Below are 1,015,086 nucleotides of genomic sequence, written 5' to 3'. Positions count from 1 at the left end.
CATTAGAGACTGTCAAATGTCCATTCAATCTGAAATGTTTATTAACCTTTGAATCTTACTTAGTGACCTCAGAACCGTGTTATAATACACTGCACAATAATGTCAGATTTCAGGCAGATTTTCTGACAATATGACAGTCAGTTAGAAGAATGAAAATAGATGCTAATTAGCACCTTCCACTGCAAAACGCACACATCCACAACTGCGAGAGATGCGCGTCTTTGCTGCATGAAAGTACGTGTTGATGCGGGGCGCTAGAAACGCTCTCGCCGTACAATCACACGGGCCTTGATTGCCGGTTGTGTGACTCCGGGCCCAGCGCCTCTGTTCAATGAGGCAGTATTTTCAGGGTCCCTTAGAAACCTATTTCAGCTGTTTTATCTGTTCAGTAGTGCTTTGCTGACACTACCCATAAACCCTTGTGCTTTTAGTGTGACATGGACCATGCACTGTTTGTGTGTGTGTGTGTGTGTGTGTGTGTGTGTGTGTAAACTGAGTGGGGGTGACCCTGCTGTAACAGCTGGTGTGTAGGATCCCATGGGATGTGATAAACTCATCCGATATATAATAATAAATAAGGAAGGTTACTCTTTTTTTTTTTCTTTTTGGACAAAATACTACGGTAAATGCAATCATTGGTATTGGATGCATCAGATGTGTGCGCACAGATTCACAATAATGGATAATTTTTTTCACTTGTCATTCCGTGCACTCTAATATCTCACAAATGTGCACGTGCAGATGCTCACGCACAGACACACGGACATATTGAGTTATTGACCTTGAGGGAGTAAAAAAGCTCAAAGATTCCCTGCGAATCATTTTGGTCATGAGAATGTGCATATGGTATATCTTCCCCTGGGTTGAGGAAACGAGAAATCAAGATATTGAAGAGGATCAAATGTAATATTTTAAAAATCAGCCATTAAAAATACCTACATTGTTCAACTACAGATCAAAATGTTGTCAGAGACATGTCTCTTTAGATGCCTATGTTGGTTAAAGTCAATCTAGATCTTGTCGTACTTGTACAATGTATTAACATTAAAAGACCAGAAGGTACCATGGTATTACTATGCTTATGGATGCCTTGCAGATGAGTACTATGGCAGTATCATAGTAATACTATGGCACTAAAATTCTATGTACTGTGAGCATTTACTCCAAATAATAGGCTTAAAAACAGGATATATGGTGGTCTATCGTGGCACATGTTCAAAAAACTGTGGTAATACCATGGTAGTATAGTGGTCACCATGATTTTCCCAAGTAAGCCATGTTCTTGGATCGACATATTTAGTAGATCCTGGAACAACATTCCTGTTTGAAAAATTTTGCCCTAACCCTACCCATGAGTTATCCCTAAAATTAGAGGGAAATCATAGGGGAATAACACTGATGTTGAAGCACAAAGCCCTGGCTGTAAGCCTAAATTTGACATAAACTGTAAACTTGTCCCTCAAATCTGATTGGACGATTAGAATTTTGTCCCAGGATAAACAAAGATGGTGATCAGGAACATGTTTTACATGGTGAAATCTTGTTCACAGTACTATAGTACAAGTGACAATGTATCATGGTAATACGGACTGTAGGCCTATAGTATATAAAAATAATGTTATTAATGAGAAAGTGCAAAGATATACTACAAATATACTTTTATAAACCTATAATAATGATTTATATGTATTTATAGCTGTCAGGAAGGAGTGCGCTGGAAATTGCACACATATGGCATTCTGCTATACGTGTCACATCATTACCATATGGAGAAAAGTAGCTCCATAATGTCCTTCCACAAGATGCATGCAGTATTTTTTTTAACCACTAGAGGTTCACACTATTTTGTAATTACCATAACAGAGCTGTAAAAAGCCTTCACGTGCTTGTAGAATTTATAATTACAACGTGTAAACTTGTAATTTTCTGAGAGCAATGACTTGTATCACATGACCACTGCAGATTTAAGGTGTGTTGGACTTGAAGCGGTATACCGATCGGTATATGACATCAAAATTACCACACAAGCAATTCGGGAGCTTTATTTACGGTAATTATGACATGGTGTGAGCGCAGCACTAGTACAGGTATCAAATACCATGGTATATACACCGATCAGGCATAACATTATGACCACCTTCCTAATATTGTGCTGGTCCCCCTTTTGCTGGCCTCCATGGATCGGACTTGTTTGTTCAGCACATCCCACAGATGCTCGATTGGATTGAGATCTGGGGAATTTGGAGGCCAAGTCAACACCTCAAACCCATTGTTGTGCTCCTCAAACCATTCCTGAACCATTTTTGCTTTGTGACAGGACGCATTATCCTGCTGAAAGAGGCCACATAATACCGTTTCCATGAAAGGGTGTACATGGTCTGCAACAATGCTTAGGTAGGTGGTACGTGTCAAAGTAACATCCACATGGATGGCAGGACCCAAGGTTTCCCAGCAGAACATTACCCAAAGCATCACACTGCCTCTGCCGGCTTGCCTTTTTCCCATAGCGCATCCTGGTGCCATGTGTTCCCCAGGTAAGTGACGCACACGCACCCGGCCATCCACGTGATTCATGATTCATCAAAACAGGCCACCTTCTTCCACTGCTCCGTGGTCCAGTTCTGGTTTATCTTAGGGCTTGAATAACATTCTTAACTCGATAATTAATTTTAGGTTTAATAGTAGTTCATGCTTGTGGTTAAGTTTGACTATGTTTGTTTAGTGTGGTGCTCCAGAACCAAGATCTTGAATCGTTCTGCTTGCCATTATCACTTTTCATAGCAGTGACAATAAAGGCCTTGAATCTTGAATATTCCTTGTTCCTCCTTTCCAAATAGATGTTGTATGCTTACATATCTATTCAATCATGAGATTTATCTTGACATGGCTAAACGTTTCTCTGAAAAATACCCACTAAATGTGAACCATGGAAACAGACGGACATCAATTTCTCTCCGCATGACAATTTAGCAGCCACAGCTCACCAGACACATTATCATCACACATACAAAACACATCTGTCATGAAGCTGACGTATAGCTCTGATGTGATCAGTTGCATTGTGGAGGACAGGAGTATGCATGATAAAATAATAAAGCAGGAACAGTGTGAACCTTCATGGGTCTATTTTTACAGGCATGGCAGGAGGAAGTGGAATGGAAAGGCTATCTTGCATTATGCATGGCCCGAGAGAAAGAGAGGAGGAGAGGACAGAAAAAAACCAGCACTTCCTCTAGTGGGACAACAGACAAAAAATGTTTTTATATTTAGTGTGTATGTGCATTTTATGATTTGTAGATTCTGAGGAAAGAAAATACAGTAAAAATTAGGGCTGTCACAATTCCTCGATTAAAGGGGACCTATTATGTCCCTTTTTACAAGATGTACAATAAGTCTCTGGTGTCTCCAGAATGTGTCTGTGAAGTTTCAGCTCAAAATACCCCACAGATCATTTATTATAGCATGTTGTAAATGCCCATTTTTGAGTGGAAGGAAAAACATGCTGTTTTCGTGCATGTATCTTTAAATGCAAATGAGCTGCTGCTCCCCGCCCTGCATTCCAGAAGAGGGCGGAGCCTGTACAACTCACGCCTCTAATACTCTGCAAACACTAAAAAAACATCTGTTTTTTTATCATCCGAAGCACGTGCATAGAAAGCTGGCTGTCAGATGGCGCGTCTATTTCATTTCTTATTGTGCTTAAACTGTCAAATACACACAAGGTTATGCCAAAAACACAAAGTTCACATAAACACGGTTATGTCTGTGAATGTAAACAGCAAGTACAGAAAGCTCATGTGTATATTAGATCTGAGTATTAAAGTGACAGCAGAGTAATACAGTACCTACTGCTGTTAATATGAACCAAACAACAAAAGAAAAACAGAAAATCACTCACTGCTCTTGACTGAATAACTTTAGTAGCTCTAATAAGAATACATTTCTGACTTGAATGCTGCTGTTAAATGCTCTAGTGAGGAGATAAACATGGCGGACTGTGTACAGCTCACTCAGGGGAGGAGCTAAGCTAATAGGGCGGAGTCTGTAATGCAATCATGGGCGGGGCCTGAGGAATGCGATGTCACATTGCATAGAAACTGCAAACGGCTTATTCTGAGACACTGCTTATGATTTATGGGGATTAAAAAAAGAAGTGGGTGGATTTTTACCATTATAGGGTGGTTGTGTTCACACACTTCCAACACACATTTATGTTCAAACACCTTCTAAAAGTGAATTTTGCATAATAGGTCCCCTTTAAATTCAAGTACTTGATTTAAAAAAATCCTCGATTGCAAATCACTCATGTAGAGTAACCGGCAAAATACCTGAAGTGGTGCATTCCACAGACGAGAATCCATGAATTACCACAAAAAATACCCCAAAATATCCATTAATCGTCAGAATAATCGACAGATTACTCGATTACCAAAATAATTGTTAGTGACAGCCCTAGTAAAAATATTACATGTGCAATTGTTTAAACAACTATTTTATTATTATTGTAACAGTTTTATTGTGAATGTGAATGATTTTGCCCATGTATGCAAAACATGCTGCAACAATCTAGAATGTTCTGAGGGGTTTATGGTCTGTTGCTATGTGGTTGCTAAGAGTTCTGGATAGTTGCTAGAGTGTTAACTATTATCTTAGCCAGTGCCAATAATAAGCCACAACAAAATTCTTTGCAGGTACAGAGAGGCTCGGGGAGTTTAAAATTGTGACACCATGATAAAAGCACCGTTGGGTGATAAGTAATGCATATCTGGTTTAGTCAAATGGAGGCTGATTTGAATAAAAATCTCTGCGTGAAGTGTGTCTCTCATGAGCAGAGGCAGCGGGTTTGGATCTCTGGAGACAGGTGTTGACTAATGAGGAGCCCTTTTTCTGAATCCAGCCATGATGATTAAGTGTTAATTACAACAGGTCAGCTTGACACATTTCCAATAATTGGAAATATTTTGGGGCTTTTTGATTTGCAGCACAACACAAAAGAACGCATTAGTGTGTCTAATGAGATGTCTATTTAGCTCACCACAGACCCTCTTGACTTTCTGGTGTCTCCTTCAAGGACTATTGAGAGTTGAAAGAGCTGAAAGCTTCATCGACCAACTGAGATAGAGTCGAACACACTGTCGAGATGTATTTTTTCCTGTTTTCATGACTCATGTTATATGAAAGCCTCAGCCTCAAGTTTCTACCTCAAAGTAAAATAAATTAATAATTGTGAATATGTCTCACAAGTAATGTCACTTTATTTCTTGCTTTAAACTTTATCTCACAATTACCAGTTTTATGTTTCACTCTGAGGTGGAAACAGAAGTTTTAAATGTGTTGATAGGCTCTGCCCCTTTAAGACAGACAGTTGTGACACTTGCCCTTTAAGATCAATCATCTCAAACAGGAAGCAGTCAGTGTGAGGATGGAGAACTATGAATCTTGTTTCCAACACAGAATAAAACAATTTAAAAGATAATTGTGACTTTTTTTATCTCTACTTTTTTATATCACGCAATTCTGAGAAAAAAAGTCACAATTGCTAGTTTTTATCTTTTCTCAGAATTGTGAGGTATAAACTCACAATTGTGAGTTACAAAGTCCAATTCTGCATGGGGAAAAAAAGACTGACGCTTTTTTCTCAGAATTGCGAGTTTATATCTCACAATTCAGACTTTATAACTCAGAATTCATATAGCTTGTTTACTCGTGGAACTTTTTGGAAGGTTTATTTCCATTTGAAATGTAAGTGTGGACTGAATGATTGGTAAAGTAGATTTTTTTAAATGCTCACAATGTCCTTCATCCTCCATTTCAGCTACCAATTTTCTCCAAAAAAACAAAACAAACATGTTTTTAATATTGTCATCTGAAACCCTGCCAGTAATGATTTATTTGTTTGTTGGGTTATTTGAATATTTATTGTTTATTGTTGGACTTATTTTCTACATTACATTCTTTGAGCCAAATGATCAACACTTGTGACCCATGCAGTGTTATTTTAGTATAATTGAGATATTAATATAGTTTTTATTAAAATTTTGAATTAGTTTTCATTTTTATATTTTCAGCTTTTAATTTTAATTTTTTTGTAATTTTGTTATGTATTTTTGTCAGCTTTTTTAATATTTCTTTACAGTTTTTATCACTTTTTATTTCACTTTTAGTTGTTTAATTACATCAAGATAAACTCATTGGAAAGAAGAAATTTCATTGACAATATTTCTGAAATAAAATAAATTTAAGTTATATATATTTCATTACCATTAGAAATAAAATAATTAATATATATATATATATATATATATATATATATATATATATATATATATATATATATATATATTTATTTTTCGCAGTTAATGTTTATTTTATTTCCAGTAATGTATTAATGTTTTTTTTAATGGTTAACTATAATAACTATAACTAAAATAACTAATAAAATAACCCTTGTCTCATGCACGATAAATGAAAATCTGACATCTGTTTGTGAAAATGTGTTATATTTTGTGATTGGTCTTGTTTCATGATTATTTGCCATTTTATGTTTTGTATGGCAGGCAGCATTTTAGTTAGGAACAAAAAAAATGAAGAAAAAAATATAAAAGCATAATCAGATTTATTTTATTATTATTAAATATTATTATTATTTATTGTATTATAGCATTGAGTAACTCTATACCAGCCACTGATACAAAATACAAAAATGTTCCTTGATTTTACTATGGAATTATGTGTAAATGTTGTAGATTTAAAGTATATAATATTCTATGTAAAAATAACTAACAAAAAAAGTACTAAACTAACATGTTTTTGGCCTTACCATGGTACAATGATGGTCTGACTACAAATATACCACATGGTCACCATGCAAAACAACACTAATCTAATGCTTTAGTTATAGTCAAAGTGCTGCTTTAGTAATCAAGTGACGATTGAATTACGCTCTTGTGAGAGTGAATTGAATGAATGAGGTATGAATTTGTTGCGGGCGGTAAATTCAAGTCTAAAGCAGTGTACCGTAGTAAACCCTTTCAACCACGCCAGGCTTGTTTATAATAAAGCTGTAGCGAGCAGCAAGATAAGCGGAGACGCTGAACTCTATTTCTAACTTGGCAGGCCTGTAAACACTGCCAAATGTGACAATAATGTCCCGTAACCGTTGCCAGCTGCCTGCCAGATACCTGACAGCTCTCAATGATTCTGCTGTTTCTCCGCCAATAGGGTTTGTAAGGGCTGTCCCGCTGCATTAAGAGCTCTGAAGCTTCCAGATTCTTCTCCCGCTCTGAAAACGCACCCTTAGAGCCCGACTGACGACATCCAAGTGTTTCCAAAAGAAGCTTGTTTTGGTATTGCCAAGGAGCAGGAGCTAAATCTCACGTTTTTAAGAAGGTAGTGACGTTTCTCAGAGTTTGATGCTTCATAATCGTGAATCATCACCATTTATTGCTTCAAAGAATGAATGGGAAACCAAATAGTCAAATTCTGTACATGTACGCTTGGTCGGACAAGTAGCTGACACCTGAGAAATGCAATGTATTTGAAGAATAGGCCTACATTTCATTCCAATCACACTGAGTTCTCAGTTAAAGGACTAATTCAATTAGGCTGGAGAAGAATTCACCCCTTTGTCTTGGTGCCTGGATGAATTAAGGTTTAAACAGACTTGATACGGACTGTCAGACCCCATTAGAAAACAGCAATCTGACAAAAAAGAGAGGGAGTAAGAGCTACTAGTGCCAACGTTATTCAGGCTGTTGGTATAAATTAAACATTGAATGTACTCATACGACTGCCAGGACACAAACGCTCCACTGATTATATGCTGTCAGCGTGCGGCAAACACAGCCAGCGAAAGTGAAGGTCAAACATGTCGGGTTTTTACATGAGAGACGGAGAGACTTCACTCTGCTGTTTGATTGATGCCTCTCTTTCATCCGACATCACCTCATTCCTTTTCACGCAGCTTTTCAAAATATGAAATGATGAAAGAGATGAGGACTGTGTGACAAATTTGCCTATACCGTCCTCAAATCATTTTGAGGTTAGAACTACATTTTTTTTTTTTAGTAAAATAGCAACCGAAAAAGAACAGAAAATACATTTTGGAGACTCTTAGCACAATATGCATTACACAGTATAAAAGATGATAATAAACACAATATAGATTATAAAACCTATGGCAAATGTTTTTACAAGATGTAATTTAAGTCTCTGGTGTCCCCAGAATGTGTCTGTGAAGTTTCAGCTCAAAATACCCCACAGATCATTTATTATAGCTTGTCAAATTTGCCCCTATTTGAGTGTGAGCAAAAACACACCGTTTTTGTGTGTGTCCCTTTAAATGCAAATGAGCTGCTGCTCCCGGCCCCCTTTCCAGAAGAGGGAGGAGCTTTAACAGCTCATGCTTCGCTATCTCATGCAGCCAAAATGAGGATTGTCAGTAACAGTGTTCAGCCTTACATTGTTCAAACCGGAGTCGACACTGATGGAGAGACTCAGGAAGAAGTTACAACTTTTAGAATGAAACTGGACGTTTCTGAATGGTTAGTGGATAAATATATGTAGCTGCTGTGGAGTTGATTCAACTCATCGACTAGCATGTGCCGTCATGTTAATCTTTTGTGCAAATCCAGTGTTGAATTGACCCTCGTTTGTGAAGCAGTCCGGCCCAACATGGCCTCACCCCCTTTGTTGCGTGTTCTCTGGGGCAGGGTTTATGTAAATTTTAGGGTATGTGATATCACCAATCCGGAAAGAAGCTTGCTGTAGTCCCTACCAGCCGTTTGTTGTAGTCCTTAAAACTGCTCAAACAGCAACATTACACACTAACTAAAGTTAAAAAAGTGAAATCATAATCAAGGACCCCTTTAAAAACACATTGTGTGTTTAGCTACTTTAATTCATTTCAAGGTCTGCACCTGGCTGATTGCCTGCTGAAATTAAGCATTCAGAAGCCAAAAGCCCTTTTTTTGGTTCACAAATTGCTTGATGAAATAGCTTTTGCAAAGCTCTTCAGCTAAAACTTTTAACTTTTGCTGTGCATGTGCTGTGATGAAGGGGCATTTTATTAGTAGTATTTAATATTAGACAATATTATTACCTATACAATTTAAAGGTGCAGTGTGTAAATTTTAGCAGCATCTAGCGGTGAGGTTGTGAACTGCAACTAACGGCGCACACCTCTCACATCCATTCCTTTCGGAGAAGTTACGGTGCCTGTCTGTCCGACATGTCGTCGTCTGAGAGAGGTTTCTTCTTACTTCTAATAAAGAACGGTCTCTGCTTCTAATAAACTAGACGACTACTACTACTACTTCATGCATATTCAACATAGTGACGATGCAAGCTGCCTTTAAAAACACAAACGATATAGAAGAACAACAATATAGTGATGAAACGCGCTCTGTAGAGTGTTTGTCCTGCTGTAGAAATCTGCCGTCGCATAATAGCGACTTGACATGGAGGGGGGACCCACGGTGTATGAGATAGAATGGCTCATTCTAAGGTAATAATAACATAACGGTTCATTATGTAAGGTCTTTATGTACCACTGAAAACATAGTTATGTATATTATATTTGATTTCCATCAATAGATCCTCCCAAATTTTACACCTTGCACCTTTAAGAATACTATTTATCAGTTTATTTAAATATGTATTTTTAATTGCACACTGTCATATGAGCATCAAGAAAATGGAAAGATTTAGATCTCACGAACCTGTCTCCAGTTTACTTCAAATCAGAAGTAAGTAACCAACAAATGACTCGCGGTTCAGTGAGGAAATCACTTCACTGTGTGACTGAATATAATCAAAGACTTTATATATAGAAAGACGGTGCACTCGCAGGGTTGCCAGGATTTCACAACAAAACCCGTCCAATTGGTAATCTAAACTAGCCCAAAACTAGCCCAATCGCATTTCGGGGGAGTCCCCCAGTAAAAATCGCATTCCGAGGGGTAAAGTCTGCATTTCTGGCTGGGCTCCCCTGGTAAAATTCGCAATCCGGGGGCTAAATATCATGTTATTTAGGATTGCTTCAACCCACGGACATGAAAAACAACCCGCGGCAAAGTAGCCCAATTCCGCGGGAAAACCGTGGACTTGGCAACACTGTGCCGAATGCAACGATATGATGTCCTACCTGCCTGTCAGCATATGTATTTCCATACCTCTGTGCACCTGCTCACACATGCTGCATTCACGCCATCTCGTAACCGTAATTATGGGATGGCAACCTGTGACGTTCTACCCGGAGCTGCTCACGTCCTCAGACTCGGATTTATGTGTTTCTGTGTCAACACTATCAATGCCGAAACGAATCTGCAGCAGTCAGGTGGAACAAGTAAGAGCTCTATAAGTTGTTTACGTTCATTATTATCATAATGTTATGTGCTTTGAGACATGAGGTAATTTAAAGCCGTCTCTTGTTTAGTGATGCTTTGCAGACACTGCTGTGTGCGTTCATGTGTTTTGAAGGAGGCGTGGCTCTGAAGTGGGATCTTATGCTTTCAAAACTAGCTTGCTATTGCTAGCCTCTCTGAAATTGCCTACCCTACCTTTAACTCACGTGCGCGTCAAAGAAATCTTGTGACTGACTCGTTAAAAACTCCATATGATTCATCAAGGAAACACCAGCGCATACAGTAAAGTTTCTTTAAACTACTGATCTTTTGTTGTCATAGGTTGGTGCCCTGAACATTCAGGAATGCTTGTGTCATCGTGAGGTCAGATTTCCTCTGTGCTAGAAAAGCATTACGCCATCACTGTATATGCGTGATATGATGAGATGTGAAATCGGAGAACAGGTCAGTGCAGATATAGGGCAATGTGTATTTCTCTGTTCGTGTGTGGGTGCTGACATTTGATCGTGATGAATTTTAAAGCGGGATCAAGGGGTAGTGACAGTCTAGGGCAGTTCATTGAGACAGCGGTGGGAGGTATCGGTGCTTTATATGTATGTGCAGGACCGCACTGAATCACAGACCAGGATCAAAAGTCCTTGGGGTTGAAGGGCAGTGTGTTTAGTCTATGCAGTCAGTGTGGGGTATGTTTTTATGTATGTGTGATGATCAAAGCAGTGGTTATGAAACCCCGCCCCCTCTCGGCCAGGCCAGTGAACCTCCTGCTGCTGCCATCATATTGTGGGTGTTCAGTAAGAAAGTACTACCATAAGATTTAAAGGGATAGTTCACCCAAAAATGAGAATTCTGTCTTCATTTACTCACCCTCATGTCGTTCCAAACTGAGAGCTTTCTGTCCCTCCATTGACAGCTACGCAACTACCACTTTCAAGCCCCTGAAAGGTAGTAAAGACATCATTAAAATAATCCATGTGACTCCAGTAGTTTAACCTCAATTTTATGAAGTGACGCGAGTGCTTTGTTTACGGGGTTTGGAACAACATTAGGGTGAGTAATTAATGACAGAATTTTCATTTTTGGGTAAACTATCCCTTTAAAATTTCCACACTGTAGATATAGCCCACAATTTAGTCTAATAGAAAAAGATGAACATCCTTTGCACACTTATGGCTTAGTTTTAGGCTAAATTGTTAAGAATGCACATTCACACTTGCATTAAAAATGCCTACAAGTTGGGAGAATCTGAAGAAAACATGCCAAGGTTAAATTTCAACCAGCAATGAAAGAAAAAGTATATTTGGCTTAAAGAAAATGAAGCTTTTTTAAATGAAAAACAATAGACCAAGAATGCTTTTTGCATTGTGACATTATTTTCATGACAATAAGGACATTTTTTTTTTTTTTGTAATATCATTATTTTCAATGGTAATTCCTATTATTGAATATGTAATATTTTCAGAATTACAAAAAAAAACTGTAAGATTAAAAATAAATAAAATTTGACACAAATATAAATTTAAACTACAATGATACATAAATAAATGTAATATTGATATTTTATAATTGTCTACAAACTATATATATAATTATTTTTCATTATTTTTCATTGAATTTCTGAAAAATAATTCATACCCGAGGTGGTAATGCAGCCATTATGCAAAGCGGAATTATTTTTCAACAATTCACTGGAGTGAATTATTCTGCTTATACTATGGATACTACATTGTTTATTACTTGCTTTATATATATATCTATATATCTCTATATATATATATATATATATATATATATATATATATATATATATATATACACACACAATTGTTATAAAAATAATGTCACAATGCAAAAATATATTTAGTTGTGAAATATGACCTGTAAATGTTGTGGTTTGTGACATTCACATACTGTATTACTTATGAAACATGTCGTCTTATCATAGCATAAGACTGTAAAAAGAAAAAAAATACTATTTCAGTGTTTCTTCATTTCTCAAAATTTCACATTTAATTCAATGTTACTTTCAGTTTCTTTTATAATTAATTGTGAAGTTTACTAGCAATATCTTATTGAAATTTGTTTCCACGCCAAAATGTTTTAAGTGCACATTACAAGACATGACTGAATTAAAAAGAGCCCAAACGTCTCAAAGCAAACATCTTCAGAGTACAATTAAAGCAAACTCCACAACTGGGTTGTCTCGTGTTATCTCTCCAGTCACTGTCTTTGATCAGCGCATCCCCCAGTAAAGCCCCAGAGCTGCTCTCCTCTGTCATTTTCTCCCCTTACACATCCTCCACCCCCTCTCCCCCTGCTTCTAGGAAATATTTCTCCCGGGACTGTCTTTGTTTAAAGCAAATAGGCAGAATCCAAGCCAAAAGCAGAATGTGAGCGCTTCCATTCATATACATGCACTGCTCCTGGTTCTGAGGCCAAGAGCTGACTAAGCCAAGGCAATGCTGAGTAAATCTTTTACATCCAACCTGCTGCTATTTGAAAACAAGAATAGAAGATTATTATTCTTTCTTTTTTTTTTTTTTCCTCTGGTTATACATAAACATATATTTAATATGCAATTTTGTGGCGTGATTTTCATGAAAATAAAGCACATTTCCTTATCAGATTCTCGTTACCATAATTTATTTTATAAAACAGTTCCAGTTCTTGATTCTGATTGGTCAATAGCTGTGTTCTATCAAAGTCCCTTTGACTTTACCAATCGGTGATTGGCTCTTATTTAGAAGGCGGGACTTATTCCGCCATATTGCGCGTTGCACTGCACGGCTTTGACACCGCTTCACTCCTGTGTATCACTGCAACACCCTTAGCAACCATCCTTAGCAACATAATATAGTTCCATGTATTGTGTATTTCAGCAAAATTAACTGTTTATTATTTATCTAATGAATTATGAGTGACCCCTGCTGGCGTTATGTTGCCTCATTCACCTTTAATTTTGAGTCCACGCCCTTCCCTCTGTTGAAGAGTGTTCTCATATGGGAGATACGTTGATGTGTGCGCGCGTCTGTGTGGAAACCACAGTTTCCGAAGTGCGGAGGGAATATTACTTGTATTTAACAGTTTTCTGTTTCAGGTATGGTACTGCATGTCCATCAATTTACACTGTAATGACGCTTGCAAACTCGCGCTGTGCAGAGAGTTTGCAAGCGTCCCTGTTTTAAATTAAAACGAAAAAAAAAGATGTTTTTTCATGCTGAGAGATAAGCAAAAGGCCATCCAATCAATTACCGATAGACAAAATCAAGTCCCGCCCTGCATTTTTTCTTGTTCGAGAAGCCGTTTCACTCGGATAGCCTATATGTCACAATAGAGAAGAAAAGATTATCACAAACTTCGTTTCATGCCGACTTTAAATCTTTTCATTCCAGTTTATTTATTATAGTAATGAGAATGAGATTGTTTTGCACTATGGTAATGAGAACTGGGGTTCAAAATGTGCTCAATGGAACTAATGCTGTAATGGACCTAACATAGTCTTAATTTTCATAAAGCAAGATATAATTTATTATTCTCATTCTCTTTCTCTTGATTTTTGGGGTGAAATATGACCTGGACGTGATCTTTGTGTGATTCACCATTTAAGTGAAAGGAACGTCATATTCAGAGATTTTTCTCTATTGCAAATGGATTCCTAGTCCCCAAAGCACTCTAGACATGAGCCATCATGTCAGTATAATTGTAAAATGATAGGCAATAAGTCAGACAGATACAAGTGAATGAATCGTAAGATGAGGGTGCCCGTTTCAATTATGTACATTAGTTATAGATGAGGAATCTTTTGGGAATAACCCATACCGAATACATTTGCAGAATTAATACACTGTGCAAGGCCATTTTCTTGTACGTAATTGCACCCTAATTATCCATTAGTTATTGAATTACCCTTTTATCTGTTTGTCATGGGCAAAGGCTTAATAAATGGAAGAGAAATCATCAACTTGGTTATCAACGCTCCAAATTTGCAACACAGAGAGCGAGTGGAAATACAGAGAGAGAGATGGAGAGAGACTACACTACAGTAGCAGAAAAAGATGGAGACAGATGGGGAGAGATAGTGAGGCATAGATGGGGAGACAGAGAGAAAGAGACATACATATATTCATGAGCATCTTCGGGTTGTAATTAAGAATCAAATAGCTACAAGGAAGCCATTAGTTTAGTATGTAAGAGACTGCGCAAGTAACTCCGAAGATTTTTGCTTTTCTTTCTCTCTGCTGATGCACAACAATCTGGGAAATTATTTTGTAAATGATTTCAACTATGAATTCAACTATTGTGCTGTGAATTGTGGATGTGGATTGAGTTGAAATCCAGAGGGTTGAAACAGAATCCAAAACCATTTGGTACACAGTACACACACACACACACAATATAAATATATATATATATTAGGGCTGTCAACGTTAATGCGTTAACGCATGCGATTAATTCAAAATCCTTAACGCAAAAAAATTATGGAAGCATGTGAAATTGCGTCATAACGTAATTTACATCACGCAGTTAGATGGCAGAGATAATTATTATTTCCATTGTCTGTTTCGCTTTAAAACACAAACTCTCTGTCATATTGTGTCATTGTATCCGAAGAGCACGAGCCCTCCCGTATTGTGCTGTTTCTGTCTGAACGGAACGTCAAACATCCCACCGCTGTATGGCCAGATGATATGAAAACTATGTTTCTCGGCTGGATAAAGCAAACCAGCTTCTTGCTATGAAAGTTTTGATGGATGAGGATTGCATTCAAAGTAAAGGCCTACATAAATGTATGAATTATATGAAATATCATTTGTTTATTTGGTGTCCTTTTTTGGAAAGACATCTAAATTTACCTTGAAAAAAGCAGTTTTGTGAAAATCGCACTTCAATCTGATGGTTTACTTTGCTGGATATAGGCAATGATGGCAAAATGGACGTGTTAAACAAGATAAATGGTGTATGCTTAATTTCACAATAAGTGTGAACATTTTTTTTATCTATTGACAGCCCTAATATATATATATATATATATATATATATATATTAGGGGTGTAACAAACATGACGGTTCGGTACGGGTTCAGTACAGCAGGGGGAGAAAACAAAACATAAAATTACTTATTTTTTTCAATCTCTGCTAATGCTGTAAACTATATACAGGGAGCTGTTTCTTGCACATTACTATAATATTAAAGGTTACAATTAACAACAGACTATTAAACTATTCAATTCATTTATTTTTAGATATAATAATCAACACTCAAAAAAAAAAAAGAAAAAGTGTAAATTGCACATATGGCAGGTTTTTATGGAAGCTTTTTTCTGCCATGAAATAAAAAATAAAGGTACTTGCGACTTTTTGTCTCACAATTCTAACTTTTTTCAATTGCAAGATATAAAGTCAGAATTGTGAGTTATAAAGTCAGAATTGTGAGATTGAGAAATTGCAATTGCGTGTTATAATGTCCAGTTGTGAGGGGAAAAAGACTGACCTTTTTTCTCAGAATTGCGTGTTTATATCTCGCAATTCTGAGAAAATAAGTCAATTGTGAGAAAAAAAGTCGCAATTACCTTTTTTATATTTTTATTTAGTGGCAGAAACAAGCTTCCATAGGTTTTGCATTAACTTCTAAATCTAATTATAAAATTATTTTTCAATTATTTCTCAACTCCAGTTCATTTTCACAGTTACTGCCATAACTTGCTTTCATGACAAATATATTTAAACATATATTAAATAATTATATTTACTTTACCTGTTAGTAATGTCTTAATGAATATATAAGCTAATATAGGTCATATATTCAGTGAAATGCTCCCCACTAGAGTTCATTTCTCTAGTGAACTAACATGATGTGGACACTAAATGACTTGCCTGAGGTAAATGTAATGCTGCGTGAGAGATTATTCTTAAGCTGTTTTATTGATGTCTTTCTGCAGTTGAAACACTGGTTGAGAGATTACACGTAAACATATCTATGAATAGATCTTCTGTTCTTCTTCTTTTGCACTTTTTCCTGTTGTGGCGGTTAGCAAACAGTGTTGCATTACCGTTTATATATCGTTTATATTTCAATGCTTCCAAATTGGAAATCCAACATTAAAGCCTTAGTCAAAAAATGTAGGTATAATTTGGAACCAATCCTAATTTCTACTGGATAAACAAATTCTGGACCCTAAAATAGGAATGCAGCCAGCAGGTTTATTTGATTCTTAGTGGATTATTAGAGGATTGTTTTAGTATTTTGGTTTAAATTATGATAGAAATTCCATCAGCAATACACTGAAATCACACTGAAATGGACTCTGGGTGTTCTATAGACCTTTTCCAAGACATTCTGACTTTGGGACATTCAGAAAGGGTTCAAAATAATGAGACTACAATATCAATAAGATTCTACCATTTATTACACATAATGACATTCTTAAATAAAAATGCTTCACTTAACAGTTCTTGCATAGATATATTACAATACCAATTTAAAAAAGAATTATGAAACAAACCAGTAACAAAAATAAACTCTTTTCCTTTTCCTTAATAAAGAACATTGTCATACTAACATCATATAATACAAATAATATATGCAAACACTTTTTACAGCAAATAAAACAAAAAATAAAAATAAAAAACGGCATAAATATAGGAGCAAAGTGGAAAGCATGAAATGCCTGCAAAAAGCAGAGGGCTCGGAAACGGATTTAATTTACAGCAGGAAGTGTGGAAAAAAGCCTTTAACCGGAAAACTACGCTACGAGTGCAACAAACATCGGAAATCACTCTATTAGCTTCATACCATCCATTTGGAAGCTTTTAGCACAGCGTTTTGAGCAATAGAAGGGAAAAAAAAAACCCAATGTGTTAGATGGCTAGTGAGCGAATGGAGTCCAGCTGCTAACATGAATGTACAGACAATCCAAAAACAATGTACAGACCTCTAAAACAGACTAATAGTAATATTACGAGATATGAAATGCATTCAAACTCCTAATTTAGTGTTCCCTGCATGTGTAGTAGTGTCTCAGCTCGTGCCAGAACTTTAGGATGTAAATTTTACATTGTAGAATGTAAAAGTGTACCTGCAAGTGTGCATCGGTAATTACAAATAATTGCATTATCCCACAGCAAAAAGGTCAGTAAGTTGTCTGTGTGATTTAAAAGCTGTTTAAGTGGGTAACATACAAGGTTTATACACACTCGAGAAAAACGAAAGACAGTGCACATAAAACAAGCCCCAAAAAAGCAGACAACAAGCTTCTCTGTGGGGCTTCACAGGACCATTAAGACAAACTCATTAGCTAGTTTTTTTTTTGCCAAGGTAACATCCCTAATTGGTCCTGCTGGAGGGTGTTAAAAAGGATTTTAAGGGAAAGGTGCACTTAAAGTGAACAAACGGTCAGAAGTCCACAAGGAAAACTACTAGTAAACATCATATGTCATGATTCACAGAATGCAATAACTTGACAAGCTCAATGAGAAGTTTAGCACAAGACTTGTGATGAAACACTGTTTCTATCCATTAGCAGGAATTAAGGTACACTGTGAATCTTCACAAAACCTGACAAAAAATGCCCAGGTCATATTACACCCCAAAATTAAGATTAATTATCATGAAAATGTCACAATGTTAAATAAACACTTCTCATGAACAAAATGATTTAAAAAAAATAAATAAATAAAACCAGCATGATGGCTGTACAACATACTGTACAGTAACATGATGGACACATTTTGGGGAAATATAGTGGTGAAAAGTTAGTGGCTGCATTTATTTGAACAAAAATACTGTAATATTGTGAAATTTAAAGTAAGAAATTGTCAAATTACTACAGTTTTTCATATTAAAATGATTTCTGAATGATCATGTGACACTGAAGACTGGAGTAATGATGCTGAAAATTCAGCTTTGATCACAGGAATAAATTATATTTTAAAAATATATTCAAATAATATATATATATTTTTTTATTATTATTATTTTAAATAATTAAATAATAAAAAACTTTTTTGATAATTTAAAAAATCAGAACTTTTTACCGGTAGTGTATCACAATGGTATGGAAGCTTGTTTCTGCCACTGAATAGAAAATAAAAGGTAATTATAACATTTTATCTCACAATTCTAAATTTTTTTTCTCACAATTGTGAGATATAAACACGCAGTGGCGAGTTATAAAGATGATATAAAGTCTCGCAACTTTATACATCCCACAACTTTTATATCACGCAATTCTGACTTTATAACTCACAATTGTGCATTTATATCTCGCAATTCTAAGAAAAGAAGTCAAAATTGCGAGAAAAAAAGCGATTATCTTTTAATTTTTTTTATTCCGTGGCGGAAACAAGCTTCCATACAATGGAGTGATCTGTATCGCAAATATAATTTCTTATTTCTTTTGGTTTTTGAGGTGAAATATGATCCAACATGTTCTTAAAAGGTTTTGTGAGATTCACTCTTACATTTTATTTCTCATATGCGTTTATCCTTCTCGCGACAGAATCCCTTTGAAAAATGTGACAAAACAATGCTTTACTTCCTAGTTTGTACAGCCCATGATCATGAATTTTCTCAACTGCTTAGAAGATAAATGGTAACATTTCAGATTGCAGCTTTAAACCCTCTATGAAAAGCAAGTTTCTTGCACTAGATTTTAGCCAGAAACCGTCTCTTGAGGACATTGGATGCGAGCAGTTCTGCTCTGGATTCCAGCGACCTTGTGTCTTTGTTATTTTTCATGGAGCTAATGTGGCCAGGGAGGGAGGTAAGCTGACAACCAACTACATGGTGAAATCGACTGTGTCGGGCGGTAGCGATAAGATCTCCCGGTCAGCACAAGTGTGGCGTGTGACCCCCAGTGCGGTCCTATTCCGTTCCGCCCCATTGAGGGGGCGGCCAGCGCTGGCCGCTGCCGGGAGAGCCCAATTTCTTTCTCATTACCCATACTGCCGTTCTGTCACACATGCCTCCCTGTTGGTCTGTGTTAGACAAGTGAGTGAGAAGAAGGAACTGACAGGTGACAAGACGGCTTGAACAAGACATGAATATCCTTGTCCATCACCTGTTTTTTGGGTGAAATGAACCAGATGGTGTGTTTTTTTTTTTTTTTTTTTTTTTTTTTTAATCTATAAAGATATGGTTAAAATTGTTTTACCTAATAAAAAAATGACTATGCAGATGTTTATGTCTAAAATGAAATCGATTCTGTTTAGGGTTTAGAAATCTTTGAACAAGCCAAAGCATCAATTTGAGCATCTTGATGTTTATATACAGTATGGGTAGTATGCAATAGTTAAAAATAAATAAAATCTAGGTTTGTTGCGCTCATTTTATACATCTGGGCCTCTGAGTTCGATCATACAAATGTGGTTTACACCACAACACACAAAACCGCTATAACAGGATCTGGAAAAAAGGGATAGTTCACACAAAAATTAAAATGGTCATCATTCACTTGCCCTCATGTCAGGTCCAAACCTGTATGACTTTCTTTTAGCAGAATGTTATATATTCATTATTATGTCAATTATGCTGCTCCAAAAAAAAAAAAAAAAAAAAAAAAAAAAAAAAAAAATATATATATATATATATATATATATATATATATATATATATATATATATATTTTACTATATAATAATTATTTCCCTTGTTTTAGATACATCAAAATGAGGGAACAAATTAGTTCAACGTGGCCACAATTTACTAAAATGAGGGAACAAATTAATAAGCCGTGGGAACGAATTCTTAATTTGTGGCCATGATTTAACTAAAAAGAATGAACAAATTAGTTACTGATTAGTTCCCACGAGAAACTTTGCTTTCGCTAACAAAATGTTTTGCATTCCCACGAGAAACATTGTGTTCCCACAAGAAACTTTGTCTTCACTCGCAAAATGTTTTGCGTTTCCATGAGAAACTTTGCGTTCACTAGCGAAAAGTTTTGAGCTCTTTGTAAGCGAACGCAAAGTTTCTCAGCTGAACGCAAAAGTTTTTGCAAGCGAATGCATATTTTCTCGGCGGAACGGAAAACATTTGCGAGAGAACGCAAAAGCATTGACAAATAATTTTTCCTCCATCTCATTTTTTTTTTTTCCTTCAAGTCCATTTAGGGGCTTCGTAATCAGTAAATCGTGGCCATGATTTAATAAAATGGGAAAAAAGAATTCTTAATTCGTGGCCACATATTTCTTTTTTGTCTCCATGTCATGTGCGGTGCTCTGTACCATACAACTTATATTCCAAGTAAAATTTGAAATATTACATATTATAGCTTTGATAGATTTTTATGCGAACTGAAGATACATTGCAACAGTTTTGATGCCAATGATTCCTCAAAGCCTGTGGTTTTTGCATGTCTTGTAACTTTTTGTCTATGTTGCAAGTTTGAATATGTGGAAGTGAGAATGAGATTCAAGAGCTACTGCAGAAAGTAAGATTGTTGTGAATAACAGGTTAAATTTAGGTCTGTTTTAGACATTGAAGTCTTGAAATTTAGTCACATTGACTTCTGGAGTTTAACAGCTTCCCATTCCTGTTTTGTATTGTAGGTAAAAAGACCGCTATGGACATTCTTCAAAACATCTTTTGCCTTCCATTGAAGAAAGAGAGTCATACAAGTTTTGGAAAGACTCAAGGGTGAGCAAACAATGACAGATTTTTCATTTTATGCGAGCTATTCCTTCATCAACAAGCCTTTGTGTAGATCTTTATGCATGAGCCGGAGTGGGATCTATCTTCAGCAGATCAGGCCTTTCAGTGGTCTGAATGATTGCATAAGTGCAGGGCCGTCCACAATCAAACAACCTTACATTCAGGAACACTTTCCATCCCACACTTGATTGTACGTTGTAATTTAAACCTCACTTTAACTATACGTTTTTCATACTGTACAGCCATTTTTACCAGGAACGCAAGGCCGACAGATATGTAATGCTAAAAAAAAAAAAAAAAAAAAAAAAAAACATCACAAAGTTTAAACATGTAGATGTCACCTGTAGGACCAGCGAAACACACCACATGCATCTTTCTTATGATGCTTTCATCTGTCCAAACTAAAATAACTGTGTGTCCAGACCGTTTTTTTCCGGACATACTGTAATGGATTTACAAAATCTAAACTTTGTGATTGCAAATCTCTGCCTTGAATGGTGGAAGTCATTATTCTGTTGTGAAGTCCGCAGATAAACCATGGTGCTTTTCTCATTTCATGCTAGTCCTAGAAATCCCAAAGGAACCCAAGTTTATGGGATAACGTTTCATGGGTCATAAATAATGTTGAGGAATGCTCAAAACGTGTGCAACAACAACATTGCTCTTCTTTTGTTTTTTTTTTAGCCACTAAAAAGTCTTTTGCTTTTCTATAGAAATGAAGTCCACCTCAGATGCGGTCTGTGCCAGTGCAGAATCCACTACTCTTCACTTGTGCATATGGCAGTTTTTTTTGGTCCATTTTTATTTATTTTTCTTTTTCTATTTTGTACACATCCACAGGAGAAAAGCAAAAAAGAAGTCTTCTGAATTTATATAACATAGTCATCATTCAAAAAGATCTCTTCCTTATTTTTTTTTTCCTTTATAAAAAGTCTCAAAGTGTCGCTGCGCAGCTGTTGGTTGGCAGGGAGTGACGTGAAAGAGAGATTTGTCCGTCTACAAAGAAGGTGAGAGAGTTTTTCCTCCACTGCCCCCAGTCAGATTCACATTTGAGCGATGGCCGATTCCACTTGGTCGCCTCTCACCTTTGAAATCCAGATTTCTCCGGATGGACGTTCCACTTTAGATCTCGGCTGTGGCTTGGCGGGATCAAAGCAGAAAGATAATCCTTGCTCAAAATGGGGGAGAAAAAAAAAATCCATCTCTTTGGATTGACGTCCTATCGCTACGATATTCTCCAAAGGAGGAGATGCATTCAGGACACGTCCCGCACGGTGCAGTAAATCAAATCAGGTGCAATGGTAGCTTTTGTCAGTTTGTGCCAATATGCGTAAGACATACTTTAAGTAACATCGACTAAAACATTAAATGGATCTCGGAGACGAAGGAACGCAATAATAGTAACTAAATCGAGTCATTGATGTTTTGAGTATTACGCAAATACCTACTGAAGCACATTGTCTTAGAGTGACATAAGCTGTCGTACCACCTTCTCAGATCTGTAGACCTCTGACTCTGTCCTTATGGTCAGAAGTGAATCGCTTCTCGCCCGACCAAAACTAATCGATCGATTGTGGCCTTCTATCGGTCCCTCACGGGGGCCTCTCTCTAGTGGGATGAGCGAACAGCTTGAGTGGTATTCGGCTCCTTCCCATAATCCCTCGCTTTCTCTTCCTCTACCTTCTTCTCTGTCTCTTCCTCCACCTCGCCATTTTGCCACCTCCTCCTCTTCGTCCTCCTCAGATGTGCCTCTTCATGTGCAGTGCCAAGTGATCGGATCGAGAAAAACACCTAAAGGGAAGAAAAAAAGTAACCTATTAGGAAACCTGTGTGACCTGAAATCTGACCTTCTATCAATATTCCATTTGGCCCGAAACACAATGTGGGTTTGACTGTATTGGCGCTGTCTCAATATCATCTGCAGGCACGTATAAAACGGATGGGAAGAGTAAGAACTCTTTTGTCCTCTAGTATAATTTCAATGTTTTTTTTTTATTATAGCTTTCCACTTTTTTAAATTATGTCTTTAATTACTTTTTATTAATTTTTAGTGTTGAAATATATTCAAAACGTGGTTGTCCTAATAATAACATGTAATAAAATAATATTAGTCTGAATAATTTTTGGTTCCAAATTTTTATCAATTGTACTGGTAGTCCACTGTATGAAGATTTTTTGGGTATAATATGTCACAGTTTACTTTATTTTGCTATCCTCACTTACATTAATGAACTATAGTGTCCTGCACCCACTAGTAAAAATATATCAAATATCGAAAATGTCTGAATAATTTTTGGTTCAAATAAAAGCTTGTACAGTTTACATAAAGTTTGTTTACATAATAATACAGTATATGTGTGTGTACTGTACATAATAAATATATACAGTACACACACATATACTGTATTATTATGTAAACAAACTATATAAACTGTACAAACTTTTATTTGAATGCGATTAATCGCGATTAATCGTTTGACAGTACTAAAATAAATTGTAATTTATTTATAACACTGTATGAATAACTATGCCTAATGTCAAATTTAATGTATAAATAGTGCTGTCAATCAATTAAAAAACAAACAAACTAATTAATTCCATAGTGGCAAAACTCACTAGGCAGTTGTTAGGGTGTTCTGGGTTGTCAGAACATTGTCAGAGTGAATTTAGTGTTGTTAGGCAATTGCTAAGTGCAAAGATAAATCTAGATAAACTTGACTAGTTGATTGTTGGAGCATCTTGGACATATGCTTTCATGCTAAGTCTCACCTGTCCTGGAACGAGCAAGGGGAGGAGCACGAATTGGGAAAATCAATGGGTATGTTTTTGGCAGGGTCGGACAGATGGCAGATCAAGCCACTGCCAGGAGGCACCAAACCAGCTGGTGTACCTCCACCCTCTTCCACACCCCCACCCCACTGTCCTGACAGGGGGTCCGGACGCGGTCGGGACGGATTAAGAAGGGGCCTGAGGGCCAGGGCTACAGGTCTAGCATCGCGCTCTACTGTATTTACTGTTCAGACTCCTCTGCATGCTGCTCTCCACTGTTCCTATCTTTATAATGGTAATCCGGGGCTCCCTTGACAACAGCAGAATGGATTCCCCAAGGTGTACGAGCAGCCAGGATGACAAGAGAGGGCGGAGCTGAGCTCAAAGTGAGATACGCAAGTCTAACAAGCATGAAGAACCTATTTATACATCAAAGCGAAGACGAGTTAAGATTCACTTCAGAGGTGGAAGCTCTTGGTCAATACCAGGAGGCAAATGTCTCGCAGGCACTGCGCCCAAATTGAAAATGTTCTGAAAGAAAGCACAGATCTACGTGCTTAGCTTTGTACCCAAATGGAAATGCACATTTGATGTTTTACGAAGTAAAAGTCCTTTCATGTAAAGTATGTTGGAGCATTTATATTGTACCAGCATGCATTTGCATGGATTACAGCTTTTGTGGAGTATCTCGAATCTTTCAGTTTCGTAATGTCTAAGGCAGTACCGTTATTGCTAGAACTAAGCTAACACTGTCCAAAAATCACAAATGGTTGAGCTGTTTGAGACAGACTTCATTCAGAGGCTTCTTTCTTACTCATATATGGCATTGGGAAGTTCGACTCATTCAAGTGAATCGATTTGTTTGAATGGTTTAAATAAAGACCCAGCACTGAAATATAATACTGAAATATTGCTGTTCACGACTACATTTATGACTAATATATATATATATATATATATATATATATATATATATATATATATATATATATATATATATATATATATATATATATATAAAATAAATTGGACTCATGCCATCCTGGGTATCAAATAAATCAGTGACTCTTTGTTGAACCAGTTTGTTTACTTGACCATTCAAACAAACCGGTTTAATAGAATGAATTGGATTTCCCAAATGCTACATAATAAAGAAAGAGAGAAAACATTTTAGGAGAGTGTGTTTAGCTTGTAGTTTGGCAGTTACAGTACAAATTTTGAAGTAGCTTCCACAACACTAATGTGAGTAAATGTGATTGTCAAAAATGGGGGAGACGACTCTATTTGTCACTCACCATGTTCAATCTGAAAGCTTATTTATGAGATCTGGTGAATATAGAGAAACCATTGTCTGAATAGCAGATGTTTTTAATCATAAAGCTACATCTACCAGCACAGGTGGCAGGTGGACCATCTTACATGAACATATTTCAGACTATTCATCACATTTTTAAACCCAGGACACCTGTGTTAGATTTTGCCATTAAAAGTAATGTTTAAAAAATGTATCAGGTTACAAAAAATGCTGACCAAGAATTCCCAAAATCCCTACAAGGTGCTGGAACTAAATGAGGCTTAGAAAGAATTAAATGAGGCTGATTTGTTTTTATTATCAAAATGACAAAATAGTATTTTAATGTAATAATTTGCATTAACATATATTGGGAAACTGTATATTTTAGGTGCTGGTTAGTATTAAATTGTCTTACAGTGTGCATCTTAGACAGAATTAATGATATTGCATGCATAATTATACATGAATGAAAAAGGCTAAAAACAGGAATGAAATAATAAATAATATGAAGTGTATTGCTGCTTGACATGTGTAGGTGTCACATAGGTGTTTTGAGTCTCACCTGTCGCAGTGATTGCACTTGAAAGGCTTGGCGCCGGTGTGTTTGCGGTAGTGCCTCGTCAACTCGTCGCTTCTCGCGAACCGCCATTCACAGCCTTCCCATGAGCACTTGTAAGGCTTCTCCCCTGGTACGGACACACAAACAGACGCACACACACCTGATTAAAAACGCACTTTCTTCCTCAAGGGGCCTTGAAATCAACGACTCGCTCCAGCCAGCCGTCTAATTCATTTGTTTTAAGTTGATTAGCCTATCGGAAGAGTGTTGACACAATTGGAGTTTATGAAATACATGATCGTCATTAGGGCGCACAGCTGTCGGGCCAAATGAACTCGCACTCTGAGTTTCCAATGGGATCTTTGCTGCGTTTAACAGATGTGAGAGACTGCGTTCCCATTTTTGATGTTGTATGTTTTTCGTTGTGGATGGCAGCCGCCTGTGGTTCGTATGGGCTGTCGTAGCTTGTTCATTAGCGCTGCTGAACGTAACGTATGAAATGGGGGGCAGGCAGAGTTTATTTGGATCTCTGGGAGAGGTGATAATTGGAGTAGTAATGATGGGTAATGGGGAGGAACCTCATATTTACTGTCAACCAGCTGGCCCTGTCTCCACTGTTCGCCATATCCACAAATCTTCAGAAACAAGACTGTGGATTCATATCAATAGCTTGACGATAAAATAAGTCAGCTTTTTATGCAAAGACGGCTCCTAAATTTAACTAGCCATTAAATCGGCATTAACTCAAACATTAAATCTAAATTGATTCTACTTACTATCTTAATAGAAAATTGAAATAAACCATTAAACAATTTATTTATTTAAAAATTATTTATCCCTTTTAAAAATTCATTTATTCATTTTAAAAGCCTTTTTAATTATTTAAAATGTATTTATTTATTTATTTGTATTAATTAATTAATAAAGCTTATTTGTTTTTATTTTAAGGAGCCTATTCATTTATTTTAAAAGTTTATTCATTTTTTTAATATTAAATTTACAAAATAGTATGTTTTAATTTAGCAATTTGTGTGTGTGTGTGTGTGTGTGTGTGTGAGATTTATTTATTTTTATTTAGATTTAGATTATTTATTTAGTAATTTGCATGTATATATTTTACATAAATACATACATACATATATAAATATATATAAATATACAGTTTCCATATTTTATATATATATATATATATATATATATATATATATATATATATATATATATATATATATATATATATATATATATGGAAACTGTATATTTTATTTATTTAAAATGTATTCATATATTTATTTATTTATTAAGCTTATTTTAAAAAGCCTGTTTATTTATTTTAAAAGTGCATTTTTTTATTATTTAAATTACAAAATAATGTTTTTAATTTAGTAATTTGCATATATATATATTTTTTAAATTTATATGGAAACTATATTTTATTTATTTAAATTTATTTTAAAAGCCTATTTATTTATTTATTAAATTGATTGGATTTTTAAATAAATAAATAAATAAATAAATAGGCTTTTAAAATAAATTTAAATAAATAAAATATACAGTTTCCATATAAATTTAAATATGGAAACTGTATATTTTATTTAGTTTACTTTATTTTAAAAGCTTATTTATTTATTAATTTATTTAAAGCAAACTTTATTTATTTATTTATTTATTTATAAATAAATAATATATAAGATCAAATATTTTTGTCCATGTGAAAATTGAACCGTCAATACCAGAATTTGAACCAATTCTCTCAAATTTTCACATGGATAAAAATATTTTTTGATGGATAAAATCAAGTTCCACCCAACATTATTTTCATTTAACAAATCGTTTTACTCCGAAATAGATCCCACCATGCAAGTAAAATGGGCTGTGAATGCCGTTTCAACTTGTTTTTATAGCGTGAAGAATCTTCCATGACGGCCACACTTTCATTCTGAGCTGTAAAAACAACAACAAGTTATATTTAGATCAGAATTTGAGCGGTAAATTGCATTCCCTTTCACACACATTCACGAGCTACAGCCACATTAAGCAGGACAGGTTTAGACCTGTGCTCGCTACGACCGCAGCACCAGCCAATTAGAAGTCAGGGAGGCATGGATGCTCGAGTTTGTCGCCTAGCAACCGGTCAGGAGCGTAACGTAGGAGGCAGCAGTGGAGCCGGCTCGATCTGGCATCGTCTGTCCCTCTGTGCCACCAGCCAATTACGGCTCATACTGGCAGGGGAGGAAGCAGTTGCCTGGCAACCGGAATGTTACATGATACATGTATGTACAAGAGGATATAGGTGCGTATGTTGCGAGCGCATGCATGCATGCTCCTGGGAATGGGAGTGCACGGATGAGGCTAGCGGTGTAAGCTGAAACCAGCACCGAGACCCGAGAATCGTTCCCAATTATAGAGTCCCGTTCAGAGACACACCAGTTGCCTGGCAACTCCCCACCCCCATCACACAACCTTTCCTCTCTCACACACACTTTTTCTCTCTCTGAGCACCCTTACAGGTGCCGGAGACTTGCTTAATTACATTTCCTAAGTTAAACTGGAGACAGAACGACTCATTATGATCTGTGGAGCTCATCGTGGCACCAAGCACAAAGCCATTTTCTGTCCTTCAACGCTCTTCCAACTTTTTTTCCGAATCAGACTTCGTTATAATGGAACACAGAGCAAGAGACAAAGTGGAAATGAGTGCTGCCACGTTCCTCTCTGAAAACCCGGTCTTATCTCGTTCCCAAACGCCATTCATAAAACGCTCCAGAGGGCAATGTCATTTCCACTCACGCCGCCTTCGTTTCTCTATCTCAATCACAGAAATTGTCCAAGTAATAACGCCTCCGAAATAGGATTTTGCTAATTGCAAACGAGTTGACAAATTGTTTTGGCATCAGATTTTAACACAGCTCATATACTCCTTTGTTTTTTTGTTTTGGACAAATGCAATGCAGAAAGTGCTTGGAATGATTACAGCTAATGAATAATGCAAAAAAAACAAAGAGGAAGTCAAATTTGCATCGTTGCAGTAAGCAATCAGCAGGACTGTTTAAACATTGATTTCTCTGCAAAAAAAATAGAAAAATCAGATTTTGCATCTTTTTTTGTTGGCCAAATGCAATACAGAAATTGTTTGGAAAGAATACGGCTAATGAACAATGCAGTTTTAGTAGCAAAGTAGAATTAAATTTTGTATTATTGCAGCACAAAATCAAAAAAAGTAGTTTAAATATTGATATATTAGGGCTGTCAGGCGATTAAAATTAAAATCTAATTAATTACATGATGTGGTGATTAATCTAATTAATCGCAAATTAATCACATCAATCTTGGCTGAGAAATTACCCCATAAGATAATTTAAATAAATAAGTCATTATTGTGTTAAAGGTGCAATGTGTAATATTTAGGAGGGTCTATTGACAGAAATGCAATATAATATACATAATTACATAACTATGTTTTCAGTGGTGTATAAAGATCTTACATAATGAACCGTTATGTTTTTATTGCCTTAGAATGAGTCACTTCTATCTACATACACCGTGGGTCCCCTTACGTGTTAAGTCGCCATTTAGCGCTGGCATTTTTCTACAGTAGCCCTAAATGGACAAACTGCTCTACAGAGCGCGTTTGCTTGACTGGCGACTCTATTCTGTCTCAGACGACGACATCTTCGTCCTGTGTTGGCCACCGTAGCTTCTCTATATTGCAATTAGCAACCTCACCGATTGATGCCGCTAAAATTTACCCACTGCACCTTTAAATGAGAAAAGCATCAAATAGACATTACAAAAAGTAGCTTTAGAAAAAAATATTTTATTTGATTCAACATAGAAATTACACAAACTTAGGCTTCAACAGCCATGAGGATGAGTATGGGTATGTTTTATTTATTAATATGGAAATATGATTTTTTTTTTTTTTTAATAAAATTATACTCTAAATAAGAAACTAAAACTGCCAATAGGTGGCGGTAAAGGTCTAAATGAGTAAGTCACTGAGTCATTCATTCATTCGAACAGCTGATTCACAGGAACGAAGTAAATGACTCTTTATGAATGAGTCATTGAATCATTGGTTCACCCGTTTGAATCGCTCAAAACGCAGAGTCATTCAGAAACAAAACCGCTGTGTGTTGTTTGGAGAAGCACAACCGTTCTGCTCTGGCTTTATAGTTGTTTTTGTTGGCAAAATTAAGTAAAAGCAGACAATATTGTGTCTAAAATATAACACAATATATTAACTTCTTATGTATTGAATTGTTGTATAAAATCAGTATCACATTTGCACTTGTGATATTTGGGACAAAAACAGCACTCGTGTGATGTTGCACTCGTTACTCGTGTGATATTGCTTAACTATAACATGATATACTGTAAATATGAGACAAACTCATACAGGGGCATTTTTGCCCTCACTCTAAAAAATAACTAAAAAAAACTAAATTACCATTTTCCATTGAAACATATTCAATGGAAATTGTAATATACCATAAAAACAATGCATTCTGGGTAATATTTGTCGTTTTAAGAAAAGAGGCCTATAGGCTACTTTCTCGAAAACGACAAATAATATTACCCAGAATGCATTGTAATATACAGAAGTAATATTCTGTAAAAACAATGCATTCTGGGTAATACATGTTGTTTTCGAGAAAGTAGCCTATAGGTAACTTCTATAAAATGACAAATAATATTACCAAGAATGCATTGTTTTTACAGTATATTATTGTTACTTGAAAATGGTATTTTACTGTGTAAATTTGTTTCATTTTTTTTTACAGTTATTTTTTTAAAGTGCATATATCTTGAATTTTAGGGTCATTCTAACTGCATTTTATAGGCAACATCACGCAATGAGTTGCTGCCCTGCCTCATGTTAGTCACCAATCAACTTTATGATATATATATAACAATTGTGATTGTGAAGCACTTTGAGCAACTTTTGTTGTATTAAACTGTGCTATATACATACATAAATAAACCTATAAATCAGTCTATAACTTGGAAAGTACACGAGTCACATGAAATACTTTTATGATGTTTTTTGTGTCCTTGAAAAGGTGTCCTGGTATTTTTGTGCATTCTTTACTGTCAATCCTCATGTCATAATGTGTACGTCTAAAATACACTCAGAAGGGAGCCATTAACATGTGGCATGTTCTGGTTTCAAGACTTAGGGATTTGCCCTGGTGTGTTAACAGGCGTGCAGCAGACATAGGGAAATATACAGGCGAGTACGTCTCATTCCAGCCGGTCCATCCATCATGAGGCAGTTATTCACTCCACGGACAGCTTTGGGACAGCAGTCTGAGTGCTTTTGGATTGAGATCGAAGAGACAGAGAATTATGGCCGTTTCCTGCACCATTCGAATCTGCTGAGGAAGTACTGTCGCAACCTTGAGAAAATGTTTGCAGCCGAGTGGGCTGGACAGGCATGCTGCCATGGCGACGGCGAAGCACCATTAATTACATCAGCTTGTCGCTTATTGTGTAAAATAAGATTGATTGCGCAAAATATGAAAATGAATAATAAATGTCTGGGAACTGACTGAATATTTCTAAATATATATAGCATGCCACTGCTGTAAGAGCAGGTTACATGTTTATTTAAAACTGCAAATAAACTTAACATTTAATTAAATTAACCACTAAATGAAACATAATGCCATGACACTGCCATGATGCCAGGGTGTTGCTAAGTGGTTGCTATGCTATGATGTGTCTTGGATCTCTCACTTAAGTCTACTTCCTTAACATAACTATAATTATAATACAGCATAATTCAACATAAATATAATACAAATTATTATTATGTTAAGGAGGCCTTGTAGTTGAAATTACTATAGATATGTATATAATATTGATAGAATGAATGATTCAATGACTCAACGATAAATAGTCACTTGTATTGTTCCTGAATGAATAAGTGTTTCAGAACAAATCAGTTCAAACAATGATGATTCAATGACACACTCATAAATACAGTGTTTCTGAACAAATTGGTTGAATTAATGATTCACAGTCATTTGTATTGTCCCTGAATGAATCAGTGTTTCAGAACAAATCAATTCAAACAATCATGATTCAGTGACTGACCCATAAATACAGTGTTTCTGAACAAATCAGTTGAATAATGATTCAGTGACTCATAAATAGTCACTTGTATTGTCCCTGAATGAATCAGTGTTTTAAAACAAATCAATTTAAACAATGATGATTCAATGACTGACCCCTAAATACAGTGTTTATGAACAAATTGGTTGAATGAATGATTCAATGACTCAACGATAAATAGTCACTTGTATTGTCCCTGAATGAATCAGTGTTTCAAAACAAATAAATTCAAATAATGATGACTCAATGACTCACTCATAAAGACAGTGTTTCTGAACAAATCGGTTGAATGAATGATTCAATGACTCATAAATAGTCACTTGTATTGTCCCTGAAAGAATAAGTGTTCCAGAACAAATTAAAATAATGATGATTCAATCTCTCACGTAAATACAGTGTTTCTGAACAAATCGATAGAATGAATGATTCAATGACTCATTTATATATACCAGCGGTCGGCAACCTTATGGCACGCAGGAGGGATAATCACAGATGTGCGCTCTGGTCAGGTGAATTGATTGTTGGACCTGATTAAAATCTCATACTTTAATAGTATTTATAGCACCTAACTTAATAAAACAGGCTGTGTGACTATGAGGAATGACTACATCAAAATAAAAATTCTGTATGCAAGTTCGAGGGACTTCATTTAAAGTGAAACACCTCTTTAGCTATTGTCACGTGACAGTCATTATCCCTCTGCATGGCACACAACTCTTGATATATACAGTAACTTGTATCATTCCTGAATGAATCAGTGTTTTTGAATGAGTCAGTTGAGTGAATGATTCAGTGACTCGTTCAAAGACAGCCACTTTTGTCGTCACCACCTACTGCAGAAAGTCACTGAAAAATGGCAAAATATCAACAGATTTATCAATGCAAATAAATTGTGAATATACAAATTAGGCATGTGACGGTATCAAATTTTCATGTTGCGATAATTGCTGAAGCTTTTATCACTTTTATTACGGTATTATTACGATATCGAAATAAGGTACAAGGTTCAATAACTTTTTTCTTATAACAAAAAGAACTAAACATTTAAATACAATAAAATAATTCACAAAAAAAATGTATAAAGTAAACAAATGTTTTAAACAAATTAAAGTGCAAAAGAATTATAAAAGAGAATAGGTAACACTTTACAGTAAGGTCTTATTAGTTAACGTTACATTAACAAACATTAACAATGAGCAATATAGCTACATTTGTTATAGTTATTATTCTTTGTTAATGTTAGTTAAAAAAATACAACTGATCATTGTTAGTTCATGTTAGCTCAGGTCCATTAAATAATACAGTTACAACTTTTGATTTTAATAATGTATTATTAAATGTTGAAATTAACATGAACTAAGATTAATAAATGCTTTAGAAGTATTTCATTGTCAGTTTATGTTAACTAATGATTTAACTAATGTTAAAGGGGACCTATAATGCCTCTTTTAATATAAGTTTCTGATGTCCCCAGAATGTGTCTGTGAAGTTTCAGCTCAAAATACCCCACAGATCATTTATTATAGCTTGTCAAATTTGCCCCTATTTGGGTGTGAGCAAAAACACTTTTTTTGTGTGTGTGTCTCTTTAAATGCAAATGAGCTGCTGCTCCCAGCCCCCTTTCCAGAAGAGGGCGGAGCTTTAACAGCTCGCACTTCAGTTGATCAACAACAACAAAGCTGGAGAATCTCACGCAGCCATGTCTAATACAAATATACATGCTTACCTGTATGTGTCCTCTGATGTGCCTTCAGATGTGAACTCTTGGTGTAGACTTTCCGACAGCCGTTGAACTGGCAGCGATGGACCCTCTTCTTGTTCTCTGCCATCTCGCCAGCCCCCATGGTGAAGGTGCCACCCTGTTCCCCGTCGCTCTGTGCGCCGCTGCTGCCATGCTGGGGAGAGAGCGGCACCGGGTGAGCAGCCACGAGCTTGGCAGAACTCAAGCCCACCTTTCGGGCCACTAGCTTGAGCGTGAGAGTCCCGTCGGGCGAGGCACTAAGTGTGTGGGTGGGTTTGACTAAGTGACGGCCCAGTTCTGGGGATGAGGGAGGCGTTAGGGAGGTGACGGCGTTCAGCTGGGCTGCGTTGACCCCTAAGGTGATGTCTGGAGAGGTCACAGTAGAGGAAGTGGAGGAGACGGTTTCTTTGCGTGGGGTGAGGTGAGGAGGAGGAGGACTAGGCGGGTTGTTGAGGCTGGGAAGGAGGGGGTCTAACAGGTCTTCATCGCCGTCTTCCTTCATGAAGGAGGGGGTAAGGAGGCCGTCCAGTTCCTCGTCGAAAAGGTCAGACAGCCGTTTGGGTTCTGTCTGCAGATAGCGTTCCAACTCCAAGCATGTCTGTGAAAAAAGATTTAGGCATTTTATTGACCTGAAAACTTCAAATGATTTTCCTTTCTTGTACACACAATCAAGAAAGTATGGAAGCGTGTTTCCGCCACTAAATATAAAAGGTAATTGTGACTTTTTATCTCGCAATTCTGACTTTATCTCGAGAATGACTATATCTAGAGAATTTTTTTTCTGTATCTTGACACAAAATGGCACAATTTATTTGTAAAACCTTTCTGTAAAGCATTCGTAAAACCATTCTTACATAATTTCTTTGTAAATTGACACAAATTGCAGAATTTATTCATAAAAACTTAAGTCTTCGTAAAACCATTCTTATGGCAATCGTATGTTAAAAAAACAAACAAAAAAAACCCCAAACATACTAAACACATAAAAGGTACTATTTAATCATAAAACCTTTTTATAAAGCATTTGTAAATCATTTTGACAACCATTTGTAAAAACTATATTGACAATTTATTTGCAAATATTGACAATTTGCAAAACCTTTATGTAAATGTAAATCGTTCATAATATCAATCTTACATTAATCCTTTTTAAAACTGCTCTTGCATAAATTGTCAAAAATGCAACCACTTTTCCGTAAAAGCATGTTTGCATGGTTTATAAAACCAATGTTTCATAATCTGACATAAAAAAAAATCTATTTATACATAAATCATTTGTAAAAACATTAGATTACATAAGAATGTATGCAAATCATAGCCATAAAATTTACTTTATATGCTTTAGGACACTAGAAATAATGAAAGCAGCATATATTGATCTTACTGAGATAACATCAAAAATGCAATTGCTACTTGACACCAGATAGTCCAATTCTTCTTTTTTTTTTTTTTTTTTTTTTTTACGCTTTGTTTGTACCTATGAATCAACTTAAGCAAGTAAATGAAAGATAAAATCATCCAGACTAATCTACCTCATTAGCGCTGCATGTAAAGTAATGTGATTTTTTTTTTCCAGACTCAGGCTAACCCCTTTCTGGACCGTTAACTGGGTACTGAGACTGCTACTGCATATCATTTGCTTCAGCAGGTCTTCAGGAATAGATGGTTACACTGTGATTGATTACACAGGCTAGACTGGAGCTCTCTGGAGCTGAAGAAACAGACCTGGCCTGAATTGCTTGTTAGAGCGCTTTATGTGGAGCAAAACTGGCTCTTCAAACAGAAGGGGAGAGAGAGAGAGAGAGAGAGAGAGAGAGAGAGAGAGAGAGAGAGAGAAGAGAGAGAGAGAGAGAGAGAGAGAGAGAGAGAGAGAGAGAGAGAGAGAGAGAGAGAGAGAGAGAGAGAGAGAGAGAGAGAGAGAGAGAGAGAGAGAGAGAGAGAGCCATCAGACTTGAATTCTTCCATTTTGGATGGGTTTTATACTTCAGACTAAAGAAGAAAAGCAACGTCAACACAATACGATTCAATGGCAACTTAAAAGCCACTGTTACTCCCTTAAGATGCTTCAAGGGACCATATAATGAACAACAACATTTTAATTTGTTTTGAAATCAAACACAAACATGACATGACAATTTACATATCGGGTAAAACCCACATCAGACTAACATACAGTCATTTATGACCGTATGATATATATTTAGCAACACTTTTGTTCACAACTAACAGTGTTTTGGCTCATTTCAGACAACGCTATATTAATGACGGCGCAACCATGGGCACATTTGATTTACATATCACCTATTCAGCAATACGTTTATGTATATGTTTTAAAAGTATTGTAGCAAAAACAGTTGGAAGCTGGAAAATGGTCATACAATACTTTTACAATACAAAAAATTAAACTTACTAATAATTCTAAATAAATTCTAAATTACTAATAATTCTTTTTTGTGAATATTAGAAATAATAAAATTGGAGGCTGGGAAATGGTGATGCAATACTAAGTTAATAATAATAATAATAATAATAATAATAATAATAATAATAATAATTATTATTATTATTAATATATTTCTTTTAGAAAAATTCAGAGGGTGGTAAATGGTCATGCAATACTTAAAAACAAAAAACAAAAAACAAAACAAAAAAAACCTTACTAATATAATTTACTAACTTACTAATAACAATTCAATTCCGACCAATAATAAAATAAAATAAAATAAAATAAAATAATAAAATAAAATAAAATAAAATAAAATAAAATAAAATAAAATAAAATAAAATAAAATAAGAAATAAAAAAATAAAATAAAATAAATAATAAAAAAATAATAAAAATACATTTTGTGAATATTAGAAATAAATTTGGAATCTGGAAAATGGTCATGCATAACTCAATTAAAACAATATAATTAACAATAACCTTAATATGAATTCAAAACAAACAAACAAATACATTTTTGGGAATATTAGAAATAAAGTTGGAGGCAGGGAAATGGTGATGCAATACTAAGTTACAATAGTAATAATAATAATAATAATACTTCGTAAATAAATAAATGAATATTTCTTATTTTAGAAATAAATTTGGAGGCTGGAAAATGGTCACGCAAAACTACCAGTTACAAATAATAACGCTTTGTAAATAAATAAAAAAAAAAAAAAAAAAAAAAAAAAATGCTACAAAGACTATAAAATAACTCCTTTAAAATACTTTTTTTGCACAGTTATTTGAGAAGGAGAAATAATGTCAAGCTTTTATTTTCTGAAATGTTTCTCATAACATGACCCAAACCTTTAACAAAATGATAAAGAACGGTAACCTATCATCTCAGACAAACTGGCCTCCAGCTATAAATGTCTCGCTTGAATCTCCGGCTCCAAACACGGCGGTGGTTCAGCGCAGCTTCTGTTGCTAGGCGATGTTGTTTGCTTGTCATTTTATGAAAGGAGCGTCTGCCTTTTTTTTTTTTTTTATCCTCAGCGTTAAAAGCATTTTAATGTCTGCGCTGAACTCGAAGGTTTCAGAAGTCAGGTAAACAGAGCATAGCTGAACTGACATTACCCGAGACGTCACCGGGAATATCTAAACACGACAGAAAATGCTATAGTTAGAAGACACAGATCTTCATCTCAGAGCAATTTCACTCCACTCTTTCAAAAACAAATATTTGCACTGCTAAAAATCTGTTGTTTTCTCTTTCAGTTTCTCGCTGCGCCCTGAACTGATGGCTAATTAGTCACTTAAATGAAGCAGTAAAGATTCAGTGCATCTCTGTGCATGTTTCCAAGCTCAAGCGATGACATTTAAAAGCCTCAACTCAGCACGCCGGCAGCGGAGCACGCTGTACGGGCCCTTCGGACGCACGCCGGCACGGGAGGGATTGATTTTCTAACGTGCCGTAGGGCTGCGGTGGTCTGGCGTGTCATGCCTGCATGCTGTTGAACCGTCACACGTATGACAGGAACACGGGCAGGCCGGGTTCGAGGGGAGTTCGTGTGAGAAAGGGCAGACGTGAGCATGTGTGCGTCGAGGGAAAAGAGCCAGAAACATTTTGAAGGTGAGGCGTTTGGGAGCACGTTTTTCTTATCGCTCTTTGGCTTTTTCCTCCGTCTCGCCACTCTTCTCCTCGCCCCTCCTCCCGCAGGCCCTGAGGAAGTGACATTCAGGGGATATTGTTACTTAAAATGGCAGCAAATTCAATGCGTCCAGAGCCGTCTGGGTCGCTGATTTAGTGGTGCGGCAGACTGGATGCCAAGCGACGCCATAAAAGCTACCCGGCGGATTCGCGAATCTCCGACAATTTGGATGTTTAATCAAAACTGATCGCAACTCGACGCCCCAGTTTTGCCATAAAATAGGTAATAAAAAGCTCAGTTGGATAACAGATGGCTTGAATTTCGTCTTGTGGGTTACACATGATCTGAGAGAGGCTGTGACATCAAATAAACCTCAAGTCCCATGTCAAGGTCAGTCGTCGACCGGTGCTTCGTTGCAGCCAGAAAGCCAAGCTGTTTGATATTCATGAAGCTGATGTGTATGAATTAGTATGAACAGAGAGTGCCAGACATAGTTTTCATCTGCAACAACCAATTAGATGAAACATCATTACATGAACTTTCTGAAAACATTGTTTTGTCTAAATTGGATGAGACAGTTGTACAATAGCAGATACACAACCTGAGAGAGACACGACCTGCTGATTTTAAACAGACAACAGTTAGAAATATATTACCTAGAGAAGTTTTTTTGTGCTTATTATTATTACTATTATTGTTAATCAGAAATTATTCAATAACAACAACAACAACAATATCATTAATAAAATAACAAAAATGATCAATTATTATTAAGATTATGAATATTATTAATATTATTATGAATATTAATAATGTAATAGTACTGCACTATTCATATGATTATTACAATAATAATAATAATAATAATAATAATAATAATAATGATTATTATGAATAATGTGATACTATTACTACTTAATAATAATTAATAAATATTATTATTATTATTATTATTATTATTATTAAATAATCACAAATTATTCAACAACAATAATAATAAACAACATTATCAATAATAAATATCTATATAATACATAAAATAAATTAATATAATAAAATAATTGGTTTTTAAAATCAATTAATAAAATATCAAAATATAATTAAATATTAATAACAATAACATCAATAAATAATATGATTATTATTATATATAATAATAATAATAATAATAATAATAATATATATAATATAATATAATAATAATAATAATAATAATAATAATAATAATAATAATTATTATTATTATTATTATTATATTATTATATAATATTATTAATAATCATATTAATGTATTATAAATTATTGAATAATTTGATATTTATAATAATTATTATTTTTATTACTACTATTAAATTAATATACTAACATTAATATCATTCATAATATTAATATTTATTATTATTATTATTATTATTATTATTATTATTATGATGATGATGATGATGAATAATGTTGTACTACTACTATATCATTAATAATAATAACAATTATAAATATTAATATTATGAATAGTATTAATGTTAGTAGTAGTATATTAATTTAATAAAAATAATAACTATTATAAATCACAAATTATTCAATAATTTATAATAAATAATATGATTATTAATAATATATAATAATAATAATAATAATAATAATTATTATTATTATTACTATTATTCTTCATATTAATAATAATAATAATAATAATAATTATTATTATTATTATTATGAATAATGTTGTACTACTACTGCTACTACTTTATCATTAATAATAATAAATAATAATAATAATAATAATAATAATAATAACAACAATAACAATAACAACAACAACAACTATAAATATTAATATTATGAATAGTATTAATAATATGTTAGTGGTAGAATATTATTCATATAATAATAATAATAATAATAATAATAATAATAATATATATATTTTTTTTGAATATTGGAAAAAATAAAATGCTATAAAAGTATACAACATTACTTCTTTGAAAAACATTTGTGAAATAGATTTAGGTCTGACACATGATGCATCAATATCTATTTACCATAGTAAAAATCACAGCCTTGAATAAGTTTTTGCTTATATCTTTCACCACTAAAGATGGGCATATGTACCAGAGCACTTGATCATTAATACATTTTGAAAGGTCACAGACTTTTCATTTTTAATTTGGTGTCTGTTGGATAGAATTGGTCCACATTTTCTTTGGTTAAAAAACAAAAAAACACACTAGACAGTTATAAACATGTCTCAGACGCCTGAGCTCTATTTCCACTTGACATGCTGTCTCATAAATGCAACATTCAAGGCACGAAAAGCTTATAAAAATGGCAAGATGCGATGCAATGCTGAAACATGTTGTTCTGATGCATATGTACATTGACAGGCAATTTAAAAATAGCGCAGACAGAACTCTATCGTTCTACCCTCGGCTGATTGATTTTGAGTATTTAAGCAGTCAAAATGAACATCCCTAGTGACAACCACTACTAATGACAAAAATATCACAACACACGCACACACACACACCTAACACTGTGTCCTCATAACTAGCCATGATGTTTCTTCCTAAGAAACCTAAGAATATATTTTGATCAGCTGTGATTTGTAAAGCTGTGCAGCAGTTTCAGCGTTTGCTTTTCGATGCAAACCTGCGGTGCCTAGTTAGGATACAGTATACAAATAGCACACAAAATGCAAATAAATAAATCCTATTTGCATCTTAACTCCACCTTATAAAGTGTGCACATATGTAACAGTATCTAATGTCACTGGGTGCAGAAACCGAGCAAGCGAAGACCTCCTGCCGGCATCTCGCACCACGTCGTGGAAGGAGCGACTGTCAAACATCGAGAGCTTGGAACTGATAAAGTGAGTCATCTGTGACGTGCCCCGCAGCGAGCGCAGCTGAGAATATGAGTGCGAGAAACACAAGGCCCTTCACTGTCAGTCACGTAGGTGCCTTTTTCGGGAAGCCTGTCCATCGGAGCCGATTTGTGACCTGTTCCTCGCCGCGGGTTTGGTGGCGATCTATCATCTGTAAAGTGACGAACCTGGCTCGCGATAGGGCGATGTAGACACGTCTGTCTCTCATAGTCGAACCCGCCGTGCAATTATCTTTTCTGCATCTGTGCACCTGTGACAACATGTCACTTCCTCTTGCATCTCAGCACGCCCTCTAGCCATCGAAACCATCACGACGCCACCGTATATCCGGCATGAACGGAGCAACGGGTGAGCGCAATATAAGACCGGCTATTGCTTGCACTATATTAAGTTTAATATAGGATAATCTGATTTGAGAAAGGAGTCATACAATCTTCCACTCGCACCGTGATGCTCAGCGGGGATAGCGTCATGCGGCGCGCCAATTAACATCGAAGCGCTGCCTCCCTCAAGCAGACAAAGCTAATAAAACAAGCTGGTTATAAAAATGAATGAGGAGCCCATGGAAGAGAAGCACAACTGATATCCAGACCAAATGCAAACAGCTGTTAAGCAAGTTGACAGAGAAATGCTCTATTAATTTTTGGGGGATGATTTAGCATCAGCTGTCCCCAGCTAAAGGCCGTTGGCGGCGGAGAGGCAACCAGCTCTCTGAAAACACGGGAACTGGGCTTATTTGTCAGGTCAGGTTGTTGAACGCTGTCCTATTACATTTGTCAAAAGGTCTGAAGGGGGAAAAACGTGCTTGCAGAAAATAATTCTTTCTCTGCAGCTGGTAACTGCATTTCCAATTTCAAGAGAGGATGAATCGTTTGCTGCTCGGGATATGTGATGTTTCCATATCGGCCTCCATTCAAGAGCATGTGCTCTTAAATACGCTAAGAGCGGCGTTTCAGACTGTAGAATTATGCAAAACAGCATCTGATATTGGTCAAGTCACTTTCTTATGGGATACAGTATTGAATGCAAAGTGCCTATTTAAAGGATTAGTTCGCTTCAGAATTCAAATTTCCTGATAATTTACTCACCCCTATGTCATCCAAGATGTTTATGTCTTTCTTTCATCGAAAAGAAATTAAGGTTTTTGAGGAAAACATTCCAGGATTTTTCTCCACATAGTGGACTTCACTGGGGTTCAACAGGTTGAAGGTCCAAATTACAGTTTCAGTGCAGCTTCAAAGAGCTCTACACGATCCCAGACGAGGAATAATGGTCTTATCTAGAGAAATGACCAGTCATTTTCTAAAAAAATAAAAAAATAAAAATGTATTTACTTTTTAACCACAAATGCTCATCTTGCACTGTTCTGCGATGTGCCATGCATTACGTAATCACGTTGGAAAGGTTTAGAAGCGAACGTGCAAAGACGAAGTCAAACATCATTTACAAAAAGAAGTAAAACAACGATGTCGGGTGATTTTGAAGTTGGAGAAAAGTTTTTTGCCCTACTGCGATATTTCCGCCTACGTCACGTGTGACCTTTCCAACATGATTATGTCATGCGTGGTGCATCGCAGAACAGTGCAAGATGAGCATTTGTGGTTAAAAAGTATATACATTTTAATTTTTTTTAGAAAATGACAGATCGTTACGCTAGATAAGACCCTTATTCCTCATCTGGGATCGTGTAGAGCTCTTTGAAGCTGCACTGAAACTGTAATTTTGACCTTCAACCTGTTGAACCCCAGTGAAGTCCACTATATGGAGAAAAATCCCAGAAAGTTTTCCTCAAAAAACAGTTTCTTTTCGACTGAAGAAAGAAAGACATAAACATCTTGGATGACATTTCATAGTATTCTATACAGTGATAAAGGCTATGTTGATTAGCATTAAAGTATATACTTTATTATCATGAAAATACCCGAGAAGGCTTGAAGAACTCAGATAAACCATATATTGTCATAGTCGTGTGTTTATTAGTCATGTTTAATCAAAGCGTTTCAATACTATGATGCCCATAGGGATTTCCTGGAATGACGTGCGTTATATCGTACTTCTGAGGGCATATTTGGAGTTTCTGCACAAGAGCGCCCTCTGGCTTTCAGATGGAGCAGTATTTGCTGCTGATCACAGAGCCGTGCTTCACTGACAAGCTGCGCATAAAATAATCGCAGCCTTTGTCAAATCGCGTGCAGTTTAATTTCAATTAATCGTGCAGCCCTGGTTATTATTATTAATAATGGTTCTTTGCTGCTTGATAATTTTGTGGATCTATTTTTTTTTTTTTCAGGATTTTTTGATGAAGTTGCAGCATTTATTTGAAAAATAAATCTTTTGTAACAATATAAATATCTTTACTGTCACTTTTAAACAATTTAATGAACCTAGCTAAATTAACCTCTTTTTTACCCCTTACCCCAAACTTTTGAATGGTAATGTATCATGGTTTCCACCAAAATCTTACTAGAATTTAGAATTTATTAGAATGATTTCTGAAGGATCATGTGACACTGAAGACTGGAGTAATGATGCTGAAAATTCAGCTTTGATCACAGGTATAAATTATATTTTTTATATATATTACAATAGAAAGTTATTTTAAATTGTAATAATATTTCACAATATTACCGTTTTAACTGCATTTTTCATCAGCCTTCATTTCAAAAGCATACACATTTTATTATTCCAATGGGGATTTTTTAATGTTATTTACTTATTTAAGGAACATCATTCCTCGCAGTAAATGCTAAATTAGTAATGCAAATAGTATTTGTTGCCATTCTGACCATACCAAATGTTTGATGTACCACACTGGCAAAACACATGCAAGCTGATTAGCCATCTGACATAACAAAGAAACCCTTCCAAAAGGCTTTTTAAAAGACCAGGCACTGTTAGATATACACACCAACTGCAGCTATCTACTTACTCCAATGACACCCTCCTGACGGATGGGCTTAGAAGTGAAACTCATCCAGCCTGTTCTCTGATCAGTCATTGATCTGTAATGTAAGACTTGGGCTAAGGGGAGAGGAGACCACAAATGACCACCTGCCAGTGCTTTGATTCAGGAAGGGACTGGCCAGCTGGCGGCACCCTGAGACACAATCCCCCTTCAGGCCGCGGTCGATCGATAGGACGGGGGGAATGATGGGGCCATGTGTGATCTCATCAACAGTGGCCCTCAAAACTCGCCCTGCCTCCCATTTACAGCCTCGCCAGGCGGCGCCTAAAAATAACCTACATCTCATCTGCAGGAAGCTTGCAGACACACACGTTCACACAGTCTCGGGCATACACAACCGAAGAGATTTAAGAGCCAGACGACTTTAGGCTCAAACTGCTAAGACTTTATAGAGGGTTGAAAATGTTTATATGACCATGTTACTAAACATGAACAGATTAAAACTTGAAACAAACTCGAATTATTGTGTTTTTAGAATATTTTACACCACTGATATGGATGCATTTAGGCAAGATTTATTTATTTTTTTTATCCAGAAGCAACTTACATTGCATTCGAGGTAAGTTCATATTTCTTGCATTCCCTGGGAACCCATAACCTTGCCATTGCTCTACTGTTTGCGGTAGAATGTATACACACTGATGAGCCAAAACATTATGACCAGTCACTGGTGAAGCATTGATTGTTGATCATCTCCAAACAATGCCACATAATGAGGTCTGGGTAGATTAGATGGTAAGAAAACAACCAGTTCTTGTAATCAACGTGTTGGATGCAAGAGAAATGGGCAAGAGTAAAGATTTTGACAAGGGCTAAATTGTTATGTTAAGGCTTGTAGGTCACTCCCGGCCAGCAGTGGTGAGAACCACAAACCGGCGGCAGGGCCCAAGGATCATCGATGCACAAAAGCAATGAAGGCTATCCTGTCTGGTTCAGACATGTGCGCCATTTACCTGGGGAAGTGATGGCACCAGCATGCACTGTGGGGTGACGAAAAGCCAGTGGAGGGAGTGTGATGCTCTGAGCAATGTTCTGCTGGGAAACCCAAGGTCTGGCCATTCAGGTTGACACGTGCCACCTACCTAAACACTGTTCCAGACAAGGTCCACCCCTTCATGACAATGGTGTTCCCTGGTGGCCTCTTTCAGCAGGATAATGCACCCTGTCACACTACACTACATCAGGACTGGTTTAAGGAACATGATGAAGAGTTCAAGTTGTTGGCCTGGCTTCCAAATTCCCCAGAACTCAATACAGCATCTGTGGGATGTCTTGGACCAACATGTTCGATCCACGGCGGCTCCACCTCTTTTCTTTTCCATTAAATCAAAGTATTTAGGTTGTTGATTATAGAAGAGAGTTTACACTAGGTAATGTGTGGCTAGTGGTTTTCCAAAGTTCCTACACAATTTTGACATCGATATCATGGGGAAAAACTGCCATATAGATATTTTTAATATTTTCTCATAATTTGGCAGCAGGTATATTAGGCTGCTGTCACTTTAAGACCCGACGCACAGATCCATTATATTATTACACATGCGTTTTCTTTCTCAACTTATGTTCACTTAAAACATAACTGACTGTGTTTACATAAATACTTGCCAAGATCGGCATTTTGACATTATTTTGTGTGTATTTGACTGTTTAAGCACAGTAAGCAGTGAAAAACAACTCAATTTAGTACTGAGAGGCGGCTTTATGTGCCGCACTTTGGGTGAGAACAAAACCTGCGGGAATGAGTAAAATTATGCACAATATGCGCAATCCCATGCCGAAATTCAAGCCCTGTAACTCCAACAATATTCATCCGAAGCAAATGAAACGAGGCGGGTTTGTGTGTCAACTCGCTGTCGGAGAGAAGAGAGAGAGAGAGAAAGAGCAGCTGATATTGTGTATCTAATCTGCGGAAAATGAGTATTGGAAGCATTTCAGATATTTCAGTATCGATATGTATTGAAAAAAAAAATCAACATTTTTGACAACACTACATTGCACTTTGTTTGTTATTTGAGATGCCATTTTAAAAGACTACATCTGAAAAATGTATATATTATAAAATTCAACTCTCCAGAGTGGCCAGTAGGAGTGCCATCAACCAAAATAATTTGATTTCATGGAAAAAATATCTCACCCCCTGAGCATTAAAGCATGTTGCTGCCACAAATGCATGCTAAGTCGAGACTGGGCACTTTTAATGTATTAGCCAAGGGTCTGCATTTGTGTACTTGAGTATGTTTCTGGTCTTGCTTGACATTGTAAACCTCAAATTAACAAGAAAAAAAAAACATTAAATTATTACCCAGAGTAGTTTCTAAGCCTCCCTGCAGACATTTTCAAAGAAATGACATTGATCTAAGTGTACAAACGCTCACATTATCTGAGTGCAGCCGTTAGCTGAATGTAGGCTAATGCCTCCTGACACCTTTAAGTAACCATAAAGGCAAAGCTGGCACTCGTGAAATGGATCCTGAAGAGCCCTGTTGACATAAACATTAACAGGAGCGTGTGCAGTGAGGGACAAAACAATGGCCTCCACTAAAGATGTAAATGTTTGTCATCTCCTTGTTGATATATGGACCTGTCCTTTTCCAAACACGGTAAACTAATGGCTTAATTATGCAAGCGCTTATCAAGGTACCTTTGCAAACAGAACCTTTTCAGTTCCAAGTTTTAGCAGAGATGCTTGCAGTAGCTCTTTTAAAAGGTGCTAAAGGTATAGAGTAGCATGCATTTTGGGCCTGATAAAGCAGTCGCCGGCAATATAGCAGATATGACATAACGCCAATTAAGAAATCACACTCTCGCACAAAGGCGCTGGCACATTTTTACAAGCCGGAGGCAAATGAAGCGCTCCAAGTGTTCCTGTCCCTCCTGAGCTGTAGCGCTAATCTTATGCTCGCACTTAAGGGGGAAAGGCAATGTAATTAGCAATAAACCAGCCTTCTGATGTGTGTGGATCAATCAGCACAAAACCATTTAAAGCTAGTTTTACTGTGGGAGGAAGAAGGTGCTTGCAAAAAATGTGCACTGACTGTTTTTTCTAGTCTATAATGTGACTACTGCAAGCTAAAGCAGTGTTTCCTACAGCATTGTTTTATTTATTATATATATATATATATATATATATATATATATATATATATATATATATATATATATATATATACACACACACACACACACACACATACATACACACACACACGCATATAGTGTTACACATGCATTTTATTTCTGTTTTATTTATATGTTTATGTTTGTTTAAGACATAACCAACTATGTTTACGAGGATACTCGCCAATACAGGCATTTTGACATAATTCTGTGAGAATATGTCCATTCAAGTGCAAGAAAAGAACCGGCTCATTTGTGATTTGGCACTGCTGCATGTTTTTGATTCACTAAAAAGAATCGGCTCATAAGAGTCACTTGTTCATGAATCAGACTACATTAGTCACGTTGTATGTTTCTGACTCACTAAAAAGAACCGGCTCATAAGAATCACTTGTTCATGAAACAGACTACATTGGTCATGCTGTATGTTTCCGATTCACTTAAGAGAACCGGCTCATAAGAATCACTTGTTCATGAATCAGACTACATTGGTCATGCTGTATGTTTCCGATTCACTTAAAAGAACCGGCTCATAAGAATCACTTGTTCATGAATCAGACTACATTGGTCATGCTGTATGTTTCTGATTCACTAAAAAGAACCGGCTTCTAGTCATTTGTGACTTTGTGATTTGGACTGCTCTGGTTGTGCTGCATGTTTGTGATTCACTAAAAAGAATCAGCTCATAAGAGTCACTTGTTTGTGAAGTCTCTGTTTAGTCATGGTCTAGTTTGTGCAATGAGCTGTTGATAACTCTGACTGCAAGATCAGCTGATTTCTGTGTTACCAAGTCAGTGCTAGCGACTTTCCATTGTTTCAGGCAGTTCAGCACAATACAGTAATAGTGCCAATATCGTGGCTTGTTAAAACCCCCAGGTTAGAGGTCACTGCATGGGTACAGAGCCCCAGTCAGACGCTTCATCAGCAAAACCATGTCAGGCGTGCAATAGCGCTTTGTGCGCTCCGCAACCTAGCACCTCGCCAGTGTTCTCTCCGCGTTCGCTCCATGCGTCAAGGCCTTTGTTACTCTAATTGTCAGAGGGAGTTCATTTGAATATGAATTAGTGTTGACATTTTCCCTTGCAACGATTTGAGTGGAAGCTAAAAGGGAGTAGGCGCCTTGATATCAGCACGTCGTATTAATCCACAAAAATTGTGCGAGGGCTAAATCAGGATTTACAAAAGCAGAAACATTAGCGGTGGTGCCTCAAAGTCAATCCAATATATTTTTCATTGATTTGAATGCTTGAACCATGCAGCGATGCTTCTTGAAGGAAAATAAAGGACGGGGTGCCAGAGATAATCCGAGCGACAATGCCAGAGCGCGGTACGGGATCCACTATCTAGCTTTAACAGGATTTGGTTGTTTATGCGTTTACGGGTTGCTTACGGGCCGCAGTCTGGCAATGCTAGCTAATCTTATCAAGATCCACCAATTTTCATTAAAGCACTCATAGAGCATTAAGTCCCAGCGTGAATCCATTGATAGCGGGGGAGTGAAGGGGGTGTTGCTCATTTTAACTGAGGGTTAACAGCTTGTTACCATACAAGGGGCGGGTGTCTGCCCTGAGGATGGGGCGACCTGTTGTGGCACGAGGCAGCGGGCCTAATCCTCATAATGAGAGCCACAAAGACAAAAGCATTAAAGCATGGAGGAAAATATGGATAATGGGTATATAAAAAAAGCTAGGCTAACACGTCACTGCTTAATGAGGTAAAGAGAAATATTTCTCTGAAAACATGATGTGTAGATCTATGACCACAAGTCTCAGCTTTAACAATGTAAGTAATGTAAAATATTCTATAATAATAAAGAGAGGCATGCAGTCCAGTGCATTTTGCATGTGGCGATTTTTTAGGGATGGGAATTATGAAGAATGATTCCAATTTCTGTTAACGATTCCAGATCCTTAAAGGTTCTGTTTCTTCTACAGAATAATTATTTGAAAAAAGAAATGCAATTTCACTTCCAAATTAAATTTCAATAAATAAATTAATTTAAATTGAATTCAAATTAAATTGAGGAGATAAATTCAATAAATTAAATAGAAATAAATACATAAAGTAATTCTCGAAAAACGTATACATTGACTTTTTAATGTCTATAGAGAGGCGGCCAACAAAATTTTTATTTGAGTTGTCAAAAGTACTGACTTCGGTACCAATCGGAAACTTTAAAAATGTGACACTTTGAGCGCTGTTGAGCATATTCGTAAACACCTCTGATTGGCCATTGTGTTGACTCGCTCATCGGATATTTCTGTGATTTCGTTTTGAAAGCGGAAGCGAGAGCGGACTGGTCCGCGATAGATGCCTGCTTTCAAACGCTCCCGTGTGTATCTGTGTAAGCGTTCGGTAAAGAACTTCATTGATGACTATTTACAACATTTTTACAGCACTGATCATTGTAGCCAATCACAGACATATCCGATGAGCCGTGAAAACAATGGCCAATCAGAGATGTTTATGAATCTGCCTAACAGCGCTAAAAGCGTCACATTTTTAAAATTTAAGTACCGAAAAGGTACTGAAGTCGGTACTTTTGACAACTCTAATTTTTATAAAGTATTTCTGACAGAAAGGGTTCTAAGAAAATAAAAAAAATATAATACTTTTTTCATGCTTTTAAAACACTGTAAAAAAAAAAAAAAAAAAAAAAAAAAAGATAAAACAGGTTATTTAATTTTTTACAAGAAAATACTATTTAAGTCTTTCTACTTTGTACTTTTTTTGTAATTATTTGTGAAATTTACTACCAATTTCTGAATGAAAATAGTTACAAAGTAAATCCTACACCATTTTTGTGTAAAAAAGTATTTGATTTGAGTAATAGTGTCTCATTTGACATTAAGTTGCATTTTATTGTATGGCTTCTGGCCCGCCTGCTCATTAAATATTAGCATCAGCCATTTGAAACCTATATTGGTCAACCACTATCATTTCTAACACTGTCCCATTAAGGCAAAATGCCCATAACAATAAATTAACGTTTAGACACAGGCTATACATATCTTACCTGCGCAATTCAGTATGCTTCTCGAACCCATCAAGATTAACTGTGTAGTCCAAATTTTGAGTGAGAAATTGACAACTGCACACATCAGCATGAAACATGGTACCATCATGAAGATTCTCCCTGGTGTCCTGCTCTCCCCTTCTTTTGATTTGCATTACAAAGGGCAGGATCAAAGGGTTCAGGTTGGGTAAGCTGGCAGTGAACATCCCTCTACAGCGAGCCATTGTGTTGTTATGCAGTGCACATTCGACACAGTGCAACAGGCCTGGTGTGGGGAGATTCCCAGTGCGGCTCTGAGGAATCAGATGCAGCCAGTTTCTGACCAAAAGACGAGGGATTTTTGGGGTGTAATGTGGTGACTGCGCAAAATTCTTTGGCGGTGTGCTTGCATGCAAGCTATAAATAATTAATAGGTGATTTCACACATTCACATGCCTTTTTTTTTTGGTAAATTAACAGTATTATTTGGTGTTATGTGTGAACATGGCAAATGTTCCATATTGATATACAGTAACATAAGTTGCCTGACATTACAGTAAAAATGTCAGGCATTGTGTCTGATATTCCCACCCATTTTCTTACGCTAGATTCTACAGCTGGCCTTGTGGGATCTGAACATGTTCCTGATACCAGGGTATCTGCAGCGGTTTCGCAGACAATTTTAAAGGGGTGGTTGATTATGATTTGACTTTTTTAACTTTAGTTAGTGTGTAATGTTGCTGTTTGATCATAAACAACATCTGCAAAGTTACAACGCTCAAAGTTCAATGCAAAGAGAGATATTTTCTTTTACAGAATTCGCTTTTTAAAGACTACAACAAATGGCTGGTAGGGACTACAACGAGCTTCTTCCCGGGTTGGTGACATCACTAATTCTAAAATTTACATAAACCCCGCCCCTGAGAACACGCAACAAAGGGGGTGAGGCCATGTTGGTCTGCTTTAGAGAAGAGGAAGAGTTGTTGTAGTAAAGTGTTGTTGCCATGCCGTCATTTTACACCGGACTGCTTCACAAACGAGGATCAATTCAACACTGGATTTGCACAAAAGATTAACATGACGGCACATGCTAGTCGATGAGTTGAATCAACTCCACAGCAACTACATAAATTTATCCACTAACCATTCAGAAAAATCCAGTTTCATTCTAAAAGTTGTAACTTCTTCCTGAGTCTCTCCATCAGTGTCGACTCCGGTTTGAACAATGTAAGGCTGAACACCGTTACTGACAATCCTCATTTTGGCTGCGTGAGATTCTCCAGCTTTGTTGTTGTTGTTGAGCAACCGATGCGTGAGCTGTTAAAGCTCCGCCCTCTTCTGGAAAGCAGGCAAAAAGCAACAGCTCATTTGGATTTTTGAAGGGACACACACCAAAACGGCGTGTTTTTGCTCACACCCAAAGAGGGGCAAATTTGACAAGCTATAATAAATGATCTGTGGGGTAAAAACATTTAACCCAACCACTGGGTTAAAACAACCCAATTGCTGGGTCTGTCCAATTTCCACCCAACTTGGGTTGTTTTTAACCCAGTATTTATTTATTTTTTTTTAGAGTGTATCAATTCCAAAAACTACTGACATCTTTGACAGTAAAACATTTTCTGTTTTCAAAGCTTCAATGAGCGCATCTTCATACTTATATACCTTACCACAACTGCAAATGAGTTCCTTTCTCCTCAGTAAAACATTATTTTGATCTATCACATACTGCCTACAGGGTGGAAGTGTTGTCGTAGTTAAACTCATCCCCTCCTACCGTTGACACACACGCAAAGGCATAAAAATGAACAAATCCGCTGAGCCAACTGCAAGCGGACGCACACCTCAAGGAAGCGCCGAGCTGCCGTTTTCATATTCCCTCCATCTCAGGGAAGTGCGACAGCCCCCGCCTTCCCTTCCGTGGTGAGTTCAGTGAGTTCAGTCCATTAAGGCAGAGCCGCTATAGCCTACTTACTGTGGCCATTTTGAGTTATCGCAAATAATTTACAGCCAAGTTTTGCATTGTCTTCAGAGTGGACTGAGGATGCAAGATGGAGTCCAGACATCTCGAAACTCCCACTCTTGGACCCGTTTACTCATGCTGACCCCGCTCTGTTCCTGTATGCGATTAACATGCCAGCTAATGGAGGACACTGAGTCATTCTTTCGGATGGCAATGCTAGCCCATTGTTCTCGAGGCACGTGGGTAATGTTTCAACCTCCACGGAATGAATATGAGAGTCCGAGCCAAGAGTGAAAGTGAAACCTTGGGATTTGAGATGGGGAGGACGATCTTTTCACACCTGCTTGAGTTTGCGGCTACACATCCGCTGTGATTCAAATGACTCATAATTGGATTAATTAGAAGTAGATGATTAAATACCAAAAAGCCCTGAGCACAAAACCCTTTAAAGAGAGCAGGAGAAAAAGATACTGTATATTTTGACTTTTAACACTTTTAAAGACATCTGCATGTTCATACACAGAAATAAATGAAAGAATAACAACAACGTTGTTTGATTTTGAATGAACACGGCACAGGCTCTAAACAAATGTAAATGAGTACACAAACTAACTTAAAGATGGTCTCATTCCAACTATTACTCACTCCCACAGGTATTTCTAGCAATGCATCCCAAAATAACTTCCGACCCAAATAGCTCTCCCATGCTAAAACAAAGACAAACCTCCTTATGCCACAGGAACTGGTGAGTGTGTACAGGATCTACTAAAGAAGAATTAGGAGATCTGATGGTCTTTGTCTTCTATTAACAAGAATTGAAAAAGAGTGAATAAAACACAATATGTGAAGAATGCTAATGCTGGATAAATATTAATCTAGATTTGTTTTTGATTGATTAACTGAATGTAACTGATTGTAACCTGCTGTATGAAAATATATTAGTGCAAAGATGTTCAGTTCAATACTTTTTTTTTTGTAAAGTGCATTAAAAATAAGTGTAATTATTGTTTCAAAGCAGTCTTATATTTTTTACAAAAAAGATCTTTTAGAAAGCAAATAAGCTCAAAAATCAAGCCTTTATTAAGATTTAGGCATTTCAATTAATAGTAAAATTCCATCAAATTGAATTGAATAATCCTTATTAAAAAATATACGTAAGAATTATTCAATTAAAATATGTAAGGATTATTCAATTCAATTTGATGGAATTTTACTATTAACTGAAATGCGTAAATCTTGAAAAAAGGCTTATTTTTGTGACTGTATAAAAATAAAACTGTAATATCAAATGTTAAAAAACAACAAAATAGCAAAAATGTAATTTTAGAGCTGCCAAAATTAACATATTAACTTAAGACATTGATTAATTACCACTTTTAATGAATTTGCATACATATGCATACTGGGTAGTAACTGATTACATGTAATCTACAGTTACTTTTCAATTGATTACATGTGATTCTCACAATGGCAGTTAATTATTTATAATTTATTGATACTACTTCTTTGCTATATTTTTTCCTTTCTATAAAAGTCTACTGCTTGTATACAGAAGATCTACCAGATTTGTGGAAAATTGCACACGCCGACCCGCCTCTAGTCCATTTGATCAAAAACTGATGCACCTCTTGATGAAAATAAATGTTATGATGTTATTTCCATCAAGAGGTGCATCAATTTTTGCTCAAGATCTTGTATTGTCAATGCAAGAGGTGAGCACTCTGTAAAGTCTCCTCCAGCACATCCCAAAAACTTTTAATGAAATGAAGGTCTGGACTCAATTCGTGTGTGAAAATGATTCTTCATGCTCCCTCCCAACCATTCTTTCACAATTTGAGCCTGATGAATCTTGATATTGTCATCCTGAAATATGGTCATGATGTGTGTTCATACATGGTTGTTTAAGAAATGAAAAGCTACACACTCCATCAGTTAGAGTTAGAACTGTTGCCAAACATATAACATACTAGAAACATAATAATCACTGCAATAATGATCCAGTCATAGACTCTGAATTTACATCCAAACAGTGACTTTTTTTTTTATATAATTTGTCATTTTTCAGTCTACTTTATGATGGCTTGGGATTATTTTATTGTATTGACAGACTTTTTTTTTTTTTTTTTTACTGTTAAAAAAAAAAAAAAAAAAAAAAGAATTTTCAGCTAGCAGACAACAAAACATGGCTACAAACATCATTGATTTGCTTGGCTTTAAACATTAATAACCATTGCCTCCTATTGTATTTGAGTTTCTTTTGTGGATGTATAACTACGATACAAAACACTTGCTTGTGCAATCTTGACACAAACCAATTCCGCTTAATTGATGTACATCCAAATTTGGACAATGCTTTGCCAGCCCTCCTTTCACTTCCTCCAGTGAGCAGCAACTGCAAAGCAGTCAGAAAGAAAGAATGTGTTTGCCTGCTTCAGCATAAGGGATGGGGTGGTGGTGAGACGGGGTATTGCTGTATCCAGGTGTTACAACGCAGGCCAGTACTGGAGCCAGGCCAGGTCATGTGGACCTCAGACAACAGTAACTCGGAGCATATGGAAATACAGCTGGCTTTGCATATATGCCACGGCTGAGTAAGTCACATATGCACGCACACACACACACACACACACGTACACGTCACAGAAACTGAGGCAGTACAAGTGCTGAGCTCAGCAATGTTTCATGGAGAAATCCCTCATCTGACACTCATATGCATGCACAAATTCACACATGCATGGTGCATGCATATAGCATGATGGGCTTTCAAACATGCTTTTCCAAAAAAGCATGTAATGTAGATGTAAATGCAATCCTTGAGATACAAAAAGCTGAATTTCTCTCCTCTGCAGAATAGCGCTCAAGTCCATGCAGCAATAGACGGAGTGATTGATTGAAGCTTGCATAAACCTTGATAAACAACGCCTCTTGTCGCTTTAAGTTTCATGACCCATTTTGAGGCTGAAACGTTGCCGGCGGTGATTGATGGCTTATGATGAAAAAAGAGAAGAAAAGCGATGGGATGTTTACAGAGAGAACATTGTCCTTCATTGTATCTCTCAAGGTCTGTTGGAAGACTTTCTCTGGAGGTATCGCAGGAGACGCTGGCTGTGAGCTTCCATGCGTACAATGACCGATGAGGAGGACGACGCCAAAACAAACAAGTGCAATAGCTGTAACAAAACGTGGTTCCTTAGCAACACGTTCTTTAATAATCCTGCTGTCAATGGCAAACAATATAATTAAAAATGAGGGAGTGTTTCAGCTGGGACAGAACAAGAGAGGTCATAATATCACTCTGAATTACTGAGTTTACATTCAGAATGTAGGTATTACTTAAAGAGACAGTCACCAAAAATGTAAATTCTGGTCGCCATTTACTCACCCTTATGTCATTCCAAACCTGTATTACTGTATTATACATTTCTTTAAAGTCAACAAAAATGGCTGCATTTATTTGATCAAAAATACAGTAAAACAGTGAAAATAATTCTAATTTTAGTATATTTTAAAATGCTGTTTATTTCTGTGATGGTAAAGCTAAATTTTCAGCATCATTACTCCAGAAATCATTCTAATATGCTGATTTGCTGCTCAAGAAACATTTCTTCTGATCATCAATGTTGAAACCATGATTTCATGATTCTTTGATAAATAGAACAGCATTTAATTGAAATAGAAGTAATTCTTTACTGTCACTTTTGATCAATTTAATGCATCCTTTCTGAATAAAAGTGTTAATTTTCTTAATCTTAAAGACCCGAATATGGAAGCTTGTTTCCGCCACTAAATAAAAAAATAAAATAAAAAAGGTATAAACTTCTCACAATTATGACTTTTTTCTCAGAATTGCGAGATTTAAAGTCAGAATTGCCTGATATTAAGTCAGAATTGCGTGATATAAAGTCCGAATTGTGAGTTATAAAGTCAGATTTGCGTATTTTAAAGTCAGAATTGCGAGATATAGTCAGAATTGCAAGATAAAAATTTGCAATAGCGAGAAAAAAAAGTCAGAATCGCATGGCATCTCTCGCAATTATATCATGCAATTCTGACTTTATAACATGCAATTGTGAGTTAAAAAGTCAGAATTGTGAGATAAACTTGCAATTCTGAGAAAAAAAAAAACAGTCTTTTTTCCCCCTCACAATTGGACATTATAACATGTAACAGAGTTTATATCTCACAATTCTGACTTTATAACTCGCAATTCTGAGAAAAAGAAAAAGTCAGAATTGTGAGATAAAAAGCTGCAATTACCTTTTTTATTTAATGGCGGAAACGAGCTTCCATATCCCAAACATTTGATCCATAGTGTATAAGTAAATAGGGTCAATTTTGACTCCATGTTGACTTGAAAAGACCAATCTTCCTGAAACTTTCCACATGAAGGTGAGACTATTTGCATTTCTTATGCACGTTATTGCCGGTTCATTCCCTGCCCTGCCTTGTAAAAGTTTTACATTCTATCTTAAATGAAGGGAAAATCGCTGTCAAGCTGTGCGCGAGAGTGAAAAAAGAGCTCAGTTCTACTCGGCCTGTTAATCAAAGCCTTGAGTGCCAGCGCTGTGTCTCGCGTCTGCACTAGATTCGGGACTCATACATAAAGATGCTCCACTTCACTCCTTTTCCCTCGCTCCGCAGCTCTGGGTGCTGACACTTACTCCAGAGGCCTTCGACAAATGAGTGCACCATCTCCCGTCTCCTCTTTCATCAGATGCTAACCTTTTCATCACCCTTCAATGTGGCAGCCATCATGGGCAATCATCTGGCCCCAGTCAGATTAATGATCTCAGCGCCTAGAGTGGGTTGCCTACTCACTGCTGTAGTGCAGGAGTCTAATTGGATTGCTAGGGGTCAGCTTGAGTATTGTTACAGGGTGACCCTGACAGTTGCACTTGAGCTCAGCAGTGGGAGGACCGTTGTCATTGTTAAAAGTTAAGAGTCACATGCGACAACAAACAAGTGCATATGAGTTTGTGACGCAAACGAAGGGGGAAAGTACTGGATGCTCTGACACAAATGTCACTGGAGATGGCAGAGCCGTGGCCTACAGGTTACCCGGACAACGCTTGAGTCGTGACGCAATGAGAGTCTGAATCCAGCCCAATTCAACTGTCCCATTAAACAATCACCATAGAACGCATATAAAGGGGGAACATAGACATGAAGACTGAAATAATGGCTGCTGAAAATTCAGCTTTGCATCACAGGAAAAAAGTACATTTTATCAAATGTATTCAAACAGGAAAATAAAGTTAAAAGTTTTTACTGTATTTTGGACCAAATAAATCCAAACGTTTGAATGGTAGTGTTGGTCATAGGTTCATAATAAACATTCAACAAAAATTAATCAATTGAAAAATGATTTTTTTTTTTTTTTTTTTTTTCTATTAGAAATTAAATAATTAAAAGATTAAAAGGGATTTAAGGGAATAACGAAAAAGAAATAATGGTTGAAGTTCCAGATCTATTATAGTTATTAAGTAATCAATTTATATATATATACACATTGTTTTTTTATAAGATTTATTTTTGGCGATTTTTGCCTTTATTATGATAGGATGGTATAGAGTGGACAGGAAGCAAGGTGGGAGAGAGAGAGAGAGGGAGACCGGATCGGGAAAGGTCCACAAGCTGGGACTCAGACTTGGGTCGCTCGAAGTGCAACGGCGCTGCCCACGAGGCTATCGCCACTAAACAATTTTTTTTTTTTTTTTTTTTTTTAAATATATTCACTCCTATTTGTATGTCTAATACGTCAAAAACGCAAAATGTTTCTTGTCTCGTCACATTCAGTTACGAATTACATTAATCATATCATATTAATCATAATAATGTTTTCAAATATTAATCAAACAGCATGTTTTCAATTCAAAACGGCGAAATCTGAGTACAATGTGGAGTCGGTCGCTGAATATTTCAATTAGTTGTCAAATATTAAATGTTTAGCTACTTACTTGCCACGTAATCTTTCTAAAACGAAAGCATCGCACTGGAATTCGCACTTGTCTTCTGTGAACAGTAAGCCCCGCCTTCTTTGATTTGATTGGCCAGCTCACTCATTCTGACAGTGATGAGCGCTGTTAGACCGCTGAGGTAGATCAGCCTAAACATAACTTTTAAAACTTTTTTTGTCATCCTAACAACAAAGTGGTGCAAAATGGAGTACAACAGAGCAGCATCAATAATATCAAATATTTGGGGCAATTTGGCCATTTCTAATTAGTGGGGGAACTTGTCCCCCTCAATGTCTATGGTGGTTACAGCTCTGGTTTATGTTCACAGGATTAATTAATTATTTTGAGACATTAGCGTGTAATTAAATTCTTGAAGTATTTAATTTCTGAAAATAAAGATTAAAAACAGCATGCATATACTCTGATGGAATCCAATGCATTCCTGTAGGTTTTTTTTGGTCATGCATTCTAGGGTTAAAAACAAAATTGGCATCACAAGCTTGCAAAACCGCCTACCAAGTACTATTTATGACAATTGCTACATAATCAGTGAATTATTAGAAGCTGAAGAGCTTGTCAAGCAAGAGCCGAATGCAACCACATTCTTAAGTAATCTTGAGAAAGCGCCATATGTCTGCTTTGCAGGAGCCAAGACTACTGATGAAACAGGCTCTGTTTTTTACACCTGAAATCCACCCGCAGAAGTGAACCTGTCAGAAGGTACAGCGAGAGTCTCGGCAGAGGCACTAATGATATCGCTGCATATTTAAAGACGCTTCACCTCTTATAAGGCCAGCTTCTCACTCGAGTCGACTGTCTTAGAGCAGTAGCCATGCGCTCTGCATGACAACTATATTGCAATAACTTCCAGAATTGACTCATGAGATGGAGAGCGCTATCGCTTTGTCATTTTCAATTACTGATGCTTGTCAGTAGCAATGGGATCAGTGCACTGATGTTATCTCAAGCAACCAGATCATTTCAGCTCCATTACACGGCGTGTTATCCAAAAATCTGTCGCTGGTTTCGATGATAAATGAGGACTGTGATGTAGTTAATATGAGCCAGCACATCTGATAATGTAGAGGACTCAATCTCGGGGCCGTGCAATCAAGCAAAAAGTGTGAATGGAATCACTAAAGGGTGCGAATGGACTCATTTACTGATGCATATTGGTTTGGAATAAGCGGTTACGATGGCTAATGGCGTCTCAATAACATAGGTGGTTGTGCATGCACTCTAAAAAGTCCCTTTTGTGTAACATTTTAGTATTGAAAACGAGTCAGCCAGAGGACAGCCCGTCTCATTTTCTTCTTGAGGCGAGCAATACACATAAATTATTCTTAAGAGGAAAAACTGTGTATTTTACTAAATGATCCATATGGTCTGTCTCCCAACATGAAGACGTGGCCCACGGAGCCGCGTGATCCGGAAACCTCTTTAAGATTTCATGGTGATGTGGCTGGGTTTGGCTCTCTCCGGCGGGCCGACTTGCTCGCTGTAAGAAGGCAGCTGTGGCGCTGAGAGAATTACATAACACACATTTCAGCAGTCATCGCCTACGGTAATGGGATTCCGCTCGGATCCATGGGCCTAAACAAGGGGGCGGATATGCGAGAGCTCGCGACCAACGCCTGGACTGGCCCAAGTGTCGGTTGAAGACGGTTTTTATGGCGTGCAAAAGTTTCGATGCATCCAAGAATGGGAAAATACACTCTAAAAAAATGTTGGGTTGTTTTTTTTTTCTACCCAAATGCTGAGTTGAGCCTGTTGGGTCATTTTGTTGGGTTATTTTTTCCATGGTTGGGTAGTTGTGTAACCCAGCCATTGGGTTAGAGGCTGAACTGACAGCTGAAACAATACATCACTGGCTCAACACACCACTGGACTTAAGACAGGAATACATGAGGAAAATAGAAGAAAACTAATCAAAGCAGAGAGGAGAAAGAACTTCAAAACCTGGCTGCAGTGAGTTTGACAAAAAATGCTGGGTTAAAAACAACCCAAGTTGGGTTGAAAATGGACAAACCCAGCAAGTGGGTTGTTTTAACCCAGCGTTTGGGTTAAATGTTTGCCCAACCTGCTGAGTAGTTTTATTTAACTCAACTATTGTTTAAAAATTACTGTATTGCTTGCTTAAAATGAACCCACAGTAGGTTGGTTCACAGTAGGTATTAATGTTTATTAATAAATGTTCAAATATATATGAAAAGATATGACTGCACACTCAACTTGCAAATAGTTTATTTACCAACGTTTCGGCAAAAAGCCTTTGTCACCTTGACAAAGGCTTTTTGCTGAAACGTTGGTAAATAAACTATTTGCAAGTTGAGTGTGCAGTCATATCTTTTCATATATATTTGGACCTATCCCTCCTGACTGGCACCTCAGACGGTAGTGCGTTTGTTTCTTCTTCTAAAATATTAATAAATGTTCACCTTTTGATTATTGCTGTTGCCTCTAGTATTTATGTGTCTGATTTTTTTAATTTCCAACCTATTTTGGGTTCATTTTAAGCCAGCCATATAGTAATTTTTAAACAATAGTTGGGTTAAATAAAACTACCCAGCATGTTGGGCAAACATTTAACCCAACCGCTGGGTTAAAACAACCCAATTGTTGGGTTTGTCCATTTTCAATCCAACTTGGGTTGTTTTTAACCCAGCATTTTTTTTAGAGTGTGCTTTTAGTCTGTTCGTTGGCTTGAGAAAAAATAAGCGAAATATGGTCAAATTTGTTTTCAGACGCAAGTTATTAAATATTTAACTTTTAAAAAGCAGTTTCGTTTAGCTGTATAATTGAGTTGTCATTCTTTTTTGTACTTTTTCACTCACATACACATTGTTTTAACTCTTGCATCCCTGGGTGTTCTTGCTTATCAATAAAAGTTCAACTTTTGATTACTGTTGCCTGTGTTGTTACTCAAGTAATTCTGTGTGTGATTTTAATTTTCAATGTATTTTGAGTTCATTTTAAGTCAGTAATATAGTAAAGTCAGTAATATAGTAATTCTTAATAGCTGAGTTTAATAAAAACAACCCAACATGTTGGGTCAAACATTTAACCCAGCCAAGCTGGGTAAAAACAACCAAAAGCTGAGTTTGTCCAATTTTGACCAAGCACAGGGTTGCCAAATAACCCAAATTGAGTCATTTTTAACCCAGTGTAGGTTTCGTCTTTTTGGTATCTTTTTCTTTCCGGCTTCTGAGCTGCTGGGGTTTCAGAGTGGCAGAGACTGCAGCACAGAATATGCATGCTTGGCACTTTTGCTCAATGCCTCCTGTCAATCCTCATAAGCATGCAACTACAGGAGCCGTTCTGCAGCTTGGGACATGGGGCTGTGACATAGGATAGATTTCAAAGGGGGAACGAGAAATGTGGCATGTTTTTTTTGGTTGTTTATCTTTGTGGCTTTGCATTGAAGTTTGGCGAGATGGGAGGTATGGGTTAAAAAGGGTTGGTTTATTCTTAGACTTTTCCTTGGGGCATTTAGTCAAGAAAGCAACGTAATGACTTTAGAGGAGCGTTCCTGTAAGTAGTTGACACTGTGAAACACACAATGTGCTGCCTTAGCACAGTGCATTAGGCTCTTTGGAGAGTCATTACAGTATCAGTTACAGAGTTTGCCCTGGCCTGAGGCGGCAAGAGAAAAAACGTCTGGTGGATCCGAGCGCGCAAAGATCCAAAAGATCCAAAAGTGCAAAAACATTTTCTTAACCACATCCTGATTACAATCCTGACATGTAATTATAAGAATCTCTTATAAAGAAGGGATCAAACATCCTTGCTGTGATTACAGTATTAGCATGTAAATTAAAGACATTTCAAAGAGCTGTAAGTGTAGTTTTCCTTTTGTGCTTCTCAGTTAGATTTCTAATGCTTATGTGTAATTCCTTGCTTGCCATATGACAAAACGTGTAAGAACAGCTGGGAAGCACCATTAAATGACTGAAACCTCATGCTGTGGGAAAAGTACTATTTTTGACATCTACATCCATTAAGATTTTTTCTTAATCTCATAAAGCAAATGCTACTTATTAGAGCTGAGTAACGTGTCATAATTTTACTTTCCCGTTTATGACATTACATGATTAGTAAAATACAAAGTGGGACAAAACGGAGGAATTAATACTCACTGTTTTGAGTGCGTTGTTTTTAACTTTTTGCACTGATGTCATAATTATAAGATTATTCATAACAAATGCATAATCTTTTGGCTTGCATTTATCAATTTCCAAATAAAAAGAAAACAATAAAATGTACCGTTGGATTGTAAAGTATTTAATTCAATAGTTCAACACACTGTAAAAAATTGTCATGATTTGCTATCACATCAACTTAGATAATTAATGTGGTTCAGATAATATAATATTTTGAGTTTATTGATTAAATCAATCACCTTCATTGTATTAACTCATTTTTAATTTCAATGAATTTAAAATTAAGGCAACTTTTTTAGGTTAAACTAACATTTTTTATTTGTTACAGTGCAGTAAAATTGAGTTAAAATAAATAAATACATAAAATAGAAAAAGAAGTAATTGCATTAGTAATTGCACTGGGATTTTTCTGCCGGTTATGTCGATTCGCCAGTTGGTGACATGACGACAAGTAAATTCATTCTGGAGCGAAACAAGTGATTGTCTTTATAAGTGAGTCACTAAAAAGATTTGTTCAAAAACAGTGAATCATTCAGTAATGCCACTACACAGTAAAAAATTAATTTTATGATTTGTTATCATAACATTTTTTCTTTTGTCAAATCAACTTAGACAATTGATGTGGTTGAGATAACATAATATTTTGAGATTCTGTTGATTAAACCAATCGCCTTCATTGTATTAAATCAGATTTTTAATTTCAATTAACTCAATTTTAAAGCAACGAGGTAACTTTAAGATAAACCAACAATTCCTATTTACAGTCCAGTAAAATTGAGTTAAAATAAATAAGTAAATAAAATAGAATAAGTAGTAATTGCATTAGTAATTGCACTGGGATTTTTCTGCCGGGTTACGTCGATTCACCAGTAGGTGACATGACGACAAGTGACTGTACGAGTGAGTCTAGGAATCATTAATTCAACCAATTCGTTCAAAAAACCTGGTTTCATTCAGGAGCGAAACAAGTCTTTATAAGCAGGTCATTAAATCATTCCTCAGATTTGTTCAAAGGCTCTGATTCATTCACTAATGCCTCTATAGTGTGTTGCAACGTCTCTGCAAAGGCTTTTCATTGGCGGAGCAAAAAAGATGTTGAATTTACTGGCAATATGGTGCCTAAAATGACTCATTATTAAATTCTAATTTATTGAATTGTTGTATAAAAGCAATATCACACTTGCAATCATGCTGTTTTTTGTGAACAGCAGCACTTGTGATACTAAAACGACTGATATTGTGAAATAAGATTCTGGTCATATCCACCTCTACTTATTTTTGTGGTTAAATAGTGGGAAACATCTCATGAAGGCATTCTTTTCCTTGCCCCCCTACCACAACATGTTATTGCAGCTGCAAGCAAGATTTCAAAACCAAGTCTAAAAATATCAGACAGTTGAAATGAAAGCAATGAGAACAAAAGACATTTCAAGTTCCCCAAGTCCCAAAATAGACGCAATGAGACAAAAGCACTCCAGAATAGTCTGATGTGCCACTGTATCCCACGAGTTCCAGAATGGTCATTCAGTTTCGATGGGGACAGACGACGTTCCATTCTCTGTTCCAATTTTGCAGTTACCCTTCTCCACAGGAGTAGGTGAGTCACAATGACAGTCTCTTCAAGGTGAGGTATTTTGGATATCCTCTGTCATGGCTATAGGGCATGCGATGGTTGATGGAAGGGCTTCAGGGAAGGAACTTTTGTTCTATATCGAATCTCGCGACTACACAATCCCTCCTCATCACTTTTCAATAGGTCCTCACCTGACATAGCTGGATACTTGAGCCGCGTATTAAAAATTGAATTGGATTTTTCTTGTAATATCATATTTATGACCTGAAATGGCCTCTGAGGTCTTTGAGTGCAACGTGTCGGTATGCTGACTGACATTTTGCTTAGCTAAAGTCAGGGTGTTTTTTACACACAGGCAACGCACATCATCAGCATCCACATTTAGTCAATTTGAAGCACAACCAGAAGAATAACCTAAGGTGAAAAGCTGCAACGTCTAGAGAATAAGAAGTCTTGTAGGCCTATCAAAGCTTGGAAGAAGGTCTCTACTGTTCTGGCCTATTTCTTTCCACTTACTAGGGATTACACGGTTTGTGAGCAATATTCGCTGCTCTGGAGGAAGTCTGGCCTTTAGGATCACTTAGCACTATAGAGCACCAAGGGCACAGCAGCTCTATTGAGGTCAAATGTCAGTCTTTGAACATTTCTTATTCATATTAACCATTGAAAGTCAATAGCAAAGCCAAACACCGGCTCCCTAGCTCCTACATGCACACTTACTAGTCCAACTACCAAAGCAGTTGAACTTTTCTTCTTCAACATCAAGATTTTATGTTAAAATTTGTTTATTAAATCGCTTATTAATAAATGTTCACCTTTTGATTATTATTGTTGCCTCTAGTAATTATGTGTCTGATTTTTAATTTTTCAACCTATTTTGGGTTCATTTTAAGCTAGACATATAGTCATTTTTAAACAATAGTTGGATTAAATAACACTGGGTTTATGTTGGGCAAACATTTAACCCAACCGCTGTCCATTTTCAAATCAACTTGGGCTGTTTTTAACCCAGCATTTTTTAGAGTGCATAGAAGAACCATTTTATGTTCCCAAAAGATCAGTGTGTGTGATCGGTGTGAAGAACATTTAAATAATCTAAAGAACCCTTTTCCACTATAAAGAACCTTTTTGTGTAATGAGAAGGTTCCATGGATGTTAAAGGATCCGTAGATGCCAATAAAGAACCTAATTATTTTTAAGAGAGTGAATGTAAAAGTGCATATTGTAGTTTCTGTAACTGGTTACCATTCTACAGTTTCATCCCCATAAGATTCTATGCAGTTCACTTCATTTTACAAGTACACTCTAAAAATTGCTGGGTTAAAAACAACCCAAGTTGGGTTGAAAATGGACAAACCAAGTGATTGGGTTGTTTTAACCCAACAGTTGGGTTAAATGTTTGCCCAATGTGCTGGGTAGTTTTATTTAACCCAACTATTGTTTAAAAATTACTATATGTCTGGCTTAAAATGAACTCAAAATAGGTTGGAAATTGAAAATCAGACACATAATTACTAGAGGCAACAATAATAATCAAAAGGTGAACATTTATTAATAAACATTCATTTCCAACATACTTTGGGTTCTTTTTAATTAAGCAATACAGTCATTTTTAAACAATAGTTGAGTTTAAATAAAACTACCCAGCAGGTTGGGCAAATATTTAACCCAACCGCTGGGTTAAAACAACCCAATTGCTGGGTTTGTCCATTTTCAACCCAACTTGGGTTGTTTTTAACCCAGCATTTTTTAGAAAGTACAAATATTTAATTTCATATAGCTCATTTGCATGTGAATTGTCACTACATTAAATTGTATACACACCTGCATACAAGCATGTTGTGATCCATTTTCAAAATGACCAACACTGCATGACCATCTATCACAACTCAAGGTTAGTTAGAGGAATAATAACCAAATAATCCAACCAATAAACAATGGTCCCAAAGCATTGCATGCATCACATTGAAAAAAATGCAATCACAACCCATAGGTTTATAAAAATGGCCGAGCAATCTAAAAATCAATGCACGTTGTGAAGGCAATGCACCGGCATCAATGGATGGACCATGCTTTGCCCCTTCAGCACTGCGGAGAGCTCAACTCTGCGCAAAGCATGCCTCCATCCATGCGCTCGCGACGCGCCACAGTCATTACTCACATGTGCACGGTGCAAACCAATTCTGTTCCCTAAATGGATTTCATAAATCTCAAATCGTTGTGAATGCGCGCCGGTGCATAAACCAACGTCCATGTGGATGTCAGTGTGCTTTGTCCACGCGCCGCATGGCTCCATCCTCGTGAATGGGAAAAAAGTGGCATTTACATGAACATGAGTAGATTATACAAAAGATTATACACAGTTCCATAGATATGCGCGCTATATACGTCTGTCATGCACGTTTAACTGCTAGACACATTATGAGTCAATCACGCGCTTGCATTTATATATAATGCAGTAGAGTCGAGAGTCTGTGCAGTGCCGAGGGGACTGAAAAAACACTGATAGGACAGATGTAGATCTATTATTCAAAGTCTCTGTTTGTATTATTCACATCTTAATTTCCCAGCATGGATGGCTACATTGCACTTGGTCGCAAGAAGTAAGCATGAAAACATCAAATTATTTCAACCACGTGGTGTTTTAAAATGCATATGCAAATACTAAAGATACCTTACGCAGAGTTGGAATTATGCGAAATACATTAAATATTGTTTGTCGCGTCTGTGTAAGTTGCGCGCACACGCAAGAGCGCACTGACACGCGAAAAAAAGTTGGATAAATTGCAAAGACAGAGATAAAAGCAATTCACCTGCTGCCAGTTTTCCTCCAGCGACGGCATCGCGGAGAAGTAGCCAGTGTCATGCACAAGTTGAAGTTCTTGGAAAATACTGTAATTGGCCAGAACATCCATGTTTGTGCAGCTAAACGGTGCGTTTGAGAGACTTTGATTCTCTGCGCGAGGAATCCGCGTTCGCTTCAGCGCGAGCGACTGAAACATTCAGATCAGTCACGAAATCCGAAACGTTTCAGTTCACTATGGATTCTAAAATATGTTTAATAGTAAAGGATCCATCCATCCAGGTTTGTTTTCTTTCCTCACAATGTTTCTGGAAGGTGAGCTGCAGGAGCACAGTAGCTCACAGGTTACTGTGTCAGTCAGTGTGGGGAGCCACCGTAGCGTCTGCGGATGCCCGCGAATCAAGGGGGCGTGCTTATCTGTCAATCAACTTCGTGCGTAACCATATAAGGAAAAAAGGGACGAGAACTTTGGTGGCGATTCAGAAAGGCAGAGCTAAACTCGGACAGTGGGAGGAGTTCGATGCTGTTCTGGCCCTATGATTCGTTCTCCGAGTTGTCACTCACAACATACATGCCTTTGAAAGCCGAGCTATTTTTAGATCGCTATATAACATACGAATCAGCGTTCGAGCCTCATTCGAAGCAAGAGCTTCCAGAGAGCGACATCAGGTCTGTTCAACACACTGAAGTGGTGAAGAAAATACACATTTAAAAACACTCTAGACGTTAACACAACGATTATGCTAACATAAACACTGAGAGAATCCGCACAGTTGAAATGGTCGTCACTGTTGCTGTCTTCGTAAAAGAGGTTGTTTTGATATCCAATTTGATTTACTTGCTCAAATAGCCGTGAAATGAAGCGCACAAAAGTACACATATCTATACGGTAAGAGATAAACACGTCTAAAGAGTTCTGTCAGGTAGATAAACAGCTCAATATGAACTCATTTGCTTTCAAAATCCCTCAGGGTAAAACCGTTACATGAGACATACCTATTCATATTTACATGTTGCTCCAAGGTACTTTAAAGAATAGCTATGTCATTATACTTTTTTCATATCTATCTATCTATCTATCTATCTATCTATCTATCTATCTGTCTCTATAATGCACTCTGTAACCCTGACTTTTGATTTGCTATGTGCCGCTTAACTCGCGTGTTATTTACATGGAAATCAGATGGCATATAAGCTTGAGTACCTCTTTGAACTATAAGTACTTCGCAGCCATCTCACAACATCCCTGACCTTGTGTCATGCATGTAATTAGATAAGTGGAACCTATAAACTGCGAGAGGCTCTGAAAGGAAAATCTTGACCAAATCTGTTCGCTCTTTCACTTCAGCTGGAAGGAAAAGAGGGGGGAAAATCGTGGAATAGGCTTTAGTTGTTATGGCTCATTTGATTTGAATTATTCATATTCTTCACCAGATGATGCTTCGGCTCTTGGTGAGCATGTGTTATTTCTTTCATCTGGTACCTGCTCTGTAGATGGAAGGAATGAGGTATGAATGAATTCATGAATTCACCGGTGAATCTAAGAGTGACCTTAAAAAAACACTCTGGAGACAGAGGAGGTATAAGGAACGAATGTGTTTCTCTCCTCTATAGCAGTTTTCATCCAAGATGGTCTGAGACGCTGGGATTTTCCTCTGTGCTATTAAAACAGAAGGCTGGAGGATAGGGGGATTGTTCCATCAAAAGTGAAGTCTTGAGGTTTTAGTAGCCATGAACGTCCTCTCACTCGTGGATGTGACTGACCTATATATGAATGGCTTATAGTTCTTTGGAGGTTATAAAAGATGTTTCTTGATGGGTTCTTTAGATCAGTCTTTTGGTGCTTCACAGAGTACAGTTGATTTTCTAAAGAATTAAATAATAATAAATAGAAGAATATAAGACTGCAAGGGATGCTGACAAATAAGAATGGGGAAAAAACTTAATGAAATAGCTTAAAAGGCATGCAGCAAGTTTTTTATTTTATTTTATTTTTTTAGAAATAAATTCTTTGTTTTCATGTTGATTCATGTGTTGTATTTAATTAGTTTTATTTAATATACAACAAAAGTTGTATAAATAAATGGCTATAACAGTGTCAAGTAACCATTAAGAATTTTTTTATTTTTATTTTTATTTTTTCATTAACATTATTTTTATACAAATATTGAAACATGAATTTCATTAAGTTGTCTTAGTTTGACATTTGGCCACCTGAACTTGTCATAAAAGGGTCAAATAATTGATATTTTTAAGATACTTTGACACAGTCATTTTATCAACAAAAAGAAATGGCTTCCTGCATTTAAAACTTTTTTAAGCAAAACTTTTAAAAAAAAAGTATTTATAAAACATTTTTTATTTATATGAATTATGCTTTTTTTTTTTATTTGACTTTTAATCATACTTTTTTGCTTTCATCATTTTCTGTATAAATTGCATTTTTAATAGAGATGCACCGATATATCGGCTGATAATCTGTATCGGCCGATATATCGGTGCAAATTTATACACTATCGTAATACACTATACAATATAGTAATTATATGAATTAATACCATTCAGAAAGTTAATAAATATTAATTTAATCTTCAGAGTTTAGTTAATGTGATTTGAGATACCAGTTACTCTGAAACAAGTTGATGAAATGGAGAGAATAAAGTTTTTATTTGCATTTCTTTCAAAATATAATAATTAAAAATATAATGACTAATTATTAATTATAATGAAATTATCATTAACTTAAAAGAAGGTATAAAAGGCAGAACCCCCAAACTATCTGTATCATTATCGGCAGATATCACTCTGAATAATCGACTATCGGTATCGGTGGAATAATTTAGTATCGGTGCATCTCTATTTTTTTAATGCATTTTTTCAGTAAATGAGAGAATGAGCGTGATGACATATTGGCCCTTTTTTCATTTGTACACAAAGTTCTTATTTTTAAGAGTGTGTTCGACATTGTGTTATCTGAGTAAACTTCTGTCCCTGCTAAATCAGCTGTGCATGTTAACTTCATGTTATGCAAATAAGTGGAAATGAGTAGTTTGGAGAAAGATTGTTTAATTTGAGAGGAGACTGGAGAGATAAGACTTGAGGAGTGACCGACAGTTGGAAAGTGAGAAAGTGAGGTAATTGTAATCTGCCTCAGTGTAAAGCCTACTTTTTCTTCCAGTGTGTGTGAAATGTAGCTGATTTGCTCTCTTTGTGTAAGCCAGGTTTATGTGTGCCTCCCCAGCCCACCCCTGTGCGTCCACAGTGGCAGCGAGTGCTGTAATCTCATTATTCTGCTCTGGGAGGCTGGCTGTCGGCCCTGGAACTACGATTTACACATGGCATTTCAACAGGGAGGGGAGGGCCTGCTGTCGATGAAGCGCCCACTGACATTTATCCATTTGACACGTAAGCCTCTCTCTCTCTCTCTCTTTCTATCTCTAACTTATATACACAAACAAACACCAAATGTGTTTGCCATTCCACCTAATATATAACATCTATATAATATATTTATTGCCATTGGGCAACAAACTGGTGTGTGCACAGTTTGCATCACGTTACTCGCTCTAGATTACTCGCGGGATTAATTGTTATTCGCGTCACTCGCGCAAATAAAAACGTTGCGTGATGAGTTAGGCTGGGACGATACATCGATTCTCGATCGATACAATGAATCTGGATCGATCCTGATATTTTCTCTCTCGAATCGATTCTGAGCTTAGTTTTAACAGCAGATGGCGCTCTAGGCTAGTGTTTAACCACACACTCAAACGCTCACGAAGAAGACTGCTGGACAGCGCTCGTGTGTTCGAGCACAATTTACTTTTGCGAGATTTGTAATTCGCTTCAACCTTTTTGAACTTTATGAATGATTATTTTAGGTATAAATGCTGTGTGTAAAGGAACTGGAAGCAGGCAGTGTACGAGTGTTTCTAAAGCAACTATAGTAGTGCCATCTGCTGTTTAAAAACTAAGCTCAGAATTGATTCGAGAGAGAATCGTAATACATTGGAAAATATCAGAATCGCTCCAGATTCTTCGTATCGCGAATCGAGATTCGATGTATTGTCCCAGCCCTAGTGATGAGGAGTGTCTTTACGCACATCAGCAACAACAACATTTCTTTCTGCCATTTTTAACTTTGGCTAATGCCAGTGCTAACCAGTTCATAGTAATGTAAAACTCATAGCTAGAATCAAGTAACAGATGCATGCGAATTTCTCGCCCGAGCTGAAATTTCCCGCTTGAGTTTTCAACTTGCGCGGAAAACGTGATTGAAGTGAATATCACGCATTCGTGCCAATCGCGTCACCCAATTTGCGTATTTCGCACCAACCAGCACGAATTTGCGTCTATTCACATCTTTGCATTGACTTTCTATGTAATCTACTCGTGCAAATAAGTAAATTCGCGCTTCTCTCAGATCGCGCATTTGATCATACACACTACACGATTGTCACTCACCTTCAGGTATTTGTCGGCAATTTCTACAAAACTGTCGGGGCTGAAAAATCGTGTGGTGTGTGGGCTACCCCACATTATCTGATCCATATATTTCTGGTCTTGGAGTCTCTATTATCGAGCTGATAAGTTGAATCAGGTGTGTTTGATTAGGAAGAGTTCAAAATGTGTAGTGTTGCTGAGTGTCCGAAATCGCATACTGTCTGAGTAGGTATGTTCGAATTTGAATTTGCTTTATGACCGTTACCAACGTCAGTTGTGTCACTTCATTGACGTTCATAAATCCTCTCCTGCGGCCTCATGGGATAGTAAAGTGTCCATCTTATGCACACTTCAGAATCTCGATGGAAGTAGTAGGTCATCCTGGGACTTTTCGCCTACTTTTGAATTCGTATTCGTTTTTTGAATACTATACATTCGGACATACTACTCTGTTGCATACTGTTTTTTCACATACTATATAGTATTTGATTTCAGATGCAGAAACACTGGTTAAATGTATAGCTCACAGAAAAATAAAAAAGTATGTCATTATTTATTCATGTAGTTTGTCTGCAGAACATAAAAGAAGATATTTTAAAACATCTTCTTTTTTTTTTTATCCGGGGTCCAACGTTGTTTTGACCCCATTCCTCAAAATATCTTCTTTTGTGTGCCACAGAAGAAAGTAAGTCATACAGGTTTGGAATGACATGAGAATGAGTAAATGATGACAGAATTATCATTTTCGGTGAACAGCGTCTTAAAAGTTAACATCAAATTAAATATTGCATGTTTCTGGTCTCATTGCGCAAGTTATTCCAAAAAAACTTGTGGCTCTTTACATCCATTCCACCCTAGCATTAAGTTTGTGACTTTTTCACAGGCAAGCAGCACTCATATTTTCTTCAGAAAATGTAAAATTTTTGTTTTTAAATCGCAATCGGACTTGATTTGTGTCTTGCATCAAAGTAATGAGAAGTGAACTCGCATTGCCCTTACACAAATTCTGCTTTTACCCTTCTGTGCATTACACATCCCTGCTTTTCTTTTCCAAAAACCGCTGTTGATTTTGCATTAATATTAAAGCAGTTGCACTGACTTTAAAGGATATCTGAACCGAAGAGCCAATTACCGTCACCGTATTGCTTCAGAAAACCTGTCATCTGACTTATCTCTACAATAACTACAGTCATATTGCCCTGATTTTATGGCAAAGGCCGTAATGTGTCCGTAACCACACAGAGGCACTGACGAATACATTAATCTCCACTCTCCTCCATTTCGTTTCACTGCTGACATAGCTATTTACTGACAGTTAGTGGTATTACGGCATTAATAATGGAAAAGATGCCATCCACCGCACCATCATGAAAAGGCTAATGGCAGCAAACTGCATATTTGAAGTTTTTCATGTTTCATGTAATGCCACCGCACAAGACACAAGAATCAAAAAGAATTTATGTGCAGGAAATTAAATTTATTAGCTGTTAATGATGGAACATGAGTAAAGATAAAAAAAATTGTTTTTCCAAAAGATAATTTGGTGCATGCTTTGCTGCAGAATATATCTTAATTTTTGAGAATACATGGTAAACATCCTATGTTAAAAAATGAACACTAAGACATTTTGAATCTACATAACATGATATTAGATCAACAGTGTTCCACCAAATATTGTGCCCAAACTGTCTGAGCAAACTGCTTCACATTGAACAATGTTGCTGATTGATGCTGGCATGAATGGTTTATGTGGTTACTGTTATAGGATTATTGTTTTGCCTTTTGGCTTTTTGTTTTGTCTTTATGTAGCCCATCCAGTTTGAACTCAAGCGGGACTCGAGCCCCGGGCTGCTGGCATGGGAGTCAGGCTCTACACGATCCCAGCCGAGGAATAGGGTTCTTATCTAGCAAAACGATCTGTCATTTTCTAAAAAAAAAAAAAAAAAAAAAAAATATATATATATATATATATATATGTGTGTGTGTGTGTGTGTGTGTAACATTGGAAAGGTCATGCATGACACAGGCGGAAGTACCGCGACCCCTCCAGTTCGGACCGCGCGCTCTAAGCGGGACTCTAACCCGGGTCCCGTGGCATGGGAGTCGGGCTGTCTAACAAGGAGGCTGATTGTTGCTGATTGTGTCGTCAGTTATTACCATTTTTTTGTGTCATGAGTGCATCTTAATGAAGTTTGTAGTTTGTCACCATTGAGGTTGATGTGTGTCTATACAACTATGGCATGTAGTATTTTTGTGTTAATTAAAACAATATATAAAAAAGGCAATATATTTGAATAGAAAGTACAAGAGAGACAAATACCAAACATTTTCTGTTGGCTTTCATTGTCATAATACTTAGAGGCTTGATTGAGTTTGTCGTTTTCATTCTTTTCAATGACTTACACAGTACATGCAATGGTTTCTGGCCTTCTCAAGGTAATTTAGCTTATTTTAAGGACGTTTGTTGGAATTAAGAAGAGTATTTTAGACGTGTATTGAATGTTGAATAAACACAGATATAATCTTAACTTTGACCTTTATTTATGCATAAGTCTTTGAGGCTTCCTTCTGATCATTATTTTCAATCTGTTACCCATCTTGAAGAACAAGTAATGGAAATATCGTTACTGTCGACTCTGAATGTCGAGGCTCCCATTGCTCAAGAGGAGAGAATAGAATGCTACAAAACGCCCTCTCAGCTCGCTCTCACAGTTAATGCTGCGCTGGTGCTTCTCATGCCAAGCGAGAGGAATAAACAGCAGAAAGCAGACAAGAGAAAATGCAGACAGGACCACAAAGGGCAGAGCCTCTCAAGCCAATTAAATGAGAGAGAATGGCACACAGACAGGAAATTTCCTCTGACCTCCCTGCCTTCCTCTGAAAGGTTACAGGGATGCAAATGTGGTCTCTGTGGAGAATATTGATAATCACGCTCGCCTTTTGTTGGTCTGTGTGGTTTTTGTAATGGGCCCAGGAGAGACTGGACTTTTCAGATGTCATTTCATGAATGCAGTTCAGGTAATTAGAGTGATTTTGCAGAAGCTACTGAAGCTTTGTATGATTGCATGATAATTATACTTCTAGGAAAGGAATATCACAAATTAGATCTCCTTAATATCTTAGTTGTTTCTCCTAGGTGGCAATGAGGTGATCAAATGGAGACTTTTAACCCTCTGGTATAGTTCATTTGGGGGTCACACTTGTGCTGTTCGCAGTCAAAAGTGACCGAACAACTTTTTTTTATTTTCAGTAAAATCAATGTAATATATTTTTGTTCAGTACTATTGTTTCTGTTTTATTTTGTATTTTGAGAGAATTTCATGGTACTGATTAATATTTATGCAATAATTATGATACATTTTTTCCCCATTGCCATGGTGTTACCACTAGATTCCTATATAGCTCTATATAAAAAGGCTTATAAATTCTTTAGTTGTTTTTAGACATAAATACATTTTTTTAATAAGTTGTGGATTTGGATTTATATTTAGACATTCTCAAAGACTACTTTTTGTTAATGTTTAGATTTTTTTTCTTTGAAATGTTTATTTGAAGTGTCAGTTTTTGCATTAATTTTACTAGTCAAACCTGAACACAGAGAAAGACATTTTGTTACACATAACATTAAAACTCAACAAAATTATAGCAAAAATGAACAGGAATGCTTTATCAGAGCTATATCAACCTGATTTCAACCTCTTATTTGAGTCTTCTGGCTTAATTTTGCCATATTGTTACAGCCACTCCAGTTCATTTGTGTGTGGGTCAATGACGTGACGGGTAATTTTTTTGTCCAAAGGCCTAAATATTAATAAAAAACAAAGATATGACATCCAATGTATGTAAGGTAGTACAACTAGATCTCTTTTATTGAATCCAAAAGGTTTTAATTATATTTTGCTACATATAAAGGTATTTTAAAGTTTTTGAAGTGTCAAAAGGTAATTCGGTTTAACCGCCCAAAGGCCAATACAGCCATTTCATTTGCGATTAAAATATATTCAAATGAAATAAATGTATATATTTTTTATTCTGGCATGATTTTATAACATCATATATCAACATATATATATGAAGTTGTTGCTTTGTTATGAGAAAGAATGCCCGGAAAAATGAATTTCATTGATGTCATTCGGAGTAACCAATATAAAGGGACCATTTTGGATCAAGTCATGCGGTCAATATCATGTGACAGGATGTGACATCATTCAGACACCTGCAAAGGACCACATGGTTGTGAAGCAAAGTAACTCTCTTTTAACTATTTGAAAACTTCATGTTTTCACTCATATGCATGTCTGTAAACATCAGGTCATTCGGTACAACCACTATAAAAGATTGAAAATGTTGTAATATTTTAAAAACTTGTACTAATTATAAAATGTTTGATTGTCCTTTTGTCCTTTTAGATATCAGCCTGTTAGCATTGTTTGAAAATATTGTCATTCGGTTTAACCAAAAGTGTCATTCGGTAAAACCGAAATGTTGGTTAAACCAAATGACTTTTTTGGTGACAAATTTTGTCCATCTTGTAAAAAAATGACAAAAGCAGTGTCAACTGATTATAAAAACCACATAATCTCATTTTTAACACTTAATAAAACTTTAAAATTAATTATATCTCCATTATGTTTTTTTTTTATTTTTTTATTTTTTTTTTTTTTTTACACTTTTAAAAACCTTATTCGTCATTGACCCATGTGTATAATAGTGTATTGTGTGTAAGTGAGTGTGTGTTTGAGTGAATGTGTCTATTTTGCACTCTTGATATTTTAGAGTGTCACCCCTTAATTGCTGTGCACTTTTTTTTTTTCTGAATCGTGGCTGATTTGTAGAATGTACACACAAAAAATTCTCTGTGTTTTCGTATTTACCATTCATTTCCAATGGCGGCCAATTTTGATCGCTAACAACACATAGCGACTGCCATAAAAGTCACAGAGTTTCGTACCATTCTGACAAAGTAGCAATTTTTAAAATTTCCAAACATTTTTTTCCCGGTCTAAAATGACCAAACAGATGGTTAAGTGTCCCTCGGGTTTTTCCCTTTTAAGAAAAATACCCCAGTAATCACACCTTAACAGTGTCTCAAACTGTGCTCAGGTATGTCAAGATAGTAAAGTCAAAATGAACCCAGTTTAATCAAATTCTCCCTAAATCAAATTGCCTTAATAATCTACATTCGTTTTATTGCTCTATACTGAACCTGAGCAGTAAAACTTTGCTTTGGGACCAAACAAATATGCATAAAGACACCCAGTTGTTGCGATCAATTCGCTCACCAGTTCTGTGATAATATATGCAAGTCAATATATTTAAATAAGTCATCTGCATAAAGACAAGAGCCATTTGAAAGAGCATAATTTTCATTGATCAAGCTCCCTTTAGATCTGTATGTTGTCAGTTTTTGCTAAATAGCTTTAACAAGCATCTAAAAGAGTCTTTAGAGAAATCAAAAGACTGCTTAGTGGGAGTCTACATAAAGACAAATCTGCATTGATCAGAACCCACTGTAGCTCTTTTTGTGCTGGATATGTGAAATGAAAGAAGGCAATTATAACTCTGCTTTGTATAATGTTGACATAATTCAGAGATTAATTCAGATGAGCAGTGAACAGTTCATATATGTGTGTGTGTGTGTGTGTGTGTGTGTGTGTGTGTGTTAGATTGTTGATGTTTGCATAGTGACTGAGCACAAAAGAGAAGTCAGAGGTCACAGATTTGAGCCATTCACCAGGAAACCATGGCAACGGTCACAGTGTAGCAGCTGTCAGGTAATGACATTCACTGACTGGTGTGTATCTTTGTGTGGAGGGGGAGGGTGGTGTCATTACAGAAATCATTCATCAACTGGAGAGTGACATATGCCTCTTTAAGTGCCACACCATTACTGTATACAAAACACCATATGCATCACATTAAGGTAAAAATCCCATACAAATTTATCATGATTAATGGTTTTCACTACAATACCATATTTACTACAGTCATTGTTACTGTAATAAAATTAGTTGTCTGGTTTTTGCAACCTCTGTCACTACATAAAAAACTAAAGCTACTTGCATTGTTTGAATTCCATTTAATTTATGATGATTTTAAAGCAGCAAAAGTAACAGTAGTGGTGTTTGTTGAAATGATTACCATAGTTATGAAAGGGGGATGTAAATGAAAGTACACGTGACGTAGGCAGAAGTACCGCGATAGAGCGAAAAACTCCTAATTTTTTCCTCCAACTTCAAAATCGCCCGACATCATTGTTTTACCTTTTTTTTTGTAAAGGGCGTTTGACTTAGTCTTTGCACATTCGCTTTGTAGACACTGGATCAGTACTTCCGCCTACGTCACGCGTGACCTTTCCAACGTGATTACGTAATGTGTGTCGCATCGCAGAGCAGTATAAGACGAGCATTTGTGGTTAAAAAGTATAAAAATTTTATTTTTTTTTAGAAAATGACCAATCGTTTAGCTAGATAAGACCCTTATTCCTCGTCTGGGATCGTGTAGAGCTCTTTGAAGCTGCACTGAAACTGCAGTTTGGACCTTGAACCCGTTGAACCCCAGTGAAGTCCACTATATGGAGAAAAATCCTGGAATGTTTTCCTCAAAAACCTTAATTTCTTTTCGACTGAGGAAAGAAAGACATAAACATCGTGGATGACATGGTGGTGAGTAAATTATCAGGGATCAGGTTTTTATTTTAAGTATTCACAAATAGTAGATTTTTTTGAAGAGAGCATATAGACTTTAGTCAGGATTTAATTGGACACAAATGAAAATGAGTCTGTGAGGGGTGGAGATACGGTCAGTTCAGTATGCTGTTCTGCTGATTGTTGAGCTGTTGAAATATTGAAAATCTTTCTGCAAATTTAGTGAAGAAAAACTTCTCTTGAAAATTAAGCTAAAGGCCTAAAACCTTCAAATGCTGTTTATGCTGACGAAAGTGTACAGAAACTTTCTCAAGGCAATCTATTGAGGCAAGAAGCCATCACATTACATCCAAATCCAATGTGTCCTTCACTGCCTGTGATATCCCATAATCCTGTGTGTGCTTGTGAACAAAAAAACAAAACCAAAACACATTCCATCATCTTTCTCTCGCTGTCTGATAACAAATGATAATATTATGATAGTCAAATGATACAACAAGTTACTTCAAATTATATTATGGTGCATATCCTGCAATACCATAGCATTATATGTCGAAAAAAACCTGATATTACCACCATAGTAAATGTCCAGAACAACATATTTTCATGGTAATGTTCCAAAAAGCATGATATTACCATAATACTTGTTCATATTCTGTGGTAAATGTTCGAAAAATATGTCATTACTGTAGTACATGAGTTGAAAAACAAAAAATTGGTTGCAGTGTTATTTAAAAGTAAGCATGAAATATTTGCTTTATTGTATGTCTTTTTAATTTCTCTAGATCACATTATTGTACACTCTTAGAAGAAAAGGTTCTATATAGAACCTTTTAGGGGTTCTCATCATGGGATCATTTTATGGATTTCTTTGTAATTATTTTTTTATTTTGATTAAATTTTATTAATTAAACCAGCTTGTAAACATACTTCATCATTAGAAAGCATTATGCAATCATTTAAGACATTTCTCCTTTTAGAACCCCTTTTTTGGCATAAAAGTTTTTTTTTTTTTTTTTTTTTATTTACTCCAAGAACCCCAGGGGTTCTATTTAGAACCCCATTGAACCTGTTTTTCTAAGAGTGCAGCTTGGAAGTCAGTCTGAAAGCAGTGTCCTGATGAGGTACCGTCAAACAAACATGTTGTCTGTTAAGTGACTGATTGACCGAGCAGTGAGGTTTCAGACACAGGCTACTCTCCAGCCAAGAGGAGAAAGATTGTCTGTTCATCCTTTTATCCAGCAGCTCAGGCCATGCACACACATCTGCTCTGACTCTAGACAGTCTTTATCATGAGCGTTCAGCTCCCTCAGTTCATGCGAGGCCACTGATAACAGGTTTCTCCAATCAATACACAACATGCCCCTGCAGAACATCTCAGGCACTGTTTTCATCAGCGCTATGATTCTGTGAAATAACTTCTTTTTTAATTTATGTCTTTACCCTCAGGCTCTGGTGGAAATCATAACTTGTCCACTCTGAGGTCAACAAAGCCAGAGAATCCAAAAGCGACACTTGTACACAAGTGGATGGAGCCATTAAATTTGTGTCCAGGTCTACAGGTACACTCTAAACAATACAGGGTTAAAAACAACCCAAGTTGGGTTGAAAATGGACAAACTATGGAAGCTTGTTTCTGCCATGAAATAAAAATAAACAAGGTATTTGCGACTTTTTATCTTACAGTTCTGCTTTTTTTTCCTCAGAATTGCGTGATATAAAATCAGAATTGCAAGCTGTAGACTCAGAATTGTGAGATATAAACTTGCAATTGCGTGTTATAATGTCCTGTTGTGAGAGAAAAAATACTTTTTTCACAGAATTGTGAGTTTATAGTATCTCGCAGTTCTGACTTTATAATTCACAATTCTGACTTTATATCTCGCAATTCTGACTTCATAACTCGCAATTCTGACTATAACTCGCAATTCTGACTTTATATCTCGCAATTCTGACTATAACTCGCAATTCTGACTTTATATCTCGCAATTCTGACTTTATATCTCGCAATTCTGACTATAACTCGCAATTCTGACTTTATATCTCGCAATTCTGACTTTATATCTCGCAATTCTGACTTTTTATCTTGCAATTCTGACTTCATAACTCGCAATTCTGACTTTATATCTCACAATTCTGACTTTATAACGCGCAACTCTGACTTTATATCTCACAATTCTGACTTTATAACTCGCAATTCTGACTTCTTAACTCGCAATTCTGACTTTATATCTCACAATTCTGACTTTATATCTCGCAATTCTGACTTTATAAACAAAAGTCAGAATTGTGAGATAAAAAGTCACAATTACCTTTTTTTTTTTTTTTTAGTGGCGGAAACAAGCTTCCATAACAAACCCAGTGGATGCGTTAAATGTTTGGCCAACCTGATGGGCAGTTTTATTTAACCCAACTATTGTTTAAAAATTACTATATGGCTGGCTTAAAATGAACCAAAAAAAAGTTGGAAATTAAAAATCAGACACATAATTACTAGAGGCAACAATGATAATCAAAAGGTGAACATTTATTAATAAGCAATTTAATAAATGTTTATTGTTTAATTATTATTGATTAAACTTATTAATAAATGTTCATTTCCAACATATTTTGGGTTCATTTTAAGCAAGTAATACAGTAATTTTAAACAATAGTTGAATTAAATAAAACTGCCCAGCAAGTTGGCCAAACATTTAACCCAACCGCTGGGTTTGTCCATTTTCAACCCAACTTGGGTTGTTTTTAATCCAGCATTTTTTAGAGTGTACCTTAGATCAAGACACAGACAATAGGCATTTCACTGCCTATGCACTGTATATATCTATATAATAAAAAGAAATAAAAGATGGGTAAGAATAGTCTTGCTGTCAGAGTGTTGTTGACTGGTGGAGCGTCAAGATCACATGTTCCGTGTCTGATCCCGGTCTCCTGACCTTCACGTGGCTTCAGCCAAACACATTCCAAGAATCACGCAAAAGATGACGGTAATAGCACAATGTGAGGTCTTTTTAGTGAATGTTTTAATAACATCTGGTCTGTCCCCCCATCATGCTGCTGTTAGGGGGAAACACTGCATACCATGTGTCATGTCATGTGATATGTGACTTTATGCATGCAGATCAGCTGCAAATGTAAGCACATATTATTTATATGCTCCCAAACATTATTATATTATATTTTTTTTATAGGCACATAATTTTCTCATGGCATGCCAGCTCATATTTTAGCAAAAATATTATTTTACCTTTTTATGTTACTTTCTGCAGTCTGGGCTTTTAATTATAGCTTTCATTATTTTTCATAATAGCATTTCATTGCATAGTGATAGACAAATCAATGATTTATCTGCTTTCAATTAAGAATATGGAAATAATCAAGTTCCATGACATTAATTATTACATCAACTAATTATCTGTTAAAAATAAAATGGGCTGTTTTTAACCCAGCATTTTTAGAGTGTATTATTTGCTTTATATTTTACCCTAAATGCCTGTAATGCTCAACTCTGCTTCTGCTTTTCTACTTTTTCTGTGTTTTTGGCTAAATCTCTCTCAAGTATATCCTCCAGTTAAGCAGATAACCTCTGTTCCTAGAGTGTCTCAGCCATGGAATTCTATTAAGATTTCAGATTAGGGGGAATTGTGATGGTGAACATGGATGAAATCCTTTTGGGACAGTGAAGAGCCTCAGAATCCATGACCTCCAGAAATGAGAGAGAAGGATAGATGGCTTTGTCATATAGAGGATTCAGGACTTGTGGATTGAAACTGCAGTAAACGTGTGAATATACGGTCTAAGACTAGATTTAACCAGGCAGAAAATCATAGCAGTTGTAGTAGATGACAGTGCAAGAATGTGGAGGAAGTGTTTAAGTGTCTTTTCTATTGCACAGAGTTGTAATTCCGCCCCTCATATAAACTTTCTGCTTGCGCTGTTCAAAACAAAGGCTACTTATATTGATTCCCTTAAAAGCTTAAAATTAGTCTGGGAATATTTTTATAGGGTATGTGTGGTTTAAAGGTTCTGCTGATGGCAAGGTTTTGTTTGAACGAGTCATCAAGGTATACAGTACTTTCTTTTAGTGCATCCATACGGATTTAAGTAGTTATTAAGCCCACCGCGATAAACATCATTTCTTTTTACTCCACATCCACAAGTGACCAAAAATTAAACCTAAAGCAAAGAGATTTTGGGCTTTTCACATTGAAATTGTTAACCCAGGGTCAGTTAACTCAGTCTTGGATTGTCTTATATGTTTTGCTATGTTTTATGCAATTATGGTGCAAATTTCCTAGTCGGAAATTGGACATGAATGCCCTCTCAAGTTGTGTTTACTACTAGGAAACTCAGAGATAATTTTGATACTGGAGTTTCTGATGCCATAAACTTTAAACATGGTGGAGGGGAGAACGATTGCTGCTGTGACTGACTGTATTCTTTATTAGTTTTTTTCCACAAAAGCTACATCACCTCGTCTTGTCGTTAAAGTAATGCATATTTACATGCATGAATAACCATTTGAAGCATATTTTATGTTTTATACACAGCGAAATATAGCATATATTTGACTGAAATTCCACTTTATTTTTGAGAAATATGGTCAATTTTGCTTTTAATGTTGACTCTTTTAATTGGACTTGTAACATTTGATTAAACATTTTATCTGTCAATTAACAAAAGTTTGCAGTACAATTGCAGATGTATGGAAGCTTGTTTCCACCACTGAATAAAAATTAAAAAGGCAATAAAAAAAAGACTTATCTCACAATTCAGTATCTCACATTTTTATCTTTTTTCTCACAATTTTGACTTCTTTTCTCTGAATTGCATGATATAAACTCGTAATCGCGAGAAAAAACTCAGAATTGCGGAAAAAAAATCACAATTGCAACTTTATAACCCGCAATTCAGACTTTATATCTCTCAATTCTGACTTTATATCACACAATTCAGATTTTATATCTCGCAATTCAGAATTTATATCTCGCAATTCAGACTTTATATCACACAATTCAGACTTTATAACCTGCAATTCAGACTTTATATCACGCAATTCTGACTTTGTCACGCAATTCTGACTTTATATCTCGCAATTGCAACTTTATATCTCACAATTTTGACTTTATATTTCGCAATTCTGACTTTGTTACTCGCAATTCAGACTTTATATCTCGCAATTCAGACTTTATATCTCGCAATTCAGACTTTATAACCTGCAATTCAGACTTTATATCGCGCAATTCAGACTTTATATCACGCAATTCTGACTGTATATCTCGCAATTGCAACTTTATATCTCACAATTTTGACTTTATATCACGCAATTCTGACTTTATAACCCGCAATTGCGACTTTATATCTCTCGATTCTGATTTTATATCGCACAATTCTGATGTAATAACTCACAATAGCAACTTTATATCTCACAATTTTGACTTTATAACTCACAATTGCAACTTTATATAACACAATTCTGAGAAAAAGCCAGAACTGCGAGATGTCTCAATTGAAGAGGAAAAAGACAGAATTGTGTGATAAAAAGTTGCAATTATCTTTCTTTCTTTTTTTTTTTCTTTTTTATTTTTTATTCCGTAGCGGAAACAAGCTTCCATACAGATGTGACCTACTGAGATAACCAACAGTAAGTGCCCTACTGAAGGGCAAAACAGTGATTGGGCAGGCAATGGCTCATAGCAGCCCCTCAGTGTTCTTCTAGCCTGCAGTGTTTGTGTCAGATCCCTAACCGCGAGACCACCATCATTCCAGAGCTTGTGGCCTATATCGCTCATTTTAATGCAGACAAGGAAGAAATGAGTAAAATCATATAGCTCAGCCACTCCGCTCACCAGGAATCGCTCTAGGAAGTCGTCGGTGTGCTCATTTGCAGTAATTAGACCCATCCTGAGATAGTTCATCAGGGATCGTCTCTCACCGAGTCATCTAGACATCAACATCCTCCTCCACCTGTCTGGACTGCAGGAAGCTCTCCAGGTAGCTGTCAAGAGCAGCGTTTCATACGCTATACGAGTTGCACCATGCCCTCGTTTGGTATCATACCTTCTTCAACGATGGGGGCGGTAGTTCTCTCCGCCTCAGGGCCCATATCATCTCTGTCACGGGGCCCGTACCTTCCCCCACGATGGAGCTCATGCAGTATTGATGGAGCAGTAGTGCTTTACGGGGACACTGTAATTACGTCCCTTCATAAGGCCAATTTTGGCTGGGTGGGCTCATAACCTTTCTTGGCTGTATGTGCATCAGGGGGCCCATGAGACAGAGTTCATTAGGGCCTGACACCGCACTAGACGGGGAGTAATGGGCCGAGGCGAAGCGTGCTGTTTATCTTAGGCCATAGAGGCTAATGACGGGGCGTACTGTGTGTGTGCGCGCTATTGAGCTGGCCTTGGGGGTGGAGAGATTCCATTAATAGGCAAAAGGCGTGGGACACCACTTTCATTATTAGAGCTTTTGAAGCTGGCTGATTGCTCACAGCTCTGCATACAGCTGGGGGCTTATTTATTTATTTATGCCCCATCCTGACAGAGGCGACGGCGCTGCTCCTCCAAAAATGCGCTTTGAGGGCAGTCGTAAACAAATATCATATATGACATGAATGTGACATAAATGTAAATGAAACTTTATATGACCCAACTGTCATTCCCTAGATATACTGTAATTCATTTTACCACCAACAATAGTGAAAGTAAACGCATATAACAAATACATGACTGCACTCTAAAAATTTCTGGGTTGTTTCAACCCAAATTTGGGTCAAATAGGGACAAATCTAGCCGTTGGGTTACATTTTTAAATTAAATTTTTAACCCAACGGTTAGATTTGTCCATATTTGACCCAAATTTAAGTTGAAACAACTCAGCATTTTTTTTTTTTTTTTTAGAGTTTACACTAAAAATGCTGGGTTAAAAACAACCCAAGTTGGGTTGAAAATGGACAAACCCAGCAATTGGGTTGTTTTAACCCAGCGGTTGGGTTAAATATTTACCCACCCTGCTGGGTAGTTTTATTTAAATCAACTATTGTTTAAAAATTACTGTATTGCTTGTTAAAAATGAACCCAAATTATGTTGGAAATTAACATTAATATGTTTAATAAACATTCATTAAATTGCTTATTAATAAACGTTCACCTTTTGATTATTATTGTTGCCTCTAGTAATTATGTGTCTGATTTTTAATTTTGGGTTCATTTTAAGGAGCCATATAGTAATTTTTAAACAATAGTTGGGTTAAATAAAACTACCCAGCAGGTTGGGCAAACATTTAACCCAACCGCTGGGCTTGTCCATTTTCAACCCAACTTGGGTTGTTTTTAACCCAAAATATTTTATAGTGTAATATGTATGGGTTCTGTAATTGTCGTTGTTAACATGTTGGTTGCTAGGGTCTTCTGGCTAGTTTTTAGGGTGTTGTTCTGGGGTGCGTTTCCCAAAGCGAACTATGGTTGTAAGTTCTGTCGTTACCAAAAGAGTTCAATGGGACTTACGACCATAGTTGGCTAACGATGCTTTCGGGAAACGCACCCCATGATGGTTCACTCTTAAAAAAAAAAAAAAAAAAAAAAAATGCTTGGTTGTTTCAACCCAAATTTGGGCAAAAATGGACAAACCCAACTGTTGGGTTAAATTTAACCCAATAAACCCAACATTTTTTAGAGTGTTGCTTTTGTTGCCAAGTCAGTATTATCTGGATACATATTTAGTCCCCTTTTCAATTAAATTAATAATTTATTCACTACTCTTCAAAAATTTGGGGTCAGGACAATTTTTAAAGGTTTTTGAAAGTCTCTTCTAAAGCTCACCAAGACTGCATTTATTTAAGTAATACAGTAATAGAGATAATATTGTGAAATATTATTGCAATTTAAAATAATTGTTTTCTATTTTAAAATGTAATTTATTCCTGTGATGGTAAAGCTGAATTTTCAGCATCATTACATATTAAAAATCATTCTGATATTCTGTGCTCAGTAAACATTTTTTATTAATATTAACGTTGAAAGTGCTGTGTATTATTTTTGAAAAAAAAAAAAAAAAATTCACAAATCATATAATATTGCGAAAACACTGTAATAAATCACATCCCAAAAAAAACCCTTCTCCTCATCCATCTTCATCATCAAAAAGACCTTTGAAAGACAAAATGCAATTAAAACTCATTAAAGAGAACTTAACGACAATAATATATTCATAAATGAAAAGAAAAGCCATAGCAGAGCAAACAATTGGCCTCAATCAGTCAAGTGAAGCCACATCATCAAAGTGTCAATGGTGCTGAATAACAAATGCACTGCAGCTGTTGCTTAGGACAGAGCGTAATGGTTTCGATAGACCAACGGGGCACGAAGACCCCCGCAAATGTGTTGATCTAATGCATGGAGGTAAACATGGCAAATGGAAGAGAGCTTGGACAATTAATAAACACGGGTCTCAAATGGACTTCTGGTGATCGCCGAGGGACCAGCTGAGACCGAGTAGTGCAAGTAGCTCGTTTAGTCGATGCAAATTTTTCATGCGATGCTCTCTGTTGCACTCCATGGGTGTGCACTAACATGCCGAGGAGGCTGTCAAAAACCTTGCTTTGATCACGCAGCAATGGGCCCCAACGGTAACATCACAGCAGAGCAGCAAAGCAGGCAGTTAGGGGAGAGGGTAATATTGCACTTAGCCAGGGACTGCTGTGTGTGTGTGTGTGTGTGTGTGTGTGTGTGTGTGTGTGTTCATTTGCTGGCCAGAGCCAGATTGCTTTACTGAGACAGGAAGATCTTAAAGTAGGTTAGATCCAACATGCACATGTTCCCCTGGAAAATCCCTTTACAAAATGCACCATCAAAGACCGATAATCTCAGTCAGGACCTTTGACCCTGTTCAAACAGTGACAACCACTGTGACAACACTGTCCCTTTTGTCCATTTAAACCCTATTCTGACAGCTGTAGTGTATAGATACAGCTTGAGGTGAGTTTATTTTGTTGTGCACAAACCACTGATTCTGTTTCTAGACATCTAGGATAAGGGTACAAAATATATTCAAGCCCCATGCAGCACAAATCCAAAATACAAGAACTAGTACAAGTGAAAAATAACAACAAAGAAAAAAAAAGTGATATGAAAGTGTCACAAAATATCAATGTTGTCCTGCTCTGTGTGCCGCACTCAATGTGACACTTTAACTCTGTATCCCATGAAGGCAATTTCAAGGTTTCTTGGAATTTTCCACAGTAATATATAAGCTTTGTTCCAAAACACAGTGTGCTGTCTTGCTGTATACTGCCTACATGGTCAGCTGTCTTCTAAGGCAGCGTCCTAACTGTCATGGAGACTCAAGTGACTGATTTAAAATATGCTCTACATAGGCAGTAACTTTGCACATCATCCAAATAGTGCTGCTATTTTACACTCTAAAAAATCTTGGGTTAAAACAACCCAAGTTGGGTTAAAAATAGACAACCCAGAAATTGGGTTGTTTTAACCCAGCGGTTGGGTTAAATGTATGCCAAACCTGGTGGCTAGTTTTATTTAACTCAACTATTGTTTAAAAATTACTGTATAGCTGGCTTAAAATGAACCCAAATATGTTAGAAATGAACATTTATTAATAAGTTAAATGAATAATAATTAAACAACAAACATTTATTAAATTGATTATTAATAAATTATTGTTGCCTATAGTAATTATGTGTCTGATTCTTAATTTCAAACCTATTTTGGGTTCATTTTAAGCCAGCCATATAGTAATTTTTAAACAATAGTTGAGTTATATAAAACTACCCAGCAGGGTGGGTAAATATTTAACCCAATTTAACAACCACTTTCAAGGTTCAGAAAGGTACTAAAGACATTGTTAAAACAGTCAATGTGACTACAGTGGTTCAACCTTAGTGAGAATACTTTTTGTGCGCAAAAACAAAACAAAAATAATGACTTTATTCAACAATATCTTCTCTTCTGTGTCACTCCCATATGCTGTTTACGTCCAGCGCTTCCATGTTCTACGTCAGAATGCTGACAGCATCACACGCATGTGTCGTGCTGCTCATGTGATCGGTGTCAGCCAATAGTTCAGATGTAAAACACGGAAGCCTTCACTGTGCTTACTGCGGCAACTATGTAAGGGTAATGACAAGGAAGAGATGAGTTTGTTGAACAAAATTCTTATTTTTGTTTTGTTTTTGCGCACAAAATGTATTCTAGTCGCTTCATAAAATTAAGGATGAACCACTGCAGTCACGTCGACTGTTTTAACAATGTCTTTAGTACCTTTCTGGACCTTGAAAGCGGTTGTTAAATTGAGTCAGACAGCTATTGGATTTCATCAAAAATATCTTAATTTGTGTTGCGAAGATGAACGAAGGTCTTACGGGTGTGGAACGACATGAGAGTGAGTAATTAATGACAGAAATTTCATGTTTGGGTGAACTAACCCTTTAATATTTTAAATCTTGTTGGCTATGAGGGCTGGTTGAAATGACTGAAAAATCCCCCTTTAATATCATGATATATATTGAATATTCCTAAACGGCTGAAAACTATACTTTGTTTTATCTTTTTTGTCCTTTTGGAGCCCCTGGTCCCTGTTTTCTGTGGAAGAAAGCAGTGTGAACATCCTGTTCCATGGAAGAAAGTCATACAGGTTAAAACCCGATAAGTTACGGTAACTCAAACCATTTGAGGAAACTGATTGCCTTATAACCATATAAGTTTTAAAACCAGTAATTCACTAATTCAGTTCGAATTCAAGTAACAAATCTAACTAAGTCTTAACAACTATATACAGTAGCTACTTAAATGGTTTAAGTTCATCAAACTAGAAGTAATAGTCACATAATATTAAGCAAAAACTAACATTGGTGCAAAGCAGTGATGACAGAACAGGAGATGAAAGCTATAAAAGCAGAACCTACGCTATAAAAAATTAATTTCTCGGAAAACATTGAGTAAAAGAAATTAGAAACCATGGAATAAGTTCAAATTTCTTTTAAATATGTTAGATGTAAGATACTAGATTAAGTGAATTTCTGTAACTTAAATCTTTTTCAGATTGAGTTCTGCTTAATATAATTCGTTTTTTGAGTTCACATAACAAATATGTTAAGTTGAATGAACTTTTTTAAAAATTTTAATTTCATTTAGCGATTTTCACTGTTAGGTTTTACAGTGTACAAGTTTGAATGAAGCAACATGAGGGTGAGTAAATCATTTTGTGTGAACTGTTATTTTAATATAACCATCTACAGCAATATTGTGTGCATTTGCTCTTTGCACTTCTGCTCTAACATTTATGCAACCACATTGTTTCGTCAAAAAGCTGCTAAAACAATACACTAGTGTAATTGCAACAACATTGTTCATTTCGAGTCATATTGCATAGAAAATGTCAACTCAGATCCCACCTATATGACAACATGAGATTAAGTCAGCAAGAGTTTTTACAAATGTCAAAAAGACAACCCACAATGCAATTTCCTTTTTAATGAGCTATAGGAGAGGTTTCATTGCTTTTTGTCATGATATAATTAAATTTGTGTTCGCTGCCATCGAAAAGCTATCAGGTTTGACAAAATTAGAGAAAAAACGTAACTCACTCCCAATCCTATCTGAGCTATCGCTGTTGTTGAACACGTTAAATTGAAAACCTCAAATGTACCAATAGCTGTCATGTGTGGCTATTCCCTCTAGCATGGCTGGACTGGGACCTTATGATTGTCTTATGATTGCATCGGATCCTGATGGCTATGGGGTGGGGAAACTGGTGTCGGCAATAGGGGTGATTATTTCTGCCTGGACCAATGGGGAGCAGGTGAAGAGCTAGAGTAATTAATATCTGTCTTTTCAAGCCTGTATTGTGGCGCTCAGGGCCTGTGCTTGGAGAAATCAAGAGTGTGAGGGTATTTTCTTTGCCTGTGGGAATGTGCTACTCTAATGCATGGAAAGACAACACACATGCAAGTGTGTCTTCTCTGCTCTGTCAATTTCAATTTTGGGCCAAGAATGTGTACCTTGCTAATTCCTTTAGCTTTCTTTTGCTCAGCATTCGCTTTGAGTGGACTGTGCATTTTCTGCGACACACAACTTGCCTTGTTCAGCGTAGAGAACCAAACACCAGAGTGCTAAGATGCCCCATCTAAACTGCAAGCAAATGATGTTGCATGACATGACTAACGTCATCAAAGTTGTCTACACAGTGAGCAATGTCATGATTATCATTAGCATTCAAATTTTGTTGCATTTCCCATAAATGCTCCACAAGATCAAAGTTATGCAATGCTACAAAAACTAAAATAAATCCACAAATCTTCATTCCAGTTCTAAAACTAAATGCACTGAAAAAATGGTGTAGTTTTTACTAAAAATAAATTTAAAATAAATTGAAAAATAAATTTCACAAATAATTACAAAAAAATGACAAGTAGCACATTGAATTAAATGGGAAAGTTTGAAGTAGAAAGACTAAAATAAATAAATAAATAATAATAAAAAATTACAAGGTACCAGTGTTATTTTAGTTTCAGTTTTATAGATTTTATTAATACTTCGCATTTGTTTTCATTATTATTTTCTGTTTTCATTTTAATTTTAGTTAAATGGGACCTATAATGCCCCTTTCACAAGATGTAATATAAGTCTCTGGTGTCCCCAGAATGTGTCTGTGAAGTTTCAGCTCAAAATACCCCACAGATCATTTATTATAGCTTGTCAAATTTGCCCCTATTTGGGTGTGAGCAAAAACACACTGTTTGTGTGTGTCCCTTTAAATGCAAATGAGCAGCTGCTCCCGGCCCCCTTTCCAGAAGAGGGCGGAGCTTTAACAGTTTGCGCTTCGGTTGCTCAACACCAACAAAACTGGAGAATCTCACGCAGCCAAAATGAGGATTGTCAGTAACGGTGTTCAGCCTTTCATTGTTCAAACCGGAGTCGACACTGATGGAGAGACTCAGGAAGAAGTTACAACTTTTAGAATGAAACTGAACGTTTCTGAATGGTTAGTGGATACATTTATGTAGCTGCTGTGGAGTTGATTCAACTCATCGACTAGCATGTGCCGTCATGTTGTTCTTTTGTGCAAATCCAGTGTTGAATTCACCCTCGTTTGTGAAGCAGTCTGGTGTAAAATGATGGCATGGCAACAACACTCTACTACAACAACTCTTCCTCTTCTCTAAAGCAGCCCAACATGGCCTCACCCCCTTTTTTGCGTGTTCTCGGGGGTGGGGTATAGGTAAATTTTAGGGTTTGTGATGTCACCAACCCGGGAAGAAGATTGTTGTAGTCCCTACCAGCCATTTGTTGTATTCCTTAAACAGTGATTTCTGTAAAAGAAAATATCTCCCTTTGCATTGAACTTTGAGTGTCATAACTTTGCAGATGTTGTTTATGAGCTTGCATTACTCGTTGTTGTACAGCTAAAAAAAAGTTGGCAGAGAACTGTCACAAACTTCTGTAGCGCAAGGATTTGTGGGCAATATTAGCCCAAAATCATGCATGGATGCACTCTCTACAAATCCACTGGAAATTGTATACCATTGAGGCACCTTTGGCATACTCTTTTCATCATACTATGATTTGAGACACACTAATCCTAATCTCACATACTATTTAGGATGAATAATATGCAAATTGGGATGTTGCCACGGCTAGAGGCGCCGCATACCGACGAACTTTCTATCACTCAGCTCTTCTCAGCCAGCCCAATCATGGCGTGTGTTTACTTAATTGGAAGGCACTGAAGGATGAAAAGACACTTCTGGTGGTGAACCAGGCACAGCATGTCAGAGAGACATACAAGCTGCAATATGACACTAAAGGAAAGCCGATGCTGAATAAACCTACCCTGACCAGAAATAAGATTTTATAAGGGGCTAGTCAGTCGGCTGAATTATAACTGTATCATATTAAGCATCAGAGCGCAGAGAATACTTCACCCAAAAATGAAAATGTTGTTATTTACTCAGCCTCATGTTGTACTAAACATGTATGACTTTCTTTCTTCCACAGAACACAAAAGGAAATCAATTTAAGAGTGAGTCTTTCAAGCTTTGAAAAGGATGCAAAAGCATCATAAAATATTCCAAGTCTTCTGAAGCCATACAATAACTTTGCGTGAGAAACAAACTGAAATTTAAATCATTATTCATTGAAAATCTTGATATCTGATCGTTAGAGAAGAAGCAATGCCCAATTTTTGAACAAATCATTCTTTTGAGTTGGATCTTTTCAATGAATTTATTGATTTGATTCACAAAACGGTTTGTTTACAAATTGGATGATTTCAAGACACCGGTTTAACTCACTGATTCTTTTGAGTTGGATGTTTTCAATGAATCAGTTGATTTGATTCCCACAATGGTTAGTTTACAAATTGGGTGGATTCAATACTCAGGTTCAACTGACTGAATCTTTTGAGTTGGATCTTTTCAACAAATCAGTTAAATTGATTCCCACAATGATTTGCTCACAAATTAGATGGATTCAGTACTCAGGTTCAACTGACTGAATCTTTTGAGTTGGATCTTTTCAATCAATCTGTTGATTTGATTCTGACAATGATTTGTTCACAAATTGGATGGATTCAGTACTCAGGTTCAACTGACTGAATCTTTTGAGTTGGATCTTTTCAATCAATCTGTTGATTTGATTCTGACAATGATTTGTTCACAAATTAGATGGATTCAGTACTCAGGTTCAGCTGACTGAATCTTTTGAGTTGGATCTTTTCAATCAATCTGTTGATTTGATTCTGACAATGATTAGTTTACAAATTGGGTGGATTCAATACACAGGTTCAACTGACTGAATCTTTTGAGTTGGATCTTTTCAACAAATCAGTTGATTTGATTCCCACAAAGATTTGCTCACAAATTGGATGGATTCAATACTCAGGTTCAACTGAAGGAATATTTTGAGTTAGATATTTTCAATCAATCTGATTTGATACACAAAAATGATTTGTTCACAAATGATAGATGATTTCAAGGCACAGGTTTAACTCTCTGATTCTTTTGAGTTGATCTTTTCAATGATTCAGTTGATTTGAATCCCACAATGATTTGTTCACAAATTAGACTGATCTAGTACTCGGGTTCAACTCACTGATTCAGTGATCTTCTTCACAACTGAAAAGGAAGATTATCAGTAAGTAATGGCTTGTCTTAGCCTGTACCTCCCAAACCTGAAGACCAGAAGACTTGAAATATGGATCATGATACTTTTTCTTTTTTTTTTAAAGCTTGAAATCATTAGTTCTTCAGTTCAATTGTAAATGTATGGCAAAGGGTGATTTGTTCATGTAGAAGAAAGTAAGTCATACAGGTTTGGAATGACATTAGGGATAATAAATAATGACGCAAACTTAATTTTTGGGTTAACCATCCCTTTAAATGCTTTTCAAAACGTCATGCTTATTTTTGTTCTTTTTTTAATATCCTCCCTCCTTTTAATCAAACCCAGCTTTGAGAGGATAGACTCATCACTTGTCACTATTAAAATGTTGATTTGGATTTTGCTCATCGTGATGCAGAGATGACTGTGTGATGATGTTTTTCCCAGCAAAACAATAACAGGCAATATGACTAGCTGGGCTAACCGCGCCGATCTAATCAATCTCACGATCTGTTTTCTTCCGGTACTGTCGTTCAGCAGCGGACTCTGTTTACTCAAATAAGCTCCAAAACACCTCAGCTCAGATATTAATCCCTCCACATGTTCAAACAGAAGGAGGAAGAGAAGGAGGGAGGAAGACAGAAAATGAGAGAGATAAAGGGAAACAGAGGAGGAACAGAGAAAGAAAAAAGAAAATTAGAGAATGATACACATCAGATGAGCCAGTGTGACATACACCGATCAGGCATAACATTATGACCACCTTCCTAATATTGTGTTGGTCCCCCTTTTGCTGCCAAAACAGCCCTGACCCATCGAGGCATGGACTCCAGTAGACCCCTGAAGGTGTGCTGTGGTATCTGGCACCAAGATGTTAGCAGCAGATCCTTTAAGTCCTGTAAGTTGCGAGGTGGAGCCTCCATGGATCAGACTTGTTTGTTCAGCACATCCCACAGATGCTCGATTGGATTGAGATCTGGGGAATTTGGAGGCCAAGTCAACACCTCAATCTCGTTGTTGTGCTCCTCAAACCATTCCTGAACCATTTTTTGCTTTGTGGCAGGGCGCATTATCCTGCTGAAAGAGGCCACAGCCACCAGGGAATACTGTTTCTATGAAAGAGTGTACATGGTCTGCAACAATGCTTAGGTAGGTGGTACGTGTCAAAGTAACATCCACATGGATGGCAGGACCCAAGGTTTCCCAGCAGAACATTGCCCAAAGCATCACACTGCCTCTGCTGGCTTGCCTTCTTCCCATAGTGCATCCTGGTGCCATGTGTTCCCCAGGTAAGTGACGCACACGCACCCGGCCATCCACGTGATGTAAAAGAAAACATGATTCATCAGACCAGGCCACCTTCTTCCATTGCTCCGTGGTCCAGCTCTGATGCTCACGTGCCCACTGTTGGTGCTTTTGACGGTGGACAGGGGTCAGCATGTGCACCCTGACTGGTCTGCAGCTATGCAGCCCCATACGCAACAAACTGCAATGCACTGTGTATTCTGACACCTTTCTATCAGAACCAGCGTTAACTTCTTGAGCAATTTGAGCTACAGTAGCTCATCTGTTGGATTGGACCACACGGGCCAGCCTTCGCTCCCCACGTTCATCAATGAGCCTTGGCCGCCCATTCACCACTGTTCCTTCCTTGGACCACTTTTGATAGATACTGACCACTGCAGACCGGGAACACCCCACAAGAGCTGCAGTTTTGGAGATGCTCTGACCCAGTCGTCTAGCCATCACAATTTGGCCCTTGTCAGACTCGCTCAAATCCTTATGCTTGCCCATTTTTCCTGCTTTTAACACATCATCTTTGAGGACAAAATGTTCACTTGCTGCCTAATATATCTCATCCACTAACAGGTGCCGTGATGAAGAGATAATTAGTGTTATTCACCTGTCAGTGATCATAATGTTATGCCTGATCGGTGTATTTTTTTAATAGTGGAAAAATAAAAGGCTTCTTTATACTTCATTATGTATTCTTTCATACAGTAGCTAGATGAACAGGTGTTTTGCAGTGTTTTAGCAAGCTTAACACTTATAATGGAATGATTTAGATGTGTGTGCTGCAGCAGCCGGACTCACAAGTGCTCGTCACCTGAGCCGTATGTGGCGTCCCTCTCAGCCCCAGCAGTTCTAATTGATGATGCGGCGTCTCAGTCATGCTCTCCAGCCAATCTGCCTCCTCACAGATGGCTCAGTTTGTGCCACATGTGAGAGCCGCTCACTCAATATCTGCTTCTAAAGAAGGTTCTGGCTTATTTTAATAACGCTCAATGTTCGTTCGGCATGAATTAGATACACATGAGATGTACATGCAGGTGGCTTGCTTTGCCTGAGCCTCTTTTCAGCACCCTGTCAGAACGGTTTAGAGAGCTGTCTTGAATCTGATGTTATACGGGCAGCTTGTGAATATCATCATGTCGATATGTAACCATGGTAAATAATCACTTCTAAGACGCATGGATAGATCGATCGATCTTTCTTGGATAGACAAACAGATATTTAGATATGCTGCAAAAACTAATTTTCTTAATGAATATTTAGATTTATTTTTCTCTTGTTTTAGACTACAACCTTGATAAAATTTATTAAAGCAAGAAAAAAAAATCTACAAACCACAAACATGACGGTTCGGTACGTACCTCAGTATTGAAGTCACGGGTTTGGTACAGCGGGTGTGGGGGGAACTAAACATAAAATTGCTTCTTTTTTTCTTCTTTTTTTATTAAACAATGGTTTATTGAACAAATTGTGTCTCTCTCTCTCTTTAAATAAATTCAATTAAAATGAACATTTCTTAAGGAGAAAAAAAATCTATCTCAGCTAATGCTATAAACTACATACAGGGAGCCCTTACTATAATATTAAAGTTTACAATTAACAAAACAGAGCCCAAACTATTAAATTCAGTTGCTATTTATTTTTAGATATAATAATCAACACTCAAAAAAAAAAACAAAAAAAAAAAAACATGTAAATTGCACATAAGGTAGGTTTTGCATTAACTTCTAAATCTAATTATTTTTCAACTCTACTGTCATAACTTGTTTTCATGACAAATTTATTTAAACATGTTAAATAATTAACTGGTAAAGTAAATATAATGGATATATAAGCTAATATAGTGCATATATTCAGTGAAATGCTCCCTCTAGAGTTCATTTCTCTAGTGAACTAACATGCTGTGGACACTAAATGACTTGCCTGAGGTAAATGTAATGCTGCGTAAGATATTCTCAAGCTGTTTTATTGATGTCTTTCTGCGGTTGAAACACTGGTTGAGAGATTACACGTAAACATATCTATGAATAGATTGTATGTTTTTCTTCTTCTGCGCTTTCTCCTGTAATAGCGGTTAGCAAACAGCGTTGCATTACTGTGCGCGCCCCCTTCTGGATTGGAGTGTGGATCGCCTGTGACTGACTGTATTTGTCGTCTGACTGTATGTACCAAACTATGACGTCCGTACCGTGACTGTTTGGGACGAATATGTGTACCGTTACACCCCTATTAGATAGATATTATTTTGCTGGTTGGGTCATGTCATAACAAACAGGTGTCTGGATCAGAGCATGTTTGCTGTTGTAATGTCCTCATAAAAACCTGATTAATGACTAGTAATCAAGTTAACACCTGCCTCTGGCCCACAGGACTCAAAGAAAGCAATGCTGCTAATTAAATATAAGTCAGCTTGTGTTTTTTGAAATCTCAATAGAACTGACCTGATATCCCTAACAGATTCAGATTCACCATATTATCCTTCTTTCATCAGAATGCTCTTGTTCTCATTAAGCATGCACTGCAATAACCTGATCGCATCTGATCTGCCTTTAATAGAGAATGATCTTACCACAGTCAGACAGCAATCTCCGCTTAAGTAAACAGCATGTGAAAGGTATTACTTTATGTCAGTAGAACCGCTGAAAATGCCTTCACCTTGTGTTCTCCGGCTTGTCTGAATAAGGAAAAGGGTCGTGTGTTTTGTTTACCCTTCTAAACACTGAAATTATTTTACGAGATGTTGTAGACCGGCCTCGACAGAGCCTTGGACCTGTAACCTTTCAGATGGCAACAAAATACTTTAAGCCTTCTTCTAAAAGACTTTCTGTGTGTGGTGTAAGGTTTAGCAGCGCCCTTAATTTTCTCAGGGGGCATTGGATAGCCTTTTTATTTAGAAAAAGTTTCCTAAAAATCATAAGGAAAAATATTGAGCTGGTCGAGCCCACAGAATCTGCTCCCCAGCCAGCTCAAGGAAAAGTTTGGGCTTTCATATTTTCTGAAGCAAATGTGAGTGATGCTTGCTTGTGCTAAACTGCCAGCCATAAATCAAGGGTCTGAAACAAATTATGTGAATATCTGACATTTCAGTGCAAAATTGTCTTCTTATTAGGGGTTCAAGCACGTAGCACTTTGTATTGTATTGTAATTGTTAGATTTCCAAAGGATCAGCATCCTCACCTAAAACTGATTGGGCAGACCAAACCGTAAGTCATAGAGACTTGAAACTTTGAGGGCTGGTAGTACTCACACCGTCTACAACGTCACCAAGGCTCTCCCTAATCGGCCTCATGGGGGCGCTACAGCGGTGAAAAGTACAAAATTGATCATAACTCCTAAAACGTTAGGTGCCTTGGATTTGATGGTCACCCTGGCGAAATTTTCGAGTATTGGATTTTTTTGAAAAACATATTTTTGCGAACTAGTCCTAGGTTTTTGGCCCAATCGGAACCAAACCAGTGCAGCAAGATTCTCTGGAGTCTGATTGTCAATAAATATAAAAAAAGTTGACATTTTGGGCCGCCAAAACGTTTGAAGTGCGTGGAGCCAGTTTTACTAAAATGGCTATAACTCGTGAACGGAATGAGATATTTTCTCCAAACTTGGCACACATGTGTAAGAGCTCATTCTGTGATTGCATGAAAAACAATGTACTGACTGGCCACTTGGTGGTGCTATAACATGGAAAAAATAAAATAAAATGGCTATAACTACACAACCTGAAGTCTGATTGCCCTGAAAATTGCCATGCGGTGTCTTTGATCAAGGTGCCAAGACTGCCTTAGAGGACAGTGGCGTATCTCAAAAAACACATCCGCCAGCGGCCAATGAAGTTTGAGCACCTATCAGACAAGCTTAATGGGGGCCCATCGGAATGAAACTAGCTGGGCCTGTTTGACTCGCGGCCCTAGAGGCCTGTGAGAAATTCAAAAGAAATCGGCCACCGGGGGCGCCTTTGCATTTTTCACATGCTTAACGAATCGGATATCACGCAGTTTATCGCACATGCCCACAACATTCATATCACATGGTAGAGCTTCTCATTCTGAGCAACTTTGCCTCTAGGACTGCCGCTGTCAATCGAATCGTTCAAACCATGTATTTCATTAGTAAATTGCTGTTATTGGATGCAAATAGTCTTTTCCATCTCAGATGTAAATGGTTGTATGCTTGCTAATAAACTTTTTAAGTGCTTAAAGACCTTAAAGTGCTTGAACCCCAATAATTGCTGCTTGCAGCTATATTTACTTATTGAGTCCTTCTTTTAATGTAAATCCATGTCATTTTTTTCACCTGTTTATTGATACAAAAATAACAGCACACCTCTCCTCAACAAGCTGCACAGTTTATTTGTATTTGTATTTGTATTGCTTGCCAAATTTTAATGCTTAGGGTTATAGATCTGAACAAACCTCTAACCCTGAGTACAAACAATAATCAAGCATTTGACAATTAGGCTGAAGCTCTTTATATTCAGACAGTATACATGCTGGCTTGGTGTACTTCCTATTAGCTGCAGGATATGTAAAAACAGCCCGTCTAATCTGGGTTTGTGAGCGTCTACAGTGTTTTTTCCCCTTACTTATCCTGGATTTCCCAGAATGTTTAATGAGAGCGGTGAGGCAATCTGGCGAGACTTGAGTCTGCTGTCCATGTTAAAGACAAGTCTGCTGATTTGTGCCTAAGGGGGACATTTTACACCAAAACAGCTCAGCCTCTCTGGTGGGTGAAGGCCACTTGAGACAGACAGTGACGGGGGATGGAGGGAGGAGAGACAGAGAGACTGAAATATGACTGAATTAGAGTAAAAACACAAAGAATTAATGTTCCAAAGCCTGTTTAGTGATGGTCCGATTTGAGAGAACAGTTTTACATTTACTGATGAAAATGTGTACGGTGCCTGCTCATGCAAAAGTCGCCTCCATGAAGCTAGGATGTGTGGGTGGTTGCTAGGGCATTGTTATACAGTTGCTAAGATGTTCATTTAGTGTGTTATACAGTTGCTAGGCTGGTTTGCTAAGGCGTTGCTAAGTGGGTTACAAGGGTGTTCTAGGTGGTTACTTACTGGCCCAGATCAATATAAAACTCTGGGTTACATCAGCCATTCATAAGTTCCTACTTAAATTAGCACGTTAAGTTTACATTTGATGCTTATAGACTACTAGTTAGTTTGGAACTAGCCATGTATTTATTTGGCTGAAACCATTAAATCTATCAATCTATTGATCTATTCATAGATAGACAGACAGAGAGTCAGATAGATAGACAGAAAGACAGACAGATAGACAGACAGACAGATCGATAGATAGATAAACAAACAGATAGATAGACAGATAGATAGTCAGATAGATAGATAGTCAGACAGACCGATCGTCAGACACAGACAAATAAATAGATAGACAGACAGATAGATAGACAGATAGATAGACAGATAGATAGTCAGACAGACAGACCGATCGACAGACACAGATAGATAGATAGATAGTCAGACAGACCGATCGTCAGACACAGACAAATAAATAGATACAGACAGACAGACAGACAGATAGACAAACAGATAGATAGACAGATAGATAGTCAGATAGACAGATAGATAGATAGTCAGACAGACAGACCGATCAACAGACAGATAGATAGATAGATAGATAGATAGATAGTCAGACAGATAGACAGACAGATAAACAGATAGATAGTCAGACAGACAGATAGATAGACAGACAGTCAGACCGATCAACAGACACAGATAGATAGATATAGATAGATAGATAGATAGATAGATAGACAAACAGACAGACAGATAGACAAACAGACAGACAGATAGACAAACCGATAGATAGACAGATAGATAGTCAGATAGACAGATAGATAGACAGACAGTCAGACCGATCAACAGACACAGATAGATAGATAGATAGATAGATAGATAGATAGACAAACAGACAGACAGACAGAGGTTTGTTCAAATCATTAACCTTAAGTAAGAGCAAACAAAATATTATTGGACAAAGAGACAGAAGCTGTTTGGTCCCTCGCTCAAGCACAAGACACTCAAGCACAGGAAATGGTGTAGACTTGGGGGCTGGGGTGGATCCTGGGATAGCTTGAGGACTGGAGACATCTTGTGTCTGGCTTCCAGCTCCTACACACAGCAGAGAGAGGGCTTAACCTCCTGCTGAGCTCCGCTGCCTCGCATCCCACTGCAACACACACACACACACACACACACACACACATACAACTTCCACCCACATACACTGACAAACATCCTCAGCACATGCACAACCCCCCTCCCACTCAAATGTTCCTTCCTAAACAGCACATGCTAACACACAAACACGCTCGCCGTCCCACCAGGAAGAGAGGAGACGTGTGAATTATTTATCTCTCCTTCCCTAGTTTTCCAGAGTGGAACCTGCCAGAAGGTGCCGTGAACTGCCAAGACCTTTAAACCCACTCCACAGAGACAGGTGGATTAGCCAGCTGTGAGTCATAATTGACAGCTGTCAGTCATTGAATGCTCATTTAAATATGCTACAGTTCAGAATGCGTCCTTATGTCAGGACTTTTTACGATTGGCTTTTTAAAATGGATGTAATAAGGCCAAGGCGCTCTGAAGGATCCAGCTAATGATTACCTCTCTGTTTTTGAAAGAGCAGACCATATTAAATCTTTTCTGTCATTATTTACTCACCATCATGTCATTCCAGGGTAACATGGGGTAAGATGCCCCCTAACCATTCACTGATTGACCATCTCATTGTATGTATTGAATGCCATTATTAATCTTCACTGAGAAAAATTTGTCAAAACAATTTTCACTCAGAAATTGCTAGTAAATTTCACAATTAATTACAAAGAAACAGCAAGTAACACTGAACTAAATGAGAAATGTTTAAGTATAAAGGCTGAAATAGTATTTCCTTGTAAAATATAGTCCGATATTCCTTATTTGCAACTTTTAAAAATCATTTTTACAGTGTCGTTTTTTTTTTATCTGAACATCTACATTTGTGAGATTTATTCCATCTGAACAGTTTTAAGGGTTAATTAACTGTAAATAATTAATAGAAATAGATGCTGTTCTGTTCTTTAATGTTTCAAAATAAATATATTTTTAGTAATAAATAAATAAATAAATAAATTAGTAAATCATGCATACAATTTAGCAAATCGAGCGAACGAAATAGTAAATCTTGCGCGCGGTTTAGCAAAACGAGGGAACAAATTAGTAAATCATGCATACAATTTAGCAAATTGAGGGAACAAAATAGTAAATCTTGCGCGCGGTTTAGCAAAACGAGGGAACGATATAGTAAATCGTGCACACGATTTAGCAAATTGAGGGAAAAAATTAGTAAATCGTGCTCATAATTTAGCAAATTGATGGAACGAAATAGTAAATCTTGCGCACGGTTTAGCAAAACAAAGGAATGATATAGTAAATCGTGTGCATGATTTAGCAAATCGAGGGAACAAAATAGTAAATCGTGCGCGGGATTTAGCAAATAGAGGGAACGGAATAGTAAATGGTGCGCACGATTTAGCAAATCGAGGGAACGAAATAGTAAATTGTGCACAAGGTTTAGCAAAACGAGGGAACGAAATAGTAAATCGTGCACAAGGTTTAGCAAAATGAGGGAACGAATTAGTAAGTCGTGCGCGCAATTTAGCAAAACGAGAAAACGAAATAGTAAATCGTGCACACGATTTAGCAAATCAAGGGAACGAATTAGTAAATCGTGCATGCTATTTAGCAAAACGCGCGAACAAAATAGTAAATTGTGCGCACGATTTACCTTTTTTTCTTGCATGTCATGTGCGGGACTTCTGACCTCAGTAGTTCAGCAAGATTTTAGTTTTGTAATAAAACAAATAAATTAGCAAATATTTCCTTTTAATATGTTGGATGATGCATGACAATTCTCCTTTTCATTGCAGTTGCATAGAAAAAAGCGTTTAAACAATTCGCAATTATTCTTTTTGTGTTCCACAGAAGAAAGAAAGTCAAACAGGCTTAGAAGCACACAAGAGCATAACAGAATGGTGGACTGTTCCTTTAATAATAGAATATGAAGTGTTAGTGATGGATCTGTGTAGTTGGTGTTCTGATGGCTGGTATCACTGCTTTGCAGGAGTGGGAAAAACTGCAAGTTTGATGCGTAGGAGTGAACTGGCCTTCTCTCACTTTCTTCCACTGATTACCCCTGCACTCCAACTCCCTGATACATCCATCTTAAGTCTTCTGCGCTGTCACAAGGCACGCACACATACACACGCCGCATAAAGCACAGAACAAATGCACACACTCTCTCTGCAGCAAAACCTGTGAGCTTGCTGTCAACATTGGCAGCTGTCTTCTAAGGAAATGTTCCTCACAAGTGACTTTTTTGGGATTCTCTACATTAGACACATTGAACTTGAGTTGATTGAATGAAAGTTTGAGGTTAAGCAAAGCTAATGACACTACTCTAATTAGCATAAATTAGGTAGCACACACATACGCTACCCTTAGGTAGATAAAACTGCCCAGCAGGTTGGGCAAACATTTAACCCAACCACTGGGTTTGTCCATTTTCAACCTAACTTGGGTTGTTTTTAACCCAGCATTTTTTAGAGTGTATGTATAGGCATCTCACTAGGTTTTGAAACAGAGCTACAGTCAAAAACACAGACTATAACAGCACAATGTAAACTGCATCACAAACCACAACTTTATTATAGCTAGAGAGCGAAAAGTACACATACAGTCTCATACTCACAGATGGTTAGTACAGTATGCCACATTGCACCCTGCATGGATTGTCACACTAGAGCTCCGTTGCTCAGCCCCGGCTGCTTCTAAAGCAAGTAGAGTAAGAGTGGATGTGTGTTTCCTGTGGAGAAGGGTAGTGAGGTTGAGAGAGAGCATTTGTGAAGGGCCGTAGGGTCAAGCAGGTACTGGACTTTAACAGCGGGAACCTTAAGACATACAGCAGCCCTCTAAAACACGGTTTACATACCCAACACACTCTGTGCTGAACTCACAGCCATATACACACTCTCAACAGAAAATACTGAAATCTACAGAATCAACTTTGACCACCTACAGGGATATTTGTACAATTTCTGCCTTATGTGCAATGTGCAGTGCACATATAATCTTGTTTTTGGTATGCATAGAATACCTGGATGACCCACTAGATAGGTCAAAATGTGCAGCACACAACCACAACATGCCGCTCTGAATGTTATATCCCACAATGCAATGTGCTGTATGCAATACACTGCTGTTTTGTAGTCTGCTGTTGCACTTACTGTCCTGCACTCATGTAAATTGGGCCTCTTGTTCATCTCAGTGACCGAAGTGTCCAAATATACCTGAAATGACCTATTTAAGACATTTTATTTGGATTAAAATGCAAATTAACCATATATGTTACCATTATACCTACCACTCCCTGAATTAAACATGTTCATGTAATAATATTGTGTAATTATAGTAGGTGCTGGTCTGGTCGTGTCTTGGGCTACGTTCACACTGCAGGTAAATGTGGCCCAAATCTGTATTTTTTTGCCCACATCTGTTTTCCCCATGACAATGTGAACAGTACAAACCACATGGAATCTGTTCTTTTCAATTCCGATTTGTGCCACTTCCATATGTGGTACTAAATCCGATACAGATCAGATGTTTTGTAATGCGACCGCAGTGTGAACAGTCATATCGGAATTCATGTGATTTTTACGTCACTCAAGATCAGCATTCATCATGATTCTGTGCTCATGGGAGTCTACTCAAAGATTTTACATACCCAACGTTATTAAGACAGTTGCGAAAGGTAGTCAGTAGAAGGACAGTGATGTCAACTCGTAATTGGATTTTGTGGTAAAAACCTGGCAACCCCGTTTGTATTGTGTTTTTGCGCATACAGGTCAGTACGGAACCATGATCTGTTCACACTGGAAATCTGATATTGGCCACATTTAAAACAATTGAGCATTAATGCTGGCAGTGTGAATGTAGCCTTGGTCTGAATCCCTCAAAGTCTTGGTCGTGTCTTGGTCTCAACACACACTGGACTTGGTTTAGGCATTAACACGGCCAAAGTGTCTTATGTTTCACAGAAGAAAGAAAGGTTTGGACCGAAATCAGAGTGAGTAAATGATGACAGATTATTTATTTTTGTATGAACTATCCCTTTCAAGTATCCAAAAACATGGAACATCAAGCATTGCACATTTACCAAACTCAACAAACTCCAACATTAGCTTATCAAACCTCCTTACGCTATATTTACACGGCCCTATTTAACCTGCAATGTGTAGAAAGTCTGAAATGCTTCCCATTTGAGTATCGATTGTGCCTTGAGCCTGTCCGCATTAGATCCCTGAATCGGCCCTACGGGAAACAGCGCTGTCCACAGGGGTTACTGGTCTGACTAAAGCAGGCAGCAGAGGTCAGCACCCATTGACAGCACTGTCACAGTGTAGCTCGCTTTCTGCTGTTGGGGATCAGAAGCAAGTGGTCAATAAATCCGAAAGGACTGTGGTCTGCAAGCTTTAGAATGCTGCATTCACCAGACAATAGATCTAAAAGACAACAGCATTTATTCATTTCAAACCTTGGAAGGTTATTTGACGAGGCGTAAAAGCATGTGGCGCTCAGATGGGAAGTGAGCTGAGAGCGGCTTTGTCTCTTCCTCTTTATGGCTGATTCCCGTAATCAAAATGGCATGACATCCATGATCTATTTTGGGACAGCCATGTGTCTGTTGGACCTAAAAGGAAATTCCCACTTGAAACTTTTATTGAGAGGTGGCTCTTTCATAGTTTAGGAGATGTACTGTAAGTAAGAATACAGAGGTATAAAATTAATGCTAACAGCATAGCTGAAATGTTCTGGTCTTCTAAGAAGACTTAATGAAAACCATAACAAATTCCTTGTGTGTTTGTGCACACCTGGCGAATAAAGCTCATTCTGATTCTGATTCTGATGATAAATGTTCATATTGAAATATTTGACTCTTCCACATCATATTTCTTTTATATTTCAGTTGTTTCTCTAGATAGTAAAGAGATCAAAAAGGAGACTTACACTGCCATTCAAAAGTTTGGTGGCAGTATGTTTTTTTTTTTTTTGAATGTTCTATTCATCAAAGAATCCTGAATAAAATGTATTACGGTTTCCACAAAAATATTTAGCAGCACAATTATTATGCTAATAATAAGAAATGTTTCTTGAGCAGCAAATCAGCATATCATAATGATTTCTGAAGGATCATGTGACACTGAAGACTGGAGTAATGATGCTGAAAATTGCAGATTTGCTCAAACATCTAAAACTGTGCTCTTATTTGTCTAAAAAGTCTCAAACTGTACTCAGATTAGCTCAAATGTCTCAAACTGCACTCAGATTTGTCTAAAAAGTCTCAAACTGCACTCAGATTAGCTCAGACATCTCAAACTGTGCTCAGATTAGCTCAGACATCTCAATCAGTGCTCAGATTTGTCTAAAAAGTCTCAAACTGCACTCAGATTAGCTCAGACATCTCAAACTGTGCTCAGATTAGCTCAGACATCTCAATCAGTGCTCAGATTTGTCTAAAAAGTCTCAAACTGCGCTCAGATTTGCTTGAAACATCTCAAACTGCACTCAGATTTGCTCAGACATCTCAGACTGTGCTCAGATTTGAGATGTCTCAAACTGCGCTCAGATTAGCTCAGACGTCTCAAATTGTTCTCAGATTTACTCGAAAGGTTTCAAACTGCACTTAGATTTGCTAAAACTCGTCAAACTGTGCTCAGATTTGCTCATATGTCTCAAACTGCGCTCAGATTTGCTCAAACATCTCAAACTGCGCTCAGATTTGCTCAAATGTCTCAAGCTGTGCTCAGATTTGCTCAAACGTCTCAAACTGCGCTCAGATTTGCTCAAACGTTTCAAACTGCGCTCAGATTTGCTCAAACATCTCAAACTGCACTCAGATTTGCTCAAACATTTCAAACTGCGCTCAGACTTGCTCAAATGTCTCAAGCTGTGCTCAGATTTGCTCAGACATCTCAAATTGTTCTCAGATTTGCTCAAACGTCTCAAACTGCGCTCAGATTTGTCTAAAAAGTCTCAAACTGTGCTCAGATTTGCTCAAACTGAGCTCAGATTTGTCTAAAAAGTCTCAAACTGCGCACAGATTTGCTGAGATATCAAAGTCTGCCGTCAAAGTCAAAGTCTGCTGTCAAATTCTGCAAATTCTTCCTAGACCAAGTGATTTGAACTTTGCTGTTCACATACATTTCATAGCTCTGTACTCTTACTGTATGTCAGTTCAAAAGAAACAGCTGAGACATTGTACTTAATGAAAACTCTAAATCTCCTAAGCTATAAAATAGATTCTGCTGAGCAATAACAATTTATTTTGGATTGATGGCAGATTTTGTTCTGTTTGAGACATTGTTGAGATCTGTTCTGAATTCTAAAAGAGATACATGAGGATCTTTTTCTCAGGAGAACATCTGAGAAATGTGATTACATAAAAATTTACTTCTGCTCTCCATTTAATCTTTTCAGTCTAAGAGAAACAATTGAGATATTAAGAGATCTCATTTGTGAGTTTCTCCAGCTGCTTCAGTCATTATATCCATGACTGAACTATGAACTGTGATGAAACACCCTTTGTTTTCCATATACTGAAACTAATATCCCCAAAGTCTTGTGTCTTTGTTAGACTCTATGATGTCTGCGCCAGCGTCACCCCGGGCACAATAGTCAGTAAAGCCATCAAAGAGTTTGTGGGGTTAAGCGCCCGGCTGGCATTATCCACACTAAGGATGCTAATGCCATTGAAATAGCCAGATCCATGGATGTAAATCTGGATTACTGGCTAAAAGGATCAAATCCCTGTCAGCCCTAATCGGGGATGATTTCTACTGATGAGTGTGGCAAAACTTAGAGCGCAGCGGAAGGAAATGCATTGAAATTGACACTTAACCTGTGGATGCCACTTAGCAGGCTTAGTGATGGAGATAACTTTCTGTGTGTGTGTGCGCGCGCGCGTGTGCGTGTGTGTGAGTGTGTGTGTGTGTGTGTGTGTGTTTACACTAATGGAATAATACACTTACGTACTTCCCGTCATGATATGCTTGTGTACCAAAACACTGAAGATTCTGATTCAATTACCTTAAACTTACATAATGTTACCATGGTACAGATGGTCACACCAATTGTACTTTGCTATATACTGTATATACTGGCACTAGAATGGTATTTACATGGTACTTAAGTGTTACAAAAACCATGGTATTTGATGGTTATACTATGGTACTTTGAAATGTACCAAGCTTTTATGGTAAGTTATGGTATTTCCAAAAGTTCCTTGCTCAAAAACATACTCAAAAATGTTGTATTACCATGGTAAACGTCATTTAGTTGCCAAAGCAAGTTATAGTTTTTCATCTAATATTTATATTTTATCTTATTTCAGCTTTATTTCAATAAAAAAGAAACTAAACTGAATAAATACAATGGAACAGAAAAAGTAGGCCGTCTACAGTAAATAGAGATATATGATGCATCGATCTAATTCTATAAAACCCATATTTCACCAGCAGTGACATCATGCATGGAGTGCAAACTGACCTGTCTTCTATCATTTAACAATGGCTTCTTTGATGAGTTGTGTTGAAACATGTGTTTATGAATTGCAATTTATTTCTTTTCAGCAGGCATTGGAGGGCAACCGAATCTCACTGCTCAGGGCCATAACCACCACAGACACCAGTATTCAGATTACTGGATGAGTTTTTCAATGGTTGATTCATAAATTCACCCTCCCCAGTCCTTAATATGTGGTTACGTCCATGCTTTGACACGACAGTATCGCCTACACTCCTCACCTCACTTCGCTGTACCATGCAGCACTTCTTTTTTCATAGATAAGTGAAAATGCTCGAGACTCAATATGACAGATGCCTGTCAAAGAAATAACTTGTGACACGTGGTAGAGCTGAGTCATTTACAATGACGCCTCGCTCACTCACCTTTCAGTTTTCAAAGTCAGACGTCTGTAGGTTGCTTGAGGAGAAAGATGAAAATGAGAACGCATCCCCCTCCTATGCCAGAATTATCATATAGTATAAAACATTCTTGGTCTTTGCGGGTGGCATATGCAAAAGGCTGCAGTATGCACATGGTCAAATGGCTTGGCGGTTACCACACTCACTAATACAAGTGGTTCATTTAGAAATGCAATTACATAGGTGCACAAAAGCATATCTTGTACATAGGCCTGGAATAGGGTTCTCATTCCCTGTGCTATGAAGCAGGTAATTTCCTCACTGATGGTGGGGTTATGGTTTTCTTCAAGGGTTTATGGTACAGTGCAAAGGCATTGAGTGTCGAAATAGAGTATTCTCAGCTCTGAAATAGACCTTCTCTCACTGTATCTCTCTGTTTGGTTATCTATCCCAACAGGCCTTCACCTCACTGACCAGGCTGGAGGACATCTGAACTATACCTGCCTTCAAGTTTTCCAAGAAAGTTAAGAGTTTGGAAGCTTGGATGGTTTTTTGTAAGAATAAAATGGAATGTTTTTAAATCCTAATTATAAACAATACTACTTAACTGTCCACCATGGAAACCTTTTCCATCATGATTTTTAATTAACATGCTCCCAATGTGGAAAGTCTGGACTCAAAAGCTGCCTTCTTTATGAGTTTGGAAGCCGTATTTACAATGGGATGTAGGTTGGCAAGTGATTTTGGTAGAATTTGTCAAATATATATATATATATTTTTAACTTTACAAAAAAAGTTAGACCAACAAAAAAATAAAGGCCAAATACTGTGGATTATGTTTGGAATTGATGCTTTATCTGTGTACTTTATCATTCTTGTAATACCACAGAGAATGCTGGGAAATGTAGTTTTGTCGTACAAGTATATCACCTCTAAATGTGGCTAAATGAGTAATATTTTAGCAAAAAATATCATTATTCTTCATTGACAGTATACAAAAAATGTGTACAACCTAATTGTACAGTCAACATTCACAAGTACACAAATTTTTCACCTAGCTAAAAAACATTGATGTGGAGCAGATGGAATTTTTTTGTGTGACACAGGAGCGATAAATCCATAAAGCTGCTTAATGCATTTCCTGCAGAGAAGATGAAATATTTGCTTTGTGCGATAAACTTGACAACATGTTATTTTTTTGATGAGTCACTTGTGTAAGCAAACTCCCTGCCTGTCATGCATCATATGAGATATTACTTTAGGACAAATTATATCTCTTTAATATTTCAATTGTTTCTTAGCAATGTGATTAAATGGAGATCAAATGGAAACTGCTTGTCAATTTTTTTTTCCTCCTGACAGAATGTCTCCTCTAGAATTTCAGAAGAGATCTGTTTCTTAGATTTGCCATGAAACCAAAGTCTGTAATGAAAAGTCAGAGATCTCAATATAAACTCAACTGTTTCTCACCAAATGACCAAATTTAAGTAAGCTTTGCTATCCATATTGGTTTTAGAACTCCTAAAATAGTATTTTAACCATTTAATAGTGATATTATTAACATGTCTCTGAACTCAATATTAGAATACTTAATCTTACTTGTCTCTAACTTTCTAATTTTTGGTTTAGAAGTAGGTCCTTGTCACCATTTTATTGTTCTATATTATGTTTTACTTGTATTGGCCTTTTCAAGCTCAAACCTTCAATGCAATTATGGGAGAGAATGTTATGGTTATTTTTTTGTTTTTATTTTTTCACAAAGATTGAAAACATATACTTGCATACTTTGTTTGAAAATCCTATACTTGCATACTGTGACAGGATTGAAATAATGTAAAGTTTTCCAAAAGAGGGCGGAGCTTTAACAGCTCGCGCTTCGGTTGCTCAACAACAACAAAGCTGGAGAATCTCACGCAGCCAAAATGAAGATTATCAGTAACGGTGTTCAATAACGGAGTCGGACACTGATGGAGAGACTCAGGAAGAAGTTACAACTTTTAGAATGAAACTGGACATTTCTGAATGGTTAATGGTATAAATTTATGTAGTTGCTGTGGAGTTGATTCAACTCATCGACTAGCATGTGCCGTCATGTTAATCTTTTGTGCAAATCCAGCGTAGAATTGACCCTCGTTTATGAAGCATTTCGGCGTAAAATGACGGCATGTCAACAACACTCTACTACAACAACTCTTCCTCACCCCCTCTGTTGTGTGTTCTCAGGGGCAGGGTTTATGTAAATTTTAGGGTTAGTGATGTCCCCAACCCAGGAAGAAGCTCGTTGTAGTCCCTACCAGCCGTTTGTTGTAGTCCTTAAAAAGTGATTTCTGTAAAATTATAATCAACCACCACCCCATTAAAATCAGCCATTTAAAAATCAGCCATTTGCTGACCTCAATGGTCTGTGGCAATTTCCCTTCACCTGAGGTAACCTTTTTCTTTTCATTTACCATTTCCTGTGAATGACCTTGTCTTGTTTGTTTAATTTCCTTTAATCTAGATAATTTTAGAAGAAACATCCAAGACAAAGTTACTTAAATAAAACATAATTGAGAACCCCATTAATTCTCCAAAGCTATAAAAGAGCAACATCTGAGCAATAAAATGTTCCTCTTGGGAAATTCATCTCTGTCATCGTAAAGTAATAAGCTAAAATGTGCACGTTCTGACTGATTATCTGGCGCTACAGATAGCGAACTGCCTTTTATCTGCTCCTGAAGTCAATCAGCAAGAGATTCCGGTTGTTTCAGAGAGCAGAGAGGAGCGTAGTGAGTTTTGCTCCCTGTCTGCCCACTCACAGTCCAAGGTGACAAGCCAATATCCTCCTCCTCAGACGGCCCTCTTCCCTGACCTAGATTTCTCACAGAGCTCCAGGAAAGCCCACATACATGTTCACATGCTATGCCTTGTTCTCCTTTCGTATGTTCCGCTCTATATTCTTGTGACATCCACGCACTCATGCATGCACACAATGATTTCCTTACATTGTCAGAAAAATACTCAGGACTTACATAAGCGGGGATGCAAGTGAACACATCCACGCACACACATATACCCTTAAATTCCATCTCAGCACTGGCAGGGAAAGTCTCCTTGAATGATAATATTCCCATTTGAGAGGAGACCGTCTACCGGCGGAGGAGGAGGGTGACATATATGGAGCGCGTGTAGACGGCGTGCAGTCTGTTAAATATTCATGATTGTGTATTTGCGACTTGACGTGTACGGCAGATGCTCACCGTGAGTATGTGTGTGTGGGTATTTGCATGTGGGTGGGGTGTGTGTGTGTGTGTGTGTTTCTTGTAGGTATAAGGAAAGGCCATGGTTGTATTGTGTTGGTGTGTGTGTGTTTGTTGTGCATCTGTGCGGAAGCCGAATAGATTTTGGCTGGTACACCTGTTTGTCTTGATGGTACACATTAGGGGAAAATGAAGGGGTTGGAAGGTACAAAATGGATCTGGGTAATGCATGCGCTCTTTACTCAAGCAACATAATGGAAAAGTGTATTTATCACTCTGTGACTCCAGCCAAAAGTCTGGAAACAAGACTACATTTGGCAGATAGGAAAAATACCTGTTGTTTTTATGTTTGTATTGAATTTTTTGTAAATGTAAGTTTTAAAATTGCAACAGTGCATGCTTATTTTTTTTTTCAGACTTTTATACTATTAGGGACAAAAACATATTTTTGAGGTTGTTCCAAGTGCTATATTCCAGTAACTATAAGGTTTTGACTAAAAAGACAAACTGCATAAATGCTTCTCTAGAAGTATTTTTTATTATTATTTTATTTATTTATTTATTTTTTTTATGTTGGTTTCAAACACCTAATCCACTTTAATTAGGACACTTTTTCTGAATTCTGTCCATATTGCAACATAAAACTGTACTGGCATACATTCAGTCAAGGGTAGATAGATAGATAGATAAATTTTTTTCTTCATATACGATATACAGTTTGGGTTTTTCAAAAGTTTTCACATTTTACATGTGTTTTAATTGTTTTAATCTTTAAATTGATTGGAAATGCCATTAAATAGCATATAATACATTTTAAATACAGATATGGGATTTTTTTTTTTTTTTTTTTAAATGTTTTTACTCACATGTACTACTAATATTTTAGAGCTTGGCATAAATAGAAAATAGTATATTCTGTATAAACTGCCCATGGCGTGTTGATTTTATTTAGATTTTAATTAATTTATATGACTTTTCAGGTCTAAAATCACACTTTTAGAATTTAAAAACAGAAAAGAAAAAAAAAAGCAGATGAGGGGGAGCATTATTTTTTTAAATTATTTGTTTTAGCATATTTTAATGCTTATTTTGTCTTATTTTAAATCATTTTAAGTCATCATCTAGTTTTCTGAGGACTCTTAATGAGTCCCCTGGGGTTGGTTGCATAAACTGCTAAGACTAGTCTTACAAGTTAGTCATCAATTTTTTTCTCTAGGACTGTTCATAACTTTTTTAAGTCGGTTACATAAAAACGTAGACTGGTCTAATTTGATACCGAAAAGTAAAACGGATCACCCCAAGCTAACTGCTAGTTGCTCATACTAGTTCTTAAGACACAGTCTTAACATAATGACTATGTTTATGCAACTGTTAAGCACCACTGCTTTATGGATATTTCATATTTTAACATTTTTATTATTTTTAAATCACTATCAATGCGCAGTTCCCAATGTGACAACTTACACTACGGTTCTATATGGAACATTAAAGGGCTCTGTCAGGCACTTCATATAAAGAACCTCAACATGGGATCATTTTATGGATTTAGTTTTAATGAATTAATTAGTTAAGCATCTCGTAAACATACTTTATAACTAGAAAAAAATTAAATAACCTGTAAAACGAAGTATTATACAATCATTTAAGACATTTCTCCTTATATAGAACCTTTTTGGCATAAAATGACTCAAGAACCCTAGAGTTCTATATAGAACACTGAACCTTTTTTTCTAAGGATGTACCCCATGTAGTGTGACAACATGTCCAACTATAGTGTCATGTGTGTTCAGTGAACTGTATATTGTTTTTGTATCAATAGCTTTTTTTGTTTTTAAGACGTTAAGGTTTGTGTCTATTCTATAAGCAATACAGCCATTGCAGCGAATATAAAACAAAGTTTAATTTGATTCTCACTTCCAAACTTTTGACCGTGGCTGCCACAGTAATCCATCATCAAGACTGTAAATCAAACGCTGATGAGTGTTATCGATTCATATCAAACATGACTCTGCAAATATTTCACGGTACATTTACACAGAGCCCCACTGTTTATGTTTCCGATGATTTTTACTGTCATTCCAGAGAATCACAAATTACTAATCAACTCCTGTTCCATTACTGATGAGTTTATATTTTAGCTGCTTTATTCAACTGCAAACTATTCTTAATTGCAGAAGACCTTGCGGCGGCACATTTTCAATACATCTTAATTCATTTAATGTGTGATCTTAGTGTTATATTTTTAATTTATTTAGAGAAAATGGTATATTTATTATTGGCCTTAACATGACAATATTAATCAGCTTATCCAACCAGCTAGAATTTGAATATTGGTGCATGTCTAGTTATGCTCACCAGGTTTTTTTTTTTTAAAGCGGTAGTGAATGAAGCTTATTTTTATATTTTGACCCACTAATGCACACAAGCAATTACAGTCTCATCAGAACATGTCTTATGCTCAGGGCTTTGAAAGGGTTGTGATGAGCCGATATCAGTGGGGTGCTTCTCCACCAGCAGAGAGCAATATCACACACGTGTAGTCGCTGGGGGTCAATATGACCCGTGTCTTATCAGAACATGAATAATAACAGCCCTGAGGTGAAACAATAGGGAAACGGCGAGTCATTGTTGTGTCCAAGTGTTTGGGGGTGAAGTCTGGGCCAGCAGGCTGTTAGTTGAGGTGTGAGAATGGTTTCTGTTGACGCTTCTATGACTAAAACAGCTTCAAATGGTGGTTAGCTGGTTTCAAGCTAGTCCAAAATTACACCGGTATTCAGGGACAGGCATTAGAATGGTTTAAATCGTACCTATCTTTGCTTATTTAAACAGGGAATCACCCAAGTTAACATCAGTAAATTATGGAGTGCCACAAGGGTCTGTTTTAGGCCCTCTGCTATTTTCAATATACATGCTGCCCCTTGGTAATATTATTAGAAAACATGGAATTAGTTTCTACTGTTATGCCAATGATACTCAGTTATATATTTCATCACCTATTAAGTTCTGTATCGATTACAAAGTATTGCTACTGACCTATAAGGTTCTAAACGGTTCAGCTCCTGTGTATTTAACCGATTTTATATTGCCCTACAATCCATCACGCTCTTTAAGGTCACAAAACTCTGGACTTTTGGTCCACTAAATGAAGGAGAGCATTTTCAGATTTGCCTCCTAAACTCTGGAATAGCCTTCCTGATGATGTTCGGGGCTCAGAGACACTATTTTAAATCTAGACTAAAGACACATCTCTTTAGCCAAGCAGTCACATAATACATCTCATAACCTTGTACTCCAATCATATCAGATGAAATGCACATGATTATCTTTTGCTTGAAATGTTCTGAACAGCAGCTACGCTAATTATTTTCCATTTGCTTTTCTGTCTCTATCAGATGCCCATCCTGAAGTAACTAAAGAGTACGCCAGCTCCAGTTTGTATCCGGCCTCTTACGTAGACTTCAGATGCCCCAACACCTGTGAAGAGATGACTCCAACTCCTGCAAGGACTTCAGATGACGCAAACTCTGAATCAACATGCACCACTGCCAAATTTTCTATATATTGTAATCATTATGATCACAACTTATAATAACTGCTTTCATGAGATCATTGTTTCTGCCTAAATGAATACATGATATTTGCTAACTGCGTGATTTGTATTTTCTTAGAACTGTACATTTTTGACATATGGACATTACTTTGACAGTCACCTCTGATAACCGATTACTCTAAACTGGAAACATGCATTTTTCTGTAAAGCTGCTTTGAAACGATATGCATTGTTAAAAGCGCTATACAAATAAATGTGAATCGAATTGAATACTGAATAGGGATTAAACATGCGAGTTAAATCATTTATTAATCAAAAATGAACTAGTCTCTCAATTAGGGGTTGCACTACGCTTTAAGCATGATGTTGATTAGTTGCTGGTCATGGCTTATAGAGGGTGCAGCAGGATAAGAAATCTTTGAAGTCCACATTTACGCTTCGTATCCAACAGTTAATGACAAATAAATGCATACTCCGAGAGCGCTCCACAAGATATGTTTGATTATACCATCTGGATTCTCAATATTCATCGGGTGAATGCATGTTTTAAACAGCTTATTGTACACTTAAGTTAATCGCCGTTCTAAACTAATGCGCTGCTACATTACACACACATGCAGACAGTACACAGAACGCATTTTTGCTTTCAAAAATGCAAGACGCGGGCAGTGGAATGGGGGAAAAACCCATGGTCTCGAGACGTGTTTTTTTAAAAAGTTGAACTGATTTGAACTTGAGTGCCAATGCCGTGTCATGCACGAGATGCTGCAAAAGATGCAAGACACGAGTGCAATGGTCATACATGTCTGTCTAGTGCGTGTTTACATAGAAAAACAATGAAAAAGTAGCACATTGGGATGAAAAGTGCGTTCTGTGTGAACAGCCCCTTATTTGTTCATTATTGATGTCATCATCGACTAGTCGACGTCCACTCAATTTAATCACATAAATGTCGACTTTAAAAAATCTGAAGTTGTTCAATCAGTCTTAATCAATGATCGCAATAGTATACTATTATACTGTTAAAACAATAATTTGTTATAGTAATGTACTGTATACTAATTAGTTTCTTTAAAAAAAAAAAAAAAAAAAAAAGCATGTGAAATAGTATACATGATGCAGTGAACGTGTGTTCACCTGACCTCTTTACATTACATTTCTATTTCAGAATGTGGCGTCCAACTTTTCTTACAAATGTCTTTTGAAAGACATGTAATATTCCATAATATTATCTATTTGATTACATTGACACTATTGGATGTGAACAAAACTTGAACTGAATTGAGCTGGATAATGACACAATTGTCTTTTTTAGAGCTGCTTTATAGATTAATTGAATTAGTTTCATATTTGATGAATTTTTCAACATTGACACTGTTTATGAACTGAACTGAATCAACAATGAACTGACTTGAGCTGAATAATGATAGTCTTTTCAGAGATGCTTTACTGTAGAATTAGAATTTTTCTCATATTTGATGAAGTTTGCATCACTGATCATTATTTTCCTGTTTATTACTGTGAAGCTGCTTTGAAACAATCTGTGTTTTATATAAAAAGCTGACTTGACTTGGCACAGATCAAATAATTAGTCAAAAAGATGATATTAAAAGCTGTGGATGGTCGCTTTTCATATGATACATTGGAAATACCTTAATGGACATATTATTGCACTGTACAATTTATTACATTTTGATATTCAGAAAACTTGGCCGGTAGCCTTTCAAAAGGTTCCACAAAAATATTAAGCAGCACAACTGTTTATAACATTGATAGTGATAAGAAATGTTTCTTGAGCAGCAAATCAACATATATTAGAATGATTTCTGAAGGATCATGTGACACTGAAGACTAGAGTAATGATGCTGAAAATTCAGCTTTGCATAACAGGAATAAATTACATTTTTAAATATATTAAAGTAGAAAACAGTTATTTTAAATTGTAATAATATTTCCCAATATTACAGTTTTTACTGTGTTTTTGATCAAATAAATGCAGCCTTGGTCAGACTTCAAAAACTTCAAAAATCTTAAAGGCCTCAAACTTTTGAATGGCAGTGAATATTTATGTGGAAATAGTAATCTATATTTGGGTTTGTGACTTTTTAAGCCGAAATCCTACTCTTACTTTTCTGTTGTATAAGCACTGGTATTTACTTTGAGGAATGGAAACCTATCATTTTTTTTTCACTATTACTATAAACGTTTTAACAAAAAACCTGCTTCGATTTTTTTAATAGCGAGTCAGAAGGATTTGAGAGTAAAATTCCATGATATCATGAATCAGGCATCATATCAGAGGCGCAGCAGCTTCAGTCTCCCCGAGCGACTCGTGAATCGCCGGTGCATGTTTTTGCAGCTCAAATCAGGCTCGGGTCGTGCAGCTTGAATTAGAAGCAGTTAGGTGTTACATCTGCTGCCACATTCACACTGTTGAGGAAGCGTTAAAAACTCCACCGCTACAAATATTGTGCGTATAGCTCATGTTCCTTCAGACAGCGAGACCATTATTAGCATTAGATGAACACCGGTAGCGCTGCATATTACATGAGTATGCTGCGAAAGAGCTCAATGGAGGAGAATGAATGTGCTGCTTTGTCTGTGTAATGATGTCCCAGCGCTCGCCTCCACTTGTTCAGTTTCGCCGTATATCGTCCGATTGTGTGTAAGAGAGGAAGACAGGTGTGGGAAGAGAGAGCGGTAGACTAAAAGCTAATGATACCGTCAGCAGCCCTCGCCTCTTTGAAGAATCTCCCAGCAATATGTGCTAGTAAAGTCGACAAACACTCCATCACTGTCAGATCTCAAATTCACAGGGAAAGCCTGTTTCCTCCAGTCAACACAAATCTCAAAAAGCTCTTTTGTGTCTGTCAGTCTCCAACACTTTCATTTTGACAGGTAAACACAAGAAAAGGTAATCGACTCGCTCTCACTCTAGGGTGATACAAAGAGAAAATACCAGATCAGGTTTGTTTTGCTTTAGAAAAAAAGGTTCAGTGGGGTTCTATATGGTTCTATTTAGAACCATTTTAATTTCAAAGAACACTTTATGCCAAAAAATGTTCTATGTAAGGAGAAATGTCTTAAATTATTGCCTAACATTTTCATGTTTAACTTGTTACTTTTTTCTAGTGCAAAGATCCTCTTCTTAAATCCTCTTCTAAAATTTTAAACAGCAAGCCATTCAAAGCCCATCAGCTTTCAAAACAGAGTGCATTCATGCGGGTTTATCCCTTGCATTGTTTTCTTGTCTTCGATCCAGATTAATGCCCACAGTTCCTCTGAAAATAAACACACACAACATCCACTGAACAATACTCATGAAACAATTATTCAGACATAGCAAAAGTGTCATTTTAATCCCTTAGTATGATAAGAAAAACATCTAATTTCCTTTAATGTCCAGTTATGATCAGATTTTACCTCAGTAGACAAAAGACATAAATTTGAAGCTGTTGAATGATTTCCTTACAATATTGCTTTGGGAAGGATTGTATTTGTCCTCATCAAACCAAACTTGGCATAAAAATGAATGACTAATGTGGCAAGCAGGGCAGGGCCAAGAGCCGTGGGAACGGAGTGAGGTTCTCACAGAGGAGCTCCGAGAGGAAAAAAGGAGGAGTGTCGACAGTGAAGGACGAGAGAAGACTGAAAGGAGACCGCTGTCTATTTTTTCATATATATTCGTCTATATTCATAATTCAGAAAGTAAGACTGGCACTACAGGCTGTAGATACACAAACAGTAAACGGTAAGCAGCACATGCTTACCGTTTTAATTATCATTCATGCTGATCACTTTCTATATTTCACTCAGCTCACATTAATATTAAACTTTCGCCCAGGAACACTCAGGTACATGATGTAAAATTAGAACAGCCTTCTGTCTGTACTGCCTTGACTTGCTTGCAATCAGAGTTCTCTCCCCAAAAAACCCGACGGTGTCCGCCTAGACTAGAGTCAACGGTGCAGAACACATTGGGAAAACTTAGTCGGGCGATGCTTAAAAGCAGTCTGATGCTTGTCCGGTGTGTCCCAGGCTTAAGAAACATGGGATCCGACGGCAAACAATCCAGCTGTTGGAATACGTTCCCCCACTCATATCATGAGAGATGTTGATGTAGTGCAGTGTTTCCCAACCCTGTTCCTGGAGGCACACCAACACTACACATTTTCCAACTCTTCCTAATCAAACACACCTGATTCAATTCATCAGCTCATTAGTAGAGGCTCTAAGACAGGGGTGGGCAAACTCAGTCCTGGAGGGCCACTGCCCTGCAGAGTTTAGCTCCAACCCTAATCAAACACACCTGAACCAGCTAATCAATGCCTTCAGGATTACTAGAAAACTACAGGCAGGTGAATTTTATCAGGGTTGGAGCTAAACTATGCAGGGCAGTGGCCCTCCAGGACAGAGTTTGCCCACCCCTGCTCTAAGACCTGAAATAAATGGGTCGGATAAGGGAGACATCCAAAATGTGCACTGTTGGTGTACCTCCAGGAACAAGGTTGGGAAACACTGATGTATTGGCTTAAAAGATGCTGATTCTATCCTGTGTGTGCATGGAGCTTAACCAGCATCAGGTAACAAGATGTATTTTTTTGTTATGATAAGATAGTATCTAGACAGGAAACAAAGTGTGAGAAAAAGGGTGACAGGATCAGGAAAAGTCCACGAGCCGGGACTTAAACTCGGTCGCCCAAAAGAACAATGGCGCAATGTGCCAGCACACTGCCCACGAGGCTATCGAAACCAACTAACCAGTGCCAGTTTGATAAATATTAGAACCTCATTGTGTAAGAACCATGGGGGGAACAGAATCCGATGAGGAGCAGTCCAGCTTTCCGAATCCATTCCCCTACCCCAAAGATTAGAGATGTTGATGCAGTGGTTTAATAGATGTTGATTCTATCCTGTATGAGGATGGAGCTTAACCAGCATCAGTTTGATAAATATTAAAAACTCTTTGTGTAAGAAACATGGGGGGAACAGAATCTGATGACGAGCAATCCAGCTGTCATAATCCATTCACCCTCCCCCATGATGAGAGATACATAAACATATACTTAGCTATTAGTCGGGCTTTTTCCAAACTATATGGCTATACTGAGATGAGTGAAATCAACTGAAATATGTTGAAATATAAAATGTCTTTGATATAAGTAACCTATTAAACTAGGATGAATAATTACATGCTCTATAATGTAACATAAATAAGATATATAACATGCTATAAAAGTAATATGAATGCTTAGACAAGATTTAATTGGCCTGTTTTGGATAGTTTATAAAGTGTTTACTCTGAAATACTGCCTCATCAATTAAGCTTTTGTTCACTAATTTCTGCTTAAATGTAGATGTTTTGAATGTGCTAAACAATAAGTTTCTATAATATTTTATACAAATCTTGTTCATGTACTGTGCAATAACACATGCATGTGTGAATGACATTACAAAAATCATGTTTTCTGTTAAGAGTGGGGATTATAAAATAATAGTATAGTTGCTATGATCCTGTTATCAGCATGCTCACAATTTATTTATTTATTTATTTTTTGAGATGTGACCAGATTCTGGCCATATGTGAATCTTGACCACAAACTCTCCCGACTCTCTTCAAACCTTTTTTTAAACCCTGGGTGTGTTAAGCAGTACTACTATCATGCAAGTTACATCTCTACGATAATGTTCATATACAAAGGGAGGCATCAGTTTGAGTTGTATATTTTCTCTAACACACTAACCACTGAAATTCAAATACTCAATGGCGATTGGCTAGTTTTTTTTTTTTTTTTTGGCCAACTGTGGCAACAGTCTCTGGCTATGGATTTGCCTCACCATCCCCTTCTCTATCCAGACTCGCTTTAGCACAGTTTTCCAAACAGTTGTAATTAATCTGCAGATTCAAGACGTTCACGGGAAAGAGCAGCGATGATTCCGACTCAGTGGTGAAATGGTGAAAATACAAACATGGAACACACATTCTGAGACATGAAATAAAATGAGTAACTAGGAATTTTATTTACATTAAATAGTTCTTCTTCCATTTTCCTCTTCAAAGACTTGGGTAGGCTCTGCTTCCCCTGATGAGACGCCACGGAAATCTCAACAGTCTGAGACATTGACATTTTTCAAATCTCTAGAGGAAATTTATTAGCGTCTTTTTCTCAAGAACAGTTCTGAGAAGCAGAATATTTCATCAAAAGTCTCAAATTGCTCTCTGTTTAATATCAACATGTTAATGCATAACAATTACAAGGAGATGCAGTAGTGCAAAACAGGATGACTTGACATATGTCAACCAAGGCCAGTTGTTTTCTGTAAACAGCAATGGGCAACTTGAGTGCAAAAGCTTGTTTATGCAAAATCTCAAAACAAATTGCAGTTCTAAAAGTTATTTAGCTTCAGAAAAAAAGTTATTTCACATTTCATGTTTTTCCTTGTGTAAATAGTATAAATCAGTCATGTCCACTGCTCCAGTAGTATAGCAAAATATAATACATTTAACAATTTTTTTTCTATATACAATCACAATGCCCAGGACTAGGCCAGAGTAAATGATGAACAGTATTGTCATTCTCAACAAACCCCACCTGGGTCATGCAGGTCGCATTATATTGAGCGCGCGTTTTATTGCACAGTATCCTGCCATTATATTAGATGTTCCGCAGTGTGTTGAGACTCTCAAACCTGTAATTGCATTTTGACTAGTCCCACTGGTTGAAACCCAGCATCCGAGCTTTAGGATAATTGACTGGCTGTAATGGAAACGAATAAAACATCAGGAGAATGAAAGCAGCCAGAGCATGTGAAGAAAATAAGCTGTTGGGTGTTTTGCTGTCAAAAAAACAAGTCAGTTTTCTCACACCCCAAATGTGTCTGTCTTGAGGGAGGCTTGTGGACTAAAATCTGATTAGTTGTGTTTGGGTTTATGGGAAATGATTGCCTTGAATGTTTGCTTTCTGGAGGAATTATTTTCCTGGTATTCTCAGTGCATAAAGCAACACATTTCACAATATAAAGATCCCAGAGGACAGTTTTATTCAGAGGTTGATCGTTCAAAGCTCAGGAGACTTAATGGAGATTTCAGTTATTTTACTTTTATGTATGCTAACCTTGCTTCTTCTGAAAATTCCTTAGGAAAAAATAAAAATAGTCACAATGAGACAATTATTGCAGTGGAGTAAAAGCCACATTGCACCAACAAACTGCAACAAATACTTCGGTTTACTGCTGTCGGTGTCGGATGGTGTCTGTCAGAGCTTATTTTTGCCGATTGAACATGCTGAATTGCACTTGTTGGGTTGTGAAATGTATGAGAATTGACATACTGTAATTTGGTGATTGTCCACGTTGGTCGGCGTCTGTCAGTACAGTGTAAATTGTCCTTAAGAGAACAGAGCTATAAAATACCAGCTCAGATCATGTGGAGAAATGAGAAATGTTTGCATTTATATTGAAATCTCTGATTGTAGACTTGGCACTGAGAGGAAACAAGTGAGATTATTAGGGTCTTTTTCTCAGGAGGAAATAAAATCAGAGCAGCATTTGGTTCCAATTATTCTCCTTGTAATTTCATTGCCTGGGTAACACTTTGTTTCGATGGTTCACTTTAGACATTTTACTAACTATTTTACTAACTTTGCAACTACATGTCAACTACCAGTCATTACTGTCTGCTTATTTTGATGGTACCCCAACAGACATTCTACTGACTACAAGTAACTATATGTCAACTTATTCTGCTAACCCAGGGGTGTCTTTCTTTGGGCTATAATATTGCTGTAATTCAAAACAGAATAAGATAACGTTACATCAACTGAAGTCACTGGTTATTTTCTGTAAACAGCAAGGGTCAAGTCAAGAGCAAATGCTTGTTTATCTCAAAATCACAAAGCAAGCTATAGTTCAAAAAGCAGGGACATAAGAGCAATGACTTATTAAATGAATGGTCCGAGATCAAGGATAACCGATCCCAGAAAATTCTTTTTGATGAACTTATGGTGTATTTTGCACATATAGCCTACTGACATAAGATTTTCTTTTCCAGTTTGCTAGGATATAAAAAGCTGGGTTAAAATTCAAGTTGAATAGCCATCTGGTGGGAGATTTGTGGTGAAGAGAGAAACACTCACTGTGTCAGGAGAAGCAGAGTTAACAGAAGCCAGAGGCTACGGCCAAGTTTCCACACTGCAGCTGTTTTCTTGGCATTACAGATATTTTTTAAGACTGTGGGGGATGCTTATGTTTGTGAGATCAAGGACTTGTTTTTGCAAGATGTTTCATGAAGATTAGTGTATTCCTCCATTTAAAGAAATTGTTCACACAATCACACAACAATGAAAATTCTTCATGTCATCACATTCACTGCTCTTTCACATTGCTGTTGTTTTCAGTAATAATATCAAAGTATTCCTAAAACAAGACATTTTACTTGAGAAAAACTTTTTAGCAAATGTACTTGAATGTGAGTCTTGAATATTGTAATAAGTGATATTAAGTGATATTAGATTAACAATATTGTTTCAAGAGCAATGCATTCAGGAAATTCATACAAACAAGACATTTTTGCTAGAAACATACCATTCAAAAGTTTGGGGTAAGTAAGTAATTTTTTTTTTTTTTAAGAAATTAATATTTTGTTCAGCAAATTAAATTGAAATGCATTAAACTGATCAAAAGTGACAGTAAATACATTTACTTTGTTACAAAAACACTGCTATTCAGATAAATGCTGTTTTTTTGAGCTTTCTATTAATCAAAGAATCCCGAAAATAATATATCACACAAAAATATGAAGCAGCACTTAACTGTTTTCAGCATTGATAATAATAATAAATGTTTCTAGAGCAGCAAATCATCATATTAGAATGATTTCTGAAGGATCATGTGACACTGAAGACTGGAGTAATGATGCTGAAAATTCAGCTTTGATCACAGGAATAAATTACATTTTAAAATATATTAATATAGAAACAGTTATTTTAATGTGTAATAATATTTCACTTTTTTTTTCTTCTGTTTTTGATCAAATAAATGCAGCCTTGATGAGCATAAAAGCCGTCTTACAAAAATGAGATTAAAGATTAGACAATTTTACCAACCCTAAACTTTTGAATCTTTTACAAAACAAGAATACAGAATTTTGGACTAGATATTAAAAAATACTAAAAAAAAAAAAAAAAAAAAAATCATTTTTAAAATTGGTTAATGTTCAATATTTATAAAATGTGCATTTCTGTCTTGTTTTAATTTCTAGTGGCCATATATTTGCTACTTTGCAATCATTTTAATATAATATAAGTAATTTTTCTTGCCCAATTGAAACTTTTTCTTGGTTTTAATGCATTTTTGCTGTATTTAAATGTTTTTAATGTGCTTGTTTTCAACTGGAGCATTTTTCATAGCCGACTGTGATGATCCAAGTTTGAATATCTGGAATAGATGTTTTCCACAGAAGAAAGAATATTTTCTGGGTTTGGAACAACTTGAGGATGAGCAAATAATGACAGTATTGTCACATCATAATAAACTAATAAAAAATCAGATATTCATGTTTTTCTCCTCATAATGACTGTGACACATACACTCAGCTGCAGTTCATTTTCACCTTTTTTTACCTCATTTCAATCTTTCTCTCTCTCCCTCCTCAGCTTCGTTTCTCTCTTTCTTTTCTTTTCTATTTCTGAGCTTAAGGGCCTGTAGCTCTGCTCGTCTCTGCTTCTGTTAATCAGCATAACCTTTCTGTGTGCTTTGTCGGTGACACAGAGGCTGGCATAAAAAAGATGGTTCTCAGCATCTGCGCCGACTTCACGCTTTCTCTCTCAGCGCCTTTCGATTTCCATCGCAGCAAAAAAGCAGCTCTGTAGATAGCGGACGCTTTGTGTTTGAAGTCTGTCAATGGTGAAAAGAAGGAAAAGGGATTTGTGGATGAGGAACCCCACCTTTCATCCCACGATGCCTTGCCCTGAGGGGGGTTATCCTAATTAAAGCACAGGCATGCTGGTATAGGATGGCACAGAGGCACATGTAACTATAAGTATTCGGCCTTGGTGGAAACTGCATGGCACCGGCGGAGGGAAGAGTCTCTGGCTGGTGGACTTTAAGATCGCTCTCTCTTTATAGTCTTGGTTAAGGTTTTGATCTATATGGATTGTAAGGTATCATGGTCACATGGCCGGCTATACTGCAGGGATGACATTCTGAATCAGTGGTTTAATTGCCCAACTTCTACTGAAAAACTAGGAGGGGAGCGTTCACACCGCATCCTAAAGCCATCGCTTCACACTGCCATCTTAAAGCATGTCTAATTGCACGAGGGGCTCCCTTGTGTAAACCCTACAGAAAGAAGTAGAAAAAAAGTCAAAAGTGTTGGAGGCTTTGATTGGGATCTCTTGGAAACTTTGTTCCTCAGAAAGATTGTTTTTTCAAATAACTCTCAAAAAGTTTACATTATATATAGATGAAAAGCCACATAGCATTAATTTGAAGACCAAATCTAGTAGGTTAATTTGAGGTGTGTGTCAATTCACTATCGATATCTCTTAAAGTCCCCCTGTAGTCAATAATTTTATCCCTTAAAACTCTTTAATCTTTAATCACCAAAATGACATATTTAAACGTTTTTTTTTTTTTCCTGTGAAAAAAATTCTTCATGCCTTAAATTAGCTTGAATGTAACTCTACACCCTTGCCTCATTTAATATACGCGGATCAATGAATATGCAAATTTGCCCCGCCTCCACTCACACCAGCTCAGAGATGAACTCGCTCAAATTACAGAGATAAACTCTGCATAATGATATCGCTCTTTACTACATCGGACACATAAGGGTAATTAATATGATTAATATGATAAGCTTTTTGCCTGACTATGTTATCAAACAGCTTAAAATGTGTTGCTAATGTTACACAAACTATGTTCCCGTTCAGACAGCTGCCTTCTAACAATCAGTCTATCCTTTCAAACGCTTTGAACATCTCAGAATGTCAGAGGAGAAAAGCATATAGTTCATTATAACATCGTAATATGCATCATACACCCGGCATATAGATTTTTTCATATCAACAGAAAAATATACCGGGATAAACTGGCCAGGGTTGCCAGGTTTTCACAACAAAACCTGCCCAATTGCTCCTCAAAACTAGCCCAAAACTAGCCCAATCGCATTTCAGGGGGGTCCCACAGTAAAAATCATGGTCTGGGGGGTAAAATTAGCGTTTTTGGCGGGACTCCACAGGTAAAATTCGCATTCCAGGGACTAAATATCACGTTATTTTGGGTCGATTCAACCCGCAGACACGAAAAACAACCCGCGGCAACAGTGTAAAAGTAGCCCAATTCCGTAGATAAACCGCGGACTTGGCAACACTGAACCTGGCTTCCCTGGAAATCCCCTGCTAGTTTGTTGTTAATGATATGCTAAAGCCCGCCCACACTTTTATGTGATTGGTTACAAGGTAGTTTGTGACGTCTTGACACCAGCGATTTCAAACCGCGTATTTTTTTTCACTGCATTTTTAAGGAGAAAATACTCATCAATGATGCTGACTGATGAATTTGCACATGGTTTGTCTGAAATCATATTAAAACCACCACATAGACATATAAACAACATTAAACACTTGATTTTCACCACAGGGGGTCTTTAAAAACAAAACACCTAAGTATAGTTTGTAATTAAATAATAAAGCAAGAAGCCCCAAGAAGCCATAGTTTACAGTGAACAGGATTAATTTGAAAAACAAATTTGTAACATTATAAATGTCTTTACTGACCAATTGAATGCATCTTTGTTGAATAAAAGTATTAATTTCCTTAAAAATCCCAAACATTGTAGATTTTAATTTAAGTAGAGTCTCCTGTCTTGTGGAGTGTTCCAATCAATCACTTAGTTCCTTGACAGTTAAGATGCTGTCTGTCTAGGCAGCTAAAAATGTTTATGAGCGAGATGAAATTCTGATATGATTTTAACAATCTCTCAAATTCCTCACAAAACGTTTTTATAATAGCTGCTGCATTCCACGAAACCAGCCAGGAGAAGGAAATCGAACCTAAATCGTCTTAAAAGGACAATGTCCCCGAAGTGCTGATGCCACTTGCACCACAATTGTCAACTATATATTTCCTTTCCTGCCGTTTTTCATTCTGTTTTTATGTCTGCTTCTGTGATAAACATGTCCAGTTTCGATCCGGTGTGACAGTGTAATTGAGCGAGTCACACTTCTCTCGGCGGGTTGACCGTCAGAAGGCATCTTGGTCATTCTCTTGCTCTGTTGTAAATCCCAGCGTGGCCTTGACTCGCTAAACCTGTCTTCCAGCCTATTTTTGCCTCACCTTGTGTTTATTTTCCTCATAGTGCTTGGCAGATTTATCAGTGTTCTTCTCTGTGTTTTAAATGGCGAGCGGTTTATGTCATAACCTAAATGACTGGCCATACCCTCCGTGAATTGTAACGCTTTTCATTTTACGTCTCTCTTCCCATTTCCTTTATTTTCTGCCTCCGTCTTTATAGCTGAATTGTGGGATGCGGAATGAGACGCGCAACCTTGGCTGTAGCGCGGATGGTCATGCAGAATGACAATGAGGGCAGAGAGAAGAGAGACAGACAGAAATGACACTGTACAAATCATTTTTAGATCAGATAAATAATGCTGCAAATTATTTTCTGGATAAAAAAAATAACTTACAACACCTTTAAGATTAACGAACACCCCACAGAGAAAATCTGTGGTGCGTTGCATAAACTGCTAGTCTTACAAGTTGGTCATCTAATTTTTTTCAAGTTTTCAAGACGGGACATAATCTTTTTTTTTTTTGGTCAGTTAGGACTACATAAAAAGTTAGAAAAGTAAGACTGGTCTCACTTTAAATTAGGGTCCAATTCTCACTATTAACTAACTATTAAAGCATTAGTTTACTTCAGAATTAAAATTTCCTGAAACATTCCAGGATTTTTCTCCATATAGTGGACTTCACTGGGGATCAACGGGTTGAAAGTCCAAATTGCAGTTTCAGTGCAGCTTCAAAGGACTTGGACTCTCAACCCTTTGATCCCCAGTGAAGTCCATTATATGGAGAAAAATCCTGGAATGTTTTCCTCAGAAACCTTAATTTCTTTTCGACTGAAGAAGGAAAGACATAAACATCTTGGATGACATGGGGGTGAGTAAATTATCAGGAAATTTTAACTCTGAAATGAACAAATCCTTTAACTATGACTTTTGCCTCCATAAACTCCTAATTACTGCTTATTAATAGTTAGTAAGGTACTTGTGAAGTTTAGGTATTGGGTAGGATTAAGGGATGTATAATATGGTCATGTGGAATAAGGCATTAAAGGGCTAGTTCACCCAAAAATAAAAATTAACCCATGATTTACTCACCCTCAAGCCATCCTACATGCATATGACTATCTTCTTTCAGACGAACACAATCATTAAAGTTATATTTTAAAATATCCTGGCTCTTCCAAGCTTTATAATAGTAGTGAATGGGGCTCAAGATTTTGAAGTCCAAAAAAGTGCATCCATCCATCATAAAAGTAATCCACACGACTCCAGGCCTTCTGAAGCGAAGCGAGGGGTTTTTGTAAGAAAAATATCATATTTACTTCTTTATAAACTAAAATAACTAGCTTCCGGCAGATGGCCTACGCAAATCGATTTACACCAAAAGAGTGACCTCTGACCCGACGTATGATGCATTGATGAATGCGGAAATGCAGAGGATAGAGCAAAACAAAACATGTCCTACGTCAGGGGTTACTCTTTTGGCGCAAGTCACTTTTGCGTAGCTAGTTATTTTAGTTTATAAAGTTTTAAATATGGATATTTGTCTTACAAAAATCTATAGCTTCACTTCAGAAGGCCTTTATTAACCCTCTGGAGTCGTATGGATTACTTTTGTGATGGATGGATGCACTTTTTTGGCCTTCAAAATCTCGCCCCCCATTCACTCCCATTCTAAAGCTTGGAAGAAGCAGGATATTTTTTTTAATATAACTCCGATTGTGTTTGGCTGAACGAAGATAGTCATATACACCTAGGATGGCTTGAGGGTGAGTAAATTATGGGATAATTTTCATTTTTGGGTGAACTATCCCTTTAATATGTGCTCTATAGGTACTAATAAACAGCCAATAGTAATATGCATGCTTACTGTATAAGCAACTAGTAATAGTGAGAATTGGACTAAAGTGTTACCGTAAGACCGATTAGCCCTAACTAATTGCTATTTGCTGCTCAGACTAGTTCTTAAGACAGAGTCTTAACTTGGCGGCTATGTTTATGCAACTGGCAGCTGATCTGTAGAGTCATAAAAGTAAAAAGTTCGACCAGGGTGACAATGAGGACCTAGTGGCGGCACTGAGGCTGGAATATTTAAGTGAGACGTGTAGAGAGAGAGAGAGAGATAGATAATGGGTAGAGAGAGACAGACACATTGAATACAAGTTTCATCGGCTGCTAATACATGTCAAAAAAATAAAGCATCAGACTTAAAAGATCTTCGTAATTAATAAGACTGTGTAATGAAAACCGACAAAGTTCACCAAGGAATGTCACAACTTTGCACACTCATTCATATGTGCATTTGCTTTTGATTTAGCGATTGTTTTGATGCTGTTATTCTCTTTGTCTTTTTGGCTAACAGACGGATGTGTCTCTTTATGCGAGCCGCCCACTCATGCAGCAAGTGTCATCTGTATGTGTGGCATATTAAAGGCCTGTGGGAACTCATTAGGGTGACAGACGCAGGGCTTACTCTCCCTCCCTTGGATTGCCATGTTTGTGCCATGACGGGTTCACAATGTGCAGCGAGAGGGCAGAGGTGGGGTGCGGTGGGTGCGAGTCTTTTTCAGTCAAATGTAAATTTATGTTCCAGTTACATTTGATGTTCAAGGGTGTTTCTACTTCAACTAGGGGAACTTTTGACCCTGAAAAATAAACACACTTATACACGCTTTCAGGAGTTCACAATGTCATTTCCACAACGTCTCAAATGATTTATTGTGTTTGATAGCATTCTTTGATGCTGACATTGACATTTTTGAGGATAAAATGGTTCTTTTTGTCTTACTGATTTCATAGCTTTATGTATCCTAAACGCCCACAATTAAATGTTTTTAGAATCTTTTAAAGTTTGCCTCATTTTACAAAACATTCGTGGTTTTTGCTTAGATTTTTCTTCATGCATGTTGTGTTATATTTCTCTAGCTTTTCACTGACGGTCTTGTCTACTTGACCGTCAACTTTTGAGAAAACATTATTAGGGTCACAGTTGCTGTAGTTGTGAAAATGATACTTTGGGGAATTTAGTTAGTGTGTAATGTTGCTGTTTGATCATAAACCACATCTGCAAAGTTACGATGCTCAAAGTTCAATGCAAAGGGAGTTATTTTCTTTTAAAAGAATTCTATGTTTAAGGACTACAACAAACGACTGGTAGGGACTACAACGAGCTTCTTCCTGGGTTGGTGACATCACTAATTCTAAAATTTACATAAACCCTGCTCCCGAGAACACACAACATAGGAGGCAAGGCCATGTTGGGCTGCTTTAGAGAGGAGGAAGAGTTGTTGTAGTAGAGTGTTGTTGCCATGCTGTCATTTTATGTCGGACTGCTTCACAAACGAGGGTCAATTCAATGCTGGATTTGCACAAAAGATTAACATGACGCCACATGCTAGTCGATGAGTTGAATCAACTCCACAGCAGCTACATAAATTTATCCACTAACCATTCAGAAACGTCCAGTTGCATTCTATAAGTCCTGAGTCTCTCCATCAGTGTCCGACTCCGGTTTGAACAATATAAGGCTGAACACCGTTCCTGACAGTCCTCATTTTGGCTGCGTGAGATTCTCTAGTTTTGTTGTTGTTGAGCAACCGAAGTGCAAACTGCTAAAGCTCTGCCCTCTTGTCACGAATGTGGCTCCTTCGGCCCTTCCTCCGGACCACCGGAGGGAGCCATCACCGGAATACTGATCAGTTCTCATTCGGACTACGTTTCCCATGGGCCCTCATTCCTGGGACTGATTGCACACACACCTGCACCGCATCACACTCACACTATATAAGACACACTCACACACACACACATCGCGAAGTCTTGATTTGCCTTGGTGATCATTTCTGAGCGTTTTTCTGTGGACTGTTTACCTGTTACCGATTGGACTGTTTATTCCCTGCGACCCTTTGCTGCCTACCCTGATCTTTGCCTGTTTCCTGGACTGTGATTGTTTGCTGCCTGCCCTGATCCTTGCCTGTACCCTGATTCTGTTCGTCTGCCACCTGCCTCGACCATTGCCTGTTACTGTTTATGCCTCTGCCTTTGCCCTGTCTACTCTGTAAGTCCTTTTAATAAACTAGCTGCAAATGGATCCACATTCTGTCGACCCATCATTACACCTCTTCTTGAAAGCAGCAGCTCATTCGCATTTAAAGGAACACACACAAAAACGGCGTGTTTTTGCTCACACCCAAATAGGGGCAAATTTGACAAGCTATAATAAATGATCTGTGGGGTATTTTGAGCTGAAACTTCACAGACACATTCTGGGGACACCAGAGACTTATATTACATCTGGTAAAATTGGAAATGACTGGAAATGATTGGGAATGGAATTGAACTCGGGTTGCTCAAAGCACATGATTAATTAATTAATCTTGACACACTGTCCTTGTCTAGTCATTCATAGTCACATTTTTTTTTTTTTTTCACCATTAACAAATCCTCTGTAAATGCCTTAATTTTAATTATTCTAATTCTAACATGGAAACTAACCTTTAATTTGAACAAGTGAATTTGATTTTGAATATTGCGAATTTTGAATATTGAATTTGATTATTGTGTTGATTTTCAGGGGCTGATTTTTCAGAGCTGAAATTTGGAAGCGATCAAAAGCAATAGGTGCGTCCCAATTCAAGTACTTATGCATTATTGTGTGCCATTATTTATAAATAGTGTGAATAAGTGTTCACACTGAAAATTCTAAAAAGATCAAGTGCATTTTAAATACCCAGATGATGCACTCATTTAACCCTCTGGGGTCGACAAACGCGCTGGCCTGTTTTGCTGGATTTTCTTGACATTTTCTTCACATAGCAGCAAAAGAGTTAAAATACACCATCATTTATGGTCATACATAAAAGCGATACATCATTTGAAACTGTAAAAGGTCTACCTTTGTTTGTGCCCACTTACAATCAAAACAAAACATTGTGCTTTTGTAAAATAAAGAAAACAAACAGGGTGTGCTTTCTGCCATCTCTGTCACCTTAAACGTTTTTTTGGAGCACGACTCTAAAATGAAACATTTTGAAGAAAAAAAGAAGTGTGGAACATTGCAGAGTAACTGTAGGGGTAGGGATATGGTTAGGACTGGGGATTGACATTAACACCCGCCAACCCGCCAAATGCGGGTGTATTTCAGCAGTGGCGTGTAACGCAGTCACTCCTACTAGCCACTTTGGCGGGTTGAATTTTATATATAATATATACATTTTTCAATTGTAGTCTTTTAAAAAAGGCATCTGAAATAATAAACTAAGTGCAATGTAGTGTTGTCAGAAATATTTATTTCTCGATACATATCGATACTGAAATATCTGAAACGCTTTCAATACTCATTTCCCGCAGAATAGATACACGATACCAGCTGCTCTTTCTCTCTCTCTCTCTCATCTCTCCAACAGCGAGTTGACAAACAAACCCGCCTCCCCTCACTCACTCGCTTCATTTGCTTCGGATGAATATTGTTGGTGTTACAGGGCTTGAATTTTGGCGTGGGTTTGCGCATACTGCATATCATTTTACTCATTCCCGCAGGTTTTGTTCTCCCACCCAAAGTGCGGCACATAAAGCCACCTCTCAGTACTAAATTGAGTTCTTTTTCGCTACTTATTGCTCTTAAACAGTCAAATACAAACAAAATAATGTCAAAATGCCGGTCTTGAGTATCACATAAACACAGTCAGTTATGTTTTAAGTGAATGTAAACAGTTGAGAAAGAAAACGCATGTGTAACAGTATAATGGATCTGTGCGTCAGGTCTTAAAGTGACAGCAGCCTAATACACCTGCTGCCAAATTATGAGATAATGTTAAAAATATCTATATGCCAGTTTTTCCCCATGATATCAATGTCAAAATTGTGGCCAGTGAAAATTCTGAGTGGCTAGTAACTTTGGAAAACCACTAGCCACAGTGTCTGGTGAGCAAAAAAGCTAATGTCAAGCCTAGGATTAAATTTTCGGACAGGAATGTTGTTCCAGGATCAACAAAATATGTTGACCCAGGAATGCGTCTAACTCGGCAAAATCAGGATGTGCCTAGACGGTTGAGTACATCACGTTCCAACAGCATTCAGGTCAGTTTGCAGACTGTTTGCGAACATAATAGGGGTGGGCATTATTGCATTGACAGGGTAATCCCACCAATCCTAACATCACAGAAGCATGGTTTACTGTATCACATGACTTTTCGCCTATATCTCGCCACTCTCCCCTCACATTTATGGCAGGCTTTAGGAGAAGAGCATCTCCCTCTGAAACTTTATCAGCTAATTTCACTGTTTGACATTGTTAATTCAGGAAAATTTGATCTAATATTTCATAATATTCATTTTGCTTTGTTTCTGTACTGTGCATTATCTTCTCATCTGTATTTCTGACACTGCCTCCTTGCCTCCTTGGAGAAAATGTCTCTGGAGTGCATGTGTGTTTTTGTGAGCGTTTGTGAGTGTGTGCTGTGTATAAGGGACTTTCCTTTGTCCTTGGGGACCAGGTGACTCATAAGTTTAACAGATGTCATAATCGCACACCAAAACACACCAAAGCAGAGGTGTGAGAGAGTATCACATGACTCACTGCAGATCAAGCCTGTCGTGTGTGGTCGGGTCAAAAATGTGGTTGCTAAGCGGCTAAGCCAGTTGCTTGGGTGATGTGTACACATGATAATAAAGCCCCTTGAGCTAATGTGCTTGTCTTGTTTGTTTGAGATGAATATGTGAATAATGAAGTCATTGTTCTGATGGTATCATCATGATTTTGGTTTCTGTCAACAAGCACAGTCCTGCTGGAGCAAGATTTTTAATCATCCATGACATGCAATTTGTAGAGCCACTTATTCTGTCTTGTTGACAACAGGGTGGTCGTTATGTCAGTCTTGAGGTCAATAGGTTTTAAGCATGATGAGGGATTTCTTTAAAGCAGCACAGTTTTGTTCAAAGGTGTGAAGTGTTGCTTTTGTGTGCAACTGAACGGAATTGCAAAAATAATGAGTTCCTGAACACATCTGCCATTGGTCAGACAAAGAGATGGCCCCGCCCCAAACTCGCCCCATTGGTTGTGTCAATGTTGGTGTTTGGTGCTCAAATCAACAGAGCAATGTTTTGAGAGACACCATTTGGGGAACCTCAACCTATGAATTATGAATGCGCAAAACTGTTACTTATTGCATATACAATATCGGTTATTGGTTGATCGTATTGGTCAATATCAGATTTTTCACCCTCAAGCCATTCTAGGTGTATATGACTTTCTTATTTCTGATGAACACAATCAGAGTTATATTAATAAATATCCTGACGCATTTGAGCTTTATAATGGCAGTAAACGGGATCAATGAGTATGAAGCTCAAGAAAGTGCATCAATCCATCATAAACGTACTCCACACAGCTCCGGGGGAGTACGTTTAATAAAATAAAAGCCTTCTGAAGCGAAGCGATGCATTTGTGTAAGTAAAATATCTATATTTAACAAGTTATAAAGCAAAATATCTAGCTTCCACTAGACCGCCTTCTGAATTCAACTCAGGAACTTACGTCGTGTCAGTTACGCTTTTTTCTTAAGTTGAATACAGAAGGTGTAGGACATAACGTAACTGTTCACTGCCATAATAAAGCTCGGATGCGTCAGGATATTTTTTAATATAACTCAGATTGTGTTCATCAGAAAGAAGAAAGTTATATACACCTAGGATGGCTTGAGGGTGTAAAGCTAGGGGTAATTTAATTTTAAAGAGAATACTTTAATTTTATGCATTGTTGTCTGTCATTTTTCTTTTTCAGGTTCATTACTATCATGTCAGAGCAACAGTTTAAAGAGAATCTTGGTACTGTATCTCCCCCTTGAGTTTAGGATGTTACTGCTATTGTAGTACTTGAGTGTGTTTCTGACTACAGTCAGTATATATACATTGAATTATGTATATATACTGATTGTGTATATATATATATATATATATATATATATATATATATATATATAATTCAATGTAGTTTATTTTTATCAGATTACAACTTTGAGTTTGAGTATTCATAAATTCATTAGGCTAATATTTATTGTTAGGTTTAAATGATGCAGACTTTAGAGCAGTTTGATGTTTCTGTACTGGTTAAGAGTTTACTGGCATGGAAACTGGCACAGAAATTTCTGCTTTCCCTCCTTGGAGACAACATTTCAAACTCATTCATAACCAATTTAAAATTCATTATAATTCCATCATGTATGCAAATTATTGGACTTAAACTTGGCGATAACACCTTTGCAGAAAATAATGCATAGCTATTATACAAACCAGCATGTCAGCAGGATTTAATTAGCTGACGAGTAAACAGCGAGCATGTTTAAGGATATGAATTAAACATTGCCAGTGTTTACTGCACGCTAAACTACTTTGTGCACGTTTACTTGAGTTCCATTCAAGTAATTTGTAATTTCCATGATTGTTTTCATTGGAGGTGTGCAAATGTTTTCTCTTTTACAATTTGACAATGCAGATTCCTTTATAATTATGAATTAATAAATATCACTGTTTAATTTGTTTCCCGCTTCCAATTTTCCCCAGACAAATCGGCGATTCAACCCGCCACAGTAATCAGAGATGGATTCCCACCGAATCAAGGCATTTGACATTCACATCTGCAGAGCTCTCATTATCCAGACGGAGTAGTCTTGCCCGTATCCGTCTCTTCTGAATGCATTTTGGCTTTTACAGCCTTCTCACTTCCTGCTCCATTATCTGTGTTATCTTCCTCTCACTCTCCCTGTCGCTGTGAGGTAAATGCGGAATGTCACACTCAATATTCCGGACGTGCCGTGATTAATTCCCTAGAGTTTCTCTTGGCCAGTTTACTAGCGGCCAGCCTGTGGTCGTCGGACGCTCCTTTGTCTCCTCCAATTCCCATTACGCTTTGCTGGCACTGACCTAATTTTCTCGCCACCCGCTCAGCTTCCAACTCGGAGCCCACCGCTGTCACCGTCTGAACTGCCCCACAGGGACCCATTCGCAAACTGATGGGCAGTTTTATAGCTGAGCGTTTTATGGCTATTTTTTTATTCCGAATTGTTTCAGTCAGCTAGCTCGGCTCATCTTTCGTTTCTAACCCCCAGGGTGCAGCAGTGCAGGGAGTTCGAGAATCAAACGAATCCCGCCGTATTTACCGCCTCCATAAAAAAATACGCCGCAACAGTTTGTCAACTTTGCACCCGCGGAGGCATTTGCGGCGCACCGACCGAGGCCATAATCTCCTAAAGATGTGAAGTGATTAGTTTGGAAATAACACTGCTGCTTCAGGGACCCTGGTTTTATGGGCCGAAGCTCGAACAGACGTATGGAAATACAACTTCTGAGACGATTTTCTTGAGGTGGTCTCTCAGCTCCCATTTTCAATCTGATAAATGTCTGTTCCTGCCAAGCATATTCCACTCGCTAGTCACTTGTGTGTTGTTGCGCTGCTAGCGTTAACATCCTCGTCCAAGCATAACTTTCCAGGCAATGCGGCTTCTCTGAAAAGCTTCTATTCACCAACGCCGAAGGTTCTTTTCAGCCCTTGTTTCAATAGATCGGTTACCCAAGCAAGCCGCCACCTCCATTCAGGTTTGACTTATTCACAGATTATCTGCCCTGCTCTCTGTTTCTTTTCACTCCATCACCTATCTTGAGACTTAATGGAAAATCTGTCCATTCCGGCGCCCTCTATTAGCATGAAACATGCCTATTCAGCTTTTGCTTTTGACCGGAATGGGCCGCGATGCTAATAGGTCTGCGGGAGATGCTGGGGAACCTTGTGGCAGCCGCAAGGGGGATCCCGAGGGTGTGGCCTCTATCGCCTCGTCGTATCTTAATGCACGTCTTCCAGAACAAATTGGCCTGTTTACTTAAGAATTGGCAGTGACCCATGAATATTTGATAGTGAGCAACTGTTGACGGCCGCGTACAATGACTCCCTTATCTTATTTAGCCAGCCTGGCAGGCTCACGCCTCCCAACACTTCCCCTGAGAGACGGACGCCGCTGAAAGGGTTTGCAATCCAATACGGCAGCTGCACACCAAAGCCAGCGGTTATCATTGAGAGTGCAGGGCCGTCTAAGCCTTTCCCCCTTTCCCCAACAGTCGGGTATACAGGATATTAGTTGAACCTCTCATATCACCTTTGCCGCAATGGCTAATAATACAGCAGCCTGGAAATCAATGAAGCTGCCCTAGATTTCAGCTCGGCGCTCTCCATAAAGGGATCTAGAGGGCAGTGAGATTTTCGTTTTCTCCTCTTTTTTCTCTTTTCTCTTATTATAGGGGAAGAAAAATGGGTGACCGGGACTGGGAGATCATTTCTCCTGCTCAGAAAGTGCTAGCCACTCTCTCCAGGGAGGTGAGTGTTTCAGTGGGGTTTATACTACGCTATGACAGTGGCTGTCTCTCTTCATTAGAGCACAGGCCTTTGCTCCCTCAAATGGTAATTCAGCAGCGCAGGATTGTGCTGAATGCGCAGAGGAGAATTCTGGGTGGGTTGATAGAGACGAGAACAGAGCGAGAGAGATGCGATGAGATCAGGTTTCGCTCTCCGGGCCAGTGGTGGGCGACCTTATCTGCGAAGGACCCCTGAGGGTCTGTGTTTTCATTCTAAATGCACCTGCCTCAACAAATACAAAGCTTAGTTTAATGACAGCAGTTAGCATATTGAGATAAATGTGAGTTAAAAAAAGCCACTATGAATGGAAATTAATTAAGGTGCACACAGAAGTGGTTTATAGGTAGACTGAATACAACTATGCAAAGACTGAAACTGAGAAAAAATGTTTTTATTGCATTTTGATTGATTTTATATTAACTTTTTTCTCTGAATCAGAGCACAGTTGAGTCAAATTTCTTTTGTCAGAGAACTGATCATAGTCTAAAGGGCCGTTCAGAACAAAGACAATAACTATTGTGATAACTGTAAGGTTTTAATCAACATTCTAAGTCCACAAAATGGCACAGAGGAACAAAATCGCCGGAATCATTTTCAGAGCGATTCACATTTCATGAACGATTTCAGAACGAGCCAATCAGAACTTTTTCCTCACTTTAAAGAGATGATTAAAGAGATGATCAGCAGATGATTGAGCATTTAAAGAAGTGCATGCTTATAAGTAAAAGAAAAAGAAAAAAAAAGTTATCGTTCTTGGTGTGAATGGGCCTTACAGGGTTAGTTCACCCAAAAATGAAAATTCTGTCATTTACTCACCCTCATGTTGTTCCAAACCAAGACTTTCATTCATCTTTGGAACACAAATTAAGATATTTTTAATGAAATCTGAAAAATGTTTCCATTCCATTGACAGCTACGCAACTACCACTTTGACGCTTTAAAAAGTTCATAAAGAGACTGTAAACTAATTCATATGAATTGAGCAGTTAGTCAAAATCTGAAGAGACACAATCACTTTATATGATGAACTGAATTGAATTTAGGCTTTTCTTTCCACATATAAACATTGATCAGCGAACATAAACAAAAGCTTAACCGAATCTGCTTGACGCACAAGAACAGACCTCTTGCAGAAGTTCAAACGTGATGCGTAACACGAGAATGAACCTCACTGGTTCTTGCACATCAAGCAAGCATGCTTGAGCTTCAGTTTACCACAACTGATGTGTGAGTTGATCAATGTTTATATGTGAATAAAAGCCTAAATTCAGTCTGTCCATCATATAAAGCGATTGAGTCTCTTTAGAAAGTGTGGACTAAACCGCTCAATTCATATGGATTAGTTTTACGATCTCTTTATGAACTTTTTGAAGCGTCAAAGTGTCTGTTGCGTAGCTGTCAATGGAGGGACAGAAATCGCTCAGATTTCATTAAAAATATCTTCATTTGTGTTCTGAAGATGAACAAAAGTTATACAGGTTTGGAACGACATGAAGGTGAGTAAATGATGACTGAATTTTCATTTTTGGGTGAACTATCACTTTAAGAGTGCATTTTTAATGCTTAGTTTTAATAACATCAATAAGATTCATTTAAAAATAGACAGGGTAGATTTTCATTTCATGCTGACTTTAAGGTTAATTGTAAATTATCATCAAACAGATGTTGGCAGGAGCTGTTCATTGTTAACTGTTGATCAGATCTTTCATTAACTTATCAACATTGCTTCCAGTCATACAAAACTGGACAAAGAGTAGCAAGTCATTTAGCAGAGGTTTCCTCCAGAGCTACTTAAAGCACTCATGTTACATGGACAATTCCCTTGGAAGAAACTGGGGTTAAGTGCTTTACTCATAGCCACAATGGTGATGGGTCATGGTTTACTCCTGATAGGGACTGAACTTGCAACCTCGTGATTACCAGTCCTAAACTGTGTTGTGATGTGGTGGGTAAACAATGAGCCATCATTGAAAACGTTTGCACAGTCACAAAATATGAATTGAATCCACTTAAATTTGTAAAATGGAAGTTAACTTAATCCTTTTATCCACAAAAATCAGCTGTTTTAACGTGTGTGTGTATGTGTAATCATATTTAATGCAATAATCACGACTGTAATGCCTACTATGGATGGTTACATAGAAGAAAAAAACCCAATCACAAATCAATATGCAAATATCATGATGACATCATCACTGCATTTTGAATGCTGAACACACTTTATTTAATTTATATGTCCCTCAGTGTGGTAATGGCCAACTTTAGCTCTTTATTTCCACCCTGTTCATTTTCTAGCCATTGTGTCAATAATCAAGTTAATAATTAATAAACTTTAAGTGTCTGAGCTTGGCATACCCTACCTATAAAAAATATCCAACACAATACAGCACAAGTAAGTCACAGAGTTCCTAAAGGTACTTTTGACTCTACACTATTTTAAAATGCAGACTCCCACTAAAATGTAAATGGGAGTATTAGTAAAAAGAATAGGGCACTTAAACACGGTTTCCTTTCACTTGGAAAAATCTCCTTGTGTTGAATACTGAGGAGCTGTGTTTTGTGAGTGAACATTATAGGTCATCAGGTTAAAATGACACCGGTGCCGTCATTCCCCCATCAACAGTCTCTTTCAGCTGCTCATTGTCTCGTTGTGAATTAAAATCTCTGTTATTGGCCAACGACACAGAACAGCCAAGGCCAAAACTGAATGTGAGCGCTGATTAAAGTGGCATCAATTATTTTCTTTCCCCATTTATAACACTTTTCCAAGCACGTCAGATAGACTTTAAGACAACTGCTGAAATATTTAGACATATGCTCTTTGGATTTCACTGATCTACTCATTGAATAGGAGATCGATCTACATTTACACAGTCATCTGCTTTTCATTGCAATGCTTATGTGCTAAAAGGAACCTTCCTTTTTAAACTCTCTCAGTTATACAAGGTTATTTAATCAAGTAATGGCGGTTTGTTTTACAAACCCTTCTGTTCTCGTTTATGAACCCTTCTGCTTATTTTATGTTCTGTGATATAAGATTGGACATTTGCTGATATAAACCAGACCAGTGCTACTGCTTACCCCCACACATCAGAATCAAAACCAAAAAAATCCATTTAGCTTATAATGGATTTCATTAAGCATTGACATTTTTACAACGATAACTTTTAAACTGCAAGCACTCAATGCTGTGTGTTTAAAACTGACTCACCATGTAGCATCCTTATATAACCTGTTTTCTTTCCTTAAAATAGTAACTGAATGTGTTAAGCTGAAAAAATTCATTATGAAAATCATTTATAATTAAAATAAAATTAAGTAAACCTAATACAGTAACATGTAATATTATTAATTAGCACTGAAGGTTATGATTTTTTTTTTTTTTTTTTTTTTTATCTCACATTTGCTTTTTTGTTGTCTTTTTCATCTTCATAGTGTGTGGGTCTTTTCTATAACTTTGCCTATTTGGATTGTTAACTAATAGGATCTTATTGTAAAGCGTTACCATTTTTTGACTGTGTCGTGACTTTTCTCTGTGTCATGACTGCCCTAAGAGGAAAGAGGATTTTGTGAAATTTAGGCCCGGTTTCACAGACAGGGCTTAGTTAAATTTAGGCGTTCAAGTAGCTTTTATAAATGTACCTTAGAAAAAAAACATTATTGATGTGTATCTTGAGATAAAACAATGGCAGTGACATATTAAAAAAAATATATCTTTACAAGTTGCTTTCAGTTAAAACTGCTCAAACATGCATTTTAGTCTGGGACAAAAGTGCTTAAGCCTTGTCTGTGAAACTGGGGCTTGTTGTTGTGTTCTTCATCATCATCATTGTCGTCGTCATCTTCTTTTTTTCTTCTTTTTTGTATTTTGCTCTGAGATTGCTATATATTCTAGGTGATTGCTTATTGACCCAAGTCATGAGTTTACCCTAAAGACTCTATAAAAAAAGGTCAGAATTTCAGAGAAAAAAGTCAGAATGGGTAGATAAAAAGTCGCAATTGCGAGAAATAACGTCAGAATTGCGAGATGTAAACGCACAATTGCGTTATAAAATCAGAGTTGTGAGTTATAAAGTCAGAATTGTGAGATACAAAGTCAGAATTGCATTATAAAGTCAGAATTGTGAGTTATAAAGTCAGAATTGTGAGATGTAAACACAATTGCGAGTTATAAAGTCAGAATTGTGAGATATATAGTCAGAATTGGGTGATATAGTCAAAATTGTGAGTTATAAAGTCAGAATTGGACTCGCAATTGCAAGTTTATATCTCACAATTCTGAGAAGTCAAAATTGCGAGAAAAAGTCAGAATTGCGAGTTTATATCCTGCAATTCTGACTTTATAATTCGCAATTATGAGGAAAAAAAGTCAGAGTTGTGAGATAAACAGTCGCAATTATCTGTTTTATTCTGTGGTGGAAACGAGCTTCCATACAAAGGAGACTTCTTTCAAAAATATTTAAAAATCTTTATTATTCCAAACTTTTGAATTGTAGTGTAAGATCAGGAACATTTATTGAGAGTATATTGGGTCACTTTTGATTTCATGTTGACTTTAAATGGAAAAATGTCTTACTGCACCTTTAAACTTTATCAGCAGCTCAACTTAACAGGACAAATAGTGAGTGCAAGGTTTTCAATGCAGTATTCACATGCAATTGCAAAATTCACATTTGGCCTTGATTACATAAAGCATTGATTAAACCAGAGCAGATCCAGTCCTCGCGGTCCATCCACGCAGCTCCTCTGAAGCATGCAGCGCAGGAGTTAAACAGAGTACACGTGTCTCAGGAACCCTGTGGCCTTCGTCAGCGGCTAATTAAATCCCAGTCTATTCATTCTGTTTAATGTGGTTTTAATTCAATTACAGGCAGGGTCAGGGAAGGGTTCTCTGAAGCAGTGGAAAGAGAGAGACAGAGGGATGTTGTTGACACTGGACATAGATGACGTGAGCAATAACTGCACAGTAACAGAAGGACAGAGGCAGATATGAATGCGTAAAGTATTGTGGTTTAACTTAAATTACATTGTATGATTCATTTTGCATTGAAATTTGCTACCACATCAGTCTTCACAGCCATGGTAAATGAAAATGGTAATCATAGCCATAGCCCTCCTTGGCATGTTCATGGGAGTTCATGAGAGAAATAGTGATGTCCAATTCATAATTCATTCACTCTGTTGGATCTTTTCAATGAATCAAAAGATTCAGATCACAAAACCAGCCTGAATGATTCATTCACAAATCAGGCTCATCCGAATCTCTCACTGACTGTCACAGTGGTTTTCAGTGAATAATGATTTAAATTTCAGTGAATAATGACGTGGATATGGTGCATGATTCATACTGACTGGTGTTTTCTCTCTTATTTCTAAGTTTTCTCCTTTTGTACAGATGGTAATGAAAATGAAAAGACTAACATCTGTGTAGGTGTTCAGCTATCTTGTTTTGGTAGTATTTCATTTTTAGATTGCTGTCTTATTGATTTTTATATTATGTTAGATTTTGAACTTAAGTTTGAAAACGTGTGCAGATTGGCCTGTAGGTACATGGTGATTTGGTGGTGTTTGTGTCTGAGTGAGAAAAGGAATTCATGTAATTTGAAAGATGTGGTCATTAAATACATTTTGTGCCAAAGCAATGATAAATGATCCGCAGTTGAGCCCACATAAAATGCTGTTGTGCTCACTGTGGGAAGAGTTTTGAAAAAGTGACTTAAGTATTGAGAAATGTGTCCTAGCAATTGTAAAAAATAATAAAAAAAACTCTGTAATGTAAATGCATTAAAAAGAATGAGAAATACAACAACAACAAAAATTCTCCTTTTGTGTTCAACAGAAGAAAGAAAGTCTTGTGGGTTTTGAACAACATGAAGGTGAGAAATTATGAATTTTTGTTTAGGGGTCATCTTTTGTTTTAAAAAAATTCTGTACAAACATGCATTTTTTTGCGTTTCTCTCTCTGTGACAGAAAAGCATAACCTACACTATAAAAATGTAACTTCTCGGAAAACATTGTTTAAAAGAAATTAGAAACCATGGAATAAGTTCAAATTTATTTTAAATATGTTGTGGTCAGCCATAAACGTAAGCTACTAGATTAAATTAATTTTGGTAACTTAAATCATTAGAGTTAAAATAGCATATTGTTTCTAGTAACTTATTCTGATTGAGTTCTGCTTAATATAGTTCATTTTTGAGTTCATAAAACAAATATTTGTTAAGTTGAATCAACTTTTTAAAAGTTTTAAGTAAAATGAACCTATTTCATTTAGCGATTTTCACTGTTAGGTCTTACAGTAGTCAAACTAACTGCCCTTTCTGTCTTGGCCAGAATAATCTACAATGTGCAGTACACTTAGTCTGGCTTTGTGAGACTAATATTTATATATTAAAAAAAAAAAAAAAAAAAAAAAGTTTGCAGAGGTAGAGAATATAGATTCTTTCTTCACCTGTAGAGTGAAAATTGCCATTGGAAATCTGTAGACCCTCAGTATTATGTGTGCTTAAGAACTAATGCATCATGAAAGACTGTCAGTGTAGAGAAAGATCCACCTGTCTGACCTATTGAATGCAGATCATCTTCAGATCAATAGCCAATGACAGGAAGAAATCCACTGATAGAAGGAGAAATACTCTCAGTTATGGTATATTACTGTTATAAATACATTTATTAGATGATCTGTCTGTCTATCAGTCTACCTAGGTATCTAAAGCTGGCATTTACGTGAAATAAATAACATTTTTAATTCATTAGCTTGTCGATTCATTAGCTGGTTTGCAAAAACCTTTTTGTTGCTGGTTGAGGTTGGTCTGTCAGCTAACCAGCTTAGATCAAGTTACCATGGTCCAAAACAGCTTCTGGCATAAACTTGATTTTTCTAGAGGGATTTGTATATTTACCTATAAAATGATGCATAATCATAATGGTCTATTGTTATTCTGTCATGTTTTCTTATGAGGTCAATAAATTTGGTGCTGTCACTCTCAGAGTTTATATGCAAGTGTTGACATTTTATATACTGAATGTTGAATTGCTATCTGGGCGTCCTGTGTGAGTGTGTTTGATGGAGATCATAAACTCTATTTAGAGAGAGTCAGTTTGGCTTTGTTGTTGTTTGCTTTTAAGTGCGATGTGTCTGAAAAAACACCCACAAATCCCGACGAGAGCCAACTACAAAGCAAATAATGAAAAGAGAAGCAACAGACCATTAACTTTTTTGCCTTGTTGTGACATATAGCACAAAAATATTGGGCTATAATAAAGCAAACAAGGATATAAAGCTATTACTTGACGAGATTAATTGATCTCAAATCCTATAATGGTTTAATTGACTGGAAAATAGCAGATGGTTTGATAGCAGCATCGTAAAAGAAGCTTGTCAGCAGAGCCTTAATAGCCTCTCTGTCCAATTTCAAATATTTCGCCACACATTTTATTTCCAGCAACCTGCTCTTCCGTCCTTTTAAAGAGAGAGGGAGAGAGAAAAGAAAACACTGCTATACTCCTTCATTTCTCTTAACAGATCTATAGAGGTCTCATATGTTTTCTTTCTCTTTATTATAGCCCTTCTTTCTTTTCATTATATCTGTCAGTTTGTGTAGTTCTACTGAATGGATGTTAGGGCATTCTGTGTGGTAGCTAAGGCGTTGCTAGGTGGTTGCTTAAAGTCACCATGAAATCAAAATGGACAAAATTTTTTTTATTTTTTTTTATGGAATATTACAGGTTTTATTTCATAAATGATTTATCCTTGCATATCATTATTATTATTTTTTTTTAAAGTGCCCTTGTAATCTTTAATCAAATAACTAAATTTTTCCATGTTCAAGAAGCCGTTTCGCTTGGATATACGTCACAATAGGGAAGAAAAGATGATCATAACTTTTTCATGCCAACTTCAAAAATTCTGAATGTTTTAACATGATGGTTGCTAGGGCGTTGCTAGGCAGTTGTTTAAAAAATCTAAATGTTTTTAGCATGTTGCAGTGCAGCGTCTAAAGTGTTCTTTGTGGTTGCTAGGGTGTTGCTAGGCAGTTGTTTAATAACTCTAAATGTTTTTAGTGTGTTGCCGTGCAGTTTCTAAGGTGTTCTGTGTGGTTGCTAGGGCATTGCTAGGCTGTTGTTTAAGAATTCTACATGTTTTAAGCATGTTGCAATGCAGCATATAGGGTTTTTGTGTGGTTGCTAGGGTGTTGCCAGGCAGTTGTTTAAGAATTCTAAATGTTTTTAGTGTGTCACAGTGCAGCTTCTATGGTGTTCTGTGTTGTTGCTAGGGCGTTGCTAGGCAGTTGTTTAAAAATTCTAAATGTTTTTGGCATGTTGCAGTGCAGCTTCTAAGGTGTTCTTTGTGGTTGCTAGGGTGTTGCTAGGCAGTTGTTTAACAATTCTAAATGTTTTTAGCGTGTTGTAGTGCAGTTTCTAAGCTGTTCTTTGTGGTTGCTAGGGCGTTGCTACACTGTAAAAAATATTTTTGCAATTTAGTTATTTCAAATTATTTTTTTTCAGTAGAGATAACTAGATTGTCCAGACAACTAGAAATTTTAAGTTTTCTTTTCCTCAACTAGACTGAAAGTTAAGTGAACAAGTATAATTGTTGTTTTAACTTAAAAACATAAGTTGAAACAACTGCTCTAGATTTTCTGCAGGCTTCACTCCAATTAGTACTCTATTTTGTTAACTGCAGTAAACTAAACTTTACTGTATATCAACAAAAGATTTTTTACAGTGTAGGCTGTTGTTTAAGAATTCTAAATGTTTTTAGTGTTTCACAGTGCAGCTTCTAAGGTGTTTTGTGTGGTTGCTAGGGCATTGCTAAGCAGTTGTTTAAGAATTCTCAATGATTTTAGCATGTTGCAATGCAGCTTCTAAGGTGTTCTGTGTCGTTGCTAGGGTGTTGCTAGGCTGTTTAAGATTTCTGAATGTTTTTAGCATGTTGCTGTTCAGCTTTTATTGTATTCTGTGTGGTTACTGGGGCGTTGCTAGGCTGTTGTTTAAGAATTCTAAATGTTTTAGCATGTTGCAGTGCAGCTTCTAGGGTGTTCTGTGTGGTTTCTAGAGTGTTACTAGGCTGTTTAAGAATTCTGAATGTTTTTAGCATGTTGCATTGCAGCTTCTAAGGTGTTCTGTCTGGTTTCTAGGGTGTTGCTAGGCTGTTTAAGAATTCGGAATATTTTTAGTGTGTTGCTGTGCAGCTTCTATTGTGTTCTGTGTGGTTGCTAGGGCGTTGCTAGGCTGTTTAAGAATTCGGAATATTTTTAGTGTGTTGCTGTGCAGCTTCTATTGTGTTCTGTGTGGTTGCTAGGGCGTTGCTAGGCTGTTGTTTAAGAATTCTAAATGTTTAGCATGTTGCAATGCAGCTTCTAGGGTGTTCTGTGTGGTTTCTAGGGCATTGCTAAGTGGTTGTTTAAGAATTCAGAGTATTTTGAGCCCGTTGCCAGGTGGCTTCAATATGATGTTTTGGGTGGTTGCTGGGATGTTCCAGGGTGTTGCTATGGTGTTTAAAGGATGGTATGTGTGGCTGTTAGGTTGTTGCTTTGTTTTGAGTGTTTTGTAGTAAGTTGCTGTGCACTTGCCAGGGTATTTTGTGTGATTGTTAGAACATTTCTAGGTAGTTGCTGAAATGTTCTGAGTGGTTTTTGCATGCCATTCATTTGCTAAGGAGTTGCTAGGGCATTTTTGATGGTTTGCGAAAGTGTTATGATGGTTTTAAACATGTTGCTGTGCACTTGCTAGGGTGCTAGCATAGTGTTGTTAGGTAGTTTCTACCAAAATATTGTAGTTACATCAGCTATTGTTACTAGTGTAAAATCATAATAAATTACTATGATGTCCATCAAACAGCGTAAGAAGCTTTCAGAAGAGTTCAGTCATTTGTTTAATGTCTTTTTAATGAGAAACCTTGGCATTTCTTTGTAGGGGGGCTGGTTATTGTAATCATCTTTATATCACTTTTTCCAGTCGAATGCAAATCTAATCAATATATAATAAATCATGGACAGCGCAACCATATTGGAGGGATGGGGGTCTATACAATATGGAGCGTTCAAACAAAGAAAAAGCTTCCTCCCATGCAGTCCTAACTACCCTCCACAAAGGCAAATGTGCCCTAGTAAATAAGCAAACACCCACTCATCAACACGTGCTAAGCACCTGCAGCATCCTGGCCTCTGTTCCACTAGAAAAAAAAAAGGGCTGAGCCATCGTTTTTTGCTTTTAAGTGCTGGTGGGTGTGTGCAAAGGAAGGTGGATGCAATGTGGCAGCCATTAAAAATTAATTCAGGCCCCTGAGGTCCCAGACCACCCATCAATCTCCCAATGACCATGGCTGCATCTTACTCCGTGACAGATGCCCTGGAAATGGACAGGTTGCGTGTGACTTGAATAATCTTAGGGAAAACTGGAGCACGGTCAGAATGTGGAAAAGTGGAGAAGTGGCCAACAGGGCCTGTCTCGGTTAATCCTGAAGAATGGCCGGTAAAAGCGGTGGAGGAACGTGTCTCAAGTGAGTCTAGACTGGATGTAGCAAATGCTGAGCGGGCAGAGCTTTAATTGATGAGTGTGCATCTGTCACAGTTTTCTGAAAGGCTTTTGTATTGCTAATGCGAATAAAGAGAGTGCTCGTAAGCAGATCTCAAGGCAACAGTTGCTTGAACAGAATGCCTTTGCCAAAGTGCAAAATCTGTGGATGTCTCACAAGACAAGCTTTAAGAGATACTTCACCAAAAAAGTTCAATTTTGCCACAGTCTACTTATTTTCTTTTTCTTTCTGTGGAATCTTATAGGAGATGTAGCAGAATGTCCAGACTCTTAATTTTCATACATTGAAATTAGATAATGATGAACTATACTGGTTGTCAACCATTTATATATATATATATATATATATATATATATATATATGTTGGATATTTAATTGTGTCCACCTATTTTAAGATTTACTTCATCATCTAGCACTAACTTAAAGAGATGTTAAATTATGGAAGGGATTTAACCCATTAAGTCTAGCATTTTCCCTTTGAGAGCAGATGTTATAAACCATGTAGTTCAATTTGCAAACAAATAACCCTAGCTTGTTCTTTTGATTTAAATGGCCAAAAAGACATTTTACAGCTCAAATTGAATGGAGAACTGTTATATGAACTACCATTCAAAAGTCTGGGTTTGGTATTTTTTTAAATGTTTTTGAAGGAAGTCTCACTGCAGTTGCATTATTAAAGATTTATGATAACAGGCTGTCTTTTCATGTGACAACATGCAGTTAGAAAACACAATTGAATAATAGTTCTGTTTTAATAAATTATATATTAAAAAAATATACTAAAAACACATATATATCACACTTGGTGGTTGTAATGATCGTATGACGATGGAGATATGGAGAATAAATAGAAACTTCAGGAGAAATATAACACAACCACATTTAAAACTGAAGTCATGGAACCCTGAACAAAGGAACTTTGTTTTTTTTCGTGTACACTAGAAAGCACAGCCTTGCAAAGTATACTTCACTTGACTTGTACACATACAAAGGCATTCGACGCATGCGCATTGCGACAAATTGCAATACCTCTATGAGTTACAACCCATGTAAATATATTTGTATTCTTTCATGCTGGAGTTGAACAAATGGTATTCTTTCTAACCTCTTCGCACAATCTGTCGTCTATGTAGGCCTCTATTGTCGCTGTAGCTTGCATGCGTCCTGTTTATGCAGTTTTTCTTTGACTACCTTGTGAATCAATGCCCCCAGGGCACTGTTGCCACCTTGTGGATAAAGTAATTACTGCAAAAAAGAGAAATTATCCAGTGAGTGGGAGTTCTGTGGGCGAAAATACCTTGTTGATGCCAGAGGTCAGAGGAGAATGACCAGACCGGTTCCAGCTAATAGAAAGGCAACAGTAACTCAAATAAGCACTCGTTACAACCGAGGTCTGCAGAAGAGCATCTCTGAACACACAACACATCCAACCTCGAAGCAGATGAGCTACAGCAGTAGAAGACACACCGGTGCCACTCCTGTCAGCTATAGTTCACACAGACTCACCAAAATTAGACAATTGAAGATAGGAAAAACGTTGCCAAGTCTGATGAGTCTTGATTTCTGCTGCAACATTCAGATGGTAGGATCAGAATTTGGCGTAAACAACATGAAAGCATGGATCCATCCTGCCTTGTATCAACGGTTCAGGCTGCTGCTGCTGGTGTAATGGTGTGAGGGATATTTTTTTGGCACACTTTGGGCCCCTTAGTACCAATTGAGCATTGTTTAAACGCACCAGCCAACCTGAGTATTGTTGCTGACCATGTCCATCCCTTTATGACCACAGTGTACCATCTTCTGATGGATACTTCCAGCAGGAAAACACGCCATGTCTTCTGATAGGGGTCAAGTTGGGTTCTTCTTCAAAAGTATTAAATTAATCATGAAATGAAATCATCAATGATCCTTAAATTGCATTGGAATTGGAACCAGAATCCTAAATTCCCAAATATAGAAAAGAAAACAGGAAATTCAGTCATTATTCACCTGATCCAGCTAATCAAGCTCTTCAGGGATTACTAGAAACTTCCTGGCAGGTGTTTTGGAGCTAAACTCTGCAGGATAGTGGCCCTCCAGGAACTGAGTTTGACACCCCTGCTTTAAACTCGGTCTTTCAAGCGTGTTTTATTTATGATTAGTAAAATTATTTTTTACTAAACTATCTTTATGCTGGCAGAGATGGACTTTGGTGCTCTATATATCCTCTCATGTCGAGTGTGTTTTCTACACTGGAGCCATCACTCCTCTCATCACACAGCAATAATTCCCCGAGGCAAACTCTAACCACACTGTAAGCCTGAAACCTCCATTCGCTCTGGGTCTCCATTTTCCTCCAGTCGCAGGTTATGTAACGGAGGAGCGGTCGTCATGGCAACCCCTCCACTCCGGTGCCCCGGTGGATGGTTTGATGAGCTGCCAGCAGTAGGGTCACAACTAATGGCATTCCAGCTGTCTGCCATCAGCTATCTGCACACAGCGTGTTCCATCAGCACTGATCCAGGACCAGACTGCAAATTCCAAACCCCTTAACAAGATCATACTCCTAGATGGAACAGAATTCTGCTCTCAGATCAACATTCACTCCAGGTTTGACCAAAACAAGGGGCTGTTAGAGAGACATGCTTGTTAAAGAGTTTGAAGAATGCTCTACACCAGTGGTTCTCAACTCGACACTGCATTTTGGCCTTCCATCTACATTTAGATGGTGTTTTTGTGCTGCGAAAATTGAGCTTTTTGAAGGCCAAAGTGGATACATTTGAAAATACCATTTTCACATTGTAGTGTGGACTGTGAAAACGGAGGTTGCTATTTGAAAATGATGATGCATCATGTTTAATCATGTGACGCATATTGTACCGATAGATATAGGCTATCTATGGTTATCAGGGATTGACATTAACACCCGCCAACCCGCCAAATGCGGGTGTATTTCAGCAGTGGTGTGTAACGCAGTCACTCCTACTAGCCACTTTGGCGGGTTGAATTTTATATATATTATATACATTTTTCAATTGTAGTCTTTTAAAAAGGCATCTGAAATAATAAACTAAGTGCAATGTAGTGTTGTCAAAAATACAGATTTTTTGATACATATCGATACTGAAATATTTGAAACTCTTCCAATACTCATTTTCAGCAGAACAGATACACAATACCATCTGCTCTTTCTCTCTCTCTCATCTCTCCGACAGCGAATTGACACACAAACCCTCCTCCCCTCACTCACTCGTTTCATTTGCCCCGGATGAATATTGTTGGTGTTACAGGGCTTGAATTTCGGCGTGGGATTGCGTGTATTGCGCATAATTTTACTCATTCCTGCAGATTTTGTTCTCACACCCAAAGTGCGGCACATAAAGCCGCCTCTCAGTACTAAATTATTTTTTGCTGCTTATTGTGCTTAAACAGTGAAATACACACAAAATAATGTCAAAATGCTGGTCTTCGTGAGTATTCACGTAAACACAGTCAGTTATGTTTTAAGTGAACGTAAACAGTTGAGAAAGAAAACACATGTAACAGTATAATGGATCCGTGCGTCAGGTCTTAAAGTGACAGCAGCTTAATATACCTGCTGCCAAATTATGAGATAACATTTAAAATATCTATATGGCAGTTTTTCCCCATGATATCAATGTCAAAATGGCCAGTGAAAATGCTGAGTGACTAGTAACTTTGGAAAACCACCAGCCACAGTGGATAGTGAGCAAAAAAGTTAATGTTATACCGGTTTGTGCCTGCTATGCGCTATTCACTTTGACAGTTTGCTAAAGATACGTTACTTTGTATAATCTTCATATTAGATATATTCATATCCTGCAAATGACAGACAATTCAGTATATATATTAGTATTATGTATTGCATTTTAGACCATTCACGAGTTCATACTTGCAAATAATCAAAAAGAGTAAATAGTAGGCATATTTGGAACAGTGAAAAAAAATTAGTAAAGGTATTTTGATTAAATTCCAAAACCAAGAATTTACAAGGAATTCGGCCTTGTCACTTATAATGAGCATGTCGAGGACATCAGGCGTACATCTACATTTGTTCATAATGCAGAGCATGGAGGTGGTAAGCATTCAAGGAGGTATGAGGGTTATTGTAGTTTGCAAAAGTAACCCAAGATTTATCCCTTGCTCAACAAATCCATTTGCTTTTCTCTTTGCACCATGACAACTGCAGTGATCAAAGGTTTCAGAGGAAGTGATGACAAAGGAGCGCAGGCACAGGTCAGTGCTTTTGAAAAATATATGTTTAACCTCGTTACCATCACCGTGGTTGTGAATGCATTAAACATTAGGCCTGATTTATTAGGCACCTGCTTCTGCTGAAGGGAAAGATCCGCCCACTCCACACACGACCAGAATGAACTAAAAAGAATGAGTTCAAATCAATGCAAAATCAATTTATCTTATTTCACACAAGGCTGCCTCTTAGGGATTAGACGCAAGAAACTAAATAGATCAACATTAGCAAAAGGAAACTAGTTTTTTTTTATGACACAATGCTTTGCGAATAATGTGGCTTTAAAAAGATGACACTGAAAATGTATCCATAATGCAGCTGCTGCATGTTTAAGAATGCCATCGCAAGATTATGTAGATGAGCAAAATTTAGATTCGAAGAATTGTGTGTGAACAATGAGATTATGTGGTTTTTTATAACCAATTAACTCTGCTTTTGTCATTTATTACAAGATGGACAAAATTTGTCACCAAAAAAGTCATTCGGTTTAACCAAAATTTCGGTTTTACCGAATGACACTTTTGGTTATACCGAATGATGATATTTTCAAACAGTGCTAATAGGTTGATCTCTAGCTAGCTAGCAAAAGGACAATCAAACATTTTATATTTAGTACAATTTTTTTTTAAATATTACAACATTTTCCATGTTTTATAACAGTTGTACCGAATGACCTGATGTTTCGGGACATGCGTATGAGCAAGAGAAAACATGAATTTTTCAAATAGTTAAGATAGAGTTAGTTACTTTGCTTCACCACCACGTGGTCCTTTGCAAGTGTCTGAATGATGTCACATCCTGTCACATGATATTGACCGCATGACTTGATCCAAAATGGTCCCTTTATATTGGTTACTAATTTTTCCGGACATTCTTTCTCATAACTAAGCAACGACTTCTACATATAATTTTAATACCATTTTGCACTATGTTGATATATGATGTTATAAAATCATGCCAGAATAAAAAATATATACATTTATTACATTTTAAAGATATTTAATCACAAATGAAATGGCTGTATTGGTCTTTGGACGGTTAAACCGAATGACCTTTTGGCACTTCAAAATCTTTATATATCATTTATGGTGAAAATATATTGTTTTCAGTATATTAAACTGTAAAATTATAGTAAATAACAGTAAATTGTTAAAATATTTTTTAATAAATAATAAAAACAAATAATACTGTCTCAAATTATAAAAATCAGTTCAATTGTGTTTTTCATTACGGTTATATTTTATTTAAATACCATTCTTATTTTTGTTATGAATATGTACATTTATGGTATTGTGTGTACGATTTTATGTTTAGTTATTGTTTATTGCATGATTTTGTCATCATAATAACCTTGATAATGTGTTGTGTTTGACAATGTACATGCTTAATAGTTATTGTTCATGGCCATAAAGTCACTATTGATTAACTTCAATTCATAATGTGGACTTCTAGTTTACCACCTGTATATAATGATTCTTATATGTATATTTAATGTTACAAAATTAAATTTTAGTAGTTCAAGTAGGTTGGCATACACTGTATAACAGCTAATAACATCATAACAGTTATGAACTGTAAAATATACAGGCACCAAAATGCCTCTCATAATGCCTGAAACATTTTCATCCTATTGTGAATATCTACAAAACTGCCAGTTTTGAACATTAAATTAACAGCATTTTTTATTATTTATTTATTTATTTATTTTGCATTAATTGCTCCTTAATGTCATTGCCCTTGGCAGTGGTCATCAGTTTAAAAGTGTCTAAAATTTGGTTGCATTCTGTCAATCACAGTCTAAATATGATTGAATAAACATTCAGGCTTCTCAATCAAAGAATGACGCACAAAGATCTCTTTTTCCCCCATTCCTCAGTGACTTTGATATATGCCTTTGCCACTGAATCTCTTCTAATTGTCATTATGGGGTGTTGGGCAGTAATTAAAAGAGGCTTAAATGTTGCAGCACACTATTTTCTTTAGCCAAACACGCACACGCGTACGTCTCTAGAGCCAGTCATACTAACAAGGTCAGATTTAGGGGTCGGTCAGGCACTGGGCTTTGAGGTGATGGTAAATGAGAATCAGGAGGAATTTGCAGCATCGCTTAAATCAGAACATAATGGTTTGGATGACAGCAGAGAGACGGGCATTGACAAACCCACATTAATCAAAGCAACCACATCTGCACTCTAATCGTTATCCTCATTTACCTGCAAATGGCTGATTCAGGATTTATATTTTTAACCCAATCAAAATCTTAATCGCATTTCACTTTAATCAATTGTGTTTAAAGAGATGATGAGTAATTTGTTTAATAATATAGCACCCTTAATTATAGTTGGTTACTGCAAAGTTAAACTGTGCAACACAGAATAACCTTCTCTCTGTTAAACCTCTCATGGGTTTTGTGGATGGCCACTGGAATTAAAGGGATAGTTCACCCAAAGATTCTGTCATCATTTACTCACCCTCAAGTTGTTCCAAACCTGTATAAATGTCTTTGTTCTGCTGTACACAAAGGAAGATATTTGGAAGAATGTTTGTAACCAAGCAGATTTCAAGTTTTTTTTTTTTCCTACTATGGTAGTCAATGGGGGACGAGATCTGCTTGGTTACAAACACAAACTTCCTTTGTGTACATCAGAACAAAGAAATTTATACAAGTTTGGAACAACTTCAGGGGGAGTAAATGATGACAGAGTTTTCATTTTTGGGTGAACTATCCCTTTAAATAAGCAATGTTATACCATCTACTGCACAGCCCTTGTTTTCATGTTTTAAAGTGTATTTAGATTTTTAGTAATGGTACAGTACTCTTTCCTGGTATATTTAGGCTTGAGGTTCAAACTACACACAAATGACCACATTTTCCATAAAATAATTCACACATGACTGTAAGTCACACCAGGTAAAAATTCTAGGGTTTTTGTGGAACTCGGGTTAGACAAAATTTTCAGACAGGAATGTTGTTACAGGATCAACAAAATATGTTAATCCAGGAACATGTCTTACTAGGCAAAATCACAGTGACCAAAATGTCTGTACACTCTAAGCATTTCACTGCAATGCCATAGAAGAACCACTATTTGTTCCCCAAATAAGCTTTTAGTGAAGCTTTCAGGTTCTTAAAGGAACAGTTCATCCAAAAATGAAAATTATCCTATAATTTACTTACCCTCAAGCCATCCTTAGGTTTGCACGATTTATCACGATTAAATCACACGCGATTTGGCAAATGCTGCGATAATTTAATGCACAGCTTGTCAGAGCTGTACGGCTCTGTGATCAGTAGTAAACGCTTCTCCATCTGAAAGCCCGAGGGCGCTCTTGTACAGAAACTCAAAATATGTCCTGCCGCAGAAGAAGTTAACACGCATCATATCGCTGTAGCTGAATAAACAGATGATTGAAACGCTTTGATTAAACATGACTAATAAACGCACGACTGCCTTATTCTGTGTAAGAAGCCACATCATCTCACAGAAGGACGCTCAACTGTCGTTATGAAGTGAGTTTGGAGTAAAAACATATTGAATGTTGTCTTTCGTTGGACAAGATGTTAATAAATGCTTCTCATGTCTGGAAAGATGTTTGACATGTGTTGCTTTTTCAAATGTACATTATAAGCGACTCAAACTCGCAGTGCTTTCAGATGGATTAGCATTTGGAGCCATACTTCATTGACAAGCTGCGCATAAAAAAAATAATTGCAGCCTTTGCGATTTCATAATCGCACTAAGAATCGCGTTTAAGTGATAATCACATTTTCAATGTTATTTTTCGTATCGTGCAATAAATAGTGCAGCATAGTGTATGACTTTCTTCGTTCAGCCGAACACAATCTGAGTTATATTAAAAAAATATCCTAACTCTTCCAAGCTTTATAATGGGAGTGAATGGTATCCGAGATTTTGAAGCCCAAAAAAGCACATCCATCAATCATAAAAGTAATCCATACAGCTCCAGGGGGTTAATAAAGGCCTTCTGAAGCGAAGTGATGGGTTTTTGTAAGAAAAATATCCATATTTAAAACTTTATAAACTATAATCACTGGCTTCTGGCAATGGCCGTACGTGAGTCTAGTTTCAGTGGAAGAGTGACCTCTGACCCGACGCATGACGTACATGGAAGCACAGAGGATAGAGCAAAACAAAACACCAGTCACGAATTAGAAGTCTAAAATTAGAATTTTTAAAGAGAAATACCAGAGGATTTCAATATATGAGAAGAGGAGCTTGAGTTTGTTGCCCAGTCCTATTTGTTTGAATCGTGAGAGGCGTCTACTCTCACCTAAGCTTACGCTACTCCTACATCTTACGTCATGTGTCGGGTCAGAGGTCATCATTCTGCTGGAACTCGACTTGTGTACGGAAGCCAGTGATTATAGTTTATAAAGTTTTAAACATGGGTATTTTTCTTACAAAACCCCTTGCTTAGCTTCAGAAGGCAATTATTAAGCCGCTTTTTTGGTCTTCAAAATCTCTGATACCATTTACTCATTACCATTAAAGTTTCTTCATGAAACCATCAATGCCAAATAAAGAACCTTTATTTTTAAGAGTGTAGTGGGTTGAGCTGTGTACAAAAGCACTTAGTTCAAATCACTAAATCTGAGCATCTAAGCATGTTCATTAGAAAGACGTTTTCCTCTTCTTGTACTATTGAATTTTTAGAGCGTGTATGTACAGATATGAATGTTCCGGTAGCAATAACCAGAGGAACATCAAGATATTGGCCATTAGTTTTGATGTTAATGTATTCATAAAACTGGCCTTGGAGAAAGTTATTTGGAAAATAGCTTTCCATCCGCACAAGATTGAAGTCATTTGTAATAAAAGTTATTGTTCTGTTTCAATGTTCACAATGATGACGTTGATCTTTCTGAACACATTAAAAGCCCGAATGCAAATGACCTTTTCTCTTTACAGGCAAAGTTTATGAGTGAAATTGCTGTTTTGTGTAGGTGATGGTAAAGTTGTCATCTAACCTCTTTTGTATTTCAGTGTGAAAGAATCTGGCATCTTTACACAAGGTCTGATGACTCTAAAACATTCATGACACATCATTGATGACACATGTCTAAAACTTATAATGCAAAAGCACGCTTTGTTATGTGAAGGCCTGTTAGCCTACGTTTATGAGTAAAAGGGTTTAACAAAAGTATAAAATAAAGCGTGAGTGTGTTTTTAACGTCACACCGCTCGCTTACAGTGTAGACACAAGCTGGAATGAAACAGCCTACGCATGTAACGCAAAAGCTTCTAGCTACAAAAGCACCCCATTCATTTATGTTTTCTCCTGCAGACAACCTTAATGGACAAGTTAGTTAAATTGTTTATGCCTAGCTACATGAAGGTTTAATGTGGCAGAGAAGATAACTCTATCGCCCCCTCCATTATTAAATTTTGTTAATGTAACAGAAGAATAATGTTTGTACTGTACAGTGGGCAATCATTGCAGTGTTTATGTGAGTAGGGATTTTTTTTTTTAATAATTCAGTTGAACTGAAACTGAGAAGTGTATGGAAGCTTGTTTCGCCACAAAATAAAAAAATAAAAAAATATTTCGACATTTTATCTTTTGCAATTGTGAGTTTATATATCACAATTCTGACTTTATCGCAATTCTAAGTTTATAACTCGCAATTTTGAATTTTTTCGCAATTGTGAGTTTATATCTCGCAATTCTGACTTTTTTTTCTCGTAATTCTGAGTTAAAACTTGAAATATATATGCGAGTCATAAAGTCCGAATTGCCAGATATAAACTCGAAATTCTGAGGAGAAAAAGTCAGAATTGTGATATATAAACGTATTTGCGAGAAAAAGAGAATTGTGAGATAAAAAGTCGCAATTGCGAAAAAAAAAAGTAAAAATGGTTTATATCTCATAATTATGACTTTATTTCTTGCAATTGTGAGTTTCTCACAATTCTTTTTTTAGTGGTTTATTCTTCTGTAATGTTAACAAAATGTAATAATGACAGGGTGACAGAGATACCTTGTCTGCCCCATCATAAACTTGCAATTGCTGAGTTATAAAGTAAGTTATAAAATACAGACGCAATTGCGTTGACTTTTTTCTCAGAATTGCGAGTTCATATCGTAAATCTGACTTTTTAAGGCAACTGCAACCTAATATCACGCAATTCTGATTTTATAACTTGCAATTGCAAATTTATATCTCGTAATTCTGACTTAATACTTGCAGTCGCAACTTTATATCATGCAGTTGTGAGAAAAAAGTCAGAATTGTGAGATAAAAGGTCACAATTATTTTTTTATTTCATGGCAGAAACAAGCTTCAATATGTTTCCGCTACTGAATGAAAAAATAATAAAAGTAACTGCGACTTTTAATCTCACAATTGTCGCAATAGGCTGAACGTCACATGAACAAACAGGAAAACAGGTCTAATTGCATCCGCTTGTCAGGGAAAGTGTTAATGGCAGTATGAACTGATGGCAATATCTATGTACTTTAAGATAATCTAACCTAGCTATTTACTTTTATTGTTGCTGTTTTATTCGATCTAAATACCTAAACGTAGTCAGAAGAAGAAAAATAATAAACTTTTAGATATCAATCTGCATAAGCGATGGACGTCAGTTATGCTCATCTTTGATCGCTCCTTCGAAGGTATCTTGAGTAAAACGACTCTATATGTAATAAAGTACATACAAAAGACATGAACCGGAAGCAATGCGACCCATTTTACAGAATACTAAAGTTTGTTGCGCATAACCCCCATTGTAAGAAAATGTCAGAATTGTGAGCTGATTTTTTTCCCCTCAGAACTGGACTTTATAACTCACAATTGCGAGTTTATATCTCACAATTCTGAGAAAAGAAGTCAAAATTGCAAGATGTAAACTCACAATTGTGAGATAAAAATTCACAGTTATCTTTTACATTTTTTAGTCTGTGGCGGATACAAGCTTCCAAATTGACAAACAGAAAGTGGCTTGGTTTGAAAGTGACGTCTGTGTGAGTCATGCTTCATAAATCACTACACAACTGACAACAGACTGCACTGCACCTTTAGACTCTTTAGCGATTACTCAAATCAGTTGCTTTGATTAGTTGAAATGAACGGTCTGAATGATTCATTAAATTGAATCAGGAACTATAAAATTGGTTTGAAGTATGTTTCTGGTCAAAAATAAAGTGCATCCTCTTTTTGCATATACTCTCTCTCTCTCTCTCTCTGTGTGTGTGTGTTTCTCTGACAGGTGTGGCATTGGATGCAAATACTGATGTGATCAGCAGTGATTGATTTTATCTGCAGGGCTGAGCAGTGCTGAGGTACACGGGTCCAGGCCTCTCTGCCCTGACACCTATAAACCCATCCAAACACAGGCTGGTCTGATTGATTCGTGTATGGACCAGACGTGTGACCAATGAATAATTAAAACCCTTAAACCCGTGCGGCTTAGGGAATTGGCTGCCCGATGACCAGCTTCCTGACTTATTGACGGTCTCGCAGCTGTCACGTCAAGAGCACCGGTGATTTGACAGCCCAACACAAGTCATCAGAGACTTAGTAAGTAGGCGGAGCTGGTAATATTATTCAGCCAATCAGCATGCGTGAAATTTAATCTAGTACAACCTTTGTTTCTCTGGGCAGATTGTTTGTGACATGCTGATTTGGCAAGGTTTTTTTGCTCTCTCTCTTTCAAAAGATATTTATTACACAAATTATGTGTAATAATTAGTCATAGCAGTCAAATTTGAGGAAATAATCAAAACAGAACTTAAACTATAAAAAAAGGTATTTGTTTGGTTATGGTAATAACAATATGATTTTATATCAAAATAACTTGCATTACAGTGTGTGTGTGTTCAGATCACAGTGCATGAAAATGTTTAAATTAGTGTAGTGCACTAGTGCCAGAGCTGAACATGTTCTGCTGTCTGATAGCGCCCCCTGCTGCTCATTGCATCTTCTTGACAAGAGGCACATTGTGCTGGAGAGACTGGGGCTAGCTGTCACATTTATTACAACAGTACTACTTATATTTTTTAAGTTAGGTCTATTTTAACCTGTAGGAATATATTACATACAAACTTAAAAACTTAAAAAAAATGATTATATATGTGTAAATACACAATTTCATTCATTTAACATTTGAGGTAAGTTGTCACAAGGAAACCTCCAATTTATTGACATTGTTTTGTGTATTGTTAAAAATTTATATACAAAATATTACTATTACTATATCAAAAGTTAAAAAAGCCTACATTTTGTTATAAAAGCAGAATTCAGAAAATAATGTTATATATATATATATATATTTTTTTTATTTAGTTTTGAACTAGGTGTTTGAAATTAATATGTGTAATTTAAGAGATACTATCCAGTGTGACAACAAGATCCTGTCTTCTGCACGTGTTACATTTGCTATGATAGTATAATATTATAAAACATGCATAATGGATACATATACAAAACCACTGTGGATTGTAACATATCCAACATTTTCAGTGTTAAACCTTATACTGTTAATTTGTCACTAATAAAAGCACTCTAGACTGCGCGAACACAGTGAAGGCGGCTGTATTCACAGGCGGAGGGTGAACCAACTCCACTTCCCCTTTAAAAACACATTTAAATAGATTTCCATGAAATAGTTTCAAGTTACGTGTTACTGCCTAGCAACAACCTACACATCCAAGCATAAACGCTCCCTATAAATTATTTGTTATTAAAGTGGTTATGTTCACAAACCACTGCCTTACCCAGTGCAGCCAAATCCTGTGTTTGGACCTGGCCCGGTTCCAGAATCGAATCACTGAGGCCGAGGTGCTTTAGAAATTAGTGGGGGTGCTCTATTCTTAATGCATCTATTTCAACATATCATATTTTAATCCCGTCCATTGCTGTTGCAATCACCACTATGTCAAATATTGCCATTTTGAGAGTGAATCCTGCATATATGTGGATGTCAATCCCAAAACTTTTGCAGTGTACATGGCCGCTGGTCAAGTAGCATATGAAAAACAAAAGTTTAATTCAAATTCTGAATATATATTAGGCCTATATATATATTATTAATATAGCCTATTGTCTAGAAAACGCGCAAGGAGCACTCCCTTTTTAATCACTAAAAAGCTGTCACTCACTTTAGTTAATCTCAATCTCACAAAGTTCTGTTATAATCAAAGAAGCTGACTGAACAATGAATCCCTTTGAGAGGTGAGTGGATTCTAACTTTTACAACTCTGATTGGACATTGCATTCAAGAAATCAACGGTTGTGTCTGTGATTGGCTACGTTTCTCAATGCTGCAAAAACACGTTATAGCTGCGAGCAGCAATTATCGGGTTAAAGTGGTTTAAGGTCTTTAAGCATATCCGTAAAAAGGTATTATGTTTTAATTAGCAAGCCTGTAACCATCTTAATCATAGATGGAAAAGTCCATTTACAGCCAATACAGGCAATTTACCAAAGGAAATATATGTTTTTTAAAGCTTTTTAACAGTTATCGAGGTTGAGCCAAAAACCTAGGATTAGTTCGCCAAAGTTGGTTTTTGAAATAATCACCAATATTTAACAAATGATTCGACAGACACCGGCGGTCCTAGAGGCAAAGTTGCTCAGGATGAGGAGTTCTACCATGTGGCATGAATGTTGTGGGCGTGTGTTAAAACTCGCGTGATATACAACCCTTTACGCATGTGAAAAACTCAAAAGCACCCACTGGTGGCCGATTTCTTTCGAATTTCTCACAGGGTAGGCCCGTGAGTCAAACAGGCCCAGCGAGTTTCATTCCAATCGGCCTCTGTTAACCTTGTCTGAAAGCCGCTCAAATTCATTGGCTGCCGCCGGCCGTGTTTTTCGAGATACATGAATGTCCTCAAAGGCAGTCTTGGCACCTTGGACCGCATACCAATTTTCAAGTCAATCAGACTTAGGGTTCCATAGTTATAGGCATTTTTAAGGGTTATAGCACCACCAAGTAGCCAGTTGCTGCGTCCTTTTTCACGCGACCACAGAATGAGCTCTTATGTATGTGTGCTGAGTTTGGTGAAAATATCTCATTCCGTTCACGAGTTATAGCCATTTTAGTTAAAGTGGCTCCTCCCACTTCGAACGTTTTGGCGGCCCTTAGGGACCGTGAAGCGAAATTTCATCTTTTTTTGATAATTATTGACAATCAGACTCCAGAGAATTTTGCTGCACTAGTTTGCAAAAGTAGGTTTTTAAAAAAATCCAAAATACCTGAAAACTTTAAAGTAAAAAACTTTAGGGGAGAATGCTGATCCTTGGGAATTTTAACAATTACAATAGGGTTTCAGCGCTACACGCTTGAACCCCTAAAAAGAAACCTTTGATACTCTCCAGAGTGCAAACACAGATACACACTGGATAGTTTGCCAAATGTTTCGTTGATATGCTATCATGACGGAGAAAACGGAGCAGTTATTGGCAGCTTTTACCTCTAAAAGCAATCCGAAGCAGCAGTAGTCACTCAGTAGTTTGAGTGAGATAATTCCAGTGGAAGGCCAAGCCTTGCCCAGCCTTACACATGCTCCACCTATGGTTGTTTTAATGAATAACCCTGAGTCATACACTCAGGTTGGTCTGTTGGGTTGACTAGCAGGAGCTCTAGAAAAGGGAAATGGCTCAGAGACATTTTGAGGGAAAAGAACATGCTGAATCTTACCAGCGTCACCGGGTGTCTCCTCCTCAGGAACTCATAGATGAAGTGCTGAACTTCCTCCGAAAAAGAGTATGTGAGATGGATGTGTGTTTGAAAAAGCTTTTGTCAGAATGACTCAGCACATTATGTATCTGATGTTTTATTTGTCTTTACTGAAACTATATGGAAAAGAATCAAAGACATGTGAAAACAAAGTGTTTATCATTATTTAGCTTGTGAAACTTTGATCCTATTTTACAGAACGGATTTAGATTTATATCTGATAAGATATAGCAGATATGCAGTAAGTCCACTTATTGCTTTAAAACTTTTGCAAACATTCTTAGTCTTTTAAAATATGTTCAGTGTTCCTTTTTTGACTATAAGCTGAAGTACAGTAGGCCTATTTATGGATTTATCCACATTTACTTCATTAATGAAATATTAAAGAAATAGTAAATAGCCTATATAAATCAAATTTCTGTCATCATTTGTAAATCCTAATGTTTGAAACCTGCATGTTTTTTTTCTTCTTCTTTTTTTTTTTTGTGAAACACAAAAAGCCAGATTTCATGTGTTATTCACCTCATTCTCAATGTAAGAGCGGACATTTCTGATGTCTCATCTGCTTCCATTTATTTTAGCTGTACAAAAACTGTCCGTTATGCTGCTTGATAATGCTTGAAACTGTTACTTGTTATCATATTATTTTAATTTATTATCATAATCATAAACACACTGGTTTGTAGCACTAATTATTTTAGCATTTAAAGCATTTTGTTATTCTTCCCATTATTTACTTATTTGTAGGCTACCTATAATGGAAAATGAATCGGAAAAATACACTCTATAAATGCTGGTTTAAAAACAACCCAAGTTGGGTTGAAAATTGACAAATCCAGCAATTGGGTTGTTTTAACCCAGCGGTGGTTAAATGTTTAACCAACCTGCTGGGCAGTGTTATTTAACTCAACTATTGTTTAAAAATTACTATATGGCTGGCTTAAAATGAACCCAAAATAGGTTGGAAATTAAAAATCAGACACATAATTACTAGAGGCAACAATAATAATCAAAAGGTGAACATTTATTATTAAGCAATTTAATAAATGTTTATTGTTTAATTATTATTCATTAAACTTATTAATAAATGTTGATTTATTATACATATTTCCAACATACTTTTTCATTTTAAGCGAGCAATACAGTCATTTTTAAACAATAGTTGAGTTAAATAAAACTACCCAGCAGGTTAGTCAAACATTTAACCCAACAATCCAGTTGCTGGGTTTGTCCAATTTCAACTCAACTTGGGTTGTTTTTAACCCAGCATTTAGAGTGTATAGCTTACTTCCACGTTGCTACATAAGGTAAATGTGAAAAGAAAGAAAATTATATGGGTTTGGAACAAAATGACTAAAAATTTCATTTTTACTTAAGCTATCCTTTTAAGTCTTCATCACAGATGCAATGAAGTCAGCTGTTGAAAACACACCAGCATAGCTTTCTTCTCACCTCTATGAACAGATAAAGGAGGAGCTTGATCTGGCAGTGGATGTGGGCTGTGGATCAGGACAGGGCACTGAGCTACTGGCCCCTCACTTTATGACTGTGGTCGGGACAGATATCAGTTCAGCTCAACTGGAGATAGCCGAGGCTAAAGATCATGCAGCAAACTTGTGTTACAGGTATAAAATAACAACACCTGTAAGGAGATATAGAACATTTCTTCTCTTCATTATCCTTAAAAAAAGTACCGTGGCAAACAGTACCATGGTATGTGAGGGTATCATACGGCAATACCATGGTACTGACAAGATATTTCAAAGAATATTAAGGTACTGCATGTACCCATGTATGCACTTATTATAATTACAATAACCTGGTAATAACTAGGTACTAACCCTGAACCTACCCCTAAACCTAACTAACTATATATAATTTTTTTTTTTTTTTTTTTTTTTACATTTTAATATATTTTTAATATATTTTTTATTTTTTTTATATCTTATATTCTTCATTTTTTTTATGCAATTATGTTTTTATCCACTTTTTTCCCCTTATTTTTCCCACTAGTGTATACTCACACTTATGTACATTTATCTGTTTATCCTGCTCCATTAGACAGAGTCCTGCAGAGGAGTTGCCCTTTGAGGATGATGTGGCCGACTTGGTTACATCCATGTCAGCTGCTCACTGGTTTGACCATCCGCGCTTCCTGCGGGAGGCAGACAGGATTCTGAGGCCAGGAGGCTGCCTCGCTCTGCTCAGCTACACCTTGGATTTTGAGCTGGAATATGGAGAAAGTACCTCGAAACTCAATGAAATCTGTCAAGAGGTTAAATAAACCATAAACAACATGTTTCATGGGTTGTTGCTCAGGAAACCTACATTATAAATATTTGTTATGAGGCAGCCCATGTGAAGTATGATGCAGCATTTTAATTGATTGGTTTTCGAGCACTATAGATCTTCAGTGTAAATTCTATTTTTCAATTCACAGTTCTATGCAGCCCTGCTCCCTTTTCGGAAAGCTTATATAGGATCCAGTTCCCTCCAACTGTACAAGAAGATCTATGACCTTGTTTCATACGATGATAAAGAGTGGTACGTGTGCTTTTTATTACATAGTGGTTTTGCAAGGATCCTGTAAAAAACAAACAAACAAACAAAAAACCTTAATGCTATATATATATTATTTCATTCAGTGTAAGTGGCGACTGATAATGGATAAGTAAGTCGCTTTGCATCAGGGTCCTGATCACCCTGTTGGGGTTTATTCTGTGATAACAACCGTCTGGATGTACATTATCCCGCATATTACATGGCTACTTGCGCAAAGCTTCCGCGGAGAGAGCAGTTGCTAGCAAGGGCAAGTTCAAACTAGACGGACATTTAATAGATTTGTACAATCATACCACATATTACACAGCATTTCGCCACATAAATAATTATGGGCATAAGAGATGCTGATCTGAGATGAAACTGATTTAAAATCACGCCTGTTTGTTATCTTATAGGCCTATCCATTACAGTGAACAAAACAATAGTCGCAAAATGGCAGCAGCTGCGTTTGTATGAAACTATTGTAATATTGTATTAGCTCTTTAAACGCAAAACTTCCATGAGGAAAACTGTTAGCACTGCAGATTTAAGTTACCCGGATGAGCCTGTGTTATCTGTTTTTAGCGGTTGTTATTAGGGAATAACATACTGCTGGATGGCGCGATTGACCAATCAGAATCAAGTATTCCACAGCACGCGTGGCCTCGCGAGGAGAAATTAAAACAAATGAGCGCAACACACACAAAGAAACTCAGTTAAAATACTGCATTAAAAAATTAAAAATGTAGAGTTTTTATATTTACAACATACAGTTAAGCAACATCACACGACCAGTGCTGATTTCCTGTATACCATCACGAAAATGTGACTTATTTCATACAACAGTTCAATAAACAAGTAGTTCAAATTCCGTCACTTACATTTTAGATGCAATATTGACTGTTTTGTTCTATTTCAGCAGCGAAAATAGTTCCAAACAAAGATCACAACAGAATCATATCGCATCTCACAGAAACACTCAGTCGTGTTTCATTACTGAATGATTCAGCGTTTTGAACGAAACGCTTGAGTCGAAGATTCATTTACCCATTCGTAAACAACTGCCTGATTCTTGAATGAATCAGCCGTTTGAATGAATCGTTTGAATGAACGACTCAATTAATCACTCATTAAGACGGCCACCTGCCGCCACCTACTGGCGGTTTAGGTTCACGTTTAAAAGAATCGTTAAACATTATTTAATGCAGGTATAATTTTTCAGTGTAAATGATTTAATTTTATTGGTAACAGCCCAATAGTGTCTTGATCAAACTTAAGAATTTAAAATGAAATGAAGCATAGGCCTACATTTAATGAGATTAGGGGGGTAAAGGTCCTTTATAAAGGTAAAAAAGAAATGCCCTCGGGGTAGGCTAAATATTACAAATATACAGATTTATGTCAAAGCTGAACAATGATGGGAATATTGCTTCAGAATAAATTATATTTACAACACAAAAACAAGCAACTTTTTTACTCAAACAGGTGAATGACCAATTATAAAAATATCAGATTCACATTTGAATCCCTGTATTTGTTTGCACAGGCACGAATGTCTGAAGGTTCGGATGATGATGCCACTGTCAAGGTTCATTGGCTTGGTTGAAACTTTCTCTTCCTATCAAGGTTTTCTGGAGAAGGATCCTGTTGAGGCCAAGAAACTGTCTCAGACCATCACAGACAGGTAACAGACAGTCTCGGCTCATAAATCACCTTTAAGGAACATCGTCCTTGGATTTGCTCCAGTGTAATTTATTTATTTTGACCTACTTAAAAATGTCTTTTAAAAAAATAAACACACAAGTCAACACATCATTTGATTCTTTTGTAATTAATCCAAATATTTCTGAAATTGTAATATATATATATATATATTTATAAAACATAATAATATAATTAACAAAATGTTATTAATTGTAATTATTGTTTATTTCATTTTTTTATTATTCTACATTTATTTTTTTCAGGTTGTTGGAAGCAATGGGGGCCTCGTCGACTGACACAGAAGTAACAGTGATAGTGAAATACTTCTATTTATTAGCCTCTAAACCACAGAAATCCTGAAATGGTTTCAAACCCACAGATCCCTCTCTGTTTCCCAATGCTTATAAGAACATTAAAGCATTTGTGTTGAACAATAAACACTGAACTGTTGGATTTATTTATATCATGGGTTTAATGTTTCTAGGAACACCATCAAATAATTAGCTAAAGGGCTCAAAACAAAACCTCATTTAGCTTCGCACAAAACAAAAAGGGCGGAATGTTTATTTGTGGCATCTGATTCCATACGGGCTTCTTTTTAAATGAACCGAATAACTTCCGGCTTCTAAACCGCTCAGGCAGCGGAAATCATTAAACTCAGCGGAACTAATCCGCGCAGTATTCCACTCAATTCTATTTCTTTTAACGACATTCAACGCGTTTTACATAAAAACTTTTTGGTGGGAAACGGTGTGTAATCCATCTGCAATATCCTGATTATGGTGTAAGCGGGACAGTTTAGTGACTCTGACAGCGGCAGGTAAGTGTAATATCGACCGCTGCCGAGTTATTTGCCATTTTTTAGAGTTGTATTATGAATGTAACGATCTTTTAGTCCCAATATTTCAGCATATAACAAGATAGTAATCTCAATTCCAGGATAAACAATGCACTGTGTAATGGGGACCAAAGTGAATGAGACAATGAACATGTTAGCACAATAACAGCTCAAACCGAACCGGTAACTGATGATTATGAAAGTTTGTATAGTTTAATTTCATAACATCTGCATCTGATACGCTTATTGTAGTCTCTACAATATATAAATGGTATATAGGATGTTGAATATTCCTTTATACCAGAGTATAAGGGTACCAGAGTGATGGTAACAGATGGTAATACCATGGTACTTTGATTTATTCAGTTGTACTGACAGATCACCCTATTCCTGTACCAGGGTGTTCCAAGATACTTTAAAGAATACCATGATGTTACCACAGTATATGTTTATAAAACATGGTATTGTTGATTTTGTAGTACATGTCAGTGACATGATATTAACGTGAAACCATGTCACCAAAAACATGGTAATACCATGGTACTTGATGCTTTCACACTAGAGATTGTGTCCCTTTGTGTTTAATTTAAGTTGTATACATGTAATAAAATATCTGTCATAGAATATGTAGTAAAATATGTTGAAAGTTTGTTTTTCTAACAGTATGATTGATTTTTGTTGTTGTTTAAAAGTGGTTGTAGTAATGCAGTTCTGTATGATGGCCAGTATAATGTCAGTAAAAAAAAAAATCTGTGATGTACTTCATGTGAACTCCAGTATGGTTTGCACTTGGTATAAAAGCAATCTCTCCTAAATCAAGGAAGTGATCTGATATTGACGACATAATTAATAATATTAATAATAATAATAATATTGTATTTACAATACAGTAGCTGCTTCTTTCAGAATACAAACACCTGAATAATTATGATTGATATACACACTGTAGCACACTGTTATTGTTCCTTGTTCTTTATTTTTTATTTGTTAAATTGTATTTTAATGTATTCTTGTATTATACAAATTGACCCCAAACAGAAATATATATATATATATCTATCTATCTATCTATCTATATATATATTCTGATATATGTAATTCTGAAAAGTTTATGCCTACTTGGTGATACAACAACAGATGATTAGAGCTTCAATAATACATGCTAATTGAGTTTGAGGAACCAATAAAAGAATGTGAAAGGAAAAATAATAGGTTTATTTATAACCGACTCCCCTTAATAATTTAGTAACTGTTGTATTTTAGCAAAAATTGATTATCATAGTAAAGGTTTTGCAGAAAACATACACAATTGGGATTTGTCAGATGATAAGATTTAAAATAATAATGCTAAATCAGTTGAATTTTCTCCAGTCATTTATTTATTTATTTATTTATTTATTTATTTATTAGTATCATTGAGATAGTTATAGTATTTTCCATTTTCATTTTTCTGGTTTTTCTTTTTTTATGTCTATACAGTTTTTATTAATTTTTATTTCAGTTTTAGTTATTTTAGTTAAACTAAATGAAAATGAGATTTTTTTTGGCAACTAGCTGAAGTAAAATAATTGTTTTTTATAAGTTTATTTCAGTTAACATTTATTTCAAGTGTCATAAATACTGGTTTTAGTTAACTATAATAGCCCTGGTGTTCACCATGATTGTGTGTATTTGTGTTCCTCACAGGTGTGTGAGCGTGTGTATGTTGGTCTGCTGGTATGCTGACGTTAGCCAGTAAGCTGAAGAGGGAGGAGGGCGTGAGGGCCGGCCGGACCCCTGCAGGCTCCAACGATGCCTCTCATAGAGTGTCCATCAGAGATCGACTGCTCATCAAAGGTATGAATCACTGACCAAACACTCCTTCTGCCAGCCAGGATCATGACACTAGAGCAGTGGTTTGTGCCTGGTTGTTCACAACCAGTTGTTCTGTCTGTCTGTCTATTAGTGTTGTTACGATACTGGAATTTCAACTTCAGTGTGATACCTTGAAATGATATTCAGTACCATTTTCGATACCACAGGGAAAACTGCCATATATACCGCCATACAGATAATTTGTTATTATCTCATAATTTTTTTGATAATTTGGGTAATTTGGTTGCAATAGCTTACACACAGAACAGGGTGGCTTTATTTGAATCGTTAAACTAAATTGACAAAAAAGACAAGTAAACAGTCAGTAATAAAATAAGAACAAATAAACAAATTGCAAAAAATAGCACAAATAAATCCAATAGAATAAAGAGACAAATGAAATAAACATGGCTTTAAGTTTTTCAGGTGGGTCTAACAGTAGTATTCAGGTAAGAAATACTATTAATTTAAAGTAATCAAATGTAAAATAACACTGGTTAGTCTTCATTGTAGAAATTAAATAAGATTAATGCTTACAATTAAAGTTACAAACATTGGTCAAATAACATGACAGACAGCAGCAGGTTTATTAGGCTGCTGTCACTTTAAGAGCTTATACACGGATCCAATATGTTGTTACACAACATGCGTTTTCTCTCAACTATTTGTTCCAAAACTGACTGTATTTACCTGAATACTCGGCAAGATGGGCATTTTGACATAATTTTGTATGTATTTGACTGTTTAAGCGCAATAAGCCACGAAAAAGAAGTTAATTTGGTACTTGTGAGCTTTTAGAGAGGCGGCTTTATGTGAGCGCCACTTATATAGATCAATGGTGTGAGGGCAAAATGACTAAAATTATGCACGATACAAGCGCTATTTACCCGGAGCGAATGAGACGAGTGAGTGACAGGAGGCGGGTCTGTGTCAATTTGCTGTCGGTGAGAAGAGAGGGTGATAAAGCGCAGCTGGTATCGGTGTATCAATACTGCAGAAAAGGAGTATTGGAACCGTTTCAGATATTTTAGTATCGCTACATATTGAAAAAAACCCATTCTTTTTCACTTTCAGCACGCATTATAATTGGATAATGACACTGTGCCAAACTCTTTTGAAAGAGAAGTGCGGGTCTGAATCCAGAGAGCATGATGAGTGGAGTGTTGTGTTGTGACTGTCTGCATGCGGTTGTGGTGTCAGTAAGGTGATGTGATGCAGGCCAGATCAGGAAAGCACTGTATACTCTATTTATAACAAACTGAGAGGAGGAGTCTGTATGCCATTACCAGCAGCTTGAAAAGCAGTTCCCAACTGTAGTCAAATACTCAGGCTATTTTTTGAATCAGTGAGGCCACTGGACCCACCCCAACAACATTTAGAGATGGTATTGTGAGAATGCAGGTGGCCATATATAGCTGGTGACCATATATAGGCCACATATATGCTTTTTCTTTCATGCATGTCTTGTATCAGTGCTTCATAGACAATAATTCCAATAATAAACAAATTCAGGGAAGGATTCCAGTTACAAAGAAAATTATAAAAGTGTAAAACATCTGTTTATGTACTGGTTTCATAAGTGTGTCTTTGTTACCCATCAGTATTGTATCATCACTTGTGCTTTGATTTGTGTTTGCAGAAGTTGCAGAACTTGAGGCCAACCTGCCAAGTGAGTATATCCTATCTAGGACATTTTATGCTCTTTGGGGATTTTGGTACCATATTAGTTATTGCTCTTTATTTATTAAAATAATTAATAACATCTAATAACTATTTTAAATATACAGGGATCCCGCGGGACATTAAAATGTCTTAAAAGTCTGAAATTAGTATCTCCTGATTTTAAGGCCATTAAAAAGTCTTAGGGTGCGTTCACACTTGTAGTTCGGTTCATTTGGTCCAGACCAAAAAAGGAAAAAAAAAAACATTTAGTCCTGGTCCGATTAGCATTCAGATTGGTAATTTTATCACTGAACCAAAAGATACCGAACTTAAAGGCATAGGGATACATTCACAACCTGATTGGTCGGATTTTATGATGTATTGCCTATTTTGAGACGGAACTTACCGAACATCCAAAACAATGCTGTGTGCCGAGGTAAATGCGCTCGTTGTGTGTGCGTAGCCTGCATATAAAGGTATTTTGGCCAACTGGGAACTCGTGAAGAGCTTATAAAATGTGTAAAGGAGTCAAAACAGCGGCGGGAATCCCTCCGTCACACACACAGACGATCTGCTGCGTGGAGACGCGCGACTTATGCCTGTGATGGGCAAACTCGCGACTATGACGAGAAAAAACTGATATGCGTGAGGATTCTGTCCTTTTTAGGGTCTCATCTTCCTGTTTTTGGTTCGTTTACATGTCTTCGGTCCGTGTTGTGTTCATATCATTCGAACCGCACCAGAGTGCACACCAGGGCTCGGATGGCAGCGTTCACACATGCTCAAATGAACCGCACTAACGGAGCAATCGCACCAGGGTTCGTCTGAATCGAACCAAACATGCCAAGTGTGAACGCACACTTAAAGGGTTAGTTCACCCAAAAATTAAAATTCTGTCATCATTTACTCACCTTCATGTCGTTCCAGACCAGTAAGACTTTCATTCATCTTCAGAACACAAATGAAGATAATTTTTATGGAATTTGAGAGCTTTCTGTCCTTCCATTGACAGCTACACTATTACCACTTTGACGCTTCAATAAGTTCATAATGAAATTGTGAAACTAATCCATATGAATTGAGCGGTTTAGTCCATATTTTCTGAAGAAACAAGTTCACTTTAAATGACGAAAAGTTTGAATTTAGGCTTTTATTCACATATAAACATTGATCACCGAACATAAAAAGAAGCTCAACCATACTTGTTTGACGCACAAGAACAAACCTCATTGGTTCTTGCGAAAGCTCAAATGTGATGTGTAACACGAGAATGAACCTCATTGGTTCTTGCACATCAAGCAAACATGCTTAAGCTTCCGTTTACCACAACTGATGTGTGAGTTGATGAATGTTTATATGTGAATAAAAGCCTAAACTAAACCTATTCATCATATAAAGTGATCGAGTCTATTCAGAAAATTCATGTAAAATTGTGTAATATTTCCTTTATTTATTTTTAGATTTTTGCTGTTCTTTTGCCTTCATCTAATGATCATTTAAAGTTAATCTTTAAAAGCATTAATAATTTAATAACTGTTAAATGTAATCTTTAAATAAAAAAATATAAATGTTCACACTACATTTATAATGTTGTTATGCCTCAATTATGCCTTGTAGCATTTCAAATGATTGATTTTAAAGTTTTTGTGATTAATTTTAATTTCTTTTAACAAAATATTATTTAATTTGAATAGCACAATTTATTAGTTTTTGGCTATGACATGATTTTTGTCTGATTTTTAATTTCATCCTTAATGCTTTTTCTTTCATAAATAACATTTTATCATGATTTAAAAAACAAACAAACAAAAAAAAAACTTCTCTTTTGTGTTACAAATCGGTCTGGATCTGTCAGTTGTAATGCAGATGTTAATTTATATATTTGTTGTAATTATGAACCATTATTCTAAATATCATTCTTTCTGCAGGTACCTGTAAAGTTACATTTCCTGATGAAAACAAACTCCATCACTTCCAGTTGACCATTTCTCCAGGTAATTCTGACATCTTTTAAAAAGGTTAAATGAACACCTATTAAATGCGGATGCTGTTAAACAGTGTAAAAGCGTTCAGCTGACCTATCCATACCCAATATTAAGGTATTTTCTCACAGATCACAAGTATTTAAAATAAAACATATTCTCTTTTGTATTATCTTATGGGTCACGTGTCTGGAACCAGTAGAGCAAACAAACAAATGTCATTTGCAAATTTTCAGATGTGATTCACATTTTTTTTTAATAGGCCTTTGCTCGTGTTTTTTTTTTTTTTTTACGTTGTTGTTATCTCTCAAATGTTTTGTATTGTGCAAGTGAAAATATAACCTTACATTTCTACAAAACATCTCATCAGATGAAGGCTATTACCTTGGTGGAAAGTTTCAGTTTGAGATTGAAGTTCCTGAAGCCTATAATATGGTGGTAAGTGCCTGTGACATATCATGAAGTAATGAGGTAATGCTACACTTACTCACTCGCACTGCAATGATGATTTTATTAGTCTGTTTGTACGCGAGGCTGTTAAATAGATGTTTGCGGGCGTTACTGATGTTCTGCAGTGTCTGAATTCAATAAAATATCTGCCTGAGCGTACACGCACAAATGCACACATATAACACAACCCATCCTTGACCTGAGAGCACCTGGAATAGCCCTGGAAAGGCTGTGCAGAGATCCAGACATGGACCCACAGCCCGAGTTTTGAGCAAAATCATGAAATGTTACGTTTACCATATTTGAGAGATTTATTCTTGTAAACCAAACACAAACTCAAACATGCACCCCAGGGAGGGCTGTAATATGACAAACCATGTTCTGCTCTCCACAGCCTCCTAAAGTCAAGTGCTTGACTAGAATATGGCACCCAAACATTGCAGAAACCGGTGAGATCTGCCTGAGGTATATATATATATCTGTATTGGTTATTCATTCGTATGTCTTAATGTGTCAAACTCCAAATTGTTTTGATTATTTTTATGCTTTTTTAAATGCTGCTGTGTTCATGTTAACATCTCTCCACAGTTTATTGCGAGAGCATTCTATTGATGGTACTGGATGGGCACCGACTCGCACACTAAAGGTACTTCTGTTGTAATGCATCTTGGGAAATTCATTAAAGTGTTTATTAAGCGAAACTGGATAGAAATGCTTCTTTCTTTCTTTCTTTCTTTCTTTCTTTCTTTCTTTCTTTCTTTCTTTCCTACTTCCTTCCTTCCCTCTTTCCTTTCATCCTTTCTTTCACTCCTTTCTTCCTCCCTCCTTCCTTTCATCCTTCCCTCCTTTCTTTCTTTCCTCCCTCCCTACTTCCTTCCTTCCCTCCTTCCCTACTCCCTTCCTTCCCTCCTTTCTTTCTTTATTTCTTTCTTTCTTTCTTTCTTTCTTTCTTTCTTTCTTTCTTTCTTTCTTTCTTTCCTCCCTCCCTACTTCCTTCCTTCCTTCTCTCCTTCCTTTCATCCTTCCCTCCCTCCTTCCTTTTATCCTCCCCTCCCTTCTTTCTTTCTTTCTTTCTTTCTTTCTTTCTTTCCTCGCTACTTCCTTCCATCCCTCCATCCATCCTTTCATCCTTACTTCCTTTCTTCCTTCCCTTCTTCCTTCCCTCACTCTTTTCTTTCACTCCCTCCTTCCTCCCTCCCTCCTTTCTTTCATCTTTTCTTTCACTCCCTCCTTCCTCCCTCCCTCCTTTCTTTCTTTCTTTCTTTCATTCAAATATTTGGGTTTACATATTTTAACTTTCATTTTACACTTTTGATGCCTTTCAATCATTGGTGTTTTCTTCCGAAAATGCAAATCCCTACAATAAATAATGTACATATTAAAGTATGACTGTGTATTTTAATATCTAATATCATTTGGTTGGTTATTTTATTTTTTTTTTCGTGTGTGCTGAAGTCAGTATGAAAAGTTGGCTTAGTGTTAGTGTTGGCTAATCCATTTTTCCCACCCGTTTTTATGTCTTCAGGATGTAGTATGGGGACTGAATTCACTCTTCACTGTAAGTACACATGCTATCTTCAGGAAAGATCTTGGATAATCAGTTTTCTATTTTGATTGTGAAAACCAATAGATGTGTCGTTTCTCTCACAGGATCTTCTTAACTTTGATGACCCACTGAACATAGATGCAGCAGAGCATCATTTACGGGACAAGGTAGAATACCAGCACACATCACGCATTTAAACAACTTTTAAAACAAGTCTACTGGCACAGTCTTTTGGAAACATAATGGATAAAGAAAAAACGATGATATTGCATATATATTGCCAACAAAATAGTCTTGAATATATCATAAATACTCACCTAGCCTTATGTGTAAAGAATTTTCAGGTACATGTTTTATCCAAACCCATCAATTTCCTTAATGCTTCCTGTTTTAGGAGGATTTCAGGAACAAAGTTCAGGACTTCATCAAAAACTATGCAAGATGATGTCTCTGTTTGCCACGCGAGCCACTCTCACATGCATGTGACTTTGCAGATGTACGTCGATCCAGACTGCAACAGAGACAAAATCTCAAACTATTAAAACATACTTGGGGAAAGAAGAAAGTTAAAATGTGTAAAGAATGAATCCGCAAGTCCCTGACCAAGATTTGGGAGGGGGGACGTGGGCCTTACTGTCCATTTCTGTGGGATTTTTTTATTTTGAAGTGGACACTCTCGCTGGTTCTTCTCAGTCAAGTTTGCTTTTACCCCCCCCCCCACAAAAAAAGAAAAGAAAAAAGAAGTACAAAGATGGTGATCATGAAAACGAGGACGTGTAACCTCTCTGATGTCACCTCCTATGCTAGTGCCTCTGTGTTTTTGCCACATATAACTGGACATACGTAAGCCAAACTTCTGCAGCCTGCTTCTCAAAACTTGACAACCTACAAACACTGAGATTAATTTGTTCATAAGTGATGTCATAGAAATCCCAAAGTTCCATTGGTTCATTCTCTCTGGGGGAGGAGTCCACCAATGAGGAAATGCGCAAAAACATATAGCACTGATGTCCCGGAGAATACGCCGGTGGATTTCCGAGCGGATTCTGTAAAGCCATTTCTTGTAACTCGGCACCTCCCCTCGTGTAAAATCACGGCAGTTATCAGACCACTCCGTATCATGTGTAAAAATATCAGAATATCTGCGGGTGCCTCAGTTCAAATCTGTGAGATGTTTGTGGGTGAATCTCACGAATGTCCAGCTCACATTTTACACTTAAAATCAAAGGGGAAAAACAAGAAATTCTATTTTGCATAAAATTAAGTTTTTTTTTTTTTTTTTTTTTTGTGACATTTTTTACGAAGAATTATGTATGTTTTCCTTCATTTTTTTCCATTGGGGCAATTTAATGGCGAAAATCATGCATAATTGTCATCAAATAATATAAAAATGCAAAATATTACTTCTTATTGCTTTTGATTTTGTGGTGAAATATGACCCGGATGTGTTCTGGATGTGTTGGTGAGATTCAGCCTTGCTCTCGTATGCATTTTTGTCAGTGTATACACGTTCAGCTTTACCGATGTGTGCATGTACACGAGAATACCTGTATGCTAGTACTGTGTTTGTGTGAAAGTGAGAGTGTGTGTTTGAGAGAGAGAGAGAGACTGGGATTTTAATACATGTCTGATTTGGTAGCATGCACTGGGCTACTGAACTGCTCAGCCATAAAGCCTGTTCACTTAGTGAGGATTTACTTTATTTAATTTGACTTTTGTTTTTCTCTTCAGAGGTGTATATCCATTTGTAAAGTATATTAAAGAGGAATTCTACCACTAAGGAAAGAATTGAAGTAATTTGTGTGTTAAACTTCTACAGTTTGCTCTTATAATTTGATCTCATAAGTGCTTTGTGCATGTTATCATTGGCTTTGCCCCAACATCTAGTTAGCTGTCTACCTAGATGGCATTATATAATGTGATTTTGCCTTTATTGCTCAAAAATGCTGTCTAGGTGGTCAGCTTACTAGGGCTGTGATTGGAAAATAATATGTCGCTTGGAGCTTTGTCTGTGTATGAGTCTGTTAACATTGGCTCAAAACGTAGTGAGCTTCCTACCCAAACACTTTCTTGGGCATTATATAATGCAAATTTGCCTATGATGCGCCAAAAAATTATCTTGGTTGGCAGCTCACTAGGACTATGTTTGAAAAAAGAATACTGGCATTAGGGATGCACCGATATGAAAATTTTGGCCGATACCAATAACCAATAATTCTTTACATTTGAAAGCCGATAACCGATATATATTTCCGATTAATCTGAATCCAAATTTTTAAATACTTTTTGAGAGCCTGATTACAAAAACAAAAGTCTCCACATTAAAAGCCATTATAATGTTCTCATTCATAATGTTATTATTTTCCTAGGAAAATAATGACTCCAATCATATTTTCTAGCAATTCAAAACCATAATGGCGGACAGTGCGCATCTGAAGTCTCTCAGCTGAAGGAAATAATCCATTATTTATAGGCTTTAATATAATTTTCTTATCGGGCCAATAATGATAACTTTAAATATGAACATATATCAACCGATACCGATATGGTGGTCGATATATCGTGCATCCCTAACTCACATACTGCCTTTTATTGTTCATTTTTGTGTAAAAAAAAATTAGTGAGATGTTAAAAAAATACTCTATTATGTCTAGTTCATTAATCACACTGGAAATGTGAAAGTCAATTGCAATCACATTGCAGTACTGTATTCCCTGTAGCACATTTTTGCAAATGGATTGCCTGGGTATTCAATGCATACAAAAATTAGCATACTATGTACGGTAGGTGTACTATATGGGGTGATTTTAAGTATATTGCAATCCAGAATTCACCCTACTTCAGAATTAGTATGAGTAGTATGCTGTTCCAAACAAAGCTTTGTGGACACAGCCATTGTGTTTCTTCATCTTTGCACCAGATGGCGCTATTGTTTCAAAAATTGTTATATATTTTTTTTAGCTTGTACATGTGTATAAAGGCATAGTGAGAGAACACGTCACGTGTGTCACAAAAACACAAATCTTCAAAAGCTAAAATGGCAAAAAGATAAACCCTAATCCTTACAAACAAAGTACTGTACTGTTAATAAACGATCGTGCTAATATCACGTACTGAATGATACTATCCATGATAATAAACTTAGTGTAGTACCAGGTTGTTGTCGTTGTACATGACCAAGAAACATTGTATTACCACGGTACCAAGTCTTAAAAAGCACTGAGACATGCAAAACAGAATAAATTAATTTAAAATATTCGAACTTATTGTACATTATTGCAATTAAGAGTCTCGAGGATGTCAAAGTGAAGCATGACTGCGAATACTGTAGTAAGAACTAAAATCCACACACAATAACAGATTTGTGTTTGGGGGGCGTGCTTCACTTTAATTAATTCACACTTCTGTCCAATCACTGCTCAGGAGGGCGGTGTTCAAGCGCTCAAGGCGCGCGCCCGAGCACGGAGACCGTAACTCGGTCCGGAATTCAGCGTAGAGTGATGACAGTCCCAACGCAGTCACATTTAGACAAGGAATAACTCACGTTCACCTCTTATCATTTAATGAACTGATCCAGTTTTACTTCCAGAGAAAAAAAAAAAAAAAAACAAGGCGCAACTCCAGACCATGCGCTCATTGTGAACAGCTGCGCAAAGACGCACAGGCTGAAAGACATTTGACAGCTCGCCAACGGGACATTGGAGTGGACATGTGAAGAAATGGATATGCAGCCTCTTCTTTTGATCAAAATGCGATCTGACATCATCATCATCGTCCTCATCCTCACTGCTGTGATTGTTCCCCTGTGCACCTCGCAGTCAGGTGAGCGTGAACTCCCGTGCGTAAAAGTGCTTATCCATCCTTCATATCAGTCTTATTGGATAGCTTTGTGTTTTTGGTGTAGCGTTTTGTTTAACATATGGACACATGTAAGTGCATTCAACATTTTGCAACCCGTAAACTCGCAGAGATCGATTATTCTCACTCAGGCAGCGCAAATACTTCTGTGCCAAACTCCAAGTGCCCAAAATACATCCGAGCGCAATTCATTTATTTATTCATTTGTGCTTAAGGATCCTTATCAATCCAGAGATGTCACAGCTTTCGTCAGAGATGAATGAAAGATGTATGTATCAGAAATCCACTGGTGATAAGAAATCACTGTTTGCACCGCCATTGCGCGTTTGCGCACACTGTTACGCGCCTGAATATGGATATGTTTCATTCTGTCTCCTTTTAAATTATCCTTTTTCCTGACTGATTTTGTTTTTTGAAGTGTGAATGAGCAGTTAAGTTATTTCATCCTCTCTCCACACGATGGTGGCAGTCAACCGAGAAACGGCAGCGCAGCTGAAGCGCGGAGTCGTGCGTTTTTACGCATCTTTCTTCATGATGTGTAATGACTGCGGAAGCGCTCGGAACCTTTAAGAATTAACTCGTTATGTATTCATCGATATTTCCATTCTCAGAATGAGAGTGTTTGGGTTAATTACGATTTTTTTCACCCTCCCTAAAAGAATTCAACATTAAAACCGCTAAAGAATATCCCAAATTATTATAATAATTATTATGTATACTAATACTAATTTAATGTTTAATAACGTAAATCATTTTTTATAATTTATATATTTTCACAAGTCATTGTTTATCAATCTAATTATTTATGAAGACTGATGATTTTGTTGAATGCTGCTATTTTGTTTAATTCACTTTCAACTCTTTTGGAGTGAATCTACCTAATGAAATCTAACACCAATGAAACTGATGTTAGATGGGAAGGGTCCATCGGTTTCCTCTGCTCAAGGTTACTGCACCTGCAAAATATCAGGCTATTGAATATTTATAAGCTAATTTAAGTGTTGTTTTAAACCATCTGAGCTATGCTGACTGTAGTGAATAATCTTTTTTTATTAAACACTCTGGCATGTGCTTTGAGCTCATTTCAAAAATGTGTGCATGCAAATATGTTCTACATCATTTTTTCATTGTTTGTAGGCCTGGCTATGTGGAAAATCGTTTTAAAAACGTGTCCTTTAAATGCTTCTCATTTATGCATCAGCTCACACCTCTGTCGAGAACCATATGGCACCGTGTTTGACCCAGGCTTCCATCTGACATTTAAGTCTGATAGAAAATTACTGCTGGTAGACCTGAGAATATGATCAAATTATTAATCATCTTCAACCCAAATTAAGTTTGGTTGGAGAGTTCATGCGAGCCGAGGGAGTGAGAATATTTCCTGTTAATTAATGTCGTCACTGCTCTTCATGTCTAGACGTGAACTTTCTTTCGAGCAGAAGAAGTTTCTTGCTTGGTGGAATATTCCGATATTAAGACAATGATTGTTAATAACATCCTCTAATGGGATAACATGGATCATCAGCTTGCAGAAGACAGCAGCTTGTCACATTTTCTGTATTTATAAGCATTTGCTTTACAGTAATTATTCACACATCTGGTCTTTTGATCATAGGTATCAATATGTTTATGCACTGCTCTTAATGTACGAACATATCTGTAGTATAATTCACCCAGTTTACTGTGTTTTTTGTTTTGGTGCAACACAAAAGAAGATGTTTGGGAGAATGTTTGCATCCACATTTGCATCCATGAACTCCATCGAATGGGCTAGTTAAGCTCTGTTACCAAAGCCAATATTTTTGACATGTTCCTCAGTGTGTAAAAGCAATCAAAAATTGCTTGTACTGTACAGTAATGTGCTTACAATGGAAATCTGTGGAGCAAGACATTCTGGAGAGTTTAAAAGCAGGAATGTGCAGCTCTTTTTGTAAAGTTGTCTAAATCATCCTTTTAGCAATGAGAAGCAATTTCCTAGGTGGATGAACATCTTGGGTGGACTTTTCTTGATATAAGAAGTCACTTTCTTTTGGTTAGGGAGTGATTGTATCACACTAGTCTTATGTTAACACATACTGTACACTACCATTCAAAAGTGAATGTTTGTGAATGTTTTTGAAAGAAGTCTCTTCTGCTCACCAAGGCTGCATTTATTTGATCAAAAATACAGTAAAAACTGTAATATTTTGAAATATTATTATAATTTAAAATATCTGTTTTCTATGTTAATATATTTTAAAATGTAATTTATTCCTGTGATCAAAGCTGAATTTTCAGCATCATTACTCCAGTCTTCAGTGTCACATGATCCTTCAGAAATCATTATGATATGATGATTTGTTGAAAACAGTTGATCCGCTTACTATTTTTATGGAAACCTTGATACATTTTTCTCAGTATTCTTTGATGAATAGACTATTATAAATGTCTTTACTGTCACTTTAAATCAATTTAATGCATCTTTGCTGAATAAAAGTATTAATTTCTTTTGAACAGTATAGTGAAAAATAAATATTCCAAAATGTATTTGAAATACATTTATTTTACGCTAAGTATACTACAAATACTTTTACATATTTATGTACTTAATATAAATACCATGCAATTGTACTTTTGGTATACTAAATTAATATACTCAAAGTCTGCTAAATTGGAACAACTAATTTAGTACTTAATGCACTTTAGTTATCTGGTTATCCAACTAAAGATATACTGAAGTATATTTGATTGTGCTAAAATGGAACTATTGCAAGTATACTTTAAATATATTGCATTTAAAGACTGATATTATACAAAGATCATACTATACTAATTGTGATATTAAAACACATTTTAGGCTTAATATTAAGAAATGTGCGAGTACTCCAAATTAAGTTTAATTATAATATTTATATCAGTAAATCTCAAGCGATATGTCAGTAAATATGTTAATAGATGTGTACTAAGTATGAAATAAATGTATTTTAAATACATTTTGGTATTTAAGTCTTGTGGCCACACTTTCTTGAGTAAACTTTCTGGACTTTAAAGTGTGTAACTTTCTTTCTTTCCTTCTTTTCTTTCATGAAAAACAAGGAGTTTCAACTTGAACCGTTTCTGTATCTGATTATTTAACTTTTCATCAGTATTTGACCGTGGTGGCGTTTTGGCTCTTGACCCATGTGTGCAAAGCAGTGAGAAACTTCTTTCTCTATTCAATTGAGCTCTCAGACTCTCCGCCAAAGCAAATGGTTGACTTCTTTTTTCAGCATCCTCTTATTGTCCCGGCTCTTAAGAGGGAATGACATCTTCAATTTACCGATTCTCGGTACGAAGTAAACCAATAAAGCCTGTTGTAATCCACAGACTCGCTCTTTTTTAAGAATGGCAGAAAGGCAAAAAAGCTGAGAGGATTTTCTTTTCAGTGGCTGTGGGGTTTGTTTCTCTACCACTTGTAATTCCTCTCAGAAAACAAATGCCTGCGGGCCTCGCTCTGTAGGACAGGGCTGCCAGGACCCCCCTCCTCCTCTCCCTACGAGTCTTTCAGGCTCGCTTTCACCCTCCCCATCAGTTTCTCTTTCACCGTCTCCTCCGCGCTGCCTGGCTCCGTGCCCTCGCAGTCAGCTGTAATGCTAGTCTTCTCCTCATCCTGTGTGTGATGCAGCCCTGCATTTCTTATTGAGCTTTAGCTGCGAGCGCATGATTGTTGGTTTATACAGGTGTTTAAGCCCACTAAGCAGGTTCATCATTGTCTTTCTGAGCATCAGGCATTAGAAAGACCCTTGGAAATTTTTAAACAGAGATAAAATGTGTCCCATCGCCCCTGCGGTGTAATGCCTCTGCAATAACTGCAGTTTTTACAAAGGAATTACTTAGAAGAGTTATAGTTTGCTTATATTAAAGGGGTCCTTGAGTATGATTTGACTTTTTTAACTTTAGTTAGTGTGTAATGTTGCTGTTTGAGCATAAACAACATCTGCAAAGTTACGACGCTCAAAGTTCAATATAAAGGGAGATATTTTCTTTTACAGAAATCACTTTTTAAGGACTACAACAAACTGCTGGTAGGGACTACAACGAGCTTCTTCCCGGGTTGGTGACATCACAAACCCTAAAATTTACATAAACCCAGCCCCAAGAACACGCAACAAAGGGGGCGAGGCCATGTTGGGCTGCTTTAGAGAAGAGGAAGAGTTGTTGTAGTAGAGTGTTGTGATCATGCCGTCATTTTACACCGGACTGCTTCACAAACGAGGGTCAATTCAACGCTGGATTTGCACTAAAGATTAACATGACGGCACATGCTAGTCGATGAGTTGAATCAACTCCACAGCAACTACATACATTTATCCACTAACCATTCAGAAACGTCCAGTTTCATTCTAAAAGTTGTAACTTCTTCCTGAGTCTCTCCATCAGTGTCGACTCCGGTTTGAACAATGTAAGGCTGAACACCGTTACTGACAATCCTCATTTTGGCTGCGTAAGATTCTCCAGCTTTGTTGTTGATGAGCAACCGAAGCGTGAGCTGTTAAAGCTCCGCCCTCTTCTGGAAAGGGGGCCGGGAGCAGCAGCTCATTTGCATTTAAAGGGACACACACAAAAACGTGTGTTTTTGCTCACAAATAGGGGGGAATAAGGGGAAATTTGACAAGCTATAATAAATGATCTGTGGGGTATTTTGAGCTGAAACTTCACAGACACATTCTGGAGACACCAGAGACTTATATTACATCTTGTGAAAGGGGCATTATAGATCCCCTTTAACATACAACTGCAATACGAGATGAAACTTTGCTTTAAATGGTTCTTTTTGTGAAAATAAACCTGTAACTTTGAAGGAAATGTGAGCAGTGTTTGCCATGATGGTAGGATGTTGTGGGTTTTTGCCAAAGCGTTGATCTTATACTCCCCAAGGCTACATTTATTTGATCAAAAATACAGTAAACAATTCTAATATTGTGAAATATTATTATACAGTAAAGTAAAGACAGTAATATTGTCATGTTTAGTTTTAGTTTCTTTTTCAAAGAGAAACATAACAAGAGTCCATTATGTTTCTCTTTGTTGTCATCTGCCTATGTTCCTGTTTGCACGTCATTAATCTTGTCATGGTTTTTCATTAAGTTCCTAATTAAAGCGCACCTGTTTTTAATTGAGTTTGTCACCTTGTGTATTTAAGTTCCTCTGTCTCTCATGGTCATTGTCCGTGTTCGTTTGGCACACTGTTAAGTTGGCCCAAAAAAAAAAAAGAAAAAGAAAAAGTAATTTAAATACTTCAATTTTAGTGTTTGTTAGGGTTCAACTCACTAATGGTAATAGAAAAGTAAAGGAAAGCATCATTAATTCATGAGCATATGTTCAAATCATGAGAGACACAGCAGTAGTGCGTAGAAAAATATGCCAAGGTGAGCGTAAACAATATTGCTTGTCCCAGTTGCACAGGGTTGGCAAATTTCTACATTTTTTTCAATCTTTATGGTCTTGGTTTGGTCTGTAGGTGAGGTGGACAGGGTTGCTGTTACCCTGACCTTGGCTCTGTGTTTCTTGAAAACCGCGAGACGTCTGAGCTTTATGTTCTCAGCGGAGGGCTGGCGTACATCTCCACCGATCCATCACTCGTTCCTCCAGCAGTAAATATCGCACTCTAATTCAAGATGAGCGTGACTATAATTTAAAGCGACAGCATCTTAGCTGAGAACAATAAAGCAAGACAAAAGCAGACGTCGGTAATTTTAATTTGATAAGCAGGCGATGGCGGTGAGAGATCATTGGATCTGGTTGTGTTCCACCGATAATTATAAGGCTCAAGTCATCAATTAAAAGTTTTCTAAGAGCCTGTCATACACTCTAAAAAATGCTGGGTTAAAAACAACCCAAGTTGGGTTCAATATGGACAAACCCAGCGGTTGGGTTAAATGTTTCACCTTCTGGGCAGTTTTATTTAACTCAACTATTGTTTAAAAATTACTGTATAGCTGGCTTAAAATGAACCCAAAATATGTTATATGTATAATCCTTTGAAATGAGGTTAAAAACTGACGGTGAGAGATGTTTTAGTCGGGCACCAGGAAAGCAACGCTAGATGTTTCCATTGTGTGACTAGATGGGTAATGCATATACCACTGAACTCTCTCTCTCTCTCTAACACACACACACACACACACACACACACACACACACACACACACACACACACACACACACACACACACACACACACACACACACACAGACAGTGCTGAAGGAATCAAAGGTTTGTCGCAGCTGTGTTGTGGCTTTGCAGGTTGTCTGAGCTCATGGATTCCCCAGGCAAAGATCCTAAATAAAGACATCCTATCGGCTGCCTCAAACTTTTGGCCGAGTCGCAATAGAAAAGCTTTTATTATAGCATCTGTCCATAGGTGCATTGAGTGTGTTGGCTGAAACCCATCATCAAGTCTCAGCTGGGTGTCAGAGCTCTCTGCATCTCACTCAGAGACACCCAAAATTGCTCCTCTTCTTCTGTTCACTATCAATCGCAACATTTTTTCAGGCCTGAAAACACGTCTTTTTTCTTCTGCTGGAAATATCAGCAACTAAATCAGATATTCATATTGAAAAGATATTGTATTGCTAAAATCTTGCATACTGGACTATAACACAACAATGACTGGCACATTTTTCATCTGCCTTGTCTCAGGCAATATTTTTCTCCATAGGGATTTCAAAAAATAGCTTGGTAAAGATTTCTAAGTCTTTTAACTAAACTAACAAACTATTCTAAGTAATATAACAAAACCGTCTTACAGTATAGTCATCAGGGATGTGATTTTTCCATATTCATCATGATCTGGTGTTTCAGAGCGGCTCGGTTCACATTAAATGTTGCTCCACATGAACTCCATCTCTGAAAGTGCTTTTGGGTTTGGGTTGCTTATAATGTGTGTTTGAAAACATGGCATGCGCCAACCATCTTCCCAAATTTGTAATGAGAATTGTTCATAATATCTGTTGTCAACAAAAGAAGAGCTTTTTACCGCTTTTCTTCCAAAATAAAAGTTGTATAATTAAAGCAGAGAAATTTAGACAGCCATAAATATTAGTATTGTATTTTACTGTTGTTCTGTAAATTATTGTTATCATTATTATTGTTAAATGTTGTTCTTTTATTTTACAGTGCAATAGTATTATTGCAATAGTGATATATTTCTTAATTGATTTGCTTGATTTTTATAGTTTAAATAATAATAATTATTATTATCATTATCATTATTTTGATGATTTATAATGTAATATAATATAATATAATATAATATAATATTTGTATTATTATTAAATACTGTTCTTTTATTTTAGAGTGCAATAGTATTATTGCAATTGTAATATATTTATTCATTGATTTGCTTGACTTTTATAGTTTAAATAATAATAATAATAATAATTATTATTATTGTTATTATATATGATATATAATTACATTTAATAATATAATATAATATAATAATTATTATATATAACATACTAATAATATATATATATATATATATATATATATATATATATATATATATATATATATTAAATACTGTTATTTATTTTAGAGTGCAATAATATTATTGCAAATGTAATCTATTACTTTACTGATTTACCTGATTTTTATAGTTTAAATAATAATAATAATAATAATAATTATTATTATTATTATTATTATAATCATATTTAATAATATAATATAATAATTTATTATTATTATTATTATTATTATTATTAAATACTGTTTTATTTTAGAGTGCAATAATATTATTGCAATTGTAGTATATTATATTATTGATTTGCTTGATTTTTATAGTTTAAATAATAATAATAATTATTATTATAAATATAATATAATAATAATTATTCTTAGTAGAAGTAGTTGTAGTAGTAGTATCATATAGTCCTATTGAATTGGGAAAACAGGGTTTCCTTATTTCTTTAGCTGATCACATGCAAGTCATTGATTACAAAAAATATAAAAAAACAATATATTTATATGTATTGATACATATTCATATATTTGTAAATATATAAGTAGCTTAGACAATATTTGCAATGCTTCATGGGTGTGGGCGGTATTTTGAACAATTTTGCAGACGTTTCTATGGTAACATCTACTTCTCTGATTGGTGGATCCCTCTTCATGATTCCAGTGTAGATCGTCATTGGATATACGATTATGAACATATTAATTTTAAATTGAAAATCACACTACAAAACCATTGCTTAAATTCGTACTCCTTGTACGTCTGTATTGAAAGGTTTATACTTTATTGTTTTTCTGTTTCTCTGTGGAGAAATTGAATGTGATTTTTAATTGCAAATTTAGTTTGCAGCTCTACTTGTACTGTTTTTGACCTTCAATCAATCGCTTATGCTTGTATTATTCTTAGTAATTTTGGATAAAAGCACTTGCTAAATAGTTAAATTGAAATCCGTTGTGTCATGTACAGTTAGCTTCAGCGAAGTATTGCATTTGTATGTGATAATCTTCAAATTCAGATCAGACAGGAATCCCAAACTACAGACTGTATGGAAGTGAACTCTGCCTCTGCTCAGGTCAGGCATGTGGAAACGTAATACTAATATCATTTCTAATAGAGTATTCCTGCAGTCCAAATGCCACATAATTCTTATCGTTCCTTTTCTGAGAAATTGCTTGTGCCTGTGAGGATAAAAACAGCCGTGTTATTATGTGTCATATTAATAGGTTGTGGAATGGTTTACTCTTACGTCTATGGCTGCCCACCAGCCCAAGTCAAAACTGAAATAAACAGCTAAGGTTACTGTGAAGCCAAAGGTTAATGTGGGGACAAAGAACTGGATCTGTCCAAATACTTCATAAAACGTTATGTGAATATCTTAATGATTGAGTGACTGGCTCATCATTGATCAAATCCTTTATTTTCACAATCATGCATGCAATACTGATGTGCAGCTCTTTCTTCAAAGGTGACTCCTTCCTACGCACAGGAAAGTCACTTGCCCTCCAGCTGCATAAGTGTCAAGTTGAAAGAAAGTCAAATAAGGCTGGACTTACTAGTCGTAAGACCTGATCAAAATCCAGACGCTATTTGAAGTCCTACGTCTGAGTTCTCAGATCGCAGAGCAAAACGGCCTTGGTTTTTGCATATATACGTCCATCGCTTTGAAATGAGGCTAATTTGTTCATACTGCTCACATTTTAGGGTTAAGAGTCTACAGATATACGCTACAAATCAAAAGTTTCAAAAAGTAAAAGTATGAATTTTATTTATTTAAAGGGATCTATAATGCCCCTTTTACAAGATGTAATATAAGTCTCTGGTGTCCCCAGAATGTGTCTGTGAAGTTTGAGCTCAAAATACCCCACAGATCATTTATTATAACTTGTCAAATTTGCCCCTATTTGGGTGTGAGCAAAAACGCGCCGTTTTTGTGTGTGTCCCTTTAAATGCAAATGAGCTGCTGGTCCCGGCCCCCTTTCCAGAAGAGGGAGGAGCTTTAACAGCTCGTGCTTCGGTTTCTCAACAACAACAAAGCTGGAGAATCTCACGCAGCCAAAATGAGGATTGTCAGTAACAGTGTTCAGCCTTACATTGTTCAAACCGGAGTCGGACACTGATGGAGAGACTCAGGAAGAAGTTACAACTTTTAGAATGCAACTGGACGTTTCTGAATGGTTAGTGGATAAATTTATGTAGTTGCTGTGGAGTTGATTCAACTCATCGACTAGCATGTGCCGTCATGTTAATCTTTTGTGCAAATCCAGCGTTGAATTGACCCTCGTTTGTGAAGCAGTCCGGCGTAAAATGACGGCATGATAACAACACTCTACTACAACAACTCTTCCTCTTCTCTAAAGCAGCCCAACATGGCCTCACCCCCTTTGTTGCGTGTTCTTGGGGGCGGGGTTTATGTAAATTTTAGGGTTTGTGATGTCACCAACCCAGGAAGAAGCTTGTTGTAGCCCCCACCAGCCGTTTGTTGTAATCCTGAAAAAGCAATCTCCCTTTGCATTGAACTTTGAGTGTCGTAACTTTGCAGATGTTGTTTATGCTCAAACAGCAACATTACACACTAACTAAAGTTAAAAAAGTGAAATCATAATCAACCACCCCTTAAATCTCTTAGAAATTATTTGTCAAGTCTTTACTGTCACTTTTGAGCAATTCAAGGCACTCTTGCTGAATAAAAGTATTAATTTAGATTTTAGTATTAAGTATTAAAAGGATCATATCTAGATACCAGAATATCACATGCTTTAGGTGGGCTCTTTGGACTTGGACCATTATAAGCAACTACCAAACAACCAGGCCAAACCACCTAGTACACTCTACCAGCATGACACCAGCGTTTGCACAGGGAAATATTACTTTTTCAGAAAATCTAGTTATGAGTTATTGAAAAATAAGGTTTCTAATCTATGTTTGCTCTCTTTTTTTAGCACGTATACATTGCTTCACACACACACACACACACACACACACACACGGCGTGCCCTCAGAGACAGGGTGATTAATCGGCCTGACTAGGGCTTGTGAAAGTTGCGATGGTGCAGCTGTACTCGAGGGAAACCAACCATTGCCCTGTCAACTCAACCACACAGACACCATATTCCCCGTCTCCTGAACCTGACAGCTAAAATTAGTCTTTGAGCTCTTTCTCCCTCCGTTTCTCCTTTGTAACCAATCCGCCATTGTTTCACCTTGCCCCGAGGGATAGTTTTTCATCCCTGCATGAGTTATTAAAATAAGAAGAGAGGCATTTGATTTAATGCACGTAATTATGAGAGAGAGTTTGAGTGTTTGTTTGCTTTTGAAAAGCTCAAGTTTTCTCATTAAAAGACAGCTAAATGTAGTGCCTGAAGATCTGAAGATAAGTAATGAATCCTCCAAAACGGCCATGTTTTACAAGGCAAAATGCTTCTAGAGTTACTTATAACATGTGGTACAGAATAGGGCCTCAAATGGTTTTGTTTTTAACAAATTGGTCAGTGAAAGAAGTTGCCTAACTAACCTCATTATATTTCTTTAAATCAGATTGATTTGATTTGGTTTTGTTATTTTCTTTAATTAATAGATACGTCAGTTGTAAGGTATATAAAAATGCAAACGTAGCTCTTGACCAGCACAGTCTCAAGATTATTTTGAATGTCTTAGGACAAGTTGAATTTTAAACAAAATAAAATCTATACCACTTGGGTAAAATGTAATTGCAAATGTGAACTGTAGGTGGCACTAGAGGGTTTGGGAGGTTGACTCCAAATTTGGTCAGGTGATTTTTCAGACCCTGTCCTGTAACTCTGCCAAATTTCATAACTTTTTGCCATAGTTTTCTGGGCTGCCACCAAACTCAACAGCAGAGGAAGCTAACGAATAATATTAATAAGTGGCCGTCAGCATACCTTTTTGCTTCTTGGCCCATAAATATAGTCCATTGCACTGCTTAATGTGATGGGATGTATTTTCATATAGATTTAACAGAACGAGCACAAGCTATTCCTCTACTTTCATTAGTTCATCCACAATACTTATCCTGCATAGCTTCATTCGAAGAGGCATACGATTTAAACCCTTTATCGAGGGTGCTGAGATATTCACAGTAATGGTTCTGTTCAAGAGCTTCTCCAGGTCATTTATCAGGTCTAGCTGGGCAGGATCAAATAAATCACAAGCTCTCTAGACACTTTCATGGAGGTGGTCTTCTGTGAGACACTCCAATGGACTGAGCAGCTGAGCTTGACGGATCGGAGGAAGGTCATGAAATAGTTTAATGCCCCATAACACCAGACAACCTCTAACGCTTAAGGTCGTTAATCACATTACTATTAATTGTTTAATTAGATTTTAATTATACCAACCATTCTCATTGTGTTTGAGGGTAAATCTCCTGAAAAACATGTTCAGGTCACTGAAATTAAATGTTCTGAAATAGAAAATAGATTTTATTTTATTATTTTGATGTAAACCTGCACTGTAAAAAAATCAGTTTACATAGGCTAATAAAACTGGCAGCTGTAGTTGCCAGAATAATTCTGTAAAAAAATACAGTGAAAATGCAAATAACCTGTAAATTTTACAATGTAAAACTGTAATTTAAACCGATGCTGCTGGATTAGCAAGGCCATGCTGCTACTAAAATCTGTTTTGTACTTTTAACATATACTGACATCCATGATAATAACACTGGTGGAAAACCACATGATGAATCAAAGTTCAAGCAGCTTTTCCACAAGTTGAGGGAAATACTAATATATAGAAGGTGCACAGTGTCATACACACAAATACAAATCACCATCATCAAAATAATACAATAAACATTAATTTAACAACATAATATGTAACATAAAACCCTAATGTACATATAACTGATAAGAAAAAAAAAACTAAGAAGAAACATAATTATTAAAATGAAGAACATCAAATGTGAAGTGTCGCACAGGGAATTGTGGAAATGTCAGTTTACGGTTTTTCACTGTAAATTATAATTGATTTTACAGTACTGAAATGAATGGTTAGAAATATTACAGTTCTTCTTCGTATATACTACGGGAATTTACTCTTAACCAATTAACAGCTTTTTAAGGTCACATTTTACAGTCTTTTACAGTTAAAATTACAATCTTTTTTTCTGTGTAGGTTTAATATAATTTGAGAAGAAGTTAACTAAATCTGAAAAAAAAAAAAAAAAAAAAAAAAAATTCTATTAACGTTGTAAAAGTTTCCTGTTAGCATTGTGGTGTAGAGGGCGAAGAGAAAAAACCTAAATAACAGTCTTTAATGAAAAATATCAAGAGAAACAACAAATATAGGCCTGTAACAACCACATAATTCAAATACGACAGGGAACCAAAAACTGAGGAAACTAAGGTCCTAAATAGAGTATTGAAGTAACTCAAGGAACAACAGGTGAAGATAATCAGTAACTATAGAAACAAACAAGGATCAAGAACACAGGCAAACGGACTCAGGGAGAACCAAACTAAGGGTACGTTTACACAATACCGTTTTCAACAAAAAAACAGAACTTTTTAATGCGTTTTGGCTGTTCATTTACACGACAACAGCATTTTAGGGGCCTAAAAACACATACATTTGAAAACAGGTTTCAAAGATTTTGAAAACAATACCATTATCGTCTCAGTGTAAAGTACAAATTTGCGAATTTGTGAAAACGGTGACATTATATGTGTTCAGTCTATAGGCACATAGTGTTTCATCGCCATCTACTGGCCTGGCAGCAGAATACAGCGTTTTTAATCGTTTTCACGGATCTGTGTGAACGGGGATAGTTTTGACAAAAAAAGCAAAAAGGAAACTCTTTTCCGTTTTTTCGTACATTGTTATCATGTAAATGTGCCCTAAAACACACTGAAACTAAATAGAACCAAAGCATACACCTGACATGGGGTTAGACTGTATGGTAATAATTAACTTTATTAAAACAACAACAACAGAAGTCCATATTATGTCTCAATTTGGCTAAGTATACGTGTTTTTGTGTGTGTGTAGGATCGAAGGAAACTGGGCAAATCAGGTCTGCCTCAGCAGCAACTACAGTCCAACAGAGAATTTAATTACATTCTTAATTAAGCTGTAATTCAAAGGCATCCTGTGTGTGTTTGTGTATGTACTCTCAAACAAGAAACACGAAGCATGTTTGATGTGCCTCCATACTATTTGTGTTCCCTTATCAGTGCAGGTTTCATATGCACGGCCTGAACCGCCAGCGATAGAGGCACGGGGTGAACGCAGCTGGGCTTTGCGGCTTTCATAAGGTGGCATAAAACCCGACCAGTCAACATGAGCAATCTGTCAGATAAGCCCTCATATTGTTAATACCACCTATAATGAACCAGCACGCTGCCACCGGCGAGAACCGTCATGCCACATAAGACCGTCTCCTTATTGTTCTGTGTTGTTCTCCGGTAACTAATTAGCGGAATTCTTTCAGAGCCACTTTTTTTTTTCTTCACTTTTGTTTTTACCCCTAAGCAATCCGCATTCTGTTATGCACACACAAATACTGCACACTGAGGAGATAAATTATTTGTCCATTAGTGGAAAGACAAATACCTTGAAGAATATTTCTCAAAATTATATTAGCCCAGTCTCAAGGGGAAAACATTGCTGTAGTATGTTTATCACTGAAACACCTAAATATTGCTGCGGTAATGTTTTGGGTCAGTATTTCATATTTATGTTATATATATATATATATATAACTTAAAAATATATTGTGTATATATATATATATATATATATATATATATATATACATACACACACCATGTCATTCAGGCATAACATTATGACCGCTGACAGGTGAAGTAAATAACACTGATTATCTCTTCATCACGGCACCTGTTAGTGGGTGGGATATATTAGGCAGCAAGTGAACATTTTGTCCTCAAAGTTGATGTGTTAGAAGCAGGAAAAATGGGTGGATTTGACCGAGTTTGACAAGGGCCAAATTGTGATGGCTAGACGACTGGGTCAGAGCATCTTTGAAACTGCAGCTCTTGTGGGGTGTTCCCGGTCTGCAGTGGTCAGTATCTATCAAAAGTGGTCCAAGGAAGGAACAGTGGTGAACCAGCGACAGGGTCAGGGGCAGAGGCAGTGTGACGCTTTGGGCAATGTTCTGCTGGGAAACCTTGGGTCCTGCCATCCATGTGGATGTTACTTTGACACGTACCACCTACCTAAGCATTGTTGCAGACCATGTACACCCTTTCATGGAAATGATATTCCCTGGTGGCTGTGGCCTCTTTCAGCAGGATAATGCACCCTGCCACAAAGCAAAAAAATGGTTCAGGAATGGTTTGAGGAGAACAACAACGAGTTTGAGGTGTTGACTTGGCCTCCAGATCTCAATCCAATCGAGCATCTGTGGGATGTGCTGAACAAACAAGTCCGATCCATGGAGGCCCCACCTCACAACTTACAGGACTTAAAGGATCTGCTGCTAACATCTTGGTGTCAGATACCACAGCACACCTTCAGGGGTCTAGTGGAGTCCATGCCTCGATGGGTCAGGGCTGTTTTGGCAGCAAAAAGGGGACCAACACAATATTAGGAAGGTGGTCATAATGTTATGCCTGATCGGTGTATAGTGCACATAATGCTTATCTCTCTAATGCTTTGAAAAACCATCAGGGGACACAAATGCGTTGTGTATTTTTGGGAAGTGCTGCTTGCAGGTATATTTGACTTTTCTTGTCATTTCATGATGATGTTTTGTTTAGCTGTACTGAAACTCTCAAACACGTACACTTGCAGCATTTTTTAAATATTTATGATTGAATTTTGAATGCATATGCAAATCACATCTAGCAGTGTTTAGTTCCTGTGCAAATGTCTTAATCTGACGCCGCATTGATCTTTACTTTTAATCTGGTGCCCAGCGTGAAACAGCAAGTTCTTCAAAAGTGCTCTGATTTTTGCACAGCATGAGACAAACAAGTTGATAGTCAATTGCAGTTCTTTTTAACTTATTTATATTTGTGCAGTGTCTTGATTGTCCTATGACAAATACTTAGTATTGCTCATTCAGTGCTTACTGGAGCTGAAATGGTTATATACTATTGCAACTCAATGACTGTTAAAACACTGATTTCAGTAAATGCAATGAACAAATGAAACTGTTTAAAATGAATGAGAGACACACAAAGAGGAAGACAACCTGTATGTCCTATCAGTCTCATATCATCCACCAGAAAGACTTTTTTTAAGACATGGGTGACCTTTGCTTTTATGCACTGTGTTTAGACAGAATCTGTCCATTTTATAGAAGTAAGTCTTTAATAATAGTGAAATGTCATTAAAATAAGGTTAACTGATTTTACATGTTTTATTAAGTAAGAAGAGTTAGTGTCGAAATATACTGGCAATGGTTTTGTAACATTCTTAGTATTATATTTAATCTCATTACAGCCGCTCTGTATGAAGTCTTAATAATGAAAACTAGGTGAAAAAAATAAATAAAATAAAAACTATACATTTTTCAGTGAATTTCTAACAAGAACAGTTTTTGTTGGCAGGGAAATTTGCTAAGGTAAAAATGCAGAGAGACTTGTATTCCTGTATTTTATTTTATTATTTTATTTTATATGATTTTTTTTTTTTTTTTTTTAAATAGTAAACAGTATATAGTAAGTACTGCACATTATACAGTAAACAATATCCCATTTTGAGCATATCCAATGTCTTTAAATCTCTTCCTTTTGATGATTCATTCAAACTGATTTGCAAAGCATTTTTGAACAGTGTTGGGGGAAATGCATTACAAGAAATACGAGTTACGTAATCGGATTACAACACTAGGAAATTATGTAATACGTTACTTTTGAATTAACAACAAAATATCTTATTTGAAAAAGAAACTAAGTAATTTACAAGTTACTTCATTTTACCATTTATTGACTGACACGTAAGGTAACCCCTCCTGTTCAAACTGCCCGCTTTAAGCGGGACTCAAACCCCGGTCTGCCAGCATAGGAGTCGGGCACTCTAACAAGGAGGCTAAAGACCGCAGTCTTTAGCGTGCCTCTTTAGATCAGGGCAGTGAGATTTACACGTATAGCTCTTACCAGCCTATGTCCGTTACACTCACCCCCCTAAACCTCACTCCTATCCTGGTCACGGCACCAATGTAACGCCTCCTGTTTGAACCGCCCGCTCTAAGCGGGACTCGAACCCAGGTTGACCGGCATGGGAGTCAGGCGCTCCAACAAGAACGCAGTCTTTACACGCAGAACTCTTACTGGCTTACGTACGTTACACTCACACCCCCAAAACTCACTCCCATTCAGGTCACGGCACCAATGTAACGCCTCCTGTTTGAACCGCCCGCTCTAAGCAGGACTCGAACCCAGGTCGCCGGCATGGGAGACGGGCACACTAACAAGGAGGCTAAGCTCTTATTGGCCTACGTCCATTACAGTAACACACTGCTTTCCATAAAAATTACCTAAGTAATGCAATTAGTTACTTTTTTAGTGAGTAACGCAATATTGTAGTGCAAATACTGTAGAAAGTATCTTTCCCCAACACTGTTTATGAATCACTTGACTGAAATAAAGTGCGTAATGTGAGATTATAACTATGGGGTGATGTGCTGAAATTATAAACAAACAAACAAAAATGAACACTTAAAGTGTTGTTCAGAGTCATGATTCACATGCATCTGAATCTTTTTTTCTTCATTTAATTAATTTAAGTAAATCATCTAAACAAACTGATTTGCTAAAACAAATGAGACTTTGCAGTGCAGCTTGCTTTGTGCCTTATCATCAGTTCTTCGTGTTCTCTTTATATTTTGACCCTGGAGGTTTTCTCTTACTGTGTAGTAGTTCTATGCTGCTTGGTTGGGGGTCTAAAATCAGCTAGAGTAAGAGTTGAGCCCCAGCAGACTTTACCTCCATTCTGCTTAATTGGAAGTTTGTGTGTCCAGAGGGGAGTTATTGATTGTGTACCAACCTGCAGGGAGAAGATTAGAGGCTTTCGTGATTTTCCCTCATTACTACTGAACCAGAGGAGGTTTCTGTGTTTAACTAGATTGCTTAAGGCAGCCAGCCATGTCTTAAAAAACAAATTATATAGCATTAGGAATATCTTAATTGCCTATATTTGAGTGCATTCTTATATAATGATCATTGCCCATAATGCACCTTTACATTTCCTCATATGAAGGGAAATTAGATTAAAGGATTTAATTCCTGAGCATTTCTTTATTTCTAATTCTGCTCGATCCATACTTGTCAGCTGGATTAGAAATGATTATACTCATTGTTGGCACATTTTATCATATTATACCACTGTAACTTGATTAAGCTTCATTGGGTGTCAAAATCCCGCTGCTGAAATTTTCCATTGCTTTCATGTAGCTGATCTGCTGTTTACAAATTCTTTTAATTTTACTCTCAAAGGAATGGTTACTTACACATGACTTTATTTCTTGTGTTGAACACAAAGGAGATTTGCACGTAGCTTTTTGTGTGGAACATACCAACATTTACATAATTCTGTTCAGAGAGCTGTTAACTGCTGCAACCTGACCACTGAGTCATTTGTATTAATTTATATTTGTATTTTATTTGTTTTCCCAGCTTTGTTTTTCTCTGTGGGACAGGCAATCCAATCACAGTGTAAAGTGTATGTCATGTGACCTAATCAATGACTGAATGATTGCACGTGCTTGCTATTCTGTTTAATATAAATGTGCCAGTCAGAGCGACTGGATGTTGGGAAAGAGTACACAGTATTTTGTGTGTTATTTGCGCGTACTCTGTTAACAACTGGAAACATCACCACCATTTTTATTTTTGTTTGGTGTATTTCTTACTGTAAATTAAACAGAATATTTTTTATAGTGTATCTTATGGCTTCAGAAGACTTGAAAAATAGTGCACAAGTTATACATTTATTATACATGTATGTTTATTTTGTATCCTTTTTGAAGCACAAATGTCCCTAATTATTTTAATTTCAAGAAAAATGTGACCAGTTCACTTTTCAGAATTTGTCCTTTTGTGTTCCATGGAAGAAAGAAAATCATACAGCTTTAGAACAACATGAGGGAAAGTAAATTTTTGGATGAGCAATTCCTTTTAGCGTTTATGTAATTGTTTGCAATTGCTAGACATTCATAGGTTTAAGCGCTTAAAAAGCATTAATGATTAATGCATTGCAGGAAGAACTAATATATAATAGTCAAAATATTATGTTGGGCTTCTCTGTGTATTACTGCAATATCATAACATTTTGACGCATGTACATCACAGAGAAGTTAAGTTAAGAATGCATCATCCTGAAAGCATTGTGCTCTATTTTTACGTGGTGGATCCGGCGGTGAACTTATTAGCGCAATATTGCAGAGGCGCGTCTGTGTGCAATCAGGGAATTGCCATACAATATGTCTTAAAATACACATGCTAAAGAAATGCACAATGTTTCTATTTCATACTGATGCTAATTTTAGCACTAGCACATACCCACACTCCAGCACACTTTGAGCAGACTCTTTCTAGTGTAATTTTATTCCCTGAACTCTAGTGTCTGACTAGGACGTTTATTCTTAGAGCCAGCGTATCAGAGAAGCTCAATGCTGTTAGCGTTAAATAGGCTCCTAATTGGACCTGTGTCGGCTAATTGTGTCCGTGACGTACGGTCCCCTGGGCGGCAGGGCTGCTAATTTCAATAGGGGTAAACAAGCACTAGCTCTTTACTGACGGCTACGTTTTAATTAGAGGCAGGACCAACAAATGTGCTGACATAGTGCTGCAGAGAGGGACAGGAAATCAACATTGTTAGCATGCTATCTGTTTCTGCCAAGCAGTCACAAGAGTCGTCCTATCCCCCTTTATCATGTCATTTCACAGCCGCGCCGTCTATTGAGCGAAATGTTGCCGTTTCAATTTCGCCCGTGCTGTTTGTATAGCGTCCTCATGGGGCTGCATTGCACTTTAAAAAGGGCAGCTAAACAGAACATGCTCTCTATCATTGTGATACATTGCTAACGGGAGCAGAATAAGGCATAATAGGATCTACGTTTGGGTGAATCTCACAGAACCATGTATGGAGCGTATTTAACCTCAAATCAAACGAGAAAAAAATAAGAAATTGGATTGTGTAAAGAAAGTTAAGCCTGTTTTCAGTAGCATCAGATTTCCTCAACCATGTCTTTTGAAACCTAATTCATGACTTGAATATGTTTCTTTGTGAGATTTACCGATTTGTACAAAAGATTGACGTGCTTGTGGGTTCAAATAATGTTGGGGTCACGTAGAGGTTTATAACGCAATCTAATCTCAGCTGGTTTAGCATTAACTCTCATTATTAGCACTTTACACTCTTTCTGTCGTTTTTTTATAAAGAGATGTTTTCACAGTGTGGCCATGCAAGTTAAATCTCAGGCTTATAATCTAGTGCCTCTGGTGACATTCCTGCAAAATGATTTTATGTTGTTTTCTTGAATATTTTTATGGAAGCTTGTTTCCGCCATGGAATAAAAAAAAAAAAAAATTAAAAAGGTAATTGCGACTTTTTATCTCACACTTTTTTTCTTGCAATTGTGAGTTTACACCTCGCAATTCTTACTTTTTTCTCAGAATTACGAGACATAAAGTCAGAATTGTGGTATAAAGTCAGAATTGCGAGATATAGTTGCAATTGTAAGTTATAAAGTCAGAATTGCGAGATATAAAGTCAGAAATGTGATATAAAGTTGCAATTGCGAGTTATAAAGTCAGAATTGCGTGATATAAAGTAAGAATTGCAAGATATAGTCGTGATTGTAAGTTATAAAGTCAGAATTGCGAGATATAAAGTCAGAATTGTGATATAAAGTTGCAATTGCGAGTTATAAAGTCAAAATTGCGTGATATAAAGTCAGAATTGCGAGATATAAAGTCAGAATTGCGTGATATAGTCAGAATTGCGAGATATAGTCGCAGTTGTAAGTTATAAAGTCAGAATTGCAAAATATAAAGTCGCAATTGCGAGTTATAAAGTCAGAATTGCGAGATATAGTCGCAGTTGTAAGTTATAAAGTCAGAATTGCGAGATACAGTCGTAATTGTAAGTTATAAAGTCAGAATTGTGATATAAAGTCGCAATTACGAGTTATAAAGTCAGAATTGTGAGATATAAAGTCAGAATTGTGAGATATAAAGTCAGAATTGCGAGATATAAAGTCAGAATTGTGAGATATAAAGTCAGAATTGCAATTCTGATTTTTTTTTTTTTCGAGAAATAGCTTACAAAAGCAAACATGAGATAAAAATACATTTGCTGAAGCAGCCATGCCATTTTAGCTGCTTCTACAAGTCTTTGAGCTGTTTTATCCCCTGTTTACACCTCGCAATTCTTACTTTTTTCTCAGAATTAGGAGTTATAAAGTCAGAATTGTGGTATAAAGTTGCAATTGTGAGTTATAAAGTCAGAATTGCAAGATATAGTTGCAATTGTAAGTTATAAAGTCAGAATTATGTGATATAAAGTTGCAATTGCGAGATATAAAGTCAGAATTGCGAGATATAGTCGCAATTGTAAGTTATAAAGTCAGAATTGTGAGATATAAAGTCAGAATTGTGATATAAAGTCGCAATTGCGAGTTATAAAGTCAGAATTGCGTGATATAGTCAGAATTGCGAGATATAGTCGCAGTTGTAAGTTATAAAGTCAGAATTGCGAGATATAGTCGCAGTTGTAAGTTATAAAGTCAGAATTGCGAGATACAGTCGTAATTGTAAGTTATAAAGTCATAATTGTGATATAAAGTCGCAATTACGAGTTATAAAGTCAGAATTGCGTGATATAAAGTCAGAATTGCGTGATATAAAGTCAGAATTGTGAGATATAAAGTCAGAATTGTGATATAAAGTCAGAATTGTGATATAAAGTCACAATTACGAGATATAAAGTCAGAATTGTGTGATATAAAGTCAGAATTGTGAGATATAAAGTCAGAATTACGAGTTATAAAGTCAGAATTGTGAGATATAAAGTCAGAATTGCGTGATATAAAGTCAGAATTGCGTGATATAAAGTCAGAATTGCAATTCTGATTTTTTTTTTTTTCGAGAAATAGCTTACAAAAGCAAACATGAGATAAAAATACATTTGCTGAAGCAGCCATGCCATTTTAGCTGCTTCTACAAGTCTTTGAGCTGTTTTATCATTACTCGTGTTTCCCGGGATTCGCATCTGAATGCTCCGCATCGCAAGTGCAGTGCTGTACCAAGTGAGGTAGAGAGCAAGTTTACTATGTCAGAAAAACCATACATATGGATCTGATTACGTGATGCAAATGTCAAAATGTTTTAATTGTGTTTGTTTCAGCCTGAAACTGCAGTGATTTGTATGTATAGGTACTTTTTTTTGGAGTTTTGCAAAAATGTAGGTAGAGGCACGTTTTTCCAATGAGCCTTGGATGCATTTAATTAAAAGTGGAGAGCATCATTTTTTTATTGTGCTATGCCAGTGTTCAGTCCACCAGACATTGAATTGGCCATTAACCACAGTGTCAACCGCTCAGAGACTCAACATTTCCAGAGGAGGTTCTTTTATCACCTTTAAGATGAATAGAGTCATAGGGCAGCAATACACACGTGGCCTTTGCGCCATGAATGCTCTCCCAAAATTGTGATGTGAAGTTTGGGGAGCCAAATGGTGAATGTGGGTACAAATGGTATAGCACTCAACAAAATAACGAACGGCCTCATATGTTGAGTGAAATATTGTACGGTGTTTTCTTGATATTTTGAGGCTGTATTAAACACCTGAGCTCCACATGAAAAGAAAGTGGCACAATAAAAGCGAGCGCACGAGTGTGCTCGCCACAGTGTGTTTGCGGATCCGGCTCAAGATTTATGGGCGTAATAATGGAGGCTCAGTGGGTTCATTGCAACACATCGACACACTCTCTCTGTCATCTGACATACTTTATGTGTCAAAGCCGGAGAGGGAAGAGAAAGAGACTGTATGTGTGTTTACACCAACTGTGTACTGTCACTTCTTCCATCCATCAATTTAACGTTCTCTCAGCTTGCATTTTGTATCTGCTATGCCACGGCTAATGCTGCCTTCGTATTGTCGCACCTTTTGAGACATTTGTGATGAACATCAAACGACCATTAGGCTGTGATCGGAGAGAACTGATGTTTGTTTTCTCCAGCTTTGCCTCGGCTTACTTTATTTGTGCTTTTTTTTGTTTTGTTTGTTTTTTTGTAACTCTCTCGAAATGAACTTCTCTTGGTGTATTTTTCCATTACAAGGTACACTCGGCAATCTAAGGTCTTTAAAAGACATACACTTTGTAAGTTTGAGGTCAGTAAAATTTTTTGAAAGAAATTAATACTTTTATTCAGCAAGGACACATTAAATTAACCAAAAGTGACTGTAAAGACATTTATAATGCTGCAACATATTTATATTTTAAACAAATGCTGTTCTTTTGAACTTTCTATTTATCTAAGAATCCTGAATCTGGTTTCCTCTAAAATATTAAAGTCCCCCTGTGGTGAAAATCAAGTTTTTAATGTTGTTTATATGTCTGTATGGTGTTTTTAATATGTTTTGAGACAAACCATGTGCAAATTCATCAGACAACGACATTGTTGAGTATTTTCTCCTTAAAACTGCAGTGAACCAAAGACAGTCTCAAAAATGTGGTTTAAGGTTTTATCTGGTCCCTTTAAGAAGGGACAGGAAAAAACAGGTATATAGCAATATATCGGGTGAATTATGTATATGATGTATATTACAATGTTATAATGAACTATGTGACTTTCTCCACTAACTTTCTATAATGTTCAAAGCATTTCTAAGGACGCTGATTTTGAGATGGCGAACGGAAACATGGTTCAGCTGTTTGATAACGAAGTCAAGCCAAAGGCTAAAACATATTAATTACAGCTATGTGGCCAATGTTATAGAGAGTGATACATAAAACGTATTACTATTCTGATACATCGACTTGTATACGACCCTTGACTCACTCTTGCTCTTCTTCTTCTAAATCAGTTTTTAGTTCAAACATATTTGGCTGAATTAAACCTGTATTTCCACTTGCCATTGTGCAGCGTTTACTATAGTTGAGTGAGTGGATCAGGTAATCCGAGCTGGTGCGATTGAGTGGAGGCGGACACTAATTTGCATATTCATGGTGTCAATAATTCTGTGTAACCTGTTTTAAATGCTGTATACACACATGAGATGATTACTCAGTAACATTACCACTGTAGTCTAACAAAATCGGCCTTGCGGAGGCCACCATGTTGAGACTGCTGAGTACCACTCACTTTATCTTGGTAATTATTTGCTTTATGGAATTAATTCATCTTAACTGAATGTGAATAGGGCATTTTTACAATGGCATCAGTAAGAAAAAAAAAAAAACATTTTCAGTCAGTTTTTAGCTAATTACTGTCTTCTTATTCAAATGAAATTTGTCATTATTTATGGAAGCTTGTTTCCACCACTATACAAAAAATAAAAAAGGTAATTGCGACTTTTAATCTCACAATTCTGACTTTTTCTCGCAATTGCAATACACATCTTGCAATTCTGACTTTTTTCTCAGAATTGTGTGATATAAACTCGCAATTGTGAGTTATAAAGTCAGAACTGTGTAATATAAAGTTGCAATTGTGAGTTATAAAGTCAGAATTGTGTGATATAAAGTCGCAATTCTGACTTTATATCACACAATTGCACAATTCTGAGAAGAGAAGTCAGAATTGCAAGATATAAACTCGCAATTGCGAGAAACAAGTCAGAATTGTGAGAAAAAGTCAGAATTGCGAAATATAAACTCGCAATTGCAAGAAAAAAGTCAGAATTGCGAGTTTATTTCTCGAAATTGTGACTTTATGCATGCAATTCTGACTTTATAACTCGCAATTGTGAGAAAAAATGTTAGAATTGTGAGATAAAAAGTCGCAATTATCTTTTAAATTGTTTTATTCCATGGTGGTTATTCGCTGAAAATCTTTCCCTTTGCCATAACAATATTTACTTTTATTTGTCAGTTTTCTTTTGTGTGTTGTTAATTTGAGAAGACATGTTTTAAGAGGTTGTTATTTAAATTCTATATTATACATATATATATATTTTTTACATATATATACACTGACATCAGAGATTCTGAGTGCCTTTGGTTTTCACGTCACAATGCAAATAAGATTTGACAGCTCTATTGAACAACACTAGTGAGTAAATGCATCCACAGCTGTTGAACTGTTAGCCAGACTTCCAACGGCTCTTCTATGATTGCTGACCCTGAGGAAAGTAGAAAGAGTGGAGCATGAGTGAATTATGCAGGGTTTTCTCAGCTAATCACGTCTCTTAAGGAGCCATGAAAGTCTCACACTTCCTTCAGAATGATGCCAAATTCAATACTGTCAAGAGAAAGAACTGTGACTGACAGTACAGAGGTTTTTATCTGCTCTGGTTAGACAACAGACTAATGTCTCACACATCGCATTTCCTCAAATGTTTTCATTTGCCTTTTAGGAAGTTTTGCCAGCTACTTTGAAAATTGTGTTTGCTTATTCAGCTCAGACTCATTTATGTAACACAATACTCAGCCTAGTTAGGCAAATCAGTCTGCAATAATCCCAGCACGCGTTTTCATTCTCCTTTAATCATCTTGTATTCGGTGACTCAACAATTTCATAACACCCTGGAAATTTGTTATGATACAGATGCTTCCCCTCCAGCGATGATATCCGTCCTACAGCTCTGACACACCAACATTAAGCTAAAGCGCTTGCGTTAGAAATGATGGATTTGCTGTCAGTTGCAATACGCAGGACTGCCTAATGCAGGGTTGTTGAACTCTCATTACCCGTGTGCCGCTAGCCAGGTGGTGCTTTCCGTCAGGGGGCAGTTGAAGAGTGTTTTCACTACCATGAATTTTAACTATATACAGTTACTGGGGCAGTTATAGAGTTATTGGTGCTTGGACAGAGCTTTTCAGAGTTGAACACCTCATGACTCCCTCATACCATACTTCATTCTTCTCTCTGTTTATTGAATTAATGGCACTTGTCAATGTTTCCTTTAGATTTGCATTTTACTCTTTAGACACAGCAATGGTGTCAGTGCATGTGTATAATCACACGCGACATTTTTAGAGATTCGTAGCGCTGAAAACCTCTTGTAATTGTTAAAATTTCCAAGGATCAGCATTCTCCCATAAAAGTGATTGGGCAGACCAAACCATAAGTCATAGTGGAGGCTTGAAACTTTGAGGGCTGGTAGTACTCACACCGTCTACAACGTCACCAAGTCTCACCCCGATAGGCCTGATGGGGGCGCTACAGCAGTGAAAAGTATAAAATCGTTCATAACACCTAAACCATAAAGGCTTTATAAGTGTCTTATATCATTGGAATCCTTGGCATAAGACGGACAAAATGCATATGGATATCAGATTCGATTCTTGCCTAGTGAAATTTTCAGATATTTTTTGAAAAACATACTTTTGAGAACTAGTCCTAGGTTTTTGGACTAAAACCAGAATCTCTGGAGTCTGATTATCAATAACTATCATCAAAAAGGTTGAAATTTCGATTCACGGTCTCTAAGGGCCGCCAAAATGTTCAAAGTGGGTGGAGCCACTTTAACTAAAAAGGCTATAACTCATAAACGGAATGAGATATTTTCACCAAACTTGGCACACATACAGGTGCATCTCAATAAATTAGAAGGTCGTGAAAAAAGTTCATTTATTTCAGTAATTCAACTCAAATTGTGGAACTCGTGTATTAAATAAATTCACGACACACAGACTGAAGTACTTTAAGTCTTTGGTTCTTTTAATTGTGATGATTTTGGCTCACATTTAACAAAAACCCACCAATTCACTATCTCAAAAAAATTTGAATACTTCATAAGATCAATAAAAAAAGGATATTTTAAACAGAAATGTCAGGCTTCTGAAAAGTATGTTCATTTCTATGCACTCAATACTTGGTTGGGCCTCCTTTTGCATGAATTACTGCATCAATGCGGCGTGGCATGGAGGCAATCAGCCTGTGGCACTGCTCAGGTGCAATGAAAGCCCAGGTTGTTTTGATAGCGGCCTTCAGGTCATCTGCATTGTTGGGTCTGGTGTCTCTCATCTTCCTCTTGACAATACCCCATAGATTCTCTATGGGGTTCAGGTCAGGCGAGTCAGCCAATCAAGCACAGTATCACCATGGTCATTGAACCAGCTTTTGGTACCTTTGGCAGTGTGGGCAGGTGCCAAATCCTGCTGCAAAATGAAATCAGCATCTCCGTAAAGCTTGTCAGCAGAAGGAAGCATGAAGTGCTCTAAAATTTCCTGGTAGATGGCTGCATTGACTGTGGACTTCAGAAAACACAGTGGACCAACACCAGCAGTTGACATGGCAGCCCAAAGAAAAAAGAATTGAAAAAAGAAAAAAAATTCTTGGTCCGGTTCCCGAACACACCACCGCTTGGTCCTCAGCCAGCCGAGAGGCTCTTCCTCGCGGTGCCATGCGATGGTACTGGACGCTCGGTGGGCGGCTCGATCCTCCTCCGCCCCCTGGCGGCCGGCGATGGCTCCTCCGGCTGAGGGCAGCCGGCAGCGAGTCCCCCGTTCCCTGCTCCTCCCCTTCATGGCGGACGGTAGCAGGCTCCGGCCCACAGCGAACAGCGGTGACTCCTCCGCTCCCTCTTGGATGGCAGCCACCCCACCTTGACCCAGAAGCACGGCAGCGAGGTCTCTGTCCCACCTGTTGATCAATTGCTCCAGCACCACCGGCTCGGACAGCCACTTGCGGTCTTCGCACTCCTGCGCTGCCCGACCTCCTCAGCACGCGGTCCCCCTCAGCAGCGAGGGCTCTCCGACAGCATGTCCCTCCTTCTTCTCGGGTTTCGGCACCAATGTAACATTGTTCATAGATACGGGAAGGAGGAGGCGGGAACCGGCGAACGGTAAACACAACTTTAATATATAAAGTAAACAAATACAAAACAAAAGTAATGCCGGCAGACCCTCACGGACGTCTGCCGGCCACACAAACATAATAAAACATAAAGTAAAGTCCAGGCCTGGTCCTCTCTCGTCCTTCACTGTTGTCACTCCGCTTTTATGCTTCTGGAGCTCCTCCGTGAGCGATTCGAGACCGGTGCAACGCGCAGCTGATGCTTATTATCACTCGCGTCACCGGCCTTGCGCCGTTCCCTCACGGCTCTCGCCCGCTCTGCTCGTCACATTTACTTTCATCTGAAAAGAGGACTTTGGACCACTGAGCAACAGTCCAGTTCTTTTTCTCCTTATCCCAGGTAAGACGCTTCTGACATTATCTTTGGATCAGAAGTGTCTTGGTACGTGGAATATGACAGTTGTAGCCCATTTCCTGAAGACGTCTGTGTGCGGTGGCTCTTGATGCACTGACTCCAGCTTCAGTCCACTCCTTTTGAAGCTCTCCTAAGTTCTTAAATCGGCTTTGCCTGACAATCTTCTCAAGCCTGCGGTCATTCCTTTCACTTGTACACCTTTTCTTACCACACTTTTTCCTTCCAGTGAACTTTCCATGAATATGCTTTGGCACAGCACTCTGCGAATAGCCAGCTCTTTCAGCAGTGACCCTCTGTGGCTTACCCTCATTGTAGAGGGTCTTGATGATCGTCTTCTGGACAACTGTCAAGTCAGCAGACTTCCCCATGACTGCTGTTGGGATTACTGACCTAAACCCAGTATTTATACCCTGAGAATGGTAATTTAATAGAACTTGAAAATAAATATTCTAATAATTTGAGAATACTGATTGTTTGATTTTGATGAGCAGCAAGCTGTAATCATCAAAATGAAAACAAAAAAGTCTGGAAATATTTTACTTTATGTCTAATAAATCTAGAATATATTTAAGTTTTACTTTTTGAATTAAATTACAGAAAAAAAAAAAAAAAAAAACGTTTTCATGATATTCTAATTTATTGAGATGCACCTGTATGTAAGAGCTCATTCTGTGGTCGCGTGAAAAAGGACGTAGCGACCGGCTACTTGGTGGCGCTATAACATGGAAAAAAACGTAAAAATGGTGATAACTACACAACCCTAAGACTGATTGACTTGAAAATTAACCTGCAGTGTCTTTGTTAAAGGTGCCAAGGCTGCCTTTGAGGACATTCCCGTATCTAGAAAAATGCGAACGGTGGTGGCCAATGAAGTTTGAGCAGCTATCAGACAAGATTAACGGAGGCCCATCGGAACGAATCTCGCTGGACATGTTTGACTCACAGCCCTAGAGGTCTGTGAGAAATTCAAAATAAATTTGTCGCGTTTGTCACATGCGTAAAGTTTTTTCACACAAACACACCACATAGTAGAACTCCTCATTCTAAGCAAGTTTGCCTCTTGGACCGCCACTGTCCATCGAATCGTTCATTAAATATTGAAGATTATTTCAAAAACCAACTTTGGTGAACTAGTTCTAGGTTTTTGGCTGTTAAAAAGCTTTAAAAATCATATTTTCTTACTGTATTTTTGATCAAATAAGTTAATCGGGTCCATTGTTTTTTGTGTCTTCTTTTGTGCTCAACTGAAGAAAGTAAGGCATATTTATTTTTCTCTATTCTGAAATGGATGTATCTGGGTGACGTTGCATTGACTTGAACATCCTGACCTCCCTATGACTTGCAAAAATATAGAATGCTGTTTGATTATCCCATCAAAGTCTTTTAAAGAGGAACGGCATTGTTTGCTCTCATTTCCTTGGAGTGTTGAGAGATTTTTGGAAGCTTTTCCTTTTTAATAAAGGCTGATTAATTTAATTAGGTAGAGCTGCAGTCCACCAACTGACTTTCACATGGGGAATTTGTTGAATTAGCATTAATACTAGCAGTTTATTGAGGAAACTTGGTAAACATCCATGTTTCCTTATTAAATTTTGCTCCTTTGTAGGGATTTCTGTCTGTGATGCTCTAGTGGTTATTAATTCTAAAGTTAATTATTTCAGGAAGACAGGTAGTACCATTGTACTTTGTTGTAAGAGATAGTTCACACACACGTTTACTGTGGTCAGCTGACCTGAACTTACATTATCCACATGGGTGCATTAAAGCTTTATCTACAGTCTCTTAAGCCTTTAAATACAGAAAAATGGTACAAAACAAACTCCAGTAGCTGTGTTTTCTCATAGGTGCTTAAGTGTAAGATGTTTGTGTGTAGTATTGATCGGTCAGTGACCTTTGAGCTTTTCTTCTGAGTAACAAAATTACCTCCCATGTGCTGTTGGGTCAGGACTCTGGAAATGTCCACCACATGCCCCATATTGCCTTAGAATCGATCCCCAGGTCGCCCTCACATTATCTACAGAGGTAGAAAAGAGTAGTATAAAAGCTTTAAAATATTACACAGCTTCAAAATTGGTCTATGAAGTTGAGCAGATGTGTGTGGTAAAAAAAGAATTTCGTTTTCCAAAATAAGTGTTATTAGTCTTTCTTTTTGTTGAAGAAAAAAGCCTTTATTACAGTATACGTACAGATCAGATACATATTTTTTTTCATGTATTTATTTATGTATGTATAAATAATTGTGTTACATTAACACAAAATGCCCAAAACTAATTAATTTTGAAAAGTGTGACTCAATGCTGAGCACTAACTGTCCCTCATGGCCATCATAATGTCTCATTTCAATCTGTGTGCAGCCATTTTGGTTCATTTCTGCTGGGGACAGTGTGTTTTATTTTTACGTTTTTGTGCTTACTTCGTAAATGTTTCCTGGTGAGGTCTGAATGAGATATTCCCTCTCAGTCACAATAACTGTGACTAATACCTGTGTCCTTTCGCAAAATGTATCTGATAATTTGATGCAGCTGTTACATATTCAGTGTGCCTTTTGTAGCCGTTCCCATTTCCCCGGAGTGAATCATATTCATAATCTGATATTAGTCATGCGGCACGCTAAGATAGGTTACCCCTGAATAAACAGATGTGCTCTATCATTGAATAAATACCTTGTAGAATAAAGAATAAACAGTGAAGTTGATAAAAAAAAAGAATGTTTAAAGGTAAGAAAGTAAGATTGGCTTGCCTTTGTGTTTTTTTGCGGTCTAAAGATTTGTACTCACACTTAAGCAAACATATAATACACCAGTAAGCCTCAAGATGTGCTTTAGTTATATTTGTAAAGATTTTTAGACGTGTGGTATGTGAACATCCTCTTTAAATAGCATCTAGTCTCTTCAGACTCCTCCAGAGCAATAGACTGAGCGCTAACATTAGCAAAAGCTATAATGAGTCATTGGAGAGAGTTACGACTAGGCGCACTTCTTGAAGTCTGACATTCCCCATGGGCTTTGTCTTTCTGGATCAGGGATCTCAACTTACCAACAAATACAATGAATTTTAACTACCGTACTGTTACGAATATAGGATGACCCTGATTATAAGATCACCCTTTTATTTAAAAATCATTTTTTTGTATTGAAAGTATGCTTATACTGGTAAAAATGTACCAACAATCACATTTAAAAACATTGGTATACCATACAAATAACCTGTAGCCAATCTGAATTATATAGCAATTAGACTATCCATCTCAGTGAAAAGCATGGAGACTACCAAAATTTCACTAACAGTAGAAGTGAAATCTTGGTACCGTCTTACGTTTTAAAATCACATACGGGGGAAGTTTGGTCCCATCATCAGCGAGGCATGCAAACATGACAGTCACGTGGCTCTTAGACGGTAAGTTTTTCTTTGACTGTTCGCTCACAATCTTCTAACATCACACTCTGACACACCGTATTCGTTGGCACGCTTGTTTTTCCGCGTATTTGGCGCCACCTATTGTTGCGGGTGTATTATTGACATGCAAAAGTCTAGACCCTGAATATAGGATGAACACATTATTTCTAAGAAAAAAATGTCTTATATTCGGAACAATATGGTAACAGTTATAACAACTAACAGGGAACTAACAGATAACATTCATTCAAAGTTATCAGGACTACTGCCAATACATACACGACACACGGCTGTGAGCAAGTAAGACATGCTGCTGCTGTACAATATAGCATACATGATTTACCTGTAGCAGATCTGTACAGGTGGTGCTGGGGAAGGTGGAGGGTTTCTGAAGTGCACTGCAACTGCTACAGCAAATGCTGACCAAGTATTTGAAGGTCGAGCAGCGAGCTCATTGGCTACTGATACAGCAGGAACCAGTCAGCTGTGCCCTATAGAGAATTATGTGATTTCAAGCAGATTGAGTTAAGGACCTATCAGCCTGTGCCATCTAGAGTTTCATGACCGAACTTTGTATTTTAACTTAAAGGGACATTAGCAAAAGTTTTTAGAACATATTATTGTTAATAATGCATAGAGAGACAGAGACCCACTGCTCTAGATCTTCAGCTCATCTGGACTCAAAAAGGAGAAACATGAGATGTGGTAAAGATAGATCATTCAGTAACTTGTGTCGATGTGTATTCTGGGTAGTAAAGGGATATTAACAGATGATTTTATTATCTCAGATGGACCTACAGGGCCACTGAAGTGTCTGGAGTCACTGTACAGTGCAGTTTTGTTGATAATAGAAGTGAACTAGTTTCATCAACTTTTTTTTAAAGCATTTATATAGTGTAGATATTATTTGGCTTTGAAGTACCTTTTCTTTAATGGATATGAATGTAAAATGGACAAAAGAGTAAAAGAAGCACTTGAGTTGCCTACATAGAAAAAAAAAAAAGGTTCTTCATTTTCTTCAGATTTCTTCAGATTCAGATTTGCTTTCTGAGCTCTTTACAGCATTGGCACATAGATCAGATTATAAAGAATAAGAGAATAATGGCACTTAAAAAAGATTCTCATATTAGACTATAAAACCATTTGTGGTTCTGAGGAAGCTGTACTTTCTTACGGGATATTGCAGTGTTTATTCTAAATATTTCAAGCCCCCATTCCCTTTTAAACTTACAGATTAAAATAAGTAACGAAAATAATTTAAATTGAAATAATAACATTTCAGAATTCTTTAAATCAGAAGTTGTGATAGTCTTTTCTTCCCTGTTGTCATGTATATCAGAATTAAACAGCTTCTGGAACAAGAAAAAATGTAGTGCGGGACTTGATTTTGACTGAAATTGATTGGATGGTTGAGGTTTGCTATTGGTCGATCTCATTTGAGTGACAGGTTGCCCTGCCCTCAAGCCAGTTAACACTTTATCAGAGATGATAAGAGATGTTGCAGCAAAAAGGGGGGGGAGTTATTTTGATTACAGATTATGAGGGCATATGCATTAAAAATAATAATAATAATAATGATGTTTACAGATAAATCATTTATAATAAACACTGAAATATTTAATAAAAAAAAAAAGTCAAATAATATATATATATATATTTTTAATCATTTTAGAAGGTTTTTAACTCAGATATAGGTCACAATATGGAAGAAATGACGATCGCAACTTCTGTTTCATGCTGACTTGAACGGTTTTGCGCTCATGATAGTCTTCGACATCAGATCTTCTCTGCTGGTTTCTGTCCAGCAGATGAACAACATCCGGAGGATTATTTAGGTCAGTAGGTTATAAAAATGTGTAAAGAGGTCACACGAATACTGTGCCCACTACATGTCCATGAAACGTTTGTTATCGTGCAAAGGATGTGATGCATTTGGTCATACAGTTTAATCTCGCTTTAAAGACTTTGCAAAGAGATTTTGTTTGGTGAATAAAACATTTCCATTTATATTTGACTCCTTATTGCCTTGCCCACATGTATTTGTATATACAGTATGTGCTGTTGGCAGATGCCTTTTTCACCAAGGCATCTTATAATATTTCAAATTTAGCATGAATGCATGCCAGAAGGGAAATAAAAATGGATGTTGTAGTGTCATGAAAAGCTCAGTTCTTTTGCAGATGGCAGGTAGGGGGCAGGTAGGGTTGATAAAATGTCAAAATACTCTTTTTGAAAACTAAGTACAATGCCTATTAGCACAGATTGCAGCAACCAGGGCAGCCAAGCTACTTCTATTGAAATGACTGGGAATGCTAACAAACAGCTATCATAGATATTGGTTGGGTGACTCTTGTGGCACAGAAATGCACTTTGTCTTTAAGGTTTATCTATATTGTCTACCGAAACATTGATCCAGGCATGAGAGATTCATTGTCACTCTCTACTGAGCTGTGTATCTTTCCCTTCGGTGAACATGGCAAGTGAGACAGAGGTCATGACTGCAACAAACCTCTTGATATTGTGATGTTGCCTCTGTTACACCTGGACCTTCACATACTGCTAAAAATAATGTTGACATTGTCCCAGGGGTTTAAAAACAGACTGGTCCATTGTTATGTGCTAGTCCGAACAAGATGCTTCCGCTATGTACTGGTACGACTATATAGGTTGCTCACTAATTAATATAATATAATATAATATAATATAATATAATATAATATAATATAATATAATATAATATAATAAATATGTAATAGACTTTTGCTTTGTCCACCTTATTGGATGCAGTGCATTCTGGGACTGTTCTGTATACTGTTTGGAACAGCTTTCTCTTTGGGAGTGTGTTTTTATGTAGGTACCTCACTAGATATTAAAGTAGAGCCTTTTGTTGTACTTGTCCTGTAAATGATTATATTAATGAATGGAGCTTTAGACAAAAGCAAGCAAATTTATATTTTAATAGCTTATGTTTTAAAGCTTCTCTCTTTATTCTTGGCTAATTAATAAGCAAAGACTTCTGCTTTTCATGGTTGAAGTTTCTAAATTGCCCCTAACTACTCAGCAGAGAGTGTTTGCTGAGGATATTGACTAACTTAACCTCCTGCTGCGTGCTAATGAACCACAAACCAGCACAATAGGAGTAAAGCGATACTGCCAAGTATATGATTTTGAGAAACAAGGCTTTTTGATATTTGAGTAATGAAGGTAAATCCTACATGCAACATTAGAGCGAGTCTTGTGATGTCTTAAGAGGTTTTGTGTGTTTTTATCAAATGGTGTTGCTATGCACTAAGATTTTCATGAACGAAAACAGCATTCATTGCTAATGCAGCACGGCTTTCCCATGTACCCCTAGTGCACAAGACCAACTTATTGTTCCATGACAACCGCAACAACACCTCAACACAAACAAGATATTTGATATGCCATTGAGAGAGGATATTTACATCGAGCACAATAGCGCACAATAAATAGTCTGTCCTGAAGATGAGGTATGATTGTCAAAGCAATAACATGGAGAAGCCAGGAATGTGTGATTTGCTTCACAGCGTGCCATGAATATACATCATTCTCCAATAAATTATCCTCTAACATACCAGTATTACTAGCAGCAAATTGCTCTCAACTTGATATTATGGCATGAAATGAGTAAATCACTAGGACTTCACGTTGGTGAAAAGTGTTTTTGTGTTGAACAGACTTTAGAGGAAGCAAATACATTCGTTTTTTATACATTTGTCTCGTATGGAAGCTTGTTTCTGCCATGAAATAAAAATTAAAAAAGGTAATTGCGACTTTTTATCTCACAATTCTGACTTTTTTTGCTCGCAGTTGCGAGATATAAACTCAGAATTCCGAGATATAAAGTCAGAATTGCGAGTTATAAAGTCAGAATTGCGAGATATAAAGTCAGAGTTGCGAGATAGAAAGTCAGAATTGCGAGTTATAAAGTCAGAATTGCGTGACAAAGTCAAAATTGTGAGTTATAAAGTCAGAATTGTGAGATATAAAGTCAAAATTGTGAGATATAAATCAGAATTGTGTGATATAAAGTCAGAATTGCGAGATATAAACTTGCAATTGCATGTTATAATGTACAACTGTGAGGAAAAAAAACCTGACGTTTTCTCAGAATTGCGAGTTTATATCACACAATTCTGACTTTATAAGGTGCAATTGTGAGTTTATATCTTGCAATTCTGACTTATATCACGCAATTCTTTTTTTCTCAGAATTGCAAGATATAAACTCGCAATTGCATGTTATAAAGTCAGAATTGCGAGATATAAACACAATTTTGAGAAAAAAATGTCAGAATTGTGTTTATATCACACAATTCTGACTTTTTTACTCGCAATTCTGACTTTATATCTTGCAAAAAAAAAAAAGTCAGAATTGTGAGATAAAAAGTCACGATTACCTTTTATGTTTTTTTATTTAGTGGTGGAAACAAGCTTCTATAGTCTGTATATGGAGACAGAAGCAGTTACTTTGCTCATACTTAACCTCTTATTATGGATGTGGTTGTAAATAGAATCAAGTTGATTGCATATTGTTTCAGAGCGCCTGTAACTCAACTAAGTGTTCTTTTAAAGTACTTAAGCCCAGAGAAGACGTTCTCTAATACCTTTTTAGGACATTATGTTTATAACAACATTTTGTCCCTGTTCTCCATGTGTCAGCTGCCTTGTCAGGCGCTCTTTGTGATGGGGTAAATATATTAGGCTTGGTTAACTATAGTTCACTCACGATGCCTTGCCACTTTTATATCACTATAACAGTACCCTTGGTCAGCCATCATGTGACATGCTTACAACTCCTGGCAACCATGTTTGTGTTTATAGACAGCTCTACGCACCTTTAAAAGGGACACCATCTAAGGTTTCCTATGAAATCTCAAACCTTTATCTTAGATATTTTTATGGCTAAAGCTTTGTGTTAGTTATGGAAGTACTTGCTGTATCCCATGAAACATTAAGGGTTGCAATTTGGAGATGTTGTGTATTATAGAGGTGGTAGTATTGTAATGCATGTTAAGTGGGCTAAAATGAATGTATACGTTTTGGTTAAACATTTTGATATTTGTTTAAACAGCTCTCGCTATAGCTCCGGCTATAGTCCTTATTTCCTCTTCCTCTGTGTAAATAGATTAATTATCTCTTAGTTCAGACTCAGGAGGTGAAGCTGTAATAGGGGTTAAGTGTCCTCACCGCTAGCAGCCATCCAGTAATGAAGTCAAATAGCTGCAGACACACAGAACCAGACATCACAAGGTTTGAATTGCTTTGCTAATGAGGGACCTGAATGGGGCGACTTTGACAAGGAAATGGGCTTCATTGTTGCCCTGCTGTTGTGGGCAGGTTGGTCTGTGTTTAGTCTGTGGGGAAATAAAAAGAAGGAATGTTTTGGATAGAAAAATGTTGCACTTTTGTTGTGCTAGACTTGTTGCATGAATAAATTCCATTGGTTTTATTTGATAAACTTTTGAAATGCAGATTTTGTTGAATAAACTAAACATTTACTATAATTATACCTAATCCTAAAGAAGCTCTGTTAGCCTCCACTAATTTGACTAGCCCATTTTCATGCTTTCTTGCATTTCGAAATGTGTCAGAACATAATTCATAATTCAATGCAAGATTTTCAGTGTTTCCACAATGGACATGATAGCGATATTAGCATTGCAGTTCTTTCTTTTAGGTCAAATTTTTGTCATGCAAAGCAACATTTTGAAGAACATCCTGTTTAAAATCATCACAAAATCAAAATGGACAATTCCTATTTTCTATGGAATATTGTATTATTTATTATAAATGATTTATCTGTGCATATTGTTATTTTCTTTTAATTAATATGCCCTTATAATCTTTAATAAAAATAACTTGCAGTGACATTTCTTCTCTGATGACATGTTTACTGGCACGAGGCGGGACAACCTGTCACTCACAAGAGATCGACCAATAGCACACCACAATTTCAGATGGACAAAATTAAGTCTGCCCTACATTTTTTCTTGTTTGAGAAGCCATTTAATTTGAATATACATCACAATAGGGAAGAAAAAAAAAAAGATTGCTACTTCCATTTCATGCTGACTTTAATGGCACAGACATTTAACTCTATCGCCCCCCTTTTGTTGCTTGTTAGATTCTACAACATGACCCATAGCTCTTGGGTAAAAGCAGAGATAGACTGTTCAATATCAACTTCTTTTATGTTAGTTTGTACGTTGTAGATCTCAGGACATTGACAAGACCGACAAGGTTTTGACATCCACATTGCTGTAATGTTGACGATGTGAAGAAGAAAAATGTTGAAAATGTTGAAAAATGTTGAAAAGTCTGTCTGAATCCCAAGTGAAACTTGAACTGCTGTTTCTTTTTAGTGAACTCAAGGTAATTTTAGTGGTGTTTCACTTGGGAATTATTATATATGTTTTTGGACTGATCTTTTAACAAATTGTTTTGATAGATTTGCTGTCTTACACTCTTAATGCTTAATGCTGTCTTAATGTGTTGGCTCAAAAAAAAAAAAAAAAAAAAAAAGAACGCAACAGTTTGCATCAATATTTTATTTGAGTTATGACAACTTTAAGTGAATTTACGTTTAACCAGCAAGCTACATTGAGTTAGACGAACTTAATAATTTGTAGCATAAACATACATTTTTAAGTTGATTACTCAAAAAAATTAAGTTGCTCCAACTACCAGAGTAGCGCTGGAACCAATTAATCTTATCTATTTCAGTTCAAATCAACAGCTATCATAGCATATGCTAGCATAACTTATTTAACATGTATATTTAATGAACAAGTAAGATATGTTATTCATCACTGGCATTAGCACAGTCATTACTTATAGAGTCAATAGTGTTTACCTTCATGTATCTCTTCAGCACAATGGTAACCACAAAAACTTCAGCATTACAGAAACTCTTCTAAATGTCAAACATAACAGCATTAAACACTAACAGGTCTTTCCCTTCACTAAAAACAAATAAATGAACACTTAATTTCAACATTTATTCTCCTTATCCAGTCCTACACAAAGCATGGGAACTAGAAATCTACTGACTAATTTCCAAAGTTATCAAGACAATTTCATTAAGTTACTACAACCTAATTAAAAAAAAGCCAATTAACGCAGAAATTTGAGTTTAAATTACAGACAATATTAAGTTGATGTAATGATCGACATTATTATGTCAACAGAACTCCACAAAATAATGTTTGCAACTTAAAAGGTTTAATTAAAATATTAAATTATATTTTTTAACTTGCAACCATGCATTTATTTAAGTTGTGGTAACATGTCTGAATTACTTAGGGTGTATTCACACCAGGAAAGTCCACTAGTTCACTTGCTTTGGTCTGGACCAAATACAATGTTGATTTTTTTGTTAAGTGTGGTTCACTTTCACACTGCCCTTTTTGCAAGTGAACCAAAATTTGTAAACAAAACCACACATGTGTTAAGCTCATCCATTCATTGGACAGAAATTCTCAAGCAGAGAACCGTACCAGAGTTCGTTTGGAACCGGACCAAGACCACCTCTTCATCTGGGTCTCGGTACAGTTGTTTGGTCCGCATCCGAGTGCGATTGAGGTATTCACACCTGCCCAAAAGTTCTGCACCAAAGGGGGAAACGAACTTGAGTTTGATTCAATCGAACCAAACAAGACAGGTGTGAATACACCCTTAGACTTGCAAATTTTAACAAAGAATAATAAGACTTTTATCAGTCTTGTTTTTTAAATAATTGTTTGAGCAAATGATTAAGTGATTCACGTAAAGAGACACTGAATTGTTGCCACCTACTGGCATATTGATGCAAACTGCACAAACAGTCACTGAATAAATTAGTGAATTTTTTTTTTTTTTTTTTTTTTGATTCAAGTTAGTGGGTTGAATCAATATCTCCACTACTAGTAATTTAGATAGTATATGATCATGACATAAAGGGGATGCTAACAGAAGCTTAAAGGCTTTTTGTATTTTTCTATGTGAATATAAATAATATACATAGTTACAAATTACTTTTGAGATGTTGAAGAAGAAAAAAACTCTGTGCTCTACGTAACCCTCCTCCGCTGTGGATCAGAGTTTTATATTACCGTTCAGACTTGGCCTGGGATCAAAACTGCAGCATCTTGTGATTAATTTCATGCCTCTGAGCTCTTATGCCATGCTGGAGAGCTGAGCAATGTGTGGGAGAGACGAGGGGCTGCTGGTCACTGACGCACCATGTGTTTGTACGGTAGTGCATTGTGGATGGTGACCACTAGCGTGCAACATCCCATGAGTGCGTGCACCATTGGTGTGAAGGCCTGGACATTGGTATTCTGTTGGGACAGAACTGTAACTAATGGGTTTCTAGACTCAGTGGGACATAAAACTGAACTGAGGAGTAGGAAAATGTCATCATAGCTGTTTTAGTGCAGTACTCTCGGTTTAAAGGTGAAGTGTGCACATTTTTATTGTGCGCAACAATAGATAGATCTAGATGTATAAACATCTAGATTTAATTTCATGCTGCCAGTGGCACAGAAATTACATTCACCTTTTAATGAGCAGCTTCTTTTGTTGAGTGTTGTAGTGTTACAAAAGACCAGATGCTGAAAAGAGATGCTGTCTGAGCGATTTGCTCTGTCTGTTTTGAAAACGATGCCTTTTTAACAATCTCCGGCGATGATGAGATGGGTTTTCCTCATTGTGTATACCGTGTCATCTGTCCACCACATGAACTGCTCCGCTGCCCTGCGTAGCCCATCAAGACACAGTAATTTAGTGCTGTCTGTCATACAGTGGCTATTTCACCCCTTCTCTCTCTTCAGCTGTCATCTGTTATATCCCCCCACCTCCTGCTTCACCTCCATGATCCGTACTACACTCACTGGGATTTTCAGATGTACTCTTACACAATCCAGTGGACAGGTTAACTGACATGCCCTTTAATATGGCCTCTCAGTACCAGGGGAACGAGGTTTTTCTCTGTCCGTCTGTAAAAGCAGATGATGAGCTAAGCTGTAACTCACTGTCGTCAGTGGCGTGACCGCTGGTCATGGTGAAATAGAGATGTTTTGATTAGTAGGTCTTATGGCATGTGTTCTTTACACTTTAGATAATATATTGATTTAATTCACTGTTCTCATGTGATGCTACTGTAATATACACTGATATAAATTTTGTGTAGAAACTATTTTCACAAGCAATTACAAAAAAACAGCATATTTTCATCACTTGTTATTGTAACATGTTTTCTTTTGTCAAATCAACTTAGATAATTTATGTAGTTCAGATAACATATTTTGAGTTTCTGTTGATTAATCGCCTTCATTGTTTTAACTCAAATTTTTAATTTCAATGAACTCAAAATTTTAAGGCAACCAGGTAACTTACTTTTAAGTTAAAACAACAATTCTTTTTTACAGTGTAAAACAGTGAATTGTTTTGAAATTTTGAAGTTGAAAAGGGTATAGTATTTTCTTGCTCTTTTACACATTTTTTATATATATTTTTTTTATTTGTAACAATGCATTTTTATATTTTCTAGATTTTTTTTAAACCTTGCCACAGCAAGTTGAAGTACTTAAATTATTAAAACTTAAATAAAATAAAGCAAAATAAATAAATATAAATATAGTGTTATCCATATTTATTATATATAGCACATGTGTTTTCTGCTGTTTGAAGTTGTGAAGGAAAAATAGATGCTTTCTTACTATTCATGTACACACATTTAAGTTTTTTGTAATGTAAAATTTGCAAATAACCAGCACTACATTTATGAATATAACTGCAGCGCATTAGCTAAAAGATATGACCTGTCAGAGTGTTGGCTGAAGTGACTTGAAAGCGCAAAAATCTGTCTGTTTCAAAAAATAAAAGGCTTTCAATGACTTGAAAGGCTGTTGAGTTTTGTCTGAAAAGTTTGTATGATTGTGCATCGTCACAGTTGTAGGCAGTTTTATTTTTTAAGGTCGATAACACAAGCATTGAACATAAAAGAGTTTTGGGACAGCTGTGAGATTGGAATATGTTCTTTTTTTTTTCCTGAAAATCTCATTGCAAACTGCCTGCAGCATTGACACAGATGCACTTACCAGTTGGTTTTCACCCCACGACAGCTGCCTTCCATCTTACAAGTCCCAGTATGACCCCGTTTCTTGTATTCCAGCACTATGGTCCATTAGAAGAACAGAAAGTTTTGCACAGCTTGAGTCTGGACAAATTATCAAATGAATTTTCCATTACCTGGCAATGGCACAGAGTGTACACAATGGAGCCCATACTCAGGGCTGCGTTGTCCATGCCAGTTACCTTAGTTTTAGAAAGGTCAGGACAATATAGTCGCATGGTGAGTTCTGAGTTTGGGGGATAAAGAGATAACGCTGCGGGACTCTCTCGCTCTTTTCCTTTACACCTTTGACTCTCTCTGTGGCTTTACGGGCAGAGAAAGGTAAGCTACGGTGATCAGGCCCCATTACAGTAGAGCTATAGAGCTGTTCAGCCATGGGTTCCCTCTAGAGTGATCACTGAAGAGTCTCGAAATTGGGAGTGTTGTCCTGCATCCTACAAGAGGTAATTTCAATTATGTATTATTTTTTCTTCCCTGAAATTACAATACCACAATAAGAAATGCAACTGGCATGTAAAAACCCATCTGTGTGGCCATCATGTTCTAGCTAGAGTGGGGGAAATAACCAACCAATGCAATCGTAGAGAGGGATTTTTCCGCTGATGCAAGGGAACCAGGAAGCAAAGGAACCAGTGTGGACAGTGTGAAATTGCATTTAACCCCTTAGCATTCCTGTAACATTTACCTAAAACACCTTAAAAAGGCATACCCAAAGTAAAATGCATACTGTTCTTGAACCATTTGAAGTATATGCTTTGGTCTCTTTTGAAAGGTATGTGTACCATGGGCAGTACAGTGGAACGCTAACAGGTTAATGTTAGCATAGTCTAATAAAGGAGAAAAAAAAAAAAAGTGTATCTTTAAGTGCCTATTTAAAGATACACTTTGGCCCTCTAGCACTTAAAGGGATAGTTCACCCAAAAATTTTATTTCTGTCATTAATTACTCACCCTCATGTTGTTCCAAACCCGTAAGACCTTCGTACATCTTCGTTAGTACCTAGTTATTACTCAGCTATTGTAATAACTATAATAAGTACATAGTATGTAGGCCTACATGGGGAACAGGACTGTAAAATAAATTGCTATTTTAAAATAATATTTTGCTTCAAATGAAAGTTGGTAATGTTGTATATTCAATTTTTATTCTCTCTTCTATTTTGTTTTTTTAAATATCTACGGAGAAAATTAATTGGAAAAATGCTTCCGAAACCAAAGTAAAATAAAAATAAATAAATAAATAAATAAAAAATGATCACCATTATGGTGGTCAGTGTTTCCTTTAGTTGTGCAGTTTGACTAATTTGTTGCAAAGGAAATCATAAACAAAGATGATAAAATAATAAAGTTTTAATAATTGTAAAGAAAAATAGTTGATTAATCTTTTAACTGACCAAAAGTAGTTATTTGATATTGATAGATTTTCACCGATATTATTTTGTTGGCACAAATCAGACATTCTGAATTTTGATTTTTAAATACATTGTAGGATTTATCATTACTATTATTATTATTTTAGATACACACAGACATACAGAATCAGCATATGAATCTCAACAATGGTGTCATGCTTCATGCCGCAATGCATCCTGGGAGACACCATAGTGTAAAACTCATGACTCCCAGCATGCATTGTGGCATGAAGCATGTCACCATTGTTGAGATTCATATGCTGATTCTGTATGTCTGTGTATTAAAAAAAAAAAAAACTCTTACAGTGTACTTAAAAATAAAAATTCAGAATGTCTGATCTGTGCTTACAAAATGTTGTTAGTGAAAATCTATTAATATCAAATAACTTTTACTTTAAATAACAATACTTTTATTTATTTTTATGATGATTAAAACTTTATCATCTGATCGTCTCTGTTCATGGTTTCCTCTGCAACAATTTATGTGTTTATGTTGTGTGTGAAAAAAAAAAAAAAAATCGTCACATAAGTAACATTTTTTTTTTTTAAATGTGCATAATTTTTTTTACTAATTTTTTTAACAACAAAAACTTACTGACCATTTAAATACAAGCTTCTGGGTCATGTGTTCAGAGGTGGCATTTCAAATAGATGTGGCGCTATTAATATCTCTGGCCTATTTGGATAATAAAACAATCTCTGAGAAGAGTCAGAGTATTTGATAACAGAAGAGGGATGATAGACATAATAAAAAAAGAAATGATAGAGGAAGAAAAGCAGGTTTCAAAGAGTGTAAATAAAAACTGTGTCTGACTCACTGAAATTCCCCAAATACACTGTTCTCCAGGATTCGGAAAATAGTCTTGCTTTTAATGATGCCTTGAGAGTTGTGTAAGTGTGTGTGTGTGTGTGTTTGTGACTTGAAGGCGGTGAAGTGCACCTTTCAGGCTGGTCAAACGGCAACAGCCTCCTCCATTTGTTCAGCGTGAGTGTGTTTGATCCTGTTCTCCCAGACTTCTATTCTGATGGTTCTTTTGATTCGGCTCTTTCAGCGCTCCTTTGAGATGCAGCAAAGATTTGAGAGTATCTGTGTCTGATCTCAACCTGGGCCAAGCCAACTGATGTACTCATTGGTTTGAAAAACGAAGCGGCTAAACCTGAGGCTTTACCTTAAAGTGCATCTGGACTCCAAATAGATATGAATATAGCTTGATATTGAACAGAATCTGAGTCTTTTGTTGCCTCTTGTTCTATCTCTGTACTTCTCTTTTCTTTTCTCTCTTGAATTCCCATCTGGTTCTTTTGCCTTTCTTGGATTCTTGTACTTTCATCCTCCCTCAGTGCTTTCTCTCAAATACAGACTCTTTTCTTAAACTTGTCTATTTGTCAGTACACGATGCCCAGTGGTGTGGGCGCCAATCATTGTACGTTTGCCTCATAGGCATCCATTGTAACTGTCGACATGCTTTTGATTTGTTTTTACAAATTGAAAAGTTGATTTGGCGGTATGGTGCGTGATTGTAGAGATATTACATATTTGACAGCTATTTTACAAAGTCTTTGAATGTGCATTTATTATGTCAGAATTATTGCTATGACTACACTACCGTTTAAAAGTTTGTAAGATTTTTAAAGGTTTTTGAAGGAAGTCTCTTATGATCACAACGGCTGTGTGATTTTTTTTTTTTTTTTTTTTTTTTTTTTTTTTATTAAAAATACAGGAAAAACAGTAATATTGTGAAGTAATATTGCAATTTTAAAATAACCATTTTCTATGTTAATATATATTTTAAAATGTAATTTATACCTGTGATGCAAAGCTGAATTTTCAGCATCATTACTCCAGTCTTCAGTGTCACTTGTTAGTGATTTTTGAGTTGGCCAGGAGTAAAGAGATGATTGGTATTATTCCATCCATCCATCCATCCATCCATCCATCCATCCATCCATCCAGTATTATTAGCATTGTAGGTATTAGTGTGCAGTTTATCAGCAGATTTCCAACACCATTCCCAATGATGGATTTAATCCTATAGGGTAAGATATAAAACATTAAAATACATACAAACAAATATTTTGAATTCTGACTTCAACTTTAAAATATTCAAATTAGACATTATTATTATTATTATTATTATTTTTTTAAATAAATTTGCATTTTATATAAAATGTTATAATTGTCTCAGTGGTTGGTAAGTGTCAGAGCCATTTGTGAAAAGGTTATTTCATAAAATATGAAATGGCTTTTGTTTTATTATTATTTTTAAGTAAAGCTAAAATTAAAATGACCCATAAAATGCCAAGGAAAAAGAAACAATTAGCAATTAGAAGACAATTAGCAGCAATTTTGTTTATTTAATTATTTTGGATGTTTAGTAAATGCTGTGGAAAGTCAAAACCATCACTTTAATCTGTAGTGCATTCCCCTAAAGTCAGATCTTAATTTAGCAGGCTTTTGTTGGACAGATGCTCATCACAAAAGACCACAATAACCTCTGGAGTATCTCTTTCTTCCTTCGGGCCAAAGGTGTTCAGCGGTTTCGTTGCTAGAGCTCTGCAAAAAGCAGAACAAACATTAAAACCACTCGGTTGAAGGTCATGTGTGGGACTGTCGACTCTATCGAGAAGAGAGAGTAATCCTCTTTAATGATCAGCTGCGAAAGGATGGCTGGAAGAAACCACATTGATATGGTGAACGTCTCAACTCGTGAGCGCTACTGAGACATTGTGTGGGCTGGTAATCTATACACTGAATGACAGAGAGGGATTATACTGATTTACAGAAGTCATAGTGATGGTCTCTTTCAGTTACAAATGCTAGAGGGGGAAATCAGTCACAAATGGACAAAAAGGTTGTGAGCCATTCAGAGTTGAATTCCTTTTAAATTCCAAATCAGTTCTCAGTTTTGAATTTGATTCAGGTAGCAAGCAGGTGAACTGAAGTAGCAAACAATTGCAGAATTGCAATTTGAATGTATTGAATTACAAACCCGATTCCAAAAAAGTTGGGACACTGTACAAATTGTGAATAAAAAAGGAATGCAATGATGTGGAAGTTTCAAATTTCAATATTTTATTCAGAATACAACATTGATGACATATCAAATGTTTAAACTGAGAAAATGTATCATTTTAAGGGAAAAATAAGTTGATTTTAAATTTCATGGCATCAACACATCTCAAAAAAGTTGGGACAAGGCCATGTTTACCACTGTGTGGCATCCCCTCTTCTTTTTATAACAGTCTGCAAACATCTGGGGACTGAGTTGCTCAAGTTTAGGAATAGGAATGTTGTCTCATTCTTGTCTAATACAGGCTTCTAGTTGCTTAACTGTTTTAGGTCTTCTTTGTTGCATCTTCCTCTTTATGATGCGCCAAATGTTTTCTATGGGTGAAAGATCTGGACTGCAGGCTGGCCATTTCAGTACCCGGATCCTTCTTCTACGCAGCCATGATGTTGTAATTGATGCAGTATGTGGTCTGGCATTGTCATGTTGGAAAATGCAAGGTCTTCCCTGAAAGAGACGACATCTGGATGGGAGCATATGTTGTTCTAGAACTTGGATATACCTTTCAGCATTGATGGTGCCTTTCCAGATGTGTAAGTTGCCCATGCCACACGCATTCATGCAACCCCATACCATCAGAGATGCAGGCTTCTGAACTGAGCGCTGATAACAACTTGGGTTGTCCTTGTCCTCTTTAGTTCGGCTGACATGGCGTCTCCATTTTTCCAAAAAGAACTTCAAATTTTGATTTGTCTGACCACAGAACAGTTTTCCACTTTGCCACAGTCCATTTTAAACGAGCCTTGGCCCAGAGAAAACGCCTGCGCTTCTGGAGCATGTTTAGATATGGCTTCTTTTTTGACCTATAGAGTTTTAGCTGGCAACGGCGAATGGCACGGTGGATTGTGTTCACCGACAATGTATTCCTGAGCCCATGTTGTGATTTCCATTACAGTAGCATTCCTGTATGTGATGCAGTGCCGTCTAAGGGCCTGAATATCACGGGCATCCAGTATGGTTTTCCGGCCTTGACCCTTACGCACAGAGATTGTTCCAGATTCTCTGAATCTTTGGATGATATTATGCACTGTAGATGATGATAACTTCAAACTCTTTGCAATTTTTCTCTGAGAAACTCCTTTCTGATATTGCTCCACTATTTTTCGCCGCAGCATTGGGGGAATTGGTGATCCTCTGCCCATCTTGACTTGTGAGAGACACTGCCACTCTGAGAGGCTCTTTTTATACCCAATCATGTTGCCAATTGACCTAATAAGTTGCAAACTGGTCCTCCAGCTGTTCCTTATATGTACATTTAACTTTTCCGGCCTCTTATTGCTACCTGTCCCAACTTTTTTGGAATGTGTAGTTCTCATGAAATCCAAAATGAGCCAATATTTGGCATGACATTTCAAAATGTCTCACTTTCAACATTTGATATGTTATCTATATTCTATTGTGAATAAAATATAAGTTTATGAGATTTGTAAATTATTGCATTCCTTTTTTATTCACAATTTGTACAGTGTCCCAACTTTTTTGGAATCGGGTTTGTATTTTATTTTTAAAAAAAGAAAAGTAAAGACAAACTTTGAATAATTGCTTGACAACATATTGTTTTAAAATTCTAAAAAAAAAAAAAAAAGTTTCAAAAGCACGATGGATGGATGGATGGATGGATGATACAATGGATAGATGGAAACAATGGATGGATGGAAACAATCGATGATGGATGGATGGATGGATGGAAACAATGGATGGATGGATGGAAACAATGGATGGATGGATGGATGGATGGATGGATGGATGGATGGATGGATGGATGGAAACAATAGATGGATGGATGGATGGATATAATGGATGGATGGATGGATAGATGGAAGGATGGAAACAGTGGATGATGGATGGATGGGAACAATGGATGGACAGATATATATATATATATATATATATAAAATGGATGGATGGATGGATCAAAACAATGGATGGATGGAAACAATGAATGGATGGATGGATGGATGGATGGATGATGGAAAGATGGATGGATGGAAACAATGGATGGATGGATGGATGGATGGATGGATGGATGGATGGATGGATGGAAACAATGGATGGCTGGATGGAAACAATGGATGGATGATGGAAAGATGGATGGATGGATGGAAACAATGGATGGATGGATGGATGGATGGATGGATGGAAACAATGGATGGATGGATGGAAACAATGGATGGATGGATGGATGGATGGATGGATGGATGGATACAATGGATGGGTTGATGGACTGATGGAGGGATGGGTGGATAGATTTTTTTTTCCATACTATGCAAGTCAATGGGGTCTATGAACTGTTTGGTTATCTATATTCTTCAAAGCATCTTCTTTTATGTTCAGTAGAAGAAATTCATACTGTTTTGGAACAACTTGAGGGTGAGTAAATGATGACAGAATTTTCATTTTCTATCCCTTTAATATTGATTATTTTCACAATTTCACACCATACACAGTTAACAGTAGTTCAGCTTTGAAGGTAGGGCTCCAACAAGTAAAGGCTGATCTCCTCACTCACTACTGCTGTTCAACAGCTTCAACTGACCGTAAGGAGTTCAAATAGCCAAGTGTAACATTTCAGTGTAGCCGTAGATCTCTCCGCCTGTGGCTTAATGAAGCACAGCGAGGAAACTCGGCCTGATTCATACGCAAGCACAGACGCACAGCTTCCAGCCACACACGTACACACACCCGCAAACAAACTGACCTTTTGAGCCTGAAACTGAAGCACTTGATATAAGAGCGGGCCATCAAATATCACACAGCCAACATCTGTACTGGCTGAATGTGCAGCTGGTCCTCGGGCTGGTGAACCGAAGCCCGACGCTGATGTAGTTTTAGAGGACATCGCTCTTGTTAGTGTGAGCATATCCCTTGTGAAGATGCTATCTTTAAATTGCTATTGTCTTCTGGATCGGGACCTCTGCCGGTGAGAATGGATGAGGGAGGTTTTCACCCACATGGTTAGTCATCTATACGGAGACAGGGGGAACCTCCGCAGAACTACGCCAGCCTTTGTTTATCTGCTGACAGGTTTAGGCTGAGCAACAAAAGGAGGTCTGTTAGCTCTCTTCATTCCAACAATACACGTGAAAGAACACTGATAGAGATCTTAATGGTCTTTTGGCATCACAGGCTTTTCTGTACAAAGAGTTGCCTGTTAATCTTGTTGTATTTACATTTGTTATGTCATTATTCACGTATTCAAGGTTAGCATCACTGTAACTATTGCTCATACGTAAAGAACAAACCTCTAACCCAAAGTATGACATTTTGGTACATAACTCATGCAAGCCATATCTGGAGACCAGAATATCATAGGCCGATTTTCCAATCATAGTGATAAGATGGCAACTACACTGTAAAAAATAATTGTTGGATTAACTTAAAAAAGTAAGTCACCTGGTTGCCTTAAAATTTGAGTTAATACAATGAAGGTGATTGGTTTAATCAACAGAAACTCAAAATATTATGTTATCTCAACCACATTAATTATTGAAGCTGCTTTGACAAAAGAAAAAATGTTGTGATAACAAATCATGAAATTAATTTTTTTACAGAATATGCCGATAAGTCAGTTATTGATTGGAATCGTCTTCAATATGGCTTGAACTTGGTAAGTTTGATCACAGTTTGATTACGTTTTAGGTTTTGCATCACTTTCATGTCAAGATTTGGAAAACATGGAAAACTCATAAAATCCTTATTTATGTATTTTAGTTTTTATCTGATTTATCATAGTTTTATTAATATTTTGAAATATCTTATATATATATATATTTATTGAGTTTTCATGTTAGTTTACTTTTTAGTAATTTCGTCATGTGATTTTGTCATTTTATTTAATAAATGTGTATTTTATTTATTAATTTTAATGCTTAAACTATTTTTATTTTAGTGTTTTTTATTTTATTTCAGCTTTATTTAAATCAACAGAATTGTTTTTAATAGTTTTAGTTAATGATGATAACCTTGGTTATTAAAATGAAATAAAATAAAATAAAATAAAATAAAATAAAATAAAATAAAATAAAAAAATAAAATATGGATGGATGGATGGATGGATGAATGGATGGATATATGGATGGATGGATGGATGGATGGATGAATACAATGGCTGGATGGATGGAAACAATGAATTGATGGATGGAAACAATGGATGATGGATGGATGGATGGATGGATGGATGGATGGATGGATGGATAGATGGATGGAAACAATGAATTGATGGATGGAAACAATGGATGATGGATGGATGGATAGATGGATGGATGGATACAATTGATGGATGGATGGAAACAATAGATGGAAATAATGGATGTATGGATGGATGGATGGATAGATGGATGGATGGATACAATTGATGGATGGATGGAAACAATAGATGGAAATAATGGATGGATGGATGGAAACAATAGATGGAAATAATGGATGTATGGATACGATGGATGGATGGATGGATGGAAACAATGGATGTATGGATACAATGGATGGACTGATGATACAATGGATGGATGGATGGATACAATTGATGGATGGATGGATGGAAACAACAGATGGAAACATTGGATGGATGGATGGATGGATGGATGGATGGATGATGGATGGATGGAAACAATAGATGGAAACAATGGATGGATGGATACAGTGGATGGATGGATATATGGATGGATGGAATTTGAATGGATTTTATTTTATTTTATTTTATTTTATTTTATTTCATTTCATTTATTTGACCTAACTAGATGACACTGCACTGTCATGAAAGGAAACCTTGAATGCACCTAGACGGACAAGGATATGTTTTTCATTTTCACCCTTGATCAAAATAAGGGTTATCTTTTCCGAGATGCTAATATTTCTTTTGTCACTGTCATACGGGTAGAATAATGTCATGAGAAAAGCTCTCAGCCTCTTTAGTTCAGAAAACAGGCTTTTTCTCAGTCAATTTCATTTTCGCTCCTCTGCTTATCTGTTTAATAAAACACAGCACCGTTTCTTTGTTTTGGTGACGAGGCTCGCTTGGTGGCTTTTGTACGACTGCATATTTTCACCCGGTTCTTGACATGAGGAGGTTTTGATGAGCCATTGACATTGATTTCTGGCAATAATGCATCTCCAACTGCCAATGCCAAGAAAGGAATCATAAACGGATGCACCGGTTCTTTTCCGTTGAAATTCAGATCCACTCAAAGCACTGACTGTTAGCAGTATTGCAAGCTTCATTGATTTGACTGGATATTATTGACCGATCAGAGTTCTCTAATGAACTTCTTTAAGCTGCTTAAATATTGAAGAGGGCCGAACCCCCAGAGTGATGTGCCCTCCGGGGCTTTAGCAGGGCTAAAAAACGACGGCCATTCCCAGAGATTTATTTACACACTGGGTGGCTGCCAGGCTCTGCAGTAAATTCTTTTATAGGTGGGCGTTCAACTAAAGCCTCTGGTAATTCAGCCTCAGTCAATCACATCAATGGGAAGCATGTTCAAATGTGATTTAGTACACTAATTAGAGATGCTAATTGTTTTTGTCCCTCAGGCTTTGCTGATGGGTGTCTGTGAAGTTCTCAGAGGATACTACATTGGCTCCAGGAGAAAGAGATCTTCTTCAAATGTTGGCTAGAGATTGTATGGGGGATGCTTTGGATGGTATACCTTTATGCAGAAGTATCAGAACCAGATTTGTAAGCCACTGTTTAAGGCAATTAAGTTTTATTTTGATAATTAACTATATTTAAGCAATTATAGTAGAATTGGTAACACTTTAGTTTAGGGTTCAATTCTCACTATTAACTAGTTGCTTATTAGCATGCATATTACTAGAATATTGTCTGTTTATTAGTACTTATAAAGTACCTATTAATAAGCAGTAATTAGGAGTTTATTGAGGCAAACGTCATAGTTAATAGTTAGTTAATTAACTTAATAGTGAGAATTGGACCCTAAAGTGTGACCAAAAATGGTTTGTCTTAAACAGTGTGGCGGAAATGAACTATGATGGTGAAAGTAAAGATATGCCATTCTTTTGAACTTTTCAAAGAATCCTGAGGGGAAAAAAAGTATCACTTTCCACATAAATATTAAGCAGCATAACTGTTTTCAACATTGATAATAATAAGAATTGTTGGTAACACTTCAGTATAGGGAACATGTATTCACTATTAACTACAACTTTTGCCTCAATAAATTCCTAATTTACTGCTTATTAATAGTTAGTAAGGTAGTTGTTAATTTTAGGTATTGGGTAGGACTGAGGATGTAGAATAAGGTCATGCAGAATAAGACATTAATATCTGCTTTATAAATACTAATAAACAACCAATATCCTAGTAATATGCATGCTAATAAGCAACTATAGTTCATAGTGAGAATTGGACCCTAAAATAAATTGTTACCGAATTTTTATTTGATCACGAACTCAGCATTTTAAAATGATTTCTGAGTAGTGGCTGTCTAAAAATTTAACTTTTCCATCACAGGAATAAATTACAATTTACAGTATATTCAATTAGAAATATGTTATTTTAAATTGGAAATTGGAAAAATATTTCACAGTTTTTACTGTATTTTATGCAATAAATGCAGCCTCGCTGAACACTTTTGAACGGTAGTGTGTATAAAAATGGGTGCCTGACTTCCCTGGCTGTATGGCTGACCTATTGGCCTTGATCACAGCAAACAATAGTGAATGAAATGGAACCAGCACTCGGAGTTCATGTTGGAATTGAACTCTTTATCGTTTAATAATACTGAGAAAGGCCAGTAAGGGTCCATTTCATGGTTTGGTGCCTTGAATGAGAGTGACATTGAACCCAAGTGATGACAAAGTCCTATTAATCTGTAGCATGTGTGAGGAATCTCACAGCATGTCCTAGCATTTCCAAAGTCTTTTTTTTTTTTTTTTTCTGTCAACACTGACAATTAGATTAAAATATTATGATTGTACTGAATTTTGGTTCTCAAGTCAATTTATCTGGCATGCAATATGTTTAGACATTCTTTCAGTTATTTTAGAGAGCTGTTAAAGATTTATTAAAAGACAAACTTGTCAATTTATTCCTAATGAGCTCATCATGTGTGCTTTCTTGTTCCGTTCTTGATTGATTATCTTGGCTAGATATTTGCATATTCATTTCTTGCACAAGATGTTCCCAGAATTCCCATTAGGAATGGAGAAACTGGATTCTTTAAGAGAAACATCAGAGGAAAACCAAGGCTTTTGCTGAAAGGCTTTGTGCCACAAATCCCACAGATGAGCAGCAAACAAAGCTAAACACATATGATGGACTTACAAAAGATCTAACATGCTAAAAATATGACTAAATGATAATCTTCTCCAGACCATTCAACTTATATGTCTTGGCTATCTTCCAGTAAAGGTCATTCCTGAAATAGCTTGTGTTCAGCCTTGAATAAATTATTCAATTTCATTTTTCTTAATACATAAAGATTTCAGCTCTGCGAATGATTGATGAGGGCTAAATTAATAATTCAGAAATTTGGGAGTCATGCGGAGAATCATGCCAACTGGACTTGGAGTTAAGAGAGACAAAAGAGGGACAGACAAAATGAAAAAAGAATAAAAGGACATCTTATATATGAATTTTAAGTTTTACTGGCAAAAACATTTTTTTTTAGTGGATACAAACTTTGTATGGCTGACCTATTGGCATTTATCACAGCAAACAATAGTGAGTGAATGAAATATATATATATTATTTTTAATATATATATTTATGTATTTTATTTTAGTGCTTTTTTGACCACTCTCATCTTTAGGAGTTAAAAGTATCATAGACCAGCATAAAGCTAAGCTTCGGTAGAATCCACTGAGAGCTCAGGAACTTAATTGTAATTAATACATTAAGTCTAGAAAGGAAATCTATGGCACACTCTATATAATTACCTAGTTAATGCCTAACAAGTCTCCATGGCTCGTTAATTTCCTTTGCTCATACAACAATTATCCTCGATGACATAACATATAGGCCTATGCCATTTGTTTCTGTCACTGCTCAAAATTCAAGCAAATGGAGAGTAACTCAACTGTAGCTGAGACTCTGCACAGCCCAAATGATTTTTCACATGGTTTACCACATGTACCATCTGTATTTCATCTTAAGCACTTTAGATTCACTGCATGGGGAAAGCAGATCACATGCACCTTTCTCACATCCGTCATGGTATCAGAGCGGTGAACGTCATTTCACCAAGTAGAACGAAAGACTGGAATGAAAGATGTTGATCCTGGAACAACATTCCAATCAACCAATCAGATTTGAGGGACAAGTTTACAGTTTATGTCAAGTTTAGGCTTACAACAAGTGTTAGTTGCTTCTACATCAGTGTTATTCATCTACCATTTCCCTCTATTACCTATCATTTTAGGGAAAAGTTATGGGTAGGGTTAGATTTTTAAGTAGTCCACTGAGGTCAAGTTGAATGCAGAACCTATGTGCAGTTTATTTATATAATCCAAGGTGAACAAAACAAGACAATGACTGAAGTAAATTTGACTTAGAGCATAGACGTGAGCATAAATGTGAGCTAGACTTGTAAACACTGGACTCACTAACAGCGGGTTACAATATCAATACAACATCAATACATCAATGCCAAGGTAACTAGGCAAACAAGAGAGCTTAAATACACAAGGACTAATGACTAAACGAGAAACACCTGGACACAATACAACAATGAACCAATGAGAAAACACAACTGATGAAACAAGAACCAATAGGCTCGTTCGAGATGCGTCGGCGCTGCGCAGACCGATCGGCGTATGACATCAAAGTACCGCGAGAGCGATTGGAGAGAAAACGACTCATGTTTTTGAATCGCTCTCGGTACATTGATGTCATATGCCGATTGGTATGTGCAGCGCCGATGCATCTTGAACAAGCCTATTGAGAACCTGACACGTGAATCAAGGGAACCAATCAGAACATGACACATGAACAGGGGAAGCATATGACAGGATCACTGAGGGGAACAGGGAATCACATGACAAACAGGAACCATGACTATGAAAACTACAAAATAAAAGACCTGAAAACATAAACTTGAAACAAAACCACAAAACAGACGTGACAGATTTAGGGGTAGGGATTGGTTTAGGACTATATTTTTGGATGGGAACGTTGTTCCAGGATCAACAAAATATGTTGACTCAGGAACATGTCTTACTTGGCATAATCACGGTGACCGTATTGGAGCCAAGGAGAAATCTGGCCCCATTCCATACATGTTACCGCCTGAGAAAAAGTGGTTGTGTGATGGAAAATTTGTATTTACACCAGACCAGCTGGTCTCAGATCAGTAAAACTGTCAGTTGAATTCTTAGTTGAATTGTTGTTCAATCCCGAATCAGTAGAATCGTCAGTTGAATTTGCATGATATGCTAATCAGTTACTCAATATTCAGTGGATATATCAATATATGCAATGTATTGTTGTTAATTTAAGACATTATTGTATCAGATTATTTAATAAAAGTGTAAAAATGTTTATTTCCACATCACTGAACATAAAAAATTTGGTAATTCGAGCTTGAATGGCTTCAAAATGCTTCATAACTGAATTTACTTACGGGCCAAGGGGCTTGATTATTTATATATATATATATATATATATATATATTTTTTTTTTTTAATATATCTAATTCTACTTCATTTACATGTAAAATTGCTGAAAAATATGTTTTCAAAACCACAAGTAAGACTAAATGAAGTTTGACATGTTTCTTGTTTGTTTGGGTAGGTTATGTTGGAACACAGTTAGTAGTTGTCAGTGGAAATGAGAAAACACATCTGATGAAACAAGACCGATCGGCTGCTATAGTTAGTAGTTGTCAATGGAAATGCAAAACGTTCTGTGAGTTCCCTCACCATTGCCAGTAGTATTTTGATGAAAAAGCAGTATCAGATCTACAAACCTGTTTCATATCCTTGTTTAGAGGAGAAAACACTTGAGATGCGATATCAGTGTCACATTTATGGTCCGTTTAGCAGAGAATACTGAGTTAATAACTATCATTTGTCTAGGTAAGCAGCAATAGATCTGGGAGTGTTGGTGTAACAGCAGTGTGCGCAAACTGGTTTATAGAGCCATGAACACCTGTATTTTCTCATAGATTTGTGCGTGGGTTTGTGTTTGAAGTATAATCGCTGCACTTTTCAGATACGGAAACCCTGACTGTGTTAATCACAGCGGCTCAGAGCTGACATCAAACATTTTCATCAGTTCACCTACCGAGCCCCTGCAGACTGAAGCCCATTGTGAGGGCCTGTGGACACACACGCACGCACACACACACACACACACGCACACATACGACACACTTCCCAAGGGCACTTTCCCCAGTGCCTTCGCTCAAAACTCCCACACTTGCAGTAGCGTGTATATAAAAGAGACCACTATAAGGCGGCGTACAGTATAGAGTGCATATACCTTTCAGTACAGTCGTTCCTGGAAGGAGGCACCATGTGTGTCAACATTTGTTGAACTGCACTTCAAAAAAATAAAATAAAATAAAAGTTTTTCATAACAAAGGCCAACTAAGAGTTTTCTTTAATATTTCTTCAAATATTTAGTCATTAATTTGGTTTTAATGTCATAAAAAAAAAAAGAAAAAGAAAAAAAAAGCCATGCTTAAAACATTCTATGGCATAAATTAAAAATAAATAAATAAATAATGTTTAAAATTAAAATGTTTTATTACTGTCATTGTTGTTAAATATATAGCCTACATTTTATACTAATTATAAACTTATTCTGTAAAATATGTATATCCAGTCTCTATAGCTGGTCATAGAAGTTGTTTTAAAAAAATATCCCATAATAAAATGCGTCAGTCAAAAAAAAAACAAAAAACAATAAAAATAATTAAAAAAATCCTGAAGAAATTCTCTGATCAAAATGTTAATAATAAAACTAATAAAAGTAAAATAAATAAAATATATAATGAATCTGCTTTATATATATATATATATATACACACACACACAGGTTTTCATAGCTTAATTGTAACATTAGCAAAGGATTAGTTCACTTTAAAATGAAAATTACTCCATGATTTACTCACCCTCCTAGGTGTATGTGACTTTCTTCTTTCAGACGAACACATTCTGAGTTATATTAATAATCACCCTGATGCTCCCAAGCTTTATAACAGCAATGAATGGAAACCACCGGTTTGAAGCTCAAAAAAGTACATCAATCCATCATAAACATACTCCACTTGGCTCCGGGGGGTTAATAAAGGCCTTCTGAAGCAAAGCGATGCATTTGTGTAAGAAAAATATCCATATATTTAACACGTTATAATGTTAAACAATTAGCTTCCGGCCAAATGGCCATACGGATTCTACTTACGTCTAAGTTAAAGTGAAATAATCCTTTAAATGTTTGTTTTATAATGACAAAAAGACATTTTTCTGAGAGTGTTATTTAAAATGTTGGAAACTTCATTTTGTTAAGGTGATTTCTAGAGTGAATTCGTTTCATAGAATGACAAACATATAGCACTAGCACTCGCCCCCTACTGCTTCCTTTATGACTCTTAGGAAAAGCGAGTCTATATCGAGTGCTCTTCTAACCATTTTCCCAGAGCTTTATCTGAATACGGTCACCCCATAATACAGATATCCAGCCGTGAACTCTTAAAACACCCAGTTTGCACTTCGTTCTCAACTGAACATGTCCATTATGCTAATAACGCCCCTTAGCTATGCACACGGAGAACTTGGCTCACATTTCTTTTATTCCTCTTCCCCACAGTTCTGGCTTATCACAGTTCTCACAATTACGACTAATTCAGAGATAAGGCTCGGCACTGAGATCCACAGTAATTATGCTTGGAGGGCATTTCTCCTCTTTTCTTAGTAATGACGCTAGCTTGAGTCCGCGCTCTGCTGGGAGGAGGGAAAAGGCTCTCGGATGTCGGCTGACACCCCTAAGGGAGCGGTTTAGAGGACAGAAATGTATCCTCGCTGGTGGAGCTGAACTGGATAAAGAGGTCTCAAGGGTGTTCGTTGGGCTAGCAAGGTTAAACCGAGGCGTTAGCTTTGCCAAAATGCCGTCGATTTTGCACCACACAGCGCTAATCCTATAAACCCAGCATTATTCTGCACAGACAACCCATAATGCATTTCTCATGAGAGATGTTTGAACCGTTTTCTTCTTCATACAGGTTGTAATTTTGTGCACAGCCATTGTGTAGCGGTGCTAACAAAGTATCGCTGCCAAGATCAAAGTCTAGATCTGTGTAGTTTCGCCACAGTGTCTCTGTTTATTCATCACGACCTGACATTTTCTCTGTGTTTTTGAAGAAATGTAATCTTTCAAAGCGTTCAAGCTCATCTCCATCTGCTCAGCACCATTATGCATGCACCATCACTATTGTGTTTTTTAAGATGCAAATGTGTCTGGCTTCTCGGCGAGACGACACTCTCCGGTTTCGCTCTCATATCTTCGCTCTTAATGCACGCGCACACTGAGCTGGAAATGGATGAAGGTCGCGGCTCAATCGGGGCCTAATCTACTCATCCTGACCAAGTCACATTTTGTGATGGCTGGCCTTTGACTAACCTGCTATAGCACACGTACTTCATTAAGATATCAGTTCGACGTGTGCCATAATTTCACATCATTTTTAGAGTGTTGAAAAGCCAACATTTTTCATCTAAGTTTTTAAAGTTTCATTTTTGTTTACATTTTTAAGTTATTTCAGCTTTTTTTTTTAACACCGAAAATGTTATAGTTTTTAATAATTACAGTATTTTTTAATAGTTTTAGTTTTAGTTAAATTTAATAACACTGACGCACAATTCATTTTTTTTTTTTTTTTTCAAATTAATGTTTTCATTGTCTAAATTTATGAACAATTTAATTTTAGTGGATGTTTTAGATTTTTTTATGTGCAATTTTTTATATATTAAAAAACATATTTCTATATATCTTTAATTTATGTTTATTTCAGTATTAGTTTTATTACACTCTAAAAATTGCTGGGTTGTTTCAACCCATTGGGTCAAATATGGACAAACCCAACCAGCTTGTCCATATGGATTGCCCCATGGATTGAAACAATCCAGCATTTTTTTATAGTGTACTTCAACTTATTTGTTTCAGTTAGTTGCCATTTATACTTTACACTTAATTTATTTCATATTTCAATTTTGATTTTTTAATAGTTTTAGTTAAAAATTACAACACTGGTGCACAAATACTTATTCCAAATAAATATTTTTCATAGTCCAATTATATATGGTCCGTGTATATATATATATATATATATATATATATATATATATTTCATAATTAGAATGAAGATGTCTGATGTGACAGATTCTTTTTACTTTTTCAACAGCTTTTCTCCAACCACCTGCCTGGAAATGTATGTTAAAATGGACCTATAATGTCCCTTTTACAAGATACAATATAAGTCTTTGGTGTCTCCAGAATGTGTCTGTGAAGTTTCAGCTCAAAATACCCCACAGATCATTTATTATAGCTTGTCAAATTTGCCCCTATTTGGGTGTGAGCAAAAACACAACATTTTTGTGCCTGCTTTAAATGCAAATGAGCTCCCGGCCCCCTTTCCAGAAGAGGGCGGAGCTTTAACAGCTCGCGCTTCGGTTGCTCAACAACAACAAAGCAGGAGAATCTCACACAGCCAAAATGAGGATTGTCAGTAACAGTGTTCAGCCTTACATTGTTCAAACCGGAGTCGACACTGATGGAGAGACTCAGGAAGAAGTTACAACTTTTAGAATGCATCTGGACGTTTCTGAATGGTTAGTGGATAAATTTATGTAGTTGCTGTGGAGTTGATTCAACTCATCGTCTAGCATGTGCCGTCATGTTAATCTTTTGTGCAAATCCAGTGTTGAATTGACCCTCATTTGTGAAGCAGTCCGGCGTAAAATGACAGGATGGCAACAACACTCTACTACAGCAACTCTTCCTCTTCTCTAAAGCAGCCCAACATGGCCTCAACCCCTTTGTTGCGTGTTCTCTGGGGCAGGGTTTATGTAAATTTTGGGGTTTGTGATGTCACCAACCCAGGAAGAAGCTTGTTGTAGTCCATACCAGTTTGTTGTAGTCCTTAAAAAGCGAATTCTGTAAAAGAAAATATCTCCCTTTGCATTAAACTTTGAGCGTTGTAACTTTGCAGATGTTGTTTATGATCAAACAGCAACATTACACACTAACTAAAGTTTAAAAAAAGTGAAATCATATTCAAGGAACCCTTTAATGTGTAAATGAGGTTGCAGATGATGTTTCATGTTGACTTTAGTATAGATTGCAATGCTTTCCATTTCCATCCTTATTAAGCTACAATCCCAAATATTACATGCCAGAAAATGAGCTTGATCTCCGATCATTGGCTAAGGGCAGTTTCTGTGAATGCAGGCCGGCTCTTGGCTTGAGCATAGTCAGTTTGGCTCATGAACGCCACATCTATTTCTGTAGGTGCGTCTTGGCAGCTGTGTATCACTCCCATTTGCTTCCATAATTCCCTGGCAGGCTGTCGCATCACTCTTCGCTGTGGTTGTCCCCTTTATGCTTTCGAGCCAGATCCCAGATGTAGCAATTCCTAAGCAGTAATTTGTTTGGGAAAGGGAGTTAATTAGTCTTGGTCTGCAAGTCATGTTGCCCTTGTGTGTCATTTGTTTATCTGTGTGCGTCTGTGTTTGTGAGATGTTGCAAACAGCCAACAGGGAGAAAAGTGAGTCAAAGTCTTGCAATATCCAAGAAAACTCCTAAACCGAATGATATGTTTTTGAGAGCTGCCCTAAGTTTGGCCCCTTGGGATGTTTTTAATGATCATATGTTTAGATTTCAGTTGGAAATTGAAACAGAGGTAAACATTGCCCTTGGCTAAGAATTAAGCTAAATACACCTGTGTTAGCAGCTATGTGGGGATTTGGTTGCAAAGCAATGGAAAAGTCCTTAATTATATTCCAAAGAGATTAAAGTATAGCTTATAAAACTTTTTATACTATATGTAAGAAAACAAACATGAGAATAGGAGAGCATTCATCAGGTATTCAGGGACTTTTAAAAATACAAGGCAAATCAATCAATCAATCAATCAATCAACTCATGCATCCATCTATCTATCTATCTATCTATCTATCTATCTATCTATCTATCTATCTATCTATCTATCTATCTATCTATCTATCATCTATCTATCTATCTATCTATCTATCTATCCATTGTATCAACCGATCGATCGACCGACCGACCAATCAATCAATCTGCTGTATCATCCATATATCTACTCATATCATCCATCTATTTACTATCCATCTGTCTATCCATCTATCCATCCGTCTGTCCGTTCATCCATCCGTCTGTCCGTCAGTAAGTCAGTCAGTCCACTGTATCATCCATCTATCTACCATCCATCCATCTATCCATCCGTCTATCCATCCATCCATCCATCCATCCAGGTTTCACATTTTGCATATTATGTATTTAGTAAGCATATTTCACAGTGGTAATACAAAGTACTTACAAAGTATATAGATGTAATAAAGAAAAAAAATATATACACAAATTTAAATTCAAATAATTTAAGGTCATAAATACATTTTAAATGGACCAAAAATGATAAAATCGAAATGAATGAATAAAATCAAAAATTAAAATAGGTTAAAATTAATAAAAAGGAAAGAAAAAGTAAAAAGGACATGACTTAAGAAAATAAATCACTCCAAGATGTCTGCTGGTATCTCGTCTGTGGTATGGTGGTATGATCTTAAGCCTAAATGTGACTACTCATTATTCATGTGGCCAGCAATTTTATTTCAGCCAAAACAAAGTTCATCCACTTTTCCATCATTTAGGTTGTCTAGGTTAAGCACCAGCTATTTGAGCAGCCAGATTACTGCCTTTAGTCACAATATTTATGCTACAACTGACCGCGGGAGAACTGTTCATCTCAAACACGTCTGAATAAGTGGCTTCTCCACTGAAGAGGTGTATTTAAAACTGACCTCTGTTTCCCCAGACTCCGATCTGAATTAATCACAGAGTGATCTCTCTCCTCTCTTTCTCTCTCCCGCTGGATTAATCGGCTAATTATGAAATCATCTGAATTGCATGGAAACGGAGGAGTTCGTACTGTATGATGTTAATGGAAGGGGTTGCTTTGAATTAAAAGCCTATTTTCGGACATTAGAAAGAGTGATTCTCCTTCTCAGTTCTGAACTGCTCAAGACATCGAGAGAATGTGACAGACCCAAGGACGAATTATTAGAGAGAACTGTCAGAGTAAGACGATCCTGGTCAATATAGGTCAAAGCAAAACCTTGAGCAAATTTTAAGCACATATTTTGGGACATTTTGAATTTCCCTCAAACTCTAAACCAAATCCTCAATCTGCTCTTCAGTGCTCAGTAACATAAAGCTCCTCATTTTCACATATCTGTTTGAGATATCTGCTGTGATATTACATGTAAATGTCAACGCATCAATCGGGCTTCCTTCAGTCCCTGAGGGGGAGAGATGCATTACGCTCCATAATTGCTGTCTTTTGCCTTTTGTGATGTGGATTTAGACTGGTGCTATTGAATGGAGGTGTATTAAATAGTTCACATTCTCATCTACATCATTGTCTTGACTTTTAGACTGGGATACCAGGATGTGATGGCTGTGGAAATCAGCTCTCAACTACAGCCAGACGCAATGGCTCTGATCCAAACCCTAGTGAGCTGCCTACGTACACAGCAAGGCATCACAAGAGTGCTCTTGACGTGAAGACTGTTCAAAACAAATTGCATGTCAGAATCAGATATATCCTGGGTGGTGAAGACAATTCCAGCATGCACTGCGACAAGCTTTGTAAAAACAGTCAATACTGTTAAGTATCAGAAATCTTGTGTTGCAAGTAGATTACAATATTTATGTGAGACAGTAAAATCGTTTTATTTTGCACATGCCTGATTTGGGTTACATTTGGATTTCAGTCAAGTTTCACCAATGATTCATCTGAATGCTGCAGTAACTATAGAAGAGTTACTATTTGCAGTTATATCAGATTTTCATAATTAACAGTCAGGTAATACATTTTAGTGTTTTATGTTTCCAGCTCGGGCCGCAGGCAAGGGAAACATCCTAGACAGATAGAAAATGCATATAAATTCTAAATATTTTATTGTAGATGCTTTACCAGTGACTATTTTTTATTTTATTTTATTTTTTAAATATATATATTTTTTTATTTCATTTCATTTCAATTTATTTTGTTTTTTGTTTTGTTTTATTTTATTTTATTTTATTTTATTTTATTATTTTATGTATTTATTTATTTTAAAAAAAACATTTTTTTTTTTTAAATGTAATTTCAGTTTATTTTGTTTTGTTTTGGTTTATTTTATATTTTATTTTATTTTATTTTGTTTTATTATTTAATTTTATTTAATTTTATTATTTTTTTTTTATTTTATTTTATTTTATTTTATTTTATTTTATTTTATTTATTTATTTTTTTTTTTTTGGAGGACTTCCCTGACAGGGAAGGGTTTGGTACTGTGTGGCTGCATCCGAAATCACATACTTTACTACTATATAGTAGGTGACAAAATAAGCATGTCTGAATTCACAGTACTCATAAAATAGTAGGCAAAAAGTACCTGGATGACCTACTACTTCCATTGAGATTCTGAAGAGCACTTTCGATGGACACTTTACTATTTATGAATGGCAGTGAAGCGACGCAACTGACACTGTATGTCACATGATAATGACAACATAATGAATGTAGTATATCTAGATTACATTGACATAGGAAGACTTTCAAAATACCCTCCACTGAGTTTAAATGTTATTTTTTGTTGTAATCTCATAAGACTTTCCTCTTAAATGCTTTTTAGTTTTAGCTACAAGTGGATCTGTAACAGCGCACCATGAACAATTAAACACAATCTGCCACAAATCTTAAGAAACCTCAAGAAAAAGTTTTTAATGTTAAAGTACTGCTACATTATGCAGTTATGTGACTGAGTTTAATTTGATTTGAGTGGGTGTTTATATATTTATTTCCCCCTGTGTTTGTGCCCGTGGGGAGGCGAGTCAGATAATGAAAAAGAACTGTGGTCTTTTTGTAACCCACAGGCACAAGTGTATCAGGGCCACCTCGTCTTCAGCCCAACTGCTGATGTCTGAAAAGCTAATGCTCTGGAGACTCAGTCTTCCTTTAGTCAGCAATCTATAATAACATGGTGATATGAAGGTATTCATATGTAAATCAGAGCAGTCTAATTTAAATTTAATTTATTGTTTGAACTTTTATTAATTGTAATATATATATATATAGAGAGACAATTTATTAAAGGGGACCTATTATGCAAAATTCACTTTTACATGGTGTTTGAACAAATGTATGTCGTCAGTGTGGGTACACAACCACCCTATAATGGTAAAAATCCACACACTCCTTTTTTTAATCCCCATAAATCATAAGCAGTGTCTCAGAATAAGCCGTTTGCAGTATCTATGCAATGTGATGTTGCATTGAAAAAGCCCTGCCCACAACTGCTGATGGACTCCGCCCTATTTGCATAAATCCCGCCTTGAGTGAGCTGTACACAGTCCGCCATGTTTATCTCCTCACCAAAGCATTCAACAGCAACATTCAAGTAAGAAATGTATTCTTGTTAAAGCTACTAAAGTTATTCATGATGAGATGATAAAAAGATGTTTTAGTTTTTGACAAAGTATCTGAGGCATGAGCTGTACAGGCTCCACCCTTTTCTGTAAAGTGGGGCGGGGAGCAGCAGCTCATTTGTATTTAAAGATACATGCACGGAAACTATAGTTGGTGGGAACCATAAGAGTGTGTGGGAACCAAACCCAGCATTTTATATAATTATTTCCTGTTTAACCTCCATAATAACATTATAATATTCATATATATATATATATATATATATGACCTTTGATTTTAAGTTAAATGTTACGTAAAATATTTACTGATAATTTACAGTTATGCATCCTGTTTTAGCGGGTGTGAAGGAAGAATGCAGCTGCAATGAGATTGTGTTTGTTTTTCCATGCCATTACTCCCCATTGAGTTAGTGACTAATTAACACAATTTCAGCTGCAAACTCATTCATTCACAGCTCAACCCCATGTACGCCTGTGCTGTCATTTCCCTACTGCTTTTGGCAGATTTTACTTACACCCGTTTCAATATGTTTGTCTAATGTAGGTTGTGAAAGAGATGCCACTGTGAAAGGCCTCTGTCCTCGCACATAACAGATGCATGTATCATTAACTGCTGCTTTCTGTTTGTGACAGAAAGAGAGAAACCCTGAGATGAACACGGAGATCTCCCCTCTGTAGTTCCCCATTATGAAGCATGTCCTCTAAGCGCTTTATGGATTTCACACTATAGAGTTTGCTCACTGTTTTGGCTCATCCTTCTCATGTCAGTGAGCTTATGTGCTGCTGAGGGGGAAGAAAAGGTTTTATTTTGCATCATTTGTACTGCATGCTCTAGCCCCGTAAGCTCTCTTTCTATTTGTGTGTGCATGTGTGTGTGGCGAATGGTGATTAGAATGAAATACATTCATAAAATAGGTGGGGCTTAGTGGGCCGTTGTCTCTTGTTAGTTAGGTAAAATTGGGCCTATTCTGCATTTCAAGTCAAGTGCTAAGGAAACATATCTGTGGATTCACCTAGATATTCACATGTAAATCACAAACCTATGTCAGACAGTGTCTTGTGTTATTTGAATTTAAAATTAATGTCAAATTTGCCCCTATTTGGGTGAGCAAAAAAATGCCGTTTTTGTGTGTGTCCCTTTAAATGCAAATTAGCTGCTGCTCCCGGCCCCCTTTCAGGAAGAGGGCGGAGCTTTAACAGCTCGCGCTTCGGTTGCTCAACAACAACAAAGCTGGAGAATCTCACGCAGCCAAAATGAGGATTGTCAGTAACGGTGTTCAGCCTTACATTGTTCAAACCGGAGTCGGACACTGATGAGAGACTCAGGAAGAAGTTACAACTTTTAGAATGAAACTGGACAAATCCAGTGTTGAATTGACCCTCGTTTGTGAAGCAGTCCAACGTAAAATGACGGCATGTCAACAACACTCTACTACAACAACTCTTCCTCTTCTCTAAAGCAGCCCAACATGGACTCACCCCCTTTGTTGCGTGTTCTCGGGGGCAGGGTTTATGTAAATTTTGGGGTTTGTGATGTCACCAACCAGGGAAGAAGCTTGTTGTAGTCTCTACCAGCTGTTTGTTGTAGTCCTTAAAAAACGATTTCTGTAAAAAAAAAAAAAAATCTCCCTTTGCATTGAACTTTACGGAGCCCCGCACGTGACATGCAAGACAAAAAATTCAATCATGCGCACGATTTACTAATTCGTTCCCTCGATTTATAGTTTTAGTAAATCGAGGGAACGAATTAATAAATCGTGCGCACAATTTAGCCTACTATTTTTTTCCTGCATGTCATGTCCGGGGCTTCGTAGAACTTTGAGCTACCTAAAGTTAAAAAAGTGAAATCATAATCAAGAACCCCTTTAAAAATGATCAAATTAGATATTTATTTTCCAGAGATTTGAACACTGGCCACCTAATGGAGCATATGCTGAAGAAGGAAATAAGTTAACTTTTAACTCTGTAGGAGCGTATCATGAGAGAAAGAGACTAATAATGTGTAATGGTCAAGAAGCCATAATTTGACTGACAGTAACATTTTAAAACACCCTTATGGACCAGAGCTAAATCTCAGAGCAGCCATGCGTTTCTTGACCAGAAGAGATTGGAATGATTGACAGCTTCTAGGGTGACACAGTGAGAGCTCATGCTCATGCACTTCCTTCATTAGCGAGTTCCTCCGAGAGAAACCACCAGCACACACAATCCCTAATTAGCAAAAAGCTATCGCTGCTGTGATGTACAGAATAATGTGTGGTCGTTCTCGGGTTCCCTCTTTACAACCCTAATTTTTCTCAGGTATTTTGAATCATTTAACTCCTCAAGCATTTAACTTCTCATTGATCCCAGAAGATGAGGGATCTGCTCCAAACTCTAGTGAACACTGTTTACGGTCTGCATGGACAACTAATTTCTAATGTAGCACAACAGAAATGGAATTTCATAAATAACTGATTTGAAACAGACTTCATATAAACACTGGGCGAAATGGTGTATTTTAATTATGAAACTATATTCTGTTCAGAATTTTTGTATACCATAAATAATATGTTTAACGGATGTAGGCCGGTAAGAGCTTGTGCTGTTAGAGTGCCTGACTCCCATGCCGGGGGACCCGGGTTCGAGTCCTGCTTAGAGCGGGCGGTTCGAACAGGAGGGGTTGCATTGGTGCCGTGACCCGGATGGGAGTGAGGTTTAGGATTTAAGACTGAGGTCTTTAGCATCCTTGTTAGAGCGCCTAACTCCTATGCTGATGGACCTGGGTTCGAGTCCTGCTTAGAGTGGCCGGTTCGAACTGGAAGTGGTTACAGACGCTTCCGTTTAAAAGTTTGGGCTCGGAAAGATTTTTAAAAATGTTCTTGAAAGAAGTCTCTTATGCTTATTAAGGCAGCAGTTATTTGATCAAAAATGCAGTAAAACAGCAATACTGTGAAATATAATTTAACTTTATAATAACTATTTTCTAATTGAATATATATTAAAATGTAATTTATTCTGTGATGGCAAAGCTTTTCAGCATCAATACCCCAGTGTCACATGATCCTTCAGAAATCGTTCTAATATGCTGATTTGATGCTCAAGAAATAATTAAAATAATTATAAATCTTCACTTGTTAAATGCATATGTCATTTTATAAAATATATAGGCTGCTATTTATTTAGCACCAAATCTTACACTGATGCAATAATAATAAAAAATGTTCATATACAATTAATGTGCCCTTTTTAAAGGATATATAATTAACTGTGTGACCTTGTAGAAATAGATATGTTCTGTAGCTTTGAGCTGTGGAGCATGACGCTAGTAACAACAAGGTCATAAGTTTGTTTTCCAGGGAACACACATGGTAAATGCCTCTTTGCAATGCAATTGGGATAAAAAATCTGCCAGTGAGTAAATGTAATGGTGATATCTTGCGTAGCATCCCTAATGTATGCCATAATGACAGCATTGTTTATGAGCAATTTAGCTGTGTGCTATTTTCTAACACACGTGATTAATCGGGTTGCATCAGTGATTCAGTCACACATTGGGCAGGGATATCCTAGACTCTGCCCACATTCATAGTGAGAAGACAGCATGGCGCTGGGTAACAGGGTCTGGCAGGGCTGGATGCAATTTGGGCATGAAGTGCGCCTACAGATGGTTGGACAGCACATGCCCCACAGAGCTGGCATGCATGACATCTCCATGTTTTGAGGCTTTCAGAACACAATAACAACCCAGTCTACTCTCGTTTTCAGTATTGCATCCTCTGTGGGGTTTAACATTAAGCTTTTCCAGGTATAGCATGATTGTTCATTTGTCCGAATGTCAGTTGTCCCAAAAGAAGACGGCATCAGTTATTAGCAACGTGGGACAAGGTTTCAGGAATATGAAGTCAAGCATACTGTATAGTGATCCATAAATTAGGCACACCTTGGATAACATGACCTTGACTGCCATGTGGGAAAGAGGGGTCGTTTCCAGCTCAGATTAATGTTCCTTTGCGCTTATTCTTCATTACAGGGTAAGGTTTACTAATGATTATAATATAGAGGTCTTCACCTTTTTCAAGCTAAGGACTCCTTCGTGGATAGAGAGACAGAGAAGTGACCCCTTTTGCATATTGTGTAAAATTAAGCGCTGCATTTTAAGCCTGGCCTATAATGCTTTGTATATTACCATATTAAAGGGATAGTTCACACAAAAATGAAAATTCTGTCATAATTTACTCACCCTCAAGTTGTTCCAAACCTGATTGAATTTCTTTCTTCTGCTGAACACAAAAAAAGATATTCTGAAGAATGTTGGTAACCAGACAATTGACGGTAGGCATTGACTTCCATAGTATGGAAAAAAAAATACTAGAGCAGTCAGTGATTACTATACTGTATTCTTCAAAGTATTTATTTATTTATTTTTTTGTTCAACAGAAGAAACCTGTATTTAAAGAAACATTACATATTCATATTGTAATTTCTGTACTGTACCACTGGGTTAATGCAGTTCATCCCTGTGGCTGGCATAACTGTAATACAACCCAGCCTGTTGTGCTCACTAATGCGTCACCATCAGTTGTATTGTGGCAAGTGATCTGGTAGGTTCTGTCTTGGCTTCGCCGGCCCACACAGGCTGTGTATATCTGAGACTCTGTGTGCCAGCCGTGCTCAGAGAGAGGAGAAATGAATGGCAGGTGGACACGTTTACTCCCAGCATGCCTGTTGCTGGCAAAGGATTGACACAGTCTCCCTACTGTTGCCCAAGCTGCTCTTGTTCCTCAAACATGATTTATCTGAATCTGTTTACCCTAAGTAAATGAATCAAGAATAGCATTCACCTTAAATAAACACATACATGTTCTCTTATGTTGATCCTTTTTTATTTATTTTGACAGTGCAAAGCAGACTGAATCAAATCCACTTAATCAATGTAAAATCACTGTAACAGAGTGGCTTTTTTGCTGGACTGGTGCAAATTGGGCAGCAATAGGAAACACACCAGTGTTCAATAAATAGTTACAATAGTTACAAGCTACGTTTTTCAACCAAGGCTCATTAGAAAAATGTGCCTCTAACTATGTTTTTACAAAACTCCAAAAAGGTACCTATACAGTACAAATCACTGTCGTTTCCAGCTGAAATGAACACTAGTGGCAGTAAAACACCAACAACAGGGGCAGATTATTGATTAATAAAAACTTATTTCACGCAATTTCTTGCAAAATACTATGTTATGACCTCAAAACTCAAAACTTTTATCATAGTGTGTGATTTGTAAACTAATACTGCACTAAGTTTGCATCACATAACCAGCTCAATACTCTATGTATAGCTTTTGTTAATGCCAGTGTTGGGGGTAACGCATTACAAGTAACATGAGTTACATAATCAGATTACTTTTTTTCAAGTAACTAGTAAAGTAACACATTACTTTTAGATTTACAACTAAATTTGTTTTACAAGTTACTTGGTTTTCCCATTTATAGACTGAGACCTCTCCTGTCCACATGTTGAGAGAAATCGGGAATAAGATTGCACTTCCTTAAGCCTGAGGCTTATTCATTTCACTTTTGGTGTGAACGGGTCTTTACATTTGCCAGAACTGGCAAAAGGAAAGCAATATATTATTTTCCATAAAAAAGTAACTAAGTATTGCAATTAGTTACTTTTTGAGGAAGTAGAGCAATATTGTAATGCATTACTTTTTAAAGTAGCTTTCCCCAACACTGGTTAATGCTATTGCTTAGGTTTAAGTAGGGTATCACGGTACCAAAATTTCAGTAGTCGGTCCCAATACCAGTAAAATTTCTCAGTACCAATTTTAGTACCAGAGCAAAAACTGTAGAATAAAGTACTTTCAAAAAAATGTTGTCCCATTTTGTCTTATCTGTTGGGTATCACTGTCAATCATCACAGTTTCCGATTCAATCGTGCATTTAAATCCAGAAACTTTGCATGAAAAACTAAAGTTATATTCAGATTGTAAATGGGTAATAAACAGAAAGCAAGAGAAGAGCCCTCCCTTTATAATCACTAAGGCTGTCAATCTAACTGAATTCTGCACTCTCACGAAAACTGTCGAAAGCAGTCTTAATTGTACAATGAATCTCTTATTTACAATGTGTTTACACTTTGTTGGTTGTAACGAAAGGATTCGCAAGCATGTGGCTTGCATTGAATAAAACAAAACCTTGTGCGTTTTCAGTGGTATTAAACAGATTCTGACTAACTGACTAGCACCTCTGACTGGTCATTGTGTTCACGCGCTCACCAGATATGATTGTGATTGGCTACAATGCTCAACGCATGTAAAACGTGCTGTAAATAGAAACCTTTGATGCTTAGAGAGTGTCCATGCTACCGGACACTTTTCTAATGCAGAAAAGCTGATAAAGTCAACTTTTCTATTTTAGTACCGACTGGAACCAGTAGTAGTGGGTTTAAGGGTTTAGTTTATTAGTTTTACGTCATTTTCAAGCGTGATAGAACATTAACCTTTTAGTGTCATTCACCGGACATTTCATTTCTTAACTGCCATGATATGAACAACAACTAACGTAATAAAACGTTAACGGATTCATGTTCATCTGTTTCGCATAAAACTGAATGGACTTTTAGCGATGGACATTTCACTTTGAAAGTGCTGCAAAACTCACAAGAATCAATTAAATATCATTTTGCAGAAATGTCGCCACAGGCACGTTTGTCCAATGAGCATCGGTTCTGATTTTTACACTTACTGAAGAAAATATTAGTGGCGTTTGCCTGTACAAAAGTCGCTATCATAAGATTGTTGTTAGTGGTTGCTAGAGCATTGCAAAAAGACCCGTGCTAAGTTGCTATGTGGTTGCTGGGTGATTGCTTACCTCCAAAAGTGTCAAAGGTTTTCATGGTTTGTAGCAACTTGCTGTTTAGAAAAAGAAAAAGAAAAAAAAAAAATCACCATATTGTATTGAGTCAGATTTTAAAGCAATTCATACTGAAAGGCTTTGAGGGATTCGGTAAAACATTTTTGTCTGATCTTGCTTGAGCTCTTTCAGGAGATGTTCTTGTACTGAGGACAATGGTTCGGCTCTTTGGGAGATGTTTGTCAGAAGAGCTGGATCTTGATCTGAGGCTAATTTTTAGCTCAAGCAGATGGATCTTATCACAACCTCCATCCACTAAAGGTGTCAGTGCTACTGATCACCATGATTGATGTATAATACATGAAGACACATCTACTCAGGCGTACAGATGGAAAATCTTGCTTTCCTTCTGTTGGCTCTGCTGGAGATGGAAGGTCAGATAAGGATTTTTCAAGGACTGTTGGGTGATTCAATGTGACTCGCCAGGTGACTGAATATTTGCACCTGTTTATCCCTTGGTAGAAGTCAAGGGAGGTCTCAGCTTAGCTTTGGCTTAGTGAGATTATGAGAAGCTTACATCTACTTGCTGCGTTCTCTTGCTTGATTGGTCAACAAATCGCTGTGTTTTTGGTTAATATGCTGGAATATGCTGATTCCCTGGTGTGCAGATCTTCATGTGGGGCAAGTTTCCAAGCAGAGGCTTTGCATTCATTTTGGCTTGAAGCTCACACAGACTGACCTGCATGGAGACGTTTAGACTTAGTGGTTCCCAGCCAGTATGCAATATGAGTTAAGCTCAAAGAACAGCATTTGTAGCATATTGTTGATTACTGTAGAATATAATGGTTTTAAACAACAACATCCATCCATCCAGCCATCCATCCGTCCGTCCGTCAACCAACCAACCAACCGTCCGTCCGTCCGTCCGTCCATCCGACCTTAAAAAAACTTAAACAAAAATTAAAAATGTTGCCTTGGCAACTTTTAGTTTAGGCTGAAGTACTAAAATTACTAAAACTAAAATAAATTGAAGCTATATATAAATATTTAAAAAATAAAATAAAATAAAATTAACAAAAGCACATAATAAAATTACTAAAACTTAAACTAAAAATTCAAATGGAAACTATAAACAAAGCTAATTCAAAATATTAATAAATTGTAATAGTATATAAATAATACTAAAATAACTGCTATGTGCAAGTAATCATAAAACCTCTAACAACACCTACTTCTGATTAGTAAGAGTGAGTAACAAATCATGGTTTACAACTGTGACAAACTAAACACTATTGGCTAATTTAAAAAAAAAAATTGACACGCTCATCAAATACTTCCTGTTTCAACATACTTGTCAGTCTATTTCATGGAGTAATGGCACTAAAGAGCTCTTATTTAATAATGTGAAGTGGTTTGTAATTGTCAACTGGCAAGATTGTGCCAACAAAATTACAGAAATGGAGAGATCAGTTCAACACCATACAATCTGAGTTAATGCTTTACAAATTATGGGCTGATGATGTTGGCCAGCACAGGCTTGTCCTGCTGTGCGGATGCTGCTACAAGCTATCGCTGTGTCTGGTTGTAAGGCTCATTATGCTGGTGAGATGCCACTTTATTCTCCATTCAGAGCTCGGTTCTTCTTCTAATGCTGAGCTTTGACAGAGAAAAGACTCAAAAGATCTCATAAAATTAAAATGAGACTTTTCTGGATTTGTCTGATAGCTTTGAGTCTGTCTATAGCTCCTAATAAAAATAAAAGACAAATATGATGTTTAACTAAAGTTATTTTTGCTTATTAGTATGGTTGAACTGGATCATCGAAAGTCAGCAGCAAAGACATTGATTAATAAAGTGAGATTAAATACATAAAGTACTGTATATTTGTGTTATTTAACATTTAATTATTGCATGTATGTGTAATATTTTGAGTTTGCATTTCAGTTTTTATTCTTTTTGAGGAATGCTGAATCTGTTTTTGTGCAAGTGAGATGAGTAAATGCATGTTCACATTTAGTCTAGAACTACAATAACCATGTTCACAGCGCACACAATGCTTCTGAAGTTCTTTCTCTCAAAATGAGGACAAAACATGAGGTGTCAGTCAATAAATGGGAAAACAAAGTAACTTGCGTTACTTATTTGAAAAAAGTAACATTTTGTTGTAAATTTAAACGTAATGCGTTGCTTTACTAGTTACTTGAAAAAGTAATCTGATTACATAACTCACGTTACTTGTAATGCATTTCCCACAACACTGCCAATAATTATGTGAAACACAGATGTTTTACATGTCTAAAGCATATAAAGTGAATAAACTAGTCTTAATCAACTCACATTTTTACATAAACCATGAGAAACCATAAAAAATTTTAATTTCGCACCTTCATTTAAGTCAGCTACTCAGTTTACAAATACTTGCATCAGCAGCTCATCGGATTTTCATAATTATGTACATTTATGCTTTTCAGCAAAAGACATCAGAAATACACATTTTGCTCCCTTTATGAAACCCTCGGCAGACAGTTCTCTGCATGTCGGTCGGATGTGTCTGAAAGACTGTTCTTAGTTCAGAGTGCTATTGGACTAACTGGAGCGCTGAATGAGTTGGCAAAAATCAGTATCATAGGACTAATATTCCTAAATATTGTCTCATTTATAGTCAGCGTGACTGTCGGGTACGTCCAAAAGTTAATTTTGATTGAGTAACTTGTAGATCTGTGCTGACTCAAGGCACAAACTTCAGATGGTTCAGTCTGATTTGGTAAACTGGTTTAACCAGTTCACTTATGCCAGGTTCAGACTTAACGATATCAGCCAGATTTTGGCACGACCTGTTTGACGTAGTGTGACGTGGTGATTGGCCATCTGGATGCAAGAATCAATCATTTTATTTGATTTTCTTTTCAACATTATTAACATCATTCACCTGTAAAAAGACTTTGTAAATAAACCCTTGGAAAGTACTTCATTTGTGTGTTGAGTGCTGGGATAGCAGATGCAGATTCTTGCTCTTTTATTCTCGTTGGTACATTTTGATATGCTACTCCCTTACCGCCTCGGTTTTATCTCATGTAGTGTGTCATAGTGGACGACAACTGTCGCTGTGTCTGCGACGCTTCACAACGTTCCGACAGAAAGATTAGCATGATGCAATGATGGCAAGCAGTGATTGGTCGGGAAGCAACGTGTAGTTTGACATGTTTCTTGTCTATGACACGACAAGAATTTAGGAGTTAAAATTGCATAATCTGACACAGTGACTATATCGTTACAGACAAAAATATTGTGCAGTCAAGTGCAAGTCCATAGTGTGTAAGCTTGTGTGAAAGTGGCATGAGCGGATGGATCAGGGTCGGATAGCTGCATCAGGTAGAGATGTGATGGATGGTTGCATTATCTTTCTGACACTACAGATGGCATACATACTCTGCCTGTACACACTTTTCCTCAGCTGTTAATTAGCTGTTTAATTGCGAGTGATGTGATATACATAATAAATAAAAATAATGTATTCAGTGTCATAATATATTCATTGAGCTAATAAAAAATAAACACAAACAGGAGGCTATTCATGCTAATCGACTACATTACGATCTCTAAGTATACCCACACATAAACATTTTTTACATATCTAGCAAATGACACGTTTGCACGAACATGCAAATTACATTCCCCTCAAGCCCTTCAGCTCAAATGATGTTATGAATTATGTAAACCTGTATCTACCTCAGAAGAATAATTAAAAATAGGTAATAGTGACTTTATTTCTTGCCATTGTGACTTTATCTCACAGTTGTGTTAATATCTTGATTTGTTACCTAATTTATTATTATTATTTTTTTTTTATGTTTAACTCTACCCTACTTTGCAAAAACTTTTAATAGAACCTGACATGTTTTTGTATGACATTGAGCATTAGTTTGACGTGATCAGACTTCAATGTCATTGTTTTAGTCTCGGCTTTGGCCCAAGAGCCAAACTGCCATTAGTTCAGTTAATAATGGAATCAGGAGAGGAAAGTAAAATGGTGTGATATGGGATGACACAACGCATGATGTGTGTCCTAATTTAAATCATTAATGCATGGATGCATCTAGAGCCAGAAGGGAGAAGGACACGGGAAAATCTTTTGACAGGTTCTGGCAACAAAATGCATGGCTCACCTTCTCAGAGTCATCTGGGGATATCTGTTCACTTCCTATATAGTAGGTAGGACTTCACAATGATGGGCTGTGCTCCATGACGCTGCCTGTATGGATTTGGGTTGGATCTTGTAATTTATTAATGTAATTTATTCATGATGCAAAGCTGAATTTTCAGCATCATTACTCCAGTCTTCAGTGTCCTTTTCACAAGATCCTTTATCCTGATTTGCTGACAAGAAACATTTCTGATTGTTATCAGTGCTGCTTCATATTTTTCGGCACATTTGTTTCAGGATTCTTTCATGAATAGGAAGTTCAAAAGAACAGCATTTATTTGAAATAGAATTTTTTTAAAGGTGCAATGAGTACATTTTAGGAGGATCTATTGACAGAAATGCAATATAATATACATGTTTTCAGTGGTGTATAAAGACCTTACATAATGAACCGTTATGTTTTTATTACCTTAGATTGAGTCTTTTCTCTCTACATACACCGCGGGTCCCCTTACATGTTAAGTCGCCATTTTGCGCCGCCATGTTTCTACAGTAGCCCTAAACAGACAAACTGCTCTACAAAGCGTGTTTGCTTGACTGGCTACTCTCTTCTGTCTTAGACGATGACATTTTGTCCTGTATTGGCCACCGTAGCTTCTCTATATTGCAATTCACAACCTCACCACTAGATGCTGCTAAAATTTACACACTGCACCTTTAACATTATACATTTCTTTATTGTCATTTTCATCAATTGAATTCATCCTTGCTGAATAAAAGTATTAATTTTCTTTTAAAAATAAATATTATTTACCTCAAACACACACACACACACACACACACACACATATATATATATATATATATATATATATAGATTTTGAGATCATGATGCAATAAACTCATTTTTTCAAGAAAGGGCCACAGTCTGAATCACACTGTTGGGTTCATCCTCCATTCATTCATGCTGGCTGGTCAGCAGCCTGGTGGGGTGAATCCAAGATGAATCTGTCTGTTAATCCTAATCTGTGTTGACAGGTGTGTTCAGTTGGTTGGCCTGGTGTTTGTGCCAGTCTTGCTTTGCCAGCCTCTCAACTGTGGCTGCCACATGCGCCATATGGAGCTTGAACTGTGCCAAGTTTGTTATTGAACCCAACATGCATCAAAAGCAAAACCCAGGTTAAAGGTCAGAAAGGTCAAAATGACGCTTTAATGGCCTTTGCACTGTCTTCTCCGCTCCTAAATTAGCCTTTACATATATAGTGTTTCTTAAGTAAAGAAAACGCTGTAACCAGTTCTTTATTTACCCTTGCATTGCAAACAAGCAAAGACGGTCCAAACTGTGTGCAGAACTTCATTCATGATAGTGCTGGGCGGAGTTATGAAGTTTGACTGACAGCTCTTTTGAATACTTTTAGAACGATAGATAGAACGATAGATAGAACGATAGATAGATAGATAGATAGATAGATAGATTGATTGATTGTAATATACCACAATATAACAATATTCCACTGGACTAACTCATGCACAGACACCTCTTGAATAAAAAACAAAACAAAAACACCACTATTCCACATATTTGAGACTGTTTTCTGAACTTCTTTGACTTCTGCTAATTATTAGCCTTTCCCTTTGCACAAAAGAGACCTCAGGTGGGAAATTACTACCTTCAAGTAGTCAATTAGCCATTTTTATTCCATTAAGCAGATTATTTAAGGATGCTGTCTTTGAAGACACTTTCAAGGTAATGTCTCACATTTGCAGACCTCACAGCTCTTCTTTGATGTTTGCTCCTCCTCACTGGAAAAAGGGGCCGCATCAAATAGTCCCTGAGTATCGGGACCCAGCCTTGATCTTGTTTGTCGAGTATTCTGTCAGGGATTTCTCTACAGATAAGGGGAGGGTTGCTATGTCAACAACCACTAGCTGGTTCTTAGCCACTCTACAAAACTTCACATTTTTAAGCCTCATTTTTCAAACGCTAGTCTTTGTAGCAGCTATCAAAACAAGTGTTTCTTCTTTCTTGACAGTCGGAACATTTGAAGATTTAAATCAAACACAGTCTGATAAATTAAATGAGAAATTAAGTCTGTAAGCTGGTGCCACACACTCGACGTGCGCTGATTTGGAAGCAGTTTTTTTCTGCCACTGTCAAAGAGAAATTTTAGTTTCCTCTGTGGTTTTTGATTGCATCAGTGTGCTGTCTTATTTTTGTCTTATTTGCATGTTATTCATTTACTATATTTAGTATTATTTATATATTATTATAGTATTTATAAATATTTATAGTTTTAGTAAGTGTATGTGCTTTTGCCATTTTTAATAGTTTTGAATAGTTTAATTTATTTTTATTTTAGATTTTTAGTAGTTTAGTCATTTTAGTACTTCAACTTATTTTATTACAGGTTTCATTTAAGTTTTTTTTTTTTCAGCTTAGGTTTTTCAAGTAATATTTATAATTTATTTTATTTCATCTTTATTTCAATTAACAAAAATACATTTTAATATTTTTAGTTTTAGTTAAAAATAACAACATATTTTAATATAAATTTACCTAAGCAATTACATAAGAAATTGAAAATTACCCACTGACTGTTTATTAGTGATGGCATTAACATAATATTTGCATCATGAATTGCGATTGCTCTTAAAGGTGCAGTGAGCAATTTCTGAGAAACGCTGTTGAAAGTGAATCGGACACTTGTAGCCAATCAGCTGTAGGGGGCGTGTCCACATGTGATGGGGGAGGATAGAGAGTGAGCTAGTCAGCAGTAGGGGGTGTGTCCACTCATGATGGGGGAGGAGAGTGAGCCAGTCAGCAGTAGGGGGTGTGTCCACTCATGATGGGGGAGGAGAGTGAGCCAGTCAGCAGTAGGGGGTGTGTCCACTCATGATGGGGGAGGAGAGTGAGCCAGTCAGCATTAGGGGGTGTGTCCACTCATGATGGGGGAGGAGAGAGAGTGAGCAAGAGTCACTCCTATCTGGGTCATGGCACTAAATGTAAACGGTCCTACTCGATCTGCTCCAAGCGGGATTCGAACCTGCATCTCCAGCATGGGAGGCGGGCACGCTAACAAGGATGGTAAATACCACAGCCTCTAGCGTGCCTCTTGAGGTTTACACGCACAGCTCTTACTAACTTGCTTCCGTTACACACTGTTAATTCTTGCACTTAATTGCATTGTGAACAGTTTTTGTTTTTCACTACAAAGGTAGTGTATAATCTGTTTTATGTGTTGATTTTCATGCACAAATGACAGAAAGCTGACTGTGTGACATGACATTGACAATGCTGAATCAGCAGCTCACAACCAAAGACTTGCACCTAAACTTGCCCTAAACTTTTACACTATTCTTGTTCTGCCTTGCAAGCGCTGCTATTTCTTCCAGCAAATGCAAATCTGTTTTTGTATGTGATCGTTCCACCCAAGGACTGTAAAACCTGATAAGTACACATTTCCCTCACTCACAGGAGCATGGTAACAACAGCCTTGACATGGATATTCTCTCAGCCTTAACCCTGTTTAATGATTCACTCTGCTATATCATTAATATTAACAATATTTGCATGTGTTGGTTATTGGCAGAGGTTTCTCAGAACAAGCAAAACAACAACAACTGCAGCAACAACAACAACAACTTTATTTCTGTTTCCGAAGATTTCCCTTTTTCGCCAAGCCCACACAAGCTAGGTAGGTAGTCCCTGAGGGAGTGCCGTACCGCTTTGGCAGAAGATATGTATCCAAGGTCAGAGGCAGAGCCGTGTTCTCCAGGGAGTCATTACTGCAGCCTGTCTGCTGTGGGGGCAAGATGAATGGAGCTGTGCTCAGTGTACTCAGCCTCGGCTTCATCACCGCCACATCAAGGCCTTCTCTATCAGCGCTCATCTGTGTTTCTCAACGCATATCTCCCTTACGGCTCCCTTTTGTTTATACAGCCTTTTCAGGAATTGCACATGGGATGGTGGCAGGTTTTTCCATACTATTTCTACATCACTTCTTCTCAGGTGAAAATATAGTTGTAATTGGCACTCCAGGCACTGTGACTTGCACTGCAAGATGAGTTCCTGGATGGAAGAACCTTGCTTGAGTAAAACGTTCAGTTACTCTTTATTTTACAGTGTCCCTGTTACACGTTGCATGTACATATGCTCTAAAAACGTTCTGCTAACGTTCCCATTAAGTTATGAAATTTAAATGACATGTGGAGAATATATATATATATATATATATATATATATAATATTGTGACCACAAATTAAGAATTTTATTAATTTTCCCCCTCATTTTAGTAAATTGTGGCCATATACAACTAATTTCTTCCCTAGTTTTGATTATGTGACTGTGATTTAGTAAATCAAGGGAATGAAGGGAACAAATTAGTAAAACGTGCTGTAATTCGTGGGAACAAATTGTTAATTCATGGCCACAATATACATGCTTTGAGAGAACCTGGCCAAAGTTTTAAGAACGTTTCCTGTTAGCTGGGTTATAATTTATAGGTTACAGAAAGCTTAAGCACAAGAGCATAAGTGTTTCTTCATTCTGTTAGCCCTTCATTACTGCGAGCAGGAGGATTATGGCTTTGGAAGACAAGAAGAGTGATGAGCTGCCATGGAGTCAGACTGTGGGTGGCAAAGACTGGTCACTACGCTTCTGTTATCTCATATAAATGATTACCCTTCTATTTTCGTCACAGCTGCCATTTATCTGAGAGATGAGAGATGTTTTTGGAGAGCGTGTCTTTCTAGGGAAGCACAGAATGATAGGCAAATTTAGAATGACAAAGTGTAAAACACAACAGGATTAAATTTTGTCAGATGATCCAACATTGTGTTTTACCAGTTTATCATGTGAGCTTAATTCATGCACCTGAGCAAACAAACCAGAGATGTGCAATCAAAAAAAAAAAAAAAAAAAGTGCTTTTTAGAGATGTACCGGTCGACCCGCCATTGATGTTTTATTTATTTATTTTTTTTATTCTGTCTGATATCTGTTCTGGACTTGCATGCAAACTGTATTCCAATCATTTCACAAAATGTCATTAGTGTGGCAGTATTACGAAGTCTGTAAACAGAACGTTAACACAGGCCAGAGACGGGACACGTTGAAGACGGAGACAAAGAGTAGAGAAAATACTGTACCAGGCGCAGCAAGATCACTGTTCGTGTTGCTTGAAATACTGAAAAATATAAATATTAAATTGGAGTGGGGGTTTATATCCAGTGTTGGGGGTAACACATTACAAGTAACATGAGTTATGTAATCAGATTACTTTTTTTCAAGTTTTCAAGTGACTAGTAAAGTAATGCATTACTTTTAAATTTACAAAAAAAAAAAAAAAAAAAGTATCTGAGTAACTTTTTCAAATAAGTAACGCAAGTTACTTTGTTTACCCATTTATTGACAGCTCTCCTGTCCCCATGTTGAGAGAAATCGGGAGTAGGTGCAGAGGTGTTGTGTACGCTGTCTGAACATGATAGCTATTGTAGACTAGCTCTAGACTAAATGTGGGCATACATTTACTCATTTACTTTGAAATGGCCTTTACCCCTTTCGGTGTCTGTTGGTGTGTGTCAGAGCTTGTTTTTTCTCTGATTGAACATGCTGAATAAGTGTTAGAATGCTTGAGAAGTGACGTGCTGTAAGCTAGTGACTGTCTGTGTAGTGTGAATCGGCCTTATAAATGCGTATTAAAGTGATGTATGAACGCAGTTCATTCACTCTCCCCACCTACATTTCCTACCAGTACAGGGACTCGGACCCACGACCTTCGGATTATAAGTCCGACTCTCTAACCATTAGGCCGTGTGTCCACCAAAGTGTTTTTAGTCAGCTGAAAATGCCTAGCTGTGAGCGCTTAAGAGCTCTTCGTTTTGTTTGTTTGTTTGTTTTTGTTTCAGTTGAGATGCTTTGTTGCTATGAAACGAAATATCCACGGCACTGTTATTTGTAACTGATTTCGCAGATAATTTGTTTCAGACTAAAAATGTCGACACAACTTAGAGTACTTGTATTTTCGGAGACCAGCAATATTATTTTTTCATCCATTTTGTTCCATTCTCTGCTTGTTGATGACAGTTGGTCGGTGTTGTATTTGTCCCACCCCTCCTCCACTCTGATTGGATGACTGGCTAAAAAGTGACAGTGATGAGCGCAGCGTTTTACTCAAAGTTGAACATTCTTCAACTCGAGGCGACTGGTTAAAAATGTCGAGCGCTCGGCGCTTGGGCGTGAAAAAGATGCTCGTTACGCTCCTGGATTAAAAAAAAAAGCTGTGGTCCCATTTAAAAACAATTTAAAAATACACTAGCCGTTGGAAAAAAATGCTTTGGTGGACACACGGACTTAGGTGTTTATAAAGTGGTGTTTATAAGTGCAGCACTGCTTCCTGTACAGCACTAACCAAGAAAACACTATATCACTGCATAAGCGCCACCTACTGACAGAGAGTGAACTTGCATTTTCATTCAGTCCGTCTTTTGTGCAGGTTTGTTTTATCTAGCATAATTTTACAAAGCCATAGTCAGACTGTTCTGTTTTTGCTTTAAATCTTTAAATTATACAATCTAATTTGAATCAATGTATTAAAGCAAATAAACAACAAATAAATTTGCTTAAACAGGGGGGATCAGCGACCGGAATCGGCCCATTTGCTTATAAAACATCAGCAATGAAAAATCATGATAGGTGCATCACTGCTGCTTTGTGCTTTGTGTTTTACTGCAGGAAGTAGAGTAACAAACCTTTGCCTATAAAATAACGGGTATATTCAGTATAATGGTTCCACAGGGTTCAGCATGGAAATCCGCCAGATTTAGCATCTTGGAAAGTTCAATAAAGGGCACATTTTGTGCCTGTTTAAAACTGTAGTCTCTGAGATTTCATCTTTGTAACACCCCCAGGCAGCTATTTTCTAGACACGCAAGTACTGCTCCTTTCTATTTAAATGGGGACAGACTGAAATACCCCAAAGCAAATAACTAATTAAATATGACAGCATATTTGACCTTTAGCTTAAATTTGGCTAAACAAAAATAAATATTTCGGGTTTGCAAATGTGCTCAGAGAAATATTAGATAGGAAAAAGAAGAAGAAAAAAAAAAAAAATCCATGCATACAACAACATTAGATGCTTTTTGCCTCTCAAAATTGAACTGGCAAGAATAACTCATCTGAACTCACACTTCAGGCATCACCTCCATTCCCCACACAACATAATGGATGATGGCCTTCAGAATATCCATTATGCAATATCCATCCAGTTCCCTGACTCCTCAAGCATAGAGACACAGGGAAAGTTTGATCAGAACTGAATGATAATGTGTTTTGTGACATGATGTGTAATTGATTCTGACTGTGGAGAGTTTTAGATGGGATGTTTCCTTTTCTGTAAGGGACTGACAAGACTCTTTGAAATACAATGTATGATCCCTTTATACTCAACGTGTGTGTTTGTGAGCAGATCTTAGATTCTAGTCATATGCTATTATGAAAAAAAAAAAAAAAAAAAGATTACAGATGTGCAATGAAATTACCCACATATGGCACGAAGGGAAATACAAACACATGATGACATGATGTCTCGAGAGGGAGTGCAGAAATAATTCTTATGACAGTTTAATGCATGCAAACATCTGTCAGTGCCACATCTGGAACAGGTGGCATTACCCAGGACAAAGTTCAGAGTTATTTATTTATTTACTGGAAAGCACTGTGGCCTTCAGTTTTTTTTTTTTTTTTTTTTTTTTTTATGCATAAGAGCTTAGATAATATAGGCAGAATCTGTTCTATTCTAGCCAGACCTTCTCAAACCCAAACTGCAAGTCTTTTATTCTGAGCATGACCTTTAAAGTCTCCATGAAATCAGAATCTGAGATTTTTACTCCATTTCTGTTAGTTTCAAGACCATCTTTATGCTAGTACGCAGTTCACAATATCCAGCTTTAGCAGTTTTATGGGTTTTTTAAAATATATTTTCCATCTAGGACAATTAATGGACCAAAATACAAATATATACAGTACAAATTTCTGGAAATTAAAATTCTCTCTAGAATGAGAATGTCTATTACTTGAGAAAGTGTTTGCACATTGTATCTATCTGTCTATCTATCTGTCTATCTATCTATCTATCTATCTATCTATCTATCTATCTATCTATCTATCTATCTATCTATCTATCTATCTATCAATCTGTCCACCCGATTGATAGATCGATCAATCAATCAATCAATCAATCAATCAATCAATCAATCAATCAATCAATCAATCAATCAGTCAATTAACCTGTCCACTGTACCATCCATCTATCTACCATCCATCTGTCCATCCATCCATCATTCTCTCTGTTCGTAAGTTTTCTAAAATTAAGGCTTTAAAAAAATAAATAAAAAAAACTAAGCTTATAAGCCAATATTAAAGTTTGTCTTTGTCTAGTTAAATTTAAAATGTATTTGAATTTCAGTTGATTTTTGAAATATGTAAACACAGGAAATGATTTTGCTTCAAACTATTTTATGAGGTCTTTACATTTTAGTGTGATGAAATACGCAGAAAGAAGAAGACCGTCTGCATTGCCCAAATACCTTTATACACAAGCGCCAGTTAAACAATTTTTATAACTTTATGTATGCTGTGATAAGCATGCTTTGGACAGATGCTAAACTATTTGCTTGACTATTGCGATTGTTGTGCTCAGAACTAGGTTACATGTGAGTACATACTGACAGGTGTCATAGTTCCTAGATTTAGTTGCATGGTCACACAAAATGTGTGGACAGCTGTCAAGCCTTTAATCAGCAGAAACCAACTCTGCTACCACCACTCCACTGCACATAGACAAGTACACACACTCACCCAGAGACACCCGCTTTCCCCCTCAAATCCCCTATGGAGCATCTGACAGCTCTGCCTTGAGCTTGTAATCCATCTCTGGGAGCCACAACACCCAGTGCAATTATTCTTTCTTGCTGACTTTACCTGGAAAACATAATTGAAAGAAGCTGTTTTTATTCGTACCACTTAAGGTAAATCTTTAAAGAGGAAAAATTGAGACACGAACGAGCCAGTTTCCTTATGTTATAATGACACGAGAAATTAATAGACTGTCAAGGGACAAAGAAACTTCAGTGGGAAACTGGGCAACTATGTTGCTTACTCTTTACAAACTTACTAGAATAAACTTCTGTGACGAAACGCTAATAGGCCAATTAACATGGTTGAAAAAAAAATTGGATGGTGTGTTTTGGTTTTATGGTCACCACAAAGTTGCAGGTGATCTATAAATGTCCCCAGTGTGTCCTTAAGGCACTTGACCCTAAAGATCCCTCCATGTCACTTACAGTGTACATATCATCACTCTCGAGCAGAAACCCTGTATCTCCAAAACCGCTCATTTTCAGGAAATGGGGGAAAAAAAGTTGATATTGTGGCTTTATATATGGTCAGATACTTGCATGTGTCATTATATTATTAACATTTTATTAAAATCGAGCTCAAATCCAGTTACAACACTGTAAAAAAGAATTGTTGGTTTTACTTAAAAAAGTAAGTTACCTTGTTGCCTTAAAATTTTGAGCTCATTGAAATAAAAAATTTGAGTTAATTCAATGAAGACAATTGGTTTAATCAACAGAAACTCAAAATATTATGTTACCTGAACCACATTAATTATCTAAGTTGATTAGACAAAAGAAAAAAAAAATTGTGATAAATCATGAAAATAATTTTTTACAGTGAAGGAGTAACACTGACCCTGAGGTTGACGGCTCTGACTCATTTATTTATTATTCTTACTCATTTATTACTCACACTCATGCCGTTCCAGACCCGTGAAACCTTCGTTAATCTTCGGAACGCAAATTGAGATATTTTTGTTTAAATCCGATGGCTCCGTGAGGCCTACATAGGGAGACATTGTAAAATTATGCTAGATAAAACAAACCTGCACAAAAGACGGACTGAATGAAAATGCAAGACATTTCCTCTCTCAAGATCCATAAAGATACTAAAAACATATTTAAATCAGTTCATGTGAGTACAGTGGCTCAATATTAATATTATAAAGCGACTATAATATTTTTGGTGCGCCAGAAAAAAACAAAAAAAAACAAAAAAAACAAAACAAAACAAAATAACGAATTATTTAGTGATGGCCGATTTCAAAACACTGCTTCATGAAGCTTCGGAGCGTAATGAATCAGCGTGTCGAATCCGCAGTTCGGAGCGCCAAAATCACGTGATTTCAGCAGTTTGGCGGATTGACACGCGATCCGAATCATGATTCGACACGCGGATTCATTACGCTCTGAATCTTCCTGAAGCAGTGTTTTGAAATAGGCCATCACTAAATAAGTCGTTATTTTTTTTTTTTTTTTTGGCGCACCAAAAATATTCTCGTCGCTTTTATAATATTAATATTGAACCACTGTACTCACATGAACTGATTTAAATATGTTTTTAGTACATTTATGGATCTTGAGAGAGGAAATGTCATTGCTCCCTATGTAGACCTCACGGAGCCATCGGATTTAAACAAAAAATATCTTAATTTGTGTTCCGAAGATCAACGAAGGTCTTACGGGTGTGGAACGGCACGAGGGTGAGTAATTAATGACAGAATTTTCATTTTTGGGTGAACTAACCCTTTAATATTAAAAATGACTTGAACCAATGATAATTCTGAAAGAAAACGAGACCAGGAGTCTGTTGCTAAAGTAACGAACACAAATTTCACACGTATCTGTTTGACAGATAAATGATGCTCTTATTTCAGTGTTGTTTTTAATTATGTAGATATTTCAGCTAACAATTTGCTTCATACATTCAATTTAACAACATTAAAGTTAAGGAGGGTAAACTTTATCATTCAACTGAACTGTACACGTTTCAACACTTACCTTATGTTCTCCGTTCATACTTGAAAGAGCACTTGCATTTTTCTAACGTATTTACTTTGACTTCTTAGGTAATATCAGTGGTATGTCCCATTTCAGATGCAGTGCATATAAATATATTTTAATTGTTTGATCAAAATTATTGCTAGGGACAATTCAGCAGTCGCTGGATATAGGTAGGGACATATCCCTAGTGTCCCTACTAATTTATACAAACCATCACTTGTTCTGACAAATTTTCCCATCATATGATGTTGCACTTGCATCAACATTGCAGTCCTTTCAAGGTCCCCAGCTTCAGAAAACCTCTGCCAGACCCTGCGGTTATAGGTCTATTTCTTTTCATTTTCATCAGATTTTTTCCTTTTTTTCCTCATTCTTGCCCTTATAAAGCATCCTTTCTTTGTCCGGCCTTTTTTTTCGTCCACAGAGGTTTGAAGCCTTTTAAAGGGTCGGTCAGATTTGGATGGGGAAGCCATTAAACAGTTTCACTCTCTCTCCTCTCTATGTGACAGTACTAGTGTGTGATGTTGTCCCACGATGCCACCATTGTGCCTCAATGACAAAGTTGCTGTCAGTCATTGGTTAGCCTAGATGAACAGAGGAACCCAAGAGTGAATGAATGAGCACCAGAAAGAGTAATGAGGATACGCTCTGCAGTCAGATCCTTAATCATGTGTATATACAACTGATGGGGTATTTGGAGACTGTAATATTTCACTATATTGTACAAAATATTTTCATTGTAACATCTAACAAGTAACATCTAAATGTCATTTAAATCTAAGTAATAAATGTTGCTAGACTGACTATTGCTCATACTTTTGGTGAGGGGTAACTTGTCTATTCTATTCTATTCTGAACAAACCTAACTACATGGGGTTACAGCAATGAGTAATTTTTCAAGAGTCAGACCAGGGAGAAAAGCTCTTTAACTTCACAGAGTAATGTCTTATAATGTAAAAATAAATTTTGTGACACTAATCCCCAGATCTACTCTGGAAGCATTTTTGCAAATGTCAAAGTAATTTGTGAGGTGTAAAATAGTAGCATTATGCAGCAGATAAGCAAGGATGTGGTTTATATATAAAAGAGAAAGCAGCTGTGAATTGCTGGCTCACTCAGACGTATCAAGTGGTTCCAGCCCAAGTGATTGTTTAGGATTAATGGTGCAGTCTCCAGTGCATGCTTTCTATGGAAACTCAAGTAGTCGGAGACAGGCCCTTGTGTGCGGCTGTTAGTAGAGTAGACAGGAACACCAGAGCAGGGTGATGAATGGCCCAGCGCTGGCTCCCAATCTGTTCTGACAGCGACTCTCGTCGGCTGTGTTAGTCAGCGAGGATGCATGTGTATGTGCGCATGAAACAGAGATATTAAGACTGTGAATACCAAAGGTTTCTTGCACACCTGTCTCCAGCTCTTGGTTAACGAGAGGCAGACTGGCCATGTATGGCACAGAGAGGAAAATAGACTGAAAATAGACCCAAAATACAAACTTGTGTCATTCTAAAGCACAAAAGCGCCATAGAAGTAGTCTATTATGTTCCATGTCTTTCAAAGTCGGCATTAAACAGAAGTAGTGATCATCTTTTTTTCCCTATTGTGACATTTATCTGAGTGAAAAGGCTTCTTGAACAAGAGAAATAATTGGATTGTTGGGTGATTGTTTTGTTATTGGTGGATCTCAAGTGAGTGACAGGTTGTCCCGCCCTTGCGCCAATAAACATAAACAAGAAGAGAAGAGATGTCACTGCAATATTCCATTAAAAAAAAAAACCTGAAGGGTCATTGTTAAGGGAAGAAGGAGGCGGGAATCAGCAAACTTTTAATGCAATTTTAATCACAAAATAAACACAAAACAAAACGAAAGTAATGCAGCAGCCCCTCACGGACGACCGCCATAAACTAAAACAAAACAATATAAAGTCCAGGCCGGGTCCTTCACTGTCGTCACTCCTCCTTTTATCCTGCCGGAGCTCCTCTGTGGGGTGCTGGATCCCCTTCAGTGGGCGGCCCCCCATTCCCTACTCCTCCCCATCATGGCAGACAGGCTCCAGCCTCAGGCAAACAGCAGTGACTCCTCCGACCCTCTCGGATGGTAGCCACCTCTCCACAACCCAGGCAGAAGACAGCGAGTTCGTCCATCCCCCCCAGAAAGTCATTTCAGCCCACCACCTTGAGCGTCTATGGTGGCAGACTCTACTCAGCTTTGCTCGATGGCACTGTAGATTTCCCAAAGCACCGAGGGCTCTTTGTCAGTGCGTTCCTCCTTCCTCCCGAGTTTTGGCACCAATGTAGCAAAGTTCATTGATAAGGGACGAAGGAGGTGGTAACCAACGAACAGTAAACGTAACTGTAATGACAAAATAAACAAACAACAAAACGAAAGAAAACCTCCTTTTATCCTGCCAGAGCTCTTCTGTGGGACTCTGGATACCCCTTGGTGGACGGCCCTCTGACGTCACTCCTCCTTTTATCTTGCTGGAGCTCCTCTGTGGAACTCTGCATACTACTTGGTGGACGGCCCTCTGTCTTCTCCACCCGCGGGTGGACAGCGACGGCTCCTCCGGCATCAGACACCCGGCAGTGAGTCTCCGTTCCCTGCTCCTCCCCATCGTGGCAGATGGGAGCCAGGTCCAGCCTCAGGCAAAGGAGGTAACTCCTCCATCCCCTCTCGGACAGCAGCCGCCCCTCTACAACCCAGGCAGACTGCAGCGAGTTCATCCATCCCCTTAGAAAGTCACTCCAGCCCACCGCCTCGAGTGTCCATGATGGCAGACTCTGCTCAGCTCTGCTCTATGGCACCGCAGATATCCCACAATGGCAAGGGTTACGTGACAGCACGTTCCTCCTTCCTCCTGAGTTTCGGCACCAATATAGCAAAGTTTGTTGATAAGGGAAGAAGGAGGCGGGAACCAGTGAATTTTTAATGCAATTTTAATCACAAAATAAACACAACAACAAAACGAAAGTATAGCTGCAGCCCGCCTGGACAACTGCCTCATAAACTAAAACAAAACAACATGAAGTCCAGGCCTGGTCCTCTCTCGTCCTTCACTGTCGTCACTCCTTCTTTTATCCTGAAGGAGCTCCTCTGTGGGGCTCTGGATACCCCTCGGTTGGAAGGCCGGTGATTCCTTCTGCCCCCTGGTGGACAGCGACAGGTCCTCCGGCTTCGGGCACCCGGCAGCGAGCCCCCCGTTCCCTGCTCCTCTCCAACATGGTGGATGGCAGCAGGCTCCGGTCCTTAGGCAAATAGCGGTGACTCCTCCGTCCCCTCTCGGACGGCAGCCGCCTCTCCACAACCCAGGCGGACAGCAGCGAATTTGTCCATCCCCCCAGAAAATCACTCCAGCCCACCGCTTCGAGCGTCTTTGGCAGTAGAATCTGCTCAGCTCTGCTTGATGGCACCACGGATTTCCCACAGTGGTGAGGGCACGAGCATGTTCCTCCTTCTCCTGGGTTTCGGCACCAATGTAGCAAAGTTCGTTTATAAGGGAAGAAGGTGGTGGGAACCGGCAAACAGTAAATGTAACTTTAATGACCAAATAAACAAACAACAAAACGGAAGTAAAGCAGCAGCCCCTCACAGACGTCAGCTGCATATAAACATAATAAACACAACAACATAAAATCCAGGACTGGTCCTATCTCATCTTTTACTGTCATCACTCCTCCTTTTATCCTTCCGGAGCTCCTTCGTGGGACTTGAGACCATTCCCATGGCTCTCGGCCCCGCCCTGCTTCCCACAAGTACATTTTGATTTCATGATGACTTTAAAGTCTTTGAAAATCTTAACATCCATCCTATTTCTCCTTGGTGTGTTCATGAGAGAGGTAGAAATATCTGATGCATGAATGAATCATTCTTTTGATTCAAATATGCCAATGAATCATTGATCCAGTTCACAACACCTGTCTAAATGATTCATTCATGAATCTAACTAATCTAAGCTCTATGCACAGACTCATAATCCATACTCAGTTGTTAACATCTCATTGCAAGTGATGATTCAGAAGACTTGGAATATAGAGCATGAATCATATGACCACTTTTATGCATCTTTTTTGAAGCTCAAGTAAGAATTTCTCCTTTTGTGTTTCGTTAAACATTTGGAACAACATGAGATTGAGCAAATGATGGTAATATTTTCATTTTGTGTTGAACAGTTTAACGTTATGTAAATAGCGATGTGGTATTAACATATTCCCTCTTAAGAAGGGCACGAACACGCTCACTCGGTGACTCATCTGTCACACTGTTCTTCAGGTTGTTGCATAAAGAATCCCACCTACTATTACAGCTGCCTGCTCTGCATGTCACACGCAGTGCTGAATACAGCTGACAGAGAGACAAACCAAATAATTCAAGCTTAACATCTCTGACATGTTGATATGCAGTCCGAGCTCCAACAGGTTTTGTATCACTCCGCTATTCTGTATTTTTGCATTTCAGACTGTCTGTTAGTGGAGAGGATTTAATAGTGACTCTTTCTGCAGTTACATCTAAACACCAATAGGTGGTGACAAGTGACTGAAATGAAACAAGTGACTAGCTGCATTCGAAATTGCGTATTGTATCAGGTACTGCATTTGGTGTAAAAAAGGGATGTTCTATGTAGTATGAATGTGTCTAGTATGAATGAATTTCGGACATGCTACACCCGCCATGTTGTCACTGTCATGTGACCTATGGCGTCAATTGCATCACTTTACTGTCATTCACAAATTCTCTCCTGATCTCCGAACTTTTCGCCTACTGTTTCATAAATACTACTCAGCTCACAAACTGTTTTTCCACGTACTTTAATAGTATCGAAGTAGGCATATTCGGATGCAGGGACTGTTTATTAGTGAATCCTTGAATCATTCACTCAACCGATTAGTTCACAAAGACTGATTAATTCAGGAACAAAACAAGTGATTGGTTTATGAGTGAGTCACTGAATCATTCACCCAATCAATTCATTCTAAACACTGAATTATTCAGGAGCACCAGTACTGTGTGTTGCTCTGAAATATGCCATGTTTTATGTTCTGCTAGGGCTTTGTCTGGAACTATTTGCATAGGTGAATCAAAAATAGACAAAGTAATTGGCAATATTGTGTCTAAAATGTACGTTATTTAAAATAGAAGCGTTGTTTATCAAACTATTGTGTAAAAGCAGGCTGTCAAGAGTGTTGACGATTAATGAGTTCGCTGATGTGTAAGTTATGTGTCAAAGAGTTAAACCGATGTATTCAACATGTAATGTGTGTGTAATTAATTCTAAACCACTGACCTATTGGTTATTCAGCTGTTAAACACATTACTGTTGCCAAATGTCATTTACTATTTGCACCCATTTTTGAAAGTGAATTATAAATAGAAATCACATAGACTTGCATGAAAGGAGGGTCCCAGAGACCCTGAGAAATTTTTATAGAAATAAAAATAGTAGAGAAGGCTCTGTTGACATAAGCACTTGTTTCATTGTACTAGTAGTGGTAGTAGTAGTATGTTTCTTTTTTGTATGCAAAACAAAGAGTGATGTAATTGCTGGCCTCCACAGAAATTACATAACCTTTCCCCCCGCCCCTATATCATAGATTCATCGGTTGGCTTTTGTTAGCAGCCACAGAGAAAAACAACAGTGGGGTTCCTAAGGCGTGCTGTGGGTGAAGAAGAACAGTGTGACATGTTTGTGTTGTTGCATGTGTCATTTGTGGCGTTAGCGCTGCTGTCACATGCCTTTGTGAGTCGAATGTTGGAGAAGGGCGATTGTTTACATCTCAAAACTCTATCCAATGATGTTCAACTCACATATTGCACAGCATCATAGAGGAACATATTTGCATTAATTCAAATGACTGCATTGTTGCAATTGCAGTAATGAAACCAAGGAATATTGCACTTCTAAACTGATATATTTGTGCCTCACCACTGCTTTAAATGTGATTACAGCTCTTATTGCAAAACTCAGTGCAACAATTTCCTCTTTAACATTAAGTTTGCAGTAGCCTGAATCCACTATCAGATATTTGATTATCAGAGAACAGAATCCAAAAACAATAGGTAAAATTAGATACATTGCTTTGCAAGATATACTGGTGAAATATAAAGAGCCAGAGCCAAAGGAAGCAACTCAGTCAGCATGCTGACAAAATATGTTTGTGTCCAGATGGTTTCATCCATAAAAACCAGACCACTTGCTTGAAGTGGAGTGACTTTAACATGCATTACTGCAGGCAAATTTGCCAGCTATGATGTAACCTTGACCGTTGAATGGGACTGCTGCAGGTCTGGCTCGTGAAAATGAGCTCATATGTGAACAACAGGAATTTAACTCATTACATATGTACATTTAATATTCTAAGTAAGGTTTTAACCTCTGTAGACAGTTAACTTTCAACTCTGATGCTAAATAATTCACACTTTTGGACCATGCATTATCTACTCAATAAAGGCACATGCTAATAAATGCATTAAGCTTTTAAAGATTCAAGACAGGGCATGTGATAGAGTCCCATTGGTCCTGCAGGATCATTTGAGAACATTTGTGATTATTTGTTATGCGTTTTTGGAATATTCAAGGTATTTTTAGTTACAGAAGGACAGTTAGTCTTTTATTTGACGTCACATCTTGCATCTTAAAGCAGTAGAACATTTCTTTTAATTATGCAGCATTTAGCACTTGTGAATATGAAAATATGTGCACTTTTCTTTTTTTTTTCTTTTTTTTTTTTTTAAAGTTTGTCACTCTCAGCTATGGAAGCTTGTTTCCACCACTAAATAAAAATAAATAAATAAATAAAAAGGTAATTGCGACTTTTTTTCTCAGAATTGCGAGATTTAAACTTACAATTGCGTCTTATAAAGTCAGAATTGCATGATATAAACTTGCAGTTCTGAGAAAAATGTCAGAATTGTGAGATAAAAACTCGCAATTACCTTTTTTTTTATAACAAGCTTCCATACTCAGCAGTAACAACAAAACAGACTCATAAATGAAAAAAAGAAAAAGAAAAAAAAATGAAGCAATTTCACAAAATTTCAGGTCTGCACTGAAATATTATTAGATATGGTTCATTAAACATGTTGTCAAAGGATTTACTTAGAAGCAGGTCTGTAATTTTATTTTTTAGGCATAATTTTGTGTTCATTTTCAGTGAAGAACAGTTAGAAGTTTTCTTGTCAATACTGTATTTTGATTAATATTCACTTATATAGGCGTGTGGTGAGTTAAATTTTACATTTTGGTTTACCCTAATATTAGTTGGCAGCAGGAAGTTGATTCTGGAACTGACAAGTATTATGTGCATGCTAATTCAGTCCATAATGTCCATATTCTGAATTGCCTCTCTCTATAATAACCATTTCTTTGTCATTTGTGTTTTTTTCATTATCAAATAGCAGTTTGACACTAGGCCACATGGTCAGGGCTTGCCGGTGCACATCTGAAATTTATTTCACACTATATGAAGTATCTGGCTGATTACACTTGATCACATTATTATAATTCATGCCTCAAAATTACACTTTTAGAAAATTATACTTGGTGAGCAGCTATGAGCCCACAGTCATGTGAACGTCCCTCTTCATTGAGAGACAGTATTATCAGCTCTATGCGACTGTATTCTACTCAGTCTCAATTAGATTTTTCACTTGTAATGTATACTGTCTCTCTTCAATCAGTAGAGCAGTGAGCATCTTGCATCATTGAATGTGTTATTTGTACTTTACACTGCAACAGTATGTCTTCAGCTAGTCTTTCAGGTAGTTTGATCACAGATTTGGTTGATTGCAAATGTGATTAGATGCATAGTCCTTGACCATATAGTTAGATTAAAGAGATACTTCACAAAAGAAGTAAAATTCTGTGATTATTTATTATCCCTCATGTCGTTCTAGACTGTCTTTCATTTGCAGGACACAAAAGAAGATTTTGTGAAGAGTGTTTTTGTCCATACAAGGAAAAGTCAGTGCAACGGGGTCCAAACTAGTGCCCATTGACTTTCATTGTATGGACAAAAAAGAGAGACATTTTTCACATAGGAAAGAAAGTAGAAAGCAGAACATGATTTTTGCCCATTATCCCGGTTTCATCTTTGGATCGTGTCTGTTTGGAAATCAAAACCCTGTGACATATCATGTGCTTTCTTGCATTGTTGGATTTTTATAATGATCTGAATTTTAAAGTTTCAAAGTTTTTTGCTCAGTATCAAAGTTTTATTGTACATGTAAACAGACACAAAAGTCCATTGAAACATAAATTTAATCGTCTCTAGTAAAAATGTTAGTTAAGCTAACCATAAAACGTAAAAAAAAAAAAAAAAAAAAAATGTTACAAATAAGTAAAATGTTATTTCTTTGTAGATTATATAACAACAACTTGGAAAACAGACAAAACAGAAAAGTTAAGAAGCGTTATCTGAGAAAAGAGCGTGCTAATATAATAAGCGCAGACCTGTAGCGGAACGAAAACTTTTGAAGACGGTTTTCAAAGTGCAAGTTTTTGAAAACGATGCCGTTATCGTCTCCGTGTGAACTACAAAAACACGAATTTGTGAAAACAGTGACGTCATGTGCATGCGTATATTATGTGTTCAGTCTATAGAGGTGTAGTGTTTTTTAATACAGTGACATCGCCATCTACTGGCCTGGCAGCAGAATATAGTATTTTTAATCTTTTCGCGGACCCATGTGAACGGGTATCACTTTGACAATGTTATTGTCTGAACGCGAAAAACACAAAAAGGGATAACTTTTCCGTTTTTTGCACTCCTGTATCTAGACTCTATATGGATTTTATATATTTTTGAAAAACATTGTGTATGTGTATGAAACAATGTATTTAATGAATGTCTAGATATATTTGAACTTGTTCTTTGAAGTGTTGTTATAAAAACTCAAGGCTGCAATTGTATCTACAACTCCCAAATATGAGAGCTGGGGACGTGTCTTCTTTCTGCATTTCACTCCCTGATTCATGTTATTGCACTTGACAGAGTTCATTTCCAAGAGGAAACCATCAAACTGCCTGCTCATTGCTGGGGATATTACGGTCAATTTTGATATGAACAGCCTAACTGCAATGGGAACACATTACATTCGGGAGCCTGGAATGCAGATGCATGATTATATCTATTACAAACATCAATTTCCATCACATTACTCAACCGAATGTTCCCAGTCATGTGCACAACACTGCCATTCCTCCCTACGCTTCTTTGTAGATTTGTTGCTTCATATACTTCAAACCAGAAGCAAAATGCCATCGGTAGATCCCAAGTTTGATGGATTGGGAACATAATTCCACTCCCAACATGGTTTCCATGCTTCAGTGACCTCCTACAATAGCCGTCCACCTGAGATATGACTTTTACTATATTACATGCAGCAACTGTGACTCTTAATAAGAATATGGATTACTGCATGAATCTGATTTATAGTCACCTGATTATATATTGGCTGACCACATCGTGTAATGTCCGCTTCATGTCATATTTCTGCTATTTACACCTTTCTTTTTGCCGATTAAGCAAATTATTATTGATTCAGAATGTGAGAACTGAGGTTCATCTCATTAAAAAGGCAGCAAACACCGTTCAGGTCTTCAGCATCGTTCTTTTAATGTATCTCAGTAACTCTTGTTTTGATAGCTAACCTATAAATGGCTGACTCATATCTTTCCATAGTAGATTATGAGTATTTTAAGATGGGAAAAAAGGAAATTATCTTAAAGTGAAATCTTAATAATTATGCTATATGGTTTTCTCACATGGAAGAGAAAACTGTGTCCAAGATCATCACAGATGTCCTTATAGCCAAATGGAGTTGCTGTCTCTTGCTGATATTGGTTTAATCAATGGCATATATTAAGGTTTGTGATAGAGAATGATGATTCAGGGCAGACTGGAGTTTTTAGCACGAGGAGAGGGCGGCTCACTTTGACCCCGTCAGCTAATGATGGATGAGGGACTGCTGCGATTTCATTGGCTGAGCTCTGAGACGTTAAGCGATCGCCATCATTGCGGAAAAACAGCCTGTTCTCTTGTACTTCCTGGATTGAGGGGAATATTTTGTTGCAGAGATGACACAATTACTCCAAAAGAGTTTGAATATAATCTCACCAATTAGTTTAATTCTTTGAACACTTACAACCCAAAATGCTGGGTTAAAAACAACCCAAGCTGGGTCGAAAATGGACAAACCCGGCACATGGGTTGTTTTAACCCAGTGGTTGGGTTAAATGTTTGCCCAACCTGCTGGGTAGTTTTATTTAACTCAACTATTGATTCAAAATTGCTGTATTGCTTGCTTAAAATGAACCCAAAGTATGTTGGAAATTAACATTTATTAATAAGTTTAATAAATAATAATTAAACAATAAACATTTATTAAATTGCTTATTAATAAATGTTCACCTTGTTGCCTCAAGTAATTATGCATCTGAATTTTAATTTCCAACCTATTTTGGGTTCATTTTAAGCCAGCCAGATAGTCATTTTTGAACAATAGTTGGGTTAAATAAAACTGCCCAGCACGTTGAGCAAACATTTAACCCAACCGATGGGTTAAAACAACCCAATCGCTGGGTTTGTCCATTTTCAACCCAACTTTGGTTGTTTTTAACCCAGCATTTTTAGAGTGTAGCATTTAGACACTTAGTGTAGCTACATTAATTGTAATTCTGTCATTCAGTATAATGTAAAAACATCAATTACATGACGTCAATGAATTAATTTATTGCAATTATTCACATATATCATATATTTACTGAGAAAATTAACGTAATTCTAATCCATCTTGCAATTGAGTTTGTCAATCTGTCAGTCAGACTGTGTGTTATAGCCATATCTACACTTCTGAGCAAATCTGTTGAATGAACGGTTCAGTGACTCACTTATGAAGACAGTAGCATGTTTCAATTCAGAGTGTATCAGTGATTTTGAGTGAATTGGTTGAATGAATGACTCATTGACTCATTTATTTTGACAGTCAATTGTCATCACCTACTGGCGTAACAATGTAACCTGCAGAAAGAGTCATTTCAGAGAATGGTTCAAACAGTGAAAAATCCAAGTGCTGATGCAGTAATTTTTAATTGTAGACCAACATATCAGCCAATAAATATAGAAACTTGTTTCCGCTACAGAATAAAACAATTTAAAAGATAATTGTGACTTTTATCTCACAATTCTGACTTCTTTTCTCAGAATTGTGAGATATAACCTTGCAATTGCAAGTTATAAAGTCCAATTCAGAGGGAAAAACAAAATTTTTTGTCAGAATTGCGAGATTATATCTCAAAATTCTGACTTTATAACCAATTGCGTGTTTATATCACACAGTTCTGAGAAAAAAGTCAGAATTGCGAGATGTAAACTCGCAATTGTGAGAAAAAAAAGTCAGAATTGTGAGACAAAAAGTCTCAATTACCTATTTTATTTTTTATTCAGTGGCAGAAACAAGCTGCCATAAATATATCACGATAGTATAGGTCCAAAACTGTGCGCAGTTGACTAGAGGAAGTGGTCATTCTTTCTTCTTTGCTTCATTTTCAAAAAAAAAAAAAATTGGTAAATTTTGAGAAAATATTGTGCAAATTAAAGTCACCATGAAATCAAAATTGACAATTTTATACACATACATATATAGCTTACATGGTTACAGTATATAGTTGTTCATAATTTCAAAGAACATGCTAGATGAAAACACGAAAGCTGCCTAAACTTTTGGGAGACCTGAAAAGATGTCTCATTGAAGCAAATGTGATGAACGGATTTGTTGCACATCAGCGCCCCGGGAGCTTAGGGTTTACCGAGTCAAAAATGATGAGTGTGTGAAATAGTGGGATGGGTGTTAATGTGGTGATCTGTCACTCCATTGATCCTGCCTGAATCCCATATCCTGAAGTTCTGATGTGGGCTTTTCAGCTCTCTAAAGCTAAAGGCTCAGTTTCTGTCGACAGATGCCATTGAAGTATGGAAAGGAATCCCTTAGCGTCAGAAACGATCATGGATTATTGGGTCAGTGTGGGCAGGGAGCAAAAGGACACATTCTCATTTTTCATTCTTCGATTTTGAGCACATCAGTCACACTTTTATTGAACGTTTCATTTCAAATACTTTTTGCTTCTAAGCCATGGTAAAGTAAATACTCAAAGCGCTGTAAGTTGACGGCCAAGATTGTTGAGGCCTGACGGAGTGAATTCTGTAACCTGCTTTATAAAGTAACAATTCTCGCCAATTGCCATATGTGTGAAAATTGGCTTTGGCGAGTAAATAAAACAAAGTTTCACATTCGTTTTCAGGTGACTTTAGGAATAATTAAGATAAGTGAATAATAAAATGACTCTCTGATAGTTTTTTTAGTATTATTTTTTAATAAGAAGAAATATGATAGTATTTTATGTATATAGTATATATTATAGTATTTATTAATATTTTAAAGTAACTTATTTTTATCTTTTCAGTTTTCATTTTAGTTTTAGTATTTTTGTTGTGTGCTTTTGTCATTTTTATTATTTTTTATATTTAAAATATTTCTATTTGGCTTTAAATTATTTTATTTCAGTTTTAGATTTAATAATTTTAGTACTTCAACTTAAAACTTTTTTATTCTTGCACATCTTCTAACTTGTTCTCATTTCACAGAATAAAAATTAAAAGGTAATTGTGCACTGTAAAAAAATAAATTTCCTTATTTATCACAATATATTTTTTTTCTTTTGTCAAATCAACTTAGATAATTAATGTAGTTCAGATAACATAATATTTTGAGTTTCCGTTGATTAAACCAATTTCAAAGAACTCAAAATTTTAAGGCAACCAGGTAACTTACTTTTTTTAAGTTAAACCAACAATTATTTTTTACAGTGTGACTATTTCTCACAATGGACATACTGTATATCTCACAGTTGCTACTTTATATCTCACAAGTGACTATTTCTCATAAATGTGAATTTATATTTCATAAATAAAGTGTAAAAAAAAAAACAACAACAACAACAACAACAACAACAAAAAAACCTTTTTTAACCTCACAATTACCATTATTTTTTTACCCTTAGGCAAAAAAACGGCTTTCATATCTAACAGCTTTTTACCAGTTTATCTAAGACGAAAAAGGTTGGATGTCAGTACTTTATCTGCACTTTTAGTCTTACTTCATGCCATTTGTGTTCTGTGTGTTAAGCCCCAGTGAAAAGTGGGACAAATTAAGGTACTTTACAGCCTCAATCTGAGAGAGAGAGAAAAAGAAGTAGAATGAAAGGGTGGAAAAAAAGATTGGCATCTTATATTTTCCTCTCTAGTGTGCTTTCTCAGAAACAAATTAACTCCAGCACAGAGAAGACCTCCATTTGTGAGAAACATGGTACTGGACGGCACATTGTTCTCCTCACCAGACGCTTTTCTCACCTGTAGACGTGGCATATTCGATAAGGGAATCTATTCTCCATTTGTCCAGCAGAGGTCTAAATCTTCGCTTTGTATACACCATGGCACCGCCGCGTCCTCCGGGACTACCTAACTGTGACAGTGAATGAATTTAGCGGGGAAGGGTGCAATTTGTCCACAGCAATAATATGGAGTGGTCCGCTCTGCAGGCGGAGGGCCGTAATATAGCTCGCTGTAATGTAGAGAAACAGTCGCCCTCCGGGGTTCAATAACTGCTTATTACTCCTGCCTCCACTTCAGAAGCATCACCATCACCATCAGCCCAGTGGTTTCCCACATTATAACTCCAGCACAAATGCCTCTGCTGCGCTATCGACTGGAGTTTCTGTTATTCTCTAGGCCTGTTGAGCAAATACCCAGTTTGTGGTCATGGTTCCACAGGTCCGTGATCTAATAGATGATGTTAGGGAATTGTCCTCACCAGCTCTCATTTGTCTTCATATAGAGGCGAGAGCGAAGCCAAGCTGGTCAGTGTTCAGCAACAGGTTATAATGACATCTTGATGAAACTAGCTTCGGAACTTGTTTATATCACTTAATTTGTTATTTTTCCTGTGGATTTATTTACATGTGATGAATGGTATACCACAATCTTCTCAATGAACTGCTAGTGCAAAACAGTTTTAGTGGTCTGATCAATTTCTCTGTCTCTTTTTCTCCTCTACAGTGTGTCCTGGCACTGATAACAAGCTCAGCACGCTGTCTGATTTGGACCAGCAGTACAGAACTCTCCGCCAGTTCTACGAGAACTGTGAGGTGGTCATGGGTAATCTGGAGATCACCAGTATTGAACGGAACCGCAACCTGTCTTTCCTCAAGGTGAGTACCTGTAGTTAGAACAGATAGATAGATAGATAGATAGATTGGTTGATTGACTGACTGTCTGCATAGCCTACTCTGTCATTAACCGAATTTATTTATATATATATATATATATATATATATATATATATATATTTATCTTGGGCAAGTCATCCCAAAAATCACGGCAATGGATGTTAGTAGGTTTAAGTATATCACAGCCACTGCACTAGCCATTATTTTTGGAGGAAGGAGACAAAGGCGTGTTATCCAAGCATTAATGGCAAGGAAAACCCCTTGTACTTGGGAGCGGCCACGTATGAGGTTTTATGGGTGTTTCTCCCTCCTATCTGCTTTGAGGTCATGATAATTTGTGGCATTTCTTTGTTGTGTAGAATCCAGTATTCCCGTATTTCTTTTGTCTTTTATGAGTTTTATAAAGAACTATGCACTGTCTCGTGTTTTGTCCAAACATACCGTGCCATCTTTTAAAAATTATCGAATTTTTCATACGCTAGGTGACCTGTTAATGCGAAAAAACTGTTTCCGTTGCAGTTTTGCAAAATTTTCCTTTTTCGAATTGCCTGAAAAAGCACCTCATGCGAGCGTAAAAACTTTTTTGCTATATATGGTAGTTTTTGCGAAATTGACGTGTTTCCATTGGGTGTATTTTCAATTCGCAACTTCAGTTTGCGCAATTTAAAGGGTAATGGAAATGCAGCTACTGTCTTTGCACTTGAGTTCATTAACATGCGGTGACAATGGTGGATACACTAAGTTCAATATTACACTTTTTTAAGAAATCACGAAAAGATGAGCGAGAAGGAGAAAAAGAGCCTACTTCACCTTTCTGCAAGGAGACAGCGAGTGAAGCGGCATCTGAGGCTTCCCATTTCCGGGACACGCATATTTAAACTCTGGACTGTAGTAGTGAGACCTCCACAAGCCAGCACAATGCCAAACGATTTTGTCTCATTATAACAGCAAAAACAACTTTAAAATACTCTATCATTTATGGTCATACAGATAAGAGTAAGACATCATTCAAAACTGTAAGGGTCTATTTTTATTTGTGTACACTCTAACTAAAACTAAACATTGTGCTTTTGTAAAATAAAGAAAACAAACAGGATGGCGCTTTCTGACGTCCCAGTTTCCTATTCTTGAAGCTTGTGGAGCGCGTCACAAAAATCAATCGAAACTCAGTGTATAGCAGTGGTCTCAAACTCAATTCCTGGAGGGCCACAGCTCTGCACAGTTTTGCTCCAACCCTAATCAAACACACCTGATCTAGCTAATCAAGGTCTTCAGGATTACTAGAAACTTCCAAGCAGGTGTGAGTTGGAGCTGGTTGGAACTAAACTGTGCAGAGCTGTGGCCCTCCAGGAATTGAGTTTGAGACTATTGGTGTATAGGCTACTAGCAATCTCTTGCATGCCATCTGAACTCTTGTTTTAGGTTGGTGCATAGATTATCTCTTCTTCTGTGTTTTTCCTGTTGTGGCAGTTAGCAAACAGCGTTGCATTACTGTGCACCCCCTTCTGGATTGGAGTGTGGATCGCCTGTGACTGACTGTATTCGTCGTCTGACTGTATGCACCAATCTGTGACGTCCGTACCGTGAAAAAAAAAATCGGACTGACCCCAAACTTACCCAAAGTCACCTTGAAAACTTACACTCTAAAAAATCCTGGGTTAAAAACAGCCCAAGTTGGGTTGAAAATGGACAAACCCAGTGGTTGGGTTAAATGTTTGCCCAATATGCTGGGTAGTTTTATTTAACCCAACTATTGTTTAAAAATTACTATATCCAAAATAGGCAACAATAATAATCAAAAGGTGAACATTTATTAATAAGCAGTTTTCAACCCAACTTGGGTTGTTTTTAATCCAGCACTTTTTAGAGTGTAGAAAGGAAGATTTGCATCTTGTGCAACTTTTATTAAAATGACACAAATGAACAAAATATAGTGCATTATTATGTATAACTACCAGAAATCTATATAAATATATTAATAGCAGAAGACTATTTTCTCTCAATATGAACACTCTAGTGACATGACATTAGAGAGCAAGCCATCCTGTATTTCTGTATCTCAAAGGCAGTTGGAGCTTTTAGCAGTCTTTTGTATGGGTGCTGCAATTACTGGCTGGTAACACTGATGGTTAAATAGCTCTTTTACATTTGCATTAATGGATGTTACTCTTCACTCTGGTTCCAAACTTGGTATGACTGCAGAAATGGAGCAAAAAGGCTGTACGTGGCTGCCTTTATTTGCACACTAAAACCAGGCGTAATATGTATTCACAGAGAAATCAACAGGCTACCGAGTCTCTGTATAAATGAATGCTTTTTCATGAAAGTCGTCTCATACTGGTTCTAATGTGTTTTAAGGATGAAAAAGTGTAAATAGGTCAAATTGTGTTGCACACATGAAAAAAAGGTGTGTAGTTTGAGAGCGGTCCTATGTTGAGCATAATGTTAATCTCCTATGAGTCCAAAATGTGTCTTTTTTGAGAAGCTGCTGGAAAATTTTACACCTGAATTATGACATTGAGAAGTTGTAATAGCCTTTAAAATACAGAAGAAAAAAATACACAGTGGTGAGCTAAAATAAAGTAATAATCTGCAGTACTTTTGTTTTATGGTGGGTAAAGGGTGTTCTTACCCCTTAAAGCCCTTTATTGTAAAATCATTGTAGGCTTATTGCTTTTATACAGTATATCGGTGGAAACAGCAATATGATAAAAGGCACAAATGTGCAGAAAATAGTATTATTTATTCATAACAATAAACAATTTGTAACACTTCAGTTTAGGGTCCAATTCTCACTAGTTGCTTATCATGCATATTACTAGGATATTGGCTGTTTATTAGTAATTATAAAGCAGATATTAATGCCTTATTCTGCATGACCTTATTCTACATCCCATAATCCTTCCCAATACCTAAACTTAACAACTACCTTATTAACTATTAATAAGCCATAATTAGGAGTTTACTGAGGCAAAAGTTGTAGTTAATAATGAGAATTGGACCCTAATCTAAAGTGTGACCAAACAATTATTTTGTTACTGTAATATAGTTTAATAATCTATTAACTATTTTCCATTAGCATAAATGGCACATAAATATAGAATGTGTCTTTGTCATCTCTTGTTTGATTGGTATGAACCACACTCGGGTCTTCATAAAAAGGTGGCCCAGGTTACGATTCACTGATAATATGTAATCCGTCTTACATCCTGATATGTTTCATCCAGTTATTATGCGTCTCAAATCCTGTGTATTTTGTTGAGACTCCCCTCTTCTTTCGTCACATCCCACATGAATACTATTAAACGAACAAAGCCATGCTTCAAAGGTCTCTTGTTTACCTGTAGCCCTGATGTTTTCCCATCAATCTACCGGCATCCAGGATCACCCTGATCGGCAGGTGGTGTCACTTTGGCCTGTCATGTAGACCCACGGTTCGCTGTCAGGTTTTATCCTGGTCAAGGCCTGAGCGTTCCAGCAGCAGCTAACGATGTTACAGGCTTTGACTGACTCTTCATTAAGGTCTGATCAATCAAGCTGCTGGCTCCCTCCATGCCTGCTTAGTGGGAATACTAGAGTGGCTCAATGTCTGAGCTGCCAGGTCGTGTTAACGTCAGGAACTGCCACAGACAATTGCCTCTTTGCATTTGTTGCTCTGTCACCGCAGTCCATATACATGCAGTACATGAGGAGAGACAGATCTATGCAGAGGTAGAACTTCTTGCAGGTCATTTTGTTCTTCCTTCCTTGTTAAAATCCTTCTCACATTTCAATCTCCAAGTTGAAAAACACACTACTGGTTTCTCTACCAGTTTTGGAGTGACCTGCTGTGTATTAAAGCTCTGTGCCCTTCATTTAAAGTCTCCCTGGGATGAAAATAAAGTTTTTTAATGTTGTTTATTCATCTATGTGGTGTTTTTTAATATGCTTTAAGACAAACCATGTGCAAATTCATAGGTCAACACCATTGCTGAGTATTTTCTTTTTAAAACTGCAGGTGTATGATGTATATTACGATGTTATGATGAACTACAGAGAACTACAAGAAAAAGTATGTGAACCACTTGCAGAATCTGTGAAAATGTGAATAATTTTAACAAAATAAGGGAGATCATACAAATTGCATGCTATTTTTTAATTAGTACTGTCCTGGGTAAGATATTTTACATAAAAGATGTTTACATATAATCAACAAAACAAAAAAATAGCTGGATTTATTAAAATGACCCAGTTCAAAAGTTTGTGAACCATTGATTCTTAATACTGTGTGTGGTTACCTGAATGATCTACGACTGTTTTTTTGTTTTGTGATGGTTGTTCATGAGTCCCTTGTTTGTCCTGAGCAGTTAAACTGAGCTCTGTTCTTCAAAAAAAAATCCTCCAGGTCCAAAAAATTCTTCAGTTTTCAAGGCTTTTTTGCATATTTGAACCCTTTCCAGCAGTGACTGAATGATTTTGAGATCCGTCTTTTCACTCTGAGGACAACTGAGGGACTCAAACACAACTATTAAAAAAGGTTCAAACATTCACTGATGCTCCAGAAGGAAACACGATGAATTAAGAGCCGGGGGGGGTGAAAACTTTTTGAATTTGAAGATCAAGGTAAATTGTACTTAATTTGTCTTCTAGGAAACATTTATCTTCTGTTGCTTCCGAAGGGCAGTACTAAATGAAAAAAAATTATATTTAAACGAAATAAGAAAAATTGGTACATCTTCATCCTGTTCAAAAGTTTTCACCCCCCGGCTCTTAATGCATCGTGTTTCCTTCTGGAGCATCAGTGAATGTTTGAACCTTTTTTAATAGTTGTGTTTGAGTCCCTCAGTTGTCCTCAGAGTGAAAAGATGGATCTCAAAATCATTCAGTCACTGCTGTAAAGGGTTTAAATATGCAAAAAATCCTCGAAAACTGAAGAATCTACAGGACCTGGAGGATTTTTCTGAAGAACAGAGCTCAGTTTAACTGCTCAGGACAAACAAGGGACTCATGAACAACCATCACAAAAAAAAAAAAAAAAAAAAAAAAAAACAGTCGTAGATCATCCAGGTAACCACACACAGTATTAAGAATCAATGGTTCACAAACTTTTGAACTGGGTCATTTTAATAAATTCAGCTATGTTTTTGTGTTATGGATTATATGTAAACATCTTTTATGTAAAATATCTTACTCGGGACAGTACTAAATGAAAAATAGCATGCATTTTGTATGATCTCTCTTATTTTGTTAAAAAAATTTCACATTTACACAAATTCTGCAAGTGGTTCACATACTTTTTCTTGCAACTGTATATGCCTTTCTCCACTGATGTTTTGAGTTGTTCAAAGTGTTCTTAGGATACTGATTGTTAGAAGACAGCTGTCTGACTCTGACATGGTGAACGGGAACATGGTTTGTGTAATATTAGCAACACACTATTAGCTGATTGCTAATGTAGTCAAGAAAAACACTAATCATATTAATTTCCCTTATGTGTCCAACGTTGTAAAAAGCGTTAACATTGTGCAGCGTTTACTTCAGTAAGTAGATCTCTGAGCTCATGTGAGTGAGTGGAGGTGGGGCTAATTAGCATATTCATAGATCCGTGTATAGTAAATGAAGCAAGTGTGTAGAGTTACATTCAAGCTATTTTAAGACATGAAGAAATTTTTTTTTACAGGAAAAATTGTTTAAATATGTCACTTTGGTGATCAAAGATGAGTTTTAAGGGATAAAGGATTTTCATGGAAGCATCAGTATTTGGGAAAGTAAAAAGGGTAGTTAAAAATGCCATGTACCAATGTTTTTATTTAAAAGTGCATATTTTTAGATTGTGTAAATAATCTATAATTTATAAGTTAATAAGATCATAAAACTGCATGCATATTTTTACATTTACATTACATTTACTTTTATTTATTTAGCAGATGTTTTTATCCAGAAGGACCTACAAACGAGCAATGAACAAACAAACAAATAAATAAATATTATTATTTTATTATTTGTGTGTGTGTGTGTGTGTGTGTGTGTGTGTGGTTCAGGTATACTTTACATTATGGGGACAAAATGTCCCCACAAAGATGGTAATATCCGAAATCTTTGTCCTTGTCGGGATGTTTTTTTTTTTTGTCCCCTTGAAGGAAACAGCTTACAAATAATAATAATAAAAAAGTTATGCTTTTTGAAAATGTAAAAATGCATAAAGTTTTCTGTGATGGGTAGGTTTAGGGGTAGGGTTAAGGTTAAGGTATAGAATTTACAGTTTGTACAGTATAAAAATCATTATGTCTATGGAATGTCCCCATAAAACATGAAAACCCAACATGAGGATGAGGATGTCCCTGGATATTACTATAACAAAGTAACCTCTCCACACATAATACATGCATGCATACATACATACATACATGCATACATACAAATATACATACATAAAAGTTTTGGATGTGTAGGATGCTGCAGGACACTGTCACCCACTGTTCAACATGTCATGTCCTTCTGCTTTTAAATAAACCACTTATATCCAATAAATCAGTTTTAAATAACATGCAATATATCATGCATTTTATGTTTTTTATGCACTTTATTTTGTTTCCGTATTTCATGCGCTGCACATTTGTTGCAAATGCTTATTGAATGGACATTCAGGTCTATGGTTTTGAATACAATGCATTTTGTGCGATAAGGCATTGCGGCAGCCAGAGAGAGTTACTTACAGTGACAGCACAACAAGCCAGTGACTGACTCAACACAGAGAGAAAGTGACACAGACTGGAGAAGTGGGCAGCCGTGTAAACAGACACTGTACACAAATGAACCCATCTGCGTTACAGAGCTCTCTCTGTTTCTAACTAGTTTCCCTTTCAGCAGAAGTACAAGAGTCAAGAAAACTGTCATGGTTTTGACCCAGAAAAATAATATTCAGGGCTTTAGCCACAAAAGTCTAGAAAAGATGATGCCCTTAAAAGTGGATTTACTGTTTTATGCTGATACAACTTGTGCAATGACATCCAGACATTTTATGTGTCCAAAAGTCCAGACAGAATGTGGTTAAACTTTATAGATTACGGAGACCTCTCCTCCTCATGAACTCCTTCAGTCTTTTGTGAATACTGAGTGTTTTAATATTCCTATTTCTAGTATTATTTCAAAGCAGCTCTCATCTTGGAAAAATCTCGAGTGCTCAGCACACCCTTAATGCAAAGTGGGTTTAGGCTTATTTAAAAAGCAGTGTAAGAGTTGGTATTACTTTTAATTTAGTTGCAAGAGGATGTATCAAAGGTTTTATATTTTGTAGTTCTGGATGTCAAAATTACTCAAATAGCTATGTAAAATATACAGTTATTGCAATTATTATGAGCTGTAATAATTGAATAATCTATTTCACATGAAAATGTCAGATTATGAAAGTAAAATAGGACTTTTAACCCTGTAAAGGCTGATATAAGAAATAATAGTCAGATATATAATAACAATAAAATATAATAAAAGGTTTGCATATGTGTTTTAGGTTTTGTTTCATTTAGATAAATCAGGCTTTAATGGCCCATATAGTGTGAGATAGTAAGAATATGGACCTCACAAAAAAGAGAAAAATAAATCAATTAAAAAAAAATAATAATATTTTGAGGTAAAAACTGAGCCAAAATATGCTGTTTATAATGCCAAAAGTTAAAAGAAAGAAAGAAAGAAAGAAAGAAAAAAAAACTTAATAGGTGTATAACAGTATAACAGAGTACATAAAATGCATATAAATATCAGTTTACAGTTACTCTATATCTCGCAATAATATGTCTTAGTAAGGTATTTAAATGCTTAGTTTTATGATCAAAGAATGTAGTTTTTAGAATACATATAATGTATTGAAGATGTGAAGATTGAGAGATGAAGAAATAAACCTTCCTCAAAACCCTGATGATCATATTTGATACATTTTAACATGATTTTTTCATGATGTAGAGATAATCAAGTAAGCATAAGTTGCTTCAGTCCAGTAAATATTCATCTTGAAATATTAATAACAATATAAAAAGTTATTGTTATGTTTATTTAATAAAACTTTTTAATACATTTTTTAATAAAAATTTTTAATTAAGATTTCACAGCAAAAAGACATTTGACCTGAATGGGAACGTTTTTAGTATTATACTAAAAGGCCTTTTACTTGCTAAAAAAGTATGAACTATAAATTAGAGGTCAGAATTTATGTTGAAGATTGTGTGGTTTTTCAGCAAAGATTTGATCATATATTATACAGTAGGGGCCTAGTGTATCAAAATATGATACAGTGGGCCTTTATAGGGTTAAACGTCCATGCACAAATTCTGCCTATGGTGTGGTCTTTTATAATGTCCGCATACAATTATATTTAAATTATTATTATTATTATTTATTTTTTTCTCAGGAGCTACTATCTTCCTACACTTTTGTTTCCTTATGTTTTCTCTTAGGGAATGAGTTTAATAAGTCTGGCTCTGCGATTACTTTACTAAAACGCTCTGCTTCTTTCTACCCATTTCCCTCTTATGCTCCATGAAATCCACTTGCTTTCCGTTTTAATTAGGATGTAATCAGAAACTGGGCCTGTCATTAATCAAAGCCGCCCAAATGAGAGGGGATTGTCCAGCTCACTAGCCTCATTACAGGTTTGTGTGTGTGTGTGTGTGTGTGTGTGTGTGTGTGTGTGTGCTCTACTAATATTTCAAGGTTGAAGCCTTTTGCAAAACTAGACACCAGTAATTCAGTCCCTTTGGTTTTCCTGAAATCAGTTTTTCAGTTAGTCTTTCTGAAGGTTACATTGTTATGCCAGTAGGTGGCGGGAAGGGAACATCTGTATGAGTGAGTCATTCAATCTTTTCCTCAACCAATTCATTCAGAAACACTGATTCATTCAGAAATGCGCAACATTTGATTCTTCGTCTTGAACTTTTTCCGCTTCCGCAACAGTAAGTACCTTGGAATTAAAATGTAAGTTGAACATTAATTGTACTTTTTGTTTACCGAACTGTTGTATAAAAGCAAAAAGCTTGCGATGCAAAAGCATGTCATCATATGACCACATCAAACGTGACTGAGTGAATCATTTACTCAGTTGATTCATTTATAGGCTACTTTGTATCAATCAGGAACGAAACAGTAAAACTGTCTGAGTGATTTATTCAAACCATCAACTCTGGTTTGTTCAAAAACAGTGATTCATTCAGGAACGCCATAATGTCTTCGGAGACACAGCAACGACTTCGGAGACACAGCTGACGGTGCAAAATATACAAATCAACTGGGAATATTGTGTCTAAAACTTAAAGTAATGAATGTTAACCTTTTGTTTAAATCCATTTCTTTTTTTTGTATAAAAGGATGCTGGCGGTCAAGTGAGCCGTCAGCTGCAGAATCCAGTCAAGCCAGCCATACTTTTTTTTGACTAATCGTGAACTTACGGCCAATAGCCAATATTCTAGTAATATGCATGCTAAGCAACTAGTTAAAAGACCCTATAATAAAGTGTTACCAAAATGTAATTTAACTGCACATATTTGGGGGAAAAAATTGGATAATTTCCTCCACTCATGAAATTTTTTTTCTTCATAGGTTTGTTGACTTTTGCAATGGATTCAGAGTGACCCCAAATATCACTGTATCCCATTTCAAGTGATTTTACTGTACAGTTTTGGAGAAAATTAAAGGCAAAATCACTAAAAAATTAGTGCATTCTTGCACTTACATCATGTCCCATTTTCAAACACTCATAAAAATATTTCCTTTTTAGGTTTGCTCATTTTTTCAATTGATTATTTTTCAGAGTGACCATCGCTAGTACTGTATTAATTTTCAAGTCATTTTACTGTACAGTTTTTGAGAAAGTTAAAGGCAAAATCACTCACAAATTCAAAGTGCATTCTAGCACTTACACCATGTCCCATTTTCAAACACTCATAAAACGTTTTCCTTTATAGGTTTGCTCATTCTTTCAATTTATATATGTTCAGAGTGACCCTAACTATTACTGTATTAATGTTCAAGTCATTTTACTGTATAGTTTTAGAGAAAAGTAAAGGCAAAATCACTCCAAAAATCAGTGCATTCTAGTACTTGCATCATGTTCCATTTTCAAACACTCATAAAAATCTTTCTTTATAGGTTTGCTCATTCTTTCAATTGATCCTTGCTTAGAGTGACCCTGACTGTTACTCTATTAATTTCCAAGTCATTTTACTGTATAGTTTTAGAGAAAAGTAAAGGCAAAATCAGCCCAAACATCAAAGTGCATTCTAACACACATCCTTGCATCATGTCCCATTTTTAAACACTCATAAAAGGTTTTCCTTTATAGGTTTGCTCATTCTTTCAATTGATATTTGTTCACAGTGACCCTGATTATTAGTGTATTATTTTCAAGTCATTTTATTATATCGTTTTTGAGAAAAGTAAAGGCGAAATCAGCCCAAACATTAAAGTGCATTCTAACAATTACATCATGCCCCATATTCAAACAATGGGACATATTCCCATATTCTTTAAAAAGTATTCACTGCATAACCCAAAATCTCTTCTTATGCAGTTTACATGTGCAAATAGCATTAGTATTATTCTAGTATGGAAGTATGCCATTTCGAATATGCCCTGTATTTTGAATCTATATCAATAGCTATATCCACTGTATTCTGAGTGAGTGTGAGACGTCCATCTCCTCCCTATAGCTGTTATTTCAGTCACTAAATGTGTGCTGCTGAACGGGCATGTCCTTTTCCAAGAGGTAAATGAACCAGGCTGTAATTTTACTAGAGATGATGCTACTTGACTTCTGCACCTCTCATTTACAGATGTAGGATTTCACTACCTCCTCGCTAACACTAAACCCTCTAAAATCACTTCAGCCTGACATAATGTGCCCAGTGAGAAAGAGGAAGGGTTCAAGAGGGCTTATGGGAGAAAATGGTAATTGTGTCTGTGGGCTAATAGCATTGTCTCATTATCCCACTGCACTGTCACTGTAACATTGTCGGAAGAGAGAGTTTCACCACGGCCGCAAGCTCACTAACATTAGTTTAATTACAGCATTTTTTATTGGAATTAACACATTGTTAGATTAAGCATCTCTTCACCTTCGCAAAAAAGTACTATCAGAAGTTCATAGTCTGTAAGCATATTAGTGTTTACTAATTACACATTTTTGCTCTTGAAGTGCCATGAAATAAAGGTCATTTTCATGGTTCTGTGGTTCAACTTACTTTCTTGTCATAACTTCTTTACTGAGGACTGGCATCTAATATCAATTTACAAACAAAATGAGAGGAACGGTCAGCATTGCTGCAGCGTTCCATCTTTTATGCTGGTTAGTCAGTGAGCTTTTTAATTCGAACTTTAAGATAATTTTAACATTGCCAATTTTCAACCTGCTTTGTATTGTTACAATGTCTACAATGTTTACTTATTCTCTGTGTTACATGGACGCTTATTTGTCAGCAAAAGTCTGTCGGATGACACAAAACGCACCATCTGACGGACTCTCGACAGCTCCAGGGCTTTCGTGAAAACTACAGATTATACTTTTGCATTTTTGTATCCCCGCCCACAGACAGTCAGATCGACAGAGGGTTATTAACAAAACAGTTTATTGTTAGGGTAGGTTTACTACCAAAAATTGTGTCGTAGATTGTCTACTTTTTAAACAGCATTATGGTGAAATAAAAAAACACTATGTCTTACCTGTATGCAACAGCGCTTTGCTTCATGGGGTTCGGTGGCACTGGCAGAATGGCAGTTTCTTTCGGTATTTTCCCCTCCATTTGGCCTTGGTTTTTCAGATTTTCCATAGTGGTGTTCTTTCCATATTTATGATTCTTCGCAGCCTTTAGCCTCTGCCTACGACGTGCTGGGTCCCTCACCGGAAACCGAATGTAACTCACTCCAGCTAAACATTTACTCTGTGAATTCTTGCACTGCGAACAATACAAGTCGATGCCACTGATGACTAAAAGTTTGCTAAGAAGTATTTCCTACAAAAGCAAGGTGATATTTGACTCTGGTTAAGCCTATCCATAGCAGACTTGTGGGAGTGGCCTTGGATGGCAACATTCCCAGTGCATTATGGGTGTTGAAGTTTTCTTACCTATTTGGCCCATTTTGCCAGCAGTAAACCAAGTGTTTTACATATAATTCTTAAAGGTACAGTAGCTTAAACAGTCTGTTTGTGTGGACAACAGTCATGCAAAATTGAATTACTGTTTTGGTGCAAGAACCTGAGACTGAGGAGAAGAAAATGTAAAATGTGCCTCCTTTAATGTTACATTTCGAAGCAGTGATGCTGAATGATTTTAATGTTCCCAAGGTACCAGTGTAATTTTAAGTACATTTTTATTTTTATTATTTAATTTAGTTTTAATTTTGTTATTTCATTTTAGCTCTTCAATGTTAACTTATTTTATTTCAGTTAGTGGCCAGTTTTTAATTTAATTTATTTTTTATTTTATTTCAGCTTTATTTCAACTAACAGAAATAGAAACAGAAATTTCAATAGTTTCAGTTCAGGTACTTAACTCCAACAACACTGCAATATACCCATTTCAGGCAGTGAAAGTGTACACTAGCTCTTAGAAAGTGTGTCCGTCCAGTTTATTCACGGCTGTCTAGCTCTCATTACATCCAGCAGTGTCATGACACGGTCTCTGAGGTGAAATGAATTCCTCACAGCAATTATAGACACCTGAAAATGATTACAGCTACATGAAAATGTCTGACAATAAAAATGACCATAATTGAATGCACAGCATTCGTATGAATGATGATTGAACTGTGTATCTTAATCTGTCAAATTAGACACTATTGACCCTGGCATAGACGAAGCTGAAGAATAATTAATTCTAAATCCATTACACAAAACCTTTTCTGAAAGCTTCTTGCCTGCTGATTGATTTTTAGCACAGAGCCGATGTAGTAATTTCTTGGTTAAAAAAAAAAACTACTATGAATTACATTCAGTGCATTTAGATTCATAGCACTTTCAGAACTGCAGTGATGGTGTATCATTCACAATATGCCAACTCTCTTCTCCAGTGGTTGAATGATTGCTGTTGTTTCTAAAGATACTCGTAAAGGTCATGATTGCTATTCAAATGAAGGTAATGATCGTCTGAGGCGCCGAGCACTAGAGGAAGTCCCATTATTTGAGTTATGGAAGACCAAACTTTGCTTACAACATGCATTGTTATTAAAATGAGTCTTCAGTGCTGCTTAATTTAGCCCTCCAAATTGTTTTCCTTTATAGATTTTTAATATTTGCCAGTTTCAGGCAAATATGTGCAATGTCATGTAGCTTGCCACATGGAGTGGAACAAACAGATTGCGTTTAACAATAGCGATGACATTTATATTGTGTTTTTCTTTGGTTTGAATACAGAGCAGACCGTGCCTGCTCGTAAAGACGCCTTCACCACATTCTGTCATCTAAAAATGGATGATTGTGACCCTGAAACTCTTCCCACTTCTCACTGTGGGGTTCTGTCAGCTACCCTCCTCAATCACAGACTCATATCTCTCCCAAAAAAATGATCGCCTGCCACGTTCTGGCTTGTAACTGGAGTTGTTTTGTTTGTTCTGAATATTCTCCTGTTACTTCTGTTGCTGCCTCGCTCAAAAGATGCTCTCAATAAAGATGTCAGCAGACTTTCATCATGCTTTTACCAAGGACAGTCAAGTTTTTGAAACGAGACATTGTACAGCCAGTGAAATGCAGATTATAAAGTCATTAGAACCCCAAATATTTACTGTTTGCTGAAGATCTTTTACTGACAATTTCAGTAAAAGAATTTGCTCTTTTGAAGCTTGCATTTACAGTAAATCTCAACCAACCATCTCTTTGATTCTCCTAAAATCCCTGAGAAAAAATAATTATAGACACAAATGAGATAATTGTGGACAAAGTATAGAGGTATTAAGTGAAAACGGATAGCAGTTTAGATCACTTGATGGAAAATGTTTAAGTTCATATTGAGATATCTGACTTTGCAGTATCTGATATCTTGGCAAATATAAGCACTGTTTGAGACATTGTTGAGATATCTTCTGAAAGATTACTGGGGTATTTACTTTTCGCTGAGAAGCTGGAGACTTAATTGAAATTCTCCATTTAATCTTATTCCTGTCTAGAAGAGAGAGAGAGAGAAAAAAAAAATGAGATTAAAGAGATCTCATTTAGGATTTTTCTTTGCAATTGGAAATTATTTATAATGACTTACATACATTAATAGGAGTTTTCATAGTTTATATATACAAATGTATAGTATACACATTGAACAGCACATTAATAAATTGAGTTTATAGACTCAATGAAAGTCTGTTATAAGTTAGCTGTATGTCAAGTTAAATAAAACAGTAAATGATTTGTATATAGGTAATATATATGGATTAGTATGTGAACAAACACAATTATGCCATTAATACATGGATATACAGTAATTATTGGCAAAGGTTTTGAAAAAGAAACATCAAGAAGGAATATTGTTTTAGGTAAACCAATCATAGTTAATAATGTATTTTTTTTTAGTCACACAATCATCGTTTTCAATATCAATTTCACTAGCTATGCTTCCATCCACCTATTTTTATGTGCATTTTGGGATATCGCATTAAAACGTGGGATGGAAATGCCAAGATGAGCAAAAATTCTAAAAATGTGCATAAAAAACTTATGCATTGAACTGAGTCGGATAAAGAAATGCGCATAAACTATGATGAAAACACATTTACCGAATAAATGCACAACAAAAATCTCATGTGACTTTGGCTCAACAGTGCATGTGATTGGATAAGTGGACTAACCAGAGGACAAATTGCATTGCACAGCATCTCAAAATTTGGTTTGATCATTCTCTTGTTATCAAAATGATTTGGTTTAATTCCCTCCCAGAACTGTCACATGATTGCTTTTCCAAACACCAGCATTCCAAACGCAAGATAACATGACATCGTTTATTGCGTTTTGTCAGCATGCTCTGAGATGCAAGACATTTATAATGTCAGAGAATAGAGCCACTGAGTGACTTCCCCTGATTGCAACAACTTCCATGTTTTTTTTTTTTTTTTTTTTTTACAGATATTTTGCGCCATTTTCCCTAGGAATTGATAGTTTTGTTCTCTTAGAAACATGGAATGGAAGTGCTGTTTTATTCGCAAACGTTTTATGCAATATTCCAATTTTGTGCATAAGCTAAATTCGCAACATTCGCAAATTCCGATACCTAAATGTAATTATTCTGTTGTAAATGTATTCTTACTTGAAGCTTTTAGATTTGTGATGGATCACACATAGACTGTCCAATGTCATACTTTGAAAATCAGTATTCATATAGTCATAATATGTGTGTGTCCTTTATAGATCACTGCATTAACATTTACTGCGCTTTGCATGCGTTTCCTGTGACTTTCTCCTGGGAACGGCATAGACAGAATAAAGTCATCGTATTGTGTGAAGGGAACAGTTAGAATAGTGAACACTTTTCCCCATTTAGAGCATGTCCACATATCTTAAACATACTGCTGAGGCATTTATAATGACTGCCATGCTGTGTTACGAGCATGACCCTCAATCCAGGCAAGACGTATGTTGTACAATAGTGTCTCTGTGGTACTTGTCAATTTTGTTGTTGTTATTCTTGAAGGCAAGACTGTGTGTCTGTGTGAATATATTAGTTGTCAAGGTAGACCCACCAAAATGCACATTCTATACGAAAAAATAAATAAAAAGTAAATAAATACTCACAGCTGCTGTATTTATGCATAACATTTAGCGAAAGAGCTGTTTGTTAACATGCGGTTCAGTGTGATCTGACATTATTCAGAGTTATTCCAAGCTCCCATTTAAAAGAGCAAATCCTTCGCAGGCATATTAACCAGCTTAAACCTCATTTAGCAATGAATTGTGTATTGTTTACTGCATGATAAATTGGCATGAATCAATTATGAATTGCGGCGCAGAACTGTAATTGCAATTGAATTAGCCTGTGTTCTTAGGGAAGTCTATTAAAAAATAAAAAAAAACAAGATTTTCTTTTTCTTTTTATTATTTCTTGGCAGCTAAGGCACTGATCCAGTGAATTTTTAATACCAAAAGGGCAAGAAAACAAATTAATGTCAAAGTAAACAGTGTTATTTGAGAAGTTTGCAAAAAGCAAAGTAATCCTTTAATTAAATAAGGTAAATTAGAACCAAATTAGAAAGTCCTGGAGGCCAATGATTTGGAGGTTTGTTGCTAGGTAACAGAAACTGCTGACGATAATAACAAAGGTTGCAGATAGTAGTGATGCTAAGGCCAGCATCACTGTTATGCTTAGGGTTAGTGATTTGGACAAACCATTAAAGGATTAGTTCACTTCAGAATTAAAATTTCCTTATAATTTACTCACCTCCATGTCATCCAAGATGTTCATGTCTTTCTTTCTTCAGTCGAAAAGAAATTAAGGTTTTTGAGGAAAACATTCCAGGATTTTTCTCCATATAGTTCAGTGGGGATTAATGGGTTGAAGGTCCAAATGTCAGTTTCAGTGCAGCTTCAAAGAGCTCTACATGATCCCAGACGAGGAATAACTTATCTACTGAAACAATTGGTAATTTTCTAAAAAAAAAAAAAAAAAAAAAAAAGAATTGATGTACTTTTTAACCACAAATGCTAGTCTTGCACTGTTCTGAGATGCGCCACACATAACGTAATCACGTTGGAAAGGTCACGTGTGACATAGGCGAAGTACCGATCCAGTGTCTACAAAGAGAACGTGCAAAGACTAAGTCAAACGCCCTTTACAAAAAAAGGTAAAACAACGAAATCGGATAATTGTGAAGTTGGAGGAGAAAATTAGATGGAGTTTTTCGCCCTACCACGGTACTTCCACCTACGTCACGTATGACCTTTCAACGTAATGCATGGCGCATCACAAAGAAGTGCAAGAAGAGCATTTGTAGTTTAAAAGTATATAATTTTTTTTTTTTTTTTTAAATGACTGATCTTATTCCTCATCTGGGATCGTGTAGAGCCCTTTGAAGCTGCACTAAAACTGACATTTGAACCTTCAACCCATTGAACAGTGAAGTCCACTATATGGAGAAAAATCCTGGAATATTTTCCTCAAAAACCTTAATTTCTTTTCGACTGAAGGAAGAAAGACATAAACATCTTGCATGACATGGGGGTGAGTAAATTATCAGGAAATTTTAATTCTGAAGTGAAATGCTAAACGTATAAGAACTATGCACACCATTGAGGCATTTATACCTCACAATCTAAAATCTACTAATTTTCGGTGTGAAATCCTTAGACATTTGTCAATTTAACGCATATATGACATTTGCAGTTGTAATAAGTTAGTGTCCTCATATTTATATTCACCTTTATTTCAATTGACCGTTCGCAAAGACCCGCCCTCTTTATTTACTGTCGCTATGTCAGACAAGCCTTGCCGCTCTCACGCCACACATCATGTTCTCACGCAGAGAAAACAAAAATACATTGCAGAGCAAAGAGGACACATACAACACGTCGACAGACAAGGCAAAGCAGGTTATATTTGATATGAAACAAAGTCTCAAATTTTTAAAGAAATGTAAACAATAAATACCGTTCTGTGGACCTTTTGTCATGACAGATCGCTGTAGCGCTTTAGACCAAATGGCTCGTGAACCGATCATCTCTCCCTACTAGTTAATTTATAGCATCAAATAAACATAAATGAACATAAGAAAGAATGTTGTTTTAACTGCGGAAAGACGTCGGTACACACCATTTTTCAAGTTCAAGTCCACCGATGTTAATCTACTAACTCCCCTGACTACTTCTTCAGACAAAATGGCGGAATTGGCGTTATGATTGGTTAGATCGCCTGTCAATGGTGAAGGGTCAATTAGCTGTGACCCTTTAATTCCTGTCTGAAATTTGACATAATAATGATCTCTAGCAGTGGCCTTCCAGGGCACGTGACTGTCAGGTGTCAGCTGTGACCGTGTGCTTGGTCAGCTCTTCAGATGGATTTCTCTGACGACAGCAGCAGTATGAGTGTGTCCGATCAGTACAGCTATATCACATTCACTTCTTCTGCGTGAAATAGACCTGTCCTCTGTGCCTGCTAATGATACGCAGTATGAAACCGTGATTGGATGTCAACATGATTGATGTGGGTGTGGAGGGGGAGGGTCCAGCGCTCTCTTGGGCCATTATCTCTTCAAATTATATCAAGGCTGTCTCGTTAGTCAACTAATAGACTTGATGATGAAGTTTTGGTAAAGCCTTGACTAAAGGACAAACTACTTTGAACTGCCAAGGGATTCACCTGAGAAATGTATAATATATGCTTGTAAAATATATGCTTAATTTTCTTCATTTCTTTGTGTCTCCGCAGTCTATCCGTGAGGTGACGGGTTATGTGTTGGTGGCTCTGAACCAGTTTGACTATCTTCCTCTGGAGAACCTGCGGATCATCCGTGGCACTAAACTGTACGAAGGACGCTATGCCCTGTCCATCTTTCTCAACTACAGACGAGATGGACACTTCGGCCTTAGACAACTCGGCCTCAAGAACCTGACAGGTAGGGTTGGGCGGTATATATTATATCTAAAACGGTGCGATAATCATGATTTTGCTCTTTTCGTTCCTTGATACGCTGCTGTTTTCACCGCTAGGTGGCAGTGTGCCATCCAAACTGAAGCGAAACTGTCAAATGCGACATCATACAAAATGAACAAAATAGATAAAGCACTTAACCTGCCCAAAACTAATTAATAAAAAGGGCAGCAGAACTGAAATTTTGAATCACTTTGCTTATAAAACTGATGAAAATGGTGAAACAGACCTTACCACACCAGGCTGCTCGCTTGCCTCGGAAGGCAACACCTTGCCAAGCATCTGTCACTTGCCAATCCTGGCTTGTACAAGAAGTTAAGAGATCATTCAAATGATCTCATTTAGACCTTTATTTACTTTTAACAGTGATCAATGCACATACGTAAAAGAGTATCATTTAAATAACAATAAAGCTCCAGCTCATGTGTTTTATTTCTCACCTGTTTACGTTCACTTAAAACATAAATGTGTTCAAGTGAATACTCACCAAGACCGGCATTTTGACAATTTTGTGTGTATTTCACTGTTTAAACACAATAAGCTGTGAAAAGGAACTCAATTTGTAACGCGCAAGCTCTTTGAGAGGTGGCTTTATGTGTGTGCGCTGTGAGTATGAGCGTTTGATGTGATAATCTTTGTTGATTAATTTACCAATAAATGTTTGTGGTTACATTATAAAAGGGAAACCTGCAGGAATTAGTAAAATTATGTGCAATAATTGCAATCCTGCGCTGAAATTTAGATCATGTATGGTATCGATTGGCAGCAGCTATTTGCACTAAGCGCAAATAGCATATTTTCTTAGTGACAGGTGCTATTTACACTAAGTGAAAATAGTGATAGATTCTATTTACACCATGTAAAAGTATCAGTTCTTTGCAATAAGAGTAAACAGTAATTAGATGCTATCTATACTTTATGTTGGCAGATACTATTTGCACCTCAGTATTTTTGTATATTACCAGGATGCAATAAAATCATAGAGTATAAATGATTATATCATCCCAGTCTCATTAGAAAAACATACCTGTGGGAACGTTTTCGCAAGTCGCAAAATACGTACCAATACATACATAGCGCTGCAGTTTCGATGTATAATGTCCACTGAGTGGAGCTAAAAGCGTGTTCATTTTTTTTTTTTTTGCAGGAACAGATAAACGTGTATATGGTACGTTTTTATGTCGTTGGTTTTTATATGAATCACCACAGTTCTGATTTGAAATTTGCACTCCGTTGCGTTTTAAAATAACATACCACCAACACTACACCTAAACCTACCCGATAGTGTTAACAAAAGCAAATGTGACATAAAAAGCATCTGTAATTGTGCCGTTTTAGCTTGTTTAGGTCTCTCTTTGAGCTCTCTTACCGTGACTCGCCTTTCACAGGATTCGTACCCAGGGCTTCCTCGTTTTAAGTACAACTCCGTATCAGCTGAGCTACCGAGCAAACTTGTTATGTCAGAAAAGCGAAACATATGGAGCTGGTTAAGCGATGCAAAGTCCAAAATATATTTGTTTATAAAGCATGCACTGTGGTAAAAAAGCGTTTTGAAGTCATAACATAATATTGTGCAAGGAGACGTGAAAACAAGTCTTTATTAATCCATAATCTGACCCTGTAATCGCAACTGTGTATGAAAACGATCAAAAGCGCTTGCCGTTTTACTGCCTCTAGTGTTCATTTCTGTTGGAAACTGCAGTGATATGTACGCATTGGTACGTATTTTGGCGACTCGTGAAAACGTTCCCACAGGTACGTCTTTCCTATGAGACCGGGTTGGATTATATTTATTAAAATTATTAAATTGATGCTGTCTTATTGGGAGAACAAAAACCCTCCCTACACCTTCCCCTAACCCTACCCAATAAACACTTTTAATATTATTAAACACTCGGTCGCCATTTATTTCCACTTTTAGAACATTATTTTAATTTTTATTGAAAATAAATGTGAACTCGGCAAATGGCAGATTCAAACCCGCACTGATCGTGGTAAAAGCCAGGACTGCGAGCCTTACTCACTACTGCTGTGTCACTGAAGACGTTGAATTCTGTGCGTCTTTTTTAAAACTTGAGTGGCCCAACCAGAGATTGGTGGGCGGAGCTAGTGTAAAAAGCGTTCGCCAACAAGGGATGCTATTTGCACTTAGTGTAAATAGACAATCCGGTATCAGTTTAATATCGATACTTCAGTATTAGATTGTGGTGTCGTATTGAAGACAAAATTGTGGTATTGTTCCAACATTACTGACAGGTATATTGTACAAAATGTACAATGAAGTTTAAAACTTTTAAACTGCAGTTCTTGCCTTTTGTTGGTCTTTGTTATGTCAAAATCTATGTCAAAGAAGATAAATGTATCTCTTCAAAAGTTCTGTAAGTTCCTACACTGAAAACATTTTCCCAAAACATCTGTATGAAATGTCCATTTAATATGGTTTGTTTTTTCTTTAGCACACATTCTTTGTTCAAATAAAGCTGGAGTTTTTAAAAGTTAATTTAAAACTTATTTTAACTTGAAGTGCCATGTTAAAATGTATTCAAGATGCTTTCTAGATAATGTGCTTAACATACAGTAATTTACCATTCAAAAGTTTGGGGCCAGTAAATTTTTTTTCCCTATAATAAAAAAAAAATAAATAATAATAATTCAGCAAATATGCATTAAATTAATCAAAAGAATCACATTATAAAGACATTTATAATGTTACAAAAGATGCTGTTCTTTTGAAGTTTCTATTCATCAGAGGATCCTGACAAAAGTATCACAGTTTCCACAAAAATATGAAGCAGCACAACTGTTTTCCAACCTGCTAATAATCAGAAATGTTTCTTAAGCAGCAAATCTGCATATTAGAATGATTTCTGAAGGATCATGTGACACTGGAGAATGGAGTAATGATGCTGAAAATTCAGCTTTGATCACAGGAATAAATTACAGTTATTTTAAATTGTAATAATATTTCACAATATTAATGTTTTGCTGTATTTGTGATCAAATAAATGCAGCCTTGGTGAACATTAGAGACTTCTTTCAAAAACATTACAAAAAATGTTACCAACCCCAAACATTTGAACGGTAATGTTCATGTGGATAGAAGATAATGAAGACCTGTTGTTAATTATTTTTACATATAGTGTTATTGTAGTATAATGTCTAGTTATTATACTGCAGTGTCATGTTTTGATGTCGGACTGATGTCTGTGTAAGTGGTCTTAGTGGAAATTAGCATAGCAGGGACTGGTGTATGTGAACACGTTAGATAAGATTGGCGCTAATAATGTCTTTCATGCTGTGCAGTGCGGCAGCTATGATAATCATGTACATCAGAAGATGTCTCTCGTATAAATTAGCCACTCTTCATTTTGTGACTGCTTTTTATCTTATCAGTGTGTATCATTTTAACACGTTTTACAGATGACATCTAGCTTATTTCTTTTTTTTCCTGCAGCCTTGCTTGGTTGCCCCATAGGGAGACTTTCGTTTACATCTTATACCATGTAATATAGAAACTCATCTTAGAACAGTACTTCCAGATCCCTGTTGGATTGCATAAAGATATGGAGAGAAACAGAAGCAGATCAAGGAGTCAAACAACGAACAGACAAATAGAGGAAGTCGACGCCACCTCAAAGCAAAACAGCCAGAGGCGTGATAATGGTTGTCTGACTTCTGATGACTCATGACGGCCAATAGACGCCCAGAGGAGTTCAGCAGGTGGTACGAGGTCACAGTAGGTGAGGGACAGAAAGTTAAGACATGCCAAGCAAGCATCTTGCGTAATCATGAATTATTAATCGTAAATATGGCTTTATCGTTTTAATGGCTGATTAAACAATATCTTGGTATAGGGATGAATACAGCGCTGACAGTATGGGTACACCACTGCCGCCTTTTCTTCACTTTTATTTGCATCCTCAAAGATATGTCTTTCGTTTTATTGTTACTCCCTTCCTTGTGATGAGGTGTCAGATGGTGTCTTTGAATGAACGGGGTTACAGGGCATGTCTTTGAGAGTTTCAGGATTCAAGCATCCACACAGCAGTTTTACTGCCACAAGGAAGATTTTGTCAGGCTTACAAGGGAAATATAAGGATAAAACATGAACTGGGTGGGCATTGACATGCTGTATGCATTGCTATTGAATTGACTTGCGAAGAACATCTGATTACCACATTATACCATTTCAGTTCATACTCCTAATCATATTTTTGTGCAGCTTAATAATTAATTAGGCTACTTACTTGACTGAATGTAGGAATGCTGTGACTGTCTATTTTGACTGTCAGATTTTAGAACATAATTCTTAAAGGGGTCATGAAGGGGTCATAATAACTAACAGTGCAAACGCGATGTAACGAAGAGATTCGTTGAATAAAACGGGAGTTTTGGCGCGAGAACTCAGTCACTGATAAACTTGTGCTGTTTGATTGACAGCTCCAGCTACTGCAAAGGGAGCGTTCTTTGATAAGCTTTCGTTATATAATTTAATCACCATTTAATTAACAGATTATTTTCATCCTACAGAAAAAAATGTGAAGTTGTTTCCGCCTACGTCATGCGTGACCTTTCCAACGTGATTATGTAATGTGTGGTGCATCGCAGATCAGTGAAATACGAGCATTTGTGGTTAAAAAGTATGTGTATATATATACAGTGGGTACGGAAAGTATTCAGACCCCCTTAAATTTTTCACTCTTTGTTATATTGCAGCCATTTGCTAAAATCATTTAAGTTCATTTTTTTTCCTCATTAATGTACACACAGCACCCCATATTGACAGAAAAACACAGAATTGTTGACATTTTTGCAGATTTATTAAAAAAGAAAAACTGAAATATCACATGGTCCTAAGTATTCAGACCCTTTGCTGTGACACTCAAATATTTAACTCAGGTGCTGTCCATTTCTTCTGATCATCCTTGAGATGGTTCTACACCTTCATTTGAGTCCAGCTGTGTTTGATTATACTGATTGGACTTGATTAGGAAAGCCACACACCTGTCTATATAAGACCTTACAGCTCACAGTGCATGTCAGAGCAAATGAGAATCATGAGGTCAAAGGAACTGCCTGAAGAGCTCAGAGACAGAATTGTGGCAAGGCACAGATCTGGCCAAGGTTACAAACAAATTTCTGCTGCACTTAAGGTTCCTAAGAGCACAAAGGCCTCCATAATCCTTAAATGGAAGATGTTTGGGATGACCAGAACCCTTCCTAGAGCTGGCCGTCCGGCCAAACTGAGCTATCGGGGGAGAAGAGCCTTGGTGAGAGAGGTAAAGAAGAACCCAAAGATCACTGTGGCTGAGCTCCAGAGATGCAGTCGGGAGATGGGAGAAAGTTGTAGAAAGTCAACCATCACTGCAGCCCTCCACCAGTCGGGGCTTTATGGCAGAGTGGCCCGACGGAAGCCTCTCCTCAGTGCAAGACACATGAAAGCCTGCATGGAGGACTCCAAGATGGTGAGAAATAAGATTCTCTGGTCTGATGAGACCAAAATAGAACTTTTTGGCCTTAATTCTAAGCGGTATGTGTGGAGAAAACCAGGCACTGCTCATCACCTGTCCAATACAGTCCCAACAGTGAAGCATGGTGGTGGCAGCATCATGCTGTGGGGGTGTTTTTCAGCTGCAGGGACAGAACGACTGGTTGCAAACGAGGAAAAGATGAATGCGGCCAATTACAGGGATATCCTGGACGAAAACCTTCTCCAGAGTGCTCAGGACCTCAGACTGGGCCGAAGGTTTACCTTCCAACAAGACAATGACCCTAAGCACACAGCTAACATAACGAAGGAGTGGCTTCACAACAACTCCGTGACTGTTCTTGAATGGCCCAGCCAGAGCCCTGACTTAAACCCAATTGAGCATCTCTGGAGAGACCTAAAAATGGCTGTCCACCAACGTTTACCATCCAACCTGACAGAACTGGAGAGGATCTGCAAGGAGGAATGGCAGAGGATCCCCAAATCCAGGTGTGAAAAACTTGTTGCATCTTTCCCAAAAAGACTCATGGCTGTATTAGATCAAAAGGGTGCTTCTACTAAATACTGAGCAAAGGGTCTGAATACTTAGGACCATGTGATATTTCAGTTTTTCTTTTTTAATAAATCTGCAAAAATGTCAACAATTCTGTGTTTTTCTGTCAATATGGGGTGCTGTGTGTACATTGAGGAAAAAAAATGATTTATTTTTTTTAGAAAATGACCTATCGTTTCGCTAGATAAGACCCTTATTCCTTGTCTGGGATCGTGTAGAGCTCTTTGAAGCTGCACTGAAACTGCAGTTTGGACCTTCAACCCGTTGAACCCCAGTGAAGTCCACTATATAGAGAAAAATCCTGGAATGACCTAAAAAACCTTGATTTCTTTTCAACTGAAGAAAGAAAGACATAAACATCTTGGATGACATGGGGGTGAGTAAATTATCAGGAAAATTGAATTCTGAAGTGAACTAATCCTTTAAGGACAAGTCTATTATACATTTGCCACTGATGCTGATGATGTTTTTGAAACTGGAGCTTTCATTTAAAGTAGTTAGTGACTGTTTACAACCATAGTATATCAGTGAGAAATGTGCACTACAATCATCAGAATAACTTTTATTCTATACAATACAAGAGCTTGCAAAGCTTCACACGATGGATTCATTGTTCCAGCCCAGTGTTGCAGAAAGTTGCACACTATTTATGGCACTGCAACAGAGACCTTCATAAAATGCAATGCTGTATATCATAACCCCTATTATAAGCAAGAAAATGCAGCTGTGAAAAGTTGGCTGTGCTCAGTGATGGGAAGCACTGCACATTTGAGGTTGTCTTTTGAATTCCTCACTAACGTCTTTGAATCATATTTTTTTTAACATTGAATTTCTCTATTCCTCCAGCGATGCTGGTAAAGTCTGATTCTTAAGGCAACAGTAGCCATGTTTCTGCAATTTTCAATATTAGTTTTAGGAGATGAAAGTTGTTCTTCAGCCCCTTGAGATACTCAGCACATTGATGATGAATGGCTCCTTTGATTATAGCCATGTGCTCTCCTCTACACAGCTCTGCAGCATGATCAATAGCTTTCATAAGAAACTTATGATACAATAATGGCTGTAACCTTATTTTCTGTGGTCCTTCAGTCAAATGTTCGTCTTTTTTGACTATGTCCTCATAGATGACCTCTGCTATAACCAACAGCTGCATGAAGGGCAGTTTCATCAACCTTTTAGAATCTCCAGATGATAGAATTTCATGCAACATGTTGTCAGTTCAATAATTGAGTGGGCAGCTCCCTGTATGTAAATATTTCTTTCACCGCATGTGGCCAAAGGTTATTGAATAAGATTAATTCATGTGCAGTACTCACCACATCATTGCATCCAAGCACTCCTGCAAATCAAGGCTTGCATTTGACAAACTCGTGAACGAGTCTGTTGTTCATAGACAGTGCATTCTCTAATGAATCCGATCTTAGAACACGCCAATAAGTCTCAGTGTGCACCATGCAAAGCAATTAGACTATTATGCAGTATGCATGCAAATTAAAAAGCATTACTCAGCGGATACATCTTAGATTGAAAAGGGCACATATATACATCAATGTTTTTGTCTTATTCAACTGCATTAGAAGCCAATATTCCAATGAATGTACAATGCATGCGCATGCATAATTCCATCTTTTCCAATAGCCATTTTTTCTTTATCATAATGAAAAATTGCCATATTAAAGCACAGAACAATGCTTTTAATATGAAAATGCATTACAATCACAGTCACAATCCCAATTTACAATCCCAAATTACAACTTTGGTTAAATGCCTAAACTCTCACTCTAAATAATGCTGCGTTAAAAACAACCCAGTTTGGCTTGAAAATGGATAAACCCAGTTATTGGGTTGTTTTAACCCAGCAGTTGGGTTAAATGTCTGACCAGCCTGCTGGGCAGTGTTATTTAACTCAACTATTGTTTAAAAATGACTATATGGCTGGCTTAAAATGAACCTAAAAAAATCAGACACATAATTACTAGAGACAACAATAATAATCAAAATTTGAATATTTATAAATAAGCAATTTAAGAAATGTTTATTGTTTAATTATTATTTATTAAACGTATTATTAAACGTTCATTTATTAAACATATTCATTTATATTCATTATTAAATGTTCATTTAAATGTTCATTCAACATATTAATGAATAATTAATTTCCAACATATTTTGGGTTCATTTTAAGCAAGCAATACAGTAATTTTTAAACAATAGTTGGGTTAAATAAAACTACCAGCAGGTTGGTCAAACATTTAACCCAACCACTGGGTTAAAACAACCCAATCACTGGGTTTATCCATTTTCAACCCAAATTAGCTTGTTTTTAACCCTGCATTTTTTAGAGTGCTGGTTAGATTCTTTTGCCTAAACCTTGTTTTATCTTTTTTTTTTTTTTTTTTTTTTTTTTAATACAATACTTGTTGTGCATGCACATAAACATGCTTCTTTACCATTTTATTGTATTATTTTATATTAAAAATGTTAGTAACAATTATTTGAAACCCTGCAATCTTTATTTTTTATTGGCACAGACCCCTAATTTAAGATTATGTTTGATGTTTGTTTGATTGATTGATTGATTGATTGATCGAATTGATTGAATATCAGCACAATGTTTTATCAGTGGCCCTTCATTCAATTGTAATCTTTACAAACTGTTGTTTTCCGAAGTTTTGTTAGTTGATTTTAGTTGGATTTAACAATAAACTATTATTTATACCTTCTCTGAAATGCGATTCTGGTTAAATATAGTAAGATTTGTAAAGCAAATCTAGAAATCTAGACACTGTAAACGCATATGTTGCAGCTTATAGTACATATAGATAAGAAATCACAGTTGTGTTTTTATTTGTCCACTTTACAGCACGTTTAATCCTGTTATTTACTAAAGCTCTGCCATTGAGTCTAAGCCATGTCTGCTGACTCCACAATTCCACCTTGACTAATTTATTCGTTATGTTACACAAATCTCCATGCAACCTATCACTTTGTGCCCTCATATGTATGCCTGTGCACATCCCCAGCGGTGTATTAATGCAATAGCCTTGATGTGAAGCATGCTCGCCGCCCACCCCCACAGAGCCTCTCGGCTGTATGTCCAGTCCTCTGCTCTCCTCCACACAGCCTTGGCTGCTCAGTTAGCGAACGCTTTCTTGCTTCTGAGCTTCTGTCCGTGAACCCAAGGCTGGGCCTCATTCTGTGGATGTTTTTGATCCAGCTGAGCCCCTGTATTGTTCGGCTTCTTCGCGGACAAGTTTCACTGCTTTTGTGAACATGTTTTGCACTTAAGAGCAGCTGTTCAGATTTGTTGTTCTGCTGTTTTCAAGGTCACTTATACAGTGTCATTGACTATAACTTTATGCTGTGTAAAGTGGGTTGTGAGCGCCATTTCATTTCATTTCATTTCATTTCATTTGTGCCACTTCCAAAAGAGGAATATTTTTGGGGAAGTAGCTCACGATGAAACTAAAGTAGCAACAGATCTTTTTTTATCCATATTTTGACGTACATCCTAGTGTAACAGCTTTTATCAGAAAATAAAAAAATATAGGATGTAGACTTGGTTCTATGCATCGGTTATTGACTGGATTTTGAGATTTAAGTGCACTAAATGTGAAGTCCTTTTATTATTGGAGTACGTTTTACAAGAAAAAAACTATTTCAGTCTTTCTCCTTCAAAATTGCACATTTAATTCAATGTGTTACTTGCCTGTTGTAATAATTTGTCAAAATTATAATTGTGAAATAATTCTATAATTAGTGAACATTGTTTCAAAGTAATTCCCACACCAAACTGTTTTCTTTTAAAGCCGAAAATCTAAAACAAACAGCTTCTATTTTGGTCTTTAGCTGCTTTCTTGCCATACTGTGCCTATCCGAAATAAGGCGCAAATGTAGATTAGCTTTCTAAAGCTGTCACCTCTCACCCTTAAGAATGATAGTTATAAGTACTTTGATTTTATTTCCAAAGCTATTGTAATAGCATTACTTCTTGAATATGAAATTATGTCTGCAAATTCTGTTTTTCCAACCATCAGTCAAGAACAAAGTGGGGACAGGAAGAGCGCTTTGTGGGTAATAATTGGTTTGCCTCTGAATCTTCCAAAAAACAAAGCCCGTTCATTGCAGCCGAATGTGATTAAAACAACTCTCCGAGGACTTCCTGCAGTGGGGATATAAAGAGATCTCCTGACTCAATTCTGTTGGCAAATTGCGTTCTGGGTGTTCCTTCTCTCAGCGGCCTTCCTTGTTCCTGTTATACCCAATGCAAAGTTCCACCATTAACTATTTAGCTCATCGTCCCTGTGGGGTGCAGTCAGAGCATTTAATGTCAAACATAATTGCTGCAAAGTTTATGAAAAAGTCTGAGGTCTGTTATTATTAAGTATTTTTGGCATCAGCAGTTGAGTGTGTTTGTCAAGGGAAGATGTAATTGTGATAAATTGTCATTTTTGCGGGGGCTGTTTGGTATTTTCAACTGAGGAAGTATGTTTACTTGACATCGATGTACTAAAAACGGAAAAGTTTCCTTTGCATTTTTCATGTACAGATGACAATGTTGTCAAAACTATCCAGAAAACGTAACATTTCTTGTCTTCTCACCCTCAGGAATTACATGAATCACGTAAATGCATATCTTTAATTCAAATCGGCCATATTTGAGAAAATTCGAGTAGTTTGCATCACTGGATGTTACTGTCGGTCGTTTAATATTGCAAAACAGTATTAAATGTTTTGCTATTTACATCTTACTCCACTCTTTCAACATTAAACTGACGCTTCGTGCTGGAATTCACACTCTGCTTCTGTGAACAGTAAACCCCGTCTACTTTGATTTGATTGGTCATCTCAATCATTTTGACATTGATGAGCACTGTTAGACCGCTGAGACAAACCAGACTAAAAATGTAACTTTTACACACTTTTGTCATCCTAACAACATACAGGGCGCTGCGAAATTGAGTGCAGCAGAGCAGTGCAAGAATTTTAGATATTGTGGGGACAATTCAGCCATTTCTAATTACTAGGGGCGGGGGTGGGGGAGCTTTGAAAGATACACATTTAAGACACTTAACAATTAAAATATAAGTCCAGAAGCAGTGGAGGAGAATAAAAAAAGATTGTTGTGACGACAGACTAGATTTGAAATGAATTTGTAGCAAGAACTATGACTGGTCCAAACAAAACCCTTTTTGTGGCCTAAGATTATATGCAATAATGCCGCAACCTAGTGCAGTTGTGTAGTAATTCACAGAGGAAAATATTTGCATACTGCAGTGCTTCCTAATGTACTGTAATCTACTGTGACAAGAGCTAATTGCATATTCCAAGAGGTTGCCAGTTTGTTTTACCAAAGGGGTTTGTGTTAGTGGTTTGACATTGAGAAATGACTTATTGGATACTGTGAGACTAAATGGCTGCATTGTAAGTGTAAGTTTGCTTTGAACTCTTCAGGGTCTTGGTAATCGAGGTGGCATTCATTGTATCAAACAGTATGTAGTGTAATGGATAGCAAGCCGCCTCATGTCCCTCATTCATTATCAGCACAATACAGTTCGCTGGAGAGCTGTGGTGTCAATATTTCAGTTGATCTTTGTCTTCTCTTTGTGAAGGGACCCGATTTCAAAGGTGCCTGCTGGTGAGATCAAATCCACCTTTCACAAAACATGAAAAGAATAGGTGAGAAATGTAAGGTGCGCCTGCCGTATCATGGCTCCACCAACCCTCCCAGCCTGCCCTCCTGAGACCCTGGTGCTGGGTGTGATTTCTGGGACGCTCTGCTATCTCCACGAGCCAAACTCCCCTCCCTGTGTGGCTGAATAATGAGACGCATCGTGAATGTGGACGGGCGGAGGGCGGGGGACGATGGAGGGCCGTGGATCATGATGCTAGTCTGAAGAGGATATTAGTGGAAGTGGCACTAAGCGACAGCAAGATGGAACTGGAAATTTCATTAGCATTTATTTTATATAAATAGTGTGACTCCGCACATCTCTCATTTTAATAGGGCCGTGTTTTCTTCAGCATCCATTTCAGGCTTGGTGGATGTTAGGGAAATGTAATAAGGAGTTGCAAAGTGACTTGATCATATTGGCGAGTCAGTCAAACCCTCTTAAGCAGAGATTCTCAATAGCAGCTTTCCCACCATCATACTGAGAGGTTCTAAGGACGATAAGGAACGGTTCCAGTTATATTTCCAGTTGAGTTTGGTTCGGCACGGCGTGATTACAAATTGTTCTCAGCTCTGTAGAATATGTGTAGTGACGTCGCCACTGAGCATTGGTCACTTGTCTGTCTGGCTTCCAGTTTCTCTGTGGCTGGCCAAGCGCACTATTTGAGCAAATAAACCAACCCGATCTCACAGCAATTTGTACGTATTTTACAAGGGGACTAATTCCTTAAAATTTGTACGAATTAATATTTTTTTTTTTTTTTTTTTTTTTTTTTGCTAAATCGTACGTGTTTTACGTGTTGCCAAATTCATATGAATCCGTACGAATGACCTACCCCTAACCCCACCCCTAAACCTACCCATTTTAGACAAATCATATGAATTCATTTGAGTGAGGTCACATGAATTAGTATGAATTAGCCACCTCGTAAAATACGTATGAATTGGATATGAGATAGCATTAATTGCCACGTACTGCTCAGAGACACAGTTTGAGGAACGAAGTGCAGTAGTTAATACAGAATCGTAATCCATAAAGCCCCGGGTATACTTCACTTTCTGTGCCCGGACGCGTCGCGCGCGCAGTTATGTCCGCGCATCTTTCAAAGTATACTCAACTGCGGATGCGCGCGGATGACTGAGTTCAACACATGTGCAGTACAACTTTTTTCTATACTCTACCAGACATCGGAGGGCAGCACTGAGTCGTGTCATCAACGGAACATTCGCTGGGCATGATCGGAGAAGAAACACCATTGCAACATAGTTTGGAAGATACACTGAACAAGAATCTAAAATGATGAAGAAAGATATGCTTCTAAGTTTACTCGTCTTGGAGAAGTTTCTCTTTGTTTCAAGCGTGTTGTTTTTAAATTGCTCTTTCCACACTCTTCTTCGTCGACTGCACACTGTGCTCAGTACTGTGCGTATTGCCACCTATTGGACTCTTCTTTCTTCACGCCCGGCCGCGCCCCGTCCGGTGCACGAATGCAGACGGCCGAAGCCCCTGGCTTAAGACAGGCACAGGATCAAAAACACGGACAGACAATCCAAACATAAAACAAGGTCCAAGAAACACAGCCGATAGAGGTAATCCAAAGAACAGGCAGAGATCGAAACCAGGAAACAGGAGGGATTGCAGTAGTGATACATACAAGACTTCGCAAAGAATGACTGACAGAATGGAATGGTTAAGCAACGAGAACGGTTTGGCCCGATGGTGGAAAAGCGGCTAATGTTTTTGACTCAAAAGCCCCAAGTTGTCCAAGACAATATTCAAAAAATCCCTGATTTCTAGTAGATTCTGGATAAATTGAGAATCACGTTTTTTTTTGGTTTCAAACAGAGATCACGATTCTCTCATGATTCTAAACAGACAACTTAACAAATAACTAAACAAATAATAACATGCAATTTACTAGATGTTCTGACAAATTGCTGCAGTCTATTTAAAATGTTTAAGGAATCTGAATGAATTATTTAAAGTTTTGAGTGAATGATTCAATGACTCACTCATAAATACTTCATTGTTTCATTACTGGATGAATCAGCATTTTTTGAATGAATCTCTTGAATGAATGATTCAGGAACGATTTCTTTTAACAGTCACTTGTCGCCACCTGGTGATGTAATGATGTAATCGATACAATCCTTATTTGAAGGGCCAACCATGTTACTTTCAAAAGGTGAAAGCTCTATTATGATCGCTTCTGTAGACATCAGTGTTTATATCCAAACTATAAACTTTTATCCCAGTTCTTCTGTGATAATATAGCCCCTTTCACACGTGCGTTGATCCCAGAAAATTGCCATAAAAGAGGCGATGCCAAAAAATTGTGTCTTCTGTGTGAACGCAAACACGTCATGGGATTCATTCTGGGATCGGTCCCGGGATGGGGACCTAGTAACATTGCCTGGATCAGTCCCAGGACGCGCCCTGTGTGACAAATCCTGGGACACATTATCTGTGTATTTTACCGAATATCTGTGTGAAAAGGGGCTTAAGAATATTTGTAACACAGAAATAACGATACTGTGTGGTTGAAAAGCTGTTTCATACTTATACATGACAACTACTCTCTCTGGCTCAGCGGCAGCGCCAACGCAGATTTGAATGTTCCAGTGTGATTTATATATATATTAAACATTTAATGTTTATATTCAATCCCAATATGCTGTTCATCTTACATAGATAGATACATTTCCATAATGAACTCCACATGTTGTCATATCTTTTGATTTATGGCCTGCGACTTATTTGACCATTTGCAGTTTTTAACTATGGGAGATGCTGAGCTGCCAGTCGAAAAGGCAGCAAAAACAAAGCAAAGCAATCTTTTTTCTAAAGTTTTAACAGCTGTTATTTATTTATTTGTTTCCCTTGCATATTATTTCAGTTATCGGGACAATGCATCACATTTGTCACACTGATTCACTGTGAAGCAATAACATTTAAGATGGCTGAAATTTAATCAGAAGGCTTCAACACAATTACGGATATCCATGAGGAGGCCCTCCTCCACACAGTCTGCACTCTCAGACATGCTCACATTTGTCATGCAAAACAATCTCTCCACTGCTGTCAAAGAAACTAATGGAAAACACTGGGATTTCTTTTAGAGTGTTATGTAGTGACAAATTTTGGCTCCTTTAGGCTATAAGGATATTGTCTGTTACATTAATTGGAAAGGTGGTTGTGTTGTGGGTCAACTTGATTTATTAATTATGTTCCTATATAATCTACAATAAATGAGTTAATACACATGACACTGCTTCAGTTTATGGACTTAGAGATGTTTGTCTCGTAGCGAGGAAGCCAGTATGAATGCTAATGGTGTATTTCTGGACGTTTAACACAGACAAGGTCTCTGCACTGAATCTGAAGGTAACTGAACCCAAAATATTAATAATAAATAGATTTGTGATTTTTTTTTTTTTTTTTTTTTTTTCCACCTGGCAGACCATAAAATGAGCAAAACAAAACCATTAACTTAAACTGAAAAAGGAGCTCAAGCCAAATAGTGACTAGAATATCTTAGAAAACCGCTAGAATGTGTGTTTGGAAGAAAGTCAGACCTGGTACTCATCCAGACTCATTCATTGTGTTTGGAAAGCACAGTACAATACAATCAGCCAACCATGCAAGGTGTCTGATACACCTTTTCACACTCTCAGAAGGGAGCCTGGAACCAGAGAGACAGACATGGACCACAGGCCAATAAAGGCTGAAGTCTTTTATGGTATAGGACGTCAAAATGAGATGCCAAAAAAAGATTTTTATTCTTAATCATTGTTAATCAATTGCACACTGAGAATGAGATGAATAAATTGAACTGTCTGGCCACTTATCTCTGCTCGGCGAACACGCACATGCTCATCACAACCAGTGTGACACTTTCCAACCAGCTAAATGGTGCAGGGAACCCTGAGAGATACTTTCCAGGATAACAGAGACATCTGAGATTATAAGTGTATGCTGCTTGTAGAGAAAAGCTGAAATCAATGAACAACACGCACAGACAGTATCAGTATGAATGGCTTTCATTGTAATAGCTCTGTCAGCTTACACTCTAAGAAATGTTGGGTTGTTTTAAATATGGACAAATCCAACCAATGGGTTAAAAACAAACAAACAAACAAACAAAAAACGGTTGGGTTTGTCCATATTTGACCCAAACAACCAACATACAAACAACCATATGTCCATCACACTGTACTCCACTCCATTCCTACAGTGTTATTTTATAAACTAGTATTTATATATATTTTAAAATTAGCTTTTTTATATTTTCAGTTTTTATTTTAAGTAATTTTATGTGCTTTTTTTCATTTCTTTTCAATATTACTGATCAAGTTCATTATTTTCTATTTAGCTTTATTTCACTTTTAGTTTTAGTAATTTTTGTACTTAAGTAATTAACAGTAATTAACATTTTTTGTTATTCAGTTAAGTTGTTTAGTTAATTCAGATTTTAAGTTTTTTTAAGTTTAAGTTTTTTATCAAATGTTTGTATTTTACTTAATTTATATTAAAGAAAATGATTTTTAGTAGTTTTAGTTGACAAATGTAAACTCTGGTGTGTGTTCATAATTTCTTGGTTAGTCTTATTGCTACTGTTGAGTGACAAACCCAGTGCCATTTATGTTGAAGAAAAATAGCTCAAGCACACTTTTTAACCACAATATTTTACAAAAAGAAGGAATAATGTAATAGTTCAAGTACTTTTTGGGGCCACTGTATTTGAATGTTGACCCTTATTCTTGTTATAATAAGCTTATATTCTCATATTTTGACCAGAAATCCTGAATGGAGGCGTGTATGTGGATCAGAACAAGTTCTTGTGCCATGCTGACACCATCCACTGGAATGACATCATCAAGAACCCTCGTTCTGAGCTTCTGGTTGTTCCTTCGAATAACAGTGGCAGCACATGTGAGTGCCTCATTTGTGCCAATTTTACTGTTTTTTGATACAATAATGTTCATATCATCAGAACAGATAAGATTATAACTTCATGACTTTTTATGACTAACAGTTGTTAAAATGTGTAAGGTATTATTATTATTATTATTATTATTATTAATAAAATAAAATGTCATTAGTATATGAACACCTGAAGATGGAGCAGGTGGCCTTTCTGTTTTTCCTCTCTTTTACACGTTGTAACTGTAACAGTTAATGTTCCATTCAATTATTTCATGAATGTTAGTCTTTCAAACTCAATTTGAAAACTATTACATCAACAACAGGGAACTATTCTGTGCAGAAAAAGAAAAGAAAGAAACTGCCTGTTGGTAGTACAATTCTAAGGATGATTGGATACATTTAATAACAGTAAAATATGAGATGTTGAATAAATGTCACAGGTTCAGACAAATACAACTCAAATGTCTGAACTATTTATAAATGATCTTTGTTTTTTACGTCTGAATGAACCATTTTGGTTGTATTGGTTTTATATGGAGCACAAAAGGTCAGGGTGATTATTTTGGGTTATTTCCGCAGGCAGACGGTGTCACAGATCTTGTAATGGACGTTGCTGGGGTCACCAGGAAGACCAGTGCCAAAGCTGTGAGTTTTTACCCATCCAATCTACATCTACAATATACCACAGCCTTACTGTCTCTTCCACACTTTAATGACAATTTAGCACTTTTTAAGAATTGAAGTTGCTCTTTAAATGACCAGGAGTTCATCTCAGATTAGTCCTTATAGACAAACAATTGGTAAGCAAGCATATAGAGCTGTATAAATATCATAAAGTACCATAAGAAGCATTGTTGTCAAAAAATGTGATATTTCGATATGTATCGATATTGAAATATCTGAAACGGTTCTAATACTCCTTTATCGATACACCGATACCAGCTGTGGGTTCTCGCTCTCTCTTCTCTCCGACTGTGAACTGTCACTAACTCGTCTCATTCGCTCCGGTTGAATAGATTTTATATTGTGCGTAATTTTAGTCATTCCCGCAGGTTTTGCACTCACACCAAAAGTGCGCACACCACTGATCTATAAGTGGCGCTCTCATGAAGCCTCCTCTCAAACATCTCGCAAGTACCAAATTAACTTCTTTTTCATGGCTTATTGCACTTAAACAGTCAAATACATACAAAATTACAGTCAATGCATGTTGTGTAACAGTATATTGCATCTATGCATAAGCCCTCAAAGTGACAGCAGCCTAATAAACCTGCCGCTATCTGTCATGTTAATAAAAAAGCAAAAAAAAATAAAATAAAGAAATAATAATTATTTAAAGTATTTTTTATGTAAATGTAGTTCAACGATTCAAATTAAGCCTTCCTGTGTAAGCTAGTATAAGAAAATTATCCCATATTATCAAAACATTATGAGATAATAATTTGTGGTATATATGGCAGTTTTCCCTGTGGTATCGAAAATGGTATCGAATATCGATATTTTTCAAGATATCGTACCGAAGTTCCATTAAATTCCAGTATCTTTACAACACTAATAAGAAGTCTATATGACTGCATTATTAATATAAATTCCTCTGAAGCCAACTTTGTACGAAAAACAGAGTGAAACTGAAGTTGTTTTACGGATGAACTGTCGAGAACAATTAAGATCTCACACATTCCTCTGGGATTGATTGATCAAAGTATCATAATTAATATTTTGTAATTAAGTAATCCAAGTAATTACGAAGCAATTTTGGTAACACTTTCTATGAAGACCATGCTTATAATGATTTATAGACCCATTTATACTTACTTTTAAGTAAGTATTACTATTTTATAAATATATTTATAGAGCCTCATTAAGATCTATACTGCATTATAAGAAAAGTTATAGATACATCTATATTATTTTTATAATTACTTATAAGCCATGCATTGCTTTTTCAACGTGCATGCTCATAATCCATTATACACTGATTTATAAATGATTGTATATAAAAATAGTTTCAGAGATATTTGTTTGCTGTACCAATTAGTTATTAATTATGTCTTTAATGACTAATGTTTGCATTAGAGATCATGATTTGTTAGCATATAGCAGTTTGGAATTATACTTTATAAATATTGTTGCAGTGTTTTGCAAGTAACATTAAAAACATTTTCCAACTGTTTGTATTAATGATTTCTGTTTTATTTTTTTATTTATTTTTTTTTTTTTTACAGGAATTATTGTTCATTAGTTACATTTACAAGTAAGCAACTTAAAATGTATAATGAGCACATCTTCATGATTTCTTAACATTTGATTTAGGAAAATTGCATCTTATGTATTCACTTTACTTAAAGCCATCAATAATGCATTTATAGTGATTAGTAACTGTATTATTACTCACAATAAGTATTTATAAGAACACAACACAGCTATTAATATATTCACTAATTTGACAGAAATAAATGTGAATAAAAAGTCATTGTAACTATGATATAATAACATTATAACAATGCAGGTTGCATCTTTTATAAATACATTCATGGAACCATATGACTGACTAATTAATACTTATAAATCAGTGTATAATGGATTATGAGCATGAGCATTGAAAAAGCAAATGCATTACTTACAATTAATTATATAAATAATACAAATGTAACTATAACTGTTCTTATAATGTGGTATTAATAAGTCTTTATAAATATGTTTATAAAATAGTAATACTTGATATAAATGGAGCTATAATTCATTATAAGCATGGTCTTTATAGAAAGCGTTACCGCAATGTTAAGTGCAAGTTATATAGTATGCTTATTTGACTGTCGAGTCCAGACAGATTTTCACATTTGATTGTGTGCGGCTACATTATGTGCTTTCTGTCTCGTATGAAATCAGAGTTTCATCAGAAGTAAACAAACTTTTTTTTTTTTTTTTTGTTTCTCAATGTGGTTCTGAAGTTATGAATTTTCATTTCTGACAACATTTCTAATAAAAGGCAAAAGTCTGCTGTCTGGTATTGTCAGTTTGAGCCTCTGGGCCGGTAGCTGTGATAATTAACTGGTTGGAGGGTTATCAGGGTATCTCTACTCTCTGGAACCTGCTGATGATAGTGTGGGTGGTAATTAGAGCTAAATAAAAGAGTGACAAAAGGAAGGACAGAGAGAGACAGTGATCATATTCTCTTCTGGGTGTCAGAGTGATACACTTTAACTGCACAAGACATTTTAGACTGCTGCAGACGCCGTGAAGTATTTCAAGTCATGGAGTTTGATGTCTACGAAAGACAGAGTGACAAACGTGTTATTTGACAATGTCTGTTTTGGTTTTGCGCACTACCTCACTTAACTAATTTAGCTGTCAGAAAGAGTGCATTTGTATACAAACGGAATATCCTTATATGAACCAAACATTTAACTTAAGTTTGACACGTTTCTGCAATATTATTTGAATGGCCAGTATATCAGCAAGGCGAATTGCAGATATTTGACAATTTTGAGTTTTTAGATGAAAACATTTTTTGAGTGAATTATGAGTACGGTAAATATTGTTCAAATTATTTTTAAAATTTTTATTCCAAGCAGTTAGGTATTCATGTTTATTTATGTATTATAATTCTTCATTCTAAGTTACAACTGGCCAATATAATTCAAATGTTTTAAGTTTGCTCGCAAAACCTTTGCATTCCCCTCCAAAAATTAGCATTCTCTCGCAAAACCTTTGCGTTCCTCCAAGAAACTTTGCGTTCGCTTGCAAAAAACTTTTGCATTTCCCCAAGAAACTTTGCATTCTCTCGCAAATGTTTTGAGCTCTTTGCGAGCGAAGTTTCTTGGTGGAATGCAAAAGTTTTTGCAAGGGACAGCAAAATTTCTCAGGGGAACGCAAAACATTTGCGAGAGAATGCAAAAGCATTGACAAATAATTTTCTCATATTTTTTCCTTCACCAAGTCCAATAAATATAGAATATATTTATTGGCCTTTGATATAGTTTTTTTTTTTTTTTTTTTTTTTTTTTTGTGATAGAAAACTATTTTGTTTCATTCTCTCTCTATCTATATTCACAATCATACAGTGACAAAGACGGTGTGTGCAGAGCAGTGTGATGGACGCTGTTTTGGTCCATACGTCAGTAACTGCTGCCACCGTGAATGTGCAGGAGGCTGTTTCGGACCCAAAGACACGGACTGCTTTGTATGTCAACTCTTCCTTTATTTTTACCTGATTCTGGATGATTTAATAAAGGTTAATAAGGGTAATAAAGGCAACCTGGTCTCATTACAACCGCCTGCTCACTTTGTTTTTAACATTATTTGAATTATGTTACACACTGAAAGGTCTGCAGAGGTGTCTCTTCATTATAGTCATGTTTTATCGATCGAACACACACTTGCATGACTGTTTTTTGTTCTCAGGCTTGTACCAACTTTAATGACAGCGGGGCCTGTGTGACACAATGTCCTCAGCCATTCGTCTACAATCCAACAACCTTCCAGCTTGAACACAATCCCAACGCCAAATACACATTTGGAGCTTTCTGTGTCAAGAAATGCCCACGTAAGTTAGCTTTCTCGGAGGACGGCAATACTAATTTAACCAACAAACACTTTCTCATGGGAGCCACGCTTCATGTGCAAAAAATATGGGTGATTTGGCCTGATTCCATTTCCATTTTGAGATATTATCTGTTTTTCATCTCAGACTATCATTGCACAGCAGTCTCATTTATGCTCTAATATTCTGCTGTCTGGAACTCAGATAACTTTGTGGTGGATCACAGCTCTTGTGTCAGAGCCTGTCCGAGCAATAAGATGGAAGTTGAGGAAAATCACATAAAGATGTGCATCCCGTGCACTGACATCTGTCCAAAAGGTCAGTGCTATTCATAAAGGTTGTTTAGTACTTATGCTGACTTTATGAACATCCTGATGATACAAAAATCCTGATGACACCAAAGTCCCTTTAGGACAAGTCAGTTCACTTGGCAGCCATCTTGGGCATGCCCCTAGGCAAACATGTTTTCTCTGCAGGTAATAGTAAATTTAGCTTCTTTGGTATATATATACACACTCACCAAGGCCACATTTATTTGCTCAAAAACACGGTAAAATTGTGAAATATTTTTTACAAATCAAAATAATGGTTTTCAATTTTAAGGGGAGACACTACAGGCAAAAACACTGTTTTTTCAGGCACCTGTCAATTTTGAGATTTTGCACTTTTTGGCTTTTCATAAAGTGTTTTTTCAGACTGGTGGAAAGAAAACATCCAAAATACATTTTTAAGTGTATATCTTATAGCACTTCATCTATTTATGTCTATAGATTTCAAGAGACTCCTGCTCTGAGTCAGAAATCTCCACTTCAGCAGAACTTATATACACCAAACTTTACAGTTTTATTCCTATCTATATTCTGAAGGCTTTTACAGAGGGATTTGTTGATATATCATTCCTATCCTGAGTTATAGGTACTTTTACTCAAAAAAAACATGGCGAAAATAGATTTTTTAAGGCTATTGTCAGTATTCTCTAATTTACTAAAGCACAAAATAAGATATCCAGAATCCCCTCTGTAAAAGCCATTTCATCTAATATGTCAACAAATAGAACCGAGAATTTTAAACCTGGACCTTTCCAATTTCCAGATTTTGTTTTTGGAAATGTATGCAAATGAGCGTATATTTAAGTATATAAGGCCTCATTTGCATATTAAAACATAAATTTACACAAAACTTGTAGTACTTTTTTTTTTTTCTTATGTTTATGCCAGTAATAAACTGGAGAAGTTTCACAGTGATATCTTCTAATTAAAAAAAAAAAAATCCCTATTCACCTGTAGTGTCTCACCTTAATGTTTTAAAATGTAATTTATTCCTGTGATGCAGAGCAGAATTTTCAGCATCATTACTCCAGTCTTCAGTGTCACATGATCTTTCAGAATAATAATATCTAATAATTTCTAATATGCTGATTTGCTGCTCAAGAAACATTTATTATTATTATTATCAATGTTAAAAATGGTTGTGCTGCTTAACAATTTTTGTGGAAACTGATACATTTTTTAAAAAAAATAAATAAATCTTACATTCTTGCTGTCCCCAAACTTTGTTTTCAAGCTGATCTAGCTAATGCATAGTCACATTTGAGAGTAAGCAAACATGATTGATCAAAAAAGAAATTGGCTATTTAACTGAAAAGCTTGACTTCATTCCCCTATATCCACCAAATTAGGCATTACGCTTTCTCTTATTTATTTTCCTTTCAGTGGTTCCATCTCCCCCTACTTATACTGTCTTTGAAATTAAAATACCAGCATGTGTTGTTTAGGATGCTGGTCATCAAGATAAGATGGGTGCTTTGGTGTCTCAACCAGGCTTCTTAACCATCTCAACCATCAGGATCAACCAGAAATACCATTCTAGTCTATCCATAGATCAGCCAAACCAGCACTTACCAGCCTCTTGTTAGTTTTAGATAGCATATACCTACTGTACATGTACAAACTTGAAGTATATAGAGAGTAGAGACATTATTGGTCTATTCTGTAATGATTGTAATGAAAGATTGTTGTTTTTTTCAATAGAGAAAAGATTAATGAGGGATGACCACAAAATAAGCAGAAGTGATAATGGGCCCAGACACCAAACTGGGTCATATTAGTCAGTCTCAATATGACTCACATTTGATCATAATTAAGCTCACAATGAGGGGGAAATTGACTCGAATGATGTTTGAATATCTCTCTATTCAGTGAAATATGATCAAGCCAGTGTTTCAACTCATTTTACAATGGATGAATGTATGCCAACATGTTTTTAAGAATATGTTAAACATGCTTAAATGTTTCTGGAGTGTCATTAAAGGCAAGCAGTGTTGTTTAGTTTGAGTTTTATTTAATTGTTTAGTTTTATTTCAGTTTTACTACTTTAAAGTATTGCATTTTATAGCCATATATTTCAGTTAAAGGTAGGGTAGGCAATTTTTTTAGAAACACCTTTTGATATACTGGTTGAAATTCTCTTCACATCCTGAATCAATAATAGAAGTGGCCTAAATATAAAAAAAAAAAAAAAAATGTACATCAGTATATCTTCTGTGGAAGTCTCAGGACCAAAAATTGTCCAACCATTGCATTCAGTTCGATGACAACACTATGTGTTTCTATGTCAACAATATCAACGCCGAAATGAATCTGCAGCAGTCAGGTGGTACAACTAGAGATCTGTAAGATGTTGATGTTCTTTATTATTGTAATGTTATGTGCTTTGAGACGAGGTAATTTAACGCTGTCTCTCGTGACACTTTGCAGACTCTGCTATGTGTTCATGTGTTTTAAATTAGGTGTGGCTTTAGAGACGCTCTGAAGAAATTGTGTGCTTTCAAAGCTAGCTTGTTATTGCTAGCCTCTCCGAAATTGCCTAACCTTCCTTTAATGAGAACGTGTTTTAGTTAGCAACAACACTGCAGAGAAGAACATCTTTTCAGAAGTCCTCACCATAGTAGTAAACAAAGGTTTAAGTTGTTTTTGCTCTCAGTTGTGTTGTGTAAATGTTAAATGTTAGTTAAATGGGTTGTTTGTGGTGTTCAGTGTGTGATGGTATAGGTACCGGCAGTCTTCAAACGGCTCAAACTGTAGATTCCAGGAACATCGAGAAGTTTGTCAATTGCACCAAAATCAACGGAAACCTAATTTTCCTCATCACGGGCATCAAAGGGTGAGTCCAATATATCTGTTTATGGCCTGTATAACCTTTAGACTTACAGGCTCTTTAGAAGTGCAGACAAAGCTTTGTCACACCAATGTTCAAAGTTTGTCTTGGCAAGCTTTCCTTTTCTAATTATGTAAATATAACCCCTTTTCTTGCTTGTTTTGTGTTATTTATAACAGGGACATGTTTCATGGTATCAGAGCTCTGGATCCTGATCGGCTAAATGTATTCCGCACCGTCAGAGAGATCACAGGTGAGCGACAGTCACCATCCATCACATCACAACCCATTAAACCTGTGTAGCCTTACGTAAAACCATTAACTTTCTTTATTTCTTCATACATTAACTTTTTATCCTTTGTGTTAGGGAATATTCTTTGTCACAAATCCTTATCTTTATGCGGTACGCAATATTTATTTGTTTATAAAGCCTCAAAGGAATGAACTACGACTCAAGCTAAAAGCCTTTTGTCACTTTCAACTTGTTCTTATGATTGTGCCAAATAGCTAATGGAGTGAAGCAGCAAAGCAATGTTTTCAGAATGAAACTCGAGCAGTAAGAAAATGCTCTCTTGTGCACCATTGGTGTACCGTCAGTTTAGACACATTTTGCTCAATACGACAACAAAATGATAATTAAAACAATGTGCGTCTGAAGATGGTAATGGAACTCGTTCGTTTAATTAGCGCAATCATTTCCCTAAATATACTTTCATTTCAAAGTAATGGTGTCATTTTATACTATCAAACAGGCAGTAAATAATATTGTACTCATTGGACCTGTGGCAATATTCTCAGCCGATGTCTGCTGTCAGAGTAAAAAACATGTTTATCTCTGTTTTATACTCCGGGTATTTAAAAGCATATGTTGAACGAGTGAAAGCTAAATATATATATATTTTTTTTATTTTGATCTCTGTTTTTGTAGGTTTCTTAAACATCCAGTCTTGGCCAGAAAACATGACAGATCTTGGTGTTTTCTCTAACCTTGCCACCATCGGAGGGCGGTCTCTTTATAGGTAAATTTACATATTTCAATTTAAAACTCATCACCATTGGATTCACCACAGTTGTGAATGTATGTGTGTTTGTTCTTACCTTTTTGTTCTAATGTTTGATTATTCTAAATAAGGGAGTTAGTCACTTTATTTCGGGGGTCCTCCAGGAACATGGTTGGGAACCACTGCTCTAACTGTTACATCCACCAAGGGGCACTCCTTCCATCTTGGTTATCTAACCATGGACTACATTTCCCACAATCCATTGCCTGGACTCATTATGCCTGATTACATCCACCTGTGTCTCATTATTCTCGTTAACCCTGCCTATACAAACCCTGGCTGTGTCCGAAATCTCCCCCTATACCCTTAAATAGGGCACTATTTGAGGGGACAGCCATTTGTAGTGGTGTCCGAAACCATAGTGGACGATGTTGAGTGCACTCATTCAATCCCACAATGCACCGCAATAACGAGTGTCAAACCGATGCACGCTCAACGGCTAGAGAATACCCATAATGCACTGTGAGAGTCGCTCGCTGAATGAATTCCCGCGTCTCGCCAGGAGATGGCGCCCGCAGCCGAATCAATCATCCATTCATTTTCCAAACCGCGCTGGTCCAGCATTATCATACAGGTATAAATTCCTTTTTTAATTAATCATTAAATCATTTAAAAGGTTTGAACATGCGAGTTCAACATAAATATTCATTACTACTAGATCTGCCAGTTTGCTACATTTCAAAAGATTATTAAACAGCAGCACAAACTATGCGAAATCGGCAGCCCTTCCGGTGCACTCAGTGTCCGAATTCACTCACTCGTTTTATTCACTCCTTCAAGTGGACTATATTAGTGGAGTAATGTAGGGAATAGTGAATGAGGGTATAGGGGGCGATTTTGAACACAGCACCTGTGTTTTCTGTAATTCATTGTGAAGTCTTGTATTTCTGAGCGCTCCATTGATTATCTTTTCCCTGGTTTTGAACCTGTTGCCTGTTTCCAGATTTACCCTGTCTGCCTAAGTTCCTGCTCTGGAATATGTTTGGATTGTTTGTCTGTGTTTTGAACTTTCACATCTTTGGATTACCCTTTATTTACTACTGCATTTGTATCCTCAATCTTCGCATCTCCAAGCAGTTCATGACACCAACGAGAGTTAGTTGACATGTACTTGCAAAGTTACTTATACTTAGTAGAATGTCTAAAGTAGACCATTGAAATAAAATGTTACTGAAATTTACATAATACACACCCAACCATTTCCATATAAGGGCTTTCCAAATTTTGGAGTAAATGTCTTATGTATGGAAGCTTGTTCCGCCATGAAATAAAAAGCAAGAATGAAAAAGTAATTGCAACTTTTTATATCACAATTCTGACTTTTTTTTCCTCAGAATTGTGAGATATAAACTCGCAATTGCGTGATATAATGTCCAATTGTGAGGGAAAAAAAATTCTCAGAATTGCTAATTTATATCTCACAATTCTGACTTTATAACTCGCAATTGCATGTTATAAAGTCAGAATTGTAAGATATAAACACAGTTCTGAGAAAAAAATTGCATTATATTGCATTATAAAAACTTGCAGTTGCGAGAAATTCTGCAATTCTGACTTTATAACTCACAATTAAAAATCTCACAATTCTGAAAAAACGTCAGAATTGTGAGATAAAAAGTCGCAATTACCTTTTTTATTTTTATTTTTTTTATTGTGTAGCAGAAACAAGCTTTCATATGTCCATATGATTGTGCCCAATAACTGATTTTTTTTTTTTTTTTTTTTTTTTAATTCCGGGTGTACTTCAAGTACATAATGTCCTATGCCCAGAATTCCTTTGCTAAATATATAAAACTATTCCCAAAATTCACAGCTGGACTAGTTTAGTGAAATTTAATAGGCCTTTCTAGTTTCAGAGGGTTGGCAAATATGTGTTGCCGTCCCAAGTGTACTTTCCCTCTTCAATTTTGGGTTGAATCTTTTCACAGATTTGCTCATACTCTAAATGATTTAAATCCTCTTTTAGTAATATATTCAGAAGTGTCCTCATTAACTACTTCTAAGAAATCCCTTGTTTCACATTAGATCCAAGTGAAAAATGTTCACTCCCTCTGGATGTGGCACTTAAAATAGTTCCTGTAGCATTGTTGTCATTTATCAGAGACATCTTCAAATATATCCTGCATTAATGTGAAGAAGAGTTAAGCAGACCTGCTGTCTGTGTCTTTTTTTCACAGTGGTATTTCTCTGCTGATCCTGAAGCAGAGCTGGATCTCTTCACTGCAGTTCCAGTCTTTGAGAGAGATCAGCGCCGGTAACGTCTACATGACCAACAACAGCCAGCTCTGCTTCTACAATACAGTGAACTGGACCGGTCTGTTCCGCACCAGCACCCAGAGAGCTATGATCAGGAACAACAGGGACCCCAGAGAGTGTAGTGAGTGTCGTTCAATCTCAGTCTCATCTACACCTCCATCTGTTCAGTAACTGTGATTTAAATAAGATGTCATGTTTGAAGCAGGAATGAAAATCTTGGCATCCAGTAGTGAGGCATTTGTTTGAAATGCTTCCATATCAGACCTGCGAGTCTCAAAAATAGACTTTAATTAGACTGAAAATTGAGGATCAGATTCTGTAATTTAGTTGATACAAATACAACCAATTTAATTAATAGTCTTATTGAATTTTGTAATTGATATAAGGGAACAGAGAATCATACACTTGCAGTTCTGCTCAAGCCATGAGGAAACAGAATATTATATTGTTATTAATTTATAGTGTTACCAGTTTTTCTTTCTCTGTCCACTTGTATTTTTAGTCAAGCGTTTTTGCCCCAAAAAGATTTAGACCATTATGAGTTATCGAATAATTTATTTTATACCCACATATCGGCATTTATCACAAATTCGTTATCACACAATTTGGCAGCAGGTATATTAGGCTGCTGTCGCTTTAATGCCTGACGCACGGATCCATTATACTGTTACACATGCGTTTTCTTTCTCAACTGTTTACTTTCACTTAAAATATTACTGACTGTGTTTACGTGAATACTTGCCAAGACCTGCATTTTGACATTGTTTTGTGTGTATTTGACTGTTTAAGCACAATAAGCAGCGAAAAATAGTTCAATTTAGACCTGAGAGGCGGCTTTATGTGCCGCACTTTCGGTGTGAGTGCAAAATCTGCGGGATGAGTAAAATTATGTGCGATATGCACAATCCCACGCCGAAATTCAAGCCCTGTAACACCAGCAATATTCATCTGGAGCAAATGAAATGAGTGAGTGAGGGGAGACGGGTTTGTGTGTCAACTCGCTGTCAGAGAGATGAGAGAGAGAGAAAGAGCAGCTGGTATCATGTATCTGTTCTGCAGAAAATGAGTATTGGAAAGATGTGAAATATCTCTGCTTCTGATATTTCAGTTATCAGTATCGAAAAATCAATATTTTTGACAACACTACGTTGCACTTAATTATTTCAGATGCCTTTTTAAAAGACTACAATTGAAAAATGTATATGTTATATATAAAATTCAACCCGCCAAAGTGACTAGTAGGAGTGACTGCGTTACACGCCACTGCTGAAATACACCCACATTTGGCACGTTGGCGGGTGTTGATGTCAAGCCCTGGGTAGGATTAAGGGATGTCAAATATGGCCGTGAAGAATAAGGCATTAATATCTGCTTTATAAGTAGTAATAAACAACCAATATGCATGCTAATAAGCAACTAGTTAATAGTGAGAATTGAACCCTAAACTAAAGTGTAAACATTTATTTTAAATTGTAATAATATTTCACAATATTATTGTTTTTACTGTATTTTTGATCAAATAAATGCAAAAATTAGCTTTTTTTCATTAAATGACAACTCACTATGTCACAAACTGAGATAGATAGCCTAAAACTGGAACTAGGCCATTGAAGTAAGATGTTACTTGTGAAAGTTAAACTTGTGGGGCTAATGAAGATGTTAACAGACGGAGAGCCATTTCCAGTGCACACCGCCAAGCTGGATATAATTAGTGTGATAATAAGTCTGTAGCGTGAGGGATCAATGGCTCTGTTAGCCGTCTCATTCATTAGCCTCTTTTCCACACCATCGATCAAAGCGGACTGATCTACACAACTGACCAACAGCTCAGACAGACACCCACAGTGCTTCCACACACACAATGTGTTTATCCATGAAGGACAATGTTTTTACAAACCCTATTGTGGAGCAAGGATAACTGTCTTATGTGGTTGGTTGGTGAATTTGAAACATATTTGACCATTTAAATCCCCTGGTAACACTTTATTTTACAGTTTGTTACATGTTACATGTACTTACTACTGTAATAACAGTAAATTATGCATAATTACAAGCAACTAACCTTAAACCAAACACTACTCCAAACCCTAACCCTAGAGTAAGTCCATGTAGTTAATTAATATTACTCAGTACTTGACCAATAATTACACTGTAACAAGGACACCTTAAAATAAAGTGTAACCAATCCCCCTTCAGTGTTGCAGTTGGGCACATTTATTTCTTTATGCACAAATTAATTTTTTTTTTTTTTTTTTTTTTGTGCATTTTAATACATATTGTTTAAAAAAAAATGTACAATTTAATTTGAGCTATTCTGTGGGCATTTCTAAAACGGGGGAAAATTGAGACATTTCTGAAATTGAGAAAAACTTGTATGGTTAGGTTTGTTTCAGCCAGGGCTTACCAAAACTTACCAAAATATTACCTGTCAAGAGTTTCATAAGTAATTGCTACTATAACTATTAGCTAAGTAATTCCCCTTTTAGTTGTTGTCAAGAAACTTGACATGCTTTCTAAAAAATGAATAATAAATAGTCTACAAATGTACTCATGCCACCATGAATTTACTACCACACTTGCAGAATAGAGATATTCAAGTTCCAAATAAATTACGTAATTGCTGTGTTTTCTTTCTTTCTGTTTGTTTTCTGTTTTTTTTTTTAACTTATTATTATTTATTTATGTTTTTCAGCTAAAGAGCGGATGGTTTGTGATCCGTTGTGTTCGGAGGCAGGATGCTGGGGTCCCGGTCCAGAACAGTGTCTCTCATGCAAATACTTCAGCCGAGGAAGGAGATGTGTCAAGTCCTGTAACTTATATTATGGGTGAGTATGTGTGCAAATAATTTGTGGTGTCACTTTGCTCGTGTACATAGCTTTTCAAGTTTTTCTTTTTCTAAAAAAATGGTCTTCTATTTCTTAAACTACTTTAGCTTGCAGTTGTGTTAATATGATTGTGTTTTCAAATGCAGATTTGTTCAGATAGGCCCCTGCCTCCAAAGATATATCTGCATTATGACAATCATGATCAGACTATCAAGATCAAGGGATCAAAATGCTTTTAATGCTATTTATAACTCAAAGGAATAGACAGACTCTCATGCTTTCCTGGCAGGCTGAAAAAAATTACATGGAGACATGGAAACAGGCTTTGAAAAGAACAGGCAAAATGTCCAATATTAGGATTTTGTTTGCAAATACAGTGAATGTGTCTCTTTCATTCAAGAATGAGTAATTTTTTTTTTAAAGAGCTATTCTTAATTCTTAAATAAAAGTGACTACTGCAAAATTAGCAGTTTCTCTGGATTTGCTATTTATATGTATTTGTCTGATTAATGTGGACATTTTTGTTTTATTGTATAAACTACTGACAACATTTCTTCCTTTTTTAAAATAAAAATATTGTCATTTAGAGCATTTATTTGCAGAAAATGACATCTGGTCAAAATAACAAAAAAGATGCCATGTTTTCAGACCTCGAATGATGCAAAGAAAACAAAGCCATGTACAAGTTTATCCTGGAAGAAAACTTGCTTCCTTCTGCTCTGACAGTGTTCCCCAACTCGAAGGATTGGTTTTTCCTGCTCTATGCCACACATTCAGGCCAATAAAGGTGTGGGTGGAGGACCACCAGATCAAGACCCTGTCATGGTCAGCCCAAACTCCAGACCTGTCACCTGAACCCCATTGAAACCTCTGGAATGTGATCAAGAGGAAGGACACAAGGTCACGACCCGCCAAACAAAGCAGAGCTGCTTGAATTTTTGTGCCAGAAGTGGCATAAAGTCACCCAACAGCAATGTGACCGACTTGTAGAGAGAATGCCAAGACACATGAAAGCTGTAATTGGAAAGCAGGGTTATTTCACCAAATATTGATTTCTTAAAGGACCAATGCTGTTGAAAATGGATCAGACAGAGCATCGAAACACACTTGTAGCCAATTTGGGGGTGGAGCTATCAAGATAGGGGTGTGATCCTTTTGGATAGGATGTGTTTGTTGTGGTGATTTCAAATATCAACAGCTTTTCTCAGAAATTGCTTACTGGACCTTTAACTCTCCTCAAGTTAAAACATTAGTATCATGTTGTTTATAAAAGAATATAAACATGTTTTCTTTGCATTATTCAAGGTTTTTGTTAAAAAAATTATGCCTAAGTTAGTGGCATGACTTTTTACATAGGAAGAAAACTGCCCCAGACTTGTTTTTGCAGTAAACAATGTGTTCGAGTTCATCCAACATTTCACCTCCTCAAGGCAATTCAGCAAAGAATTTTTCAGCTTTCCTGCTTTGAAAGGCAGGTACAACTGCATGTCATCATCATAACTATGATATGAAATGCCAAATTTATTAAATATAGAGCCCAGTGGAATCATGTATAGAGAAAAAAGAAACGGCCCTAAAATAGAGCCCCGTAACTTACAGGAGCAGCAGAAGAACAATTATTCCCAATCTTTACAGTGAAAGTTCTTAAGTTCTTAAGTTCACTTCTTAGATGTTTCTTTCATGCCGTAAAGGTGCAGTGTGTAAATTTTAGGGGCATCTAGCGTTGAGGTTGCGAACTGCAACCAACGGCAGCTCACCCCTCCCTTTCACATGAATTTAGAAGCTATGGTGGCCGTCTGGCCGACACAAGTCAAAGATGTCGTCTGAGACAGCAGAGAGTACATTAGCCAGTCAAGCAATGACGTTTCTTCTTACTTCTAACAAAGAACGGTCTCTGCCTCTAATAAACCAGATGACTACTACTACCACTACTACTACTACTACTACTACTTCTTTGTGCGTATTCAACGTAGTGACGATGCAAGCTGCCTCTGAAAACACGAACCATTTAGAATAAGAACAACATGATGAAACGCACTCTGTAGAGCGTTTGTCCATTTAGGGCTACTGTAGAAACATGCAGATGCAAAATGACGACTTGACATGGAGGGGGGACCCGCGGTGTATGTAGATATAAATGGCTCATTCTAAGGTAATAAAAACATAACGGTTCATTATGTAATTATACAAGCTTTCCTACTTTGCGCTTTTCTAATACTCTCAATGAAACTATCAACAACAGAAACAGATGAAAGTAGTATTGACAGCTCCTTAAGCTGTTTCCGCTTTCATGGATTTGTATAGCTTATCTTGTATGTCTGTTTAAATAATTGACCTAGATTTGGAGTTAATCACACTAGCCCCTGGTCGCTATGTGAAAAGTCCTTCAATGCCATCCAAACAGTGCATATTAATCATATTACTCAAAAAAACCATTCAATGCATTTTGGTATGTACTTAAAAAAAAAAAGTACACTACATGTTGTAAATAAATTATATATCAAATAAATGGCTTATAACACATTGTTCTTTATCTGTTCAAGGGATGTTCGAGAGTACGCCAATGGCTCCGTTTGTGTTGAGTGTGACAGCCAGTGTGAAAAAGCCGGAGAGAAAAGTTTGACCTGCCATGGCCCGGTAAGAGCCTATAAAAGCCAAGTGAGACCCTATATTAGTTGCTTGTTTTTGTTTTGCTTCAATTAAAATTTGATAACCTTGTCATCGATCAAGTCGATTGCATCTTCATATCATCACAGCTCCAGACTGAATATAACAAGAAACAGAGTGATATTGATTAGAAACAATTTAAGCTATCTACATACAGTCTCAATATTAAATTCTGTATGTAGCCTTATTCAAAATGCATCATTGTCAGACCGTATTAGATAATATACAACCATGTAATACAGCGTGGTTAAAACCAGTGAAACCAGTGAAAAAAATGCCATTTACACTGCCATTCAGAAATTAATACTTTTATTCAGCAAGAATGCATTAAATTGATCTAAAGTGACAGTAAAAACGTTTATAATGCTACAAAGGATTTTTATTTCAAATTAATGCTGAAACAAAAAAAAACAAAAAAAAAAAACTTTCTATTTGTTAAGTAATTTTGAAAAAAAAAAAAAACGTATCACGATTTCCACAAAAATATTAAGCAGCACAGCATTTTCAACATTGATAATAATCAGAAATGTTTCTTGAGCAGCAAATCAGCATATTAAAATGATTTCTGAAATGATCATGTGACAATGAAGACTAAAAATTCAGCTTTGCATCACAAGAATAAATTACATTTTAATATATATTCAAATAGAAAACAGGTATTTGCATTTGCAATAATATTTCACAATATTACAGTTTTTATTGTATTTTTACTGCATAAGAGACTTCAAAAACAATAAAAAATCATAGCCACCCCAAGCTTTTGAACATTGAAGGAGAGACCTGAGTTGTATCTATAGGGACCAGAAAGTCCTTTTGAACTTCATAAGATGTGGTTTTTGTAGTTTAATTTGTTTGAACTGTATGAAGATACAAAATAATTGATGCATCCTTGAAATGATATTAAATGACTGTGCTTGTTTAACTAAATGTTTCCTTTCCACTTTTTAAACAGTGCTTCATTCTCTAGAGACACATTTCCTAATCTTCTATCTTTCTCTTTTGTCTCATTACAGGGTCCAGATCACTGTGTGAAGTGTTTGCATCTGAAAGATGGACCCAACTGTGTGGAGAAGTGCCCTGATGGTCTGCAGGGAGCAAACAGCTTCATCTTCAAATATGCTGAGACCAACAACGAGTGCCATCCCTGCCACCCCAACTGCACCCAGGGGTAATACTGCTTGCTTGTGTTTGCACTTAAATCTATTTGTAAGCTTCTTTCCTTGCTTTAACTGCATCAAGCACAATATGCCCAGAGCACTAACCTAATTGCCCATGTGGGTAAAGCCGTCGTGGTTACCGCATTCAGTCTTAGACACATGGGCCTGGGGGATTTGAGAGTGGAGAGAACAGGTTTCTGACTCCAGATCAGTGGTTCGCAACTGGTTTTGCTGCAGGACCCAGATCTTACATTGGACATAAAGTGTCGCCAACACAGTGCTAAAATTTTTCACTGGACAAAAAAACGTCTTTAACATTAAACACTGAAATTTCTTAATTACATGAACTGTTTGGATCCAATAATATGCTAAATTATTAACAAGTAGCTTGAATGTTTAGTTTGCAATAGTCACTTTAGGAGTGTCATGCATGTTCACTGATAATTTACTGCTCAAAACAGTTTTTTTTGTTTGTTTGTTTGTTTGTTTGTTTTTCTTGTTTTTTTTGTTTTGTTTTTTTTTGGATGAAGGAATCTCACAAAAACATGTCTGTCACATTTCTGTCGTGAGTTTATTAGATCATCATTATCATTGCTCTTATACAGTAATAAAGAAAAATAGGATACTCATTTTATACTTTTTTATTTATCTGAATAAATTAAATGCAGTATAAGAAGTACTACTATGGTGTATAAATACTTTAATCTACCACTCTGTTGCAGTATATAACTTGATTTTAACTTTAGAATGATTGTCTGTGTTGCAGTTGTACTGGACCCCGAGTACAAGATTGTGTTGGCATGTTGGACAGGTAAGAGCTTTCAAATAATAATATCTGATGTACATAAAGGATATAAATAAAATTAAATAAAATTAAAATAAAAAATAAAAAAAAAATAAAAAATAAAATAAATAAAATAATGAACTAATAAAATAAAACAAAACAATGAACTAATAAAAACAAAATAAATTAAAATAAATAAAATAAAAACTGTCAAATAATAATATTTAATGTACATAAAGTGTATAAATAAAATAAAATAATATAATAAACTAATAAAATAAAGTTATGAACTTATAAAATAAAATAATGAACTAATAAAATAAAATAAATAAAATTATATTAAAAAAGTCAAATAATAATATTTGATGTACATAAAGGATATAAATAAAATAAAACAAAATGAAATAAAATGAAATAAATAAAATGAAATAAAGTAAAATAAAATAAAATAATGAACTAATAAAATAAATAAAATAAAATAACAAACTTACAAAATAAAATAATGAAGTAAAAAAAAAAAATAAAAATAAAAATAAAATAAAATAAAATAAAAAGTAAATAATAATATTTTTCGATGCAGGGTGGAGTTTTTGCTCAGTTGGTTTGGAGGAAAAAGCACTCATAGCTTTACAACTTTTGATCTTCCAGGACTCCTCTGATTGCGGCTGGGTTAATCGGGGCTCTCTTTGTGATGGTCATCATAGCTCTTGGTGTGGCTGTTTACATCCGCAGAAAGAGCATTAAGAAGAAGAGAGCTTTACGTCGTTTCCTGGAGACTGAGGTAAGAGAGGCCTGTTCTCATATACACTTACTTAAATCAGTAAGCACTGACTAAAACAGAAACATTCCATACATTATGCATCATATCTCGTGTCTCTTCTGTCGCATCGATTTCCTTCCCTGTCCACAGCTTTTTCATTTCTTTTTCGTTTTGTTTCTTGGTAAGCTGCGTGCTTAAAAATTCCCCAGCATACAGCACATAAAGTATTCAGTGGAGGGCCCTGCTTAAATGTGTGGCAGGTTTGTTGGGTTAATGCATAGCCCTGTTGCCCTGAATGACTGTGCAGCCTATTAAAAAACATGGCCTGTCTATGCTGGTTTGGATAATTTGCAGGTGGAGCAACAGTGTTATAGACAGCTGTCAGCTTGAGAAGATGCCCTGTATCCAAAAGCTGACAGAGACACTCACGCACTAGAATCCTGAAACCCGTTTTAGCAAACCTGAGACCTCTGTTCAAGTAGAAAGTGATGCGTTTCTGAATAAGAATAAGAAAAGGAGAGGTCTAGACCACCCGAATGTTTGCCGATTACCTCAGAAATGTTGAAATATACACTGTTTTGAAAGTGTAGCTTTCTTTACAGATGATTTTCACACTAAAGAAATGATAAAAGTGGCATAACAAAATGCAAGCTGCACATTTCTGCTTTAAATCCGTTTGAATGCGTCTCCCCATAGACTTCCATTGTATGTGCTTTATTGTATAAACGCTGAGGGAAGAGTTGAAATTCTGTTGATAGTTATATTGAACATGAAACCCTCCTTTCAGCAGAAATGAAAGCTCTATAATATTAATCTACCCATACACCGTGAATTTTTGACACATGCTTATTTCAGCACCACATATCTGGACAGCTTCCTCTAATGCTGTGTTTCAGCACCACAGAGATGGACAGCTCCACACTGTGTGTGTTCAGTCCACACTTCCACAAAAACAAGTGACAGCCTTCTCTTTTGTGCTGTAATTGGGCACTTAAATTAATAGTTAGTCTTGAATAATGGATAACCAAATTTACATGTTTACAGATTGTTAAAATGTCACTATAAAAATGCCTTTTCATTAGCTAAGATTGAACGTTCTGAGTGGGCTGTATATATAGGGTGTGCTGAGAGATACCTTCTCATAACTAAGGTATTTCTTCTCATAAATCAGAACCATGCAACCAGGCACTAAAGTTTGTTATTTTAGCTGCTATCAAGGGCTTAATATATCCTAATGATTATTAACATGTATTCATTACTTCAATGAGCTCATTGTTTCCACCTTAAATTAATATATTGCTTAAATTAATAGATTGTTAGCTAACTGCGTGATTTGTATATGTACATTTCTGAAATTACATAATTTGGACACAGTCCCCTCTGATAACAGATTACTCTAAATTGTAATGTTGGCATGCATTTTCTGTAAAGCTGCTTTGAAACAAACGATATGTATTGTGAAATGCGCTATACAAATAAATGTGATTGAGTTGAAATTAATACCTCGATTCAGAAAAGTAACAACTAAGTTGTCATTTAGCAAATACTTTTTCAATGTATTTGGTGCACTTATTACAGGGACAATTCCCTGGAGAAAATTGAAGTTAAATGAATATTTCACCCTAAATATAATCATTTATTCAACTTATGTCTTTCAAATCCCATAAAACTTTCTTTATTCCGTGGAACACAGAGGTTTAGCAGAACGTTCACACTGCACTTCTGTATATTCCGCATAACTTTGAATATATATATGTTTTTTGTTTTGTTTTATTCATTTTTGTTTTGTTTTGTTTTGTTTTGTTTTATTATTTTATTTTATTTTATTTTATTTTATTTTATTATTTTATTTTATTTTTACTCCAATTGTTGTTTTATTTTATTTTATTTATTATTTAATTTTATTTTTTTACATTTTATTTTATTTTACTTTTACTCCAATTATTTTGTTTTATTTTATTTTATTTATTTATTGTTTTATTTTTTATTTAGATTAGTTTTATTTTAATTTTTTTATATTATTATATTATATTTTATTATTTTATTTTATTTTTACTCTGATTGTTTTGTTTTATTATTTTATTTTATTATTATTTAAAATATTATTATTTTTAAAAAATATTCCATTGTTATATTTTTTATTTATTTTTTTTATTTTTTTTTACTCCAATTGTTTTTATTTTATTTTATTTTATTTTATTTTATTTTATTTTATTTTATTTTATTTTATTTTATTTTATTTTATTTTATTTTATTTTATTTTATTTTATTATTTTATTTTATTTTATTTTTACTCTGATCGATAGTAACCTAGTTGTATCAGCTGGAAAAGAGCACTTTAGACATCCTGCTAAAGTTCTCCATTTGGGTTCCACAAAAAAAAAAAAAAAAAAAAAAAAAAAAATCGTAAGTTTGGAATAATATGAATATGATTGAAGTTCAACCAAAAATAAATAATCTGCCAGTTTTCAGGTCAGAGACACAGGGACTGTAGCTCATGGATCAACCTTTTGAACCTGCAATCTTCTGGTTGTCAGTTAGATCCAACACCACTCACACCACTGTTTACATTAATAATAATTTACATTTTAATTTCCTAACAGTCGAATTAGCTGAAAAACACTGGCTTTTTTTTCCCCACAGGTCTGCAATCTGTTTATTGTTGAGCACAAACTACTAAATGAGTCCAAGATGACTACTACTACTACACACACACATTTTTTTCTTTCTTTCTTGCAAGCCAGCTCCAGCCCTAATGAAACTACAAATGCCACTTTGTAATATGCAATTAAGTCTCTATTCATCCTTCTCAACCTTTCCTTCTTCTCTACCCATCTCATCTTCACAAGCTTGGTTCCCTTCACAACTGTTTACTCTCCAAATATCCAGTAACATCTTTTATTTCCCTCTTGAGGCCCAATAACTACTGCATAAACAAATTTAATCCCAAAAATATGGTTTAAATGTAACTTCTAAGAGCTTGTTTTGGAGCTCTGTGTATTTGTGAATTGAAAAGTTGTGACTGATCTAAGACTTGGTTGTTTAAGCAGTTGGTGGAGCCGTTGACGCCCAGTGGTACAGCACCAAACCAGGCTCAGCTGCGGATACTGAAGGAAACTGAGCTCAAGAGGGTCAAGATTCTGGGAAGTGGAGCCTTTGGCATGGTCTATAAGGTAGCACTTCTAAGTTTATTGTGCATTGGGGTGTCTATCTATCAGCATTTGTGGTTTTATATGATTTGAGGTGTTATTGACGACTCTGATGTCTTCTTCGTAAGGGAATCTGGGTTCCAGAAGGAGAAACAGTGAAGATTCCAGTGGCTATAAAGATACTCAATGAAAGTACAGGACCTAAAGCCAATGTGGAGTTTATGGATGTGAGTATCTTAATAAACCACTATAATGGCTTATTTCAGTGTCAAATGTTGAGAACTTGAGACAAAATCAAACTTAATCATATTTACTTTCTAAATACACATTCCTGGTCTTAATTGTGCATAATTTGGTGCATGTTATTCCAACAAAAAAAAAAAAAAAAAAAAAGTTTACCCTTGTTATATTTTATTAAAATATGATATTTTCACCTCTGAAAAAGGTATTTGGCTGAGTATTGAATGATGTTAACCAGTAACCAAATACACTACCATTCAAAAGTTTAGAATAAGTACTATCTGGGTTAAAAACAACCGAAGTTGGGTTGAAAATGGGTTGTTTTAACCCAGCTGTTGGGTTAAATGTTTGCTCAACTTGCTGGGCAGTGTTATTTAACTTAACTATTGTTTAAAAATTACTATATGTCTGGCTTAAAATGAACCTAAAATAGGTTGGAAATTAAAAATCAGACACATAATTACTAGAGGCAACAATAATAATCAGAAGGTGAACATTTATTAATAAACAATTTAATAAATGTTTATTGTTTAATTATTATTCATTAAATGTATTAATAAATGTTCATTTATGAAACATATTAATTAATTTCCAACATATTTGGATTCATTTTAAGCAAGCAATACGGTAATTTTTAAACAATAGTTGAGTTAAATAAAACTACCCAGCAGGTTGGGCAAACATTTAACCCAACAGCTGGGTTAAAACAACCCTATCACTGGATTTGTCCATTTTCAACCCAACTTGGGTTGTTTTTAACCCAGCATTTTTTAGTGTGCAAGATTTATTTATTTATTTATTTAATTTTTAACTCTGCAAGGACACATTAAATTGATCAAAACTGACAGTAAAGTCACAAAAGATTTCTTTCAAATAAATGCTGTTCTAATAAATACAGAAGTAATTAAAGTGTCGGTTAATGTTAGCATAATACATGTTCTGGCAATAATAATAAACACATTATTTAATTTTAATAACCATACTTTCCATTGGGATGGCTCACATGCAGGTGTTTTTGAATATTCAGTTTTAATATACTTAAATGCATCACATTACAGATGTAAAATGAGTTGTGAATGTCATTTATCTTGACTTTAAATGTAGGAAAGTAGTACTCTGCAGAGAGAAGAGTCCAGTAACAGCGAGCAGTCACATCAGTACATCTCCTTTTCTTCTTGTTGTCTCTCTTTCGTTCTCTCTCTCTCTCTCTCTCTCTCTCTCTCTCTCTCTCTCTCTCTCTCTCTCTCTTGCTGTCCCGAGATTCAGGGAGAGGTCAGGCTCCTTTAAAAAGCCATCAAAACGCGGCCTCATGTGCTGCGGCTGACTGTGATTTCCTGGGAATTCCTTTGTGCTTGTTTGTGTGTTCTGTTATCTGTGCACATACATATAAGCAGGCAAGCAGATGCAGAGCTACTCATGAAGGATCCATATTCATCCCTGTCTCTGTTGTAACACATAAATATGTGTATAATTTATGTGCATTTATGAAGGCTTTTTCTTTCCTTTTGAAACATATGGCTAATTGAGTGAGACAGTTTAACCCACAGTAAAATACCAAGTGTTACGTTATTCTTCTGACATCTGAAAATAAAACATGAAGGAAAATTAACAGCTCATTCTGTCAAAATTATTTGTCGCGCAGCCTTTTTACTTGAAATGATTTGTTTCAGTGTTTTTTAGTGGAAGTTCCCCAAACCGGAAGTGCCATCCATAATTCAAAATGTAGCAGTGACCTGATCTTTTCTGTCTCTGGCCACCAGGAGGCGCTGATCATGGCCAGCATGGAGCATCCTCATCTAGTGCGTCTGTTGGGGGTCTGCTTGAGTCCCACTCTTCAGCTGGTAACTCAGCTCATGCCCCACGGCTGTCTGCTGGACTATGTTCATGAGCACCAGGAGAACATCGGCTCCCAGCTGCTGCTCAACTGGTGCGTGCAGATCGCAAAGGTAAGATTGATTTCACATGTTGTTGTTATCAGTGAGACAGTATCCCTGTCAATACTGCAGGAAGTTGTGTGTTTTTGTATGCAGCCTTTGACTTCAGAATATGACTTTTGACTTCAGAAAATGTTTATTTTAGTATGTATGTGTATTTGAGAAGGGAATAGTTTACGCAGAAATGAAAATTCTGTCATCATCTATACTCTGCTGTTGCTCAAAACATTGATTTTTCATCATTCTGGGGGGCACAAAACAAGTTATTTAGTAGAATATTCAGGTTGCTCATTTCCACATTATGAATGTATAGAGTGCAACATCCAGGTTCCGGAAGTAAAAACTCCATTCAGTTTCTCCATAGGGAAATTGATTTTTAAACGCTAATTTATAAACCTTACTGTGAGCTAAGAGGTTGTTGACCGATAGTAGTTGTTGAATCCGTTGAAGCCGTTAGCTTATAATCAAATAATCGTGATTTATAATTAAAATAATCATGTTTAACAGCAGAATTTGTGGTGAAAAACGACATTTCCCATGATTCTGTACAGAAAATTCCACTAATCAGAGTTGAAACAAGCAAAACGCACCAAAAGTGCCCTTTAGCTCCGCCCACTCCCATGAAGTACTACGAATGACATAATCGAGTCGGCCTTCCTACGCTCTCAAAATACTAAAATATTTGAATATATAAGCATATTTTGCAATAAACTTAAAATATATATTTTTTAAATATATTAACATTTTTAAATGAGTAGTTTTCTATTTCTCCATCATTTTTAATTCAGTTATGCTGTTTGCAAAGCTTCATGGGACTGTAGTTCTTTCCCTCATTAAAGCTGTTAAGTACACAGTCTTGTACTTTTGTATTTTTGTCCGATTTTCAAATACATTTTTTGATTCAAATCAAAAGTTTGTAATGTTATGATTCACCTTGTAGCTGATTGGCTGGGTTAATGGCTTATAACCCTTTAACAAAGACTTTTTTTGAAATCCCTATGGGAGAAATCAATGGAAAAAATACTTCCGGAACCAGCACCGCTGAAAAAATAGACGGGCACTGTTGCGCTCTTTTGACCAATGGCTGTAAAGCTTCAGAAAGGACAAAAAAGTCCTTTAAAAATCCATTAAAATTTGTTTATATGACTCGTGCAGTGTATTCAGTCTTCTGAAGTCATACAATAGTCTGACTATTTTTATATTATATTTTTATTTATTTATTTATTAGTGAGGAAAAGTCAAAATTTAAGTTATTCACTGAAAATCTTCCTCTCCACTGTAAAGTTAAAATCTCATTCTCGCTTGTGTGCATTAAAACGTTAGTGACTTTAAACATCATTTGTTGTTGTTTCACAATACGTTTTTTCTTTTTTAAATTAAACTCAAAAATCATATTAAAATGAGATTTGAAATGAGACATGGCATTACATGCACTGCAATTCTGGTATTTTTTTTTTTTTTTAAGTTTTCCGAACACCACCCATTTCCAGTAATTGGATGAACAGATAGTCCACTCCGAGACTCATGCCATTGTTTAACCCGATGTTGCTATTATGGTTTTATTAAACAAACAGAGCAATATTTTGGTAGTGCCACAGACTTTTCAAGGGAATATTGACCTTTGAATAGTTTACTTGCAGTTGTACTGCACATTTCGCAGTATTTTAACATACACATACACTTCTACTTGTATTTTCCCTTCATTTACTAAGATTGTGTTTTTAAATTAAAAAAGAACAGTAAACAAATTACTTTGTTGGTCTACTGCTTAATCTTATATTAAAGGGCATGCTGGGTAAGTGAAGGCAGCGTGTATTGTAAAGGCTTTTCATCATTCTTTATTTCAGCTTAAAACTAAAAAAAACTAACCATCCTTGACTTTTTAACTGAGCCTTTAAATACTTAATAGCTGTATTTATTCCTTTTTTTGTACATACTGAAGCAACACTTATTTTTTAAAAGGGATAAAATTATAAAATTGTCATTTTATTTTTATATGATGGCAATATTGTGCCTTACAGGTTCGGTTCTGGAACTAAAGAATAACACCCTCTTTCTACCACATCAGTCCTTTCAATTTAATTTAATTTTATTTTATTTTATTATTTTTTAAATAATATATGACTGGAAAGGTCATGTAATAGTCATGGGATTTCCGTGGTCAAAATGTCTGAGAACTCTGTGTTCTATTTCACAGCATTCCCTTTTAAGTCCCTTCTGTTCCAGTGCCTTAGAAACATTGAATCTGTCTGCTGTGAATGGATTGGCTGAGTTCAAAAGATGGGTGCTGGTTTGTTGTAACTCACAGCTTTGGGCTTTGGCTTAATGGCACCTATTAATCAGGTTGTAGGTTGAGCAAACGGCTCGACAACCTTGCCTATTCCTGCCCCGGAATTCTGCTGTGACACAGACCCGCTGCTAAAGGTTTTCCAGGTCACGCTGTGAAAATGTTAAAATGCTGTTACCGGCCAAATTCTCATTGAGCTGCCAAACTGTTCCTGCACACAGTGAAATAATAACCTCGGCGTGAGGAAGAGATTGTACTCATTATGGGATGATGTATTTAAAGCAGATTACGTGCCTCAGTTCTCAATTGAAATGTTAACTGGTGTGAATCCTTTCCACATCACAGTAATCAATCCTTTCCATTCTGCCAAGCAATAGCAACTGTTACCATGACCATGATATATTTCATTTGACCAATCAGAACTGGTGTTAACCCCCTGTGCACTACAGTTGAGACCCCCAACACACAAGCATCTCTCCCAGCATGCTTTGATCACTATCAGCAGCTCTGAGCACATACAGTTCAGTTGTTCTTTTATTGTGCACGAGGGAGTTGCAACAAAGAAGCAAATGTTATAATTGATATTTTCCACCCACAGTATTACAGAGCTGTTCATAATTCTCCAAAACATCATTTTTCTTGTGCACAACAAGGCATCTTGTGTAATTTCATTTATTTTTGTCTGGCATTATGTGCATTGTCTTTGTGAACCTGCCACTGTGAAACATATTTCACCAGTTAGAGGAACCCCTCATCAGAAATTTCCCTTTGTGCCGAAGGGATCTTCTTCCAAGATTCCCTCTTTTGCATACTGTGTGTGTTCTCTCCTGAGAAAAGCAGTGCAGTCTTTTCCCCACACAAATGGCTTCTGCTGCAGGATTATCTCCTTTGGCCTCATTAACGGAGCTCCAGGTCCCACAAACCTCTTATCCATTCCATCTTTCATTCATCTACTATTTTTCTGTGTTGAATCCAAATGAGAAACTTATACTTGTTTCTATATGGCATATTTGCATGCAGCTAAACCTAATGTTGTGCAGAGCAATAGCTTTCCAGATTGATTCCCATATAGTAATGCTCTGTTAGCCATATATCTTTAATCACGAATTCTTTCCTGGATCTTTTCACCTAATGTGACAACTAAAAAATTTAATTGTGTTTCACTATGTACATACATTCACCAGCCACTTTATTAGGTACACTTGCTAGTACCATGTCGGACCCACTTTTGCCTTCAGAACTGCCTTATTTCTTTGTGAAATAGATTCAACAAGGTGCTGGAAACATTCCTCAGAGATTTGGCTCTCATATTGTCATGATAGCATCACACAGTTGCTGCAAATTTGTCGCCTGCACACCCATGATGCAAATCTCCCGTTCCAGCACATCCCAAAGCTGCACTATTGGATTGATATCTGGTGACTGTGGAGGCCATTTGAGTTTAATGAACTTCATGTTTAAGAAACCAGTTTGAGATGATTTGAGCTTTGTGAAATGGTCTGAAGATCAGAAAACTGTGGCCATAAAGGGATGGACATGGTCAGCAACAATACTCAGGTAGGCTGTGGATTTAAATGATGCTCAATTGGTATTAGTTTACTTCAGAATTAAAATTTCCTGATAATTTACTCACCCCCATCATGTCATCCAAGATGTTTCTGTCTTTCTTTCTTCAGTGGGAAAGAAATTTGGTTTTTGAGGAAAACATTACAGGATTTTTCTTCATCTAGTGGACTTCAACAGTTACCAATGGGTTGAAGGTCCAAATTGCAGTTTCAGTGCAGCTTCAAAGGTCGATCCCAGATGAGAAATAAGGGTCTTATCTAGCGAAATGATTGGTCATTTTCTAAAAAAATAATCGGTACTTCCACCTACATCACGCGTGACCTTTCCAACGTGATTACATAATGTGTGGGGCATCGCAGAGCAGTGCAAGATAAGCATTTGTGGTTAAAAAGTACATACATTTTATTTATTTTTTTAGAAAACAACAGATCGTTTCACTAGATAAGATTCCTCGTCTGGGATCGTGTAGAGCCCTTTGAAGCTGCACTGAAACTGCAATTTGGACCTTTAACCCGTTGGTAGTCGTTGAAGTCCACTGTATGGAGAAAAATCCTAGAATGTTTTCCTCAAAAACCTTAACAATCACAATCACATGGATGTTACTAAACCTAAAAAATGTACACCTACAGCTATGAATACTAGTGACATCAGGTGGTTTAGAGGGTCACAGGGTCAAATATACCAACGGATTCTGCTCATCTCAAGTCTTATAAAGGTAATATGATTTCTTACCGATTAGGGGAGCTGCTAAGCGAGATTCCTCTTGTGAGACTGTTAGAAACACTCCCCACCTACGTTAATGAGTGTTTTTCTATTAAACTGTAGGATTTCATGTGTAGGGTTTGGGGTTTTAAGCTGTTGACACCACTAGTGACACTAGGCGTAATTTGTAGATAATTGCAGTTTGTAATGGGAACGAAGAGCCAAGGCCATGTCAGCCAGAGTGTCACTGAAATTGTAGCCATTACCAGAAACGAAACATGGAAATTAATGGCATTCTGGTTTAATTTGCACCTTCATCTTTTCATGGCATTTAGTCTTAGCCTCTCCTTCGCTTGGGACTCCGGGAAATGTGAGAGAGGTTCTCGAACCTTTCATTACAGCCCACAATTACTCTAACATTTCTCAAAACCAAATGGTAATAATTTCTCACAGCTCCTTTTGTGTTGTTAATGAACTCGGAAGATCACTACTATACAAATCAATTTAAACCAATAGATATTAGATGCAAATATGATGATGACTTATCAGTGAATACCAACATTTATATTCCCTCTGCATTGCACAGTCAAATTTTTTTGTAATATGACTGCAAAACTGCATATTTCACAGAATGTCCATTTATTTATACTATTATATTCATTTACAAATAATTAATATATTTTGGTGGCAGTGAGCTCACCATAAAACTTTTTCACATTTACTCACTTGTTGCTTTACACACTATTTGTTGAATTTATGCTGTTGATATTGAGTTTTGGTGTTATAATATTAATAGTAACCTCTTTCCTTTTTCTTTCTTTCTTCCTTTTCAAAAAATCAGGGTTACTTCGTGATATTTACTCTCCTAAATATCAAAAAGATTTATTGTTTCATTACTTGAGTGGTGACATTTCAGCAGATGCCATGAGCGGAGGCAGTGGGACGCTCTGGGAATAGAGGAGCTCACCTCTGCTCTTCGGATCCGGGAAATCTTCACTCTTTGGTCAGAATCTGGCCAGCTGTAATCCAGAAAACTTTGTGTAAATGTATGCTGACTTAAATGAGACGCTCTTTCTATGCTTTGTCACATTTCTTCTCTCTCATTTAGTTTTGTGACATTGGTTGTAGACAACAGTGTAGAACAGTGTAGCCAACTAAAAGTGGCAGGCGTTCTTCTAAAAATGTCTAGCTGCGGGCACTTAAGAGTGCTTCAGCAACGCAGCATTTTTTTATAACCGCAGAAGTGTTACTAGCAGCGTTGGGGGTAACACATTACAAGTAACACGAGTTACGTAATCAGTTACGTACTTTTCAGGTAACTAGTAACGCATTACTTTTAAATTTACAACAACATATATGAGTTACTTTTCTCAAATAAGTAATGCAAGTTACTATGTTTTCCCATTTGTTTACTGACAGCTCTCCTGTGCCCATGTTTAGAGAATCGCGAGTAAGTGCAGAGGTGTTGTGTGCACTGTGTGAATATGATGGTTATTGTAGTTCTAGACTAATATGTGAGCAGGCGTTTACTCATCTCACTTAAAAAAGTAGAATGAATGAATGAAGACTGTAAAATGCAAATTCAGAATATTACTCAAACAGACGTAAGCCAGTAAGAGCTGTGTGTATCTCCTTGTTAGAGAGCCCGACTCCCATGCCGGCGGACCCGGGTTTGAATCTCGCTTAGAGCGGGTGGTTCGAACAGAAGGGGTTACATTGGTGCTGTGACCTGGATGGGAGTGAGCTTTAGGGGGATGAGTATAACCAGGGGTGCACATAAGTGGAGGGAAGCGCTTTTGAGTACCAAAATTTTTGGGGACCGGTTCACAGGGACACGTTTGCATACTGGAGTAGGATTTTTCTCCATCTCTGTTAAGATAGAAATTATGATGATAAGTGTGTTCATTAATTATTAGGGGTGCAACGGATCACAGTTAATCCGTGATCCATACGGATAAGGCCCAACGGTTCGGCATGCATGTGATTCGCGGATTAACTGCTAAGTTTAACCATCATAGAGTGAAAGTTTATCATTTGGACGTGTTTTGTCTGGCCAATTAACACATTCAAACGATTTTAAAAGTCAAAGAAGAGGCGAAAATCAGGACTCGCAAGCTGTTATCTGTGCCACACCCGAAGCACACGCAGGCAGAGAGAGAGGTGCATTTCAGACAGCGCTCGAACACCGAATTGATTCCTCTTTCGCATTTACTTTCGCTTGAAGGGACACAAAATTATGTCAAAATACCTGCCTCAGCAAGTATTCTCTCGGTTATGTCATTAGCGAACAGTTGAGAAAGAAATCAGATGTGTGTCAGTATATTCAGTTTGTGCGTGGATTCCGTCTTAAAGTGACAGCAGCCTAATATTCTTGCTGTTGTCTGTGTTATTAATGTTAATAAAATAATAAAACAAAAAAGAAGATAGTGAGGAGAGTAGTGTGAGTACCAAGCAACATCTCCAGGTGCTCCTTTGAGAACCAGACCAAAAAAGTAATGTGCGCCCCTGAGTATAACGGATGTAGCCTGGTAGGAGCTGTGTGTGTAAATCTCACTCACTATACTTTATGTATTTAATCTCACTTTATTAACCAATGTCTTTACTGCTGACCTTCGATTATCCAATTTAACCATACAAATAAACAAACAAACAAAAAAAAAACTTTAGTTAAACTTCACATTTGTGTTTCATTTTCTTTGTTTTGTTTTTATTGCTAAAGTAAGAGTGTTGAACTTTCTTCTCCTGCATTCTATTTCTTCTTCAATCCAGAATGACAGCACAGCTGAAAGGTTTGTTTGAGCTGCGCCCTCTACTGTACAGAAGTGAATTTGCATTTCCTTCAGCCTGAGGCTCACTTTTGGTTTGAAAGGGCCTTTACATTTGCCAAAAATAGAACTTTTGTTATTAAAAAAACACAAGTAAGCCAAGACCAGGTGAGAAAAAGTAACGCAAAAGTAATGTAACACATTAGTAATGCAAAGTTACTTTTTTAGGGAGTAATGCAATATTGTAGCACATTACTTTTAAAAGTAACTTTCTCCAACACTGGTTACTAGTATCTGATTTCTCAAATAGTTTGTTTCTAAATATAAAAATGTCGACATAGTGTAGAAAACTTGCTCTAGCCATTGTTATAAATTATTTTGTTCCATTGTTGTGCTTATTGTTGTCTTCCTTTGTCGTTGTACAAGCAGAATGTGACGGTGGGTTGTTGTGGTATTTGCCCCGCCCCTACTCCACTGTGATTGGACGGCTGGGCAAAAAGTGACATTGAAGTGGTGCTGCACAGACCGATTGGTGTATGACATCGAAGTACGGCACGAGTGATTAGAGAGCAGACGGCTTCATATGCTTTTGAATCACTCTCGCAGTACTTTGATGTGATGTCATGAAAAAAACGCCAAGCGAGCAGCACTTAGCATGAATTAGACACTCAGCACCTCTTCATGCTGCTGCCATCATGGCCAGTGAATCTATTTATCTCAAAACCTATTATATTGTTAGATTAGTGCCCTACAGTGCCCCCGAAAAACAGTGTTCCAGTACAGTATACTGTAGGTGTCATTTTAGATTCGTCCGGTTGATGGACATTCTGACCGCTGTGCTCTTGTCAGTCCAAAGGTTGGGGGTAGAGACAAGACTCACGATGTCTCGGGAAAACAATGTTATGCTTCAGGAGTCTCCACAGAGACTCCATTTTCATACTTATATTCCTGTTCCAGAGTTTCAGTATGTAGAGTCTATTAGTACATCGTCTGTATTATTCATGCATGTTTAGGGGATACACTGGCTCTTAGTGCCATCTTTTCTTTTGAGATTTACAAACGTGTTTGTTTGTGAGTGAATGCAAATGATAACTCAAACCAAATAAGTGCTCAATCGAACACACAGGATGTTTTCAGAGATCTCTGAATGTGTGCGGCCAACAGTACTGTATATTCCAGTTCTATTTCCTGTAAGGTTGACCACTGTATCCACGATGTGGCAACATATCACTTTTGTTGTGTTTCTATTTTAAAAAATGCAACACATAATATCCTGAAAGTAACCAATAATATTCTATATTTTTCTATCTTATCTCAGACTGTTTTTGTTAGTGTCACCCTTAATTTATGGTCATATTAGTACAATTTTGCAGGCAAAAAGGTCCATTGTGTATTGTCAATAGTGTAGAACACAACCATGTTTTATGGAAAGACCATGAGTGCAGCATTAGCACAAGTAAGCTAGGCTTTTAAGAGCGATATTAAAGGATAAATCATAATATTTCTGTATTGACTGACTCACTTGGATATTGTAGGTGTTCTAAGTGTGTAAATATATCATAACAGTATTTATATATATATATATATATATATATATATATATATATATATATTTATATCAGTATTTTGTTTTAATCATTTTTTTCCATTTTAAAGTTTCATTATGGCAACTTTTCTTAAAATAAAAAGATGTAAAGCTGTCTTCAAAACATGTCAGAATTATTGCATGTTTGGTCCTGTTTACACTTAATAAAGATGTGTTTTGGTCAATCTGATCACAAGTAGACGAGGCAGTGGTGTTTTAATCCGTGTCTTTTGTCCACTTTCCACCACTTCTGTCCTGATTTCTTGGAGGAGAGAGTAAATGTATGGGCTTTTTCATATCTTTCGATTTTATGGACAAAATAAGGTTGCACAATTTACATATGAATGCTCACGAAGACGACGATGAAAGAGAACATTATGCTTGGTACATTTTTCGTCTTCAAACCAAACTTGGGTCTTCAGCCGACAAAGTTTAAATTCCGTCTGGCTAGAGCAATTCCCATAATGTTTACGCAATCAGTAGGAGGAGAGTAGATGGTCTTTTGCTCTGTTCAAACGCGTTCGAAAACATGAGCGTCTACACCACGAAAGCAATCTGGTCGAATGTGTTTTCAACTACCTCTGGAAGTGGTCGAAAGTGGACAAGTTGAATACGTTTTAGACCCTGTGTACACCTGTATTTAAACAGGGTAAACAGGGCCTCGAATTCAGCACATATGAATGCAATAAATTGTCGTGATAACTATTAGAAACTTTTGAGATTTTTGATACATATCATTGGTTTCTATGTGTCACCTCTGTCACTTTCCATTGTGATGCTGAGTGTGGCTTCCCTCTCGTTCCAGCCCACTTCCTCTTTCCACCCTTGTCAGCATTATTGTTCACAGAATTAAGCATGCTTTCACCAGAGCGCATAGTTTTTTTTTTTTATTTTATTTTCACTCTCTAATTAGTTCCAAATAATCAAGTGAGTCTAATTTTTGTTATTTGCCTATCCAGAGGCAAGAATATGTTGTAATAGGGCACCGAGGGACCCTCTTCTCTTCCGTTCCAAGGAAACTTTAACCTTTATTAATGCACAGATAAAAGCTGGTGCATAAAAGAGTGAGATGAGGAGACGCTCTATGAATGCCCTCGAATGCACCTCACGCCGGCATTAAGTCTCGCTCCCTGGATCGGCATGCAGATGGCTTGTTATGCTAAATGCAGGCGGTGTTTTGATTAGGTTACTCCTACTTTCATCTGGGTGCTCTCAAACAGTGGACACAAAGGACTGCTCTTTGCTGTCTGTTCTCTCTCTCTTTATTTTTTTCAAGTAAAGTTAAAGCTCTGAATATAGAGAAACCTCAAAAGGTCCTAAAAGCAAGGGATGCTTTTAGAAATGCACCGCAACATCCAAGGAGGCCTATAATACCTGAGGAAAGCTATCCAGTAGCATTCCCATTCATTTCAATGGTAGTTGCTTGGTTGGCGAGTGATGTAGTTAGACTATGCTAACCATTCAAACCTTGACATCTTGGCAACAACAATAACAGTTATTAAACCCAGTAATAACAAACTGCAAATTATTTATTGTATCTGCACTCTTATCTGATTGTGTTTATTTAAAATTGACCTTTCCAACAAATCATTCTCTGTAGTGTTAACATGACCCTATTTACTGTCTTAATATTTGTTTTTGGTTTTATTTTGCATGATTCTCAGACTTGCATGATTCTGGATAAATTGAGAATCGATTTTTGTTAATGTTGTTGTTATAAATATACATCACGATACTCGTACAATTCTAAGGCCCTGTTTACACTAGTGCATTTTTGTTTTAAAACGCATTACTTTTGCTACGGTTACACCTGTCATTTACACTACTCTGGAGTTTTCGACCCTTGAAAACAGAGACTTTCGAAAACGCTGCAGAACCCGTTTTAGTTTGAAAAAAAAATGGATATCTAAACAAAATAACATGTAATTTACTCATTTAATATTTAAAAATATTTAATTAATTGAATTAATTAGTGCTGTCAAATTGATTAATCGTGATTAATCGCATCTAAGTAATCGCATCTTGCCCGTGTGGTCTGATCCAACAGATGAGCTACTGTAGTTAAAGTTGCTCAAGAAGTTAATGCTGGTTCTGATAGAAAGGTGTCAGAATACACCGTGCATCACAGTTTGTTGCGTATGGGGCTGCATAGACACAGACCAGTCAGGGTGCACATGCTGACCCCTGTCCACCGCCGAAAGCACCAACAGTGGGTATGTGAGCATCAGAACTGGACCATAGAGCAATGGAAGAAGGTGGCCTGGTCTGATGAATCACGTTTTCTTTTACATCACGTGGATGGCCGGGTGCGTGTGCGTCACTTACCTGGGGAACACATGGCACCAGGATGCACTATGGGAAGAAGGCAAGCCAGCGGAGGCAGTGTGATGCTTTGGGAAATGTTCTGCTGGGAAACCTTGGGTCCTGCCATCCATGTGGATGTTACTTTGACACGTACCACCTACCTAAGCATTGTTGCAGACCATGTACACCCTTTCATGGAAACGGTATTCCCTGGTGGCTGTGGCCTTTTTCAGCAGGATAATGCGCCCTGCCACAAAGCAAAAATGGTTCAGGAATGGTTTGAGGAGCACAACAACGAGTTTGAGGTGTTGACTTGGCCTCGAAAATTCCCCATATCTCTATCCAATCGAGCATCTGTGGGATGTGCTGAACAAACAAAGTCCGATCCATGGAGGCTCCACCTCGCAACTTACAGGACTTAAAGGATCTGCTGCTAACATCTTCCACCGGAAGCTAGATATTTGAATTTATAAAGTTTTAAATATGGATATTTTTCTTACAAAAACGCATCGCTTCGCTTCAGAAGACCTTTATTAACCCCCTGGAGTCATATGGATTACTTTTTTTTTTATGGATGGATGCATTTTTTTTTTTTTTTTTTTTTTTTTGTCTTCAAAATGCGGCCCCCCATTCACAACCATTATAAACCCTGGAGGACTAAGAATATTTTTAAATATTGTGTTTGTCTGAAAGAAGGTAGTCGTATACACCTAGGATGGCTTGAGGGTGAGTAAATCATGGGATAATTTTCATTTTGGGGTGAACTATCCCTTTAATGCCTTATTCTGCATGACCATATTCTACATCACTAAATCCTACCCAATACCTAAACTTGAATGCTACAACAACTACCTTACTAACTATTAATAAGCAGTAAATTAAGAGTTTACCGAGGCAAAAGTCGTAGTTAATAGTAAATATGTTCCCCATACCAAAGTGTCACCATTAGAGTATTGGTTATGTTAGGGTTTGCGTTAGCAGAATAAGTTGACATGTAGTTGCAAAGTTACTTACAGTCAGTAGAATATCTGGTGACACTTTATTTTAAGGTCTTTTAATTAGTTGCTTATTAGCATTCATATTACTAGAATATTGGCTGTTTATTAGTACTTATTAAGCATATATTAATGCCTTATTCTGCATGACCTTATTCTACATTCTTAATCCTACCCAATACCTAAACTTAACAACTACCTTACTAACTATTAATAAGCAGTACATTAGGAGTTTATTGAGGGAAAAGTCGTAGTTAATAGTTTATATGTGTTCCCTATATTAAAGTGTTACCGAATATCTGTTGGGGAGCATCAAAATAAAGTGTTAGCAGATATTAAACAGACAGTCTAATAATACTTTAATGACTGCTTGTTGACATGTAGTTGCAAAGTTACTTACAGTTACTAGACTGTTGGTATAAAATGTTACCTTTTTTCTCAGAATATGACCCTTTTTGTCAAAATTTTACAGATAGAACAATGTTTAAAATGGAGCACTTGGCTTTAGATGTCCCTATCCCCATTTCTTACTGTTTATTCTCTAATTTGGCATGAATGATATGCACATTCTCCAGTCACTTAACGGCAATAAAACATACCCAGTCCACATCAGAACTGTGTCAACAGCAGTGCAAGCCCAGCATCTCTCATAGGATAAATTACACAGCACTATTCCAAATGAACAGCATCTTTCCATAGTCTTACAAACCATCCATTTATTTTTATTAACCATTAAACAGAAATTCATTCCCTCAGGCTCGCTCTGCTCTTCCCCTACGCCATGGCCGTTGCTTTAGCACTGAAGAATCAAGTGTTTAATGTCTTACACGCTCCATGGGTTTTTAATTCTTTTAAACAGATACAGGACAGTATGAATACTACTTGGCTCAGGTATGCTGAGGTTTGTAGTAATCAACATTTCTATTGATTGACTGTCCAATCCCAGAAGTAATCTGTTTTAAATACACTTTCATTTCACTGCACTGGAATTATATTGGCAGGGGCTCCATTCTGACTCTCTTAAAGTAGCCAAATAAATACATTATATTTTGTTCAGTAATATTTGCTATACATTAATTAATATGTATACTTAATAAATTATATGGATAATTTACCCAAAAATGAAAATTTGCTGTTAATTTACTCACCCTCAGGCCATCCAAGATGTAGATGTAAAGAAGATTTTTAGCTGAAACCGTGGTCCTCGTTGTATTTTAACACAATGTGCTTGACTCTGCTTTTGTCTGCCTTTTTTGTTGCTGCTGTCGAACTAATTTTGAGCAGCACTTAAGCAGGTAAACATATCGCCCGTCAGACGGTGTGGCGGTGTATTACAGAGAAATATGTTTCTCATTTCAGACTGTTTTGAACAGCCTGTCGGTCACTGTTGTCTTCTATTGAATGTTGTATTCATAATAAAAACATTGGAAATATTCAGACCAGTCCCTTTATCATAATTGTCATCATATGTTTTTGTGTACTTCAAGTGCACCCCTGAAATGTTTTTGTTGTCCCTTAGGGTATCTTTTTGCACTTTTCTTTATTGCAAAATATCACAGACTGAAATGAAAGCAATTGTATAACCGTCCCATTCAGTCTTTTTCACAAAGATGAGCAGCAAAAGAAACACAACTTGCAGGGACAATTACTCTCTATGTCAATTTGTTCTCTTAACTGCACAATGTTGTTGGTATACATGTTTTTTAAAAGTTTTGAAGTTCCTGATTCTGTTTTCAGTGCACTCTTTTAAAGACATCAATATTGAAGGATCATTGGAAAAATCTTTAAAATATGTTCTGTTGTACCGAATTAAACACAGGGCAGAGCTTTGAACCCTTGAGAACAATTTTTGGTTAGGTAATTTATGAGCAGTAAGCTTTTTTCATCTTGGTTTTTTTATCTATTTAACTTTTCACAATCCGATGTGTTCCAACTTCTGCAATCAAGTGCACTATACTTAATAATGAAAGTAATTTTAGTTTTTACTTAAAGTCGGCATGAAACGGAATTTGTGATCTTTTCTTACCTATTGTGATGTATATCTAAGTGAAATGGCTTCTCGGACAGGAAAAAATGTTGGGTGGGACTTAATTTTGTCCATTTAGAATTGAATGGATGGCTGTGGTTTGCTATTGGTCGATCTCATGTGAGTGACAGGTTGTCCCGCCCTCACGCCAGTAAACACGTCATCAGAGAAGAGATGTTGCTGCAAGAGGGAGGGGGTGATATTTTGATAAAAGATTGAGAGACATTAATTTTATTTTATTTTTTAGGTGCATGAATAAATAAGTTATAATAAACACTGCAAAAAATGACAATTTCATGGGGACTTTAAAATGCAGCCATTTTAGTTTTAAAGGCACAATACAGTATGTAAGAAACCACTAGAACAGTGTTATATATTTTGTTGACTTGTGTACTTACATTATCCCAGATGTTTCCAAGAATGTTTAAATCCAGAGAAATAAGCTATTTTAACCAGGACACGGACCATGTCCGTGCGTTGACCCACGTTACCCTCAATTTCCGGGTTTATTTTGTAGAAAACATGGAAACACCAAAGACGCTTGAATATATTATATGTTTTATATACGTTAGTAATCTCATCCATGAACATGATTTCTGCACTAGTCCCATCCCAATTCTTTTCCACCAGCTGTGAGGTGAAGACGACATCTCAAATCTGCGTTCAATCTCGGCATCATCAAGCTACGACTTTGTTTTGAATAGGCGACCTGGCAAAAAATTACATATTGTGCCTTTAATTTTTAGTGAGTTGAATTTTCTTAAAAGACTTCCACTGTTCTGAATGTAATTATTTATAGTTGTATTTATGATAATCATTGTGTTTTTGGAAAGAAGCACTCAGATATCTTCTTCGTCAGGGTATGATGTACCTGGAGGAGAGGCGGCTGGTGCACAGGGACCTCGCGGCTCGTAACGTCCTGGTAAAATCTCCAAACCACATTAAGATCACTGATTTTGGACTTGCTCGACTGCTTGATGCCAATGAAAAGGAGTATAATTCAGATGGAGGCAAGGTCAGTGTTTAGAGCCTGAGACACACTGGCTCTGACAAACTCATTAAACTTTAACAGTTGTGAACAGTTCCATTGAACTTCCATTAAGTGATTTTGTAATTTTTATATATATATATATATATATATATATATATATATATATATATATAAAAACTTCATTAATCAATAGAAATGGTAGTTGCTTGATTGTATTTTTAATTTCTAATCATATTGCAGAGCTGTTTCTGTCCAAATTGGAATGAACTTCACAATGATTTACACATAATTGCATTACCGTATATTTCCAGATTACATCCTGATTAGAATTCTCTCTTATGCAGATGCCCATCAAGTGGATGGCTTTAGAGTGCATACATTACAGGAAGTTCACACACCAGAGTGATGTATGGAGTTATGGTGAGTAAAACACTTACAACTAGTGTGCACTCAAATCAGTTAGTACTACATACTTTTAAAGCAATCCCTCACTAGTCAAGTATTTGAGCTCATTTGTAAATCTACACTTATTATAGAATAAGAGATCTATATAGTATTGAAGCTTGTTTCTGCCAGTAAGTAAAAAAAAAAAAAAGGTAATTGCAACTTTTTAAACTTTTAAACGTTTAAACTTCCAATTGCAAGTTATAAAGGAAGAATTGCATTATAAACTTGCAATCCTGACCTTTTCTCAGAGTTGCAAGTTTTTATCATGCAATTTTGACTTTATAACTCACAATTCTTACTTTGTTCTCAGAATTGTGAGATATAAACTCGCAATTCTGTCTTATAAAGTCAGAATTGTGAGTTATAAAGTCAGAACTGTTAGATAAAAACTTGCAATTCTGAGAAAAAAACATCGGTCTTTTTTCCCTCACAATTCTGACTTTATAACACGCAATTGCGAGTTTATATCTCACAGTTCTGACTTTATAACTCGCAATTCTGACTTTATATCTCGCAATTCTGACTTTATAAGACACAATTGTGAGTTTATATCTCACAATTCTGAGAAGAAAAAAAAAAGTCAGAATTGTGAGATATAAAGTTATAAATTATCTTTTTTATTTCATGGCGGAAACAAGCTTCCATAATATAGACTTTAAATTAACTGAGAATATATAATACTAAATATAAAATATATACACACTATCGTTCAAAAGGTCCGTTTTTTTGAAGAAGTTACTGTAATTTTATTCAGCAAAGATGGATTCAGTAGATACAAAGTGAAAGTAAAGACTTTATATATTGTCATCCAGGGGTGACTATCTGGGAGCTGATGACGTTTGGAGGAAAGCCCTACGATGGGATTTCCACACGTGACATTCCAGACATCCTGGAGAAGGGCGAGCGTTTGCCCCAGCCGCCCATCTGCACCATAGACGTCTACATGGTGATGGTGAAATGTGAGTTTTATGCAGAACCCTGAATGTGATCAGTAGCTCAAATCTTACAGAAAGACACTAGCACACATAGAGTTAAGTTCAGTGATGGTACATACTGTATGTCTTGAAATGATTACCATATTCATTACCCTAGTTTTTGAATGATATAGTAAGATACAGTAAATGATAACAGTATTAACATGATTTTTCTGTGTTGTATTTGTATACTGATATCATATTTTCTTTAGAAAGATACATGCACTCACATGGTTTTTAGCCCAGCCGATCGCCATGTTTGTCCAGACAGTCGTGTGGACTGTGGAAATAAGCAGCTGGTTGAGCGGTGGGGTTTCTCAGCCGGCTCAATCAAACAAACACAAAGAGATGAAATGAGACGCGGATTGAACCCAATAATTCTAATTACATTTTGACTGTAAGCTGTTGTTTGTGATTCTACTCGCTGTGACATCTGTAACCCCACGGACAATGAAATGCGAAATATTGATGGAGATGAAACGTGGTGTGATTGCGTGAGTAATTGCTGCTCATTTGGATAATGTGTTTGAGTGTGAGAAATGAAAGGAAATTAATTGGGAGGAAATAAGGAGCAGGCTGCTGCAAGGTGAGGGCATGTTACTTCCTGACAGAGACATAATAGAACTGGAGGAAGGTCAGTAATTCGGGGCAGTTTCTAACTCCATGAGAGAAAAAAAAAAAAAAACAGCTTAATGACATCTATCTATCTATCTATCTATCGTTCGATCGTTCTATCTATCTATAGTTCTATCGTTCTATCTATCTATAGTTCTATCGTTCTATCTATCTATCGTTCAATCTATCGTTCAATCTATCGTTCAATCTATCGTTCTATCATTCTATCATCGTTCTATCGTTCTATCTATTTATCTATCATTCTATCTATCTATCTATCTATCTATCGTTCTATCGTTCTATCTATCATTCTATCATTCTATCATCGTTCTATCGTTCTATCTATTTATCTATCATTCTATCTATCATTCTATCTATCTATCTATCATTCTATCGTTCTATCTATCATTCTATCTATCGTTCTATCTATCGCTCTATCTATCTGTCTGTCTATCTATCTATCGTTCTATCTATCTGTCTGTCTGTCTGTCTATCTATCGTTCTATCTATCTATCGTTCTATCTATCGTTATATCATTCAATCTATCGTTCTATCATCGTTCTATCTATCATTCTATCATTCTATCATCGTTCTATCGTTCTATCTATTTATCTATCATTCTATCTATCGTTCTACCATTCTATCTATCTGTCTATCATTCTATCTATCTATCTATCTATCTATCTATCTGTCGTTCTATCTATCTGTCGTTCTATCTATTGTTCTGTCGTTCTATCTATTGTTCTATCGTTCTTTCATTCTATCTATCATCGTTCTATCGTTCTATCTATCTATATCTATCTATCTATCTATCTATCGTTCTATCTATCTTTCTGTCATTCTATCTATCGTTCTATCTATCTGTTGTTGTATCTGTTTTTCTATCTATCGTTCTGTCGTTCTATCTGCCGTTCTGTCTATCGTTCTATCGTTCTATCATCTATATATCTATCGTTCTATCTGTCTACATTGTCATCTCTGAAAATCTAATTTTATATATCTGCCTTTGGCTTATTTATAAATAAATAAATAAAGCTTAATTTGAGAAACTGCATTGCCGTGTCCATAAAAAACTGTGTAATTGACAAATGTAGTTATTACTGTCTTTTCTTTCTGTCTTCACCTCCAGGCTGGATGATTGATGCTGATAGTCGTCCTCGGTTTAAAGAACTCGCTGCAGAGTTCAGCCGCATGGCACGAGACCCTCAGAGATACCTCGTCATACAGGTGGGTATACAGTTATTTTTGTATTACATCTCACCTTGAAAATCAATACTTTTGTCCTACACCACCCATTAAACCCAAGGTGATCGCAGAGAGTGATGGTGTCATTTCTCCTCTCAGGGGGACGATCGCATGAAGCTGCCCAGCCCCAACCACAGTAAGTTCTTCCAGAGTCTTCTAGATGAGGAGGAGCTGGATGACCTGATGGACGCTGAGGAGTACCTGGTTCCTCAGACCTTCAATATCTCTACCTCTTCTTACACGTCAAGACCACCGATGGATACCAGTAGGGTAAGAACAGCTCTTTGCTTTCTTTTCAGTTCCTTTCATGAACTGATTAAATGTCTACCTTGAATGAAGTGTAGGTCACTTTGGATAAATCATCTGCCAAATTGATAAAAGATAATGAAATATACAAGGGGGCAAGACCATGAAGTGATTTGAATGTGATGAGGAGTATCTTGTATTGAATACGGGTAGCCAATGAAGTCTCCGTAGAATGGGAGTAATGTGAGGAGATTTCTTTAAATAAGTGAGAACCTTAGCTGCAGAGTTCTGAATATATTGGAGTTTATTTATTGTTGTGTTTGGTAAGCCACAGAAAAGAGAATTACAGTAGTCGAGTTGAGAAGTAATGAAGGCATGAAACAGTGTCTGAGAATCATTGATATTTAAGAAGAGACGTAAACAAGCGATGCTATGGAAGTGAAAGAAGGCAGACTTAGTGAGTGAAAAAATGTGAGGAAGGAAGGAGAGAGTAGACTCAAAGACTATACCCAGGTTTTTAACAATGGTGGAAGGTTGAACCAAAACAATGTTAACATTGTTAACACAGAAATGAGCTAAAATATTTGGTAAACCAACAAGAAGTAGATCTGTTTTATCAGTGTTGAGTTTGAGAAGGTTACTGGTAATCCAAACATTTATATCATTAATACAAGCCGATATGGAGTTGGTGGGAAAAGGTGTGAGTTGAAAAGGTGTGAGTTGGGTGTCATCTGCAAAGCAATGGAAGTTGAAGCCATGATGACGGATAATGTTATCAAATGGGAGCATGTAGATGATGAACAGTACAGGCCCAAGAACAGAACCCTGGGGAACACCGTGAGAGACAGGGACAGTAGTGGACTTAGCCTGGCGGATAGATATAGAATGCTGATGGTCAGGTAGGAAGTGAACCATGTACACTACCGGTCAAAGGTTTGGAATAATTAAGATTTTTAAAAATGTTTTTGAAAGAAGTATCTTATGCTCACAGAGGCCGCATTTATTAAAATACAGTATAAATTATTATTATCACTTATTATTTGTCTTCAAGTATGATTAATGGCTCTTATTTTTGTTGTAGTGGAAACCATGATACATTTTTCAGGATTATTTGATAAGCAGAAAGTTCAAAAGAACAGCATATATTTGAAATAGATTTTTTTTTTTTTGTAATATTATAAATGTCTTTACTGTTACTTTTGATCAATTTAATGTGCCCTTGACGCCTTGCTGAATAAAACTATTATTATTATTATTATTAATATTATTTGATCGATCTTACCTCAAAACTTTGAATGGTAGTATATCATTAGTCCCACAAAAAAAAAAAAAAAAAAAAGATATATATATATATATATATATATATATATATAAAGCAGCAAAAATTGTTTTCAATATTATAAAATGTTTTTTGAACAACATTAGCATATTAGAATGATTTCTGCTGAATGTTCAGGAATAAATTACAATAAAAAATAGTTATTTTAAATTGTAATAATATTCAACAATATTACTGTTTCACTGTATTTTTCATAAAATAAATGCAGCCTAGGTGAACATTATAGACTTCTTTCAAAAACATAAAGAAATCATAATTTCTTTATAATTTCTTCATAATATTCCAAATTTTTGACTGGTAGTATATAAAGAAAACTACTGTATAATTTCACCATTTATAGGTTAACTTCCCAAAACGTACACACTGAGGCTCTTTGGCATTTCAGCCTTGTCAGTTCCGTATGTTGACCAGGAGCATGTTAACAGTGGTTTAGAAAAGAATTAACTAGTTTGTCCAATTAATGGCAGAGAAACAAAAATCATAGATCTTTTTTTAAACATAATACCCATCTATCCATGCACATTTTCATGCATCTCAATGGAAGTTGTTTAGCCGACCATCTTTGCTTCTGGGAACACAGTTGTGCAGATGGAAAACAGAAAGTGGAGCTGAAGAGGAATTATTACTAGATCACTGAGGGGAAAAAACATTTTTGCTTTCATTCTACTCATTAACTCTCATTCTAACCAGCCGAAAGTTGACCCTTATTTTGGAAGTAATCACTATTTTTGCAATTCTGTTTGTCCCTGAAATTACATGCTTTGCCTTTAATGGAACTTCCCATCATCCCATTGATTTTTGTTCAGGGTTCCAATAGTCACCCAAAACCACTTGCATTTGGATGACAAAAACACATCTTTCCACTTGCACTTAGACAGCCTAACCTGTCTTCTTTTCTTTTAGTATATTCTTTTACTAGTAGTGACACCCCTTACAATTTTCCACCACCTTTTTTTTCCTCTGTAATTGAGCAGTATTATTATTAGACTAAAGATTTAGACACCTAAATGATTGTATGAGGCATGGAGGTAGGAGGATGATTCGTCTTTATTTTTTTTGTACCCCCCATATAGACGCAGCTGAGGTGTCGTGACAGAAGCCCAGAAGGCGGGATGGGAGCTTGTTCCCATGACACTTCTGGTTCAGCGAGTGGCGTCTTCATCCCTGTAAGCACACAAGGTGCGGGTCTCGATGTTCTTGAGGAACAACACTGTAATGGGAGCTTGAAGAAACAGCCCATGTCTGGCTCAGGAGACGACTGCGACGGCCAGCGCTACAGTGCAGACCCGACTGTCTTTTTTGGAGAGAGGGGTCCAAAGACCACCGATGAAGATGGTTACATGAGCCCCATGAACAAGTCAGCCTCAGGTAAAACCAAATGAAATATTTGATGTCTTTTTGAAGAGTTGCATTCAAAACCCACTTGGCTCAAAAACATGAGGGGTTATGTGCATGACGCTTCTGGGTATACATGAATTAGTTTGGTGTAAATCACCTCTGAAAGTCTTTTATTACACATTTTCTGGTCGATAATATCGCAGTCGTTCCATTTCAACCTAAGATAGTTTAAAATAAAAGGGTGTCTGGAGTAAAACATTAATCCAGTGTGGTAGGTTGAGTAGGATGATGAATCAATAGATTCTGAGTTCCTCCATTACAAATTTTGGCAGCAGTTAATGGTCTCATCCTTCACCTCAGAGGCCTCAAACTGAAGAGTGCCAATGAATTGTGGGTGGTTAACAACAAGTACTTCGTTTTTTATTGTTTTCATGCTAGTATCAGTAGTTAAACTACAGCCAGGAGGCTATATGTTACTAACATAAAGTAACTAATTATAGCTGAAATTATTTAAGAAGACTGTATTACTGTTCAAAATTTTGGGGTCAGTAGGATTTCTTTATTTATTTATTTATTTATTGAAAAACGTCTCACCAAGGCTGCATTTGTTTCATGTTTTATGTTCTGTTTAAGCCTTTATTCTGAAAACAAGATGTTCACATGCTCCACAACTGTTATATTCCTCTGTACATGTGATCAGCATGTTCAGAATAAACTAAAACTGATGTTCTCTTCTGGAAATACTAGAGACGCTCACTCATTTATTATGCTGCATATTTATCATGCAAACAGTAATTTAATCAGCTCATTAATTCTCATTCATTTCCTCAACAATAACACACAAGAACGCAATGAATTGTAAAATGTAGGTCATGGGACTCATACAAATGTAGGCCACAGCGTTCCTTTTAATGTTTTTAAAATGTTTCGAGTCTCATCTTCTCTCCAAAAACGTGTTTCTTCAGTAGTTCTGTATCTAATATCACTCTGTTTATACATGCACTTGTGTAAGTGTTGCAAGTTACTCAATTACAGGTGATTTATGATAAATTAGATGTTTTACATGACCCAAGATGCATAATTCAAAATATTAATAAATACTATAATAGTATATAAAATACTAAAATAACACTGGTGTTCAGGGCTTGATATAAACTTTTTTGCTCACCAGCCACTGTGGCTAGTGGTTTTCCAAAGTTACTAGCCTCTCAACATTTTCACTGGACACAATTTTGACATTAATACCATGGGGGAAAACTGCTATATAGATATTTTTAACATTATCTCATAATTTGGCAGCAGGTATATTAGGCTGCTGTCACTTTAAGACCTGACGCACAGATCCATTATACTGTTACACATGCGTTTTCTTTCTCAACCGTTTACATTCACTTAAAACATAACTGACTGTGTTTACGTGAATACTCGCGAAGACCTGCATTTTGACATTATTTTGTGTGTATTTTACTGTTTAAGCGCAATGATCAGCGAAAAAAATAACTCAATTTAGTGATTTATGTGTGCGCACTTTGGGTATGAGAACAAAATCTGCGAGATTGATTAAAATTATGCTCAATATGCGAAATTCAAACCCTGTAACACCAACAATATTCATCTAGAGCAAATGAAGCGAGTGAGTGAGGGGAGGAGGGTTTGTGTGTCACTTGCTGTCGAAGAGATGAGAGAGAGAGAAAGCAGCTGGTATCGTGTATCTATTCTGCTGAAAATGAGTATTGGAAGTGTTTCAGATATTTCAGTATGGATATGTATCGAAAAATCTATATTTTTGACACTACATTGCACTTAGTTTATTATTTTTAGATGTCTTTTTAAAAGACTACAATTGAAAAATGTATATATTATATTTAAAATTCAACCCGCCAAAGTGGCTAGTATGAGTGACTGCGTTACACGCCACTGCTGAAATACACCCGCATTCGGTGGGTTGGCGGGTGTTAATGTCAAGCCCTGCTGGTGTGTACTATTGTAAATCTAGTGTATACTACTTTGATAACTATTTGTGGTGAATGGAAATGATTCTGTATACAGTATGTAGCTTTTATCATGCTTTTTACATATTATATTTTGTATCTACAGACCATCTTAGTCCTGTCGAGGAGAATCCTTTTGTAAACCAACGGAAAAATGGAAATATTAATGCACTGGACAACCCGGGTTACCACAGCACTCCTGATAGGAAACCCAAAGGTGAGGATGAGTACATCAACGAACCCCTTTACCTCAACACATACAACAACACTAGTGGGATGAACCAGGAGATTGTGAGAAAAAATGGAGCTTCCATCCCACTACAGATGACTACAGCAGCCAGCACCGCAAGCAGCCACGTTATCCTCTCCACACAAACTGGGAAAGCCCACCACCACGGCCAGGGAACACATGTTCATTTCGCCGTTCCACCTGTTCAGCCCCCCCAAACGAGATCAATGAGCCAAAATGGCCAGCATTCCCAGTCACCCCATGGTGTCGAATCCAATTCCTCCAGCATGTCTGGCAATCCTTCCTTATTAACCCAAATCTCCATCGTCAGCCAACAGATCCAACCTTGTCTGGCAAGTCAGTCCGGCTCTTCAACCCATCCGGCTCAAGTGGTGAAATCTGCAGTCACAAGTAAAAGCATATCCGGCCTTCCCGGCCACCTTGTATACCCAGGTAACATGCTTCAAATGGGTCATACTGGGACTGTAATGGTCGACAGGAAGTCGAAGAAGAATTTTGATAATCCTGACTACTGGCAGCATAGTCTACCGCCCAAGGTGACCCAACAAAACCCTCAAGACCCAACGCAAGTTTGCAAAAGCAAACACCTCTATAGGCACAGCATCCGAAGTCGCATCGCTGTGGCTGACAACCCTGAGTATCTTTCCGAGTTAAACAAGAGAGCGGTTCTGCCACCTCCACCATACCGGCACAGGAATACGGTGGTGTAACGTCACAGTCGTTATAGTTAGCCAGATTCTTCTACCAGCACCATACGTTAAACTGGAAATACTGAAGTACAGGAAAACTCCCAACTTCAGTGTTTCTGCCAGAGGAATTCAGGAAGGAGACTTATTGGACTTTAAAAGGAAAACCGACCAACCAAAGTGCCTCGAAACTATTCCAAAAGCTATTCCATCTTTTATATTCCAACAAATCAGAATGTAACCAGATGAATATCCCTTAAAGGGATAATTCACCAAAAATTTAAATTGTCATCATTTACTTAACCTCGTGTTGCTCCAAACACAAAGGATGTTGGAGATTTCTATCCCTCCAAGTCCATTACACTTAAAAAATAAATAAATAAATAATAAAATTTTGATTCAATATAAATCAAAAACATTCCTTTTCCTAAAGTCAAAAAATAACTTTCATACCAACTGAATCTGTTATTTATTATGAAGACCACTTAATGTATATATGAATCAAATTATTTTTAGACACAAGCCAAAATGTTACTTAAAGTAGGTTGACATTATATATATATATATATATATATATATATATATATTGCCTCTGTACAACTTAATTTTACCATAAACAAAAGCTTAATCACTAAAGATAAAACTAAAACATGTTAATGATTAATTTAGTTTTCTTGCTATAAATAAAGCAACTTTGAAAAACCTTAATGTCTATTGTAAAGTGTTTTTAAAATATGCATCATCTTTTCTGTTATGTACACAAAAAAAAACTAAAACACCTAAATAAATAAATAAATAAATAAATAAATAAATAATAATAATAAAACCCACAATAATGTATGTAGTCAGTAAATGTGTTCTGCACATCAACAACCTGGTGTCAAGCAAAAATACTATTTAAACAAAATTGTTTTGTTTTATTTTTTTCAATGGGAAGTGTTATTTGATTTTAGCTAAACCGAACAAAACCATGATTTTCGATTTGACCAATATAAAAAATGCACTTTAAATAAACTACACAGTCATTTCACTTTTTTCAGTGTATGCCAAAACTTCATAAGGAGTACATAAAATGTTCATAAAGACAGTAAAATAAATCCATATAAATCGAATGGAACCTAAATGTGCTTGCTTGTCATGCGAGACCCAATGACCCAATATGTGCATTGATCATTGTTTATATGTGAATAAAATCTTAAATTAAGTCATCACATAAAGTGATCATGTCTCTTAGAAGATTGGATTGAACCGCTTGGTTGAAGAATCAAAGTTTTGTTGTAAAGTACTTAATGGAGGGATAGAAATAAAAATATAAAAAAATATCTTAATTTGTGTTTTGAAGATGAACAAAAGTCTTATGAGTTTGTGTAACAGACGTAGGCTAGTAAGAGCTGTGAGTGTAAACCTCCCCTGAACTCAAGAGGCGCTCTAGCGAGTGATGCTGGAGACCGTGGTCTTTAGCCTCCTTTTTAGAGCACCCAACTCCCATGCCGGCAGACCAGGGTTCGAGTCCCGCTTAGAAAGGGCGGTTCAAACAGGAGGGGTTACATTGGTGCTGTGACCCGGAAGGAGTGAGGTTTGGGGGGATGAGTGTAACAGACGTAGTAAGAGCTGTGCATGTAAACCTCACTTCCCTGATCTCAAGAGGCATTCTAGAGACTGCAGTCTTTAGCCGCCTTGTTAGAGCACCCTGACTCCCATACCTGCGGACCCGGGTTCGAGTCCCGCTTAGAGTGGCCGGTTCGAACAGGAGGGTTTACATTTGGAATGACATGAGAGTGTGTAAATGATGACAGAATTTAAATTTTTGGGTGAACTATCCCTTTAATTTTTCACCTCTGACTGATTCTCCTACAGTTAGGAAGTTCGCAGTGACAGTGGAAACTGGTGTCTAACTTGACAAAATGGTAGAGTACCCAATGGTAAGGAAAAACACTTGCTCTTGTGGTTTATCGAAGGAAACGGACACTTTATTTCTGGTGTCGTAAACCAACTGTCTTTCTGACCACTTTCTGACCATCATGTATTGTTGCTGTTGATGCCGTAAGCTACTTTCTCTTCTGTTTTGAACTGACAGACACGGATTTAGGAGCGCCTACAAGAGAATTGGGGTAACTCTTATATGTGAATGAGACAACGTTGTGGATCGTAAAATGGTGCATTCTCTTTTACCGTAGTGGATTTATTAATGGACTACACTGGTTGGATACTGTTTATTTTCAGTCATGTTCTTCATGTTTTTTAAAGATCTTACCCATTTCTCCCAATTTTGTACTCATATATATAGGAACTAACAAATCTGATATAGGCAGAGAAAGAGCACATGTGGCAGCCATACTGCTTCTTGAGCTAACGGGAAACAAGTGCCTTCCTCAGCGGCACAAAAGCATCGATGGACATGCCCATGAAGTGATTCAATCTTCAATTGCTGTACATATGTGAAACCGATTTGAATATTCACTACTGAGCCATCCATGTGCAAATAGACTCACTGGGAATCATGTATTGAAAATATGTTGTTGTATTTAATTCATCAGTTAATGAATTTAACGGCACGATTGATATATTCTAGAAGGCAATATTACAGATAATGGAGGGCACAATACAAATTCAAATAAACTACTGATCTCCAATGGAGAATTTTTTTTTAAATGTACTGTGACAGAAAATACTTTTGTCTGAAATGTATCCTGCTCTCAGTGAGAGTGTGACCGTATTGTGGCCAGAGAGAAACTCTTCATATGTTTTATAAACTGTAATGGACATTTGTCATTATTTATGTCAGAGTGTCATATAGCAAATAAGACGTTGTGACTGTGCAAATTTGGTCCTAAACGTACCATGCTGATATTATGAGACTTTGATTTGCTTTCGACTGAACAGCCATTGGAGATGTAGCTAGATTTGTTTTGTTTTTTTTCTTTCCTTTGCCTTGTATTTTTGTTTGTTTTGGGGCTATTCCAAGAGATGCATCTCATCCCTGTTGTAATTCTATTTGATGGAATGACACAATAAAGGTCTTGTTTGAAATTTTGAACATGTTTGTAAGTTTCCCAAGTCTGAGATGAGGGTCTTTTGTTGTTCATGGCACAAGCACCACTTGTTTCATCACACTTTTCAGGTGTAATCGATCAACATGTCTGAACTTACCCTTACAAACAAGGACTGTGATGACATCAGATTGGATATTGCCAACCGCCAGTAAGTGAGATTCTTTGTTGTTTCAGATACTCCTTTCTTTTTGTTTTATTTTTAAGGTACTATTGCTTGAATTTATATGTATATAGTAAATTGGAGATGGAAAAGGACAGATTAAAACCCGTAATTCATTCCAATTTTTTTTATTTTTGGCTTTGATTTGATGTTGTTTAGTAGGTCTGGGGTGATACACCTATCTCCTGATTCATGATATGTATTGCGATTTTTAAGAACTGAGATTGTACAAGTATTGTGATTCGATATTGCTATGCATTGAGATTTTTGTTTGCTTTTTTAACTCTAGACCATAGACCAATAAGATAAGAACAAATAATCAAAGGCAGCGGCTATTTACACCAAGTGAAAATGGGATGTTTTCTTAGTGATAGATGGTATTTACACTAAGTGAAAATAGCAATATATTCTATTTACACTAAGTGAAAATAGCATATTTTCTTAGCGATAGATGCTATTTACACTAGGTGAAAATAGTGATAGATTCTATTTACACCATGTAAAAGTATCAGTTCTTTACACTAAGAGTAAATAGTAATTAGATGCTATCTATACTTTATAATGACAGATACTATTTTCACCTCAATATTTTTGTACATTAATAGGATGCAATAATATCATAGAGTGTAAATTATTATATTTATTAAAATAATTAAATGGATGCTGCCTTATTGGGAGAATAAAAACCTTCCCAACACCTTCCCCTAACCCTACCCAATAAATACTTTTCCTATTATTAAACACTCGTTAGGCTGCTTATTTCCACTTTTAGAACATTATTTTCATTTTTATTAAAAATGAATGCATTTCTGATATGATATGTGATAGGAAAATGGAGAAGAGTGAGCTCGTCAAAAGGTGGATTCGAACCCACGTCGATCGCATTAAAAGCCAGGTCTGTGAGCTTTACTCGCTACTGTTGCACCACTGAAGTTGTTGAATTCTGTGCGTCTTTTTTAAAACATGAGTGGCACAACCAGACATTTTTGAGCTGAGCTAGTGTAAATAGCATTTGCCAACAAGGGACACTATTTGCACTTAGTGTAAATAGACACTCTGATAATCAAATTACAAGCAATAGCACAAATATAATAGATCAAACATACAAATAAACACTGCTTTTCACTGCTGTTCAAGGGTAGGGACACACTAAACCAATGCCAAAGAACTAGCACTGATAAAAGCCAACTGTGTTGTCACCTTGCGTCGCCTGCGTCAGGGCAAAAAAAAACTGCACGTAAACACACCGAGAGAACTACAACCGACTGTCAGCCAGCAATCGCGTTCTGCACCTGTGTGTAAGGAGACTGCTGTCTATTTTTTTTTTTTCTTTTTCATATTTATTCATCTATATTCGTAATTCAGAAAGGGAGACCAGCACTGCAGATACACAAACAGTAAGCAAAGCAGTGCGTGCTTACTGTTTTGAATATCATTCATGCTGATCACTTTCTATATTCGACTCGGCTCACGTTAATATTAAACATTCGCCCAGGAACACTCAGGTACATGACGTAAAATTAGAACAGCCTTCTGTCTGTACCGCCTTGACTTGTTTGCTCACTGTTTTGCTATTATTCTTGCGACTCGTTCACTAAACTGAACAGCCAATCAGAGTTCTCTCTCTCTCCCGACGGCTCAACGTCGTTGACGCTTTAATGTATAAATTAAATATAGATTAATCCTTATTAAAGTTACAAAAGTTATTCATTCAAGAGCAGTGGGTGATTTTTTTTTTTTTTTTTTCCCTTTTTTGTTTGATTATTATTAATGACAGACTGCAGCAGGTTTATAAGGCTGCTGTCACTTTAAGAGCTGCACAGATCAAATATACTGATACACTTGCGTTTTATTTCTTAACTTTTTATGTTCACTTAAGATTTAAGATTTATGTTCGCCTAACAGACTATGTTTACTAGGATACTCACCGAGACCGGCATTTTTTGGCTTAATTTTGTGTGAATATGTCCATTCAAGCGCAAGAAGACGTGAAAGAGCTCAATTCAGCATTCACATGCTTTCTGAGAAGCGGCTTTTCTGGGCGCGTGCTTCAGATGTGTGTGCACATTAAACTTCTCACACTTTTGAATAGATGAACGCTTTGAGACACTTGAATAGATTCTTGAGCTTTAAATTGGCAAGACTTAGAAAAACATGCAAATGATAAACTTCCATGACTGGCCCGATTGAGCAAATGACAATTCCGTCTATTGTCCCAAGCGACAGTAAAAGAGATAAAAGAGAAGCAAGAGATAACCTTTCTCCACCTTGTCTATGACCAAAGACTGAAATACAGCAATTTAATATGAATTAATTATCGATTCTGGTATAAAAAAGCGATGTTAAAAATGCCCTATTGTTTAGTGAAACAGAAAAGGAGATATTAAGCATATTGTCCAAGCTGCTCTTTTCCACATAAACTCTCAAGCTCCGCAGTACAGAAAGGTACCATATTAATGACTATGTATGGATTTGTGTGTGTGTGTGTGTGTAGAAATGATTGTAAATTACAAATGAACTTTTTTTTTTTTTTTTTTTTTAATCATCACATGACCCATGTTGGTGGATTACTTTTCCATTATGGCAATTCTGCGGTGTTATGGAGAAACCCTGGAGCACCCTGACATCAATGGTACAGAATATAGAAAATAATAATACTTTAATATTCCTATTTAGCTTCAATTTATTTTTGTTTCCATTAGTTGCCAAGGCAACATTTCTAATTTTGAAACAATCTTTTTATACTAAAATGACATGCAGCACACTAGGGCATGAGAGCCAATAGTTTGTTTTATAGATTTTTCCCTTTAGCACAAAAGGCAGAGAACTAGTGTGAGCGAGGTAGAGTATTTTAGCTCACTGATCTGTGTTCCAGCTAAGCAGAGGAAGTAAATGAATCAAGCTGTCAGCACATGGAGGTTTACCACAACCAATGTCATTCCCCTCAGAGTAAAAATGCCTGTGGATGTTTTTGTGTCCTCTCCATCTCAGCATCACAAAAATGTATTCATAGTTTTATCCAAAATACCATAGTGTTTAGCTTGCTAAGACAAATGTCCCTTTTATTATAGCTCATACCGTAGGGTTCAGTGTCTGTAACTCATCCTGCGCTCCAGTGATGTATGTTTATTTGACAGGATCAGTTAGTGAGACATTCCTGTCTCACTCGGTACATTGTGTATGATGATCTTCATGCGCCGCACCGGCTGAGCCTCTTTGTCCTTTTAAATGTCTCCTTTTGTGTTGGTGACCTGTAATAAATGAGCGTGTGTTTAAAAGTGGCAGCTGTGTGAAGTGATTAGGGAGAGAGGGAATTCCAGAGGAGAGAAACGGAGGATGAGAACACAGTATCACCAAAACTGTGGCTCTGTTCCAAACCTTAATGAGCTCCCTACCTAGATGGCATGATTTGGCATCATATGCTTGATTCTCAAAATTATGCTAATAAAATTACCATATTTCTGAAGGAGAATTTCATTGCACTGAGGATAAGGCAATTCTAGAATGCATTGCAACTTAATCCAAGATGGCAGATGCTGAAAACACTAACTAAATAAATAAATTCACTATACTTCTATGATTTCTTGTACATGTAATAGCATGGTATTTTGGACATGTATTATATGTGACTATATGTATTATAGTTATTATAGTTTTAAGTTTTTGTAAATGTATGTGCCTTTGTCATTTTTATTTGTTTTTTAAATATTTATATTTAGCTTTAATATATATATATATATATATATATATATATATATATATATATATATATATAAGCTAAATATAATACTATAATATGCCATATTATATTAATATAATATTTAATTTAAAACAAAGCTGATTTTTTTTTTTTTTTAAGCTGATTGAAACTATATAATTTATTTTTTTGGATTTCAAAATGTAAAAAAAATAAATAATAATTACGTTTTATAGTTACGTTTTATTGTTAGTACAAGTTACAAGTTACAACAAGACTTGTTAGTAACATTGTGATTTTTGCAGTACCATTACACATGTATATAATAATAAACTGGCATGACATGAGGGTGCTATGACGACAGATGTTCATTTTTGGGTGAAATTACTACTGATCTTACCACTAACAGGTGAAATTGTTATGTGCTTCTTGTTAAAAGCATTGCTTTTAGGCTTAATATTTAAAATGGTAAAATGTTGAATTATCACGCTCTTATTAGGGCTTGAGGCAGAGCCGTGTGTGTGTTTGTCTGTAAAAGTGTGCACTCCATGTAGGTGACAGTGAGAGCACAGCCGTCACTTTGCAGCAGAAATATCTCTGCTGTTTCCCTGAGTTTAAAGGCACATAAAACTCTTCATGAGGAGGTGGGGGGTGATGATGTGTGACCTTGGATTACTGGCTCTTCAAAAGGATGTTCTGAGAAACCATCATGACTGTGCTTTATGCCCTCAGTAGGGAGTTTGATGTGCTGTTCGCTCACAATAGTAAGAAATTGGATTAGAAGGGAGAGCAGACGGAAATGTGTTTTAGTGAAGGAGGAGTAAAGAGTCAGACAAGCGTGCCATCAGAGTAAAAGCTCTGCACAAGCACAAAAGAAGACGTTTTTGTTCTACTTTTATGCTAATTAGGGTTAATTTTGCTTCAAAATCCATTCACATCCATTCATTCCAAGTTTCACAATTCAGAGCACCAGTGTGAACAACAGAACTGGATCTGTTTTAGTACCCGATTACACTTTTTGAAGAATACGAAAGTGCGTTGTTGAAAGTTTTGGCGGAACCACTTGGAAAGCGATCATTTGTTTATATAAAGCATATACATTTACATTTTTTTTTTCAAAAATGACAGATCATTTTGCTAGATAAGACCCTTATTCCTCGTCTGGTATCGTTTAAAGCCCTTTGAAGCTGCACTGAAACTGTAATTTTGACCTTCAACAGTGGAGTCCATTGAAGTCCACTATAAGGAGAATAATCCTGTTTTAAGGCAAAAACCTTAATTTCTTTTCGACTGAAGAAAGAAGGACATGGACATCTTAGATGACATGGTGGTGAGTAAATTATCAGGAAAATTTTATTTGAAAGTGAACTAATCTTTTAAGACCTCAATGTATCGCCAGGAGCCGCGGGTATTCATTTTGTTTTGTCTGCGTATGTTTTTTTGAACCTTAAAGTGACGGCGCCCATTGACTTCCATTAAATGAATCACAGAGGACCACAGTTTCAGCTAAAAATCTTCTTTACTGTTCTACTGAAGAAAAAAAAATGTGACTTGCATCTTGGATGGCCTGGGGGTTAGTAAACTAACAGCAAATTTCCATTTTTGGGTGAGCTATCCCTTTGAGATGCGCTAGATACACACAACGCTAAATACAGGTGTAAATGGGGTCCAAAATGTTTCAAATTTGTCCAATTTCAACAACATCTGAAGGTGGTTAGATATGCATGTGACATTGCATTCATACTGCAAATGCTCATGCAGTTAAACAGCAGCAAAGGACCGCCTACTTACCTGTCAATCAAGCACTGCGCTAAAACAAGGGTTTAAACTTTGCCGTTATGTCCATCTTTAAATAACCATCTAATTTAAAGGTGCAGTGTGTACATTATAGCGGTGAGGTTGCGAATTGCAACCAACGGCTCAGTCCACTGCTCACCCCTGCCTTTCAAAGCACATATAGAAGCTACGGTGTCCGACACAGGACAAAGTTGTCGTCGTCTGAGACAGAAGAGAGTAGCCAGTCAAGCAATGAGGTTTCTTCTTACTTCTAACAAAGAACGGTCTCTGCTTCCAATAAACCAGACGACAACTACTACTGCTACTACTTCTTCTTCGTGCGTATTCAACATAGTGATGATGTAAGCTGCCTCTAAAAACACCAACGAAGAAGAAGAAGAACAACATAGTGACGAAACGCGAAACTCTGTAGGGCTACTGTAGAAACATGGAGGCGCAAAATGGCGACTTAACATGTAAGGGGATCCGCGGTGTATGTAGATATAAATGGCTCATTCTAAGGTAATAAAAACATAACGGTTCATTATGTAAGGTCTTTATACACCACTGAAAACATAGTTATGTATATTATATTGCATTTCTGTCAATAGATCCTCCTAAATATTACACACTGGACCTTTAAATAACTTAAGAAGCACTCATACATGTGCACTTAGTTCAAACATGATGCCAAGATTTGCATCACCATGTTTGATGTAGTCAATCAATGTTTTCAGATTGAGTCTTCATCATTAGTCATTGTCACTTTTGAAGATTATACTGTAGGCTACCAGTCAACTCATATGAATTATTATTATTATTATTATTATTATTTGAGCTTCAATATTTTGACTTGAAAAATAGTTGAAACTTTCTTCTAAATATCTTTTGTTTCGCAGAAGAAAAAACAACATAAAAAGTTTGGTAAAAGACTATATATATATATATATATATATATAGTTCTTTAATATCAGCTAATTTGAGAATAGGAGTGCTGGGTGAAAGGTTCTTATAAAATAAATTACAGCACCAAATGAAATTACTCTAAACACTTAAACTAAGGGAACTAAACCTTGTATAGTGAACATTCAATGACATTCAAGCTGTCGGCCAGTGCTTTGGAGAACTTGTACGTGTCCTCACACACACTCACCTGCAAACACAGTTATGCTCCCCTGTGTCTTCCTTTAGCACCACCCACTGTGATGAAACACTTTCCTCCTGGCAAGGTGAAACTGTGCTGAAGCTGTATTATTAATGAGAGACAGTGAGAGACTCTAGCAGTCAGGTCCAGGAAGTGTTTGAAGCGAGGTGTTTGTGTGCTCGTGTGTGGTTTAGTTATACCCTACCCACAACTATGGCAATACCCGAAATCCTTGTCCTTGTGGAGGCATTGTTTGGTCAGCTTATATCATACTAAGTGATGTTTTTTTTGAAAATGTAAACATGCGGAACATTTTCTGTAATGGGTATAGGGTTTTGGGATAGAATATACGGTATAAAAATCATTATGTCTTTGGAAAGTCCCCATAAAAAACGAAAACCCAATGTGTGTGCGTGTGTGTGTATGTTTGTGTCCAGTCAGTGCTGGTTATCCCTGGTGTGCAGCGGCCACAACAACATTTCCAAACACAGTCAGACCAATTAATCAGATTCACTCTCAGTAGATCTCTCTCTCTCTCTCTCTCTCTCTCTCTCTCTCTCTCTCTCTCTCTCTCTCTCTCTCTCTCTCTCTCTCTCTCTCTCTGTGTGTGTGTGTGTGTGTGTGTGTGTGTGAGATACTGCCACACATCTCATCCTCTGAGACTCTTACCAGCAATAATAAAGACACACTGAAGGTCTTGTGCATGACAACAACACCAGAACAGAATTTGAGTTCTGTTTAAAGAATCAAAGTCAGATCCAAAAGTAAACTCTGTGGAAAAACAACTGGTTTTGTATTCAGTTTATGTAACTGGTTTATGTGCTGTCCCCGGCCATTTAAGTGTCAATCGAATCTCCACATAGTTGATTCTTTGGGAACTTGGGCCACTACAATATTATTTTAATTTTAAATATAAATATCTTCATCTTTGTCTTTCCTAATATTAATGATTATTATTATTATTATTATTATTGTTGTTGTTGTTGTTTGTGTTATTGTTATGTGTATTAAAGTAATAGTAATAATAATAATAATAAGGTGAAGAATTGTTTTATTTATTATTTATTTAATTTAATTTACAATTAATAATTATTGTTGTGGCCCAGGATTAAAAAAACAATAACAACTGTTATGGTTGACAATTTATTATTATTATTATTATTATTATTATTATTATTATTGATGATAAATAATTCATATTTAGAATTAAAATACTGTAGTGGCCTAGGTTCTAAAAACACTACTACTACTACTAATAATAATAATAATTAATAATGCATTGAATATTTATGTATTCATATGTTATACATTTATATGTTATACATAAAAATGTCATATGTCATAATTGCTTCACACTAACAAAGCAGTGAAACTTGTATGACTTTTTTATGTACTTCTCTTTCTGTTATCACCTTTAAAATATGTGTGTCTTCTCATTAATGTGTAGATCAACATGTCTTCAGTGCAGAAACTGATTTGAAGAGAAATGAAAGGCAGATGACAGCCACTTTAACACTGTGCTGACAGGTGAATAGCCATTCTTCAATAGAATGAACATCATATATAAATATTTTATATGCTGTTTTGACACTATAAACTCAAATTTTGTCTTACATAATGACATTAGGATGATAGGAGGTGCGTCCTTTCTGGAACACAGCAGACAAACCCCGAGAGACCCTGATTTTATTAAGTTAATGCCTCTGGTGACCTGAGCTGGTACACAGCAAATCAGCACCATCTGCAGAGAAATGGAGTCTTGTTTAGAATGTTAAAGTTACAATGTTAGAATGAAATAGAATGTTGCCAGCATTCAACTGCTACTCTAAGAATTCATTTATGCCTAAAACAACAATTAACTCTGTAAGTCAGTTATTGTTTAATGGAATTTAGATTATTAAAATGTGAAGCAGCACAACTGTGATAATAATAAGAAATGTTTCTTGAGCAGCAAATCAGCATATATGGACCCTTTTCACATTTCCAGGGTTCAGACTGAAAATTCAGCTTTAACATCACAGGAATAAATTACATTTTAAAATATATTAAAATATAAAACAGCTATCTTAAATTGTAAAAATATTGTTTTTATTGTATTTTTAATCAAATAAATGCAGCCTTGGTGAGCAGAAGAGACTTCTTAAAAAAAAATCTTCAACTGACCCAAAACTTTTGAATGTGTAATTATTGAACACTGTAGCTCTTAACTCAAAAAAAGAAAAAGAAAACAAAAAAATATAAAAATTGGTAAATGAAAAAATAACTATTTAAATATATAAATAACTAAAATAACTATTTGTGGTGGAGCAAGATGTATGATATACTTTGTTGCTGTTGAGAAAACTCAAAATCTGATGGAAAATGTTGTAACTGGCTTTTTTTTTTTAATTCAACTACCATATAATTTATGATATAATGAAATAATTATGATATTAATATGAAAAATATCAAAAATCAAGGCTTTAATTTCTATAAATGTACTGCAGGCAATGTTTTAAGGCCTTCAGAACTTGATATATTTTTTATATGAATATGTACAATTCTACATGGAAGGTTTGCACAAATCAAACAGAATTCATTCTCAAATCCAGCCATGCATACATGCCTTGCTACTTTCATTGTTTTTTCTTCTCAGACTGACGTTGCTCCTTCTTTCTGTTCTTACGTTCGTTCGCACAGCTTTTGAATTTCAGCTTAATTAAGAACATAATGCAATTCTCTGTTGTGCTGCAGCCGCCGCTGTGACAGCTCTGATTTGCCCAGATTTTGAGGATCCCAAACCCCAGTCAATTAATGCAAATCCAGTTGAACAATAAATATTAAAGCGATTAATGGTTTTGAAGGCAGGCTGGTGTCTCACATGCTGGTTTCTGTCACATGTGGCGTCTGATCTGCCTCCTGTGATCTTAGTAGAGTCTCAGTCTTAAATGAAGTCTGTCAGCTGACCCTCCTACTTGATGTGATGTTCAGTGCATCTGTTGCCGTCAATCCAGTTAATCGAACACTAATTAGCAGTATTTGCTAAGCGAGTATGTTGCTTATACTTAGGGTTAGGGCATTTAAACAAACCTCTAATCAATAATACAAGCACACATGATTCCCTTCTAAACGTTTGGATCGGCGGATGAAAAATTCCCTATAGATATGGAGAGATTGAGCCACATCTAGAGATCAGAATATCATAGAGGTCGGCTTTTTTTGACTTGGGCCAGTAGTTAGCCCCCCAGTAATCACCTAGCTTAAGCCTGTCCACACAAGGATGATAACTATAAAGATATAGCTCTAAAAAACTTTCTAAGAATAGCAGAGTTCATAGTCACACCACAACAATAATGATAACAGCACAGAGAAACGATATCATTGGAATCAGTTTCCGAAAGATTTTTTTTTTTTTTTTTTTTCCCCAGCTGATGATTGTCATCCATAACATTGACATCCAATCAGAATCCAACCTGCTTTAAAGAACTTGAGCATTTAAAGTAACAGACAACAAAACTGCAGCATGCTTATAATAAACAGAATGATATCGTCCACTGGTGTGTATGCTAATATAGTTATTATTAGCGTTATCTTTATAGTTATTGTATCAGGCCTTTACACTTTATTTTGATGGTCCACTTTAGACACTGTACTAACTAAAAGAAACTTTGCAACTACATGTCATCTAACTCATTAGATATTAGTAGACTGTACTAGACTGTTAGTAGACTGCTAGGTTATGGTTACAGTCAAATAAGTTGGCATGTAGTTGCAAAGTTACTTATAGTCAGTAGAAAGTCTGCTTTATTTTAAAGCGATATGGAGGAGAAACGGTTAGAGAATATGAGGAAACTGCGGCTTTACTGAGCTCAACAGCTCTGGCCAAGCTGTGATATAAACAAAATGCTATTGGCTATTTTAAAAAGGGGAGGAGCTGTTCGATATGTCCTGCTCTGTCTTCCAATTACAGTGGAAATTAAGTCAACACATTGAATAATGCTGCACATTTCAAGGCACTTCAGTGGGCCTTTAAGAAGTCTACTAATACTCTAATGACTGCTAGATGTCATGTAGTTGCAAAGTTACTTATACAGTAGTTAGTAGAATGTCTATTGTGGCCATCGAAATAAAGTGCTACCTAACACAAATCTTGAGGTCCTCGTGCAAAGTGCATTGTGAAATCTTTTGGGGCATAGCAGATTGAAGCATATTTTTGATTGACCACTGGTTTCAAAGTACAATACACATTTCATATACATTGTGCATTCGATGTACATATACAAACTTTTTCTTAAAACACGCTAGCTGAGCAAAATATGCAGGGATCTTACAAAAGCATTTTTTCCCCATTGTTTACATTTCATTAGGGTTTACTTAGCTTTATAAAACTAATTGATTCACTAGTTGGTTCACTACTAACTAAAAGTTTTGAAAGTGTAGAAGTAGTTAGAAGTTTGGAATGGCAAGATGAAAACAGAAGAGAAGAAAGAAAGGTAGATTATACGGCATCGTTCTAAGGTGCTCTGAAATTTCATACATTTAGCTTTCAAACAGTGTGAGACCAAGGGACTTTTCACTTTGACTTTTGAGGAACTTAAAAAACGTATGGAACAAGCTGATCGAAATGCAGAGCGGCAACTTTTATTTGGGACGACTTGATTGGGGTGCCAGTGTAACTTGATAGCTTTGGAATTATGTCTTCCAAAATGTACTTGTGTTGGATAATTATACTTCTGACAGGAAGTCCCATGGAAGGCTGGGGCAGCTAATTTCAATAAGGGTAAACAATTGCTGGCACCTCTTTGACGGCCATGTTTTAATTAGAGGCAAATCCAACACATGCGCTGACATTACTTTGGAGAAGGACGAGAAAATGAAAGCCTGCCTGAGGTTATTTATGACTGCCAGTTGGCACAAACACATACACAAACAACCCTGTCTAGAAATTGGGTTTGATGCATTATTTGTGCATATATACAGTTTCAGTCTCAGTGTCTAGCTTGGATTAAGAACTCCTTAGTAGACTCGTTCTTGTTGAATTGATCTAATGATGTCTAGATTAGCAGTCTGATAGATTAGCATTGAACAGTGAGATCAGTTAAAGGAATAAATGGACTCAAAAATGTCTTCCAAAACCTGTAGGACTGTCTTCAGCGGATCACAAAAGCAGATATTTAGCAGACTGCTCATGCTGCTCCTTTTCCTATATAATGAAAGTCAATGGTGACCTCCAGTACTGTACCTCCAAAAATGACAAAAAAAAAAAAAAGTAGTCTGTATAACTTGTAAGTCTTCTCGAGTTATCAGTTTCCCCAGTATATGTCCTTGTCTGCTGTGAATAAAGATGGAAACAGACCTCTTTATCTCTCTCTTTATTGTAAAGAGAGGTTCATTCTCAGTGTAATTGACTAACACCCTCTTTCAAATAGTAGAAAAGAGAAAAGAGCGATGTGCGGGAGGGTGAGCGCTTCTCGTCTTCTGCTAGGCAACTCCTGAATTAATCATTAAATAGCATATGTTTTTACATATTAAGATATGCTCTGCTCTCCTCTTTTCCCCATCTCTCTGCTCTTTTTGCCTCCTGTTTACACAAGCGTGACAACTATAAAGAGCCACTCGTGCAGTCTTTTAAGCACTTATGGCAGGTATAGCGCTGTTTGAGACTTCATATTCCAGGTTTTTTTTTTTTTTTTTTTTTTTTTATGATTTTGAACACTAAAGTTGCACAATAGTGTCCGAGTCACTTAGAGATCTGTGACCTGTTCATGGTGAAGTGAAATCTGCGTTTATTTGATCAAAATAAAATAATATTGTGAAATACACTGCCTGGCCAAAAAAAAAAAAAAAAAAGTCATTATATGTTTGGCAACAAGTTCTTCTAAAACTAACTGATGGAGTGTTTAGCTTTACATTTCTTAATCAATCCTTGATTATGATTTCACTTTTTTAACTTTAGTTAAAACTCAAAGTTCAAAGCAAAGGGAGATATTTCCTTTTACAGAAATCGCTTTTTAAGGACTAAAACAAACGGCTGGTAGGGACTACAACAAGCTTCTTCCTGGGTTCGTGACATCACAAACCCCAAAATTTACATAAACCCTGCAGCCAGGAACACGCAACAAAGGCGGTGAGGCCATGTTGGGCTGCTTTAGAGAAGAGGAAGAGTTGTTGTAGTAGAGTGTTGTTGACATGCCTGTCATTTTACGCCGGACTGCTTCACAAAGACTGTATCTTCAACAGATCACTGGAGCTGTACGAAGTCCCCTCATGCTTCAAACACTCCACCATCATCACCATCCCAAAGAAACCCAAAATTACTGGACTTAATGACTACAGACCTGTGGCTCTAACGTCTGTGGCCATGAAATCATTTGAAAGACTGGTTTTGGCTCATCTGAAGGACATCACTGGACCCTTACTGGACCCCCTTGCAGTTTGCTTACCGAGCAAACAGGTCTGTGAATGATGCAGTCAATATGGGACTGCATTATGTTCTGCAGCATCTGGACAGACCAGGGACTTATGTGAGGATCCTGTTTGTGGACCTCAGCTCTGCTTTTAACACCATCATCCCATCACTCCTCCAGCCCAAATTAACCCAGCTCTCCGTGCCCACCTCTGTCTGTCGGTGGATCACCAGCTTCCTGACAGACAGTGAGGCTGGGAAAACTCTCATCCAGCACCCACACCATCAGCACCGGCGCCCTTCAGGGCTGTGTTCTCTCCCCACTGCTCTTCTCCCTGTACACCAATGACTGCATCTCTGAAGACCCCTCTGTCAAGCTCCTGAAGTCTGCTTACAGACTGGAGGTTGAACAGCTGGCTGTCTGGTGCAGTCTTAACAACCTGGAGCTCAACACGCTCAAGACAGTGGAGATGATCGTGGACTTCAGCAGAAACCCCCCTGCTCTCCCCCCACTCACCATCATGAACAGCATTGTGACTGCAGTGGAGTCATTCAGGTTCATGGGCACCACAATCTCCCAGCACCTGAAGTGGGACAACCACATTGAGTCCATTGTAAAAAAGAGGAAGCAGAGGTTATACTTCCTTCGCCAGCTGAGGAAGTTCAACCTACCACAGGAGCTGCTGAATCAGTTTTACTCTGCCATCATTGAATCCATCCTCTGCACTTCTATATCTGTCTGGTTCAGCTCAGCTACCAAATCTGACCTCAGAAGACTACAGATGGTAGTCCGGTCTGCTGAGCGAATCATTGGTACAACCCTCCCCACTCTCCAAGAACTGTTCTTATCCAGAGTGAGAAAAAGGGCAAAGAAAATCACTCTGGACCCCTCACATCCAGCACACTCGCTCTTTGAACTGTTGCCATCTGGTCGACGCTACAGAGCTCTGAGCACCAGAACGACCAGACACAGGAACAGTTTCTTCCCTCAGGCAATCCATCTCATGAACACTTGACAAACATGGAACACACAACACTATTATACATTATTTACTTAAAACACATACTTATTTATATTTATATTTCAAATTTGCACACATCATAACTGTACATACAAATTGTCTATATTATATATTGTTTTTTGCTTTTTTTGCACTTTGTCTATCTTGTATATTTGTATATTATTCTTTTATTCTTTTTATTATCTGTCTCTTGTCTTGTCACTGTCACTCTGTTGCACTGTGGAGCTTCTGTCACTAAAACAAATTCCTAGCAATCCTCATTTTGGCTATGTGAGATTCTCCAGCTTTGTTGTTGTTGAGCAACCGAAGCGCAAGCTGTTAAAGCTCCGTCCTCTTTTGGAGAGCGGGCCGGGAGCAGCAGCTCATTTGCATTTAAAGGGACACACACAAAAATTACGTGTTTTTTCTCACACCCAAATAGGGGCAAATTTGACAAGCTATAATAAATGATCTGTGGGGTATTTTGAGCTGAAACTTCACAGACACATTCTGGGGACACCAGAGACTTATATTACATCTTGTGAAAAGAGGCATTATAGGTGCCCTTTAAACAATCATCACATCATCATGGCCATATTCCAGGATGATAATGTCAAGATTCATCAGGCTCAAATTGTGAAAGTATGGTTGGGAGGGAGCATAAAGAATCATTTTCACACATGATTTGGCACCTCTGAGTCCAGATTCATTGAGAGTCTTTTGGATGTGCTGGAGGAGACTTTACAGAGTGCTCACCTCTTGCATTGTCAATACAAGATCTTGACCAAAAATTGATGCACCACTTGATGGAAATAACATCGCAACATTTATTTCCATCAAAAATTGCATCAATTTTTAGCCAAGATCTTGTCCAGCCTGAAAAATAAGCTTTTTTAATGCTTAATTTATGGGACAGATCATGTCAGACTTCACTGCTGATTTGAAATATGTTATTTAATTGTAAGTTTGACAAGCAATTTTTGAGATTTCAAGATTCCCGCATTCAATTAAATAGAACTTGTGGTCATGGCCGTAGGCACCTCTGAGATCAGTGAGGTCCGGACCTCATTATTTTTCAGAGGTGTATATAATGAAAGTTGTGAAATAATTGCCTATTATACTAACTTTACTTTAGTGCTGCAAGGATATTGCACAGCACCAAGATCTTCTCATCGGAGCTGCTGCCTCTGAGGTCTCTCTGTCATCGCTCATCAATATATTTGAGATGACCACTCAAGTTAAAGTAGGCGGGCTTTATGTTCACAGAAGCTGCTGAGCGCGAATTCCATCACAGTGCAACGCTTCAGTTAACGGTCATGAAGTGCGAGATAAGATATAAGTATACCTCAACTAAACATTTCATAGTTTACAGCTTCAGGATAGAAATGTTAAACGGCTGACAAAAATAGTCTGACAAACTAATAAACATTTGTCTAATTTCTCCATTTGATGTGATTCATGTAATGTAGGCTAATAGCTAATTAGTAACTGTCAGTGTGATGGGGCAAGAAACATTAACAAAGCCATTTTCATCAAATTAGGCATAAGATTAATAATGAATGTGTACATATTGTGAATAACTTTAATAAATTTAGTTACCTAGTTTTCCTGGTAGCCATCAGTAAATTAACGTGTCTAAGAAAATGATTCATAAAACATATAAATATCAGTTGACCCAATGTTACTTTCTTCAATGACAAAACTGAAAAGACTATATTAGTTAAAGCTCAGTTTTAGGAGGGGAAGAGACATCTAAAATCAAAGAGAAATATCTGCGGGCAGCAATTATCGGGGTTCAAGCACTTTAAGGCCTTTAAGCACGTAAAAAGTGTTTTATTTAGCAAACATGTAACCACTTAGATCATAGATGTAAAAGACCATTTACAGTCAATACAGGCAATTTACAATAGGAATTTTATGGTTTATAAGTTTTTTAACAGTTATCGAGGTTGAGTCAAAAACCTAGGACTTGTTCGCCAAAGTTGTTTTTTTAAATAATTTCCAATATTTAACGAACGATTCGGTGGACAGTGGCGGTCCTAGAGGTAAAGTTGCTCAGAATGAAGACTTCTACCATGTGGTACGAATGTCATGGGTGTGCGCGAAAAATCGGACGATACACGATCCTTTATGCACGTGAAAAACATGAAGGTGCCCCCCGGTGGCCTTAACCTTGTCTGATAGTTGCTCAAACTTCAGTGGCCAATGGCATAAATGTTTTTTGAGATGTGTCAATGTCCTCATAGGCAGTCATAGCACCTCGGATGAAGACACTGCATGCCAATTTTTAAGTCGATCGGACTAACGGTGAAGTAGTTACAGCCATTTTCATTTTTTTTCCTGTTATAGTGCCACCAAGTGGCCAGTCGCCACGTCCTTTTTCACGCGACCACAAAATGAGCTCTTACATAGTCGTGCTGAGTTTGATGGAAATATCTCATTCCATTCACGAGTTATAGCCATTTTTAGTAAAAGTGGCTCCACCTACATTGAATGTTTTGGCAGCCCTTAGAGACCATTAATTGGAATTTCAATGTTTTTTTTTTGTTTTGTTTTTTTTTGATAACTATCAGAACTTTTTAATAATATTTGAATAAGATATCAATTTTCCTAGACCAGACATCATCACTTTTGGCTACTACGCTAAATTAGCATTGACACGGATGGAAATTTCACTGAAAATTTGTAATTTACCAGTAACCAGTCATTTAGTAGTTCCCTAGCAATCGCCCAGAACACATAAGCTGCCTCTAGCAATGCCCTAATAACCTCTAACACACTAGCAACTACCAAAAACACACTAGCAACCACGCAGTAAAACATCCTGGCCTTGTCCATGCATAAAATATGATATGCATTGTGGTTATTGCTTTATATTGTTTATATTTGTGCTGCTGCATCTGTTCAATGTTCTATTTGTGTCTTCCTTCCTTCATTTGATGAAAAGCTTCTTTCACACAGATCCCTCCTGCATTATGAAGAACTCCATCCCTCACACCATCTCTCTCTTCCCTCTGTTTTGTGTCTGACCTCTGTTTTATTTGACAGAGGGACTCTTGGATGAGAACTGCCAATTACTGACCAGCCTCAGCCTCATAATCTATTCTAGACAATCTGTTTGCAACCAAATGATCACTAAATAATGACCAGCAATCTTCCATCCAGGTTTTTGCTGGTTATTGATGATCATTGGTCCATTGGTTAGTTGATAAATTCCGTAATTTATAAAGGAATGGTTCAGGTTCAATAATAGTTACTTGATTGACAGCATTTGTTGCATGCTGTGATGCTGATTACTATCATGATTACTATCAGTTTTGTTTAAGAAATGTGTTACTGTGTACTTACTGTACACTTAATGTTCTTTGCAGGTTCTTTGCAGCACTTTAGGCTCAGTAAAAACTGTCTTCAAATCAACTTTTTGTATATGGTTTTGAGTTGGTTTTAATCGTTCGAGTTTTTTTGAGTTTTTATGGACTTTATGTAGCCCTGCCCCTTTTTAGCGCCCGTTGTGTTCTGTCTTCCGGTTTGTATTTTTCAAGGTAAGATCGTATGGATTTATGAATGAACTCGTTTTAAAGTCTTTCCGGTCTATTTCTTTTGACATCTGCTTCAAACATTGAAAGCGAGTATGTGGATAGACTTACCTTGTTTTCAATGACATTCGCTGTAAAAAGCTGTAAAGCTCCACTTATAATTGTCCACAGCTCATTTTCTGGAGTTTTTTTTGTCTACAGAAACTTCTTGGAAAGACATTTTGCTGTGTTTTTCGTCAGCAGAACAATTCAAAAACACATTAAATAACAGTACAACTCACTGAAGAGATGTAGCCTATGTCTAACGTCATTCCTGTTAAAAATCAAAGATGGCGCTGCTGTGAATAGGTTGTAGGATGATCAATTTAAACCTGGAAATAATGTTTTAAGAATTTGAGAAACGTTGTGCATTATTATGCAACATTCTGCATTATTTCTAAGTCACTAATCAAAAAACAAATTTGTGACATTACATCTAATTTGATAATCTGTGTGAATAAACTTTGTTAATTAAGTTAACATTAACATTTGTTACTGCATTGACTAACATAAAAAAAAAACATGAGCAATATATTTTACAGCATTCATTAACCTTTGTAAATGTTAATTAATAAAAATGTTCTGTAACGCTTTATTTCGATGGTCCAGCTTAGACATTCTACTGACTATAAGTAACTCAACTACATGTTAACTTACTCTACTAACCCAAACCTTAACCTAACAGTCTACTAACAGTCTATTAATACTACTGAGAGTTAGTTGACATGTAGTTGCAAAGTTAATTATAGTTAGTGTCTAAAGTGGACCATTGCAATAAAGTGTAACCACTTACGTTAGTTCACAATGCATTAGCTAATGTTAACAGATACAGTACAACTTTTGATCTTAAAATGTGTTAGTAAATGTTAAGATTAACATTAATGAATGCTTTAGAAGTATTGTTCATTGTTAGTTCGGGTTAACTGATGTAGTTAACTAATGATAAATTATTGTAAAGTGCTAACATCGCATTTATTGCATTGGCTTATTTAATTAACCAGTTTATGACAAATATGTAATACAGTAGTAAATCACGGAGGGCGAAAAAGGGTAAGTGCTTCATAATGAAGAGAGGAGGTGTTGCAGTTGTTTAGTGTCTTTAAAGTTCATTTTCTGCATCATTCCATGTTTATGAAGATGATTATGACACTATGGAGGAGGGTATAATTTAATTCACATAAGCTAGGCCTGAGGCGCTGCACAGTTAGAGCTGTGCTGAATTAGCATCCACATTAGCGCTGTGAGAACACTTAGCTGGCCGTTCATGGTCAGAATAGATGTTTCTCAGGAGAAGTCCTCTCAGATTAAAGACAGGCATTTAGCAGTTCCTCACAGTGATTCTGTGCACCATATATCACACTGTTAGAGTAGGATTCTATGGTTGGTTTGTAAACTCAATTGCTGTGGCCTGTAGGTCAGTCTGTGTTCAATGATGGAATGAAAGAAACAGTATGTTTGCTTCTAAAGACACTTCTAATGTCTTTAATGTGATGTCTCATCTGCCACAATAATTTAGGCTAATGTCTTTGACATCTTCATTTGTAGGACTTTCTCAGCTAATATTGTTATGCAATTAATTCGGTTAGTTAATCGACATGTCATGCAATTAATTTGATCATATTTTTAATAGATTGACAGCCCTGCTTATTATGCATCATTTCTAAATCTTATTTGCAGATTTTCCATGAATGTTCACTACTCTGCCCAGGCTTTGAAATTTTACTATAAGACAACAGGTCTTTGCTGTGAATTATTGGAATTTAATTTAACCCTACCCAATTTGACTTGACTGTTTATTGAAAACAACAAACTCAATTAAGGAATAAAATAACCAGTGTAATAATAACAGAATAAGAACAAAATAAACAAAGGTAATAATATGCAGAGCGTCAAAGGTTTCTATTTACAGCATGTTTTTGCAGCGTTGAGTATTGAAAGTATCGATACTCAAATTAAACTATCGATACTAAGGTGTGTTTTTTTTTTTTTTTCCAGTTATTTTGTTTAACAATAAATTTAATGCATACAATATGCATTGAATTGGACAAATAACCTAAAAATGTTAGCGAATAATTTGTAGTAGAAGTATTTTCCTGCTCATCTGAACATGCAAATGCTGCAAGTCAGAACCAATCATTCACAGTTTTTTTCTCTTTTTCCACAAAATAATTATTTTGTGTCTCATTTGATTGGGTGGACCAGCTGTCAATCTGAGTGCCCACCCTGGCCCTTATGTAGCCTCAACACTGCGTCATGTGTGTACGCACGAGCAATAAGTTGCTGGTTGCAGTGCAATTAACGGCCACCAGTGTCGCTAATAACAAGAGTTTTTGAATTCTACATATACAGTAGCCCCTTTAAAGTAGTCTAGGTCGTGTGGTCACATTGGCTTCTGTTTAATTTGACTTTTAGCAAGTGATAGATGAACTTGAGCATGAATACCAGTTGGGATGGATAAATTTAAACAGCAAAAAATAAGGCAAGGTGTTTTTTTCTCCTTTTAAAACTGACCTGTGACTCGTATCTAGGTCACTCCACATTAATTGACAATCACTGGAGGAGAATATTGACCCTTTAAATACAAATATTTTTTTCACTTGGACAGATAAGTGTCATTAATTTAACAAAGGCTTCATATTGTCATTAAGAGGCAAATCTTAGTGAAATCGTTACAGTTTGCTCACACTTCAAATTGCTTGTGGCTGTCGCTGAGTTTGTTTGTGTTTGTGTGTGTGAAAAGGTCACAATTGCTGTGACTCTCCTGCCTGCGGATTGTCCACTGGTTATTTGCTAAAAGAAGCTGATGAAATGATGAGAAATGTCTGAGTTTGCTGCAGAGGATGATGCATTTAGGAAGTAACATCCTGCCTTTCCTAAAAAAAAAAAAAAAAAAAAAAAAAAAAATGTACTGCAGCATTTTTTTTCTGTCTTTTACTGTAGTTTCACATGATATTATTAGTGTACTGTTACTCGTGCATGGCATGAAATCGAAATTAGGGAACTTTCAAGAGCAATACGAAAGCATGTTGAAAAGATGGCCTCTTACACAGGGAAAGGAAAAAAGAATGACAGATTTGAAGATTTTTTTTTCTCCATATAAAAGGCTCTATAAACACAAATGTCTCCTTTGAGGTTTCAGTAGAAATCTCAACATTTTCTCACATTGTATTTTGTCAAGCTACCAAAGTCTGGAATCAAAAGTCAGAGATCTCAATATGAACACAAACATTGCTCATTAAATTCTTCCAACACAAATTTATTTACATTTTATAGCTCTATATTCTTAGTATATGGTATGGAGAAAAAAGAATTGCGAGATATAAACTTGCAGTTCTGACTTTTTCTTGCAATTGCAAGATTATAACTCACTATTCTGACTTTTTCCCTCAGAACTGAGATATAAACTCACGTTTGAATGTTATAAAGTCTGAATTGTGAAATATAAACTCGCAATTGCAAGAAAAATTCAGAAGTCAGAATTGTATTGCCAGTCAGAGTTACTTATTTCTTTTTATTCTGTGGCAGAAACAAGCTTCCATAGTCCGTCAGCTTTTGTCTCCTGTGTGTCTGTTTTTATTTCTCCCAAGACTTTATAGGTAAACAAAGAGCAGCCTCTGAGCAATAAAATCTTCGTCTGCTTCATCATATTTAGTATGAGATGCATCTGAAAACATTAGATTGTTAGTGTTTGTTGAAAGTCAAAGAAATTGTTGGAACTGTCAGCATTTGCAATACACAAGAACCTGGCATGTTTTAGCTTTAAAACATGTCTGCCTTTTTCTGTCTTCTTTCTGTGCCTGTCTCCGTCTCCCTGTGCACGTTTTGTCCCTGTTGTTTTCACCTCACTGTCTGACTCTGGAATAACAAATGAGAGTGGAACCGTGCTTTTCTCGCATCTGCTCATAGTCTCTGATTTCCTCAGAACTGTTTTCTTCTTCCAACAGACTGTGTTTGCAAACCTAGTGAGCTTCCTACTTAGACTGCATTTTTGGCTCTGTATAGAAAGGTTTCAGTTGAGGATTTGAATGAATCTGTGTTCTCCAAAATAAGTCAGCTCACTACGTAATGAAACCCTATTGCTCAGAGGTTTCTCTTTCATAGCTCAGGAAACTTATCAGTTGTTTCATTAGTTGTCAATTTTTGTTTCTCCTAAAATTACTTAAATAAAACAAATGAAAAAAAAAAAAAACCTAGATGCTTCAGATTTTACGTTGGACTTAACCAGTGTTGTTTTATAAGGAAGCTTGTTTCCGCCACTGAATAAAAAATAAAAAAGGTATTTGCGACTTTTTATTTCACAATTCTGACTTTTTTTTCTCGCAGTTGCAAGTTCATAAAATCAGGAACTTTTTTTCCCTTCAGAACTGAACTTTATAACTCACAATTGCAAGTTTATATCTCACAATTCTGTGAAAAGAAGTCAGAATTGTGATATATAAAATCTCAGTTGCGAGAAAAAAGTTAAAATTGCGAGGAAAAAAGTCAGAATTGTGACATGAGAAGTCAGTTTTCCCCCCCTCAAAAATGGAATTTATAAGTTTATATCTCACAATTTTAAGAAAAGAAGTCATAATTGCGATATATAAACTTGCAATTGTGAGAATTGAGAGTTTATATCTTGCAATTCTGACTTCTGACTATTTTTCGCAATTGCCACTTTATATCAGCATCATGCAATTGTAATTAAAAACAGCCAGAATTGTGAGCTTAATATGAGTCGCAATTATCTTCTTTTTTTTTTTTTTTTTTTTTTTTTTTTTTTTACAGCGGAAACAAGCTTCCATAGTTTTAGTTTCACTGAAATACTACTATAGTTTTGGTTGATATTTTGAATTAGGTCTTTACATTAAAATTCATGTTTAATCTCCTTGACTAATTAAGCCTGAGTATATGTTGATATGCATGTGTCTTAAACTTGTAAAGCCATGTAAGGGCATTCAGAGAAAGTTCTTGATTTATTGTTATAGTTATGAAATGTTCTTCAAAGCTTCTCTGAATAACACATTCAGGCATAATTATCATAATCAGACTTTTCTGCTAAACGGGAAGTGTTTGAATAAAGTACTACTGCATGATTATTGTTGCGGGGTTTCAACTCCTGTCTGATTATAAAGGATGGTGGTGCCAGGGGGTGGTGCTGGCCAAATGGATATCATTATGAACCTGAGAATAATGCCTTGCACTTAACCCCAGATTGTTCCTGGAGGGCATTTCGTGCAATTAAACTTTGGATAATGGTGTCTGCTACATGTCCAATAAGCAAAAAGAAATTAAAGCAGCAGTTGATACTTAAAAGGTAATCATGCATCACTTTGGTTCTAGTGGAGAATCTATTTGCAGCATGTGTGGGGGTGCTTGAAAAGTTTATTGCTGGATCAGTCATTCATATCATGTTGTTTCACATAGGGAGATTATATCTCAGTGACTTAAAGTTTTGAGTCAAAAGTCCATTTGCACAAATGCTTGTTTTCTGAAACTATAAAATACAGGTTGATTCTAACTGCTGTCTTTGAGAGCCTCTTGGGAGTGATGGCTTTTGGGTGTCTAAAATAATGCATTTTTTTCTTTTGCAGCCAACCTTGATTTGATGGGTTCTCCTCTTACTTTATGCATAACTTCCCTGTGCTCATCTTTTGCAAAGACTATCATCAGAATGCATCATTTATAGATTTCTGTCAGCTGACAAATGCCTTTACCCTCTTCCTCTGTTTTCTTTTTCTTTTCTTTTTTTTTCATTCTCTCAGTACTCCCTTAGCCCCCATATATACTCTGACACCAATTCAATGGACAGGTTAACTGACAAGCCCTTTTGTAGCTGCTGCAGTGCCTGGGGAAATCGCCTTACACTGGCGTTGTGAAAGAGCTAATGCACCAGCACTGCTCACTGAGACACCAGATTAGTCTACCTGAGCAATAGAACTCTATAAAAGGATAGTGTTTTTTGAGTGTAACTGATATTATTCACCATATTGAAACTAAATTGTGTTTCCACAGAGGTTGCATTGATTTCATGATTGTGTTTGTATATGGGGTTATATATAAATATATATATATACACCAATCAGGCATAACATTATGACCACCTTCCTAATATTGTGTTGGTCCCCCTTTTGCTGCCAAAACAGCCCTGACCCATCGAGGCATGGACTCCACTAGACCCCTGAAGGTGTGCTGTGGTATCTGGCACCAAGATGTTAGCAGCAGATCCTTTAAGTCCTGTAAGTTGCGAGGTGGAGCCTCCATGGATCAGACTTGTTTGTTCAGCACATCCCACAGATGCTCGATTGGATTGAGATCTGGGGAATTTGGAGGCCAAGTCAACACCTCAAACTCATTGTTGTGCTCCTCAAACCATTCCTGAACCATTTTTGCTTTGCGGCCAGGGGCATTATCCTGCTGAAAGAGGCCACAGCCACCAGGGAATACCGTTTACATGAAAGGGTGTACATGGTCTGCAACAATGCTTAGGTAGGTGGTATGTGTCAAAGTAACATCCACATGGATGGCAGGACCCAAGGTTTCCCAGCAGAACATTTCCCAAAGCATCACACTGCCTCCGCTGGCTTGCCTTCTTCCCATAGTGCATCCTGGTGCCATGTGTTCCCCAGGTAAGTGACTCACACACACCTGGCCATCCACGTGATGTAAAAGAAAACGTGATTCATCAGACCAGGTCACCTTCTTCCATTGCTTTATGGTCCAGTTCTGATGCTCACGTGTCCACTGTTGGCTTTTTTTGCGGTGGACAGGGGTCAGCATGGGCACCCTGACTGGTCTGCAGCTATGCAGCTCCATACGCAACAAACTGTGATGCACTGTGTATTCTGACGTTTTTGAATTTGCAACACAGCCTCTGTAAGAGAAAAAAAAAAGTACAGAACAAATTACCTTTTTAAAAAAAAAAACACAAAAAAAAAAAAACACGTAATTGATCTCAGAGGTGAACATATTAACTTTGGCAGCCCTAATTTTCACACCATAAACATCATTAATGAAGCAGAGATTTTTACTCGCGTTCAGTCGGTGGTGAGTTAGAGAGCTCTAATGATGTCACACGCTTCAGTCTAGCTGTGGCACCAGTGCACACAAAAGAGCCCGTGGCAGGGCTTGGGTGTCCCCATTGGTTGCCATGGTAACAAGTGGACGGGGACAATAGAGCATCTCAATGAATGCTGAGTCTGCGTGTGGACTAAATAGATAATGGAATAATGATGAAGGGGTCTGACTGCCTCCCTCATTGACTCTTTCCCTCTCTCTTTCTCGATTTCCCTCTCATTCTCCCCTGTGACTTTTTTTTTTTCTTTATTTCTCTCTTTCTAATTGCACTTGAACAAGCACAAACGTCAAATCCAACAGTAAAGTAAATATTTCATCAGATGCCCATGCACTGACATCATTAAACTGAAAGTCATGAATCAATTATACTGTATAAATCAGTTAAAATATACTTTAAAATATATGTTGAGTTATTCTGGGAATTATCTTTATTTTTTTATTTTTTTTATTTTTATTTTTTGCTTGCATGTTGACAGTCCCTGGTCATGCATTGAATGGAAAAGAGGAACATCCTGCTTAACATCTTTTGTATGTGATGAAAGAGACTCAATATGGGTTTAGAACAGCTTGAGGGGGAGTAAATTATGACAGAATTTTTATTTTTTGGTTGAATTAACCATTTGAACTAAACTAAAGCGATCCCATTAACCTTCTGCCATGTCCCTGCATTGTCAGTCGCTTGGTTTCTATTTAGATAGCCCCGCCCATTGTTAAATCCCAAAATCCTATTGTACACTAAATATATTCTGCTCAGATTGTGTCACATAGCAGTTTAGTGTGGACAGACATCTGCTTATCACTGGAAACTGTTTTTAGGAAATACATTTTTAGTCTCACATGTAATTTACATCATCATAGTGATAAAATAATAATTATAATAATAATTTCTTACCATATAAAAGACTGTTTAAAAGTCCCGTTTAAAAGACTGTTAAAATGAGTGATTCTGAGAAAAAAGGAAAGTGTATTTTAATTTGTTAGATAAAAAATATTTACTGTTTTCAAACAGGTTTCCAAAACAGTCCTCATTTCTACCATTGGTCAGAAAAAAAGAAGAGTCCTGCCCCAAACTTACAGCATTGATTGAGCCAGGATTCTCATTCAAACAATGCAACGCTTTGAAAGTGCCACAGTGCCAAAAAGTTGACACTTTTGCAACAAAAAAACAAAAGTCCAGGCCTGGTCTTCTCTCGTTTTCAACTGTCATCACTCCTCCTTTTATCCTTCCGGAGCTCCTCCGTGGGACTCGAGACCAGGTGACGTTCATTAACACTCGTGCCACGGGCCTCGCTCCATTCCCACGGCTCACGGCCTCGCCCTAATTTCTTTTTGCAGCAGCATAAATTTAACAAGCTTTCATACAGGATATACTGCAGTATGCATCAGATTTAAATGGACAGTTATACTAAAATGTCTGGCTTAAGATATTTATTTGTAAGAAAAATTACTTGGCATGAAACCTTGTGGTAAAGACAGCGTGAACCTCTGAAGCCCACCCCTGTTGACAGGATATCCACGAGAAACTAGATGGAGGGAGAAAGAGGAAGGTTGACCTGAAAAAAAGAAGAAAAGAGACTACTCACAAATTCCCTCGATGAGCTTTGGCTTTGTGAAAGCATGCGCTTTTTGCTGACACTTACTTCAAAAGGTTTGTAGGATGTGTCGCTGTGTTTGTAGGAGCAGGGGAGACTGAGTGTGTGTTATAAAGTGGGTGAATTGCACCTCCAGGGCTGGTCAAATAGTGGCAGCCTCTTCCGTTTCAGTGAAAGCCGTGTTTGATTGTGCTTTCCCAGAACTCTTCCCTGCAGGATCTTTTGATTCTGTCTTTTCAGGACTCCTCAGAGACGCGTGCAGATCTTTGTGTGATCAGGCAGTCTGATACGCTCATCTATTTCCAGCCTGAAAGTCCAAACTTACAGCAGCTTTAGCTGAAACACACTTTTCTGGTAAAAAATCATTAGATACGGTTTAGGTTCACTCATATAAAGCGCAACCCCGTTTTTTCTACACTTTTCTGATTTCCCCCAACACTTTACAATCCTTGTCTCACATAACATATCCTAAAAAAGTTTTTCCTTTCAGCTTATTTTTTTCTTAAAAAGACTCCTCAAGACACACACACACACACACACACACACATACACACACAAACACACACACACATATGCAGGCATTGGGTTTTCATGTTATATGAGGACATTTTATAGACATAATGATTTTTATACTGTACAAACTATCCCCTAACCCTGATCCTACCCATCACAGAAAACTTTATGCATTTTTAAATTAATTTATATTCACTTTAAATTCACAAATACATCACTAAGTATGATTTATATGCTGTTTTCCTCATGGGGACCACAAAGTGTCCCCACAAGGTGAAGGACGTCAGATATTGCCATCTTTGTGGGGACATTTAATTTAAAGCATACTTGCTGAATAAAGGTGTTCATTCTTTAAAAAAATACTGACCCCAAACATTTAAACAGTGATATGCATTGCAATAAGTTCTGTGGTTTTTTCCCCCATTTAAAAATGGTTGTGAACACTTAGCATCAGACTACATGTTCACAGACCATCCGTTCACTGATCGACTAATGCATAATCTAGAAAGCACTTGTGAAAATTTGCACACTGCACTCAGATTGCTTGACAGCAACATACTTTCTGGGAATTGGGGATGTACAGATTTTTATTAGGAAATAAAATTGTGTTTAAATGTTACTAGACTGATATTACGAGCACTTGTGAGGAAGAACTAATCGCTGACTTTGCTGAACTTTGCCTTTAATTGGCTTCAGATCTGTGAAATATACACATTTTTTTCTGATGTTCTTACTACTCAGAAGCAACATTTTTGGTAAACAGAAACTCTAGCTAACAATATCACATTTCTGCTAATGTTGTTTTTATTTAACCATTTGCAGAGTGTGCTATATTTAGAATGACTTTTCCCTTGCTATTTCAGATTCAACCTGCACTAAATTGCATGTAAAAACAACACAAACTGTCATTGGTCTTTTTGCATGTCATTGTTGGACAAAATAAGCAGATTTTTCATGGATCAGAATTTATGGCCACGAGTCTGGCTAGTGAAAGATTATTGTGTCAAACTGCGCTGGAATCAAAAGTGTGTCTTAAATCAATCACTTAAGAAGCTGCATTTTCAATTACAAAGCTGCCTTAGAGGGTAGACAATGAGACATTGTATAATCTAGTGCATTAATTTCCCCCTCTCTCTACAGACACAAATTCCCTGAGTGAGCGTTTGCTGCTTCAGCAGAGGTTTTCCCTCCAAGGTCTACAGCTGAAGTAACTAAATGGGACAAAATGTCACAGGATTTACAACACCTTGATTTGGGCACCTAAAGGGAAAGTGAACAGTGTTTTAGTTTCCGAGTTTTCTTGAAGAATGCCCTATTGTTGGCTCTCAAAAAGTGTTTTGTGAGGTCCTAATGTCCCCTTTGGAAACAGAAGAAATCTGTATACCTTTCCTTATTCTTTTGCTGATGGCAGATGAACCATGTGCTCAATGGCTACAATGCAGGATTTGATGAAATTGTAAAATCTTTCACTCTGGGGTTCATTAGAAATTAAGCTCTAGCGACAGCATTTGTGGCATAATGGTGGTTTACCAAAGAAAATAATTTCTCCAAAAGCAAAAAATGAGGTTAAGTTGAACAAAAACAAAACTATGAGCTTCATTTCTACTTTTAAACCATCCTGAGTGCTCTCCCCTAAAAGTTTTGTAAGTATACTACAGTAACTTTGATTTTAGCTTTTTGTTCAATCGATATTATGCTATACTGTCGATTGAGCTTAACTTGTATTGAACCCATATTTCCTTTTGTATCTGGATAGCTTGAGACATCTACAGATGAAGAACAAAGAGTCAATGTTTTACTGTCAAATAAATAACAAAACCGGCTTTTGTTCAGTTGAATTGGCTTTGCTATTGAATAAAACATGGCACCTCCATTTTGTCTAATGACAACTTTAGGCTTCCCAGACAACTTTAATAGCATCTTTTGTGCCAACTCAGCATTGAGATTTTTGAAAGGTAATAGATACTAATCTCCCAAGATAAGATGCTTTCCACAGAAATAATCATATATTTATCTGCTGGTAATGGATTTCTCGTCTTTTATTGCCTCATCAGTACTGTGAACCTGTGACCTTATTGATCGTTATTACCTGATCGCTCAAATGATATTAGAGAGGTCTGATTTATCAGAATATGACTGCCATCCACATAGTCTGGAGATTTATTTATATGCCGTGTAGCTGCCATGCTCTTCAGCTGTTATGCAACTACAGTACCTCAAAACTTTGATGGGTGGCTCGCTGTGATTTAAAGTGGTGATTAGAGATGTCTGTCCTTTATCATTACACAATACTTATGGGCTTCAGTACCATTCTCATAAGGTGTTTTATGATTGTCTGGAGCAAACGGACAGCCCTATACAGCCAGGGTTTCTAATGGTCATGGACTGTTATCTGTTGCGTTTGCAATTTTGAAGAACCTTCTTGTTTTTATTATGTTTCTAGCTGTGATGGATGTTGTCTGACCTTTTTGCAAGTAGACCACAGAGAGATTTGTGTTTAGTGCTCGACAAAGCATTAAGAAGAGTCATGGCATGCATTATTTTGCTCTTTTCTCCAATCAAACCCAAACTAGAGCTGATGCTTCTTATTCTGTTTACTAAATACAAAGATAATGCATGGTTTATGTGAACTGGCCCCAGTCGTTTGCCGTGATGCACCTTCTTTATGGTAGGGGCAATAGCTGGTGGCAATCACAATGAAAGGCAACATTTCATGCTCGGGTGCCCTGAATGGGACAAATGAGGGTGACATTGAACCCAACCGGTTTCAAAGCCTCATTAAGCTGAAATGTGTGTTCTGAATCCCAGACCCTGCTTTCTCTCATCCAATACAATATTCCATTATAATTCCAATCTGATGTAAAGCAATCTTTTTTTTTTTTTTTTCTCACCTTTAACATTGGCAATCAGTCAAAATGCCCCCTCCTAAACTGCCATTTTATGCTTTGATTGCAAAATGTATTACAATACCAAATCATTAGTGTCTAGACCAACTGTGAGAGTCCTGATAAAAACTAGGATCTATTTAAAGTGTAGTTTTTCCAACTAGTTTTTAGCATAGACCTAGCAACATCATTAGTTACACTAAAAAAATGCTGGGTTAAAAACAACCCAAGTTGGGTTGAAAATGGACAAACCCACCGACTGGGTTGTTTTAACCCAGTAGTTGGGTTACATGTTTGCCCAACAAGCTGGGCAGTTTTATTTAACCCAACTATTATTAAAAATTATGGCTGGCTTACAATGAACCCAAAATAGGTTGGAAATTAAAAATTAGACATAATTACTATGGCAACAATAATAATCAAACTAGACTGACTACAACACGTTTTTCAAGTTTTGATCATGTTAATAATTTTGTTCAATTTTAATGTTTTAAATTTGTGTATCAATATGACAGTTAGGCTTTATATACTAGTAAACAATATAGGGTCTGTCTAAGTTTCTTAAAGGGACAGTTCACTCAAAATGAAAACTCCATGCAACAACAACAACAAGTTTACTTTGAAAACATCCATGCTGGTGTTTTTCCAAAATGCATTTAATTTGTGTTGAGCATCACTTTTGTCAGCTTTATGTACCACAATTTTTGCAGCACGTATGGACAAATGTTAGTGAAATTTGATAGACTTGCTTTTCAGATTTGCAGCTTGTATGGTGCATTATTGTCCCTGAAAGCCTCTTGAAAGTCATACATATGAGGAAAAAAAAATACAGGAAAAGGACTGTTATATGGAAATTCAATGGCCGTTTGTTTTTATATAAACCCTTTTGAAATGTGTAATGTGTTCCTCTGGAGTCTCAAGATCACTCTATTACTTCCATGATAGTTATGCTGCTAATGGAATACTCTGAAAACATAATATTGACAAATATTTAGTAATTATCAATTATCAAAACTGGCCGCGGGATGTTTGTTCTCAGTTGCTGTGCTCTTGTCTGCTCATGGCAAATGAGTAATGAATGAAAATAAAAGCGTGAGGCTGTGTGTTGACACTGAAGCCCCTGGCATACTGATTCCATTTGCTTCTATTCACTCCAAACGCTGTCAGCTTTCCACTGTTAATGTGAATAGAGTGAATGACTCCTAATGATGATACTGTTTTCTGTTTTGCAGCGAGCAATTCATATTGTGCATTGGAGTTATTAGCATCTAGATGTATGAATTAACAAAAGTGCACTTCATTCAGAAATGCACTTAAAATGCAAACCCTATCATCACAAATGATATGAGGTCTTTAGTTTTAGCTGTATCTAAATGTTAATTATATTAAATTATATAGTATTAAATAGAGATTATTTTGTTGTTTTTTTATGCACAATGCAAAAGTTGATAAAAATGGTTCATTTGCCTTATTGAATACAATTTTAGATTGGAAACTAATTAAAACAATTTATTTATTAAAAACCTTGCATTTGTTTAAAATTGATAACACACACACACACGCACGCACGCACACACACACACACACACACCATCTCATTTTTGCCCACCTTTCCAGACAGTTTGATTCACTCAAGAAGTGTTTCTACTATGATTATGCTTAATGTTATGTTTAGGGGGCATTTCTCCATCAAGCTAGCGTGAATCTGCACTCCACAGTTACGGGTTCCTGAGGGAGACGTTTGGAGGACGCAGATGTGTTCATGCTAGCAAAACCAAATGGGAACAAGGTCTCTTGGCTGCTCTCTACTGATAAACTGCCTACGGCTCTGTATGGAAGAGACTAAGACATAAAAGAAAAGAAAGTGAGACAGGGAATCTGGTATTGCATTTACAGTAAATGTAATTGAATGTAAGAGACATTATTTTATTCCAAACATCATATCTGAAATAGTACACATTTAAGAGGGGAAACGTAAACTGTAAGTCTATTTGCATTAAAAAATATCTAGTTCAGTCATGAAACTCTAGAGGGCGCAGGCTGTTTTTTTTTTACCTGCAATATGCAAGCAATCACATCATTACCGCATGGCACAAGCTGATTGGCCTGTGCTGATCCTGCAGCCAATGAGATTGCTCGTTTAACATTTAAATAGTCTGGTTCAGTGTTTGCTGTAGTCCTGCAGAGTTCTTCTGAAACCCTCCACCTCCCCAGCTCCACCTGCCTAGATCTGCAAAGGGATTTATTTATGTCTATTTAAGCGGCAGCAGCATTTCTTACATGCTCACAGCAGTGTGTCTGTGTATCTATATTAGCAGTAGCAAGTCCATACTTGCTCTGCAGCAATAGCAGCTACTAAATACATTAACATTGTCATATTTATTAACATGATAAAACTATTTCGAGAGTTGTCATGATTAAGATATATTTGAACACTTGGGTTGACTTAAAACATGCAAGATGACAAAGTGGTCAATTTAGTGCTTCATTTACTATTTGTTAATAGTGCACAAAAAGAACATTCATTTGAAATATGTATACAACCCCGCCCTCAAGAACATGTAATAAAGGGGGTGAGGCCATGTTGGGCTGCTTTAGAGAAGAGGAAGAGTTGTTGTAGTAGAGTGTTATCATGCCGTCATTTTACGCCGGACTGCTTCACAAATGAGGGTCAATTCAACGCTGGATTTGCACAAAAGATTAACATGACGGCACATGCTAGTTGATGAGTTGAATCAACTCCACAGCAACTACATAAATTTATCCACTAACCATTCAGAAACGTCCAGTTTCATTCTAAAAGTTGTAACTTCTTCCTGAATCTCTCCATCAGTGTCGACTCCGGTTTGAACAATGTAAGGCTGAACACCGTTACTGACAATCCTCATTTTGGCTGCGTGAGATTTTCCAGTTTTTTTGTTGTTGAGCAACCAAAACGCAAGCTGTTAAAGCTCTGCCCTCTTCTGGAAAGGGAGCCGGGAGCAGCAGCTCATTTGCATTTAAAGGGACAGACAAAACGGTGTTTTTGCTCACACCCAAATAGGGGTAAATTTGACAAGCTATAATAAATGATCTGTGGGGTATTTTCAAACTTCACAGACACATTCTGGGGACACCAGAGACTATATTACATATTGTGAATGGGGCATTATAGGTCCCTTTTAATGTTCATTTTAAAGCAGAATGGTAATTCTTCCCTTTTAATTCCTCTGTACAGAAATGTCATATTTGGTCTGTAATATTGTCTTGATTGTTGTTTTAGGCAGATGAACTTCTGCTTAAATTCCTTTTTGAGCTTCACACAGACTTGACAGGAATAGAAAAACTGGTGATAACTGCACATACTTTAGGAAGTGATTTCATCACACTAGTTTTGCTTTCCAAAGTGTGTATTGTGGTGAAAATTATTGCCCCATAGACTGAACTGAAAGCCTCACACAGGTTTGGACAGTGTTTGTGAAGGTCCTCTGCTATTTTATCTGTATCCTCTGCTTCACTGGAGTCATTCTGACATTACGTAGGTAATGATGACAAGTGCTATACACTCACCTCTCTGTGTCAGGTCTTCAGACATGGTCAAAAAATGAGGGCAGAAACAATCCTGTGAAGAGTGTTCACATTCTCCCACTGAGAGCAAAGAGCATTCACACAGTGTTGATTTGTTAGTCACAGCGGGCGTATCACAGCCTGTTATGCACAGACAGCAGGGCCTCTGTTTGGATCTGGAAAAAATGGAAAGCACTTCAAATTTCTGGAGCACAGATAATTGTGTTGCCTCTAACATGTTACATCGATTAACATCTCTTGTTGTACTCTCCTTACTGCTATTATGGACTGCTAGACCAATATCCTCATTGTTGGGGTTTAAAAGAAAATTAATATTCAGTAATATAACTGATTTGACTGCACTGACATTATCAGATGAGAATAAAACTTGAAATGAATTTAGCTGAGTGATGACACTATTGTTTTCCACAGATCTGCTTTATAGCTGAATCAAATTTGTTTCATAATTCATGACCTTTACAACATATATTGAACTAGAATTGAATCAACATTGAACTGACTTGAGCTGAATAAGGACACTACTGTCCTCTGTAGAGCTGCTTGACTGCTTTGAAACAACCTGTATTGTATAAAGCATTATATAAATAAATGTGACTTGACTTGTATGTCAAATTGTGGTTACCACCCGTCTTGTTTAAACAACCGCAACCTTCAATGATACTTTTAATTATTCAGGACTTTGTAAATGTCCACTCTGGCCACTCCGTAAGGTTTGCACTCACAAGCTCATTGACTAAACTACCGTATTTAGTCATGGTGATTGTTTCGCCCGTGAGCCAGCGCTGGATTCCTGCCCGCCTTCTCCACAGGAGAGGCACTTCAAACTGATCTCTGCTATTCACACACTTGACAGTCTAATGACAGTCTTTAGAACCAGAGCTAGGACAAATAGAAAATAAATATATTCCCTTGAACATGCTTTTTTTCACTAAGGTAATTAAAGGTGACCAAACAGAATTGGATATATATACTACAGAGATGCTAAATATCTGGAGAAAGCTAGCTGTTAGCATCCCTATTCATCCCAATAGCAGTTTCTCGGCTGATGTCAAGCAGAAGGGTTTTATTTGTATTATTCTATTTTATGTTTTCTATTTTTGTGTTGTATATTTTGCTTTTTTTTTTTGTTTTTTTTTGTTTTTTGGTTTAATGTTTTTTTGAAAGATGCATGTTTTCATAAATTACAATTAACCCTTACTCGACTCAATCCAATTAATCACAAAATTATTACACATCAAATTTCGCACTAGAAATTGCCCCCAAAAGATCATTTAAAGTCATTATTGTGTTAAGTGAGAAGAAAAAACAACAACAACAAAAAAAAAAAAAAACATCAAACAGACATTACAAAAAGTATCTTTGGAAAAAAAATTATTTGATTCAACATAGAATATATTACATAAAAAACTTTTAGGCTTCAACAACCATGAGGTTGAATAAATTATGGAAGCCTGTTTCCACCACTAAGTAAAAAAATAAAAACAGTAATTGCGACTTTTCATCTCAAAATTCGGACTTTTTATCTCACAATTGCGAGTTTATATCTCACAAGTCTGACGTGTTAACGTGTTATCTTGCTTTTAGAGTGGTGGATGCTGCTGCTTGGGAACACAGTCAAATAAGACAGATCTGGGAGGAATTAAACCGAACCACATTGACGACAGATTTCTGAATGACCAAAACAGCATTTTTTATGCACATTTTTAGAATTTATGCGCATCTTGGCGTTTCCATCCAGCAGTTTTTGATGCAATATCCCAAAATGCGCATAAAAATAGGTGGATGGAAACATAGCTAATGATGACAGGATTTCATTTTTGGGTGAACTATACCTTAAATGTTTTTGTTGATATTTCTGTTTATTAACATGTAAATATGATTTTTATTTTTTTTAATGAAATGATACTCTAAATAAGAAACTAAAACTGCCAGTAGGTGGCAGTGAGTTTCTAAATGAGTAAGTCTTTGATTCATTCATTCATTCGATTCATTCAAACAGCTGATTCATTCAGGAAAGAAGTAAATAAGCTTGCTCGAAATACATCAGTTTATCAGGAATCCGCATTTTGAGTGAATCAATCGGATGAACTTTTGAATCGTTCTCGCGGTACTTTGATGTCATACGCCGATTGGTCTGCGCAGCGCTGATGCATCTCGAACAAGCCTAAAGACTCTTTTTATGAATGGATCATTGAATCGTTGATTCACCCGATTGATTCACTCAAAATGCGGATTCATTCAAAAACAAAACACCGCTGTGTTCTGCTCGGAGATGCAGTATAGTTATTATTTTCGCTGGCAATTTTTTTCCCCCATTAACTATAAATAGGATTACTATTTATAACACTATAACTATATCATGCCATTTTAATACGTTATTTACATTTTAATTAAATATAAATTAATTTAATTTTAATGTATACTGTAATGACTTAATGTATGATTACATTTATTTATTTTTATTAATTATTATTAGTATTATTTTCATTTTTTAATGTATTATTATTAATGAATGATTTGTAGCAGATAGTGAAGGAGAAGAGCAGCAAATTTATCAATTATAATTTAAAGCATCCCATGATGCCAATTCATGAGCCAATTGATGACAATGTCCAGAGTGTTCAGGTTATTGATGAAAACAGATTGACAGTGTAAATGTGGCCTATTTGTACATATTTGTCTCAAATATAGCAAGAAGACAAGCTGAAAACCTTACTGAAATAATTTGTTCTATCATTTGACATGCTTTTTCATATAAGGCTGGAAAAATACTGTGGCTTTAAAGAATACCAGTCCGTTAAAGTAGAACAAGAGGTGCAAAGGAGGAAAAGAAAGGAATTTAAAAGAAAATCTCTTGAAACACTTAAATGGATTACTGTTCAGGGCCTGACTCAACATGGCTGGAACGGTGGATAAGCTTGGTGCACATGTGACTTAACATGCAAACAAAGTCCAAGGATTATTTTAATAATGCGCACACGTTGGAGGTATAATTTTTTTAGCAGAGCATCCAGCTCAATGTCAAAGCAGTCCCTCTTGTTTTATCGCTATGGTTACGCTGACCAGTGGCCAATCAATTTGCTTAACACAACAAAAACATTTGCAATCAGTCAGCGCCAGATTTGGTGGGTACTGGCTGTTGAACTGAGAGATAGGAAAATTCAGAGGAAGAGAGAGCTTGGGGACTGCAGTCGTCTCCTCTGCCTGCTTGTCTTTTTTCGTCTCTGCCTTTCATTCTCTCTGTTCTGAGTGTTTTCTTTCCCCAAGGCCACCTCCTCTTCCTCCCTGCTACTGATGTCTTTAAAGTCAGTTCGTGACAGGTTCACTCTTGGTTCATTTAGCAAGTCCTTGCAATCATAGATTCTGTTTAACTGAACTAAATGTACTTACTGTACATGAAGTATGTAATATGAAGTAAGTAAAGTACATTTCCTTATCCCTACCGCTAAACCTAACCCTACCCATGAGTTATCCCTAAAATCAGAGGGAAATCATAGGGGAATAACACTGATGTTGAAGCACCAAACCCTGGTTGTAAGCCTAAACTTGACACAAACTGTAAACTTGTCCCTCAAATCTGATTTGGAATGTTGTTCCAGGATCAACTAAGATGGTTGCTCGTGAAATCAGGTTATGCGAACACTCGATATAATGTTCCCATCTTTCTCATATCACTGCTTTCAACTGTTGGTCAGAAATAATCAAAATCCCCAAGACCTCGGGCTCCAGCAACAGAAAGGGTCTATTTTATGTTTTTTGCTAGATTTTTTTGGGGGAACTATATCTCTAATGATGTGTTAATATTCAATGACATGACATACATGAGAATTTAATCATGTTTTGCAGTTATACAACATTAAATTTGCATTCTCAGCATCTACATTTGAATTTGCCTTAATTTACATTAAGAATGCTTCCCACGCTTACAGCACACGAGTCTGTGTCCCTTTAGCAATGGAATCGCTGCCTCCCTTGCACCAGGAGGCTTTGGTTTGATTGACAGCTGCTCGAGCTACACAGCCAGAGATGGGATCTCTACACTGCTGAGCTTGTTCTTGGGTAAATGGGCAATACAGCAGGAGTCTCTTTCATTAGCCAACTCCTTTGAGAGAGACCCACACACAAACCCTCATTAATTAGTGCAAGACTATCACTAGCATCAGCCTCTGAATGACAACTAGCTCTGTTTAGCTCTGTTTAGCTTCAGTAGCTGAACTTTGAATCTGATTTTTATTTATTTATTTTATTACATAAACACTTTAAATGAATCATTTGAAATGAGTAATTTACTATTTCATGCAGAAAATATTTTTTGCTGGTGGTACTCTACTTTGTTTGCTTTGTTTGTTCTATGAACATGAATCATGGCTTATTAAGGAGAGATGTGCTTTTACTTAAAAAAATAATTAAATAAATTATTACTTATATTTAGCAATTAAGGACACATTAAATTGATCAAAATCAATTTTATTACAAAAGATTTCTATTCTTCTTCTTCTTCTTCTTCTTCTAAATATTCTATTAATCAAATAATCCTAAAAAAAAATATATATATATATATTAGTTTCTACAAAAATAATATTAAGCAGCACAATTGTTTTTGACATTGATAATAATCAGAAATGTTTCTTGAGCAGCAAATCATCATATCATAATGATTTCTGAAGGATCATGTGACACTGAAGACTGGAGTAATGATGCTGAAAATTCAGCTTTGATCACAGGAATAAATTACATTTTACAATATATTCACACAGAAAACCATTATTGTAAATTGTAATAATATTTCCCAATATTACATTTTTTTTTTATCAAATAAATGTAGCCTTGGTGAGCATAAGAGACTTTCAAAAGCATCTTAAAATCAAAGCACATGGGTTTGTAAATGTGTTTTTGCTGTTCACACAAAAATATATTTTAAATATGAACTTGTAGAGGCAAAACATATACATAAACATGCACAAACAGATTTCTGAATAATAATTCTTCTTGAACCAAGCTAAAGCACATTGATTCTTTGTTTTATTTGGATGTTGTTCCAGTGATGCCAACAGGGATGACTTCATTGCCATGTTCTCATAGAGAAGGCAACATGTTTCAGTGGCAGACACAGCCATGATTTGGGCGCTCAGCGTGTCCACAGATGGCTGGGAAGAGAACGGAGAGGGTGATGGCCTATGGAGTTGGCACAGAGCATGACTTACGTATTGCCATTGATGAGCATGTAAGACTACATATGGGCAACTAGTGGTCTTCACAGACTCTTTGTTCCTCCGTGTTGTTTACATTCAATACTCGTCACCCCCTAGAGACATTCAAGACCGAGGCTGTCACGCTCACAGCATCTTCCTCATTAGTGCTCAGGCTGTATAAGGATGTGCCTTGATGAGCACTGACTTTTGCCTTTGGTGGTCCTGTTGTTGAGACTCGCTTTGCCTGTGTTACAAAAGAGGGACAGAAATGAATGGCAGGTGGACATGTTTATTCCCAGCATGCCTGTTGATGGCACACGGCTGAAACCGTCTCCCTACTGCTGTCCAAGCTGCTCGAGTTTCTCAGACATGGTCAAAGAGTGTCAGAGGAAAGTTTTCCTACCCTTAGCAAGACACTGAGGTCATATTAATTCAAATAGAGTGTAACAACAGGGTTCTGGAGATAAATATGGAGGTTTGTTTTCCGAAATCCCAAAAAGGTAATTGTGACTTTTTATCTCACAATTCAGACTTATTCTCACATTTGAGCGTTTTTCAATTATTTTTCTACTCCAATTCATTTTTGAAATATAATAATTTACACAATTACTGTTAACTTGTTTTCATGACAAATATGAATATATAAGCTTATAGATTGCATATATTCAGTGAAATGCTCCCTCTATAGTTCATTTCTCTAGTGAACTAACATGCTGTGGACACTAAATGACTTACCTGAGGTAAATGTAATGCTGTGTGAGATATTATTCTCAAGTTGTTTTATTGATGTCTTTCTGCAGTTGAAACACTGGTTGAGAGATTACACAAAAACATATCTATGAATAGATCTTCTGTTCTTCTTCTTTTGCACTTTTTCCTGTTGTGGCGGTTAGCAAACAGTGTTGCATTACCGTGCACACCCCCTTCTGGATTGGAGTGTGGATCGCTTGTGACTGACTGTATTCGTCATCTGGCTGTATGCACCGATGACTTTTGTACCCTGATGGCTCAGGACGAATACATGTACCGTTACACCCTTAATATCTAACAATTTAACTTTTTTCTCAGAACTGAGCATTTATATCTTGCAATTTGGACTTTATTTCTCACAATTGTGAGCTTATATCTCACAAATTATAGAAAAAAAGTCAGAATTGCAAGTTCATATCTTGCAATTTGGACTTTTTTTTTTTTTCTGTAATTTGTGAGATATAAAGTCGCAATTGCGAAAAAATTGTCAAAATTGTGAGATATAAATACACAATTGCGAGTTCTAAAGTATGTGGCCCCTAAAGCTCGCAAAGAGCTCAAAAGGTTTTGCGAGCGAACGCAAAGTTTCTCAGGGGAACACAAAACATGTTGCAAGTGAACTTTCTCAGGGGAACGCAAAGATTTTGCAAGCGAATGCAAAGTTTCTCAGGGGAATGCAAAACATGTTGCAAGCGAAGTTTCTTGGGGGAGCACAAAGGTTTTGCGAGCGAATGCAAAGTTTCTCAGGGGAACGCAAAACATGTTACAAGCGAACTTTCTTGGGGGAGCACAAAGGTTTTGAGAGCGAATGCAAAGTTTCTCAGGGGAACACAAAACGTATTACGGGCGAACTTTCTCAGGGGAACGCAAAGGTTTTTCGAGCGAGCGCAAAGTTTCTCAGGGGAACACAAAATTTTTATTTATTAAAAATAAATAAAATAAAATGAAATAAAATAAAATAAAATAAAATAAAATAAAATAAAATAAAATAAAATAAAATAAATTAAAATAATGGCAAAATGGAACCCATTTAGTAGATTCTAATTTAAGCTGTGCATTGTGTGCTAAATTTTATAATGCATTGCTTAGATTTGGGCTCATCGTTGACTTTTATAAAAACGGAAAGCTCTTGGTGGTCTTGTGGTTTGTCAAGGGTCAGTCAGGGCAAATGATAATGTAGTACATGGCATTTCATTATGCAAGTTGGCTTTGTCTAACTGTCACTGGACTCATAGTTCACTCAAACAGATGGCTTGCACTTACACTGCTGCTCTAGGAGCAGTCCTGCTGTTCAGACAAGAATTAATTACAGTAAGCTGAGACAAGACCACCCTAGCATGCAGATGGGTAATATTTGGCTTGACCAGTTAAGTCTGATGGAGTCGTGTAAGATAATAGCTACAGAGAAGATTATTGTTATAGGGACGCTAATCCAGGAAGTGTTACTTGTTGAGGTTACGTGATATTTGAGACACTTCGGATGATATACACTACTGTTTTAGATTTTGGGGTCTGTGAGATTTTTTTCATGTTTTCGAAAGAAGTCTCTTCTGCTCAATAAGTCTGCATTATTTGATCAGAAATACAGTGAATTTTATGAAGATAATCATAATGGAGATCTTGTGTTCTGGCTGAACACATGGCTAATAAGGTTTGGTAGAAAAATATGTATGTGTTGATTTTTGAGCTATTTTCTTTGTCTCTATTATTTTAGTAATCAGTAACATTATTCTCCCATAATGCTACGTTGAAAGACATGTATTGCATTGTCTATTATCATGTATTGCCTCAGGTTTTCCCAATGAAAACAGAGATCTATCAAGTAAAGGATATGATTAAATTGAAAATGTACAATTTGTACTTCTTTCTTACAGCAGCATTAGAAATAGTCCACTTTAGACATTGTACTATCTACAAAAGAGCCAAACCCCAAATAGCTAAACACTAAGCTTTTAATTGTCTTAACCACAAATTATTGGTCAGGAAATTAGTGAAATGTAAGCAAATGTACTACTTAAAAAGCCATTGCTGTCTCAGAAAAACATCAAAGACAAGTTTTTGGCGGAATATGGGAAGTTGTGTGTGGAGTAGTTGAATCACAATGAAACACAAGTTGCATGGTGATTCTCCAGAGCGGTGTCTTCGAAAATCTGCTGAGATATGTAATAATAAATGCATTTATGAAGCATGGAGGAAGAGCTGTCTTTTTAGCTGCTGGTATTGGTGAGCGACTTCACTGTGAAAAGTCATTTAAAGCTTTGGAGCACAGGAGAATATTGCAGGATGGCTTGCTTCCTACAAATGAGAAGTTGGGAGTGATCAGATGTTATTTTCACCAAGAAAATGCTCCTGCCCAAATTGCAAAGACAACCAAGAAGTGACTTGAGAACAAGTCCATCAGGCTCATGATTTGGCCAGATTTTAACCCTATAGTAAATATTTGGTCTCACATTAAAGTCAAACGAACCAGAAGACAACAATTTTTTTTTTTTTTTTTTTTTTCTGCTCAGGAGTGTATAAGTAACTTTGCAACTACACGTCAACTAGCTCTAGAGTATTACTGTCTGATTAACATCTGCTGACACTTTATTTTGACGTTGCCACCAGATATTCTACTGACTATAAGTAACTTTGCAAGTACGTCAACTTATTTTACTTACCCGAACCCTAACCTAACAGTCTACTAATACTCTAATGAGAGTTAGTTGACATGTAGTTGGAAATTAATGAGAGTTAGTAGATACAGTTGAGCTCGAAAGTTTACATACCCCTTGCAGAATCTGCAAAAATGTTAATCGTTTTAACAAAATAAGAAGGATCATGAAAATTGCATGTTATTTTTTATTTAGTACCATCCTGAATAAGTTATTTCACATAACAGATAGTAAAGTCCACAAGAAAAAAAAAAAAAAAAAAAAAAAATAGCTGAATTTATAAAATTGACCCTGTTCAAAAGTTTACATACCCTTGATTCTTAATACTGTGTGTGGTTACCTGTATGATCCACGACTGGCTGTTTGTTTTGTTATGAACAGGATAAATTGTACTTTTTTTTTGTCTTCTGGGAAACATGCAAGTATCTTCTGTTGCTTCCAAAGGGCAGTATTAAATAATAATAATAAAAAAAAAGATCTTTAAACAAAAAAAAAAAAAAAAAAAACTTGCACATCATCTTTTTGTTTAAAAGTTTTCACCTCCTGACTCTTAATGCATCGTGTTTCCTTCTGGAGCATCAGTGAATGTTTGAACCTTTTTTAATAGTTGTGTTTGAGTCCCTCAGTTGTCCTCAGTGTGAAAAGACGGATCTGAGAATCATACAGTCACTGCTGGAAAGGGTTCAAATATGCAGAAGATGCTAGAATACCAAAGAATTTGCAGGACATGGAGGATTTTTCTGAAGAACAGAGCTCAGTTTAACTGTTCAGAACAAACAAGGGACTCATGAACAACCATAACACAACAAAAAAACAGTCGTAGATCATCCAGGTAACCATGGGTATGTAAACTTTTGAACTGGGTCATTTTTATAAATTCAGCTATTTTTGTAAACCTCTGTTATGTAGAATAACTTATTCGGGACAGTACTAAATATAAAATAACATGCATTTTTTTATGATCCTTCTTATTTTGTTAAAACGATTAACATTTTTGAAGATTCTGCAAGGGGTATGTAAATTTTCGAGCTCAACTGTATGTAGTTGCAAAGTTACTTATAGTTAGTAGAATGTCTAAAGTGAACTATTAAATAAAGTGTACCCATAATGATTGGCTTCAGATTCAAAGATACAGTAACTAGCACCATGTAAATCTAAAGGGGATACAGTGTTATAGGACTTAAAGCCCTTTATAGCACAGAACTTAGAAGTACAAAAAGAAAGAAAGAAAAAAAAAAAAACTTTTAACCTTCTGAAAACATTAAGGTGAGACTACAGGCAAAACACTGTTATTTTATGCATCTGTCAATTTTGAGATTTTGGGCTTTTTGGCTTTTCATAAAGTGTTTTTTTTTTTTTTTTCTTTTCTTCAGACTAGTGGAAAACATCCAAAATACACTTTTATAGCACTTTATCTTGCATCTGTAGATTTCAATTACAATACATATCTTTAAAGGCCTTTTCCTCAAAAAGAGTTTTTTTCTCCTGTACTGAACCAGAAATCTCCACTTCAGCAGCACTTACTGTTCATACACCAAACTTTACAGTTTTATTTCTTTATTCTGAAGGTTTTTACAGAGGGGCTTATTCATATTTAATTTGCTTAAGTTTATGTATTTTATTTCTACAAAAAAAAAAAAAAAAAAAAGCTGTTGACAGTGTTTTCTGATTTATGGAGTGATACATAGAAATATCTAAAATCCCCCCTGTAAAAATCTTTGGCTCTAACCTGTCAAAAAAAAAAAAAAAAAAAAAAAAAAAAAAAAAAGTTTAGATTTTTGTTCTAGAAATGTATGGAGATTGTTGCATATTTAATTAGATAATACCTCATTTGCATATTTAAACAACATTTCAGAAAGAAAAAAAGATGTTTGCAGTTTTTTAATGTAATCAATCAACTGGGGAAGTATGGTTATATCTATTAAGTTTTATTATTAATAATAATAATAATAATAATAATAATATTATTTTTATCCTATTCACCTGGGGTGTCTTGCCTTAAAGGATTACTTCACTTCTGAATGAAAATTTCCTGATAATTTACTCACCCCCATGTCATCCAAGATGTTTATGTCTTTCTTTCTTCAGGCGAAAAGAAATTAAGGTTTTTGAGGAAAACATTCCAGGATTTTTCTCCATGTAGTGGACTTCACTGGGGTTCAACAGGTTAAAGGTCAAAATTGCAGTTTCAGTGCAGCTTTAAAGTGCTCTACACGATCCCAGACGAGGAATAAGGGTCTTATCTAGAGAAACGATAGGTCATTTTATATATATATATATATATACTTTTTAACCACAAAGGCTCATCTGCGATCCGCATGCATGACGATCGCTTCGCTGTAGAGCTCTTTGAAGCTGCACTGAAACTGCAATTTTGACCTTTAACCTGTTGAACCCCAGTGAAGTCCACTATATGGAGAAAAATCCTGGAATGTTTTCCTCAAAAACCTTAATTTGTTTTTCTTTCAGAAGTGAATTAATCCTTTAAATACATTGCGATGATCGATTCTGAGGGTATTGGTGAATGATAAATGGACGACACTTAAATGGCTGGTTAATATGGTCGTGTTCCATGTAAGAAAGAAAGTCATATAGGCTTTGAAAACATGAAGGTGAGGAAATGATGACAGAATTGTACTTTTTCAGACATCTGCAAAGATTTAAGGTACGAGAAAAAGGGTAGGGTAATTAAATGCCAGTCAAATGAAAAACTACTAAGCTTGTCATACTCATGCTGTCATACAGTCTTTTGAGTGATTTTAATATATAAGAAAGATTTCTACTAAATCAGTTATTTAGATCATCGCAGACATTTAAGAGACATTTGCAGGGCATGACCGGTGTATAAAATAAGGTGTGTGGAATAGAAAGCAGCAGTGAATGGGCGAAGGTGCTGTCAGATGAACTGATTAACAGCCTGATTAGCTCTTTAGCAAAGAGCTTACCTAATCTCTATTCTGTCCACAAACATCCACATTAAGCTATACTGCCAAAAAAAAAAAAAAAAAAAATGGTTGTTCAAACACAGGAAATAAAATAGATAGGTTCATTTTGCTGTACATAGCTACTGATCTACAAGAAATGACTTTACATATTTTGGCACTCATGCAGAAGCGTAAAAAAACGGTAATGGAAACTACTTAAAGGTTCACTGAAGAACTCATAATGCATATAATTTATTGGCATTTGCTAAGCATAACTAATCCACTGATTTCAGTTGCATTTAAGTAATTATGAACAAACATATGTCTGAGTAAGTCAAACAGAGGGAGCTCAGTTTATCCCTGCAGAATGCACATATACCTCAGAGATCTGGGGGCACATGCTGTTATTTACATATGGAAATGGTGGAAATTATTTATTTGCATATGGAAATGATAATTAATCAGTACTCAAGTATACATACTGTTTATTCTCCCCATGTACAGTCAACCCCCACAAGCTCCATGGCATAATTTTAGCATATATTACATGTAGTTCTGCAGTTAATGAGTTTCAGTGTTACTATGTGTCATGTTGAAGATGTAGGTCTAAGGGAGGCGGACCAGGACTGAAAAAAATACAGGAATACACTTCATTAAAAGTATTAAACTCAAAGACAAAATCTTTAGATTCATTTGGTTTTCTATGATTTTTTTTTTGGAGCAACTTATGTCACTGCTTGAATGTGCTTTATTGTATTTTTGTAGTTCTCATGGTTGGGCAAAATTAGGAATATAAAGGGGACCTATAATGCCCCTTTTACAAGAAGTCTCTGGTGTCCCCAGAATGTGTCCGCAGAAGTTTCAGCTCAAAATACCCCACAGATCATTTATTATAGCTTGTCAAATTTGCTCCTATTTGTGTGTGAGCAAAAACATGCCGTTTGTGTGTGTCCCTTTAAATGCAAATGAGCTGCTGCTCCCGGCCCCCTTTCCTGAAGAGGGCGAAGCTTTAACAGCTCACACTTCGGTTGCTCAACAACAACAAAGCTGGAGAATCTCACGCAGCCAAAATGAGGATTGTCAGTAAACGGTGTTCAGCTTTACATTGTTCAAACCGGAGTCGACACTGATGGAGAGACTCAGGAAGAAGTTACAACTTTTAGAATGAAACTGGACGTTTCTGAACGGTTAGTGGATACATTTATGTAGTTGCTGTGGAGTTGATTCAACTCATCGACTAGCATGTGCCGTCATGTTAATCTTTTGTGCAAATCCAGCATTGAATGTGAAGTTTATGAAGCAGTCTGGCGTAAAATGACGGCATGACAACAACACTCTACTACAACAACTCTTCCTCTTCTCTAAAGCAGCCCAACATGGCCTCACCCCCTTTGTTGCGTGTTCTCAGGGGCGGGGTTTGTGTAAATTTTGAGGTTTGTGATGTCACCCACCCAGGAAGAAGCTCGTTGTAGTCCCTACCAGCTGTTTGTTGTAATCCTGAAAAAGTGATTTCTGTAAAAGAAAATATCTCCCATTGCATTGCATTGAGTGTCGTAACTTTGCAGATGTTGTTTATGATCAAACAGCAACATTACACACTAAATAAAGTAGAAAAAAAAAGTGAAATCATAATCAACCGTCCCTTTAAGAATTATTTCCCATTCAGTTCATAAGTGTGAATTGGATTTAAATTGGCAAACCCCAGGAAGTTGAATCAAAATGACAGGAAGTGTATTTTACTGAATTGCAATTCAAGAAATGCTTAATTTCTCTTGTGAAATTGTTTTCTTCCACCCTAGGCTATAATAATCTGTCTATAAGGCCTATAATATAGAGAAAAAAAAAAAAAGAAAAAAAAAAAAAAAAAAATCTGTCTCAAGCCAACAGACAAATGTATGCATTTTCATTTCCTATAGCTAAACAATATCATAATGCTCATAAAGTTTTCATCCATTTACATATGTCCTATGCAGACATAAAATTAGGCTCTTCCCTCTTTCTTTTCCACATGATATTGCTATATTCATGCTATTATTTATCCATTAGCATAATCATAGGGCTGAATCTGTACTGACTGAACTCTGTGAGAGGCATTGTTATAATCATTTTAATAAGTATGAAATAGCATGAAATAATGATAACAAATCAGACATGCAGAAAAAAAAAATAATAATAATAATATTTACACAGCCTTGTTGCACATTTCACATTTAATTCTATATGGCAAAATAAAAATTCAGATGTATTTTAAATATATTTTAATATAAGATGGCCACACTGTAAAACATTATTTTCATGATGTGTTATTACAACATTTTTTTCTTTTGTCAAATCAACTTCAATAATTAATGTGGCTCAGATAACATAATATTTTGAGTTTCTGTTTCTAAATCAATCACCTTCATTGTATTAACTCAAATTTTAATTTCAATGAACTCAAAATTTTAAGGCAACTATGTAACTTACTTTTTTTAAGTTAAACCAACAATTCTTTTTACAGTGCATGCATAAATATATTGTGATATGTTTTAATTGCTGAAATTGTTGATTACTTATATTTCCTCATTTATATTTTTGACATTTATTTATACATGTTCAATCTACTGTAAATATATTTATATTGTCTTAAATGCATTTTTTTTTTTTTTAAATGGCAAAACATTTTGCATTTACCCTAAATTTATTTTAAGTGTAATATACCTACATTTCTATATTTGCAGCACTTGCAAGGCTACATTATATTCATCTGGCTTTCTTTTCTATTTCTAGGCTCATTTTATGCACTTCTTTTGCACTTTGATGTATATTTGGCCTCTGTATAATAAATTGATATGGGTTTTTGGCCGATTTTGGATGTGTGCAGATCTTTTTTTCATTCTTAAGCTCATTTTATCAAAATATTTAACACAATTTTGCTGCTTTGCAAGCACTATTATGTTAATTTAAACAATAACATACACTGATACAGATTTGAAAATCACAAGACAGCAGTCACCAGAAGATATATTTAAATGACAGATGTATAAATCATAGACACAGACGTGTGCCAGGACCGTACACAGCGAAGTTGACATGATGAATGTCATGTTTGCTCATGCATGTGTGCAGATAGACAGACAGATAGTGAAGCGAGACATGAGGGAAGTGTTAAAGTGTGTGACTTGCTCACCTTCTCAAGGGCGTTTTGATTGAGGAATGTTTTACGATCAATTCTAAAAGACATGCCCCATATAATATCTCTATCATGGATTTTCTCTTTCTGTGGATACCCTTGTAGCACAGAGAATTTGAGATTAATATAATTAAACTTTTGTTATGCTTTGACTGCTTCAGGAAATCAGCTGTTACGGTAGTTCGCTAAATAAAAAATTGTCGCCTCTTCTTGATCTTTTATTTATCATCCTTAATATTGCAGTTATACTTGCCAGAGTTATGGTAGTGTGAATCCAGAACACAACTGTTTGTTAATCCACATCTGTGTTGACAGGTGTGCTCAGATACGCTTGCCTGACCTCGACGACAGTTTCTTGGTGCCAGATTGCCACCCTTGGCAGCCAGACGGCGTGCAAAGGAACACGGGACCTGATCCGTGCCAGGTTTGCTGCTGAAACCCACATGGTTTAATCTAAAAAATATCCAGTCTTAAGCTCAGAGCATCCGACCACAAAATACACCCACCACCCGACAGAACAATAGTGCTAATTGTTCTTGTAAAGTGGGCGTGGTGTTAAAAAAAGTTTCCGCTGGCATGTCTATCAGTGTTCTGTCTCATTTAATTGAGCATTACAAGCTTATAATCATCCTACAAAGTGATAAAAGGCAGGCGGTACAATTTTTTCCCTCTTTGTAGCAGTGAATTTAACCGCTGAAGAGAAATTACTGGCAATAATTAGCACTTAAGTGACTGATTAATGCATCTGGGCCTATAATGAGTTATTGAAGAGGAATTATTGAATAATTAATTTGGGGGTATTATATTAGAAAATTGAAGAGATTTTTTATTTATTTATTTATTTTCACCATTTGTTCGCTTAAAAATGTGTGGCACTGTAGTATGTTCTCATAAAGAGTGGCAGTGAAGTAATTATAACATCGGAATTTACACAACTTTGTTGTACATTTCACATTATTCCATAAATATATATTTTATATGTTTTAATTTATTTCCTCATTTCCTCATATATATATATATATGAATATATATATGAATATATATTCATATATATATATATATATATATATATATATATATATGAAAAAGAAAATCACTCACTGCTCTTCATTGAATAATTTTTGTAGCTTTAATAAAATAAATAAAATGAATCTATATTTTAATCTAAATTATGCACTGAAGACTGTGAAGTGTTTAATAACTGCTTTGTTTCTGTATATTTCCTACATGCTAGATCAAATATTTAAAATATGCTGTCTTTATGTTGTTTCTACATTAATTTGGAGATTAAATGTGAAATTATTACAAATTAAAAATAAATTAAAAGCCTTAATGTTAGGTGCAATTAGGTGTGTGTACTGTGTGTATATATATATATATATATATATATATATATATATATATATATTATATTTATATATAAAACTTTATATTTATATATAATATAAATTATATACATATACAAAATATATGTACACACATATTATGTAAACAAACTTTTATTTTGGATGTGATTAATAGTTTTTTTTAATTGCAAAACATTTTGCATTCATGCAAAAATATGTTTTAAGATTCAAAATATATTTAATTGTTCATTGAAGGACATTTTGTAATATATTTTACTATTTATTTTAATTTTAAATTTATTTACATTTTTTTTTATTTTTTAGATTTAAATTCAATCAATCAATCAATCAATAAATAAATAAATAAATAAATAAGCAAGCCATGCTGTGTACAACATATTTAGTACATGCTTAAAATATATGTTGGCCAGAAATTCGCTGTTTAGTGAATTTGCCCCATGCTTTTTAGGCTTTCACACAGGAAGCTGATTTTTGCGAGGCAGGAAAAGGTGTGACTGATCCCTCGCTCCCTTTAGTCCCTGAAAATCAGCACTCTGGCTTGATGTTGTTTTTTGAGTATTCTGTCAGAGATTCTGGGGGAAAAAAAGAGAAGATAGCTGCCACACCATCACTGCTTGCTCCTCTTAGACTCTCTAAAGAACTTCTCCCACTGGTAACTTTTCAAACGAGCTGTAATGGGCTTTGAAGCAGCCATCAAAAACTAGGGAGTCTTTTTTGTTAGCCTGAATATTTAATGTGGATTGGGGATTCTCCGGAGTCTTTGTGCTCCTGATACTAGGGCTTGTTCTCTCAGACACAAAACCCACACACACACTTAATCATTCGGTGTGATGACCAAATGTGCCTGTTGAACACTAATATGTCTTTTCCACCAAACTGGTGCTGGTTCTTGTGCTGCTGATGCTTGGCTGGGCAAAATCCATATCAATCAGTTTTTTTGTTCAAACAAAACCTGGAAGTGACGGATTGGATGTGAGAGCATCAACTATGAACCTTTTGATGTTGGATGTGATCCTCATCCCGTTGGAAATTATGTAGGAAACAGAGTAATGACGCTCTGGAATAAAAACCATGCTATAGAGAGAATAGAGTAGAACTGAAGATGGAATTTTACTCTTTTTATTTTTGTATTTCATCATGCTTTTGAGTGCCATTTTCAAAACAGAGAAAGAATATTTTGAGGTTGGACATTTTTAAATAGTTTAAATAACAGGTACTGTATAGCCGACAGATTTTGGAAAGCTGCTCCACAGAGGGTCAAATGTAGGGCAAAAGCCAGGGAGTTTTTTTTGTTGTTGTCGTGAACAGCTTGAGCACTTCCAGTGAGTCAGTCTTATGCTTGGCAAAATGGTTTTTCAGTCTCTGAAGCGGCCCTGATATTCCTCAACTAAAGAGCAGATGGCATTGGAACAATTCCTTTTGGCTTATTCTTTACCACAGAATGACAAATGATTTTTAAAGCTTTCTGGAAGCCACAAAACTCTTCTATAAAGTGGTATATTAAGATATTACCTCAATGCTGAGTAATATAAATGTGTATCTGTGGTTCTGAAGTATAACATTTGGTAACACTTTATTTTAACGTGACGTAGTTACATGTTAATACATGTACTTACTATAGTAATAACAGTAAATTGTGCATAATTACAAGTAACTAACCCTAAACCAAACCCGGTAGCACTTTATTTTACTGTCCTGTTCCGCATGTACATACTATGTACTTATTATAGCAATTACAAAAACTGGGTTTTAAGAGGTACTAAGCCTGAACCTACTACTAAACATAACCTTAACCCATGTAGTTACTTTATATTATAGTACTTTCTTTGGTAAGTACACTAAAAGTACACATACTGTAAAATAAAGTCTAACCCTAACTGTAACTTTATAGTAAGTACATGTAGTAAATTAATATTACTCAGTACTTACTACATCACCTTAAAAAAAAAAAAAAATTCATGTGTATGTTAATTGTACAAGTATCATCCACGCTGAGCTAATCTGATAAAGTACACGAGTGTAAATAATATTGGGATTTTGTTTTATCCCAAAACCATTTGAAATGAATCAGTCCATTTGATTCAGTTCACTAAAAATTCTGTGACTCTTTCAGTAGGCTGCATAATTACACCATGATTCACTGATCCATTCACTCCACAGATTAATTCAAAAACAGGTTAATTCATGACCAAGATTAGTCTTAATACCTTTATTAAATAGTGCCTAATCATCAATGACAGCAAAGCAGGTCTAATTAAAAATTAAATGTTAATGATTTAGCTTTCTCTCACAAATGTTTTGCGTTCCCCCGAGAAACTTTGTGTTCACTCGCAAATGTTTTGCGTTCCCTCGAGTAACTTTGCGTTCACTCGCAAATGTTTTGCGCTGTCCCCAAGAAACTTTGCATTCGCTCGTGAATGTTTTGCTTTCCCCCCAAGAATCTTTGCGTTCTCTCGTGAATGTTTTGCGTTTCCCCCAAGAAACTTTGCATTCGCTCACAAATGTTTTGTGTTTCCTGCACGAAACTTTGCATTAGTTTGCGAATGTTTTGCATTTCCCTCAAGTAACTTTGCATTTCCTTGCAAATGTTTTGCTTTCCCCTGAGAAACTCTGCGTTTGCTAGCAAATGTTTTGTGTTTCCCATGGGAAACTTTGCATTTGCTCACAAATGTTTTGCATTTCCCCTGAGAATTTTTTTTTTACGCTCGCAAATGTTTTGCTGTCCACTGAGAAACTTTGCGTTCACTCGCAAAATGTCTGCGTTCCTTCAAAAAGTTGCATTCGCGTGCAAAGTTTCTTGGGAAACACCAAACTTTTGCGATAATTATTATTATTTTTTTATAAATGTATATGTGATTAATATATTTATAAATGTAATTAATTTTGATTAGCCTAATTTTACATTTTATTTAATTTTAATTTTAAAATGTATTTTTTTTATTTAAATAAGGTCATCAGTTATTTTTACACATACACATTAGTTCATGGAAGTGAATGAGAACAATTAATTTGCTTAAACAGACTGTATATCTGAGAATGAACACACTTTCTATTTTTTCTTTTTTCTTTCTTTCTTTCTTTCTTTCTTTCTTTCTTTCTTTCTTTCTTTCTTTCTTTCTTTTTTCTTTTTTTTTTTTTTTGCTGCAGATAACGTGACCTTAGCTTTTTCATTACGGTTACAAAATGTAATAATTCTTGTGAAGGTACAACTTAAGGTCAAAGCAAGCACTACAGGCACTCTAAAAGCTGCGACCAATAAAGACGACTGAATGGTCAGGTAGAGGGTTGATTTTAGACGTGCTGTAAATTCTGGGCTTTAGTATTGAGGAATCTGTCAGTGTCAGTCTCATAAATTGACCCTCACTTTCCAGAACATATGCTGTAGGAAAGAGGAATCGCTCCATTAAATGAACAAATGTGAATGGACCAGTAAATCCTGAGGGGAATGGATGATAAATCGGACAGAAAGGGAAGGGTACAGCCGCACACAGGTACAAATTTTGAGAGACTTTTTAAAAAGTAAAGGATTGTTGGAGAATCTAAACCAGGGATAGGCAACGTCGGTCCTGGAGAGCTGCTGTCCTGCAGAGTTTAGCTCCAACCCTGAAAACAAACACTTACCTGCATATAGCCTTAGTAATCCTGAAGACATTGATTAGCTTGTTGAGGTGTGTTTGGTAGGAATTTATAATAATAATAATAATTAGAAGTATTTTCACTACTGGTTTCAGTGTTTTGGACCTCTCTACTGAGGTGGTTTGCACCTTGTTTTCATTTATTGCACATATTTCAGACATTTTTTGTCCAATGTATCTGTAAAACACATCTGTCGTAGCTCTATATTAATGATGCATGAGTTTCTCATATTAATTACATTTCAACAGGCTATTCATGCATAATTTTCAACTAAATCGCCTGGAATCTCACTCAGGGCCTTTGACCAGGACTACAGTTTGCTGCAATGGCCTTTGCATTCAGTGTTGGTTCTGTTTGTGAATGTGTAAAGATGACTGCAGTCAGCACCAATGAATCTCTCTTTCCGTGGTTAATGAGAGGCACGTTTCTCTGTGCACAAGCAGCTCACTGAAAAAAAGATGACGTTGGGGAGAATGGTAAATTTCATTGCGCAGCACATGGAATATTAACTACTAGGAGCGCCTGTGAACAAACAGCGACTTATTTACACATGAAGTCAGGATAAGCTCACAGTATCTATATCTTAGGCAATTGCAAACAAGAATTTTCATGAACCCCTGGTGGTAAGATATGAGTTTACACAAAGCTTTTATGTGAGTATGTAACAGCCCATAAATTGGATGGTTTTGCATTGCCAATGAGGAAGATACTATAGATGGAGATGGACTTTTTTTAATTCAAAGCTTATCAAACCTCAACATTGTTCTACTTGTTTTCTGTTGAGTGTGGGGAATAGCTAGCTGACTTAAAGTACATTTACATTTATGCATTTGACAGTATTTTTAATCACCTTTTGATAGATAGATAGATAGATAGATAGATAGATATAGATAGATAGATAGATAGATAGATAGATAGATAGATAGATAGATAGATAGATAGATAGATAGAACAAACATAGAATGCTCAATTCACCAAATCCTGTTCAGTTTGATTGATTCATTGAATTTAGGCTTTTATTCACATATTATTGATCAGAGAATATAAACAGAAGCTCAACCGAACCTGCTTGATGCACGAGAATGATCCTCATTGGTTCTTGAGGAAGCTCAAACTTGATGCGTAACATGAGAATGATCCTCATTGGTTCTTGTGGAAGCTCAAACGTGATGCGTAACACGAGAATGATCCTCATTGGTTCTTGAGGAAGCTCAAACGTGATGCGTAACACGAGAATGATCCTCATTGGTTCTTGAGGAAGCTCAAACGTGATGCGTAACACGAGAATGATCCTCATTGGTTCTTGAGGAAGCTCAAACGTGATGCGTAACACGAGAATGATCCTCATTGGTTCTTGAGGAAGCTCAAACGTGATGCGTAACATGAGAATGATCCTCATTGGTTCTTGAGGAAGCTCAAATGTGATGCGTAACACGAGAATGATCCTCATTGGTTCTTGCGGAAGCTCAAACGTGATGCGTAATACGAGAATGATCCTCATTGGTTATTGTGGAAGCGCAAATGTAATGCGTAACACGAGAATGATCCTCATTGGTTATTGTAGAAGCTCAAATGCGATGCGTAACACGAGAATGAACCTCATTGGTTATTGTGGAAGCTCATACGTGATGCGTAACACGAGAATGATCCTCATTAGTTCTTGAGGAAGCTCATACGTGATGCGTAACACGAGAATGATCCTCATTAGTTCTTGAGGAAGCTAAAATGTGATGCGTAACACGAGAATGATCCTCATTGGTTCTTGAGGAAGCTCAAACGTGATGCGTAACACGAGAATGATCCTCATTGGTTCTTGAGGAAGCTGAAATGTGATGCGTAACACACGAGAATGATCCTCATTGGTTCTTGCGGAAGCTCAAATGTAATGCGTAACACGAGAATGATCCTCATTGGTTCTTGCGGAAGCTCAAATGTAATGCGTAACACGAGAATGATCCTCATTGGTTATTGTGGAAGCTCAAATGCGATGCGTAACACGAGAATGAACCTCATTGGTTATTGTGGAAGCTCATACGTGATGCGTAACACGAGAATGATCCTCATTAGTTCTTGAGGAAGCTAAAATGTGATGCGTAACACGAGAATGATCCTCATTGGTTCTTGAGGAAGCTCAAACGTGATGCGTAACACGAGAATGATCCTCATTGGTTCTTGAGGAAGCTGAAATGTGATGCTTAACACACGAGAATGATCCTCATTGGTTCTTGCGGAAGCTGAAATTTGATGCTTAACACACGAGAATGATCCTCATTGGTTCTTGCGGAAGCTCAAATGTAATGCGTAACACGAGAATGATCCTCATTGGTTCTTGAGGAAGCTGAAATTTGATGCTTAACACACGAGAATGATCCTCATTGGTTCTTGCGGAAGCTCAAATGTAATGCGTAACACGAGAATGATCCTCATTGGTTATTGTGGAAGCTCAAATGCGATACGTAACACGAGAATGAACCTCATTGGTTATTGTGGAAGCTCATACGTGATGCGTAACACGAGAATGATCCTCATTAGTTCTTGAGGAAGCTCATACGTGATGCATAACACGAGAATGATCCTCATTAGTTCTTGAGGAAGCTAAAATGTGATGCGTAACACGAGAATTAACCTCATTGGTTCTTGAGGAAGCTAAAATGTGATGCGTAACACGAGAATTAACCTCATTGGTTCTCGCACGTCAAGCTAACAAGCTTGAGCTTTTGTTTACCATAACTGATGTATGTGTTGATGAATGTTAATATATGAATAAATTCACATATAAACCTAAATTAAATTTGTTCATCATATAAAGCAATTAAGTCTCTTCAGAAAATTTGGACTAAACCGCTCAATTCATATGGATTAGTTTTACGATCTCTTTATGAACTTTTTCATGTGTCAAAGTGGTAGTTGTGTGGACAGAAATTTCTCAGGTTTCATTAAAATATCTTCATTTCTGTTTTGAAGATGAAACCCGTCTTTCCACACTGGAAATGGACATGGGCAAGTTGAGTGCATTGCATTCTGGGATGCAGTCATTCACCTCTCCATACCTTCTTCATTTTAAATAAGTTAGTATACTCCTACTAATGCTCTTTCATACTCTCCCTATCTTTCTTTTTTATCAGCTGTCCTCTTCTCAGTCTACACACTTCAGTCTGCCTGTGAAAATCAATATCTGTCTGTCAGGAACCGCACTGAAATATCTTCTCTAAGACAGGTAAGCAGTCACACATACAGTCACACTCAAGCTCAGAGTCATCTGTCACCTGTACGCTTGTTGGAAAGCGTGAATCCCACCCACTGCCACTGCTGATTCTGCCGTCTGTGTGCCACGTCGCTCACTGAATGCAGGACAGCTCATATTAAATCACTCAGCACTCTCTGAAAACAAATGATGATAAAAAGACACTGTCCCTCTTCATTCATTGGTATCAAGTTTCATCCAGCAATCTTAGCAGCTGTCCTCATTCAAACTCAACTGGTTCTTAATTCCAAATTAAATTTTGTAGCCCCTCAGGCTGGGCATTTTTCATTGTAAATAGTTGAGTCCTATTCTAAGAGATATATCAGATTTAGTCCAATTATGATGTTTTATTACCAAAGTTTAGGAGGAACAATTTCCTAACCAATCAGCTAGAAATAAGGCCTATATATATACATACCCGACTCATCTATGTTCCTCGACAGTTTTCAGCATCCCTCCACCACCCCGTCTCCTCACACTCGCCTGGTTACTATCCTAACCAGAGATACGGGGGGGAGTACTTTGGGTTCGGGCTAAAATTTCGAGCTCGGAGCCCTCCCCTCGGACAGCACACCAAATACACATACTTTTTATATCTGATTATTTGTAAGTGTGAATTCGTGAAATGTCTTTCAGGGGTGGGCGTTATACCGGTAGACATGATTAAAAATTTCCATGATTAGAAATTTGTCAACCTGTAGAGATTTTGGACTATCATCTTTATCACGGTTACACTCACTGTGTGGTCACGAAAGCTTATCGTTTGCATGCGTTTTTAAGCATTGCATTTTGAGTGATTTTAAACTGTTAAAGTGCATTAAATAATGAAATAGAACTAATTTCTCCATATTAAATTACATAATGGTGTGCCTCAGGGTTATATACTTGGGCATATTTTATTTTCATTGTACATGTGCCCTTTAGGCTCAATTTTTCGCAAATACAATATTATGTATCATCTATATGCAGACGACACTCAGTTATATATTCCAATAGATCCGAATGTCACAGACACGCCAGGCTCCACCATCCACCAATCACAGCGCACTCCATCTCCTGAGTTCTGATCACCGGCACCTGCACCTCATCACCACCTCATCACCATCAGTATAAAGAACACTCACACTCACAGCAACATTGTCTGGTCTCGTTTGCATCTAAACTTACCTGTATGCTTACCTCAAGGACTCCTACCAAACTACTTACCTGTCTCCAGCGTCTCCTGTTCTCCTCATGTGATCTCCAGTCTGTGTGTGAGTGTTCTCATTGTTCTATGTCCATCTTCTCCAACGCCATTCAAGATCTTCACGTCTGCAACTACAAAAGGACAGTATCACTTATCTTCACTCCAGTTAATCACCTTTACGTTGCCTCATACTCACCTGCACTGCTGTTTATCTCTGCTGGTATCAATAAACATCCCTGTCTGTGATCTCCTGTCTCCGACCCTTCTGTGTTGTAACACCGAAAGGCTCTCAATCTTTTGATGCACTTGTACAGTGCTTAGGCAAGATACAAGCCTTGTTGGCGAACAATTTTCTTCATCTTAATACTAATAAGTCTGAGTGCGTTGCCTTTGAACCTTCTTCTGCCTCTAAGAAAATTATAAGTAGGTTGGCCTCTATGCCAATAAGTGTTTCAGATCATGTCAAGAATTTGTCATGGATTTGGCTTTGGTTTTAGATAAACAGGTCACTAGTGTTGTTAAGGCTGGATTTTTTTTTTTTTATATGGATTTTATTTCTAAACTGAAACCAATTCTCTCCTTTAATGACCTGGAGACTGTTATCCATGCATTTGTATCATCATGCATTGACTACTGTAATTCTTTATATATATATAGGTATCTCACAGAGTCAATTATCTTGTCTTCAATTAATGCAAAATGCTGCGGCCAAACATTTGATTCACGCAAAGAGAGAGAGAATTAGCCCAGTTTTAGTTTCTTTACATTGGTTGCCTGTAAAATTCAGAGTTGAGTTTAAGGTTCTGTTGATGGTTTTTAAAGCATATTGCCCCAAAATATATTGTTGACCTTTTGATACCTTATCAAAATACAAGAGAAATTAAAGCTGCAAGCAGCATTTACCGGGGTTCAAGCATTTAAGGCCTTTAATAAGCACATAAAAAGGTATTATATTTTATTTAGCAAGCATGTAAACACTTAGATCATAGATGGAAAAGACTATTTACAGCCAACAGAGGTAATTTAGTAAGAAAAAATGTTTTTTTTTTTTTTTTTAAGGTTTCTTTACAGTTATAGCACCACCTATTGCCTGATCTCCACCACTTTTTTTGGGTGTCCTCAGAGTGTGCCCATACATATGTGTTAATTTTGGTGAAAATATCTCATTTCGTTTTGAAGTTATAGATACTTATATATGAGAGCATAAAATATGACCCAAGAACGTCTTTGATTGGATTTTTTTTGCCACTTCCTATCAAAATTTTGACATTTGGGCTTTAACATTTAGTTAATCAGCTTAGGTTCTGTGTTTCCTACGCTGGTTTCATTTTGATAGGACTAATGGTTTCGAAGATATTCGCAAAAGTTTAAGCGCTAAATCTTAGTGTTGCACGAGCCAAAAGCCGAAACCTGGTGAGTCTGGTATCGTTGGAGTCTAAGGACATGACTCCCGTGAAAATAAGTTGACCACACACACAGTTATATACATTTTCATCTAAAACCATTAAAAACATATGTTTTTTAAAGGTTTTTAACAGTTATAGCGCCACCTATGGTCCGATCTACACAAAAATTGGCATGCTTCTTTAGAGTCATATGCTGCATGTGTGCACCTATTTTCGTGAAGTTCTGAGTTTTTGTTTAGGCTTTATGGGCCTTTGGGTATATTTAGCCACGCCCATTTTCTAAATGACGCCATTATAGCGACCCAAAGGTTTTTTTTTGATAATTATTGATCTAGAGAGTCCAGAGAATTGTCCTGCACTGGTTTCATTCCGATCGGGCAAAAAACCTAGGACTAGTTCGCAAAAGTAGGTTTTTCACATATTTGCGAATAATTAATGAACGATTTGATTGACAGCATTGTTTCTTGAGGCAAAGTTGGTCAGAATGTGGAGATCTATCCAATGATATACATATTGTGTGGATCTGTTAAACATCACGTGATTACTGATGCGTTAAAACAAAACAAAATTCTTACAGACCTCTAGGCCCATGAGTCAAACATGCCCACCGAGTTTCGTTCCGATCGACCTCCGTTAACCTTGTCTAATAGGTGCTCAAACTTCATTGGCCGATGGCGACCATGTTTTTTGAGATACGCCAATGTCCTCATAGACTATCATGCTCCCTTGGACCAAGACAATGCGTACCAAATTTCAAGTCAATCGGACTAACAGCTGTTTTCATGTTTCAAGTTATAGAGCCACCTAGTGTCCAATCGACGCGATTTTTTTATCGTGACCAAAGATTGAGCCCATACACATGTGTACTGAGTTTGGTGCAAATATCTCTTTTTGTTCTCGAGTTATAGCCATTTTAGTAAAAGTGGCTCCGCCTACATCGTACATTTTGGTGCCCCTTAGCGACCGTGAATCAAAATTTCAACTTTTTTTTTTTTTTGATAATTATTGATATTCACACTCCAGAGAACATTTCTGCACTGGTTTGGTTCCAATCGGGCTAAAAACCTAGGACTAGTTTGCAAAAGTAGGTTTTTGACAAAATTCAAAATGTCGGAAAATTTTCCCTGGCAGATCGGAGATATACGTTTTGTCCGTCTTGAGCCAAGGTTTTCAATTATATAAGACCAAATTCTCCCCAAATTGAGGACTATCATTTGGCCAAGTTTCAAGTCTCTAGCACTTACGGTTTGGTCTGCACGATTCATTTTAGGGGAGAAGAAAAATAATAAAAATCCTTACAATTACAATAGCGTTTCAGCACTTTGTGCTTGAACCCCTAATTAGATCTTCTAGTCAGATGATTCTTCATGTTCCTAAAACTAGATTAAAATTAAAGGGTGCTAGGGCCTTCTCTGTGGCTGCTCCATGCTTATGGAACCCTCTTCTGATTCACATTAATTCTTCCCTATCTGTGGATGCTTTTAAGTCTAGTTTGAAGTTGTATCTTTAGTATGGCTTTTAGAGCTGATTAGAGTGAATAGGATTTACATTTGTTTGTGTGACTGTATGTAATTGCTTTTGTTCAAGTTCAAGTCCAAGTTCCGTTTATTTATATAGCACTTATAAAACAGCCACATGACTGACCAAAGTGCTGTACAAAGGATTAGACAAAAAATATAAAAGAAAAAAATATACGATAAAACACAGTAAAACAAAGTCAGACCCCAATTTATACAAAACTAAATAAATATGTAGAATAAGACCAAAGAAAACAAGGTAAAAACAATAAAAACATAAAAAGCACGACAAGAACCATAAAAGAAAATTAATTATGAGCCATGGAAAACAAGTGTGTTTTTAGTAGAAATTGCTTTTGTTGTATTAATTATGCTGGAAAGTCAATGTCAGTTGTTTTAAATGTGCTATAGAATTAAAATTGTATTTGTATTGTATTGTATTGTAATGCATTGTATTGTATTGTATTGTATATGCGCGCTGTCTGAGAGTATTTCTGAGCGCTGTCTGAGAAACGCACATTGCTCATAGAGCGTGTGAGTACTGAACTGAGTTCTTTTTGCCTCCTAATTGGATCTGAACGGTTAAATACACATAGTTATGTGTCAAAATGCCAATCTTTTCAAGTATCCTTGTAAACACAGTCATGTATGTCTTAAGTGAACATAAACAGTTGAGAATGAAAACATGTGTATCAGTATATTGGATCCGTGCATTCGGTCTTAAAGTGACAGCAGCCTAATAATCCTGCTGCTGACTGTGTCATTAATGTCAAACAACAAAAGAGAAAATCTATCATTGCTCTTCACTGAATCACTTTTGTAACTTTAGTAAGCATAAATGTAAATTTAATTTACATAATGAAGACTATGCAGTGTTTTTTATACATTTGATTACTTTATACAATTTATGTAGTATTTCTTATTTCTAGTGCTTGAAGTCTTTCAGGTAGGTCTATTTTATTTGTGTATTTTTTTCAATTGTAGTTTGTTGTCATATTACTTGCATTTAGTTTCTTTGTTTTTATTTTATCACTGACTGTTTACTTGTCTTCATTAAGCTTTAGATTTTAACTTAGGCTAGTTTTTTTTTTTTTTTTCTTTTTTTTGTAATATTGAAATTGGTTACAAGAATTATGAAATTTTAATGATCAATTTAAAGCAAAAATAACTATATTGTGATTTATATATCATTATTGTGAAACTAAATTATTCATATCATGATAAAAGATTTTGGTCATGTCGCCCATCTCATCTGTGTATCTTTGTTCTTCAGAAACTTTGATTGGAATTTTTTTTTTTTTTTTTTTTTTTTTTTTTTCACTTCTGTTTGCATGTCATTTCAAATATGAATGTTTTGTCATTTAAAATATTTGGGGTCAATTTGACCCCACACATTAAAAACATCGCTAAAAATTGCACATAACAGAAGGATTAATGCTCAGCAATGAAAACATGCAAACATGAACCAATAAGAGTCTCTGTTTTATCTGATATCTATGTTAGATATGTATTCTATGCATTCAGTATATAGATACAATATTAAATTCCTACATCTGGATCTATTAAGTTTTTACAAAACACATGGAGAAGTGGCAGTCCTGTTGGATACACACAGCATTATAGGCGACTTTTCAAACTCTGTAATATTGAGCTGTACTGCAAAAAGTCTGCTTTTCCTAGGTTTGTCACTGTTGAAGTTTGGAAAAATGAAACATTTTGTCTTGATAATAGCTTTAGTTTGCAGCTATTTTCTTTTTATATCATCCCAAAGCTGTAGTATAGGAAAGAAAGTATTAAGAAAGTAATAATAAGTTTCAACTATATGACCGTCACAGAGCAGTGTCCTGCAATAAATACAGTCCTCTGTGAGGCTTCAGCTCCCACAAGATGTTTAGATGAGAAAACATATTTTTTAAAGAAATGTTGGCTAATCAGAGAGTCTAAAACTGTTATTGTTCCAGTTTCAAGCAGTTCGGTCATCAGCTGGATGCTCTGAGATACAATAAATCTGTAATTTCTTTTTGTAAGCAGTTAAGTTGTTTAATAAAACTAGAAAACACTAAATTCTAAGGTCAAAATTGTGATGATCAACAACAGTTTAAAGAAATATTTTGCTACAAAATGCCACACAGGGCCTCAGATGAATCAGACTTGCTTTATTTGGACAGTTGATTCAAGTGATTAATTCATGTAAATGAAGGTGACCACTTGTGATTCATTACAATGCATCACAGATTCACAGATTCATTTGAGGTTCTGCATAGAAGTCCTTGTACATACAGTAAACGATCTAAGCAATAAAACGAACTAGTACTGTCAATTTTATTCTAAAAGAGAAATGAGTTGGCTGTTTCACAGTAGATGCACTGACCGGGTTGATGTGATTAATGACATGTTAAGCTTCAGAATATGTATTCATGATGAGAGGCAGAAAAAGATATGGTTGAGTTTGTACATGTAGAGGATGAAGGACAATTTAGCCAGGATTGACTTTCATGGCATATTTTACTTCACTTTTGTTGCATTTTTTAAATGTGTTTTAGTTTTAATTTATAAATGGCGTTGCATTGCACGTGAAAATAGACACCCCCTTCAAATTCAAATCTCTCTTAAGATGGTAATTTATTAATATATGTGCAAATGATTTGAATTTAATTTAATATTTAATTTTACTTTATTTAATGTGTTAATTGCATTGCATATACTGTATTATTTAATGACAGAAACATCTTACTCTTTTATTGGTGATTCAGTGAGGCTTTGATATGAATATGGACAATGAAGCAGGCCTTTTGTGGATATTTATAAAAGGTTTCCTGTTTATATTCATTTAAAACATATTTGATAACTAAATTAACTCAATTAAATTTAGTTCTTTATTACTTTAAAACCATAATGGATTTTCAATTGTTATTATTGCTATTTAAACCTTTTGCAATTACTGCCACAATTTATACATGTATATCTGCGGTATAATCTGGAAAACCGTCAGATCTGTGGCCTTGAAGTTAGAACATGGGCTCCTGCAGACTCAATTCCCTACTAAATTATGTCATAATATTTAGTTTGAAGCACAAATCTGTGGGGTTTAACCACCAAGTTTGTGTCAATATATCTGATCATTAACCATTTTCAAAAAAACAAACAAAACAAAAAAAAACCTGCAGAAACAGGCAAAATTAGTAAGTAGGGTAATTGCTCAGCAGGATAGCAAGTGCATCCAAATTTATAGCTGGATAGAGAGAGATTTGCTATCTGCTTGGTCCTTCTGAATAACTGCCTTACTATGACATTAAAGGTGTTTTATTGCTAGTGGCTTGTAATATGGTGTTGTCCACTCGGAGGGCTGTATAGGCTGTACTCCACTCTGTAGAATATGGAGACACAGTCCCCTCAGGGTTTCAATAACATCTTATTACCACTGCTTTCCCTTCAGTACCATCAGCACATACATTATAACCATACAGCAAATAAACAGACTCGGTTATAGATCACGGCTGAACCAAATAAATGGAGCTTCCCTGAAAACTCTCTCAGTTCTGTTTCAAAGCCCCACAGACACAATTTGATCAAATAACATTTTGTGGAAGTAAATTCAGCATTTATCTTCATAATTATGAAATATTTGCTGTGTCTGTTCGCTTCTTGAATCTAAAATCACTTATAAAAAACAAAGTGCAGTTGTTTACCACAGGCACCGAACTATGAGTGATGGAGTGGGATGCAGAACTTAGGGGCCGTTTACATGACACTATTTTCAACTAAAAACCTAAAACTTTTAATGCGTTTTGGCCGTTCATTTACACGGCAACGGCGCTTTTGGGTGCCTGAAAGCACAAACTTTTCAAAAGTGCAAGTTTTTGAAAACGGTCTCCGTGTAAACAACAAAAACGTGAATCTGTGGAAATGATGACGTCATGCACATGCGTATTACATGTTCAGTCTATAGGGTTTCATCGCCATCTACTGGCCTGACAGCATAATACAGCATTTTTAGTCGTTTTCATGTATCCGTGTGAATAGGGATCGTTTTGACAATGGTGTCGTCTGTACGCAGAAAACTCGAAGGAAAAACTTCTCAGTTTTAAGCATATTGTTGTTGTGTAAATGTACCCTAAGTTGCAGTGTTTGGCATTTAAACTTTACAAGTCACATGTGATCACATTACTCAAATAAGTCAAGAAACACTTTTTTTTTATTTTAATTTTTTTTATTATTATTATAATTATTATTATTTATTTATTTTTATGTTTTTTCTTAGGCTATTTATTTTTATTTATGTGTTCATTTTCAGAATTAAACTAAGAAAGTATATATTTTATAAAAAAATATTAAAATTATATATTAACATACATTAAAAATATTAAATTCTGTTTTAGTTTAATTTAATTTTAATATATATTTTAGTTATATATAATTTTATTATAAAATAAATATAAATAATTTTATTATATTTATATATTATGTATAATATATAATATTTCTATTAATATATATTTAACAAAAAATACATTTAGATTTATTTTACTGAAAAAATCTTATTTATTTTATATTATATTGGTAATGTTTTTGTTTTCTGTATTTTATATATTTATTTTATTTACGTTTTACATTTCTAAATGATGAGTAATATTTATTTATTTATTTATTTATTTATTTATTTATTTATTTATGTTTGTTCCCTGTTTCGTTCATAGTTTCTTTGGACTGAAGTCACTGAACATACGTACTCCCTGTCATTGGAGATCTCCCTTAAGTTGGCACTATCGACTAATTGGAATGACATTCTCATAGACACTTTCATTAACTTCCACACCACTGTCACTACAACGGACCATCTCTGGGATTTATTTCAGTAACTTTTATTGCTAAACATCTCTCTACTTTCCCAGTCTCTCTGTCATTCTGTCTGATCTAAAAGTGCATTAGTATTAATATGCAGTACTAATCTCGTCTGCTGCCGTCCCTCAGGATGTTACACTGAAGTGAACCTGTCTCACTGAACACACTGATCTTTACACTCCCTGGTGCCAGTTTGCTGTAATGGGGCCATCACAGATCAAAGAGCAAGTGTCTTTCTGCATGTCTGATTCACCAGATGTCTACATACTGTGAAATATCTCCATTCAAAATGGAATGAAATCCTACATTTAATGAAACACATGCTTGTTATTGACAATTAGTCAGTTACATTCATCTTATCTGATCAGCCAAGCAAGATTACTGATGAAGTTTATTTAACAGGTATTGTTTTTGTATAAAAGCAACCATTTAAAGGGGACCTACTGTGGCCCCTTTCACAAGATGTAATATAAGTCTCTTGTGTTCCCAGAATGTCTCTGAAATACCCCACAGATCATTTATTATAGCTTGTCAAATTTGCCCCTATTTGGGTGTGAGCAAAAACGTCTCGGTTACGTATGTAACCCTCGTTCCCTGAAGGAGGGAACGGAGACGTACGTCAGTAGTGACCGACGAATTGGGATATCGCTAGAGAGCCCTATCAGCTTCGAGTGAACTACAACAGGCCAATGAAGTTGGCGTGCGATATTTGCATAATGCGCACCGCCCCCGCCAGGTGGTATAAATAGGGGAGCAGATGCAATCGCACTCTGTTTTTCGCTGAGGAGACAACCTAGTCTGCACTACAGCGAGGGTACAGCAACTGTGGCGACGGGACGTACGTCTCCGTTCCCTCCTTCAGGGAACGAGGGTTACATACGTAACCGAGACGTTCCCTTTCAGTCGGTCACGTTCGACGTACGTCAGTAGTGACCGACGAATTGGGATCCCAAATAAAGCGCCACAGTATGAACCCCTTCCAGTGCCCAGCGCAAGCTCTAGCCACCCGGCGCACCAGTGGGACGGGGAAGGGGGCGAGCTTACGCCGAGAGAGTCTACTGCTGTTCCGATATACCCACTAAGTAAACTAGACTACACTGGGGAAGCGAACCCGTAGGGGACGCTACGGAGACCACTACCCACCTGTAGGGGAGGAATTTACGTGGAGAGTACACATATGGACTGGCCGTGGGCAGTACGCATATGGAGTCCCTGGGATGGCTCCACCTGGGTAGGGGGGAGACTCATCTGACAGGTGACAGCAGAGCTGGCTCTGCTAGGGAAAGACACGGGCTCGCCGTAGGGAGTTGACCGTGGACAAATACACACATGGGACCGCTCACGTGGAGGGGTCACGACATGTGGAACCCAGCCAAACGTCAACGTCGGTGACGGAGGTTTGGCCTGGCATCAGACACTCCGCAATGTCCGAGCCGAAGGGGGAGGCGGAGGAACTCGACAGGGTTCGCCAAGCGGGGAACTCGACTGGAGTAAAAAGGATGCACGTATCCGGCCCAGGGGGCGGGAGTGGCATTGCAAGCCGACACTAGAACGGGCTCTTCGCGTCTACCGGCTGGTGGAAGCGAGTACACGGGAAGATACCGGTTCTACACGAAGGCTATAGAATCTAGCGAACGTGTTAGGTGTCGCCCAGCCCGCAGCTCTACAGATATCTGTCAGCGAGGAGCCGTGCGCCAGCGCCCAGGAAGAGGCCACTCCTCTGGTGTAGTGGGCTCTCAACCTGAGCGGGCAAGGCACGCCCTGGGACTCATACGCCAGGGCGATGGCGTCCACTATCCAGTGGGCCATCCTCTGCTTGGAGACAGCCTTTCCCTTCTGCTGGCCTCCGTAACAGACAAAGAGCTGATCTGAGGTCCTAAAGCTTCGCGTTCTGTCCACGTACAGGCGCAGAGCGTGGACGGGAGAGAGCAAAGCTAGGGCTGGGTCTGCCTCCTCCGAAGGCAGCGCTTGCAGGTTCACTACCTGATCTCGAAAGGGAGTGGTAGGAACCTTGGGCACATATCCAGGCCGGGGTCTCAGGATAACGTGAGAGTCACCGGGCCCGAATTCCAGGCACGATTCGTCAACCGAAAATGCGTGCAGGTCCCCTACCCTCTTGAGCGAGGCCAATGCAACCAGGAGGACGGTCTTTAGGACAGTACTTTTAACTCGACTGATTGCAAAGGCTCGAAGGGACGACCCCGGAGAGATGTAAGAACCAGGGTCAGATCCCAAGAGGGTACAGAGGGGGGCCAGGGAGGATTAGTCTCCTCGCCCCCCTCAAGAACCCGACGATCAGATCGTGCTTCCCTAGCGATTTACCATCAACTGCATAGTGATGTGCGGCGACAGCGGCAACATACACCTTGAGGGTGGAGGGAGACAGCCTTCGCTCCAGGCCCTCTTGCAGAAAGGAAAGCACGGTTCTGACCGAACATGATCGGGGGTCCTCTCGCTCTGGTTGAGAGGAACACCATTCGACGAATAGGTTCCACTTCAGCGCATAGAGGTTCCTCGTAGAAGGAGCTCTAGCGGAAGTGATGGTGTCTGCGACCGCTTGCGGGAGATCACTCAGAACCTCCGCGTCCCGTCCAGGGACCACACATGGAGTTTCCACAGGTGGGGACGCGGGTGCCAGAGGGTGCCCCGTCTCTGAGTCAGGAGGTCCTTCCTCAGAGGAATGGGCCAGGGAGGTGCTGTCGCGAGGAGCGTAAGGTCCGAGAACCAGGTCCGAGTGGGCCAGTATGGAGCCACTAACAAGACCTGCTCCTCGTCCTCCCTGACTTTGCACAGGAGCTGTGCGAGAAGGCTCACTGGGGGAAACGCATATTTGCGTAGGCCCCGGGGCCAGCTGATTGCCAGGGCATCCATGCCGAGCGTGCCGCCGGTCAGGGAATAGAACTGGCAGTGGGCAGTCTCCGGGAGGCGAACAGATCTATCTGTGCCTCGCCAAAGCGCTGCCAGATCAGCTGGACCACCTGGGGACGGAGTCGCCATTCGCCCGGAAGCGGAGGCTGCCGTGAGAGCTCGTCGGCTGCACGGTTGAGCACGCCTGGGGCGTGAATGGCACGAAGCGACCTCAGATGCTTCTGACTCCATAGCAAGAGATGGCGGGCGAGTTGCGACATACGGCGGGAGCGTAGACCACCCTGATGGTTGATGTACGCAACGGCCGCAGTGTTGTCCGAGCGGACCAGTACGTGCTTGTCTGTCAACAGCTCCTGGAAGCGGCCCAGTGCAAGACGTACTGCTAGCAACTCGAGGCAATTGATATGCCAATGCAGTTGGGGCCCCGTCCACAGACCCGATGCTGCATGCCCGTTGTACGTGGCCCCCCACACCGTGGCAGAGGCATCTGTGTGGACCACAGCATGCCTGGACACTTGTTCGAGGGGAACTCCAGCCCGCAGGAACGAAGAGTCTGACCACTTGGTGAGGGTGCGACGGCAGTTCGGTGTCACGGGGACACGGAACGTACCGCGCTGCCACGCCCATCTCGGGACCCGGCCGCGGAGCCAGTGTTGAAGCGGCCTCATATGAAGCAATCCGAGCGGCATGACTGCGGCTGCGGATGCCATATGCCCCAGGAGCCTCTGAAAGAGTTTCAGTGGGGCCGCCGTCCTGCGCTTGAGCGTACTCAGGCAGGTCAACACTGACTGGACGCGCTCCTCGGAGAGGCGCGCGGTCCAGGCGACCGAATCCAGTTCCCTACTGAGATAAGAGATCCTCTGCCCGGGGGAGAGTTTGCTCTTGTCCCAGTTGACCCGAAGACCCAACCGACTGAGGTGAGCTAACACCATGTCCCTGTGTTCGCACAACTGCTCCCACGAGCTGGCCAGGATGAGCCAGTCGTCGAGGTAGTTGAGATGCGAACGCCCTGTACCTTGAGCGGAACAATGGCCGCCTCCGCAACCTTCGTAAAGACGCGGGGCGACAGGGCCAGCCCGAAGGGTAGGACTTTGTACTGATATGCCCGACCCTCGAACGCAAACCGTAGGAGTCTGTGACGAGGCAGAATCGAGACATGAAAGTACGCGTCCTTCAGGTCGATCGCTGCAAACCAATCCTGGGGACGGATGCATTTGAAAATGCACTTCTGCATAAGCATCTTGAACGGCAGCCTGAGAAGGGACCGATTCAGGACACGCAGATCCAGGATTGGCCGTAGCCCACCGCCCTTCTTGGGTACAATGAAGTAGGGGCTGGAGAACCCTGACTTCAAATCGGCTGGAGGGACCGGCTCGACTGCATCCTTCGCCAGGAGGACAGCAATCTCCGCCCAGAGAACAGGTGCATTGTCCAGGGACACACGAGTGTAATGGACACCCCTGAACACCGGGGGACGCCGGGCGAACTGAATCGCATAGCCGAGTCTGATGGTACAAATGAGCCAGCGGGACGGGCTGGAAAGCGCTAGCCAGGCTTCCAGACACCGAACCAGCGGGACCAAATGGACCACAGACGTACCGGGCGTGGGGCAGCGAGGTAGAGTGCTGGACCCGACTCGGACGGCATAGCGGCCCGTAGTGTGGTCAGACTCTGCAAGGTGGCAGTGTGAATGGGAGACGGCACATGGGAGGCGGCCTCAACCAACACACTGGGACCTGCTGGCGAAGTGAGAGGGGGCTGAGAGTGGCGAGGTGGGGCCTCGCGCACTGCCAGCCGCGCCCTCTTGGGACCTGGAGGGTCAGAAAACAGTTCTACTCCGTGGGCACCGCTGGTCTCCGGAGAGCCAGCGGCGGAACAAACCAAAATTCTCCACCCGGCCCTCCTCCGGGGAGGGAGCGATGCGGGCATCGTCTCCCGAAGAACTGTTTACCTCAGCTCCAGGTCACCAGTTTCTCCAGGACCGCTTCTCGCTAGCCAAGTGGCTTGGCTGCAGGCTGAGCGGGCTGGATTTTAGGCCAGCTTGTGAGATGAGAGCATCGAGAAAGCGTACTTAGACGATGACACACCTCTGCAAGGCTAGCCAGGGGTGTTTCCGGACCACCATGGTAGACATTGTCTGGCCAGGGGCCTGCGCTATGACTTGCATCATGCGTAGCTCAACCCCGACTCAGAACTACCCATATGCAATGAGTGCTTTGGCCTTCCACAGACTTGCCGGGGGCCAAGACCCATGCAGGGCAGAGGTGGTGTGCCCGTAGCACTGCCACCCCACCACAGAGGGTAGTGAGAGAGAAAAAACTTAATGCAGATATGACCCTTTTGGTGTTCCATATTTGGCACCAAGAAAGGCTTCTAAACTGCCAAGTTTTTCATGCACGTCCAGGCTAAGACAGGGGGCGGGGCAAGGCGAGTACGCGTCACACCACGCCCCCAGGGGCCCGGGAAAGCATGGTCGTTAACTCTGAATCTGATTCAGCATGAGCACATCACAACCGTGGGACGCTCAGCCTCATCTTCATGTCCAGAGCCCAACAACCCTCTCTCCAATGTAGCAGTCGACATCTGATCCTCTGCTGGAGCCCTGACTAAGATGCTAGGTCCCCCATGAGAAGGACCAGCAATCCACCCAGAAGCTACCAGCCATGTGAGAGAGTGAACGTGGTCGTCTAACTGAACGACACACGGCGCTGAGCGCCGACGTGGCCATGTTTTTACCAAACATAAACCACCCACGAACACAGTCACAGCATGTTTGCGATGCGCTAGAGGAGTGGGGGGCCCACGGAGATTGGCTCGGCAGGTAATGCCCCACTGTGATCCTCTGGTCACCCTGGCTTATTCACCAAAAGTAGTACTTTTCTGATTCAGAAAGAGAAACTAGATCGGGGAATAGGTGAGGGGACTGCACCTCGTTTGAGGCACTCGAGTCTCGACCACGCATCTAGAGCGCCGAACAACGCGCTGGGTTGCCATGGCAACGCGCGCTGTCAGCCGGCAGCTCGACGGCACACGGCGCGCTGAGCGCTCAAGCCCTTACGAGAAAGGCAAGACGAACAACGCGCCGACGTGGGCATGCTCTCTTTTTTTACAAGAGAATATGAACCACCCACAAACACAGTCTCAGCACGCTAAGCAGACATGAGAGAAAGTGATTGTGGCCGTCAGTGAGGATAGGAAACGACCGCCTCCAGAAACGCACAGACAGAATGACGTCTTGAAAAAGACGCAGTGTCTGTCTGTGAAGCTCTTTTAGAAGCTCTTGTTCTTTGTGCCGAAGCACACAGGGAACAGCCGCGATGTGACTGCAGGTACACTTTTCACTCCCTGAGTCACACACACAGAGGAACCGGCCCAAATCGCAAACCAACGGGGCAAATAATGCTGTGAAAACAGCAGTTGAGAGCTGTATAACAGCTCGAGAAGCTCACTCTGGGAAGCTCGCGGCCTCGCTGTAAGGTGCCATAAAGCCAGCACTGTAGAACAAAAGCTCTTCAAAGGCTTGCGAAGTCACTCTCAGACTAACAGCAGGAACACACAGGTTGGCTCCGAAGCGAAAGACAGAGTGCGATTGCATCTGCTCCCCTATTTATACCACCTGGCGGGGGCGGTGCGCATTATGCAAATATCGCACGCCAACTTCATTGGCCTGTTGTAGTTCACTCGAAGCTGATAGGGCTCTCTAGCGATATCCCAATTCGTCGGTCACTACTGACGTACATCGAACGTGACCGACTGAAAGGGAACACGCCGTTTTTGTGTGTATCCCTTTAAATGCAAATGAGCTGCTGCTCCCGGCCCCCTTTCCAGAAGAGGGCGGAGCTTTAACAGTTCGCGCTTCGGTTTCTCAACAACAACAAAGCTGGAGAATCTCACGCAGCCAAAATGAGGATTGTCAGTAATGGTGTTCAGCCTTACATTGTTCAAACCGGAGTCGGACACTGATGGAGAGACTCAGGAAGAAGTTACAACTTTTAGAATGAAACTGGACGTTTCTGAATGCTTAGTGGATACATTTTTGTAGTTGCTGTGGAGTTGATTCAACATGTGCCTTCATGTTAATCTTTTGTGCAAATCGAGCATTGAATTGACCCTCGTTTGTGAAGCAGTCCAGCGTAAAATGACGGCATGTCGACAACACTCTACTACAACAACTCTTCCTCTTCTCTAAAGCAGACCAACATGGCCCCACCCCCTTTGTTGCATGTATTGCCATGGCGTTAGAACTGGTACACCGTTGTCACTTGTGAAAACAAAATGGCGGTGCCATGGGTGGAAACGTGCAGATTAAGGGGCGGTAATATTATAATAAGGTCCCCTTACTACGCGTATGGATGGATGGATGGATGGATGGATGGATGGATGGATGGATGGATGGAGGGAGGGAGGGAGGGAGGGATGGATGGATGGATGGATGGATGGATGGATGGATGGAGGGAGGGAGCGAGGGAGGGAGGGAGGGATGGATGGATGGAGGGAGGGAGGGAGGGAGCGAGGGAGGGAGGGAGGGATGGATGGATGGATGGATGGATGGATGGAGGGATGGATGCATGGATGGATGGATGTTATCTATTTCTCTCTCTTTTTTTTTTAAAAGACACAATTTAAGGTAGATGCCTCTCAGACTTAAAGTGTAGTTGTACATCCAACTATTCAAGAGTTTGTGACAAGCCAGTGATGGAACTGGTTGCATAACTAAAATATTCTTTTTCAATTATAGCGGCTTATGAAGTACAGTGATCAGTCTTTTCTCATTTTACAGTACTTAATATAAGCTTAATCATTTAGTGCTCAAAAAAGAAAGATATGGCACAGTCATCAACTGAGGTGATGATAATGAGAAGATTCTGAACATGAGAGTTTCAGTGTCTGCTACTGTCAGCTGCTGAAAGGCATCTCACCGGAGAGTTCGATTTTTTTGTGCCCAGATCTAAGTAGTGGAATATTAGCTGCTTCAGTATCCTGACAAGCCTGCTCATTTGGGGTTGCCTGACTCACATATCAAAGACACTTCTTATGGAATTGATTTTTGATAACCAAAGAAATGCAAGTTAAAAGAGTGAGGGTTTAAACACTGCATGAGCAGAGCACTGACTGTTCATCCCTGGGATTTTTCAGCATGTTGTTTCAAATGCTGAGTTCGAGTTAGAGTTTAGATCTTAAACATAGCCTCCTCTCCTTATGTGTCTAACAATGAAAGATGCAACCAGACTTTTGACTATTGGTGGACCACCTCTGTGGCTTTTTCCAATCAGGGCTGCATATCCCGAAATCACTGATATTGTAGAATTCCAGAATTCCTTCTAGGCGTGACTTACCACACAATGCTGGTTCAGTTGTATCAATGCGTTGATGTAAGATAGATCATAGAAGATTAGACTATTATTCTGTGCCTTTAAAAGGGGCTTTTAGGCATTTATAACTGCTTTGAAACATTTCTGCCAAATTAAAAGAGCAAGACCAAGACAAGTGACTGAAAGAGCGTAAGAAACAAAGATCCTCTGGAATATTTTGGGATAATCAAATAATTGATCTCTTATCAGAAGCAGAGCTCATGAAATTACATTTTCCTGATAGACAATCCATAGTCCAAAATGAATACCATTACACCACTGAAAACACAAGAAGGCTGAAAATAACTCTTGAAAATGAAGCTTTGTTGAAAATGTATTTGGATGAAGTGACCTAGAGATGAAATCATTAATGGCCTCATTTAAACTATAACTGTCTATTTTCAGAAAAACATAGTGTCTTGGGGTTATTTTAAGCCTGATATAAATGCAATTAATTAGTCACTACAACAATGTCGTTTTCTCTTTTTAATGGTTTAATGGCAACTGAACAACCAAAAGCTTTTAGAAATGAACATTCTGAGCTCAAAAATCGGTACAAAACTCTCAAACAAATGTCAAACTCTCACCGTCCTTCTCATCTTTCAGGTATAAATAAATAAAATATTCTATTATTCACCAGCTGAGTAGATTCATTAGAAAATACATGGGCAAATAATGACAAATTAATAATTCATGAAATTAGACATCGAGAGCAAAATGGACCTGTTGACATTACTGGCAGTGATTGGCATTTCGCAGCTGTTGTGTAAACTCTCCAGGCGCTCACTCAAACCGCTGACATAAAACTCTATCAGAACTCCATTAAAAGATTCAAGAGCACTCATAAAACAAGGGTTTATGCTTCATTAGTTATGTAAACATTCAGTTTAGGAGTCGTGTAGGTTGTGATTACATGCTAGAGGCAGCTTATATATTTTCATACATTAGTTGTGAACTTTCTGTTGAGAACAATTTAATCCAAATGACATTTTTAATGCTTTAGAGATGCTGAAAGCCAGCACACAATATATCTACAGCTCTGAGGCATTCAAATAGACTTGAAGCAGATTAGTTTTTCAAGTACTTTTTCATTTTGAGTGTACAAGTAGTGGTTTATCTTCTGGGTTGGTAGCCCCAATTACAAGCTTTGTCCTTGAGTAAAACACTTAACCAAGGGATGCTACAGAGGTACAACAATCATTGTAATTGTCACAAGTGAGGCTCCCGCACTTCCTCCCCCACACCACCGGAGGAAGCCTTCACCGGAATATTGATAACCATCATTCAGACTACATTTCCCATAGGCCCTCATTCCTGGGACTGATTGCACACACACCTGCACCACATCACACTCACACTATTTAAGCAGCACGCGCACACACACACACACTGCGAAGTCTTGATTTGCCCCGGTGATCATTTCTAAGCGTTTTCTGTGGATTGTTTTACTGTTGCCGTTTGGACTGTTTACTTCTTGTGATTCTCTGCTGCCTGCCTTGATCCTTGCCTGCTTACTGGACTGTGTTTGTTTGCCGCCTGCCCTGATCTCTGCCTGCTTCCTGATACCGTTTGTCTGCCGCCTGCCTCGACCATTGCCTGTCCCCGTTTACGTCTCTGCCTCTGCCCTTACCTGTGTGTATACTATTCTTAATAAAAGCTGCAAATGGATCCCCATTTTGTTGACCCATCATTACAGTAATAGGACTCATGTAAGTCAATTTGAATGAAAAAGCACCAGATTAGAATTTATTTCTCAGGTCTCTGTGGATTTAAAGCTCTGCAAATATTTTCCAAAACCCTTTGTGAATGTGATGTAATGGCTAAAGCTCAGAGTTGGTTCGAACCACATTAGGAGCAAACCAAAAGGCATTACAATTGAGCCCTTGAGTGAGGCACTTAACTCCAGGTTTCTCCAGAGGGATTGCCCTTATAAATTGTGTACTGAAATTCACTTTGGGTGAAAGCATCTGCTAAATGAATACTTACAACACCTTTCCTCCAGACCATGAAGATTTGTTCTTTCACACTATATGAAGCAGCCAAGCAGGCAAGGATACATCCGCAGGATGAACTGCATATAAACATAAAGTAGCTCATCCAACAGATTAGTTAATGCTGGTTCTGATAGAAAGGTGTCAGAATACACAGTGCATCACAGTTTGTTGCGTATGGGGCTGCATAGCCGCAGACCAGTCAGGGTGCCCATGCTGACCCCTGTCCACCGCCAAAAGCACCAACTGTGGGCACGTGAGCATCAGAACTGGACCACGGAGCAATGGAAGAAGGTGGCCTGGTCTGAAGAATCACATTTTATTTTACATCACGTGGATGGCCGGGTGTGTGTGCGTTGCTTACCTGGGGAACACACGGCACCAGGATGCATTATGGGCAGAACGCAAGCCGGCGGAGGCAGTGTGATGCTTTGGGCAATGTTCTGCTGGGAAACCTTGGGTCCTGCCATCCATGTGGATGTTGCTTTGACACATACCACCTACCTAAGCATTGTTGCAGACCATGTACACTCTTTCATGGAAACGGTATTCCCTGGTGGCTGTGGCCTCTTGCAGCAGGATAATGCGCCCTGCCACAAAGCAAAAATGGTTCAGGAATGGTTTGAGGAGCACAACAACAAGTTTGAGGTGTTGACTTGGCCTCCAAATTCCCCAGATCTCAATCCAGTTGAGAATCTGTGAGATGTGCTGAACAAACAAGTCCGATCCATGGAGGCTCCACCTCGCAACTTACAGGACTTACAGCTAACATCTATATATATATATATATATATATATATATAAATTTGTTCAGACAGCTGATTCATTCAGGAATGAAGTGAATGACGCCCTTTATGAATGTGTTAAAGGGATCGATTGCTCCTATCTGCCTCACTGCTGAGTGGTTTGCATAGCTCTGTACTGCTTTGTTTTGAATCTCTGTTTACTATCATTCATTGTTGTTTATATTGATAAATATAACTTACGCTTATATTCTGATATTGTCTAATATTGCCCATCACATTAATTTGAAGTTGCTAGATTTTAATCTTTTAATCTAAATTTCAATCGCTAGCACAACACATTAGCATTTCGCTAGCCTATTAACTTGTCATCCGTGGATTCATTCAGAAACGAAACACAGAAAAACAGAAACGTATGTTGCTAGGAGATGCACAACAGTTCTGCTCTGGCTTATAGGTAATATTTTTGTGGCAAAAAAAAGCAGATAATATTGTATATGAAATATAACACAATATTAACTTCTTATTTATTGAACTGTTGTATAAAATCAATATCACATTTGCACTCGTGCTATTTGGGATTGGGACAAAAGCAGCACTCGTGTGATATTGCGCTTGTTACTTGTGTGATATTGTTTATATCATGATATAAATAGATATAAAAAACATACTCATACAGGGGCATTTTTGTCCCAATATCTTGAATTTAGGGGCAATTAATATTGCCTTCTATAGAAGCTCCAACCATGTGGCACACATTTAATTATTAAGAGTGAGACTTACTTCAACTTACTCATAATTCTAATATTTTATTGATGAAATTTAAAATAAAACTATTGGCATCTTTATAAATATTGCAGAACTCGACTCTATAGCAAAAACAGCATAGGGCCAAAACCTCAATAATACATGATTGCACTCCCAATATTTCTCTTAAATTACCCAGCCGAACCTTCTATAATTGGAATTTAAGTTGCACAGATGGGCTAGTCTTTGAAGAAACATGCTTCCTAGTAACATTAGCAATGTTGCAATGGCTTCATTCAGGAACCAGCTGCTTTTTTCAATGCAGAAAAAATAATGTCTGATTTGGCCCAGCAGCGACAAAACCACATCTGTTCTTATCTAGCACCAGTAATTTATTCTCTATCCACGTATGTTACAAGTTTTTGGGGAGAAATATGAAGTTGGCCATTTTAGCCAGCTTATGTTACAAAAACACTAGAATAGAAACCATAAAGTCTTTGTAAAAATGGGTGAAATCAAGTCTAATTATGAGTGCTCAACAATAATGTTTTTACAAATTAAAAATAAATTGGAATGAAGAGGGGAAACAGATGTTTTTAATTATTTTTCATAGCGTAAAACGGCATCATTGATTATAATGAGAGCAATATAGTCTCAGCATGTTTTGGCTTTCATTTGCAGTCCAGACGCAGTGTTCGTTTACGGAACGACGTGGCAGCTATCATGTGTACTTCCGTCAGCTCCTCATATAAATGTTCTGATTTGACCTGATCAGTGATCAACACAGTAATGCCGTAGTGCTTTCCTCCACCGAACTGTCCTCAGATGACTAATTAACTCAGACATTGAGACGGGAGCTGGATGACAGCGTGATTGATGAGGGCAGCGGGTCTCTCTGGCTATTATCTGCTCAAAAGAAATTAAAGCTGACTGATTAGTCATCGTTCTAGTGTCATACAGTCTCTGTGGCGATCTCAGACAGAGATACGTTTTGATGGTGTAAATAGAGGGCAAATTCATTTTAATGATGTGGATTTTCTGTTCATCTTCATCTTATATGCATAATTTGAGGCCATTTTGCCTAGTTCTTGTTTCTATGGTGTGCAAACTGATTGTAAAAGTAGTGCATTCAGATGCAAACACTTTGCAAAGAACTTGAAGTATGCAGCTTTTAGCATTATTTGAGCAAAAGGAACAAAGTTTGCTTTAATATGTTCATGAAATACTTTTGTTTGTGTTCAGTCTGGCATAGACTAATGATTAGATACACCCTAAAACATGCGTCTATAGGTTATCGGTCTATAGTTTCTTTACAAAGTGATAGCGCCAACTACTGGCTTGGCATGCATAACACAGATGTTTAGTCATTTTTGCAGATATATGCGAATGGGGATCGCTTTAACAGTGTTGTCATCTGTATGCGAAAAATGGAGAGGAAAAACTTTTCTGTTTTTAGTACATTGTGGTCGTGTAAAGAGTGTAGTTTGGAGTCCTGAACAAGCCCTGAAAAGAAACATGTCTCCACCCCCCATTATAAACTTGCTATGGCCCACATGAGCTCTGTGTGCCATTTTTACTTAATACTGAGGAAGATGAGAGACGCTGCATTAAATCTCCTGACAGAAATACTGCAGACAGAAAGATGAGTGGATTCAGGTTTGCAGGTGACATTAATTTATTTACACCAACACATAAGCTTTTTTCACTTTAGGATCTTAGAACATCATATGCCACCAATGCATTTTAAAATAGTGTTTTTTTGTGTGCGTGTTTTTGAAAAACAAATCTCTTATGCTCACAAAGGCTGCATTCATTTGATCAAAAAAAAAAAAAAGTATTTCAAAGAACAATTATTACAATTAATAATAACGGTTATCTATTTGAATATATTGTAAAATGTAATTATTCCTGTGATCAAAGCTGAATTTTCAGCATCATTACTCCAGTCTTCAGAGTCACATGATCCTTCAGAAATCATTCTAATATGCTTATTTGCTGCTCAAGAAACATTTCTTATTATTATCAATGTTGAATACAGTTGTGCGGCTTCATATTTGTGGAAATCGTGGTGCACTTTTTTTTTTTTCATGATCCTTTGATTTATAGACCGTTTTGCAAAACGGCTATGTACTGTAAGTAGGCAATTAGATAATACATAATGTTATTTGGGTAAAGAGATAACGAGACTGAACGGAATATATATACATAGTTCATTCATGAAAGTCTAGATAGCACAGGCTTATGGGTCCTTAATGCAAGCTGATGATAATTACAGTATTAACTACTGGCACAAGCTGATTGGTCCATGTCACATCTGCAGCCAATGAGCTTGTTGCTCATACATTTAAATGGTTGGTTACATTCACTATATCAGTTTGCAATGCGCTTCAGAGTTCTTCAAAAGCCCTCCACCTTCCCCAGCTCCACCTGTATAGATCTGCCATGGGTTATTGATATATGCTATTTGTGCAGCAGCACTATGTCTTACTCACAGCAATGTATCAGCATATGTATTGGCAGTAGCAAGTTCCTGTACTTGCTCTTCAGCAGCAGCAATAATCAGCAGCAGTAATAATCTACAGCAACAGCAATTCAGCAGCAGCGTAGCAGATCTATTCCGCCAAGACCAAATACATTAACATTGTCATATCCATTACCATGCTAACAGTATATATATATAGAGACTCAACAAAGTCTATTAATAAATAGGGAATAATAAATAAATCCAAAGGGAAATTCACAAGGAGTAATTTAATAACACAACCACATAACTCTAAGATGACTAACTAAGGTTTTAAACACAGGGGAGAGCAGAGAGAGCTAATGATCTGAACAGAAACAAAGTGCGTGATTAATTAAAAACTATGGAAACTAATAAGCAAAAGGAACATTGGCAAACTGGTAAAGGGATAACAGAACATAACCGTTACATAGTTTAGGTTGTTAATGTCAACATTTTGTTAACCTCGAACAAATACTGTCATTGTAAGTACATGATGTATAATGATACTAATGTTAACAAACTGTTAAAAACTTCAGTAACACTTTCTATGAAGACCATGCTTATAATGATTTAAAGGCCCATTTATAAGCAAGTATTACTATTCTATAAATATATTTATAAAGACTCATTAAGACCTATACTGCATTATAAGAACAGTTATAGACACATTTATATTATTTTTTATAATTACTTATAAGCCATGCATTTGCTTTTTTAATGTGCATGCTCCAAAACTTCTTGTCTTCTGTCATTGAATATGTGAGAAATGCAATACCATTGCTACATTAATATTATTATATTAATAATATGCAGAGAAATAAACAAATCAGCAATAATAAAAGTAAATGGCAGTGAAACTACATGCTTAATTGCACATTTGAGAAGTTTAGATGATTTATTTACACATTCTAAAGACAGGTTATTATCAGCCTGCTGAAATAATGAATAACTGTATTGAGTGCTAATTCATTCTGTGTGTAAACAGTTAAGCAAACATTTACTCATCTTGTTCTAGCCTTCAACCAAAGTATATGCTAAGCTCTTTTCCATCCTCAGGCCAAAGGGTTACTATTGCTAAATGATGTTGTTGATCCAGGCTCCATTGTGGTGCACTGCTTCACTAGCAAGAGATCTTTCAAGTGTGAATGAATGCAACCCATACACCAAGCCTCATTCTTTCCCACCATGTTTCCATTCATCACAACAAGACTGTAATTTCTCTTCAGAAGTGGTAAGCTTTCTTCAGAATGTTGGAGAATCAATGGTTATAAGGATCCTAAACTGAGTGCCATTAACCCCTCCAACCCCTGCTGCTGGGACTGATTGTTTGAAAGTCAAGATTTCACCTTGACAGCTCTCACCTTGTAATCAAACTCAGTTTTCTAAAGACTCTCACCAGTTTCATTAGTATTTTCCTTCAGCATTTGTAAGTGTGTACATTTAAAAAAAAAAAAAAAAAAAAAAACTGACCTTGTGACTGTTTGAAAATAAATAAGTTATAAGTGCAGTGAGATATGAAAGAATTTAAAAAGTAGGAGCTGACTCATATAATTAGCCGCTAACTACTCCACACTGCTGTCTGGGAAAACACTTTCCGTGTAGACCTTAAGTCTGTACAGTGACCTTTTTTTCTGCCCAGAGGTTTTCATTGTTGTTGGTGATTAAAGCACAGGATTTGATGGACATGGGTAAGACTGAGGGTTATCAGTATTAGTGACTGAATGCCTGTGGGAGGTCTATGACCTCTAACGTAATCTTGATTAGTCTTGCTTTTCTTCACAAAATGCCATAGTTTAGAAAGGAGGGGTCTTTAGAACTTGGACCGCAGACCTCCACAGGGCTTTTCACATTGTTGTTGTTGTATTTTACTTATCCGTGGGTTGTTTCCAAATCAGCACATTGACAATATCTGAGGTATTTCTCTGCATGTATAAAATAATATGAAAGGCATGTGTTCCACACAAGTTAGCTGAAAAATTCTAAATTATTTAACAAAACCACACATATTATTACCATTGAGGCTTTTTAATAAAATGGGTTTGAAAGACAACAGCTTTATGAATTCATGCAACTTTCATTGGGCCCCAATGGCTTCTAATGTGTATTCTTCAACTCTCTAAAAGGTGCGATTGAATCTTGACATTAATGATGATTGCTTACCAGGGTTTTGACTCTATTGTCTTTTTTCCTCCAGCTTTGATCTCACCTCACTTCATTTCCCAATTTGATTTCAACACTATCCCCTGGTTTCACAGACAAGGCTTAAAGACTAAAACATGTGTTTGAGCTGTTTTAACTGAAAGCAATTTGCGCTGAAATGTCTTAGAATATGTCTGTGCCATTGTTTTGTCTCAAGATAAACATCAGTAATATTTTTTTCTAAAGCACGTTTATAAAAACTACTTAAATGCCCTAATTGAACTAAGGCCTAATCCTGGCTTAATCTAAGTCCTGTCTGTGAATCCAAGCCTAAATTGACTGGTTCAAATTCAGATTCAACATTTGTGAATTAAATTAAAGTGCAAGTGCAGAGAGAACTTTTAATTAAGAGAGAACTTGTGGTGTGACGGTGTTACCTATTGAATTACCTATATGATATGTTTCGAAAGACTTAAGTGAACATAATTGTCATTGGTTGAAGATAAAGATAAATAAACAGATCTGATCCAAGCAGTATTGGCTTATTTACATAAACAACTCAGGAAACAATGAACATTAACAGAACAACCAAAGTAAATGCAACGAGAACGAACAATGAACTGAAAGAAACGCAGAGCTTAAAGGGATAGTTCTCCCAAAAATGGAAATGATCCCATAGTTTACTCACCCTCAAGCCATCCTAGGTGTATATGACTATCTTCTTTCAGATGAACAATATCCAAAAATATCCAAGCTTTATAATGGTAGTGAATAGTGCTCACAATTTTAAAGCACATAAAAGTAATCCATACGACTCCAGCAGGTTAATAAAGGCCTTCTGAAGTGAAGTTTTTTGTAAGAAAAATATCCATATTTAAAACTTTATCAACTATAATAACCAGCTTCCAACAAACATTTGTACACAAGTCGACGTAGGCGAAAGCATAACCTGTGACGCGACGCATGACGCAGGAGTAGCGTAAGCTATTTAAAAATTCTCATTTTAGACTTATAATTTGTGACTGGTGTTTTGTTTTGCTCTATCCTCTGCACTTCCGTGTTCATCAGTACGTCATGTGTCGCGTCAGAGTTGTGCTTCTGCCGTAAGTAGACTTGCATACTGATATTTGTCAAAAGCTAGTTATTATAGTTATAAATATGGATATTTTTTCTTACGAAAACCCATCGCTTGGCCTCAGAAGGCCTTTATTAACCCCCTGGAGTCATGTGGATTACTTTAATGATGGATGGATCTTTTTTTGGGCTTCAAAATCATGAGCACCGTTCACTACTATTATAAAGCCTGGAAGAGCCAGGATATTTTTTTAATATAACTCCGATTTTGTTCACCTGAGAAAAGATACACCTCATATGCACCTAGGATGTTTCAAGGGTGAGTAAATCATGGGGTAATTTTCATTTTTGGGTGAACTGTCCCTTTAAATACATAGACCAAACTAATTAACCAAATAAACATCAGGTGCAAACGATAATCAAACAATGAATTACCAAGATGACTAACTGAACTAAACTAGTGCAGACAAACCCAAACATTCGACAAACACAGATCAACCGTGACAATAATTAGTTAGAAAAAATTTAATTGTATAGCATGCATGTAAAATTCTTCAATACTGTTTAAAAGTTACTTACTGTGATAAGTTACTTAATCTTTTGTCACTACATAATTCAAATACTTTCAAATGTATTTTATTTTTATAGTTTTGATGGCTATACCACCTAAAATGCAGAAAATAGTAACACAACGAATGAGTAGACAAGTCCAAACTTTTGACTGATAGTGTACTTGACCTTGCAGTTTGTGTGGACCTCAACTGCCCGCGGTTTTCACAGTATAAGCAAAATAATGTACTGTGTTTAAATGGTTTACTTTTGATTTATTTTCTTCAGACAAATTGCTGCAAATAATGTTTAACAAAGAAATCAATCAGTTTACGTTATTACATGGTTCTGTCAGCTGTTTTGAAACCAACGATCACCAGAAAACTTTTCCAGCCTAATGGAGATTGCGTCAAAAGCCAAATTGCATTTTCAGACTCAACTGCAATTATTTATTTATTTGACCCTCTTTACGCATTTTAACATCATTATAATTTCCCAATGGCAAACATCTAGGACCTCTGAGCTTTGTAGTCCAAAAACTCATTTGTCCAGGAATTCAGGAAGCACAGCCAATATGGCATTTGACACATGGAACAGCAGTTTATAGTGCTGAGCTTGTACTTTCTAGAACATAGTGGACATCGAGCAGGGCTACGACAACTGACACATTAGGTTGTTATGCAGAAAGATTGTCAGATCTCATTTCATGTGTGACTTTGCCTTGTTGTTTTGGGAGGCCGAGAATTTGACCTTCATTCCACAAGCTTGACACACAGCTCTCCAGAGAATACTATTACGCTATCAATGCAAGATATACACATCTCTTACCACCAAACTGAGCACATGTACTGCACACAAATGGGCACAGGGAAATACAATGCTTGCTATACTGTCCAAAAGATTTAAGAATGTCAATATGATTAGAAAATGAAACATAATAATATCACTTATAACTACTTTCTTTAAAAAGGGTCTAGGCCCATGAATATGGAACAAAATAAGACCTGGAACCCTACTGTTACGCAGCTAGTTTTTGGACTGCAGATTGATAAATTAAAAATAATTAATTAATATAAATTTTGCAATGATAAACCATAGATGTATAAAAGAAAAAATAATAATTGATCACTTTTTCTTTCAATAAGTTCTGTAACATGGAAGTTACAGAAATTAAAAATTGAATGATTATTTACTCTTCTTCCCACCATTGCTGTAGAAAAGTTCCAAATGATGTCACTTCCTTTCTGCTCATACTCAATGAATTATATGCTCAGTGTGCATTACAAAACAAAAATATATTAATCTATTAAATTAATGTGCATAATACCCATCCATTGAGTCAATAGACATGCCCGTATTTGTTTTCCCTTTGTAGACAACATTCATTAGTCAGATAAGGACAAACATAATACACCGAAATGAACTATGTGTCGTTGTTAAAAGCTTTTTTGTCACTGCAAACACTGGCTCATGATTGTGCCAAATGGCTAATGGGGTGAAGCAGCATTTTCATAATGAAAACCCAAAGCAATAAGGAAGAGAAATGACTCTGTTCATGAGGACTGTGTCTGCATCTTCCATTTAAAGCCACATTTGCCATAAACCCCAAACACAATGTATTGCTCATTAAAACATTTGCAACTGGAGAAATCCTACTTGTTGATATTGAAACACATTCATTGAACTGACTCTGTTTGTCCCTTTATGCACATTTCTGTTTTTAACGCATGAAAGTTATATATGAACTTTGTATGAACTCCATCTCCAACTAGTAGCGCTTATATCAAAGCTCTCATGAGCTGTATCTTGCTGTTTTCTGCATGTGTTTGTGTATGTATTTATTTACACCACAGTCACTTTTTTTTCACACAAATAATGATTCATTTATATCGTTGCCCCATTATCAATATCACTAATCACTGAAGTAGTCATTTAGCAAGCATATTTATTCACCACAGGGATAGATCTCATGGGGAATACTGGTTCAAATGGTTACCAGTCCCGTAGTTTCACGCAGCCAAACGTTTGACTATCAGCATCCGATTCAATTTTAAGCCTTTTCTGATCAAGAATGACAGAAAGAGTCCATCTGAGACCAGTTGGTTTTGTTTTTCATGTGCCATATAGGCTCTGGTTCATCTGAAATCAGTCATGCTAGACCACAAATAATGGCACACTCTAAAAAATGCTGGGTTAAAAACAACCCAAGCTGGTTAGAAAATGGACAAACCCAGCAGTTGGGTTAAATGTTTGACCTACTCAACTATTGCTTAAAAATTATTATATGGATGGCTTAAAATGAACCCAAAATAGGTTAGAAATTAATAATCAAAATGTGAACATTTTTTAATAAGTAATTTAATAAATGTATGATTTCATTATTATTTATTAAAAATAAATGTTAGTTTGCAACCTATTTTGGGTTCATTTTAAGCGAGTCATATAGTGATTTTTAAACAATAGTTGAGTTCAATAAAACTACCCAGCAGGTTGGGCAAACATTTAACCCAACCGCTGGGACAAAACAACCCAATCACTGGGTTTGTCCATTTTTAACCCAACTTGGGGTTATTTTTAACCCAGCATTTTTAGAGTGCATATACAGAAAATGTTGGAAAATTTAAAATGTAAACTGCTCTTGTACTTCATTCTCCTCTAATGTAATTTTATAAACAGTTTAACATCAGGCTTTCCCACTCAAGATTAAAGAGCTATACTGTATTTTGTTGATCTCAGCATTATTCTAATAAATTCTTAATGACCTTTCATTTGATTATGTAAGCATTTCTCCTTTATAGCTAAGGAATTACCATTTTATCAAATTTAAAGCGCTTCTATTATGCTTTTTCAGATATTACCTTTCATGTAGTGTGTAAAATAGCTATTTGTGATTGTAAAAGGTTTGCAAAGTCTCCAAGATCAAAGTGCACGACAGATGGAGTTATTGTCTCCCAAAAGAAAGAATCAATTCTGAAATGCCTGAAATGAGCCGACAGCAATTCCAGTCTTACTCCTTGCTCAAACCTATGTAGGTTTGTAACACATTTTTATAATTACAGCCTATGATCTTCATTGGCTGCCAGCGAGCAAAAACTACTTTGACCCACCCTCAAACACTGCAGTTGTAGCTGAGACTGAAAGAGTTTGGTTCATGTCGAGAAGATGCTGTTTTCTGCTGCAAATCCACTTTGCATGCAATTCTAGAGATGAGGACTCGGGCTCAAATTTATAAGGTAAAACCAACGCCATTGTGATTGTTTGTATCTGTGTATGTAAATGCTGAAGAAGCCTCTGGAGCTGAAATTCAGATATGGTAATGGACATTTGGTTCCCGACAAGCACGTTAAGTGGTAGACCAATCATAACAGACTGGGCCGTCTGACCAATCAGAGCAGAGTAGTCTCTCAGAAAGGAGGAGTTCAGAGAGGCCGAATCCTTGAACGACCCGTTTCAGACACTGAGAAAAGAGCTGATGCTGCAATGTATATTATGAGAAAAATAAAGTGTCTTTTGACCTTGGATGCATGTAAACCTATTGTAGGAGACTATAAAACAAAATTAGGAATCTTTAAAATAGCATAAAAAACTTTAATTGTGGTTTCTGATGTTCAGTGCCTTTGATTTTAAAGGAATATTCACTCCATAATTAAACTTTTGTTATTATTTACTCTCGCATTTGTATATTTTATATTCTTTGACAGACAAAATGATATCTTATGCAGAATGTCTAAGCTTGTGTTTTCTATTGAAGTGAATGCCAATTTACACAGCCACGCCAAAATGATCAAACAAAGCAAGAAATAAAAATCTTTCCTGCCCACTTTCTCTGTTTTGGTAGATCTGTCCCCTACGTATTTTCAGATGATAAATTTGTATTCACTTACAGTATTTAAGACAGATCTGTGTCAGGAACAACTTTAGGCCTGACTAATGTCTGCCAGCTCTACATCACAGTCAACAGAGCAGTTCGTTCCACACCAACACACTCTTACCTGATGAAGATGTGGACAGGATGAGAGCTGTTTCCCTCCCACAGTGTTGAACTGCCAAGCTGTGCTTAATGTAATTAATGTGAAAATAAGTCTGTGGTGTGTGGGATCAATGGCTCCTTGAGCCGGCTCATTTATTAGCCTCTTTTCCACACTGCTGATCACAGTAGACTGATCTACTCGACCAGCAGTCCAGAGTGAGGCTGTTTCCACACACTTGGCACCAGAATGCCATAACTGATAAAGCCTTTTGGATCGGTGCTGAAATCTTCAACAACAGAAGGATAAACACATTGTTGTGCTGCACAATAACATCTACCTGGCATGATGACTTGAGAAAGAACCATCATAGAAGAATTCCATCTGAATACTCACTAAACCAAACGATAGTAGCTAATAAACAAGATAACCATGAAGTTCGCCATGATGATAACACCGTGTCCTAACCAGATGCGCCACGACACGTGATAAAAGGTAGGCCTATCTTGTCTATGTTAATCTGAGTTTTTGTCCTAAATAGCTGCGATGGCACCATACGCTGATTAGAAAGGGTTTCTATTTTTCTGACGCCGCAGCTGGAACAACACCACAAAGTATGATAATGATAATCTCAGGTGCTGTTTATGTGCTTTATTTAATGTTAAAAGCGTCTAATTTGAGTTTGAATATCATTTTGTGTGTCTTTTATAGCCGTACTGAAAGTGTATTCTGTGACAAAGATTGTTTAGTAACTTAGTATGTATTTTTAATAATGTTAAAATGGTGTAATATTCATGAATTTGATTATGTACTTATACATTTCATAGCGAGTGCCGGTGTTCTGATGATCTGCTCAGGATGTGCTACCGGTCGTTCAAGCTGTCATGTTAATCTAATGATATGAGCTTCTTTCTCAGAATGAACTACCACCTTAATAAAGGATGTAAAACCCTCAATAAAGGATGTAAAAAGAGGGGAATCACATCTTGTCAGCTCTAAACACCTATGAGAATGAACTACCACCTTAATAAAGGCTGTAAAAACACATTTTGTCAGCTCTAAACACCTATCAGAATGAACTACCACCTTAATAAAGGATGTAAAAACGCAGGTAGCACATCTTGTCGGCTCTAAATACCCATCAGAATGAAATACCCATCAGAATGAACTACCGCCTTAATAAAGGATGTAAAAACGGGTAAACACCTATCAGAATGAACTACCACCTTAGTAAAGGATGTAAAACATGGGTAAAGACCTATCAGAATGAACTACCACCTTAATAAAGGCTGTAAAAACACATTTTGTCAGCTCTAAACACCTATCAGAATGAACTACCACCTTAATAAAGGATGTAAAACAGGGGTAAACCCCTATCAGAATGAACTACCACCTTAATAAAGGATGTAAAAACGGGTAAACACCTATCAGAATGAACTACCACCTTAATAAAGCATGTAAAAACACAGGTGGCACATCTTGTCGGCTCTAAATACCCATCAGAATGAACTACCGCCTTAATAAAGGATGTAAAAACGGGTAAACACCTATCAGAATGAACTACCACTTGCAGAGAGAGCCCGCCTGCGCACTCTTCTGATTGGCTGTGATTTTTGATTGACTTTTTCGCGTCTCATAGTTGTCGCGTCTGGTTTGGACAGACAAATGACAGACTGTGAGGTGCCACAATGCTTTGTGTGTGCTAGAAAATTTCACATACAAATCCCTTTGAATAATGATGAGATCATGTTGAATATACAGCATTTACAATTACATTCTTTGTTGACTGCAAACCGTGTGTTTATTGTTACCTTTAGAGGAACACGCAAGTCAAATTTCTGGTGTATATGGCAAATGAACGATTGTGATTCTGATGAAAAGAAATGCAATGTAAAATCAACTGAGCAGCAAATTAACAAATCCAGATCATTCTGCCCTCCTAAATGAACCAATATGTGGATCAGATCAGTGAGTAGGAACCACTTGCCTCTGGCTACACTTGACTAAACCAGGGGAAACATTAGGAGAGAGCGCTAGAAAAAAAAAAAAAAGAAAAAGAAAAATAAGAAGAAAGAAATGCAGTAAGGAATGCTGTTAAACTTGGCTGTTATGTGATTTGACATTTGGGGCATACTGAAATATTATAAATACAACTGCTGTAGCCAGATATTGTCATGTAATGGTGCAAAAGAGTTCAGAGTGCACACAGAAAGTTGTTAAAGTTGTTTTAGAACTTTTAAAAATGTCTTTTTATGAACCATTTTATAAGCACACAGTTACATAATGCTATAAAAGAGTCATTTATTCTTATCTCATAAGGTGCTGTCAGTGCAGAATATCACTTCAGGCATCCTTGCATGTTTGAAAAACAAACATTAATCTAAAGTTGAACATTAAGTTTCACGCTAGCTTAATGCCCAACTTAGGATGTTGATTTGGGGAATTGAGGAACCTACAAAGTGCAAAGCATTTTAAAACCCCTTCTGATAAACAAACATTCATTTTTAAACACTTCGTTTTAATCAAAAAGTAATGTCGTTCCCTTAATATACCCAAGGCTTGATCTTTCTTTAATAATCATATCAGATCATGATATCATTAAGTTTTGAACTGATCTTTGCTCACTAACTATGTGCTTTATAGTTATAGCTCTTCTCTAGGTGTCCCCTGAGAGCGTTTTAATGCAGTTATCTCAACTCAACAGCAACTTCAACGTGACAATGTCTAGCTAGTGTTTTCTTTATGTACCCTTAAGCTCATAAATGAAGCTCTTAAGATTAATTTGGCGCTTCAAACCTCATTGATCATGAATTTGTTATTAGCAAAACTCTTCATCTGATTGGAGCCTTCCGTTCAGTACTCCCTTTTGGAGATGTCTTTGACTTTATTCTCAAAAAATGGTTTTCATAAACCAGTGTCATAGCAATATCTGCTTGGCCTGGAACACAGGATTTAGTCGCTCTATGTATATCAATGGGAAAGTGGACATTTATTCCCCCCAAACATCATTTTGAACTGCCCAAAGGGGTGATCTTTTTTTTTCTTTTCTTTTTTTATCTGATCAGCTTCTAAGTCTTCTGATGACACCAGAATCAAAGCTCTTAGGGCACTCCAGAACACAAGAGACCCCATCGCTTTATCTTCTGGGTGACTGACATTGCCGCTGGTTACTGTCATGTGACCACTGATCCTCGCCATATGCTCTGTGATTGTCATCACAGTGATACAGTATCTACAATACACTGAATTATTCATTCTCAAATGCCTGAGACAACAGTAGGTCCAACGTCAAGTCAAAGGTAATACTGTTAAAGGAAAGACAAAGCTTTTAATGTGCCAAATATGATGTTTTATTAACAAAATTCGGGAGGAGCAACGTTCAAATAATCTGTCTAATCCTCATGTCATCTCAACCAGCTGTTAGCAATCAGTAATCAACATATCTACCCAATCAGCATGAGTGAAAGCATATATATATAGACACAGTTGACTCACCCATATTCCTCGACAGTTTTACAGCATCCCTCCACCACCCCGTCTCCTCACGCTTGCCTGGTTACTTTCCTAACCAGAATACGGGGGGAGTACTCTGGGTTCGGGCCAAAATACCGAGCTCGGAGCCCTCTCCTCGGACAGCACGCCAAATATGCATACTACTAAGCATACTCTTTACTATCTGATTATTTGTAAGTGTGAAATTCTCTATTACCAATCCAACTCTCACTTTCCAGTTTGTTTGAGTTAAGCTTTATCAAAAGCATGTTGGTTACCACAAAAATTCATTTCCAAATGTCCCTCATTTTCTTTTTAAAGCACTTACAGTGGAAGAGAATGAGGCTTCTAAAAATTGGTCTTGTTTACTTTCATTGTAAATGCCTCATGATAACATTGATTTTGGATTTTTTTACGTAATTAACATTATTCCTACTGTAATGGTTCATTCTCGTGTTACGTATCACATTTGAGCTTCCACAAGAACCAATGAGGTTCATTCTAAATCCAATCTGTTCATCATATAAAGCGATTGAGTCTCTTCAGAAAATTTGGACTAAACCGCTCAATTATGGATTAGTTATACAATCTCTTCATTAACTTTTTGAAGCGTCTAAGTGGTAGTTGTGTAGCTGTCAATGGAGGGACAGAAAGCTCTCAGATTTTATAAAAAATATCGTCATTTGTGTTTCGAAGATGAACGAAAGTCTTACAGGTTTGGAACGACATGAGGGTGAGTAAATGAGGGTGAACTAACCCTTTTTTTTTTCTATGAACACAAAAGAAGATATTTTGAAGAATGCTGGTAATCAAACAGTTTTGGTTCCCATTGACTTCATTGTGGAACCATTTGATTACCAGCATTCCTCAAAATATTGTCTTTTGATTAACAACATTGGTGAGTACTGTATATGACAAAATGTTCATTTTTAGATGTACTATTCTTTTAACTTGCACTGAACCCAAATTATTCCTTTAAAGTGAATAAAATAAGTAGAATATTTTAGAATACCCACATCACACTATACTTTGGCAAATTTGATCAGAACATTTCTTATTGTTTTTTTTTCCTGAACTTGTGCCCAGTTTTATCCATCTGAGTTGTCCATCTCTAATCACTGGATTGTTTTCCTTCCGTTCAAGGCTGTCCTGTAATGCAGGCTTTCTGAATTCCTTCACTACTGACCTGCCCATTAAACAATGACTTGTCCATGCTGGTTTAGATAATTTGCAGGCGGAACATCAGCGTTATAGACAGCTGTCAACCTGGAAGGATGGCCTGTGCCCAAAAACTGACACAGAGCAGCGCACACTTGAATCCTGACATCCATTTCAACAAACCTGAGACCTTTATTTCGAATAAGTCAGAAGAGTTTGTGTATGTGTGTAACAAAAAGAGCAGAGCCACTTAACAAATATCCATTTATATCCATTACACTGTAAAAGTAAGATTTAAACTACTAAAAGTTTTAAACATTATTGTAAGAGATAGTTCACCTATTTTCTTGCTTAAACCTTTAAAGTGTTGTTCATTTAAAAATGTGAACTGTCGTTGTTTGCAAAAATGCAGCGAGATAAAGGTAAGAAAATTCTGATGTGAATTATGAGTGTGTCACAATTATGCAACACACAACAGCTTAATCATAAACACTAAAACAACGACCGACAAAGAATTAAAGAAACTGGGGATTAAGGACTATATATACACACACTTCCCTACTAATGAAATCAAATGCATTTAAAATGTAATTTAATCAATGTGAACTAAATCGTGCAGTTGGTGAAAATATCACTGCTCCCCTGCTCGTGTAATAATGCTTAAATATTTAGTAATATGCAATATCCTTAGATACTGTTTAGAACTTAAAACAACAACAAACATGAAGTGAGATTCATGAGGGATTCATGGCCTACTTCTGCTTGTCCTCCAGGCCTGATGAAACAAGGGACTTAAAAGGGACGAGTGACCTCTCTGGCTCTCTACCTTCTATCTAAATTGATGTATTTATTATTCACCTAAATGTAGTAATTTCATTTAAATTAAATATGTCACAAAATCATCATTTAAAAGCAGTTCAAATTAATCTTCTCCATGGGAAGGGTCACCTTATCCTCCAATCTGCTCTATAATGAATGGAAATGTTTCATTTGTTCAGTAATGTATTCCTGTGTGATTGCAATACACTAATTGAGTTAGTGTTTGTTAATATGTCAATGAATTAATAAGTGGTATTAATGATAACAAACCTACTGATTTGTGGGTTAGGAGTTGTCATACTGAGACACACTGTTGCATGTAAACGCTTGGGCTATAGATTATGTATCATATATTTATCATATATTTAAAATGACAGCCCATTTGAGATTTGAGAAGTCCACTTCAATATCATAATCTCTTTAAAGACTAATTTTAGTAAGTGTAAGGGTATGTTTACACAACAACGATGTACTAAAAACGTACTTGTAAATGTACTTTTCGCTTTGCATACAGGCGACAACATTGTCAAAACGATCCCCTTTCACACAGATCCGTGGAAACGACCAAAAAAAGCTGTATTCTCTTGCCAGGCCAGTAGTTGGCGATGTCACTTTGTAAAGAAACACTACAGATTTTTTAACGAAAAGTTAAAGTTTTTTGTTTTTGTGGTTTACACAGAGACAATAACGGTATAATTTTCAAAAACTTCCACTTTAAAATTTCAAAAGTTTGTGTTTTCAGGCCACCAAAACGTGGTTGTCGTGTAAATGAACAGCAAAAACGCATAAAACATTTTCCATTTTTAGTTGAAAATGGTGTTGTATAAACGGCCCCCAAGTCACTTTGGATAAAAGCATCTGCCAAATACATTTGCAATTGCAAGTGTAAACATATGAAGAGGTCAATCTTTCTTTTCACCAAAATGCTATGACCTTTTTTTATGTCTTATACAGGTATGCATTCCAAAAATAAAATTCAAAAATCTATTTTGTATTTGGGGCTAAATAATTTTGATAAAAAAATAAATAAATTTAAAAAAAAAAAAACCTATTTTCTCATGATTGCACTCTCTGTACCATTCTCTGGGAAAAGGGGTTTCTTCCTTTCCTTTCCTGCACACTTCATCCAGCCATACCTCAGCAATTCCCATTCTTGTAACTCTGAAAATGGCCCTAGATAGTCCTGCCCAAAACTCATGTCATTGTTTGAGAAAAGAATACACAGTAAAAAAATAAAATAAATAAAATGAATAAAGCTTATTAGAGTATGTTTACAAGAAAATAATTTTTCAGTCAAAATACAAAAAATGATGATACAATGACTGTATTTTATAGCAGCAGAGTGTTTATAATAAAGCTACAACTTCATAATGCCAAAACTTTTTTTTTTTTTTTTTTTTCCCAGTCCAGCGCTATCAGTATTATGATTTCATTGCATTGAGCATAATATTCTCAAACTTTTGGAAGGCTCCTGTCTGGCTGTGATAGTGTATTGTTCCAAACGTAGTTACAAAATTATTTGAGTTCTAGTGTGTAATTTTGTCTATTCTGAAGATAATTAGGCAGTGAGAAAATTGATGTCCAGCCAGCATGTTAATGCTAATTATATACATCAGTGAGCAAAGACAAAAATGAAAACCCACAGAGAATAAAGAGAGAGAAAGAGTTATCACACCAGCTAAATCTTTCATTTGGTGCTCGTAGATTTACATTCAACAATGAACACATATAAAGTAAATTAAAGTTAAAAAAAATGGAAGTGTCCAACTCAATTACATGTTAAGTATATATATACAGTGGGTATGAAAAGTATTCAGACCCCCTTAAATTTTTCACTCTTTGTTATATTGCAGCCATTTGCTAAAATCATTTAAGTTCATTTTTTTTCCTCATTAATGTACACACAGCACCCCATATTGACAGAAAAACACAGAATTGTTGACATTTTTGCAGATTTATTAAAAAAGAAAAACTGAAATATCACATGGTCCTAAGTATTCAGACCCTTTGCTGTGACACTCATATATTTAACTCAGGTGCTGTCCATTTCTTCTGACCATCCTTGAGATGGTTCTACACCTTCATTTGAGTCCAGCTGTGTTTGATTATACTGTTTGGACTTGATTAGGAAAGCCACACACCTGTCTATATAAGACCTTACAGCTCACAGTGCATGTCAGAGCAAATGAGAATCATGAGGTCAGAGGAACTGCCTGAAGAGCTCAGAGACAGAATTGTGGCAAGGCACAGATCTGGCCGAGGTTACAAAAAATTTCTGCTGCACTTAAGGTTCCTAAGAGCACAGTGGCCTCCATAATCCTTAAATGGAAGACGTCTGGGACGACCAGAACCCTTCCTAGAGCTGGCCGTCCGGCCAAACTGAGCTATCGGGGGAGAAGAGCCTTGGTGAGAGAGGTGAAGAAGAACCCAAAGATCACTGTGGCTGAGCTCCAGAGATGCAGTCGGGAGATGGGAGAAAGTTGTAGAAAGTCAACCATCACTGCAGCCCTCCACCAGTCGGGGCTTTATGGCAGAGTGGCCCGACGGAAGCCTCTCCTCAGGGCAAGACACATGAAAGCCCGCATGTAAGGACTCCAAGATGGTGAGAAATAAGATTCTCTGGTCTGATGAGACCAAGATAGAACTTTTTGGCCTTAATTCTAAGCGGTATGTGTGGAGAAAACCAGGCACTGCTCATCACCTGTCCAATACAGTCCCAACAGTGAAGCATGGTGGTGGCAGCATCATGCTGTGGGGGTGTTTTTCAGCTGCAGGGACAGGACGACTGGTTGCAATCGAGGGAAAGATGAATGCGGCCAAGTACAGGGATATCCTGGACGAAAACCTTCTCCAGAGTGCTCAGGACCTCAGACTGGGCTGAAGGTTTACCTTCCAACAAGACAATGACCCTAAGCACACAGCTAAAATAACAAAGGAGTGGCTTCACAACAACCCCGTGACTGTTCTTGAATGGCCCAGCCAGAGCCCTGACTTAAACCCAATTGAGCATCTCTGGAGAGACCTAAAAATGGCTGTCCACCAACGTTTACCATCCAACCTGACAGAACTGGAGAGGATCTGCAAGGAGGAATGGCAGAGGATCCCCAAATCCAGGTGTGAAAAACTTGTTGCATCTTTCCCAAAAAGACTCATGGCTGTATTAGATCAAAAGGGTGCTTCTACTAAATATTGAGCAAAGGGTCTGAATACTTAGGACCATGTGATATTTCAGTTTTTCTTTTTTAATAAATCTGCAAAAATGTCAACAATTCTGTGTTTTTCTGTCAATATGGGGTGCTGTGTGTACATTAATGAGGAAAAAAAAAATATAAAATATATATAAACCATCCACATGCAAATATGAACAATAAGGCTTCTCTACTGTAAAAAGTAATACGCTATATCTACTCAATAAAATTGTGGCAACAGATTACAAGCAATATTATTAATTAAATTCAACATATAAGAATTTAGTTAGAATTAAACCATTAAATTCAACCATTTAAAATGAGAAAAAATTTAAACAAAAATATCTGAATAACAGACAGACGTCAACAAATTATGTGCTTTAGCAAACACGGTTACAAAACCCACAAACTGACATAAAAAGCATGAGTCAAACTGGCCAACTAAATGAAACACTGATCACCATAATAGTGACCAAATATTTTCAATAAAACATCTATTAGTTCTCAAAAAGAACTGTAGAAGAATGACAAAAATAAAGTCAATCTGGTTAGTAATAAGAGAGATTTAATGTCTTTTCAGTTGATTTCATCTAAGGTGGTGGCTGAAGTCAGTTGCAGTTCTTGTGTTTCTCTTTCCGTCAGTGATTCTGCTCATTATCATCAAGTGTCTTCAATGTTGGCAATAAAATATAAAGAGTTCTTAATTAATCTTTGACGTCTGCCTGTTATTCAGATATTTTTGTTTAAATTTTACTTAAATTTAATTCATTTTAAATGGTTGATTTTTAAGGAATTAATTTGATTAATTCTTATACGTTGAATTTAATTAATAATATTGCTTGTAATCTGTTGCCACAGTTTTATTGAGTAGATGTAACATATTACTTTTTACAAATGCACATACCACTTTACGATTTCGCTGTTCTGAAAGTACCAGATTTGGACCAAAAGCTTACACTACTGGTCTTGTTTAATATACATAAAAGTGTGTAAGTTCCAATGGCACATTTTCTCTATAGGCATTGTTTTGTAACAGCCATTTTGTACTGCAGGTAGAAAAATATGCAGAGATTAATAAGCCATGAAGACAAAGGCGGATACAAGGAGACTGTATTAAGGCCATTTTGTGCTAAACCTTTTTTTACACTGCATACAAGCATGTTCAAATAAATGAAACTGGCAGTCACACAGTCATCTGTCTTTGCTTTTAAAGCTGCTGGTGCACAATGCAATCCAGCCCACAATGCAAAATGCAAGGTTTTGGGGGAAAAAAATAGGGAATTTATTATTTGAAAAAGTACTAATTTCAGAATACAATAAGAATCAAAATTTGCCCCTCTTCCCCATCTTGTCTCTAGTCTAGTATGGAGTCCAGCCAACACAATTACAATAGAACAAGGGAAGACCTGATGTGGGCGCTACTGAGAGTGTACTTAAAATAGATTACTTTGGGAGCCTGGGCAGCCGATCAATAGGGATGTTGATTACAATAAGCCCCCAGACACTCAGACCACATATTATTTATCCTCTGTGTCTGCTTAAAAAGAATTAGAAATCTATGGTGCATACAGCCCATTAATGCATCTTATCCTTTTGTGAAAAAAGCGAGCAGCATAAAAAGGGAAATCCTGCCTGAGCTTTTGAGCAAATGAAATGTCTTTTGATGGGTATTAAAAGACTACATGCAATGCAATAATTATAGTCTCCTGTCAAGTTCATTTAAGAACGGGGAACGAGATTTAATATGTGGGAGTTGAGGAATAATCTATTGTCAATATGTCTTGGTAATAAGATCAATATTAGAAAGTAGGAGTGCTTAGGAACATGGCCTGGTCAAAAGCTTGGACCAAGATGAAACAGAATTAGGGATGCATGATATGAAAATTCTGGAAGATAGGGTTAGGGTTAGATAAGCCGATAATTATTTTTATGTTATGGCTGATGACCAATAAATGGTTAGTGTTAAAATTCTATGCTAAAAAAATTTATAGAAAAATGATAGAACAGCCATGTTTTGTTTATAAAGTGCCCCATTAGGTTTTTTCGAATATTACTTTTCATGCAGTGTTTAATAGAGCTGTTTGTGAATGTAAAAGGTCTGCAAAGTTTTAAAGATCAAAGTGCACAATAAATATAGTTATTGTCTCCTAAAAGAAAGAATCGATTCTGAAACTGCTGAAACGAGTCCTCAACAATTCCAGTCTCACTTCCTGATACATACCAATGTAACAATGTAACAAATTTGCATAATGCCAGCCTATGGTCTTCATTGGCTGCCCGTGAATGATGTCTATTTTGACCCGCCTTCAAACACTGTAGTTGTTGCTGAGAGTGGAAAAGTTTGATTTGTGTTGTTCAGGTCAAGGAAACACTATTTTCAGCACTGCAAATTCACTTTGCTGCACTTCAAAAGGATGAAGACTCACGCAATATTTGATACAGAAAAACCGACGCCATGGTTCATATCACTCACAGCGCTGAGGAAGCTGAATTTCAGATATGGTAATTGGTGTTTCTTTCTGACACATGCTGTATGCGATAGACCAATCACAATAGACTGGGTGAATGTGGTGATGTGCAATTTATATTATGAGAAAATTAAAGTGTTTTTTGACCTTGGATGCATGTAAACTCTGTAATTCAGACATGCAAGTCCCTATTCATCCAAATACAAAATATTCTCACGGCCGACCTGGAAAATAAAATTAGATCGGATTTGGAGAGAGATGCAGCTAAGAAAAAGAATAAGAAGAAAACAGGTATAACCATTAAACATCTTACGTTAAGTGGTTTGACATGGTTTTAGGTTGGTTGATCAGCTATTGAGACCTTTTTGGTCAACTTGGTTAGAGCTGGTGAGCAACCTTTGTTAAGCGGGTGAGGACCTGGTCAGACCACGATTCAAACCACAGCTTGGAATAGTTGGCTTGGCATCCAAAAGACATGTGTACATGTGCATCTTCATCAACTGCTACTATTATTCATTTTCTTCCGAGTGAACAATCACATTCTTTGAGAGAAAGTTGAGCAGGAATTTATAAATCCGATGAGCAGAAGAGTTAATATCACAGCTCTACGTTTTATTATATGACCTGACATTTATCTAAAGCTTTCAAAGTTAAGGCTGACCAACTTTTGACCTAAATGTCAAAATATCTTAGATCTAGGGAATAAGATAGACTTTCCCATTATTCCTCTGCTTCCTTATAATCTCTTTTCTACACATCATCTGAAATGTCAGCACTCTGGCAGCAAAACATTTCCTTTTGCAGGAACAATAAATTGAATATCAATAATTTTAGATCAGGTGAATAAATAGGAGAAAGAGTGAGGAAAAAAATAGCAGTGAATAAATTGATTTTGATTTGCATTAAGGTATGAATTTATTTAATTACAATGTTACCCATGTGATGTCTAACAGTTAAAAAATGTAAATGTATGTACATAGAAAAATGTGATTATGCTGTCCTGGTCAGAATTATTGGCACCCTTGGTAAATATGAACAAAGAAGGCTGTGAAAATAAATCTGCATTGTTAATCCTTTTGATCTTTTATTAAAAACAAAATCACAAAAAAATAACCTTTGATTGAAGTAAAATAATTGAAAAAGGGGGGAACATCTTTTTCTCCAAAACTCATTGGCCACAATTAATGACTCCCTTTTATTCAATGCTTTTTGCAGCCAAGATAACAGCTCTGAGTCTTCTCCTATATATTGCCTGATGAGTCTGGAGATCAGAGATCATTCCTCCATACAGAATCTCTCCAGATCCTTCAGATTCCCAGCTCCATATTGGTGTGTCTTCTCTTCAGTTCACCCTGCTCATCTTCTATAGGGTTCAGGTCAGGGAACTGGGACAGCCATGGCAGAGGCTTAATTTTTTGCTCAGTGACCCATTTTTGTGTTGATTTTGGATCATTGTCCTGATGGAAGGTCCAACCATGTCCCATTATAAAATTTCTAGTAGAAGCAGTCAGGTTTGGTATTTGATAGAATCCATGATGCCATGTATCTGAAAAAGATGTCCAGGACTTCCAGCAGAAAAATAGGCCCACAATTTCAAAGATCCAGCAGTATATTTAACCATGGGCATGGGGTACTTTTTTATCCCTGTGTGCACCAAATCCATCTGGTGGGTTTGCTGCCAAAAAGCTCTTTTTTTAGTTTTATCTGACCATAGAAGCCAGTCCCATTTGAAGTTCCAGTTTTGTCTGACAACTGAATATGGTGGAGTTTGTTTTTGGATAAGCGAGGAGGATTTTTCTTGAAACCCTCCCAAAAAACTTGTGGTGATGTAGGTGCTGTTTGATGATTTTTAAAGGCTTTCTGACCTCAAGACTCAACTAATTTCTACAATTCTCCAGCTGTGATCCTTGGAGAGTCTATGGCTACTCAAAGTCTCTTCCTGACCATGCATTAGGACAATACAGACACACGTCCTGTTCCAATTTGTAACATATTTAGTTGATTGGAACTTCTTAACTATTGCCCTGATGGTGGGAATTGATTTTATTTTCTTTAGCGATTTTCTCAGAACCATTTTCTATGTTGTGAAGCTCAACGATATTTTACTGCACATCAGAACTATATTCTTTGGTTTTAATTTGGCCTTTGGGTTCCTCAAATTTATACTTGTGAAACAAGAAGTCATGGCTGGACAATTTCATGTTCCTAGTCAGCCTGGTGTGCTACAAATGTAAATGGGAATATACAGAGATATTTTACTCATAAGAATGTCTAGGGGTGCCGATCATTTTGGCCAAAATTATTTTGATTAATGGTTATGAGTGCACACACACACACACACACACACACACAACAAATAAATGAAAATAATGATGTGCAAGGATAAATCATTTATAATAAATAATGCAATATTTCATTAAGAAAAATAGGAATTGTCCATTTTGATTTCATTAAGTGTGTGCTATAGCCTAAACCAGCTTGAATGCCTCAGTTATCTACATCCAGTAGGCCTGACTGGATCATAGCTCATGGTGTATGGTTAACTTGAAAGCATACTCAAGATAAAGTGGCACAAATCAGTTTGTGGTCTGTTACTTGGTCTCCTAATTCTCTCTAATAGCTCCTCTAGCTACTGAATCGCAGCCAATAACAGCAGGTGATTGGAACCCCAAGCCGTACAATTATTTTGTTGCCCAAGTTTCTATAAAAGTCTTCAAAGTGCAATGAGTCTTAACAGCTTGAATAGATCTAAGCAATACAATGAAATAACATGTTTTAGGGAACTAAACTTTCAGAATAAACACACATATGCATCTGCAAGGTCAATGAAGCTACATTTCGTCTTACTCTGTATGACATTAATGACAATAAAACTTGAGCTGACGTGAATCTCATCATGAGAGCTCTGCAAATGAACAGATGGGTCAAGAATTGTGTTGCATCATTGAAAAATGTATCTCAGTCAAAGAGTAAATGAGAGCAAAGTAGATGAGCCACATTAATTCTAATTACATGTGGACAGTGAGCTGTTTGTGATTCAGGTCTTTGAAATATTAACACCCTCTAAATAGTGAAATATCATTTGAGATGAAATGCACTTTGATTGCCTGTGTAATTATGACTCGTTTGAATGATGCATTGTAGTGTGAACAAAGGGTGAAAATTAGTTGTGTGGAAATGAGACGCAAAGCAGAGGGAGGCCAAGCCAACAAAATGGCTGTCAGGGACATCAGGACATTTCCATTGCTGCTGTCACAAGGTCAGTGATGCATGTTAAACTGTCTCAAGAGCTGGAGGCCTGTTCCCTGTTACTGTACATTAATGAACCCAAAAGTAATTTACTACATTACATTCCTTCACATTCATTCATTTAGCAGACACTTTTATTCAAATGAGGAAAACACACACACAGTAAAAATTCACTTACAGCAATACATTCAATCGCAAACCAATAGATAGCATAACTAATAATTTAACTAATAATTTATAAATGGAAATGTTTACAAAAGAGTAGCTAATCAGCGATGCGTGTTACAAAATATGCTCAATCATGATCATATGTTGTGTAAGTACTGTTTCTACAGCTTTATACGAAAACAGGTATACTGACATCTGTACTTGAAGTAAATTCTGTTCTCTCCCCAGCTGAATTTCTTGAACAGATTTCCACTTTTAAACCAAATGAGCATCACTCTTCGCACCTATTACCTTTACTCTTTGCTCACATGCTGGTGTTCTTCCCTTAAGGCTGAATGAATGATTCTGACAGTAAGTCCAGATTTATAGAACATGCTTCAGAATTTGATGAATGACAAGAGAGTGCCTGAGACTCATGGAAATCCCTAAAATATCACCTGCCTTATCTAGAATGGATGCAATGAATTCCATCTATCATAAATGCATGGGAAAATGTTTTAAAAATGAGATCCACCACAATCAAACCTTTTCATTTGTATAGGCTGAAGAAAATCTATGACGTGGCTCAGATATTCCTCAGAAATTCAAGACAAGGCATTGATATTCCTTTCCAAAGGTGTTCCGTAGAATCCATATTATATTATCTTTCATCACCCGCATTCATCACATCTACAAGCAGTTATCGCATCAATAATCCTGCTTCATGACAACAATATATTTTATGAACTACTCCAGATGCAAATATGACTCCTGGAGACAGAATAAATGTAAAGGGCTGAATGGTGTTGGAGGAATTGTGCCTCACATGTGGGCTCATCCGTTCACATCCTATGAGGGAGCAATTCTGTTAAGTGTGCCTCAGTGTCACATTCAGATTCAAATATTGCTCCTGAAAAGTACCTTCAAGATCATAAAATGAATAATTTCGTACATTGATCATACTTGATTGACTCCTATGACTGTTTCTGATGATGGTATTGTCACGTTACAGTAACTGGGTTTTAAAACTTACTGAGCTGTCAAGAAAGAATTTTAAAGGGGTCCTTGATTATTATTATTTCACTTTTTTAACTTTAGTTAGTGTGTAATGTTGCTGTTTGAGCATAAACAACATCTGCAAAGTTACAACGCTTAAAGTTCAATGCAAAGGGAGATATTTTCTTTTACAGAAATCACTTTTTAAGGACTACAACAAACGGCTGGTAGGGACTACAACGAGCTTCTTTCCGGGTTGGTGACATCACAAACCCTAAAATTTACATAAACCCCGCCCCTGAGAACACGCAACAAAGGGGGTGAGGCCATGTTGGGCTGCTTTAGAGAAGAGGAAGAGTTGTTGTAGTAGAGTGTTGTTGACATGCCATCATTTTACACCAGACTGCTTCACAAACGAGGGTCAATTCAACGCTGGATTTGCACAAAAGATTAACATGACGGCACATGCTAGTCGATGAGTTGAATCAACTCCACAGCAACTACATACATTTATCCACTAACCATTCAGAAATGTCCAGTGTCATTCTAAAAGTTGTAACTTCTTCCTGAGTCTCTCCATCAGTGTCGTCTGAACACCGTTACTGACAATCCTCATTTTGGCTGTGTGAGATTCTCCAGCTTTGTTGTTGTTGAGCAACCAAAGCGCAAGCTGTTAAAGCTCCACCCTCTTCTGGAAAGGGGGCCGGGAGCAGCAGCTCATTTGCATTTAAAGGGACACACACAAAAACGGCGTGTTTTTGCTCACACCCAAATAGGGGCAAATTTGACAAGCTATAATAAATGATCTGTGGGGTATTTTGAGCTGAAACTTCACAGACACATTCTGGGGACACCAGAGACTTATATTCCATATTGTAAAAGGGGCATTATGGGTCCCCTTTAAGACATTATAGGCGTTTTCCTGACAAGAGGGTTGTTCTGTTCCAAAAGGTAAAAAGGCAAAATTATTAGTCTTGTCGTAAGGCTTTGGGTCTTTTATTTATTTATTTATTTATTTATTTATTTATTTATTTATTATTATTGTTTTATTATTATTATTATTATTATTATTATTATTATTATTATTATTATCATTTGAAAGAAATTAATACTTTTATTTACCAAGGATGCTTTAAATTTATCAAAAGTGACAGTAAAGACATTTAGGCTCTGTTTACATCTGGTATTAAGATGGGTTTTAGTTGATTGGATCACAAACAGATGAGGGAGACACATTCCCGTTTACACCTGGTGTTTTAATCTGTCTCTTTTGTCCACTTTCAACCACTTCTGTCCTGATTTCTTTGAGGGGAGGGTCTATGGACAGGTAAATGTATGGGTTTTTTTCAGATCTTTCGAACTAATGGACAAAATAAGTTTGTGCAATTTACATATGAACACACCAGAGATGACAGAAAAACATATGGAAAGCAGCAACTTTCATTTCAGCTCTGACAGCCACAAGACCAGCCGAACACTGTGAGTGTGTGTTAGAAATCAGGAATGGTGTGAGAACATTGTGCTTGGCAAGTTTTTCGTCTTCAAACCAAACTTGGCTCTTCAGTCAACTAAGTTTAAATCCCATCTGGCTAGCGCCCTTCCCATAATGTTTACACATTAGGTCATTTTGTGGCTGTTTGAACACATTCGATCACATGACCATCTACACTATGAAAACAATCCGGTCGAATGTGTTTTCGACTGCCTCTGGAAGTGGTCAAAAGTGGACAAGCTTAAAACATTTTAGACCCGTTTGGTGTCGACCACTTGTGATCCGATCGACCAAAATACATCTTAATACCAGGTGTAAACAGGGCCTTGCATTGTTACCAAAAAAATACCTAGATTTAGAATAAATGCTGTTCTTTAGAATTCTTTAGATACTTTGTATTCATCAAAGTTTCCACAAAATAGTAAGCAACACGACACTGATAATAATAATATAATATGTGAAGGATCATGTGACACTGAAGACTTGATTAATGGCTGCTGAAAATTCAGCTTTACCATCACAGGAATAACTGAGATTTGATTCCCCTATAGAAAGCTGCAAAAAAGTTGCCACCTATAAAAAAAAAAAAAAAAAAAAAAAATCCATATCAACTTCTTGTAATGTTTCTTTTCTGTTAAGATGCTGCCTATGTAGGAAGTATACAGCAAGGTACCTCACTATATTTTTGAACAGAGCTAATTCATGCTCATTGCTTGTGGATTCACTTTTAAACAGTCGACAGTTGCTGTTGATGGTTTATCCTGACTGCAAACACCCACCTTTCATTATTTGATCACAGAAGCAACGTCAAAAACAGACTCTTCAGTAACTTGTCCGAAGAGAAATGAAAAACACAGGCCCTGAACACTGTATACAGTGTTGCCCTTCATTACAGCTGCCTCAGAGCGCAAATAACAGGTTCTCCAGCAAGAAAAGGTTGCCGTTCGTTTAAAGACAAAGAGCCAGACTGGTTATTTACTCTGTTCGGAGTGACGCTAGGTCTGCTCGTGGCTGTGCATCTTTTATTTATCTCTTACTCATACAACATGGTCAGTTCCGGGACGCTGAGCGGCTACACGCAGAAGGGGTGGATGTGAGGTGAATTACAATGGGACCCCCCTTTACGGCTTTTAAACGGCCAGAATATCCCCAGAAAAAGAAAATGCTTTGAAACAGCTTTCATGTCATGAGCACCTACAGTATGATTTCCTAAAATGCTGCCTTTCTTTTTGAAACGATGAAACTAAAATATGACTTTTTTTGTGACAGAATGATGAAACTCCATGCAAATGGTGTCAAAAAATGTTCAATCAACAGTACAGCAGATCATTCATCTGAAGATAATATTACTAGAAATACAAAAAAGAGCTGTTGGTCAAAAAGATAGAGAACATGACATGCAGTAATACAAGTCATTTTTCAGAGAATATCAGTACATGATTGAGAGCTTGGTTTGTGGTTTTCAGAAACACATTTTTTGTGATTAGATGGGCCTGTCTGCAGCTCGTGAATGTTGTGATGGAACCCACAGCATCCCGGGGTGCTCAGGAAGTGTCCTGTCAAATTAGTCACACACATCACACATAGAGACAGGTGTAGCTGAACACTAGACTTCAGCATGTGCCGAGAGTAGCTCTATCATGACAGCCTAATAGCCTGATTCTCTTTCTCTCGCTCTCTCTGTCTCTCTCCTTTGGTATATGATCCAGCAGCACTATCAGCATAACTTCACCTTGCCAGGAGGGAAAGAGTTTCATCATACTAGACTGAAGTTTTCAAGTAATACACGGAAGAATCTATAAGTGTGTGTGTGTGTGGGGACTCTCCATTTTGCTCAAACACACCTTTATATGACTTTGCTAACCAGACAAGCCAGTATGTCAGTTATCATAAACATGCTGTGTTTTAAATGGTTACATGGTGTTGAGTTAAACATAACACATCCTTGTAATAAAGTTCTAGTGTTTTTATTGTTAAAGGATTAGTTCACTTCATAATTCAAATTTCCTGATAATTTACTCGCCCCCATGTCATCTAAGATGTTTGTGTCTTTCTTTCTTCAGTCAAAAAGAAATTAAGATTTTTGAGGAAAACATATAGTGGATATGTTCATATAGTGGATCGGTCATTTTCTGAAAAAATAAAATTTATATACTTTTTAACCACAAATGCTCATCTTGCACTGCTCTGCGATGCGCCACGCATTACGTAATCACGTTGGAAAGGTCACGCATGACGTAGGCGGAAGTACTCCGGTAGGGTGATAAACTTTCTCCTCCAATTTCAAATTCGTCTGACATCATTGTTTTACCTTTTTTTGTGCGTTTGACATAGTCTTTGCATGTTCTCCTTGTAGACACTGGATCGATACTTCCGCCTACGTCACACGTGACCTATACAACATGATTATGTAATGTGTGGCGCATCGCAGAGCAGTGCAAAACGAGCATTTGTGGTTAAAAAGTATATAATTTTTTTTTTTTTTTTTTTAGAAAATGGCAGCTCGTTTCACTAGATAAGACCCTTATTCCTCGTCTGGGATTGTCTAGAGTCCTTTGAAGCTGCACTGAAACTGACATTTGGAGTTTCAACCCATTGAACCCCAGTGAAGTCCACTGTATGGAGAAAAATCCTGGAATATTTTCCTCAAAAACCTTAATTTCTTTTCGACAGAAGAAAGAAAGACATAAACATCTTAGATGACATGAGGGTGAGTAAATTATCAGGAAATTTTAATTCCGAAGTGAACTAATCCTTTAATTCTAAATAACATGTCTTTATCCAGATTTCTATCAAATCTACTAATCAAGTCTCAACTTTTGCCTTCAGATTACTTATTACTGCCAATAACTGCCCACTTTCTGTAGACAGGATCTCACAGTGTAACTTTATATTTCTAAATGTGACTATTTATTTTTCTAAACTTCCATATTAAAGCCAGCCAAAAAGTTTGGAGATGTTGATTTCTGCCAGCTCTTGGAAGTTTTCTGTGCAATGGGCATATATGCTTAACAGAGAAGGCAATCAATGCATTGTGATTTAAAATATCTAAGTTGGCGGACCAAGCAAAAGCATTGTCATAACTGTTTATTTAAAATTACAAATGTAAGTTATGATAGACTATATTAAATATATCAATTTTTAATACCAAAAAATTATAAATAAAACTAGTTAAATAATTAAAAGTGGAATATTTAACCTATTTTATATAGGCAGCAAGGCAGCTCACTGTGTTTTGAGATGGAGCTATTGTGGAATCCATACATCACTGTATTAATATCCCGCTCTCTGATCTCATCCCTCTCCGTTAAAGGGAAATCAATTATCTTACATTGTCAATAAAGCATTTAATTTTCACTTTTCTTGATTAACCTTCCTGACTATTTAGTGCTGATCATGACATTTGCGGCACGTGTGCTCTGGTGACCAGGAAGCAGCTCCAGGTACATGAACGGTTGGTTTCTCCTGTCAGTGTGTCTGGTGTGTGAAGGTGTAGCTGTGACAGCACCTCATGTCTCTGGGAGACGTCAGAGCCTTAGACATGTCCAAGCACTATGACATGTCCAAATGCACAGATTCTTGTCACTCCCACCTAATAGTCAAGTCAGCTTTATTTATATAGTGATTTATACAATACATATTTTTTTCAAAGCAGCTTTACTGGGATGGACAGGAAAATAATAATTCAATGATGCATCACAGCTCTAAAAAGAAAATAGTGTCATTGTTCAGCTGACGTCAGTTCAGTGTTGATTCAGTTCCATTCAATAACTGGTAAAGAAAAACCCTCACATATGAAATGAGTTATCAGTTATAAAACAGTTGATGTCATTGACCAGCTCAATTCTCATCTGATAATGTCAGTACAGTCAAATCAATAATATTGCTGAATATTAAGTGTTCCCAACTAAGTAAGCCAGAGGTGACAGTGGCAAAGAACCAAAATTCCATCAGTGGCAGAAATGGAGAAAAAAAACCTTGGGAGAAACCAGGCTCAGGAGACCAGGAGCAGTTCTCCTCGACCAAACGCACCAACATGGTGTGGTTATGATTCCAGGCTGCATGATTGTGGATTGATATCATTCAGAATATTTCATCCAGTTCCTTCTGCTTGTAAAAAAGAATACATCACACCAGCATATGAAAGGGAGGAGTCGAAACTGGCCATAGGGGTCTGTGCAGAGGTCTAGTCTGGTTTATGTGGTCTTTGTTGATATTCCTTTCATCTTTCATATCTGATGAATCCCTCTTTGTTTGAGTTCTATGGGCTTGTTAGTTTCTGAACAGTGTTTTATCAAATCAAAGCAGTAGTCCTGAGTAAACAGAGGAGGACAGAACCTCCTGCAGAACCACTGCTGGAAAATCCAGTTCAAGTTGGTACATTTTTTGGATTATGGGTCATAGTTTCTAAGTTGATCATTAGCTGGTAGACCATCATTGCCTGTTAACTGTCAGTGTCCTTTTTTTATTGCCTTATTTATTAGTAATCCTCATAAATTAGATGTCATTCAAGAGTTTAAATACTCAAAATTCATCCTGTGAAAATCGTTATTGTGTTATAATAGAAAACATATTTGACACGTTATACATATTTGATTTTCTTGCAATTTTAGAGTCCAAATTTTGGCTGCTCATTTGGAGAGAATGTTTATCCACTAACCATTCAGAAACATCCAGTTTCATTCTAAAAGTTGTAACTTCTTCCTGAGTCTCTCCATCAGTGTCCGACTCCAGTTTGAACACAGCTGCTGACAAATTCTGACATTTTGGCTGCGTGAGATTCTCCAGTTTTGTTGTTGTTGATAGTGATGGGCGCTGCATCATGAAGCTTTGAAACCTTTACAAATCTTTTGTTTCGAATCAGTGGTTCAGAGCGTGTTTTCAAACTGCTTCAAAGTCACGTGATTTCAGCAAAAATGAGACTTTGTTACGTCATAACCGTTTTGAAATGTCAATGGTTCACCGTTCTCTGTGAACCCTTTTCATCATAATATTCACTGAGATCGCCCCCCAGCGTGAATCATTGAGCAAGTGTCTATGTCTAATACATGAGTATTAAGTGCCTAAGTGTCTATCACCTGATTTCTGATGAGTTTTATACATTTGTAAGCGTTTTAATGAGGTATTTGTATAATTAAAAGGAATAATAGTAGTTAATAGTCTCTGTTTAGCTGACCCATCTATATAACAAACATAACAAGCATTGAAAATTGATAAAAGAATACATATTATACAGAAACTTAATATTTAATGGTGTTAGATGATTAGTTGTTTGCATATGATAAATTATACTTTCAATAAAAGATTTGCAACGGGTTTGTAAAAGCTTTTTTTATGCATGTGTGACATGAGTTTGTGTTGCATTTACACTGTTCAGGCGTCACCAGCATGCGGTGTCTCAAATGCTTTGAAACAGTGATTGTTGAGTATCAGAAGCATGAGCTCTTAAAGCTCAGCCCTCCAGAAAGGGAGCAGCAGCTCATTTGCATTTAAAGGGACACACACGAAAATGGCGTGTTTTTGCTCACACCTAAATAGGAGCAAATTTGACAAGCTATAATAAATGATCTGTGGGATATTTTGAGCTCAAACTTCACAGACACATTCTGGGGACACCTGAGACTTGTATTAGAGTGAAAAGAGGCATACTATGTCCCCTTTAAGTCTGTAAACCAAAGCATTCATGAATTACAATCATAAGTTCAGCAACAAAATAGCTAAGAGCTGGGCATAAACAGAAGCTTACATTGAAGCATTTGAGTCAGTTGTGATATATTGATATAATAAAAATATTAAACAAGTGGTAAAACTGTCTTTACGTAACCTAGAATATTCCTTTAACATGCTCCCATATATAACTAATATCATGACTTTATTGTGTACATATGTGTGTGGTAATGGAATGCAGAAGGAGCTTAAATAATACAAGGTATCACTTAAAGCAGTTGTTCTCAAAGTGTGGGGTGCTTTAAGAGCTCAGGGGGGTCACCTGGGGGGTCACCAGATTTTTTTAAAGGTTTAAAGGGGGGTGTGATGAAAAAAGTTTGAGAACCACTGACTTAAAGCATCTTAAATAGATGAATTAGTCCGCAATCTCCAGGCAAAATGAATGGATTGTTGTGCTGTGAACTGTGGCGGCCTCAGCTCATTTGCATTACAGCACATGTTGGCAGCTCATTATAATGTGTTGTGACAGTGCCCTGCCCGACTGGCCCATATCAGCCAATCCACACAATGGGAGGCTGATCCAGCAGCAAATTCACACCATGTTGTCGTCCCCTATGAACACATGTACACAATTAAGTTCTTCCGGCTGAGTCGTCTGGTTTTCATTGACTCGTGTGATTGTCTTTACACAAAACCAAAATAAAAGTAACAGCTATTCAGCAGCACCTTGCTCACAACGTCCTTAAAGGGTATCATCTCTGAATCTTAAATGTCTTACCAGTGACGGCTGGTGCTCGCTGTGCTGTCCTTTACAGTGGCTGGCAGTAGACCTCCCTCTTTGTTAAATGGAGGTGTCCAGCTGGATGTGATGTCCCATTCATCAGCCCCAGCACAGCCAGGTTTGATAAATGGCCTGGAGGCTTTCTGACTCACACACATGTGTACAGCCATTTTGGCAGCCCAGAGTAAGAGTCCTGTTGTGATTGTTTCAGACATCCCAAAATAGACCCTTAAAAATAATTTCAGTACAAATATGAGGTTTATGGGGAAGTGAATGAATTGCTTCTAAAGCTGCACAATTCCTTTTGCTATTGTTGTTGTTGTTAATGCTCTATTTAACAATATTGGGATGAATTGCCTTAGAATCACCTGAATAAAAGACTTTAATGGCTTACAAGAAAATACTTAAATTTTTGTATAAATATTGGATCAACATATTTTGTTGATCCTGGAACAACATTCCTGTCCAAAAACATAGTCCTAACCCTATCCCTACCCCTAAACCTAACCCTACCCATAAGTTATCTCTAAAATCAGAGTGAAATGATAGATGAATAACACTGATGTAGAAGCATCTAACCCTGTTTGTAAGACTAAACTTGACATAAACTCTAAACTTGTCCCTCAAATCTGATTGGTTGATTGGAATGTTGTTCCAGAATCAATAAAGATGGTGATCCAGGAACATGTTGTACCGGTTGGGTCTCTCAAAAGCATTGTAAGCTTAAGTAGATTGTTGAACCATTGGCACCAATGGTCTCTATGATCAATTTAGCTCCTGGTGCTTTTGAGAAACGCAGCCCAGATAGCAGAATCAAGATTTACTACCTAAGAAAACCTATATGTTTTTGCAGTCAGCATTTTGACTTCGCCAGTGTGCGCTGCTTGACATGACACATTTGAACTTTGTCTTAAATACCATCATCGTCCAGTGAAACTGACCTTGGTTTGTGTGATATTTGAACTTACAAACTGGAAGGCTGATACAGTAAAGGGTAAGATATGATTGCGTGCCAACAAACTTTTACTGCAAATACCAGTACATCTGAGATGATCCGTGAGCTGTCACCATTGTTTCCTTGACCAAGGTCTTTGGTATCCTCCACTTGAATTTGTTTAGACATGAAGTACAATATCTAAAATGTTTGATATTGTTATACAACCATTTTGAGATATTATTAAAAATATCAGAAAGAAATTTAGTATGTGCACATAATCCATAACAGCACTGTACATTTAAACAACTACTGCACAATGAAGATCAGAGGTCAATGTTTAGCTGGTTAGCCTCAACATACCAACCCCTGTTAGATAACAATTATGCAACCTAAAATCCAACCTAGGCCCATTGGAAAAAGTGCCTCTACTCTATTTTTGCCAAACTCCAAAAACGTACAGTACCTTTTACATACAGTACAATTCACTGCAGTTTCCAGCCGAAATGAACACTAGTAGCAGTAAAATATCAAAAACATTTATTCCTTTTCACACTAATTATGATTACAGGAGCAGATTATTGATTAAAGTCTAAAGATTAATAATTTCCGCATAGTTCCTTGTACAACACTATGTTATGATTTCAAGATACTTTTACCAACCTGCATGATTTATACACCAGTACATTACAACCAGCTCCATATGTGACTTTTCTGATGTAGTAAACTTGCTCTCTATCTCACCTAGTTCAGCATTGCATTAGTGATGTACAAGTTCCCATGAAACACTTGACACTTGATAAAACAGCTCAAAGTCTTGTAGAAGTAAGCTAAAATGGCATGGTTGCTTCAGAAAATGTGTTTTATCTTACATTTGCTTTTGTTAAAGGGGACCCATAATGCCCCTTTCACAAGATGTAATATAAGTCTCTGGTGTCCCCAGAATGTGTCTGAAGTTTCAGCTCAAAATACCCCACAGATCATTTATTATAACTTGTCAAATTTGCCCCTATTTGGGTGTGAGCAAAAACACACAGTTTTTGTTTGTGTCCTTTTAAATGCAAATGAGCTGCTGCTCCCCGCCCCCTTTCCAGAAGAGGGCAGAGCTTTAACAGCTCACACTTCGGTTGCTCAACAACAACAAAACTGGAGAATCTCACACAGCCAAAATGAGGATTGTCAGTTTAGCCTTACATTGTTCAAACCGGAGTCGACACTGATGGAGAGACTCAGGAAGAAGTTACAACTTTTAGAATGAAACTGGATGTTTCTGAATGGTTAGTGGATACATTTATGTAGTTGCTGTGGAGTTTATTCAACTCTTCGACTAGCATGTGCCGTCATGTTAATCTTTTGTGCAAATCCAGCGTTGAATTGACCCTCGTTTGTGAAGCAGTCCGGCGTAAAATGACGGCATGTCAACAACACTCTACTACAACAACTCTTCGTCTTCTCTAAAGCAGCCCAACATGGCCTCACCCCCTTTGTTGCATGTTCTCAGGGGCGGGGTTTATGTAAATGTTGTAGTTCCTACCAGCCGTTTGTTGTAGTCCTTAAAAAGCGAATTCTGTAAAAGAAAATATCTCCCTTTGCATTGCGCGTTGTAACTTTGCAGATGTTGTTTATGCTCGAACAGCAACATTACACACTAACTAAAGTTAAAAAAAAAGTGAAATCATAATCAAGGACCCCTTTAACACTATCGGTAAGGTTTAGGGTATGGTTTGGTGTAGTTAGTACATTATTTTTGAGATGTGATAGAGCATTAACCTTTACCGGACATTCAATTTCCAAACTGCCATACGATACACACACAACCATTGTAATAAAACGTTACTGGATTCACAGTCATATATTTTGGATAAAACTAGCACCACTCATTGGACATTTCACTTTGAAGTCTTCTGAAATGCGCAAGAAGCAGCATGATAACATTTTGCAAAAAAAAAAATATATATCTCCACAGGCATGTTTTTCTAATGAGCCTGGGTTGCAGATATCATTGCGTTATCTACATGTGAAAGCAGATATTCTCACACAAGTTAGCACGTTTACTTCTCAAACATAATTCAGAGATGCTAGTAGTGCCTCTTTGAATATAATTCACATCAACATGTTCTCTAGTCGAAGGCTTTGCAAATAATTTCCGTGGGAGGGGGGGTGTATCTGTTAGCATTGCAGTGAGCTCCAAGCAATTAGCATTAGCTCTTGCTCCTAATTGGACCTGTGTCAGCTAATTATACCTCTGACGCGAGGTCTCCTGGGAGGCAGGGCTGCTAATTTCAATAAGGCTCAACAAGTACTAGCTTCCCTCTGATGGTCGTATTTTAATTAGAAGCAAGTCCTACACTTAGTGCCTGAGAGAGGGACAGAAAATCAAAGACTTGTACGAAGCAATCTACGCCTGCCAACTGGCCACACACACACACAAGCATCTCGCCATCTTTTTTCTGACATTTCCACTATCAAGCAAATGAGGTCAGTTTGTTTTGACACCATCACTTCAGAAGGCGAACACACCAGATACAATCTCAATGATACGTTTCCATGATTTTTAATACAGTAATTATTAAAACATACTGTATGGAACAATTATATTTCATTAGGCTAATTAGGTATTTTGATAATTACCATATTTCACTTTTTGAGCATGTACCTGAAAATGAAATTTCCAACTTAAACTGTCATAAATCTTGAATGCTTTGGAGACTTAAGTTTAGTCTCTTTTTAAAGACCACACTTGGTAGATTATTGCTGAAATGAAAAAAATGCCATTTTCAAAATTTATATGAAGCATATTTTTTTTCCAAGACATGTTTTACTCTAAAACTGTGAGAAAAATCGAAGCCATGAATCTTTGTGTTCCAAATTGTTGATATCTCAAAAAATGAGCTTTCAGTAAGAATTTGTTTGTGTGCAGTAACAAACGTTTCTAATATATGAAACTCATCTCCCATTCATTTCCAATGCGGCCATTTTTGACCGCGAACAATACAAGTGTGACTTTTTTTTTTTTTTTTCCAGGACCATTTAACCTTTTTGAATCATGTCCATGTTTTTTTTTTTTTTTTTTTGTACACAGCAGGTGCCAAAACCTTGTTTCGTACCTTTCTGATGAAATGCAAAATAAATTTTTTTTAAAAAAAACTTTTTTTTTTTTTTTTTACGTTGACCGAACAGCACCAAAGGGTTTTCAATTTTTATTGTTATCAGCCTCGTATAGTAAATTGTAAGCTGTATGTGTTTGATTCACTAAAAAGAACAATCTTTTGGACAATTCATTTGGGAAGTATGTGTTTTGATTTAAGCAAAAGAATCTAATCATAAAAGTAATTTGCTCAGGAATTGTTTAAATTAGACTGGTTCAAATGTATTTGGTTCACGCAACAGAACTGGCTCATAAGAGTCATTCGTTCGGGAATCATTTAGACTACAATGAACGAGCAAAATAATTTGAATTGATTAAAATAACTGATTCATAAGTGTCAATATGGCAATCATTTAGAACATTTGCTGTATGTTTTTGATTCACTAAAAAGTACCTACTCAAGAGTCATTCAATGGATGAAAACTGTCTACTTAATATCTGCTAACACTTTATTTTGATGCTCCCCAACAGACATTCTACTGATTATTAACTCAACTACATGTCAACTTATTCTACTAACCCAAACCTAACAGTCTACTAATACTCAATTAATACTCTAATGAGAGTTAACTGACATGTAGGTGTAATGTTACTTATAGTCAGCAGAATGTCTAAAGGGGACCATCAAAATAAAGTGTAACCCAGCTGTCTATTACCGATGTCTTGTTCACTGGTAAGTTGTTTAATTCTCAGCGTGAATTTCTCAAGATAGTTGAAGTTTGGGATCTTAACTGCTGTTCTAACTGTTAAAAGATGTTTTGTGCTGTTTTTGGCTGAAATACATTGAGCTAGCTGACCATTGACAAGATTTTAGAAGAACCACTGCCTTAAGCTGATTTGACCTGATTTTTTCTGCAGTGCATCAAAGTATCTTTTGAGATTTATGGTTGTAATAATAACAGACAGACACTTTCTGACTTGCTGTACAGTATGTGCACATATGTCTGTGAAAAAAAAAAAAGTCTTCTCTGAGACTCTGACCTGTCCGCTTAACTGTTAATCAGTTTGACAGTCTAGTCTTTTACCACACCACTGGTTCTTCTGAGAAATTCCAAAATGACCATTTCTCTCTCTCTCTACCTCTCTCTCTCTGTGTTAGAAAGACTATAGAGAGAGACTCCATTTCCTCAGGGAAGGAGCCCATCTTTGCTTCTGCCACTTCAATTCTCTGTACATCAGAGGAATGAACCTGTTAACAATGAGAACCAGTTTTTACCTCTTTATTGTCTCAACACATCTTCACATCTTCCATAGTGTGTGTCCACGTCTCTCCTCAACTTTCATTCTTTTTCCTGCTTGTTTTTAACACTATGAATCAAATGCAAGTTTATAAACAGGCACCTTCACTCATACCTCTAAATCTGTACAGAGGTACTGTATGATACTCAGCAAAGACTTTCCTTGCTCTTACTAGAGAAAACTTTCCAAGGAGCAGAATTGTTTCCCCCCTAAATTGTGAAGAATTTAGCTGTCTTTGTAAGCAGTTTAGTAGGTTTTGGAACAGAGAGAATGTCTGAAAGAAAAACAGACAATGATCTCAAACTCATTGTTGCCCCCTGCTGCCCTGAGAAAAACTGAAACAAATGCAACTGATCAATTTGATCTCTTTCACTTTACACACAGACTGACTTCAACTGAGAGATAAACGGTGGTATGACGTGGACTCTCTTGGGCTCATTGAAAACCAATCGAGCTGCTGCGTTCTGGATCATTTGTAGGGATTTGATTGTACATGTCTAGCCAGAAAAGCATTGCAGTAGTCCAGCCTAGAAATGTCAAGGGCCTGGAAGAGAAGTTGTGTTAGGAAGGGTCTGACCTTCCTGATGTTGTACAGTGCATGATCATGCTACAATAGAAACATGGTCTTTGAAGGTCAGCTGGTCATCAAAGATTACCCCAAGATTCCTGGCCGAACTTGATAGGATTATTGTTGATGAACCTAGCTGGGGTGAGTTTCCCAAAGCCAACTATAGTCACAAGTTCCATCGTTACCAACTCAATTCAACAGAACTTGTGACCATAGTTGGTTAACGATGCTTTTGGAAATGCACCCCTCCATGGTAAAACGTTTACGTGAATGCTTTTACTCGCTAAGATGGGCAGTTTTACATAATTTTGCATGTATTTGACCGTTCAAGTGCAATAAGCCAGACAACTGAATTTGGTATTGCATGCTGTCTGAGAGGTGACTTTTTGTGTGTACGTTTTGGATATGTGTCAGTCAAGTAATTAATTATCAAGTACTTAATTAGCTGGTTCAGGTATTTGATAAAGTTTGGAGCTGAACTTTTGATTGGGCACCCCCTGCTTTATATTGACACCAAGATATACATTGTCATACCGCCCAGCCCTGTAGATTTTTGTAAGAAATGTTAACAGATCCTCCCCTAGCCTGTGTCCTCCCTAACAATCTTCTGGAGATAGTAACCCTTCCTTTTTTTTTTATTTATTTTTTTTATGAAGGCCCTCTGTGACTGTGATAGTGGCCCCGCACTCTTTGACTTAGAAGATGGCGGGACACAATGAAGAGAAGCGTTGGTGCAGTATAGGAGAATTTCTCTCCACCTCACTAGAAACAGAATGTCAAATAATGAGTCTCTTCAGCAGAGGAAGGGCACTAGAGATCTTATAAGGAAGTGTCTGCAATAGATGCCTCTCCAATGCTCTGTCATTGTGACTGTAGAGTAAAAAATGAAAGGGTAGCGCATCTCACGCCCCATTAAATCTTCATTCTCTCTGTGAGACAGGAATAACTCAACAGGGCATGTAAAAATCCTTTAGGTTATTTTCCATTAGTGTGCTGTGAAGTCACTGAATCTTCTATATGTTTAGTATCTTCAGGCTTTGGTGGGTTCTTTTTTATTATTATTCTCTAAAAATGTCATAACTTGCAAAATCAGTTTTGCCAATAGGACGCTTGGTGACTGAAAGTAATTATAGGCATTAAATACAGTATAATGTATGTATTATGTCTTAAAGGATTAGTTCACTTCAGAATTAAAATTTCCTGATGATTTATTCACCCCCATGTCATCCAAGATGTTTATGTCTTTCTTTCTTCAGTCGAAAAGAAATGAAGGTTTCTGAGGAAAACATTCCAGGATTTTTCTCCATATAGTGGACTTAAATGGGACCAACAGGTTGAAGGTCCAAATATCAGTTTCAGTGCAGCTTCAAAGAGCTCTACACGATCCCAGACGAGGAATAAGGGTCTTATCTATAGAAACCATCTGTCATTATCTAAAAAAAATAAAAATTATATACTTTTTAACCACAAATGCTCATCTTGCACTGCTCTGCCATGCGCAACGCATGGCATAATCACGTTGGAAAGGTCACGCGTGACGTAGGCGGAAGTAGCGATTCAGTGTTTACAAAGCAAACGTGCAAAGACTAAGTCAAACGGCCATTACAAAAAAAGGTAAAAAAATGATGTTGGACGATTTTGAAGTTGGAGGAGAAAATGAGAGTTTTTCGCCCTACCGCGCTACTTCCGTCTATTTAATCAACATTTTTAAGCTTTAAAAAGTACACATGGAAGGACAAAAATGGTTTTGGGACAAATTGAAGGTAAGTAAATGACAGCATTTTCATTTTTAGGTGAACTATCCCTTCAAGATACTAACTTGAATAACTTTCTTTTCTAGTAATGGAATTTTAGTAATTATTTAATTATTTATTTATTTATTTATTAATAATATTTTTATTTTCACATATAAATCCGTTTTTTTTTTTTTTTTTTTTTTACTTTTTTTTTTACACTTTTGCACAGTGATATTTCCTGTGAGATTTAGATATACTCTAAAAAAAAAATATATACTTAGTTGGGATTATTCTAGTTGCCTGCAGGCCTCATAAAAGTGTGATTCTTCTGTCATAGTGAAAGAGACAGTAACTATGGGAAAGAAAGACCTTGAGCTTCATTCACAATGAAGTTAAAATGGCTGTAAGTCCCCTTTTTACATATAAAGCGCTCGTGTTCACATTTGGTTCAGGGTGGAAGCACCCACTGCATTAAAACCCTGCAGAAAGCTTGCCAGAGAATCACCTTTGACTCCAGAAAAAAGCTCTGCTGTTCAGAATAACAACTCCTGAATATAACAACCAATGGTACAGGTCAAAGGTCACAGCCCTGATCCACTGCTATCAGAACATGCAAATCTGAGCAGACATGTTGTGTCAACAGGAGCACTTTGACAGAGTGAATATGTACTGTAGGAATTCAGGTCTACAGCAACCTTGTGTTGCATGTTGGCTCTTATTGTCTAAAAAAAAACATCCGCATATAGGTGGTAGGCTACGTCTTTTGGATATGGAAATTTCTGTAGATGGCATTTCAAAGACTGATTATTAAAATAATCTAAAGAGTCTCTGTGTAAATTTGATTGACATCAATAGCACTAGTTTTGGATTGTGTGGTTCTTATCCAATGCATTGCAGAGCAAATGTAATATTACACAGCACACACAGCAAAATAACCTTTTTTTGTACACATTAAAATGCTTCACATTGTCTTTCAACCTTTGTGCATAAAGAAGCAAGAGCATGTGTTTCTTATATTATATGTGCTTGAGGGCTTCTTCATGCAGAGATTTAAGAGTCTTAACAACCCTGTTTTGTTTTTAATTTTATGCTTAAACGTTCATTCCGTGTTGGAGTTTATTGTTTAGTGATGTGTTGAATAGTATTTTGTTTAGCAATATGCTGAAGACTTTGTTTCAGCAGTGTGAGGTTAATTAATCACTCGGCGATATCAGAATAATGAATTTGCACTTTTCAGCGAAGCTGCCAGAAAACAAAGAAAACAGGGTCATTTGAGACAGCTACCTGTTGCACCACTTCTCTAAAGCCCTAAATAATAGTTGAATGAATCCTTTCACAAATTGAATGACTATATGTTGTTAAGAAAATAACGTGTATGTCAGCTCAAGGGGCTTTTGCACCAGATATACACTATATTGCCAAAAGTTTTGGGACGCCTGCCTTTACGTGCACATGAACTTTAATGACATCCCTTTCTTAATCCGTAGGGTTTAATATGGAGTTGGCCCACCCTTTGCAGCTATAACAGCCTCAACTCTTCTGGGAAGGCTTTCCACAAGGTTTAGGAGTGTGTTTATGGGAATTTTTGACCATTCTTCTAGAAGCGCATTTGTGAGGTCAGGCAATATTGGCGAGAAGGCCTGGCTCGCAGTCTCCACTCTAATTCATCCCAAAGGTGATCTGTCAGGTTGAGGTCAGGACTCTGTGCAGGCCAGTCAAGTTCCTCCACACCAAACTCGCTCATCCATGTCTTTATGGACCTTGCTTTGTGCACTGGTGCGCAGTCATGTTGGAACAGGAACTGTTCCCACAAAGTTGGGAGCATGAAATTGTCCAAAATGTCTTGGTATGCTGAAGCATTAAGAGTTCCTTTCACTGGAACTAAGGGGCCAAGCCCAACCCCTGAAAAACAACCCCACACCATAATCCCCCCTCCACCAAACTTTACACTTGGCACAATGCAGTCAGGCAAGTACCGTTCTCCTGGTAACCGCCAAACCCAGACTTGCGTGGTTTGTGATTCGTCACTGCAGAGAACACGTCTCCACCGCTCTAGAGTCCAGTGGCGGTGTGCTTTACACCACTGCATCTGACGCTTTGCATTGCACTTGGTGATGTAAGGCTTGGATGCAGCTGCTCGGCCATGGAAACCCATTCCATGAAGCTCTCTACGCACTGTTCTTGAGCTAATCTGAAGGCCACATGAAGTTTGGAGGTCTGTAGCTATTGACTCTGCAGAAAGTTGGCGATTTCTGCGCACTGTGCGCCTCAGCATGCGCTGACCACGCTCTGTGATTTTGCGGGGCCTACCACTTTTTGGCTGAGTTGCTATTGTTCCCAATTGCTTCCCCTTTGTTCTGATACCACTAACAGCTGTCCGTGGAATATTTAGTAGTGAGGACATTTCATGAATGGACTTATTGCACAGGTGGCAACCTATCACAGTACCACGCTTGAATTCACGGAGCTCCTGAGAGCGACCCATTCTTTCACAAATGTTTGTAGAAGCAGTCTGCATGCATAGGTGCGTGATTTTATACACCTGTGGCCATGGAAGTGACTGGAACACCAGAATTCAGTGATTTGGAGTGGTGTTCCAATACTTTTGGCAATATAGTATACATTTTCATAGTTCCTATAACTATAGGTGGAAGTATCTGCTTTTTTAGCATGTTCGCACTGCAGGAACTGGGAATGATTTTAGTTATAGGAACGCCTTTTGAGGGACTAAATTCCTACTTGTTCAGAGTAGGATCTAACCCAGCACAATAGTAACTACCAGTGTGTAGGTTGATCGGCTGAACGCATGTCATACAAAACATTTTTAAAAAGCTCTGTAAACACAGTTTACATATACTTACTCCAAGAAACAAGGAAAACAGCGATAGATGGACCGACACCGAAGTCCAGGCATTTCTCAACCAATCACGGCGTCCTCCATCCTCCAGTTGTTGACGTTGTTGAATGCCGCGCTTAAATTATATCACTAGACAAATATTTTCTAAATGTACGATAAAAAACTATTATGAAATGACAGTGTTTCCGTTGACCGATGTTATACGACACTTAATGTTTTCCTCTCGTGATAAGTCATTCCAAAAATCATGGCAACGGATATTAGAAGGTTTAAGTACATCGCAGCCACTGCACTAGCCATTATTTTTAATCGAAGGATACGTAAGCGTTTTATCCAAGCATTAATGGCAAGGAAAGCCCCTTATACTTGGGAGCGGCCATGTATGAGGTGTTTCTGGGTGTTTCTCCCTCCTATCTGCTTCGAGATCTTGATAAATTGTGGCATTTCTTTGTTGTGTAGAATCCAGTATTCCCATAATTCTGATGTCTTTTATGAGTTTAATAAGGAACTCTGTCTGGTCTTCTGTCCAAACATACTGTGCCATCTTGTGAAGAATGATTGACTTTTATGTATGCCAGGTGATCTGTTAATGTTTCCATTGCAGTTTTGCGAAATATTTCTTTTTCGAACTGCCTGAAAAACCAACTCATGCGAGCGTAAAAAACTTTTGCGAAATTGACATGTTTCCATTGAGCGTATTTTCAATTGACAATTTCAATTTGAAGTGTAATGGAAACAAAGCAACTGTCAGACTGTCAATAGACATCTTTGATGCTCTTCACCGAGCGCTTACACAGATACACACGGGAGCATTTGAAAGCAGGCATCTATCACCGGATCCGTCAATCAGCGGATATATCAGGGATCCGCTGATAGATGCCTGCTTACAAATGCTCCCGTGTGTATCTGTGTAAGCGCTCGGTGAAGAGCGTCAACATTGTTTACAACATTTGATCATTGTAGCCAATCACAGACATATCTGTTGAGCACATGAACACAATGGCCAATCAGAGGTGTTTGAAAATCCGCTCAAAATGCTAGGGGGGAAATGCTGGTGTCGTCACATTTTTTTAAATTTCAGTACCGATTTCAGTCTGTACTTTTGACAACCCTAATGCCAATTTAGATCCTTTAGTTTTAAGAGTGTATTTTGGATTACCACGAACAGTTGGTGGGGAAAAACAGTGGAGTGGAATGGGTCTTGAGAGAAAGAATAAATAACAGGAAGTAGGAGATGTACAGTGGGTACGGAAAGTATTCAGACCCCCTCAAATTTTTCACTCTTTGTTATTATGCAGCCATTTGCTAAAATCATTTAAGTTCATTTTTTTTCCTCATTAATGTACACACAGCACCCCATATTGACAGAAAAACACAGAATTGTTGACATTTTTGCAGATTAATTAAAAAAGAAAAACTGAAATATCACATGGTCCTAAGTATTCAGACCCTTTGCTGTGACACTCATATATTTAACTCAGGTGCTGTCCATTTCTTCTGATCATCCTTGAGATGGTTCTACACCTTCATTTGAGTCCAGCTGTGTTTGATTATACTGATTGGACTTGATTAGGAAAGCCACACACCTGTCTATATAAGACCTTACAGCTCACAGTGCATGTCAGAGCAAATGAGAATCATGAGGTCAAAGGAACTGCCTGAAGAGCTCAGAGACAGAATTGTGGCAAGGCAAAGATCTGGCCAAGGTTACAAAAAAAATTCTGCTGCACTTAAGGTTCCTAAGAGCACAGTGGCCTCCATAATCCTTAAATGGAAGACGTTTGGGACGAATAGAACCCGGCCAAACTGAGCTATCGGGGGAGAAGAGCCTTGGTGAGAGAGGTAAAGAAGAACCCAAAGATCACTGTGGCTGAGCTCCAGAGATGCAGTCGGGAGATGGGAGAAAGTTATAGAAAGTCAACCATCACTGCAGCCCTCCACCAGTCGGGGCTTTATGGCAGAGTGGCCCGACGGAAGCCTCTCCTCAGTGCAAGACACATGAAAGCCCGCATGGAAGGACTCCAAGATGGTGAAAAATAAGATTCTCTGGTCTGATGAGACCAAGATAGAACTTTTTGGCCTTAATTCTAAGCGGTATGTGTGCAGAAAACCAGGCACTGCTCATCACCTGTCCAATACAGTCCCAACAGTGAAGCATGGTGGTGGCAGCATCATGCTGTGGGGGTGTTTTTCAGCTGCAGGGACAGGACGACTGGTTGCAATCGAGGGAAAGATGAATGCGGCCAAGTACAGGGATATCCTGGACGAAAACCTTCTCCAGAGTGCTCAGGACCTCAGACTGGGCTGAAGGTTTACCGTCCAACAAGACAATGACCCTAAGCACACAGCTAAAATAACGAAGGAGTGGCTTCACAACAACTCTGTGACTGTTCTTGAATGGCCCAGCCAGAGCCCTGACTTAAACCCAATTGAGTATCTCTGGAGAGACCTAAAAATGGCTGTCCACCAACGTTTACCATCCAACCTGACAGAACTGGAGAGGATCTGCAAGGAGGAATGGCAGAGGATCCCCAAATCCAGGTGTGAAAAACTTGTTGCATCTTTCCCAAAAAGACTCATGGCTGTATTAGATCAAATGGGTGCTTCTACTAAATACTGAGCAAAGGGTCTGAATACTTAGGACCATGTGATATTTCAGTTTTTCTTCTTTAATAAATCTGCAAAAATGTCAACAATTCTGTGTTTTTCTGTCAATATGGGGTGCTGTGTGTACATTAATGAGGAAAAAAAATGAACTTAAATGATTTTAGCAAATGGCTGCAATATAACAAAGAGTGAAAAATTTAAGGGGGTCTGAATACTTTCCGTACCCACTGTATTTGAGTCTCCATATATAAAAAAGAAGAAAGTACTTTGAAAGGATCACATCCCCAGATCAGTGAGGATTTTAGAGGAACCAGAACAAGAGCAAAAATCGCCGATATTTACGAAGCATCACTACAAACACTGTGTGTGTGTAGAGAGATGATCCATCTCTGCAGCATTTTCCAGTCTTTCAGTAGTTTACTCTTTAGCAAAATTCTCTCTATATCTTTTGGCTCAGTCTTCCAAAGGTTATCTTGAGAAAATCTGGCTACATCTACATATGAACACAGGCTGTATGTCCACCTGTGATGGTATTCATAGTTTAGCATCATGCCTTCTCTCTTTCACTCATTGTTTCTGTGCTCTTTTCATTATCTTCCTTTAAATCTCAACCTTGATTCACACTTGTTTTCCATAATATTCCCTGTTCTGTCGGTTGAAATTTCCACTTTTGCTGAAAGGGATTCACATTCATGTCTCCTGCAAGTATAACACCATAAGGATTTAGTGTGAATTGTGGTCAAACTTAGATAAAAAATGCGACCTATTATGCCCCTTTTCACAAGATGTAATATAAGTCTCTGGTGTCCCCAGAATGTGTCTGTGAAGTTTCAGCTCAAAATACCCCACAGATCATTTATTATAGCTTGTCAAATTTGCCCCTATTTGGGTGTGAGCAAAAACATGCCATTTCTGTGTGTTCCTTTAAATGCAAATAAGCTGCTGCTCCCGGCCCCCTTTCCAAAAGTGTGTGGAGCTTTAACAGCTCACACTTCGGTTGCTCAACAACAACAAAACTGGAGAATCTCACGCAGCCAAGATGACGATTGTCAGTAACGGTTTGTTCGAACTTTTGCCATGGTGTTAGAACCATTGTCGCTTGCAAAAACAAGATGGCGGCGCCGTGGGTGGAAACCTACATTAAGGGGTGGTAATATTATAATAAGGTCCCCTTCCTATGTCACTAGGGGAACGAAATCTAAGTGGCTCGTTTTTTCACATGCTTGCAGAGAAAGGCTTTTTGTTTGTTTTCTGGGTTGGTAGATGCACCGGGGACCCGATTATAGCACTTAAGCACGGAAAAAATCCGATTTTCCCCGATTTTCCCCTTTAATACTTTACTATTCGGATAACACTTAGTATGTTTAGGGATGAGCAATATATGCAAATGTTTACATCACAATATTATCAAAAATTATGGTCAAAAACAATGCATTTGTACTGAAAAGTGATTTAAAAAAAAACAATAAAGTGTCCAAAGTAAAAGTAGGCCTATTGTGCATGTTTTTTTTAATCATCATGCAAATTGCAATTAAACAAATTTATCAATAAAAATTTGATTGACATTTGTCAAAATGATTGTCAAAATCATTTTCATTTTATTTGCATTACCTTTTTGACAACTAGATATAATGACGAATCTTACTTAATATTGTTGACTTTTTTCTCCATGTTTCACAGTGCCCCTGTAGCAACATTAAACTATGGAAAACGGGACAAAAACCATTTCATGAGAACAAGAAATAACGGAGGAGAAAAATAATGTCATGCCTCTGATGGCTGATGTCACAGCAAACTGCACTATTCACTATTCCAAAGATACAATACAACCTCATCACTATCAGGCCACCAAAAACACTTGATCTTATCAGAATTGTGCTTTTTTGGTTCAATGATCCTTGGAATTTGCTCATGGATCATGTCTGAAAATGCATTAGTGTGTGTGTGCCTGGTAAACATTCCTACATCCCAGCACCACTTAATAATTTTGTCTTCCTGAGCTGTAAGAATCAGCCTTGACTGTGGAAAATGGAAAACTGTATATTCTGCCTGAGAATTATTCATGTCTACAGAGACGCAGAGAACAAACAACTTCTTTCTTCTCCTCTTACTCTAAATAACACTTAGTTTAACAGAAAGGGGGATTGGATTTTCCCCTGAAGAGCATCCTCCTCTACTATATGATGAAATACATGACACGGATGCTTTCTAGTACAGACAGACATCTTAGTTTAGCACTGGAGTGTTAAAGCACGACTGAAGGGAAAAGCATTCAAGTCTCTCAAAAGGGCATAATGCATTTAGGGAGATTTCTGCTATTATTTGCATTATTTTGTAACATGAAAAGTTGTAATATTAATATTCAATTCAGATAAGTTCATTATTTTTTCATATTTACGTCATGTCGGTGAACTATGTGACCTTCATATGCATCATACACAGTCGAATCCCTGACAATATTCAAGAAATTGAAAAACTTCTCATGTTATTGCCTCCTTAAGATGAATTGCTTGTATTCCTCATTTGTAAGTCGCTTTTGATAAAAACATCTAAATGTAACTGCATTAACCTCTTAAGGTGCACTGTCCAGACTTCGGGCTTGACGTCACTTTGTTTACCATGGTATACATTTACTATATAGAATACTGTCTAAAAATATTGAGAATGATAACAAATTATACATCATTTCAAAGTTCTGGGTCTATTGTCAATCTATGGTGTCTGTTTTACTATATAGATGCTCCAGCACCAGTAATATTGTAATTTATGTCGGGTGTGCAAATGACAACACGCAAAATCAAAACGGGACTTTATACCTTTGTTATGATATAGCGATCACAAGATGAATCCAATCCATTGCATTTGGGTAAAATGTCCATGATAAGCGTCCATTGAAAAACATCCAAAAACACTTTTTGTCCACAAAAGCGTTAAATCCATGAAATATTGATATATTGTCCATTGTATTTCTCCTGAACAATCTGCTCTCCATCATCGTTCTTCATCACCATCATCATATAAGCCAATTATTCGTTAACTACTAAATTATAAACTGTCTTGCAATATATCTTTACCTATTGCTGATTTGGACCTATACTAAGTACTTTCGAGAATCATGTAAATAATATGGAGCATAAATATCATTCAGTGCCATGGTTGCTCTAACGTCTGAATCCATCACTTTACTATGCTAGCTCCACTTTATTTTTTTTAAAGGATAGACTTCTAAATATAACAGAATAATCTGAATGTTTTTACAGGACGTATGAGGGATGCTTCCACATTGCTTGTGGCTGTACTCGGGTGCACAGGACAGTTGTCTGGCAGCAATGGCCCATAGCTGTCTGAGCCAGCAGCGCATTTCATGCTCCAATACCTTATAGGTGAGACAAATGAGGGTGACATTGAGCAGAATTGTCTGGAAAATCTCACTCATTCGAAGGTAAGGTATGAATTTTGGGTGAGGCCAAATCTGTGAGAATCAATTCTTCTGGGCATCATTACAGATTTGACATTCCTCATCTCCTTTTTTGCTTTCTGTTTATATACAGGGCTTGACATTAACTTTTTTGCTCAGCAGCCACTGTGGCTAGTGGTTTTCCAAAGTTACTAGCCACTCAGCATTTTCACTGGCCACAATTTTGACATCGACACCATGGGGGAAAACTGCCATATAGATATTTTTAATATTAATTCATAATTTGGCAGCAGGTTTATTGCTGTCACTTTAAGAGCTGATGCACGGATCCATTATACTGTTACACATGTGTTTTCTTTCTCAACTGTTTACATTCACTTAAAACATAACGTGTTTACGTGAATACTCACCAAGACCGGCATTTTGACATTATTTTGTGTGTATTTGACTGTTTAAGTGCAATAAACAGTGAAAAGAACTCAATTTAGTACTGAGATGCAGCTTTATGTGCCACACTTTGGGTGTGAGCACAAAATCTGGAGGAATAAGTAAAATTATGCGCAATATGCGCAATCCCACACAGAAATTCAAGCCCTGTCACACCAACATTTTTTTAACATGATGCACTACAACTGTTTGAGGCTGTATACACTGATGCTGTTTGGTATTGAAGCATCCATTGTAGCGGGTTGTATCGTATTGCCCCATTTGCTTTGGCACGTTCATGACCCATTTAATCTTTGAAGCTCTAAATGCAGCAAATTTTTGCTTGTACTTCTTTAACCAAAGCTGAAAGTCTTTTCCCATGTAAAGCGTCACTCATGGTCTCACACATGGCTAAACACCTCTAACTCTGCCTGCTACAGTAGCCACACCCCAAACTCTCACTATTGGTTGAGCTGGAAAGTGATTGACAGATCTGAGTGGACCACTCTCAATGTTTTGATGGTGACTGGGAGGCTCAGTGTTTACACTTTTGGGGAGATAAACCCATTAATGGCATACTAATAGTAGTTAATGAAAACTAAACTGCAGTTACGAGAATGTATTTTAACATGACCTGTAAGATGCAGTCATCGTTCCATTGGTAAATGCGGCGAATCCATGTGACCAACTTGCAAAATCTGCAAGGTGGGACTTGATTTCAGGAAATTAGGATTAGTTTATGAATTGATTGGAAAGTGGGCGTTGAATGTGGTTTTGCAGTGGATTGTACTCCCCTTTTAAAATACCCGACACCCATGTTTGAGAAGGCTTTTTGACCAGAACATGGAGGCTAAAGGTCAAGCATCTCAGCGTATCCCAATGGTCACGCTTCTTTTCAAAATCGTTATTTTGCTATTATTGCCATAACCTTTGGACTCAGAGATGAAGAGGATGTGTACGCTGAAAATACAAGACTGCTGAAGTGCTGAGCAGATGGAGACGAGCATAAGCTCAGTGACAGAATCAGTGTTTCGAAAACAGACAGATGGAATGTCAAGTCCTAGTGAATAAATACAGGGACTGCTGTCATATTTATAGAATATTAGATGTGTGAATATTCAATCTGTGTAGATGTGGGTTTCATTGCTGTACAACACCAGCTTTGAAAAATATTCTTTTACAGAAGGCCTCAAGTTATCAAGATTAGTAAGCGGTTACATCACACTAATCTCAAGTTAAAATGTACAATGTGTAGATCTTGTGCCTATACTTTTTATTTTAACATGTAAACCGATGCAATTTATTGCCTCGTAATTTTTCATTATAAGTGCAATACTGCAAACTGATTTTTGTTCATTTTTTTTTTTTTTTTCAAACTGACGGACAAGTCAAAATTATTTACAATTATTTTATGGCTGTTACAAATTTCGTTGACCCTATTTTTACTTTCTGTATAATTATCCCTGGTCTTATTGTGCATGATACATCAATGCATATTTCAGATGAAGGAATAGTTCCTCAGAAAATAAAAATTCGCTGAGAGTTGGGAAAGACATTTCAGTCTACATATTCACAACTCAAGCAACATTTCTGGCCTCAAAAATTACATAACACCACTGCTTTTTTCTCTGCTCACAGCAAGCAAGACACTCTGATTTTCAACTATATATTTATCGTATGCCTTTGAAGACAATAGCTGTCCAGAGAAAAACGTATTAGCATGCTGTGGAGAGTCATTAATTAGTTTAATAAGTAATTACTGGGAGTGTAGAACACATTTCCTGTCCAGACACATTAGGCTTTAAAAACCCAATGTAAGACAATGAGTCTTTAGTGAATTGTAACGAGGGCAGCTCCGGGTTAATGGATAATTTACATGGAATATGGCATGACTGGGATAAATAGGTACATAAATTACTATGGAATCCAATTTAAGCCTTGCATATTTGCACATGATGGTCCGAAGCATGGTCTAGAATAGAACTTTTGTTTTACTTATATTTCCATAATAAATTTAAACAAAAACCTGCATTAAATGTTTTCTTTTGCTTTAAATGGTATAGTTTGCCCCTGCTAGACTCAGTAGCCTAACTACAGTTTGTGATGGGCTAACATCTTTTTACACACATTCTCGTTCATTTTTTACTCAGGCTCTCTCTCTCTCTCTCTCTCTCTCTCTCTCTCTCTCTCTCTCTCTCTCTCTCTCTCTCTCTCTCCCTCTTTTTTCTTTTCTTTCCATTTTCCCTTGTTTAAGATCATTGTCCAGTTAGTACTGTCTGCAAGGCTTCTCTGAATAATTTAACCATAGCTCAAAAACAGAATCCTAGAGGACCTTACATACAATAGACCTTATTCAGAGCAGGTAAGAAAGCGAGTCTGTGGATAGACTTACCATGTCTTCAGTGTCATCCGCTGTAAAAGCTCCTAGATCACTTATACAGTTTTCCTGAGCTCATGTTGTCTGTTTTTTTTTTTTTTTTTTTTTTTTTTTGTTCATTCAGTGTTTCGTCAGCAGAGCAAAACCCAAAAACATATTAAATAACAGTACAACCCAATGAAGAAATGTAGGCCTATGTCTATCCTACTGTGAATAAGGTCTGTATGGCTTTCTATCTTCCGTGGACAATACTCGGTTAGTTATCTGATTATTTAGTTAGTTATCTAAGCATGCACATTAAAGTAAGCAAGCTTAAATAACCCTAAAAGATTTTGGTTATCAGAGTAACTTTTATTTTGAAATGTGTTTCCCTTCCCTAGTTTGCGGGTGAAGTAGCGGTACTGCACTGTTTACAGGTATGCAGTACGTACATAAATACTCATTGATACCTTAAAACATTCAGGAGTATTGAATGCTTAAACAGTCTTATGTAGTGATGAGAGAACTAACCTCAATGCATAAAAAAAAAAAAAAAAAAACACACCTTTACAAACTAATTGCCCATTTAATTGAAAGTGTGATATATTAAATACAAATCATCTAAGACCATTACATATGTACTATACAGACACTTCATAACTCTCCAACAAAATATATTGGAGAGTTTGGTTAATCAGACCAATAAAATAGTTCAAAACCTTTGTGAGTTCTTCTGTTGAACTAAAAAGAAGATATTTTGAAGAATGCCACTGACTTCCATAGGAGGAAAAAAAAAAAAATACCATGGAAGTCAATGGCTACCGCCAACTGTCTGGTTATCAACATTCTTTAAAATATCTTCTTTTGTGTTCAACAGAAGAAAGAAACTCATACAGGTTTGGAACAATAATGGTGAGTAATGAAGACAGAATTGTCATTTTTGGATGAAATATCCCTTAAAAGGTTGCCAAGCAATAGTAAATTTAATAGTAACTTTAATATTTGTTTTATAAAACAGCATACAAACCAGCAAAGCCAATATAAAAAATGCAGTTTCTCTACATTAGTTACTTTCAAATTGCAAGCTGAAGCAGCATCATATAGCAATAATGTTTTGAAGCTCATTTTATTTCAGAATCTTACACTACAAGTTTCCTTTTCACAAGAGAGGTGCTTTACACTGACCTTTTCATCTACTAGCACAATCCAAAGTTAATTAATTGAAGCACTGAAATCTAGTTTACAGAATCTCTCCGTGACTTAATTGAGTAATTATACTTGATGCATCTGCATTTTGTAGCACCGACTCAGCGGTCAGTTGCCCATTGGTTCTACCTGAGGGAGAACAGATGCTTTCAGGTATTTTTAATATTCTTCCTGTTCTTTAACATTACGTCCCAGACTTGACTTGAGTCAGCAATTTCATAGCTACTATCAGTCCAGAGTACCTCAGGTCAAGACAAGACTAGTGTGAAACGGGATAAAAGGCACTGTTAAAGCTTTTAGAGATACTCAGTATTAATGTTTTTCACATTTTGTTCAGAATGATCTCATTAAGTTGTAACATCCCTTGAGATATCTAAAGGATTTCTTTTTCTTTTTATAAATGGGTAAGCCCTTAGGTATGCATAATTCTTGATGTGGTTTCAAGTGAGTTTTCTCACCCCTGAGGGGGTAAAAAGTATTAAGCTCAGTAATTGCTGTCTGGCTTTTTCTCTTGTGATGTGGATTTAGACTGCTGTTGTTCAATGGAGGTGTATTAAATAGCTTAGATTCTTCCCTTTACACCACTGTCTGAACTTTTATACTAGAATGTCAAGTGTGTGATGCGATGGCAGTGGGAATTACCCCGATCAGCTCCTGGGTGTAGATGGACACATTGAAAGTGTGAAGTGATGTGGAGTTTAAAGTCGGAATTCACTCTATATGTTATATATCACATTGTGAACGTTTCATCTATGTGTATATATATATATATATATATATATAATATTATCCACCTCCATTTTTGAGTGCAATGCCGACATCTCAAAATCCAATTAAAAACCATACATTTTTTTCTTTTTCAGTAATCCAATGCACACTTGGATGTACATCAAAATAAGGGAGAAAAGATTTGTCGCTCTTCCCGTTTGTTTGTGATTTAACAGTCATTAAACAAGGGACAAAGACTGTCATCTAGGGGTGTGACGAGATCTTGTGCCACAGGATCTTGCGATGAGATAATGTGATGAGATTTCTCATCGAGGTGAAAAGCTGTCTCGCGATATTGCCATAATGGAGTGTGAGGGTGAACTTAGGATAGAATATGCCACCGCTATGTTCACATTACTCCTCCACTGTCGTTTTGCTTTTTATAGAAATAAAAACCATTTAATTCAGTTGGATAGCGGTTGCTTAAATCCCATCCAGCTCATCCAACACGAGTCGTATGTATTGCAGCAGGAATCAGAGTTCACTGATTACGTGACTGATCATGACTGACAAGACCATGGCGGAGGATTTGTTGCACAACAGAGCCTAAGCGTCGTAGAATTTGCGCTCAGCACCGCCGCTCCTACACAGAGTACGTGTGATCACGAAAACAAAAGTAAAATGCGAGCGCGCATTCAAACATGATTTTTGAAAGCGGCTCCCTGATGCATGCAAATATCTTCCAATATGAAAGCTATCTTAGGCTGGGCTGTGTAGTGTAGTGTAGTTGTAACCATCTCTCAGCTCTGTATCATGCTTGAAGAAAAATTTGGTCTCTATTTGTACTTTGAATATTGAGAGAGTACTTTGATTATGGTTGCACTTATTGTTTGCACTTAATAAGACTAAGAGAAAACTGTTATTCATTTTTATTTATACTGTTTTTTTTGTTTTTTTTTCTATGATCAATTTGTGGAAAGGAGTTTAGATAGGAGGTCAAAAGTTCTAGAAGGTTTGAAGAGACTCATATGAAATCATGCAGCAGAGAAGCCAGGCAGTTGAGTTTGTGGCAAAACCTTTTACAGTGCTTGAGTATTGTTGTCTTTTGCTGCATATGATAATTCATACTCAGAAAGTAGAACTGAAATGACATTCATTACAAGATGATTAGTTAAATCATTTCAAATGCACCTGCAGACTATTTTGCTAGTCATGTATTTTGTCAAAAATAATGTGTAAAAATCTTGTCTTGTTCTCGTGAACTCAATCTTTTGTCTCGTCTCATGAGCTAACTGTCTTCTTACACCTCTACTATCTTCTATATATTCTTCAAAAAACAAAAAACAAAAAGAAAGTTCTAACATGTAAACTTAGAAAGCAAAATAAAGTTTGGGTAGATATATTTAAAAAAAAAAATTTCTATTTATTTAATTATTTTATTTAAATCATATATATATATATATATATATATATATATATATATATATATATATATAATAGCACAATTCTGGATTAATTGAGATTCATAATTTTATGCTTGAAATAGAGATCACGATTCTTACATGATAATGAATGGCAACTACACAAAATAGCATGTAAGTTTTTAGAGGTTCTGAAAAAAATATTATTATTTTTTTTTTCTGAAGGAATCTCTTGAGTGATTCAATGACAAATACATTTTTTAATAGTCACTTGTCACCACCTACTGGCATAACAATGTAACTGATACAATCTTTATTTGAAGCGTCAAGTTACTTTCAAAAGCTGATTTACTCTACGCTACCGTAGACATTATTGTTTATATCTGATCAATAGTATTTCTGTGATCATTTGAATTATTGTAACAGAAATGATGTTACTGTGTGGTTGAAAAAGAAGTTTGTGAAGCTGTTTCTGATATGAGGAAACCCTTTACAACTCTTCTATTCTGAGCTAATGGATGACTTATACAGGTAATGAGGCTCCACGGCTGAAATACCAACTGTTTTGTGGAGTCTTGAGAATGTTTGTTAAATGTGAGATGTTTACATATTGCTGCCTTTTGATATAGCTTGTTTTAGGCAATGTTGCATGTATATTTTGTTGTAAAGGCAGTTTCTTATTAGGTTCTATTTTAGTTATGATCCTGTCTAGACAGTCAGCCAGCTCACTAGGTTCTGTAACAGAGATATAGAGCATATATGATGTGTGTGTGTGTGTCTACAGTCCACTGGTAGAAGAAAGAGAGAGATTCTACTCTACAGTAATTCTACTCTTTTGTTCAAAAGTTCAAAGGTACTTGTTAATTTAAAGGGAGTCAGAGGGAAAAAAAGACAGAAGGAGGATGAAACATTAACAAAATGGCCTTAAGAATAATGAAGTGTTGCAGGAGAGATAGTGAACGGGATGAAAAGAGGAAAAGAAAGTGATTTGTGAGGAAACCCTTTACAACTCTCCCATTCTCCACTAATGGATGACTTCCTCAGGCAATGAGGCTCCATGGGTGGAATACCAAATGAGCTTAGTGTGTTTCGTGGAATCGTGAGTATGTTTGTTAAAAGTGAGATGTGTCTCAAGGAACGTCTGAAGATCATTAATGGGCTATTGTTTTGCCTCCACACACACACATGGCATCTGTTTCCTTGTATATTCAGATTTGTTTATCAAAACAATTACAGGAGATGTCCCTATTTAGTATATTCCTGGATATTGTCATGTTAAGCTGTTTTCTGGTTTTAATGAAACTCCCCTGAGATGTAGCAGTCATCTCTCTGTAAGCCTCCAACATAAACATAAAAGCGCTTTAGATCACAATACTAAGTTTATTCACTTTGCTCATTTTGGCTTGTTTTGTCACTGGGCTTCTGGGAAGAAGGGCAGATTACTTAGCTGAATTCAGATTTTGAGTGTGTGCTTTTTATTAAGTGGTGTACCCTTTGCAATTTGTGTGTGTGTGTGTTAAAATGAAAGTAGAAATAGTGTGTGTATAAGCAATTTTGAAACTCATTAGACTTTTGGATTTCTGTAAAACAGGCCTAAGTTTTTATTTATTTATGGATAGGCCCCAGTCACTTCCATTGAAAGTGATTCACTGCTTATTTATATTTTTTTAAAGAAAAGGAGGAACAAGTAAAAATAATGTTTTTGTGGTAGTCAACAAGTCCTGTCAATTGAGCTTAACTTGTATTAAACCTAAAATATATCTTTAAGCTGCCTTTAGCGTGTTGTACAGCAGAAGGTTGATGCTGCTATGCACAAACTTCTTGTCAAGTAATTGGGATTTTCTCTTGGTCCAAAATGAGAACTGGTGGCGACTACAGAGGTTCGGTGCGGGTCTAAAGCTGTGGACCTCTGTTCTGATGGCTCATTAGCTCACTCCTCTGAGAGAAACCACCAGCACACACAATCCTCTTTTAATTAGCACAACGCTATCGCTACCCTTTGTGACTGATTAACTGCAGTAATGACTAGCCATGCTCAAGTTCCCTCTGTAAAGCTCAACTCTTTTCACCAAAACCCAAAGCACTCAGACAGGCCCATGAGTAGGCTAATATGAAATGCGGTGTTAATCTCTTCAGTTCATCTCTTGTTTGTGTTTTACACCAGACAAGTTTTGCAGAAACAAACCAATGTTTTTAGTCAACCACAATAAAAATACAATTTCACAATTAAAAGCCAAAGCCATAATACTACTCTAATTTCCCTACTGGATATTATTGTGACTTGTGAAATAGTGACTTGTGAATTGTGACTTATTAATTATGGCCATTATGTTTTTTTTTTGTTTGTTTTTTTCATTATTTTACCACTGAACTTGTATATTTAGCATGGAAGCTCGTTTCCACCACAGAATATTGAGACTTTTTATCTTACAATTCTGACATTTATTTTCTTGCAACTGCGAGTTTATAGGCTCTCACAATTCTCAAAAAAAAAAAAAAAAAAAAATTAGAATTCCAAATGATAAAGTCTGAATTGCTAAATATAAACTCACAATTCAGAAAAAAGTTAGAACTGAAATAAAAAAAAAGTCAGTTACCTTTTTTTAATTGCAAGTTTATATCTCAATTCTGAGTTCCTTATAATTTTGAGGAAAAAGTCAGAATTGTGAGATATATCTAGTTTATATCCATGTCTAGTATGGCTGCCCCCTAATAGTCTATAACTATAACTAAACGTTAGTCGACAACATATTATTTACTCGATTAGTCACAGAAAAAAAAAAACTCCACAAGAAATAAAGTCATACAGTCTGTGACAGATCATTAAAATGGCTGGTCCATGTGATAATTATGTCGGGCAGGGAATCCAAACGTTCATTCATTCATCGATCGCAAACATAATTGAAACATGTAAATTATTGTAGCCTAACGTTAGGCACTTTACATGTCCGCTCGCTCTAGCGCTAACCTAGAGCTGTTTATCCCGAGGTTATCGCAGTCATTTTCTGATGCCACTACCCGATTTAAATAATTTAATTAATTCCATAAATGTGCAATTAGTCGATTAATTGCTTAAATGAATGACGACTTATTGAATAGAAATATATTTAGTCGGGGTCAGCCCTAATAAAAAAAAATTGTGAGGTATTATCCAATAATATTTTGTGATAGTTTCCAATAGTTGAGTTTTAAGATGCTGATTTACAGTGGTGGTTTTATTTGAGCTACTCCAATGATTTCAACAATAAAGGGGGACTTGGATAAGGGGGACCCTTCTGTTGACCTGGGGTCAGCTGTGGATAAATGATTGCTGTGCTGAAAATTTCATCATAGATCTGGCTCTGTCAAAGCCAGGGCTACTGTAATTGCCAGCCCAAACAGATGGGCCTCCACTTTAACACAATGGCTGTGATGTTATCATGGCTGATGGTTGTCTTGCTTTTCGCTTTGATACAAGTGTAGTAGGTCAGGTGACCAATGGGAGTGGAACCACGTTTCAAAATGACCCAAATCAAATGCTAAGAGAACAATCTTCAGAAAAATACTTGTTTCCTTCTCTTTTCTTTGTTTGCATGCATGCTGTGCCAGATATGTCTCATGGTTGATTAGGGTTGTAACAATATTTTCGGCCCTATCATACACCCGCCGTGTTTTTTGCTAGTTTCAGCCCGACGCAGTTATCATTTTCACGTCCAGTGCCCATGTTGTTTAAATAGCAAAGGCACTCGCGCCCATTTGTGCGCCTATGGGTGTGCTGGTCTGAAAACGAGGTGTGTTCAGGCGCATTGTTGGCGTGTTGCTATTTTGAGGCAACTGAAAATAACTGTGCCATTGACCAACAAAAACCTGCTCTAAAGTCAATAGCGCAATATTTTTAAGTTATTTAAAGGGCACGTTAGTAATATGTATCACAATATAGCACAATTGTGTCACAATATAGCACAATACAAAAATGCAACCATATGTATTGTGTATATCGACAATATGCATCATGTATAGTTCACCCAAAATAAATGTTTAGAAAAATAAAATACAATATTTAAAGGGTCAGTTCACCCAAAAATTTTTAATGTCATTTATTACTCACCCTCATGCTGTTCCACACCCGTAAGACCTTTGTTAATCTTTGTTAATCGTGTTGAATCAGCGGTTCGGAGTCACGTGATTTCAGCAGTTTGGCGGTTTGACACGCGATCCGAATCATGATTCGACACTCTGATTCATAAGACATTAACATGTCAAAGTGAATGGAATGCATCGCGATGCAACTCTAAAAAAATGCTGGGTTGTTTCAACCCATGCTTGGGACAAATATGGAAAAACCACTTTATGTGGTGCATTACACAGTCTTACACAGAGCACAAAAAAAGTGATAAAATGAGGTGTGAAGGATTTAGATAATGTGTAAATTCTCTTCGAGTTTGCTTGGCATGGCGGCAGTGAATAGATCAGGGTGCAGTTGGCAGTGTCAGGTAGAGATGTAATGAATAGCCTGATTAGCTCTTTGGCAGGGACACTCATGCAGATGGTAGGCACACTTTCTCTACCCTCCCCTTCTCTCTCTCTCTAGTCCAGGATCTCTCGTTAATCAGTGTAATTACCAGAAAAAGAAAACATATTAGGGCATTTAACCCTTGTGTTCTGCTAATTTCTCAAAAACGCCATGACCCGCATCTAGAAACGGCAGTAATCTTACCTGTACTTTGAGTTTCGACTATTTGAAAATGGTGATATTCATATTGATCTGTTCTGTGTTTAGGGGAGATCAGGGATAATTGAAATACTTCTTAGTTTTTGCTCATTTATTCTGAACACTTTAGCATAAAGCAGGGGCTTTCAAAGTTTTAGACAGTAGGCCTTCCCTCTGACAAATATCTAAGTTCTTAATAAGTTCTCGATTTTAATCCTGGATTTTATTCACCTTAGTGCTCCTTGTAGTAGAGCAGACGAGATTGTCAGTGAACGTTTGGTGTACTGTTGAGACTGAGACTATGCATGCGACCCTATACCAACATTATGTAAACACTAAACATACAGTATGGAGGATTTGGGATTTCTTTGGGAAAAATAAAGTTGCATTGACAGTCTCAACACATTCGTGTTCTTCAAAGGTCGTTCTGACAGAGTGTATATCTGTAAACAGAGGGAGCGCAGCGTAACCAGGAACTTTACAGAGCATATTGTATTCCCTTCCGTGCTTTTGAGTTTCAACACCTCTGTGTGTGAGAGAGGTCTGTCTTAAAAGGGCATCCCACCAGAGAAATAATACACACCAGAGGCGTGCAGTACATATAAGCTGTGGATTCTCTGCTTATCCAAGCCATTTGAGAGGAGTTTGTGGACTTGCTAGTTAATATTAACACTATAAATTCCCTTGTCGTCTGAGGTTTAACGTGATGCTTACATAATAAAATGTTGGAAATATGTATGTAACTGTCTGACATTTATGTATTTGCCAAATGACTAATTTTCTTAAAATCTGTGCCAGTTATGGAGGGTTTCAGGTGAGCGGATCCACAACAGCTTTGGCGCCAGGGTTGCCAGGTTTTCAAAACCCACCCAAATGCTACTTAAAACTAGCCCAAAACTAGCCCAATTACATTTCAGCGGGGTTAATACATTTTTATGATTTTTTTAGGCCCTGAAGACAGACCTACTGTAACTATTCGAGGTTTGCATTATTTGCATTATTAAATAAACTATTATTTTTAAAGAATACTTATATTTGTATGTATTCTACTTATATTTATTATAATGAATTGTATTTTACAGACAACTTATACTTATATTTATTTTATAATATTATATTTATAATATAAGCATAATATATTTACTATAAATATATTTATTATATTATACTTATTTAATTTATAAAACTTATATTTATTATATTATACTGTTTCCTATTTTATTGGTTTAATTAAATTTTAATAATCAAAAGCATGTCTAATTAATTGAATTCATAAAATGTATTGAATTCATAAAAATTTTAACAATATATATATATATTTTTCTGGATTCTGTGTTTTATTTAATACAAATGCACTATCAAAAACAACGGGAATCAAATGAGTGCATAAAACTTAATTACATTTTTAAACGTAAGTAAATTTAACAATTCCTTTTAGTTTTTGGCAAACAGTGCTGCACAAGAGAGGGGTACTGTTTAAAGGTCCAGTGTGTAATATTTAGGAGGATCTATTGACAGAAATGCAATATAATATACATAACTATGTTTCAGTGGTGTATAAAGACCTTACATAATGAACCGTTATGTTTTTATTACCTTAGAATTAGCCATTTTGTCACATACACATACATTTGATCCCCTTACATGTTAAGTCGCTATTTTGCGCCGCCATGTTTCTACAGTAGCCCTAAATGGACAAACTTCTCATTGCTTGACTGGCTACTCTCTTCTGTCTCAGACAACGACATCTTTGTCCTATGTCAGCCACCGTAGCTTGTCTATGTGCTTCGAAAGGGAGGGGTGGCTGGTAGACTGAGCCGTTGGTTGCAATTCCCAACCTCACCGCTAGATGCCACTAAAATTTACACACTGAACCTTTAAATAAAAACATAGACAACAAAATGTGTGAAATTGTGTGATATTCCTTAAACAGTAAGGTTTTAATAAACCAGATTATTTTTACTGTTGTTACTACTTGTACAAAAGTAATATATATTAGTGATGCAAAGTCCGATTCATTTCTGCGAACTGGCTCTTTTCGGACAGTTCGGCTTAATGAACCGGTTCAAAGAGCCGATTCATAGGTTCATCATGCTATGATGTCACCATGCATTTCTTTTCTAACAACTCAATGTCATGTTATACCAATGAAACATTTAAATAAAGTCATTTGTGTCAACGCATATTGAAACATTCAAATAAAAAGTTATTTGTGTGAACGCATAGCCTATTGCTGATTATTGCCTTTCATTCACCTAATGGTTTGTGAACACCTCTCGTTTGTGGTCATAGTTTCTTTGGATCGCGGATCCTTTATGTCGGACACGACTGACTAATATTGATTAGCGTACATCTTGGATAAGATTCGCAACTACAACACACATATTTATGCATAAATGCAGATGTTCTAATGTCTAAAGTATATAGAAAGAATAAACTCATTGATTTCACTTTACAACTTATAATCTGCATGTATAATAAACCATAGTAAAATTTATTTACATCTCTTGACAAAAAGGTTTTTGCAGGTTTTAATAAAATAGTCATAATAAGCATATTTCCATTACGTGCCTCAGGCTTGCATGGTATCGTCAACTCACTCATCAGACTCCTCGGTAATCCTCGGAAAACTTTGACAGTTGGTTGAATCGGCTCAGTCGGTTCTTTTTGAGTCGGACGTGCTAATGCGGCTTGTGCGTCTTGCATCATCAACCCAGAACTAAAGTTTGATTCAGTTCAATTAGTGAACCGGCTCGACCGGTTACTTCCTATGAACCGGTTTCAACCGGCTCAAAAGAACGATTCATTCAAGAACCGAACATCACTAATATATGTCTGTCATAATTTATTCAAATTAAACCAAACATTTGTTGTGAACACCTTTGAGTTTCTACGGAGCCCCGCGCATTACATCCAGGAAAAAAATAGTAGGCTATTTCGTACGCACTATTTAGCAAATGGAGGGAAGGAATTAGTAAATCGTGCGCACTATTTAGTAAATTGAGGGAAGGAATTAGTAAAATGTGCGCACGATTTAGCAAACAGAGGGAATAAAATAGTAAATCGTGCGCGCGATTTAGCAAATGTGGGATAATGAAATAGTAAATCATGCGCAAACTAAGGGAACGAAATAGTAAATCGTGCTCACGATTTAGCAAATCGAGTGAACGAAATAGTAAATTGTGCGCACGATTTAGCAAATCGAGGGAACGAAATAGTAAATCGTGCGCACGATTTAGCAAATTTGGGATAACGAAATAGTAAATTGTGCGCACGATTTACTTTTCTTTTCTTTTTTTTTTTTTTGCATGTCATGTGCGGGGCTTCGTAAGTTTCTGTGTACAACTGATGATAGTTTTCTCAAATAAAATGTTGAAGTGTCTCTCAGAGCATCTGAGATGAAATTCATGTGTTCATACCCTCAAACAGTGAGAAGGCAGATGTTGAAACACCACGAGCATCACGTGTGCTTGAGTACAGTATGTACAGTAGACGAAACTGCGCCGCAGAACATGCATACTTCAAGCAGTCTTTTTGTATCATTCAGGTTTCCATAGCACAGTGAGTGGTAAGTTAGGCCCTGAAGTTTACTACAAGAGTAAATGTATGAAAACTAAAAGACAACATTTATTTCATAAACTGATTTTTCATAGTCTGATTATAAGCAGCTCTGTCAGCAGTAAAGGTCAGGCCCCTGGAGATGCCGTCCAGAATGGATCCGTGTGTTAATCCTGATCTCTGTTGACAGGTGTGTTGAAATGGGCACGAGTGGCGTCGGTGCCGGATTATCTGTGCCAGCCTCACACCCGTGGCTGCCACATGCTGCATATGGAGAGTGAACTGTGCCAGGGTTGTCACTGCGCCATAATTGAATTGAACTGCTCTCAACCCAGAATAAAGCCCAGAGCCCGTGTGCTTCCTCTTCACATTGAGCTCTTCTTCTCCACATATATCGTTAGTGCTGTTTGTCCAACAGCTGCTCAGAGAGGAGTGTGACAATACATCACTTATTAAAATACATAAAGTACATTCACTGCACCACTGAGGGCAATTTACAGCCATCAAAGAATATCAAAACAATATTTCTTGAAACCTTTATATGATTATGATCGTCAATAAATACATATGATTTAAATAATTGATTAGTATATTAAAATGTTGACTTTTATGTATAGATAAGTGAAGACAGGTGGATTTAAATTTTGCACAGAAAATGAAAAAAAGTTAAGCCTATTTTTATTTATTTATTTATTTATTTGCATTATAACATTATATTCATGAATAATTTTTCCACATCATTATATATAATTTAGCATTCAAATCATAAGTATAAAATAATATAATTAAATATATATTAAATTGTAAATGTACGTATTTGTGTATTATGGTAGTATGTGTTGTATATATTTATCTATATTTCATGTATTTCATGTAGTTCAATCATGTTAATTTGTTTGGAAAATTGGCTTAATTTTCGAAAAAAATATGTCAATGCAACAAAATCTGGTCCTAAAAATACGCTTATTTATGAAAAATAACTTCTTTCTTTCTTTTTCTTTCTTTCTTTCTTTCTTTCTTTCTTTCTTTCTTTCTTTCTTTAGCCATTCCTTACTTTCATCTTTTCTTCCTTTCGTCTTTTATTTCATCCTTTCATTCTTTTTCTTTCTTCCTTTTGTCCGTGCGTTCTTTCTTTCTTTAGCCCTTTCTTTCTTTTGTCTTTTTGTCCTTTCGTCTTTTCTTTCTTTCTTTCTTTCTTTCTTTCTTTCTTTCTTTCTTTCTTTCTTTCTTTCATTTGTTCTTTCTTTTGTTCTTTCATCTTTTCTTTCATCCTTTCATTCTTTCTTTCTTTCTTTCTTTCTTTCTTTCTTTCATTTGTTAATTTGTTTCTTCTTTCTTTTGTTCTTTCATCTTTTCTTTAATCCTTTCGTCCTTTCTTTCATCCTTTCATTCTTTTTCTGTCTTCCTTTTATCTGTTCTGTTTTTTGTTCTTTTTTTAGAGAGACATTATAAATAAGAGGTTTCCTTTCTTAGTTTTAAGCAAGGTCCTTTAACTCACAGATTTATTTATTTATTTTTATTTATTTTTTTTTCTGAAATGAATTAGTCTGAAGATTTCATTGCTGTGAGCTGTGGCAATATGTTTCAAGAGAATCACTTGTAAATGCAAACACACAGCAGGCTGATAGCCAGAGGGCAATATTTCACCCTCTTGATCCGCTTTCTGTTCTTGTTGCAAATAAAGTTTGCTGCCAAGATTGCTTCCCGTTTCCATTGCCTGTGTCCATGCACCATGTGCTATCCGCTGGTGTGTGAATGTTCAAGTACCCGTGAGTTTGAATTACGTTGCTGTGAGAAGTGATCATGTCTTTCGAAAGCTTGCTGGGTCTTTCATTCTTTTGCAGAGGAGAAATGTGGAGGAGCGGAGGCAAGAGGTGAGACAATCTCAATAGTCTTTTGAATGGAACATTCAGCTGGTGAATTTTATGGAAGAGGATTCGAGACAGCTGTTTCTTTACTTGTGTAGGGCCATGTAATTGATTTCTCTTTTAAGCCTTTCCTCAGAGAGCATTATGTTACAAAATCCTTCTGTCACAGTCGTAAAGGAGTATTTTACGCTTTGCTGTGTGCCACCACAATAACAAGCGATGGTGCTGTATTTAGAAAGCTGTTGCTCATATGGCAAACGCAAGGCAGTGGAGAAAAACCGGAGAAGTTGCAGATCTGTTAAAGTGCATAAGTAATATAGTTCAATAATATGGTTTTTCTCAGGTTTAAAACCTACAACTTAAGCAAGATTTTTTTTTTTTTTTTTTTTTTTCAAACAAAATCACTGACCCTGTACAAAACTGACTTACTGAAATCAACCAAGTCTGTGGGAGGACACATATGTGAGCTGCCATTTTGGTGTTGGAAAGCTGATTGTTTTTCTCTTTTTCACTGTGCTGGTGCTGAAAAAAAGCTATTCTGGGCCAATGAAATTGACTTGGCACCAGCCCCTTAAAGGAATAGTTTGAAAATTATGTGTTTCTGTTATCATTTATTCATTTTTTTTATTTTTTATTTATTTATTTTTTTTTTTTTTAACCCGAAAGTAAACGAGGCCCAGTGCTATTTTGTGGACCCCATTGACTTTTTATTATATGGAAAAAGTAATATCTTCTCAAAACTGAAAAGGTAAGTATGGAAGCTTGTTTCTGACACAGAATAAAACAATTTAAAAGATAATTGTGACCTTTTGACTCACAATTCTGACTTTTTTTTTATCCACTCTCAGAGGCAGAAGTCTCCAAACTCATCCTTTCCAATCACCCTATACCTGTCCGCTTGATCCTATCCTCACTCATCTCCTTCAAGCCATTTCTTCCACAGTTGTACCCGCACACAGCATTTAAGTAGGCACGGGTAACCCCACTGCTTAAGAAACCCACTCTAAATCCAGCACATCTAGAAAATGTCCATTCATTTCTCAAACACTTGAACAAGTCTTTTTCAACCACTTCTCTACATTTCCTATTCATAACAACCTCCTGGACAACAACCAGTCTGGTTTCAAAAGCGGACACTCAACTGAGTCTCGGTTATTGAAGCTCTGAGACTGGCAAGAGCTAATCCTCAGTACTCATCTTGCTGGATCTATCTGCTGCTTTTGACACAGTTAACCACAAGAATCTCCTGTCAACCCTCAAGACGAAGGGCATCTCAGGAACTGCACTTCAGTGGTTCAAGTCTTACCTCTCAGGTAGGTCCTTCAGGGTGTCGTGGAGGGGTGAGGTGTCTAAAGCCGTGTTTCCACCGAAATTACCCGGAACAATTTGTCCCAGGAACGTTTTTCCCCCAGACCTATTGCTAGCTGCATTTCCATAGTGGTCTTAAGTACCGTAAAGATAGTCCGGTGACATAGGACTGCGCGCGACTTTCCAGTTCCCGCTGGATTTCGTCTTCCGCATATAAGCTTAATAAAGCCTTAACCTCATCGTAGGTCCATCTGTCGTATTTTTTTATACTCCATTGTTGATTCGAATAGCAAACAACTCTTACTGCATGCACCACAACAGACTTTAAAAAAACGATGGTTGAAATAAAATGCTGCGTGAACTCAACCGATTAGCATGTTCAGTGCCCAAGTCCCACCCCCGAGAGTTCCGGAACTTTGAAAAAGTACTACCTAATGAGCAGGTACTTTCTGAGGGGGATTTTTTTACCCGGAACTTCATGTAGACCCTGGTTCCTGTGGTCTAAACACACCGAGTACCACCCCAAAGTTCCTAGTCCCTAGGGAAAGTTCCTGCAGTTGAAACACGGCTTAAGTCGCAACATCTAACTACTGGGGAGCCTCAGGGCTCAGTGCTTGGACCACTTCTATTCTCCATCTACATGTCATCACTTGGATCTGTCATTCAGAAATATGTTTTTTCCTATCACTGAAAAAGGCAGAATTGAGAGATGTAAAGTTACAATTGTGAGGAAAAAAGTTTTTTTAATTCAGGCTTACCTAGGTAACAAGCTTCCATAGGTAAGCCCTGAAGTTTGTGTTGCATTCGCATTAATAATATTAATGCAAGTTGCAACTGTGCATTGGGGTCTTGATCACTCTGTTGCGGTTTATTTTGCTATAATGACCAGCTAAATGTATGTTACCCTTTCCCATTTGATTATTTATGTCTTTATTTGTTTTGTCTCTCACACTTCGAGTTATGTTCATACTTGCATTATACACAATTGCTCTCCAATGTTTAAAGAGCTTTGCAATCATTGTTTGAAAGCATTGATCGCAAGTGATTTTTGCATTGATTTTAGGACTGTCAAACGATGAAAAATTCAACAGATTACCTGATATGCAGAATAATCTGCATTATTTGGTGAGGAAAACCCCCCAAAAGATGATAGTTCAATGACATAATTGTGGCAGATGAAAGCACTGAATATGTATTAGCTTTCAAATGCAAAAATGGGCTCCACTATTTATCCATTCAAATAATCTGTTGTTTATCTCTTTTCCTCTTACAAAGGCTCATTACAATCACTGCTTGTCTCAGAGCCCAGAGGGGAACTCTGACAAAGTCAGAATGAAGCCCAGTGGAAGAGAGGCATGTTAGCATGTCATGTAATTGATTCTGAATGACCTTTGTCAGGTCTGCAGAGGACTAGAGCTTGGCTAAGGAAATGCAGGTATTTTTTACACTTGCATAAATACCCACATGCACAGGTCCAATGGGAATTTTGGGAAAAATCCCTTGTGAGTTTGGTATTTGTTAGGGTGTAAAGAATAGATGGTAGAGCCATGAGTCAGAGTGAAGGTCATTTCTACATTACATTGAATTAACTATTTACAGTTAAACCAGACTTGCCTACATTGTAGAGACAGTTGATGGTAGCCATTGACTTCCATAGTAGGGGGAAAAAATACAATGGAAGTCAATGGCTACCGTCAACTGTCTGGTTACTAAAATTCTTCAAAATATCTTCTTTTGTGTTCAACAGAAGAAAGAAACTACTACAGGTTTAGAACAATAATAGTGAGTAAATGAATTTTCATTTTTTGGGTGAACTATCCCTTTAATTCAAATAAAGCTGAATTAGACAGAGATAAAGCTAATAGAAATATTAAAAACAACACACACACACACACACACATATATATATATAAAGAAAACAATTACTGTTGCATTATTAATAATATTTGTTTCATCGGAAAACTTGTATTTAGATGTTTTTATCTGGAATTTCGTAACTACGCTTTTTTTTTTTTAATGTAAACAAATAAAACTTACATTCAAACAAAAATGCATGAAAAAAGGGGGAAACCTAACAGAACTTAGACAAAATAATATACTGCCAAATGGTAAGACACCAACACACTAGTTGTTATGCAATCAGTTGCATTATCTTTCAAATTCCGTGGCTGTTTGAAACAATTGGATCTAAATTGTGCAGTAATAGTGTGCATGCCTCTTATGTGAATGTGTATGATTTCTCCCTTTGGGAAAATAGAATAATTAATAGAAAGCCTCTTAGCGCCTTAATTACTGCACACATCTGCCAGCGTCACATCTGTGGTTGCCATCGCCTGAAACAATGTATGTTCTGATATTAAACACTAACAGGAGGGAGAACTGGGTCACTTTTGTAGCTTTTTTTCCCTGACCCACTTGAATCTAAATTGCTGAAGTGTACAATTTTTTTTTTTTTTTTTTAGTTTGCAAAAGACCACAGATGCAAAACATTTGTCTGTTAGGGATTTACAGAACCTATTTTTGTCATTTTCCATCCCAGTGTGTTCATAGCCAAGCAGTAGCTTGATTACTGGACTTTACCTAGATATGGATGCCTGAATGAGGCTTGACATCCTAGTAAACATAACTATAGCTGTTTACTGACTGAGGTAATGTATGTCTCCAAAATACAATTAGACAATGACAATGCAGCCTATTGTGATATGGAAAGCAAGCAGCTCTCATGTGGACCACAAATCTATGCAATCCAACAGCAAGCAGTGAAACATGACATATTGTGTTCATGATATGCTTTCACAAGGTCCGCATACATTTTACACCAGCAGCCTTTGTTATGAGTCACATGAGGATGAACCTCTGAGGCCCGAGAGGAAACATTTGCTTTCTTTTAGTATACTCTGCTATTTCTGGTGAGCGTTTCAAACAGATAGATGTGTAATTGGTGATGTGGATGCAGACCTTGTAGAAGGCCGCGGTCCACTCGTTTGCAGTTAATGAGTCAGCTGGCCTTCAGGGCAAGTCACTCACACCTTTACTCCAGTAAAAATTCCTCAGGTCAGTTTCTGTCTGGGTGCATACCTTTAAAGTCTTGGCAAAAAAAGCTGTTGAAAATTATGTATACTTTATATTTAGACTTACAACTATATATTTGGATTTGCATGTATGTTCAGACTTATAATTAAACATTCAGGTTAACATTCATATATTATACCTTTATATTCAGGAATTATAAATATATATTTGATTATATATTATAATATAAAATAAATGATTATTTATGTATTACTAAATTCTAGAAATGTATAACATTAAAAAATGCATGACAATTTGCGTGTGACCAGACACAAATACCTGTTTCCTAGGTGTGGTACGGGTTTAAATTTTCCATTAAATTCCTCATCTATTCCTCATTTCCTTAGTGTATCCCTTTGCTCTCAAGGCGTGGACCTTATGCTGTCCATTGTGCTTACTACATCCAACAAAGTTTAAAGGCTGCAGATTCTGTTTGCACTCAAGCAGTTGGTTTAAACAGTGTTTAAATGAAAGCAGTTTATAAATAGGTTTTGAAATTTGAGGTACTGGAGTTATTTCAGTTGCACACAAAAGCTACTTTTAAAAGTAATGCATTACAATATTGCATTACTTCACCTAAAGTCCCCTTGTAGTCAATAATTTTATTCCTTAAAACTCATCTTTGATCACCAAAATGACATATTTAAACAATTTTTTTCTTAGAAATAAAATAGCTTGAATGTAACTCTACACCCTTGCCTCATTAGTATACACAGTTCTATGAATATGCAAATTAGCCCCGCCTCCACTCACTCACACCAGCTCAGAGATCCACTCGTTGATGATTACATGTTGACGTGATCGGATTGAAGGTAGTTTGTGATGTCAGAAACACCAGTGATTTCAAGCCACATTTTTGAGACTGTCTTTGGTTTACTGCAATTTTAAAGATGTGTGTTGACTTATGAATTTGCACATGGTTTGTCTGAAAGCATATTAAAAACACCACATAGACATATAAACAACATTAAAAACTTGATTTTCACCACAGGGCGACTTTTGAAAAAAAATTCAAAAGTTGTGAATTGTTTTATGGTGTCATTCCAGTGTTTTTTGCTAATGTGTATGAAACATTTTATCTTATGTGCCCCCAGATTGCAAATGCAACCAATGATCAGCAATCTTGGCAAAATAAAGCAGTAATAGTGGCCTTCTGTGATTCTCAATGTTTAAAATTTAAAGGAGCATCGACACAGCTATGTTTTTTATCAGACATCACTGTTGGTCGAAGTGGGAATTCCTGTTTTTTGATGTCGTAATGATGTTCACCTTAATTTCCTTTCTTTATGTTGAAGACTGTAATTTTCCCTGTTGTCAAACCACTGCTCCACACTGCAGCGGTGTAAGACATGTCATTACCATGTGTGACTGTAATGGGGGTCTGTAAACACGGTAATTAGTCATCATTTGTGTGCCTTTCTACGCAAATTATAAACGGATCAGTCATTTGATCCACAGAGCAGTTCTTTAACCTCATGTAAGCTCCACTGATGATTTTTATTCTTACAAGTTCTCAAATGTATGTTTTTTTTATTTATTTTTTTTATAAATGTGGCTACTATGCTATATATGATAATGGACCAGTTATGATTATGGCATGTAATGACCTCTGAGCTATGGATATTTCTCGTAAGGCTTTTTAGTAAGGCTTAATGCGTGATAAAGAATCTAGGAATATAACTAATATTTTCCCCATAATACAATGTATTATGTGAATTAGATCACCTTCAGAACATTTCATGTTCCACTTGATCATTTTTCATCAGCATTTTTTTTTCTCCATCATCTTACTTCTTTTCTTCTCGTTCTGTTATTGATCTGTGGTGCATTGGTGCCCTTCAAAGGGCCGCTGTGAACTGGATATTGTGCCGTTCTGTTCTCAACCGCTCTGTTTTATTTCTCTTGTCGCAGTGTGACAGTGCTAGTCTGTGCAAACGCCTCAAGCTTCTCTGTGGGCTTTCTGAGGTGAGATACGTGTTGTACCTGGGTCAAATGAATTCCTGTAATGCAAAGCTGAATTTTCAGCATCATTACTCCAGTCTTCAGTGTCACATAATCCTTCAGAAATCATTCTAATATGCTGATTTGCTGCTCAAAAAACATTTCTTATTATTATCAATCTTTAAAACAGTTGCTGCTTAATATTTTTGTGGAAACCGTAATACATCCTCCCATAAGTAGAGTCATATTTTCAGGAAAAACACTCTTGCAGAGTCAGACCTTTGACTGTTATTGACTGGCCGAGTTTCCAGTGCATCTCCTGGAGTGTGAGTCAGGCTCAATGAGTGGGGCTATTAGGCTGGTAGACAGGGCAATAGCGGCAGGCTGATGAATAGCCTAATCTGAGCTGAGGGTCTGTTCTGACAGTATCTGCCCACTCTCTCCAGGCAGGGTGAGTGTGTAGAGATAACTGCAATGAACATCAATGAATTTTACTCCACCTGTCTCTGGCTATTGGCTAATGAAAGGCAGACTCTGGTGTGCGTAAATAGCTCACTGGGCTGTGGAAAAGTGGCAGCACTACGGCGAACAATAAACTCCAAAAGGTCAGACTGATTTTTTTTTTTTTTTTTTTTTACAGAAATTAATCATTTTTATCCAGTAAGGGTGTATTATATATATATTGAAAGTTTGTGAACCCCTTGCAGAATCTGTGAAAATGTGAAAAATTTTAACAAAATAAAAGAGATAATACAAAATGCATGTTATTTTTTTTATTTAGTACTGTCCTGATTAAGATATTTTACATATAATTCACAAGACAAAAAAACAGCTGAATTTATTAAAGTGGCCCCGTGCAAAAGTTTGTGAACCATTGATTCTTAATACTGTGTGTGGTTACCTGGATGATCCAGAAAAATCCTCCAGGTCCTGCAGATTCTTCAGATTTCCAGCATCTTTTGCATATTTGAACCCTTTCCAGCAGTGACTGTATGTTTTTGAGATCCGTCTTTTCACACTGAGGACAACTGAGGGACACAACTATTAAAAAAGGTTCAAACATTCACTGATGCTCCAGAAGGAAACACGATGCATTAAGAGTCAGGAGGTGAAAACTTTTGAACAGGATGAAAATGTCCAAATTTTTCTTATTTTGTTTAAATATCAATTTTCTTCATTTATTACTGCCCTTTGGAAGCAACAGAAGATACCTACATGTTTCCCAGAGACAAATTAAGTACAATTTACCTTGATCTTCAAATTCAGAAAGTTTTCACCCCCGGCTCTTAATGCATCGTGTTTCCTTCTGGAGCATCAGTGAATGTTTGAACCTTTTGTAATAGTTGTGTTTGAGTCCCTCAGTTGTCCTCAGTGTGAAATGATGGATCTCAAAATCATTCAGTCACTGCTGGAAAGGGTTCAAATATGCAAAAAAGCCTTGGAAACTAAAGAATCTGCAGGACCTGGAGGATTTTTCTGAAGAACAGAGCTCGGTTTAACTGCTCAGGACAAACAAGGGACTCATGAACAACCATCACACAAAAAAAAAAAAAAAAAAAAAAACAGTCGTGGATCATCCAGGTAACCACACACAGTATTAAGAATCAATGGTTCACAAACTTTTGAACTGGGTCATTTTAATAAGTTCAGCTATTTTTTTTTTTTTTTTTGTCTTGTGAATTATATGTAAACATCTTTTATGTAAAATATCTTAATCAGGACAGTACTAAATAAAAAATAACATGCATTTTATATTATCTCTTTTATTTTGTTAATTTTTCACATTTTCACAGATTCTGCAAGGGGTTCACAAACTTTCAAGTGGCACTGTGTATAATATATATATATATAACAAAATATTTCTATTTCAAATAAATGCTGTTTTTCTTTATTTAAATGTACTTTTGATCTGTATTTTTTTAAACTCTCTCTCTCTCTCTCTCTCTCTCTCTCTCTCTCTCTCTCTCTCTCTCTCTCTCCCTCTCTCTCTCTCAACTGCGTTATGTATTTATTTTTATTTTTTTACTGTATTTTTGATCAAATAAGTGCAGACTTGGTAAGACTTATATTAAATATTTGAAATATATCGTCACCTTGGAATTATAAGGTTCTATACAAGCAGCAACCTTCCGGTCTCTCTCGTGAAACCAACACAGAAGTGTCTTTAACTGCAATTCATCGACTGACCGCTAGAGACAGGCTTCAAAAGGGAGTCAAATCTGCATCAAAAATGCTCTTCAGAAATCTACAGGTGACGTCACGGACACTATGTCCATTGTTTTATACAGTCTATGGTTCTATATGACATTTTTTGAGTTATTTTTTTTTTTATGTTGTGTACATTTTGGGGATTTTTATTTAAAAAAAAAAAAAAAAAAAAAAAAAAAAGGTTCTATCTACAAAGTTCAATGGAATGCACAAACTTTGAAGCTCAATATCTCAAAACAGCTCAGTATGCAGATAGAACCTAATAATTTCAAGGTGGCGATATATATAAAATATACATTTTATGTTTGTTTGTTTTTTCTTTTCTTTTTTTTACTAAGCTTCTTGCCGTTTTTGCACATACTTTACACTGCATAAATTTTGCAGCATGTCCTTCACTTTTGATGCCTGGAGCTTTTGCTCCCAAAGCAATTACTCCACACTGACACAGATGTTCTGTTGACTTTTAAGAACAAATGCAGGAAAAATGAGAAGCAAAGACATGCTGAGGGCAACACTATATAGTGTACGGTTCCATTTGTTGTTTGTTTGCTACGTTTTATCTTTATTACGGTGTATGTTAGTTATCAATAAAGCTCAAAAGAGCTGTGTTCACTTGAGAGATCTTTCAGGCCCAGTGTCGTGTGATGAGGGCAGAAAAAAGAGGTCTGATTCAGTCAATGTCACAAATGAAATCATTGTTGACATTTGCCTGCATGCTTTAGCTATTCTCCATCCATTGTGGTGATGTAAAATTACTCTGTCAAGCATGCCTCTGCACTATAACTATCATGTTTGTATCTTTCAGATTCTCCAAAACACCCACTATTTTGAATGTTTATATACTGCAGTATTAGCAATATGCTGCATTTCACTGATGTCAATTGAAATAACATCAGTAAAGTGGCATCAGTTTTTCACGCTAGGGTTATTTAATTAAAAATAATTGCCTTGCATTATGATAATAATTTCTATTTTAGATACTCCATAACAAGTTCATAATTTATTTGCAATTTTCCATTTCTTTCAGTTATTTATGTACCTATTCAGTTGTCATTAACAGGCATACTTGGATCTCTTTTTGAAATGTAACGCAAACAGGAACCATATGGTGCATTCAATATATTGCCATTGACACATTGCAAACACTTTAAGACTTACATGTATTATCTTCATTTGTAAATTGAAAACAATCTATGTACATAAACTATTCATTCTGATGAAAATATATTGGATAAAAAATAAAAATAAAAAAAATAAAAAAAAATCATATAAATGCCTCAAGCACAAAAAGCACCCTCTAGAAAAATGGTTTATATAATCATTTTTCAGTGCAGCCGAGCACATCTCACAGTTTATAGTTGGAAAAGTTAAATTGCTTATGATAAAGTTGGAGACAATGGATTTGTGGATTGTATTTGTGTAAATATTTACATAAATATTTGATTTTTTTTCTGTTTCTTCCAGAATTCTGCCACTAATCAGTATGTTGTGTCTGTTTGAACTGGTCATGGATCACATGATGTAAGTTGCACTTGTGCAGTACTGTAGATGGTGACAGCAGGAAGGATCTAGTCAATGGTCAATCTGACACAAACAAGCAACACTACATTTTTGCTGTATTCTGTTATCAACTGTCGCATAGTTCAACATTTTCATGTTTTTTTTTTTTTTAAAGAAATAGTTCATCATTTTGTCATTTACTCATCTTCGAGTCATACAAAAGTTATTTGTGTCATTCAGTGAATGTTTTTTTTTTTTTTTTTTTGAATACACAGTTGTATAGAAGCTTGTTTTCGCCACAGAATAAAAAAAAAAAAAATTGACACTTTTTTCTCACAATTGTGAGTTTACATCTCGCAATTCTGACTTTTTTTTCTCTGAATTGCGTTGATATAAACTAGTAATTGCAAGTTATAAAGTTCGAATTGCAAGATATAAAGTCAGAATTGCATGTTATAAAGTTACAATTGTGTGATATAAACTCAAAATTGCGAAGTTTTAAAGTTTGAATTGCGAGATATAAAGTTGCAATTGCGAGTTATAAAGTCTGAATTGTGAGTTATAGTCAGAATTACTTGATATAAAGTCAGAATTGCTATTATAAAGTCAGAATTGCGTGTTATAAAGTTGAAATTACATGATATAAAGTTGCTATTGTGAGTTATAAAGTCATAATTGTGTTATAGTCAGAATTACATGATATAGTCACAATTGCGAGTTATAAAGTCAGAATTGCGTGTTATAAAGTCGAAATTACATGATATAAAGTCACAATTGTGAGTTATAAAGTCCGAATTGTGAGATATAAAGTCTAATTACGTGTTATAAAGTCAAAATTGCGTTATTAAGTCCGAACTGTGAAACATAGTCGCAATTCTGACATTTGTCTAAGGATTCTCACAATTCTGAGAAAAGAAGTCAGAATTGTGTAATATAAACTTTATATCAGCAATTCTGACTTTATAACTCACAATTGCGACTTTATATCATGCAATTCTGGAAAAAAAAAAAAAAAAAGTAAGAATTGTGAGATAAAAAGCCAGAATTATCTTTTAATTAGTTTTATTTCGTGGCGTAAATAAGCTTCTTTATCAATTGAACATGGCTTCTGAATATTATAGATACAATTTCTGGACTGCACAATGTAAAACTTGTTAATGTCCTAAAATACACAGTGATTCAGCCTGTACAAACACTTTAGCAAGGCCCTCTAAATCAAATAATGATACATTTCCTTGCTTTTTTCAGATTAATTTGGTGCCATGTAAATCATCAACAACTATTCCATTTCAATTATTATTAATCAGAAAATAGAGATTAATTATGAGGTTCATTTATTTAGAAAACCCAATTATTACCATTGCCTGGTAGTGTACTAGTAAGTTGAGTTGCCTTTTTCAAACATCAGATTTTTTTGCTTTCATCATGTCTGATGTATTTTCTGCTGCACTGGTTTGTATCTTCTGGATTACAAAAGACTCCTGGCATGTTTAAATATTAGATTAAATGTGTTTGTTGGAGCACTGAGTTGTGGGATGTATTTAGATGATGCATCACTTCTCTGTGTGATGCCCCACACACTAAATTTGGCTTGGTGTGATCTTGGCAAAGCCACCGTTACATACTTGGATAAGTTGGATGCGGTACACAGGCCTGGTAACAGCTGAAGTCGAGGAATTTTTCCATGTCCTTTGGCACAGCATGCTAATAAATGAGTTTTTGCCAGGATTTTGCCAGTGGGGTTCTCAACTTCTCACTATTGCGAATAAATATGTTATTTCACTTTCCTTTTCTTTTTTGCCATGATTCTCAGGGTGGTTACTGGACATGGTTTAATGTTTATTTTCCTTCCTTTGACCTTCTTGCCCCAAAAAGAGGCTAAATTGCAACTTATTTGCTCTGTAATCCTGATGCAAGCTGGGATATGATATTATGAGGAAGGGGTCATGGAAACAGAAATACATTAAACCAGTCGCAACCTTTTTAGTTGACTTGTATCATACCAGCAGGAGAGCTAGAAAAGGAGCCAAAAGAGTTGCCGTCAAAAGTAACACACCGTGCGAGCACACAAACACAGCTCTTTCTTACATGCTTTATCTACGTTCCTGCCGCTTTTGTGCTGTTTGTTTAGACCAGCTGATGTAGCAGATGGCCCAGGCCTGACTGCGGAAGGTGTTTGATGGGTGGAAATAGGTGTATTTAATTACACGTCAAATCTGCCACCCCACTTCGGACTAATGCGGGCTTGTCTGTTCCTGCGCCCGGGGCCTCTGCTCACTCTGTTCAGCTGGCATCTCTCCCTCAGCCAGGATGCGTCTACTCCTCAATTAATTCCTGTCTGAAGAAAAAAAAAGTCATAATTAAAAAAGCTTTAGTCTTTGGCTATGTTCAGACTGCAGGCAAATCAGATTTTAACTCAAATCAGGTCTTTTCAGGCAGACTTTCCGCACTAATAATTGAAAGTGATCAAATAAGATTTGTGTGTCCAGTCCAGACATAACCAACCTACCTGGTTGTTTTGGTAATGACGTAAGCGTACACATGTATGTGACGAGGCTTTCAAAACGGATGCAGGAAAAAATAGAGGTGCATCATCTTGCTCTCCAAATAAGTGCAGTGCAGAACTCCTTCATCACACACAAAAAACTCAGCAAGACTGGTATATATTGTGATGTTCTGTGCTGTAGCCACAGCCGAAATCTTTGGACATACCGATTGAATAACGTATTATTATTTCCAACATTTCCGTCAATGATTTTGATGTCATTGTGTGTGTCATGTTGGAAAGTTGACCCAAAAATGAAAATTTGCTGTTAATTTAGTCAACCTCAGGCCATCCAAGATGTAAGTGACTTTTTTTTCTTCACTACAACAGTAAAGAAGATTTTTAGCTGAAACCGAGGTCCTTGGTGATTCATACACTAATGGAAGTTAATGGGTGCCGTCACTTTGAGATTCAAAAAAACATATGAAGAGTCCGTCTGACATATTTTCTTTCAAAGAAGATCTATAATGTCCCTTTTACAAGATGTAATATAAGTCTCTGGTGTCTCCAGAATGTGTCTGTGAAGTTTCAGCTCAAAATACCCCACAGATCATTTATTATAGCTTGTCAAATTTGCCTCTATTTGGGTGTGAGCAAAAACACGCCGTTTTTGTGTGTTTCCCTTTAAATGCAAATGAGCTGCTGCTCCCGGCCCCCTTTCAGAAGAGGGCGGAGCTTTAACAGCTCACACTTCAGTTGCTCAACAGCAACAAAACTGGAGAATCTCACGCAGCCAAAATGAGGATTGTCAGTAACGGTGTTCAGCCTTACATTGTTCAAACCGGAGTCGGACACTGATGGAGAGACTCAGGAAGAAATTACAACTTTTAGAATGAAACTGGATTTTTCTGAATGGTTAGTGGATAAATTTATGTAGTTGCTGTGGAATTGATTCAACTCATCGACTAGCATGAGCCGTCATGTTAATCTTTTGTGCAAATCCAGCGTTGAATTGACCCTCGTTTGTGAAGCAGCCCAGCGTAAAATGACGGCATGGTAACAACAACCTTTGACTACTGATAATATGGAAGCACATTTGAAAAAATGCTTTGGTGAACCGTAGTTATGACACAAAAAGTCAGAATTATGACAACAAAAAAAAGATAATGAAATACTAAATGATATATTAAGTCATAAATATGAGATAAAAGGTCAAAATTACAACTTGAGTCAACACTATTAATCATTGTGAGATAAAAAGACTAAATTGACATACATGAGTAACATTTTGTCATAATTTCGACTTTTTTCTTAGCTTGACTTATGTCATAATTATGACTCTCATATTTATGATTTACCAAAGTAAGATTTTTTTTTTTTCCCCCATATGTGGTGGAAACAGGTTTCCATATGATGGCTTCTATGTGCAAACTGAAGTGCCCATTCTGTGAAAGACTCTGAAATGTCGATGCCAAACATTGCAGATGTTTTCATTTATTCCTTTAGCTCAAACAGAGCATGGTGCTACAGTAGCAACGCCAAGGTCATGGTCTGACTCCCAAAGAATGCATGAATTGATAAAATGTAAACCTTAAGTGCAATGCAAGTTGCTTTGAATAAAAGCTAAATGCACAAATGTAAATGAATGTCATCAAGAATCAGAAAATACATATTCATTTGTCAAATTAAGAACATTACCTGCTAACTTATGGCAGGTATGTGTTCCAGTAGCTCAACTGCTAGAGAGTGACGCTAGCAAAGCCTAGATCATATGTGTCTTATTTTCATGCATGCTTGCACCACATACATTTTGTAAGTATTTTTCTGGTACTTTTTAGTTAGTAACTCCACTGCTGTGTATAATTAATGCTGAAAGTAGTCCAGACATTTTCATAAATGTTATCACTCCCTTTATCAATAAAATAAGAGTTAAACTTGCTAATGACATCAACTGACAAATGCAGATAGACCACTCCTCCCTCTCAGGCTCTCAAAGCACCCCCCCACTATCCGAGTGCCACTTCCTGTCTGGCTCTCGCAGTGCTTAATGAACTGAAGTGTGGCTAATTACTGCGCTATCATTTCAAAATGGAAACTATAAACATTTCCATTAGCCCCGGCATCATTAGCACAACAATTAGGCATCTGGGGGATTGATAAAGGATATCACTCAGTACGATGTACTGAGCTACTATCAAGCCACACACACACACACACACACACACACACACATACCTCTGTATATCAATATCCTCATGCATGGCTAATCTCCGGGCACTCCGGTGTGTGCATCTGCTGCAGTCCCTCAGGATATGGGGCAGATGCTAATTTGCCTACTGGAGGGAGAAACTGGTATATGGAGGCACCAGGAGAGGTTCTGCAGTCCCTGATGGAAGCTGTCACAGACCACACCTGCTAAAGAGTCCCTTCCTGAACATCTGAATCAGCCGCTGCATCCACTTTCATTGGCCATTATTTTAAGGTTATGCGACACAAGTGTAAAGATATAAGATGGTTGAGCGGATGATGGTGTTCAGGAGAGGCGAATGGGTTGAGCGCTCACTGAATGTATTTTGTAGGCACAGACTTGGAGGGAAATGTTGTATGACTGATGTTGTATTTTATGTTTGACTATGGGGTTTAATCTTGGAAAAATGGCCCTTGACGTTATTTTTATCATTTGATCAAAATTTACAATGGTAATTTAGGATAAAAAGGAACTTTTTAGACTGTCTTCTCGGTAGCGAAACGCTGACTCATTGATATTTAGATGAAATGTACTTTTAAATGGATTGTCTGCTTAAAGTCCCCATGAAATCAAAATTGAAGTTTTTTTTGCTTTAAGTATGAATATATTAGCCTGTTATCTATAAGCTAGTGAGCTCCAAAACAATGACAACATTCACATTTAGAAGATATAAGCATTCAAAACTTACAGTCTCTCACTTCCAGCAATATGGATCAATGATTTTGACGACATCACGCTTCAAGGTACTTCAGTGGGCCTTTAAGGAAGTTACTCAAAAAAAAAAAAAAAAAAAAAGAAATCCAGATTTCACTAGAAAATGGCCATGATGTGTCTTTCTACATGGTTGTTTAAGAAATGAAAAGCTACACACATCATAAATTAGGTTTAGAAGAACTGTTGCCAAACATATAACATACTAGAAACATAATAATTACTGCAATAATGATCCAGTCATAGACTCTTAAGTGTTTGCCTATTTAAATCCAAATAGCAACTTTTGGGGGGACACATAAAAATACCATATTATGTATAATGGTATTTATGTGGCATTCCATTGTAAATAATGGGAATTATCCACTAAAATTTGCAGCAAAACAAGATGATGCTCACGAAAGTATACCCTTAAAATGGGTGTTTCTCAGCTAATTAAGTTAATGTTCAAGAGGGTTTATCAGGCATGCTGTGCTTTCATTGCATCAGTGTGTGTTATTGATTAAGAACCTGATTCTCTGACAGCAGTTTGAGTGCATCAGTTGCTAATCTCTTAATACCTGCTTGTAGCTCATTTATCTCCATGGTTTTATATCAGTGCCTCTGGTTTTATGGTGTCACTATGGCCTGTCCTATAGACTTATAGTGTATAGTCAAGAGTGCAGTTGGCCTGAGCACTTCATCAGTAGCTAATGATGGTACAAGATTTGACCGGCTCTTTGTTAAAATCTATTTAATCAGAGCAATGACTCCTTATATATAACAGAGTTTAAAACCAAGAGAAAGTGAAAACCTGTTTTCTCAGACATCTTGTTTTGTTTGCGTCTTGAATTGTACTATTTGAACCTCATATTGTAGTTTATATCAAAGTATCTTCCCGTTAACCCGCTTTTACTTTGTGACTTTTCAAACACATTGCACAGATGTCAAAGGGCTCATATGCATTTCTTCACACAGATACATTAATTAAATCATAAAATATATTTAATTTATCCAATTCCATTTGACATTTCCTAGCTGTTAGTTTGAGTTATTCAGTCAAAGCAGTATTATACAGCCTCAGGCAAAAGTTTTGATGCACATAAATTTTTTATTATGACTTTTTTTCACTCTTTTTTTATGACTATTTATACTTTGCCTGTACACTTATACTTTTTAATATTTAAAATAATGTACTATATAATATAATAATATTCTATATGAGCTTTAGTGATGTTTCATTTTTTATTGATCATTTATTATTGTTTATTTCTTTATTTTTGTATTTCTTTTTAATTTTTTTATGTTATAATTTATTAGTATTTTTATTAATATTAGTAGTAGTATTTATTTATTTATTTATTTATATTTCTTCATATATGTTATTGATTGTTATTTATTTGTTTGCATGAAGTACCATCACAAAACAATTTGAAAATTATATATATATATATATATATATATTTTTTTTTTTTAGTGGATGAATGCTCAAATCATTCTTATGGCACCAGATTCTAGATTTTATTAAAGATTAACTTTTAATTCAACATAATTTTTTTTTTTTTTTTTTTTTATGCAGAATGTGCATTTGTTGTGTCCATTATATATACTGTACATTTTCTCAGATCACATACTGCCTATTCTGACATAATTCATTCTTTTGATCTCTTGGCTGTGTTGCTTGCTTTTTTACATAGATGCCACAACACTATTTGTCATATTTATAACTTTTAAGGGAATCTGGGGCTAGTTGTCACAAAGGAGAAGCTGGTAAATTTTGATTTAACAAATTGCAACTTTTTTTTAAACGTACATACTAAAATAAATATTCCAATATTGTCCAATAGATTTTGGGAAAACAAGTGGTGAACACAATAAAACCACCTGATCAATGGTGAAGCAAATAAACAGTCTTTTTTTTTTTTTTTTTCCTGGACTATAATAGATGATACGTTCAATAACCTACTTACACAGAAATTGACTTTCAAAATCAAACATACTCTGAAAAATATTCACAAAAATAAAAAGTGTGACAACCAGCCCCAGTCTCCACTATACACACTCACTCAAGTGTTTTAAAAAGTACGGTCAGTTAATGACCTGTACATCTTGAACAGTAGAGTCATTCTTAGCACACACGCTGTTTTCTGGCTGATATTATTGTTTTGCTGAGAACACATGATGTGCCAACACAGTTCTCATTGTGTCTCAGTGAAGTACATGTAGGGCCACTTGTCTTCAAAAAATGAGTAGAGCTATACTTTCACTGAGAAGAGGGTTGAAACCTCTTGACTCCTTTACTTCTCCTCTTTAGCAGTGGATACTCTGCCCTTTCTACCCGTAAACTACCCTGACAATCGTTTTAGTAAGAGGCAGCATTCCCGGCGAGAGAGAACAGTGGCTCAAGAGGGCTTGTGAAGGGAAAAATGCCACCATTTCATTATCCCCGCGACATGGAGTGTCAGTTTAGGCACTAGCATTAGCATAATTACAGCTTTTTATGAGAAAATTAGCACACGGTTAGCACATGCTGGCTTTCACTTCATTACAGTGCAGTGCGAGATCATTAGCTTCAAAAGGAATTAAGATTTTGCTGATTATGTACATTTTGCCTAATTTTCCCCATTGAACTGCAATCAAGAATGAACAATTTTGGTTATTTTTTTTTTGTCTTCTGAAAGAAATCCAGGTTAAAAATGCATTCATAATTTGTGCTGGCCATCAGCTTGTACTTAAACTTACATCTAGTCTTAGTCTCAGATGTCACAGACTGTTGGCTGAACGTCTGATGCATATGGCACACAAAATGTTCACTTTGGGAGTTTCTAAGTCATCGACTTTACATTTTCACACCCCTAAACACGATGCTGAGCAAAACCAACTGTGATTGGTAGCTTTACGTGTCGTTCAGACGTCTTCTTGGGATGTCCTTCGCCAACTAATGCTACTATGGAGTCCAGACCTTCTGCCGTCAGTCTGAAAATGTAGTATGACATTGGTCACATTGAGAATAGACTAAGGGCCAGATTTACTAACAGCTTGCACCAGCGCAAACCCTCTTTTGGCTTTAAAGAGGACCTATAATGCCCCTTTTACAAGATGTAATATAAGTCTCTGGTGTCCCCAGAATGTGTCTGTGAAGTTTCAGCTCAAAATACCCCACAGATCATTTATTATAGCTTGTCAAATTTGCCCCTATTTGGGTGTGAGCAAAAACACGCAGTTTTTGTGTGTGTCCCTTTTAAATGCAAATGAGCTGCTGCTCCCGGCCCCCTTTCCAGAAGAGCGTGGAGCTTTAACAGCTCACGCTTCAGTTGCTCAACAACAACAAAGCTGGAGAATCTCACGCAGCCAAAATGAGGATTGTCAGTAACAGTGTTCAGCCTTACATTGTTCAAACCGGAGTCGAAGAAGTTACAACTTTTAGAATGAAACTGGACATTTCTGAATGGTTGGTGGATAAATTTATGTAGTTGCTGTGAAGTTGATTCAACTAGCATGTGCCGTCATGTTAATCTTTTGTGCAAATCCAGCGTTGAATTGACCCTCGTTTGACTTTTGCATCATTAAACTCCTAATTTACTGCTTATTAATAGTAAGGTAGTTGTTAAGTTTAGGTATTAGGTAAGATTAAGATATGGTCATGCAGAAAAAGGCATTAATATCTGCTTTATAAGTACTAATAAACAGCCAATATCCTAGTAATATGCATACTAATAAGCAACTAGTTAAAAGTGAGAATTGTTCCCCATGCTAGTGTTGCATTGCAGCCATGGTCACTATTGTGTGAAAAATTGGAGCGATACACTTTTTTACATTTCTGTTATTGTGTTTGGAAGTGGGTTTGGAATGACATGTGGTTGAGTAGATAATGACGAGATTTTCATTTTTTGGGTGAACTGTTCTTTTGACCTCTATATTCTTTTAAGCCACGCTTCAGTTGCAAATGTGCAACCTACCTAATACTACCTGTCAACACGGTGTCGGCAAGAAAAAGAGGGTATCGGATAGTATTACCACACAGCAGCCCTACAGTGTGTTTGTGACAGGAGACTTTCTCCAACACCACTGCGACTGTTACTAACGCCTGCATGGCTGCTGCGGGCCGTGTGTCATTTTGATGAACACAAGAGAAGGACAAGCGGTGTAGTGCCACACTGTTCCCGCTCACAAGTTAGACAGTCAATTATTACTTTTATGACACAGATGCCATTTATTGCATCATAACCAGCTGATATTCAATTTCAGATCTGAGATGCAATACTTTTCCCATTGATCTAATCTTCTGTGATTCAAGATGCCATTCGAAAGGGCCTTTGGAAATGGTTTATGGTGGATTAAACTTCAATGCAACACTTTGTCACTTTTATCAGGACTTGAGGGGATGTTATACTCAGAGACTCGTGACACAACGAGAATCCTTCCTTTAATAACCTGTTTCTTCAACTGTGGGTGCTTTTGACCCTCTGGACTTTTAGAAAATAACTTCTAAAACACACTTTTTACACTCTTTATATTTGATTTGTCTACTAGCAATGTCCAACAGTGTAAGTACAAGCACAGGAGAATTTTTGTTACATTTCTACTTTTTTAATTATAAATATTATTACATTAAGTAAGATTAAAATTACAATTCATGAATTGTTTTAGAAAGCATTGTTAGCCAACTATTGTCGCAATTTCCATCATCAGCTTAGTCTAACGAGTCTTTGTGTCCTGGAACCATATTTCCAACGAACATTCACAAACAGCATCACAAATTTGTGTGGTTGGAAGCGCTCCATAATGCTGACATCGCCCCGTTTTGGGTAAAAATAGAAAAAAGAAAGAAAGAAAAAAATGCTTATTTTTTCCCAAAATCAATTAAAAGTTTAATACAAAGTAATAGTTTTCATAAAAAATCAACATCTGGGACATAAAAGTGCCTGTAGTTGAAGAACTCTTCCTCCGTTCAGTGAATCTTGTTATATTTGCGCATGATGTCATTGCAAACCATCATCTGTGAGTGAAGATGTCTGATTTTGAGCCCTGCAGCAGTGCCGCCATTTGTTCTCGTCAGCCGTCACATAAATGGGAGTTGTTGCGAGAGATAAACTTGATTCCTATAGCGTCTAAAATGCTATTAAGACTTTAGAAAAGTATGAAGGCGGTTTTGCTTTGTGCTGCACTGACTCGTGTCTCGAAATCATGATGTAGATTATAGATGAATCATCAGCTTTGGCAAAACCTTTGAATTATGGCATGCTTTTAGGCATCAGTGACGTGCACCGTCTCCTCAGAAGATCAATGAGAACATTAGAAAGGTTCTGTTCAGAAGCATAAACCTTCAAGAAAGTCACAGGAGTTTCCTCTGTCTGAAGAAGAAGTACTTGTGATTGTGTGCTGTTTGTGCGTTTAGTGGACTAGTGGATTGATTAAAGTGATTGGTTAATTAGTTTTACAAAGTATGTATTCAGCACAAAACTAACTTTGTAGAAGGCAACTACTAGTGCTGGCTGATATGAGGGTATGCAATAGATATGTAACCTTATTGTAAAATGTAACCATTAGTTAATACATTAATATTAACTAACAAAGAGCAATACATCTGTTACAGTATGTATTAATATGTTAATGTTAGTTAATAAAAATACAACTGTTAATTGTTTGTTCATGTTAGCTTTGGTTCATTAAATCATATTAATGGATGCAACTTTTGATTTTAATAATCTGTTAGTAAATATTGAAATTAATAAGAACTTAGATTAATAAACGCTTTAGAAGTATTTTTAATTGTTAGTTTATGTTGTTAACTAATGTTAACAAATAAAACCTTATTGTAAAGTGTTATCAAGATATTTTATATAAAAATATATTATATGACAGGATGCAACACGACACTGGACCACAAAACCAATCATATGGGTAATTTTTTTTTGAAATTGAGATTTATACATCATCTGAATGTATAAGCTTTCTATTGATGTATGGTTTGTTAGGATAGGACAATATTTGGCCAAAATACAACGGTTTGAAAATATGGAATCTGAGGGTGCAAAAATATCAAAATATTGAGAAAATCACCTTTAAAGTTGTCCAAATGAAGTCCTTAACAATGCATATCCACTCACAAAAATACGTTTTTGATATACAGTATTTACAGAAGAAATTTACAAAATATCTTCATGGAACACGATTTTTATTTAATATCCTAATGATTTTTGGCATAAAAGAAAAAGTATATAATTTTGACCAATACAATGTATTTGTCAGACACACAGACGGAGGCAGGCAGGTAAGTGATAAACAAGCGCTTTATTATAAACAGAGGCACGGAAGCTAGCAGACATGAAGCAGGTGAGTATAGCAAACAAGCATGTTAGTCACTTAGCTGAAGAATGGCTAATGTCTCTTTGCAGGTATGGAGCAAAGCTGCTGGGAGAACAGACAAAGGATTGACGGTGGATTTGGAAGATGCAGGTAAGGAGTCCAAGGTTCGTGTGACGTTGTGCTACACATTGACAAGACCAGACACCGTGGTGGAGTGAACGTGGGGCTTAAGTAGTGTGCTGAAGAGGGATAACAAGAGTGATGGCTTTCAGGTGCAGGTGACTGGAGAGTGAGTGCAGGTGAGGAACCAGAGGGATGCTGGGAAGTGGAGTCCAGGGAAGGTGAAACAGACGGTGACTGTGACAGTATTGTTGGCCATTGCTACAAACACACCTGTGCGACTTATGACTGATTATATTATATTATATTATATTATATTATATTATATTATTATTATATTATATTATATTATATTATTGGTTTGATCCGTGGAGTTCCAAGAATAAATAAATAAGTAAAATTTAAATGTCATGAAGTCACTTTAATTTTAGAGTTTTTTTAATAATAATAATTAAAAAAGGATAATATTACATGTTAATAAACAAATATATTTAATGTAAATATATGCATTCAACATTTCCGGATTGAATTTGAGGAAAAATAGAAGTATGACTGTAGTCATGACCATTGCCATGATATAAAATTACTTTTAGCATGATATAAGATTTTCATCTTACCACCCACCACTAGATCCTGTAACTTTTTTTTTTCATCTGTAAATGCTTTATGGGTGACTATACTGTAGATGACTAACTTACAAGTAGGTGTACAATGGTGTTGAATTAATTTGCCTTTTTAGAATTGGACAAATCTTTGTGAGTTTCTATAAACATTTGTGTTTCGTCACTAAAGCTGCCATATTTAAAACATATTTATGTCTTTAAAAATGGCAAAGGAACTGCAATACGTTTATATAACACATGCAAATAATTATTTTCTATTAAGACATTCCTGGGGGAATATGTGATTTTCAGCCATACTTTACTTTGGACCAGTAATGCATTTTGCATTGTGACACAAAGAAGGAAGACAAGCCAACAAATATACACACAAATGACACTTGCACTTAAATATGCTCTACCTTTCCAGTCAGGTCTTTATGAGTGACAATTAAAAGCTCAGGTTTTAAACAAGTCCATTATGACGGATTTGTGTAGCAGATCAAAGCTCGCCTCCAGTTCATGCCTGTATTAAAATGGCTATTCAGTAGTGTTTAATTTATGAGGCTTTTCAAATTGTTTCCCTTTATGGATTTTTAATATCTGCCTGTGACAGATGGTTTTGGGCAAATATGCACAGCGTCATATCGCCCACCACAGGAGCAGAACAAACAGATTGCATTAAACAGTCACAATGACATTTATATTGTTTTGGCTTTGATTGAAATGCAGAGTGAGTTGTTTTGACTGCTTGCTGCTCCTCAAGTTTCACAGCTCACAGAATCAAAAGGTCTTTCCAACAGTTGCCCCAGACAGAACCGAAAGATTTCGAAGACTTTGAGCTGCATAAAAATCAACAATAACACCAAAGTTTTCAAAGTCGATAATGCAGAATGTGTCTACACTGAGAAAGAGAGTGATTGATGTCTTACTATATTAAGTGATAATGTTGTCCAGATTGTACTTAGCGCAATTACAGCAGCACAGATGGGCTACTTTATCAAGAAAATAGTTTGAGCATTATGCCAACCTGCATAGTCTTCTTAGTGGAAAATTTGATTCATTTCATGTTTAAGCATGCTGTATTTATGCGTTCTGGCAAATTATATATATATGAGTAGACTTGATTGTTAACTCTGCAAATGGTGAGCGAAAAATAGGCTTATTTATGTCGTTTTTGTTGATCACGACGATGACTTGTACTGGTGTCATCATGGCATTTCTGGTATTAAGTACAATCTACATAATGACATAATAGCAAAGTCATTGTTTGTCATCAGCATTTTGGTCACTACATGGTAATCACAGATCCATTAGTGTTTCTGCAAAGGCTCTTATCAGGTAAACAGCCAGAACATCAGCAAATTGAGCTATTGATGTGTAAATCTTTCGCTGACTTTGTTGTGGAATATCTCAATGTACATAGAAATCTATAATGCCCCTTTCACAAGATGTAATATAAGTCTCTGGTGTCCCCAGAATGTGTCTGTGAAGTTTCAGCTCAAAATACCCCACAGATCATTTATTATAGCTTGTCAAATTTGCCCCTGTATGAGCAAAAACACACCGTTTTTGTGTGTGTCCCTTTAAATGCAAATGAGCTGCTGCTCCCGGCCCCCTTTCCAGAAGAGGGCGGAGCTTTAACAGCTCGTGCTTCGGTTGCTCAACAACAACAAAACTGGAGAATCTCACACAGCCAAAATGAGGATTGTCAGTAACAGTGTTCAGCCTTACATTGTTCAAACCGGAGTCGGACACTGATGGAGAGACTCAGGAAGAAGTTACAACTTTTAGAAATAATCTGGACATTTCTGAATGGTTAGTGGATAAATGTATGTAGTTGCTGTGGAGTTGATTCAACTCATCGACTAGCATGAGCCGTCATGTTAATCTTTAGTGCAAATCCAGCGTTGAATTGACCCTCGTTTGTGAAGCAGTACGGTGTAAAATGAAGACATGTCAACAACACTCTACTACAACAACTCTTCCTCTTCTCTAAAGCAGCCCAACATGGCCTCACCCCCTTTGTTGGGTGTTCTCGGGGGTGGGGTTTATGTAAATTTTAAGGTTAGTGATGTCACCAACTCAGGAAGAAGCATGTTGTAGTCCTTACCAGCCGTTTGTTGTAGTCCATAAAAAGCGATTTCTGTAAAAGAAAATATCTCCCTTTGAATTGAACTTTGAGCGTCGTAAATTTGCAGATGTTGTTTATGCTCAAACAGCAACATTACACACTAACTAAAGTTAAAAAAGTGAAATCATAATCAACCACCCCTTTAAAGTTGCAATAGTCTTTTCTTCCCTATTGTGATGTATATCCAAATAAAACCACAGGGAGGGTAATAGAAGTAGTAAATAAATATGAAATCCTGAGAGAAAAGGTGTGTTGAGATGCCTGACAGAAGCTCAACTTTCTCTCTCATCTATAAAAGTTTACCTCGTCACCAACAGCTGATTGATCTGATTGGTGCAGAAGGAGAGGGGCGTGTGGTTAAAACAAACATCACTGTTAATTCTAAATTCAATTAAGAATAAGGTCTTCAAATTATTTCAGTCTTGTCTTGGAAGGCCAGGTGTTTTTGTTACAAGGTTCAAGGGAAACGATGTTCTTGTTTAGCCAACTGATGTGTGCCAAGATGTTGACATATGAGCATCCAAAATGTGGCTGCCAATAAACAGGATCAGGTGGTTTTGGAAGGTTTTTAATCCTTCCAGTCCTTTTCATTGTATTAATTAATCTGGAAATAGATATTTGTCAAATTCATGCCTCAGTTAGAAGCCTTGATTAGCAGGTGTCTAAGCCAGCTGATTCATGGAAATGCAGGATAGAGAGAAGGCAAACCACCTAGGGGTTCACGGTGGAACTGCAGGGGGGTTGTGAGGTTGGGTTAAATTAAATTAAATTAAGTTTCAAAAAAAAATTTGTACACAAAATATATGAATGCATATAATTATATTCTATGAAATGTGTAAAGTTAAAATAATCCAATGTGTCTTTATTCTGATATAAATAATCATTATATTTATTGGATGTTCTTTTGTTAAATATATAATTTTGGATTAGATTTATAGATAAATAACAGGATGAAATATTGTCTACTGCAAAATTATCTACTGGTAAGACCACTAGTGACAATGCTTGTTTTCAGAATTTTCATTTTTGGGTGAACTATTCCTTTAATAAAATATCAAAATATCAATTTTATTTATTTATTTATTTATTTATTTATTTATTTTTTCCAATCTGCCATACTCAATCTGTAAAACTTAAAATGTTGCTACCGTATTTTTATATGGTAAAGTTTTATGGTTGTGGCTGTGCTGTTGATGTAATGTCTGAGAGTTGTGAAATATCCACTGGGTTAAAGCAGTGTGTGTACTAGAAGATTGGAGTTCTGCATGACACATTTCAATCGTACACTGTCAGGATTCATGTGGCATGCTTCAGTTATTATAGTCTTGGTAAATATGTTTTAATGAATCCGTAGCGTTAGGATTTCTTCCAACAGAGAGTCTGCTGTAACCCCCAGCTAGACCACATCTCCTACATGGACAATAATGATTTGCATCATCAGTCCCTGTGTGGCTCTATTTGCTGACATGAGTGCCACTTTTTGGAGCCACTCAGATGAATTTTTCATGCCTGGAGAAGCCGTCACCATCAGCATGATGAAACTGAGTGAGTCTGTTCTCAGATGATACTGATACAGAAGTTTGACTGAAGGGTTTTGTGTTACTGATAAAGTGGGGTGGAAGGTTTACTGATATGAACCAGAGCGATGGACTTTAGGAAGAAAATGTACTAATGTATTCATCATCTCAGTTTATACTAGACAACAATGAGTTTAAATAGAGAGCAAATGTAAACTTGGAGAGCATTGTACTGTAGATCAAACTTATCCTTGTAATCACTGCTCTCTAATGATTACATATACACTTTTATTATTAATACATATTTTTAAATGTATTATTATTATCTATCCTGGGACCTATATAATCAAAAAGTTGGGTAATTTATAGAATAAAACATATTTTATTAGATTATGGTAGCATTGAAAACGTACAGAAGCCCTGAACCGCATAGGAAAAAAAAAAAAGAAAAAGAAAACTCATCTCATTATTTTGAGATATTAAGTCATTATTTCAAGATATTAAGTCGTTATTTCGACATGACTCGTTATTTCGATATCATAACTTGTTATTTCAACATAATCTCTCACTATTTCGACATAACTCTGAAGACGTTGAATTTTGTGCACCTTTTATTAAACTTGATATATAATGACAAGTTATGTCGAAATAATGACTTAACATCTCGAAATAACAACTTATGTCGCAATAAGATATTGTCAAAATAATGAGATATTATGTTGAAATAACGAGATATGTCGAAATAACGATTTATGTTGAAATAAGATATTATGTTTAAATAACGAGTTATGTCGAAATAACGAGATGTTATTTTGAAATAATGACTTCTCGATATAATGAGTTATGTTGAAATAACAAGTTTTGTTGAAATAACAACTTAATATCTCAAAATAACCAGTTAAAATAACGAGTTATGTCGAAATAACGAGATATTATGTTGAAATAATTACTTGATATCTCGAAATAACGAGTTTTTATGTCAAAATAAGGACTTAATATCTTAAAACAGCGAGTTATGATGTTTAAATGATGAGTTATGTCGAAATAACGAGATAAGTTTTCTCCCCCCCCCACTCCATTAAGCCTCCTGAAGTATGAAAGCGCTTGTGTATGTTCCTAAAGGGCAGGAAGGATGATTGCTTTGACCTGATACAATTGGGCCTCAACATCCTGACAGAAATATTTGTCTCTTTCTTGTTTTCTTAGATCAGGAGTTATAGGCACACAAAGGGTCAACTGATTAATCGAAAACAGAGATAAATGGATGGTCTCTTATACCAAACGTTACTTACTGCCCCAACGACTTGACTATTCCCACCATCTTATTTTAACTGCAAAATCTTTCTCAAAAGTTCTCCTTTTCATCTTTTCAAAGTTCCACCTCCACTCAGAAATGAGTCATTTCCCAATCAACAGTGCCTGGTCTGACAGCCAGCCGGCCCAACCAATCACCACATGACATGTTGACAGGTCATAATTAATGTAGAAAAATAACTGTATGGACAGACAGATGGTTACACACAACAACACATCCATTTGTCTTAAAAATATTTTCTTATTTGGGCTAGTTAAACGCAATTAGTGTCTCAGGGAAAACTCATTTGACATCAGCAACATCTGATGGCATGACAGTTGACTTGTTTTCTTTCATTTAGGACAGGTTTTGTATTTATTTTTAAAACACACTGATTGTAGGACTCATTGATATGACATGTGTCTACACCGGACGCGATCGTTGATGTGTCGTAACAGCTAGAAGCTTGTCTACACGGGTGTGACTTTGGCAGTTTGATACACCACTGATTCGCAACAAAAGATTCATAAAGCGTCGAAGCTTCATGAAGCAGTGTTTTGAAATCGCCCATCACAAGATATTGTTGAATAAGGTTTTTTTGTTTTTTTGTTTTTTTTTTTTGGCGCACAAAAAGTATTCTAGTCGCTTCATAACATTAAGGTTGAACCACTGTAGTCACATGAACTGTTTTAAATACGTCTCTAGTAACTTTCTGGGCATTGAAAGTGTTAATTATCTTGCTGTCAATGCAGGCCTCACTGAGCCATCGGATTTCATCAAAAATATCTTAATTTGTGTTCCAGAGATGAATGAAGGTCTTACGGGTGTGGAACGACATGAGGGTGAGTAATTAATGACAGAATTTTCATTTTTGGGTGAACTAACCCTTTAAGACATAACCCACTGTGTTTACTTGAATACTCTTCGAAAAAGGCATTTTGACATTTTTGTGTGTACGCATTTAGGAGCGTATCCGAAGCCCATTTGCTTCTCCATGTTCAGCTCCATCTCGGAGCGCTCACACAGAATGCCGCCTGGGGAACAATGTCTCTTTTTTTGGCTTAATGTGCTTTTAATAACACTGTTTAACATCAAACACGTCCTGCAGTTTAGCAACAGTACACTGCATTATACAACACTCACTTATTCGGCTGATTGGATGTTAAGTTTGGGCTTTTAGGGAGGAACAAAAGCGCACCGCTGTGAAGGAAAGAAAGGTGCGCTGGACGGAATGCAGCAGCGAGACAATAATTGTTTTACCTCAATGTTTTCATAATCGTTGGAATCCAAAATTTAAATCGAAAATCATTTACGATTAATCGCACAGCCCTAGATTAAATTGAATTTTAGATAGAGATATTTGTGCACATTATCAGTCTTGTCAGCAGTACTATACTGTATGTTGCATTTACATCATGCCAGAATTAGCATAAATATGAATTTCCAATGTGTCTCAAACTCGAGTTTACATCTTGGTACAATATAAACTGAAATAATGAACTGAATAAACAATGTTTTTGGTGTTATAATTTCTGTAGACGTGAACAGCTCTGAGCAGAATCTCTGAGTTGCTGTCTTAATAATTACAGTAATTTTGCAGCACCACCCTCTGGTGCTCTTCAGTCAATTTTAAAAGAAAAAAAAAGTGTGTGTTTTTTTTTTTTTTTTACTTCATCGGAATGGTGTGAAACTGTGTCTTTTTTGGCACTGGCTGTGAACACACAAAACATCATGTATATGATTGGAACCGAGAAGAGTATGAGTGTGAGCCCTAAATGAGGAGCATCAGAGGCTTAAATGATGGAGAGTTTTAAACTTTATATCCATATGTAAGGTGTATTCAAGCACCCCTTCAATATTTGAAATAGCAGGTGTAATTTTAATGCAGAGTTACAAATGAAAAGAGATAAAATTGTTCTTTTTTTATTATTTTCTTGGGGGTCCCTGCTGTAAGCATACAATTTGTTATATTTCCATAAGATTTTGTGAAGCATCAACAACACTCAAACATTATCTCTCTCATTTCAGTACAGCGCTTCTAATCTAATTGTGCGTCACGTAAAGAGATGAAAGCGTTTCTCTGGCCTCCTGAGATTATTGACACACGGGTGTTTAATGGCTTCTTTGATGAAAGTGTAATGTGTACCTACTGCTACCAGATCTCTGCAGCGTTCTCTCTGCACAGCCTTGACTCATAGCCTTCATAAGCAGCTAATAAGATAATAAACCCCATAACTTTAATTGCACACCATTCACAGATCATATGCTCTCCATCATTGTCCTCCATCACACATTTCTCCAACAGAAATAATACGTGGACCTAGATCAAGTTGTCATGGCGGTTAATGAAACCATACAGTAATAACTATAACTGCATGTAATTAAAGAGAATAATCTTATTTATATGTATATTAATAAATTATATTAGTAATTTATTAATATAAATATGAATAGTGTTATAAATATTTACAATATATAAATTCTAAGTGTTATTAGTAATCTTTATTTTTAAATATATATATATATATATATATATGTGTGTGTGTGTGTCTATATATAATATTAATATTTTGAATGTATACATTATAAATATTTATTGTAGTGTCAATATTTATAATAATTAATAAATTAATTCATGAATAATTATTTGTATGTAATATATATGTATTTAAAAGTTAGATTGTTTTTATAATGTAGAAATTTGTATGGATCTTCAAAAACATTTGTAATACTCTGTATTTATTATAAATACAATAAAATACATTATTATCTATTATTCCAAAGTAAAAGGTTTTACATTTTAGATGCAGTCACTGTGCATCTTTCAGTGTCTGACTGAAATCTGTGAAAATGATACTAGAACAATATTTTACATAGGAATACATGTGATGATATCAACCAGATATACATTATTGCATATAATACATTTTTTACAGTATGCTTTTGGATTACCAAAGTCAAATATGCATGCAAATGGAAGGTAATTCTAAAATTGTGCAATAACAGTCAACATGTTGGAGTTAATTGAAACACTACTTTCCTTATCTTTGTGTTTGCTTATGTAATAATGTGGTGTTCCTGTATGATGCTCCTGCCCATTAGGAACAGAGCCAAACTGAACAAAACAGAAAAAAAATGAAACTTTTCCATCCATTTCCCATCTGCTGGCCATCTAAAGGCCTGTGTGTGTTGAATAAATAGGAAACACAGGCACAATCTTTTCACGGTGTCTCTCATAATCCGTTAGCATTAATGAAAATAGTCATGTTCATTAAGAAGAAAAAAGAAAATGGTTGAAAGCCGGGAGCGAGAGAAAACTATTTCTTACCTAGTCCTCATAATCTTATGTTCACTCCATGGTCTTGGAAGCCAATATGTTTCTTAGGCTTTGCCTCGTGTGTTCTCATATGCATGCACATTTACAAAGCCGATGTTGTGTGTTAATTCAATGGCCTTGATATGTAGCATCATTTTCACAGTCTTGGCTGCTCGATTGATGATCCTGCAGGATTCCTACCAAAAAAAGCACATGCGTAAAATTTTATTATTTTTATTTAACAAGCCAGTAACCACTTAGACCATTTACAGCCAATACTGGCAATTTACTAAGGAAATACATGTTTTTTTTTTTAAGCTTTTTAACAGTTATAGCCCCACCTATTGTCTGATCTCCATAAAAGTTTGCATGCTTGTTTAGAATCATGTGCCGCATGTTCTCACCTAATGATGCAAAATTCTGTGTTTTCATTTTGGGAATGATAGGCTTTTGTGTAGACTAGGTCACGCCTATTTTCTAAATGACACTGCTATAGGGTTTTTTTGATAATTATTGACCTCCTAGAGAGTCCAGATAATTTTGCCACAGTGGTTTTACAGAGGTTAAGCCAAAAACCTAGGACTAGTTCACCAAAGTTGATTTTTGAAATAATCTCCAATATCTAACAAACAATTTGATTGACAGTGGCGGTCCTAGAGGCAAAGTTGCTCAGAATGAGGAATTCTACCATGAAAAACGCGAAGGCATCCCCCGGTGGCTGATTTCTTTTGTTCTGATTGGCCTCCGTTAACCTTATCTGATAGCTGCTCAAACTTCATTGGTTGCCGCTGGCCACATTTTTCGAGATATGCAAATGTCCTGAAAGGCAGTCTTGGCACCATGGACAAAGACACCACATATCAATTTTTAAGTCAATCAGACTTAGAGTTCTATAGTTATGGCCAAGATTTTTTTCCATGTTATAGCACCACCAAGTGGCCAGTCGGCACATCCTTTTTCACGCAACCACAGAATGTGGTCTCTTATGTGCTCTTATGTGTGCCAAGTTTGGTGAAAATATCTCTAAAGCGTCCTTGAGCCCTGGTAAGGCACTATACACATAAAACTTATTATTATTATCTCATTCCATTTACGAGTTATAGCCATTTTAGTAAAAGTGGCTCCACTCACTTTGAACATTTTGGCGGCCCTTAGAGACAGAGAATCGAAATCGAACTTTTTTTTTTTTTTTTTTTTTTTTTGATGATGATTATTGACAATCAGACTCCAGAGAATCTTTCTACAATGGTTTGGTTCTGATTGGGCCAAAAACCTACAGTAGGACTAGTTCACAAAAGTAGGTTTTTCCAAAAAATCTAAAATGGTTAAGGAGTTTTAAGCGATTCCATACTTTTCACTGCTGTAGCACCCCCGTCAGGCCAATTGGGGCAGATCTTGGTGACGTTGTAGATGGTGTGAGTACTACCAGCCCTCAAAGTTTCAAGTCTCTATGACTTACGGTTTGGTCTGCCTGATCACTTTTATGGGAGAATGCTGATCCTTGAATTTTTTTTTACAATTATAATAGGGTTTCAGTGCTTGAACCCCTAATTAAGCATTTCTGTAGCTCAAACAGTAAAGCATGGTACAAGCAATGCCACAAGGTTGTGTGTTCGATTCCCAGGGAATAAACTGGCAAAATGTTTGGCTTTGGATAATAACTTATAGAGAAAGTACTGTACACCAAGCAACGCTAACTTACAGACCGCTGATTGATGACTTTCAGGTGATTAATGACGTTAAGGGTTTGTGGTGGTTCTGTTTGACCGATCGTACATGTTATTTGCATGGTTGTTTGTTTTGTCTCACCCGTGGCAAACTGCCTTGTTGGCTGAATATACACAATAATCTCTAGTGAAGATCGATCAAACAAAATTGTGGGGTAATTAAATATTGATTATAAGCATGGAGAATTTGAGATGATGGATATCAAGATGTTGGAAAAAGAAGACAAAACTTGAACATTCTCTTTGAGCTTAATGATAAAGGAATGGTAAATGATAACCTTTAAACCTTTTTAATCTATTTCATATGTTTATGTTCATATTTCATATCTGTAAGTCTGTTTAATGGTGCTGGGGTGGACCAATGTGACTTGCATTTCAAACTGATATTATCCCAATATAGAAAACAGCTTATTAATAATGAATTAGTTGCATTAGTAGGCGGCAGAATATTTAAAACTAGCTTCAAACGCTGCTTCACTTTTTAAAAAGACGTCTTCTGAAAAACAGTCTTAAAAAAATTGTGGCAAAATGCAGTGAAGATGAAAATAAACAACATGCCAGCATCTTCTGCTGCTCTCATGAAAAACTCAAATACCAAAAATATTTTAACATTATATAACATTCAGAATCAGCACAGATGCCTACACACTGGCCAGTAATCAATTGAGATAATATATGAAGACTCAAAACTCAAAAATAAACATGCTTCACCAAATTACTTACTTATTTTTTAATGGTATTTGGCTTTCAAATGGATATGCTTTTCTCCAGCATCCCTAGTGCTGCTGTGAAACTCTTCTTCCTGAAGTCTGGTTTACTCTAGGCCTGTGATGGACATGACTGAGAGCAGTTGAACCATTTGTCTCAATTACAGGCCAAATACCTCTGAAAGAGTCAGTGAGTTGCATCTAATGGAGTCCTGATTGGTATGTTTTTGTCTCTGATTGTTGCATCCATGGCCAAAGATACTGTATGTTTGGGTCTCGGCCTTTCTTTACTCTCTCACACTTTTCTCATGCTCACCATTCTAGCATGTTGACAACAGCTACAAGCCACAAGTTTCCTACGCCACATGAGGCCTTGCATCAAAAGTGGGAGCGTCTTCCGGTTCGAAGTAAACAAGCGGTAGCCTACGTGACACTCATTTATTCAACTGTTGACAGTCATTCAAGATTTAGCGATCCAAACTTGCAAACGTTTGGCTTTTACTTAAAGATTTAAGATTCCAGTATCAATATTTGAACAATGTTTTACAATAAAAAATGTTACAGTAACAGTAATTTATTATTTATGTCAGGAGTGCACATCAATCATGCTGAATCTAACTTATATTTATATTGACATAAAAAGAGAAACACATACCTATTCAGTTGCACCTGCTTCCATTTATTTACGATCACAAGAATGCACAAAACAACTCCATTAAGGCTTTTAAGTCCAAGGCTTACACATTTATAAATATATTGATAACATGCCCTATGTTTACGCCACTTTTCTGAGATTTTCTATTAATTTTCCTCTAAATTATGTGATGATTGCGATCAGAGGATGTTTGAGCGATTTCTCCGTCTCACTATACTGTTATCCTTTCAGCCAGAGCAACAGAGGGAGCTCATGAAAATAAAACAGGAGTTATGAGTTATACTAGTTAACTGGAGTCTGTGAATCTGTGAAAGATACGTATGCATTTGTCCGCTATCAACAAAGGCACAGGGAAGAGACAGATAAAACATTAAACCAAATAAATACACGATTATAATCATATAAGAATTGTTTCCATAAACGTGTGTATTAATTATTGCAATGGTTAACATAAGTAGCCTTTAGCATCGCATACATGACAGTGGAAACGCGACTGGCTCTGGCACGCGCGACACCAGTAGGAGTAAAATATCGCATCATAAGACTTTGGTGCTAGCATCAGTGACAGGTGAAGAACAGACAGCAGGTTGTTCATGTATTGCAGTGCTAAGATGCTCTTGTAGTCATGCAGCAGCACTTTTGTGGAAGGTCAGTAAAGTAAAGGACAATTAAGGGCACGAAAACTGTTTGTTGTATTGTGATATTATTAACTAATAAACGTACTAGACTGAAATGTTGTCCCTGAGTGCCATAAGGACATCTCTCATAAAGGTTTGCAACTTTACAAAGTAAACAATGATCCGAAAAACACTTAGCCTCTTTACTAATTAGCACACAAAATACCATTGGTATGCTACTTCCGCCGCCTCACCAGAAGTTGTACCCACGTTCTTTTTTACAGTAGCGCCCAGCGGAAACACGTGGATAGACTCAAAAAAAAAAAAAAAAAAAGTATCAGTTTCCACAAAAACGATTAATGTCCCTCTGTAGTCAATCATTGTATTCCTTAAAACTCACTTTTGATCACCAAAATGACATATTTAAATGTTTATTTCCTTGAAAATAAATTTCTTCATGCCTTAAAGGGGGTGGCTGATTATGATTTCACTTTTTTAACTTTAGTTAGTGTGTAATGTTGTTTGAGCATAAACAACATCTGCAAAGTTATGACGCTCAAAGTTTTCTCAAAGAGAGAAATTTTTGTCTACAGAATTCTCTGTTTAAGGACTACAACAAATGGCTGGTAGGGACTACAATGAGCTTCTTCCCAGCCTGGTGACATCACTAACCCTAAAATTTACATAAACCCCGCCCCCAAGAACACACAACAAAGGGGGTGAGGCCATGTTATTGCAATACAGTACGTAACACAAAATGCAATAGCATGTCATAAAAGCAAAATGACAACATAAGTTATAACCGTAATTAAACTAAACTATACCTGTTCTATCTTCATGCAGCATACATTCTCTGACTCTCTAGGATCTTACAACCATTCCCACAGGAGCGATTTATAGATTATCATGACAGAATATGCTAATCAATGACTTTAAGATAGTTAACTCCACATCAGCTACATAAATTTATCAACTAACCATTCAGAAATGTCCTGTTGCATTCAAAATGTTGTCACTTCTTCTTGAGTCTCTCCATCATTGTCCAACTCCAGTTTGAACATAAAAGGCTGAACAGTTTCTGACATTTTCAGTGAGTCTGTGTGATCCGAGCAAAAGAACTTACTGACAAGGAGTGAAACTCAATAGAACGTTCCATTGCAACAACAGCGCCCAGCAGCAGCCCTGCGCATTTTGGGGTGAAAGCGACTCGGCAGTCCACTAGTTACTATGGCAATATCAGCTGCTTTGTTAAAAAAAAAAAAAAAAAAAAAAAAGTACATTAAAGCTAAAATCCAAATCATGTTCTATAAGGTCATTATGTTTAGCTTGATCCAGAGGATTAAAACGTATATATTGCAGACGCATGAAATATATATTGTACGTTTTAATCCCCTGGATCATGCTACAAACATGATGATCTTAACTTTATTAATTTACTATTAACAGTAAATATGTAAATTTGCATAAATGGAAATACTCAATAAAGTAGGCTAACTACATTACCTCAGATGTGTAATGGTTGGATTCCACAACTGATAACATAAAACATATATAGGCTAAGACAATACAACATTTACTGTAGGTGTCATAAAATGTACTGAATTTGAGAAAATTTTCTATTGCGTTCCTGATTTGGCTGTGAGATTCGCCGATTTTGAGTGCGTAAGATGTGATGGATTCTATTGTCCAGTTGGCATTTTCACCCCAAAATGGCGGCCGCACTACCGAAGCACCACCTAGTGGCTGTTACCCAAAAAGCATCAGAGTTTCACCTCTTGGGTTCTATACTCTTTAGGTAGGGACACACCAAGCCGACGGTCGGCCGTTGGGCAGTTTTTGTTTGTCAGCCAACTAAGTTTTCTGTTCCACACCGTCAGCTGAAGTTGGCAGCAGCTCATTTGCATTTAAAGGGACACACACACAATTGGAGCGTTTTTGCTCACTCTCAAAAAGTGACAAATTTAACATGCTATAAAAATGATCTGTGGGGTATTTTGAGCTAAAACTTCACAAATAGCTTGAATGACACTAGACATTTGCCTCATTTAGTATACACGGTTCTATGAATATGCAAATTAGCCCCGCCTACACTCACTCACACCAGTTCAGAGATTCATTCGTCGACGATCACACGTTGACGTGATTGGTTACAAGGTAGTTTGTGACATCAGAAACACCAGCGATTTCAAATTGTGTTTTTGAAACGGTGTTTGGTTCACTGCAGTTTTAAAGAGAAAATACTCAGCAATGGTGCTGACTTGCGAATATGCACATGGTTTGTCTTAAAGAATATTAAAAACACCACATAGACAAATTAAAAACATTAAACACTTGATTTTCACAACAGGGGGACTTTAAGTAGCACAACTGTTTTCAACATTGATAATAATAAGAATATTTTTTGAGCAGCAAATCAGCATAGACTCATGTGACTCTGAAGACTGGAGTAATGATGCTGAAAATTCAGCTTTGATCACAGGAATAAATTACATTTTAAATTATATTCAAATAGAATACATTTATTTTAAACGATAATAATATTTCACAATATTACTATTTATATTTTTGATCGAAACCTGAAACTTTTGATTGGTAGTGTATATCTTAAGTTACAAAATTCCTCTGACAGATAGCTGTAACATTAATGTTACCTAACATTATAATTAATTAGCTAAATAAGCTAACTTTCCCAAACCATAGCTAGTTTTTTTACATTTGTACCAGGGACCGGAAAAACTGCTATCCTTTCACTCTTGCCCTGGGGCTGTATCATTATATTTCTCAATTAAATTACTCTAAAAATAAATGTCCAAACTTTACATTTTGTGTAAGGGATTCTCATGTGGCTGCTGCTACTCAATTTTCCACCAACCCCATGATCCTCTGCTGCCAGATGAACACTAGACCATCTACAGCTGTGAAGCTCTGTTCTCGGTACAGCCGAATGCTGAGATTATTTATTTATGTGCACAAGACCATCAGGGGCTGCTGAGCGGAAGTCAGATCTGAAACTCAGGAGGCATGAGCGGCTCATGAAAGAGCTGCTGCTAGTTATTCATTCATGCACTGTGGTATAAAACCTCAAACGTTGATCTAAATGAACGCAACAATGCATGAGTAAAGCTAATGTCCCAGAAGTAGTAAATACGTTTAGAGTTAAGGAGGAGATGTTTTCAGGTGCGCCCAGCCCTCCTGTTTATCAAAGAGTGGGAAATGCAACTTCAGATGTTTTCTGCCAAACTGAGAATCAATGCACATAGTAAGGAACAGATGTTGGTATATTTTCTGTTGGCTGACCACGTGGACTACTATCATTAAGACTGCACGATATATCGGAATGAAATTGATATTGTAATATGGCTTAATGCAATTGTCAAATTGCACAGACTGTGTTTTAATTCAAATAAATAGATGTGCTACTGGCTCCAGAGCGGCACTGCTCAGTGTTTCAACATCTCAGAACAGCTTGGTTCATATTGTGTGGCCCTAATTATCAATGTATCATTTTAATGCAAATACCCTTTTGTTTTGATATTTCTTTATTAAATATAAACTTATTGAAACTTCTAAAGTCGAACTGCTCAAACTAATTTTTCATTCCAAGTTCACTGTTAATTTGTTTGCGGTATCACTGAAGTGAGGGTCTCTCGCTCTCTAATGCATGTGGCTTTAACATCACTTTCATTTGCCTGTCTTATTGAATTTACTACTCTTCCATTAAAGCTAATTGCATTTTCGTGTCACCTCTAAACAGTATCAGGGGAGATTTTATTAAAAAAAGAAAAGAGTGCCTCCATTACCTAGCAATTTAAAGGTGGCATCTTGATGCATGAGCCGTGGAGGTACACAAATGAATTGTTTACTGAAAATGTGGGAAAAATGCCTCTTCCTGGATAGTGGCATTATGGCCATTGTGTCTCTCCCTCTCACTTTCACTAATGCTGCCTTGCTTTCACTTAAACGAGGAGCTTCAGAAAATGAAATATCCAAATTTAACGTCAATATTTCAGCAGCAATGTTATCATTATTGTGTTGGATCAGGGGTTTCAACCTTTACAGACACTTAGCCAACATTATTTTTTTTTTTTTTCCTGAATTTGGAGAAATTAAAACAAAATATCATGAGAACATCATGAGAGAACAGGTGCACTGCAAAGAAGAGATTTTGCAGACAAAAATGCCTGTTGACAGTCATTAGTCCAACTAAAATCAACTTTAGGACTACACAATCGAGTTAATGGAGCAACAACACTCGAAAAGTTCTTGCAGAAACACCGGTAGTATCCTACCATTCCAAGGAATCTACAGAATGTCTCTGTGAAGTTTCGGCTCAAAATACCCCACAGATCATTTATTATAGCTTGTCAAATTTGCCCCTATTTGGGTGTTAGCAAAAATACGCCGTTTTTGTGTGTGTCCCTTTGAATGCAAATGAGCTGCTGCTCCCGGCCCCCTTTCCAGAAGAAGGCGGAGCTTTAACAGCTCGTGCTTCAGTTGCTCAACAACAACAAAGCAGAACAGAACATTTGCAATGCGTTTGTCGGATAAGTATGAATTAGCATTTAGCTAACTGGCTAGCGGAGCCAAACAGCGTTGCCCTTTGTTTACGTCCTTGCTACAACATAAAAATAACAATAGAAACTATTAACGGAAAACAGATCAACAAAGAATAAAATGTACTTACAGGTTGTATGGTTAAATTTTAACCATTGTTCCCTAAGTTCAGTGTCCCTAGGAAGGTTGAACAAAGAGGACCTGCAAATGGGGTGAAAATAACAGCGTCGCAAAAAAGGAGCCTTTTAAAACATAACTGACTGTGTTTACGTTAATACTCATCAAGACCGGCATTTTGACATTATTTTGTGTGTATTTGACTGTTTAAGCGCAATAAGCAGTGAAAAACAACCCAGTTTAGTGCTGAGATGCGGCTTTATGTTCTGCACTTTGGGTGAGAACAAAATCTGAGGGAATGAGTAAAATTATGTGTGATATGCACACTCCCACGGCAAAATTCAAGCCCTGTAACACCAACAATATTCATCTGGAGCAAATGAAACGAGTGAGTGAGGGGAGACGGATTTGTGTGTCAACTCGCTTTCGGAGAGATGAGAGAGAGAAAGAGCAACTGGTATTGTGTATCTTTTCAACACTACATTGCACTTAGTTTATTATTTCAGGTGTCTTTTTAAAAGACTACAATTAAAAAATTTATAAATTAAACCCGCCAAAGTGACTAGTAGGAGTGACTGCGTTACACGACACTGCTGAAATCCACCCATATACATATATATACATACATATACACACTAAGATTTAAGCAAGTCCTTGTGAGTTTGTTTTGCTACTGTAGGTCCAGCTGGTGTGTGTCGGCTCCCAGAAGTCATTATGTATGGGCAACACAGTACAGCAGAATCACCCAAGCATACAGGTGGTGGACAGATTGTATCTGCTCCTCAATAACAAGTCTTTTCACCTCTGTAGAGGCTGTTCTCAGTCACTGCAGAGCGATAGACATGGACAACAGATGATCTTGATATGAGCCGAAAGCCTTTCGGCCTTTTACAGATCTAGAGATCCCTTGCGGGATAATAGATAACTGTGATGCAGATGTTAGACAAGAACGCTCTTCCTCCATTGTTTCTCTAAACACAGATCAGAAGGAAACACAGGAACTAAAGGAAACACAAACATAACTGTTACAGTATGTTAAAGCATTTTAATCAGAGCAAATGTTTCTTTCCTCTTGATCAAGTTCACCAAGCGTCTTCCTACAACCATGACAATGAATGTGGGAACTTGGAGGTGGTTCAATTATGATCACAGGGAACACTGATCATAATTAAATCATTTTTATTCAACTTAAATTGTGATGATGATGCCTCTCATGCAAAAGAGTGCTTGGTTGCTTGAGGCAAAGATGGTACAATGCATTGCATAATTGGATTTTATAGCTGATGATGACTTTTTGGTTGAGCCTGTGGTGTATTATCAACATGGTAATTTATGAAATGCAGTTAAAATGTGCTCAAGGTTACTGTGCTGTTGAACTGTTATAACTACAAATGATCTCAGTGCTATTGATGCTGTCTCATAACTATTAAATGGCATTTTTTCCAATAATTTCTAATGAAATAGTTTCACCTGGAAAAGTCACATTGCAAAACTAAAATGATGCCATGTCTTGTTGATTTTAAACTAATAAGCTTGATTCTTTAAAGGAATCAGTACAAGTTAAGCTCAATCAACAGCATTTGAGGCATACTGTAATGTACAAAAAAAAAAAGTGATGGTGAGGGTGAGGCACTTATAAGCATATAATTTTGTAAAAACACTGTCTTTAATTTTTCTGTTAAAGTTTTTACAGTGGTTTTAACTTTTATGGTGTTGCATTTATGGCAAAAAAAAAGTTGTAAAATTGGACAGTTTAGTAAGCAGTTTGTTCATACTAATATCATGTTAACGCAAATTGTTTACATCTTGTGATTTCAATTTTTATACAGTGAATGTTTTAATGTTTACGGATTGACTCCATTCACTTCCATTGTAAGTGTCTCACTATGGAAAGGTTTTTCTTGCTTTAAATATTTGCTTAAAGTCCCCCTGTAGTCAATAATTGTATCCCTTAAAACTCATCTTTGATCACCAAAATGACATATTTAAACTTTTTTTTTCTATGAAAAAATTTATTTATGCCTTAAAATAGCTTGAATGTAATTCTACACCCTTGCTTCATTTACTATATGTGGAACCCGTGAATATGCAAATTAGCCCCGCCTCCACTCACTCACACGAGCTCAGGGATCCACTAAGTCAACTTACTGAGGTAAACGCTGCACAATGTTATCACTCTTTACAACGTCAGACACATAACGGTAATTAATATGATTAGCCTTTTGCTTGACTATGTTATCAAACAGTTAATAATGTGTTGCTAATGTTACACAAACCATGTTCCTTTTCGCCATCTCAGTCTACCTACTAAAATCAGCAACCTTAGAAACACTTCAAACAACTGGAGAAATGTATATTTTATCATAACATCATAATATACATAATTCACCTGCTATATTGCTAAAAGTACCCAATTTTTCATATCAGCAGAAAAATATACTGGGATAACCTGGCTTCTCTTGAAACTCCCCTGCTTCTGAGCGGTCATGGTTAATGATATGCTAAAGCCCCGCCCACACATTGATGTGACTGGTTACAAGGTAGTTTGTGACTTAAGAAACACCAGTGATTTCAAACCGCCTTTGGTTCACTGCAGTTTTAAAGAGAAAATACTCAGCAATGGTGTTGACTAATGTGAATTTGCACATGGTTTGTCTTAAAGCATATTAAAAACACCACATAGACTTATAAACAACATTAAAAACCCGATTTTCACCAGAGGGGGTCTTTACACAAATGATCTTCCACATCTCTCTGCGCCCAGTTAAACTGAAGACTGGTCTGACATTGCCGACCTCCATGCCCTGAGATTGTAGGTCTGACGCTCGTTCAGCAAAAGTGCTTTTTTTGTATCAGGGCCACCGTTCCACAACTTGCTGATATACTGTAGTTCACAGTGTGGGTGGTAATTACAGAGGAAGTCAGAAAGCATGTTTGGAGAAAAACAAAAAGAGATTGAGAGAGAGCTCCCCCACTCTTCCATTTGCATTGTTGGAGGACTGTACTTAAACTTTGCGATGTAATTACAGTGCACTATCTGCATAAAGAGTATAGATTGGTAGAGGATGAACTCTGCCTGCTGCGAACAAGAAAATAGTTTGTTCTGTGTCTCTTAATGTGCCTTTATTAAAAGTAAAAAGGTTGCATGAAGAGTAAGTAGTCATTTAGATGGATGCATTTATTAAGGCACTTCTAACAAGGACAATCTTTGCTTGAGTCCTTGCTCCTTACTGGACTCAAACCAGCAGCTTTCCCATTTTTAGTGCTCAACTTTAAGCACAATGTTAAACAACCTCCAGAACAGAGTTGCTGTGTGATGTGATGTCTATATAGCACTGGTATTAGCTTTTCTTTAACTCTTAAAGGGGTAATTCACTGCTAGAAAAATGGGCTTTTAATAAAACTTGTCTGGCTATGTGGTAGAAAGGCGAAAAAATTGAAATCAGTGCTACCTGACTAGAGAAAACAGAGAAAAAGGGCAGTTGTCTTCTCTTTTGCCATGTAGGTAGGAAAACTTCAGTACACATAATGCAGTGGACATGTTGCAGTCATAATGCAGTGGGCAAGGCCACTCCCACCAGTGTGCTATGGATACGCTTACCAGAGTCAAATACCACCTTGATTTAGTAGGAAATACTTCTTAGCAAACTTTTAGTAATCATGGTGTCGACTTGTATTGTTCCCGGGTGCAAAATTCAAAAACGCTTAGCGGGAGTGAGTTACTTTCGGTTTCCAGTGAAGGATCCAGCGCATTGTAGGCAGCTGCTAAAGGCTGCAAAGAATCATAAATATGGAGAGAACACCGCAAAAGAAAGTGTGAAAAACCTCCATGTTTGAATAGTCAGTAGTCAAACTGCCTGACTCCGAATGCAGCCCCCTGAAGCAAAATGGCGTGTCATGCCAGTAAGAATGATACCATAGTGTTTTTTTTTTTTTTTTTTTTTACCATAATGCTGTTTAAAGAGTAGACAAAGTACAATACCATTTTCAGTGATAAACAGCTCTTGCAATAACTTTTTTCTTAATAACCCTCTGACGATCCGACTGTCCGGTGGGGATACAAAAAAGCACAAAAGCCCTGGAGCTGTTGAGTTGAAAATTGGCAAACTTACACTTTGGGGGCTTTCGCACCGTGTACTTCTAAGAACTCAGTTATAGGAACTAGACACTAGGATAGTTCCCTGAGAACTTGTTTCCGCCCCCAGGCCATTTTTTATAGTTGCATTCGCACCGGCAGTAGGAACTCTGAAGCGGCCGACAGCAGCGTTTTTAAGTGCGGCATTTACAAATGTCAAAAACCGGTGGATAGAGGACGCCGTGATTGGAGCTGTGTTTGTTGTGTGTCATGGGTTTCGTAATAACGGAGATGGAATGTAAACGCATAATTTACTCAATTGAAAGAACAAAAAGGGGGGCTAAGAGACGAAATCTCCTATGACAACTTGTAGTATTACATATCATCGAGGCAGAGAAAAGAACACAATGCTGCAGACAACAGGTAAAAATCATGTGTTTTTCATGTTCGTGAAGTAAAAATGTTTATACAGCTTTTTAAAAATGCCGGGTGCCGGTGTTTTACATGTGTTTGACCAATCAACGTACCATGTCACTGGTAGTTCCTATAGTGCTGGTTTAGACCCTACTCTGAAGTAGGAGCTAATTTTAGTCCCCCCAAAAGGAGTTCCTAGAGCAAAATCGGGGTACTTCTGCCAGTAGTTCTAGGAACTATGAAAAGGTTCCTCCGGTGTGAAAGCCCCTTTTAAAAGCTAAACACATTAGTTCTGTTTCAAAACCTAGTGAGTTGCCTATTTTCACAGGCATTTTGAGGCATTGTTCATACTCTCGGCACAAAGGATGTTCCAAATAGTCTAGCCTTGCTTTTTAAGATATCTTTTTGCTGCCATATACAAAGTACCCTATTGTGTTGTAAGCTTACTGATGGCAAACTCGTGACCAGTGCTGTTTTGAGTGCAACAGTATATGTAGGCAGTAGACAACAAGTCATCTCACTAGTTTTCATAGAGCTATTGCTTATGTAAATTTAAAAATGGCTTTCCTTTTTGCCTTTTTATTGTAATGAAGTGCATAATGTTCAAGCACATCACATCTGATAATGTAACAATGAAATGAAACAAGTTCATATTCTCGATAAGTTATATAATGTTTTTTTTTTCTCTCTCTCTCTCTCTCTCTCTCTCTCTCTCTCTCTCTCCTGAATTTATTCATCCACACTGACAGAGATATCACAACAGTTCTATTAATGCTGTGATTTCAGGAGTATTAACACAGAAAATCATTTAATACATGTCTCATTGTCATTATTGGAGTGTACCTGTGCTGTGGCTGTAATTTTATTTAGATCTTCAGCCTTTAAAATTATGTTAGGTTATGGTTGCAATTATTGATCATTTATCTGCCAAGACTATTAATTAAAAAAAAAAAAAAACATTTTGTTTCTAAATGTAATAACTGGGATAGTTTCAGACACCACTACAAATGGCTGTCCCCTCAAATAGTGCCAGTAGTGTTGTCAGACTTTATTTTTCACATTTCTCATGTTTCTGAGAAATATGTGTGGAAAATAAAAGGCACTGTTTAACTAAATGCGTTCAATATCATAGAAAGTGATTTTTCTAGGTGCACGTTGTTTCAGTGAGCAATACTGATGTTTAGGAGACCCATTTAAATGGTTACCACAGGAATAGTACACAAGGACAGCCATTACTCTTCCTTATTGCTTTGGTTTTCATTTGGGAAACGCTTCTACACTCCATTAGGTATTTGGCACAATCATGACCCAAGTAAAACTGACAACGGGCTTTGATTGTGAGTCATAATTTACTCTTTTAATATCCTATTAGACTTTATCAAACAAATAAATATTGTCTGCTACATAAGGACGAAATATGCAACTCTTCAAATTCTCATTACAAGAGGAAATGAAAAACATGCCAAAGTGATCTCTGATTAGTATTCATAGGTGTTTGTATGGAAATTGGAGATGTAGCACACACCACAGTAAGTATGTATGTATATATGTATGTATTGTGTTAGACATTGATGCATACAATATTAAATACAGCAACTTCTGAAATTGGATGTGTTTAACACTAGAGATGCACAAATGTTTACAAAAGGTTAATATTTATAATAAATTAAATGAATGACATTTATCCTTGTGAAAAAAAAAAAGTGTGCTTAATTATATTAAATGTGCACCATAGTGTACTTGTAATCTTAAAACTCTATCTATCTATCTATCTATCTAGATAGATAGATAGATAGATAGAGATTTTTTAAAAAATCCTGTACTTGCACATAATATATTAATGAAATAAAAAGCCACTTAAGTGTACTTTCAGAGAGTAAATTTTCATGACTGTTTTTAACACACTTAAACAAAGTTGCAAAAGACTTTTCTCCAGTGTTGTGACGTATTTCCAAGTGAAACGGAATATTGAATAGAGGGCAGGGTTTTATTTTTGCACTCCTCCTGTCCATCTCTCGCTCATAGCAGACTAACGGTTGGAGGGGAGTGGTTTAAACGTTTTCAACCCAAGCCGACAAGCCAACGTCATCAGAGAAGGAACGCCATTCCAGACCGGAAGTAACTTTTCAGATTTTGATTAAAGATTACCACGACAAACAATTTTTTTTTTTTTTACTTGCACGGATTAATTGTTCACCACAATACCAGTAATATACGCTAACAAAGTAAATTGGGTAAATTTTGATTTCATGACGACTTTAATATAAATTTAAACTATAATACATTTTCATTTAATTGCAGTTTACATGCAACTTGCAATTTGTGTGAGAGCGCAATTCCAAAAAAGCACGAATGGGAGTGGAAATTTCTGCTGGTGAGCTATTGATGATACGCAAATTAAAGAACACAGACACAGCCGGATAATTTCCATAATGACCAATACAATCTACCAAGAGCAGCGCAAATTAGCATCTGGTTTAAGACATGCTTTTTTTGGGCTATAAAAAAATTGGCGCAAATACCAGTAAATTGACTAGCAGAAACCTTAGTAAATAACTTTGCTTAATCTCCTCCCATAAAATTTTGCGTCTGAAAGGGAAACAAATGCATATGCAATAAGTTCAGCCACAAAAATAACCCTGTCCACACCTTTTCAGCACTAATTTTTCACTGTGTGTCTTTAGTAAATCCCGACAGTATTTTTTTTTTTTTAACGATAAAAGAGAGTTTGTGCTGGAGCAAGCTGTTAATCTGGCACTAAGTGTTCGAAAATATTAAATTCAGTTTGCACATAAGTATAAAGTATACTTTTAAAGCATATTATTTATGTCTTTACATTAAGTGAACAACTTGAGTTCCGAATAGGGTTTCAGGTTGACTTTAAAGGGTTAGTTTACCCAAAAAAGAAAATTCTGACATTAATTACTCAACCTCATGTCGTTCCACACCTGTAAGACCTTCGTTCATCTTCAGAACACAAATTAAGAGGCCTCCATTGACAGTAAGATAATTAACACTTTCAAATGCCCAGAAAGGAACTAAAGTCATATTTAAAACAGTTCATGTGACCACAGTGGTTCAACCTTAATGTTATGAAGTGACGAGAATACTTTTTGTGTGCAAAAAAACTAAATAATGACTTTATTCAACAATATCTAGTGATGGGCGATTTTAAAACACTGCTGAAGCTTCGAAGTTTTACGAATCTTTTGTTTCGAATCAGTGGTTCAGAGCGTGTATCAAACTGCCAAAGTCACGTGATTTCAGTAAACAAGGCTTTGTTACATCATAAGTGTTTTGAAATTTCAATGGATCAAAACAAAAGATTTGTAAACAGTTCAAACCCACAGCATATTGGTTCTTTTCTAAGATTTTAAACCCTTGCCTTCCATAGATCCTCTGGCTGCTCTCCACAAAGAACAACACTCGTCTCTCTGATGTTTATCATGAAATGAACTAGTTTGTCCTGTTTGGGGCTCCAAACAAACCTTTTAATGGGCTCTTTTGAAGAACAGAAATAAAATATTTGATTAATATGCTGTTAGCTATTTCTCATTCATTGATCTTAGATTCAAATGAAAGCTTTTTTTTATGTCAAGTCAATCTCAACTACGGATGTTTTTACACAGAACCAAAGTGGTTTATCTTATTATTGCAGATTGTTTTTTGTTTTTTTTGTCACACTCTCCTTAAAAGTCGACTTCTAAACATTTAATCAATTACGGCAATGTTTCATTTTATGAAAAGCTTTGGGAATTTGTCCTTAGATTACATACTTTTCTCACTGAATTAGTGCTTTGTAGGAAGCCCTAAGAGTCCATGCTTTTTTCTTTTTTTTTTCTGACTCGTGATCATGACGCAGGAGAGCAACTGTTGTTGCAGTGGCAGTTATGGGAATTGAACAACAATGATAATGTCTGTATTACTGACAACACAAACCTCAACACTATAAATCTATCCAGCGTGTCCCACCACAATACACATGTACCTGTGAGAGCTGATGGAGATGTTGACAGGCTGAGAGCCATTTCCTTCCCACAGTGCCGCACCGGCAAGCTGTGCTTGATGTAATTAGTGAGATAATAAGTCTGTGGTGTGTGGAATCAATGGCTCCTTTAGTCGGCTCATTCATTAGCCTCTTTTCCACACCATCGATCAGACCAGCCTTATCTGCACAACCAAGCAGCCGCCTGGACAGTGCTGCAGTGTGTGTTCATAAGGAGTCATTACCTTATTTTTTTTAGAAAAGGAAATATTTTTGAAAGAAGGTTTACCCAAAAATTACAATTCTTTCTATCTATCTATCTATCTATCTATCTATCTATCTATTAGTGTTGTAGTCAAGACCACCTAAACTGAGATCAAGTCGAGACCAAGACCAGTGTGTGTCGAGACCAAGACAAGAACAAGACCAAGGCAAGTCGAGATCCACATTTACTGCCTGAGAAATGTCTTATTTTTAATCAATAATTACAATTACAATTAAAATAATAAGACACTATATAGAGCTGTTACCAATCAATTGAAAAACTCTAATCAAATCAATGATGTTAAAAAAGAAATCACACAATGCAACGGCGATTTAGTTGCAGTTGTGGTCTTGACCGGTCTTGAAATAAAATCCCGAGTCTTTTTAGTCTGAGACCAAGACAAGACCGAGACCTTCAAAAAATGGTCTTAAGACCAGTCTCGAGACCAAGACCGGTCTCGAGTACTACAACACTACTCTATCTATCCATCCATCCATCCATGTTTGGAGATCATGAAGTCGAGTAAATAATGACAGTATTTTCGTCCATCCATCCATCCATCCAGATCATGAAGTCGAGTTAATAATGACAGTATTTCCATCCATCCATCCATCCATCATTTTAAAAGATAGTTTACCCAAAAATTAAAATTCAATCAATCAATCAATCAATCAATCAACCATCTATCCATCCATCCTTGGAGATCATGAAGTTGATTAAATAATGACAGTATTTTCATTTTTAGGTGATCTATCATATCCTAACTGAGGCTTAGATTTTCTATACTTTATCATTTTTAGACCTGATTTCTCTTAACTTCCTAATTTCCAGATTTAAATACGAAATATTTTTTTTTCTTCAAAACATAGCTCACTATGCACCAGTGCCTGATTTGATCTGATCTGATTACATTTATTTATTTAATCATTTACTTTTTTTTTATTGGATCAAATTATTTGTCATGAAATACTTATAAAATCTATCAAGCTAACATTGCAATACAATGCTTGATCTGGAAAAAAAAAAAAAAAAAAAAAGACACAAATGATGAAAACGTAGGTATTTAGGCTTTTACATTTTCTGAAGAAAATGTGAGTAGTGATTGCCAATGCAAATCTCGCTGTCACGATGCTAGGGTATTGTGGGTGGTTTTAAGGTTAGGTCAAAAGAGCCCACCCTCAAGTCTCTATGATATTTTAGTTTCTAGATAAAATTTAACTTATAGTGATACTTAAGCACCACTCAAAACAAACATCATCATGTGTTTACTGGCATGACCATAGAGTTACATACTGACTATACTCCTGTTTATCCTATTCCCACTTGATCCTTCCAGTGGCTCTTTTGAATTTCATAGCGTGCAGGCGCATTTCATTATTGTATTTCTGCCTCTTAGTAAATTCCAACCTTATTTTATTCTGCTGTGAATCGATAGTCCGCACATACACTCCATTCCTCTTGGACTCTATTCAGAATCTTCTAAATGCAGTTAAAATAGCCATTAAAATACTCCTTAAATCGTTCAAATGTGCCTCATTCAATGTTAATATAACTTATGTCAATTTGCATAAGTCACATCTATTGGTTTAAATACTGTAGTTAAATATATAGAAATGTCATATTTTACCCTCAGCAGGCCTGTGCTATGCTCACAGTTTCCAGTTACAGGTTTAAACACATTTACATGTTTACAAAGTCACAACAAGCAATTCAGTTTGATGGTCCTTATCACTCTGACTTCCAAATTGCATCTGTTTCCACTAAATGAATTTGTTGGCTGTACTCAATTGAATGGGCAGCTCTGGTTGAGTGATTGATATATGAACTCATTTACTTGCTCACTGATGTATCACTGTATGATTTATTTTTCGGTGTGAGGTTGACTGGGTGTATCGTTCATGAACATATTTATTGGTGGACGTGTGAAATGATCTAGAATCTGATTGGTGTGCGGGTGCACTCTATGTGCAGGTTGATGGTTTGATCGACTGATCTGGCAACACGCTCTCGCTACCAACTCGTCACTTATTGATGCTTGGTCAGGTCACTTTTTAATGGGTTACATTTTTACATTTTTAAAGGGTACTCCATTGCTTTTAATTGTTTACCTTGTGCGTCAGATCAAGACGCATTTAATTCTTTGCTTTTCTAAAGGTAGAAATTATATTATAAATATTTTTACTTTCATATTTTGGAGCTAACCCCACACATTTTTTTAGCGCTGAAACCCTATTTTAATTGTTAGAATTTCCAAGTATCAGCATTCTCCCCTAAAAGTGATCAGGCAGATCAAACCGTAAGTCGTACAGACTTGAAACTTTGGGCGGTAGTACCCACACCGTCTAGTCTCGCGTAGCCAGACCTTCAGACTGACGGCAGAAGGTCTGGACTCTATCACAGCTTTCATTAGCCAAGGACCGCCCAAGAGGACGTTTGACTGACATGTAACGCAACCAATCACAGTTCGTTTTTTCCCGCGTCAGCTTTAGGGGTGTGAAAATGTAAAGTCGATGTCCCTTCAATAACAGACTGGTGTGCATCTAATAAATTATTAATTCAAGAATGTTGTGCAAGCACTCATTGTCACAGTTGTAAACATGACAGCGTTCTTCTTCCACTAGGGGGTTTAACGTCACGGCATTTGTTTCCATGCGGACCGTTAATGTACGCGACACACACGTCTCCCAGATACAAGTGTTTCCAGATAAGTGTGCCATATGCATCAGACATTCAGCCAGCGGTCGGTGAGCGTGATGTCTGAGGCTACAACGTCACCAAGGCTTGCCCTGATCGGCCTAATGGTGGCGCTACAGCAATCAAAAGTATGTAAAAATGCAAATTTTGGATTTGATCATCATTCGATTTTGGGTATTTTGGATTTTTCGAAAAACCTACTGTTACGAACTAGTCCTAGTTTTTTTCCCAAACCTGTGCAGAAAGATTATCTGGAGTCTGATTGTCAATAATTATCGAGATTTTGATTCAGGTCCGCAACGGAACGCCAAAACATTTGAAGTGGGTGTGGCCACTTTTATTAAAACAGCTATACCTCTTGAATGGAATGAGGTAATCCACAACATTCATACCACATGGTAGAACTCCACACTCTGAGCAACTTTGCCTCTTGGATTGCTGTTCTCAATCGAATCGTTCGTTAAATATTGGAGATTATTTCAAAAACCTACTTTCACGAACTAGTCCTAGGTTTTTGGCTCAACCTCGATAACTGTTAAAAAGCTTTAAAACATATATTTCCTTAGAAAATTGCCTGTTTTGGCTGTAAATGTTCTTTTTTCATCTATGATCTAGGTGGTTACAGGCTTGCTAAATACAACATTATTTTTAATGCATATACTTAAAGTGCTTTTTGCATAGTCTTTACACGAAACATATCTCAAGAAATTATAATAAAAATTATTTTGCATTTTAAATTATCTGTAGAAAAGAACACAAAAATTGCATGGCTGCTGTTGGCCTTAAATAGTTTTTAATTATATTTAAAGTTAAATATGATGATAGCATGGTAAATTGTGTGCTATGATTCAGCCCAAGTTTAGGGTTGGTAAGATTTTTTTAAAATATTTAGTATGGTCACCAAGGCTGCATTTAGTGTGTGTGTGTGTGTGTGTGTGTGTGTGTGTGTGTGTGTGTGTGTGTGTGTGTGTACGTGTGTGCATGCACTCTTATGAAATAAGCACGGAAAGCATCTTGGACTTGCCAGTCTTGTTTGGGGTCTCAAAGATTCCAGCTTCAATTGAATTCTCTGCCTCTATCAAATGCTGTTATTAAATACAAGCCGAGATCTCCAGAGAAGAACACCCACAGATCCATGGAGAAAGCTCATGCAACACAAAGCACATAATGAGAGGTTCTTCAAGCAGGAGGCGAAATCACAGAAAGCCTGATGTGGATGCTGTGCTGGAGATATTGTTTACCAGCTAGCGGCGTCTCCCACAGTTTATCTTGCTGGTGGAGGCCATCTCTGAACTTTATTCTTCAAGCAGCATGTTCCAGAGGTTATCTGTCCTTTAAATCATCCGTGAGATGATACTACTGTGATCACCCACTGTGGTGTCACCTCTCTGGTCTCCTCTATCCCATTCTATTGACTGGATGCTTGATATACTGTAGTGGGTATAGGGTCTCTCTATAGTGGTAGCATGTTCAGAGAGGCCACAGCTGTCTTATTTTAAGAGGAATCAATTTCCAAACCTCTTGTACCCGCACTGGTGACCGTGTGCATCATGACTAGGGAACTGCTGGGAAAATTAGATATTATGGTGCGATGGAAAACATCACGAGGAGGATTGATGTTATTTGTTAAAGGAGAGAGGAGAACATTGAAATTCATCAAGGGTGGTTTGTCTTTTCGATTGAGTAAATCTTTGTTAAATTTGTTTCTCGCTACTTCGTTTAAGCTTGTTGAGAGAAACCAGCTTTGTGATGACTTGTTTTTGGCATCAAATGAAGGACCCACAATGGACTAAATTGACGTTGCACTGCTAACAGTAAGAATAGCTGTCTAGTTATGTTTGTTAAGAACTTTTTAAGCCAAGTTGCTATTTTTATACCGCCTGCACTCCTTGTGTAAAGCCTGTGGAGTAATGCAAATGTAATAATATTAAATCTAATTAGTTTTCTTAAAATAAAGGAATGTTCTTGGTTAAGCATTATAAGAAGCATCTGTGATATTCTTCATTTTTAAATTAGATCCACATTAGCTTCCACAAAGTGGTTGTTTGTCTTCCTGGTGTCCACACAAAATGCACCAACTACAGCTACAGGTTTAATTTTACTATGCAATAATAAAAAATAAAAAAAATGCATAGAAAAACAAAACGCTCACAGAAAAAAAGCATACACTGACTACAGCATAATCAGTTATTAATATTTTGTTGATTCATTCTTGTTTTTGCCTGTGTTCTTAATTTCTTTGTATGACTGCCTGGCTATAAATGATGTCTGCACAATTTGGCATGTTTCATTGTGTTATCACAAATAAAATGATTGACTCCTACAAAATCTTTAGCAAATTTTTAATAATATTTTAATAAAGGGTGAAGATGTTAGAGTTAGGGCCACTACTGTAAATACTTGAGCATCTCTTGTAAAAGTTACAGGGTTTACCAGCTTTAAATGATCATGACAGATGGTGAAAATTGGATATATGCACAGGGTTGTATCGCAGTCTTATGGCTAAACTTTCGAAACAGTGTTTAACACTTATCTCAATTCAGTACCTTGCCCCTTTGACTTCCATTGTAAGTGCATTACTGTTTTTGTGTGTTTTTACAACTCAAGGGACAAAGTGAAAGAATTTTCTGTGGTATTATCAACAATGTAGCTGGCATAAAGCTTCCATGCCAGAACATCCTAGTATTTTTTTTTTAGTCGGTGTTCCAGCTCTGGATCATTATGCAGAAATTTTCTTGTGGAAAAATGCATCATTGATTTGACTTCATGTCGTAATCAGACATTCTATCTAATCATCTGTGCCTGGTAGTGATGCACATTCCTATAGCAGACATACTCAAAGTGAAATGCATACATTATAGTTTTATCTAAAAACATAAATAAATGAATAAAGAATTATATGTGTGCAGGAAATAAATATGAGCTTTATTATCAAATCACTCTTAAGCTCCATGCACACTGACAGTGATTAAATCACTGGATGGCGGCTGCTGGATACTGGTCACCCTTTTACTTGCAAGTACTGTATTTTCCAGGTATATATAAGTCAATATTTTATCATCTGAAATGTGCTGCACCTTGTGTTAAATATTGTTTATAATGAATACCATTATAATTTATGTTTGTTTATTCTTATGTGTATTATTATTATTATTTTATTTCTGTTCTGTTCTGAATACTACGGAGCCGCTACAGGGATATGGTGAAGAAAGAAAATTGAGATGGGAGGAAAGACATGTTAATGCTTTTGCGTTCCCCCGAGAAACTTTGCGTTTGCTCAAAAACCCTTTGCGTTCCCCTGAGAAACTTCGCGTTCGCTCGTAAAACCTTTGCATTCCACAGAGAAACTTTGCGCTCGCTCACAAGATGTTTGAGTTTCCCCAAGAAAATTTGCGTTCGCTTGTAAAATGTTCGCGTTCCCCTGAGAAACTTTGCGTTCGCTCGCAAAAGTTTGCGTTCCCCCAAGAAACTTTGCATTCGCTTGTAAAATGTTTGCGTTCCCCCAAGAAACTTTGCGGTCATTCGCAAAATGTTTTGCGTTACCCAGAGAAACTTTGCGTTGGCTCGCAAAATGTTTGCGTTCCCCCAAGAAACTTTGCCTTGGCTCACAAAATGTTTGCATTACCCCGAGAAACTGTGTTCGTTACAAACTTATGGTTTGTTGTTCCCTGTCCTGCACTCCTTGTCCTGTCTCAGTAATACATATGTGTTTTCACTACCCGCCTGCCTGTCTGTTGTTCTTGGATTTTATATTAAACATTTCGGAAACTATCTTCTGCCTTCCTGCAAGCACGCAGTACACACTGATGCGATCTGTGGTGTTTTTTTTTTTTTTTTCTCCATAATGCACTTTTGACTTAGTGCAACTTACTTCCCAGAAAGTAGAGTAGTTATTTAGAAGTAATTTGTATCCATAGCAACTTTATAGTACACTTATTACAGGGACAATCCCCCTGGACCAAGTACCCTGTTCAAGTATACTATGCTGATGGGTTTGAACCAGCAACCTATTACTAGCCAGGAGCTTTAACTGCTACACCAGCACGTATTCATTAATATTTGAAATGAGCATATTGCTAAATTTTTCATGATAAAATTTTTCACATTTCAAGCATGGAATATCTCTTTGTACCTTCTTGGAATAAAACATTGCAGTGCTGACTTGACCAAAAACAGGCAAGAATATGTAGGAAGGGAGTTATGTAGATGAGCACTGCAGTCTTCCAATTACCTAGTGGGATCAGCTCTACTAATAGATGCATAAGGTCGGGATCCAGGGACTAGATTTGGTGGATTAAACAGCCTGATTGGATTGGTCACCCCTGGATGGTCTGTTATGAAAAGAGCTGAGGTGTCGTGCTCGTAGATTAGAGTGCAACAAGCCACAGAAAACAGCCAAAACATTCCCTGTGTGGGGGGTGAAATGTTTAATGTTTGTTTTTTTAATGAAGGAAGCCAAGGCAGATCTGTAGTGTGGTACATATTCTTTTTTGAATGATTTAATTTTGAGGGAACATTTGTCTAACATGATTCCATTTAATTTAATTAGCTGCTGTGTCCCGTACAATGAGTCATATCGCCTGTTTTGTTAGTCTGTTTACAATTTTACAGTAAAGCCACGGACAAAATGTTTTTGGCAGCATTATGTTTTATGAGATTATTGCTCAATCCAAAGTTTGTGATGTCTTTTAAGTGACTAAAAAAGAGAGAGAGAGAAAAAAAAATATTTGGCTATAACCAAATACAAGTTATTAATTTAATATTTTATTATATATTTCAGAAAAAAAAGAAATGCAATTCCATTGCCAAATGATGTGTCTATAGAGAGCTTTTAATGACTTTTCAGAAGCAGCATAATACAGTCCAACAACTGAATTTAATGCTAAATAAAATACTATCAAAGAAACAAATGTAAGATCCATTATATTTTCTTTTATAAAGTACTTCTGACAAAACTCATAATGTTTATCATAATGTGTAACCACGCTTTGTCATATGAATATGGAAGTAAAATAATGCCATATGGTTTTGAAACAAAAAGCATCTTGAATTGCATTACTTGAAAAAAATATGCGTGTTTGTATTTTAATGCATTGTATTTTTAGGGCTCCGTTAATGTAAATCTGTTTTAATGAAAAAAATGAATGACTTGCTCTAACTGTCGCTCTGCTCTTCATCAACACGCTCTTGCACCACCTGCTGGTGAGGTCGACTAACAGCAGATGGAGATTATGATTGGTACTCTACTGCTTTTCCGGCAGTTCCCGGATGTGAAATGTTGAAATTTGAACCACTGAATTTGTGGATGCGAATTTGTGGACGCGAAATAAAATGGGCAGAAAAGTGCCTGCTGAATATTATATGTTGTATTTTTAAACAGAATGAATATTTTGGAAGTGAAATCTGAAAGGTGAATATGGATTATTGAATTTTTAACAATGAAAATGTGTGTGAAATGTTTTGAATTAAAATATTCACAGCTTAAATATACAGCCATGTTGAATTTCAGCCCATAAAAACGCAAGCTCTAAAAATACAATGAATTAAAATACAAGCACAGTTAATGCAATGCATTTTTTTTTTTCAAGTAGTGCAATTCAAGATGCTTTTTGTTTAAAAAACATATGGCATTATTTTACTTCCATATATGAACAGCCAGTCAGCAACTACACTGATTTAAAGGGATAGTTCAGCCAAAATTGAAAATTATCCCATGATTTACTAACCCTCAAGCCGTCCTAGGTGTATATGACTATCTTCTTTTAGACGAACACAATTGGAGTTATATTAAAAAATATATATATTTTGGCTTTATAAGCTTTATAAAGGTAGTGAATAGGGTTTGAGATTTTGAAGCTCAAAAAAATGCATCCATCCATCATAAAAGTAATCCATACAGCTCCAAGGGTTAATAAAGGCCTTCTGGAGCAAAGCGATGTTTTTTGTTTTTTTATTATTTAAAAATGTATAAACTATCTGCCATACAATAAGGATTCACTCATAACTTGCAGAGTCACTGAATGAAGCAGTGAATCAATCTGAATGAGTCGTTTCCGTGAACAGAATCAGAAGAGTCACTGGGATGAATCAGAAGTCATTATTTAGCTGTTAAGGCTCTTCTGGGATGTGTAGTAATTAGGGGAATCGATTCAAGAGTTGAAAATCAATTGGCGATTAACAACGTTTAGAAGAATTGATTCTTCTGGACTCCCAGGTTTAATAATGTCAATAATAATAAGCCATGATGTCTAATAATATCAAGGTCACTAGGAGACAATAGGAAATAACATTCATTTTAATTGGACTATATGTTTAAATAACTTGTTTAATGTCTGGTTTGTGTCTGTATGGCAGGTTTCCAGCATGCATTTTAGTATACATTATTTCTTGATGTTGTGGACTAAAAAATAATTAAGTTACATCATTAAGAAATTACAAATATGATCATAAATGGCCATGTTTAGTTTTGATGAACACTAAGCATAAATTTATTATAAACGGAGGTTAATCTTTACTTTCTATCACAAACACTCTCCATTTCATCCTAATCTTTGTCCTTTGTGTGGATCTCTGGTGAAAGCAGGTGGGATTATTGACATTTACTCATGTAAATTTTGTGAAAGGTAATGTTTTATGCCTGAGTGGTGACATTTCTCAGGATGTTGTGAAATTGCTTTATGAAACAGCAGAGAGAATGGAAGAGTCTTTTTTTCTGTTCTCCAGGTCTGGGATATTTTGACTCTCAGGTCAAAAGTTGGTCAGCGTTAACTTAGGAAAGCCTACGGTAAATGTCAAGCCACATAATTAAAAAAAAGGGGGATGTAATTAAGAGAGCTTTACCCAAGTTCAGTGCAAATGGTAAAACAGCTTAGTCTACAAAGCTTGTTCATTGAGTCTACTTGAGCTATTTAGCAGCAGTGTAGCAAATATAACTGCCTGTTATGCTATAAAATATGTCTAGGGTATGGAAGCTTGTTTCCACCATGAAATAAAAAATAAAAATAAAAAGGTAATTGCGACTTTTTATCTCACAATTCTGACTTTTTTTCTTGTAATTGCAAGTTTATATCTCACAATTCTGACTTTTTTCTTCAGAATTGTGAGACAAAAAGTCGCAATTACCTTTTTTATATTTATTTAGTGACAGAAACAAGCTTCCATACAAAGGATATACAGTGGTTCCCAAAAATGTTTAGATACTGATATCGGCCTTGAAATATTTAAAAATCATAAAAAAAAAAATATATATGATAATATTATAAAATATTTGTAATGCAGCTGACATGGAGCAGACGAAGACAATGATCTAATGAACCCAAGGGCGCTATAAACTTGACTCGAGACAATGACCTGGAACAGCATAACTTCAATACACGACAAACTAACACAGCAAACGAGAGGGCTTAAATAAATGATCATGGGAAAAACACATGACAGCAACAACCAATGATGAAGTGGAACTAATAAACATGAACCAATAAAAAAGACAGAACTGATAATAAGAGATAAGACAACGAACCAGTGAGAACATGACACAAATTCTGTGTTCACGCCATGTCATATTACTGTAAATAAAGCTCTGCACACTGTAAAAATTATATGTTAAATAAGTCATAACAACATGTTTTTAAGTTATTTCAACTCAAAAATAATTTAAGCTATTTCAACTTTTTTTATAAGTTAGATGAGATTCAACTAAATTTTTTAAGTCAGTTTAGTGTAATTTAAATTCAAGGCGCCCAATTAAGTTCAATGAACACCACTTCAATTCGAACACACCTTAAATCTGCAGTGGTCATGTGACACAAGTCATAGCATAGAAAATGATGAGTTTACATGTTGTAATAAGTTCTACAAGCACATGAAGGCTTCTTACAGTTCAGAATTATGACTGTAATTATGATATGGCGTGAACGCACCTATAAACCAAAGAACCACATGACAAGATCACATGAGGTGAACAGGGAATCACATGACAAAACAGGAAACATGACTATGACTAATTTCAAAGACTTGAAATCATGAATGTGAAACAAAACCAAAAACATGTGAAAATATTATTATAAATTATTATTTAATTATAATAATATTTAATTATTATAAATTATATCTTTTTATATTTTTGAAGATGTACCGTAATTTATTCCTGAGCTGAATTTACAGCATCATTACTTCAGTCTTCAGTGTCACATGATCATTCAGAAATCATTCTAATATGCTGAAACTAGAAAGTTCAAAGGAGAAAAATTAATTTATTTGAAATAAAATTTTTGTTAAAATTAATTTGCAAAATGCTTGCATATCTTCAAAATAAATTCCACTTGCACATGGTTTGATCATTTGTTACATTATTTATTTATTGTTTGTTTGTTTGTTTGTTTGTTTGTCTATAAAGTGTCCAAATACTTTCTAAGGCCACTAAAATTAAGTGTTGTTTGCAACCTTTCTCAAATGTCAACCCATTGTTATTGGTTGCGGTCTTCAAACATGATGCCTCACTGTCATGAAACTGAAAATGACAATTTGTGCTTCCTATAGAATAGGGAATTTGGTCCCTGGAGCTCAGACACATCATCAGCACTGATGGAAATATCTGAATTTTACACATTTTTAACAGCACAATGATAAAGTGACCGCTTGAATTCTATCACCCTCCTCCCACACCGCATGTGTACAGCGTATTTCAACAACAGTGTTTTCCCAGTGTGCGTTTTGTCATCCGTGGTGGCTGTGAATGAGTGACAACTGTGCTGTCAGTCACTTGTCAGTTTGAAAGGCTTTGGGGGAGAGAGATAGCTGCTGAATTGAAAGCCCCTTGTCTGAGGTATCTATTGAATACTCAAGAACTGTCAAGACTGTGCAGTATGAAGATGAGGAAATATTTGTGCTTACTGGCATTTATATGTTGCACACGTTTTGCAGATAACATCTTTAAGTATTATGTGATCCGTTTAGATGCAGGGCATCAACATGTATTATTAATTTAAGACAAGCATTACTATTATTTTTACTTAAGGTTAGAAGTTTATGAAGGAGAAGTGTGCTATTATAATAATTTGCCTGGTAAACATTAAAAATCCCATTTAAAAAAAAAAAAAAAAACATGATAAAATCTTACTGGAGGGAAGGATTATTATCAATGACAACAACTTAAATTCCAGTCTGTTCCACACATAAACCTATTCAGAAGACTTGCAATAGAGCGCACAATAAGTCATAAGCCACATTCATTTTTGAAGATTGAAAGCTTGTGTAGAAAAAGAGGAACCAGATTGTTTCTTCATTTTTTTTTTTTTTTTCTTTTGTGTTCCACAGAAGATGTATGGAACAGCATTGAAGTAAGTAAATGATGAAAAAAATGTAATTTCATAGGTAAACTATTCATTTAAAGGGTATCTGTTTCAGAAACATATTCACTCTGTCATCAAAAGCAACAGAAAGATGAAATATTGCATATTGAAGCGCTAGTACAGTGGCATTCATTTAAGGTCACTCAAGGTCTTTCAAAGCAGCCATATTTATTCAGTGTCATGCTTACAACTAGATTTCAAACATAATGTTTTTGCTTTATTTATGCATATGTACATATACACAACCGGTCAAGAGTTTGGATTAATTAAGATTTTTGAATGTTTTGAAAGAAGTCTCTTATTCTGTATTCTACACACACACACACACACACACACACACACACACACACACACACACACACACACACACACACACACACACACACACACTCTTCAGTGTCACATGATCCTTCAGCAATCATTCTAATATGCTGATTTGCTGCTCAAGAAACATTTCTGATTATTATCAAAGTTGAAAACTGTACTGTTTTATTATTATCGTTATGTTTTTTGCAGCTTAATATTTACCTTGATACACTACCAAAGTTTGTGGGTAGTAAGTTTAAACTCAATTAGTAAATTAAAAATAATACATTAATACTTTTATTCAGCAAGGTTGCATTAAATTGATCAGAAGTGATAGTAAATTTGTTTATTATTTTACATTATTACATTTATATTTTATAATTCAAATAAATCCTGTTCATCAAAAGACTCCTGAAGAAAATATATCACAGTTTCCACAAAAATAGTAAGCAGCAATACTGTTTTTTATTATTGATAATGTTAAGATGTTTCTGAAGGATCATGTGACACTGAAGACTGGAGTAATGATGCTGAAAATTCAGCTTTGATCACAGGAATAAATTACATTTTAAATTATATTACAATAGAAAACATTGTAATAATATTTAATATGTCTTCACTGTATTTTGATTAAATTAATGCAGCCTTGTGAGCAAAAGAGACTTCTTTAAAAAACAACAAAACATCTTAATTATTCCAAACTTTTGACCGGTAGTGTATATGTTGTCATATTGGACAGTAAATTAACTATATTTAAATTAACTGAGGTCTTATTTGCTCATGGATGCTTATGATTACCTTTAACATGAGCAAATGATTAATTATCTCATTGCTTAATTGTCTTGAAAATGGCAAAATTGCAAGGTAGAATTCTAATTAAAATTTCATATTCCAGTGCTCATGTGCTCACCACTACTCAGTTCCCTCCATTAAGCATGATCTTTGTTTAAAAAAAGGAGGCAAAATGGCACACAAACCTGATTAGAAATGTCTGAGGATGTCGGACAATAACACACATACACAGACATTCAGAGAGGCATATTTAGTTGCCATAATTGGTCAAAAAATTGACCCCAATATCATAAATGAATATCTGGTGATGCATTCTAAAGAGCTGTCACAATTTCAGTGAGTGCCCTCGTACACCTTTATATCCATCTACCCTCCTCTAAACGACTCACAGTCGCATTTTAATTCATGATTAGCATAAAGCCATAAATCATTGAAGAGGAGGCCAACTAAGTATTATGACACAGTGACCTAGAGATGCTGTGAAGGTAGCGAGCAAGATGGGAGGATGCAGAAATGATGGAAGGTAACGTGGAGATGCCCTTACCTTTACCCTCCCTAACACTTCACATTCTGATTAGATGTCACACACATTTAAAAGTCTGGGAGAGAATGTAATGAGACAGGTCCCAACACGTAGCCCTGATGCACATCCCTACAGGAATGCCCTTGAGGAAAGAAAAAGTGGGCATATACAATGTGTATGTTGCATATGTAATATGTCTATTATTTATCACACACAGCATGGGTAAATATTAGACCTGATAATAAACTAAAACTGAAATTGTAGGTGGAGCTTAGGGGGGTTAAACCGAAATTGTGCTGTCTGTGTGACCGTGAATAATGCAAATAAAATAGTTATGACTAAACTAATATCTCATTCTATTGTGTCCATGCTTCTTGTATCTTATGCTGCATTCAAGTTGTGTTGGAATGATCGGATTTATGGATTGAGCACACACGGACATCATCAAGTTTTCGTTTAGCCCCAACTTTCTAAGTGAAGAGCTGGTCAATGAAGGAATCATGGCAGTAGCAAATTTGTATTGATTTATTTTTATTGTATTGTTTTTTATTTTCAATTGTGAACATTGAAGGTACAATTTAGTTTGTACACAAAGTGTATGCTAATAAAGAAAATAAATTTTTATTGCTGGAAAATATTACTTATTTTCCACATTTAGGCTCATGCAACCACAATACAGTTCCCATTATTCTCTGTGGCAGGACAATAATGAGAAAATACAAAGAAAAACATGAATTACACACCTAATGTGTATTTTTGCGCTTCGTTTTGTTGCATTAGTGCTAAAAAAGCTCTTTGTTTATGTCAGAAAGTGAAAATGGGAGACAAAATATGTTAATTGCTTATTGCATCCATTTTATTTAGATGTAAATCACTTTGCACATCACTCTGTAATTACAATTTCCGAATTGATTACATCATGCAGAATGCTTTATGGGAGTGGGCGGTCACTTCTGAACTCTTTTTGGTGTGATTCTTGTTTCCATGGTAACAGTTACTTCTCTTTTCCTGGAGCTTTTTTTTTGAGGATTATGGGTAGTATAGTTCTTTACCAAGAGTAAAAATAATTTTTTATCAAAAAAGAAAAAAAAAAAGTTGAAATAATTGATCTGGGGTTTCTACAAAAGCTTATATCATTGCTTACACATCTGTTAACACACCCACCTCATGATGATCCAGAATAAATGTAACAAAATATTCTTTGTTGACCTGGATGACTGAGTATCTCCACAGACATATTTGTGTTCAGTGTATAACAAAGTAACAAAGGTACCTGGTGTCTTTTTTTAGGGGATGAGGATGTGGGGCGTCCTGGTTAGGTGGGTGGGGGGTTCTGATTTCCATTACAACTGCCCCTGTGTGCAAATAGCAAGTTCTCCACAAAGACAGGGTTGATGTTTGCTTAGCGACAAAGAGCCAGACTGGTTATTTACTCTGCTCAGCACTGTACTTGGTCTGCTCATGACTGTGCATCTTTTATATATTCCATACTCAGATCAGACTCTCAGCCCAAGATTTCAGGAGGTATTTTAATTTTTAATCATATAGTTTTAAAATCAATAGCAGGCTTGGTTCAAACAGCTGAGACCAATTCACCAGATTTACTAAATACCCCAACACAATCTCACTGCAATTCGTAACTATTTTACGTTTTGCTGATTTGGTGGCTAATTCGTATGAATTTGTACGTTTTCATATGATCTGTTTAAACCCCACTCTGTCAACTTGGATAATTTAGAGATTTCATCTGGTCATGATGAAATATATAACTGAGTATCATCGGCATAGCAGTGGAAACTAATTCCATGTTTTCTTCTTACCAAGTGGCAGCATATATATTGAAAATAGCAGAGGGCCTAACACAGATCCTTGTGGCACTCCGTAATTTACTGATGTTATCTTAGATTTTTCCACGTTTAAATAAACAAAATGGTAATGTTCTGATAGGTACGATATATACACTACCTAATACCTGTCCCTGAATACCAATTGGGCCGACACAACTTTTTCTAGTATTTTAGACATAAATGGAAGATTTGAAATGGGTCTGTAATTTGCTAATACATTTGGATTTAATTGTGGTTTCTTAATGAGAACTGTTGAGACTGTACAGTCTAAGAAAAAATATTGTTTGGGTTCATCATGAAGGATGTTCTAGTAGATGGAATAGGTCTGGAGAATATGTATAAAAATAGCATGATATTGGAAAATTGAGAGCAAATTCTCCTGCAGCAAGAGCCAGTCCTACATGATAGCCTGAGAAAAATAAACTAATAAGAATGGCAATATGAGTGCACATGCATAGACAAACCCGCCTAGCATAGAATAAAAGTCAATTACTTATTTAAACGTCCTTCAAATACATACTGTAAGTACAGGATATCAAAGCTTTGTTGACTTGCAAGAGTAAAGTGCACTTGTTTTGCTTTGATCATAATTTATTTCATAAAAGTTATCTTCTAAGAATTTTGAATACAAAATGATACCAAAAGCAAAAAAAAATCTAAAGTCAAAGGTGAAGAAGATCGATAAGTAGGATCTGGTTGTCTTTACAAATCTTGCCAGTAAATGTGGACTTCTCTTGACCTTCACCTCTGAGTCTTAAGAGCAGAAAGTGCCAAGGATTTACTGGCTCAGAGCCGTTCTTCCTTGTGTGAATGCCCTCTGTTCTGTCCTAAATGGTAATGCACAAAAAAACCCACAGTGGCCTTCTACAGTTCATCATAGAAGAGTTATTAGAGTTTGCAGAGTGTTTTCACACTGGAGTGTGGACGTGAGAGCGTTTGTTTGGTGTGAAGTCAGTTTTTATTGAAATAGTATTAGCGATGTTGCTTACAAAAAATATTTTGTCAGCATATAAAGTATACAGATATTTTTTTGAAGCACTATCAGTAGAATGCTTACAGATAGTGGTGTTACCAGTGTTGGGGAAAGTTACTTTCAAAGTGATGTGTTACAATATTGCGTTACTCCCTAAAAAAGTAATTATTTGCATTACTTTTTTATGGAAAGTAATTGTTACGCTACTTTTTCTCACATGGGCTGGGCTTGATTTGTTTGTTTTTTAACACACACACACACACACACAAAAAAAGTTCTATTTTTGGCAAATGTAAAGGCCATTTCACACCAAAAATGAAATGAATAAACTTCAGGCTGAAGGAAATACAAATTCACACCTGTACAGTAGAGGGCGCAGCTCAAACAAACCTTTCAGCTGTGCTGCCATTCTGGATCACAGAAGAACAGGACACAGGAGAAGACTTTCTTACAACTTTAGCAATAAGTTAGTTAATATTTAAGTGGGGGTTATATTTCAGGATTCTTTAGATCCTGACACCTTGCACTTAAGGAGACTCCAGGTAGGTTGCAGTTCTGGAAAATGGTGGTGCTGGAGACTAAGGGTTTCTGATGGTTTCACACTTAATTATTCACCTTAATTCCTTTTTTTTTTTTTTTTTTTTTGCAGTTAATGTGTCTTTTCTTATTGGCCTGTTTTTGTCTGACCCTGCTGAACCAATGAGCGTTTTGCTGTCCATTGGTCAAGCCATAATTTTGCGATTTCTAGTATTGCATCCTTCTCATGAGCATTTAATAATTTTTGACATTTTCAGTCTGACTCAAATCTTTTTTTTAGCCCATTTTACCTGTAAAAGAAAACTTGCTTAATAATTATGCACACCTGAATATAAGGTGTTTTTCACTTTCAGCCTTCATGAACAACTATATAACACTTATAAATGATTAAATACAAAATTAATAGTAGTTATTAAGATTGATGTGGTTTGGAATTGGTCAAAATATCAACTTGCATAATAATTATGCACGCACTGTATATGGGACCATGCTAACAACAAAAACTCAGAAATAGTTTTTGTTAATTCAGATAATTAATTTTTCATAAACACAAATTAAAGGGATAGTTCACCCAAAAATGAAAATTTGCTGTTAATTTGCTCACCCTCAGGCCATTGAAGATTATATTTGGATTATATTTGGAAGGTGAGTAAAAGAATTTTTACTTCTGAGTGAAAATCGATTTAAATTTACTGTAAAACAAACATTTCCGTTTATTGTTACAGCATTTATTTCACCTTGGTAATGCTACACTGAACTAGGCCTTCAGCTAAAAGCCTCAAACGAGAATCAGAGAAACATTAAGCAAATACATGAATTTAAATTCACTTATTTCTAATATTAGGTATACTGCGTATTAAACTTTAATGTAAATGCATTCTCATCAATCCCCACTGTCAAACACCTGCTCTGAAGAAGATCCTGGCTTACAGAGGGAAATGAGTTTGATCATGCTGAGTCACCATTAAAAATGCGTTCTTGATTGTAATGTGAGGGCCTCTAGTGGTTAGGGACTGAACAGGTTAATAGAGTTCAAATGACACAGAACTTATGAGGTATCAGTGTCACATTATATACTGTATCCATCTCATAAAGAGAGGATCAAACTCATTTAAACTATCTGTCAGTATGGACAACTATAGTCATGTGTATATAGTGACACTAGAGCACTGTAAGTCTGTAAGAGAAAATAAAAAAGAAATATTTTACTATTTTAATGAGCTACAGTAGTAAACATTCACATATGAATGAGGTTTTCTTTCTTTGGTATATTAATTTCAATTTGTTGTGAAAAATCAAAAACCACTTGTAAATAGCTGTGTGTTTCATTTTGTATTTATCATCATATGTATCTTAGAAGTTTCCAAACTGGGATTCAGGGACCCCTAGGGGGCTGCAAGGAAAATTTAATAAAGTGAATATTTACAGAATATATTTTGACATTATTACGGTTTCATTCAAGACTGTAAATCATGAAATGAATAAGGAATGTTTTATTGTATAATGTATAATATATAATGGTAACACACACAAGAGGATCATCATATTTGGGCATCCTTGGCATGAAAATGTTTTAAATCCCCTGACATAACATTGGTGTAAGCAGGTGTATATGCAAAGCAGTCGTTGACTGGGCGTGGCCTCAGCTGTTCAAGCGCCTCTTTTGACCATTCATACTTCAGGTGGGCGGTACTTAGCGCAGGGATGGGCGTGTCCTGACGCTCAAACCGAAGTTGCGAATCCATCGAGGTAATGAAATGGTTACAAGTCCTACAATCCGGATAATCAGCCACAATTACTTTGAAATAAAACGAAACCAGCGCAAAAGCAAAACAGTCCAATCGAGTTTACTGTAACAGGATGTGCTCTGGAACGAAGACGTGAGTGCGCGCGCTGGAGACGCAGACGCTGGACTGTCAATGCCCGGATTCTCTATTGATCATGCTAATGTATGGAGATATAACTTCTTAAAATAAGCAGAAATGTGGCCGGCTCGCTTTCTTCTCTTCTTCTGCCTCGTCTTCATATTTGTGGAGGTTCAGAGGAGCAACGGTCAGTCAGGTGAGTGACTGTACGAGTGCGTAAAGGGTCTTGGCAAGCTGCGCACTTGACCGGTGTGCGCTGTTGTTATCGACTACTTTGCTGCACTTAAACGAGCGGAGATGGAAAGATTGTGAAGTGTATGCTTTAGGCACAGTGTATCCCTGCAGTCTTTATGATGATCAGAGGAGGAATCCATCGGAATCAAACACACTTCAGGACTAAGTGCAGCATTTAACATCTCTGTTTGTTTGTACAATTCGTCCAGTGTTTATTTGGTGATATTAGCAAATCAGTAATCCAGTAGCTATCATGGTCTGGAATAGATTGACTATTAGTTCTGTCTAAATTCAATATTGTGTGTGATAGTGATGATTTAGAGCAGGGGTTTTCAAACATTGTGTATGTGTCACCTGATTCAACTCATCAGCTATTAGTAGAGACTGCAAAATCTTAAGTAGGAGACATTCAAAATGTGTAAAAGGTTTGAAAACCCCTATTTTGGAATATTAAGGATATATAAAATTACTTAAAATAAAATGTGTATAACTTTTGGCCAATAGTCAGCTCTGTCACCAAATTCATGAGGTGTTGTCAGGACATCATGGCAATATCAGAAAAAAAGTTTAGCCAATATACAAAACGTTACATGACAACACATATAATGCATTTCAAAATGGCTGACTCCCAATATGGCCTACTCAGGGTCATGAGTTTAGGCTAAACTATTCAAAAAATTACAAGCACTGGGTTTGCTTGTTGTCACTGCCTACAAACTGATCAAGCGATGCCCATGATATATACTAAGTTTTGTTTCAAAAGGCCAAAGCCTTGCGATGATAATGTGTAGAAAACACAAACTTCCTGTTTGGCAACCTCCCTGCTAAATTTGTTGATGTGTGAGCGGTTTGATAAATCAGACTGAATTTTGATTTATTTTGAAGGTGGTCTTGTGTGAATCTCATCTTGACTACATTTTATGAAGTGTACAAATATTTTTGTGGTCGGAGTTTAATAAGACCAGTGTTTAAGATTAAGTGCAAATTTGACCTGTTGGTGGCGCTTGAGAGAATACGCACCAAAAACACCAAAATCACCACAGATCCTTTCCAGTTAGTGCAATAAATTTCACAGTATAGTAGTTCAGTGGGCTGTCATAGACTTCCAGTCAGTGGAGAGTCTATTTTAATATATCGGTGCGCGTAAAGGCGCTTGATAGAACGCAGCACGGGAGCGCGCTCAGCGGAACGCGCATTTCCTGCGCACTTGGAATCGCGCTCCAGACCCCTACGCTCTGTTCAAATAGCTGCTCAGCATATTTCAGCATCCCCACTGTGAGAAGTGAACTCAGCGTTGGCGGTGCATGAATTAAGTTTTGTTGTGCAGTGCAGGCTATATGAACGAGGAGAAATGTGGATGGAGGTTATCATGACACAAATACCAGTGAGCGTTATGACGCAAAACGGTGTTCGGCATATCCAGAGAGGCATTCTTGCATATACTGTTGGTTTATGTGCTTCAGTTCTTATGATGAATTTAACTTTTGCTCTATGAGTGAATCTCATCTAAACGTGTTTACACCAAAATCAGCCGTGATAATATTATCATGGTGATTAAGATTTCCCATTAAATTCTCATTAGTCTTAATAGTCATTTCATCAGAGTATAAAGAATATTGTAGTACAGTGCTTTTTGAATGTAAATCTGAATATGAATACTTCTATGATGTACAAATATTTTATGATTATGATTTGATTAATTTTATGATAATATTTTTATTACAATAATAATATAATATGACTTCTATTTAATTTGTTTGTTTGTTTGTTTGTTTGTTTAGTTTTGTGGGGAAAGGTGATCTAGACATGTTCTTGGTGGGTTTAGTAAGATTTACACCAATATGTGACCCTGAACCACAAAACCAATCGTAAGTGTCAATTTATATAGATTTTTATATTATTGAGATTTATACATAATCTGAAAGCTGACTATATAAGCTTTCCATTGATGAATGGTTTGGATAGGACAATATTTGGCCGAAATACAACTATTTGAAAATCTGGAATCTGAGGGTGCAAAAAAATCAAAATATTGAGAAAATCGCCTTTAAAGTTGTCCAAATGAAGTCCTTAGCAATGCATAATTCACAAAAATAAATTTTTTGATATATTTACGGTAGGAAATTTACAAAATATCTTCATGGAACATGATCATTACTTAATATCCTAATGATTTTTGGCATAAAAGAAAAATCAATAATTTTGACCTATACAATGTATTGTTGGCTATTGCTACAAATATACCTGTGCGACTTATGACTGGTTTTGTGGTCCAGGGTCACATATATGGGTGAATTGTACTGTTACTGTAGTATGATTTTTACTCTTCAGTCTGTTGAAACATGAATGAATTAATTTTAATCTATCGTTTGAGTGATTAACAGTCAACAATGCATTTAAATCATGGTCAGACTGAGATCCTAAATGATTATTTATCATTTGGGATGATAAATCATTGATTATCGACGATTCTTTGTATAATATGAGCTGATAAGGTGAGGGTCACTGTTTTTCATTCACTGGAGGCTATTTGTGGAAGATAAATTAAAAATTCCCCATGCAGAAAACTCTTCACAAATTATTTCAGGGTCATTGGGTTTCATATTTTTGCTGTTCCCCCCATAGATGTTCCTTTATATGTAATTTCTGCTTCAGCTCACTGCTCTGTCTGCGGATATAAATGACACAACATCTGACCCAGGATGAGATGTGACATTTACGTTCTAAAGGATATTGACTCGGGAATGCAGTCAAATTATTACTCAGCGTCATCTTGGATTAAGCTCCATTTGAGAGTCCCAATGAGTCCCTCAGTAATTAAGCTTGTCACTGATATGGTGTCTAGACATGAATATATTTTTATGAGCAGGAAATGTTGTTTGCCATTTCAGCCAAGCATAATCCTCTTATTAATAATTTATTTGTCATGGACTCATAACTTTAAATGACACTTGTTGCCCATGTCTTACAATACAGAGACATTTAGTAATGTGGACGTTCAGTGATCAGCAGTACAAATATTATGTACAAATGTTAATCATTATTATTAAACATTATTTTTAGAAAATCTTAAAATATCACAAAACCTGTCAAAAATCACATCCGGGTCAAATTTCATCCTAAAATTATATTATGTGTTTTTTATTTTTTATTCACAGCATCACATATTGGTCAGAAGCAATTATATTAGTTGACGAGAAGTTTTAATTGTCGTTTTCAAATCACTTTTCTTAAATTAATCAATGATGCCCAATTAAATTCACTTGCTTCCAACTTTATTTATTTATTTAATGATTAAATGTGACCTGGACTTTTTTTTATTTATTGATTTATTGATTGATTGATTGATTGAGAATCACCCACACGGTTAAAATAATCTTAAAGGGTTAGTTCACCCAAAAATGAAAATTCTGTCATTAATTACTCACCCTCATGTCGCTCCACACCTGTAAGACCTTCGTTCATCTTCAGAACACAAATTAAAATATTTTTGATAAAATCCGATGGCTCAGTAAGGCCTTAATTGACAGTAAGATAATTAACACTTTCAGATGCCCATAAAGATACTAAAGACATATTTAAAACAGTTCATGTGACTACAGTAGTTCAACCTTAATGTTATGAAGTGACAAGAATACTTTTTGTGTGGCAAAAAAACAAAATAACCACTTTATTCAACAATATCTAGTGATGGACGATTTCAAAACACTGCTTCATGAAGCTTCGAAGCTTTACAAATCTTTTGTTTCGAATCAGTGGTTCGGAGCACGTATCAAACTGCCAAAGTCATGTGAACCATTGAAATTTCAAAACGTTTTGAAACATCCTCGTTTACTGAAATCACGTGACTTTTATGATGTGTTAATTATCTATCTGAGCCATCGGATTTTATCAAAAATATCTTAATTTGTATTCTGAAGATGAACGAAGTTCTTACGGGTGTGGAACGAAATGAGGGTGAGTAATTAATGACAGAATTTTCATTTTTGGGTGGACTAACCCTTTAATGGTCACATATTCAAATTTTAACATAAAGAGTCCTTTAAACTTTCTTCTTAAGAATTACAAAGTAGCTTTTTTCCTGCTTCAAATGTCTGAAAGCAAACATCATGAACGTGTGGAGTAAACCAATAAAACTAATTATAATCTATGGGATTGCCCTTTTTTAGGGAACTTCAGAGCAGCCGAAAGAATTCTCTTTTTCTCTAGCTTAAGGGTTTGTTTTTTTCCACCACTTGAAATTCTTCTCTGAAAACAAAGGCCTGCTGGTTTCTGTCTGTGGTTGTGGCATGGCTTCTGTCCTTTTGCCTCTAAGACATCATCCCCCTCCTTCATCCTCCTCTGTCACCTCACTGTCTCTCAGTGTTTCTCCATCCTCTCAGAACAGTTTGGCTCGGTGCCTGTCCGTCAGCTGTGATCCGTTACTTCCCATGCTAATGTGATCATTTATAGAGGCAAACAACATCTGAAACTGAAACAACAAACTGCACATAAAGACAGCTCGAGTTTTAGCTTGGAATTCGGAAGGTTATTATTATAATTATTATTACACATTTTGAAAACTACAACAATAACTGAAAACTCACCAGACTTTGCATGCATGAAGGACCCATGGCTAATTATATTTTGTGTAATTATGGGATAGACGGGATGTGTCATTGCCTAGCAACTACAGTAGCAGTTAAATTGGCAATATTCAAAACATCAGCCCCGCTACTTTTTTTTTTTTTTTTTTTTTTTTTTAGGAACTTAAAATGTCACAAATTCTGCCATGATTTTATTTTTTTTTATTATTTATTTATTTATTTTTTGCAGTAGTAGTTGACAGTTTTCTTCTGATGAAACACTTCATGTCAAGTCACCTTTATTTATATAGCTCTATTTGCAATGCAGATTGTTTCAGAGCAGCTTTACAATCATAGCAGGAAACATGATTTTGGCTGTACAGCAGCTCTAGAAGAAAGTGTCATTGTCCATCTTAAAGGCACAATATGTAAGATTTTTGGATTGAAATATCCAAAAACCGCTTGAACAATGTTATGTATTTTGTTGACTTGTGTACTTACATTATCTCAAATGTTTCCAAGAATGTTCAAATTCAGAGTAATATGCAATTTTACCCAGGATACGGACCGTGTCCGTGCGTCGCCTATCAATGACATCATACCCGCGCTACCTTCGATTTCCGGTTTTATTTTGTAGAAACCATGAAAACACCAAAGACGCTTTAATATATTCTGTGTTTTATTAGACAGGTGAGCAACTGTTTGAATACATTTATTGACAGAAAACGAATCATGTTATATAGCTCAACAGAGTACGTCTTATTGTTTAAATGTCGTTTTCTTGATTTACAGCGAGTACCATGTTTTACCATGCCTAATATTGATCTAGCTTACTGCAGTGTGACATAAGTGTCTCATAGCAGATGCCGAGTGAACACAGAGTAGCATTATAACAACTTTCAACACACAAATGTATCTAATATAATAAACAGCGCTGCGTTACCCCACATACGCTTGACAGGAAGAAGCGAAAGCGGCGACTGTGGCATAATAAAAGTCCCGCTGCTCTCAAGATGTTTGTCGCACCCGTCTCTCATTAGCAATCGCTGCAGCGGCCTCGTTCAGCTATAACATCACTTGGCCCTGTTCTGGATATGTTTGGGTTAGGAGTGGATTTTCATGCTTACTTTTTTCTAAAAATTGTATGTTTTCATATATGAAATAGTCACTTCATGAAACAGTTATGTTTTCCCATGAAATCAGGTTAGTCGTGACTCACCAGATTAACTCACTAGTTTATCTGAAAAGAGCAGGGAGTTTTATTGTGAGGTTTATTGTGAATTAGCTTGCTGCTGTGCGGGTGGGAAACACTGGCTACATTGTGCCTTTAAACTCTTCCTATTGCAGCAGTGACCTGTAATAAAGCATGTGCTCGGAAATGTCAGCCGTGGTAGTGGATGGGAGAGAGGGATAGAAGAGCGAAAACGGAAGAGAGCGATAAGCAATCGTACTCCACAACATCTGTGTCTTCTTGTGTCCGTCAAGCCTCATGGCCTCACTTTTGTTGCTCTGTTTAGGTGAGATAGAGGGCAGATGTCACATCCCAACCCTATAGAAATATCACTGCACTTTCTCTCAGTTTAAAGGTTCATAAAACTCCTACTGAGAAGGTGGGGTGATAGTGTGTCACCTTGGATTACTGGATCAAAGAAGACCTTGTGAGAAACTATCATCGTTGCTTTATGTTCGCAGTAGAGAGCTCATCACTTATTTCACTCAGAACAGGGAAAGTTTTGGCTGAAAGAATATCAGTGATGAATGGTGAGGTTTAACCTTAAAATGCAGACTTAAATAGGAGTAGATGCTATATTTAACTAGATAATAACTAAGCTGTAAATAATAACAAATAAATAGTGTTTAGTTTTAAGTTTGCCAATTATTTTGCCAAGTGTATCTAACACACACACACACACACACACACACACACACAGATCAGTGAGATCAAATACTCAGTTAAGTAAGTTGAGCCAGAAGTTTCAACATTTTAAACCATAAACTAAAATCTATACTGTGACAGAAATTAGTCTTTGATAATGTCTAAATGTACATCCAAATGCAATTCCTACTAAAAGTAATTCTACCTGGCGGTACCACTTTTAGCATAGCTTAGCATAGTTCATTGAATCTGATTAGACCGTTAGCATCTCGCTCAAAAACGACCAAAGAGTTTTGATGTTTTTCCTATTTAATACTTGACTCTTCTGTAGTTACATCGTGTACTAAGACCGACGGAAAATGAAAAGTTGTGATTTTCTAGGCCGATATGGCTAGGAACTATACTGTCATTCCGGCATAATAATCAAGGAACTTTGCTGCCGTACCATGGCTGCAGCAGGCGCAATGATATTACGCAGCGTCTCTCACAAATGTCTCCATGGTTCCAAGGCACGTTCCCTGTGCAAGCAGGGGGTCACAGGCGCTGCGTAATATCATTGCGCCTGCTGCACACATGGTACGGCAGCAAAGTTCCTTGATTATTATGCCGGAATGAGAGTATAGTTCCTGGCCATATCGGCCTAGAAAATCGCAACTTTTTATTTTCCGTCAGTCTTGGTACACGACGTAACTACAGAAGAGTCAAGTTTTAAATAGAAAAAAATATCGAAACTTTTTGGTCATTTTTGTGCGAGATGCTAACGGTCTAATCAGATTCAATGAACTATGCTAAGCTATGCTAAAAGTGGTATTGAATGAATGGATTCGAAAAAGGTAAAACTCAACTGTTTAACTCTAGTGGAGTTGGAAAATGAGCCTATTTTCAAAAAAAAAGTGGAGTGTTCCTTTAACCAGATAGCACTAATCTACTTATTTTAACTTTAAACTTACTTCTTGAATTGATAAAATGTTTATTTCTAATATTTGTATTATTGTAATAAATGGTGTATAATTTATTGTTTAGAAGATATGAGACTCTTCCTGTATCGTTTTTTTTTTTTTTTTTTTTGACATTACTTAGGGATTAAGTAATGTTAAAAGATACCATGGCAGTTAGAGATATCCAAAATCAGTTCACAATTTAGCATCTTCAGTGTCTTTGCATCATGCTGAAAAAGTTTGGTGTGAATCGTATAAAGCCGCTAGTAGTAGAAGTTCAAAATTCAGAGCCTAATTTTTCAAAAAATCCACACCAAAATAGCTGACGACCTCTTTCCCTTTTTTGCCATAAATGTGTTGCCACGCCATGGCCAAATAAAAATATTTAATTTATTTATTTATTGCAGTCACAGATATTGTGAAAAATGCACTTATTTACTGGCTCACTCTTTTTAAAGTTTCTAAATTAAATTATATCTAAATGATGCTAAACTATGCTCTTTCAAATCAAATGCATTCAGTTGAACAGATTCATTTGAGTCTCTTTAATCCTGGGGTCTACCAGAATGGTTTACTATCTATATATAGCCGGCTGCTGGTAAGTCTTGGGCAGTGAGTTATTGGACACCCTCTTACTATTTGAATTCATTTCTTATTTTATCTCTCTGGGATATCCAGCACTTGGATTGATGAGAATTGCATGTACCTGTTGGGAATGGGATGTGAATGTAATATCACATGAACAAATTAATGTTTCACAGAACTATAATAACCTGACTGAGGGCACTGTCTGAACTAGAGCTGAATGATATAATTGTATACATTTCATAGCACAGTATATATGCGGCCTTTAAATTCAAGCGTTACATAATGTGAGATTATTTGTTGTGAATTATCTTTTGGTTTGTGTCCAAGTTCCAAATGTTTTTCATTCACCGGATTATGACCACATAGATATCTACTGTACCTTTACGGTAATATACAATTAAACATGCATGATTTCGTATATATTTTGGTCTTAGCAACTACAACAAGAGACGGTGAATATTAATTTGAGCATCTCTGAAGGCATAGAAACAACCCGGAGCTCTGAAACCTCTTTGCATGGTCTTTTATGTGTCAGTAAAGTAGGTACATATACGTATCTTCATCATAACTGCATAAAACATCACATCTCAGTATGTAAGATACTAAATCGTTGCCACAAAGTGATGTCCCTGATGGCTATCAGTTTGTATGAAAGCTGGCATTTACAGCCTATCATACGCTTTTGAAAATGCCACTAAAGTGGTGTACTTATACTGGCATCTGTAGCTGTGCAGAGAAGATCAACTCTATCTTTCTTCTGTGTTGAGAAATGTTTGAAAATGCAGTTCTTGCACTGGTTTGTTAAAATATGTTAGGAGACTAAACCCGTATTTATAATGTATGCATGTTTTATAAGTTACTGTGGTTAAATTTGTAGTTAAACTAATATACTGACATACTGATACTGATCCACACATAGGCAGCAACGTCATTGCACCTTTTGACGTCCAGAAAGGTAGTTAAAAACATGATTAAAATAGTCACCGTGACTACAGTGGGCGATGAGAATACTTTTTGTGCACAAAAATAAAACAAAAATAACGACTTAATTCAACAATTTGAACCGTTGTCATACGTAGTGAACTCAGTGCAGGCTTCCTTGTTTACGTCCGAATGCCGGCTCATTGGTCGGATCCTGTGTCAGCATCAAATGCATGCGTCGTGCTGCTCACATGTTCAGCTTCGGCCAATAACGAGCCGGCATTCGGACATAAACAAGGAGAATTTTTGAATCAAGTCATTGTTTTTGTTTTGTTTTTGCGCACGAAAAGTATTCTCGTCGCTTCATAACATTAAGGTTGAACCACTGCAGTCACGTCGACTGTTTTAACGATGTCTTTAGTACCTTTCTGGATGTCAAAAGGTGCAATGACGTTGCTGCCTATGTGTGGATCAGATACCCTCGGATTTCATCAAAAATATCTTAATTTGTGTTGCGAAGATGAATGAAGGTCTTATGGGTGTGGAACGACATGAGGGAGAGTACTTAATGACAGAAATAAAATTTTTGAGTGAACTAACCCTTTAACAGAAGGAGAGGGTTAGAACAGGCCTTCTGAAGACCAGCAGGCTTTTAGGATAGAGAGGTTTGGAGTGTGCGGTTAATAACATCTCTCACCCACCATCTGCGGATTGGAGCGAGTCTTAAGGACTCTTAAGCGCAGGTTCATGCAGAAGAAGGGAGAACAAGGTGAACAAAACAGAATCAAGAAGTTCTGAAACAACTCGCAACTTACTGAGAAGAGGTCAAGTCTTGAGACCTATTATCTGAATGACAAAATGTCCAAAAAATCCCTCGAATTGAAGGAGGGATTTGAGCCAGATTTAAGGACCTAGATATTCTTTAGATGGCTTCTTTTGACTGTGCAACAACACCTTAGATTAATGGCGTGAAGTTTTGCACAGGCAAGCTCCACGTACGATTTCTTCTGAAAATGTAAACATCATCTAGTACATTATTGTAGTCTGTTCACTGGACAAATTTTAGAAATAGTTTTGGTTACAGTCCAGTACTTGTTCCCTAGGCAATGCATTCTTTGTATGACAATGATAATAATGATAATGGTGATGATAATAGTCATTATTATGTCCTTTGTGTATGTGACTGACGTTTCCAGCTATTAGGATGGATGTGAGCCGCCCTGAAGGTGGCCGAGGGAAGGAAAACAATATTTGGGCTCTAGATGTCATTGGGAGATGTTTTGATGATATTTAATTGATAGAATGAAGGGCACAGCATAAGATTTGTGTGATGGTATTTCATGGTATTTCAAAGTAAAATGCATTTACTTTTGAGACTAAATATATTTGATGCTGTAACATCAAACTCCATGACTGTAACTAAATGCAATTTTTTCATAAAGCTCATTGTTCACTTTGTCTTTTGGGATATTTTGCACCTAAATATTACCCCATTAATTATGTATTAATTACACATGTATGATAAAGTAAAGTTTTGAACAATTAGATTTTTTTGCATTGTCATTTTTTATGACAACTGAGCACATATAAAACACATGCAAATAATATTTTATTCTAAATCATGTATTTATTCATCATTGTAGTATTTGTACTGATTTAAATTTATACAGTTTTTAATTGGGAAAAAATGTGACCCTGGACCACAAAACCAGTCATAAGGGTCACATTTTTGAAATTGAGATTTATACATCATCTAAAAGCTGAATAAATAATCTTTCCATTGATGTATTTCCATTGATTCAACTATTTGAAAATCTGGAATCTGAGGGTGCAAAAAAATCAAAATATTGATAAAATCGCCTTTAAAGTTGTCTAAATGAAGCCCTTAGCAATGCATATCCACTCACAAAAATACATTTTGTTATATTTATGGTAGGAAATTTACAAAATATCTTCATGGAACATGATCTTTACTTAATATCCTAATGATTTTTTGCATAAAAGAAAAATTGATAATGTTGACCCATACAATGTATTTTTCAGTATTGCTATACATATGCCTGTGTGACGTATGACTGGTTTTGTGGTCCAGGGTCACAAAAAAATCTATTTATAATATTAAAACAAACAAACAAAAGCATTTTATTGTAGAATGAGAAACACCATTGAGATTATGGGAACTAAAAAAAAAAAAAAAAAAGTATGTATCCGGATGCATTACAGTAATGAGAATTCTGAAGGAAAATGTACCTATATTGTAAATAATGTCACAATTCAAAATGCGAATGGTCTTAGAAAAAGGCTTGGTAACACATTACATGTAGTTACTGTAGTAATTACTATAAATTGTGCATAATTACATGCAACTAACCTTATCCACACCCTAATCCTAACCCTACCCTATAGTAAGTACTTGTAGTTCATTTTTATTACTTGGTACTTAAATGTATAATTACACTGTAACATGAGGGAACAAAAAATGTAACTAAAGGCTTCACTGTCTTTATAAAAAAAAAAAAAATAAAAAAAAAAAACAGAATTTCTTACATTTTCTTTTAATTTGCAGGTAATGTGATGTAGATGTTCTTGTGAGATTCACCCTAATTAACATTTATATCAACTTTAGTAACGTGTGTGTGTGTGTGTGTGTGTGTGTGTGTGTGTGTGTGTGTGTGTGTGTGTGCGCTCACACTTGGTTTCAAAGTGCTGCAGTGATATTTAGTAAAATATGATATATTATAGGTATATTATTAGAAGGGAGTGTAAACACTCGCACAGAACAGTCCACACTGAAACCGCCTTCCTAATTAGGCGAATTAGCCAGAGATCAAAAAGGAAAATTAGTAGCACAGTGCCACATGTTTTGTACCGAAGTAGCCTGTGCTCATTTGCATGACAACACATGTTGGCTGCTCATTATGGACAGCCCTGACAATATGTTGCCTGATTGGACAGATTGCTCATCAGGACAATCCAGTTCTTGCTGGCACACCTGGGACCCAGTAGCATTTTAACGATGCCTTTCAGCGTTCAGGAAGAAAACATGTACGTTCTGTAATGTTAAACACACTCGCACGTTCATGCAAATCCTCATAAGTATATGTGAGAAGACATGCACACAAATATAGAATGACCTTTAATATGTATGCGCACACACACACACACACACACACACACACACACACACACACAGCTCTTTGTGCTGGCTGGATTGATCCTTAATTAAATAGAGAATTATATTTTTCTTTATAACACTAGGGCTCCAAAAGTAAAAATCACATTAATTTTCTCCAAAGAATTATGCAAACTTATCCTGAGCTCTGATATTAAAGGGATGGTACACCCATTTGTGGGTGATATTTTGAAGAATGTTGGTAATCAAACAGTTGATGGGCCCCATTGACTTCCATAGTATTTTTTTTTTGTTTTCTCTATACTTTGGGCCCTATCATACACCCGGTGCAATGCGACGCCAGGCGCAACGCAGGTGTTTTTTGCTAGTTTCAGCACGACGCAGTTTCACGTCCAGCGCCATGTTGTTTAAATAGCAAATATATCAACATTATGTGTAGAAGTTGTTGCTTTATTATGAGAAAGAATGTCCGGAAAACTGAATTTCATTGATGTCATTCGGAGTAACCAATATAAAGGGACCATTTTGGATCAAGTCATGCGGTCAATATCATGTGACAGGATGTGAAATCATTCAGACACCTGCAAAGGACCACATGGTTGTGAAGCAAAGTACCTGACTCTCTTTTAACTATTTGAAAAATTTTCACTTGCTCATACACGTCCCGAAACATCAGGTCATTCAGTATAACCGCTATAAAACATGGAAAATGTTGTAATATTTTGAAAACTTGTACTAAATATAAAATATTTGATTGTCCTTTTGCTAGCCAGATAGATATCATCCTGTTAGCATTGTTTGTAAATATTGTCATTCCGTATAACCAAAAGTGTCATGTTTTGGTTAAACCGAATGACTTTTTTGGTGACAAATTGTGTCCATCTTGTGAAAAATGACAAAAGCAGTGTTAATTGATTATAAAAACCACAATCTCATTGTTAACACTTAATAATACTTCAAAATTAATTATATCTCCATTATGTTTTTACATTTTTAAAAAAATTCTTATTCGTCAGAGACCAAAAAGGATTACAATGTAAAAGATTATTATTGTGTATATAAAGATAAAAATGCCTACGTGTCATAATGGATAGTCATTGCATGTATCAGAATTACCTATTTGCAGTAATGATGAATGAAATTGGCTAATTATTTGACAAACCGTGGCAATACACACGTATTTAAACTGACTCGTCAGGTTGAGGGTGTCTATATTCAACCATGTAAATAGCGACTCCGCCATGGTGCAAAGTGCACCTGGCTTTTAAAGGGAATGGGAGATGAGACTCTGATTGGTTTATTACATGTTACGCCCAAAACACACCCATTACTCATTAAGAGAATAGGTGCAACCCTTTTGGACCGTGCACCTGCCGTGCAAACCATTTTTTCCTGTCGTTAAACTAGCAAAAGTAGATTCGGACATGCCCTAAGTGCACCTGCAACCTGCAACATGTGTTTCAGACCATGTGCTTAGATCATTAAAATAGGGCCCTATAAGTCATTGGGGTCCATCAACTGTTTGGTTACCCATGTTCTTCAAAATATCTTCGAAGAAAGAAATTCGTCTCGGACATGGTTAAGTGTGCAAACCTTTCAAAGTATACTCCAATGACCGCAAGCACAGAAAGACTACGCATACTATCTAGTGGACTTTATTTTCAAGTGATCAAGTCAATCACACATGTATTGTTGTACACGAACCGTCATATGGATAGTGCGTGGACCAATGCAGAATGTGGACAGCCGAAGTATGCTTTGGGCTTAAGACAGTGTGTTTTTATTTCTAAAGTTGTGTTTAGAGATGTGTTAAATGGCACATAATGGTGTCCAATTGAAGGACTACATTCCCAATGAATCCTGAAAAAACACCCAGCCAATTAGAGAAGTTACTGTTTCCATGGAAATTAAACATTGTGGACAAAATGAATGGGAAAAATACTTCCGGAACCAAGGTCTCTGAAAATGTGTGCGGTCACTGTTGTGCTCTATTGTGTCACAGCAGGCCTGACTCACCCAGTTTTTCCTGTCATCACACATTTTTATAGTCTTTTATAGTCCTATATTTTTCCAGCACCAGCCAATTAACATTAAATCCCAATTTTTCAATTAATACTAAAGCGATTAATGCTCTCAAAAGCACGCTGATGTCTTACATGCTGGTTTATGCCATATGTGGCCTGTGATCCACCCGCTGTGAGCTCAGTCGAGTCGTACTCTGGCCTGTCTGTCACATCGGCTGGCAAAAGAGCTGTTCTTTGTGAAATGAAAGTGTCCAGCTGGATGTGATGCTCAATTCATCAGCTCCAGCCCAGGCTGGTGTGATAAATGACATGGATGCTCTCCTCCATTGCATGCGCACACACAATGACACAGTCTCAGCCACCATCGTTCTCCTGTGTCAACCGTGCAGTTATGTGAAATAAGACGTTTTTAGGGCACAAAGGCATGTAAATAAACTGACATTTAGTTATTAAATCACCAAATGGAACAATTATAATGCACCAAATGTACATAGATAATAGATGAAGAAAAAGTATTGTTATTGCTATGACAAATTTTTATATTAACATGTATTTTGTGCAATACGGAGACGGTATCACATATTCTTACAGCTTTGGCGTTTTGGGAGAAGTTCTCATCCCATGGAGAGACACCTTTAGAGCAGTTTAATCATTCAACAAAAGAAGTCTTTCAGCAATTTTGAGTTTCATACCATTCATGGAGCATTTTCCTGGGCACTCTGGGAAATCTAACTAAAGTCAGACCTTATGATGTATCTGCCATTCTTTAATAGCATATTCTCTGATATTATGAAAGTTTTTAAAGTCGTCTTTCAGTTGACAAGAAAAGTTCAGCTGCCATCATCGACACAGAGTAATGTTACTGCACTACTAGTACTAAAATATCAGTTTCTAATCAGATATTGTCAGTCATTCACACAAAATTAGACATTTGATGGATAATGTATAACATTTTGCAGTTGTGCTGCTTAATATTTTTGTGGAAACTGTGATACATTTTTTTTCCAGGATTCTTTGATGAATATCAACTTCAAAAGAACAACATTTATTTTACTTTTTTTTGTAACATTGTGAAAGTATTTACTATCAATTTTTATCAATTTAATTCATACTTGCTGAATAAAATAATTAAATTCTTATAAAAACCAATACTGACCTCTTGAAAGATATATTGTGTTTATCACCTTTATATGTTGTCAAGACTCATTGAAAGTGTCCATCCAAAATATGGATGACCTCAGTTTTAATGTCCATTTTTATGTTTTAATGATAGAACGACAGTCAATTTGCAGAAGTCAATGAAGCACCAAACGTTACTTCATGTTGTGAATTGTATTCAATCTGAAGAATGAAATATTGTGCTTCAAATGACTCTCACTCTAAAGAAACAGTGAAAAACTAAATGAATATCTCTGTTGGCAGGAACCCTTCAGTATTGGCAGTATCACAGTATATTACTTCTGCTTTCCATTATAGTCCTCTGACAAGTAAGCAGTGCTCCCTCGGTTTTGTCTTCACCTTGTAATCGTGTTAACCTCGGCTCTCGGTTCTCAGGCAGAGGGAGGTTTGTGTGAGGTGAGGCAGACTCTTTAACCATCGCAAAGATAGAAAGTTACCCTTGACCTCTGAACAAACTGACAATGTGCTATTTCAGTATATTTGCCTTTCCACAGACTTCATAACTTAGAAAAAGAAAATCACTTTCTGAAAATGCATCATGACTCCAAAGCAAATAACAGCATTTTTCAACACAATCAAGTTATCCGATAAGATATCTAGGCCACTTTTGGTAAAAAGTTAAGAAGAGCAAGTAAATATAAGGGTATTAATAATAATAATAATAATAATAATAATAACAGAATTAACATGATTAGTAATAAATAAAATATTATTATTATTTTAATTATTGTTGTTATTAACAAAATTAACATGAGAAAACTATATTATCATATTGAAAATATTTTATTTAACATTATTATTATTATTATTTTATCAAGATTATTTTATTTTTATTAATCATGTAAATTTTGTCAATAATATTAAGAAAAATAATGTTAAATAAAATATTTTCAATATATAATAATAATTATTACTATTATTATTATTAATTATAACAAAAATAACACGATTAATAAAAGTAAAATAATTTCAATAAAATAATAACAATTATTTATTTAATTAATTGGCATATCATTTAATTATTTGATTAACATTTGTATTGAACTGACATAATAAATTAAAGGGGACCTATTATGCCCCCTTTTTTTCAAGATGTAAAATAAGTAGCTAATGCCGTCAAAGTGTCTATGTGAAGTTTCAGCTCAAAATACCCCACGGATCTTTTTTTTTTTTTTTATATATATATATATAACTGTTAAAATTGCCAGTTTTTGGGTGTGAGCAGAATGGGTGTGTGTCCCTTTAAATGCAAATGAGCTGCTGGTCCCACCCCCTTTCTATAAGAGGGCGGAGCTTCAAGAGCTCATGCTCTTGCATTCCAACAACAAAACAACAATACAGGACAATCTTATGCACTGAAAATGTCAGAAACTGTCAGTAGCGGTGTTCAGTTTGAACCAGAGTCAGACAATGATGCCTACGGAGCAAGAGAATATATGCTGCATGGAGACAGAACAGGTATAGTTTAGTTTAATTACGGTTATAACTTATGTTGTCATCTTGCGTTCATCCACTATTGGTACAAGCCTGTTATAGCGGACCTCGTCCGAATGATGGCCAAAACTTTACTGATGAGTTTTATAAAGTTTATTGTACATCACACAAAAGATGATGCATCCGTTTTCACTCCAGAAAATCACAGTAAGAGCTGAATAAAACAGTGCAAGAAGTGCGTGTTAAAATATTATCCATAAACTCTCTCTCTCCATTGCATTATCATCAACATACACAGCGAATTACAGAAAAACACTTGTTACAACTAACAGTAAACAAATGATTACAGACCTTGTGCCTTTCCGGGGAGTGCTTAATAAACTGGTAAACTTTATATCCGTAAAACAACTCCAATGAACTGTAATAAACTTGCATGCTCCCCCTTTCATTACTGCCATAACCAGTATTGCTCCAGAGACATAAGCTGGATCAAGAACAGTTGGTACTGATCCATCTTTGAGTAACAACTTTTTTAGCAAAATCTGTGTTTTGTATTATCCCATTTTATTGCCCCTTGTTCACAAAGCAGTCTGGAGTAAAATGATTTGTGCAGACATAAACAAATTTAGGTATATGGAGGCACATTACCTTCAAAAATAAAACGAATCCACTGCGTCTTCAGCGGCTCTAAAGTCGAGTGCATGAAGACTGTTCACTCTTACATCCAGCAACAAAACACCTGAGTTGCTAACGAGACATTCCTGTCACTACAGCTGCTCCGGCCTGGAGAAAAGGGCGGACAGTGTACAACTCATTCAGGGCGGAAACAATGCTAATACGGCAGAGTCCGTCAGCAGTCGTGGGCAGGGCCTAGGATTTTGTGATGCCACAAAAGTTAGAATCTGCTAATGGCTTATTTTGAGACACTGATTATGATTTATGGGGATTAATAAAAAGAGTGGGTGGATTTTTATCATTGTAGGGTGGTTATGTACACACACTGCCAACACACATTTACTGTACGTTCAAACACCATGTAAAAGTGAATTTTTCATAATAGGTACCCTTTAAGAGTTTTAAATGGTCAAATTTGGGGTTCTTTATACGTTCTTCAAAATAAATGATTGCTTGTTTTTCAGTTGTGCTCTTATATACATTACTGTTGTGTCTGTCCACATTATTTCACTCTTTAGCCTATTAGCATAAACACATTGCTGATCTCTTTCAGTGACAAGTTCTCTTTATTAGTTTTTCAAGCTCAATCCTTGAAAATGTTGCTGTTATCATGAAAGCAGCAGCCACACTTTGTGCAGCATTGATAAAGCACTGCGAGTCTTATGAACTCTGTCTGATATAACATGCACATCTTACAATCAAAACAAACACATTTTTCGCGTTTCCACATTTGAACCGTAAAAGCCCACGTAGCTCATTCATTCTTTGATAAAGTGCTTTGATTCCTTGTGTTGTTTTGAGTGCAAAAATCACACAGCCACGACTGTTGTATTTTATATTTCTTTTTGCTGTATTACTTAATAGGATGCCCTGCTTCATTGCATTTCTGTTTTCAACTTTCATGAACTGTTTTGATACACATCAGTATAAGTCAGTACAGAAAGTCTGTAAGGATTTTCATATCTGACTGGCAAATGCATGGTAAAAATCTATTCAGTCAGAATATTTGGCTACTTATGAATGGTTGGCAAAAGAAAAAGATGTTTTTTTTCTGGTGTAGTTATGAGTTTTAACAGCAGGGGCAAAATATACTGTGTTAACTAGGCAAACTTTGACCCCTTGATAATAGCATGTGTCTAAACACACTTTGAATGGTGACAGAAATAGGACTCATGCTAAAGAACCATCTCTGTCTGTTTGTTAACTTTAATCGAATGGCCACTCACTGTGCAGAATGCCACAAGCATTAGCTCGAGCTCCTAATTGGCCCAGCATTGGCTAATTGCACACTCCGCTGGGAGGCAGAGCTGCTTATTTCAATAAGAGTAAACAAGCACTAGCATTCCTCTAACGGTCATGTTTTAATTAGAGGAAAGTCCGACGCATGTGCTGACAGAGCATGTTAGAGAGGGACTGCAAAACAAAAGGGCGAATCAAAAGGCCCAAAGAACAAGGCTATCTCTGACGGCCAGCCCACTCCATGCACATTAGTACACTCTTACTGATGCAGTTAGCGTGCAAACATTATGCCAATCACATCACAATTTGCCTGGTTTGTAAACTTGATCAAATTAAGTTCCTCTTAGAGTTTTAGCCATGATTTTCTGGATGATTTACCCTGACTAAATATTAGCATGAACGAATATGGCAAAACCTAGGTGAAACCAGTTGTTTTCAACTGATAATATATTAATACATTTTATGTCCGCAATTTTATTCCACTTAATTAAAATGGAATATATGTATACAGACCAATCAGGCATAACATTATGACCACCTTCCTAATATTGTGTTGATCCCCCTTTTGCTGCCAAAACAGCCCTGACCCGTCGATGCATGGACTCCAGTAGACCCCTGAAGGTGTGCTGTGGTATCTGGCACCAAGATGTTAGCAGCAGATCCTTTAAGTCCTGTAAGTTGGGAGGTGGATCCTCCATGGATCGGACTTGTTTGTTCAGCACATCCCACAGATGCTCGATTGGACTGAGATCTGAGGAATTTGGAGGCCAAGTCAACACCTCAAACTCGTTGTTGTGCTCCTCAAACCATTCCTGAACCATTTTTGCTTTGTGGCATTTTTGCTTTGTGTGCTTAGGTAGGTGGTACGTGTCAAAGTAACATCCACATGGATGGCAGGACCCAAGGTTTCCCAGCAGAACATTGCCCAAAGCATCACACTGCCTTCGCCAGCTTGCCTTCTTCCCATAGTGCATCCTGGTGCCATGTGTTCCCCAGGTAAGCGACGCACACGCACCTGACCATCCATGTGATGTAAAAGAAAACGTGATTCATCAGACCAGGCCACCTTCTTCCATTGCTCCGTGGTCCAGTTCTGATGCTCACATACCCACTGTTGGCACCTTCGATGGTGGACAGGGGTCAGCATGTGCACCCTGACTGGTCTGCAGCTATGCAGGCCCATATGCAACAAACTGCGATGCACTGTGTATTCTGACACCTTTCTATAAGAACCAGCCTTAACTTCTTGTGCAATTTGTAATGTGCTTTTACCATCCAATACCCTCACTGAACCACCACAATACTTTGTATTTCATTCTCATTCTGCTTCTGTTAAGATACTCGTCTTCAGCATCGACTGTCATGTCGTAAAGGTACTTGAAGAAATAGATTGAGTGAGACAGAGAGAGATGTGTTCTCATTATTCCCTCCCACCCGGCAGCGTCTGAGTTGCCCATTAACCTGCGTGTTGCTCAGGAGCTCTTAAATCTCTCCTCAGCACTTGCTGTGAAACACTTTTAATCTTTTCTCTCACTCCATTGTTCAAGAATGATATACTGTAGTACTAAAGCTCTGCTTTCTGTTGGCTACCTAATTTGCTTGTCAACATTTAGACTGGCTGTTTTCTCCATCTCTTTTTCTTAATTTCTCAATATTCTAACTGTTAAGACACACCTTCAGCTTTGATGTGTTACGAACACCTTTAAATAGATGGTGATGGCTAATACCAAGTTAACATTGTTTTATTGTACAAATAACTGTACTACTAGTCACCTTGTTATTTCTTCCAGAACCATGGCTTAACTATGGATTGATGTATCGGCCAATAATCGGTATTGGCCGATAAAAGGAATTATTTTCACTAAAAACAGCTAATGATCAGGGCTGATTAAATCCTGTCGATCAAAAGGGGACGGAAAAACATGTCAGACTGCAACTCCTACTGTGTTTGAAAAAAAATATCTCTTTTCACAAGCTGCTGCTCCCGACCCCCTTTCCAGAAGAGGGCGGAGCTTTAACAGCTCGTGCTTAAGTTGCTCAACAACAACAAAGCTGGAGAATCTCACGCAGCCAAAATGAGGATTGTCAGTAACGGTGTTCAGCCTTACATTGTTCAAACCGGAGTCGGACACTGATGGAGAGACTCAAGAAGAAGTTACAACTTTTAGAATAAAACTGGACGTTTCTGAATAGTTAGTGGATAAATTTAAGTAGTTGCTGTGGAGTTGGTTTAACTCATCGACTAGCATGTGCGGTCATATTAATCTTTTGTACAAATCCAGTGTTGAATTGACAAACCATGTGCAAATTCATAAGTCAACTCCATTGCTGAGTATTTTCACTTTAAACCTGCAGTGAACCAAAATGCAGTTTGAAATCACTGGTGTAACCAATCACGTCAATGTGTGATCATCGATGAGTGGATCTCTGAGCTGGTGTGAGTGAGTGGAGGTGGGGCTAATTTGCATATTCATAGAACTGCTTATACTAAATGAGGCAAGGGTGTCGAGTTACATTCAAGCTATTTTAAGGCATGAAGACATTTTTCAAGAATAAAACGTTTAAATATGTCATTTTGATGATCAAAGATGAGTTTTAAAGGATAAAATCATTGACTACAGAGGGACTTTAAGTGTGTAAAGAAACATAGCATTAAAGTTAGTACACTTAAGTAGCCATTTATTTAATTAATATTATATTATCGGCAAGTTTTAAAATATACTTTTAAGATTTAAAGTGTGCACATTCAATACAATTAAGTACACTTATTTTTCACAGTGTATCTTGCATTTTGTTTAATTTCTTTCTTTTTCTTTTATTGTTGAAACAATAAATATCTTCCCACATTTTCCCAGAACTATGGCTACCATGGTACATTTTTCTTACAATATTGTTAATATTGTGCACATCCACCAGCAATATGACTTTTATGTCTCTTCTTTTAACTTTCTTCCACCACAAAAAAAAAAAAAAAAATCTGTTGAAGCATTACTTTTGTTATAAACTCCCATCACCAACTAAGTTTTGGAAGACGAATGGGCACAATTGCCATGGGTACAAATGCTATATATTAAAAAACATTACTCACAAGCAGTCACATGTGTTTGGAGCAATCGTCATAATGCACTGTAAGGTATCACATCATATTTGGAATTTATCGTACAGCTGTGTTCTATAGATGGAATGCTTATATGTGGGTCGGTGTGTGTCTGCGTCCCATGCCGAGCGCTTCCGTGCGTGTGTGTGTTTGCCGTGCAGATCGGAATCAGGATTTATGGGTGTAATAATGGAAGCTCAGTGGCTTCATTGAAACACACCGACACGCTTTCTCTGTCATCCTACACATTTATCTGTCTAAGCAGTATCTAATGGCCAAGCGAAGGCTGTTTTTGTGCAAACATGCACACGGCTGGGTCAAAGATAAAAGCAATGCTGCAATCCACACGCCCCCACCGTGACCCGACCCTTCATCATTGCGTCCTCGTGAACATCAGGGCATCCAAGCACAGTCTAATTTCTTATCTCTGACAACAAAGCAAGCAGTGTTATGAAACATACCTTGAAGAAATGCATCTTTACAGGTGTCTTTCGTAAACAAGGCCCTCAGATTTCTCAGACGTTTACGTCTTGTTCAGTATGTTTTTGTTACACATTTGTTTTGTCTCAAACTGCCGCTGCCACTTTTATCTCTGCTCGGCACTGGTTGTATCAGCCCCCGTCTTATTCGTTCCCTATTGTTTTCTCATTCTCTGTCATTTCTGCTTTTCATCTCTTCCCCATTTCATTCAGCTGCTGATAAACGGTTCCATTCACGCTGAGTTTGTAGTAAACAAGACATTCATTTCTGTTACTCCGCTATCCACAGTCTCAGTATGCCTCCACCTCAACTACATTTCAGTGACATTCTGTGTCTCTCATGCGATTTTTCACTCTTCCCAAACTTCCTCTTCCGTTTTTTTTTTTCCTTCCTTCAATTTAGGGAGAGGTACATTGCTTAGTAAAAGCATGTTTCGATCAATACTAATGCTACTCCATTTTTTCAGTGGTGTAACAGTAGATCAGCTGTTTTTAAAATAGTGTAGACTTTCCAGAAACAAGATACGAGCTACAGATGCTGATTTTAACAGATGAAAGAGTCTATTCTAGTTTTTTTTAATTTTTTTTTTATTATATTTAATGTAAATTTATCTGTTCCATTGTTGTCTGTTCCACTGTTCTTGTTTATATATAAGTACAGTATTTATTCCTATTTTTGAATTAGCCTTTATTTTTATATTTTCAGATTTTTAAGTTTTAGTAATTGTATGTGCTTTTGTCACTTTTTTTATTGTTTTGCTTTATTTTTTTTATTTCATTTTTAGTAATTTTCTTCATTTTTAGTTATTACTGCCGTCTTTAGTCCTTTTAGTACTTCGGCTTATTTATTTTTTATTGCTGTCAATCAATTAAAAAAAAAAACTAATTAATCACACATTTTTATTTGTAATTAATCATGATTAATCACGATTAAAAACTTTGGAGTTTTTAATATTTTTATAATCTAATAATTTCACAGTTACTCTCCAAATTAATGTAGAAACAACTTAAATACAGTATATTTTAAATCTTTGTTTAATGGTATCTTTTTATCACTGATACTAATACTGCTACTGATGTCTCTTATTTTTTTTTTTAAACATTAATTACAGACATTCAACATTACAGTATAACTGAAAGCTATCAATTTCGACATTTATTAGGCTTTAAAAAATAACAACTTTGAATTTAAGAGAACCTAAAACAATCTTATAAATTGAAATTATCTGATTCAAAAGAACAATTTGTTCATAAATTGGATCTAGTTATTTCTTTGACATGAGAAATTAAATTTGCCTTGATGTTTTGACATATAAGAGTCCATTAAAACCATTAAAACATCCTGCAGTTTTCATAGCTTAAACATCCTCCTCATTATAAACAAAGCATTTATTTAATCAATCTCCAAAAATGGCTCATTTTGATATTGTGACATCACGCAGGGAAATACATTTGCATATGACTGCCTCCAGAGCAAGACATTGACGAATAGTTTTACATCATTATACCATAAGCCCCACCCACTGGCATTCAGTAAACATTGGCATTTTGTAAACTAAGCAATGCGAAGAAACTTTTGTTGAAAGACGAAGCTGGTTTTATATGGATAATGTTTTCAAAAATGTACTCTCATGCAATAGCGAGTGGGTTTTGATACTGTTTCCTATGGAGTGACGTTAACCAATCATAACAGTGGCCGTTCACTAACAAGCCTTAAAGGAGCCGCCCCTTAAAAATGTGTCATTTCAGACAGAGGTTCAGAATGAGGGTTGAAAATAATCGTTTTTTCCACGTGCTGTATATATATATATATATATATATATATATATATAGCAAAAAAATGAAGTGAATATAAGTGTTTTTTACATTATAAGTGAACCTCAAGGAACACGTTAAAATAAATAAAAAAATGTAATGAATGAAGCTAGATTTTGTAACTTAAACTGGGCAGAATGACCTCTTAGGTGTCAGGCACAGTTACTGACTGATGCTAACAATTTCAGAATGAACAAATATTAGCCAATTAATCAACATGGCTGATATATCATCCTTTCACTACATATGATACCATTGCTGTATGGTACTATCACAGTCCTGCAATAACTTTATTAAAGTAAATAAAGATTTTTTTTTTTTTTTGGTAGTGTTGAACAATGTAGTGTAAAACAGTGTAAAACATCTGCTGCTTTTAATGATGTAGAAAACACATATTTTATTCACAGTTAGCGTTGTGCATTTTTTTTTTTTTTTTAGAAGATTCCTTGGCTTAATTGAAAATTTCTCACAATCCCGTTTTATATTTTTTCATTATTCCCGGTTTAGGCATCTGAATGTTCCCATGGTGCTTTGGATATTAGTGGATTATAAGCATGGGTGGCCTCCCCACCAAAGCCATTCTCCTGCTAATATAGTGTCGCTAATGTGTGCAAAAGTATCAGTATGAATGATGGATTTATTGTCAGCTGTGATGCAGACAAGTGGTTAAGATGGAATAGCAATTGCACCTCGGAGACTGTGGTTGTGGATCACTTATATCTTATACACAGTTCTTAACGTTTTCCCATTTCAACTTTTGGAAGGGTGAGAGAATTTAGGTAGTGCTGTCTTTTTTTTGTTTGTTTGTTACACATTAATTACCTGTGAATGTTTATGTGTGTATTTGCATACTTTTTTATATTTGACAGTACAACCTATCGTCAAAACTTAGCTTTGGATGAAGTAATTTTGCTTTTTTTTGGTGCAGGGACACAGTAATTGGTTGATCCCCTGTGGGTGAATTAATGAGCAGTCCCTTAAAATGCTTTCCAAAAAGGTAAAAATGTACACAACCGTTTTGGTTTGGGGGTTTTGTTTTTTAAAAATTAAGACTTTTATTCAGCAAGGATGCTGTGATTTGATCAAAAGTGACAGTGAACACTTAAAGAATGTTGTTCTTTTGAATTTTCTATTCATCAAAGAATCCTAAGGGGGGAAAAATGCATCATGGTTTCCACAAAATGATATGGGTTTTGCTGATCTGGAACTGCATGACAGAATAATTAAGTCTGATTTAGTTTTGAATTAAAATCAGCATAATGCATAATGTCACAATGCACTATTTACAGAAAGTCTATTAGATTAAAGTGACAATGCAGAAAAGGAATTATTGAGAGTGTCAGAATGAAGGAGCTAATGGTACATTCAAATCTCACATACTACATTACACATGTAAAGAGTTATGTGTGGCCTAAAAGCCAGTGCTGAGGAATGGCATTCTGGGTCTTTTGTAAATGCTCGTTTGATCATTTATAAAACAAACTTTTCTGAGATGCATGAGAGTGTTGACATTTGAAGTTTGCACACTCATACAGACAAATAGAGACAGAGAGAGAAAGAGCAAGAGTGAAAGAACGACTCCTTTATGGGATCTAATATTATTGGTTTATGGTCTCATAACACTTATCTGCAGTGAACAGACCTTACTCAGTGTGATCCAAGGCAATGGAGTCTTTATTAGTACATCCACATGGTCTCTATAAAATCTCTTAAACAGAAAACATTCTGCCTGATGTCAGGGTTTACAGATACAATAATAATGCTGAGGTTTATTGATGACCTGCTGACCCTGTTGTCCTAAGGGCTAGCATTATTTTTTGCCCTTGCATTGTGCAGCTGCATCCACACTTTTCACCATCTAGTCTAATTATTCAGAACACAATTACCAATAACTTGCCTGTTGCTTGTTTACAAATGCATCAGCAAATTAAATATACTTGCTCATCAAAAATGGCATGTAGAAATGTAGGCGCTTCTTTTTCATAATCATGTTCTGGGAAAATTTCTCTTGAGGAGACCAATGTGTAATTCATGTCGCTAGAGTTGCAGCAGAACTTGACAGCCATTGAGCACCATATAATTTTTGTTGGATGGAAAGTAAAAAGTTAGAGTTAGTTAGAGTTATGAAAGGCATTAGCATATGTGGAAGGTGAGGACTGACCAAATTTAGAATTCTGTTTAGATTTCACAGCACTTTAGTCATTACTTCTTTTTGCGACTTACTGCATGCTAGCATTTGATTCTGTGGATCATGGTCTTCTTTTTGCAAAGGCTCAGGTATATAGGTTTTAGTAATACAGTGCTGAAGTGGTTTTTAAACTATTTGACTAGAAGGACTCAGTGTGTGTCAATAGGTAATTATAATTCTACTCCTTCTAATAGTAAAGGCAGGTGTTCCCCAAGGGTCTATTTTGGGACCAATTTTATTTTCTGTTTATTTAAATGAGAGCCAGCAAATGTGCACTTTTATGCAGATGATACTATCATCTATACTATGGCTCTATCTGTAAAAGTGGCAATGGATTCATTACAGACTGCTTTTCATTTATTTCAGACTTCTCTTGTTAACCTAAAATTAGTGCTAAATACCAAAAAAGACAAAAAAATATGATTTTTTACATGCTTCAGATTAACACCTAATGATTTTATGATTAAAACTTCCGATGGCACTCATCTTGAGAGGATTTATTCTCATCATCAAGCCAGATATCAAGAAATGTCTAAGTTGGCTTTTGGTATTCATATTGATAGCCTTTAAAAAAAAAAAAAAAAAAAAAAAAAAAAAGTGTTTCCTTTATTGCTGTTTATTGTGTGGTTTTGTGTACTTCTTTGTAATTTTTTTTTTTTTTTTTTTTTTTTTTTTGCTGGCCATCTTGATCAGGACTTCCTGGTAGAATAGATACTGTATCTCAATGGGACCTTCCTGGTAAAATAAATAGATAAAAGCTAGCAATTTCTGAGTGAAAATTGTTTCAAAGTAAATCTTACACCGTTTACACCAAGCCCAGAACTGTTTGATAGAATCGAGAGAAAAGATATTTGAAATACCTCTCTCAGCCTTCATGTGCACAAACGACTCACTTGTGTGTGAACTCTTACGTGAACTCTCTGTGCATCCTAAGCCGTGAGCCATGTGATCCAGTTATTCACTGCTCTATCTAAGCATGCTTGGAATCTAGGCATGCACTTTAAATAACATCTTTCAAGTGACTGTAACGGGGAGAGTCAACACTTGTAATAGTCACTCAATAGTGATTCACTAGGAGGAAATTCTCTGCTGTTTGCTCTTTAGAAAGCCAGAGATTCAAGCTGGGAAGCCAAACACCCAGAGTAGTTTGAGTTTCCTTCTTTTTGTTTAGTATTGATACATTTTAGTTTTGAAGATAAACTGAGATGTAAACGATGCCATATATGTATAGGGTTATAACTGTTGCATATTTCCAGATAAAAAGATTTTGAGCCACAAATAATGTAAAAAGATTCACAAATATTAAACAAATTCACAAACCAATAGAATGAGTTCCACAAATATATATATATATATATATATATATATATATGAGTTTCACAAAAATTAATTGAATTCACAAAGAAATAAAATTAGATAAATAAATAAAGTATAAATAAAGTATAAGAAATAAATAAAAAAAGTAAACAAATAAAAAAAAAAATGTATTTACGTCTCTAACACAACTTTGCATGTTATTTATTAGTGGATCGCAGAGCAGACCGCATAATAATATTTAAATTTCACACTGTTTTTTTTTTTTTTTTTTTTTTTTTTTTTTTTTTTTGTCATTCTTAATTCAAAATAAAATGTTAATTCATCAATAATACATATTTATGATTATTTCAGGTTGCTACATACCAGGTTACAACATAGGATCACGGGATCACAACATGAGGATGTCATCAAAATAATCTTGAGCTGCCAACAACATATTATCACATTTCCACGAGTTAATACTGTTATAGTAACAAAAAAAATATATTTGTAAAAAAAAAAAAAAAACATATTTGGTTACTAAATGGTTGGAGTGAGAGTGTTACATTTGGTCAGTGCAATGTGGCTGTTATCTGATTGGCTTACGTAGACAGTGGGTGGAGTCCAGCTATTTGTGGATTTGTGTGCGCCTTGGTGCTACAAATGTGGTCTGTGATCCACAAATGCACAGGGAAAAAAACTACAAATTTGTGTAGTGATCCACAAATGTACAGGAAGCAATCTACAAATAAATGTCAGGTGAAGTTGTGTTTGGCGAAATCTCATTTTATGTATTTGGAAATTTAATTCATTTTTGTAAAATTCCTGTATATACTTGTGGATCTCATTCTATTTGTTTGTGAATTAATTTAATATTTAAATCTTTACATCCATTTGTGGCTCAAAATCTATTTATCTGAAAATATGTAATAATTATAACCCCATAGATGTGTGCTCACATTGAAAATCAACTATTTAGATGCCAAAATGTTAATCAGAATTATAAACAGTTTACCTTGTGTGTAAAAAGACAGTGTTTTATGCATTATCAGATAGGCCATTTTGGAACCATCTTCCATTCTGTGCAAATTGTCAATCACGACACATTTTTACACACTACTATTTTTACACAGTAAAATCAAATTACAAATGAACTGTATCTTAGGAAGACAGCTGGTGGATTGCTTCTTCACATTTTGGGTTTGTTTTACTGCGAACACTAGCTAGGCCTACATGGAAGATCCCGGGACAGGATTATTGACCCGTGAGCCTGGGATTTATGCTCTGGTGGTTAGGCTTGCCAAAAGGAGGGGCTCTAGATGTGAGATGTGATTAAGTTTTGTGACTTGTGTATGGCAGAATTGCAGGAATGATGGATCTGGAACATGGACAGATCTTATTACACCACCTGCCCTTTACATCACAAAGCGACACCCCCTCCAAGGTCACCAGCAAGGACAGAGGTTAACGTCTTAACATCTGGCCTGGAAAATTCCTGCCCTGAAAATGGGAGGATCTACATGTGAATAGGCATGATTGACAGTTTTATAGGCATGTGGGTTATACACATATGATGTAAATATAGCATCAGTGTTTATGCGCTTCATTCATCACACTATCCTGCTGTGCTGTGGAGCTATGTGAAGAAATCATAAAATTTAACACTCGTTCCCCAAGGGAGTATCCATTGCTCATTTGGTTTAATTTTAGTGAAGAATGCATGCTGTTAGAGTCAAAGGTGAAACTTCTCATCCAAGAATGGGAGTAAATAATGTGACTTATCTGATATACTTTTGATCTGCTTTGAAATAAATTTGAAATTCACTACCGTTCAAAATCTCGGTACGATTTTTTTTTTTTTTTTTTGTGATGTTTTTGAAAGAAGTCTCTTATGCAAGGCTGCATTTGTTTATCAAAAATAAAGCATAAACAGTAAAATTGTGAAATGTTATTACAGTTTAAAATAACTGTTTACTATTTGAATATATTGTAAAATGTAATTTATTCCTGTGATGGAAAGCTGAATTTTTTAGCACAATTTCTCCAGTCTTCAGTGTCACATGATCCTTCAGAAATCATTCTAATATGCTGATTTAAAGAAACACTTATTATTATTATCAATGTTGAAAACAGTCATATTTTTGTGGAAACCATGATGTTTTTTTCTTTTAAAAAATTCTTACTGACCCCATACTTTGAACAGTAGTGTAAAAATAGTGTCAATAACAGGTTTGTAGTTCAACCCAGAGGAAAAGGAGACTTGTTTCTTGGACATCTTTCATTTAAGTATTATTTTCATCTCATATGTTTCTCCTAAAGGTCATTGGGAGAAATAAAAAGACAAAATTAGAAAATTGCTGACATTACAGTAAGAGTATAGAGCTAAAAAATGAATGTAAATAGCATCTCAGATCATTTGGATCCTTGGAAGAATTGAATGATTTCATAGCTTAGCAAATCTGAGCACAGGTTGTGACATTGTTGAGATCTCTTGTAAAACTCTAGAGGCGACACATGGAGGGTCACTAGGGTTTTTCCTCAGGAGAAAATGTGAGAATCAAGTTTCAATTTACTGTCCATTGAATTTCATTGATTTCTCATTTTTTTTCCAATTGAACTATACAAGGGGGGGAAAAAAACGTGTTTATATCTCCCAATTCGGACTTTATCACGTAATTCTGACTTTATAACTCGCAGTTGCTAGCTTTTATCTCACAATTCGGACTTTATCACGCAACTCAGACTTTATAACTCGCAGTTGCTAGCTTATATCTCACAATTCGGACTTTATAACTCGCAGTTGCTAGATCATATCATGAAATTCTGAGCAAAAAAGTCAGAATTGTAAGATGTAAACACAATTGTGAGATAAAAAGTCGCAATTACCTTCTTTTTTTTTTTTTATTCAGTGGTGGAAACAAGCTTCCAGTTCAGTGCATGTGACTCTTATGAGCCCTGCACATAATGTCATGGTTCAGGTCTGTATTTCCATTGCTGTTGTCTTCCTGTCGTGTCTGTGACTGACTCATTCAGCATCTAAACAACTTTATCAGCTGACGAGTCTAATCAAGCCCATACTCACCTGTTGCTCATTTGTTTTCCCCTATTTATACCTCAGTGTGTGCGTTCATTCCTTGTCAGTTTGTTGTTGTTGTCTTACCGTTTTTTCCGTCCCTTTGAGCTTCGATTGTGTTCCACTGCCTGGATTACACAGATTGGACTGTCTGACTAATTTCTTCCTGTTCAAGTTCATCGTCTTACTCCAGTCGGCCTCTTCATCTTTTATTTGATTTATTACTATTTCTCCAGGACTATCGTGATTGTTTTGACTGTGAACAAAATCAACTTTTTAATTGCACTCAGTGTTTGGGTTGTCTTTGTTTATGGTGTGACATAATTATTGCACTTATTTTAAGACTGTAACAAATGTTTGCTACTCTATAGAGATCATTAATAATCTTGTAAGTTGTAAAATGAATACTTATTTTTATAACTGTACATTTTTGACTAGTCTCTTGGATGAAAAAATGTTCACTTGTGAAGTAGCTTGAACAGTTAAAAGGACATTGCTAAAATTATCCAGCACTAGCTATGTTTTAATGCACCGCAAACTGGCACAATAGAGGTGAAGCCAGAGCTAGACAGAAAATCCAGGAGGCTTTTGTGTTCTCAAATCAAATCGTGTCACTATGGATCAGAGTTTTAGTTCGTGGATACAGGAGTCCTCGCTAATGCAGCAAGGATTTTACCTGAACCCCATAAACCACAAAGGCAACCTGTTGCTCGTGACAACTAACACAACACAAACACGCCACTGGATAGTCAGATATGCTGATATCATGGCTGATGAATATCTCCAGAATATTCTGCAGAGAAACTAAAAGTACAGTCAGTAAAATGAAACATTTTAAATGTGTTGCTTTAATATTGACATAAATTAATATTCACAACTAGAACTGCACGATTAATCGTTAAAAACACCCACACGATCTCATTCCTAAATGATAATGATTTGCCTGTGTCTATTAAACCTTTGACAAAATCACACCGCCGCTGACCCAGAGAGAGCAGTTATCATGTATGAAACTGCTTCACAAACAGTCTTTTCAACCACGCAATATGGTTATTTCTGTGTTACAAATATTCAATTTGTCACAGAAGTACTGAAATAAAAGTTTATAGCTTGGATATAAACACTGATGTATGGAAGCTTGTTTCCGCCACTAAATAAAAAATAAAAAAGGTATCTCGCAATTTTGACTCAATTGCGTGATATAAAGTCGCAATTGTGTGATATAAAGTCAGAATTGTGAGTTATAAAGTCAGAATTGACTCGTTATATCTCGTTTATAAATGCTACTTAAATATCCTAATTGAACTAAGGCCTAATCCTGGCTTAGGCTAAGCCCTGTCTGTGAAACTGGGCCATAAAGTCACATTTGCTAGTTATAACGTCAGAATTGCGTGATATAAAGTCAGAATTGCATGATATAAAGTCAGAATTGCGAGATATAAAGTCAGAATTGGAAGAAAAATTGTGAGTTTATATCAAAATTTTGAGAAAAGAAGTCAGAATTGTGAAATTAAAAGTCGCAATTACCTTTTTTATTTCTTATTTATTGGAGGAAACAAGGTCCCATACTGATGTCTACGGTAGCAAAATAGAGCAAATCATTTGCTTCAAACAAAGATTGTATCAATTATGTCAATACACCAGTAGGAGGCGACAAGTGACTTAAAAATGTATGTCATTGAATCATTCATTCAAGAGATTCGTTCAAAAACGCTGATGCATCAAGTAATGAAACAAGTGAAGTATTTATAAATAACATTTCAGCATTTACTTCATGTACTGGTGCTTTTAAAGAACTAGCTACAAGTGTACTAGATATTTGAGTAGTGTTGCTGTAGTGCACTCTGTAATTTAAACATTGTAATGTCATAACTACCCAGTTTGCCCATTTAAAGAACCATTCATGAGAGGTTCCCGTAATACAAATCAACAAAACATTGCTTATGTCACAGCTATAGACTAAACAGATTAGCTGTGTTATGCGTTTTCTATCTTGTATGTTGAAACATGCTTTGCGCATTAATTCCCCACCACTTAACACTTCAACAACACTATTACAGTCATTATGTAAAGGTCAAGGGTAATTCACTCTGGCTTTCCATCATGATCATGGACAGTAAACATATAGCAAACTTTCTCATGATTATAATGACATAACAGCTCAAAGATGAGGGAAGCCTCCAGATAGCTGAAAATAAATCATGGTAATTGGTGTCTTTTACTTGCTGGTGACCTCTAAGCTAGCTAAAATATTCATGATACTCATTGCTAAGAAGTCTTTGTCCTCTGGAGTATTAATGACACACTCTGCTGGTAATGCAATAAGAATGAATAGCGCCTGCTGATAATGTTGGTTATTTGCATGCATGCGCAGTGTGTTGTTTTAGCACCTGAGCAATATTTGTATATTGATGCTTTGAAAAGTATAGGGTGTTGAAAAACATAAAAGCTTTCTTTCATGGACTGCTAGAGGCCTCAAACACCTCTGGCTATATTGATGTCCAGATTAAGGCATTGAACCCTTTTTTCCAGTAGTATGGGAGCTTTTTCCCCCTCCAGAGCTTATGCACAGTGATATAGGCTCCTCTATATATGCTATGACACAAAAGGCTGCCGATGCCTGAAGCATCTCATCAAGATACAGTAGCTGCTTTAGTGCTGCCTGTCAGCTAAGCAATGTCTTTATCCACCCGCTCTCGTCTCACCTCCCGCCCATTTACAAGGCTTCCTGGAACTTTCATTATGTACTCTGACACAATCGAATGGACAGATGAACTGACAAGGCCTTTAATATGACTGTAGCTGTGCCTCAGGAGAGGATCTTCAGACTCTGAGAGCTAGAGATGGACTGAGCTAAATCTCACATCTAATTGTGCCTGTTTATCTGTCATAAAGCTCAACATGAGGGAGTCATATTTACCATTTTTTACTGCTTAAACTACAGATTAATCACATTGTCATTATTGATTAATCTCTAAGCTGGTTTAATTATGCTTAACAACACAATTCCATTGGCTTTAAGCAAGAAACAATTGAACATATGTGTTGGAGAGGAGATGATAATGGCCAATAATGGAACAGACAATCTGTATTATTGTGCGCAATAAGCATCAGACTTATTTCACGTTATCTAGCCAATTTATTTTTCCTGTCCAATGTTGATTTTATTGTTTCTTGTGGAAGCTCAAACATGCTGCTCAACACAAGAATGAACCTCAATGGTTATTGTGGAAGCTCAAACGTGATGCGTAACATGAGAATGAACCTCATTGGTTCTTGCGGAAGCTCAAATGTGATGCGTAACACAAGAATGAACCTCATTGGTTCAGTTGTGGCTGTTTATCTGTTATAAAGCTCAACATGAGGGAGTGATATTTACATTTTTTTTACTGCTTAAACTACAGTTTAATCACATTGTCATTATTGATTAATATGTACTCTGAACTAGTGAGATTTGTAATCAAAGTCCATGATGTGCTATGTTTGTTTGTGGGCATGTGAAGTAGTAATATAGTCTCAAATTCCCAGGCTGAGGCACAATTTTGGTGGAAAAGAGGTAACAAATCCTCCTTCAGTAAGCGGTGTCCAGCGGCCATTAGACGTGCACTTCACCACAGCTGTGATTTTTGTCTTGTATGTCGAACCTTCTGCCTCACAATGCAAAGCTCCATTAAATGGCCTCACAGTCATGCTCACTTTTCAGTCTGGGAAGAGGTGTCAGAGCTGTAATTGTTGGTACACCCTGGCCGTTGCACCTGGTGTGTAGAAAGGAGCCGAAAGGCGCTGAATCTCCGTCAGTTGCCATGGTTTTGGAAAGGTAGCAACAGTAGACTCAGAGTCTGCCAGTCGAATGAAGTGTTAATGCTTGCTTTCTTTCTTTAAAAGCTTGTGCTGATATTTTAGGAAGAATTTATATAAAACATTATGCCAGACTTAAAGGGATAGTTCACCAAAAAAGGAGAATTCTGTCATCATTTACTCTTCCTCATGTCTTTTCGTTCAGAACACAAATGAAGATATTTTTAATGAAATCTGAGAGATTTCTGTCCCTCCATTGACAGCTACGCAACTACCAATTTGACAGTTCAAAAAGTTCATAAAGAGATCATAAAACTAATCCATATGAATTGAGCGATTTAGTCCAAATTTTCTGAAGAGACTCAATCGCTTTATATGATGAACAGATTTAATTTAGGCTTTTATTCACATATAAACATTGATCAGTGAACATAAACACAAGCTCAACCGAATCTGCTTGACGCACGAGAACAAACCTCTCGTGGAAGATGAAATGTGATGCGTTACACGAGAATGAACCTCATTGGTTCTTGCTGAAGCTCAAACATGATGTGTGCGTTGATGAATGTTTATATGTGAATAAAAGCCTAAATTCAATCTGTTCATCATATAAAGTGATCGAGACTAAACCGCTCAATTCATATGGATTAGTTTTACGATCTCTTTATGAACTTTTTAAAGCGTCAAAGTGGTAGTTGCGTAGCTGTCAATGGAGGGATCTCAGATTTCATCAAAAATATCTTCATTTGTGCTCCGAAGATGAACGAAAGTCTCACGGGTTTGGAACGACATGAGGGTGAGTAAATGATGACAGAATTTTAGTTTTTGGGTGAACTATCCTGTTTCATCCTGTTTATTATAAGTTTTTTGTTGTCTGTCTCTTTAAATGCTCAAGCTCTTTTAAGCTGAATGGATTCTGATTGGTTGTCAATGTTTTTATTGTTCATCAGCTGGAAAAAGTGTTTTGAAAGTGATTTCAAATTTATTTCTCTTTGCCGTTATCATTATAGTTGTGGTGTGAACTCTGCTAGTATTTCCTATTAAGAATGATTTTTAGAACAATATCTTTATCGTTATAGTTATTGTCCTTGGTGTGAATGGGCCTTTATGCTGTCATATGCTCTTAAATGCAGTATAACTTAATTATTTTACTGAAGTTAGTCACAGTATTGTTATTGTTAACTAAAACTGTTGAAAACATGTTCGGTAATTGAAATAAAGCTGAAATAAAATATAAATATAAGATGAAAAACTTAAACATGTTGCCTGAAATATGTAATGTTTAAGTTGAAATACTAAAATTGCTAAAAATGAAATAAATAAATAAATTAAAGCTAGTTTCTATCATTTTATGTACTGCAATTTTAACAGGATGAAACATTTGTCAGTAAAACAAACCAACATATTATGCAATGTGTGTATTCGAGTTTGTTTCTTCAGGTTGGTCAAACAGCAGTGGTCTCGTCTATGTGTTCAGTGGGAGTGTGTTTAATCCCGCTCTCCCAGAATTCCCTCCTGCAGGCTTCTTTGATTCGGCTCTTTCACGGCTCCTCTGAGACCCAGCAGAGATTCTACAGATCTATTGATCTCAGATGGTATTAAGGGCCACACAATCTGATACACTGAACCATTTACAACCACAAAATCCCTGTTTCACCCGAGACTTTCAATGCATGTTGTCCGGACCTTGTTGTTCTGACCTTCGTCTTTCTCACCTCACTTTTTCAGTGCTTGCTTTCTTTGCTTGTGTCTCGTCAGGCAGCATCCAAAGATTAAAATGGCATCATACTTTCTACTGAGATGCATTCTTATGACAACCCACAATCCTGTGCATGCGATACCCAGAGTGTCTGAAAAATAATCTTAGTGAGGGGTTGAAAGAGAGTTCATTTATATATGTACTTTTAAAAAAAATGGTTTTGAAAGAAGTGTCTTATGCTAACAAAATATATTAGTACATTTTAAAATAACTTTGTTTTAATATATATATATATATATATATATATATATATAAAATATAAATGTATATAATACATTTATTTATTTATTTATACACAGTTTCCACAAAAATACTAAAAAATACTAAAATCTATCTATCTAATACCCATATATATATATATATATATATATATAAAATAATAATAAATTAATTTAATTGTGTGTTCAGTATGAATACATTGCTGTTAACAAAAGTAAATTGTTAATCGAACTGAATTGTATGATAATTGATCAGCATTCAATATTTCACAATCATGACTTGGTTGTCTCTGAAGCTCGAATTTGTTCTAGATCATCAATCGTGATGTTATGCCGCCTTGGAAGCTGGTCTGAGGCAGAGGGAAGCCTGATTTGGAGGGAAAGAACCGCTGAACAAGTGTGTGTGTTCTGTCACCAAGTATGATGATAAGTTGGAGATAGATCTGGCTTGTGATGGCAGCTCCAATCTCGGTGATGGCTGGGCGCAGAGGCTCATATCATGGGCGATCGCTGGACATATTGGACTGGTACTTTGACAGAAATGCTTCACACATCACAGCTGAGCGCAAATCCATCCATCCATCCAGCAACGAAAAAATGAAAAAGAGTGAATTTATAGAAACTTCATCGATCAAACGTCTTTTGTCATAGAAAGTCGATAGAGGTGGTAAATCCATAATGTCTTCAATCAGATGGAGTATTAATCTGTCATTTCATAAAGCTGGATGGATAGCGGGAGGCAAGAAGAACACAGTTGGCGGCTCGATGAGGTCTGGAGTTCAGGGTCAGATATTTTTAGTTTGAGTGCCACATAGCACCTGCTGGACTGTATCAGAAGAACAACCCAAGCCCGAGATTACAGGCTGTGTTCGGAATAGCTTCCTACCACGCTACTATTGATATAGTTATGAATACTATAAATAATTTGCAAAGTTGTGTATTTATTTTTTGTAACCAGCAACTGCATCGTTAAGGTAGGGAAACCATTTCTGCCTCAGAGTAAAAATAAAAGAAATATTTGTCAGAAAAAGTGTGTGTATATACAGTCAAACCAAAAATTATTCAGACATTTTTATATTTTTGATATATTTTTACTAGTGTGTGCAGGACACTATAGTTCATTTATGTAAGTGAGGATAGCAAAATAAAGTAAACTGTGACATATTATACCCAAAAATTCTTCATACAGTGGACTACCAGTAAAATTGACAAAATATTTGGAACCAAAAATTATTCAGACACTTTGACCTGACCATGTTTTGCTTAAGTGTTATCTGACATAATTAAGATTAAATTTTTCTGACACAGTTTAACTCTGAGATCCATTTTTTTTAAACTATAGTGAATAAACTATATTAATGAATGAAATGTTCAAGGTGTCTAAATAAATTTTGGTTTGACTATATATATATATATATAGTCAAACCAAAATTTATTCAAAATTTATTATATATATATATATATATATATAAGTCTAATTCTAGTTGGGAAATAATCATTTTTGAACTATTTGCAAATGATATTTGCATTAATTTGCATTAAAATATGCACACATGGTGCACAAAAATGCTGGGTTAAAAACAACCCAAGTTGGGTTGAAAATGGACAAACCCAACAATTGGGTTGTTTTAACCCAGCGGTCGGGTTAAATGTTTGACCCAACCTGCTGGGTAGTTTTATTTAACTCAACTATTGTTTAAAAATGACTGTATTGCTTGCTTAAAATGAACCCAAATAGGTTGGAAATGTACATTTATTAATATGTTTAATAAATGAACATTCGTTGTCATGTCAGTTTGTTTTGGTTTGCATCTGTCACATGTGCTACTTTGTTCCGTTTTTCCCGCCACAATCCGTCACCATGGACATTAATCATATCATCACAGCTGTCTGTCATTTTGGTTAATCGTCTGTGTATTTAAGTTCCTGTCTTCCCTCAGTTCATTGTCGGGTCTCGTATGTTCATTGTGTTGTGTTGCGTTCCTGCCTGTATCTGTATCTTTCCCTTTGGATTCAAGTAAAGACTTATTTGAGAGTTATCTTCTTCGTCATGTGTTTCCTCTCAACCAGCACGTTACAAAACATTTATTAAATTGCTTATTAATAAATGTTCACCTTTTGATTATTATTGTTGCCTCTAGTAATTATGTGTCTGATTTTTCATTTCCAACCTATTTTGGGTTCATTTTAAGCCAGCCATATAGTCATTTTTAAACAATAGTTGAGTTAAATAAAACTACCAGCAGGTTGGGCAAACATTTAACCCAACCACTGGGTTAAAACAGCCCAATCGCTTAGAGTGTAGGCTACTTTTATTTGTATGCGTAACGTGTCAGAAACGTAAAAGTGTCTCGTCACACTCAGTAATTACATGAATCATGTAAATGCATATATTTCAATTCAAAACTGCCATATTTGAGAAAAAAGTTGAGTAGTTTGCATCACTGGATTAAATGTATTAAATGTTTCGCCATTTACATCTTACCTCAGTCTCTTCCAACGTTAAACTGACGCTTCACACTGAAATTCACACTCTGCTTCTGTGAACAGTAAACCCCGCCTACTTTGATTTGATTGGTCATCTCAATCATTTTGACATTGATGAGCACTGTTAGACCGCTGAGACAAACCAAAAATTTAAAAAAATTAACTTTTATACACTTTTGTCATCCTAGCAACATACAGGGTGCTGTGAAATTGAGTGCAGCAGAGCAGTGCAAGAATTTCAGATATTGTGGGGACAATTCAGCCATTTCTAATTATTGGAGGGTCAATGTCTATGGTGGTGCTGTACTTGGAGATAGAGAAGCAGTTAAAGTTACATTTAGATTATCATTCAAAATCTTGTTTCTTGCTGTATTGTAAATATACTGTTCTGAGAGTCAGTTATTTCATTAAATAATTTTACAGCTAACACTAATAGTATGCTGTTTCAAACTCAGTCGCAGAGATGTGAAGAGCCAAAGAAGAAGAAGAAAAAAGAGTCCTTACAGTTCTCCATTAATCCTATTTTGGACTTAAATGGCCCTTATCTTTTAAAATTCTTTAAATCCACTAACAGGACATCTTCAAACATTTTAAATGACAGATGCGGGTTCATTGTTTGGGCATCCCTGAAATGGATCGCTTCATCATGTAACAGAGTCCCAGCCTGTTGGGTGTTTGCTTCCTCTCTCAACCCTGAAGATGTTTTGAACCGTAGCAGACAGCCTTGCAGCGGGAGCTCTGGGACTCTATCAACCTCAAATGGTGGAGAATGAAAAGAAAGTGAAAATAGTTGATGCAAGATGATGTGCAGTGAATCACTAGTGAATTGCATGGGCGGAAAATGATTCCTTTTAAAGCCTGGATACATTTTTAGGCTAGTAGGGGTGATTGCTGGATAGAAATGATAGGAATCAAAAGGAATTTAATTATTGTGATTCCAAAAATGATTCAATCAATCAATCAATCAATCAATCTTTTTTAATGTTTGGTAACAATTTTTAGTATAATTATGTAATTAATGTCTTTTCTTCAAATAACAATGTGTAGGTAAAAATCTTACATCCATTTAAAAAAGGATAGAAAGATTCGCTGCAGTTTATGTTCGATTTTTAACATCACCATTTTCACCAAATTCACGATTTTGTAGTTTACACGGAGACAATAACGATATCATTTTCAAAAACGTGCACTTTGTAACCCGTTTGCCATATCTCCAAACATTTTGTTACGTAAATGAACAGCCAAAACATGAAACGTTTTCTGTTTTTAGTTGAAAACTGTGTCATGTAAATGAAATACATGGGTTGTAAAATATAGATAGAGATCTAGGACAAGGTATTAGCATCTCCTTTTTTTGGTAAGGCCAGATGGAAAAAAAAATGTTGCTATTCTAACCCTTACTAAAGTTAAAGTCATAACTCTGGAAGTTAAAAACAGACAGACACTCTGGGTATGTAGAGGGGTCAGGATAGGTTGGGCACAGTGTTTGTGAGGGGTTATTAATAGGAGGAACAGCAGAGGAGGATAAGGGCAGAAAATCTCTCACTACTGGGTTATGTATATCAGTGACACTGTCGCAGACCGCAAGCCCCCGTCACCCACACACACCCAGCGAGCTCCGGCTGCCGGAGAGCTGTCTCTGCCACTCTGGAACTCTGACACTGGCAGAGCACACAAGCATGTCGGTCAGCTTTGTGTAAGCACAGCTGTGTTCATATGATGATGGGCTAACTGCTCGTGGCTGTGTTTTCAAATCGGAGAACTGGAAAAGCACAGAAATATATATTTTTTTCTGAATGGAGAGTGCTATGGTATACATCATCTGTAGATGTGATGTTCCTTTCCCTTTTAAACAAAAGAGTTTTTCATGAATGAATCTCACAAAAACTGTCAAGGAATTATAGGGTCATATTTCACACTAAAATCAAAAGGAAAAAAAAAATCTATATTTAGTACAAAGAAAATAACCCTATTACAACAATTTATTATAACCATTATACCTATACCCATCTATCTATCTATCTATCTATCTATCTATCTATCTATCTATCTATCTATCTATCTATCTATCTATCTATCATTTTCCCCATCCATCCATCCATCTCTCACTTTCCCATCCATCCATCCAACTATCATTTTCCCCATCCACCATCCATCCATCCATCCATCCATCCATCATTTTCCCCATCCATCCATCCATCCATCCATCCATCCATCCATCCATCCATCTATTACTTTCCCATCCATCCATCCATCCATCCATCTCTCATTTTCCCCATCCATCCATCATCCATCCATCCATCCATCCATCATCGATCTCTCACTTTCCCCATCCATCCATCCATCTCTCATTTTCCCCATCCATCCATCCATCATCGATCTCTCACTTTCCCCATCCATCCATCCATCCATCCATCCATCATTTTCCCCATCCATCATCCATCCATCCATCCATCCATCCATCATTTTCCCCATCCATCATCCATCCATTGGTCTCTCATTTTCCCCATCCATCCATCCATCTCTCACATTCCCCATCCATCCATCCATCCATCCATCCATCCATCCAACTATCATTTTCCCCATCCATCCATCCATCCATCCATCCATCCATCATTTTCCCCATCCATCATCCATCCATCCATCCATTGGTCTCTCATTTTCCCCATCCATCCATCCATCTCTCACTTTCCCCATCCATCGGTCTCTCATTTTCCCCATCCATCCATCCATCTCTCACTTTCCCCATCCATCCATCCATCCATCCATCCGTCTCTTATTTTCCCCATCCATCCATCCATCCATCCATCCATCCATCCATCCATCCATCCATCCATCCATCCATCCATCTCTTATTTTCCCCATCCATCCATCCATCCATCCATCCATCCATCCATCCATCCATCCATCTCTTATTTTCCCCATCCATCCATCCATCCATCCATCCATCCATCCATCCATCCATATTCATATTGACATTATGTATGTATGCATGTTTTTATTTATTATTTTTGTTTATTTATTTATTTATTTATTTATTTATTTATTTATTTATTATGTATATTTTATTTATGTATTTATTTATTTATTAAGTTGTTATGTTCAGCTTTGGGGATAGGTTTAATATATTTGCAAACATTTGAACAAACTCTTAATAATAATGCAATTAATGTCCAATAAAGGTTGGTTTAAAGCACTTAATGTAATTTTCCCATTTCCCGTGGTCTAATCTAAAGTGATAACTATTTACAGTTAATATGTTAACAAAGCATTAGTTAACTCTTTACATATGAGCTAATTAAACAATAACACTTTGTTAATTACTGTGACAATGAATGAACAACTCACTATTTGTATACTGTCTATTAATGTATTAACTAGAGTTTATAAACTATTAATTAACTATTTTCAAATGATGTGTAAATACTTTATTACACTATACTCAATATGAAATGTATTTGTTTGTTTGTTTGAAAAAGTCCTCTTCCAGGTCCAAAGAAATAATCATAAAAAGATGCTTGTGAGCACCAACTCCATGAATGGTAAATAAAGATCAGTGGACTATTAATGAGGTACTTCAGCAGCATTATCGTGGCCATATGAAACACTGGCGGAGGAATGAGGCCGTTGGGACTTGTGCTCTGGGAGACGGAAGATGACTGCCACATCTTCTGAAGATTTATTTACACACTGAACGGCTGCCAGCTTCTGTTGCCCCGGCAGTCATTTTTTTTACAAGGGTCCGTTTGACTGCAGCTCCTCGTAACTCAAGCTCAGTCTATCAAATCAATAAGCACCATGTTTGAATGTGATTTAGAGGGGTAATTAGAGCTGTTAATTGTTTTCATTACTCAGACTTGGCTGATAGCTGTCTGAGGAGTTCTCAGAAAGAGCTTTGTGTGTGTTTTCAGGACACTTGCAGGTGTTAGACAGGCACAGTTTAAGAGGGTGCTGTTGCTGGTCCTGTTAGTTGGGTGATAGTGAGTGATGTTCTCTTTTCTTGACATCAGCCACTCGACAAAACTGATATCAAAGCATTCTGTAGAGTGTATCTATCTCTGAGCTTCTATTTCCATGCAATGAAAGCGTATTATGACCAGAGGCTATCAAGCTCTTGTTTGCTTCTTGTCATAAAGAGTGATAGGATTTGTTCTCTGAGTCTGACTGTGTTGTATAACCCTGCAGGATTTGTGGAAGTTATGTAGACGGTTTGAGAATGGCCAACAGTGATCCTCATGGTGACCCTATTCAGTGTGACAAAGCTCTGCAGAAAAGCTTCAGCGCAGCCAATGGCATCTTTTCATGCTCTGGTGCCTTGAGTGGGACAAATGAGGGTGACATTGAGCCCAACTAATGCCAAAGCTTCTTTTAGACGAAGTGTCAGGTCTGAATCTCAGCAATTCAGACTCAGAGTTCATAACTGTTCTAGATTTTCTTTGATGATCAGAGTTCACCTCTTAAACCTTTTCCAGTGTTGAGGAAGCTTGACAAGCTTGAAGTGTAGTTCAAGCCATGGGTTGCCAGGTCTGCGGTTTTTCCCTGTTGGAATGTTGGAAATTAACATTTATTAAGATGTTTAATGAATAATAATTAAATAATAAACATGTATTAAATTGTTTATTAATAAATGTTCATCTTTTGATTATTACTGTTGCTCTCTCTTGTTGCTTCTAGTAATTATGTGTCTGATTTTTAATTTCCAACCTATTTTGGGTTCATTTTAAGCCAGCAATACAGTCCTTTTAATCAATAGTTGAGTTAAATAAAACTGCCCAGCAGGTTGGGCAAACACTTAACCCAACCTCTGGGTTAGAACAAAATATTGATTTTTCGATACATATCCATACTGAAATATTTAAAACGTTTCCAATATTCATTTTCCACAGAATAGATCCACGATACCAGCTGCTCTTTCTTTCTCTCTCATGTCTCTGACAGCGAGTTGACACACAAACCCTCCTCCCCTCACTCACTCATTTCATTTGCTCCAGATGAATATTGTTGAGGTTACGGATTGGGATTGATCATATTGCGCATAATTTTATTCATTCCTGCAGATTTTGTTCTCACACCCAAAGTGCAGCACATAAAGCCGTCTCTCAGTACTAAATTGAGTTATTTTTCTCTGCTTATTGCTCTTAAACAGTCAAATACACACAAAATAATGGCAAAATGCCGCTTTTGTTGAGTATTCACGTAAACACAGTCAGTTATGTTTTAAGTGAACGTAAACAGTTGAGAAAGAAAATGCATGTGTAACAGTATAATGGATCCGTGCGTCAGGTCTTAAAGTGACAGCAGCCTAATATACCTGCTGCCAAATTATGAAGTAATATTAAAAATATGTATATGGCAGTTTTCCCCCATGGTATCAAAGTCAAAATTGTGGCCAGTGAAAATGCTGAGTGGCTAGTAACTTCGGAAAACAGATTGTTTCAAAGCAGCTTTACAGGGATAAAACAGAACATGCATGTTTTTACATTGACTAGCTAAACTAGTTCAGTTATATGCACTTTGAGGCTTCAGTGTCCATTCTGCTTGCTGTTGTTTTATGAGAAATATCACTAAATGTCCAGCACAATGATGAGTTTCAGTCCATGTTGCTTTAACTTGTGTTCACTTCACACAACCACAGCGAACACGCACATTTATCCACCAAACTGTCCATTTTGTCAAAACACAAACATGCAGATTCTTATTGCGTTTAATCCAATGTACACTGACCATGTCCCAATAAAACCCAATCTTGAAATAGCTTGTGTTCAGTTTCAGATAAATTATTCAATTGCATATTTTTCTTCATACCTAAAGACTTCAGCTTTGGATGTGATTGATGAGGTGTGGTTGAATAATTTAGACTTTTAGGAGTCTTGTGGATCTGCCAACTGGACCAAGGGCTCAAGAAGAGAAAAGACAAGAGCATAGTAGTCTTGAGGCTGCCAAAGATAGGAGAAGAAAAAGAAGAAGAAGAAACAATTCTTACTCAGATATGAGATGACAGAACAGCAAATGTGTTTCTGCTGGAAGCATGCAGGCTATTTTCGAATCTCAGCCAGAGTTTTTATGTCTGCATGACAACCAGTGTCTGTGAGGATTTTCGTGATATAGTTGTACACAAAATGACTATTTTCATAGTGAGTTTAAAAAAAATAACTTTTTGAAAAGGATGATCTAATCCTCCATATGTAGCAGCAGACAAAAATCTGTAACTAAAGCAGACGACGAAAGCCAGTCTCCTGAATTGTCATATAGACAGATTGTCTCCTATTTAAACAGAATTACATTCAACAGCTAACTTAATCAATGATTCTGCTAATTTGTATTTTTAAAAAGGCGATTTGTCTTAGGCATGTTAATGTGTGAACAATTATGGTTATTTCAAAACAAATTACTCATTACTTCATTCAGTTTTGAAAGGAAGGCAAATGTTAACTCATTAATTGGAGAGCCCTTAAAAAGACAATAGTTAATTGCTGCAATTTGCATGTCATTGGTAGTAATGCATGAATAAACATAGGCATAGAAATGCTCTTTAACTATGATGCATGTGCACACTTTTAACAATTATTGGCTCATGCATTCTATCCTCAGGCAAATAAATATATAATTGCATCCAAAATAAAAGTTTGTGTTTACATAATATTTATGTCTGTACTATGTATATATAAATTCACACACAAAAATAATAACAAAAGTAGATTATATTTATATATAAAATCTTTACATAAAATATAAATTATATAAAAATATATACATATACAAGTATACATGTAAATATATATACACTATATTGCCAAAAGTATTGGGACGCCCCTCCAAATCATTGAATTCATGTGTTCCAGTCACTTCCATGGCCACAGGTGTATAAAATCAAGCACCTAGGCATGCAGACTGCTTCTACAAACATTTGTGAAAGAATGGGTCGCTCTCAGGAGCTCCGTGAATTATGGGGATTATGGTGTGGGGTTGTTTTTCAGGGGTTGGGCTTGGACCCTTAGTTCCAGTGAAAGGAACTCTTAATGCTTCAGCATACCAAGACATTTTGGACAATTTCATGCTCCCAACTTTGTGGGAACAGTTTGGGAATGGCCCATTCCTGTTCCAACATGACTGCACACCAGTGCACAAAGCAAGGTCCATAAAGACATGGATGAGTGAGTTTGGTGTGGAGGAACTTAACTGGTCTGCACAGAGTCCTGACCTCAACCCGATAGAACACCTTTAGGATGAATTAGAGAAGGACTGCGAGCCAGGCCTTCTCGCCAACATCACTGCCGGACCTCACAAATGCGCTTCTAGAAGAATGGTCAAAAATTCCCATAAACACACTTCTAAACCTTGTGGAAAGCCTTCCCAAAAGAGTTGAAGCTTTTATAGCTGCAAAGGGTGGGCCAACTCCATATTAAACCCTACGGATTAAGAATGGGATGTCTTTAAAGTTCATGCGCACGTAAAGGCAGGCGTCCCAAAACTTTTGGCAATATAGTGTGTGTGTATATATATATCAAACCAAAAATTATTCAGACATTTTTGATTTTCTTCTGACATCAGTGATTATATCCAAGCTATAAACTTTTATCCCAGTACTTCTGTGATAATATGAATATTTATAACACAGAAATATCTATATTGTCTAGTTGAAAAGACTTTTTCATACATGAAAGGCTGTGATAACTGCTCTCATCTCGCCATTAATTTACCTTAAATGTTTCATTGTTTCATTCAGGTGGGCTTGACCAATTCTGTTCTTTATGGATGGTTATAAACACATAAAATGGCTTGAACTGAGCTTGGATTGTCTTTCTTCCTATCGTCTTGTTATGTTTTGCTGATTATGGTGACTGAGTCAGCAATAAGACTCACTGAAGAGGTCCATATTAATCATGTCAGGAGGGCAGCTTTCCTCACAGTTTCGCTAATCACACTACTCCGAGGATTCACTCTACCGGAGATAGGATAGAAAAGACTTCCTGGTTCAGTTGAGGAAATCCATGGAGGGACAGGAGGGCAAGGTCACTTCTTTTGGAAGATTTGTCTTGGGAGCTCAGGTCTAATTGCTGCTCTCAAGTGAATGCCGTCAGCATAAAATGAAATGCAAAATGACATTGTTCAGCTGGATTTTTACATTTCTTAAAGAAAATGTGAGCTGCAAAACTCATCACAATGTATAGTTACAAGGATGACATAATTTTAATATTTTTTCAAACAAAATGTTGTCAAAATTAAACATAAAAATATAGAATAAGCAGGCAAAATGTCAGCTATTTATTTAGTTAACTACACTGTAAAAAACTATATTCATGATTTGTTACCACAACATTTTTTCAATAATTAATGTGGTTCAGATAACATAATATTTTGAGTTTCTGCTGATTAAACCAATTGCCTTCATTGTATTAATTCAAATTAATTTGAATTAATACAATTAATTTCAATGAACTCAAAATTTTAAGGCAACCAGGTAACTTACTTTTTTAAGTTAAACCAACAATTCTTTTTACAGTGTAATTAGTTAGTTAGTTAGTTGTCCATTTTCAACCCTATTTGGGTTGTTTTTAACCCAGAATTTTTTAGAGTGTAGTTTTGGGCCATTATATTATTTATTATTTTAATATATTCAAAGTACCATTGTATTACCTGATATGAAATCATATATCATCAGAGTAATGAAAGAAAATCTGTGTTTATCTGAGATGTGACATCTCACCTTCTCAGTTAATTCATCATGACCTGACATTTCCTCCTGTCTGTTTTCAAAACATTGAATCTGTTAATATGCCCGCGCTCATCTCCATCTGTTCAGCAGCATTACGTATGCGCCGTCACTGCTGCGGTAAAGGATGTGAGCGCAGGCCGCTTCTCTCTGGGTCTGAGGCCTTACACTTCCATCCACTCTCTTAATGCACAGGCACATCGAGGGCAAGCTGAGCTCTGCTCCTTATCCACTGCTCCTTCAGCTGCTTTTATTTCATTTATTTCCTTGGTGTCTACGGGGAATAAACCAGTGGTTGCTAATTAAGGACAAGCTGTCATTGCCCAATTTGAGCTAGTGATATGAACTAACCCCTATAAAAAGAGCAGCATAGCTGGTTGCAAACAAATGTGTTTGGATGCTAGTTGGTAGTTCTTAGTATTTTTCTTGGTGAGCCCATTTTACCATAAACACCATGGTGTTTGTCCAACTTTTTTTTATCATGTTTGGTAGTAAATAGCAATGCTGGTCCACCAGCTATACCAGCACCAAACAAGCAGCAACATTAAAAAGCAACATCTCTTGGTTTAATGTCTTTTGTTAGTTTGGTTTTGGACTTTTTTGGCTTCTGGCAGCTGTGTAACACTCACATTTGCATCCATAATTCCCTGGCAGGCTGTTGTGCCACTTTGCGCTGTGGTCCCATCGCATTTCAAACAGATAGCAGATGTAGTCACTCCTGTGTAGTAATTTGGTTGGAAAAGGGAGTTAATTATTGCCTGTGTTCTCGTCTTATTGGACCTTGGAAATGTTGTTCTCTGTAATATCATTTTTGTTGAGTATCTGTCTAGAAGTCTGTGTCAAGAATGTGTAAAGGGGAAAAAAAATAGAAGAATTACTGAAACCCAAGTCTTGAAATCCAGTGGTAATAATTACACTTATTTTACTTACTTTTTTCTCTTGTAACTATGTTACAGTAATCTATTATGTTTGTCATACAAAACCAAACAGAACATACAGAGATGCTTATTCCACAAAAAAAGGTTTGCAGTGATTTCTTTTCAGTCTGTTCAAACTGTGTTTTTCATATGTTTTGTGGGAAAAAAGAAGAAGATGTTTTGTATGCTGTATGAGTGGATTTATTAGATTAAGATTTTTTTAAAAATTGGAGATTACAAAATCTCAATTGCTTGTGCCAACGCTCAGCTAGAGGAATAATTGAGTTATATTTGTAAAATGGCTGGTAGCATAGTAAAGATGCCAAATTATATATATAGTAAAGTGCTTTTATAATATAGACTCCTGAGGTGCATCCGAAATCACATACTCTCTTGAGTAGGTACTTATTTTGAATAATTTATGAATGTGCGTAGTATGAATGTAATCCAGATGTACTACATTAGCCATGTTGTTATTATCACGTAGCCTACCAGCGTCAGTTGCGTCGCTTCACTGACATTCACAAATCATCTCCCATGGCCTCATGGGATAGTAAATTGTCCATCGTATGCACAATTCAGAAACTCACTGGAAGTAGTACACTGTAAAAAAATATCCTGTTAAATTTACAGTAAAAAACTGGTAGCTGTGGTTGCCAGAAATGCACTAAAATATATAGGATGCCTGTATATTTTACAGCTTATAACCATATATTTCATTAAGTGATGTAATGTTAATATTCCTGCTTTAACTAACAAAATCTGCCTTTTTACCTTAAAATGTACTGCTAACCACCAGAATAATACAGGTGGCAGAATGGAAAGCCAGGTGATGAATCAGAGTTCGTCATAAGCGTCCTGATAAAAATGCATGGTCAATAGTCATATTTAGTTGGTACAGAGGATCATACACACTGAAAAGACACCATCATGGTAATAAACATTTACTAAATAACATAAGATGTAACACAAAACACACATGTATTTATGTATTAACATGTATTTAAAAAAATAAATAAAATAAAAAGTGAATATATGTGGTGTGTAATGCAGGGACTACTGGGAGTGTCCTTTTACATTTTTTTTTTTTTTTTTTTTTAACTATAAATTATATGGTAATTCATAGTTTTTACTTGCAAAAACCATAAATTTGACAGTATTTTACAGTAAAATTACATATAATATGATGTTAAACCATTTACTGTTTTTTTTTTTTACTGTATATGGTAAGATAACATACAGTTAACCGATAAAAACATATTTTTACTGTAGAATTTTTACAGCATTTTTCTGTAAAAATTACAAGCATTTTTTAAAGTGTAGGTCATCCGGGTACTTCTTGCCTACTCTTTTATGAGTACTGTAAATTCAGACACACTGTAAACCCGAATAAGTTGGGCTAACTCAAAAAGCAGTAAGTAGAACTATCAAGTTTTGAGTTTGTAGTACTCATGTGTGTTAATTGCTCCTAACTTGAAGTACTGAGTTAGCTAACTCATACATTTTGATAGCAATTAACATCAAAGATTGTTAATTAACTTTGAGTTCTTGCAGATCAAATGAGTAATAGCTTCTTTTGTCAGATACTGTTTTTCGCCTACTATATAGGCTAGTATGTAATTTCAGATGCAGCCCTGGTGTTATCCTAGAGGACTTTTAATTGTTCAGAGGTTGCTCCATCAGACACAAGAGATTTCATCTCAAGTATGCTTTATTTAAGTATCAACTTTAAGTCAGTGGTTTTTCCTAAAATTCATCAAGAAAATAAGATTCACCTGAGATTACGCTGCTTGTTTTTTAAGGAAATTGAGACTTCTCATTGCTGTCTATTTAGGAGATCTCATTAGTAAATTCTCTTTCCTGTTGGTGTTTACGCTTTTCGCACTTTTTCAATTATAGGTAGTTTTATTTTTGTGTGTGTGCATGTGTTCAAAGACGCTGTCTAAAATGTGTTTTTTCTTCTTTTTCTACAATAGGTAAGGTTGCCATTTCATCCTGTCTCCTTGGTCATTTCCACAAGAAAGAGTTTCCACTATTTTTCATTACAAAGGTATATAAATTTATTTTCTAAAGTCCTGTCCACAGAGAAGTGGAATCATTCAAGACTCAGAATTTAAGCATTTAGGAAGAAATCATTCTAAGGTTGAACTTGCAGTTAATGGCCATGTTCAGAATAACACATAAATATTACTATTTCTGAAGTGTATAAACATTCAAAAGTTTAGGGTCAGTACGATATATATATATTTTTTTTCTTTTTGAAAGAAATTAATACATTTAATCATAAAGGATACTTTAAATTGATCAAAAGTGACAGTAAAGACATTTATAATGTGATACATGAATTTTCAGCATCATTACTCCAGTCTTCAGTGTCACATGATCTTTCAGAAATCATTCTAATATGCTGATTTGCTGCTGATTATGTTCTTTTCATTATTCTTTAATTAAGAGAAAGTTCAAAAGATCAGCATTTATTTGAAATCTTTTGTAACATTATAAATGTCTTTACTGTCACTTTTGATTAATTTAACATATCCTTTCTGAATAATAATTATTATTATTAATAATAATTCTTTCAAAATTCTTGAACTTTTGAATGGTAGTGTACTAAGAAGTGTGCATGAACTAGTACTCTAGTAAAGCATAGTGTCAATGCTGGGCATGCTGCAGGTTTATAAGTTCAGGGATTCATTAATATTAAAACTATTTCTAATTTTGATAGAAAGTCAGCACATTCTGTTTTGGGGTGTCTAAATGAAAAGCTTGGAGTCGGTGGTTTAATCTCAAAGATGTTTTTGTGTGCTTGTGTAGATCAGAGCTTTGTGGGATGTTTTGAACAAAAAGCCAGTCTGGCCTTTGAGCCACATATGATGGTAAATGATACTGTCTGCCTCCTCATGTCAGAGCTTCAGGCGCGGTCAGCAGGGCCAAGCAGCACTGGCCTGTGGAGAAATCAGCAGAGGTCACCGTCATCCGTAGAGAAGAGTTAGCCATGAACAGAGCTGATGTTAGTCACAGCAGGGCCAGATCAAAAGCTCTTCAAGTTTTACATTTACTTTTGACTTAAACATCCATTTTAAAATCTTAAAATCTTTAAAAAGGGACGTACTGGATTTATCTTGCTTTTTTAAATAAAAGAGCATGGTCAACTATACTAGCGTACACTCAATTTATAAGATCATTCATGGAATAAATGATATATCCACACAATTTAATTCTATATTGATGCTCTTTACTAATTCTAAGACAAATTATGCAACAAAAAAAAAAAACAGTAAAAAAGGAGGAGGAGTTCAAGCATGATTGGCTGAGAGCTGTGCGATATTCTAGTGATAACAGCACTCCTACCTTTTCACAATTTGTATCACTCCGCTTGAAGCAACTGTCATGGCGGCCGAGCAAATCCACCATATTTTTACAAATACTTTACTTGTTGTACCACGAACTGTAGTTTTAAGAGTCTTTTAGGCAAGAATGAAGTTGTTTAGACCTGAAATATGTGACTCATTTTTAATCATAGCGCCTATTTTACATTTTATTTCGACGTTTTCAGAGATGCGAGCTCCAGGCCGTCAGCGGCCGTTCAGTGCTCGTGAACCCTCTGAGAACAGCTTCATCTCGGCCAGTGCTTTGGGGATGTGTCGCTGGCTTTTATAGTGGTTAAACGTGATATAATTCATTTTGGGTACATAAAACGGACAATCTTTGGTCTTTTGGTATTAATCTATTACTTGTTCCAGAGCAAATCGAATTGGGCTATGTTAAATTTAATAATTTAATATTAAGGCAATATTTAACTTACATCCTGTAGAGCACTGCTTTTGTACCTTTGACTGAGTTGTAGTGTTTATTTCCTATTGTTATTTACAATGGCCATTGTTATTGATTTAAATATTGTTGTTCAATAAATATTATTTTATATTAATAATATGTTGTTATTGGTATTGAGAAAGGGTCCATTAGTGCGTAATATGGATTGAATCAAATTAAATGAATCAATGAGACATTACAAATTGTGACTTACATTTCCTAACAGTGTTGCCTCTGATTAGTGGATTTCTCTCCAGTAATATGGTATCGTTGTGTAAAAGACTACACCGTAGTCCTTCAGCTGCTAAACATTGATTTTTGTATTGAAAAGTTTATGTGATAATGTTAAAAGTAATGGTTCTATGGTTTTTCTGTGGAGAAAATGAAGGTTTACTGTAGAAATCCTACAGTTGCGCTCTATAGTTACTGTAGATGTAGTAAGCGGAAGACTGGAAAACTAAATTGTGATTATTTTTAGTGCTGAAAAAAAGTGTTCAATAGCAAAGCTGCAGAGAACATCTGTTGGTTTGCATATATTAATTTGTTATGCCACAAGCTTAGTATTTCTCATCCTTTTTTGCAGAGGGTAATTGAAGTGATCCACATTAACACTGAGCAATGTTGCTTCTAACTTTGTTTAAACGACTGTAACATCACTTTACTCATTATTCACGGTCTTTTACTGACTTTTCCCACCATTTTGTGGGGTCTTCACTTCCATAAGCAAATGACAGTGTTTATGTGTGGCTCATGTCATAGTATTTAAGCTGTAAGCACAGAATTTAGTAGTCCTTTTTATCTCATTCAGTGCACAGCTAAGGAAAAGCCCCGTGCGCTGACCTCTCCTTCCCCTTACACTCATATCTGAAATTAATTAGCGGTTGAGGCGCTGTTATCTTGCCTCTCTTTTTACAGCTTAATTGACTAATTATGAAATCAGCGAAGTTACAGTGCAACAGTGGTGGGTTTTAGTTTGTAAATGCACTCTCAGGAAAGCGACTTGTGAGAATGGACATTGGGTAATTAAAGCCTTATTTTCACACCGTGTGCTTGTGGATTTCCTGCTGTTCTGAACTATTAAAGACATACAAGGGCTCTGACCTGGTACTGAACTTTCTCAGATTACTGTCAGTGCCAAGTGACCCAGCACGAAATGAGAGCAATTCACCTTCCTGACAGGCTCAGATACAAACACTCTAAACAAAGTGATGCAAATGAATCCATTGCGCCTCAGGACAAGGTTGCACATTGCACACATGTAGATAAAAAGTATGGTGGGGATGCATGGAGAAATATTCCTTTTATCAGCAGTATTAAAGAGTTTTTTTGAAGCTCCACATGAAATGCTGTTATCTGATTTTATTGATATTATTTCATGCATGGATAATTTCAAATGACCATTGAGTGAATCTGAATATATTAAATCAATCCACTGCTGAATGAATATATTTCCTTTAGGCTATGAGTTGGGAAGGAATTGACCCCAACCTTAGCAATGTGCACTGTATCCAGTATCCTTGATAATGTTATCAGATGGCTATTAGTTGCACAAACCATAAGGCACAACCTAGTATGTTTGGTATCGTTGGACTAAGGAGTGAACTAGCCTAAGGAGATGACTCCCATGAAAATAAGTCAACCACATCCAAAGTTATAAGCATATAAATATTTTTTTTTTTTTCTCCACATCCAAAGTTATAAGCATATAAATATATTTTATTCTCCACTAGGTGGCGATGGTCCGAAACTGCTCAGGCTCCTTCAGGGCATCATGCTGATGAACCATACCGAGTTCCGTAACGATACGCTAACGGATTCATAAAATACAGCATTTCAGCACAAAATTCAAAATGGCCGATATGAGAAAATTGGATATCATTTGACTCGGCATGGTGCCCCAAATCTAACAACACCACATTGATTTTTGGACAAACCCATCAGAAGTTATGAGCAAAAATAGCCATTTTTTGTATCTCCAGACCAGTAGGTGGTGCTGTGCCAAAACGCTGCATGTTGCCTTAGGTCATGCTTGTGATGATACGTACCAAGTTTGGCCTGAATACAATAAAGTGTTGCGGAGATAGAGCCTTAAGTCTATTTTCGCAAGCGCTACGTAAAATTCGTTAGTACGTTTTTCAAAAAAATTGGCGAAGAAATCGAGAAATATTTTTGAGAAATCGACGTGAATTCCATAAGTTTTTATTGGCATGGTCTGAAGATGATCTGGTTCAATTTTCGTGAAAATCGGAGCAACGGCCTAGGAGGAGTTCGAAAAAGTATGTTTTTCTGAAAAATCAAAATGGCGGGAAAATCGTCATGAATGAAATTGTAATCGAATTGTCTTGAACAAAGGAATGAGAGGGGAAAAAGAATTTTGTTTCTAACCCTTATGGTTCAAAAGTTATTAGCATAAATATGAGTGAAAATTTGGACAGGTGGTGGCGCTACAGGAATTGAGACTCCAAATTTGCTATGGACACAGTTCAGACTTGCCTCTAACGGTGTGCCAAATTTCCTAATAATTGAACTTTTCCTAATAATTGATGCAAATCAGCATATTAGAATGATTTCTGAAGGATCATGTGACACTGAAGACTGGAGGAATGATGCTGAAAATTCAGCTTTGATCACAGGAATAAATTATATTTTAAAATACATTCAAATAGAAAACTGTTCTTTTAAATTCTAATAATATTTTACAATATTAGGTTTGTACTATATTTTGTATAAAATAAATGAAGCCTTAGCGAAAAATCTTAATTATTCCAAACTTTTGGATGTTATTTATTTATTTATTTATGAACGAACGAACGAACAAAGCAATTTAATAGAAAAGTGCAAGTGTATCTTTTTCCAAAAAGGTGAAACTCGAAACTTGCAATTGTTTGTCTCTTTGTTTTTCGAGTACCATGTGTAGATGTGAATGGCTGTCAGGACTGAGGTTAGCTGGCCAAACATTCATGATCAGTTGCAGCCAATCATGCATTCTCAAATCCTCAAAGGTCACAATGACTTTGTTTCAGCTGATGCTTTTTTTCCCCACTGCACAAAGTCATTTAGGCTGAATATTATCACATTTAGAGCTTCCTGTTTGTAGAAACGGTAATGGAAGACCATGTGTTAAGGAAGTGAAGGATATAGAATGAAGAAAATGGACATCCAGATGATGAAGTATGGCAGGAAAGTGGGATGAACATGATTTGTGTGGAAATCTTTTACAACCCTGGCATTGTCCTCTAAAGGATGACTTCTCCAGGCTCTGGGATGACATGGCTAGAATGTTAAATAAGCTTGGAGGAGTTTCACATTGTCACACTGTGTCACTGGAGCATCTGGATGAAGTTAATCTCCAGGGCCATTTGAACAGCATTAGCCTGCTGAACCCTCCGAGTGTAGTGACTTATTTCGCCTATACGGTTTCCATGGCCAGCTAACACAACCGTAACCACTGTAATTAATGAATTAATTTATTTATTTACTTTTAGTTGGTGATTTCTTGTAATATTTTATCTTATTTATTATTAGTTGGAGCTTTCTTCTAATATTTTATTTTCTTTTGTTTTATTCATTTTATTTTTAGTTGGTGATTTCTTGTAATATTTAATTTAATTTAATTTATTCTATTTGTATTTATTTATTTTTAGTTGGTGATTTCTTGTAATATTTTTATTTTATTTTATTTTATTTATTAGTTGGTAATTTCTTGTAATATTTTATTTTATTTATTTTGTTTTTAGCTGGTGATTTATTGTAATATTTTATTTTATTTATTAGTTGGTAATTTCTTGTAATATTTTATTTTTTTAATCTTATTTTTATTTGGTAATTTCTTGTAATATTTTATTTTATTATTTTATGTATTATTAGTTGGTGATTTCTTGTAATATTTTATTTTTCTATTAGTTGGTGATTTCTTGTAATATTTAATTTTATTTTTTATTTAATTTAATTAATTTAGTTTGATTTATTATTAGTTGGTGATTTCTTGTAATATTTTATTTTATTTTTTATTTAATTTAATTAATTTAGTTTGATTTATTATTAGTTGGTGATTTCTTGTAATATTTTAAGAAAAAGGCATCATTTATGAAGTCATAATATCACAATACTAAATTTGTAACATTGAAAAGTCATATGCATAATTTTATAATAATAAAACAATGCAGTAAGCCATGAAATATTGTGCATTATATTGATTTTACTATAGTGAATAGGTGTTTTTAGGCATGGCATCAAGTCAAGTGCACAAAACCGTTGCCTATTTCCTCATGGCTTTTTTCTCCAAGCCAAAACTTCACACTTTTTTCCCAACGATTTTTAGCTTTCCAACAGTCCATGAGACTAATCCAAATACACTGTTTGAATATTCAATTTTTATCTGTCCAGTCTCAGTATGTGCTCATTGATTCAGCCCTGCTGGCAGAGTGAAAGCAAAATGAGCTTCTCGCCTGTTTAAATAAAACACCCCAAATAATGTACGTTAAATCTGGACGTTATCTGGCTTTTTGGGTGACATGCAGAGTGGCAGGATGTTTGGAAAGGATGAATGGCAGGCGGTATGTGCATATGTGTATTTGTGTGTGACGTCGCTGACGGGGTTGGCTGTCAAACTGTTTATGCAGAAGGAAACTGATAGTAATTTATCTGCATCACTCACTCTGTTGCATCTAAATAGCTTGCAGTATTTGACTGCTATCAGCATCTGTTACACTCTCCTCCCTGTGGGCAGGTGTGTAGATCAACGCTGGGAGTGGATGCTTTACAATAGCTGTTTTACAAGCTGATTTGTGCTTGCATAATGTGGATATACTTTAAATGGCAGATAAATGGAGAAAATATATGGTATTTAAGGAAAAAACAATAACCCATTTACTGAGATGCAGTACATGCTACAATGTTAAAAATAAATATTTATGTTTTTATTTATTAAGCTCATTTCCACCACTGAATAAAACAATTTAAAAGATAATTGCGACATTTTATCTCACAATTGCTAGCTTACATCTCACAATTATAAATTTTATTTTACTTATTATTAGTTGGTGATTTCTTATAATATAAAAACTCAGAATTACGAGATGTAAATCGCATTTGTGACAAAAAAAGTCTGAATTGTAAGATAAAAAGTCGCAATTACCTTTTTTATTTTTTATTCAGTGGCAGAAACGAGCTTCCATATTTTAATACAGAACTAAATTGAAAGCATTTCTCATACTATATACTTATACATATATAATATTAAACATACTGTACATGCATAGATTTAATAGTTTAATTATTTTTATTTTACTTTTATTATATATAAATTAAGGGGCATTTTACAGAAAGATTCCACAAGTTACTCTAAGCATTTGCTCTACATTTGTATGCATGTGTAACTGATGAGTGTTTTATAGGTTTTTACTATTAATATATATTGTAATTTGAGATCAGCAGTGGTGCAAAAATAGTGGTTTTAATGTGCTATATAAACTACATTCTTTTAGTTTCTGTATTATAAGCATTAATTGTCTTTAATGGTGACTTTATAGTTGGAATAGCTCTCTTGATAATTGCAACATCTCTCCAATAGAGCAATTAGTGCACTGTCTTAACTTTAACAAGAGCGGAGCGCAGCAAATTAGCAGTGTTGTTGTGAGGTGTGCGTGTTCCTAACCGCGGATGCCTGGGAGCGGTAATGAGACAGCAGCTTCGCATAACGTAACTGGTTTTGGCAGAGATGGTAACAATTTATAAACTCAGTGTGTGTGCAGATGGCCAGGCTTCCAGCGAGAGCCAGGAGTATGTCCACATGGTGTTGGACTGGCGCAAAAACGATATTTGTCTGCGAAATCTGTAATCTGTTCTTGAACAGCACCTCATATTCCTTTTGTTTGCAAAATATTGATGGGCATATAAGGGTAAAGAATCTCAGACAGTGTACTGTGTATAAATCAATGTTGAAGGTTCAGGTCAATCAATTCTGAACTGCCTGAAACGAATCGTCAGTACTTCCAGTCTTACTTCCTGCTCAAACCTACAGTACATAGGTTTGTAACAAATTTGCATAATGCCAGCCTATGGTCTTCATTGGCTGCCGGCGAACAACGTCTACTTTGACCTGCCCTCAAACACTGTAGTTGTAGCTGAGACGTTTGGTTCATGTCGAGAAGATGCTGAGATAGGCGCTACATTACTGACACGTGCTGTAAGCTGTCGACCAATCACAACAGACTGGGCTATCTGACCAATCATTTATATCATTTACATGAATATTTTCTTCATTTTTTTTTAATAAAAATGAAGAAAATATTCAGGAAGTGTAAATAAAGTGTCAAACGTGTCTTTAATATTAAAGTGTTTATCGGTTACTTAGCATTAGGTGTTGGTGTAGGGAGGGCTTTTTTGTCCGTATTTATTGGTGGCATCCATTTCATAATTTTAATAAATATAATAATTTACACTATGCTATTATTGCATACCATTTAATGCACAACAACCCTGAGGTGCAAATAGTGTCTGCAACTAAGTATAAATAGCATCTAACTATACTATTCCAAAGTCCCTTTAAGACAAGTAATTTCACTCGGCGGCCATCTTTGAAACGCCTCTCGGGCATACAAGTGCAGCTCCTATCTCTTTGAATGGGGAAATGTCAAATTCTTCAAAGCTGTTCTCCAAGCTTTCAATTAAATTTCATATTTGAAATCACCAATAAAATCTGACAACAACTGTCTCATAAATTTTGTTTCTAAATGCTCGAATCATGACAAAAAAACAGTAGGCTGGATCAAGCTAATGCGGATATGCAGTCCTAATTTCTACAGGAACCAGAGCTTCTAACGGCCGCTTCAGTGACGCGATGACTTTACCAATCGGTGATTGGCTCTTATTTAGAAGGCGGGACTTATTCCGCCATATTGCGCGTTGCACTTTCTCCCATTCAAAACAATACGAGTGATGCATCTTGTGTTATTCAATAGTCTTTGACTATTCACACTTATTGCAAAGAAAATACTGCTATTTTTACATACTGTAGTGTAAATAGAATCTATTGCTATTTAAAATTAGTGTAAATAGCATCTACCACTGAGAAAATATGCCGTTTTTACTTAGAGCAAATAGCAGCTGCCAATTTAATTTCATGATAACTTTGCGCAAAGTCAGAAAAGGAACTATTTACATGGAGCAAACGCCACTCCCAGGAATTATGTTAGTGACAAGTTACTAAACTGATAATTTGACTAATTTTAAAACTCAAACGACAGATTTTTGAAGGGAGAATTCATGCAGGTGCTGTAACCTTTAAAACCCTCAAAGTGCATGGCCTGGTTTACTGCCATTGTAAATGCCTTATTGTAACTGATTTTTTACTTACAAACAAGGAATGAGTCAATATTTTGTTCAGTGGTAATCAACATTATGGCACAAATGCTGTCGATAGAACTTGGCTTAACCTTGATTGTTCTTTAAAGCTGAAGGATCTTGCCACAGGCTGTAGAATGTGGCAGCAAGGTAAGAAATATCAAACAGAGTTTCTTCTACAGTATGTGTCAGACGTGCCCCTTCCTTGTACTTGCTACTTCCTGCAGGATGACACATCTTTATCTTTCTCAACTCTCAAGTATTGCCAAGGGTTCTTTTTCCATGCCAATTTTTAATACTTCCTTTTTGCACCTCAAAAGGAAACACAGTCAGTTCTGTCAACTGTCAGTTCGATATGGCACTGAAAAACAATATACTGTATTGTTTTCTAAAGCCCCTTTTGTAATATTAATATATTGTAATATATTACACTCTGTCATTAACCATTTCAGTCATATCCAACTCTTGGCCATATTATTCCCTACAATCTAAAAAAATAATGTGTAGGCTCAACAGCAAGATTAACGCAACAGTTTGCATCAATTTTTTTTTTTTTTGTTGTTTTTTTTTTTTGTTATGACAACATTGAGTGAATTTATGTTCAACCAACAAACTACATTGAGTTAGAGTAACTTAATTTGTACCATAAACACAATTTGATAACTCAAAAAAATTACGTACTCCAACTACCAGAGCTGTATCCCTGGAACCAGTTAATCTTATCTATTTCAGTTCAAATCAACAGCTATCATAAAACATGCTCACATAACTTATTTAACATGTATATTTAAGTAAGATATTACTTGTCACTGCATTAGCGCAGTCATTGCTTACAGAGTCAATGTAGTGTTTACCTTCATATATCTACTCTTCAGCACAATTGTAACCACAAAAACATTACAGAAACTCTTTTAAATGTCAAACATAACAGCATTAAACACTAACAGGTCTTTCCCTTCTCTAAAAACAAATAAAATAACACTTAATTTCAACATTTATTCTCCTAATCCAGTCCTATGCAAAGCATGGGAACTAGAAATTTCCAAAGTTATCAAGACAATTTCATTAAGTTACTACAACTTAATGTTTAAAAAAAAACAATTAACGCAGAAATTTGAGTTTAAATTACAGACGATATTAAGTTGATGTAATGATCAACATTATTATGTAACATTACTATGCAACATTATATATTTTTGATCAATTTAATGTGCCCTTGCTGAATATTAGTATTGATTTCTTTCAAAAAAAATTCATGCAGTAAAGTTGTAATTTATTTCTAGCCCTAGAAATGTTTTACTGCATGAACTCCAGTGGAAATGAGAAGAGAAGTAAATGGCTGATGGGATCGTTTCCCCCCCAACAAACCTGCAGCAGGTACAAGGCAAACAGAATTCCGACTGTTTTCCAAACTGCTCCTGCTGGTTTGCCATGGCTGAATGCTAATCTCAAATCTTTCTCTGCCTGTTTGTCAGCGAAGTGTTTCCCCCTTACTAAACTGTGTGATTCACAGACTGTCATGCATGAGGCACCTTATTAGATTCTGTGGACATACTGCGCTTTGAATCACAGGCCTGGGGTCAGTTCTGTCAAACATTTTTCATTCAGATTTGGCTCTGAGTGCATTAGAATTTCATAATTCTCTCCCAGAACTTAAGTGTGTACCAGATATCACTTTTTTTCCCTCATAGGCTTCAGTTATCAATTTTATGAGCAATGAAAGCAATGGATTTTTTGGCCGGGGACGCAGATACACTAAGAATGGAAGGATTTGAGCTGATACAGAGAAGGTCAGTCTTTGTTTTCAGCTGTAATGGACAGTTCTGGGATGGACAGAATGCATTAGATGAACATTTTAAGCTTCACTTGCTAGTAAACCTTGAAAATTAAGCATTAGCTACTTTAGCAGTTTTGCTTAGCCTTCAAAAATGTATCCATTTTCACACCATTTGTCTTTATGAGGATATTTACCAGAAAATATTCCTAGAGTAAAATAATCCATGCTTGGTCATACAGCACTGTACAGCAACAACTTAGACATTTAGCATTCAATTTGCAGTGATAGACATGCCAATGCTAAAAACAGAGAGAAACATTCAACTAGAACCCAACATTTCTTTATATACTAAGGTACAGTCTACATGAAAAGCTTCATATAGTGCGTGTCCACCCTTTCTTCTTGGGCAACTGAAAGTCTCTGAAGTGCATTCAGGGCTGAAGTTAGCATTAGCAATGCGGCTTACATCAGTGATGTGCTAATCATGACCTGTGGTGATTGGCTAGCATGAGCAGTCCTGCTATCTTTTTGCCTTAAGCTCTGTGCTAGAATTTTAGAAGAATTTTAAATTTTACAGAACGAAAGAAGCCTGAAAGGAAAACAAGCCGATAATCTCACCCTGAGTTACTTAAACACCAACTGACAGACATGAAAGCAGACTTTGGATAACTAATTTTGTTAAAATATTTCTAATTATTGCTTGCTGAAAATACCAGCATATATGGTTTGTTTTAGAAACTGTTGCCCAGTGCATCCCTCTGCATCCAACAAGATTCCAAACCATTGCAACTAAAGATGCCATTAATGGTTCTCGAATCTGAGTATCAGTACTGGAACCTTTTCACCGATTGTATCACTCTGCTTGTGGCGACTGTCATGGCGGTCAAGCAAATCCACCATATTTTTTACAAATACTACTGTTATTGTGTCATGGAATGTAGTTTTAAAAGTTTTTTAGTCAAGAATGTAGTTATTTAAACCTAAAATATGTGACTTATATATAAACATAAACTATTTTACCATTGTTTAGACACTTCCTGAGATTTGAGCTCCAGTGCCCGGTTGCATAAAGCACCTTAAGTTTTTCCCTTAAGTATGACACTTAAGGCGTGATTTCCCCTTAACTAAGGGAATGACTTAAAGGGTTAGTTCACCCAAAAATGAAAATAATGTCGTTTATTACTCACCCTCATGTCGTTCCACACCCGTAAGACCTTTGTTCATCTTCGGAACTCAAATTAAGATATTTTTGTTGAAATCCGATGGCTCAGTGAGGCCTGCATAGCCAGCAATGACATTTCCTCTCTCAAGATCCATTAATGTACTAAAAACATATTTAAATCAGTTCATGTGAGTACAGTGGTTCAATATTAATATTATAAAGTGACGAGAATATTTTTGGTGCGCCAAAAAAAAACAAAATAAGGACTTATATAGTGATGGCCGATTTCAAAACACTGCTTCAGGAAGCTTCGGAGCGTTATGAATCAGCGTGTCGAATCATGATTCGGATCTCATGTCAAACTGCCAAACTGCTGAAATCACGTGACTTTGACGCTCCAAACCGCTGATTCGATACACTGATTTAAAAAAATATTATAGAAAATATTATTTTATATAAATAATATGCTGCATTTGGTATTGAGAAAGAGTCCATTAGTGATCATGATATGGACTTCAGTGAAAGTTACATTATTAGATGGCGGCAAAGACTGTCTTTATGAGTGAGTCAGAAGCAAATTGAAAGGGACTGGTTGTAAACAAGGAAGTTGTTTTAGCACTGTCATGGGAAATCTCCTTGACTTTTAAAAGGACAAAGACAAAGATATCACTTTCCTCAGCAGACATTCAAACAGATTTTTTATAATGAATATAATATTATGGACATCAACCTGAAGAATAAATGCTTTATCAGATGCAGGTAATATATTCATTTAGTCGATCTCTCTCTCAAAATATCATAATACTCTACTCTACATAATACAATAAGCTTCAATGAAGCGACTCAACGTTCCTTCGTTACTAGTTCTAAAGTGACGTTTTACAATTAGTAACGGAGGCTTGGGCTCAACTGTTAAACTGTCAATGGAAGGAAGTAGTTCTGCACAAAAGAGGGTTTTAAAGACACTCTTTGTAATTCTTATTTATTTATACACTTGTGCTATCGAACCGTTGTATAAATGCAATATCACACTTGTAGCCATTCAATATGGCTGTATATCAGCACGCTGTGATTACCTACAGCACTCGGCCACCTATGGCTGAATCATAGCTGTGCTGATACACAGCCATATCACACGACTACGTGTGTGATATTGCTTATTTATATTCAATTCGATATTAGATATTTAGATTTGTATTAGATTTGCAACTTGTATTTTTTGTGTAGAAAGTTATTCTTAAATTGTTAAATACTTTTTAAATATTTTTCCCCTTCCTTTCCCAGCAAGCCTCTTATTGAAGTTTGTACATATCCAAAATTAATTTTCTTCCACTAAGAATTTGGGATAGGGATGGATGGATGGATGGATGGATGGATCAGGGATTTTGGATGACTCAGATCTTCTCTGGCCTGATTGCTGTTGTCTTCATTGAATGTTTTAGGGTGCCGCCGACAGTGTCAGGCACTCCTGAGAACTGAAATGGCTTTTTTACACTGAGGCCCATATACACTATGGACTTTTAATGATGTAATTAGAAGCAAAACATCATCAGACTGCTGATGCAGGGATAAAGACTCTTTGACCGCTTTGTCCCTTTTGATGTAACGCTGGCTGGTTTTGCACATACACAGTTAACATGGCTGCGAAGGATGTTCAAGAACGTTTCACTTTGATTGCCTCTGGGTTTCTCTCATGTACTTGCGCAATAATAGTATTAGCTCTTCTTTTTCCATTAGGATAATCACTGTGCTTAGCTTCTCATTCACAATGCCGTTCTCTTGAGGGGATTGCAGAGGTTTCGGTTGTTACGTTAATGTTGTAATTACATTGGGAGGAATTTGGTTGATTGCTGTCATAAAGACATTGTTTGCCTCGAAACGCAAACCTAAAGACGTTATACATTAAATGGCCTTTAATAATATAAAGAAAGGGTGGGCTGTTTTAGACACAAAATGAAGCAGCTCAAGGTCATATTGATGCTCTCACCTCTAGAATGGGGTGTGTTAATCTGATTTATGCTGACCGGTGTGTGTTCAGATGGACAAATACTTGCAATTTGCTCAATCCAGCATGTAACACCTGTTTTAATGAATGATAATGTTTGCTTATACATGGCACACTTTTTATATAGTTCAAATTTGACCTAATTTAAAAGTATTGTAGTTCATTAAATCTCATCAAATTTGAACACTCTTAAAAAAAGTTAACTAAAACTTAAACAAAACAAAACAAAACAAAAAAAAATTGTTACTTGAAGTAAAATAAACATTAACTGAAATAAAATAAGACATATATGTAAAAAAAAAAAAAAAAAAAAAAAGCTAGTTAGTTTACAAGGCAACATTTCTATTTTTTTTTTTTTTAAATAGTTAAGAGAGAGTTAGTTACTTTGCTTCACCACCATGTGGTCCTTTGCAAGTGTCTGAATGATGTCACATCCTGTCACATGATATTGACCACATGACTTGATCCAAAATGGTCCCTTTATTTTGGTTACTCCAAATGACATCAATGAAATTCATTTTTCCAGACTTTTTTTTCTCATAACAAAGCAACGACTTCTACACATAATTTTAATACCATTTTGCACTATGTTGATATATGATGTTATAAAATCATGCCAGAATAATAAAAATTTTTTTTATATATTTATTACATTTTAAAATATTTTAATCACAAATGAAATGGCTGTATTGGCCTTTGGGTGGTTAAACCGAATGACCTTTTGACACTTCATAATCATTAAAATACCAAAATACCTTTATATGTAGCAAAATATACTTAAAACCTTTTGAATTCAATAAAAGAGATCTAGTTGTACTACCTTACATACTTTGGATGTCATATCTTTGTTTTTTATTATTATTAAAGCCTTTGGACAAAAAAAATGACCCGTCACGTCATTGACCCATATATATATATATATATATATATATATATATATATATATACACACACATTAAAAAACTGAGGATTTTGCCTCATCATTTCAGAGCACCACTGCATGCTACTGCCGTGAAGCCGCTTTGGAACAGTCTGTACTGTATAAAGCACTGTATAAATAAAGGTGACTCGACTTGATGAGTAAACCCACGCTGGTATTGGCATGATTAAGGTGGGCATTTGGGCTCATTCCTATAAAGAAATATCACGTGTAAAAAACCTCAGGCATTCTCTCGGGTTAGTGTCAACAATCCCCAGGATATGCCGAGATTTCCAAGGTCAGAGGCAGAGCCGTGTTCTCCAGGGAGTCATTACTGCAGCCTGTCTGCTGTGGGGGCAAGATGAATGGAGCTGTGCTCAGTGTACTCAGCCTCGGCTTCATCACCGCCACATCAAGGCCTTCTCTATCAGCGCTCATCTGTGTTTCTTAACACATATCTCTCTGCTCTTTAAACTCCCCCTCCCATCGTTTACCTCACCGCAACGTGAGCTGCGTTCCAGGTTCAGCACCTGTTTTCGTTCTATGTGTGTGCGGTCTTTAAAGGATTTTCGGGTTTATGCAGTTGTGATTGAGGCTGTTGGTATTTCATTTTCTAGGAAAAACACGGGGAAACAATGAGATAAATCTACTCACCTGCAGCCAAATGTTTTGCATCCTTGACTTTACTGCAGGGAATAGCATCAAATATGCAGAAGTAAAAGCGTTGGAGGGAGAGAGCGATAGGAAAAAGAAAGTCTTTAAGTGAGCTGTTACATATCTTTGAGGTGTGAAGTGACTGTTTCTTTTGAAAGCCACCCCCATGTTCTCCTTCATCCTTGAAAAAGGGAGGGATACGGAGAATAACAGACATGAGGTGAGCAGGAACGGCTGCCCTTTTTGAACAGGACACTTTCTTGACAGGTTTGAGTGGGCGAACGGGAGGTTAGACGATTCTTTTCACTATTTTTTAGCCCTGGAGAACTGTTTTACCTTTCTCACATCTGTACTGTCACTGTACTGTACTTTTTTTTTTTTTTTTGAGTGCTTAGTGTCATAAAGGGCCTTTTTACATGACTATATTTCTGCTTTTGAAAACAGCAGGTACCTCACAGAGACTTGCAGAAATGAAAGGTTGAAACACAAGGTGAAATTGTGTGTGTTTGTTGGCAAACTTTTTTGCATTTTTAAGGTTTTATGGCTGTAAAAAGTATTCTTAGCTTAAATAGTAGGGATGTAACGGTACATGTATTCGTCCCGAACCATCATGGTTCGGTGCATACAGTCAGACGACGAGGTTTAATAAACCACTATTTAATAAAAAAGAAGAAAAAAGAAGGTACGTACCGAACCTTCATGTTTGTGTACCGCTACAGCCCTGTTAAATAGTATTAAAAAATAACTGGTTAAACTTTATTTCGTGCCCTTGTTACAGTGTAATTATACATTAAGTACTGAGAAATATTAATTAAAATGTACTATATAATTAAGGTTAGGGTATGTTTTAGGGTTAGATGTTTGTAATTATGCATAATTTACTATTATCACTAAAAACATATGTAACAAGGACACTGTAAAATAAAGTGCTAATGAATAATTTACTATTTTGCTTGTGATGGAGCAAAGAGTGTCCATGGATGTCATTTTACATTCACTTTACATTCAATTCTGATTGACAAATTCAAGTCCCACACAAAGGTACAAAAGCTGTCACTGGGGTGGTACCTTTTCAAAAGGTACACTTTTGTTCCTTTTAGGTACCAATATGTACACTTTAGGTATTAATATGTACCTTTAAGGTACCAATATGCACTTTTTAGATACAAAGGTGTACCATTTGAAAAGGTACCGTCACAGTGACAGCTTTTGTACCTTTTTTTTTCTGAGAGTGCTTTTTTTTTCTTGTTCAAGAAGCATTCGCAACTTCCGTTTCATGCTGACTTTAAGTGCACATTTAAGGGGATACTAACCTTTGTATTAATACAAATTTCATATAGCATGTTCATAGAAGAGGGTGTTTCGTGTTTTGAAGGGGAATTGCTCTAGTCAAGGGCAGTCAGTGTGGCGTTAGCTCCCTTGGAGCAATTTGAGTCAAGCGTTCCTCTCATGGACATTATGACAATGGGTTGAGGAGCTCTGGGGGAGCAGGTAATGATATCTGAACCAGTAGTCCCCTGCTACATAGTCAACAACAAAAACAACCGCCAGGGATTTAATCCAACAGACCACTGAGTTTTGACGTGGAGACCTCATGACATCCAAATCTTTAGAACAATCCATTGAATTGTTATCTTTTATATCAAACTTTTTGTGGTCTTTCCATTCCATGGGAGAAAACAGCACAAGCTGGTTGTGTCAAACTATTTGGCCTTGTTGAGAACATCAGAAAGTCAAAAGCAGATCTAAGAGCAGTTTAAGAGATCTGTCCAGTAATGATGAACCAGCCTGCTGTAAATCTACAGTCATAAGTATTGAGGATCGTGTCTGTCTCAGTCATAAATTGATCCACACTCCTCACCTGCTTTATGAACAAGAAATCAGTCCATTAAATGAGCAAAAGAGAAATGGCTCCTCGTTTAAGCGAGAGGAGAGTGACCACTCATCCCTGCGAAATGACAGAGGACAAAAGAGCCGCAATAAACTATGATTCAGACAAACAAAGCGTTTAATGACATACTAGAATACTCCCATGCTGATATAAGTGAGTATGTCTCCATAGAATCACAAATGAGATGACTTTAATATCTTATACTCTGCCTGGCCAAACAAAAAAAAGTCACTGTTTGGATTTAAATAGGCAAATACTTCAGATTAGATCATTATAGCAGTGATTATTATGTTTCTAGCATGTTATATGTTTGGCAACAGTTCTTCTAATCCTAATTGATGGAGTGTGAAGCTTTTCATTTCTTAAACAACCATGTAGGAAGTCACATCATGGCTATATTCCAGGATGACAAAGCCCAGATTCATCAGGCTAGATTAGGGAGATTATTTTGCGGGGAGGCAATTATTAATATTATTAATGATTTACTGAGACAAACCATGTGCATTTTTGCTTTGACAACAATTTAATTAAATTACAACTACTAAATGATGCATCATGAAATCTGATGCAATCTGACTTCACTTATCACGTGACAAGAGTAAGGCGAGATGACTGACAAGACAATGTCGGAGGATGTGGTGCGCAACAGATCCTGAGTGTCATTGACGTATATCTTGTAAAAAAAAAAAAAAAAAAAATCTTGTATTATTTTTTTTTTCCTCCCATCTCATTTTTTCCTTCACCATGTCCCTATGGGGCTCTGTAGAATCTCTTATCTCTCTATTCTTAATTCTGAATTCGGCTTTGACACATTTAAATAAGTCTCCTGAGATTAAAAAAGCAACTCCTGAGCATTGTTTTCTGAGCTAGACTGTGTGTATGTGCGCAGCAGTTGGGTTGGGTGTAATGAATTGAATCCTGTTCTTCAGTTGATTAGCAACAGTCGACCTGCGGAACTAAAGCATCAGCAGGAGTAGAGTCCATAATCCTCTGTCCTGGACTGCAGTAATTGAAGTATTACACCTACACAAGAGTGAGAGTGGAGAATAAGATTACTCTTTATCACTTATGCTGTAGCACCTCCTCTGAAAGTGGTTTTGGCTAAAAGCTTCTGCTAAATACTTATATATTACATTTTGTTTTAACTCAAACCAAAAAAGTACATATAAAAAGATCATGCTTCATCCCTGATTATTGACTCTTTCTGCAAGTTACATAATTACAAAAAAAAAAAAACCCTGGCAATGTTTTGTCCAAGATGTAAGTTATTTAATATTAACTGTTGTATAAAAGCAGTATCAGACCGTACTGTAACGTGTTACCGCAGTATCACACAATTGTGCTGCCGGTTGTTACTCTAATAACTTCAACGTCCAATTGCTAATTATAACGTGACATTGCCAGTCTTGCTCATGTGATATTGCTTTAATAAATGCGTTTTGCTATGGTTAGACCTTTTTCACAATCTGAATGTTGTCACATCCGACTCAAATAGCTTTCCTTTACATTCTTGTGAATAGACTGTCGTCAGTTTTAATAAATGACTACCTTGGTCAAACTTCAGCATTTGAAACTAAACTTTTCATTTCCCATGATAGCTTTACTGTGAGTGTTATTATTTCCCATTGATTATGTACAACATCCGTTGTGTTCAAAAGCTGAAAAATGCTGCCTCCGCAGACAGCATAGGGAGGTAGGAAGGCAACAAGGCATTTCCGAATCCAATGCTAGTATCCACCTTATTTTTAATGTAAGAGCAGCGCGGCCATTTGTAAATTGAATGTGTCTGGCTTACGGTTTCATCCCCTTCCAGTTATTTCTAGGTGTACGAAACAGCTTGTTATAGTAACTTCTGCTTGATATTGCAAAATGGCATTTCTTACCATACTGTTTTAATGTAATGTCGTAATTATAAACACGCTGGTTTGTAGTGCAAAGAGTTTTACTGTTTGCACCATTTAGTTATTCTTCTAGTGTTTTACCTATAGTGGCTAATAAATTTGAACCTATAATGCCCCTTTTACAAGATGTAATATAAGTCTCTGGTATCCCCAGAATGTGTCTGTGAAATTTCAGCTCAAAATACCCCACAGATCATTTATTATAGCTTGTCAAATTTGCCCCTTTTTGGGTGTGAGCAAAAACACACACTGTTTTTGTGTGTGTCCCTTTAAATGCAAATAAGCTGCTGCTCCCGGCCCGCTTTCCAGAAGAGGGCGGAGCTTTAACAGTTCACGCTTCGGTTGCTCAACAACAACAAAGCTGGAGAATCTCACGCAGCCAAAATGAGGATTGTCAGTAACGGTGTTCAGCCTTACATTGTTCAAACCGGAGTCGACACTGATGGAGCGACTCAGGAAGAAGTTACAACTTTTAGAATGAAATTGGACGTTTCTGAATGGTTAGTGGATAAATTTATGTAGTTGCTGTGGAGTTGATTCAACTCATCGACTAGCATGTGCCGTCATGTTAATCTTTTGTGCAAATCCAGCGTTGAATTGATCCTCGTTTGTGAAGCAGTCCGGCGTAAAATGACGGCATGACAACAGCACTCTACTACAACAACTCTTCCTCTTCTCTAAAGCAGCCCAACATGGCCTCACCCCCTTTGTTGTGTGTTCTCAGGGGTGGGGTTTATGTAAATTTTAGGGTTAGTGATGTCACCAACCCGGGAAGAAGCTTGTTGTAGTCCCTACCAGCCATTTGTTATAGTCCTGTAAAAGAAAATATCTCCCTTTGCATTGAACTTTGAGCGTCGTAACTTTGCAGATGTTGTTTATGATCAAACAGCAACATTATACACTAACTAAAGTTAAAAGAGTGAAATCATAATCATGGACCCCTTTAAGCTCTCTCTCTCTATTTTGTTGTAGATCATTAATCCATTATGCTTCCTCAAAGAAAAAAAAATAAATAAAAACACCTGGAGTTGCACGCTACAGGATTTAATCTAGGAAGACATTTTAAAGCTAGTTTTTTAACGTTTGATTGATGCAGTTTTATCTCGTTATTCTCTATATTTAAAACTTAATGCATTTGTGAACACAGTGATGTTTCATGCCAGTTCATACCATTTCATCCCAGTAGCAAAATGGTCACATCAAACTTGCATGATTTATAATAAATCTTTATGCTTTTGCAGTTCATCGTTGAGTGCTGCCAAATAATCATTATGATACACATGTGGACAGAGAGCCGCACACACATCAAGCACATAGAAACACTCATAGGCCTCATGGGAAAGCAGCAGAATAATGAGAAGACACCTCTGGCAGCTTAATTACTGCGCACATCTGTCAGCATCACATATGGAGCAGGTGCCATCGCCTGAGACAAAGTTCCTTTCAGTGCTTCTGATATTAAAGAAAAACACAGGAAAGAGTGTCCCTGGTTGACTTTGAGAGACTTTGGTCTTTCTGTGAGCTATGAGCTAACTGAGAAGTATTAAAGTGGACAGAGCTGAACTGTATTTGAACTGTATCTGTATTTTCTAACATGTGCAGAACTTTTCTTTTAAACTCTGCTTCTCTTGCTCTCACTCGATTATCAAAATGCAAGCTTCTAAATGATTAATATCACTTTCACATTATTTTAGCTTTATATGCAAGAATCTTTATGCCAGTGTAATTCGAAGACCATTTAAAGTTAAGCTTGCTCATCATAAGCCAATAATGTTTTTTTTTTTTTTATATACCTTTATTGGTAACACTTTATAATAAGGTTCATTTGTTAAAGGGTTAGTTCAGCCAAAAATGAAAATTCTGTCATTAATTACTCACCCTCATGTCGTTCCACACCTGTAAGACCTTCGTTCATCTTCAGAACACCAATTAAGATATTTTTGATAAAATCCGATGGCTCAGTGAGGCCTCCATTGACAGCAAGATAATTAACACTTTCAATGCCCAGAAAGCTACTAAAGACATATTTAAAACAGTTCATGTGACTACAGTGGTTCAACCTTAATGTTATGAAGGGACGAGAATACTTTTTGTGCGCCAAAAAAAACAAAATAATGACTTTATTCAACAATATCTAGTGATGGGCGATTTCAAAACACTGCTTCATGAAGCTTCGAAGCTTTACGAATCTTTTGTTTCGAATCAGTGGTTCAGATCGTGCATCAAACTGCCAAAGTCACGCCCCCCAGTGGCGAACTATTGAAATTTCAAAACGCTTATGACGTAACGAAGCCTTGTTTGCTGAAATCACGTGACTTTGGCGCTCCGAACCACTTATTCGAAACAAAAGATTCGTAAAGCTTCGAAGCTTCATGAAGCAGTGTTTTGAAATCGCCCATGAATGAGTGAGTGAGTGAGTGAGTGAATGGATGAATGTGTGAGTGAGTGAGTGAGTGAGTGAGTGAGTGAGTGAGTGAGTGAATGGATGAGTGAGTGAGTGAATGAGTGAATGGATGAGTGAGTGAGTGAATGGATGAATGTGTGAGTGAGTGAGTGAGTGAGTGAATGGATTACTGAGTGAGTGAGTGAGTGAGTGAATGGATGAATGGGTGAGTGAGTGAGTGAGTGAGTGAGTGAGTGAGTGAGTGAGTGAGTGAGTGAATGGATGAATGAGTGAGTGAGTGAGAGTGTGAGTGAGTGAGTGGATGAATGAGTGAAGTGTGAGAGAGTGAGTGAGTGAGTGAATGAGTGAATGGATGAATGAGTGAGTGAGTGAGTGAGTGAGTGAATGGATTACTGAGTGAGTGAGTGAGTGAGTGAGTGAATGGATGAATGGGTGAGTGAGTGAGTGAGTGAGTGAGTGAATGGATGAATGAGTGAGTGAGTGAGAGTGTGAGTGAGTGAGTGGATGAATGAGTGAAGTGTGAGAGAGTGAGTGAGTGAGTGAATGAGTGAATGGATGAATGAGTGAGTGAGTGAGTGAGTGAGTGAGTGTGAGTGTGTGAGTGTGTTTTTGTTCTTATAGGTTTTGACAGATAGGACCTGATATTATTTGAAACTGATGGGAAGAAAGGGAAAATTAGAGGTTTCAATATTAACTCATATTTCTCAACAAATTCTCTCAAGATCAGTTTATTTGAGCTATGCTATTCACATTCATAGTATTGAACTGTCAATAGTTATTCCATTTATATCTATTTCTATTTGCCCTTACAGACATTTGGAGAAATATCTGAGACATTAATTCTCTTGTCCTCTTGAGGGTGTAGGCTTTTATAAGGCACTCTTTTATACATTTTGAATATATACTTACAAATCCTAACCCTTGCTGCTCCTACATCACCCAAGCTCAATGAGCAGAATAAAAATGATTTAAAACTGTTCGCTCAGACAGTCCGCTGATGTGACCTTGCTTTTCTTCTTGTGCCCTTCAGCACTAACTCTTTTAGTGTTGTACAATGGCACTGCTTTAACCACAGGTTTATCAAAGAGCACACGGCGACAAAGGTGACGCAATCCATGCAACATCCTTCAATCTCCATGCATTATGCATAGAACAATGTCAAATGGTGAACAGTAAAATGCAGAAAATAAACCAGAAAATACGATAGCACATAAAAGCTGTGTTTTATAAGATGTATCTTTTATTCCACAGAGAATATGAAAGCTTTCATTTGCTGTGCATCTTGAATAAAAATGACGAATTTAAAGAAATAAAAATGATGCTATTGTAGTCTTGCAGATGTGTGAAATAGGACCATGACCTTCTTTCCAACATCTCTCTTCGACACATTTAACCCTAAAGCGTTAAGTGCTCCAAATCCGGACAATAGGGAAGTCAGTGACCAAGGTTAATGTGGTTCCGTGATATCCTGTGATTTTCTCACAAGGCTCTGGCTATAGACAGATGTCAGAGATTTAATCATCTGTCAAAGCGGCGCACACACATAAAAGCAACCCAGCCATGCGTGGGGCGTAGAGAAATTCGCAAATCACAATTCATCTCTTGGAGTCCAAGCTCTCAGTGCAATTATTCTCCCATGTTGACTGCACATCATTTGTGTGAAGATTGGTTCTTTCTTGCCATTCAAGGAAAAAATTAAGAAAACCTGTGGGACTTTGAGTGTATTGAGATAACCTCATGACATTTATATATTTATTTAGTTTGGGGTTAGTTGGATTGGATTAAATTAGAAAAATGCAAAGAATAAACATTTCCGCTATTAGTTTTAGACCCCACTGTATATTTTCACAAGGTTATTGTGAACAGCGTGTGACGAGTGATGTAACCATCCTACAATAAAAAGAGCGGCAAAGGGTTTGTGACAGTAGAACATTAGAATGCCTCAGGGAACTTTGGTTGAAGGTTGGGATTTACTTGTTATTGAATGGCTATGAAAACTGTTTATGCAAAGCCAACATCAACCTTGACGATTGCTATAAAAGGTAAATTCATCCACGGCCATCCCATAAATATTTCAGGTTTTTTCTCAAGGACCGGAGCAATGCAGTGAAAACTGTCTAATTTCCATCAGCACAAACTGATGCACAACATGTCCTTACTTGACTTCTTTCTGTTTGTTCTGCTTTTAAACTCATCCTGGTCTTTGATATAGAGGATAATATGGTCATAAGGACTCTCCACTGTATTGTATTGTATTGTATTGTATTGTATATCTTTATTGTTCACCAAGGTGGAAAACTGTCTTTGAATCACCAGCACATAAAATAGCTATACAAGTAGTGTTAGATACAACAAAAACAGAACAAAAAAACATAAAAATTACAATTCATGCCGCTGTCATTTAATTTATCAAACACTTGCGGAATTGAGAATTTTAATAGCATTTGGAATTAATGATTGCTTAAACACATTTTTATTCACAAGAGGTATTCTGTAGTGCCTACCTGATTTCAAGAGCTCAAATTGGCTAAAAAGAACTATCTGCAAGAATACTCCTCGCCTTCTTCCTTGCCCTTTCAACATAAAGTTGTCCTAAGGGCTTCTGTGGTCTGCCAACAATTTTGCTTGCCATTGACACAATTCTGGTGAGCTTATTCTTAGATCTACAGTTTAAATGTTCATACCAGGCAGGGATATGATATGATAAGACAGTACAATCTCCGCAACAGATTAACTCCAAGGCCACCAAGTTGTCTTAGAAGAAATAGTCACTGTGAACGTGTTTTAAAGATGTACTCAGAGTTATCGACAAAGCTCACCTGTGAATCCAGGATTGAGCCGAGATATTTAAAATTCTCCACAATTTCTACTTGTTGACCCACTAATGTAATTGGGTGGATTGTCATGTCTCTTTTTGTAAACATAATTAATTCTTTTGTCTTCACGACATTCATTTCTAATTGGCTAAAATGACACCAAGTTTCAAGGGCCTTAGTGTGAGACAAATAGGCAACGTCATGCAGAGAGTTAGTTTTATCCAATAGGCCAACTAAGGCCATATCATTGGCACATTTTAATAATCTAAAATGTTCCTCCTGAATTGAAAACTCATTAGTAAATAAAGAAAAAAGCACAGGGGAAAGAATACAGCCTTGTGGGCAACCTGTGCTTAAAATGAGCACGTCTGACATAATACCTCTGACACAGACCCTCTGTGGACGGCAGGAAAGAAAGTTTCTAATCCATAAAACTAACCCTGTATTAACATCAAGATCAACAAGCCTTTTGTGTCTTCAATGAATTAAAAGCCAATGTGAAATCCACAAATAAAATCCTGACATATGCTTTGGGATTCATAAGATGTTTTGTAACTGTGTTTTATAGCCTCTCCAGGTTTTCAGTTGATTTCAGAAGAGTAAAATAATGAGTACTGCTTACATTTCTGTTCTTTCCCTCATAAAAGCCCCACTCATGAGGACAGGTTGCAGAGGAAACTAATTTCTCCATAGTTACTCTTTCATTAGTCTCAGCCTCAGACGTCATGCCCACAGACTACTGGCTGAAAGTCTGATGCATATGGCACACTTAATTGGAAACATTGAATACTGTGGAATAGTACAGGATGTCCGGGAGACACGTGTGTCGAGTTCTTTAACAGTTCGCCTGGAAACAAAGATGCTGTGACGCCAGATCCTCTCATTGAAAAAGAACGGCGTCGTGTTTACAACTGTGACAATGAGCGCTTTCCAGGATCAGCTAAAGCTAAAGTATGTAAAGTTGGCAGCAGAGACTCTTTAAAATACGTCCAAGAGTTTTACACACCGGTCTGTCATTGTAAGGACATCAACGTTACATTTTCATGCCCCTAAACATGACGCGGAACAAAACGAACTGTGATTGGTTGCTTTACATGTCATTCAGAAGGGCTATGGGCAGTCCTTGACCAATGAAATCTGCTATTCCAGACCTTCTGCTGTCAGTCTAAAGTTCTGGCTACACGAGACTATTCTTTCATAGCTAAGGAAACTGGAGTTTCAGAATTTTCTTTTTTTCATGTTCATATCTTCTGTTTTTACATTTAGACAAAGTCCCTTTAAGACAAGTCATTTCACTTGGCGGCCATCTTTGAAACGCCTCTCAGGCATGAAAGTGCAGCTCCTATCTCTTTGAATGGGGAAACATCAAATTCTCCAAAGCTCTTTGCCAAGCTTTCGATTCAATTTCATATTTGAAATCACCAATAAAATTTGACAACAACTCATAAACCTTGTCTCAAAACGCTCAAATCATGACAAAAATTTTTTTATTTTTCAGGCTGGATCAAGCTAATGCGCATGCGCAGTCCTAAGTGCGCGCCTCTATAGGAACCGCACATCTGACTGTTTCTACAGGAACCGGAGCTTCTAACGGCCGCTGCAGTGATGCAATGACTTTACCAATCGGTGATTGGCTCTAATTTAGAATGCGAGACTTATTCCGCCATAATGCCCGTTGCACTTTTTTCCCATTCAAAACAATACGAGTGATGCATCTTGTGTTATTCTATAGTCTTTGATTTAGATCACTTTTGCCATTATCTAACACTCAATGTTAATCTTTAAAGACACACAAAATAATTTAATAACACTATTAAGGGTTAATTCACCAAAAAAATGAAGATTTTGTCATCAATTACTCACCCTCATGTCATTCCATTTACCATATTTGAGTGCGTTATGTATGTTGGCTGATCAGTGTTTATATGTGAATAAAAGCCTAAATTAAATCTGTTCATCATATAAAGCGATTGTGTCTCTATAAATGTTTTGGGTGAATGAACTAACAAAAAATCTAACATATTTCATTAAAAATATCTTCATTTGTGTTTCGAAGATGAACGAAGGTCTTATGGGTTTGGAATGACATGAGAGTGAGTTTTTAATGACAACATTTTTGGGGTGAACCATACATTTAAATGTGATCCTTAACACTTCTTAAAAATGAATGTCCGATTTCAGTTCACAATGTTGTGATGCCTAGATTCAATTGTAGCATTTAAAATGATTGGTTTTAATTTTTGTTTTACTTTTATAGTATAGGCCAAAGAAGTTTGAATCAGGTCATATAAAAAGAAGGATTGTTAAGACTCTTGAAAGTTCTAAAGTCAAAAAAAAATATTAATATTACAGGCCTTAAATACCATCCATAAATTCTTATATGGTTTCATGGTTCTCACTGACTCACACAGCAGCTTTCAACTTGCTGCTCGCTAGTCAGAGTCGGAGTTGGAGTTGGAGTCAGGCCCCTTGGGTTCGGCTCTCAGCCGATAAGGTTGTAGTAGCAGGCTGATAAATGGCACAGACTCAGTGCTGGTCTGTATCTGTTTTGACAGCAGCCTCCCACTTTTGTGAATGTGTGGAGATTGCCACAACATACACCAATGAATTTTAATCTACCTGTCTCCAGCGCTCCCCTAATGAGAGGCAGGCTCCTGTGTGCATAAGCAGCTCGCCGAACCATGGACACGACAAACTCCAGAAACATCACATAGAATATTAACTGTTTGGGAAAATAATACACAGTCACACTCTTTTGTGCAAAAATGCAAACACTTTGGTCTTCACATATCAAGATATTATGAATAATATGAGTATTCTGTAAAAAAATATTTTCATGATTTATCACATTTTTTTTTTTCTTTTGTCAAACCATCTTAGGCCACATCCATACAAAGCCAGAGCTTTCCCTATCAAATCTTTTTTTTTCCTTGTTCTAAAAAAAAAAAATTCCATAAACACAGCATCGTCTCAAAACATATCTGCATACACACAAAACCACTGAAACCGACTCAAAACAATGTAGTATACATGCTAGACCAATATGTGGCGCTGTAATTCTGCCAAAGAGATACACTAAAAACGGAGAAGAAGACTTGGAGCATATGCATAAACCATGCGTGCTGTATACAAACTTTAGTAAAGCTAATAGACTCAGTAGCTTCTGCAGCACGAACACAAGCATGTAGTCCGCTATTATTGTTGATGTTACTGTTATGTGACGTAGCGGTGTCTGACTAGGGTAGAGACGTGGGGTCAGCTGACTTCCAGGTGAATCGCGTCAACCTATAGGAATACGACGCCTATCACAGCATCCATATATAAGCACCTCAGTATTATCAGCAGCTATCGCATTTCTCAGGAGCTAATTACTCTCCTCCATCCCCAGCTCCTCCTCTCGTCAGTCAGGATTTGGCCTTATGATTCCCCTGAATCAGACTAATTCTTGAAATATGTGTACGTTAAATTATTGACATTAATGATATCTGCGTATGTTGGTTCTGTTGTGTTTACCCTAGGGGGGGTTATTGCTGCACTCCCTGCTCTTATCCATGCTAGGCTGCATGGATGCGCAGGGAGTTCTTGCCCAGAACAGAACCATACCGCTAATACAAACTCTATGCATTATCAATCATATTTGACGATAGTGGTCCTGACAGAAATACAGCTAAATGCATTTCCGTGTGGACGGGGTCTCAAATAGGCTAATTAATGTTGTTCAGATAACATAATATTTTGAGTTTCTGATGATTAAACCAATCTCCTTCTTTGAATTAACTCAAATTTTTAGTTTCAATGAACTCAGAATGTTAAAAGACAACCAGGTTACTTACTTTTTTAAGTTAAACTAACTATATATATATATATTTTTTTTTTTTTACAGTAGGGCAGAAAGGATGTTTTCTGGTGGAATAAGTTTATGAACAACATAAAAAAATAAATGTCAAAAGTCATTATATTATAGTAGATGTTTCACTAGTGCTCGTATGTTTGTTTTTTTTAGAACTCTTAACATATTTCAGTCACATTTGTGGTGTTTGTGGCTCAAGTGCTGGGTTCACAAAACATTTTTAAGAAAAAAGTTATTTTTTCTTATTTTCTAACAAAAACATTATAAATACATTATATATATATTTATTTTACATTCTCGAAAAGACTTAAAGGGATAGTTCACCCAAAAATGAAAATTTGCTGTTAATTTACTCACCCTCAGACCATCCAAGATTATTTTTTCTTCAGTAGAACAGTAAAGAAGATTTTTAGCTGAAACCGTGGACCTCTGTGATTCATGTAATGGAAGTCAATGGGTGCCGTCACTTTGAGATTCTATTAAAAAAACTGAACATTATTTACAGCATTATTACCTGTAATCCACAGCCTTGGCAAATGGTCCTGAGCGCATTACCTGACACTTTTATTAATACTTTTTTCCAGTATTTAAAGTCGGCATGAAACAGAAGTTGAGAGTCTTTTCTTTCCTATTGTGACGTATACCTAAGTGAAACAGCTTCTCGAAGATGAAAAAGTGTAGGGCGGGGCTTGATTTTGTCCATGGGAAATTGATTCGATGGTTGTGGTTTGCTATTGGCCAATCTCATGTGAGTGACATGTTGCCCCGCCCTCATGTCAGTAAACACGTCTTCAGAGAAGTGAAGAGATGTTGCTGCAAGAGGGAGGTGAAGTTATTTTGATTAAAGATTATGATGGCATATGAATTAAAGGGGAAAAAAAGGGGATTAGCTCAGATCAAATGTTTCAGAGTGACAAAGAAGCAATGGTTGGTGTCCCAAATGACCCACTGGATGTGGTGGAAAAAAGTGCACCAAATGAATAAAGCTGTAATATTATTGTGGATAGCATAGCTCAGACCATTTGGTCTTGGGAGAATTTGATGAGAAATGTTCGAGGTTATAGAGAAATCTCTGAGGTTCGATTGCAGACTTTGGTATTTTAGCAAATCTGAGCAGTTTGTTGAGATCTCTTCTGAAATTTGACAGGCCTTCTCTCATGACAAGCTGAAGATTTAAGAAAAAGTCTGCTTCGAGGAAAAACAGTTTAGAAACATAAAAGAGCCCATTTGTGATTTTTCTATCCTATGGAGATAAAAGTCTAGATAATATCCTTTTTTTGGTTTACGTTTCCTGAGGTCTAAAGAAAGTGAACTGAACTCATCTGACGTCTGAATTTATGATCACCTATTTCTTAAACACTTTTTTTCTTGTCCTCTTTATCATAGCTTTCTCATTCTCCCTATCTGAATGCATAAAAACACACTCTTTGTGAAAACACACAGTCTTTGCTGTGATTAGTAGGCAGGGGACTAAACTACATTTGCAAACCATCTCAATGAAATTCCCTTTCAATCTAGTGGAGGTCGCTGCAACATATGGATGTTGAGGATCTATCCGTCTCTCACATTTATGATTTGAATACATTATGTTTGTAAGGTGACATCTCATTAGTTTACTGCAAGAGCTTCGCCTATGGGCACAAATTGAGGATTTTTCATTCTATTGTAGATTTTGGGTGGATCAAAAGTTTAATGCATTCAATTGCTGTGTGTGTATTTTATCCATTATCCTGTTTCATTTCGCAGTGTCAAACCTGGTTAAATCTGTGGTGCTTCAACTGATTGAGTTTTAATGAATACAAATTGTTGGACAACTATGGAAGCTTGTTTCCACCATGAAATCAAAAATCAAAAAGGTAATTGTGACTTTTTTATCTCACAATTCAGACAAGATACCACAATTCAGGCGAGATATAAACTCACAATTTTAAATCAGAATTGCGTAATATAAAGTCAGAATTGCGTGATATAAAGTCAGAATTGCGAGATATAAAGTCAGAATTGCATGATATAAAGTCAGAATTGTGTGATATAAAGTCAGAATTGCGAGTTATAGTCAAAATTGTGAGATATAAAGTGAGAATTGTGTGATATAAAGTCAGAACTGCGAGATATAAAGTCATAATTGCGAGATATAAAGTCAGAATTGCGAGATATAAAGTCAGAATTGCATGATATAAAGTCAGAATTGCGTAATATAAAGTCAGAATTGCAAGTTATAAAGTCAGAATTGCGTGTTATAAAGTCAGAATTGTGTGATATAAAGTCAAAATTGCGAGATATAAATTGAGAATTGTGTGATATAAAGTCAGAATTGCGTGATATAAAGTCAGAATTGCGAGTTATAAAGTCAGAATTGCGAGATATAAAGTCAGAATTGCGTGATATAAAGTCAGACTTGCATGACAAAGTCACAATTGCTTGATAAAGTCAGAATTGCGAGTTAAAAAGTCATAATTTCGAGATATAAACTCGCAATTCTGAGAAGAAAAAGTCAGATTTGTGACTTTATATCTCGCAATTCTGTCTTTATAACACGCAGATCTGACTTTATATCATGCAATTCTGACTTTATAACTCACAATTGTGAGATGTAAAAAGTCTGAATTGTGAGATAAAAGGTCGCATTTAACTTTTTAAATTTATTATTATTGTTATTATTATTATTTATTGGCAGAAACAAGCTTCCATAGACAGCTTTAGACTAAACTAGAAACTTTTTTTTCCCCCTCCTTGTAGGAAAACTTGATTAGAACAAGTAGTTGGAGTTGTCCTCTTACCCAGGTGTGCTGATTATAAATCATAAATTACAGCAGCTCTGATTTGCAAAGGTCTTCCTGTTATTGAACTTCCTGCTGTTCTCAACAGGGTATTCCAATCACCCGATAGTGTCCTGCAAAATGGACTTCACAGAGTATTTGTATAAATCTTATATAATTATTTATATTAGTAACCCTCAGACCCGGTTTCACAGACAGGGCTTAGATTAAGCCAGGATTAGGCCTTACAAACAGTTTATATAAACTCTCATATTTGTCAGTGCCATTGTTTTGTCTCAAGATGCATACCATTAAAGTTTTTTTTTTTTTTTTTTTTTTCTCTAAGGCACATTTATAAAAGCTACTTAAATGTCATATTTGAACTAAGGCCTAATCCTGGCTTAATCTAACCCTGTCTGTGAAACCAGGCCTAGGTGGGTCCTGTGAAAAACTTTTGATTATTTTACCCTCTCCCTCTGTAATGTGCTGAACTTGTGGTAATAGAAGTGAAGGCAGTGTCAAAGTTTTAATGTCAGTCAATGAGTGATAGTGAAAAGAGTCATTACTCTCAGTCCATTGAGTTCATTATTGCCTCTCGCTGTAATAACCATATATCAGAGAGCTTCGCCACTCATTCGCTCCCATTCTGTATTTATTGATTCACAGTTTAAGGTCAGACGTCCAGGTCAAGGCATAAAGCTCATAATGTTTTATTAGGATGAAACCTTGCACATAGAGGAGAAAATCTCTTTATTCAATGAATCTAAATCTATGATTAAAACACCAATGACTGATAAAAAAAAAGGGCTTGATGTCTGATCAAAAAGCCTTTTGAAGTACTCATTTGTAGTAAATCATAATACAATCAGAAATATACAATGTCATATTTAATAGTTTTTTAATGTCACATTTAATATAGTCTTGATAAAATAGTAGTGAGCACCAGAATTTGTTGTTGTTATTGTTCGCACTTGTCTTCAGTGAACAGTAAGGCCTGCCTTCTTTGATTTGATTGGCCACCTCCCACCTGGTGGACTTGTAGAGACATAATTTAAGGCAGAAATTGTATATATACAGTATATTAAGGGATAAGACTACATAGACTAACTATTTTAGGCATATATTTCTATTCAGGCATGGAGATTACCCTCAGAAGGTGATTTCAGCTAATTGAATTGTGTAGGTTTGGATTTGGCCCAACACTAAAGAGTATATCTGCAGGTGTTGATATGAATCTTCCGTTAGTATGAATATTATAGTAGCCTACTGTTGGTGCACAGCCTGGTGAAGATATGCCACTCTGAACTGTTGGCCTTCAGACTGAAGAAAGACTCTGTCGACTGGGATTATGGGCTGTTTAATGTGGCCAGTAGGGTAGCACAGAATCTGCACTGCAAGGTAGGAATCAGCTTCATTCTTTCTGCTGTGGTGCATTTTTAGGATGGCATTGAGAGATCAGAGGCAAAGAGCAGCAGTTGACTGACTCTTAGGGCATTTTCTACAAGATCCACAAGATTTGAAAGGCTCAGAATACATTGAGCTGAAAGTGCAGCATACTGTGTAGCTCTTTTCACTGGACTGTATCACCACATGCTTATTTCAGTTCATATTCCTATTAAAGTCTACACTGTAATGGCATCACATTGTGCAGTTGTGTTATGCTGAAGCATCCCGTGATGATATCTATGGGATATTTTGAAGTAAGCCTATAATGTGTGATTTGCAGATCTATTAGAAAGGCAACAACCATGTAAGTAAAGCATTATGGTCGCTGCTTTGTTTTCATCTATGACTCTCAATGACCTTAATCTTCTTCTAAATTACATGATGGATTTAGAAATCAAAGCAGGAGCCTGATGTTCAAAGGATTATCTAAAAGTGCTTTATATCACCTCTCAGTAATCAGATGTTTAGGTATCTGGACTGTTTTCGGTGAGAGGAAAGCTCTCAGAAATATTTCAGTACACAGAAGAAAACTTCCACAATGAAGAAAACTATTTAATGATCTATTCAAGCTTATATTCTTACTTTGCGTATTTTGAATCATGTCACTTTGGTCTATCTGTAAGTGATATAGGTTAAAGGATTAGTTCACTTCAGATTTAAAATGTCCTGATTATTTACTCACCCCCATGTCATCCAAGATGTTTATGTCTTTCTTTCTTCATTCGAAAAGAAATTAAGGTTTTTGAGGAAAACATTCCAGGGTTTTTCTCCATATAGTGGATTTCAACGGTTACCAATGGGTTGAAGGTCCAAATGTCAGTTTCAGTGCAGCTTCAAAGGGATCTACACGATCCCAGACGAGGAATAAGGGTCTTATCTAGAGAAACGATCGGCCATTTTCTAAATAAAAAATAAAAAGCGTCTGCGATGCGCTACACATGACGTAATCACGTTCGAAAGGTCACGCGTGACGTATGCGGAAGTACCGATCTACAACGCGAACATGCAAAGACTAAGTCAAACACCCTTTATAAAAAAGGTAAAACAACTATGTCGGATGATTTTGAAGTTGAATGAGATTTTTTGACCTACCGCGGTACTTCCTCCTACGTCACACATGACCTTTCCAAAGTGATTACGATTCGTTTTTTTTTTTTTGTTTTGTTTTGTTTTGTTTTTTCAGAAAATGACCAATCTTTTCACTATATAAGACCCTTATTCCTCATCTGGGATCATGTAGAGCCCTTTGGAGCTGCACTGAAACTGACATTTTGGACCTTCAACCCGTTAAACCCCAGTGAAGTCAACTATATGGAGAAAAATCCTGGGTTTTTGAGTTTTTTTCCTCAAAAACCTTAATTTCTTTTCGACTGAAGAACTCAACTCTAAAACTTTTAAGACTTTTAGAGAATGAATCTTTAATACAAGTGTATATTTTTCTTACTGCACTGACAGATTTAAATGTTAAAAAGAAGTGACAAAAATCTTCTGGTGCAGTAAGTCAAAATACACTTACATTCAAAATGTAAAACAAGTCTTGTAGCTGCTTCTTAAATAAATGTATCCTGTTTTAGGGGATTTAAATATTGTAAATTTGTTTACAGCATAATGTCTTTGCTTAAGCTTATCTGTGTCATATATGGTTGGCTATATTTAGTATTCCAAAATATTTAATATATACGTATGAGCGGTGTACTGGAAAATGATGCATATATTATTCCTTTAAGAAGATGGAATGAATGATAATTTGAATGACAGCGAGGCATCTCGGCTTCTGTGCTGTAAACATCTGTGTCTGATTTCTGAACAAAGTCAATGCAAAGGCTCAGAGACGCTGTTCATTAAATGTTATAACACTCAAAATTCATCAAAACCACACAGAAGCTGAGTGTTATCAAGATTTAGAATACCCTCTACTTACTATAATGCTCCTTTAAATAGCACTTCTGCAGCAGGATGTTTTGTGACAGTAACTAATTAAAAGTGCGGTTTCATTTCACTGCTGTATGTAGAAATGTCTCTAAATGATATTATTGAGGTGTAATTTAAACCAAATAAATGTTTAAACTGTTAACTATTTACAGTTTTGAAAGTTTAACCCAGTTTCATGTGCAAGAATAAATTTCACTTGGTATAGAAAGGAAATGGAAAAGACTTGATGTACTGTGGCTAGTTCCTGAGCTCAAATGATTTAAGCTCATATAAAAGCTTTTTTGTGTGTGTGCATTACTGTAAATATTTTTTTTTTCTTTTTTCTTTTTTTAGTAACACTGTGACAAATAAAATTTGTTTAGTGATAATTGATGCTGCCTGCAGAGCTTCCCTTAACTGTCATCCCCCTTTTTGAGCATAGACGTGAAAACATTAAATGGTTGTAATTCATGAATGCTTTGGAATACAGACCAGAAAGGTTGGTCTCTTTTTAAAGAAGACACTCAGCAGATTATTGCTGAAGTGAAAGCACTCCAAAATATGAAAGTGTAAAAAGTTATAGAAGTTTAAGTTTGCTATAAAGTTTGAAAGCTTGTTTCCGCCACGTAATAAAACAATTTAAATGATAATTGTGACTTTTTATCTCACAATTGTGATTTACATCTCGCAGTTCTGAGAAAAAAATTTAGAATTGCGAGATGTAAACTATGTAATTATGAGATTAAAAAGTCGCAATTGTGAGTTGTGAAGTCAGAATTGTACGATATAAACTCGCAATTGCAAGAAATAAAGTCAGAAATACGAGAAAAAGTCAGAACAAAAAAAAAAGTTAGATTTGCGAGTTTATCGCAAATCTTAATTTTTTTTGTTTGTTTTGACTTTGTTTATATCTCGCAATTTTGACTTTATGGCTCGCAAATTGTGAGTTTATATGATGCAATTCTGAGAAAAAAAGTCAGAATTGCGGGATGTAAACTTGCATGGCGAGAAAAAAAAGTCGCAATTACCTTTTTTATTTTTTATTTTTTATTCAGTGGCAGAAACAAGCTTCCATAAAGCAAATGTACTGCACTAATAATTTTTTTTTATTTTATATAAAGTATATATTTTACATAATTTTTTCTCTAAAAATCAAAGTCATATGTCTAACCAAGTTGTGTTCCAAATCTGAAGTTGATATCACAAAAATTGAAGTTTCTATGAGATTTTGTTTAGGCGCTATACCGAAAATAGCCATCGGGTGTTATCCTCATTGCATTTAAATTTTGTCGATGTGTTTTCCTGTAACAAATGAATACATTTCTGTCACAATATCACTTCTACAGCAAAACTATATGGAACCTTGAGTCTCAGACCTTTCCACTGTTCCAGTTTATATTGTTTACTTTGACGTGTCTAGTGTAGACAGACTCATTTGTGGCTCATTTCATCGTCAAAACTGCGACCGGTGCAGATACTTTGGAAGGGTTTATTTTCAAGACGCTTGCGTTCACTCTTGACTGAGTGTTAGCTACTCAATTGCTTTCTCATGACACACAGCAACACAGCTAAAATTGTTCCTAATATGTTGGACCTTTTACTGAAAGTAGCCTACTCTTACATGTTGAGACATGCCTTCACAAGAGCTGTGTTTGTGGTGTTTGAGTTGGGGAGCGTGATTTTTGTAATTCCGCTGTAGTGTCGCTGAAACTACATACTTCATCTTTAAAGGGGGGCCTATAATGCCCCTTTTCACAAGATGTAATTTAAGTTTCTGGTGTCCCCAGAATGTGTCTCTGAAGTTTCAGCTCAAAATACCCCACAGATCATTTATTATAGCTTGTCAAATTTGCCCCTATTTGGGTGTGAGCAAAAACACACAGTTTTTGTGTGTGTCCCTTTAAATCCAAATGAGCTGCTGCTCCCGGCCCCCTTTCCAGAAGAGGGTGGAGCTTCAACAGTTCGCGCTTCGGTTGCTCAACAACAACAAAGCTGGAGAATCTCACGCAGACAAAATGAGGATTGTCAGTAACGGTGTTCAGCCTTACATTGTTCAAACCGGAGTCGACACTGATGGAGAGACTCAGGAAGAAGTTACAACTTTTAGAATGAAACTGGACGTTTCTGAATGGTTAGTGGATAAATATATGTAGTTGCTGTGGAGTTGATTCAACTCATCGACTAGCATGTGCCGTCATGTTAATCTTTTGTACAAAACCCATATAGACGCCCCCTATACATAGTGTACCTGTTTGCCAAACAGAGCCATACACACCAGGCTAATGCTTAAGATTGCTATCAAATGCTGTGAATTGTCTAGAAACGCTCCTTTTTTTGCAATCGTGCTTGCCAGGGTCAACTTGCAGGCTATTTAAGCTAATGAGACTCTAAATAGTGTTCTGTGCTCGTCTGTGCAGCCAATGACAGAACAGTTAGCATGCTTTGCTCGAACTTTTGCCATGACATTAGAACTGGTACACCGTTGTCATATGCGAAAACAAAATGGCGGAGCCATGGGTGGAAACGTGCAGATTAAGGGTAATATTATAATAAGATCCCCTTCCTATGTCACAAGGGGCTCATTTTTTCACATGCTTGGAGAGAAAGGCTTACCAAAACAAAGTTACTGGGTTGTTCTTTCTCATGTTTACTGGGTTGGTAGATGCACCGGAGACCTGATTATAGCACTTAAACATGGAAAAGTCAGATTTTCATGATATGTCCCCTTTAAATTGTAAAGATCTCAGCATATTCCTTTAAATAGTGTAGAGTGACTAGCATTGCTTGTAACTCCTCTATGATACATACTATATAGTTTCACATGCATCAGCATTAGTCAAGAGTATCAGCATATGTTCTGTCAAGCTGTTTATCTGTATCCCGTCTACAGGATCAGGCATCATGAGCTGTTCCTGCTACATTAAGTGCACAACTCTTTTCAGGGTTATAAGGAGAGAACGGCAGCAGAAAATTGGCTGGGACGAGTCATTAAATCCTCTGTCTGCTTAATACAAATCACTTCCACCTGTGTCTCACCAGCAGGTGATGCCTCGCTGCCCACTGAGAAATCCAAAAGAACCGGCTAATCAGTTTGATGAAAAGGGTTTTATATTAGAGAGACGATAGTGACTCACAGCAGCACAGAGAACATTTGTGTCACTGTACATTGTGGAAATGATGACACATATTTGGGCCTGTTATGTATTTTATATGACTAAAATATATGTGTTAGTCCATTAGAAGGAATGAGGGTGTTTTAGCGAGAAAGGAAATTTAGACATTTTACCATGTTGTCAGATATTTGATGAACCAAAATGTTACTCTTACAAATCAAGTACTATGGTAATACAGTGTTATAAAAAGGGGGGCCCTGCAAGGCTAATAGATAGTGTAGAGTCAGCAGATTGTTATGCAAAAGAAACCTTAAAGGGTTAGTTCACCCAAAAATGAAAATAATGTCATTTATTACTCACCCTCATGTCGTTCTGGACCTTTGTCCATCTTCGCAACACAAATTAAGATATTGTTGATTAAATCTGATGGCTCAGTGAGGCCTGCATAGACAGCGATGTTACTGCACCTCTCAAGATCCATAAAGGTACTAAAAACATATTTGAAACAGTTCGTATGAGTTCAGTGGTTCTATCTTAATATTATAAAGCGACAATAATACTTTTTGTGGGCCAAAAAAAAAACCCAAATAACGACTTTTCAACAATATTTATATGGGCCGAGTTCAAAACACTGCTTCAGAGATTTACGAAACGAATCAGTGAATCGGAGCGCCAAAGTAATGTGATTTCAGCAGTTTAGCCATTTGGTAGGAGATCCGAATCACTAATAAGATTCATAAAGCTCAGAAGCTTCATGAAGCAGTGTTTTGAAATTGGCCCATATAGATATTGTTGAAAATTCGTTATTTTGTTTTTTTGGCGCACAAAAAGTATTATTATCGCTTTATAATATTAAGATAGAACCACTGAACTCACATGAACTGTTTCAAATATGTTTTTAGTACCTTTATGGATCTTGAGAGGCGCAGTAACATTGCTGGTAATGGAGGCCCTCAATGAGCCATCGGATTTAATCAAAAATATCTTAATTTGTGTTTTGAAGATGAGCGAAGGTCTTATGGGTGTAGAACGACATGAGGGTGAGTTATAAATTACGTTATTTTCATTTTTGGGTGAACTAACCCTTTAAGTAATTAAACACAAAATATTAATTTGGAATAACAGACTGTTACATGGTGCAAGTGAAGAATCAGAATTGAGGTAAAGGTGACTCAAGACATTTGTGAGGTGCTTCAGTAAAGGCTTGCAATTGGTGGAAAAAGAGATTTGTTGTACAATCAAGACTGAGCTATAGATGATTATACTGAAATCAGCAGTAATGTTTTCCTCTGCCATCCCATCAATCCTGGTCATACACGTCCTTACAGATCTCAGGGTTTTTTTGAATGTCACTTGCGTTTTTGATTGTATGCAGTGCTAAAAGTTATGATAAAAGGGAAATAGGAGAAAGAACAAGTTTTTGGATTCCAGTTTTAGACAGCTACATCTATATGAATACTGTGGTAACAAACAAACAAAAACTTTTTAGGACTTATTCTGAACATAGTTTGGAAACAAACCAACTCTTAAAAGTGTCTGTTTATAGGTGCTGCCCACCACAACACAAACAACACAAATGTCAACTTGATGGATGAAGAAGTATTTACATCTTGAGTTTCTATGTCTCACCCTGAGCATATATGCTTGTTTGCCATTCCTGTCAATATTAAAGGGGTTTTATTATGCTTTTCACTTTTTCAACTTTAATTAGTGTGCAATGTTGCTGTTTGAGCATAAAAAAATAAAATTAAAAAAAAAAAAAATCTACAAGGTTACAAAGCTCAAAGTTCACTCCAAGGGGAGATATTCTCTTTAACAGAAAACACTTTTCAAGAACTACAACAAACGGCTCATTGGGACTACAATACGCTTTTTCCAGATCATTTGAAGTCACAATGTCACTCATTTAAATAATCCCCGCCCACAAAATATGCAAAAAAAAAAAAAGGGGGGGACGAGGCTTGATCATCTTGTTCGTAAACATTCTCAAGGTCTGAATCAGGCTTGAATTGGTATGACAAAATTGACAGCTTTGTTAATATTTACACCTGAGCAGATGGTGTAAATATTATGGTTATGGTAAGGGGTGGGACATTTCTGGAACACAATCTAAGCAGTTCACCAATCACAACACACTGGGCCAGCTGACCAATCAGAGCACATTTCATATTTCGGAAGGAGGAGCTTAATTGAAACAGGAATTAAACAGTGAGTTTGAGACGGACTGGGAAGAGAGGTACTGCAATCATGTAAAATATGTGAAAAATAATGTGTTTTTGAACAGTCAAGCATGAAAACCTATTCTAGTACACACCAAAAACAAAATCATGACTTTGTGAAAGGGCATAATAGGACCCCTTTAAAGGCACAATATGTAATTTTTGCCACTAGAGGTCGCTTATTCAAAACAAAGCCGTAGCTTGATGATGCCTTGATTTTGCGGATTTAGGTGTTGTCTTCATGTCTACAGCCGGTAGAAAATAATCCAACGAGTCTCGGGCAGAAATCATATTCAGGGATGAGCTAAAGATTTATTAATATTACTGTAGTATGAAGCAGGGTGTGACTGAAAGCTGCTGGAGCGGAACAAAGCCGCTGGAGTGATTACTAATGAGAGACAAGCGTGACACACGTCTCGAGAGCAGCGGAGCTTTTATTATGCCGCAGTCGCCGCTTCCGCAAAATAAAACCGGTAACGTGAGTATTGTCATGATCACCAGTTGGAGTGTGCTGGTTAACCACCAGAGGGCACTCCATCCCGGAAATTGTCTGAAGAGATGAGACGGGTCTTTGTAGCGCAATGAGCTTCACTGCAGCTGAGTGCAATGAAGACATGATGATGAGTCCGGGACAAAGGGTTATGGGAAATGGAGTCCGAAATGGTGAGACAACGTCCGGGGTGGAGTGCCCTCTGGTGGCTAACCAGGACACTCTTGCATTTGTGCCTTTAAGATGAATTCATCAGAAAGTAGTGTTTTTCCCCTGTGGTCCTGATCTCCGTGGTCCAACAATGTCATTATTCTAATGATAAAAAAAATAAAGAAAGAAAGAAAAGGTGTCCTCATTTGCCCGCCAATCTGCTTTATGTGAAGTAAATTAGTCCTGCCATGAATGAGGCCTCCATGAGTAGCTCAGCAGTAGGCTGCTTTAATATTGTTTCTCTTGGCAGTGGTTCATGCAGGAATTCCAGGAGTCAATGGGACAGACATGCCCGTGTATGTGTGTGTGTGTGTGTGTGTGTGTGTGTGTGTGTGTGTGTGTGTGTGTGTGTGTGTGTGTGCGTGTGGGTGGGTGGGTGTGTATTGTGTTAACTACAATATTGTAACGTCAATATAATTTTTACTCTCTGATAATACAAATTAAGTGACAACTGTCATAAATGATTTGTTTAACATGTTTGTTCTTGTTTCTTTCTTATTACATCTTAAAGCTCTATTGTGGAATGTCTTAAAATAGCAGGGTTAATTTTTAGGAGTGTTCCGTTTATTTACCACTTGTTCATCTAAAGTTCCCCTCCAGGGTTCAGTTACTCCTTATTGCTATTTCCTTCACTTACAGCATCACCACCTGCCCAGTGGCCACATAAAGCTATAACCACACCACAAATATAGACTTACTTATTGATCAGCCTTTAAAGTAAATTTTTCATATTTCTTCACATTGTTTGAGCAAGTTTTTGAGCAAGTAAACTAACTGACTTGCATTCAATTGATCTTTATTGCTATCAACATAATTAATTTGTTACTTATATGAATTCATATTAAATAGTTTATAGTATATATATATAATTAGATTGAATGTTATACATATATTGTATATGTGCATTCTTTATATCTCTTATTGTGGACAACAACCTCAAGAACTAGAGATGTAAAGGGTTAGTTCACCCAAAAAAGAAAATTCTGTCATTAATTACTCACCCTCGTGTCATTCCACACCCGTAAGACCTTTGTTCATCTTCGGAACACAAATTAAGATAAATAACACTTTTAGATGCCCAGAAAGCTACTAAAGTCATATTTAAAACAGTTCATGTGACTACAGTGGTTCAACCTTAATGTTATGGAGCGCCGAGAATACTTTTTGTGTGCCAAAAAAAAAACAAAATGAAGCTTCAAAGCTTTACGAATCTTTTGTTTCGAATCAGTGGTTCGGAGCATGTATCAAACTGCCAAAGTCACGTGAACCATTGAAATTTCGAAAAGTTTCGAAACCCTTATGACATAACGAAGCCTCGTTTACTGAAATCACGTGACTTTGGCAGTTTGATTCATGCTCTGAACCACTGATTCGCAACAAAAGATTCGTAAAGCTTCGAAGCTTCAGTGTTTTGAAATCACCCATCACTAGATATTGTTGAATAAAGTCTTTTTTTTTTTTTTTTTTGGCACACAAAAAGTAGTCTTGTCACTTCGTAACCCTAAGGTTGAACCACTGTACTCACATGAACTGTTTTAAATATGTCTTTTGTAGCTTTCTGGGCATTTGAAAGCGTTAATTATCTTGCTGGCGATGCAGGCCTCACTGAGCCATCGGATTTCATCAAAAATATCTTAATTTGTGTTCTGAAGATGAACAAAGGTCTTACGGGTGTGGAACGACATGAGGGTGAGTAATTAATGACAGAATTTTCATTTTTGGGTGAACTAACCCTTTAAGAGAGACTTGCTTTGGTATTCATGAACACTGATGCAAAAGTGACATAGTGAGTATTTCCTGCCAAAGGAAACTAATGGCCATGTGTTTCATACACTCACACATATAAGCATTTCACATGAATCATTGGATATGTACTTTCTTCTCACACACATTTACAACAATCCTCTTTTGTGCTAGCAGGCATGGGCCAGCTGATGTAGCAGATGGTTCAGGCTGGACCCAGGAAGGTGTTTGATGGGTGGAAATAGGTGTATTTAATTGCATGTCAAGTCTGACACCTCTGCCAGGGTTAAAGGGGCCTGTCTGTTCCTGTGCCTGTTAGCCCTCACAGCTCCTTCAGCCAAGACTCATCACTGTCCCTGGAAATCATCGCTAATAGCTCACACACAAACACAAACTCGAAAACAATAGTTCTCCACTGGTTCTCCACAGGGCTTAGATACATACACCAGACATCTCAAAACAGTAGCTACTACCGTTAAAGGGATAGTTCACCCAAAACTGAAAATGTTTTCATCACATTCTCACCCTAAAACCTGTATGAGCTTATTTCTTCTGTTGAACACAAAAGAAGATATTTTAAAGAATGTTGTAAATAGTTGATGATAATGTATCCAAAATTGAAATCAAAATGCCCTTGGTCTAACTGTGCACATTTCGAAAATATATGCTTTTTAATATTTCATTAAATGTGGACATTTTCACTATACAATTACTGTATTATACAAGTCATGCACTATTTTATTTTCCAATGTATATTCTGCTTTACTCTGGAATACCTTGTCGTGGAAGTTAAATGATGTGTAAAATCAAGTTGTTTTTAGACATAAGGTTTTATAACAGTTCCCCATAGCCTCAGAGAACAAATAATGGCACAAAAAGTCACACTATTCATATGACAAAAAGTGTGGTACAATGTGGTTAAAACAACTGTTTTTGCATCATCCAAAGCATATGAAGTCTGTTGTATCATGCATTGTTACACCTTGCAAAAAGGTGCATAAAGACCCCATCAGTTTATCCTATGAGTGAATGTTCACTTCAACCTGAAACAAAGCCAGAAGAGTTTTTGATATGCCTGAATGGAGTCTGGCATCTCTGAGATTCCACACAAGGATTAGTCACTGGGATCAGTGAAACAATCACTCATCAAATACTTCATTAAAACCTGCTGAACAGAACCATCAGAGCTCATTTGGGCAAAAAAAAAAAAAAAAAAAAAAATGAAAAGAGAAGCTAACATTAACTCTGTTGCCAGGCACACAGGCTTTTTTAATTGAAAAAGCGTAAAATGTCTCTTTTATCTGGTTGTTGCGGATGGCAGATGTTTAGTGATGCAAAAGCAGGTCAGTGGAAGCGCAAACGCACATGAACCTTCGCTCACTAATTTGGCTAATTACTTTCTTAAAGTAATGACCTGTGTCATTTCACACAATATGTGCGATGCTGGAGCGTCCATATGGAGAAATAGATTTATGATTGTGTCCTGAGGACACTGCGCACATTGTTTAGAGAAGCTAATGCTGCTTTGGAAAGATTCCAAGTTTTTTTTGTTTGTTTTTTTCACCCACCCACCTAATTTTTATTGTCTTTCATAGCTGCAGACAGTGGTGGACGAAGTACACAAATCAAGTATTTGAGTAAAAGTACTGATAAAAATATTACTCCTGTAAAAGTATTAAGTGCTCCTTTTCGATTTTACTCGAGTAAAAGTACAAAAGTACTTGATTTTTTTATGTTAAATGTCTATCTTCAAAGTAAAAAGTGCTGTATTACACACAGAGATGTAAGTTAAATAAGTTAAAGCTCAGTCTGACGTCATTATGAATTATTACGAATTAAGTAGCCAGCACTATTCAATAAGGAAGATTATGCAGACAATTAATATGTATCGATCTAAGATGTATCGAATATGTACATTTTATTTTATTACCAAACCTTGTCATCACTGATAACTAGCTACTACTCATAATTACTGATGAGTGCAAACAAGTGAAAATAACAAATATAATATATACAAATCAGGTAAATGTGTGTTGAGAATTATAAACATACAATATAAAAATGTCACATAGGGCAAAATGTACTAACATTTTAAGAGAAACGCTTTGCAAACATACAAGTTTTATATCATTTAAAATTGCTACGGCAGTGGGGAAGATGCTTGGGTATTAATTTGCATTATTTTATCATAATGTTTAGTTTTACATATACCTACCCCGTTCAGATGGTGATACACGAATGCGGACATGTCCACAATTCATACACTCTAAAAAATGCTGGGTTAAAAACAACTTATGTTGGGTTAAAAATGGACAAACCCAGTAAATGGGTTGTTTTAACCCAGCAGTTGGGTTAAATGTTTAACCAACGTGCTGGGCAGATGTATTTAACCCAACTATTGTTTAAAACCCACTATATGTCTCGCTTAAAATGAACCCAATATAGGTTGGAAATTAAAAATCAGACACATAATTACTAGAGACAACAGTAATGATCAAATGGTGAACATTTATTAATAAGCAATTTAATAAATGTTTATTGTTTAATTATTATTCATTAAACTTATTAATAAATGTTAATTTATTAAACATTTAATAATGTTAATTTCCAACACATTTTGGGTTCATTTTAAGCAAGAAATACTTTTTTTTTTTTAAAACAGTAATTGAGTTAAATAAAATTACCCAGCAGGTTTGGCAAACATTTAACCCAACTTGGGTTGTTTTTAACCCAGCTCTTTTTAGAGTGTACAGTGGGCTTAAACTGCTCACCTTTTAACAGCAGTCTTGACCTAAATGTGATCCTCAATTACAATAATAAATCTTAAAATTCAGCATTAGTAACTTACTTTAGTAAATACAGATACTTGAAAAATGTACTTAAGTACAGTATTGCAGTAAAAATACTTCGGTACTGTCCACCACTGGCTGCAGTTATTCAAATCTTGCTATTTCATTTCTTATTTTTCTGTCCTTTACCTTTTTTTTTCTTTCTGTCTCTCTCGCCCTCCTCTACAGTGTGTCCTGGCACTGATAACAAGCTCAGCACGCTGTCTGATTTGGACCAGCAGTACAGAACTCTCCGCCAGTTCTACGAGAACTGTGAGGTGGTCATGGGTAATCTGGAGATCACCAGTATTGAACGAAACCGCAACCTGTCTTTCCTCAAGGTAAGATTATCATTAACTGTCATTATAGGCACAGTCAAGGAAGGGCTTGATGAAAGACTCATCCAATGGGTAAATTATAGATTTTTGTCATAGTGCTGCTGCAGAGCAGGTACAGGACTTTCTACTGCCAATACATACACGACACACTGCCGCTTCTGTACAATATAGCATACATGAATTACCCTGTAGCAGATCTATACAGGTGGAGCTGGGGAAGGTGAAAATGTTACAGCAAATGCTGACTAAGTATTTGAAGGTTGAGCAGCGAGCTCACTGGCTACTGATACAGCAGGAATCAATCAGCTGTGCCCTATAGAGAATGATGTGATTGCAAGCAGATTGAGTTAAGCCTGTGCCATCTAGAGTTTCATGACAGAACTTTGTATTAAACATGAAGAAACAGTGTCAGTGTCTCGTTCAATTAGAATTACAACTTCATTTTCTACTATAAATTACATCCCCGGTGTGTTCATGTTTCTCGTGGTTGTCCAACCTTGACAGCCTGAACTGAAGAAATGAAAAAAAGGCAGAGCCTCAGAGTACACCTAACTACTATGTAATCGCCATGGGCCGAAGGTGTTTACCAGCTGGAGTGAACTTGTCCAGAAAGTTTGCTTTGGCAATCTGTTTCGAACTTATGAACAAACTTCAATTTCCCTTGTTGTATATTGTGTATGTTTCAGGTACCTCTTTAAAAAAAAAACTCATCCTTTCCATGAAAAGTGAGTTATGACCGTCAGTTTTAGTAGTGTTTTTTTTTTTTTTTTTAATAAATGATTATTTATCATTTATTTATTTTATAAAAAAAAATAAATAAAAAAAACTCAGGATGACTCAGAAGTGCTTAAATTAATACATTATTAATATATTAAAATAATCTAAATTAAAATGCAAAAAAGCCAAAGTCAGAAACGTTAGTCTGATGTTTTTTAGTAGACATGTTACAGTCTGTGTTCTCTTCTCATGTTGCTCTTACATATCAGGGTAATTTCGGGACCTGCAGAGAATATGGGCATAAGTCTGCGTTTCCTTTGATTGTCTGAAAGTAATGTAGTGTAGTGATCAGGGTGGAAATTAATCAAAACCCTCTCAAGTTTCTGTATCTTTATTAATAAATTCCTAATCAGTGAAAAAAGAGGATGGAAAGAAAAAACACAAGTTTAAAGTTAAAGTTTTAAGGAAGTAAAGTTGGGTAAAATTTTGGTTTACACCAAGTAGTTTTGAGAATAGTGATATATATATATATATATTTAGATGCAGTCTAACACAATCTTTATCAAAAGGTAAATAATATATAATATTTTTTCACTTATTGCCTTAGTTTGTCTCATTTGGTGTTAAGATAATTTACTTGCTTTATAGTCATGGCCTTCTCTAGATGTAAAGATGTACAAACACTACCGTGTTATTTATTAATATTGTGAAATATTATTACAATTTAAATGAACTATTCTCTATACAGCCTGTTGTGTCACCAAAGCCTGTCCACCGTCAGGATCCCGTGATGATGTTAGAGGCTTTGATTGACAGCTCATTAAAGTCTAATCAGGCCACCTGATTGTTACATGTCAGCTGAGTGGGAACATCAAGCTCAGTGTCCAAGTAAGCGCAGTAGAGACAGATTATCGCCTTTGTCTGCAACTGAAATATGTGAAAAATGTAAACCTTGTGGGCTGATGTTGTAGTTTTTTGCAGACCAAGCAGGATTTTCAGCACAGTGGGGCTGTACTCCGGTGTAATAATGCTTGAGTTGTTCTGGCTGGCTCTTGTTCTCTTACACGGGTCATTCACTCCAGTCTCTACGGTCGTTGTGAAGAGTGAAGTGGTTTCGGGCAGCAGTGAGGAGGCTGAGATTGTCTTTAAAAAAGAATATCAGTATCACAAACATACAACAATCTGCTGCTCCACAGTCTCAGAAGAATGGGAATTGGAATTGCCAGTTACATATTAGTTTCACATGTTTATACCGCATTAGTCCTTCTAGTGTTCATAGTCACATAAGACAAATGTGAAATGACACTGCATAGTCTTCGTTGTATAAATTAAATATTGAGTAAAGATACAAAAGTTTTTCAGTTAAGTGCAGTGAGTGATTTTTCTTTGTCTTTTGTTGTTTGATTAACATTAAGCACAGACAGCAGCAGGTTTATTAGGCTGCTGTCACTTTAAAACCGAATGCACACATCCAATATACTGATACACTTGCATTTTATTACATTCACTTAAGAAATAACAGGCTATGTTTATGAGAAAACTTTGCCTATATGGGCATTTTAACATAATTTTGTGTGAATATATCCGTTCAAGCGCAAGAAAAGGTGAAAGAGACCTCAATTTAGTATTGAGATGCGGCTTTCTGGGTGCGCAAATGTGTGTTGCGCACACAAAACTTCTCAAACAGTGCGTGAGTACCATATTGAGTTCTCTTTTGTGTCTTCTTGCGCTTGAATATTTAAATTGTCAAGACTTAAAAACACATGCAGATGTACTTTCTTGACGATGCAGGCCTGGCCCAATTGGCCAAGTGACAATTCCATCATCATCCATCATTCACACTGGACCCGGGCCATCGGGCAGTCCTTATTGTCGAGCCCCGACATGAACCGTTTGAATATCCATTTATTTTTAATTGCTCTCATCTTGAAATATTCTCCCATGCAGTTTTGCCCTTGCTGTGAAAGGGTGCTTTTTATGGATCCGTTAAAGAGTGACTTGAGAATAAGAATTAATTTAATTTTAGTTTCAATGATTGGATCAAAGTCTTCACGATTTGTAGAATCACTGCCCAAAACTGTTGAAATGTGAAATTTAATTAGATTTGCTGATAATTGCAATGCAGAGTCAGATATAAATCAGGATTGCTTGTGTGTGTGTGGTTAGAATGTTGAACCTAGAGATCTGTAGTATAACATTTTCTTTTTATAGGTTTTTCCTTACGGTCGTGTCAACACAATCATCATAATTTGTCTGTAAATGAAGGTTCTATGAAGATAATCATAGATATGTAATAAAATATTTTAAAGGTTACATGAAATAAGCAGGAGTAATGAAAAATATTCATGTGAAAATATAGCATTATGTGTAAACATCATGTACCCTCTTTGTTTTTCTGTCTGCATCAATTTCTGTTGTCTTGCTTATATTAGACACATTTAAAGTCAACGTTAAAAAATAAAAACTGACCCTGTTTTCTTTTGTAATACACATTCCTGGTCTTGTTTTACATGATTAATCTGTGCAATTGTTTTTACAAGAAGAAAAAAAAAGTTTTTCTCAGAGAGGAAAATGTTTCTCATCAATTCCTTTTCATTTGGCTGACGTCACCAAGCCTTCTCGGCCACCTGAATTAAATTGAATATCCTGTTTTACATAGAAATATATCAAATTACAAATTGATTAAGCAGGACAGAGATTGGTCATTAGTCAAACTCACCAATATGAGATGTGATTGTTCTGTTCACTGGTTTCCACAGAGGTGTGCAATTTTATATTCGGGATTTCAATTCAGCTTCCAGGTAGTTCAATCTTCAGTAATATTTTTGATGCTGTTTTATTTACTTTTTTTTTTTTTTTTCTATTAGCCTGTTAAATTTCATTGTTTGAACTCAAATTACCAAATTCTGCTTTTAAGAACATCATAGAATCAATAGCCTCTTTTCCACTGTCATGATAACAGAACACATGTTGGTTATTTTGACCCAGCTTGTTGGGTTTTATACATTAAAATATTATTTTCTTGACATAGTGCTGGGTCACACAACCTGATATTGAAGGCTATTCATTTTAAATAATAATATAATATACTCTAAAATACTTTACAGGTAAAGTAAAGATAATGAATATGAGCTAGTATAGTCCATATATTTAGTGAAATGCTCCCCTCTAGAGTTCATTTCTCTAGTGAACTAACATGCTGTGGACACTAAATGACTTGCCTGAGGTAAATGTAATGCTGCGTGAGATATTATTCTTAAGCTGTTTTATTGATGTTTTTCCTCGGTTGAAACACTGGTTGAGAGATTACACATAAACATATCTATGCATAGATCGTCTGTTCTTCTTCTTCTGTGCTTTTTTCTGTTGTAGCTTTGCATTATCGCACACCCCCTTCTGGATTGGAGTCTGGATCTCCTGTGACTGACTGTATTCGTCGTCTGACTGTATGCACTAAACCATGACATTTGTACCTTGATGTTTCGGGACAAATACATGTACTTTTACACCCCTAATATATATAACAACTTTACCTTGTGTCATTTCATCTGTCAGACATAAGTTTTTTAACCCGTCAAATGAGTAGTATTAAAAAGAGTGCTCATTGTAGTCAACAGAACTGAATGTTCACAGCAACTTTTGTTACAAGGGATGGTTGCGTCGTGTGTCAGCCCTTCGCTCTGAGTGTAGATCCGGTGTATGATGCATTTGTAGAAGGCTAGCATTCCGAGCAGACGTTAGCTGTGACGTATATAAGGTATATTGTGAGACTATGTATGTTTTTCTGCTTCTACAGTAATAATCTGGGTAACATGTTATTTTAAGGTTACTTTATTTTAGTTACACGTTACTACTTGTACTTACTATAGTAATAACAGTCAATTATGCATAATTACAAGTAACTATATCTAAACCTAACCCTAATTGTAACTCTATAGTACACTCTAAAAAAAAAAAAAACATGCTGGGTTGTTTCAACCCATGTTTGGGACAAAGAAGGACCAACCCAACCATTGGGTTTAAAATTTAAAAAATTTAAATCAATGGTTGGGTTTGTCCATATTTGACCCAAACATGGATTGAAACAACCCAGCATTTTTTAGAGTGTAAGTAAATGTAGTTAATATTATTCATTACTTATTTGAGTAAGTACAACGTAACTATGTCACCTTCAAATAAAATGTAAAGATTCCCATTTGGAAGTTTTCTCTCAGAACAGAACACAAAACAACTGTTGAGAAATTTTTCCAGTTTTAACTGGTTTGGCACAGATTACCCAACATTGGGTTACATTGACCCAGTAAAAATTGACCAGCAGCTGAGTTACACAAAACTACCAAGCACTTGGGTAAAATAATAAAAATAAAATAAAATAAAAATAAAAACCCAATAAAATAACAGGCTGAACCCAGCATTTGGGTTAATTAAATAACCAAGCATTTTTAGAGTGTATAAAGCTGAGAAAACATTTTTTACACATTTCAAATTTACAGTTTTTCTACACTGCTACGTTAAAAACAACCCACATTGGGTTGAAAATGGAAAAACCCAGCAATTGGGTTGTTTTGACCCAACGGTTGGGTTAAATGTTTGACCCAACCTGCTGGGCAGTTTTATTTCACCCAACTATTGTTTAAAAATTGCTGTATGGTTGGCTTAAAATGAACCCAAAATCTGACACATAATTACTAGAGGCAACAATAATAATCAAAAGGTGAACATTTATTAATAAGCAATTTAATAAATGTTTGTTTAATTATTATTCATTAAACTTATTAATAAATGTTAATTTCCAACATATTTTGTGTTCATTATAAGCAAGCAATACAGTAATTTTTAAACAATAGTTTGGTTAAATAAAACTACCCAGCATGTTGGTCAAACATTTAACTCAACCACTGAGTTAAAACAACCCAATTGCTGGGTTTGTCCATTTTGAACTCAACTTGGGTTGTTTTTAACCCAGCATTTTTTCAGAGTGCAGTCTGGGAAATCAGACCAATTTATGGGTGTATCAGAGTTTTTATCCAAACAAATGTTCACTAGATTGAAATGTTCTCTAATGTCTCTGACTAACAACATGTCGCAAATCAAGCTATTTGCTATTTTAAAAGAAGGGACATGTCCCTTCGTGCCCCATTCAGACTTCCTGCATCAACAGGAAATGACACAAACAAAGGAAAGAAAACTGTGTTAGGGAAACAAGCGATTTATGCATTTGGCAGATGCTTTTATCTAAAGTATCCATTGCATTCAAGGTGTACATTTTGCCAATTCGTTGGAATCAAAGCCATCCTCTCGGTGTTGATGGCTCCATGCAGGAATGCATTTTCATGTGGTCTCAATTTTCAAAACATCTATTTATGTTTTCTGCATCCCTTCCTATCTACAGCTTTCTGTGTGACTCAGTGTAAGGGCCACTTGCACGCTCACAAGAGAATTTAAACGGAGCCTGTAATGTTGCTGCTGAGAGAGACAAAAAGCCACTAGACTCCTGGATTTCTGCTCTTCGGTTTTAGACAGCCTGCATTTTCACACTAGAATAAAATGTAGAAGAAGGTTTTTCAGTGATATACTGTCCAGAGTGAGAGCAGGTCTGTTGGAGGAAGTATTAATCAGTGTGATGGGCTAACAGCTCTGCCTCATTATCACTCTGTCACTGTGAGAGGTTTAGGCAGGTTCAGTGCAGGGCCGAGTGTTACTGCCAGATTTAAGTGAGTCATTTGTTAAGGCTTGCACTTCACTAACTCATCGCCACAGCAATAGTTTGAGTTGTATTCGTGTTTTGATCATTATATACTCATTGCTTGAAGATGCATGCAAGATTTTGTTCATTGTTTGCTGATTTAAAAAATCACAGGTGATTAATTTTACAAAAATGAACACCTATTGTAAAATGTTTAGCATTGTTACTTTTCCTCATGATACACTCAAAAAAATTGCTGGGTTAAAAACAACCCAAAAACCTAGCAATTGGGTCGTTTTAACCCAGCGGTTGGGTTAAATGTTTGCACAACCTGCTGGGCAGTGTTATTTAACTCAACTATTGTTTAAAAATGACTATATGTCTGGCTTAAAATGAACCCAACATAGTTTGGAAATTAAATATCAGACACATAATTACTAGAGGCAACAATAATAATCAAAAGGTGAACATTTATTAATAAGCAATTTAATAAATGTTTATTTTTTTTTTTTTATTCATTAAACTTATTAATAAATGTTAATTTCCAACATATTTTGGGTTCATTTTATGCAAGCAAAACAGTCATTTTTAAGCAAAAGTTGGATTAAATAAAACTACCCAGCAGACTGGTCAAACATTTAACCCAACCACTGGGTTTGTCCATTTTCAGCCCAACTTGGGTTGTTTTTAACCCAGCATTGTTTAGGGCAAAGGTTTTTTTTTTATTTATTTTTTTTATAGTATTTTATAATGCTAACTAACCATATAATTGTGCATATATAGAATAGATGTTCAAATAGTTCCTCCTTTATCCCAGACTATGAACCAAAACTGTGAATCTGCTTTACTATGGTAATTCAGGCTGACTCAGCCAAGTTACATAGTCTATAAATAGCTTCATGGAAGCCCTACATTCTAATATATTTCATAAATATACATTTTTGTGTTAATCTTTGCAGAACTCTGACTGTCACAGCATGATTTAGTTGGCCTTTTCACTAGTTCATGGTGTCCCGTAGCCCTGTTTATGTGACACAATGGGTCTGTTCCAACATTTAATGAGCTGCCTTGCTGCGTACTGCCAATATAGGTAGCTGTCTGCTATGACAGCATCCAAACAGAGATGGAACCTCATAAGTGACCGATTTTTGAACCCTCTGCACAGGCACATACCACACCATACAAGAGACTCTACTTACAGTTGACTCTAAGGTTCTGTTTACACCTGGTATTAAGATGCTTTTTGGTCGATTGGATCACAAGTGGATGACGATAAATACGGGTGTAAACGGGGTGTAAAACGTGTTGAGCTTGTCCACTTTCAACCACTTCCAGGGGTAGTTGAAAACGCATTAGACCAGATTGCTTTCATAGTGTAGACGCTCATGTGGTCGAATGTGTTCAAACAGCCACAAAAGACCGTCTACTGTCTGTTTTGGGAAGCGCGCTAGCCAGACGGGATTTAAACTTTATCGACTGAAGACCCAAGTGTGATTTGAAGATGAAAAATGTACCAAGCACAATGTTCTCTCACGATTCCTGATTTCTAACACACAGTCACAGTGTTCGGCCAGTCTTGTGGCTGTCAGAGCAGAAACAAAAGCTGCTGCTCTCCGTATGTTTTTCCGTCATCTTCAGTGTGTTCGTACGTAAATTGCATGAGCTTATTTTGTCCATTAGATTGAAAGATCTGAAAAAAAAAAAAAAAACATTCTTTTACCCGCTTATAGACCCTCCCCTCGAAGAAATCAGGACAGATGTGGTTGAAAGTGGAAAAAAGAGACAAATTAAAACACCAGGTGTAAAGGGGAATGTGTCTCCCTCATCTAATTGTGATCTGATCGAGCAAAACACATCTTAATACCAGGTGTAAACAGGTTTGATGTTAACATGTTGCTAACAATGAATCAGCCTCTTCAATCTTATATAGAGGCATAAAAATGCACACAAAAATATTTGGCAATTTAAATAATTAAATAAAATGTAACATTTTTAAAAATATATTTAGACATTTATATATGTGTGTATTTTTAATTTTATTTTATTTTTTATTTAATTTTATTTTAAAATAGCATGAGCAGCAAATCAGCATATTAGAATGATTTCTGAAGGATCATGTGATGCTGAAAATTCAGCTTTGATCACTGGATATAAATTACATTTTAAAATACGTTCAAATAGAAAGCAGTTATTTTAGAATTTCACAATATTACTGTATTATAATATTAGCATTAGAGCCTTTTTTTTAAACAGTAGTGAATATTTAAAATCTTCATTTCTCTGTATTTGAATTTTCACTCAGCTCATCACAGTGCGTTTTGGGATTGCCTTGTCTGCGAAGGAAACATGGAATGCTGCTTTTTTTGTTAAAACAAAGTATCTAAGCTATATTTAGAAGTTTCCTCCCATTTGAAACAGCCTTTGAACTGGAAGTGTGCCTGTGCTGTCTAACTAGGCAGCTCACTAAGTTTTGGAACAGAGCTAATAATTCACAGTTTCACTGGCAGTTTTTCTAACAATTCCATTCCTCAAAAGTTATGTTCACACAAGAAACAAGCCTGCTGGGTGGACCATTATTGCTATCCAGCCTAGGATTTCCTAGTAGATTATTATTACTTTCCTGCTTTTTTTTATACAGCACTTTCACCGGGTAATATTAGTATCATTTCAAGGATGTTTCTCCCACAGCAAATATTCGAGCACAGACCAGGGCTTGTTAAACTCTTCAGCTTGTGATAATGCAAAGGCCATATATATATATATATAGATAGGGTCACGATGAACCGAACTGCATGATGGATAGTTCTGTGTCCAATGCCCTGCAGCGGTGTGGAGTTGTGTTCTTATTAGTGGGTAAACAGATGGGAGGATGACTGAGGTGAGCTGATGTTTGAGATGCTGCTGGCAACATGCGGCCCAACAGCTTGTCCTCTACTATTAGAGTTCATGCATGGTGGCGTGGCTATATTGGCTTGGTTTAAAACTTAATCATGCTACATACCTAAAAAGCATTTTAGATTGGTGTTTTCTCGACACACATAACACAGTAAGCTGCCTTTTAATATATGCTGTTTTTTTGTCACTTAAATAGGTGGCATTGCATATATTCTTCACAGATAAAGCAATCCCAGAATGCATTGTGATACTCTTATTCAACATCAGATGGAGGCAATAGAAAGTTCAGTAGCAAATGACTAGTATTTGTATCTGCTGTCTGTTATTTTTGATTTTATGAGAGTCATGTTTTTATTTTAGCATTATTCTAATGTCAGAGTGTTCTAGAATCAGCTGTGTCTATGCCTCATTTGAATCTTTAATGCAGGTAATTTTGCTTTAGAAAAGCAGTTCAAATGTTTAGAGTCAGTATTTATTTATTTTTTAAAGAAATTAATAATTTTATTCTGCAAGGATGCATTAAAGTGATCAAAAGTTACAGAGAAGATTTGTAATTTAGCAAATCGAGGTAACGAAATAGTAAAGCGTGCGCGTGATTTAACAAATCGAGGTAACAAAATAGTAAACCGTGTGCGCAATTTAGCAAATCGAGGGAACAAAATAGTAAGTCATGCGCGTGATTTAACAAATCGAGGTAACAAAATAGTAAATTGTGTGCACAATTTAGCAAATCGAGGGAACAAAATAGAAATCGTGCGCGCAATTTAGCAAATCGAAGTAACGAAATAGTAAATTGTGCGCGCGATTTAGTCAATCGTGGGAACAAAATAGTAAATCATGCACACGATTTAGCAAATCGAGGTAACAAAATAGTAAATCGTGCGCACGATTTAGCAAATCGAGGGAACGAATTAGTAAATCGTGTGCACAATTTACTTTTTTTCCCTGCATGTCATATGCGGGGCTACATACTATTCATCAAAGAATCCTGGAAAAAATGTATCACGGTTTCCACAAAAATATGAAGCAGCACAGCACTGCAATTTCAACACTGATAATAATAAAAGTTTCTTGAGCAGCAAATCAGTATATTAGAATGATTCCTAGATTTTGCACACAGCTCATTTGTAGTCCTGATACGTCGCATAAGCTAATGTGGAAATAAAATAAAGGCCTTAATTGTATCCCTGCTCAGAGGGTATTATAGTGCCAGTTTCTGACCTGGTTGCACTTAATCTTAACCTTTCTGAAAGTAAAGGGCAAAACTGATCACGTATCAGCAGTTAGTAATAACTTCTGTCCTATTTTAGAAAGCCACTGTTGTTTCTCATTCTAGCCTCCACAGTTTCTTATTAGATACGACACAGCACTGTGGCAAGGTCTCAGAGGTGAAATAATTTCCTGAGAGCAATTACAGGCACCAGGAATTCCCATGATTGCCATTATATTAAAAGGTATGGCTATAAAAGCGAATTATAATTGAACGATCACCATTTATCTGAATAAGGCTCCATCTTTCCTTGCATCACAAGGGGAAATGCTGCCCGTTTAAGCTACCAATTTAAATCACATCCATTGTACATTCATAATTGTTTAAAGCAACCTCAGGCTTTTTGTGTGTGTGTCCGCAAACAAGAAGTTTATTACTGTGAGTCAAGTTTTTTTTTTTTTTTCCTTAAAGGAGACTGATGGGATCTTAAAGACTTTAAAATCGCAATGTAATGGAATTAGCAACAGATTTATTTCATGTTGTGATGTACATCTAAATGAAATGGATTATCTGAAAGGAAAAAAAAAGTGAACTTAGTTCAATCCGTCTGTTGTTGATTGGTTGCGGCAGATCTGAATGCTAACATGCAGTTGATTGTAAAAAGGGGGCGGAGTTTAAGCAAGTAATTTGAGAAGTAGGGCATACATCACCAGAGGAAAGAATGTCATTTCACCAGAAAATCAAGTTGACATTTTGATGAATTGTGAGGTTAAAACATAAAAAGAACATATGCATGGATGAATTGTTCACAATAAGATCTTAAATATGCATTTAGAAAATAGATGGGGGTTAATGCGTATTAGCATAATGTGATTTTTCTCTCCAAAAGTTACGAGCGATGAAAATGTCTTTGTACTCATCTTTTACACTCGCAACCCAAAAACTCAGCTATCCATGTTTTCAATGTTATCAGTAGGGGGCGCTATTACGCATCTTCTGAAAGAGTACAGAATCTCCTGATCAAAACATGGGAAAAGAAGAAGCAAAAACAAGTGATAGAAAATTGTTTACCCAAATGTAAAATAATGCGATCATCAAACATTAAAAAACAGCATATAAATCAAAACTGCCTAACGTTACTGAATGAAATGTCGACCCAGAAAAGGTTAACGAATGTGAAGCTTTGGGGGTGTTGATGGACTCCATCTGTGTTTTGATCATTGTTCTGAATCCTATCCGGATGTAGTCATTGACAAAAATGCGATTTTCTCAGCTTTTTGTTTAAAATGTTGCTTTTTTTAAATGAAACTTACCCACATTCAAGTGTAGATAAAAAAGGATGCATGAAGCTAGAATAAAATGTTTTTAAAATGGAAAGAGTTAAAGGACAGTTAAAGGTATACTTCAAGTAGAAAAAAAATGTAATACCTATATAGGAACATAGTGGTATACTGAAAGTGCAAAAATAATATATAAATAGTAAACTATAAGTATGATGTTATGTTCACTTAAAGAAACCTTACAAGTATGCTTGCAGTGTAAAACTACTAAACTAGTAGTTTACTGAGAGTACACTTCAAAGTAGAGCTGCACGATTCTGGATAAAATGAGAATCACGATTTTTTTGTTTCAAATAGAGATCACGATTCTCCCACAATTCTGAATATACAACCAAACAAAATAACATGTAATTTACTAGAGGATCTAACAAAATATAAATTGCTGACTCTAATTGCTGGAAAATGTTTGAATGAATTATTTAAAAAATGGTTTTGAATGAATTCAATGACTCATTAATGAATACTTGTTTCATTGCTGGATGAATCAGTGTTTTTGAACGAATCTTTTGAATGAACAATTCAATGACAAATACATTTTTAGCAGTCAGTGGAATTAGATGTAATTGATACAACCGTTATTTGACGTGCCAAGTTCATTTCAAAAGGTAGTTTGCTCTATTTTAATCACTATTGTAGACATCGGTGTTTAAATACTAACTTAAAACTTACATCTCAGTACTTCTGTGATAATGTGAATATTTGTAACACAGAAATAACTAATGTGTGATTCAAAACGGCTCTGGCTCTGGCAGCACGAACACAGATTTGAACGTTCTGGTATGATTTTGTCAAAGGTTCAATAAGGTTTAATCGTTGTCATTAATAAAGTATGATCGCGTGGGTGCTTGAATCGAGATCGCGATCTTTTTACGATTAATCATGCAGCTCTACTTCAAAGTGTACTTTCATATACTAAAAAAATACTACAAGTATTTGACAAGTAAACTATAAGTATATCTATAAGTTAACTTGTAGTATAGAAAAACAAAAAATGTAGTTGTAAACTAGTTGTGCACTCAAAGTTTACTACTGTTACACTTAAAGTATACTTAAAAGTATACTTTTAAACACTAAAAAGTGGGCCAGTTTAGTCCCAGGTAGTACTGAAACTGTACATTTACAAGTATACTTCTAGAACATTGATATTAGTATACTTACTACATAGAGTATACTTAAAATATACCTGAACTTTACTTAAAAATACTTGAACTTGAAGTACTTATTTTTTTTGTCAGGGAAGTTAAAAGTTCCTACTGGGAACTAGGACTTTCCCACTTCCGAGGACAAATGGAACGCATCATAATTAGTACAAAAATCAAAGTGCATGTGCAAGCTTGTACAATGTACGTGTGATTTGCTAAAAACTTGTGCTTTGTACTTTTAGTACACGCTTACTGTGCTAATGTCGTAATTTGCATCACTGTACTCATACCCTAGCATACGTGTAAAAAATGAAGTATAAATTGGGCTTTACTGCTTTCAATCCCAATAAAAGACTGAAAAATCCACTTTGAGGTGGGATGTTCTTGGCCTCGTTTGCAAACAGCATCAATTTAATACATTTCTGTTAATCCAGCCTAGCTTTGTGATTGAAGCAGCCTTCTTTTGGGGTGGCATCTCTGAAATGTCTAAAATCAACATAATCATTAACACTCAGGAATCCAAGTGTTATAATGGGGGTTTGGTGAAGCCTCCTGTGTTCGTGATCTTCAGCTGTTCAACTGAATTGTTTCTCTCCATGGGTTTTTAATATCTACCCTGCCACAGCTGGTTTTGATCAAGCACGTGTTGTTATGTCACCTGCTGCTAAAGTGGAACAAACAGATTGCATTTAACATTGACATTTATATTGTTTGCTCTTGGGCTGGAATGCAAAACGAGTGATTGCTGCCCGCTCAGCTTTATCATTACCACATTCGCTCAGCGTTGATAATAACGAGTCAGTGTAGCTGCCTCACCTACAGTAATACTGTGTTTGCACTATTTGTTTTCTTTTGCATACTATTAGTATAGGAATCCAAGACTAAAATTCAAACTGTAGAGATGAGTTTGGTTGTTGTTTGAGATTGCACCCTACAATTGTACTTTTGCTTTACTAAAATGGTATACTTAAAGTCTGCTAAATTGGAACAATTAATTTTGTACCTAATGCACTTTAATTGTGCAGAAGTAGTGCTGAGGTCCAACTAAACATATACTGAAGTATATGTTATTGTGCTACAGTGGAACTACTATTCAAGTTTACTTTAAATATCTTGCATTTAAAGACTGATATTACACTCTAAAAAATGCTGGTTAAAAACAACCCAAGTTGGGTTAAAAATGGACAAATCCAGTGATTGGGTTATTTTAACCCAGCAGTTGGGTTAAATGTTTGCCCAACCTGCTGGTAGTTTTATTTAACTCAAATATTGTTTAAAAATGACTGTATTGCTTGCTTAAAATGAACCCAAAATATGTTGGAAATTAACATTTATTAATATGTTTAAGTGAACATTATTAATAAGTTTAATAAATAATAATTAAACAATAAACTTAGTAATTTGCTTATTAATAAATGTTCGTATTTTGATTATTATTATTGTTTTCTCTAGTATTTTTAATTTCCAACCAATTTTGGGTTCATTTTAAGCCAGCCATATAGACATTTTTAAACAATAGTTGAGTTAAATAACACTGCCCAGCAGGTTGTGCAAACATTTAACCCAACTGCTGGGTTAAAACAACCCAATCTCTGGGTTTGTCCATTTTCAACCCAACTTGGGTTGTTTTTAACCCAGCATTTTTTAGAGTGTATAAGATCATACAATCCTTATTAATAGTGATATTAAAACACATTTTAGGCTTAATATTAAGAAATGTGCATTAAAGAAATACTCCAAATAAAGTTTATAATTTTATATCTGTAAGTCTTAAGTGATATGTCAATAAATATGTTAATGGATTTGAAGTATACTTAGTATGAAATAAATGTATTTTAAATAGATTTTGGTATATATATACTGTGTGTGTGTGTGTGTGTATATATATATATATTTTTTTTTTTTTTTTTTTTTTTTTATTTATTTATTTATTTTTTAACTAGGGTCGTTTGAGAACTACGAGATCTCAACGGAGCAATTAAAATCAAAATCTTATTAATATTACAAGGCCATGAGCTCTGAAGTTGTTAACCTAGTATTAGCTTATACAGAACCTATCCATAAATGTGATTTCATATTCATCTTTTAAAAATTAGAGAAATTCCCTGGGAAAAACTGCACTACCCATAATTTTACTTTTTTAATTGTTAATTTTTTTTTTTTTTTTCAGCAAGGACACATTAAATTGACCAAAAGGGATAGTACACACATTTATAATGTTACAAAATATTTTTCATTTCTTTTTATTCATCAAATAATGTATCAATAAAAAAGTATCACAGTTTCCACCAAAATATGAAGCAGCACAACTGTTTTCTCACAATATCTCACAATATTACTGTTATTATTGTATTTTCGATCAGATAAATGTAGCCTTGGTGAGCATTTGTGAGAACTCTTTTTCCAAAAAAATCTTTCTTCTCTATTGTGACATATATCCAAGTGAAACAGATTCTCGAACAAGAAAAAAAATGTAGGGCAGGACTTGATTTGTCAAGCGGGAATTGATTGGATGTTTGTGGTTTGCTGTCACTGTTCCAAACTCACTCCCTCTTACTCTCCGTAACTTTTCTTCTCTGTCTACTTTCAAGACCAGTTAAAAACATATCTGTTTGATATGTATTTTCAATAATGTGGCTGCATGTGGCCTTGTGTGTTTGCAATATATGTGTGTTCAGTTGTATATGTATACAAGCGACCTTGAACTATGGAGCTTCTTCTTCTTGTATACAGTAATAAACACTGCAATAAAAAATAAAAAAATAAAAAAAATAATAAAAAAAAAAGATTTGTCAGTTTTGATTTGATGGTGAGTTTAAGACTGTTTTTCGTGCACAAAACCTTGCCTAAGTGGACTGCTGGGGGAAAAAAGAAAATAGCATAAAATGCTACAAAAGTGCCATCATCCACCCATTTAAACTTGACTTTAAAAACATCACTTGGTTTGTTCAATTTGTTTTCCAGCTGCTCAAGTGGAGAGATTGATTCATGCTGGCATTATTTTTTTTTCAGGCAACACATGGACATCAGCGTGATTAGTGTGAAGATGAATATATAAAATCAGACTCCGTGACATAGTTTGTTTTACAATTTACAAACAAATGTAAAATTCCAATAATGCCTGCAGGAAAAAATAAAGGTGTATATATAAAGCATTTGGAACTTGGAATTTCTGAGGTTCCATTTGGAACTTTACTGCAATTTGAGCTAAAAGTATCTGTTTGTAATGTATGTTGAAACAGTGTTACAAAACCCCAGGCTTTCAGTATTATATTCCTAGGTATAAAGGTGAACATCAGTGAGATTTTGAAAGTAGCGTAAAATGTGTAGGATTGTTTTATATATATATGCTTTATACACTGCTCAAAAAATTAAAGGAACACTTTTTAATCAGAGAATAGCATCAGGTCAGTGAAACTCCTGGGATATTGATCTGGTCAGTTCAGTAGCAGAGGAGGTTGTTAATCAGCTGCTTTGGTGTTAATGAAATTAACAACAGGTGCACTAGATGGGCAACAATGAGATGACCCCAAAAACAGGAATGGTTTTACAGGTGGAGGCCACTGGCATTTTTTCCCTACTCATCTTTTCTGACTGTTTTTCACTAGTTTTGCATTTGGCTAGGGTCAGTGTCACTACTGGTAGCATGAGTCGATACCTAGACCCTACAGAGGTTGCACAGGCAGTCCAAATCCTCCAGGATGGCACATCAATACGTGCCATTGCCAGAAGGTTTGCTGTGTCTCCCAGCACAGTCTCAAGAGCATGGAGGAGATTCCAGGAGACAGGCAGTTACTCTAGGAGAGCTAGACAAGGCGGTAGAAGGTCCTTAACCCATCAGCAGGACAGGTATCTGTCCTTTGTGCAAGAAGGAACAGGATGAGCACTGCCAGAGCCCTACAAAATGACCTCCAGCAGGCCACTGGTGTGAATGTCTCTGACCAAACAATCCTGTGCGCCCTGTGCTTTTCACAGATGAGAGCAGGTTCACCCTGAGCACATGTGACAGATGTGAAGGGGTCTGGAGAAGCCGTTGAGAACGTTATGCTGCCTGTAACATCGTTCAGCATGACCGGTTTGGTGGTGGGTCAGTGAAGGTCTGGGGAGGCATATCCATGGAGGGACGCATAGACCTCTACAGGCTAGACAATGGCACCCTGACTGCCATTAGGTATCGGGATGAAATCCTTGGACCCATTGTCAGACCCTACGCTGGTGCAGCGTGTCCTGGGTTCCTCCTGGTGCACGACAATGCCCGGCCACGAGTGGCGAGAGTATGCAGGCAGTTCCTGGAGGATGAAGGAATTGATACCATTGAATGGCCCCCACGCTCACCTGACCTAATAGACTCCAATAGAACACCTCTGGGACATTATGTTTCGGTCCATCCAATGCCACCAGGTTGTACCTCAGACTGTCCAGGAGCTCAGTGATGCCCTGGTCCAGATCTCCAGACCTCTGTTGATAATTTTCATTTCCATCAAACGATGTGGCATCCTTTCGTTCCTAACACATTACCCAGTCCATATCAGTATAGATATCCAGCATGATATTTTTCCCCATTGAGATCTGATGTGTTTTCAAATTGTTCCTTTAATTTTAATTTTAATTTTTACTTTTAATTTTTGAGCAGTGTATATGTAAACTACAGGTCAAAAGCTTAGGGTCGGTAAGATTATGTTTTGGAAAGAAGTCTCTTGTGTCCATCGAGGCTATATTTATTTGATGAAAAATACAGGAGAACAGTAATATTGTGGAATATTATTATAATTTAAAGTAGCTGTTTTCTATGTTATTATATTTTGAAATGTAATTTATTCCAGTGCTGGCAAATTCATTCTAATATGCTTAATCAATATTATAATAATTTCTTATTATTATCAATGTTGAAAACAGTCGTGTCACTTACTCAAATATTTTTTTTCCAGGATTATCTGATGAATAGAAAGTTCAAAAGAACAGCATTTATTTGAAACGTAGTGTATGTTGATGCTGTTTTTGTTATTGAATATTTTACTTAATTGTGATATATTTTTTTTAATATTTCTTCTGCTTGATGGGTTGAAGTAAACTTGTTATCAATAGCTCAATCAGTCATGTAGTGAAGTTTTTTTTGTTTGTTTTTTTTTAACAAAAATGAACTGTATTTACTTAGATTTTCATAGTGAATTTTGATAGTCTTTGTGAATGATTCATCAGTTTTTTCATTCCTATCTAAATTTCTGTCTAATAATATTTGTAAATTTACCGTGTTGGTGTGTTAGTGACACTGGTGGATGTCACTGAACGTGTTTGAACTTACTAGCAAATGTGCAAAGCCAACATGGTGCAAATAGTATAAAAGAGAAAGCATTGCTGCAAAACATCTGGCACGTTTTTTTTTTTTTTTTCCTCTCTCCCCTTCCCCTTACTATTTAGTAATGCACTAAAAAATAGGGTTATTCATTTTTTTTTTCTATAGTATGGTGCTTTGATGAGTTATTTGTTCTTCATCAGTCAGCCTGTATGAAAGGTATAATCAAGCTAATTACTGATTACAGACTTCATCCTTTGTTCACTGTCTCTCGTGTCATGTGAGGACAATGGCAATCCTAGTTCCTGCCCACACTAGGAGATATGCATGATTTAAGACTACTTGATCTACTAACAACTACTTGAAACACAGATGGCTTGAATTGAATGGACACCTCCATAATAATTATCCTAAAACTTGATTGATTTATAAAGACACTAACACAAAGACAGAAACTACTACAATATCATCATAGTACAGTGATTGCATCCAATGGAAATTACCATTATGTATGTCCTAAATCTGTTCTACTAGGATACCATGGCATAGAAATAGAAAGAAGGTATATTGAAGAATGTTAACCAATGGTAATGGTAACCAAACAGTTTCGGTTCCAATTGACCTCCATTTTATGGACAGAAAATACAATGGGAACTGAAACAGTTTGGTTAGCCAACATTCTTCAGAATGTTTTTTTTTACGTTCCACAGAAGAAAGAAAGTCATACAAGTTTGGAACATCATGAGGGTGAATAAATGATGGCAGAATTTTCATTTTTGGGCAAACAATTCCTTTAATGGTAAATATTTAGCAGGCATTTTATTAAATGACTGACCAATCAGAATCTGGCATTTAAAGGAGTCATGAACTGCGTTGTTTTATTGTTTTATAATGTTTCCTGGGGTGCACTTATAATGTTAGAATGATTTTTACATCAAAAATTGTCATAATTTAAAAATTTTCCTACCCTGATTTTAGCCTCTGATTTGAGCGCTCTGTTTTAAGGGGCGTGTCTGCTGTGAGACTTCAGTGTAAACGCCCACTGCTGTGATTGGCTGACATCTTTGCCTATGAAATAGCCAAGTATTACTCTCTCGAAACCTTTTAGCACATTTTTACTATTACAGCTCTCAGTTTAACTAATCATGGAAAGTGTTGATTATAGCATTACATGTAGATCTATGGCATTATATTTAGATCGTGGCATGAAAGGTTGCAGTGATGAACATTGTAGTCGATCACAGACATGTTGTTGAGCTCATGAAAGCAGTGATCTCGTCATTGCAGCTCAATTTCTGCACACTAACAAATGCTTTCATCATAACTAACAGTGCAAACGTGATATAACTAAGAGATTCGTTGAATAAAATGGGAGCTTTGATGCGAGAACTCAGTCACTGATAAACTCATGCTGTTTGATTGACAGCTCCAGCGACTGCAAAGGGAGCGTTCTTTGATCGCTTTTGTTATATAATTTAATCACCGTTTAAATTACAGATTTTTATCCTACTAAGAGAAACAATATGAGGTTGAGCATTTAGTCACTGGTTTGATTTACTGACAGACAAAGAACATCATTACATATCAGATCAGGCATTAGAATTAACACAGTTACTTACATGTTGTTGCATTACTGTCGAGTCCATATTGTAAAAGTCTGTTTGCAAAGCCTGCGCCGAAATGCGATATTCTTATAGTACGAAAAGTTGATTTCTCAATTCATGACCCCTTTAAGACTGCAGTATAATAATGATCTCTAGCAGTGGCCTTCCAGAGCACGTGACTGTCAGGTGTCAGCTGTGACCGTGTGCTTGGTCAGCTCTTCAGATGGATTTCTCTGACGACAGCAGCAGTATGAGTGTGTCCGATCAGTACAGCTATATCACATTCACTTCTTCTGCGTGAAATAGACCTGTCCTCTGTGCCTGCTAATGATACGCAGTATGAAACCGTGATTGGATGTCAACATGATTGATGTGGGTGTGGAGAGGGAGGGTCCAGCGCTCTCTTGGGCCATTATCTCTTCAAATTATATCAAGGCTGTCTCGTTAGTCGTCCTTTTGGTGATGCTCAATTGCCGTGATGACCGAGGGCATCGAGTCTTTGTGGAAACGAAAGTAGAGGACAAATTTCTGCCTAAAGAGAAATAAAATGTTCCGTGAGATAGATATGAATAAATTCGGAGATCTCTGCAAGCACACTTTTAGCTACATTTCACAAAATGGACTAATTAAATTCCATGTATTTTGCTTAAATCGTGTCTAACAGAAAATTTTTGTATCTGTATCTCCACAGTCTATCCGTGAGGTGACGGGTTATGTGTTGGTGGCTCTGAACCAGTTCGAATATCTTCCTCTGGAGAACCTGCGGATCATCCGTGGCACTAAACTGTACGAAGGACGCTACGCGCTGTCCATCTTTCTCAACTACAGACGAGATGGACACTTCGGCCTTAGACAACTCGGCCTCAAGAACCTGACAGGTATATCTGTCTGTCTATGGGCCTCTCTCTCTCTCGCTCTCTCTCTCTCTCCATATATATATTCATACAGGTTTGTAAAAACTTGAGGGTGAGTAAATGATGACAGATTTTTCATTTTTGGGTGAACTATCCCTTTAAGCACTGTTCCACGGGTGCATGAAACCATGATTACATTAATTTTTCTCTAGTAGAAAGACAACTTTGTTGCTTCTGGTCTCCCCTCTTTACTGAATGATGGCAATTTAATCACATGAGCTGTAATTATCTCTGGAATTAAATCTACATTAATTACCAAATAAGGTTGTTTGTCATATTTTAGAGTGGAACTTCAAGCTTTTCCTGAGAGTCATCAGAAACATTATGTAGAAGAGGCTATACATAACCCTTTGACCCCTTCACAAAGGACGTGCTTGATTTGATGCTTAAGCTGCCTAATAGCTGCTGTGTGTCAGAATGTTGCTGTAGGCAAAATGATTTTTTTAACTCCCCCCCCCCCAACACACACACACACATAGAGTACTGTTTTCCCATGCCCAAGGCCCTTTTGTTGACCCAAAGGAGTTAAGGATGAGAGAAATAAAGAGAGACAGCCATCAGTATGCCCACCAGAAATGACAACTGCACAGCTATAATGCAATTTTATAGACTCTATACATTTGAGGTGTAGTTGCTCTGTTAAGTTGGATTTATTATTTGGCTGAGAGTCATTTTTATGATCTGCCAACATTGACATCAACTTGTTAGTAACATTAACAAACATTAAATATAATGTATATTCAGATGCAACTTTGATTCTCAGAAAGTATTACCAGATTTACCATCATTGTATTGCAGAGTGTTTCTTGATCTTAATTACGACTGAATGAGAAAAGAAAAAGCAGTATGGATAGGTCTGTAATTCCTAGTGTAATGCTTATAGTTGTAACTTTACCTTCTAATATAAATTTGCTTAGAATTATTCCATTACTCCAGTCCCGCAGTGTTCCAGGAAAAGAGATGAAAGCATGCATCTTCCTTTCTGAGACACAGCAGCACACTGGTGCTTAATGGATCCTTTGATATAAAGTAAAGTTGTTGTCGTCGTCTCATGTTCTTACTGATGGCAAGTAGCTTTCATATATGTGGTCACTTCAGCACAAATATAACTGTTTACTTCACTCTATCAAAATAAATCAAGCAAACCTTAAAGGGGGACCTATTATGGAAAATTCACTTTTACATGGTGTTCACATATAAATGTGTCTTAGCAGTGTGTGTACACAGCCACCCTATAATGATAAAAAACCACCCACTCCTCTTTTTTTTTTAATCCTCTTAAAACCCGGTCTCATTGGACAAGCCGTTTTGGGTTTCTGAGCAATATGATGTCGTACTGCTCAAGCCCCATCTATGGCCGCTGACTGACAGTCCTGTATTAGCATAGTTTCCACCCTCAGCCAGGTGTACACTGTCCACCATTATCTCCTCACTCGAACAGCTCAACAATGTCTCGTAAGCAATCCCGGTGTTCTGTTGTTGGATGTAAAAGTGAACACAAGAGTCTTCATTTTCGCCATCAGAGCCACTGAGGATGCTGTGGATTAGTTTTGTTTATGGAGATACTTAAATATACTTAAATTTGTTTATGTCTGCTCAAATCATTTCACTCTAGACTGCTTTCTGAATGAAGGGCAATACAAAGGGACAATACAAAACAGGTTTTGCTAAAAAGTTGTTACTCATAGATGGATCAGTACTAAGTGATCCAGATTATAGTCTCTGGAGCGATACTGGTTATGGCAGTAATGAAAGGGAGAGCGTGCACTTTATTACAGTTCAAATGGATGCTTCATCTTTTGTGTGATGTACAATAAACTTCATAAACTCATCAGTAAAGTTTTGGCCATCATTCGGACGGTGTCTGCCACAACAGACTTGTACTAATAGTGGATAAAAGCAAGATGCAATATATACTCTCTGGCTCTGTATAGGCATCATTGTCTGACTCCGACAATGAACATATATGGCTGAACACCGCTAGTTTCTGACATTTTCAGTGCGTGAGATTGTCCTGTTTTGTTGTTGCATGAGCTCTTGAAGCTCCGCCCTCGTCTTGAAAGGGGGTGGGGAGCAGCAGCTCATTTGCATTTAAAGGGACACACACAAAAATGGTGCGTTTTTGTTGAATTTTAACATGCTATAATAAATGATCTCTCATTTAATAAAATAAGTGATCTCTGACATCAGAGACGTATTTTACGTCTTGTAAAAATCTGCTCCCTTTAAGGGAGCAGATTTTTTTTTTAATAAAATTTATTTTAAAGTGCTCTAGATATAAATGATCTCGATTAAAATGATCCAGATGTAAATGATCTAGATTATTATTTTACAATTATTATTTTACAAGATGTCATACACTTTTGTATACAATTTCTTTTTCAAATATTTTGCTTAAATTGCGTGTCATTCCAAACATTTATGACTTTCTTTCTGTATAACACAGAAGAAGATATTTTGAAAAAAATGTAGTGTTTATTTTTATTTATTATTTTTTTTACAAGGAAAATCAATGTTGGATCCCCAAAAAACTACATTTTTCAGAATATCTTATTCTTTGTGTCAATTTTGTTTCAACATCAACGTTTCTTCGAAATGTTCTAAAGAAGAGTCGTACGTGTTTTTATGAGGGTAAGCAAATGATGACAGAATTTTGATTTTGAGGTATCTGTTAAGCAAAATATTGCAATAAACAAACAAACAAACCCATCAGGGTGATAGAGGACCTGTATGCAAACTCCTTTTGGGGGGGATTGAAATTGTTTGTATGTCATAATAAAGAACACAGCTTTGTAGAAAACTGGTTTCCTGGATGAGTGATCAACTTTACAGTGTTTTCAAGGTCAGCGGTCGCTATTCAGAAATATTTGACCATGGAATGAAGTCAAGTATTAAGTATTCCAGAGGTCTGTGTAATAATTTATGACATTTACCCTAGAAAACAACGAAGAAGAGGAAGTATTCCATTCCTCCATGCCAGTATTTGCAGACTGTCTGGTAAATTGACAGCTCTGACCACACACTGCTCTCATGCCAGCGGGTCTCAGTATGTACCATGAAAAGCAATTAGGCCAGAACTGTTAATGCATACAGATTAGAGTCCATATCAGATCAACTGATCCAGCCTGAATAATGGTGATAAAATCCTCATTTCTGAGAACAGCAGAATGTAGATGGTTATGGCCTTTTTCCTGCATTTCATAATTAAAGAATATCACAAGCTGGATTCGAAATATATGTACAGTAGTCTGAGGTTCAATACCTATTAGTATCCATGACTGATTATCGTGAAATGATTAGCAGGTTAGACATAGAAATACTGACCAAGAGAGAGAACAATTTGTATGTGTACCAAAGCTAAAATCTTGTAAGGGATACAATTACTGACATTTAGGAAGCACACATATCCACAGGCTTTAGTTTTGTGCTTTTCTGTGTTGTTGTTGTCTATGTGAAAGCATGCCAAGCAGCTGAGCGCAGTCTAAAGAGAACATGTAATTTCTCTCTCCATCTGCTGGCTGTGTGTAAACCCAAATGCTTGGTAAACAGCAGCGGTAATCAGTCCTCGTCACATTAAATGATCGCTTTGCATTTCTTCTCAAATCAGGACCTCCTCATGCATCAGGACGTATAGAAAATGAAAGAGGAATAATATGATTGAAATGCATTTAGGCTCTATATGATTTCCATTACAGCTCTTTTAACATACAAAAACACTCCAATACAGTATAAAACCCTTTAATTGCCCCTATTTTGATATTTTAAAGATTCCTAATTTTGTTTTAGAGTCTCCTACAATAGGTTTACATGCATCCAAGGACAAAACCACTTTAATTTTCTCAAAATATTGCAGCATCAGCTCTTTTCTCACAGTCTGAAATGGTTCTGAGAGACTACTCTGCTCTGATTGGTCAGACGGACCAGTCTGTTGTGATTGGTCAACCACTTACAGCGTGTCTAAAACCAAATGTCCATTACCATATCTGAATTTCAGCTCCGGAGGCGTCCTCAGCACTCATACTGTATACACAGATAGGAACAGTAACGATGGCGTTGCTTTTACCGTATTAATTCGAGCCCGAGTCCTCATCTCTAAAAGTGCATTCAAAGTGGATTTGGTCTCGCAGTACAGAAACAACAACAAACTCTTCTAGTCTCAGCTACTACAGTGTTTGACGTTAGACACTGTTCACTCATCTATATGCATGTTCACATATGTTTGATTAAATGTAATCTCTTAGTGTAAATCCCCACACACACACCTTTACCCGTCAGTAAAGCTGATGTTTTCAGGTTTCATCCTTCCACCAGGTAATGCTGCTCATATACCCCTTAGGTCAAGGTGGAGGTCACTCTAGTCCTCTTTACCCTGAAGTCATTTTAGTGTTTTTGTCTGGATTGTGTTGTCCTTGAGTATTTGCAGTGCTATATAATGATTGCTTTTGAGCGAAAATATTCTTTATATAAACACAAACTTTTCCACACATCTAGCATATGAACAAAGGGGAAGATTTAATCAATTGTCATGTTTATTTAATTATTATTATTATTATTATTGTTGTTGTTGTTGGTTTCATTATCACTTTTGGTGCACATGATGCTTAACATGCATCTGAATTAACAATGAAGTAAAAAATGGTTAATTACACAAAAATTAAGCAAATAAAAAATGCATTTTATTTTATTTTTATGTTATTTAAATCTATTTAAGTTCAACTTATTTTGTCCTATCAACATGCATGGTTCTTTTAAATAGAGAAGTCTGCTTTTAAAATTAAAATATAAGACAATTTAAAAAAAAAAAAAAACTTTTTGTTTTAAATTATTATTATTTTTAATAATTAAAAATTTTATAATTAAAAAAAAAAAGGCAACAAATTACTTCTGAAATTGTACAGATTTTATTTAGCTGTCACTCTCCACTTGTACATTGCATGGCAGTTAAAACCAACACTTTTTTTATTTATTTATTTAGTTTTACCTAAATGACCGTGCAATCGCAATTGCCCGAGGCAAAGCTGACATACACGGATATCTGTTCTGTCATCACAGAGAATAGATTTTAATATTATTTTAGGGGCATAACCCTGATAGTGTCACAGTTTCACTCAGTTTGGACTTTGTTTTCCTGCTTGCACTATTTCCCGCCACTAGTTTGTTGTCATTTGAGTTATCACTGTCAGATGTGTCGTTAATCACCTCATTTGTTCCCTTGTTTCTGTTCACCATTGTCGGGTATCGTCAGTGTTACGTGTGTGTGAAGCTCTTGTTTGGATTTACCTTTGGATTTATTAAAGACTGCATCTCTCTTCATCATCGTGTTCATATCTGATCGTTTACACAGCCTGTGTGACTGATAGCAGATCAATGGCACAAGACCAAATTCTATATAGACGTCGTACAGCTTGATTATTTCTAAAACACACATTACGTGAAGTATTAGAAACATCTTGCTTTCAAGGCCCTTCAGACTGTGTTTGGGCACCTACATGAATTTTAAAAATCTGATCTGAATTTTAAAATTTGCAAGTCAGCCAAGGCTAGCCCGGTAACATCTTGCCGGTTTGTCATCTAACGTCTTGACATGTACAGAAGGTTGGCAGGGGTTTGCAGTAAATATTCAATATTTTAATATACTCTCTGTCTATGAAGTTCCTGGCAGCTCCTGAATCAATAGGAACGTGATGTGTTGCTATTAGAAATTTGGACATTGACAGTTATTTGGCACTAGGGAACATTTTACTACAAATGCCTTTGGAGAGACAGAGCTATGGTGAGCCGGACTAGAAATATGACAGTAATACCCAGTCAGATATTGGTTAAAACCTAAAGGTAAATCATCTAATGTAATGCAAAAAAGGTTGATATTTATAGATTCCATTTTTGTCACTGATGTTAAAGATGACATTGTTTTTGATATTTCTCTCTGATTGGTATGTGACCTGTCAATGCATTTTTAATGGAATATTGCAGTATTTATAATAAATGATTTATCCGTGCACATCATTTTTTTTTTTAATTCATGTGCCCTCATAATCTTTAATCAAAATAACTTCCCCTCCCTCTTGCAGCGACTTCTCTTTCCTTGTCTTCTCTTCTCTTCTCTTCTGAAAAATGCAAACCAAATGCACTGAAAAAGTACCATTTTCAATTTTTATATAAAATATATATTTTCCAAAACATATTTTACTCTAAAACTTTAAGAAAATCAAAGCCATAAATCCAAACAAGCTGTGTTCCAAATTTGAGGTTGATATCTCAAAAAATGAGCTTTCAGTAAGATTTTGTCGCAGTACAAAAATTTCCACTAGATGAAATTCGTCTTCCATTCATTTTCAATGCGCTCATTTTTGACCGCGAACAATATAAGTGTGACTACTTTTTTCAGGACTATTTAACCTTTTCGAATCATGTCCATGAATTGTTTTTATTTATTTATTTTTATGTGTTTACACAGCAAGTGCCAAATCCTTTTATCAAGTTTCGTACCATTCTGATGAAGGAAAAAAATTCTCTTCTCTTCTCTGATGACATATTTACTGGGATTAGGGCAGGACAACCTGTCACTCACATGAGATCAACCAATAGCAAACCACAACCATTCAATCAATTCCTGATGGGCAAAAAAAAAAAAAAAAAATCAAGTCCCACCCTAGATTTTTTTCTTGTTTGAGAAGCTGTTTCACTCGGATATACGTCACAATGTATTTCATCTAGTGGAAATATTTTGTACTGCGCACAAACAAAATCTTACTGAAAGCTATTCTACTGACTGTAAGTAACTTTATAAGTACATGTCAACTTATGCTACTAACCCTAACTAACATTCTACTACAGTCTACTAATACTCTAGTGAGAGTTAGTTGACGTGTAGTTACTTAGAATAAGTAGAATGTCTAAAGTGCACCACTGAAATAACCAAAAGCCTATATAGCTATTGTTGCTTATACAATTTTAAAGGAATTTTGGCTCCATTATTATTACATAGTATATACTTTACATGTCATTGTAATTGTACAATATATTTGAGTAATCATGCCATATATATCACGCAATATTATATAGTGTTATGATAAAAAAAAACAGACTGAGCTATTCTGGGAATTTAGAACTTGTGTGTGAAAAGGCTAAAATGAAGAGAGCAGAGCTAATACCGTCTCACCGGTCTGTTGCTCAGAAGGCAGAGAGAGGAACATCTATTAATAATGGATCTAGTATCATCATTATGCAGCAAAATGTTTAAACTACACAGAATCTCACAGCTTCAAACACAGCTTTACTTTTTAAAAACATTCCCCCATGAAACTGAGCTAATGTCAGCGAATCTTGAAGCAGATAACCAGTGAGTTTGAGGGAGGGGGTCATTTAATTACTTTAAAAAAAAAAATACTTACTAAATAATAATAAAATTAATATAAAAAGCATATCTTCAGTATGTTTTAAGCACATAGCAGCCTCAATGGAAAAGTGTAAAAAAAAATAAATAAAAAAAATCCCATAATGTGCCACGATGTGACATCTGTGTGTAATGTGGATGTTTCTAATGCATCAGCCTATTTTGCATTCACAATTTTTTCATGGTGGAAAAAAAAAAAAACGGTGCCAAATCAGCAGTTTGAAAGGATGGATACAGAAAAAAAAAAAAGGAAAATCAAGAACGTGCTCTATATATGATTTGTATTGCCTACACTGCAAAAGTACTAGAAAATAAAAATAACGTATTTAATGAGGTTTATGCTTAAAACAGGTAAAAGAAACTGCAAATGGAATAAAATACACTTATCTATTCTGAGCACAGTGTCCCATTAATTACCTAGACTCGTCTAATCTGTGCCACCACAGTTTCATAATGAACTGAAATTATTTTAAAACTTCTTATAATAACATAAAAGATCTCTAACGTTGTTTTGCGCAATTTTTGGCAAAGTATCTGTCAAACGAATTAAAATTGATTTTGCTTTTTTAGCTCACATCATGTGACTTTTTGAATGAATAAATATTTTAATATTTCTTTTAATGTTTTCATTTCTTTATGGAAGCTGGTTTCCGCCACAGAATAAAACAATTTAAAAGATAATTGCAACTTTCGCTATTCTGACTTTTATTCTCGCAATTTCGAGTTTATATCTCACAATTCTGACTTTTTTCTCGCAATTGTGAGTTTACATCACGGAATTCTGACTTTTTTCTCGCAGTTTTGACTTTTTTCTCACAATTGCGAGTTTACATCTCACAATTCTGACTTTTATAATACGCAAATGCAACTTTATAGCACGCAATTCTGAGAAAAAAAGTCAGAATTGTGAGGTGAAAAGTCGCAATTACATTTTTTGTTTTTTATTCATTGGCAGAAACAAACTTCCATATTTCTTTAGGCTAGAGCAGTTAATGCACATTCTAAAGCAAACAGACATTATTAAAAAAAAAAAAAAAAAAAAGATTGGTATAAGTTGGTTAAATAATTAAGATTTTATTTTAAAAAATTGCATAATATTAATCAAACTGAATTTCTTTAAGTGTGTTGAAGGTTTTCGATGAATGCCCGTTCTTGATTGATTGCCTGGTTTGTTTTCTTCATATCTGCACTGATGACCTGTCCTTTAGGTTCTCCAGTCTCATTTGCATTTTACTGATTATAATCTGCCTTTTGGAGACGATTTGTCCATGTAAAAATGGACACAGACAGAATGAAATGCGAACTGTTTCTCAAACATTAGACACCGTTTTAATTTGGCTTTAATATTAAATTCCTCTTTTTGTATGCAAAATGATTGCATTGTGTCAGATATATATATATATATATATATATATATATATATATATATATATATATATATAAAAAGTAAATAAATAAATAACAATTGATATGAGGTGAATTTTTTATCACATAAAAAGGTATCTTAATAGTCTGAAAATAAGAGTTCCCCAATTTGTACTGAGTTAATGAACAATATTTTCTAGCTTGTCTTCTGTCTTATAAAAACATTAATTGGTTATGGCACATCTGCACATTCATTTAAACGTGAATGCAATTGAATCCGTGCTTCTACTTTAATTTCTGATTTTGTTTGTTTCCATCAAAACACCCTGTAGCAGTCAAAATTGACAAACATATATTATATTATATTATATTATATTATATTATATTATATTATATTATATTATATTATATTATATTATATTATATTATACTCTGATCTGCTGTATAATGCGTGTTAATGATTATTGTTAATTAGTATTATAAAGTTCATAGTTTATAATTATAACCAAGTTAATAAGCTTGTTGTTTGTGTTAAGAGCTTTTCAGCTTACATATTTATTTTTAAAAAAAATGTCTATGAGTTTCAGTTGATTGCACTGTGCTCAGCTTTGACCCACAGTTTATTTGTGTCATTGAATTGATTGAGTTTTGTTTACAGATGGAGGCAGACAGTTAGCGTTAATAGGGGTGCCATAATGTCGCTCAATTTGTCCAGCTGATAAGGACCACAGTATGTGCAATGAGTGCTTGCCCTTCAGATTACTTAATTATATATATATATATATATATATACACATTTTTATTAGCTCTACTTTTTTCCCCCTTTTAATTTTTCTTCAGAAGCACTTTCTCTCATTCTTACTCTCTCAAATTGATAGCATTCTCATTTAAATATAGATTTATTACAACTGTTGTTGAATGGATTCCTGCTTTTTCACCACCTTCTTTGCAAAGGAATTGTGTGCAGCTGAATTCATCAAAGAGATGTTAATGATGTGAAGTGTTTCACATGCAGTCTGGGTTTCCAGCTGTGAATGTCAAAAGTGACTCTTTAAAAATGTATTCATATGGTCTGTTGTTCAACCTTTCCCCCTGCACACTCCACTTCCATCATCACGGAAGTGCTGAAAGAAAATTAAAAATATTTCACTTTAACTCAAAGGAAGTGAATTTGTCATGTTTAAATACTCTTGATCACTCCTGGGTTCATTTTGAATGCAGGGATGAGGGATCTGAGACCTGGAGATCTCACAGTGCTGGTCAGTGATGATTTTCTTAGATATTGAATAATACTGTCAAAATGTGCATAAATTCGACCGTTAGCTTATCACTAGGTCAGTATCCTCCACTTTAGGGCCTTATACCCCTAAAACATGCATAATAATTTGTCATTCCCATACGTAAAATACATATTTCACAGTCACTGTAAAAAAAAAAAAAAAAAAAAAAACAATATGGTAGTGGTCAACAAAGTTTCCCTACCAATGGCTGTCCTTCACACAACTTAACATCTAGCACAGTTTTGTCATTGGTAGGATATAAATTATTTCAATACAAGCATTTCAGTCAAATATAATTTATGTAATATGTCAAACCTTTAACTGGCAGGGGAAAAAATCAACCCGCGGCAACAGTTTTAAAAGTATCCCAATTCCGCTGGAAAACTACGGACATGGCAACCCTACAATTGTCAAATGTGAGCCGAGCCGCGTCGTATTTCTGATCACTTTCCAGATCACTTTTGCTTCTATCCTCACGAAAATTGGCAATTGTATGTGTTTAAAGGCTTGCCAGTTTGAACATTCAAGCAATTTTAGACCATTCGAGCACAAAAACAGGCAAAACAACTTAATTCAGTGCTCTCGAGCTGTTTTTTGTGAGATACAGAGAGCTGAGTCATGTCTCAGACGATGCACGAGCCCCGAAGCGAGATCACTTTCGCTTCTTCTGGCGCTTGAACAGACAAATACATACAACATAAAGTCATAATACATGATATCTTCGCAAGTATCATCGAAAACATTTGTTTATGTCTCATGTGAACATAAACAGTTGAGAAAGCCGAACAGACATGTGCTTTGGCTCTTTTGACTTAGGCTGCTCATTCAGGCTTTCTCAAGCCAACATCAAAGTTTATTCACAAACTTTAGCTTCTAGTTAATTCCTGTGATCAAAGTTGAATTTTCAGCATCATTACTCCAGTCTTCAGTGTCACATGATCCTTCAGAAATCATTCTAATATGATGATTTGGTGCCACTTATAGTTATAAAATATATAATGCATGCATATACATTCACAAATGTTTACAAATAACATTCTGTGTATTTATTGAAAGAATTGTCTAATTTTATACTAGTGCTCATGTCCATTTTAATATATTTTATCCATTCTGTGTGGGCTCAGCAATTGAAAACACGAAACAGTGGGCACTAGATGGTATTTACTAAAGATGAAAGTAAGATCTAATCAGTTGTGTAGGTTCAGCATATGAACCCTGTGCAGATCTGAGGTGTTCTAACAGAACTGTCCAGCCATGTAACATATAAAGTTACGTTAGTTGATTATGAAGCGGCAGCCAGTGTCTGAATAATAATATTGCTTCATTAACTTCCTATTTGTTTCCCTTCAAGAGTGAATGAAACAGTACTAACCCATTTTAATAAGCTAGCAATAGTCTCATTCATCAGAAGGTTGTTAGAGGCTATGAACTAGTTCTACGTCATACGTTGGGATGTCTTTGAGTATAAATAGAAATTTTTAAAGCAGGCTTTTAGAAATGATTCCTCAGTAACTCAGGCTGTTCTTTAGAGCACTGGGTTTCTGAGCTAGTAATAATATTTGTTACAGGGTAACAGGAGGGCAGGGATTCGAAAGGGATGTGGCGAATACACTACCTCCACATAAAGCATATGTTCCCAATCTCTACAGACACATTGATATGCTCATAATCGTGCTTGATCTTTTATAAGCTCCTTAACTTGGGAATTGGGGTGATTTCATTCTTAAATCCTGTTCTAAAAAAAAGAGATTATTTTCATTATACTTCTTTTATAAATCATATGAACTGGTTTAGGGTTATATTCTTAGGATGACCTTAGAATGAACTGTACGTCTTTGATATGCACATAAAGTGTTTATTTAACGTTATTTATGCTGTGAAAGAGGCTCAAATGAATGAACATGATTCCTAATTCACCTGCTTTTTAAATTTTCACTGTTGTAGAAATCCTGAATGGAGGCGTGTATGTGGATCAGAACAAGTTCTTGTGCCACGCTGACACCATCCACTGGCAAGACATCATCAAGAACCCTCGTTCTGAGCTTCTGGTTGTGCCCTCAAACAACAGTGGCAGCACATGTGAGTGTTTGGATGAGTTTAAATGGACTATAATTATTGATGTTTTTCATGGATTGACTTGTGTGTGCATTCAAAAATTGCATTTACATGCTAAATGTCAAGCTGTAACAAACAAGAAGGTAGTACAGCTATACTGAAATATTGGTGAAAGTGTGCATTTACATTTAAAACCCTAAAAATTACATGCAACTTTAAATCATGTGTACAGTTATTTTTTATACACTACTGCTGTTTGGGGATGGAAAGAAAGATGATCAAAAATACAGTAAAAACAGTAACATTGTGAAACATTATTACAATTTAAATAACTGTTTTCTATTTGAATTTAATATATATTGTATTCCTGATCCTGAATTTTCAGCATCATTACTCCAGTCTTCAGTGTCACATGATCCTTCAGAAATCATTCTAATATGCTGATTTGCTGCTCAAGAAACATTTCTGATTATTATCAATGTTGAAAACAATTGCTTCATATTTTAGTGGGATACTTTTTTCTGGACAACTCTGGTAGTTGGAGTGACGTAATTTTTTTGAGTAATCAACTTAAAAATTTGTGTTTACGCTACAAATTATTAAGTTGATTACTCAAAAAAATTACATCACTCCAACTACCAGTTTTGTAGCCCTGGAACCAATTAATCTCATCTATTTCAGTTCAAATCAACAGCTATCATAAAACATGCTCACATAACTTATTTAACATGTATATTTAATGAATAAGATAATACTCATCACTGGCATTAGCGCAGTCATTGCTTATAGAGTCAATAGTGTTTACCTTCATGTATCTCTTCAGCACAATGGTAACCACAAAAACTTCAGCATTACAGAAACTCTTCTAAATGTCAAACATAACAGCATTAAACACTAACAGGTCTTTCCCTTCACTAAAAACAAATAAATGAACACTTAATTTCAACATTTATTCTCCTTATACAGTCCTATGCAAAGCATGCTGGGAACTAGAACTCCACTGCCTAATTTCTGAAGTTAACAAGACAATTTCATTAAGTTATTACAACCTATTTTTTTTAAAAAAAAGCCAATTAACACAGAAATTTGAGTTTAAATTACAGACGATATTAAGTTGATGTAATTATCAACATTATTATGTCAACAGAACTCCACAAAATAATGTTTGGAACTTAAAAGGTTTAATTAAAACAATAAATTAGAATTTTTAACTTTCAACCATGCATTAATTTAAGTTGGTAACAGGTCCCCTGAATTACTTTTTAGAGTGGAATTGGCAAATTCACTGTCTCAAAGAGGCTATATTCTGTTGCGAACTGTTTGCAAAATGTTCAAGTATTTTGCAAGCCCTAGAAAATAGCCGAATTTCAGTATAATCACTTTTAATTGAAGTGATATTGTTACTCAGGGTCCCACTCAAGCACACTCTCTTGGTAATTATAAAAGTCAATTAAATCTAGTTGGTGACAAAACTAAGTGGGACCGTTGCATGAGACAATTCCCACAGCACACTGAAGTAGTGTTGTTGTTGTTTAGGATTAATGTTAAGATGTATCCCACAGGCAGAAGGTGTCATCGCTCCTGTAACGGCCGCTGCTGGGGCCCGCAGGAGGATCAGTGCCAAAGCTGTGAGTGTTTAACACATGCAGGATCATTTCACTTGCACAACAACACATACACACAGACAAATTGCAATATATTAAGGCTTTTGGTGTGATTTGACCTTGGACTTTTTGGTAGAATATGTGTTCTAGATATAATTAATGACAATAATACCAGCAGTTTTTCCTTATTAAGCTTAAAGGGATAGTTCACCCAAAAATGAAAATTCTGTCATTAATTACTCACCCTCATGTCGTTCCAAACCCGTAAGACGTTCGTTCATCTTCAGAACACAAATGAAGATCTTTTTAATGAAATCTGAGATTTCTGTCCCTCCATTGACAGCTACACAACTAACACTTTGATGCTTCAAAAAGTTCATAAAGAGATTGTAAAAATAATCCATATGAATTGAGCGGTTTAATCCAAATTTTCTTAAGAGACTCGATCACTTTATATGATGAACAGATTTAATTTAGGCTTTTATTTAAAGGGGACCTATAATGCCCCTTTTACCGGATGTAATATAAGTCACATAAGAATGTGTCTGTGAAGTTTCAGCTCAAAATACCACACAGATCATTTATTGTAGCTTGTCAAATTTCCCCCTATTTGGGTGTGAGCAAAAACACGCCATTTTTCTGTGTCCCTTTAAATGCAAATGAGCTTACTGCTTTCCAGAAGAGGGCGGAGCTTTAACAGCTCACGCTTCGGTTGCTCAACAACAACAAAGCTGGAGAATCTCACGCAGCCAGACTTTTACAATGCACCTGGATGTTTCTGAATGGTTAGTGGATAAATTTATGTAGTTACTGTGGAGTTGATTCAACTCATCGACTAGCATGTGCCGTCATGTTAATCCTTTGTGCAAATCCAGTGTTGAATTTACCCTCGTTTGTGAAGCAGTCCGGCGTAAAATGATAGCATGGTAACAACACTCTACTACAACAACTCTTCTTCTCTAAAGCAGCCCAACATGGCCTCACCCCCTTTGTTGTGTGTTCTTAGGGGCAGAGTTTATGCAAATTTTAGGGTGAGTGATGTCACCAACCCGGGAAGAAACTCGTTGTAGTCCATACCAGCCATTTGTTGTAGTCCTTAAACAGAAAATTCTGTAAAAGAAAATATCTCCCTTTGCATTGAACTTTGAGTGTCGTAACTTTGCAGATGTTGTTTATGATCAAACAGCAACATTACACACTAACTAAAGTTAAGGACCCCTTTAAAAAAATCTTCATTTGTACTCTGAAGATGATCGAAAGTCTTACGGGTTTAGAACAACATGAGGGTGAGTAATTAATGACAGAACTGAAATTTTTTGGGTGAACTAACCCTTTAAGTCACGAAAAATAATGGCATGACTACAAGCGAGACTTTTCAGGCAAGTGTTTTCTATTGGAGAGACTCTCTCTCATGGTACATGGCAAAAAAGCAAAATAGGTGCATTTTAATACACCAACATACATTGTAAAAAAAAAGTCAAAAAGTTAGCCCAAGTTGGCAAATTAACACAAAAAAATGTACTTCATATTAAGGGCCAGATGTACTAACAGCTTGCTCCAGTGCAAACCCTCTTTTGGACGTTAAAAAAAATACTGTCAGGATTTACTAAAGACACGCAGTGAAAAATTAGCACTGAAAAGGTGTGGACAGGGTTATTTTTGTGGCTGACCTTATTGCATTTGTAGGAGTTTCCCTTTTAGGTGCAAAATTTATGGGAGTATTTAAATGAATGAAAGGTGATTTACTAATGTTTGCGCTAGTTAATTTACTGGTATTTGTGCCATTATTTACCGTTCAAAAAAAGCATGTCTTAAACCAGACGCTAATTTGATACATATCTTGGTAGACTGTGTTGGTCATTATAGAAATAATCCGGCTGCGTCTGTGTTCTTTAATTTGCGCATTGTCACTAGATCAAGCACCGAACTTTCCATTCCCATTGGCGCTTTTTTGGCTTTCCACTCCCATTAGCTTTTGCGCTCTCACATTAATTTGCTCTGTTTGGTAAATATGGCAGTTAAACTTCAAAATAACTTAAATTTGTAGCAGACAAATATTGGAATATTGCTGTATATCAAAGTTTGAGACACACACACACAAAAGAGTTTCAGACATTGAAACTAAATGAGTTCTGTCTGTAATGTAAAAACATTCTGAAGCACCTAGAGTGATTGCTCTTGGGAACTCGCTGATCTTCTTTGGCACTCTTGTGACACAACCTGTGGTGATGCACTCATGAGTGGGCGGCAGACACAAAAGGAGGGACAGCAGGGTATGGCAGGTTCAGTTTTCAATACATAATTAGGTATAATTAAAGAGGATCCAGCTCCATAGAGTGTCACGACTGATGAGGGGTTGCACAGTTTGTTCTTTTGACATATTTACAGAAGAGTAAAGTTGTACAAACTTCACTTTTGTCTTTGTGGTTACAGTGACAAAGACGGTGTGTGCAGAGCAGTGTGATGGACGGTGTTTTGGTCCGTACGTCAGTAACTGCTGCCACCGTGAATGTGCAGGAGGCTGTTTCGGACCCAAAGACACGGACTGCTTTGTATGTCAACTCTTTATTTTTACCTCATTATGCATGGTTTTAAAGTGTAATAAAGGTAATGATAAATGCCTGCTTGCTTTGTTTTTAAACTAATTTAAAGGTGATGTTGTAATATGTGTTAAACACTGAACACATTCTCAGAACTTCCCTGACCCTAACGTTCTGCCAAGGTTCTCTCAAAGTTATATACAAACGTTCTTCCAGTAACATTAAAAGGGTAATAGGAAGCTATTTTAAAAGTTCATTATTTTGTTTACTGGGTTAATAGAATAGGTTAACTTAAAAAAAAAAAAAAAAACCATTATTTTTCACATACTGTACATTATTGCAGTACCCCAGTCTGTCTGAAACATGCTGATTTCTGCAAAGCCCCTCCTTCTGAAAAGCTCAGAGTGCTCTGATTGGTCAGTAGACCCAGTGCGTGAGACCTCAAACGTGTGTCGGAAATGTAATGCCCCTTACCATAATCGTGAGCTTCAGCTTCCAAGGGCTTTAAAAGGGACCTATTATGCCCTTTTTACAAGATGTAACATAAGTTTTTGGGGTCCCCAGAATGTGTGTGTAAAGTTTCAGCTCAAAATACCCCACAAATCATTTATTATACCATGTTGTAAATGCCCATTTTTGAGTGGAAGGAAAAACATGCTGTTTTCGTGCATGTATCTTTAAATGCAAATGAGCTGCTGCTCCCCGCCCCTTTTTCCAGAAGAGGGTGGAGTCTGTACAACTTGTGCCTCGGATTCTCTGCCTAAAACTAACAAAACATCTGTTTGGTTTTGATTATCAACTCTATCACGGCCACGCTCATGTGACATTGCAGTTCTTCATCATGAAAGTTAATTATTCACATGAGTTTTAAATCCATATCAGTCTAAACTTCTGATATATGGTTTTCTGACCGCACACATCCGAAGCAGGTGCACAGAAAGCCAGATGTCAGACGGTGCGTCCTGTGAGTATTAAACTGATTTCTCTTACACGTCGTATTGCACTTAAACTGTCAAATACACACAAGGTTATGTCAAAAACACACAAAGTTCACAAACACTCTCGGTTATGTCTGAATGTAAACAGCAGGGAAAGAAATCGCATGTGTATATATATATATATATATATATATATATATAAGATCTGTGTATTAAAGTGACAGCGGCGTAATATACAGTGCTGTATAAAGCTGTTAATATGAAACAAACAACAAAAGAAAATCTTGATTAAATAACTTTAGTAGCTTTAATAAGAATACATTTTTTGAATGCTGCTGTTAAATGCTCTGGTGAGGAGATAAACATGGCGAACTGTGTAAAGCTCACTCAGGGGCAGAGCTAAGCTAGTAGGGCATATTCCGTCACCAGTCATAGGCAGGGCTTCTCCTACTCTGGAAATCTGGAGCCGCTCTTTTGGAGAGACTGTGATTAATGGGGATTATATAAAAAAGGAGTGGATGGATTTAGGGTGGATCTGTGTTAAAACGCCTTATAAACACCTTATAAAAGTGAATTTTGTGAACACAGTTAATAATGTCATCGGTTTTATCGTATCAGTTCGAGCCCCAGTTGGATTCTGAAAATCGATCAGAATCAACTTTGCAAGCAATATGCTAATATTTCACATTTTGGCGTATATGTTTGAGGAAGTAATATCTGGACTTTGATCAAGGCATTTTAGGCAGGTCTGGAGGAACAACGTTATAAAAATATTCTTATTTAGAACATATGTTTAGCTGATTCAGAGGTGTCTCTTCATTATAGTCATGTTTTATCGATCGAACACACACTTGCATGACTGTTTTTTGTTCTCAGGCTTGTACCAACTTTAATGACAGCGGGGCCTGTGTGACACAATGTCCTCAGCCATTCGTCTACAATCCAACAACCTTTCAGCTCGAGCACAATCCCAATGCCAAATACACCTATGGAGCGTTCTGTGTCAAGAAATGCCCACGTAAGTTACACTGATTTTTAAATGATGTAAATGATGACAGAATTTTCATTTTTGGGTGAACTTCCCCTTTTTTTTTTTTTAAACAAGGAAGCATCTTCCACAAATAAGCTTTGTTGTTCTTTGACATAGATAACTTTGTGGTGGATCACAGCTCTTGTGTCAGAGCCTGTCCGAGCAACAAGATGGAGGTGGAGGAAAACAACATCAAGATGTGCATCCCGTGCACTGACATCTGTCCGAAAAGTACAATACTTACCATGCTTACAAATAACAGCAAATAACCTCTAGGAACATACCTTTGTGCATATGTTCATGTTTGTTTGTTTGTGGTGTTCAGTGTGTGATGGTATAGGTACCGGCAGTCTTCAAACGGCTCAAACTGTAGATTCCAGCAACATTGAGAAGTTTGTCAATTGCACCAAAATCAACGGCAACCTCATCTTCCTCATCACGGGCATCAAAGGGTGAGGAATGGTTAAATCTTCCAGACTGACAGTTTTGAATATTCACAAAAGACTTTTGTGTTTCTTTTTGAACAGCTATGTGCCCTCAGAAGCTGCTGTAAGTGCAAGTCAACCATGCCAGAAAGCATTGCAGCAAGGTGGTTTTGATGTATATAAAGCTAACATGTAACTTTACATGCTGACAGAAGAAAAATTCTGTAGTCATATGATCAACAACATTGATGTAAAGTCTGGGGCCGGTTGCATGACACCATTTTCAACTAAAAACGGAAAACTTTTTATGTGTTTTGGCCATTCATTTACACGACAACACATTTTGGGGGCCTGAAAACAGTAACGTTTTTGAAAACAATAACGTTACTGTCTCTGTGTAAACAACAAAAATGCGGATTTGTGAAAGCGCATGCGTATTATGTGTTCAGTCTATAGGCGCTTAGTGTTTTTTTACAAAGTGATATCACCATCTACTAGCCTGGCAGCAGAATACAGCATTTTTAGTCGTTTTCGCTAATCCGTTTTGACAACGTTATGTCCTTTGTATGCAAAAAAAAAAATGCAAAGAAAAAGTTTTCCATTTTTAGTACATTGTTGTCATGTAAACATGCCCTCAGTTTAGATCCCAATGAGACTGACCTTGTCATTCCCAGGACATTATTACTCTATCAAAACCTGTTTACTGAGCAGAAAATGTTCAGTTACTAGGGTTTTCATGGTTACATGTTTTCTAATAACCTTTTTTTTTTTTTTCTTTAAAAATATTTGCCTGGTAATATTTGTCTTGCTTCTATTCAAGTAAACACGATGATTTAATATAATTTGAATCCACCTGACTATATTTGTCTGTGTAACATCAATTAGTAATAGCTTTTTGCAACTGCTTAATGCTGCTTAAATGCTTACAGTACAGTGTCATTTGTGTACATCTGCACAAACACCTTTTGCGTTCTTTAAACTCATTGCCTGTTTTGCTTTGTTTAACAGAGACGCGTATCATGATATCAGAGCTCTGGATCCCGAGCGACTAAATGTGTTCCGCACCGTCAGAGAGATCACAGGTAGAGAGAGAGAGAGGATGTCATTAGTCTTAAGATAATTTGTTAAAGCTACATTCCCTAAATTAAGCATGTAAATGAAAAACTCATGTGAACACAAATTCATTTCTTAAGACTGACACATTCATGGATCCTTATTTTGACAACTAATAGGTTTTGTGGCAGTATTTTTAATTTGCTAAGTCTAATAGGTTACAAAAAACAGTTAGTCATGGTAGAAGACTTTTATTTCATTAAAATCTGGTGTGTGCGCAAACAGATGTTATATTGCAGTTAAAGGGACAGATCACCCAAAAATGAAAATTCTGTCTTCATTTACTCACCCTCAAATTGTTCCAAACCTGTGTGAGATTCTTTCTTCTGTTGAACACAAAAGAATACATTTTGAGGAATGTTTCCAAATGTTTTTAAAGAAAGTTTCCAGAAACTTTCCAAGATTTTTGGAAACTTTCCAGAATTTTTTGGAAATTTTCAAAAACTTTTGGAAAGTGTCTGGAAATTTACCGTAAAAATTTCAGCCCCTTTGCAACATTAGTAACCAAACAGTTGATGGTGTCTGTGTGGTTACCAGGGTTGCAAAGGGGCTGAAATATCCTGGTAAATTTCCAGACACTTTCCAAAAGTTTCTGAAATTTTCCAAAAATTCTGGAAAGTTTCCAAAAATTCCAGAAAGCTTCTGGAAACTTTGCAGCCCTATTGGTTACCAACATTCTTCAAAATAACTTCCTTTGCCTTCAGCAGGAGAACGAAATTCATACAGATTTGGAACAACATAAGGGTGAGTAAATGATGACAGAATTTTCATTTTTGGGTGAAATATCTTCTTAATGGAGTGAAACTTAATTAAACTCTGCACAATAAGAACTGTTATCATGAACACAGTTCCCATGCCCACCATATAAACACACCTCTTATATTGATCATTAGAGCATGTTTGACTAAGGAAATCACTCCCAATAAAACATATTGTTGATATTTGTTGGTGCGATATTACATTTCTACATTTCTTCATTATTTTAGACTATTTTTAGTTTATTGCTTTGTTTTTTTTACTGCCACATCAAGACATTAACTGTTGAATAATAGGTTTTGTTAATTCCATCCAAAGGTTACTTGAACATCCAGTCTTGGCCAGAAAACATGACTGACCTTGGTGTCTTTTCCAACCTTGTCACCATAGGAGGAAGAACCCTTTATAGGTACAAATCACATCTTATTTATGAGAAAATAGTATTTATCTTATTTGCATGATCATTATTTCATGGTCAACGTCGGTGGAACTAATTTCAACATTGTCATACAGTACATTCAGCTCAATGAATCGCACCAGATCAAATTGTCTGCTAAAAGACTACCAAATAAAAATTCAAACAAAATGAAAGAGTGATAGGTTTGGAGATTTTTAGTGATCCTCGTCTCATGTTTTCTCAGTGGTATTTCTCTGCTGATCCTGAAGCAGCGCTGGATCTCTTCACTGCAGTTCCAGTCTTTGAGAGAGATCAGCGCCGGTAACGTCTACATGACCAACAACAGCCAGCTCTGCTTCTACAATACAGTGAACTGGACCGGTCTGTTCCGCACCAGCACCCAGAGAGCTGTGATCAAGAACAACAGGGACCCCAGAGAGTGTAGTGAGTGTTGTAGGCAATACTGTCAAATGAAAGATGGTTTTAGGCCACGTGTCCACCAAAGCATTTTTAGCCAGCTGAAAACACCTGCGCTCTTCTGAAAACATCTTGCTGCGGGCGCTTTAGAGCGCTTCAGTAACATGGTGGGTTTTTTTTGTTTGTTTTTTTTTCAGTTGAGATGCTATATGTGCTATGATACAGATTTTTTTTTTTTTTTTTAACCAGTTTTATTCGTTATGATAAACCCCTTGAGATGCATCATCCCGTTTTCAAGGGGGTCCTAATACACAGAAGGTTGATAACATATAACACAAGAAAAACAACCACAATCATTCAAAACAACAAGCACACTACTACAAAATTAACACATAAGATATGAAGTTTGCCTAGCATTAATAAATATAAACATAGATATTTCATCTACAGCAAGTACAGCATGTTTCAAAACAAAGAAACAAAATATTTTTAAACAAATAAAATGAAGTCAATGATCAAACAATTAAAGGTAGATTATTCCAATCTGCAGGAGCCTTATACCTAAATGATTTCTTCCCAAATACTTTCTTAACTAAAGGAGTAAGAAAAAAATAATGTGAAGGATGTCTTAATTGATATGATGAGGAATATGATATCAAATACTGTCGCAAATAATTATGGTTGTTAAAATGTGCACAATTGATGATAAATTGCAACCAGTAGTGTGAGATTTAGCTTTATTAAGTAATAATTTATTAGAATAGAACCAATCTTGCAGAGCATTAAAATCTGATTGGAAAATATTTTGAATTTGAGTCAAGTAAGGTTTTGAAGTATAAATGACAGTATCGTCTGCATAAAGATGAACAGAAGAGTGTGAAAGAATTAAGGGAAGATCATTAATGAAAATAGAAAAAGAAGAGGACCCAACACTGAGCCCTGGGGTACACCTCTTTCTTGAATAAACAAATCAGACTGTTTCCCTTGAATAACAACACATTGTTTTCTGTTATGTAAACCACAATAAAGAATTTTGAGAAATACCTACTGCATAAAGCTTATCTAATAGTAGATAATGATCAACTAAAACAAAAGCGTTCTTAAGATCAATAAAAATCAATAGAAACTGTTACTAGTGTCTTATTTCGCAAATAGTTTGTTTCTGAATATAAAAATGTCGACACAATGTAACGTACTTGCTCTGGCACTAGCTTTGGATGAAGAGATCTGCTTGTTGTCGTTGTTATCATTGTACAAGCAGAATGTGATGGTTGGTCGTGTTGTATTTGTCCCGCCCCTCCTCCACTGTGATTGGTCGGCTGGGTAAAAAGTGACAATGATGAGCGCTGCGTTTTACCCAAAGTTGAACATTCTTCAACTCTCAGTGACCGGTAAAAAAGCCAAGTGCTCTGCACGAAATAGATGCTCAGCACCTCATCACACTGTTAGCGTTTTAAAAACGTGGTACTCCCATTGAAAACAATTGGAAATATACGCTAGCCTCTGGAAAAAATGCTTTAGTGGCCACACAGCCGTAATGCTGTTTCAGTAAAAGGGTGCAACCCCTATATTATACACTTATCTTCTGTTTTGTTCTATTAAAAAAATTCAAATTTGTTGCTATTTTAAGGTAAGACACTACAAGTGAATATGATAAAAAAAAAAAAATATTAATAGATATCACCATACTTTCTCCAGTTGATTAATCACATTATGTACATTAAGAAAAGTGTTTTTTTTATTACAAGTTTTCTGAAATGTTATGTTTACATATGCAAATGAGGAGTTTTTACAGAGGAGATTTTGGATATTTGTTTTTATCACTCAGTAAATACTTTTTTCATGTTTTATAGGGATTTTCATAGATAAAATTATTTTTATACTGTACAAACTGTATATTCTATCCCCTAACCCTAACCCTAACCCTACCCATCACAGAAAACATTTTGCATTTTTACATTTTCAAAAAACATCACTTAGTAAGATTTATAAGCTAGTTTTCTTCATGGGGACCAAAAATGTCCCCTCAAAGACAAGGATTTTGGATATTGTCATTTTTTGTCTTTATGCAAGACAAAATTTCTATCCTTTCTTTTTTTTTTTATCTAATAAATGTGAGACTGAATGTGTGATATTGACACAGTATTGGCTAAATGACCTATACAATTGTCAGCAAAGTTACCATCATAGAGCACTTGAGCATTAATAATAGACTAGTATATTAGGTTGAGCAGTTTTTGAATTTCAATATACTTCACCTTTGGGACACACAGGACATAAAGACAATCGTTTTACAGGGCAATATCTTATGTATGATAAGAATTCACTGAACTGATGAAATGGAGAAGCACAGACTTATCTGAAATGGAGATGTTGACAGTTGCAGAACACTTCCCACAGTGCCACACTGCCAAGCCGCACTTGATGTAATTAGTGTGATAATAAGTGTGTGGTGTGCAGGATCAATCGCGCTGTTAGCCGGCTCACCATTGGCCTCTTTTCAACACTGCCGATCACAGTAGTCTGATATCCCTGGATACTGATTTATGGATTAACCTCAGCAATATGTATTTTAAAAATCTGCTAAATTAACACGGGCAGTTTTCTTTCTCATGTCAACACATTTCCTATTGAAACATATAGATGTTTAGCCGTACGTACATTATATCCATTATATGGATGACCTTAAAGCCAACATGGTCTAAAAACCAACGAAAAACTTCAATATGCATGTCATGGGACATTTAAAATTGTTTATTGTGTAACTTGTGTCCATATAATGCCTGTATATGAGTATAAAGTAATTTTTAAATGTCTTCCGCAGCCAAACAGAAGATGGTTTGTGATTCACTATGTTCAGCGGCAGGATGCTGGGGTCCCGGTCCAGATCAATGTCTCTCTTGTAAATACTTAAGCCGGGGAAGAACATGTGTGAAATCCTGTAATCTTTATGATGGGTGAGTAAAAGACATTGGAAATTGGAAACAGACTTCAGATAATGAAGAAACGAGATTTACAGCACCAGTCAAAAGTGGTACAACTTGTTCTTTATAGGTGCTCATTTTCCACATAGAAAAAAAAAAAAGTATATGTTGAATTCTTTCTTTCTTTCTAGATAGATAGATAGATAGATAGATTTAGAATATGTAGAATATGGTCATGCAGAATAAGGCATATGTGCTAATAAACAGCCAAAATGCAAGCTAATAAGCAACTACTTAAAAGTGATAATTGTTCCCCATTCTGAAATGTTACCAATTCATTCAGCTAATGTTTCATGAATAACACCCACTGTGTGGGCGCCATTTTAAACTCCACAAGTTCTGACGTGCACATCTCTAGATTATTGGGTACAGCCATGGTTACTGCAGTATTTTTTTTGTTTTATGAAGACTATCTATCATTTAGATTGCCATTCACCCCTAGTCACTTTGTAAACAGAATTGCGTACAAATTTCTGCCTTGGGGTTGTGTGAGAAAAGATTAAAAGAATCAGAGAGAGGGATGGATTTCATCTAAAAGTTACTCGTCTGAACGCAGAAGGCAGCAGCACTGTGTCTGGCCGGAGCTACTGCACAGACCAAAATCCAGCTAATTGTTCCTCGGCCTGTCCCAAGCGAGCTCAGAACACATTGCCATCTGTGAATGACAAAGAGGAAACACTGATCTGACAACAAATTTACATTCTGGTCCACTGGGACCGTCAGAGAAGAGCTCTTTAGTTGGCACTGCTTTTCTGGTGTAGTCATTAAACAATGGCAACTCTGACCAACATCTGAATAGGGTTCCCCGTGGCATAAAAATGTAATTTAGTTCCTAACAATAATCAGCTGTGGGGGAGTGTCATATTTTAGAGAATGAACCGGGGTCTCATTACACTCAATTAATTGTGCTTTAGATCAGCTGCTGTTGTGTGGAGTCTATGAATGGGGATGTGCCAAACAGCTCCAGTTGCTCAACCAAGAGTTCAGACCTGAGAACAGCTCTATGTATTTTTCCTGGAGTAATTGGGGTTAGAGGTTTTGATTACTTAGAGAATCGATTTAAGTCCATTTAATTAAAATTAAATAATAAAATAATATATACAAGTTGAGAGTTGTGGGTAAATTTTAATTATTCAGAAAATCATTTTAAATGTGTGCTGAATTAAAATGCAGAGTTCTGATTCCAAATATTTAGAGAATCAATTTAAATTATGTTTGCTGAATTTAATTTTAAAGTGTAACTTCACTGATCTTCAACCCGCTTTGTATTGTTACAATGTTGGTAGTATATGTAAATGGACAATGTTTTCCTTTAGAGGAAACTCAACGCTGCGTCGGCTGATACTATTGGGACGCTCCCTCGCAGAACCCAGTGCCTGAGGCACGTGTAACAACATGCTATTCATGGCCGAAGCCCCCTTTTTCATTCTTTTCTTCTGCCCTGTTTACACCTGGTTTTAAGATGCATTTTGGTCGATCGGATCACAAGTGGACAACGCTAAATACAGGTGTAAACTGGGTCTAAAACGTTTTGAGCTTGTCCACTTTCGACCACTTCCAGAGGTAGTTGAAAACGCATTAGACTGGATTGCTTTCATAGTGTAGACGCTCATGTGGTCGAATGTGTTCGAACAGCCACAAAAGACCGCCTCCTTTCCACTTACTGACCTAATGCATAAACATTATGGGAGGCACGCTAGCCAGAAATTCTGGTCCACTGGGACCGTCAGAGAAGAGCTCTTTGGTTGACACTGCTTTTCTTTTTTTGAAACTTTGTTGGCTGAAGACTTAAGTTTGGTTTGAATACGAAAAACATGCCAAGCACAATGTTCTCTCACCATTCCTGAATTCTGACACACACTCACAGCATTTGGTGTGGTCTTGTAGCTGTCAGAGAAGAAACGTGTGTTTTTCCGTTGTCTCTGGTTGCATTCATATGCAAATTGTTCAAGATTGTTTTGTCCATTAGATCGAAAGCTCTGAAAGAAACCCATACATTTACCCGCCCATAGACCCTCCCCTCGAAGAAATCAGGACAAAAGTGGTTGAAAGTGGACAAAAGAGACAGATTAAAACACCAGGTGTAAACGGGAATGTCTACTTGTGATCCGATTGAACAAAATGCATCTTAATACCAGGTGTAAACAGGGCATAGCTTGTTGTGAATTAAATATATTTCATGTCACCTGGTCTCTCTTAGGCCCTGTTTACACCTGGTATTAAAATGCATTTTGGTTGATCAGATCACTTCTTCTCCTTCCTTTCTTCCAGTCCCCCATCCACCTTTTTTTGCCTTTTGCCACTGCCTACAACATTCTGGATCCTTCACTGGAAACCGAAAGTAACTCACTCCCTCTAAATGTTTACTCTTTCAATTCTTGCACTCAGGAACAATACAAGTCGACACCATTGTGACTAAAAGTGTTTCCTACTAAAGCAAGGCTGTATTTGATTCTGGTCAAGCCTATCCATAGAAGACTTGTGGGAGTGGCTTTGGACAGCAACATGCCCAGTGCATTATGGATGTTGAAGTTTTCTTACCTATTTGGCAAAAGGGAAGACAACAGCGTTGTTTCTCTGTTTTCTCTAGTCAGGTGGCAGCGATTTCAATAATGTTCTGCCTTTCTAATGCGTAGGCAGCCGAGTTTTATTAAAAGCCCATTTTGCTGAGGTTCCCCTTTTAGAGTTGGTATAGGTAGATGGGTAGATGGAAAACTTGGTAGTTAGTTTAGTTGGTTTAGGACATCACATTAGTACCCATTTTGACCATCCAGTGTGAGAAACTTCAAACTGTGAGTGTGTGTACACTCGATTTCAGATGTTTTAAGATCTTGGAGGTTTCTTTGATCCTCACTCTGTTATTGACAAGGCACCATCTTTCCCTGTTTTGGAACCGCCTCTCAAAATTTCCCTCTGAAACATGGGCTGATGGAAACGAACAAAGGAAAAGGGTATTGATGGCTCTGCTGGGCAGCTCCTCTGCCGTATCTCCCGCAATCTGAGCTGCCATCTGCTTAGATAAAATTTAAAGAGGACTGTTTGTTCTATCCTCTCAGACCAGTGCAGAGAAAGATTTTTCTAATTAAAATGCCATTATTTTTTCATGAATCTTACTCAGCCGACTAGCGTATTAGCCAAGTTCTTGCCAGTGTGTGAATGTAGTGTCTGTGGTTCAGTTGGCCATGGTTCAAGAAGACATGGAGGATGAGTTGGAGACAAAACAAAACCTGCTGTATGTGTTGTTGCTGAGAAAATACGTCATGTACTTTGACTAAAATGCTTTTGACTGATTTGCATGATAAAATAAGAGTTAAAGGAATATTTACAAGACAATTGTTTGCGCATATACAGCCAAATGGCTGTTAGAAAATATATATATATATATATATATATATACTGTCTAAAAATTTCTATTTGTTTGTATGTTTTAGAGATGTTCGAGAGTTTGCCAATGGATCTGTGTGTGTGGAATGTGACAGCCAGTGTGAAAAGGCTGAAGATAAAACTCTTACCTGTCATGGGCCTGTAAGTAAACCAAGTAAACATCAGTCTTTCATAAAAATGTATTAAGTTAAAGGCAGAGTCAGTAGGATTCCTTTCCGTTGGCTGTGGAGGTGAAGACGATATCTCCCATGATTCCACGCTCATTCACGGCATCATCAAGCTACGCCTTTGTTTTGAACAAGTGATCTCTAGCGGCGAAAATTACATATTGTGCCTTTAACTTTTTTAATTTTTTTTTTTTTTTCAAATCCCACCCTGCATTTTTGAATTTCAGACCATTTGTAAATATACCACATTACAGAAGTAAAATGGGTTGCGACGCCATTTTATGTTGACAGTTTTTAGAACGGCTTTAAATTTTACTTCATTGCCCACCATTGTGACATTTTTGGATATTTTTCTGCAAATTCAGTTAAGTGTACTCTATTTTGTCTGTTAAATGTAAAATGCAAGTGCTGTAGTTTTAGATATGAACGCCAATGAACAAAGCTGTCCGCTTCTTAAGATAACCTGTCTGTCCATCACAATTCCTAAGCTGCATAATTAGCAAACATCAGAGCTGTCAGAGAATGTAAGAGCTCGCCCATCCGTGTGACACCCACTTCAAAATGGGCAATTACTTAGATCAAATATGTATGAATTTGTTTATGTTGTCAACACCGCTATGTGATTTAAGTAAAACTTTAATGAAAGCGTAATGTTGCTCAAACTCATAAGAAAGTACCAAAATGTGATGTGCATAAAATATTACCGTATTTCTTTTGGGATAAGCATCAATATAACATTGTAGACAAATTATATTTATAGGTGATTCTCCTGCATTTTGTCTGTATGGTTTAGGGTCCAGATCACTGCGTGAAGTGCTTGCATCTGAAAGATGGACCCAACTGTGTGGAGAAGTGCCCTGATGGTCTGCAGGGAGCAAACAGCTTCATCTTCAAATATGCTGAGACCAACAACGAGTGCCATCCCTGCCACCCCAACTGCACCCAGGGGTAAGTGTCTGTCTGTACTGTATATGTGTTTGCTTTTTCCTCCAGGCCAGCACTACTCAACACAAAAAGCTTTTTTTTTTTTGTTGAAGCCCTGTGATTTTATCATTGTCATGGCAACTGCAGTAATTACATTACAAACATCTTTCCATGTCTTCTTGCCTTGATAATAAGGAGCAAGTTATAAATACCATGTGAAGGTAGAAACTTGATGATGTTTATGGCATTTTTAAGCATGGCTTATCCAGTAATATTTTCATTGTACTGAGGATGCAGTTATTTGATCAAAACTACAGTAAAAACAGTAATATTGTAAAATATTATTACAATTTAAAAGAACTGTTTTCTATTTTGATATATTTTAAAAAGTAATTTATTCCTGTGATCAAAGCTGAATTTTCAGCATCATTACTCCAGTCTTCAGTGTCACATGATCCTTCAGAAATCATTCTGATATGATGATTTGCTGCTCAAGAAACATTTCTTATTATGATCAGTTGAAAACGGTTGTGCTGCTTATTTTTTTTTGTAGAATCTGATATTACCATATTGTTCCGAATATAATGATACGATCTGAAAAAAATGGGTTTGTCTTATATTCATGGTGTCAATAATACACCCGCAACAATAGGTGGCGCCAAATACATGTAAAACAAGTGTGCCAACAAATATGGTGTGTCAGAGTGTAATGTTAGAAGATCGAGAGCGCAAAAAGACAGTCTTAAAAACACTAACATTCAAAGAAAAGCTTACCGTTTAAGATCTCGTTCACACAGAACACGTCTTCGCATCTAAAAACATGAGACGCATCTAAAATGTTTTGAGCTTGTCCACTTTCATTCACTTCCAGAGGTGGTTTGCGTTCATAGTGTAAACTAGGGTGACCATATGTGCCATTTTCCCAAGACGCGTCCTGTCCAGAATTTCTAAGTTGAATAAAATGTCCCAGTTTTGGTTTTGTTTTCATATTTGCGGAAGGTAATGACTGAAAAATAATTTGACCAATAGCGTGCATTATACATAATCGACCAATTGTGGCTTGCGAGAAGGCTGGATCTACAGAGAACGGTCAAGGCATTGCAAATACGACAACATTTTAATGCATTGCATGAAGACTGTCAATAAGAACAGTGGCTTGCACAGACCTCCGTGTAGAAATCACATTCCTAAATCGCGTTCCGGGGGCACATTGATATGACCACTTTCACGATTAAAGAGGCAAGGGCTCAAGCCATTTTAGGCAATTTAGAAATCCTGGACAGGATGCGTCCTGGGAAAATGGCACATATGGTCACCCTAGTGTGAACGCTCATGTGTTCGAATAACCACAAAAGACGACTACTCTCTGCCTACTGACCTAATGCGTAAACATTTTGCACAATCGTCATGGTTTTATGGGTAACAGAGCAGAAACGAAAGCTGCTGCTTTCCATATGTTTTTCCATCTCCGGGCATGTTCATATGTAAATTGCACAAACTTATTTTGTCCATTAGATTGAAAGATCTGAAAAAAAAAAAAAAAAACATACATTTACCTGCCCATAGACCCTCCCCTTGAAGAAATCAGGACAGAAGTGGATGAAAGTGAACAAAAGAGACAGATTAAAACACCAGGTGTAAATGGGAATGTGTCTCCCTCATCTATTTGTGATCTGACGCATCTTAAAGGGTTAGTTCACCCAAAAATGAAAATTCTGTCATTTATTACTCACCCTCATGCCGTTCCAGACACGTAAGACCGATTTAAAAAAACTGCTTCAGGAAGATTCGGAGCACAATAAATCAGCGTGTCGAATCCGCAGTTCGGAGCGCCATAGTCTCGTGATTTCAGCAGTTTGGTGGCTTGACACGCGAACCGAATCATGATTCGACATGCTGATTCATTACGCTCCAAATCTTCCTGAAGCAGTGTTTTGAAATCGACCATCACTAAATAAGTCGTTATTTTGTTTTTTTTTGGCGCACCAAAAATATTCTCGTCACTTTATAATATTAATATTGAACCACTGTACTCACATGAACTGATTTAAATGTTTTTAGTACATTAATGGATCTTGAGAGAGGAAATGTCATTGCTGGCTATGTAGGCCTCACAGAGCCATCGGATTTAGACAAAAATATCTTAATTTGTGTTCCGAAGATCAACGAAGGTCTTACGGGTGTAAAACGGCACGAGGGTGAGTAATTAATGACAGAATTTTCATTTTTGGGTGAACTAACCCTTTAATACTGGAAGAATACAAAAGAATTGTATTTATATAAAAGAATTGCTTTAAAACTTAGACTAAAGGATCCTCCTATGTGGCATCTGAGCTTTCCGAAGTTCACTGGCCCTGCTCTAGGCAATCCTTTGCTCAGTTTCATCTTGGAAATCTCTTCCGCATTCATATAAAACAGCCCAATCTGCATGTAACTATCTAAACTTTAACTGCCTAGTGGGATGACACATTTGGGTGCAGTTCCACAACCCTTCGGTGTCACGTCCCATAGAGGCAGATCATACCGCACATGGATACACTAGAGACATCCACCCAGTCTGAGCCTGTGTTTTGTTCTGGTCTGTCTTGGCTCTCAAATCAAAGCTCTTGCGTTGCTCTAGGACACTATAGCAAAGCCATTGCGATCCCTTCATCTTGTGGGTGACAGTCATTGCCGCTGGTTACTGTCAGGCGTGTGCTCTTCAGCACTGTTCTCTATGATCACTGAACCCAGTCACCACCGTCACAGTGCTCCAACATGCCTTATCCCTGTATGTAGAGCTCTGGAGATGATTCCAGCTATAGTGCTAGATAGAGGACTAGGTAGATCAGCGGTTGACATGGTGCACATTTACTGTTCAAAAGCTTGGGCTCGGTTAGATTTTTTAAATGATTTTGAAAGTTTCTTATGCTCACCTGCATTTTATTTTTAAGAAAAATTACAGTAAAAACATTAATATTGTGAAATATTATTATAATTTGAATAGGGCTGTCAAAATTAATGCGTTAACGCATTTGATTTTTTGTTTTCAGTTTAACGCGTTAAAACTATTTAACACAATTAACGCAGCATCTGTTTTTTCTGTTATAATTTGGCAAGCATTACATTACATTGATCACGCTCTTATTCATGCAAATGCTTTTAAACCATTCAAGCTCCTAAAGACAAACAAGAACGCGCTGTCTGTGATTGTAGTGTCATGTGACACACACACACGACTCGTATGCGCCAGTATCAAGTTCTTTTTCACCCTTAAACAAACAATAACACACACAATTATGCCAAAATGCCCGTTTTGTCGAGTATCCTCATAAGAGCAGTCTTAAATGAGTTAAATAATATCTTAAATGAACTTAAAGTGTTGTGAGAAAATGGGATCCGCGTCAGACCCACATCACGTTCAGCAGCGGCAGCTCTTAAAGTGACAGCAGCCTAATAAACCGGTTGCTGTGATGATGTCTGTCATTAATGTTCATCAAAGAACAAAGATAACAGAGAAAATTGTAGCTTTAATAAGGATTAATCTATATTTAATTTAGAATTTATGCAGTGTAGACTGTAAAGTGTTTGATAACTTTATTCAATTTCTGTATACTTGTTAGACGACGGTAAATATGACTTTTATTATAATGGGTTTATGTGAAGATTGTTTTAAGTTCACTTAAATTAAAAGTTGTTATTTTTTAAAGCCTAATAAATGTTGAAATTGATAGCTTTCAGGTATACTGTAATGTTGAATGTCTGTAATTAATGTTTTTAAAAAAAATCAATTTCACAGAGACATCAGTAGCAGAATTATTATCAGTGATGTCTTTAAGTTGTTTCTACATTAATTTGGAGAGTAACTGTGAAATTATTACAATATAAATATATTTAAAAATCTTTCTAATATGCTGATTTGCTGCTCAAGAAACATTTCTTATTAGCAATTTTAATAACCATTTATTTTTGTATAAACGACACAGTTTTTCAGGATTCTTTGATGAATAGAAAGTTCAAAAGAAAAAGAAAGAAAGTTCAGCAATAATTTTACATATTGTTTTTGTAACAATCTAAGTGTCTTTTCGGTCACTTTTAAATAATGTAATGTGTTCTTGCTGATTTAAAACAAAACAAAAAAAACTAAAACTTTTGAACAGTAGTGTATATGCGACAAGGTATTAGACCATATCATCATCATCATCATGTTTAGTAATCTTTATTGTAGTAATAATATTTTAATTAGTATTTTTGTTCTGTATTGTATCACAGGTGTACTGGACCCCGGATTCAAGATTGTATTGGGATGCTGGACAGGTAAACACCTAGATGTTTTCCTCATCCTTTTTTTCCCCCTGACTTTTCAAAGCACTGGTTTTATATATATATATATATATATATATATATACTAAGAATGAACTTAGTGCAGTTTAAAACATTACAAAATCTTTCCAGGTTATTTTTTACTTGAACTTTTCATATTTGTTGTGTATAGAGTATTTTGACGGTGTGATCATTAGGTGTTATAATTTGAAAGAACACAGCACTATTTCTGGAAAAGCAGTAGGCCTTCTAAAAAGTTAACACTTTTTTCTTCACTTTTTTTTTAAATATTAACAGAAAAAGAATGAGACAGCAAAGTATTTTTCAGTAGAGCTATAATGCCATTTTCCTTTAAAACGATGCATTAGATACTCAAAGTTGAGCCCTCCTCTTAAAATGCCAATAAAATCTAAAATGAAAATCTGAATTTTTAACTGAAACAGTTATATTTTCTATGTTTTAATCCTTGTGTTTTCCTCCAGGACTCCTCTGATTGCAGCTGGGGTGATTGGGGGGATGTTTGTGGTTGTGATCGTGGCGCTCGGATTTGCTATCTTTTTCCGTCGGAAGAGCATCAAGAAGAAAAGAGCTTTACGCCGTTTCTTAGAAACAGAGGTGAGAGCTAAAAATCTGCCAGCGTTTAAAATGAGTTTGAATAATTTGGATGCGGTGCATTAATTTTTATAAACGTGATATTAGGAGAAACACAGTCTAGAAAAAAAGAAATGCAGACAGAAAGCCTGGCCAGTGAAACTGGTGTTGTGATGCATGGATGGGTCTGTGGGGTCTATAGCCAGTCTCAATTTTCCATTTGAAAGTGCTTCTCTCACTTCAATGGCGGGAAAACTCAAATGGAATAATGGAGATCATTTTCAGATCCTTAAATGGGAATGCAGGAAAGTACTTCAAAATGTTCTGCAGCCAGTGTGTGTGTGTGTGAGATATAAAGTTTGAGTCAATATTATGGAATCCGCAGGTGTGTTTGGGAGTGTATTGCATCGATCTACTGTTTCGATATCTACTTCTTGCAGATAAATCCAGTGTTGCAGTATTGTTTCTTTTGACATAAAACATATAATATACTCAATATAAGGATTATTAATAAACTATTTAGGTCTGTCCATAGCAACCAATTTGACATTAGGATGTTGTATTTTAATGGTGGTTCTGTCACCCATATAAAAGAGTTGAAATCTAAGGAAAAGTATAGCAATCTGAATTCAGAGGACCAGAGCCTACGTGCAGGAATATATGGATGCAGAGGTTCAACACTATGAAGATCCTTGAAGGTAAAAAGAAGTATTTTGAACTGAATACATGATGAGACGGGCAACCACTGCAGAGTCATATGAACAGAAATGTGTACATTTAAGAAGTCTAGCTGTTTTGGTAAAAGTTTTGTAATTTGGCAAAGGTTTTAGTGCCTAGGCAAATTAAGATAGATTAAGATAAGAGATTAAGATTTACATATTTGCATTCCTTTGTGCTGTTTTTCCATTGTTTTTCTATGTAAACATGCACTAGATGGACATCTTTAACCATTGCATTCGCATCTTGCATCTTTTGCAGTGTTTCATTCATGACACGCCGTTCTAAAAACGCATCGCTCAAGTTAAAATAAGTTCAGCTTTTAAAAAACACATCATTGAATGGTTTCAATACAAATATCTAATTTGATTGTGGGGTCCTAAAATCTCTATTGAGCGAATATGAACTTGGAACTTTGGGATTATAAACAATTCCATTAACTTCTTGGTAAGTCTAAAAATGCGCCTAGAAATGTTGAGTGCTGTACGGATGACCTCAAATCCCGAAAGACTAATTCGCCACCGGTTCCCTCAAGATTTCCATGTTTGGTTTTATAATGGGTTTTTTTTAATTTATGAGTAAAATAAGGCTCTTATGATCGCTTTATATGATAAAAAGATTGAATTTAGGCTTTTATTCACATATAAACATTCATCAATGCACACATCAGTTATGGTAAACGGAAGTTCAAGCATGTTTGCTTGACGTGCGAGAACCAATAAGGTTCATTCTCATGTTACGCATCACTTTTGAGCTTCCACAAGAACCAATGAGGTTCATTCTCATGTTACACAGCACGTTTGAGCTTTGTTGTCGCGTATCAAGCAGGTTTAGTTGCTGAACAATGTTTATATGAGAATAAAAGCCTAAATTCAATCTGTTCATCACATAAAGTGATCGAGTCTCTTCAAAAATTTAGACTAAACCGCTCAATTCATATGGATTAGTTTTACAATCTTTTTATGAACTTTTTGAAGCGTCAAAGTGTCAGTTGCATAGCTGTCAATGGAGGAACAGAAATCTCTCAGATTTCATTAAAAATATCTTCATTTGTGTTCTGAAGATGAACGAAAGTCTTACTGGTTTGGAACGACATGAGGGTGAGTAAATGATGACAGAATTTTCATTTTTGGGTGAACTATCACTTTAACTTGAGAAGTAAAGAAGAGGAGCCATTCAAACTGAAAAGCTGTGCAACTTAAATAGGCAAAACACAGACTATAACCAAATGAATACATTTGTACATGATGACAATAATGACATAATGGTGCCAACTAGTGGCTGGCAGATGAAACTCAAATAGGAATTGTAGTTATGAATGAATTTGTGATTGTGTTGAGTGATTTTGGTTTTGATTATGTGTTTTGTGCAGCTGGTAGAGCCTTTAACGCCGAGCGGCACGGCACCCAACCAGGCACAGTTACGTATACTGAAGGAGACGGAGCTCAAGAGGGTCAAGATCTTGGGAACAGGAGCCTTTGGCACTGTTTACAAGGTACTACGTTCACTTTTATGATTCATGTGTTTATATGAGTTTTACGTGTTTCCTCAACTTCTGCTGCTTCATCTTTTTTTATAAGGGAATCTGGATTCCAGAAGGAGAAACAGTGAAGATTCCTGTGGCCATAAAGATCCTCAATGAAAGTACAGGACCTAAAGCCAATGTGGAGTTTATGGATGTGAGTAATTTATAATTAAACCTCACTTTACTTTTTACCATCATTTGCAAAATAATATTGCAAGAACAGACTAGTGAATGAATTTACTGAGAATGTCCATATCGCCAACAGTGCAAATCAAATAACAATAATGTCATGAATTGCATGCATTTTTGTATACATTTAACATTAGATGAATATAACTAAACAACTTAAGCTCTTGCTTTTGAGGCCTTATGGGCTTTGAGATTATATCTTAGCAACATGGTAACATTAAAGGCAGCTGTTTGTATTGAACACACAAAACAGGCTCATTTTGCATTTCATTTATGTAACTGAATTATTGCATAAATGTACAATTGGACCTAGAGTTCAGATTATGTATAAGGATGGAAATGATCCAAAGTGTTGATGAAACCAGCACATTTCCAGTTTTTCTATGTTTGTCCTCCAGGAGGCGCTGATCATGGCCAGCATGGAGCATCCTCATCTAGTGCGTCTGTTGGGGGTCTGCTTGAGTCCCACTCTTCAGCTGGTAACTCAGCTCATGCCCCACGGCTGTCTGCTGGACTATGTTCATGAGCACCAGGAGAACATCGGCTCCCAGCTGCTGCTCAACTGGTGCGTGCAGATCGCAAAGGTAAGAGTTCACATGAACCACTGTATTTTTGCCTTTGTTGTACTTCAAAAAACATTGTCTGAAATAATGCATCTCAACATACCCTTCCCAGAGTTAATTGTAAATGCAATATGTACATTGGTACAACTTAACAAAAACGATTGTCATTTGCTACATAAAAAACATTAAATATTAGATCAAATTAGTGCAGAATCAACTTTGCATCAAGGATCAGCCAAATTTCCATGTGCATCATCCAAAGCAGTTGTTAAAGGATTAGTTCACTTCAGAATTCAAATTATCCTGATAATTTACTCACCCCCATGTCACCCAAGATATTTATGTCTTTCTTTCTTCAGTCCAAAAGAAATTAAGGTTTTTGAGGAAAACATTACAGGATTTTTCTCCATATTTCAGTTTCAGTGCAACTTCAAAGAGCTCTACACGATCTCAGACGAGGAATAAGGATCTAGAGAAATGATCGGTCATTTTCTAAAAAAAATAAAAATTATATACCTTTTAACGACAAATTCTCATCTTGCACTGCTCTGCGATGCGCCACACATTACGTAATCACATTGGAAAGGTCACGTGTCACGTAGGTGGAAGTACCGATCCAGTGTTTTACAAAGTGAACGTGCAAAGACCAAGTCAAACGCCCTTTACAAAAAAAAGGTAAAACAATGATGTCAGATGATTTTGAAGCTGGAAGAGAAAATTAGATGGAGTTTTTCGCCCTACCGTGGTACGCCTATGTCACGCGTGACCTTTCAACATGATTACGTAATGCGTGGCGCAGTGCAGGACAAAACTATAATTTCTTTTCGACTGAAGAAAAAAAAGACATCAAGACAAGAAAAAAACATCTTGGATGACATGGGGGTGAGTAAATTATCAGGAAATTTTAATTCTGAAGTGAACCAATCCTTTAAGAAAAGTGCTGAGCTGAATTTTTGTGCCATCTAGTGGTTTAAAAGAGAATAAAGTCAAATGCGCCTTTTACGCCGGTGCTCCTTTAGTCCCGTTTTACCCTACCTACAAGTTATATATATAATATATACTGGCCGCACATATCTGCAGGCTACTGGACCACTAAACACTCGTTGCTTTGGCTCAGTCGGGTACCACATCAAACACAAGGATGTTCTTAGAAGTACTTGGAAGGAAGAAGATTCGGTGTCTCATGCGTCAAATGAGTGCAACTGCCCCCCACCATGTTTAAAGAGAAAATCTTCTTTCTTCAGCTCTGTGATTGAAACATTATGTAATGGACTGGTGTGTGAAGGAGTTCAGGAAAAATATCCTCAGCTACCCAACAGGCTTTCCATTTTCCTACTCCGAGTCAGCATCGCATGAAATATTTATTTATCGTTATTTCATTCCACCCGTTGAGCTGTGGTGCTCAAATAGTCAACGCAAGTTGAAGTCCAGTAAAGAAATGAATACTTTTAATCAGCAAGGATGCGTTAAATTGATAAAAGTCACAGTAAAGACATTTATAATGTTACAAAAGATATGAAAAAGATAAATAATGTTCTTTTGAACTTTCTATTCATCAAAGAATCCTGAAAAATAAAACGTATCATGGTTTTTCTACAAGAATATGAGGCATCACAACTGTTTTCAACATTGATAATAATCAGAAATGTTTCATGAGCAGCAAATCAGCATGATTTCTGAAGGATCATGTGACACTGAAGACTGAAAATTCAGCTTTGCATCACAGGAATAAATTACATTTTAAAATATATTAAAATACATTTGAAATGCTGCTTTAAGACATTGAAGAACTTGTGTGAGACAAAGCATTGATAGTTAAAGCTTTAAAAGAGAATTAACTATTCAAACTGAGCAAATTAAATAAATTAATCATTAAATATATATTGTGTAATATTGCCCTGTGTGTTGAATAGTGTGTCCTCGAGCAAGAGCCACAATCACTGCTCAGTTTGACATTGTTTACCAGCATGTCATATTTTAGAGAAGCTAGTGAGTTTGAGGTTGAATCCGTGTTTGATTTCTCACCTGCTGTGGTCCTCAGGATAATAATCCCTTCAATCGTCCATTAGATAACCCTGCTGTGTTCACCCAGTGACCTGTGATTCCTGCCCAGTCCTTTTAGATCTTGGCGTATCATAAAGAACATGCGTGTAGTGCGAGGGCATGGGCTCCTCCTCCTGCTGTGTTCCAGAAGAAACTGGAGTCTTATTTTATTGTGAGTGAATTTCCAGACCTGTTGCTTTCTCACGCCTAGACCTGAGGAACATGACAGCTGAGGTGAAGAGAGAGTTAGATACCAGGGAGACCGAGTTTGACGGCTGCAATGTTTCAAGATGTTTGCGTTGGATAGCAACATTTTCAATGTCTGATTTTCACAGATTTCTCTCTCTTCTGGTTAGCAGCATACAGGATTAATGTCATATTTCATAGCATTGCTCATTTACTTTGCATCTTTTGTCTGAGAATACAAGATCTGAGTTAGTCATATAGTGTGAACATGATAAATGAGAGTTCCCTGAACATCATTTAACTCTCTGATGCATGATGTCCAATGTGAAAGCCCATTTCTGCCTCAAAGTTTAAAAAAGGAAGGGAATTACAACTTTATATCTCACAATGGTACTTTATTTCTTAATACACTTTATTTCTTATTGACCTTTTTATTTTTTCGGAGGTAGATTCAGAGTAACACTCTCAAAATACATTATTCTTTCAATGTATCTGAAAATGAGATATAAACAGTATAGTGATATATCTCCTTGTTTTTATGTACATATTTTTTTTTTTTTTTTTACTTTCCTGATTTAATAATACAGGCATCAGGGTTTTAAATGTAGAAAGTTAAAATGGGATATTTTTGCATACGTTGGCTTACTTCAAAATCATAATTACGAATTTGATTTGGCATTGCAGTATGAATAAAAGAGGGTTATAATATTGTTTCTAACATCATTTACCTCTCTATGGATAAAGTATATGTCTGTGGTAAAGCTCATTTGCATATTTCCAAGCTAACTTGGCATCAGATGTGATACCCTCCATCAGATGATGGGTGTCATTTGAATAATTCCCAGCATTCAGCATTTCTCTGCCAGGAAAAAACAATGCCAAAATTAGAAATTAGAAAAGAGCTAGTTTGCATCCATTTAGACTATTAGCTTATCATGTTCAATTCTTTCTGTATATCTTCTCCAGCACGGAAACAATGCACTAATGTCACTGAATATTTACATCTTGCTATTTCGTAGCAACACGCTAAGAGACATGAGGCCAGATTTACTAAACAGGGCAAATTAGCTTGAGGTTTTATTCCATAAAACCTCAAATGGGAATGGAAAGTTATGTGCGTGATCTACTGACGATGCACAAATTAAAGAACACAGACACAGCCGGATCATTTCCATAATGACCAACACAATCTACCAAGAGCTACGCAAATTAGCATCTGGTTTAAGACATGCTTTTTTTGGGCGGTAAATGATGGTGCAAATACCAGTAAACTGACTAGCGCAAACAACTTAGTAAATCACCTTACATGATTCATTTAAATACTCTCCTCCCATAAATTTTGCGTTTGAAAGGGAAACTCCTGCAAATGCATATGCAGTAAGGTCAGCTGCAAAAATAACCCTGTCCACGCCTTTTCAGCGCTAAGTAGTATAAGTTGACATGTAGTTGCAAAGTTACTTATAGTCAGTAGAATGTCTGTTGGGGAGCATCAAAATAAAGTGTTAGCAGATAATAAGCAGACAGTCTACTAATACTCTAAAGACTGCTAGTTGACATGTAATTGTAAAGTTAGTAGAAGTGGACCATCAAAATAAAGTGTTACCAAAAGATATAATCAAATGAGACCATTTTCGATACAGTGAGATTATAGAGCCATGAAATAATGTGGATAATTTAGCTCAGATCATTTTTTATCATTATGGCAGACTAAAAAAAAAATGTTGTGGTGAAGAAGTGTTCTGCATCTTTAAGGCATCCTTTAATGCGAATGTTGTTTTCTGTCTGAGCGAATTCCACTCAATTGTGGTGCAGCAAGTCCAAACCTCTTTTTTGCCTTTTCTATCTTGAATTCAATTTGGATGCATTGTTTGTTAATAAGCCTTTCTGTTTATTTCTTCTTCTTTTTTTAAATCACCTTTTAATGCATGTGCTGTTAAAAGCCAGCATTCAGCTTGTTCCATCCTCTCAAACAATCCCTAATCCAAGCTGAATAAGCGCTTTCTTTCAGCCTGCTGATCACTCTGGAAAATGCAGGGAGCCTCTGAAACCCTCCAGTTACAGCGAGGTATCCGCTGCACTAATAGATGTATGGAGTTTGGATTTGGGGGATTGAAACTCTGATTGGATCATTCATTTCAAGATGGTTGACTATGAAAAGAGCTGAGGTGTCCTTATCACAGATTAGAGTGAACTGGGCTAATTCAAGCCGCCTGCAGCTGATGGGACTCTGTGCTCATGAATGATTTAGTAATGTTTGCTTTTGAAGATGTGGGCAAAGGAAGAAATCTTCATCCAGTACTGAAATATTTTAATGCGGATGTTTTCTCATTCAGCCATCTGATTTCAGTCTCATAGGACTTCCTGGGCTTTAGCCAAGTGTGCTTTAGCCAGCTATAAATAGTTTTATGTCAACATCTTTCTTTCTTTCTGTCTTTCATAACACATTGGCTTTGAGATTTTGTCCATTTTCTTACTTTTTAAACAAGGTGTACTGTCATTCAACTTATTATAATACGTTAAATTTAGACTTAATTGGTCTTTCATGTTGTTTTCATGTTAATTAATTAATGGAGTTGGTTCTCATCCAAGGGGCCTGGGCCCACTAGGGGGCCTAATCAAACTCTTAAAACTTAAAATTCTTTAAATTTAGTTGTATTAACATAATCTTAATAAAAACGCTAAAAAATAAAGCACTAAAAATAAAGATTTAAAGACTAAAAATAAAAAATAAAAACACTAAAAATAAAGATTTGCAACATTAAGCTGACATCATATTTTTTAGTTAATTTGTTTTGTTAAGTACCAGAGGTACATATCAGCATAGTTAGTAGGGCTGTAACAAACTTTGTGTTCAGGGAAGGAGGAGGCGGGAACCGGCAAACGATCAAATTATCTTTAATGACAAAATAAACAAACATCAAAATAAACGGACGACTGCTGCATATAAACATAATAAAACACAACATAAATGTCCCAGGCCTGGTCCTCTCCCGCCCTTCACTGTCGTCACTCCTCCTTTTGTCCTTTCGGAGCTCCTCCGTGTGACTCGAGACTGACACTAGCACCACCGGCCTTGCTCCGTTTCCACGGCTCTCAGCTCCGCCCTACTTGCCACATACCCCCATCGCCCTTCGCAGGCCGGGGGACACCCACGAGACCTGGGGGTAAGGACAGAGGAGTCGAGAGAAAAGGAGATGGAAAGATAAGGAGGGACAGAAGGGAGAGAGGAAAAAGGGAAAAAAATTCTGGGTCCGGTTCCCAAAACGTACTGCCATCTGGTCCTCCACCAGCTGAGTGAACTCCTCTGAGATGCCTGGCAGTGACGCTAGATATCCCTCAGTGGATGGCCTTCTGACTCCTCCACCCCCTTGTGGACGGCAATGGCTCCTCCAGCTTCAGGCACCTGGTATCAGGCACCTGGTAGCGAGTCCCCCATTCCCTGTCCCTCTCCATCATGGTGGACGGCAGCAAGCTCCGGCCTCAGGCAATTGGTGGCGACGACTCCTTCCCCTCTCAGACACCAGCCGTCTCTCCACAATCCAGGTGGACGGCAGCGAGTTAGCCCGTCCCTCTGGAAAGTCACTCCAGCCCACTGCCTCGAGTGTCCATGGCGGCAGACTCTGCTCAGCTCTGCTCAATGGCGCCGCAGATTTCCCAAAGCACAGAGTGCTCTTTGACAGCGTGTTCCTCCTCCTCCTGGGTTTCAGCACCACTGTAACAAAGTTTGTGTTCAGGGAAGAAGGAGGAGAGAACCAGCAAACGATCAATGTACCTTTAATGACAAAATAAACAAACAACAAAATGAAAGGAAAGCGACAGTCCCTCACTGACAACTGCTGCATATAAACATAATAAGACACGACATAAAGTCCAGGCCTGGTCCTCTCTCCTCCATTGTCATCACTTCTCCTTTTATCCTTCTGGAGCTCCTCCGTGGGACTCGAGACCGGCACTCACTTCACCGGCCTCACTCAGTTCCCACAGTTCTCAGCACCGCCCTGCTTGCCACATACCCCCATCACCCTCCGCAGGCTGGGGGACACCACAGAGACTGCAATCTACTCCCACACCCTTCCACCACCAAGGCAAGAGAAAAGGAGAGAAAAGCAGAGAAAAGGATGTGGAGGGACAGAGGGGAGAGAAAAAATTCTGGGTCCAGTTCCCAAAGAACACTGCCATCCGATCCTCCACCAGCTGGGTGAACTCCTCCGTGATGCCTGGCGGTGACGTTAGTTACCCCTCAGTGGACAGCCCTCTGACTCCTCCACCCGCTGGTGGACGGTGATGACTCTTCCAGCAGCTTCTTGGGCAGCCGGCAGCAAGTCCCGCATTCCCTGCTCCTCTCCATCATGGTGGATGGCAGCAGACTCCGGCCTCAAGCAAATGGTGGCAGTGACTCCGTACCCTCTCGGACAGTAACCACCTCTCCACAACCCAGGTGTTCGGCAGCAAGTTCGTCTGTACCCTCAGAAAGTCACTCCAGCCCACCGCCTCGAATGTCCATGGCGGCAGACTCTGCCCCCCGGAAAGTCACTCCAGCCCACCGCCTCAAGCATCCGAGGGCTCTTTGACAGCACATTCCTCCTTCCTCCTAAGGGAAGAAGGTGGAGGGATCCGGCAAACAATCAACATATCTTTAATGACAAAAGAAACAAACATCAAAACGAAAGTAAAGCAGCAGCCCCTCACGGACAACTGCCGCATATAAACATAATAAAACAGAACATAAATGTCCCAGACCTGGTCTTTTCGCCTCCTTTTATCATTCCGGAGCTTCTCCGTGAGACTCGAGACCAGTGTGGCACACAGGTGACACTCATTAGCACTCGCACCACCAGCCTCGCTCCGTTCCCACAGCTCTCGGCCCCGCCCTGCTTGCCACAAGGGTCTTTAAATATTGTCTCAGACAGTAAGGGGACCTTGGAGTCAAAAAAAGATGAGAAACACTGCAGTAAAGTACTATTAAAACTGTAAATTGAATTTGAGAGAGTGGAATGCATGCACCGTTGTAGAAACGGTTTAAGAATGAAGATTATAAGGAGTTGTTGATGCTTGAAAAATGGATTGATCAAGTATGAAACAAACAGCAGCAAGTTCAGTCTTGAGTTTTCATAAATAACAAATGATGTTTACACGTCGTCTTTCGCCAGCTAGCTGCAAACTTTCAGCAGTCTGAGACTTAGCATAAAATACATAAATGTTTTTCGTTGTGCACCGTGATGCAGTTAGTATTCTTTGTCTTTGTTCCACCAGTGTGTGTGATGGAAACCGCTCCTGTGTATTTATCACAAATTATACCATGTTGTCTGATGAACCTCCTGTGCTGCCCACGCACTACAGCTTTTCAGACAGTATGTAGTCCTGTTATCCTCCTCCTCCGTAACACATCAAGGAAACTGACAACATTGTTCTGCATGTTGGGCTGAAGAGAGTTTGTGAATATGAATCCCTCTTGCAATGCAGTGATATATTTCAACTAGATTGCATGCAAAATTTGAGAGTTCAAACAATGTAGAAAGAGTTTTTAAACATCTTTTAATTTATGCATTAATCAGTAGCAAATGTGTGTAGCCCTATCGCATGCTCCGTTACTAGATTAGTTCAGATTGTGTTCTTTAGTTGCTGTTGGGAAGTAATGCTGTCTTCTAAAGGTCTTTTTTTTTTTTTTTCAATGCATAATTAAATAACCAGGATTAATAAATAATCAGAGGTCATGTGGTATCCAAAATAAATTTTCTTTTAAAGTCTGTCAATTTTTTTTAAACAATTACAGTAGTAAAATACTAAGATCAATAGTAAAAGGAAAAAAAAACATCTTTGATAGCATTTTTGATTTGAATGTACATAACTGCAACCCCAGCAACCTTGACCTCTGACCCTCAACCCATCTTTCAACATGTGTTTTTCGATGTTTTCTTTCATTCAAACACTCCTCCGCCATCTTTTTTTTTAGATGCAGCTTTCTCTCTCTGATTTTAATTAAGCCCTGGTGGTCATGCACATCTAATATTTGTTATTTCCCATGCCAGAGGTTAGAAAGTGTTGTAATAGGGCACTGCGGGAGCCTCTTCTCTTTCTGTTCGGAGAAACTTTAACCTCTAGTAACGCAGATGTAAAAACAAGGGAACAGAGGTTAGGTACGCTACTCGAATGCTCTGCTTACATGCACGTCACGCCAACGCTTGGACCTGCTAGCCTGCAAGAAGCCTGTAATACTAAACGCCAGTAGCTTTTGACGGGGTTTGCTCTTGCTTTAATCTGACTTCAGTCGATCTGAACACACAAAGGGCTGCTTCTCACTGCCTAGCCCATCTCTTTGGTGGGATAGAGAGCGTCTGTATGGAAAGGAACATTAAAGACCGGCAGCAGTAAAGCTTGTCGTTGGAATGCTAATTCCACTAGATCCAGCTTTCTTGATCTCAGAATGAAGAATCAAATTGGAAGAATCAAGACTGCAGCGTTGGATACTTTAGTTTGGATACAGTTCATGAGAATGACTGTCTTCTGCAGCGTTTCTGCTGACAAAAGCGGGTTTGCATTTGCTAAAGATCTCTCTCACATTTCCTCTTTTTTCCTTTCTTGAATGCTAAATCAACAGCTCTAACATAAGACTGCTCATACATCCTTAATGGATAAAAAAATGGACATAGATTTCTTAAACAGGCACATTACAAAAGAGTACAATGTTTTTGGTCATTGACTTGCTGATAGTTTTCCACTGCATGGTACGGTTCGGTACGGCTCACTTTTTGGTGCTTTTCCACTGCATCGGACGGCTTGGTATGGAAGGGTATGGCTCGCTTAAATAGTACCACCTCGGTTGAAGTTCCAAGCATGCCGTACCGATACTAAATGTGACATGTAAACACTGGAGATCACTGATTGGTCAGAGAGAATCGTCACTACCAGCATCATTGGATTTTAAACACGAGAAACCAAGGGCCAGATGTACTAACAGCTTGCACCAGCGCAAACCCTCTTTTGGCATTAAAAAACTACTGTCAGGATTTACTAAAGACACGCAATGCAAAATTAGAGCTGAAAAGGTGTGGACTGAGTTGTTTTTGCGGTTGACCTTATTGCATATGCATTTGTAGGAGTTTCCCTTTCAGACGCAAAATTTATGGGAGGAGAGTATTTAAATGAATCACGCAACGTGATTTACTAATCTTTGCACTTGTCAATTTACTGGTATTTGTGCTATTATTTAACGGCCAAAAAAAGCATGTCTTAACCCATTTTGGCTGCATGGCACAGAGAGCGCGTGGTAGAAGGGAGACAATATTTTCCACTCATATTAATTTCTTTGAAATGCCAGAGGAAGACGTTATCTGAACATATCGTTTGCCAAGCCATGTTAGCCTATATATATAGGCCAACATGGCTTGGCAAACGATATTAGACCTATATATGTGTACGTGTTTGTCAGATTACATGTAACAAGTTGCAGCTGTGTGCAACTTGTTACATGAAATCTGACAAACACGTACCAGAAATGGTTGTATCATGGTCAGAAGACAAGGTGCAGACTTGTTAGTAGCCGAGGAGCGGATCCACGGCAGTGAAGGCGGCGTAGCTGTATCAGTCTACAATCCCACCCACTTTGAAGCGAACCGAACTGAGCTGGGCCGAGTCGAGTCGTACCGCGCAGTGGAAAACTGCCATTTGATTTTTAAGTAACACCTTGTCCTAACCAGATGCAATGCAATAAGTTTCTAGTGACAAACAATTTGTCTGTCCACACCAAACGCGACGCGACTATGGGACATGATAAAGTCAATCAAACATCACAACCAATCAGAAGAGCGTATAGGCTCTTTCGGCAAGCTTCCAGACTCACAACGAAATGGATAAGTCCATCATCAAATTCCTGAATATTTCACCATTTTAACATTATTAAAATTACATACTGAGTTACTGAAACAATCTTTGTCATATAATACACTTGTCTGTTCACAATGAGTTGACAGTTTGAACGTTCTTGTTTCCTTTATTTATTCTGAAGATCTGAGGTGAATTGTCCATTGTTGTTTTCAGTATGGCTATAAAAGACACAAACTCTGTTTAACATTGAAAAGATACCTTTTATCACGTGTCACGGCGCTCCGTCGTGTCTGGTTAGGACACGTTGTAAATTGTAAATACCATGATAAATACCACGTTTACATTAATTGTGAGATTCTAAGATGGAGGATGAGTTGAAATCAACAATAAACATATTTTTATTAAATACTGACCATTTTTGATAAAACTACATTTTGATTGGATAAAAATAAACCTTTTTTACCCAATATGTATATGCTTTGTATTTTTTAATACTCTGCAATGCTTTAATATTCAGTGCTGCTCAAAAGTATATATATATCTCATGGGAACATATTATAAAATATCATTTATTCCTGTGATCAAAGCTGAATTTTCAGCATCATTACTCCAGTCTTCAGTGTCACATGATCATTCAGAAATCATTCTAATATTCTGATTTGCTGCTCAGGAAACATTTTTCATATTATCATCAATGTTGAAAACAGTTGTGCTGCTTCATATTTGTAGGAAAACAGTGATACAGGTTTTCAGGATTCTTTGATGAATAGAAAGATAGATGCATTGGAAATATAAATCTTTTGTAACATAATAAATGTCTGAATTTTTTAATTTCATAAAAAAAAAAAATTAAAAAAAAATCTTACTGACCCCATTAAAGTATTGCACCATTAGCTTAGCCTTGGCAACATGCTAACAACAAACTATTAGAAAAAATTTAACGTTTTCTACTCTATCATGAAAAGCTCATTGAGAATACTGCCAAGGCAGGTATGGAGTAGATGACAGAGCAACTCAAGAGGTTTTGAAACTGAGCTACAATATTATGTCCTACATGGATCGCTCAAGCTATTCTGTATTATATATTGTGCTTTTTCTTATGTGTGCACTCTACCTGACTGTATTTGAGAGAGAGAGTGTGCAGTAGTGGCTCTCAGAGCAGTGTCTGCAGTGCTGCTGTATGATGGATGGGTCAATGTCTCTCTCTGTATCACAGAGAAAATGTATTTTAACACAGTGTTCTTGACTCAGCTCTTGTCTGATTCATGCATGTTCACATAAATTCCCAGACAGCTGTATAAGTAGCTCTGAGCGGCCATGATCGTTGCCTCTGGAAGAAAAAAATCAGCAAATGACATGTCACAGAGAGTCAAAGAGTTTGTCTGGTGGGTAGATGCAGTAAATGCACCATTAAGGAATCAACACTGTAAGCATGAGGACGTGATTTCTGCAACTATCATTGAGATGAATGAGAATGCTCATGGTTTGCTCTTGCCTGTATAGTGCTGTGAAATATAACACAATTCTGACTTTATAACTCGCAATTTTGACTTTATATCACAATTCTGACTTTATAACTCACAATTCTGACTTTATAACTAGCAATTCTGACTTTATAACTCACAATTTTGACTTTATACTCACAATTCTAACTTTATATCATGCAATTCTGACTTTACAACTCGCAATTCTGACTTTATAACTCACAATTCTGACTTTATAACTCACAATTCTGACTTTATAACTAGCAATTCTGACTTTATAACTCACAATTTTGACTTTATACTCACAATTCTAACTTTATATCATGCAATTCTGACTTTATAACTCACAATTCTGACTTTATAACTAGCAATTCTGACTTTATAACTCACAATTTTGACTTTATATCACAATTCTGACTTTATATCTCGCAATTCTGACTTTATAACTCGCAATTCTGACTTTATAACTCACAATTCTGACTTTATATCTCGCAATTCTGACTTTATAACTCGCAATTCTGAGAAAAAAAAGTCAGAATTGTGAGATAAAAAGTCGCAATTACTTTTTTATTTTTTATTTCATGGCGGAAACAAGCTTCCATATGAAGAAGTATTGCAATGCAAAGTACTTTTTTTTTTTTTTTTTTTTTTTTTTTTTAAATAACTGTTTTCTATTTTATTATCATTTAAAATATTTTTTGTGGGAACTGATACATTCTTTTCAGGATTCTTTGATGAATAGAATCCTCAAAAGAACTTTTTTTCAGTTATTTTAAATAGATTGTTTTTGTAACAATGTAAAAGTCTTTACTCTCACTTTTGATCAATTTAATGGATCCTTGCTGAACAAAATAATTTATTTAAAAAAAAAAAAATTGTTGTTGAAATTGTTTTTTATTGATTTATTTATTTATTTAATTCAATGGAAAAACATGTATTTTTGTGTTTCTTGCAGCCCAACGTTTCTCATTTCATTCATTCACTGATGTTGGCAGGATCTCAATGTTGTCATTGTTTAATTGTGCAGAAAACTGGCAATTACACAGCAGATCTCACACAAAACTTGACTTTTTTAATGTCTATTTGTACAGTATTCTTTAAGTTTGTGTTACAAGCATCTGCTTCTCTTAAGTGTCATCCTCAACGGTCCATTCTTGTGTTGTCATCCTTCATAGTGCTGTCATGTGTCCACAGTCCTTTCTATCATGCTCCGTTCAGCAGAAAAAGTCCACAGGTCCATTTCCTTAACCCTCACTATTTTCTTCAAGCATATGCAGAGTTTTAGCAGCCCCTCTCCTCCCGAAGGCCAGGAAGTTGCATTTTAATTGCAGATTAACATAAAGCCATAAATCATAGGCAAACTTCTGTCGAGGCACTAAGATCAGTATTAATGCACAGTGACCCAAAGCAGCAAAATGGAAGTGAACATGGGTAAAGAGAAATAAGGAGATGCTATTACATTTTGATTAGATGTCCCGCTAATTTACAGTCTATCTTTAGGAAGCGAATCTAATTTGACAGGCCCATGTTTAAATCTCTGATGCATTTGTATAATGGGGATCTATATGAGAGGGAAAGTAAGGACATGCTATAATGTTGGTTGAAATGATAATTGTTGAAATCTCTTCTTTGGCAGGGTATGATGTACCTGGAGGAGAGGCGGCTGGTGCACAGGGACCTCGCGGCTCGTAACGTCCTGGTAAAATCTCCAAACCACATCAAAATCACTGATTTTGGACTTGCTCGACTGCTGGAAATAGATGAAAAGGAGTACAGCGCGGACGGAGGCAAGGTCAGTGTTTGAAACATCATCCATATTTGTCTAATGCAATTCTTCACATCAAAACGCACTACAAAGTAAAAGCACATCAACAAAAAATCTAAAGATGATTTATGGAAAAATCAGCAGTATTAATTTGTGTTCGCCAGCAGTTCTTCTTGTAAAGGAGTTTGTTAAATCCTTCTGAGTGAAAGATGACAGCTCTCATTTAATGTTGAGCATGAATGCATCTCATACCTTATTTGCTAACACTACAATAAAGTCTCATTATTAACATTAGTTAATGCATTAATTAACATAAACCACCTATGAGCAATATATATTTTTTAATGTTAGTTCATAAAAATACAGCTGTTCATTGTTTGTTTCTGTTAGTTCACAGTGCATTAACTAATGTTAACAGACGTAGCTTTTATTTTAATAATATATTAGTAAATGCAGAAATGAACTAGGATTAATAAATACTAGATGTATTTTTCATTGTTAGTTCTTGTTAATAAAAATCTGAATTGTCATGTTGATATGAAAATGCTCTTTGCATAAGCTAAACTGTAAAACTGTTGTTCATTAACTCAGATGCCCATCAAGTGGATGGCCCTGGAGTGCATTCACTACAGGAAGTTCACACACCAGAGCGATATATGGAGCTATGGTGAGCTACACAGTGAAGAAAATTGTGTTTTACTACTACATTGTTGGTTTGTTTGTTTGTTTGTATTTTTCCTGATTAAATTACTAAAAGTTATTTTTATTATTATTATTATTATTATTATTATTGATTTATGTGATAATAAATATTTATATCAATATTTAATATTGACTTAATCATTTATTTTTATTTGTTTTAAATAAGCAAATTCAATTTTAATAAGTATTCTTATTCTCAATCATTGTTGTATTACATATAGTATTATATAATAGTTTTATTTATTTATTTCTTGTTTGTTTGTGTGTTTGCTTAATTGTTTGTTTATTGATTTATGTAATATTTATAATATTATTTATTTTATATTGACTTAATTTATTTTTAACTCTATGGTTCTCTTCGGTCATTTGTGATTGAAAAATTATATGTTTTAGGACGTTTTACTTCGGAATGGTCTGAAATTTAATAAAGGTTTCTGCACTTCTGTGTGGAAAAAGAAAAAAGTTAAAGTGTCCTGGAAAGAAAACAGTCACACTTGTACTCCTCAAGGTTAAAAATGACCACATTGGAAATTAATGGGAAATGAATTTCACCTAGTGGAAACGTTTGGTACTGCGTCCAAATTAGATCTTACTGAAAGCTCATTTTTTGAGATATCATCCTCAAATTTGGAACACAACCTGTTTAGAATTATGGCTTTGATTTTCTTGCAGTTTTAGAGTAAAGTATGTTTTAAAAATATATATATTTCATATCAAATTTTAATTATTGAATTATTTTTGTGAATTATATAACTTTTTTTAAGTTCACTTTTTTTTTTTTTTTTTACTTTTCACTTCAGCAATAATCTGCACAAACATACATCTGTGCTCCAAAGCATTCAAGATTTACCACAGTTTAAGTTGAAAAAAAATATTTTCAGGTAATAAATGGATTATTACTACTGCATAAATATAACTTAGTATCATAAATCCCCTAAAAATACAAAATATTAAATAAAAAAAATAAATAAAAACATTATCGAACTAAAATATAGTACATTCATTTCATCGTAATAATAAAAAAAAAAACAGTATTTTTTGACCGTCAATCAAGGGCCACCAGAGGGTTCTCTTTTTTTTTAGAGTTCTCAAAGGATACTATCAGCAAAAATTTGGAGTAAATGCAAATTAGCACAGGAGTTGGGAGTTTTTGTAAAACAGCTAAAAGTGGCATTCATAATTCCCATTAATTATTGAAATCCACAAGTTGGGATACTGCTTTCTATAAGATAAAGAGAGTTAAATAGCTGAAACCAACATTCTTTGTAGGTTTCACATCCACTCCTATAACTCCATGACCATCATTTTAACTAACAGTGATCTTTGGAGATTATGAGACTTTGTGTTTCACACTCACTCAGGGGTGACTATCTGGGAGCTGATGACGTTTGGAGGAAAGCCCTACGATGGGATTCCCACACGTGAGATCCCAGACATCCTGGAGAAGGGCGAGCGTTTGCCCCAGCCGCCCATCTGCACCATAGACGTCTACATGGTGATGGTGAAATGTGAGTGTTATTCTGAGACTTTATAATCTGCTCATATAGAATGATTTCCCCCCTAATATACAGGTGCTGGTCATATAATTAGAATATCATCAAAAAGTTCATTTTTTTATTATAAATTATTTTTAAAAATGAAACTTTCATATATTCTAGATTCCCTACATGTAAAGTAAAACATTTCAAAAGTTTTTTTTTTAAATTTTGATGATTAGAGCGTACAGCTCATGAAAGTCCAAAATCCAGTATTTCAAAATATTAGAATATTTCCTAAGATCAATCAAAAAATGGATTTGCAAAACAGAAAAGTTCAAGTTCTTTAAAGTATGTTCTTTTGTGCACTCAATACTTGATCGGCAGGACATATTACAGCAAATGACTTGCTCCTAGCACAAATTACTGCATCAGTGAAGTGTGGCATGGAAGTGATCAGCCTGTGGCACTGCTGAGGCACTATTGAGCCTTCAGATCATCTGTATATTGTTGGATCGACTGTTTCTCATCTTTCTCTTGAAAATATCCCATAGATTCAGGTCAGGCATGTTGGCTGGCCAATAAAGCACAGTAATATCATGGTCAGCAAACCACTTGGAAGTGGTTTTTGCACTGTGGGCAGGTGCTAAAGTCCTGCTGGAAAAGGAAATCAGCATCTCCATAAAGCTTGTCAGCAGATGGAAGCATAAAGTGCTCCAAAATCTCCTGGAAGATGGCTGCATTGACTTTGCACTTGATAAAACACAATGGACCAACACCAGCAGACGTCACGGCCCCCCCAAATCATTATTGACTTCAGAAACTTCACACTAGACTTCAAGCAGCTTGGATTCTGTGCCTCTCCAGTCTTCCTTCAGACTCTGGGACCATGATTTCAACATGAAATGCAAAATTTACTTTTATCTGAAAAGAGGACTTTCGACCACTGTTCACTGTCCAGTTCTTTTTCTCCTTAGCCCAGGTAAGATGCTTCTGACGTTGACTCTGGTTCAGAAGTGGCTTGGTAGTCCTTTTCCTGAAGATGTCTGAGTGTGGTGACTCTTGATGCGCTGACTCCGGCTTCATTCTACTCATTGTGAAGCTCTCCCAAGTGTTTGAATCGGCTTTACTTGACAGTATTCTCAAGCTTGCGGTCATCCCTGTTGCTTGTGCACCTTTGCCTACCCAATTTCTTCCTTCCAGTCAACTTTGCATTTAATATGCTTTGATACATCACTCTGTAAACAGCCACCCCATTCAGTAATGACCTTCTGTGACTTACTCTCTTTGTGGAGGGTGTCAATGATTGTCTCCTGGACCATTGCCAAGTCAGCAGTCTTCCCCATTAGTGTGGTTTCAAAGAACAAAAGATACCCGTAATTTATACTGTAGGGATGGTCATTTAATGAAACTCAAATGTAAATATTCTAATATTTTGAGATACTGGATTTTGGACTTTCATTAGCTGTACGCTCTAATCAACAAATTTTTTTAAAAAAACTTTTGAAATGTTTTACTTTACATGTAGGGAATCTAGAATATATGAAAGTTTCATTTTTTAAAATAATTTACAATAAAAAAATGAACTTTTTCACGATATTCTAATTATATGACCAGCACCTGTATAATATGGTTATGTTTTGCCATTTCGCTAAAAAGGTACAATGTAAAAAGCTATAGCCAAATCTGTCACTGCAGCTCTCTTTATTCGCTCGCACTCAGTTTGTTTTGGCACAGTCAGTTCCACAAAGAAGTGAAAAAAGACAGAGATTAGATCTGTTTGTTGTAATCAGATTTGACTGGAAGCCGTCGTTTATGATTTGACTCAACTTAACAATTATGACACCTCAGATATATTCCTGCATGATATCCACTTTTATTGCTTTCAGTTTTTGTCAGATTGGAGGCGAAGTTAAATGAAATTAAGAAATTAGTATCAAGCAAATGCCAAAACCAATGACTATATACAGTAAAATGCATGTATAAATACTGAGAATTTGTTTATTATATTTGTTATGTGAAAATGTAAACACAATAAAACCACACTGACATACATTCAGACAAGAGTCTGAGAAGTTGAATTTCATTGTGTATTTATGACATACTGTTGCTCTGTCTTCACCTCCAGGCTGGATGATTGATGCTGATAGTCGGCCTCGGTTTAAAGAACTCGCTGCAGAGTTCAGCCGCATGGCACGAGACCCTCAGAGATACCTCGTCATACAGGTGGGGATTGCTCAACTTCTCTCTGTTTGAAATCGAAATGTTTTATGGTCCTGAACCTCACTGGATAACAATATTTGTTGTCATCTCAGGGAGATGATCGCATGAAGCTGCCCAGCCCCAACCACAGTAAGTTCTTCCAGAGTCTTCTAGATGAGGAGGAGCTGGATGACCTGATGGACGCTGAGGAGTACCTGGTTCCTCATTCCTTGAATGCTCCTCCCACTTCCCACATGCCCCACCCACATGTAGATTCAAATCAAGTAAGCGGCGTGGTGTACCACTTCACAGCAGGAATCAAAATTCAAATAATGAAATATATTGGGTCTTGTTTATATTTATTTTATTTTGAGTTCCTTGCCATTTCCTTGTGAAGTCATGTGCTTTTATTCCTAGTACATTTAGGGGTGTAACGGTACACAAACATGACGGTTCAGTATATACCTCGGTATTGAAGTCACTGTTCGGTACGTGTTCGGTACGTGTTCGGTACAGCAGGGAGGAGAAAACTAAACATAAAATTGCTTATTTTTTCTCCTTTTTTTATTAAACAGTGGTTTATTAAGCAAATTGTGTCTCTCTCTCTTTAAATAAATTCAAGTATAATTAACATTTTCTTAAGGATAAATTAAAATCTATCTCAGCTTATAAACTATATACAGGGAGCCCTTTCTTGCACATTACTATAACTACTTTCATAATTTGTTTTCATGACAAATTTATTTAAACATATATTAAATAATTATGGAATTACTAACAGGTAAAGTAAATATAATGAATATATAAGCTAATATAGTGCATATATTTAGTGAAATGCTCCCTCTATAGTTCATTTCTCTAGTGAACTAATATGCTGTGGACACAAATGACTTGCCTGAGGTAAATGTAATGCTGCGTGAGATATTATTCTCAAGCTGTTTTATTGATGTCTTTTCTCGGTTGAAACACTGGTTGAGAGATTACACATAAACATGTATATGTATAGATCATCCGTTCTTCTTCTTCTGCCCTTTTCCTGTTGTGGCGGTTAGCAAACAGCATTGCATTACCATGCGCGCCCCCTTCTGGATTGGAGTGTGGATCGCCTGTGACTGACTGTATTTGTCGTCTGACTGTATGCACCGAATTGTGACATCCGTACCGTGACGGTTCGGGACAAATACATGTACCGTTACACCCCTAATATATATATAATGTAAAAAATCACTTTTGTTCAATTTAATGCATCCTTGCTGAATAAAAGTATTACTTTCTTTCTTTCAAAAAAAAAAATCTGAACCCAAACTTTTGAACAGTAGTGTATGTTTAACTCTGTAATTTGCTGATGATCATGTCTGTTCAGTTGGAAACATGGAGTCACATTGGCACTGAGCATTATATAGAGCAGTGCCGCTTCACCCTGCTTTCATTATTACTGTTTGAATAGACTCTCTCCATTGCCAAGTTGGGCACAGCATTTCATTTCACCTGAGTAATGAAAAGAACAGGCAAAATTACATCCACTTCCTGCCCCATACAATAATTAAACTTTACCACTTTAAACTTGAGCTTTGCTTTAGCTCAGAAAGTGTATCTTTCCCAAAGTGCCCAATCTAAGATATATGGTCAATACAGTGGTGCACAAAATTCTAAAAATCAAGAAGAGCAAAGAAAAAATGTTTGGATATTTTCCGGTGGATGTCTCTATAGCAACAAAATATCTTCTTTTAAACTTCTGAATTTAAGTTGGTCTAGTCTTTTTGATGTGATTTATGTCTTATCAGTTTTTCTTGTAATTGCAGTACCCGATGCCACATTCATGTTCATACTTCTCTAACCTCAGCATCTTCTTTCCTCAAGTTAATTTATGTTTCTCCTGTGATCAGAACCAGTTTGGGTATCATGATGGAAGTTTGTGCCCTGAAGAGGTAACAGGGTCCCGACCTCATGAGGCAGTTGCTACAGGAAGTGTCCCGGCAGGACTTATACAAAGAGCCGGTCTGGACCCAGCAGAGGATCCGCACTGTAACGGAAATTTGAAGAAACAGGCCACAGCTCACTCAGCAGAGGACAGTAGTGGTCAGCGCTACAGTGCAGACCCGACCGTCCTCTTGGGAGAGAAAGGACAGAGGGATGATACAGATGAAGATGGTTATATGTCCCCTATGAAGGACAAGATCTCCACAAGTATGTATGCAGATACATAATATATAATGTGTGTTGAGAAAAGATAAAAACATTATGTCACGTAGGGCTAAATGCATAACATTTTAAAATAAACGCCATGCAAACATAATAGTTTTATATCATTTGACACTGCTACGGCAGCAGGGAAGAATGCAAGGGCAATAATTTTGCGTTATTTTAATGTTATGTTGTGTTTTTAACTTAAAATCTACAATGTTGAGATGGTGATATGGACATGCCCGTATTCAAGCGTTACAGCTCTCCTTTTTACAGCAGTTTTAGTTCATAAACAACTGACAGTTGTGACCTAAAGATGAGTTTTATTTACAATAATCAATCCTAAATTTCTGAAATTGTAACTTACTTTTTGCGCCATCAGTCGCACGCGCACACAAGCACAGAGGATCTCCCAGTTCTTGGCTCATTTTGAGTCAAACTTGTAGACTCGCTCTGAACGGATCATTGAATCAATGAGTTGTTGACTTGAGAACAGCTGCAATCGGATCAGTTGGACCGCAAATGAATCATTTGGTGTGATTTGCGAACCGGTTTAACAGGTTCATTGAAAAGAATCAGTTCATTCACGAATTGGACACTGCTATTGCGTCTTGGACCACATGTTTTTATGAAATGTAGTGGAGTAAAAAGTACAATATTATGCTTTAGAATGTAGTAAAGTAAAAGTTTCTCAAAATAAAAACACTCCAATAAAGTACAAATACTTGTACCTAAGTACAGTAACAAAGTAAAAAGTACTGTCCACCACTGTTTAAAGGTGCACCTATTAGCAATTCCATACTTTTTCCTATATGAAGAGTCTTATATAAAATGTGAATTAAAAAGCATAATGTCTACAATGTTTTATCCATGTTATTGTCTGTCACCCTTGTAGATCATCTAAATCCCGTTGAGGAGAATCCTTTTGTAACAAGGCGTAGAAATAAAGACGTTCACGCGCTAGACAACCCAGGTTACCACAGCACCCCTGATGGAAAGCCCAAGTGTGAAGATGAATACATCAATGAGCCCCTTTACCTCAACGCATTCAACAACACCAGCGACATGAACCAGGAAATGTTAAGGAAAAATGGAGTCTCCATCCCATTGCAGGTGACCACAGCCGCCCACACTCCAGGCACCCACGTTCCCCACATCACACAACTGGGCAAACCCCATCATCACAGCCACGGACCGCACGTTCACTTCGCCATACCACCAGTTCAGCTGGTTCACCCTGTACCGATGAGCCAAAATGATCAACATATCCATTCGGTTCAGTCGGTTCATGATCACGGCAGCAAATCTGGCTCGCAAGCACCAGTAGGCCAGATCTGTCTTGTGAGCCATCAAGTCCAACCAGGACACCCAAGCCAATCGAATCGTTCCCCACAACAGTTTCATTTGGCAAAGTCCACAGTGGTAGGTAAGCTACCGGGTCACCCGGTGCAACCAGGCAGCCAGATTGGGACCACATTAGTGGACAAGATGTACAAGAATAGCTTTGACAATCCTGAGTATTGGCAGCACAGCCTTCCACCCAAGGAGAACTCCCAAGACTCTTCGGTGGTCTGCAATAACAAGTTCCTTCACAAGCAGAACGGCCGCATACAGCCTGCCGTGGCTGAAAACCCTGAATATCTGTCTGGAATGAAGCCAGGAACAGTCCTGCCTCCTCCTCCGTACCGACAGAGGAACACTGTGGTCTAACATCCAGGTCTCTGTAGAGCCTGGTTCTTCTACCAGCACCTTAAATGTCTTTCCTTGATCCTCTGGTGGTCAAAAATGGGACTAGAACTAATCCAAGCCACTGAACTGACATTATGCCACATAAAATATGGCATAAAAACTGTGGGGAGAAGGTCAACGCAACCCATCCAAACCCCATCCATCCCCAAAGACCTTGCCAGTCACCCAGGAACATTGTTTTTCTCCTCTACAGGTATTTTAAAGTGTTTCATATACAGGACGGCACATAGTTAGATCTAGTAACTTGGTGAGATTCCAGCCACTCTCAAAGGTCCTTAATTTCATTCTGAATGAAAAGAAGTGTATTTAAAAGATTTTAGGAGCGAATATGCACTTGAATTTTATATTTTCCTGACTGGAACACTTGCACTTTTTCAAGCAAATCCTTCATACCGCCAAAACTGCTGCCCTACTCTGAAGACTACTGTTAGACCTGAGAGGATTGTGAAATTATGAACAGTCAAGTTCCTCAGCACAATGAGTTGAAGAAAAGGCTGATAAAGGCGCTGAGAGGGATTTGTTCATATTGAGAACACAATACAATAATAGTCAGTGAAAGTCACATTTGGTGAGAGGTGAAATCACCTGTTGAGAGATACGGAGAATTAATTATCAGGAAGAACGGCACTGAATGGTTTACAGGGTGTTTACATTCATTTACTTTATCGGTACCTGAATTAAGTGGGAACTTTAAGTCTCCTTCAGAATTTTTAACTGTTACTTTTCTCTTCTTATTGGTTGAAAGACATAAGCAGAGGTTATGGTCAACATGAAATTGACCCTATTTACTTCATTAATGTTCTGGGTGTTCAATGTTTTTCCAAAGAACAAAATGTTTAAATTTGTTCACAATGTATAACTTGAACTTCCACCACTGAAATAACTTTCATTTTTGGCTGACGTCAAAATTATTTACCATTCTTCAAAGAAAACTACGGAGCCCCTAAAGGGACATGGTGAAGGGGAAAAAACATGAGATGGAGGAAAAGCTATTTGTCAATGCTTTTGCATTCTTTCCCAAATGAATCTTTGCGTACCCTCACAAAAACTTTTGCGTTCTGCCGAGAAACTTTGCGTTCGCTCTCAAAGAGCTAAAAAGTTTTTGCGAGAGAACACAAAGTTTCTCAGGGGAACGCAAAACATTTGCGAGAGAATTATTTTTTTAAAATATTTTTTTCCATCACCTTGTCCCTTTGGGGGGGCTCCGTAGAAAACAAAGATTACTGGAGTACGTTTTACAAGAAAATACTGTTTCAGTCTTTTTACTTCAAAACATTTTGTTTAATTTAATATGTTACTTGCCGTTTCTTTGTAATGAATTGTGCAATTTACTAGGAATTTGAGTGAAAATTGTTTCTACTCCTTTTTTTTTTTTTCAGTGGTGGCATTGTTGAGGCTACTGTTGCCGGTAATACAGCCTTTCTAAATTTTTGCCTATGGTTAATGCAATGATTAATTTTAGCTAATGCTAATGTCATACGGTTATGGCAATAATAGCAAATAGGGGTGTAACGGTACACAGAAGTCACGGTTTGGTACGTACCTCTGTTTTAAGTCCACGGTTCGATACGAGTTCGGTACAACAGGAAAAAGCAACAAATCCCCAATGCTAGGTTTCTTTTCATTTATATTGAACAGACAGTAGTGCAAATTATAGTTTGTTCCACCTATAGCAGCATTTAGTCCCTTAGTTGGTACAGTACAGCCACCTATAGTGTATTAAGCACTAAGCAGTAAACAGAATGCACTCTTTTATAGCTCATATTTTTTTGTAGAGCTGATAAAAAACAGAAGGTATTTGGTCGCAATCAGCTACAAAACTGAAAAGCATCTCTTGTGTTATAAAAGTGAAGTGAAGTAGCACCTGAGGCTTTCATTTCCATCACTGGACTGTTGTAGTGAGACTTCCACGAGTCACGGCACAAATGGCAGATGATTTTGTCTCATTATAACGTCGGAAAAATGCTCTGCATTTATGGTCATACAGAAAAGAGTAAGACATCATTCAAAACTGTAAGGGTCTATTTTTATTTGTGTACACTCACAATAAAAATTAACATTGTGCTTTTGTAAAATAAAGAAAACAAACAGGATGCCGCTCTTTTTCTTGTTGTGGCGGTTAGCAAATAGTTTTGCATTACCACAGCGCCCCCTTCTGGATTGGAGTGTGGATCGCCTGTGACTGACTGTATTCGACATCTGACTGTATGCACCGAACCATGACGTCCGTACCGTGATGGTTCGAGACAAATACATGTACCGTTACACCCCTAATAGCAAATAATGATCAATTTGATTTAATTCTGAATTTGACCCAGTCAGAAAGTCTCCTCAGAAGTAGGTGCCAGTGGCGTTTTAGAAGTTTCACAATCGACAAACTCGCATTCAGGGCATTTTATGGTATGGTATATGTTCGTTTTCACAATACAATCATTTCCCGGTTGATAAAATGGAGTCTGAATATTCTGTTCAGCATCACATTAAGGAAGTAAACTCTGAAAGCTGTTTTATGTTGACTTTAAGTGAAAGTTTCAGTCATTTATTTTCAGTGTTTTGTAGGTGATATTTTCATGTGACTGGACTGTGTTCTGTTTCCAACTGAAGTTAGCAAATCAAATGAATACAATTTGTTTTAATCTGGTGGTTAACATATTTACTAGTAATTTTGAGTTTCAATTCAGTGTGTCAGTACTGAGCCTTTGACGAATCTGCAATTGGAAAATGGAATTTGGGCACAACATTTATTTTGTTATCATTACTATTTATTCACAATGGCTGCTATGTTTTTATTTGGGGCATTTCATTGTATTTCATAAAACAAATTTTCTAGTTAACACGGCAGGTTTACATGAATTAGGGAGGTTGGATATGTGATGCTGTTACGCATCACAATGTCACATAACTGAGCTGTATTTTGTAAAATTGCAAACACTAAAGATTTTAATGTGCCACTTTTCAGCGCTAACATAATTATAAAACAGCCTTCAGTCTCTATCACTGTCAGTGGTCTAAAATTGTGTGGTTTTATTTTTGTCGTTGTCTGTCTATAATCTCACACCTAATAACAAGTGTAGCACAAATACAGTAAGTGTTGCCCCTGTAGTCTCCAATCTACCATCACTCATAGTTTCATGTTTCTGTGTAGCTTTTAATGATGTATTGTCAGAAGACTAGTTCGTAGGTCAAATAAATCCCATTTTGGTGATGTTTTGTCCAATTTGTGGCATATAAACACAAAGACATTTACTGTTACAATTAGTTGAATAATGGGGTATTGTGTTTCAACAAGATGCTTGAACATTTCAACAGTCTCTAACTGCCAGATATAACAAAGCCTAATCTTGAGGCACCGTTATCATTGTGAACTTTTGAGTTAGAAATGCCATTTTTTGGTAATAATTAAACTGTTTTAGTTCTGCATTACTGGCCAGTGTGATCTCATTGTTATATGTAGGTATTAATGTGCTTGTGTACATATTTGTACATGTAGAGTATTATAAAGTGTAAACCCTTTAAAATGTGTAACTTTAGTCTGGTCCGAAAGTATTTTAAGTCTTTAAAGTATACATATATATATATCAAAATTGAAAACAGTTGCTTAATATTTTTGTGGAAACTGATGCGAAAAGAACAGCATTATTTAAAATAGAAAATTGATCAATTTAATGCATCCTTGCTGAATAAAAGTATTAATTTCTTTTAAAAACTGTCCCCAAACTCTCTCCGTTGGTGTAAAAGGGTTTGCATTTTATATACTCTATAAATTGATATTGTCTTTATTAGCTATAATAAACGTGTTCTAGAACCACACTTTATTTTACATACTAAACATGTCTACGAATACTAAGGAGATCATGTTGAACTGGCTGAAATGAATTAAATTAACCATATTTAACATAGTTTAATCATATTTCATAATTTTACTTGAGATATTAACTGATCCACTGCAGGGAAGCATCTGTTTACATGGATTTAGCAATTTTATGGACTGCCAATCCCAATGCAATTTGCAGTAATTCACTGTTCAGTATCTACCAAACCTTATATGTACATATGACAAACCATAGAGTGTGAAGTAGAGATTTTTTTAAACATACACCATTTTGTGTGCAGTAATATGTACTGTATTTCTGAGCCATGAGGCATTTGGAGTGACTGCTCTGTAACAAGTGTGTTCTTCTAAAGGAAAGTGAATAGTATTTTTGTAGAGTGCTGAAAGATTTATGAGGAAGTGTAAATATATAGAGACTGTTGCATCAAGTCTTTTTTTTTTTTCTTTGCCATGAAACGTTCAGTTCTGTTTAACATGCGCCGTCTGTAGTAATGGTCTGACACTTTGTATTTGTGACGTTTGATTTGATCTCAAGTGATGTTCTGTTTCTTTGTGTGTCATGCTCTGTTCTGTGGATTTCTTCTTCTCTTGCTGCTTCTATGGTTAGCTGTGGCCCTTACCTTCTCTCCATAAGTGCCCATTTTCTCAATTCTTTACCTTTATCTTCTTTATTAGTTGTAAATATGACTATTTAAGACAAGACACAACACAAGATTAATGATCTACTTCTGTGAACCTAATTTCAAAACCATACTGATATATCTGGAGTGAATTATCTTTATTATTTATTAATGACATTTTGTTTTGTATGTCTGCATTTGGTTTGATTGCTTTGTATTAGATATGATCGTATGTACATGGTGAGAGACTTGCTCCAGTTGAAGCACTTGCAGTAATATTTGTTGAAAATCACTGAGTGGCTGGTGCATTATTACTGATATGTGCTAAGCTAACTAGAAATGTGTAAAATAATTTATAGTAGCCTAAACAGTATTTGGACACTCAAGTCACACTTAAAAATGAATTTTGGGGCATTTGATAACAAAATATTAAACCAAGTGGCATTTTTTCTCAAAAATATCCTCAAGGGATAGTTCACCCAAAAATGAAAATTCTGTCATCATTTACTCATCCTCATGTTGTTCCAAACCCGTTAAACTTTCATTCATCTTCGGAACACAAATAAAGATATTTTTAATGAAATCTGAGAGTTTTCTGTCCCTCTATTGACAGCTACATAACTACCACTTTCAAGCTCCAGAAAGGTAGTAAAGACATCATTAAAGTACTCCCATGTGACTCCAGTGGTTTAAACTCAATTTTATGAAGCAATGGGAAAAAAAAAAACTTTTGTTTTTATTTTGGAAATAAAGTGGTAAATTATGTTTTTTGCGCAAACAAAGCACTCGCGTCACTTCAAAAAGTCTTTCAAGAAATCGTAAAACTAATCCATGTGAATTGAGCGGTTTAGTCCAAATTTTCTGATCACTTTTTATGATGAACAGATTTAATTTAGTCTTTTACTCGCATATAAACATTGATCAGTGAACATAAACAGAAGCTCAACGGAACCTGAATGACGCACGAGAATAAACCTCTCGCAGAAGCTCAAACGTGATGCGTAACACAAGAATGAACCTCGTTGGTTCTTGCGGAAACTCAAACGTGATGCGTAACACGAGAATGAACCTCATTGGTTCTCGCACATCTAGCGAACATGTTTGAGCTTCTGTTTACCACAACTGATGTGTGAGTTGATCAATGTTTATATGTGAATAAAAGCCTAAATTAAATCATATAAAGTGATCGAGTCTCTTCAGAAAATTTGGACTAAACCGCTCAATTCATATGGATTAGTTTTACGATCTCTTTATGAACTTTTTGAAGCGTCAAAGTTTCAATTGCGTAGCTGTCAATGGAGGGACAGAAATCTCTCAGATTTCATTAAAAACGTCTTAATTTTGTGTTCTGAAGATGAGCAAAAGTCTTATGGGTTTGGAACGACATGAGGGTGAGTAAATGATGACCGAATTTTCATTTTTGGGTGAACTATCCCTTTAATTTCTCTGAGCCATTTTTGCATTAGTAAGGTAATTTTAGTGGACATATGAAGTCAGTTCCTGTCAGTTTCCAACAAGAAAGTGTCAAAATGCTATTTAATTTGAGCAGCATACTGCTTCAGTTTAAAAACTAACAAAATTAGTTTTTAAAAAAATGGTTTAAAGTTCGTGCTTCTGCTATTTGTTTTTAAATTAATAAATGCCACTTTGTTCAATACTTTGTTATTTAATGCAGTAATATTCAAACATTTATAAGTGTGGCCAAAAAGAGCTTTGTCAGTTTTGTAGATTGTTTTAGTTCCAGTTTTATTATAACATGAAAGCCCCAAATCATTCCCCTTTCTGTTTCCATTTTAATTAGTAGTGACCGCCCTCCACCAAACTGAATGCCAACTGAACTATTTCATATTTGTTACATGATCCTGTTACAAAGTATATTTTCAATTTAATATGAATAAAGTTAAAATGAATTTGAACAAGAAAGTGTGTGGTTTACTACCATAAGAATGCATGCAGTAATGTTTGATCAGTCTCCTAAAGCTTTAAATAAATCATATTTATTTATCTTTCATAGTCTATAAATTAATCCTATTTATTTGTTTTATCAAGAGGGAAGAGACTGTCGCTCATGCCTTTTATCAATATAGCATCAGACAACATCAAAATCTATATCTGACAGTGCAACATTCAGTTATGGAGCATTAAAAGCGAGTTGTTGCTGATGCATTTAATAAATGTTTTTGATCGTACGCATCATGGATTCCACCTCAACAAAGTTTTGAAGAATTCCCTAGTCATGTGTACGAGTATCAGCAAAGTTATCTTCTATTCAACAGAAGTCTTTTGCTGAACTCAGAGACTTTCACTCGAGTCATAAATAAATCACAACTGTCCAATGCTGGGATACCTCTCTGAAGTTAAGGATATTAATACTAATAAGCCAACTGCATGCTGGGTGTTCTACATGTTTATGCAGTAAAACCCAGCTTGTTTTATCAAAAGAAAAAGTGAGATTCCGTTGTCAGGGTTTCTATTCGGTTGCTAAGATGTTCTGCATGGTCTTTTAACATGCATTTATCGGGGATGTGTCTCCAGTACAACGATGTAGCCTAACTCACTACTTAACCACCACAGTATGATGCATCACTGTAGAAACGAACTAGCTAGTCAAGACTGTTTCCCGAAACTGGTCGCATCTCTGTTGGTTGAACCATGTTAGTTTATGGAAGGCCAATAGGGCCAAAACATTAAAAACTAACGTCTTAAATCATAGTTACGCTTTAACACATAGTTTTCGCAGTTACACACAAAATAACATGTTAACACGAAAATTATTAACACGTTAATTCTGACACAACATGGGCTCATGAATACTTCCAGAAAACAATGTCGGTGAACACAATCCACCGTGCCATTCGCCGTTGCCGGCTAAAACTCTATAGGTCAAAAAAGAAGCCATATCTAAACATGATCCAGAAGCGCAGGCGTTTTCTCTGGGCCAAGGCTCATTTAAAATGGACTGTGGCAAAGTGGAAAACTGTTCTGTGGTCAGACGAATGAAAATTTGAAGTTCTTTTTGGAAAACTGGGACGCCATGTCATCCGGACTAAAGAGGACAAGGACAACCCAAGTTGTTATCAGCGCTCAGTTCAGAAGCCTGCATCTCTGATGGTATGGGGTTGCATGAGTGCGTGTGGCATGGGCAGCTTACACATCTGGAAAGGCACCATCAATGCTGAAAGGTATATCCAAGTTCTAGAACAACATATGCTCCCATCCAGACGTCGTCTCTTTCAGGGAAGACCTTGCATTTTCCAACATGACAATGTCAGACCACATACTGCATCAATTACAACATCATGGCTGCGTAGAAGAAGGATCCGGGTACTGAAATGGCCAGCCTGCAGTCCAGATCTTTCACCCATAGAAAACATTTGGCGCATCATAAAGAGGAAGATGCGACAAAGAAGACCTAAGACAGTTGAGCAACTAGAAGCCTGTATTAGACAAGAATGGGACAACATTCCTATTCCTAAACTTGAGCAACTTGTCTCCTCAGTCCCCAGACGTTTGCAGACTGTTATAAAAAGAAGAGGGGATGCCACACAGTGGTAAACATGGCCTTGTCCCAACTTTTTTGAGATGTGTTGATGCCATGAAATTTAAAATCAACTTAATTTTCCCTTAAAATGATACATTTTCTCAGTTTAAACATTTGATATGTCATCTATGTTGTATTCTGAATAAAATATTGAAATTTGAAACTTCCACATCATTGCATTCCTTTTTTATTCACAATTTGTACAGTGTCCCAACTTTTTTGGAATCGGGTTTGTATATAGATTAAAATGTATATATATTTAAATGGGATGAAAGATCAGATACTGAATGTTAGCTTGCTTATTTTGTGCCCAAGAGCATGATCTATTTAAGTCCACGTGTTATTTTAACAAGAAACTAAGCTTCTACCCACAGTCTTGAGAGCTGTAGTTTCAACCATGTAAGTTTGCGACGCTGTTTGCGAATATTCGGTGGGTGGAATTAGAGTTTCGGGAAATGCCAACTCATTCAGCAGCTATGTTGGTAATGACGAAATTTGCGACTTGTGAACAATGCTTTTGGGAAATGTACCCCAGGTCATTTAGAAAAATAATAGTACATTTCTTCTCAAGAAGCCGTGTAATTTGAGATATTGTTCACGTCTGTAGCCCAAGCGGTGCAGGACTGTTAGTATGAGGAATAATAATGATGCTATAGTCTAATGTTAGGCTTGAACAGGGGCAATGGGACAATGAGTGCACATTGTGAAGAAAATGGGCTTTGAGAAGAAAGATTTGTTTATTTAATTTATGTGCAAAACAACATCTAGTAGAATGAAGTGTCAACTCACTAAGACAGGCCTGTGTTAGATCTACAGGGCATGCAATTATACAAAATCAGTCTGTATCTACCATTCTGATGACAGCATTGTTGGACAACAATTGCTATTTAATTGGGGTTGCCACACAGACAGGCATGTTACTTCTTTAACTGTCAGGTGGCTGTGTCATTAAAGCTGTATTGGACGTGCTTGTCAAGTCTTAATTATCCCTCGACATCTTTGCATACTAGCCTGTCCCCTTTTCCCACTCTCGTATTTTTTTATTTCTCATGCTTTCCTTCTGCAGTGTTACTTTTTAGCAGGAACGAAACGCAATATATTGTTCTAATCAGTTCATCAGACCTAGTCTCATTTGTTACAGACAAGCTTCCTGTCTGAGCTGTATCTGTTGGCTAATAACGCCTCATGTGAAGCGTTCACAAAAGACATTTCAAGTACATTTATTCTCAAAACTAAGAAAACTCACTTTAAAGTTGTACTTTCCTTATTGTCCCTAAAAGCTCCCATTTCCTAGATATTTCTGCAAGTCTGTCAATTAAATGGCCCCAAAAGTATATTTTTAATATTTCCGGAGTGCATTTTGACTTCACATTCTTCCATTTCTGATTCCTTTAAGTTTGCTACTTTTTAAAAGAGTCCAAGAGTACTTTAAAAAATCAGCAGCTTCAAGGAATAATGGAATCATTTTTCAACCCCTGCTTTCGATGAGGCATTTTTCCCTTTTTTGGTATTTTTCTTTTTCATCAGAAGGTATAAATATCAGAATTGTAGTTTACTGTTGGCTCATATAAAGTACAAGTATACTACATGAAATAGTCTTGGATTGCTCTCACATTACTGTCACAGTCCATCACACACATCTTTGGGTTTGAATGCATGATATTTGTCATAAATAGAACTGTCCGATTGGATTGTCAGTATCCAATCAGTGTGTAGAATACCTGCTCTCATGCAAGTATTTTGTCCTGGATGGCATGTTTAGACTTTAGTTTTTCTCTCCAACACCTCACACTGGACAAGAGACAGAGATGGAGAGTTGTAATTTCCACAAAGCCCACCAAGTTATGACACGCATTCTCCATTTCCTTTGTTATAAAACCAGTCCCATACAGATGCACACCAACACATTTCTTTTCACACACCAGAATGCACTTTATTGGCTATGGAAGCTTGTTTCCACCATGAAATAAAAAAATAAAAAGGTAATTGCAACTCAGAATTGTGAGATATAAAGTCAGAATTGTGAGTTATAAACAATTGTGAGTTATAAAGTCAGAATTGCATGATATAAAGTCAGAACTGCGAGTTATAAAGTCAGAATTGCGAGATATAAAGTCAGAATTGCAAGTTATAAAGTCAGAATTGCATGATATAAAGTCAGAATTGTGAGATTAAGTCTAAATTACATGAGATAAAGTCAGAATTACGTGATAAAGTCAAAATTACGTGAGATAAAGTCAGAATTACATGATATAAAGTCTGAGAAAATATAAGACGCAGTTGCAAGTTTATATCACAAAATTCTGACTTTATAACGCAATTCTGACTTTTTAATTCGCAATTGCGAGTTTAAATCTCACAATTCTGAGAAAAAAAGGCAGGATTGTGAGATGCAAACTTGCAATTGCGAGAGAAAAAGTCAGAATTTTGAGATAAAAAGTCGCAATTATCTCTTTTATTTTTTTATTTTATCCTACCCTTAGTTTTGAGGTATGTAAGGGTTTGAAATCTGCTAAAGATGTTCTTCTATGAACCTATGAACTCATTTGCATCCTTTTTCCTATATAAAGTCTGCAAGTGCTACAGAAGTGGTGATAAGCAAAATGTGATATGATCTCTTTAATACTTTTATGCATTAATTAATTAGCTCATTAATTAAACATTAAATGTAGTCCCTCATCCTGCAGGGCATAATGTTTTCACAGTGTAGTGATTATAGTGTGAGATTGGATGACCATTTAAGGAGGGAGGTGTGTGTGTGTGTGTGTGTGTGTGTGTGTGTGTGTGTGTGTGTGTGTGTGTGTGTGTGTGTGTGTGTGTGTGCGCGCACTTTCAGTTGCAGGGAACATCAGTTAATAAGTCCCCTGGTATCTGCGGTTCTCCCTTGTCTCTTATTCCTGCAGTAGCTCAGTGTGAGATCCCATTAATACCATCACAGTCCATACCTCACTGGCATTATCCACATGGGGAACACTTATACCCGAGCACCATCCGAACCCTTGGATCCCAAAAAAGACAATATAACGTATTTTTCTTGAACTTATCCTGTCTGTTTTGCATTCATTTGACACCCACAGCAAGCCTTGCCTCACAAAGGTTACTGATGGAGCAGTCCGCGGTGCTGCCATCTTTGTTTTTTTGCCGTAGCGCTGTCCGTGGTGCTGATAACCCACTGTATATGTATGCCGTGCAAGCATCCCTCACCATTTAAAATTCAAAGGGCCATAAATTAATGAGTTCTTATCTGTGCACCCCTGGCCCTGGTTTCCGGCTCCAGGCCCTGTTATGTCTAATAATGGTGGGATGAGCAGGGGTTGCACGGGGGGTGAGCGAGAGACTCTTTGTGACTGTCACCGTGGGTCCTCGGCTCTATCTCTCAGCTGCAGACAGACAGATAGGAAGCATCACTATGCAGCATGGCGGAGCTGTTTGTCTGGGGTGGTTGTGACACCCTCCGCTTGGGGGGATTTTAATGAGCTCCCCTGGGACGAGCATTAGGCATTTAACATCCTGAGGAGAGCAGGGGCATCCAAACACACACATGCCTGTACTGTCCAGAACTCTGAGTGGACACACATACTTGAATACACAAAACAAGCATATGAACTCCAGAAAGTGGCAACAGGTTCCAAAAGTACTACTAAGTAGTGTGCAGCCTGTTTATAACTATGGAGTAAGGAATATAAATGGAGTTAAAGTTTGTATGTTGGGAATTGCTAAAACACAGTTGGCTCATATTTCACTCTAATATTATATTATATTATATTATATTATATTATATTATATTATATTATTAGGGCTGTCAAAATTAACGCGTTAACATATGCAATTATTTTTTTGGCAGCAGCTATTTGCACTAAGTGAAAATAGTATATTTTCTTAGTGACATATGCTATTTACACTAAGTGACAATAGCAATAGATTCTATTTACATGTAAATGTATCAGTTCTTTGCAATAAGAGTAAATAGCAGTTAGATGCTATCTATACTTTAAATTGACAGATACTATTTGCATCTCAGTATTTTTGTACATTAACAAGAGGCAATAATATCATAGAGTATAAATGATTATGTTTATTAAAATTATCATGGATGGTGCCTTATTGGGAGAATAAAAACCCTCCCTACACCTTCCCCTAACCCTACCCGATAAACTCTTTTAATATTATTAAACACTCGTTCACAGTTTATTTCCATTTTTAGAACATTATTTTAATTTTTATTGAAAATAAATTTTAAGAAAAAGTTTGGCAAAAGGCAGATTCAAACCCGCGTTGATCGCATGAAACACCAGTTCTGCGAGTCTTACTCGCTACTGCTGCATTGAATTCCATCCGTCTTTTTTAAACTTGAATTGCCCAACCAGAAATTGGTGGACAGAGCTAGTGTAAATAGCGTTTGCCAACAATGGATGCTATTTGCACTTAGTATAAATAGACACTCTGTTATTTATTTATTTATTTATTTATTTATTTTTCAGTTTTACGAATTAAATATATTTAATGCAATTAATGCAGCATCCATTTTTTTCCATCATCCTGTAGCTAGCGTTACATTACATGATCACGCTATCATTCTTTCAAGTGTTATTAAACCATTCAAGTGCGATAAGACACAAAAAAGAACTTAAATCTGTACTAGAGCGCTGTCTGTGAATCTCCTGTCGGCCGCATTGAGTTCTCTTTCGCAGACAAAAACACACAAAATTATGCCAAAATGCCCGCTTTGTCGAGTATCCTCATAAGAACAGACTTAAATGAGATAAATAAAGACTTAAATGACCATAAAGAGGTGTGCGGACATCTGATGTGTGTCAGATCATGTGTGTCAGATCTTAAAGTGACAGCAGCCTAATAAACCTGCTGCTGTCTGTCATTAATGTTAATCAAAGAACAAAAGACAAAGAGAAAATCACTCACTGCTCTTGACTGAATAACTTCTATAGCTTTAAAAAGGATTAATCTATATTTAATTTATAATTTCTGCAGTGAAGACTGTGAAGTGTTTGATAACATTCAATTTCTGGATATTTCCTACCTGTTAGATCAAATATTTAAAATATACTGTCTTTATGTTGTTTCTACATTAATTTGGGGATTAAATGTGAAATTATTACAATATCAAAATACATTTAAAAAAGTAAGATGTGATTAATCGCGATTAATTACAGAAAAAATTTGCAATTAATTAGTTTATTTTTTAATCGACTGACAGCACTATATATTATATTATATCTGTTTATATATATATATATATATATATATATATATATATATATATTATGCATTTTTTGGTTATGTCATAAACAACCGCCAGCAATACAAATAAAGATTCCTATTAGTATTGTTGACAGTCATTTCTAACATAATGCACCACAACTATCAGCCATGCAATATGCAGTAGTTCACCACATAAACAGACAACACATCTCACCAAGCTGCTCAATTCTGCATAGAGGATTCTGTCTACAAAATTCCTTGTTTCGTTTCCAATCACAAATGTACAATTAAACGTGCATTTTTCGATCCGCCTGCACCCTACCCGTGATAGGTTAAATGGCTAGTGAGGAGAACAACAAGGCCGATCTGATTTTGTTTATCTTGGACAAGCTAATTAAAGTGTCACAATTCATTATACAGGCCCTGCCCCACCTTGTCAGACGGAAAATAGGAATATCAATCATTTTGCGCTCCGGCTCAACCTTTTCCCTTAGCGGATCTCGTTGTTTGCTGCCGTGTTTGAGACATCAATGAGGAATGAGTTTCCCCCAAACACATGTCAATTTTCTTTCACTTCTTCGCCTTTGTCAGAACGCTGTCATGCAAGCGTGACCTCCCATATACCTGAGAGAGCACACTGTGTGTACGCTATTGAAGGGCCCTTTACCCTTGTGTTGACATCATGACATCATGCACAGTGAGTGGAATATGATGTTGCCTGTTAACCAGTGTGAACTGTCACTCATGTTTCCTGTCTTTATTTACCTTTTTTATTGATGCATTTTTCAACAAAAGATATTTTACGTATCCTACAAACACACAAGCAAACAGTTTCATTGGTAGCATTTGTGCTAGATTCTGTCCAGAGCAGGCGAGTAGTTTCATTTTTTACTTGTAAATACTTGTGTTGGTGTCAAGAGCGTGCAGACAAATGCCAAACTGACAGCTCTGACAAGCTATTACTGTCCACTACAGGTTATGGAGATGTGTTTTGTTGTATACTATTCTGGGATGCAGAGACAGTATTGTTTGGAGAATGATAATGTAAGAAATTCATGGGTTAATCTACCTAACAATTATGTCTTTTGAACAATTTGAAAGATTTTAAATGCCAAAAAAAAGGGGGGTCCTATTATACTTTTTTACATTTTCAACTTTCTGTAGTGTAATGTTGCTTTTTGAGCATATAAAAGGTTTGCAAATCCTTTCAGCTCACTGTTTCTGAACTCCCTGAAACACTGTGACTTTCTCAGAATTCTGAGAAAAAACTTTGGTCTTTTTTTCCATCACAATTGCACATTATAACATAATTGCGAGTTTATATCTCGCAATTCTGATTTTATATCACAATTTTGACTTTATAACTCACAATTCTGACTGTATCACAATTTTGACTTTATATCACGCAATTCTGACTTTATAGCACGCAATTCTGACTTTATAGCACGCAATTCTGACTTTATATCACGTAATTCTGACTTTATAGCACGCAATTCTGACTTTATAGCACGCAATTCTGACTTTATATCACGTAATTCTGACTTTATAGCACACAATTCTGACTTTATATCACGTAATTCTGACTTTATCACGCAATTCTGACTTTATAGCACGCAATTCTGACTTTATATCACGTAATTCTGACTTTATAGCACGCAATTCTGACTTTATATCACGTAATTCTGACTTTATCACGCAATTCTGACTTTATATCACGCAATTCTGACTTTATATCACGTAATTCTGACTTTATATCACGCAATTCTGACTTTATATCACGTAATTCTGACTTTATCACGCAATTCTGACTTTATACCACGCAATTCTGACTTTATAGCACATAATTCTGACTTTGTCACGCAATTCTGACTTTATATCACGTAATTCTGACTTTATATCACGTAATTCTGACTTTATATCTCACAATTCTGACTTTATATCACATAATTCTGACTTTGTCACGCAATTCTGACTTTATATCACAATTCTGACTTTATATCACGTAATTCTGACTTTATATCACGTAATTCTGACTTTATATCTCACAATTCTGACTTTATATCACGCAATTCTGAGAAAAAAAAGTCATAATTGTGAGAAATAAACTCGCAATTGTGAGAAAAAAAAGTCATAATTGTGAAATAAAAAGTCGAAATTACCTTTTTTATTTTTTATTTAATGGCAGAAACAAGCTTCCGTACAATCAGCCTTTGAATATGAAAAATATGGTTACACTTTATTTGAAGGTGTTTATTCACAGTTTAATTACACATTTAAATACCGAGTAATTATAATTAACTACATGTACTTACTATAGGGTTAGGATTTGGATAAGGTTTGGTTTAGAGTTAGTTGCATGTAATTATGCATAATTTATAGTTATTACTACACTAACTACATGTAATGTGTAATAAGGGCACTGTAAAATAAAGTGTTAACAAAAATAGCTATTACTTATTATTACACTGGTCAACTATGGAATTGTTTTTCTGTCATCCAGGCACTAAAGACTGATGTTTGTATGGCAGCCATAGACAATATCAGACTGAACTACTCCAGTCCTGTAAATCACACAAATATCTGCAGCACAAGCACTGGCGTAGCACCTTCAGGTACAGTGGAGTGATAAGTAGTGTGAAAGTCACATAATTATCATTGTAATCATTTTCAAAGAGAGACGGCTTATTTATGTGCTATTTACTGAATCAGTTTCAGGTATGAGAAAAGGTACTGAAAAGTAGAAATTGAAAATAAAACTCTGACTCTACCTGAGAAAGTTTTGTGTAACCTTAAAAAGAAATATGCTGACAGTTTCCTATAAAACTCGAGCACAGATGTAAGAAATGGGGTCATAAATTGTTTTCATTGATTCTGTCATTGCAATCTTGTAAAACATACTATTTCATAATGGAATTCTTGTACGTAATCCTTGCTCTTTATGTCTGTTGTCTGAAATGGAGAGATGTCCTTTGAGACTTGATAAAAGTACAAGATCAAAAAGCTCAGAAACAAATAATACTATAGAATTTAAGTGCAAGTAACATACAGAAATATGTTTATTTCTCTCATGACCGTAAACCTTTTTATTTTATTTATATAAGGTTTATGCTTAAGTTCTTGAAATTATAGTAGACTAGTATAAATTGTGCCAACATAGTCATTTCTTCATTTTTGGTTTTTATTTTATGAACTTTTATTCATGGATTTTAGGTAAGGAAAAGTGTATATTTGAGAAGCTGTGAATTGTCACCATTTCATCATTTCATTTTAATCACCCTTTGCCTTCTTTGGTTTATTAAAATTGTCTTGCACTGTGTCATTTTTTATAAAGCTTCTCAATTAATATGGTCATAAAACAGCATGAAAAATAATTATAAAAGAATGCTGTTTAAAATAATCAAGTTTAGCATGTCACACCGCAGGTGAATGTGAATACTGAAATATCCTTTAAATATAAACCTACCTAGGATGTGAATTAAAGAAGAAAAGTTTAATGAACTGTATGATTAATCCTCTACTTGTGCAAGTGCATAAATAAGTGTCTAATCAGTTCATGTTCAGATATAATTTCATTATTGGAGAGATTCATTAACATGTTTGATGGTTCTGCTCTCTGAGACACAGCAAGTACCACTTGCACTCAAAAGAATTATTTTATTATGATGAGAATTCTCATAAGAACATCTCAGTTTAGAGAAGATTGGGAATCAAGCTTAAATAGAAACCTGCAGCAAGTAACTTCTACCATACTTGGATGACATTTAATCTAAAAATGCTGTTTTCCCATTACATTTTTTTGCTCATCAGCCACTGTGGCTAGTGTTACTAGACACTCAGCATTTTCACTGGCCACAATTTTGACATCGATACCATTGGTTGTTTGTCACTTCCCTGAAATACGACCCATAGGAGCGTTTACTAAAGTTGCGCCCCTATCGACAACAGGACACTTTCATTTTAATGCATTGTTCCCTTATATCGTCATATTTCGGGTTTCACGTAGCTCAATTGGCAGAGCATTACAATATATAACAATATGCAATCATCAAGCGATCGTGGGTTCGATCCCAGGGAACGCATGTGCTCATAAATGCATTATAAATCACTAAGGGTAGGATTAGGGGTGGGGTAGGTGTAGTCGTTAATAAAAAAATTAGTTTTGCTAAAAAGAAATAGGACAAATGGTGTAAAAAGTCCACACATTGCATTTAAATGAACACGCATTTTGATTGGTAACGATAGTCATAAGTCATTTCATGACGACAGACGTAACACGACACTGTCATTATTTTTACGCCAGCTAGAGGGTGCATGACTTTAAAACATAAATATAGGTCATAATAGGGTGGTTGAAAAATGGCCTATAGGGTCATTTTGTTTTGGAGGAGGACAGTCTCATAATTTGGCAGCAGGTTTATTAGGCTGCTGTCACTTTAAGACCTGACGCACAGATCCATTATACTGTTACACATGCGTTTTCTTTCTCAACTGTTTACATTCACTTAAAACATAACTGACTGTGTTTATGTGATACTTAACAAGACCAGCATTTTTACATTATTTTGTGTGTATTTGACTTTAAGCACAATAAGTAGTGAAAAACTGCCCTGTCACACCAACAATATTCACCCTGAGCAAATGAAACGAGTGAGTGAGGGGAGACGGATTTGTGTGTCAACTCGCCGTCGGAGAGATGAGAGAGAGAGAAAGAGCAGCTGTATCGTGTATCTGTTCTGTGGAAAATGAGTATTGGAAGCATTTCAGATATTTCAGTATCGATATGTATCGAAAAGTCAATATTTTTAGCAACACTGCATTTAGTTTATTATTTCATAATAAACTATTTTGCCTTTTTACAATTGAAAAATGTATATATTATTTGTAAAATTCAACCCGCCAAAGTGGCTAGTATGAGTGACGTGTAGTTAGTTGCAAAGTTACTTATAGTCAGTAGAATGTCTAAAGTGGACTGTTGAAATAAAGTGTGAACGACATATTTTATAAAGAACAAAATGTTTGTATTCCATTTTTGTAAATCAGTCAAGGTTGAAAACCAAAAGTACATACTTTGAGCACTTAAGCATATTTTCGAATAATGTATGTCTCTACAAAAGTACTCTGCAGTCATGTTTGTTTTTCTCCCTGCTCTTTTTTTGATCAAAATAAAATGTTCTGTGATCAAAACTAGGTGTGCTAGTGGTAAAAAAAAAATAGCTGAAACCTCAAAAACAAGCAGTAAGCGCAGATGCAAATATACTCTTGTTTGCATTTATTCTGAATGAAGAAATGGAAAACTGCAATTTTCCTGTTTTGAGAGAGCTCTAACATCAACGCCTGCTGTTTGAATGCATCTTCATGAACACCCTGCTCTCCAAAAGGCTCAGAAGATCGTCAAGGGCACAATTAATTATGTTCACAGTATCGTGAACAGATACTTTGATTAAACTGTTGCAATCACACATCTTGCCGTCAGTGAAACATGCGAGTTGTCTCACACCTCACACTGAGAATGCACCATAGGCTAAACGAATCATTATTGAAGTGATACTGATCCCACTTAGCCCTCAGGTCTCTGCCCTCAGACGCACTGCCAACCTGCACAGAACATTTGCTCATCAGATAAGAGGCTCTGATTCATTTTTGCTGACCTTAGGGGGTCTATTAAATGATTTCACTGCATTTCAAATACGTTTTATCAGTCCCTTGTTGCTGATTAATCATTGTATTACAGAATTAATGTAAGCAGGCCATTAATGTTGAAATTAAAAATGTAATAACACACCTGTCCTCAATAATCTGCATGATTTGAGGTTGGTAAGTTTGGTAACACTTTACAATAAGGCCCATTGGTGACCGTTAGTTAATGCATTAACTAACAATGAGCAAACCATTTGTTACTGTATTTATTAATCTTTGTTAAAGTCCCCCTGTAGTCAATCATTTTATCCCTTAAAACTCATCTTTGATCACCAAAATGACATATTTAAACATCTTTTTCTTGTAAAAAAAGTTATTTCATGCCTTAAAATAGCTTGAATGTAACTCTACACCCTTGCTTCATTTAGTATATGCGGAACCATGAATATGCTAATTAGCCCCGCCTCCACTCACTCACACCAGCTTTACTGTAGTAAACGCTGCACAATGGCAAGTGGAAATACTGGTTTAAATCAGCCATATATGTTTGAACCAGAAACTTATTTAGAAGTTTCGAATTATACAGGCTCGTCTACAAGTCGATGTATCAGATGGTAATGCATTTTATGTATCGCTCTCTACAACGTCGGACACATAATGGTAATTTTCAGCTCAAAATACCCCACAGATCATTTATTATAGCTTGTCAAATTTGCCCCTATTTGGGTGTGACCAAAAACACACCGTTTTTGTGTGTCCCTTTAAATGCAAATGAGCTGCTGCTCCCTGCCTGCTTTCCAGAAGAGGGCGGAGCTTTAACAGCTCGCGTTTCGGTTTCTCAACAACAACAAAGCTGGAGAATCTCATGCAGCCAAAATGAGGATTGTCAGTAACGGTGTTCAGCCTTACAGTCGGACACTGATGGAGAGACTCAGGAAGAAGTTACAACTTTTAGAATGACACTGGACATTTCTGAATGGTTAGTGGATAAATTTATGTAGTTGCTGTGGAGTTGATTCAACTCATCGACTAGCATGTGCCGTCATGTTAATCTTTTGTGCAAATCCAGCGTTGAATTGACCCTCGTTTGTGGGTATGTCACCAACCCGGAAAGAAGCTCGTTGTAGTCCCTACCAGCCATTTATTGTAGTCCTTAAACAGAGAATTCTTTGAAAGAAAATATCTCCCTTTGCATTGAACTTTGAGCGTCGTAACTTTGCAGATGTTGTTTATGATCAAACAGCAACATTACACACTAAATAAAGTTAAAAAAAGAGAAACCATAATCAACCACCCCTTTAAACAAATGCATGTGCATGTCCACATTTGCTAGCTGGATGATGGTCTACTCCATTTCTATACTCTTAGGGAATACAGGGAAGCCCTGGAAGGAAATCCTGCATCAGTTCCACTTCGATTAGCCGTCAACCATGTAGAAGCACGGCCACTGTCACACAGAAGCCAGGGTAATTTGCTTTAATAGCGAGACAACCCTTGGTCTGTTTGGAGTAATGAATACACAGAGTGTGCCAGAGGCCAGCGAGCGTGAACAGCCTAGGAAACAGGCCAGAAGGACCCGTGAAGTCAAGCTTGTAAATACAGACAAGCATCTACTTCCTATTCTGGAAGGTTCTTTGAGGGTTACAAAGAGGTTTTGTATTTAAAAATGAAATGAGATTATTCAATAGGAAATATGTTCAGCAAAAGTGACATAAGAGCATCAGTATATATAATAGAAACTCTCAGTTCGTTTGTTTGAGTTTCCTGAAGTTTAAGTTACATTTTCCATAATCTAACCTCCTCGGTAACTTTATTATGTCTGTTGTTTTGCCTTCTTTGTCTGAATATGAATGTAATAACTTCAGATTTGAGTCCAACAGAAATAAAGAATTCATGCAAACCTGAGCAAATTGGTTATGTAAATACTGTGGCCCCAAAACGAATTTTGACAGTGAAGCCACACTTAAACAAATGAATTTCATTGCATTAGATAAGAAAATACCAAACTGATGTTACAGACTTTATTTTTTACATTTTTAGTGAATGCATGAAGTGAAATCCCTCACAGTACGTTGGTTGTGTGTGAGCTGTAACAAACAGCTATCAATGTGCATGAGACAATCACCATGCACGTACGTTATTCATTGGCAGACACTTTAATCTAAAGCAGCAGTGCATTCAAGCTATACATTTTATCCGGCCTGCATGAGCTCAGTTGGAATCAGAACCTGACCTTGGCATTGCTATAGTGACATGCAGCAGTTAAGCTGCAAAATGCAGTACAAAACAACATAGCATAAAAACATAATATATTTCAATTTATGTGTTTGGGTCACTATCAGAGAGCCTCGACTCACAGGTTTGTCGGTACTGAATGATGATTATGTTAATGCAATCTCAGCAAGCCGTTCACAGCCTCCAGCAAGGAAATTACACCGCAATGAAATAATTAAAAGGAGTCTTTCTTCGACGCCAGTATTGGTCTCACAAATTATACATGAAACATCAAGCTTGAAAAATGCTGCTTCAATGGATTTTAAGGCCCAAGCCACTGTGCGTCATCTAGCAACGGTACGACTTCAGTGTGAGTTTTTTTAGAAGATTATTAAAATGGTGCAGACTTCTGTGAAATTGTAAGGAAATCTGTTTCTTGAGTGATTTAGTGCATGCATTGTTTTTAGCTTTTTGCACGCAATTATTTATATAAAAAAAGAATAATAAATCAATATAATGCTTTTAATAGCCCTCAAAAAAATCGTTGTATAAAATACATGTAAATTGAGTGAATTACTATTAATGAAATTAATAATGAAAAATATAGAAAAGTTAAAAATAATTAAAAAAAATGTTATTTGTTTTTTACTTTAATTACTCATTTAAATGCTTTATTTATTTATTTATTTATTTATTTATTTATTTATTTTTTCATCAGACAACATAACTACTTTAGAATGTAAATCAATAGATAAAGTTGCTTTTTTTTTTTTTGGCCTGCAGAATGGTCACAGCATCTACCAGCTAGGGGTGACAAAAAAATTATATATATCGATATTTTCTGGGATTTTATAATTCAATAACGATAATAGACAATATTTTGCTGAGTGTGTTTATTGGTACCTTGGTGGGTTTAGGATTTATGGACAGCTGACTCCTAAATTTTTTGATATTCTTCATATTCTGTGTGGTGGTCAGTTCGCAGCAGTGATTGAAATTATCTTTTCCAATCATTTTTAAATTGATTTTTACCTTTTTTGGGTATCTTTACCTTTATAAAGACATCTCTTTTACCTAATTAAATGTATGGATCATCTTCTGTGTCAAATTCTTACATTTAATCAATAAATTCAATTAGAATAATAAGACACAACAGGGCTGTTATCAATCAATTGAAATCTAGTTCAACGACAGAAAAAAATAGTTGGCGCGCCAGGCGCATGGTCCAAAATGGTTGTACCTAGTCTCGTATTGAGTCATGGGTGTGTTTTGGGCGTAACGTGCAATAAACTAATCAGAGTCTCATCTTCCATTCCCTTTAAAAGCCAGGTGCGCTTGCACCATGGTGGGTTCGCTATTTACATGGCGGAATTTACAAGTGGAAAGACTGAATGCTTCTCCAGAGAGGAAACGGATCTGTTTGTGCCCAAGGTTAAAGCATTGTAATTCTTTTATTTGTAATATTTGGCATGTTTATGTGCTGCTGCGCGTCCCTATGTATGTAACTAGCAGAGTGTACGTGCGTTGTGCACCCGCCTATAGGTGCATATTACTAACGCGCTTTGTAAATAACAAAAAAATAATACTGCGCCATTGACTTTACACCAGGTCAATGGCACAGTCGTTTTCAGTTGCCTCAAAATAGCAACACGCCAACAATGTGCCTGAACACACCTCGTTTTCAGACCAGCACACCCATGGGCAAACAGATGGGTATGAGTGCATTTGTTATTTAAACAACATGGTGCTGGACGTGAAAATGATAACTGTGTCCGGCTGAAACTAGCAAAAAACACATTGCGCCGGGTGTATGATAGGGCCCAAAATGATAAATACTTTGTGTAATATTGATTAACTATATTAAATGATATTTTTGCCCCTTATTGTGAATATTGGGGGCATTCTAAATGCATTTTAATAGACTAAATCATGCAGTGAAAGTGTGCACAAATGCGCAAGTGCACTAGTCTAACCTACTAGACTACGTCACATGTGTATGTGTGTATTCTCTATGTGTGTTTTTGTAAAGTAAGGGACATGCTCGATAATGTCAGATCGCACATCGTTAAAACAACAATCATAATTTAATCCTGGACGATAAATATCGCACACCCCTACTACCAGCAGGAGCTAACTGGACCACGCTAATCCTAACAGCCAAAATGTGGGCCGATATGGTTGTTTAATGACTAATTTTGGACTGAAAACAGGATTTAGGACATCCTTTGTCATATTAATTACATTGTTAATCCATTAAAACATTGCAATACACAATGGGAGAACTGCCATCAGTACCCCGCCACAGCTGATCAATACCTCTCCGCTCAGCATTTTATGAGGGAGATATTGTGGTAGATGAGCCATTCCCAAGAGCTAGATCACTGGAGACGCAAGGCAGTGTTCCTATTACAAACCACTGAAGCAACTCAGCCTCTATCCTGAGCCAGCTGACAACCACCTTATATATGGCAGTCACCCCAAACCGCGCAGGCAAGCATTCAATTACAGTCTTAGTCAGATCAGCAGAGTTGAACGCTGCTGGTAAAGGCATGTCATGTAGACATACGGTGGTGGCATCCTACCATATCCGGCCATAAGACAAGTAGTGTAGCGTTCGTGATTGTGGACGAGGATAGATATGGTACTCCAGAAGATGTGCTGGCTGTGAAATAAACACGTGTGGCCAAAGTCCCTTTCAAAAAAAGTCTGTTCACTCGGCGGCCATTTTTGCAACGCCTCCGGGCAGCTATTTCGGGCATCCAAGATCAAGTGCAATCTATTTGAATAGGGGAGTCCTGAAATCTCAAAAACTGCTTTCCGAACTCACAATTAAATAGCATATTTCAAATTGGCAACAAAATCTTACATGAACTGTCCCATAAATGTTGTTTTTTTAATCCTCAAATAGTGCTAAAAAAGCTTATTTTTCAGGCTAGACCAGCCAATGCACGTTCAGTCCTAGAGCTGGGTGAATTGAGAATAACGATTTTTTTTGTTGTTGTTGTTTGTTTCAAATAGAGATCACGATTCTCCCACGATTCTGAACAGACAACTAAATAAAATAACATGTATATTACTAGAAGTTCTGACAAAATATTATTTGTGACAATCTACTTAATTTAATTAAATGTTTATTTAATTAGAATGAGAATTTTAAAAAACAAATTGGTTGAGTGAATGATTCAATGACTCACTCATAAATACTTCACTTCTTTCATTACTGAATCAGCATTTTTGAACAAATCTCTTGAATGAATGATTCAATAACATACATTTTTAAGTCACTTGCCACCAATGAATGAATGTAACAATGTAATCAATACAATCGTTATTTGAAGTGCCATTTTACTTTCAAAAGGGGATTTGCTGTATTTTGATCGCTTCCATAGACATCAGTGTTTATATCTAAACTATAAACTTTTATCCAGTACTTCTGTGTTCATTTGATTTATTGTAAGACAGAAATAATGATACTGTGTGGTTGCAAAGTTTGTGAAGCTGAAGCTGAAGCTGAAGTCTCTGTGTGAATAAGTGGCTTGACAACCCGTCAAAATAAAAGTTCAATAATGATAATAATAACAACAAATTATTAAAACTTTAATTTTAAGAGCATATCACACAATTTTTCTTCCAAAATGTTTTTTTTTTTTTTTTCCGTGCAGCACTTTGTTTGCAAAAAAAATAAAATAAAATAAAAGGAATTGTTAAACTTTCATTTGATTACATTGTAAAATATTAATTAAATTGTTAATGTTCTTATGCCTTCATTTGATTAACACTGTTTTTGATAATACATTTATAAATCATAAATCCAGAAAAAATAAAAGACATAAGCCCTATTATTGTAAACATTAAAAATAAATCATTAAAAAAAATTATGAATTAAATTGACTAGACATGATTTTTAATAAAATTTTAATAAAATAGACATTGTAATAAAATTTTAAACAGTATCCAGAAATATTAAAATGGGTTGGGTGGAATTTGGGGGAAAAAAAATAAAACGATTTCACTGTGCTCTAAAAATGTAATATTTGTTGTTAAATTCTATAAGTTTCATGGTTTTTATTACAAAAATTTAATTTAACCATAAAATGGAATTAAGTCCAAGAAAATGAAAATGGAAAAAAAAAAATGGGAAAATTGAAATTTGGGAAAAAATAAAATAGAATTTGAGATCAGATTTCATAGGACCCTACACACATGCATTGTGACGGCATGCTAAGTCTCAGGCATTGTGAGACATGCGAGGTCTCTGAAGCTGATTTAAAAAAAATATTTTTATATCTGAATTGCACCACAGAACAATTCAGGTAGCCACGCAGTCAAAATGACAAGTGCTGTCGCTTATCACTTCAAAAGCTTGCTTAAAGGTTACCAGCAATTGTTTTAGAGAGGGAAAAGCAGTCTGTGTTTTGGTATTCAGGCTATATCTGTCGAAAACATCTATTGGGAAGAATGGCTGCCTATTAGCATGCAAGCGGTGGATGGCCGCCTCATCTGCCAGGCCCTCAGAGGTGTCCCTGGGGCATGCTCATGGTCAACATCCCCTCACAGGTGGAGGGGAAGCTGACACTCACGTCAGAACGGGCCAAAGCCCCCTTGGCTGTTCAACACATTCTGCAGCACTTATGCAGATTGGCTCTGAGATGTAGTTCAGGAAGGGTCTGCATGAGAATTGTTCATTAGTCGCCTACACAGACAAGCCCAAAGTTTGAAAGTGAGAATTATACCTTTCTTTACTGGTGAGAACCATGAGTAATCATGTTTATTAACTAATGATAACAAATGAGAACTTATGTTTTTATTTAAAGATATACAGTTTTCATTAAAAGTGAAATATTTTCACCGGATTTTGATCATCTTTCGAGTCAAAAGTGCTCTTGAACTGTTTACTGGCTTGTATGCTATTATGCAAAAGTATCAATTATTTTCTAATGATTCAACGGACCAATCAATTATTCTGGTTATACTACGGTTACCACACCTCAAAACATTGTTCAGATGTTGTGTTTCAAGACATTTGTCAGGTTTTTGTTCTTAAAATGCTGTTGTGTGTGGGAATAATTTCTGACACATCTCATCCCACGCCTCCATTGCTGATTCCAAAACATCATTTTAGAGCTAGTAATGGAGGCTTGAGCCATTGATACACTCTAACACTGAGTTAAAAACAAGGGTAAATATAGAACAGAACACATGTTGGGTCAATTTTACCCAGCAAATTGGGTTGTTTATTTATTTGATTCATTTTTAATACTAGCTTTTTTTACTTTATACATGAATTAATGTTTATGGATTAACTTAAATACTCCACACAACCACTGGTTTGCATGGTAATTCCTTTATTTTCGATCATATTTTATAGTATAGCATATTTTATATTGTTTTTAATACATATTGCCTACATTTAAGCCCATTTAATACATATTAGAAGTAAAAATTAAACATTTAGAAGTAATTCAAGTGTAATTGACCAGTCTCTGTTGTCCTGTTTCCACCATAACGGATCTCGTGCCGGAGATGGCTCGCGTTTGGCGGGGGAACTGATAACTTCAGACCACCGCCCTGTGTTTCACTTGTAGCCGAAAAATACTGTGATTGACTCCATAATACTGACTCCATAATAATAACCTGTCCATAAATAATCAATGTACAATTCTGAAAACATATTTTAACATCCTAAGTATTTATTATATTATGTATCTTTTTCAATTTAATTTTTTTTATGCAAGGCATCAGGTGTTTCCATCACGCGAAAAGACCAACGCGGCACTTGTTTAGGTGACTCACGTCGCGGCCCTGTATGTTGCATAAAATGAAACGATATACAGAACAATAGTGAATTTTTAGAAAAAATACAATTTGTATTTTACCGAAGACATGCACTAATTTGACGGAGCTGCACTGCTCTCTCCTGAAGAGGGTGCAAAAAGCCCGCGATAAATAACTCAACCCCTGGGTTGTTACGTCTGACCCTGGAGCTGGGTAACACAAAAACTACCCAAAAACTGGAAAAATAACCCAAAAAAATTACCCAAAAGGCTCGACCCAGGACTTGGGTAGAAAAAATAACCCATGATTTTTTAGAGTGTAGCAGACTAATGCAATTATTAATGCAGTTATTAGAGAGAGAGACAGAGAGAGAGAGAGACAGAGAGAGAGAGCGTGTGTGAAGTACCTGAGTCTGTGCGTCTCTTACAAGTGTTCGGCAGTAGTGTCTCTACTAATAGCGAAACTGTAAGTTTATCTGCTTTAAAAACAGCACCGTTATTACGTTCTAATTTGCTAAACTCTTTTACTGATAAAATCGTCAGAGCAGCGCTGACAACACGTTTCTGTGCGAGTGTGTGTCCGTACTGTTTGTGTGTGTGTTTGAGTGGGAGAGAGAGTGAGAGAAAGAGAGTACATGCTTTCCATAGGCTACATAATAAAAGTAATTAATTAAGTAATTTTGTGGCAAAAAAACATGTTGTCGTTTTTATCCTGTTTGTTACTATATTTATTTGCTTGGTAAGTGTCGTTGTGGGTTTTGTTTCTTTTGCTGTTGTAGGCTGTAAGGACCTTTGAGATAACTGAAATTATTTGGCAAAGTGATATGGAACTGTAATGCGGTCAAGACCTGCCTGGAACTATTTTCCCTGAAAATAATTGCTTAGAACATTTGTCAACCAATCAGATTCAACCATTCAGCAGCCCCGTAGTATAAAAACTAATAATTAATCATAAAAATTTACATTTAACATAATAAAGAATTTAAAAAAAAAACAATCAAAATAAAAAACTAAAGAATAATAAAATGTTTTGTTTACCTGCATGCCATGCGACCATGACATCATGTGACAACTGTGAACATGCAAGTGTGTTTTTAAATATTGAAATACTAACTTAAATTCTCAAGTAAATATTATACTTCAAGTAGAAATATTTCAGGCTAAAGTTTTTGGGAATCCCTGATCAACACCTCAAATATGGCTGGAGCCTTCATCTCATGTGAGTTTGAATCATTTTAAAGTACTATTAGTGTTTTTTTAGTTGTAAACACAGCTAAGGGAACGTTCTGTAAAGGTTCTCTCAAAGTTATTCCATTAACATTAATAGAATGTTAGTTCAAAGTTATCTGGTCTTGTTCTCAATGTTCTCAAAACATTAGCAAAAAGACATTATCTATACAACGTTCATGGAACGTTTTCTGTTCTTTTCTGAAACATAGTTTCAATTTTTGAATGTTACTACTTGTTTCAGAATGTTTAGAGAACATTCAAAAGTAACATTCCCATAATGTTTGCATTTTAATAAAATGGAATGTTCCAAAACATTTTCAAAACTGGATATTTTCAACATTAATTTAATGGGAATATTAGCAAAACATTCTTAGAACATATTTATGGGAAACTTCTTTAGAGTGCACTTTTAAAAAATGTGTCAAACTCCCTCCTTGAACCCAGAGCTCAAATCAAAGGAAGGAGAGAAGTTGATTGTGAGCACTGGCTGGAACACTTAGGAGCTAGACAGCAGCCATGCTGGTTTGTGTCTCGCTTCTCTTCATCTCACCTCCTGTTGTGTTCCACCACCATAATGCTCATCATGACGGGACCTCTTGACTGGGCACGAAAGACCAGCAGGAGAGTGAGGAACACTGCTGAGACCTCGGCTCTGAGTCACCGCCGCTTCTGTCCATAACAACAGCATCCACAGGGGCGGCTTCAAGCTACAATGCTGAGGCTAAACTGAAGAGTGGGACAGAGATTAAGGAACTGAGAGCCAGTGCCTGCTTGTTACAATCTGACCAATCAGCGAACTTTCCTCCATGCCAGCGAGTTCTTGTGGACTTGGTTTGACCGAAACAGACTACAGCAGAGGTGTTGGGTCTCGGGGGCATTCCATGTGGAGCTCGACCCTCGCTGTGAGCTGAGGTTCATAATCAAGAGTGTCGGGCTGTTCGGCCATCATCAGCCCTACACCTGCTGTTTTACTGATTATTAGCAGACGCATCAAAATAGAATGTCCGATCAATCAAAATCAGGCTGACGACAGAAGACCAACTTTACCATAGCAACAGTCGCAATTAGTCCAGAACAATCAATAAAGGACACTGGGAATATCAGATATTAAAATTATATTATATTAATTATGAATTTACATAAAGTGGATATGCTATGTTTTTCAAATGTTTGGGGACGGTAAGATTTTTTAATATCTTTGAAAGAAGTGTCTTCTGCTCACCAAGCCTGCATTTATATGATCATCAAAAATACAGTAAAAATAGCTAAACATTATTCCAATGTAAAATATCTGTTTTCTATGTAAATATGTAATAAACTGTCACTTATTCCTGTGATCAAAGCTGAATTTTCAGCATCATTACTCCAGTCTTCAGTGTCACTTCAGAAATCATTCTAATATGCTGATTTGCTTCTCAAAATATATTTCTGTAACACTTTATTTTGTGTAGCATGTCCTTGTTAGACGTTACATGTATTTACTGTAGTAATAACTATAAATTATGCATAATTACATGCAACTAACCCTAAGCCAAACCCTAATCCTAACCCATATAGTAAGTACATGTAGTTAATAATTATTACTACCTCAATACCTCAGTACCTCAATATAATTACACTGTAACACGGGCACCTTAAAATAAAACATAACTCCTTATTATTATCAAAATTGACAACAGGTGTGCTGCTTAATTATGTAGTAAAAAAAACTTTGTCACAATAAAAGGATTGATTGATTGATTGATTGATTGATTGATTGATTGATTGGTGGGAGGGTGAGTGGATGGATGGATGGGTTGGTGGTTGGTTGGATGGATGGATGGATGGATGGATGGATGGATGGATGGATGGATGGATGGTTGGTTGATTGAGCCATGTCAAATCACTTAAAAGTAACAGCATGTCTATTTTTTACAATTTAAAGTATCATTCATGTCTGTAGCACAAACTTTTCTGCAACATTTAATATATTAGAAAATAAGCAATAGTCATTGCATGCACTAACAATTACATCTAAACTAGAATTTCATGGTTATTTCAGGCATTTTCCTGAATGTTAAACATGTTCACTTGGCTTTTAAATTACCTTAAAAGACAAATGAAAAGCTGCAGCTGAAAGTTTTTTTCTCTCTCTCTTTTTCTTGTCTTTTGTTTGACAGAATAAAATACAAGGTCTCACCCGAAGAGACTAAAGTGTCAGTGTTCAGTGTCAGAGTTTGCTCTTATATTGATGAACTCTTTGTAACTACAAGCAGATTCAGAATGTTTCAAATAAGGCCTGAATTGTACCTTAAAGACGTCCATTAAAACATTTCTTATCTCCCAGGCCACAGAATATCCAGGAGAGTATGAAAGGTTCACACCACCCATTTAGAGCAGGTTCTTCAACAGTGAAAAAAGCATTGGTTTCAATGAAAACTTTTAATTCTTTAAAGTTGGGTTATGTGAGCAAAAAATATATATATATTATGTGAGCAAAATAATGTTGAAAAACAACTGGTTGTACACTGCTGACTCCACCATTTATAAACAGATACCAAAATATTGTATCAGCTACTTGCACTGAGTCAAAGGAGCACATGGGATGTATTTTAAAAATGTGAGCTTACCTTTCTTTACTTGAGTCCTTTAACCATCGCTGCATCCGAATGTGTGTACTTCCTTGTTACACAGTAGGTGGACAAAAACAGTATGTAAGCCGAGTATACACTCTAAAAAAATGCTGGGTTACAAACAACCAAAGTTGGGTTAAATATGGACAAACCCAGCAGTTGGGTTAAATGTTTGAAACAACCTGCTGGGTAACTATTGTACTGCTTGCTTCATTTTAAGCAAGCAATACAGTAATTTTTAAACAATAGTTGAGTTAAATAAAACTACCAAGCAGATTTGGTCAAACATTTAACCCAACCGCTGGGTTTGTCCATATTTAACCCAACTATCAACACAGAACCATGGATCCAAGATGTCTAAAGCAGAACAATCAAATCGCACAAGTCTGATGGAAAGAGAAAGGCTTGAAATGTTCGGTGCTCTCTCAGCTACAGACAGTCAGGGCTCATTCAGCCCAACATAAGCAGGGCTAAATGATCAGGTTTAAAGCCCACCATGGCCATTAATCAGGCACTGTAGCTGAAAACACAGAGAGGCTCCTAATAGGAATTTAAAGCAGTGTGTAAAGTACCTGTAGCCAATAAAAGAAGTAACAGTCATCTTTCACTGTGTGTTAGATCCTCTCAGCCTCGTGTTTCATTTAGCTTGAGTTCACAAGGAAATAATGCTACAGCTATATCCTTGTGATTGCATGGAGAATGTATTATCAAATTAAGTCAGACAGCAAGACTTAGACTTTAAACGTATCCACATATATATATATAAATTTTGGGGTCAGTTAACGTATATATATATATATATATATACGTTAACTGACCCCAAACTTTTTATCTGTAGTGTATATAAGAATGTAAATATTTTCATCAGAATTTGGTCATATTCCAACTGTGAACATATCATGGTAACTCGATTAAGCCAATATTGCAGGAACCTAAGCAACACGCGATAACAGGAAAGGTATCGTTTCCATACTAGCCGCTTTATTTAATGTTAAAAGTGTATAATGTGAGTTTAAATATCATTTTGTGTCTTTTATAGCCATACTGAAAGCAATAATGGACAATTCACCTCAGATCTTCGAAATAAATAAAATGGCACAAGACCGTTTAAACTGTCAACTCATCGGGAACAGACAAGTGTACTCTACGACAAAGATTGTTTCAGTAACTCGGTATATTTTCAATAATGTTAAAATGGTGTAATATTCAATTGATTATGTAGGCCTACTTATCCATTTCGTTGCGACTGCCGGGAGCTTGCCAATAGAGCCCGCCCACGCGCTCTTCTGATTGGCTGTGATTTTTGATTTACATTATCACGTCTCAAAGTCGCGTCGCGTCTGTTGTGGACAGACAAACTGTTTGTCGCTGGAATCTTATTGCATCGCGTCTGGTTAGGACACGGTGTAAGGCAGCTCAAGCCTACATATAGTTCTACATACAGTTCTATTCTCCAATCCATTACCTGTTATTATGACTGAAAACCTTCACATGTATTTTGCAAGAAGAGTGTCAAAATGATAAGAGATGAACTTATGTGCTTGAGACAATTACAAAAACATGTTTTAAACCATTTGAGGACAACTTGTCATGCTGAAAGTTTTCAATTACTGCAGAGATTCAGTTGTGAAGTGTTTCCCCTCGAAGACAGACAATGACTAATTTTACACGCACAAAAGAGATTTGAAAGTTTTAGTATGCAGACTGTGATGTAACAGCGTTCAGAGCTGACGCCACTGAGTCAGTGTTTGAACTAGTCTGACTTTCTTTAGAACAAGGGGAAAGTTGGACTAGTTCAAGAGTCACTTCTTCCCCTGGGATAAAGCAAAACTTGTGTTTGTTGCCGTATTTCAAACTAATGTGTCCTTCATATTTGCCTCATGAATGCATATGCATGAATTCCTAATAACTACAAGAAATGTAAACATATAGATCTCATTTTAAGGAATGGATCTTACTTTAGACTTGTTTTAATTTTTTCTCTTAAGAAAAAGGCCCTTATCTCACATATGTCTCCTCTAGAGTTTCATAAAAGATCTTAAATGTCAGATTTGTCAATAAAAGAAACTTTAGTTACAATTGAAATTGACTACAGACAAATATATGAATAAAAAGGTTATGCACGTGGATCTATCAATGTTCTGTCAGTGTTCCAGATAAACTCCAGAGCCGTCTGGACGAGTATAAAACATGACAGTATTGGCAGGTCCTCAGATAGAGAAGTGCTTAGCTTTCACAAAGTAGGATTCATAATAGTCTTCTATACTTCTATACCAATCCCATATTGAGTGCTTGTGACACATGAAACTGCCAGGCCATGATGAGAAATAACCACTGTCAGCTTTCATCCCAGCTTCAAAAGATTTAAACCCCAGTGGGAGAGACCGGACGGAGCGCTGCAGAAGCGGAGCAGAGATCACGTTTAAATGGGGTGGGCCATTTTGCAATTCAGACTCATTGTTTTTATCAATTCCAGGTTACATGTAAGAAGCTATTACTTTAATATTTTTAAAGATTTAGTATATATTGTATTATTGTATTTTATATGTATGTGCATAATTAATAGTATTTCAAAAGTATATATTTTTATATAAATACATATACATATTATTATAAAATTGTATATAAATATTATTTTAGACAATTAGAAATACTCTATTTTACTATAAAAAAAATCAGTATCAAGATTATGATTAATTGATTGATTGTTTGATTGATTGATCAAAATAAATACAACATTTTTGCAACATATATGCTAAAATGTGAAAACTATTTTCAGAGTTTTAAATATTTTAAATAAAAATGTAATAGTTTTTTCTTTATTTTTTATTAAAATACTTAAAAGCATTAAAAATGTGGTTATTTAAAAATATTTTCTTTGAATGCTGCATATAAATATTTATTCAAAATAAATACATTTTTGCAACATATGTGCTTAAATATTTTCAGAGTTTTAAGTGTATTTAATAAAAATATATTTTTTTATTTTTTACTAAAATATTTAAATGCATTGACATGTATTTTTTTTATTTTAAAATCTGTTGTAGCCTATTTATGTATTATGCAAAATATTTTTTATTCTATGAATTCTGCACCTAAATATTTGTTTGTTTATTTATTCAAAATAAATACAATACAGATTTATTCAAATATAAAAATATTTAAATGCATTAAAATGTGTATTTATTTAAAAATCTGTTGTATTATATGTTGTGCAAAATACAAAAAAAAAATCTATGAATTCTATCTAAATATTCATTCATTCATTCATTCATTCATGTATTGAAAATAAATATATTTTTGCAACATATGCTAAAATATTAAAATTATTTTAAGAGTTTAAAAAATTTTTAATAAAATATATATTTTTCTTCATTTTTTATGAAAATATTTAAATTCATTAACATATGTAACATATTTACATTTTATTTTAAATCTTATAATATTCTTTTTTTTTTTCTAAGCATCGGAATTATGGATTTAAAAAGAAGACCTCCATGAGGTTATTTTCTAAGGGGGAAAGGTGCATTGCACCTCGCAATGTTTCCATAATTAATTTCTAATTGATTTTCATTTTCCATCATGCGTGCAGCAGTCTCAGTCTATATTTTCACAGGGAAGTTTGTGGATAAGTTAGAGCTCTCTCTCTTTCTCCTTCTTTCTACCTTTTCCTCTCCCTCTCTCTCTCTCTCTCTCTCTCTCTTCTCTGACTGACACTGTCCTTTGCTCACATCATCTCTCACTCTCCTTCCTTGGGGATCCCTCCTTTCCACTTCTTTTCTTTAGCCTATATTTTTATTTTCCCACTTTCTCTCACGGGGTGGCAACAACTTCCACCATAAGAAAAAGCACCCCATCTCCCTGTATAAAATATAAATGTAAGCAGTGTTTTCTGTATCGCATTTTAACAGCTGCGATTTAATACGATGACGTAAAAAATGACCGCGAAAAAAATGCAAGAAAACACGTCAGCTGCTCGCGCTGCTTAGTCAACTTCATTAAAAGATATAATTCTTATGAATCGGTTCTTTTTGGTGAGTCAGAAACACACAGCACAGCCAGTGTGGCCCATTCACAATCAAATTGAGTTTTTTAAACATTATTTATATATAGTATTATTTTCCACAACGCTTCTCATCGTTTATTTTGACCTGCGTCGTGTACCGTAACTATATTTATGGCGCGCGGATTCTCCCGCTCCATTTTCATCATGGACAAAATAAAACGAAACCATTAATAAGAGGATCTCGATCATAGAAACTACTAGCAGAGTTAGGTAATCTTCAACTATACTGATATTTTTAAAAGACAAAATTTATGTTGGCTTGACCAGGTCTTTTTTATTATTACTACTTAAAATAGCTTGAAGGTCAGGATAGACAGAGAAACAGATTGTTGCTCAAGTTGCTAGGTGGCTGCTATGAGGTTGCTACAGGGTTGCTAGGGTGTTCTGGGTGACCTCCCATAATGTCCAGACAAGTCTTACGTCTCAGTGCTTTTATATTTTGGCCGTTCTTTCACATTCGAACGTTTTTGTTGCTTTTAAACTTGATACACTAAAACTTGCCTACATAATAATAAAGTCTTCTCAGTGTAGTAATGATATACCTACTCTAACGAGCTCAGAGACATTTAGAATGTGTTGATGCGTTTAATACATAATCTTGGCGCCCTGGATATTGCTATTTTGTTAGCCTAATAGGGGTCCAAGGGGTCGTAATGAATTTATGATGCTAACTGATAATTCTAAACTATCAGCCATTTCAGCTGAAGCCCTGGGTATACTTCGTTTTTTACACGGACGCTAGTGTACGTGCACAGTTGAACACACAGCCTTGGAAAGTACACAGGCGTTCGACGCATGCGCAGTTTTGAACAATCTTTCACCACGAGTTACAACCCATGTAAACATCTTTGTATTCTTTCATGCTAGAGTACAAATGAGGGTACTTTCTAACCTCTTCGCAGTCTCTCGTCTATGTAGGCCTCCATCGTTGCTGTAGCTTGCATGCGTTCCGGTCTGTTTTGTTTATGCAGTTTTTCTTCGACTACCTTGTGAATCAGCGCCCCCAGGGCAAGGTTGCCACCTTGTGGGTAAACTAATTACTGCAAAAAACATTTAATGCGCATATGCGACCTGCACTTACAAGAAAATCTGGCGGTGCGCGTACAGTATGCACATACACTTCTGATAACGAAATTCACATCACGTGCACTGTGCGCTGACCCTCGAGTACGCATAAAAATTGAAGTATACATAGGGCTTGAAAGATGAAGTCTGCGATATGTTGCCCACTGGAGGGAGCCACAGGATAAGGAATAATGTTTTTCTATCAGTTTCCATCACTTTGAATGGAAATGCATTGATCTAGTTTATTTGTATAACTATGGTGTACTGACAGCATAATTTTATAAAAATTAGTGTACATAGAAACCTGTGAGATGATTATAGATCGTTAAATGTTTAACTTTTATAGACCCCAATAAAACATATTTTTCAAGTTGCCAGGCATGATTAAATATATTGCTGTCTATTTAAAATGAAGAGAAAATTTTATTTGTCATTTTCAAGATAATATACTTTATAAAATTTCGATAAAGACACTTATTTACTATTGTGGTAAAAATAAAAAAAAATAAAATAAAAATAAAATAAAATAAAATAATTGGGTTGTTTTAACCCAGTGGTTGGGTTAAATGTTTGCCCAAACTGCTGGGTAGTTTTATTTAACTCAACTGTTGTTTAAAAATGACCGTATTGCTTGCTTAAAATGAACCCAAAGTACGTTGGAAATTAACATTTATTAATAAGTTTAATGAATAATAATTAAACAATAAACATTTATTAAATTGCTTATTAATAAATGTTCACCTTTTGATTATTATTGTTGCCTCTAGTAATTATGTGTCTGATTTTTAATTTCCAACCTATTTTGGGTTCATTTTAAGCCAGCCATATAGTCATTTTAAAAACAATAGTTGAGTTAAATAAAACTACCCAGCAGGTTGGGTCGCAACCGCTGGGTCAAAACAACCTATTCGCTGGGTTTATCCATTTTCAACCCAACTTGGGTTGTTTTTAACCCAGCATTTTTTAGAGTGTAGTATAGATCTAATATAAATAATATACTATAGATTAGGTATAGATGATCAAATGTTTGCTTTGGTGTTGCCACCCCATAAAACAATTTCTAGATCCGCCCCTGCATTCAGATTCAGGTGTCTGGTATGGAACAATAAGTATGGCTTTACCCCTGATTAAGAGTTCTCCCTCTGGGGCTCTAAGACGGGGAGCCTCAGCCCCCCATGCAATTAAATCAAGTTCTTTTTTAATGAGGAGTGTGTTTATTAAGTCCATTCAGGGACTTGTCCACAGAGGCTGTTAGCATTGCTCTCTGATTAGGAAGGCTAAGCAGTCTCAAGAGCTGGTAGCGAGAAAGCAGCAAGTTTTTTATTTTATTTTTTTTTTTGTTTGGGGGGGCAGAAGTTGTTAATATGGGAGGTATGGTACACAATCTATTTTCTAACAGTTAGCACCTCAGCTAGGGCCAGATTGACGGGGAGAGAGAGTGAAAGACACTTCAAAAGGGAGGGTGGATACCAGTCTGGAAAATGAGAATGCAAACTGTCTGGTTCAGGGGTGTGTGGCTCACTGATATCACAGGTGTAGTTTCAGAGAGGGAGACACTTTGTTGGGGGGAGACAAAGAAAATGAGTGAGGTAGGAGTCGGGCCAAATATACCTTGTGTTCTGCGCTGTCATTGGTTTCAGATACGATGCTTATGACAATACTGCCACCTATAGGCCTGCTGCGATCCAGCATGGTATGTGCTTGTGCTAAAAGAACGGTTGTAGTGAGAAGTTGGTCATGACACGATGGTAAGCCTGCAAAGGTGTCGCGAGATTTGAGGTTGAGTCAGATTTTTCACTGAATGAGGGCTACCATGAAGAGATTTAGACTGTATTTGGTTTTTTTTTTTAACTTATAAATGAAAAAAAAAAGTTCTTTAATTGTCTTTATTTTTAATCGTTAAGACAAACATATGATTAGATGTTACAATGAAAATTGTGTTGCTACTATTTTAATTTATTTTTACTAATTACACAAATCTATGGAATTCATGTTTCTTGGAACACTCACTGGGTTAAAAAATGCTGGGTTAAAAACAACCCAAGTTGGGCTGAAAATGGAAAAACCCAGCAACTGGGTTGTTTTAACCCAGCTGTTGGGTTAAATGTTTGACCAACCTGCTGGGTAGTTTTATTTAACTCAATTATTGTTTAAAAATTACTGTATTGCTTGCTTAAAATGACCACAAAATATGCTGGAAATTAAAATTTATTAATATGTTTAATAAATGAAAATTAATAATTTCAATGAATAGTAATTAAATAATAAAATAAAATTATTAAATTGCTTATTAATAAATGTTTTTAATTTTCAACCTATTTTGGGTTCATTTTAAGCCAGCCATATAGTAACAGTAAACAATAGTTGGGTTAAATAAAACTACCCAGCAGGTTGGGCAAACATTTAACCCAATCGCTGGGTTGTTTTTAACCCAGCATTTTTTAGAGTACTCAGACTCTCTCTCAGAGAGTTTTTTTTAATAATAATATATTTTTAATATTTTGTATAAAAAAAATATTTTTAAATAAAATAATATATATATAACTTATAATATATATTAATATATTATAGTTTTAGAGCTATAGTTTAATATTTAATATTTTGAATTAGGTTGTATTTTTATATTTTCAGTTATCATTTTATTTTTAGTTAATATTTTAGTAATTTTGCAATGTGATTTTGTTATTTTTTGTTAGAGTTTGTTATCTATATAGCTTAAATTAGTTTATTTGAGTTTTAGTTATTTTAGTACTTACCAGAAGCTTTAAGATAAGATAATACACTCTAGTCTTAAAAAAAAATGCTGGGTTGTTTCAATCTATATTTGGGTCAAAAATGGACAAACCCAACCGTTTGGTTACATTTTTAAATTAAATTTTCAACCCAACTGTTGGGTTTGTCTATTTTTGACCCAAATTTTGGTTGAAACAACCCAGCATTTTTTAGTGTATGCAGGTAAAATTATTACAATTGAGAATTAAAATTAAAACACGAGAAAAAATTTGCCTAATTATCTTAAAAGATAGGCCTGCACATGCTAAAAAATAACTGTATTCAGAATGAATTTTAACTCACTCACTTAACAACCAAGCGGACATACACTGGAGAAAAAGAATAAGAATATGTCTGATTTTCATCCTCTTAATGTAATTCTTAGCTCTCAAAACCAAATCCTTTGTTTAAAGGGACACACACTTAGGGCTTTTCAAAACACTTAATATTCATCTCCAAATGCGTCTATTGGATATTTAAAACTTTTCTGAGTGGTGAGAGACAGGGATTATACACCTGTGCAATTACCTCTTAGATCTAGCCATTGTTCCCAAACTGCACAGTAATTATACAGGTGATTGCCACCAGAGAAAAGCCATTGTTCAGACTACAAATTCCGTCATTCACAGTGCTGGAGTTAGCCAATGACACCAACAGTAATCATCCTGTACATATTCAAACATAATGACCACCCACACACACGCTCAAACCAATTCAATGACACCGTAATCACAAACATAACGGATCTATTCTTTGTTAAAACCGTGTTCCGTACTGTAGGTCGTTCCGCACAAAGAACGGGGCTGAACTTTGTCCTTTGAGGGTTAGTGGGAGAGCGGTGAAGAATAGAGAGGAGATCAGTATTCAGGCTGAGCTCCTGCCATGCTTCTATTAAGTAGGAGAGTGGCAGTCTGATTATCCACATTGTTGGCAGTGGTGGGAGTGGACTGTACTGGGCCATTTTTGCATTAACGTTCTGATCAAATTTTCATAACTCAATTTGGCGGAGGTTTGCATGTTGAGGATTGAGCACATCCGTAAAGCTCTCTGGTGCCTTTGCCCATGCAATCCACCTTTCCCATGACATTGACAGTCCCTTGACAATATTGTGAGGCTGATTGCGCTCAGCTGCTCACACTTAATCTTTGTCCAGAGGCACATTTTGTTGCTCTGAGGTTCCACTTTTAAAATGCATATAAATATCAGTTGTTGTCACCCTATATCTTCTAATATTGTCTCTTATTAACTCTTTCTATTAGCTCTGGAACCAAAATCTATTAGCTCTGGAACAAGTAATAGATTATTAAGACCAAAGATTGCCCATTTGATATATCCAAAACTAGGGGTGCGATGAGACAGTTAGCTCACCAGACGAGACACGAGATGGAGTTCACGAGACAAGATTCTTACACAGTACTTTTAAGAAATCCTCATTGACGAAATACATGACTAGAAAAATAGTCTGCAGGTGCATCTGAAATATTTTAAAGTCCCCCTGTGGTGAAAATCAAGTTTATAATGTTGTTTATATGTCTATGTGGTGTTTTTAATATGCTTTAAGACAAACCATATGCAAATTCTTAAGTCAACACCATTGCTGAATATTTTCTCTTTAAAACTGCAGTGAACTAAAGACAGTTTCAAAGACGCGGTTTGAAATCGCTGGTGGTTTGAAGACGCGGTTTGAAATTCTTCAACTCGAGGCGACCGGTTAAAAATGTTGAGCGCTCAGCACTTAAGTGTGAAAAAGACGCTCAGCGCCTCGTTACGCTCCTGGCGTTTAAAAAAAGTGGCGCTCCCACTGAAAACAGTTTTGGTGTAAACACCGCCTAAGCTGACCGAGTGGATCTCTGAGCTTGTGCGAGTGAGTGGAGGCGGGGCTAATTAGCATATTCATAGATCCGCGTATAATAAATGAAGCAAGGGTGTAGAGTTATATTCAAGCTATTTTAAGGCATGAAGAAATGTTTTTCACAGGAAATTTTTTTTAAATGTGTCATTTTGGTGATCAAAGGTGAGTTTTAAGGGATCAAATTATTGACTACAGGGGGACTTTAACTAATCATCTTGTCATTTCAGTTCTACTTTCTGAGTATAAATGATCACAACAATACTCAAGCACTGTAAAAGGCTTTCGTCACAAACTCAACTGACTGGCTTCTCTCCTGTATGATTTCATTCGAGTCTCTTCAGACCTTAGAACTGTACATGATTGATGAGCTTCTAGAATTTTTGACCTCCTATCTAAACTCCTTTCCACAAATTAATCATAGAAATAAAAACAGTATAAGTAAAAATGAATAACAGTTTTCTCCTAGTCTTATTAAGTGCAAACAATAAGTGCAACCATAATCAAAGTACTCTCTCAATATTACAATTTTCTTCAAGCATGATTCAGAGCTAAGAGATGGTTACAACCACACAGCCCAGCCTTAAGATAGCTTTCATATCGGGAGATATTTGCATGCATCAGGGAGCCGCTTTCAAATTGTGGGGGATTGAAATTGCATTTGAATGCGTGGGTTTTACTTTCGTTTTCGTGATCGCACGTACTCTGTGAATAGGGAACAGCGGTGCTGAGTGCGAATTCTGCAATATAAGACATTTGCCAGATGCTTAGGCTCTGTTGTGCAACAAATCCTCTGCCATGGTCTTGTCAGTCATCTCGTCACTTACTCTCTGATTCCTGCTGGATTACGTATGAATCTGCAGCTTGTTTTAGATAAGCTGGATGGGATTGAAGCGACCGTTATCCAACTAAATTAAATGGTTTTTAGTTCTATAAAAAACAAAACGACAGTGGAGGAGTAATGTGAACATATACGGTGGCATATTCTGTCCTAATTTCACCCTCACACTCCATCACGGCAATATCACAAGACAGCTTTTCCTCTCGATGAGAAATCTCGTCGTCACATTTTAATCTCGCGAGATCTCGTCACACCCCTACACAAAACGAATTATACCTCATGTTTAAACAGTATCTACATAAGAGCCAGCGGCAAATTCCCGAAAGGCTGGCCGAGATGAAGCTGTTCTCTGCGGGTACATGAGCTCTGAACAGCCGCTGAAGGCCTGGAGCTCACATCTCCGAAAATGTCTAAGCAAATTTTCGCATATTTGAGGTCCAAAAACAACTCCATTCTCACCTAAAAAAAACTCTTAGGGCCCTATTTTAACGATCTAAGCACATGGTCTAAAGCGCACGGCACAAGTGCACTCAGGGCGTGTCCGAATCCACTTTTGCTAGTTTAAGGACGGGAAAAATGGTCGGTGCGCCCGGCACATGGTCTAAAAGGATTGTACCTAGTCTCTTAATGAGCAATGGGTGTGTTTTGGGCGTAACGTGCAATAAACCAATCAGAGTCTCATCTCCCATTCCCTTTAAAAGCCAGTTGCGCTTGCGCCATGGCGGATTCGCTATTTACATGGCCGAATTTGCAAGCGGAAAATCTGAATGTTTCTCTAGTGAGGAAACGGATCTGCTCGTGTGCGAGGTTAAAGCGAGCAGACCATCTGCAGGAAAAGCCAGATTCCACCAAAGCATTTTTATCTTTATGCACACAATAATAATCTTTTACATTGTAATCCTTTTATTTTTAATATTTGGCATGTTTGTGTGCTGCTGTAATAAGCAGAGTGTACACGTGTTGTGCACCCGCATAGGCGCGTATTACTAACGCACTCTTTAAATAACAAAACAAATATTGCGCCATTGACTTTAGACCAGGTTTCAATTGGTCAATGGCACAGTCGTTTTCAGTTGCCTCAAAATAGTAACTCGCCAACAATGCGCCTGAACACACCTCGTTTTCAGACCAGCACGCACATGGGCTCACAAATGCATTTGCTATTTAAATAACGTGGCGATAACTGCGTCGGGTTGAAACTAGCAAAAAACACTTGCGTCGCGCCTGGCAACACATTGCGCCAGATGTATGATAGGGTCCGTAAAACTCAATTCCGTGACACAAGAACAGTAGTATCTGTAAAAAAAAATATGGTGGGTTTTGCTCGTCCGCCATGACACTCGCTGCGGGAATGATCAAACCGATACCCGATTATGGGAAAATGCTAAATTATCAGAAAAAATATCGGTAAAATCGATTATCGGTCGTTCTCTATGAATAATAGATACATAAATACCACAGAGATTATAAAAGACATCAAAGTGCTCTCTTATTGTCAGCTCTATTCATGCATCTCCATCATTTCATGACCGAGTGACCTGTCAGGTAATACCACTGAGAATATTCCACATCAAACCATATGGTCCTTATTTGAGACATTCGAACACTAACAATTGTTTAGATCTATTCAATGATTTTTAAAAATCACAAAGAAGGATAACGATAAAATTGCATATGTGCATGTTTTCTTGAACATCAGTCTGTCAGAGCTCCATCGCCATGGCAGCACCATGATCGCACTCTTCAGAGTTTCAGGATCAATCACTATCCTTCAGTCCCTCATGAATTATTTAAGCTCTGATGAGACTCTCAAGGATGTTAGAGCAGATCAGATAATACATATTCAAAAGAGATCATCTCTTACCAGTAATTAGTTTTTCAAAGTTTCTTTTAGTTCATTCATTTGTTAGATTCTATGCTGTTTTAAGTTTCTGAGCTTTATCTGTCTTAATATTAGAATTCATGAAATGAATGAACAAGTCAAGGTTGAATGGTGAAAAGATGCATGTAAATGTATTATATTTATTCACACGTTGTATTAATTTTATTATATTATCCAATTAATTAAGCATTTAAATGATTGCAATAAAATGTGTATTTTACTATTACCTTCCTAATTGAGAAACGAGAAACTAGAGTAAACAGGTGTAATTAAATTGATTCATTTGGTGTCCAAAATGTAGCAACAAATGCACGTAATCTAATGTCACATTTTCTGGTTTCATTGATTGATTATCTAGGTTTGTTACTTATATTTGCACTGAATTACATTAATAGAAGCAATGCTTCTTAAATTTCTAATTGAGGATCACAGTTTACATAACATTTTTAATCTTTAACTTTACCACTTAATGCAATGAAAATCTCAAAATAAAAAAAGTTATCTCCTGTTCAATAGTGTAGTAAACCTCCTCAACACCAGATGGCGGCAGTCAGAACTGTTCGGTTGTACACACATGCTCAGTATCAGTAGCTCATCAGTTTGCTCAATGCAGCATGTCTCACTTCGCTGTACTGTTGGAGTAACATATACTCCGGGATATTGGTTTAATTTCGAGTCGGAGTGACTGTCAGGCACGTCCGACAGTGAGTAACTTTAGTAACGTGTAGATCGGTGCTGACTCGAGTCGCGGAGTGTTTTGAACGATTCAGTCCGATTTGGTGAAGTAGTTCGACCAGTTCACTAAAAAGAACCGGTTGAAAAGATTCGTTCCATCACGAACCGGACATCACTAGTGAGCGGACGTGAAGAATTCTACAGTGGATTGATTCACGGTGGTATGTTCACTGTTATAAAATAAACGTTGTTTTGTAGTTATTTAGCTAGATCGCATTTGATTAGAAAGACGTTCTGCGCATTTATATCCATATTTGTGCTTTTGATACAAGTAGCCTCGCTTCGCTTGAGAGTGCGTGTATTTCTAGACCCGTTTTATTTCCCAAAGATTTATTCACAAATAAATTTTTGCAGCTTTATAAAACGGATAATTAAGCAAAGATAGAATAATCTCCATTTTATTATAGTGTATAACGGCACGTCGGCCTTGTGCGTATACATGGAAAAAGGCCTTTAGGCCCGTTTCAAACCGCACGCGTAGGCAGCACGTATTTTTTTTTTTATTCGGCGTCCATGTTAACAGAAGCCAGTTTCACACTTCCGGGTTTCTGGCTTCCGGATTGGCCCACGCTAGGTACAATTTTTCCGGTAACTGCGATGACTGAGCCTAACAATAACCAGTTCGGAAAGTCTTTGTACGAATTAAATATCATGAAAATGTCTTGTTAGCTCTAATTAAGAGCTATAATTAGAAATAATTCGAAATGGCGGCGCTTACCTTGGTGCGTAGTGTTGTTGCTGTTGCAAATGTCGTAGTTGCTCTGCTTACTGTAGATTAATGCAACTGTGATTGATGTATTTTGTATACAATGTGGTCTTGGAAATAAATTGTCTTAGTTTAATCATTGTAATCTGTCAGGATTAGTCATAAGACATGCTTGAATGTGGCATATAGTGTCGTGAGATTAATACATGCTAAATATCAAGTATGTATTAAACTCACGACATTTTCTAACTAATCCTGACAGGTGAAACCCAAGACATTATAGGCTATATGTATAATACATTATGTATATGTGTGTATATATATAAATGATGAATAAGGTTTTTAAAAGTGTAAATAAAACATAAGGTAGATATAATTAATTTTGAAGTTTTGCTTAGTGTTAACAATGAGATTGTGGTTTATATAATCAATTAACACTGCTTTTGTCATTTTTTTTTTACTAGATGGACAAAATTTGTCACCAAAAAAGTCATTCGTTTAACCACAATTTCGGTTTTACCGAATGACACTTTTGGCTACACCGAATGACAATTTTTCAAACAATGCTAACAGGTTGATATCTAGCTAGCTAGCAAACATTTTATATTTAGTATAAGTTTTTAAAATATTACAACATTTTCCATGTTTTATAGCGGTTGTACCGAATGACCTGATGTTTTGGGACATGCGTATGAGCAAGTGAAAACATGAATTTTTCAAATAGTTAAAAGAGAGTTAGTTACTTTGCTTCATGACCTTGTGGTCCTTTGTAGGTGCCTGAATGATGTCACATGATATTAACCACATGACTTGATCTAAAATGGTCCCTTTATATTGGTTACTCCAAATGACATCAATGAAATTCATTTTTATGGATATTCTTTATCATAACAAAGCAACGACTTCTACACATAATTTTAATACCATTTTGCACTGTTGTTATATGATGTTATAAAATCATGCCAGAATAAAAAATATATACATTTACTACATTTTAGGTTATTTTAATCACAAATGAAGTGGCTGTAATGGCCTTTGGACGCTTAAACCGAATGACCTTTTGACACTTCATAATCATTAAAATACCTTTTATATGTAGCAAAATTCAATTAAAATCTTTTGGATTCAATAAGAGATCTAGTTGTACTACCTTACATACTTTGGATGTCATATCTTTGTTTTTTTATTATTGTTAAAAATGACCCGTCACGTCATTGACACAGACACACACATATATAATATATATATATATATATATAACACGCTCACACACACAAGCATCTTCTGTGACATGACAGCTGGTGAATTAAATCCACCCACCAGTAAATTTTAGTGAGGTCTGAGGGAACGTATAGCTACAAACAAGTACAACTTCATATCTTTGTAGATTATACAACAGCAACTTGGAAAACAGAACAGAAAAGTTAGGTTTTTAGACACAACCAGTATGTAGTGCATCTATCATCTGCTATGTTTTTAATCTGTGCTTTTTTCCAGATCACTCAAAAATGTCTGAACAACGAGCCTTAAAGAATCCCTACCTAGATTACACTGGGCCTGGATGTGCGCAAGACCTGTTTGACATGCAGGGAAATGTGAGTGATTCCAAAAAATGGCATAGTACTACTGAATCTTACAAATACTATGCTATTCTTAGAAATAATTGGAGTACCATAGTATATATAGATATAGCCTTCACTGAATTACATTAATACACTGCTCACCCTCTTTTCATGACTGTATTCATTAACATATCTGATTTATCAATCTTATTTTTGCTCTGTGCAGTTGACCCAGCATTTTGCCAGCTGTATAAGCAGTAAGATCGGTGAGCTGCTGGCAATCATGGAGAATGGACTGAAGACAGCTGACCCCAGAGACTGTACTGGCTACACTGGCTGGGCAGGTGAGAACACACACGACTATTAAAAAAAGAATTATTAATACATATTCAGTGAAAATGTATATGGCAAAGTATCATTGGAATCAGCCTCTATAGATGGGGTTGCTTAAAGGGATAGTCCACCCAAAAATTAAGATTCTGTCATTATTTACTCAACCTCATGTTGTTCCAAACCTGTATACCTTTCTGTTAACACTTTATTTCCACTTTAAACCTTCTACTAACTATAAGTAACTTTGCAACTACATGTCAATAGTTAATAATCCCAATTTATTCCGCCACATTGCATTTTCTCCCATTCATAGGTATTAAGAATGCATCATCTTTGGATATCTAAAGTCTTTGCTATAAGTAACTTTGCAAGACTTTGTGTTGGCAGTTGCACTTGCAGGAGCTAGGAATGAAGTGCTTGAATGTTTGCAGTGAATGTAGTTACCTACATTCGCTTTTGTTTTTCTTTTTCTCTTTTTGCAAACTTGCGCTTCATGTTTGGATGGAAACCCAGCTACTTGCTTCGTTCGTAAATGAATAAGCATTTTGAATTAATCGTTTGACAGAATGACTCCAATGACTCACTTGTTAAGACCGTTTTTGCTGCCACCTACTGGTGATAATTTTAAGTGTCCTTTTTTACTATTCAATATTGTAATTATTTTAAAACATTAAACTCATAGCATCATTTATGCAATTGTGATATCTTATATTATGATGATTGTTTGGATGTAATTTGTAATTTAAAATGAATATAGAAAGTGTGCTTTCCAAAAAAGAAAAGACTGAAGTACGACAACTGAATACCATCAATAATATATATTAAATTAAAACGTAAACTATACATTTTTAAATACTTCTGTAATGTATTACATTAGGCCATGAATCTGTGATTCTAGTCTTTTATTCCCATCATAATGAAATTTGAAATGTCCGGGAAAAGACCTGGAAAATGATCTCTGAAAAAGACTGGGAACCCTGAGTCTATGAATACGAGATAGTTGACATGTAGTTGCTAATTCATGATATAGTCAACATGTAGTTGCTAATTCATGATATAGTCGACATGTAGTTGCTAATTCATGATGTAGTTGACATGTAGTTGCTAATTCATGATGTAGTTGACATGTAGATGCTAATTCATGATATGATTGACATGTAGTTGCTAATTCATGATGTACTTGACATGTAGTTGCAAATTCATGATATAGTTGGCATGTAGTTGCTATAGTTGACGTAGCTGCAAATTCATGATAGTTGAGGTAGTTGCAAATTCATGATATAGTTGACATGTAGTTGCAAATTCGTGATATAGTTGACATGTTGCTGCAAATTCATGATATAGTTGACATGTAGTTGCAAATTCATGATAGATGACGTGTAGTTGCTGCAAATTAACAATATAGTTGACGTATTTGCTGCAAATTCATGATATAGTTGACATGTAGTTGCAAATTCATGATATAGTTGACATGTAGTTGCTAATTTGTGATATAGTTGACATGTAGTTGCTAATTTGTGATATAGTTGACATGTAGTTGCTAATTTGTGATATAGTTGTCATGTAGTTGCTAATTCATGGTAGTTGACATGTAGTTGCAAATTCATTATATAGTTGACATGTAGTTGCAAATTCATGACGATATAGTTGACATGTTGCAAATTAACGATATAGTTGACGTATTTGCTGCAAATTCATGATATAGTTTACATGTAGTTGCAAATTCATGATATAGTTGACGTGGTTGCTATAGTTGATACGTAGTTGCAAATTAATGATATAGTTGACATGTAGTTGCTGCAAATTAACGATATAGTTGACATGTAGTTGCTGCAAATTAACGATATAGTTGACATGTAGTTGCAATTCATGATATGATTGACATGTAATTGCAGTGTTACTTATAGTTAGTTGAATGTCTGAAGTGGACCACCGAATAAAGCATTTCTTTCTTCTGCTGAACACAAAGGAAAGTATTTTGAACAGTATTGATAATCAAATAGTTTCGGTTCTCATCGAGTTCCATTGTATTTTTTTTGTTCATACAATGGAAGTCAATGGGAAGCGAAACTGTTTAGTTACCAACATTCTTCAAAATACCTTCCTTTGTGTTCAGCAGAAGAACAACAAAAAGTCATACACTTTTGGAACGACATGAGGGTGAGAAAATGATGACAATTTTTGGGTGGACTATCCCTTTAAGGGATGCGCAGGTATAATTTTGTCCAATGTATTGAAATCTGATTATTGTTATAGTAACTTTTTAAATGATTTATTATAGTTCACTACTCATGTTCGTGGTTTTATATCATGAAACTACGTGGCCCGCATTGCTAAGTCCCCCCTCCCCCAACTGCAGGCATTGCCCTGCTTTACCTGCATCTCCACAGTGTCTTTGGAGATCCCTCTTACCTCCAGAGGGCTCTGGACTATATCAACCACAGTCTGAGGAGTTTAACCCAGCGCTGGGTGACCTTCTTGTGCGGGGATGCAGGACCGCTGGCTATAGCGGCGGTGGTCTATCATCGCCTCCAGAAACCCCATGAGGCTGAGGAGTGTGTGAACAGGTCTGACCCTGCTCTACCTCCATCTTTGTGTATGTGTTGGGTCGGTGACATCACTCTTCAAATTAAAATTATACATCTAAACATATAATCATATTAAAAGTTAATTATACATTCTTCTAGGTTATTCAAAGATATATTAAAATGTAATTCATAGGGACAATGATTTTAGTATTATTTTTTATATATAAATGATGAACGTTTTAATTTCTTTTGATCGTTTTTGTGGATTAAGATTAGCAGTTAAGCTGTTTTGTTTTAAAATATTAATAATATTAGAATATTATGTAAATGCCAAGTAGGGATGCACCGTTATGAAAATTTTGGCCAATACCGATAACCATGAATTCTTTATATTTGAAAGCCGATAACCGATATATTTCTGATCAATCTAAATCCACATTTTTATATAATTTTTGACAGTCTGATTATAAAAACAAGTCTCACCAGATTAAGATTAGCAGTAAAGCAGTTTTGTTTTAAAATATTAATAATATTAGATATGTTTTAAATGGCAAGTAGGTATGCACCAATATGAAAATTTTGGCCGGTTCCGATAACCGATAATTCTTTATATTTGAAGGCCGATAACCGATATATTGGCCGATAAATCTAAATCCACATTTTTATATATTTTTTTGAGAGCATGATTACAAAAACAAAAGTCTCACAATTTAAAAGCCATGTCCCAGGCACTTCAACATAAACCAAACATGTACAGTATCCTAGTTTGAACCAATGTAAGTTTTAAAATTAATTTTACACTCCAATGGCCAACTTTCATTATCAAAAAAAAAAAAAAGGCTTTCAAATAAATAAAATAATGCCTAAATAATGCAAAGAATCATTGGACAACATTACTTGGGTATAAAGAGTCAAAAGGCATGTGTCATGATAAATAAAATGGAATAGCCTCTCCACGGACAATAATGAAATGATTTTAATTAAACCATATTGTTAATGAAAAATATACGAGAAAAATAAAAGTGCTAGTTATTATTAATAATGCATCAATGTTTTTAAAAAAAACATCTAAATTTAATATTACTATTTCAGACCACAGCATGTATCTTCACAAAATGATGCGAACGCACGAGTGAACTTGAACTAATTAAGTTACGTAGTCAATCATTTCAGTCATATTTCAAGCAATTCCATCATGGCAAACTGCACATCTGAAGTGTCTCAGCTGAAGGAAATAATCCATTATTTATAGGCTTTAATATATCGGCGATATTTTCTTATCAGGTTGATAACGATAACATTAAAAAAGAACATATATCAGCCGACAACGATATGGTGGCTGATATATTGTGCATCTCTAATGCCAAGTCAAAGTCATAACCAAAATGCAGAAAGACACTTTATTTTTACATGATACAAATCTACAAAACAACTATAGTTTAGTTTTTCAGATACCACATTTTAGAGTTAATTAAAAGCATTTTTTTCAAAAGTGTATGAAACCAACATTTCAAACTCATTCTTTGAAGGATTTCTCTCAGACATCCTTATTTGTCACTGACCCATGTAAACATGATAAACATTGGGAATTTAGATGATTTAAATGAAGTAGGAGAGTTAAATATTTACTTTAGTCCAAAAAGATGATATATTGAAGGAATGACTATCGAAATGTATTGTTTGTTGTCCGCTGTCTACATTGAGTCTAATTTCTTGTCTCGTATCTTTTGGATTGCTGGCTTGTTTATAGCTTAACACTAATAGAATTGCCCTGGAATATTCCCAGGAGCTGGTGTTCATTAAAAATCTCATACTAAGATTCCAGGATGAGGGTGAAATGTGGAGGATTTCTTAGTCTATAGGGCAGCTCAGCTCTTTTTGTGTCCTGTTTCTCTTTCCCTGTCTTGACAGGGTTTCATTCCCAGGGGATCTTATTGTGATCTATTTGCTCGAATGTTTCCAGGCTGCTGCAGCTGTACCAGTCAGTAGTGCAGGGGAAAGGCAGTCTTCCTGATGAGCTGCTGTATGGCAGATTGGGCTATCTTTACTCCCTCATCTTCATTAACCAGCACTTTCAGCAGGAGAAGATCCCTATTCAATACATTCAACAGGTCTGTCACCATTCATTTGGCCTCACACCTGAACAAAAGCACATGACATCATATTTTAACACAGGATGCGTGGCTAATATGAGTTATGTATGATAAAGACAACATGACCAAAATTGACCATTTTTATTACATCAATAAATGCCCCTGGTCTTACTGAAAAAAAAGTTTTAAATAAAATGTAATATATTTCTCAGTTTATGCAATTACTTCTGTCATCTGCTGATGTAACCGATAACATGCAGGCAGTGAAAAATATATCAAAAATGTTTGTTTATATACAATATCAAAAGTTATTGTAGCCTAACTTTCATAATCCAATCAAATCCAAATGGATAAAACCAAGCCTACATTTTTTCTTGTTTAAATGATATACATAGTTTTCAATGGCTGGTAATAATTGTAGAAAGCAGGGCAGATGACCAGTATATACTTCCGTTCAAAGGTTTGGTGTCAGTAATATTTTGATAGAAATAATGCTTCTATACAGCAAGGAATAAACCGTTACTGACAATCCTCATTTTGGCTGCGTGAGATTCTGTTAAAGCTCCGCCCTCTTCTGGAAAGCGGACTGGGAGCAGCAGCTCATTTGCATTTAAAGGGACACACAAAAACGGCGTGTTTTTGCTCACACCCAAATAGGAGCAAATTTGACACGCTATAATAAATGATCTGTGGGGTATTTTGAGCTGAAACTGATAGTAATAAGAAATGTTTCTTGAGCCGCAAATCAGTGTGTTAGAATGATTTCTGAAGGATCATGTGACAAGGAAGACTGGAGTAATGATGCTGAAAATTCAGCTTTGATCACAGGATATAAATTACTTCATTATATTTTACAATATTATTCTTTTCAAAATAAAATTCTTACAAAAGCATTAAAAGGTCTTCCTATATTTTTTGGAACTGACAGTTGACATTTAACTTGTAAATTGCTGACAATCTCAAAATATTGGCCAGTTAACAAGACTCAGTATTCAGTAAACAGAAAAACGGCACTTTATGGAAGTTAAAAGTTGTGAAAGAGTGTCGTTTTCACTTATTGAATGTGCATTTATTTCAGATCTGTGATGCTGTGATGGCTTCAGGGCAGAACCAGTCTCTGAGGAAAAAGATCCAGGAACAAAGCCCTCTAATGTACGAGTGGTATCAGGAGGAGTATGTGGGTGCAGCCCATGGACTGTCAGGGATCTACTACTACCTGATGCAGGTGAGCACTCACAATACATGCATTATTGACTGAGGAAACAACAAATTTTGGGGGGGAAACTATAATAATGTAAAAGTCAATCAAACAAACTAATTTTCTCTCCCTATAGCCTGGGTTTGTTGCCGAGGACAGGCTTTCGTATCTAGTCAAACCCAGTGTGAACTATGTGTGTCAGCTGAAGTTTCAATCAGGCAATTACCCACCATGTGTCGGTGATTCTCGGGATCTTCTGGTGCACTGGTGTCACGGCTCTCCAGGAGTTATCTACATGTTGATACAGGCTTTCAAGGTACAATTCTTCATGTCATTTATTTTATTCTTAAATCTTAATCAAAGGATCATTTAAAGTCATTATTGTGTTAAATGAGAAAAGCATCAAATAGACTTAAAATTAGTGTTAGAAAAATATATATTTTATTTTATTTGACAGAATTTATTACACAAACTTTTTTATTATTTTTTTTTTATGAATATGGAGTAATTAAATAAATAAATAAATAAATAAATAAATATATTTAATGAAATTATACTCTTAATAAGAAACAAAAACTGCCAGTAGGTGGGGGAAAATTTCTAAATGAGTGGCTGCATCCGAAATTGCATGCTTCCCTACTATATAGTAGGCGAAAAACAGTATGTGACAAAAGAAGCATGTCCAAATTCTCAGTACTCATAAAAGAGTAGGCAGAAAGTGCATACGATGGGCACTTTACTATCACATGAGGCCACAGGAGAGGATTTATGAGTGGCAGTGAAGCGATGAAACTGACGCTGGTAGGTCACATGATAATGACAACATGGCAAATGTAGTACGTTTGGATTACATTCATACTATATAGAACGTTCTTTTTTTAGTGGTCATGAAGTAATTACTTATTCATAATAAGTACCTACGCAAAGGAGTATGCGATTTCGGACGCATCCATTGAGTTATTCATTCGTTTGATTCGTTCAAACGGCTGATTCATTCAGGAATAAAGTAAATGGCTCTCTTTATGAATGGGCCATTGAATTATTATTTCGCTCAAATCGCGGATTCATTCAGAAACGAAACAGCGCCATATGTAGGTAATGTTTTTGTTGGCAAAATTGAGCAAAAGCAGACAAAATCAATATCACATTTGCACTCGTGCTATTCTGGACAAAAACAGCACTCGTGTGATATTGCTTAACTATATCTTATGATAGAAACAACATAATAGACAAGAACTCATACAGGGGCATTTTTGTCCTGATATCTTGAATTTTAGGGGTATATAACTGAGCTCTATAGGCTCCATCACGCAGTGAGTTGTTGCCCTGCTGCCCATGTATTGTGTGTGTGTGTATGGTTAGCCTATGTATTTTTATTTATTTATTTTTGAGTCCAGCAGAAACCCTAGTTTTTAACTGTTGGTATTACAGTGCCATCAAGTGTGAGTAAACCACATTACACACAAGCAGACATGCAGGAGCCTCAAGACTCAAGAAGAATCTGAAGTTATTCATAAGCATTTATGATCATACTTGTGAATAATTTTCTGCCAAATACATTGTTTGCAAAAGTATGGAAATATCATATTCGTGTCCAGAACAGAAGTCTGTATAAGCCGTCTTCCTCTGCAGGTGTTTGGTGTGAGGCAGTATCTGGAGGATGCTCTGCAGTGTGGAGAGGTGATCTGGCAGAGGGGTTTGGTGAAGAAGGGCTACGGTCTCTGTCATGGAGCTGCTGGAAACGCTTACGGCTTCCTGGCTCTTTACAAAGCCACCCAGGATCTCAAACACCTCTACAGAGCCTGCATGGTGAGTCTGACCCCTCTCAAGCTTTGAATATACACCAATCAGGCATAACATTATGACCACTGACAGGTGAAGTGAATAACACTGATTATCTCTTCATCACGGCACCTGTTAGTGGGTGGGATATATTAGATGGGCGGCCAAGGCTCATTCATGCACGTGGGGAGCGAAGGCTGGCCCGTGTGGTCCGATCCAACAGATGAGCTACTGTAGCTCAGATTGCTCAAGAAGTTAATGCTGGTTCTGATAGAAAGGTGTCAGAATACACAGTGCATCACAGTTTGTTGTGTATGGGGCTGCATAGCTGCAGACCAGTCAGGGTGCCCATGCTGACCTGGTCTGATGAATCACGTTTTCTTTTACATCACGTGGATGGCTGGGTGCGGGTGCGTCGCTTACCTGGGGAACACATGGCACCAGGATGCAATATGGGAAGAAGGCAAGCCGGCGAAGGCAGCGTGATGCTTTGGGCAATGTTCTGCTGGGAAACCTTGGGTCCTGCCATTCATGTGGATGTTACTTTGACACGTACCACCTACCTAAGCATTGTTGCAGACCATGTACACCCTTTCATGGAAACGGTATTCCCTGGAGGCTGTGGCCTCTTTCAGCAGGATAATGCACCCTGCCACGAAGCAAAAATGGTTCAGGAATGGTTTGCGGAGCACAACAATGAGTTTGAGGTGTTGAATTGGCCTCCAAATTCCCCAGATCTCAATCCAATCGAGCATCTGTGGGATGTGCTGAACAAACAAGTCCGATCCATGGAGGCTCCACCTCGCAACTTACAGGATTTAAAGGATCTGCTGCTAACATCTTGGAGCCAGATGCCACAGCACACCTTCAGGGGTCTAGTGGAGTCCATGCCTCGACGCGTCAGGGCTGTTTTGGCAGCAAATGGGGACCAACACAATATTAGGAAGGTGGTCATAATGTTATGCCTGACCGATGTCATGTTAGAGTTTTCTTGAACTTTTTTTTTTTTAATAGGCATTGAAAAGCCTATTTATTTTAAAAGCCTTAAAGGTACAGTAGCAATAAATTGTCATGAAGTACTCGTTTATGAAAAACTAAATTACATTTTTGATTCAAGAGACTAGCATTATAAGTGCACTCCAGGGAAAACTACAATAAAAGAGTAAATCCCTTTATTAAGCAAGGCTTTTATTCACAGGTGAAGTCTAATATTTTTCAAAGTACTTCAGTGAAATAAATTTGTCATGGAGTTAATACATAGACATGGGCATATGCTTATGCATATTCTGTGCAACGATAAATCATTGTGCTGTCAGGAGGGGACCTGTCATTGCCTGTTGTATGTACAGATGCATGATGGGATTTGATGTCTTCTCATCTGCAGTTCGCAGACTGGTGCATGAATTATGGAAGACATGGCTGCCGGACTCCAGATACACCATTCTCATTGTTTGAAGGTAGAGTTAACATGCATGTATATTTACATTACCGTTCAAAAGTTTGGGGTCGGTAAGATTTTTTTTATTTTTAAAAGAAGTCTCTTCTGATCACCAAGCCTGCATTAATTTGATGATAAATACAGAAAATCAGCAATATTGTGAAATTTTTACAGCTTAAAATAACTTTTCTATTTTCAGATGCAATTATTTCTGTGAGATCATTCTAATATGCTGATTTATTATCAATGTTGAACTGCTTAATATTTTTGTGTAAACCATGATATATTGTTTTTCAGGATTCTTTGATCAATTAAAAATTCAACAGCATTTATTTAAAATAAAACAATCTTGTGTAACATTATAAATGGCTTTATTGTCACTTTTGATCATTTTAATGCATCCTTGCTGAATAAAAGTATTAATTTCTTTTAAAAAAAAAAAATACTGACCAAATTTTATAGGTTTTTTTCTTTAACAGTCATTTTAAGAAGTGAATAGTGAGCATTACAAACATTTTATTTTACAATGGTTTAACTAATAATTTATCATCTGTTTATCGTTTTGTCTCATGAAGGAATGGCAGGCACAATTTATTTCCTGGTTGACTTGCTGCAACCAACTAAAGCCAAGTTCCCTGCTTTTGAGTTGTAAAGGTAACTATACCTCTGATTTTAAATGTTTGACTGTCCACACATTTAATTATGCAAATAAAACCCTTGCTAACTTCAAAGTGCCTCATTCCAGACTGTTCCGGATCATTGAGCTTTTTCGCTTGAGCTTCCTAGAGCTGGAAGAAGGCCTCCTCTGATGGTGGAATAGTCTCACTCTGCTTGTGCGTCTGCATGCTTTGGATGCAATCTAGGCTATATAGATGAAGGTTCTTTTGGAAGCTTTTTAAATATGCTTAACCGATTGCACTTTTTTTTTTTTCTTTTTTTTTTTTGTGAATTTTTGATGTTATGGGTATATGTTTGTTAGTATTATTTGTATTACTAATACTCACTGAAAATGGATTATTTTGATGTGTTTGTTAGAATATATATATTATGACAGCAAGGTAAAGTTTAACATCTCTTGAAATTTTTAAGTAAACTAATTGCACAAAAGTGACTGCTTTAAGATAACACTAAAATACAGTGTCAATATGCTTTAAGTTAGCTTAAAGGAATAGTTCACCCCAAAAATAAAAATTATCCCATGATTTATTCACCCTCAAGCCATCCTAGGTGTATATGATTTTGTTCTTTCAGACGAACACAATCGGAGTTATATTAAATAATATCCCAGCTTTTCCAAGCTTTATAATGGTAGTGAATGGGTGGTGAAATTTTTGAAGCCCAAAAAAGTGCATCCATCCATCATAAAAGTAATCCATATGACTCCAGGGAGTTAATAAAGCTCTTCTGAAGCAAAGTGATTGGTTTTTGTGAGGGAAAAATATCCATATTTGAAACTTTATAAACGTAAATGCGTTGGGTCAGAGGTCACCTTTTCCACTGGAACTCAACACTCGTGAACATGTGTACAGCTGTTGCTGGAAGCCAGTGATTATAGTTAATAAAGTTTTAAATATGGATATTTTTCTTACAAAAACCCATCGCTTGGCTTCAGAAGGCCTTTATAAACCCCCTGGAGTCGTATGGATTACTTTTATGATGGATGGATGCACATTTTTTGGGCTTTAAAATCTTGTTCCCCATTCACTGTTATAAAGCTTGGAAGAGTCTCCAATTGTGTCGGTCTGAAAGAAGAAAGTCATATACACCTAGGATGTCTTGAGGGTGAATAGGTGAACTATTCTTTTAATGCTTTGCTTTCTGTATTAGTAATGTCTTTTTTTTTTTTTTTTTTTTTTTTTCTTGATAATACTAGTAGTGATATCAGAGGATGTGCTGCAACAAATTACTTTTTTTTTTTTTTTTTTTTTTTTTTTTTTTTAAATGGTGGAACAATCTGTTAATATTTTCATCTGCACAGCAATAAAAATAAGGAAAAGAGTATGGCTTTTATCTCTGTCATACATTCTCACATCACAATAAAGGTGCAGTATGTGATTTCTGAGTAAATGTTGAAAGTGGATCGGACCAAGTGCCATAACACACTTGTAGCCAATCAGCTGTAGGGGGCGTGTCCACTAATGATGGGGGAGGAGGGAAAATGAGCCCGTCAGCAGCAGGGGGTGTGTCCACTCATGATGGGGGAGGAGAGAGAGTGAGCCAGTCAACAGCAGGGGGCGTGTCCACTCATGAGAGAGTGAACGAGAGAGATTTGAAGAAAGACTGTAGAAAGAGAGATGGCAGAGAGACATTAAAAAAATGAGGAATATCACTGCAAAAAGAAAGGTTATGATCAGGCAAGAGCTTTAGGACCCAGGTTAATATTAGAAAAGCTTTCCAGCGCAAGAGAAACCAAAGCGGGAAGGCCGGAAAACAGCGAGGTTGTGTTTCTGCTCCATACACGAGTAACATTGGTTTTGCTGTTTCACAGAACCAAGATATGCTGTTGTTGTGATGTTAGCTAGAGTAACAGGACAGTTTTGAGTGTCATTGAAGCATTATTTTGCTATGATAAAGAGACATCCACTCTTGAATTGCGTGTTTGTGCATTTTGGGGGCGGAGCGTGTTTCAAATATCAAGTGTTCAGAAATCACTTACTGCACCTTTAACAATGTCAAGGCTTCTAGAAGTGACTGCCACAATCATTTGTCTCCACTAGATGGAGCTATACAACTCTGCTATTTAATATGATTTAGTACAGGTCTTTAGAAGTCAGTGATTTGTTTTTTCCCAATAGCTGTACTTTTTTTAATGCATGCGAGGGGTGCCTTATTCTATTTTAAACCAGTCAATGAAAGGAATTTAAATCCACTGACCAAAATGTAGAAACACAATTCAGTTCTCAATCTAGAGGTCTTTGTGTCTTATTTATCAACATAACTTTTTGTGTGGGTTTGCAAATTGTTGAACTTTCTATAAATCAACGAATCCTCCACAAAAATAAGCAGCACAACTGTTTTCAACACTGGTAATAATCATAAATGTTTCTTGAGCAGCAAATCAGCATATTAGAATGATTTCTGAAGGATCATGTGACACTGAAGACTGGAGTAATGAAAAATTCAGCTTTGCTTCACAGGAATAAATTGCATTTTATAATATAAAGTATTAAGAATATTCCTGTTTTTATTGAAGCCTATTTTTGATGAATGCAGGTTAAGTCCACTTTTATTCATTTTAAGTCACAACAGCTTCACAAAGGAAGAGAGTCTAGGAGGAAATAAATTATTTGCAAATGGTGTAATATATAAATGGTGTAATTACAAATGGCACATCCCATCAACATCCCAGCAGGGTGATGCAGACTTGCCTCGTTTGTTTGTTTGAATTGATCAAAGGGTTGCTTTACCTTTTTTCTGCAAGTGTTGAAAGTCTAAATCCTAAAAAACATCTTAAAGTTTTGTTTTAAACCATATTGTCTTGCTTGTTGGACCCTCATATCCATTTTCATGCTTTAGAACATAATCATCAAAAGGTGAAAATTTAATTTTAATGTACATTTTTAAAACCAGTTTTCGCTAAAACTGCTGAAAATATCATTTGTAATCAAAATGTAAAACAGAAGCATTTTCACCAGCGCTTTCAGTCTTTTGGAGTCCACTATATACATCACATTTAAAGATCAGTGAGTCGAGGTGTCATTTACTCTCACTTGAAACCCTCCTGCAAATCCAAATAAGGCTCATACTTTCTCAAGGGCTGATGGACAATGCTTGGCCCATAGGACAGCTTTTTTTAAACGTTGGACTCCTCAGTGTTCCTCCCAGCTGATCTGAGGTCAGTCTCGCTCTATGTGGAGTGCAATTGCACCGGCAATCCGAGACATCTGAGGAACTGAACCCATGTCAGAACAGGGCAGCGTAACCTGAGCAGCCGCTTTACGATCTGGGGTTTAGTTGGACATGGGGGTGTAAGGGGCCAAGACGTGTATCAACCACCCTTGAGGTGCTACCATCCCTCTCAGAGAAACTCAACACCCCCTGAAAGAATGGCTAAATATAGTGCTCATCTGCGCAGGGGCGCGGTCTGCAGATCCATGACTTCTGCAGCATTCAGAGAGAAGAGTCCATGTCTCAAGGCGGGAATGGAATGTCTCTGCAGTGGCTGCACTGGTAGTTTGTTGTAACACATCTAATTGACTGAAGGACCACATGAAACAACTGAGATCAAAGAATATTTAGCGACGCCCTGCTGTGCCACCGCAGACCCCCTGTTGAAGACCCCAGGATTAGAGTCAATTTATGTATTCCTCTTAGGCCCGGTTTCACAGACAAGGCTTAGATTAAAGGGATAGTTCAACCAAAAAAAATGAAAATTCTGTCATTAATTACCCTCATGTCGTTCCAAACCCGTAAGACCTTCATTCATCTTTGGTACACGAAGATCTTTTTGATGAAATCGGAGAGCTTTCTGACGTGACGCGTAACACATGAGAATGAACCTCGTTGGTTCTCTCACGAGTCGGGTTTACCATAACTAATGTGTGCGTTGATGAATTTTATATGTGAATGAAAGCCTAAATTCAATCTGTTAATCATATAAAACGATCGAGTCTATTCAGTATGGATTAGTTTTACAATCTCTTTATGAACTTTTTGAAGCGTCAAAGTGGTATTTGCATAGCTGTAAACGGAGGGACAGAAATCTTAGATTTCATAAAAAATATTGTGTTCTGAAGATGAACGAAAGTCTTACGGGTTTGGAACAACATGAGGGTGAGTAATTAATGAGAGGATTTTAATTTTTGGGTGGACTAACCTTTTAAAGCAGAGGTGTCCAACCCTGCTCCTGGAGAGCTACCATCCTGCAGATTTCAGCTCCAACCGAAACCAGCTAATCAAGGTGTTCAGGATTGCTTGATAATTACAGACAGGTGTGTTGGAGCAGGGTTGGAACTGAAGTCTGCAGGACGGTAGCTCTCCAGAAGCAGGGTTGGATACCCCTGCTTTAAAGGGTTAAAAACAAAATAATGACTTTATTCAACAATATCTAGTGATGGGCGATTTCAAAACACTGCTTCATGAAGCTTCGAAGCTTTCTGAATCTTTTGCTTCCAGTCAGTGGTTCGGAGCGTGAAAGTCATGTGATTTCAGTAAACAAGGCTTCGTTACATCATAAGTGTTTCGAAACGTTTCAATGGTTGGCGTGACTTTGGCAGTTTGATGCGCGCTCTGAACCGCTGATTCGAAACAAAAGATTTGTAAAGCTTCGAAGCTTCATGAAGCAGTGTTTTGAAATCACTAGATATTGATGAATAAAGTCGTTATTTTGTTTTTTTGGCACACAAAAAGTATTTTTGTCACTTTATAATATTAAGGTTGAACCACTGTAGTCACATGAACTTTTAAATATGTCTTTAGTAACTTTCTGGGCATTTGAAAGCGTTAATTATCTTTCTGGTGATGCAGGCGTCACTGAACCATTGGATTTCATCAAAAATATCTTAATTTGTGTTCCAAAGATGAGCGAAGGTCTTACGGGTTTGAAACGACATGAGGGTGAGTAATTAATGACAGAATTTTCATTTTTGGGTGAACTAACTCTTTAAGCCATGATTAGGTTTTATTTCAATCAGGACATTTAAGTAGCTTTTATAAATATACACTATAGAAAAAACATTACTGATGAGCATCTTGAGACAAAACAATGGCACTGACATAGTCAGTGCAAGTTGCTTTCAGTTTAAACAACTCAAACATGCATTTTAGTCTAGGACTAGCGTAAGCCTCGTCTAAAACCAGGGGTTAAACTTTTATTTTCAGTGTAGTATTTCCAAATTGGGGCCTGGAGACACATACTGATAATTTACCTTTGGAAAAACAAAGACAGAGCCTCATCAATTTGAAATTAAATAAATAAATAAAATAACAGGAAGTGCAGGAGTTTATCTGATTTGCTTGATTATTTAAGAATTATTAAATTAGAATTTGTATATGATTTTTGGTTTGCAAACAAAACAAAACAAAAAATAATACTCTTTTGATTAAACTAGTGGACAATGGCCAAGCTGCTGTCAAGCAGTGTTGGGTAAGTTACTCTAAAAAAAAGTAAATAATTACTAGCTACTAATTAGATCTTCAACAATGTAATTAGATTACTGTACAAATTACCCTCTTTGAAAAGTAATGCATTACTTATTCATTTCTTTTCAAATCCCATATCAAGCTCAACCAGTTAAACAATACAAGGATAGGCATGAAACAGCACTTTTAATTCTTTTAAATAAATAATAAAAAATTGCATAAATTATTCTTGATCTGACCAAATATTTAAAGAGAGAAGGTTACATTAAAAAAAAACATACATTTTAACATTAGACGTTAAATTTTGATGTTAAATCCATTATTGTTTTACATAGAATTGTTCTACACAGTATTAAATTCAACTACATCAGAAAATGACAGAGAAATTAAGATTAATCCCTTATTTTATTTTTCAAGGGAAAAGTAGTTAAATTACAGTAATTAGTTACACCTAACACTGCTCCAAAGAGAAGAACAACTATCACAAATAGTTAAATAAGAAAGAGCAACATAATTCTTGGTCTGCTATATGTATGACCATTTGTTTTAGCTGTTTCACAATGACATTTTAATAGTAAACAACAGATTTGACATGCATATGTGGCATTTAACTTGTAGTCTGTGGACACAAGCCACATTTTCACCGCATAGGTGACATAATATTAAAGCAAGTGGCATCTGCAGACAAATGATGCACAAGTCTTTAACTCAGAACTAATTTTTGCAATGACTTTTAATCAACTGGTGTCGAGGTAGTTTAGTGGATGAAGTCAGTTTCTCAAGTTCACGCAGCCTTAATTCATGATCACTAATGTTTGACAACTACAAAGGGTCCAGGTTTTATCCACTGTTCACATACTATTTTTAAGGAATATAGCAGTGTGTAGGGTGCTTAAATGTTGGTTTCACTTTCAAGTATTGTAGCTGGTAGCTCTCAAACTACACATTATGTCACATAATCTTATCAAAGAACTACTACATAATCACATTAAATAATTCATTTATTTTCTACTACAAGAAAAAATTCAATTACTGTTTTCAACATGAATGCATTCTTAGATTTTAAAAGAGAAATGTGGCCAAAGTGCAAGTTCATTCATGCGGCGGTAACAGTCTTTGAGGAGTGTTTTTCCTGGCTTGCCATATAACCATAAGTGGCCGAGACCACCATATCCAAGTTATAAATATCAACACTGTAATCAAAAGCCTTCCTGAGTTTCCTTCAGTGTGTGCACGGAGCCCATAACAGGTGACATCGGGATCATCCCTGGCTAGGGATAAAAAAAATATACAGAAACCATGTAAATAAAGGCATAATGCATAAAAAATTTAAAATGCTGACCAAAGCCAAGGGGTCTTACAAGCAGCCTGGAACATAATCTAAAAATACCAGCACTCACTGGAGAAAGCAGCAGCCTTCCTTCCAGCTTGACCTAAGAAAGTTAAAGAAGTTCCACGGCGTCACAAGCTCCGCCCCGTGACATCATTAGCATAGCATAAATAAGAAGGCGCTGGTCCATGGCTCAGGACCACTCTCCTGGGACTCCGGCTTCTTGACTTCTGCCCCTCCGCTCCTGCATCCCCAAAACTACATCATGGTGTGTACTTGGATTACGCTTGCTATCTTATCGTACCTTTTTCATGTTCGTCTGGCTCAAAAACTGGCAATAAGCCCGCTGAAATGAAGTAGGACACCTTTTTCTTCGATTTTCAAATTGACTTTTGTTGGGCAAGACGCTACGGTATCATATAAAGAACCCCAATCTGTTAGAGAGAAAATCATGCAGCTGATTTATTCCCTATGCTGGATATATGTGTGCACTTTTGAAGCAGTTATTTTTCTGATGTCCAAAGAGGGCTTATGTTTCCAAATGTTTTTTAAAATAATTCCTTATTTCAGACTTTAGTGTGTATTTTGAGATGTCGGCAGGTTTGCCAAAGGGACTGATGCATTGTTGTCTTTCTGGCAGGCTGGAGAATTCTCTGCTGACCAGATTGAGGGTGAGTCTTCACACACTGGAGTTTATTATGAAGGGGAAACTGGCTTTATGACTATAGTTGACCAACAAAATACCCCTCTCTCTTCTCTTTGTTATAAATGTAATGGGAACGTTAGAAATGTATAATGTTATGAATTCAGGATGAATGATAATTCTTCCAGATTAGAGCAAATAATCACTTTGGGAATCTCTTAAATATATAAAGACATTTTGAATAACACATTCAATAATAATAATTTATTCAAATTAATTTATATTGCGTTTTGAAAAGCAAACTGCATGGCAATCCTTTACAGTTTCTACAGAATGTAAGGTACACTCTAAAAAATGCTGGGTTAAAAACAACCCAAGTTGGGTTGAAAATGGACAAACCCAGCGGTTGGGTTAAATGTTTGCCCTATGTGCTGGGCAGTTTTATTTAACTCAACTATTGTTTAAAAATTACTGTGTTGCTTACTTAAAATGAACCCAAAGTATGTTGGAAATTGACATTTATTAATGTTTAATGAATAAACAATAAACATTTATTAAATTGCTTATTAATAAATGTTTCCCTTTTGATTATTATTGTTGCCTCTAGTAATTATGTGTCTGATTTTTAAGTTCCAACCTGTTTTGGGTTCATTTTAAGCCAGCAATAAAGCAATTTTTAAACAATAGTTAAGATAAATAAAACTGCCCAGCACACTGGGCAAACACCTAACCTAACCGCTGGGTTTGTCCATTTTCAACCCATCTTGGGTCGTTTTCAACCCAGCATTTTTTTTTTTTTTTTTTTTTGTATAAATTAATCGATTAATGTTAAATCAAAATATTGAAGGAATCTGTATTCTGATCTCCCAACTAGAAAGTTACCTTAAAAAGAAATTTTTTTTTTACCTGATTTAACCCATAAAAAAATAGTTTTGCTGGTATAAATTAATTTATTTAGGTTGATTCAGTGATGCTAAATATGTTGTTTGGCCCTCGGCGAACCTATGGCATCAAAACCTGCTTAATTTAAGCAAAAAGCAGGTTGACTGATAAATTGAGTAATCAGTGTGTTGAGTGGGAATTATTTGCCATACCCTGTTGCAAAGTAGTCTGATCAAAAGCATACATTCAATTCCCTACAGAAAGAATTCATAGGTACCAAACCATCTCAAGCAGTTCACAGCCTGGTGTTACTCATTTAGGTGCAGAAAGTATGCGGTTGGTTGTGGGTGTAGGTTACGTTGCTGTCAGCATTCTTGCATTAGACTCGGGACGGTCGAAGAGCCATATCCATTTATGGCAAGGGCTACTTTCTCCGAGGGTATCGCCTGTCACGTCACGCATTAAGTGCCACCTCCATCCAACGGCGAGGCACAGCTGCTAGAGCAACAGAAGTCGTAGGATGCTATTTTTCTGTCAGCAGATCACTTTCAACTTAGTCTCCCTCACGGCCCATGGAAATGCAGTTGCTAAGCTCTTTTTAATTTTGCTTCCTTCCTCCTCTGCTGCATGTACAGTTGGTAAAGGAGGGTTGTGGGAAAGGAGGCAATGTCAGGACGTGAAGTTTCCTTGACCTTGCCTGCTTTTAAAGCAATATTGTCCCTAAAATGATAGATAGATGACTTAAAAATGTCTGTACTTCCAGATAACTTTAAAAGTCCCTTGTGTGCTTCTGTTACAGACTTCAAAGAGGCTTTCGGTCTCTTCGACAGAGTTGGTGACAACAAGGTTGCCTACAACCAGATTGCCGACATCATGCGCGCCCTGGGTCAGAACCCCACCAACAAGGATGTGAAGAAAATCCTGGGTGACCCATCTGCTGACGGTAAGATATTCACTTTATAATACTAGCTCAAAAACCAATGGACACTATTTTAAATGTTTTACAAGCCCTCACTGATTTGTGATGCATGTGCGCACACAGATATGGCCAACAAAAGAATTGACTTTGAGGCTTTCCTGCCAATGTTGAAGACTGTTGACGCCGTCCAGAAGGGTACCTATGATGACTACGTTGAGGGTCTGCGCGTCTTCGACAAAGAGGGCAACGGCACAGTGATGGGCGCTGAGCTGCGTATTGTGCTGTCAACACTGGGTGAGTTACAATCAAATGATTATGTACTTAACACCATGCATGTAAAAGAAAATTACATCATATAGCCTACCAAAGACTTTATATATAGAAAAACGGTGCACTCGCATTATTATGAATGGGAGAAAGTGCAATGCGCAATATGGCGGAATAAGTCCTGCCTTCAAAATAAGAGCCAATCGTCGACTGGTAAAGTCATCGCGGCACTGCAGCAGCCGTTAGAAGCTCCGGTTCCTATAGAAACAGTCAGACGCGCGAGTCCAATAGAGATGCGCATTATGCGCATTAGCTTGAACCAGCCTGACAAATTGCGTTTTTGTCGATTCGAGAGTTTAGAAACTAAATTTATGAGACAGTTGCCAGATTTCATTCGCGATTTCAAATATGAAATTTAATCGAAAGCTTGAAGAACAGCTTTGGAGAATTTGATATTTCCCCATTCAAAGAGATAGGAGCTGCACTTTAATGCCCGAGAGGCGTTTCAAAGATGGCCGCCGAGTGAAATGACTTGTCTTAAAGGGACTTTTCATATATTCTGCATAGAAAAAAGTTACCTCAGGGGGTAATACCATGGTATTTTGACACATACACTAGTTTTCAAATGTTTGGAGTCAGTAAGACTTTTAAATCTTTTCTATGCTTACCAAAGCTGCATTTATTTGATCAAAAATGCAGTAAAAATTGTGAAATATTGTTATAAATCAAAATAATTTTTCTATTTTAATATATTTTAAGATGTAATTTATTCTTAGCCATTACTCCAGTCCTTCAGAAATCAAGAAACATTTACTATCAGGGTTAAAAACAGTTTTTTGTGGAAATTGTGATGCATTTTTCGGGATTCTTTGATGGACAGAAAGATCAAAAGAACAGCATTTATTTGAAATAGAAATTTTGTAACATTATAAATGTCTTTGCTGTCACTTTTTTTTTTTTTATCAATTTATTGTGGCCTTGATAAATAAAAGTATGGTTATGGTTATGTAATTATGCATAATTTATAATTATTACTATAGTAACTGTATGTAACATATGTAAGAATGATACTGTAGAAAAAAAAAAAAAAAGTGTTACCAAAGGCATTAATAAAATTCCTACTGATCCCAAGCTTTTAAATGCAAATATATCATGATACTAAAGTTCATGTGCCATGGTATTTAAATGTCCGAGGTACTTCCCAAAATAGCATGGTACTACCAATTTTCAATTGATTAATTGACTGACAAATGGATATGGCTATAAATAACATTGATTTGATTAAGTGATAATCCCATGGTACTTTTTTATATATATAAAAGGTTAGTCTTAACCAATACCTTTCATGGCACCGACAGGTGAGAAGATGACCGAGCCCGAGATTGACTCTCTCATGCAGGGACAGGAGGACGAGAACGGCAGTGTCCACTATGAGGGTACATATTTTGAAAACCCCTTCTGATTTAACCCTTGCGATCCTGCATAACAGTGACTGTACTGACAGTCTTTTCGGCACTAATTGGAATGATATAACAAGCTCACCTGTCACTGTATCATTACGACCATTATTTTTAGAAGCCACCTCAGGCCTTGTATGGCGAGAATCTTTCCTTAAGCATGTCTGCTTCTCCTCTTACAGCTTTCGTCAAGCACATCATGTCCGTGTAAGAGGCCGTCCGTTGAGGGAGTGGTGAAGAAGGCTGAACTATATCTGCAGACCCCATGGTGTCAGGACATCCACTCTGTTTCGAAGACCAATCAATAAAAAGGACTATGGGATGTCACTTCTAAACCATTCTGTTATTTTTTTTTTTTTTTTCCTTTATTTGTTTTCTCCCCTCTCGCCCACCTTTTTGGAAGTTACATCGTCATGCAGTTGACCCTCCTTGCCTTCTTGTTCCGCCCGGGGCGGCCGTCCACAGTGGGATGGAGACCGGGGAAGAAGGAAAAGGCCACTCATGAAGTGAGGGTTGGTTTCCTCTTTCTCCACCCATCCAGGGTTACAACAGCACCGCCAGCTGTGTGTTAAAGGCACATGACACTGCTGTGGTCAGGCTGCCAATATTCCCCCATCCCAATTTTCACACAGTCATTTCACAATAAACCTTTTTTCCAAAAGTACACAGAGTTCTTCCTTTGTATGCTAACCGATTTGGTCATAATGTGAAACACAAATGTCGGTTAAAATTCTAGATAACACCGTAGCTGCGTCCAAAATCGAATACTTCTCTACTACATAGTACACGAAAAATAGTATGCAAAGATAGTAGTATGTCCGAATTCATAGTATTCGAAAAACATTAAACGTACGCGGATGACTACTTCCGGTGAGATTCTGAAGTGCACATACAATGGACACTATCCCATGAGGCCATGGGACACGATTTGTGAATGAAGTTGAAGGGATGTAACTGACCCTGGTAGATCATGTGACAGTAACAACATGGCGGATGTAGTACGTCCGAATTCATTCATACTACACGCATTCCTACTATATAGAATATACTTTTTCAATGGTCGTGAAGTAAATTTAAATTCGAATGTAGTACCTACTCAACAGTACGCAATTTCGGACGCAGCTCGTGTCCTAACCAGACGTGATAAGATTCCAGCGACAAACAATTTGTCTGTCTACAACAGACATGACACGACCATGAGACTTGATAAAGTCAATCAAAAATCACAGCCAATCAGAAGAGCGCGTAGGCGGGCTCTCTCTGCAAGCTCCCGGCACTCGCAACGAAATGGATAAGTAGGCTACATAATCAAATTAATGAATATTACACCATTTTGACATTATTAAAAATACACACTGAGTTACTGAAACAATCTTTGTCATATACACTTGTCTGTTCACAATGAGTTGACAGTTTGAACGTTCCGTTTCCTTTGATTTGTTTTTAAGATCTGAGGTGAATTGTCCATTGTTGCTTTCAGTGTATGGCTATAAAAGACACACAAAATGATATTCAAACTCACATTAGACGCTTTTATCATTAAATAAAGCACATAAACAGCACATGAGATTATCATTATACTTTGTGTTGTTGTTTCAGCCGCAATGTCGCAAAAAAAAAAAAAAAAAAAAAGATTCTAAAATACAATCATCGCGTTTCGCCTTCGCGGCTAGTTTGTACAAAAACTGTGATTAACGTGGAAAAGATTCTTTTTCGCGGCATCGCGTCGCGTCTGGTAGAGACCCCTGTGGCCTACGGGTGATGCAAGTTCGAATTTGGCTTGCATCATTGCAAATCAGTGGCACACGTTCAAAAATAAACATAAAAATGCTGATGCATGAGTAGCCTATTAGTTTATGTTGGAGGTGAAAATCATCCATGCTGGATATAGTCTTTCTGAAACTGTGCATTCTAAGAAATGCTGGGTTGTTTCAACCCATGTTTGGGTCAAATATGGACAAACCCAACTGTTGGTTTAAATTTTTAAATTAGGCTACATTTTTAACCCAATGGTTGGGTTTGCCCATATTTGACCCAAACATGGGTTGAAACAACCCAGCGTTTATAAAATGTGTAAGACCAACGCATGACAAGTAATGTGAGTTACGTAATCAGATTACTTTTTTCAAGTCAAGTCACCTTTGTTCATAGGCTATATAGCCTAGCGCTTTTTACAATGCAGATTGTTTCAAAGCAGCTTTACAGTGATCGCAGGAAACATAATTTTGGCTGTATAGCAGCTCTAGAAGAAAATAGTGTCATTTTCCAGCTCAACTAAGTCCAGTATTGATTGATTTCCATTGTAAAAATCATTAGTTATTAATTTAGTTAATTTATCTATACAGGTGCTGGTCATATAATTAGAATATCATCAAAAAGTTCATTTTTTTATTATAAATTATTTTTAAAAATGAAACTTTCATATATTCTAGATTCCCTACATGTAAAGTAAAACATTTCAAAAGTTTTTTTTTTAAATTTTGATGATTAGAGCGTACAGCTCATGAAAGTCCAAAATCCAGTATTTCAAAATATTAGAATATTTCCTAAGATCAATCAAAAAATGGATTTGCAAAACAGAAAAGTTCAAGTTCTTTAAAGTATGTTCTTTTGTGCACTCAATACTTGATCGGCAGGACATATTACAGCAAATGACTTGCTCCTAGCACAAATTACAGCATCACTGAAGTGTGGCATGGAAGTGATCAGCCTGTGGCACTGCTGAGGCACTATTGAGCGTTCAGATCATCTGTATATTGTTGGATCGACTGTTTCTCATCTTTCTCATGAAAATATCCCATAGATTCAGGTCAGGCATATTGACTGGCCAATAAAGCACAGTAATATCATGCTCAGCAAACCACTTGGAAGTGGTTTTTGCACTGTGGGCAGGTGCTAAAGTCCTGCTGGAAAAGGAAATCAGCATCTCCATAAAGCTTGTCAGCAGATGGAAGCATAAAGTGCTCCAAAATCTCCTGGAAGATGGCTGCATTGACTCTGCACTTGATAAAACACAATGGACCAACACCAGCAGACGTCACGGCCCCCCCAAATCATTATTGACTTCAGAAACTTCACACTAGACTTCAAGCAGCTTGGATTCTGTGCCTCTCCAGGCTTCCTTCAGACTCTGGGACCATGATTTCAACATGAAATGCAAAATTTACTTTTATCTGAAAAGAGGACTTTCGACCACTGTTCACTGTCCAGTTCTTTTTCTCCTTAGCCCAGGTAAGATGCTTCTGACGTTGTCTCTGGTTCAGAAGTGGCTTGGTAGTCCTTTTCCTGAAGATGTCTGAGTGTGGTGACTCTTGATGCGCTGACTCCGGCTTCATTCTACTCATTGTGAAGCTCTCCCAAGTGTTTGAATTGGCTTTACTTGACAGTATTCTCAAGCTTGCGGTCATCCCTGTTGCTTATGCACCTTTGCCTACCCAATTGCTTCCTTCCAGTCAACTTTGCATTTAATATGCTTTGATATACACTCTGTAAACAGCCACCCCATTCAGTAATGACCTTCTGTGACTTACTCTCTTTGTGGAGGGTGTCAATGATTGTCTCCTGGACCATTGCCAAGTCAGCAGTCTTCCCCATTAGTGTGGTTTCAAAGAACAAAAGATACCCGGAATTTATACTGTAGGGATGGTCATTTAATGAAACTCAAATGTAAATATTCTAATATTTTGAGATACTGGATTTTGGACTTTCATGAGCTGTACGCTCTAATCAACAAATTTTTTTAAAAAAACTTTTGAAATGTTTTACTTTACATGTAGGGAATCTAGAATATATGAAAGTTTCATTTTTTTAAATAATTTACAATAAAAAAATGAACTTTTTCACGATATTCTAATTATATGACCAGCACCTGTACAGCAGCTCTGGAGAAAACAGTGATGTCATCGTCCATGTTCAAGTAACTAGTAAAGTAACACATTACTTTAAAAATTTACAACAAAATAGTTGTCTGAGTTACATTTTCAAATAAGTAACGCAAGTTACTTTGATTTCACATTTATTGACTGACAGCTCTCCTGTCCTTATGTTGAGAGAAATCGGGAGTATGTGCCGTGGCATTGTGTGTGCTGTGTGAACATGATGGTTATTGTAGTTCTACTCACTTGCACAAAAACAGATTCGGCATTCCTCAAAATAAATAAAAACAGTGAAATGCAAACTCAGAATATTACTCAGACCTGCAGGGTTTGTTTGAGCTGCGCCCTCTACTGTACAGGTGTGAATTTGCATTTTCTTCAGCCTGAGGCTTATTCATTTTACTTTTGGTGTGAAAGGGCCTTTACATTTGTCAAAAATACAACTTTTGTCTTTGATTTTTATTAAAAAACAAACAAGCAAGCCCAGCCAAGGTGAGAAAAAGTAACACAACACATTACTTTCCAGAATAAGTAGCCTAACTAAGTAACTCAATTCATTATGTTTTTTAGGGAGTAACACAATATAAAAACACATTACTTTTAAAAGTAACTTTCCCCAACACTGTGTAAGGAAAATTATAGCAACACATCGAGGAATAAAGCTGGACATTAATATAGAAAATTTGAGTCTCGATATTCATATGCAACAAGGTCCCATCCTAACGCCAAAACATAATGTTTTTTAATGCCTGTTTTCATCTGAAATATATACATGGCTCCCAGAGAAAACACAATATTTCAAGTGACTTTATCATTTGCTGTATCTAAGAAAAATATTTACACTTTACATTTAGTTAATATGAACTAACAATGAAAAAACTTCTAAAACATGTATTAATCTTAGTTCATGTTAATTTCAACATTTACTAATACATTATTAAAATCAAAAGCTGTATCTGTTAATGTTATTTAATGGACCTGAGCTAACATAAATGAACAACATTATAGGTCTATTTTACTTTGTTTTAGTGGTGTTTACAGTTCCGTGGTTATCCATACTTAATAGAACATTTCAAAAAGATTAAAAATAAAAAAACAGGAGTCAGAGAGACAAATATATTTCATAGAGCATCATGATTTTGGATATGATACCATGGTAACATGAGTCGTTTGCTCACTCTGTACGCTAGATGGCGTTGTTTACAAGTGGAAGAGCAGGAGCGACAACAGAGGGGTTCTTTTCTTTTTGCGACTGCAGCGGTATTTTGTCCTATCCGGTTGCCGTACGTGCTTAAAGCAGATTCATACGATGGCGAATGTGAAGTGCAGCAGCGAAGGCCCTTCTAAAGAAGGAGGTGAAACTGTCAAAACTGTTTTTATTTTGGAATTAGTTTACACTTGAAAGTCTTCGAGAGTAATTGTAGTACCTATATTTTTGAATGTAGGTATAAAATAAAGTCATAGCCATAGATTTGGACTTTCTTGTTAACTAAATTTAGCAAGCTAGCTAAGTTAGCTGGTAACGATCTGCTTTCTTTTCTATGCTGTGTTTTCAGATGCGTAATATTTAACACTAATATTAGATATACCCTAACAACAGTAAATGCATAACAATGTTGAATATTATATGTCCAGCGAGCCTTTGATCCATACACTAACACAAGCTCAAAAAAGTACCATGGTGTTTTGGATTTGTACCATAAAATAGTCATTCGTGGAAGTACATGTGAGTACCACGTGAATACTATGGTACATGAATTTAAGTATATGTACTTACCATCTTACTGTCATTGTGGCATTCTTGGAAATGTCTTGACATACATAATATGGTGATTATATGGTTTAGGTATTTTACCATAGTGTAACATTTGAATACCGTAGGCGATATGGTAATAATTCCTGTGGTAAATATCAAAGTACTATGGTATTATTGTCTGATGGTTCTGTCATATATCTGACATACTTCTCAACACTCACAACTTCCAATGCTTTGCTGATAGCAGCCAGTAATTAAATCCAATTAGTGTTAATCAAATGAATCAGACTAATCAATTAGGTTTTAGGCTCAACAGCGTCTCTCTGAGCAGGTCCTCCTGGCATCCCTCATCTTTCAGGTAACTGTAGCTCACCTTTGGTCTCCAAGGCAACAGTCGCTCACCTTGGTAAGTTGTCTCGCCTCCAGCAGGACCAGAAGAGAAGGGAAGCAGTGTGAAAACTAAGACTGTCTCTTCCAGCACGGCATCAGGGGACAGTCTGCGAAAGCGGCCTGCTCATGAGATCGACCCAGAAGATGAGGCTAAAAGCAAGTCAGCTCCCCCTAAAATGTTTAAATCGGGGTTTAGCATGACTGCGAAGAAGCCTGCGTCCATCTCCATCAAGCTTGGAGCAAGTGTATGTATATATTGTTCTGCATACATCTATATAGAAATGCTTTCTTGAGTTTTTGAATTTTGAACATTTAAAAATAGTGTTTTATTTCTCCTATTTTAGAAACCTAAGGAACCCACACCTGCCTTACCTGCCAAGAAAGCTGGACTTGCATCTGTTTTTAACGAGGATGATGATGTATGTGTCATTCTCTAATTTATTATTTTAATATTAATGCTGTATGTGTGAAGTCCTGTAATAATTGATGACGTGCTGTGCTCATTAAGCTTGTTTATTACATATTTACCAAATTGACAAAGTATTAATGTTTAATTTAATATTATACAGTGCGTACATTATTATTAGGCGAGTTGATATTCTGATCTTTTTTTTTTTTCTGAGCAAATTTTACCAATTCCAAACCACATCAATCTTAATTACTACTATTAATTCTGTTAAACTACTACTAAATTTGGTCATGCCTTAATTTTGCATTAAATTATTTTTGACTTTTCAGTGTGCGTTAAATCTCTTTTTTTTGGCCCACTTACCTGTAAAAGAAAACCCGTTTAATAATTATGCACATCTAAATATAAGGCGTTTTTCACTGTCAGCCCTCGTTAACAATTATACATCACTTATAAATTATTATATACTATATATATATATATATATATATATATATATATAATATAAGTTAAGATTGATGTGGTTTGGAATTGGTCAAATGCGTTTGGAAAAAAATATGGTCAGAATATCTACTTACCTAATAATTTTGCACGCACTGTATGTTAAATACCAGTTTCCTAACCTTTATTATTTTATGTTTCAGAGTGAGCCTGAAGAAATGCCACCGGAGGCAAAGATGAGGATGAAGAATATTGGCAGGTTGGATTTAATTTGAATTCAATTCAACTTTTAATTGTAAGTTATAGTACTATACAGCACTGTTCACGACCTCCTCACAAGCCGTTTTGATTTTCAGAGAAACGCCCACATCAGCTGGACCCAATTCCTTCAACAAAGGAAAGCAGGGATTCTCAGACCATCAGAAACTTTGGGAGAGGAAGCTCAAATCCCAGACAGATCAGTAGCATCTGGCTTCTTTCAATAGCTTGCTTTTGGGCACTGAAATATTTGTCTTATTGTCTCTTTGTTTGATAAACATTGTACAAATGTATATATGTAATGAATGTTTATGCTATCAAGCATCTTTTTATTGTAGCTATTTTGTTTTTTAGCCACGCTGTGGTTAAAAATGCCTTCCTGTGTAAGGTGCAAACAGAGAAAATGAGCATAATCTTTATTGCTGTACAATATGTGCTGCACCGACCCGTTATCATTTGCTTATAGTTTAGTTGTTCTCCAGAGAAGGAATGTAGTGGTCCAGTCATTTAGGATTGTTTTAAGTTTCATTCATGGCAATGAAAGAAGACTCTGTAGTTTATGATTCACTAATAAATGAAAAATGTAGTGTGAGACTGTGGATCTGAACAGATTTTTTTTTCTCTATTTTGTAATCAGTGTGCTAATCAGCTTTTGAAAGCAGAATTAAAGGATTAGTTCACTTCTGAATTAAAATGTCCTGATAATTTACTCACCCCCATGTCATCCAAGATGTTCATGTCTTTCTTTCTTCAGCTGAAAAGAAATTAAAGGGTATATTGCAGGTTAGAGCTTCAGTGATTCAATGTATAGAAAAATAATGTAGGAACTAGATTTTCTTTAAAATATACGTATAAATGCGCTACTTAGGCTTCTGGAGTCATTTTTGAGAAAATGTTACTTCCACATCTGGAAAAATGCCAAATCGGAAGTGACGTAACGGTAGGGAGTGCGGTCAATATAAACAATAGGAAAACAATGGATCGCAATGACAGTTCGGACTCTGAGGAAATTGTAAATGTTTATTCATACTCGTATAACAGACCACAGCCATAATTAGCCTGCTATGCAGTCAAGAGACCAGGGACAGGCCAGGATTAGACAGAAAAACGGTCAGAGGAGACAAATTGAGTTATTGTGTGAGGAGAACCAGTGGAGAACAGGGCAGAGACCGGCGTTGGCTTATAGATATATACACAATAGCTAACGATATTAAACACTGCTCAGATCACAATATTGTACAGATTAATATCATGTATCAGGCAATAGCAAAGCTAGTATTGGTCATCTAGGAGTATTGATTACTAATAACAGAAACTAATAAACTGATCAGGCATAGCCTGTCGCACACATTAATATCCGTCCACACTAATGTTACGATATAGCAGTTTCTCATCACGACTGATTTGGTAGTTAGCGAATGTAACAAAAAAACAAACAAACAAAAAACACTTACGGTGCACAATTCATGTTTTCATCGAGCTGCATCTCTGATGGATCCATGTCAATCATGTCTCCAGCCGGCGACCGAACAGACGTGTTATTGAATGTGTTTCATGTTATCCTTTATTCATTAATTCTGTGTTATGTTTATTCCGTGCCCATTCACTGATAGTGTGAGGATGCATATGACGTCTTGAGTATGTAGTTGAGTGAACTTGAGTGTACATTATTGATTGATACTAATAAAGGAAAAAATATGTTATAACTATAAAACTAATTCCTGGAACACACATTTAAATGATCATAGTAAGGTTATTAAAGGATTAGTTCACTTCTGAATGAAAATTTCCTGATAATTTACTCACCTCCATGTCATCCAAGATGTTTGTTTTTTCTTTCTTCAGTCGAAAAGAAATGAAGGTTTTTGAGGAAAACATTCCAGGATTTTTCTCCATATAGTTGACTTCACTGGGGTACACCGGGTGAAAGGTCCAAATTGCTGCTTCAGTGCAGCTTCAAAGAGCTCTACACGATCCCAGATGAGGAATAAGGGTCTTATCTAGTGAAACGATCGGTCATTTTCTAAAAAAAAAAATAAAATAAAAATGTATATACTTTTTAACCACAAATGCTCGTCTTGCATTGCTCTGTGATGAGCCACACATTACGAAATCACATTGGAAAGGTGTCTACAAGTGAATGTGCAAAGATTAAGCCAAACTACCTTTACAAAAAAAGGTAAAACAATGATGTAGGATGATTTTGAAGTTGGAGGAGAAAATGAGATGTGGTTTTTTTTGTTGAGTTTTTTGCCCTAACATGGTACTTCCGCCTACGTCACATGTGACCTTTCTAACGTGGTTACGTAATGCGTAGCGCATTGCAGAGCAGTGCAAGATGAGCATTTGTGGTTAAAATGTACATAAATTTTTTTTTTTTTTTAGAAAATGACAGATCGTTTCATTAGATAAGACTCTTATTCCTCGTCTGGGATCATGTAGAGCTCTTTGAAGCTGCACTGAAACTGACATTTGGACCTTCAACCCGTTGAACCCCAGTGAAGTCCACTATATGGAGAAAAATCCTGGAATGTTTTCCTGAAAAACTTTGATTTCTTTTCGACTGAAGAATGGGGGTGAGTAAATTATCAGGAAATTTTAATTCTGAAGTGAACTAATCCTTTAACATTAGGTCATTGAAATCAATTAAATGAAGATTCTGTCATTTACTCATTCCCATTTAATTTCAAACCTATGTATTCTGTGGAAAACAAGAGAAGATATTTTGATGCAAATGTTGGGGTACAAACAACACTGAACCCCACTGAAAAAAAAAAAACACTTTTATGATTTATGTCCATTTCAGACTAAGGACAACAATCTGATAAACATTAAATTAAGTAACAGACATAAATGCATTCAATTTTGTCAAGTACTCTGTACTGTATTAACAGTCTTCTATCAGCCCAAGAGGCAGATGGAGGAAGTCGGGAAGAGCAGAAAGCAGGCGATGAAGTGATGGTAAAATGAGAAAAGTTTATTTAATAATCATAGTTGTGTCTGTTTCAATGCTCAGTAAAACTGCATCTGACCAGCACAAATCCAACAAGTGTTATTATACCAAAAGCAATAGCAATGGAAAATCACTGCTTCACAACATCATCCTGTGATGTTAAAAGACTCTCATCTCTAACCCGCAAAGACAGCACAGCACACAACATAAGACTAAACAGTATGGAAAATAGTATAAAATATAATATAAACTGATTAATGAATGAATCAATGTAATGAGCAAATATATGTTTTAAATGATTAAATAGAATAATAAAATCATAAATGATTATAAATGAATGAATTTAAAAGAAAAAAAAAATGTGTGGTTGCTCTCTTGAAGCCACACAGGTTGCTACAAAGAGCTCAGCATAAGTTTACAGGGTTGTTCCCCATGCTGAATATTTCAAGCTATAACCTCTTGAGCATATGATTTTGTTGCATTAAAACTGTTGCAATCAACTATATGAAGTGAATTCTAATAGTTATTCAAGAGGCTGCGTGCTTCATTCAGGCGTTTCTGGCGACTCAGTAAGCTCTCCCGCTTTTGGCCAATGTCAAAGTCTTCTTTAAGCAGGAAGTCAACACCATCTTTATCTTGCAGCAACTGCAACATGTTCCTTTGCAGCTCCAAAGCTGCTTCCTGGAGCAGCAGATAGCGAATCACCATTGGGATCTGGTCAGCTAGACGCTTGCTTGCAATCTGGTAAGGTAGATAAGACAGCATCTCAGATACACATTACTATTTGAGTTATCTGATATCACAGAAAGTTTTAGTTGCACACTTACCGAGTAGTAGGACTCAAGGTGCAACCTCATCTCACGCAAGGAGACATCAGTGTCTGTGTTAATGCCTGCACTCATCCAGTTAACACTTTCTTTAGTTTTTTCATCCTTTTTCACCATATTCTTTGCATGTTGCAGGCTCTGGCTGTATGTGCCGTCTTGACTGTAAACAGTGAGCTCCATCTTGAATTGGGTCCTCAGCATGGATTCTGCCTGGGATTCTTTCTCCTGCTTGATGTTTTCGATCTTAGTCTTAGAAAGTATAAAAGAAAAATGACTGAAAACTTTAGAATTCTCAATAAGAAGTGATAAAACAACAGACAAAATCCTTAAAATATGAATATTTAAGGGCAACATTGAAACTTTGTCACTTAAAAGTAATGTGATTTATTTGTGTTACATTTAATAGCATTATCAAAACTCGTAATCAATTAGTTAAACTTTCAACATGACAGTTCAAGAAAGCCACCTGAAAGTAGTTTAAACGATTTGAATTTGTGTATTGCCAGAAAAAAAATATATAAATAAACCCACCTTTACTATTTGCAGAAGATTAGGAAATCCTTTGAAGCTGTACTGGGCCAGTTGGATGAACTTCTCTCTAACCACATCTATGTAAACACAAACACACTGTTAATTAGCAACACTTGCATGCTAATCTTACAAGCTTGATTATCCAGTGAATCCAGTTGTCACAAAAAACTACTAAGCCACCTTTATCCAAAGTGAGTTGTAAATTTAATTTAAAGAAATTTAAGATAATTTAAGGTTACATGCTCAAGAACAAAATGAGTCCATTGCGTTTCTTTGATATTTATCCACTAGGCAGCAAAACTCTTTACCTACAGATGCACTGCATAAACTGGAAAGTTCAGTGTGGCTAAAATGGGTTTAGATTTCCTGGTTCTTGTTATTCTTGACAATTTTGAGGCAACAGTTCTAGAGAATGGCCTTATCATTCTTCAGGATGACAAAGGGCCCATGCACAAAGTGAGGTCCATGTGAGAATAGTCAACACATTATTAAAGGAATTAAAACTGTGGAAATGAAGTGGGTGGGATCTGAAATATAAAAAAAACAACACAAACCGGAGATGGCCTTCAGTGTCTCTATGGCAGGTTTTTCCAACAGCTTGATCTGTTCGCCAACAAGTTCTTCAAAGGTACTGTAATTGATGAATCCTGGAAGCTCCCTTCCTCGATAGGCTTCAAAGTTGGTTATCATATTTATGTCTGCAAAGAATTTATGAGTAATGTCAGAATTTTGCACGTTTACATTACCACAAAGATTTTTTCCAAAGAGTCTGTCAAGGGACAAGTGATTATACTCAATCAGCTTTTCATACATTAAAGGGGGGGTGTAATGCTATTTCATGCAGTCTGACTTGTTTACACTGTTAAAGAGTTGGATTCTCATGCTAAACATGGCCAAAGTTTAAAAAAACGAGTTGGACGTATGACGGAGTATTTCTGTGCCAAATACACTCTCTCACAGTTTGTACAAGTTTCGGAACGTTTTTTCGAGTATGGCCCTGTAAGACATCATAAAGGGCAGAATTCCTTGTATGGGCACTTCTCCTGGAAGAGCGCGCGCACACATCAACCACAGTGAGAGCAAGAGCACACCCATCAACATGCTTTGTTCGGGTTGCACAAGTTGTCTGCAGAGCTGCACAGTAGTTGCTCGAGAAAGATCTGTCATTTCGTTTTTAGACCAAGAAATCAACAATGTCACCAAAGAAGCTTCTCAAAGAACCCAGTGTTAAGGGAACAGTGGATGCAGTTTGTGTTTCTGGGGCAGCATCAGAGTTGTGCAAGTGTTTATTACTGGCATTTCGGTGACAAATGTTTTATAAACAAAATATCCTGGTCATGAGTCGGAACCACAGGCTGTAAGTAAAACTGCATAAAATGACTGTGTTTGTTGGCAATCGGCACAAAAGTGCATATAATGTAAACAACACAAATGTATAGTGAATAAAAAGTTATGCAGGGATAATGCGATGATGTATTGTATGTCATGACTCTTTAGCTCCGCCCACGGCACGCCTCCAGGAGCTCGACTGTTTTCGGAAAGACTCGGTACAGCGTATCTGTCTTTTATAAATCTAATAAAACTAAAGACTTTTCGGAGCTATGAAGGATGCACTACTACTCTATGAGTACTCAAGATTAACATGAGATTGGCAGAAACTGTGTGTGTTATGTCCCTTTTAAGAAAATGAACGTTGTCAAATAATCCGGACATCACTGTTGATTCATTAAAGCATCAGAAAGTGCTTATTAGTAAAAATGTTAATTATGTTAGAAAGTGCTTAGGAGGTACCAAGTATATGCTTCACATACATGATTTTCCTGAGTCATCCAAGAAGCCATTCCATTTTGCAAATTCTTCACGAAGTTTTGGAAAAATCAGTAGATCTGATCCACATGTAACTGATTCCCCTTTGCTCAGCTTGACAGTATCAGTTGTGAAAGCTATAACTTTCTAAATTCAGTGATAAAATGTGAAAGATGTCAGTAACTCACTGATATCAATATGACTAAATATTCGTACAATACTGTGTAGATTTCAATGCTGAACTTACACCACTAAGAAAGTTCAGTCTGTCTGCAGGGTCTGAAGGTAGTCTGTTGCCATATTTGTCCAGTTCCATCTGTGTTTCATTGAGCTTTGCCTCAATTTGCTTTTTTAAATTAGGCAAGGATTTCTACAGAGCAGATTATTCAATATTAAAATAAGATACAGTATGTTTACTATGAGACTAAAAATTCTGTAGGTCTCTTTTGCTTAAAAAAAAAAAAAATATATATATATATATATATATATAAATTTATAAATAAAGATTTCACCTGAATGTGATGAACCAACTCAATTGTTAGTCTCTCAGCCAACTTAGGAATAGTAGCAAAACCTTCTTCATAGAGTTTGCTGGGAGAAAAAAAAAAAAAATCACATGCATCAAGTGACCTTTAACTGGACACAACATCCTTGATTTACTAAAATCCTAAATAAATGGTACTAATTTGCATGAGCACTTCGTGGGCATACTGCAGGTAATTTACTACAAAAAGTTATGCAAATAACCACAAATGCAAATAACAGTCTTTTATCATCTGAAAAGTCCTGCGACTTATAGGTCTATTCCAAAATGATTCATATAAAGCTATTATTGTCAAGTATGTTTAGGCTTGCTGTTTATAATGCTGTTTATAATAAATGGCGGTATAATTTATTAATTTTAATTAATAATAATTAATTAATTAATAATTATTTAATTAATTTGTTTTACCTATAATTTTCATTTCTGTTCTGTTCTGAATAACAGTAAATTTAAAGGTTTTTTATGGAGTAAAGGGAACTAAAATACATGTTTATAGTGTTTATAATCTTTGTCATTTAATGTATTGGTGTTTTACATTATTTCTGAATGTAATAATAAAATGACATACAGTACATTGGTGAGACTTATGTTTTTTTTCCTCAACAATGCAATTTTAGGATATGTTATTTTAGCTTAAATCTTAATAAATAACGACATTTAACCATATACTTACCTGAATTGAGGATGGTCTTTGAAGAAGACATTCTCTTTTGCTGTGGCCAAACTGAGATTAACCTTATTTGTAATCTCTTCTTGTCCCCTGCACTTTACAATCATGTAGCCTTTAGCAAGGGGAAAGAACTCGTTGTGCACAATGTCTACCACTGTCCCTTCAGTGCCTTTATCCACCAGGTCTGGCTTTGTTAAGATGCCTGTAGTGGACAAACAATGGTTATACCGAGTCTGATTCAGTTTGATTTACAGCATTGAAATGCAATGAGTAAAGCACACCTAAAGTCCTTTCGCCCTCAGGGTCCTCCTCCTGAGCCATCTGCAATGCTTCTGTGGTCGCGATGTCAACATTGCATGGCACCACAACCAGGTTAATGGTTTCTTGCTTTGTAACAAACTTCTTGATCAGACTCTTAATCTAGAAGAAATGCATTTCATTAATGTTCCTGTGTCAGACCATGACAGCACAATGGTCTTTCCAACAAAATATCAAATGACAAATATAGTGAATGTAAAAAAGCATACATACAAAAAGAACATCATGAGAAAGTTAAATTTACCTGATCTCCAATATTCTCAGGTTGACCCTTGACTGCCACTCGAGCGATCCCGGGAAGGTCGATGAGAGTGAGGTCAGGAACATTGGCAGAGGTGATCTGCAGACTGATGAGTTCATCACTAATACCAACACCTGCTCCAGCCATCTCATCCTGGGCTACAAACTCAATTAGAGATAAGACTTTAAGAAATGTATCTGTTATTTACCTCAAGATGCATTCTATACATTTTCTACCTTTAAGAATCATTTTCTCCACTTCTGCTGGGTGTTTAATGTCTTCCTTATGGTTCTTGTAACTGATTCTCCCATGCCATTCTTTGCTTTTAGTTCTTATCATCTTGAGCTCAAGAGGGCATCGTGTAACAATTCCTGTACAAAACACGAAAGAGTGGATGCCAGACATATGCAAGATGGATGCTCAGAAATAGTAGGTGTAGTATGCGATTCTGAATTCAGTAATATTTTTTAAAAAAAATTTGAAGTGCCCTACAGTACCATGCAAATTCCATAGTACAGTAATCATTCAATACCATGGCAAATAAGATAGAACCATCACTGTGCCATAGTATTTGTTGGCAAGGTTGTAGTCAATAAATAACATTTATATTTTACATATCTATGTAACTATGTTTTAGTTTATGTATAATTTATATTTTATTTTGTTTACGTTGTCCTTACCGCTACCCCTGGGTAACGCTACTCCTGACAGCGCCTCTAGAATAGAGCTCTTTCCTGAGCTTTGGTCTCCAATGACGGCGATGGCAGGCAACGCCAGGTCCTTTTCGACTCCCAAAGACCGTAAATTGTCGATAGTGTCGATGCAAGGGCGGATTTTTTCCTCATAGTGCTGACTGAACGTGTAGCTCATTTTCTCCATCCTTAAATAAGATCAAAATGTTAAAATAACAAAGAAAAATATTTCACGTCAATATGATAGACGCTGTCAGTTTGTGCACTCTTCGATAAGATTGTCTCAAAGTGATGCTGTTTCTTTACTGGTAAAGTGGATCCCTTAGCGCTTTTATACTAAGTTAGCTTCCTGGAATTCACCATATGGGTGAGTAAAAAATACTATGTCTGCATACCAGCAGATCCTGTTTTAAGAAGACAATTACATAGCGATCTTATACGTTCTTGGTAACACTTTACAATACGGGTGCATCACTCAAAAAACAAATCTGTTAAATGTCCTGTGTCAGCATCACATGCATGTGCCGGCCAATACTGTTGTCGTTCGGATGTAAAATTCTTCACTGAGTTCACTATGTATGACAACGGTTAAAATTGTTGAATGAAGTCGTTCTTTTTGTTTTGTTTTGTTTTGTTTTGCGTACAAAAAATATTCTCGTCGCTTCATAACATTAAGGTTGAACCACTGTAGTCACGTTGACTAATTTAATCACGTTTTTAACTTACCTTTCTGGACAACAAAAGGTGCAATGACGTTGCTGTACTGAAAACTGTTCAGCTGGTTCCAACTATGTGTGGCATAATAGCTAAAAGCAGACTCTTGGTATTTCTAACTGTTGTGATCCTATTGATCTGAGTGGTCTGTTTATTTTCAGTGAGCATATCTGCAATGTCCTGAGGTCCTAGGCCATTGAGTGATTTATAAACAAGTAATAATACCTTAAAAATCCATCCTAAATGCAACTAGAAGCCTTTGTAAAGACCTAAGGACTGGTGTGAAATGTTCATATTTCCTGCTTTTGCTTAGCGTTCTGTATGAGCTGCAGCTGTCTAATGGTCTTTTTGGGAAGGCCAGTGAGGAGTCCATTACAATAATTCACTGTGCTGGTGATGAAGGCATGAACAAGTTTCTCTAAGTCATGACTGGAAGAAAAAAAAAAAATATATATATATATATATATATATATATATATATAATTGTAATATTTTTGAGATTATAATATTCTGATTTAGTTATTACTTTGACATGACTATTGAAACTAAGGTCTGACTCCAAAACACACCAAGATTCCTAACTTGATTTTTTGTTGTTTGATCCCTAGAGTCAAGGTATGCGTTCACCTTGAGAATTTAATCTTTTTTTACAAAGACAATGACTTTTTCTCTTTCATTTTGTCTTTGTTTAACTGAAGGAAGTTTTGGCACATCCAACTGTTAATTTCATCAATGCACTGGCACAGGGAGTCAATGAGGCTGTAGTCATTAGGTAATAGGGCTAGGTAAATCTGGGTGTCATCTACATGGGCAATTTGGTTCTTTCTCATTATTTGGCTCAGTGGGAGCATATGCAGATTGAACAGGAGCGGTGCAACAATTGAGCCTTGTGGGACTCCGCATGTCATGGATGTCCACTCAGACTTATGGTCACCTATACTCACATAATAACCTCTCCCTTCTAAGTATGACCTGAACCATTTGAGGACCATCCCAGAAAGCCCGACCCAGTTTTCTAGCCAGTCAAGAATGATGTGATCGATAGTGTCAAACGCATCACTGAGGTCGAGTAGTGCCAGCACTATTTAGGCGAATGTCATTTATTATCTTTATGAGTGCAGTCTCTGTTCTGTGATGCAGTCAGAAAGGTGATTGAAAATTGTTAGTGTCCATTTAAACCTAAGAAATTGTTCAGCTGATGTGAGCACAACTTTTTCAATTATCTTGCTTATGAAAGGAAGATTTGAGATTGGTCTATAGTTGCTCAATATGGTGTTATCCAGATTGCTCTTTTTCCAGAAAGAAGTGAGGTATTTACCACTTCTAAGAAATCTGCTTCTAAACAGTTAACCACAAAATAAGAGTTCATAACCGTGACAAAATATGTCCCCAGAGCTGTTCACTGTTTGTTTATGGGCAGGTTATGGAGTCAAATAATATTTCGGCTATGAATGAAGCACAGGGCAGTGGTCTGAAGTTAGCAGTTCCCCCGCCGAACATCCAGCTCCAGCACGAGAGCCAGCCATTACGATGGAAATGGGATAACAGAGACTGTTAAAATAAAGGAAGTCATCATGTAAACCAGTGTTTGTGTGGAGTATTTTATAAGCCACCTTTATCCAAAGCCAGATGTAAATGCAACTTAAGAAAAATCTACCTGGAACAATTTAAGGTTACATGCCTTACTCAAGGACAAAATGAGGAGTTCATGGTTTGTCTTTCTTTGATATTTATCCACTAGGCAGCAAAACTCTTTACCTACAGATGCACTGCATAAACTGGAAAGTTCAGTGTGGCTAAAATGGGTTTAGATTTCCTGGTTCTTGTTATTCTTGACAATTTTTAAGATTCCACCTTTGAGGCAACAGTTCTAGAGAATAGTTTCATCTTTCTTCAGAATGACAAAGGGCCCGTGCACAAAGGGTTCATGTGAAAATATTCAACACATTATTAAAGGAATTAAAACTGTGGAAATGGAGTGGGTGGGATTTTAAATATAAAAAACAACAAACACCAGAGATGGTCTTCAGTGTCTTTATGGCAGGTTCTTCCAACAGCTTGATCTGTTCACCAACAAGTTCTTTAAAGGTACTGTAAGTGATGATTCCTGATAAGAACATTGCTGTCCAAACAATACTGAACCCCACTGAAGAAAACAAAATCTCAAGCAAAGAAAACTACTTGTGTACATTAAACCACTTACAATAGTCATTGATTATGGAATTTTGTGATGCCATGAAGTTACATTTTTAACATTTGTTGAAATACATGTTCTTCTACCTTGTTGATAATCTGATAAGATGCTACCTCGAAGTTTCATTTTCAACATTCCTTGAAATAATATTTCTGCTAACTTACTGATACTCTGATAAGACACTACCATGAAATTTCATTTTCAACATTTGTTGAAATACCAGGTCTGCTACCTCACTGACACTAAGATACTACAATGTATTGCTTAAGACTCAAAAGAAGTACAAGAGGCTTTTTCAGCACATCTTGAACTTTGATATCGGAAAATAGCGAGTGCGTTCATATTGCATTATGAGGCATTTCAGGTGAAGTATCAGCCCAAGAGGCAGACAGAGGAAGCCAGGGATTAACAGCAAGCAAGAGATGAAGTGATGGTAAAATGAGCAAAGTTTATTGAATAATCATAGTTGTGTCTGTTTCAATGCTCAAACTCTGTCTGACTAGCACAAATAGCAATGGAAAATCACTGCTTCACAACATCATCCTGTGATGCTAAAACCTTGAAATGGAGACATTCTCATATATCTAACTCGCAAAGACAACACAGCACACAACACAAGACTAAACAGTAATGCAAAAACATTATATAAAATATAATAATATAACCTAACTGATCAATAAATCAATCGTAATGAGTATATAAATGGGTTAAATGATTATTATTATTAGTGATTATATGATTAATATACAGTGTTATGCGAAAGTTTGGGAACCTCTTGCAGAATCTGAAAATGTGAAAAATTTTAACAAAATAAGAGAGATTGTACAAAATGCATGATATTTTTTATTTAGTACTGTCCTGAGTAAGATATTTTACATAAAAGATATTTACATATAGTCCACAAGACAAAAAAAAAATAGCTGAATTTATTAAAATGGCCCCGTTCAAAAGTTTGGGAACCCTTGATTCTTAATACTGTGTGTGGTTACCTGGATGATCTACGACTGTTTTTTTTTTGTTTTTTTTGTTTTGTGATGGTTTATCATGAGTCCCTTGTTTGTTCTGAGCAGTTAAACTGAGCTCTGTTCTTCAGAAAAATCCTCCAGGTCCTGCAGATTATTCAGTTTTCAAGGATTTTTTGCATATTTGAACCCTTTACAACAGTGACTGAATGATTTTGAGATCCATCTTGAAAACTTGGGGGGTGAAAACTTTTGAACAGGATGCAGATGTCCAAATTTTTCTTTTTTTGTTGAAATATCATTTTTTTCATTGAGAACTGCCCTTCGGAAGCAACAGAAGATACTTACATGTTTCCCTGAAGACAAATTAAGTACAATATACCTTGAACTTCAAATTCAAAAAGTTTTTTAACCCCCCGGCTCTTAATGCATCGTGTTTCCTTCTGGAGCATCAGTGAATGTTTGAACCTTTTGTAATAGTTGTGTTTGAGTCCCTCAGTTGTCCTCAGTGTGAAAAAATGGATCTCAAAATCATTCATTCACTGCTGGAAAGGGTTCAAATATGCAAAAAATCCTTGAAATCTGAAGAATCTGCAGGACCTGGAGGATTTTTCTGAAGAACAGAGCTCGGTTTAACAGCTCAGAACAAACAAGGGACTCATGAACAACCATAACAAAACAAACAAACAGTGCTTCCCTAGCGATTTACCATCAACTGCATAGTGATGTGCGGCGATGCAGAAAGGAAAGCACAGTTCCGACCGAACATGATCGGGGGTCCTCTCGCTCTGGTTGAGAGGAACACCATTCGACAAACAGGTTCCACTTCAGCGCATAGAGGTTCCTAGTAGAAGGAGCTCTAGTGGAAGTGATAGTGTCTGCGACCGCTTGCGGGAGATCACTCAGAACCTCCGCGTCCCGTCCAGGGACCACACATGGAGTTTCCACAAGTCGGGACACGGGTGCCAGAGGGTGCCCTGTCTCTAAGTCAGGAGGTCCTTCCTCAGAGGAATGGGCCAGGGAGGTGCTGTCGCGAGGAGCGTGAGGTCCGAGAGGGCCAGTACGGAGCCACTAACAAGACCTGCTCCTCATCCTCCCTGACTTTGCACAGGAGCTGTGCGAGAAGGCTCACTGGGGGAAACGCATATTTGCGTAGGCCCCGGGGCCAGCTGATTGCCAGGGCATCCGTGCCGAGCGTGCCGCGGGTCAGGGAATAGAACAACTGGCAGTGGGCAGTCTCTGGGGAGGCGAACAGATCTATCTGTGCCTCGCTGAAGCGCTGCTAGATCAGCTGGACCACCTGGGGATGGAGTCTCCATTCGCCCGGAAGTGGAGGCTGCCATGAGAGCTCGTCGGCTGCACGGTTGAGCACGCCTGGGACGTGAATGGCACGAAGCGACCTCAGATGCTTCTGACTCCATAGCAAGAGATGGCGGGCGTGTTGCGACATACGGCAGGAGCGTAGACCACCCTGATGGTTGATGTACGCAACGGCCGCAGTGCTGTCCGAGCAGACCAGTACGTGCTTGTCTGTCAACAGCTCCTGGAAGCGGCCCAGTGCAAGATGTACTGCTAGCAACTTGAGGCAATTGATATGCCAATGCAGTTGGTGTCCCGTCCACAGACCCGATGCTGCATGCCCGTTGTACGTGGCTCCCCACCCCATGGCGGAGGCATCTGTGTGGACCACAGCATGCCTGGACACTTGTTCGAGGGGAACTCCCGCCCGCAGGAATGAAGGGTCCGACCACTTGGTGAGGGTGCAACGGCAGTTCGGTGTCACGGGGACACGGAACGTACCGCGCTGCCATGCCCATCTCGGGACCCGGCCGCGGAGCCAGTGTTGAAGCGGCCTCATATGAAGCAATCCGAGCGGCGTGACTGCGGCTGCGGATGCCATATGCCCCAGGAGCCTCTGAAAGAGTTTCAGTAGGGCCGCTGTCCTGCGCTTGAGCTCCAAAAGCAGCTGTTGGTCAAGACCTCCCTGGGGCATTTCCATCAACGCTTTTGCCTGATGAACTTGCAAAAGGGCCATGGCATGCAGGGCGGAGGCGGCCTGTCCGCAGGCTCTGTAAGCTTTCTCTGTCAAACCTGACGAGAATTTACAGGCCCGGGATGGGAGACGCGGCTCACCGCGCCAGCTGGAGGCCGTTGGACACAGTTGCATCGCAGCAGACCTCTCGACTGGGGGAATCCGCGTATATCCCCTAGCCTCCCCGCCATCCAGGTTGGTGAAGGCGGATGAGGGACCAGGTCTCACACGAACGCTATAGGGCGTCCGCCAGGACCTGGTCACCTCATCATGCACCTCCGGGAAGAATGGCATCGGGGCGGGGCGCTCATATGAAGCAATCCGAGCGGCGTGACTGCGGCTGCGGATGCCATATGCCCCAGGAGCCTCTGAAAGAGTTTCAGTGGGGCCGCTGTCCTGCGCTTGAGCTCCAAAAGCAGCTGTTGGTCAAGACCTCCCTGGGGCATTTCCATCAACGCTTTTGCCTGATGAACTTGCAAAAGGGCCATGGCATGCAGGGCGGAGGCGGCCTGTCCGCAGGCTCTGTAAGCTTTCTCTGTCAAACCTGACGAGAATTTACAGGCCCGGGATGGGAGACGCGGCTCACCGCGCCAGCTGGAGGCCGTTGGACACAGTTGCATCGCAGCAGACCTCTCGACTGGGGGAATCCGCGTATATCCCCTAGCCTCCCCGCCATCCAGGTTGGTGAAGGCGGATGAGGGACCAGGTCTCACACGAACGCTATAGGGCGTCCGCCAGGACCTGGTCACCTCATCATGCACCTCCGGGAAGAATGGCATCGGGGCGGGGCGCTGGGGACCAATCATCGAGCCAAGAAGGTTCGGGACATGGTGGAGAGTTCCAGACGAGCCCGACCTTCTCGGCAGCCCGGGAAAACATAGCCGTCAACTCGGGATCGGGCTTGGAAAACACTACGGTCCCGGAGGGAGGTAACGCAGCCGAGTCCTTATCTCCCGAGGACTCTTGCTCACCTTCCGATGCCGCGATCGACATGCGGTCATCCACTGGTGCTCCGAAAGAAACGGCTGGTCGCTCCGTAGAGGGACCAGCACGCTCAGTCGGCAACACCACCGGTTGCAGTGAGGTAGAGGGGACAGGGGCCCGCGGAGCGGCGCTCGGCGGGGAAGCCCTGACCGTGATCCTCAGATCACCCTGCCTACACGCCGACACACCATCACCCCGGCCGAAGCCAGAGAAAACGGCGGAATGGGGCATAGGGGAGGGGTCCCCCGCTCCCTGAGAACCAAGGAACGAGAGTCTCGATCTCAACACTGCAATAGTCATGTTCCCACAATGAGAACATGAACTATCCACAAAAGCTGCTTCAGCGTGCTGAATGCCCAGGCACGTGATGCAGCGATTGTAGCCGTCAGCGGGGACTAATGAACGACCGCATCCAGTAACGCACAGACGAAATGACATCTTGATGACATCCCAAATCGCAACAGACAACAAGCTGGGATTGGAAATTTTGCTGTAAAAACAGCAGTTGAGAGCTTTCAAGCTCAGGCTCCTCGGGAAGCTCGCGACCTCGCTGAAGTGCCTTCACACCAACACAAGACGCTATTTTCCTTCTCAAGGCTTGAAGAATTCACTCTGAAGTCTGAAAAGCTGGAACACAAACTAGATGGCTCCGAAGCGAAAGACAGAGTGCGATGGCATCTGCTCCCCTATTTATACCACCTGGCGGGGGCGGTGCGTATTATGCAAATATCGCATGCCAACTCCATTGGCCTGTTGTAGTTCACTCGAAGCTGATAGGGCTCTCTAGCGATATCCCAATTCGTCGGTCACTACTGACGTACGTCGAACATAACCGACTGAAAGGGAACTTTGAATTTATCTTTTGCCAGAATCATTGACATAAATAAAAAGAAAAATCTACTTTTGCTATTTTCAGAAGATTAGGGAATCCAGCGAAGCTGTACTGGGCCAGTTGGATGAACTTCCTTCTAACCACATCTATGTAAAGACAAACACACTGTTAATACAGCTTGTTAATACCGAACGCACCCTAAATCGAGGGAACGAAATAGTAAATCGTGCGCACGTTTTAGTAAATCGAGGGAACGAAATAGTAAATCGTGCACACGTTTTAGTAGATCAAGGAAACGTTTTAGCCTACTATTTTTTTTTTTCCTGCATGTCATGTCCGGGGCTCCATAAATACGAGACAAACAAATGTGATTAAACATGCACAGTTGAACAGAGTAAAAAATCTAATGAGTTACCATAGAAACTAATAACTAATTCAGGCAGGCATGAAAAAGGCTAAAAGAGAAAACAAACTCAAACAACATAACTGTGACAAGGACGTACCAAGTATATGCTTCACTGACATGGTTTTCCTGAATGTGATTCAAGAAGTTTTTCATGAATTTCTGGAAAAATCAGTAGATCTGATGTACATTTAACCGCTTCTCCATTAATCAGGTTGAGAGTATCATCTGTTTCAGTGATGATGTGTGAAAGATGTAAGATCAGTATGATTAAATATTCATATTCATACTTGATACTGTGTAGATTTCAATGCTGAACTCACATGAGTGAGAAATTTTAGTCTTTCTGCAGAGTCTGATAAGGGTCCGTTGCCATATTTCCCCAGTTTCTTCTGTGTTTCAGTGAGCTTCGCCTCATTTTGCTCTAGTAAGGCAGAGATTTATAGCAGATTAGTCAATATTAAAATAGGATACAGTCCCCTGGTTTCACAGACAAGTCTTAAAGGGTTAGTTCACCCAAAAATGAAAATTCTGTCATTAATTACTCACCCTCGTGCCGTTTTACACCCGTAAGACCTTCGTTGATCTTCGGAACACAAATTAAGATATTTTTGTTTAAATTCTTTTTCTTTTTTCCTAAGGCACGTTTATAAAAGCTACTTAAATATCCTAATTACACTAATCCTGTCCTGTTTATTATTATTTCAATATACTGTATTATATACAGTATATTATATAATAATATATTATTATTACAATATATCATTTCATCTGAATACCAACTCAATTGTTAGTTTCTCAGCCAACTTTGGAATAGTAGCAAAACCTTCTCCATAGAGTTTGATAAAAAAAAAAATGCATCAAGAGAAATGTATCTATTATTTACCTCAAGGTGCAGTCTAAGCATTTTTTTTACCTTTACAATTTTTTTTTCTCCAATTCTACTGGGTCATCAGTGTCTTCCTCATGGCTCTGATTTTCACATGCCATTTCCCTTCGCCTTGAGCTCAAGAGGGCATCGTGTAACAATTCCTGTACAAAACATTAAAAGGTGGATGCCAGACATATGCTGAATTCAGAACTGAATACTAGCATACTACGCTTAATATTTTTATTCATCATCTTTCTATGGCAGGAATAGTAAGAGTAGTATGTGATTCTGAATTCAGCAATAGATTTACCATGGTGTTCTTTTAAGTGCCTTACAGTACCATTTAAATTACATAAATGGTAGGGTAATTTAAAGGATGTACAATTCTGTAACCAAAGATATCGAACAAAGTCTGTTTTTAGGGATAAGATTTTCACTTCACCACCATCTCCCAAAGCCCATAAATTGTCGATAGTGTCGATGCAAGGCCAGATTTTTTCCTCATATTGTTGACTGAATGTATAGCTCATTTTCTCCACCTTTAATAAAATGTAGAAATGTCAAAATAACAAAAAATATTTCATGTCGATATGACAGACTCTGTCGGTTTGTGCACTCTTCGAAAAGATTGTCTCAAAATGATGCTGTTTCCTGACCGGTAAAGTGAATTCCAGAGTGGATTTATAATTTATTAAGTTTAATTTCATGTAATTCACCATTGAGGTGAAAAAAAAAAAAAAAAAACAAGTAAGTCTGCATACCAGCAGATTCTGTTTTAAACAGATAACTTACATACTGATCTTATCTGTTCATGGTAACACTTTACAATACAGGTGCACTATATGTATTAATTCATGCTTATCGAGCTTACCTGATTAACAAACAGATAATCTTGAATTAATGTATGAAGACCTGCTGGTATATTTAGGGCCCGAGCACCGATGGTGTGAGGACCCTATTGTAATTGCTCAGTCGATTCTTTTTCTTCTCCGAACTGAATCGTATTTTTGAGGGCCTAAACATGCTCGAAAACTCATGAAACTTTGCACATGCGTCAGAAGTGGTGAAAATTTACGTCTGATATGGGTTTCAGAATTAGGTGTGGCAAAATGGCTCGATAGCGCTACCTACATAATTTCAATTGAGCGGCATTCGCGCTATGTTTCATGTACAGGTATGAAATTCGGTAGACAGATCTAACAGCCCAATACCTACAAAAAGTCCCTAAGTGCAAAATCTGTAAACCCAACAGGAATTGAGATATTTTGAATTTTCTCTGCAAAATTTTTGCAGTTTTTGCCATTTCCAAACTCCTCCTAGAGCTTTAATCAGATCAGCATCATATTTGGTCAGACTAATCTAAATGCCTTTGTGATGTTAAATTGCAAAGATCTAGAGTTTTTGCTGAAGGGCGTGTCCATGGAGGCCTGACAAATTTTGATGTTTCGCCATGAAACAAGAAGTTGTAACTTGGGCATACAATGTCCGATCTGCCCCAAACTTCACATGTTTTATTAGAGTCCTGACCTGAAGACATCTACAATGCAATGTTCAGTTACAGTCATAGCGCCACCTGTGGGTAACAGGAAATGACATGTTTTACACTGTGATTAACTTCTCATAGAGATTTAATCAGATCAACATAATATTTGGCCAGTCTAATCTTAAGGCCTTAGCGACATTAAATTGCAAAGGTCTTGAGTTTTTGCTGAAGGGCGTGTCTGTGGTGGCCTGACAAAGTCGGATGTTTTGCCATGAAGGAGGAAGTTGTTATAACTCAGGCATACAGTGTCCGATCTGCCCCAAACCATACATGTTTGATAAGAGTCCTGGCCTGAAGACATCTATATGCCAATATTCAGTTAGTCATAGCGCCACCTGCTGACAACAGGAAATGGCATGCTTTGCATAATAATTAACTCCCAGTACGTTCCCAGTACGTTCAGAGACGGTCACAATGTGGAGTTCTTTTAAGGGTTGGGGGACGTTATTTGGTGGACCTTCAGGGAACATTCAGGACATTCTGGGAATGTTTAGGGGACTATTACTATAGGACGTTCTGTTAACTTCCCAAATGTCCTCTCTGTAACATTCTCGCGTGACCATAAAATAACCAAAATAGAACGTCCCCCTAAACTCATATCGGGAACGATATTAAATTACCAACAGAGGACCGTGTGGGAACGTTCTGTTAATGTCCCAAATGTCCTCTTTGTAACATCTTATGTGACCATAAAATTAACTAAATTCGAATGTCCCCCTAAAGTCATAAGGAACCTTGAACTGCAGCACTTTCATTATCAAAAGAGGACATTTTAGGAACAATTGTGCAATTGATCATCGTTTGTGTTCAGATGTTCAGCAGTTATAAGCGTGAGCACATGTAAAGAGTTTTCTCTCTTTCAAATGTAGCTGTATACGTTATTATTATACGATATTCGGCTGCAGATGCCAGAAATAATGCTTGTCTCTTCTGTGTTTGTTGCAAAGATATCTAATTATGATAATAATAATAATAATAATAATAATAATAATAAAATAATAATCTATCTAATAATATAATATAATATAATAATATAATTAATATAATAATAATATAATAATATAATATCTAATAATATCTATCTAAATAATATAAATAATATAAACATATATATATATATATATATATATATATACAGTGGGTACGGAAAGTATTCAGACCCCCTTAAATTTTTCACTCTTTGTTATATTGCAGCCATTTGCTAAAATCATTTAAGTTCATTTTTTTTCCTCATGAATGTACACACAGCACCCCATATTGACAGAAAAACACAGAATTGTTGACATTTTTGCAGATTTATTAAAAAAGAAAAACTGAAATATCACATGGTCCTAAGTATTCAGACCCTTTGCTGTGACACTCATATATTTAACTCAGGTGCTGTCCATTTCTTCTGATCATCCTTGAGATGGTTCTACACCTTCATTTGAGTCCAGCTGTGTTTGATTATACTGATTGGACTTGATTAGGAAAGCCACACACCTGTCTATATAAGACCTTACAGCTCACAGTGCATGTCAGAGCAAATGAGAATCATGAGGTCAAAGGAACTGCCTGAAGAGCTCAGAGACAGAATTGTGGCAATGCACAGATCTGGCCAAGGTTACAAAAAAATTTCTGCTGCACTTAAGGTTCCTAAGAGCACAGTGGCCTCCATAATCCTTAAATGGAAGACGTCTGGGACGACCAGAACCCTTCCTAGAGCTGGCCGTCCGGCCAAACTGAGCTATCGGGGGAGAAGAGCCTTGGTGAGAGAGGTGAAGAAGAACCCAAAGATCACTGTGGCTGAGCTCCAGAGATGCAGTTGGGAGATGGGAGAAAGTTGTAGAAAGTCAACCATCACTGCAGCCCACCACCAGTCGGGGCTTTATGGCAGAGTGGCCCGACGGAAGCCTCTCCTCAGTGCAAGACACATGAAAGCCCGCATGGAGGACTCCAAGATGGTGTGAAATAAGATTCTCTGGTCTGATGAGACCAAGATAGAACTTTTTGGCCTTAATTCTAAGCGGTATGTGTGGAGAAAACCAGGCACTGCTCATCACCTGTCCAATACAGTCCCAACAGTGAAGCATGGTGGTGGCAGCATCATGCTGTGGGGGTGTTTTTCAGCTGCAGGGACAGGACGACTGGTTGCAATCGAGGGAAAGATGAATGCGGCCAAGTACAGGGATATCCTGGACGAAAACTGGGCCGAAGGTTTACCTTCCAACAAGACAATGACCCTAAGCACACAGCTAAAATAACGAAGGAGTGGCTTCACAACAACTCCGTGACTGTTCTTGAATGGCCCAGCCAGAGCCCTGACTTAAACCCAATTGAGCATCTCTGGAGAGACCTAAAAATGGCTGTCCACCAACGTTTACCATCCAACCTGACAGAACTGGAGAGGATCTGCAAGGAGGAATGGCAGAGGATTCCCAAATCCAGGTGTGAAAAACTTGTTGCATCTTTCCCAAAAAGACTCATGGCTGTATTAGATCACAAGGGTGCTTCTACTAAATATTGAGCAAAGGGTCTGAATACTTAGGACCATGTGATATTCATGTGATATATATATATATATAAACAAAGTAACTAGTAACTACTAACTAGCTACTTGAGTAGTTTTTTCATTGGACACTTTTTTACTCTTACTTAAGACTATTTTTTTTACAGTCTATGCTCATAGCACACGTGAAAGTCAGGAAGTAAACATGCACACACGATGTCATTATAGAACAGAACCAAGCCAATATAGAGCTGCTTTACTCAAGATGCCATCAAAGGAGCTACCCAAAGATGAACAACCGATATCATTTGCATATGCGTGATGGGTAGTAGTGATGGGTGCTTTCAAAATACTCTTCCTGAAGCTTAAACTTTTGCTAAACATTTGTTTTGAACCTACAGAGCCCCTGTATGGAATATTAAACCTGCCGAAATAAGAAATAAAAAAATTTAAATAAATAAATGAATGTGTATTTATACTTTTATTTCCTTATGTATAGGCTAATTGTATTTTTTTCACATTTATTTAAATTTAAATGTAGACATAAATGCATAAAATTAAATGTGGAAATAAATAAATTAATAAATAAATAAATTTAAAAAATAAATAAATATGGAAAAAATACAATTATATGTATAAATACACATTTTTTATATTTCTTTGTATATTTATGTTTTTAGTTTTTAATTTTATTTATTTATTTACATTTCTTTATATAATATTTATGAATTTATTCGGCCGCTTTGGCATTCCATAGTAATGCTCAGTTTCTCAGTTTTCTTTGATATCTGAAATATCCTCTAGAGGGAGGTGTTTATCCATAATCAGACTACAGAGGTGAACAGTGTCTGACTAGCAGGTCTCCTGGCCATGACAATTCAAGCACCAGGAATAAGTAATCTCTAAAGTTTTAACCCATACATGCTGTATTATGGATGTGTCATGACCTGTGAAAAGAAATAAAGAAAATGCATTAATTTAAAAGTTAAACCAGCATGCCATTTGTACTATTGAAAGCCCTAGAACAGCTTAAATTAATCCTGACAGCAACATAGTGTCGGCACAGATCCAGCCCACATCTGGTCCGGGTATAACCACATGTACCAGATGTGGGCTGGATCTGGGACAGACTATGTTGCTGTCTGGGAATTAATTTATAGGCAGCTCACTAGCTCATTTTCGTGCTTTTTTTTTTTTCATTCCACAGGTCATCGCATCATTTTTAACACTAAACTGGTGTAAAAGGACAGGAATTCTTCTGTCAATCTGTGTTAAGATTTTTTTTTTTTTTTTTTTTTTTTTTGTCTAAAGAAGCAGGTTTTTTTTGTTTTTCTAAGACATGTTTTTAAAAGCTACTTAAATGCCCTAATTTGAATTAAGGCCTAATCCTGGCTTAATCTAAGCCCTGTCTGTGAAATGGGGCCTTAAAGGATTAGATCACTTTTAATTGAAAATTTTCTGATAATTTGCTTACCCCCATGTCATCCAAGATGTTTATGTCTTTCTTTCTTCAGTCGAAAAGAAATTAAAGTTTTTGATGAAAACATTCCAGGATTATTCTCCATATAGTAGACTTCAACAGACCCCAAATGGTTGAAGGTCAAAATTACAGTTTCAGTGCAGCTTCAAATGGCTTTAAACGATACCAGACGAGAAATAAGGGTCTTATCTAGTGAAACGATCGGCCATTTTCTAAAAAAAAAAATAAACACAAATGATCACCTCGCAAGTGCTTCCGCCAGACCGCCTTCCGTATTCTTCAAAAAGCTTACGCTGTATGTCCTACACCTTCCCTATTCAAATTACGGAACTGACGTGGCACCAGTTTCGTTTTTCCGTAAGTTGAATATGGAAGGCGGACTGGCAGAAGCTAGATATTTCACTTGATAACTTGTTTAAATATGGATATTTTTTTATACAAACGCATCACTTCGCTTCAGAAGGTCTTTATTAACCCCCTGGGGGTCCCGTTCACTGCCATTATAAAGTTCAGATGCGTCAGGATATTTATTAATATTTCTTCGATTATGTTCATCAGAAAGAAGAAAGTCATATACACCTAGGAGGGTGAGTAAAAGGGTGAGTAAAGCTTGGGCTAATTTTCATTTGAAAGTGAACTAATCCTTTAAACTTTTAATTGTAAGTTATAGTACTATACAGCACTGTTAAGGAGACAACCTCCTCACAAGCCGTTTTGATTTTCAGAGAAACGCCCACATCAGCTGGACCCAATTCCTTCAACAAAGGAAAGCAGGGATTCTCAGACCATCAGAAACTTTGGGAGAGGAAGCTCAAATCCCAGACAGATCAGTAGCATCTGGCTTCTTTCAATAGCTTGCTTTTGGGCACTGAAATATTTGTCTTATTGTCTCTTTGTTTGATAAACATTGTACAAATGTATATATGTAATGAATGTTTATGCTATCAAGCATCTTTTTATTGTAGCTATTTTGTTTTTTAGCCACGCTGTGGTTAAAAATGCCTTCCTGTGTAAGGTGCAAACAGAGAAAATGAGCATAATCTTTATTGCTGTACAATATGTGCTGCACCGACCCGTTATCATTTGCTTATAGTTTAGTTGTTCTCCAGAGAAGGAATGTAGTGGTCCAGTCATTTAGGATTGTTTAAGTTTCATTCTTAGCAATGAAAGAAGACTCTGTAGTTATGATTCACTAATAAATGAGAAATATGGTGTCACTTTAAGGATCTGAAGGATCTTTTTTTTTTCTAGTGTGTTGTAATCAATGTCATTATTTACTCATCCTCATTTTGTTCCAAACCTGCATGACATTTTCTTCTGTGGAACATTAATGGTGGTAATGGTGAGTAAATGGTGGACAACCACTTTAAACTTTAGTTCAGTTAAAAAAAAATAAGCAAAGAAAATAACTCATATTTAACCCTTTCATGAATGAATTATTAAATCACAAAGTAGTATTTTTTTTAATGTTTTTACTTTTAAACAAGTGAAAAGTCATGCCAATAATTTTTTTTTTTTTTCCAATATATTTTATTTTGAGGGAGTTCATATCTGTCCATCAACACATCAACGGTATAAAAAGTGATTCAATAGAAATCATTGCTTGAGAAAAAAAAAGTTTCCTAAGAGCAAATAACACTTCAGTCATCTGACATTCTTCTTTGAAATTAACATTTTTATTAGACTCCTATGTATAGGTTTCTATATAAGTACTAGTACTTCTGAATGGGATGAGGCTGGGATTTAGCGGGTTTGAAGTGAAAGTATTTGAACATATAGATATGGTTATCTCATTTTTGACAGATGTGGCTTTTAGAGGCTTTTGCATCATAAGTCTTATAACGTTAAAAAACAACAATAGAGAGGACATTTGAAAAACATTATATTCTATGTTAACGAAACTCATTTTATTCATTTAAAAATGGCTTTTATTTAAAACTATTAAAAGCAGTATAATACATGAGCACAAATACACACACACACAAGCACACACACCCTTGAATGCAATCATGCACACATATTCCTGTCCTCATATATGCACTTTATATGACCTAATAAATATAGACTGTATAAGCCTAAGCATTAAAATAAAATATTACATCTGGAGACTACTTAATATTGCTGTTTAATAAAACTATTCAAGTGTAAATTATATAATAATTTTAACTAAAACATACAAATAAGGAGGAACCTATATATAGGCCCAATAGGCATAATATACCCTTTGGCGCATGGCGTCCATAGAAGTGGAAAATGCTGCCTATGTTTCTTCGTGAAGTGTTCAATTTCTACTTAATGTTTTCTTTGCTGCTAATGCTGCTCATGTTTTTCATTGCCAGCATATGATTTTGTTGCATTAAAACTGTTGCAGTCGACCATATTATGAAGTGAATTCTAAAAGGTAACCAAGAGGCTGCGTGCTTTCATCAGACGTTTCTGGCGACTCAGTAAGCTCTCCCGCTTTTGGCCAATGTCAAAGTCTTCTTTAAGCAGGATGTCTACACCGTCTTTATCTTGCAGCAACTGCAACATGTTCCTTTGCAGCTCCAAAGCTGCTTCCTGGAGCAGCAGATAGCGGATCACCATTGGGATCTGGTCAGCTAGACGCTTGCTTGCAATCTGGTAAGATAGACAAGACAGCATCTCACATATATATTTTAATTTGAGCTTCCTCTGATGGCACAGAAAGCTTTAGTTGCACACTTACCGTGTAGTAGGACTCGAGATGCAACCTCATCTCACGCAAGGTGGCATGAGTGCCTGTGCTAACATCTACACTCACAAAATTCAACTTTTTAGCATTAAATTGGGGCAATTGCTGCTTGTCATTTTCTATCTCTTCCAGTTTATCCTTTGCATGTTGCAGGCTCTGGCTGTATGTGCCGTCTTGACTGTAAACAATGAGCTCCATCTTGAATTGGGTCCTCAGCATGGATTCTGCCTGGGATTCTTTATCCTGCTTGATGGCTTCGATCTTAGTCTAAGAACGTATATAAAAGATCTAATGAAAATTGTAACAAGAACACAATTTCTTTACATATGTATTGTGATTCAAAAGCATAATTGAACAGTAATGTGATGTAATTTTGTGAAATTTATTAGCATCATCAACATTCATATTTAAAAGAAAGGCCATAAAAATGCTTTAAACACTTGGGGAAAAAGTACCTTTGCTATTTTCAGAAGATTAGGGAATCCAATAAAACTGTACTGGGCCAGCTGGATGAACTTCTTCCTAACCACATCTATGTAAACACAAACACACTGTTAATACAGCTTCTTTAGAAATCTTTCACTTTCAAGCTTCATTATCTAAAGAATCAGATTTTGCCACATGTCACAAAAACTGCACTGAGTAATCACCAAATTACAGTGCCTTTAATAGAAGGAAAATTGACCTGGAGCAAACTTGGGTTGCATGCCTTACTCAAGGAGAGAATGTTGAGTTCATGGGTCTCCTTTTAATGTGATCTTTGATATTTATCCACTAGGCAACAAAACTGGTAAACAGGTGTTCTGACAAATAATGCTACCTATCAGATTGTGCTACAAACACTATATTTGCATTGTTTTAAGGGTAGGTTTAGGGTAAGGGTAGGACGTTAATAAAGGCTCATACCACCAGAATATGATGCTGGTAGCACAATCTGATAGGTAGCATTTTTCGCTATCAAATTGTGCTACCTACTGTATTGATGGGAGGTAGCCGGGTCTGTTCAACAATGAATTTTCACAAAGGTTGATTCTGAAAGATGGGTCTATACCAACACTTCGTGCTCAAACTTCATATCCAGAACTGATGCTGCCCTCATGTGCAATCAGATTATCATAAACAAGAGTTTCCAAGGTAAAAATTGCACATGAACACCCTTTCTGACATTTTCAGTGCATGAGATTGTTCTGTTTTGTTGTTGCCGGTATGCCGGAGCATGAGTTCTTGAAACTCTGCTCTCTTCTGGAAAGGGGGCAGGGAGCAACAGCTCATTTGCATTTAAAGGGACACAAACAAAAAGTGGCAATTTTAACATGCTATAATAAATGATCTGTGGGGTAATTTGAGCTGAAACTTCACATACACAGTCTGGGGACACCAGAGATTAGTTTACATTTTGTAAAAAAGGGGCATATTGTGGTCCCCTTTAAATAAAGCATTAAAAAATCCACAGTAAAGGGAGCTTTCCTGTCACATACCACACACGTGCACTTCAATAAGCCAACAGAATGCAGGTCAATGCGTTTACATGCCGGGAGAAATCGGGGTAAAGTGCAAAAATCTGTGTCGATTGGTTTATGCTTAAGTCATTTATGACTTTACTCCGATAAAGGTAAAGGGGTTAACGCGTTTACATGGACACATGCATTGTCGGCTTATTAAGCATAATCGGAGTAAAAACAAGCATGTAAATGCGCTCAATGATCAACCTGAAAATCACTGAAAAAAAATGAATTTGAAATACAAATCAACACTAACCAGAGACAGTCTTCAGTGTCTTTAACGCAGGTTCCTCCAACAGCTTGATCTGTTCCCTGACAAGCCCCTCAAAGGTCTTGTAATTGATGAATCCTGGAAGCTCTCTTCCCCGATACTTGGCTTCATAGTTATCAACTTCTTTTTCAATCTTCTTGTTAACTGCAAAGAATTTGCTCAACTCAGTTACGAGTTCTGCTACTAAAAGTGCTTTTTATTTAGTGAATTGAAGTAACTTTAATTAATTGATTGCAGCTCTGGTAAAAGAGGATGCATCAGATGTGAAAATGATAAAGCATTTTAAGCAAAATCATAACATAGAACATTGGCCAAAAGCAAGAGTACAATCAGAAGGTACCAAGTATATTCTTCACTCACAGGAATGTCCTGAACGCTCCAAGAAGCCATTCCATTTTAAAAATTCTTCCCGAAGTTCTGGAAAAACCAGTAGATCTGAAGAACACTTTACTTCCTCCCCAGTGGTCAGGTTGAACATATCATGAGTGAAAGCTGTAACTTTCTAAATACAGTGATGAGATGTGAAAGATTTCAGTGACTCAGTGATATCAATATTCATACTTAGATTAGATTTTATGGTTGTCCTCACATCGATGAGAAAGCTCAGTCTTTCTACAGGGTCTGATGGGGGTCCGTTGCCATACGCCTCCAGCTCCTTCTGTGTTTCTGCGAGTTTTGTCTCAATTTGCTCTTCTAAACGAGGCAGGGATTTCTACACATCACAAATATGAAAATGAGATATATTTATTATATGTCTAAAAAACCCATAGTTCTCTTTTGTGAAAATCAAATGATGTTATTTCACCTGAATGTGATGAACCAATTCAATTGTTAGTTTCTCAGCCAACTTGGGAATAGTAGCGAAACCTTCTTCATAGAGTTTGCTGCAGGAAAAAAATGGCATTTATACATCATGTTTTTGGCAGTTATATTAACATTACATCACTTAATGAAGTATATGGTTACAAGTTGAAATATACAGACATCCTTTAAAACTGGAAACATTGTGCAGTATGCTTTACAATGAATTTCTGGCAGCCATAGCTGCCAGTTTTTTTTTTTTTTTTTTTAACTAAATTTATCAGGATATTTTTTTTCACAGTGTCTGCGTGTATATGCCCATGAAGGCATGACTAAGCAAGGACAAATAAATAATGGCTGGACACACCCTTCAAAAGTAGACTCAAATGTTAGCCGTGCCGCTCACATAAAGGTTCAGTAAATACTATGTTATTTGATATATGTATTACATTGTACTGTAAAACATTTTCAGGTGGTTAGACTTAGAAACAAAAGTTCACCTGCTGCCTTAAAAACTTGAGTAACTCATTTCGTCAGTGTTTGGGTAGTTTTTGTTACCCAGCTTCTGGGTCAGACATAATAACTTCTCAGCGCCACCGAATTGGTGCATTTCTTTGGCGAAATACAGGTTTGTGTACATTTCATTTAATAGTTCATTTCACTAGTTGGATTACTTTTAAATTTTTAATTTTTACTTCTAACGTTTGTTAAACGAGTTTTAATGTATGCAATATTGTAGCCTACATGTTAAAACAGTATAAAATACGCTACTGTAAAATATGACACTTACTGAAAATAGAGGAAGTTAGTATGTAAACCAGTGGTTGTTGTGGAGAATAGTTCACATGCTCATAAGGGTTTCAATATTTCACATCTCAATATCTCATATTAATAAGTTAAAATCTCACCAATACTTTGATACTAAACCATTCTATCAGCTCATCTCTCAACTGACTATTTACCCACCTGAATTGAGGATGGTCTTGGAAGAAGGCGTTCTCTGTTGCTGTGGCCTCATTAAGAGTGACATGATCTATAATCTCTTTTTGTCCCCTGCACCTTACAATCATGTATCCTTTAGTAAGGTGAATGACCTCATTATGCACAATGTCTACCACTGTCCCTTCAGTGCCTTTATCCACCAGGTCCGGCTTTGTTAAGATGCCTGTAGTGGACAAACAATGGTTATACCGAGTCTGATTCAGTTTGATTTACAGCATTGAAATGCAATGAGTAAAGCACACCTAAAGTCCTTTCGCCCTCAGGGTCCTCCTCCTGAGCCATCTGCAATGCTTCTGTGGTCGCGATGTCAACATTGCATGGCACCACAACCAGGTTAATGGTTTCTTGCTTTGTAACAAACTTCCTGATCAGTCTCTTAATCTAGAAGAAATGCATGTCCTGTGTCAGACCATGACAGCACAATGGTCTTTCCAACAAAATGTCATTTGAAAAATGGAGTAGATATAAAGTTTACCTGATCTCCAATATTCTCAGGTTGACCCTTGACTGCCACTCGAGCGATCCCGGGAAGGTCGATGAGAGTGAGGTCAGGAACATTGGCAGAGGTGATCTGCAGACTGATGAGTTCATCACTAATACCAACACCTGCTCCAGCCATCTCATCCTGGGCTACAAACATTTAGACAACCATTAGATGGTGTTGAACTTGTCTTAGAGAGACCTCTGGATACATCATAAGAGTTTTCTACCTTCACGAATCTTCTTCTCCACTTCTGCTGGGTCATCAATGTCTTCCTCATAGTCCTGGTAACTGATTTTCGCATGCCATTTCCCTTCGCCTTTAGTTCTTATCATCTTGAGCTCAAGAGGGCATCGTGTAACAATTCCTGTACAAAACATGAAAGGGTGGATGACAGATATAGTGTCTTACAGTACCATGTAAATTCCATGGTATATGAATATGGTAATCATTCGGTATCGTGGTACCATCACTGTGCCATGGTAAATCCACAGTATAGAAAGTCCCTAGTTAACCCTCTGGTGCTGTTCGGTCATTTTTGACCAAAAAAAATGTTTTTTTAAAGAATTTTTTACTTCTTCGGAAAGGTACAAAACTTGGTAAAGGTTTTTGGCACTTGCTGTGTGAACAAAATAAATCATGGACATGATTTCATGCATTTCAGTTAATGCATTTTACAGTCAACTTCCTGTTTGATGCTTGCCCCGCCCATCTACATGATGTCACACCAATGAGGGTATCTCATAGTCTCACAGCTAGGGCTCAGCAAAAAAAAAAAAAAAAAAAAAAATTTCCCTCATTTTCACTCATTAAAAAGTTTTGTTTTCACTCATTAGGTGAGAAAATAAATTCTGTATAGTTATACTGTCCCATTTGTCCTTATGTCCAAATCACCCTTAATTTACCCTATATGTTTTAATTTATTATATGTTGTCCTTACCACTACCCCTGGGTAACGCTACTCCTGACAGCGCCTCCAGAACAGAGCTCTTTCCTGAGCTTTGGTCTCCAATGACGGCGATGGCAGGCAACGCCAGGTCCTTTTCGACTCCCAAAGACCGTAAATTGTCGATAGTGTCGATGCAAGGGCGGATTTTTTCCTCATAGTGCTGACTGAACGTGTAACTCATTTTCTCCATCCTTAAACAACGTCAAAATGTCAAAAAGCAAAAATAAATACTTCACGTCGATCCGTCAGGCTGTCTAACGTGCACTCAGTCTCAGTGATGCTGCTGCCGGTAAAATGAATCCTAAGTTCCTAGAGCGTTTATGTGCCTTAGTAAGTTTCATTTCCTGGGTTGGGTGTCATAGTTTCGTTTCACCCCTTGAAGAAAGGTTTAGACGCATTTGTTTGCGTACCAGCATATAATGTTTCTATACATATAACAGAAACCTGGATAACTCGATTTAGTATAAACAATGGAAGCAACACAGCGCTACTAACGCGAGTAATTAAGAAGTTATTTACTTCACTGATTTACGTTCTCACGCTCCTAATCTTCCCATATAATCACTCACTTTTTAAAATTATACCCATGTATTATTTGCAAAATAGTTGATATTGAAATAATAATAATAGGCCTGATAAATTAATAAAGTTCATTCAAGAAATATTTTATTTTATTGTGATTGTTAAATGAATGTTAATGTTTTCGTCATTATTATAGACCGCATGCTTAAACATGCTTAAAAGTGGGGTAAGCGATATTTTAAAAACGTTGTTTGGAAGTTAGTCAGACTGACACTTCAACAAATGTGTAGCCAATCAGCATTGAGCTGCGCACGGCGAAAATGACGTCATCGCGATGTGCGCGGTCATGCGTTTTGAGTGCGTGAGACCCCATTTCGCCTGGCGGTGTGCAACTTTGTGCATATCGTTCTAATGTCACAAGTAATAATCTCAAGGTTTACTGGATTTTACACGATAGTTTGGTTCTTTTTAGTGTGAGTTTGTTGAAGTGTATAATAAAAACAAACATCGTAACGTCACGTGTGTGCCTTACTTCTTCTCATCGCTGCTTCCTGATGGTTTAGATAACAATTACTCCGTCGGTTCAAAGAATAGTACAACGGCGAGCACGTCAAGTATAAACGGCTCCTCCGTTTGGGGAGGAAGCACGTACAGTCAGCAGAGGCTCGCGCTGCGGAGCCAAGGGAAAGTATAAACAAGGCTTTAGGGGGCGTATGACGATCGGGGGCACCGCGATGCTACTGCTAAGGGCACTTTCACGATCACTTTCAATTTCAGGGGCTTTCAAATATCAACAATGTCCAACAGTGTTTTTGAAATATCGCTTACCCCACCTTTAAACAAATAAGTTTTTTGATGTAGTGCTTTAAAAAAAACTGCAATAATGGTGGGTGTCTTTAAATGTAAAAACAGTACTTAAATTGAAAATCAACATTTGATTGGTTGAATGTAAATCATGTGGGCGTGGTTACTACTCAAGTGCTGGAATGTCTGAGAAAGCATGTTCAAGTGCCTGTTCATAGTTTAACTATAGAGATAACCATAATGATAAAGATATAGTTCTAAAAATCTTTATAAATATTAAAGAATAGCAGTGTCCACACCACAGCTATAACGATAACGATATAGAGAAACGATATCATTGGGATCACTTTCAGAACGATTTCTTCCTGCTGTTGAACGATAAAACACTGACAGCCAATCAGAATCCATTCTAATTTAAGGGCTCGCGCATTTAAAATGGCAGATGACATTGCGGAGAAATTAATTGCTGAGGTCCAGAAAAAGCCACCACTGTTTGACAAGAAAATGGATATATGGAAAACAATCGGTCATACCCTCGAATAAATGGTGAGAAGTATTAACGATGAGGTCATTGTGCCAGGCTAACAAACAGTGTAACATAAAATTACCTCAGTATCCAGCACTAGTTTCTACAACATCGTCTTGCTTCCTTTTAAGTTGCATTGAAAAAGACTAGGTGTTGTTTTTATTCCACTATATTGACTTCGTCTGCTAAATTCACTGTTAGATTAGATCGATTACACTAGCTATTCACTCGAAACATAGCATGCTGAGGACATCTGCTGGTTAAAGCTGTGTAAATGCAACAAGAACAGCAAAAAACATGTTGTACACACTTTGAAACCGCAGCGCGTGAGCTTAGAATAAACAGACCGTTATCGTTCGTTGGTGTGAACACAAATATAGTTATCTTTAGTTATCATTCTTGGTGTGAACGGGCCTTAACTTAAATTATAATACAAACAGTATTTCAATCTGCAATATAAATTTGTATTACATCTGTTCATGTGATAATTAAATTTTATGCAATGATGTGTAAGTTTCATTCTATTTTAAAAATATATCAAGTTTTGTTACTGTCGCAATTTGTTAGATAAAATGGGACAGTAGCATTCAGCTAAAGTAGGACATCCTATTAAATTGAAGATAATACATTGCTTAAATGGGAGAAAATTGTTTGTTTTACGGAAAATGTCACAAAGCTATAAGCAGAAAGGAGAAAAATGGAAAAATGGAAATGTCAGCCACACAGAAGAGAGAGGTACTGTATAATCAGTGGAGTGAAGAAAGAATGAAAAGGCTCCAAAATCCACCCTTGAAAAAAGAGTGAAAGGTGTTGTGAGTGGATGTAGTCGTGCCTCTGGGAGAAAACCATTTTTGTCAGAGTCATCTGAGAAGGAACTGGCCAACATGTTAAAGCTTCTTTCGCAGAGATGTGCAAAAAATAGCTTTCAAATATGCAAAAGCATATAGTGCTGCTGCGCTTCGAATCCCGGCTTGCGGACCTTTCCTGATCCTGTCCCCCTTTCTCTCCCACTTTGCTTACTGTCCTATCATAATAAAGGCAAAAAAAAAAAAAAAAAATGCAAAAGCTAACCAAAAACAAAGCAGGCTATTACTGGTTCCAAAACCTTTTAAACAAGGAACCCAGAGCTGAGCATGAATCATCATCATCATCATTAACACAGTCCGCTATAGTGTGTCTGTTTTTATAAAGTTATTGTTTTACATTTTGAAAAATTTCTATAGAAAATATATATATGGAAATGTGCGTCCCAATTTACAAAAATGGCTGTAGAATAAAAATGGATTCTTATCATTTTTGAATCTCTGTATATTTTTAAAAACCACCCATATTCTTTCAAAAACCATAGCTGGAGATACAAGAGAGCATTTGTTTAAAACATTAATAGTGTAGGGAGAATAGATTTATTTGTATTTAATACACAGTGTTTGCTGACTTACTCGTAGCAAAATATATTGCTTCTTATAGACACCAGACAGATAATGATGAAATGATGAAAAAATGCATTAAAAGAAGCACACAGGGAAAACAGCCTACAGACACTGAACATTATACAAACCTAGAATAATAAAATAACACGTTAAATACAAACAGCAATTATAGTGTTACCAAATAGGCCTAAACTGCAGAATTAACAGGAGAAAAGAATGAAAAAAATCTCAGTGCATTCCGCAGAGTACACAAAAGAAACATGTCTCTAACAGACCACCATCTTCTCTTTAATTTTAAAAATATATATTCTATCTAGCCAAGTTACATATGTAAGTTTCCCCTTATAGAAACATGCAGTCGCATCGCCGAAGCTCAAGGGCGCCATCTTGTGCACATAGCACTGATCGGTGTCAACAGATCGGTGGCACCTAGCCAATATAGAGCTGCTTTACTCAAGTTGCCATCAAAGGAGCTACCCAAAGATGAACATAACCGATGTCATCTGCATATGCAGAAAAAAATATAAAGCAGTGATGGGCGCTTTCAAAATACGTTTCCTGAAGCTTCAAAACCTTTGCTAAACATGTATGGCATGCCAATCCTGGTGAAATAATAAATAAATAAATTCATAAATAAATATACAAAGAAATGTAAAAATAAATAAATGGGTATTTATACTTTTATTTCCTTATGTATAATTGTATTTTTTCCACATTTATTTAAAGTTTTTCATGTATTTATTTATACAGTCATGTATTTCCACTATAAACTCAACAATTTAGAAATGGAGTCACTGGGTCACAGTATCTATGGGACTGAACTATATAGGGCCTTAAAAATGAAGATTCCAAAAGAAAGGTTTATTAAGAATGAGAATCTAGACGGATATTAAGATATCTTGAATACTTTTAGAGTTACAGGCATGCAAAAAGAAAAAAGTATTAGCTGTATGCAAAGTGACTTTTTTTGTGAATTTTTTTTTTTTTTTTTTTTTTTTTTTGACCACTGAAAATGTGTACAATTTACCACTGTACTCATGGAGCAACATTACCATGTCCATATCTCTGGGATTGAACCATCGAGGGCCTTTAAAATGAAGATTCCCAAAGAAAAGTTTCTTAGGAACCAGAATCTAAAAGGATATTGAAATATCTTAAATACTTCTTGAGTTCCAGGCATGCAAAGTTGAGGCAAAAAACACAAGAAGTGCTTTTTGCCATTTTTGAACCGCTACTGTTGGCATATAATGAAACCAAGATTTTACTAATAGACCTACCAATCTCTTTGTAAAAATAAAATAATAATGCTGCCATCTTTCTAAAGTCATTTTTACACCCCTGTAAATTGGCTCCAAATCTCAGGTGAACATTGTCATTTTGACCCCCTCTACAAAATAGTGGATTACTCAGTAAATATCTGTGACTTAATATTAACCAAAACAAAAAATTGAGCCAGGGACCTATGGTTGAGTTGACACAGAATGACCCATTTGCTTATAGTTTAGTTGTTCTCCAGAGAAGGAATGTAGTGGTCCAGTCATTTAGGATTTCAAGAAAGAAGACTGTAGTTTGTAATGTCACTAATAAATGAGACATGGTTTCATTTTGTGGATCTGAAGAGCTTTTTTCCCTGTTGTAATCAGAATTATCTTTAGTTCACCCAAAAATGAAAATTCTGGCACTTCAGAGCGGCTCCAAAGCCACGCCTCCTCCAAAACAAATGAAGGCACACACCATAGACTGTAAAAACACAGCTGCTCTAGGCCAAGCATCACAAGAGATGGCATTAAACTATCTCATGTCTCAAAGCACGTAGCATTACAATAATAATGAACGTAAACAACCTAGCTTTTACCTGACTGCTGCAGATTCATTTCGGTGTTGATACTGTCGACATGGAAATGCATAATTCCGAGTCTGAGGACGTGAACAGCTCCGGTTATAACGTCACGGGTTGCCAACTCTTAAAGTCCCCCTGAAATCAAAATGTAAGATTTTTAGCTTTTAGTTTGAATATGTTAGCCTTAAGGTTATGAATAAGCTGGCGTGTTCCAAAACAGTGACAAAATTCTCAATTACGAGATATAAGCACTGAAGATTTACAGTCTCTCGTTTCTACTAAAATGGATCACTGATTTTCATGACAACACCGTGGACTTCAGCTTCTCATCAAATCCAATCAAATGCTCTCTAGAATCTGAAGTCCCACCTCCTCCTACACTATAAACAGACACTGAAGCTGCGGTCATTTGTTCACACATTCACCAGTTTCTATATGGTGAATGGCACATAGTGCGCTATAGAGGATAGGGAACGATTCAGACAGTGTAAATATGCTTTCCACTGACGCGAATGAAGTCCCTTTTCACGTTAGTGTCACGTGAACCGCTGCAGCGCGAGCACAGTCTTCTGTGGTCCAGAGACACAGACCACAAAACGTTTGGACATATTTGAATTCTACAAACAATGCTATATTTTAAAGCAATATGGAGGATAAACGCTTAGAGATTATGAGGAAAATTGGGTTTTACGAGCTTGACAGCTCTGGTCGAGCTGTGATCTAGGTGAAACGCTATTGGCTATTTTGAAAAAGGGGAGGAGCTTCTAGATATATCCCACCCGGTCTTCCTGTTTCATTGGAAATTATGTCACCACAGCAAATAAAGCATTTCAAGGCACTTCAGTGGGCCTTTAAATACAGACTACCATCCTCCGGAGGTTGCATTTGAAGGCTGCATACGTCATCGAGGCGGTCTCATTTAAGAAAAGTAACCGTTAGATTTCAAAGTAATAAAGAAATGACAGTATTTTACACCTCACGAGGAATAACAGTCAATTTTATTGCGGTTACTTTTCTTAAATAAGACATCCTTGGTGACGCATGGAGCAGGCAGGTAGGACATTGTATTATTTCATTCGGACCGAATATATAATAATTGGATGAATATTTTATGGTCCTATGCCTTCCACAGATGATATATAATGTTATTTATAAAAAATACATTGCTGAATGCTATCAGGATATGAGGAGACTTTCAACCAGTATAACAAAAATTTGTCTGTAGCCTATTGTACCTTTAAGACTCAAAATTAGTACATGAACCTTTTTCAGCACATAAATCAATCGTTTATTTATTGAGCTCATTTAAACACAACTGAGGTAGACCAAAGGGCTTTACAATGGATAAAAGAATCACAATCAATTAAAAGAAAACAAAATAGAGAAATAAAAGCAAAATAAAAAACAACACTATACAAGAGAGACCCAAAATAATGTAAATAAGGAATGTTAAATGCCAGGGAGAAAAAAAAATGTCTAAAAGCAGTGATAGATGGGGCATGCCTAATGTAAAGATGAAGGCTATTCTAAAGTTTCGTTCCAGTGGTAGGGAAAGCGCGATAACCACAGTTTTTAAGTTTAACTCTAGGCCAATATAACATTACGCTCCTCCGGAGCAAATAACATTACGATGTCCAGAAATCAACAATTAATTTATCGACATCTAATGTGATAATTTAATCCTATAATACAATATATTGCAAGTCCTGAGATTCTTCACTTTAGTGAATAAATACATAGATCCGATATAATTGTTCGTGAGCTCTAATGGTTTGGCGGTAGAACTTTTGTTAAGCGTGTCAGAGGTTCTAATCTGCCCTCGTATATATGTTTATATATAGACCCTGTCCCATCCGTCCCACCCATAAATTACGCCTATGGGTATACGGGAGCAATAAATCAGTTAAGTATTGACGTGCCAGGTTATTGAGGGCTTTGTAGACAAAAAAATAAGAAGAGTCAAAATCAATCTGATACTTGAAAGGGAGCCATTGGGGCTTTACTAAGAAGGCAAAGTTGATAAAAACATTTATCCTGTTTGTCAAACCTTAAGCTACAGTCAAATAGGATGCCCAAAATTCCTGGCACACTGCATATTATATGAGGCGAGAGTGCATGATTCAATGATAAAATGTAATGTAAATGTAATATGTCAAGCTATAACCTCTTGAGCATATGATTTTGTTGCATTAAAACTGTCGCAATCGACTATATGAAGTGAATTCTAATAGGTAACCAAGAGGCTGCGTGCTTTCATCAGACGTTTCTGACGACTCAGTAAGCTCTCCCGCTTTTGGCCAATGTCAAAGTCTTCTTTAAGCAGGTAGTCAACACCATCTTTATCATGCAGCAACTGCAACATGTTCCTTTGCAGCTCCAAAGCTGCTTCCTGGAGCAGCAGATAGCGGATCACCATTGGGATCTGGTCAGATAGACGCTTGCTTGCAATCTGGTAAGGTAGATAAGACAGCATATTAGATATACATTACAATTTGAGCTATCTCTAAAAGCACAGAAAGCTTTAGTTGCACACTTACGGAGTAGTAGGACTCAAGGTGCAACCTCATCTCACGCAAGGTGGCATTACTGTCTGTGCTAATGCCTACGCTCATGCAATTAACACTTTTTTTAGTGTCTTCATCGTTTTCATCCTCTTCCAGCTTATTCTTTGCATGTTGCAGGCTCTGGCTGTATGTGCCGTCTTGACTGTAAACAATGAGCTCCATCTTGAATTGGGTCCTCAGCATGGATTCTGCCAAGGATTCTTTATCCAGCTTGATGGCTTCAATCTTAGTCTTAGAAAGTATAAAAAAATTACTGATAACTCTCTATAAGTGTTAAAACAACAGAAAATTCCTTTAAACCTGTATTAATAAAATTTAAAGGCATCACTGAATTTGTCACTGAAAAGTACTGTGGAATTTAATATCAACACTCAATCAATTTGGCAAAATGTCAACTTGACAGCTCAAGAAAGCCAACTGAAAATAGTTCGATATGAACATTTTGAATTTGTGTACTGCCAGAAACATTGGCATTCAAACAAAAGAAAAGTACCTTTGCTATTTTCAGAAGATTAGGGAATCCAGCGAAGCTGTACTGGGCCAGTTGGATGAACTTCCTTCTAACCACATCTATGTAAACACAAACACACTGTTAATACAGCTTCTTTACCAAACGATCAGCTTGCAAGCTTGAATGTCCAGTGAATCCAGCTTGATTATCCAGGTGTCAGGAGAAACTGCACTATACTAAGCCACCTTTATCAAAAAAGGGAGATGTAAATTAAAAGTTTTTAATGTTGTTTATATGTCTATGTGGTGTTTTTAAGACAAACCATGTGCAAATTCAACAGTTGACACCATTGCTGAGTATTTTCTCCTTAAAACTGCTTTGAACTCAAAAACACGGTTTGAAATTGCCCTTGTTCTCTATGTCACAAACATGTAACCAATCCCGTCAACGTGTGGGCGGGGCTTTAGAATATCATTAATTATGCTGCAAAGCAGGGGAGTCTCAAGAGAAGCCAGGTTATCCCGGTATATTTTTCTGTTGATATGAAAAATCAGGTACATTTAGCGGGTGAATTATGCATATGATGTATATTACGATGTTATGATGAACGATATGCCTTTTTTGTTGGATTTTGTTGGATTGTTCTGATTTTCAGAAGCAGCTGTCTCACTCTGAGATGGTGAACAGGAACATGGTTTGTGTAATATTAGCAACACATTATTAGCTGTTTGATAATGTAGTCAAGCAAAAGGCGAATCATATTAATTACCGTTATGTGTCCGATGTTGTAGAGAGCGATAAATAAAACACGTTACCATCCAGATCTATCTACATCAAGCCTATATAATTCACTCTTCAACTTCTTCTCAATCAGTTTCTCGTTTAAACATATATGGCTGAATTAAACCAGTATTTCCACTTGCAATTTTGTAGCATTTACTACAGTTGAGGGAGTGGATCAGGTAATCCGAGCTGGTGTGATTGAGCGGAGGCGGATTCATAGATCCGCGTATACTAAATGAGGCAAGGGTGTAGAGTTACATTCAAGCTATTTTAAGGCATGAAGACTTTTTTACAGGAAAAAAAACGTTTATATATGTAATTTTGGTGATCAAATATGAGTTTTAAGAGATAAAATTACTGACTACAGGGAGACTTTCAAGGATAATCTACCTGGAGCAACTTAAAGTTACATGCCTTACTCAAGGACAGAATGTTGAGTTAATAAGTTGCCTTTCAATGTGATCTTTGATATTTATCAACTAGACAGCAAAACTCATTGTCAATTTGTCAACAAATGAAACAATCAACAAATTTACTGGATTAACTGGAAAGTTCAGAGATGGTTAAAATGGATTTAGATTTCCTGGTTCGTGGTTTTCCTGACAATCCTAAGATTCCACCAGGTTTACAATGACAAAGGGCCTGTGCACAAAGCGAGATTAAGATTAAACACAAAGCGGGATTTGAAATATACGGCACAAACCGGCGATGGTCTTCAGCGTCTTTAAGGCAGGTTCTTCCAACATCTTGATCTGATCCCTAACAAGCCCTTCAAAGGTCTTGTAATTGATGAATCCTGGAAGCTCCCTTCCCCGATACTTGGCTTCATAGTTATCAACTTCTTTCTCAATCTTCCTGTTGACTGCAAAGGATTTAAGAATAATGTCAGAAGGCATTCTTATGTTTACAAAGATTTTTTTCAGAGAGTCTGTCAAGAGACCAGTGATAAAACCCAATCAGCTTTTCATACATTAAAGAAATGAAAGTTGTCAAATAATCCAGACATGACTGTTTTTGTCATTAAAGCATCAAAAATGTTACATAGCTTGGTAATTTACTGATTGAAACTGTGATAAAGGGGGATACAGCAGACGTGAATATGGTTGAAGTAGCCTTTTTTTAAACAACAACAAGAAAAAAGCAACAGTACATATCAGAGGTACCAAGTATATGCCTTAACTTACATAAATATCCTGAATGATCCAAGAAGCCATTCCATTTTGCAAATTCCTTACGAAGTTCTGGAAAAATCAGTAGATCTGATCCACATTTAATCTCTTCCCCAGTGGTCAGATTGAGGGTATCTTGTATGAAAGATGTAACTTTCTAAATTCAGTGATAAAATGTGAAAGAATTTAGTCACTCACTGATATTAATATGACTAAATATTCACAGTTTGTGTAGATTTTATGGTTGTCCTCACATCAATGAAAAAGCTCAGTCTTTCTGCAGGGTCTGATGGGGGTCCGTTGCCATACGCCTCCAGCTCCTTCTGTGTTTCTGCGAGCTTCGCCTCGATTTGCTCTTCTAACCGAGGCAAAGATTTCTACATACAGCAAATATATAAATGAGCTATGTTTATTATGATTCTAAAAATTCTGTAGACTCTTTTGTTAATAAAGATTATTTCACCTGAATGTGATGAACCAACTCAATTGTTAGTTTCTCAGCCAACTTAGGAATAGTAGCAAAACCTTCTTCATAGAGTTTGCTAGGAGAAAAAAAAACAAAAAAACAAATGCATCAAGTGACCTTTAACTGGACAGTGATTTACTAAAATCCAAAACAACACGTACTACATGTGAGTACTTGAAAAGATCAGCTCAAATCTCAATAAATAACTAAATGTTGTGACCATTTACCCACCTGAATTGAGGATGGTCTTGGAAGAAGGCGTTCTCTGTTGCTGTGGCCTCATTGAGAGTGACATGATCTATAATCTCTTTTTGTCCCCTGCACCTTACAATCATGTATCCTTTAGTAAGGTGAATGACCTCATTATGCACAATGTCTACCACTGTCCCTTCAGTGCCTTTATCCACCAGGTCTGGCTTTGTTAAGATGCCTGTAGTGGACAAACAATGGTTATACCGAGTCTGATTCAGTTTGATTTACAGCATTGAAATGCAATGAGTAAAGCACACCTAAAGTCCTTTCGCCCTCAGGGTCCTCCTCCTGAGCCATCTGCAATGCTTCTGTGGTCGCGATGTCAACATTGCATGGCACCACAACCAGGTTAATGGTTTCTTGCTTTGTAACAAACTTCCTGATCAGTCTCTTAATCTAGAAGAAATGCATGTCCTGTGTCAGACCATGACAGCACAATGGTCTTTCCAACAAAATGTCATTTGAAAAATATAGTAAATATAAAGTTTACCTGATCTCCAATATTCTCAGGTTGACCCTTGACTGCCACTCGAGCGATCCCGGGAAGGTCGATGAGAGTGAGGTCAGGAACATTGGCAGAGGTGATCTGCAGACTGATGAGTTCATCACTAATACCAACACCTGCTCCAGCCATCTCATCCTGGGCTACAAACATTTAGACAACCATTAGATGGTGTTGAACTTGTCTTAGAGAGACCTCTGGATACATCATAAGAGTTTTCTACCTTCACGAATCTTCTTCTCCACTTCTGCTGGGTCATCAATGTCTTCCTCATAGTCCTGGTAACTGATTTTCGCATGCCATTTCCCTTCGCCTTTAGTTCTTATCATCTTGAGCTCAAGAGGGCATCGTGTAACAATTCCTGTACAAAAGGTTGAAGGACATACCATGGATGTTCTTTGAAGAGCCTTACAGTACCATGTAAACTACATGGTATAGCCTATAAATATGGAAATAGCCTAATTCATTATATCAGTACCACCACTGTGCCATATTATTATTATTATTATAGCCTATATTTACAGTTTTATTTTTATATATATAGCCTACAACAGAAAAATGTGCTTTTCATTACTCTCAAAGTGTACGACTGCAGAAAAAAAAAATGTTTGTATTGAACATTGATGGAGAAACAAATTTTGTGTGAAAATAATCAATAAAAGTGGTTAATTTTGTTTAAAAATCTTATAAACGTATGAGGTGGCGAGGGGGGCCTTTTACCCCACACACGGGGTAAAAGGCTCCCCAGCATGGGGTAAAAGGCACACAGTATTGATACAAATACTTTAGCTATACATTTTTAATAATGTCTACGTTAATACTTGTTCAAAAGAATCACTTTAGCAAAGTTTGTACTATTTTCTATTTATTTTTTATATTCATTTTTGTTCAATAAATATACTGTTATTAAAATATTTTAATATAAAAATGTATTTTAAAACTACAAAAACAAAATTATTTTAAAAAGTAAAGATTCTGAAAGCACTGAAGGAGATCCCATGATATTTAATATAGATTTACAGTAGTAACAATAAGTGATAATTTATTATGATATGATTAATATCATATTTTTTAAATATGATATTGCTTCATTATAAATATGGGTAGCCTATTATCTCTAAGGTGGATACACAATTTGATATATGATATTTACCATCTGTATCTAACCATGTCATGTCAAAAAATGGAAGACTCAGCCAGCTATTTATTATCATGTTAATTAATGTGCCTTTTGCCCCAACAGCAGGGGCGCTTTTTACCCCAAATACGATACTTCTACATTTTCTTCCGTTATTGAAAAACTGTTGCTTGAATTACCTTGAACAAAACTGAAAATCATTAAGAAGACCTTTGTCTGAAAATACAAACATTTAGCCTAACTGATTCTCATTTGCTACTTAAATCAACAACATTTTAAAAAAACATCAAATATTAGATCAAACTACGCTGCTGCCCGCGATCGCGTCAAGGACCAGACAAATTTGCACGTGCATTTTGAAAAGCGGATGTTTAGGGAAGTGCTGCGGTACGTTTTTGTGCCACCTAGTGGTTTAGAGGAAAATAAAATCAAAGGCGCCTTTTGCCCCAATAATTGTCCTTACCACTACCCCTGGGTAACGCTACTCCTGACAGCGCCTCCAGAACAGAGCTCTTTCCTGAGCTTTGGTCTCCAATGACGGCGATGGCAGGCAACGCCAGGTCCTTTTCGACTCCCAAAGACCGTAAATTGTCGATAGTGTCGATGCAAGGGCGGATTTTTTCCTCATAGTGCTGACTGAACGTGTAGCTCATTTTCTCCATCCTTAAACAACGTCGGAAAGGTCAAAATAACAAACAGAAATACTTCACGTCGATTTGTCAAGCGCTGTCTGTTCGTGCACTCCTCGATAGGACTGTCTCAGAGTGATGCGGTTTCTAAACCGGTAAAATGAGCCCTAAAGCGTTTATGTACTGTGCTGAGTTTCATTTCCTAGATATCACAATAGTTTCGTTTCGCCCCTTGGAGTAGTTTCATTGCTCAATACATGAAAAAATATTCATATTTTAAGGTTTACATCCCAGTCAGCATGTGTGCGGGAACTAGGCTACCTGACCCGATATAGTATAGTCCGACCCACTTCTAGCTAAAATAACTGTTAAATTGGTTACATGTTTTAATAACTTGCGAGATGTAGCCTATGATGTCCCATCATGTAGGCTAAGCAAAGTCAGCAGTGATTACAAGGTGTTTGAAATTCATGTTATCTAATTGATGACTAGTCTTATTCTTGGGCTATGGTTCAAACTTTAGAGACGTCTATTAAATTTTCACTGACAGCCCAAATTTTGCCATGTTTTAGCCTAGACGTCTTTTAAACGCAAAATTGCTTGCTGGGACTCACTTGCAAGTTTAGCATGTTTGTTTACAGGCAAAAGTGCAAAACGTTGAACTCGACCCAGCATTAACAATAAGAAACAGTGCTACAAACAAACGCATGTGACGCCAGGTGCACATAATACGTTTGCAGTGCGTATTTAGTACTTATATGTATCAGCGTTACATGAAGTAAAGCTTATTCTAACTGTTATTGATGCACAATAGTTTATATGTAGGCTTTATTGTGTTATGTCGTGTCATGTGTTAGCTATGTTTGATATGAACACAGCCAGAGGTGTCGTTAAGATTCGCTAAATTGTTTAGATTGAATGTGTCAGTAGCAAAGGCTGGTATCTGGGATCCAAAGACCTTGAGTAAAGTGTGTTTATATAAAAGTGTTTTTGCTAATTATATGTTATATATGTGGTGACTTCTCGTTTGTGAATAAAATTTCAACAGAATCAGTTGCTCTTTTTTTTATTCAAAATTAAACTACTCTCATTATGTACTTTCATCTTTGATATTACAGATATGCAAAGTAGCCTACTATGGGGACTATTATTTTAGCTGCTAAATAAATGTCATTAAAATGTAAACATTTTAATTGTTATGGAAAGCTTGTAGAATAGAACTAAAACATTTCATTGTGAATATACTGCAGGTTTGCTCATTTCACAACTTCCAAGTTCCATATAGTTCCACCACTGTGTTAAATTGAATCCTGATTCACAGTTTTTTCACATTTTAAATGTTTTGTCAACTAAATGCATCATTTTGTGGGGGAAAAGACTGAGAATGTTTCCTAATAATATGAAAAAAATAACACTTCACCTTAGGATTGAATAAAGTCTCTTTGAAATTATTTACCAACTGAGCAAACAATTATCCCCATAATAATAATAATCCTCATACTTTTGTCTTCTCCAAACATTTGTAAATAAAACACCCCTTAGTAACTTTTAGTTTTGTAGTTAATCAATTTAACCACTTGTAATTACATTTTAACATTTTAATGGTTGTGGAAAGCTTGAAGAATTGAACTAAAACCTTGTGAAAGTGCTGCAGGGAAGCTAATATCACCATTTCATCATGTTTCTAATCATATAGAACATTGTGTGTTTTGCAGAAAAGACAACGAAGGTTTACATGCATTAATTCATGCATGTCAAAAACATAAACATAACATAAACCTAAAATTTTAATTGTTATGGTCTGTCTGGTATATATTGTTATGCAGGCTATCAACTGAGAAAGTAACAGGGAATGACAAAATAATCACAACTGAAACTTTATTATGCCTCCACATTTATTACACAAGTTATCTTATCAAACGAACTAAAAGACAATCAAAGCAAACTAGCCTATATTAAAACAAACAAACAAATCTCACGACACAATGTAGCCTACAAACTATTAAGCATTCATAAACAGTTATTAATAAAAAAAGAAACTTATCTTCATTTGACGCTGAAACACAATTATGTCACCGAAAACAGTTCTGTGATCCGAGGATAGCGCACAAAAATTTCCAGTGGCTCTTTAACACAAAACAGGAAACTCGTGAATATTCATGTAAGCTCCGCCCAGTGTCACCAAAAATCTCAGACACAGAATATTTCAGAACACCGGTTTAGACTGGTTTGCATGTACCAGCAAATAATGTTTCTATATATAACAGTAACCTGAATAACTCGACCCAACCGGACGATTTAGTACGAGTAGTACTTTTGAGCCTATAGCTCAAAGATGCTAATCAGCACATGGTTAGCTAGCACAGTTCTGAACAGTTGTACACACATAAAAACAAAATTTTGTAGAATAACACCCCAAAAAAGTTTGCTTAATTGCAGAAAAAAAGGTGTTTAGTAGTGAGGTTCCTTAAAGTTACACACAGATTTTCGGACTTTTTTAACTCAAAATGATGGTACCTGTCTACTATGAAAGAGAGGCTATGAGAGGAAGCGACACAGGAATATTTCCTAATCATAAATGTAGAAGTGTGGTTAAAATCAGTCTCAGCCAATGGAGTAAAACATACACTGTTTTGGTAGTGACATGAAACATTTTTACATGAAGTTTCATGATTTAAAAATAAAATATAAAAAAAAAGTTTTTAAACTTCACTTTTAAAAAAAATCAAAAATATATATTTTTTAAAACCACAATAGAGAAAATTGCAAAAAATTATTTCAGTATCTTTTTCACAAGTTGAAATTTAGGGGTTAGGGTTCGGGACAGCCACCTCCCAATTGAAAGTGTAGGCTACCCAATAAATGATGATATTATATATATTAAGCAGGATCTTAGTAAATATCTTAAATTTGAATACTTAAATACTTTTTAAATGTGAGTGTATATTATAAATATATGTTGTCCTTACCACTACCCCTGGGTAACGCTACTCCTGACAGCGCCTCCAGAATAGAACTCTTTCCTGAGCTTTGGTCTCCGATGACGGCGATGGCAGGCAACGCCAGGTCCTTTTCGATTCCCAAAGACCGTAAATTGTCGATAGTGTCGATGCAAGGGCGGATTTTTTCCTCATAGTGCTGACTGAACGTGTAACTCATTTTCTCCATCCTTAAACAACATCGGAAAGGTCAAAACAACAGAGAAATACTTCACATCGAATTGTCAAGCGTCTGTTCATCAGTGTTGTGCAAGTTACTTCCAAACTGTAATACATTATAGATTACTTGTTACTGTTATTTAAAAGTAATTCTTTACCTTACAATATTACTGTCTCAGAATTGTAATGCGTTACATTACTCCTGTATTACTTTTGAGTTACTTTCACCAAAATAACTACAGAAGTATAACTTAACATTCTAAAATGACAAAATGTACTGCAGAGCATTTTACATCCAGTAGACGGCGATATGATGTAGCATAATGACTGTGGGCTATCCAGGCTAGTAACAATATAGCTTATAATTGGCAAAGTGAAGGCTCAAGACAATGCAAGAAAGGATGACAGACAGAATCACAAACTATCCAAGTCTGTTAAAAGTATAGTAGAGGTATAAAGTGATTATCCGACAAACTCGAAGTAATGCGCATACGTCCATCTCGCGAATGTACAGTCTTCTTCTGCATCTACAACCGTTAGCCGCTTAAATAAATAAATCGCTAAACAAATATATCAGAAGCTGTCATTTAGTCTTTATTTACAAACTTGGACAGCACACGCGGCTATTGACTGACCACGAACAGGTAATAGAACTTACTTGCAGCATTTTTCATTCGTTAAAGTCCACTTTCTAATAAAAATTTCCTGATAATTTACTCATGTCATCCAAGATGTCCATGTCCCTATAGTGGACTTCAATTGGCCCCAAACGGTTTACAGTTTCAGTGCAGCTTCAAGGGGCTTTATCTAGCGAAACGATCGGTGCTGTATGTCCTACACCTTCCCTATTCAACTTACAGAACGAACGCGGTGCCAGTTCTGTTTTTTTTTTTTGTTTTTTGTTTTTTTTTCGTAAGTTGAATAGGGAAGGTGTAGGACATTCAGCGTAAGCTTTTTGAAGAATACGGGATCGCGGTCTGGTGGCACTTGTGATGCGATCATGTCTATAAAGCATATACATTTTCATTTTTAAAAGAAAATGACCGATCGTTTCGCTAGATAAGACCCTTATTCCTCGTCTGGTATCGTTTAAAGCCCTTTGAAGCTGCACGGAAACGGCAATTTTGACCTTCAACCGTTTGGGGCCAATTGAAATCCACTATAAGGAGAATAATCCTGGAATGTTTTCATCAAAAACCTTCATTTCTTTTCGACTGAAGAAAGAAGGACATGGATATCTTGGATGACATGGGGGTGAGTAAATTATCAGGACATTTTATTAGAACGTGGACTAATCCTTTAATGTCTCGCGGTCCTGCTGTTTTTTGTTGTTGTTGTTGTTGTTGTTTTTTTGTTTTTTTTTGAACAATTAAATTTTGGGCTAAAAGTGTGTTGTAACGCAAGCGTTACTGAACATGTACCGAGTAAAATATTACTGAAAATTGATTAGTAATGCCTTACACTACTGCGTTACAGCAAAAAGTAATATGTTACTGTAATGCATTACTTTTGTAACGCGTTACTCCCAACACTGCTGTTCGTGCACTCCTCGATAGGACTGTCTCAGAGTGATGCTGTTTCTTATCCGGTAAAGTGTAAAAAAGTAAAGCGTTTATGTAGTACGTTGCTAAGTTTAATTTCCCTGGATATCACAATAGTTTCATTTCACCCCTTGAAGTACGGTTTCATTGTTCAATACATGAAAAAAAAAAATTTTTTTTTTTAAGGTTTATGGCTACAGCCCAGACTTTAATGTGGTTGGGAAATACCCAGCAAGCAATAACCGTCATTTCACAGTCTCGGTTAACTGACGCAATATCCGGCTAAGAGTAACCCACTTCTAAAATGACCTTGAATTTGGTTACATGCCTAAATAACTTGCGAGATGTAGGAAAGTCAACAGTGATTACAAGGTGTTTTGTTTAATTTCTATGACGTTATCTAATTGATAACTAGTATATTCTTGGGCTATGGTTTAAAGAGACGTCTAATAAATTTTCACTGATAGCCCAAAATTTGGCTTGTTTAGCCTAGACGTCAGGGCTGTGTTTGGACGCTGTTGGATGTCTTTTAAATGCAAAATTTGTTTGATGGGTAGACTCACTTATTTGCATGTTTAGCATGTTTATTTAAGGGCATAAAGTGCAAAACGTTGAACTCGGATATTTGATAATTCCCACTTCTGAAGTCGTGATTACAAGCTCATCGCATTCAAGTTCATGTGCAATTTTTACCTAGAAATCTCCTATTCACGATAATTCCGAGAGCATGTGAAGGCAGCATTAAACTCTACTGTTTCACATTCAACATATGGCTTTTTGCTCAGGGTAAAGCAAGGAAGTACACCTTATGCTACATTCTACCCCCATATGCATGGCACTCCCTCGAGGTGGAAAAACAAGTTCTTTATGGTCCTCAGTAGGCTATTTCTTTAGGTTATAAAGATTTAAATGCACAAGAGTGATTTGTAAGTTTTAATTTAAAATGTTTGTGATTTTAACATAAGAAAAGCACATTTAAATGTTTTGCCACTTGCTTTAGCCAGTGGCAGTTCTAGACCAGAGTACAGTGGGTATGGAAAGTATTCAGACCCCCTTAAATTTTTCACTCTTTGTTATATTGCAGCCATTTGCTAAAATCATTTAAGTTCATTTTTTTTCCTCATTAATGTACACACAGCACCCCATATTGACAGAAAAACACAGAATTGTTGACATTTTTGCAGATTTATTAAAAAAGAAAAACTGAAATATCACATGGTCCTAAGTATTCAGACCCTTTGCTGTGACACTCATATATTTAACTCAGGTGCTGTTCATTTCTTCTGATCATCCTTGAGATGGTTCTACACCTTCATTTGAGTCCAGCTGTGTTTGATTATACTGATTGGACTTGATTAGGAAAGCCACACACCTGTCTATATAAGACCTTACAGCTCACAGTGCATGTCAGAGCAAATGAGAATCATGAGGTCAAAGGAACTGCCTGAAGAGCTCAGAGACAGAATAGTGGCAAGGCACAGATCTGGCCAAGGTTACAAACAAATTTCTGCTGCACTTAAGGTTCCTAAGAGCACAGTGGCCTCCATAATCCTTAAATGGAAGACGTCTGGGACGACCAGAACCCTTCCTAGAGCTGGCCGTCCGGCCAAACTGAGCTATCAGGGGAGAAGAGCCTTGGTGAGAGAGGTAAAGAAGAACCCAAAGATCACTGTGGCTGAGCTCCAGAGATGCAGTCGGGAGATGGGAGAAAGTTGTAGAAAGTCAACCATCACTGCAGCCCTCCACCAGTCGGGGCTTTATGGCAGAGTGGCCCGACGGAAGCCTCTCCTCAGTGCAAGACACATGAAAGCCCGCATGGAAGGACTCCAAGATGATGAGAAATAAGATTCTCTGGTCTGATGAGACCAAGATAGAACTTTTTGGCCTTAATTCTAAGCGGTATGTGTGGAGAAAACCAGGCACTGCTCATCACCTGTCCAATACAGTCCCAACAGTGAAGCATGGTGGTGGCAGCATCATGCTGTGGGGGTGTTTTTCAGCTGCAGGGACAGGACGACTGGTTGCAATCGAGGGAAAGATGAATACGGCCAAGTACAGGGATATCCTGGACGAAAACCTTCTCCAGAGTGCTCAGGACCTCAGACTGGGCCGAAGGTTTACCTTCCAACAAGACAATGACCCTAAGCACACAGCTAAAATAACGAAGGAGTGGCTTCACAACAACTCCGTGACTGTTCTTGAATGGCCCAGCCAGAGCCCTGACTTAAACCCAATTGAGCATCTCTGGAGAGACCTAAAAATGGCTGTCCACCAACGTTTACCATCCAACCTGACAGAACTGGAGAGGATCTGCAAGGAGGAATGGCAGAGGATCCCCAAATCCAGGTGTGAAAAACTTGTTGCATCTTTCCCAAAAAGACTCATGGCTGTATTAGATCAAAAGGGTGCTTCTACTAAATACTGAGCAAAGGGTCTGAATACTTAGGACCATGTGATATTTCAGTTTTTCTTTTTTAATAAATCTGCAAAAATGTCAACAATTCTGTGTTTTTCTGTCAATATGGGGTGCTGTGTGTACATTAATGAGGAAAAACATGAACTTAAATGATTTTAGCAAATGGCTGCAATATAACAAAGAGTGAAAAATTTAAGGGGGTCTGAATACTTTTAATTTTCTTCTGTTAAACATAAAAGAAGATATTGTAAGAAACGTCTCATCATTTGTTTTGTTTTGCTTTTTTTTTTTTTTTCAAAAAGCCAATGGGCACCAAAACAGTTTGGTTACTAACATTCTTCAAAACATATAATTTTATGTTCAGAAAAAGAAACTTGTAACATGAGGGTGAGTAAATGATGACAGAATTTTAACCTTACCCCTTTAATATTTTCAGGATTATTGAAGTCATTTTACTGGGTCATGTATCACTTGTATCACATCTTTACATGTGAACCAAAATGATTTCTAGTTCTTTTATTTATTTGACAAGTAATCTTGTATTGTAGTGTGATAATGAGCAGTGATGACATAACACGTTTAATATTTTCTGCATCTGTAAACTTCACACATCGTATAACACAACAATTAGAAATTAGTTGTTGAAAAATTACATTTTAACTCCGCTCAAAAGAACGAAATGACAAATAAGTCATCAAATCAAGTTAGTAAAATGATCTGCTCTGCGTAAAAGTTATTTATACACACACACACTCCTCCTGAGCAAATAACATTACGATGTCCAGAAATTTCATCTTATAATACAATATATTGTAAGTCCTGAGATTCTTCACGTTAGTGAATAAATAGGCTACATAGTAAAGAAAACTGGTGGAAACTTCAACCAATTTTTAAGGATGCTTTAAAGCAGCTTTAAAGTTCTTTGATGCTTTATTTCACCATCATAATTCCACAGTGTGAATAAAACTTTGAGTACATAAGTGCAAGTACATTGATTTTTGAGTGTGTGTGGTCTGAAACATAGAATAAAATAGAAATAATTAACAATAATAGAATACATAACACAAAGAATTAAATTAATTAAATAACAAACATATATATATATATATATATATATATATATAATAGAATATAATACGAACACGTCCACAACACAAATCAAATCACTACTATGTAAAGCATAAACAACAAATATCAACATACCAAGATTGATATATATTCAGGATGCTCATAAATGGATCATACACCTTAACAAAACAATTAATAAACTACAGTGCATAAATTCACTTACTTGTTTCATACTATATAGGCACACAATACCAAACGTGAAGAAAGCATAATGTCTGTTTGGTTTTCACCCGCTGCATAAAGAACTATATTCTAAAAACGCTAATCAGTGCCACCTGCTGGAAATAGTGTGGTGTCTTTACGCTGCAGTGATGACAGCGTGCTCTAACGTTGGCTGATCGCCAACACACGTCTCAAAGACACAAGTGAACGTACATTTACAATGGGCTTTTATAACACATAGATCCCATATAATTGTTTGTGAGTTCTAATGGTCTGGCGGTAGAACTTTTGTTAAGCGTGCCAGAGGTTCTGGGTTCTAATCCGCCTTTGTATATATATATATTCTCCACCCGTAAAAAAAAAAAAATGGGTATACGGAAGCAATAAATCAGTTAAGTATTGAGGTGCCAGGTTATTGAGGGGCTTGTAGACAAATAATAAGAGTTTAAAATCGATCTGATACTTGACAGGGAGCCAGTGCAAAGAAATTATATCAGAAAGGACTTCCCTTTGATCAGTCCAGCAGCTGCAGACGGTTAAATAGAAGCCTGAGAAATGCCATAATACAGTGAATTACAGTAGTCACGCTATGTTACAAAGGCATGGATTGCTGTTTCAAAATTGCTCATGGATAAAACAGGCTTTACTAAGAAGTCGAAGTTGATAAAATCATGACATGATAACAGCTGATGCCCAAAATTCCTGGCACACTGCGTATATGGGGGACACTTCATAACTCAATGATTAAATGTACAAAATAATGTAAATGTAATATGTCAAGCTATAACCTTGTGAGCATATGATTTTGTTGCATTAAAACCGTTGCAATTGACTATATGAAGTGAATTCTAATAGGTAACCAAGAGGCTGCGTGCTTTCATCAGACGTTTCTGACGACTCAGTAAGCTCTCCCGCTTTTGGCCAATGTCAAAGTCTTCTTTAAGCAGGTTGTCTACATCATCTTTATCTTGCAGCAACTGCAACATGTTCCTTTGCAGCTCCAAAGCTGCTTCCTGGAGCAACATATAGCGGATCACCATTGGGATCTGGTCAGCTAGACGCTTGCTTGCAATCTGGTAAGATAGATAAGACAGCATATTAGATATATATTACAATTTGAGCTTTCTCTGATGGCACAGAAAGCTTTAGTTGCACACTTACCGAGTAGTAGGACTCAAGGTGCAACCTCATCTCACGCAAGGTGGCATGATTGTCTGTGCAAATGCCTACGCTCATGCAATTAAAACTTTCTGTAGTGTATTCATCCTCTTCCAACTTATTCTTTGTATGTTGCAGGCTCTGGCTATATGTGCCGTCTTGACTGTAAACAATGAGCTCCATCTTGAATTGGGTCCTCAGCATGGATTCTGCCTGGGATTCTTTATCCAGCTTGATGGCTTCGATCTTAGTCTAAGAAAGTATTAAAAAATTATTGAAAACTTACAACTCTCTATAAGTCATAAAACAACAGAAAATTCCTTTAAACCTGTATTATTATTTAAAAGCATCACTGAATATTTGTCACTAAAAAAAGTACTATGAAATTTAATGACAACACTCAATCAATTTGTCAAACTGTCAACTTGACAGCTCAAGAAAGCCAAGTAAAAGTAGTGGCATTCAAAAAAAAAAAAAAAAAAAAAGTACCTTTGCTATTTTCAGAAGATTGGGGAATCCAACAAAGCTGTACTGGGCCAGTTGGATGAACTTCTTTCTAACCACATCTATGTACACACAAACACACTGTTAATACAGCTTCTTTAGCAAACTTTCAGCCTGCAAGCTTGATTATCAAGTGAATCCAGTTGTCATGAGAAACAGCACTTTACTAAACCACCTTTGTCCAAAGCAAGATGTAAATTTAATTGAAGGAAAATCTACCTGGAGCAACTTAAGGTTACATGCCTTACTCAAGGACAAAATGTTGAGTTAATGGGTTGATTTTTGATGTGATCTTTGATATTTATCTGCAAGGTAACAAAACTCATTGTCAGCAAATGAAACAATCATTTTTGATTGTGATTGATAAATGAAACACAAATTTATTGCATAAACTGGAAAGTTCAGTGGTGGTTAAAATGGATTTAGATCTCCTGGTTCATGGTTTTCTTGACAACTCTAAGATTCCACCAGTTTCAGGATGACAAAGGGCCTGTGCACAAAGTGAGCTCTATTTGAAAATAGTCAACACATTATTAAAAGATTTAAAAGAAAAATGCAGAAATGAAGTGGGTGGGATTTGAAATATACAATACAACACAAACCAGAGATGGTCTTCAGTGTTTTTAAGGCAGGTTCTTCCAACATCTTGATCTGATCCCTAACAAGCCCCTCAAAGGTCTTGTAATTGATGAATCCTGGAAGCTCTCTTCCCCGATACTTGGCTTCATAGTTGTCAACTTCTTTCTCAATCTTCCTGTTGACTGCAAAGAGTTTATGGATAATGTCAGAAGGCACTCATATGTTTACAAAGATTTTGAGTCTGTCAAGAGATAAGTGATAAAACTCAATCAGCTTTTCATACATTAAAGGAAATAAAAGTTCTCAAATAATGTTTTTTCAATAAAACATCAAAATATTACTTAGATTAAGTTAGCAATTTAGGTTGGTAATTTACTGATTGAAATTGTGATAAAGGGGGATACAACAGATGAGAATATGGTCAAATTATTTTTAAACAACAACAAATATAGCTGCAAGCAGCAATTAACGGGGTTCAAGTGCTTTAAAGCCTTTAAGCACTTGCGTAAAAAAGATAATATATTTTATTTAGCATAAAGATCATTTGCAGCCAATACAGGCAATTTACCAATACAGGCAATTAATTAATTCTACATAATTTAAAGCTTTTTAACAGTTATAGCGCCACCTATTGTCTCCATAAATGTTTGCATGCTTGTTTAGAATCATGTGTCTCATGTTCTCACCAATTTTCGTAATGTTTTGAGTTTTCATTTATTAGTTATAGGCTTTTGCATGCCCTTGGCCACACCCATTTTCTAAATGGCCCTGCTATAGCCACCCCAAGGGTAAAGTTAAACCTTTTTTTTTTTTTTTTTGATAAGTATTGACAGTGAGTCCTGAGAATTGTGCCGTAGTGGTTTTATTGATGTTGAGCCAAAAACCTAAGAATAGTTTGCCAAAGTTAATTTTTGAAATAATCTCTCCAGTCCTGGCAAAGTTGCTCAGAATGAGGAGTTCTACCATGGGGTATGAATGTGTGATATACAATCCTTTACGCACATGAAAAATGCGAAGGTGCCCCAGTGGCTGATTACTTTCAAATTTCTCAGATTTCCCAGAACATGTTCGCAAAAGTAGTTTTTTCAAAAAATCCAAATTACCACAGCCACAGTTGAATCCGAGGGATGTATTTTGTCCATTCCAACAATTTAAGACACTTGAGCCTACGCCTAATGGTTTAGGAGTTATGAGTGATTTCGTACTTTTTACTGCTGTAGCACCCCCGTCAGGCCAATCAGGGTGAGCCTTGGTGACGTTGTAGATGGTGTGAGTACTACCAGGCCTCAAAGTTTCAAGTCTCTGGGCAAATTCCAAATAGAAGTGAGCATCGCAAAACATCACAAAAATGTGTGAAATATATCATGAACAAAACACAACAACTTAAATTGCTCTGTTTGTAAGTTAACTCAAACTCTCCCGCCATCTAGCTTTGAAATGAATCACGAGTATTTGCTGGGTCACATGACCAGAAAATTATAAAATTACTTCCTTGAAGTGACCATCGCATGTTCCCTTCGCTAACGGCCCTGTGGAAGGGACCTTCGTGAAGGGATCCAGATGTTCACTTTTGTTTGGAACACCCCTACAAATGCCACCCCCTTCCCGAAGTGCCCTTCAAGGGCACAAAATGTTGTTTGGAATTTGCCCTCTATGACTTACACTTTGGTCTGCTCGATCACTTTTAGGAGAGAATGCTGGGGAATCTGGAGAATTTGGAGGCCAAGTCTTCCTTTGGAGGCCAACACCTCAAACTCATTGTTGTGCTCCTCAAACCATTCCTGAACCATTTTTGCTTTGTGGCAGGGCGCATTATCCTGCTGAAAGAGGCCACAGCCACCAGGGAATACCATTTCCATGAAAAGGTGTACATGGTCTGCAACAATGCTTAGGTAGGTGGTACGTGTCAAAGTAACATCCACATGGATGACAGGACCCAAGGTTTCCCAGCAGAACATTGCCCAAAGCATCACACTGCCTCCGCTGGCTTGCCTTCTTCCCATAGTGCATCCTGGTGCCATGTGTTCCCCAGGTAAGCGACGCACACGCACCCGCACCCAGCCATCCACATGATGTAAAACAAAACCTTTCTATCAGAACCAGCATTAACTTCTTGAGCAATTTGAGCTACAGTAGCTCATCTGTTGGATCGGACCACACAGGTCAGCCTTCACTCCCCACGTGCATTGATGAGCCTTGGCCACCCATGACCCTGTCGCCGGTTCACCACTGTTCCTTCCTTGGAGCACTTTTGATAGATACTGACCACTGCAGACCGGGAACACCCCACAAGAGCTGCAGTTTTGGAGATGCTCTGACCCAGTTGTCTCGCCATCACAATTTGGCCCTTGTCAAACTCGCTCAAATCCTTATGCTTGCCCATTTTTCCTACTTCTAACAATTCAACTTTGAGGACAAAATGTTCACTTGCTGCCTAATATATCCACCCACTAACAGGTGCCGTGATGAAGAGATAATCAGTGTTATTCACTTCACCTGTCAGTGGTCATAATGTTATGCCTGATCGGTGTATATGCTTCACTTACATAAATATCCTGAATGATCCAAGAAGCCATTCCATTTTGCAAATTCTTCACGTAGTTCTGGAAAAATCAGTAGATCTGATCCACATTTAATCTCTTCCCCGGTGGTCAGGTTGAGGGTGTCACGTGTGAAAGATGTAACTTTCTAAATTCAGTGATAAAATGTGAAAGAATTTAGGTACTCACTGATGAGTAACTAAATATATGACTAAATATGATATATGACTAAATATTCACACTTTGATATAGTAGCTGTGCAGATTTCAAGGCTGTACTCACATCGATGAGAAAGCTCAGTCTTTCTACAGGGTCTGATGGGGGTCCGTTGCCATACGCCTCCAGTTCCTTCTGTGTTTCTGCGAGCTTCGCCTCGATTTGCTCTTCTAACCGAGGTAGGGATTTCTACATAGCAAATATGAAAATGAGATATGTTTATTATGATTCTAAAAATTCTGTAGGCCTCTTTTGTTAATAATGATTATTTCACCTGAATGTGATGAACCAACTCAATTGTTAGTTTCTCAGCCAACTTAGGAATAGTAGCAAAACCTTCTTCATAGAGTTTGCTGGGAGAAAAAAAAACAAAAAAACAAATGCATCAAGTGACCTTTAACTGTACACAACAGCCCTGATTTACTAAAATCCCAAATAATGATTTACTAAGAAAAGTTGAAAATTTCAGCTCGAATCTCAATAAATAATTAAAGCTGCAAGCAGCGATGAAAGGGCCCTCGCACCTGGGCTCACCGCCACCCGTTGGCATCAGGAAAACAGTGAACAGTGGGCGATATGCATGCAAGAGAGTGAATACAGGAGAATTATGGCCAAGTCATTTCAAAGTGCCACACTTCCTTCTGCCAACAGGTGGCACTTTGACCGTAACTGAATATTGCCATGTAGATGTCTTTAGACCAGGACTATTATGTGAAGTTTGGAGCAGATCGGACATTGTATGCCTGAGCTACTACAACTTCCTGTTTCGTGGCGTTAATCGCATACATTAGCACTTAGCCAAGTGTTTCATGATTTAACGTGTTTCTAGTATGTTTGGTACTTTGTGGCATATTGAAATGTGTTTCTGGGAGTGAATTAAAGTGTAAAGTATGCCATTTCCTGTTGCCAGCAGGTGGCGCTATGACTGTAACTGAATATTGCCATGTAGATGTCTTCAGGTCAGGACTCTAATAAAACATGTGAAGTTTGGGGCAGATCAGACTTTGTATACCCGGGTTACAACAACTTCCTGTTTCATGGCGAAACATCGAACTTTGCCAGGCCGCCATGGACACGCCCTTCAGCAAAAACTCTAGATCTTTGCAATTTAACGTCTCAAAGGCCTTTAGATTAGACTGACCAAATATGATGTTGATCTGATTAAAGCTCTAGGAGGAGTTTGTTAAAGTACAACGTGTGGAAATGGCAAAAACTGCATTTTGCAGTTTTGCAGAGAAAATTCAAAATATCTCAATTCCTGTTGGGTTTACAGATTTTGCACCCATGGGCTTTTTTGTAGGTATTGGGCTGTCACATCTCTCTACCGAATTTCATACCTGTACGTGAAACGTAGCACGAAGGGCGCTTAATTGAAATTTTGTAGGTGGCACTATTGAGCCATTTTGCCACACCTAATTCTGAAACCCATATCAGACATAAATGTTCACCACTTCTGACGCGTGTGCAAAGTTTCATGAGTTTTCAAGCATGTTTAGGCCCTCAAAAATACGATTCATTTCGGAGAAGAAGAATAATTGGCCGAGCAATTACAATAGGGTCCTCACACCATCGGTGCTCGGGCCCTAAATATAGCTTCCAGCAGCAATTATCGGGATTCAAGCACTTTAAGGCCTTTAAGCACATGTGTAAAAAGGTATTGTGTTTCATTTAGCAAGCCTGTAACCATGTCAATCAAAGATGGAAAAGACCATTTACAGCCAATACAGGCAGTTTACTATGGGAAATATATGTTTTTTAAAGCTTTTGAACAGTTATAGCGTAACATATGGACCCATCTCCATAAACTTTGGCATGCTTCTTTAGAGTCATATGCTGTATGTGCTTTTCATCAAGTTTCGAGTTTTCGTTTAGAAGTTATAGGCTTTTGTGAGCACTTGGCCATGCCCCTTTTCTAAATGACCCGGTTATAGCTACCCAAAGGGTAAAGTTCAATATTTTTTCCCCCAAAGAATCAGTCCAAAGAATTGCACTGCATTGGTTTTATTCAGATTGAGTGAAAAACCTAGGACTAGTTTGCAAAAGTTTTTTTTTTCTTACATAATCAAAAATATTTAATGAACGATTTGATTGACAGCAGAGGTTCTTGAGGCAAATTTGTTTAGTATGAAGAGATAACAAATTATATGAATATTTTATGTATGTGTGAAACACCATGTGATTACAGAGGCGTAAAACTTGTTAGCGCCACCTAGTGGCCGATTTCTTTCAAAATTCTCACAGAACTTTAGGACCATGAGTCGAACATGCCCACTGAGTTTCGTTCCGATCGGCCTCCGTTAACCTTGTATAATGGGTGCTCAAATTTCATTGGCCAATGACAGCCATGTTTCTCGTGATATGCCAATGTCCTTATAGACAATCATGGCTCCTTAGACCAAGACACTGCATGCCAATTTCCAAGTCAATTGGACTAACAGTTGCGTACTCATAGCTGTTTTATTCCTGTTATAGTGCCACCAAGTGGCCAATCGCTGCGATTTTTTTACTGTGAGCAAAGATCGTGCCCATAAACAGGTGTTCCAAGTTTGGTGAAAATTTCTCATTCTGTTCACAAGTTATATCCATTTTAGTAAAAGTGCCCTGCCCACTTCAAACGTTTTGATGCCCCTTAGCGACAGTGAATAAAAAATAAAACTCCAGAGAATCTTTCTGCACTCCCAGGTGAACAAAAACTACATTTCTATAATGTACTTAAAGTGCTCTATTTTCACGCACTAATTTTGTACTTAATATTCTAAAAATTCTTCTTTAGTACTTTAGTAAGTTAATCTTAAGAACATCTAAGTGTACTCAACTGTGTTATTTTGAGACACCATGAAATATGAACTAAAATGTGCTTTTAATATACTATCTCTATATTTTAAAAAAAATATTTAGATACTACTTATAGTATACTTGAACCCATAGTGTACTACAAGTGGTAACTAAATTACAAAATTAGTGCGCGAAAATAGAGCACTTTAAGTATATTACAGAAGTGTACTTTTCTTCACCTGGGCTGGTTTGGTTCCAATCGAGCGAAAAACCTAGGACTAGTTCGCATTTAGACCCTGGTTCCTGTGGTCAAAAACACAGTAAGTACCACCCCAAAGTCCCTAGTTCCTGGGGAAAATTTCTGCAGTGGAAACGGGGCTTAAATGTTGTGACCATTTACCCACCTGAATTGAGGATGGTCTTGGAAGAAGGCGTTCTCTGTTGCTGTGGCCTCATTGAGAGTGACATGATCTATAATCTCTTTTTGTCCCCTGCACCTTACAATCATGTATCCTTTAGTAAGGTGAATGACCTCATTATGCACAATGTCTACCACTGTCCCTTCAGTGCCTTTATCCACCAGGTCTGGCTTTGTTAAGATGCCTGTAGTGGACAAACAATGATTATACCGAGTCTGATTCAGTTTGATTTACAGCATTGAAATGCAATGAGTAAAGCACACCTAAAGTCCTTTCGCCCTCAGGGTCCTCCTCCTGAGCCATCTGCAATGCTTCTGTGGTCGCGATGTCAACATTGCATGGCACCACAACCAGGTTAATGGTTTCTTGCTTTGTAACAAACTTCCTGATCAGTCTCTTAATCTAGAAGAAATGCATATCCTGTGTCAGACCATGACAGCACAATGGTCTTTCCAACAAAATGTCATTTGAAAAATATAGTAGATATAAAGTTTACCTGATCTCCAATATTCTCAGGTTGACCCTTGACTGCCACTCGAGCGATCCCGGGAAGGTCGATGAGAGTGAGGTCAGGAACATTGGCAGAGGTGATCTGCAGACTGATGAGTTCATCACTAATACCAACACCTGCTCCAGCCATCTCATCCTGGGCTACAAACATTTAGACAACCATTAGATGGTGTTGAACTTGTCTTAGAGAGACCTCTGGATACATCATAAGAGTTTTCTACCTTCACGAATCTTCTTCTCCACTTCTGCTGGGTCATCAATGTCTTCCTCATGGTTCTGGTAACTGATTTTCGCATGCCATTTCTCCTCGCCTTTAGTTCTTATCATCTTGAGCTCAAGAGGGCATCGTGTAACAATTCCTGTACAAAGGGTGAAGGCATAAGTCTGCTATCAAGGCTCAAGCCTCCGTTACTAGTTCTAAAATGACGTTTTGGAATTAGCAATGGAGGCTTGGGATGGGATGAGTAAGAAATTAGTCCCACACACACAAGTAGTGGCAGCGCTAGACCGGGGTTTGCTGGGGCTATAGCCCCACCAGAAATGTGCTTAGCACCGGCGCGGCACCCCCAAGAATTTCCTAATGATTTTCCTGTTTTTTACTCTGCCACTTTCATTTAAAAAGTAATTAAAAACCTAAAATAAATAAATAAATAAAGGTTTATAAATGTTGTAAACGTGCCTATAAACAATGGTTTTACTGGGGGAGGAGTCATGATTGCACGTTCAGGTACGGCGCGCGCATTAGGAATAGCGATCATTCACCTCATCAACAGCCATCATATTGGAGAAATGAAAAGACCGCAAACTTTAGACACATCTCGGAATAGTTCAGAAGATAACAACAGAGATATTGTCCTCTTGTAAGCTGCTATTGGTGAGTAGCTACCCTGATCTTTTTGAATATTCACTCACGTTAAATACGTCAAATAATATAAATTTTAATATACCTTTTAAATATAATGTCAAGTGGGTATCGTTAGCCATTTACCTCTTAGTAATTCAATAATTTAAGAAATTTTAAAATGTGTGAGTTCAGATTAGAGGTATCGTATCGGTATCGATATCAGCGATACTGGCCTTGAAAGTATCGGTATCGTATCGAAAACAAAATAAGTGGTATCGCCCATCCCTAGAATCCGTGAAGTGACGTCGCCACTCAGAATTGGGCACTTGTCTGTAGCTACTAAGCGCTCTATTTGAGCGACGTAAACGCAAATTAATAAAAATAAAATAAATATCTGATCATTCTCCATAACGCGGTTGTTATTTACATCTCATGTAATCAGTAAACCTTTGCGTTACCAAGGCAACAACTGACACATTTATTACATTCCAAAGAGCGGCCGTTATCAGCCTCACAGTGGAAAATGAAACCGTAACCGTACTAGGTGTATATATATATGTATATATATATATATATATATATAATGTGTGTGTGTATAAAAAAATATATATATATATAGGTTGGTATTTGCTAACCCTGTTACATATATATATATACACACATATATATATATTTTATTATACACACACACATTATATATATATATATATATAGGTTGGTATTTGCTAACCCTGTTACATATATATATATATATATATATATACACACACATATATATATATATATATATATATATATATATATATATATATATATTATACACACACACATTATATATATATATATATAGGTTGGTATTTGCTAACCCTGTTACATATATATATATATATACACACACATATATATATATACACACACACATATATATATATATATATTATACACACACACATTATATATATATATATATTACACACACACACATTATATATATATATACATATATATATATATATATATTATACACACACACATTATATATATATATATATATATATATATATATATATTACACACACACACATTATATATATATATACATATATATATATATATTATACACACACACATTATATATATATATATTTTTTTTTTTTTTTTTTTTTTTTTTTTTTATACAGTAGGCTATATGTTGTCCTTACCACTACCCCTGGGTAACGCTACTCCTGACAGCGCCTCCAGAACAGAACTCTTTCCTGAGCTTTGGTCTCCAATGACGGCGATGGCAGGCAACGCCAGGTCCTTTTCGACTCCCAAAGACCGTAAATTGTCGATAGTGTCGATGCAAGGGCGGATTTTTTCCTCATAGTGCTGACTGAACGTGTAACTCATTTTCTCCATCCTTAAACAACGTCAGAAAGGTCAAAATATCAGAGAAATACTTCACGTCGATATATCAGGAGCTGTCTGTTCGTGCACTCCTCGATAGGACTGTCTCAGAGTGATGCTGTTTCTTATCCGTAAAGTGAATCCTAAAGCGTTTATGTACGTTGCTAAGTTTCATTTCCTGGATATCAAAAAAGTTTCGTTTCGCCCCTTTAAGCACGGTACAATAATCATATTTTAAGGTTTATTGTACAGTCCGGTCACTCATTGACAAAGTGAGCAGAAACTTTATTATGGAAACACTCATTTGTTTGCATGTTTACGGGCAGAAGTGCAAAACGTTGAACACGCCCAACCGGATAAATTAGCATAAACAATAAGAAACAGTACAAACAAACAAACGCATTTGACGCCAGGTGCACATATAGCATATATTCCGTTATTTATTTCCATGCCCATGTTAACAGGTTAGATGAACATTCACACTGCACACGGATGCGGTCAGGGAAATTCATATAATTAAACTCTACTGTGTTACACAGTCAACATACAGCTTTTAGCCCAGGGTAAAGCAAAAGTACACCTTACATCACATTTAGATAAGCAAAGTGACATAATGGATGGCTTTATGACGCACAGGATTTCTTGTAGGCTATAGGCCTAAATATTTTTATAGCCTACACATTACAATCCATCCATTTTCATATAAGGTCATTCAGCTTTGACTGAGATTATAAACTCAATCATCTAAATTACAGTTTATCAGTAAATACACACTGTTCTCACTCTCCTAATCTTACCATATCATCACCTACTTTTTAAAGTTATGGCCATGCATTATTTGCAATGTTATTGAACATAATACTAGGCTAATAATGTTAGGCTATGTATATAGATAAATAATGTTCATTCTCAAAATATATATATTTTTATTGTGAATTGTTATGAATGTGATTATTGAATCATTATTATTAGGCTGCATGCTTTGTTTCTGCTGATTTTTATATCTCTGAAATACCCTGTAGAGGGCGGTGTTTATCCATAATAATGCGTGAACAGAGCAGCACTGTCTGCTGAATAACAAGTCATCTCTAAAGTTTATAACCTTACATGCTGTATCCTATTATGTATGTATCATTGCTTGTGAAAAAAAGAAAATACATTCATTTAAAAGTTAAACTACCAGATCATTTCTACCATTGCAAGCCCTAGAATAGCTGAAATTAATCCATGTACAGCTCTTGGCAAGTGCATTTTGTACATTTTTAACACTGTAAACTGGTGTAAACGGACAGGAATTCATCTGTCATCATGTTGTATTCTGCATCATTTCAAAATATGATGTTTTTGTAAATTGTTACTGAAAAAGCACAGCAGTTGTTTATACTATCTGTTTACCAAAACTGCTTCAAAGTATTGTTTTAATTCATTTTGTGCTTTCTTTTGGACCATTCTACTTCTCAAAACCAACAATGCACAAGTTCAAAGGAATGCACGAGCTCAGCTCAATGCCTCGGAGGACTGTAAGTATTCCTGGCTGTTTGACCAGTGTTTATTGACCAGAACACATTTTCAGGAACATTGAAAGATGTTGTAAATATTGTTATAAAGGAACTTTTAAAATATTTATTCTATGTCAGATATTTCCCATTACATCGAGAGTGTTGAAGAAGCATTATTGTGACCTCATTTGATCGTGTGATTTTATACATTAGCTGGTTCTCAAAGCCCACCCAAACCTCAATATTAGGCATTGCATGTGGTGCTATCAGTGTGATATGAAAGTCAGGCAGCTGAAACAAGCCATCTTGAAGTTTTTGAAAACTGAGCTCCAGTTTTTGAGTCAGCCAACTAGTGTGAAGGATGTGGTGAAATATATCTGTAAAGAGATTGAACAATCTGTCATTATAATTACTCACCCTCATGTCATTCCAAACCCGTAGACTTTCATTCATCTTCAGCTACGCAACTACCACTTTGACACTTCAAAAAGTTCATAAAGAGATCGTAAAACTAATCCATATGAATTGAGCGGTTTAGTCCGAATTTTCTGAAGAGATTCGATCATGTTATATGATGAACAGATTAGATGACAAAGAAAACGCGTATATATGGGTCAGTGCAGCTCTTAAAGTGACAGCAGCCTAATATTCCTGCTGCCGTCTCTATAATAATGTTAATCAAACAACAAAAGACAAAGAGAAAATTCACTCGCTTCTCCTGACTGAATAATTTTTGTACGGAGCCCCACACATGACGTGCAGGGAAAAAAAAGGTAAATTGTGCACGCAATTGACTAATTTGTTTCCTTTATTTGCTAAATTGTGCGCACAATTTACTATTTTGTTCCCTCGATTTGCTAAATCATGACCACGATTTACTATTTCGTTCCCTCGATTTGCTAAATCATGCGCACCATTTACTCTTTCGTTCCCTCGATTTGCTATATCGTGACCACAATTTACTATTTCATTCCTTCGATTTGCTAAATCGTGACCACAATTTACTATTTTGTACCCTCGATTTGCTAAATCGTGTGGACGATTTACTATTTCGTTCCCTCGATTTGCTAAATCGTGTGGACGATTTACTATTTCGTTCCCTCGATTTGCTATATCGTGACCACAATTTACTATTTCATTCCCTCGATTTGCTAAATCGTGAGCACGATTTACTATTTCGTTCCCTTGATTTATAAATCGTGCGCATGATTTAGCCTACTATTTTTTTCCTGCATGTCATGTGTGGGGCTCTGTACTTTTGTAACTACTGTATATTTGTAGTGTATATTTTATTTTAAAGGTGCAGTAATCTTTTATATTTCATTTATATTTTTTATAAAACTGTCTTTGTTCAGTTGTACGTATTTATGCGATTGCTAAATTGTTTATTTGTTCTTTTTAAATTACTGAGTGTTTACTTGTCTTTAATAATGCTTGAAATGTATGTTAGTTAGGCAAGTTGTTTTTACTATGGTATTTTTAAACCATAGGCAATAGTTTATTGTGTAAGGGTTCTTGAACCTGTTGATTTTTGCTCATGGTATTCAGCTACAATGAAATGTTTTGCAATACGACTTAGAACGTAATTTCAAATATTGAAGATTCATCATTTAGACATCATATAGAGGTAAGGAAGACGGCTCATTAACCACTAAAAATGGTCGATCGAATGCGATGTTTGCCAGATGGTACAATCTTTCACAGACGTCTCTGCGATGTACGTGTGCTATCTTGGAAATGATATCCTAAGGTTTTTTTTACCTTATTGGAATCTAAATTAGGAATCGATAAGAATCGGAATCAATAAGCAGAATCAGTGTAAAAGTTTGCAACACCACACTTTTTGTGCACAGATGTTATTTTTTTAAGCAGACTGGACCATATGTGTTTGAGGATTCTGCAATGTCCAGTCTGTTATTACTTGAATCCTTTCCCATGCAAATGAAACACACACACACACACACACACACATACACATCTTCCCCTCATTGAGACATGCTTCCTTCCTTTTCCCAGATGCTTTTGTATGGAGAGCCACCCAGTTATTTAAAAAGTCCATTAGGCACATGTTTAGAGAGCCTGAGATTAAAAATAACAAGAAACAGGCCCACAGTTCAACATGCCAGCATTGCATGTTGTGTTCTGAAGATGTTTGGGCATTTGCACAGAATTTGAACTAAATAAATAACATGAATTAAAAACTATTCACAAAGACATTTCCAATGACCAGTTCAAAGTTACTATCTAAAAAAAGGTCCAATCGACTTTGACAATGGAAAGAAGACTGGTCTAAGCATATGGCCCTCCTCAAGGGACATTTTTATCGTCAAGGATGTCAGTTTAATCAGAACTGAATTTGACAAACACCAGGAGTGTTGTTTTTCTTCGCTGTTTTTCTTTCTTTTACCACAGCCCAAAAGAAATACATAATGACATTCTTTTTATAACCTTTGTCACTGACAACAATTTTGTCTCTCCGTGCGTGTATGTACGAGTTCGGCTTTTAAAAACAACAGGCTGCATATGTTTTTATTTCCATTTTTGTTGTTTTAGCTTGAATCTTCTTGATGTTATACTTAAAGACATGATGTCATAACCCAAGGGTTGAGTTATTTATCGCGGGCTTTTTGCGCCATCTTCAGGAGAGACTCGTGCAGCTCCGTCAAATTGGTGTATGTCTTCGGTAAAATACAGAAAATGTACGTTTTATTTTATCTAAAAACTCGTTATTGTTCTGTATATCGTTTAATTTTATGCAAAGCAACATATAGAGGCGCGATGTGAGTCACCTAAACGAGTATCGCGTCGGTCTTTTCACGTGATGGAAACGCCTGATGCCTTGCATAAAATTTTATTATTTTATTTAAAAAGATACAGAATATAAATACTTAGGATGTTAAAATATGTTCTCAGAATTGTACACTGATTATTTATGGAGAGGTTATGGAGTCAGTCACAGCATTTTTCGGCTACGAATGAAACGGAGGGCGGCGGACTAAAGTTTGCAGTTCCCCCGCCGAACGCGAGCCATCTCCGGCGCGAGATCCAGCGCTGTTACGGTGGAAAAAGGAAAAAAGAAACTTGAATTACTTCTAAATGTTTAATTTGTACTTGTAATATTTGTTAAATGAGCTTAAATGTAGGCAATATGTATTAAAAACGATATAAAATATGCTATACTATATGATCGAAAATAAAGGAATTACCATGCAAACCAGTGGTTGTGTGGAGTATTTAAAAAAAGTTTAGAGGATTTAAGTTAATCCCTAAACATTAACTAATGTATGAAGTAATAAAAAAAGCTAGTATTATAGTAAAAATTAATCAACCCAATTTGCTGGGTAAAATTAACCCAACATGTATTCTGTCCTATATTGTGTTGTTTTTAGAGTTTATAGTTTATAACCAATGTTAGTGATTATTGCATGCATACTTTCCCACAATCACTGTAACAGTTCATTGTTGCACATCTCATCCCATGCACTTCTTTACACTGTTGTCGCCCACCACACTGAGTGAAGGTCCCTCAGTTGCCTGGGATCAGAGATGCTGGCAGGCTGAAAATGTGAGGCATGACATAGTCCAAGAAGCATGAAACAGTCTCACCCACGCGCTTCTGCCTGATGTAGCCCACGGAGACCATGATCTCCTTCATATTGAGACTTGTAGCTATACCTCTAAGCTCAAACATCTTCCTCTATTTGTGCATTCGTTTGGTCACTTTGTCAAAACCGTCTGAGTGAGATCACCATTTACTCCTGAACAGGCTGTATTTTTTAAATGTCTTTTATGCTTTTGTTAACCACAAGCTGTTATTTCTTTCTATTAGAACATGAAACACCTCATTCAGTTGGTTTTCATTATATGTGCACAGGACTATTTTGTTGTGATTTATGCGATGAATATGTAAAGCCATGCATTAAAAGAATTCTCTCCTGATTAATCACTGTTATACTGTCATAACTCATTTGCAATAACAACTGCCAGTTTGCTTACGTTGCTGTCTGTGCTGTAATATAGAATGGTCTCATATTGCATGGCAAAGAACAGATGTGTTCCCCTTTGCAGAAAATGTTATACAGCAACGTCTTTCAAATGACGACTGAAAGAGACACTGCAAATGCTGAACCTTTCAGAAAGGATTTTTTTTTTTCTTTACATACCAAATCTCTCTGGTATACCTTTTTTATTTTGTAAGTAATTCCTTATGAAACTTGTGTATGGCACTTGCTTAGATATTTTTGGACATTTTTCAAATAATGGTACTTGAAACGTAAAGTTCTATTAGTCTTTTTCGAATATTACTTTTCATGCAGTGTGTAATATAGCTATTTAATGTTGTCACGATACTGAAATTTCTAACTTCGATATGATACCTTGAAAAATATTGATATTCGATACCATTTTCGATATCACGGTAAAAGTAAATAGTAATAAAATATGAACAAATAAACGATAGCACAAATGAATACAATAGAATAAAAATACAAATGAAATAAACATGTCTTTAAGTATCTCAGGTAGGTCTAACAGTAGTATTCAGGTCAGAAATACTACAGAAATTAAAGTAATCAAATGTAAAATAACACTGGATAGGTTTCATTGTAAAAATGAAATACAGTTAATTTTCAATTTCAACTTACAATTAAAGTTATTCAATCAAGAGCACTGAGTGATTTTCTCTTTGTCTTTTATTCTTTGATTAACATGACAGACAGCAGCAGGTTTATTAGGCTGCTGTCACTTTAAGAGCTTATGCACAGATCCAATATACTGTTACATATGTGTTTTCTCTCAACTATTTATGTTCCAAAACTGAGTGTATTTATCTGAATACTCAGCAAGACGGGCATTTTGACATAATTTTGTATGTATTTGACCATTTAAGCACAATAGTGCTTAGTTAAAAGTTAATTTGGTACTCGCAAGCTGTTTGAGAGGCGGCTTTATGAGAGCGCCACTTATATAGATCAGTGGTGCGTGTGCTTTTGGTGTGAGCACAAAACCTGCGGGAATGAGTAAAATGATGTGCAATACAAGAACCATTCAACCGGAGCGAATGAGACGAGTGAGTGACAGAAGGCGGGTGTGTGTCAATTCACCGTCAGAGAGAAGACTGGTATCGGTGTATCGATACTGCAGAAAATGAGTATTGGAACTGTTTCAGATACACATCGAAATATTGATTTTTTTTTTTTGACAACACTAAATGTAAAATGTCTGCAAAGTTTTAAAGATTAAAGTGCATGACAGACAAAAATTGTCGTCATGTCGAGAAGACACAGTTTTCAGCACTGCGAATCTACTTTGCATGGAATTGGACTGAAAATGATACGGTAAAATCGCCGCCATCATTACATTGTTCGTATCACTGTGTATCAAGCACCGAGGAAGCCTCCGGAGCTGAAATTCAGATATGGTAATGGGCGTTACGTTTCCGACACACGCTATAAGCGCTCGACCAATCACAACAGACTGGGCCATCTGGCCAATCAGAGCAGAGCAGGCTCTCAGAAAGGCGGGGTTTAGAGAGACTGAATCTTCGAATGAACCGTTTTCAGACTCTTTGAGAATGTATTTTATGAGAAAATTAGTGTTATTTGACCTTGGATGCATGTAAACCTATTCTAAGAGACCTCCAAAACACAATTGGGAAATAGCATAATTGGGGCACTTTAATGAAAATTGAATGCAAAAGCAACTTTGTGTTAAATTTCATATTTGTCACCAGCTGATCTATGAATATTGTCTGCTAATTAATTTGCCTTATTGGGAAAAAATGCAGACCAATTGCCTTTATAAGCATACTTGTTTGGTTCAAGTAAAGTAGACTAGGAACTTCATGTCTTTCTTTGTGAAGCACTTTTATAATCAAGTTTATCTAACATTACTGACCCCAAACTATTAAATGGTACTGTACATACTAATAGTTAAAATTTAATACACAAAGTACATGCAAAAAATGTTATATATATATATATATATATATATATATAGTTTTTAACCTTTTCCCAAATAAACAGAAAATGTTTTAGTTCTCTTTCAGTAAAGCAACTTTATATTAAACAGTAAGCAAAACAAACAATGTGCTGATTGCATGCAAACTCATTAGCCTAAATAATGAAGACAAGGCTTTTCCGTATTTAAAGTGCACAATTGTCTACATGTTTACACCACATTCGTTTCCCCAACCAAAGTTTATAAATGGTACTAAATCATAAACGTCTGCCATGTCATGGGTATTTGGTGCATATGGCAATCACCTGTTTACAGAGTATTGTTCGAACCCATTACAGCAGTGTTTTTGTGTTTTTGAGACCTGTACAGCACGATGAAGAAAAATGGCTTGTTTTTTTCTCTCACATGAGAGACCCTCCAAAGGTTTGGCACGATGCCGGCAGCTTGATTTGTGTACCGTGTTGCAGCCCACAGCTAGATTGACAAATTCCCTCTCCCCGTCCTGGCTCTGTATTAAACACAATACATTACGGGGCAGGACTTCCCCTATTGTCTGAGCCCGGGTGTGGACCAGAGCTCTCTGTCGCCACATTGTACCTCTTTTCCTCTCCTCCCACTCTGCCTTGAGCAGCAGCAGGAGTAAGTGACTGCACCAGAAAAAGACTTCTGGACCCTTCACTTCTTATCTATGGACAATATTTGTTGTTGAGTTAATTAAAGAACTCGGAAGTGATAAGGAAGCTACAAACTGGTGGCTCTATCCAGCCAAGAGATTTGCTTCTGTGGTTATTCCTCAAACATGCAAAAAGTGAAAAGTCATTTAAATCTATCTCACTGGAAATATCACAGTCACATTATCATAAACCCTACATATAGGGTATGTGTTACAATACAATGCACATTAGTTTTTGTGAAGAGGGGAATATTTTTCGTGAATAAAGATTTAATTTTCTGTGTTCCCCACTGAAAGCTATTGTATGATTTCCAATTAATTTATTGCATGATTCATACGGATAACTCATTATTTTTACTAAAATTTACACATCACTATTACCGGTCAAGAGAATGTGTGAAGATTCTTCAAAAATTCTCCTTTTGTGCTCCATGGAAGAAGAAGAAAAATCAGCATACCTGTTTGGATCTGAGTAAATGACAGAATATTTCTATTTCTTATTTTTTTCTTCGCTTCTAGGACATAGTAATAGTAATACAAGATACAGTAATACAAGATACAGAAAGACAGCATTGTAAATACAAAACAAGTCTGAAACAGACAAACAAAACAAGAAAGGGCCAGGTTAACTAACAGCTAGCGCCAGCGCAAACCCTCTTTTGGCAATAAAAAACTACTGTCAGGATTTACTAAAGACACGCAGTGAAAAATTAGCACTGAAAAGGCGTAGACATGGTTATTTTTGCGGCTGAACTTATTGCATATGCATTTGTAGGAGCTTCCCTTTCAGACTCAATATTTATGGGAGGAAAGTATTTAAATGAATCATGCAAGGTGACTTACCAAGGTTTAAGCTAGTCAATTTACCGGTATTTGTGCCATTAAATTGACTAATGCAAAAAAGGCATGTCTTAAACCAGATGCTAATTTGCACTTTTTAGTAAATCTGGCCCAAAGTTTGTTTTGTGTGTTGGTGTGAGATTGTGTTGTGCATGTGTACCTCGCTATCCTTCATGTATCTAAATATATATATATATATATATATATGTATGTGTGTGTGTGTGCACGTGTGTGTGTGTAAGAGAAAAAAAAATTAAGTTAATAAAAATGAAAAATAAATAATAAATAAAAAAGAATTTTCTATTTTGTCTGAATGCAAACTTATTTTCTCTTGTAATCTTTAGATAGCTTGTAATTATTGTGTTCTGTATTACAGTTCAAAAGTTGGGGACCAAAAGATTTTTAATGTTTTTGAAAGAAGTCTCTTATGCTCATCAAGCCTGCATTTATTTGATCAAAAAAAAAAACAGAAAAAAACAGTAATATTGTAAAATATTATTACAATTTAAAATAATGTTTTTTAATTTTAATATACTTTCAAATATAATTTATTCCTATGATGGAAAGCTGAATTTTCAGCATCATTACTCCAGTCTTCAGTGTCACATGATCCTTCAGAAATCATTCTGATATGCTGATTTATTATCAATATTGGAAACAGTTGTGCTGCTTAATATATTTTTTGGAACCTGTGATACTTTTTTCAGGATTCACTGATGAATTATTACAGTTTTTTCCTGTATTTTTGATCAAATTCATGCAGCCTTGATGAGAGACTTCTTTCAAAAACATTAAAAATAGTAATGTTCCCAAACTTTTGACCAGTACTGTATATCTAGGTTTAGTTCATCAACAACCAAACATGCATTACATCACACATTAGCCCCCGTATGTACTCAATATTTGTTTGCATGTGAACACTTTATGTACAGTCACTGCACATCAACATTGTAATCTGTATTCAAATTCAGGGTCAAAGGTTCGCTGGTGCTTCAGGGCAACAGCTCTTTCAAACTGCTGAGTTATAGTCCTGCTCCATTAGCAGAATCTGGCTAATGCAGTCTTGAAATAATACAGCGAGTCTCCTCTGGGGCAAAATCATTTTTCCTGCTCCACACACGCACACATCAATGCCATACAGACTTGTGCGACTTTCAGCGGGCTAACGGAATCTGTAGCGAGCGCAACTAAAGTGCTCACCTGACAAAAATTTACAGTATCTCCACAGATGTTCTGACACAGAATCACAGGCAATCTGACAGGGGGCTAAAAAGCCAAAGCGGAGAGGATCTCACAGCCACATTGTCAAATCTGTCATGAAGGAACAGGGTTGAAATAAACCATCAGGACCCGAGGCAAACACACCGCACAGTAATTTATGGCCGCTGAGGCGAATGCTGACTGCCTAGTCAAAGTATAGCGGGAAGGCAAAACACAAGCTGTGAAAAGCATTTATTAACTTTCACTCCCTAGACGCTCGGAGCCTGCGCTTGTGACAGTGAAATGTTTTGTTAACCCCTTTTTGCAAACGAAACAGTCTGAAACGATTTTTGCGACTTATAATTATACATTTTAACAGATATACACCAGCCATTTTTCTCTGACATGTTGAGAATGTCCCCCATACAAAATATACATTCTGTGCGATTAAATTGGAACCTTCTGGACTATGAAACGGTCCCCTCACGGCAGGCCTGGAAATCCATTTACGTACACAGCTCACTATGTACAATTGCCACACAAGTGGAAAAAAAGGTATTGAAGTGCAAGTGCAATGCACAGAGAGACTAGGGCAGAGAGAGAGGGAGAAAGTGAAGAAAAATAAGACAAAAACGACAAACTAAAGACTGTTCGGAATGCAAAACTAGAGTGCTGCTCAGTGGAGGAAATGTATCCTATACTATTTATTTTTAAACACTATGTGAGGTAGTATAAAATATGTAGCGTTAAAGTTTTCAAGTATGCTACATTATTGCCACATGACCTCATTACTGTTTCATTCAGTGAGTGACATCTAGTGCTGTCAAAATTTTTTTTGCATTTTTAATCCAGGTTTATGTAAAATGTCTTGCCTGATTAAAAATGAATTTAAAAATGTTTGATATCACTTCCAGGTCAAGCCGCTGTATTCCATAAAAAGTCTGCATTCCATTTTTGCTCCATTATACACTATACACAATTTACATATTGCATACTGCAAATATAGTGCAAGTATTGATGTGATATGCTGTTTTGTACTAAAGCATATAAAACCTTTTACTTATGAGCCAATGACGGGTACAAGCATTTAATATGCTTATAATATATAATATGCTTATTTTATACAACCCGAATGTTGGGATGTTTTTTAAATTTGAATAAAATGAAAACTAAAAGACTTTCAAATCACATGAGCCAATGTTTTATTCACAATAGAATATAGATAACATAACACATGTTTAAATGGAGAAATTTTACACTTTTATCCACTAAATGAGCTCATTTCAAATTTGATGCCTGCTACAGGTCTCAAAAAAGTTGGCACAGGGGCAACAAATGGCTGAAAAAACAAGAAATTTTGAAAAGATTCAGCTGGGAGAACATCTAGCAATGAATTAATTGATATCAGGTCTGTAACATAATTAGCTATAAAAGGGATGTCTTAGAGAGGCAGAGTCTCTTAGAAGTAAAGATGGGCAAAGCTGCGAAAGAGTGCGTAAAAAGATTGTGGAATACTTTAAAAACAATGTTCCTCAATGTCAAATTGCAAAGGCTTTGCAAATCTCATCATCTACAGTGCATAACATCATCAAAAGATTCAGAGAAACTGGAGAAATCTCTATGCGTAAGGGACAAGGCCGAAGACCTTTATTGGATGCCTGTGGTCCTCAGACGACACTGCATCACTCATCGCCATGATTGTGTCAATGACATTCCTAAATGGGCCCAGGAATACTTCCAGAAAACACTGTCGGTAAACTCAATCCGCCGTGCCATCTGCAGATGCCAACTAAAGCTCTATCATGCAAAAAGGAAGGAGTCCAGAAGCGCCGTCGTGTCCTGTGGGCCAAGGCTCATAAAATGGACTGTTTCAAAGTGGAAAAGTGTTCTATGGTCAGACGAGTCCAAATTTGACATTCTTGTTGGAAATCACGGACGCCGTGTCCTCCGGGCTAAAGAGGAGGGAGACTTTCCAGCGTGTTATAAGCGTTCATTTCAAAAGCCAGCATCTCTGATGGTATGGGGGTGCATAAGTGCATACGGTATGGGCAGCTTGCATGCTTTGGAAGGCACTATGAATGCTGAAGGGTATATAAAGGTTTTAGAGCAACATATGCTCCCCTCCAGACGACGTCTAATTCAGGTAAGACCTTGTGTATTTCAGCAGGACAATGTAAAACCACATACTGCAGCTATTACAACAGCATGGCTTCATCGTAGAAGAGTCCGGGTGGCTGAATTAGCCTGCCTGCAGTCCAGATCTTTCACCTATAGCAAAAAATATGTCAAAGATGACCACAAACTCTTCAGCAGCTGGAAACCTATATCAGGCAAGAATGGGACCCAATTTCAACACCAAAACTCCAGAAACTCATAACCTCGAAGCCCAGATGTCTTCAAACTGTTTTGAAAAGAAGAGGAGATGCTACACCATGGTGAACATGCCCCCATCCCAACTATTTTGAGACCTGTAGCAGGCATCAAATTTGAAATGAGCATAAAATTGTAAAATTTCTCAGTTTAAACATTTGTTATGTTCTATTTGTCTATGTTCTATTGTGAATAAAATATTGGCTCATGTAATTTGAAAGTCTTTTAGTTTTCATTTTATTCACATTTAAAAAATGTCCCAAAATTTCCGGAATTCAGGTTGTATGTAATGAACAACTGACAACGGGCCATTGAATTATTAGAGAAATAATGCAAACTCCTCGGGTGTGCATTATTTTTCAATAATTCAACGGTCCAGAGTCAATTATTCCAATTATACTATGGTTACCATGCCTCATAAACATTGTTCAGATGTTGTGTTTCAAGACATTTATCAGGTTTTTGTTCTTAAAATGTTCTTGTGTGTGGGACTAATTTCTTACACATCTCATCCTACACCTCCATTACTAATTCCAAAACGTCACTTTGGAGCTAGTAACGGAGGCTTGAGCCTTGATAGCAGACTAAGTTTTTCCACTGCTCCAGGTGTGTCTTCACGTGTTCACGGTGTATGTGTTCAATACTCCCTGCTGTGTGTATGTACTTGGATGGGTGAAATGCAGAGCACACGTTACGTCACTTTCCATTCTAACATGCTACTTTTCCATTGTTATTCTATGTAGCCTAAATACGCGCTAGACGGACATGTTCTACCGTTGCACTGTCTTGCGTCTTGTGCAGCGTCTCATGCATCTCTACATAGAAAAACCATGGAAAAGTAGAGCATTGGAATGGAAAAATGCATTCTGTGTTAACGGCCTCTAATGCATTTATTAGAGAGAGAGAGAGAGAGAGAGAGAGAGAGCGTGTGTGAATTACCTGAGTCTGTGTATCTCTCAACAGTGTTCGGCAGCAGCGTCTCTACTAATAGCGAAACTAAGTTTATCCGCTTCAAGAACAGCGCCATTATTACCTCTCTAATGATAAATGTCATGTAGCTTTTTAAGTTGTTAAACTATTTTACTGATAAGATTGTCAGAGCAGAGTTTGTGCCTGTACTGTATGTGTGCGTTTGAGTGCGAAAGAGAGAGAGAGAGCAGGAGAAAGAGTATGTGCTTTCCGTACACAATAAAATGTAATTTTGTGGCAAAAAAACATGGAAATAATTTTTAATTTTTATCCTATTGTTTACTATATTTATTTGCTTGGTCAGTGTCATTGTGGGTTTTGTTTCTTTTTGAGGTTGTAGGCTGTAAGGACCTTTGAAGTAACTGAAATCACTTGGCGAAGTGATATGGAACTGTATTGCGGTCAAGACCTGCCTGGAACTACTTTAGCCGTGCGTTTCCCTGAAAATAACTGCACGTCTTAGATTAGAACATTCGTCAACCAATCAGATTCAAGCATTCAGCAGTGTCTGTGTGTATAGCTATATATATAAGCTAGTTTAAAAGTGACTTCTCAACACTGATTGCATGCTAGTGAGTTATAGTACGAGTGCCGTGGCATGATGTCAGCCTTGGTACGACGACTCTTCCCTTCCCCCGCACTGGAAAAGCCAGTCACAGGAAATTATGTTTTTTTACACAGAATATTTTCCAGGCTCTTTCTCATTGTTTCTTTTTCTCTCTCTGTCTTTTTCCCTCTCTCATTTTCTCTTTACTTCTCTAATTTCACTTTCACGTTCATTCACAAATGACCTGTCTTTTGCAGTCAATGCGTGTTTGAAGGTATTCGCAATGTACATGTGTTGCACCTTCCTTTAGCACATATATTTTAGCTTTCTGCTGCTGGCTAGCTTGGCCAGCTCTGTTGATTTAAAGCCTCTCCAGTACCAGAACTACTGCTGGGTCTCCACATATTAACTGTGTGTTTTGCCGCCTCAGGCGAACCTAACAGGGGATCTTGGAGCAGCAGTAGGCCCCAGAAATGCACCCATGCATGTCCACCATTGCGTGGACACACCCTGCCAGCAATCGACCTTTACCCCACTGCCTTCTGGGTAAGTCAAGAAGACAAAGGATACTGGAGCACACACACATACTGAGAAAAAAAACAACAAATTTTGGGTGATCCAGTAGCACTTGTGGAAGGCCTCAGTTTGGAGAAGCCTAAGATTTGGTGGATTAAGCAGGAAAAATGCCCAATAGAAGCATGCAACATTACTGATGTTATACAGCTAGACAGCAAGGTGGAAGAAAAAAACATTTCATATTCGATTTACGCATTTGTGCTATAGTAAACTTGTGTTTAATGTATATAGCTATGATAATTAGTAATTAGATACATGAGTATCGCAGTAACTGGTGCAGGATGTGCATGTAAAGTCGGCTATATGTGGCATGGCTGTGGTTTTCTGTGATTCATGGGTTTCTTAGACACAACAGTAGTGGTCTCTTTTTCAAAACAAACACAGAAGTTAAACAAAGTAAAGATGGTGGTTGTGGCTAAGTTGGGAAAAATACTGTGGCTTTAAATGTTTTCCCAAGCATGGCCAACAAGATGATGGATCTAAAGAGAAGAGGAATATTGACACAGCCAATAGAGATGTATTGCTTATTTTATCATTTTTTTAAATAATGACTATACTAATAAGCGTGAGAGACAAAAACTAAAATTTAAAAAAGCTTTGGAGGGAAAAAAGCTTTTTAAAAGCCTTAACAGACAGTTTGATTTACCGTGGCCAACATATTTGATTTACTTTTTTCTGCATTAAATCAAAATTGACTCTATTTACTTTCTTAGTACACATTACTGGTCTTACTGTGAATGATTCATCAGCACACGTAATTCTAGAGAAAAAATGTTTGTCCTTGCAATCCTTCATTCTCCAACCATCTGTCATATAGAGTCAACTTTTCACCATTTAATCAATCCCTAGAAGAAAAAAATCCTGAAAAAGTAGAAAATCCTGTTCTACTTTTTTTTCTTGATGAATTTGCTCTTTTACTTGGAAGTGTCATATTACCATAAAATGGGCTGCTAATGTCATTTCATGGTGACTTTAATAATTACCTTGAAATTTGAATGCGGCCTAATGTAGCAATATAGTTCACAGCACAATTTCTTCATGTTTTTTTATGACCGACTAGAAGCTTGCAGATCCATATTGATCTGAACAGATTAAATTGTTTTTCCATTTCACATTTTTAGCAGGTATAAAAATGTTGCAGGTTGTCTGGTTGAAATAAATAGGTACATTAAATTTACCAAATGTAAAAAGCCTCACAATTAATTAACATTTTTGTAATCTGTTCATTGAGAGAGATGTTTAGGACAAACTGACTTACTAGAATGAATCGGACTTTACAAAGCTACATATGAGATACTCAGGAGTTTTTAGGATGAACTGATTCACTAAAATGTAACGGACTTGAAAAAACTGTATGAGGAGGACTGAGACGAACTGAAACAACAGAATGAATCAGACTAAGCAGCGCAACACGAGAGAGAGAGAGAGCGCTGACAGTGAGGTTGTTTACCTCCATTCCCTGGGCAGTAAGGTAATAAAAATGTAACATTAAAAACTTCTGTTGTGCTACACCACTAATTGTTGAGTTTTTCTCAAAGCTACTTAAGTTATATTTGTGGTTGGAGTGTTACCGTCATAGTGGTGCGTGTTGGATGGTAAAAAGAACCCCACATGCTGTTTCTTTTAAAGTCGGCATAAAACGGACGTTGTAATAGTCTTTTCTTCCCTATTGTGACGTATAGCCAAGTGAAACAGCTTCTCGAACAAAGAAAAAATGTAGGGCGAGACTTTATTTTGTCCATAGGGAATTGATTGGATGGTTGTGGTTTGCTATTAGTCAACCACACGTGAGTGACAGGTTGCCCCTGTAAACATGTCATCAGAGAAGAGATGTCGCTGCAAGTTATTTTGACTAAAGATTACGAGGGCACATGACTTAAAAAAAATAAAAAAAAAAAAAAAGATGTGCATGGATAAATCATTCATAATGCCACAAATTTCCATGATAAACACAAGCATTGTCAATTTTGATTTCATAGTGACTTTAATCTATTTGAGATCATCTGTAGTAACTCCACAGAAACAGAAGATTATGTTGTTGTTACTGTGAAAGGAAATGAATCACTCTGAAAGTGAGATCAAAACGCCAAAAAACACATTTTCTGCATGTGAGTCATTTCACGAAACCGAGTCCCTCTGACCTTTTTCAGTGTATTTTATCTATTGGGTCACCAAAATATTTTTAAAAGCTTTTTGTATTAATTGAAATGTCTCCTTTAATAATGTTTAAAAACATGACATACATTTTATCTTCATATTAGAAATTATTTTGGGGGTTTTTTTCAGTTGTAACCACCTATTTTGTCATGTCCACCAAGGCCTTCTATAAAAGTGTACTTGGGATATGAATAATAAAATGAGAAAAAAGTCTTTTGCTGGCAATGTTTTTTTTTCTAAGTAAATTCATGATTATTCATTAAAATCACATCATTTAGTTCCGTACCTCAGTAACCCCTCAACCCCGTTACATAAACCATTCACCCCCTATAAAAATAACGAACTGATACTTATGTGACATCATTAATAGTAAGTAACATCATAGAAGTCTTCTGAACAACATTGTGAGCGGACACAGGTGAGTTACCGCCTTCTTTAATAATTATAACTAAATTATGTTGTGAAATTGTGTTTGTCAAGCTTAACGACTCAACACCGTTACATCAATTAAAGATAGAAAACTATTACTTGTAAAAATTATCTTTGTTATTTCAACATTATTCATGATTTCTTAATATCATTCTTAATATCTACTCTCCATTTATTCACTAGATTTAGAGCAGTGGCCTATTTGTGCAAAAAAATCACAACCCCGTCACAGTCAACCCCATCACACCTACATTTTTATTTTTTTTATTTTTTTTTGTTAAGTTTATGAAAAAGTAATTTAAAGTTAGTTGAATTCTGTCTGAAATGTTCAGAGCAATCATAATAATACTGATTTTAGTTCAAATTCTGAAATTAAGCCTTTGATAAAAAATAATGAGGTTGCTGTCACAAAAAGTGCCTATTTCAGGCTTTAGTATAGCAAAAGTGTGAGATTTTATGTAACTTTTATATTTGCAATTACTGAATTAGTGTGAGGGACATCTGATTAATAGGAAAATGTTGATTTTATCACAAATACATTTTATAATAATATTCAGAGAGCTCCCATAGTGTCCATAACTTAAAATAATGACCAATAATAATAGGAATTTGATGCCTGAGATGGGAAAATATATTTTTCTGGAAGTTAAATATGTCATTAATGTTGTGGGGTGTTCAGAAAAGTAATACATTTTGGTAAAAAATCTAAAAATGTGCAAGTCCAAATCGTACCGGTTTCGTGGAATGACTCATGTATCAGCAACAGCGTTGCATGCTGCATGTATAAAAATAGTGGTTGCAACTGATGCAGATGTGTTTACATGCGCTGAATAATATGTTACATTGTGTTATATGCAACGTATTTTACAAATTATGCATACACAACAGATATGGTTTTGTTTTGTTTCCAGACCAATAGCAGGCCTTGTTAGCGAGGAAAATGAACACAAGACTCAGACCCGAAGACACAGTATTGACTCAGGAGGTAATAATAATTTCTGTTTCGCATAATTTTTCTCACCCCTGGATGTGACGCTCATTAAAAACGCTCTTCATACAGACGTTTAAATACAAATCTTTTTGTGGGACTTGAAGTAAAAAAAAAAATAGTGCTGTCAAATCGATTAATCGTGATTAATCACATCTAACATAAAAGTTATATAATATTTGTTTATATAATACACATACATACACACACACACATACATATATAATGTATACACACATATATATTATATAAACACAGACTTTAATGTTAGTTGCGATTAATCGTGATTAATCGTTTTGACAGCCCTAAAAAATGTCTAGGTGGTGTCAGGAGATTATTCAGGAGAAAAAAAGTGGAAAATCTTGGGAAAATAACCAAAGCAGTTTGGCGTAATGCTTTTTTTAAATAAAAATATATATGTAGCCTACTTTTTTAATATTAGATTTCACTTTCGAATGAAAAGGTAATGATGGGTCAGGTCAAAACTTCATGCTATCCATGGTTCATATCAGTAACAAATATTTTTTACCTTGAAAAATGTGCTGGAAACTGCTTTTGAAAATAATGATTGAAGCTGTGAATACGCATGTATTCAAGTTGTAAAGATTTTCTTATATGGTTACATCACTTGACATTTTTCATTAAAATCAACATGAATTTAAAGGTTACATAAAAACAGTAGAATGTCAAAAGATCCTCATACACCAGCTTTAACAACCTACAATAGATTTATTCTCCCTTTGAATGCCAAAGCTGCTTTTATTAATTTATTTTTATCATGATTATAAAGCTAAATATTAAAACTGTAATCCAGACTAGCTAAATCCTGAAATCCGTCATATTCCACTGAAACCTTGTAATCCCTCCGCGCAGTCCATCCTCACCATCTCAGGATGGATTTTGTCGTTTGTTTAAATTATTCATTGTCGTGTCTTGCCGTGCTGAATCTCTGGAGATGGTAGGAGCTGAAATGATCACTCTGGTGTCAAGCAAATGTGGAACGGATGCTCTGATGTTTCCTGGAAGCCGCGTGTTTACCGTAGCGTTAACACGCTCTCCTCTCTTCTCCAGCCCGCTTCCCAGGGTGCACACATAGACTTCGTCAAACTGTAGCGTGTGGCAGATTGGGTGGACTAATTCAGGATTAATTGCATGCTTGTTACAACAGGGCGCCCATATGGCCTCAAGCTCACTGGAGTGGCACTTTTGTGTCAAATCACACATTTGCTTGAGGAAAGGGAGGATGGGGAGGTTGCTGGTGGACTGAGTTGTGTCTCACGATTCTGTCGAATCGGCAAAAACATCCAAAATCTTGCTGGCATGTTACACAGATCTTCCTGAATTGCCAGCGGCAGTTCCGCGAGATTGAAAAGGACGTGATTGAACATTATTCTCGGGCAAAGAATTGCTCACAATGGAGAGTGATAGGTTATATCGTGCATTCAATCAGGAATCGAAGACGTTCGAGATGAGGGAATTCATGAGTATATGTGAAAGGCATTTAAGCCTATTTAGAGTCAATGTCACGCAGATGTTCAGGATGGGATCCGTTCCTCGGCAGTAGAAAGCTATTAGAATCAAAAGCTCCCTGGAAGCTTGTTAACTCGGCAGGCATAAGTCCATGATCCGATTCAAATTTTAAGGAACAATGCCGTCATGATCTATATTTCACTCAAGAGGCCACTTTTGTATCAAAACACTTCAGCGATGATCAGTTTTGGCTTGTAGCAAGAGAACAAAATGAGAAAAATTTACCCTCATGATTGCTATTCCATTGCAGATCCTCAACCTGTATTCAGCATTTTGTAATTGGCTGCAAATTATCCGGGTTTCATTTTACTCATTGTTTTGACAACTCTATATTTATATTTTGGTCATTGAATATTGGAAGTGACATTTAACCTTGTTGGTTAAAGGCACGCGCAACAGAGGCCCTGTTTCCACCTGGTATTAAGATGCGTTTTGGTTGATCGGATCACAACTGGACAACGCAAAATACAGGTGTAAACGGGATCCAAAACGTTTTGAACTTGTCCACTTTCAACCACTTCCAGAGGTAGTCGAAAACACCGGATTGCTTTCTACTGAGCCCCGCACATAACATGCAGGAAAAAAAAAAAAATAGTAGGCTAAATCATGCGCACGATTTATAAATTGAGGGAACTAAATAGTAAATCGTGGGAATGAAATAGTAAATCGTGTGCACGATTTACCAAATCCAGGGAATGAAATAGTAAATGGTGCACATGATTTAGCAAATCGAGGGAACGAAATATTAAATCGTGCGCAGAGTTTAGCGAATCCAGGTAAATCGTGCGCATGATTTAGCAAATCGAGTGAACAAAATAGTAAATCGTGCACACGATTTAGCAAATCAAGGGAGCGAAATAGCATATCTCAATTTACTAAATTGTGTGAATGATTTACTTTTGTACGAGCTTTCATAGTGTAGACGTTCATATGGTCGAATGTGTTCGAAAAGCCAGAAAAGACTGCCGACTCTCCACCTACTGACCTTATGCGTAAACATTATGGGAAGTGCACTAGCCAGATGGGATTTAAACTTTGTCGGCTGAAGACCAAAGTTTGGTTTGAAAACGAAAAACATACCAAGCACCATTCCTGATTTCTAATACACACTCACAGCGTTCGGCGTGGTCTTACGGCTATCAGAGCAGAAATGACAGCTGATGCTCTCTGTGTGTTTTCTGTCATTTTCGGTGTGTTTATATGTAAATTGCACAAGCTAATTTTGTCCATTAGATCAAAAGATCTGAAAAAAACCATACATTTACCTTCCCCATAGACCCTCCCCTCGAAAAAAATCAGGACAGAAGTGGTTGAAAGTGGACAAAAAAAAAAATGATTAAAAACACCAGGTGTAAATGGGAATGTAAACAGGGCCAGAGACAATAAAGTCATTACCTTGCAATGACATATATGAGGAAAAACCTTTCCATTCTTTCCCCTTTTACCTGTCACAACAAAGAAACCTCAACTCAGAATGGAAACTGGTAAAATACTCACTTGAAAAAAAATGGTGATCATTTGCAACAGATGTTTGCATAGCAGATTCCATCTGTTAGCTTTTTCATCAAAACATACGGGACAACCTTAGCAGGCTCTCTAATTCAATTACAAAGTGGCAAACAAAAGGTTTGCAGTGTTGTAAGAACAAATGCTCGAAGGTGTCATCTTCTTTTGTGGTCCACACGCTACCAATTAGAGCCACTTCTCTCTGGGTGTGAAATCTACTAGCAAGAGCGATTTACCGAGCAAGTGACAGCAGACAAACCAGTTGGCTGTGAGGACAGAAATGAAGGTGGCAGGCGGACTGTTTGTGGTGTGCCGTAAGGCTCTCACAGCGGGTTTGGCTCTCACCTGTTTCCCTGCAAACATTTCACACTTCTCTACAAAGCTAGTCGCTCTACTGAGGTTTGATCTAGGGGCTTTGTTCCTTCTGTCTTAGCTGATTATATTTAATCAAGGTTTTTTTTTAATTTTCTGAAGTTTAAGTTCTCTGAAGAATGTAAGTTCTAAAAAACTGCTTGGCCCCTTTTTCAGTGCATGTCTAAGGAGATTTTTCAACCCAGACTCTTTAGAAAAAGAAAAAAAGTTCAATGTCTGCAAAATGATATTACGTTGCTTCTTGTACATTTCCCAACACTTTCAAAGTGAAATGTCCAGTGAGTGGCGCTAAAAGTGAGATCAGTTTTATCCAAAACAGGTTAACAATGTTTTATTACGTTGCTTATTGAACATTTCATGACAGTTTGGAAATGACATATCCGGTGAGTGGCTCTGAAAGATTAATACTCTATCATGTTTTAAAATAACGTAAATCCCACCCTAAACCTAACCGATAGTCTTAACAAAACCAAACGCAAAGATTAAAATGCATTTGATGAAGCAACATTGACTTTTTAGCTTGCTTACCTGAGCCTGGTGAGCTACCAAGCAAATTTACTGTCAGAGAAGTCGTACATATAGAAATTATGAAAACCTTACAATGTATACGTTTACAAATCATGCAGTATGGTAAAAAAAAAAATTGAGGTCATGGATTTGTGCAAGGAACTGCACAGAAATAAGTCTATTAATCGATAATCTGCTCCTGTAAATCATAATATGTGTGAAAATTAAGGAATAAAAGTTGCTGGTGCCAACTTTTATGCCACTAGTGTTCATTTCATCTGGAAACTGCAGTGAATTGTATGTGTGGGTACTAGGGTTATAACTTTCTGATTATTTTTCAAATAAAAGTTTTCCTGTATCATAAATCAATGAAATTTTGCTTAAAAACAATGAAAAATGCCCTAATTCCTCCAAGTAAGTAAAAAAAAAAAAAAAAAAAAATTGTCACCTCAGATAAAAAATTGGAACAACCATATAACAAAAGTTACTGCTTATAGCAGAAGTAGCACTGGAATTTTCTAGAACAATCCAAATCTTAGTATACATAGAGAGGGACAGAGAGAGAGAGAGAGCTTTATGAGCAAACAAATCAACTTAATAGGTACTTTTTGATATTTGTTTCAGTAGCAATATATAATGTGGCACAAGATAAGTGACTCTACCTTACAGAAGAACAAGGCTATCTGGACCAGTAATCTAGTGAGATTTCAGCAATCACATAGAAGAAATGGAAGTGTGCCTTTAGAAGAATTTTCACTAGGAGAAAAGTGCAGAATGCCACTCCAAATGCAAATTATTGAACATTACCAGTTTCCTGGAGCAGAAATCAAAGGAAGAATGGAGCGAATAGTTTAAATTTCCAAAGAAGACATGAAATTGCCCTCTTCTGAAATTATAGAAGAATGAATTGAAGTTTGGAAAATTCAATTTATTCTTCCATAATTTTGTGACTTCTTTGGAAATTTCCACTAGATTTGGATTGTTCTAGAAAAACAGCTCTAGAAAATTCCAGAAAGTTCTAAACAATTCTAGAAAGTGCTACTTATAAGCAGCAACATTTGTTATATGGTTGTTCCAATTTTTTTATTTTATTATTTTTTTTTATCTGGGGTGACCTTTTTTAAATTTGGAGAAATTAGGGCCTTTTTCATTGTTTTTAAGCAAAAGTTCATCGATTTATGATACAGGAAATCTTTTATTTGAAAAACAGCCAACAAGTTATAACCCTACTGGGTACGTTGTACAGCAAATATGTAGGTAGATTCATGTTTTTTAATGAACCTATGTTGAGTTTTTTTTCTCTTTTTTTTTGTCTTATAAATTACAATTAAGAAGAGTACTCCAAAAAGGTGCAAAATTTGATATTCATGTGAGGCGCAAATAATGTATTGCAATTTACAAAGCAAGTTTTGTGGAGAAAATATAAAGTAGTATTGTTGCTCATCTTTGCAAGCACAGCTAAATGGAGAACAAACAAACAGAGATAGATAGATAGATAGATAGATAGATAGATAGATAGAGGAACAAATGTTAGATTGTTGGCTAACTGATTAAATATTCATCCCCTCCTGCCTCTCATTCTCCATAATGATCTGTAACAAAATGCAATCAGATGGCTTTCTAATCCCTGTTTTGTGAAAGGCCCGTGCGGGTTACGAGGTCAAGGTTCAGCTACGAGGGGTTGAACTCCACTAATTGTTTCCCTAGAATGAGGGCTACATCTCTTTCAAACTGCTTTCATTGAGTCACGTTTTGAATTCGAAGCTTTGACAAAGACTAAATTACAGACACCGTGAATGAAAGCGGCAGATACTTAAAATGTAAAAAAGGCCTCCAGACAGGGATGTCACATCACAGATTTAACAGAAGGGGAACTCCACACCCTTGGGCCAAAGTCTTTCTAGTGCCAAATAAACGACAGACAGCACATCTGGCTGTCAATGTGCGTTCCTTTCAGCTGAATGTGGGTTTGCTTTTACTGGGTGGTGGAACAAATGTAGAAGCATTTGCAATTTTAACACTGGTTGCAGTGCTATTGCTGACTGCATTATAACCTGTATACGAAAGTCTCCTTGAAAGAAGACCAATTTTTTGACCTTGAATCCACTGGCGTGACATGCCGGAAAAGCGAGCAGATTTAATCGAGCTATTAACCCCGTGCCCTGCGCATTAAGTGTAGCTGAGGTAGAAAATGGACGTGTTTTTAAATGTTTTCACACACTTTATTAAAACTCCATGCTGCAGGATGCACCGAGCCGTGGCAGCAATGACACTAGGCACTAAAAAGTGAGAAATGAGATGAAGGCACAATCAAAAAGGTGATGCTGGGGCTCTGTGGGACTGTTAGTCATCTGCTTGGGTGAGGATGGTGGGGGGCGACAGACAGAGGAGGCGTTCTGCCTTTTTCTTCTCCATTACTTTAATTGTTTCCAAACCATTTGGCCTTGAACGTGCGCTAGTCTATACTCAGCACACATGCTTCAACCACACTTAACATTCCTCGGTGCGCAAGCCCTTAATCTTTCCTCCACTTTCCCTGTCACTTGAACGTAAGGAGGGTGATATATGGCGTTGAGAGACACACTGAAATTTCGGGTAGCTTTGAAGGCTTCATCCGCAGGCAGTTTGTCTGCAGGTCTGAGTGATTGCTTTTTGTCTTTTGAGTTCGTCATTTATTCACGGCTTATTGCTTCCAATGTAATATCGGAATATTGCATCTTGAGTGGCACTTCATATATATATATATATATAAAGAGTCTGGATATTTTTCAGCATACGTCATGCAGAAAGAAATACATATATGGCCACGAATTAAGAATTTGTTCCCATGACTACTTAATTCATGGCCATGTGTTATTAATTCGTTCCCTCGTTTTAGGTCAATTGTGGCCACTTTGTACAAATTCGTCCCCTTTGTTGGTCACCACTGAACTAAATAAAAATGAGGAAACTAAGTAGTACAACGTGGCCATGATTTATCTAAAACAAATTAATAAATTGTGGGAAAAAATTCTTAATTCATCGCCATGATATCTTACTGTTTTTTCTCCTCGCATGTCCTGTGCAGGGCTCCATATTGTCGCTATCAAGCAGCTTATATCTCCAATAACACTACTAACGCTATAGGAAACAGAAAAAAACATATATATGTGGTTAGACACTAACATGTGCAATTATATTATTAACATTTTACTCAAATGGAGTTACGAGAAGAAAATCTCTTTTTGACAGCCGCATCTGAGGCAGTTAGTGCATCATGCGTTTTCATCAACTTGCATGTTATAAGGTTTACTGTGCGTTTTTCTACCATTTGGTCTAAAATCTTGTGTTACGCTAAATGGTGCGTTCAAGGTATGTCGGAAAGATCGTATTTACGAGCTGAACGCACATGAATGCCACAACAATGTCGTTAATATGAGTAGGAAGCGCGGGATTTTCTTTAAGCCCCGATGTTTACGAGTTAGGGGCGTGTCAGTGCGAAACATGGCGGAATACCACAATACTTAACGTTATTTAGCAAAGATATTATCAGGCTTTTCTGTTTTACAACAAAGTAAGCTCACTGCCTGCATAACATATGATAGCATTGTAACAATATGTAACGATAAAGTTTACAGTGCTTCATAATTTAATTAAAAACATTAAAAAAAAAGCAAAACTGAAGTAGCCTACATTCTTTGTTCTTTATTTTCTATAAGTATAAAAACATTGCTGTATTTTTGTGTAGTTAATTAAAAGAAGGCACTCCGACGAAAATGACTTAAACTCAAATAGCCTACGAACTTCCCAGGAGGACTTGAATGCACCATTTAATGCAATACTGGCTATGACTGGCTACAAATGCTAGACTAAGACACGCTTCTCTGCTCCTCAAATACATAAAACATTAGCCTTTATGTATAGTGTTTCTTGACGCTGTACTTATTCAAACATTTAGTTCTTTATTTACCTTTGCATTGCAAACAAGCAGCGACGGTGCAAACTGCGTACGGGACTTCCTTCCCGATAGAGGCGGGGCGGAGTTATGAGGTCTGACTGACAGTTTGAGGGGCCAATGGGGTTTCGAGGTTTAGTCACAAGCTCTTTTTAATACTTTTCATTTATTAAATATTTGTAAAACCCACAGGCAGACTTAAAGGATGACCTTTATGAAAAAAAAAAAAAAAAAAAAAAAGACGAAATATAGAGAGACAAGGTTTCCGCCCAAAAGCGACTATGTTAAAACATTGCATTTGTTTTTCCAATCGGCCCAGCAAAATGGATAGACTAGAGCATCAATCAATATGAAATGTCAGTGTTCCACAGAAGAAAAAAAAATCATACAGGTTTGGAACTATCATTTTAAAAGAATAAAGATAGCATCCTTCATTTATGGATTAGCGATATCTTCTGTTTTCTTGCCCAATGATATAACAGAGGCCTGCTAGACGTTTTGAAGTGAGCACCTCGATTTAGTCTAATACAGGTTAAGCGACCTCATGTCGTTTAAGGAATTCAAACTTGTGTACAGTAGTGTTTTCACACAGAGCCTTTGTGACAGGTCTCAAATGATCTATGGCTCTCCTTCAGAGTAAAAACATACTTGAGGCCTTTTCCTCCCTTTTCTTTTCTCACCCTGCATGACAGATGTGTCTCCCTTCCCCCACTACCTCCCTCTCCAGCACCCCCATTTTTCCTCACTGGTCCTTTATTTCATCCTACGCGCTTTGGTGGGGAGGAAATGTGCCTGCCACATGATGATATCTTGATTTTCCCAAAAAGTTTCCAATTTCCTGTGAGTTCTGACTCACATACATTAACAAAAAGGCGCACAATCAACCACGTCTCCAAAAGTTATTCAATATGGCATAAGGCATTGTGGTCTCTGAGTAATTGTTCCTGATTTTTAACCAGCTGTAAATGTTTGGGGCAACCAGAAAAGGTCTTTTGTCATTTCTAGTCCAGATGTGTGCTTTCTTCCGGATATACAACTTCAGCTGTTCTCTCTGATTTAGTGAAGCATTGTGTGTTGCGGATGATGTATTTCAGTCATTGTAAGTAGTTTTTAGGTAAAGAGAGTGGAATTAAAACTCTCAAGTCATCCATACTTGGCAGAATATTGGATCTTTTCAAATGGCTAGGTTTAATTTTCTCACAGCAGGTTCTTCAGAATAAAGTCAAGAAACATTGCTACAAATTATTGCTTGATTGATATCGGTTATAAAAGAGATAGTTCACCCAAAAGCGACAATTCTGCCATTATTTACTCACCCTTATGTTATTCCAAAACTCATAAGACTTTCATTCAACTTCGGTCCACAAATGAAGATCTTTTTAATGAAACCTGAGAATTTCTGTCCCTCTATTGACAGCTACGCAACTACCACTTTAATGCTTCAAAAATTTCATAAAGAGATCGTAAAACTAATCCATATGAATTGAATGGTTTAGACCAAATTTTTAGAAGAAACTCGATCACTTTATATGTTGAACAGATTGAATTTATTTTTTATTCACATATAAACATTGATCAACGAACATAAACTGAACCTGCTTGACGCACGAAAATGAACCATGAATGAATGGTTTTTGCGGAAACTTAAACGTGATGTGTAACACAAGAATGAACCTTACTGGTTCTTGTGGAAGCTCAGACATGATGTGTAACATGAAAAGGAATCTCACTGGTTCTCGCACGTCAAGCAAACATGTTTGAGCTTGATGTGAACTATCCCTTTAAATCTGTTGATCGTATTAAGCAATCATGTATCTTCAGAAGACGCACAAATTCATATGGATTTTTATGAGCTCTTTTAGAAGTGCCGAAGTTTTGGGCGAAGTTTGTCTTTCAGGTTTTTTTGAGATATCTTCTTTTGTGTTTTGAAGATGAATAAATGTCTAATGGGCTTGGAATGACATGAAACTGAGTAAATGATGACAGAATTTTCATTTTGGGGTAAACTAAACCTTTAAATGGCAAATAATACAATTCAATGATGGAAAATGATATGTATACAGATTCCTAAAATATGAACATTTTGAAAATGACTAACAAACCGAGCTGCATCAGATGATACTGATTTTCTCAAATTGAATCAGTACTACAAACCATAACCTCCAGACCTCATCAGCATTTCATATTCCTGAACAAATCAAGGTTCGGGTTTCAATGATTGCGGAGATGAGAAAAGCATTTTTACTTTTGCAAAAAACATCATAATTGAGTACATTCCAGGATGCAGGTTTTTATAAAATGACAGAAGTGTTTCTTTTGGCCGTCTGTGACAGGCAGTTGGCTTGACTTGTAGATTTACCACCCCATTGTTCTGTATGTCCATAACAAAAACACACTGTTTCCTGTTCTGCTCTACCCATGCTTAGTATTCAGGGTGGAATATTGTTTGTAACGTAAGAGGGGAGAGGAAGGGCCACAGATAATGCGCTGTGGAAGGTTAGAGGTCCTTATCTGAGTCTGTAAGAAAAAGCGCAAACGCAGTGTGAGAACATATGTGTGTAGCTGGGATTGTGTGAGGCAGTAAAGTGTGTCTGAGGTCATGAGGTGTGAGTGCTTCTTTTGAAATGCATCACACACTACACTCCCCACCGTGGGAGAGCTCTGAGTGTCCTGTGACCCAATGCGTCATCTGGAAATCAAGCCAAATGGTATGTGCTTCCTAAGTAGTCGCCAGGGACAACGATCGGACAGTCTTGTTTCTGATTTGTTTTTTGCTCTGAAATTGGTTGAATATCAGTAAAACTTGGTACATTGTAAAAAACTATTTTCATGATTTGTTATCACAACATTGTTTCTTTTTTCAAATCAACTTAGGTAATTAATGTGGTTCAGATAATGTAATATTTTGAGTTTCTTTTGATTAAACCAATCACCTTCATTGTATTAACTCAAATTTTTAATTTCAATGAACTCAAAATTTTAAGGCTACCAGGTAACTTACTTTTTAAACCAACATTTCTTTTTAACAGTGTAGGTAAATTATTGATGCATACGAGGGCACATCTCAGTAAGTCATAAATTATACAAATCATGTTTCACCCCAAAAACAAAAGAAAAAACCCAACATGTTGCATAAAATAATGCGAATAATATCAGTGAAATTATAAAAAATACATCTATCTCAGTGTTTCTCAACTGGTGGGTCGCCATTGGACAACGATTGGACAATCTTGTTTCTGATTTGTTTTTGATTTTTGCTTGAATAGTAAAACTTGGTAGGTATTGATGCATACGAGGGCAGATTTCAATAAGTCATAAATTATACAAATCACATTTTACCCCAAAATCAAAAGAAAAAAGATGTTGCATAAAAAATGTGAATAATGTAAGTGAAATTATTGAAAATATCTCTATCGCAGTGTTTCTCAACTGGTGGGTCAGTCAAAGAAACAACAACAAACGTAATTCTATGTTTTTCTGACGCGAGACTTTTATTTTGAAAAGACCTGCGTGAAAGCGGTACGAAGACGCAGTTTAAGCAAAGAGTGCCTGACAGAAACACGGTGTCTTCATAGGCGTAATTTGCGGGTGTGACGTCCCCACCACTTTTCACCAGGGTCGATATTGTCTCTTCCACTTTTTAAAACATCTCACGGCACGGATGTACCTAATACACATGAAACATCTCCAGTTGACTAGCAGAACATTCATTTCATTCGTTCGTTAAATAAGAGGCGATCTGGCGCTGGAATGTGTTGTTTTTAAAATCATGCTGAGCGTTTGTTGACATTTCCGCTGTTATCAGTGGCGGGCAACTGTGCTCTTTTGGCGCTCATACACAGATGTGCGTTTTTTCACTGAATGCCGAATTTCGACCCCCTGCCAAATTATTACCCCCGTTGAATTCGCTACCTGATTGCCTAATCTTAACCCCACCCCTAATCTTAACCCATCCCCCACACCTACTCCTAAACCTACCAATATTAGGGGGTAATAATCTGGCAGGGGGTCAAAATTAGGCACAACACATGGAGATTATACGAGGGTGGATTATAACCCCGAACCTTGCTGACATGCTTAAAAGTTCTACCAGCAGACCTTGAAGTTAGACGAGCATTTTATGTGATTCTATGTATTTATTCAGACATGAAATTCACCCTTTGCCGGGAGTTTGATTGACAGATGATCTGACCAATCATGACACCAAGTTTGTCCGACAAACAAACCATACAGGAGAGTTAATAAATGAACGTCAGTGGACTTGAACTTAAAAAATGGTAGATGATTAGATCATGTGCCGCTTGAACTGAAACGCAGCGATCTGTCATGACACATTAATGAGCCACAAAAGGTATTTATTGTTTGAATTTCTTTAAAAAAAAATTACAAAATTTGAAACTTAATTTGTTTCATACCAAAATTAACCTGCACTGTCTTGTCTGTTGATGTGTTGTCAGTCCTCTTTGCTCTGTGATGTTTTTCATTCTGTGAGAACATGTGTGGTGTGAGACGCCATGGCTTGTCCGCAGTGTTGCCAAATACTTTCAGTTGAAAGTAGCTAAAACTGGTCTCTATATGACGCTAGATGATGTCATACTGGCGAGTCCACTGATCTATTTTAATATAAAAGTAGATCAGTGGGTGAGTCACGGAATCTAGATAAGGTTTGTCCAAGAAGTTGCTAGATTAGGCTTTTGAAAAAAATCTCAAAAGGGGCGGTTAAGTCGCTAAATCTAGAAACAAAATCGCTAAATTGGCAGCACTGCTTGTCCAACAAAGCAACAGTAACTAAAAGGGGGCGGGTCTATGCGAAAGGTCAATTTCGTGACTAACAATATATTGTATTATAGCAGATGTAAGTTACGTTAAACATGCTTTATGTCGATAAATTAACCCCCCCACTTCTGTCCCACCCACTTTTTAAAACAAAGTTACGCAACGCCAAAACTGATTCTGTATCTGCGGTCAGATGAGATGTTGCCAGACTATATGTCAGTGTCATTATTCTAACATTATTTTCATAACTTGTTATGAAATAAAGTGTCAGAAAAGCGAATTTTCCTGTCCCGCTGTCCCGTCAGCTGTAGCACGCAGTCTCTCTTCAATGGCACGCGCAAATGCGCTGTTTGTCACGTCATTAAAAAAAAAATTCAAAAGAAATTACAAGCATGCAGCATCTTAGTTACGTTGTCGATTGGTCATGAATTAATCCAAAAGTACCAATAAATTACGTAAATGGTGTTAGCTGGGAAGGATTTGCATTTAATGATTATTTAATAATGATTTTCTAAGATATTGAGTCAAGATTTGTTTTGAGTAAGAGGCCACTTTTTTTATTTGAACAATAGAAAACATTTTGTGAACTTTTCATTCATTCATTCATTCAAGCAAAAAAGAAAAGAGAGAGAGAGAGAGAGCGAGCAGCACAAGCGACTATGGCGAATCATTTCGTTCAATGTTGTCAGCCATCTGGAATGTGAAATTTCCTCAACACACTATTGGCTATAGAACCAACAAACAATTTTAACAAATGCAAGATTAAAAAAAAAAAAAAAAAATCTATTATATCCAACATGTCGCTTCTTGTTTGCTGACGTAAACCCCTGAAGTATTTTAACAAAATTGACTGAACATTCAGTGATGAAACGAGCAATGTTCAGATTCATAGAAAACATAACTTGGAGCATAATTTCAATGCTCTGCTATTGTATTTACATTACCAAGTCAACAAAGGATCTTTCTGTATGTTGATCTTTAGTTTTGTTTGTTTGCTGTTTGAATAAATGTTTGAAAAGTTATAAGCAAATGGGGATAAAAGAACCACATGCGTTTTGGACCACACCGGCTCGCACATCAACAGCATAAGGGCCACAAATGTCTGAACTGATATGTAATATGCATCCATCAGGCCAGCTTTGGGATGCAGACAGCCTAAATCACATCGGATGGACTCGACACACATCGAAAAACTGCAAAGTACAGGAATCAAGGCCTCTTCTCGTGCATTAAAAAGTTCGATTTTCAAGATCTGGGAGATGAGAAACATAAAAACAATCAAAAACCAATAAATAAAAAAAAATAGTCTTGTATTTTCCTAATGTTTGTTCAGCATGATTTTGCAGCTCATGATTTGTTCTGCGCTTTGAAAGTCATCAGTTTTCCATGTCAAGGTATAAACAGAAGAGCAAATTCCCATGTGCACCAGCATCTAATCCAGAATCAGGCCTTAAGACCAACAAAGAATGAGTTCTTCTGAACTAGACGACACTTCGGCCCTTCTAGCATCCAGCCAACAGGGCTAAATAATGGCAATGGCACCAAAACACTGACGTCCATCATCAAAAACAATGCCAGTCGCTCTCCAGCGTCCGTAGCTTTTCCATGCTCTGTCAAACCTTGTAGTAAATGTTTGCAGGATTTTGTGGTGGCATTTCTTGGACGATGTAGACTGGGTGTCCGTAGTCACCACTAACCTTCTCGTAGTGCGGACAGTACATGCTTCCCGAGGTTCGCAGTGGGAAGATGATGTCACTGGGCTCGGAGCCATTATTGTTGCTACCGCCGCTGGCGGCACTTCCGCGTTTGGGCAGCGTGTTTAACGGCAGCTGGGCGGAGCACTGTGCCGAGTGTTTCTGATGACGCCGATGCAGCAGTGCTACAAGAGCGATGATGATGATGATGAAGATGACACCACCGGATGCAACACCAGCGAACAGGGCTACTTCAGATCCAGCGGATCCTACAGACTCGCCGCTCTTCCCTCCGGCCTCACCATTCTGTATGGAGTCTGGAGAACGAGAATGAGTTTATGATCAGATGTAGTTTATTCTTAAACAAAATGATAGCCAAAGTGAAGTATCCAGATCATTTAACATCATTTGTTAGGACGTGCAAGTCCACACTAAACTGGCAGTGCTTCATTTATTTTATTTTTACATAAATCAGCACCTGATACATATCCAAAAAGTGTAATTATTTTACATCCAAAAGGTTTTACTTGGTCTTTTGTCATTTTTTGAATATTCGTAATCCATTGTCATACAAAAAAAAAAGCTAACTGGTCAGACACCCTCCAAATTTACTCTTTGTGGTTTAAAATTGAAGAAACGTTTGACATCTGAGATGTATTAACATTTGGCATACTGTGTATCTGGGTCATATTTCAAACCAAAATCAAAAGAAAGATTTAATTTTAGGACTGATTTTTTTAAGACTTTTTGCATTGTGTCATTAATCCTCATTATTATAATTATATTTATTTGTATTTTATTTAGTGCTGTCAATTGATTAAAACAATTTACTAATTAATCGCACATTTTTCTGTAAATAATTTCTAACATTAAAGTTTTTAATACATTTTTATATTGTAATAATTTCACATTTAATCTCCAAATTAATGTAGAAACAACATAAAGACAGTAGCCTATATTTTAAATATGTTTAATGTCATATTTTTATGAAAGAAGACATCGCCGATACCAATACTGCTACTGATGTCTCTATGAAATTGATTTTTTTTTCTAAATTTTAACCATTAATTATAGCCATTCACCATTAAATTTGTTTGAAAGCTATATATTTTAACATTTATTAGGTTTTAAAATATATAACAACTTTCAATTTAAGAGAATTTAAAGCAATTTTCACATAAACCCATTATAATAAATCTCACATTTACCTATGCTCATATATCAGGGCTCAATTTTTTCTATTGGCCCAGTCAGACCAGTTCTGATATTACTTGCCCTGTCAAAATGCACAAAAAATTATTGTTTTCATTGTTTTTGACCCATATAAGATTTTTAGGTAGGTCTAACAGGTAGGGAATATACAGATATTGAATAAAGTTATTAAACACTTCACAGTCTTCACTGCATAAATTCTAAATTAAATATAGATTAATCCTTATTAAATCTACAGAAGTTATTCAGTCAAGAGCAGTGAGTGATTTTCCCTTTGTCTTTTGTTCTTTTATTAACATTAACGACAGACAGCAGCAGATTTCTTAGGCTGCTGTCACTTTAAGATCTGACACACATGACACAGATCTGATACACATTTTCTCATAACCCTTTACGTCAATTTAAGACTTCATTTAACTCATTTAACTGTGCTTGCGAGCATACTCGACAAAACGAGCATTTTGGCATAATTTTGTGTGTTTTTGTCTGTTCAAGCGCTATCTGAAGCGGCCGTGTGTGTCTGTCACACAGACGGGAGATTCACAGACAATGCTCCAGTACAGATTTTTCTTTTTTGTGTTTTATCATACTTGAATGAATGATAACGTGATCATATAATGTAACGCTAGTCAAAGGATGACGGGAAAAACAGATGCTGCGTTAATTGCGTTAAATATTTTTAACGCGTTAAACTGAAAAAAATTAATTGCATGAGTTAACATGTTAATTTTGACAGCCCTAATTTTATTATATTATATATTGTATTAAGTATAATATTTTACTATTTTATTATGTATATTTTTTCTTTTGATTTTGGGGTGAAATATGAATTGCATAATTTATGATTTAGTAATATTTCCCCTCGTATACATCAATAATACCTACCAGTTTTGCTGACAACATCGTTCTCTTTGCTGAAGGTGCTTTGGTGCTTATTGTCAGGGTATTTCGGAGGATATCTTGTGGGATGATTTTTTGCTGAGAATGAATCTGTAGGACCTAAAAACAAAATAGAAAATGAAATATTTACAGCCAGCAACTAAAATCACTAGTGAAGCCAAAGCAGTACAAAATGTTCATCGAACTGAAAAACTGATCTGAACATAATATCGGACCACCCTTACATCTTTTTGGCCTCCAGGCATTATGCCCCAGGTTTTGAGAGAGAATTTAATGAATTGGCGTAAAGCTGCAAGCATCTCCCCACAAGCCCAAAGAAGGGACAGCTGGCATAGCCATAGGAAACAAGCTCACATGACATTTCAATTACACGCTGAGGCACACTAGCATGGACACCCACTACAAGACCGGTGACATGAAAGACTGTTCTGGAAGCAGTGATATTCATCGTTGCAGGTGCAGGTATGGAGAGAAAGATTGTGGGTGGTACTCACTCTGTCCAACTCTCAGAACCAGCTTCATGGATTTGGTCTTACAAACACCGCCATCATGGTTGTCCAAACCTTCAAACGTGCTGTTGGATGTGGCTGAAAGAGAGGAGGAAAAAATTAATTAGCCATTGTTATGATTTTATTCAAAATAAATAAATCTCACAAAACCTGTCAAGAACATGGATAATATTTGGATAAGACATTTTTGCATTAAGCACATTCAATTTTCATTATAATGCATAAATAATAATAATATATTCAGTATTAGAGCTGTATGATTAATCGTTAAAAGATCTCGATCTAGATTCAAACACCCACACAATCGTATTAAACTGCTGCTGAGCCAAAGAGAGCCGTTGTCATGTATAGGTATGAAACAGCTTCATAAACAGTCTTTTCAACCACACAGTATTGTTATCTCTGTATTACAATAATTAAAATGATCGCAGAAGTATTGGGATAAAAGTTTAAATTTCAGATATAAACAGTGATGTCTATGGTAGTGATCAAAAAAGAGCAAATCACCTTTTTAAAGTAATGCGAAACTTCAAATAAAGATTGTATTGATTACATCATTACACCAGTAGGTGATTTTTAAAAAAACTGACTTGTCATTGAATCATTCATTCAAGAGATTCATTCAAAAACGCTGATTCATCCAGTAATGAAACAAGTGAAGTCTTTATAAGTGAGTCATTGAATCATCCATTCAAGAGATTCATTCAAAAACGCTGATTCATCCAGTAATGAAGCAAGTTAAGTCTTTATGAGTGAGTCATTGAATCATTCTTTCAAGAGATTCGTTCAAAAACGCTGATTTATCCAGTAATGAAGCAAGTGAAGTCTTTAGGCTTGTTTGAGATGCATCAGCGCTGCGCAGACCAATCAGCGTATGACTTCAAAGTACTGCAAGAGCGATTCAAATGCATAAGAAGTCATCTGCTCTTCGCTCTTGCGATACTTTGATGTCATACGCCGATCGGTCTGCACAGCGCCGATGCATCTCAAACAAGCCTTTTATGAGTGAGTCATTGAATCATTCATTCAAAAACGCTAATTCATCCAGTAATGAAACAAGTGAAGTCTTTTATGAGTGAGTCATTGAATCATTCAAGAGATTTGTTCAAAAACGCTCATTCATCCAGTAAAGAAGAAAGTGAAGTCTTTCATGAGTGAGTCACTGAATCATTCATTCAAACAGATAAAAAAACAAATCAAGTTAATTAAACATTTTTAAATAGACTGCAGCCAATTAATATTTTGTCAGAACCTATAGTAAATAACATGTTATTTTGTTTAGTTGTCTGTTCAGAATCGGGTGAGAATCATGATCTCTATTTGAAACGAAACAAAATCATGATTCTCAATCGTGCAGCTCTATTTAATATGTAATTATAACTGCAAAAGTATTTACACATTACTTTCTGTGTTGATGTTGAGATACAGTACAAAATTGCTGTAACAAAATGTTTTAGTATTGCTGATTATAATGTGAATCTACTAAGAATCAACATTAAGGGTAATGATGAGAATTACAAAAAAGTGAAACATCTGCATGATTTACAGTAATAACAATATGGGTGTTAAAATAGTAACATTTTGATTAAAATTTCTAATGCAATAAAATTCTGGGATTCTTTTGTGTGCATGTGTGTGTGTGTGTGTGTGAGAAAGTCACCCATCCAACATTTATTAGCTTACATTTCTGATGCTGAATATTTAAAGCCCATCATCCATCTTAAAAACTCTTCCACGCCACCAAATGATTCTTTCCCCTCGAGGCCCATTTTTCTTACAGTCTTCTGGATGAATTTGGCCATATAAGGTTTAGTGGCACTAAGTGAGCTAGTTTATGACTGGGTCAACTTTCCACATGTGTACTCTCGCAGGTGCTTTAAAACCTTTAAAGTGTTCCTTGCGGACATTTGAGTCACATGCTCATCAGTCAATGTGTACATGCATGCAAAAGGTGAAGGTTCAGCTTGCTGCGCACAAAGAGAAAAATCACAGTTTTGCAGCACGGCAAAGCTTCTTAAAAGCTTGCGTTTGTTTGCTGCTGGTAAATCCTTACGAAAAGCATTAAGAGGGGCGCGCACGCACTCACGTGCACGCTAATTTAGAAAACCCTCATGCTGTGAGTAATAAACCCAGTGTAATCACACAGGTTTGAACTTTACAGAAACTAAGCATATTACCAAAGCCTTTTCACATCATTATCACAGAATATCAAGGATTTGCTTTGCCCATCAATCCTCGGCTAGTGGAGTGGCTTGGTCGAACGATTTAAACGCCATTGTGCCTGGGCACCCATGCTGGGTCCTCTGATAGCAGAGCTAAAGAATTTCATTGGGCCGTAATCTCTCTTTCACTGCGAGGATTAAGACCAATCCCACATGAACAAATGGACTTCCCCTCCAAACTGCTTAGGGCACAGAAAGAACTGAGTGACCAGCAAGTGAAAGGGCAAGAGAGTGGGGAGGGTGGGCAGAGAAAGCAAACGAGAGGGAAAAAAACAGAGGGGAAGAGAGAGAGAGAGCGAGCTTTTACCCAACATGTCCCAGTTCCCTACAACCATTCCCACATTCATCTGCAGCGGCCGCTCTAGATGTGACCCGACTCTTCGGCTTGAATGAAGCCCGCTCATTTCCTAACCACAACAAGCACATTCAGAGCCTCGGGCCAGCGCAGCTCAAACCAGCGACGGAGTAACAAAGTGGAGGTGGAAAACTGAAGTTTGCGCGCACACAATAAAACAAGTGTGTCCAAGCAGATGTTGTGGGGGTATTTTTTTTAGCTTTTAGCAGACATTAAGAAATCCAACTATCCTAGAGATCATATTTTAACCACATATCCGCAGTGAACCATATGCTGTCTGACTGTATGTCTAGAGGAAATGCTAATTATTTGTTGTAAGTTGCACTGATTGCGCAAATATTCAGTGGTTGCGCCAAATTTTTATTGGCTGATACATTGATATACAACATGTAATTTAACCTATTTTTAAGTCTCTCTTTCCGCTTTGCTCCAGTTAAATCTACACTGTAAATATGTATGAAATAGAAATTATAATGTAGACAGCTTGTTTCAGTCATATAAAATATTATTTAAGCCTTATGAGCAAATGTCCTTGCTTACCAATTACTTCCACATGAAGTAAATTTACGTTTCTTAACTTACTGTACCAAAAGTCAATTACTTAATGAAATATTCATTGTTATGAAACCTTCATAAACGTCTCTCCAGAAACTAAAATTGATAGGAAACTAATAGCTAGTACCAAATATAAACTACAGTACAATTATTTAATGTTTTCAAAGACGTATCTTATGTTTACCAAAGCTGCATTTATTTGGGCAAAAATACAGTAAAACAGTACTTTTGTGAAATATTATTATACAATTTTTCTATTTTCAAATATTTAAAATGTAATTTATTCCTGTGATGCTTCAGCATCATCAGTGTCACATGATCCTTCAGAAATAATTTTAATACACTGATTTGGTGCTTTAAGAAACATTTCTTCTTATTATCGATGTTAAAAATAGTTGTGCTGCTTAATATTTTGGTGGAAACTGATACTTTTTTTCAGGATTCTTCGATGACTAGATAGTTCAGAAGAACAGCATTTATTTTGTAACATTATAAATGTCTTTACTGTCATTTTTGACCAATTTAAAGCACCCTTGATGAATAAAAGTATTTTTTTTTTTTTTTTTTAAATCCCTAAACTTTTAAAAGGTTAGTGCATGTCAAGACTTTCCAAAATGCCTTAAAAAAAGTTTTTAAAAAATTGTTCTCTTCGACTCTTTTTGTCAACTCTCACACAAATCACAGTTACATGCACATGTTCTGACATTTGCATGCAAACACACACACTCAGACACAGAGGTAAGTCTCTTTAGAATCATTTAGGTCAGATATCCGTGTCCCTCGGGCTGCAGGCCAAGCTGCCTTAAAAAATCACATCAAACCGATCCGTCTCATACTGGCAAGGGCTTGAGGGATTTAGAGCGTGTAAATCTTAAAATCACATAAACGGCCATTAAGGAATGTGCCATCTGAGAAGGGGTTGAGAACAACACGCTAAACTGAACGATAACCCCTTTCCAAAGTGGTTGAATGATACTAATAACATCCATCAACAAGACTTGCTTCACAGAGAACATCTCAGACTTGAGACATTTTCCTCTCCTCAGGGAAAAATAGGCCTGGGGAAAAACTAAACTAACCAAGCTAAACAAAATAATGATTAATGAACATAAATATCTTTATCTTTGTGGTAAATACACTTGCCAAAGGATTTAACACATTTCCATTAACTCTATACTTGATTTGTTCATTGTTTTTGGAGGGTTACACTAGTCAGTCGCCTTCCCAGACGGAAAAGATATCTTGGGAGACAATGCTGGAGGCTGAAATTCCCATGGGTGGGATCAGTTCTGCATTTGGCTCCTTCTACACAGTCTCCCAACTGGCAACGGAGGTGAAAAACGATCATGAATCAGCACCTGAGGTGAATTCTTGAGTAAGCATTGGAAATAAACTTACAGATGATGTGATAGTCCTTCCCTTTGAAGAACTCCAGGCCCCACAGGTTGGGGCTGAACTCTTGAAACTTGAAGGTGAACTTCACGTCCTGGTCCGGCTTGTCACAGTTGAGCAGTAACATGTCGCCTTTAGTAACACTACAGGTCTCCAATTGTTCCTTGGGAACAAGATAGACCCGGAAGTATTCAATGTTCATCTGCTCAGTGGAGCCTGGCTTGATTCTTGGACACACAATGTCCATTTTGTCTCCGATCTGAGGGTATAGTACTACACCCCTTCCTGGAACAAACCTGTAGGGAACAAGGGGATGTTAATTATCTTATAGAGTTACAAAAATAGGGGGAAAAAACTTAGTGATTAGCATGCTTAGTAATGAATTATTAATCAATTAAGCATGAGAACTTTGAAGTTAATGTAAAATATATCATGTTTGGATGGCTAATAAATTTATCCTCAAAGCAAAAGCATCTGTATCTGGTGGTTTCTTTTGGTAATTCAATTAAAGGGTTAGTTCACCCAAAAATGAAAATTCTGTCATTAATTACTCACCCTCATGCTGTTCCAAACCCGTAAGACTTTCGTTCATCTTCGGAACAGAAATTTAGATATTTTTAATTAAATCTGAGTGATTTCAGCTTGACAGCTACACAAACTACCACTTTGAGCCTTCAAAAAGTTCATAAAGAGATCGTAAAACTAATCCATATGAATTGAACGGTTTAGTCCAAATTTTCTAATATGATGAAAAGTCTGAATTTAGGCTTTTATTCACATTTAAACAATGATCGGCAAACATAAACAGAAGCTCAACCGAACGCACGAGAACAAACCTAACTGGTTCTTGCGGAAGCAAAAAACGTGATGAGTAACACGAGAATGAACCTCATTGGTTCTCGTACGTCAAGCGAACATGCTTGAGCTTCTGTTTACCACAACAGATGATGTTAATGAATGTTTATATGTGAATAAAAGTCTAAATTCAATCTGTTCATCATATAAAGCGATCGATTCTATTCAGAGAATTTGGACTAAACCGCTCAATTCATATGAATTAGTTTTACGATCTCTTTATGAACTTTTTGAAGCGTCAAAGTGGTAGTTGCGTAGCTGTCAATGGAGGGACAGAAATCTCTCAGATTTTATTAAAAACATCTTCATTTGTGTTGTGAAGATGAACGAAAGTCTTACAGGTTTGGAACGACATGAGAGAGAGTAAATAATGACATAATTTTCATTTTTGGGTGAACTAACTCTTTAAACAAAGGGTCACTGGCTTCAATAGTGTCTTTTAAGTGTCAATTCTACTAGATTGGGATAGTTAAAGTATTCCAAAACAACACTGGACCCCATTGGCTTTCACTGTATGGCATAAAAAAGAGACATTTTTCTAAATATCTTTGGTTAAATTATACAGATTTGGCTGCCTCCTCTATTTATTGTAAAACAAGCAACCGACTGAAATGGATTGAGACAAGCAATTTCCTTTGGCTAATTTTCAGAGTTCTGTCTTGAAGCAGAATGTAAATGAATCTAAAGCATTTGGGACCTTGGCTTGCTTACACTTTTTTTTTGACTAATGTCTGCAACTTTGTAGTCTTCCTTATTTTTTCCCCTCCATTACATACTTCTCTATTCTGTAATGCATTTGCACAATTAACAATCGCTTACTCCTGACCGCTCGCTGGCAGTCCTTTCTCTGCCCTCAGTGTTTATTACAACCCTACTATAGCCCCTATTTCAATGTTCACTTGTTGTAAAAGCGTTCTGAAATTGACCTTTCAATTATTTGCTGATTCTCAGATTAACTTGATTTCTCATTAAACACGCAAATTCTATTGCAAACAGACTTGGATTTATCCCTTTATATTTTAAATCTACCATGACAAAGTTAGACATGCTCTCACTCTCACTTCCCCTAAAAACACCATAAGGCAGAATAAAAGAGTCGCTTCCATCCTCATAAAGTCATTAAGAAAGGGACCCTCAAGGTTCTGCTGGGGGTCCTGAGAAGACAGGAAGCTTTAGTGCCCCTCCTCCGCCCCCTGCCGTACCAACTTCTGTGTAGAGAACAAACCGGGACGGGGGTGAACAGTGCCTTCATCCCAGCGCACCTTTTGTCTCCAAAGCTCTGTGACAAAGATGACCCACTGAGCTACTGGAACTCATGAAAACCGATTACAACCCGCGGCAAAGCTCTGCTGCACCACAGCTTAGCATCTTAAAAGAACGTTATCCTACATCTAAACAAAACTGATCTATTTGAATACAGGTTCACCACTGTGAAGAAACAGTCACGATGCTCCCAAGGCAACTAGATTCACTTGAGCGATTAGATGGTGGAATAAAAACGACTAATGTGAAATCTAAGTGCATGTTTGGTGAAATGTTTTTAGGTAAGTTGACCAATTGGCAAGACCTCCCAATGGCAGCAAGAGAGTATATAGACTACTTTGGCAGCTGAGAAAACACCAATCTCAGAAAGTAGTAGCTGCTCTAGTTAAATGCATTTCCATTTCTTTTAACATACTGAGACTATTTGTCCTGACACAGAATGGCGTGCTGAGGAACAGATGCATAATTATCATAAGACTTTGGAGACACGCTTCACAGTGGAAAAAAGGAGCTCAAGCAACAGATCTCTCCGTGGCAATCAGCAAGAGGCTGTAATCCACTCTTCATTTTAACATTTCTCAGCTTATAATCAGTCCTAAATTTAGGCTGTGGCTCAGCACTCTTATACGATATTAACCATGATGTAAGGTCTCCACAAGTTTGATTGCTCTCAGCTTTTCCTCAGCAAATACAAGGGTACATGGAGTTTACAATCTCACCATATCATTTATGCAAAACATTGCATTTACATAAAATTTTTGATAGGGCGTGCACAGGCCAATTGCTTAAATTACATTTAAATGAACATTTACAAATAGTAACGTCTAAAAGGTTGTAAAGGATAGCCCAACAAGTTTATACGGTGATTTCCATTCAGCCTGATTCTGCAAAAGAAAGTACTTGCATCTCAATGTTACTGCCAATAAAGCATCATTGTAACTAATACCCTGCAGTCTGGAAAGGTGGGTGGTCCTCCAACAAAATGCCATGGATTACGAATATGTTTAGTAGGCTGTCTTGTGTTTAAATGACTATGACATGGTAATAAAAATCAATGGAGAAATCAACAAATTACAACTGTGTAATCACAGATACCGTTTAAAATAAAAGGTTCACTACACTTTCAGGACCTTCAAGTATCTTTTTTAGCTGTGTATTTTGCATTTACTTTGGAGATTAATTATGTTACTTTATAGGTTTTTTCCTACCAATCAGCATATTGATTCTTTAAAGTTCCAGTACATATTTTAGTCTTTGAATTATATGGGGAAATGTGTTCAACTGGTAACTATTCATTGAGTACTAAAACTTATTTCTCAGTCATATTCTTGTTGTACTACTACTTGTTTATTAATAGACATTAGCATGTATTCCATTTTTTACTAGTAACACTTTTAATCTTGCTATTATGGCTAATCACTAGCATGAAAACATCACTGTAACTAGAGAGATAAGAATTGTAGCTAGTAGGACTAGACACTATAGTTTAAGAAATAGTACAGTTACTCTGAAACCCAGAACCCTACATAATTCGAAGGCAAATCATTTGCAATTTGTTAGGCTACTAGTTATAATGGAATAGTGTTACGGGTCACTATTGGTACAGTAAATAAATAGTAAAGTACTAGTATCAAATTGAGAATTACAAGTGATTGATTTACTCGATACTAGTCACGTTGGAATTAATACTCACTATATAGAATTATAAGCTATTCACAATTAGGTTACGTACAAATATTAATAATAACCACGCGTAACAAAATAGATTTAGTTTGTGTAGAAGAATAAATGTTAAAGCTGCTTGCCATACAACGTTCTATCTGGAGCCTTTATTTATAAGTGTACTTACTTGGTGTTCGAAGTATTCCAATATATTGATTCTAAAACTGTTGATCGAGCCAGTCTTACTCGACAAGCAACCACGAAAAGACCAAATATATAACTCCACATAGTTGTATCCATTGCGATGTAAAAAGAGTTCACCAGTCCAGATCTGATTATAACAAGTGAGAGATCCACAGGCACTAATGCGAGAAGAATCCGATGTTGTTGGGCGCTCTCTTCTGCTGAAAACGGGTTTTATTTCGAAACGAGAAAAAGAACAATTTATTTGCTAAGACCTCCAGAAATAACAGCTCCTTCGCAACTGGCACTCTATAGAACAAATTTAACAAAATAGCTGGACAGTGAGCGATAATAATCCATGTAATCGGGTTCTTTAGACATTAAAATGTCTTAATATGCATCCTTTGAGAAGCAGTGACTACACTTCTTATGAATGTAGAGAAAACAGTAAAATAGTGCAGGTTCCGTGGAATATCAGCATAGCTCTAAAATTCGGATGTTACTGAGCTCAAATCTAAAGGCAGCATCAGTGCTTCTCCTGTTCTTCGTCTTTGCATTCAACTCTGCCAGTCTTGGAGTGCCCTCAAGACGTGCTTAGAGACTTCTTAGGACAACCCAGTGTTGCCGTTAAGACCCCGCCCACATCACTCTCGATTGGATGACGCGAAATGAGTGACACCTAGTCGAATTGAAGGAGACTAAACAGAAGTCTGGAAACTGTATTGCTATATTAATCATTAGGCTGAGGTGCAAAACGGCATCCAAATTATCGAAATACAACTGTTTTCAGCTGGGAGACCGCGACCCACTAGGGGGCCTCAGTGAACTTCATTTAAAAAATATATACGTTAAGTTAAAAATAATTTAACAATTCGTCCTATCAACGACTGTTAGCAGACTGAGGCACATCCTTATCCTTAGAGATATTCGAGCATGTTATGTTGTCTTTATAAAGCCATAAGGTAATTGAGCATTAAGGTAAGTTTTAAGGGGGAAAAAAAACGTATTTTCATGAATAGGGTATAGTGGGGGAAAACGCCCCCTTGGGGTAAAACGACCCCCTACTGTTTTCCCCAAAATAACCACTAGAGAAAGTCAAGATACATTTTTGTTGCAACTATGGACTACATAGACAAGAGTGATGTACAAGTATTTACAGTGAAGCTTACACTGGTGACGTCCCTGAAAGAAAACTGTTTCACTGTAAAGTATCTAATTTTCAGCAGTAAAAAAAAAAAAAGTGTTTTAAAGCTAGTTCTTTGGTAGAACACCACAGTTATATATGATATGAGATTATTAAGGCCTGTAGATAGGGAGTACGTGTTAAGGAAAATATATTTTCAGAATGAATGAAATTTTTATTTTTTCAAACAGTCTGTGGGGTAAAACGCCCCCTTCCCACAATCATAATTACTGTAGTTAGTCTGTTCTGAACATCAAATCCTTTGTTTTTCAATCAAATGTAATCTAACTAGTTGGTTGAATAAAAATATTTGGACTTTATATTTAAAAATTACCTCAAGTTAGCATCAGACAGCAAGTTAACTAGCCAGTTAGCATCAGCTAACAATATTTTTCTAATTTAATATTTGTTAAAAATCTAATAACATGAAAACCCTGGACATTTTTCATACTTGGTTTATAATTTGTCTTTGTCACTAAAACTATGATAGCTATTCTGGCTATTTAATAGCTATTTAACTTTTGTTTCACAGAAAAAAATGACAGTCCTTAAGGCCTACATTATGCGCGCGTGTATATATATGTATGTGTGTGTGTGTGCATATATATATATATATATATATACACTCCTACACACAAACAAGAGGTAGAATGCACAAATACACTGAAAATAATAGGCCTTGTGTAAACGTCGTGTTCGAAATTAAATGATTCATCTTTTTTTTTTAATGATTAATCTTTTATTTTAATTTAAACCGCTATGGAAGCTTGTACTAAAGGCATTTCCCACGAACTTAATCTGCTTAGTCATGTAGCTAAACCTCAAAAAGTCTTTAAAATCTGTATTACTCACACGAGTGTCAGCTATTTCTTCTTCAAAAGATTTGTTCGATGGCTCGGGCAACATTTGTTTATTGTCCTTTGCGTGTTTGGACAATAACCAAAAGGAAAAACTAACAGGTAAGAGATAATTGGATGTCGGGTGGTGTTAAAGTGAGATGCGTTTGCACTTTCATCGTCTGGCCTGCGCTCGAGCGTGAATCAATTGTGTATTTGCGCTTGTGCCGAAATAACAAAGGTGTCAAACAAACTATTAATTAGGCTGTGGATTGAAAGCGTTAGGTGGTGCTAACATCCTGACGTAAAAAAATGTTAACCCACTTAGTATTGTTGATCCCGTGCCTTCCAGATTCTTCCAGCTTGTGTGTCAGACAATGCACTTTTTTTTCTTTTTTTTTTTTTGCAATTTGATTTTAGATGCATGCTTTTTTTATGTAGACTTTTAGTATTGTTTAATCTAATCCTGATAAACTACACAAGATAATACAAATATGCAAATAAATATCAGAAACACGACACATTCATGTATTTATTGGAGATTCTTGACATATCCTTGATAACCGGGTCAAATATTTAACCAGACCACAAACACAAATTCCAGCCAATCAGCAACCTTTCACTCAATCACCTCTAAAAGCATCTCATCACTAACATATACACTGACATGCAACGACCAGGTACCCTTTATTACAGCATCACTTTACCTCTTGAATGTACAATTATTAAAGTGTAAGTAAAAATGATAAAAGGAGGATACTCTTGTTTTATGATGCTTCTTGGTTCAAATCATAGTGGTCTGTGCCATTCAAAATAGAGGGATGGACTTCCAGTTCAAGCACTTTCCCTGCCAATCTTGCATTCTAATTACTTTATACTATGAATAAACTATTAAAAAAATAAAAATACTTCAATTGAATCAGCCAGGAAAATCTGTTGAGGTCTTGAATTAGTGAAACCGGAAACCATTTGGATGAGAAAGCAGGTCAGGCTGGTCCTTTTTTAACCCTACCTGTGCAATGCACCAAATGTGTTTGCAGATACTACACGGAGGACAAGTGGAGGTTATCTATACAAGAGTCAGCAATACAAAACAGACAGGTAAAAGGGGGGGGGGGGGGGGGGTTGGGGTTGGGACTGAAGGAAATTTGACAAACTGTTTGTTCCCGTTGTTCTGAGAATTTGAAACACACCACACAAGACCTATGAAGAAGAACTTGTGCTGCAGCACAAATGCCTCACGCGGAGAGGTGGTCTGGAGAAAGTCTGGAGCAATCCTGGCCATATTGTTTTCATCACTCAGTGGCCTTGAAAGAGAAAGACAGTTTCGGCCTCGACTTCCCTTTCCCCAAAATGATCTTCTGTTCTTCTTTCTGCTGTTTCTGTCGCTCTTGCTCCAACTTCATTCGCTCCTCGTGTATTTTTCTCTGCTCTTCAACTATTCGTAGTTGTTCCTCTGCCTGTAGGACAGAAAAAGGAGCTTATTAGGAGCTAAACATTAACATGCAAATAAGGGGTGTCGCGTGCTGGGTACTAACTGATTACATGTAATCTGGATTATGTAATCAGATTCCAAAAAGTAAGTATGTGTAATTATATTATATTATGGTTTTAAAATACTCGTAATCAGACTACAGTTACTTTTATATTGATAACATGTTATATCTATTGTCATTAAATTCAGGTTCCTTCACAAACCCCAGCTTGGAAAACCCTGACATAATATAATATTTAATGCACTTTATGTTGTTGATAAAGAATGGAATATATTTTCTTTCTCATGTATTTTTATATCAATATTATTAAGATATAATTAATATAATCTGTGCTAGTCATATCAGTTCACAGAAGGAAGTTTTTTAAAAATGGTTGCATCAGCATCACTATATCTTGGAATGGTGACCATCTTGGGCTATGGTTCATGCAATATACTTTTTGCGCAGTTATATTTATTAAAATATAGCTGCGAGCAGCAATTATCGGGGTTCAAGCACTTTAAGGCACATGCGTAAAAGGTATTATGTTTTAATTAGCAAGCCTGCAACCATCTTGTTCATAGATTGAAAAGTCCATTTACAGCCAATACAGGCAATTTACCAAAGGATATATATGGCTTTTAAAGCTTTTTAACAGTTATCGAGGTTGAGCTAAAAACCTAGGACTAGTTCGAGAAAGTAGGTTTTTGAAAATAATCTCCAATATTTAACGAACGATTTGAAGCAAATTTGCTCAAAATTAAGGAGTTCTACCATGTGGTATGAATGTCATGGGAGTGTGCGAAAAATTGTGTGATATACAATCCTTTTACGCATGTGAAAAACGCAAAGCACCCCCCGGTGGCCAATTTCTTTCAAATTTCTCACAGGCCTCTAGGGACCCAGCGAGTTTCCTTCCGATCGGCCTCCGTAAACCTTGTCTGATAGCTGCTCAAAATTCATTGGCCGCTGCCGGCTGCGTTTTTCGAGATACACGAATGTCCTCATTGGCAGTCTTGGCACCTTGGACAAAGACACCGCATGCCAATTTTCAAGTCAATCAGACTTAGGGTTGTGTAGTTTTAGCCATTTTAAAGTTTTTTTCCATTTTATAGCAACACCAAGTGGTCAGCCGTCATGTCCTTTTTCATGCGACCACAGAATGAGCTCCTACATATGTGTGTCGTGTTTGATGAAATTATCTCATTCTGTTCAGCCATTTTAGTAAAAGTGGCTCCACCCACTTTGAACAGTTTGGCAGCCCTTAGAGACCGTGAATCAAAATGTAAAATTTTTTTGATAATTATCAGACTCCAGAGAATCTCGCTGCACTGTTTTGGTTCCGATCGGGCCAGAAACCTAAGACTAGTTCGCAAAAGTAGATTTTTCAAAAAATCCAAAATACCCAACAATGTCCGTCTTGAGCCAAGGATTCCAACGATATAAGACACTTGAGCCTACGCCTAACGCTTTAGGAGTTGAGTGATTCCATAGTTTTCACCACTCTAGCGCCACCATCAGGCAGATTGGGGCAAGCCTTGGTGACATTGTAGATGGTGTGAGTACTACCAGCCCTCAAAGTTTCAAGTCTCTATGACTTACGGTTTGGTCTGCCCGATCACTTTTAGGGGAGAATACTGATTCTTGGAAATTTTAACAATTACAATAAGGCTTCAGCGATATGCACTTAAACCCCTAAAAAAATATAAATAAAATACAAAGCATTCAAGACTATTCATGCATGAGTAAGCATGAATTGGCACAATTTATTAAGAAATACATTTATAATCCCTAGTCCCACGCTTTAATTAAAAGCTTCAAGTAATCAGCCTGTGCTCTGTGACGTTCACTATCATGTCTGTTTAATCTTGAATCATCATTTGCAATATGTAGGACAGTCATTTATGACAAAAACGAATTTTGTGAAAACTGTTTGGAAGGGACAGTTGCAAGATTGCATCTGTCACTTCACTTTTATGTGTTGACAGGTGCATATTGACCTTTATGGCTTGAAACTGAGAGGATCGCTCATACAAGCTCTGTTTAGTAACTACATTTATCAGGACCAGAACCAAACTGTGGCTTCCTTTTTTCTTAAAGACTTCTCTTCTGAGAAAGAGAACTCCACAATACAAAACATGTCAAGCAGTGCTTATGCAACATTAATGTTCCACATGGCTACACAGTGTAGGGGACATTCGCTCTATATGAGAAGACAGCCAGGCCAATAGAGTGCTGGTTAGAAAGGATTCTAGGTGCTTGACACTAAGAACAGAGTTTCCTGCTTTATCTGAAAATTCTGACTAGGTTTGGGAATCGAAAATCTATTCCAATTCTGGAACCAGATACTTAAGGAATCTGATACTTGTTATAAAATCAAAATTTCTATTCCTCTTATCGATTCCTTTGTGCGCATTTTAGACTTGTGCGGACTTTAAACCATTCAAGCGCAACATCCACAGAAAGCCTCCTCTCATACTGTATAGTGCGTGATACTGAACTGAGTTTTCTTCTGCATCTTTTTGCACTTGAATGGACAGACACAAAAATGTCAAAATATCCTCATAAACAGTCAGTTATGTGTTAAGTGAACGTAAACAGTTGACAAAGAAAATGCATATATATGTATCCGTGAAGCTCTTAAAGTGACAGTAGCCTAATATTCCTGCTGCCGTCTCTATAATAACGTTAATCAAACATTTCTTGACTGACTAACTTTTGTAACTATATTTGTAATGAATATTTTATTTTAAATTTTATTACAGTTTCTATACTTGAAAATCTTAAAACACTATTTCAATCTTATCTTTGTTCAGTTGTATTTATATTTGTGCGACTGCTAAATTGTTTATTTGTTCTTTTTTTAATAAGTTTGGTGTCAGTAAGATTTTCAAAAATGTTTTTTTAAAAGAAATCTCTTCTGCTCACCAAGGCTGAATTTATTTCATTAAAAATACAGTGAAAACAGTAAAATTGTGAAATATTTTTACAATATAAAATGGCTGTTTTCTATATGAATACATTTTAAAATATAATTTATTCCTGTGATTTTCAGCATCATTACTCCAGTCTTCAGTGTCACATGATCCTTCAAAAATCATTCTAATATGCATTATATTCGTTTTCAACGAATTGTTCCATTGTTTCAACTATGCAACTCAACTTAAAAGTTTGATATGAAATGAAACATGACGAAACAACACATACCAGTTTAGCTTGAGCATCGGCTATCTTGCGATTGTTCTCCACCAGAATTTTCTCCAGTTCTTCACGCTTTGATTTCTCTTCCTCCTGCAAAGTCAAACCGCTTTAATGTGAGTCATAGTGACAGAAATCATAAAAATTAGTGGCACAACTTCAGCAAACACGTAAATGAGTAGATAATAAAGATACATTCAGCTCACCAGACATGGATAAACCTACAGTAAACTTGTCCTTCACTCACGAATAAAGTTCCTAGAGGAGTCAGGGTCATATTGGGAATACGTTTTTTGTTTTTAATAGTATAATGTACCACCAATCAGCAAGGGAGGTTCTTTCAAACCACTGACCTGTGTTCTCGGTACTTCTCTACTTACATCTCACTCTCAGAAAAAAGGCCACACAGTGAAGTGCCGTCTGAGGAGCAGTCAGCTCAAATGGTGTATAGGAGCAACAGAAGCGTGAACAACTTTCATCACTTCTATTCATAAACAACTGAGAGGGATAGTGAAGTTCAGGCGAATAGCAACAAAAGCTCATGGAACTTGTGCATGAGCTGTTTTGTTCAAGAAAACTGTGAAACATGAAATTTAAAGATAGTAGCACTGAGTATGATCGTTCTACCATTCTATTATGATGTGTGTGAGATTAGAGCTACAATTTGAAAACAGTTCAATCTCATTTTTTTATTTTTGAGAGGAATTAGGCTGAAGGCCCTGACATACTTCAAGCGAAATCGAAGAACGAACTGAATGACATTTCGAACAAAATCAGGCCAAAACAAAGCTTTAAAAAGCGAACTTTCACTCCAGCTGGTAAACACCTTCAAACTACCATTGTTCCGTCGTGATGATGTAATAGGTAGGTGTGGCTCTGATGTTCGCCTTCTTTGATGTGGTTCTTTGATTGAGGTCAGACGTCCGCAAGTAAAAACATGAACACACTTGGAGAGCCGCTTTAGAGAAAAAAACGAAATTGCGCTTCTAATTGAAAGCGACACTGACACTGTTTTACATGTTTGATACTATAAAGCTGCTTTTGTTAAAGCAGTATTGTATTAAGTGCTAGATTAATAAACGTGACTTTACTGGAGAGCTGGTGTAAATATATCCAGGTAGCTAAGATCACATGGTTTCTTAACGGCAGCTACAACGGTATTTCAAACTTCCTTTTACCCCTAAACGAAGGCTGAAAGAGCTTCGCTGAGAGTATATCAGAGCCTTAAGACCTGTTTTACGCCACACACTCATACAGTACACAAGGAAAGCAACAGCAGGCTTGTGTTGTGCTTTCCCACAAACAAAATGCAGCTCCAAACTGAAAATAATGTGATTTCTGGATTACAATATTGAATATTTCCTATTGCACAGTTAATATGAATGCCTAAATATTAGGGGTGGGAATCTTTTTCATCATTCGATTAAAATCGATTCTTGATTTTGAATCAAATTTCGATTCGATATATGCATAGATTTGATTTTGGATTTGATTCTGAACTTGTTTTTGAATTTTATTTTATTGTCCCTGAACTGATTTTTCAACTTCATGTTATTGTTTTACTTCATCAATCATTTTATAATACTAAATATTTTATACTGAACTATTTTATTCATAATAAATTACATTTCCTGGCTTTTAATTTTTTAGGATATTGGTAATACTACTTATATTGTATATATTCATTCCCCTGGTACAGTTTGGATTTTAAGATACTATGCAATATTTATACAATTTTATAAGCTATTTTTTACATTATATATATATATAAAGGGGGGGGTGTAATGCTATTTCATGCATTCTGACTTATTTACACTGTTAATGAGTTGCATTCTCATGCTGAACATGGCCAAAGTTTCAAAACACGAGTTGGACGTATGACGGAGTATTTCTGTGCCAAATACACTACTTCCGGTTTCAGAGAGTTTTTTTCGAGTATGGCCTGAATGACGTCAACAGACAGCGGAATTCCTTGTATAGACACTTCTCCCTGATAAGCGCGCGCACACACATCACCCAGAGCAAGAGCACGCCCATCAACATGTTTCGTTCGGGATATGGAAGCCAAGAGATTTTTCAACGATGGCTGTGTCCCAATTCAGGGGCTGCACCCTTTGAAGGCTGCATACATCATCGAGGCAGTCTCATTTAAGAAAAATAAGCATTAGATTGCAATGTAAGAAAGAAATGACAGTATTTTACACCTCACAATGAATATCAGTCAATTTTATTACGGTTACTTTTCTTAATATGCCATCCTTGATGGAGTATTTAGCCTTAAAATGCGACCTCCGGAGGACGCAGCCTCCGAAATGAGACGCAGCTCCTGTCACCGAAGGAGTGTGTTTTTGGTTGTGAGGGAGAGATTACCTTTTTCAGCTTCCCAAAGAACCCAGCGTTAAGGGAACAGAGGATGAAGTTTGTTTTTCCGGGGCAGCAGCGGAGTTGTGCACGTATGTTTGTTTGTTCCCGAGAATTCGATGACGAATACTTTGTAAACAAGTCCCAGTTCGGCGCTGGATTTGCAGATCGCAGGCGGTGAGGAAAGCTGCATCAGATGTCTGTGATTTGTTGGCAATCGGCGCGCAAGTGCATAAAATGTAAACAACACAAACGTTTTTGTTCTCTACGCAGAAGCTGCGCACGCTCGTGACTCTTTAGCTCCGTCCACAGCACTGACTGGCTTTTTTCGGAAAGACTCGGTTTAGCGTATCTATCTTTTATAAATATGATAAAACTAAAGACTTTTCTCTAGATGTACTCAAGATTAACATGAGATTGGCAGAAACTGTGTGTGATACCCCCCTTTAATTATTTTTCAATAATTACAATATTTCAGATTAAAAGGCCTTAACATATCCGAATCACGTCCATGATTTTTTTTGTGTGTTCGCAAATAATGCAACAAAAGTCACCAAGTGTCATCCCATTCAGATGACGCAAAAAAACTTTTTTTTGTCAGTTCTGACCAAAGAGGTGCAGAGGATTATCACTTTTTTTGTGATATCTGGCAAAAAAAATATTTTTTTGCCAGATATCACAGATACCCAAACGTTAGATTTTTTGAATATCTAGAAAAGTACAAAAAAGCCTGATGTGTGCCAGTAATTATACATTATTTAAGGCTATTTTCTATTCAATAAAATATTGATTTACAGACGTTTAGAATATCAATTTGAAATGTATGAATCGATAGAATTGTAATTCAAATGTGAATCGCTTTTTTCCCACCGCTCTAAATATGTGACTTTTGTGTGTGTGTGTGTGGTGTGAAACAGTCCCAATTCCAACAAAACTACAGGAGCCTAACCCAATTAACCACCATTAATAAGCACATACATTCTGTGCTGCCTGTTCACATTCACAGTTACCTCCCGAGCTTTCTGAGCAGCCAGCTCCGCATGTCTCTGTCTCTCCAGCTCCTCTAGCAACTGCTTCTCCATGATGCGTTTGGCCTCCTCCACCCGTCGCAACACTTCTCTTTCAATCTCGTCCTTTCGCTTCTCCAGTTCCTCCTCCACACGTTTGGCAACGAGTTCCTCTACGCGCCGCGCCGTCTCCTCCTCAATCAGCCGCTCCTCGATCTCCTGCTGTCGACTAAGGAAGAAGAGATTATAAAAATGTACCTAATGCTAATTATGAAATGAATCAGGACATGTAAACAACAAGAAACGCAGTGCATGTGCTATCCGTCAATGTGCACGGAAAATCAACAACTTCAAAGCGTCAACTTATCAGTAGTGGTCTACTTGTATAGGCTTTTTAAAGTCCAAAATTTACACTGCGATCAATGTTGAAAGGTAATTTAACTATTGGGGATACATTTCTTTATGTATACTAACTACACAACTCGTTTATCTCTTAATTACTATGTTTTTATGACAGTGATAATGAAGATGTTATTATTATCAGGGTCAATGATATGACGGGTCTTTTTTTTTTTGTCCAAAGGCCTTAATAATAATAAAAAACAAAGATATGACATTCAAAGTATGTAAGGTAGTACAACTAGATCTCTTTTATTGAAACCAAAAGGTTTTATTTCTATTTTCCTACATATAAGGTATTTTAAAGATTTTGAAGGGTCAAAAGGTCATTCGTTTTAACCGTCCAAAGGCCAATACAGCCATTTCATTTGTGATTAAAATATCTTAAAATGTAAAATCTATGTTTTTTATTTTGCCATTATAACATCATATACCAATATAATGCAAAATGGTATTAAAATTAGGTGTAGAAGTCATTGCTTTGTTATGAAAAAGAATGACCGGAAAAAATGAATTTCATTGATGTCATTTGGAGTAACCAATAAAAAGGGACTAGATGTGATATCATTCAGACACCTGCAAAGGACACATGGTCATGAAGCACAGTAACTAACTCTCTTTTAACTATTTGAAAAATTAATTTTTTCACTTGCTCATACACGTCCCAAACATCAGGTCATTCGGTACAACCGCTATAAAACTTAAATTAAAAAATGTAACGCTTGAGCGCTGTTGAGCGGATTCGTAACACCTCTGATTGGCCATTGTGTTCACGCACTCAACATATACGTCTGTGACTTGGTACCGAAGTCGGTGCTTTTTACAAACCTAATTTGGTCAAAGTTTCTAGAATTCCAGATTCATTTAATGAACCCGTCTGGGCAGATTTATTGGTGCATAATTACATAGCGCAAAAATTAATATTTTGTTAATCCACTCAATCTGCAACCCCCAAATACAATGTATTATGGTTATATTTTGGACATGGTTCAATGGTAGTGATGTTTTTGATATGCACCTCAGTTTTACCATGGTATGCTTTGCAGAAGCGCAGTGTACGATTGTAAACATTATTCAAATAATGTAATATTTATGACAATATCTGATGGTACTTTGAAATGTGGACTGAAAACCCACATGTAAATACTACTATTGTACTGATATTGGTGTATTTGCATGGTCCTCCAAAACACGATGACATATGTACAAAAAAAAAAAAAAAAACATGGTAGCTTTCTTCTCGTCATGGTACCGCGACAGTACTTTTTGTATGGGTCCTCATGTGGCTCACAGTATTCAGGTGATGTCTAACTACTCTACAACATCCGTGACAGGTTTCGTTTTGGAAAGTGTGCGTACTCACATTCTCCTCTGTCTTTCCATTTCGGCTCTCTTCTCTTCTTCCTCTTTCTTCTGCTTCTCGTCTACAGCACTCCTCTTACTTATCGCCCTGCCGAAAATGTCAATTCTCTCAGGCGGCGAGGCAGCTCTCTCCCTTTCCCGGCGAGACGTGGCCGTGTTCGATTTGGAACGAGAGCGCGATTCTCTCTTCCGACTCCTTTTGGACTCTCGGGACTTCGAGCGCCTCTTCCTCTCTTTGTCCCGGGACCTCGATCGCGAGCGGCTTCGCTTTTTACTGTGCTTACTGTTTTTGGAGTGCTTGGAGCGGGAAGAGCTGCGGCTCCGCGAACGACCCATTTCAAACGCCGTCAGAGTTCAGTAGCAGTAGTCAGGATACTGAACACCTCTAAAACATCGGAGAAGCACCTGATCGCCTTTGAAACAAGACCCAAATCACACACTTAAGGAATCAGTCGCGACTGCATGACAATAATCTTGAACACGAAAGTCTTATTTGGAAATAAAGTGTTTAATAACAACGTGATTGTTTTAACTGCACGGTACCATTTATGTTGTATGGTTAAAAAGCAAGATGGAGGATGGCTGTTCTCAGATCCCAGAATGCAATGTTGTGACGATCGACACTTGGTTACTTCGATTACTGCCACCAACCGGCGTGGAGCGTAAACGAGAAGCCAGTTTCATTGTAGAGAATCGTTTGGACGGTTCGTTCACTGAACCGATTCACAACCGAGTCATCACTCCCTGCCTCACTTTTTTTTGTAAAGTTGTACAGTTAAGTTTTCACCTTATGTTACACATATAGATTTTGAAATAAATAAATAAACGACCCAAAAACTCTTATCTGGCCAAATCCTAAATCTTAACCTCAATCTTTTGAACGGTAGAATTAGAATGAACATAAAAATCTTCTTTTAAAAACATCAAAAATCTTACTGACCCCAGAATTTTGAACATGTAACATTATAACTATAATAACTAAAAAAGTATGGATTCATACTTTATAACCGATCATAATTATATGATAATATGCATTCTAAAATATTTCACAAACCCATTATAATAACATTAGGATAATAACTAGGCTTTGTTTTTAACCTAGCCTACTGCACAATCTTGATGCAATCTGATATAGCTTTGTCTGCATTCGACATATCCATCAATTATGTATGAAAACAGCAGAATATTTAATTAATCTATTCAAGTGCCACAATTAAAAGGCTGAAGTAACATTTGCAGCATACAGATGGAGAATTGTAAGATATCCTTTAATCACACACATTAAGAAAATGATAGAAGGCATTATTATTATTTATGGGTTTAGTTATGTTCACTTCGATTAGCTTTGCTTGCTTTTCAATGCAGTTACATAATTTTTATTTGGTGTAAAAATATATTTTTATGCGTGTTCAAATGTGTTAAAACTAAAATCATCATTTCATTATTTCCCATCCCACTTTTTTCCTTATAGGCCTAGCTGCCTATTCATCATATTATGCTGACAAAGCTTGATGTTTGTAAAAGACTTTCTTGGACTTGTTACACATTAATTATCATCATATCACTTTTATGAAGATCAGTCAGTATAAACCGTAGTAAAAGGGAAATAACTGCACACTCACTGAAGCATATAGGCTTATTCACCAACCTTTCGGCTAGTAGCCTTTGTCAAGGTATAGTTTCACAAGAATGGAGAATAGTGTAAGGATGGTAATTGTGATGAGATCCAAACATCCAATAAGTAACTAATTGACAGTTAGGTTCTAACATGAGAAGTAACAACCTCAACAAATTAAACTATACAAACAAAACATAAGAATAAATTAAAAATAATTGATTCTTGTAACATAAAAGGATTTTCATTACCTGTATCTTCCCTAACATGAGCTTGGTCTTTGTCAAAAATATAACACTACCCTGACACCTGCTGGTCAAATAAAGCTACTGCAAGATTCGACTCCTCCCAAACGCTACTACGTCAGCATATGAGAGTTTCGGAGACCAGCAATCAAGTATGAGATACATGGATGGAGCAACAGCGAAACCCAAACGTTAGTTCCATAATTGAAAAAGTCTAAAAATGGTGGGCTATATGTTCATTTAAGAGATTATGTCTTAAGGAAACTGTTGCACCTGCGTGAATTACAAACCTGATTCCAAAAAAGTTGGGACACTGTACAAATTGTGAATAAAAAAGGAATGCAATGATGTGGAAGTTTCAAATTTCAATATTTTATTCAGAATACAACATAGATGACATATCAAATGTTTAAACTGAGAAAATGAAAAATAAGGGAAAAATAAGTTGATTTTAAATTTCATGGCATCAACACATCTCAAAAAAGTTGGGACAAGGCCATGTTTACCACTGTGTGGCATCCCCTCTTCTTTTTATAACAGTCTGCAAACGTCTGGGGACTGAGGAGACAAGTTGCTCAAGTTTAGGAATAGGAATGTTGTCCCATTCTTGTCTAATACAGGCTTCTAGTTGCTCAACTGTCTTAGGTCTTCTTTGTCGCATCTTCCTCTTTATGATGCGCCAAATGTTTTCTATGGGTGAAAGATCTGGACTGCAGGCTGGCCATTTCAGTACCCGGATCCTTCTTCTACGCAGCCATGATGTTGTAATTGATGCAGTATGTGGTCTGGCATTGTCATGTTGGAAAATGCAAGGTCTCCCCTGAAAGAGACGACGTCTGGATGGGAGCATATGCTGTTCTAGAACTTGGATATACCTTTCAGCATTGATGGTGCCTTTCCAGATGTGTAAGCTGCCCATGCCACACGCACTCATGCAACCCCATACCATCAGAGATGCAGGCTTCTGAACTGAGCGCTGATAACAACTTGGGTTGTCCTTGTCCTCTTTAGTCCGGATGACATGGCGTCCCAGTTTTCCAAAAAGAACTTCAAATTTTCATTCGTCTGACCACAGAACAGTTTTCCACTTTGCCACAGTCTATTTTAAATGAGCCTTGGCCCAGAGAAAACACCTGCGCTTCTGGATCATGTTTAGATATAGCTTCTTTTTTGACCTATAGAGATTTAGCCGGCAACGGCGAATGGCACGGTGGATTGTGTTCACCGACAATGTTTTCTGGAATTATTCCTGAGCCCATGTTGTGATTTCCATTACAGTAGCATTCCTGTATGTGATGCAGTGCCGTCTAAGGGCCCGAAGATCACGGGCATCCAGTATGGTCTTCCGGCCTTGACCCTTACGCACAGAGATTGTTCCAGATTCTCTGAATCTTTGGATGATATTATGCACTGTAGATGATGATAACTTCAAACTCTTTGCAATTTTTGTCTGAGAAACTCCTTTCTGATATTGCTCCACTATTTTTCGCCGCAGCATTGGGGGAATTGGTGATCCTCTGCCCATCTTGACTTCTGAGAGACACTGCCACTCTGAGAGGCTCTTTTTATAACCAATCATGTTGCCAATTGACCTAATAAGTTGCAAATTGGTCCTCCAGCTGTTCCTTATATGTACATTTAACTTTTCCGGCCTCTTATTGCTACATGTCCCAACTTTTTTGGAATGTGTAGCTCTCATGAAATCCAAAATGAGCCAATATTTAGCATGACATTTCAAAATGTCTCACTTTCAACATTTGATATGTTATCTATATTTTATTGTGAATAAAATATAAGTTTATGAAATTTGTAAATTATTGCATTCCTTTTTTATTCACAATTTGTACAGTGTCCCAACTTTTTTGGAATCGGGTTTGTAATTATATAAAATGTTTTACAAAATTTGCCAATATAAATTTTATTTAACATTATGTTGAGTAAAGTACACACAAATATATGCTTATAGGCTATATTATGCTTATATATGCTTATTGGATTTCATGTTTTAGTAGGCTCTGATATTAATATTAATTTTCCTTAGTTGCTGTTTCTTGAATGTTGGCATGAAGTGTGTGTACAAGAAATATATATTTACTCCATTCTGTAAGCTTATCCACCTTATTTTTCAACGCGGAAGTAAGGTGTTTGAATGTGCGAGACTTCCGATTTATTAGCTGCTATGGGGAAATAACATGAAGAATATCAAAGTGCAGTAAAACTGTTTGCGCTACAAACCAGCATGTTTATAGACAATACATTAGAATAATATGATGAAATAGTTTGCAATATCAAGCAGCATAACGAGCTGTTTTGTAGCTGGAAGCGAATGACACCGGAAGCCAGACACATTAAATTTACAAATGGCCGCGCCCGCTTTTACCTGAAAAAATAAGGTGGATAGGCTAATGTCAGCGAGTACTGGCGGGACTCTTTCATGTGGACTTTACTCCATTAACCACAAGATGGCAGCCAAGGTTCGCCAACTGGCATTGTTGAACGACGGCTTCTTAGACTCGGACATAAAGGTTCGGAAATTGACTTGTTTTTCTTTTTGCGTCCCAGTCAACTTTCTTCTCTTAGCCCGTCGCAGTGGACCGTTTATAGCTAAACGTCGGAAGCGTCGACTTAAAAAGGTCCAAGCTTTAATTAATGATATTACATATTGGTTAAGGATACATGTCATTAAAAATAGATAGCTAAATAAATGACTAAAATAAGCAAAGAACTTGTTGCTGTTCTTTAACCAATATGTTTTATTCATTTATCTACTTATAGCCTCAAGTCTTCAACTGCATATTCTTGTGCCTTTATCATGTCTTTTTTGTTTGACTTCTTCAACAGATCTCTCCCTGTCGTACAAAGAACATCCACTGGGAGGCGTTCACGTAATTGCAAAATACAAAACAGCTTGTTGGGGAAAAAAAAAAAAAAAAAAACCCCGACACCTTTCGGCTCACATACAGCTAGCCCTCATTTGTTCAATGGATTACCTCTGTTTTTATACATAGCCCTAGACAGTAAGCTATACGCCTAAATTAAAATGAATTTATTAGCATGTGAAATGAAAAATAATAATAATAAAGAAATAAAATGAAATAAAAATATGGAATGCAATCATGTAGGCTGTAAAGACAACGACGATCATTGAACTCTGGCTTTTAGACAATAGACTTCACTTTTATTCAGATCGCTGATTAAGCCAATATCAATCTAATAGCTATTTAAATTAGTCTAGATTAATTAAAATAATAAAGGTATGTTCACCTACACCAGATAGCAACGTCATGTAGCCTAAACCCCGTATGCAACATTATAATAATAGCGGCAGATTTGCTGTGAGCTCAAAAAACAAACAAAAAATTAATGCCGCTTAAATTTATTTCGTTTTACTAAACTGCACATCTTGAAACTTTGCCTTTTACTTTTATGACGAAGTAAACTTCAAACAACCTGTTTTGCAAAACTTAAGTTAAACAATGGAAATAACCGAATGTCCGATACAGTAAAATCACTGGCATGCAAATGTTATGTTATGCAAAGATCAATGCTGAAGCAGAACGAATAACAAAAGATGATGAAGCACCACATCTTTCTTCAAGAAACTCTCACCTTGTAGGCTAATTTCGTCGGTGAACGTCCTATCGTGATCAAGCCTACATCCAGTAGGAAGATTCAGAATTATTTAAGATATTTTATATAATTAACATCTTAAAAGACAACTTTAGACATATGGCCCCCCAGCCTTTTTATGGGAGGAAATTAACAGGAAGTGGTCTTGTTATCTAGCCTTTATTTATTTATTTAGCCATTTTCTTTGATTTGACGACAGGTGTAAAAGTTGCTTGTTACCTTCTGATTAAATGACTACTGGCTACAACAAAAAAGTGAATAAAGTGAAAAACCGAAAGCTTAATTCTGCTCACATTTTCTTTGCGGAAAACATGCCCCATTAGGTAAAACATCCCTCTTAGTGGTTTTCTACGTGTTAATTTGAAATAGTAAATGCGACTGGCAGCGTTTCACATTGATTTATTTTGCAAGACAAGGCGTAGTTATTCTTGTAGGCAGCGGTGGATTTTTCATACTTTAATCAAGGCAATTATGCTGTTAGCTAATTGGCTGAAACAATTCTGAAAAGCAAAACTAGAGCAAAGATTAAAATGGGTTAAAATTCACTGGCGATTTGTGCACCTGAGCAAAAATGTAAATGCCTGATCAGAATTGGATAATCACTGGTGTCATGCATGTTCCCAAGTTTTATATATGGAATATGATTTTCTTTTTTTTTAAATCCCCGAATACCCTATTGTGTTGTCAGGTTCTCGCTATATGAGCGCCTTGTAGAGTAATTAAATATCCCGTGCAACAGAGCTATTCAAGACCGGACAATATTTCAACCTGTCCATAATGAAATTAAAATAGTTACAACTTCGATTTCTACATGATTTTCGAGACATTTAGAGAAGGGCGTGTGTATTACATTCAATAATACGAGGTGCGGCCCGTTGCCACATTCATCATCCCATTACTGTACCCAATCCAGGTCCGATACGTGAAGGGTAAAATGAATTACCGACGTTAAGTCGTCAATAAAGTCATTTCAGTAAATGGTGTCTCAGATGACTCCGGCATTATTCAACGGGCTTTATCAGCACTGGGGAAATTACGTCGCCTCTACACCTCATGTAATACGGCCCTGCTTACCTTGATAAAGCGCCCTGCCAGCGGCTAGTGACAGTGCTTTTGACCGGCTTTTATTCACTCGCTAGTGATGAACGCCAAGCTGATCAGGCGGAATGGGCGCTAATTAAAACCTATAAATTATCTTTTGCAGCCCCTCTCAAGACGTCGCATGCAGCCGAGATAAGAGCTGGAGTGCTAATTTACCGCCTGAAAAGGAGCGTGCCTCACAATGGCTACTTGGCTCAAATAGCATATTGATAGTGTCCTAATTAGAAATTTATTAAGTACCCACTCGAGCTTTTCGAATAAAGATTTCAACCCAACCTGTTTTATATGAATAAATGCTGCATGTAGTAAAATTCCATGTTTGCACTAATTGTTATTCTAAATGTTTTATGTGCGTTCCTGCTTCATTTTTTGACGTATAGCATCTAGGTCTATTATTTTGCATAATTGCAACGGAGTTTGAACATTTGCTTACATTTTTTAAACCATTTAGCCTTGTTGTGATTTATTCTTTTTTATTCTTTTGCTGCCACATTATCTTGATCCATTTTTTTAAGGATAAAGGTGTCATTTCATGCGAACGGCTTGTTAAAACAGTAAACTGTCAATTGTTTTATACACTGCAAAAATACAACCCGAATGTAACACATTCATTTAAATTAACACGCTTTTATTCAAACCAAAATATTATTTAATATGGCTGGATTAACATGATAAGGTTACACCAGCAAAAGTGTGTTTAATTATGGGTAAGGCCAGGTAGAAATAATCCTTAAGGTAGGCTAACAATTGCAATTGAATTACCACTTTTGACAGTGTAGGCTATACTCTGGTTAAAACGTTTCGTTTAGTAGACCTACTAATACTGTTGCTTTGTTATTACGATTATTAGGTAAATTATATAGGCTACCTTATATGACATTGATTTTTAATCTATACCATTATATTTTGAATATTTAATATAGGCCCTATATATAGCCTACATTAAGGCATTTAGGCTACTAAAATAATTGCGAACTTTATTATTATTATTATTTATCTCATATGGTAATTTCTGTTTCTTACAACCTTAATTTCTTTCCTTTCTAACCTTGTCTCAAAGAATAATAATCTTGCTCCAAATTTTGAAAGCTCACCCCTGTTTTCTTGCACTAGTTCCGTCTATCGCCTAACGATCTCAGAAAATAGCTATTCGCGATGTTATTAGGGTCTAGTTTTGACAAAAAATACAACGAACAACTAAAATAATGAATTATCTGGCTGCAGTGTCAGATCTTTTCTGTCAAAAGCCAATGCCGATCCAGAAACATCCAGTCCTCATTAGAGTGGATTTCCCGTTCGCCAGCTTATTTGGTCTTGGAAATCCATCCATTTGCATAAGATTGTAAAATTCTATTGGACATTCTCTTCTTGTGACACCAAGGATGTTGGTACCCCATTGGTCCACTGCACGTGTGTCTCGCTCACGTGCTTCCGGTTAAGGAAAAAAGTATGTGAGGGGCACAGTGATTTTAGAAAGAGTTTGTTAAGCGCGAGCTGTCACACGGGGCAGCGAGTCGGGGACTGCGGAGCATCGCGCGATGTATTGTCTGACATGAATAACGGGTGTGTTTTGACACTTGAAACGCCTCGATCGCGGAAAGCATTCCGATGCTATGACAGTCGCTTCTCTTAAGGTATTTCGTATACCTTTATTTTAACACTATAGACTGCATTCTTGTTTGTTCTTATCCGGATACCGCTCTTTGCAACAAGTGGAATTTTGGAGTGCAGACCACGATCCAGCTGTCATGGAGGAGCAAAAGGATCAAAATAGTCGTGATTCGACTGAATCCGAGAGCGTCTCGCTCTCACCCAATATACCATCTCCTCCGATTTTACCTCACCAGGCTGCGCAGCAAGCCCACAGAACCACGAACTTTTTCATCGACAATATTCTAAGGCCAGATTTCGGCTGCAAGAAAGATCTTGGGAGTAGGGACCGGGCGCAAACCTCGGGTAGGGAGAATGTTAACCCTATGGTAATAAGGCCGTCGCATAATAGCAGCCTTTGCCAGGATTCAAACTGCAGTAGTGACAGCACTTCTTCGTCCTCGTCGTCTTCGCCATCCTCAAAGCAGACCTCGGCAAAGCTTGTCGAAGGAAATGGAACTACCACAGCAAGGTACGGGGAGAATACGACGCCGATAATGGTGGTGAACGCTAACGGGGGAACTCCGCCAGTTAAAGAATCGCAGCCTTTACTATGGCCTGCGTGGGTGTACTGCACCAGGTACTCGGACAGACCTTCATCTGGTAAGGCGCTAGTTTCTTAATTGCACTGTATAATTAACAAACAGCGATTGACATTGCACGCGAAAAACTTTTTTTAGTTGAGTTCGATTTTTTTTTTTTTTTTTTCTCAGTGCGATTCAATTTCCACTCGTTTTACGCAGCATCTGAAACTGTCACTAATAGTATTCAGCAGTCTTGGGTTGTTTTGAAGCATGAGCGAACAATTGTCATAGGCCGCAAACCAAACTGTACTATTTTGCTCACTCAGGTCCTTTCTGGAGAAAAGGAAAAATATGTAAAGTGCGTTCATTATGTCGTTCAAAACATCACATTTATAATTCTCATCGCGCTTTAAATTTCTAGGCGTTTTCTATACAAAATAATTATAGCCTGCTATAAAACCATCTACAACCATTGACAACAAAGGGAATAGTAGGCTACGTTACTGTGGTAATGTTAAGTAGCCGATAGATAATGTGGAATAATTACTATGTATAGTTTAATATTAAGATAACAGTAATCTGTTTGAAATTATTCTGTCTTCCCAGTACGTTGTTATTCATAATAACAACAACAACAATCATATCTTTTCACAGTAACATTTAATGTAGGCATTTTAAAGTAGGCCTATATGTTCATAATATCAGTACAAACAGCTTTATCTTAATGAAGGAAAGATAAGAAGAGGAAAGTGCCGAGAATTAATCAACCATTATTTGTGGCGTTCGTTAAATCCACGATGACTATATCCTGCTGGCTATATTTGTAATGAATTTATGACATTATTCGATATTCAATAGATATTTGCATAAGTATTTGAATTGCTATTTTATTATGTAAGGGTCAGTTGAATGGATGTTTTTTGTTTTCTGTTATGAATCTCCTTACGTTAATCACACCGTAAAATGTGTTCAGTTCTTACCTTTAGGGTCTTTTTAGACCTGCTCTTAAACCCAGTGTAATCCCATTTCAGTGATTTTAAATCATTTGTTTGACTTCAATAAAACCAGTTTGTGTAGATAATACCACACGAAGTATATTTTTATGTTAAAAAATATCTTTACACTGCATACCTGACACAAAGTCAGCTGGGCTGTTGGAAAAGATGCTTTGATTGACTTCACTGATTGACTTACTGATTGAGCTATCAGGCACTGGACTTTCACAGACGGCAAGCAGAATTTCGATCATCTGAGGGCAGTTTCCTGAAGGAAAGACTTTGGGTTCTGTTCAGTTGTTGATCGGTAATGCAGAAAATTGTTTTCTTGACGTGCGTGTAAATACCACACATGCGTGGTGATATTTGCTTTGCATAATATGCTGTTAGCAGGTCTTTAGCTTTTCTTTTTGTATTATTATTTTATTTTTTAAATTGCACATACTGTGCATGAATGAGTTTGGATATGAGCTGCATTATTCATGGATATATTAAAGGTAAAAAAAAAAACATTTGTAGAACAATAACAAGACAGTTGTTGCAACGGAGCAAAACGTGCAAATGTAATATTAAAAATATAATTTCGGCTCCTTTTCAGTACGGTACAGTTATCTTTAGCAGTTAACACAGCTCGTCTGCAGAGGTTACGTTATAGTGTAATAGTTTTTTATGTGCATGGTATGTCTTAACTTGTATTTAAAAACATTTTATTCGTTTGAAATTCCGTGTTTACATCAAAATATAGTTTATAATATGCCTGTTTTATAGAGAGGCCACAGAACAACAAAAACTGATTAATCTATCGATTTTCTTTTTCTGTGTGACTGACAATAACGAGGTGATTTCGAACGTAACTCGATATGCTATTGTTGTGGAAAACAGGGCGAATATGCTGGTGTGTCCACATGTTGTCATTTTTTCTACTATGCTGGTAGTAATAACACTATACTATAATGTAATATAGGCCTACATTTAAGTTTGAAAAATCATAAAAATGAATAATCGCTTTTGTAAGAATGAGCTGACTCGCGCAAAGGCTCGTCCGGCTTTCCCGCCATGTTCGCTGGGTGTAAATTCAAGTGACAATCGAGGACTGGGGCCTACATGAAAGCTTTCATTGCACGTTTACGTATGAATTGCTTATAATTAAATATCTTATTAATTTAACTGTGCATTTAAAGGCTACAGCGATTATAGTTTGTGGTTTAGAAATATAACTGATTAAACTATTATTTCGGCCTTTTGGCAATTACACATGTCTACATGTCAGCTGAGGTCGTTTGTTTTACCCAAACACTCATTGCAAACACCTATTGTTTATTCAGCAATGAAAGAGAAAGGGCTGCGTGGTATGAATTCTTTATCGACATTTCTAAATAGAGCGCAGCTGAAATAGCTTGTCCAATACGGAAGTGTCAGGTAGGCCCTCATGTTAACACCGCATCAATCGTTTCACTCACCTGCCAAGGCATTCTCTGTCAGGTGTGGGTATGTAGTGTTTATACTGCTTTATGATATTTATTTCTTCGTTTTATTGTTGTTTCTACACTAGGCCCAAGGACACGAAAATTGAAAAAGAAGAAAAGCGAGAAGGAAGACAAGCGACCAAGAACCGCTTTCACGGCTGAACAGCTGCAGAGACTTAAAGCCGAGTTTCAGGCGAATCGGTACATTACGGAGCAGCGGAGACAGTCGCTGGCCCAGGAACTCAACCTCAATGAGTCACAAATAAAAATCTGGTTCCAGAATAAGAGAGCCAAAATCAAAAAGGCCTCCGGCTATAAAAACGGCCTCGCTCTTCAGCTCATGGCTCAAGGACTCTACAACCATTCCACAACCACAGTTCAAGATGAAAAAGAAGATAGCGAATAAAATGGCCCGGCTTCTCTCCTATAAAAGGCCATGGACGCTGACCCCAACAAAAGTGATTTTTCATATTTTTATGAATCAAATGAAAAGGAAATGTCTTCGAGTTCTGCGAAGAAACGAAGATACGATATTTAAACAAATTTCTGTTTATCATACAGTATATGGACATGCATCTAAATACGAACACTATGAAAATTTATATATAGCCAAAACTGTAAGATGTGTATATTTAATTCCAGGTAAGGGGATGTCTATATTGCTCCTTACTTGCTGAATATTTCTAACGTTTCTTCTCCTTTCCCAATGTGGTTGCTCACCGTTTCAGTAGGCCTAAGTGTCAGGCTTGTTAGAGTTTTTGTGATAGCCCTGTCTCTTAAATCCCTTATCTCACAGTTCTTCAAATGCGTGACTGAACCAACGCTTCAAGCCAAAGATTTTAATATGTTCAGATGATGTTGTCTGAAATAAAAAAGGTAGAATGTGCCATTGCTTTTTTTTCTTTCTTTTTTTTCTAGTCTACAAACCCTTAACATAATTACACGATCTGTAGCTATTTAAACGCTACGATGACTTGTCGTTTTCTTAAACCCCTGAGAGATTTTTGTTTAATAAATGTATCACAAAACGATGCTTTTCTACGCTACTCTAATTTGTTTGAATGAGGCAGTGTGGATACACTAAAGTAAGGTGTTTTACGGATAATGTATTGCATTTTTTTTATGATGGCAGAAATTATAACATAGAAAGAATTTTCAGTCAAAAAGTCAGCCAGTTTTAGACAGAAATAACATCTACATTTTCTCATTACTACTTCTGATTATTCTATATAAATGTAATTTGTATGTGCCATTTTGATACATAACATGGAAACAAAATTTAAGGGCAGCTATACGATATATAACGATATACTATTTGATCCTGGCTGATCGTGTAGATCTCCTACACAAATAAATAAAAATATAGGCTACTAAAAAAAACTATACTATTTTTCCAAATGAAAGTATATCTTGGAACGCATTTTAATTTAGGCAAGATAATTGGACTGCATTCATTCTTTATGACGCCAACAATCCAACTTATTGACTTCTGCGCATGTCAATGGAGGACTATTGTACATATGTCAAAATAATTGTGCTCTGCGAATCTTCCAGACTTAATTAAATGTAAGAAGAGGCTATATCTGATTAATCTTCCACCTTATGGAACAGCATCAGACACATAGCCTACAGAGTTTTTCATGTAAAGGCCTACTATTGCATGCGTTAATCTCGGCATGCTGGATTCGATTTTAGGAGGCTATCAGAATTTGCATCAACGTCTCATGTGTGTGACCGCAAGTTATTTTAACGAACTGTTTGAATGTCGATTACCAACCATAAAAATTGTTTTCTCATGTTGCCGTCACACATCTGACTTCTTGCGATGACAACAGCAGTGCAGAAAGCGCTCGGCGTTTGGCTGCGGATAAGTGTCTTTGCGAGGCAGTGTGCAGGAGTCTGTGTTCTAGGGATCAAAGAACAGATTCAGCAAACTCTCCCAACGAGGTTAAAAGGTCAAGTTGAGCAGTCAAAACAAAATCATGGATGTTTAAAAACACTACATTCTCTCTGAACAGTCCGCGTATTATCTTAAAGCAAAGCGCATTGAGCGTTGCGTTTCAAAGTAGGCCTATATTAAACGTTTTGAGGGCAATAAAGAATCTGTTGTGACATTTTAGTTTAATAAAGGTAGCTGGCGGCATGTGAGCCGTGAATATTATTATAAAATGATTTGGGTGAATAATAAATTTGTTTTTACGTGAAACGTATAGCCTAGGCCTAATGATCAATTTGTTTACAATTTATAATAATTTTAACCAGTGCAAATAACATAAAATATATTATAAGACTCGCCCATAGCTTCTCTTATTTTTGTAGATATGATGCATTACGTTCAATGTACGTGCATATTTTCACACACGAGTTTGACAAGTGAGTCATGACTAAAACAATACAAGAAGGGACAAAGAAATCAGTCTTAATGTAAAATGCTCTGTCAGGTAATGTTTGGGACGAGACTTCATATAGGCCTATTTAATTATGGTTCATTCCCACAGTTACTTCTGAAGGCTTACTCAATACTAAAATATATTATAAACAAGACTCGAAATCAACAACGATAATAATCAACCGTCAAAGTTTACAGACGCTCCGGATTTATGACAACAACAAAATATTTTTCTCTTTGCTAGTCTGCAGGCCTCGCCTTTCTAGAATGTTTCAACTTAGAGATGTCTACAAACAGAGCGAGTTCACATCAGAAGTTTATCATCATTTATTGGTTAAAATGAATTCTTTTGGAATATTCTGTGTTGTCAGTAGTTCGTAAAAAAAGGAATTACAGCTATTTTGTCTCCATGTTAAGAAACAGTTACGGGACTGGTGTTGTGCTGGGGCTGTTTGTTCTTATTTTTTGGACGATTGTTACAAAAGTACTGCCAAAAATCATTTATTGTTGAATTCCCGATTTTCTTTAAAATACTGTTTGACATTTGTTATTGCACAACAACAAGTTTACCAATTTTTAACCTTCCAAGTTTATGAAGCATTTATTTTGGAACGTGATCTGAGATATGGAAGCTAAGAGCTTACTTGGTTAATGTCATAAATGTGTTATGGCGGCAACGGTGACAATATGGGATATTTTATCATTTATTATAATATTTTAGAGTTCTGAACATTTTTACGTAATTGTTACAAATTACAGGAAAATATAGGGAGTTCAATTACAAATTTTATAGGGAAAATATAAAATACAGTGAGTTCAAACTGGACATTTTTTCAGTCTTATAATATAGACTAGAATAATTCCTGCTATTCTTTAACGTAAAAAAAATATAAATATTTTGCCTTCCCCGTGGAGTGTTTTGCTATCACTGGAGCCCGCAGGCGGCTTTTATTTTTAATTATTCTGCTACTAATAGAACTGCTGCGCGTAATATTCAGTGGATTTAATTAACACACTCACATATAGCACAGAGAACCATTTCAAAAACACCTGTACATTAAATATTAATTGCCATAAACCGATTGACATTACTTATTTAAACAAGTTAGGACGATTATTAATTTGCTTTCGTATGGACGAACCAATCCCTTGTGTTTTTCTCTTAATTTGAAGGGGCTTATTATTCATTTTAAGTTGTACAATAAAGAGAAAATTTCAATTTATAGTGCTTTTGCAAATGAAATGATAACAACGATATATTCAATGTGAAATTTGTATTTTATTCACCGACCATCCAAAAGTAAATCCTCGCAAGGCCCGGCCACATAGACGGGAAGTATTAATATGCTACAATATAGAGTCTCCCATTAATTTGTTTAAATTTTACCTACAATCTGGTGTTCTTAACAAATCCTATTTTATATACAATCGTTTGGGGGAAAGCCTTAATGCGGAGTAAGCTGTTCACACATCATTAAAATATCCTCCAGTCGTTCAAATAATATGCTTGTATCTATAGTTTTTTTGTGTCACCATTTTGAGGCTCAAAATCAAGAGTAAAGTGCATATCAGCCTTAATATAATTAAGGTTGAGGAACTAGCAAGCATACGTATAAGACTGCGACTAGCATTGTTAGGTTAGTTTTATTGATCGTTTATTTGCGTCTAGGTTTGTCAAGTTCTACTGTTTATAGCCAAAAATGTTCATTTATTCTTGCTAGTGTTTATTTTTATCCATAGCCGTATGATGTGGGCCAAATAAATGTTCAATCCACATATCTACTGCGAGGACCATAATTACTGACATTACCTTGTTAAAATACATATCACTCATTCAAAAACGGCACAAAACCGCCTTGCTTCTTCGTTCAGCAGGTGCTTCGCTAAAACAAAAGGCAACTGAGATCGGCGCGTGCTCGCTACACTCTGCCCTACAGCTACCATACAACATGTATTTAATATATATGCAAATTAAAGCAATAAAAGACGAAACTGTGGAGATTATTTAGCAGGGTAGCTGCAAACGAAACACTAGAAACTTAGAACTTCAGACAAAGGTAAGAGAACGCCAGCCTATTGTCAATGAAAAATAGGAGGGAGAGGGGGACATAATGTTTTGCGAAATGGCAAGTGGTGGACTTTAGAGAAAGCAAGAGAAAAGGCGAAGGCCATTGCACAGGGGTTGAGGACAGGAAAAGCTTGCTGCATCGCCGGCACAAATTTGGGTTGTCTCGGTTTGTGCCCTCGTTGACCAAAGGCGAACGTGCACCACTGATCAAAGAACAGCGGAAGAGCTAGGCCAGTGACCCTGAATAGGACTAAAGGATGCAAATATAGGAGCTAAGTGATTGGTAATCCTATTAGAAAACACCGTGGGTGGGGGCCAGCGGTTCAGGGGCTATTCGCGTCACAACACTACCAGCCCTCGATGCTCTTGTACACACACAGCTAACATGTGTTTCTGTTGTGCGCACGCGCGCACGCATGCACAGGCATCATCGCTTCGATCACAAACCAGCACGGCCCCACTGCTTAACTCGAATATAATCCCCCATGGAATTAGCCTAGCTACTGAGCAGAATGTGTGGTAAAAGGATCAAATCGGTGGGACTTGCATTGGAAAGAGGATGTCTTTCTGTCACAAAACTTCTAAAATAAAGTGCAATTAGAGATTAAGTTAAGAAATCTAAACATACTTGATTTTTTCATGCATTTTATCACAAAACTATTTCACATTTAGTTTTGCAAAGGTGTTCTGAGGTCAAACGTCTGTTCTCTTGTTTTCAGACGCCTTCGCAGTTCGCACAAATGCACTGTCCTGTTCTAAACCTGTCCCCCCTTCCTTCAAGGTCCACATCACTTCAGTTTTTACTGTTGAAATGTGTGACAAATGTATACAGAGGCAATACTGGTGGGGTGATTCAACAAAGGGTGGCATTGAATGTTAACCTCCCAATGCGCCAGTGTAGGCATTAGGACCACTGGGAGAGCAGCCACAAATGTGGGAGCAGATAAATGAACATTACATGGTGGATACAAGTACCTTCATTCCGCTCCACCCACCCCAAACTGGTCAGCTGCACAGGGCCAGACACGAACACATTGCTGCAAAGGCTTTGTAAAAGAAGAGTATGATGAGATCTACGCATGTTAATTGGAAATAACATCTGCACAACATTGTATATCTTGCTGGCTGATTTGGCTATATCTTTAGCTAAATCTAAACACAATTCGGTATTTTATTTCACGCATTATTTAGGCCTACATATAAGAGAAAATAATATCACAGTTGTATATATTGCAAACACAGAAAATATTTGTTATTTAAATATGTTCACTTATTATTGAAGCAATTAGCCTAAACCACTCAGAGTCCGAAAATTTACTTTGTTTTCTGTTTATTTATTGTCAGTAATTAGTCCATTCATTATATAAATACAAAATATCTGACAAATGCATAAACGTCATACGCATTATTTTTAAAAATTGTAGTTATTTTTTTCAAATGTAACTTTTTTTCAAGTAGCCTATGTGTCTTATACCACACTTAAGTAAACCGGTTTGTATGGGGCTATACGGCTATATTTAGGATGTGTTTATAAACTATCAGCCTATTCAACAACTCCATTCCCATTCCTGAAAGGCCCGGTTGTCCAGTAAAAACAATTTTTTTTTCGTTTCGTGGCAACTCTAAGTGATGTGGGTCTATGAACTATGAACGACAAAAACGTTAAAGTTTTTTTTTTTTATCTATTTTTTAAAACAATTTTCCTGTATTTCCTCTAATCCGTCAAAATGTGATTACAAAAACCCGTAATATGACCTTGACGCAATCTTGAGGGTCTTACGGGGTGCTGTCACATGACAACAAAATACCTTCGGCCTATGTTTTTAATAATATTGAAAAAAAAAATCACGAAATAAATAGTAAAATAGTAAGATTTTTACCCCAAAAAATTCAGACACACAAATCTCAATACCATTCTTCAAAAAACGTGCGTTTTATTCAAGCCGTTTTTTGTATGAATTGCATTTTAATGTGTTGTTAAATAACTTAATAGATTCGGACAAAAATAGTGTCACATCATTGACCCATATTCTTGTCAACTCTTCTTCCTTTCATATATATATGAAAGGAAGAAGAGTTGACAAGAATTCTAATTACAAACAGAAGGGGTCCTATCGTGGGACAGCGGTGGGTGTTCACCCCGTTCACAATGGCATCTGCTCTGCAGATTTTTCAGAGCCCATCCTGTCAGGGCGCTTTTTTATATAATGAAGGTACACGCACAAAGAGAACAAAGCGCGGGACACCTGGTATCATAATATGCGATGGGTGGTCAAGAGGCTCTTCACTCCGCGTGCCTCGCACATGTGGTATTACTTTACCGTCTCCAGACAGACAGGGCCTTCCACGATGCGCGCTAGCATTAGCGGCTATGTTTTCACCGTCGGCCTTGCACTTCAAAAGGCGGGTAAATCGCGAAGTCTCCTCCTCGGTCTCTCATCGCTGGCTCTGCAGTCCCGAGGTGGCGAGAGGTGAACCGGAGAACAGTTCGTCATATTCAATTAGCACACGGCTGTCACAGACGCTCTTAGCGGGCCGTGATGTCATTCCCCGCGAGAGAATATGAACGATTGTCCCACCTTTGAGAAGACATGATCTGAGAAACAAGCACTTCCACAGAGCATCAGTAGCCTATATTTAAAACAGGATATTCGAACAATAATAAGCCTCTGAATGTGCGATTCTTCAATCAGGGGAGTTATTCTGTCCCCTGGAATCATTTTTAACATAAAAACAACCATTCTTAACCCCCTGGCGCTGTTATTTCAATGAAATTATTGTATTATATTTTAGTTCGATTTAATATTTTGTATTTTAGGGTACTAAATTATAGGCTATTTATGCAGTATGGCATAGTTATAATCCATTTATTCACTTTTTGAGCATGGACCTGAAAATTAAATTTCCAACTTAAACTGTCATAAATCTTGAATGCTTTGGAGCACATACAGTCAAACCAAAACTTATTCAGACACCTTGAACATTTCATTCATTAATACAGTTTATGCACTACAGTTTAAAAAAAAAAAAAAAAGGTAATAAAATGACAAGATCTCAGAGTTAAACTGTGTCAGAAAACTTTAATCTTAATTATGTCAGATAACACTTAAGCAAAACATCAAAGTGTCTGAATAATTTTTGGTTCCAGATTTTACTGGTAGTGCACTGTATGAAAATTCTTTGGGTATGTCATAGTTTACTTTATTTTGCTATCCTCACTTACACAAATGAACTATAGTGTCCTGCACACACTAGTAAAAATATATCAAAAATGTCTGAATAATTTTTGGTTTGACTGTACTTAAGTTTGGTCTCTTTTTAAAGATGATACTTGGCAGATTATTGCTGACTTGAAAAAAGTTGTAAAATTTTACATTTATTGTTATGAAAAATACACAAAAATAACATTTTCAAATTTTATTTGAAATATATATTTTGCAAAACATGTTTTACTCTAAAACTGTGAGAAAACCAAACAAGCTGTGTTCCAAATTTGAAGTTGATATCTTAAAAAATGAGCTTTCAGTAAGAATTTGTTTGTGCACAGTACCAAACATTTCCAAAAGACGAAATTCGTCTCCCATTCATTTCCAACGTGCTAATTTTTGACCGCAAACAATACAAGTGTGACTATTTCTTTCAGGACCATTTAACCTTTTAAAATCATGTCCATTACTTTTTTTTTTTTTTTTTTTTTTTTTTCCACACAGCAAGTGGCAAAACTTTTACCAACTTTCATCCCATTCCGATGAAGTAAAAAAAAAAAAAAAGTAACTTTTTTGGGGTCAAAAATGACCCAACATCACCAGAGGGTTAAAGCAGAGATCATTATAGCTTTTCATTTTAAAACTATTTTGGCCTTGTTCCTGTAACCCAAACTTTAACTTCCACTCTATATAAAACATTGCTTTGAAAAAGCATTAGGGTTTTCCAAAGTAATTTTTTCTCTCCAAAAAGAGCCACATGTCATCACTGAAAGTTGATCAAGCTCGTGATGACATGTGACAGTCCTACATGTTTTAACACAGATAAAATAAAGATGTTAAACTCTGATCTGAAGTAGTCAAAAGTGAGTTTAATTAAAAAAATTGCATACTTTTCAAATGACATACACATGGTTTAAGCACGATACAAGCATATGCATTTTCATAACTAGCCACCTCTATTTTGTAACAGAAAAATGCAACAATATACTGTCAATATTAAATATATTAAAAACAGGATATTAGAACAATAATATGCCTCTGAATGGACGATTCTTCAATCAGGGGAGTTATTCTGTCCCCTGGAATCAAAAGTTAACTATGTCTTTGTGGTCCAACCTTTCAAGTGACTTTTATTGGTGCCCAGCCCTAATGTATTCAGGTTGGTTCAGTCATAATAAATAGCATTTTTGTTTTGAATAAAGACAGTTTATTTAGATGTTACCACAAAGCACATTTTTGTTACTTGACTTTTTATTGTTTTGCAATGTGGTTTGCTATCTCAATTTATCTGAGCAACAAGAGCAAAACCACAAGATTTCCACCCCGCTCTACATATAGGCCTATGGTGTTTTTAAGATTCCTAGAATTTCAAAAGCCATCTAATTTCAACCCAGTCTAAATCTCTCTTGTATAGCTACAACTTAGCCAGTGTATTTAATTCCTATTCAAATATGACAAGGGTCATCAAAATTTTCAACAAAGGGACACATTTTAAAAGTTGCTTGCGATTTTAAAGCGTATTTGTGTCTGTGTGGTTTTTATCTATTTTGTTAAATTCTCAAAACTGATTTAAAGTGCTCGGCCCTCTAATATATGTTGTGTAGGTGTCAGTGCTGAAACATGCCTGTCAACGCATCTACATATGCCTGTATCATTACCCAAATAAGGTCCTGTTCAGGGACTACTTTAACCTCACCTAAAATCCATATGATAATCTGTTATGGCACCAGCCCGCTCCACAGCTCCGTGATTTACGGTTTTGCGTCAGCCCCTAGCCCTCCTGCACAGCGAAGTTAAATGACCCGAAAATAACATTAATATGTACAAGGGTCTGATGGAGTGCTGTACAGGAGGGGTGGTCTGTGGCGTCGGCTTTCACCCGCAGGAATATAAACTCCAGGGTCGGTATGGGTCAAGGGGGCGGCATCAACGATACAGCTGAAGTGCAAAACCGACAGAAGAGAAGAGGAGAAGGAAAGTTATCTTCAGGCTAACAATGATTTCATTTGAAGTGAACAAAAGATTAATGTTGAATGAAATATCTGATGATCATAAAGTAATGTCTTTTGGGCGCTTTTGCTTTATTAACAGAGGCTTCATTTCTTGGCAAAATTATTCATGTAAATATTTTATAAATTATAGAACATGATAACAGACATAAGCTTGTTTTCCTTTCTGAAAGTAGTTCAATGGTTTTGGATGAGAGTCACAGATATAAACTAACAGTAGAGGCAGTTGTTTACCATCATGAATGAAGTGAAAGTGAGACAAAGATAAAAATAAAAGGCAAAATATAATTGAAAAATAATGAATGAGAAATAAATCAACTAAAACAATCTCCATTTTCTTTTTTTTTCTTTGTAGCCCATACTGTTTGTTAATGCACAAGTATCATCAGGAGCATTTGAAGTTTGGGGTTTGTAAGATTTCTTTGTTCACCTGGGATCTTGCTTAAGGGCAAATTTTTAGATTTTCTAAAACCAGTTATGAGCCCTAAGAGACTTGATCGCTTTATACGATGAACAGATTTCATTTAGTTTTTTATTCACCAACGCACACATCCTTGATGTGCAAGAACCAATGAGGTTCATTCTCATGTTAAGCATCACGTTTGAGTGTCCGCAAGAACCAATGAGGTTCATTCTCGTGTTAAGCATCACGTTTGAGTGTCCGCAAGAACCAATGAGGTTCATTCTTGTGTTACGCATCACGTTTGAGCGTTCGCAAGAGGTCGCCTCACACAGGTTCAGTTGAGCTTCTGTTTATATTCACTGATCAATGTTTAAATGTGAATAAAAGCATAAATTAAGTCTGTTCATCATGTAAAGTGATCGAGTCTCTTCAGAAATTTGGACTAAACCGCTCAATTCATATGGATTAATTTTACGATCTCTTTATGAACTTTTTGAAGCGTCAAAGTGGTAGTTGCGTAGCTGTCAATGGAGGAAAAGAAATCGCTCAATTTTCATTAAAAAGATCTTCATTTGTTTTCCGAAGATGAACGAAAGTCTTACGGGTTTGGAACGACATGAGGGTGAGTAATTAATGACAGTATTTTCATTTTTGGGTGAACTAACCCTTTAACCAGTACACCACATCACCCCCACTTGACTCGTTCACTCACTAACTCGCTCTCCCTTTCAGATGACAGAACCAGCTCAAGACTCTGAGTGATTTCTGGGGCAGCCGCACAGCATTGAGCGTGAAGAAGTCCTTTTACACAGCCTGCGAGATGTGTGGTCCAAAGGGTGCTATCCCATTCCTCTCTCTTTGTCTTGTGTGTGTGAGCTCACTGTGTCTCTGCCCAGACAAGAAAAAACACACACGTATTACAGCAACAACTGTTCCATGTGAGTAAATCATTTTATGGATGTTCAGGAAGTTTGTGTTGGGATCACAGTGGGATGGCTGGGCTGTAGTGTAAAGACGGTAATACGCTGGAATGCATCAGGGTTTATCGGAATTGCAGGCTGATCTGTCCCATGACAACAGGTGCCGTGTCCGAGACACCTGTAGTTCTGACACAAATCAGAAATAAAAGGTACAAAAGCTGTCACTGGGGTGGTATCTTTTTTTTTTAAGGTAAATATGTACAATTTAGGTACTAATATGTATACTTTAGGTAATAATATGCACCCTTTAGTGGTAAATAAGGTATAATACAAAAGGTAATGCCCCAGTGACAGCTTTTGTACCTTTTTTTCCCTGAGTGTGAAAGTGGAAAAATTGTGCTGTATCGGCAATTTTGTCTTTTGAAAGAGGCCGGATCACTAAAACTGCTTACAAACAATTTTCGGTAGCACTTTATTTTACAGTCCTGTTCCCCATGTACATACTATGTACTTAATTACAATAACTGGGTAATACCTATACTAAACCTGAACCAACCCCTAAACCTAACCTCAACCCATGTAGTCACCTTATATTAACCAGTACTTTCTTATAGGTAAGTTCACTTTAAGTACATGTAAGTGCACGTACTGTAAAATAAAGTGCAACCCAATTTTCAGTCATAAAGCATAAAATCATAAAAGTCTACCCATATATATTCATATTTTGTCCTGAAATACAGCGTTTAGTGACGCACTTGTGGTGAAGAACCAAGCAAAATCTACTGCGGCGTGTTTAAGAAGCTGAGACGACTGGTTAAAAACACGTTTCCATCGAGCAGTCGCAGATGTCTATGAAAAAAAGAGATCCTGACACACACAGCTGCTGGCCAAATCTGCCTTGAATCAACGGACGAACTGTGTCACACACTTCACACATTCCTTTCAAAGTCACTTTTATGCATGTAAACACTGTTTGATCTGAACAAAATTACCATTAAGTACATAATTGATTAAAAGAAAATACATAAATATATTTTATTTATGTTTTATACAGTGTTGTAGGACACGAGCATGGAAATAGTTATGGAGGAGGCCCGGATGTCAGATCCCCTTCATGCCCTCGACAGAATGGACCTCCAAGCAGCGTGACATTACTCCATCAATCTGTGTTTAAAGAGCAGTGTGTGTCCGCAGTGCAGCATGTTAACAGGCATCTCTCTCTTTCTCTTCACGTTCATGTTCAGACACACACAAAATCCCACATATGCTTGCATGCTCATCTATTTATGTTTCCATTGCCCTTATACACACACACACACGTTGAGTTTTCATGTTTTATGGGGACTTTCCCTAGACATAATTATTTTTATACTGTACAAACTGTATATTCTATCATCTACTCTAAACCTAACATAGCACAAAACTTTCTGCACTTTTAGGTTTTCAAAAAATCACTTAGTATGATTTACAAGCTGTTTTCCTCATGGGGACCAAAAAATGTCCTCAAAAAGACAAGGATTTCAGATATTGCCATCTTTGTGGGGACAATTTGTCCTCATGAAGTATGGTTTACCGGGACATTCATTGATGCAATCTCTAATGCAATCAAGCCTAATGAAAACAAGAGCACTTGTCAGCCGTCACCATATCAAACCAAATCTTTGGCTGCTGTCACTCAAAGAACAGTATCTATCAATTACAATTAGATCTACTTGTAGCTTTCGTATAACATCTCCATTCTACATCTGTTTTAAAGGTCATTAGGGTTGGAGCCATGACATAGTAATGCACGTTTACTGGGATGCAACTCCAAATTCGGCTTGTGTCATTCCCTGACCCCTTTCCTGACTCTACTATATATATATATATAAAGCCCATAGAATGTTTGTATTCCTTAAGTCAATGATTATAAATAAATCTACAGCTTCTTAGTGAAAAAACATCATGTTTTTTTTATCAGCAATCATTTGAACAACCTTAAAGGACTAGCTCACTTCAGAATTAAACTTTCCTGATAATTTACTCACCCCCATGTCATCCAAGATGTTTATGTCTTTCTTTCTTCAGTCGAAAAGAAATGAAGGTTTTTGAGGAAAACATTCCAGGATTTTTCTCCATATAGTGGACTTCACTGGGGTTCAACGGGTTTAAGGTCCAAATTGCATTACGTAATCACGTTGAAAGGTCACACGTGACGTAGGCAGAAGTACCGTGGTAGAGCGAAAAACTCCATCTCATTTTCTCCTCCAACTTCAAAATCGTCCAACTTCGTTGTTTTACCTTTTTTTGTAAAGGCCGTTTGTCTTAGTCTTTGCACGTTCGCTTTGTAGACACTGGATCTGTACTTCTGCCTACGTCACGCGTGACCTTTCCAATGTGATTACGTAATGTGTAACGCATCACATAGCAGTGCAAGACAAGCATTTGTGGTTAAAAAGTATATAATTTTAATTTTTTTTAGAAAATGACCTATCGTTTTGCTAAATAATACTCTTATTCCTCGGCTGGGATCGTGTAGAGTCATTTGAAGCTGCACTGAAACTGATATTTGGACCTTCAACCCGTTGGTAGCCGTTGAAGTCCACTTTATGGTATCTATTTCTTTTATATATATATATATATATATATATATATATATATATAAAATAGAAATTTTGGTAACACTTTAGTATAGGGAACATGTATTCACTATTAACTATGACTTTTCCCTCAATAAACTCCTAATTTACTGCTTATTAATAGTTAGTAAGGTAGTTGTTAAGTTTAGGTATTGGTTAGGATTAAGAATGTAGAATAAGGTCATGCAGAATAAGGCATTAATATGTGCTTTATAATTACTAATAAACAGACAATATTCTAGTAATGTGCATGCTAACAAGCAACTAGTTAAAAGACCCTAAAATAAAGTGTTACTGAAATTTTTATTTAATTCTTCACAAACTCAATATTTCTAAAAAGATCATTTAGCAGTCTATTCCCTATTCCTCTGGTAATGAGCTGATCATATTAGGCTACTCTTATTTATAAGCTCTAAATGCTTTAATGGGGTTGGCTGACCAACTGGTTTTCCATTAGTGTAAACATTAGGCAACAGGTCGATCCTCCACTCATTAGCCATTACCCTCAAGTCATTAACTCCAGCAGTCGATCACAATGGTGCAGAGTTCAAGCAAACACAGACCATCTCGTACTGGAGAATCTTAATTAGTGAACACTTACAACACACTAACAAGACAGTTACAGGATCGCAGGATATATTCTGTATTACTTTGACTATATAATCTTATGAAAGTTACCACTACAGAGCACAAAACATTATTAGTTCCTAAACACTGAAACATTATAGAAATGTTTTAATATACCTTTGACAGTCAGTGGGCGCACACTTAGTCTCAGATCAGAGGCAGGGAAACAATGATTAAATGCCTGTCTATCCAGTGTACTTTTCATGTAACAGTTATTTTGTCATTTACCCTGTAGCGTACTGTGCTAACATGCGAAATGCCTGAACGCTTCAGCACGTTTTACAATACAAAAAAACAAACAAACACATAAATAGATTAAACAGAATCTTCCATACTCCAGGGATCGTCCTGAGAGATGCTGGAAAGCTGCAGACCTGCTTGAGAATATTTGCAAAGGTAAACCCAGAGGAATAAGAGAGCCAACATGGGAGACGCTAGAAAAAAAAAGCAACGTGAAGCAAAAAACAATGTGGGGTCTGGAAACACAGATGTTCAGAGACACTTATACAGACTCGGGGGGGTGTGCAGAAACTCCCTGCCAGATGTGGATGCACACCACGTAATTTCACAAAAACTAACTCTACCCAGTCAACGTGAACCGATGAGTAGCCGTTCACTCAAGTGCTTCAAACTACATAATATTCCCAAACAGTGAAAACAAATTTAGGGTTAATGTCAGCACTTACAGTACTCTCAGAAGTTGGTGACAGCGCTGACGAAAAAAATGGCTCTTAGTTCTTGTCAAAACTGCTTTCTTTCATGCATGGTTTTGCTAAATTGTTTTGAAAACTTCCAGCAAAGTTTCTTTTACTAGCAAATGGTCTTCTACAAGTGTGTAATGGTGTACGCGTAATGTTTCAAATTCAATTCAATGCCCATCAAATGATAAAGAGGTTGAAGAGTTCAACCAGACATGAAAATTCAGACATCATTCACTCACCCTCATGTCGTTCTGTATGACTTTCTTTCTTCTGTGGAACACAAAAGAAGATCTTTTAAGCAATGCTTATGTCCGTACAATTAAAGTCAATGTGGTCCAAAACAACACTGGACACAAGACATTTTTCAAAAAGTCATACATGTCTAGAGGATGTCTAAATGAAAAACAGAATGTTCATTTTTGGGTGAACTATCCCTTTAAAAGGGATATATGTAAGTATTTTCACGTATTATTTGCTTTCTATTACCAATGTGTGAACAGCTTGCAACTAAACTTAAAAAACAAGACCTTCCCTGACTTCCTAGGTTGTCTATGAAACCCTGTAGACTGATTTTTTTGTTAAGGACTTGGGACATTTTTGCCGGGAAAATCAAAAGGATGTGACTCACGCGGTTGTGCTACGGCTAGAAGTGACGCAAAATCTCGCCATAAAATAACAAATTAATTTTATTAACATCTACACCTACCCCAACCCTAAACCTGCCCTTACAATAGTGCAAATACAGTAATTAATTGTTGTTTAGCGTGACAAAAAAAATGACACAATATTCCCTTCTAGTCCTAACCGACTTACCCGCGCTCCCTAGAGCCTCTCTTCCGTGTCATGCAAAAAAGGGGATTATTTTAAACTATATATTAGTCTTTCCTATTTAGTCTATAGTCTCAAATAGGCCTATTTTATAATCAAATTATCATATAGTGTAATTTTAATTACCTCATCAGTCGACATGATGCCACCGGCAAAGCTTGTGCAAACATATCAACATCGCCATGATCAGATTCGTTCTGCCTTCTCACTGCTGTCATTTCTGTTATGTTTATTTTGTTATTGAGAGGAAAGTCTGTTCACTCAGCAGCCATATTTGCAACGCCTCCGGGCAGCTATTTCGGGCATCCAAGACCAAGTCCTATCTATTTGAATGGGGGAGTCTGCTTGGCAAACTCACAATTAAATAACATATTTCAAATCAGCAACCAAATCTGACACAAACTGTAAATGTTGTTCCTTAGGCTCAAATAGCCTTAAAAAAAAACAAAAACAAACAAACTTATTTTCAGGCTAGACGAGCCAATGCACAGTCTCAGGTTTTTATGGGAACCGGAGCTTCTAACGGCAGCTGCACAAAGGCTTGATCAATCAGCGATTGGCTCTTTTATTTAGAAGGCGGGACTTATTCTGCCATTTTGCACATTGCAGTTTCTCCCATTCATAACTAATAGGAGTGAACAATAGTTCAAAAGAATAATAGTCTTTGGCTATATTGCTGAAACTTCTTTTTACTTTACTTTAAGCAAAGAATGAAAAACTTCACCGTGAGTATTATACAGGGACCTTAAACCACATACTCCTTTGTATGTTACGTTGCATGTGCGAGCACGAGCAAATTAGTTGCTGGCTGCAGTTCACTTAACGGCCACCGGTGTCGCTAATAACTTTCAAGTTTCAAGTGACAAACTAAATATCAATAAGATTTTTAAATGGAAAAATGGCTGTCCATAGGCCTCTACTGATGACAATGTAAAATAAATATTTTCTTTGATCGTGATGAGATTATTGAGCGCCCAAAAAAGCAGGGAGCGTAATTATTTATTTGATGTGAACACATTTGCTTGATGCCAAGCAATTGTTCACTGTTTTCATGTTTAAAGCCTGACTAAGTAAATAGATCACTTGATTGGATTGCAAAGGATTTGAATAGGACGGAAAATCAGTATTGATTTTTTCCCTAAAGCAATCAGTGAAGAAGCTCAATGAAAATAGTCTAATTAAAAAATAATAAATAAAACATTTGATCATTTAGGGAGGAAGTTTGTTGAATCTGACTGAAATAGAACGATGCTTCACATGTGATGTCTGGGACATGTCTGAAGTCTGGGAGAAAGTGTGTGAATATCAGTTTGCCGCACAATGAGTGTGTGTGTCTGTGTGGCATTAAGATACATCTGCATCGGTTTAACCCATTGGGAGCATTTCTCAGCAAGTAGCTGTGCTTTCAGCCCTGGGTCGGCATGCACAAATCATCTGGACAGCCCAGAGCGTGAAATCTCTCCAGGCCTCTTTTCCAACACTCTCTGCCCTCTGCAGGCCTAGATAAACGTCTCTCCTCTAGAGTCTGCTGCCTGATCTGCCCAGTATCCAGTCTTAGGTGGCCGCTCATTATTGATGTTGTTGTAATGGCCTCTCTCGCGAGCATATCTGATCAGAAAGCTGTTCCTGTCATCTGGCCTAAAAGCTCCAGAGGACTGAGGATTCAGCACCTGATGCAGATCTGAGTTGGTACTGATATTCATCAAGTTGATCGTTCTGTAATGCATATACAATGTGTTTCGCCTTCATATGCTTAAATATTGAAACTTGTGTAAAAATAAATAAATAAATAAAATGGGTTCCATAACCAAATAAATATAAATGTGTATCTACAAAAATATAATTTTGCTGATTATATATATATAATATATATATATATATATATATATATATATATATATATATATATATATATGTATTTTAAAACATGTATTAGACTTTTATTTTAAATGAATAATTTTAATAAATAAATAAATGTGTATCTAAAAAAATACAATTTTGCTGATTAAAAATATATTTTTAAAACATGTATTAAACTTTTGTTTTAAATTACATAATAATAATTGTAATAAATAAATAAAACAAATAATTTAAAATATAATAAACATATTTTGTTTATTTTTTATATTTTTTATGAGTTAAACAAACAAGCAAAAACAAAAACTATAAATAATCTAGATGAATATATTTTATTTATTACAAACTCATTTAAATTTAAACAAACAACATAAGTAGTTTAGAATATAAGTTTAGAATATAATAAATATATCATTTTATTAAAAACTTTTATTAATAAAATCATTTTAATGTTATGAATAAAATATAAACAAAACCAACCAAATAAATAAATATATCAGTTTCTAAGATAATATATCATTTTATATGATTTTTATGTGTAATATATAATAAATAAATAATTAAATATAAACAAATAATCTAAAAGATATCATCTTATTTATATTTTTTTATTTAAATTAAATCATTTTTAATGATTCAAACAAACAAAATATAAACAAGTAATCTAGAAGATAATAAATATATTTTTTAATATGTATTTAAAATAAATAATTTTAATGATTTATATAAACAAGTAAACAAAATATAAACAATCCAGAAGATAAATATATTTTATTTAATAAAAACTCATTTAAAATAAATAATTTTAATACAAACAAACAAAAATATAAACAATTAGTTTAGAAGATAATCAATATATTATTTAACTAAAAACTTTAAGGAAATAATTTAATGTTTTTAAAAAAAAATAAAAATAAATAAATAAATAAATAATTAAAGTCATTTATTAAATAAATAAATAAATCTAAAAGATAATCTAGATTATCTAGATTACAATTAATCCAATTAATCTAGAATACACTTGTGCCCTACTCCCAAAAGACAGGGATCCATATAGTCCTATCAAACTCTGACACCTTGAGCTACAACGTGCAGTGAGCGAAAGCAGTCAATTACATCCAAGCATTTAATCCTCTCATAATCCATGGTGTTAGTGTGGTATTAGTTCCCACAGTGGCGACTAGACATCCCTGCTCCCCAGAGTCTCTTTCCATTGACAGCATCTACTTCAACTTCCCTGAAAACCTCACCGGAGACCACTGCGAGACCCGTCTTTGGGTCAGTGGGTCAGAGGTTAAGCAGGAGGACATACGAAGGCAAACTGATTTTGACTGACAGCACTCGGAAACCATATTGTCTCAGTGCTGTGAAACCACTGGAAAGGGTCTTTAAGGGCCATTCTACAGAATTGGTGCAAACTGCTGTCCCACAACCAAAAAACACATTTAAAAAGCATTTAAGAATTCAAATTTTAGATGTTTACTAAGATCCTTCTATTATCCATTGAATGCCACAATAATATTTAAAATATCAGTAAGCTTAATATATATGAAATCATAATTTATTGGGTACTTTCAATTGGGAGGTGGCTGTCCCGAACCCTAAACCCTAAATTTCAACTTGTAAAAATGATATTGAAATAATTTTTGCAATTTTTTTCATTGTTGTTTTTAAAAATATATTTTTGATTTTTTTTTTAAAAATATATTTATTTTACATTTTATTTTTAAATCATGAAACTTTATGTAAAAAAAAAAATGTGTCACGCATTTTCATATCACTACCGAAACAGTGTATGTTTTACTCCATTGGCTGAGACTGATTTTAGCCACACTTCTACATTTATGATCAGGAAATATTCCTGTGTCCCTCCCTCTCATAGCCTCTCTTTCATAGTAGATAGGACCATCATTTTGAGTTAAATGTGTTCAAAAGTCTGAAAATCTCTGTGTAACTTTAAGGAACATCACTACCAAACACCTTTTTTTCTACAATTAAGCAAACTTTTTTGTTCTGTTTTTTGGGGGTTATATGATAAAATGTATTTTTTATGTGTGTACAACAGTTTAGAACTGTGCGCTGATTATCATCTTTGAGCCAGCCTCAAAATTATCTAAAATTGTCACTACCGAAACAGTCACAACCAAAACAACATCATTGTTTTTTGGGGGTTATTTCGATAAAATGTAGTTTTTATGTGTGTACAACTTTTCAGAACTGTGCTAGCTAACCATATGCTAAAATTACCTAAAATTGTCACTACCGAAACAGTCACAACCAAAACAACATCATTGTTTTTTGGGGGTTATTTCTATAAAATTTAGTTTTTATATGTGTACAACTTTTCAGAACTGTGCGCTGATTATCATCTTTGAGCCAAGCTCAAAATTACCTAAAATTGTCACTACTGAAACAGTCACAACCAAAACAACATCATTGTTTTTTGGGGGTTATTTCGATAAAATTTAGTTTTTATGTGTACAACTTTTCAGAACTGTGTGCCGATTATCATCTTTGAGCCAGGCTCAAAATTATCTAAAATTGTCACTACCGAAACAGTCACAACCAAAACAACATCATTGTTTTTTGGGGGTTATTTCAATAACATTTTTTTTTTATGTGTGTACAATTTTTCAGAACTGTGCTAGCTAACCATATGCTAAAAGTATCTAAAATTGTCACTACTAAAACTTCACCACGTTTCAGTCGCGAGTGTTTCAATAGTGACATCATTGTTTTGGAAGTAACAAAAGGGAACACATAATCGTTTATTTGAGGGAAATAAACAAAATTTTAGTACAGTTATGCAAATCATTAGCATTTTAGTATGTTTTATTATGCAAATCATTAATGTTTTAGTATGAGAGTTAAAATCCTGTAATGTGATGGGGTCGCTACCAACACATTACTGTTATTACCGAAAATGTGCAGTCACGACCGAAACATGGGATGTTTTGTCAAAAATAAGGTATATTGAATTATCAACTAAGATGTTATTATAGTGTTTGGTTCAAATGAATGAATCCTTAACTTTAAAATCAGTATGATAAACTTTATGCCTTTTACAAAGTAAGATTGGACTCAAAATACAACAAATCTCATAAATTACACTTGCAATATTGTTAAAATTGTAATTGCTATTGATTACTTGTAAAAACTTTTTTTTTTTAAATAGCAAAAAAATATATTTACAAGGTAGATGTAAACAAAATCTTAATAGGTCAATATAAGGCTTTTTATTAAATTATTTATTATTAAAAGACTCTGAACCAATTCTGTAGAATGGCCCTTAAAGGATGTTATTTCTGAGCATTTTCCCATTGAGCTCTACAGAATATGCACCAAACTAAAGCCACTGAGAAGAATCAAGTCAGGAGGCTGAAGGCTAAAATATGGTAACAATATGGTGCTGCTCCTGAAGCGGAGATATGGTTTTTTTCTTCATGGACTGTCTGCAACACGACCCTCCCTTCAACCAGAACTTCATATGTTTACTCACAGGGAAGCTCTGCAGCTACCAGTGTTCCCACTGATTGAGATAGTGCTATCTTTGGCTATTGGGATGGATGGCTTGATGTCCTAATAGAACGCAGGTGTGTGTTTGTGTTAGCGTTCGGGCCCCACTGAGAAGAGAAGGGTGAAAAGTTGAACCACATGGGCCGAGCTGATAATGAGGAGACTGTACGGGTTTGGCTCGTAGAAGAACAGAAACGTACAATGTACAACTACTTTGTCATTTTGTCATTATAATTTGTGTATGGAGACAGTAAAATGAAGAGCATGCCATTTTTATGTCATTTTAAATTTGTAATGAGCTCAGGAATGGTGATGTGCATACTAAACTGATGTCACATTCTCATTATCATTCAACTGTTAGCACATAAAATCAGCTGGATGTACAGTGTTTTATTGTTATTTTCTGGATTACATGCACAATGTTAGACAGATTATGTTTAATAACCTGACAACATGTAAAGTCATGTAAACACGGTGTTCCTTTGTCAGGGAAAGGTCATAAAGTTTAAGAAAAATCTGATCAGCATACTTCACCCCAGGTTTGATTGCAAACAAGATTTATTCAGTGTTTGCATGTTTTTTGCACAAGTTTGTTTACATGTTTAAGTGATGTAAAAAAAAAAATCGAAATTTTATATAAACGTCTATTCTGTTGTCAAATGTTTTTAAAACTGTAATAAATAAACAAGTAATCAAAAAGATAATAAAAAAAAGAACAAATACTTTTAATGATTTAAATAAATAAACAAATAAAAACTAAATATAAACAAGTAATCTAGAAGATAATAAATATTTTATTTAAAAACATTTATTTAAAACAAATTTTTTTAATGATTTAAACAAACAAAAATACTGCATAAACAAGTAATGTAGAAGATAATAAATATATTTATTAACTTTTTTTAAAAAAAATATTACATTATCATTATTCTGTTTTTTAAAATAAGCAGATTTTTTTCATATTTCACTTTCATAGTTTATCATCAGCTATGAAACAAGTTCTCATAATTATTGTGGTGTAATGTCTTTCATATTTTAAAAGTAAAAATTTTAAAAAAACAAACAAACAAAAATAAATAGGCATCAAGTTGAGACATTGACATAACATATTCATTGCAAAATATGAATATAAATATCAAAAACTTTTGGTTCTGTGATCTTGTTTAATGTTTTAGCACATTTTCACATTTGTCAGAAGATCATCTGTAAACAAACAGGCCCGAGCGTCTCTTGATGTGGAACGAAGCCCCTGGCCAAATTCACAATCAACCCAGTGACATTCCTGTCTTGTTAACCAATCTGTCACAAATCGGTTAAAATAGCAGAACAGACATGACCATTTTACAGAGGCTTATACTATGAAATTTGGACTGGACGGTGATGATGTCATAAGTTACCACATGCATGCACATGCGCAAACACATAATGACACATACAGTAGATGCACACACACCAAATCATCAATGATCTTAATGTTGTTTGCATTGGGTAATTGCAATTTACTGCATTGTTTTTCTCAGTTTGTGGGTTATTAAGTTTTTGTCTGCAGTGCTAGACACTTTATTTTGTTTTAGCTTAATGATTTGTAAATGATTATTATGAAATAAATTAATAAATAAAATCTCTGGTACTCAAAAGAGAGCCCACTGGTTGTTGTTCCCTCCACTGTTTGTCTCTCTCAGGCGGGAAGCCCTAAGACAGAGGAACTGTGAAGGGCATTACCACACTGCATTCATCAGGCCAACTTACCAGTCCACACACACACACTGCTAATGAACTGGTGAGCGATGTTTATGAGGAATCACTTACCAGCCAGGCAGATCAGTAACAGATGCCTGCTGGCATACGAGCCAGTGATGGAGCCACTGCTCTGATTCCTGCATATGAAAGACTGGAATGTCAAAGTGTTCCCTGATCTCTTAGCCAGACAATCTCTAAGCTACACCTTACAAATGTACCTTAAAGGGACAGTTCACCTAAAATAAACATGTGGAAGTGTTGCCTTATTTCTGTAAATGCTTTCAATATTTTTATGCATCTTGGTACAAGATAAAATTGTACATCAATGTACTAAAAATGGAAATGTTTTTCCTTTGCGTTTTTTTTTTGCATACAGACAACAACATTGCCAAAACAATCCCGTTCACACCATAGACTATAAAAAATATGAACAACGCATTTATATGTTTTATAGTATCAAATACCTAACTAAACCCAAACTTAATTAAAAAACGAACACTTGAACTTACATCAGCGTGATAAAAACTACATAAAATGACAGAAACCATCTTTGAAAAAAAATTATTTGAAGTGTAATTTAATTTTTTAGTTTGTCTCACTCCCATTAAGTTTCATGGAGAGGGCGGGGTTTATGACCTATACTGGGACCAACCACCTGGGGGCGATCCAGACGATTTGGCTTCACTTTTCAGGACTTGTGCAGCACGCTTGGTTCACACTGATCCGCGAAAATGACTAAAAACGCTGTATTCTTCTGCCATGCCAGTAGATGGCGATGTCACTTCGTAAAGAAACTACGCGCCTGTAGACTGAACATGTAATTCACATGCGCTCCATGACGTTTTCACAAATTTGCGTTTTTGTAGTTTACACAGAGATGATAACGGTATCGGTATAACGGTATTTCAAAAACGTGCACTTTAAAATCCGTTTTCAAAAGTTCACCTACAATAAACACACATGGAAGCATTGCCTTATTTCTGTAAATGCTTTCTATATTTTTATGCATCTTGGTACAAGATAAAATTGTAACCAACGGTACGTTTACACGACAATGATGCACTAAAAATGGAAAAGTTTTTCCTTTGTGTTTTTTCGCGTACAGACGACAACATTGTCAAAACAATCTCGTTCACACCATAGACTGTAAAATAAATATGGACGACACACCTCCACTCTCTTCCATTGTAGAAAATTGAAGGAGCCAATGTCCCAATATGGCGCTGACATATTGTGCTGATTCGGAACCCCGATTCTCCTCCCGAAAATCCTGAAAAAAGTCTGTTGGTGCCTCAGTGACTACTATGCTCAGAGAAGCTGTCAATCACAGCTGTCAATCATGATGTCACACCCACATTTTTATAGCATCAAAAAAAAAAAAAAAAAAAAAAAACGAACACTTGAACTTACATCAGCGTGATAAAAATTACATGAAATGACAGAAACCATCTTTGGAAAAAAATTATTTGAAGTGTAATTTAATTGTTTAGTTTGTCTCAAGTCCCATTAAATTACATGGAGAGGGCGGGGTTTATGACCTATACTGGGACCAACCACCTGGGGGCGACCCAGGCGCTTTGGCCTCACTTTTCAGGACTTGTGCAACCCGCCTAAAACGACTAAAAATGTTATATTCTGCTACCAGGCCAGTAGATGGCGATGTCACTTGGTAAAGAAACTACGCGCCTGTAGACTGAACACGTAATTCGCATGCGCATGACGTTTTCACAAATTCTCATTTTTGTAGTTTACACACTGACGATAATGGTATTTCAAAAACTTGCACTTTAAAACCCGTTTTCAAAAGTTCGCATTTTTGGGCTGCCAAAATGCCATTGTCATGTAAATGAACGGCCAAAACGCATAAAAAGTTTTTAGTTGAAAACAGTGGTGTGTAAACAGCCCCTTATATTGTAACTTAATTGTAACAATTTAACTTATGTAACTTAAATAAATAAATAAATATTTTGGGTAGGATTATCTGTTTTGTGGTCATTTATTTATTTATTTATTTATTTATTTACTTACTTATCATGGCAGATAGGGAAATGCATTATTTATTAATAATTAAATACAATAATTTATTATAAATGAATTGCAGATAAGGGAAAGTGTTCAGGAAACCTGTTTGGAAACAGTGATAAATTTTGCAATTTTGTGATGCAGAATTGAAAGAAAATAGTTTTGACAAAGTGTTGACTGTAAAAAAAGGCTGTTGTTTTAAAGTCAGCAATTTCATATACAAATATAATGATCATGTTTGTTTGCATGTGGCCTCCTTATGCCTGTGTTTAGAGTAACTTCAGGGATCGAAGATGAGCATGAAAGGAAATTATGATGAGCTCAATACCCCAAACGTCAGAATCTGCTTCAAATTACACTGGGAGCAATAGCAGTCCACACATTGCCTCTCCCTGCGCTGGGTTCACGACTTCCTTCCAAAACACGGCCAAGAGCGGGCAGAAATCATTAAAGAGAGTTCTGACGTATGGGACATGGCAGTTTTATGCTAATTCACAGTCCTCTGGCAGCCTCTTTGAGGAATGTTTGGTTAACGGCTTGATGGGAATCTAATGGGTGATTGCGGGAGACAAAATTAAGTTGTTGAACAGGAAGTTGTTGTTTGGGTTTGATTTTTGGACAGTAAGCTAGAGAATTAAAAACTACACACAGTTCAAAAGTTTGAGGTCAGTAAGTTTTTGAAAGAAGTCTTTTATGTTCACCAAAGCTGCATTTATTACAGTAAAACTCTGAAATATTATTGCGATTTAAAATAAGTGTTTTCTATTTTCATACATGTTAAAATGTAATTTATATCCAGTGATCAAAGCTGAATTTTCAGCATCATTACTCCAGTCTTCAGTGTCACACTATGAACGCCTCAGGACACAATGAATTTCTCTGGTTTTGATAATAATATCAATAAGTAAGAGAAATGTGTACTTAAAGATTATTAGGTGCAATGAAAGTTGCTTCACCCTTTAGAACCCATGGAAAATTAATGTTTCCTCATTAAATAAGACAGGGAGCATCTTTGCAACACATGCAGAAAACGTGTGAATAGACTGATTCAGATCGCTGTCTAATCCTAATTCATTTGTCAGGACTCAACTGATGTAAATATTATTGCATCCCTCCACTCCATCTGTCTGTCTCTTGTGCACTCGGCCTCAATTTCTACATCCCATATTCACATATACTATCCACATGCCCCATATTTAAGATTGGCAGGCTCAATTGCATGCACATGCTTAAGAGTCAACTTTGCTTAATTTGAGGACTCCTGAGTGTCAAGCTTTGCTACAGGATCATGATCCCAAATCAGAGTTGGTAAATGTCTTCATCCTCTTCCTCAAGACAAACAAATTGTCTATGTAGAAACCAAAAGCACTTCAGAGGCACATCTGCTCAGAGAGCCACTCGATTGCGCAGTGCAACTTTTACAAAAAACAAAAAACAAAAAAACCCCTGCATAAGACAATAATAAGTGTGGTGGAATTTGTGTCAGGCCGGCTCAGGAAAATAAGATATCATGTCTTTCTGTCGGCCTACTGTCAGCCCTGCAGATTCAAACCCAAATGCCTCATCTTCATGAAACCTCCTCAAGGAGTCTGCCAGAGTCAGAGTTCAGCCAGAGTTCAGATGTCTACAACCACTAAACTGCTCTCGCTTTCTCACTTTCCTCATCTATCTATCTATCTATTTATGTATCTATCTGTCTGTCTATCTATCTATCTACTTTCTCACTTCCCCTATCCATCCATCCATCCATCTCCCACTTTTCCCATCCATCCATCGCTTTCTTACTTTCCCTATTCATCAATGCATTCATCCAACCATCCATCCATCCCTCTATCTATCCGTCCATCGCTTTCTTACTTTCCCTATTCATCAATGCATCCATCCAAACATCCATCCATCCCTCCATCCATCCATCGTTTTCTTACTTTCCCTATCCATCCATCCATCGCTTTTTTACTTTCTCTATCCAGCCATCTATCCATCTATCAATCTCTTTCTCACTTCCCCTATCCATCCATCGCTTTTTTACTTTCCCTATCCATCCATCTATCGCTTTCTTACTATTCATCCATCCATCCATCCATCCATCGCTTTCTTACTTTCTCTATCCATCTATCAATCTCTTTCTCACTTCCCCTATCCATCCATCCATCAATAAATTTCTCACTTTCCCATCCATCCATCCATCGCTTTCTTACTTTCTCTATCCATCTATCAATCTCTTTCTCACTTCCCCTATCCATCCATCCATCAATAAATTTCTCACTTTCCCATCCATCCATCCATCGCTTTCTTACTTTCCCTATCCATCCATCCATCTATCCATAGCTTTCTTACTTTCTCTATCCATCCATCCATCCATCCATCCATCAATCTCTTTCTCACTTCCCCTATCCATCCATCCATCAATACATTTCTCACTTTCCCATCCATCCATCCATCGCTTTCTTACTTTCCCTATCCATCCATCCATCTATCCATAGCTTTCTTACTTTCTCTATCCATCCATCCATCCATCCATCCATCCATCAATCTCTTTCTCACTTCCCCTATCCATCCATCCATCAATACATTTCTCACTTTCCCCATCCATCCATCCATACATTTCTCACTTTCCCCATCCATCCATCCATCCATCGCTTTCTTACTTTCCCTATCCATCCATTCATTCATCCATCCATCGCTTTTTTACTTTCCCTATCCATCCATCCATCCATCACGTTCTTACTTTCCCTATCCATCCATCGCTTTCTTACTTTCTCTATCCATCCATCTATCAATCTCTTTCTCACTTCCCTATCCATCCATCCATCCATCCATCCATCACTTTCTTACTTTCCCTATCCATCAATACATCTATCCCTCCATCCATCCATTCATCACTTTCTTACTTTCCCTATCCATCCATCCATCCATCGCTTTTTTACTTTCCCTATCAATCAATGCATCCATCCCTCCATCCATCTATCCATCCATCGCTTTCTTACTTTCCCTATCCATCCATCCATCCATCGCTTTTTTACTTTCCCTATCAATCAATGCATCCATCCCTCCATCCATCTATCCATCCATCGCTTTCTTACTTTCCCTATCCATCCATCCATCCATCGCTTTTTTACTTTCCCTATCAATCAATGCATCCATCCCTCCATCCATCCATCGCTTTCTTACTTTCTCTGTCCGTCTAGCATCTTTCTCTTTCTCACTTCCCCATCCATCCATCCATCCATCGCTTTCTCTTTCCCCATCCATCCATCCATCCATCTCTGTCTGACAATCTTCTCTAAATTCGAGTTCAATAATATCTAAACAAGATATTATTTAAACAAATCATATCTAAACAAAATTATGCATTTCTCAAAACCATTAAACAGTGCCTATAATAGGCATTTATCCTCAGACAACTATAAAGAGCTGCTACATCTTAAAATGAATAGGAAAGCAAAACAGTACGAGATCCCAGACACTCTTTACCATGGTAACAGGAAGGGATTGCTCATATAGTGATGCTTCAGTGAGATTCAATCTCAAGTCATTGTTTTACAGTGCAAACTCACTACTGAGAGAGCTGCATGCCTGGATTCCTGTTGCTCAATCCCTTCGAACATGCTTTCAATTTTCTTAAATCAAATACGTCATTAAAAGCAACATATCAATGTCCATATTGATACTATTAAAGGGCAGAGACAAGAGTGACTTTAATATATGCAGCTGAGGTCTGTCTAAGGATAGATCAGGTCACTTTCTCCTCTCTGCTATACATTACCAAGATAGATACGCTATGTTCGATGTCAGATCAAATAGGTCATGGTAATACCTTACAATGCAGTATCCCAACATCTGCACAGTTCCATACTCAGAAATGTTTGTTCAAAGCTAGTTTGTTCAAAGTTGAAGCTGAATTCCACAGCAGAGCTGGTTTTTATAGAAAGCTTGTTCATTTCTCTCAGGGCAAGTAGCAGTGTGTATTTAAGGGACTAAAACAGTCAAATACAATCAGTGTGCTTTTCACGACTTCCTATCACCCAATTCATATGCAATCTTATTGTGCAGGTCATTTGTCAATTACCAAACAAAACTTGGTGATTGAAGTGAATTTTGAGTTTCTATGGCTCATTTTTTTGGTGCAGTCGGTATTGTGTTGCTGTTGGCACAGTTAGCCACAGTAGGAACAATCTTAAAGGGACAGTTCACTCCAAAGATTAAAAAAATCTGTCATTTACTCACCCTCAAGTTGTTATAAAGCTTACAGACTTTCTGCATTTTTATCGAAGAGTTTTGATGGAGGGAAGACTTCCAGTAAATTACTTTGAATGCCGTTTGTTACCCACAGTTATTATATATGGCTACAGAAAAAGCACACAAGTCAAATGGCAACTTTTATTATTCTTTTAATATGCTTTTTTTGGTCAATTCACACATTTCAATGGTCATTCTGCATATAATACAGAAATTTTGCAAATTTTCAACTCTTTCATCTGCCATAATCCTGCCCCAAAATTAATGTTGCAGGAATATTTCACCCAAAAATGAATCAAAATGATCATTTACTCAACCTCAAGTTGTTCCAAACCTGTGTGAATTTATTTTTTCTGCTGAACACAAAAGAAGATACTATGGACGTCAATGGGGTCCATTAAAGGGATAGTTCACCCCAAAATGAAAATAATCCCATGATTTACTCACCCTCAATCAATCATAGGTGTATATGATTCTTTCAGACGAACACAATCGGAGTTACATTAAAAAATATCCTGGCTCTTCCAAGCTTTATAATGGTAGTGAATGGGGCTCGAGATTTTGAAGCCCAAAAAAATCCATCATAAAAGTAATCCATACGACTCCAGGGGGTTAATAAAGTCCTTCTGATGCGAACGATGGGTTTTTGTAAGAAAAATATCCATATTTAAAAGTCTATAAACTATAATAACTGGCTTCTGGCAGTGTAGGCATACAGCGTAAGCTTAAGTGAGAGTAGACGCCTCTCGCGGTTCAAACAAATAGGGCTGGGCAACAAACTCAAGCTCCTCTTCTCTTATATCGAAATCCAACATTTCTCTTTCAAAACTCTTGTTTTAGACTTCAAATTTGTGACCAGTGTTTTGTTTTGCTCTATCCTCTTCGCTTCCGTGTTCGTCAATACATCATTTGTCACATCAGAGGTCACTCTTCCGCCGGAACTAGACTCGCGTATGGCTGTTGCCAGAAGCCAGTTATTATCATTTATAAAGATTTAAATATGGATATTTTTCTTACAAAAACCTATCGCTTCACTTCAGAAGGCCTTTACTAACCCCCTGGAGCCGTATGGATTACTTTTATGATGGATGGATGCACTTTTTTATAAAGCTTGGAAGAGCCAGGATATTTTTTTTTTAACATAACTCCGACTGTGTTCATCTGAAAGAAGATAGTCATATACACCTAGGATGGCTTGAGGGTGAGTAAATCATGGGATAATTTTCATTTCTGGGTGAACTTTCCCTTTAACCGTTTGGTTTCCAACATTCTTCAAATTCTTCTTTTGTGTTCATCAGAAGAAAGAAATTCAGACAGGTTTGGAACAACTTGAGGGTGAGTAAATGGCAGAATTTTCATTTTTTGGTGAGCTATCCCTTTAAGCTGAGCCAAACAAATGTTTTAAAGTTTCGAGAGCCTGACCAGACAGACTGACCAACTATGATCTCATGGAAAATGTTGCTATTTTACAAGGTTTTATTTTAAACATTCTAGACAACTACATGTCAACTAACTGTCACTAGATTATGGTTCGGGTTAGTAGAGTAAGTTGCAAAATTACTTATAGTCAGTATAATGTCTGTTGAGGAGCATCAAAATAAAGTGTTAGCAGATATTCTACTAATACTCTAATGACTGCTAGTTGACATGTAGTTACTTATAGTTAGTAGAATTCCCGTTCATCATGCCGTATTGAGTGTTATATACTGTATGGATGAAGGTTTTTCCCCATACGTACCTCTTGTATTTTTATCTGTCTGCTTGGCTTTGTTTTCTTAGGGACTGCAAGTCAGGAAAAAGAAGTCTACTCTTTCAATCCCAAAGCTTATATCTTCTGACTCATACAGCACAATGAGGAAGATCTGGCTTCTATAAAGACATTGTATAAGATTACGGCTAAATCAGTCTTGTGGCTTTTCCTGGGAAAAACTTATGAAGTCCTAAAACTCTCTCAGTTATGAGTGGGCACAGCAGGTTCGGGGGCAGAGAAACACAGAGTGAAACATAATACAAGTATCAACCATCCTCCAAATAATAATGTACTGTCAGCAAAGAATGATAACATGATAACTCAAGGAGGCTTCACTACAGCTTCCTGAGGAGCATGACCCGAGCGGTGCCCAGAAATCATTCGGACAAATACTTAAGACTTTAATTCGTCGGCTGCACGTCATTTAATAAAGAAAAAATGAAACTTTGGGTACACTGTTGCACATCTGGTTTAGAATCGGTCAGACTCTGCTGTTCGGAGCATTCTTCTGTATTATACGGAAGATGGAAAGAATTATTGAACGTTTCATGTAATGAAGAACTTTGCTGCCACTGTTGGTTTAAGTGAAATCAATTTTGCAGCTAGTGGGGTTCCAATTGGATGTAAGTTCCATCAATCACATGCTGACACCAGATTTTCATTAAATCGAGTTTCACAACAAAGAACTGGTGCGAATTCAGTGCATGAACTTAAACGAGGGAGGTGCATATATTTAGTCTAGCACTCGAGGCCTTTCAAAAACAGGATCAAAAGCCAGACAAAGGAGCCAAAATCAACAATTAAGCATCTTCTTGATCAGTTTGTCATTTCTGTGTATTGAGTTTGGGTGTCAGCCTTGGGTCAGAGTGAATCTGGCATGGCATTAAATGTGTAGATTTGTTGAAAAGGTATCGAGGGTGGCCTGCGCGCAATATGCGCCCGTCTTCTGAAGTGTGGAAAGTTGTGGAAGAAAAGATATACAAGCAATCGCTGCTCCAGTGATATGTTTGGCTTCAAATTTACACCGGACCACTTGACCAGTAGCAGTGTTTTCTCTTTGGATTAACTTCCCTAAACTCCCAAATATTGAGCATTCCAGTGGTTATTTGACAATAAATAATTCATTATATGAGTGCAATTAATGTTATAGGTAAATCCTTGTTGTTGTACACAATATTCTGCAGTTAATCCAGCACGTATCTTGTTGTGGTTGTGCTTCGGCTCTGCGTCACTGTACAGGTGAATATGGTTCCTTCTCATAACTAAAAAAAGAGAGAGAGATTTTCCTACTGCTCATAAAATATTCACTACTAGGCTTAAAGGGATAGTTCATCCAAAAATGAAAATTTTGTCATCATTTACTCACCCTCAAATTGTTCCAAACCTGTATGAATTTCTTTGTTCTGCTGTACACAAAAGAAGATATTTGGGAGAATGTTTGCAACCAAGCAGATCTCGTCCCCCATTGACTTTTTTCCCCTATTTTTTCCCTACTATGGTAGTCAATGGGGGGTGAGATCATCCAAATAGCTTCCTTTTTGTACAGTAGAACAAAGAAATTCCTACAGGTTTGGAACAACTTGAAGGTGAGTAAATGATGACAAAATTTTCATTTTTGGGTGAACTATTCCTTTAAGAGATAACCAGTTTGAATGGAAAGGATCTCAAGCTGACTAACTGAAGACGTTACTGTAGCTTTACCCATTAATAGACACGGTATTTCCTTGAAAATAAATTCCAGCACAGTGCTACAACAACCATAATGAATGGCAATTTATCTGTTCAATAAAATACCTTACTCATCTGTTGAGTAATAAAACGCCATCTCCGCGTCGCTTTTACATTTCAAATACCTCAGTTCTCACCATTTCCGAAAAGCCAAGCCAATGTTGATTCTTGTTTTTCGTTTTTGCCAGCAGACTTTCCTCTGTTTGGCGTTTGTTTAAAACGGGTGATTCCCCGGAGGCTGGAGATTTAGCGGTTCAATGTCAAACTTTCTCGCTCGTTGTGACAACTAACCTATGCCACTCCCACACCATATGCACGTCAAAGTAAGTAGCCGGTGTCATGAGAAATCAAGTCCCCACCAAGGAATCGGGTCTCCTTTAGGACCCAGGTGGTAATGCCTGATCAAACGTTGTTATCGTGATGTCTTGACTAATTATAACCTATTTCACTATTGTATGATGTTTATTACATTAAGTGCACAAACAACATGCTTGAAATATAAAATTAATGCCTATGTATTGCATAATAAAACAAACTGGAAACAGATATTGGAAGCAAAAAACATAACTAATATAATATAAGCTAAGCTAGCAGGCTAATCGGGTAGATGTATGCTATGCTAGTACATAAGGTAACTAAAAAAAACAGTAAGAACGAGAAATGCTTGATTTCACAACCTAAAGCTTCAGTTCCATACTAGTATATGAACCATGTAATTTAAAAGACATTAATGTTCATTATAACGCATTTTAAACGATATAAATCATAGCGTGATTTTGCAGGAATTATAATCAGGCGCTAAAAATACTACCCATTAAAAGCCCGTTGAACCAATGGGATCACTCGGGGTCCTAAAGGAGACCCGATTCCTGGGGGTACTCGATTTCTCACCACACCGGAGCAACTTTTCTCTGTTTACAGATATGATGAGAAACGCACAGGCGAGTGACACATGTACGCATTTTAGGCGAAAATCTGTCTAAAATATAAATGCTTGTAATAGGCTTACCATAGTGAATCAGGGTAAGACAAAAACAAGTTTTGGAAGAAGGATTGATGATGTATTGACTCATAAATATTTGTTATGGCTGGCTGGCTAAATAAATCAATCAACTGCAATGATTTAAAGGTAATATTTTGCAAACTATAAACCTCTTTTGGATTTCAATAAGAACCTTTATTTTTGCAAAAATGGTGTGAATGTATAACTGCATGATTTGTATTATCTTAAAACTGTATGTTTCTGCACATAATGGACATTACTTGGACACAGTCAACAAATTACTCTAAATTGTAGAAGTAGAAACATGCATTTTCTGCTTTGAAACGATATGCATTGTGAAAAGCACTATATGCAAATAAATGTAAATTAAATTCTCATACACAGCAAACATAAACCTGAAAACACTCTGAATCATTACTTCATTTAGTTAGGCTGAAAGCTAAGCTTATCTAAAACTTAACACAATTCTTTTGCTGCTCTGGAAAGCGCTGGTATTTCCTTCAGGAAATGCAAATTCAGATACGCATTTCTCATTGCTTCAGTTTCACAGTCAAGACTGCAGCAACCATGATATGTACATTCAGAGTCTCTTCTCTGAAGTCATAAGTCAAAATGATCTCAGCGTGAAGGCAAGCGAGGCTTAGTTTTACCTGCTCCCAGAGACGTTCATTAGACGTAGACGTGGGGGTTCCCTTTGCTTTGAGTGTCATTAATCACAGCTACCCACAGACATACTGGAGATCCGATCCTCACTGTGGACACTGCACTGCAGCTGGGAATAATCATCTTCCTGGATCACTTTTAGCTATCTATGAGACGTAGAGAACCACGATTCTGAGAGATTGGGCGACACTAGATATCTTCTCTCTTCCTTGCTCAGAAACAGAGGTGTACGTGTAGACAGCTATTAAAGATTTATTCTGTCTGTCTGTAGAGGTGTCCTGAGCGTGTGAGAATAATTTATATATTAAAGCCCTAGAAAGTATGTGGAACCTTAAAGGGGTGGTTGATTATGATTTCACTTTTTTAACTTTAGTTAGTGTGTAATGTTGCTGTTTGATCATAAACAACATCTGCAAAGTTACGACGCTCAAAGTTCAATGCAAAGGGAGATATTTTCTTTTAAAGAATTCTCTGTTTATGGACTACAACAAATGGCTGGTAGGGACTACAACGAGCTTCTTTCTGGGTTGGTGACATCACTAACCCTAAAATATACATAACCCCGCCCCCGAGAACACGCAACAAAGGGCCATGTTGGGCTGCTTTAGAGAAGAGGAAGAGTTGTAGTAGTATAGTGTTGTTACCATGCCGTCATTTTACACCGGACTGCTTCACAAACGAGGGTCGATTCAACACTGGATTTGCACAAAAGATTAACATGACGTCACATGCTAGTCGATGAGTTGAATCAACTCCACAGCAACTACATACATTTATCCACTAACCATTCAGAAACGTCCAGTGTCATTCTAAAAGTTGTAACTTCTTCCTGAGTCTCTCCATCAGTGTCGACTCCGGTTTGAACAATGTAAGGCTGAACACCGTTACTGACAATCCTCATTTTGGCTGCGTGAGATTCTCCAGCTTTGTTGTTGTTGAGCAACCGAAGCACGAGCTGTTAACTCCGCCCTCTTCTGGAAAGGGGGCCGGGAGCAGCAGCTCATTTGCATTTAAAGGGACACACACAAAAACTGCGTTTTTTGCTCACACCCAAATAGGGGGAAATTTGACAAGCTATAATAAATGATCTGTGGGGTATTTTGAGCTGAAACTTCACAGACACATTCTGGGGACACCAGAGACTTATATTACATCTTGTGAAAAGGGCATTATGGGTCCCCTTTAAAGCTTCCATTGCTTGAAGACATCATCTGGAGTCAGTGAAAGTTATGCGATTCTGAATTGAGTTATGGCAAACAGGATTGCAATTGTGGATGGATGGACAGACGGACGGAGATAGATTGATAGATAGACGGACGGACGGACGATTGATAGATGGACGAAGGTAAACACTACATTGACTCTATAATCAATGTCTGCGCTAATGCAGTGACAATATCTTACTTGTTCATTAAATATACATGTTAAATAAGTTATGTTAGCATGTGATATAATAGCTGTTGATTTGAACAACTTAAAAATTTGTGTTTATGCTACAAATGATTAAGTTCCTCTAACTCAATGTAGCTTGTTGGTTGAACGTAAATTCACTCAAAGTTGTCATAACTGAAAAAAAAAAGAAAAAAAAAAAAACTGATGCAAACTGTTGTGTTAAATTTTTTTGTTGTTGTTGAGCCAACACATTATTTTTTAGAGTGTGGATGGATGGATAGAAAAACAGACAAATAAAATTAAAATGATGCAGTTTAAGTGTATAAATACTTTTTGGGCACATTGTATGAGCAAAATACAAGATTTATAAGAGACATCTCTACCCATAAATATCCGCATTATTCAAAATCTCCCTTGCATTTGCACAGCTAACTAATTTATATTGTATGAACAACCAAACGACAGCTGCAGCTTTGAGATTAACAAGGAACTGAATAAGATTCCTCTGCCCCTGCATTCTACTTCAGTGTGTATTTCTTCTGTGTCTTCATTGTGCATGTAAAATATTTCCCAATCAGCACCAAAAAATCAGTTACATCCTGCTGAAACCATCTGAATTTTATGGAGCCTATGTGCCTCTTTCAAATCTTCCACATTTTCTGTTTCGGTTTAGCAACATTGTTAGAGAGTGTGAGAACGGCTTTGGTTCAAGCACCTCAGTATTAATTCGGAGAAATGTTTTCAAGTATATCCTTGGTTTCCCTGTCCCCAGAGTCGAAAGGTTTTCCAGGCCCTTTGGAGTCATAAGGAGTTTACTTTCACATCTGCAGAACTTAAAGGCTCAGCGGCTAGCCAAAAATAAAGTTATGGAGCTGGGCCTCCAGCGTTTAAGGGAATCAGCTGCAACACAAATGTGAGACTTCTCTCTCTTGGTACACTGAAACATTTACATATTATTATTTTTGACTGTCACTGCGCTGAAATTGCGTGTATAAAGATATCTGACTTTTTTATTCGTTGCTAACATCTAGAATAAACATTCAGACGTCAGTAATGTAGAACAAAGCGAAGTCAAGTGACTCTAGACGCATTCATGACAAGAATTGTTCGCGTTTCATGTGATGTGAATGTGCTACACAGAACAAAGTCTAAAAATGCCAAAAGACCTAATGATTTTCATGTGAAAGTCCCGAGTACAACCCTTGGCTCACCCTATTGCTTTCATAATGTTAACTGTGTTACAAAAAGGAATATAAAATTACTCCAACTTCACATTGTATTTATTCATTATGCTATCAGTATTCAGGGTCTGGTACTAGTAAAGTTCATTTGTAATTCATACTCTTATGGATATGTTTAGTGTGAAATTATGTAGAACGTTTCATTTGTTAGCATCAGATATTATTACCGCAGAGGATCATTGCATTGCGGGGAATAAAATAAAATAAAATAAAATAATAAATATATAAATAAAAATAAAAATATGAGATTTATTATGTAATAAAAATAAGTCAGAATTGTTACTTATTGGAAATTATATAAAACGATAGATGTCTTCAAAAACTTGGATGATAAAATAAAATAAAATTAAAAAGTAAAGTAAAATAAAATATAAAATAAAAATATGAGATTTTGCCATGAAATGAAAAGAAGTCACAAAATAAAATAAAATAAAATAAATATTAAACAAAACAAAATATAAAAATACAATACAATAAAATAAAACAAAAAATAAAATATAGTAAACAATGAAGTAAAATAATAAAATAAAACAATAAAAAATAAATAAAATAATAAAATAAAATAAAAATAATTAAAAAAAATAAAATTATGAGATTTACTATGAATTGTAAAGAATTCACAATTGTCTGAATAAATCTGAAACAAAAAGGAAATGTATAATGTGATAAAAGAATATTTTTTTCAATAAACTATTAGTTTATTTTAAAGTCCTAATTATTGTTTTAATTATGGGTCTTGGAAATCATGATGAGGCATACTCATTTTTCAAAAATTTGATAGTGGACAGATGAACGGATGCATAAATCGCTCCCTGTTCTCCATCCTGTACTCATTCTCCACTGAAGGAGGAATAATTCTTTACCACTCTCATTTCAGAATCCTTGCAACCTTTGCATAAAGTCAATAATAAAATATAATGTAATTATGCTATTGTAATGCTCCTCCTGTCTCTCTCCTGCACATCACACCCCACCTCTCTATTTGAATAATGAATTATACTCACATTAAAGTGGCAGGTCTGTGCTGTGGAAAAGTAAAAAGCTATTATCCAGTTGTCAGCTCTTCCCTGTACGACTCAGGAGAGATGAGGAAACACTGCTGACACAACACACACACACACACACACACACACACACACACACACATAAAAAGTGGTCTATGCAAGTGTGAGTTTCAAACCATCATGCAGAATGGAATTAGCTTTCCGTAATGATGGTGTGTAATTAAAGAATCTGTTTTTAATTTACATAGCTTCTAGCTGCATTTAACTTTAAACATCAGGCTGAACATCATATATATATATATATATATATATATATATATATATAAAAATAACATCCACATGGATGGCAGGACAAGCATCACACTGCCTCCGCCAGCTTGCCTTCTTCCCATAGTGCATCCTGGTGCCATGTGTTCCCCAGGTAAGCGACGCACACGCACCCGGCCATCCACGTGATGTAAAAGAAAACCTGATTCATCAGATCAGGCCACCTTCTTCCATTGCTCCAAGGTCCAGTTCTGATGCTCACGTGCCCACTGTTGTCTCTTTCGGCGGTGGACAGGGGTCAGCATGGGCACCCTGACTGGTCTGCAGCTATGCAGCCCCATACACAACAAACTGCGATGCACTGTGTATTCTGACACCTTTCTATCAGAACCAGCATTAACTTCTTGAGCAATTTGAGCTACAGTAGCTCGTCTGTTGGATCGGACCACACAGGTCAGCCTTCGCTCCCCACGTGCATCAGTGAGCCTTGGCCACCCATGACCCTGTCGCCGGTTCACCACTGTTCCTTCCTTGGAGCACTTTTGATAGATACTGACCACTGCAGACCGGGAACACCCCACAAGAGCTGCAGTTTTGGAGATGCTCTGACCCAGTCGTCTAGCCATCAAAATTCAGCCCGTGTCAATCTCGCTCAAATCCTTACGCTTGCCCATTTTTCCTGCTTCTAACGCATCAACTTTGAGGACAAAATGTTCACTTGCTGCCTAATATATCCACCCACTAACAGGTGCCGTGATGAAGAGATAATTAGTGTTATTTACTTCACCTGTCAGCGGTCATAATGTTGTGCCTGATCGGTGTATATCAACAACATTTCAACAACTAAGACTCCAAAGTCAAATATGCCAAAGTCAGAGATGTCAATGCAAACATCAAATTCTCCCTATACTTCCAAATGTTCTTGTCTCTTTCAGGAGAAACATTTCAGACACTTACTGGTTGAGAACTCCATTAAGTGTCCTGAGCTATGAAAAGACCAACCTCCGTGCAATAATATTGCTGGTGATGCCAGTAAAGTCTATTCTAAGACTGCGGACAGCAACATAATCTGCCTGCATGTTTATTAGTGATGTACAACATCTCAGATTGTGTTTGACGCGATCTAGCTATCAACAGGATGCAATAACTGCATGTTTGGATCTTATCCAAGACAGAACCACAAAACATTGATCTGTTTCAAATAACATCTTCCATTCTTCATAATTAACAAGCAGCTGAACACGAGAACTTCACATGTATAGATTTGTATAATCAATACGGCAGCGGAAATCCTCTTTTTTTTTTTTTTAATCTACAAGAAGGAATTCAAAGGCAAATCAGTTGTAGCAGTAGTGAGAATGTATTTCCAATGAAATATCATAGCATTGTGTACTTTAGAGACACGTGCCTTCAAAAAGATGTCAAAAGGTCAGTGTCCTCTCAGAAATGCAGTCTGTTTGGCAATATGTTCAAAAACATGCCGTAAATCTGTTTCCTCCTGAGTATTGCTCACTCTTGGAGATATCCTGGCGCGCGGCCAGCGTTCTGCTTAGCATTCTATGCTGCTGGTGGGTGGAAAATCGTCCCAATCTGCTTGTCCCCTCTGTTACCAATACAACAGATCAATAACTGCTCCTCAGTGACAGCACGCAGGCTGTGCATGGGGGGGAGGGCAGTTAATCGCTGCTGGCAACACAAGCAAAAACAGTGCGCCACAGAAAGCTGTACAGTTTTGAAAGCATTCCCTATAACTGTAATGCAATACAAATGTTATGCTCTGACAGAAGTTACTATTTACTGGTGTTTGCTTAGGCATGCATCACTATTGTTCTTACTTGGGAATAAAAACTTGCATTGCACAACATTTGTGTTACAAACATGAATAGGGGCTTTCGCACCGGAGGAACCTTCTCATAGTTCCTAGAACTGGCGGAAGTAGCCGCTTTTTGGCGTGTTCGCACCGCAGGAACTAAGAATTTTAGTTCTAGGAACTCCTTTTGGGGGAACTAAACTTCTGCTTCAGAGTAGGGTCTAAACCAGTACAATAGGAACTACCAGTGACGTAAGTGCACACTGATTGGCCGAAACACCGGCATTCACAGTTTATAGCCTATATATTTACTCCACGACCTAGCTTTACGTATATGGAAAACAGTTATAGATGGAACTCTCAACCTTTACGCTAAAGAGAAAATACAACACCACTTTGAGGGGACCAAGCGAAACATGATTATGTATTTCTGCTCAGCTAGCGACACTTGGCATCAACCACGTGGCAAACGCAAATCATTTTTCATATACTGTTTACTTTCTTTGTATAACAGTTCTATCTAATAATGTATTATACAGGACTGGTAAACAGATCGTAAACTAAAGGCTGATTTATACTTTTGCGTCGAGTGTACGCCGTAGCCTGACGTGCACCTCTTCAAAAATGTAACAACGCATCAATTCTATGTGGACCGCAAGCGCTGTGATTGATCTGCTAGAACCCCTCCCTCAGGTCAAAACACTGGCGCGGAGCAATCGGAGAAGAGCGAGCGTTTTCAACTTCCATAGGAATGAACAAACGATCTGTTTCAGGGGACACATGCCGTCAAACTGCAACAAAAGCCGTTACCGATTTGCCGCTTCTATTTGTAAGCTTCTCTGACAACGTACATGACAAGCTGCTTCTTCTTCGGCTTTTGCCTTGATGCTCAACATGACCGCGGACACTGCCTACTAGTGGTCTGCATGCACGTCGACGTGGACAACGACGCAGAAGTATAAATGAAAACAGACGCATAGCCTACGGCGCAGAGGCTCCGACGCAGAAGTATAATTCAGCCTTAATGAGTTGTGCGCTCAGGCTCTTACGTTCTCAGTGCTGTCAAAATAAATGTCCGCCACGCCGCCTTCAAAATAAAAGTCCCAACAACAAGCAGGGCTTACGTCACTTCAGAGTTCCTACATGCGGCGCGAATGCAACCAGGAAAATGGCCCTAGTGCAACATTTAGTTCTTGGGAACCACCCTGGTGGCTAGTTCCTATAACTACCTTGTGCGTAAGCTACAAATTGTGACAAAAAGTAATCCACACAACTCCAGTGGGTTAATAAATGCCTTCTGAAGCAAAGCGATGTGTTTTTATAAGAAAAATTTCCATATTTAAAACTTTATAAACTATAATAACTGACTCCCAGTATCGACTGTACGCGAGTAGAGTTCCGGCGGAAGAATGACCTCTGACGCGAGTATGACGTAGGATGTAGGAGTAGCGTAAGCTTAAGCCCTATTCGGACGGGAGTAATTATTACCAGAGCTTCTCAGTGATTTTAGTCCCATCCGAATGCCATCTCAGTAACCATTACGGACAATGTCACTAAAGATTACGGCGACTTTTACCTTCTGTAAAAAGGTCCGGAAAAATGACCTCAGGTAATACTAATCCCATCCGAATGCGAATGTCTGCGATTGCTTATGTTTTATTATCCTAACACTTCTCCTCGTGTGTTTTTTGACCTACCTGAGCGACCGTTTGCACACCAATCTTCGGCATGCTTTCGTTTAATTTCAATATGAATGGTATCCGACAAAAAAAATAAAATTATAAAACTAATAAATAGAGCCAAAAAAAAAATAAAAACCCTGCAAAGATTGCTCATTTTAATCTAAATCGTCTAAATTTCGCTGTTCACGTATGCAAGTTTATTATAAACAGCCACTTCTATAAACTCGCGAAGTTTACTTAAATAGGGTTTTTATAATAAATCTAAATTAAATTAACAGATAATAAATTAAAAGACATATGTGATGCACGCACATGTACGCATAGCACATGACCCTCTGTAACACCCACGTCTAGAAAACACACACTCCCACCTCTGTAATAAACACAGATGTTAGTCCCGTCCGAATTGGTACATGAAATCACAGACGTCGAGTGATAAAACAAATGTAACTCAAACATCATTTGAAAACTAGTCCCGTCCGAATAGGGCTTTAGACGCCTCTCGCAGTTTAAACAAAAAGGGCTGGGCAACAAACTCAAGCTCCTCTTCTCTTATATCGATATCCACTGACATTTCTCTTTAAAAATTCTCGTTTTAGACTTATAATTCGTGACCGGTGTTTTGTTTTGCTCTATCCTCTGTGCTTCCGTGTTCGTCAGTACGTCAGAGGTCACTCTTCTGCTGGAACTTGACTTGTGTATGGCTGTGGTTGGAAGCAAGTTAGTATAGTTTATAAAGTTTTAAATATAAATATTTCCTATTGCTTCCCTTTAGAAGGACTTTATTAACCTCCTGGAGCCGTATGGATTACTTTTATGATGGATGGATGTGCTTTTGTGGGCTTCAAAATCTCACCGCCCATTCACTAGCATTATAAGCCAGGATATTTTTAAATATAACTCCAATTGTGTTCGTCTGAAAGAAGATAGTCATATACACCTAGGATGTCCTGAGGGTGAGTAAATCATGAGATAATTTTCATTTTTTGGGTGAACTATCCCTTTAAGTACACTATACGCGTAAGTGCACATAATGAACAAAATTAACTTCAACCGAATTAACTTTATAACTCCGGGTCTACAACTTAGTACACAGCAGTCTACTGCAATCTATGAAATAGCTAGGCACAGACCGCAAAATATGGCTTGATAATAAGGAGCCTCTTTCCAGTGAATAAAAGACCTAAACAAAAAACGTGCCTCATTACAATACGCTGCAAAGCTGGCACTCCACACAATCCAATTACAACATGCAAATGATGCTGGACGGTTTGAAAGGGCCGCAGATAGGCCTACCTTTATCGTAAAACACACACACACACACACATTCTCCTTCTCTCAGTTTCTTCCTCCACACACACGCACACACACACACACACACTTTTATACGCTCTCCCCACTGCCTTTATTGACACACTCCCATGGCCTAGGTTGTGTTAGCCAGGTGGTGAGAACAGGTGTTGAGTGAGTGTTGCCATTTGAACGCCACTGCGCACTTGGCTCGCCACCAGTCAGCTGGAATGGTAAAGCTGTTCTTCCCGTGTTCGCATCTCTCCGCCTTATTGGCTGATTACGAGGGAGAACGTTTGGCGCCGTGTTTGTGTCATCTGCAACAGCGACTCCTCCTCAACCTCCCATGCGATACTTTTGTTTCGTTTAAGGGTTCGCTTCTCTGCCATGCATGGCGAGGCAAGCTACTGACACGGGATAGCAGACCACTTATGCTTTAGTGATGCTGCAATGAATGGTAATTTATACAAACAACGGCGGATCCAAGGAGAAGACAGAGTGAAAACAAAGTAGGTGACAGAAGAGGAAAATGACTTCTAAATGAGGAAGAATGAGAATTTATAAGCTAGAGAGAGAGAAATGGGGGAAGTTAGAAACATATGGGAGAGAAATATGTTATGAATAAAAATGGTTTCACTTGCTTTTTGTGCATTTTAGACAGCTCACCCAACCACACTGTGCTATTTTTCATTTCGCCAAACAACGTGAGAAATAAATTTATATTACGGCAAAGATAAAAGCAGTATCTTTTTTCCTCTATTTGCTGAGGAATTGAGGTGCATCTCTAAAGCACCAACCTAGACATGCCCAAACATTTATAGCACTTTCATTTTACACGTACAAAATGCTTTTTAGGGCAATAGTACATTTTTCAGGTTTTAGAGACTAATGAATTTGAATGCATACACTGGGTTAAAAAAATGCTGGGTTAAAAATAAGAAAATGGACAAACCCAGCAATTGGGATGTTTTAAACCCGGCTAATGGGTTAAATGTTTGCCCAACCTGCTGGGTAGTTTTATTTAACTCAACTATTGTTTAAAAATGACTGTATTGCTTGCTTAAAATGAACCCAAAGTATGTTGGAAATTAACATTTATTAATATGTTTAATAAGCAAACAGTTATTAATAAGTGTAATGAATAATAATTAAACAATAAAGATTGCTTATTAATAAATGTTCACCTTTTGATTATTATTGTTGCATCTAGTAATTATGTGTCTGATTTTTTAATTTCCAACCTATTTTGGGTTCATTTTAAGCCAGTTATATAGTAATTTTTAAACAATATTTGAGTTAAATAAAACTGCCCAGCACGCTGGGTTAAAATGACCCAATCGCTGGGTTTGTCCATTATCAACCCAACTTGGGTTGTTTTTAACCCAGCATTTTTTCAGAGTGTACTTTTCAGGTAAATAACTCAAGCTGCAACAGACCCAGACTCTTAAAAATAAAGGTTGTTTATTGGCATTTAAGGTTCCTTTATCATCTTTGGATAATTTCCATTGCACAAAAGGTTCTTTACAAAGGAAAAAAGGTACTTCAGATTATTAAAATATTATTTACACTGAGAATATTTGGTCACATCAAACCTACCTTTATTTTTAAGAGCGTAAGTCTTAAAGTTCCTAACTATTTCAAACCCTTTGTGATTGTATTCCTCAAACATAACCAATGCACTTTAATGTTTGCATGTTATCTCACATAGGCTTTTAACATCCCAAAAACTAAATCCAATCCATCCTAATTCCAAGAATGGAATATAAACTCACTGGCCATTTGAAATGACCCATTCATGTTCTCCTGATACCAGTGTGCACGACACAAAAAGGAAATCAAATTTGACTGACAGCTCCTTCCTTGCCTTGAATAGTGCTCAGCTATATTATCCAGCGAGGTTCCCTCCGTGCCCCACCCTCTACATTATCATGGGCTGTCCCGTCTTTATCTGCATATTCCTTCCCATCTATGCAAATGGATCCTCTCATTCGCTTAATGGGGGTATTAATCTGATATCAGCCTCTTAAATACAGCGCAAAAGGGGTATGGCTGAGATGAATGAGTATAAGCGAAGCACACGACGGCATCAGCATATAAATGTCACAGAGGCCTGAGATGATTTAGTGTTTTTTATTTCGCCAATTATTTAGGTATTTTATTTATTATCTTTTGTGGTTTTAATACTATCATGACTATTTTTTTTTAGTTATTATGGATTATGAGATTATGGAAAGTCATCATGCATCCCCAAAATACACTGCTGGGTTAAAAACAACCCAAGTTGGGTTGAAAATGGACAAACCCAGCGATTGAGTTGTTTTAACCCAGCGGTTGGGTTAAATGTTTGACCAACCTCCTGGGTAGTTTTATTTAACCCAACTATTGCTTAAAAATTACTGTACTGATTGCTTAAAATGAACCCAAAATATGTTAGAAATTAAAAATCAGGCACATAATTACTAGAGGTAACAATAAAAATCAAAAGTAATAAATTATTATTGTTTAATTATTATTCATTAAACTTTTTATTACATTTTAATTTATTAAACATATTAATAAATGTTAATTTCCAACATACTTTGGGTTCATTTTAAGCAAGAAACACAGTAATTTTTAAACAATATTTGAGTTAAATAAAACTGTCCAGCATGTTGGACAAACATTTAACCCAACCACTGTGTCAAAACAACCCAAACGCTGGTTTTGTCCATTTTCAACCCAACCTGAGTTGTTTTTAACCCAACATTGTGTGTTAGTTGTAGTGTGTGTGTTATATTTCTAAACATTTGAAGCAAGTAACTACGCCCATAAATGTCACATATTTTCCAAACGTCCAATATAATGCCGATCATTCCCACTGCTAATGTCCACAAGCTCATCTGGAGTTTAATTGAAACACATGAGGGGACGAGCGGACACATTCAAAGCAACTGGGGCCAGTGACACTGGATGAATTGGCAAAATGGCATTTGATTAATACGATACTTGACCCCCAGTAATTATGTCCTTTACAATAGACTGGTGACACCTATTAACCACAGTAATCACTTTTGCTGGTGCGCTGTGTCAGAGGAGCTCGACATATGGCCACCTTATTGAAATAGATGCTCCGAATGGAAGAGAAGGGAGGCAAGGGTCCTCACATTAATGTCTTCTCATTCATGCAGTCCCAAAGGAGGAATATCTGACAATATGTACAATTATTTAGCCTTCTGTGAGCTTCATGGGAAACTGGAGGGCTTTTTTTTCCACTGCATACTATTTGTAGGGCTGATGACATTCTCTTTGAATGGATTTTAAAAGACAGGAAATGACATCGCTAACCTTGGGACTCACTTGAAAGGAATTTGTGTCTTTGAGACGGCGAGGCAAAAGTTGAGGGATAGTTTGGGGACAAGAGAGAAAGAAAAAGAAATGGAACAAATAACAAACCATAGCCCAAACATCTTTGCTTGGAATGTTAAGACAATGTTGAATTTTAATCATCCGTAGTTTGATGTTTTATTAACTCAGTATGGTCTGAATTTATTACAAATGCATTCGCTTGCTTTATCTTCCCTTTTCTACTGCTTAACATCGGATAACACCATAATATCTGAAATAAACGTGCCATCCTCTAGCACCCAAGTTCAACTCCAGGTGTCTGCACACTTTGAGAGACTTGGGAGTGGTCGACATGGCCAATCTCTGGTCATTCATTTGCAGGTAATGATTTTGGAACAGGGCTGCTAATAGGGCATTATGGGAGTCCCTGGTTCCCCTGACAGCTGATTAATGTCCACTGTGATGACATCAGCTCTGAGAGAAACTAGATAAAAGAACACTTGTATTGGACCGAGCAGGATGATGAACGAGCGACCATGCTAGCGACTCATCTCATTACGAACTACAGACTGCTGGCCATTTAGCTAATGTAGCGAGTCATTGTGTGCCCAGGGACCCCGGGCCGCAGGTTTGGAAATTAATGACACGGCAAACGTGCGATATGGAGTTTGACCCTGCATAATACGCAAGCATATAGGATTAACCTTGCCTTGTCAGACGCCACTATTGTTATCCCGAATGCAGCGGCGGAGTACACAAGCAGGGGGAAAGAGATATTTATACCAATACCTATACCTGGATTTAAGATTCATTTCATGGGCCGCGGCTAAGCTGCGGAGACGGATTAAACAGATAGTCTTTTCTTTGAGAGGTAGTGAAAATAAACCTCTCATTGAATAGGGGAGAAAGTGAAAGGCATCAGGTGGCGTAGACTCTTTATTTTCGCCATCACAGATATAGCTTGCTGAAAGCATATAGACATTCAATGGGGAAAAAATTGGTCAGCATCATCAGCATTATGAAAAGAGACAAATATATGAAAAAATATATATCCACAATCAATGGCAATCTGTACTTTTTAACCTTTATATTATGTTGTAGATCAATTTGACACACTGATTTCAAGTTGGAAATGCTGGTTAACCTATGATTTTTTTTCTTGATATTTTGTGGCATTTTCTCATTGAACATGAACATGCATGCAAAGTTTCGACACAAGGATGTGGAATGTGCGAGATTTAAACTCACAATTGCAAGAAAGTCAGAATTGCGAGAAAAAATCTAAAGTGCGAGAAAAAAGTCAGAATTGTGAGAAAAAAGTTGCAATTGCAAGAAAAAAAGTCAGAATTGTGAGAAAAAAGTCAGAATTGCGAGATGTAAAATCGCAATTGTAAGATAAAAGTCAAAATTGCAAGATGTAAACAAGCAATTGCAATAAAAAAGTCAGAATTGTGAGATGTAAACTCGCAATTGTGAGAAAAAAAGTCAGAACTGCGAGATGTAAACACGTAATCATGAGAGAAAAAAGTCAGAATTGCAACAAACTTGAAATTGCAAGAAAAAGTCAGAATTGCGAGATGTAAAATCGCAATCATAAGAGAAAAAAGTCAGAATTACAAGACGTAAACAAGCAATTGCAATAAAAAAGTCAGAATTGCGAGATGTAAACACGTAATCATAAGGAAAAAAAGTCAGAGCTGCAAGATGTAAACACGTAATCGTAAGAGAAAAAAGTCAGAATTGCGAGATGTAAACTCGTAATCGTGAGAGAAAAAAGTCAGAATTGCGAGATGTAAACTCGTAATCTTGAGAGAAAAAAGTCAGAATTGCGAGATGTAAACTCGTAATCGTGAGAGAAAAAAGTCAGAATTGCGAGATGTAAAATCGCAATTGTAAGATAAAAGTCAAAATTGCAAGATGTAAACAAGCAATTGCAATAAAAAAGTCAGAATTGCGAGATGTAAACTCGTAATCGTGAGAGAAAAAAGTCAGAATTGCGAGATGTAAACTCGTAATCGTGAGAGAAAAAAGTCAGAATTGCGAGATGTAAGCTCATAATTGCAAAAGTCAGAATTGCGACAAACTCCCAATTGCGAAAAAAGTCAGAATTATGAGAAAAAGTCAGAATTGCAAGAAAAGTCAGAATTGTGAGAAAAAATTGAGAATTGCGAGATGTAAACTAGCAATTACGATAAAAAAAGTCAGAATTGCGAGATGTAAACAAGCAATTGCAATAAAAAAGTCAGAATTGCGAAATGTAAACAAGCAATTGCGATAAAAAAGTCAGAATTGCGAAATGTAAACAAGTAATTGCGGAAAAAAAAGTCAGAATTATGAGAAAAAGTCAGAATTGCAAGAAAAAAAGTCAGAATTACAAGAAAAGTCAGAATTGTGAGAAAAAAGTCAGAATTGTGAGATGTAAACTAATAATAGCGAGAAAAATCTGAATTGCGAGAAAAAAGTCAGAAATGTGAGATTTAAACTCGCAATTATCTTTTAAATTGTTTTATTCCACGGTGGAAACAAGCTTCCATACTCAGCTACCCTCTTTGTGTGTTATGCATTTGCCAGATGCTTTTATCGAAAGAAATGTACACTGTTGATGGCGTAGCTGGGACTCATGATCTTTGCGTTGCTAGTGCCATGCTGCTTCTGTTTGAGCTTCAGGAAAGCACACAGATTAAGTGTTTTTCCAGACTTCTGTTTACATTTTTTTTTTTTTTTTTTTTAAATACTTACAATGGTGTTTATAAAACTATAGTTTGTAGGGACAAAATGCTTAAAAATAGTTGTTAAATGCAGTTTTTAAAAAATCATATGCTCTCTCTCTCTTTTTTTTTTGGTAATGTGTGAGAACTATTAATGTTAAAGGTTTACTGTTTTTACCAGATTTTTTTTTTTTTTCTCCATAATATGATTTTCAGGGAATTACAATGAATCCAATTAGGACCAGAACATAAGAATCATATCCAGAATTTTAATATAAATGACAACCAAAGCACAAATTAAGCTTTTAAATGCAAATTATAGCCGTTGCAATATCATAACTCTTTTCCAAACAAATTATGATTCTCATTACCATTTTACTATCATAACCAGTGTTCTTGCATCTCAACTGGTTTATAGAACTAGCAATGTCAAGGTCACCCGTTCAATTCCCAGAGATCACGTGTCTACCCAATAAATAAATGTAATTAAGAGAAATCTACCACAGATGCGAATCTAATTTCAGTTTATTCATGTGGGTGAATTCTGTGGATGTGTTTCGAATGAACTTTAAAATATTTTACATTTACCATATACATGGGTCTGACCTTTTAATGATAACTAAGCCTGCTTAATCCCGACATCCTCATGAATATGACCCGTCTCTCTTATTAGCCTTTAAGACTTCCTTCCTTTCACCTTCAATCAGGGTTAAGCTGAACTCCTGCTGTCAAGACTAGTGCGGTAGTGAGCATATCAATCAAAGAATAAATTAAGACTGTTTTAGGGGGATCAGTTTAGGTTTAGACCATAATTTAATTGTAATGGGGATCTAACATTTGGGACAAAGTGCAGAAGGAATGGGTGAAATAACAGGATAGTTTACCCCAAAATAAAAATTCCAAAAAAATGAAAATGAATTTGTACCAAACATTAGGGTTAGGGTTTTGTTTTTTCTTCTTTTAATCAAACACAAAAGAAATTTCGAGATAAAGGATCAGTGTTTTTTGTGTTCTGTAGAAGAAAGAACAGACATACAGGTCTGGAACAACATGAGGGTCAGTAAATTATTTTTGGGGTAAGTTATCTCTTTAAAGGTGACGTATATAATTTCAGTGCCACTAGTGTCACCAAACTGAAGTGTCTTCCATTGGTCAGCCAAACAAACAGTCCTGCCCCAAACTCAGGCTGCTGGTTGAGCTAATGTTACAGGCTGGTCAGGATGCTCTAACAGAGCAATGTTTGGATACAAATGGCTTATTTATAGTCATCTCTGCATATTAAAGTGTTAGTTCACCCAAAATTGAAAATTCTGTCATTAATTACTCACCCTATGTCTTTCCAAACTCCTAAGACTTTCGTTCATCTTCAGAACACAAATGAAGATCTTTTTAATGAAATATACTTTTTAATGAAGATCTTTGAAGATCTTTTTAATTAAATATTTCTCTCCCTCCATAGACAGTCTGCGCAACTACCACTTTGATGCTTCAAAAAATTAATAAAGAGATCTTAAAACTAATCCATATGAATTAAGTGGTCTAATTTTTTCAAAACCGACTGAATTTATTCATATATAAACATTGATCAGCAAACAGAAGTTCAACGGAACCTGCTTGACACACGAGAATAAACATCTTGCGGAAGCTCAAACGTGATGCGTAACACAAGGATGAACCTCATTGGTTCTTGCGGAAGCTCAAACGTGATGCATAACAACCTTATTGGTTCTCGCACGTCAAGTAAACATGCTTGAGCTTCTGTTTACCACAACAGATGTGTGAGTTGATGAATGTTAATATGTGAATAAAAGCCTAAATTCAATCTGTTCATCATATAAAGTGATTGAGTCTCTGGGCGAAAATTTGGACTAAACCGTTCAAATCATATGAATTAGTTTTACGATCTCTTCACGAACTTTTTGAAGTGTCAAAGTGGTAGTTGCATAGCTGTCAATGGAGGGACAGAAATCTCTCAGATTTTATTAAAAATATCTTCATTTGTGTTCTGAAGATGAACGAAAGTCTTACAGGTTTGGAACGACATGAGGGAGAGTAAATCATGACAGAATTTTCACATTTGGGTGAACTATCACTTTAAATTGGAACATGAGATTCAAAAAAATGATGCACATCACCTTTATCACTTAGGCAATATTAACCATTGACAATCCTGTCTCTCCTGGCTATTTATAGTCTGTTGTAGAATGACACGATCAGTAGGTTATAGTGAGAAGGGAGCTATGTGTTTAGTCACCGGTCACTCTTAATGGCTTCAAACCATGCAGAAAATTATTCACTGACCCTTCACACACCTCTGCGTCGGGAGCAGCTGTAAAACAACCCAGCCTTTGTCAAGGATTATAACGGGCGGAAATCTGGCCTTATTATTAAAAAGCCTGGCCATTTTCGACCCCCCCTTTTCCTTTCTTTTCAGTCATCCAATATTCATTAAAGTGGGATTTCGGCACATTAGCAAAGGAGGAGAAAGTAGCCCCTGGAGACTGTGTTTGCGTTTTCAGCACTGGCCCTGTAATTCTGTCAGACACTCCTGTGAAGAGGAGGAAAGGGGAGGGAGTGGCTCCACTTAACCGGGATTTATTACCTCGACCAGCTGCCCTCCTCTCCCTCTCTCTGTAAAAGGTAATTGCATCCAGTTGTAACAAGCTAATTGATTGCTAATTAGATAAATCAGCACTCCAAGAGCTGTCAAGCACTGACGGATGGTAACAGAAGTCATGCGCCCCGGTGTAATGGCGGTAGGGTGGGAGGACTGTTGTCGCCCAACAGAAAGTGCGGCTATGAAAGGTCGAGGGGGAGCGGACGGCATCGGCGAGATGAGCGCGAAAGAGAGGGGGTCTTGAGCGTAGTGACAATGCAAATCAAAACAGGCAGAGTAAACATGATTGATTCAGACTGAGGCTGTCGGAGAGGGGGAAATTGGATTCAATGGACAGCTGGATGTCTGCAGCGACTCCCTGGCCACCAGGCAGCACCCGGCACTTTCTCATGCTAATGCATCGCGGGCTAGCATAGCACTGAATGGATGATACCAGCCTAAACAGGAACTGAGACCAGGGGGGTTTGCTTGGGTTGAGAGGGTACGAATGAACAAAGGGGGAAGGGCAGTGCTAAATAGGGACTATACCGCACAGTACGACGTCTCAAGTGTATGTGTATTATATATGTTCATAAATGTATTCCTTTAAATACAGAAAAATCCAAACATTGTATCGAGTTGCTAAGATTAAGTTCATGAAGTACCAGCCACAGTCACTCTGAAAAAACAAAAACAATATTACTAATAATGTGACAAGGACACAAATTAGATATATCATCATTGATATATCATTTGAATTCATTGAAAGGCCATGCATTTATTTCTCAAAGATATCAGCTGTCATATTTTTAGGATTTTATTGAAAAGTATATGCATATGCTACCGGTCAAAGGTTTGGAATCATAAAGATTTTATAATGCTTTTAAAAGAAGTCTCGTACGCTCACCAAAGAAGCATTTAATTGATTAAAAGTGTAAAATATTCTTACATTAAAAAAAAAAAAAAAAAAATGTTTTGCAGCTTAATATTTCTGTGGAAATTATGATACACTACCATTCAAGTAAGTATATTATTTAAAAAAAAAAAAAAAAAAAAAAAAAAGAATACTTTTATTTAGCAACTGATCAAAACTGACCATAAAGACATTCATAATGTTATAAAAGATTTCTACTTTAAATAAATGCTGTTCTTTTGAACTTTCTGTTCATCAAAGGATCTTGAAAAATTGTATCACATCTCCAACAAAAATATTAATAAGCAGCAAAAGTTTTCAGTATTGATATAAGAATGATTTCTGACGCTGAAGACTGGAGTAATGATGCTGAAAATTTATCTTTGCATCACAGGAATAAATTACATCTTAAAATATATTAAAATAGAAAACAGTTATTTTAAATTGTAGTAATATTTTAAAATATTACTTTAAAAAATCTAATAAATGCAGCCTAGGTGAGCATAAGAAAAAAAAAAAAAAAAAAATGATTCCTAACTTTTGACCGGTAGTATATATTACTAATAATATGGTGAACTATATATTATTTATATACAAATAAGCCATATTAGTGCTGTTAAAATTAACGCGTTAATGCATGGGATTATTTTTTTCAGTTTAACGCATTAAAACTATTAGCTTCCATCATAATTTGGCTAGCGTTACATTATATGATCACGCTCTTATTCACGCAAATGCTTTTAAACCATTCAAGCGCCACAAGATAAACATGTCATGTGATACACACACGACTCGTGCGCACAGAAAGACGCACGCCAGTAACGAGTTCTCTTTCGTGCTTGAACAAACAATAACACACAGAACTATGCCAAAATGCCTGTTTTGTCGATTATCCTCATAAGTATCGAAGGCCAAAAGGTTAAAAACACGTGAATTTTAACGTCAACAACAAGTATTTCACACGCATTTAATGCCGATATTTCACGCACAAACAACATGTATTTAATGCGTGTTAAATACACGTATTTTACGTGTTGTTAAAATTCACGTGTTTTTGAACCTTTTGGCCTTCCATACTTAAGAGCAGTCTTAGTTAAATAATGTCTTAAATGGGTTTATGTGAAGATTGTTTTAAGTTCACTTAAATTAAAAGAGTAACTGTGAAATTATTACAATATAAAAATATTAAAAACTCCAATGTTTTCAATCACGATTAATTACAGAAAAAATGTGCGATTAATTAGTTCATTTTTTTTATTGATTGACAGCACTAAAATATATATTTTATTAAGTTTAATTAATTTTATTTTTCTAATTAAAATAATTAAGAATAATTAGAATGAATCATAACACTATTAACACTATTTTAGTTTATATATATATATATATATATACATATAACCTGATCTGTAGTTTAGATAAGTAAATAATATGTAAATAGAATTAGAGATTAAATTATACTATATTGAAGAAAAAATTTTAAACCTATTTTGTGCTTTACCTTTAAAGTGTGAGTGGCCGTGTATATAGATGTATTAACGACACTGGTCTTAATATTCACCTGCTGATTCATCCTACAATTGTTGTGTCTGCATAACTGTTGTTTGGAAGAGAAGAAAGGACTATTTGAACAGTATTATGTAAACATGCTCCTCGAGCCGCCCAGTAAGACTCAGGCCACACCTTTGTTTCCGTTTAATCTCTCTGATTATGCAGACATCACTTAGACGTTGCCATGGACACCGAACACGGTTGGCAAGCGAGGCCGAGCACCCTGTCTGGTTAAACGCAGCGGATGGAACGACGCCAAAAGAAACATGATCACCTCATCAATTTTGCTTTCTTTGACTGTATTTTGTATTTTCCGCCATGCATAAACAATTGATCAATTTGAGAGCTTTATTTTTTTAACAAAATGTTCATTTGCATGCTTAATTATGGCTTACTGTCTATTTGAGTGTTGCAGAGCCACTGTCTTGGCTTCAACAGAAACGTTTAGCATTAACACGCAGACACACACAGATCGGGTTACCACAGCGAGGCGTTGGCCCCTGAAATGGGGGCTTGAGGATGTGATCCCTACAAGTCTCCCCACTCCTAAACACACACACACCCTTTTCACCAGCTGACCCATGAGGAACATACAGGCCTTTTGAGTTCCAGCTTTGCTGGCATGCGACATGCCCATTCTCTGCATGCTGCAGCAGCACAGTGGGTGGCATATCCCGGCACAGTTGCTGCACGATTTACAGCCGAGCGGGTCGGGGGGTTGATAGAATGAACCAGTTAGTATGCGCCTAAAAAAGCTGTTCTTCTTCAGTAGGCACAGATTCATCAATATGTTAGCGCATAGAAACACTTGAGAAAAAAATCTTCAAATCAGGTTCTACGTAAACGTAAAACCCAGGATATTCTGAAGCCTACACTACCATTCAAAAGTTTTTATGTTTTTGAAAGAAGTTTCTTCTGCTCACCAAGGCTGCATTTATTTGATAACCAAATTAAGTACAAACAGTAATATTGTGAAATATTGTTACAATTTAACTCTTTAAATCTTTTATATTTAATATTTGTTCAAGGAACATTTCTTATTATTACTATCAATGTTGAAAAGAATTGTGCTTATTAATATTTTTTGTGGAAACTGTAATCTATTTATGAAAACTAAAAACGAAAGCATTTCGTTGGGTTTCAAAAAAACAAATCTTTTGTTAAATAAATGTCTTTACTGTCAGTTTTGATCTATTGAATGCATATTTGCTGAATAAATGTATTAATTTCTTTCTAAAAATGTATTGATTTTTCTTTCTTAAAAAAAAAAAAAAATCTTACTGACCACAAAAGAACCAAAGAAGAGCTTTTAAAGGTCATCATATGGTGTCAAGATGGAACACTTATTTTTAAATGTGTATTAAATAGAAAATGTTATTCAGTGACTTAAAGGTTTAGTTCACACAAAAATTTAAATTCTGTCAACATTTACTCTCCCTCATGTCGTTCCAAACCTGTAAGACTTTTGTTCATCTTCAGAACACAAATGAAGATCTTTTTAATGAAATCTGAGAGATTTCTATTCCTCCATTGACAGCTAAGCAACTACCACTTTGACGCTTCAAAAAGTTCATAAAGAGATCGTAAAACTAATCCATATGAACTGAGTGGTTTACTCCAAATTTTCTAAAGAGACACGATCGCTTTATGATAAACAGATTTTAGGCTTTTATTCACATATAAACATTCATCAATGCACACATCAGTTATGGTAAACAGAAGCTTAAGCATGTTTGCTTGACGTGCGAGAACCAGTGAGGTTCATTCTTGTGTTAAGCAGCATATTTGAGCTTCTGCAAGAGGTTTGTTCTCACGCATCAAGCAGGTTCGGTTGAGCTTCTGTTTCTGTTTCACTGATCAGTGTTTATATGTGAATAAATGCCTAAATTAAATATTTTCATCATATAAAGCGATCGTGTCTCTCTGAAAATTTAAAATGCTCGATTCAAATGGATTAGTTTTATGAAAATGAACTTTTTGAAGCATCAAAGTGGAAGTTGCGCAGACTATCAATGGATATCTCTCAGATTTCATTAAAAATATCTTCTTTTGTGTTCCAAAGATGAACAAAAGTCTTACTGTTTTGCATGAGGGTGTGTAATTAACGACTGAATTTTCATTTTTGGGTGAACTATCCCTTTAAAGCAAATGCAAAAACTAATAGGTTTATAGCTATTATTCATGTGTTTCAACTTAATATTGTTGTATATATATTGTTGTATCTTAAGTGGGTTAAACTCACTTGTTAGGTATGTGTCAGAAGCTTGTGTCCTGTCATAGATGCATTGATGAGAATGTGCTTTCTGCAAAACTGCTGTGCTGTTTATCCATGACACAGTGAGGTCCGCAAAACCTGTGATATGATGAAAGGTGGAGCAACTGTGTCAATCCTGGCTTATTCACGGCTAGACATTCATGACTGTGTGTGAGCGAGAGAGAATGTACATTTATGTTATTGAGTGTTTGCGTACTTTTAGGCTTCCTCGACATGCCTTTCCCATGTTTATTAGTGAGTTGTCTATTACCACCTGTGCATTCTGAAAGCAGAAATACTTCAGCACGGCACAATGTGGGGCTTTAAAGCTAAACATTTAGCTTGGCTTTTTAATGATATTTATGCTTTATGCATACAGTCGAACATTTTACAATACAAAGAAAGTCTAGAGTAAAATATGTCTACACTAGAAAAAATATTTAACCCACAAAAACGAAAAATGTAAGTTTAGTTGCTTCCTTAGCGTTTTAAATAAAAATAAGTGATGCCAAAAAAAATAAAAAAAAATAAAAATAGGCCCTATATACTATTTATATGAAGGAAAATATGAATTTTTTGTATTCATTTTTCACAGGTCTTCTAACTGTATTTTGAATTACGCATTCCATTGTGTTGTTTTATGGTTAAAGGAAATGTCTGTAAACTTGTTGGTTTAATTTAAAAAAGTAAGTAACCTGTTTGACTTAAAATACTGAGTTCACTGAAGCTAAAAATTTGAGTAAATACAAAGAAAGAGATTGGTTTAATCAACAGAAACTCAAAATGTTATCTGAACAACATTTGTGAAAGTTGATTTGACAAAAGAAAAAATGTGATAAATCATTAAAAAATATATATATATTTTATCTATATATGTATAACGGTACACAAACATGACGGTTTGGTACAGCAGGGTGAGAAAACTAAACATTTATTATTATTATTATTATTATTATTATTAATAAACAGTGGTTTATGAACAAACAGTGTCTCTGTCTTTAAATTAATTCAATTATAATTAAATTTTGAAGGATAAAAAAAATCAATCTCTGCTAATGCTGTGTAAACTATAAATTCAGTTGCTATTTCTTTTTAGATATAATCATCAACAATCAAATAATAAAAAAATATGTAAACATGTAAATGTAAAAGTTTTCTCATTAACTTCAATATCTAATTATAAAATTATTTTTCTCCAATTCGTTGTTGAAATATAATCATTTACACAGTGGCTACCATAACTTGTTTTCATTATGGATTTATTTAAACATACATTAAATAATTAAGACATCACTTAATAAAATTAATATATGCCTAATATAGTGCATATATTTAGCGAAAGAGTTCATTTTTTTTAGCGAACTAACAAGTTGTGGAGTCAGAAAGGCTTTTCTGAGGTAAATGTAGGCTAATGCTAGTGACATTGTTTACAAGCTGTTTTATTGACGTCTTTCAGCGGTTGAAACACTGATTGGGCGATTACAAGAGATATGATCGTTTCAGAAAAGGTTGTACTGTATCTTTCAACATACCTTCAGATGTTCATTCATGTTTATTCTGTAACTAGTAGTGAAGAGGAAGAGATGATCGCGTTCACTCGCGGTCCGCGCTGCCGGTTGAACTGAGGCGCCTATACAGCGATCTGTTATGAAACATCAAAAAGCGTCAAAACGGCATTTATCGTTTAAATTTCGTGATAAAATCGTCAGAATTTGAAAGATGATACTTTGTTTCTTATCGAAAGTAACAAAAAAACAGAGCTTATTGCGATTATTAGTGATTAATGCTGGTTAAAAGTGGTTAGGCTACAATGCATTAACTCGCGCGCCCCCTTCTGGATTGGAGTGTGGAACCAAATACTTACATGCATACATAAATATATACATAAACGCATAGTGAACATTTTCTGTTTTCATATGGATTTTATTTCTTACAGTGTAGTTGTTTCCACTTTTATTTGCAGTTTACAATAACAATGACAATTTAATCACCACAACAAATTTACTGATGTGACTGATGGTATATTAGCAATAAAACTAAGCCTGGTACTGAGGTAGGTTGAACAGCACACTTTGACACTAAAATATCGTGGTTGTTGATTTCTAAAGTATTTTAATTTGAAGCAGACAATTATGGGAACATTATACCAAAGTTTGAGACATATAGCATATAGAGATACAGCTCAAAGCTAGAAAGCTCTGCGGTTATCAAGGGGGTAGAAGGTTCTCAGCTCCTCATTGGAGATCACTTTCACACCTCACCCTTTCATTTGTTTTGCAAAAAAACTTTTGGGGTGGAACATCGCTGTCTAGACGAGCGACATAAAAGAAGCAGCAACTGTTCATGCGTGTCTCTTCCTCACTATTGTCCCCCATCGCCTCCGCTCTCCTCCATCTCCTTTGCCCACTGTCTGCGCGGTATTGTTGGAAGACAATGCACTGTCACCACTGCTTCCTAAACTTGTTGGGATCTTGCTCTTCCCTGCGACGTGATCAGCAGGATGGCAGTCGCTACAGAGCAGCGGTGC

The 1,015,086-nt window shown here is 36.6% G+C and overlaps 13 protein-coding genes and 2 long non-coding RNA genes across 33 annotated transcripts; 9 read left to right on the top strand and 6 right to left on the bottom strand.

Annotated features, from left to right (window-relative positions):
* Positions 1-16,750: 16,750 nt before the first annotated feature.
* Positions 16,751-66,355, bottom strand: klf7a (Kruppel-like factor 7a). The gene is made up of 4 exons (XM_051901884.1): positions 65,999-66,355; positions 33,478-34,090; positions 25,638-25,761; positions 16,751-22,803 (listed from the first exon to the last, which is right to left on the bottom strand). The coding sequence occupies exons 1-4, from the start codon at positions 66,185-66,187 to the stop codon at positions 22,752-22,754; spliced, it is 978 nt and encodes a 325-aa protein (XP_051757844.1). The 5' UTR covers positions 66,188-66,355; the 3' UTR covers positions 16,751-22,751.
* A 216-nt stretch (positions 66,356-66,571) lies between these two features.
* On the top strand, positions 66,572-72,959 carry LOC127516949 (uncharacterized). The gene is made up of 3 exons (XR_007931151.1): positions 66,572-66,657; positions 69,210-69,393; positions 72,241-72,959. It is a non-coding gene; the product is annotated as an uncharacterized LOC127516949 (long non-coding RNA).
* Positions 72,960-162,282: 89,323 nt separating this feature from the next.
* On the top strand, positions 162,283-167,136 carry si:ch211-93g23.2 (uncharacterized protein LOC100005086 homolog). Its single transcript, XM_051891011.1, has 6 exons — positions 162,283-162,480; positions 163,918-164,078; positions 164,515-164,728; positions 164,894-164,997; positions 166,541-166,678; positions 166,962-167,136. Exons 1-6 carry the CDS (start codon positions 162,370-162,372, stop codon positions 167,056-167,058), a joined length of 825 nt encoding a protein of 274 aa, XP_051746971.1. The 5' UTR covers positions 162,283-162,369; the 3' UTR covers positions 167,059-167,136.
* A 163-nt stretch (positions 167,137-167,299) lies between these two features.
* Positions 167,300-176,818, top strand: ube2f (ubiquitin-conjugating enzyme E2F (putative)). Its single transcript, XM_051891023.1, has 10 exons — positions 167,300-167,518; positions 169,223-169,372; positions 171,030-171,059; positions 172,981-173,046; positions 173,405-173,472; positions 173,879-173,949; positions 174,073-174,130; positions 175,010-175,042; positions 175,135-175,197; positions 175,425-176,818. The coding sequence occupies exons 2-10, from the start codon at positions 169,255-169,257 to the stop codon at positions 175,473-175,475; spliced, it is 558 nt and encodes a 185-aa protein (XP_051746983.1). The 5' UTR covers positions 167,300-167,518; positions 169,223-169,254; the 3' UTR covers positions 175,476-176,818.
* A 231-nt stretch (positions 176,819-177,049) lies between these two features.
* On the top strand, positions 177,050-758,478 carry erbb4a (erb-b2 receptor tyrosine kinase 4a). 9 transcript variants are annotated; one of them, XM_051890845.1, is made up of 27 exons: positions 177,050-178,852; positions 672,878-673,029; positions 693,605-693,791; positions 705,813-705,947; positions 707,486-707,551; positions 709,961-710,079; positions 711,882-712,023; positions 712,153-712,266; positions 712,361-712,487; positions 713,469-713,542; positions 714,648-714,738; positions 714,971-715,170; positions 717,968-718,100; positions 721,559-721,652; positions 722,472-722,626; positions 726,854-726,898; positions 727,387-727,519; positions 729,585-729,707; positions 729,793-729,891; positions 730,325-730,510; positions 743,663-743,818; positions 744,383-744,458; positions 745,855-746,001; positions 748,097-748,194; positions 748,284-748,454; positions 750,057-750,357; positions 751,250-758,478. In XM_051890845.1, the coding sequence occupies exons 1-27, from the start codon at positions 178,750-178,752 to the stop codon at positions 752,062-752,064; spliced, it is 4,242 nt and encodes a 1,413-aa protein (XP_051746805.1). In that variant the 5' UTR covers positions 177,050-178,749; the 3' UTR covers positions 752,065-758,478. The 9 variants fall into 9 exon arrangements, with proteins under 9 accessions (XP_051746805.1, XP_051746819.1, XP_051746813.1 ...); XM_051890859.1 differs by lacking the exon at positions 672,878-673,029 and adding an exon at positions 279,343-279,494; XM_051890853.1 differs by lacking the exons at positions 672,878-673,029; positions 693,605-693,791 and adding exons at positions 279,343-279,494; positions 297,875-298,061.
* LOC127510923 (uncharacterized) lies at positions 227,471-231,904 on the top strand. The gene is made up of 3 exons (XR_007929787.1): positions 227,471-227,739; positions 228,243-228,298; positions 230,221-231,904. It is a non-coding gene; the product is annotated as an uncharacterized LOC127510923 (long non-coding RNA).
* Positions 758,479-795,839: 37,361 nt separating the features above from the next.
* On the top strand, positions 795,840-809,634 carry lancl1 (LanC antibiotic synthetase component C-like 1 (bacterial)). Of its 3 annotated transcripts, none has more exons than XM_051890979.1 (11): positions 795,840-796,154; positions 798,197-798,294; positions 798,488-798,605; positions 800,954-801,161; positions 803,086-803,233; positions 804,294-804,440; positions 804,550-804,729; positions 806,046-806,222; positions 807,580-807,652; positions 808,209-808,287; positions 808,379-809,634. In XM_051890979.1, the coding sequence occupies exons 2-10, from the start codon at positions 798,208-798,210 to the stop codon at positions 808,283-808,285; spliced, it is 1,215 nt and encodes a 404-aa protein (XP_051746939.1). In that variant the 5' UTR covers positions 795,840-796,154; positions 798,197-798,207; the 3' UTR covers positions 808,286-808,287; positions 808,379-809,634. The 3 variants fall into 3 exon arrangements, with proteins under 3 accessions (XP_051746939.1, XP_051746948.1, XP_051746959.1); XM_051890988.1 differs by having other exon boundaries at positions 795,862-795,962; XM_051890999.1 differs by lacking the exon at positions 795,840-796,154 and adding an exon at positions 796,282-796,715.
* A 5,553-nt stretch (positions 809,635-815,187) lies between these two features.
* On the top strand, positions 815,188-819,876 carry mylz3 (myosin, light polypeptide 3, skeletal muscle). Its single transcript, XM_051891072.1, has 6 exons — positions 815,188-815,312; positions 815,685-815,715; positions 817,369-817,512; positions 817,612-817,782; positions 819,114-819,191; positions 819,395-819,876. Exons 1-6 carry the CDS (start codon positions 815,310-815,312, stop codon positions 819,421-819,423), a joined length of 456 nt encoding a protein of 151 aa, XP_051747032.1. The 5' UTR covers positions 815,188-815,309; the 3' UTR covers positions 819,424-819,876.
* A 4,404-nt stretch (positions 819,877-824,280) lies between these two features.
* On the top strand, positions 824,281-826,940 carry pcnp (PEST proteolytic signal containing nuclear protein). Of its 4 annotated transcripts, none has more exons than XM_051891035.1 (6): positions 824,361-824,442; positions 825,175-825,201; positions 825,270-825,478; positions 825,578-825,652; positions 826,287-826,342; positions 826,440-826,940. In XM_051891035.1, exons 1-6 carry the CDS (start codon positions 824,397-824,399, stop codon positions 826,546-826,548), a joined length of 522 nt encoding a protein of 173 aa, XP_051746995.1. In that variant the 5' UTR covers positions 824,361-824,396; the 3' UTR covers positions 826,549-826,940. The 4 variants fall into 4 exon arrangements, with proteins under 4 accessions (XP_051747020.1, XP_051747011.1, XP_051746995.1 ...); XM_051891044.1 differs by having other exon boundaries at positions 824,382-824,442; positions 825,273-825,478; XM_051891060.1 differs by lacking the exon at positions 825,175-825,201 and having other exon boundaries at positions 824,281-824,442; positions 825,273-825,478.
* Positions 826,941-829,297: 2,357 nt separating this feature from the next.
* LOC127510914 (interferon-induced GTP-binding protein MxB-like) lies at positions 829,298-835,231 on the bottom strand. The gene is made up of 12 exons (XM_051891084.1): positions 834,912-835,231; positions 834,468-834,602; positions 834,235-834,389; positions 833,954-834,092; positions 833,676-833,874; positions 832,971-833,049; positions 832,706-832,828; positions 832,464-832,605; positions 831,207-831,350; positions 830,653-830,729; positions 830,122-830,370; positions 829,298-830,035 (listed from the first exon to the last, which is right to left on the bottom strand). Exons 1-12 carry the CDS (start codon positions 835,108-835,110, stop codon positions 829,811-829,813), a joined length of 1,866 nt encoding a protein of 621 aa, XP_051747044.1. The 5' UTR covers positions 835,111-835,231; the 3' UTR covers positions 829,298-829,810.
* A 16,509-nt stretch (positions 835,232-851,740) lies between these two features.
* Positions 851,741-873,404, bottom strand: LOC127510835 (interferon-induced GTP-binding protein MxB). Of its 5 annotated transcripts, none has more exons than XM_051890918.1 (12): positions 870,056-870,395; positions 856,426-856,563; positions 856,191-856,345; positions 855,958-856,096; positions 855,680-855,878; positions 854,718-854,796; positions 854,502-854,624; positions 854,273-854,414; positions 853,898-854,056; positions 852,595-852,671; positions 852,134-852,406; positions 851,741-852,045 (listed from the first exon to the last, which is right to left on the bottom strand). In XM_051890918.1, the coding sequence occupies exons 1-12, from the start codon at positions 870,252-870,254 to the stop codon at positions 851,821-851,823; spliced, it is 1,908 nt and encodes a 635-aa protein (XP_051746878.1). In that variant the 5' UTR covers positions 870,255-870,395; the 3' UTR covers positions 851,741-851,820. The 5 variants fall into 5 exon arrangements, with proteins under 5 accessions (XP_051746878.1, XP_051746902.1, XP_051746870.1 ...); XM_051890942.1 differs by lacking the exon at positions 870,056-870,395 and adding an exon at positions 862,283-862,551; XM_051890910.1 differs by lacking the exon at positions 870,056-870,395 and adding an exon at positions 857,137-857,459.
* Positions 873,405-877,898: 4,494 nt separating this feature from the next.
* Positions 877,899-889,610, bottom strand: LOC127510860 (interferon-induced GTP-binding protein MxB). Of its 2 annotated transcripts, XM_051890954.1 has the most exons (12): positions 889,374-889,610; positions 887,549-887,686; positions 887,314-887,468; positions 887,081-887,219; positions 886,803-887,001; positions 883,898-883,976; positions 883,690-883,812; positions 883,414-883,555; positions 880,891-881,049; positions 880,274-880,350; positions 879,788-880,036; positions 877,899-879,699 (listed from the first exon to the last, which is right to left on the bottom strand). In XM_051890954.1, exons 1-12 carry the CDS (start codon positions 889,570-889,572, stop codon positions 879,475-879,477), a joined length of 1,884 nt encoding a protein of 627 aa, XP_051746914.1. In that variant the 5' UTR covers positions 889,573-889,610; the 3' UTR covers positions 877,899-879,474. The 2 variants fall into 2 exon arrangements, with proteins under 2 accessions (XP_051746914.1, XP_051746925.1); XM_051890965.1 differs by lacking the exon at positions 880,891-881,049.
* A 31,311-nt stretch (positions 889,611-920,921) lies between these two features.
* Positions 920,922-933,788, bottom strand: efnb2b (ephrin-B2b). Its single transcript, XM_051889451.1, has 5 exons — positions 933,198-933,788; positions 929,237-929,526; positions 924,692-924,784; positions 924,183-924,296; positions 920,922-922,402 (listed from the first exon to the last, which is right to left on the bottom strand). The coding sequence occupies exons 1-5, from the start codon at positions 933,308-933,310 to the stop codon at positions 922,005-922,007; spliced, it is 1,008 nt and encodes a 335-aa protein (XP_051745411.1). The 5' UTR covers positions 933,311-933,788; the 3' UTR covers positions 920,922-922,004.
* A 1,929-nt stretch (positions 933,789-935,717) lies between these two features.
* On the bottom strand, positions 935,718-945,603 carry arglu1b (arginine and glutamate rich 1b). Its single transcript, XM_051889457.1, has 4 exons — positions 945,016-945,603; positions 943,257-943,482; positions 939,895-939,978; positions 935,718-936,672 (listed from the first exon to the last, which is right to left on the bottom strand). The coding sequence occupies exons 1-4, from the start codon at positions 945,348-945,350 to the stop codon at positions 936,508-936,510; spliced, it is 810 nt and encodes a 269-aa protein (XP_051745417.1). The 5' UTR covers positions 945,351-945,603; the 3' UTR covers positions 935,718-936,507.
* Positions 945,604-953,053: 7,450 nt separating this feature from the next.
* Positions 953,054-957,271, top strand: en1b (engrailed homeobox 1b). Its single transcript, XM_051909009.1, has 2 exons — positions 953,054-953,858; positions 956,327-957,271. Exons 1-2 carry the CDS (start codon positions 953,354-953,356, stop codon positions 956,644-956,646), a joined length of 825 nt encoding a protein of 274 aa, XP_051764969.1. The 5' UTR covers positions 953,054-953,353; the 3' UTR covers positions 956,647-957,271.
* The last annotated feature ends 57,815 nt before the right edge of the window (positions 957,272-1,015,086 follow it).

Source organism: Ctenopharyngodon idella, chromosome 1 (genome assembly GCF_019924925.1).
Source record: "Ctenopharyngodon idella isolate HZGC_01 chromosome 1, HZGC01, whole genome shotgun sequence".
NCBI lineage: Eukaryota > Metazoa > Chordata > Actinopteri > Cypriniformes > Xenocyprididae > Ctenopharyngodon > Ctenopharyngodon idella.
Note: the sequence above shows the minus strand (reverse complement) of the source record. Positions and strands in the feature narration are given on the sequence as shown.

Coding starts and splice junctions, on each gene's coding strand:
- klf7a (XM_051901884.1), bottom strand. CDS start 66,187: ATGTTTCAGTCGCTCGCGCTGAAGCGAACGCGGATTCCTCGCGCAGAG. Junction 34,091..65,998: donor TGGAGGAAAACTGGCAGCAG/GTGAATTGCTTT, acceptor CTTTTTTCACAG/ACATGCTTGGAGTTGGAACG. Junction 25,762..33,477: donor ACATCAGAGGACACATACAG/GTAAGCATGTAT, acceptor TGTCCGTACCAG/GGGAGAAGCCTTACAAGTGC.
- si:ch211-93g23.2 (XM_051891011.1), top strand. CDS start 162,370: ATGGCTCAGAGACATTTTGAGGGAAAAGAACATGCTGAATCTTACCAG. Junction 162,481..163,917: donor TGAACTTCCTCCGAAAAAGA/GTATGTGAGATG, acceptor CTCTATGAACAG/ATAAAGGAGGAGCTTGATCT. Junction 166,679..166,961: donor TCTCAGACCATCACAGACAG/GTAACAGACAGT, acceptor TATTTTTTTCAG/GTTGTTGGAAGCAATGGGGG.
- ube2f (XM_051891023.1), top strand. CDS start 169,255: ATGCTGACGTTAGCCAGTAAGCTGAAGAGGGAGGAGGGCGTGAGGGCC. Junction 169,373..171,029: donor AGATCGACTGCTCATCAAAG/GTATGAATCACT, acceptor TTGTGTTTGCAG/AAGTTGCAGAACTTGAGGCC. Junction 173,950..174,072: donor ACCGGTGAGATCTGCCTGAG/GTATATATATAT, acceptor ATCTCTCCACAG/TTTATTGCGAGAGCATTCTA.
- erbb4a (XM_051890828.1), top strand. CDS start 178,750: ATGGATATGCAGCCTCTTCTTTTGATCAAAATGCGATCTGACATCATC. Junction 325,873..328,443: donor CAGGGACCCCAGAGAGTGTA/GTGAGTGTCGTT, acceptor TATGTTTTTCAG/CTAAAGAGCGGATGGTTTGT. Junction 339,280..354,356: donor GGTGCGTGCAGATCGCAAAG/GTAAGATTGATT, acceptor CTTCTTCGTCAG/GGTATGATGTACCTGGAGGA.
- lancl1 (XM_051890979.1), top strand. CDS start 798,208: ATGTCTGAACAACGAGCCTTAAAGAATCCCTACCTAGATTACACTGGG. Junction 798,606..800,953: donor TGGCTACACTGGCTGGGCAG/GTGAGAACACAC, acceptor CCCCAACTGCAG/GCATTGCCCTGCTTTACCTG. Junction 803,234..804,293: donor CTATTCAATACATTCAACAG/GTCTGTCACCAT, acceptor CATTTATTTCAG/ATCTGTGATGCTGTGATGGC.
- mylz3 (XM_051891072.1), top strand. Junction 817,513..817,611: donor GGGTGACCCATCTGCTGACG/GTAAGATATTCA, acceptor GTGCGCACACAG/ATATGGCCAACAAAAGAATT. Junction 817,783..819,113: donor TATTGTGCTGTCAACACTGG/GTGAGTTACAAT, acceptor TGGCACCGACAG/GTGAGAAGATGACCGAGCCC.
- pcnp (XM_051891035.1), top strand. CDS start 824,397: ATGGCGAATGTGAAGTGCAGCAGCGAAGGCCCTTCTAAAGAAGGAG. Junction 825,479..825,577: donor CCATCAAGCTTGGAGCAAGT/GTATGTATATAT, acceptor CTCCTATTTTAG/AAACCTAAGGAACCCACACC. Junction 825,653..826,286: donor TTTTTAACGAGGATGATGAT/GTATGTGTCATT, acceptor TTTATGTTTCAG/AGTGAGCCTGAAGAAATGCC.
- LOC127510914 (XM_051891084.1), bottom strand. CDS start 835,110: ATGGAGAAAATGAGCTACACGTTCAGTCAGCACTATGAGGAAAAAATC. Junction 833,875..833,953: donor TGAGGGCGAAAGGACTTTAG/GTGTGCTTTACT, acceptor TGTCCACTACAG/GCATCTTAACAAAGCCAGAC. Junction 832,606..832,705: donor GACTGAACTTTCTTAGTGGT/GTAAGTTCAGCA, acceptor CACTGAATTTAG/AAAGTTATAGCTTTCACAAC.
- LOC127510835 (XM_051890918.1), bottom strand. CDS start 870,254: ATGGAGAAAATGAGCTACACGTTCAGTCAGCACTATGAGGAAAAAATC. Junction 856,097..856,190: donor CTGAGAATATTGGAGATCAG/GTAAACTTTATA, acceptor CATTTCTTCTAG/ATTAAGAGACTGATCAGGAA. Junction 855,879..855,957: donor TGAGGGCGAAAGGACTTTAG/GTGTGCTTTACT, acceptor TGTCCACTACAG/GCATCTTAACAAAGCCGGAC.
- LOC127510860 (XM_051890954.1), bottom strand. CDS start 889,572: ATGGAGAAAATGAGTTACACGTTCAGTCAGCACTATGAGGAAAAAATC. Junction 883,813..883,897: donor AGTTGGTTCATCACATTCAG/GTGAAATAATCA, acceptor TTTGCTATGTAG/AAATCCCTACCTCGGTTAGA. Junction 883,556..883,689: donor GACTGAGCTTTCTCATCGAT/GTGAGTACAGCC, acceptor CACTGAATTTAG/AAAGTTACATCTTTCACACG.
- efnb2b (XM_051889451.1), bottom strand. CDS start 933,310: ATGGATACAACTATGTGGAGTTATATATTTGGTCTTTTCGTGGTTGCT. Junction 924,297..924,691: donor GGTTCTGAGAGTTGGACAGA/GTGAGTACCACC, acceptor TTTTGTTTTTAG/GTCCTACAGATTCATTCTCA. Junction 922,403..924,182: donor CGATGTTGTCAGCAAAACTG/GTAGGTATTATT, acceptor CTCGTTCTCCAG/ACTCCATACAGAATGGTGAG.
- arglu1b (XM_051889457.1), bottom strand. CDS start 945,350: ATGGGTCGTTCGCGGAGCCGCAGCTCTTCCCGCTCCAAGCACTCCAAA. Junction 943,483..945,015: donor ATGGAAAGACAGAGGAGAAT/GTGAGTACGCAC, acceptor CTTCTTCCTTAG/TCGACAGCAGGAGATCGAGG. Junction 936,673..939,894: donor CCGATGCTCAAGCTAAACTG/GTATGTGTTGTT, acceptor TCTGTCCTACAG/GCAGAGGAACAACTACGAAT.
- en1b (XM_051909009.1), top strand. CDS start 953,354: ATGGAGGAGCAAAAGGATCAAAATAGTCGTGATTCGACTGAATCCGAG. Junction 953,859..956,326: donor CTCGGACAGACCTTCATCTG/GTAAGGCGCTAG, acceptor TTTCTACACTAG/GCCCAAGGACACGAAAATTG.